At 38.8% G+C, this 1129343-nt stretch overlaps 3 protein-coding genes and 2 pseudogenes across 104 annotated transcripts; 3 read left to right on the forward strand and 2 right to left on the reverse strand.

Moving 5' to 3' along the window:
* Nucleotides 1-36671: 36671 nt before the first annotated feature.
* On the forward strand, nt 36672-664247 carry ANK2 (ankyrin 2). Of its 50 annotated transcripts, XM_070504610.1 has the most exons (51): nt 36672-36990; nt 469926-470027; nt 493543-493641; nt 496422-496520; nt 526635-526733; nt 531120-531305; nt 531735-531758; nt 534703-534801; nt 536039-536137; nt 542784-542882; nt 548011-548208; nt 550407-550505; nt 550668-550766; nt 555894-555992; nt 562248-562445; nt 565407-565505; nt 566305-566403; nt 570331-570528; nt 573056-573154; nt 573843-573941; nt 579188-579286; nt 580166-580264; nt 587981-588053; nt 589405-589458; nt 596554-596698; nt 603000-603102; nt 603792-603895; nt 608741-608776; nt 615042-615266; nt 616785-616883; nt 617870-618024; nt 620225-620436; nt 620744-620948; nt 623389-623485; nt 626352-626580; nt 627369-627494; nt 630012-630134; nt 632072-632104; nt 634015-634036; nt 636812-643066; nt 644606-644680; nt 646849-646980; nt 647955-648098; nt 651084-651369; nt 653070-653358; nt 655691-655783; nt 656286-656369; nt 656481-656645; nt 657670-657852; nt 659243-659334; nt 661977-664247. In XM_070504610.1, exons 1-51 carry the CDS (start codon nt 36919-36921, stop codon nt 662158-662160), a joined length of 12486 nt encoding a protein of 4161 aa, XP_070360711.1. In that variant the 5' UTR covers nt 36672-36918; the 3' UTR covers nt 662161-664247. The 50 variants fall into 50 exon arrangements, with proteins under 50 accessions (XP_070360711.1, XP_070360721.1, XP_070360724.1 ...); XM_070504608.1 differs by lacking the exons at nt 36672-36990; nt 589405-589458; nt 608741-608776 and adding exons at nt 136054-136209; nt 210458-210518; XM_070504607.1 differs by lacking the exons at nt 36672-36990; nt 589405-589458 and adding an exon at nt 347388-347563.
* LOC139045003 (peptidyl-prolyl cis-trans isomerase A pseudogene) lies at nt 385882-386845 on the reverse strand (annotated as a pseudogene).
* LOC123284389 (RNA-binding protein 42 pseudogene) lies at nt 477923-487744 on the forward strand (annotated as a pseudogene).
* Nucleotides 664248-722896: 58649 nt separating the features above from the next.
* CAMK2D (calcium/calmodulin dependent protein kinase II delta) lies at nt 722897-1014233 on the reverse strand. Of its 50 annotated transcripts, none has more exons than XM_070504631.1 (22): nt 1013652-1014206; nt 1011983-1012077; nt 915560-915619; nt 864666-864720; nt 809030-809095; nt 805801-805873; nt 795114-795216; nt 788012-788095; nt 778924-779018; nt 769061-769183; nt 768149-768232; nt 767659-767701; nt 764004-764038; nt 762601-762633; nt 759678-759737; nt 757661-757702; nt 755249-755297; nt 734050-734125; nt 730021-730115; nt 727886-728114; nt 726262-726357; nt 722897-724913 (listed from the first exon to the last, which is right to left on the reverse strand). In XM_070504631.1, exons 1-21 carry the CDS (start codon nt 1013714-1013716, stop codon nt 726291-726293), a joined length of 1632 nt encoding a protein of 543 aa, XP_070360732.1. In that variant the 5' UTR covers nt 1013717-1014206; the 3' UTR covers nt 722897-724913; nt 726262-726290. The 50 variants fall into 50 exon arrangements, with proteins under 50 accessions (XP_070360732.1, XP_070360733.1, XP_070360731.1 ...); XM_070504632.1 differs by lacking the exon at nt 805801-805873 and adding an exon at nt 804790-804862 and having other exon boundaries at nt 1013652-1014180; XM_070504630.1 differs by lacking the exon at nt 805801-805873 and adding an exon at nt 804790-804862 and having other exon boundaries at nt 764004-764041; nt 1013652-1014180.
* A 294-nt stretch (nt 1014234-1014527) lies between these two features.
* LOC106843161 (uncharacterized) lies at nt 1014528-1053544 on the forward strand. Of its 4 annotated transcripts, XM_070504680.1 has the most exons (5): nt 1014528-1015143; nt 1025561-1025623; nt 1045033-1045141; nt 1045227-1045312; nt 1053352-1053544. In XM_070504680.1, the coding sequence occupies exons 1-5, from the start codon at nt 1014661-1014663 to the stop codon at nt 1053409-1053411; spliced, it is 801 nt and encodes a 266-aa protein (XP_070360781.1). In that variant the 5' UTR covers nt 1014528-1014660; the 3' UTR covers nt 1053412-1053544. The 4 variants fall into 4 exon arrangements, 1 of the variants encoding a protein (XP_070360781.1); XR_011501853.1 differs by lacking the exons at nt 1014528-1015143; nt 1045033-1045141; nt 1045227-1045312 and adding exons at nt 1015303-1015438; nt 1029165-1029273 and having other exon boundaries at nt 1053352-1053488; XR_006525732.2 differs by lacking the exons at nt 1014528-1015143; nt 1045033-1045141 and adding an exon at nt 1015303-1015438 and having other exon boundaries at nt 1053352-1053398.
* Nucleotides 1053545-1129343: the final 75799 nt, after the last annotated feature.

Below are 1129343 nucleotides of genomic sequence, written 5' to 3' on the forward strand. Positions count from 1 at the left end.
ATAGCATCATTATTCTTAATAGCTATTGGTGTGCCACGATGTTATCTACCAGAACTTGTTAATCAATCCATTATTGCTTGACAGTTAGTTTTCTATTTGTTGATTGTTATAATTATTTATGTGTGCTTAGGATAAATTCCTGGAAGTGTTCATAGCAGGCAAAGGGTAGAGGACAAAGGAGGTGGCCCGTGAATTCCTAATAAGGGCCTGCTACACACTTCTAAAATCTGTTTTTGCCCTTCCTGTAAAGTTGACATGCTTTGTGGGGCTGGCCCCGTGGCCGAGTGGTTAAGTTCGCGCGCTCCGCTGCAGGCAGCCCATTGTTTCATTGGTTCGAATCCTAGGTGCGGACATGGCACTGCTCATCACACCACGCTGAGGCAGTGTCCCACATGCCACAACTAGAAGGACCCACAGTGAAGAATATACAACTATGTACCGGGGGGCTTTGGGGAGAAAAAGGAAAAAATTAAAAAATCTTTAAAAGTTGACATGCTTTGTGCCATGCATGTCAAGAACCTACCTCGCAACCGTGACCAGGACTGACTAGACCAGAGCCAAAGGCAGACGTGTGGGTCGGACCTGGGGGAGGCCAAGAGGTTCTAGGGAGGCTGGGAATCAAATCCCATCCAGTCAGTGTGCGACTGGACTCAGCACCCTCTTCTCTGTCAGGGGGTAGATCTCTCACAGCAAGCTGAGCCCCTGCGCTGGTTCAACAGAGGGTGCCTTCATGGCAGGATTGGCCGAGTGGCTGAGGAGCTGGCATCTGTGTCTTCTACTGAAGTCATCTGGGCATGTCTCCCTCCTACCACCTTCAAGAACCTAACTTTCCACCTTCAACATGAAATAGGAGAAACTGGAAGGAAGGGACAACTTATTAGACATTTCTAAGGCACTATAAATTTTTCTTAGTTCTGAATACACCTGTGATCCTTCTGCACACCAGCTGGACTGTTGCTCTCTATCCACGCCAGCATGAGTACTCAGACATGCTGGTCCTTCCCAATTGTGTGTTCAGTGTTTTAGCAATCTGATTAAAAACACTGTCTTTCTAAGAATAAACTGTCTGTAATCTTCTGATCACATCGTGCTATTCACTGGCACTCCCCACAGATCCTACCCAGGATTCTAGTCCTGAGGACTGTTCTCTGCTTCTATGGACGTATTTTGTTTTTGTTGTTGTTTTTTGGTGAGGAAGATTGTCACTGAGCTAACATCTGTCCCAATCTTCCTCTATTTTGTATGTGGCACACTGCCACAGCATGGCTTAATGAGCTGTGTGTAGGTCTGCACTTACCCACTATGCCACCGAGCCAGGCCCACTATGGACATATTTTGGTTTGGATGGATCTGGCATTAGTCTCAGCTTTAACATATCATAAATCAAATTCTCTTAGATTACTTTTAAAGAAGAAAAGCTGACCTCAATTAATGTCAGTGAAAAAACAGATTTACCAGCTTAACAATGGACCATATTCTCTATTACACATTTACCTCTGTAACCAGAAACTATCTAGCTCAGTCTTCCAGGTGGCCTGGAAGTCATTTCCCTATCCATATTTGATTACGAGCGTGGATGGGGAGCTGCTTAATTTATAGATAGCCTATTTATTTCTGTAGAATATATAGTGGATATCCATTTCTTTCCGAGTATAAAATAAATATAGTTAAGTGAAAAAGCAAGTTGATGTGCCAGCCCCGTGGCTGAGTGGTTAAGTTCACCCGCTCCGCTGCGGCGGCTCAGGGTTTCCGCAGTTCAGATCCTGGGTGCGGACACGGCTCCCTTGTAAGGTCACGATGATGTGGCGTCCTACATGCTGCAACTAGAGGGACTCACAACTAGAACATGCAGCTGTGTACCGGGGGGCTTTGGGGAGAAAAAGGAAAAATAAAATCTTAAAAAAAAAAGCAAGTTGAAGAGCAGAATGGTCCCACTTATATAAAATAGTTATATGCATACATATGGATATAAAATTTGTATATGCATATGAAAAGATGGACAAATATAAACCAAACTGTTCACATGGTTGTGTCTGCAGAGTAGGCTGGGGTGTGGATTTTCACTTTCTACTTTATCCATCTCTGTATTAATTAACAATAAAAGCTAATCCTCACAGGTGCTGACTGTGCAAGGCCCTGTGACAAGCACTATGCATTTACTAGCTCAGACTTTTTATAATAATCCTATGAGGTAGATACATTTTACATACGAGGAAACTGCGCATCAGAGAGGTTGAGAAACTTATCCAAGGCCACATAGCGAGTAAATAGAGCTAGGATTTCAAACCAGGTCCTCCCAGTGCCTAGATCAGTGCCTGGTGCATGGTAAGCATCCAAAAGGAAACATCGGTCTGAGATCTCAATAGACGCAGAAAAAGCATCTGACAAAATTCAACATCGTTTCATGATACAACTCTCAACAAGTTAGGTATAGAGGGAACAGGTATCAACATAATAAAGGCCATATATGATAATCCCACAGTTAACATCATACTCAACAGTGAAAAGCTGAAAGATTTTCCTCCAAGATCAGAAACAAGACAAAGTTGCCCACTCTTGCCACTTCTATTCGACATAGCACTGGCAGTGCTATCAGGCAATGAAAAGAAATAAAAAGCATCCAAATAGAAAAGGAAGAAGAAAATTATCTCTGTTTGCAGATGGCATGCTGTTGTATACAGAAAGCCCTACAGACTCCATCAAAAACCGTTAGAACTAATAAATGAATTCAGCAACGTTGTAGGATACAGAATCAATGCACAAAAATCAATTGCATTTCTGTACTCCATCAACAAACTATCTGAAAAAGAAATTAAGAAAACAATCTCCTTTACAATGGCATCAAAAAGAATAAAATACTTAGGAATAAATTTAACCAAAGAAGTGAAAGACCTGTACACTGAAAGCTATAACACATTGATAAAAGAAATTGAAGACACAAATAAATGGACAGATACCCTATGTTCACGAACTGGAAAAATGAATATTGTTAAAGTGTCCATACTACCCAAAGCAACCTGCAGATTCAATGAAACACCTATCAAAATTCCAATGGCCTTTTTCACAGAAATAGAAAAAAAGTCATAAAATTTATGTGGAACCACAAAGGACCCTGAATAGTCAAAGGAATCCTGAGAAAGAACAAAGCTGGAGGCATCATGCTCCCTGATTTCAAACTATATTACAAGCTATGGTGTTCAAAACAGTATAGAACTGGCATAGAAACAGACACATAGATCAATGGAACAGAATAGAGAGCCCAGAAATAAACCCATGCACATACCGTCAAGTAATCTTTGACAAGGGTCCCAAGAACACACATGGGTAACAGATAATCTTTTCAACAAATGGTGTTGGGAAAACTGGACAGCCACATGCAAAAGGACAAAATTGACCCTCATCTTACACCATACACAAAAATTAACTTGAAATAGATTAAAGACTTAAATGTAAGACCTGGAATCTTAAAACTCCTAGAAGAAAACACAGGGAAAAGCTCCTTGACATTGGTCTTGACAATGATCTTTTTAAATAGGACACCAAAAGTACAGGCAACAAAAGCAAAAATCAACATATAGTGGGACTACGTCAAACTAATAAGCTCCTGTACAGCAAAGGAAACCATAAACAAAATGAAAAAGCAACGTATGGAACGAGAGAAAGTTTTGCAAATCACAAATCCGATAAGCTGTTAATATCCAAAATATATAAGAAATTCATACAACTTAATAGCAAAAAAAAAAAAACTCACTTAAAAAATGAGCAGAGGATCTGAATAGACATTTTTCCAAAGAGGACATACAGATAGCCAACAGGTACATAAAAAGATCAACATCACTAGGGAAATGCAAATCAATACCACAATGACATATCCCTTCACACATGTTAGCATGGCTATTATCAAAAGGAGGGTGTGAAGAAAAGGGAACCCTCAAGCGCTCCTGGTGGGAACGTAAATTGGTACAACCATTATGGAAAACAGTATGGAGAGTCCTCAAAAAGTTAAAAATAGAATTACCATGTGATCCAGTAATCCCACTTCTAGGTATATATACAAAGGAAATGGAATGAGTAACTCGAAGAGATATCTGCACTCCCAAGTTCATTAGAGCATTATTCACAATAGCCAAAATACGGAAACAACCTAAGTGTCCGTTGATGAACAAATGGATAAAGAAAATGTAGCATACATATGCAATGGAACATTACTCAGTCACAAAGAAGGAAATCCTGCCATTTGTAACAACATGAATGATCCTGGAGGACATTATGCTAAGTGAAATAAACCTGACAGAGAAAGACAAATACTGTATGATCTCACTTATATGTGGAATATAAACAAGTCAAACTCATAGAAACAGAGAGCAGAATGGTGGCTGCCAGGGGCTGGGGGTGGGGGAAATGGGGAGAGGTTGGTCAAAGGATATATACTTTTAGTTACATGGTGGCAGGTTCTGAGGATCTTGTTGTTGATTAATATTGTTGATCATTTAGGGGCTGGCCTTGTTGTCGAGGGGTTAAGTTTGTGCTTCAGTGGCCCAGGGTCTCACCAGTTTGGATCTTGGGGGCGGACATGGCACCACTCATCAAGCCATGCTGAGGGAGCATCCCACATGCCACAACTAGAAGGACCCACAACAAAAATATACAACTATGTACTTGGGGGATTTGGGGAGAAAAACCATAAAAAAATATATATATATATATATAGTAGTTGATCATTTCACAATGTATACATGTAATCAATAGTCACGTTGTATACCTTTAATAAAAGACTATAAATAGACTAAGCTTATTTTAATCACCATAAGAGAATAAACTACTTTTGATTACTTAAAAAGAAATCCATTTACATATAATTATGATACTGATTTCAAATTATTCCTATTTAGTGACACTTTCTTGTACTTTGTTAGTCTGTCTTAAAGTACTACCAAACAATATGTGTCAAAATAGAGAACGTAATACTTTCAATTATTCGTTGTGAGGTTTTATCTAATTCAGACATCTTTCTCTGTTAGTTTGAGAGGCTGAGCTGTATGAAGTCACATGGGTGAAGTGTATTAACCGTAGACCTGGGTTCTCCTACTATTTCTTACTATAGACAGCAATCTTGGTAGAATAATTAGGGAATTTTACATGATGTTTATGATTCTGAACTCAAAACTCTATCGTGCTATTCAGTAGCTACATGTTTTTGGTAAGTTACTTTACCTCTTTATGCCTCAGTTTCCTCCGCTGTAGAATGAGGGTTTGGATAGGATCTATTTTTGGAGAATGTGGGGAGGATTCAGTGAGTTAAGTGGCGTGATGTGTTTGGGTCAATGCCTGGCATGGAGCAAGGGCTTTATGATTGTTCATTGCTCTCAGAATCAGAATAGAATCCTTAGTCTTTCCTTTTAACATATTTAATCTATATTAAAGATATTATTTTTATATTGCAATTACCAGTAACTAACAGATACTAACTAGTATTTATATTAAAAAGACAACAGTCTCTTAGAAAGGGATATGAGAAGAGTGATCTTTCTATGCCACAGTACTTGTAAAATTTATTTAACATTTTTAAAGAATGTTTAGGTCCCACAGTAATCAGTATCATTTTGAAGTGCACAGTGAAAAACAGCAATAGATGCTTGTTGATAGCCCTGTAAGCAAAGAGGTGTAATCTTTCTTCTCTGAGATATTTTGCACATTTCTTTGACCTATTTTTTAAATTCATTTTTCTTTTCTCATTCTTATGTCTTTAATCTCTTCTTATCTAGTTCTTTGTATAAGTTCCTTATTTTTCTTATTTTACTTAAGTTTTTTCTTATGTTTTCCTTATAAAACAGTTTCCATTGACAATCAATAATGGAAACACAAAAAACTCAGTCACAAATCTACGCTGAGAATTAATTTAGAAAAGTTCTTTAATCTCTGTAATACAGGTTTGCAATACTAAATAATTTTCCCCCTATATACTTGCCATTGTGATCTAAGAAGCAACTAAAAACCACTCTTCTCCTCCCATAAGCTTGGGGAACCCGAGGATGGGCTGAATGGGTTGAACATTTCTACAGAGGGTTCCAAAAGTTCAGCTTCTTTCGGAGGCAGGCATCACAGGTCTGAGAAGGGAGGCTGCACTCGAAATGATCACAGATGAAAGTTTCATGTGCAAGAAAGACACACAACCGTCATCTGGTAAACGTTTCTTATGTTACAGATGAGAAACAGAAGCCTAGAGTGTTCAATTATGTACCCAAAGCCACCGGACAAGTGGACTGCCCTGGATGCTGGGGTTAGGTGCTAAAGCCAACGACTAAGAGAAACACCACTAATAGCCAAATTTATCTAGGGGAAAAAAAAAATCCCCCAGGAATATGTCTCATTGGAAAAATTCATTCTTTAAGCTCAACAGAGACAATTTTCCCACCACTGTTAGAAGTAGTCCCTGTTCCCTCAGGCGGACAACAATGTATATGAGGGTCGTGTCACATGACAAATGAATCTTTAAATGCTAGATCACACTCGAGTGTACCTCGATGTTCACACTCAGAGAAGAATGTGGGAAAATAAGTCAGGGAGAGCATCCTCCCACTTCCCAAGTAAGCGGACTTTCCCACACTAATTGAATGATCACACGCTCCTTCTTCCCCTCCCCCTCCTTCCTTTTCTTGGCTTCTCTCCCTCTTCTCCCTCTCTCCTTTCCGAGCTTGTCATGTTTGTTATTGAAGGTAAATGTACGTATTTTGTGACTCCACCACAGTTGAGGGGACCACGGGAGCACACGAGGAACTGGAATAGGGGGAAAATGCAAGAGCGACAAGCATCCGCCAGTGAGGAGCGCACCTGGAGGTAGTCTTTGGTTTATATCAAGTGGGGAATCCTTACGCTTCTTTTCTCACTGTCCTGTTGACTAACTCTCCCAAACCGCAGACTCACTTCTCAATACTTCACACAACCTTGGCCAAAAGGTTAGTGTTGACCCTGAAACAACTTGAACTAAATCCGTGGGTTCAGCTTTTCAATACCTTGCTTTCCCTAGCTCTTACAGTCCTTGACAGGTTGGGGAAAGTTTTGCTTCAAAATCATCACTTCCTGTGCCATCAAGCCTTGGCAAATTTCCCACACTGGTTTGTTATGCATCAACTCTGCTCTCGACTTAAATCCATCACAATATCCTTGTGTTATGCGGACCCCAAAGTAAACAATTATAGCTCAATTATAGATAGCTTCTTATACGTGTGGAATATTAAAATTAAAAAGAAAAAAATAGAATTTAACATTAGTACTGGGGCTGGCCCGGTGGCGCAGTGGTTAAGTTCACACATTCTGCTTTGGCAGCCCGGGGTTCGCCGGTTCTGATCCCAGGTGTGGACATGGCACCGCTTGGCAAGCCATGCTGTGGTAGGCGTCCCACATATAAAGCAGAGGAAGGTGGGCATGGATGTTAGCTCAGGGCCAGTCTTCCTCAGCAAAAAGAGGAGGATTGGCAGCGGTTAGCTCAGGGCTAATCTTCCTCGAAAAAAAAAAAAAAGAAGATTAGTACTGGGCAGTATAGCATCACTTTTCCCCTTTTATTCAATATCTTTGGCATATGTAAATTATCAAGATTTTTAAGAGCTATTTTCAGCCTTGTTACTGCTCCAGTTAAAGACAGTGAAATGTGAGTATAGAGGCAGTTGCCTTAAATGAAGCTGACAGCCTGTGCAAAGGACGTTGCAAGCAGGGACTTTGCTGGTTTTACTAAGGTTCAGTAGCACAGCCTTTACAGCTCAATGCAAGCAGAGGGGCTTCAGAAATACAGTGCTGGCATTGGTTCTAGAAAACCTGAACTACTCGTGCATGATAGAATTTGGTATGTCAGTCAGAGAATATTTTTTCCAGCACAAATTTACATTAGAATTGTTTTATACTGTGATGCCGGGGGAAATAGGGCAGAGAGTTGTTAAAGCACATTAGGTAGCCAAACAATGGGAGAAAGACATAACAGTGTGGATAACTTACACGTCTTATGCACAACAATTCTTGCTTTAAATGGTTTGTATTGCCAACCATATAAACCCACAGATTTTACTTCTACATCAGTATTCACTTTGGATGTCAACCTTTTTGATTGGTTTTATCACATCACTGTCTCACCTGTGAATCTTTCAAAATTCCCTGTTTACTGGTTACCGTATCTCTTAGCTTAGCCTCCTGGGCTCACTGTCAACTCTCCAGCCTCATCTTTTGTGATTCCCTAACACGACCTTCTTCTTGAGCCAAGTTAATTGGCAGATAGCACCCAGCACATGACCTGCTGCTTCCTTTCTTTCGGTCCTTAGAAAAGCCAGTCCCCAAACCTGGAATGGCCTTTCTACTCTCTGTCAATCCATACCATCACTTCCTCTCAAAGCCAGTCCCCAAACCTGGAATGGCTTTTCTACTCTCTTGTCAGTCCATACCATCACTTCCTCTTGATGCTGATCCAAAAATTAATTTTCTTCCAGGAGCCTTCCGATCCTGATCACTTCTTTCTTTCTTTCTTTTTCTTTTTTTTTTGGAGGAAGATTAGCCCTGAGCTAACATCTGCTGCCAACCCTCCTCTTTTTGCTGAGGAAGGTTGCCCTGAGCTAACATTTGCGCCCATCTTCCTCCACTTTATGTGTGGGACGCCTACCACAGCATGGTGTGCCAAGCAGTGCCATGTCCGCACCCGGGATCTGAACTAGCGAACCCCAGGCTGCCGAGAAGCGGAACGTGCTCACTTAACCACTGCGCCACCGGGCCGGCCCCTGAATCTTTGTTTTTCTATTTGAGCTGAACTTAGCACATGATAGCGCTCAATGATGTCTTTTGTAGCAGATTCAAATGCTGTTACCACTGCTTGTCATAAAAATCAGAATTAGTTGTTTTATATTTATTCTGCTGAAAAGGAAACTCACAGAAAGGTTGTAAAGCATAAAAATGACAAGTGTATGGGTTAAACTGATACATACAAGTGTGTACATAAACCAAGTGAAAAAAGTAGTAGCCTCAAATCCTTTATAGGTAAACGTAAAGCATAAACAAACAAACAAAAAACTTGTACCGCAAAATATTACATATACGCTGATTTCAACTTGGTAAAATGTTATGTACATTTGCTTCATACAATGCAGATAATGTGAGAGATTAATGTTTTTCTGTAAACTTATTTGCGTATAATAAAAATGAAGATGTAGGAGATGAGTGATGGAAGTTGAGGAGTTCAGCTTCTTTGGTATAGTTTACGAGTAGGCCCCTCCTCTCCCGGCCTTTCCTTTCCTTTCCTCCGCAAGTCCACAAGAATTGATGAGGAGCCTGTTCTGCGCAGGGCATTGGAGGGAGCGATCTCTCACCAGGTGATGATTCGGATGCTTGTTAGTTTGGAGAGCTACCGCACTGGGGCGGGAGATCCACTGGTTAGTGCTTCTCAAACTTTAATGGGCATCAGAGTCACTTGGAGGGCTTGTTGAGCTTGCTGGGCTCCGCCCACAGAGCTTGTGACTCAGGAGATCTGGGGTGAGCCTGAGAATTTGCATCTCAAGTTCCCAGGTGATGCTGATGCTGCTGGTCCAGGGACCACGGTTTGTTTTGAGGACCACTGTTTCTGTGATTATCTGATGCTAACTACATGGAAGGATATTATTATCTCATACAACAAATTTTTTGCCTATCATTTGGCCTCTTCTTTGATTTGCTTAAGCCTCACATCATATTCCCTTGTGAACTAACCTATTGTCAGCTTCCAACATACCCCTCTCTGTTTATACTTAATTTTCCTTTCCTGAAGGCCTCTATGTAAAAAAGACCACCATCTTTTAAAACAGAATTTCCCTCCATCCCTGCTTCCTGTCTAACTTGCCTATGCCAAGAAAGAGAGAGCTATAATTAAAAGTTTTCCAGAGCAAGTTTTGATGACTCTGATTCGCTTGGCATCCGAAGCTGATGTTTAATCCCACAGGGGTGAGATCCCGTGCAGGCCTGAAGAAGTGTCTGGTTTCACCACACCTCTGGCCACACACTGCACATCATTGAAGTGTAGTCTCTGTGGATCAGAGTCTACTTAACTTTGGAATGGTTTGAAAAAGTGGGAGTAGACTTCAGAGCTTCCTTATGTTGTTCTGTTCTCAAATGCTTCTTGAAAGTTGACTTCACAAAGACACGGAAACTCTAGCAGAGGCCGTGGGCACTGGTTCGAGAGCGTGCGTGCTATCAGAAGTGAGAAGAATGCTGTCACCACATGACAAATGTTCTTGCAGCAGCTGGGAAGCATACATAGCTTCCAGTGTGATACAGTATATTTTTGTCTGGAGTCACGTAGTCCCTGCCTTTAAATATCCAGGTTGCACTTTGAAAGGATGGTGCAAATATCAGTTCATTAGAAATTTTTGATTATTATATGAAAAATAGAGACTTGGGCATCTTAGTTGCTTAAACTTTCCTATCTCAAGATTGAAATCAGGAAGAACATAATGTGTTCCCTGTTTATGGGATCTAATTTTGGCAGACTTACAGTCTATTTTTTACAGTACGATGTGACTATATTTAGTCAGTCATTCCCTTCTGGGCCCTTGAAGTCATTTTTTTTGGCTCCACTGACCTTAGAGGAAAAGGAGAGGTCTATTAATATGAATGAGAAATGGCCACCAAAGGGTTTTGATACACAGTGGAATTTCTAAGATGAGGTTTAGGTTTTCCTCAATTGCCAGGATCAATGCAGTGTTGTTTCTGGCCCGTTGAAGAGGGTTGGCCTTCTGCACAATGATTGAGTAGACAAGTTTATCTGCAGACCTCCAAAACTTCTCCACTCTGTGCCTTCATCTCCCTGGTGGTGTCCCACCTGATTTTTAGGCCTCTTCTCATGATTGTACTTTTATTAAAATATTTTCTTGGGGCTGGCCCAGTGGTGTAGCAGTTAAGTTCACATGCTCTGCTTTGGCAGCCTGGGGTTTGTGGGTTTGTATCCCGGGCATGGACCTACATGCCACTCATCAAGCCTTGTTGTGGCCGCATCCCACATATAAAGTAGAGCAAGATTGGCGCAGATGTTACCTCAGAACCAATCTACCTCACAAAAAAAAAAAAAAATTTTCTTAGATCTTCCACTAAAAAATGGCAATGTATATGATTCATTCATTTATTCATTCAGCAAATATTTATTGTGCAGTTATTAAGGCTAAGCCTCAGCAACAAAATAATCTATCTGCCCTTGTTGAGCTTACACTCTAGTAGAGGGAGATGACAATAAATACATAAATATGTATACACTCTATTGGATTGCGATTATGCTATGGAGAAAAGTAGAGCCAGGAAGGGAGATAGGGAGTTCGGGGGGGGGGGGGGGTGCTTGTGCGGATATTACCATTTTAAATAGGGGACTCAGGATTAGTCTTATTGAGGGGATGACATTTGAGTAAAGAGTTGGAGGATATGAAGTAGGGAGCAATCCAGCTTTCAAGCCCTGGAACAGCAGATGCAAAGGCCCTAAAGTACGAGGATCCCTCCAATTCTCAGGAAAAGTACGAAGCCAACATGGCTGGTATGGAGTGACTGAGGGGGAGAGAGGTAGGAGATGAGGCTGAGCATGGAGCTGGAGGTGAGAGGATATAGGACTTTGGGGGTCACTGTAAAAAAATTTTGTTGTGATTCTGAGGGAGAGGAGACGCCACTGGAGGGTTTTGAGTGGGACAGTATGGTCTAAAACATCCTAAAGTACTGTCCTTTCCAGGACTACAAAATTGTAGAGAGAAAATAAAGGAATGACAATAAGTAATATTATGTATATTATAATGGGAATAGAGATGGCCATCACACATTATACAATTAATATGTGCAGGCACTGTGACAAGCATTTTACAAGCAGATTCTGAAATAGAATTTCAGGGAGAGGAAGATATTTTTAGACAGGGAATGTCTTTTTGAAACCTCCTCCTTTCCTCTGTTCCCCTGTCTACAGACAAGACCAGCCGTGTAATGCCCTGAATTTTGCTGGTCGTGTGAGAATGAAACTATTCTTTTAGTGACAAGAGGTAAAATAAGAAATAAAAAGAAAAGTTTCAGATTACTTTGTTCTAAAAATATTATTCTTACTGTAAACCCATCATTAGAGGGGAACCCATCATTGCTAACTCATCATTAAAAAAAGTGCTGACCAACTCTTAGCCCTTCGTATTCATTCACCGCTATGTGCATGGAGTGGCTCTTTCCTCTTGGATCCTAAGTTCGTTCATTCTAGGATGATGCGGGGCAATTATTTCTCTTCTCTTTCCTTCCTAAATTTTCTGCTTCAGTCAGATTTATACTGAGAGTCTCTGAAGCTCATGGCTAATGTAAAGTCCTGTGTAATTTTGCTGTCAATTCAGTAATTCAGGCTCTATGGCAACATGCTGGAAAATTCCTGAGTCTGCGTCCTACTGGCCACTCTTTCAGATTCTTAATCCCTTACTTTTCTTTGGCATGCACCCAAGTAGACTCCATACCTGGGGATATGCATGAGTGAATGGCAGTGCTGGGCACCACTTTGCAGCATTAAAAGACTAAGGAGCTTTCTCTCTCCCTTGCAAAAATTCTCAGATGCCTGGCAAAGAATGAACACATGTTTATATACGCTCATTTATTTAATTCAGTTGCAAAAGATACACGAGACACCATTCTAGCTATGATAAGAAATAAAGGTTTAAAAAACTGTCTGCGTGGCACTGTATTAGTCTTTTTGAATATAATATTTCATTCAACACTTAAATCTGCAGTTAGGGATTATTAGCTCCATTTTGTCTAAAGGGATTGAAGCATAGAGAATTAAAATTGCTTGATGAAGTTCCCACAACTAATAAGTGACGAAGTCAGAGTAAGATTTTGAGTTTATTTGACATTACAGTCTGTGTTTTACCAGCACAAATGGTGACATTTTGTAAAATAGAATGTAAATATCAAGCACACAGTCTGTATATAGTTTCATTATTCTCTGGAACATTATACATAGTTAAACTATTTAAATTGTGTTTTCCCATGGTTTTCTTTTACGGAGGTGAGAATGTTGCCCAAACACAAGGCAGTCTCCTAAGGCAATGTTGATCACCAAAAGCTCTAAGACTGCACTCAGTACCAGGGGAACGGCGTGGGCATTCGCACTGCAGGGTTAGCGCAGGCAAGCACGAGTTTAGGCTTCCCCGTCTCCGTGTTGTCTCCTCAAGGGCAGGATGGAGGAGGCGGGTAAAGGGCAGGCACTCGGTTCGGCAGGGGGCCAGGTGCAAGATGAGAAGCAACAGCAGCTGAGGACCCAGGGACTCCGAGACGCAGCCTTCCTCTCCGACCTTGACCTTGACTTACTTTTCCCTACTTTCTTTTACATCCAGCGCCAACCTTCTCTCACTTTGTTTTCTGTTCCCTGAACTGAATAGGTAAGGCTTCCTAAGTCCCTTTGAGAAAAACATCGCAGGAATACGAAACTTCAGTTCAAGGGTGCAGCTTTTGTATTTTTTCCAAGATGAAAAATTAGGTTTTTTTCTCCATTGTTGATGACAAATAATACAGACGCGTGCAGAGGAACTGCAAAGGACATATATACATACATATGCATATGAAAAAAAGGGAAGATGTAGAATGGTGTCTGCCAGGAGTTAGCCTTGTTGCTGGGATTACAGCTCTTGGATTTCTTTTACCTTTTTCTTCTTGTCTATTTTATAACGTTCTTAAGTGAACAGGTATTGCTTCTTTAATAAAGAAGATGAAGGTTACGTTTAATTTTAAAATATGCATATATGATGATTTACTAACATATAAATTGGAAAGGCTATGTAAAGACAGACGCAGCACCAATATGGAATTAAAGAAACTCAAAAGCATAGGCGAATAGTTGAGGAAAATCTGTAGAGGGTCCATCATGGGAGCTTCCGCAAGCCTGCCTCCGCTCTTTGGACAAGGCTGTTCAGTGGAGCCCCAGGGGCTGCTAAGCGAGGACCAAGACAACCACTTAACTTGATGGATCAACCTGATCAGCTCTGATGGACGGCTTACCAGGAGTCAAGGTAGATCATGTAAATGGCCAAGAACATTCCACACAACATTACAGTCCTTAAAAAACTGTGTTTATGAGGACTGTTTATGTGGAAAAATGTTAAATGAATAAGTCATGATGTAAAATTGTGTTTATAGTAGGAATACAAATAAGTTTTAAAAAAAATAAGTAAGAATAATCTAAGCAATAAAAAAAGACTGGAAAACATCCACTAAGAGCCTATCAGTGACTGTGATGGGGATGTGGAAAATGAGTAAACCGTTTTTCCTACTTCTATCTTTCTATTTCTAAAAATGTCAAATACACATTTAAAAGTCACGTGTGTTACTTTTGAAATAAAATAAATAGTAAAGCCATACTCATAAAAATTTTTGAATAGATATCTTTTTACACGTCAATCAAATAATTTGAGAAAGATTTTTTTTGTGGGATTTTTGACTGAAAATTTAGAAGCTTAGGCCTCCATAAAATTATTATGTTCACCAAGTTCAAGTTATGTTACACAGATATTGAATAGAGAGATGTAATGAAGATGAATTTCAAGATGCTATACAAAACATTCCTCCTTTTTTCTTCTTCTTCTTCTCCGCAAAGCCCCCCAGTACACAGTTGGGTACTCTAGCTGTAGGTCCTCAGCATGGCCTGACGAGTGGTACCATGTCCACACCCAGGATCCCAACCAGCGAAACCCCGGGCCACCAAAGTGGAGCACGTGAATCCAACCACTTGGCTGCAGGGCCAGCCCCTTGTTCATCATTTTTGATGCAACCGTTCAAATCTGAAATTTTGACATAATATTACAACCCAAAAAAAGGAACACACTTTCAGTGCTATTTATAAGGAGGAATTGGAAGAACCTGCAAGAGGAATAGTTATTGAAACTGAGATGCACACACTTTGCTATACAATCGTTATAAACGTTCCTTTTGAATACCATGTAGACAAAAGGCAAAACTGAATATGCAAGATAGACAATAGATTATGCCTAATAATTTCATTATGTAAAAATATGCAGGCAGCTTGCAAAGTACAAGGAAAAGAATATACAAAATACCGACATTAGACTTAGGGGGTGTGATTAGGGATGATTTTCCTCCTATTTTCAAAAAAATACTGAGAAAGTTTTTTATAAATGTAATTTATACATCTGTGCCCATCTTCCTCTACTTTATACGTGGGACGCCTACCACAGCATGGCTTGCCAAGAGGTGCCATGTCCACACCTGGGATCTGAACTGGAGAACCCCGGGCCACTAAAGCAGAACTCTCGCACTTAACTGCTGCGTCACCAGGCCGGCCCCTGTAATTTGTTTTTTAAAGGGAAAAATTGCCTAAAAAGTTACCACTCAAAAAATAATGGTGGAGCCAGAGGGGTTACTTTATATGAGAATGAGTTTGGGTTTGGGCACAGGTAACCAGTGGCAGGGTTCAGAGTCCAGCTCTGCCGCTTGATCCCTGCAGGAATGTGGGTGAGTTGCTTCCCCTCTCTCTGCCTCAGTTTCCTCATCTGTAAAAGGAGGATGAGGGGGGGTAGGGGGCGATAACAGTACCTGTCTGGTACGATTATTTAAGGATTAGTAATGGAGTGCTTAGCACAGCATCTGACATAAATAGGTACCAACAAACGAGAGCTCTTTTTACTCTCTTACCTCATTTCTTTCACCTGTTCATTTATTCATCTTACCTCATTTCTTTCACCTGTTCATTTATTCATCAAACCCTCTTTGAGTGACCAGGCACTTGGCATTCTGAAGGGTGAGAGGAGTCACTCTCTTTGATTAAGACTGCTGGGGGAGGGGCCGGCCCCATGGCACAGCTGTTAAGTGCGCACATTCTGCTTTGGCGGCCTGGGTTTTGCCAGTTCAGATCCCGGGTGTGGACATGGCACTGCTTGGCACGCCATGCCGTGGCAGGCATCTCACATATAAAGTGGAGGAAGATGGGCACGGATGTGAGCTCAGGGCCAGTCTTCCTTAGCAAAAAGTGGAGGATTGGCAGCAGTTAGCTCATGGCTAATCTTTTTCAAAAAAAAAAAAAAGACTACTGGGGGGTCTACACCTGCAAGTGGGATTGGCTGTGTATAAGAAAGTGCCCTGGGGGCTGGCCCCGTGGCTGAGTGGTTAAGTTCCAGTGCTCTGCTGCAGGCGGCCTAGGGTTTCATCAGTTTGAATCCTGGGCTCGGACATGGCACCGCTCATTGAGTCACACTGAGGTGGCATCCTACATACCACAACTAGAAGGACCCACAACTAAGAATCCACAACTATGTACCTGGGGGCTTTGGGGAGAAAAAGGAAAAAAATAAAATCTTTAAAAAAAAGAAGGTGCCCTGAGTAGAAACTGGCTATTGATGAGATTAGTGACTTGGTAAAGGTACTTTTCTTTCTTCTTTCTTTTTTTTTTTTTCCTGAGGAAGATTCACCCTGAACTAACATCTGCTTCCAATGTTTCTCTTTTTGTACGTGAGCTGCTGTCACAGCATGGCCCCAGACAGACAAGTAGTGTAGGTCCACACCTAGGAACCAAACCCAAGCCGCTGAAGCAGAGAGTGCCAAACTTGACCACTGGGCCACCAGGGCTGGCCCAGGGCTGACTTTTCCCTTAGGGATGGCTGGCACAATATCTAGTGCCCATGCTATTCTTCGGGGCCTGAAAAAATGTTTTAATTTATTTTAAAATCAAAAGAAAAAATGACTCAGATTGAAGAAAATATTTTAGCATATAATATTAATATTTTTTTTTATCCCAACACAGTTGTAAAATATAGTTTCAATATGTGGAAGGAGCTCATGACAGTAAAAGTGCCTCGACCCCATGAAAGTCATGATGTGGCCCTGCCCCTCTAGATGTGGCCAGCACTCTGACAATGCACTCAAAGCTCTAAACATAAAACACGATGCTGTAAAAAGGACATTGAAATGAGAAATAGTGATATCGCAGTGCATTAGCTATAGTGGTATTACCAGGAAGCCTATGGAAAGGCCAGAATTTTACGTTTACCCTACAGACCTCAAAGAGGAAGCACAGGGTGTTTGAGGCGCATCAGAGAGTCATACTCTGGAGGATACTCCACAATGGTTTAGCCAAACACCAGCTACTTCCCCTTTCCCGTCTGTTCTCAGCAAGCCACTTTCTCACAGCCTTGTCTTTGTGGCTCCTTCATTCTGTGTGTGTGTTACAGTTAGCGGTCTGGGAGTCCATTGTTCTTCATGTGACTGTAAAGGCCTTGAGGGGATAATCTGTGTAACACTCATCACTTACCCATATTGGCTGGCAGATAATAGGCACTTAATAGGTACTTGTTGAATTTATTATTATACTGATTATCTAGACATATAGTCAATGGGATTATCTAGACATATAGCCACCTGCCAATAGGACACATATATTCAGTTGCTGGTGAGCTATATACCTTATTTATATAAATAAATTATATTTACAGCAGTGAGTTTGGGTAGCTTGAGCCGTCCTTGGATAAGCTATCAAGGTCCCAGATAGAGAAACTGAAGAGAGAGCTGACTTTAACCTGCATTGCCCTTGCCAAAGCATCCTTAGCCCGACGGGTCCCCCATCTTCTTAATCTCTGGCTCTCTTTGTCTCATAATTGCTCCTGCGCACCCCAATGGAAACCCCCAGGAAGGATGTGAACACAAAAACAAATGACAGACAAACTACGACATGGAAGTGTGACATAATATTTAAACTTTTAAGTATTCAAAGAAATGCAAATTAAAGCAATATTCTAAAATCATTTTCTTGGTTTTTTGCTTTGAAAATTGGCAGTTTAGTAAACAATTACCACTCAATGTGGACAAGGGTCCAATGAGAAGATAGTGCTCATGATCTGCTGGTAGGTACAGAATTGATATTTTCAAGAGAGCTACTTAACAATTTCTTGAAGAGCTTTCAAGAAATTTCTATCATTCGACCTAGAAACTCCATTTCCAGGGTTTTTTCCTCCCAAAGAAAATAAATCAAATACATGGGAATGGTCAAGAAAAGTCTGGTATATTCATAAAATGAAGTAATGTGTAGCTATTAAAAATAATATTTCTGTGGGGCCAGCCTAGTGGCATAGCCTTTAAGTTCCTGCGCTCCACTTCGGCAGCCCAGGGTTTGCTGGTTCGGTTCCCGGGCACAGACCCACACATCGCTTATCAAGCCATTCTGTGGCAGGCATCCCACATATATAATAGAGGAAGATGGGCACAGATGTTAGCTCAGGGCTAATCTTCCTCAAAAAAAGTATTTTCTTTTTAAAAACTTTAAATGACATGCTAAGGGAACTGTGTTGAGTGAAGAAATATTGAGTGTGAAACACTGTATAGAATATGATCCCAGGGATGTTATGTTATGTATATCTTAGACAATATATAAATTAGAAATCAAAACACAGGAAGAAACCTTACTAAGTATGTTAAATAGTTCAAGGAAGAATATATGCTAAAATTTCAAGACTTTAATACCTTGGTGGGGATTTTAATTTTTCCTCTGAAAATATCTTCAGCAAATATTAGTTTTATAATTAGGAAAAAAAGTTGTTGAAAAATGTGCTTCTCAAATCCACTAGACAGAAAGGTTTCTCTCCCTTGCCTTTCCAGCATCCAGCACATTTACGGCATTCTGTCAGCTTGCAGAAATGCTGGATAAAAAAATGTATATGAGGGGCCAGCCCAGGGGCCAAGTGGTTAAGTTCGCATGCTCCGCTTTGGGGCCTGGGGTTTCGCTGGTTCTGATCCTGGGCGCGGACCTAGCACTGCTCATCAGGCCATGCTGTGGCGGCATCCCACATAGCACAACCAGAAGGACCTACAACTAAAATATACAACTATGTACTGGGGGGATTTGGGGAGAAGAAGAAGAAAAGAAGATTGGCAACAGATGTTAGCTCGGGTGCCAGCTTTAAAAAAATATATATATGAAAGGATGAATGAAAGAACAAATAAGTGAAACAAGACAAAGTCCTATGTTTTCAGGCCACTTTGCTATCTTAACTGCTATCTTTCCCCACATCTCACATCCAATCCATTCTCAAATTTTGTCAGCCTTGCCTTCATAAATAACCCAAATCTGACCTCTCTCCTCACCCACACAGACACCATCCTAGTCTGAGCTGCCAGACCTGCACAGCTGGGCAATTGCAATAGCCTCTTAACTGGCCCCCTACTTTCATTCTTGTTGCCGACAATCTATTGTCCATTAAGCAGTAAGAGAGTGCCTCAGAACTGATCACTCCACTGCTCTAAAACCTCCAAGGACTTTCAGTGTCGGTCAAAATGAAATAGAAAGTCCTTCCAGTGACCTATCAGGCCCGCTGCATCCACCCCGCCCCCATCCTCATCTTCTACCTCCTTCACTCCATTCTGGCCCTGTTAGCTTTCTGCTCCTGCCTTAGGTCTTTGCACCTGCCTTTCCCTCGCCTGGAATGCTCTCCCCTAAAATAACTGCAAGGCATGCTCCATCACTCCATTTGGTCCCTGTGCCAATGTCACATATCAGCGAGGGCTTCTCAGATCCTCCCGTTACAAAGAGCACCATCCCATCCATCACTCTCCTGTCGTCCTCAGTGCCCTTACACTGCTTGTCGTTCTTTCTAGCTGCTTAAACCACTGGAAATAATATCTATTTATCTGTAACATCAGTTTCTCCTCCCATCCCCTGGCTAGAACGTAAGCTCCATTAAAGCGAGGGATTTTCTTGTTTTTTCACAAATTTCAAAAATTTTGTCCACAAAATATTTTTTGAAAATTAAAACACAACTACTAACTGTCAAAAGATTAATGCTATATTCTCCCCTGTGAATTATCTCAAAGATTTGTAACAAGGGCATCTTAAATTCTTTTCTTCTGTAGCTTTAATTTTGAAAGCTGAGAGGTTCCAGAATGTCCTAATGTTATAAAGTGATGTGTTAAACTGAGCTGTACGATGAGAATGACTAGACATGGTATGCAAGGTACTGTATTGTACCTTGTCCAGCAAATTAGGAATATTTTGTTTGAGGCATTTAAAAGTATTTTAATATATCAGCTAACATTAATTTATATTGAAAATGAAGTATAGCTTATGACAGAAGAAATAAGGCAGCAGTGACTGCTTAACATTTTTCTGAGGTTGTGTCTTTACAAATCTGACTGCTGGGGATCAGAAACTTGGCTTCAGTCTCCTGGCTGCAGCTTGTCTTAACAATTACCTGGAAATACTGGCTCCACAGAGCAGATCCCATGCAGTTGTCTCAGCAGTTTAGATGGACTGAATAATATGATCCCTGTTAACGTACGTATTCTGAGACAGCTCAGCTCCTCGCTGGCTTTGTGATCTTGGCTAAGCGACTTAAGCTCTCCAAACCTCCACATCCTGGTCTGTAAAATGGACATAATGGTAGCAGGTATCTAGTAGGCTTGTTGTGGAAATTAAATCAGATAATATCTGTAACGTACTTGGCATAGTGCCTGAAACAGTATGTGCTCAGCAAATACCAGCTGTTGTTATCATCACAAGGACACGTGTAAGTGGGAAAAACACTTTGGGATGCTCTCCCCATCAAAGGCCCTCATGAAAATATGAAAAAAATACGTTCAACCTCACTAGTCATCAAAGAAATACCAGTTAAAACAGTGTACAGTATTTCACCTATCAAACCGGCAAAGTTATTTTAAAAATCAATGTATATTGTTTATAAATATATGGTGAGAAGTACATTCACTGCTCATGGGAGTATAATTTTGTAAAATCTTTCAAATTTGTATCTAAAGCTCCAAAGTGTATACAAAAATATACATTTTGAAGTGCTGGAGGTGCACTTGAAGGCTGTAATTAATGAAGTGTAGGAATACTCAGCTATATCCAGCTAGAATGATGTTCATTACAGCATAGTTTACAATAGGTCATAATGAAATTAAAAATTAGAAACAATCTGAATGGCCAAAAATACGTAACTGAATCAATAATTTAGTCATATAGTAGAATTCTATGCAGCCATAAAAAGATGTACTAGGATTATATTTATTGGCATTAAAACAATATTCATAATATATTATTAATTTAAATTAAATAAATCAGATGATTGTGTTTCTTTAAATCAGTAGAAAAATATCTGGGGGCCGGCCCAGTGGCGTAACAGTTAAGTTCACATGCTCTGCTTCAGCGGCCTGGGGTTTACCAGTTTGGATCCTGGGCACGGACCTACACACCACTTAACAAGCCATGCTGTGGTAGGTGTCCCACATATAAAGTAGAGGAAGATGGGCACGGATGTTAGCTCAGGACCACTCTTCCTCAGCAAAAAGAGGATTGGCGACAGATGTTAGCTCAGCGCCAATCTTCCTCAAAAAAAAAAAAATCTGGAGTTAACAAAGTTAACAAAGATGTTAACAGGTCAGAGCCAGTTAGATTATAAGCAGTTTTTATTTTTCTCCTTGCTTATCTATATTTTAATTTTTTCTATGATGAGCCTACCTTATTTGCACACTTAAGAAAGCCACAGAAAGATGTTTATTGAACCAGAGCAGAGTAGTTCAGAGCATTGGCTCTAGTCAGATGGGTTGCATGTAGTCTAGCTGTACCATCAACTGCGTAAACTTCAGCAACTTATCTAACTTTTCTGAACCTCACTTCTCTCTTACAGGAGCCCTGAAGACTAAATCAGCTAATGAGCCAAAGTTCAACAATAAGCTATAAAAATAATGGCTAACATTTACTGTCGATTTACTATGTGCCAACACTGTTTTGATCTTTACACATATTAAATCTTTTTTTTTTTTTTTTTTTTGGTGAGGAAGATTGTCTCTGAGCTAACATCTGTGCCAATCTTCCTCTATTTTGCATGTGGGATGCTGCCACAGCATGGCTTGATGAGCAGTGTGTAGGTCTACACCCAGGATCTGAAGCAGCAAACCCCAGGGCCGCCAAAGCGGAGCTCATGAACTTAACCACTATGCCACTGGGCTGGCCCCTGCACGGATTAAGTCTTTTAATCTCTAAAACAATATTTTAAGATAAGTACTATTACTATCTCTATTTAGAGATAAGCACTCAGAAAGCAACATAGTAAATGTAAGAATAATTATTATGATTATGTTAATTCTTCAGTTTGGGACTCTACACTTTTATCAACTCAAAAACACAGCTCTGATTACACATCAGAAATTGTACACTAAACATAATTCACCATAATGCTACCATACAGAGGCAATTAATATTTCTAGTCAACCTACTTACTGAGGGCATGCCATGGAGGCAGTCATCCCAAAGCCATTCCCAGCTTGAAGAGCATGATGCTGTGTTTGAGATATTTGCTAGAAAATTCAGGTATAATTTAAGCATTTTAAATATTGACCCAGTGGCTCAAATCCATCTACTGTTCATGAGTAAAGTAGTCCACTGTATTCAGAAATACATCGAGTTATACTGCAAGACTTTCCTTTTCACACATTGTGAGTTAGGTAACTGTGGCTTCTTAAAACTGTTAAAGCAAAAAGAGGACTGTCTCAGTACACGTGGGCTCTCCATCTAGAAGAGGTTGTTATTGTATTTTCTAGATCTACTTGATTTAATGTGCACTTCAGGCGGAAGCACAGGTGTGGGAAAAGGATATGTTGTTAGTGAACAGATAAGGAAAAAGACTAGAGGATCCACCTTCACTGAATTGTGGTCCTACTATGCGCCTGGGAGGCAATGCGTGCTTTATGCAGATTCAGAGCTGTGCTCTGGGCCAGACCATCTGGTTCTAACCCTGCCTCTGATTCTACCAGGGTGATCTCAGGCAACTTGCTTAAACCAGCGCTGTCCCACCGAAGCTGAATATGAGACACACAAGTAATTTTAACTTTTCTGGTAGCCATGTTAAAAAAAGTTGAAGAAACAAATGAAATTAACTCTAATAATATATTTAACTTAAGCCAATATGCACAAAATGTTACTTCAACATACAATCAGTATAAAACAATATTAGTAAGATAGTTTAATTCTTTTAATTTGTACTAAGTCTTTGAAATCCTATGTGTGATTCACCCATACATCTCAATTCAGACAAGCCACTTTTCAGGTGCTCAATTGCCGCACGTGCTAGTGGCTACTGTATTGAACAACACAGGCTTAAACTTCTGCCTCAGTTTTCCTATCTGTAAAATGTGCATGAAACTACCTGTTTGGGGGTGGGGAGCAAATTGGGTGAAGGTGGTCAAAACATACAAGCTTCCAGGTTTGAAAGAAATAAGTCCTGGGGATGGAATGCACAGCATGGTGACTCCAGTTAATAATACTGTGCCGTATATTTGAAAGTTGCTACGACAGTAAATCTTAAAAGTTCTCATCACAAGATAAAAACCTTTTGTAACTGTGTATGGTGATGGATGTTAAGTGGACCTATCTTGGTGATCGTCTCACAATATATACAAATATTGAATCGTTATGTTGTACATCTGAAGCTAATATAGTGTTATTTGTCAATTATACCTCAAGAAAAAAATAAACATAACAAAAAAGAAAAATAAAAACAGTACCTGTCTCACGCGATTAAAAAGTTAACGAATTCAAAGTGCTTAGCACGGATTCAGAATTTAAAAGGTAAAACTCTCTCCAAGAATGGCCTGGTGGTCTGTGGGGGAAGAGGAGCTTGTTGCCACTCAAATAGAGCAGAGGGGAGGAGACCTCATGACAGCAGGCTGAGCAAGGCTGTAATCATAAGTTAGCAAAGGTCACAAGGTTGCTCGAAAGAGGCCCTGAGAGCACACATTTAAAAGGGATCACAAGATTTGTCCAGTAAAACATTAATGATCTATCATTTTATTGAGACTTTAGCTTTCTTTCTCTAAATACTGATCTATACACCTATCTTGTTTTGGAGCAGCTCATTTCTGCAAGAGAAAATGCCAGATAAGCAACTACTCTAAAATTATCTTTTTTAAAAATTTTAGTTTATTGTAGCCAATCCACCTACCATGAGAGCTACTCTCAACAAATTTTTATGTACAATACATTAATGTTGACTATTTAAATTATTATTTTAATCTATTTGCAAACAACCCAGTAAGAAGAGTGTTTTTATCTTCATTTTTCAGGCTAAGGATTTCATAGATGAAATGAATGGAGAGAGGCTAAGTTATCCAAAGGTGAACAGGGATTTCGGCCAGGGTTTATCCGTTTCCAAAGCTGACGCTCTTTTCATGTCATCGTGTACTGGAGAGCACCATAGACTGGGCCAGGTATCGAAATGAATTCATTTTATAATCTGCCTTTTCACAATACCGTGTCTTACCACTGTTTCCTAAACAGGCATATGTTCAAATATTAATTCCTATTTTGGTGGATTTTAGTTTTTGAAAAGGTACTAATTTTACACTTTAATACCACTTCCAACCAGAGCCCAAAGAGTCATGAAGTGAGGAAAGTATTCTGAGTAAGCAAAAATAGTTGTGATAAAGTCCAGCGCCCTAGAGTTCATGACCATTCTCATAGGAGGGTCTTCAGGGCCTCATTCTGAATCTGTTTGTATTTTGCATAGAGTTACAGCAATTTTCATGATATGTCTTCCAAGCTTGTGTCAGATCAGAATGGCATTAGAGGAAACACAGCTGCCTCAGGTTGTGCATCAGCAACAGTGATCAGCAGCAAATGTCAACAAGGAAGAAACAGAAAAATAAAAAAGAAAACTTAGGTTCTTCAAAGAATAGTAATAGGAGGCCATTTAGTAGGCTCAAACACTCTTAGCCTTTTTTCAGAAGTCAGGGAGGTTATAACACATCTTAGAAATTTTTCTACAGAAAATGATTAAGGTAAAAATTTTTTTGGTGCTTTCAAGGAACACTGTGAGCTATTTTTAAAAATCTCCATCCATCCATCCATCCATCCATCCATCCATCCATCCACTAGACACTGTATTCAAGTTAAATCCAGTATCCAGAGAGTTTACATTCAGGTGGAGAGGAGAGACACATAAATCATCATAGCACAGTGACAGTGTAGCATAACGCCTTGCACACAGTGGACATGCAAATATTTGTTGACTGAATGAATGAGTAACATAGGCAAAATAAGAGCATGAAACAGAGGAATTTAAATTAGACTGATGTGAGAGCAGAGATGGCAGAACCCAGAAGAGCGACCTTGAGCTGCATTTTGTAGACATAAGGGAAGAGCATTTGAGTCATAGGGAGCAGGACGTTTGAAGGTAAGGTGGTGAGAAATAGCAAGATCTCTTTGGGCGCTGTGTGCAGTGCCGTGTGCAGCAGTGGTAGATGCTGAGGCGAGAGCCAGAGGCGGGGACCAGATTGTAAAGAGCTTTGTGCATTAAACTAGAGTTTGGATTTTATCCTGAACACCACGCAGAAACTTTGAAGGAGTGGAAGCAGAAATGCCACTTCATTAGACTTTTGTTTAGAAAGATCATTCTAGGGTAGATCACAGGATTGGAGTCGGAGAGACCAGGCAAGTCAAGAAGTCCCTGCAGTAAAACAGGACAGAAAGCAGTGACAGCCCGAAATAAGATTGTGGCAACTGCGAAGAAAGAGAGGCCGGCCCGGTGGCAAGTGGTTTGTTCGTGCGCTCGGCTTCGGTGGCCCAGGGTCTCGCCAGTTCAGATCCCAGGCACGGACATGGCACTGCTCGACAGGCCACGCTGAGGCGGTGTTCCACATAGCACAACCAGAAGCACTCACAACTAGAATATACAACTAGGTACTGGGGGGCTTTGGGGAGAAGAAAAACAAAAAAGAAGATTAGCAACAGATGTTAGGTCAGGTGCCAATCTTTAAAAAAAAAGAAAAGATTGTGGCACCTGCAAAGGAAGAGAAGAGACTGACTCAGAAGAAGTTAGTATAGAGGGCATTTCATGACTGATGTGGGGACGATTGGAGGAAGAGAAGAAGGAAATTAGGATATTGCCTGAATTTCTGGTTTTCACTGCGAGAAAGCAGAGAAGGAGCTGAAGTTGGTTTGGGACAAGCTGAGTTTGAGATGACACTACGCCTGCCCAGTTGGCCTCTAAAGGATGTTTTATCTTTGTCCTCGTCTTTCAGTGGTATTATTCTCCATGTCCCCTTTTGTATGGTTAAAAAAAGGATGGATAGAAGGAAAGAAACTATTTCAAGGACACAAACTGAAACTTTGCCTGCATGTCAAATTGAAAAAAAATCAAGATTATCTTAAAACCAGCTAATATATAAAGCACTTTTAGCAGAAATAGGAAAATAACACTATTTCCTCTGCTACTGAAATAAGTTACTTTCCATTTCTCTCCTGTTCTCTCTGGTCTATTTTTCACAAAGTCACATTTATGTGCCATCTGCAAACCAATGAAATTTGTTATTCAAATTTTCTTAGTTGCCTATGAATATTCTGTTCCTATTTACAGATGCTCAGATCACATTTTAATTGACAAAAACCATAAAGTGTCAGATGCGCATTTCTCATCTATAAACTTATGTCTAACATTATTTCCTCTGTTTATATTCCCTGTACTACTTCACCAAGAACTAACATCTCTAAGGAAATAAATTCTATTTAATGGTGGAATTCTTACGTATTTGTACAGTTGTTTTCCATTTTGGTTTCCTGTTTCAGAGAAGTGCTTTTTGACAGAGTACTATTTCCTATTTTCTGAAACGCTTTATATAGCTGTTTCAGCAGTTGCAAGGTTAATGAGTCCTAAATCTGTAGTTTTTCTCAGTCTTCCTTTCCCTTCACATTTTCCTAACTGCTCTGAATGGGTGATATTATCTTAATTCACTAAGATACTCCTTGTCCTTTAACAGGAAGTTGTTTCAAACACTAGAGCCAGTCCATAAAAGAGGACTTTACACTTTTGACCTACTCAGATAGCTGATTTCGCATTAGCTCTTCATGTACCAGGCATGCTGCCCTAGATGAACTGGAAAATATCTCAGTGGAGAAGGTCAGAAATCTTCTGGAGGTTTCCTTCAACCTGAGATTACTGTTCTTGTCTCTTAAGGTCAAAGTAAATTGTGTTGACCAAATGGTTAAACACGTACAAATGCAGAGGTGTTTCCTAACTTGATACATTTTCTATTGGAAAGACTGTCCTGGGCCTCACCCAGGAACATATTCATCATTTTTCATTCATTCATTCATTCATCATTCATCAAGTTACCATTGCATTCCTGACTCCAAGGCTGGGTCTATGTTAATTTCATAACACAATACGTGACTTTTATAGAGTTCCTTATATTTGACTTCTTAAATATAGAAGATATTTGTTGTGATAGAAGACGCTGTGGTGCTACATGTTGCTTATGGTATTAAGATCCCAAGTCATACTACTCTGCAATAAAAAGGAAGGAACCGTTGATGCATGCAAGAACCTGTATGAATCTCCAGCAAATTTTGCTGAGAAAAAGAAATCAATCTCAAAAGGTTACATACTATATGATTCTATTTATATAATGTTTTATATAATGACAACATTTTACAAATGTTGCCAGGGGTTAAGGAGGGGGTGTTTATATAAGGGCCACACGGGGATCCTTGTGGTGTTGGAACTGTTTAATATCTTGTCTGTGGTGGTGGATATATGAACCTACATGGGTCACAAAATTGTATAGCACTTAATACTTGCACACACAAATGAGTAATACTGGGGAAATCTGAATAAGACTGGTGGATTCTATCAATGTCAATCTCCTGGCTGTGGGGATATTACTATTGCTTTGTAAAATGTTACCATGGGGGTGACTGGGCAAAGTGTACAAGGGAGCTGGCTGTATTATTTCTTACAACTGCATGTGAACCTACCATTATCTCAATAAAAACTTCTGTTTAACAAAAAATAATGGCAAGAATCTATAGTTTCATTATATCAATACAAGCTCATCATACTTGTTTTAATTATGATGTATCAGTTAAAAAAGCTGTCTGTAGATCTCAAGTGTTATATTAAAATTTAAAAATGAAGTAGATTTATATGTGCTGATATGGAGGGATGCTATAGTGTCAAGTGATAAAAGCACCCTGTCAAGTAGTTTGTATAATACAATCCCCAACATATGCTGATTATGTCTTTGCAGATGTATGTGCTAAGAATTCTGGAAGGACAAATGAAAACAGTTGACAGTAGTTTACTTCTGGGCATGAGGAATGGGCGAGTGGAGGACTCATTTTTCACTTGATATATTTCTGTAACGTTGGTATGTTGTTTGCCATGAACGTGTATTACCTTTATAATTAAAATTTTACAAAAAAAATCCAACTGAATAACTATTTAGAATCTTAATAAAATTCTGTGAAATACTGAGATATACTTGTAAATATGAGAGTAAAAAACTCTGGAATAACTTCAAGTAATAAGGTATCAAATGTTGTCAACTAAAGACCAATGTGTTCTTCAAACCTTGCCTCTCTACACTCTCTATTATTTTGAAGAAGCCAAGAATAATTGGAAAATGAGAAAAATAGTCCTTTCTTTTTAAAGTCCTTATGTAACAAAATGCCCATTTCTAGTGATTTTTCTGTTTCTGGTGACTTCTTCAAATCATCAAAAATCATCATTTATTTCATGACTGCTGTTCGTGGAAGAGGTGCTGGATTCTGGGGATAAAAGTAGCACATGACACAGCGCCTGACTTCAAGATGTTAATGACATAGCTGCTGGGAAATAGAGTATATACATAAAAGATAGATAACTATACAATAAGTATTATACGCAACTAGTATATATACATACGTATTATACGGTTGCTGCAGACAGTAAGTGCTAATAAATGATCACAGGATAAGGTAATTTCAGAAGTCTAGGGAAATCTAACAATATTCTGGCTAGAGGGCAGAAATAAATGCAGGAATTTATTTAAGAATGAGTAGACTGGTTCAGCTGAGAAAAGGTTTATGCAGAGAAAAGATAGGAAATAAAATTGGAGAGGAACAAAGGAGTCCTAATGTGAAGTCTTCAGTGTCAGCTTCTGGACATTCAGTCTATACTTAACGTGAAATAGAACTTGGGTCAAGATCTCTGTAAGCTAGAATCCCTGAATTTCAGTCTATGGATTTATTTTGTGTAGCTGAAACTCCTATCCTTTTAGTTGATTAGTTTTGAGGTTGTTTTGGACCTTATGTATATTGGTTTAATATGTTTATTTGGGAATAAGTCCAATTCTCTTTAGGGATTTAGTACCCCTCTCAATTTTGTCCTGAAACCCTAGAGAGACTTTTTAAACCTTAGTTAGGGTATAGTGTGGAAAGCAAGGTCTAGGGTCTTTAGATTACAAATCCCACCTAAAATGACAATTATACCGTAATAAAACTATCTTTCTATTACGAATAAGATAAGTCCTTAGCTTCTTTCCAGTTATATATGGAGAGAGAGGAGGGGAAAATATAAGTTAATTACAAACACTACAACCAGGTGGTGTGCTGAGGATAATGTCAAGCGACGCTTGTATGCCATGGCATTTCCCATTTACAATGTGCTATCACATATATTTGATCCTTTGGAATGTGGCCCTTGATAAACATCAGAAGGGATGGAGTGACAGCACATTAGTGGTAGACCCATAGCTTCCTAGGAAGTTGATTCAGTGTTTCACATGATCTAGTGCAGTCACAAATTGAAGCATCATCATGTTATTCAGAGTCTTCAGTTCATTTTGAGCAACAGGAAAAAGCACGTAGAGGAAAATTGAGCCTCAGAGGCAAAAAAAAAAAAAAGAAAAGAAAATGCTTTTTAGTCGGAGTCAGATGACACCTGTGAGTTTTAATAAAGCTCCACTGTAGTACAATTCAGCAGCAAGTGTCGACGAGGGCGCTGGAAACAGCGCATACTAGCCACGTGACTTGGTCATAGATCTAAACTTCTCTGGGTCTCATTTCCCTTATCTATAACATAAGCATAACACTGTCCTGCTACTCCACATAGCAGCTCTGAAGATCAAATGTGAGCGATAGGTATAAAAACCTGTGAATGAAAGAGTAATTCTAACAGTGGAACTTCAGATTAAGGAAAAATAATACATAACATTTCTTTGCGCTCATTGAGTTCCCAGACACGATAATAACGATTTATATCCCATTTAGGCCCTCACCCCCCCCCCCCCACACGCACACATCAGCCTATGAGGTTTAGAGAGGTAACTTGCCCAACATCACAGGTTACAAGAGACAGAATCCAAACTCAAAGTCAAGTTTGTTATACCAAAATACATACCTTCAACTTTTGGACCTGCACAAATAGCCTAATTCTAGTAATGATGGTAATGAGTATTATGAAATACTCTATTATGAAATAGAGATCAGGAGATAATTGGAGACATTTGAGAGGTTGGGGGCCCTGTGTTTTTTGAAGGTTGATTGAAATGCTAATTAATGCATATTTTAAATATATTTATTAACATATATGTGGTATGCTGTATATAATACTATTTGGGGAGTTTTGTGTATCTAAGAAAATCTAAGGTCATACAAATTTATGTGTAAATTTCTATTACTCTATAAGAAGTTATAGTGTCTTTGAGGAAACAAAGAATACACCTCTGAGAAGAGTTGACTTTTCTGAGAATTGTTAGGAATTATGTGGTTATTTTTCTTTGCTTCATATTCAATACGTAATGGTCTCTCCAAATTATTTATACAACACACATACACACAGACTCTCTCTCTCTCACACACACACACACACACAGTTGGTGGAATCTCAGTGCAGTCAGGTAGCTGTGGTTACCTAACATCTGTGACAGTCTTCCTCTATTTTGTATGTGAGATGCCACCACATCATGGCTTAATTTCTGATGTGCAGGTCCTTGCGTGGCATCCGAACTAGCAAACCCCAGGCCACCAAAGTGGAGTCTACAAATTTAACCCCTACGCCACCAGGCTGGCCCCTGTTCTTCTTTAAATAACAAGCTTTACTGAATACTTACCAAATGTCAGGAACTACTTTAGGCAATGGGAATTCAGAGAAAAACAAAACCCAGTCTTAACTCTTGAGAGCTGATAGTCTGGTTGGGGAGACAACTGCGTAGACAGACAAATTACAGAGGTGTGAGTATTAACACTGAACTAGGGAAAAATTACTTTGGGGGCACGAAGACCAAAACCCTAGTCTATGAGAGGGAGTCCAGAAAGGCTTTCTCTTGACCTAGGTCTTGCAGGGTGCAGAGATGTTGTTAGTCAGGTGAAGGGGAGAGCTGCGGGCATTCTGGGCAGATGGAACCCAGCATGTGTGAGGCCACAGGCTCAGGCAAGGCTGGCTTTCAAGGACAAGAGAGTGCAGGAACAGAACGTGAATGAGGAGCAGAAGAAAACAGGCTCAAAAGGCCAGTTGTGGGAAAGACTGGGAAGGGCACTAAAAGAAAAAAAGCAACTAATAACTTGAAACAATTTTATTATGAAAACTACTCTACCTGAAATATTTGCCTACAGTATTATTTGAATGACTGAACAGAATTCCATTATACATCCTAATATGTGGAAGTTTCATCACGTATGTACTCAATTCCGTCTTTTAGAATGTTTGTTTAGAACAATGTTGTTATTGTTTGTTTACAATTATTACAAAGAATACTGCAATGAAAAATCATTCTTATGTTCTTGATTATTTTCCAAGTCAAACATTACACACATTTTTAAGTCTTTTTTGTACAGAGTGACAAAATATCCTTCAGAGAGTTTGTACCAGTTTACCTCCCTATGAACAATGTCGAGTATTCTTTCTGAAGCTCTGGGGGAATTTTCATTACTTGAAATCTTTTCTCTGCCAATTGCACAAGTGAAAATAGTGTTTTGTCATTTGAATTTGCATTTCTTTTATATCTAATGGGGCTAAAGATTGTTTCCACCTGCTCATTGGAAATCACTATTTTTTTTGTGAGTTTTCTTGAAACCCCTCCTCCCTTTTAACAAGGTGCTTATCTTGGTTATATATTACAGATATTGACTCTCTGTCCATAAAAAGTGTATAAATATTTTTTCTTGGAGTCATTAAGCTTTTAATTTTTTTCTCTTCATACACATAAATGTATACACACATATATGTATATTATACATTTTCATACGAATTATAATAACGAGTTTTAATATAAAGAAGTTTTACAATTTTATGTAGGATAATCTATCAACCTTTTCCTTTTCATCCCTTTAAAGCTATTAGTCTTAGGGACGTCTTCCTCAACACAAAAAGTACGTTAATATTAAGAAGGGCTTTTACTTCAAAGCGAAGGGATGTAGATTTTATTGTGAGGGCAATAGAAAGCTATCAGGGCTTTTGAAACAGGGGAATTTTTTAAAAGGAAGACACTCTGGTTGAATTATGCAGGATGTTCCAGGATAGAAAAAGCTCTGCAAGGCCATTATTAAGAAACTACAACAATACACTAAGAGTAGCTGAAAGCCTGGACTAAAGCCATGGATATGGATGGAGAGAAAGAAGCAAGACATTACCATATTAGAATTCACAGGGTTTGGAGAGATTTTGGAGTGTGAGAGATGTAGGGAGGTCTAGAATGACATTGAAGTTTCTAGTTTAGTGACTTGGTTGATGGTGAGAATCTGCATCCAGATTGGAATGAAGATGTTGGAGCAGGCTTTGAGTATTTGCGTATACGGATGAATGGATGGGATGGATAATGTAACGGAGATGTGTTGTGTATTAAATATCTTCTATTCTAGGGACTTTACCTAACCCACGGGAGCCAGCTAACACTTTCTGGAATCACTCTTCACCATTGTGGCAAGTGACAAGTGACACCAGGATTTATGAAAGTAAAGATGGGAATATTTTCCTACTTACAAAATTACATGATATATCCATCCATATCTGTCAATCTCAATATCTACATCTACTTTTTTACCTCTCTGTCTACTTGAAACCTTTATTGATATGTTCACTTTTTGTTAATTTGAATGAAGCACCCTGAGCCACTAGAGACTGAGGACCCTGATTTGGATTTCCATGTGCCCAGTCATGACGTGGAACAGCACAGAGCCATAGCAGCATTACTGTCACTTACTTGCCTCACTAAATTTCCCTGGATTCTCTGAAATGAAGTAAAGAGTTTCTTTTTTAACGACCTTTATCCTCAGCCTCCTATTTTTAGGTAGATGACGTTACATAGATAAATAGCGATAACTACATTATTGTTTATAATGTATATGTACATTACCTCATTTAATAGTCACTACGATCCTGTAAAGTAAGAACTATTATTATTTCCATTTCACAGATGAGAAAACTAAAGCATAGAAACATTAATTAACGAGGATCTCAAGGTAGTAACAGACTTCAGTTCACCATCCTAACCACCATACTACATTGCCACCATAAAAACCGTCACATTGGATGGCTTGAGAATGCTTGTGAAGGAAAAAAACTCAGGTTTTATGACGTAGCTTCATAAAGTTTTTCACATTTAAACATGAATATGTAATCCACATATTTGAGAAATTGCTGTATATATAGTGTTCGAGTTATGGTTTTGAGTTTGGGCTTTAAGATTTGAACTAGAGTTCAATCATAGCTCTCCAATTTTCTAAATAACCTTGACAAAGGTACTTAATTCATTCAACAAATATTTATTGAACAGCAATGTGTCAGGCACTATTCAAGCTTCTGGAGGTTCTAGGTGTCTAAAAACAATGAACAAAACCACATCCCTGTCCTCATGGAACTTACCTTCCAGTGACGGGTGAGTATCAACAAACAAACAGGTAAATATAACCTCTGTCAGACAGTGATAAGCGTACAAGAGGGACACACTGCAAGGTAAGACGAGGAGGGAGCGGTGTTTTATAGGATACAGCAATATGTTTTCTCAGGGTGCTGTAACAAAGTACCACAAACTGAGGGGCTTCAACAATGCAAATCTATCCTCTCCCAGTTCTGAAGGCTGGAAGTCCAAGATCAATGCAGGCCGGTTGGGTCCTTCTGAGGGCTGTGAGGGAGAATCTGCTCCATGCCACACTTTTCTAGCTGCTGGTAGTTTGCTGGCAAACTTTGGCATTCCTTGGTTTGTAGATGGATCATCCCAATCTCTGCTTTCATGAGATGGCATCCTCCCCGTGTGTGTGTCTATGTTCATATTTCCTCCTTTTATAAGGACATCAGTCATGTTGGACTGGGGACCCACCCTACTCCGGTATGACTTCATCTTAAGTAATTAGATCTGTAACCACTCTATTTCCAAATATTGTGAGGTGTTGGGGGTTAGGACTCAGCATATGAATTTTGGGGGAGACAATTCACCCAAAGCACAGGGTAATCTGGGAGGCCTCACTGATGAGGTGATATTGGCACAGAGCCCTGAAGGAAGTGAAAGAATGATCCATGCAGATATGAAGGAAGGATGGTTCAGGTGCAAGGGGCCTGAGACCAGAGGAGGCCTGCAATGCTCAAGAAGTAGAGACAAGGCCAGTGTGGCTATGCGGGGAGAGGTGAGGAGACGGCTGGAAGCAAGATTAGAGGGGTGGTGGGCAGGAACAGACGATGGGTTACACAGACTGTGTCTTACACTGAAAGGTCGAAAGGCCTCGGCTCTGACTCTGAGCGAGATGGGGAGACACAGGAGGGCTTTGAGCACCGGCTAGTCTCTCCATTGCAAGTTGACTGTGAGGAGCAAGGGTGGAGGAAGGCAGACTGGTTAGAGACTCTTGCTATCAGACAGATGAGAGATGATGGCCGCTTGGACTAGAGAGATCGTAGTGGAAATATAGAAGTGGTTGGATTCTGTATGAAGGATTTGTTGTTAGATCAAATGAGGGTCATGGGAGCAAGTAAGGAACGAAGAATACCTCTGAGGTTTTTGTCCTCAGCATCTGAAAGTTGGGAAAAGCTGTATCAGAGAAGTTAATGTGGGAGAGGAAGACAAAAAGGAGCCCAGTTTTGCACACGGTAAGTTTGAAACTCCTAGATATCCAGAAAGAGGTGGAAGCAGTTGGCAAAAGGAGTTTGAACTGAATGAGGGAGAGTGGGAATGGAGACACATTTGGGAATATATATCAGAATCCAGATTCTATTTAAAGCCATGAAACTGTATGAGACCAAGAGCAGAGTGAGTATAGACAGAGAAGAAAAAGAGGTCCAGGAGTGAACTCTTTGGCATTCCAAAGTTGAGAGTCTGGAAGGTGAGGAAGAACCAGCAAAGGAGACTGAGGAGAAGGAACCAGTGAGGTAAGATGATTGAGAAACAATGGTGTCCAGAAGCCAAACGAAGACATTTTCAAGAAGGAAGGAGTGATTAAAAAAAAAAAAAAGTGCTTAGAGGTGAAGCCAAATGAGGACTGAGAATTGATCCTCAGATTTACCAACACGGGGTCCCTGGAGACCTTGTCAGGAGAAGTTAGGTGGAGTAGATGCAGGAGAGCCTGAATGGACAGGGTTCAGTGGAGAACTTGAGGAGAGGCACTGCAGACGCTGAAACTTTGTAGAAGACCTTTTTCTTTTTTTTTTTTAAAGATTGGCACCTGGGCTAACAACTGTTGCCAATCTTCTTTTTTTTTTTAAAGATTGGCACCTGAGCTAACAACTGTTGCCAATCTTTTTTTTTTTCTGCTTTATCTCCCCAACCTCCATACATAGTTGTATATCTTAGTTGCAGGTCCATCCAGTTGTGGCATGTGGGTCGCCGCCTCAACCTGGCCTGAAGAGCGGTGCCATGTCCGCGCCCAGGATCCGAAATCTGGGACGCCGCAGCGGAGCGCGTGAACTTAACCACTGGGCCACGGAGCCCCCCCCCGCCAGAAGATCTTGCTGAGAAGAGGTGTAGAGAAATGAATGCTAGCTGCGGGGAGGAGAGGTCGGGGAGCGTGTCTGTGGTAAAGGAAAGTTTAACTTGTTTCCTCAAGGTGGGAGCATGTTTGTATGGACATCCACAAGAAAGGGAAAACTCAGCCGTGAGAGGAAACGATTATCTCTTGAGGGTCATCTTCTCATCTGTAAAAAGCCATAATTCCCGCCTCAGTGGGGCAGCAGAACCAATCAAGGGGGTCAGAATGGTCAGGTCTCGGAAAGTGGTCTGTACTCCGTCAAGGGTAGCTCTTATCTATATCCTCAAGAGATAAAGAGGGATGCGAACAGGGATGGCCCCTGTGCTCCAGGGATCACTTCAGTCCTTGCACAGACTGAGGTCCCCAAACCTGGTCGTGTCTTTTAGGTCCTTCACAGGGCTACAGAAGGCGTGGTCTGGGTCGTGGTGAGCGGGGGGCCGTCACCACCCTGGGATAGCTAGCTGGAAGATGCTTTCTCATAGAGAAGGAGGTGGGAAGGGAGAGGCTGGAACGGAGAAAGGAGGCAAACGCTGAAAGACAGCGCTTAGGGTGCCTCATTCCCTGGCCCACATCTGCCCGGAGTTGCAGTCGCAGCGGCATCTCATACCGTGTTCACCCCATAAATTAATTCCTCCTTATCAACAGGGAGTGGCTGGCAGAACAAAGACTGTGTGCCGGCGGAGGCCAGCGTGGGTGGGTGGCTGTCACCACGCGTAGGGACAATGAACGCGGAGAGGCCGTGTGTGCGGCATGAATGGGAACAGGCGGGCGGGCGCGGGGCACGTGTGCCCGCGATGCGGCGCGCCCGCGGGAGCCTGCGCGTCCCCACCCCTCGGAGCGGCGGCGGGCGCGGAGCCGGATTTCTGGAGCTGTCCATGAGCTCATCGCTCTCGCGGCGGCGGCGGCGGCCAGGGCAGCAGCCTCCGCTCTCCGCGCGCCGCTAGCCCGAGCCCGGCCGCCCGCTCGCGCCCACCCGGCGGCCCGCCGGCCAGCCCAGCCCGCGGCCAAGGTCGCGCCGCCCCGCCCGGAGGAGGCGGGCGCGGGCAGGGCAGCGGCTCCGGCCGGGACCGCGGCCGGCCAGCCGGGCACAGCCGCCCTCGCTCTCTGCGGCCCAGGCGCCGGGGGCCAGCGGGGCCGCGGGCCGCAGGCCGGGGAGCGGCCGGAGTCGCGGGGGAGCCGGCGTGACAGCGGACGAGCCGGCGCCCGGGAAGATGGCTTCTCCCACCTCCCCGGCCCCCGAGGGCGGGGCCTGCACCCCGCCGAACCCTCCGCGGATTCGTCAGGTGGGTGCCCAGGGTGGGCAGGGGCGCAGCGCCCCGCCGGCCGCCACCCACCCCCGAGGCCGGGACCGCGCGCCCCAGGCGCAGGCTGGCCCCCGAGGGGGACTGACACGGGCTGCCTTGGCCGCATAGCCTGGCCCAGGACCATTCGCTGGATCTCTTCTTCTCAATCTCACTTCACACCCAGACGCAGAAACACACACACACACACACACACACACACACCCCAACACGCAAATACACACACAACGTTCCAAAACCAGACGTGAACTTCTGCACACACACATGCAGACACACACACACCCGCCCGCAAACGCATCCCCCCACCGCGCACAGAGGCACACACCCAGCTGTCACATGACCCACTGCGGAGCTGCACCATTAGAAGAAACCCCTGGTGCCCGGGCGGGGTGGCGGGGGGGATGCGCCCCAGACCCACATCCCCTGAGGGCCTTGAGAGGCACTGCTGGAGGCGTTCACGTCCCACCCAGGGGAGAGAAGGAACCTTGTCTAGAGGTTTCTTAGCAGTTCTCAACTTTCAGGCAGAGCTACCCCAACAACTGCAGCCCTGTAGCAGACAAGGAGTACGAGAAACATGTGTTGCTGCTCTCCGCCCGCCGTCCGCAGAGACGCAGGTTTCCCCAACACTGCAAGGGGGAATGCACATTTCTTTGGCTGGTAGAATAAGCCCTGTTTTCTGTTTGTATGGTAATATTAAAACAAGGGAGTACTCCATCTGGTTGTGATCTGGTATCTAAGAGTTTTTTTTTTTCCTGCTACCAGTGCCAGGAACTCCAGCATTAGCGCTTAGGTTATCGCAGTAGTAACGCGAGTGTCAGCCTGCCCGGCTCAGGGTGGTGTAGGAGTGTGAGGATATGATCGCTGATTGCAAGAAGGCAGCCTCTTTACTGAAGAGAATTAGATTCCTGTTTAGAAATAGGATAAACTGGTTGATGGAGACTATCTTTGCAGGAAGATAATGGCCAGCAGAATGGTCTTTCTTCAGGGCGGTGTGGAAATTTTGAAGAACACCAGGGGCTTCAGAATTTGTGAAAACATGACATTAAAATTTGGTTGACACTTACCAAGGTCTTTGCCACATTTGAATTTTAATTTGTATAGGTGGTGTTATTTTAGGGACAGCCTTTTGTTTATGTGCATTTCTCATGCAATGACTAAAATTTAATGTGTACTACTTTTTCTTATGGCACTCTGTGTCCCAAAGAAATTGTTAGGGTTGCAAATCCTTACAGGATGCAGGACTCTCATTTTATGACAATGCAGTCTGAATTGCATTTGGAGCTATTTTTTCCCCTGAAGAATTGTTGTAGCGTGCATCTAAGAATAAAGGTGAAATTAGTGCTATTTGCAATATGAGAGAAATCATATCCTATGCAAAAAATAATTTTTATATCTATTTGAATAAATATTTATGCATATATATATCAGCTTTGAGGACGTAAAATATGTTAATTTAAGTAGAATATGTGCACTCAAAATCTCTATGAAATTTCATTCTATATGTAGAACACTTCTATTGATCTAAAATAGTATATATGAGAATAGTTACTAGAAAAAATTTGCATGAAAGGTCATTGTTATTTTGCAGAGTAGATACAATACTTAGAGGACCTCATAATTAGAAGCCGTGTGAATGACCTAATGCCGCAACACTCAAGTAACTGACTGGTGTCCTCTCTTCAGACTTTCCTTATGTGACCTTACAGAGCACTCTTTTAGTGATTGGTGCATTAATTTGCATAGGATGTGGAAATAGGTTGCTGGAATTATTGGTCACTCCAGCCTACCTGATTCATCCAGGCAGGTGGAGCAGAAGTACTGACAGCCTCTGCCTGCAGCATCACCATTTGCCTGCCAGTGATTCTGAGCAAATTAGAAATACAAAAACAAAAGTGTTAACAGTGTTTCCCTGCAAAGCGGTGAAATGTTTTAGGCATTAGTCCCAGTGTATTTCAACTGGATCACTGTTTGCTGGAGATGTTTCTGCTTGTTCTTTAGTAATTCTTTTTCAAATCAATTTTGGGTTGAATTAGAATTGAATTAAAATCTGAATTGTTTTCCTCTTTCTAAACCATGGTTGAGAAAAAGTATAATTGAAAAAGGACAGAAGTCCAAAGGAGTGAAAAATTTTAATTAAAGACATTGCATGGATTTTAGCAACAGATAAATTTATTGGTCATAATTGTAATTGCATAGTGGAAATTTAAAAATAAAAATATTTTACAAAGGCTTTTGGTAAATATAAATGGTAAGTTAGTATATTTAACTGCTAATTTCAATGAAAATATGCTATGTGAACATTCATTTATTCAGCATAAAGTAATGTTTCATGCCCTAAAGACACAGAAATGAAGAGGACAAAAATCTTCTCCATTAGTAGGTGTAGATATTTTTCATGAAGACAAGCATTGAAGCATTTGAAATTTGAATTGCTTATGGCGTCCTTTCCACATTATTTAAAAAAAATCTTTATTTCTCAGCTTTTTGTTTTAATCATTTCTCTAATAATGAACCTAAAAATAAAAAAAATGAGATGTTTGCATATATCTAAAAAGTCACCATATGACTGAATTCATGTTTGCACCCATCTGATGTATTTCTGTTCTCTTTTAGTTATTTAATATGTTATTAGAACTACAAATCAGAAACTATATATATTATTTACAATTTGATCTTTTGGACAAAGGTTTTTTTTTTTTTTAACCTTTTGGAAAATGCTGATATAGCCCAAAATAGCTAAAGCAGTCCAGTGCCTTTACAGTATAGTTAAAATCTGAGTTTCCAAAAATGAGAAGGTCAGGGAAAATGACCTTCAACTTCATTCTGTCATGTTAAGGGAGAGAAAAATTTATCAATATACTCTGTCTGCTCAGGCTCCTAAGATAATGGATATTTAATTTTTTTCCTCTTTTAAGAAAAATGTTATCTCTTCTTTATTCTATATACAAGGTAACTAAGGACAGAAATTTCACCTACTCTTTTAAACATCTAAGTCAAATTATTTACCAAACTAGAAAGATGAATTTCTTGGATTTCATCCTGTGTTTATTCTTGATTCATTTTCATTCATTTTCTGACTTCGTAAAAGACAAGGTTAAGAAATGGTAATTTTGGGCCGGCCTGGTGGCCCAGCGGTTAAGTTCGGACATTCTGCTTCTCGGCGGCCCAGGGTTCGCCAGTTCGGATCCCGGGTGTGGACATGGCACCACTTGGCAAAAGCCATGCTGTGGTAGGCATCCCACATATAAAGTAGAGGAAGATGGGCATGGATGTTAGCTCAGGGCTCATCTTCCTCCAAAAAAAAAAAAATGGTAGTTTTGCAACTGTTTTAAATAGTTTGTCTACATATATTATGTATGTTAAGAGACCCATATAATTCCTCTGGCCATTGCCAGATAATTTAAATCAATTAATTAAATGACTGTTCATTGAGATCTGCAAGTTAAGACACTTTGCTAGCATCTTTCTGGGTCTTACATCTTTCTGATGAGCTCCCATGGGAATTTCCAAGGCATTGATTGCTTTGAAAATTGGAGAGCTATAAGACATCCTTTGTATTTAGTGCCAGTAAAATTTAGCATCTTTTTCTTATTTCATGATCCATCCTTCCCCAAGATCTGTGGGTACTGGTGTCATTTCATTTTTGGCAGCAAACCAACGTTCCTTCTTTGTTTGCTGTAGGAACTTAGAGACCTCCCACGTGGTAATAAGGAAATATTTACAATGAGGCAGGAATGATGCTAAGCTGGGTACAGTTTTCACAATAGTCCTACAGAGGAGATATTGTTATTCCCATTTTCCAAATGGGAAACTTGGGTTTAGAGAAACTAAGATACGTAATCAAGGTCATGGCTAGTAACTTGCAAATCAGAGATTTAAAACTTGGTCTTAATGATGCCTTATGTCACAATCACTATTATTTATTGTCTTCCTGTTTTAATTTTCAGACATTGTGACTATTGAGCCAGCTCCTCTTAGCACTCCTGCTACTCGGAGCTATCTGTAAGCATTCTCATGGAATTCTCCTTTAGGTTACATTGAAATTAACTGTAGAATTTACAGCAGCGTTGAAATAATTTTTCACTCCTCTAATTCATCAAATGAGAATAACTTGAATTCCTCTTTCACTCCTATATTCTCTGAGAGAGCGTTTCTTCAGGGTAGAGGCTGCTGAGAGGAGAGACTAAAGCCCTTATTCAGCTTTTGCTTCCCCTGAGATCTCTTCAGTTATTCCTGCTGTTTCCATGATGATCCTGACGAAAATAATTCTGAGAATGAGTTGGGTTAATGGAGAGTCTTCTTGAAAAGGCATAAATAAATAAATAATAGGCTTACGTTTTCAAGTTTTCCCATTTCTTCTAATATTAATTCCATTCTTTGTGCTTGTCAAGATGAGTTATATTTTGAATTTTCATGTTACACAAAGAATTTGAGTTACAAAAGAGGGTAATTTAATTTAGACAGTGAAAGGATGGGAGAAAAAGGCAAGAAATGAATATAGTGATGCATTCATATAATTGGTTTAGATTTTTAAAATTTAAAAAAAATTTACCCACCGTAAAATTCACTTTTCATACAGTTTAATGAGTTTTGACAAATACTTCGAGTTGTGTATCCACCACCACAATCTAGGTACAGAACGATTCTCTCCCTGAAACATTCATTCCCTTGTGCAGGTTCCACTGTTCAAACAAATCCTCCCACTTCCAAACTCTGGCAGCCCCTGAGCTGCCCCTATATTTTTGCCTTTCCAAGAATGTCGCGTAAATGGAATCGTCCAGAATGTAACCTTTTTTTTTTTTAAAGATTTTATTTTTCCTTTTTCTTCCCAAAGCCCCCCGGTACATAGTTGTATATTTTCAGTCGTGGGTCCTTCTAGTTGTGGCATGTGGGACACCGCCTCAGCATGGCTTAATGAGCAGTGCCATGTCCACACCCAGGATCCGAACCCGAGAAACCCTGGGCCACCGAAGCAGCGAACACGAACTCAACCACTTGGCCACGAGGCCGGCCCCTAGAATGTAACCTTTTGAAATGGACTTTTTTTCAAATCAGTATAATGCCCTTAATATCTATGTAACTTCTTGTGTTCATCAATATTTTGTTCTTTTTTTTTGCAGAGTAGTATTCCATTGTATGGGTGTACCATGTTTAGCTATTCAGAGGAAGAACATGTGGGTTATTTCCAGGTTGAGGCAATTATGAATAAAGTTGCTGTTAAACATTCATATACAGGTTATGTGAACATGAGTTTTTATTTCTTTTGGGTGTCTACCTAGGAATAGGATTGCCAGATCATATGTGAAACTGCCAGACTATTTTCCAAAGTGGCTGTACTGTTTTTGCCTTCCTTCCAACAATGAATGAGAATTCCTGTTGCTCCACATCCTTGCCAACATTTGGTATTGTCGTTTTTTTGTTTTAGTCATTCTAATAGATGTACAGAGGTATCTCATTGTGATTTTAATTTATATTTATCTAATGACTAATGATGTTGAACACTCTCGCTGTGCTTATTTTCCCTCCTTACATTTTCTTTGTTGAAGTGTCCAGATATTTTGGCCATCTTTTAAATTGGGTTGTTTTCTTATTGTTGAGTTTAGAGAGTTATTTATGTTCTGGATACAAGTTCTTTGATAGATATGCGATTTGAAAATATTTTCTCTTTGTCTATTCCTTGTCTTTTCATTTCTTTATAGTGTCTTTCTCAGAGCAAAGGTTTTCAATTTTGAGGAAGTCCAATTTTCAGTATTTTCATCTAAGGGTTGTGCTTTTATTGTAACTAAAAAGTCTTTCCCTAACTCAAAGTCACAAAGATTTTCTCCCATATTTTTTCTTAAAAATTTTATAGTTTTAACATTTTACATTTAAGTCTGTCATCCATTTTTAGTTGATTTTTGTGACATATATATCAAAGTTCCTTTTCTTTTTTGCATATGGATATCCAGTTGTTTCAGCATCATTTGTTGAAAAGAACAAATGCTTTATCTATTAAATTGCCTTTGCCGCTTTGTAAAAAATTAATTGACATATTGCCATGAGTCTATTTCTGTACTCTCTCTTCTGGATTTAGATATTTTGAGTTTTTTCAGGTTTTAGAAGAAAGTATGTATCATGTAATTTTTAGAAAATCTTAATGACATTAGTATGCTTTTGGCTTTGTTTTTAAAAATGTTATTTAAATAATTTGCAGTCTCAACATCATATGAAGTTACAAGGCAGGTCCTCATGTCTGGGAGGGAAGCTGTTTATGAGAGTGAAATACAATAAAACTATATCAAGAAAACAAATGGAAAACTGACAAGAGAATATGTCACATTGGATGCCTTACTTGAGGAAAACAGGATTTCCAGAGGCTTTAGGAAGACAGTTTCTAAATCAGCTGTGTTAAATACAGGCAGTGAGATGAGAAATAAATCGGGACGGTAAGCTTCATTCACTGCAGGCTTTGGAGAGGATTAGCGTTTCATGTTTTTACAAAGAGTTATTATATGAGTAGATTATGGTATATTAAGGAGCTCATTATCTGTTCTTGTGACACATACAGCCTTGAGTTCAATAGTCTATAAACCTAGCTTTTATTGCAAGGATATATAAAATTCAGTTATCTATTGCTGCATAATGAACCACCCCAAACACAGCGGTTTCAAACAATAATCATGTGTTTTGCTCATTAATCTGCAATTTAAACAGGGCTTGATGAGGACCTTGGGAGTCAGCTGGGGTTCCTAGAAGGCTGGAGGTGACTTTATGGCTGGGGCAGGAATCCTCACTTACGTGTTTGCTCACTTATGTGTCTTGTGGCCAGTGCTGGCTAGGGCTGTGGCTGGAACACCCATATGAGTCCTCTCCATGCAGATACTTCTGACAGCATGGTGACTGGGTTCTAAGAGTAAGAGTCCCAAGAAATCACAGCAGAAGTAAATGCTGTAGTGTGTTGGTTGAGGCAGTCACAGAGGTTCACCCAGATTCCAGAGGAGAGGACACAGACTCCACTCCTCTGTGCAGAGGGCTGAATATCACTAATACATTGTAAGAATAGCATGTAGGAGGGATATTGGCCACCTTTGAAAATATGACCTACCACAGAGCATGAGAACTAAGTCAACACAAGGTAAGCTTGTACACTCAGCACGATTTTTGTCATTGGATCAGGAGGTGACAAGAAATAGTTAAATCAGCATTTCAGAGGAAATATTTTCGCACTTGATCTTCATAAATTACTATATGCAAACATGGTTCTTTTGCATTTTACCTGACTTTCAGTTGCTCCATAGTGCTGGACTCCGGTTCTGCCCTTGGAGTCTGAGGGGCCCACAGTAGCACCCTTAGACCAAACAGAAGAGGCTCGAGAGCCTCCCACTGTGGGCCTCGTCTGACCCCACCCTTTCCCACCGAGTGAGGACTGCCTGGGGCCAGGGGTCTTGCTCACATTGGGCCAGCACTTCATCTTCGAAACTATGCTCTGGGTGGTCAAGACCCAGGATTTCCTGCCCAGTGGCCTCAAGTCTCCTTCCTGGGCTGAAACAGGCCTTTGCTCCCCACCTGTTCTCCAGGGGGCAGACTGTGAGGCCAGTGGGTGCACCCCTGACTCCAGGATGCCTGTTCGTGGAGGGTGTAGCCAGAGCTTGACAGTAAAGGTGGGGTATCCACATGTCTTGTGCAAAGTCTAGTTTAGTCTTAGTTACTTACTAGCCATGTGACTTTAGGCAATCTCCTTAACCTATATGTGCCTAGTTTCTTCACTTATGAAATGGGGAGCATAGCAGTATCCGCTGCATATAGTTAAAGGGTTAAATAATATAATGCACACAATGTATTTTGCTCATTGCCTGGCACTTGGTAACTAAATAATTTTAGCTCTTGTTATTGTATGATAAATGCTGAATAAATATCATCCTCTTCCCTTTCCCAAGGACAGCACTAGAAGGAGAGACGTTTTCCTGAGGAGTAGACATAGAAGTCAGAAATCAGGCTTGCCCACCTGTCCTGCGTGCGATTTGAGTAATTCTGAGTAAATAAATTATTTAATCCCGCTAATTCTTAGTTTTGTAATCTACAAAAGGGGAGTAATTATCATTCTGTCTCATAGGGCCATTACTAAACTCTAATGACATAATGCTTGTGTAAGTACTTTGTAAACAGTAAAATAGTATAGATGCGTACTTTATTGTGAAAAACCCTGTGATTTTGATTTGACTTGTTTGTGTTCTAAGCATCTTGGTTAGCTAACTGACCATTATTCTAACAGTTTATAAAGATAATTTTATTGTATTTTTTAAATTGAAGAAGTCATACAAGAATATTGTAATAATTTCATATATTTATAGATAGATATATTTGAAAAGTAAACCCCGCTCCAAACCCAAACTCTGTAATCCCCTACCCACAAAGCAACCGCTTATGTATTCCGTCTAGAAATATCCTGTGTTTATAGAAAAATTTATCTGTGTGCATATCCCTCCCCCTTGTGTTTACATAAATGGGAGGAACTATACACATTGCTTTATACTCTGCCTCTTTCATAAAAATTTATTCTGCTCATTCCAGCATCATTCCATTTTGGTACACACACTTCATTTTTTATTTGGTTACATATTATTTTATTAAATACGTGTGTCATAATTCACTTCAGTCTTTCTTCATGAATAGACATTTAGGTTGTTTCCAGTGTTTTGCTACAGTGAAGATCTTATACATTTCTATTTAAGAATATGTTGGGTATATATGGGTCTATGAAACAAGTATTCTTTTTTTTTCCTGCTTTTTCTCCCCAAATCCCCCCAGTACATAGTTGTATATTTTAGTTGTGGGTCCTTCTAGTTGTGGCATGTAGGACGCTGCCTCAACATGGCCTAATGAGTGGTGCCATGTCCACGCCCAGGATCGAACTGGCGAAACCCTGGGCCGCCAAAGCAGAGTGGGCGAACTTAACCACTCTGCCACGGGGCCGGCCCCTGAACACAAGTATTGATAGATAAATTCCCAGAAGTAAAAATTGTTGTATCAAAGGCTACTTTTTACACTTCTGAGTACTCTATTCAACAATGTAGAAAACCCCAAGTAACAAACTGAAATTACATCAATTTTCGTCTTAGGTATCCAATTGCCAATCAAGCTTTATATTTTGCAAATCTTTATTTCCTCCACTTTTAAATGTTACATGCTTAAATGTCAACATATTAGAAAAAGAGCCGTCATAATCTTGTGGTGAGTCATAATACATACTTCGGCTGAAGATTTTTCTTCATTTCACTCTGTTCTTTCCTTAGATCACTTTGGATTATTCAGCTCCAGGTGTTATTAACAAGTACCGTTTCTGTTCACTTTTCAGATTCCCTCTTTCATTATAATTCTTGACCATCACTTAATGACTAATATGTGTAACAACTTGGAAAGCAGATAATCCATATTTTAGATTTCAGATTAGTTAAATGGATGCACAAAGAGTCTCAATAGTTTGCTCAGGATCACCCAGCAAGTGAATGGCAGTCTGACGAAGGCCCTGAGGAGTAATTATTTGCTTTTGAACCGATGGAACTTTATTGCATTTCAAACAAGAAGATAGCAGTCAGCAATCACGTTTTCAATTTTAGCTATCATTTGATAGAAGATATACTAGTAATGTAACCCTCCTTTACGTTTTCACTTGCACATAATAGAAAGTAGCTCTTAAAATGAGAATCCAAATTTAAAGTTCAGATGTTGCCTGGAGTATACCCCTTGATGGCATTTTAAGAGGTAAGTTCCTCAGATTTTTCAAAAGATAAGCCATGATTACATAAAATAAGCTATGGTTCATTTGCAAAATTCTTCCTAAAAATGACATTAGATCTATCCATGCTCCCAAGAATCTTACAATCCTATAGAAGATGAAATCAAATAGTGTACCCAGCTCACTATAGTTCAGATAGAATATGGTAGGTACAATAATAGAGAACAAAAACCATGGAAGGCAGATAAAAGAAGAAAGCAATTGAAATTCGAGTTGGATATGTATTGAAGAATGGATTTAATTTAGAGATTGGCTAGAAAGCATTTGAGATCCAGAATGAACAGCATGAAGAGACACAGAGAGACGGGAAAATATTGGAGAGTAGGCAGAACGGTTAGTAATCAATCCCAGTGAGCTACAGAGTAGGAGATGAGCAGTGATTAGGGAAAGATCAAGTTGGAAAGATAATTGGTATAGCATCACGGAGAGTCTTCAGTTTCCCAGAGGTTGGTCTTTATTCTGTAGAGAGGGAATACCCCTGCTAGGGTTTGGCTCTGTTGTCCATCTGCCTCCCATCCCCAGATAAAAGCTACCTTCAAATAAAATCAGCATCATTGTCGTCACCTAATCATGGATAAGCCATATTGCCGCAATCTTAACTAAGATGTGAATAAAAGTAACTTTAGCAAACATTGCTGTTTTCATCAATTCTGTACCATAAAATCCAAGATAAACAATATGTTTATTCTCTGCAGAAATAACTTCATGCCATGCTCCCTTAGAATCTTCCTGTGCTCCTGTCACATTGCCTCCCTGAAGTCCCTTCTAAATAGAAATTCTGGAGCTGTTGCTGCGTGGAGGGATTTTAGTTGAAGGAATAATTTATTTCAAAGGCTGAACAATAATAGATTTAAGATCATAGCTCTGGTTAGGGTCCTTTTGTGTAAGTGGAACACAGAAAAAATGAACATTGTAATACGTATTGCTTATCTGGTTTGCCTCATTTGAGCACCAGAATCTTGACTAACATCCAAGTGTTAGACCACATATCTTTTTATAACAATGCTTAGAAGAAAGTCTTTAATTCAGGACTTTATGGAAGTAATAGAAGAATTTATAGAGAATAACGGAACTCACAATATAGAAGGAAAATTACGTTTAAAGATACAATAAGTTAAACATATCTCTGCAATTATGAATATTGTCCAGTGGAGTTTTGATATGGAATTCTGTGCCTCTTCACTAGGAAGTCTCAGTCCGGTCTGGATTTCCTTTCTTCTGAGGACAGCCTGACCACGTTTGGAATCCCGCGTTCTTTCCCAGCAGTGTCTGTGCTGTGGTTGATAACTTTCTTGTTTTAGGCCCATTATCATTATTTGCATATTAATCTTATTTGATGCTAATGTGATTTAATTTAAAAACCATTAATTTAAATTAATTAATTTTTAAGATTAATTTAAATGTTATTTAAAGTACAAGTTTTAGCATCTGATTTCTGGGGTGTTTTGCTTCTGTCATTTTACACTTAGCCCTCAATATCCAGGGGGATTGATTCCAGGACCCCGACAGATACCAAAATCCACAGATGCTCAAGTCCTTTATAGAAAATAGCATAGTATTTGCATATAACCTACGCACATCCTCCCATATACTTTAAATCATCTCTAGATTACTTATAATACCTAATGCAATGTAAATGCTATGTAAATAGTTATTATACTGTACTGTTTAGGCAATAATGACAAGAAAAAGGTTTGTACATGTTCAGTACAGATGCAACCATTGCAGACCTTTCGATTTGGGGTTGGTTGAATGCATGAATGCAGAACCCTTGGGTATGGAAGGCCGACTGGACGCTGCAAAACTTCCACCATCATCTACCTGTTAACCTGATAGTGATACCTCTTTAACAGCGTCTTCTGTCTTGAGTGTGTGCATCTGGCCATGATCACCTTTTGGTGAGCTGTAGGTAAGGGGAGGGATATTTTACATTACAGCTTACCAGGTCATTTCTTGATTAGAGTTCAGGCTGAAAACGGAACCCTTTGGGCAGAATACAGACTGATGGCACTTTCTGTGTCACACGTGACCAGAAGCAGAATCACTGGGGATGTGCTGAAGTTTTAGGACATGGAAGCCCAACAAGAAGCCAAAGATGCAATCGTGCTCTGTGAGAATGGTATTGGACAGCTTAAAGAAATTAGAGGAAACATCAAGATCTGAATTGTCAAGTGCTACACCTGGAATTGATTGATTGATTGATTGATTTGGTGAGGAAAAGTGGCCCTGAGCTAACATCTGTTGCCAATCTTGCTCTTTTTGCTTGAGGAAGATTGTTGCTGAGCTCACAACTGTGCCAATCTTCCTCTATTTTGTATGTGGGATGCTGTCACAGCACGGCTTGATGAGCAGTGTGTAGGTCCACGCCCAGGATCCAAACCTGTGAACCCTGAAGAGGACCACATGAACTTAACCACTACGCCACCAGGCTGGCCCCTATTTTCCTTTTAATGAAATTAAACATTTTTGTTTTACCTGAGCAGGTCTGAAAACAGTGTTGTTCTTTTAAATACTTTATTTCACACAGACTAAAGTAGTAACAAATCTCGTCTTCCACACTATCTTATATGTAAGTTATTTACCTCAACAGTTTTCCTTTATGATGGATGGTAGGTTGCCAGCCACTTGGTATTAAAAACTAGACTCCTGGAAATGCAATTTTTCAAATCCATTAACCTTTACTCAACTCTCTTTTTTTTTTTTAAGATTGGCACCTGAGCTAACATCTCTTGCCAATCTTCTTCTTTATTTTTTTCCTCTTCTCCCCAAAGTCCCCCTGGTACATAGTTGTATATTCTAGTTGCAGGTCCTTCTGGTTGTGCTATGTGGGACGCTACCTCAGCCTGGCCTGATGAGTGGTGCTAGGTCTGTGCCCAGGATCTGAACCGGCGAAACCTTGGGCTACCGAAGTGGAACATACGAACTTAACCACTCGGCCATGGGCTGGCCCCTTTACTCACTTCTTATGGTAGTAAATGTAGAAACATCACATCATTTTTCTGGAGTGTATGATCTAATATAAATTGGATTTGCCTGAACTTTTTTTCTGACTGTTCCATAGGCTGGGCTTATAAAACTAAAATCTTCCCACAGGTTTTATGAACAGTGAGTTTCTCCTATCTTCACTTTAATATCATGAGCTTATTTCACCTTAGTTCATTTTAGGATCAGGAAAGTCAAATAAACCCTTTCTGGAACTGGATTTAATCTGGTTTAACCAATTTGCTGCCCTATGTAATGGCTGATAATCATGGACATGAAGGAAAATAGTAGATGCATGGTATCGTGATATTGCTTAAATTGTGTGAACTTGTAACTTTAAGAATAATAGATATATTTAACATACATTATGTAGACTGATCACTTTTATAATGCTAGTTTATAAGGAAAAATTTTTGTTCTGTAAATTTACACCATTGAGCTAGAAATAATATCCAACAAAACAATACATTTAGTGCTATTACCTATCCATGATAGTTATCAAGTATTTGTTAGAAGTGCTCATATAATTTATTTAGACAGCAATGAATAAATATTTACTTTAAGAAAACACACATTTATAAAATATAAGTAGGTAAAATGTACAAGAGTATCAAGGCTGCTGACTAAATCAGACTTCTAATTGGATAAGAGAACTTGCATGCCAATTTAGAAAATCTTATCTCTATTTTCGATAAAAGCTTGAATTGTATCAGTGACAATTCTTTCATCTGAGAGTACAAAATGTTTTATCTATGAATCCCTCTTTTATAGCTACCTTCTTCGGTTATAAAGACCAGGAACACACCTCCACCTATAACCAGCGTGTTTTCACACCTGTATTCTCGCTTGCTTCCTTCCTGTTACAGAGGAAGAATTATCCTGACCTTGATCACACTCTTTTTGCCTATTCTAGGACTTTGTCCAGGAGTTGCTTTCTTTTTTTCCCAACTTTTTCATCTTTGATTTTGTAGAGACTGGGGCAGAGTTGAGCCTGATGGTGAGGTTAAAGAAATCCCATTGTTGGGCCTGCCTGGTGGTGCAGTGGTTAAGTTTGCACGTTCTGCTTTGGTGGCCTGGGGTTCACCGATTCAGATCCCAGGTGCGGACATGGCACCGCTTGGCAAGCCATGCCGTGGCAGGCGTCCCGCATATAAAGTAGAGAAAGATGGCACTGATGTTACCTCAGGGCCAGTCTTCCTCAGCAAAAAGAGGAGGATTGGTAGCAGACGTTATCTCAGGGCTAATCTTCCTCAAAAAAAGAAAAGAAAAAGAAATCCTACTGCTGGAGGGAGAAGGATGCCTTGGTTGAGAATTTAGAAAACTCGCAGCCCTAATCCTACTAGTCTTCTCAGCAGTTTTGATTCTGTTGACCTTTCCCTCCTTCCTGAAATTCTTCCCCGTAGGACTGTAGAGCACCATTCGTATATTCAACAATTATATTGAACTCCCTCTGAAATAATGATGCTCACACTTAACTGAGCCTGAGTGTGTGCCAAGCTCTGTGCCAAGCTCTTAACATGTATTATCTCATTTCATTCACCCATGCATTCTATGAGATAGGTACAATAATTATCCCAATTTAAAGACAGAGAAACTGAGGCTTGGTAGTTTGCTCAGGATCACACAGCCAGGTAAATGGCAGAGTAAGGGATTCATACCCACCTGTGTTAGGGATCAGAGCCCATGTCCTTAAACAGAGCATATAATACCACATCCTCATGCCAGGTGCCATGTAAGGGCCTGGAAATACAGACATGAAAGCACCCCAAATACAGAAGTGAAACATCAGTGCTCGTGGAACTTATAGGATAGTGGAAAAACAAACTACACAGTGACGGAGGTATGATCCAGTGCAGCGGGGGCCTTTGTTTGCTTGGAGAATTCAGCAAAGGCCTCCAATGGAAGCTGGTGCTTGAAGGAAGAGTAAGACTTTGCAACATGATTAAGATAGGGAATTCCAGGCAGGGGAACAGCAGGTGCAAAGGCATGGAAGTAGAAAGCATATTGCGTTTTAGGGAGTAGTCAGCAGTTCTGAGCGGTTGGAGCAGAGTACTTGGCACACGTCACAGGAGATGAGACTGGTGAGTCAGTCAAGAGCCAGATCCGAAAAAGCCTTGTTTGCTGTCGTGTTTCATTTGTGGTTTTCCTCCTAGTGTTTTCCAGGCAGTTCTTTATCATTCTCCTCCCTGACTTCCTCTTCCTTCACTTATTATTTATATATTAGTGTCTCTCAGGGTTCTGCTTTCTGTCTTTGATTTCCTTCTCTTATTTTTATATTTATATAAAAATATAATATTCATATATTTTTCCATAAAAGTTAGATAAAAATATAAATATATATTTATACTTCTGCCCAGGCCAATCGTCCACTCCTGTAGCCTCCATTACCACCCATATGTGGATCTTTCTTCCCTCGCTATCCTGGTGCCAGCCCCCCTCTTGACTTCATATTTTCATCTGACTTCTGTAAACCTTTTCCTTTTTATCCTGCAGGTCCTTCAAGCCTAACCTGTCTAAAAGGATCTCACTATTTACTCCCCAACCCACAAAAAGTCTCACCTATGCGGACTAGATAGAAGGAAAAAAATAGAGTTTGGTTTCATAATCTACTTTTAAGAATTAAAGTGTTTCAAAACACTATTATGTAATGGATAACTCAAATATTTGTTGTCTATAGAGACATGTTGGCAAATGGAAAAGCCATTATATACTGAAAAAGAACTTACGTTTGGCTGGACTATTAGAGAAGAATGAAGGGTATAAATGGTCCATGCTCAGAAGGTTTGCCCACCTGTTGTTTTTCTGAAAAGTACCAGGGGATTATCTCAGCATTTAGGAAAATCCCCCACACCACCCCCACCAGCATCTATGGGCGCCTTTTACTCTCTTCTTGCTGCAGAGAAAATAGAATCCCTGAATCCTCAAGTTCAAAAGCCCACGCTCCCAGGCCACTCTAACAGTTGGGTACATGAAAGATAGGGTGGGAGGAAGGATGCTCAAGGAAGGGTAGGACAGAAGATGGAGAGTTCTTTTGTGCTTCTTACAACTGGGGTTGCCATTGCGATGGAGATAATAGAGACCCTTTATCATCCTGGAGCTGACTAGGAGTTTGGCTGCCCTGGGGAAGACAGTGTCCCTGTACATCTGGAAAAAAGCTGTGAGCTTCCAAGTTGGAGAGTGGGAGAAGTGGAAAGGAGGGGAAATGATTCCAAAGCTATTGCTCATTTTCAAAGGGGAAAGTAGCAATGAAATTGTAAATCCTGAAATGAAAGTGTCAGGATTTATTGTGTCTAGGTAGCAACTCATATGCAGGTGGGATGGAAGTGGCATTATGAGCATTAATAGAAAAGATATCAAAAGCAAGTCGTTGAGTAAGTGAATCACCTGGGATCACACTGATCTAAACCCATGGCATCTAGAGTGATCTCAATGGTGAGTTTCTCCTTGAAGAGAAGTGAAAAACATCAGAGACTTTTATGTCCACAGATTCCTGACCCTTTAGACATCTTATCTGAGTGATTTCTGACCAGCTGTCACCATTTGGTATGCTCTGAATTGCTTCAAGGCTGGCAGACAGCTCCAGCAAACATAACATAGTTGCAGTTTATCTTGTGTTTGGTCTTCAACTCTCTTTTGACTCATCCTTACTGCTGGCCGCGAAAGCTTGTAAGTTTGGATCACCTAACAGTCTCTGTCTCTCTCTCTGCAGATGATGAAGTTGTGGTCTAGAATCATAGCTATTTAATGGAAGAGTCTACCTAAAGCACACACACATACATACGCATCATTTAAGACATTTCAACTAATCGTGCCTTAAGCCATAAAGGCATCTACTGTTTACCTAATAAGGAGGCCAGAAGTTATTCCCAGGATTGTTGGTTTGGTGGCTCAATAATATTATCAGTGGTTGAAGCTTCTCTGATCCTTGTGCTTTGCAATCCTCAGGTGTTAATTATGTCATTCCTCTTGGTCACAATATGGCTGCCAAGTTCTAAGCATCGTGTCTTCATGTTATGTCCAAAGCAGAAAGCAGGGTTAGGGGGAGGGTGGCAGGTGGTTGCCAGGTCTTTCTCTGGAAACACCTCTTTTTTCCTCAGGGAGGAAAATCTTTCCAAGAAGTCTTCTTGAAAAAGCTTCCTTTCTTTTCATTATTAGAACTGGGTCATGTGCTTGCCCCTAGAGAAATCCCTAGCAATGTGGAACAGGATGCCATGTATTGGGGCTGGATTCATTGTCATCCAACCAATGGTTGGGGAAAATTAGAGAAAAGGTGTCAGGTAGCCAACCAACAATATCTGCTACATTGATATTGTTGGTTGAACTCGATTGAATTTTAGACCTCATGTATCTGCAGTTAATTTACTGTATATTTACCACTGTTAGGCTTAAAGACTGAATCTTATGTTCAATTTATCTAGCTCAATGGAAGGAAAAGTGGTTTTTAAGGTTGTTTTTCTGTTTACTTCTCTCTGCAAGGGTTTGATATAAACGTCGTGGTTAGTGTTTCCATGGTGATCAAAAGCCTTATCATCTAAGAGCATTCCTTGAGAACCTAACAGCAAAGAACACGGTTTAGATGATGATCACAGGAACAAACAAGTGCTCTTGACAATTGCTGAGAATGTGTTCAAAGGAGTTTATTCTTCAGTTGATGTGATGTATGCATTACATTACTGAAATTACATCTGGGTTTAAATTTTAAAACATCACCAACAGAATCAAGAGTCTCAATTTTATACTCAAACGTCTGAGGGAATCTGTTAGAGATGGTCTATGTAATAATTCCTGCAATAACTATTATCTTTTCAGTTTGAAAGTTATGCTAAGATAAAAGAAATCTTTAAGATATCATTAGTTAATTCAAGAAATACTTTTTGGATGCCTAATATGTATCAGGCAGTGTTACAGGATTTGGGAATACAATGGTGACAAAAAGGAAGTTGCTGCCCCCATGGAGCTTTATTCTAGTAGGGAGCAAAAATAGAAAATAAAGACAATCAAAAGGCTGAAAATAATAAGAGTTGGGGATGATGTCGAGAAATTGGAACCCCTAGGTACTGCTAGTGGGAATGTAAAATGGTGCAGCTGCTATGGAAAACAGTATGGTGGTTCCTTATTAAAAAATTAACTAGAATTACCATATGATCCAGCAGTGCCTCTTCTAGGTCTGTCACCAAAAGAGTTGAAAGCAGGAACTCGAATACATATTTGTACACTATGTTCATAGAAGCATTATAGCCAAAAGGCAAAAGCAACGCAAGTGTCCGTCGACAGAATGATGGGTAAACAAAATGTGGCCTATACAAACAATGAAATATCATTCAGTCTTAAAAAGGAAGGAAATTCTGACACATGCTACAATACAGATGGACCTTGAAGACATCATGTTAAGTGAAATAAGCCAGTCACAGCAGGCAACTACTGTATGATTCCATTTATGTGAGGTATCTAGAGTAGTCAACTTCATAGAGACAGAGGGTAGGACGGTGGTTGCCAGGGGCTGGGGAGGGGGAAATAGGAGTTGTTGTTGAATGGGTATAGGGTTTCAGTTTGGGAAGATGAAAAGGGCTCTGGAGATTGGCTGCACAACAATATGAATGTGCTTTGTACTATTGAACTGTACACTTAATGATGGTTAAGAGAGTAAATTTTATGTATATTTTACCAAAGTTGAAAAATATACATAAATAAATAAATAACTTGTCAGGTAGTGATAAGGGCTATGGAAAAGATAAAACAAATAGGAGTGGGGGCACCGGGGGTGTGGGGGGTGTGGATGGCCGTCTTATATTTGGGGGTGAGAGAAGAGCCCCCTGATGAGTGACAGTCAAGCAGAGTTCGGAGGTATGGGAAGGAGGGAGCCCTCACCTGGGGGAGAGCCTTTTAGGCAGATGTTGGAGCAAACGAGGAGGTCAAAGGTTGGACCGATTTGGTGTGTTCCAGGAACGAGGAGACTGCCAGCATGGCTCCAGCTGAGCAGGCGAGGCGGAGAGTGTTAGAATGAGGTCTCAGAGAGGTGGAGGTAGACAGATCATGTTTCAGGTTTAACAGTGAGTATGCATAAATGCATCCTGGGATGAATAAAATATGGGTATTATATTTCTCTGTAATTATAAGCATAGTGTCGGTTTGTTTGAAAGCAGACTGACCTAAATCACATATGTTTTCACTCTCATAGCTCTACACGGGAACAGATGAACGTTTATGTTGGCGCACACAGTCCCTAAACTGTATTCAGTATGATTCTTCCCCACTCTGCCCTGTCTTGACATTCTTCTAAGGAGTATTTTTCCAAAATTTTCAAGTTACAGAATTATAAAGGTATTTTTTTTTTCCCCCCTAAATATTTTATTTTTCCTTTTTCTCCCCAAAGCCCCCTGGTACACAGTTGCATATTTTTAGTTGTGGGTCCTTCCAGTTGTGGTATGTGGGATGCTGCCTCAGCATGACCTGATGAGCCATGCCATGTCCATGCCCAGGATCCGAACTGGCAGCCCTGGGCCGCGGCCTAAATGGAGCGCGCGAACTTAACCATTCGGCCATGGTGCCAGCCCCCAAGTTACAGAATTAATATGGTGTTTATAACTTCAGAGTAAGAAATTAAGTTTATTTGAAGAATTCCATTATTGCAAAAGTAAATTAAAAAGTACAAAAATCAAAATGTAAGCCTTCTTGCTTTCAGAATCACAGGTAATTCACTGGTAAATATATACTAAGGTGAGTTTTCTCAGGGTTTATAAATACCCAGCTATAGCATTCTTTGGACTTTACATATAAAATTAAATAATACATACATGGTTCAATATATAGTAGCTGTAGCAGTATATGAGAGTTATATACACTATACATAGTATAGAGAGTTATTGTTAAAATACTATTTAGATAAGTTGTTTAACCCAAATTTTTACATGGAACTGAAAAAAAAAAACCTCTTCTAATTATGGCATAATATGTGATAGTGGAGAGAGCATAATATTTAGCTTCAAGGGGCCAGCCCTGTAGCCGAGTGGTTAAGTTCTCGTGCTCCACTTTGGTGGCCCAGGTTTTCGCTGGTTCGGATCTTGGGCATGGAGCTAGCACCGCTCATCAGGTCATGCTGAGGCGGCGTCCCACATAGCACAACCAGAAGGACCTACAACTAGAATGTACAACTGTGTACTGGGGGACTTTGGGGAGAAGAAGAAGAAGAAAAAAAAAAAGGAAGATTGGCAACAGATGTTAGCTCAGGTGCCCATCTTTAAAAAAAAAAAAGATTTAGCCTCAAAAGACCAGGTTCAAGTATATGTTATTTTATTTACTAGATATATGCCCTTTGGAAAGTTATGAATCCTCTCCGAACCTCAGTTTCTTCACTTAAAAATAATATCCACCCAATATGGTTGCTGTAAGGATTAACTGAGATATTGTAAGGAAAGCACATGGGATACATTCAATTAATTGTTATGAAATTTTAAATCATGTATCATTAATAATGTCTTTCAAATGAGAATCTTTCATGCATTTGCAGTGAGTGGCTCTACTCTGTCTTGGAGCGAATTAAGAGTGGAAACCGAATTAGAAGGGGCAGAGACATTGGGGGATCTGTCTAGAAGTTGCATTTGCATGGTAAACGTACTGTTTTAGTTAGGTTGTATGTTCTGTTGGGGCCTCCTGGCAAGAAGGGCCCCTCTGGACACCACTTTGAATTTAGTTATTCTGAAAATTATAGTGTATTTGAACAATCCAAAATCAGAGGAAATGCTGTTACATATATTAGTATATATAGTCACTAATATCCACATGTTTTATAGAGAGAGAGTGCTTACCAAGTGCCAGGCACTTTTATAAACGCTTTCCATACAGTAGTGTGCCATGTACCAGCTTGAGAGAGCCTATTGCTAAAATATCAGGAATTCTGTGAGCTGATTGACATTGATAACTTGAAATTGGCCGTGGTAGGAAATTTGACAATGCTACGAATCAACCGTACCCACCTCCGGGCTCATTGTTAAACATTTACCATCACATCAATGTGGGTATCAATTCATTTTACTCTCACAATGACTCCGTAAAATGGCTACCACTATCATTCCCATTTTACAGATGCAGAAACTGAGACCAGGGACGTTAAGGTCACTTGCCCTGGTCACACAGATAGTAATTGCAGAGTAGGGATTTTAATGTCTACGGTTAGTCTCTCAAGTTCATGGTCTTAAACTCTTTGCGTTGTTACTGTTGATTGCTCCCAAAGAGGTGTTCTCCCCTTACAGTGTTTTCTACAAACAGAACGCAACCTCGTGACTGGAGGTTGGAACGTATGCTTAGAAGTCGTCTGCATGAGTCCTCACCCACACCAGACAATATGGTTTAGTCTGGATTAAACCTGCTTCTAAATAGCCAAAGTGTACCCCAGGAATGGCTTGGTGTCTTTCCATCTTTTGTGTTCAGAGGGTTTTTCTCTGCTTCTAACTAGCACTTATTATTCCTCCTAAGACTTAGATTCCTCACCAAAAAGTGAAGAATTTGGATATGATTATATCTAAAATGTCTTCCAGGTATAAAATGATTACTTAACCAAAGCCTATCCAGTTCTGTATCTTGGCCCTGGTGTTCGGAGACCCAGCATCTGCTCCACATGCAGCCCATAGATCTGCCAGTGATTAAGCATTTGAGTCCATTGGTAACTTCCTTCTAGTTGTTTTGTACGCGTACCTACTTTTTACAGAAGTTAGGTAGGTTTTAGACTAATAGCTTATTATGATTTTGCAAATTAGACTTTAAGCTTTGTGAGGGTAGAAACCCTATGTGTTTTGTTCACTAGTATAAACCCAGTATCTAACTCAAATTAGACATTTGTTGAATCAATAAATGAAATTTTCTTTGACTCAGTTCAACAGTTCAACTTCAATTTAAATCAACAAAGATTTGGCCCCGTGGCTAAGTAAAGTTCTCGCGTTCTGCCTCAGTGGCCCAGGGTTTCGCCAGTTCAGATCCTGGGCAAGGACATGGCACCAGTTGTCAGGCCACGCTGAGGCAGCGTCCCACATGCCACAACTAGAAGGACCCACAACTAAAATATACAACTATGTACTGGGGGGTCTTGGGGAGAAAAAGGAAAAATAAAATCTTTAAATCAACAAGGATTAATGCTATGGGTATAGGTAGAAGATATTGGGGGTGGAAAGAAATTGGGAAATTGGAGACAGAGACCAGTTATGTGATGTGATGTGATATGTATGTGTGTAACATTTGTGTTTGCATATATATGTACAGAATATCTGTGGAAGGAAATAGAAGAATCTGGTAAAATTGCTTTCCTTTAGGGTCAGGGAGTGTGAGTTCAATTGTAAGTCTCCTCACTGTCTCTCCTTACGAAGTGATGCCATATCTTCTCCTCTTTGGGGAGGGAACTGACACCCTAGATTGGCTCACTGATGGAACTTGAGAAGTTATATATAACATTCTCCTTAGCATAGTAAGTGATTGGAGCATCCCTGCTGTTCCCTCTTTCAGTTAAGCTCAGGGCCAAAGTGTACCCCAGGGATAGCTTAGTCCCTTTCCATCTTTTGTGTTCAGAGTCATTAATAGTCAAGAACTATTCACTGAGAAAGTGTACTGGGAAGAACTCTGTTAGGAGTGTGTAAAATCAATGAAAGACAAGTTATCTGCCACCAAGTAGCTGTAATCCTCACTTTGCTTGGTAATACAGAGATGGAGAGAGGGATCCGATAAGCTTCAAGGGAATGTGACCAAGATAACTGTCCCCTCACTTTGTCGAAGATCTCCATCATTTTTCTTTCAGGATCTCAAGGAATGCTTTTCTCATTTTCCAATGTAATTTATTGTAATAGCAGTTTATCTCGTTAAATGTTTTCCCATTATAAATGATGTTCATGCTTATTTTTAAAACATAGAAATAAAAAGTAATACAGAAAAGAAAAGAAAAGTCTTCTATTGTTTGACCACCCAAAAGTAACCACCATTATTGGGAGGCATTTGTTTCCATGTTCACTTTTTATAGTACTTAGTTGGTGTGTGTAGGAAGTAGTCTGGGCATTTTGCCCAGTTTGGCTTAATTTTTGTTTATTTGTGAAATGTCTTAGATTGCATTACACTTATTAAATCATTACTGTTATTAGCTACTACTAATGATACCTCATAACGTGTTCTTATCAATCTAAAATTGAAGCAATAAAAAGTTCAATCCCTAGGGCAGTCTCATGTGTTGTCTCAATTACGAAGAAATGATGCACAGAGGAAATATAACTCTAACTACATGAATTTAAAATTCCCTGGATTGTGGTTCTTTAAGCATTTCTTCTCTGTGCACATTACTTAGTGTGAAATCAGAGTGGGTCTCTTCCTATCCTCAACACACTGTGGCCTTTTCCGCCTCCCCAGTTTTTCTCATTTCTTCCATCTTCCCATCTCTACCTGCCAAGATTCGAGTCATCTTCAAGGACTGCCACCAATCTTACTTCCAAAAGGGAGGCTTTCCTCACACTCACCTCAGTCACAGCAATGGGTCTTTCATTTCCTGGAACCCCTGCACTGCTTACTGTCTGTATGGTTCATGTGGTGTTTATATTCTATTTCTTTTTTTTTATTGCAGTAAAAACTCATAACATGAAATTGACTATCTTAACCATTTCTAAGTGCACAGTTCAGTAGTGTTTAGTATGTTCACATTGTTGTGCAACCAATCTCCAGAACTTCTTCAACTTGCAAAACTGGAACTCTGTACCCATTAAACAACTTCCCGTTTCTGCCACCCCCCGCCCCTGGAACCCACCACTCTACTTTCCGTTTCTATGAATTTGGCTACTCTAGATAGCTCACATAAGTGGAATCTTACAGGATTTGTCTTTTTGTGGCTGACATTTCATATATCTATTTTCCTTTATTGTAATTATTCACATATGTTATTCATGTATATATCTTTTCTTTTCTACCAGATTTTAAGCTACCAGATGTTGTCATGTACATTTTCTGATCCTTCATATTGATTAGTACAGAAAAATTTTCATTAAATGTGTTCAATAAATTTGTGTTGAATGAGTAAAGCCAGACTTTCAAATCTCACCTATGCATAGAATGCTTTAACTACATGCCATACATACTTGTGGAGACCATGAGGGACATTTATGTAAGATTTCTTATTCTCAGGTCTTTTTTTTTCTAACCAGTTTTAACTTTGCTGGCAGATTTAATGTAGATAATTTGTCTCGGAGTCATTTGTGCTAAATGTTCCCCAAATCCTACTGTTTCTTTTACATTTCAGAATAGAAATAAACCCAAGTGTTACCAGTACCTTTCAATTAAATCATGATGTTTTATAATCCTTTACCTCACTTAAGGACATAGCTGCTAAGTTTACCTTAAAGAAATCAAAAATAGAATGATAGAATTTAAAAAATAAAGTTCTCTAATTTTACAGATGAAGAAATTGAGTCCAGAGAATTGGACATACAGAAGTATGCGGCAGGTCATTTGTCACTTGCCCTCTGTGATGGCAGATTTCAGGCATCAACCAGTTGGAGAAGGTATTTTTGGTCAGACAGGCTTTTCCTTGTAATCACACCATCTCCGCAGGTGCTGAATGTTGAGAAGGTTAACTCTCGTTCTGCAAATCCTTTTTATGGGTAAAATTGGTGACTGAGCCATCCCACTCATAGGCACTTAAGTGGTTAGAGAATCAAGACAGCAATTCTTCTTTTAAGGAGCAGAATTAAATGGTTCTGGTGATTGGGTGGTGGCTGTGTTCAAAAGGGCACTCTGGTGTTTTTAAGATCCTGGGCTCTGAAGATGCACTGTCTGGGTTCAGATCCTGGCTCTGAATCCCGCTTGCTGTGTGACCTTGGACAGGTTACTTCATTCATCTCTCTAACCCTCGGTTTCCTCATCTGTAAACTGGGGATAATATGTATAGCAGAGAGCTGCTGTGAGAATTAAATGATGCATACAATGTGCCAAGCACATAGTAAGTACCTCATAAACGTTAGTTATTTTTCATGACTAAGCGAAAAGTGGTAATATTTCATAATGCTTGATTTAATAAGAAATCAGACTATTCTATGTCCAGAAATTATACAAGTTTTCTCTGTAAATTTGCTGCCTTTCATTGAAGAAAATCTTTGAGTGTATATACATCTCTATATACAGAGAGAGTATATACATATATAGAGAATCTATGGACATAGTGTGTAAACACATGCATATATATACATAGGGTTTATGGGCTGGTGTGGTGGTGCACCAGTTAAGTGCGCACGTTGCGCTTCGGAGGCCTGGGTTGGAGGGTTCATATCCCGGGTGTGGACATGGCACTGCTTGGCAAGCCATGCTGTGGTAGGCGTCCCACATATCTATAGGGTTTATGTATTATTTCTATGAAATTTGAATTATTATCTGTTGACCATTTATCTAAGTCGTCAATTCCTGCATAACAACCATTCCAATATTTGGTGGCTTAAAACTATACCAATCATTCATCTGTTCCTGATTCTGCATTTGTGCAGGACATGGCAGAGCAGCCTGTCTCTGCTCCCCACGGCATCAGCTGGGCAGCTTGACTGGGGTTGGATGATCCATTCTAAGATGGCCCCCTCACGTGACTGGGAAGTTGGTGCTGGTTGTTACCCGCGTGTTTGGTTCGGGGAGAGGTTTAGTTCTTGTTCAGCTGAGTTCCTCAGTTTCTGCTGTCAGCTGCGCTCTCCGTTCTCTTCCGTGTGGCCTCAGCATATAGATAACTTAGCCTTCCTCCTAGCTTGGTGGTCTCAAGGTGGCTGCACTATGTACATGAGGATTAGCTTCCAGGTGGGCAAAGAAGAGGCAGCTGCTAAGCTTTCTGAAGTCTGGGACTGTCTCAGAGTAACTTCCTCTGTATTCCGTTGGTTAAAGTGTGTCAGATTCAAGAAGAGGGGACTGCCCCAGGATGTAAATAGCAGGAGGTATGGTTCACTGAGGCCCCAGAGTGTATCAGACTGCCACACCATTCATCTAACATTTACTTTTTTTCCCCAATCTTTTTTCTTTTCTCCTTCCCCCCCACCCAGTACATAGTTGTCTATTCTAGTTGTGAGAACCTCTGGTTGTGCCATGTGGGACGCCACATCCACATGGCCTGATGAGCGGTGCCATGTCCATGCCCAGGATCTGAACCGGCAAAACCCCTGGTCCCCAAAGCAGAGTGCAGGAACTTAACCACTCAGCCACTGCCGGCCCTCACACCGTTCATCTAATGGAAATATTTGGCTACCCTTGGTGTATAAAAGAATATTCACTCATTATTTCCACAGTCATTTGCTGAGCGTCTATACCGTGCCAGACCTTGGAATAGGCACCGGGTATACACAATTGAACAAAATGGACAGGATCCTTGCCCCGATAGAGCGTATGTCAGGCGATTAAACAAGCAATTCCATCAAATCGTGGTGTAATGGGTGGTCTGAGAGCTAAGGGCTCTCTGCCGGCAGCATTTAGCAGCAATCTTAGCCTCATCTCTGGGTTCACGAGAATTCTGAATTGTGAGGTAAAAATAATACATTCTGTAGGAGTTCAGTGAAAGGAGAGAAGCAGAGTTAAAGTAGGCAAGGAAAATCTGTTTTGTCTGGATATTAAATGATGGGAGGCACTTAAAATGGTAAGGCGTGGGGGAGGAAGCGTTCCAGGTGAAGGAACCCAGCGCGGAGCCAGCAGCCGGGCCTGGGCCTGCAGTGCTCGGCTCCTTCGCGGCGGGAGCTGGGCTGGCCCTGCTGCTTCACTGCGCCCAGCGGGGAGCCCTGGGCACCTGCTTACAAAACAGCTCGCAGAGAGGCGTGCGTTCCACACGCAGGGGTCTAGGGACTGACCCTTCGACCTAGAGGGTATCAGCAAAATACCCAAGTGATTCCAGAGAGGGAGACGCCAATGTGCGTGGGATGGAGCTTTTAAAAGTCACTTCTGCCTGCCCCACTTGTTCCAAATTACCAAATTCCTGATGTTCCCTTGGGAGAGGGGGGTAGCAATTTCCTCCCACCTCCCCCCTAAGCACTCTTTCTGATAAATCTATGTTGTCCTCTCCCTTGTTAGGAGAGGAAAATTTTAGACAACCACTGATTTAATTCAAGTAGGCTAAGAAGACTCCAGAAAAATATTTCTTATTAAAAATATCATTGTCATTGTTGAATATGTCCATTGTCCAATTTCCTATTCAAAGTAGGAATTCTTATCAATTAGAATAAAAGAGGGGCAGGGTTAATCTAGGCAGGCTGCTCACCTGTGTAATGAGGAGGTTGGGTTAGATCTGGTGGTTTAGCTTTCATTCTGTGTTTCTGCTTGAGGAATGAAAAACATGTTGTTCGGGTTTCATTTTTCAAATATATTTGTTTCATTTTTAGACGTTGAAAAAAAGCGCACGTATTGAACTATGACTGGAAACCACTGATTTGAGTTAAATTAAAATCTCTATTTACTTCAATCCTGTACTCTACAGTTAAATTTGGTCGAAGAAAAAAATGCCACAATGGTGCCCACTTTCCCTTTAGATTCATAACCCTGAACCTCAAGGGACTGTTAACACTGTCCAGAAATGTTACTGCCCTTCCGCATCCTGTGGACTCGGGTTTCAGCACGCGCATCACTGTCTTTGGAGGAGCTTGTTAAAACAAGAGATCCAGCAGTACCTTGGCGCCACGGTTTCTGATTCAGTAAATCTGGGTGGGGCTTGATAACTTGTAATGTCTAACAAGTTCCCACGTGATACTGGTACTCCTGTTCTGGGCACCACACTTTATAAATCAGCATCTTAGACCATTCACTCTCTCACTCCATTTCAAAATTTCATTTCTCCATTCTCTTAAACTTCTATCATCTCCTCTTTCACTCTCTCAGCTGATGGCCTTGCTTCTGGATTCACTGAGAAAATTGAAGCCCTCGGAAGAGATCCTTCACAGGCTCCCATCAGCACGAAGCATGCTCTGCTCACCAAGTGGAGCCAAGCACATAACAAGCTCCAAGTTATTATCTTCGATGATAACTTACTGTGTCTTTACAAAAATTATAGATTTGAATTTATGTAACACATTTATCCTAAGAAAATACGTTTCATATCACTTTATGTATTGGGTTGCTGTGTAACTGTTCATTTGAGTTATACTGCTAAAAACGAAATGAAAAACCTCTGGAGTTTATGACCTCTGAGATACCTTGCAGCTGAATCCTTTTCAGACTTCATGTAATGTAGAATAATGCGATAGGAATTGAAATGAGACAGAATAACACTCAAGAAGGGAGGGGTGTGGGGTCACTTCCATGGGAAATTTATGTAGAGAAAACCTGCAGCAGTTATCATGCTGGACAGAAGGTCATTGTCATGATGAAGAACTTCTCTAAAGAGTTGCTTATTGGTGATCAGTCATCACATTAAAAGATATGTAGGTGAGTGACATCGTCTGAATTATGTTTTTAAAGAATCACTTGCTATTGTGTGGCGATTAGATGGAATAGTGACAAGAGTTAGCAAGACTAGTTGAGATGGTACAATCCTTTGTGGAAGAGATAATGATGGCTTGGATTAGAGGACTATTGATGGAGACCGAGAAAAGTGGGTGGTATGGAATATGCTTAGGGGACAGACCTGATAGACTTCCTGAAGAACTGGCTGCAGTGGGTGAGGGAAAGCACGGGAAGGAGACGATGCAAGATTTGCCATTGACAATAGTTTGGATGGTTTCTTATTTCCCTGTTAATACTTTCTGTAGTTCCCAGATTGTCCTCTTGCATTAATAATGGGAAAGAAGTAACAAATGTCATTTACCATGTTAAAAATAGTAAATCGAGTTCTAAACTGTTTAAAAAGAAAGATAGGCGGAAGTTGCAAGTAACTTCTGAATGTACAATCAAAACAAAAGCTATGCTAGTGAAAAAAATGACGAATTCAATTTTACCTTTTATAATGTAATATTTTATATTCAGAAAATATGAGACTGTATTAAACTTTTCTTTTTTTCAAGTGTAATTTCCACAAAGGTAGAGATTGTGTTTCATTTTTCACTATTTATTTCCCCTGTACCTAATTGGGGCTAAGTAAATATTGATGAGTGAATATATATGTATATATTCTTACATAACTTTTAAAGTTTGTATCTAAAATATTTTATTTACAATAAACAATTTTGACAGATTTATTGACTGATAGATACTGTAGGAGGACAATCTTCAATCTCTTGATCATGAGCTTGTGTTATTAGATTTTCTTCAGAAGGATGTGGGAAATGTGACATACTCCAAATGGATTGGATGACTGTTAATCCTAGGGGATTCTTTCTAGCTTTAAGAAAGCCCACATAAATGTCAGGTTAATTTTTGTAATCAGTGGTTTCTCTATTAACTTCTTTCGACAATGGTAACTGTCTGCTCTGAATTAGAAACACGGTCTACTTTAGATACATAATTAGCATTAATGCTCCTGCAGGGCTGGAAAACGCCAGCAGGCTTTCTTCTGGATTTATCAGGAGAGTCTGGTTTGAGTTTTAGGGCTGGGAGAAGAGCCATACAATACAACATTTTTATACTAAGACAACAGATTAAAATTTAATCCTTATCAGTATTGTTTTTTCTCCCCCAGCTAGGATGGCCAGGTGGCATCTCTTACGTGTCCCCTCTGCTCTTCTGCGTTTCTTACTCTCCTGTCTCTTACTAGCCTGTCTCTATCTCACACTCCTAGTTTATCCTTGACTCTGCCTCCAGAGAGATCTTTTTAAGCTCAAATTTGATCCTGTTATTCCCTTACCTGAAATTATTCAATGACTTTTCATTGATTTTAAGATGAACTCCAAGTTCTTAATAAGGCTTCTAAGATCCTCCGTGGTCTGGCTGGTCCCTTCTAAGCAGAGCCCCAGGTCTCTGAATGGGCCATGCAGTTTTTGCTTCTCATCTTAACTCCTTTGTTTAGATTCCAAGCCTTCCCCCTCCTGGCCAACCATGGAGTTTACTTCTCTTTCTAGATGCATCTCAAGAGTCCTCCCTCCATGGGAGCCTTTTCTGAGTCTCCGGGGTTGAATCAAACCAGCCTTCTTTGTGCCCTGCCTCCACCTTGACAGACTTTCATTGCTGCTGCTTCTGCCTCTAACGGTTTAATGCACTTCTTTGTTTTAACATCTGTGACATCCTTGAGGGCATGGACTACATCTTAGTCATCTTATCCCCAGTGTCTAGCAAGATACATCTTGTATGAATAATAATGTTTTTCTTGGGAAAAACTATTCTTAACAAATAAAAATCTTGGTTGCAGACTGGTTTTTCTAGCTTGGCTATTCCATTTTCCAAATTCTTGCCACCAACCTGCTCCTTTTACTGTGGTTAGCTGTCAGTATTTGTAGTCCAGCTTCTGATGAGGGGGGAAAATAAAGAGGAGAAGTGGAAACAAACGGCTATTACCAAAGGGGCAAAAGCATTATTCTCTGAAGGATCATTATCACATACAACAACCACTCTCTCCCTAGCAACAACGGTTATCATGTGCTTCTGTATCCAGGGATCCAGCTTCGTTCTCTCACCCAGGCATAAGCACCCAGGAGAAAGAGATCAGCTCAGCTCCCTTTTATTCAGTTGTCCAACTGCACCCACTAGGCTTCTCCCTAGTCAATGGATTTTCCTCTGTCAAAAAGCACTTTCCGGGGCTGGCCCTGTGGCCAAGTGGTTAAGTTCGCGCCGTCGGCTTCAGCGGCCCAGGGTTTCGCTGGTTCGGATCCTGGGTGTGGACGTGGCTCCACTCATCATGCCACGCTGAGGCAGCGTCCCACATGGCACAACTAGAAGGACCCATAACTAAAAATATACAACTATATACTGGGGGGCTTTGGGAGGAAAAGGAAAAATAAAATCTTTCAAAAAAAAAAAAAGGCAGTTTCCAGTAAGGCTTCTTCTTTCCGACGAGTCCTGCGCTCCTACACTTGGCCCTAAGCAGATAGAGAGCCTCCATTTCCTCACATGGCCACCTTGACCAGGCAAAGCCTGCCCTGTCCACACTGTCTCTTAGGGCTGGACCTGGGGGGTGTGGGTGGTGGAGCAGTCAGGCCATCACGCGCGCAGCCAGATCTATGAGGGCCGGCATCCGTGGAGTTGCCTATTTTAAGCATTTTCTGGATATAATTTTATAATTATAATTTTTTGTTTGTTTTTTGTTATAATTATGTTTTTTGTTTTCTGTTCCATTTGGATTTCACTATTCTTCCTGTGAAATGGCTGGTTTGTGAATCCTTTTTTTTTTTTGAGGAAGATTAGCCCTGAGCTAACTACTGCCAGTCCTCCTCTTTTTTGCTGAGGAAGCCTGGCCCTGAGCTAACATCCGTGCCCATCTTCCTCAACTTTATATGTGGGACACCTGCCACAGCATGGCTTGCCAAGTAGTGCCATGTTCACACCCGGGATCCGAACTGGTAAACCCCAGGCCGCCGAGAAGCAGAACATGCACACTTAACCGCTGCATGACCAAGCCGGCCCCTGGTTTGTGAATCTTTAAAGTAAGCATTGGATTCAAAACCCTTCTCAGGGCTGGCCTGGTGGCACACTGGTTAAGTGTGCACATTCCACTTTGGCGGCCCAGAGTTCTGTGGTTTAGATCCCAGGTGCAGACATGGCACCACTTGGCAAGCCATGCTGTGGCAGGTGTCCCACACATAAAGTAGAGGGAGATAGGCACGGATGTTAGCTCAGGGCCAGTCTTCCTCAGCAAAAAGAGGAGGATTGGCAGCAGATGTTAGCTCAGGGTTAATCTTCCTCAAAAAAACAAAGACAAAAACAACAAAGCAAACCCTTCTCAAAGCACTTTTTTTACTTATTGGTATAAACAGTTATGAAATAACAGTGTTCCAGGTACTAGATGCTAAATCCTTGGCCATTTTACTTGAGTAGGTTATTGTTTAGAGCAGAGAATAAGCACTATAAATAAAGTGTAATAAATCCTACATAGGGGCCAGCCTGGTGGTGCAGTGGCTAAGTTCCCACGTTCTGCTTCAGCGACCCGTGGTTTGCCTGTTCGGATCCCGGGTGCAAACATGGCACAACTTGTCAAGTCATGCTGTGGCAGGCATCCCACATATAAAGTAGAGGAAGTTGGCCACGGATGTCAGCTTAGGGCCAGTCTTCCTCAGCAAACAAAAAGAAAAAAAAAGAAAAAAGGAAAAAAAAAAGAGGAGAATTGGCAGCAGATGTTAGCTCAGGGCTGATCTTCCTAAATAATAAATAAATAAATAAATAAATAAATAAATAAATAAATAAATAAAATAAATCCTACACAAACTTGAAGAAGGCTTCACAAGGGAGATGAAGTCCACTCCATGTTAGCAGTGCGTCCTCATCAAGCTTTTCACTGAATTGTGTGTGTGTGTGTGTGTGTGTGTAGGTGGGGTGTGGTGTGGGGAGATCCTAGATAAGGCTGGTTAAGGTGGGTTAGGGCCAGAATGTTCAGAGTCTTGTTTGCCTTGATAAGGAGGAGTTTGTGCATTATCCTTTGAACAATGGTTACCGGTAACAGATTTGCAAGTGGAGGAGTAACATGATGAGATTTACTTTGTTTCTTGTTAAAACAAAGTAAAACTAAAATAGAAGAAAAGCCCCCCAAAATGATCCAAAATTTCATTCCAACAATGCATCAACAGATTTTGGGGATTTCCATCCACATTCTACATCTCCTTCTCAGATCTGCCAGGGCTTCCAAGTCAGGTCAAAGCCCAGGCGTTGACTCTGATTCTTTGCATGGAGAATATGGAACTTTAATCTTCCTCAGGCTGTAAAGGCAAATCTTTTCCTCTATCAGCTCACTACTTTGCTTGGTCAATAACACTGTTTTTAGGGAACTGGCTGCTCTCCCAGTCTTTTAATGGTGTTCTATCGTCTTTCTTTTCGATTTGGGACAGAAACATGAAGTGCAGGCAGGTCTCCTTAGCTGATATCTGACAAGCCCACTATGGTAGAATCCGATATGATTCGCTTTGTTTACTCGCTTATTATTTACATATGTTATTTCAGTTCTACATATTGAATTTTATTTAAAAAATATATTTTCTGGTTAAAGCATAATATATACTTACAAAAGTTCCAACACTGTAGAACTATGTTAAAGGAAAATACGTGACTTCTGTAGTTCTCTTCAGTAAGGATAACCTCCTTAGCACACAGTTTTCCAGCTTTTTTACGTCTGTTACTTAAAGCAACACACGTAGATGTATACTATTCTGCATCTTGTATTTCTCACTGAACATCTTGGATAAAATAGCACATTACTCATGGCTACAGAGTATTACATTTAATGGATAATTCTACTCTTTGGGACATTTCCTTTGTTTCCAGTTTTTCATGTTGTCTATTGTGTTTCCTTAGGATGAGATCCCAGAAGTAGAATTTCTGGGTCAGACTACGTGCTTCTTGACTTTCAGTATACATTGCCAAATTGCCCTTTACAGATATGGCACAAATTTACATTCCTGCTTGAAGAATATGAGTGTGCCTGTTTCAGCAAATCTCTGCCAACCTGATAGCCCAAACACATTCATTGAGTTAACATACATTTATTCATTTGTCATCAGATTTAACGTATTTTTGTAAGTTTATTAGCCATTTATATTTCCTTATTTGTGAATGTCTGTTCATAGTCTGCCATTTTCTATCTGTGCTTTTTTCTCTTTCTTACTGACTTTTAGGGCCTTTTTGTGTGTGTCACATGTGAGCAAATAATTTTTCCTAGTTGGATTGGAATTCTTGGATTCTGGTTGATCATATTTTTTCTTTATTACATTCATAAGTAGGTAGTCAAATTATCAGTCTTCTCCTTCCTTCATTTTTCACTCCTTCCCTAATTCTAAAAAAATTATATTATGTACATTCACCTGTTGTACAGGTCACAACACACATGTATCAAATATAAATGCACACATGAAAGCTATACTGCTTTTTTTTTTTTACATTCAGTATTAATCCTGTCCTCCCACCCACCCTTAGTCCTCACTTCAGCCCTTTAAAGGAATGTACTACATTTTCAATGATATAGTGGCTGTTAAAATGTTTTGGAAGTTCTTAAGATAAGATTATGCATATTTGGGATGACAATTAAATTAGCATGTATGGCAAGCTTTTATTGATCACTAAAATGTATACGAATTAAGAAAATTAAAAAATTATATGAATCTTAAGAGTATATTAATGCTAAGAATCTTGAGTAGTTTTAAAAATATATTTAAAGAGCACATTATTTGTGTTTAATTTTAGTTAACACTGCTTTTTTTTAGCTCTTACGTATGATGCAAATAAAAGGAGAGTCCAAATAAAACGCTTTGTGAATTATGGGGGTAGCAGAATTAACTTGGGGGCCAGAAAATGCCTTTGACGACCTACCTCTTCCTAACATAGGTGATTTTGTGAATAAAGAAGACATCATTGTTTTTCTCCTATTGCAAAGATGCGGATAGATGATGTTCTCTTGAGTTTATGCACATGCTTTAGTGTTAAATAATATTTAGTTTCATCTGAAGATTTGTAACATAGGGACAAATACTTGACATATTAATCTAAAGGAATTTACTAATCTTTAAGTATTTTAAACATTTTAACTTAAAAATAGCTTTAAATGATGTACTAATTTAACTTTTAATCATGCTCACTAGGGAAAGCCTGATGAAGCTTGGGAAAGTTGTTCCTATTATTCAATGATAAAAAAAGACATGATTTTATTTTTCTGCAAATGCTTCAAATATATTCAAATATGCAATTTTAAGCAGTAGGTAGGTCTATAACTGCATTTACATATCTATAAAATCCCTAAAACAAATCTCAATATGTATTAGATTATTTCAGGAATTGAGCACAATTACTGGTCTCCGACTCATAGCAGCAGACATTACCTTTACACCCTCCCAGAAGAAGGGGGCAACAGTAACCAGATCTTCTAGGTTGAGGAATTCCGAAGAGTATAAGTTATAATGAAGGGTATCAACATCCTGAGGTGATACATTCTTCACCCAAAACTCTCTGGGGATTTTTCAAAGTGGGAAATTCTTTTGTATCTTTGAAACCAGGAGAATCAAAGGAATTTCTTTGAATCTGGCTTACATCCAGGCCAGTGAGCGGCACTAACAAGGAACAAACACATTAGCACCAAAAGGAAATGATAATTAGAAACGAAATCTTAATCCATAGACCACCGGCTGGGCTCTCTAAAGCCTTGCCACTGGACTTTAAATGTAAAGATCTCATTCACATGTGCAAAATGCTGACACATTTGCATGTGAAAATGAGTGATTTATGCGCAAATTGGTTAGGTGAATACCTTTTGTTGAGAAGATGGAAGGTGGTTGTTTTCTCCTCGGAACTGTTGGGGGAGGCGGGAAGCAAAGTTTTACATAAAAGCACTGAATTTAAGAGTGGATTTATGTTTCGAACTAAAAGTTAACTGTTCAGTGCTGACAGTGAAGCAAATTGATTTCACTCTAAAGTGATGGATTTTAAAGGTGGTTCTCTAATATCTGGTTTTACTTATCAGGATCCAGCTACCCTCTGAATATTGGGAAGGTGGAAGAAGTGGGGAGAACGTAAGGACAGAGAAACAGTAGACTTTATATTATATAACAGACTTTAACCCTCCAGTGTTCTAGGGTCTGAAAGGAGAAATCCTAATTGTGAGATAAAAGGTAGAAGTTGATAAGGATTTCTAAATGCTGGTAACAGCTGATGTTATCAGGCTAATCCCAGCACAATGGATTAATAATTCTCTGTTTTAGAGAGTTCCCAAAGATGTCATCATATAGGTATTTACTAATTTTTTAGCTGATGAAAACATTTGGCTGTCATCCTGGAATATAATGAGTTCTACATTAGCTATTGAGATGTAGTAAAAGCTGTTTTTGTGCCCTACATTTTTTTGGTAAGGCATCCTCCAAGTGATTCAATATCTTCAGTACCTCAGGAAAATGTGGTGATTAATATTGTATGATGTAGAACCCTGAAAGCCCTTCTGGAAGACTATCTTGCTCCCGATTTTCTAAACTAATTTACAAGAGATTCCTGAGGCAAAAACCAGTTTTTAATCTGGAGCTGAATACCAATTGTGCTTATTTACATAAACGTGTTTACTGCATGATAATTGTTAGATAGCAAATTAAAATGGTCATGGTGGGTTCTATAAAGTAAATGTGGCACAAGTCGGAAATAAAACCCAAGACCCCTAAGTGGTGGTAGATCTAATTCAGGCTTGCTAGACCTGAACTTGCTGTGGAAATATAGAGATCATTCTCATAAATGCCTGATGCAATGTATTTCTTTTAGGAATGTGAGTGACCAGGTATCCTTAATCCCTGGAGAGGGCTAGTTCACAATGATAAATTCTTCTTTCCTTAAATCTCCTTTCTTTCTAGTTTGTTTTTCTTTGTTTTAGGCTTAACTGATAAGGAAGGTTATGTTAATTTCAAGCACAGACAACACATTCCTCTTTGACTTTATTTCCTTCCCTTTAACTTCTGCTGCTGTGGGGCTGGAAGTTTCTCACAACATAATTTTGTCCTCGATCTGTTCTGAGAATGGATGAATACAAGATACTCACATACAGGTTTTATGGTCCCCTGAAGCAAGGCAACTGAACCTACTTGGTTGGAGGACATTTTGAAACACACCCTTGGTTTTTAAATACTTGGAATTACTGGAAACAGGAATTGCAGGTAATCAACCTAGTAAATAGCAGTTAAAAGCAGGGACAGTTCTTTAAAATAAAGGCATTGGACTGACTCATCAATGTAAATCCCCTCTAATTGGTTCTTTTATGACCCCTGCACATTTCAGCAGTTATCACTTCTGTAAAGTCTCCAGGGATGTCATTGGTAACGGATATGTGAGGATTTCAAGTTTCTGGTGGGAAAAACCCTGTTGGGTGATTTTGCACTTAGGTATAAAAATAGATTCATATATATTAATGGCAAGAACTTGTTTATGGACCAAAATAAACTTTGGAATTTAGGAGAAAATGTTACATTCATAAAATGCACGGAAAAGCATGGGCTGTTTACTCTAAAATTTGCCAGTCAGCTGTCCCCAACCCTGCAGAGCTCGTGAGCCAAATGGGCAGCTACTGAATAGAGTCGCTGGATTAAGAACGATCATGGCAGTATTTTCTGGACTGCACTATGATGTTCCCGGATGGCGCTGGATAATAGGGAAGCAAATTTTTGACATTGAGATTTATCATAGAATATAAAAGGTGTTCATTTCAGGCACTTTCTAACATCATTTTCTTACGTCTATAATTTCTGACTTAGAAACTCGAGAAAAATGCCCCAAACCCAGCTTTTTTATTACCATAGTGATCATGAATGAGAAAAATCCAAACAGATCAAATAAGCACCTGTGTGTTTCCATGCAATAGGGCATGGGTATTACTAGGTTTGATTTTATCTGTAAGAATGTTCTCTTTCTGTTAAGGGAAGCGGATATTGAGGGGTAAATCTCAGACTAACTGAAGCGTAATTACAGGGGGAGTCAGTGGTTATACCAAGCCCCCAGGACCCGCTGCCTCGTTCTCGTGTATTTGTGATTGAACACATCAAGGAAGGACAAAGTCCTTCAGACAGCCGCTCACGAAGTAGGAATGTCCACCTCTTTGCTTAGACAAATCATCCTTCAGACTTTGGTGTTTTTAGGTCTGGATGAGTTATCATAGCTGTGGGCAAAAATCTCAGGACACTGCTTTTTAACCAGATTTATTGTTTACTGTCACATGTGTGCGTGCGTGTGTGTGTAATACCTCGTATGTATCTACGTGCTTGGGGATTTCTCTGGAGCTCCTTCGACCACCTGCCTGTACAATCTTTCAAATCTCAGGAAATGAAGCAAGACTGGCCCTCTGAGCCCAGCATGGTCTGAGGTGCTCTGGGAAGGCGAGGGCCTGGGGCCAGAGGGAAGGAACACACAGTGGAGCTCTGAGGAAGTGAGGGCCCAGGCTTGTGGGAAGGTTACTGAGAACAGCATTGGTGGGAAGTAAAGGCAGTGGTAGGAAAGAGATAGTCTGACCCAGGGGAATGTTGCTCAGGAGAGCAGGAGAAAAAGGCTGTGTGTATACTCCAGGCCGGGCCTAGAATGAACCAAGAGGCCCAACTGCCCAAAATTTAATGACCCGGAGAGCAAGCTCCTCTCTTGCCTCATCCTCATCTCCACCCTGCGTCCTTGGGGTGAGTGGAGTCTCACCCTGCAGGCACCGGCGCACACTGTTCAAGGAGGAGTGGCGGGGTCGAAGAAGATGGTGAAAAGCAGAGTGATGTTAGTAATCTGATGAGAACAAGGGACACAGAGTGAGGTTCCTAACATTGTCAAGTACAGAACTCAGTAGAAGACTGAGGAATGAATAAAAGGTTGACTTCTCCTCCTGAATTTCTGTCTCCTAAAAAAGTTACAGTTCCTGGGCGTGGGGATCAGGCTGTGCCAGGTGTATAAGAAGTCTTGGCTTCAGTGGTCATTTAGCCTCTGGTTAAATCCTAAGAATGGTAGCGAAAACATCAGAGCACGCCCCAAACTACTTACCCCCTTCTTTGTACTGATAGTAAAAGTAACTCATTCCCAGCTAAAACATCCCTTCTTGAGACCTCAGCACATTCCCAACAAGAAAAGGTCCAAAAATTTGCCCACCTCTTAAATCCTTAACAACTCCTTTGGGGTTCTTTATGCAGATAACCCTGACTTCCTACTTTACAGATAAGATCTCTGCCATCCGGAGTAACTGTGCTCCACACCTTAGCAGGACTGGGGTGCATTCCTGTCCTTACATCTTTGCTAAAGCTGCTTCCTCCTCCCCCACTTCTCATTCCACCCCTTCCCCCTGCTACTTAATCCTTCTCATCCTTTAGGACCTAATCTAATCCGGAGCTCCTCGACAAAGTTTTCCTGACATTTCCTGTCTACAATGGTATCTTTCTTCTTTGAACTTCAATGAAATCTGTCATAAAAAGTTTTAGAATCACCAAGCCGGCAGCCCCTGATGTCTCCTTCCAGTCTAACCTCGTGGGTTTACTTATTTGCCTAGTCCTTTAGCTGGTTAATGGCTGAACCAGAACTAGATTGCCTCTTGGCAATTTCTAGCGCTGTGTTAACTGCGCCACCATAGTTTTAAAACTAAAGGCCCAGTGTTTCTTTCCTTACACAGGTTGCCTGACACTGCTATATGGCATTCTAAATGCTGGCAGCTTTCCTCCATATTTGCAAGCCTGGTCTCATTTTACAGCGCTACATTTCCTTGGAGGGAGGGGCTGGGGTTGATTTTGGGGACCAGGAGGCAGTGTGGTGTAGAGGGAAGAGCTTGAGGCTGGAGAAACAAGAGACCTGGGTTGGGGTGACAGGCATTAAGTGGCTATCCAAGAGCTGGCCATTTCCTTCTTTGTTCTGTTTCTGCACTTGGTACAGTTTCTGTCATTGCATGGGCATTGATAAAACTGATTTCCAGTGTTCACAGGTTCTTTCTCCCACTTGAGCAGCTTGAGGGCAGGGCCTTGATGCCATGCATGTTTTCTGCCTTCTACTGGGTTTTCAGAGCTCCTCTGTCTGCTGTTTCTTAAGGGGCATACTTTGGGGCGGCACATTCTGCTCCCTTCACTGGCATGGTAATTCATCCCCAGTTAGCACTGGCTCCCCTCCACTGGAGCCACAGCCCCTCTCTGGACTCCAGTTTCTTTTTGCCATAAGACAGTGTTTGCACTTGATGATTTCTAAAATCCTTTCTGGTTCTACATTTCTATGGTCAATCTAACGCTTCTTGTAAATCTAAAGTAGAGGCAGCTAACTGTCACCTTGGGGGCTGAATCGGGTCCATGTTATGTTTCTGTTGTTTGTGTGGGCTTTTTGGGCTGTATTATGTTATAAACTTTTAATTAGTTTCCAATGGTTAAAAGGCTTCATATGAAAGTATGGATTTCTACTTTCTTTCAGAAAAATGTGGTGCGCTGAGCTTGCTTTTTTCAGGCAGACATTGGCCGAAGCCACCACCTGCAGGCGGCCGCCACCTGCAGAGTCCATAAAGTTCCCCGGTTCCCAGGTCTGCAAGCCTGTGTCAACCATTCACCGCATGTGCTGTGTCCGTAGTCTCTGCCATAAAGCTGCCAGAGAAAATTGCTAGAAAGGAAAGTACTAGAAGGGAGAGTAAGGGTCATGTGAAGAAAACCAATAGTGGAGGTTTGTGGGGGTGAAATACTGAATTGATGACAAATTCTAACACGGTAACAGTGGGCACCCCTACAAATAGAGACAGAGGAGGAGGGAGAAAGAGGAAAACTCATTATCTTAAACTCTTGTGTCCTGACAACCCACAGGTGGGAAAACTCCAAGCTGAAAACTTAAAGGTTCATCAGCAACTTGAACGTAGCTAATATTTACTTTGTTAAGATTTTGAGTCTGATGGTGGACCAGTGGATCTACCTTGTGACAAGAACAACTCTCCTTTATCCTCTTAACTATCCTATAAGCCCTGCAGAGTGATATTGGTACAGAATAAATGTTGATTGAATTGAAATAAGAGTAATATTAATCTTAAGGTTATTGCTTTATGTAATTGAGAGATGTATGTATCAGTACTTCTCAAAGCTGATTCCTAGAATCCTTTGGATTCTTCTTTGGGTGACTGAGGTTTATAGATGTGATTTGATTCTGTTGGGATGATGGTTCTAGCATTCTCTCATCGTGAATTTGTCAGCATCCAGTCCCACCATGCACTGGAGGATGTTTACTCAAGTGGCCCTGGGGCAAGTTGTTGGGTTCTAGCACATTAGCGTACCTAGTGACTTTGGCCTTCTCTTTAAACTATGAAGGCCTGATTTCTACAGTTTAAAAAGGACAGGCCTGGGGCCTCCCCGTGGCTGAGTGGTTAAGTTTACGTGCTCCGCTTTGGCGGCCTAGGGTTTTGCTGGTTCGGATCCTGGGCGCGGACGTGGCACTGCTCATCAAGCCAGTCCTCCTCTTTTTGCTGAGGAAGTCTGGCCCTGAGCTAACATCCGTGCCCATCTTCCTCTCCTTTATAGCTGGGACACCTACCACAGCATGGGGTTTGCCAAGTGGTGCCATGTCCACACCTGGGATCTGAACCAGCGAACCCCAGGCCGCAGAGAAGCGGAATGTGCAAACTTAACCACTGCACCACCAGGCCGGCCCCGGAAAAATAAAATCTTAAAAAAAAAAGGACAGGCTAGATTCTCTAAGGTCATGGGGTAAGTTCTTCATCAATATTTATTGAATAGATATGGATGACTGTAGCCCTTCCAATATCACCTTATCAACACTATTATTCAGGACTGTTCCCGCTATTTAGGAACAGTGAAGGGAATCAGAGCCTTAACTTTAAATCCACAAAAATAGACAAAAGTGAAGCTGTTGCAATTTAGAAAGACTGGGAGCATAACAAGTAAAATGATAATTACTCAGAAGGCAGTTGATTAGCATTGTTTCTTCCCCCTTATTTGATGTACAACCTTGGCTGACCATGCCAATCCCTATATGTAGTGGAACTCTTCTTATTTCCTAACCATTTTGTTCATAAGTTTTCTACATTATTTATCTATGTAACATCATCTTTATTAGAAACGATTTCTAAAATGAGTCACTAGTTTCTGGATAGTTTTAAAATAAGAGAAGGAAATGTCTTCTACTCCTTAAGGACAGTGACTGGAAAATGTATTTAGGGTAGAAGGCCCCTCAGTCCTTCCAACATTCCTGGGAACTCGGGGAGCCCTTGAATGAGGAAGGAGTGCAGCACTGGCTTCTGGCTGCAGGAGCCTTCAGCAAGCCAAAAGGGGACCCAGTGACAGGCCAGTGCAAAGGGGCTAGGGGAGAAAGCAAGCGGAGGTGGTTTTATTTATTTATTTTATTTAAAATCCTCTTTTTTTGGTGCACCGGTTAAGTGCGCACGTTCTTCTTTGACAGCCTGGGGTTCGCCGGTTCTGATCCCGGGTGCGGACACCACTTGGCAAAAAGCCATGCTGTGGCAGGCGTCCCACATATAGAGTGGAGGAAGATGGGCGTGGATGTTAGCTCAGGGCCAGTCTTCCTCAGCAAAAAGAGGAGGATTGGCAGCAGATGTTAGCTCAGGGCTAATCTTCCTCAAAATAAATAAATAAATAAATAAAAAACAAAACCCTGTTTTTCCATATTACAAAAGCAAGGTCTACCTATTTTCTTGTAAATGGAGAGACCATTTCTTGCAGCATTCTCAAGAAACTGATGTTATTTGTTGCCTCTGGGGAGAGGATCTTCTATTGGGGGAGGACACTTTCGTGTCTTTTGAATTGTTTCCTCTCTTCTCTTCATTTTCTCCATATCTAGTTTGTTGTCAAGTTCCTAATGAGTCCCTGATTCTAATGTCTTTTAGGGTCAACCCTCCCATTCCAGGAACTGATACCATAAAAATCGCAGCATGGTGGGGCTGGAAGGATCCTTAGAGACCATGTAATATGAACTTCTCATCTTTTAAATGAGGAAACTGGAACATGATGAAGGTTAAGTAACTTTGGCAAGATTGCAGGTCCCCCCAGGTCCCTTGACCACTGCCTTCCAGACCATAAATCGAGCTCTGACTGCTTAGTTCCCCAGCCCCACCCAACTCCAATTCCAGTTCGTTCTGTGTAGAGCTGGGAGGAAAATAGTTTTCAAATTCCATTTTCTTAAAGCTGGGCTGTCTCCTCTAGACTTAATGGGATTCCTTGTTTTCTGATATATGAAGTCAAAGGTGCTTTAGATAAGTTTATTGTGTGTACTTTCTTTATAAATGATTCCTCTCTTTTCTGAACATGAATATATTTTCTTCATAGTAAATTCATTACATTTGAATGTAGATTGCTTTTGTAACGTCCTGAAGTTTTGGGTGTACATGTTTCGTTCACCCAGTGTGCTTGAAATATCCTGAATTAGAAACTGTGTCATTTATTCTTTTTTTCTTATTTTTCTCTCCATTGCCCCCCACTACATAGTTGTGGATTCTAGTTGTGAGTGCCTCTAGTTGTGGCACGTGGGATGCCACCTCAGCATGGCCCGACGAGCAGTGCCATGTCCGTGCCCAGGATCCGAACCTGTGAAACCCTGGGCCGCCAAAGCGGAGTGTGCGAACTTAACCACTTGGCCACGGGGCCAGCCCCCATTTATTTTTTTTCTGTGTTTCTCCACAGTGGCTAATAAATATAGTTCGTACTCAGTTAATAAAAATAAAGTTCTCTTCCAAGTTGAGTGCAAAGACAGTACTTGCAAATATTTCTTTCAATATTGAATGCTTACTCAATGTTTACTGATCTACTATCCTTCTGCCATTACTGTACACCTATTTTTGCATGTAATTGTATTTTTTTTTCTCATTTCACTCTATCACCTATTGTAGGGGAGAAAGAATATTTTTTTCCTCTATCCTTTTTAGTTCTTAAGGGGGACCCTTGTAGCAACAGACAGATTAACAAAAGAAAAGTTTATGTAATAGAATTTTAACATGACGTCAGAGCCTTCATAAGGAAATGAAGACCTGAAGAGATGGTTCAACCCGAGTGTTTTTATGCTAGGTTTGATGAAGAGTGGAAAGTTCTGGAAGGATATGATGGAACAAAGGGTATGAAGTGAATGCAGTAAATTGGGGGAAACTTAGCAAGGCCTGTTCCTTCAGATTCCTCTCTGTGTCCCCTTCTCTTCCCAGACAGGGGTGCTCCTTTCTCTGGGTGTAGGGAGGGCACCTCTCACGGGAGGGTTTTATGATCTGCTTTAGAGGAAGGTTAGAAAGCCCTTCGTGTACCTGCCATTTCTCAAATTCCTTCAGCTTAAAATATTCCATATGCCACATTGCCATATTTTGGGGTAGCATGTCCTGAACCCCGTGACATAAACTCCTTAAGGGAAAAATCTGAGCCTCCGGTGCCTGTCACATATGTTCTTAAGAAACATTTCCTTCCTTTGATTGCATGGGATTCTCCGAGGGTTGTAGGAGTACAGAGAAGCACACAGGGAGGAAAGATGCATTTCTGCCTAGGTGATGGGATGCTGGAGAAAGCTGGACCAACACTTTAGCTGGTCCTGGAATTTACTGGGCTGGGCTAGGACACTCCAGGTAAAGGGAATAATCCCACCAAAGTGGGGAGAGATCTAGCCAAGCCACCCCAGTCAATCAGTGCATTGAAAGATTGAAGACGTAGACCTCTAAGGGCTAGTCTGTTTCTTTGGAATTCAATTTATTACTCAAGTAAAAATGTTTTCTTAGCTTTTGATTAAATAAACCATTGGAACATAAAGATGCAAGGAAACGTTAGGGATGCAAGGAAAGTTGAGGGAACATTAGCTCAAATCTGCACTCTTAATAAAGTGAGGTGATTTATTTGGTTAAGGAGAGTAATCTCTAATTTAAAATTGCAACAAGTCTTGATAATATTATTCTGTTGATTCTTTTTAAAGAATTTCAAATATTTAGAGGCAATGTTTTAAAATCAGTTTAACAATATTTAGTGGAAAAGAATAAAATTAAGCCACGAGTTAGATTTTCTAAATATTTTGACATCGTAACTTGTACTCTATTTGGTTTTTGATACTTCAGAATTGAATTGTGTAACAGCTTGAAAACTATGCTATTTTTTTACGTTTATGCTTTGAACTTCTGGCGCCCTCTAGTGGTAGGAATGAACGGTGAAATCCTTAATTAAGAGTTTTGAAAAAGCTCACCACTACTTGATACAGTTAATTCTATGCATATGCAACATTTCATTAGGAGAAAATTAAGCTTGCAACTAATGGGATGGAAGTAGTAATTTGGATTAGTATAAAGTAATAATTCCTAGAAACATTATTGGAACTTGATGAATATTCAATTCATTTAAGAAAAGAAAGAATCAGTGGGTTACAATTCTCAAAAGGTTTCAAGGCACACTGTTTGGAGCTGAATGCCACGGAAATTTTATCTAGGAAGCTAAGCATATCAAATCAGGAGGACATCAAGAACACACAGAGTGGAGTGATAATTTACATAGTTTCTTTTATCTATAGCTTTTCGATAATTAGGGAATATTGCCCCTGGAAGGGAGGAGTCTGCTGCATTCAAAAGATAAGTGCAGTGGAATTTTCTCTGGTCCCAGAAATCAGATTATAGAGTTACAAAGTATCAGATAACTGGTCGGGTTTCTTTTGAAGAAGCAAGGCAGAATCATCCAGTTGAAAACTCTAGAAAGACCTTGGTTCTAGTTCAAGATCAGGCTTTGCCCCTGTTTGCCATTGCCCCGGCCGTGGGCACAGGATCCAGCGTCTGGAGACTGAGTATGAGCACTTGCTCCAACTCTGACTGTTGCCATTTTTCCTTGCTGGGCTTCAGTTTTCTCGTCTGTAAAGTGGTGATAGTAGTAGTTTACTATTTATTACTTTTATTTTGTGTATTAAATGAAATGTGTAGGTAAAGCACTTGCTGACTTTAAAACAACTTTAACACCAGGTTGTTGTAATTCCTAGGAATTCCTTACTGTGTTTCCTAGGCTCCGTGTGAGGAGACAGAGAGTGATGGAGGGCTGTGGAGAAGTGATATTTCAACCAGGCTTTTGGCACTTGCTAAGAGATTTTGGAGATTTTGCCAGTCTCTGAGTTCAGAACTATAATACATAAAGGAGGCTGGGACTTAAAGGGAGATAAAGGCAAGAAGAATTAGCCTCCCAAAGGAAAGGGCCTGGACATTTCTCTCTCTCTCTGTGTTTCTTCCACTCTTTTCACTATGTAACTGTTAGCCTTCATTTGGGTCCTTGCTGAGGGACTCTGGGGTGTTTTCATTCACCTTTATGAATTGTTCTTGAAACTTTTTAAGAAAACCTTTTATATAAGTTATTACTTTATTTAGGATACAGACATTAAGATCCAGGCCCACTGAAACATCTCGCCTTTTTCCTACTTGAGTCTGCCTGTGGGAGTTAAGACTGTCCATAACTCAGACCCCACAGAGGCTTCTGGAATGCAGGGTTCACTAGCCGAAGGGTTCTCTCTACACTTTGACTAGAGCTGTCATCTGGCAAACAAGGAGATTTTCCCTCAAAGAAATCATTCCTTTAGAGTTCATAATCATTCCTTTCCCTGAGGCGTTTCCCCGAGTCTTCCACCTGGTCTCGACTCCACTCCCAATTCCCTCTGATCAGTAGCTCCTCGTCCCAGTAATGGAGAACCCAGACGCAGCCCCTGGAGCTGATTTCATGAGTTCCAGGGAATCTTGACTGTTAAGTCAGCCTGAGGAACCTTGCTCATGTCACATTATTAAAATAACAACTTGTCTCGTGAACTGACCACGACGACAATTGCAATCATTTCTGGGACCAAGCTTCTCAGCCTACTTCTCTTCTCTTTCACTGGAGGTCACCTTTCCTTTACACTCCCAATGCCCCTGGTACGTCCAACCTCTCATTCCACTGGGGATGCTGAGACTCCGCTCTGGCTTCCTTCCGTTCTAAAAGGAAACAGGTGAAGAGGCAACACTATCCCCAGTAGCTGCGTCTCTTGGGTTCTGGCACAGCCTTGTTCTCCAAGGCCCTCCTTGGTCACTGGGCCACAGCCTCTCTCTAGGTCTGCCAAACCTTCTCCATCTAGTCCTGATCTGAATGTGGTTACAGGGAGCTGGTCTGGCCAGCTCCTTCGATCAGCTGTTTCTGCGTTTCTTTCTTCTTAGACTACTTACCGTGCTATATGAATGAGAGACACGCAATCTCTCATGCACACGTTGTCTCCTTTGATCTTACAGTACCCTTATGGGGTAGGTTATGGTGATCCCATTTTACAGATGCGTTCAGAAACATTTCATGATTTCCCAGTGTAGGGTGGAAAAAATTCTTTTTCCTACGACCCTCCTAGGTTCTCTGGCTGGGGCTCTGTAAATTGAACTGACAAAATACAGATTGACAAAAGAAAAGCATACACATTTATTTAATATGTTTTATGTGACACAGGAGCCTTTTTAAGGAAATGAAGACCCAAAGAAACTGTTAATCCTGAGCATCTTTGTAGTAGGTTTGATGAAGAGTGGAAAGTTGTGGGAAAACAGGATAGGACAAAAGGGTATGAGCTAGAGATAATAAACTCAGGGAAACTTAGCAAGGCCTGTTGCTCTCAGCATCCCTCTGTCTTCAGAGAGAAGGATGCTCCTTTCCTCTGGGTACAGGGAGGGCACATCTCACATGAGGGTCTTAAGACCTATTTCAGGGGAGACAGGAGAGGTCATAGAGCCCTTCCTGCACCTGCCATTTCTCAAATTCCTTTAGCTTAAGATATTCATGCCAAGGTGCCATATTTTGGGGGAGTGTGTTCTGAATCTCATCACTAGATAATGGCAGAGCTGAGACAAGACTCCCCATCTCCACGATCCTGGTCCAGTTTCTCTCCACTGAATTACCGTCTCTCTCTTATCTTCTTGATCTCTTACTCCTCTCTTTTTTCCAAATGCCTATCTGCCCACTGAGATTTTTTCAATGAAAAATGTTGAGTGTTTACTATTTCAGTGTTTTATATGTGGTCACTTATTGAATCCTCACAACCGTATGAGAGAGGTATTACTGTGAAGCTCATATGACAAGTAAGGAACTGGATGAAACACAGACAAGTGAGGTTAACAGGTCCAAAGTCATACACCTGGTATTTGGCAACGTGAAGATTTGAATCCGAGAAATGTGACTCCAGAGTTCTCGCTGTCAACCACAGTGCTATGCAGGCTTTTTTTTTTTCTCCTTAAAATCCTTCCCTGATCCTATCAATGTGTCCTTTTTCTTTCATCACCAAAATCACATCCCCTATCCCTAGTCCCTTATCAACTATTTGCAATCCACTCCCTGCATCCTGGCTTTCTCTTTCAAAACTGTTTGCCATTTTTTTTTTTTAAGATCAGCAATCACCAGTTGTCCAACATGTTTGCATTCATTTTTTAACCCTCCTTTACTCTTTGGCGCTGTTAAGTCTTTCCTCTTTCTTGAAGCTCTTTCCTTTGTTTTCTGTGAATCAGTATCCTAACTGCATTATTATCCCTCTGACTGGTCCTTCTCTGAATCAGTTATTCATGCATTCATTCATTTAGTGTGTGTGTGAGTATATGAGAGAAGGTGAGAGGCACCATACTAGTCCTTGGAGATTGATAAATGACTTCTGTGTGACTTTATGCTGTATTTCTTAATCTGAATGCTTATTATATGGATGTGTTTACTTTGTGAAAATTTATCAAGACCCGCATTATAATTTGTGCACCTTGTTAGTCTTCAATAACACATTTAAAAATAAGTAAGTGTAAAGATGAGTTTAGGGTCTAGTGTGGGAAAGACAAACAACTGCTTACAATGCAGTATGATTTCAATGCTATATATATTGGTATGGCTTACGATATGTGGGGTCCTATGAAATTGCAAACTCAATGTGAGCAGTGAGAACTGAGGTAGTGATGCTAGAGTTGAAACTTAAAAAAATATTTAGGAAGGTGAAAGAGTTTGAAAAAGATTTAATTAAGACTGTATAAGCACCTTTTAGGCAGAAGTTACAGCATGTAAAACATACATTTAAAACATAAAGAGAGGTTGGCAGGTTTGGAACACTCCATGGCCATCCATCCGTCCGATAGTTTTTGAGGGCCCCTGTTAGGGTACTATGCTAGGAATGACAAACTCAGTCTCTACTCTCAATAAGCTTACTCTCTAGTGTAATGTGTGAGATAGACAGTTAAGCAGTTATGATAAGGTATGACGAGTTAACTACTTCCAAGGAAGAACATGGTAATATTGAAGTTGAGACCTAAAATAAATGAATAGATGTTAGCCTTAAAGTTGAAGCCAAACCTTAATGGTCGTGTTAATTGTGTACTACTTTATCCTAAAGGCAATTTGAAGCCATTGGTAAGTCTTATACAGGCAAGTGAAAGGATCAGATTTGTAGTTGAGGGAAGTGCTCTCTCCATGGCTGCAGGGACAAGACTGGAAGCTAGGATCCCAGTTAAGAGGGTTTTGGGACAGTAAGATGTAAGAGATGTTAGAGGCCCAGCTTTGCTGGCTGCCTTTGTGATAGCGAGACAGGATGGGTTCAGTAGATAGACTTCAAGGACCTGGTGTTGCCTGGATGTCTGGAGAGAGGGAAAAGTCAAGGAAGTCTTCCACATTTCTGACATTGTCATTGAAGACAGACCAGACTCTAGAATCGAGAATGTGAGAGCAGGTTGTGTTGCAGGGAGAGTTGATGAGTCTAGTTTCGGCCTTATTGAGGTGAAAGGTCGGTACGGTGAAATGACCATGGCAGGTTTTAGTTACACTAAAGAGATGGGTCAGGAGCATATCTTGGAGGGTGTTCCAAGTCTGTCTGCACACTTAGAATCTAGCCTTAAGGGCCAAGGGGCGCTAAGGGCTTCTTCCAGTGCAAGATTTGTGCTTTTACATTCAACATTCTTACATTTACTGATTTCATTTACTACCAATGCTTTAATTACTATTTTCATAGAGAGTATTCCTAAATCTGTGTTTCTAGGTTTATTTCTCCATAGATGCATATATAACATTTCCATTAGCTTGCTTGGTGATTGGTGCAAACTGGTTGTCTTATCTCTCCTTGGATATCTCAGTCACACTTAAAATTTAATGTAATTCTCACATTTGCTCCTTCTAGGTCTCATGATTATTTTCCCCCCACCATCCTTCCATTATACAGCCACTAAATACTGGCTTCATCTTTGACTTCATTTATGCTCCTCCAATCAGATAGCTCCTGGTCCCATTGATCTCTTTTCTATTGTATTTCCCTAATCTGTTGCCTCTTCTATTCCATTTGCTTCTGTGTTTCTTTATATTTCTCATTGATTTTTGTTTGTATCTTCTAACTGGTCTCCTTTACCCCACCATCAATCCCTTCAACTTCAGTGGTCCTCGCCATAAAGCTGACACAGGTGGTCTCATGAATCAAGATCACCTATGGGGCTTTCTGCCGCATTCTGCTCCCCTCAGCCCATCCAGGGTGCATCAGACTCTCAAGAATATACCTTTCTTTCTCTTCTCTCTACATTCTACACAGAACCAATGAGTCTAATTCAGTTCTTCCCAACGATCAGAATCGACTGGAGTGATTCCTGGACTAAGACGACAATTTACTAGGTTTTTGACGGGTCCCAGGCATTTGTAGTTTAAGACTCTCTAGTCTAATTCATTCTGTATACAGTTGCTAAAGTTATATTCTTCAAGCACAGGTCAGAGGTCACCTGAGGTGAAAAGTGCATTGAACATAGAGTCAGAGGCCTGTAATTATGATTCACCTACGTGGTTAATTAGCTCTGTGAATTCAGATGTCTTTAATATCTTTGAGCCATGTCTGTAAAATGGGATGGTAATAAATCACATTAATAATCATGGTATTGAATTCTTATCTGGATCAGAAACTTCTTCAATTATGATGATCTTTTATATATTTATATTCCACTTTCTTCTTTTTTTTTTAAAGATTTTATTTTTCCTTTTTCTCCCCAAAGCCCCCGGTATGTAGTTGTGTACTTTTAGTTGTGGGTCCTTCTAGTTGTGGCATGTAGGATGCTGCCTCAGCATGGCTTGATGAGCGGTACCATGTCTGAGCCCAGAATCCAAACTGGCAAAACCCTGGGTGGCTGAAGTGGAGTGTGCGAACGTAACCACTCGGCCATGGGGCCAGCCCCCTGGTTTTCATTTCTTTTCTTCTTCTTTTTTTTTTGAGGAAGATTAGCCCTGAGCTAACTACTGCCAATTCTCTTCTTTTTGCTGAGGAAGACTAGCCCTGAGCTAACATCCGTGCCCATCTTCCTCTACATTGTGTGTGGGATGCCTACCCCAGCATGGCTTGCCAAGCAGTGCCATGTCTGCACCTGGGATCTGAACCGATGAACCCCGGGCCGCCAAAGCGGAACATGTGCACTTAACTGCTGTGCCACTGGGCCGGCCCCTAGTTTTCTTAATTGGCATTTTATTATGAAAATTTTTCTAACATAAAGAAAAGTAGAAAAGAAATAGGCTTGTGAAAATCCATATATCCAGCAATATTTTAACAAAATAATTAAAAGGCAATTAAAGAGAGTATTTATTAAAGTGCGAAATTGAATCTCTAACCCAGTATCCTAGCTTTAACAATTATTAAGCTTCCAGGGCCAGCCTGTTGCCAAGTGGTTAAGTTCGTGTACTCTGCTTTTGTGGCCTGGGGTTTCGCGCGTTTGGATCCTGGGCGTGGACATGGCACTGCTCATCAGGCCATACTGAGGCGGTGTCCCACATAGCACAACCAGAAGGACCTACAACTGGAATATATAGCTATGTACTGGGGGGCTTTGGGGAGAAGAGGAAGAAGAAAAAAAAAAGATTGGCAGTAGATGTTAGCTCAGGGCCAATCTTTAAAAACATTATTAAGCTTTTGCTGTTTTTGCTTCATCTTTTATTGGCTGAGATATTTTAGAGTACTTACAGACATGTTCATAGATGATTGTTCACCCCTGAATATTGAACTATACATCTCTAAAAACATGAAGATATTTCTACATAGCTGTATCCAACAAAATTGACAACATTTCCTTAATATCATCTAAGATACAATCTATTCTCAAATTTTCCCAATTGTTCCCAAATGTCTTTTACAGCTAATTTGTTCCAATCAGGATCCAAGACAGGTCCACATATTTATTGCATTGGGTTGTTTTGTTTCTTAGGTCCCTTTCGATCTAGAATAGTCCTCACCACCCCCAACTCTCGTCCTTTTTGTGACCTTGCTTTGTTGAGAGGGAAGACCAACTGTCTGCAGAATGTTGTCCTTGTGGATTTGTCAGATCGAAGCTCTATTTTATTATTAGCTTGTTTTATCTTCCTCATGGCCACTGGTGACTTTGAGCATTTTTTTCTGTTAGTCCTTAATCATTTGCTACTTTGTGATATTTCTTTCTACTCATTGAAACCCTAATTTGCCTTTTACCGTCTAATAGTAGATACCACTCTGTTCTGCTTTCTGGAAACTTTTCCTACTCTATTTTTTTTCCTAATAGGTACTTCTGACATGTCTTTTAGACAGGATATGCCTGACAGGTCTAAAATCTTAGTTCTATGATGTCATCGTCTGGGTCTTTTCCCCCAGTTGGTGGTTCTCTATCAGGAGTCGTGCTGCCCCCTAGGGGAACTTCTGGAAATGTGTGACACTTTCAGTTGTCACAGGGACTCGGGGCTTTCCGGCATATATATTGGCCAGAGGCCAGGGATGCTAAATAGTCTTCCCTACTTGCAATAATCCTGAGCCACTAAGAATTACCTTGCCTAAAACGGTAATAGTGCCTGTGTTGAAAAACACTGTGCAGCCAATCCTAGTTAATTTACTCTTGGTTGACTGATAGGATGTGATGTACCAGCACACGGTAGTTGCTCAATAAATATTTGTTGAGCAAATGAATTTTGAAATTTGACCTTTTAAAGTAGACTGTTTTGCCACGCAAACACACACACACACACGTTACACAAAAGTAAACTATTTTATTAGAACTCCTTTAACTATAAGTGACGAAAACTCAGTTCACGCTGGATTATTAATTGAAAAGTACATGGGTATCTGCATTCAGAAGTTTACGGACCCAGGGGCTTAAATGGTATTGTTGGAACTTGATTTCCTTTCATCTTTGGCTTTCTCCTCTGGATATTGTCTTTGCTTTCTGGTGGGCTCTCTTCTCAAGATGGTGCCTAGCAATTCAGGGGTTCTATCCCTCACTCCAAAGTCCAGCAGAAAGGAGAATTTTGTTTTCCTAACAGTTCCACCCCACTCTTAAATCTTACTAAAGTCATTTGCATCGCCTGCTTGTACCTAAACCAATCACTGTGGCCAGCGGAGATGGGATACATTGATGGGCTGGGTAGGATTGTGTCTTCTCCCTCACTCAAGGCAGGAATTGAGTTAGGCCACCTGAACCAGACGCTTTCCTCCAAAGAAGAGGGGATGGATGCTGAGCAGGAAGCAAATAAGCAAACAACACACATTTCTACTACTCAAACCTACCACCCAGTACCGAATACCACTCAAACATTCGGTCATCATCATCTGTACCATGCGCAGGGTTTCCAAATGTATATATGATATCAAACATCAAACATTATTTGCATATTTTGAATATCTTATGATGTAGAGCATCGTCTCTTTCTTACTACAAAACTATAAACTAAAGGAATATTCCAAATAGGATTGAAGTCTTTAATTCAATTCGACAAGTATTTCTTGAAGCCTACTTGTGGTGTCAAATTTTTTTTTTTTTTTTATTAATGTTATGATGGATTACAAGCTTGTGAAATTTCAGCTGTACATTCTTGTTAGTCATGTTGTGGGTACACCACTTCCCCCTCCGTACCCTCCCCCCACCTCCCCTTTTCCCTGGTAACCACCGATCAGATCTCCTTCTCAATATACTAATTTCCACCTATGAGTGGAGTCATATAGAGTTCGTCTTTCTCTGACTGACTTATTTCGCTTAACATAATGCCCTCGAGGTCCATCCACATTGTTGTGAATGGGCCAATTTCGTCTTTTTTATGGCTGAGTAGTATTCCATTGTGTATATATACCACATCTTCTTTATCCAATCATCAGTTTCTGGGCATGTAGGCTGGTTCCACATCTTGGCTATTGTAAATAATGCTGCGATGAACATAGGGGTGCAACGGACTCTTGAGATATCTGATATCAGGTTCTTAGGATAGATACCCAGTAATGGGATGGCTGGGTCATAGGGTATTTCTATTTTTAACTTTTTGAGAAATCTCCATACTGTTTTCCATAGTGGCTGTACCAGTTTGCATTCCCACCAACAGTGTATGAGGGTTCCTCTTTCTCCACAACCTCTCCAACATTTGTCGTTCTTGGTTTTGGATGTTTTTGCCAATCTAACGGGGGTAAGGTGATATCTTAGTGTAGTTTTGATTTGCATTTCCCTGATGATTAGCGATGATGAACATCTTTTCATGTGTCTATTGGCCATATTCATATCTTCTTTTGAGAAATGTCTGTTCATGTCCTCTGCCCATTTTTTGATCGGGTTGTTTGTTTTTTTGTTGTTAAGCAGTGTGAGTTCTTTGTATATTATGGAGATTAACCCTTTGTCAGATAAGTGGCTTGTAAATATTTTTTCCCAATTAGTGAGCTGTTTTTTTGTTTCAATTCTGTTTTCCCTTGCCTTGAAGAAGCTCTTTAGTCTGATGAAGTCCCATTTGTTTATTCTTTCTATTGTTTCCCTCAACTGAGGAGTTACAGTGTCCGAAAAGATTCTTTTGAAACTGATGTCAAAGAGTGTACTGCCTATATTCTCTTCCAAAAGACTTATTGTCTCAGGCCTAATCTTTAGGTCTTTGATCCATTTTGAGTTTATTTTGGTGTGTGGTGAAAAAGAATGGTCGATTTTCAATCTTTTGCATGTGGCTGTCCAGTTTTCCCAGCACCATTTGTTGAAGAGACTTTCTTTTCTCCATTGTAGGCCCTCTGCTCCTTTGTCGAAGATTAGCTGTCCATAGATGTGTGGTTTTATCTCTGGGCTTTCAATTCTGTTCCATTGATCTGTGGACCTGTTTTTGTACCAGTACCATGCTGTTTTGATCACTGTAGCTTTGTAGTATGTTTTGAAATCGGGGATTGTGATTCCGCCGGCTTTGTTTTTCTTGCTCAGGATTGCTTTAGCAATTCGTGGTCTTTTGTTCCCCCATATGAATTTTAGGATTGTTTGTTCAATTTCTGTGAAGAATGTTCTTGGGATTCTGATTGGGATAGCATTGAATCTGTATATTGCTTTAGGTAGTATGGACATTTTAACTATGTTTATTCTTCCAATCCATGTGCAAGGAATGTTTTTCCATCTCTTTATGTCATCGCCTATTTCTTTCAAGAAAGTCTTGTAGTTTTCATTGTATAGATCCTTCACTTCCTTGGTTAAGTTTATCCCAAGGTATTTTATTCTTTTCGTTGCGATTGTGAATGGGATAGAGTTCTTGAGTTCTTTTTCTGTTAGTTTATTGTTAGTGTATAGAAATGCTACTGATTTATGCACGTTAATTTTATACCCTGCTACTTTGCTGTAGTTGTTGATTATTTCTAATAGTTTTTCTGTGGATTCTTTGGGGTTTTCTATGTATAAGATCATGTCGTCTGCAAACAACGCGAGTTTTACTTCTTCGTTACCTATTTGGATTCCTTTTATTTTTTTTTCCTGCCGAATTGCTCTGGCCAGCACCTCCAGTACTATGTTGAATAGGAGTGGTGAAAGTGGGCACCCTTGTCTTGTTCCTGTCCTCAGAGGGATGGCTTTCAGCTTTTGTCCATTGAGTATGATGTTGGCTGTGGGTCTATCATATATGGCCTTTATTATGTTGAGGTACTTTCCTTCTATACCCATTTTACTGAGGGTTTTTATCATAAATGGGTGTTGGATCTTGTCGAATGCTTTCTCTGCGTCTATTGAGATGATCATGTGGTTTTTGTTTTTCATTTTGTTGATGTAGTGTATCACGTTGATTGACTTGCGGATGTTGAACCATCCCTGTGTCCCTGGTATAAATCCCACTTGATCCTGGTGTATAATCTTTTTGATGTATTGCTGTAATCGGTTTGCCAAAATTTTGTTGAGGATTTTTGCATCTATGTTCATCAGTGATATCGGCCTGTAGTTCTCCTTCTTTGTGTTGTCCTTGTCAGGTTTGGGGATCAGAGTGATGTTGGCTTCATAGAATGTGTTAGGGAGTTCTCCATCTTTCTCAATTTTCTGGAACAGTTTGAGGAGAATAGGTATTAAGTCTTCTTTGAATGTTTGGTAGAATTCTCCAGAGAAGCCGTCTGGTCCTGGACTCTTGTTTTTGGGGAGGTTTTTGATTACCGTTTCTATTTCCTTACTTGTGATTGGTCTATTCAGATTCTCCATTTCTTCCTGATTCAGTTTGGGGAGATTGTAGGAGTCTAGGAATTTGTCCATTTCTTCCAAGTTGTTCAATTTGTTGGCATATAGTTTTTCATAGTATTCTCTTATGATCTCTTGTATTTCATTGGTATCTGTTGTGATTTCTCCTCTGTCATTCCTGATTTTATTAATTTGCGCTTTCTCTCTTCTTTTCTTGGTGAGTCTGGCTAGGGGTTTGTCAATTTTGTTAATTCTTTCGAAGAACCAACTCTTTGTTTCATTGATCCTTTCTATTGTCTTTTTTGTTTCAATATCGTTTATTTCTGCTCTTATTTTTATTATTTCCCTCCTTCTACTGACTCTGGGCTTTGTTTGTTCTTCTTTTTCTAGTTCCGTTAGGTGTCGTTTGAGGTGGCTTACGTGAGCTTTTTCTTGTTTAGTGAGGTGAGCCTGTATTGCGATGAATTTCCCTCTTAGGACTGCTTTTGCTGCATCCCAAATGATTTGGTATGTCGTGTTCTCATTTTCATTTGTCTCCAGATAATATTTGATTTCTTCTTTAATTTCTTCAATGATCCATTGTTTGTTGAGAAGCGTGTTGTTTAGTCTCCACATTTTTGCACCTTTCTCTGCTTTTTTCTTGTAGTTGATTTCTAGTTTAATAGCGTTATGATCAGAAAAGATGCTTGATATTATTTCAACTCTCTTGTATTTATTGATGTTTGCTTTGGTTCCCAAAATATGGTCAATCCTTGAGAATGTTCCATGTGCACTTGAGAAGAATGTGTAACCTGCTGTTTTTGGATGAAGTGTTCTATATATATCTATTAAGTCCATCTGGTCTAATTTTTCATTTAATTCTATTATTTCCTTGTTGATTTTCTGTCTGGATGTTCTGTCCATTGGTGTTAATGGTGTGTTGAGGTCCCCTACTATTATTGTATTGTTGTTGATGTCTTCTTTTAGTTCTATTAAGAGTTGCTTTACAAATTTTGGTGCTCCTGTGTTGGGTGCGTATATATTTATAAGTGTTATGTCTTCTTGGTGGAGAGTCCCTTTTATCATTATATACTGTCCCTCTTTATCTTTCTTTATCTGTTTTGCTTTGAAATCTACCTTGTCTGATATTAGTATAGCGACACCTGCTTTCTTTTGTTCATTATTAGCTTGGAGTATTGTTCTCCATCCCTTCACTCTGAGTCTGTGTTTGTCTTTGGGGCTGAGGTGTGTCTCCTGGAGGCCGCATATTGTTGGATCTTGTTCTTTGATCCATCCTGCCACTCTGTGTCTTTTGATTGGGGAGTTCAATCCATTTACATTTAGAGTGATTATTGAGACGTGGGGGCCTACCACTCCCATTTTGTGTCTTGTTTTCTGGTTTTCTTCAGTTTCCTTTGTTTCTCGTCCCATGGTTTAATCTGTTCTGATGTAGAGCTGCTACTCTCTGTTGTTGTCCTTCTACTTATCTCTTCTGCTCTTGGTTTTGTAGCCCCTTTCCTTTTTTGGATTTTTCAGGAATGAGGGTTTTCCTGAGGATTTCCTGAAGAGGAGGTTTTGTGGCAATGAACTCCCTTAATTTTTGTTTATCTGGGAAAGTTTTTATTTCTCCATCGTATTTGAAGGATATTTTCGCTGGGTAGAGAATTCTCGGCTGTAGATTTTTGTCCTTCAGATTTTTGAATATATCATTCCACTCTCTTCTAGCCTGTAAAGTTTCTGCTGAGAAATCTGCTGATAGCCTGATGGGGGTTCCTTTGTAGGTTAGTTTCTTTTGCCTGGCTGTCCTTAATATTTTCTCCTTGTCGTTGACTTTTGCTAGCTTCACTACTATATGCCGTGGAGTTGGTCTTCTTGCATTGATAAAGTTTGGAGATCTATTGGCTTCTGTCACCTGAAGATCCATCTCCCTCACCAGATTTGGGAAGTTCTCAGCCATTATTTCTTTGAATAGGTTTTCTGCCCCTTTCTCCTTCTCTTCTCCCTCTGGTATACCTATAATCCTTACGTTGCATCTCCTAATTGTGTCTGATAATTCTCGGAGAGTTTCTTCATTTCTTTTAAGTCTTGCTTCTCCCTCCTCCTCTGCCTGCAACAATTCTATATTGCCATCTTCCAAATTGCTAATTCTTTCCTCCATATTATCGGCCCTACTGTTCAGAGCATCTAGATTTTTCTTAATCTCCTCTATTGTGTTCTTCATTTCCAATATTTCTGTTTGGTTCTTCTTTATCGTATCAAACTCTTTTGTGACATAGCTCCTGAACTCGTTGAGTTGTCGGTCAGAATTCTCTCTTAACTCATTGAGAATCTTAATGATGGCTGTTTTGAAGTCATCGTCATTTAGGTTATATATCTCATTTTCTTTGGGATTGTTTTCTGTGTATTTGTTGCTTTCTTTCTGTTCTGGAGATTTAATGTATTTTTTCATATTGCTTGATGTTGTTGATTTGTGCCTCCGCATGGAGATAGAGTTTAGTTGCTCCTTTCACTTGTTTCAGCTGCTGCGGTGGGAGGAGCAGCTGTTTATACTTCACCAACCAGGAACCCTGTCCGTAGTTGCTAACTGGGCCTGGGCCCCTCTTCATAGCCACAGTGGCCCTTTGGATTCCCTCCTCTGCCGTGGGGGCCGTCACAGGGGGGCTTCAGGCTGCAGGTGCCTACTGTTGCAGCCCACCTAGATGTGCTCTCTCCTTGGGGTCTGCAACGGTGTTATGGGCTTTTCCAGCGGCCAGGGGTGGGATCACTTATATTTGTCGCTCCGTTGCTGTCGGCACCCACCAAATCTCACTTGTCCTCTATGGGTCGCAGGAGAGCTATTGGCATCTTCTACAGTCTGTGGTTAGTACACCTAGCTATGCTGCTTTTGCCCTGGGGTCTTCCAGCCTTGTGGCTGGTGGCTGGGTGCCTTCTACTGGTGCTGTGCAGAGGCTTTCCCTAAGGCTGCTGTGAGCCTGTAGGGTTTCCCCCTAGGCTACTAAGCTGGGTCTCTGGAACTCTCTCCAGCCCCAGTCCTCTCTGAGATCTCCGGCAATCCCTAGCCTCACGGGGTGGGCAACGGCAGCTGGGGGTCGCCCCGCCCTCTGGGATTCTCTCCGGGCCTCTCCCGGAGCCGTGAATGCTCAGCGTGGCCCCTCTGCTAACGGCAGACAGAGAGTTTTGTCTGCTGCCCGGGCGGAGCTCCGGCGCTTCCCCTCCGGGTCGCAGAACCGGCCTTTGAAAATTCCCCCGGCCCCGGTCCTCTCCGAGATCTCCGGCAATCCCTAGTCCCACGGGGCGGGCAATGGCAGCTGGGAGATCTCCGTGCCCTCCGTGTCTCTCTCTGGGACCCTCCGGGCGCCCCGAGCACCAGGCTGGGTCTCCCCGCCAATGGCGGGGAGAGACTCTCCCCGCGGGCTCGGGTGTGCAACTCCAAAGTTTCCCTCTGCGTTTAGGAGTAATTGCAGGGGGTTTAGGTAGGGTTCTGGTCACCTGTTTCCACTGTCGCTCCTCTGTTGTGTTCTCGCTCCTGCCCTAGATGTGTGTGGATCCTCTGGGGGCGTCCGTTGGAAGAAAGCCGCTTGCGGGTACTAGGCTGCCCGTCGGGGTCGGAGAGTTTTCACCTATTTCCACATCCTCCCAGAGGAAAGTCCATCCGCCTTCCGATGTATAGTCGCGTGGGTGTCTCAGACGTCCTGAGATGCTGTCTGGATATCCTTTGTCAAGCGATAAGTGTCCAAATAATTGTAGACTCGAAGGGCGAGAGACAAAGAGGACTACTCATGGCGCCATCTTGGCTCTTCTCCTCCGGTGTCAAATTTGTAATAAAATAATTGAAGAACAATTCAGCATAGTATGAGTTAAGATGCTAAATTTAATCTAATTTCTAAAATATGTGTTCTAGACCATATATTCCTAGCTTTCACCTCTGGAGCGAAGGGAATGAGCAGCAGGAAAATATTATTTATAGACTAAATTTTCCTTCTGGATATGCCATGAATATGTAGATGCTATTGTTAAAATTAAATGTCTATTTATTGATAGCATTTTTGGCCATTGTTGTTACCTTAACAGATACTAAGAGTATTTTTAATTTTTAAAGGACTTACTTGCTCAAAAAGGCTGGGATTCCCCACCCAGGCAATCAAATACTCCAGTTCCAGGGATCCCTTTCCCATCACCACAATCCTGTACCAAGGTCTGAAATACCTCTGGGGAAGGGGGGTGAGGCTCGAAAGGCAAGAAGGGGAAAACGAAGGGGCGGGAAACAGGGAGAGGGCGAGGAAGAAGGAAACTGGGAAGACGAAGTTGCTGTGCAGGATTTGTTGAGTGGCTGTTGTTGAAGGGGAGGAGGGTCACAGGGGTGAAAGGGGTGTTTGGCTTTATATATCGTCCTTTATGCCTACATTGACACTGTTCCGTAATCAACGGCACGTGCATTTCTCAGCCTCATCCTAATTGAAATCAGAATTATTTGGTACTATTGTTCATACTTTCCTTCTTGAAGTTCTTTTTCTTTATGTTTTGCAATATTATTTTCTCCTGTGGCAGGAGAGACTACCTGTTTTTCTATTCTAAATGATGTTTCCCTAAATTTCTTATTTTGATCTTTTTTTTCTTTTTTTTAAAAATCTCCTTCTTTGTGCTCTCTGAGATCAATTTTGTGGATGGCGCACATTTTTGTTGCCAGCTCAAAATTTTATTTGGGTTCTAGACTTGTGTTTCAATCTGTTTTTTGGATGTTTTTACCCAGATGTCCTGTAATTATCTCAAACTCAAGATGTTTAGACCTAAACTTATCTTTCTCTACCCACATGACCTGACTCTGTTCCAAAAGTCTGTAAAAAGAGAACCATTTGGTTTCTTACTATCTCTGTTATCTGCTGCTATAATAAGGTTGCGTAACAACTCGCCCCAAAAGCTTTGTGGCTTGAAGTACAGTTATTGTCATGACTCACAGGTCTCAGCTGGTTTCACTCATGCGTTATGAGGTCAGCTGCCCTTTGGGTTCATGGCTCTGCTGAGCCTTGACTGGGCTTCCACGTGTTGAGGGTCGGCGGGCTACAGGATGCTCTAAGATGACCTTACTTGGATAACTGGGCTCTCCTTCATGTGTCTCTCATGCGCACATGTTTCTCATGTCCCTCCAGCAGGCTTGCCTGAGTGTGTTTTCAGGCAAGCTTGGAGAGTATACTCATGGTGATCACAGAGGAGCAAAAGGGAGTAGAAATCCTCAAGAGCTTTTCCAAGTTGCTGCTTGCTTTCAGCTTGCTATCGTCCCATTGGTGAAAGCATGTCACATAGCTGAGCACAGGGTATAGGGTAAATGGTGTGGGTAGGGGAAGCCATTTAATTGGGGCCTTTAAGGCAGTCAAGCTACTGCACTTGTCTAAGTTAGACTCCGAGTTATCCTTGGCTTCTCTGTTTCCTTTATTTTTTGTGCAGTTGATCATGTCCTCTTCATTCTTCCTCTGCAATAGACTCAACTCTTTCTCTTCATCAGTACCCACTAATGCTGCATGATTCAAAACCTAACCATCGTTCTTCTGGATTACTATAATAGTCTTTGCACCGGGTAGGTTACCACCCCTCCCTCTCCCGCCCCCCCCGCCCCCCCCCCCCCCCCCCCCCCGTTTTATCAAGTTCCACATCAAATCACAGCAAAGCTGGTTCGGTTTCTCTATGAGCCTTGCAGATCCCCATAAATTGGTTTCTCCCTTCTCTGGCAGTCCTCTGACTCACAACCCCAGGGATGTTTTAGCCCTCCGAAGCTGTGCTCCAGTCAGGAGCTCTGAAGAGTGTGGGTATACAATTTGGGTGAGCCGGCTACAGTTTCTGTGCTGTCTGTTCATGCAGCATTGGAGAGGGTATCATCCCAAGGGCTCATGCTCCATTCACAATACCCCTGGTTAGATGGGAGGGGAGCAGTTTTCACTGTAGCCAATGCCACTGAGGGTTACAGTTCAGCATCAGCAGAGATCTGGAGGCACCAGCATTGGGAGCAGATTGTGGAAGCCTCTAACACTGGGGTCACTGCAGGTCACTAAAGCAGACCTTGCTTGGGATAGTGTGTCTCTCTGTGGTATCGCCTCTTTTTTTAAAAACTTTTCCTTCTTCTCCCCAAAGCTCTCCAGTACGTAGTTGTATATTTTAGTTGTGGGTCCTTCTAGTTGTGCTATGTGGGACGCCACCTCAGCACGGCTTGATGAGTGGTACTAGGTCCGCACCCAGAACCTGAACTGGTGAAATTCTGGGTCGTGGAAGGAGAGTGCGCGAACTTAACCACTTGGCCATGGGGCCGGCCCTGTGGTATCTCCTCTTGAGCATGCCTCTGCTGGTGACTTGCAGAGCCTTAAATCTTCATACTTTCTACAAGAACAGTGGCTTTACTGTTTGGGTCAGCATTTCTGAAAGAAAATCTACAGGTGTCCTCTCATGGACAAAGAGCTGAGTGGGGTGTTGGAATAATTCCACCTCAGTGATGAAGTGAGGAGATGTTCTGGGGAGAAATGTGACCTCAGGACCATCATGGTGAGAGTCATCCAGATCCGGCACCCGTCTTCTCTTTGTCTGTGGCCCTGGGACACAGGAGATGGAAGGAGGATTGCACACTGAAATTTGGTGCTGACTTACCCTGCTGATCTGGGGAACTCCAGAGCTTTGTGGCAACAGCCCCAAAGATACACACAGTCCCAGCAGACACTGTTTGCATCATCCCCATGTGCCCCCCGGGGTCTATGCAAGCCAGCTCTGGCCATTAGAGGGGGATTGTGGACCTTGAATGTCAGAGTCTGAGAAGGGCATGGGACAGAGAGATCAGGGAGTGGTCCCTGGCCCAGCAGAGTGGGAGCTGCACAGCTTGAGGGGCCCTGTTGGGAGAACTGCACTGAGGGCCCTTGGGGGGTCCGGACAGAGACAGCCTCATTGACCTTCTGTCCACACAAGACACAAAAGCCCATAAAGTGCCTGGTACTTGATACATTATAGGTGCAATAAAAATGTTTGATTTGCTTTGTTTTCCTGTTTAATTTATACCATCAGAGCTATGTTTCTAAATCCCAGATCTACGAACATCATTTCTTTGTTTTAAACCACCAGTCACTACCTGTCCCTTATGTCAGTAGTTCTTAAACGTACGTACATTAGAATTCCCTGGAGGGCTTTTAAAAGCAGATTTCTGAGCCCCAACTCCAGAATTTCTGGTTCAGTGGATCTGGGGTGGGGCCCAGGAATTGCATTTTCTAACGGTTCCCAGCACTGTGCTGATGCTGATGCTCTGGTCATCACACTTTGAAAGTGCCTTTTGTTAAAGATTTTATTTTTTCCTTTTTCTCCCCAAAGCCCCCAGTACACAGTTGTATATTTTAGTTGCAGGTCCTTCTAGTTGTGGCATGTGGGATGCCGCCTCAGCGTGGCCTGATGAGCGGTGCCTTGTCCGTGCCCAGGATTTGAACCACCAAAACCCTGGGCTGCCGCAGAGGAGCGCACCAACTCAACCACTCAGCCACGGGGCCGGGCCCTGAAAAGTGCTTTATTGCAGAATGAAGTTCCAGCTCCTCAGCATAGTTAACAGGGGCCTCCACAACTCGACCTCCTCTGCCGAGGAGAAGTGACGCTGCAGACAGCACCAACGTGGCCATCCCCACGTTGATGCATCACAACCGGATTACCCTCTCCTTTCGGCCAGCCGATATTTTATTCTCCTAAAATTTGGCTTACATGAATATGAAGAACTATTTTGAGGGGAAAAGAAGGCACAAGAGGCAAATGCAGCCTCAGGAGTAGTACCCCATAACCCGGTGGAAGAAGTGTCCTCTGCAGAGGGAGGCCCAGGCCCTTGCTGGGCAGTCCTTTCGTGCTCCAGGTGTGCCTGTTGTGGCCAGGTGATGCCTTCAAGTCCATTTCTTGTTTTATTACATTTGGAAATTGGTGAGCCGATCCACCCGTTTACCTCTAGTCAAGGGGTAGGAGGCTAACATACCGAGGAGCACGAGTCCTGGGCTGTGCCAGAATCACATGAGGATCTTTGGGAAAAAATGCAGATTCCCACTGCAGACTTGCCAGCCAAGAACCTCCGTAATGATGTCCTAGAATCTGTATTTTAATTTAATTTTAAAACAATATGTTAGGTTTAAAAAAAATACAGAAAAATAGAAAAAAGGACACAAAATTGGTCTGTATTCCTCTACTTAGAGAACCCATATTGGCATTAAAGAAAAAATAGAAAATATGTACATATTTGGAAAATTCACATAGTGTTGGAGGTATAAAATGAAAAGTAAGAGCTTCTCTCCTCCCACTTACCCCTGGGCCCTTTACTAAAAGGTAGTCCCTCTTGCTGCTCTCCTGTGTTTCTACCTAGATAATATCTAATTTTGGGGGAAAAGTGTACATACTTAATGTAAAACTATTTTTATTACAATGTGAGAGAATTCTATGACAGACCTATAAGTAACCCTCAGTAGCTCCTCTTCCCTTGTTTCTTCTTAAGCTGGGCAGTCTGCAAGGTCCATCCTCAGCCGTCTTCTTTCATCACCAGCCAGGTGTGACAGCCCCTGCCCTGGAGAAACTAGGAGAGACACCTTCATGCCTTCAACTTGTGCTGACATGACTAGGTCAGGTTGGCTTAACCTTTCTGTGGTAATTGATACAATATATATTTCCACTCAGAGAGTATTTATTGAGTGTGTCTTAATCCAGTTTGGGCTGCTATAACAAAAGAGCACTGTGGGGGGCCGGCCCGGTGGTGCAGTGGTTAGGTTTGCGCCTTCTGATTCAGTGGCCCGGGGTTTGCGGGTTCGGATCCCAGGTGTGGACATGGTACTGCTTGTCAAGCCATGCTGTGGCAGGCATCCCACATATAAAGTAGAGGAAGATGGGCACGGATGTTAGCTTAGGGCCAGTCTTTCTCAGCAAAAAGAGGAGGATTGGCAGCAGATGTTAGCTGAGGGCTAATCTTCCTCAAAAAAAAAAAAAAAACACCACTGTGTAGGTAGCTTATAAACAATAGATGTTTATTTCTCACAGTTCTGGAGGCTGGAAGTCCAAGATCAGGGTGCCAGCATGGTTGCGTGGGAGTCCTGTTTCGCACTACTAGCTTCTCGTTGATCCTTACATGGCCAGAGGCGCTAGGGAGCTCTGTGAGGTCTCTTTTGTAAAAGCACTAATCCATTCATGAAATCTCCACTCTTATGACCCAATCACCTCCCAAAGGCCCCACCTTCTAATACTATAACATTGGGCATTAGGGTTTCAACACATGAATCTCGGGAGGACAAAAACATTCAGACCATAGCAGAGCGCTTTCTAAGTGGGTCAAGTGGTATAAGAGATAAAAATGGATTAAGGCCTCTATCATGCCTTTCAGGAAGGAGCTCTCACCTGCGTTTTGTCAGATAAGTAACTGACTACTATATGCCTGGAAGAAATGCAGCTCTTGTAAAGGTGTAAGGAATATGCCACGGGGAGCACAAAGAGGACTGATTTATGAGTTCTAGTAGACAGGTAGCCTTTGAGCTGGTCTTTGAAGGATACAAAGTGAAGCGGGAAAGACGGAGGGGTGGCAATGGGAGAGAGATCCAGATCCAAGGAGGAGCATGCATGCAAGTGTGGAGTAGCACCATACCATCCCCGGGAGGGGCGGGGCTTAAAACTTAGTGCCATTTTAAAGAGTTGAAACTTTTTATAGGCAACAGGATGTTCTGAAAGTTTTTGAGAAGAGATTTAACAGACAAGATGGATATTTTGGAAAAATAGCTCCATACCATTTGAGGCAACAGGGTCACAGAGAGAATCAGGTCCCAGGAGAATAATCTTTTGAGACTTCCAGCCTGGGATTTGTATTGCTATCCAACATAGTCTCCCTACAGCTTCTTCCCCTCTCGTGGGTTTTGTCCAGCAGAATTGCCAGGCATGGTTTGTGTGGGAGTCCACTGGCAGTCAGTAGACTGGTTGCTGATTCTCTGCAGAACTGGCAGAGAGAGTAAGAAAGGAGAGTAGGACAGAAGAGACGTTGCTGTGGTTGAGTCAGGACTCGGTGACCAGACGGGGCAGGAAGAGAAGAGAACAACCCAAATGGATGATTTTTAGGATTTCTAGGCTGACACCCAGGTGACCATCATTAGTTAAGATGGAGAGTAGGAAAAGGATCGGGTTGTAGGATGGAGGTGGTCAGGGAGAGGAGTAGGAAGGTAGAAGCTTATTGCTTTGTTGAGTCTGAGAATGCTGGGGATCTTCAGATAGAAAGATTAGCAGGCAGATGGGAACTCAGATCTGGAGCTCACAAGAGAGGTCAGAGCCAGCAGGTGTAGGTTTCTGGTCATAGCCCTACGACTGAAGCTGTGGTGATGGATGAGACTGCCCTGTGGCAGGGGTTTTCCACACATCAGCATGCATCAGGATCCCTGGAGCCCTTCTTGTAGCTCGTAGCAGGGCCTCAGTTCTGGAATTTCTGATCCAGTCTGGGTAGGGCCCCATACTTTCAGGTTCAACAGATACCCAGGTGCCGCTGAGGCTGCTGGTCTGGGGACCACACTGCGAGAAGCACCAGCCTAAAGAAACATACAGTGAAAGAGGATGGCTGAGGATGGGGTTTGGGGGAGTGTCCAGATTCAGAAGGAAGTGAAAGAAGAAGAGCTAGTGAGAGATGCCTATAGATATATCTTACAGCTCCCTTGCATTGTACAAAAAATAACTGTACATTAAATATGTCCCTCATGCACATACATTTTCACGTTAAGTATGCACATGTCAGGTATACAGTTAGATAAGAAGTCTCAGAAGAGAACTGGGAAGAGAGAGAATGCTGGGAATCACAGAAGTTTGGTCTTTTGGGGATCCTCCTCATTCTGTAATCCCTGAATGGCTTTCATTTGGGAGTCCTCCATTTCACACAGGTCTCAGTGGCTCGTCCTCTCAGTAACTGGTCTGCTTAACCCATTCCTTGAATAAAAAAGCCAAACCAAATTTATAATCTGAGACTTCCTCTGAGTTGCTTCTAAAAATGGAAATTTAGTTTTTCTTATTATGAGGAAAATGAAAATAATATCAGTAACAAAAATAACTCAGCAAGTGTTAGTATAATATGTTCTTGTTAATTTGGTTAAGCTGTTTCCATATACCGTTTCATTTTGAGGTGTAAACTACAGCTGACCAGCAATATGCGTATTGCAGACTCAATGAGCAAAATCACATTTACATAAGTGGGGAGCTCACTCCTCAAAGTCAATTTTTTAAAAGCTCTGTTAATAAACATATTGGAAAGTATTAAAATTAGTTTTAAAATATATATCCATAATCTCGTATTTGAGGAATAACCACTATGAAGATTTAGCTATATTTCTTTCTAGTTGCATTTATATTGTAGGGGGAGAAAAATTCTTTTTCCTACTCCCCTCCTAAGTTCTCTGGGTGGGCCCTGTAAACTGGACTGACAAAACACACGTTAGGGGGCTGGCCCGGTGGCGCAGCTGTTAAGTTTGCACGTTCCGCTTCAGCAGCCTGGGGTTCACCAGTTCGGATTCTGGGTGCGAACATGGCGTCTCTCATCAGGCCATGCTGTGGTAGGTGTCCCACATATAAAGTAGAGGAAGATGGGCACGGATGTTAGCTCAGGGCCAGGCTTCCTCAGCAAAAAGAGGAGGATTGGCAGCAGATGTTAGCTGAGGGCTAATCTTCCTCAAAAAAAAAAAGCCACACACATTAACAAGAGAAAAACATACACATTTGTTGAAGTTTTACATGACACAGGAGCCTTCATAGGAAAATGAAGACCTGAAGAAATGGTCAAACCAGAGTGTTTTTATACTAGATTTGATGAAAAACAGTCATGAAAAAACGTGATAGGAGTACAGGGTTTGTGCTAAGGGTAGTACACTGGGGACACTTAGCAATGCCTGTTCCTTGAGATTCCTCTCGGTGTCCATCTGTCTTCAGAGAGAAGGATGCTTCTCCCCTCTGGGTACAGGGAGGGCATCTCTCACATGAGGGTCTTACGATCTGTTTCAGGACCCATAGGAGGTCAGGGTACCCTTCCTGCACCTGCCATTTCTCAAATTCCTTCAGCTTAAAATATTCAATATACCAAGTCACCGTATTTTGGGGGAGTATGTTCTGAACTCCGTCAATATCGAGAAAGTTGAAATCAAGTGACTGATTTAATTTTGTGTCACGCTTTTTCCCCCTCAGTATTATAATGTGGATATCTGTCCATGTCATTCAATGTCCTTTTGGAAACCTCATTTTCATTGACAGCACTATCTTCTAGTATACGGTTGTGTCATAATTTAACTATTGCCTCAAATTGTTTCCTTTCAAAAATTATTCTAGTCAAAATATAGTGAGGTGAATATTAATATTCTTTTTTGTATGATAGAGAAGTTCTACTAAAATGTCGTAAACAGAAATTTAATTTTTGACACTGTTCTCTTTGATGTTTAGGTATGTAGATGATGTCTCCTCTTAGTCTGATGGATGCATCTAGTGCCTGGAAACGTTCAACAGTTTTACTTTTCTCAGTTTCTTTCATTTTGTTAGAGATTAGTCACCTGCTTGAGACAATTTTTTTGCTAATTGCATGCATATAACTTTAACAATACTTGATAGCAAAGACATATTGAACTCTAGGTATCAAGAAGTATTAGGTGTTACGGGAAATTACAGAGATCAATAAGAGGGGGCCTTTGCTCTCAGAGAGATTATATATAGTGAGGCAAAAATATGAGTAGACTATAAGATAATCAAATTTAGTTTATTGATCAACTGCTCTCTGATCTAAAGTTTCAAATTAAAAGAAGGAAGTTGTTAGGCAATAGAAATTACGTGTATATTTCTTCCCTCTTCTAGTATTAGGAAGAAGATATCATTGTGTTAAATATGCACATTGATTATAAAATGCATCCTTATTTCAGAAACATTAACTATGAAAAGATATATATTTCAGAATTGAGAAATTGTAATTTATATGTATATATCTACCTACCATCACCTATTGATGTATCAGCTATTGACCTGTACGTCTTTTCTTTTTAAATTACTTTATTCTGGGGCTATTTTCGTGGCCCTTTAACTGCTTTCCTTGCCTCCAGTCACCTCTGATCCTGCTTATTACTTCCAGACGAATATTCCTAGCCCCAGCTCTCATCAGAACATAGTGAAAACAAAGTGTGTGCTGGTCTGAGTCCACAGTTGATTCTAGGATGGTCAAGACTTGGTCACACACAAGGTCCTATGGATACCAGTGAGACCTTGCAGAGCCAATCAGGGTGGCTCTTACCAACCCTTTTCTTTTCTGTGGGTGCTAGAATTTGATAGCTCAACAAACATGAGGTAGGGAGAAAAGCACATTGGATGTAGTATAACTATTTGAGACCCATCGTTGTTTCCTGTCTCTCTTAATGTCTTTAGGAGAGTCCCCTGTAGTCTCGGTCAGCTTTCGTAAATCAGGATAACTATTCTAACTCCTTCTCAAGATTGTGGTAAAAAAAGAAATCAGCTCTGTATACGAAAATGCTTTCAAAATGATAGATTGTGACAAAGTGATATCACAAATATATATAAGTTAAAATTTCATCAGCACCTTGCTACTGCAAGGGCTGGCTGAACATAGATCCTGAAATAGTATGACTTCCAGTCAACTGTAACTTCAATGAACATCTGTGGAGGATGCAATTAATTTTCTGGTAGCGCTAAGGGCTGGGGAGACAGGGATAAATAGAACCCATGGTTTTTCTGCTGAAGGGCTTCATCATGTCTGGCTCCTCTGAAGTGGGTCCCTGTCCTTTCCTTGCTCTCTTGCAATAGTTGTGTCATGGAACCAAACCTTTGAGAATAGATACCAGCCTGCAACAGAGCTGCTAGCTGGAGCATTCCTGTTTGGTTTTTGGGGGGTGGTGGGAGCAGGATGTGGGAGTGGCTGACTCTCAGATAACCACCCAGCACACCATTGCCTGGAACTACATCTGTTGGTTTGCTAAGTTTTTATATGGGGGAAACGGAATTTATAACAACTTTGACCTCTCAACATCATCTTTTACTGGCAACACTAGAACTTACCACTGATTTCTGACTTGCTGAGCCAGTTTAAATCACCTATTCTTTATATCAAATTGGACCTCTAGGGAAATCTAGTTTTCACCAAAGTGGTCAGAAATGGAAGCCTGCTCTTGTGCAAATTTTCTATATCGTCTTTTGTGTGATATACAACCCCCACTTATCAATGCTGTCTTTATTGCAGTGCATCTTCAAAATTTCCTTTCTCCCAGGAACTCTGCCAGAAGATGGTATTGTGCTCCCAGAGCCCCGTCTCCTGCAGTGAGTGACTGAAGTCAGTGAAAGCTCTGCAGTTGGAAGGCCCATTAGCCTCGGAGAGGCCGACAGGAAATGAATTTTCGTGTGCATCTCCACTCAAGGACAATGCCATTAAGGGCTGCAAAACTACAATATCCCAGACTAAAGATTTTCCAATTCTGTTGCTGGCGCACCATTAAGACACTTTCATTTCAATTTAGACCCAGGAGTGGAAACCCAGGTCATAGAAGCATGGTAGTTAAGGTAGAACACAATCATGATCATGAAGAAACAAGGGAGTTCTAAAGGGCGTCTCTATATTGAGTTAGCTGCGGAAGAGATTGCTTGGTGTTTGTTATTCTTTAATGACCATAAATTGAATCTGTTTTAAATTTTCAATGGTATTTCCTTGTTTAAAATGCTGTTCGATGGTAGTGCCTCAAAAGACCGTACTGCCAAATTTTATTTTATTTCAATATTTCTTTAAGTAAATCCAATATGAACATATGGCAAAAAGGTAAACACTAAAGAAGAGTAAAAAATGAAAAGTAAAACTTGCCTTACTGGATTTCTGACTTCCATTCCCACTGCCAGTGGTAATAGTGTTTTGTGTATCCTTTTAGAAATAATGGAAAATACTCAAATTGTTTAAAAAGTAGAAATAGGCTCATATTCTTTATCATTTCAACGTTAATTTAAGAATTAAAATTTACTGTGAAAAAGACTGTCAACCAATTGTAAAATATGAACCTGCTTGGATCCTGATTTTAAAAAATTGCAAAAAGCCCCAAAAATCCAACGTTCTGTTCCAGATGCGGGCTGATTACATGAGTATGTTCACTTTGTAAAAATTCAGCAAGCTGTATGCTCGTAACTACTGCAAAGCAAAATTTACTTGTAAGTATTTATGAGATAAGCAAGGAAATTTAAACAGTGACTAGATATTTGATAATATCAAGGGATTGTTAATTCTTATAGTGTGATAATGGTATTTTTGGTGAGTTTTTAAAAGTCCTTATATTTTAAAGATATACAATGAAGTGCTTATGGATGGACAAGTGGGTCCTAAAGCAAATTAAACCTGAACTCTCACTGGAGGCAAAAATGATCAAACTGAAGCTGTTCTACTTTGGGCGCATCATGAGAAGGCAGGATTCTTTGGAAAAGATAATAACGCTGGGAAAATAGACGGCAGCAGGAAAAGAGGAAGACCACGTATGAGATGGAGTGACTCCATAAAGGAAGCCATAGGCACGACAGGACATTGTGGGCGTCACTCGTTCATAGGAGTGGCACATGATGACAAACTTAGGGATGAACTCTAGGATTTCCTTCAAAATAATCTAATATGGGGGCAGAAGTGAAACGTAATTGGCCATCATTTGCTAATTATTAAAGCAAAGTAATTGGTACATTTGGGTTTATTATACTAGTCTCCTTGCTTTTGTTTATATTTGCAATTTTCCATTAAGAAGTGAAAAATATTTTCATAAAATATTCCAGCCATACAAAAAGCTATAAAAAAATAATAGTAGCTGGATCAAATAGTGCTTACTCGTGCCACACACTGTTTGAGTGCTTTACGTATATTAACTTATTTGATCTTCACTCTACCCCTGTGGGATATGTATTATCATCTCCATTTTACAGATGAAGAAATTAGGTTAAATAGCCTGTCTAGGATCACAGAGATAAATAGTGGGGGATCCACATGGGTTTATCTGAACCCAGCTGAATCTGCTTCTCAGCTTAAGAAAGAAAATCTATTTTACACAGTTAAAGACCGCTTATATGTCAGGTTGAACCATATGACATTGTTGTTTCTGTGGGTCAAAAATGGTGGAACATTGGCAATGTCCCATGGTTTAACCCAATACCTCGTCCTTATATCCTCTCCCCAACCCCCAGATAATAACTGCCATCACTCCCAGGCATTTCTTTGTGCTTTTACTTCATATGTATGTGTCCCTAACAGTAGATAGAATTGTTTCTCATGTTTTAACTTTCTCATGAATGGGATCATACTGTTAGTATTTTAGTAATTTGCATTTTGCCCTCAACTTAATGTTTGTGAGATACATTTATGTTGATATGTTTTATAAATATATTGTAACGTGCTCATAATCTGGCATACCATACAATACTGAAAATACACAAATTAGAGCTAAACTTCCATTTTCACTTATTTTCAGTGTCACATTATTCTTTGGAGCATTTTCCATTTCAGAAATCTAGATCCACCTCATTTCTCTTAATTAGCTACATAGTTTCCATTCATTGTATGGGTAAGCCACTTTATTTAACCAGCTCCCTACTGATAGACATTGAGGTTGTTTCCCATCTATTGTTATAACAAGCAATGCTCCCACAAATATATATGGCGTACTCATATGAGTATGTTAAAAGGATAAACTCCTACCAACAATGACAACTTATAAACTTTAAAATTAGTGGATAAAAATGTTCTTTTGTTTCTAGAACATATTTGATTGAATTTTATTTGGTCTTCCCTGCAGATATTCCAGATGGTTCTCACTGATTCTCATGACAGACATTTCATCTGTTCTTACAGAAAAATATAGCTCCCCTTAAGAGCAACTGAAAGTGTGCATAGAAAGACAAAGCAGATAATGTGGTTAAGCTGAAAAATGTTTACTCAGTTTGACACTGTGGGCAATAAAATAAAACAAGAGGGAAAGAAGCAAAAATATGAGGAGAGAGGAAGTCTTCAAAATAACAGTATATTATCTTATAGAAATGACCTCGGCGTAGCTTTGGTGAAACAGCTGCTTGCTGTAGAGAGAAATCCATCTTCAAGAGTCTTGGGGCTGTGGATGCAAATGATGGAAGAGTTTGTACATCTGGATTGTTGGCGGGAATATTTATCTTTTTTGCTGTCCACTCTCCCGTATTTCTTTTGCTACCTCTCCTTGATCCCTAATATGTCTTTGTACCTCAGTCTGGATTATGAACGACCTTTGTAGTGACCCTCTGTGGTTGAGTCTCTTGGCAGTAGTGACTCTTTCTCACCTAAAAGAGAGAGGGAAGCTTGAGTTCAATAGTTAGTAGTGGGCATACTGAGGTCAGTCTTTGCCATACTGTGGTGGCTCTTGCGCTTTTGGTGCACACCTTTGTAGAAAGGGGTAATAGGTGCTGGAATGACATTGGAAAATAAATTGTTACCATTTGGTGGTGCTTTTTAATTGCCAGCTTTTCTCTTATTTCAATATTAGCAATACTCAGTGGTCAATGTTCCTGCATTGTAGGTAGATTCTTACCTGAGACTATCTTGGAAAACTGGATGTTGCTTTCTTTTTCTGAATATTATTTTTAAAAAGTTTCAGCTTTTATCCTAGCCTTCACGTCAGACAGAGCCAAGGAATATATTTCAATTAAAAGATTATGGTTAAAAGAATTTTAAAGCATATTACTATACACAAGAAAGAACATTTTAGCATCTTATTCCTTTAAACTTTCTTGATACTTATGCTTTGCTTTAAAAATCCTTCTAAAGCAGACCAGTTATCATGCATTACCAGTTGGAACCATAAAGCCTTTAATATTTAAATTCAACCACAAGAAAAATCAATCTTATTTGGAGATATCCTGTAAACTTTTTACAATGTTGACCAAAATATTTTGGCTTGCAAAATCTCTTCTTCAGTGTATACAAAAAAATATGGCAATATGAAGTGTGGATGTTGAAGTACATCTTTTTTGTTTTTAAAACTATAATTTTTTTCTGTGTATGAGGAAATTTCACCCTGAGCTAACATCCACTGCCAATTCTCCTCTTTTTTTTTTTTTTTTGCTTGAGGAAGATTAGCCCTGAGCTAACACCTGTGGCAATCTTCCTCTACTTTATATGTGGGATGCCTCCACAGCATGGCTGATGAGTGGAGTAGGTCCACATCTGGGATCCGAACATGTGAACCAGGGTTGCTGAAGTGGAGCACATGGAATTTTAACTACTAGTCCATGGGGCCTGCCCCTAAAATTATAATTTTTTTAGAGCCGTTGTAGGTTCACAACAAAACTGAGTAGAAGGTACATTGATTTCTCATATACCTCCTGCACCCTCACATGCATAGCCTCCCACATTATCAACATCACTCACTAGGATAGTACATTTGTTGCTAAGGATGAACCTACATTGACACATCATAGTCACCCGAAGTCCACAGTTTTCCTTAGGATTCACTCCTGGTGTTGTACACTTTAATTGTATGGGATTGGACAAATGTATAATGACATGTAATAATATGTCAATATAATATCATCCGGAGTATTTTCGCTGCCCTAAAAACCCTCTGTGCTCTGCTGAATCACCTTCCTCCCATCCCTGGCAACCACTGATCTTTTTATTTTTGCCTTTTCCAGAATGTCATATTGCTCAGCAATATATGTTTAGGGTTCCACCATGTCTTTTCATGGCTTAATAGCTCATTTCTTTTTAGTGTTGAATAATCCACTGTCTGGATATACTACAGTTTATTTATCCCTTCATCTACTGAGGGACATCTTGGTTGCTTCCAAGTTTCGGCGATTATAAATAAAGCTGCTGTAAACATCCATGTGCTGGTTTTTGCGTGGATGTGTTTTCAATTCCTTTTGGTAAATACCAAGGAGCACGATTGCTGGATTGTATGGTAAGAGTACATTTAATTTTCTAAGACACTGCCAAACTATCTTCCAAAGTGGCTGTACCATTTTGCACTCCTATGAGCAATACATGAGAGTTCCTGTTGTTCCACGTCCTTGCCAGCATTTGATGTTGTCAGTGTTCCAGATTTTGGCTATTCTAATAGTTGTGGAGTGGTGTCTTGTTTTTTCAAATCTACTTATTTATTTTCATTTTTATTATTTTATTTTCTATTTATTTATTTTTTGCTGAGGAAGATTCACCCTGAGCTGACATCTGTTCCCAATCTTTCTCTCTTTTGTATGTGAGCCACTGTCACATCATGGCCACTGATGGATGAGTGGTGTAGGTCCGTGCCTAGGAACTGAACCCGGGCTGCTGCAGTGGAGTGTGCTGAACTTAACCACTAGGCCTCTGGGGCTGGCCCATCTTGTTTTTTTAATTTGCATTTCCTTGATGATATATGATGTAGAGCATCTTTTCATATGTTCATTTGCCATCTGTATATTTTCTTTGGTGAGATATCTGTTAAGGTCTTTGGCCCATTTTTTAATTGGGTTGTTTGTTTCTTGTTGTTGAGTTTTAAGAATTATTTGTATATCTTGAATAACAGTCCAATATCAGATGTATCTTTTGCAAATATTTTTTTCCCAGTCTGTGGCTTGTCTTCTAATTTTCTTGACATTGTCTTTTGCAGAGCAGAAGTTTTTAATTTTAATCAAGTCCAGATTATCAATTATTTCTCTCATGGATTGTGCCTTTGGTGTTGACATACCCAAGGTCATCTAAGAGTTTTTCTTCTAGGAGTTTTATAGTTTTTGCATTTTACTTTTAGGTCTATGGTCCATTTTTAGTTAACTTTTGTGAGACTGTAAGGTCTATGTCTAGATTCATTTTTTTGCACATGGATGTCCAGTATCTTTGTTGAAGAGACTGTATTTGTTCCATTGTATTGCTTTTGCTCCCTTGTCAAAGATCAATTGACTATATTTGTGTGGATCAATTTCTGAACTCTCTCTTCTCTTCCACCAATCTGTTTGTCTATTCTTTCACCAGTACCACACTGTCTTGACTACTGTAGCTTTATCGTAAGTCCTGAAGTTGAGTAGCATCAGTCTTGCAACTTTTTTCTTCTCCTTCAATATTGTGTGAGCTATTCTGAGTCTGTTGCCTCTCCATGTGAACTTTAGAATCAGCTTGTCAATATCCATAAAATAACTGGCTGGGATTTTGAATGGGATTGCAATGGATCTTGACAATATTGTCTTCTCATCCATGGAGATGGAATATATCGCCATTGATTTAGTTCTTTGATTTCATTCATCAGAGTTTTTTTCATATAAATCTTGTACATATTTTATTAGATTTATACCTAAGTATTTCATTTTTCTGGATGCTCCTGTGTTACTGTGATTTTAATTTCAAATTCTAACAAATTCCAATTAATTCCAAATTATTGACTGTTAGAATATAGAAAGCAATGGACTTTTGTATATTAACTTTATATCCTGCAACCTTGCTATAATCATTTATTAGCTTCAGGAGTTTCTTATTGATCCTTTTGGATTTTGTACCTAGATGATCATGTCGTGTGCAAACAAAGACAGTTTTATTTCTTCCTTCCCAATCTGTCTGTATACCTTCTATTTCCCTTTCTTGCCTTACTGCACTAGCGAGGACTTCCAGTACAATGTTGAACAGAAGTGGTGAGAGGGGACATCCTTTCCTTGTATCTGATTTTAGTGGGAGATGTACATCTTTTTTGCATATGAAAAAATTTAGAGAGCATGTGCTTACTATGTCAACACACCACTAGAATTTCTAATACCTTTGGTCATCTGTGACAAATAGGTAGGAAATCAAACATTTTTTTTTAAGATTTTTTAAATTTTTTATTTTTCTTTTGGTATACAGCCCCTGGTACATAGCTGTATATTTCTAGTTGTGGGTCCTTCTAGTTGTGTCATGTGGGACACCGCCTCAGCATGGCTTGATGAATGGTGTCATGTCTGCACCCAGGATCCGAACTGGCGAAGCCCTGGGCCACCGAAGCAGAGCATGTGAACTTAACAACTCGGCCATGGGGCCAGCCCCCTGAAATCAAACATTTTTATTTATGCTTTTCAAGTCACATGTATCTCTTGCAAATTAATTAAATTTAATTTGGGGGCCAGCCTGGTGGCTTAGTGGTTAAGTTTGTGTGCTCTGCTTTTGTGGCCCAGGGCTCACCCAGGGTTCTTGGGTTTGGATCCCTGGTGTGGACCTACACATCACTCCTGAAGCCATGCTGCGGTGGTGTCCCACATTCAAAAAATAGGGGAAGACTGGCACAAATGTTAGCTCAGTGACAATCTTCCTCAGGCAAAAAGAGGAAGATTGTCAACAGATGTTAGCTCCAGGCCAATTTGCCTCACCAAAAAAAATAAAATTTAATTTAATAACTAAATTAATTTAATAATTCAAGATCAGTGTTCTTTTGTTTTTAAGGTTTTGTCAAATGTGCTGTGGCAAAATTAAAGTAAGATTAGATTAAAAGGAAAAAATATGGCTAGTATTCAAAGTTCTTCACATGGGAAGACTTTACTCTTCTAAACCTACCTTCTCCTACACCATGGATAAGCCCTTCATTCAGGGCAGACTCGTGAATTGCTTTTTCCTAAAATATATTGAATTATACTTTCTTTTTTTGGTTGCAAGGAAGAGATTCACTCAGATAGTCTTAAGAGAATGGAGTTTATTGTAAACACCCAGGACCTAGACTTGGTCTTCTGGTATCTTTCTGAGTGACTGCTCTTGTCTTTTCTTCCTCCTGTTCAATTCTCTCTGTATTCTCCAATGTAACATCCTGGAGGGAGATAGGCTAGTCGGACTAATTTCCATTGCCCCAGTAGGAAGAGTCCTTTGAATCATACCACCCCATGGGTCAAGAGTGTGGAGTTGCTGCCCTTGGGTCAGGCTCACTTTGGTCCCATCAGTGACCATTTCTGAGTCAAGAATAGAGTAGCACCACTGTTGTGGGTAGGCAGTTTCAGTTGCAGGCATGAGATTTTCTGCATGAGCCTGGGACTGACATGTCTAAGACGTGTCCAAGGTATTTCCACCTCTCTACCTTTGCTGACACCTATTCTCTTATATGTAGGGTGTTTCATATGAATTTACACATATTCTGATTCTACTCAGCCAAAATATTAATGAGTTAGGCAAAGCCTGCCCAAAATATTGCTGTCTACGGACATCATCCTTCTAGGATTCTTAGTGGATCCTCACTGAGCACATATCATGTGCTGACTAGTATTATTTGTTAATTATTAAAATTATATATTAAGTCATCTTAAGTAGGGTATAAAATCTCTGAGGGCAGGGGCCATGTTTGGTGTGTCTTTACTTCATTCAACATGTTTAGGGCATGAATTCTATGTAGTAGATTATGATTTTGTGCCTTTTGCCAATTTTTTAAAAATCACATTCATTTCTAAAGAAAAGGTAATACATATCTACTTGCAATAAGACAATACTCTCACTAAGAAGTCACTGCATATAGAATGTGCTCTGGTATTATACTGTGGTAAGATGGAAGATTCTGAAAGGGCTCAGAGAAGACTTGAGGAAGAAAACTCCAAATCTTTGGTGAGCTGCTGCCTGGGGTTCATGCTTACTAGAAAATCCTTAAGCGTTAGAAGACTAGAAAAGATATAAAAAGACAAAAGACAGTTGGGAGAAGGGCATCCAGAATAGGAAGATCTAAATGGAGGTTTAGCAGGTTGTACTTGATGACTAACTTGCTCGGGATCCTTGAAAGAAGAGCATAGAGGATACCACTCAAGTAAGCAGGTGAGGTGACCACCAGGGAACTAGTTATGACTTGAGACTAAGAAGGTGGGGAGGGGCCTAGAAAGGAAACTCTTTCAACCGGCTGTAGGAATGCACAAATGAAAATACTTATATTTATTAAATTTAGAGTTGAATTTATTCTGAGCTTGGGGGCTGGGGAGAAGCAATAGTGGGCTAACAAGGACAACAGTGACCGCCGAAAGCTTTAAATCTCACCCGTGATTTATCTCAGGTGCAATGGGTTGCATTCCCTGCTTCCCCGACACTCTAGCAAATCTGTACCTTTGATATCTGTGTTATGGACCACAGCAGGTGGAGTAAATTAGAGAAGGAAAAATAAGGGGTGGGAGAGGACATGAACCCAAAGGTGCAGGACTTGAAGGCAAAAATCTCCTCTCTCTTTGATCCTTGGAAGCAGCACCAGAGAGTTCCCCAAGATGGTGACAGCGAGGGATCACTGAGGACTTCCCCAAGCACCAAAGGGTTAGGCTTCTTTGCTCTTCTGATGGAGTAGAGAGAACAGACGTAAATGGGCACTGGTCTACTTAGTTTGTCCCTGGAGGAAAAAAGAATGAATAAGAGGAGACTGATTTAGACATTTTGGACTTAAGAAAGGTGATAAACATACATGAATTTTCCTCCTGAGAAGGAATGAATGGCTTCTTTGTCCACAGTGACCTTGAGGTAAATAGAAATAATCTGGCCTCATGATGTACTCGTTTATCTTTGTGTAGCATCGGGTCTCCAGCCAGTTGCTCTTGAAGTCTCCCTTGTTGATTTCTGAGCAGGGTGAGGGGGCTTACAGAAGGTTTTTCTTCCTAGATGTGTAGCCTCGTTGGTTGTTCCCTTCTTAAACGTTTTTAAGGGTAGGCAGAAATAGAAAGTAGTTTTTCTTCAGGAAAATGCTACATATTAGAACTAATTTAGCAAAGTATAGCATCCCTGTATTATTCACATTTATAGAGGATTTGAGGAGTCTTTCTAGCTCCCATGTTTTAAAGAGAGTTTTGATAAATTAGAACATTCTAGGAAAGACAGGACCTAAAGGATAAGACAGAATTGTTAAAATGCCTGAGACTCTTCATTGATTTTTTTCAGTTGAGAAGAGGGGTTAAATTTATTCCATGTAGCCCCAAAAAGCAGAAGCTGAATTATTGGGTCAAAGTTGCAGAAAGCAGATTTCTGCTTAAAATAGGAACTTTCTAACACCTAGAGTTGTTTGAGAGCGGAACTGGTCACCTTGTGAAGCAGGGTTATTAGTCAGCTGCTGTAACAAAATACCATAGACTGGGCAGCTTAAATGAGAGAAATGTGTATTCTCACAGTTCTGGAGGCTGGAAGTCCACGGTCAAGGTTCTGGTTGATTCCGTCTCTGGTGAGAGCTCTTTGCTGGCTTGCACGTGGCTGCCTTCTCCCTGTGTCCTCATTTGTCTTTCCTCAGTGGAGGAAGAGAGCGAACTCTGGGGTGTCTTCCTAAAACGACACTAATCCTATTGCATCAGGGCTCTGCACTTATAACCTCATTTAACCTCAGTACTTCCTTAGCAGCCCCGTCTCCAAATACAGCCACACAGGGTTAGGGCTTTGGCATAAGAATTTTGTGGGGACAGAAAACAGGGGAACTCTGTGTTTGGAGTTTAAATAGAAACTGGTTAGGGGCTGGCCCCGTGGCTGAGTGGTTAAGTTCGCGCGCTCTGCTGCAGGCGGCCCACTGTTTCGTTGGTTCGAATCCTGGGCGTGGACATGGCACTGCTCATCAGACCACGCTGAGGCAGCGTCCCACATGCCACAACTAGAAGGACCCACAACGAAGAATATACAACTATGTACCAGGGGGCTTTGGGGGAAAAAAATAATAAAAAAATCTTTAAAAAAAAAAAAAAGAAACTGGTTAGTTACCTGTCAGGAAAGTTGTAAAGGGGATCCTCAGACTAGGAGAGACTTGACCTGATGATCTCAGTTTTCTTGAATCAGAAGGAATAAGCAAAAGCTTAGATTTTTGGAGACAGGCATAGATCAGGGCGCACGTTTGTAAAAAGATTTGATCTTATTCAGGAAGTTTCTTAGGAACTAAAGTCATAGGTGTTGGAAAATCGAGGTGGAGGTTAAGAAAAACTCTTACCTCTAGAGCTGCCTGTACTTGGTTAGATATGAGAATTGAAAACATCAGCATCTGCCTAGATAGAATATCCAAATACCTTAAATTTTGGATCAAAAGGAATGATGAGTTTATGTTATTCAAAAAAATTTAGTTTTGAGGTAACAGATGGTAAGTTTAAAAATAATGCACTCTTTTCCAAAGCGTTCTATAATAAGTATGTATCAAATTTATAATAAAACAACCACAAAAGAATAGGATATCATGCAAATAAAATTCACATCCTCCTTCGTATCAGGGCAAAACTTTTCTATTTCTCTCCTTCCTTTTGGCTTTTTATTTCTCCATGTTTCTTTTTCTTTTTTTTTAAGATTGGCACCTGAGCTAACGGCTGTGCCAATGTGTTTTCTTCTTCTCCCCAAAGCCCCCCAGTACATAGTTGTGTATTCTAGGTGTAGGTCCTTCCAGTTCTGCTGTGTGGGACGCCACCTCAGCATGGCTTGACGAGCAGTGACATGTCTGTGCCAGGATCCAAATCAGCAAAACCACTCAGCCACGGGGCTGGCCCCTTGCTGTTTCTAAAATAGAAGCAAACCAGCTACGTGGAAGGCAGAAAATTATATGCCGTGTAGCATCTGTATGTTTCTTATTTATCTTGTAGCAGACCAAATATTTTTTCTGCTGTAGTTAGTATAAGAATTTTTTTTTTTTGAGGAAGATCAGCCCTGAGCTAACATCTGCCATCAATCCTCCTCTCTTTGCTAAGGAAGACTGGCCCTGAGCTAACGTCTGTGCCCATCTTCCTCTACTTTATATGTGGGACGCTTACCACAGCATGGCTTGCCAAGAGGTGCCATGTCCACACCCCGGATCCGAACCAGTGAACCCCGCCCAGGCCATCAAAGAGGAATGTGCGAACTTAACCACTACACCACTGGGCCAGCCCCAAGAAAATTTTTAAATCAGTTTTTATTTTTTGGGGTTTTTTTTGGTGAGGAAGATTGGTCCTGAGCTAACATCTGTTGCCAATCTTCCTCCTTTTGTTTGAGGAAGATTGTCCCTAAGCTAACATCTCTGCCAATCTTCCTCTATTTGTTGTATGTGGGACGCTGCCACAGCATGGCTTGATGAGTGGTGTGTAGGTCCGTGCTGAGGATCTGAACCCGTGAACCCTGGGCCATAGAAGCAGAACACGTGAACTTAACTACTACGTCACTGGGCTGGCCCCAGTTTTTATATCTTTTGATACCATTGATTAACTTTTTTTGTCCAAGGAATTAAAACAAGTCACAAATGAGCCAATAGTTAAGGTGTTAAAGTGGTTCATATCAAAATTATGATGTGAAAGGCTGGAATAATATTTATATTTTGTTCAAAGAATTTAATTATATTAAAGGCATATTAGTTACCTAATAATTACTTAGAAAACTAGTTATAAGACAAGTAGTTTTTATCATTATTATTTACCCTGAAAACTCCTTGTTAAGAATTTTATCTTGTCATGCCAGTACTTACTAAGAATTAGATAGGAAATATTTTATATTTTGATTTATCATATTGCTGAATAACCAAATCATAGAAACTCAAAGACTGAAATATCTCTAGAGATAATTTTGTTCAATTCCATCTTTCACAGATGGGAAAAGTGAAGCTCGGAGAGAAATGAGATTATTTCCTCCACTGAGTTACGAGCAGCTCTCCCGCCCCCAGTATCATCATATTTCAGTTGTGGTTTATAGAGTGACAAATTGTTGATTCCCCACCCCAGGCCAATGTGTTGGAAGACATTTAACAATGCAAAAGAGAGCTTTCAAGTGCTTCTTTGGCAAAAGTGAATTTCATTTTAAGACAAGCTATAAAAAGTCATGAAAATCCTTTGGAAAGTTTTCAGGTAGTTAATAGTTTATTTGCACAGATTTTTTACTTGGTTGTCTTATAAAATCAGTTGCTGTGTATTAAGATTTAATTTATAAGAATTTGATGTATTCATTACAGGATTTTGATAGACAAGTCTCCTCTTGTCTGGAAGAGGTCATTTGTTAGAAGATATTTAATTAAATGATTAATCAAAGCAGAGTATGTAGTTGTCTCATTTGTTTATTGCTTTGTCTATTCCTAGCCAATAAATGAAAACCAATACCATAACAAAAACTCCTGGAAATGCAATTTTAGTATAATTAAGCCTACAAGGCCTCTTATGCTTGCAGGGGAGTACAATATCCAAGGCTGAATTTATACTTAGTAATTTTCAGGAATTGGGTTTAATTTGTTTCATCAATGAGTTCATGGCTCTGTTTTCCTTTTCGGGCCAAGAGAGGTGCTGAATGCAGAGATAAGAAGCACTTTCTTCTGTCGCCCCTAATTATTCTAGCTGGGAATCAATCTTAAGTGCTTTCATCAAAGAATGAACTTGCTGCCAGGAACCTTATTTGCCTGCCAACATGAGGATTTGGGTATAGATTTGTGATCTGAGGGTAACAAAGCTCTTTCCAAGGAGGAGCCAGTGGCAGAAATTGACTGTAGGCAACTGTGAGACAGAGCAATAAAGTGAGCCTGGGCTACAGAGTCAGGAAATCGTTAAGTTTGAATCCTAGTCCTAGGACTTGCAAGCATCCTGTCTTTGGGAAATGCTAATTGCTCTGAGCCTTAATTTGTCTACCTGTGAAATGAAGATAATAATTTGTCATGAGAATCAGATGAAACAATCACTGTCAAGCACCCATGGCAGTGTCTGGTACGTGCTGCACAAGTCTGAATGCCCTCCCTGTCTCCTTACAAATCCAATTCTACTTCCTTTGGATTCCTTGGAGACTAAACTGGAGAATAACTGGAGTGGGAACAGAGAGCACTCGGCTACTACAGAAGCTGTGTAATCTGTGGATGTTACCTTCCAGTAAATGTAGGACAAGGGTCCAGATTACTGTTCTCCACTGTGCTCCATTTCTAACCCCAGCTCTAACTCCAAACAGTGCAAAGCCAACTAAATCCAATTTCTAGAAACCTCGCCTTTGGATGTGTCACTCAGACTTGACATGATGATGACTAGTCCTGCATTCCAAGGTGAAGTAATCCAAGATTGGCCGCAGTTGCTTAGAGTCCTGATGCTCAGGTAAAGTGGATTACTATTTTTCTCTATGAAAGATGAACAAGATCTACAGATGCTTAAGATAGATGTCAAGATCCAGGGACAGGATAAGAAAGAACAACGAGGTTGATCTTTTAAAAAAAAATTGTGGTGGGCCGGCCCCATGGCCCAGCGGTTAAGTTCTCGCGCTCCACTTCGGCAGCCCAGGGTTTGGCCGGTTTGGATCCTGGGCACGGACATGGCAATGCTCCTCAAGCCACGCTGAGGCGGTGTCCCACGTGCCACAACTAGAAGGACCCACAACTAAAATACACAACTGTGTACCAGGGGGCTTTAGGGGGAAAAAGGAAAAATAAAATCTTAAAAAAAAATTGTGGTAAAATATATATAACATAAACTTTACCATTTTCACCATTTTCAGTGCACAGTTCAGTGGCATTAAGTCCATTCACACTGCTGTGCGACCATCACCACCATCCATCTCTAGAACCTTTTTTTCTTCCCAAACTGAAACTCTATACCCATTAAACAATAACTCCCCAGCCCCAGCCCCTGGCAACCACCATTCTACCTTTTGTCTCTATAAATCTGACTACTCTAGATACCTCATATAAGTGGAATCATACAGTATTTGTGCTTTTGTGACTGGCTTATTTCACTTAGCATAGCGTCATCAAGATTCATCCGTATTGTAGATGTGTCAGGATTTCCTTCTTTTTATGGCTGAATGATATTCCATTGTTTATATATACCACATTTTGTCTATCCATTATTCTGTCAATGGACTCTTGGGTTGCTTTCATCTTTTGGCAATTATGTTTCTGTTTCCTGCAGCAGCTTCATCATTTTACATTCCCACCAGCAGTGCACAAAGGTTCCAATTTCTCCACGTACTCACCAACACTTGTTATTTTCTGGTCTTTTGATAATGTTATACTAATGGGTATGAAGTAGTAGATTAATCTGAAAGCACATGAATTGTGACATACAATGCATAACCTGTCTCATTTCCTAGCTTAGGATCCATGCACATAGTAGGTGTTTGTTCAATGAATGACTACGAATCCACACATCATATATGAAATGAAATGCCAATAGAAAATAATTCAGGAAGTATTGCAATACAATTTATTCATTCATCCATCCATTCAGTCAATTAACTGGAGTATGTGCCATGCAGTATGTTAGTTGTTAGGAGTTTGAATTTCAATAAAAAGTGAAGCCAAGACAAATGTGATTCCTTCTCTCAAAGAACTCACAGCCTGTTATCTTTCTAGGGAGGAAGAATGAGTCACCAAGATATGACAGCTCAATTAAAGTACCCTTTAAAAGCATTTAATCCTTTTGGCTCTAAAGTCCATATTTTTCAAGCCACTTCATTGTTAGTAATGATACTGTATTCTAGTTTTGGTGACACATGTATTTTCTTTTACAAATTAGTGAATATATATATATATATATATATATATATATATATATAAACTATATATAGAGAGAGAGTTGACTTCATGAGCTTCAAGCCCTCTGGAGTTCTGGGAATGAAATAAGTCCTCACAGCTATAAGGCATCCATTGTATGTAATGAATTAACTGCTCTTTACCTCTGGAATGTTACTAGTTATTTGCCATCCTTGAAAGAATCGAGAAATAATCAGTCAAATAATTTTCTGTATTTTGTGTTCAGATGAACAAGCCCTGTTGAGAAAGTCTGCCTCACTGACTTTCCTCTTTTGAGTGAAATAATAACCCTGAGCTCTGAACCTGCAGAGTGAGGACTATTCGCTGGTCCATAGTAACGGCAGAAACACGCAGAGCCCAGAGGAATCAGCCAGCTCTGCTGTTATGTTACGACTTCTGCTTTCTGTATAAATGCGGAAGGATAAGGAGGACATCTATTTGCAACTGAATCATAGTCTGATTTTCTTCCTGTAGAGAGAAGAATGGGCTCATTTTTTTGGATGGGATCTATTTGTCTTGTGCCCAAGTCAAGAAAATGCTGTAAACAATCATGCTGTCATTTGATTTATTACACTCAAGCCATGCATTGGACTGCCTTCCTGAGCATTCACGTACAGTGCCTTGCTACTGAAGATCTGCGTTACTCTTTCTATCTATTTAGTTCCACTTATTTACCAATTTCATTAGCCAGCCCTGGTGGTCTAGTGGTTACGATTTGGTGGTCTCACGGCAGTTGCCCCACCCTCCATCTGTCAGTTGTCAGACTGTGACAGCTACCTGTTGCTGTGATGCTGAAAGCTATGCCACCCGTGTTTCAAATACCAGTGGGGTCACCCATGGTGGACAGGTTTCTGCGGAGCTTCCAGACCAAGACAGACTAGGAAGAAGGACCTGGCCACCCACTTCTGAAGAAACTGGCCATGAAAACCCTGTGAATAGCAGCAGAGCATTGTCTGATAGAGTGCTGGAAGGTGAGAGGACGGGACAAAAAGATGGGCTGGGTTCCACTCTGCTGAACACAGGGTCGCTAGGAGTCAGAATCAGTTGGCGCTAACAGCAAATTTAACAATAATTTATTGAGATCCTACTGTGTCCTCGGTACTATGCTAGATCCTGAGACTGCAAACGTCTGTGATCTGTGGCCCAGTGGTGGTGAAAGACAAGTGAATAGGCCGTTACAATTGAGAAATATAATAAATGACAGAGAAAGCACAGGGTGCTGAGGCAGCACAGAGAAGAGGTGCCTAACTCAGACTAAGAGAACTGGGGAAGACTGCCGAGAGATACCGATAACTAAATTAACACCTACGGAGTGAACGGGAATTAGCTAAGCAGGAAAAGGACAGCTCTTTCTTATAAGAAACAGCAGATACAATGCATTCTTAAGAAAATGGAGAAAAGGCAAGCGTGGTTTGAGACCAGATTGTGTGGGTGTGAGATGAAGCCAGAGAGAGAAGCAGGAGCTGCCTAATCTGGGGTCTTATCAACCCTCTTTAGGACTCTGTTCTGTGAGCAGTGGAGACTCATTAAAGAGCTTGAAGAAAGGGTGCATCAGAATGAAACTTGTGTTCTGCAAAGATGACTCTAGCTGCATGTGGAGAATGGGTGAGGGGAGGGGAAGACGGGAGTCTGGGAGAGCACTCAGGAGTTTTTGGTACCAGTCCAGGAATGGAGGGAAGTTTCTAAATTTGAGTGCTCTTTTCCAGGATTTGGCCATTTTTGGGATCTATGATGTGGGGGGAAAGGGTACCTCTCTGGTTTCTGGCTTGCCTACTAGGTGAGTAGCAATTTCTTAGGCAAGATGATAAATTCAGTTTGAGATAATTTATATTGGAGGTGTCTGTGTGACAGCCAAGAAGACTATTAGGGTGAAAGTTTTAGGGGGAGATTAGGGGAAATTCTTGTTGACGATGTTTTGATGGTTGCTCTATTGCCAATCTTCTTTTAGGATGCACTACAGAATTAATAATTTATGAATTAGAGATATTTCCTGTGAGATTGGATCACACAATCCTACAGGAAGGGGCACATAATTTGCTGCTTTTTGGGAGCATACTGGGCTGATGTAGCATTGTTTTTTGTTTTCTCTTAAAGTTTTTAATTGTGGTCTAAATAGTTTATAACATTGTGAAATTTCAGTTGTACATTAATATTTGTCAAACAGAAGTAGCATTGTTTTGATTATCATTTTTTGCCAACAGCTAAGTGATTGCTCCTTCCTGTTCATTTAAATATACAAGTGCTTATATACATATAGATAAGGTCTTGATATGTCTGTGACTGTGCTTATTTTTGGGAAGTGGGGTTAGTTGGAGGAGAGGGGAATTATTACTTTATATAATCTTATATTGCTAGAATTTTTTTCCACAAAGCACTTTATTCTATGAAAAAATAATTAAATCAAAATTACTGAGTACAAATTTTGAGTAAATTGGGGGTTGACAAAAAATAATCGAAGGGGTGGGGAAGTTTTGAAGAGCAAGGTAGAAGACACAGAAAGAAAAACAATGACTGGCAGTGGGGTAGGAGCTTTGGGGCTACTCTCTTCAAACTACACAGGGAAAAGTCTTCTTGCCTTCTAGCTTCCCTAAGTGGTAGATTAGGAGCCACGTGTAAAGAAGGTTTGTCATTCAGTTGCTGCTTCTTATTTATTCTCCTGTAGCAAGCCTCCAGCCTTACACCTGTTAGCAAGACTGATGCTCAACTGGTACTCACTGGGAGTCTGCAGTAGTTATTTACAGCTGATGTCTGTTCTGGTTGGTCTGATTGCTGGGTGTCATTATCACTGCTGCTTTAGTAATCTATGTTCTCCAACATCAATGATTTTGGAAGCCTTTCTTGACATCTGCCTCTTCTTCCCACTCCTTCCTAATTGAACTGTCATCTCCTCTCTGTTTCTCTAGTGTCCCCTGGTATATGTCTATCATGGCCCCTATGGTAGGCTGAATAATGACCCCCAAAGATATCAGGTCCTAATTCCTGGAACACTTAAATGTGACCATATTTGGAAAAACGGTCTTTGCAGATCTGACTACGTTACAGATCTTGAGATGGCAAGATTATTCTGGATTATCCAGGTGGGCCCTAAATGCCATCACAAGTGTCCTTATAAGAGACAGGCAGGAGGAGATTTGACACAGACGCAGAAGAGGAGGCAATGAAAAGGCAGAGCAGACAGAGATTAGAAGATGTTGGCCTTGAAGATTGGAGTGATGTAGCCATAAGCCAAGGAAAGCCAGCAGCCACCAGAATCTAGAGGAGGCATGAGGCAGATTTTCTCCTAGAAAATTTGCATTGGGAGGGAATGCAGTTCTGCTCACACCCTGATTCAACCTAGTGAAACTGATTTCAGGCTTTTCAATGCCAGAAATGTGAGAGAATAAATATCCCAAGCATTGCATGGAATATACTCACACTAAAAACATATTATTTGTTGTTTATCTGAAATTCAAATTGAACTGGGCAGGCCTCCTGCATATTTTATTTGGTAACCCTAGATAGAGATCATGTCTTAGTCATCTCGGTGTGATTGTTTAGTAGTGTTTGGTATAATGGATGTTTGGTGAATAAATGACATGGTAACTTTTCAAGTAGTTAAAAAGTATTTTTAGTATTGAAATTTTCAAATATATTCAAAAGTAGGGAGAACAGTATAATGAAGCCCCGTGTGTCCATCACCTAGCTTCCACAATCATCAACACATGGCCAATCTTACAGTCTTTGAAACAAGACTTTGTTTAAAAGGAGGAGCTCTGGTAGTGTTGTTTTGTGTGTGTATACTAATGAATGTATGTATGCGTGTATGTCAGGAGAGGGGTATGTGGCAACAGCACTGAATATCAAGATGCTGCGTCCTTCCAGAAGAATCCAGGAGTTTGTTCCCTTTCCTCCACATCCTTGCCAACACTTGCTATCTCTTGTCTTTTTAGTAAAAGCCATCCTAACAAGTGTGAGGTGTTGGCTCATTGTGGTTTTAATTCGCCTTTCCCTCATGATTAACTGATGTCGAGCACCTTTTCATGCACCCTCTGGCCATTTGTATGTCTTTGGAAGAATGTCTGTTTAGGTCCTCTGCCAATTTTTAAATTGGATTATTTGTTTCTTTGCTATTTAGTTGTATAAGTTCTTTATGTATTTTTAATATCAACCCCTTAGATATATGGTTTGCATGTAATATTTTCTCCCATTGCATAGGCTGCCTTTTCATTTTGTTGATTGTTTCCTTTGCTGTGCAGAAGCTTTTCAGTTTGATGGAGTTCCATTTGTTGATTTTTGCTTTTGTTGCCTGTGCTCTTGGTGTCATATCCAAAAAAATCACTGCCAAGAGCAATGTCGAGGAGCTTTTTCCCTGTGCTTTGTTCTAGGAGTTTCAGGTCTTACATTTAAGTCTTTAATTCATGTTGAGTTAATTTTTGTGTGTGGTAAAAGATAGTGCTCCAGTGTCATTCGTTTGCATGTGGATATCCAGTTTTCCCAACACCATTTATTGAAGAGACTATTCTTTTCTCATTGCGTGTTCTTGGTTCCCTTGTCAAAGATTAGTTGGCCATGTATGCATGGGTTTATTTCTGGGCTCTCTATCAATTTATGTATCTGTTTTTATACCAGTATCATACGGCTTTACTATAGCTTTGTAACAGAATTTGAAGTTAGGAAGTGTAATGTCTTCAGCTTTGTTCTTCCTTCTTGAGATTGCTTTGGCTATTTGGGGTCTTTAGTATTTCTACACAAATTTTAGGATTGTCTTTTCTATTTCTGTAAAAAATGCCATTGGACTTTTTAATTTTTATTTATTTATTTTTTTTGAGGAAGTTTAGCCCTGAGTTAACATCTGCTGCCAATCCTCCTCTTTTTTGCTGATGAAGACTGGCCCTGAGCTAACATCCATGCCCATCTTCCTCTACTTTATATGTGGGATGCCTTCCACAGCATGGCTTGATGAGCGGTGCTAGGTCCACACTCAGGATCCGAACTGGTGAACCCTGGGCTGCCAAAGTGGAACGTGTGAACTTAACTGCTGTGCCGCTGGGCTGGCCCCACCATTGGACTTTTGATAGAGATTGCATTGAATCTGTAGATTGCTTTGCATAGTATGGACATTTTACAAATTAAGAAATAGGCACTGAGAGTTTGAATAGCTGGCGCAGGGTCACATAGCTAAGTCATAGCCTGGAACAAGACATCCTTCGGTACTCATACCTGGTCTAGTTTTCATTGAGACAAGAAAAAATAAATGGGGAAGTTTAACAACATCAGTTCTTCTAATCTATGAAAAAAGAATATCTTTCCATTTATTTGTGTTTTCCTCAGTTTCTTTCATCAATGTGTTACAGTTTTCAGTGTAGAGATTTTTCACCTTCTAGGTTAAATTTATTCCTAAGTATTTTATTGTTTTTTATGCTATTATAAATGGGATTGTTTTCTTAATTTCTCTTTCTGGTAGTTTGTAGTTAGTGTATAGAAATGCAACTCGTTGTATTTTTTTTATACTGTAACTTTACTGAATTTGTTTGTATTTCTAACATTTTTTTGGTGGAGTCTTTCGGGTTTTCTATGTATAAGATTATATCATCTGCAAACAGAGACAGTTTTATTTCTTTTTTTCTGATTGAGATGCCTTCTATTTCTTTTTCTTGTCTGATTGCTCTGCCTTGGCCTTCCAGTGCTGTGTTGAATAGAAGTGGTGAGAGTGGGCACCTTTGTCTTGTTCCTGATCTTAGAGGAAAAGCTTTCTGCTTTTCCCTGTTGAGTATGATGTTAGCTGTGGGTTTATCATATATGGCCTTTATTGTGTTGATACACATTTCATCTGTACCTAATATGTTGAGAGTTTTATCATGAAAGGATGTTGAATTTTGTGTATTGCATTTTCTGCGTCTATTGAGATCTCAGACCAACGTTTCCTTTTTGATGCTTCCCGTATACAAGGCACTGATCTAGGCACAGAGTAGACTGTTATAAAGGAGCAGACAAAGGCTCAGTGCTCCAAGAGCTAATATTCTAGTGGCAGTGTAAGACAAGAAGGCAGGGACTGTGACAAAGTACACATGTAGCTCTTTGTACCTTTGTGTTTAAGATTGTGTGGGGCAGACAAAACGAGTGGGTGGCTCTTGGGTGGGTGTTCCCAACTTTCTCCTATAAGCTGAAGTTTGTTAGCCTGGCTTCCAGGGCCCTCTCTGGTTGAGGTGTCTTTTAAACACCCTTCATCCTCATTTCCTGCTCCTCCGTAACTCTCAGGCCAGCAGGGCAGAACTGTTTCTAGTCCTTGCAAACACTATGCTGTGCTACACCCCTGCTTCTGTTCTCTCTGTTGTCTCTCTGTGTCTCCTATCACAGTTGCTGTTAAAATACCTGACGCTCATTAAATGTGGGTTGAATTGAACTGAATGTGACTCAACGCTGTTTTTTCGTTTTTGTTTGTTTGTTTTTTTGAGGAAGATTAGCCCTCAGCTAACATCTGCTGCCAATCCTCCTCTTTTTGCTGAGGAAGACTGGCCCTGAGCTAACATCCATGCCCATCTTCCTCTACTTTATATGTGGACACCTACCACAGCATGGCATGCCAAGTGGTGCCATGTCCACACCCGAGATCTGAACCGGCGAGACCCGGGCTGCCAAAGTGGAACATGTGCACTTAACCACTGTGCCACTGAGCTGGCCCTCAATGCTGTTCTTAAGTATATTAAAATCTGGTTGAGAATACAAACACGTATGCAAACCCCTTCTTGAAAGTACATGTAGGTACCACAATTAGGGATGATATACCAGAACAATGAAAATACCTGCAGGTGCGATTCACAGTCACTGTTCTTTGAGGAATGCTGGAGAATGGCAGAGATTCTGGGTGATGGGTGATTTTTATCCATATTTTTAGAAAGGGGATAAACTTTGGATTTCGATATACAATTGGATGGTCCTCAACAAAATTTAGAATGAATTTTAAGATAGGTGGTTTGTGAGCACTCAGATTGGGGAGAAGTAATCACTAGGAGTCAGTTTGGGTTTGCAAAGAGCAAGTGAGATCCAATAACCTTGGTCCTGTTGTCCATAGGCCTCCTAGTTGGTAAGGCAATCTGAAGATCCCAGCCTTGGGCAATCCCCTGAAGGCAGCATTTGATTATTTTGTCACAGAACTTAGTCCTTTGCTCTTTGTCGGACTCTGTGCAGGAGGTCAGAAAAAGGCATGTTTATTAAATTTACAGATGACTAAGTTTTAAAGCTTTGGAAGGTAGAATTAGGATTTATGGCCAGGCTGAAATGATGGACCGATATTGAAAAGATGACATTTCACAAGGATACATATGACCATATGTATACAAATAGATTCAGCATTCATCTGCATGAAGATCTATTTTAAGAACAATTTAGTGGAAAAGTTCTAGTGATTTTAGTTGACTGCAAGCTCATTGTGATCCAGTAGTGTAGAGGGCTGCCAAGAAAAGTGGATAAAATCTAGACTGCATTAGGAACAGCTGAAGGTTCAGAATAAGGGGCACAATACCATTTCTTTGTGCTTCTCAGATCACTTATATTTGGATTCGTGAGTCCTTAGATCCGAGTTCCGCATTTCAAGAGGAAACATTGACAAAGTGGAGCATGTTTGGAAGTGGGTAGCAGGACAATGAAGAGAGTGGAAAATCACGTGAAATAAGGAATGGCTTCAGGGGCCGGCCCGATGGCGCAGCAGTTAAGTGCACACGTTCCGCTTCTGCAGCCTGGGGTTCCCCGGTTCGGATCCCACGTGCGGACATGGCACCACTTGGCCAGCCATGCTGCGGGAGGCGTCCCACATATAAAGTAGAGGAAGATGGGCACGGATGTTAGCTCAGGGCCAGTCCAGTCTTCCTCAGCAAAAAGGGGAGGATTGGCAGTGGTTAGCTCAGGGCTAATCTTCCTCAAAAAAAAAAAAAAAAAAAAGAAAAAAGAAATGGCTGCATAAACTGGGAGCTTAATTGCTCTCTTCAGTAATTTGGAAGAAGGAGCACATGAATTTTATATCACTCCAGGGAGGAGAACTAAAATAGTGGGTTGGGGAATTTGAAGAAAGCACATTGTGACTCAATATGAGGAAAAATTAAAACTAGAGCTCTTAAAATTTGAGTGAGATTCAGTATTGTCAGTATTGTAGAAATGATAATGCTACCCAGTTCAATTTTATTCAAAACCCAATAGAAAATATAAAGAAAAAAGTGAGATTCTTTTAGAGTTTGGGGGCAAATTTCAGAATTTACTTGGAAAACCAAATGGGCAATAATGGCTTTAAAAATTGAAAAGAGAAAGTTGTTTCATTATTACATAAAGCTATAATGATTAAATTAAAATAACGCTAGCATAGACAAATCAATGCAATAGTTATCTCAGAAATAGGTTCTAGTATATTGATAATTTAATAGAAGACAAAAGAGATATAACAACTGAGGGATTATTTAAGAAATTTTCTAGGACAGGGGCCAGCCTGGTGGCGTAGTGGTTAAGTTTGCACACTCTGCTTTGGCGGCCCCGGGTTCACAGGTTTGGATCCCAGGCATGGACCTAGCACTGCTTATCAAGCCATGCTGTGGTGGCATCCCAAATAAAGTAGAGGAAGATTGCTACAGATATTAACTCAGGAACAATCTTCCTCAAGCAAAAAGAGGAAGATTGGCAAACAGATGTTAGCTCAAGGCCAATCTTCCTCACACAAAAAAATAAATCAATAAAAATAAAAGCTACATTTAAAAAAAAATTTTCTAGGACAATTGGTTTGGTAATTGGAGATAGACAAAATACTCAAAAAAACCCTTTACAGATGATTTTTAAATTCTTAAATTGGTTAAAAAAAATCAAGCCATAAAAATTAGAAAAATTAGAAGTGAATATTTAGAAAACTCCTGGACTTGGGAAGAATTTTGCTATTTTATTATGATTTATATAAAACATTTCAAACGTGAAAATACATGGAGTGAATAGTACGACAAATCCCCATGTATTCCTTAAGTAGGTTTACTAATTGCTAACATCTTTCCATATTTGTTTTCTTTTTAAAGAATTTGGAAGTAAATTTCAGACATGTTGTTTTACCCTCGCATTCTTTAGTATGCATCTCTAAAATAAGAATATTTTCCTAACTAAGCACAATAATATTATTATCCCATCTACAATATTAAAAATAATTCCCTGGTGTCTTTTAATACCCAGTACACATTCAGGTTTCCTCAGTTGTTCCCCAAGAGTGTTTTGTGTTGAGCTAATTTGCTCACGCCAGGATCCAGTCAATGACCTACATGGCCCTTACCATTTGGCTGTTATGGCCCTTCATGCTCTGTGGTCCAGAAAAGTCCCGCTCTCCCTTTTTTCATTATATTTTCTTGTTGAAGAGACTGGGTCAATTCCTGGTAGAATTGAACCTTCTGGGTATATCATTGTTTTCTTCCTGTTTTATGTAACTTTTAGTTTACTCTCCACTGTAATTTCTGTAAACTGGAGATTTTGATCTCAGTGGTGATTAAAGTCAGGTAAAACACTCTTGTCAAGAATATTTCATGGCTGATGCTGTGATCATTATATTGTATCATATCAGGAGTTGCGTAATACCTCGTTCTTTTACTTTTTATGATGCTAAACTCCGTCGCTAGATTAATGGTTAATGTGAAAATTGCCACATCTCTCCATTGCAGAGTTATGATTTTTCCCCTTGAGACAAGTAAATATTCTGCATTGGTAGCTTGGTAGCAGATTATTATCCAGTCCTTGTCAACTTTATACTCAATGCTTTTAGCACCCATAGCTGATTCTTGCCTGAACCAGTTATTCCATTACAGGTGCAAAATGATGATTTTTCCAATTCTGTCAGTCCTTCTGCATTCAGTAATTAGGATTCTTCTGTCAAGAAGAGCTTCCCCTCATCAACTGGAGCTAATTGTTATTCTGAAATAGAGTTCCACGTGGTAAAGAAAGAGTTAATACTTAAACTTCTCTCTTTACCAATATTTGAATAAAGAATTGGTATAACCATCATCTTAATATGTGGCAAATGTGTTTTTTTCTTTCTATGTTGAGTATCATTAGTTTTTTTTGTTGAGGAAGATTGGCCCTGAGCTAACATCTGTGCCAATCTTCCTCTGTTTTGTGTGTGAGATGCTGCCACAGCTTGGTTTGATGAATGGTGTGTATGTCGGCACCCAGGATCTGAACCCACAAACTCAAGCCGCTGAAGTGGAGAGCCAAGATTAACGACTATGCCACTGGGCTGGCCCCTCATTAGGATTTTATATATTCAAGTGCATCAGTCAGTTATCATATTCCTCATGATGCTGTGACAGATTGTATTAGCAAGGAAAGCTACACAGATATATTTGGTCCCACATGTTCTTCTTAGAATGTGATATTGACTCTTCTCCATTTCTTCTGCCCAGCAGTCTCTTGGGACTGGTGCTTTTAGTGAAATCCAGTCACCCGGAAGCCACCACTTTGGAGTGAGCACATGGAAAGACAACACAGAGATACAGGAGGATGACTAAGGGGTCCTGATTGTTCCACACTTTAGCTGTTCAAGTCCAGGCAGCAGACGTGTGAATGAGTGAGTGAGCCCTCGGAGGATTTCAGGCTCCAGCTTTTGAGGCGCTCACGTGATGCTGAGTGGAGTGCACGCCAGCTGACCCACAGAGCCCTGACCAGACAGGATTTGAAGAAGAATAAATGTTGTTTTAGCTAAGTTTGGCCTGGCTTTTTGCACAGCTGCAGTAACCAGAACAGATGCTTTCACGAAGTTGGCCTTTGGGAGTCTCCCCAACATGATTCCTACGTCCTTGGACATGATGCCAATGCTCTTCAATGGTTTCCTTGCTTTCTGGCATCAGACGATGTCTTAAGCTCCCCTTATACATTCTCTGCCTCAGATATGAAATCAGCCTTTTCCCCAAAGAGCCCTGATTCCTTTTAGTGGGGAATGCTATTTCCGGTTCAAAACGTGGGCATTCGGAAAGGTTTCAGTGGAACAAATTACAATAGAAAAATTACGTATTTGATGACAATAAAACAGTTCTACATGTTTCCCAAAGCAGAATTGAAAGAGAAACTATGAAGCTCAGCAGAGTGGACAAGAAAAACATTAAAAATCCAATAAAAATAGAAAACAACATGAACTGGCAATTCTCAAAAGATGGAATACCAATGAATAATAGATACTGAATCATGTTCAACTTCCTAATAATAAAGAGAATATATACTATTTTTTCATTTATCAAATTAGTAGATTTTCTTTAAAAGAAATAAGCTTCAGTGTTGACAAGAATGCAGTAAAACTGTAATCTTGTCTACGTTGGTGGAAACGTCACTTGATTTTTCGCTTTCTGCTAAGTAATTGGGCAATGTGAATTCAGTTGTGATATGAAAACGTTGCAACCACTTGTGCTAGTTAGGATAGAGCCTAAGTTTGTTTTTCTTTCATACAACCAGGGAGAGTGGGCCAGGTTGGAAGGGCAGCTCTGCTTTCTGTGGTCATGTAGGGGCCCAATTTCCTTCCATTCTCTTGTTCTGCCATTTCCTAAGTGTTAAAGTTGTGTGGTTGAAGGCAGGTCACAGACAAGTCTGTGTTCCAGCTTGCATGAAGGGGAAAGAAGTTAGGACAAGCAATTTGCTTTTAAGCAAGAGAGGTAGAATTCTGCTGACGAGGCCACCCCTAGCTGCAAGGGAGGTTGGGAGTTGTAGTTTTAGGATGGAAGACTATATATTTAGCTTCAACACTATTACTTAGGAAGCAGACCACATCCTTTGACTCAATAATTCCATTTCTGATCATCTATCCTAAGGAAATAAATCAATTACAGAAAATAAGTATTAATTGCTTAAAGAACAATAACTCAGCCAGGGAAAGTAATGTTCAATATGTTTCTTGCTAGAGAGGAAAACCACTTGAGAAACATCTGTGCACTATTATTGAAGGGGTTTAGAGGCCATGGTATGGAATTAAAGGAGAAGGGAAACCAGTGAAGGGTTTTAAGTAAAAGCGTGATTCTGTCTGATTCAGAAGAACATTCTGTTTGCCGTGTAGAGGACAGAGTGGAAGCAGTTGCTGTTGTCCAGGAGACACAGCATGGTGGTACTTGGAACTAGCGTTTTAGCAGTAGCTGTCTTTGAATATTAAACTTTGATTAGCTGTATAGATTTTGGAAGCAGCATTTTGTCTATGAGACCAAATTTCCCACTTTACTTAGCCTGTATAGTAAGCGATCGTGGCAGAAGATCACTAAGTGGGGTGTTGGTAGAGTCACATTTCTGGGAAGCGTTATTTTAAAATGTTCAAAGTTAATTATGTTTATAAAGTTAAAAATGAGCAAAGCGCCAAGAAACTCCAAACAAAAAGACACTTCCCGAGTAGAAAAATGTATCATTTTCATTTTCTTGTATTTTACTTTATTAATATGCTCTTTCCCACAGAATAATCACAAAATAATGAAAACCCCTGGCTGTCTTTGTTCTTTGCATTTAAACGGGATTGTACTATGTCCTTATGCATTTAAATAGTATCTAGTAGCCTCTTTGTTATGGAAATAATTTAATCTAATAATAATCTATTAGTCTATATAATTATTAATCTAATAATCTATTTGTCATTCTATATATAATATTAAAGTCATCTCTGTTATGTATCAAGCTTGTGATATTTTCCCCTGACTAGATGACCAGGTTGCCTGTGACTGTGGAACTCAATGTGAGATTCCATGGGGCAACTAATTTCCATTTGATCTCTATTGGGAATAAGCCATGTAAAGAATAAAACTGTTTGAGTCACTTCATTTATTCTCATTACCTATTGAACACCTATTATGTTCAAATAACTGTAAATAATACCAAGGTGCATGACATTCAGTGGGTTTATAAGCTGGTCAGGAAGATCCTGTTTCTACATAAACATCTGAAATACAGTTGATAAACCAAAATCCCAGAAGTAATGCAGTTAAAATAGACAAAGAAAGCGAATTCTCCTCTCGGCTAGGGAGGTCCTTGCTGCCTAACTTGATTTTGCTATGATTTTGCTTCATAAAAGCTCAGTAATTTTGGCTGTTATTTCCTTAAAGGTTACATTTATTACTATATATCATAATGAAATTAAGATAAAACATGTTTTACTATCAGCCTTCAGATTCAGTATTAGATACAGAACATATTATGTATAAGGAGCTTTGATAAAGCTATTACTTTTTTGACATCACAGAAATAAAATTAGAAACCCTGTGCCAATAAAAAGAAATCTTACTTGAAACTATGCACACTGCTCAAATATCTCCCTGCCCCAATTCTAATATCCCCCGCTTTGTGCTAGGAACCTCCTAGGTGCTCAATAAACGGCTACTGAATGAATGAGCGCAAGCATGAATAGATGGTCCCGACTTTCTGCCTACTCACCTGTCTGTCTGTCTAGGTCTGTAAGTCTATTTCTGCTGGACTGTATGTGAATCCCCTCGCAGTGCAATTATTGTGCATGGCACCGAGTCTAGTGGTTACTCCCTGAGAACATCTGAAAACTAAAATCAGTGGTAACTAGTTTAAATAAAATCCATACAAAACCCACCAATATATTTTTTTAACCCACCAATATTTTATGACTTAAATGTCTGTCTGTCTATATATATAGATATATATATATATATACACACACACACACCTATATAAGGATAATCTACACAAGGCGGGGGCAGTGATTGGCAGATGAAATCACTCCCAGGGTATTGGCATCTTGACAGTAGTTCATTCTTCACCTTCCCAGACCAGGCGTGGAACTCCAGTTACTTCCCATATATCTGATGAATTCTGGCTGCTTACAGATCCAAGTGCTTTTCTTGCTTATTTTTTCCTTCTGCTAGAAACAGAGGGAATCAGGCAAAAAAAAAATTTCTTTTTTGTGAGAAAACAACAGTTCCTTCCTCGGTACCACCGGCTTAAATGCAAGCCCAGGGCACCCAAATGATGCAACTGTGAGTGTGAAAGAGGCTGCGGATGGGCTGTCACGTCTGGCTGATGTGATGTCAGAGCGGATCATGTGGTGCTCTGTGGGCAGCTGGGACTGGCCCGCTGAAAGCACATGGATTACAGTCTGAGGCTGTAATGGGAAAGTCGGTTCCTGGGCTGCTGTCTCATAGACCTCAGCCTGCAGGGAAGCTGGGGGCTCTCGGATCTGCCCCGCTCCCGGGCCCCTCCTGCTGCGTGACTCACAGGCACATTGCAGAGAGAAGCTGCTGCTCCCAGTAAGTGCTTAAAGAAGGTCTTATTCAGAGCATTTTGGAAGCGGGGAGGAAGCCTTGGTGTTGATGGGGATTCCTGGAAGCCCTTTGTCAAACACTCTCCCAGATCTGGGCTGGGCAGGTCTCTTTTACATGCCATCCTGGAGGTCATAGGCAGCACTGATGTGCAAATGTCCCCCAGCCCCTATTTTGGTTTGTACTCCATGTGATGTGTTTTTCTGATTTGCGTTTTCTATTTTTGTAATTTAGGGCAGATTTGTTAGATATGGTTAAAGTGGGTTGATTTCAGATTCCCAGACCCCTGAGAGGACCTGGTGTTCTCTGCATGGTAAGCAGGGACACGGGAAAGAGGGTGGTGGCCCTCGGTCGGAATCCCTGCTTGTGTTAAGATACTGGCTGTGTCTGTGCCGGAGAAATTTTTTGTGGTTGCCACCCCTTTTCTGCTTGGGGTGAATAGGTGGTGGGAGAGAAAGCAGGCTAAACCAGCCGTGAGGAGCATGGAGATTGGGGTAGTTTCTGGCAAATTGTAGTGCCGTTAATATATTGCCTTTTCTTAATGGTCTAATTTATGTTAGGTGGTGTCAGCTGGCAGAACAGGTGCCGGGAGTGAAAGCATGATGGAGTTCTCTCTCCCTGTGCCCAGCCAGCAAATTGTCTTTCCTGCTTCCGAAGCCCAATTACAGAATGGGGAGAAGTGCGGGAGGTACAGGTTTCCAAGCACGCTTTTGGTTTTTGCTGGTAACAAGCGTCGCATTCCCGCACCCAGGCAGCTGCAGAGAGCCTCGCCTCTGCGATGTTTAGGTGTGGCCTTTTTGGAGAGCAAGGGAGTAAATCCAATAACACCTTACTCTTCCTTCTAGGCGTATAGCGCTAAGTTTATTTAGAGACTGAAAATAAGCGTGTGTGGTCGGAAGGGGCCGTAAAGGGAAATTTAGGAGAACAGACTGTTTATTTGCCTTGGCACTTTTCTATGAACATTTGAGGCCAAGGTGTAGGATGTCTGCTTGAAAGACAATAAGCAAATATTAAATAATTAGGCTATGTCTTTGAGCATTGGAAAAATATTCTTTTGTTTTGTTTTGTTTTTTTAAGGCATAATTCTAGCCTTTTCTGTGAGTCTCTGCACAAACTGTAGGCTTTGGGGCCAAAGACTGATTCCAGAACCCTTTAAGCATTCAAGAAACTTTTGGGTGGGAAAGACGGTGGGATGGGAGCAAAGGAAGTATGCTTAGGTGAGGTCTATTCTCTTTTACAGCGTTTTGCAATAGATGATTTAAGTCCCAGAACCTCAGACAACAGACAAGAGCTTGCCCCACCCATTTTGTTGTGAACGTGGATTATTCAACTTGCCATTTTATTCCACTGAACTGCACGAGCTGTAAGTGCAGAGAGGGTTCTAATTCATCCTCTGAGCCCTGTGAAATAGAGTGCGAGCCAAATGAAATGGAGATTCCCTCCGTCCTGCCCCACCCCGCCTTGTCCTCCTTCCATGTTCTTGAGTGAAGCTAGATTTATGCTGCCAACAGTCCCTTTCCTGGCTTAGAATTTTGTTGGCCATTTCGGAGAAGCTGACAAAGGGCACAGGATGTGCAGCTGGTACTTGCTGGGGGAAAGCAGGTGAGCAGAGTGTGAGGAATGATTTCAGAGGTACTCTTACTTACCCAGCCCTCTCTCTCTGCCTTCTCCGATCAGCCCCTGGACCACACCCCCCTTTTTGGCCACATGCCAAGCACTGTATCTCTCTGAAGGAAAGCCGGATGAAATGATGCCCTTGCTTGGTCATAAAACCGAGGAGCCCTTCTCTCTCTGTAAGCACACACCGCCTGCTTTTTAGGGTAGAGATGTCCATTTATGAGAATTTTAGAATTTCATTTCTTTGGAAATTAATACAGTACTATGAAAAGAAATGGAAGGAAATTACTCATTTCCCCATCTCATGCACACAAGCTCTGTTTAATGTCTTTGTGCTTCCTTCTTGTCTTAACCATCACTTTCAGCAGGCTATGATTAATGCAGAGGGGCCATCGATACTCCAGATTTCCACTTTTCAGGAAAGGCAAATGCAGTGAGGGACTTGGAGCTGGAACAGACCTTAAGGACTGACAGTTCATCCCCTTATTTTACAGAGGGGAAAACTAGCCAGTTATACATGTGATGAGTGACAGAGTCAGGACCACAACCCAGATCTCCTGCCTTCCAGCTCAGTGCACCTTCTGCAATCACGAAACTTAAGGAGAGAGTATTTTCCTACAAAATTCGGTGTTTTTCAATTTCAGGTTATTTTTTATTCTGTTTAGCTGTGTTATTACTAGTAAAATCACTGCAATTTCACTTTCCTAAGAATATGTTGCAATAGACTGGAAAGTCCTTAAAAAGAAAATTAGGGGCTAGCCCAGTGGCGTAGCAGTTAAGGGCACACGTTCCACTTCGGCGGGCTGGAGTTCGTGGGTTCAGATCCTGGGTGCGGACATGGCACTGCTTGAGAAGCCATGCTGTGGCAGGCGTCCCACATATAAAGCAGAGGAAGATGGGCACGGATGTTAGCTCAGGGCCTGCCTTCCTCAGCAAAAAGAGGAGGATTGGCAGCAGATGTTAGCTCAGGACTAATCTTCCTAAAAGAAAAAAAAGAAAATTAAGTTCCATGTTCTCAGGGGAGTAGCATGTATATATTTTTGTGGCTCTTGCGATGAGATCTCAGATAGCTGATCACTAATTTTCCAGTCTTGCCTTACTGGGGATGTGGACCACTCTAATTAATATCAGGATCATTGTTGAGTTATGGAAAATCAAATACCACAAGAACATTTAGAAGTTTCTTCCCATTTAGGTAGTTTTCTGAGTCATATTAATGCTCTTTTTTTACACAGGCCCTATTCATGGTGACATATTTAAAACCATTTAAGAGATACTTAATTTAAAAGTTTCAGCTTAACTTACTCTCTTTAGATTATTGCTAGACCCAAAAGAGAGTTTCAAAAAAATACTTGTTGATTGATTTATAGAATATACAGAACATTAAAATGTCTACTTATGAATGTAACGAGATTTAAAAGATAACGCAATATAATGCTGTTCCATAATGGTATTAGAATGCCCATCTGTTAATTATTCAGTCTAATTTTGGTCAGGGTGACATTCACATATTTGTTTGAAATCAGTGTAAATATGAATAAATGTCACGTGTAATTCATCATGTTGATGCTATTTGTAAAAGCAATAAACACATAATTAGATTGGGTGTTGTTTAATTACATTTTTTGGAAGCCTTGACTACAATACAGAAGCCCTCTGATTATATCCTTAATGTGAAATAACCAGTTTCTACTGGTCCAGTGAGGGCATCTTTTCATTCTAGACGTTAAACTATAGTGATATATTGGGAGAAATTAGTTCTGGTAGCTTTGAGTAGTTTCAACAAGAATAATTGGAACACTGTTCTAAAGAGCCTGGCTCTCCAGCTCGGAAACAAATGGCTGCATGTGTGACATTTCTAAATGGTGACATCTTCAAGGAACCCTCTAGCTGATTTCTTATTTTAAGCTTCAGGTTGTGGAGGGGGAAAAAACAAAACAGAAAAGGGAAATTAGGCATTGATGTTCCTAATGTGGAGAAACAGAGACTCCAAATAAAGATAACACTTATTTTAAAAAGATGTAACTAAGAGGAAATGCAAAGAAGGTGGTTCTCTAGACGCTTGATACAGTGAAAAGCTGCTGTCCTCGGTGTAAATTTCACTCCTTAAGGTCCTGGGTGCCTTTAACTGGTTCCATTTAGGCAGAAAGCACAAGCAAATATCTCTTGTTGTAAACAAAGCAACAGATTTAAGTTAATGCTAATGTGTTCACAGCCAGAGCCAAAAGCTTTTCAGGGTTATTATAACACACTGGGCTCTTAGCCCATCCATCTAAATGTCTAGAATAGACTGAAGTTATGGAGCAGTCCATTGTATACGCCATCCCACATGAGAGCCAGATGCTACTGTTTACTGTGCTAGTAACTTTGCCAGCTTCAATGTGAAATCTGAGATTACTGCTTGGGGTCAATGGAAGTTATAGATTGATTTTTCTGACCATAAATTTAAGCTTCTACACTCCAGTCTGTTTTGATTAATGCTGATTTTTTAGAACAATCTCTTAAACCTAATTTACGCCCAACTGTCTAAGCTGTTTAGACGGAGAGCTTCCTTGTGAAAACTGTGTTTATTTATTGTCTTTTGGGCTTTGGGTTTGATGTGGGTCTTCAGCACATCTTGGTCCTTTGTCTTGAGCGTGAAAAAGAAGTCATGAAGATGTACAATGCCACGCTTGAAAATATCATGGCAACACAGTCTTTGAGAAGATTTGGTAGAAAAGTAGTTCTGTGTATATTGATTTAGAAAAAGACTCTCCAGTGTCCTCAGTTGGAAACAAACAGTGTCGGATTTCGTTGACATTGTTAGTCTCTTATTCCTTGATCTTACCCCATTTGGTTTGTGTCTTTTGCATCAGATTAAACTGGTTTTCGGGGAAGTGTTATAAGTGGTAATGATAATAACAACAATAACAACTCCAGATGCTGAGCACTTCCCGTATGCTGGGCCCTTTACCAACACTGCGTTTATCTATGGACATTTCACAGGTGGTAAGGTGAACTTGTACCAAAGCATGTGACTTGTCAGCTGAGATTCCAACCAGGTCTTTCTAAGTCTAAACCTCCATCTCTTGTAATTATGCTTATTGTTTCAACTATAGATTTCTTTAGAGTTGTGTACACAAACCTAAAGGTTGTGACAAAGACCTTTTATTTACATACAACACACAGATTTGGTGAGGGGGTTGTTAACTCGTAGATGAGGAGAGAATGCCTTTATTTTGGATACCATTAAGTTAATAAATTGTGGTGTGATATGGTTAAAAGATATGGGAAATGCTCACGTGTGATACTTACCTGCTTGTTGGTTCTACTTTAAGGATCTAGAAGGCAGTCCGCATAGCAAGCTCCTGATGAAAATACCATCATTTAACAAAATTTTGTATCACAGGACCTTATTTTTAAAAGCATAGTTCTTTCAACTTTATCCAAAACATGGTAGCTTTATAGTCAGTTTAACTTGCTGTTCAACGTTGGAGGGCTTCCTAAAGTGTAACAACGCGCTGTTAAAATATTTCGCAGAACGCTAATACTGGAAGTCTGAAAAAGCCCAACATCATATTTGTGACATTTTCCTCCTTTTGCGCATCAGTTCATGTCCCCTAACCTGAGTAGGCATTTGTCCACTTAGCTTAGAGTTCTTTAAGCTCCTTGAGAGAAGGGCTGAGTTTCACCTTTGTCTTCCCAGAACTGGGCACAGTGGCTGCTACAGGAGGTTGCTTGTTTGCAAAATTGCCATCTACCATGAGGCCCAGCTCTCTCAAGGTGTAAGCTTAGTGGTTGAAACTTCAAAGTTGGATTTCTTTGACATTTTAACAGAATACACTGTGGAAAAATAGAACAAAAACCAGAAAACAAAATCTAATCCAAACTGAACTGCTTGTGCCTTGATTTTTGGCAAAGAAATGTCACAAATCCTTTCATGCTAGCCATTCAGAACACCCATTGTTGGGGCTCTTGTTTGCGGCACTTAAAAGTACACCCTTAAATGTGGTATTCAAGTGCTAATGAAAAAATATGCTCCAGAAAGTTTTACTTGATTAGATCTTTTTCTCATCTTGGTGTTGGAACATCCACTTTGCAATTCGTAGCTTTTCCTCATTGCTTAATATCACTGGGTTTTATATAAAGGCAATATTAAACCATCCCTACTGAAGAATGAAGCTGAGTTGAAAAGTAGATTTTGCATCCTTTCACAGTCACATAAGTATTGTTTTGTCAGGAAAGGCTGTTGCTTCTCCATATTGTACATTTTATGCTTACTAAAACTTTGTTGAAATAGATAAAATCATATTCTTTCTAGTTATAAAGTTACTTTTAGAATAATATTGCAGAATTTTAAACTCCTCATTCTGATATTGTACAGTATTCAATTTCAGAATAAACTAAGACCTGTAAGAACATTTGGCTGAGATGTTACTAAAAATAATTGTTGCTCTAAAATTTCACACAGGGAATAACATTCTATAGTTTCCTATTTGTTATATGCTCTTGCTTCATTTTCCATTTGGGGTTGAAAAGAAGAAATTTAGAAAAAATATTTAAAAAGGAGATGTATTGGGGCTGGCCTGGTGGCATAGTGCTTAAGTTTGCCCACTCCATTTTGGCAGCCCAGGGTTCGCGGTTTGGATCCAGGGCACGGACATACACACCACTCATCAAGCCATGCTGTGGCAGCATCCCACATACAAAACAGAGGAAGATTGGCACGGATTTTAGCTCAGTGACAATTTTCCTCAAACAGAAAGAGGAAGATTGGCAACAGATATTAGCTCAGGGCCAACCTTCCTCACCAAGAAAAAGAAAAAACAAAAAAAGAAAAAGAAAATGAAATGTGTTGGTGCTTTGTAAGATCCCGGTATGCTGCCTCAGTTAAATCTAAATTATTGCTATAAAGAGAAAACTATATACTTGTGATTAGATACGAATCTGTTTAAATTATTTAAAGTTTAATTTTTAAAAAAGGCAAATCCCCTTAAAAGTAGCCGGCCCAGCATATGTTAGTTAGTCAATACTTAGCTGGGACATGTCGGTTGGAAGGACAGAAAGTGATCTGTAGCAGCTGGATTGTAAGGCGGGTCTCATGTGGACATGGGGCTGATTGAAAGGTGGTCTTGCATTCACTTTGAACCATCAAAGAAGTTAACGGAGAGGGTTGGGTCTACTGAAGAAAGTCTTGGAATACCGAAATAGAAAATGTGTGAATCAGAATAAGCAAAATAGGTGATGCTAGGTAGGGAGAGATGACAGCAAGCCAAAGAGGCAATCTTATAGAGCATAGTAGCTCCAAAACCCAGAACACTGGAATATTGGATTGGACACATGGTGGGGATTTCTGAGTTTAGAGGTATCAGGGCAATTTTCCTAGATAAATCTGGGAGGACACCAAGTTAGATTAGTGTAAGCCGTGACTGATCATCACAGTTAATGATTAGTTTTGATGATACATCATGTACCCAGGTGGCTGTACATTTTGTTTTTTCCTTTTAATTTATGAATGATTTATGTTTTTGAATATATAATATACTGTCCCCATTTCAAAAGGTACAAAAGGATAAATAAGCCTTCCTTCTTCCCTGGGGCTTGAGTTCCCCTCCTCAGAGACAACTGCTATTTTTGGTTCCATGTGTATTTTCTGGTTATATCCCGTGACTATATATACGTGTATCTATATCTATCTTGTAAAACACAAATTGGAGCATGCTTCATACACTATTCTGTGCCGTTTTTCACTTAATATGTCTTGGGAATTGCTCCATATCAGTATGTACAAAGTTACCTTTTTCTTTAAACAAATGTTTTATTATGAAAACAAAATTAGAATGTATAATGAAGTCCCGGGTATCTATTATCCAGCTTCAACATGCATACCAGTATTTTGCCAATCTTACTGTGTATAAGATAATATTAATGAATTATCATTAACTTGTGTTAATGTATAATATGTAATGTATCATTAACTTAGGTGTGGTCGGTGCCTAGTGGGTATGTTAAATAATTTTTTATTATCAATTAGAGATGCATGCTGATATATTTATGAGTAAATGATATGTTGTCTGATGTTTGAGATTTGTTTTAAAATATACAAGAAAACATGATGTGTGGGAGGAATAGCTTGACCCAAGACTGGCAAAATATTGAAGTTGGATGAATGCAGATTCATTATATTATTTCTTTGCTGTTGTGTATGTTGAAAAATTTTCATAATAAGAAATACATTTGCTATTCTGGTTTCGTCTATACCTCCCCTTTTTCTCTGGAGTATTTTAAAATAAATCCTAGATATCATGTAATTTTACCCATAGAAGCTTCAGTTTGTATTCCTAAGACATAAGGACTTTAAAAAAATCCCTATAATGCTGTTATCACATCTCAGAAAATTAACAGTAATTCTTAATATGATCTAAAACCTAGTCTGTTTTCCAATTTACCTCATTTTCTCAAAAATGGCTTTTTATAGTTGTTTTGTTTAAATTAGGAACCAAATTAGGTCCACATATGGCATTCTTTTAAACTTCAATAGTTCTCTTCCTTTAAAGAAAAAAAGCATATTTATCTTTTCCAGAAACAAGGTTATTTATCCTGCAGAAGACCCCACTTTCTTGATTTGAATGTTTCCTCCAAGTGCTGTTCAACTTGTTCCTCTTTCCCTCGTATTTGAGGCTTGATTAGATTCAGGTTGAATATTTTTGGGCAAGAATCCTTCCTAGGTGGTCTTGCTGTGTTCTTGCTGTGTCATCTCAGGAGGCTCATGTGTTTCTGGTTTCACTTCGGGTGATTCTAAGATTGAGCAGAGGATTTGGGTGGCGTCAGCCTGATCTGCCCATTATAAAGTTTCCCATCCACATTTCACCTAATGTTTTTGGCATCCAGTGGTTATCATTGCCTCAGTCCATTATTCCATTAAGTGTCGCAAAATACTTTCTAATTCTTCCACTTCTTTTGAGGTTCCCCTCATCAACTTCTTTATTAGCCTAAGTACAGTTGGTTTATTCTTTGTAAAGACCACATAGCATTTTATTGTACCAGACTTTAACTGGTCCTCTATTTATGGACACTTGGCATGTTTCTTTTTCTATCTCTTGGGTTGTTTAAATATTTTTTCTTACTGTATTTTCTCATATACTTACGTATTTATGATGAATACTACACTATGGAATTTTAGGAGTTATATTTTAACAGAAGAGTAATTATTGACATTTTAACGTTCTGCATGTTAATTTAGTATAAATATGAGAGTTAGAGTCAGACAGATCTGTATTTTAACTCTGGATCATTTATTAATCACATGACCTTGGGCAAATTATTTATCCTTTTCAAGCCTCATACTCCTCGTTCATATATGGGGAATAATGATGACATCTGGTATCTTGACTCTTCTAAGGATTAAATAGAATAATCTATCAAAATGCTTGGTACAGTGCCTACCATGTTGTAAGTGCTCAGTAAGATGAACTTTTTGTTAATATTTGAGGATTAAATGAAATAACACATGCAAAGTCCATTGGACAGGGCCTGGCAAATAGATGCTTAATAGTGCTACTCTTCTCCCTTCCTTTGTTTTTCCTCCAATTTGAGCAGCAGTGAAGGTTATTCTTTTTCCTAGACTGTTTTCAGGAATGAAGAAAAAAAAAAAGACAAACCTTAGCTGCCCTGAGCTTTTTGCTGGAAGTGGTCCTTCTGTCATTCTGCTGTTAGCCTTATGGAGAGCCACCTGGAATTGCTGGGGTCACAGCTCCCCGTCCCGGAGGCCTTGCTGCATACTGAGAAATGCCCACTTCTCAGCTGCCTCAGTCCAGAAGGGACCAGGTAGAATGCAAGCAACTCTGTGAGCTGTGGAACAGAGTGTTCCCCTCCGCTGCCGCATTCTCCCTGCCCCATCCATGGTTTCCAGCTCATTTTAGGATTAGAAAGTTATCCTGATGTGACTCTAAGTCTGTGTTACTTCCTATACTCTGTCTAAACTCAGGTGGGAATTAAAACTGAATAGAATCATGACAAATGAACATTCCCAAATGTTACTTTAAATAGCATTTGCCTGAAAGTTACGTTAAATTATTTTTTCTAGAAACTCATGAGAGTACACTCTCTCCTGCCCTCTTCGTATTTCTCTTTCCCATATATTCCTCATCTTTGTAACATCTTTGGCTTTAGCTTTATTCCTCCACTTTCCCCTATCAAATCATGGCCAGCTTTTCCTCTTTCCTCTATGAACTTCAGGCCTCTAGCATCTCCTCTCCTACTTTCTGCTCTCATCCTATAACCTTTCAATTCTCAGAAGCACCATGAAGCAAGGAGACATTCTGCACCATCTCGTCATCCAAGTGATTGGATAAAGCTGGCCTTTCTCAGCATCACCCCATTTCTTCTTCCTGTGTTCCTGTGTAATAGCTGACAAGCACTATACTTTCATGCACTGATCCCAAGTTTTCAGACATGCAGAATGCAGAAAGGTTAAGTCATTTGAAAAGATGTGCCGAAGATAATAACATCGAGTCAGCACTGCAGACTGGAAAAGAACAATTGACTCCCCGATGTTCAGGATCAGGCTGTTTTTCAATGAAATGTGCTGAAGGAGCACACATGCGTTTTAGTAACAGCCTGGAAAACAAGAGATATTTCTGGTCATTCTAGTGATGTTTGTTCTGTCTGCTTCGATAGAAGGATATCATGAACGTGTGCTGAGTCTTCAAAGAGTGGTGATGCTAAGTGTTTTGATGAATTTGAATGAATGTTATCAAATATTAAAGTATGGTTTTGATTAAGGTGAATGTCATTTGGTGTATTCATTGAAATTTGGAGCATCACAAACTCTCACAGAATTGCTCTGTTACTTAAATTAAAAGTAAAGTATAAAGTGGAGGAAAATGATCAAGAACACGAAGACTGCTTATTTTTTTCAGTTACCTTATGATTAATCCATGACAAGTTAGATTTCACCAGCCGGCTTTAAACAATAATGGCCCATGTCTGCTCTTCATCCTGGGTATAGTTTTTTTTTGATTGATGGAAGACTTTAAAGAGAATTAAATGTAATGGTTGAAATTTTGTCTCTCACATTCTCTGTACCTGGGAGTCCTTCAGAGGGAAACCTCTTAAAAATGCCTGCTTGTGTGCTTTCTCCGCTAGTTTTGCACTCCTCTGTATGTTGGCCAATGGGCTGTTGTTCCATCTCTGAAGGACAAGAGTTTTTCCTCCTGCTTTCACTCATTCATGCAACACTAATTTATTGAGCAACTATGATGTGCTAGAGCTAGTGCTGTGTGCTGGAGGTACAAAGAGGAATAAGACGTGGTCCTGGTCTGACAGCTGGCACCAGGCGAAGCATCTCTGTCTGGAACAGGCAGCATTTCCCAGAGTGTGCTCTGTGGCCTCTCCTGGGACCCTTCCTCAGCTGCGGAGTCCAGATCTTGGGATAGGCTTAGGAATCTGCATTTTCATCAGATGATGCTTGTGCACTGGCCCAGAGCATGGCAGGAGTGAGGTGGTTAATAGGGAGAGTAACAGCCAGCGTGCGATGCACTGCATCCCACAGAGAGAGCTTTCCATTCAGCGTCGATATTTCTGGGAGGCTCCTCAGGAAGGGAACCCTTGCCTGGCTTGAAGGAGCTTCCTCTGGAGGGGGCCGGCTGAAGTGCTGATATAACAGCTTCTGGGAAGGGTGTGAATTCTCTCCTCCAGAAAGTCACAGTCCTAGATTAAGGGACAGATTCTGGGTTAGGTGGGGAGTACTGCTTGGGGGGGATACGGGCCCAGGGCTTATATCCCTAGAGGGTCCATAATTTAGCCCCTACGATGTCCAAGAGGGAGAATATAGCTGACAGCTAATATTATGAGGACTTGTTTAGGGTGAGAAGTATGCAGAGATAAAACCATAAGAGCAAACACATGCACAGTGTCTTGCTGCACCGAGGCGCAGCCCTAAGCACTTTACATCTATTAATTCATTCAGTCCTAACCACCTTATGAGGTAGGCGCTAGTAGTAGCATCCTCATGTTATAGATGAAGAAACAGAGAGGTTAAGTAAGGCTCAAAGTCACCCCGCAGGGCCAGGACTCCAACATGGGTAAGCGTAGAGTAGAATGCAAGCTCATCACCTCTGCATTCAACTGCCTCTCAGAAGCATCATCGTTTAAAATGGTCACAGCAGAAGTACGCACCTTTCCCACTGTTCTACGTGAGCACTGATTACTCTCAGCTCTTCACCAAGCAATGCCCTCCCTCCCCATGGGCCACATAAAGAACACTTCTGGAAGCCCTGTCAACCGCCCTTGTAAATGACTTCAGGTCTGGTTTCTTCTGTTGTAGAGAAGAAATTACGTGCTTCTTTTTGCTGTTACCTTATAATCTAGACACATATGGAAACCCCTCTACAGAAGGCCTGGTCGTCACTCCCTGACGTGAAGACGGGGTGTTCTGTCTTTAGAGATGAACCCACAACATCTTGTCTTTAAGCAAGTGTGTATGATGCAAAAGCCAACAAAACAAAACAAAACAACCTTGCGGTGTGTATTTAGAAAGCTGACCACTTTTTCATTTCTTTGGTTGGTTTTAATTTCAAATTGGCTATCTAAAGGCTTTCATGTTGTGTGTTCAGTAATGTGGATAATTATTAACAAGCTTAAAAAATGTTAAGGGAAAATATGTTTGAACTCTATCTGAGCTTCTGACATGAAGAGTTCCTTGACTGGGGTTCTTTTTTAGGAGCTGTTTAACATTTTTTACATATTATACCGGATGACAGAGACCTGGCTTACAAACAGATCTGAAGGTGTCTTGAATGAGAAGAAAATTGGTGGAAAATGAGATCACTTTCTTTTTTTCTGTAGAACGAGGAGCAAAAGGGCCTGCCATTTCTTGGGAATTTTGCCCAGTGGCCTGGCAGCCTAGACTTGTTCCTGGCTTCCTCGTTAGAAGAATTACACCCACAAAACATTGTCTTACTGATCAAATAATTCTTGGGTATGGGTTTGCTGCATAAACACTTATTCTTTTTTTATTGTTTTATCGAGGTCATATTGGCTTATAACATTGTATACATTTCAGGCGTACATTATTATATATCAGTTTCTGCATAGCCTGCATTGTGTTCACCACCATAGCTTCTATCCGTCACCATACATATGTGCCCCTTTATCCCTTTCGCCCTGCCCCCACCCCCTTCCCCTCTGGTAAACACTAGTCTGTTCTCCTTATCCATGTGTTTATCTTCCACATATGAGTGGTTCATATGTTCATCTTTCTCTGTCTGGCTTATTTCACTTACATAATATCAGGTCCATCCATCTTGTTGCAAATGGCAAGATTTTGTCTATTTTTATGGCTGAATAATATTCCATTGTATATGTATATATACCACATCTTCTTTATCCATTCATCCATTGATGGACACTGGGTTGCTTCCACATGTTGGCTATTGTGAAAAATGCTGCAAGGAACATAGGGATGCATAAATCTCTTTGAATTGTTGATTTCATGTTCTTTGGATAAATACCTAAAAGTGGGATAGCTAGATCATATGGTAATTCTATTTGTAATTTTTTGACAAATCTCCATACTGTTTTCCATTGTGGCTACACCAGTTTGCGTTCCCACCAGCAGTGTATGAGAGTTCCCTTCTCTCCACATCGTCTCCAACACTTGTTATTTCTTGTCTTCTTAATTATAGCCATTCTAACCGGTGCATAAATACATATTCTCCCACTTAACAAATAACTCTTGCCTGGTTGTGTCAACTTGTAGCTTTACTGAAGGGCATGGTTATTTCTGGCTATGAACTTCTCACAGGTCAGGAATGACTATAGACCCCACTGAATATCCAACGTCAAATTATTTATATTAATTCCAACTAATTATTTTCCATTAAAGATAATTTGTACTTCTTATAAAAAATTCAATAGGAGAAGACATTTTTGAAGTAAAAAGTGAATGACCCTTTACCCCACATTATTTTTGATGTCAACAGATATCTGGAGCTTCTCTTAAAATAACATTCCCACTGAAGAAAGCAATAGATTAAACCTCTGAAAGCTAGAGTTATGATTCATAAGAGTAATTTCTTTACTTTTAACTATTAAGATATTATATTAGTTTCATATTGTTGCTATAATAAATTTCCACAAACTCAGTGACTTAAAACAACGCGAATTTATTACTTTACAGTCTGGAGATCAGAAGTCCCAAATGGGTTTCACTGGGCTGAAAGCAAGGTTTTGGCAGGGCTGTGGTTCCTCTGAAGCCTCTAGGGGAGAATTTGTTTCCTTGCCTTTTCCAAATTCCGGAGGTCGCCTGCATTTCTTGGCTCCTGATCCCATACACAAAGAACATCACTCAGCCCTGTGGCTGAGTGGCTAAGTTCACGCGCTCTGCTTCGGCAGCCCAGGGTTTTGCAGGTTCAGATCCTGGGTGCAGACCTAGTGCCACTCATCAGGCCACGCTGAGGAGGCGTCCCACATGGCACAACCAGAAGCACCTACAACTAGAATATACAACTAGGTACTGGGGGGCTTTGGGGAGAAGAAAAAAAAGAGATTGGCTACAGATGTTAGCTCAGGGCCCATCTTTAAAAAAAAGAACATGACTCCAACCTCTGGTTCTGTCATCACGTCACCTTCTCCCTTGTTGACCCTCTTGCCTCCCTCTTATAAGGATCCTTGTGGTTACATTGGGCGCACCTGGATCATCCCCCCATCTCGAAGTCCGTAGCTTAATCACATCTGCAAAGGCCCTTTTGCCACATGTTGTAACATTCACAGGCTCCAGGGGTTAGGATGAGACATCTTTGGGGAAGGGACATTATTTAGCCTACCACAGAGATGTCAACTGTGATTTGCTAAGAGATTTTGTGTGGGAGAAATTCACGTGAAATTAGCACTTCTCCCTCAACTATCCTTTCTTTTTTTATCATCCAAATACCAGACGCTCCGTTAAGGTCTCACATTTGATTTACCTGAGAACACCCGACAGTGATGTGAAGAAACTGGAGCTCTAGTGGCCCATGAAATGTTAAGAGATGTTTTATGTTAAATAATGTTCTCAGTCAAATAAGATTGAAAAATATTGCATGTTCTATCCCACCCACCTTCATCTTTAATGCATATTAGCATATGGAAAAGGTGCTGAGAATTCTTGCTATTGTCTGTGATTCCAAATGTCTTTTACAATGAAATGTTTTTTTTTTTTAAGAATGCTTATTAAGGATCTTCTAAAGGATACCAATGTACTATGTTTGGGGAGTGTTGTCCTTAATGTGGTCTTTCATTCTAAAGATTTTTTTTTCCTTTCTCTCCCCAAAGCCCCCTAGTACATAGTTGTATATATTTTAGTTGTGATTCCTTCTAGTTGTGGTACACGGGATGCTGCCTCAGCATGGACTGATGAGCAGTGCCATGTCTGCACCCAGGATTGGAACTGGTGAAACCCTGGGCCACTGAAGCAGAGCACGAGAACTTAACCACTTGGCCATGGAGCTGGCCCCTGGTCTTTCATTCTAAAATTTAACTATATTGCCCTGAAAAAAACATAAAATGGGTATATGGGTATATTGGAGCTCACTCTAAATATTTCCTAAGTAACATCTTTTTTGTTTAATCTTCTTTCTCTACTGTGTATGTGGAACTTAGTTTCTTTAGACTTTAAAGCAACCAACTTTCATAATTTAAATTCAAAACCTGACATTAAGAATAACTTATATTTCTGTAAATAAATATTTAGAATAATATTACATGCATACAAGAATTTTGTGACTATAACACAAACAAAGTTGTTTTGAAAAGTAAGATAATATCTTGATGTTTTTTAAGGTATGTAGAAAAATTTATTATTGTGAATACTATCTCAGATTCACAGGACTGGAATACATTAATTTTTTTTTAAAGATTTATTTTTCCTCTTTCTCCCCAAAGCCCCCTGGTACATAGTTGTATATTTTTAGTTGTGGGTCCTTCTAGCTGTGGCATGTGGGACACCACCTCAGCATGGCTTGATGAATGGTGCCATGTCTGTGCCCAGGATCCGAAGTGGTGAAACCCTGGGCTGCTGAAACGGAGCGCGCAAACCCAGCCACTTGGCCACAAGGCCGGCCCCAGGAATACATTAATTTCTTTAAAAATTGTATTCACCTTTGGTACAGCCATTATGGAAAACAGTATGGAGATTTCTCAAAAAGCTAAAAATAGAAATACCCTATGACCCAGCCATCCCATTACTGGGTATCTATCCTAAGAACCTGAAATCAGAAATCCCAGGAGTCCCTTGCACCCCTATGTTCATCGCAGCATTATTTACAATAGCCAAGACGTGGAACCAACCTACATGCCCAGAAACTGATGATTGGATAAAGAAGATATGGTATATATACACAATGGAATACTTCTCAGCCATAGAAAAAGACAAAATTGACCCATTCGCAGCAACGTGGATGGACCTCGAGGGTATTATGTTAAGTGAAATAAGCCAGTCAGAGAGAGACGAACTCTATATGACTCCACTCATAGGTGGAAGTTAATATATTGACAAGGAGATCTGATCGGTGGTTACCAGGAAAAAGGGGGGGTGGGGGGAGGGCACAAAGGGGGAAGTGGTGTACCCACAACATGACTAACAATAATGTACAACTGAAGTCTCACAAGGTTGTAATCTATCATAACATTAATAAAAAAAAATTGTATTCACCTTTTCCCTATTTTGAGAAGATGTTTCCTCTAAAGTGGTCCAGAATGGTACTTGATAACTTATGTTGATTCATCTGAGAGCTCCCAACAATGGTGTGAAGACAGCTTTAGCTCCTCTGCTGAGTTCATGGTTAGACAGCTCTTAGCATAGGTTGACAATGTGTCTTTGTCAGATAAGATTTTCATTGCACTTTCTTTGTCCCTTTCTTATGACACTGATCACAGTTTATCACACATTATTAGTTTCCTGTTATGGCTTATCTGCCCAAAAGAAAGTTCTTGAGACTAGGAGCCATCACTAGGTCCCTCTTGGTGCCTGGCTCAATGCTTTTCCTTTAGCAGGAACTGGACCCATGCTCGTCAAATGAATGACTCAATGAGTGAATGAATGCATTAACTTAGGATGGAAATTCTAGCAGTATCAGGTGTACACTTCAATCATCCATCAATTGATCCATCCATTTATATCCTTCCGTACTTAAAATTTGAGGAAAACTCCCAGAGATATATACAGAGCAAGGAAAATCTAAATTGAAAATAGCTAGGATAACTAAGGCAAAGGAAAGATAAAGTTGGAAAGTAAAATGGATTTAAGAGTGAGCCTCATTCTGAAAAATATTTGCCATAAAATCTTATGCATTTGCAAGGGGAGGACATTGATTTGGTGCTAAGCTTACTAGAAGTTTATGAAGGAAGCAGTTAGTTATTTGATTTTCAATATCTAGAAAATTATGATGTCATTTGCTCACGTGAAACATAGTTATCCCTGGAACTTGGACCAGAAAGAAATTCTTCTCATGGGATATCGGAAGGAGTTCACTGTGTAGTATAAAGAATAACGTATTCAACTCATGTTTACTCTAAACACAGCAGTGCATTTCAGAAGGAAATCTTGCATATTACTCTCTGTTTATACTGATGGCATTTCCACCATCATGGCAGAACCTAAATAAGGAGTGCACCTGTAGAAAGGGATAAACAGAGTTTCATGAAATCCCATTATGCTAATAAAATTGCAAAAGAGCTATCAAACATTTTTTGCAAAATCTGTGTTTAGCAATTATTGTGCTAAGTATAAAATTTTGCTAGCAGGTAAAGGAAAAGCATGTGGAATAATGTAGAATCTCTTGCCTGGTGGTTAGAATAAATACGTTGTAATCAATTAATATAATCAATTACCTGAAGATGGGGCTCAAATATTGATGAACATTGTTTACTTAGGTGTTTTTTCTTTTTCTCTGTACATGTAACTACAGAATGCAGCAAATAGAACTAGTTATAAAACAACAGGGAAAATTCAGTTAAACATAGAGAATTTATCTTCCTTATATTGCAATTTAAGTTCCTTTTCAGTAGAAGGAAATGGAGTCTAGTGAGAATTCACAGATACCAGTTATTCCAGAAAATGATGACTTAAAAGGAAGGTGTGAGAATAGAAACCAATTAAAGAAGGGAATGCACCTGGAGCCCTCTCTTGGGGTTGGGAAAGCTGGATGGGAGTGTTGTCATTGCAGGGATGTGACTGATGGAAATAGCGTGTCTTCTGGGAAATTAACCACCGCTCACTTCCCTTCTCATGCACCCTTGTGGATTTTATATTGCTGTCATGTCACTGAGCCACTGCCAATGTCAGTTTGGAAATACCTGTCAACATGCAAAAATTTACTGAAGAGTTTACAAAAATGTGGATTCCCAAAAGTTATTTTTAAATCTTGGGGTTTTTCTTGGGATGTTGTCTTAATATTGGGGGTTTTGAGGCTAGGATAAAAATTTACCCTGACCTCCTTCCTTCTGACTTCCCGTGTTGGTGCTGATTGGGGTACCCAGCCAGATCTAGGGTGGTAAGTAAGCCTTCTTATTTGGTTTCTAATTCCTTTGAGTCGCCACGACTTGACTTTGCCTCACATTTAGGGGTTTTATTTAGCTTATACAAGAAACTGTAATCCTGACCTTCAAAATACCTTTCTTCATCTCTCTTCTCTCTACTTCTTGAAACAGTAGTCTTCCTCAATTGTATCTGCTTCCTTCCTTCCTAAGTTTTTTTTATAAATACATACCTGTTTTTTTAATTGAGTTCGTAATAGTTTACATCAATGTGAGATTTCAATTGTACGCTATTTCTTGACTGTCGCCAGATAAGCACTCCCCTTCAACCCTGTGCTCACCTCCCACCCCCCTTCCCCTGGAACCACTGAACTGTTTTCTTTGTTCACGTGTTTGTTCATGTTCCACATATGAGTGAAATCATCTGGTGTTTATCTTTCTTAGTCTGGCTTATTTCGCTTAGCATAATTCCCTCCAGGTCATTCCATGTTGTTGCAAATGGGATGAATTTGTCTTTTTTTCTGGCTGAGTGATATTCCATTGTATACATATACCACATCTTCTTTATCCAATCCTCAGTTGATGGGCACTTGGATTGTTTCCTTGTCTTGGCTATTGTGAATAGTGCTGCAATGAACATAGGGGTGCATATGCTACTTTAGATTGTTGATTTCAAGTCGTTTCTGTAGATACCCAGTAGCGGGATAGCTGGATGTATGGTAGTTCTATTTTTAGTTTTTTGAGTGCTCTCCATACTGTTTTCCATAGTGCCTGCATCAGTTTGCATTCCCACCGGCAGTGTATGAGGGTTCCCTTTTCTCCACATACTCTCCAACATTAGTTATTTTTAGTCTTAGTGATTATAGCCATTTTAATAGGCAGAAGGTGGTATCTTAGTGTAGTTTTGATTTGCGTTTCCCTGATGATTAGTGATGTTGAACATCTTTTCATGTGTTTATTGGACATCTGTACATCTTCTTTGGAAAAATGTCTGTTCATATTCTCTGCCCATTTTTTGATTGGGCTGTTTGTGTTTTTATTGTTCAGTTGTGTGAGTTCCTTATATATTATGGAGATTAACCCCTTGTCAGATATGTGATTTGTAAATATTTTCTCCCAGTTGGTGGGTTGTCTCTTTGTTTTGATCCTAGTTTCTTTTGCCTTGCAGAAGCTCTTTAGTCTGATGAAGTCCCACCTGCTTATTTTTTTCTTTTGTTTCCCTTGTCTGGGAAGACATGGTATTTGTAAAGATCCTTTTTAGTTCGATGTCAAAGAGTGTACTGCCTATATTATCTTCCAGGAGTTTGATGGTTTGAGGACTTATCTTCAGGTTTTTGATCCATTTTGAGTTTATTTTTGTGTATGGTATGAGATAACAGTCTACTTTCATTTTTTTGCATGTGGCTTTCTAGTTTTCCCAGCACCATTTATCTAAGAGACTATCTTTTCTCCACTGTATATTCTTGGCCTGTTAACTTTTAATAGGCAGACTGCCCCTACAACTTCACTGACTTTGTTCTAGCCAAAGTCACCAAATTCATTAGCCTCTTTTTAGTCTCCATCTTAGTTTTCCTCTGCCCAATTTTACTTTTCTAAACCAGCCTCCTGTCTCCTCTCTCTTGATCTCCTCCTACCTCTGTTGTGACTGTTTCTTTTTGGTCTCATTTTTCCTCACTTTTTAGAGATTGTTGTTCATTATCATGCTCCTCCAAGTTTTCTCTCCTTTTTTCCCTGAAGATCTCATTCATCCTGAGGTTTCAACTATGAGCTGATGACTCCCACATTAGTCATAGTGAGGCTAAGCTCCTTCCAGCAGCTTGACCACATGTAGTCTCAAGGGAGGCTGAGAAATGAGTGGCCATGGACTCTGTGAAAACTGCAAGTTTAATAACTACAAGGAAGAAGGGGGAAAAATTAGTGGTCTCTGCTAAAATATCTTCAGCCCCACCCCCTGATGCTCCAGATTCATAGATATGTCTACTTTGTGATGTCTTCTTTATTTTATGGTTCATTAATGTTTTAAAAGATTTTGCTTTATTGAAGTATAATTGACATATAAAATTGTACAATATGTAAAGTGTACATCATGATGATTTGATATACGTATACATTGTGAAAGGATTCCCCCCATTGAGTACATTAACATGGGATGTCTCCTTTTGTGTGTCCTGCAGACACTTCAAACTCAACATGTCAAAACCAAGCAAATCTGAACTAATTCTGTTCTCCAAGCTTTCTCCTCCACCACTTTCCCAGTCTCAGTTAGTGATCAGTACTCTGTTGCTTGAACTAGAAATCTCAGTCATTCTTGATTCCTCTTTATATCTTATTCCCTACAGCAAATTTTTCACCCAGCTCTAAATATTTCAATTATTTAGTTCATCTTTCTACCACTGTCTGTCTAGCTAGATCCCCAAAGGCTCTATGTTATCTTATTTCTGAAGCTTCTTGAGAGGTCTCTGGCCTAAAAGTTGTTATCCACACAGCCACCCTATTATCTTTCTAAAGCGTATAGGAGATCATTTTATTCTCATTCTCCATTTACTACTGTGGGCTTTCTTTAAAGATGATTTTTAGAAATGGAAGCTTTTTCTTTCTTCAAATAAATCTTACTCAAAATTCCCCAGTATAAAAAAAACCTGCAAAATTTCTTGTATGGGCGTTGTGCTTAGAGTGTAGTTGAAAATTGCTGGCTTACAGGATTTTAATTCAGATTACTTGCTAGTAATTAGAAGACCTTTCATAACCCAGGCCCAGCTGACTCTCCCAGCTTATCTTTAGCCAGTATTTCCATCATTTTCCTTGCTCTAGTTGCATGGCATCAATCACTCCTCTCATGTGTGGCAGGCACTGGTGGGTCTGTGTTTGCTCCTGTTCCTTTGGTCATAAGTGATGTCTCTCTGTTGTTCACTGGGGGCACCGTTACTCTCCTGAAAGAACATGAGCTTTGGACCCAGGCGGGCTTGGATGAAGAGCTCATCTTAGTTTCCTCATCAGAAAAATGGATTTAATAAAAGAAACTATATCGAGTACACAGGCCAGAGGAGAGCCTCAAAGTGTCAATTCTTTTCCTCTCCTTCTCAAATGCTACATTTGTGTTTTTTTGTGTGACTACCACAGGAAGTGCTTTTCCCCGATTTGTGTTTTTATAGCATTTGATAATGCTTCTATTAGAGAACTTTTATTTTTATTTATTTATTTTTTGAGGAAGATTAACCCTGAGCTTACTGCTGCCAATCCTCCCCTTTTTGCTGAGGAAGACTGGCCCTGAGCTAACATCCGTACCCAACTTCCTCCGCTTTATATGTGGGATGCCTACCACAGCATGGCTCACCAAGTGGTGCCATGTCCGCACCGGGATCCCAACTGGCGAACTCTGGGCTGCCGAAGTGGAACATGCTCACTTAACTGCTGTGCCATCGGGCTGGCCCCTAGAGAACTTTTATTATTATATTTATTTATGTATCTGGTTGTCTCACTTGCTGGACTTTGAGCTCTTTGAAGGTAGGAGTGTTGACTTACTCACCTTTGATTCTTATCGTCTGGCAAAAGTAGACATGAAATAAATGTCTGTTAAATTGAACTGCATTGTGCTGAATTGCAATGGATTCACAGTAGAAAAATGAGGGTCAATCAGTTTCCTTGGCTCTGACTCACCCTTCCCATAAGGAGTGGAACAAGAGTTTGATGGCCGTGCATACGCTATTTTGTAACAAAAAGGAGCAATCTTCTGATTCTAAACATGAAATGGCAACTGCTGGACTGTGAAACAATCTGCAAAATTGCATTTATCCTGGAGTGTTTTGTTTTGGCATCAGTAGGGTAGAATGTTGTTTCATAGTCCATGTTTATTGAACCATGTAAGGGATTTACAGGAGCATCTGTATGGCGGCCAAAGTTAAAGTGGGCACAGTCCCAAAAAAGTGACATGTAAGACAAATTGATGTATTCAAGCATTCAGAGTTGACAACGTAATCTGCTGGTTTTATAGGGGACACTTTAGCACCAGGTGCAGGGTGTGTATATATGGGACAAAATCAAGCCCAACGTCGTATCCCCCCACCCCCAAACAAATTCCTCTTTTTTACTTGTCTATTTTTTAATAATAAAAAAATATTAAATTCACCATCATAACCATTTTTAAGTGTATAGTTTAGTAGTTATAGCCACATTATTGTGCAACAGATCTCTAGAACTTTTTCACCTTATAACACTACCCACTAAACAATAATTCTCTCTTCTCCCTTCCCTCTGTCCTTGGCAACCACCTTTTTACTTTCTATTTCTGATTTTGACTACTTTATATAGGTAGTTCATATGCATGGAATCATACAGTATTTGTCCTTCTCTGACTGACTTATTTCGCTTAGCATGATGTCCTTGAGGTTCATCCATGTGGTAGCATGTGACAGGATTTCCTTCTTTTTAAAGGCTGCATAATATTCCATTGTATGTATATACCACATTTCCTTTATCCATTCATCTGTCAATGCACATTTGGGTTATTCCACTTCTTGGCTATAGTGACTAATGCTGTGATGAACATGGGTGTGCAATATCTCTTCACGATTCTGCTTTGAATTCTTTTGGGTAAATACCCAGAAGTGGGATAGGTGGGTCTTACAATAATTCTAGTTTTCATTTTTTAAGGAAACTCTATGCTGTTTTCAATAATGGCTGTACCATTTTACATTCCCACAGCAGTGCGCAAGTGTTCCAGTTTCTCTTCATTCTCACCAACATCTGTGATTTTCTGTTCTTTTGACAGTGGCCATCCTGATGGGTTTGAGGTGATATCTCATGTAGTTTTGGTTTGCATTTCCCTAATGATCAGTGTTGTTGAGCATCTTTTCATGTGCTTATCGGCCATTTGTTGATCTTCTTTGGAGAAATGTCCACTCAAGTCCTTTGGCCATTTTTAAATTGGATTTTATTGTTTTTTGTTGAGTTGTATAAGTTCCTTATATATTTTAGATATTAAGCCCGTATCAGATGCATGATTTGCAATTATTTTCTCCCATTCTGTAGGTTGCTTTTTCGCTCTGCTGATTGTTTCCTTTGCTATGCTGAAGATTTTAAGTTTTGTATAGTCCCACTTGTCTATTTTTGTTTTTGTTGCCTGTGGTTTTGGTGTCATATCCAACTTCGCTGTTTCTTTTAATGACATTACCAGTCTTTGTGTTACAGAGGTTTGAAATGTCGAAATTATCTTGCTCTTTTCTCCCTTGTCCCCTATAATTAACAGTCACCTGAGACCACACCATTCTGTAGTAGTCTTATTCATTCTCTCTCTCCCCATTCCTCTGCACATGCCTGGTTTATGACTCCTCTCTGGATTTCTCTCTCTTCTCCTTACTGGCTATCTTTTACCTTTCCAAGCTAGTCATTAAGCTGCCTCTAGTTTATGCTTCTTAAAGAAGTGTATGTCTAGTCATAGATTTGTTTGGAATGCTTAAGGTTTCCGCACTGCTGTCCAGAAACGTCTAAATTTTTCTAAAATCTGGATCTAACTTGCCTTTCCCGCTTTATCTTTTGTTCCTTTTTCCCATTCTCTACACACACTTTATAGTTTAGTCAAATAGGGTTATTGCTTTTCTCTCACAGTGGCCCATAGTTTCCTGACTTTGCCTGTGTTGGTCTTTTTGCTTGGAATGCATTAGAATGCTTTAGCGACACTTCTGTGGTCATTCCTCTCTCTGTCTCCCCTCCTCTGCTCTTATTCCTAGGGAGTTCAGTTTTGACTATGACCTATATGTTGATATTTCTCAGATGAGCATCTCTGCGTATGATCTCATTACCTGAAGGACATTAGTGAGGTTTTAGGGGACCAATGAATAGTACTTGTCCTCCACACCCAAGATCTGAGCCAGTTAATGGATGGACTAGGAGTAAAGCAGATGAAACCAAAATACCATCTTTGTTATTAGTAGAGCTGAAAGTCTAAAATGTGACTTATATTTGTGAAAAATTGACTTCCTAATGCTGAATGTAAAATTGGACAGTCCACTTTAAAACTTAAACAGGTGGAGCAAAGCAGAGTGCACTTCCTCCTGCGCTTGCTGCCCAAAGATGAAGAGAAAAGGAAGGAGAAATGCTGCATGTCTAGCTTTTTCTCCCAGGTTCCCCAGTCAACCTCATGTGGGGAGGAGGGAGTGAGGAGGTGGAGTGAGGCCAAGGGGTTACACTGCTGGACATTCATCCACGTGGAGGAAACATCAGGAATGGGAAAAACACTCCCCGCCCCAACCCCAGATATCTCTATCAGTATCCCACTCTCATTTCAGATCCACATTCAAAGACAGCTCTCTTCCCCAACTGCTCTTGTTATGCTAGAACTTTGCATCACCTTTGACTTGACTTTTCTCATGTGAATGAAGTTGAATGTTATACTATCATTGTTTTTCTTTAAAATCCTTCTTTTATTTATCCATTCTCCAATATTGCTACCACTAACTTATGATGGACCCTTAGCCCCCTTCAATAGATTTGTCCAATCTGTAAGTGTTCTTTGCTTCTGGTTTGCTTCCTCAAGAACTGTTCATAAATCTGTGTTATTTTGGATTAGATACAAACTGGCATTTAAGCGTCTCTCCGTTCCCTCACCCGTTATATTCTTTTACAACATACTCCAGCATGTAAGGGGCGCTGTAGAGAGATGATGTTTTGGGAACACACCATGTCCATTGCTGTTGCTTCTTTGCCCAGGTTGACGTTTGTGCCTGAAGAACATCCCCTTGACCCTTCATAGTCTTAAATTTCCAATTCAACTTTCATCTCTCCCAGATTGCTGTCTGTCTACTCTAGTCAACATCTCTGCTATTGTACTTAAAAATCACTATTTTATTATACTCAAATTGTTTATATTTTGGTTTTGTCTTTCCGATTAACTTTCTTGAGGTCAGGAGGATTTCCTATACTTCCTATGTCTGCCCTCCTCCTTCCCCTGCACGTCTAGTGTGGGCTTAACACATAGTGAATAATCAGTGGAACTGATCAGTAGAGGAAGTTCGAACAGCGTGAGTCATTTGATATGTTTGAAGTTAAATTTCTAGGCCAAGATGTGAGTCTTTTAAGAAAAAAACAACACGAAGTTTCTGCCATATTTCCTAGTTAGGAATTTCTCTAAATGCATAGGCATTTACATGTATCATACTTAGGATTCTCTGGGTGCATTTTTTGTTGGATTATAAGCCCCCCTTTTTTGGTGAATTCCAAGCGAGGGTATTGGAATGGAATACCAACAGGGGAAAAAAAGCTCTCAAGATAACACGTGGCCTCAATCAAGAAAGCATTGGAAGAAATTAAGCAGGAATTTGGAGAAAAGACATGTCGTCATCTGGGCTCATTGATTTTAAAAGTAAACATTTGGCTACATGCAATATTTAAAGCCGCTTTGTGGACCCCTCATTTTGGAGTATAAAATGTTATTTATAATGACTCTGATTTGTCTTCTTTGTGTATAATGGTAAGTTTGAATTGATTTTGCACAATAGCATAAAACATAGGCTAGAAAAGCCAACTAACACTCTAGACATATCTACTAGAATTTAGTTTCCTAAAAGAATGTCTTAAAAGAAGCAGCTTTGTCTTACTTACATCCACATAATTGTTTCCCTTAATAAATACAAAATAACTTGAGAGGTTGATTCCCTAAGCTTCTATTGTTCTTGAATTTCAGTTACTAAAAAAGTCTTCCTTTTAGGGGCCAGCCCCGTGGCCGAGTGGTTGAGTTCGCGTGCTCCGTGTTGGCGGCCCAGGTTTTCGCCAGTTCAGATCCTGGGTGAGGACATGGCACCGCTCATCAGACCACGCTGAGGTGGTGTCCCATATGCCACAATAGAAGGACCCACAACTAAAAAATGTACAACTATGTACTGGGGGGATTTGGGGAGAAAAAGCAAAAAAGAAAAATCTTCCTTTTGATAGAAGAACAACTATTACAAGTTAGCTAATCAATTGATTTTACCATCTCTATGAGTATTTTGGACAGCTGAGAACAGGGAGAAATCTAGGGGAAACTGGGAATATTTCTTAATTCATAGGATTTCAGGGTTCTGGAGAAGGTGCCATTTCTAGGAATGGCCACAAGATGGTGTAGAAATAAATACCTTAAACGTTCATAAGTGTCATTCATTCATTCAGTAAAGAAGCATTTAATAATCCTCAACTACATGCCAGGAATAATGTTAGGTACAGGAGATACCGAAATGGTATAGATACGGTTCCTGTTCTCAGGGAGCCTACAGTCTAGTAGAGGGGAGGTATCTGTAAGGAGATAAGGATAATAGAGTGTTACAGGGGCTCTGCTAGAGCTGTATATGGCCAAGAATGAGAATGGGGACCCAAAGGAAGGAATGGGCACTTCTACAGAGGTTGGGGAGTGGAGGGCAGTGTGGGTTTGTAAAGGCAAGACAGAGGAAGTCATTCTTATGCAGAATCTCATAAATTCAGCAGGGGGTTACTAGGAAGGTGATTATAAATTGTAGAACTGGAGGTGGTGGGGCCTGGGAGTAGAGGAGGGTCCTTCAGACAGGGAGACACATGAGTGAAGGACAGAAAATGTAAGAACCAATCTGGCATGTTTAGGGACCTGTACACAGCTTAGTATGATGAAGACACGCAATGGGAGTCTGCAGATAATGCAGGCCAGACAATGGAGGCCTGACATGCCTTCCATGGTGACGTGATAGCATTGTGTTTTAGGGAGGTCATTTGGTAGTAGTTACATAGATGGTGGCAGGGAGACAGGGAGCTAAGCTGGGACACTGTCGTAGCCTCTGCAGGACAGATGATAAGGGCCAATACTGTGGGAATGAGAGGTTGAATCCGCATGATTCAGTGATCGGAAGAGGTAGGATTCTAGGAAGGCATCAAAGAGTTCTGGCCTTAGAGAGTGGGACAGGTGATTCCCCAAAACTGGGATTACAAGAGGAAGAGTGGTTTCGGGAGCAGGACATTGTAATGAGTCATAATGAACTTGTGTCTTGAGGGCTCAGTTTAGGACTCAGAGTACAGAGGTGAGGACAGGGAATGGGTGCATCATTGTGCCAGAGATGGGTTCAGTGTGGGAGGAGTCGGGGAGAATGGGAGGTGAGGGGCTGTGATTTGATTTGGTTATTCCGTTTCTGTATTTGTGTTTCTGACTGAGTGTTAGAGAGTTAGGTTGATGACAAATTGCCAAACCATAAAAAAGATTTTAGTTTGTTTCTAAATGTTAAGTTCCTAATGACACAACACAGTTGTTGACTATGTTGTTCAATTTTTTAATCCTATAAATACATTGGTTAAGACAGGCTGTCCATGATCTGGGCACCGACCATGAACTTGGGCTCTGTGTGGCTGGATGACATTGGGCAAGTTAATGACTCTTCCCTCAGTTTCCTCATCTTAAAATGGGAAAATCTATTACAAGGGGGCTGATATATCTTACTTCTCTTCTCCCATGCATTATAAGTTAACTGAGAATGACAAAAGACTCAGGAAAATGGGCAGCAAAATATTAACTTTAGTATTAAGAAAGGTTCCATGATAGGATGTGGCTTAGCTGTGTGGAAACGGTCAGCTTCCTAATACTCTCTCGCAGTAGAGACCTTGGAATAGTTCAGCTGCACTGTTAGCAGGAGCACTTTCTGCTGTATTTTGTGGAAATTAAAAACAAGTGCCTTGGGACCGGGACCATGGCCGAGTGGTGAAGTTTGCATACTCCGCTTCGGTGGCCCAGGGTGCTGCCAGTTCGAATCCTGGGCGTGGACATGGCACTGCTCATTAGGCCATGCTGAGGCAGTGTCCCACATGCCACAACTAGAGGGACCCACAACTAAAATATACAACTAGGTACTGGGGGAATTTGGGGAGAAAAAGAAGGAGAAAAAAAAGATTGGCAACAGTTGTTAGCTCAGGTGCTAATCTTTGGGGAAAAAAACACAAGTGCCTGGACGTGGGGCTGGCTTCCCAGAGGATGTGCCCCTGGCCTCGTGCAGGTCCCTAGGGGTTGGGTTGCCTCCTGGGATTGTGGCTCCGGCAGCACCACTGGCCCAGGGCTCTGCGTCCATCTGCATTCTCTCAACACCCATCAGCCTCTCAGACTGAAGTATTGCCAACATTTCCCCTCCATTATCTTCGCACATTTTAAGCATCTGCTGGGACAGCTTTCAGCTCTGTGGAGTTGCCGCCTAGGCAGTTTAAGCTGTACAAGTCACGGTTTTTGGTAGTGCTCTGATGACAGGGTGCGTAGGTTTTGAGAGGTACCCCTATTCCTCTCTTTTCAGAATGCGTATGTCAAGCTACAGCAGAAATACCTCTAATGGTTATAACTAATATTTATCTAGTACTTACTGTGTGCCAGGCATTGCCCTAAGTGAATTGCATGCATTAACTTCACAACAACCCTATGAGGTAAGTATGGTTATAGACGAGAAAACTAGAGGGACAGGAGTTAAACGATTGTCCAAGATCCCACATCCGAAGAGTGAGAGAGCCAGGGTTCAGACTCAGGCAGCCTGGCTCCAGAGTCCCTGAGCTTAACCTCCCTGTCACCTGCAATTATCACCTTGATTCCCCTCCCCATTCTTTGCTTTCTCCAGTCCTACTCCTGTTCTTCTGTGCGCTCTGTGGTGTTTCATCATTCTGAATAAATGGGAATTATCTGTGAGCTGCAGCAACCAGTCTGGGTTCTCCTGGCCCTGTCAGGAACAGGTGTCCGCCCCAGCCCCATGGGCCTGCTGAAATGGCCTCTCCTCTTCCATTGTGTGTCCCAGCGGAGCTCTTCTCTCGCCTTCTCACTCCGTGGCCAGTAGGGGCTCTTCTGGATGGCTGCACTCTACCTGTGTGCTCTCCACTTTTAAAGGAAAAGCAAAATTTCTCCATTATCCTGTGTTTTGAGTGATGAGAAGGTGATGATGCTGGTGGTGGGGGGGGGGGAATGGGGGGGAGGCGTGGTGACGCCCTATCTTAATTCTTTCCTTTATAAGTTTCACTGATAAAACACACCCCTCCCTTCCCATCTTCTCCTTTTCTTTCCCCAAGAAGATGGAATCTTCCCCATGAGGTTCAGCAGTTTCAACAAGCAATTCACGATGTGAGATTTGAAGAGGGTCTGTGGCAATTGCATTTGGGAAAACCCTGGACTGGACAGTTATGCAGGCTCCTTTCCTTCAGCACTTTCGGAACGAGTAATATGCTAATGTGATTAGAATCTTTCATATGCCGATGAGCATGTGAGTCTTGACACAGGGAGGATTGAGCACGCACTCTTTTCCAAGTTTATTTGATGACGGAACCATTTTTGGGGGGAGCATCTCATTGGCTGGTGTTCTGCAGAACATGGCCTTGGGAAACACAGATGTGGATAATGAAGCACTCAACCTGGGCAATCCCTATAAAAGTGGCCTGAAATTGTCTTATTTATCATCTATCCACACTTTAATGAGTGCCTCTGCTTTGACCTACTTTGTTAATTTTCAGACTTGAGAGTATTTAGAGGTCTTTTCAAAAATGTCCCCAGGGGGGATGAGATAGCTTGATGTGACCTAGAGAGCCTGGTCCTTTGGAATTGGACTGCCCTGTTGTCATTTTCATGGCCTTTTGAGGGACATGAGAAGAGTCTCATGTTATCTCATTTCTGGGACTTAATTTGAGTTTCACGAGCAGTGTGGGTGAAACTTAGATGTGGGTACCTGACCAAGAGGTGAATTAATGCAGGATCACTGGACCTCTGTTCTCCAAACAAAATAGATCATTAATATTTGGGGACTTCACATTTTTGGGCTGTTGTTTTAGATGTTTGATTTTCTTTTCATTATCCCTATCTACGTTCTGGGTGAAATTACAGCCTTGCATAACTTCACTTGTTAAGCTGAATAGTCTCAAGTATACTTTTAATAAAATAAATTTTATTCAAACAAACTGCTCCCAGTGTTTTATAGCTCTCTATGGGTAAGCTATGGTTCTTGCCAATGTTTCTGTGCTCTGGCTGCCTCTTAATAAGAATTTTTTAAAAGTGCATTGTTAAAGAAAAAATTATTCTGACACTTGTTAAAATGGTAAGAAAGACTTTATTCAGGACTATTGTGAAAGGTGTCAAGACTATTGTGATAGGGGAGAGAGATGGGGCCCAACTCCCAATACAGCAAAGACAGCTCGAGACTTACAGCCAAGGAGCAGAGTGAGGGGTCAGTGGGCGGAAAAGTACTAAGAGGAGACATTAAGGGCAGGGAGATTCTTGCTGAACTGACTTAACAGGATTCTCGCTGAAGACAAGCTAGGGTGACCAGATATCAGGGGTGAGAGCTGAGGAATTTGATTGGATATTGAGGATGGGGGATTCTCTTCAAACTGACGGATCAGGATTCTTGCTAAAACTGGGCTATCCAGGCCCAACAAGGACGGGGACCAAGACTGAGGGACAGTTGAGAAGAAGGCTCAGAGGACCTGTCTAAAGTTCATGAAGAAGAGAATCAATATGCAAAAGAAATAAATAAATTTCTTAGTTTTTTAAGAAATGGAGGAAGGTATTCCTCAGACTTATGGAGCATTAATATTTTAATGTCAGGAAACCTCAAGTCAGTTGTGTACCATTAACATGTTATGTAAAATGTATTCTTTCCTACAATGGCCATAGCACAGAAAAGCAGACGCTTATGATTTGGCTTAGGCATATTCAAAAACCATTAGGAAATGTTCATCTAGTATTCTCTAGTATATCTTGTTTAAATTTGCAAGAATATATTTGCCTGGAATTTGGCACCAAGATATTTATTGTGCAAGACTCTAATTGGGTTTTAAAAGAGAAATAACATGTTTCTACACTGCAATGGTTTACTTAGTCACCTCCTACTGATTAGAAACAGAATAATGGAATGTTACCACCCTGAGCTATTGGACTTGCGTGTCATTAAATAGGAATGTGGAGCAATATGGCTAGTGAGGGTCCAGTGCGCCTCAAATATTAATGTACGTACAAATCACCTGGGATCTTGTTAGCATGCAGTTTTTGACGCAGTACATCTGCATTAGGGAGGGCCTCAGATTTGGCATTTCTGTCAAGCTCCCAGGTGATGCTAATTCTGCTGGTCTTTGGATGAGTAGCAAAGATCTAACTCAAAAGGAATAGCACTAAGTGCCCTTTTGAGCTATTTATTTACTTCTCTCCCCTAAAATTAAGAGTAGTTCCTAGTTTCAAAACATATATACGTTTGAAAGGGAAGGGAAAAAACATTGCCACTACCGTCTTAGGTTCCATCACTAGGATATGCAAATTAGACTGACACAAGTCAGATTAACAGAGGAAAAGTCATACACATTTTATGTGATGTTAGTATTTTATTTTTTATGTGCATGGAGGCCTTCATGGGAAAGAAATGACCCAAAGAAGCAGTTAATCTTCAGAGCTTATATACCATTTTAACAAGGAGCAATAAATTGTGGAGAAGTGATGAGGCAAAAAAAAAAAAAGGGATTTGAGCTTCTAGGGGCAGTAAATTATGGGAAGATAAATATATGGGGAAACTAATGGAAAGACGGGGGTTATTTTAGTAAGGTTTGTTTGTGCAGACCTATCTCACTGTCGTCTTTTTGTCTCTGGTAATGACTGTTTTCCTCCTCCTGGTAAGGGAGTGGAAAGAGTGAACATCTTCACAAAGGAACATTTAGGTCCCGCTTTTAGGCAGATGGGGGAGGGTAGAGACCTTCTGCATTTCCTGCTTTTTAGTTGCTGTCAGCTCAACGCCATACTAATGCCAAAGTGGTGTATTTTGGGGTTGCATAATTTGATCCCCGTCATATTCTTGTCACATTGTGAAATCAGAATTTTAATTTATTTATTACTTCCAGGCAGTGAAGATGACTGTTATTTCATGGAAGTGTGGTACATTATTTATAGGTGTCACTGACTTCCTCACTTGTAGCATCCCTCATTAAGCGGAAGCCTTTTTATGGATATGAGCTCCTAATGAGTAGCAATAGTATTATTCCCAAAAATAAGGTCAATAGCAAAAATAATAAAACTGTCATGTTTTGAGCACAGACTATATGCTAATCATTCTTCTGGGTGCTCTTTATATTTCATCTTTTTAAGTCCCTGCAACAGCCTTGCAAGCTACATATTATTAAATGTGTTTTGATCGAAGGAGGAGGAAACCATAGTTCAGAGAAGTTCAGGAATCTGCAGTGATGGAAGGGAAATTTGAACTCAGATCTGCTTGACTCCAAAGTTGTGTCTAATCTCTAAGAGCAAATTTGGTAGTAGTAACAGGAACAGTATCGAGATCCCTGTTCTTCACAATCCACCTTAGTTCACGTATTGACTGAAACAAAGAGAAAATTAGAAAAGAAGACCGACCTGGCAAAATGATTCTGTCTAGGACTGTGGCTGTAACATCTTTGAGGACAAAGATGATCTAGAGACTATTTACTCTCTTATGTTCTTCCTTGAAAGTTTCTCTTTTCTCAACCTTCCCTCCACATAGCAGGTACGTAATCTTCTTCTTCCCTTCGGATTGTGTGATGCACACAGTCCAGAGTTGTTTGACCCTTCAACAGTTGTCAGGCTCTTTTGGAGAGTACTCTCAGTGGCTTCTGATCCCCTCTCATGAAGTCTTTATGTTAAAATGAAAGCAAGTCTCAGACCACATATTGCTGTACCTCCAAACACTATGAGCAGAAGGCCAGAAGGTTCCAGCACTTGTTCCTGGAGTTCCCCCGATCTCTGTCCTCGGGCTCTCTGTGCTCTTACCAACACTGCCCATGAAAACCTCACTCTGAGGCAAACACACAAAATTCTGATGGCAGGAGCAGCTAAGCTTGTGGGAGATGAGATGACCAAGCATCCTAAGACAGGAGAGACCCAGTACCAATGGGGCTTCAGACACTGCGTGTGCTGTCCCCTGGGGACAGTGCGGCTCAACATTCATTTTACAAGGAAACATTATTTCAAACCTCCCTTGTGTTAATTAATAAAGCTTCTGGTGTAGTTTGTGTGTGTGTGTGTGTGAAGTTGAAGGCTGCAGGCAGTATGCGGGGGGGTTGTGTAGGGGGGAAGTGGGCAGCGTGCACCCTGGTGTAGATTTTGAGAAGGATATTTGAAGTACTCCAGAAACCTCTGGAGTATTGATTCATGATTACATACTGCAAATGCTAATCACTCACTTTTACAGTGTAGATTAAAAATTCACACACACGCAAGTATTTTCAGTAAATTACCACACTGGCAGCATAGGTCTCCGCGTAATATTTTTCTTCACAGAGATGGATTCTGGTAAAAAGTAGCAGCAAAAGGCTTGATGTATAAGCTGACAAAGCCTGAAAACAAAACCAAAAGCAAAGGGCCCGAAGGATCCTATTTACCGAAAGTGGTGTGCAGTTCACAGCTGACTGACCCTTCCGAGGCTGAGCTGCCAGTCAGCCCGGAATCCCACGGGGCTCCTCTTGTCGGCAGTCAGTGGACTCCATCAAGGTACAGCCGCCAACATCACACGTCACCCATATATATCATCCTCTCTTTCCTGTTTTATTGTTTTGCTAGCAAACCTAGGAATTATAGAAGTAAATGCAGCATTCACAACTTTTTTTTTTTTTAAGATTTTATTTTTCTTTCTTCTCCCCAAAGCCCCACAGTACATAGCTGTATATTTTAGTGGTGGGTCCCTCTAGTTGTGGCATGTGGGATGTAGCCTCAGCATGGCTTGATGAGCGGTGCCATGTCCGCGCCCAGGATCCGAACTGGTGAAACCCTGGACCGCCGCACCGGAGTGTGCGAACTTAACCACTCGGCCACGGGGCCGTCCCCAAGATTCACAACTTTTATAGTACCTTGTTCTAGAAAGAGACGGAAGTGTGGGAAATTTCCCATTTAATTTCCTCTCTGTTCAGGGAAAACAAACACAGACAGATGTGGGCAGGGGTGGGTCCAATGCTACATCTCTCTTGAGAGGGTGACCGTCCACAGGTCTCAGGTTCCTTTTGGTGAAGTGGTCGCCTCGGTGAGCAGAGGACGTGAGTGAGGGCTGTCTTCTCTCCCGTCCACAACCTCACTGCCATGTGAGCTGACACAATGAAAGCATGTTTGGACCAAATTGTGTCCCAAAACATGCGTCTAATAGTGAGCAAGCCCGAAAGCAGTCGTGCGCCCTGGAATGCAGCTGCTGGTTTGCACTCTCTCTCGTACATTCCTGCAACCCAGCATATGGCAGGTTCCTCTGAGGCAAATGTTAGGATGTTCTGGCAGCAGGGTTCCTAACCTTGGAGTTGGATCAGGTGACAAGAGTCCTCTGTTATGTGACAGACACAGGAATAAATGATGTTCTAGTCCTAAGAGCTACTCAAGGTTGCTATGCCGCTGGCCTGGACAGGTGCTTATCTGCCATGCAGGGCAGAGCTGTCCATCTGCTATTTCCAGCCAGTCCCCATGGCATGAGGACCCCTCATTTCACCAGTAAGGGATTGTGTCTAAGAGCCTTGTGTTAACTAATGACTCCTTTTGCCCAGAGTGAGTCAGATGGAGATGTTTGAATTGTTTGCCCAAGCAACCTCAGAAGCTCAGACTCCTGAATGCTGATGAGGGTTTGTCCAATGCCAGCCCCCTCCCCCTGGAAAAGCTGATTTAACTGTCCTCAGGGTGTAGATTAAGACCCGTGTACAACCACAACATCCCTCTGCCCACGCAGAAGTCTTTTGAAGTAAATGGTAGACAGGTATGTCTGGCCAAGGGTGAAATTGTCACTTGGCTAAATAGTTCCTGGGCAAAGTAGAAGAGAGAACTTAGCGTGTTTCTTAGTTGTACTCTCTCAAAGAATTGTAGTTTTACAGAAGATAATTATGATCACTTGTTTCCATATTTACATTAAAATACCAGGCCTTTGAAACTCCTAGTACTCTTTTTTTTTTTTAAGATTTTATTTTTTCCTTTTTCTCCCCAAAGCCCCCTGGTACATAGTTGTATATTCTTCATTGTGGGTCCTTCTAGTTGTGGCATGTGGGACGCTGCCTCAGCGTGGTCTGATGAGCAGTGCCATGTCTGCGCCCAGGATTCGAACCAACCAAACACTGGGCCGCCTGCAGCGGAGGGTGCGAACTTAACCACTCGGCCACGGGGCCAGCCCCCGAAACTCCTAGTACTCTTACTTTGTGCTTCCTGGATTTGGGAAAGGGTCAGGAGAGGTGGCCCAGTTAGATGTCTGTTTTCCCGAATTATCTGGCAGGTTATGTGGGTGGAAGCCAGAATTGTGTTCTGCTGCCTGGAGTCTCTTTAATAAAGTCTCTGCTGAGGACCAAGTACATGTGCAATGTGCATGGGGGCAGCCAAATGGCTACTTATCTGTGACTGCCCTGCCCAGGCCACAGACTCTGTCTGGGGACCCCTCTCACCTGGCTGATTTCAAGTTCTATGGTTAAGAGGGCTAATACATAGGGATTTGTTTTCCTGAATTGATGACCTTCATTACTTGAAAAATAATAATAATAATAATAATATTAAAAAGATGGAGTTTTAGTTGCTTACTTAATTTGTCTTGGTTTCCATGATTTGTTTGCTCCCTGGCAGATGTGAATACACTGGCTGATTGCTGCTGTGCCAGGAATAGAGCGACCGTTCTCTACAAAATAAGGGGGTGCTGTTCCCTACCAGCTGATCTGATCCACCCAATGGGGGGAACAGCTCCAGTGAAAGGAAGACTCATGTCAGCCTTCCATTATTACAGTGTCTGCCTCTCAGAGAAGAAAACATTTATGTGACTAAGTGCCGTTTACTGCACTTCCTTCCCAGTCACTTTCTCATCCACAGTCTCTTGGAGCCAGATTTACCATTTAATGTGACCCAAGTTCTTAACAGAGGTTTTTTTCTTTCTTTTTCTTTTTTGTTTTTTATTTGAACACTAGAAAATAATTGAGAAGATCTGGGTCCTGGGCCCATCCTGCTACTCACTGGAAAAGACATTTGAGCCCTCCGGGCCTCAGATTAAGTATCTGGAAAAATGAAGTGGTTGGAAAAAGTGATTACTGATATCTTGAGGTCTAAAATTTTGTCGCCATGTGTTTCAGGAAACAAGGCAATACTTGCTAAATTAGGGGCTTGCTTAATTATGTGGGTTTAATAAGTACTGGTAGAATATATGTTAACATTTTAAAGGGGAAAGATATTACAATGACTATTTTCTGGATGTAATCTTGCTTTCCAAGGTTGGGTGACTAGGGCTATTGTGATTTGGGGTCCTTAGCCACAGAGGCTGCCAAAGGGTATAAAAGAATTGCTTCACTGTTAATTCTGCTGGACTTTTCTAATGGTAAACAAACTCCTTTGACATGCACAAGTTTCCAAAGCTGTGCTTTCCTTAGGGAAGGTAGTGGAAGCTAAAAGGAGTGAAGCCTTTAGATTTCATTCAATGGGTGGACATGAAAGCCACACATAAATCTTAGAAGAACTGTGCTTTGCTGGGAGGCAAAGAATTCTCCCTACCCTCTGATGTGGGGACATGCAGAAGGAGCCCAGGAGGTCCCTGTGAGGGCGCAAACCAATTAAGTAAAAGTCTTGAACTGAAATAGCTTTTTATCATCTGGGTGAGAAGGCACAGATTTAAAGAAAAGGACTATTGTTTGACAAAGACCTAATTAGCCGGGCTACACTCAAGCTCTTGGATTTATATCTTATTAGGGAAAGGAAAGGTTGAAATTGCAGATGGACTACTAATTAGGTTGGAATTCCTTGAAATCTGGAACTTGTAAATCCGTTTCTGAGGCATTCAGGATTGTCCCAAAGGCTGTGCATACTTAACTCACCGAGATTAGAGTGAGACCCAAACAAACATGTGGCCACGCTGATTTACTGAGGGTCGCCTCAGACGTCTTCTTTACTGTAGTCTTGGCGGTCCTAGTGGGTCTTAGCCTGTGAAACAGCATGGAGTCTGGAGGAAATAATAGGTAGCCTTCAGATTCAGTCGTCCGTAAGCTCAGCTGCGCACTAAATAGCTGTTTACTTTGAAGGGAGTTACTTAAATTGCTTGAGCTTATGGATAAAATGAGGTAGTACGGGGTTATTGAGAGGATTCGATGAAATTTAATGGCATTGTTAGTGTCCCAAGGAACCTGATAAGGCTCCCTGTCCTTACTGGGTACAATGATTTGAAATGTGGCTCTTTCAGGGTGGCAACATTTTATCACAAATGTGAATCGAGATAATTCTTCTTTGTTAAAAACAAGCAAACAAAAAGGTGGGGAGAGAAAAAGAAGGAAGAATGGGAGACTCACAGCCATATGGAAAACGAACAAAGGGAAATCTTCCTTCTTCTTTAAGAGTGGCCAGAACCTGGCACAGAGTTGAATCTTGACTCCTTGGTTCAAATCTGAAGTGTGCAACTTACTAACTGAGTGATCGGTCAAGCTACCTAACTTCTCCGCTTCAGTGTCTTCATCTCAATTTTGGTGATGATAATAGTCCTCCTAAGGTGAAAGGGGATAAAGGCTATAAACAAAGTATCTGGCATGTGCTCAACACCCAGGAAAAGTTGGCGATCATCATTCCTCCCCCACCGGCATTAAACTGCTGGGCCCTGAATTTCAAAAATAGGAACAAAGAACTTTAGTATGGTGGTGTGTGACAGATTTAAGAAACAGTGCTTTCCCTTAAAGTAGTTTATTTCATTATTGTTCAGTGTCCAGTTATTACTTTTTGATTTCACAAAGAGATATAGATGGTTTGTCCAATGAGAACAGTTCTAAGCTTCATTTTTAAACACGCTGATCTTCCCTGTGAAAGCTGGGCTTCATTATTTCTGGAGTGCTGCTGGCCAAGGCGGATCAGAGCTTTAATTTTTGGAATGCTGACAAGGGCAGCTGTATTCCAGAGTCCCAGTTGTTTTTATGGGATTTTAAGAAAAGCACAGAAACAAAACTAGTGGGAAAAATGTTTATAGACTCTGGTTTGAGTCTAAATCCTTTGAGAAGGGTTATTTCTCTTCAAATTAGATGGCAGTGAAATTAGTTAATCAGATACTCAAATGTGAGGTCTTATGGCTTATAGTTGTGTTGTTAGATTAACTACTTTTTTTCTTTGCAATTATTTTGTATATTTAATTTACAAAGCATTTTTAAGACATGAGATAAATGTTTTTCCTATGAATAAAAAATTAAATGAAAGCCATTTACTCTAGAGGATTCAGGGAATTCCAGAGTTTGAATTTTCCTGTAAATACAGTTTTTATACATAAAATATGACACGTGCACCGCTAGTGATGAAGTAAAGGTTTTGGAATTGATTAAGTACTTTGCTATTTCATAATTTATTCATCTGCGTTTATGGTTTTTGTAGAACAAAACGTTGAGAAGTTACCTTGTTTTGCTCCCAAACATGCTGTATTTCATTTTTGAAAAAAGGATTTTAAGAGATATTAATTTCTATATAGTCAGTGTGATTATAACTATGAAAATTTAAAAGGTCTTTGACTAGAGAAAAAGGCTATGAGGAACAGTAGCTATGTGTGGGTATTGGCATTGTAAAGTTTTTTATTTTTCAAGTATTCCTTTTCTTTTTTAAAGATTGGCACCTGAGCTAACAACCGTTGCCAATCTTCCTTTTTTCTTTCTCTGCTTTTTCTCCCCAAAGCCCCCCAGTACACAGTTGTATATGCTAGTTGCAGGTCCTTCTAGTTGTGGCATGTGGGATGCCACCTCAGCTTGGCCTGATGAGCGGTGCCATGTTCACTCCCAGGATCCGAACTGGTGAAACCCTGGGCCACCGAAGCAGAGCAGGCGAACTTAACCACTCGGCCACAGGGTCGGCCCCTCAAGTATTCTTATTTAAAAAAATTTAGTGATCATGTATTACTCCTAAATTAAAAATTAATAATTTCTAATTTTACATAAGATGTAGTAAATTCAATAGCCTGAGATTTCATTGTGATCTTAAAGGTTACAAAATCCTTTTTTTTTTTTTTACTGTTACATAATTTGGGGGAAAACCTCTAACTTTAGAGTATCGTAGTTTATATTTTTTTGATATGGTAATGGCTATAACTGGTCAGCTCCATTTTATGTATTATGAAGAAAATAATGAAATATTTGTAAACAAAAGGAGGTCAAGAATTAAATGATAAAATACTGTTATTAAAAGAATTAATAAAAGATGACAGACAGCACAGTCAGTGGTCCCCAGAGCCTGACATTTCTGTGGTAGTACATGCAGCCAGGAGAACTGTCTGCATGTGGCGTCAGGGGAGGAAGAAGCAGGCAGTGGGTAGGGTGTTATGGAGAGCAGCCAAATATTATTTGTAGAAGCAAGAAATCAGATTCAAAATAATAGGGAAAGACTAAAATAAGGGTTCTGGTTAATAAATGGACATATTTCATTCATTTAGTATTCAAAAAAGATTTTGTTCCAGATGAGATCAAAATATCCCTTAACCAGATCCACCATTCAGTCTCAGTGCCATCTCTTATCGCTGTGACATTGTGATATTTTGGGAAGGACCAGTAACATTTTCACGAAAGGGTAAGAATTTTTTTGTAAAGATTTTATTTTTCTTTCTTCTCCCCAAAGCCCCCCAGTACATACTTGTATATTTGTTTTAGTTGTGGGTCCTTCTAGTTGTGTCACATGGGACGCCGCCTCAGCATGGCTTGATGAGCAGTGCGAGGTCTGCGCCAGGATCCGAACCCTGGGCCACCGAAGTGGAGTACACGAACTCAACCACTCAGCCATGGGGCCAACCCCAAGAATTTTTTTAAATTTCAGCTTTGTTGAGGTATAATTGACATATAAAATTGTAAGATACTTGAAGTGTCATCTTGGTGATTGGATATATGTATACATTGTGAAAGGATTCCTCTCATTGAGTTACTTATGACGTTGGTAAGGATTTTTAAAGATTTGTTTTTCAAGGACACTGCCAACATCTGATCTATGACTTCCCTTCTGAGTTCCTCCAGTGCTGATGAATTCCAATTCAAAATAGCACATTCTTGCTTTAGATGTGTTCATATCATCAATGAGGTCTCAAAGTGTTCATGATCTCAAAGATTGTCACTCATTCATTCAACAAACATTGGTTGTGATCCTATTATATGCCAGGCACTGATGTGGGCAGGGAGGGTACAGTAGGAAACAACACAGACAAAACCCCCTGATCCCACAGGTCTTACCTTGCCTCTCTTTATTTTAACTTCTGATTCTCTGCCTCATTGAGGTGACATCGCACTATGGGCTGATTTTTATAGGTTAATTCTCCGAGGCAATCAAATTGCTCACTTGTGACTGTTGACATTAGGTACTGCCTATAAATACAAAAAGTGGATGATATCTTCTATTAGGGTTTTGGAAAAGGGAGAAAAACATGTAAGTTCAACAGGTGATTACAGTGTTGGAGTCCACACTCCAAGATATATATCTATGTTTAATGTTTATTTGACCAAAAGTTATTCATTAACTCATACTGTATTTTAAAATCATATCAAAGCAACCAAATACTATGCTGACGGCACTTTGATCTGAGTGGCTGTTAGGAGTAGAAACTAGGGATTCATCAGCCGTGGAAATGGCATTCGCTGAGACCTGTGCATTAGGATTATTCCAATCCGTCCAGTGGGGTGGGTCTTCATTTGCTGTCAAAGTAACAGGGAGAACTCTGGCTCCACATTATAAGTCATAATCCTCCAAAAGCAATATCGCCAGTCATGAAACTTAATGTTGAGAGTTTTAAAAATTGCATGACCAAAAAAAGGTTAAAGAAATTAACCTTCCCGCCTTTCATTTTCTCCCAACTTTGTCAAAACCGTTGCTACAGTTATGATGAGTTTTGGTTTATACCAAACTCACAGCTGCAGGTCTCAATGGGAATGTTTGTGTGTGGTTTTTATTTTTTTATTTTTATTTTTATTTTTTTTTGAGGAAGACTAGCCCTGAGCTAACTACTGCCAATCCTCCTCTTTTTGCTGAGGAAGACTGGCCCTGAGCTAACATCCATGCCCATCTTCCTCTACTTTATATGTGGGACGCCTTCCACAGCATGGCTCACCAAGCAGTGCCATGTCCGCACCTGGGATCTGAACTGGCGAACCCGGGGCCACGAAGCAGAACGTGTGAACTTAACCACTGGGCCGCCAGGGCAGCCCGTGTGTATGGTTTTTGATTCAGGTTTTAAAAAGATCTCTTTTGAAAAGATTGCTGGATATATGAGAAGCATTAATATGCCACATAAAAAGGATATATTTTGTTGCAGTAATCTCATTCTATTTACTGCCAGTTTCACCCATGAAAAATAAATGAATAAACTACTTAAAAACGGTTAGAGCAAAACAAAATGTGGTGTAGGGGTGTGGAGGAGAGCCCGATGAATCACATGAATGAAGTTTTGCTGCAGTTAGAATTTATGAGATGTGATGATAGAAAATACTAAAAGACATCTAATCTATTTACACACCATAACCTTTAAAAAATGAAAACATTGTTATTTACCTAAGAGTTATTTCCTGACATACATATTTGAAATACTAAGGATGGATGAGTTTCACAAACTTTCTTGCAACTTCATAAAAAATCTGTTATTGGTAGGGATGGTTTACTGGGTTTCTTAACATATTCATTCCCAAAAATCATTGCTCCAAGTTTTAAAGAAATTAAGCACCCTGTTATTTTCCATAGCAATATGTTTCAATTATCTAATAAAGTTTTGTGGGAAATTAAGATTAAGTGCACACACACATGCAAACACCCACATGTTGGCCTTACTTTAGTTCTTTGGCAGATCATTTTGCTACACTTATGAAGCATTCTATTTTAATAAGAGTCAGCACTGATGTTTTCTTAAATACAAGCGATAACTATTTTCTAATTGAGGCGCAGTAGGTGGTGCAGAAGGGAAAATTATCTTTTGGAGAATTAAATAGTCTTAACTATCAGTTATTGGGCATCCGCTTTGTGACTGTAATTCATGCCCTGCCACCCCCTGTAAACCCTACGCAGGGAAAGTGCTTACAGTAGCGTGATATAGTGGCGCAGCTTATCCTGCCGCGAGGTAAGAACATCAAAGTCTGGATCGTAGTAGAGACCCAGTTAAGATCTTAGCCATATACCTGAGGGAATCATTGATGTGAGATTATATAACGACAATAAAAAGATTTAGTGACTAACCCAAACTAAGGAATAAGAATGATATAAACTGAGTACTCCTTGGGTACCTTAACTATAGTTACATTTACGTAACAAACTAAGGTTAATAGATGGCATTGCTCTTTTTAATTATTTTATTATAAGACTTGGTTATTGCATAAAAATGATAAAACACAAGCAAAATGAAGATAATAAGGTTCACTTATCATCCAACTACCCCCAAATTGACAGTTAATTTTTGATGTTAACAGCGGTGTAAACTTTTTGTATATTTTTCCTCATGTTTATTATTAATTTTTAAAGAGAAGGTAGTAGTATGCTGTGGTCCTGAAGGTGAATGCTAAATTTTTCTTAAAAGTGAATTATGGCTAAAGGAAAACTCCATGTCATGGTCTTTTCCCTTTCCCTCACAATTCTATGTTGTCTTCTGATAATCTTTTGTGGTGGGTTGTCAGTGTTGCTTTGTGTCAGAATAGTTACTTCCTTGTATCAAAGCTTATAAATTGTAGGTAAATCCAAGTTTCCATAATTATTACAAATTTACTTTTAATGCATTTAAAAAAATTATTTGTATTTTGACAGGTTTAGCTATTTCCCAGATCCGTGCTAGATTTCTAGGTTCTCCTTTAATACGCTCTGAAAAACCTTATGTTTTGTCTGTAACGTACTTCTCTCTGCTTTCATAATGATTTCCATTTTTTGAGGTCTTTTAATTTTTTTGCATTTTTTTCTTGAACTCTACCAGTTCATGTTTGATCTCCTTTGAACGTATTTCCTTATCTTCTCTAAGCACTTGTATTTCTACTTTGTGCTCTTATTTTATAAAGGCAATTGCTTTTTAAAGCTTTTTGTAAATTACATTAATACATTTGATCAAATTTTTTGTCTGTTCCTTGGTAGCATTTTTCTGATGAATACTCTTAATTTGTCATTTATTTCCTCTGTTTTTCCCTATTTTTTGCATTTTTTTATAGATTCTATTTTTTTTAAAATTGATATATAACACATATACCATAAAATTCATCATTTTAAAGTGTGCAAATCAGTGGTTTTTTGAATATTCATAAAATTGTGCAACTACCATCACCATAGGACTCCATAACATTTCATCACCCCAAAAAAGAAACTCTACCTGTTAGCAGTCACTCCTCATTCCCACTTCCCCCCAGCCCTTGGTAACCACTAATAGACATTCTGTGTCTATGGATTTGCTTATTCTGGACATTCATATAAAAGAAATCATACAATATGTGGCCTTTTGTGTCTGACTTCTTTCACTTATCATAATGTTTCAAGGTTCATCCACATTATTATGTATCAGTATTCCATTTCTTTTCATGGCTGGATAATATTCCACTGTATAGATGCACCGTTTTGTTTATTCATTCATCAGTTGATAGACATTTGGGTTGTTTCCAGTTTTTGATTATAATGAATAAAGCTACTATAAACATTCATGTACAAGTTTTCCTGTGGATATATGTCCTCATTTCATTTGGATACAGACCTAGGAGTGGAATTGCTATGTCATATAGTAACTCCATATTTAATCATTTGAGTAACTGCCAGATTGTTTTCCAAAGAGGCTGTACCATTTTACTTTTCTACCATCAGAGTAGAGTATGAGGGTTCCTATTTCTCCACATCTTTGGCAACACTTGTTAATATCTGACTTTTTGATTGTAGCCAGCCTAGTGCGTGTGAAGTGGTATTTCATTGTGTTTTTGATGTGCATTTTTCTGGTAACTAATGATGTTGAGCATCTTTTCATGTGCTTATTAGATATTTTTATATCATCTTTGGAGAAATGTCTATTCAAATTTCTTACCTATTTTTAAATTGAGCTGTTTGTCTTTTTATTATTGCATTTTGAGACTTTTCTATATATTATGGATATTAGACCTTTATCAGATATATGATTTGCAAATATTTTCTCCCATTCTGATTTCTCCCATTCTGAGAGTTATCTTTTCAATTTCTTTTTTTGTTTTTAATTTTTTATTGAGTTAATGATAGGTTACAATCTTGTGAAATTTCAGTTGTATATTATTGTCTGTCAGTCGTGTTGTAGGTGCAACACTTCACCCTTTGTGCCCATCCCCCACCCCCCTTTCCCCTGGTAGCCACTAATCTGTTCTCTTTGTCCACAGCTTTAAATTCTTCATATGAGTGGAGTCATGCAGAGATTGTCCTTCTCTATCTGGCTTATTTCACTTAACATAATTCCCTCAAGGTCCATCCATGTTGTTGCAAATGAGACTATTTTGTTCTTTTTTATGGCTGAGTAATATTCCATTGTGTATATATACCACATCTTCTTTATCCAATCGTCTGTTGATGGGCACTTAGATTGCTTCCATGTCTTGGCTATTGTAAATAATGCTGCAATACACATTGGGGTGCATAGGACCTTTGGAATTGCTGACTTCAAGCTCTCTGGATAGATACCCAGTAGTGGAATGGCTCGATCATATGGTAGTTCTATTTTTAGTTTTTTGAGGAATCTCCATATTGTTTTCCATAGTGGCTGCACCAGTTTGCATTCCCACCAGCAGTGTATGAGGGTTCCTTTTTCTCCACAACCTCTCCAACATTTGTTACTATTAGTTTTAGATATTTTTGTCATTCTAATGGGTGTAAGGTGATATATTAGTGTAGTTTTGATTTGCATTTCCCTGATGATCAGCGATGATGAACATCTTTTCATCATCCATATATCTTCTTTGGAGAAATGTCTGTTCATGTCTCCTGCCCATTTTTTGATTGGGTTGTTTAATTTTTTGTTGTTGAGTTGTGTGAGTTCTTTATATATTATGGATATTGTGCCTTTGTCGGATGTATTACTTGCAAATATTTTTTTCCCAGTTAGTGGGTTGTTTTTTTGTTTCAATCCTGTTTTCCCTCGCCTTGAAGAAGCTCTTTAGCCTGATGAAGTCCCATTTGTTTATTCTTTCTATTGTTTCCCTTGTCTGAGAAGACATAGTGTCTGAAAAGATCCTTTTAATACAAAGGGCACTTAATAGTGCCCTTTGACACACAAAGGTTCTAATATTAATGAAGTCCAACTTGTTGATTCTTTTGTTCCTTGTACATTTGATGTCATATCTAAGAAATCCTTGCCTGGTTCATGGTCATGATGATTTATACCTATGTTTTCTTCTAAGAGTTTTATAGTTTTATTTCTTATATTTGGGCCTTTCATCCATTTTGAGTTAATTTTTGTATATGGTGTAAGGTGGGGGTCCAAATTCATTCTTTTACATTTGGATAGCCAGTTGTCCTAGTAGTATTTCTTGAAAAGAATATTCTTCCCCCTTGAATGGTCTTGGAATCTTTGTTGGAAATCAGTTGATCACAGACACATAGTTTTTTTTCTGGACTCTTAATTTTTTCTATTTATCTATATGTCTGTCCTATGCCAGCACCACACTGTCCTGTAATAAGTTTGAGATTAGGGAGTGTGAGTCTTCCAACTTTGTTCTTTTTCAGTGTTGTTTTGTCTATTCTGGGTCCCTTACAATTCCTTATGAATTTTAGGGTCAGCTTATCCATCTCAGCAAAATAGGCAGTTGGAATTTTAATGAGGATTCCATTGAATTTGTAGATCACTTGGGTAGTATTACCAACGTAATGATATTAGGGCTTCCAACCCATGAACATGTGTCTTCCCATTTATTGAGGTCTTCATTAATTTCTTTCAACAATGTTTTGTAGTTTTCAGTGTACAAGTCTTGCATTTCTTTGGTTAAATTTATTCTTAATTTAAATATTTAATAAAATAATCAAGTTAAAATATTTGATTATTTTTGATGCTGTTATAAATGGAACTTTCTTAATTACTCTTGAATTGTTCATTGATAGCATATAGGAATATTAGTGCTATTGGTTTATTGATCTTGTATCCTACAACCTTGCCAAACTTATTTATTACCATTAAATTGTGTGTGTATGCATTTGTGTGTATGTGTGGGTATGTGTGAATTCCTTAGAGTTTTCTATATATAATACTGTGTCATTTTTAAATAGGAATAGTTTTACTTCTTTTCCAATCTGAATGCCTTTTATTTCTTTTTCTTGCTTTATTGCCTTAGCTAGAACTTCCAGTACACTGTTGACTAGAAGTGATGAGAGTGGACATGCTTATCTTACTTTTGATCTTACGGGGAAAACTTTCAGGCTTTCACCATTCTGTATGGGAATTTTTCATAGATGCCCTTTATCAGGTTCAGGAAGTTCTCTTTTATTCCTTTTTTTGTTGAGTGTTTTTATTATAAAAATGTTTTATAATAAAACCTTTTTGTTAAATGGTTTTTCTACATCGATAGGGATGATCATGTGGTTTTTGTTTTTATTCTATTGATATGGCATATTACACTAATTGATTTCTGGATATTAAGCCAACCTTGCATTTCCAGGATAAATCACTCTTGGTGATAATGTATAATGCTTTTTGCATGGTAAGGATTTGGTTTGCTGGTATTTTGTTGATAATTTTTGTATTTGTATTCTTAAGAGATATTGATTTGCAGTTTTCTTGTGAGGGCTTTGTCTCGTTTGGTATGAAGGTGACATTGGCCTTAGAGAATGAGTTTGGAAGTGTTTTCTCATATTCTATTTTTTGGAAGAGTTTTTGAAAGATTGAACTTAACTCTTTAAACATTTGATGGAGTTCACCAGTGAAACCATCTTATCCTGGGCTTTTCTTTGTGTGAAGTTTTTAAAATACTGCTCCACTCTCTTTAGTTGTTAGGCATGTATTTAGATTTTCTATTTCTTCTTAAGTCACTTCAGTAGTTTGTGTCTATTTAGGAATTTTTCCATTTCATCTAGATATCAAATTCGTTGGCATGCAATTGTTTGTAGTGTTTCCATATAATTCTTTTTTATTCCCTGTAATATTGGGATAATGTCTCCTCTTTTATTCCTGATTTTAGTAATTTGACTCTTCTCTCTTTTTTCTTGATCAATCTAATTCAAATTTTGTTAATTTGTTGATGTTTTCAAAGAACCAACTTTTGGTTTTATTCATTTTTTTTTCTATTCTCTGATTTATACTCTAATCATTATCATTTCCTTTCCTCTGTTTGCTTTGGGTTTCATTTGCTCTTATGTTTTAATTTCTTAAAATGAAAGGTTAGGTTACTGACTTGAGTTTTTTTGGGTTTTTTTTTTAGCAAACACGTTGACAGCTGTAAACTTGCCCCTGTTATCCCATAAGTTTTGGTATGTTGTATTTTCATTTTATTTCATCTCAAAGTATTATCTAATTTCCCTTGTGATTTCTTCTTTGCCCCATTGGTTCTTAGAAATATGTTGTTTAATTTCCACATATTTTTGAATTTCCCAAATTTTCTTCTGTTCTAGGTTTTTAATTTCATTCCATCGTGGTTGAAGAATATACTTCCTATGATTTCATTCTTTTTAAACTTATTGAGTTATTTTTTGGCATAATGTATGGTCTATCCTGCAGAATATTTCATGTGCAAAAATTATTCAATAAATAAACATTTTTAAAGGTTCACAGTTCTAATTTTGAATATAGTAAATACTGACAGATATAAACCACATAAACAGAAGCTTTGGGGTCCTCAAGAACTTTTAAGAGTGTGAACAGACTAAGAGCAAAATGTTTGACAACTACTGACCTAAAAGAATGGTGGGAAATGACCCTGGATATAAATTTGACTCAGATTATGAAAGATAATGGTTGCCTTGCCAATGGGTATGGACTTTCCTCTGTAATCAGTAAGAAGAGAGAGGAGATTTTTGGAAGGAATGAATATTATTATATCTGCTGCATTCCCAGGGCATAGAACAATACTTGCACGTTTAGTTCAGCAATTATTTGTTGGATGGCAGTCTGAGCTAGGCATTGAAAAATTGAGAGACCAGAGGCAGGAAAACTAGTTTGTTTTTAGAATTTTAGGCAGGAGATGCTTAGAGGAATGAAAGCCATCCTGAGAAATTATGTTTCAACTCTCTAATTACTTTTAATTTCTGCTTTCATCATTAAAGCAAATGGGAAATGTTCCCTGGATGTTTGGGATTTTTTTTTCCCGTAGAATATTTAATGTCTTTTCAAAAGTTTAAAGAGGTGTTTTGAATGAGTATAACCAGTCCTTTGCCAATGCTGTTTTTCAGATAAGTTTGTAGCTTGAATAAATAGGAAGCCAATATATAACCTGAGCAGAAAGCAGCTTAAAGGCTTCACCACAGTGATAATCAGTGTCCCGTCTTTAAAATAGGGAATCCTGCTTGGAGTTTCTATATGCTTTGAAACATATTAATTTACATCAATGTATTTTGCATATACTGTGGGGATATTTTGAAATTAGACAGCATATCAATTAGAATTCCAATAGAAAGAAGCTGACACTCTCAAAATAAGATAAATTAGGGAGTTTTTATTTATGTTGAAACTATTTACAGAGGTAAATAAAGAGGAGGAGGAGGAAACCAGGGGAATGGAAGCCATTGAAAAAGCAAGCAAAACAGTGTATGTGGGATGGAGGGCACAGGTGTAGGCTTTAATTTTGAGATTAGACGTCCTGCTTCCTCCAACTCTGCAGGAAAGGATTAAACAAACAGACGTAGAAATGGATGTATTGGAGCTGGAAGGTGATGGGAATGTACATGATGCTTGTCTGGAGGGAGAGGAGGGTTGGGAGGGATGGATTACAAACTGGGCTGTAAACAACCGTGAAACCATCCCCACAATCAAGATGGTGATCCTATCCATCATCCCAAGAGTTTCCCCATGCCCCTGTGCAATGCCTCCCCCCACGCTTGTTGTCTGGGCAGAATATAGAACACTCCCTTCGTTACAGAAAATTCTGTTTGAAAGTGCTTGTGTAGGGCTTGTGAAGAATACTCCATTTTATTTTGTTGTAGTTAATATACCAGTTCCTTACAAAGTCAATGAGCATGGGCACCCAGCAGTGCAGAAAACTGGTTCTGTCTATTGGCAGTAGCTGATGAGAGAGTTTGTGGGTTTCAGAGCTCTGTCTGCAGGATCAGCTGAGGTATATCAAGTTGACACCATTGTGCCAAGTGTGAAATGCCAACAGCCAAGCATCATTTTGCTTCAGGAAACTAGCTCATGACCATGATGAGAAAAATTAGCTTTATAGGTTGAAAGCGAGATTTGTAGTCTTTGGTTGAGGTAGGGGAGAAACAAGACAAATGCTTGCTCCTTCATTTTAATGTTAAGATACAAATTTGAGCAGAGCATCCCCTTTCTGTATCCTCAGATCCTCTTTCCTTTTCCTGTTTTCTCTGTTTGGTTATTTAGACCAGGGTTTGGTAACTTCTCTATAAATCCTTCAAAGAGATCAACAGAATTAGGAAAGGCTTTACTCGGTCCCTCTCAGCTTCACTTGGAGCCCTAGACTGAGAGGGAAATGGGATAATACAATCTGTTCCTAGAGAAAAGTTCCAGTTGTTTGTTTCTTGTTACAAAAGTTTATTGTTAAGAATTAGATGTACAGTTAAGCTAAAATAAGATAGTAAAAATCACGACTATGCTTATCACATAGAAATAACCACTAAATGTTTTAGTATAAACTGAATTTTCATTCTCCTTTATAAGAATGAAAATATGCCACACATTTTAAAGTCTTACATTACTTTCTACATCATGAACATATGTTATCAAATATATTCTAGAGAACAATTTTAAATAACTAATGGAATTGTATATTGTTGTTTAATGAATATTTGAATGTATCAGCTGCTGTGAATGAAGACATTTTTTTGTCTAAGCTTTTGACCTTTGAATTGTTTTTATAGTCCCATATGTAGGGAAAAATATACAGAAGTAACTCCCAGTAATGTTAGGGTTAAGATTACCAACTTACAAAAGAAGAAAAAATTAAATCCCTTTTTAGTTGCTGAAATATCCCTTAGTAGTTTAAAATGTATTTTCAGGCTCAAATTCTGAATGATGTTTACTAATTTGGAATGGTTGGAAACCTCATCTGGGGAATGGAATGTGGCAGCTGTTCAATGGTTCAGAACAATAAGAATGTTGGTTTAGGATCAAAATCAAAGAATGCCATATCCAATTGAAACTTTGGGAAAATTTATGTAGGCAAAATGAAATGATCCAAATTGGAGTTAATCAAGAATATCAGGTCTAATGCCTCAATAATTGAAAGATTAAAAAACAAAGCAAAATAAGAAACCTACATTCTGTTGATTTCATCTCTTAATATAGGCAGAGTGTTTAATGTAGTTTTAGGAATCCTGAGAATATGAAAAATATTTGTTGATAAATTCCATGAGAATAACAGTGTCTTGTACAAAGGATACAAAGCTTTTATTAGCCTTGTAGCAGAATACAATCGAAGTGCTCATGCAATCACCAGGCTGGCTTAACCTGTACGCTCCTTTCCCCTGGAGAACACACTGAATGGAGCCATGATGTGCTGAATGGATGTGGCTGGTGACCGCTATCCGGTTTGCTTGGGAGTTTTGTGCTCACTCGCAGTCACTTGTCTTTCTTTCCACTTGTGTTTGCTGTTAGAATTATGCAACTTAATTATTACATAGGCAGATGAAACATATTTGAAAAAAAAGTTATTTCTATGAAAAGTGGAATGCTTTGTTAGGACTTGGGGTGTCAAAGTGGGCCAGGAATCTTTAAAAGATTAGGGAGAATTTTATCAAATATCTTGAAGGATCTGTATTCAGTTTGCCTCACATTTGGCTTGACATTTTCCCTCTACTTAAAGAAGCTGAAATATGAAATGAGACTGTCCGTTGAGGATGGGGTTCATGCTAGGCAGAGGACTTGGAACTCCATATTGCAGACATGCCATCAAACAAAGGGCCTTGGCCCTACTCAACAAAATGGTGAATCCATGTGCTTTTGATCAAGTTAAAATAAAATGTTTAAGGGCTGGCCCCGTGACCAAGTGGTTAAGTTTGTACACTCCACTTCGGCGGCCCAGGGTTTCACCGGTTTGGATCCTGGGTACGTACACGGCATTGCCCATCAAGCCATGCTGAGGTGGCGTCCCACATGCCACAACAACTAGAAGGACCCACAACTAAAAATATACAACTATGTACCGGGGGGCTTTGGGGAGAAAAAGGAAAAACAAAATCTTAAAAAAAAAATAAAATGTTTAAGTTATTTATATGTCTTTTTTATGATTGCCAGTTCTAGCTTTTTCAATTTACCAACCCACACCTGGACCTGATGGTTTGAGATAAGGAGGCAAGGAGGGTGAGCTTATATTTTAAGTCTTTTTCAAGAGATTAAAAAAATGATTCTGTAAAGTTTCAACCAAATCTGATCTCATTTCATGAATTCCCGAGTGATTATGAAAATGTAGCTTAGACTCTGTCAATACTTGTGGTAAGTAATTACAGAAAAACTTGAAATTTTGATAAAAGGTTTTCAAAAAAGAGATAGGCAGTGTAAACTTGTAGTCTTTAAAATTCTCTAGTGGTCTTATCACAAAAATGAAACAAACTGGCCTATTTTGATCGAAATTATTAAACTTGTTGGCCAGTGGATAATGAATAGATCAAAAGTTTGATTTTTTAGACCAGGGTTTGGCAACTTTTTTTGTAAAGGGCCAGATAGTAAATATTTTTGGTTTTGTGGGTCATATGGTTACTACTCAACTCTGGTCTTACACCAAAAGCAGTCATAGATAATATGTAAATAAGTCTGTATGGTTGTGCTCTCTTTTTCTTTGTGGGCACTGAAATTTGAATTTCATATAATTTTCACATGTCATGGAATGCTATTGTCCTTTAGATATTTTTCAACCGTTTCAAAGTATAAAAATTATTTTTAGTTCACGGGCTGCATTCGGCCCTCCCGCACGCGTTTGCCAGCCCAGATCCAGACTTCATTCTAGTTATGCAACAGTGCCTCTCTCACGACCGTCTAATCAGGTTGTTTGAGTATCACAGAAGCGCATTGTGTTCATATTTGCTAACACAGTCTTTGCTCACCTTTTTTCTTGCCTGAAATATCTTCTGTTCTATCTTATAATCCAAAGTCAGCTTAATCCCTCTATTCTCCCTCCTAACTTTCCCAGCTTCACTAGCCCTCACGTGTCTCCCTTGCCTCCAAATTCTTTTAAGTACCTTCAGTCTCTTTCACATGATAAGTGTGAATTAATCCTTTATTATTTCAGATGTGTGAGCTTTGATTCTTTTGATTATAACTTGGAGCAGAGACCATGTATCATGCTCCCTCTAATTCCCCTCTGCATTGTACTGAGAACATAGAAGGATAAATACTTTTTAGGTTGGCATGTTTACTATCAAAATACAATATTTCTTACTCTTTTATTAAGTTTTAAAACATTTTTATTTGGGTTTTTGGTCTCAATATCCTTTTTTCCTCTATGTCTTCACTTAATCTTTCTCCATTGACTTCCTTCCCTGTCCATAATCATGCTAGAGTCTCTATAAAAAGACAATAACAACAAAAGCTTCTGTTGATATTGATACTCATCTATTCCTTACTGAGACAAGGAATTCATTTTTTTCCTTGAGATAATATGTTTTGGATATCTAAAGGGAAGGAAACACGTGAGGTGGGCCATAGCTTCTTTCTGGGAACCCTTTCCTGCTGTGGCACCTGGAGGTGGAGCCCAAATGGAGCACAGTCTCACTGGGCCGATGAGGTGGAGATTAGAGTTTGAGCATCTGCAGCAGCTGAAATTTGTAGGACGGGAGCCTGGAGAAGAGGAGGAGAGTCACAGAAGTCATCTTGGGGACTCATTGTGCATCCTTGTCCAAAGTTTGACCTGTACACGTATAAGACAAGACTCCATAAGGCCTAGCAGAAATTGCCTGCTGCAGGGCTGAGAGGTGAACGTGATACAGAGCTTGTACCATGCTGGGAGATGTTCAAGTTCTGGCCCAGCTGGAATAGGGACACCACATCGGATACCTTGAGTGTTCAGCTGAGATCCCAAAAAGGCCACATTCCAGTAAGTGTGTGGAGTAAGGGCTAAGAGCTATGCTCTAAGTCTAGGTTCAAAACAAATAGACTTGTCCTAACAAAGAAGGTGAAACTGATCCCAACAGGACCAAAAGGATCTGTAAATAATGTCACTGCCCTCCAGAAAAATAGCTCAACACCCTTTACAGGAAGATGACATAATCCAGACTTCCTACAATGTATCACCCACAGTTTTCACCATACAGTAAAATAACTACTAGTCATATTAAGAGGCAGAATAAGACCCATAATCAAGAAAAAAAATGCAGTCAAAGAAACAGTACCTGAGATAACCCACATGTTGCCAGCCCACAAAAAGCCTGTAGTGCATTTTCCCATTATTTTTTTTGTTAATATTTAATACATCCTTCAAGGTCCTATTCAAATTGTAGGAAGTTTTCAAGAGGCTTCCTTGAATTCCTCCAACCGGAAATAATTTATTTCTCTTTTGACTTCTCACTGGTTGATATCTCTCCCATGGTACCTAACTACGTGACATTATAGTTATATTATGGTTACCTCCATGCATATTTTATTTTCCTGCTTGGGGTCCGGGGTTGTCTTTTCTTATCTTTTCAGTTACTAATGTATTTACCCATCAAAGTCGTATAGTAAGCACTCAATAATTATTTTTGAATATATGAGTAGAAGATGTATGTGTCCCATATTTTTCCTGTTTTGAAAATATCCACTTTCTGAAATTTTTGTATTTACTCATGTACCTATATGTATGCGTGGAGGATCTTCCTCAATGTTATCATAGATCATGAGTTTTCATAGAGGTTTCCACAAATTAGCAGGCTAAAGTGATGGATCTTCTCCCTTTTTGTATAAGTGGAAAATAGAATTGTTTATTGTTTTTATCCCAGAATGTTGAATATACATTTATTTGTTTATCTTCTCTACTAAAATGTAAGCTCCTTGAGGATAGAGACCTTGTTTTGTAGCCTCAATATTTTCAACAATTCCTGGCGCATAGCAAATTTTCAATAAATATGCATTAAATGTCTGACATTCACTGGATTTGGCCAAACTTTCATAAATATGACACACATCTTACCATTTTGTGATAATTTATTTTAAACCATTTGAGTGTGTCAAGAAGAGCCTTCAGAGTTTTCAAATAATTTTTCTTGGGAATTATAGTTTTAATATAAGGCTTGCTAACTAAAATCTATATTTTAACCAAAATTAGAGTACATAGTCTTTTTCCTTTATTTGTTAGTTTCTTTCAAGCGGGTTTTAGCTGTAGATTTGATTGCTATTTACACATATCACACTGACTATTTTTATGGTCCCTTTGATAACAACTCACAAGTTAAAAATTGATTGGTGAGGAATTATCTAGTCATGTAGAAGGTGGAAGTGGTTAACAGTGTTTAATGTCATCATATTCTATAGCTAAAGTGGACCCAAGGGATCATCTAGTCACTAGAGATGATGAAAAAGGAGCTCCAGAAAGTTAGAGTGGTTCACAGAGTCAGAGTTCTAAGTTGATATTTTGTACAATTAGTAAAACTTTTCTCAAACAAAAAATATAAGAGGAAGATTTTTTTTGCATTCTGAAAATAAACAAAGGTTTGCATTTTAAAATATAACTAGGATAAATTCTCAACATGAAAACATTTTTGGGGGCTGGCCTGGTGGCCCAGTCCTCAAGTTCACATGTTCTGCTTTGGTGGCCCAGTGTTCGCCTGTTCAGATCCCGGGTGCAGACCTATGCACTGCTTGTCAAGCCGTGCTGTGGTAGGTGTCCCACATATAAAGTAGAGGAAGATGGGCGAGGGTGTTAGCTCAGGGCCAACCATCCTCAGCAAAAAAGAGAACTGGCGGTGGATATGAGCTCAGGGCTAATCTTCCTCAAAAAAACAACAAAACAAAATTTGGGGGGGATGGATTTTGGCAAGGTAAACAGTTCTAAATTATTTTAATTTTGATATTTTCTTTTGAAAATATCAGGACTGCCTACAGAAAGGGAGTTCTGTCTGTTTTCTAACCTCTGACCTTCCCACCCCCCAAAAGAGAAACAAACTAGCAACGCTCAGAAAGATAAATCCAGTCTTTGTTCCAGCAGATTCTTTCAATCTGGCACTGGCGCTACCGCTGGCTTCGTTTGATTCTAGTTAATCTACTGCCTACAACATGACAAATGTTTTTGGTCCGAGTTGAATGGCAGAGTCTTTTCAAACAGGAAAAGTAGTTGTCAGCTGTCGTTGTTGTGGTACCAACATGTATCATGTCAGGACAGCCAAACAAAGAAGAGGATGACTCAGAATGCTGACCCCAGTACACTGAACCTGATTAACGGTGGTGGGTTTTCTGGAAGGTTTGTTAATAGTGATGGAAAAAAGGAATAAGGGCATTAACCCCTATTTATATTTGGTCCCTTTGACTGATATAAATTTATCAACCAGCTAACATCAAGTGGTGTTACGAAATTGTGAATTGCAATTTCTATCTCTCCTATAAATGACATATTTCTCTTCTTAAAAATCTCCATTTATGAAGGTTTCCTTAAAATAAGATTTTTTTCCCCAGTTTTTAAAGCTTGTTTAATAGATACTATTTACAGTTACCGTTCTTGAATTCTATGACTGCTATTTCTCTTGAAGTACTCATTCAAAAAGATAAACTTTAAATTCACTTGAACACTGTGCCTACGATTAGTAATCTCTTTTCTGGGAGATGTTGGCCTCTTTGCTCTTTGGGGTGAGTGATGCATGATGTTGTTTCTGTAATACAATATTACAGACTATTATACACATTTCAGGATGTATGCTCTACACGGCCCGTCTTGATCCTTCTAAACACAGGGTCTAGGAGCTCACAGTTCTGCAGAGCTACACTGAGTAGACCAGAATAAACACTTATCTCTGTTTTGTATGTTCCACTTTAGATATTTTGGCTATCATATTATATTTTTTAGCTCTTTCTTTTTGTCTCCCACCCCAATTTTTTTTACTGGGTTCCTGATTTTTTTTTTATTTTTAAAAGTGACCAGTTATTTCTACTTTACAAAGTTAGTGTGAGAAATGAAAGTATATCATGATATTTTCTTTATTTACTAGTAAAGCATGTCATGATCCAATAGGTTTATGTTTTAATTTATCCTTGAAAAGAACTCAGTTTATGGTCTTTATTTCACATCCCAGCTGTTAGGGAATTGCTAAGTCCACAGGGAGTCGTGTGACTTACGTAATTGGCATGAATTATTTGAATTTAAAGAAGCACAATCACCCGACAATTTAATGTTAGCTAGAGCTGGGTGAATCCACATTCCTCAAGGATTCGGGGTTGCAGAGGTCTGTGGGGCTGTGATTTTTTCTTAGTTGAGGGCCGTTTGAAATTTATTTCTTCTTTCATAGCTTGTTAAGTGAAAACACATCGTTCTTTAGCATCTTGCCTTATTACCATCTAGCAAAACTGTGCTATGAAGAGAGACTTAAAAGATGAAATACATAATTAAGTAGGCTTAGGAAACATTAAACTAATAATATCTAGTGGTTTATAATATATTCAGACCCCCTGCATTCTTCCTTACCTCTTTTTCTTTCTTTCAACACAGTACAGGAGGTACAAACATAGTCTTCCTTGCCAAATAGTTTTATTCTTTCACAGTGAGAGAAAGGGAAAGAGCTCCATCCTACCTTGCTGCTCTGGGATTTCCTTTCCTGTTCCCTCAAGATGAGTCTTAAAATTTAGCTCCTTGGTCTTTGAAGTCCCAGCTTCTAGAATAAAAATGAAAATCCAAGAGCCTGATGTGGTTTTGCTACTTCAGCTTACATGGTAAGACCACCTAGGATGACTAGATCCTCGGGCTACAGAATACTGCGTGGCCTTCGAGGAATGTCTTATGAAAGGGGTTCATTTTCATACATAATTCCCAATGCTATAACTCTGAAGAATAAAGATTGTAGTGGGAATTCATGACATAAATTTCTATTGGCTCTGTAATGTTAGATGCCTATCCAAAGGCCGTTTAATTCTCTAAGAACTCATTGTCATTTGCAGTAGAAAAATCATGTGTAGTAAGAGAAACTGGGTTCCAAAGAATAACTGAACACCTATTTTTTTGAGACCTTATCGTGTTCCACGTGTGAAGTCCAGGTACGTTTCCTGTGTAATCTCATTTGCTTTTCTCCCCAGCCCTGGGAGTTGGTGCTTTTCACTCACTTTTATGGATGAGATTAATTAGTCGAAGAGGTTATGTGACTTGCCCAGTGACACACAACTAACCAGTAACAGAGCCCAGTCTTGAATCAAGGTCTATTGACTCCTAGTTTTTTGGTTTTCCTTCCTTTCCATACCCCGTGTGTGTCTTAGTGAATGTGTTGTAGAATTAGTTTATCTGGTAATGATAAAATCTACTAAATTAATAATCTTGTGCTGTTTTCTATTCTAGCCATGTCCAGGTAAAAATAACTCTTTTGTTGGAACTAGGGTGACAGTATAACTTTATTCTTCAAAGAAGGACACTTTTGAGAGTGAATGGGGGCACTGCTGATTACTCCAGAATTATCACAGGCAAATTAGGATGCATGTATGCCCTAAATATGAACAATAAAACCCAACTAGAGACGGTATAGCTTACTAGGAGTATCAGCTCCCAGGACGGAGCTAAGTTCAAACCCTGATTCTAGTGTTCCCTAGCAAATGATTTCTGTCTAAATGCCTCATCCCTGTGCCTGAGTCTCCTCAAATTATCATTAGTCCCTATTTTGTGGGGTCAATGTTTGTTTTAAATGAGGTAATGCGTGCACAGGTAATATGTGTAAAAGGGTAGCCGCTTGATGAGCGTTATCAATTGCTACCGCGGGGGGAGAAAATGACTTCTGTAACTACTCTGAGTGCCATCCAAAGACTTGTCTGAAGATAAATGTAGCTTCACTGGTCCTTAGAATTAAAGCATTTGTTTTTCCAGAATTATCACATAAGTTCTCAATAAATATTTATTAAATCCTAGAGGAATAAAATGCACTAGCATCCATTTATGTTTGATAATTGGTATTTCAAAGAGATATAGGAGAGGGGCTGGCTGGGTGGCTTAGCAGTTAAATTTATGCGCTCTGCTTCAGTGGCCTGGGGTTTGCGGGTTTGGATCCCGGGTGTGGACCTACGCACTGCTCAGCAAGCCGTGCTGTGGCAGCATCCCACGTACAAAATAGAGGAAGATGGGCACAGATGTTAGCTCAGGGCCAATCTTCCTCACAAAAAAAAAAAAAAGAAAAAGGAGAGAGAGGTGAAAGCATAGAGTTGGGTTAGGTAGGTTTTGATGATGGCAGTGGGAGGATGGGAATTTGGGCAGGGAAAAGTTGCATGGAGCTCCTGGGAGGGGAGACTCAGACAGGATGTGGGAGTTCTAGACAATGCTGGGCCAGTGAAACTTTTCTGGATCCAGCTGGAAGGAAGGGGTGGAAATGGAAGGGGCCCTCAACCAAATATTATTTGCACAAAGATTTTATTGACATTACTTACTGGGAAAAGAGAAATAGCTCTTGCATGGCAGGAAAATCCGGTCCTTGAAATTAGGCTATGTTAATCTGGGGCAAGTCCCTTGGGCAAGCAGCCTCAGCTGGTTCACTGGAGAACTAGGGATGATAATATTTACTCTATAGGGCTCTTGAAAGGGTTAGAATGATGTGTGTGTGTGCCGCCTTGTGTGTATGCACGTATGTAACGTTTGCTCATAGAAATCCAACAAATGATAGCTTTTATAATTTTTAAGGATCATCACAACTATCTGACATGTCGAATTTTGAAGTAAAGTATTTGAAAGCTCTTTGTGAATGTAAAGTGCTTTGCAAAGATATGGACTTGCTGTGAATGCTGACATTGTCCTAGTTACAAGCCCTGACCCTTGGGTGTGCTGCCATCAAGAAATAGCAGTGTTCCATGTTCACATGGTCGGAGCAGCAAGGATTCAGTCAAGGTTATGATTGATGTGTATGCTCCAAGGGTAGTGAGGTTAAACTTTAAAGCACTTTTGCTTTTCTCATTCTCTTTTTATTTCTTTGAGTCCTGAGTTCATAGGGTCTGGGGCGTTAGTGGTTTTACGCTTAATAACAATCTTTGAAAAACTATTTTGGCTTCACGTATTTAGCTACTTATGCTGTTGCAAAAGGTCAGGAGAGGGTACATCTTCATACATTTGCATGTTTTTTAAATATCTTGTTTATGTTTTTTACAAGTTACTCATTAAAACATATATCCAAAAAATGTTAATTTCAACTACATTTTGGATAAATGTTTAATTTTTTTAGTTAATTGTTTTTACATTTCTTTAAGAGCCCATGCTGATATTCTAACTCTAATCTTGTGAAGATGCCTAGGAATAGGAACTTCAAATTTCTCAGATACAAAATGGAGATAATACTGCTTCCTACGGTTGTTGACTGGGTTGATATCACAATGTTTACAAGATGCTTAGAAAAGTGCATTTACCTATAGGTGTGAGATATTATTCTTGCGAATATGAATAATAATGCACCTTAAATCTTAACTTGCTATAAAGAAACTCAGGAAACATTATCATAATAATTACTATTTACCAAACTCTGCATTTTGCGTATATTCTTTATTCTATAATGGTCTTGTGAGATTCTTCTCTTTTTTGAGATGGAGGAAATCTCCACAGAGGTTGAGTTATTTATTCATTATCATACAATGAAATCGCAAAATCAGGATGCAAACACCAGCCTGTCTAAGCCCGTGCTTGTGCAGTTTCCACCATGTCGTGCTGATTCCTAGTCTCTAAGCTCTGTGATGTCCCAATTCAAGATGTCTTAGCTGACTACTTATAAGCATATTATTTTTCTAACCTAATCCCTTCATTTCTTGAGCACCTACTATGTGCCAGACATGTAATAGGCTCCAGTCATGCAGAGGTGAATACAACCCTGGCTCTATCTTTGAAAAGTTTAGTCTAGTTGCGAAGGAGGACTCCATGCATTTATGTAGTTAGAGGCATCTGCTAGTCCTTTCTTTTTAAGGAGATTGAAATTATTGACTGACACAAAATCTTTTTGGCTACTTACTTTTCTCTGGGTGTGCTATAGAATGTTCCACAACTGCTTAAAAGTGAAATGTGCGAAACACAGTAAAACCCAAATACTCAAAGATCCGTGTCATTCTTCATTGGAAGCAGGATGTTCTCTTGGATTAAGTCACTACCCCAGTTTTTCCGCCATCCCTTGGTTATTCCAGCATGACTTCATAGGCGTGGAAACAAGAGGGAAGTTTGTTATACTCATGTTTTAGCTGTGGATTCTTTGAGTCGCACCAATGCAACACGCTTTAGAACAGCAGAGCTCATAGATACGATGATGCTGCAGGATCTGAATGCCAGGGTTGGTATATAATATTTCTTTTTTTCCTCAGTCTCCATGACTAACAAGTGATAAAATTTCTAGTAATTCAATAAATGCATGGCAGGGTTAATAGGCTCAATGTACCATTGGTGACATCAGAATGCTGGTGCATTAGACACATTTTGTGCAGTAGTTTTATAAGGCCACTCCCAATGGAGATACTTAGAAATGAAGCGTCAATGTGCTGGTAAATGACCTAAGGATAATTTAGTTACCCTGGATACTCGTAACCATATTTTCTTAATGGAAATTTTTATTGTGATAAGTATTGAGCCACTTAGTATTGTTGCTATCATATTCCATTTGTCTGGGTGAAAATACAGATGGCACTGAAAACAAGTATATTAGCCTAATGCTGCAGTGGATGACATCAATACAGTACTCAGGGAAACTTGATACACTCACCATAAAGCCTTTGACTCTTCTCTTTCACAGACTTGAATAGGCAAGCCTATTTTCAATTTAAAAGAAAAAATAATCTTTCAAAGCAGGATTTGCAAAAGGAATTTTCATTCATTAGCGAAGATCAGCATTACTTTCCCCATCAATTTTATGAACTTTTAGGTGGAGAATGCCATCGATTCCTCCCCAGAGTGGCAGAAAGTTATCATTGTCTATTCTTTGGAGAATTAAATAGATTTTTTAAATGCTCCATTGAGGTCACAGTTTTCCTATTATGCTCACATAACACGAGGGCTTGCGGATGCTGGCACTTCTGTATTTTTCAGACAAGTGATACAGTCACCATAAGAACCCAAAGGAACACTTTTAATTCATCAACAATTGCATCACATAGTTCAGTTACTTTGAAATTCTGCCTAACACCCTCCCCAGATGTGTCCCCAAACTAAAGTAATGCAAGACTCCTATGTTTAAAAAATGCCAACAACAACAACCAACCAGGCAAGATATCAAGTCTATCTCCCTCAGTATTTGTGAATTCCAAAATCAAAATAAGAACAAAAGCAGCTTAAAAATAGTTTTGTTGGTTGGCAGTGATGTCAGGAACAAGGTAGAAAGCTGTCCGGCTCAGAGTATGCGTCGAAGTGAAAGCATTCGAGGAGTCTGTGTTTCAATGCTGGTGCATGGCGGCCTCTGCATGGCAGCCTCTGTGTGGTGGCCTCTGCGTTATAGCTTCTGCATGGTGGCCCCTGCATGGTGGCCTCTGCATTGCCCCAAATTGTGTTGCATCTGTGAGTCGAGCTCTTGTTTTGTCTCGGCAAGCCGCACAGTGGAAGCATTTGTCCTCATTCTCTCATCGCCCTACTGCTTCACTTCCAGGCCGCTCTGCCCGAACTCCAACGGAGCAAAAGGGGCTCTCTTTACTATGCTTTAAAGGGTCCGCAGGGTTGCTGGACGTGCAGTAAAGCTCCTACTAATTTATGTTTGGGGGTTATTTAGAGAGCTTAGCTATTTGTACATTGTTTTCCTGCCACGGGGGAAGGAGGTACCATGTACTTGCAGAAGTTGTTTCTTTTGCCATGTGTGGTATCGACTATGAACTGAAAAAGTTCTGTCTAGAGCACAGTTGTTTCCTCAGCAGAGGCCTATTCTCCAGTGCAGAATGAGTTTCTCCTACAGTCGGTCTGCTGCCAAGCCTTTTTCCTTGTCTAAGCAAGTAATAGTTCTGAGAGGCCAAATCCGTGCATTGGAAAGAAAGTGCAAACCACCTTCAGCAGAACCAGACAGAGAGGAGAAAACAGGACTGAGGAACAGAGCAGAAACCTCGCAGCTTATTGAGACCTCTCTTCCCTTGCAGAAAGGAAAAGTGCATGTCCGGGTGCTGGTGCCCCTTTTCTTGAGGTAGAGAAACACATTATGACATCTCAGATGCTGAGAAAGGGATTCAAGAGCTTTTGGCCAAGATTTTATTGCTGCTATGAAGCTGGTTTGGATAAACTCAGTAAATGCTGGGCTCAGACTGCCTGCTTTGTCAGTTGTCATTTCTGCTGTCACCAACCTGAGACCTTATTAGGGGCTTCTCTCTGTATTCAACTTGGAATCATGGCCATGGCCCCTTTCCTGCTCTAAGGACAGCCCCTTCCACTGAATCATGTTTGACTTCACAGTCCAACTGTTCTTTAGAGAACAGACCTCTTACCTCCAAGTGTGAGTGTTCTCAGCATATTAACTACACACAGACATGCCAATAAAGGGCACCCTCTTGTGTTATAGGGGAAGATGATTCCTCAGTCATGAATTCCTCTTCTCAGTTTCCCTTCTCCAGTGCACTCTCCCAGCCGGTGTTCTGACAAGTCTTACTTCTCTTCTAACCAAGGCTAGAGTCCCCTGTCGCTGAGCTGCACTGATAGCTTCACTGAGGAAGTGGCCAGTTCTTTAGAGATCGGGCAGTGGTTATTCAAGTTTTCGTTCAGGCAAAACAAAAACTGTATCTGCCTCCAAAAACCTTGTATGGCTGTAGCTTCTAGTTCCCCATGACAGAGGCTTCTTCCCTCTCCTGGATTTTCCCATCAGCCTCATCTTCATTGACCTAGTTTACCAGTTCTCTTTGTTCAATGCCTCTTATTTGTCTTTGTCCTTGCTACTTTTTTGATTTGCCCTTTCTCCATACTAGGAGTTCAAGTGGAAAATGTCGTCTGTCTTAAGTAAAATTTATTTGCCTGCATTATTATAAAGAAAAGAGGCTGATTTTCTTTAACCGCTTAGGATCAGCCTCTTTATTTATCACATTTCAAAAAAGTATTAAGTGGATTGCTTATCAGAAATTAGCTGGCTGTTAAAATTTCCTCATCTGTGAAAATGAAAGGATTAGAGCAGATGATCTCTTAAGGGTCTTTGTAAACCCAACAATTTCCACACACTGATGATGTTCTGTCTTCTTGTGGGAAAAGACAGATGGATGTTCAGTTCTCCATACTGCACATCTTTTGATCAATGGGTTGAACATCTGTTTGGGATCTCTAATACCAACGCAGTGCAATTCCCATTGCTCGCTCTTGCAGCTAGCAACAGCAGCATGCCTCTCCACAAGGTGTCAGGCCTCTGGTCTCTGGAAGAGCCTTTTATTCTCGTTATTTCCAAGAATAATATAAGAGCTAGTTTCCTTCATATTTCCTTTTTGAGATTGGGAAATCTATTTTGGGATAATGGAGAAAATATGTATATTCCTCTTAAGTATCTCAAAAGAACAGAGATTGACTATCTAATCATAGTATGGATTTATGAAACATAAATAGGAAAGATAAGAATACGTTTTGAGTTATTTCATTGAGAGAAGCCAACTTTTTCTTAAATTAATAGATTTTCTTTTTTGAGCAATTTTATGTCTACAGAAAAATTGAGCAGATAGTACAGAGAATTCACATATTACCTCTCCCCGTCCATTTCACCTACTGTTAACATCTTACAATAGTACATTTGTTACAATTAGTAATACATTTTATTATAGTTATTGTTTATATTATTCTTAGCTAAAATCCATAGTTTATTGTGATCTTTTTTTTTGAGGAAGATTAGCCCTGAGCTAACTACTGCCAATCCTCCTCTTTTGCTGAGGAAGACTGGCCCTGAGCTAACATCCGTGCCCATCTTCCTCTACTTTATACGTGGGATGCTTACCACAGCATGGCTTTTGCTAAGCGGTGCCATGTCCGCACCCGGGATCCGAGCCGGCGAACACCAGGCTGCCGAGAAGCGGAATGTGTGACCTTAACTGCTGCACCACCGGGCCAGCCCCTTTTGTGATCTTCTTAGTTTTTAACCTAATGTTCCTTTTTTGTTCCAGGATCCCACATTACAAAGTCTTATCTCCTTAGTCTCCTCTTGGCTGTGACAGTTCTTCAGGCTTTCCTTGTTTGTGATGACCTTGATCATTTTGAGGAATACTGGATAGGTATATTGTGGGATACCCCCCTACTGGAATTTGTCTGATATTTTCTCATGATTAGACTGGGTTATACATTTTTGAGAGGAAGATCACGGAATAAGGTGCTGTTCCCGTCACATCATATCAAGGATAATATCATCCATATGATTAGTACTGTTGCTTTGAACCTTGGTCACCTGGCTGAAATAGTGTTTGTCAAGTTTCTCCACTCGAGCCAACTACTTTTAAACCTCTGTTGACTGTCTTTTCAAGTAAAAGTTCTAGATTCTAGATTTGGAAATTACTTTGGAAAAGATCATGAGGAAATGGCCTTCAGTATAATGAAAATGAATGAAATAATCCATTTGCTTTTCTTCTCCTGTCTAACGAAGATATCTAAGCTCATGACTTACTCAGACCACTCTCCCAGGGAGATAATTTTTTTCGTGTCGTTGACACACCAGGAAATAAAAAGGGAGGAGACAGAAGATGGTCTTTTTCTCTGGGAAGTGTCAGCTCCACGAAGGAATTGTTACCCTGTTGATTGTGACTGTCGACTCAGATATTTCATTCCAGTCTCTGAGACATTTAAAGATGTGGCCGTCCCGGGTACTTTCAACATTTCCAAACACCCTGCTCAGGGAAGGAAAAGGCATTTCCTAACCCTCGTCTGCATCTTTCTAGCCTGACTCTACCCAGGTCGATGGGGCTGCGAAGCCTTTCCTGTGGGCACAGGCTCAGTATTTTTTATTTAAAATTGAGTGAAAGAAATGTTACGGAGAATCATTCAGGTGTGTGGTTCCTTGAATATCCTGTCACATATTTTGATATTAGTGGAAGTTAGGGAACTAACTTCCTTAACAGAATACAGATGTGACCTGAGTAACTGGATATATTCTGCAGTGTTTGGATTCTAAATATCACATACTGAGTTCAGCAAAAGGAGTTCGCTTTAAATAAAAACCGTTGCATAGATCAATGTGTGTGTACGTATTTTCTTAGTGACATCCAAAATGATTTTTATAGTATTTATTTATCTATTTCTCCATAAATTTTTTTCTCATCTTGTTAATTAGTATTTACATTCTAACTACTGTGTGCGTGCACATATAGTTTCCTTTTTTTCCTCCTCTGGCCCGTAAAAACACCATTTTCTTAGCCATCAGCATGTTTGACAAGATCAAAAACAGGATCTTCTTTGCAGAACTGGGTACAAAGTAGGCACCCAATAGAGCTAGCTATTTTATTATTATTAAAAGTAAATTATAAGTAGTATGAGAATTATATTACTTCCTTAACTTTTCTTGTATCCATCCCTTCTTCTCTAGTTTCAGTGCTACTGCCTCAGTTCCTGTCCTCATTTTCCCAGCTTTCCTCAGTCCATTAACTACCCTGCAGCCAGATGGAGTTTTCTAAATATTAAATTTAATTGTATCCCTTGTGCCCCACTGTAACTTGTCTATATCAGCGCGTCACAATGACTCCGGATTGCTATCATTAGCTTTCCATCCTGCCTCCCGTTTGTGATTATGAGATCTCTGCGGGCAGGGACTGTGTCTCCTTCACCTTCGAGTAACCCCAGTACTTTGCCGACTCAATAAGCATGTGCTGAATGAGTGAATGAGGATAAGCATATTTGGGTGGTATCTGGTGGACGTCTCCATGTGTAGACTAAAATTTTGGTGTTTGTTTTTGTTTTGCTGCCCACATTTCATGAGGCTCTTAAAAAAATCGTTTCTGGATTTTTTTTACGTGGGCCAAACTAAGGAGAATACTATAATGAGTTGCCATGTATACAATCAGCTTCAAAAATCATCATTTTGCTAATTCTGCTTCGTCTCTCTCCCGTCTCACATTTTTTTTGTTCAATTTTGTTGAAGTATTTGAAAGCAAACACCAGACATTATATCATTCTACTTGTAAATATTTCATTATGCCTCTAACTAGTAAGGCTTTTTTTCCCACCATGCCATTATCATAGCTCTTTAATGAAATTTAATACCAAATACCTAATATCCATATTTCCCTAATTGTCTCAGACCTGCCTTTTGTACAGTTGATTTGTTCAAATCGGGACCCAAACAAGCCTGTAGATTGCATTTGGTTATAATGAGGTATTGTTTAATAGTAATATATAGGGGAGTGTGATTTATGTCACACTCCCCTATATATGAATATATATGGGATGGGTGAGTGGTGGTCTGTATAGAAAATGTATTTCCGGGGCCAGTTGGGTGGCATAGTGGTTAAGTTCACATGCTCTGCTTTGGTGGCCTGGGATTAGCAGATTCGATCCCAGGCATGGATCTACACACACTCATCAGACCATGTCATGGCGGTCCCACATACAGCATAGAGGAAGATTGGCACAGAGACAATCTTCCTCAAGCAAAAAGAGGAAGACTGGCAAAAGATGTTAGCTCAGGGCCAACCAATCTTCCTCACCAAAAAAAGAGTTTTCTACCTAATCACTTAATAGCATTAGGCCTAGGATTAGCCATTTACGTGGTTGGGCATTTTGGGTTATTCTTTCATTCAGTAAATATTTATTGAGTGTCTCCTCCATGTTAGGCACTGTTCTAGACACAGGCATTAACAATTAAAACAATTAACAACAATCTCTCTCTCATGCAGCTTACATTCTAGTGGCTGGAGCCTCTGCAAGTGTTAGTCCTAGACTTGACCTGGGGTGGAAAAAAAAGACATTCACTGCTAAGTCCAAGAGGTTTAACTGATGCAGATTTGGTCTTTAGGAGCTAGGATATAATTCTTAAGCTTTGGGGTGTTTTGCAATTGTCAGGTCCTTTAGAACATTATTTTCCATGTAGTTATCTCTTTCTAACCCCTGTCCAAGTCAGCCTGCCCACTTGCTAGATGAATCTCCTTAAAACTCCATTCTGATCATGTCATTCCCTTACTAAAAATCCTAAAGTATGACTCGTCATATTCTATAGATCAAGGTCAAACTGCATAGCTTGACATTTAAGACCTGTGAAATCTGACCCTCACTCACACTTTCCATTTTATCTTTTTGTTCTGCTAACTCTATTGCAGCCAGACTGGTCTCTTGAAATTGCCTTGAGAAGTCTTGCTCTGTAACTTTACTTAGGCCAATATTAACTCATCTTACATTCTCCTTTGGGTCTTTCTTTCCCTTCCTTTCCTTCCTTCCAATTTCCTTTTCTGTTCTCTCTTCTTAACTACTTCAAAGGTCAGCTTAAGTTTCATCTCTTCTGTAAAGATTACGCAGCACCAGCCATTTAATGCCTGATCCAGCGTATTAGTTTACTTAGTTTACGTTGCTTTGATTTATAAAACCGACTGTGGCTAAGACCTAGGCTTTATAAATTGGAAAGACGTGGATTGGATTTTCAGTCCAATCACTTATTAGCAATATGTTCTTGGATAGGTCTCTTCATTTCCCAGAGTCTCCCTTTCCTTGCCTATAGAATGTAAATATAGGATGATTTTCATGGGGTTGTTTTGAATAGTAATGGAGATCATGTATGTAAAGTAGTCAATACGATTTTTTGTACTTGGAAACACTCTATAAGTGATAGGTTATTATTATTAATAATTGTATTTTTTTGTTTAATTATGTCATCTCCAAATAGATTGGAAAGCACTGAAATAATGGCTTGCACACTGGCGATACTGTGTAGTTTTGCGGGGAGTCGGTTTGCAGGTTTCAGACCTACCACTTTAGCCTGCGGGGTTCCTACTCGGTCATCTAAATATGCATCTTGTTGTTCATATGTGGTTTTTAGTAGTCGGTTGTGACTGGATAACTATGAAGTAGGAATGGAAACGTACATTCTAAAACATGAGGAAAAGCTATGTACCTATTCTTCCTGTTTAAGTAATTGTTAAAATTAGGAGAAAGATAAGATTGAAATTAGTGAGTCTTTATCTTCATATGGGGTTTTCTATTAAGTTTAGAGAGGAAAGAGATGTTGAGAAACTGCTGCTGAGCATGTCTGTCTAGTTAATATTTTATTTGCTGCAAATGGTTTTCAGTGTTGTTTCTTTGCCAACCTCAAAGCAAAATACTCTGCCTTGAAGGAAGAAAAATAGGAGGTGTGATATATTTCATCGCGGAAAGCTATTCACAGTCAGAGGCCGGGAGAATCTAATTGAATTGTGCAGCTGAAGGAGGCCAAGAAAGTGCATTTTAAAATGAACTAAGCCCAAGACACTGCATCATTAAGAGAGGAGACTTACAGCCTCACAGGGAAGAGGAGAGCACGTACATTGCTTTCGATTCTCTTAGAGAAGAATGAACGCGGATGCAAAGGCCCAGGAACTGGTTTTCAGTTTCAAAAGGAAATAATGTGTGTTCTGTTGGTGGAGCTCAGAGTATTCAAAGGCTCGACAGAATAGCCGATGGGACCTGGAACAAGGACTTCATGCAGTAGCTCTCTTGTTTTGTCTATTAAAATTGGGACTAAAATTAAAAGTAGTTGAGTGCAACCAGTTCTAAATGTCAGATGCAACAGTTTGCTCAGCATGCAATGAACAGTGTTGATTTTCCCCTTAGGTTCCTGGTTGTTGTGTAAGACGGCGGATCACATCCCGGTTAGTGCATTCACTAACGTACAAGCTGGGCAGCAACTTGGTCCACAATTAATATTCTGTGATGTTATTGTCTTAGACTTTAATTGACCAAGGTTTTTGTGAACTTGTGCTATTCTTTTGACATCTAGAGGCGATGTTCTTCTTCTTTCAATTTGATTGATCTTTTCCGTGGAAACTTCTTAGGAATGCCTAAATGTTGTACTTTCCAGATTGGTACAAAGATACAGAGAGGCTTGTTCATCACAAACAAAGGGAACTATAGGAAGACATTTTCAAAAAAGTATTATACTAACCATCTGATCTCTATGGTTACAAACACTATTCTAAGGCAATTTGAAACGACGGTTCTGATTTAAGTGTCTGAATATCTGTTTTTATTTAGAAGGTCTGGGGTGGGGATAAGAATTTGCATCTCTTAGAAGTTCATAGGTGATGCTGATATACTGCTGGTCCGAAGCCCACTGGAACAAGGCAATCATTCTTGTCTTATTTTCTCAAATTTTAATATGCAAAAGGATCATCTTGGGGAAGTTTTAAAAAGCGTAAAATCTTAAAAAATTATACTGGGGTGAGGCTCAAGGCTCTAGGACTTTTTAGAAAGCACCCTTGTGATTCTGCTGTAATTGGTCCAGGGGCACTCATTTAGGGCCTCTCAGTCATTGGAACATCTCTAACGCTGTAGTGTTTGAGTCCTTCATGTTTTCGTAACCATTCATGGCTTGAATGTTAATGACTGGTGAAGTTGTAACCTGCATTGAAGAGTAGGAGAGGATAAAGTGGAAACATTACAGTATTTTAATGGCTTAATGAAACTTTAGGCCAAATCACATGTCATGAAAATCTGATGTAGTGTGATGCAATGCAATGAGCGTTTAGCAAAACTTCATATAATATAACACAACTTTGGCATGAAAAAGTTTTCTAAACTCCTGATATCAAGTAAAATGTAAATAAACCAAATCTTTTAAAGGAGGCAGCAAGACAATGAAAAAGAAGACTTTGGAGGTGGCTAGATCCTGGCTCTGGCACATACAAAGCCTGGGCAAATTACTCAGCCTTGTGATGGTTAGTTTTCTCTCTTGTAAAAGGGACTTAATTCTTTCTTACATGTCATGAAGAATAAATAGATAATATACGTGAGAAAGCTAGTGTAGCTTCGGACATATTGTAGGTGTGTAATAAATGGTAATTGTAAAAGGGAGAAGAAATAATAGGCTGCAGGCATCGCTCACCTCTTAGTTTTTCTTACAGTTTGACTGTGAGACGAGATGCCTGTCCAACTTAACATTCCTCGGTCAGCAATTTCAGACAGTGCTTTTGTATGCATTTTAGACTGAGTCAAAGTAAACATCATCCCTCAAGTTTCTTTCATAGAAGAATTATGAGCGGAGCACTTGAAGATATAAATGAAAACTAAGAAAATTTTAAACTAATTTTGGATATTGTGGGATGGAAAAAACGTCTTTTCTTTGATTAAATAGATATATGTTTGTGCGTATATTCTAGAAACACTAAGAAGTATTTAAAAAGATGAAGTGAGTTTGTATATACTGGCATGGCCAAGGACCATGAGAACAAAAAAAGCAAGTTCCAAAACAATATTATATAATTTTTAAGACAATAACTCTGTGTACATATATAAAGCAATTCTGGAAGTAATATGTTTCTTGTTAAGCTTGGTTGTTCCAAGAGTATCTTTTTCTTTACTTTATATGCTTATACATAGAGTATTTTTCTCTGTACTTTACACACTTTTTTTTATGAGAAAGAATAGATGGGACACTCAGCCAGGATTCTTGAAGAGACTTTAATGAAGAGACAGTTTAAAGAGAAGTGAGTTAGGTTAAGGGAACCATCAAGGCATGGTGAAGTACATTGGGGCACCCATCATCTCCCTTAGGCTAGACCTGAAGGACCAAGGTGGAGGAAACTGTGTTCCTAACATGTAAACAGGGGCCACCTAATGGAAGCTGTAGTGCTAGAAGGGTACAGGCATGGCCAGAATGTCAAAGCCGGGAGGGAACATGAAGAACATACACATTAATGTTAATCTCTCTCGTATTCCACTGTGGTATCTCTTGCTGGGTGAGTCCCACTGGCAAAACCCAAAGCCACTGGCTAAGGGCGCTTGTGTAACAGTCTGTGGAGGTCAACTCACAGGAGCAGGGCAGAGAAGAGAAGGGAACAGATGGGAGCTCAGGCGTGCCTAGAAAATAACCAGTACAAGCAGTTATTTCTTTTGTAATGAAAAGTTTTTCAGTGAATTATGTTGAGACAGCATGGAGACAAAAAAGTGAAATCAAATTTTGCATGTATGTAAAGGAGAATAGCAAGGAATTTGGTCTGGTTGTAGGATGAGTAAAGGAAAGTAGTGATAACTAACGTTGGAAAAGGTATTTTGGGTTAGATAGATGATAGATGGTTTTTAATGACAGTTTCAAGATTATAGACATTATTCACTGGATTTTAAAGTAAATTCAAAAGGTCTCTTTTCCATCATTTCAAATTAAAAGGAAACCTTTATTTATTTATTTGTTTATTTTGAGGAAGATTAGCCCTGAGCTAACATCTGCTGCCAATCCTCGTCTTTTTTGCTGAAGAAGACTGGTCCCGAGCTAACATACATGCGCATCTTCCTCTACTTTATATGTAGGATGCCTGCAACAGCATGGCTTTCCAAGTGGTGCCATGTCCGCAACCGGGATCTGAACCCATGAACCACTGGCTATCGAAGCGGAACATGCACACTTAACCACTGCGCCACCGGGCTGGCCCCGAGGAAGTCTTTAGAATATTATGAAAAGCTGGATCTTAGAAGGGAAAAGGAATGAAAATGGAATTCAGGATGTCACAGTGGAGAGAACATTGACTTAGCATCAGAGAGACATGGTTAGAATCCCGGATCAGCACTGATTATTGTGAACTTGTTCAATATAGACTCTGAACCCATTCCTCATGGACTAAATATACAAAATATTTCACATGGCTATTGTGAGATTAAATGAATTAATGTATGTAAAATGCTTAGAATTAAGTCTAGATGTAGCCTTCTGTCAATAAACGATAATACCTACCAATTGTTGAGTGACACATTTATGCTAGTTGCATCCTACCTACTATCTCTAATCCTCCGAGTCACCTCATTTCCTGAGGAGAACTGGAGCTCAGAGTTCAAGCAATTTGCGCAGGGCCTGTGGTTAGCAAGTGGCAGAGTCAGGCCTTGAAGCCAGGACGGTAAGATTCCAAAGCCAGGCTCTTCCTGTTAAACCGCAGTTCACATCCTTTGACCTTTTCTCCCATGGGACACAAACACACTTAAAATAGCTTTCTGAGGAAAGCCAAAGGATATCATTGTGTAGTAAGTTTTCTCTGAAAATGATACATGCACACTTTTAATGCAAAGTTATAAAATATTTGAATGTTACGTGTGAGGCAGCACAATTTCCAAGTGGATGTACACGTAAAAATCAAAGCCTACTTTTGGAATGTGGCTCAGTAAGTCATCTTGATGGTCCTCACTGCCATCAACTCCGGGTTGTTTTGCATATCATGGTCTGTCTGCGTAATTATATTAACTTGTATAATAGGTATACTCAGGAAGAATTTGTGCATTTTCCTTATAGTTTTAAAAATTGTTATGTAATCAAGAAATTCAAAAACTTTAAAGGGCCTATAAACTTTCTAAAGAGAATAAACACAGAAGTGCAGAAATTAATGGTATTAATGTATATCAGACAGAAAGTATAACAAGGAAGAAGATCATGTTGACAATTGCAAGAAGAAGTGTTAAATACCTCTCAATGAGCTTAGCAAGGGGTGTGCATGAACCATACAAAGACAACTGGAATACTTTTTTGGGAGATGAAAGGGAAGATTTGAATAAGGGATAGATGAGTGACAAGCAGTTGTTGGGTTGTCAATTCTTATCAAATCTATTTATAGACTGAATGCAATCCTAATAAGTCTCGTTGGACTTTAAGGAATTAAACTCAACAAATTGATACTGAACTTCAATTGGAAAAGACATCGGCGTGATATAAACATATACTCTGAAAAAAAAAGGGAGGGCAACGAAGGAGGATCTATCCTACCAGATGTAGGGATGCATATAAATCAGCAAAAATTAGGACTAAAGATGAGTGGAACTGAAAAGAGAGAAAAGAGCTACGTATACACATATACTTGAATTATTACTTATAGAAATTTGACAATAATTTACCTGTCATTAAAAAGACAGTGGATAAGTAAATTATGAAACAGCAGCTCAATGCACAAATTTGCAGACATTAAATTGACATGCATGAACAGTAGGCAGTAACATGAAAAATAATTATAAGTAATAAAAAATAAAGAAAGAATATAATATTTTGTATTTATAGTGTGTTATATGTGCTAGATTTAAAGGAGTACATGCTCATATTCATGGTAGGTTTATATTCACCTCTTTAAATGAGTACCTGTTCATATTCATAGATTTAAAGGAGAAAGAACATGAATAAATAAAAACTATTGAGTTCAGGTAGTGAAATGAGTGATTTTTATTGTTCCTCAAATCTTTTACTATTTTTATAATGTTTTAACAATAAAAGTTTTAATATAGACTATGTAAACTTTCCTATAGAATATAGCTAAAGCATCAACCAGAGTGTATTGGTTAAGTGTTGTTTGGCATACTCAGCTTGAACCAATGTAAACAATTCTCAAGTGTGAACACAAGAATTTTATCTCATTTGCAATTATCTTGACTATCTCAGACTAAAGTTCCCTGTGAGTAGATGGAAATTCTCATAATTTCTTAAATCTCTTCCTCTTATATATACTATTTTTCCATCTTTTCATCTACTCTATTTTGCCTACTTTTCTGAGCTCTTGAAATATTTGCCTACTTTTTGTTTGCTCTTTTGCATTTATAATAGAGTGACAATTTTTTTTATTAAGATTATGATAGTTAACAACCTTGTGAAATTACAGTTGTACATTATTGTTAGTCATGTTGTAGGTGCACCACTTCACCCTTTGTGCCCTCCCCGCATGCCCCCCTTTCCCCTGGTAACCACCGATCAGTTCTCTTTGTCTATGTGTTAACTACCACCTATGAGTGGAGTCATGCAGAGTTCGTCTTTCTCTGTCTGGCTTATTTCGCTCAACATAATACCCTCAAGTAGAGTGACAATTTTTTTATGGAGTAATTTATCAGTGCCTACTACAAACCTATTTTTATTACAGATGTAAAAAACTTTTCTTAATGATGTATTGAAATGCTTTCAAACTTATGTTTCTTTTTTTTGTTCTTTTAGGTAAGTAACTGAACAGGGACATGAAGAAGTGATATTTCAAATGACAACCATGTTGCAAAAGGTACTTTTGGTATTTTAATATTACTGTAAAAGGAATCCTATAAAAAGACAGAGGTTGGAATATAGCAAAGTACTATTTTGGTAAAAACAATTTTTTGTGTAAATAGATTTAAAGGTGATATAGCTTTAATAATATTTTAATTATGAGAAATGTAATATATAATAGGACTTTTCTTTCTGTTGTCTATGAAATTATTGTCAATGTTATTTGGCAATGGGAAGATAAATAAATTACCATTTTGTCAACATATGCATTGTTGGAGAGAGTGAAATGGGGCAGAGCAATTAGATGCAGTAGACAAAATGAATACATTGGAATTGGGCATGAAGGTTGTCTGTCTATTTTCTCTAAGGTCTTATGGTTTGTTTTCTGTGATCAAAATACTGTCTTCAGAATTGCTCATAAAATTGATCACGCTAAGCTGGTCAATAAGGCAATTTGATTCTGGATAATTCGAATAGGTTGCATCAGTGTGGAGAATTTTGCAGTTTCTATTTATATGAAAAAAAATTAAATAAAAGGGAGGGAAGGAAGAAGGAAATACACTTAAAGGAATAATAGAATATAAAATTCTTAGTTCTGGATATCTATCACATGCGTAGTTTGTGGAAATCTGATTTTTTTTAAAAGTCATGACTCTTGTCTGGAAGAATCTCTTTCTTTTCAAGAAGAAATTTTAAAAATATTGTAGAAACCATCACATCTGGTTACAGGGGAAACAATTGCATTATGAACTATTGGGTGAGCTGTGCAACACCATTAACACTGGCAATCAGGCAAAAGACCGATGATATTTTAGGTGCAATAAAGTGAGTATTGTCCCTTTATACTAAATTGACAATTTATTCCAAGGAACAAAAGATACATGAGAGTACTAAAAGAGGAGAAATCTATTTGACTTCTGTATAAAATCACAGTTAAAAAAAATTTCTGATTTTGCTTAGAAATTTCCTGAAAGCCCTTATGAAATTCAGGGCAGGTGCCTCAGAAGAGACTTAATTTGAAGAGAAGTTTGAAAAAAAGTTGGGGAAATAGCTTTACACCAAAAAGTTCATACTCTTCTAATGATGATCATTTAGTTAGCATAAATTTTCTTTACTTTGTGGTTATTTTTTGAGTGTCAAATGAGAATTAGACAATTTTATTATTACTGACAATGAGAGCACTAATCAGCTCGGGCTATTTTTAGGAAGGACAGATGTTACCCTGTCTTTGTTATATTAATATATTGTGATACAATTTGCTTCACTTGAGATACCAGTGAGACTTCCAAGCGTAAAGGCTAAATGGGCAGTTGAATAGATGAGTCTTAGAAACTCAGAAGAGAGATCTGGGGTGGATTTGGGGAATCATTGTTTCGGAGTTGGTTACTAAGGCTGTGAGAATAAATGAAACGACTTTTGTAGAGATTATAGTGTGATAAGGAACAGAGAACCAATTCTGGTACTTGAAAAAAAGGGAGAGAATAATGAGTTCTCTGGGAGTGCCAAATACTGCTGACAGGTCAAGGAAGATGAAGACTTCAATAAACCCACTGGATTTTCCGCATAATTGTCCTTAGTGACTTTGGCAAGGGACGTTTTGGTGGAATGGTGGGGACAGAAGCCAGATGGGAATGGGTTGAGGAATAAATAATGGGTAGGGAGATGAGGTTAGCAAAAAAGAGAGTTTTTTGAAAATGTTGTCTGTGAATAAAAATAGAGAGAATCCCATATCTGGACAGGGATGTTGGAATGGGAGAGAGCCTTGAACACGTTTAAATGTTAATGGGAACAGTGCAGAAGAAGTGGAGAGACTAAGGGTGTGTGTTTCTGAAAAGGAAGGAAAGGATGAAGTGGGCAGTGCAGGAAGAGGCGTTACCCATAGCTGGTGGGAGGATACCTCCTCAACGTAACTAAGGCAATGACAGTAGAATACGTACAGATGCAGGTAGGCTTATAGACTTGGCAGGGGAAGTTGGGGCATACCGGCAATTTTCTCTATGAAGAGGGAGTGGCCAGATAGTTGGTAAGGATTTGAGGAAAGAGAAAAGTTTGAAATAGTATTTGTGGAGATGGGAGAGGCAAATTTGCATTAGGGACAGTGTTTTTAGACTAGGCTGGCTAATCAATGACTGGGAATTGTAGTGTCATCAAACTCCCTGAATTTTGCCAGTGGTCTTAAGCTTTCAGTTTGATGATAACCTTCAACCATTGTAGATGATGACATGCGTTAGGTGGTAGGAGGGTTTATTTAAACCTAATAATTAAGTACCCTCTTCCACGGAATTAAAATAGAACCATATTTGAAGACACTCATCTAAGTGTGGTCTTTTCCTTAATTTTCATGAACAAATATTATGTATATTTTTATAAGTGTACTATATGTATAAATTTACTTTCTGAAAATCAGAAATCAGAGATATTCTGCCTTGAGGAATGGGATAAGGAAGATACTGACTATTACTTTCTCAGGTCTTGAGTTTCGGTATCTGTCTCCTAGTGACAGTATTTTCACGGCAAAATTTAACACTATTTGACCTTGAAGAAAAGTTTACTTTTTTTAATCAAAAACTTATGTCCTGTTTGCCATGACTGAAGAGAGCCTGCTGTCCCTTCTCAGGCGTCGTTAGCTTGGCATGTTCCTCCTACTCTGGCAAGCGTCCTTTGGACAGTAGAGTTAGACTGTGAAAGTACTAAACAGGCCCAGAAGATGAAAGACTTCAGTTTGTTGACAAGAATGTTCATATGCCCATTTAACTAGAAACTCTAAATTTCTATTCCTGTTTTGGTTTTTGAGAGTGTTTACCTGAGGGCATAAAGTTCTTTACAAGACTGAAGAGATCTTCTTGTTCAGGGCCTTTCAAATGTTTTTTTTTTTTGCTGCAAGACCACTTTGAGAAATAGAATCTGGTGTGGTGTAAACAAAGATAAAAAGAGCCCTGTTCTGGTTGCAGTCTGCACGGTGGACCTGGACCCCACCTACTCTCCCTTTTTCCCTTCCTTCTCATCTCGTGTTCAGGTAGGTCCCCTGAGACATCACTGTTGAACCTCCATGGAGAGTTGTTTGAAAATTACAGTTCTAGGTGATCACAACTGTACTGAATTTCATCAAATTATAAAGTTCTTAAGATAAATTAACTGTGGTTTGAAGATAATTTTTTCCTCTATAATAAAATAGGCAGGTTAGTATCTACTTTGACCCAAAATATATGATTATATTGCGAATTTTAGTGATAATAGATAGCAATTTTGGTCAATAAAAACTATTGCTAAGTTTGTTGCAGATCTGGGGCTTTGGAAAGCCAGGCATTCCATTTAATTAATTCTGCTGGTCAGGATGATCAAAGTTTGCAAATGAGGAGTCCTTTACTAAGCTCATGTGTAGAACTCTTCTTTATTGTCTTCAAAGGATGGACATATGATACGGCAGGAGGGATTTATCTGCCTTGACCTTGAGCAGCCATGAAAGTACGTAGTATAAATTACTAAGGTGTTGCTCTTATGTTAGGATATGACTTTGCCTAGGGCTGAGAGTATCTATAGACATGAAATGGAATGTTGCCAAGAAAATAACAGCATCCTGTTGGAAACTAGAGCGTGGGTAAGGTAGATAGAGGGAATGGTCAAAAGAAGTCTAACTTGGAGTATGTAGGACTTGCTAATAGACTTATAAAGTCAAACAATAGGGGAGAGTATTGAACATATGATATGTGCCACATACAATACCAAATAGTTTACTTGACTTATTTTTAATAGTCATAGCAACCCCATGAGGTAGACATTATGACTTGATTTTATGTTTGATGAAATGGGGGCTCAGTGAGGTTAAGTAGCTTGTCCAACTCACACAGTAAATTACAGCAAATGTGGTGGAGCCCAAATTTAGATACAGATCATTTTATTTCAAGACCAAAGTGGCCTTGCAGTGGCAGACCCAGCAGCCAGCTGGGATTAGAAGTGGCTGAACTTGTGAAGGCAAAGTTCAAAACAGTTAGACATATAGCAAGAAGAGGACTGTTGCTCCAGCCCAGAGAGTGCTACCCAAGAACTGAATACCTCCAGCGACTCACTGGGAAAAGAAGTGGCTCTGAGAGTCCAATGAGAGCCTGTATCCTTGGAACTTACTTCCTTTTTAATTGCCTCCGCAGGATCCTCCCTCTAAATGTTATGGTGATTAGCGGACTATCTCTGCAGGGCGCAGGCCACTTGGGGCTTATGCCACCAAGAGCTTTCAATATGGAAGGGCTCCCGCTGGCTGAGGACTCCCGGCAGTGTCGCTTTCTTTGGAAGTCTGGCCCATTGACTGGGAGAGCTTTTTCCTTTCATTCCCAGATTCATTTCCTGGGAAAGGCGAAGGAGCTTAGTTCTGGGCAGTATCCCTGACATCTTCTATTCAGGTGCAAATTCCCTAATTGTACATTAGGATCTGTATCTACTGGTATATGAGATCTTCTTCTGGTTATAGAGAAGCAAGTAACAAAGGGAAATGAGAATAATTGTAATCGTTAAATATGACATCATGTGAGCCAGATATAAAATTTACAGTCTCGAGTTTTTAGAAGTTTTTTCAAAGCGTGTTTAAATATGTAGGGCTCCTAGGAGATCAGATGTTAGGGAGTAGAATGCCCTGCATGGGCATGATTATTGGTAATATGTTGTAGGGGAGGAAGACATTTCCTCTTCCCAAATGGGGGTTCGTCTGGCCGGAGAACGAATTAAATTCACATGAGACAGAATAGCAAGAGAAAATTAAACAAAGCTTTGTGAGGAACCATGGCCTGGGGCCTTTCTTCCTGAAGGAAGAAAGAGCACCGAAGAAGTGGGGTGCACAGAGTGGTTATATACCCCCAAACAGGGTGTTTCACATGTGATTGAAATGTCCCTCCCACAATAGTCACAAGATTGCCCTGTCGGCGCAGTGCTTGATGGACACAGCAGGTAGTGGTCGGCTATCTCGGTGGGCGTAGCAGGAAGCAAGTCTGTCATCTGGAGCTGGGCGGTCACAGGTGAGCAATCAGTTCCTAGCCTAAGGAAAGATGCTTAATCCTTAAAGAAATGCCAAAGTTGGGAGGGGGAGGGAAGTCAGTTACAGGAGGTTACCAGACTAGCACAATAAACTGCAGATTTAAGTCCTTGCCTTTGGTATTGATTAAGAGTTTCTAGAGAGAAGGTCATCCCCTTTCTTCTTCCTGGTACAGAGAGGGAGGCACCTTTTACAGCTAGAGATTTACCTTACAAATGTAAAGGTGTCCTAACAAAGGGCAAGTTCCATTCCTCAGAGCCTCCTTCCCTGTCCCAGTTTATCAAAAGCAATCAGCCTCAAATAATCCTGATGCCAAAGAGACATATCTTGGGGTGACCAATTCCAGGTCCCCACAATGTACATTTTTGTTTGCCTGTCATGTAAAAAAAAATTTTATACTCTGTAGTGCCAATTTCTTATCTTTTTGTGTAAATCAAATGTAACATTTGAGACATTTCCTACAGGGATGGAATATTAACCCTTTGTTCTGATCAATAATTACAACATGATTTGCTTAAATTTAGATAACTCAAACTCTTAAACTCTGTGTCTTCAGGAATATTTTTTCTTGAAGAACATACACAATTTGGAGTAATGATAGAATTAGATTTGTTCATCTTAATCCATTTGTGTTACTAACCATCAAATCAAATGGGGGCTTTCTAGTCTCTCTGTCTCAGCTAAATTTAATAGATAGATATATTATCCTTATATTACTGTAATTGTCGTTTACATGCAGTTCTTGTGACTGGAGAAAAGAAGCTTCTTTCGTTTCATCCTATTTCCTGTTTTATTATGTTTTAGTTTTGGTTAAAGCTTTACAATTGGCATAAAACCTCCTTTTCTGCCCCCACTGTGAAAAAAGGAGAAAATGAAAACTCAATAAACCAAAGTACTAATAATTTTTCTGAAAGAAAAGAACAGACTTTTTGGAAAGTGTTCACTCTGATGAGTTTTTCTGTACCACACCTGGAGCCCGTCCTCACTGTGTGGTCAGTCTACAACAGAGACCATGTGGAAGGGTTGGTATCCAATAAAGTGAGTGAAGCTCTAATGAGCAAATTATTACTTTTTCAAAGCAAAATGTGCCTCCCTCTCCCACAATTCCTCCATTTATTTTGTATAAATTAATTGTAATTCTAGCAGTGCTAGTAATTTTTTTGTTACAGTTACTATATTGGTCACATGAGTAACCAGGGGTACAACAGTAAAATTTGTGTTAATTATTGTTGTTAACCATCTTCTTTAGTGTTTAAAATTTTGCAAACAAATAAACAATAGAGTAAGCATGTTCTTCTTGGGTAAGTTGGAGAGACTTTTTTTGCACAAACTTACATGCATCCCAGTGATCTGCAACGTGTGAGTCCACATGCTTAGAGGCAACACATATGAGCAAGGCAGGCCCTCACCCTGATTACAGGCTAAAGCTGGAAATATTGATCCCACAGAAAGGACCGTGCTCTTTTCAGCACGCATCTGGTCCTTTCCATTTTGCTTTCAGCAGCCAGGGCTGTTCAGTGATGCAAAGAAAGCGTTGTAAAACGCTTACAGCTTTTAGAAGTGCTTCTGAACTCTCCAAATAATGGTAAGAGTTGCAAATCTTATAGGAAGAGCCTATCACAGAAAAGCTTTATTCAGCTCCACAGGGAGTGGTGAAGTCCAGTTACTGAGAGCAGCTCTAAAGTAAAATACTTATAAGAAGGGGATACTGAAGTACTCATTGTTGTAACGCTTAAAGGGAACAAATGTGCATTTCATTGCATGTCTAAACCCAATATCTGTAAAGGGTGTCTGTGGCCGCCAGCAGAGGGAGAGAGAGAAATTTTGCAGATGGATAAAAAGAACTTTCAACAACCCAGCTTAGTTTAGTCATTTGGCAAAAATCCAATGCATTGGGAATTCTCCAGCAAAATGGATTGAACTTGGCAGATCTGCAAATATGCATATTTCTACTCAGCACAATCAGGCAAACATAGAGACTTCCAGAGGAACTAATTATCTTTTGTCTTTTTTACCTTAAAAAGAGGGTAATATTGGGAAGACAACTGCTAAGAGATTTCAGAAGCAATGTTTGAAAAAGGTTGAAAGAAAAACCTATATTTAGCCTTTTTCAAAAAAGTTTTTAATACCCGTTGGTGCTTCCAAAATAATTTCTTATAATTGACAGAAGCCCAAGCCATATGGTTTATAATGTGAAGACTTTTGTTTATTTGCCATTTGCTTTTTAAGTTAAAAAAACTATTTCAGTATCTTTTGTTTTTCTTGCTATATTGCTATAGTTTCATCATTATGATATCAGTCAATGCAATCAGTTTTCTAAATATGTATTCATATGAGAAAAACCATGTTTACTGATCCGGATTATATACATTACAGAAAAACAAGCTACACAGCAGTATAGATGAGTTTATCTCGAAAGAATATTTTCTGGGAAATATTGGCATATATGAAAACATGCTGTATATATCAATATTAATGCATAATATATGTTTTATATTATGTTTGTTTATGTGAATGTATATGAATTGAGTGATGAAATGGTCTTTCAGAACAAATTATTATAGCAATATCAAGAACTTTTACCAGGTGTTTTAAATTCAAATATATATATTTTAAGTATTTTATCACAAAAATTAAATCATACAGAACAGTGGAGAGGACTGACTGACTTGAAATGTAAGTCCATGATTTTCACATTTTATAAAATTTTCCAGTTACAGTTGGAGCATTACAAAATATTCTATGGGCTTAATATAGAAAAATTAAAAGGGAACATCCACTTTTAAGAGGGGATAGATAGCTCTTTAAATTGAATAAAGTTACGTGTTCTAAGGTGGAAAGATCGCCAAGGTAAAGAAAAAAAAAAGGAAGAAAGAAAAGAAAGATGTAGAACACCATGCTTGAATCTATTTCTGTCGTGAATATCTGCATAGCCGTAGAAAATGTCTGAAGGACACTGCACTGTTAATGGTGGCCGCCTTTGGCAAACAGGATTCTGAGTGGGCATAGGAGACTTTTCCTTTTTATAAATACCTTCTGTATTGTTTGGATCTGTTTTCAATGAGTATGTATTAAAATATATATATATATTTAAGAGAATATGTATATATTTTAAAGGGAATAACATAATGGGAAGACTGCTAGTCCGGACTTTGCTATTGACTAACCGTATGACCGTCAAAACATGAACTGATTTGCTTATTTTACATGACTATTATGAGAATCATTGGAAATTATGGGTGAGGAAGAGAAGATTAATTTTTCTTTTTCAAAATAAGAGTACTGACAACTGAAAAAATGTGGCAGCTCTGTTGACACAGTGAGGCTGAGAACTCATCCTATAGTTCTGGTTGCCTTTGCAGAAGGTGGAGCCTGAGGACAGTGTCGTGAGAATAGCACTGACATGAAGTTATTTCTGTCTGTAAACGTTCCTCCGGAAGGACTGAAGTTAGGGAATCACAGAAATATCCACTTGAGAAAAAAAATATACGTGGTGGAGTTACAAAATCCATCATTAGCCATTGTTAGTGAGTGGAAAAAGTTAGCAATTACGTTTTTTTCCCCTCTCCTAACATATGTAGACTTCTGATTTGGGTCCATCAGTTTCACTTACTATAAATCTACATTAAAATTCCAGATGGTCTAAATCCTTTAGGAACATGGCTAATTTAAATTTTCTTATAATACAAGCATGCATGAACTCTTACACTATCGTTATAAGCTTCCTAGATTATGTGTGTATATATACATGTTTATGTATCTATATATTTACATATGTAAATATATAGATGTTTTTCTTTTTTGAACCCTGAAGAATAGTGCTTTAATTGCAATGCTCTTTAACTGACCAGTATTTCACATTTTATTTTTATTATCATTATTTTCTGCTTAATGAAATCTATGAGAGATAAAACAATCTAGAAAAGTTATAGAAAATCTAGAAAAGTTATAGACCATCAACTGGGTGAAAAGTTTAATGAATAAACAAAATTTGGTTAGCAAGAGTAAGAAAAGGAAGAACAATAATGACAAAATACGGGGGTGGCCCAGTGGCGCAATGGTTAGGTTTGAACATTCCGCTTCTTGGCGGCCCGGGGTTCGCCGGTTCAGATCCTGGGTGCAGACACGGCACTTCTTGGCAAAAGCCATGCTGTGGTAGGCATCCCATGTATAAAGTAGAGGAAGATGGGCATGGATGTTAGCTCAGGGCCAGTCTTCCTCAGCAAAAAGAGGAGGATTGGCAGCTCAGGGCTAATCTTCCTCAAAAAAAAAAATAATGACAAAGTATTAGCAAACATAAAATATTATAGAAGCACTATATTAAAATTAAAAAAATTTATATTCATATTTTTTGATGGAAACTAAAAGTGTATAATGTGGCAAAATAAGGAACAGTGGCAGGGATTCTCATTTTAGATTAACTATTAGTTTATTATAGTTAATCATCTACAGATTAAGATTACATAGATGACATGGGCTAAAATGCTCATAGTCTCTTAGACATATTCAATTTTATGTGGTCCTAGATCCATTATCTTTGCTCAGGGGATATTTGTGAAGTTGATTGGAAATGTGCTCTTGGCTGAGCTTGTGTGTCTTTGAGGCCAGATCAACCGAGTGATTGATTGATTGATCCTGTGAACAATATGATTCTCATATTTGCTTTCAAAATTTAGACACAAATGTTTAGTGTTCTGTCAATGACTTGGAAATAAACAACATTTCCAAGAGTAGATCTATTTTAGTTAGTGCATTTTACAAAATATCCCACACTTGGGGACTGTGTCTCAACATCCTCTGAGAAGAGCCATTGCTTTTATCATATATTGTGTGAATCTTCTTTTTTAAATTTCTTTGGTGAGGAAGATTGGCCCCGAGCTAAGATCTATTGCCAATCCTCCTCTTTTTTTTTTTCTTTCTCCTCAAAGACCCAGTACATGGTTGTATATCCCAGCTGTAAGTCATTCTAGTTCTTCCACATGGGATGCTGCCACAGCATGGCTTAATGAGTGGTGGGTAGGTCCGTGCCAAGGATCCAAACCCGTGAACCCTGGGCTGCTGAAGCAGAGTGCGAGAACTCAACCACCTGGCCACGGAGCTGACCCCTGTACCATGTGAATCTTGAGTAGAAATTCAGTATTGTTTTCGTTGTGGTAAAAAATGTATAACATTAGTATAATTTTAAACAAAATTTAACACCATTCTTTTACTTACTACGTTGTCAATGATGCTTAAAAGAAGCTAAAGTTGTCTCTATATAATTTGTTTTGCCAAGTTATTCAGATAAAAAAGGAAAGAATTTTCTGGAAATAAAATATGAGTTAGCTAGAAAAATAGTTTACATATCTGAGGTGAGTTAGCTAAAGTATATCTATTTAATTAGTTATGGTACTGTGTCATCTTTGTTGTTAAAAAATTTGGGTGTGGGATTTTACAGTTATGTGGGCACAATACTTGTGACTCAGAAAAAAGTTGAATTTTTCTAATAAGATAAATTTGGAGAAAAGGAGCAATCAGTTATGAGGACCAAGTGCTTCCAAATATACTTATTTTCTTTCAACACGTGACCCAAAACTCTGATATTCTGATATAAAAGCATTGCTTTATAAACCACTTATTCCTACTTCAGAGTTTCCAAGCAAAATTCCACTGTGTAATATCGAATGTAAGGAAAACCATTTAGTTGCCAATTTATTCTGGCGGGGGGAGGTATATATTGTGATTTTTTTTCTATCCCTCTCATTTCCTCCCATGAAAAATTATTCATCTTTTAAGTGGGGATTCCCAAAGGACAAAATGTGTATTCCTAGAAAAGTCACATGGAAAATATCACGCAATGAAGAGAGCTGGATGGTCGCTGATCCGTAGTATGGTTTCCAGAAGACTGAGTTTGTAAGCAGCCTAATTTATTTTAACATTATCAAGGGCAAGTCAGCCACGTGACCAAAAGTGGAGTAGAGATATGTATTTGTAAATTAAATATTTTCCAGCTTCTAGAAATAACTACATCTAGGAAAACATGATTAGGGGAAAAAAAGTACTGGACTGAAAATCTAGTGACGTCTCTAAGGTTTCTTCCAGATCTGTCATTTTCTGATGTAGTATGTCAATCAATGGTTGGAACAAGACACAGCGCATAGGCTCAGGTTGCCCATATAGCAGAAAAAGAACTAATATTAGCTTGTGTGTTGGAGCACTCTACGTAGTTCACATCTATTGTTGTTATGTTCAAATTGTAACTATCCAAATTATTAGTAACACTAGAATAGTGCTATATTAAATACTACTTGAATATTAAATATTTATATAATGTTGTATATTTATATGAAATGCCAGTAATTGGCATTTGGGTATCTTCCTGCGATATAAAGTTTTTTGGCAAAATGAAGCTTATCATAAAGACTTTTGAGCAGAATAATGCCTTTCCCTGTTGAATAGGTGAAGTCATTATCATTCCCACTTTCTAAGCAAGCCAATTAGAAACTGAGAAGTTTGTTCAATAGAATACATCCCTAATAAAAGTTTTCAAAAATAAATACAACCTCTACTATTCTAAAAACTAAAGAGGTAGATAAGAAGGAAAGGAGAGAGAGAGGGAGAGAAAGAATGAGAAAGTGAGACACAGAGACTTTCCGGTACATCATATGAGCACTTTATCGAGTCAATGTTAGCCCCTTTGAAATGGCATGTTTTAATGTTGAAAAATTGATTTTACTTTGTACTTTTTACTTATTTTCCTGAAACTGTTTTCTATCAGAATTAATTTTTGAATAATGCATTTTTAAAAATATATGTTCTTGAATTTTACCCAGTTAGATTATAGGGTCTGTATTTGAGTTCAATACCTTGAATTCTTTAAATGCTTTGAAAATCTCTTCATACCCTCTATTCTCTTCATCTGACTTGGCTTCATCTGTAAACATGTTAGACACGCATCCTAAAGTTGTACAGATGTACCTGTTTTTGTTCAGCAGCTTGAAAGCCCTGTTTGGAAACCATTGAGAAGTTGTTTGAAAAGAGAGCCAAGCTTATAAAAATGAGACCAGTTTGCTATGAAATTTAGATATAATAGCACCTTCAAGATATATTTTAGATATAGTAACATCTTCAAGATATTTTTTCTGTATCTATGTTTTCTTATGTTAGGGAACTTTTCGCAGGTATTTATCCTATGTTCTTTTCAATGGAAATGTTTTATTGCAGTAATAGCTGACATCTTTAGTGCTTAATTCCTGCTAACGACCTCAGGTGCATGATACTTTGAGGTAGATTTTTAGTATTCCTATTGTGTAGAAGTGGAAACTGAGGCTTGGCATGGTTATATAACTTGTTTAGGTCACGTCAATTGTGGCATAGCTGGGCTTCAAATCCATATCTGTCTGATTTCAAAACTTGTACATTTAATCATGAAATCAAACTGTACCCTATATTTCTAAATACATAGGTAACTGTTACATGTAAACACAACAATGAAATACCCATTTGTGTTACCTTCATTGCATCCAGTCGTTTATAGAATTAGCACATGGTAAAATTATATATGATTGCATAAGGTATCTAGTGTGAACTACCATCTAGTGTGATTTTTTTCCATACCTGCTTACTTTTCTTTCTGTGACTTGAGGGTTTCGGAAAAGGCCCCAGCGCATGTGTTTTCAGATTAGGGGGGCAGGGAGTGGCACCTGCTGTTTCCTGACATTTGGAGCTAGAAGGGGCCTTAGAGAGCTAGTCTCACCCCTGATTTTTAAATTCAAGTTCCTGTATCACAGTTGAAATGATAGTCAAGGTAAGAACATTAATGTTTCTTCCATTGGAGGAAAAGTCTGTTGGGGATACATGAAGGAAGATGTGAATTCTATTTTTGGAAAGCTTAATGCAACAGAGTCCAATATAAATGATAATGGCCAGTGCTTCTGGGGCTGCTGCCTTCTTCTGAATACTTACTGGAAAATACATTACACTAAAGTTTACTGGTAAATTTAGGGTCCATATTTTCTGATTTTCCCAAGATAATAAGTTTATGACTTCTTTTGAATTGAATTGAGTTACAGAAATTAGATTTTGATTTCTTCTCCAATTCTTATTGCTCTTTCTACTTCCTGGTGTGTTTTCTAGATAAAGTTCCTTAGGAGCAGGGACCTTATCTGCTCTCTTACCCTCAGGATCCTCAGTGCCTGGAAACTCCTGATGGGCGCTCAGTAACGTGTTGGGATAAACAAACAAATGTAAATTTCGAACTTGATCAAAAGAAATCTTTATCGAGAACATGAGACCTGACAGGAAAATAAGACTCCAAAGAGATTTTTTTTGAAAGGATAAGTTAAAATTGTCAAAGGAAAATATAGGATGGAGTGTATCTTGAATAAGAGTTTGTGTTTTAAAAACTGGTAGCAAGGTAATATGAATGATTTTTCAGTTTGTGTTGGGTTTCAGTCTTGTGTTTGCTTTCATCTTTTAGGCTTTGCAGTTGTGTTTGTGAGCACATGACTGTGCTTGGTATAATTATTAAGTATAAGTATACTTAGTATAACTTAGTATAACATTTTCTTATCACAGAATTTTATACTTAGAACATCAAAAATTAACATACGCAAAATTTTTTACTTTTCTGTATGCTTTTTGGTTTTTTTCAGTGATCTTCAGATGCTGCATTGAGGAAAGATGTGTGTGTTTCATTAAGTTAAGAAAGTTATTGTTAAACTACCTAGTAAATATATTTGTTTTCGAGATCAGACAGTATTTTTGGCTTGTGGATTCTAAATGTTACAATTCCTAAATTAATAAACCAGTCATATGAATCTGTAGCATTTTTGTGTTCTCATGTGGTTTTGAAGAGGAAATGGGCCAACATTTAACCTAATAGTTTATGGATATAAGTAATAAAAATCTGCCTTTAATTTGGTTATTGAAGGTTAATTCACTAAATGTACTGTTGCATCCTTATCACTGAGCAGGTCCGGGAGCCTCAGTAATGGAAAATAGGAGAATGTGGGATTATTTATCAAAATCACCTTTGATGCACATTATAATTCTATAACTAAACTACAATTACGAGGCAGAGGATATTGATGTATAAAGATTTGATGAATAACCAATGCATAAATTAAAATTTCTCCCTTAATCTATTAAATATTTAAATTAAACCTTTCTCGTCTATGTATATTTTGTGGCCATTTGGATAGCAATGTGACAGAGAGAAAAAGTGTCAACTTTCTGCCAAGACCATCATCTCCTTAATGGCCAAGACCGAGTCACTTTCGTATCTCACATTCCTAGCACAAGGTCTGGCACATTTTACTTTAAGAAAGTGAAAAACAAAAACTTTGCTACACTTTTGTTATATGAATGAATAAATGAGTGTTTCTGAGAACATCTTCAACTATTATAATAGCCCCGGGAGTTCCATTCAATGTGTTTTAATGAGCAATTCAATAATCACATGGCAAATCTCCTTGTATGTAAAGTACTGTTTGAACGGCACTTCAGCGGAATTAAGATGACTTAGGCCCTGCTTTTAAGGAATTTATACTCATAAAAGAATTATATAGGGATTTCTTATATGCCAATGTCATAAATGCTATGGGAGCAGAGAGGAGGCAAGGCTTGAGTAAAGGCCAGTGGATATTCCAAAAGGAAGGAAGAGCATGTACAAAGACATAGGAATGTGTGGACTATGGCAATTCCAGAACAGCAAGTAATTGAGGGTGGGTAGGCTCAGGGTTGTGCGCAAGATGGGTTTGAGTGGGGAGGCCCAAGAGTCACCCAACTGCTGTAAGCTCCCATCATTCTGCCAAAGCACCAAGCACCACAGTAAAACAGAACTCATGACAGTCTCTTCACTGATAACTCTCTTGTGTCTAATCCCACTTCCCATATCATATAACATCCAGGGTAATTCTGTAAGCTTTTGATGCTCACAACTTCCAGCATTGTTTCTCACTCCACTATTTTAGATTTTGTTTCATGACTTTAGATTTGATGCTGAAGCAACATCCTGTCCTCCACCAACAGCACTGCCATGGGTGGCACTCCTGCTGATGGTACTAACTGTTTGATCACATCAGAGGTAAAAGTGGGAAAAAAAGGTGGGGCTGAGATCATGAGGGACCTTTCTTCCATGAGTTACGTGTTGAGGTTCTGGTGAGAAAGAAGTAGCCTTGGCAATAAACTCCAACTGTTTGGTTGTTAAGATATATTATTAGATGACGTGGATCTTGGGGAATTCATCATGGTTCTGCCTTGAATTCTTACTTTGTAGGCTCAGAAATTAAGTTTGTCAGCACACCAAGAATAGAGAAATCTCTTGGGGTGAATTCATGTTAACTGACCTCAACAAAAGTGATGTATAAAATAGTTCCAGTGTATCATCACATAAGATTTGAATAGTAGTGCCAACATGAGTGTAGTATTCTAAATTTATAGGCAAATAAAATTATATAGGAACCAAATATTAACCAGAAGGTTTTTACATAAGGATGAGACCAGAAGAAGCGGGGAGATAATTATATAATTTGATTGTCAATGGTATCAGCCTAGTTTTCTGTGGCATCATCTACATAAAAAGGATTATCTGGACACCAGGATTGGAATGTGCGAGGGTTTGGGGCCTGTAGTTGCTTCCCCTGCTTGGACTGGCATGGTCAACCTCTTTTTCCTCTGACTGTGAGTCCGTTGCTCAGACCCTCCTCTGAGCAGAGCATTCTTCTGATTAGGGGTATATCCAGGAGATAGGTAGGTTTTCTTTCATGGGCTATCTCTGATTGATTGGAAGTGGCTTCTGGAATAGTCTTAAGAAGGACTCTGAGACTCAAATTCAGTGGAATAGAGTGCCTGGGAGATTGTGGCTGAGAGCTGCCCTGGATTCAGGGAGGGGAGAGTGAAGATAATTCCCTGTATTTGCCTTCCCTGCCAGCATAATTCAGATTATGTGGAGCACCTGACAGAGCACAAGCAGGAAAGTGACGTCATCGGATATTTATTTAAGGAGGGATAAAAGATGATGGAGTTATCACCCAGATTTGTCGCATGACTGGGAGTACCTGAGAGACGTGGCAGAAAATCAAACTTCTAGGACTGCCTCCACCATGGCTGGTGCATTTCTTGCCAAGTGAAGGTGATTTTTCCTCTTTGAAGAACAAGGAGAAACAGATTCAAAAATCTTGGCTTTCTTGTGCAAAATTGAAGGAGTTTTAAAATTCAGTCAAGACTCCTCAATTATAAAGGGGAAAATTCTTGCTTAATTACTCAGTAATGGTTAATTGAAAGTTAAGTGCATCATATTTTAAAGCTGAAATCTGCTTGTGCCTCTTTATTTGCACGCTACTTAGTATTGTTCAGACCAAACCACTAAGTGCTTTTAATGCTCACCACCTCACTTCCATGTTCACATCTAAAGATTTACAGTTGTGTTTGTTGCTTTCTTTCATTAGTAAGTGGAATCAATTTGATAAGAGACTGTCTAACTGATAGGGAGGGTCACTTTCATCAGTTGCTGTGGGTGGGATTTGGCGGTCCTTGACTGTAGCATGAGTTGGGTGCAACCTCACTAACAGGCTTGAGAACCTTTCTTGAGCAGCTTTTTTTCCTGGAAATAGGAGACTTTTTAATGACTAGAGTCTTTTGCCTGTTGAAGATTAGTTTAAAAACATTATATATAATGCACTGTGCTTAGGGACATAATTTATTTTAAGACATTTTTCCAAGTAACTACAAACTAGTAGAGTTGGATCTTTTATGAGCCAGATGCTTTTCATATGCCAGACACTTTGTGGGTGTAATTTTGAATCTCCGCATCTAATCTTTAAGGGAGCATTATTAATATACACTTGTGAAATGTACATTATAAGAAACAGAGAGATCAAATAATTTGCTCAAGTTTAGACACCTTAAAGTGGTATTTAAATTTGAACCCAGGCCTGTCTTAATGACAAAGCCTACAGTCATTATGGGACATATGGGACATTATGGGACATACATGGGAACATATGTGAGGGAATATAATTTGCAAATACAATGATTTGAATGTTAGTGGTGCCATTGTTCCTAAAGGATTCTGTAGGGAATAAATTGATACCATTTACATTTTCCTTCAAAGCCTCTTAGCCTGAAGGTTACGCCACCTTCTAACAAACAAAATCAAAAGGCATGACAGCAGAGCAATTGACATTATCTGCTATTTTCTCAGTGTTTCGCATTTTATATCTATGTAGTTTGGCATGCCAACAAAAGCATTGGTTTTGGATTGCAAATGACTTTTTGTACCCTTTAATCTTTTTATCCTTTAATTTTCATGCTAATTACTTTCTGTTTTTGAAAAATTGTTAAAATTTTCCGTGGCAGTTTATTTTCCCATGTTCCCAGCTTTTTGTTTATTTGGCCGTTGTTTACTTGGCTACCTCCAGAACTGGGATTGGTATTTGCATGTCATCATTTCTGCATAATTATTTGAGTCTATATACTGCTAATCAGGGGTAGCAATATGCTCTGCTTTAATTGACCCTTGATTGCTTATGCTCTCTATTAAATTTCTACTTTTTTGCACTTTGTATTTAATAAAGTTTTCTTTATCCTGTTCTATGTGCAAATACGCTTTTGGGCTGACTAAAATGGAACTCTTCCTAGCTTAGTGGAAATTTCTTGGTATACTAAGATATGCATATTAGTATTGTCCTCTAGCCTTAGCTCCATACCAAAAATTGGCAGAAGCATCTTTTTTGTCAGATGAATTTGTAGGTGACGGTGAAGACTGGCAGGAGCTGTATGAGGTGGGGAATAGCATTAAGCAGTTCGTTATTTTTCTATTTATACTTCCATTAGCTTCAGTCCGATGTCATTTCTTTATCATAGGTGTTTTTATTTGTGTTACCTATGTTTTTGATGTATATTAAAAAAAGTGATATTTTAAAATAAATTAAAACTCAGCATAAGCCCACTCACTGATGATCATTAACATCTTGAAGTCCAGCCTTTCAGGTGAGGAAATAACAATTAGTTTATTTTATGAAGGCCAAAAGAGGATAATTAATGTATATGCTAATTTTAATATATATTGAATTATTTTTAATGCACCTAAATCCTAACAGTTTGAAATACATAGAGCTTTTTTTTTTTTGAGGTCATAATAGTTTATAACATTGTGAAATTTCAGTTGTACATCATTATTTGTGAGTCACCATATAGGTGCCCCTTCACCCCTTATGCCGACCCCCAACCGCCTTTCCTTCTGGTAACCACTAATCTGTTCTCTTTGTCCATGTTTTGTTCTATCTCCCACATATGAGTGAAATCATATGGTATTTGTCTTTGGCTTATTTCACTTAACATAATACCCTCAAGGTCCATCTATGTTGTTGCAAATGGGATGATTTTGTCATTTTTTAATGACTGAGTAGTTTTCCATTGTATATATATACGACATCCTCTTTATCCATTCATCAGTTGATGGGCACTTGGGTAGCTTCCACATCTTGGCTATTGTGAATAATGCTGCAGTGAACATAGGGCTGTGTAAGTCTCTTTGAATTGTTAATTTCAAGATCTTTGGATAAATCCCTAGTGGTGGGATAGCTGGATTGTATGGTATTTCTATTTTTAATTTTTTGAGAACTCTCCATACTGTTTTCCATAGTGGCTGTGCTTGTTTGCGTTCCCACCAGGAGGGTTTGAGGGTTCCCTTTTCTCTACATCCTCTCCAACATTTGTTATTTTTTGTCTTGGTGAGTATTGCCATTCTGATGGGTGTGAGGTGGTATCTCATTGTGGTTTTGATTTGCATTGAAATGCATAGAGCTTTCAACATTCTCTTTATTTTTCCTGAGACAGTGAAATAAGGGCATTACCAAATCTAATTCTCTTAGCAAAAAATAACAAGTAGAAAATTCATAAACCAGCACTTTCTCGATATTCTGTAATAGGGAATAATTGTTTGTTTGCTGTAGTCCTACTAAGTATCTTGCTAATGTTTGCAACTGTAGGTAAGTACTGCCAAACTAAAGTTCCAGTTGGGAAATACAAAGGTAACTTTATTTTTTAAAAATTTTTTAATTTTTTAAAGAAAGTTTATTTATTTATTTTTTTGAGGAAAATTAGCCCTGAACTAACATCTGTTGCCAATCCTCCTCTTTTTGCTGAGGAAGTCTGGCCCTGAGCTAACATCCATACCCATCTTCCTCTACTTTGTACGTGGGACGCCTGCCACAGCATGGCTTAACAAGCGGTGCATAGGGCCACACCCGGGATCTGAACAGGTGAACCCCGGGCCGTCCAAGTGGAATGGGCAAACTTAACTGCTGTGCCACTGGGCTGGCCCCAAAGAGAACTTTAAATGCATTATAATGTCTGCCATCAATGAAGATTGAACATCCTAATGAAAAAATTATTTTGTCAAGACAAGAATAAATATCACTTTACTTAATGCGTCTGGGTATAGTTTTTCCTCATGCAGCTATTAATAAAATTTATTATATTTTAGAGTAGAATAATAAAATTATAGAATTTTCGGTCTCCTGGGAAGGGATCATTAAAGTCCAATGATCTTATTTTAGGTACTACAGAAGGTTCTCCACCTGCCTGGTGAGTGGCAAGGCTGGGTTTAGAACTCACATCTCCTGCCTCTGAGCCCAGAATGTTTTTCACTGCTGTGTTTGTATGGTTTGTAACATCCACAAAACACTTTGTAAGACACAGAGTCAGTCTGCATTTCTAATATTAAGGAGACTCAGCTCAGTTTTCTTTTCACATATATTTATAAAATACATTCTGTGCTGGCAACAACTCCTGAGATGCTGTCTGGTGAGGGACGTGTTCTGAGGACACCTAAGTGGAAATGCCGATGTCTACACCCAGCCTTCCCACAATTAGACAAAATGTGTCCCTATCAAAAAGCAATTAGTGAAGAAGTAATAAATGTTTCCAAAATATTACACACATGTATGGAGGATATAGAATGTAACAATAAAGAGACAAGATACATTTTATTTTTGTTAAGATCTATGCTTTTAAAATCTGGACAAAGTAAAATAATCTTCAAGGATTTTTGATTACTAACAATTATATATTATTTTAGTTGTAAATAATATAATTTCATCATTAGTATTTTAAATTCTCTTGGGTTTTTGAAGGAATTGCCATATTAGTTATAAATAATGTGCAGATTGGCACAGAGAAGCCATTTATTTGCTTACTTTCCTCATAGATAGAGTGTGATAGAGTTTCATACTGCCTTCAAAGATGGTCTGTTCTGTTCTTATTTAACCGAATTGTCATGTTTACTTTGTAGATTTGCTTTAATTCTGACTATACTTTATTGCACACACACATACTTAAGGATCAAGAATTCTCCATTCTACTTCCCTCACTTTCTGTTTAATATTACTTTAGGGGCCGGCCCTGTGGCCAAGTGGTTAAATTCACGTGCTCCGCTACAGTGGCCCAGGGTTTCGCTGGTTTGGATCCTGGGCGCGGACATAGCTCCGCTCATCAAGCCACACTGAGGTGGCATCCCACATGCCACAATTAGAAGGACCCACAACTAAAATATATACAACTATGTAGTAGGGGGATTTGGGGAGAAAAAGCAGAAAGAAAATAAAAACAGAGAGATTGGCAACAGTTGTTAGCTCCGGTGCCAATCTTAAAAAAAAAATTGCTTTAAATGCCAAATATAAAATTGTTAAATTTTATATTTAAAATTCAACCTTAAGTTACAACTTTAGCTTGTGTAGCTCAGGGATTTCTTGTTAAGAAATATTCAGAGAATCTTATTTATTTAAAGACATCATGTTATCAGAGTTTATGTTGGTGATTAGTCCAAATGAATAATTCTATGTATTATTTTCTTATGAGAAAATTTTCTGCGTCAGGTTTCTTTAATTCTTTTTATAGTTGCTGTTATATACTCCGACACAGAGTTCAGTAAAGGTATTTTGAGAAACGTGAGATAGCGTTTCTCTAATTTTTATCCAATTTTCAAGAGTGAATTTAAAATACAATTCCACGTTTTTTGCATTTTCCTCCATTTGTTTCTGTGTTTAAATGTTTGTTACCATGGCAGCTAAGAAGAATTTATTACTTGTTCTTTGTCAAATGTCAAACAGCATGCTCTCCTATGTATAGTGCTTAGAACTCACAGCAATTCAGCTCGACTTCATTTGTCCTTGAATGTGTTGCCTGGAAACCGTCATCTGACAGGCAGCAGAAGGAACAGAACTCTGGTCTGGAAATCAGAAAACTTGTGTGCTAGTGCCAGCCCCAGTGCTGTTTAATCTTGTGGGCATGAACAACTGACCAACATCTTTGGGCCTTAGTTTCCTGAGTTGTTAAATTAAGAAGTAGAGCTGGATGATTTTCAAAGGCTGTTTTTAGTTCAAATGTTCTAATTAATGAAATTTTTGGGCTATTCTAATTGATCTTGGGAGTGTCCAAATACATCAATCTCTAGAACCCTTGGTTTCCTTTAACTGGACAGTTAGAGAGGGAAGACTGGTTCTTATCTTCGGGAGTTTTGAGGAGAGAAGGCCATTTTTGAGTAAATCTGTATTGAGCTGCACTTGAGTTGTCCTTGTGCTAACCTCTGTAATTTTCTTGAGTGGTTGTCCAATCCTCTTTTTCATGTAGCCCAGGGGTTCTAGACATGCTCATGATGCCACATTTAGTTTTGTGACTGGATTCTTTACTATCCCTATGAGCCAGATTTAAGATGAAATAATAGAATAATTGACAAGAAATATTCACCAACTATGAGATCCTCTTCAAATGACTTAGCCCAACTAGGATGTATGTTTGCAAACTTTGAACTTCAGCAACGTTCTTAATTAATGCTCTGTAGTAAAGTGATAGAAAGAAGTAAAAGAGGACTCAATTTAAAGATACTTGAGTAGGAAAAACTCACTTCTCCTCCTGTGTGTCTCTCCTTCAGTACTCACACAGGTAATTCTAGTGACTTCACTGGACTAGACTCTTCTTGTCACCAAATACGTGGGTTTTTTCCCCACACCAAGCAGTTCTACAACACCAGCCGGGGGTCCTACAATTTAATTCAATTCTGACACTGTTTACCTGGAACTAGTATCAGATTCCCCCATATTAAGGGCTCAGTCCTACAAGACCGCCCCCACCCCTCAGATGCCAGTGGCATGCCCAGGTTGTTACCAGTGCTTGTGACTGACCAACTCTAAACTGGAGGTCCCCACACTCCCTCCTCTGATTCGATTAATTTGTTAGAGTGGCTCATAGACCTCAGGAAAACAGTTTACTTACTGTTTGCTAGTTAATTATAAAAGGATATGATAAAGGGTACAGATGAGCATCCAAATGACAGAGATGTGTAGGGCAAGATATGTGGGAATGGGAGTGGAGACGTCCCAGCACACCACTCTTCCATCACCTCCTTGTGTTCACTAACCTCCCACTTTTGGGATTTTTTTGGAGGCTTCATCACATAAGCATGATCCATTGTTAACTTCATTTCCAGCCCATCTCCTCAATCTGGAGAATGGGGAGTGGGGCTGAAAATTCCAAGTTTCCAATCATGGCAGGTCTTTCTGGTGACCAGCTCCGATCCAAGATCCCAGTAAGAATCACCTCCTTAGAACAAAAGACGCAGCTATGACTCAGGAAATCCCACAGGATTTAGGAGCTCTGTGTCAGGAACCAAATTTTGGAACAGAAGATGCTCCTAGTGCTCTTATCGTTAGGGAATTACAAGGGTATCAGGAGCTCTGTGCCTGGAACTGGTGGCAGAGACAAATAAATATAGGTTTTCTATTATCTCACAATACCAAAGTACAGATTAAATAATGTAGTTTTGGTTGGGAATTCTCGAGATGGTAGCAAAGACTGTTCAGCCTGGCGTGATGGAGTCAGAGATGGGTTGAGTTACTTATTTAGAGCAGAGGTTTCATAAAGGGCTTACCTGGAATATCAAAAGGAAGGTCTTGAAGTTTCATACTGATTTAATGCATTAATCATTTCAGACAGTTCACTATCACTGTTGCATTTCAACATTGTATGAGTATGGTCAACATGAGTATGGTCAAACCCTGAAAAACAGCTATGATTAAAAATGACCTCTAATATTCACTGTCACCGACACCAACCTAGCAAAACCCAAGATTCAGTAGCAGAGGGAACAAAGTCCTTGTTTGAGGTTGTCTCCTTTTTTTCTAGTATTATACACAAGAAGTTGTTTCTAATGCTCCTTAAAAAAAAGGAAAGGAAAAAATTCTTACATAATGCTAAGATTATTTTTCTAACTACAAAGAAAATAATACTTTGAATTTATTGTTAGAGAGGCACAGATTTAAATGTCACAAGATCTGTATTTCAAATTGGAGGTGCAGTTTCAATAATCAATATACCCTAGTCAACACGTTTTTCTGTTTTTAGCATTTTTGTATTTTGGCATTTAATAGCACTACATTCAAAGCCTACCCCACTTAACACATAGCACTAAACTAAAGATCAGAGAAATTCAATTTATTTACATTCCAACAAGTTAAATAAATGCTGTAAGGGATAATATCAAAGAGTTATTTAAAATGTCTTTAATGTTGTTGCTTCTTTGCCTTTTCAAATATAATGCCAGAACAATTGCTTTAGTGGAAAGTGCTGTGTACTGTGGGTACGTAAGCTGCTAACTAAAATGTTAAACTCTATTTTGTATGGAATTTCTTTTGGAATGAGGCTGATTATTAGGCTAATTGTTGCTATATTGTTTTAAATGAGCATTGAGCTAATAAAATCCCCCCAAATAGCAAGCTCAAATACCACATGAGGTTTGCGGAAAATAACATGAGCTAGATATTTTGAGGGGGGGAAGAAAAAGACTGTCTTTTGCAAATATGAATTAGATATTAAGCAAAAAAAATTCATGACTGCTCTAAAATTAGTATGTTCATTTTAAATACCCCAAAGGGCCAAGTGCTGAAATTTGAACCAAATGGGAACCAAAATATTAACATCAAGCAATCTCTTGAGTAAGTTGTAAAAAAAAAGAATTGGTCACTTTTGCTGTGTTGCTGAGCTTTATTGGCATAGAGAGGAAGGAGGATTTTGGAAAGGAATATGATGAAACGCCCAAATTCTTGGAATTTGATTCAAACCAAAAGGAAATGATCTCTGAAATTCAGTACAGGTTTAAAAATAATAGTTCTTCCAATTTTGAAATATTTTAGTCACACTTCTGTTTTAATGACTCAAAAGATACTTCTATAAGTCTTAGTGTAAAAAAATGAAAAGATGATATGTAAAAATGATTTTGAAATTAATTTAAAAGGTGAGTGTATGTTCACATTTTAAAACTAAGGACTTTTTAGATTTCTTGAAACATCTCCAGAAAATTTGAGTTGTTTATCCATGGATGACACTTCATCTTAGACAGCTAGTGCATATTCTGGCTATTGCTTGATGAGAAAACAGCTTTTTAAAAGCTGAGTTAGTATTATTATAATGGTTCTTAATGAAAAACAATCAAAATATTTAATAATAAGGAAATTGTTAAATAAATTATGGTATTCCATGAAACGGAATATTATGCAGCCATTTAAAAGTAATTTTTACAAGAAATTTTAATGGCATGAAAAATGCTCATTATTTATTAACTTAAATATTCAGGTTGGGGGCCGGCCCCGTGGCTGAGTGGTTAAGTTAGCTCGCTCCACTTTGGCGGCCCAGGGTTTCACTGGTTCAGATCCTGGGCACGGACACGGCACCACTCATCAAGCCATGCTGAGGCGGCATCCCACATAGCACAAACAGAAGCACTCACAACTAGAATATACAACTGTGTACTGGGGGGCTTTGAGGAGACTAAAAAAAAAAAGATTGGCAACAGTTAGCTCAGGTGCCAATTTAAAAAAAAAATTCAGGATGAAAAAATGTATCCAATATGCTCTCAACTGTTTTATCCATAGGCATAGAAACATGCAAAAGAAATATGTATATGTCAATAGTGGTTTTATCTGGATACCTAGCATTTATCTTCAATTTTTTCTTTAAGTTAAAATTCTTCTTACAGGGAACATTTATTACCTTTTATAATCAGAAGCTACATTTTTTAAAGCTTACTGATTCCAAATGTTGCTGCATATTACAATGAAAATAATCATTGTCAATAGGATATGATAAAAGCTAGTTTTTTCTGAAATGTGTGAGGAAGAAAAAAAACAAAGAATGCAGAAATACCTGCTACCCTGAAACTGGGATCCACTGCTTCGCTCCACCACTCAAGCCTTAGACTAATAACAACCATCCGTTTTCCATCTGCCATGGTAAGTTTTATGAGGTTTTTAAAAATGTGTGTGCTGTTATCACTAATACAGAAGATGTATCTGCCCAATGTAGATCCCATTGACTATATAAATTATATTCTGAAAGAAAATTTTCACATGATTGGAAGAAAATAATAGCTTAAATCTGGCAGATCCCAGCCAATATGAACTTGGCATAGTCTTCCTAATACCCAATGATAGAGAGAGTAACTACCTCAAAGGAATTCTTAACTAATAAAATCAAATGGTGCAAGTATACTATAAACATTTGGGACTACTTGAGTGGAATAAACTTGGAAGAACTCTGAGAGATTATTCAGAAGACTTTGCTGGTACAGAATATAATAAGTATTTAATTAAAGTTATAGAACATGAAATGATTTTCTTTCCTGGACTTCTCTGGTAATCAATCCATTCTTCCACAGTTGAATGGAACTATGGTCAGCTAAGGGAGAAAGCCTGTAGTCATCACGAAAAGAAGATATGGTGATTCTTTGCTTTTAACAGAATAGTTGCACGTAAAGTCAGGCATTAGTTTGTGTTCTGGACCCTACACAACAATTTCAGAAATAACTTCCTTGAATCTTTTCCTTTCACTCAGTCATCAGTGTGTCTCCCCCATGGGTGCATCAGAATCATTTAAAAAGTTCAGAGACTTGCATTCTGTACCTGGAGAACCTGATATGTTCAGCAAGGTCAGAGTGACTATATTTAAGCAAACTAAAACAGAAAACCCCTCTAGCTATTTTGACGTGTAGCCCAAATAGAGAATACTGGGCTGTAGATGAAGTCACTGAGGATACAAAGAGATAAGACATCAGGCTGGTCCTCGCGTTGCTTACTCTGAAAGAGCAGCTCAGGGTCTACTCTTTAAAATTGGGACGATATACATTTTTCTAATAGAAAAGATATTTTCCTGTCATGAGCTGTCTTCTCACATATTGATTTTTTCATGTCTATTGTCCTAGGTTCTACCATGCCAGAAATAGAAGGGCAAAGAACAGGCAAATTGATTGATTCAATTATGTCAGGATAAATTGTCAAAGATCTGAAACGGCAGAAGAGATTCATGGGTGTCTGTTCAGTGGAGTGCTGGAGGCTGTCTAGCAGACCTCTGGGAATTAGCTGGTTTTGTAAGGGTCTTCATATTCAACTCTCTTTCTAGGCCATTTGACAGCTTTGTAGAGGTAGAAGTTAATTTGTAGAAAACTGATAGTAATGCAAATGATTTTTTCCATAAAGATGATGGTAAATTTTATCCAGTATGAATACAGTTATGTCTGTTACATAGAAAATATAATCTCAAACACAATATTTTATTACCATCTAGGCCATTAACCAGTTTTGCATCTATTAGCAAAATCATTTCAACATCTGTAAGTCTGTTCTTCAGATTCTTCTTTGGACCTGTTTTAACATCTTACTCATCTCCTCCTTAATTAGCTACATAAAATCTTTGACGTCCAACATTTTCTATTTGAAGGATAGTTATGATTTTACCTTTTTGAAAATCGTGCTTTCACACTATAAATCCCTGCATGACTTTGCATTTGGAATGGATTTCCCATCAGGGATATTTCTATACTGACTGCTCTTTCAAGAAGTGGCTGTTTTCTCGCTCATCACTACTTACCACTGGAGCTGGAGATGGGATGTATCTCCTCCTTGCCCATCACTGCTTCTTTCAGAAGTTGAGATGACACATTGGTGATTCGTTCTCAGATATCACACAGAAAAAATGTATAGAATCATCTACCCTGGCTGTTTCTAAAAAATCTATTCTGGCAGATTTGTTGACAAAAATCAACTCTCCTGCAGCTATTGATTTCATCATAATCATTTTTATGTTTTTTGCTGAGTAAGTTATGGTCATAAACTTCATTGCATTTACTGGAGAAACGTTCCTTGTTACCATGGCAACAGGCAAAATATGTCAGAGTTATGTGTAAATTGTGCTTATTTCTTTGACCTGTTGTGTGGAAATGTGACTTTGCTCTTGAAACTATTCAAAGATATCCCCTCTTGCTTTCCAGACCAATAAACTTTCTCATACCAAATGATCAGAGCTAATAGCGGGCTGGCTCTAGATACTCTCCATACTTAATTAGGAAAGCCCTGGTGTGCCATTAGCCTGTAAAGTTTATAAGCATTTTCTGATTTTCTAATAGTCTTGGAGGATCATTTTGTTTAAAAAAAATTGAAAAAGAAATTGATATGTACACTTTTAGAAATATCAGAAAAAAGTGTTTGCTAAAGGTATGATCATCTGTGACAATATATTTGTCTTAAAATAACGATTATAATTGCATTTTTAAATAGTGCAAATATAGAGAAAAGAATAATACGCTGGACTTCAGGCTAAAACAGATGCTGTTTTCTTTGAACTAGCTTTTGAAGTAATTATAATTGACAGAGGAAGTGCCTTTCATTTTCCTACTCTGATACAATTAGGAAATGTTTTAAATAGGAAAATAATATACTCTCATGTCATTAGCACTTATGATAGAAAACACAAATGGCACTGTGAGATCTTTTCACTGTCAACCATAAAAATGTACATTTTGGGGGGCCAGCCCCATGGTCGAGTGGTTAAGTTCGTGTGCTCCACTTTGGTGGCCCAGGGTTTCCCTAGTTTGAATCCCGGGCAGCTGGTGGACATGGCACTGCTCATCAGGCCATGCTGAGGTGGCGTCCCACACAGCACAACCAGAAGGACCTACAGCTACAATATACAACTATGTACTGGGGGGCTTTGAGGAGAAGAAAGAAGAAAGAAAGAAAGAAAAGAAGAAGATTGGCAACAGATGTTAGCTCAGGTGCCAATCTTTAAATTTTTTTTTCTCCCCAAATTCCCCCGGTACATAGTTGTATATTCTTAGTTGTGGGTACTTCCAGTTGTGGCATGTGGGATGCCACCTCAGCATGGGCTAATGAGTGGTGTCATGTCTGCGCCCAGGATCCAAATGGGTGAAACCCAGGGCTGCCGAAGCGGAGCACGCAAACTTAATCACTTGGCCAGGGGGTCGGCCCCTCAGGTGCCAATCTTTAAAAAAAATTTTTTCTTGGGGCCTGCCCAGTGGTGCAGTGGTTAAGTTCACAGGCTCCTCTTTGGCAGCCCGGGGCTCACTGGTTCAGATCCCAGGCCGGACTTATGCACCGCTTGGCAAGCCATGCTGTGGCAGGCGTCCCACATGTAAAGTAGAGGAAGATGGGCAAGGATGTTAGCTCAAGGGCCCACCTTCCTCAGCAAAAAGAGGAGGATTAACCGCTGATGTTAGCTCAGGGCTAATCTTCCTCTAAATAAATAAATAAATAAATAATAATAATAAAGGAAAAAAGAAAAGATACATTTTTCTTGAAACATCTAAGATAGAATATTTTGACAATAGTAATAGTAATTGTTAAGGGCTGAATTGTGTCCCCTTCAAATTCATATGTTGGAATCCTAACCTCCAATATTTCAGGGTCTTTAAAGAGATAATTAAATTAAAATGAGGTCATTAGGGTGGCCGTAATCTAGTATGACCGGTGTCCTGCTAAGGAGAGATTGCGACGCAGACACTCCCAGAGAGAAAAGCGTGTGAAGACCCAGGGAGAAGACAGCCATCTGTAAGCCACGGAGGGAGGCTCCAGCAAAAACCAACCCTGCCAACACTTCAGTTTTGAACTTCTAGCCTCCAGAATTACGAGAAAATAAATTTCTGTGGTTTCAGCCACCCAGTCTTAAGAGGTTTTCCATTGCGTTCAAGGTAGAATAGGGCAACCATGCACCATATTCAAGTCTGTAAGTAGGTTTATTTCTGCTTACCAGTCAAAGTTTATTTGGCTCCCATTTTTGGTGAAAGTCAACTTCTGTTTTTGGGAGGTCCCTGATTTATACTACTACACATCTCTTAGTTTAGAAATGATTGACATGCTATTTATTCCATAGACATATCTCTATTCTAACAAGAGTTTGCAATGATGAAAACAAATTGCTTTCAGGATTATAAAACAAAGAATGAACAAATGAAGAGAGCTTTGTGGAGGGCAAGCTCCTGAACTAGCAGCTTGCTGTGACAAATATTCATCCTACTTTTTGGATTCATTCTGTTATTGTGTTCATGTGCAGCCATTGCATTAATCTTTCTTTTTTGTTGCTGTCATGGCCAACATAGGCACTAGCCAGCTGGCCAAGCTTATTTTCCCCTGAGAAATCTTCCATTTCTTGACCTCAAATGACTGGTCTCTAGGTGAACTCAGAAATAAATGAAATCTGGATTACAATGAGCGATTGTTTTTGCCACTTGAGGTAGGCTCCTCCTGGGTTGTTCTCATCCTAACAATCTGCATTAATTCTCTCTCTCTGATGACCACAAACCTAATGATATCCCTTTGTGGGGTGGGGGCTGGCATAGTTGCCTGTCGCATTTCTTCCCAGGAAGTGGCAGCCTAGACAGATATTGAAGGAAGAACTCTCCACACCCAGTTTACAATGACTAGAATTTGCCCAGTGAGGAGACTGTGATAGTCACTTACTCATGAAGTGGGGTCTCTTTGAGTGATTGTCTTGCTCCTGGCAGAATAATGAACTTTTTGCTTCCGGGCCCATATAATGAAACTGGTGAATGGGACGGTGCTGAAAGGGCAGAGGGATAGAATATTTGGGGATGTAAGATCTGATCAAAGTGGGAGCTCACTTTCTTACAGTCACTTTCCTGCTAATTGAAAATGTTCAAGTGTTGTCTAGGGGTGCTACCTGTGAATACTGGGCAGGGGAGTTAAGGTGTGAGGGGCAGAGAGGGAAGGACTGAACTGTAAATGGGGAAAAAAAGAGATGTAAGAATAAGGCTCAAAGTGATGAAGGACAACAGACAGGAATAACAAGTGGGGTCTCCAGACATTTACGAGTGTAAAGTGTCTTAGGAGGGAAACTAAATTAAGCGCGGATTGAGAATAACTGCCCGGATTTGTCAGAGCACACTTGGAACAGGACATAGAGGCTTCAAGGTGTCGGGGCGGCGGTGGGGGGGGGTGCGGTAGATGAACAGGAAGTCTGATGATTTGTAACAGTTCTTTAGTCCTTTTCTCTCAGTGATGATAAGAGCTTTTAAACCCACTGTGGATGCTGCATGTGGCTCGGGAGAAAGCCTGGGTGCAGCTGATGGGGGACATGTCTGGGAAAGTGGTTGAGGAGAGCAGGGCCATGGACACTGGGGTCTTAGTGGTGGAAACAGAAAGACTGGCACCCTACAAGACTGATCTTCCCCTCAATCCCCTTTCATCATTGGCTCACAGCATAAAGCCGCGGGATTCAAGGAGCCATGCATTTGTTGTAAGTTAATGACAAGCTTGAATGCATACTGCTTATTTTACATACAAAGATTTCTACCTTAATAAGCTGCATAAAGGCTCCTCCCCCTACTTGAGGTAACTGCAGGTAGTCTTGATGCCTTGATTGGAGAATCAGGTGATAACTCCACAAAGAGCATCCCATACTGATTTATAGCCCCAATCCTGGTATCTCTAATTATCTTAATAGGAACTGCACATTTTTTACAGACAAAATTAATTTTGGCTCCTATTTGAGAATTGTCAGAAAATCAAGTAATGAAGGTTTATAATGATTCTAAAAAATTGGAAATTGCTGCTTAATATAACATAGGTACTGAAGATTCAGTTTAATTCATATTTAAAAAGACAACAGAATATCATAGTGTTCCTGCTGCTAAGAACTAGTTATTTATCAACAAGTGTTAATTTATTGTTTAATACGTGCAGGGCCAGCCTCTAGCCTGATGAGAGTGATAAAGATAAAATATTTGGCCAAAATGCTGAACAGTCTGAAGCAAGCTAGCCTCATTTTCATGGCTGCAGCTGTGGCTTTTTGCCTACAAAGGATATAAGAATTTGTGTTAGTCCAAAATTTGTTTGTAATCAGATTTAGTAGAATATTTTAAGGCCAATGAAAAAAACTTCTTGAAAATATTTACCAGATTGCTACGTATAATTCCACTCTTAAAAAATCTCTTTCTGTCAGTTTTCAAAGTAGCTTCCTACTAAATAAGATTAAAGTTTCTCTAATGTAAAGCTAAAGGAAAATGTTAGTAAAAAACTTTAATAAAATCACTAATATAATTATCCTTCATTTAATCAAATGAGTCAACTTCATGTTACCTTTGATAGTCTATTTTTTCCTATGTTCAGGAAAATGTAAAAATCAATTAATTGATCATTCAACAGTCAATTTTTTCTTTCATCCTTCCCTTATTAGCATACCTTTTTCCATTTTGATTGTAATTTCCATGGTATAGTAGAAATAAGAATGGATCAGGAGTTAAGGGATATGATTCATGAACAAATTATCAAAAAAAGACATTTGGATATAAGCAGGGAAATTTGAATACAGAGTGAGAATTAGCTGATATTAAGAAATAATTGTTAATTTTGTCAGATGTGATACTAGTTAAAGGTTATGTAAGCAAATGTCCTTATATTTTAGAGGTGTGTATTAAAGGACTTAGTGATGAAATGCCAGGATGCCTGGAATTTGTTCTTTTTTTTTAAAGATTTTCCTTTTTCCTTTTTCTCCCCAAAGCCCCCCGGTACATAGTTGTATACCTTTAGTTGTGGGTCCTTCTACTTGTGGCATATGGGACGCCATCTCAGTGTGGCTTGATGAGCCGTGCCATGTCAGCACCCAGGATCTGAGCCGGCGAAACCCTGGGCCACCCGTGCGGAGCACGTAAAAACCACTCGGCCATGAGGCTGGCCCCCTGGAATTGTCTTTAAAGTACTTTACCAAAGGAAAAAAAAGTCAGATGAAACCAATGTTAATCATTGTTATATCTAGGAGAAGAGGATATGGATGTTCATTTTACAAATCTCTCTGCTTTATGTATGTCTGAAATTTTTCATAATAAAAAATAAAACCAAAACTGGAGAGAGGTTTTCTAATATCAGAGCTACACTCTGGCTTTGGGAATTGTCATGAAATGAAACAACGGAAGCTTATAGTGACTCTGACAAATTGGAAATTGTTACTTAACTAACCCTTCTGATTCTCGGTATTTCCAGCTTTAAAATTGAAAACAAAACCACCTTACAGTGAGGATTAAACAGTGTAATTCACATGAGAGAACTCTGAAAAAAGTAGAAAGTGATTTCTAAAATGAGTTACAAATTATTAATGTAAACATAATCACTTATCTTTGGCCTTTCCTTGTACAAGTAATTTTTTAAAGAAGCGAACAGGAAAATTGCAGTGGCTCTAAAGGAGATTGGCTAAGACGATGACCATCTGGGCACGGTCATATGCGGATGGCCAGAGATGCTGGAGAGACTTAGCCAAGAAGAGGGGACATTTGTGCAAGGGGTGGAGGAGATGGGACCTGTTAGTTGTTTTTGAATATTTGAAGAGTTGTGGAAATAGGATCAGTGTAATTGTGGAAGGCAGGATTGGGACCAATTAATGGGAGAACGAAGTGGAAGGTTTGGGTTTAGAATTTGGAAGAACTTATTAACAAGAATTTTCTCCACAAAGAACTTAACTGTCTTTATTTCTGTGGCTGAAGTTTTTGGTAGAAGCTAGTGACCAGCTCGAGAGCCCTGCTGAGGTGTTTCCGTCTGGAGGTTGGAGGTGAGATCCGCTTGAGCTCTGAGAACCTTCCAGTTCTCTGTGGTTTCATTGATCCCTATGGCTCTATATCTTTCTATTTTTTGTTTTATCCAAGACATTACTCTCTCCCAACGTTCTTTTCTTCTCCCTCTGGTCTCTTAATTCCTCTCGACTTGAATTTTTAGTCAACATCTCTATTTTTTCAAGATTTAAGTCAAGTCAATGGTATTCACTGGATTCTACCATCACATTTGCTCTTTTAGTCATTGAAAGTCACTGTCAATCCACCTCTTTCCTTTCTGCAGGATTTATTATATTTATTTCTTCATATTTTGTTAAACACATAGATTAGAAAAATGATGTAAAATTAACTTATAATAAATAACTATTGAGCATTTTCTACATGCCAGGCAATATTCAGGTACTGGAGATACAGCACTTAATGAAATAAGCAAAAGCTCTTTGCTCTCGTGGAGTCTAGATTCTAGTGGAAGGAGACAGAAACCAAACAAGTAATAATGTATTTGTTAGATAGTAATAGGTGCTGTAGAGAAAACTATATGAGAATAGAGGGAATAAGGAGTGCAAAGGGGAGGATGCTATTCTTTTATAGGATGGACAGGGACAGCCTTTCTGATTAGATGACATTTGAGCAGAGGTGGGAACAAACAGTGTGGGTATTGGAGGAAAGAACAGTCCATATGTAGGGAACGGTGAGGGCAAAGTCTTGAGTAGGAGCATGCTTGGCTTGTTCCAGGAGCTAGAATGGAGTAAGCAAGGGAGAGAGTGTAGAAACTGAAGTCAGAGAAGTGTCTGTGTGTGTAAAGGGTATAGTTGGTGTGCTATAACATATAGTGCTTTGTAAGGTCTTTCATTTTACTCCTAGTGAGATGGGGAGCCATTGAAGGGTTTCCAGCTGAGCAGTGACATGACCCAAATTGCATCTTAAATGTTTTCTTTTACTCAGGATTTATTACTTTTGAAAGTGAAAATTAAAAAAAAAAATGTTAGGGGCTGGCCCCATGGTGTAGCAGTTAAGTTCACATGCTCCACGTCAGCAGCCCAGGGTTCGCAGGTTCAGATCCTGGGTGCAGACCTACACACCACTCATCAAGCCATGCTGTGGTGATGTCCCACACATAAAATAGAGGAAGATTGGCACAGATGTTAGCCCAGTGACAATCTTCGTCAAGCCAAAAATGGAAGACTGGCAACAGATGTTAGCTCAGGAACACTCTTCCTCACACACGCACACACACACACACACACACACAAATCTTAGAGTAAAACTGTGAAGGTAAATATGATATCATCTTTTGTTTATTTGAATAAATGTTTTGAAACCGCTACTGCAGGGCAAGCACAGTGCTCAATCCTGGGAGAAAATGATGTCTAAGCCACATCCCTGCCTTTGACACCATGTGTCTGGCATCTTGTCTTCTCAGTTCTGTGATTTTTGAAGCATACAATAAGAATAACAACAAACACCCTTTAATCCTCAGTCAATATTATGAAGAATATAAAAATATACAAGACCCTTGCCTTAAGGAATTTATAATCATTCTTAGCAGGAGACAGGGACAGACATACAGAAATTAAAACTTAAAAATGACAAAGCAATAGCAGTGATGTAAAATAGAGGAAGTTTATCTTTCTTGGGAGAGGTTAGTCTCAGAAAGACCGTTGCTAAATTAATCTGTCACTAGTTAAAAATGACAATCCGTCAATGACACATACTTTTCTTCTGGAGCATGGCTTTATCTGTCTCTGCAATTGTGTGGATTCAAAGTTGGTAAATGGAGGGGCTTCTGTATTGTATAGCACTAATGCAGATGATTTGGCCACTAAGTGTGAAGAGCTCATGTGTTTTGAGAAGTAGGAAGGACGAGAACAATGATAATTACCACTTAGTGAGCTCTTCCTATGTGCTAGATCCTATTCTAAGCATTTTCCATGTAATAACGCATTTTACTCTTGCATCCCTAAGATGTACTATCACTGTCCCTATTTTATTGATGTGGGGGTCAAAAGCTTTCCCCAAATATTTCAATTGGCAAGTGAGGGAGCAAAAATTCAAAGCAAAACAGTCTGTATTCTATAGAGATCATGTTCCAAACTACTCTACTGATGAAGGTATTTGTATTTCAAAGACTTTTTCTTTATTCCCAACAAATAGATCTGAGCTTGTTTTTGAAGAGCTAACAAGTGTCTGAACAGGGCCGGAAGGATTGGATAAAATAATGATAGGTTTTGAAAATCTGACCTTTCATGACTTACCTTTGGATGGGGGGCTCTATATTGGATCAGCTCTAAAAGTATACAGGATACATGAGTATGGGCTTCATTTGTATGATCACAGTTCTAGTCTCTTTCAGTTCAGGCCTTTTCAGGTCTGATTAGCTTGATTTCCTTGTATGATGCAGTTATATGCATTACCCTGTCATGCTCTGCAAAGAATTCCTGTTCTTTATCATATGCCAAGTGTTCTATTGGTTCTGATGTTTTCAGTGGGGCAGGAACTCCTCAAACAGCTCGTGTAATGGATGTGGTTTACGGAAGTGAGGTGGTCCTTGGGGAAAAGATGAGCTCTGCCACTTAATAGCCATATGGGCTTTGGCAGGTTATTCTTTCTCTTTGTAACCCTGTTTCCTCAGTTGTAATTGAGGATAAGAATAGTACCTACCTCATGGTGTTAAATTTAAAATATTAAATGAATTAATATTTTAAAGTAGTTGGAACAGTTCATGATACATAGTAAGCACTAATTAAAAAATAATTAAAAAATATTATTTACTATGTTCATAATTCCAAAAATCATGTATTTTCTCTTAGCCAAAATATCTTGTTAGAACCACGTAGCTAAATAGGTCCAAAATAGCATTTTCACAGACTTTAAATCATTTGATCTTTACAAGACCCTCCTGGGGGAGTAAGGATATATTACTCCTTATATTTTTCTAATGAGAAACTTAAGGTGCATGGTGATTAGGTGAATTGTCCCTGGTTGCTCATCTAAAGGTGGGTTAAAGGTGAGCTAAAGCCGGAACTTGAAAGCATCTCTCTAGACACTTTTTCCAGATTTTTTTCCCCATCATTCCACACTGTTTCTCTTCAGGAGTTCTCTTCCTTTGTGGTGAGGAGTCTGCCCACCGCCATGTGTGTTGGGGTGTGGTTGAGTGAGAAATCATGCCTTAACCTGTTATGTTATAACTAAGGTGGTGTGTTCCAGCAAACTCAGACTCTTCTCTTATCTCACCTGTTTATATATTTTTTACTTCCCCCAAATGGTATATTTTAAGCTATGTTTTGGTCATGAAAAAAGCAAGTTAAAAACAAAACCAAAGGAAACAAAAAGAATACATTCCCATGGAAACAAGGAAGTCACTTTTTATTCTGATCAATGAGACAATGCCACCTAGTGGATTTTTTCTAGATAGCTGAGCTAAGAAAGAAAAATTAGAGAAGGCAAGATGTAGATGGAAAATGTTAAAATAAATGGAAAACAAAGAAAGGGGAGATGTAAGACGTACCACCTTAGAGTCTCTAGTACACTGTGAGCCACTCATCAGTAGAGTATCACACCTTAATGTTAAGCACCATAATTTTTCTGTTCCGTTCACTACTGTATCCCCAGAACCCAGAACAATGCCTGCCACATAGCAGGAACTCGATAAAGGTTTATTAAATGAATTGAATGTTAAATTTAACTTCTTTTTGTTGTTGTTGTCGTGAGGAAGATTATCCCTGAGCTAATATCTGTTGCCCGTCTTCCTCTTTTTGTTTGAGGAAGATTCGCCCTGACCTAAAATTTTGGCCAGTCTTTCTCTATTTTATGTGGGAGGCTGCCACAGCGTGGCTTGACCGGCAGTGCTGGGTCTGCCCCTGGGATCCAAACCTGCGAACCTGGGGCCATTGAAGTGGAACATGCAAACTTAACCAGAACACCACGGGACCGGCCCATTCTTATTTTTTAAATTAAAAATATTATTCATATTTTTCCTTTTGCTGGAGAATTTTCTGTAGTTCATATATGAAAACAAGTTTGTCAGTTTTATTTGTGCTTCATAGTTTTGTATCCTAGCTCCTATTGTAAAGTTAGTTTGCTAATATTTGGTGGAAATTGAAACAAAGTTTTTTTAAAACTAAGACTTGTGGAAATATTTGTATGGCTAATTTTTAAACTTGCTTGGGAAATGGCAAGCTAGTCAGTAGAAAATGGGACAGCTAGTAGGTGTATTCATCAAGTCAAAATTGGAAGAGACTGTGAATTTAAAAAACGTAATATCAGGGAAAAATCCATTCTTTAAAATTATTTTAAGATTGGATATTCATCAAAATGACTCAAAATTCAAAAAGTACAAAAAGGCATAGTGTGAAAATTCTCCCTCCCTATCTCTGTCCTCCAGCTACCTAATTAGCCACCAGTGTTATTCTCCCATGTGTCCTTAGATATTTGCAAGTGAATATGCCTTTTTATAAAATTTTACCTATTATGATAAAGAACAGCTATACAAATTGTACCTATTATTATAAAGAACAAAATTTTATGAAAAACTTAGAGTTCTCTCAGCTATCATAACATGCTTTAAATTATTAGCAAAAATGGCAGTGTTTTCCCATTAAAAAATTCCTTTTCTTATTCCCAGGATTATGTTTAAACGGCGATTCTTAGCCTTGTCAATTTCTTGTTGGTTTCTATAATAAATTTATATTTGCACGTACATTATGTACAGAAATTCTCAGTATGTTACTTGACAAACAGTATCACCAGGTTGTAAATGTCCGCCAGGTCTTCTCACGTTTCCAGTGCCTTAGTAATTTGCAGCAATCATATCAGCAGGCCAGAGAAACACAGTTACAGGCATTTTAGTTTAGCAAATGTTATTTGCTTGTTACCCAAGCGAGTTTTCGCCTCATTTCTTTATTTTGCTAGTAAGAAAATGGTAGAGAAAGGCAAGATACATATTCATTGACAAGTCACTCTTAAATACTCCCATGAACCTAAAACCTTGCTACAGACTGTAGAAATCACCTAATAATTATGTAGAGCATTCGTGGGATAAATCTTACCCAGGGACACATAAACAAGAGGAGCTGGTGACAATTAAAAATTTGGCTTTATCTGAACATACACAGAGAATGTCCAAGCACTTAAAAAAATTACTGACTCCAGACCACTTTCAGTATTTGGTCTGAGAAGTGAAGTCATTAGCATTTTTAAAGCTCTTCCAAATGCCTGAGGCATTGTACAGAAAATGAGAATACCCATTAATATAATGTGTTGAGGCTCGGACTGTCTGACATATGCTCAGCTGCGTAACTGTTGTAGGACTGTGTTTAGCATAGCAGCCTCAGAATCATGACTGCAATGCCAGCTCAGTGTGGACATTTCAGATAAAGGAATTCAAAGTGAAGGAATCTATAAAAAGTCTTTGAACGCTTTCTTGGTTTGCTTTTTGCATGGAAAAGCAGCATTTTTAGTTCAAGCAGCTTAAAGCACATTAATTTGTCCCTGAGGCATCTATTCTGTCTTGGTGAAAGCATAGCCAAATAGGGATCCTTATGTCAAGGGAGATGATTTATTTACGTTCTGGAGCACGGACTTTAAGGCTCGCATTCCCATTAAGAACTGAAGATCAATGCGAGAAAGTGACAGATACTTTCAAGCCCCTCGTGCTATTGTTGATAAGATTTTGGCATTTCTTTTAAAGATTTTATTTTTCCTTTTTCTCCCCAAAGCCCCTTGGTACACAGTTGTGTATTTTTAGTTGTGGGGCCTTCTAGTTGTGGCATGTGGGATGCCGCCTCAGCGTGGCCTGATGAGCGGCACCATGTCCACACCCAGGATTTGAACCAGTGAAACCCTGGGCCACTGAAGTGGAGCACACGAACTTAACCACTCGGCCACAGGGCCGGCCACAGGGCCAGCCCCAGATTTTGGCATTTTTAAAACCTGGGAAAACATATACTGAAAAATTGTCAGAGGAGTTTGGCTACTTTGTCCTGAAAGTTATTAAGTGCGTCTTTAGGATATTTATATTCTTTATTTACATAATACTCTATTAAAATCATATGGCAGAAGAATAGTCAACAACGTGAGGAAATGTTCATGTGATTGTGTTGAGTGAAAAAGCATATCAAAAAACATATTAAAGCTTATTTAAAAAGAATATGAACTGTATTAACCCAATTCGGTTAAAAAGAAAAAATATATAATAAATATGCACAGGAAAAAAATGGAAACTGCACATCGAAATTTTGGTAGAAATTTTCTCTGTGCCCCAGTTTCTTCATTTTAAAAGTGAAGATAATGATAGGACATATTTTATAGAGTTGCTATAAAGATTAAATAAAATAATACTTCTAAAATGCTTAGAACAGTGACTGGTATAAACAGTAGCTGTTATGATTGTTGTTTTTATTGCTATGTGTGGTGTTTTATAAATTATTAGTATATAGATTTATTTTATTTTGTTTCCTTACATTATTTTCATAATTTTCTGTAATCAACATGTTAATTTTATGATCACGTTATTTAAAAAACATATTGTCTGTTTCTAGGATTTTTTTTTAGTTTCTCTGCCATTCAAACCTCAGAGGGGTAGAGACGATCCTGTCATTCTCCTCTGAAGCACATCCTGCTGCTGTAATGAACTAATGATCGGTTTGAGGACTGTGTTCTCCAGTGGGCTGTGAGCTTCACTGGGTAGGACTGTGTTGGTCTTGCTGATTTTACTTTCCTTTGTATCCGACACTTGTCCAGTTCCTAGTCGGTGCTCAATAAAGGTTTGTTGACTGAAAGTTAAGGATATGTTCAAAGCAATTCATAGTCACTTAGCACCTTGTGGTTTAGTTTTATGTGTTATGTCATTTAATGATATCACCCCCATCTTATAGACAAGAAAACTGAGCAGACTCACAACAAGCAAGGAGTGGGGTCAGGATTTGAACCCAGGTAATCTTGTTAAAGCATAGTGCCTCCCGTAAGAAAAATGAGGAAAAGTGGTCAAAGTATACTAGAGAGGGAATGACACCAATCGTATAGGATATTTTTGCAATATTTATTGAGATTTAAAAATATGATACTGAGAGGAATGGAAGAGAATATATAGCATATCTATATACAAATGGGTTATTACAAATGGGTTTGTGTGTGTACACATGCCAAATGCTTTCCTTATAATTTCCCAAACAAGTCACTTTGATTTGTATCAACTTTAATTTTATATTTATTTGCTTATCTCTTTATATTCCTTCCTATTCATAAAATAAAATTAAGAAAATAATTTTCTCCATTAATTTCTTTTTTTCCCCTGCTTTTTCTCCCCAAATCCCCCCCAGTACATAGTTGTACATTTTAACTGTGGGTCCTTCTAGTTGTGGCATGTGGGATGCCACTTCAGCATGGCCTAACAAGCGGTGCCATGTCTGCATCCAGGATCCGAACTGGCCAAACCCTGGGCCGCCAAAGCAGAGCGTGCATACTTAACCACTCGGCCACGGGGCTGGCCCCTCCATTAATTTCTTACACACTATCTTTTTGGGGGGAGGAATGCTTTTTAAACTAATTGTAATCTAAAGTATTAGCAACAGGACAAATTACTAAATTGAACACAATTTTACTTGCCCAACATGTGAATGGTTAAATTTGGTAAGCATTTTTGTAGCCCTTCGTCTTTCTCCTTCTTTCTCCAGACTTCTGTGAACAGGTGCATGGCAGAGTCGAAGCCTCATAATGAACCCCTAACTCTGAGAACAGATTTAAGCAGTCAGATGGGGCCTCAGCAGGTGGCTAATTCTCATCCTAGATCATAGGTGCTGATGGCTCAAATGTAAAACTTGAAAGTGTATTCTCTGTGAGAACTCTCTCAAAATAAACTGGAAGTTTCTCTCTCTCTTTCCCTTCCTCTCTCCTTCCCTCCTTCCTTCCTTCCCTCCTTCTACTTTCAATTATCGGCAGCCTCAATTAACAATTTACTCTAAAGACTGAACAAGCGTGGGAAAAAAATCAGAGATGTTGGGAGAACCAGATTCCCATTATTCTCCTCCTTTCTGTTCATTTTCACTTGTGGCCTTTGTGCCCAGAGGAAGAAGCCCTTGACTGGAGGCATGTGATCTGGGTTCCAGGTGTAAGGGAGGATGAACTATTCCTCTACCCTCTAGGTCCTTCTGGCTGGTCTAAGGATTAAAATGATGTGAGACAGAACAGGAGAAAAATCAAAGTTTAATAACATGTATACATGGGAGAAACACAGGAAAACTGAGTAACTTGCCAAAATGACTGAAGCCACCACCTTGAACGCTGTCTTCTGTTAAAGACAAAGGAGGGTGTTGGGGATAGTGGTTTGGGACTTCAAAGGGGAGAAAGGCAATTCACATGGCGATGGAAAAGCAAATGTTTGGTAAACACATGTTCCCTGGACCGTCTATAGATAGTGTGACCAGAGAGAGAGCACTTTGATTAAAACGGGCTTAGTAAGGATCCTCCTGTCTACCATACCCAGAGTTATGGATGGTGTGGCCTGTCCTGGGAACAGGCCTTCTATCTTAAATTCTTTTAGGCAGTCAGGGGGAGGGTCAAAGTTTCTTTCAGTTTTTTATTCCTAAAAAGTAATCAAGCCAAAGAGACCCATTTTGAGGTGGCCAATTCTGATGCCTCACACAGGCCTGGATTTGATTTCTGTAGGATTCTGTCTCCTCACCTTCGCAGTAATGGCATTAGGCATCTAAGGACCCTTTCAGCTCTAAACTCTTCTAATTTTATTGCATATCAAAGGGGTGTGTGTGTGTGTGTGTGTGTGTGTGCTGTATATGAGGTGATAATGTTAGGAGTAATGAAGTTTCACAAAAAAATAATAACATGGAGCCTATAATTTCTTTTACTTTTTTCTCTACCTTGTTTTGCTGTAAACATTTGGGGGGTGGGGTAGGGATGGTGGAAAGAGAAGATTGCTGTGAGAGAATATAATTTAATTTCTTTTCTGGCATTCTTGGGTAATAATTTTTAATTAGGAAAGCAGAGTTGGTATTCAGTAACAAGCTTTATGGATTCAAACCTAATTTGTAAGTCAGATGTAATTTAGATGACTTCAGACTGTTTATATAAAATGGGCATGGGTTTTGGTGGCCTTAGATTCGAGAAGCCTGTGGTAACATGTTGCAGAATTTTCAGTCCATTGAACTACTATTTATGTTGGGCCAGGACTAGAGAACACATGTATAAGGCTTCCCTACATGGAAATCGGCCATTAAACCCCCTTCTCTTTCTGGACGAGGCTTTCACTTACTGTTCTGGGATGTCTTGGTCTTGGTGTGCATCTCTTTGTTATGGCCTTTTCCTAATTGACAAGACATGGTGCATTGTATTAGCTGTCTTGTCTATGTGTTTACTATGATCTCACCCACATACTCCTGTACAAGTATTTTCATATCCAGTCAATAAATGGAGCAAATGACTTTTGCAGTTGACAGACCTGCCAAACGTAAAAGCATCCATTAATTTGGAATTTTTCAGAAATGCAAACATTCTACTTCTTTGTGATAAGGACAATGGGAAATTATTATTAATCACGACTACATTTAATGAATGTTACAGCACATTGAAGTCACTCAATTTTAAGAGGCTAGGGCCTTATAAACCCTAATTTCCTCTTTCGTGTCCATCTCCTCCCCCTTTGATGGGAACCTCTGAATATGTGGATTCCTGAGGTTTGGTGAGCAGGGTAGTTGTTTGCACATGGGAATTGGGAAGTGATTCCTAGGTTAAGGTTTAGCACAGAAAAAGAAATGAAAAGACTAGTTTGTTTGCAGTGAGGAGAGCTGAAGCAGGTAACAGAATAAGCCGTATAGAGGCTTATAGAGGACAGCAGAGGCAATGAGTGGTGACACAGCCATCAGTGGACTTACAGAGGACAGCAGAGGGAATGAATGGTGACACGGCCATCAGTGGACTGCTGAGGATGATACCTTGCCTTGAGGAAGAATATGATTTGATGCAGGTAGCTCTCCCTCTCAGGGCTGATTACCTTTTATTTTAATTTTTTTTTCAATTATTTTATTGAAAACATAAAGGTTTATAACATTGTATAATTTCGGGTTTACGTTATTATTTATCAATTTCTGTATAGACTGCATCGTGCTCACTACTAGTAGTCTGATTTTTATCCGTCACCATACATATGTGCCCCTCTACCCTTTTCAGCCACCCCCCCACCCCAAGCCCCTTTCTTTCTGGTAACCACTAATCTGTTCTCTTTGTCCATGTGTTTGTTTATCTTCCACATAGGAATGAAATCATGCAGTGTTTGTCTTTCTCTTTCTGGGTTATTTCGCTTAACATCATACCCTCAAGGTCCATCCATGTTGTTGCAAATGGCACGATTTTCGCTTTTTTTTGTGGCTAAGTTGTATTCGACAGACCACATCTTTTTTACCCATTCATCAGTTGATGGGCATTTGGGTTGCTTCCATGTCTTGGCTATTGTGAATAATGCTGCAGTGAACATAGGGGTGCATAAGTCTCTTTGGATCGTTGATTTCATGTTCTTTGGATAAATACCCAGTAGTGGGATAGCTAGATCATATGGTATTTCTATTTGTAATTTTTTGAGAAATCTCCATCCTGTTTTCCATAGTGGCATTCCCACTGATTACCTTTTAGAAAAGGGTACGTTACAGCAAAAAACAATGCTGTAGTGAGAGCTAACATTCTCAGACTAAGAGTGTGATGTCCAAGGTTTTATACAAATTATTACATGATATTTAAGCAAGTAAACAGTCAAAACAGGCTGGGTTATACTGCAGTAACAAATAACCCCAAAACTTAGTGACTTAAATCCACAAAGATTTATCTCTTGCTCATACCGCACATGCATCTTGGGTTGGTGGGAACTGTGCTCCACGTTGTCCTCACTCGGGGCACAGGCTGGCAGAGCTCCCGCCGTCTGGAATATTGCTGTGTGCCATGGCACTGGGAAGCAATGTGGTGAAACATGTGCCGACTGTGAAAGGCTTCTCCCTGGCAGAGAGGAATGTTACTTCTACTTCCACTTCATCGGCCAAAAGCAAGTGCAATGCCACCTTGTGCCCAGAAGGAGGAGAACCAGAAACACTGGTGGGTTCCACCAACCTCAACCAAAAAGAGGAAAAAATATTCCCAATTACTATTTTGTATCAAGATTTTAAAAGTAATAAATTCGTTAAAGGAAAATGGTCATAGTGACTAAGCAGGAAAAGTTTAATAAATCGCTGGGTCAGGGCTTCCATTTCTGATGGTAACCACGTGGCAGTCACTCTAAGTGTACCTGAGAATGCACTCATGAACAGCAGTTTGAGGAGCCCTGACTTAAGAAACTGAAGTTTTATGTTCTGAAAGTGTCTATTAATTGCAAATTATCACTCAGGAAGTTTATTTCTTTTGTAAAGGTGTAAGATAATTCAACATAAGTATAAGAGCAGACACAATACCTCCGCCCCACCAAGAATTCAGTTCAACAGACTCTAGTTTGAGAAATACAAGGTTATATCATACATACAGCGCTTATAATAAGTGATGATGGTATTAGCATGCCCATTTTACAGATGAGGAACCCAGGCCCTAAGGGGTCAAGTTCCGCTTCCCAAGTAGCACAGCTCAGAAGCGACTGAACTTTGCCTATCTAGCATCAAAGAACAAGTGCTCATCCATATACCCTGCCAGCTTGCTGCAACCCTGGGCCCCGCGGGATACTGAGCGCCGCGGCCGCGGGGGGTTCAGGAGACAGCGACTGGAGAGGTGGTGCAGCTGGCTCAGCTGGCCCCAGAAGAGCGACTGTCTTGGCACTCTGCTGTGGCCATGCGCCTAGTCTCACCAGAACAACGAACTGTTTCTGAATTAGTGGTTTTCTCGGCTTTTGCTACAGAAGCCCAGTTATTTCCTGGGCCTGGCAGAGGGGCTTCGTCAGAGGCTGGGAACCAGTGATGTCCCATAAGATGAAGACCAGAGCCGTCCTGGAAAGGAGCCCTTGCCGGGCTAAGCGGGCTTCCCGATGCCCGGATGTGGTGGGCTGGAGGGTGGGGTGGGCTTTCACGAGCCCGAGCGCTGGGGAAATGAACAGGCGGAGAGATGCTGTTAGCTACCCCCTGCTCTGAGTGCTGCCAGTCAGAAAGAGGTGTCCGTGGCGGAAGCTGGGGGATGCTGGTACATAAGACTGCCTGTACTTTGATTACGGCACAGACAGGTGGCTGACCTTAAATTAAAAGGCAAAGAGGGTGAAATTGTCAGTTAATCAGTTGCAGCAGTCCGTTATTCACTATTTCTAACTATAAATAAATGAAGTCTATATACCATTTATATACCAGGAACAATATCAGAAGAACTAATTTTGGAATTTGTAACAGTAAAAATCTACTTTTTCTTAGCATTGACTACTAAACAGTACCTGGTACCAAGCCAGATCCAGATGGTTTTATTGACTCCCTGCAATAGCCCTATGAGGTAGGTACTATTATTCCATTTTATAGGTAGGCAGACTAAAGCCTAAAGAGGTTAAGTGATTTCCCCAAAGTTGTATGGCTCAGCTTCAAATATCTGCTTACCGTTGAGATACACTTGCATAGGTGATTCTGTTCAGTGGATCAATTCTTCTTTCAAATTGAAGAATTATCTTTTCCTAAAGTCTCTGCTCACTCCACGTTTTCTAGACTGCCTTTCCCAGTTAACACTGATATGAAACCAATGCAGAAACAGCAAAGCAGTCTTTTATCTGGAGTGATTCACTTGTATGAATGGGTACTGCATGCTGGTTAAGTCCATATTATCTTCACGTAATATTGTATGCCCTTTGGGAGCAGGAACCATCGCTAAGCGGTTATTTAACCCCCATTATTCTTAGTGTGGGGCCTTCAGTTAATGGCTGATTTTATGAAGTGTAGTTACTTTATGGTTAGGCATTTTATGTAGCTCATTAACTGATAATATATGCCCCCAATTTTAATGACAATCTTTGCTTTGGGATCTTGCTATCAAATAAGGTTCTTATCGTTCTGAGTTATGCCAAAAAACGACTAGAATTATTTAATTATATTTCCATCCCCTTAAGATATGGCAGAGAGAAGCATGGAGGCATCTGACCATAGAGGGAAGGCAACTGAAACCTGCACAATGGAAGGTTATAATTTTATTGTTTCCAGAGAATTAGGAGGTATATATTTAATGTAGATGTTATGCTGATAAACTCCAAGATATTAATTTATAAAATGAAAAAGAATTGGGGCAATTCATTAATTGCACCAATTGGTGCAATGGTTTGGTAATTAACCAGAGAGCTTATGGGAAGTAATGGAAAGCACCCCAGGCACAGTCTGTGAGGTACGTCTGGGTTCCCGTCCAGGCTCTCTGACTGATAGCTGTTTCACCTGCAGCAATTTGTTATCATTTTGAAACTTACTTTTTAAATTTTATTACACGGAGTTTGTAATTCTTAACTTGTAAGGTTGTTTTGAGGATCAAGTGTGTGGAAAACATCTAGACCTAAGCAGGCACTCAGGAAACAGTACTTACTGTATTATCATTATTGAAGTCCGACAGTCAGGATTGTTTTGGTAAGTCAACGAATCTAAGGAAGATGCCGTCTGTTCTATTTTTCTGGAGAAAAATGTGTGTCAAATAGGAGAACCTTGTGATATCTGCCAACCTTATGATGAGATTTAAAATTTCTGATCCCACCAAGTGCTCGAGCCATTCTCCCCTTGTTGACCCTTGTCATTTTATTACATGAGTTTCCTAATGTGTACATACTGACCCATGATGATCACTTTGCTCTTCACATTTTTCTGCCCAAATCAGAAGTCAGAATAGAGAAGCATGGGAAATGGAGATGATGGAGCTAAGTTATCACAGAGGATCGAGTGTGTGCCACTTGCCTTGGATAACTGGACAGTAGCAGTTGATAAGGCTGCTTGAACTGCTTTTTGCCTTCTTACTAGAAATCAGCACCTTGGAGAAGCCAAATAGATATATACTATGTCTTCTTTCTATCTATGGTTCATTTTTGTGAGAACTGACATAAAATTTTAGCTGGTTGTTATTTGCATTTGAACAATATTTGTGTTTGAACAGTTTAAAAATATTTGTTACTTGTGTTTTGAACAGTTTAACATATTTGTTTGAACAATGTAAAAATAACAGTAATTAGTCATTAAAGCTGGCGCTGGTGAAGGAAGAGACAGGCAGATCAATGAGCCAGAATAGAATCCAGAAGAAATCCAATGATATGATCAACGTGTAAGTGTCTTGATTCAGTGAAGGGCTTGCACACAGGAAACACCTCTGGTTTTCTCCCAAGATTTCTTTCAAAAAAATCTCTGTCATCTCTCTCTCCTGGCCCTGGACATCATCTTAAGTCATCTGATAGCTTTTTGGTCACTTTCATGTGACCAAGTGGTCTCATTTTCAGACATGTAACTGTCTCGTCCACATATATCGAAACTTTATTTTATTTATTTTTTACATAGGATAGGATAACATTTTTTTTAGTTAATTTTTATTGAGTTTATGATAGTTCTCAATCTTGTGAAATTTCAGTTGTACATTATTGTTTGTCAGTCATGACAACACTGGTGCACCCCTTCACCCTTTGTGCCCATCCCCCACGCTCCCCTTCCCCTGGTAGCCACTAATCTGTTCTCTTTGTCTACATGTATAAATTCCTCATATGAGTGGAGTCACACAGAGATTGTCCTTCTCTATCTGGCTTATTTCACTTAACATAATTCCCTCAAGGTCCATCCATGTTGTTGTGAATGGGACGATTTTATTCTTTTTTATGGCTGAGTAGCATTCCATTGGGGATATATATATATATATATATATATATATATATACCATATCTTCTTTATCCAATCATCAGTTGATGGTCACTTAGGTTGCTTCCATGTCTTGGCTATTGTAAATAATGCTGCAATGAACAGGGGGGTGCATGGGACTTTTGGAATTGCTGACTTCAAGCTCTTTGGATAGATACCCAGTAGTGGGATGGCTGGGTCATATGGTATTTCTATTTTTAATTTTTTGAGCAATCTCCATACTGTTTTCCATAGTGGCTGCACCAGTTTGTATTCCCACCAGCCGCGTTTGAGGGTTCCTTTTTCTCCACAACCTCTCCAACATTTGTTACCTTTTGTTTTGGTTATTATTGTCATTCTAATGGGTGTAAGGTGATATCTTAGTGTAGTTTTGATTTGCATTTCCCTGAAGATCAGTGATGATGAACATCTTTTCATGTGCCTCTTGGCCATCCGTATATCTTCGTTGGAGAAATGTCTGTTCATGTCTCCTGCCCATTTTTTGATCGGGTTGTTTGATTTTTTGTTGTTGAGCTGTGTGAGTTCTTTATATATTATGGATATTAACCCTTTGTGGGATGTATGACTTGCAAATATTTTTTCCCAATTAGTGGGTTGTTTTTTTGTTTCAATCCTATTTTCTCTTGCCTTGAAGAAGCTCTTTAGTCTGATGAAGTCCAATTTGTTTATTCTTTCTATTGTTTCCCTTGTCTGAGAAGACATAGTGTCTGAAAAGATCCTTTTAATACTGATGTTAAAGAGTGTACTGCGTATATTTTCTTCTAGAAGCCTTATGGTTTCAGGTCTTACCTTTAGGTCTTTGATCCATTTCGAGTTTATTTTTGTGAATGGTGAAAAAGATTGGTCAATTTTCATTCTTTTCCATGTGGCTTTCCAGTTTTCCCAGCACCATTTGTTGAAAAGACTTTCTTTTCTCCATTGTATGCCCTCAGCTCTTTGTCGAAGATAAGCTGTCCATAGATGTGTGGTTTTATTTCTGGGCTTTCAGTTCTGTTCCATTGATCTGTGTACGTGTTTTTGTACCAGTACCATGCTGTTTTGATTACTGTAGATTTGTAGTATGTTTTGAAGTCAGGGATTGTGATGCCTCCAGCTTTGTTCTTTTTTCTCAGCGTTGCTGTAGCAATTCGGGGTCTTTTGTTGCCCCATATGAGTTTTAGGATTCTTTGTTCTATTTCTGTAAAGAATGTCATTGGGATTTGATTGGGATTGCATTGAATCTGTAGAGTGCTTTAGGTAGTATGGACATTTTAACTATGTTTATTCTTCCAATCTATGTACATGGAATGTCTTTCCATCTCTTTATGTCGTCGTCCATTTCTTTCAGGAAAGCCTTGTAGTTTTCATTGTATAGGTCTTTTACTTCCTTAGTTAAATTCACCCCGAGGTATTTTATTCTTTTTGTTGCAATTGTGAATGGTATTGTGTTCTTGAGTTCTTTTTCTGTTAGTTTGTTATTAGAGTATAGAAATGCTGATTTATGTAAGTTGATTTTATACCCTGCAACTTTGCTGTAGTTGTTGATTATTTCTAAAAGTTTTCCAATGGATTATTTAGGCTTTTCTATACATAAGATCATGTTGTCTGCAAACCGTGAGAGTTTCACTTCTTCCTTCCCTATTTGGATTCCTTTTTCTTGCCTAATTGCTCTGGCCAAAACCTACAGTACTATGTTGAATAAGAGTGGTGATAGTGGGCATCCTTGTCTCGTTCCTGTTTTCAGGGGGATGGTGCTCAGATTTTGCCCACTGAGTATGATATTGGCTGTGGGTTTGTCATATATGGCCTTGATTATGTTGAGGTAATTTCCTTCTATCTCCATTTTCTTCAGAGTTTTTATCATAAATGGCTGTTGGATCTTGTCAAATGCTTTCTCTGCATCTATTGAGATGATCATGTAGTTTTTATTCCTCAATTTGTTGATATGGTGTATTACATTGATTGATTTGCAGATGTTGAACCATCCCTGTGTCCCTGGTATGAATCCCACTTGATCGTGATGTATGATCCTTTTGATGTATTGCTGAATTCAAGTTGTCAAAATTTTGTTGAGAATTTTTGCATCCATGTTCATCAGCAATATTGGCCTGTAGTTCTCCTTTTTCGTGCTGTCCTTGTCAGGCTTTGGTACCAGCATGATGTTGGCCTCGTAGAATGTGTTAGGAAGTGTTCCATCTTCCCTAATTTTTTGGAATAGCTTGAAAAGTATAGGTGTTAAATCCTCTTTGAAAGTTTGGTGGAATTCCCCAGGAAAGCCGTCTGGTCCTAGGATTTTATTCTTTGGGATGCTTTTGATTGCTGTTTCAATCTCCTTCCTTGTGATTGGTCTGTTCAGATTGTCTGCTTCTTCTTGACTTAGCTTTGGGAGATTGTAAGAGTCTAAGAATTTATCCATTTCCTCTAGGTTATCCATTTTGTTGGCATATAGTTTTTCATAGTATTCTCTTATAATCTGTTGTATTTCTGCAGAGTCTGTTGTTATTTCTCCTCTTTCATTTCTGATTTTGTTTATTTGAGCTTTCTGTCTTTTTTTCTTTGTAAGTTTGGCTAGGGGTTTGTCAATTTTATTTATCTTCTCAAAGAACCAGCTCTTTGTTTCATTGATCCTTTCTACTGCCTTTTTTGTTTCAATAGCATTTATTTCTGCTTTAATTTTTATTATTTCTCTCCTTCTGCTGACTTTGGGCATTGTTTGTTCTTCTTTCTCTAATTAAGTTAGGTGTAATTTGAGATTGCTTATCTGGCATTTTTCTTGTTTGTTAAGGTGTGCCTGTATTGCGATGAATTTCCCTCTCAATACAGCTTTTGCTGTATCCCATATGAGTTGGTGTGGCATGTTATCCTTTTCATTTGTCTCCAGATATTTTTTGATTTCTTCTTTAATTTATTCAATGATCCTTTGCTTGTTCAATAGCATATTGTTTAGTCTCTACATCTTTGTCCCTCTCTCAGCTTTTTTCTTGTAATTAATTTCTAGCTTTACAGCATTATGATCGGAGAAGATGCTTGTTATTATTTCAATTTTTTTAAATTTGCAGAGGCTTGCCTTGTTTCCCAACACATGGTCTATCCTTGAGAATGTTCCGTGTGCACTTGAGAAGAATGTGTATTCTGCTGTTTGGGGATGGAGTGTTCTATATACGTCTATTAAGTCCAACTGTTTTAGCTTTTCATTTAATTCCACTGTTTCCTTGTTGATTTTCTGTCTGGCTGATCTGTCCAGTGATGTGAGTGGGGTGTTGAGGTCCCCTACTATTATTGTGTTATTTTTGATATCTTCTTTTAGGTTTGTTAATAATTGCTTTATGAACTTTGGTGCTCCTGTGCTGGGTGCATAGATATTTATAAGTGTTATTTCTTCTTGATTGAAACTTTATTTTGATGTGCAATTTAAAGACTTAGCCTCCTTTCAGCTCAGGTCTGACTTAGGGTTGACTCTGGAATCAGCAGGGGGTGAGGAGGAGTAGGACGGGTCTTTCATTCTTCTGGCCCCATATTCTCCTCACTTTTAGGTCTTCTGGGGTGGAGAAAGAGGATAATGAGTAACGTTGTTTGTGGTACTGTCCTTGTATCAAATGCCCTCTTCCTTTCAAGTATTCAGATGCCGCCTCTTTTGTGAGGCCACTGGTGATCTTTCAAGATTTCCTGTGGGATTTATCTCAGAGTTTCTCTCATCCCTGAGCTTTTGCCCTATGCAGTACAACTCCAACCATTTCCTGGTGGGTCCTTTTGCCCCGGCAGGCAACTGCTTTCTTGGGTGATGGCTGTCAAGTCAAGATGACATAAGTTTAGCTAACTGTTTGAATCTAGTTTCATTGGTTTCATCTTGAAAGAAGATATTGGTATCTCCCCAGCTGCGTAAAACCTGCAGCCATCTCCAATGTTGTTCTCTTGGTCCCTCCTTTTCCTGCATGGTGTGATGGAGGGAAAACATCACAGAGCGTTCTCCTCCTAAAATTCCCTTCAAAGAAACAGGCTTCTTAATGAATCTGTAGCCAGTGAAATTATATGTTCACTGGCTGTTGTTTGTGATCTTTTAATTCCTGTGGGGATGATGCACCTATTGGTTATTTTTAGAGTATTTGTGGATACTGCTGACCTATTGCCTCAGTTTGGGGCTTCAGCTTAAATTCTGAGCCAAAACAAAGAGTTTTATTCCACATTCTTTTTCAAATGTAATAATCAAATGTATTGGGGGAAGTTCTTTGTAAATGGCATTGGTATGTCTTGCTAACCATTTGGAACAAAAATAGTTGGATCTCTATTTTAATACCATACACAAAAATAAATCTGAGATGGATTAAAGATTAAAATGCAGAATAAAATTAATAAAAGTACTAGAAAAAAAAAGATGTTCATCTTGGTCTGGGAAAGGCCTTTCTAAATTTGGTGGCAAACCTAAGAAACTATAAAGAAAATGAATGCTCAACTGGGACATATAAAAATTAAAAACTTCTGTATGGCATGCACCATTAACAGTTAAAAGAATTAATTATATAATGGAGCAACAATTTATGAAAAGGGTTACTAGTCTCAATATATAATGAGATATCATTAAGAAAAATATAAATATGATCGAAAGATGAACAAAAGCTAGAGATAGACAACTCAATAAAGAGGAAGTGCACTTGATCAATACACATAACTATGATCACATGATCAGTCTCACACCTAGCTGCTGTTGGGTCTGTTTGAAAGCTGCCCCCTTTGCTCACAGACTGTATAAGCCTGATTCCTTCTTGCTCAGGTCTTCTCCCTAAAGCCCCTCAGCTCAGTCATTTCCTGTGTCATCGCTTCCCTGTCTGCCTCTATTTGAATAGAAGCTTTTTAAGATCAGGGACCTAATCTCTAGGTTTTTTCCTAATATATGTCTAGAGCTTGGTCACAGGAGGCTCAAATGTTCATTGAATAAATGTGTAAATGAGTGAAAGAATTAATAGGAATTAAACTGAAGCAATTACAAACAATATTTTCCTATTGAATTGAAAAAAATTAAAAACTGCAAATACCCAGCATGGGTGAAATAGTGTATTTATACCCTATTCCTGGAGGTATAAATTAGTGCAATGTTTCTGTAGGAGAATTTGGCAGTTTGAATCAAATTTTAAGATGTGAACACTCTTGATCAAGTAATTCCATGATTTGGAATTTTATCCTAGGAAAATTGTGCACAAGAGCACAACGATGCATGCACATGGTTGTTTATCAAAGTCTTGCTTATAATAGGGAAGAGTTATCAGCGAGTGGAACACCCATGAATAAATGTGAAGTCGATGTATTGTAGTACATCTAAGCAACCAAATATTATGCAGTGACTAAAAATGTTATAAATCATATTTCTTGACATAAAAAAGTGATACAGTAGGAAAAAGTAAAATTATAAATAAGTGTGTATAGTATAATCTTGTCTTTGCAAAATGTCTACAAGGATTTTCACAGTACTTAATTCTTGAGTCATTTTGTGGATTATTTTACTTAATTTATATGCCCTTATTCATTTTCTGAACTTTTTATACTGAACACAGGTTATTTTGATAACTAGCTAGTACAAGACAACTTCGAAAAAGGTCATAATTTCCTTTTCTAATGTTATTTAATGAATCAAATGTAAAGAAAACAGGTGAAGTAATTTCTTTGTAAATTCCTTTTCCTTCTAGTTTCTTTTTCTACGATTTTCTTAATTCTTGTTACTGCCACCTAGTGGATAAGGATTAGTTTACTTTTTTAACTATTTGAAATTATAGCTTGTTTTTTTCCCAAAAGACAACTGTTTGTATTTAAGAGTTCAAAAAATCACCAGCAATGTACTGGTAGATGTTTGACAACTAGCTCTCCAAAAAATAGATAGATTTACATAAATTTTTACTAAATTTTACTTTCATAAAGAAGGCACACAATTTGTGTAAAGGTAGCACACAATTTACAAGTAATAATAAAATATGAAATAGTCTGTATTTGTATTATATAGCTAATTAATTATCCCAAAATGCTTTCATTGATTTTTGCTCGACTCGTGTCTGTAGCCAACCTATGGTAGCAGTTCAACCATGATTTGACACATAGAAGTATATCCCAATCCACTAACTCTTTTCCCAATTATCATTATACCTTATATATAATAGAATGTATAGCTATTTCTTATTTGTGTACAAATTATATTCATTAAACTCAAATCTCTTCCAGCTTTAGCACTAAATCAAGCCCTTATTGTAGCACTTGTCAATTTCTGTTGTGTAAATATTCTCACTGTGCTCAGTTTCAATCTACCAATGTGACATCACTGAACACAGATTTGGGAATGGATACACAGTAGCACACCATTATATTATGTAGTATTGTACAGCATTTTCACCGTACAGATATGGTAGACGTAACCTCAAGAGCACAGATAATAATAAAATGTAGGAAACATATTAAAGTAAATAGGAAGTGATAAGTTTGAAATGTACATTTATCTTTACTTTTAATATAATTTATTTAATTATAAGTTTCTATAACTTAAATGACTGTTAACAACTGGCTTGAAAAATTCTTGAAAATTTAACACTTGGCGCTTGCAAGCCTGGGTGAGCCAGCTCCAGCACACCACTGAATATAGCCGTTATCTTTGCTTTCTGAGTTATCTTTATTGTGCTAGGAAAACTGCAAACCACGAAAGAGAACCATTCTTTGAGTTCCTAATTTGTGTTAGTGCAGCTTATTATGGCATTGTTTTATTGTTAGCTGCCATTAATGCGTGTTACGGCAGAGGGATTGCTTCCTTAACTTGCACTAATTGAGGAGATTACTCTTCCTTAACATGTGTGTTTAAGCCTTTGAGCTTCCTGTTAAAAAAAAAAAGGAAGAAAGCATAAAATATATATACAAAGTTCTCAATTCCTGAGTGAAATTCTAAGCATACAGGTACAATTATCTAAACTAAAATATCTCTTGGAGAGACTTTTCCTATTATTCGTATTATTTTTATTTATTTATTTATTTTTGTGGAAGATTGACCCTGAGCCAACATCTGTGCCCATCTTCCTCTATTTTATTTGTGGGACACTGCCACAGCGTGGGTTGGTAAGTGGTGCCTAGGTCTATGCCTGGGATCTGAACCAGTGAACCCTGGGACTGCCAAAGTGGAACACACAAACTTAACCAGTACACCACCTGGCCGGCCCCTCTTGGAGATAATTTTATAATGTAATGCTTTTATTTCTTAAATTGCTTCTTTATACTATCTCATTTGACCCTTTTTACAAACCTGTGTGAAGATTATTATTACTCTCACTTTACTGGTTAGGAAATGGGGATACAAAGAGGTCAGGTGACTTGACCAAGGTCAAGAGACGTTAGGAGAGCTATAATAATAAAGATAATAATAGCAGCAACAACGTCACTACGGAAAATGCTGGCCGAGCACTGGAGGTGTGCTAAGCATTATTATAAATACATTGCAGGTACTATTTCGTTTAATCCTCTCAATAGCCCTATGAATCTCCACTTTCCAAGTAGGGAAACCAGATGAGAGAGAGAGAGCAACTCACCCAAAATTATGAAAGAAGTGGGGAACATGAGGTTCACAGCCAGGGGTGTCTGACCCCAGAACGTAACTCCGAGAGGTGCTGTAATCTCCTGCCCCACTTCCTAACCTGGACTCCCTGTATGCAGGGAAGGAACTAGGAATGCAGTTGGGGCTGGCCCGGTGGCGCAGCGGTTAAGTGCACATGTTCTGCTTTGGTGGCCTGGGGTTTGCTGGTTCAGATCCCAGGTGCGGCCACAGCACCGCTTGGCAAGCCATACTGTGGTAGGCATCCCACACGTAAAATAGAGGAAGATGGGCATGGATGTTAGCTCAGGGCCAGCAAAAAGAGGAGGATCGGCAGCAGATGTTAGCTCAGGGCTAATCTTCCTAAAAAAAAAAAGAAAGAAAGAAAAAAAAGGGAACTAGGAATGCAGTTTATTCTATCCATTCCTCAGGTACATATCATTTATTATAGCTCAGATATTGCAAAACTAGTTCCAGGAAAATATCATTAAATACTACCTTTCTCCTTAAACAGGATTATTTTTCCTTTTTATTTCTTAAAATTTCTATTTTAAGAGCCTACAGGGGATTTTTAGTGTCTTTCTTTTCAATAAGCAAAGAAATTATGATAAATAGCTTTTAAAATAGTTTTCCAAATTTGTGGAAGAAACAATATTGACTGAAACTCGATGTACTATTTCTAAAACATAGATGCTATTTTGATTTCTGTTTTTCATGGTGACCATACTTTCCTTTTCCTTTTCTTGCCTCTGACAGCTTTGACTTGCCCTGCTCACCCTTGACCTCACTGGAGAGTGTTCTCATCCAAGATTTAGTGAATAGTAGTAATTTCTCTTCTTTTAGCATTTTAATACCCAGGGGAAAAATACACCATAGCTATTCTTTATAATAAATAGTTCAAACTGATATCTCATAACAAATATGCTTTATCATATCACATCTTTGCAGGGTTCTATTTACTTGTGGATTTTGGTTGAATGTGGGTTTCCCTCTGCTAACTTGCTAAACAATGTTCTGGGGATTGTGGTTTGTTTTTTTTTAGAGACTGGCCCCTGAGCTAACATCTATTGCCAATCTTTTTTTTTTCTTCTTCTCCCCAAAGCACCACAGTACAGAGTTGTATATTCTAGTTGTAGGTACTTCTGGTTCTGCTGCATGGGACGCCACCTCAGTATGGCCTGATGAGCGCTGCCATGTCTGCGCCCGGATCCAAACAGGCAAAACCCTGCGCTGCCGAAGTGGAGCGCGCAAACTTAACCACTCAGCCGTGGGGCCGGCCCCTCATATTTTTAAACTAGTAGCCACTAAGTAGGACAGCTTCACTGTTCTCAGCTACACGTGTTCCTATTTTGCATTGTTCCAGAAAGAAGTGCTGTATTCAGGTGTTTGATTCTATGTGAAACTCAAAGGCCAGAGTTCTTTTCTGGTGTTCCAGTGAGGGCGATGTTCACAGCAAGGACCACCGTGCCTACTGTCCCCAGGCCTCCTCCTGTGGTTGTGGGGAGAATCCCATCATCAGTTTGTTGAAAGGATTATGTATGTTTAGTTTGCATTAATTTCAGAGCTTTGACACGAGCATTTCTCATACAGGACTCCTTTTGACAGATATTAATTTCCTATAAGGGAAATTCAACTTTTGGAATTCTCTAGAGGTCTAATCATTGACTTTCCCTGCTCTCCACTCTGCTAGAGGTAGTTCTTTTGCTCGATTGGTACTAAAGCTTGTGTCTTCAATTTTGGTAAGGATTAGTATCAGGTGTTTGGTGGTCTAATAAGCATCTCAGAAATTGTGAAAACTCATAGGAACTAGCCATGGAGATCTTATCCACCCTGTTCAAATATCCCAATGTTTTAGTTTTATTTTAGGTGTTTGAAGTCATATAAACAGATACTTTCTTGTTTTGTGCTAATTTTAAGGGCAATAAATAAATAAATAAATAAATAAAGACTAGAATGGAATATAGGATAGGTTGGCACTTCATAGACTCAGAAAAATGCAGTAACTTCTGTCTGTATTTTAAACCCAAATAGGATTTCAGTTCCTAATTGCTATTGCTATGTGAATAATTTCATTCGTTTGTACAGAATGAAATTTGCCACTGGGTATTGATAACTTCCTCTCTCTCTTCCCCTCCCATCCTCTCCCTTCCTCCCTCCCTCCCTGTCTTCCTTCCTATCTTTCCAGAGGCCAGTTCAGGAATATGTCAGTCCTGAAAGTCATAGTTCCCTCTACAGAGTTAGAATGGCAAAAATCACTTCCATTAAATTATTTTCTGAACCAAAGCAGAATATTATTTGAACTCCAGTTATGACATTTACTGTCCATGGGAGCAAGGAGATAAAGTGTTTAAATGGAAGGGATTGTGTACTGGGAACCCAGATGACTCATATCTAATACATATTTCAAATATAAGCAGAACTTTAAACTGTTAAACAGGTAATGGGTTTTGGGCTTCATTCTGGAGAAAACAGCACCAGCTCTCTAGACCTGTAATACTTGATGTTCACCCTCCATTTGATTTCTTAATAAATTTTATTTGACCATTAATCAACCTGTATTTCTAAACAATAAGAATAGCAAAATATAAATATAGTCTTTAAGAAGACAGTTCTTCTTAGACTAGAAAGATGCTGGTTTTAGAAATGAAAAAGTTCAGAGAATTATCTGGCCATCTCTGCTTTTTGTACGTAGACACAAATTCTCTGTAGATGGGGTGTTATAAGCAAGGCTTGATGGGATGAGTGTAAGATGGGATAATGTTTTTGGAAAATAATTTGGAAATGTACATTAAAATTTGAAAATGTACACAGGCAAGAAGCTGACTTGAAGGAATCAGTCCTAAAAAAAAATCCTAGATATGTTAAAAAAAAAAAAACTCCTGCATGACCACATATGTTTATAATTGTGAAAAGTGCAAATCTTTGGCAAGAGGTATGAAGTTACACTAACTGTGCTCACATTACAGTTATGTTAACAGAAACAAAGCCATAAAAATGAAATTTATGACAATGTAAGTGAAAAAAAGAAGATGGAAATCATTCTTTGATTGAAATCATCTAAGCTTCATTAAAAGTAGGCAACAACTTCAGCTATCTACGGAAGAAAATACTCAATATGTTAATAGTGGTTGTGGTCAGGGTATTTTTCATCTTTTTCTAATTAAAAAGATCATATTACCTTTATAATAAAAGATATGAAAAATAAGCTGCATTCCTGACCCAGAACTAGGCATCAAATTAACCTAGGCCTAATGATTGTACAGACCATCTTTCACTGCTGTAATAATTTAAGGTTCTGTTTTTAATAGTGAAAAGGCCAGAACCTTAGCGATTATATACTATAAATTATGTAGTTGTGAGAACATTAGTAGCAAGGAAGACTAAAACATTTAGTCCTTTAATTCTTAGTCCAAAAACTTTTAAACCATAAAACATCTTATTGTAAAAATTTTTTTAGTGAATGTGAAGTTATTGTGCACTTGATTATGTAAGGAATTACCAATTTACTGCGTGGTACGCATATAGTCTGATACAATGGGATTCTAGTCTATTGTGTCATGAATGTTAGTTACTGGAAACAAACATGCTTTACGTACAAATATGCTGGGCATAATAAAACGTTAAATATATAATTACCAATATTTATGTACTAATCTTGGGTAATTAGTAGTATTTGAGGGAGAAGGGAAAATGAAGGACCCATGTAACTATTTAGGGAAGTTTGTGTGGAGGCCATCTTGCTTCCTAAATAATTTTTTTTTTCTGTAGCAAGTACAGGCATTTATTCATTCATTCTTTCACTTAATAGGTGCTTCTCAATCACCAGCTATGTGCCAATTGCTGTACTTAGTGCAGGAGAGGCAATGGTTAGCAAAAACATATAAAAATATTTAAAATAACTCATTTTCTAGTCTTCCTTTCAAAGGCAGCTATTGCCTTTTATAAATATTAGGCGTTCCTAAGATAATAGTTGTGATTGAGCCTAAGTCATTACCACCTGTGGAATCCATGAAAAAACTAAAATTGAATGGAGAGAATGAAGTGGATAAAAATATTGAGTCTTCCGAGTGTTAATTAAATTTAATGGCTAAGGATGGGAAGGTAGACAGTGTCTGTACTCTGTATTTTGTGATATATATTTTTTAAGTGACCTCTTAAATTTCCCTAAGGTGAAATTTCATTATTGCCCTTGTCTTAAAGATTTCATATGTACCACATAAGGTCAAGTGTTTAGTACCCTTTATGAGTTGACTCTACTTGAAAAACATTATTAATATATGGAGCCAAATGTTTATTCCCAATCCGGTGATAAGGATATCGTATCAGGAAAAAAGGAGGTTGAAATGGAGAATGGAACCCTAACTTAACCCCCAATGAAGCAAATTTTCTGGGGAAAAAAAGCTCCATTGTAAGATACGTTATTTTGTTAATGAAGCCCTCCTCACTACCGCAGATAAGAGCACCTCCTTAGGGATTGTAAAAGTTATCTTTGAGTCTCTAATGCTTTTATCAGTGTTTGCCTAATTGAATTGATGCAAAGGTGAAAAAGTGAAGGTTTGGGAACCTTGTGAAGATATTGTGGGACACACAGGCGTGTGGATAAGTAGAGAGATAGTGGTTTATTCTACTGAGTAGTCTCTGTCTGTAGTACAGTTGCCTTTATGACCAGAATTCCTACCTCAAATGTGTTGATAGTAGGAATTTTTGTGCATCCAAGTTGTCCTGTTGATAAATAGTAGTGCTACTACTGAAAGTGCTGGCGGTAAGATTAAAGAGTGGAAGCAGGGCTGGGCCCATGGCCGAGTGATTAAGTTTGTGTGCTCTGCCTTGGCAGCCCAGGGTTTCACCGGTTTGGATCCTGGGCACGGACATGGCACCACTCATCAAGCTATGCTGAGGCGGCGTCCCACATGCCACAACTAGAAGAACCCACAACTAAAATATGCAACTATGTATTGGAGGGATTTGGGGAGAAAAACCAGGAAAAAAGAAAAAGACTGGTAATGGTTGTTAGCTCAGGTGCCAATCTTTAAAAAAAAAAAAAAAGAGTGGAAGTAAAAGAAATACTGGCTGAGAGACCCTCAGAAGATTGGGAGAAGAATTGTCAAATCCATGTGCAGGTACCGGCTGGGTCCATGAGGAATACCTTGCTGTCAGCCCAACTGGAGAGACCTCCTTCTCTGAAATCTGCCTTAGAACTGTCAACAATCACGAGTGCTCCTGCTATCCAGAGGCCAAGGCTTAGACCCATCTGATGTTAAGCCACTGATATAGACTGAAACCAGAAAAGCAAAGTGCATGATAGAAACTCTGATGAGCCTTCATGGTGCTTGTCTCCTGTGGTGACACTGGTAGCAGTAATAATTTATTTAAAAGAACCTAAGTGGAGACAAAAGTCATTGTATATCCAAGCCAAACAACTCAGATGAATAACATCATCTAAGAGAAGAACTGAGAAAGCCATCCTGTAATAATATCAAGCCCATCTGTGTTAGGAATATCGGGAGGTGGCCATTAGGCTCGAGGACCTACATATATTGTCCCAGAGCCTCTTTTTGAGGCAAAGTTGTCTAGATTGGATGACCATAATGAAATGTATGTAAGGTAGATTCTAAACCAGAGAAGGAACTGTGTTAACGTCTGCTGTATTTTAAAAAAATATACTATTATCATCTTTTGGTACCTCATTTCCAAAGCCACTCAAAATGACAGAAAATAGATGAGTATTATACCAGACACATGCATTTCTATTTTCCTTTTTGTTTTTAAAGATTGGCACCTGAGCTAACATCTGTTGCCAGTCTTCTTTCTTCTTTTTTTTTCTTCTCCTTCTCCCCAAAGTCCCCCAGTACGTAGTTGTATATTCTAGTTGTAGATCCTTCTGGTTGTGCCGTGTGGGATGCCACCTCAGCATGGCTCGATGAGTGGTGCCAGGTCCACACCCAGGATCTGAACCGTTGAAACCCTGGGCTGCTGAAGCAGAGCACATGAACTTAACCACTCGGCCACGGGGCTAGCCCTGAGTTTCTATTTTCTAACGTAGTTTTTCTGGTTCCCAGGTATAATCATTGTTTGTTTGTTTGTTGTTTCTTTGTTTTTTAAGAACTAGAATCCCCAACATTCTTTTTATTTTTTTTTGAGGAAGATTAGCCCTCAGCTGTTGCCAATCCTCTTTTTGCTGAGGAAGACTGGCCCTGAGCTAACATCCATGCCTGTCTTCCTCTACTTTATATGTGGGATGCCTACCATAGCATGGCTTGTGAAGTGGTGCCATATACGCACCCAGGATCTGAACCAGCAAACCCTGGGCCGCTGAAGTGGAATGTGAGCACTTAACCGCTGCACCACCAGGCCGGCCCCCCCAACATTCTTTATTTTAAAAGAATTCATTAGTCCTAAAGTTTGGTGCAGTCATAAGGCCCCCAAACTAGGTTGTATTTAGTTGAAGAGCAGAATTAAATCAATTTAAAAATAAACACTATTATCTTTGTAAAGTTATTCTTTAAAACAATAAGTTAATGATAATTCTTCTTTACATTAAAATTTAACTCTGCCATTGTTTTCCCCAACTTGAGCATTGTTATAGTAATGAGAGTCATTTGTTTAGTATGTTGGCTTCCCAAGTTTCCTCCTGGCCTTTCCCGTTAACCTTCACAGCATCCCTACAAGGGTATTCAGGTATTCAGGTATTGCTCTAGTTTTACAGATAAAACCGAGGTTCAGAAAAGTTCATTTTTTCCTTAGGGAGTGACTTCAGGTTATTCTCAGTTTGCCACATTGCCTTATCATCAGACACTTTCACAAATAATCAGATTTGTAAGCTGTTTGCAACACTCAAGTTCCCTATCGATCTTGTGTAGCGTTGTTTGTTTGAGGTATATTAGAAATTGTTTAGTTTATGTAAGTTGTTTAAGTAACTAAGTATTCAAGTAATTCTAATAGTGGGCTTACTAGAGACAAATAGGCTACAGATAAAATTCCGTTACAAAAATCTCGCTGCAGAGAAGAGTTCTGCACAAAAAGCCATTTTCTTGTCTGAGCAGACAGCCCGTGGAAAGAGTTTGTCTGATCTACTTACGATGAATTCTGTGTGAAGAAAACTGGGTGCTTTCTCTGGATTCTGAGAATCTGTATAACAACAACACCAAAACTCCCGTGTGCTGCTTTCAGCGTGGGTAGGGAAGGAGAACTGAATGAAGCGATATGGTTTTGGGTATAGAGAGTGAGTTACTTGTTTCCATCTCAGAAATATTACCAAACAGAACCCTTCTTTCCTTCTTTACTTCAAAATTACCAAAATAAACCTGCAAACGTAGATTCTGAGCACAGGATGGAGAAAAGAAAAGCATGTGCTTAATAAGTTCCTCATTTCTTTAATGGCTTCTAAATACTTGAAAATGCCAGAGAACCGGGGCCTTGGCTGAGCTGCGGGGGCTGTCGGTTGAGAAGACCATTTGCTTTCTGCTGACTGTGACTTATGCAACCAGAACGGGAGCGTTCTGTGTTGTTTCCCTCCGTCATGTTGAGGGCTGCTGGACCACGGGTCTTTGGTTGACTTTTTGTTAGCCATTTTCTCTCCTTCTTAAGTAAGGTGCTGTGCTGATGATCTTAAGATAAAAATTGTCAGCGTTATTCTAATGACCAGAGCTGATCGAAGGGCTTTCCAGAAGTCAGAATGATGCAGTGGTTCTCAACCCCAACCACCCTTAATAAAGACTTGAAGGCCTTTAAAATATACTGATACCTGGGCCCCTCTCCAGAGATTCTCATTTAATTTGTCTGGGGTGGGGCTTGGGCCTAGGAATTTTTCTAAAGTTTCCAATGTACTTCTAAGTACCACTAATCTAGTTTGTGGTCCTCAAATTTTGGTTCCCTATAGATAATGGGAACTAATTAAGGAAACATCCGAAAGCCCCACTCCAACTTAATGACTCGGAATCTATGGGGAGAGGACTGCCAGCATCTGTACTTTTAAATGCCTTTGAGAATCACTGATTTATGGCAAGAGTAGAATGACATGACTTCACTAAACCTTAATTAGACTTTGGTTTTAGTGTGGCATCGCTCAGCATAGGAAAGGAAATTGTTTACTCTGAGACTCACCAGCAAGTTACTGCTAATCATTTGTGTACTAAAGTGTTATTTCTTTCTATGCCCAGCTTTTTTTCAGCTAAAAGATGAATATTTCCTGATTACTTAATTTGTTTCCCATCATTTCATTTTTTTATACTGCTTAGTATTCAATTACTAGCAGGAACATTGAAATAGGCAGTGGCATATTCTGACTGTTGTCCTGGAGGAGATTGACTTGTCTAAGTGGTCTCAAGCTGTACTCGTCTCTGAAAGCAATATGAGCATGTATTTTGGCTTAATTCTTTCTCTTTCAAAGCCGAGTGTATTTCCAAGTATATGTTGGTTTTATTGGTCGACTCTTTTAATTTTTAATGATTTTGATGAAACTAAAGCCACTTTCACCTTTATAGCTATGCTGAACAAGGCAGAAACACTCTTTTCTGGGAACTCAATCTATTTCATGCTTCTGTTCCTGCCTCTTAGCTCTAATAGTCAAAATATCACAGCACCAAAGGTGATTACAGCTCTTGGGTTCAGTGAGTTTTGGTGAGATTACTTCGAATTTAGTCATACTTGAAACTAGAGAAGTAATTTATTAGTTCAAAATTTTGATAACCAAAAATAATCCGTGGGCCACAGTAAGAGAGTAGCACTCGGCTTTAAAGTGTTCAGAGAAGGAGCAGGGTTGAATTTCATTCCCAATTCAATCGCTATTTCTCTGCATGGGTTTTTCAGTCTCCATGGGTGTCTCTATAAAATGGACGTAATAAGGGGCCAGGCCTGTGGCCTAACGGTTAAGTTTGGTGTGCTCTGCTTCAGTGGCCTGGGGTCAGTTCCCAGGCAGGCATAGACCTACACCACTCATCAGAGGCCGTGTATGTGGCACCCACATACAAAATAGAGGAAGACTGGCACAGATCTTAGCTCAGGGTGAATCTTCTCAAGCAAAAAGAGGAAGATTGGCAACAAATGTTAGCTCAGGATGAATCTTCCTTAGCAAAAAAGAAGGCAATAGTAAAACATGTTAACTTCTCATATATTTCCTTCAAGGAAAAATATAGCTTAAAAAACCTTCGTAAACTATGGAAGCTTAACTATGTCTTTATAGAATGTGATATTTGCAATAATCAAACAGTTATAATTCAAAACAGCTAACATTACTTTGACATACAAAGTGAAATTTAACCAGTGATAATACCTGCATGCTAGCGTAATTTCATTTTCTTGTGACCCTTTACAGTCTTTATCCCCATTATTTATAGTAGCCAACTATCGACACTTACTGATGTTGATGTCTTATAACCACTTCCATGATTGTATGTAGTCATCCTATGCATCATGTTCATGGATGCATTGTGTTATTATCCAACCATATCCCTACTGTGGAGTCTTAGTTATTTAGAAGAAAACATGACATTTTCGATTTTTACTATCCTTTTATCCCTAGATGATATTTTAAATCACTTTGGCTGGAATATTTCTGTTATAGCAAACAACACAATGCTGTATTTTATAATTCTTATTGCCTAACTTTACAAAACCATCAAAATTCTTAAAAAGAATTTTAATGACATTTTCAAATTTAGAAAACCTCAAATTTAATATATTTAAATAGGATATCTGTCACATTGCCAAGTATAAAACTTTTAAAAATTGAAATCTATAAACATCTTCGGTTATAATAGTTTAATTATCTGCATCAATTAAGGTGCAAAATACTTCAGGAAGAAACTATGATATGTTTCTCTTGCCTTGTGAACTCTTATGCTATGAAACCAAATTATGTCTTGAATGTTTCATTAAATTTATATCTTCTGCTTCTTCCTAAAAGATTATACAACTCATTAAAAAATTAAAATATACTAAAATAATTTTTGTTTATGTAATTTGAGGATAAGTCTTTTTATATGTATTTTTCATTATAAAAGTAATCTATATTACTAGTAGAAAATTTAGAAAATTAGTCACATTTGTCATGTAAATTAGCATTAGTGTTTTGGTTTTCTTTCTCGTCCTTTTAAAATGGATATATACATACATACACACATATATACACTTTTTAAAAGCAAATTTGTCATCATATTGAAAATTAGTCTTTTTTTTTTTTTAAGATTGGCACCTGGGCTAACAACTGTTGCCAATCTTTTTCTTTTTTTTTTTTCTGCTTTATCTCCCCAAACCCCCCCTGTACACAGTTGTATATCTTAGTTGCAGGTCCTTCTAGTTGTGGGATGTGGGATGCCGCCTCAACGTGGCCTGACGAGCGGTGCCATGTCCACGCCCAGGATCCGAACCCTGGGCCGCCGCAGCAGAGCGTGCAAACTTAACCACTCGGCCATGGGGCCGACCCCTCTGCTCATATCTAATCTGACTTTTGCCCCGTAGAGTGAGCCAGTATCATCTTGTTCTGTCCTTGGTAGTTATGGAGAGCAGCTACTAGCAACCTCCTTTTTCATTTGATAATAAGTATTGTATTTCTTCACAGCTGAGCCCTCACATAGTACTTTAATTCAGTCTCACTAGTGATAAGTATGAAAGGCCTAATATCTAACTCCAAATACTATTTATTTATTTATTTATTTTGCTAAGGAAGATTGGCCCTTAGCTAACATCTGTTACCAATCTTCCTCTTTTTGCTTGAGGAAGATTCGTCCTAAGCTAACATCTGTGCCAGTCTTCCTCTATTTTTTATGTGGGTCGCTGCCATAGCATGGCTGACAAGTGGTGTAGGTCTGTGCATGGGATATGAACCTGCAAACCCAGGGCACCAGGCTGCCGAAGTGGAGCATGAAAACTTAACCGCTAGGTCACGGGGCCGGCCCCCTAAATACTATTTTTGCTGAAGCCCCTGTCGTATTATTTTATTTGAAAATACTGCTAAACTATAAACATATGTGTATAAGAACAAAATATATACAACAAAATACATATAATAAAGTGGGAAAATATGAACAGAAATTAAAAAGTCATGGTTATGTAAAATATGTTGAAGTATAATTTTAAAAGGGAAAAATCCTGACTCATGAGAATATAAAATGAACATGTCACAGATTTCATTCATCTTATTAATTGATGAGGGTACCAGTAAAATGTTAAAAACTAGTCCAAAGAACACTTAGTTTTTATTAGATTTATTAGATCGCTAAATTAGATACAAAACTGGTTACTGTCCAACAGAGCCATAAGCCATAACCTTTGAGTTCCATCGGACAGACGTTATTTGTATTTCTACTGAAGAAAATCTGCGAGTCAACCTCTGTCCCTACGAAATTGTTAATAGTCAATAGAATGCCCGGTATGGCACTGAAAGCATATCTAGTAATCTCTTTTGCCAATTTCCAAGTTTTGGATAATTTTTCTGACAAATAATTTAAGATGTTACTGTAAAGGACTAAGATCAAAGTGGGAAATAGAACATATGTACATAGGCTGTAAAGGCCTAAGTAATTACTGTTTAAAATTTGTATTTCCTTGTAAGTTTTCTGACAGCCAAAGTGAGTAGAAGATATGAAAGATTAGAAGATTTTATCGTTGGAAATAAGAAGCACATCAATTCCTTCAGGGAAGGAAAGTTTTTCTTAAGAAAAAGACAGGTTTAGGGGCTGGCCTGGTGGCATAGTGGTTAAGTTCGTGTGCTCTGCTTCCACAGCCTGCGCTTCACTGGTTTGGATCCTTGGGTATGGACCTACACACTGCTCATCAAGCCATGCTGTGGCAGCCTCCCACATAGAAGAAGTAGAATGCCCTACAACTAGAGTACACAACTATGTATGGGGACTTTTGGGAGAAAAAAAAAAAGGAGGAAGATTGGCAATAGATATTAGGTCAGCACCAATCTTCCTCACCAAAAAGCGTACCTTAAAAAAAAAGAAAAACGTTTATCCTGAGGAGCTTCATATTGGGGGTCAGAGGGTGGAGGCTTGGAATTACACATCCCACAGTCCTCACAACAGCCCTCTGGCAAATGCAATAACAGATGTGATAGGGGTATTTTCTTAAAGGATCCTGCAATGGAAGCCTTGGATGCACATTAAAACCCACTCAGAGGGCCTGGCCCCATGGCCGAGTGGTTAAGTTCGCGCACTCTGCCTGGGTGGCCCCGGGTTTCACCGGTTCGGATCCTGGGCACGGACATGGCACCCCTCATCAAGCCATGCTGAGGTGGCGTCCCACATGCCACAACTAGAAGGACCCACAACTAAAATATACAACTATATACTAGGGGTCTTTGGGGAGAAGAAGGAAAAATAAAAACAACACCACCAACAAGAAAACCCACTCAGAGAGAGCAATTCCGGTGGGACAGGGGTGGGGTGAGAAGGGAGGAGGAAGGATAATTATAGTCTGAGAATTGGACTTTCAAATGGCCTGTTTGATTCATCTCTAGCAATGGTTCTTTCTCAAAGGGTTGTGGAAGAATTACTCAAGATTCAATGGGCCCTTTATACAGTTCTGCCAAGAGCAGTGTAAACTTTAAGGGAGAGGAGTCTTGCCAGGGAAGGAACAGGAAAGTGATATTGAAAACATTAGCATAGTGCCTGGCATGAAGTAAGTGTTCAGTAAACTGTAGTTGCGATGATTGCCATTAAAATTATTACTATTATTATAAAAAAAACTTTTATGTGCTTATTAAACATCTAAGTGGAGCTGTCAGGTAGACTGACTTGTTCAGAGGCGAGAAGAGGCCTAAAAATGAGTGTTGGAATTGTCAGTGCACAGGTGTTACTTGAAGCCGGGGAGGCCGGATGGGAAGGGTTACTGCGTGGTAGTGGCCTCGGCAGTGGGATAGTACAAATGGTGACTGTGGGTGGTAGTAATCAAACTGTCTTCCACAAATATCATTTCCTCAATGAGACTTTCGATATGAGTAGGACAACAGAGAGGTGAGGTTGTTTTCTCCGGAATGTATGTTTTTCATGTTTTTATTTTAAAAATCAAATGAGCAGATGAGGTTTGAGTTTCACAAAACTCTAGCAAATAGGTGTGGTAGGACATTTTTATCCCTGTTTTATAGTTGACAAAGTGAAGTATGGAACAGCAATATGTATATATTTATCTGGTAAATATATATATTTATCTAATAGATGGCAGAGTTAAGTCTTGACCTCAGAGCTTCAGACTAGTGTGTGCTTTCCATCTTATCTGTGTCTGTACTCTCCTTGCCGAGTTTTGTTGTGTTGCTATTGATAAAGGATCCAGTTAGACATGGTCACTGCAAGCTGATTGGTATTTTCTCAGATGCTGGCCCCTGCTTTCCTTCCAGCCTGGCTTCCTGTGCAGACTTAATGAGCATGTTCCTTGTGCCATCATTTAGGATATTGACCGACATTAAATAACGGAGACACAGGACCACATCTGGCCATTGGTTTTTCCATCTAAATGGTCCCACTCTGGGTGATGGGTTGTGTGGTGTAGCTGGTTCTCCATTAAGGAACTGGATTAAAAGCAGAAACATTTCTTACGGGCCACTGCACTGTTGTTAGGGGTCAGTCACTGTCCGTCTGACTGGATAGATAACTGAAGGTAAGAAATATTTCATTATAATCTTAGGAAAGCCTCAAATTACTTATGCCACCAGCTACCACACTCTAAAAAGGAAATCATTAAAAAGTATAATAATTAAAGTGGTGCCTTGCACTGACCTTGTCACTTGATTCTCTGAGACATAAAAATTGTTCGCGACATTAGTCAGCCTTTGATTTGTGGTGTCTTTAAAAAACAATTCAAATCACATACTGGAAAGAGGCCAGGAGCCCCATCTGCTGAGAGTTTGTCTTTCTAAATTGGGTGCAGTGCGTAGTGCTGGGGGAAAAGGCCACACCTCTCCTAGGGATATTTTCATGAACCCTCTCGGTCTCTAGAGAATCCACGCATCCACTGTTAAATTGTGTCATTTGTGGGAACACAATGACAAGGGCCAAAATTGTAAAGCAATTCAGATTTAGCAAGAAAACGTTTTCTGTTAAAAGGGGACCCTGCTAATTTCCTGTGTCTGCTATAAAGAGCTAGAGGGATCCAATATACAACATGAAGTGCTAATCCAAAAAGCTGCCTGTCTCTTGTTACTCAATTAAATACTACCTGACATTTCGTATAGATCATCACTCGGAGTGAAATGGAATTGTAAAATGTTTGTGAGGAGAGGGGAAATAAAATACAAGGAAGAGAGGACATGGATGAACCTGACTAGTCCTCTTTCTCCTTCCATCTCCTGCTCTCTATAAACAGTGCCAATAATAGCCAGAATGTATTAAGTGCTTTTATCTATGCAGCAGGGACTACAGAGGGATTATCTCGTTAATCCTCAGGATAATTTTATTATTTCACTTTATAGGTGAGGACAATGAAGTTTAGAGTGATTAACAAATTGCTCTGGTTTCCCTAGCTAGTTTTTTATAAAGAACTCACACTCCATAGAAATTTCTCTATTTCTTCTCTCCCACTTCCCAATTTAGCTCCTAGTCTTGCCTTGGTAAAAATAGAAAAAGAAAGGAAGAGAACCTAGATGTGACCAAAAGCTGTGTGAAGGTGGGGAGGCAGGGCTGTCAGAGAAGGGTGGGGATGTCATTGGAAGGGATGTGTCAGGTCATCGAGTCCAACGTTTTCATTTTCAGATGGTTTAAGTATATTTGAAGATAATAAAGTAAAACGTTTAGATAGAAGTAAACCTGGATGAGAAACTAATGTCACGCATTCCCAGTTGGACACTTTTCATATACGATATTGCTGTTCTTCATTTCAACCCTGCCCCCACCTCCCACCACCGAGAATCTAATTTAAGTCACTTGGGCTTCTTATCTGTTTGACATTATCTTTTTGTTAAGGAATATACTGCTTAGGAGCTTCCACTTAGCTACCTGTGTAAGATTAGCATATTCTACTCATGTGTATGTTCACTTAGCAAGAATCATAATTTTCCTAAGTTTGTGATGATTATTGCTTACAATTTTTTTTTTTTTTTTTTTTGGCTAGGGTGAATTTGGAGATGCCCTTGCTCCTTCAAATAAAATGATCTATTCATAGTTTTCAGACTGTCAAGACCAGTTGAGTTAAATATAAACTCAAAAAGAAAAAAAAAAAAAAACTTACTGGATCCTAAAAAACATTTTGGAAAATATTATACACAACTTTAAATGATTTTTCATTGTTTGATATATTCAATAATACAGAAAAATGGGTTTAATTAAACTGGAGGAATAAATCAAAAGGAAGGGCTGGCAGTTTTATCTAATGTGACCTGTGAGTTGGAAGTGAACACCATCAACCACTCTAATTTTAATTCCTTCCATAAATGATATGCAGCAGGACTGGAAGCAAATAAAGTCTGTTTTCCGATTGGCACATCTTTCTTTTTTTGCACAAATGACTCCCTTTAATGTTGACAATAATCAGGTGGAATGGTTCAGGGGCAGTTCCTCTACATCATGATTATCAAATATTTCATTTAAACTATCAGATTATTAGATTAGGACACCAACTAATTATTTTTCAGAGAATTTTCTAAAACTGGTAAATGGGTACATTTGAATGTGATCAATCTGCACGTGGTGTGAGTTAATCTTTAGTCTTTATTCTTCAGAGAGCCTCAGCTGCCTAAGTAGTTGTTCCCATCGTCTATTTAATTGATGTTTCTCAATTTGAAGATTTAATATGCCAACACATGCTTCTGACATTTCTTCAGTTCACATTACTTCTTTCTGCCATCCATATATTCTCTACGCCTTCCCCTGTGAGCATGCTGGTGTGAAGTTCAGTGAGGGAGCAGTTTAGGAATTAAGAGTTTGTTGTAAATAGCCCTGGGATTTGCTGGCTGTGTAGTTTTGAGCCGGCTGCTTCTCTGAGACACCTTCTTCATCTGCAGTATGGGAATAATCATAGAGGCCTCGCAGGGTTGTTACATCCAGTAAAGTAATGTGTGAGAAATCGCTATATAAATTTTACAGTGAAACCTAGGGTGGTATTAGAAATGTAAGGTGATATTAATGCTGATATTGACTTTTTTCTAAAGATAGCTGTTCCATACCAGAGAGACTTGTGATTTTCTTTTCCTTCAAGCGAGCTCTAGAATCAGCAACTTAGAAATGATTACATTTTTGTGCTCCTACTATATTTTAAATCCACCTCTTTTGTTAAATCTCCTTCTTTGAATCTCCTCCTACAACATGGAGAGGCATTCAAGTACGTGCTTATATCCCCCATGGACTCAACTCCTTGACAGCAGGGAGAAAGGGTCTTAGTCATCATTGTACCCCTAGCATCTAGCCCCGGGGGTTGTCAGTAATAAACTCTTGCAAGTCTCTGTTGAGTTAGATTTATTTTGGAAGACTAGAAAGCAGGAATTCTATGTTCTATTCTTTCTCTTGATTTTCTTTTCTGAAACAAAGTGGAGGTTTGCCATTTTAAAGAATAGTTTTTACTGGGCCAAATTTATTTTAACAATTAAATTTTTATGAAGGGTAGAAATAGTAGGAATTAGACTGTATCCATAAGCCTTTCTTGATTCTTTATTGTGATCTTTAAAGAAATGAGTCGATGATGTCAAATTGTTTGGCTGTTTTGGTATGGAAAAAATTACTTTATTTATTATGAACAACTATCTTTCTTCCTCAAAGGATATTGTTGAAATTAACAATAGCAAGGTACACTTTTATTTCCAACAAGGCACAAACTTGTTAGAAGTACTGAGTGGAATTGAATTTTAAGAATAGTTTTATATTAAAATATAAAGAAATTTTAAAAGTGAGTTTGAATCATTAACTGTAATGTCTTTTCTGAATTTTTTAAAAATGTGATGAGTTTTTCTAATATCTACCTTGACTTTATTCTTCTTTAAGCATTTAATAAACATTAATTCATTGTTTTTTTCCCATAAGATTCTGTTAAAAAAGGAAATAATTATTAGCCTTTTTGGAAGTTTATTTTCTATTACATTCATTTAGAAATTCCTCTTATTCTGAATTTGCAATGTAATTTTGCTCCACTTTTTTTTACTGTGGTAAGATACACATACATAAAATTTTACCATTTTAAACATTTTTAGGTGTACAGTTCAGTGGCATCAAACACATTCACATCGCTGTGGGAACATCACCACCATCCGGAAGTTTTGCATCTTCCCAACCTGAAACTCTGTACCCATTTAACACCTCCCTATTCCTCCTCTTCCCCGGCCCCTGGCGACCACCGTTCTACTTTGTATCTCTGGATTTGATTACTCTGGGTACCTCATATAAGTGGAATCATAAGATATTTGTCCTTTTGTGTCTGGCTTGTTTCACTTAGCATAGTGTCCTCAAGATTCATACATGTTGTAGCAAATGTCAGAATTTCATTCCTTTTTAAGGGTGAATAATATTCTATTTACCACATTTTGTTTATCCATTCACCAATCAATGGAAATTTGAGTTGTTTCTGTTCATTTTTAAAATTTTCCCAGTAATTTAGTTCTTCTGGAACTGTAATTTTAGCAACTTGAAAATGCTTCAACAAGTATAAATTTCTTGTAGTCCTCTGACCTTTTACACTAGTGAGACGACAGAGTGTGGTCCGGCCCTGGGTGGGCTCAAATCTTGACTCTGCAGGTCACTAGCCATGTGCCTATGTGCTGAGTGCCTCATCAAGGCATAATGTAATGTTCTAGTGTGTGCTAATATGTGGTTAGTCCTTCCTCTTGGGGTGCTTAGGGTTTGGGGTGGCAGTGATGGTAGGAATCAGTAAGCACAGTAAAGCAGAATTCATGTCATTAAAGCTGTTTATGAAGTGAAATTGTTTAATAGTGAAATTTTTAATTGGAAGAGATGATTTTAGTATAGAGGAAATTAGGAAAGATTTCAGTGATCATAGTGGTAATGATTATGTGCCAGAAACTTTATGTGTGCGTGTGTGTGGATTTCATTTAATCTTTATGAACACATATGTAGTAAGATTATTATCTCCAGTTTTATTCATGAGGGTGCCAAGGATTAGAGAGAGCTTACAGCTGGTAGGAGTCACAGTTGAGTTATGAATCAAGAATCTGCCTGATTACAAAGCTTGTACACACCTGTGCTACCATTTTACTACACCATACCTCAGCCTGAGAGTGTAAAGATTTGAGATGGACCTGGAGGAAGATATGGGGGAAGAATGTGGAGGAAGGACATGCCAGATAAAAATGGCAGAGATGTGCTCAAGTGAGGTGCATGCCTAAGACCTCACTGGTAGATGAGTAAGGGAAGAATGAGCAATAAGGCTGGAAAAGCAGTTTGGGTATGAAATTGTTGTGAAGATATCCTAGGCTGAATGCCAGTTTGTGGTAGGCAATGGCAAGATATCAAAGATTTACATACAGAAATGTCAGAGTTGCCTTTGTGAAAACTGACCAGCAGAAATGTAGAGGCTGGAGAAGGGGAGCTGGGAGGCAGATTGAAAACAGCAAAGGGGCGTATCAGAGGAGTTTATATGGAATAGTTTGAGAAGGGTAGGTATTAAATCTTCTTTGAATGTTTGGTAGAATTCTCCAGAGAAACCGTCTGGTCCTGGGCTTTTATTTTTGGGGAGGTTTTGGATTACTGTTTAGATTTCTTTACTTGTGATTGGTTTATTCAGATTCTCTATTTTCAGAAGAGTCTATATGGAAGGGCCCAGATTAGGGTGATAGCTTGGAATGAAAAAGAGGGAATAAATTCAAGAGACATTGCAGAGGTGAAATCTACCAGATTTAGCACCTTATTGGGTGAGAAATCAAGTAGAGAATGACTAAAGTTTCAGGTTGAGAGGGCTAATAGAATGATGGTTCTACTAACAGGAATAATAAATCAGAAGGAGGAAGGGACTGGGGAGGAGGCAGTGAATTCTATTTGGGGTATTTTGAATTTAAGAGGCTAGCAATTAATCTTTTTTGTGACTACACCTGAGGAAGAAATATTGAGGAATACCAACTTTAGTGGAAAACAAAAGAAATACTACAAAATGTGAGGTCAAAAGAGAGTCAGGGCTAGAGGTAGGCATTGGGATTGTGAAGTACTGCCTGTTCCTTAAAGACAAATCCTTACCCTCCAAGGTTGGGAGGAGGCCAGATTCCATGGTTCTAACTTTATTCCTTCAACAATCGTAAGATGCGTCTTCCTTGGGGGTGGGATGGTGAAAGGGTTTCTCTGCCTTTTGACAACTGTCTCTGCCAACATGATGCTTGTAGAAGCAGTGCAACTGTCACTTTGACCTCACACAACAGCTGGGACAAAAATTCAAACAAAGCTTTGCCACACTCAGCCCTTCTCAATGTGACACAACGATGGTTAGCCCATGTGGGAAAAAAAGAGGTCTGTGGTCAAAAGAGTTTGGAAATGCTGGAGTTAAAGGCAAATCGTTTCTTAAAATTGTAAAATCTTGTTTATGTTTACTTCATTTTATTTTTACTGGACTTTTCAGTTTTGGAATTATTAACATTCACTGTCAATCACTGAGAGGAAGCTATAGAATTCGGAACATTTGAGAGATTTTGAAATGGAGAATAATTTATAATAACATAGATAATTAAATACACAAAATATTGCTCACTGCTCTTTAGTTGGGGCCTGCTACTGGCATGTTTCTTTTTATAGCTCCCAAACTCCCTCCACGTGATGTCCATCCTAAAACCCACCGTCCAGGATCCCAATCCTGACATCTTCTTTCTTAAGATTTTGACTAAGACAGACAGGTCAGTCCCTGTCTCCTGCTTAGCTGGGGCCTATCTTGATTCTTACTTGTGGATCCACTTCCGCTTCTTTCTTTGGTCTTTGACATAAAAGTTGACCTCACTTGGGTAATCTTCCCCATAATAGCAATGAAGTAGTATTAATTTTGCAAGTTTTCACTGAATAATCATATCTCAATACAATATAATTGTACAATATTTGTTATGGGCTAGATTGTGTCATCCCCCCAATTCGTATGTTGAAGTGCTAACCCCTAGTACCTTGGAATGTGACCATATTTGGAAATAGTAATTACAGAGATAATTAAGTTAAAATTAGGCCATTAGAGTGGGCCCTAATCTAATATGATTAGTGTCCTGATAGGAAGAGGAAATTTGGACATAGGCACGTGAAGAGAGAAGACAATGTGAAGACACAGGGACAAGACAGCTGTCTGTAAGGGAGAGAGGCCAGAAACGGATCCTTCCCTCACAGCCCTCAGAAGGAACCTTGATCTCGGCCTTCCAGCCTCCACAGTCGTGAGAAAATACATTTCTGTGATTAAGCCACGCTATCCGTGGTACTTTGTTATGGCAGCCCAGAAAACTAATATAATATTCATTTTAAAGTACATATATATTGCAATGAGGGATTTGTGAAGGGGAAAATTTGGGAACTATCATTTCCTCAGACTGAGGTAAGCAGCTTCATAGAGGACATTTTTGAAGCCATGGTAAAGAATGAGGTCATTGAGGAAAAGATTATAGAGAAGAAAATTGACCAGAGGAAGAAACTTCACAAAATATCTATTCTAAAGGGAAAGATACAGGAATAAGAGAATGCAGGAGATGTGGTCATTGAGGGGCAGGAGGAGAAGCATAAAGTTCCGGGAAAAAAACGTTTAGTTGGAGGTGAGTGATCTATCTCCAACATTAAATCTTGAAATACGATCAACTTTGACAGACACTGAGAGGTCATATTTTTATCTTATGTTGAACTATCAATACAACGTGATCAGAAAGGCAAAATAATCTAATTTGTATGAAGAATATGAATTTAGCAAATTCTGAAAATCTGCTAGGTAGCATTAGCAGAGAATTTTTCTCAACAAATGAAACATTAATTTAATTTAATATTTTTAATTTTTATTGTATTTATTTATGTTTTTTGAGGAAGAGTAGCCCTGAGCTAACATCTGCAGCCAATCCTTCTCTTTTTGCTGAGGATGACTGGCCCTGAGCTAACATCCGTGCCAATCTTCCTCTATTTTTTTATGTGGGACGCCTGCCACAGCATGGCTTGACAGGCAGTGCTAGGTCTGCACCTTGGATCTGAACTGGCAGACTCCAGGCAGCTGAAGTGGAACATGCGAACTTGACCATTCCTCCACTGGGCCGGCCTTGAAACGTTAATTTTAAAAAGCACATAGTTATTACTATGTTCTTGAAAAATAAAATTGAGCTGATACAAGAAATTTAAAATAATTTTGTTTTGGAAAAAACAATTTTTTGCTAAAATATCTTAGGTCATGGAGGAATTTCCAGTGCCTCTGTCCTAGGGGAAAAGTTGAAGAGAACATGGGCTCCAGCCCCGGAAAGGGGCTTTTGAAGAATCATAGAGGGTGGAGGGCATCATGGATGTGAACCAGGACTCACATGGGACCAAAGAATCCTTGTTGGAAGCTGTGCCCTGCAGATGGGGAAAAAAATGACAAAAGCTGGTCACATTCAAAATAAACCACCAAGAACACACTGTTTACACTTTTTGGTTAAGCAGTTCTAGAAAGTCTCGTCGTTTCGTGTATATTTTGTGGTTCCTCCTGGTAGTTGAAGGAAAAAGCAGGGACTGAAAAGCTGTTTTGCAATCTGTGCAGTAGAATTCATTCTCCCAGCCCTTGTTATTGATTATAGAACTGTTCTATCCTCTGTTTGAAGAATGCAACAATATACACCATGGCAACCAGTGCGCCAGACCCACACGGCATTTCAGCCACCCCAACAAGACTAATAATAGTAATCATTTTCATTTCTCTCATTAACTCTATGCAGCATTTTTAACCATCTTTAAAGTCAAAATTCTATTTTATTATCTTGAAGAAAAATTGCTGCTAGATTTTAATATGCATTTCTGAAGAAAATGGGTTTACTTCTTCACATCATTGTATTTCATTTTATTCAACATATTAGATTGTTTGTTATTTTTTAGCCGATATATATGTATTATAAAATATTCAGACGGTGACAAAAATGATCATGGATGCATTGTCATTATTTATATGAAGTAATAGACTTCTAACATCGTTGCCCAAAATGTGGGCTAAAAAGAAAAAGAACTGAGCTCCTTTTATAAATTTATCTCCTGCTGTTTCTTTACCTCTTTCTGCATATGTGGAGGATAACACAGCAGGAAGGAGGGTGACATGGAGCCGCGTTCTAGGAGAGTGAACAGCTGTCTCTCCCCTTTCTTCCCTCTTATTGTACTTTCATGATTCAGAAGACACTTCAGGAACTTTCGGGACCTTGGGGTCATCAACAAACCAAATACTTTACTGGAGACATATGGAAGTTCACGAAGACAGAGCCTGCTTAAAAGAACTTATCTATATTTTTAGTGCTCTCAACGAAATAATAATGATGATAATTTGATATCCTACTGCCTAAAAGCAATTTTAAAAGTTCTAGACAATTCTTCCTCTGGGCAGAGGCTCAGCCAATATGGAATCATAACGAAAGGTCTTCTACAATGTGTTCATACTGTGCTTGGGATTATAAAAATCTACTTATTTAGTATTTACATCAACCGTGTGAAATTTAAATTAGTATCTTGGTTTTCCTGATGTATGGGGAGAGGATCAGGAAGTTTGCTCAGTATGAAGTAGCAAGGTCAAGATCTGAACTTTAGTTCAAAGCCCACGTCTTTATTACTAGGCCCCCGGCTTCCTCTTTAAAGAATCAAGATGGCTGGGTGTGTAGAGCCTCAGAAATTCATCCAATCCCAGTAGGTTACTGACTATTTTTAAAATATTAGCTTTATTGAGGTATAATGCACAAATAAAATTGTAAGATATTTAAAGTGTACATCGTAGTGATTTGATATACATATGCTCTGTGAAAGGATCCCCTCCATCTCCTCACATTTTTATCTCTTTTTTTTTTTTTGTGAGAACGTTTAAGTTCTACTCTCAGCAAATTTCAATTATACAATACAGTGTTATCAACCCTAGGCACCATGGTTTACATTAGATCCTCAGACCTTATTCATCTTATAGCTGAAACTTTGTACCCTTTTACCAACCTCTCCCTGTTTCCCCCACCCCCCAGCCCTTGGCAACCACTTTTCTACTCTCTGTTTCTGTGAGTTTGACTCTTTGTTTAGATTCCACTTGTAAATGGTACCGTGCAGTATTTGTCTTTCTCTGTCTGACTTATCGCACTTGGGGTAATGCCCTCAAGGTCCACCCACATTGTCACAAATGTTATTATTATTAAAGTTCATTCTAGCAGTTAGGAGTGAGCGCACGCACCCCCACCTGGGAAGGACATTCATACCGTCTGGATTCAGGCTGCTCCGTTGTGTTACCAGCACGTGCTGGAGCCAGAGTCCCTGAGAAACTGGGCTCCGTGAACTAACTCCTCTCTGTGGCTTCAGTTCCCCTCTACCTTGTCCAAGAGTTTATTATGAAAAAGTTCAAAGATACAGAGTAATTACATAGTTATTCACTTATCCACCATCTAGATTCTATGATTAAACTTTTATGTAGCTGACTTTTTAAATCATGGTGATGTTGTCATTCAAAACAAGACGGTACTCCTATATCTGCTGTGATTAAGATAGACGTATTTGTATTTCTAACCTGTCTACTAAATTTTCTAAGGGCCTCCATCAAAATAGCCCCTTTTGAAACACTGTTCTATGCCTAAACCACTCCCACTGAGATATAGTTCCAGGTATTCGTCAATTGAGCGTGTCTGCAAACTTGTCATTGTGATTCTGAAGGTAAGAGATTTGCATTACAGTTGAGACTACCCCCAACCCCCACCTGTGCTGGTACGCTGAGAATGCTAACTTGCGGCACGTCTTCTTCTCCACTTCTCTCCAGTCATTCTTCTAAGGGGAAGAGGCACTGAGAGCAGACAGGCTTCTAGGGGAGGCTCTTTCAGAGCCGTGTGCTGTCCTTCTGCACTTGGGTTGTGGTTTTAAGAAGGAGAACTCTTCCCGAGCTTTTATTGAGCATAGTCCTCATTCTCTGTGTAGGAGAGGAAGGCATATCCTCCACCAATGGGTCCTTCTGACTGGGCTATGAATTAAATTCACATGAGACAGAATAACAGGAGAAAATCAAACAAAGCTTTATAACGTGTATACATGGGAGACACTCAGGAAAACTGAGCAACTCGCCAAAATGGCTGAGTCTTTCATCTTAAATATCATCTTCAGCTAATGACAAAGGAGGATGTTGAGGGTCATGGTTTGGGACTTCAAGGGCGTGGAAGGCAATTTGCATGCAGATGGAAATGTAAATGGGTCAACTACAGACAATGTGGCCTGAGAGACATGTTTTACATTACCTTGCAGTTGTCTTATGGTATTAGCTCCTTTCTGGAACCCCCCCTTCTATTTTGAATTCTTTTTTTAGGAAGATTAGCCCTGAGCTAATTGCTGCTGATCCTCCTCTTTTTGCTGAGGAAGACTGGCCCTGAGCTAACATCTGTGCCCATCTTCCTCCACTTTATATGTGGGACACCTGCCACAGCATGACTTGACAAGCGGTGCCACATCCACACTCGGGATCCAAACTGGCAAACCCTGGGCCACCGAAGTGGAACATGCGCACTTAACTCCTGCGCCACCGGGCCGGGCCCTATTTTAAATTCTTTAAGGCACTTGGGGGGGAGGTCAAAGTTTCTTTCAGAGTCTTTTGTTCTCAAAAATAATCAAGCCAAAGAGATGTATTTTGGGGTGGCCAATTCTGATGCCCCACATCCATATTTGTAAAATCGTTCTCATCTGAAGATTGATGAGAACGTTAGCTCTTCTATGGGAACCTGCTTGGTTAAAGTTAGTTCTTTGAAGCTACTAGTTTCAGAGGACATCTGTCCGTTAGTTTAGTGATATGGAAGTCTGCTGTTAGTCTCATTTCTCAGATTGTCTAGTGGGCCTTCTAGGCTCCACAGCTCTCCCTGGAAGGCAGGGTGTGGAACTAAAGATTCAGAGACCCCAGGCTCTGCTTAGAGAAATAGACTCTGGTCCAGGGTAATAGGATCAGAAGTTCAAGATCCAAGGAAGGTCAGTTTGGCTCTCAAGTTTCTGTTTATAATTGAGCTGTGCAATACATTTAGAGAAATGTATAGTTTCTATATATAAATAGCCATTTTTTTTTCCTAGTTCATTAAGTCCTGTCTGTATATATCATTCAAATGTACTTTAAGATTTAAAGCATAGGGGCCAGCCCGGTGGTGTAGCAGTTAAGTTCGCATGTTCCACTTCGGCAGCCCGGGGTTCGCTGGTTTGGATCCTGGGCGCTGATCTACGCACTGCTCATCAAGCCATGCTGTGGCAGGCATCCCACATATAAAGTAGAGGAAGATGGGCACAGATGTTAGCTCAGGGCCACTCTTCCTCAGCAAAAAGAGAAGGATTGGCAGCACAGGTTAGCTCAGGGCTAATCTTCCTGAAAAAAAAAAAAGATTTAAAGCAGAGAACCTTCATCTAAAAAAAATAGAAACTTACAGAATTTGAAGTGCTTACAATGCTAGTTTTATATGAAGGCATGTGTTTTAGCCACCCACATGAGCATAAGACTGGCAAATTGTAAAATCCCCAGAGAGGTAGCCAGCAGAGGGTTTTCTCTTCGTTTACTCCAGGGAACTGGAGACAGTAGGAGAAGGAAACATGCTTAGAAGAAATGGCTTTTGACTCTGGGGGAGGATCTTCCTGGTCACATTCTGCTTGGAAAATCTTCAGCACATTTGAGACACTCTATATATTGTGTGACTGCGTCAGCTATCTTTGTAGGTGACATTTTTACAGAAGGCAGTGACAGGGTGTCTGCTTTGAAGGCGTTTCGCTGTTAAGCATTTCCAGTATTTTGGATCTGTGAAATATCAAATGGAAAGAACTGCTAGAGTAACAGCATAATTGGTAATGAAGTAGGAGCCGCAGTGTCGAGTGAGCGTCGAGTGCGTGCAGACGAGGCTGTGCAGCGTTCAACCTTCTCTGCTCACGTTTCCTCCACTGGCACTTTGGCACACTAGGTAGACATTGACACGCATGGCAGACACCTAATTCAAGTTTTCATGTATCAGGTACCTCGTGGTTTCAAGGTATTGCGTGGGTCTTTAGTCCTATCCTCCCAACTTGTTCAGACTAGACTGGCATTCAGGACAGTTTTCTGGCTCACGCTTCCCCAGTGCTGTGGGCAGCGCTGGATTGTACTCAGGTGGCCACGCACCTTGGCGATGAGCTCTATGCTTCCCTCTCCTGGTGGATGGGGGCGGGAGATAAACAAAAGCCCTTTATCCTTTGCTTCAGGTCCTAACCAGGTTCAGGTTGGATGCTGACTTTCTCACCTGCCTTTGTTGGAAGGCGGCGTGTCTTTGGGGAAGGGAATACCCTACTAAATGTTTGTGTCAGGAAATGGAAATGACCAGTTGGCTCCGAGGTCAGCAATTCCCAGACACCTCTGAAAGTTGTCCCTCACTAGCATGATTGCTTGGCCCTGTGGGACGCAGTAACAGAAAGAAATTTAGTTCAGGAATTATTATCTCTCTTGTTTGATTTCTGAGGGAACAACTATAACACGCAGGTCTATTGCCCAACTTTCAGACACTAAACTTGGTAACATTTTTTTCAGGGATACGTTATGTACAAAAATAGGGAATTTCCTATATATCATTTCGGATTCCAGGAAGTGGCTACATTATCGTGCAACAACATAAGATGTAGAAATGAGAGGTGACTCAGACACCAGAACAGAACTAGCATGACAAAGGAGGAATGGGTTCCAAATTAGGATAAAGTTTATGTCCTAGCATTTCCTCAGTGCCCTAGTGAAAAGAAATCAGTGGTTTACACTGCAGATTAGCAATAGCTACACATATGTGGCTGCTTTGTGAAAAAAAAAAATAACTCTTCTAGAAATTGTTAAGGAAGCATACTTGAAGCAGGTTAATTCGTTCATTGGGTATTTATTGGCCATCTGTTATGTACCAGGCACTATTCCAGCAACTAGGATGCAACATTAAATAAAACAGAGAAAACCCTTTGGTGTCTTGGCACTTACATTGTTGTGAGAATCAAGTGTCCTCAGTGGATCTTTGTCCTTGTTGTTCTTGACCATGTTAGGAATATCCTTGCAGGATGATGGCTGAAGTATCTTGAGTGGGCGATCCGCTTCTTACTTATGTAGAATTGTTATTCTATGTTCTACTCCAGCTCCACTCAGATGGGTTCTGAGATGTGGAAGCAAGGATCAAGGAAATCCATGGGAAGAAGAATTGAGCTGAGAAGCATACAGTTACTCTCTAAGGGAGAGCTAACAATTTGCTACAGGCCAATCATACAGTTACTTCCTGTCCCCAAATTTAGAGATGGAAATGCGGAAACAGCACCTGGAGACACAGTGACTGGTTAACTTGGGATGTGTTTTAGCATTTCTTTTTGTTAAATAGTAACAGCTAAAATATGTACAATGCCTCACAATCTACAACCTTCTTTCACCTAACTTGTCTTATTAGAACCTAACAAAATTCTTTAGGTAAATAGGAAAGGCAATATTAGCCAAACTGTGTGATGAGATCAGGTGGGTGAACTAGTAGAAGGGGGTCAGAGTCTGTATTCTACTCACAGCTGATAACCAGAGACCAACATATTAGCTCTTGCTGGGTAACAAATGGTAACAAAATTCTGATGGGGAAGAAAAAGAGCTTGGTCTCGAAATCTCTGTTGGGAGGAGGCAGGTTTTCTAGGTGTGCCAGGTCCACAGGAATGGTCCTGCTCACTGTGTAGACAAATGCTGCTTGAACTTATGTGTAGACCTGTCTCCAACTTGTGTTTTTCTTAAAGCGGATAAAAACCAATCCTAGGACCACAGAAAACCCTAGAGATCTAGTTCTCATACTTCAAATGAGAAACTGAGCCACAAGTTAAAAATTCTTACTTAATATAGGACAATTTATGTTATAATATTGATGAAAATGAAGTCTGTAGTTGCAAACATATGATAAAACATGTGGTCTTACTGATTCATTGATTCCTCTTGGCCATAATATTTATCTACCAAATTTCCTTTTATTTGTAGTGGTGTTTTATATTTATTTTAGCTAATTGTTTATGGGGCTAAAAATAAGCCCGTGTGCCTCTGACAGGCTCAGCACCTTGTACCGTCTGCTCTCATTACACTTTCATAAAGTCAGTCTCTAGATTATCAGAGGTTAGGAAACATCACAGTGGGACAAATTTTTAAATGCATGGTTTCAAAAAATATCCTGCAGCCTTGTCAGCTTCTGCAAATGGTGGAAATTCATCAGAGATCTTGGAAAGAGTTTAGTTTGAAAGGGAATGTGGAGTTTTGTATTGTGAAGGTAATAGTTGTTTTGACACCCATGGATTAAAGGAAGCACACGCACACACACACATACACACACACATTTTTTTACTTTGGACAGTGCATGACTGTATCCTTCCAAGGTGAAATTGAAAATTATCGTTTAATTCCATAGCTCCATGGGCATTGTTGAAATTACAATACTTTGGCAAACTGAATTAATAACTTCCTAAAATAATGCAGATATTGAGCCAAAACAATAGCTTTGAGGCCATTAGAGGGCTGGCATGATGACAGTCCCTCAGTATTAGTCAACGTATGAAAGTCCCTGGTCTCAGATGTTAGACGACACCCCACTCTGAGTAATTATTCCTTGACTAAGTTGATTTCTTCTCTAATGTCCAGCATGTTTGTGGGAGAGATTTCTCTCTCTCTCTCTCTCTCTCTTTTTTTTTTTTTGCTGAGGAAGATTTGCCCTGAGCTAACACCCGTTGCCAATCTTTCTGCTTTTTCTTGAAGAAGATTCACCCTAAGCTAACTTCTGTGCTAGTCTTCCTCTATTTTGTATGTGGGTTGCAACCACAGCATGGCCACCAGTAAGTGGTGTAGGTACACGCCCAGGAACTGAACCTGGGCTGCCAAAGTGGAGCCTGCCGAACTTAACTACTAGGCTACAGGGCCAGCCCTAGGGATTTCTTTTTATACCTGTCTTAGAGTATCTAAGAGTTACATATCAATGTTTGGGCCTGTTCCAGACAGAGAGAGTGCAGTTTATCATCTCTAATGCACCCAAGGAGATCAACATTTCATGACGTGATAGGCACTTCAAAAGAGGAGAAGACACCAATTTGGGGGCCATAGTAAACAACGAAGGGGATGTTCCACTGCTTGTTAGTGTAAATCTGCCTTTATCCCAGGACAGAATACGCTTCGAGCCCCAGCTTTCTCCTCTCCCCTCCTCGCCCACCCCCACTTCCTGAATGTGCATGGTTTGTGTGATGGTCATTGTAATGTCCACTTGCTAGGCTACAGTTCCCAGTTGTTCAATCAAACTCTAATCTAGGCATTGCTGTAAAGGTATTTTGTAGATGTGATTATCTGACTTTTAAATAAGGGAGATTATCCTAGACAACCTGGGTGGGCTGATTCGATTTGAAAGGCTTTAAAAACAGAACCAAGGTTTCTTTGATGAAAACAAAATTCTTCTTTTGGACAGCAGTTTTAGCCTGTGCCTGAAAGTTCCAGCCTGCCTTTCCTGATGGCCTGCCTGAGGAGTTCAGACTTTCCTGGCCAACCCCACAACTGCATAAGCCAATTCCTTGCGATAAATCTCTTAATATATACCTTCTACTGATTCTGCTTCTTTGGTTTTATACCTTCTACCAGCCATGCATTGTGGTGGGAGCTAGGAGTAGAGAGTTAAACAAGAGCGTGTTCACTCCATTCTGGGGGCAGTTGCATGCCTTCGCTCATCGATGCACACAAACCTATTTTCATTTGACAGACAGTCCGGAACATCTTAGTACTTGCTAGGTAGGTTTGTATGCTGACCCTTGGATCTGAATGGAACAGTGAATGCATTAATAAAATCAGATATTAATCTAACCAGTTTTCTTATAATAGTTTTGACAGTCTCAGAGACAGCAACATTTTTACAGGTTCTTTCTGACACTGAGGAAAAGACATTTTTTTGCAACATATTTTAGTAAACAGACATAATTCCCTTCACTGGTAGATTCGTGGCAACTAATAGCAAAAAGAAAAATGATGTGTTAACAAAATTTGAACATTTATATCCTAGCTAGGTCAATAATTCATAAGACAGTTGGCTAAGAACTGCTTTGGAGCTTCTAGCTAGCCCTAGTGGTCTAGTGATTAAGATCTTGCATTCTCACTGCCAGTTGCCCAGGTTCATTTCCTGGTCAGGGAATCATGTTACCTGTCTGTCCGTTGTCACACTGCGGGGTCTGCATGTTGCTGTGATGTTGAAAAGCCACCGGTATTTCAAATACCAGCAGGGTCACCCGTGTTGGGCAGATTTCAGTGGAGCTTCCAGATTAAGACAGATGAGGAAGAAGCACCTGGACACCCACTTCTGAAAACATTGGCCATGAAAACCCTGTGAATAGCAGCAGAACATTGTCTGTTATAGCAGGGGAAAGTGAGAGGAAGCTCGAAAAGACTGGGAAGGCTTCTGCTCTGCTGTACACAAGGGCACCAAGAGTTGGAATCAACTCCATGGCACTAACAACAAACTATGGAGTTTCCTCTACCGATAAACTTTTGGCAGCATTCAGAAGGCAAATTGTCATTAGCAAGTCTCTAGTAGTTTGAAAAGTTCTTTGTGGTATATACATTGTGCTTTTGATAGTATGATCTACTTTCATGAGGTTTTGGTGAGGATTCCACATCCTTTCTAACCTTCATATACTTCTGGTAGGAATGGAAAGTGGTCCAATCTGGAGAACAATTTGACAGTTTCTTAAAAAGTTAAACATACACCTACATACCCAACCATTCCACTCATAAATATTTACCCAAGATAAATGAAAGCACGAATCTGTGCAGACTCGTATGCAAATATTTATAGCAGCTTTATTTGTAATAGACACAAACTTGATACAACCCAAATATCCATCAACTGGTGAATGAGTAAACAAAAAGAGCCAAACTATTGATACATACAACAACATAGATGATCTCAAAGTAATCATCTAAGTGAAAGAAGCCAGGCATAAAACAAACACATACTGTATTATTCCATTTATGTGGAATTCTAGAAAATACAAATTAATCCATGATGACAGAATGCAGATCAGCGAGTTCCTGGGAACAAGGACAGGAGCAGGGAGAGACAGATTACCAAGGGGCATGAGGAAACTTTTGGGGGTGATAAATATGTTCATTTTCTTAACTGTGGTGATAGCTTATGGGTATACACATGTTAAATCTCATCAAATTGTACACTTTAAATATATGCAGGTTATTGTACATCAGTTATACCTCAATAAAATTATATTTAAAAAAGGAACATATATACTCATTTTACACATAAAACATGTACTGTGCTTATAGAAGGCAATAGGAATACCTCCTTTTATTGCACCATTCCCTTAACTTGTGTCATAATATTTCATTCATTTTAATCCACATAAAGTTTAGGTTTTTCCTAGTGCTTTTGCATTCTTTGCTAGATCTTCACTAGTCAAGATTATGGTGAAGTTTATTTTCCTGTAGTAAGAATATGTAAGTTTCAAACTGCACACACATCCTTACTCTGTGGAATTTCTGACTGATCAAATCTAGGAGCTCCCTCCGTCACCCCCCTCCTCCTTCTGCCCCTCCCCCTCTCCGCTAGGCTCCTCTGCTACGCATAATGCCTAGTAAGCAGGCTAATGTATCAACCTCCTCTTCACCTCAAAACCCTCTGGATGCAGAGGCGATGCCTCCGTCAGATCACTTGGATTTTTCATCCTTGGGAGCTCGTTTCTAGTCAAACACCTAAGACTCAAAAGAACTCCCCTGTTTTTGGAAAATGCATTGTGTTCTCTTCTTATTGGGTACTTATGTGAACACAAATATTTAGGCTTTGATTTTCTACTTGTGGGGTCAGATTTCATAAAACTTTGGTGCCATTGACTACTTTGTCTAATCACCTAGCATGTGGGAAATTGTAACCTATACAACGGTCATCCTTTGAGCCTGTGGTCCTAAATATGAAGGTCTTAATTCGTCACATTTTGTTCTCAAAAGCTACTGGAATCAGCAAAAGTTCATTAGATGAGGCTAATATTTTTATAGAGTCTGGCATACTGAGTTTTTCATAAATCTTAGATAATCTAGTGGTAATAAATGATTGCCATTTTCAAGGTACATTTGGCTGTTTTGCCAAGGGCAAACTGACTCCAGCAGAAGTCAATTATGCCTGCCTCCCTGTAGGTGCAATTCTCCGTTCACCCACTGGGCCCTTAGGGTACAGTTCAGAAGAGGTTTTATGCCTAAAATGAGTGATGGTCTCTAACAACTGTAATACTTTGTACCATTTGCCAGAAGTGCCCTCTGCCGTCCGGTCAATCTCAGTCACACGGCTGTATGTATCGTGACGCACTTGCCAGGGTTTCCAGCATGGCTTTTAGGTTGAAATGTTTGTGAGTGAGAGAAAAAGTGGTCAGCAAGCCTAGTGTAGAGTCTGCACTGGTGTCTTTTATTTTGTAATGACTGCTGCGTATTTAAAACATGGATTTCACTGACCAGCTTTCCCCAATTGTGTTATGCAGAACACTAGAGGTTCATGAAATATTAATAAGTGGTTGGTCAAAAAAAAATGAAAGTGTCATGGTTAAATAAATTTGGCAAATTGTGTTAAATAAAGTTGAACAGATTTCTCTGGCAGGATTTCTCAGAACCTCTCATATGTCACTGAATTTTTCGTCTCTAAGTAAGCCATACAGTACGTGGCATTGACTAAACATATTTGATCCAGCACTTTTTTTAATTCAAAAATACCCATTTCATTTTGCAGAAAATGACCATACTTCTAAAGTAATTTGGAGAAATCTCTGCATATACTCCTTTCTGTATATATTTTAATTGCAAATCAAAATAGGAGAAATAAGAACAATAATTATAAATTATGTCTCTATACTTGTATATGTATAAAGTATACACATATGTAAAGTATTGCAACACATATATTAGACAAAATGCTATGTATGTGCACATTATACATTTTCAAATATTAAAATAAGCAATTTCCTGTCATGCATTATACCTCTCCTGTTTTCCTCTGCAATGGGGATAGATGCTAAGAAATCATTCTTCCATTGTTGAAAATATTTTACCCAAATTTTTAATAATAGAATAATGATAAGGAAGACAGTTTCAAGAGTAACTGTAATTGAATACTTTGTATTTATGTGTCACCTTACAGTTTACCAAGCAATCTCAAATTATCATTTTATTTAGTTCTCACAATCACCCTGCAGGGTAGACAGGCCCAGCATGACCTCCTTTTATATTGAGGAAACGGAGATCAGAGAGGTTAACTGATTTGTTGAAAATCAGCCTCAGAGCCACCAGTGATCTAGGCCTGCCTCTGTCTCTCACCTCGCAGAGGAGTGCAAGGGACAGAATTCCGAAAGTCTACGTATACTCTTGAAATATTCAGAGCTTTTACAAGCTGTTTTGGTTCACTAAAGAACATCTGAAATTTTGGACTACAAAAACAGTAGAAGATTTCTAGCAATATACTAAGTTTCCCCCCACCCCCACTTCCTATTCCTCCTCCTCCTCAAAAAAAAAAAGAAGAGCCCATATCCACTGTCAGAATGCCAACCATGAAGGGCTTGGGCTGTGGATTTTAATTTTATTTAAACCTCCTGGAATTCTTCCTGGCTTTTCTTGCCAAACATCATAGCACAGTTAATTTGGGAATGCGATTTCTGGAGGGTCTCAGAGATGACAGGTCTAGAGAGAGAAAGGGACTTATTCAGTAATACACTGGCCAGTGTGTCTACGGAAGAAAGTCATCTGATAAGTGAGTTGCAAGTTTTTCAGGGATATAGGATAATATGGAAAAATCCATGAGAGTAGAAGCTGGGAAAAGTTGAATATAGGAGCTAACAATAGAGTTATGTTTTGAGTCAACCAGGACAACTAGATTTGTGCCCACAGCTTCTGGTGAAAGAGTGTGGGTGGTTCAAACCAATTCAAAACTCCAGATACTTTCAGTGGCTCCTTGTCACGGTCTTCATGACTGAGTGATGACAATAGGATTGATTCTATTATTTTCATTACCCAAACCATCATCCTTGTGAAGAAGAATGTAACCAGATAATGACTATTTACTTGTCACTTTTTCCAATTGTTTACAAAAGACACAGGAGTAATTTCTACAAAATTTTGAGCTCGTGTCTGTGATGGTAAAGATATGAGATGAACGTTGAACATTTTCTTCTTTTCCATTGCATTTTCTTGCTTCCTTTTTCTGTTCTTTAAAAATAATGTGAACCTTTATAATTGACTATTAATAAAATTACCTTTATTATAAAGAAAAATATGAGTTATGAAGCAAAACTACCAAAGGGAATGCTGCAGTCAAATGGCCAGCATATTCTTGAATATTCTGGGAATGTGTCAGATTAATAAATATTTAAGATTTTCACCTGCCCACCTTTGAGTGTGAAAGTTTTATCTTGCAATTCTTTGTACCCCCGATTACAATAGCAACAGGAAAGATAAAATACCTGGGAATAAACAAAACAAGAAATGTGTCAACTTTTATGAAAAAATTTTATATCCATTCCTGAGGTCTCAAAAGAAGACATGAACAAATGGAAAACCAGACCATGTTTTCCTATAGGAAAATTCAATATCATATACCTTTTTCCTAAGTAATCTGTACATTTAACATCATCCCCAAAACAATATTACAGATCTTTTTCTTTATTTCATTTCTGAGCTAGACAAACTGAATCTAACATTCAAATGAAAAAATAAATAATCAATAATTGACCAAAAACTCTGGAAAAGGAGAATAATATGGAAAGGGGGAGAGGACTAGCCTGGATATTTAGAATATTTTAAATATTATATTGAGTATTTAAAATATTAAATATTTTTAAATATTATAAAACATAGTGTATAGTATTGGAATATGAAAAGAGACAAATCAATGGAACAAAATAGAAGGTCAAGAAATAGACTGGGAGAGCCAGCCCTGATGACCTAATGGTTAAGGATCAGCCCTCTCACCGCTGCTTCAGTGGCCCAGGTTTGTTTCCTGGTCACGGAACCACACCACCCATCTGCCAGTTGTCATGCTGTGGTGGTAACTCACATGGAAGAACTAGAAGGACTTACGATGTACAACCATGCACTGGGGCTTTGGGGAGGGAAAAAAAGGAGGAAGTGTGGCAACATATGTTAGCTCAGTGCAAATCTTTCGCTGAAAAAAAAAAGGAAAAAAAAGAAATAGACTAAGCTAAATGTGAGGACTGAGTGTATGATTGAGGTGCTGTAGGGGAGGAGGACATTTCCTCTCCCCAAATGGGGGTTCGTCTGGCCGGAGAACGAATTAAATTCACATGAGACAGAATAGCAAGAGAAAATTAAACAAAGCTTTATGAGGAACCATGGCCCGGGGCCTTTCTTCCCGAAGGAAGAAAGGGCACCGAAGAAGTGGGGTGCACAGAGTGGTTATATACCCCCAAATGGGGTGTTTCACATGTGATTGAAATGTCCCTTTTACAACAGTCATGAGGCTGCTCTGTCAGCACAGCGCTTGATGGAGGCAGATAGGTCTGCTGTCTCAGTGGACGCCGCAGGGTGGCAGGTGTGTTGCCTCGGGCCGGGGGCGGGGGGGGGCGGGGGGTCACAGATGAGCGCCGCAATCGGTTCCCAGCCTAAAGAAAGATGCTTAATCTTTAAGGAGATGCCAATGTTGGGAGGGCGAGGGAAGTCAGTTACAGGAGGTTACCAGAGAAGCACGATAAAATGCAGATTTTAAGTCCTTGCCTTTGGTATTGATTAAGAGTTTTTAGAGAGAAAGTCATCTCCTTTCTTCTTCCTGGTACAGAGAGGGAGGCACATTTTACAGATAGAGATTTACCTTACAAATGTAAATATGTCCTAACAAAGGGCAAGTTCCATTCTCAGAGCCTCCTTCCCTGTCCCAGTTTATCAAAAGCAATCAGCCTCAAATAATCCTGATGCCAAAGAGACATATCTTGGGGTGGCCAACCTCAGGTCCCCACAGTGGCATCTCAAGTCTGCAGAGTGGCAATGAATTAAAGATTTAAACATGAAGAATGAAAGCATAAAAGAAATACTTCAATAAGCCATAGAAGAATTTTTTAATAAAATTGGAATAGGGAAAAGCTTTCTAACTATGACCTAAGAATAATAAGTCATGAGAAAGAAAAATGACAGGTTCAGCTACATATAAATAAAAATATTTCCGCTTGCAAAGGTTACCACAAGTAAATTCAAGAAATAATCTCCAAATCAGGGAGAAATATTTGCAGCTTGTGTCACAGACACAGGGCTAATTTACCTAATAGATAAAGGGCTCTCACATATCAATAAGAAAAAGACCAATGAACCAATAAAATAGGTCATAGAAATGACGAGATAGTTAACAGAAAAGGAAATAGAAGTGTCTCTTCAATGTGACTGGAGGCATGGCTTCACTCTCAGGAGTGGTACACATTGAAACACGTTGAGATATCATTGATCGTCTTTCTGATTAGCAAACATGAAAGAGCTTGGGTAATAATTTGTGTTAGGAGTTATGAGCAAACGATCTTTTCCCATAGATTGTTGGTAGAAGTGTAAATGAGTACAACAAAAGAGGACAATTTGGCAGTATCTATCAAAATTACAGATAAACATACCCTTTGATCCAGCAATTCTGCATGTAGGGATTTAATTCACAGATATATTTGGGACTGTGTTAATACATTTTTTCTATGTTAAAATATAAATGTAATTTTAAATTAAAATTAAGTGAATTGTGTTTAAAAAAAAAATCTTCCTTTCACCATTTTTGGTCCAGTTTTATCTTTTCCCTCCCCCATCTGCCCCCTTGCTGGGACAATGTGTCTCCCTATATTTTGCTTCAAACTTATGAGACTTTGTCGTGAATCTGAGGAATACATTTTCCAAGAAACTCATACTTTAAAAATTGCTTACAATTAGAAAATTTAGAAGAAAGAAGAGTTACTCTTCTTATCTTCTATTTTGAAACTGAAAGGCTAGCATTTTATTTAGCCTGAGAAATTAAATGGTCTAAAAAAATATTGATACACCATACACTGATGTATACCATTGAATGCTTTTCCAAAATACCTATTTTTTTAATCAGTTATATGTTTTAGGGTGCATGCTTTGATCAAATGTTGTTTTCTTCTTTTTTGTTTTTGAAAGACAAATACTGCCTGATCTTACTTATATGTGCAATCCAAAACAGTTAAACTCATGCTTTTTTTGTTTGTTTTTTGGTGAGGAAGATTGGCCCTGAGCTAACATCTGTTGCCAATCTTCCTTTTTTTTTCCCCTCTGCAAAGCCCCAGTACATAGTTGTCTATCCTAGTTGTAGGTCATTCTAGCTCTTCTACGTGCCATGCCACCATAGCATGTCTTCATGAGTGCTGCATGGGTCTGTGCCCAGGATCTGAACCAGCGAACCCCAGGCTGCCAAAGCAGAGCACACAAACTTAACCACTCAGCCACCGGCAGGCCCCTTGCTTCTTTTAACTTATAAGAAAACTGGAAAAATGTGTAATACATGGAATTCCCTGACTTGAGTGTTTTGTGCAGCAGTTTGACCTTCATCTTGGCCTCTGGGGAGCCGAGTAAGCTTTAAGCTTTTCAGAATGGAGTTCTCATGTGTATGGCTACCTGTGCTGTCCTGGAGAAGCAGGTGGCTAAGTGTGGCTCTGGCCACAGAGTCCCCAGAGATTTACCCTTTGCTGACAACTACAAACTGAGTATAATCAATAGTTCCATGACAGGATACTCAAAGTACCACCTGCCTAAGTGGATAGTAATGTACTTTTTCCTGTGTGCTTCATTGAGAGTATTTTCTTCTCATCTCAGAAGAAAACTGTTACTCAAAGAAGTGAAAGAGCTCAGAAAGACTTGGATGTGAGAGATATTATGCAGAATCACATCACATACGTTTAATGACACGGGTTGCTAAACAGAGAACATGCATACTGAATTTATTGATAGCAAGGAAGTTTGTACCTTGAAGTATCGTGTTAAGATTTAAAAACAGAAGCAAACGAGGTAAAGGTGAATAGGTAAGGCCGTGTTATACAGACACAAGCATAGCTAAAATGAAAACCAGCAGTGGAGGGGAGTGCAGACTCCATACGAGACACACTGTCATAGGGCAGTAACAGGGCATGAAGAAACGGAAAGGCAGCGTACGGGAGTGGAGGAGGTCTGTCCGTTTAGGCTCGCGAGCTCCAGCTCTCCAGGTCACTTCCTCTAAAACCTTTCCGTTTCGAGAACAGCACACATTTTTCTTCTCTGGAGCCAGCATCAGGTAGAGTTTTAATTCTTGCATTTTATAGTAGTTTTACCCCGACAATAATGTACCTACACCATTCACTTATTAAGCTTTTCCTTTTTTTTTTCCCTGAATGGAATTTTGTTTTTCCTTTTGAACTAAGTTTTTTAATGGAAATAAACTCAGGTTGTAATTTTAGGATTTCCCAACTGCCTAAGACTTGCAAACACTGCACAAGCCTTGTGTGCTACACTTTATTGGCTTTTAAAGGCAGTTAAGTGGAGTTTATTGTACATAAACCTTGTATTTGTAGTTAGAGAAAAACCTCACATGATTATCAGCTGTTTGTTTTTGCAAGTGTAGCCTTAGAATTTAGTTCTGATATGCCAAAGGAAATGTTATTTTAGTTTTAGTTAGGACTGGAGTTTTTAGACAGGAAATTTAATTTTCATACCAGATAAAATATCTAGACCTCTGATTATAAGCCACTTACAGGCTAACATTTGAAAATCACTTACAAAACATAGAATAGGCCATTCAAGAATTTCAGTTTGATTCGTGCTTGTAAAGTTGGAGTCCTTGAAGTAGGCCTTTGGTATTTGGTGTTTTAATGTGAATTAAAAAGGAATGAGGTGCTTCTACTGTAGAAAAGTGAAAGAAAAATGTATCAAACACTATTTGGAGAATGTAGGTGGGAAATTATTGAATCAAATGGTCGTTTTCCATTTCGTCTCATTAATGGGGTAATTGTATTATCCATATCCCAGGACCCTCTACTCCTTAAAGTGAGCACATTGAGGCCTTGCTGGCCGTGGGCGGTTTGGCTCCGTGATTCTGTGCTCCACGTCTTGGTGGTGAATAGGAACGGGCCCGTTCAGCTGCCCCACAGACGCAGCCTGTTCATTAGGGGAAAGGGCTCAGTGACCAGAGCTAACAAAGACGAGCTGGGGAATAAAGCAGACAGCTTGCAGCTGCTGGTCTTCAGCTGCCTCACTTAAGGGGCCTCAGAGGAAGAATTCGGTTTGTCCTCAAGAGCGTGTTTTAAATGACAATACAACACACCTGCCCACTGAAGTGCACAGAGACGGCTGTCAGCACCCGGTTCTTCCATCAGGCCTGAACCACAGATTTTTGATTATAAACACGCAGCCATGCAGATAAAGCACAGTGTTCTGGTTAGTGGTTTTGTTTTTGTTTTTGAGCTGCTCCTGGAATTAGAGCAGGAATTAAGTGAGATGGATGTGGTGTTAAGTGGATTCCTTAAAATGATGGCAAATCTATGCTATTCTTTGGTTTAAACATATTCTGGAAACTACAGAGTGTTCAAAAGTCTGAAACTGTTTTAAATACTCATTAGTTATTTTTATGTTTTCAGCGTGTTTCTTCATCCTCCAGACACCTTTTTAGTTGAAGTACCTCTAAATTTAAAGCAATGGGCCCAATTGTTAATCTGAAAAAATTACAGGAAATACAAAACAGTAGGCAAAAAGTCTGCAAACACCAGGAAATTCAGAGGTAGTTCACCTGAAAGCACGTCTGGAGGTTGAAGAAAAACATACTGAGAATGTTTTGTGTAAAGACAGTTGCCATGCCCTGCCGTTTCCAGGCACCCTGCGGTTCTAGAGCCTGCAGCGGGGTCAGAGGACACAGGTGCGTTCTCCCGCTCAGTGCCGGACCGCTCCTGAGGGTAAACAGTGTCTTGGGACTGGATCTGGAATTTTCATCATTTGGTTGTATGTGTCCTTTGTGAAGTAATCCTAATTGTGTAGTTAAAAAATGTCTTACCTTTATGAAGTAGGCTGTGCTTCTAATGCTCATCCTATCTTCATAAATGAACCCACAGTTTTTGTTAGATTCCTTGTTCTCCAAGGCCCTATTTTTGGGAGAGGACACACAAACACACACACCCCATTATACTTGTGGAACGATATGGCAGCACTTTGGTTTGGGAATTAGGCAGGAGAGCAAATAACATAATAATCCACACATGGTGGAGAGCACGAGCATTGCAGAAAATATGGGTCCGCTCCTGGGGCTTACTTTTATCTTTCACTTTTATTTCGCCTGGTTTCTCATTTTGGGGAAACTGCACTGTGTGATCCTGACGGAAGAAATTCTTGCTAGCAGAGGGTCGTGTACGTTTTGTAATAATAAGTGCTTTGAGAGAAGCGTTTGGTGTACTGTGAATCAATTTGATCACTGATACACTATCCATTAAAAATTGTTCCCTCTATTACAAAGGGAATACAATTTTCTCACAGAAAATTTTGAAGATAAACCCCAAAGGAAAAAAAAAACTACGCCTCATCCCACCCAATTGTTAACCTTGGGTCTTTTTTTCATCTTTTAATGTGCATATATTTACAAAAACTCATTTGTTCACTCATTTATTCATTCGACAAATATATACAGAGCCCAGACCAGGTGCCTGGCATTGCCCTGGATGCTGGGACGCTGCAGAGAACAAGACAAGTCAGGCCCCTGCCCTCTTGGCGCTCAGTGGGAGAGACAGTCACTAGATATGCAAGAGCAGAAAGAAAGGAGATGATCCATGGTGGTGGTGGGTGCTGTGAAGGGAATAAGCAGGATGTGTCGTGGAGAATAACAACACGCATCCTCGTTAGACGTGGTAGATGGGAACAGCTCTAGGAGGAGAATTCTAAGTCCAGCCTTGAAGGATGGGAAGGAACAAGCCGTGTAAAAGTCAGGGAGAGAGTGTTTCAGGTAGAGAGAACACCAGACGTATACACAGTTTTAACCTGTCTTTTTTCACTAAATATAAATGTCCACAATTCTTTATATACATCTCTTGTGGTAATATTTTAGAATTCAGGATTTTTTGAAGTTTTGAAACATCATATGGTTAAAAACGTGTATTAGGTAACATTTTCAGCGTGTCTGGGGCAGCACCCTATAATCAAACACATGAATATTTCTGCATTGAAACGTAGAATAATCACACTGTGTGACATAAATAAAGCCTCTGAATAGTCTCACTTCCAATTAGGTTTTGGTGTCAAATGAGCTCTGGTCAGATCAGGTTTTTCTGCCAAATAAGTTATATATAAACTGATTTTTTGTGCTATTTAGGTTTCAAGATTCTAGGTAAGGGGATTGTGGAGGAGTATTTTGTGATATAAAACACCATAACTAATTTAGTTAATGCCACATTTTTATATATTTAGGCTGTTTCCACTTAAGTTGTTATTTTAGATTGCTAGGATGAAGCTGCTTCTAGCCATGTATTTGGGCACATTAATGGTCATTTTCTCAGGATGCATTGAATTCTTATATAAAGGATGTGCAAAAAAGTTTTGATGCAGATTTTTTCATAGATTTGATGTTTTAAAGTAATTAAATTTGGAGATCCCTCAAAACTGCTTCCTAATTCTGTAGCTTAGCTGAGAATGGTTATTTTCATAATATCATATTCATGGCTCATATTTAATAACTTTTAAAGGCAATGATAACAAAAAGGCATATCTTTGCTTCTGGTTGTTTTTCACCTTAATTCCTTTCTTCCCTTCACCTCCATTTGTAGCAGAAGCTGCATACAGAGAGAGATGGATTTTTAAGCACTAAAATGTAACCATTCAAGGGAGGGGCAGGATGTAATTGGTTTCTTTTTCATATCAAACAGAATGATTCAGGATCTGGACTTAGAGGAGAGCATCCTTTATTTAATGATAGAGCCATGGGTCATGTTTGCAGATTTCTGGGCTGTCGTCATTTCTGAGCCTTCATAGATACAGTCAGGCATCTGATCTTCCTAAGATCAGCCTGGAGATAACTCTAGAATTTCGTCTTCAAATCTCATCCTGCTCAGAATGTGACAGATCCTGCCCTTTGGAGCAAAACTCCACCGGTCTCTCGCATCCGTTCTCGCTTAGGCCTGTGTGACAGCAAGGCCACGTTTCTGCTGGGCACATTCGTAATCAACCACACCTCGCTCTCAGTAGTGCCTGTGGTTTTTCAAGTGTGATGCCTGTTCCGATGAAAGCTTTAGAATCAAAATGTCAAATTGTTGCTCTTTGTTGTAAACATGTAATTTCATCATTATCTCTGTTAATTCAGTATGAAAGAATATACAATTTGAGAACCATGGAAACTTTAGCTACTACAATATGAAATTCAAGGATTCTGCCATTATTTACATGTACTCCAAGAGCCAAATGAAATCTTCGTTAATTTCCAGCCATGTAGAATACACTGTTGTATGTGTTTATTGTTTATATATAGGGTGTGTTCAAGACCCAGGTGCAATATTTATTCACTTGCTATTCCACTGGATCACAGGCCTCTCATACATAGATGTCTATCACTCACATCTGTATATTTTAGAAATTGGAATATCAACATTATTCTTCTTGGAAGAAATGAGGGAACTCTGTGGGTGTGAGTTGTGGCTGGTTGCTAAGAATATCTAATCAGGTTGCATTGCTATAGCAACAGTGTTGCTAGGACTTTAAAGTTTCTGTGCAATCAGTTGGAATTCATAAGTGAAAGACATTGTTTATCTCAGTGGTATTTTAAAGTGATCCTCGCCAGCATACGGCAGGAATCCCATACTCTGGAAAAGAACTGATATCCCCGTGAACTGCTCTGTAGTTTATGATTAGTTCAGGGTATGTCATCTACATACCAGGAGGATAATTTAGCAGCCTGTTTTTCAAAGTGTTTTGATTTCACAGACACTACCTAATTCAAGGTCATTTCCATCTGACTCTTCCAAGGGCTCACAAAGTAGCCAGACCATCCATCATCACACATTGATTATTTGAGAGGAAAAGAACCATTTCATGTTTCTCTCAGACATCAGAACACTAGAGGACTCCAAAAAATTCTATTACTCTTCATATTTCCTTTTTTGCAAAATGAAAATCAGTTTATTTTTCTAATTATACTTATTAATTATACTTATTACATATTTCTTATCTAAAATGCAGACAGTTTAGAAAGCATAAAGCAGATAGTTAAAAATCTCCTAGAGCTAACTACTTTTAACATTTTGTGGTAAAAATCATGTATATAATAAATAAAGAGATATAAAATGTGCATTTTTCCTTGGTGGTGTGTTTTTTTTAAGTTAGCTTTACATTGGATTTTTAAACTGCTTTAAGTGTCTTCGTGTTGGCTCTCTTGTGTTTTGAACACTTTTTTTTCCTTCACAATTACACTCAAAATATTGAAATGGTCAGGGGTTAGTCTGGAAGTTGAAAGCCTCTATGTTTACTAAATATCTGCCCCGTCCTTTTCCAAGAGGTATTCAGAATATTTGGTTTAAGGATTTTGTTAATCACCATCTTAATGGAACAGAAAGCCAGCACTTTTCCTTGTTTTAGTCACTAAACTTTTGAGTGAGGGAAAGAGATCCCGTGACTGTTTCATTTCAACTTTGTGATGTAGAATTTGACTCAGTTTAAGGAATTAGAATAACTGCATATTTTTGGGAGGTCAGGCTCCGAGACCTGGAGAGCCGGTTTTAGGCTGACGGACTATGGGGTTGAATCAGGCATGGACTAGAAGTAGCCTTCTCTTTGTTTGTTATTTCACGGAGACCCAGAAATGAAAAGTAAAACAGAAAATCTTTGAAGATTTCATAGGGTGGCTGGCTAATCCATAAAGACTGAGCTGCTTTTAGACCTAAGAGATAATAACAATGACCAACATTTTTTGAGAACAAAGCATGTGCCAGGAACTGTTATAAGAGTTTCATTGTTAATTCACTTAAGCTTTATGATACCATATGAGGGGTCTCTCACTTGTAATAACCCTGTGAGAGTCCTGTTCTTATTCCCATTCTACAGATAAGAACAGAGAGGCAGAGTGAAGTTGAGCGACTTCCCAAGGTTGCATGGTTACTAATTATCAGAGCCAGAATTCAAATCTGAGAGTGTCCTTGCAGAGCTCTGTTTTAAAGCCACTGTGAGGAACACTGGGTGGTTGTTTAGGCTGAGCCATTCTGTGGGGGTATTCACGGCCCATGGTTTCATCTACAGTTTTGCTGGTCCAGAAACTTGCTTCTGTTTTTTGTCAGTTCATCCAGGGGCGCACTGTCTTTAGTGGTTGGCTCACAATAAGTAAATGCACGGGGCATGGATTTATAAACCATTTAAACCATTTACAAAGGAAGATACAGCTTTTTCAGAAACGTAGACTAGTCATTTCCACAGAGCACACCTCATTTTCTTTGCGTGTCTCTACTCAGGGAACTAATTACAAATCAGAAAGTTCTGGTCAAAATGGAATTAGGATAAATATTCCTCATGATAAGTTTTCATTTCCATTGTTTCTGATCTTTAATTCTAAGAATATATTACTGTCAAAAAAAAAGAGAGTCATCTAGGATCAAAGCACTATCCTTTCATGATAGTGCTGGATACAAACTACTCAGTTGGTATTAACTGGCTCCTCTCCATGCATTTAGCTCAACCTTATGTTATGATAAATGACAATTCACTTCTTCATTTGATGACCGACGTGAGGTTAAGGCAGTATTGCAAAATGGCTTAGGATCGTGGCTTTTGCAGGCCAATAGACTGGGTTCAGTCCTGACTTTGCCACTTAATGGTTCTGTGCCTTTGGAGAAGCTACTTCTCTAAGCCTCAGCTTTCTCATCTTTATAAGTGGAAATAATAAGTAACTCTGAAATAGGTTGAATGTTTCCCCCCAAATTCATATATTGAAAACCTGATGACCAACTTAATGGTATTAGGAAGTCGGTCCTTTGAGAGGTGATTAAGTCATGAGGATGGAGCCCTCACAAATGGGATTAGTGTCCTTATGAAAGAGTCCCCAGAAGCTGGCCCAGTGGTGCAGTGGTTAAGTTCACATGTTCCGCTTTGGTGGCCTGGGGTTCGCAGGTTCGGATCCTGGGTGTGGACTTGGCACGACTTGGCAAGCCATGCTGTGGCAGGCGTCCCACATATAAAGTAGAGGAAGATGGTCATGGATGTTAGCTCAGGGCCAGCCTTCATCATCAAAAAGAGGAGGATTGGCGGCAGATGTTAACTTAGGGCTAATCCTCCTCAATAAAATAAAATAAAAATAAAAATAAAAGAGACCCCATAGAGCTCCCTTGCCTCTTCTGCCATGTGAGGACACAATGAGAAGTCAGCAGTCTGTAATCCGAAAGAGCACCTTCACCAGAACCCAACCACGCTGGCACTCTGATCTTGGACTTCCAGCCTCCAGAACTGTGAGAAATAAATTTCTGTTGTTCATAAGCCATCTAGGCTGTGACATGTTATTATGGCAGCCTGAATGCATAAGACAGTCTCTTAGAGTTACTGTAAAGGTTAAATGAGAAAATGTATGTAAAGTGCTTAGTACCGGGTCAGTCACTCAGTACATGTGAGCCAATGCTCTTGTCATATTGACTGGATTTGGGACATATCATTTCTGTAAATGGGGATCCTGTTTATGGAACAGGTTTACAGAAATTGTTAGAAATAGCCCTGGCACCTAGTAGTGTGTGACTTTGGGCAAATCCCTAGCCTCTTTTAAGCCTTAATTTCCTCCTATCTTTGAGAAGATGTAATAATACCTAATTTTCAAGGTTGTGATAAAGTTTAAGGATAAGATGAGAATAGACTTAGCTCAGAGCCCTAAATAAATAACAACTATTTTTTTATAGTGTGTCAAGCTGAAATTTCAAGGGTCTTAACTTTCTGATTATATGACCAAACTCTCAGAACATCTAATCTGTAGACTTCTATGCGCTGTTTACTGCGTTTTCAATTGTTAAACTAAACGTTATGATGGAATATGTTCATGAGGTCATTCATAATATTGGTATGTTAGTTCCTCTTTTTGCTACCTGCAGTTTTGTTGCCCTTAGTTCTAGTTCATGAATAATGAAAACGATATGGGTTGTGGGGTCACATTGCATCATGTTCCACTTTCCATGGAAACTACCTAGTCTAATGACTACTGTTAATTTGGGTGCCATTTCACAAAAGGAATTTAGAATTATCATGAAAATCTGAAAGATTTTGAATTCCCAGTTGTATATCTTTTCTTTGGTCCATCATGTTTTTTACTTTCATGAATTTTTGCTCATTTATTTCCTAGAGAGTTGAAGACAATTCAGGATAAATTTAAAAGGTTTTGCTCAAGGTTTGAGGCATAGCATCTTGCAGGTTTGGGGAGACAAGCAAATGACTAATAAGGAGATCATGATATGGTGTTTAAAAGTTAATATTAGCAAAGCACACACACCTGAACTTTTCCAGAAAAAAAAAGATATGGAAGCCTTCAAGAGAATCGGCAGTGAAAATTCTCCTTGAGTAGCTTTGTTTTTTCCAAATTTCCTAGTAGGTGGCAGGTTTCCTGTTGTTAAGGACGTTTAGGAAGGGGCCTGGAGGCCTTAGAGAGAGAGAAGCCTCATCTGACATGAAGCCCATAGAATCTTTTATGGGCATTTTTAATATCTGGGAAGCACAAACTCTTGTAGGTTCTTCACCCTCCAAGTTTCTACTCAGCAGCTCATAGCTCATGTACCAGACAATGATGCAAGACTGTTTTGGTGGAATGGCAAAATTATGTTGTTTTTGACAACTACCCTTTTCCTTTTCAGAGCTCCTACCATCTCTCCTCTGCTCCAGGATGCTCTTCCCTAGGTCTCACATTCTTCACTGGTCTGCTGCAAGAGGCTAAAATGCTAATGAAGGCGTGGGCTGGTAGTGTGATACCTTCTTCCGGCCTCTGGTGGCAAGAGCTCTGAGCCATCTTCCCCACCATAGGGTTTGTGTTTTTTAAAAGGCTGCTTTCAAGACCCAAAGGAATGAAAAATTATGCAATGGGAAAATGAGTCCAAGGGAGCAGGGTGGAAAGGAAGCTTGATTCTGGCTTTGTAGAGACCAGCTACGCATCCTGCCAGAGAGGCTAGTCATGGAGAGGCTGTGGAGAGGGAGTGAGGACCAGAAGCTGCTACTGTCATCCACTGCCTTGCTGAGGATGACCGCGGATTGTCCCCGACTGCCCTACCTCACGTCAACTTGGACAGGTTGGGGGCCAGGTCTCCATCCTCCCACCCTGACTCCTCTCTCCAGGAGGGGAAGGAGAATTGCTGTTAGCACTCTCGACCGTTCCTTCACCTCATTTCTAAGCATGAAATACTTAGAAAATGGCAGACCACTTAGGAAATTTTGTGGGCACCTATGGTAAATAAACAGCTCTTAATTTTTAATTTAAAAGTGTCTCAAAAGGCTTTGTAGCTAATTTTTGACCTCTGTGTACGCTGCTGGGTTTCCTTTTGCAGCTGTTTATCTTCCTGTTTTGTTTAGCTAAATATTAAACTTATTTCATATTCCTCGAGTACATTATATAGCTTAAATTTTCCCAAGCACCCATTTCACTTTCAAGAAATGTCTTGGGTGTGTGGAAGCTCTAACTTGGTTGGTTTTCTATTTTGTGAACACTATGGGTGATAATATGAATTCTTTAGAAAATAGAAAAACAAAGGGTGAAGGCCAGTGTGCTGCATGTATAGCATAGTAGTCTTTGATCTTTTTCTTTAAGAGAAATTTCTGTAAGACTGAAGCCTCTATTTTGGCTTATCATGGAAGAGAAAAGCTAAACCAGCATTGTGGAAATTAGAACTAGTATAGACATTTTCTAAAGACTCTGTAATTTAGTTAATGGACTCTTTCTTCATGAAGTATGCTGCAACTATAAATCTTTCAGAAGCTCATCTTATTTGGGTTCCCTCCAAACCTTAGATTTGCATCTCTCATTAACGTGAAGATTTTGGTATAGACCTTTAATGCTCCACTTGTTTCAAGTGCACTTGAAAATGGATTAGAAAAACTTGGCTAGTGAAGGTTGAATTTTAGCTGCAGCATGCAGTTTTTATGGAATCTCCTATTAACCAGACACTCTAAGTGGGTGGTATACAATGCCACCAGATCCATGCCCATTGCTCTGAGAAGCTCTTTCTCCCTACCTTTATTTCAGTGTCAAACGACCCATCAGACCCGATTGTCAGATACTGAAACTATTCATTTTCTAAATAATTGGATGTGGTGAGTGTACGAGCAAACGGCTGTGGACTTAATGGCATGCAAAGAGGAAAAGTTCAAAGTAATACGTGTGAAAACAATGGGAATTTGTTGCAATTCTGGATATTTTCCTTGAAAATAACAAGGTGAAATGTTTAGTGCGTTAGATTTGCAAAGAGTGTTTTAGTTGTCAGTCAGTTTCAATGTCTGTGTGTTCAAACTGACAGACCAGTATTCTGTAGCCTGAGGCAACTGGCTGAAATTCATGATATAAAACACAGGCAACTTGACAGGAAGTCATTTTACAAAGATAGCGGTTGCGACTTGGAGAAAATTTGAAATTAAATCTATCTTGGAATAAGGGCCATACTTTGAAGGATGTTAGTCATTGACCATCAATCAAAACACCAGTTTACAATTAAAATGTGTGATTTTACTTTGGTAGCAAAATCTCTAAGGAACCATTGTGTTGAAAATCCATGTCGTAGGAGTTCATCATATTCTCTTGGGAGAAAAGCCTATGCGAATGGAAGATAAATTAAATCAGTCTTTACTATTTGACAGCTTACCAGTTTGGAAATTTGGAGTTCAGACCTAGGGTCTAAAGAGAGCTTTCTTTAGCACTTGTGCCAAAGGTGGTAAGTGAGATAATTATTTAGGGCCGTAGCTAGGGCTAACCGAAGCACAATTGTAAGGAATATACCAATTCTAGCACCAGCAAGGTTTTCCCTTCTATCATCCCACAGAGGCACAGGAGCCTGAGGCACGGGAGGTGTTTCTCCAGGTTGTCCCTGACCTTGTTTCAGTCATCAATAGGCAAATGCATCCTTTCAGATCGTCCTGAAGGCCTAATTTGTGGGAGGCACTCTTTTCACCTTCCCCATCTCCTTGGGACATGAGTGAACAGAGTTGGGTTGCCATTCATGCAAGGATATCAATTTCTTGTGTTAATCTTACACTTCTCTGCGATGGTCTCTTATACTTTCATCTAAATTGTCACATAAATCCAACGTGAAGCTGAATGTTGGACTTCTCCCCAGATTAACCAGTTGAGGGGAACTATGCAACTTCCTTATTTGTGAGCATTTATCATAGGATTTCAAAGCTTTTTATTTAAGGTAGCAATTAAAGATGTGTGTGCATCCTTCTCTTTAAAGATAATGTGTACTTACAGATTCTGTATATAAAAAGAACTAGTTAATAATCTACTGCCAGTAGGTTTTTAAAAATTTTTAAATATCCCAGTTAAAAATATTTTGTATTTCTCAATAATATTTAAAGTTCTCATTAGTTCTCTGTCTCTATACATATAGTGTGAAGTAGATACACAGAGAGCATGTTACTTTAACCACGCTTGTAAATAAAGTTTTGAGCACACTTTTTGCATCTAAACTCTGCCCTAGGTATATAAAAGTCAGTTCTTCCAAGCAAAATACTTTCAGTTAAATGTTATTTGATCTAGTATAAGCCTTTGACTTTTTTTGACACATACAAATCAGGTAAAACAAAACACACATAATATATTCCAAGAAAAATTATACTTGTTTTTGATGATTGAGTAGATACAACTATTTTTGTTCATGTTATTATTTACATTGTTTTGAAAGAATGGCTTCACTCTTAAAAAGAAATTAAGAGATATGTCATTTATGAACATAGAATAATAATCATTTTGAGCATAAAAAGTACCTTCTAAGGATTCTATCTTCTAAGTATTCTTCTATAATAAGAAAATTATAATGGTATGCAACACAATTTCTGAGAATCTGATTTTGGACCCTTATTTTATTTTAGGGGATGGCTCCCATTTTTCTGTTTTCTAGAAGAGTTAGATCACTAATTTAAAATCTGAAGTAGCCAAACTGTTTATGATCATAAAAATCCAGAAAAATAGTGAATGTATTCCTAAATACAAGTGAAAATATTTATGTTGTGGGTTTTATTTCTAAACTCAATGTAGACTAGGAGGCGTTCCCCGTCATCTAATAAAGGTAGTGCAACTCTACAGAAAAGGAGCCAACTTCAGAGTCTGGATGGTGTTGATTGCATGAAAGATACATTGGTCTTACTCTGATTCAGAAGACCGGGCAAAGTGGTTAAGCTTTCAGTGACTAGATTGATGCCAGCTGTGCAGATATTTTCTATTTTAAATATTTATCATTTAAAAAATCTGTATGCAAGACATTTCCCATTTTCACTGCCTTGGATTTTTTTGTTTATATTTTTTGATCCTCTGAAACAAATAAATCCTTCATTTTTGCTTATGAAGTTGGTTTAATGATAAAATGTTTCTGGTCTATATTCTACCAAAAGACAAGAAAGGATTCTTAACGAATTTGTTTGAAAAGTGGAGAGAATAACGTAGCAGTTCATTTAGAGGCTAAGGATATAAAATCAGGGTATTGCTTTGGCTTTGGGAAATAGAGAAAATAGATGACTTTTCTTTCTGTTTACTCTTTTTGGTAGATATTAGTTTATTATAAGGCAGGTGCTGTATCATTAATTAATAAATAATAACGGCATGGAACATGTTCTTTGGAATGCAGTTCATGGCTTCTTGCGCAGGACAGCAGAACAGCTGTTTCTGCTGAATTATTGGAATGTGAGAAGCAATGATGTAAACCCTTCAAAGCACAGAGAGTAAAGGGGATTTTTTTCTCTTAAATCCCAATGAATAGAAGCTTTTATACACAAAGGGAGAATTCAGAGAGCCCTGTAGTCTTTCAGCATAACACTTCTTCCCCTTTGCTCATTCCCATTGTCCTGCTAGATCCTTAGTGCGAGATGTTCCAGGGGTTTCTGGTCACACAAGATTGTTCTGTCCTCGCATGAGTCACTCAGAACCAGAACCCCCACCGTCAGCCCAGGTTGAGCCCCCTAAGATCCCCGCAGGGAGAGGGGGAGAGCAATGCCAAGCAGAGGAAGCCTGGCGTGGCTGGCAGGAGTGCAGTGTGCAGTCGAGGGCTCTGGAGCTGAGGGACCTTAGAGCAGAGCCCAGGTCTGCCTCTTTGCAGCGTGGGGACCTTGGTCAAGTTATCAACATCTCTGTGCCTCAATTTTTTATTGATAGCATGAGGATAATAATAAAATTGATCTCATAGATCATCCAGAGTCCTTGATGAGTATGAACAGAAAAGATTTATGTAAAGCAAAATGTCTACCTCATGGTAAACACTGAATAAATGGTAGCTATTTTTATGAAGCATTTTATTCCAAAGCATTTTTCAATAGGTTCGTTGTGCAGAAGGTAACATTGATGGTATTGAATAATCTCTGTTTAAAAAATGTACTGGAATGGGAGTCAAACCAGATCCTGGTCAGACACCACTAAACACTTGCTGTATGATTTAGAAAAGTCATTTAACGTCTCTAAATCTCAGTTTAGTTATCTGGAAAATGGAGGTAATAATGGCTTAGGTTGATCCTGTGCTTATTGCATGCGGGTACTGTGCTACGTGCTTTACAAGCCTTAGCTGAGTTAATTCCTCCAACAACCTTAAGTGATAGGAACTGTTATAACACTTTATAGAGGAAGGAACAAGTCCGGAGAGGAATCTAGTTCCATTCTTGTGCAGAGTGCTTACTGAGCACCTATCATGTACCAGACCCTTTTTCCTGGTGCTGGAGATGTAGCTGTGAACAAAACAGACAAAAAGGGCAGGGGCTGGGTCCTTATAGGCTTATTTAACAGGGGAGGAATTTTTTAAAAAGCACATACATCATATATTGGAATGATAAGTGACAAGTGCAAAAAAAGAAAAATAAGGAAAAAGAAAAATAAAGCAGTGAAACATGTGGGATGATTTGTAATTTTAGGTAGAGTCACCAGGGATGGTCTCACAGAAAAAGGTGACATTTTGAAGGTAAAACCTCCAAACTGAAGAAGTAAGAATCCCAAGGAGAAGAAAGAAGCAAGTGTTTGCATTTTGAAATATCCCCCTATGCTGCTAGTATAAACCTACCCACCTCTTTGGGCTCTTGAGAAGATCAAATGGGATAATGTGAATAAACTTTTTAAACAATGAAGCACTTGGCAAGTAATAATTGTTATTATCATTCAAAAGAGGAAGAGAACATTGCGATACAATTTAGTATCAGACAGAGGTCTGTTAGGTTTTCTCTACTGTTTTCCTGTCCTTTTGTTCCTTAAAACATTTTCAAAAAACGTTCCAGTACAGAAGAAGATGTGAATTCACTTCCTAAGACAAATCTCAATAGAAAAGACACATCACTCTGCTGTTCACTCATCCCCGAATTTCAATAGCTCCTTAGAAAGTTTCAGAATAGTTCTCTGCCTATAATGGAGACCAAACAATTTATAAAACTACTCTTGATTTCTCAAATGAAGGCCATTTTGTTTATCAGAAATTTCCTTATTCTCTTGCTTATAGAAACTTCAAACGATGCAGCTTTTTTAGAGTTTTTTCAGAGTTTTTTAGAGTCATTAATTAATCATTAGGTCGCCCATATGATTCAGCCCAACCTAACTCAAAACTAGCACTGAGAACATTTGCAAATTTTACCAGCTTCATGGTTCCCTAATGACTCAAGTGAGACCACTTTAGCCACAGTGATGACCACTCCTTCCAGTGGTTGAACCCAATGTAGCCTCTCGTTTTCCATTCTTGTTTCTTTTAAGGTAAAGTGGCTTTAAAAATTCTTCCAATATATTTACTGACATTTAGAAGTCTGCAAAATAAAGGGATTCATTCAAGAGAAACTCATACAGTTGAAAGAAGCGTTTCTTTCAGGCCTGCAAACTTGTAGGTCATGGAACCCACAAGCTGTCGGCCTTGTATAATTCTGACAATAGTGAGTATTACTCTCAATTAAGTAACTATTGATCTATTGATCCCCTAGGGTGTGCTTCATGCTTCGTTCCTTTTATTTATTTTTTTTAAATAAACTTTAAATATGTAATGTTCACATCAGCTTTGTGGTGAAATAGCTTGCCAAATGTAGGGGGGCAGGCATGGTATAGAGAGCCACTGGTGATGGATCCTGGGTTGAGAAAGCGTGTTCACGGCAGAGCCAGGGGAGGAGTCCAGGCTGGATGCTTGAGGAGCAGAGCGGACAAGTCTTCGGACGTTCTTTGTTTACCTCCACTGGCTTGGATCCCATTTTATCTATTTTGTGTGATTTTTTTAAAAGTCATGACACATTATCTTGGAATATAACTTTGCCATCTCTATAAGGAGATGGCTTTCTGAAGTATATACAGGTATTTGTAACTTACCGACTGAGACACGTTATTATGTATTCATGGCAATCTCTACTTCCCTGTGTGTTTGTTAAATCTGTGTTACATATAAATATGTTTTAGGTAATCTGAGCCTTAGCTTTGGAGGAGCTTGGATTCTAAAGAGGAAAAAAAGATACTTAGATAAAACTGTTTTAAGAATTAACTTTGTTTTAAAATATTCGTAACAATAACTAAAGTAATGCTTAAACAACATGACACTGAGCTTCCCACTTTGAGGCCAACAGTCTTTGGATAGCTTTCTACTTCTCCCATTTCCCTCTTTTTTTTTTAAACCTTCAGAGTTTCTAAATGTTTCCCATTTGGGTAACTTTATATCAATAGATAAAAACTTTGAGATTCTTTAGTAGTCATGAGGTCCAGCAAGAATATATATGTGTGGAACTGTGTAGTTTTCCCCCTATCTGGAAAGGAAAACAGGGCAGCTTATCACTATGTCCATATAATGTTGCTGATCATATGTATTTGATAACACACATAAATTTACAGATCAGTATTTTTTTTGGCAAATTCAGCAACATGGCTCCTGTCATTTATGAAATGCTTGTTTTACCAGATTGTAAACTAAGGCTTAAGAGAAAAAGCATTATTTCTATTAAAATCTACTTTAGTTCCTCATTCTTCACTTGGACGTTTCTCTCTCACATTGTATTTGATGTTTGGTTCCAGGATAATATGTTTTCCAGCTGGATGGGGCTCCAGTACAAACCCTTCACTTTTCACAGTGACGCAACTCAGATGGTTCAGAGATTTATCCAGTGCCTACTTCTTGGGAGGCACGGAATCCTGGTCACATCCCCAGGCACTTGGCCACTGCCTGCCAAAACACACTGTATGTGGAATTTTTGGATCTATTTCACTCATTTAGAGCTAACCACAATAGAGAAATTTAAAAACTAAACATATAATTGCTACCTCTTCCATCAGTGTGGCTGACACTAATTCACTTATCCTTGAGAGTGTGGCTTTAATGTCATAAGAACTGCGGGCTATTTTTAGCAGAGACTTCATATCACTTTTCATTGGCTGGGTGATGCAATGATGAGTTCTGAAAAATTAGCCAAATTTCCCTCACTGTGCTTGTTTCACCCAGATGGGAGCAGTGTTGCTGAATTTCAAGAGGTTAGCATAATCAATACCATGGAGCTACAGCAAAAGGGAAGATTTCTCCTTCTATTACTCGAATTTTTGTAAAAGCAATAAATGTTATGATTGATTTGTTAAAGAAAATCTGTACATACCTCCAGGGGGTGCCTAATATTCAAAAATAGTTCAGAATATGGACAGGAGAGGAAAGGAGGAGTGAATCAATCCATAAGCGTGGACCAACAAACAGAATGAGTTCAGATCCCAGCTTACATTTCCTACTACTCTTTCTATAGCTAAATATTAAGCCCCCATCTCATTTCACCCACTCCCCACCAATAATCTAACCCAGCAAGAGCCTGGCCATGCATGGGCAGCCCCAGCTACCGCAGCCCCATCACTCTCCACCTCCCACCCTCACTCAGTTTGCCTGCCCTTGGGGGGCTTCGCCCAGCGCTCCTCGCATGTGTACTGTATGCTGCTGCCTGGAATGCTCTGTACAGATGTGCCCATGGCTGACTCCCACGCTCCTTTCAGGTCCCTGAACAGATGTTACTTTCTCAGAGACATCGTGTCTGAACACCTCATCTAAAACAGCTCTGCCCCCGTCTCTATACCTTACCTTGTGTTGTCTTTGTCTCACCACTGGCCATATTCCATCTTCATTTGTTTTCTGTTTCCTAGCGCACTACCATGTGAGCTCCACGACAGTGGGGTCTTTGTTTGTTTGTGCTCCATCTCCAGCACCTGGCTCAGTTCCTGGCACTTAGTGGATGCTTAATAAATAATTGGGGGAAAATCAATGAATTTCCTTCATGAGAAGATAATTTTGAAAGGCAACAGTGAAAGAAACAGTCCTTTCCTTCATGGAACTTAAAATATTTATTTTATGTAAAGAGTAGACTTCAATTTAAACCTCCTATTTTAGTAACTTTACATATATTCTAGTTCATTAACACAGAACATATGTTCATATCAGGCTTAAAGAAACCAGGCAATGAGAATAGAAACCAAAAAAGATATATATAATGGAATTCTTTAATTTGTTAGCACAAAACTATGTATTTACCCAAAGAGCATCCTCCTCCATTGCAGAGGCTGGGCTTAATAATGAACAGTATATGTTAATCTGTTTTACTTAAAAATTGCTGACATACTAGACGTCCTCTCAGATAGACACAGGTGAGAGCCTGTTGTTCAACTTTAGGATCCCAGATTTCTTTTCCCCCGTTAAGATTTCTCTCTCTCTACTCATTTGTCAATTTGCTGCATAAAGAAAACACTTTTGTTGTTGTTGTTGAGGAAGATTCACCCTCAGCTAACATCTGTGCCAGTCTTCCTCTATTTTGTGTGTGGGTCGCCACCACAGCATGGCTGATGAGTGGTATAGGTCCATGCCTGGGATCCGAACCTGTGAACCTGGGAGTGCCCTGAGCTTTACCACTTTGCCATGGGGCTGGCCCCCAGAAAACACTTTTAAAAGGATGCAAAAATCTTCCTTGATTTACAAAAATAAACAAATGAAACACCAAAGAGAAAACAAATGGAAGACACTCAAGGCACTACTCCCAGCAAACCGTCCCTGCCAGAAGTTGTGTAACTATGGCAGTAGTCACGTGGCCTGTGCCCAGCATGACAACTGTGAAGTACTCCAGGACAAGCCATTCTCCTGTGTCTTTGTAAGGACTGCAGAGCTTGTATCTTAAAGATGCCAAGGACATTATGCAAGCTTAAATACACCTCCACTTCCCAGCCTTACAAACGGCGTACGAAGAATGCTGGACATAAAGCATCGTTGGAAGCTAGAAGATAGTACAATTTAGGTTACTGGTACTAAATGTTTGTTAGTCACAAAATTTCAGGCCCTGTGATAGTCGTAAAAAGTGCAAAGACTGTATTAGTAAAAATGTTAAAGATTAATCTTTTCCAGCATACATTTTCTTTTAGGTATTAAACTAAAAAAGTCTATCTTGACTTTTTTTAAAAAAATACTTTTCTTTTAAAGATTTTATTTTTCCTTCTTCTCCCTAAAGCCCCCCAGTACATAATTGTATATTTTTTAGTTGTGGGTCCTTCTAGTTGTGGCATGTGGGATGCCACCTCAGCATGGCTTGATGATTGGTGCCATGTCCGCACCCAGTATCCAAACCAGTGAAACCCTGGGGCGCCAAAGTGGATCGTGGGAACTTAACCACTCGGCCACGGGGCCGGCTGTGGTTTAGTTTTTTTTTCTTTTAAGTGGTTTTAGGTTTGCATCAAAATTAAGAATAAGGTACTGCAATTTCCCTATATTTCATGTTAGTTTTGTACGTCTTGTTTTTTGTAGCATACAATTGATTCATTACTCTTAGAATGTTCTTTCATTATTATTCAAAAGCTAAAATTCTGAAAGTCATCATTTTTTCCCTAATTCTTAACATTTATAATCCTTGTACAAAGTACCCCTCTATATTACTCTTTTCTCTAATTCTTTTCCTTTGCTCTTTTCTGCCCCTTTCCCCAGTTATCCTAAGCATAACAGCCAGGATCAATCCTTAGATACCACTCTAATCACATTGCTTTTTTCTTTTTTTTAAATAAGGCAACATGTATAAAGTGGCTATCTGCATCAGCTCCCCCATCCCTGACCCCTCTCAACACATACGCATGATGTAAGAATCCTGACAGAGCGAGAGAGGTTGTGAATGTGGACCTCAGGAGTCTCCCTGGGGATTCTTATGTACCACTTCACTCCTGCCACCCCCTCCACACACATTTGTTTCCTGATGGGCCCATCTCCAGTTGGATTCTTTGTCCAAACAAATGTAAATTTCTCTTTGTGCCTTGATGGATAATCCCCAAACTCCTGGTACATTATGTTTCTTCTATTCAAAACCTTGCTAAAAATTAATCTGTGTGACACTTTCTAAGGCTGCTCTTCAATCATCCCTACATTCCTTCAAAATGAATGAAGCTATCTCCTTACACAGTTGTAATTAGCTTTGCATGTTGTTTCTTGGGTTCTTGTGGATGGCTAATGAGTAGCTCTTTCTTTTCCTCTGTGAAATCTGTAAATATAAATTGCTATGAGGATCTAAGGGTTGGGGGGAAGGGGTCTCACTCTCAGGGATGGATCAGGAATTATTTTGTGGAAAAGAACTTTTTGAGAGATGTGGAGGTGTGGGTGGTGTGACTAATAGCTGTGTAACTTTAAATAGTGAGAAATGATACATAGGTGAATTCATATAGATTATTTCACCTTTATGTGTGTTAATTTCCTAATTTATAAAATTAGGGGATCAAGGATATAAATTAAAACAGGAACAGGCAGGTTAAGTAAATAAATGAAGCTGGATGGGCATAAGAAGAATTGCTTGGTTTCTTGGTCATTTTGCACCTTGACATTTGATAGACATAGAGTGTAAGATAAATTTCTTGAGAAAAAAACCCACAAACACCAGTGCCATGATATATGGCAGCTGACACTTGGGACCTGCTATGTGGAAAGTAAGTCTACAGGGAAGTGCTGCAGTTTAGCTCGACTCACTGTTGCCGTGTACTGATGTGAGCTCCATGTGAGTTTTCAAAAGAAGTAATAAATAAGAATTCTGATGCAAAATCTCCTGACTTTTTAAAGTGAGTTCTAACAAAAGCAAAAACACAAACACAACTGTGTGGGCCAAACTAAACACAATGAGGTCACACAGTGAAGCCATGTCCAGTGCAAGGACTGCCGTGATGCATGTCCTAACCACTAGGTCATCTCTGATTCTTTCCTGTGCCAGAGAGCTCCACGTGGAGTTCTCTGAGGGCAGGAACTGTCTCCTCTTTCCTTTGTAACTGTATCAACAGAGCTTTGCTGCTGTGGATCAACAACTGATAATCAGAAATATTTTTATCAAAACTTTCATTGGAATGAATTTTTCTAGAAAAATTTGATCTACAGAGATATTTTCAATGGACTGAGAGTGTTGATAATTCTGAGGGCAGCCATTTAGGACAGGGCCCAATAGCTAAGCTGCGGAACCATAGTCAAGTCTGGTTAGGAAAGATTTAATAGGAGGCAAAAAAAAATGACAACAATAGCTGGAGAAGGTGGGATTGTGTCTGGAAGTGCAGGACAATGGGGAATCAAGAAGAAGGGAGTAGTTCACAATGGTGGACTGTGCTGACCGGTTTTTTGGAGGAAAGAAATAAAATGATCAGTCCAGGGAAGCAGCAACTTGATTTGGCTGAGAGGAGGTTATTGGAAACCATGAAAAGGGTGGCCCTTTGCAGTAGTTGGGATGGAAGCCAGATTGGAGAAGGTTAATGGAGTTAGAGGTGAGAAACTGGAAGCTCCAGAGGTATGCCGCTTTTCCAAGAGCTTGGACACAAAGAGAAAAGGGACCAGGGTGAGAGTGGAGGAATCCGCTGGTCTCAGGGAAAACGATGTGTTAGAAATGGGGAGCATCTGTGCTTGCTTCAGGTTGGATGGTGATACACTCTCTTCGTTGTCTCTGGTATCTTGGAAGGTAAGTGACTTCTTTTGACTTGCATGTCTGGTGACATATATGAACCCCTCTATGGTGTGAATAGCTGAAACATAAAATTTCTTGATAGTTTCTGGATGGGATGATTAATAAAATTATGAATCATTATTTGAGTGTATTGAGAGTATATTCAGAAGTTCAATACCTTCACTAACTCACAGGTTATAGGAGATATACTATCTCTCCTGTGTGTGAAAGTCACTCTAGCATGTAATAATGTCTCTAGACCGATGGTCTTGGTTCCTTAAGGGTGGGTTGTACTTCAAGTAATATTACTGTGGGGCTCTGCTGAGCCAAGAGTATTCCGTGGTTATTTTTGCTGACTGTGCAGAACCTGATCTCTACCTGTTTATATGCAGCCCTTCCACTGAACTCTATGTCTGTCCCCTTCCGGGGGCTGCCCTTACCTGAGCTGAGCCGCATGATCCTGCCCCTGGGGCTCCAGCATTATATCATGTTGCCAAGAGCTCAGGAAGAGCTCATGTCCCCAGGCGTCTTACAGCCATTTCCTTTTAACTCCATTGAATGGTATGGCACACTTCCATTTTCACAAATTTTTAAATTCCTGTTAGCTGTTGTTTGCTGAAAATTAAACATAAATCTTCTGCTGGGAGGTATATAGGAGAAAAATAGAAATAGAAATCTTTCTGCCCTTTTGTTGAAATTCCCTAAAAAACACTGAAGTATAGCTCCTGTGGAGGAGAGGAGACTGGTGGATTTATTTGGAAATGGTGATTTTGGATGAAATGATTGATTACTTGGTTTACAATACACTATCCTGTTGTCATGTAATGTGGTGGCATAGTTTAGTTGATGTTAAAAATAACAAAAATATGCTGGTGTAAAATGTGCATTCCTCCAGCTTGTCCATTTTATTTATTTAAAATTTCAAATGTATTTATTTCAAATTTATTTCTTCTGCTCTGGTAAAGCTATTAAAATAGATGACTGGCAGCCATTCATACAATGAACATTTATTTAGCACCTTCTGTGGATTATGCCTTAGTGGAGGTGGTAAACAGTTTGCACATGTTTACTTGTATCTAGCAGGGGACATGGCTAATTAAGCAATTGCAATAGTGTGACATGTGCCACGGTAGGGGGGAGTGCAAAATACTGTGAGAGCATGGAATGGGCACGCAACTGATCTAACAGGACAGAGGTTTCTCAGGGGAAGTCACCTTGGGGATAAGAACTGAAGGAGGCATAGGAGGGAGCCAAATGAGGGGGTTGTTCTGAACAGAGGGAAAGACTGTCCCAGAGGGAAGTCCAGATACAGTAAGTCAGGAAAATGGGGAGAACGTTTGTTAGCTATTTTAGATATGTTAAGTTGGATATGTTAAGTACCACTTATGTGCCAGGCACTGTGCTGGGCACTGGAAGTCATAAAATGCCACATGACTGTCTTCATGGTGTTTACTATGTAGTGGAGAAGTAACATGAACACATTAACAAATCATTACAGGGCAGTACAAAGCTACAGTAATAGAGACATATGCAAAGAACAAAGGAGGAATAATCAATTATATTTGGAGGTTTCAAGGAAGGCTGCAGGTTTGTTTTCAATAACCCAAATGTAAGGGGACCTTTTGTTAAGTTTTCATTTAGGGGCTTAATTCAGAATTCAAGCTTGTGCTACCAAGATAATAGGTTTGCTTTGCAGCAGATTTTAGAGTGAGAAACCTAGAATAAATGAGAAGAATGATGCTTGTGGAGTGTCTGTACCTTCTGTTTGTGGCAAAGGAAAATGTGCATTGTTTCCATGATGGAGGAAAATGATTTGCTAACCCAAAGGTTATGAGAGAAACCTCAAAGACCATCCACTTCCTTTATATTTTGCTTTAAGTGAACCCAATATATCTATTCTCCTCAGGCAGGGGATTGAAACACTCAATCAACTCAAGTACTTGTGCTAATATAAATTAATATCTTGGAATGACATCTTACTGTGTGTTCTGTTAGAGCAGCTCAGCCTCAGAAGGTTTGATCATATCTGGCATCAACACAATTGAGTGAATTTAGAAGATTAAAATAAAAACTTGGATTCAGAGTAACTGGAAAAACTCCAGGCACTTTTAACATATTAGTAGGAGTAGATTATATATTACTTGTCATTAATTCCTAGAAAAATAATATTTTAAGAGAGCAAAATTATTCTAAAACAAGGACTTTTATGATACATGGGGATTTAAGTATTTTAAAAAAAGATACTGCCAATGAATGTGACAGAAGTTTCTCTAAAAAGATGGACCTTTAGAGTTTAAGCGACCAGAAGGATCAATGGGTCTGAGGCCCACTGAGACCCAGTGAGTTGGAGTGACCTGCTCAGAATTACACACCCACAGGTAGAACCTGGCCCGTATAGCCCTCTGCATTCTTGCCTGTGCTTTGTCTCGGTACCTCCACACCTCAGGATGACATATTTACCTTGACAGCCCAAACACCCATTGTACCAAGTGCCCTGGTAGATGAAGGCAGTAGAGTTATGGGGGTGTCTGTTGACTCATTCTTAAATTATAAGTGAGGGAAATAATAAAACATGTGTACCTTATCACAATTAATAGTCACACAATTTTACATGGTTTTCTCATTGTTCTTTTTGAAATTTTTTTGTTGAAGTATAAATGACATACAATATTGTATTAGTTTCAGATGTACAACATAATGATTCAATATTTTTATACTTTATGGAATGATCACCATGATATGTCTAGTTACCATCTGTCACCATACAAAGTTATTATAATATTATTGACTATGTTTCCTATGCTGTAGACTACATCTCTGTGACTTATTTATTTTATGACTGGGAGTTTATACTTCTTAATCCCCTTTACCTATTTTGCCTGTCTCCCACCCCACCCCCTTCAGGCGACCACCAGTTTGTGCTCTGTCTCCATAAGTGTGTTTCTGTTTTGTTTGTTGGTGTGTTTTGTTTTTGAGGTTCCACATATAGGTGATTTGAAATTGAAATGTAAAATCTGGTTTACTTTGTGAGTTATCTGCTACTAAGGAACACTTTTTCAATGAAAAGTAAATATATTTATTATCTAGAATAAAAAATACATATTTTTAAAAATGGTATCTAGTGTACTATGTGAATTATAAATATCATCAAAAGGCAACAGAACAATAGTGTATAGACAGGTACTATTGAAAAGGAAGCATGTATTTCATCTTTACAACTAAAATAAAATCAAGAGAGTACATTCTCTATAGAATAGCAAAAAAAAAAAAAAGATCAGGTAACTTGTCAGGGAGGTGCCAGCCATCTAGAGAATGGAAAGTCTTATGTTTGACTCACTTGATAGTTTCCTAAGCAAAGTGGTCATCTCCAGCCTGGCTGAAATGTTGTGAAGAGGAGAGTGTTTGAAGCAAGAACCCACAGTCTCCGTAGCTCAGCTCCTTTCTTATTGAGCAACGGGATTGGGTTTGGGGACACTTGATTTAATATCTTTACTAGATGACCTGGAAAAAAGAATCTAGAATATGTTCATCGGTTTTGTACTCGATGCTTAAATTAGGTGAGACTCCAAAGATAGAAATAAAATTCTAGTAGTTTTACAAACAGAATAAAAATTCTCTGCAGAGAAGTATGATGTCCTTTATAATTTAAACACAGAGCTGGACTCAGCACAGAATGAAAGAAAAGGCCAGGAAAAAAATCTGGTACAAACTGAATGTGAGTCAGCAATACACTGCCATTGTTTAAAAATGTCTGCACTGGGCTGACTGTGGTTTTCATGAATTCCATGTTTGTGAATGGCCAACGTGCTTTAAGGAACTACAAGGTAAAACTGAAGAGTGTTTAAAAGTAATCCAAATGATCAAAAAGAATGAAAGAGGAGATCGTACATGAGTACAGGTTTAAGAAATTGGGAATGGTTCAAGCCAGAAAATAAAAAAACAACAACAACAGATAAGCTGAAAAATTACTTATATGGATCCTTTTAAATACAGGAAGGGATTTTTATTTCTTATGAGGGGGAGGTTGATCATTTCCTTTTTATATTGAGATGGAAGGAAAATGGGTTCAGTGAAAGCAAAAAGACATGTTGCTGACTATCAGGGTGATGAATATTAGAAGAGACAAAGAGAATAGTGAAATTACCATCCTGGAAAGCTTGACTGAGATAATGAATGGTCATTATCCCTTAAGATTTGAGATATTTATGTGCCTGAAAAATACTTAGCAGTTGACTTGAATTGTCTACCAGCTCGGTGATGGTAATTTGAAGTTAGCCAAAACCTCAAACAAATGAATTGTAAATTTTAATTAAAATAAACGAAAGGACGAGCTATATAATATTATTATTTTTGAGATGCCTATAGAGATGCATTAGAAAAAAATCAATTTTATAATTTATTAATTGGCTCAAAACTTACCTTTATTTCATCTTTTCTGGAGATACTTCCCTTTCTCTGAGCCATCCATTCATCTTGCCTTGGACTTATTTATTTAAGGGGGAGAGGGTGCCCTGGGGACTGTTTGAAAATAATGGGCAGATGGGCTGATTTCTTGCTTATTAGTAAGCTGGAATGGTTTGACTTTAAACTTCCTCCTAAGGGATAGGAACCGCTTAAAATGAGGTTTACTCAATCATGGAAATATAAATAAAAATAAAGATATTATTCGTCTCCTCCACCCCTCATCCCGTTTCTATTTTTTTGGTTTTCTGGTTTGACTTGGTGATTTAGTGTTATCACGGACAAAACCTTAAGTGCACCAGGGGTTTGTTCTTTTGTTCTTTTGTTATCGGAGTAGGACAGATATAACTGCAGGGTTCAGCAGGAGGGAGCGAGGAGAAGCCTCTCATTAAAGAAGAATTGGGAAATCCCATCTGAACACCCCTCTTCCCATTACTTAGGAAATGGAGAACTCAGGATGAATAAAACAGTGACATTCTTAACATCAGCTGCAAGGGTTTGCAAAAACCACAGTGTGCTTTCTTATTTCTTTCTTTCTTTTTCTTTTCTAAAACAAAACATTTGTATTTACTCATTATGCACAGCATGTTTTGAAGTCATCACAATTAGATGTAATTGCTGTGTAATCAAGTTGTGCTTTAACTCCTCTACGAGCCCAATCGAGGGCTCTAGAAATAAAGAACTTCTCAAACTAAGTTTCCCAAACATCCTGGCAGGAGTGTTAATGCTATCACACAGGAATCAATGCATTATTTTGACTGTAATTAACACTTCTATTTACTATACTACTCTTTGGCTACACACACTATTTGAAAAATATATGCAACTTAAATTATATGTCTGTGGTTTTTGGAGGGAGAAAAACATATAGAATGTTTTTAATTCATCTCTGCTTTTTTCTATTTTTCCAATTGGTTTCTACATATGGAAAACCTATTGTTCTATGCCCAGACCCGGGCGTCAACTGTGGAGAGTCAAAGGCATAGGTTAAATATGAGGAATGTAAAACAGTGGAAATGGGAACCAGAGGATCCATGCAGCACCCTCTCTGCCACGGACTGGGGTTTGCCTTGGTTAGTACTTAACCTCTCTGAGCCACAAGTCTCCTCCCATGTAAAATGGGAGAATCAAAGAGAACTTCTTCTTAGAGGGTTATGGTGTAGACTAAGGAGAATAATCCAGGTACAGTCACCCTGTGAATGTCAAGCGCTACCATAGCACTTTTGTTTCTCATTGGGGAACTGGACTCCATTTCCCCAATGAGGCATAAGAAGGATTCCAGAGTGAAGAGATATCAATCCTTTTTGTCTTTGAGTCCTGTTTCTATTGCCAGGTATTCTTCATTCCCACCTTCACCCTTTTAAACTCTTTTCGTGCCAAGAGGGTAGATTGTTAAATTTCCCAATCTTATGTTGTTCTTGATGGGCCTCTGGGAGTAGAGTCTCTAGGGACATTAGTGTGATCCCTAAATCTTCCACTTAGCAATGAGTAAGGCTGTAACATGACATGAGGTACTGCCCAAAGAGAACTTCTGTTTTCCAAAGTCAATGATACCAGAGAAAGACTTAAGAATGAGTTTAGAGAGAAGGAAGGTAGTCTTTTACAATCAAATGAGTCTCATTTGTTTTATGTAATCCAAAGAGAGAGCCACCCTGTAGTGTTCTCTTTCTGATAGGATCATGTTCCTAGGCTGAGTCAGAATACTCACTCAAATGCTTGTAGATGTATGTTTTCTGAAAATGTCTACTACCAGCCAGGTGAAACATTCTTCTCCAGGAAAGCAGTGAATTCCTCCAGAAAAATAAAATTTTGGAGTGATTTTGGAAGCAGGTCCAGTTGACATTCACTATGCCACAAGCAGCTTCCAGTACCAGGAAAAACATAGGCACCCTTGTGGAATCATGAATACTGCTCTATTTTCCCACATGGTTCATTTCAATTAGATTACACTTGAGAAAAATGAAACAGCCTTTTTCTTGTGTTTGGAAAAACACTTATTATCTGGGCCTAAGAAACATTATCAATAGGGATCGGAGGAACACCCTGTGGCCACCAGTGTAACCAAGGATAATGTCACAATCTTGTAATACATGAGCTGAGAATGACTGAGTGTATACCAGGATGATAGGCTCATAGAACAACCTTGATAATCATACCTATAGCTTAACTTTCTTATTGTAGAAATCAAGGCACTGAGATTCAGGTAAGGTGACTTGCCCACAGTTGTATTCCAATTAGTGGTCGATCCAAGAATGGGATTCTTGTGTCCTGATTACTCATCCTATAGAGCAGACCAAAAACTCAAGGTCTATAATGTCTTGATAGGGAATAAAAAGTTCTTAAATCTAGGAAATATAGAGAAATATTTTATAAAACAAAATAAATGTTCTCTATATTAAATGTTAACTTTGTATTATTAATATGCCTTCTTTACTACTACCCTCTTCCAACATTATCAAGAAGCTCAGCAAGGTATGTGATTCTATGATAAAAAGTAAATTAAATGAGCATTTTCCATTTGTTCTGGAGTGTACATTCTGAGACAGACAGCAATGTAGGGACAATCTAACTGTCCCTTTGTTGTTAGCACTTGACCTCTATATCCACAACCTCCAGTAATCACTTGCCTTGATTCTGTCTCCTACATTGTCTCACTCCTACACCTTGGATGCCTCATTATCTGAGCTACAGGAAGAGCTTTCTTAATGATCCTGAAGAGTGTGTCTTGGCTTCTTGGCTGAACCTCCACTGCTAGTCAGGTCTCCAGACCCAGTGGGTAGATCTGGTGCTGGGCGACCATCTCTTCCTGCTTGCTCCATTTTCCTATGAATATGCTGCCATGCCAAATTAGCAAGCAGAATGGAATGAGTAATTTGCTGGGAATTACCTAAAAAGTTCAAGCCAGAGGAAGAGGCTCCAACTCCCTGTGCCAAGCGGAGACCCGTGTTGAATGGTGGAACGGGAAAACTTTGAAAATGGGATGAATTTGAGGATGAGGATTAGACCAAGAGGGGAAATCAAGATCAATTTTAACTATGTCACAAATATTCTTTAGGTTGGTCAAGAAGAGGACTCTCTGCTGTTTGTAATTTTGTTTCACTTATAACCAGATGGAGTTTTCTGATTAAATTGATAATAACTGAGTAGTCTTGATTTATCTGCAATCTATTCAATTGATCAAGAAATATGTACTGTCTGCTTTGTGACCAGCATTACTGGAAAGAACATATTAATGAGGAAAGACTCCAGCTACCATAAAGGAACCCGCCGGGGGTGGTTGTAACCTTCCTAGGTTAAAGTGAAGGTGGGACCAGAGTTCTCACTGAGAAGAGACCATTTTCATGCATACCCTTGAGGGCAAGAATCATGTCTTAATTATCATCGTATCCCTGGAATGGAGAACAGAACCGGGCACTAAGCAGGTGCACAATAATGTTTGCTGAAGGAGTATTGGCAATCTTTCTGGGCAAATGTAGAGAATGAGTAAATTACTTGTTCTTTTCCACCTCATGACATCTCTCTCTTCACCTTTCCCTACCTTCCTGCTTAGGCTACCGTGATGAGGAAGTGCATTTTGGCATCTTTGTGGGAGTATGAAATTCATTTTCCTATACATGTTTAAAATGGCAGTTTAGATATAATTGAAAACTGTTTTGGGCGGTACCAAGGTTTTTGTGAGTTATCCAGGAACTCCAGGTAACATAGTCTTATATAACATAGTTTCTAGGACCAAATGTGTTCAAACTTGGGAACCCAACACTTTTTCTAAGTTAGGTTCATATCCACTTGTTTTTTAAAATAGGCTTTTCTACTATTCTACCTGCTATGAATCTGTGTGGGGAAATAACAAATACCAACAATGCCTTTCACCCAGGATAAAAAGATGCTTATCAAAGGATATCTTTTTTTGGTGGTGGTGTTGTAGGTCCTGGATTTATTCATGATTATTTTATTTGACATTGCAAGGCATTTAGCTGGGCATAAAAGATAGATGCATATTAAGCAGTTAAGTAGCTTGTGTGGTTAATACAGAGAAGTGGCATAGTGATCTTGAGAAAAGGGCTCCATGGTCAATTTGAGACTTGAGGGGTGTCGATTTTAGGGAGAAGAAAGAAAATAAGAATAGGTATTTTTTATCTGGGAATTCTTCACTGACCCACCAAGACAGGATTTGATGCTCCTTCTAGAAGCTCTGGTAACTTTTCCTTAAGAAGAATCTGATTATATTGTATTTTGACTTATCTATCTCTTTTTATCGACCACCTTGAGCAAAACACTTGAAGTCAGGAGTGTACAGATGAATTTGAACAATAACTGGAGATGTTTGAACTTTGTTCTGAGGAAGTGAAGACTAGAAAAAAATTTTATGAAGAATAAAAGTACAACAGTGTGGGGGTCAGATTCAAGGAGAAAACCTGGAGGTGACAAAACAGTAAATTCTGTTGATTAAAATGGTTCAGATATGAAAGGAAAAGCGGTGGCACAGTGGTGTAGGGACAGAAAGGAATGAATACATAAATATTTTTCCAAAGTAGAAACAAAAGGTTTTATTTACTGGGTGTGAGAGATTGGAAAGAGAGAAGGGAAAGGTGACTAAAGTTTCAAGCCTGGTAGACTTTTTATTTCTGTCCAGACTGGTGGATGAAACTCCACAGCATTTGCACAAGGGCCAAAATTGTTTTCTAAATAATTTGTACTGTAACTGTCAGCATTTCTGTTTCCCCTCATTATTTTCTGACTTCATTTGTTGACCTTGAGAAAAGTTAGGTTCTGTAGTCTCAGATGTTTTCCAAAGTCTTTGTTTTCCAGAGGAAAAAAAGAAAAGAAAATTGAAAACGAAGACAGCTACATTACATTCTGGTTGATGTTGAATCACTGGCCATTTAATCTGCTCATTAAATTCTCTTTGCATCATTTTTCCCATTTAAAATGTAGGTTCATAGATTCAAGGACTTTTAGCACTACAAAAAGAAGTAGAAAATTATCTGGGAGAAAAGTAGGGGAGTGATCACAAATTCGGTTAGATACAGAAACCCAGGTAAATTATATAATTTGTCGTGAGCCATGTTGTCAGTTAACGACAACTGACATGTACTGACTTTCCAACCTTTGCTCCTTATTGTATGCCATCGTAATTCTAGCAAAATATAGCTATAGATACTGTGTGAAATCTTCCAAATGTTTATAACTAGGATAACTGTTAAAACATCGCATATATGTATCACTGCAGAGAATGTGCAGGCAATCTCACTTAGTTTCCAGTTAAATTTAGACTGTTATAGAGGCCAGTTTGGCATTTAACTCCTCAACTGTAGGATAACTTGTATTTTTTCTTTTTTTTGTCTTTGCTGAGGAAGATCTGCCCTGAACTAACATCTGCTGCCGATCTTCCTCTTTTTGTTTGTGAGTCCACCACCACAGCATGGCCACTGACAGACAAGTGGTGTAGGTCCATGCCCAGGAACTGAACCTGGGCCACCGAAGTGGAGCACACCAAACTTAACCACTAGGCCACCAGGGCTGGCCTAACCTGTTTTCTTGAAACTTTCTTTTGAAGAGATAATTTTCTATGGGTTTCTTACATTTCTGTACATCTTGCATGCAGAGGCATTGACTGTCTGTTCCAGACTATTTTTTCAAGGATGTTGGTATAGCAAACTGCCTTGGAAGACAGAGAAGCAAAGATCAGGCACACTTATTCTCCAGTGTGGTAAAGGTAATGGCTCCCTGTGGAGCAACATACAGACATGCTTACTACCTACTCTGAAAGACTCAGGTTCCCTAAACTCAGAGTTCCTCTCCTCTATACACCCACTGAGTATGCAGGCACCCGTGTGGCCCCCACACATTACCTCTTCAGGAATTGGGAGTAAGAAAAACTTACACAAGTATGCTGATGGCCATGCTGTTTGCTGTGCCATGAATAGTGAAGTACTTTGTCTCTGACCCAGAAGTTTCATGTCTTCTGCCAGCATGAAACTGTAACAGGCTAACTTGTTACCTTATAAGTAGGACCTCAGACTCTTCACAGTTCTTGAAACTTTCTAGGTGGCGAGGATTATGGGCCCAGGAAAAATCTGATAATTGACAAGGCATAAAGGAAATCTGAAATGCTGTATATTAGTTAGACTGCTATAGTTTTAGATAGAACAGCCTAAGATCCAAGTGGGACATTGATATCCTGGGGCTTGTGGTAGGATTTGTGAAATAGTCCTTGCTTTCACTCATTACAACCTATATAGCATTGAATATATTATCGTTGTTATATTCTAAATGTTTTTGTAAATTGACAGCTGGAAAAAGTTATTTTTTTGGACATTGTGCAGGATAAACTGGCAAGTAGATATTATGTAGGAATTTATATAGACAGTCAATATGCCCAAAATGGAGGGATTCACCATACTTTGGTTGCTAAATTTTGCATGTATGACTTGATGAACTTCCTTAAGGAAGATTCTTCTGCCTACTTGAATTTGGAAACTCCCTTTCCAGGCCTGATTATCACCATATTATCAAGGCCTAAGGCACAATTTGTTCTTGGTAGTTAAGCAGATTGAATATTAAAATAGACATTATCTGTTTTAGTTTTATTTCTAAGCTAGAAACACAAGTGAGGCCTACATAGAAGAGAACACATGAAGATTGAATGACAAAGGGAACTCATAGCTTTGTTAAGGCCCATAACAAATGATATCCAACATTTACGCAAATCAGCACTAAAGAGTAAATTCTGGACTATAGTTACAGTGTACTTAACAAATTGGTAATCTTGCCTCCAACTCTAATGTAGGTTTAATCATTTTCCTGGTATAGAGTTTGAAGCTAACAATGAATATGACTGCATGTCTCTCTTTGGACATTAGCTCAAGGTAGTTCTTAGCTATAATATACTTTTGTTTCCTTTTTAAGCTTTTTTTCTTATCATCTTTTGTAGAATTTAAGGTGGTTATGATGCCATCTTGATGTTATACAGAAGGATAGAATGGGTGCGAGAGTGAGTGAGAGGCCGGGGAGAGTGCAAAGAGAAAAGGTGCAGAAGAAGCTGTACTCAAATATGAAAGCCTTCCTGTGAATGTGTTAGACAAAGTGGCTCACGTTCAGAAAATATGACACGTGAAACTCATCTTTGAAGACTGACAGAGGCTTTGCTTTGAGAGGCAATAGTAGAGTTTGACCCAGTAATACATAGTTAATCATTCCAGAAATTAACATTGATAACTTTTTTGTATTAAAAAAAAAAAGATTGCAGACCACTGCATTTCTAGCTAGCAGAGTCTGTTCATTAGGAAAAGACCTGTCTTTATAATATGCAAAGTCAGCCCTTGTACTTTATCTCTCTCATGGCCTACTTTACTTGCTAACCATCTGTGGCAGATTGCATTTTCCAAGATGGCTCCCCCATCCCATATGCTCTTCTGCAATGTGACCTTTCCACCCTCTCCCATCAAGAGGTGGAGTCTATTTCTTTATCCTTTGAATCTAGATAGACCCCATGACTGCTTTGACTAATGAAATATGGCAGAGCCCTTAATTGGCCTGGTCCTTTCCAATTCCTGCCTCTTAGAAGACAGCTGTCATGGAAGAATGCAACTACTTTGAGACTTGCATACAGTCAGTGAGAAGTCCCAGCCATGGGGAGAGGCCCTGGAAAATGAGATGCCACGTAGATAGAGAGAAAGGTCAACAAGCACCAAGGAACGAGAACGTGAGTGAGAATGCCATTATGAAAGCGGATTCTCCAGCCTTAGCTGCCTTGCTTGATCCCACATGAACCCAAGTGAATCAGTCGGCTGAGCCCTTGTCGAATCCTTGGCCCATAAGTTTTTGAGCAAAATAAAATTATTGTTTTAAGCCACTTAGTTTATGAGGTAGTTTGTAACAGCAATAAATATTTGGAATACCGTCACTCTGGACTGGAAGTTGGAAGTTAGAGAGCACTTATAGAAAATAAGGTCTTCATTTTGACCTTTTTTTCTAAATGCGAGGAATAGTAGTGGTCATTCATTAATAATCCACTCACAGGAGTTATAAGATAGCAAACTGACTTCATTTGTCAACTACTGTCGTCTTGATTAATCCATTTGTTTAAAGGCTCTTTGAAGCTTTAATGTTCATATTATCACTGCTTTTCTATCATTCTTAAGATTCTTTGGCAAAGAGTAAACTTGTGAAAAAATAAGCTCATCTACAAGTTAATCCTTTTTTTCCTTCTCCTCCTGTGGTCCTGTTATAGCAAACCCTGATCTCAACTTGGGATATTTTGCAACATTAAAAAAAAGAGATTATTTTATCTTATTCAGCTCTCCACTTCTAATGTCTGAAACATTTCTGCCTGGTGTAAAAGGAATCATATAATTTTTTTTTTTCCATTCTGAGAGCAACTGAGCCATCACTACACCTGTGTGTTTGCTGAGGCGGGAGGGCTCCTAGACTTTCATTTACTAGAGAGATGCCCCACTAGAAGACATCGACACTGGAGGAGGAATGAGAAAATTGGGAATTTAATTCAAAGTTCTACTTAACTGTAGGTACAGCCTTGGGTAAGTGAATAATCCAGTTGGGCTCCAATTTTCTTACTTATTGAAAATGAGGAGCTAGATATGACAGTCTCTAAGTTACCTTCTAACATTGAGAGTCTTTGTGGTTTTGTTACTTGTATTACCACCGTGGTTACACATCTTTTAAAATATGATTTACAGGCGCCACATACAAATATGTGGTGGTTAAGTTTGCACTCTCTGCTTTGGTGGCCCAGGGTTTGCAGGTTCGGATCCCAGGCACGGACCTAGCACGGTTCATCAATCCACACTGTGGAGGCATCCCACATAAAATAGAGGAAGATGGGCACAGATGATAACTCAGGGCCCATCTCCCTCAAGCAAAAAGAGGAAGATTGGCAACAGATGTGAGCTCAGGGCCAATCTTCCTCACAAAAAACAAAACAAAATGAAAAAAATATGATTTACATTTATGTAAGACTTAAATATGGAGCCTCTGGATTATTTCTGTGTTGATTATCATTGGACACATACTTTCTCTTCATCATTAAAAGAAAAAAACCCATTTGTCTTAACCTATTTTCAAACTAGTTTAAGATTTAAAGTGTTTACAGCAATCAAGTTAAATTGCACTGGAAAAATTTGTCAAGGACACAACCTGCCCCGATGAGCTGTTCATTTGCATCTACAGGGAAACCCAATTATAACAGCTATTTTAAAAAACTGACACCACTGGAGACTGAGCAGAGCGCCCCTGTAGTGGAGCATGCGGGTGACAGTGCGTCCTATAAAACTGACCTAGACAGGAACGTGTGTGTGGTGCGCTCACCCACATTCTGTTATTCTCCTGTAAAATTCTATGTTTGATCTAAAATATTGTTGCTGATATTTATGAAAAATGAGGCGATCATTAATCACTACCCTAATTTTAATAATTATGTGCCTCGGGTGAAGTGAGGTGCTCAAATTGTATCTCATGGGTTCCAAAAGCTCTCTTTTTAGGTTGGATACAGTAAATTTTGCAGTAGAATACCTCTTTGGTAAACCTTATATAAGACTGGCATAAAGTGGCAGAAGCAGGTCCCTCCCTAGTCTATTGTTGCAGCTGCTGCTTGACAATCCATCTCATTGAAACATTTATTGAGCCTGCCCCAATCCAGGGCGGAACACACAGCATATTTACGTGAGAAACACAGGTCCTTCTCTTGATGTAAAGGCTGTTGAGGGAGGTGGCATGAGTCCTGGAGCCTGGTCTTCCTTAAGCTACTAACTAGTTGTGGAATCTTGGGAACAATCTCTAATCTTTCTGAGTCTCGTTCCCTCGTTTGTTAAATGGAATGGATTTCAAAAATCTTTTCTTTGAGGCCTCTTTCTAATGTGAGACTTTTATGAAGATGAGGTCTTTTTCCCTTTACTATTTGGGCAAGATGCCTCCCCACTGCCCTCTTCTTGCTTCTCGCTTCCTCCCAGGACTTCTGAATAAAGCACTGTTAATGGTGACAGAGTAACTAATGCCTCTGTCCACTCTGTCACCATCATCATTCTCCCAGACTGTTGATATAGCCTCTTAACCATATCTCTTCACATCCATTGTCTGTTTAGCTCCCCTTCAGTAGTTCTTTATAAAGAATACTCTTAAAACAAAACCCCACCAAATTTATCATTTCACTTTTATCTTTATAATTATGATCTTCTTTTGGTGATGAAGATTGGCGCTGATCTAACGTCTACTGCCAATCTTCCCCCCCCTTTTTTTTCCCTCCCCAAAGCCCCAGTGCATAGTTGTGGCTCCTAGCTGTAAGTCATTCTAGTTCTTCTGTGTGGGACGCTGCCACAGCATGGCTGGAAGAGCAGTGCTAGGTCTCTGCCCAGGATCCCAACTGGCGAAACCTGGGCTGCCGAAATGGAGTGCGTGAACTTAACAACTTGACCACAGGCCGGCCCCTCACTTCTCTCTTTAAACCACTAAGTGGCTTTACATGGATTTTTGGTCTGAACCCCAAATCCTGGGATGTCTTACTGGCCTCTCTGCTCTTTAGTCCCTACTACACCTCTGGACTCTCTCCTTCTGCCACCCTCTCCTTTAATTTGCTGCAGCCAGTAGTTGTCCCACAGGACACTGAGGTGGTGGCTCAGTGAAAATGAGTACTTTGTTTTGGTTTAAATTTGCTGCAGTAAGCACAAAGAATATACATTTATCGAATCACACCTGGTGAAATCTGGCTGAAGGATGTTGCTGGGTGTGGTTTCTTCAGTCTCTCCAGTTCTTCACGGGAGATGTGCTTGGTTTCATGGTGATGGAATTTTTCCTGTCCAGGGTGAGGACTGGCTTCTTCTATCTCCAAACAGCCTCCCTGAAACTCCAAAGTATGTTACATGGTTGCAAAATCTGCCTTTTTCTGGCCATATCACCTGGTTTTAACATCCTGGTTTTGGGTACATATTCTTCATAAGCTAACAGGGCCATCTTGCTACGTGGTTCACAAGTTATATAATCAGGATTAGCTGTCAGACCTGGGTACCTGCATGGGACAATGACCATCTATGGACAGGCACACTTGGTGATACTTTAAGGCTTAGGAAGGATCACTGCTGCAGGCCTGGCTAGGGGCTACCAGTCAACCACATGGGTCTTGTCTCAGTTCTGCAACGCCACGTTCCTTCCCACCAGAGGGCATTCACCTATGCTGGTGCTTCTGCTTCGATCATTCTTCCCAAACCCCACCTTACACCTTTCTTTCCTCTTAGAAAATTCCTACTCATCATTCAAATCTTCCTAATATTCAAGTCACTTCCTCTCAGAAACTTGTCCTGTTCTTTCAGACTAAGGTGGGTGACCCTGTTTTCTGCTTCCATATACCCTTAACATCCCCTACAGATAGAGTCATTACACTCTTAGTTCAATGACCATCCCACTTTTAGACTGTAAGCTCTTTAAAGGCAAAGATTATCTAATTCTCATGCTAAAGCCCCAACATCTAGCAGGGAGCCTGGCTTTTAGTAATCAGTCACCCAATAAAATATTTGAATAAAGGAGTGAATGAATAATTGAAGAGGAAGTCATAGATGAGAGGAAGGAGAGGCTCACAAGGAGGGAGAGCAAGTACTTCCTGCTGATGCTGAGGTTGGAACTATAAAGAACTGGGAGAGAAAAATGAAAAAGGCCTCCTGCCTGGCCCGTGAGCCTGACTGAAGCTTCTAAGGAGGTGTAACTGTTAGAAAGAGTCCCTCTGGGTTTCCCATGGAAAAGAAACAACATAGAATAAGACTTATGCAGAATACCCTGCAATTCAGGAAAAGGCACTAGAGGAGAGCAGTCCTGGGACCTAGAAGTGGATTTGAGCCCAACTCTGTGTACATTCCAACAAATACTAGGGCTTTTTTATGTGAACTTTGAGAAACTGTTCTCCCTTTGTTTGCTATCTTTTGTTCATATTTGTTTCCCCATTATACATATAACAAATGTATAAAAAAAAGGAAGAAAAAGAAGAATCCTTAGAGAACCTCAAGAAGGCTATGTGTTTGCTTATAAGATAGGCAAGCACTGTAAGTTTTCATTCTCACTGGGTCAGAGAAGGGAGACCACCATGCTCAGAAGAAATGACTTCTTGAAATAGGAAATGAAACAAAGGATTTATCCAGGAAGAGAGATAGGAAGAAAAGGAGTGGACAAAAGCTGCTCTGAGACTGTCATCCCATAGGCCTATCAGGCATCCCTTTCTCCTACCTACTCCTGATCAACAATATTCCTCTCCTCATCTCTTTTGATCCTCTCTAATTACTTGTGGGCCTCTTTCTTTCAGACTAGCACCTTTGCTCTAGCACATAGGATCCATTTACAGGGCCTACAAGCTTTGATGCACTGAGAGCATCATTCATATAACAGGCAACCCAAGCAGATGTGACTACGTATGCCCTGGAGGGCATGAGCAGATGTGGTTAGTTTCCATGGGCTAACTGTTGTAACAAACAACACCACAATCTCAGTGACAAAACCCTCTTGACAAAAAGTAACTCAGGTCCAGTGAGGGTCAACAGAGGAGGGAATGGAAAGAAGAAGGACTCTGCTCTGCACGATGATTAAGGAACTCAGGCTTTCCCTGACCTGTTGCTCCTCTACCTACTTGGTTATGTCTTTTGGTGTGCTCAGCCACTAGATGCGTAAAGAGAAAAGATCACTCATGGGAGGGTTATATTGGCTAGGCATGACAGTGGCATACACTTCCACCCACATTCCAGGGGTTAGAACTAAGTCATGTGGCTGCACCCAACTGCAAGGGTGACTGGAAAATATGGTTGTACTAGTTTCCTAGGGTTACCATAGCGAAGTACCTCAGACTGGGTGGCTTAAAATGACAGAACTTCATTCTCTCACAGTTTGGGAGGGTAGAAGCCTGAAATCAAGAGGTCGTCAGGGCCATGCTCCTTCTGAAGGCTGTAGCGAAGGATCCTTCCTTACCTCTGCCCAGCTTCTGGTGGTTGCTGGCAACTGGTGTTCTTGGCTTGCAGTTACTTTGCTCCAATTCCTGCCTCTGTCTTCATATGGCTGTCTTCCCTCTGTGTCTCTGTACCCAAATTTTCCTTTTTTTATAACGGTACCAGTCATTGGATTCAGGCCCACCTTAATCCATTATGATCTTATCTTAACATGATTACATCTGCAAAGGCCCTGTTCCCAAATAAGATCACACACACAGGTACTGGGGGGGCAGGATGGGACAAACATATCTTTTGGGAGGACACAGTTCAACCCATGATAGTGGTCTACCTGACCAAGAGGAAAAGAGAAATGGTTTGGTGAACCGCTGATCAATCTCTGCCTAGTTGTTAAGATTCTCTACCACAAGTAAGAGTGAGTTGGGAAGACTTTTGAGGGCTTTAGAGAACTGAACCTTTATTTATAACATTGTTTCTGTGAAAAATGTATTTTTAACACCAGACAATTCTGACTAACTTTTGGAAGACAACCTATCTCTAAGATCATAATTGCTATACTTCAAGGAACTTTATCCTACTCAAATAATGTTACAATTTTTTTAAAGGTATTATGTGTCAGATTTTGTAATACTATTAACTCTAATGGTTTAATAAAAAAGAATAGGCATGTTAAAATTAATATAATCACCTCTAAAACCGCAGGCCTGTAAAATATGCTTAACATAAAACCAGTAAAGATTTACTTTTTCTACTTGGGTCCCTGTTGTCTATCTGTGGTTTCTGCTCTTGGCATTTCCCATCTTAGTGTTTGGCCATCTTACCATACTTTATGAGGTGGCTGCTCTTCACTGAAGCCAGCCACGACTTATTGAAAGAACAGTGGCCTTAGAATAAAAAGAGCTTTAGCTCTGTAACTTACTCACTTTGTTATCTTGGGCAAGTCACCCAAACTGCTTTTTACTTCAGGTTTTTCACCTATACTATGATTGATATTAACCTTTTCCCTGTGTGATTGTGAGAATCCCACAAAATCACTTAATATTTGAGTGTCTGTCATTATAAGTGCTTGGGATGTGTAAGTGAGAACAAAGATCTCAGTCTTCATGGAGCTTCCATTCTAGGAGCTAAAAATGATATAAATTATAAAATGCTTTACAAATGTAAGGTATTATCATCATTGCTATCATATCTGCAGCAACTCCAGTTTCTCAAATGCCTTTAAAAAGTCCTATTTGAGGGGCTCGCCCTGTGGCCGAGTGGTTAAGTTCCTGCGCTCCACTGCAGGCGGCCCAGTGTTTCATTGGTTCAAATCCTGGGCAAGGACATGGCACTGCTCATCAAGCCACGCTGAGGCAGCATCCCACATGCCACAACTAGAAGGACGCACAATGAAGAATGTACAACTATGTACTGGGGGGCTTTGGGGGAAAAAAATAAAATCTTTAAAAAAAAAAAAAAGTCCTGTTTGAAATTATGCATACCTCCTAGATGTCAGGAAGTACACAAAATAAAAGAAAATCTAAGAAATGAAATATTTACCCATTAGAAATTTAACTGTAAATATAAACTCATGGTAAATATTGAAAAGGTTTGTGTATTGCATTCAAATTGGCCCCTATGCTATGCCATGCAATGTGTTAGGCTCCATGTGGGATGCAAAGATAGACATTAATCTGGCCCTCAGGGAGCTTAGAGTCCAGTTGGGCACATGCCCACTAAAAACTGCACTATGAGGATAGCAAGTGAAGAGTGCCCAGCAGACAGGCATGGAGGAATAGATTGAAAGCTTCATAAGAGGAACCCAAACATTTAGAACACCATCACATCTTGTGGACATTCTCTATATGTAGAATATTTACCTTCTAACACTGTAATGGACATAGTACTACTGGCACCTGGCTAATTCATCGACTTGCTGAGATTGTATTTTACACTTTGATTATAGACGTTGATATCCATGGTGTGCTGGTATAGTATTTGTGCAGTACTTCCGCTCTATAAAGGATGTATATTGAATAGAAGTTTAAATCGTATTTCAGAACAACACCAAACAACCAGGAGATTAGAGTTCATTGTCAAAATTAGACACCTAAACCTGAATATTTAGGGCCATCTACTATATATGTAGACGTTGACAGAGAAGGGAGTGTTACCAGAGGCAGTCTGAACATAATCAGAAGGTATGGATTCATAAAGTACATTTGTTTGCAATTTACATTGCAGAGGTCATGTAAGAAATGCTTAGGTTCCTAGCTGGGCCACCAAACCCATGGATTGAAAAGCACATTCTGACATCTAAGGAGAATGAAGGGTGTTGGTAACACAGCTCTCCTATAGAAACCAGTTGCTAGAAAAGTTTTCCTTTTTCCTTCTTTTCCCCTTTTGGTGGTATCATAGTTTCCTCACTATGTTTGCCAAAAAGTTCCCATCTCAGCACCTTTGAACTGCTATTCTCTTTGCCTAGAATATTCTGTCTCCAGACAATTGCTTGGCTTGGTCCCTCACTTCATTCAAGTTTCTAGAGAGCATTCCTCAGCACCTTATCTGAAATAGCATCTGTCTCCCATCACTCCTTATCCTACTTTTTGTCCCCGTAGCACTTAGCACAATTATTGTGTTTACTGCCTAGTTCCCCTGTTAGACTATTAGCACCATGACTGCAAAAACATTGCCTGTTTTGTTCACCATTATGTCCCTGGTGGTTAGGTCAATGTATCCCTAATGCTTAGTTCCTGGCACATGATAGGCATTCAATGAATATTTGTAGAGTAAATGAATACAGTTTCCAGGCTGAGGCTGCACCTAAGAAAGGACCAGTATGCAGGGCACAATGGAGACAGGAGAGAGAATAAGTGAGGGGGTGGGTGAGAGGACAGCGGAGGAGAGGGAGGATATCATGGGGGATCTGAGTGAGGGGATGGATGAGAGGACAGCAGAGGAGAGGGAGGATATCATGGGGGATCTGAGTGAGGGGGTGGGTGAGGGGACAGCGGAGGAGAGGGAGGATATCATGGGGGATCTGAGTGAGGGGGTGGGTGAGGGGACAGTGGAGGAGAGGGAGGATATCATGGGGGATCTGAGTGAGGGGATGGGTGAGGGGACAGCGGAGGATATCATGGGGGATCTGAGTGAGGGGTGGGTGAGGGGACAGCGGAGGAGAGGGAGGATATCATGGGGGACTTGGATGAGGGTTCTGACAACAGTGGGAGTTGGGCTTCTAGAGGGTTTTGTAGAGGTTCCTGGAGGGTTTTGTTTTGCAGAAAGGGGCCTATTGCCTCTGTCCTGGCTGTGGGATCTGAGGCATCACTGGTGGGATGTGTCTGCTCCAGCAGAGGGAGGGAGGGAGGGGCAGCAAGACGAGGTGCCTCTGGATGAGGATGTGGCAAAGATCTTAGGGATGTTAAGGCAGAGAGAGAACAATCCCAACAGCAGTGGGAGAGAAGGTGAATTTTTCTTGCTGTGTTTACTGGAAAGATGAGCTCCAATTTTGGTAGAGGTTTTCTTGTAAGAAACATTTTTAAAGTAGATTTTCCAGGTTGAAAATTACCTATATTTGTGGGGTTTTTTAAAGAGGGTTTTGTTTTGTTTTATTTTTTGAACTGGAAGATTAGCCCTGAGCTAATATCTGTTGCCAATCTTCCTCTTTTTTTTCCCCCCAAAGCTTAGTACATAGTTGTCTATCCTACTTGTAGGTCCTTCTAGTTCTGCTATGTGGGATGCCACCTCAGCATGGCTTGACGACGGGTGCTAAGTCTGCGCCCAGGATCCAAACTGGCCACCAAAATGGAATGTGCAAACTTAACCACAACGCCACCAGGCCAGCCCCTATATTTGTAGAAATAATGATAGGTTAGCAATAGCAATAACACATTCACATAGGCACCCTCAATTTTCAAAGAATATTTTATACATTACCTCCTTGGTTCCATCCTAACTCTATTTTTACATCTAAGTATTCTGTGTATTATACTTCGAGTTTGTTTTCTAGGAAGAGGGCTGAATGTTTTACGTGTGCATATGTGTATTTGTACAAAACATATTGGGTTCTGGTTGCATTCACATTTTAATTTGTTTTAATATACAAATATGGCCACCTTGATCTAATAGATGAAATTGGGTTTCTTCTTATAAAAACAAGCCCTATTTTCTTTTCCTATCAAGAATAATTCTGGAACTTTATATTATAAGCTCCTTGAGACCAGGGGTTCTGTTTTATTCATCAGCCAACAACGAAAATTAGATTAAGAAGATTTCTAAGGTCAGTTATGAAATGTTTTAATTCCATAACTTTCCTATATTTGTATTACCCATAGTGTCTAACTTAAATATTCAGCAACCTTGCTTAACTGCCTTTAATGTGCCGGGCATCATGCTTGGTTCTGGGAATCTCCACCTACCCAAACACACGGATGCACATGCGCACACACACACACACACACGCACACTACCCCTGGCCTTCAGAAGCTCCTGGCCTGTCAAAAAGAGACCGTTGGGTGAATGTGGCATTGTGATGGTGTTCAGGTGCTCTGTCAGAAGCTACAGTGGAAAGAGGGGCACAGAGGAGGGAGTGGTCTGTGTCACCTGGTCGCAGGGAAACCTGTTCTCAAGGCTTTGTGACAGAAGTTATCCTTAAACTGAGTTTTGAAGGATTATCTTTCCAAGTCATGTGAATAAGATCTTAAAAATGTAACTTTCTGACATTCACTTTAGGACATTAATAGCTGTTCCGTTTCCTTGAGTGGCCTCTTCACCGACTGAGATGTACCTCTTCAGGTTCAGAAACACATTCAAGAATGTTTTCGTTTTCTTAGTATGCATTGTGTCTGTTCTGTGTTGAAGTACCTGAGGAGGAAAATTAAGCCCAGGTTTTGTGTGTGGGTTGAGAGCTGATCGAATTGAGGGTGTGTCGGAAACCAACCAGCAGTGTCCCCAAATCATTCGAGTCCTCGGCATTCTTTTTTCAAGGCTTTCTTCATTGTAACCGGTCCCTGATGGTAATTGGTTGAATCAGATTTAACAATGCAGTCAGATAAACAGTTGTGGCAGCTGCTGCCATGGCAACGTCACCGTCCTTACCCTCCCAGTGCGCGCCCCTTCCCCACCCCTCCTCCTCCTCCTGCTTTCCTCCAGTAAGTGCACACTCGCTAGTGGTCTGTACAGGCGGCGGGGTTTAATGGCACAGCTATTTTCTTTCCAAACTGTTCAAAATGATGAACGAAGATGCAGCTCAGAAAAGCAACAGTGGAGAGAAGTTCAACGGCAGTAGTCAGAGAAGAAAAAGACCCAAAAAGGTAAATCACCGGAATTAGGAATGTCTGTATATAGATGTGTGTGTGTGTGAGTGTGTAATATCGGTGAGGCTATAGAAACTGTGGAGTGTTTGAGTAACTATAGACTATAGCAGTGCCAAGCACTGCTTTTTAAAGAGGCAGGTGCCAACGGCTGCTTTCTGAGACTAGGAAAGGAACCCGTTCATGATGGATACACTGCCTGGAGCATGGTGAAGTGAACAGAGATGAGGTGTGTTTGGCATGTGGGTTACTGAGGATTGTGGCCACTGATGGATGCTTCTGGTGTTAACCGGGTACAGAGAGAGTCATTTTATTTTTAGAATGTGTGACTTTAAAAGGAAGTGCTAAGCAAGGTGAATCGTGAAGTAAAAGGAAGATTTTTGGCCAGATGTTTTTGCTCGGTGATGATCTTGAGATGGCTAGACAGCAAATGCCTTCTGATTCCACGCTAAGTGTATTCTTCCTAAGGAGAAAAGCTTGTTGTGACAGGAGAAATATGATCCCCAGCGTGATATTTCTTTGGCTTGCCTACCTCCTCTACGGTTTTCCCAGACATTGTGGTGGCTCTTTCATTGATTAAGATAAACAGCTAAGGATATTATGGGGCGGGGGTGTGGGCGCACAAAGCAGGCGCAGAATCTCTTACCCTGGCACACAGGCCCACACCGCTGATTTTCATGGAAGTGATACCAGGGAGAAACAGTGGGAAAAGATGCAAACTATTCGGCCCCACCCAATGCCAGCACTTCTTTCTTTATGGCCTGATTCCTTCTGGTAAACTGTTGCAGCCTCACAGAGCTCTTTGAGCCCCACCTCTGAAAGAGATGCCTTTTAAATATATTTTCCTAAAATCTGTTTATTTCCTGAAGCAATAATATGGTCAGGATATAGGATATAATTCTAATGTAAATGGTTCCAATGTTTGGTTTTGGAGTTTAAATGAGCAGATTAAAGAAATAATTATCACGAATAAACGAGTATTTTTAATTTTGATAATGTTGAAATTGCATTGTGTTTCAAAATTACAAATCTCTGGTGTACTAAACATCTGATAATAGAAAAAATTCAAAACAGTTTGAATCCTCTGATATTTAAAAGATCATTGTGTTAGCAAACAAGAGATTAGTATATTTGTATGGTGCCATGTAATTTGATAAAAATAAGCCTGCCCACAGATGACAATTTTTTAATAATAGCCTGGAGATAGTGATGCAATCTGATAAAGGCAAAGGATAATTCAGGGCAGGTCGGAACACTGGTAGAATGTCCTTTTGTACCTGAGGCTTCTGAATACCCCAGACCTCAAGGGCATTTTTATAGTGTCAGTTAATTGATAAACATTTTTTAAAAAAGAAAAAGCAAACAGAAAAGAGAAACAGAGCAAGAGATAGGAAAAAGAAAGAAAGAAAAAAGGAATTTTTGCTTGAATTCATAGTGTCATTTGAAAATCCTCTTAATTTCTCCCTGAAGTCCCTGTGTTGCGTTAGAAACAATATACTCAGAAGCACTCCAAGGGTGGTGAATGATCTCAAGGAGATTTTAAGCTCTGAGTGATGAGACTAAATTCACATGACCAAAGCCATCTTAAAGTATTTGAGGGGGTAAAGAAGACGAAATCATCATATGTAATAACTATAATATTTTTTAAGCTCCATTTTCTCAAACATACTTATTTTAGGAATAAATTCTTTTCCAAACTCTTAGTCAGAATGATAGCAATTAATAGCAAGTTTTGAATGTTTGTGTGTTGGTGGACATGTTCAGAGGCACATATTAAGTGAGCTGTTAAGACACAGTGAATATTGAGTGGTTAAAAGTAATTTTACCTAAAAGGAAAACACACACACACACACACACACACACACACACACACAAACATCCTTCAGCTTGTCAAGTCAGACATAGGTGGGTTTGAGTCTGAGCTCTAGCCATTAATATTGCGTGTTTGGAGTATGTATCATTTAATATCTCTGATCCAGGTCGTCATCTGCAAAACGTGAATAAATGCATATACCTTTGGTATTTTTGTCAGGATTAAAAATAATGTGTATAAAAATCTTTGAGCAGTATTAAATATATAGTTGATGGCAATAACTTCTAGATGTTATTACTGTTCCCTTAAGTGGAAATTATTTGTTGTAATAAGCCCTGTGGAAAGAAAGTCTGTTTATATTTTTGGGAGAGGCAGAATATAATATTGGTACTTTGCAGAGGCTAGTAGTCATTTTTCAAAATGTCAAAAGTTATATGCTATAATTGGAAACTTTTTGTTTCGTACAAATTATTGAGATTTACGTAAACGTACCTTAGGTCTTTAAATTGCCGCTTCACATCTTTTTGCATAGCAGGCAACTTAAATTTTCATATTTAGAAACTAGCCCATTAAATGTGCTTTGATGAGGATATAATAGTCAAGAGATAAACATCCCTAATAGGCCTAAAATCTGAGAAAAGCAAGAATTGGAGCAAAATCAACACCGCGTCACTTCAATACAGTTGTCTGTTTTTCTACCAGATGTTCGCATTGCATCCACTGCAGGATTCTATATAAGCATCCAGGATTATGGACCACCAGGCTCACTGAGGCCTGGGTGCTGAGCTCACATGCTGAATCATATTCCTTGAAAACACGCCTCTTCCTCTAGTAAATATCTAACAGATGAGCCATAATCCACTTGTTTATTCTATACCTCACAAAAGTAATTCTTCTGGAGGACAGAACTAAAGGATCCTTTGCCACGAAACCCACAATGTGAGAAAAAAGGTTCAGGGAGATTATTTCATATCAGAATTGTAGAGAGTACCTTGGTGATAAAAATCCTTTTAGCTTTTCTTAAGAATGTCTATTCTGGCTTTAGTAATTGAGCTTGCCAATGTCCCACATGCAAAGGCAGCACACACCTGTGGTTGAACATGCTGGGGTTACAACTCACCGCACTGAGGGAGGATGCACATCATGGGGAATCATGTTAAAAAAGATTCATAGGATTTGGGCTTTAGATGAGTAATTTGGGGAAGGGTCTGAGAAAGTGGGGGCTCACTGTGGATTGGGTACTGTCAGAAAGTGGAGACGGTTCTCTGATTGTGTTTCCCAATAAATCTTAGCTCTAGGAGGACAGACTGAAGTGTTACTAAAGCTGTAGTCAGTAAAGAAGCGGCAGTCTCTTATTTAGCAGGAGAGGGGGATGTTTGGTATTTTGTGTCTTGGACTATGTTTGTGTTTCGTCTGTGTTCGGATGTGATAAGGGAGTGGTGCTGTTTTTTTGTCCAGCTCCATCACGACCACAGAGTGGCCTGGTCTGATGTTGATGCCCTGCGAAATTGTTTACGTTCAATAGGCGAGCACCAAGGTCTTGCTGATAGTACCAGACCAGCTCCTGCATGTCAGCAGCTGCTTTTCTCTTTCTCAAGCTTGAACACAAAGATACTTTTGGAGAGAGGGAGATTTATTTATTATTGGATGCTCTTTAGTGTCCAATAAAATAAAATAAATCAGATAGTAGCATTGCTGAAGTATTCATAGAAACGTTTTTTATCTAATACTTCAACAAAACAGTTCCTTTAAGGCCAGTTATTTAACACAAACAAATATTGCCCAGGGTGCAGATTTGGGGTTGATGGGGGTTCAGTGGAAATGAGGAAATGGGAACTACTCTGATTTTCAACTGAAATCCTGGACTAAAAGGAAGCAGTGGGACCTATGTGAAATGTATTGATGTAAGGGAGTTTTTAGCCTATTCTATATGCCAGACAACTCTGTAAAAATTCATTATTCCAGACAATACTTTGACAGATTAGATTGAAATAATCCAAGACCATATTAGTGTGCAACACCACATACTTTCCAATTTTGTATCAATGACATAGCAGTGGATTTGTGCTAGAAGAGTACAAGAGCCTTTGATAATTTACATAAATGAAAATGGAAATGCCCAAGCATCAGTCACAGGAGACAGAGCCATCTGAAGCCACTTGGCTTTGTGAGTTCTTTTAAAACAAGTGAACAATTAAAGGGCTTAATAATTGTTTTCCTCATTTGGTGGAATAACTATAAAACTATATAAAGGTTAAAATATAAATACTATTAGTTTCAACAGAATAGTAAGATAAAATGGCTTTGTAGGATACCTTATATTTATTTAAGATGTTTTGATCCTCATGAACATTGCAAAATATTTTGGTTATATATATTTTTATTGCTATTTACTTGCCACTGCCTAAATAGGGAGATGACAGTGATGCCAGATGTGTGATTGAAATGGTGCACCATTGAAATGTGAATGAAAGACATATTAAAAGGTTTATTTTTACAGCAGCCACAGAATGTATGGCTTTTTTAGTGGAATCAGGTAGTAGATCCAACATTTGGATGTTCAAATAGTCTTGCAGTCAAATTAAATTTGAATTTCGTTGGTGTCTTACCTAGTTCAATCAAGTCTGGAAAGTCTTTCAAGATATCCCCATTTCTTCAATTTTCCAAATAACTTATGATTTGCCCTTTTTTTTACATCAATTTATAACCCAAAATAGCATGTGTTGCCTGAAGAGAGCAATTCCTCATCACTGAAGGTATTTAAGATGACCATCTGTCCAATATGATGGAAATTTTTTTATTGGATGGAAAAATCCCTTACAACCTGGTATTCCATGATTTTCTTTCTATGTCTGTCTCTCTATTTCCATCTCTTTCTACTCACCTTGATGATAGTGATTTTTTCACTGCTAATTTCACATGTAGATATTAATCCTAGAATATCTTTTTTAAAACAAAGTGCTGTCTGCTGACCATAATTACCAGAATTACTTGGGTTTCCTCCTAAAAGAACAGAATTCCTGGAACCCACTTCTGACCTGCTCAATCAGTTTTAGGGATTTTTAACAGCTTCCCAACTCTTTGTTACGAACACCGAGTTACTTTAAAAAGAAGAATCTCTAATTTGAATTGAATTTGCTAGATATTACTTGATTCTTACAGTTAACGTTTGTTTACGTCTAGATGGCAATGCAATGACAGAAGACAGCAGAAAGCATTTTTTTCTATCTTACTATTATTCTACATCTAGCCCTAAAATTGCTTCACAAGCACCGTCTCATTTAATCTTCAAAATAACTCTCATTGAGTATTATTATCCCAGTTTCGTAGATGAGGAGCTGGAAAATCAGACACTTTATGTAGGGATGGTGCTAGAGAAATGATAGACATTTTTCCTGCTATTCAACAAATGATACATTTTGAACCATTTCTCCGTGGAAACCAGGGGCCAAGCTATTCCTCTGCGGTCTCTTCCAAAGTTCCTAAGGTACCTACAGCTTCGTCTTCTGCTGAGAGAGCCTCCATATCCCCCTGCCCCCATATTGCTTCCTATCTTTTATCAGTTGATCGCATTCTCCAAAATGCTCACTCTAATCTCTGGGAATAATATGTAAAGGTGATTTCTCTCCTGGCTGTCAATAGTGTTCTTCCAAGCAGGACTCCTCTTTTCCCTCGTTTTGCTTCATTTTGTGACATGTTGGTGTTGATATTTCTTTTAGTCTATACAGACAATGTACTGGACTTTGAAAATTCACCAAAATGAACAGAACAACTAGATACACAAAAATGAACAGAACAACTACATAAGTAGACAAGTATCTTCATGTGGTTTAGGCATATTAAATTAAGACATATCAACATAAAAAGTTGATCCTACTTTCTCAACTTTAGTTCTAAATATTCTGTTGAGAAACTCTGTTAGTATGTTATTCTCAGTAATTGTTCTATGGAAGGTTCTTTTTCATGTACTTTTTTCTGAACGGTTTGACATTTTTTTCCTTCTTGGTAAAGTTTCTACAGAGACAAGTGATTGCATATTGAAATAGAATTAAAATTTTTATCTATACTTGTTACCGTCTAGTCCTGATTCAGAGCATACTAAATGATAAGTATGCCTATGACTTTATTTCTCTCCTGACTGTATTCTGTTCTGATTCCTGTTGGTAGCAGAAACAAAACCACTGCCTATTTTTGTCTCAGTGGGCACTGGAAGGATTCATCACAACAAATAAACTTACCATCTCAATTTCCTTTTACTTAAAAGGGCAGAATTGGGATTGCTACCAAATGAGATGATCTTTTTTGATTAAAAAAAAGTAACTATTTTATACACAAGACTAAATAAACATGATAGGGTATTTCTTTTCTTTGAAATCCATTAATACTGCTAACCCTTTAGGAACGGTCAGTTTTTAAAAACTGGAGAAAAATGGTGAAATATGCTCTAGTTAATGACCCAAATCTAGAGGGTGAGCTTCTACTTGGTTCTCAGCCCTGGTTTTTATTCATGTTTTTCTGTTAACTCAAAGACAACTATCATCTTCTACCCACTAATTTGTGTTTGTGCTCATTAAGACAAAGACTTTGATTTCTAGCATTTGCTTAATGAGCTTCACTTTCTAAGAATCAGCTTGTTTAACTCAATTTAATTTAGGTGTTTCCTCCTAACGCATAGGAACGCTCCTTTAATTGAACAATTCTGTGTTGGTTTGCTGGGTGTACAGCACTGTAATAGCTTCCATGGCATCGCTGGGCTAAAAGTCAATGGTTGATAACTTTACCAAACTTGTAATCTGATTGAGCAGACATTCCTGTCCAAAAACACATAATGAGCAATCCAGAGAAATATTATGACTATTATGTAATGCTCACAAGTATTGTAAATAATAAGTATTATGTTGTGCATTTCCAAAAATAAATTCTAAAGGAGCCTTTAGAAGGGTGAGAGATCAATGTGATTTTATTAAAACATTAAGCCCTACAAGTGAATGAGCTGTAGCCCTGAGCCTTGAATTATGGCTACTACTTGAGTATGAAGGAAAGGAATACACAGGCAACCTGTCTGGCGCGAGCTTAGCTGTATGATTGCAAGTCACATTAAAGATTAGGACACTGTTGAAAGATTTGTTGTAGTTCACAATCATAGACTTTGTGGGTGAACTCCCTGTGACATGTCCTTATGCTCTGAGCCTTGGTCAGTTCTAGACTTACATTTTGGAATCCATCTTGTTTGGAGGACTTATTCTGTGTCCATCTCCTACAGCACATATCTTTTACTTTTATTTTTATTTTTTTTGAGGAAGATTAGCCCTGAGCTAACTGCTGCCAATCCTCCTCTTTTTGCTGAGAAAGATTGGCCCTGAGCTAACATCCATGCCCATCTTGCTCTACTTTATGTGTGGGATGCCTACCACAGCATGGCGTGCCAAGCGGTGCTATGTCCACACCCAGGATCTGAACCAGCAAACCCCGGGCCAACATAGTGGAACATGGGAACTTAACCGCAGTGCCACCGGGCCGGCCCCCAGCACATATCTTCTAAATCACTCATCTTATCTATGAAGCCTTGCCCCATATATATTCGTGTTTATAAATCATTTCTGTAGTCAATAGGAAATTCCAATAAATATGCCTCCAAATTAACAAGGCGTCTTGTCTAGTTAGGGATACTTTTTGAAATTATCCAAATAATCAACCTCTGCTTTTACCTGAAGAGATGCTGATATAGCTAACCCAGGGCTATGATGACCTAGAATACTTATTCAGAAACTCTTAAGCCGCTGTGTAGTAGCTGAAAATGGTTCTTCTCCTTTGGTTATTATTATATCTGGTATATGTTAGCCCACTTTGTGTGCTGGCATCCTTTTGAATTTGCTCCGAGTAGCTAGGTCCTGTTTGATTTTCGGATCCTTGAATGTGAAATTCATGACTTTTCCCTCCTTTCCACTGCTGGTCTGTCCACAGGTTTCTGCACATGGTCTTTGTCCATCTTCACCAGCAGGCAGAGTGACTCATAGCCAATCATTTTACCCTTAGCTGCCTGGACTTTCTACCCATAAAATAAGGACAATTATACTCACTGCCACTTCAGAGAAGACTCAAGGTTAAAGAGAAAGAAGTAACGGGGTGTTTTAGATGTAAAACTATGGAAACAGAAGTAAGTGTTAGGATCTGTGTTGATTTTGGAAGTTTGAAGAAGTTAAAAATGAAAGGTGGGCCATCCTAGAATGTTTTACCAAGTACTAGTAAGCGACACCTTTTTATAAGTGTTTTAATATAATAATGTAATAATTTACTATAATGCTAGTCTTTAACAACAAATATTTCCATGTGACAAACTGAGCCTTTTAAAAACTTATTGAAAACTTCTTTAAAAATCCAAACATAATGAAAATGATATATGAGAAACTTGGTATTTTCTGTGTCAAGATTTCAATTCTCTATTCAAATAATGCTTATCCCTAAAGATTCGTTGTCTCAGGTTTTCTAAGTGTTTGCCCTGAATTCTGAGTGTGGTGGCAGAATGCCTTCCTCTCTCATTTTATAGCACTGTCTCATTGTAATCATTGCACATGAGGGTGGCAACAGAGCTAAAGACCAATATTTTAAAATGAAAACCAGGAAGGAAAAAAACTAGAACACGTGCAGACACTTTGCATTCAATAGTTTAGAGATGCCGTTAGAACTATCCATCCAATTGGCTTATCAAAATTGGTTTGAATATCTGTTTAATTTTCTCACATTCAATCAAACCCGTTTTAGATATGTTTAACCTGGCATCACTGTATAGTATTCTCCGTGTAGTTGACACAGTAAATCATTTCAGTGTCCTCTTAAATCAGTCAAATTCAAAAGACGAGGTCTGCATATGAATTTGATATGTGTATGTTGTTGACATGAACCGTAGTAAATGTATTTAATAATTGTCTATGCAATTTAGGGTTAGTAGGACTTACCACATATCAATTGTGTAGAACAGTTGTTCAAAAGCTCATATTTAAATGCCAATGAATTACTTTATAAATAAAACAGCCTATAGGAATCAGTTCTGTTCTGCCTCTGCATGAGGAGGAGAGGGGTACCATAATGGTGTATTCTTACAGACCATTCCTCTGCCCCAGGACTTCGATGTGGCTGTATGCCACACACCTGTGCATTGCTGGGTCACACAGCATATAATGGGAATGTGTACCTGTGACAGAGGTAAGGCAAATTTGTTACACTCAAGGTTGTGATGATTCTTTTAAATCTCCTGAAGAAAAGCTGATATGCCCTTCAATACGGTTGTCAGCTTCCTGACTTGTGTAGAAAGTCAAGTCCTGCTCTATCCTGATGGTAATGTTGTATCCTGCATAGTACAAGGTGAGGACTCCTTGACATTGAGGAGATGTCACGTAGGTAGCTGCTCTTCCACCCATTTCAGAAGGCATGCAGAAATGTTTGTGGACTCAACAGGATAAAATAGGTTTTCATCTGAGGTTTAACTGCAGAGTAGTTTTTTTGTGTGGATTTCAAGGTCTGATAGTTGTTTGGTAATTTTGAATGCATAAATCTGATATTAGAGTAGAATTTACATTGCAGAGTTTACCCCCTCGTTCTGTCAAAGGGAGCTGGTTCTCCCAAGACAACCTACAGAATGAAATGAAACAAATGACAGGAATAAAGTGAAGTATACGTATAAAATTCTTTTTGTGAATTTTGTATTTGTGCTTTAAGAACTCAGAAATTGGCAACACTTTCCTCATAGCCTATGATTTGTAGTACAGTAGAGACTCTGCAAAACCTCAATGTGAATTACCCGTTTGTTTTCATAATTTTGGACTATTTTGAAAACCACGTTTGAGTAGCATTAATAAAGCATTCCTAAGTAACACATTGCTATGCTCTGCTCTGAGACTCAGAATAAGTCCATGTACTGAGGTTTTAGGATGAGTGTGATTGGGTTTTGGTTTGAATTGCTCAGCTGTTTAGGGCATAGTGCTAATCTAGCCACTACTATTTCACACAAATCAGTTATCTTCATTTAGTCTCTAAGGCATGCACTTCATTCTTAACCTCAGAGAGTAGCTGATCAAAGGGAGACAGGGCAGGAGAATACTGCTAGATGTGTACAAACCCAAATCCATTACCCAGACAAGCATACTATTAAAAAATGGCTATTCTAGAGCCAGCCCTGATGGCCTTGTGTTTAAGTTCAGCACACTCCTCTTCAGTGGCCCAGGTTTGGTTCCCCAGCACGGTACCACACCACTCGTCTGTCAGTAGCCATGATGTGGCAGTGGCTTGCATAGAAGAAATAGAAGGATTTACAACTAAAATATACAACTATGTACTGGGGCCTTGGGGAGAACAAAATAAAAAAGAAGAAGATTGGCAACAGATGTTAGCTCAGGGGGAATCTTTCCAAGCAAAAAGTAAAAATTAAAAAATTAAAAAAATTAAATGACTATTCTATCAACAAATATTTATGCATCAAGATTATCCCCTAATTGCTTATCTCCTCAACATGAAAAGGAATTCTGGTCCTTTGTTGAAGGTCCGTATGAGGAGTAACAATCGTAATATAATGAGAGTAAAATGGAGATCCTTTATGCCTTTATGATGAAGTTTACCTAAATCAAACTTGTTTGAATACATTATGTCTTATCCAATAAGCTGAACAGTTTAATTATAGAATAATTCTTCATTAGGAAAATTAGTTCACCTTATTGGAACAGCATTTTACAATAACAAATAATAAGCAATAGTTTAAAATATTGAGAGCTTATCATATTATGTGTCAGCCATTGTGCTGAGTTCTACATAGATTATCTAATTTTATTTTCAGAATAGTCTGATGAGTTGGTACTATATTATCCCCATATTAAAGATGAGGAGATTGATGTCTAGAGGGATTGAAAAGCTTCCCTGATTGAATCCATATAGCTACTAAATGATGGGCTCTGGATGTTACCCCAGATCAAGTTGACCATTCTGCCTGTCTCCAAACCCCTGTGCTATATATGCTGATAGAAAAAGTTTTAAACAATTAAAATAGGATGAAGAATGAAAGATATAGAGGTTTCTTTATGTCCAAAACTCACTGCACTAATATGCCTTTGCTAACTGGTCAATGAATCTAAAAAGCTATTTTGATTGATTTTTCTTTTCAAATATAGTTCAAAACAGAAGTATAAATCCAAATAGCAAAGTGGTTTTTATGTAGTTGTTGACTACTTAAAATTGTCCAGTGCTTCTGTAATATTCAAGCCAGATGTGAGTTCTCAGTCTGAGCACTGGAACACTGAAGAATGAAGCTTTATGTGTTAGTATTTCCATCTGCTCTTCAACTATTTTTGTCAAATGGCTGTCACCCTTAACATAGCCTCTTCAATATAAGGGGGAATTTGTTAGTAAGTTCACGTTGTTTGTCCTAATTCAAAAGGTCACTAAGTTATCATGTGCTCCATAATCTCATCACACGCAGGGTCCTCTGTCCAGCTGTTAAACAGTCAGTAGGAGAGACTGGACTGTTACATGGCGCGATCAGCCGTAGTCTAGTGGCCCACGTAGGCACCTGCACTGTGAACTATTTGGGGAACGGGTAGCAGGTCTGTTGCATCTGCAAACTTCCCTGTGGCCTGACCCCGAGTGGCTTCCACACCTGATTTGTGAAGGTAGTTCTTGGGCAATAGCAACACGTTATACAGATTTTGGGAACTTACTCTTACTTTGACAGAAGCCTTGATCAGCTAAAGAACTACTGTTGGAACCATTTTCTGAATCACTGGCCAGAGTCCAGTGGAAAAGCGAAGTTCCTCTTCTTATTGCTTCTTTCTGATGATAGTATTAATCGATGATTATTTTTTTAAGAAATCTTATTTTTAATTTATCTCCATGTGAAGACAATTAGTGTAATGGAAGTACTTTTTCCTTTGCAGAGCAATTGATTTTTATTTTCATAAAGGATATTGGGAGGTACTTTTTGTAGGCTGCCTATAGAACATCGTCAAGAGTTTGGGAAAAATTCTGTTTACACATATGCATTTGGATTATTCTGAGGCTCAGATATGACACTATTAGAAATGGTTTAGAAACTTTTGGATTTTTGAAAAAACAGTGATGACCATACTATAACTCATAGCTGCCTGGATATTTGAAGTGTCTTTATTATTACTGTTGTCATAGAAGGTTTTTATAATGAACTATCCTCATTCTGAAAACTTAATACCATGCCATTTGCAGATTTTATATTCTTGTATAAAGCTGGATTATTAATTTTAAAACTATAATTGAATTTCCAAATATTCAAACAGGCTTAGGGTGGGTTTGGCTATTTTTATCTGTGTATCTCATGATCTATGATGGCAGTCTCACATTCCAAGCCAGGAGTCAAGGGTCATGTGGACACTGTCATGGAATGGCCTGATCTATAATTCAAATATCGTGTACATTCCAATTTAGTCCTTGATAATAAAAGTAATATTACTGTGCATTTTGGAATTTTTACTATTTGGAATGTTTCTCAAATTCATGATCAATCATCAATAAGTTTGGATCTTATATTCTTTATATTACTGTCTGTACCACTCTTTGTATATTTGTATATGAATACATATCACCCTTTTATATACCTTTGTTAATGTCCAGAAGAGCCTCATTTTAAGTAGAGATTATTCAATCCTATATGAATTGCAGAAGTGAATAGTTGTGAATAATTCAGTAAGCTGAGAATATGTGGTTCAACATGGAACTCCGAGAATATTTTTGATAGAAATAATTGCATCTCAGGGGTGACTGATACTTAGGCAGATGTGACTGGCTACATCTTTCAATATGCTGAATGTTCTGGGATATGAGAGTGATCCCTTTGCATCCATTCAATTGCAACTGTCTAGAACACATTCATTTACTATTTGTCCAGTAATTTCAAGGCTGTATAGCCAAGCTATTTAAGAATAGGATTAATATTTTGCCTTCTATTTCTACAGTACTAATTTGATTATTTTCCCTAGGCCTACCATGATGATGAGCAATTATGTCTTTTGACCCTAAAGTGACCTTGAGGAAATGAGGTGCTTATACCAATTTCGATAACAGATGACAAGTGTCTGTGTTATAGCTAACCAAAATTCAAATTCTAAAGTGTAATATCTACTTGGAATTTAAGATTATAAAATTGAATGTGAAATTTAGTAAGAACTTATCCAGTGGATTATATATGACTATGTATATATTCATATATATGCATCTGTGCATGCGTATGTATAACAAATATTATCTTTGGAATATTACCAAATAATAGCAAAAAACACCATAAAACTTGCCATGTCTCCTAATTGATAGTATTGGATTATTATTTAGTAAAGGCTTTCAAATCATACCTGCCACTAATATTAGAGATAAGATAGTATTTGATAATAGTCATTATTAAAATAAGTTCTGGAAGAGGTGGATTTCAACATTACTTTCTCAGAAAATGTATTGTAGTTCTTGAGTTCACTTTCTTCCATGTGTCTGGTCAAAGTTTGATTTCTTTCATGGTGCAAATGTGTCTTTTACCATTGTAAAAATAATTGTTTTTGCCACAATCAAAAAACATTGAGAAATAGCATACAACTGAAATCTCCCATTGATGTAAACTACTATGAACGCAATAAAAAGAAAACAAAAACAAACAAAAAAACGTTGTCTGTTTTTGTGTGGCCACTTTCTCAGTTGGAAGAAGAGGGAAAGCTAAACAGACTGATAAATAGTAATATACATCTATGATATTAATTACAGATTATTTTCATTTGCTGGCAGTTATAAGTAGGTATTTTTTCATATTATAGTTTTAAAAATTCTTGAAAATTAACAGTAAATATGGAAAAAAGCTGAATTATGGAAAATGGTATTTTGTCTCATATAAAAATATTACTATATTTTAAAATTATGCAACTGAACTCAATGAAAATGTAAAAGTAAAGCTGTAAAATAAATTTCAGGGCAATTTTGAGTAGACGTTAATTCTTGCTAATTTTCAACTAAATAACATTTGAACTTGTTTAGGTTGCGATGGAAAAAATACATTTCTGCTTCTTTATTTCACTTGATGCCTCAAATGGCACCTTACTTACAGAAAGCTCTCCATTCAGCTGCTTTTAATATAATGTTATTTTATTTTGGGGCTGACCTAAAACAGTTAACTGAAATTTGATTATTTTCATAAACACAAAAGAGTACTTTTTTTCAGTAGGTATGTGCAAATGGCTTTCTTCCCATTGAAAGTCATTTTTGGAACTTTTAGTGATACGATCCAGTTTAAGCTGTGTTGCTTTAGGTGTTAAAGATGTGCATTACTTAACTTAGAGAGATTTTGCCGCATTAATTCTTTAGGAATGTGAAGCCCTTTAGAATTTGATATGACATAAGTGCATTTTGCTGTGAGTCTAACACTAGACAAAGGTCCCTTCCACCTGCCTCATCATCTCTGTGTGCAGATTGAGCTCGCTATGAATGCCGTGTGGCTCATGATCCTGATGTGATCTTGTGCCTCTTTTAGTCATGTCTCCCCTCTGCAGGTGCCAGCTGTTCTGGGAGCATAGACATAACAGCAGGCGGCGCCAGTCAGGATTCAGCTAGCGTTAACCAAGAGGGGCTCTACGTTCCATGGAGGCACATGGCCACCTTTTGTTTTTCCCATGTCAGCAACACTTGTCTCCCCACCTGCCAGCCCAGCTTACGTACCTCACTCTAAGAGCTCAACTTGTGCTGGTGTACCTTGCTGCAGAGTACGAACCCATCATTTTGAGGAAATCCAAACTAATGTGAAAACTTTTGAGAAGTAAACTAACTTTTATTTATGATTTAAGTCATGAATTGTAATTAATTTTCTTGTGCATCTGTAGAACCTCTAGCAAATACAAAATTTAGAATTGAAATTTAAACAAATATAGTACCTCTCAAATTCTACAGAAACATACCAATAACACCTATCCTGTGTATATAATAAAGGTAATGTTTTTTTAATTGCAAAATCAATATATATCTGAGGGCTCTCCCTCCCTCTCTCTCTTTGTGTGTGTGTGTGTGTGTGTGTGTGTTTATGTGCATGCATGCAGGTGACTTTAATGTGTGATTCATACTAGTTTTCTTTGAGAGCATAAACTTTTAGAGATGCAAGTAGCTTAAAGTAGAGCTGAGATTAGCTGAAAATTTCCAAATCCAAATGTCTTTTTTTTATATGAGAAAACTGAGACCCAGAGAAGTCAAGCACATTGGCCAAAAGCATGTAAACATGAGTCTAGACTGCGTGTCTCCTGACTCCTAGGACACTGATCTTCCTATTGCTTAGAGGCCATCTTAAAGAGCGATCAAAGCCTAGCCATGAGAAAGAGCATGTAAGTGCTGATTGTGAGAGAGGTACAGCTTTCGAAATGCCCCTTATCTGCTGGATGAAGGAGAGGCAGTGCAGGTTGACAGTGAGGACAAGCCATGTTTCTAACACCAAGTGATATACCAAGTTTTCATCTGCAAGGTTATTAGCAAAAGCTAATTTCCTTTTATTTACTAATCAAATGCTTCATGAGAATTTGTCATATTGGTGCTACCAAACCAGTAGGTGTCTTTCAGCTGTGATTTGTGAAAAGAGGGCTGCTTTGCTATAGTCATTACCCTGCAGTCCACCTGGGTTCCAGTATATATTTTATGATACCTTAAGGCCTTTTTAAATTAGGACTTTAAAACCAACTAAAAAGGTAACTGAAATCAAAACATTATTAGGAAACTGTATATGGATTTGTGGAATCGTTAACACACATTAGTCTCATAGAGTTGCTTGGTTCTGCGTAGTCTGTGTATTGCTTCAAGTGTTAGTCCCTTTCTACCTTGATTCACGTTGGCTCCCCCCAACACACCCACAGTCACACGTACATGCACACACACACACACACGCAGGCATATGCACTTAGGCCTATTACGGTTTTTGTAAGCTGACTGCAGGGGCTCCTGGACTCATTCTGTAAGTGCTTAAAGTTCACTTACTGTGGTACTCTTATTAGGAAGATGTCTTGGTTACTGGTGGGGATGCCCTTTGTTCATCCACATATTCATTAAGTCTGCACTCAGTACACATTTATTGAATGCTTCTTAATGGCTGGACACTGTGTTGTGCAAAATACAAAATCTAAAAATTAGGGAGGCGTATTCTGTGCCCTGCTGTAGAAGCAGAGAATATGCATAATCTGCCATAGGAGCACAGACTATACATCGCCTACTATGGGAGCACAGAATATACACAGCCTGCACACAGGTAATATCTAGTCTACTACAGGAGCACGGACTATACATCACCTGCTATGGGAGTAGAGAATAGGCATAGCCTGCCATAGGAGCACAGCCTATGCATAGCCTGCTGTAGGAGCACAGACCATACATCACCTATTACAGGACACAGAATATACATAGCCTACTGTATGAGCACAGAATATACATCATCTACTATAGGAGGACAGAATATACAGAGCCTGCTATAGGAGCACAGAATTTTCCCGGCCTGCTTTAGGAGCACAGGAGGCCCTGTGAGGAAGGGGAAGAGTCTAGCAAGAACTGCTGCAAGCTCTGACGGCTGAGCTACTGTAAGCGATGATGACTGAGCTGAGCTTTAAAGGCAAGTAGGAGGGGGCCAGGCATAGGTGTGACAGAAGCATTTCCGACAGAAGGTAGAGCATGAGCCATGTCATGGGGAAACGAAAACAGTCCTGCACACCCAGGGAAGGAGGGCAGAGTAGGGTAGAAGGTGGAGTCTGGAACCGGGCCACATGCTCTGACACACGCGAGGCATGTAACTGGGCAGGGACCTTAGCTTCTCTGCATCTCAGTTTCCTCATCTGTAAAAATTGAGATAATTATAGGACCTACCTAATAGGGTTTCTGTGAGAATTATGTGAGTTAGTGTATGTAAAGTGCTTAGAATAGGGCTTGGCAGTAGTGAGTGAGCACTATGTAAATTTTCTGTTGCTAGATTATAAAGTGAAAAGTAAGTAGGACATGCGATAAATGAGGCTGAAGGCGTGGGCAGGAGTAAGATTATTGTTCCTCATGTTGATGAGCTTGGACTTTATGCTGGGTAGCTAAAGAGGAGACTTTGAAAGGCTTTAAGCAGTGGGGTGACATGCCAGATTTATTTTTTCCATCCCTGTGGAGAATGTAGAGGATGAGAAAGTCTTGAGACAGATTTTATGTAGGGAGCTATAATGCTGGGGAGATAGGATATGGGAATGAACTAAGATGTAGTGGTAGGCGTGGAAAGGAAGGGACAGACAAAGGTAGGTTAGTCTGATTAAGCCATTGAGTGGACAAGGGGGTGAGGTGGAGTGTAGGGGAACCAGAAGCAAAAATGACTCTTAGGTGTCCAACTCTGGTGATTTGGTGGCTGGCGGTACTAGCAACTGACAGAGCCAAAAGTACAGGAGGAGCAGTTCAGAGGGAAGCGTCCTGGGCTCCAATTTTCACATATAGGGCTTGAGGTTTGTATTACACATGCAGATAGAAAAGTCCAGCAAGCATTTGAAGTGTGACACTTAGCGGAAAGGTGGGGACAGATAGAATTTTAGGAACCATAAGATAGAGAGGTTGAAATCGTGAGAAGTGATGAAGTCACTCATAGGTGGGGGACAGAGTCCTGGAGTGACACCTCTAGTTACTGGGAAGGCTGAGAAAGAGATTCTCAGGGTGGAGACAATAAAAGGAGGTGGAGGAGCTCCTAGGAGAACTGGGTTTGATTTCTCCACATCTGAATGCCAGGCTTAGATTCTAACAAGTGTGCCTCTGAGGCTGCGCTTTCCATATGGTGGCCCCAGGCATGAGTCTGTTGGTGCCTGATTGTCCAAGACTCCACCCAGCCTTCACGACCATGGTGAGAATAAGTTAACAGTGACATGTTTCTCTCTGGTCAGGTGGACCACACTTGTTCTCCTCTCTGTACTGGTCACACGATCACTGTGTCTCTGGGCCACTCAGGCCAGTTGATTTTCTAAGCATGCTGTTATAAGTCTATTTAATTCCTGGGGCAAATACAAATTAAAGAGATCATTTGAGCAATTATTCCCAAAGAAAACCAGAACAAATTCTCTCTCTCTCTCTCTATCGCATTTTTATTTCTTTTTCTTCAAACAGTTTTCCCTGAAGTGTTGGAAAGATGTGAACTTTATAGCCACATCTCTGCAACAAAAACAAATCTGCTAATAATTGCCTGTGAATGGCAATTAAAAAGTCTTTAAGCGTTTCCTGCCCTTATGTGTGAATTTCACCTACACAGTGAAAGAATTGTAAAGATATACAAAAATCGAGGCAGTAAGTTATGTCTATACTGGATGTGTTGTATATAAGTGATGCTGGAAATTGTTATGAGAATATTTACTTTGCTATTTTTAAATACTTTGCATTCTGGAGGTCTCTGGAAGTCCTTTAAATTTATGTTACCCTTGTTTGCTTCTACCATTTGATATATTGTCAATCACATAAATAGGCATCTCATAAAAACTTTGGGTAATTTCAATTTTGTAACATTAGATGAAAAGCAAATAAAAATATATAACACTTTTAGGAATGGATTAGAAAAGTGCCTAGTGGAGCACCTAAATGTATTTTACAGATTTCAGAAATAGAGTGTGATGTCACATGAGGATAAAGAGAATGGTCAGAAATGCCTCATATGATTGTATATTTGTATTATAGACAGAATAATGACATGGTTAAGAGTAAAAAATTGTAGATAATTTTATAATAAATAAATAATAAACTATCAGTTTAGCTTTAGGGAAATACTAAGAAGGTATAAAATTAAGTAAGGGATGTCAGACTCAACAGATTAAAAAAATTGGAAATTAAGATCAAAGTCCTGGAAGTAATAAGTGATGTAAGCAGATCACAGAAGAGACTGTAAAACAAGGAGTGGAGAGACCACTGCTGGGGCATGTAATCAGCGAGGAGAGGAGAATGAGCAAGGTCAGGGAGAAATGAAGAAAAGAACATTTATGCCCTAATTAGCCAGCAATTTGTTATAAAACAGCCTTGCCACCTGGAGAGCAGAATTTAAAAATTTATTGGCACAAACCATCAAATGAGCCAAATTAGAGCAGGCCGTCTTCCAGGTCTCCAGCACAGGCTGCAGTGGACAATTAGCAGTAGCAACACGCCTCATGAAGACTGAGAGAGAAGAAAGAGTGCTTTAGTAAAGTAAGGGATAATACTCATCATCAAAGAAGATCAGCACAAGTTCACGAGACTTACATATTGGAATCAGTCTTTTTTTTTTTTTTTAAAGATTTTATATTTTTTTCTTTTTCTACCCAAAGCCCCCGGGTACATAGTTGTATATTCTTCATTATGGGTCCTTCCAGTTGTGGCATGTGGGATGCTGCCTCAGCGTGGTTTCATGAGCAGTGCCATGTGCGCACCCAGGATTCGAACCAACGAAACACTGGGCTGCCTGCAGCAGAGCGCGCAAACTTAACCACTCGGCTACAGGGCCAGCCCGGAGGAATCAGTTTTTTAAAAGTCAAGAAATGCGTTTAACCTTCGGTACAACCATATGATATCTTAAGCTGGATATTTTGCTACCAAATGAAACTAAATAGGACAAGAAAAGAGCTGGTCTTCTCTTTATTGCATCATCTTTTATGCTAAACTTTTCCATTAAAGGGTAATATTTCTCATTAACCTTGGGACCACATGTGACTCATTGTTCCTTCTCATGCTGAATATCCAGTGTCTCTCTCTAACTCATCACTTTTACCTTGACCACAGTGCCTACTCATTCTTCCTTCTCTGGCCTCCCCCAAGGACCACAGGACTCTGTTCAACCAGTAGTGCTGTTGTCGAAGTTCTCTTTTCTGCTTAATTCTGGTAACCTCCTCCTCTTCTTCATCTTGTTCTCTAGGCATGGGGGCTATCCAGCTGTACCTCATGCTGTGAACTTTTTAACACTTGACCAGAACAATCTAACCCACTTCATCCTAATCCCAGTTGGATGTTCAGGTCAACATTGTCACTTCACTCATGTGTTGAGGGTCAGACCACATTTCAGTCTTTACACCAATTGTCTCTTTTGTTCCTGATCCTGGGTGGATGCTGCAGAGAATTGGCACATCAATTCCATAACTTTCTCTCGGAGAGACTACATCTTATATTCTCCAAATTAAAATATAGCTTCCTTTATTCATTTCTCTTGTCTTAGTACGTGTTCTCTTCTTCTAGACAAAGTTCATCAGCTTCCCTTTGTACTCTACTGACCTCTATCCCTAGAATGCCATCGTTGTCATTTTATCACTTAAAAAAAATCTCAGTCGGCATCACTAAAGTTCATGAAACTATGTGTCCAACTAGGAGGGTGGTGGTGATACTTCAAGCATGTGATTACTTGGCGTTTGACTCTGGGATTAATCAGTATAAATGGCATTGTCCTATGTTTGAATTTTTTCTTCTAATTCTGACTAAACTTAGTGACTCTGAGTTTGAATCTGTAGGGGAGGAAGACAATTCCTCTACTCTCTAGGTCCTTCTGGCTGGTCCAAGAATTAAACTGACATGAGACAGAATAACAGGAGAAAGTCAAAGTTTAATAACATGTATCTGTGGGAGAAACCCAGGAAAACTGAGGAACTCACCAGAATGGCTAAAGATGCTGCCGTAAATACCATCTTCAATAAAGATAAAGGAGGATGTTGGAGGTGGGGTGTCAGTTATGGGAGATTACCAGAAAAAGCACATTAAACAAGAGTAAGGTTATTTTGCAGATTTAAGTCCTTGCCTTCTGTTGATGAGAGTTTCTAGAGATAAGGTTATCCCCCTCTTCCTGGTACAGAGAGGGAGACACCTTTATAGATGGAGATGTCCCTTACAAATGTAAATGTATCTTACAAAGGGTAACTTCTGTTTGGTTTTCAGAGCTTCTTCCATGTCTACAGTTTCTTGAAAAATAACCAGCCCAAAATAATCGTCATGCCAAAGAGATACATCTTGAGGTAGCAAATTTTGACTCCCTACAAGTCCCAATAAAAGTGCACTTACTTTAATTTCCTGGTTTTGGTACACCAGGAAAGCAATAAGTTTGACTGGAAGACAGTATCCATTTGCCCTATGAGCCTGTCAGTACAATTTTGGGACCAACCAATCAAACACTTTTTTTGTTGGGTAGCAGCCATTGCTGCTCAGTCAGACTAACTACATTTCCTTCAGAGATCCAACAGCCTAATTCTCTTTGTAACTTCCCTGATCTTACTCAATGCTGCCAGTGAATGTACTGAGTCTTTTAAAAATCCTCAGACACTAATTAAATTAATTTATGGTATATGCCATTAACATACCATTCTGCCTTTATCTTTTCTGTCTAAGATGATAAGCCTTAGGGACACTTGAAATGCTTATGTTTAGTTGCTCGGTAAACCCTTAGTACCCATCATAACATCAAATTTGGATGACAGTAATGGTGATGGATAAAGGAGACTGTCACACCCCAGAGAAGTTATGAGCCAAGAATGTCTAGTTAGATTTGTTTAGAAAGAAGTAACAGACAGGATAAAGCCCTAAGAATAAGGCTGAGTTCATTTTAAATTGAGATGACAACCATCCCATAGTCCTGAAATAATGACTGCTTCTAGTGTACACTGTACATGTCTGAATTGCCTCGCATTTATTTAAAAACAAAACCTTAAATGCAATAGGAGCTGACAGAAGCTTAGGCCTGATGTCTTTTCAGTCAGATTAGAGGCGAAGACTGGCAGAATGGCATGGTTTCAAAGGCAGTCAGCTGACAGGGTAGTAGGCTAGAAAATAAACAGCAATTACAGTTCGCTGTGATGAAGGCCATAGTATCTTTTTTTTTTTTTTTTAAAGATTTTATATTTTCCTTTTTCTCCCCAAAGCCCCCCGGTACATAGTTGTGTATTCTTCGTTGTGGGTTCTTCTAGTTGTGGCATGTGGGACGCTGCCTCAGCGTGGTTTGACGAGCAGTGCCGTGTCCACGCCTAGGATTCGAACCAACGAAACACTGGGCCGCCTGCAGCGGAGCGCGCGAACTTAACCACTCGGCCACGGGGCCAGCCCCCATAGTATCTATTTTTAAAGGACGCTACAGAAATGCACAGTGTGATTGCTACTCAGATCGAGGAGTCCAGAAGAGCTTCCTAAAACTCTCCCTGTGTTTCACACGGTCTGTCTTACCTGGACTTTAGCTACTTTGGCTGTTAGGATAACTCCTCCCAGACTTAACTCAAAATCCACCTTCTCCTTAAGCCAAACTTTCCTCTTTCCTTGGTCAACAAGCATGTTTAGCCCTCCCTACTCACTACCCTGCACCCTGATGGGATTCACTGATTGACATATAGCTTTATAATCTGCTGTGGGTTTAGATGATGGTACACCCTGCCCCTCCCTCATTTTGAATAAAGTCAGTGCTGGGGAGCCCAAGACAGCACACAGAAGGACAAATACCTTGAGTAAGCATTTACAAACTAAACCTCTCCTTTTACCAGCACTTTTGACCGTTGCCCTATTGGTGAAAGTAGCAGGGGACTCTGGCTTCCTGATAACCTAAGGGCTACTTGGTATGAGAAAGAAGGCCAATAAAACACAGCTTTTGTAACGATCTTTATATGCTTAGATCAGATCCCCTTTCTTGGGCTTAGACGGATGACTCAGAGATTCATTATATGGAGTCTTACAACAAGCAAACTCAGGCAACATAGACAGTTGGATTTCTGGGGGAAAAAGTGTGTTTTGAATGCTACAGAGTTCAAGTGCCAATCTACTCAGGTGTTCAAACGTCAGTCTTGCCAGGCTGGTCTTTGTGATGTCTAAATAAAGTGAGTATGAGATATTCTCAAAATTAGAAGACGTTTGCAACTGTTTTCTTAGAGGTATGGGTGAGGAATGAGGGGTGAGGACACCTCTGCTGAGCTGTGTCAGGAGATTGTGGGGGTGGCTTAGGCAATAACAAGGCCTTATGCAGAACTCCACCAAAATATAAGTGTAAGAAATTACCATGATGACTTCTTTGATGTTCTTTTTTTTTCTTAAAAAACAATTACTTCAAGATTTTTCTTGCTGTCCTTCCTTTCTAGCTCTCAAAGTATGTGTTTAGACTATTTATGGGGTGCTATAATTGTAGACATTATAATGTCCCTACTCAAACAGTTTCTATTATAGAATTTGTGACAATTCCATTGTGCTGTTAGTAGACCTGACTATCTTCTCAACTGTGTCACAGAGACTGTGCCTTTTAATTCTTGGAGTTTTGCACAATACCTGGCACATCAATGTCACTCAGTTAATTTATTTTTCAAATAATGAATTAACTCTTATTGATTGAACATATACAATTTAGATCTCTCCTAAATAACACCAAAGCATGCTAGGACAGATATATCTGGATAATACAGCCAGGACTCCCAGGATATACCTGGTTCGTCTGTGTAATTCATGTGTAACTAGGACTTCAGCCTGAATTCTTTAAGTAATTCCCTGTAGTCCTCTGCAGAGGCAGAACAAAGCCAGGAGAGTGGCATTCTTTCCTACAGTCTGCTTTTAAGACACCGGTTCTCTTGTTTCCATGGCAAGAAAACCTCCTGGGTGCATTGCCAGGAGGTTCTCCCTTAGAAATTGAAAAGAAGAAAGAAAAGGAGGGAAAGAAGCAACCCATTGCTGTGTTTTCTGAAAACAGCTTGGCTCTCCCGCTGATCACCGACTGCCACCACGCTGTAGAGGCACCCCCTCCGATGGTGCCAGGGCCGCCTCTACTCAGCATGCTGGAGGCTTGTGATTAATTTTGTTTGACAGCAGCGAAAAGTGTGCCCTGCCTTGGGTGCCAGCTGATTATTTCCAGGATGGTTGCTGCTGAACATTCCATTAATGATTCGTAGTATCTATTCAACTTGAAGAGAGGCGAAAAGTGCTTTTCTGAAAAAGAAAAGTAAATTGGAACCAGTCTTATGGAAAATCCTAATCTCTAAAGTGAACATTTGATGGCAGAGGAGTTGAGGAATATATCAGCAATTTCAGAATTTTTTTACACAAAGGATTTCATCTTTTATTGAGTGTACCATTTGAGAATGCATTGTGAAGAATAGAAAGTTTGGTTGATGTGATTTCCTTTTCTTCCCAGTGTGCAAATGTGGAAAATTTTAATGCTCAATTTGGTATGTATTTATTAAGTGGCTACTGTGTTCAAGGCCCTCAGTAAATTATTGAGTTGAGTTGAGTTGAGTTGAGTTGAGTGTACTATTATAAATGATTATGAACAAGCCCTGGTATGAGCTCTTCGAGAGCCTTCCAAGACAGTGATTCTCAACTGTGGCTGCACTTTGGAATCCCCACGGGGAACTTTAAAAAAATTCTGATGCCTGAGTCTTGCTCCCCAGAGATTTTGATTTAATTGGTTTTGGTAAGGCTTGTGGCCCCAGAGTTTTTTCATATGTCTCCTCACATGCATAATATGCAACTAGATTTGAGAATGAATAACTGATAAAAAGGAAGCAGAAACGTAGTTATGGCCAAGCTCCGGTAGATGTACAGAGTACACTGTTTTGAATCATTTATCCATTTGAAAAGTATGAGAAGTTAAAGGGAGGAGAAATTACACATCATTGAGGCTATCAGGGAAGACTTACGAAGGAAGTACTATTTCAGTGGACTTTAAATGTGTAAAATTTTGATTGGCAGAGAGACGTATGCAGGAAGAGAGTCTAAGGCAAGAAAGAGAAAGACAGGGTCAGTTCTGTGGAGGCTGAGTAACTAATGCATGCTTATGAGAAAAAGAGCGCGTGGTTGATTGCTATTGGGAAAGCTACCATGGATTTGTAAGTTTAGCTAGCTAGTAGGAACGCAAATACATTTATGAAATGGGTATTTCAGCAGCAGCAGTTTTTTTCTCATGCTCTAAAACAACATGGTTGAAAGTGCTTAATATATGGTAAAGTAGGAATAGATTTAAAAATGCACTTTGGTACCTTGCTATTCAAAATGTGTGGTACTCAGATTAGCATCATCTGTAGTTTGTAAGAAATGTAGGCTCTTGCCCCGCTCCACAACCTAGTGAATCAAAATACGCATTTAAAAAAGATTTTTGTTTATACACTAAAGTCTGAAACACACTTCTTTCATATCTAAATTACGATTACATAATAGCTATAATCAACTAAGGGAGGTGGACATATGTTTCAATAAATTAAATTTCTGCTTGACTGTGAACAATAAAGAGTATTTGTAGACAACAAGCTCTTTTAATCAGATATCTTTTTATGTCTATCACACTATATAGCCCCATATAATAATTTGCTTAAGTGTGATTAATACATTTAAATTCTTGTAACTTTGACTAGGTATTCCTCTCCAGTTCCAATCCCCGTGTCCTGAATAGGATCTTTTCACCATGAACCTTGGTAACATTTCCTCTGCTTTTCAAATGAGCGTCCTCAAAATCACCTCTGGAAACCCATTATAATCCCATATACTGTGTCCCTGCCATCCTACTGCATGTGGGTTTGGGTGGCATATGGCAGATGGGAAAGAAAGACTCGGGCCTGGGAAACTATCCACGGAAACCTGGATGCCAGAGTAAACCCGAGACATACAGGAGGAGGGTCTGGCTTGGGTGCTTAAGCATTGTTTACTTCTTTAATCTGAATTAAACAAGTAACTATGAATAATGATTCAGAGAAGTTTTGCTAAATGGCAGAAGATTTTTTGGATGGCTGTTTTCCAATAGCACCTCTGATCTAAAGGGCAGTATATTAACAAATAATCATTAAAACATTCCTTTTCTCAAATAGCATTGGATTTGGTGATCTGGTTAAATACCCTTAGATTGATACTTAGCAACAAGAACTAATACGCTTAGTTACAGAAATCATCTGTCTTTCTCAAGGTTTAGTTTAGCAAAAGAATATCTAAGGATGTTGTTCAAAAAAAGATATTCTAAACCCCACTGAGATTTTGATTCAATAAGTTGGAGAAAGGCTCAGGAATGTGTATTGAAACAAGCAGCCCAGGGATTCTGTTGTTGGTGCTAAGAAGACCACATTTTGAAAAGACATTGCTCTAAGGCACTATATTCTTAGGAATTGATAACTTTCTGCCAGTGTTAGAATTATCTAAAACCCAGTTGTTAGCCTATTACTTACGCTTAGTAAACTATAGATTGATCTACTTGGTCAGGCAAGCTTTCTGAAGGAGATGGTATTAGAAAATGATTTTGTTTTCATTGTAGGATTTCATATTCTAAGCATTGAAATATGTAATCCATTATATTTTAGTATTGATCATGTTGCATTTTCGTAGGAAATAATTCACTACATTTTTTTTTTACAAGAAACCTGTAATTAGTATCTGACTTTACTGGTGCTGGAAGTTTTTTTTCTTAGCTACTTACCATGATAGAAGGAAAAAAGGAAGAAGGAAAGGGAGGGAGTGGGGGAGGGAAGGAAGGAAAGAGGGATGGAAAATAAGTGATGCTCCTAACCATTGTGAGGTGATTCACAATGGGCTGAGAAATGTTAGCTAACAGTTGTCCTGTTGTAAATCTGCTGCATGGGTCAATGTCAGGAACTTTTTATCTTGGAAAGTGAGGAGTTTGTATCATTTCTCCTGCTCAGTTTATCAATGAACTTTTGCAACTGTAACTGTGACTAGTCAATGACCTCAATGCATTTCCACGTAAAATGGAGCTAAGAGAATTTGCAGTATATAAGGAGATACGGTGGTTTAAATATTCAGGTTGACAAATCTGAAATATCTTTTTGACAAATAAGGGAGAAAAATGCACTTGATTTATGTTACTTGATTAAGACACCAGGAAATCTTCCATCTGAGGATTTGTGGTGTGACCAACAGACAATTAAATTACCTTCATGTGCTGTTTTGCTTTATTTCTTATTCCTAATTTTTTTTTCTAACATCCGCTGCTAATCTTCCTCTTTATTTTTTTATGTGAGCCATGACCACAGCATGGCTGCTGACAGAGGGGTGGTGTAGGGCTGTGCCCGGGAATTGGGTCTGGGCTGCCAAAGTGGAGGGTGCTGAACTTACCCACTAGGTCACCAGGGCTGGGCCTTGTTCCTAACTATTTTGAGTCAAACAACAGCAACAAGCGTTTGTAACATTTTAGACTTTGTCATATTCCAAGTCAGTTTATCTCCAATAATCATAGAGGATTTTGTCAAGGGAGGATGTCAAATCTCATTCTCTGTATGTATTACAAAATAAAATATATTTCAGAAATATTTACCTACTTTTGGATTGTCAAATTAAAACACGAATATAAAACATAACATTCAAAGTTGATGAACGTAGAGGGTCCCTCTTATATATTGTTGGTACGTTCTTGAAACCAACTTAGTGTTGCAGGAAAAGGCATAAAATCTCAATATTCCTTCACTACATAATTCCTTATCTAAGAAGTTATCCAGGGAAATAATCAGAAACTTGAATAATGATTTATGTAAACAGATGACCATTGCAGCATTATTTATCAATAGCAAAGTAAACCTGACTGTTGAACTCTAGAAACATGAGTAAACATATTTTAGTATATCCACATGAAAACAAAATGCAGCCACTTAATATTTTTTTTAAGTATTTAACGTAGGAAGATTCTCTTCATATAATGTTAAAAGGAAATAGGATATAAGAAAGTTAATTTTGAAAATGATAAAAACAAACATAAAAAATTTGGATGGAAACATCAAAATGTAACAGTGGTCATATCTGGAGTATTGAACTGTAAGTGACTGTAATTATTTTTTCTTGGTAACTTTCTGTGTAGTCCAAAATCTTTTCAATGAGCTTATGTTACTTTTATAATTAAGAAAAGCTTTTAAAGAATATAATTTTTAAAGTCTGGGTTGTTTTAAGGATAGTTCTGCTTGAGAACAGGTGGATGGGCTAAATGAACCTTTACTGTCCCTTCAGTTCAAAGGACCATCTGCCAAGTCCTATTAACCAGTAACCACGGAAAGAAGTTAGATCCAATTAGTACAGGCAGAGAGAAACAGTGCCTTTGTGAGTTCTATGTGTATCCCTGTGCGTATTTGCTGCCTTAAACTAATGGAGCTATTTATTGAGTTCAAGCTGTCCCCAAGGAAGGCTGCTTTCTACTTTGCTTCTATGCAAGTGTTGTTCACTTTTCACCACTGGCTACTGAATCAAATCCAGCAGCTGGCCATCCACGCCATTACACAGAACAATAGTCCCAGACCAAGCTCCTTAAGAGAGGGCCTGCTCTGGTATTGTGAATGTGTCTGCATAAAAAGCAGACACCAGCGAGGACCATTCTATCTGCTTCTGCTCATGCAATAAAAACATAAAATATGCAGACAAAATGTGTTAGGGGCTCCATCTCATTGAGTGCCCTTGGCAATCTCAATTGCATTTCAGTTTATTTATCTTTAAAATAGGAATCATAATGGCTTTCTCGGATTATCTCCTTTAAAGTATGCAAGAAAAAGAGATTTGTAAACTACAGTTTTAAAATATTAGTTGTTACATGATCATGTTCCCATTTTTCTTGTGATTTAGTTTCCTTCTTAAGTACGGAGTGATGCTCAAGAGACAGTAAACAGCAGCAGTCCTCCTGTCTTGCCCGGGACTTCATGCCACTTTGTAATGTGATCTCAAAATGGAGTGTAACTGGATGGCCCGATGCTATTTATTATCACCACTTAAAGTGAACCCATATGCCAGTGGCATATTGAGCTGACAAGCTGTGATGTCATTGGCAGGAGCAGCCCTTCCAGAAGGCAGAGTTGCTGAGAATTGTTTGTGACATTATTCTATCAGCATATTGGATGCTACTGGTCAATAGTAGCAGTGTTCTCTGGGGAAATGAGGTCACGTGAAGCAGTGGGTTACTAATGATTTAGGTGTTACAGCCTGTTGGAGGCATCGGCTGGATGCAGAGTGAACATGATTTTTTTCTAAAATTAAGCTTAAATCTTGTAAAGTTATCAGCAGTTATTTCTTTTGGCTTCAGAAAGTTTATTAGATAGACTTTTTCCTTTGTGGTAGATAGACTTTTTCTTTTCCCTTGTCAGAATAGAAAAGTGCCCAGGTGTGAGCCTGTCCTGCTAGGTTTTCTTTAGCTGTTATATTACTGAATTTACAGAGCAGTATTCGTATGTTTTTGAAGCAGGAAAAATAACATTGTGTTTTACCATGGCCAGTGCACTGTTCCGATTCTCCTTCTACCTTGATTAAACCTTCCCTGGCCCCTAGGTGAGGTCATTCTATGATTTTTTTTTCTGAAGCCTGGTAAGCAGAGAGGTGAGTAGGCACCATATGTTCTAAGAGCCTTAAAAGCCAAGCTACATTGTCCTGTAGGTGGTGGAGTTTTGAACAAGAGAGGGAATTACAGTAACGTTTGTGTTAGGGAACAGCCACTTTGGCTGCCATGTGGACTACAGGCAGGGAGACCTGTAACGAAGCTATTAGAGTCCAGATGAGAGATGGGGATTTCTTCAAAGAGGGCATTGGTAGTCAGGGATGAGAAGAAGGATTCAAGAAATACTTAGGAGGTGAAATCAACCAGCATAGATTAGATGTAAAGATGACTGCCCGGTTTCTGGATTGGGTGCCTGGGGTGACACATCAAGAAGTAGCTACCAGTGCTTTCTCTGTATTTACCATCTAGTAGAGAAAAGAAATGTAAAAACCCATGAGTGCAATTACTGAACAATTCCCATGTACTAGGCATTATGTTAAACATTCTGCATGCCTTGTCTCATTGATTTCTCTCATCAGCTTTATGAGATGCTATTACTTTTGCCATTTTAAAGATGAGGAAACTGAGGCTTAGAAAGATTAGGTGATGTACTCAAGGTCAATTGACTGGTAAGTAGTGGACCCAAATTTGGAAGCTCCCAGCTGGGCTGATTGCAGAGTCTCTGCTGCTTAGCACTTGCAGTGTTTGCCCATAAATATTCTGAGTAAAGCTCAGACAGGAGCATTTAACCACTTAGGAGGAACAACTGCCAGAGAGTACTTTAGGGTTAGCCATTCACATAAAAAATGCAGAATAGTAGGGCTGCTTTCCTCTTAAACTCGTACTTTAATATACAAATAAGGTTTCTAAGTAGCAAATAAGAGAAACTTAGAGGACAGTTTCATAATAATATGCAGAATATTTCGCATCAGCCATTTATTTTTTAAAAAGAAATTGAAACCTGGAGAAGCTGGCTTGCTTCCAAATTTCTCATAGTAAAACAGGTGGAACCTGCCCAAGAGCCCAAGGGTCCTACCTCCTGCCTTTTGGTCCAGTGCCCTACGCATTTTCTGGTCCATCTACTCAAGCGGAGGGAGGAGATTACAGTTTGTGTCTTTTCCGTAGAGCTGATTGGGTCTCAGCGGAATCTGTTGAATCAGTAATTCTGCTATAGATATACTTTGTTTCCTCCATTGTCTCCCGGATACAGTTAATCATGGCTTGATTTTGCCCCTGCTCCCTCTGCAGCTTAACTCACGATCTGAACCACACGACCTGTGAACACTTTCCAGTGCTGTTCTGTGCTCCTTTGCTGCGGCTCGCGTACTCCTGTCTGTGAGGCTGTCCCTGCACCGCTCACGCAGGGCCAGCTGCTTCCCCGCTGTTCTTTGAACTTTTAATTTCAACATCTTTAAATTGCACTTCCTTGCTTTTATGTTTGGTTTTCTCTTCTGGAGTGCAAGTCGCTTGAGGATAGAGACCACGCCTTGTTTGTCTCAGTTTTCTTACTGCTCAGAATACTACTTGGCGCATTTCAGTAAATGTTTTTCAAGTGAGTGACCTTGAAAATGATTATAACTATATTTCTTTTTCAAATCTGTTTAGTTGTATTTATCTGAACCACTGTGTCATTATTGAAAATGGTCTGTTCAGAGGAAATAAACATTTCAGTTGCATGTGTGTCCTTGTCTTGACTTTTCCCTCAGCATACCACAAATAACCAAATTCAATAAAATGAAAAATATTCAAACCTAATCAAAGATGAAAACATAAAGCAGTTTTAACTATTAATTTAAGAGAAGAAAGCCAGTTGCCACACTGACATCCTGAATGTCTTGCTTCTGGCGGGTGCAGTTCTGGCTAACCCGCCTGTGGGCCTTTGCGACGGCAGAGAGTGGTGAACCCTCACATGGTTTAGCTGGGCTTTGAGGTGATTTCTAGAGCAAAACAGTCAGTGTTGCTCTCCTAAGGAAGAGATTTATGGAAGTGGAAGTGGTTTTGTTTGTTAAAACCAGTCTATCATTTCACAATTAACCTCTAATGGTGACATTTTCATTGTTATTCTTTATCGCTAGAAGACTTTAAAAATCAGGAATAATAAAATAAAGTATGAAAGCTCTGTGAAGCCTTTTGAATTGTTTGATGGGAAAACAGTTTTGTCTGTCAAGTATACAGTCTGGTATGCCTGCTCCCCATATAGTTTCGAGAATATACACTCAGTATAATGGATATAGACTCTATCATCTTATAAGACTTAGATTCTGATCAAAGTAAAACATCAATTTCTTTTCTTTTTTTCTCTCTCTCTCTCTTTTGTGGTGAGTAAGATTGGCCCTAACATCTGTTGCCTATCTTCCTCTTTTTGCTTGAGGAAGATTGTTACTGAGCTAACATCTGTACCAATCTTCCTCTATTTTGTATGTGGGACGCCGCCACAGCGTGGCTTGATGAGCAGTGTGTAGGTCTATGCCTGGGTTCCGAACCTGGGAATCCTGGGCCGCTGAAGTGGAGCATGTGAACTTAACTGTGACTCCAGTGGGCTGGCCCATCAGACTGTCTTTTCTTTTAATTAGTTCTGTTAAATAAGATTTTTACTGTGTATATCTAATACCACTTACCACTTTACATTTTTAAACTCAGCATTAACTGATGTCAGTGGGAATCTCCTATGTACATTGATTGCTTTTAATTTTGAAGGGAGTGTACTTCTAAATAGTCATTAGTTCCTTCAAAGAACATGATTCCATTCCAGGGTAACAAACTTTGATGCCCAGCTAGAATGACTAGGCATTTTCTAGCAATTAATAAAGCTGGCTTCCCTTTAACTGAGTTTTTAATTGCCACTTCAACTGTCTTGATCCTAGCAGCATGACATTAGGAGCCATTTAGTAATAAAAAGGTAAGAAGAAGCTGATTACTTAATAGAAAAAAAGATCTATTTTTTAGTGTGAAAAATGTATTGTCATTGACAAGTCTTGGGGAAATTTTTGCTGCCATGGCAACATTCTTAGCAGAATCTTGCCCTGCTCTTCTGCTTTGGACTCAAGATGTTCTGATGATATGACCCTAAACAGAAATCCACTTCCCTTGAAGATACTATTTAAATCACTTGTGGAGAATACATAATCATTGCTGGTTTAGATTTCAAATCATTTTACATGATAGGCGGTAAGTCCTTTTAATGATGGTGAAAAATTATTTATTATTAATAAGCAAAACTGGCCCCTCATCTGTCAAGTCTCAGCTTAGACGTTATTTCTTCAAGGAAATCTTTTCCACCTATAATTAATTAAACTCAATCATTGCCTTCTATCCTTTTCCCCATAAAATAACTTGGTCCCAGAAGTAATACAGTGGATACATGTTCTAGTGCTCAATAAATATTTGTTGAATAAAAAATACACAAAAACCTATAATATAAAAAAAAGTATAATATAAAAAAACCTATAATATAAAAAACCTATAATATAAAAAAACTTATAATATAAAAAAATTTTATACCAACATAGACTTGGATTTGCATTATATATATTTTGCGTCTAAATATGCAGCAGATGTGTACAATAATTCAGTTTCATTTGGTACAAGAATTCTTTGCCTTCTATTTCTATAGGGTTACATTTGTATTCAGATTTTGCAATAGCTATAAATTTTATTAATTTATTTAATAATTAATTTTGTGTCACTATTAATGATGAAATGCCATAATTATTAAAACTTAATTAATCATGTTCAATTTTAATGTACAATTTCCCCCTCCATTTTATCCATCGGACTGTTTACAAAACTAATTCAGCTTCAATATTTGAAACATACATGAGAGTATTCCTCTGTTGTGGGCAATTGCTTCAGTTGAGAATATTATACAAGTGAGGAGAGCAAACCTGGTTCAAATATTCTGACTTAAAATATTTCGCATCTTATGAATTTTACAAGACAGAATTCCTTAGTAATTTATTCCTAGTTCCCTCTTTAAATTTTATATATTTAGTCTTCATTGTTATGTTTCTTGAAATAAAATATTACGTAAATTCTGCTATAAATGTTGAGCCATCTTTGTGAAACTGGTCCTGCTTAGAACTACAAAATCTGTCCGAGTCACTGATGAACGTGCAAACGTGTTTGGGCAGCCTGGGCATAAGCAGTCTGAGTGGCTCCCTAATGCGTGCCCTCAGCCCCATCTGGAGAGGATGGTGCATATTTCTATAATTTCTTAATTCTTCCTGCAGTTAGACGGCACAAGTGACTTGCATCTAGTCTTCCACTCCGTCCTCTTCCAGATGCACAAACCAGATGTGCGGGTGTAAGGAGTGGGAAAGGGGCATTACTGCTTGTCCCTCCCACTGTGTGACTGAGAAATCTCTCTGGGCCAAGCAGAGTCAGGTGGGCATTGAAGTTCAAAGCCACAACATAGATGTGTTGATTTATAGTGACAGTGTTGCTTGGGCCACAGGAAATCTCAGTCTCAAGAAGGAAACTAGCCAATAGCAAGTATTTAAAGTATTTTGTTTTATATATCTGGTATTTTGAATCAGTTCATTGAGGTTATTTTTTTCTAAGAATATATCTCCAATGGACATTGAGATTATGTGCTAAATTCAGCAGTGATATAAGTGTTATTACTGATAGTTGATGTAATATATAAGCCTGAAATTTCATAGCTTAGCACAAAAGAAGCTTAGTTTTTGTTCACGTAGAGTCTAGTGCAACGATGGTGGGGTCGGGGTGAAGCTCTTGTGTCTTTTACATGCAGTTGTCAGGGACTCAGATTTATACAGATTTGTTCAGAGACTAAGGTTGATAGAGACTCCGCCTATTCTAACCTTTGGCTTCCGAGATCTCCCTGGGGATTGACATCCACCGGGCCAACCAAGGAAGTGAGCCTGTGGAGGATGGTGCAGGAGATTTTATAGGCCGGGCTGGAAAGGGACGTGGGTCTCTTCTCCTTAGGTTCCATAGTCTGATCTAACCTAATGCAAAAGGAGCGGGAAAATGAGGTCTGCACTGGGGTGGGCATTTTCCAAAAACAATACTTCTTGAAAGTGCAGCATGAATTTTTGGTGAATAACAAGCTTCCTCTGGTATGGTAAGGAGTGACTATGATTGCTGTATTCAAGAGCTACTGAAAATTGTCCTTGGAGTAATGGTATTGGAAATAAAGCTATTTTTAAAAATAGAAACTAACTAAACACTATTAAATCCATGATGGAATAAGTTTAAGACTATTGTTTTAGAGCAAAAGGAGATGTTATCTCATCAAATAGACTCCCATTTGGATGATTAGGGAGATATTCTTGGATTTCTGAAATTCAGAACACTTGTTCCCATTTTTTTCCTCTGTGGATTATTTTTAAGTAAAGGGGTAAAAATCCCATCTTTCTGTAGTTGCTTAAATAAAATTGCTAAGCAAGATGATAGTTTTATTTAGAAGATATGTACGACACATCATTTTGTATTAAAATGATTATGACACAAACATTCTATGATGCTAAAATAAATATCTGTGATTAAGAATAGCTATGTCCTCACAGTACTTTACAAAGTATTTGTAAGTCCTTATGCCACTTGGGCCCATCAACGACCCTTTGAGAAAGATAAAGTAAGTATTATTAGCCCTCGTTTTGGACAAGGAATATGAGACTCAGAGTGTAAATGACTAGTTTAAAATCCTTTGGATTGTAAGGATTAGATGAGTGAGAACCACCATCCTGGAATGCTGTTGCCATAACCCACAATAACCATATCTATCTAGACACTGGAAAGAACCCTTAGTTTAGATTTTTCAGTTTGTGCAATCTATGCAAATGACCACTGATGCAGGTGACGTGTGAGTGAAATAAGCAAGGAGACTGAAATGACAGAGGAGCATGGCTGGTTTTTCATTTTGCTGGTGCAGGGATATCTTGTGTATTGGCTTTTAAATATTTATCGAGTAGAATTCCAAGAGTGGAGAGGTATTAAACTTTTTTCTTTCAATCCATAGGGCACAAGCCATCAAAACTGTAGCTGCAATATATTTCCAAATGAACCCAGAGCTATTTCTACAATTTTTTAAAAATGGTTTTATTTAGTATAGTTTTCTTTTCACCTTTTAATTCATTGCCTCTTTCTTGAGTTTTTATTGCCCAGAGTTGTTTGATACAGAGATAAAAGAGATGATTCCTTTTCTCAAGAAGATCTCAGTCTCATGAGGGATAAACAAAGTAAGCGGAGGCCTCTCTAGTCTGATAAAGACGAGGAGAGAGGACATTCAGGGAGCCTTATCAGCCCCACGAGGAGAGTCTAGCCCAGTCTTGGGTGGGATACAGTGGGTGCTATAGAAGGCGTTCCAGGGGAGGTGATGTTGGAATCAATTCTGGAAGGATGAGTAGGAGTTCAAGTGGATGTGTAGTGCTTTTTAAAGTGTAATATGCAAAGTGCAGTTGCATTGTAATTATTTGGCTTAAAATTTGGAAATAACATTAAAATATAATATACACATCTAGGCTTCAGAAACAAAATTTAAAGGATAGCTTGCAGAGAGTCATAAACTTTGGGAAATAAAACCAATAAAAAAATGAGATGCTATAGTAGACAGGCAATACAGTTAGAATCATAATTAACTTGAACCTGTTCTGTGCTTCCTCGCTTATTGTGACCTACGTGTGTGTCTAGATTTGTAATGGTTACCGTCTCTTTACTCTGTCCCTGTTCCACCTCCGGCTCTGCCCCTTTAAATCCATCCCCCACCTGCTGTGATGCACGTATCATGTGGGTTGGTTTCCATGTTGATTACTTATGTCCAGCCTTGTTGTCAGCCCTTGTCCTTCACAGATTTCTGTGGCACTTACATTTCTGTGGGCCTTTTTTTTATTCCAAGTGGCAATATTTATTGCCTGCCCGGAAGTTACCTGTGGTTGCAAATTGTGACTTTGCATATTAAAATCCTTGGGCTGATCAAAAAATATTCATCATGGAGAAGACAGACCTCAAAGACAAGTTGGTAAAAGTGTTCGACTCTGTGAGGGCCTCTTAAGGGAGTGAGGCTGTGAGGAACTCAGCTGGGAGCCCCCAGCACAGACTGGGACCGAAGCCTAAGAGGTTTGGAGGAAGGAAGATCTTTCCATCAGAATTGTTAGGCACTAGAGGCAGTCACTAGGGTTTTATCAAACTTTTAATTTTCTTTTAAAAGAAATAGATTCTCATCTTCTGGAACAGTTTATTGGAAGTTCTGCTTGAACGTAGAAGGGAAGATGGAAAGAACAGAGGACCCAGAAAGGTTGCTTTTAGCTTTGGGCCCCTGTATATCGTAAGTTAATTTACTTAGTATTTTTCCTTTTATATGACCCAAAAGCTGGTCCAATGTTATATATTTATTGATCATTGATCAGAAGATATAGTAGAACCAAGGTGGTATATTATATTTAATATCAATATAAAAACTGCCTCAGAACACATTTAAGAACCACCATGTTCTATTAGTAAAGACCCTGAATACGCTTTGCCTGTCTGAAACGTGTCTCAGAAGTTGATAAAAGTAGTCTGTCTCAGAAGTAGTTTTAAAAACTATTCTGTTTTTATTCAAAAATCAGCACACTAGAATTAAAGAAAAATTTGAAGACAGTTTTGATTGCTGTATTAAATAACAAAATCATATTTTCCATTCTTTGTTTATATTCATAGATAGTTTTCTATAGTTGCCATTTAGTTTATCTCAGACAATCATCACTCATTTATTCAACAAATGTTGAGTACGTGCCTACCCTGTGGCAGGCCTTGTTCTAGGTGTGGGGGACATTGCTGTGAATGGCACGAAGTCCCTGCCCCTCTGATGATTATATTCCAGTGGAGATAGGGGGTGTAGACAATGAACAGAAACCAACAAATCCATGATGTCAGATGGCAGTACATGCTATGAAGAAAACTAAAGCCCAGTAAGGAGATAGAGAGTGATGGGTGTTTAAACTGAGGTAGTGAAGGAAAGGAAGGTTCTCTGAGCAGGTGATACTTGATGAGAGACCTGAGTGAAGTGAGTCACCTCTGTGACTATCAGGGTAAGTCCATTCCCGGCAGAGGAAACAGCCAGTCTACGGTGCCTGAGAATGGAACTTGCTTGGCATCCTCGATGAGGAGCAGTGGGACTAGTAAGTGAAGCATGGGGAGCAAGAAGGAGAATGGTCAGAGACAAGGTCAGAGGTCACCAGTGACCACATTATAAGTGCTGCTGTGTGTGGCAGGCATATATTGAGTGATAAGAACACTGAAGGGACTAGGGCATCCTTAACTTCAAGAAGCTTATATTCAAATAACACATAGATGTATAAGCAAATAAATTGCAATAAAATGTGTTAGGTGCCGTTGTAAAGAAGGGAACAAAGTGCTGTGGATAGCATACGTAACTGCCCTGGGGAGACAGTGGTGCTCAATGGAGTTCGGATCCTGGGCACAGACCTAGCACTGCTCGTCAAGCCATGCTATGGCAGCATCCCACATAAAATAGAAGAAGATTGGCACAGATGTTAGCTCAGCAACAGTCTTCCTTAGGCAAAAAGAGGAAGATTGGCACAGATGTTAGCTCAGCAACAGTCTTCCTTAGGCAAAAAGAGGAAGATTGGCAACAGATGTTAGCTCAGGGCCAATCTTCCTTACACACACACATACACAAAAAAAAATCAAAAGGAGATGAGTTATCCATTTCCTCAGTGGAGGGAAACAGGGAGAATTTCCAAGCCTACTTTAATTTTTAGCTTGGGGGCAAAAATAGAGATCTCAAAGTTACATGTGTATTATTTAATAATTATTTACTTTTTAAAAAGTGATGGGTTTCCTAGTTTCCTCATAGACATTGATTTTCCCTAAGTTCTAGAGATATAAATAATGTACTTTTAATGACCATTTCTTGCTCAAGTAATATTACTTTTCAGGAGATTTTACATTTTGAGTGACTGTTACTGTTTTACATTTATGCACCTATTATCTTCCATCTTGGTTGGAAACTTTTAAAAGTAAATTATAAATAAATTTTAGGTTTTGAACATAAATTTTCACAATGTATTATTTTAGCTTCAAAAGATTTCACTTCAAACTGATTTCATTGGCCATCTTTGTTTTGTTTATTTTTCATTTCATAATCGTAAATTTAACTCTGCAATCCAACTAGATGTGGAGAGAGCTAGGAAAGTGTGGACCCCAAAGAGCAGCAGCAAGAACACAAAGATGAGAGGATGTTGCCTGCCGGTGGGGTGGAGAGATGCTCTGCTGAGCTGCAGAAAGAATGGTTTGGTGGCTAAAATGAAATATAAGTCAAATTTATTAGAGTTGTTTACAGTGGACAATGGTGAGCTTCTTGCTGGTCTTGACATTCTGGACCCAGAGTTCTCCATGGCTCTCACAATATTCACATCCTCTTTCACCTTGCCAAGACCACGTGCTTGCCATCAACCACTCAGTCTTGGCAGTACAGGTGAAAAACTGGGAACCGTTTTGTTGAGTCCAGTATTTGCCATAGACAAGGTGCAAGGACCTGTATGCTTGAAGTCCTCATCATCAAATTTCTCCCCATCGATGGACTTGCCACTAGTGCTATTATAGCGTGTGAAGTCACCACCCTGGCACGTCAGTCCCAGAATAATGCTGTGAAAGCAGGAGCCCTTATAACCAAACTCTTTCTCCCCAGTGCTCACAATGCAAAATGTTTCTGCTGTCTTTGGAAATCTGTCTGCAAACAGCTTGAAGCAGACATGGCTCAAGAGCTAGCCCTTGACTGCGATGCCAAAGAATCGGGTGGGTTGACCTTGGCTGGGTGGCAGCAGCGTTGGTGGGGTCTACAAAAGCTCGTTGGTACTCTTTTTGAAGATTGAAGTGGGTCTAGACTTCCTAGAATGGCGCTGTATGCTCTACGAGAAATCAGAATTAACTCATGAGTATTTTTCACTGGATAGGTTTGAAGCTGATAAATTGCTATGTCAGCTATCCCTTGATGCTCTTCATTAGAATTAGAAGTACTATGGTGAAATGCTGTCTTGGGAACTGCAGGCTGTGTAGAATCTGGGCTCGGGGACTCGGGGGTTCTCCAGAGGAGCAGGCGGTGCTCTGAGAGGCACGGCTGGGTCTCTGGAAGTTTTTTTACCGGCGCCTCTCTGGCTATGCCACAGGGCCTTTGGTTAGTGGCTGCAGCAGTCCCAGTTCTTTTAGGAATGGGCAGGGGGACAAGCTGAACAGATAGCACTAGTGTTTTAGAATATGCATGTCCATGTGCACAAAACATTAGCGTCATCCTTAATTTCCAAACATAATTCTAAAGTGGAAGTGTTGACCTACATAAAGTGGAGGTTGTTAGAGTGCACCATCATCAACAGTTGGCCTCATGTGTCTACAAGCATGATCGTAGTCTCGTTTTAATGGGCTTTATGTAACAAAGCTTGAAAACCTAGGAATGTTAATCTTTAACAAAATGTTATTTAGAAAAGAAGAACATTTTATGTCTCCAAAAGATAATCAAACAGAAGCCAAGTGACCTGGGCTGGGAAAGAAACAGACATTTATTTGCATATGAATCTTTATACATTAGTTCATGTAACTGCCATAATCGTTACACAGACATAATTAGCATCATATTTTACAGATGAGTAAACTGAAGCTCACAAAAGCTGGATGACTAGATCATGGACTGGAATCCAGGCCTTGCTTGCTCTAACGTTCATGGTTTCATCTATCATGAGTCCCAGTTCTGCTTAACCACATCATTTGATCTTTCTGTGCCATAGTTCTGCTCTAGTTAATTATTGCGGCATAACAAACCACTCCAGTACTCAATGGTTTGAAACAACAACCATTTAAATTCTCTCAATTTCAGTGGGTTCCATTGGCTTTCTTATATAGTGGTCTCAGGGCAGCTTTCCCAGAAGGCAAAAATGGAAGATGCAAAGTATCTTAAGACCTAGGCTCTAGAAGTCCCACAGTGCCTCTTCACCACATTCTATTTGTCAAAGCAAGTCACAAGGCCAGCCCAGATTCAATGGGTGGAAAATAGGTTTTCTCTCTTGATGGCAGGAGGTACAAATGTTTTGTGACCGTATTTAATTGGTCATTATTTTTTCCTGTTTTTAATTTTTAATATGTTGTATTATGTTGCTTTGTTACCAAAACACTTTAGAATGTTAGAAAATGAAGCTTTAGATTCTTAAATGTGTCTGCCAATTTTGTCCTACTTTACCTTATGAAGGAGATATTTGACAGGAGGTAAAGAGCATGAAGATACCTCGAAAACCTATAAATAGAGCCCTCTGTAATTTAAGGTATTATTATGACTTATAGAAGATGCTAGGGTTTACAGTTGAAAGGAACTTTTAATAGATTGAAATAGATGAAAAAGAGATATGAAACATAATCTCTAGTTCATAGGGCATAAGAATTTTCTTCTAGACTTAGAGAAGCATTAATGGTTTTCTGAAATACAATAAAATGTGATACTTTTGATTGTGTTTTTTTCTTCATGGCTATAGAATCAAGAAATGAGTAAAAGCTGTGTGAAGTCAAAGTCTTGCCATCCTTTGGATAGTTAATAGTATCAGATCCACATACCCTCATACCGAGAAGCCTGTGGAATCTTATCATGGACGTGGAATGGTCCTGGCTAATGCAGAAATGCCTGCCTCCTCTAAAGCCTTTCCCAAGAAATGAGAGTCCTCCATTAAATCCTCTCTTTCTAAAAATTATTCTAACCTTGAATATGACTTTCATAAAAATACCAAGTCATTGATAAGCTACCATTTTATGTAACAAGTTATTACTCTTGACTCTTTCTCCTTCTAAAATCTAATTTTCTTTTGGCATCTCAAAATATTATTGCAGTATGTTACAATGAGTTCTAAAATGGAAAACCTAAATGATGCTACAGAGAAGATATCCTCCCAGGATTTCTTTCCTAAGGGAAGGCTGGGTCAAATTTGGGGACGTGATTTAGGAAGGCTGTATTTGAAAGTTAACCCTGAGTGGTCTGTTCTTAAGTGGCTCCAGTAACTGACATTGTAGGGATTTAAAGCTTCCTTCTGTGGATTTTGGTTGTTTTTTTGGTTTGTTTTTATATATGTTTGCTCAAATTGCATCCTCTACCATAAAATCTTGGGATTAGAAAATCCACTGCCCAAGCTACAGCGTATTCTGTTTAGCTCACATAATGTTTCTAAAATTGAGTTAGTTGTCAATATTTTAATATCAGAAGATTTTACACAAAAGGCTGGATTCTAGTTTCTCCATAAAAATCAGAATATCTGATAATATTGAGCCAGCATTCCTACTTGAATATAACGGTTTGAAGCTGAATAGAAGTTGCCCTATTTAGAAGGGGCATGTGCAAGCCGGTCACTATCGCCCCGGCTTCCCATACTTAAGGCAATATGCTAGGCATTTGAGTTTGAGACAATGACAGAATTAAGGCTGAAAGGATCCAAACACCCCTCTGATGTTTGAAAATCAAACAATTTGGGGGCTGCTACTGGGCATATCAACGGTACATCAGTGACAGAGTGTGGAGACTCTCTGATGTATGGGTGCAAAGAGAAAAGATGAGCTTAAGAGTTCTGCCTATCTGCCTCCTGATCAAGCTCTGAATAACAGTGGTCCAGATTCTGTCTGTCTTTGAACGATGTCATAAAACCTGACGTTGGCAGTAATGCTTCCGCACAGATAGCACCTGCTGCTTTTAAAATACTGCTTATCAGTCATCTTTAGTATCATATTGATATCCAAGCCAACACAGACTGAAATGTGACTTCTTTCAATTCTCTTGTAAAGCTACAAAGAATGGAGAAAAATGATTATAATTCCAAATTACCTTGATTTCTGAACTCAGGAATTTAGGCAAACTAAATAGTAGTCAAATCAATCCAAATCTAATTTTGGATTGGCACAGTCTTTATAAGATGTGATACTTGATCTATATATTTTTTTAAAATCTAATGAATTTTGATGTGTTTGTCATTATTAAATTTTTCCCAGAGTATGGTTATGATTTTCATACCAATTGGCAATTTTAAAGTTGATTAAAAAGAAATTCTACTTTCTGAAACAAAGAGATGAAATGAATCAACATGTATAGTTTTGAAAATTATCAAAATTAGTTTCGAAAAGGAGCTGGCCCGATGACATGATGGTTAAGTTTGCAGTCTCTTCTTCGGCAGCCCCGGCTTCATGAGTTTGGACCTAGGCATGGAGCTACACACCACTCATGAAGCCACGCTGTGGTGGCATCCCACATACAAAATAGACAAAGATTGGCATAGATGTTAGTTCAGGGACAATCTTCCTTACCAAAAAAAAAATTATTATTTTTTAATAATAGTAGCTAACATTATTGAGTGCTTATTATGTGCCAACATTTTAAGGGTTCCATATTAACTTATTTATCCTTATTAGATAGCCTCACTTTATAAATACGAAAATTGAGACAGAGAGAGAGAATAAAATTTGTCTAAATTCACAGACAACAGGAGTTGTGTCCTGGTGGTCTGATTTCCAAGTCTGCTCTGAATTGCTCTGCCCTGCCCGCTCTCTGCTTGTGTCCCTCAGACACTCGTCGCAGCCTCCACTGACTTTCACCAAGGCCTCTCTTCAGACATTTTAATAACTTGTGCAGGTGTCTAAACTTTACTGAATTTTTTGAACATTCTGTATGAAACTTAAGGATTTATAATCATAGGTACTATAATGACAGATAAAAACAAATCCATTGATACAAAGATTGGTGGAAACTGTGTATTTTCCTTACAAAACAAAATCATGTGTTTCCACTCTAAACATTGTTTTTCTCTTCTAAGATCGTTTGAATAGAGTCAGTGTACATTCTCAATGTTTTTTAAAAAAATGTTGTAATGTGCAAAGATGAAAATTAAGGTTAGAATACTTGGATTTATTTAGAATGGCATCTGGCTGCAAGATTACAATTCATGTGGTCAAAGTATGCACCATACACAATAGCAAAGCTACATATGGCACTTATCACAGTGGAGAATTGCTCTTCCTTTTGACTGCGAGGACTGGAGTTTAATAAATGTTAAGTTTAATAAACATAAGGAAGAAATAGAGAGAAGATGTCATGTGATACATAGGCAGAAACAATAGTGTAAATCCTTGCTAATTAAAGTGTGTCCACAGACCAGGAGCATGGGTATCACCTGGGAGCTTGTAAGAAATGCAGAATCTCAGACGCCGGCTCGGACCTAGGGAATCAGAACTGTTTACATCAACGGTGATTCACGTGGGTGCTAAAGTTTGAGAAGCGCTGGGCTAAAGAGAGTAGATTCTGCCCGAAATTAGTTGTGCTATCTTGAAGTCACTTACTGTGTTCTGTATTTTAGTTTCTTCCATTCCCTGCCACTTACCCTACGTTGATTCTAGACAAGTCAATTCTATGATCTTCATTTAGTTGCCTGTAAAATAGAAGGAATAATAATACTTACCTCATACTATTTTAAGGATTAAATGCGGTAATAATTGTAAGGTATATAGAATATTGTCTGCATATATTATGTGGTTATTAAATGCTTGCAATGGTTATTTTAGATGTTGTTTCCCTGATTATCTTATCAATATTATCTTATTGATTATTAATATTATCAATATTATCTTATTGATCACCTGGCAAATAGGATAGTAAATTTCTCCCTAAATTTCCTATACAGATATTTAATATGCTTTTTTTTGTACATTTTCAACTTTATGTAGTAATGCAAAGCTGTTTTCTAAAGCGGTTATACCAATATAGATTGGTTTTTAAAAATTGAAAAGTTAAAAGAAGCAATATTTTCCAAGAGTTAAAGAGCCCAGTGGAAAAAACACTGGAGTGGGGATTAGACAGACTATATTCTAGTCCCAGTTCTTTTGACCTTGAACCCATCATTTAGCCTTTTTGGCTTTCGTGGATATTATATGAGAATATAAAGAGCTTTAAAATGCTTATAATACTATTTTATAGATTTTATTGAACTGGAAAAAGCCAATTATTATGCATATGTTATCTTAATCTATGAGAATTAGTGATAAGGTGTTCAGATGACTGCTGTTTTGTAGCTCTATTTTGGGTACTTTTAGACGCTTCAGAAAATCTTTTACATTATTAAGTTACTGTTTCAGCCACAAATATATACCCTAATTGCCTATATCTAATCTCAGATCCGTTATTTCTATAAGAAATCATTTACTATTTGAAAATCTGCTCCTTCTATAATAGTATCAACACATTCATTAAAGCTTCAAATAACAGTCTGCTGTCCTTTGCTCTCACTGCATAGAGCCCTGTTGTCTAGGCACCATGTGAGCACACTGGCTGAATCATTGTAGGCACTCAGCAAATCTTCACTGAATGAAATGCAGTGATTTCACCCAAGTTGTCTGCTCTGCATTTGAAAATTCACTGAAATTTGTTGCTTCCCTTTTTTGGTAGCAGTTTGTAGCAAAATATCAACTCTATGATAACCAAGAACTTAAGAGTTTGGAGTTCACCGTAATTCTTCTTTGCCTGAAAATCTGTCCCAGATTCATAATTAACTCAGCCAGTGTTTATGTGGGACCAGAGTGTATTATGAAACTTTTATAAATGAACAGAACTCTTGGAGACCTTCCTTAGTTTGCTGCCTTTGTTTCTCTTTCTCAATTAGTGATGATAAATTTTCCTGGTGAACATGTGGCCAACACATTGAATAAATATTTAAATCGAATTGGATGCTGAAGTAATACAAATTAAATTAGGTCATTTCTTCTGCTTATTTTAATATATCTGCAAGTCATATCCCGTTGAGGTGCTCTGTGATTTTTTTTAAAAAAAGCAATGTCTTAAAAACCAGGGGAATTCTGTTTTGCTTCATCATCAGATTCATAAATAAATAAAGGCTTTTCTTATCAACATATCTCTGAGACAAAGACTTTAAGTCATTGGAAAAGAGACAGTCTTGAGGCAACCGTGTTTATGTAAAGTGTAAAAATGCAGACATTCGTCTGAAGGAAGCTCTTTGGTTATGAATTCAAACCAATTACATCAGCTCTGAGAGGGCCAGAAAGGATCGACTGCCATGGAGAGGAGTGTATGGCTCTTGAATATATATATGTAAGTTAAAGCTGCAGTGGGTTTCACTTATCTTCTTTTTATTAGCAGTTTTAAAGATATAATTGACATAGATATTTAGTGTAGTATACAATTTGATAAATTTTGACATATGTATGAAACATAAAACCATCACCACAATCAAGATAGTCAACATATTTAGTTATCCTACGATGGATAGGGGTGTTTAATTGAAATCTCAGAACGAGATTCCATCTCTTCTCCAGCAAAAGTTTTACTATTATGTTGAATTTTTTAATTAAAATCAGATTTGTGTACGTTTACCTGTGTATACTCACAAAGCGTTGTTTTCATAACTATAGTTCTATTTTTTTAAAATTTAGGGTGTGGCTGGAATTCATACTGTAGCATGACTGGCCTCCAGTGGTGTCTCTGAAGAACAGCATCACTGCTAGAGTCAAAGCAACAGGTGAAATTTAGAGAAGAGCAATTACACATGGGCTGAGGTCATGCGCCAGGTGCTAGTTGGCAGGGCTGGTGAAACGGAGCGTCAGGTCTTCCGTGATGGGAGGTGGGCCCTGCCTCCCTCTTACCATGGGATTCCCCAATATGGAAAAAGTGTTCTCTGTGGGGTGATGCTTTCATGCGATTGTGGCTCAGGACTTTTCCACAGAGGCAGGTTTACGTGGATTTCCATTTTCTAAGAGAAGAGACTGACCTCTCTCTGGCTATCTCCTGTCTGCTGTATTTGATACTTCTTCAAAGTATATCTTTGATATAGTGGCTGTTTTTCCTTTTGTGCCTTTTTTTCTGACAGCTTTTAATTTTGGTTAAGTACTCCAAGAACTCTGAAATTGTACCTAAATAGGTGAAAATTAAGGATCCATGTAACAATGGCACTGTTACTTTGCAGCCATTTTAAGGATGAGTGTGGATAACTGGGAGGTTTGCCTATGAATAGCATCAGGCACGAAGACAGGAAGTGTTCAGATCTTGAACTGCTATATTTAGCATGTCCTTTCTTGTTACTATTTCTCTCTATTATTCTATTGTCCGCAGCAGTAGAAGACAGGAGCCATAAATAAAATGATGGGGACCAGGGAAAGAGTCTAGGTGAGAATAACTGAAGTAAATATTATTTTTTTCTGATTATAAGTGTGTTAATAGTTCTTCTATAGAAAATAAAATACTTGGATGGTCAAGACCAGTTGTAAGTTAGACATGAGCGTCTGGACCACCTCTACATTTTTTCTCAGACTTTTCTGCTCACCTCATCTGGGCCACCATGACTACGTGCCTTTTTTTTTTTTCTGTTTTGTAGTGTGGGTCAGGAACTCTGGAACCTTTATCTTTTGCCTTAGTTTCTCATCTAAATACATTTGTATCGTGCATCTCATTGCCCACATGCTCAGACTTATTTTCCTCTATAGTTTTTGTAAATGTGGGTTTGTATTAGTTAACTGTAATTCAGACCTTGGCAGATAGAGACCACATGCAGATGGCCAAATTTCCTTAGGCCCCACCAGCCAAGGATACAAATGAAGTCAGTTTAATAGTCACATGTCTTCTTTTATGACCGATATCCCCATCTCAGTCTACTGGAAACCTGCTCTCCTTGCCTCCCTTCACCACTCTTGTATTTTTAGGGGGTCTCCAGGTGGGGTCTTACATGTGCTCATGAACAAGTCTGGTAACCACCTCATCAGCTGCCAAACGGTGACTGAGCACATCCTCTCTTTTCCTCCATTGCCCACTGCTCTGGCCCCAGGTTCCACAGGGGCACCAATGTCTTTGAGGGGCCAAAGGTACTTGTTATCTGATTGGAACTCAATCCCCATTGTGCTGTGTTGAAGGACAGCCACAGTAGTGTAGCTTGTGTCCCAGTGTCTTACAAAGTTCATTCCAATTCTTTCTATACAGTTCTAATATGAGGAGGATTTGGGAGCTGATAAGGAGTTAAACGTCTGTGACAGCAGCCAGCCCTTTCTTTTTTATGAAGATGTCCTCGTTGCTACATGAATCTCCTGTGACTTGCTCCTTCTTCTATTTGGATGAGTTCTTCACCAAAAGGCTCCCTGGTCTCTTCATCAATTGGGATTAATTAATTAAGTAAATAATTGATTTATTCCTGGAATGAATGAAAACCCACAGTAATAGTGGCTTAAATGCGATAGAAATTCATTTCTGTCACACATAAAATAAAGCCCAACATGAATATTCTGAAACTGGTAAGGTACTCCACTGGGTCAGGAATCCAGGATCCTTCTATCCTGTGGCTCTGCCATCCTCACCATGAGGCTGCCACCTCATAGCTTAAACTGATGTCTCAAGCTCTAACCATCATGTCTAGCAGAATGGAGAAAGATGGGGAGGAACATTCATGACTTGTCTTTAAGGACATTTACAAAAGTTGCAAGCAATCTGTTTTTCTTTTTTTTAATCCCATTGGTCATCACATAATTACATGACCGCACTTGGCTTCAGATGAGGCTGGAAAATGTCGTCTTTACTATGACAGCCATGTGCCCAACAATATTATTATTATTATTATTATTATTATTATTATTATCTTATCAAAACAAGAAGGGAGAACAGCTGTTAAGGAACAGCAAGTGGACTTTGCCACAATGCTCATGCGAGTAGTTTTCTGGAATGCCTAGCCTACCAGTTGACCTTGAGCCAAAACAGTATTAATTGCCTCCAAGGCCAACATGGGCTGTTTTATTTGCCCTCTCCATAGCAAAATATCACCACTCCTTTAATTTCTCTTCTGGCTAGGACTGTCTGTTAGTTACAGAATTGTCCAGTGCCACTCTTCCTTTTCCTTTTTATTTCATTGGCTATGGTCAAAGTACGTCACTCAGGCTCTCGCTGCTGTGTAGAATTATCTATGTGACATGATTGATTTCCTAACTGTGATCTTTGCAGCAAATTGTGTCTGATAGGTGCTTTGATGAAAAGTATTCACTACCCTAAATTCTGCTCCCAGAAAGGCATATTTCTGCTGGGCTCTCTGCTGGAGTGAGTAGCACCCATGCAGATCGGTTATGGTGAACTTCCAGACACTCAGCATGTAATTTTTTTTCTGAGTGGGTCCTAGCTTATGTTTCTTCCAGTAGATCTGGCTGCTTCAAGGTATAATAGCAAGAATAATAGATTCCAGAATGCAATTGTGCCCAGTTTATACAGCTTGGGAGTGTTTTCCTATCAAAGTTTGCTCTTTTTCCTATTCCAAGGGGAAAATAAATCAGGATTGATTAGTGTTAGATCATTTTCAGAGCTACCTGCTTTTGGTACACGTTTATTTCAGGAAACATTATATGGATGGAAAACTTTCTAATTTTTGCTTAAGGTTGATCCTGTTTGAAGGAGTATTAATATCTAGACACAATCAAAATAAATTGTAGATGCAGATTCAGGAAATTCAGACACTGCAGATATTTGAGCACTGTAAATTGTTTTAGCTTTTAGAAAGCTAACTTTGAAATTTGGATTAGCCATTAGCTCAGAGAAAAAAGCAAAATAGCTATAGATATTTTGCTCTTGCAATACACATAAATACATGTATACTTGTATGATTTGAATAAAGTGATAAATAAAGCCTAACATATCTTAGTGATCAATCAATGCTAGATCAGAAAATACAGATGAGCAAAACAAAACAGTAAGAACAGTGCTTAGAAGAAAATTTACAGCATTGAATGCATTTTTAGAAAAGAAGAGAGATCCAAAATCCAATAATCTAAGCTTCCACCATGGGAAGCTGGAGAAGGAAGAGCAAGCAAGTAGAAGGAAAGATATAATAAAAACTAGAGCAAAAGTCAATTAAATTGAAAATAGTAAAACAGTAGAGAAAATCAACAAAACCAAGAGCTCGTTCTTTGAATTAAATAAAATTGATAAAACTCTAGCCAGGCTAACCAAGAAAAAAAAAAGAGAAAAGACACAAATTACTTGTATCTGAAATGAAAGAGGGACCATCAATAGTGATCTCATGTACATTAAAGGGACAATAAAGAAATATTTTGAACAACAACTTAGAGGAAATGGACCAATTCCTCGAAAAACATAATTTATCCAAGTTCCTACAAGGGGAGATTCATAATCTGAATAAGCCTATATTTATCAAATAGATTGAATCAATAATTAAAAACCTCCCAATAAAGAAAGCACCAGGCCCAAATGGTTTCCTTGATGAATTCCACCAAACATTTAAAGAAGAAATCATATCAATTTTCTACAGTCTCTTCCAGAAAATAGAAAGAGAGAGAACTCTTCCTAAATCATTCTTTGAGGCCAGCATTACCTAATACCAAGACCAAATAAAGACATGACAAGAAAGGAAAACTACAGACCAATGTCTGTCATGAAAATAGATGTAAAGATCCTCAATAAAATGTTAGTAAATAGCATGCAACGATGTATAGAAAAGATTTATACACCATGACTAAGTGGGATTTATTCTAAGTATACAATATTGATTCAACATTCAAAAAACAATTAAAATAATCCATTACATCAACAGGCCAAAGAAGAAAAATCATATGATCATGTCAAGAGATTTGGAAAAAACATATGACAAAGTCCAACATCAAGTTTTGATTTTTAAAAAAACTCAGCAAACTAGGAATAGAGGGGAACTTATTCAAATTGATTTAAAAAAAACCTATAGCAGTCATGCTCCTAGGTGTTTACCCAAATGAGGCGAAAACTTAGGTCCACACAGAAACTGTACTTGAATGCTTATGGCAGCTTTATTTATAATTATGCAAAACTAGAAGCGAACAAGACATCCCTTAATGTGTGAATGGATAAATAAACTTGTGTTACATCTATACAATGGAATACTATTCAGTGATAAAAGAAATAAGCTATCAAGCCACAAAAAGACATGGAGGAACCTTAAATATATATTTCTAAGTAAAAGAAGCAAGTCTGAAAAGGCTCCATACTATTTCTTTCCAACTATATCACATTCTGAAAAAGGCAAAACTATAGAGATAGTAACAAGATCAGTTTTCATGAGGGTTTCTGGGGTGAAATGGAGGAGCAATGAATAGGTGAAGCGCGAGGATTTTTAAGGTGGTGAAACTATTTTGTATGGTCCTGTAATGTTGGATACATAACATTATGTGTTTGTCAAAACCCGTAGAATTGTACAGCACAGACAGTGAACCCTACTGTAGACTATGGAACTTAATTAAAAAAACAAAACAAAACAAAATCAGCAATAACAGCAACAAAAACTTTTTTCCAAATTCTAGAGATACCACTGATAACATGATAATGTATTTCTTTCCTAATGTGTATATGTCAATGAGTCATAATTACAGTTTTTTACATTAATGAATGAATATGATATTTCTCTCTATGGTATGAAAAATTGAGGCTTTGATTAAATGCAGAATAACTTTTTGCAAACATACTATTACTTCTATCTGTGAAAAGGAAATATCCTTAATTTCTCTAAGAAATTCAATGTGGATCCCAGGGGAACTGTCAAATTCTAGTCATTAGTGGCATTTACTGGACTCCAAAGATATACAACTTTAGCATTTTTAATCATCAGCATTCCTTTCAGTGTTCTTAGTCGTCAGTAGCTCATTCGTGCATGCAGGCATTCATCCGTCTACTCAACAAAAAGTTACTCAGCCCACATTACATGCCAGTCAGTGTTTTTGGCACCTGGAGCTTGCCTTAGTAGAGTTTACATTCCAGTGGGGGAAAAATTAACCAAATAAGAACCTAGTTAACTATATCATTAGAAATTGTGATAGGTGCTATGAATTAGAACCCAAGTTGTTATAAGAGTTTTACAAGGCGAGCTAATTTGGCTCGGGTTGAGAAAGTGTCGGAGGGACCTGCTATGAGCAAGTGATGATACTGAATCTGAGATTTGAAGGATAAGCAAGGTGAAGAATGAGGACAACATTCCAGGCAGAGGGAAGTAGATGTGCAGGTCCTGAAGTGGGGAAGAGCTTGTTGCATGTAGGGACTGAGAGAAGGCCAGGGTCGCTGGAGCGTAGTCAAGAGAGAGGAGCAAACAGGGGCCAGATCATGAAGGCTTTGGAATTGTTACTAAGTTCGGTGGGAATTCATCGGAATTATTTAGACATTTGCTAAGCAGGCTCCAACTTATAATTTACCACTTTTTCGCTGAGAGGAATGGAGGAGGGGTGGAGTAGAGGTAGAGGAGCTGTAGGAAGTTGTTGGGAGAGGCTTGGCGAGAGGCAGCGATGGCTGGAAGCTGTGGGGATGAAGGGAAAGTACAGATGAAGATGCATTTTGGTAGAAGAACTTGCAAGACTCAGGGACAGACTGAATGTGGACAATTCCCAGGTTTTTGGCTGGGTATTATTTATTGAGATATGGAAACCTAGGGGAGAAAGACGTTTGGGGGAAAAGATCCAGAAATACCTGTAAAATATCCAAATGGTTATATCAAATGGGCAGCTTAGAGGAGAGGTCAGAACTAGAGAGAGAAACCGTGGATTTGGCACAGATATAAGATTTAAAGCCATGGGAGTAGCTTCTGCTGCTGGGCAGCATGTGTAGCGTGAGAAGCAAGAAAACCCCAGGACAGTTCTGAGCAGCTGAGTTCAGATGAGGAAAAGGAGGACACCTCAGAGAAGACTGAAGCATAGCTGAGAAGACAGGGGGAAGAACAGGAGATTCGAGAGCCAGAACTAGGTAAAGAGAGTTTTCCAAAAGAGGAAGGAATGTTCAATTACATGAAATACTATTAAAAGGTCAACTAATATAAGCATTGATGAATTTCTATTTGATTTGGCAACATGGAGGTCACTAGTAACGTGGTAAAGTATTTCCAGGTATTTTGAAAGCACGTATCTAGACTGAACTGCATTTCTAGGGCATCCTCTTCTCACCTTGTATTGTCCTCAGGGACTGACTTCATTTTTCTCTTCCTCTCCACTCTCCCAAGTTATTTTCCCCTATTCGTCTAATTTTCCTCTTCTCTTTGGGCCAAAACAAAAGCATGACACAGGGAAAGGGGAGGCAGGAGAATGAAACGGACAAAAGAGAAAGTTAATACAACAGACACACGACATAGAATTATTTTGTCCTGTTCTTCACAGAATTTCTTTTCCTTCTTGTTATATTTACTTAATTTACTTACCTTCATCTACTCAGAAAAATCAGTGATGAAATGTTATCTGTTTCAACAAGCCCATGTAAATACATTCTTGTTTTGTCTACTCCTGCTGTGATTAAATCACAAATACTAGAGCTTTCTTTGCAATTTAATTTGCTGTAATCCATGGCATAAAGTGAAATTGGCCTTAAGGTGGAACACAAATACTATGAAATGGTTTATGTCAAGATGACTTGAAACTTTTCATCTTCTTTCACTTATTTCACTTTTTATAACACTTATATAAGAGAAGACTTGGCATTAAATACTAAGAAATAAATACTTAAATGGCCAAGAATTGACTGAATTTGATACCCTTCATAGTACAAAAACACCAACTATTTTAAAAATAGTGTTATCCAAGACTAAAGATTTCTTTTAAGTGGAGAATGTTTTTTGAAATAAAGGAAAAGAATTTTAGTGATTTTTTAATGGCAATTTTTGAAAATAGTCAAAAGTTGCTCCAGTATACATCATTATGAACTTATGGTAAATGACTAAAATAATTTAGAATCCTGCTTAACACTAACCAAAATCCAGGTAAAATAGTGCTTAGTACCTTTGAAGCACGTAAGATCTCTAGAAATGCATTACTAAATATTATTTGTGCCGTTAATGACTCATCAACATTTAGGATGATGTTTAGCTTTCATTGTCAGTGTTTTAAAAGTCAGCTATATAAAGTTGATAGGGTATACGCATTAGAATATCCATTAGTCATTTTTCAGGAAATGGAATATGTATGCACACCTGAATGTTTATTTAAATATACAACAAGAGGAAGATGTTTAAGCCTAGTTTTATAATTTGCATTTTAGCAAGTTAAAAAATATTAGTTATTTTTGTCTCCTTCCTCCCTCATGCCTCTCATTCTTTTCCTCAGAAGGTAGACAAAATGCTGACTTGGGCAGCACTTTTTAAAATATTGAGGGTCTTTGAAACCCGGGGTTTAATGAGTACTTGATAGCATTAGAACAGGTTGAAGGAGAAACCTCCTCTGTCCACATTGTCATCCCCCTGCCTGTTCCTCTTTTCAGTAGTAAGCTAAGAGTGTAACCCCTGCATAATGTTTCTGTTCCCTGGGTGAAATGCTGCAGTCCTTTTTTTGTTCTTTTGATGGAGACATGGTGGGAATTCTGGTGTGGGAAATAAGGACAAAAAGAAAAGCAGGTTTTTGTCTTTTAAAAAAATTTTTGAAAGGGACTGGCCCAGTGATTAAGTTCACATATTCTGCTTCTGCGGTCTGGGGTTCACTGGTTCGGATCCCAGGTGCAGACATGGCACCACTTGGCAAACCATGCTGTGGTAGGTGTCCCACATATAAAGTAGAGGAAGATGGGCACGGATGTTAGGTCTGGGCCAGTCTTCCTCAGCAAATGAGGAGGATGGGCAGCAGATGTTAGCTCAGGGCTAATCTTCCTCAAAAAAAAAAATTAAAAATTAAAAAAAATTTTGAAAACTTCATTATTATCACAAAGAGCTTTACAAATCTAGACGGTTGTTTTGAAGTGAAAAGAATTGTGAAAAACGTGTTACTGAGAAAAAACCGAAAGAGAAGGCAGGATCATTAAAAAAAAGCAAGTAAACTGAGCCTATGGTTTAAAATTAGTGAAATCAAATATAATGGGTGAAGGTGAAGAACATAATTTTGGTAACAAAGTGTGGTATCTTGGGACTCCTCCTAGCAGTGTCTAGTTAAGGACCATGAACAGCGGAAACAGGAAGTAGCTAGACTCAGTGTACTCAATGGTTACGGTGATAGTAGAAAATGGCCCCAGGAGATAGGTGATAATCCAACAGATTGAGAGGGTCCAATGTGCACGACAGTGGTGTCCCAGCAGACAGGTGAAGCACGGAGACAGAAACTCAGGAGGAGAGGAATTTTGGATATTCAGGAGAATGATGGCAGTTGGAAGCAGGCAGTCTTGTCAGTAGGTAGCACTTCTCAAGTCCTAGGCATTTTACCAGCCTAGGTTGGGATTAAATTTTGACATCAAAGGATAAACCTAGTTATCTAAACTGAGATGCAAAAGTGAGTTGGCCCTGCATTTTGGAGAATTGGAAAAGAATTTCATAATCTCTACTTGCCTCAGGACAGGATTAGCAGAATTTGGAAGTGAATATATCAGGTGGCCTCTGCTGCGAGGATGGGAAAGTTGAAGAGACTGTGGACCAGGCAAAACCTTATCAATTGGTTTAGGAAGCACCAGTGACAGGGTCTAGGTGTATGGACAGAGGCTTGAAAGTAAGAAAGTTTTAAGTGATACAACAGGAAGATGGGATTTTGAAAAGATATGTGAAATAAAATTAACCAGAAATTGATCCGAGACCTTAAGAGACAATTTCGAGACTCATTCGTTTTAAGGTTTACTATTGAGACTTTCAAACACACAACAAATAATTTTCCAGTTGGGTTTGATATAAACATGCAAGTTCTTTTGCAAAACAGTTTCTGTAAAGACAGCATTGTTCTAGGACCTGACATGTTTCAGAAATTGCACATCCAGACTGAGTTGAATGTTCTGGAGTAATTCTGCCATGATGTTTAGAAATGTTCTTACTCTAAACAAAAAGCCTGATCATATTGTATTACTCAAATGTGTATAAGACTAGACCTGACAACGCATATTAGTGTACAGTTTGAGACTGCATCAACAAATGACTTTTAAAAATCAGTTGTAAATATATTGATCTAACCTAGAATCAGGTTAAGAGAAATCCTAGGTGGGGATTTGACAGCTGAGAACCTACAAATATCTTGCTTGGGCTGAAATTTTACTTGCTTTGTTTGTTTCAAATTCTGTTTTTATTTTTTAAAAAAGTGAACTGCACAGTATTTTAATTTATAATCTGCATTAGATTGTTCTAGTTTACTGTTATATTATATGGCTTGGCAGAGAGGATATTTCCTGTCTCTCTTCTGCAAAACAGAAAAATATCCACTGAACAAAAGATAGGTATATAGCAAGCATTAAAGTAGTCCTCTAAATCTTATGAAAACATTTAGTTCCTCAAACAGTGCTTTAGAGAAGTGGATTTACTATCTCTCATCCAGCAGAGGGCTACCAAACTCCAGGAATTTGTATTTGTACACATAACAAATTTGTATAGCTTATTTGAGTTTTCTGTTTTTTGGGGTTTTTTTGGTGTTTTTTTCTTTAAGCAGCGGATCTTTTTCTTCAAATGGAGTTTTCCTGTATGTAAAGGAGGTGCCCCTGGAGCTGCTCGAGATTGCAGAAGGGACCCTGAGCTGCTTCTGCAGGAACCCCAGTGAATTGTGGAGGCTAATGGAAACCCTCCGCTCTGATTTATCCAAAAATACTCTTCCAAATTCAAAGTCAGCTCTTTTTGGGTAGAGTCGTAAATATCTTTCGCTCCGTAAAAATCCTAACGCTGACACTGCAGAGAAAATACATAAGCAGAATGATGTCCAAGTTATGAAAGTTCCTCGTACTGGGTTTGTCTTCAGTTGTATTTGTAACTCCTACCCTATGGGTGTATGTCTTGTTTTTGTCTTCTTTCAGGAAAGATGACATTTTATCTCCAATCTTATGAGTGAAAAGGGATTTATTTTGACATTTTCTTCCCAGTATTACATAGGTGTGCCAAACTGACGGACCGATTGACTGTGTCCTTCTATATTTATTCCTGTAATGAGGTCAGTTTTGCCCTTTAATTATGAGACTGAAAAAGCGTTCCATCACCTCCCTATTTATTATTGTACTTTGGTAATAAATTTATGTGTAAAAGAAAGTATGACAGAGGCTTCTATTTGGAACCATGCCTACTTGGTAGTCAAATGGTAACTGTTCTTTGTTTTGTTTTTCCATTCAAAAGGGAGCTTTTGTAGGATGTCCTTTATTCTGATTGAGGCCTGCCGTAAATCTGTGGTACTGAATTCACTTATGTAATTTGACTATAGAGCTATCGTTTCACGGGGGCTAGTAAAATTTTCTCAGGCACTTAAGTTGTCTTAGTCAGTCCAGGGTGCTATAACAAAATACTACAGACTGGGTAACTTATAAACAACAGAAGTTTATTTCTCATAGTTCTGGAGGCTGTAAGTCCGAGATCAGGGTGCCACTATGGGGTCAGGTGAAATGAGGGCCCTCTTCCAGGGGAGCAGACTTCTCCTTGTGTCCTCATGTGGTGCAGAGGAGGCAGGGAGCTCTCTGGGGTCTCTTTTATAAGGGGATTAATCTCACTGGTGACCTAATCACCTCCCAAAGGCCCCACCCACTAATACCATCTCAATTGGCATTAGGATTTCAACATACGAATTTTGGGAGGACACAAACATTCAGACTATAGCACAAGTTCACTGACTTTAAGCTTCATTCCACAGTGTTACAAAGCTTTGTGTTGGATTTCATCCTTACCAAACAGTCTGAAGAATTGTGAGCTTATTAATGATGTTGGTCATCAAAGGGATCAGCATTTTCTTCCCACACTATTTTTGGGGGCAATTGTATCTTATTTCCATCTATTCCCTGTGTTTCTGTCTTACAAGTCTACTTTCCTCCCCTTTCATGCTTTTATATTCATGTTTTGTTTTTTTTCTCAGAACAGTGATCACAGTAGTTACTACTCATTGAGCACCTACTACAAGTTTTACAGGTGCCATTGCTCTTGGTTCTGTTAGGTAGACATTACCCCCGTTTATATAGAAGGAGATTGAAGACTACAGAGGCTGGGTAATGTATCCAAAGTTATAGAGCCCAAGTTGGAATCCAGACTCAAGACCCTTCACCACAAAAAGAAGCTCTCTTTTATAACGTTATCAAAACTGTGTTATATGATCAGTTAATAAGAAAAGATGGTTCAAGTGGAGACTCAAACAATAATACTTACATACTTTAAGCATTTTATTTTAACTTGAAACATATACATTGGACTTCTTTTGTCAATGGTTTGATGTCGGATCGTGACCTTTTGTTTAAGAATTTTTCACTGTTTGAGGTTTCATCTTGTGATCTTTGAATAAACAATACCTACCTATAGGTATTGTCTCACCTATATTTTCCAGTTTGGTGTCTTTTACTTGGAGTCAGAACTTAAAGACACTTGCAAAAAAATCTGATGGCAGGATTTCTAGATGTTTCTAAAGCCTGTCCCCCAATCTTTTACATTTGTTCCAGCCATTCTCATCACTCAACAGCAGTATTTATTAGGGATTCATCTTTATCAAGTCCTTACAAAGCATTTGTATCAATTTTCATAAAACAACTTTTTTTGTACCCATATTTTCTTAGATAATATAAGACATATTTAAATTATATAATTGTAATAACAAGTACAACTGGAATAAAAAGGTCAGTAATAAACATAGCTGGCTCTTGTAAGCATACAACTTTACTAGCTGGAGAAGAATGTGCAGATAGTATAGAACAACTAGTAAGCTGCAAGCTTCTAATATATGGTGGGCATCAGTAGTATTCCTAGAGGGAGTGGAGACATCTTGTTAAGTAAAGGTTTGTTAAGAGAGCTTCTACTCTCTGTCTTTCAAGAAATGAGGGGAGAAAGAAAACTTTCTGTGAAGACATTGAAAGCTAAGTGCATCACAGGACTTGAAACAGTAAAAACTGCAGATGTTATGTTACAAAGTTTGTTGGGTTGAATATTGCCTAAAGTTTCTACCCAAGCCATCAGATTTGTTTTTATATAAAACTTTTAACTTGTGGAAAATAGTCTATTGTATTTTTTCAGTTACATCTTATTTATCTGTTAGATTTTGGTGACATTTTTGAATTTTCAGATGTTTAAGGGTGAAATTGCCTTTAGTTACTACATCGTTAACAAAACTTTTATTAATAAAATGTATGGCGTTCTAAAGTCCTATAGTACACATAGTTTCTACAATTCATTGGATGCTTCTATCGCTCACTTATCTAACATTTATTATTGTCCGTTCTTATGCAAAGTAGTATAGTTTGGTTGAGAGGTAGAGAAAAAAAAGGAAATAAGTCTGAACTCAAAGAGCTCAGATTACTTAACTTCCCAACTAAGTGATACTATTTTGAGGAACCAGAACGGTTTGTTTGTTTGTTTGTTTGAATTCTTTTTTGTGTCACTGCCTTGTTCATAGTTCCATTATCTCAAGTCTGTATAGGTTTGTTCTCTATTCTTTTGTATACTTCATTGTCTTTGATTGTATGCTGGTCACTGTACTTGGAAAATTATTTATGCAGATAATTTGAGGTCAAGGATGAAAGTGACTCTTGCCGAGATCTGTATTTACTGCTGCCAGGCTCTGTGGTCACGGGTGGTTTGGAGATCACCTGAGGCCTGGTTCAAGGCTTGAGCTTTGTTGAAACTCCAGGCAGTAAAACCCAGGTTGTAAATCTGCTGGAAGGCGATTATTTACTATTCTACCCTTAGCCTAAGAGTATAGCTTTTGAAGTCCCAGGTGATTGTGGGGAGACCCCTCCATTAGGCACTGCATCTTGTGTAGACAGTGGCCTTTGATTTCTGCCCTCTTGCTCATGAAGTTTTCAACATCAAAGTTCAATTTTTCTAGGGAAATACATTCGGGAAAGAAAAGCAATTTCTATGCTCATCTTTCAGTGGCTCCGTTTTCCTTCAGTTTTGCCTAGAATTCTTTTTTATAGTGTCAGCTATTTGTTGCTTTTAAGAAATTGTTAATATTATATTCAGTATTCCTGGTTTGTTTTGGGGGAGGGTTGGTCAGGATGACCTGGCTCCTATTAGCTGGAAACACATGCTGTCCATGTAGGTGCTCAGTAATTTGCTGATTGATCTGATCTAGAAGTGATACAAACACCATGTCACAGAAAAGACTCCACTATGCCTTACCTCCGGAAATGTGGTTTCCAAAGAAAGTTTGATTTAATTTTATGCATTGGTTTCCATATTTATGGGCTATGACTTTGCATGAGTAAGTATAAAATGAAAAGTGCTGGTCGTGCCTAAAGCAAGAAACGCTGACTGCCTAGCAACAGATTTTCTTTATAGGTCAATTAAACAAAGATTGCGATAAAAAGGATATCTTATGTCTGTTGGTGAAGAAATGAAAACAGCTCATGGAAACTCTATATTGGCAGAGGTGGGGGTGGTGGTGGTGGTGGTGGATGGTTAACTAAATGTGATGGGGTCCAGAAGCAGTAATAATCCAGAAGTTTATACCTTCATAAAAATTACTAACCATCCACAGATACAAAAGGAGCACTTTGGAGCACTTCAATTTTTTAGTACCAACAATGCAGTCACAAGGGAATTGTTTTTTGAATGGTTGAATTATTGAAACAACATATGTTTTAAGTCTTTTATATTTATTGCCGTATCCACGGCACAGAAACTCCACTGGGTATGGAATTGCTGCAAGTGTTTATGTCCGTATTTTAATGATTAGGGCATTGGCTTGGAAAACTGGAGATCTGAAACATCTATCACTGATTGGGTGTTTGATCTTCAGCAGATTTGGGTATGCTCTAAGATACATTTTGCCATCTTTCTATTGTTAATTTTGAAAAATAATGAGATATTTTTGCTAATAATTTACTGGCCAGGAATACTTAGTTACAGGGCTGTAATTCATGGTCGATAAAATGTATAGAATAATAGTCCAGTCATTTCAACCCACATTTACTGGATTTTAAGCCTTTCTGATTTATATGCAAATATAAATTATTTCATGAAAATTAAGACACATGGCTTAAATTTGGAGTCACATAAAGAATAACAATTAAAAATAGTTTTGTCTCAATCAAGAAAAATTAATCTTTTCCTTTTGTAAATAGTCTAATGAAAACATGTTCTATCAAACTGTTTATCCTAGTAGCAGTTCTAACTGACATTATGCAAATATAAAACTTTCACGTGTTGATCAAACTTCTCTCTCCCTTACCAATTAAGCTGTTCCTTTGAGTTGCTAAAGGTACTAACATATAAATCCTGAGGACAAATATAATTCCTAGAATAAAATATAAATTCCTTCATGGATAAAAGGTACACAAAAACATCTTCAAGGGCGAATAAGTTTGAGATTGCATTTTCACATTTTAACCACAATTCAGTGCTTTTTATTTGGCCAAAGTAAAAGGGCTAAGAAATACAGCCAGAGTGTTTATGAAAAGCTGTTACAAACCCAAAAGGGAAGTTATATGTGTTTTAAAAGACAACTTTAAACTGTCAGCAGGAGTTAAAACTCAACCCCAAGCTTTCAATCCCTAATAGACGATGGGGCTTTCTTATCCAAGATCAGTATGTTTTTCCTGAATAAAAGTCCACTTATGAGAAGAGAGCAGCCCTGAGAAGACATTTAAAGGTTTTTAGAAATAGTTTGAAACTTGAAACCAGGCATTTGAAGATGGGGAAACAGCTTTCTATTCAAGATCTGAATATTCGTAGTTGTACTCACTGTAGATTGTACAGAGTGACGGAGATGTTGCAGGATGTCTGGAAATCGTTCGCTTCTAATGGTGGATGTTCATCTCCACTACGGCAGAGACTTTGTCATTTTCACTCCTGCACCCCCGGTGCTTCTCGACTGGCTCATATTAGGCCTGCAGTAACTGTATTTAAGAAAAAGGTGGCACCAGCGATAGAAGCTGTGCAGTAATGCGGTGGGGAGAGTGAGAAAGTTTTTATTTTAAACAAATATTAAAAAAAAATATTTTAAAAGGCAAATTTTAGATTAATTCCTAGGCTTTCAATCTAAGATGCTATATAATAAATTAAAAGGAGGATAGATTTTAGCATTATGGGGCTTTTCTGATTCCTGATGAACTTATTTCTTTATTTCTTGTCAAAGGGAGCACAGAGAGATAAATTTGATTAAGAAGCCTCAGAGAAGGGTTTTTCTGTCGGAAGAGTTTTTTACAGGGAGCAAACCTGGGCTGACTCCAGTTTACACAAGCTCAGCTAATGCACATGCACCTTTGTCCCTCTAGGCCTGCACTTTGGGAATGAATGAATGGAGTTGGGGATGGGGTTCAGTGGATGCCGGGAGAGAGAGACCGTATCTCTCTTTTCCTCCTGAACTGTGGCTTTTTTGATTTTCCTTTCTCTGTCTGTGCCTTTCCCTTCCGTCTGCCCGTTGCAGACGTGGCTGCTCCGCTGATCCCCTTACCATACTCACAGTCATTATAGGGCTGAGGTCTTTGGTGACAAAATGCTAACTATTTATGACCTACACTTTGTGTGGCTTTATCTTCTTTATGTAAAGGGGTCTCCAGAGGGAAGCTTTTCACTCCTTGTCTGCTTCCCATTGTAACAGCTGGAAAGTTTCTGTGACACATCAAAAGTGTTATGAGCTTATTTCAGAGGCTGGAAGGTGGGGGTCTTGAGACTGCTTCTGCTTTTCCGTCATAAACTATGGGAACTGCCTGTTTTGACTTGGAGCTGGAGTGTCCTTACTTCCATTCCTCAGGCAGAAGTAGAAGGAAGACACCATTTGGGTATTCTAACTTCAACCAAATCATCTCCTTACAGAGACCGTTATCAATGGAAAGTAGGATCTGTTATATTATTAGCAAGCTCTGCTTTATTAACCTTATGTTATCAAATTGGCTTTTGGATTTGGCTTCAGGCAAAACAAATCGGGGGTGATACATCAACACAGCCCTTCGTTCAGCTTGCTTTCTCTTACCCTGACCATTCATGAGTCTCAGAACACACAGGAATTCTCAAACATGGGCAAATGCCGTTGAACTCGAGTAGGATAAACTCTTGGCTCATAGCTCAAGTGAGCAGAGTCTTTTTTTGCTGATTAGGTGATGTTTTAACTGTCTTCCTAGTGCATCTGCTTCTTTTCCCCCTTACCACCCACACTCCATTTTTGGTGGAGTGGCAATATATGCTGTTTAATTGCATAGCTGCCTCTCCTGGGTGAGGCGGGGGAGAGAGAAGGGGATTAAGTTGCATATGGCCGGCTCAGTTGTTATTGAACGATGCCCTGACTGATGCCTGACGTCTGCAGAGGATTTTCTTTGGATTCTGATCAATGGAGTGCTGGACACTGAGGACAGCAAATGGCCTTTTTCTCTCCTGTCTTTAAAATGAAGTATGTCCTCTCTGAAGGGCAATCTATCTATGCTGGCTCTCAAGTTTAAATGTAAACGACAGTGTGTTCCTGACTTTGAAGGCAGACACAAGCTTATCCCATTGATGGCCAAGATGCTTTGTGGAAGGAAGCAGCTTTTGTTATAAGTTCAAAATTCAGGCAGTATTGTCTCTCCGCTGGAGGCTTGATGGAAAGACTCCTTGAATGCGGTGCCTGCATCATTTAAATGGCCGGGAGCTCCTGGGACTGGAACCTGGTGCCCTGTCTGTGCAGAGGTCAGCTGGTGAGTGCTCGCTGCTCTCTTTCCTCAGAAAATCGACACCGATTTTTTTCCATTCAAATAGAAATCAGGAAAGTTTGAGCAACAGGAATATACAGGAAGGAGTGATTTTAGAAAATCATTTCTCAACAGCTTACTATTGAATAAGTTGGTTGTAGAGAAACGACACTCCGACTGCGTAGGAATGTCTGATCTGCTCCAAAAAGGATTATGTGCTGCCATCCATCTCATGTGGGAGCAATATGTTCTATGATTGAGGAAAAGATAAATGAAAAATCGCGCACTAAAAAAGGACTCGTGATCGGTTATTTTATTTAAAAATATTCGTCCTAGCCTGTGAGTTCCTGTTTGGGGATTTGACCGGTAGAGCCCACAGCGGGAACTTTTGAGTGGGTGGCCTCTCCCGAAGTGGGCTGATTTAAGAGTACCGAACCTCGGCCCTCCTGCCACTGCAAACCATCCTCGGGAAGGTGATCTGGAACAAGTTGTTTGCCTTCTGGTGTCCTCAACTGTAAAAACACGATGACTTTGCTTCTCTGTGTTGCATTCAAAGATATTATGAGAAAATGTGGGCAAAGTAGCGTAATTATCCTTTTCAAAGATTTGGCAATCACAGTGCTTTGTGAAATATTTATGTCAGTCAAACTAAACATCTAACAAACCAACATCTAACTCATTACCTTTTCTTCATGAGACAAAGTGATGAAAAGAGCTCTCAAGAATAGAGCTCTCTACTTTTTTGTAGAAAAATGGAATGGAGGGATCTTGGGGACTAAGACTCTGTTAACCATGTCTAAGAACTTCTTTTTAAGTTAGCAGATTGAAATTTAAAAATGTGTAATTTTCCAGGCCTTAGAAGACAACGTAGTTAAATTGATTCTGTCGATTTACAAGTAGGTCTATTGAGCTCATTAAAGCTAATGAAATAAACACATTTTTTTTTTCGACAACAGGAACTCCCCACTTTCTTCTCTAGCTGTGCTTGTGATTTTTCACCTTCCTTTGGGGACATCTACAGAGGGGAGAGGATACTGTGATATAGAGGAAGGGCGTTATCCCAGAGGAAGCCCAAGAGTCACCTTCATTAACAGGGAAACCCCGTAGGAGGCTAGGCCATAATTTATTAGGATGCGTGGTACTAAGTTAAAAGGACGTTTGCGAATCAAGTAAGACTTGCTTGGTTGTAAACATTTTTTAAAAAGTATTCAGGAGAAAAGAGAATGCAGATGGCCCTAAGGACACCCTGCGCTCCAGTCTTGGCGCTCTCCCTGAGCCACCTTCGCTCCTAACGACCGCTTTGACACCATCACAGCTGATCGTCTTGAAGTACCTCAGAGGAGAAAACGTTAGAATTGTCCTATATCAAGTGGCAGGCGGTGAGTCACCTGGGTAAGGAGATAGAAGAATTCTCCCCAAATCCATGCGGTTCCTTCCCAGGAAGCCTAAATGTCTATGTGTGTTTCTTTGTAAACATGTACAAGATTTTCTAGAGGAAGGAGTCAATTAGAAGCTGACTTTTTTTTTTTTAGGAGATGAATTCTCAGCTGTTCAAGTCAGAGAGGGTTATGCTTCTCATACATAAGAAACTAATCGTGCTGCCTGGAAGTTAACTGATCCATGAACCACCATGGCGCCAATATAATGCTGCCCAAGCCACGGTGATTATTCTCGCCTTTGACTGACTTTTGAGTCAGATTAAAAGCTGGGTTCTCTATACTACCCTGCAGTGCATTTTGCTTGCTTGTGGGATATTTTATTAATCTTACCTCTTTCAACTTATTTTAGGTAGAAAAGAAAAATTGTAAATTATGTTAGTATAAGCTAAAACATGTAGAGACCACCCACAGTATAGAAAATTAGTATTTTCTCTCCTAGAAGAGTTACTATCTTACTATCTTCATACAGTATAGGAAAGGAAACTATACATTCTTCATTTATCGAGGTAGGTATGTCATAAAGTTAGGGTACAAAAACATATCATTTCCTAAGAGGACACTTGTGATGTTATTTTACTTTTTTCTTAATAATAGGAAATATGTAGAATCAGATTATATTGTTTAAATGTCAATGATTATAGTAGTAGTCAAAACTTTCTTCTTCTAAGATGGGACAATTGTGTGAGTGAGTGTGTGTATGTGTGCAGGGGTTTCCACAATCCGCGATGTGCAACGCAGTGTTATGACTGTCTCCAGAGTCCAGGGATGAATAATTATGAAATAAGTGACATCCTATTGGCCCTTGATAAAACTGTGGTAAAATTTTGAAAATTTGGCCGTATATGTAACTGGAATGCTGAAGAGAATTTCATCTTCTCGAGTTAACAGGTTGTGTCCTCTCTTTTTTCATTGCGTCTCCCTATTGAGTATAGAAACAGGAACATCCAGAAATACGATCCTGCTTTACTTCATCACGTTACTTAATGTTAATTTTGTATTTGACAAAAGCCTTTGGTAGTTAATGATGTGTACCTGTGTGCCTCTTAGAATGATGGAGAGTAGCTTTCCCTGTTGCCTGCTCCTCTCTCTCCTTTCCTCTATTTCTGCCCTCCTTTCCCTATTTGGGGGGCCCCTCTTTCCCCGGGGGATAACCTAGCTGAGCCCAGATTATGCTGTGCTCACTGACAGCTCCTTTCCATTCCCTGCTTAATGCAGCTCCCCAGTGCAGCCTCACGTGGGTCTGTCAATGACACAGGGAGGACCAGGTTGCTCCCAGCCCTCCCCCGGGGTGCTCACCCCTGTATTGCTATGGCAGGGGCAAGTAATGCCAACAGTGCTCGTCCTCTCTCCAAACGGCAGCGTTGATTCTTTTCTTTAAATGAACCTTGGAGAAGGGAAGGACTGAGAGATTTAAGAGGCAGGAATTCATGTCATGCGCTACAGCAGAGCAGCCGTAGCCACGGCAGCAGCAGCAGCAGCAGCAACAGCAGCAGCAGCGAGTCTTTCAGAGAGACTGCACCATTTTCTTCTCACCCTGCATAGAGGTGTGGTTGGAAGCGGCAATCAACTACCCACCCCCTAGCAGATCCACAGAGGTGGCCTCTTCCTGGCTCTAGTCGGAAGACACAGACTGTCTGGAGGAGTCCCCAAAGACCGTTCCAACTGGTGATACGTGTCTAAGGAAGGCTTTTTCCAACTAGTAGGATGCTTGTCTGCACTTGCGGCCTCCCAACTGCTGAAGAGCTCGAAGTCTAGTGCTCCGCCCTCCCCGGGGACCATTTCCGAGAGTGGGTGCAAACCTCTGCCTGCGCGTGTGCAGGTGTCTGCTGCTGGGGCGCTTGGCCTGGGACCTTGGTACGTCGTGGTGAATTATGGGTGCTGCAGAGGCTGGAGCAAGATTATGACCTAGCTCGGGGGCGGAGTGGATTATTTTGTGAGTGTTCTGGCTGCCAGCCATTGGCCTGGTAGGGCAAGTCACATCTCCATCTAGCTCTTAAAATCTCCTGGATTGCTAGGGAGTGGAAACTGAGCCGCGGCAACTGCTTCTGCTGATTTCCTCTGCAAAATGGCTCATGCTGCTGCTTCTATTAAAAAAGTTCGAGAGGCTGAACTGGATGAAAAGGAAAAAACCCTTGAGAGAGAGAGAAAAAAACAACGGAAAATCCCCAGAGAGCGCATGGAACGGAAAAGAAAGGTATGAGGAGCGTCTCTTTAACCCTTTCTGTGGCTCAGTGTAAACCCTCAGAACTGGCAACTTCATCCTCCCTTCCGTCCATCATTCCCCTGCACCATCCCCAGGCTCAGTTTGCAGCCTATAGCTCATGCCTAAATTTGCTGCATTGGGAGGAGATGCCTGACCAGGGCAAATTCCCTTTGCTTTAACCAAGCAAAGATAAAAATGCCTGCACCTCATTTTTCTCTGTTTTTCTCAATTATCTTTATTCAATCTCAAAGCCAAGTGCTTTATTTCTCCAGGCCACTCTGAACACTTGTCATAGAAGAAGGAAGGGGTTGATTTATGCTTGGAAGGTTAAAGTATTTCCCTCTTCTTGTTCCTCATCTCTACTACTAGATAGATCTTTAGCACTGCGCCTTCTCAGTGACTTTATATATTTGATTTAGATCTCTACTTAAGAGTAAACCACAGGTTTTATTTACTCTTTTTTTTCCCTTCTGAAGGTTGACACTGTTCTATGTGAAACCACATTAAGAATACTGGTGCAATGAGCCGTGTCACTGAATTTTAAAAATTTTAATTTTAATTAATTTATTTTTGATTGCCATCATTAATCTTATGGTTTTCTTTTCTGACTATAGCAATTAAATGAGAAGACTAAGCTTAAATAAAGGGGAAAAATATTGATTCTCTTTACATTAAACTATAGAATTGTTGTCTGTTTCTGTCTTTTAAAATATTTTTTTCTTTCAAATAGAAATAATCTTATAACTTGATGGAACTGAAATATTCATTTAGCGAGTGGTCTGGTTCTATCGGGGAAGAAGATCTCTGTAAATGCTTTAATGAACAAAGTAGGTCACTGAATAGTTTCAGAAGATGCTAAATGGCATATCACATTAGCAGAACATAAAAATAGTGATTTGAACGCAAGCTGTTGTTAAACATAGCTCTGGGATTAGGGATGTGCTGGGGATCCCCAGATGCTCACTAATCCGTATGCCTGGTGCCTTTTTTGGTTCCATAATAGATATGTATACCTTTCCATTTTGGGGATGTTATCTTTGCCTCATTTTTGGAAAGATGCTTAAGAACTCACAGTGAGTTGAGATCTTACTGCATAGAGATTCGTTACATTTCAGTTTTACTACTTTTCACCACCAGTTAGATCACATGATTGCTGTTAGGCAACACAAATAAATAAAATTAGTGTATATTATAATTTCCCTTCCGGGGAAAACTTTAATACAGTCTGTCTGCCCTTTACAAGACCTTGTTTCAAGGATGCATTAATTCTTTTTCGTGATATCAAAAGTATTATTGGCCATCATTGTGGGAACTGGCTTCCTTCTTGACAGCTACTGCAGTTCTGTTTCTAGTCCTCTAAATGGAGCGTTACTGCATGAAGCAGTTTCCTGTGATTATATCTTTTCTATCTTTTGTTCTTCAAAACACAGTATATTATACCTTGGCCAGGACTGCTTGTTCAGCATCCAGGTGTGACCTAGTAACTTTGTTTGGCTAGAGAACCATGCAGACACCTGGAAGAGCTCTTTGTCTCACTTTCGTATCTGCATCTAGTTCAATTTTTTTCCTTTTTCTGTGCTTTATTAAAATTGTAAAACTACATCATTAAAATGAAGAAGTGCCAATAGTTGTTCAGAATCTCCGTTGCCTGGATGCTGCATTGTTTTTCCTTGAATCCAGCAAGGAGGCAAGATCATTGGTTAATAACGTGGTCAGACGATGGGATCATCTCTGACTTTCACATTTTAGATAATATCATTGAGCTAGAACCAGAGGAACTTGGGGTAATAATGGCATAGCTACTCTTTGCTCGTGTTCTTCTCTTTTTTTTAAACATACCTATTGGACCTCTTCCCCTTTCTACTGCAGATGAGCGAGGCATTACATAGGTATTTACTCAGCACAGCAGATACTTGCTAAAAGGGTGGCTGGGTTTTTAAGCTGTATCAGATTTATTTTCTCATTTCCATCTCCCCTACCCCAACACACATAGCTGCTTGAGCAAGTTCTGAAATTTGGTTTAAGAGAAGAAAAATTTGCATCATTATCATTCCATAAGGTTTATAAAACGGTAGTTTATAAAGAAATGAAAAAATGATGGTTGCCTGTTAGCAGCACTCTGGAACACCATCTCCAGAAAGTTATCTAAAAATTATTCTGCTTTATTTGCTGAGCCATTTTGTAACCATGTGGGAATCCATCAGTTGTAGAGATGACTGAGTGTGTCATTAACGTAGCACTCATGAAGTGTCTTGCAAATGAACTTGTTTATTCGCAAAATTCAGATGGGACCTGCCCCAATGCAGATAAATCCAAACTGCGGAGCTTGAAAAAATAAATAAGCTGACTTTGAAAAGATTTTTCCTGAAGTAAAAATTATTGAGTATTATATCAATTAGGTAGTCTCATATTTGGATTTCATTTTACTATTCTTTTGTAAACTTCCTATTAAAAGAATCTTTGCATTATGTTGTACTCCATGAAACATTTTAAGTAAATTTCAATTATGTGTAAACTTAGAACACATTGCATATTTGGCTATAAGCCCTCTAGCACGTTCTCAGCGGTATGGTTTTTTACATGGCTATATTTGTGTAGTAGGGGACCTAGTTTCAGCCTCATTATCAGCAGAATTTACCTTAGAATAAAATGTTCAGGCTTCTTTGGGCTATAATCTGGATAGCTAATATTTAAATATAGTATGTGCCAAATGTATATTGTGTATGTGTCATACTGTGGTAGAGCTAGAGTAAAACTGAGCTTTAAGCAAATGGACCAAGGTTAAGATTAGTTAAAACAAATTAATTTAACATTTATTTACTCAAAGGAGTACATTAATATTCTAGCTTTTTACAGGGATAAGAGGATATTCCTGTTCTAATTATTAGCATATATTAACTTAAATCGTTTCTTTTTATGTCGAGATGTCTAGTTTCTACAATAAAACCTGAGCATTTTAGACTCGAAGAGGATGCCCACAGAAAAACGGTTTCTCACAAACTTCTAAGACTTAATTCTAGAAAGCAATTTTGAGCATAATAGTCTTTCCACAACCACATACTATTTCTCAACTGTACTTTTTTTAAATTTGGAAAAATAATTAACTTTCAGAGAATCAGTAAAAAAAAAAACAAAAACAAAATAATTCCATCCTTGAAAGTAAAGCATGTATTTACGTGGTCTTCCTCATTTAAACTTATGAATACAAGTTATTTTCAAATAAATAGATATGTTCTCCATTTCTCAGCATGGACAAACCATTTTCCAATCCATCATAATGTCTGTAACACTCATTGGAATCATATGACATAAAAAGCGATTTGCATGACTAGTTCTTAGCATCTAATACTTAAGAATTCTTCCTATTATTTTAATTCATCCTATTAAAAATGACAGAGTTCATATTTCCTGTAAAAAAATGTATGATAATATTTATTGAGTGCCAATGTGGGCCTGTATCTGGCACTTTACGCACACTGTGCTGTTTAATCCCAATGACAGTCCTACACATTAGGCATTAATTCTCTCCATTTCACAATTAAAGAAACTGAGACTCAGAGTTATAGAACTAGCTTAATCATATGCAACTAGTATGTGGCAGAGTTGGGATTTGAACCCAGGCTCCAAAATTCATTGGGGAAAAAAGGTCATATGATTTCTTGGTCTTGTACCTATGCTGAATGTAGACTGGAAGTAAATCAATTAATCTGACCGTGCCTCAATTTCTTCACCTCCAAAATACCTTTCTACAAGCAAAAGAAATTTACTGTGAGAATGAGTTAAAAGACATATTTGAGAGGAAACTATATAAATTTAAGGTTGTGATTCTATGGTAAATTTCATGAGATTTCGTGGAAAATTAATTATTAGAAATCAACATTCGCTCCTTGTATATAGTAATTGCAGTCAGTGATAGACTATGATATATCATCATTCTTTTTTAAAATTTTATCAGGACTTCAAAATGTATTTGTGTATTTACATTTATTAAACTGACACAGAAAGGTGATTTTATGTGGGATTGAGTAGAAAATAAAACCAATTTTTTTCCAAGTCCTTTTCATTGAATTTCATAGACAAAGGTTCTGATCAGTTCTTTGCTTTTGTTTTTTTATGTATGTCATTATTATCTTGGCGAGAACAAGACTTACTAATTTCTAGGATAACCTTTGGGAGACACTACCCCACGATTTCTCCGTGTCCATGTGGTTATTAAGTTGATCACAATGGTAATACTTATTGGGTAAATATAGTGGACTTATCACCAAGCTGTAATGGGACATGGAGAGATGTGGACTTCTAAAAGTTTCTGTATGAGTATACTTTGTTAAAATGGAAGAATATTTTATTTTTAAGTGCGGAGAGGAGTGTATTCTGTAACTTCTGAATTGTGTTGTAAGATGAGTTGTAAATAAACATAAAATGGCTGGCTGTGCCTGTTCTCGCTGGTGGTGTGTGGGTGAGCCCTGTCGTGTAGGAGGAGAGTGGACAGGCCAGTCACCCCTCCTGTCCTTTAGTCTTCTGCTTAGGCTCTCGGCAGCTTGATTCCAAAGGGAAGCCCAACTCTGAGAGCAGCAAGACTTAGAACCATGTACACAAGGATTTCTGGGCACCAAGCCAAATACAAATTAAAAATACAAATCACAGCAGAATGATATGGTCCTGTATAATGTTTTACATTCTAGAACTCTTCAAACATGGAAAATTCTGGTACCGATTTTTAGGCCTTACATCGAATTGTTTTTATATAACTTCCTATACCCACTTTGTCAATATGTCAGTACTTCCAGAAGCCACACTAACACGAGGTAGATTGGTCAGTCTTGAGCTTTATCTGGACAGTTGCTCTTCTTATGTCTTAATGCCCACTTATAAGTGAACACTTAAAGGTTTTGTGGATTTGCTTTCCCACTTGAGTCTGAATAAATATGTTCAGGCTTATCTATTTACATGTGGAGGCTGCCATAGAATCATGATTTTTTTAAAACCCATTTTCTTCCATTTGAAAACTCCTTCCATCCCCTTTTCTTAGTTCAATTCACAAACGCTTTCTTGGTTAGAATAATTATCTTTATATAAGCGCCTTGGGCTGTTAACGGCGCTCTTCAGCAGCACCGTAAGTCTGAGTTTCTGTTAATTCTTAAGTATAAAGAACCTCTTTCAGCTGTTGAGTGGGTGAGTAACTACTAGCTTAGGGTTACAGCTGTCAGATTTGTGGAATTGTGGCAAAAAATAGTCCCAATTATATGGCTTGAGATAAGTTTTTAAGAAGACTGTTAAAAGACAAAATCTTAATGTAGAAAAGCTATTATGAGTGGATTTAATTTATTTTTGGAATCTAAAATCTTTAAACACAACCCAACATAATTTTTCCCCGTTTTTGTTTTATTAATCTGAGTTCATATACATATCTTAATCTTCAAAAATAAAAATTAATTCATTGGTGACCTTTATTATCAAACTTTTAATTTCAAACCTTTAATATCAAACTTTTTCGTCACTTGGGTAAAAAATGATAATATTTACAGCACATTTTGACATCATAAAGAATGCTGGAAATATTTTGTGGAGGCATTGTAGGGGTCAGTGAAGTTAAGAATTCTACTCACACCCTATTTAATGATTTGGGGGTTTACATTTTCCGTTATGTCATCCTTTTTCATTTATAATTCTCAAAATAACTTCTTCACAAAGAATACTTAATTTTACTCAATGACAGACTATAGATTAAGATAAGTAATAGTACAAAGAAGGCACTTCCCAAATTTTGGAGTTCTACATAAATTGCTGGTGGAATCATCAGCTATTTGAGTGTGATCCTTTTGCTCCAAAGGTGACTTGTGATTTTAAATGCGTAGTATGGAAAATTTTGTCAGTGTCATCTGGCTCCGTCCCATTTGTGATAAAGCAGAATCTTGGGTAGACTGGGAGGGAAAGGAGACTCTAATCTATACAGTTTTAAAGCTCCCGTGGTGATTCCAACCAGAATGGGAAGCCACTGGAATAAATACTTTCATCCCCTCACCAATGCTTACTCTGCCCTATCTTTGAATTTGGAGCAATGACAGATCTAATAACCAGATCTAAACTGCCATTGAGAAAAATTTTCCATGTGTAGCTAGAGGACACCCCAGCAACCTTCTGAAAGTTTAATGAGACTAATTGGTCGATATAATAACCAATTAATTCTGAGCATTGAGATGAGGAAACAAGTGTTTAAGGAAAAGTTGTAAAGCTTCATGATCTGCAGTGTGACTCTCTCTGTCCTGATGGAATAATCTTCAGGAATGAGGCTTTTTCATCTTTGAGTTCTACATAACTAAGCTCAAAGAGGATCAAGGAGTTATCTCAGCGAAGTGTTTGAAGGAAATCCACTAAAATGTGATTTAAAAGTTACGTCTTAAACAGATTGTGCCATTTTGTGTAAATTCAAGTAAATGTCCTGGGGATTTAATTGGTAACTTAGCAGCCTTGGAGACCTCAAACCTTTAGAGATGTCAGTACTTCTAAAACTCCTAACACAAGTCAACGACTGCTTTTTGTTTCTTGTACTTGACTTTGATAGATTTTCTGTCTCTTTTCAAAATTCTATAAAATAGTGTGAATATAGAGGAGGAAAAAGGAATGAAGAACTTATAGAAGAATTATCTGCCCTTATTCTTCTGATATTTTCCTTTAATATTTCTAACTGATCAACTTCTTGCAATCACAATGTTTTTTGTTTGTTTGTTTATGTTTTTGTTTTTTGCGTGAATATTTTACATCTGCTCTCTCACTCTCTTCCTGGCTCACTGCAGCTTCCAGGGCAGCCAGGAAGGAATTCTCCACTAGGTTGTACAGAATTCTGGAATGGACTTTTTAGCATGTACAATTGGAATTATTCCTTCCATTTTCCATTATTTTATTAGTAGCTTACCAGGGAAAGCCCTCTCCCCTCAATTAGAGCTTCATTGTAATCCAACTTAGCCTTTTTCTAGAGAAGTCCCATTATTGTATATCATTTCTATGCAGCTTATATCATGGGGATGCCTCAATAGAAAATAATGTATGTAGTATTAAGGAAGAGAAATATGAGAGGTGCAATTATTGTAAGCATATCAATCTAGTCTTTATTTGGTTAGGAGTAATACGGTAGTGCCCCCTTATCCATGAGGGATGCATTCCAAGACCCCCAGTGGAGGCCTGAAACTGATGATAGTACTGACCCTTATGTATACTATGTTTTTTCCTGTATATGCATATTTGAGGTCCAACAGTAAAACTAGGACAAATTCCTTTTTCCTTCTTCACAATCCTGATTCCTTCTTACCATAGATCTTAGCAACTTCAGTGTACAATTTTTTTTCCTTCCTTATTAAGTCGAGAACTTTCTCCTTTTCACTTAAAGGAAGCACTTTACAGCTTCTCTTTGGCACATCTGAATTGCCGGCATCACTGCTCTTGTGCTTTGGAGCCATTATTAAGAAAATAAGGGTTACTTGAACAGGAGCACTGCGATACCACCACAGTTGATCTGATAACCAAGAGGGCTACTAAGTGACTAACGGGGGTGGGTAGTGTATACAGGATGGATCCGCAGGACAAGGGGAAGAGTCACATGCATCCCAGGTGGGACCTTGTGAGATTCATCACAGAACCTCATGCAATTTAAAGCTATGAATTGTTTATTTCTGGAATTTTCCATTTAATATTTTTGGACCGCAGTTGACCGTGGGTAACTGAAACCACAGAAAGTGAAACCACGGATAAGGGGAGACTACTGTAGTGTTACTTCACATTAATATATATTTCTTGGCTTTGTATATATTTTGTATAGAGATCTGTTAATTACCAATTTTAGCTCACTTGTTTATAGTTGGTGTGTAAAAAAAAAGGGTGAAATCAAGACTGACAATGACCTCTCTTTATGTGTCTGTACGTGAGTAATGATGCTTTTTTTTTCAAATGTCTATTTTTCAGGGGAGCTATTTAATCTCTAGGTTGGATTTAAAAAATATATTAACATCAAAAACATGTACTCTAAGTCTCCATTTTTATTATTAATATAAAGACAAATATTACTTTTGCATCTGAAACCAAGTTTAGCTGCCAACCCTTTCCAGACATTCAGCACAAGTGGAGGTGGATGTGGGATCTAAGGTTATACAGAACAGGCAACATACTAGAAAGCTGTTTACTAATTTAATAAGTGATATTTATACACAATTACCAGATACTTCTACAGCTCCATAAAGGCAAACTCAGGAGACCTGTCTTTAATTCTGTCGACTAACTGTGACGTTGGGTAGACCACTGACCTGATCTTAGTTTTCTCACCTATAAAATGATGACGACCTGAGGTGTGATACAATTCTTTCTGTTCTTGTATGATTTGCACCATTTTTAATTGTGTCTTTGCTTATCTTGACTTTTATAAATGATTGAGATAGTTCAGTGGAATTTCCAAGTTTTTCCTCATTTAATGGGCATTTTTTGAGCTGACACTATGTCCCAGATACAGTGCCTTCAACCAAGGAGCTTTCAGACCACGTGGGATGATAGGTACTTTCACGAATAGCAAGAATAAAATGTCATTTGGGCCATTAAGTTGGATTGGAGATTGCCTATTTTTGTATATATGACGCAAGTTTTCTTTAATAGGTCTTGTATTTGTAAGCTCTTATCTGGCAGAAGAAATAATGGAAGGAAATAGTTCCTGTTGTGGTACTTGAAATTTTCTGGACGTTGTTAAGGCAGGATGTATAGAAAATGAAGTAATCTTCTGAAGCTCTGTGGTTGTTTTTGCTTTATATTTCTGATACTAACTTGACTCATTTTGTAGGAAGATGTTTATTGTGGTCCCCTTATTTTCTATTAGGTGCTCTGTATACTGATAATAGCACGACTTATAAACCCACAGAGAAATATCATCATGGTGTCGTTAATCATTTTACAAAGATCCAATGCAGTAATGCCTTTGAAACCCAGGGTGCTGTGATGAACAAGAGTGCATAGCACGCAAAAGGAAACCTCAGCAATTCACAAACTATTCAACTGTACAGCTCAGTGACAGTAACCATCTCCTGAGTTCTTCCAGCGGAAGAAGTACACACTTCCTCCTTATTTACAACTCCTACCTCAAACTGGGCCAGAATGCCTAATTAAACTATGTCACATCCTGAAACAACCGAAACCGATAAAGTGTAAGTGGAACAGGTTACCTAGAAACAGTAACTCCTTTGAGGACAGAGGTCACTGAGGAAATGAGGAGCTTTTGTTCAGGGTGGTCACCTCTAAACGTGGGGCTTCAGTGTAGGTTCTGAGAGGCGGGAATCAAAGACGGCGTGGGTGGGGGAGAAAAAAGGCATCTTGAAAGCACAAGTTGTCATTAACAAGGAAAAGGCAGATGATGAAGGACCGAGTAGCAGATGCCAGTTCTGACTACAAACACTTTAGCGAGTCCTGTAAGGGGCTTTGTGTATAACATAAAACACTCATGCTCAGCCATTTAACGCAAGACGCAATATTTCTGAACTTTCAGCTTTTATGCTAGGAAACAGCACTGGAAAGATGGAAGAAGAATTTGTGGTAAGCTAATATGAGAAACCTTTTGCCATCAAAGGAAGCTTGATAACAGAGATACACGCCTCTTTAATCACTGTAATTAGCCTCCACACATGAGCCTGCTGGGTTGTGTATTCTATAGTAAGTTGTATAAGAGCTTATGAAACAATTTAGTCACTCCAATGATTTTTAAAATTCTATAAAACTTTATTAATCAAGAAATTCAAATAAGTGTGCTTTCTAGTTTTAATTACACTTTCCACTTAGAGTCAACCAGGAGCTCTTTTAAATTGAACTGATTTATTTCTGTTCTTTCTTGTGTTGGTTAGAAAAAATTATCATGCTTCATTTTCCATCAATCCTTCTCCCTATTTCCAATGGGAGTTCAGATGTATAAAATACATATTATTCAAAATATTGCTGCTCTTTGGATCAAAGAATTATTAAATGAATAACTACTATGAGCTAAATTTTAAGTTAAGAGTGATAAAGATTTTTGATTGAGTGAAAAAATATATTTCTCTCAAGCAACTTCTCTTCTAGATAAGTGTTTAAGGTCACTGTCTGTGGGGAAAAAATTAGAGGACAGTGCTACATCAGGTGTAAGGAGGATAGTTAAGGTTGGCTTAGGTGGAGAGTATTTCAGAAGACACGTGTAGGAGTTGGTGAACAGCCCGGCAGGACGTGACTAGAGAGGTAGGACTGGATGAGAGTTGGTGGATAGTCAGAAATAAAGCTGACTGCCCAGGAGGGCCTTCAGAGCAAGGAAGAGGTAACTGAACTCCATGAGGCAAAAGTCAGAAACTTCAGCAGGTTCTGTGATGACGTAAGATTGTGGGGAGGAAGTGGAGCCAGTGGGGTCACCCGGGAGACTGTAAAGTAATCCAAGACAGATGAACACGGCTTGGATTGGAAGAGTTGAAGGGGCACGTCAGTGGGGAGGAAAATGGGATGGAGATTAGCACTCAACTGAGAGTAATGGAAAAAAGGTGAAGAAAATGATTTTAAGGCTATACATTTAAGTGATATTAAAAATGGCGGTGGCATTGACAGAAACAAAAATCTCAAGTGCAGTTCAAGGGGAAAATAAAAATACCTTACTTTATACATGATGAGTTTGAAATGGTGGCAAGATGGTGTCCTTCTTACTTAAATACAGAGACTTTATAACAAAAGGCCAAAAAATAAAAATATTATCTATCTTTCTGTTTTGGTGTAGTGAAAGAAGTTTGAAATTTAGAGTTGGAATCCTGCTCAGCTCCACCACATTCTGGTCATCTGATCCTCTGCTTTGGTTTTCTTTTCTGAAAAGAGTAGTTGTAGGGACTAAAATGAAATAATGTTCATGAATGCACTAGACAGATAATATTAGTTATCATATTACCAACTTTCCCCCCTTTTTTTATGTGGGAGAAGGAGAAAAGGAAATTTAGTTACCACTTAAAGGGTTAAAAATGTCTATAAAGATATCAGTATAAACTCATTGTTTTTAATATACATATACATATAGATAGAAAGAGAAATATGTAGAGATGTGTGCTCTGTGTGTGTATACATACAAAGAGCAGCTCTCCACTGAGAGGGTCTGGCGGCAATGACGCATCAGTAGCAATGAGCATATGTAACCCAGATCTTTTCTAAATATCATTTTCCAATAAAAGGAACCAGAACTCCTTGGAGAAATGGCTGACTCAAGTAAGAAAGTACTCAAAAAATGATGAAGAAGCTCCCAATGACCTACTATTTGAACAACAAAATAATTGATAAGAGTAATGAATTATAACTCATAGAATAAAATACCCATGATTCATAATAACAGAAACAAATAATTGAATAAATGGATAAATAAGTATGGAGAAGGGAAAGATTTTTCTCTCAGTAGAATTTCAATTTATAAATCTGGAAGAAGTCATGTTGGTTATAACTAATACAAAGGCACAAAGGTAAACAGCAATCTTGCCTGTTTGATAGTTCACACTATTAAAAGTTGTATTAGTGAATTGTTTTTAACTACAGAATTCAGTAAAAATTAACTGTCTAAGCTGTCATAGAGGGAAAAACTTAGGAGCCACAATTACCTTGTAGAGTTTAGAATAACTTGTACGGTGTTATGATATTTTTATTTATTTATTTTAAAGATATCATGAAATTATAAATACAAAACAGAATTATTTTAGGTTTTTTTTTTAAAGACTTTATTTTTACTTTTTCTCCCAAAGGCCCCTGGTACATAGTTGTGGATTTTTAGTTGTGGATTCTTCTAGTTGTGGCATGTGGGACACTGCCCTAACGTGGCCTGGCGAGCGGTGCCATGTCCGCGCCCGGGATTCGAACTGGTGAAACCCTGGGCCGCCGAAGCAGAGCGTGCAAACTTAACCACTTGGCCAGGGGGCCGGCTCTCTTAGTTTTGTTTTTTTGAAGTATAATTGACATATGCATTTTTTTGTTTTAAATGTATTTATGCATGTTTTCACATAAATTAATATTTAAAGAAATGGCACATGCAAAGAACTTCTGTATAGTGTATTGAATGATATGACCAAAATTACCAGACGGTGTTTTGTTTATGATTGTGGTATTTTTCAAATATCTGAAGTGGGTCTATATGAATTACCTGTCTGCCTTGTACTGAACACTGCGCTCTTGGCAGAGATGATGTTGGCACTGATGCAATGCTTTTCTTACTTTTCCATTTTATTCCTGAACTATTTTGAATAAAATGGTAATTTAAAAGATCTTTTTTTGATAATGGGTAGAAGTATATCTATTTATTTGCTGGTGACATTAAATATGTAATATATAAAATAACATTGGCCACTAACATTTTGTTAAACCTTTTTTATCTTCCTACTGGTGGGCAAAATTATCATTTTTATTAGTTTGAATTACTTGGGTAATTGTCTTATTTCTCTGCTTTTTTGTCACCAAGGTACACCATGAATCTGTGCAGGAAACTGTACAATATGCTACTTCTGTTTCAGAGGTGATAATGTACCACTGAGTTGTTCTTTTTTTCCAGTTTGGCTATGAGAATTAACTTTCTCTTTTATTTGCCATACTTGAGTCTCTAATAATTTTCACGAGCAGGCAGCTGCTCTCCACATACAGATAATACTCTCACAACTGATGAAGCCCTCCCCGGTCCCTCTCAAAGGTGCGCTCAACTTCTCATTTTAATTAACTTTGTTACTTCATGGCCAAACTTGGTAAAATTCTTCCTTCTGTTTTCTTCGCCGTTAGTAATTCACTTTCCCGCCTCCATTTTAGCTTCTCAAAATATTTAGATATGTAATGTCGGTTCACTTGACACTAAATTCTTAGTTATAATCAAAAGTATAATGATATTGTAAGTTAAGCATGTATTTTAACCTTCTGTAGAGCACTTGACCACTGATTAGAGACCACACAAGTACTTCTGTTAATGCTACATCCATGTTCTCTACATAAATGACCACATGACATAGTGTTAACTAAATGCGTTTACCCAGGAGGACTTGAGGTTCTTTCCCTAAGCCCATGTACTTTGTAGTTTTAATGCACAAGATGAGAACAGTGTTCTGCCTGGAACAGCCCAATGCCCTGGTGTCATGTGACTTGACCAGCTTGCTGTGCCCATAACTACCACTGATTTTCCTTCTATGTCATGTCACCATTGCCTAAGACACTGTAGATAACCTACTGATTCTAAACATCCAATTACCATTTTTGTGTCCTAAACTCAAATTTGTCATGGGTTAGTCTTCTGAGTCAAACTTAAAAGGAGAAATTTATTTGGGCAACTGCTAGATCGTACCAAGCATCAGCCGTTGTTATGGAATGAAAGAGAACCAGAGCTTTTAACATTTTGCAAACAGCTATTCTCAATTGCATATATTAACAAGAAAATTAAAGACATTATGAAGGATAGGACAAAAAATTTTATGGAGAATTATCTTTTATCTCCCATCGTACCAGTAATTTTAAACGTTAATGCACTGTTGGTATCTCAAAGTCAAACTGATGTTTAAAAACTTTTAGTTAATAGTTTTTTGACTAATTGTACTGTTTTCAATACAAATGTCCTCATCTTCATGGGACTTGAAGCTTTCCGCTGGGGTCCATGAAGTTGACTGCGTTAGGCTGGTGACACCTTCTCATGACTGCTCTGTGCTGCTTCCCCCCTTCACCATGATCCTTGTTCATAAGTGCGTATTAATGGCATATTTAGCTGCCTGAAAGCAGGGCCAAACTCAGTAACGTTCCTTGTTCTCTTCATGCTCTGTTTTGATGAATGTCACTCAAGCTCCTGTGATGAGGTGCCTACATGCCAGTGACCCAAGCATATAGGCTGCATTGCTGAAATCTGCATTCCATTCCTTGTGAGACGTATCAGTGTTCCAATGATTTATAAAACTTCTGAAGGATCATCCCCTGGTATATGTAGTTTTCTCCCCCTTGAAAGCTGCTAACAGCATGCACATCACTGTAATGCCAAAGGGAGTAGAAGTGTGAAGCCCAGTTAGCCTTTGAAGACTAATTAACCGATTGTGGTGTGTAGGCCTGTTTTACAGACTCAAGTGCAGACAAACCTGTAGAACAGAACAGCAAAGGCACACTGTTGTAACAAGCAGTGTATTGTAACTGAGTCTAAAACCGCCTAACATTCCTACGCACTAAAGCACAGCAGAGTTAAAAGGGATCTTTGTGATCCCACGTATCCTGAAGAAGCAGTTTTTCTCTGTGTGAAACCACATGCATTTTCATGGAAGATTCAGGGATAAAAACACATCTGGGCAAGATATAAGAGTGAAATGTGTAGACAAAAGCTTTAAAAGTTCAAAGGCTTTTTTTTCCCTTCCCTTTCCTCTTTGAGCTCAATTATCATTTAACGCCATGGAGGAAATAGGTCAAGAATTTGACCTAACAGAGTAGTAAAGTTAACTAGGAAAATGTCTCTACCATATAAAAGAAAAAACAGAATATTCTTCTGAGATGTCACAACTATCAGACCATGAACTCTTACACAACTTGATTAAAGGGTTTTTTCTAATTAGCTCATTTTGAAGTAGGTTCTTCTGTGAGAAAACCCATCCTTGCAATTCCGATTTTAAGGTATGATGTGTCTGTATATATAAATGTATGCATGTGTGGACATACATTTTTATATTCTATATAGCTATATTTCTCAAAATTTTATTTCCATTTTTACGTGTGTTTTAATAGTGTCTCTCTGTTTACTTTTTTCCCTGAGTTTCCAATATATTGAAGTTACAGTATTGCCATTTTCCTAGAGTATGGCCTTCAAATGTTCTTAAGGGAGTGGCCATTTTAATAGGATTTAACAAGGGGATGGATCCTTTCATAAGTGTGTGAAATTGAAGACACCTTTTCTAAGTTAAAGAGTATTGAAATTTGTACTTTGTACCTTGCAATTGTAGCCTGAGCACGATGGCACTGTCTCAGCCTACACACCCCATGAACTAAGTGATAGCATTTGGGATCTGGCATCAGAACCGATCTAGCTGCAGAGTCTGGGATCAGAAGGGTATGCCAGGCATGGGATCACATAATTGCCTCACCCACCATGTAGGAAACAGTCAACATCGGGGTTTTTATTGGGCAGGGGGAATACAGCAATGAGGGGTTCCAGCAGCTGTCTATTGGGGATCAAGCAAAGAGGAGCTTCACATCTATTCTTGGCCAGCATGATGCCACCCCCTGATGTTGATTATGGGACAAAATTTCTGTACTGGGAAAGAAAAACATCGTGAATATACCTGGGAAGTTGTACTACCCACAGACCCCTTCACGGCAGCCCTCTAGGCAGAGAGAGGCACTAGAGTTTTGGTCACACAGACTAAATTTAGAAGTAAGGGTTACTCCTCTTCAGTGACAACATGAAGAGGAAGATGAAGTCATACTTTGAGAGTGACTTAATTATTGGTTGTTGCTAGATATAGGTAAAGATACAAGGACTTGCCCCTAAATGGATGATGAGTAAAACAGGAGAGCAGGCGGAACTTTTTCTGAAGATGACTTCATTGTGAGCCACCACTGCCTGGAAGCCTGAGGAAGTTTGACCCATCTGTTCTGAAATTAGGGATGAATGGAGGCAGCAAGTGGGATGCATCCGCGGACCCAGCCAGGCACGAGGAACTGACGCAGAGAGAAATAAGAACAGTAGTCTCTATACTTGGCTTTCTGATTTTTTTATTATATCATTTAATTCTCACAATGAGGTAGTTTTTTTTTTTAAAAAAAGATTGGCACCTGAGCTAACATCTGTTACCAATCTTCTTTTCTTCTTCTTCTTCTTCTTCTCCCCGAAGCCACCCAGTACATAGGTGTATATTCTAGTTGTAGGTCCTTCTGGTTGTGGCATGCGGGATGCCGCCTCAGCATGGCTTGATGAGTGGTGCCATGTCCGCGCCCAGGATCCGAACCGGTGAAACCCCAGGCCGCCGAAGCAGAACGTGTGAACTTAACCACTTGGCCGTGGGGCGGCCCCTTGAAGTAGATATCTTTAACCTCATTTTTCAGGTGAGGAAAATGAGGCTTAGAAAGATTAATTCATTTGCCCCAAATCTCACAGCAAATATATTCCTTGAGTGGCAGACAGACCCCAGATGTCTGATCCCAGAGCCCATGCGTTTTCTCTAAACCCTGCTGGCGTATGCTGTGACACAATTCTGATTTTGTAGTACTTTTAAGTTACATGGTAGGACAAGTAGTAGACACAATTTGGGGCCATCCAATTCAAAAAGTGAAAGAAGAGTAAAGGCGAGGAAAACTAATCATAGCTAGCATTTCCCGAGCAAGGCCATGTGCAGGCACTGTGCTCAGCTTAAGATGCAGCAGCTTGCTTAATCTCTCGGCACCACCATGAGGCAGAAATGATCATAACCCCCTTTTGTCAAATGGAAAAAGTGAGGTTTAAGAGGGAAGAAAGAGATAAAACTCTGAATAACTTGTATCTGTACTTCTCCAACTTACCTTATAGTGCTAGCAATAAAAATAGCTGTGATATAGAATGTGTGTCATTAAGATAAACAAAATGTTTCTAACATTTCAAGGAACACAGCAAACAGGATGGGAGAACCTCTTAACAGTCGTAATGTGGTTCCACCACATCAAGGTCTCCAATAACAAGATTATAGGAGGAAGAAGGATGGAATGGTTAGCCTTACCAAGTGCTCAGACCACCTGTACTGCTCACATCTCTAACAATCAAAATAGCATCAAGTAGATGTCTACATCCTAGATGTCTTCAACAGGAATCTTGTGAGAGTAGAGGACAGATGACGTAGGTTTCACAGACCCCAAATGTCAAATGGGTGGTTAATATGAAGTCAGTTTAGCAAACTGTAGATGAAGGTAGTTCTAAAATTTCCTGAAAGTTCGTTTTTTCACTGGACCACAGAGGGAACCCCAGGACATAAATACGAAGCACACTGGCAAAGGAAGACTGCTGAGGTCTTCTTGACTACACACCCAGAAAGGTGGGCAGCACGTGAAGGTCTTTGAATGCCATCTCTCCTTGGCAGAACGATGAGGTCAAGGATCTGCATGAACCGCTATAACAGACAAATCGATCTTCCCTATCTCAGTGTGGAATAATAATAAACTGAACTATATCGGGGTCCAGAACAAAGAGAAAGAACCACCTTATCAGAAATGGCTTTGAAGTTTCATCCCCAAAGCAGCTAAAATCGAACGTTACTAAAATAGGAAGAACATATTTCAGTAAAGTTGACATTTTAAAATGTCAGTGGTTAATGAAAGCTCCGTTTACTCTTACTGATCATTCTTTTTTTAGGAAGAATTTAGTATAAAAGTAAATCGTTGTGACACACTTCTTAGTCGAACAAATAGAACACGATCTATGTGTTTAGTAAAATTTGACAAAATCTGATTAGTACTTTGCCATTTATAGTCTAATGAGTTATCAAAATCGGAAGTCAGAAATAAATGTTATTGCCATAGGGATTTCGAAATTGGAAATTCTAATTTCAAACATTAGAAGTGTCATTAAAAAAAGAAGGCAAGACTGAATTTTTGTGGTGCTCCTTTCTTCAAGATCTACCACTGCAGAGAACATCTATCTGGATTACTGAGATCTAATAGTGGCAAAGATTGGAGAGTTCCAGGTGCAGTTTAATTGGTTGTTTATCATAGACATAAGTAAGAAATGCACATTTTTTTCTATGAGTACTTACTCTAGGTGATAACTGTGAGGTATTTTGCATTTATGAATTTGCTATATTATTGGTTGGTGTTGTCTACAAAAGCTTAGTGTTTGCATTTAAGGTAAGATGTTAGAAGCAAAGGTACATATTGAAGAAATAAAGAAAAACAGTGGAAAGGAGGAGAAGGAAGTGAGTGTCATAGATTAGAGGCAATGTCAGAGAAGGTCCTGGCTGTATAGAGGTTATGGCTGTGAAGAGGATGAGATGTGACAGTAAAGGCAGAGACCTATTGATGACCTATCAACATCAATTAAAAAGGGAGTTAATAATGAAAGAACACAGAGCAGCTCTACAGGTGGAAAGGACAGAATGAAAAGAGGTTTCCACCGCACATAAACCTTAGAGGCCCATGATGGCCAAGCCACAGAGGTAGGGTGGGTGTGTGTGTGTGTGTGCGCACGCGTGCCCGTGTTTGCTTGTGAACATTCATTGTAAGAGTCATCTATTTGTACCTCTAGAGAACAATCGCTACATGTCTCTGGCATTAGCAGTGATTACTCTCTGTAGGTTTTAGGCCTGGCTACAATATCCATGGTGTGATCAGGAGTAGTATCCTTACTTAATAAACCATCTTCTGGTTTGTGGCTTCTGTGGCTCTTGTGGCCATTTGCATTTTTGTTCTTCTTTTCATTCCTCCTCATATTCAGGTGATTACCAACAAGTTGAATGCCAAGACCGTTTCTTAACAAAATCAAACATCTGAAAAAATAATCATACAAGAGCTGACAGAATAGCAATGTGAACAAAACAGAGAAGTATTTACCAGTAATTGAATGGATTGCTGCAGATTGCCATTCTCAGAGATTTATTGAAGCATTTCTGTGTGTACATCAGAAATAATACACATTTGCCTCTTTTTATTTAAATGATATATTTGGGCCTGGCATATAATGATGGATAAATATTTAGGGGATGAATGAAATAAATGTTTGTAAAAACCAATCATTTTAAATGTGTTAAGGAAGGTTTTATGGTTTATTTATTCAGTAATCAGTTATGTGTGTCTGCTGTATTAGAGGCACTTTCAGAAGGACCAGTGATAAACAGACAGATAAAATGTACTGTCTGTCCACCATGAGCTCATAGTCTACTGAAGGGGACAAGCATGTAAAAAGATGCTTACAGCGCAGAACAGCAATCACTCTGATGGCTCTGTGTTCACAATAGGCCCTAATCCTCTTGGCCAGGCAGGGTTCCAAGAAAAGTCTTGTAAATATGGAGAGAGGGAGGGAGGTGATCCAGATGGAGAATTAATGGTTTATGAAAGTCTAGAAGAAATTATGAGAGAAAAGGCAAAGATGAGACGGGGCAGGAGGGTCAGATCATACAGGACTATATACCACAGTAAAGACTTTGCCTTTTATCGTGAAGAGTATAGGAAGTGCCCTGAACAGGTCTAAGCCTTGGAAAGCTCATTCTGGTTGCAGTGTGGAGAATGGATTGGAACAGAGCAAGCTGGAAGCAGGAAATTATTTAGGAGATGGTTACAGTAATTCAGTCAGGAAATGATGAATTCCTGACCTTAACTAGCGGCAAAGGGATGGAAAAAGTAGACCCTTCAGGACTGAGTGTACAGCAAAGGGAACGTTAAGAACATCATTTCCAGCTGGAACAGCATGGTGTATGGGGTGCCAGTCAGTTGAGCTGCAGAGGACAGGGCCAGGAGCAGGTTTGGGGAGAACACTGGCTTAGGGGAGAGATTTTGTCTTCCTCCCCAAAGCCCCATTACATGGTTGTATATCCTAGCTGTAAGTCATTCTGGTTCTGTGTGGGATGCTGCCACAGCATGGCTTGATGAGTGGTGTGTAGATCTGTGCCCAGGATCTGAAGTGGCAAATCACAAGCTGCCAAGGCAGAGCATGTGAACTTAACCACTCTGCATGGGACTGGCCCTGGGAGAGAGATTCTTTATTGACCTAGGAAAGCCCTGAGCATGTTTAATACTAGCTCTAAAAAACTAGTAGAAAGGAAAAACATTTTTATCAGAAATATTTTATAGTAACTGCTCTTAAGAGAAAAATCCTTCAGTTTTAGAGACAGATGTTATTTTCTTATCATATTTACTTCCTTTTTCCTTCCTTCTCTCCTTTCCTTTTTCCTTCTTTCTTTCTTCCTTATCTTCCTGCAGAGAAGATCATTTGCCGAGCTCATAGCATGATTTATAAACTTAGGACTCTGAAGATTCAAGACACACAAACATTAGCATGAGAGTCTATTTACTGTAGCTCATTATTATACAGAAGGGAATACTCGAGTTCAAAATGACAGCTGACAGTGTTCTGTCGAGCATTCATTCCTTAGGAACATATAGCCGATAACATTGTAGCTCAGAGGACGTAAGACCACACTGACACAGTTTTAGAAGAATTAATGATATTGATTTTATAATATTTTTATTTTTATATTCCCAGGATTTTTGATTGCCTATAAAATGATTCTGTCTTCAAAAAAGTGTAGGACATAATTAAAAACTTTTTAAAAATTCTCCTATTTTCCAGGGAGAACAGGTGATATACAATCAAGATATTTTTTTCCAGTATGAGTAATATATGAAGGATTATAAACAGTTATTTATACTTTAAGGTGCATAGAATAAATTCACTCTAGGAAGATCTTGAAATAGAAGCCACATTAATTACCACTTGGACTATGAAATTTGGGTTCTTTTTGACACTCTAAGATTTCACAGCCTTTGAAATAAATTGAATTTACTCTATCATTCCATAATTGTAGTTAATTTAATTTTTGATTGAATGCACACTCAACATGCAGTTTTAAAAAAACTCATGATACCATGGCTTACAACTGCTCACTGAGGTAGGCGCTACACAACTGGGTGAACCTACTTCATTGAATGTTTTAATGTAGTACAAGGAAATCAGTTACCATCCTCTTAATAAATCAGGTTTAATTGGTCATTTTGATAAATACTCATATCTGCACCAGTTTGAGCTAGTATTAGATATTTAGTCTGAACTTGAATTTGTTCTTGATTGATCAATGCCTGCCTGCAATCTGGCCATGTACTTTAAATGTCTGTGTCTCCTGCTTCAGTTCAAATGGTGTGTGTGTGCATGCATTTTTTTTTTTCATTGGGAAATTTGTATTTTAATACACTTTGAAATCAAGAGATTAAAATATTTGAGTATATGATTACATTGAACTGGGCTCTGTTTTACAGCTGAAGAAATTCTTTTGATAATGACAAGTTTATCAAAACATTTAAACCCTCATGTTGTATGTCATAACCCAAAAAGTTTGTGAAAAGTTGCTGTTTCTCTAGAACCTCTAGAGTGAATGTACAAACTGAGAGCACAAATGTATGTAGCTTAATGTCTGTGAACCATCAAAGGAAAACATTGTCCTAGTACTAAGTGAGAACTGAGAAGTATGGAAAGGGTAAATGAATTTTTCTTCACTACTCTCAGTCATGGGTAATTCATTTGAGCTTGGTGGTGGGTTTCCTATGTGCTTAATAGGAAGGCGTTATCTGGAGAGGTTGAGTCTAAGTTCTCATCACTTCAGCACTCCCCTTTATCTTGTCCTGATGCTCAAGCACTGTGTCTGCTGCTGCAGCAGGTGAGTGACCTCTTTGATAGACAGGTCTAGACAGCTGTGGCATGCAGCACATGAAACATAGCTGGTCAGCCTTCGCCTCAGCCGCCCGTGAGGAGTTATCTCCTCCAAGAATGTTGTTCTTTGGGCACTCACCTTTCCCCACTATCTGATCAACAGCTGTGCAATGTGCCATTCATTCATTATAACATCACCTTAACCGAGTACTTTCCAGATTACCTCTATCAGCTGTCTCCCTAGTTCACAGATGGAAACTTACAAGAAATGTTAGTAAACTAAAACGCTGACTTAGGTTTCAAAAAGTCACTATTGAAGCCAGAGTGTCATGGAGCCCCCTTGCTGCTTTTGTATTTTCATCACTTGACCCTTTCTGCAATAAAGCCTGTGGGGAGCCCCTGCTTTCATAGTTAACCGCTTTCTGAGTCCTATGCACACACATAGTTTTCTTCAGAAAAAGTAGGAGTGCACAATGGCTAAATTGTTTTATTCGTGTTGTGTTTCAAAGTCCAGTTCAATATGACAGAGCTTAGAATTGGTCAAATGGCCCTTTGGCTTGCTTTGGACACCCTACACTTCCTGCCTCAGAGTCTCTTTAATGTCAGTCAACGACATTTCTTGAGTGCCCACTTTGTGCTGGGCATTGTGTGCAGTAGCATTTAGAAAACTTCTCAAGTTGGTAGCACTGTTTATTAAAGAATGTCCTCCTTTATGTACTAGAAGTCAAGAGGCCGCAGTCTGGAATGAAAATAATAGCTGGGAGGAATGTAAAATTAAATTGGTTAATTGATGTTTGTGGGCACATAAAGCTTGGCAATATTCATTTTGATTAATTTGTGTACAGTGTAAACAGTAAAACTCATTTATACTGACCTTGATTAGAAAAGTTATGCCACGTGTTAATAGAGGGAATCCGGTGTAGATCTATACATTATGCAACAGTTTTCCTGACTGGTCAATTATATAACAGATCCAACTGGAGAAAATCATTACGTGTTTAACTTTTAGCTGAAGAAATTATATCGAATGTACCCAAACCCAGGAGAAAATGATGTGCTGCCTCGGTTGTTGCACAGAATGTTCCAGTTTTATTTTCACAGGTCAGTGATTCTCAAAGTGAGAAGAACTTGTCCTTGGTCTCATGTGATTTGGCATGGAGAATTTTGCGCGTAACAGGAGTAACAAAATATTAGTTTAATCAGATAAAGCCCAAAATAATCAGTCTTGAATTATGGCTACCATTGTAAAAAAAAAAAAAAAAAAAAAAAGGAAAGAGGGGAAGTGGATTGTAATCTAAGCAGATTTCTAAATTCAGCAAAGGTAACATAAATCTTACATATGAATGATGGTCTGCAAAATACAAAGTGTGAGCTAAATATCCTTTTAGGACAGTTTATTTTGCACGATAGTTTAGATTAACAGAGACTCTACATGGCTTTTTTCATTGGTGTGGTAGATATTCTTGAATAACCCTTACAACTTTGGAAGAGAGAGAAAAATTAAATTCCATGATTCCGAGTGAAACTTTCTTTCTAATTTGCCGCTTTAAAGACTTCCAGCAAAATATTTTTTTCAGTATTTTTAATATGATAGCACTTGCCCTTTAAGAACAAATAAATCGAAATATTTGAGGGAGAATAAAACCCCTACTGACTTATGCAGTTGAGTTGCAAAAACTTGTCCTACCAAGTCCTCTGAAGCTGTCCTACAAGTTGGTTTTGGAGAGGAAGACCATTTCCAGGTGAAAGTTGTTTTACAATTGTGAGATGTGGAAGACTGACAGGTATGGTTTCCAAAATTCTTCAAGTTTTTCAGTGGGGCTAATATTCAGGAAAGGTGGAGAAAGAGAGAAGGGGCGTCATCTTGGAAAAGAGCTCCTGGATACCAACAAAGAGTTCATCAGATTTTACAGAATGGTCTTTTCATCTTCCCTTGTGCATTTCCCAGGGACATGCTACTGAGCATAGTCAGCTCCTGGAACCAGGGACCCGTGATGCAAGATACCGAGTGGTTCTTATCCTTTTTTAAAAAATTTCATGCTAACAAACTAAATAGATGCTCAGCTTCAACTACTACATTGTGTTAGATGTACGTTCAGATGTTAAGAAGTTTTGTCTCATAGAAGTAAAGGACTTCAGAGCTGAAAGGGCTCTAGAGTCATCTAGTCTAAGCCCTCATTTAAAAAAAGGGGAAATTAAAGCGGAGCTTTGATAAAGGTTACACAAATCCACACAGGTAAATTAGTAGTAGAACCAAAATCTGGGATTAGTTACTCCTGGTGAAGAGGTCTTTTCATTCCACCACAGGAGCGTGGTCTAACTCTAGGTTAAGTTACAGGACTGAGACAGTTATTTCCTCTCCAAGGTGTTAGTGTTCTGATGATTCTCTAATCATTGCTTCATATTTGAAAGGTGAAACTTGAAGTTGCAGTGGATGAAGTTTTCAGATTTGCTGTCATAGGGACTTCAGCAGCTGCTTTCAGAAGATTATAGCTGAGAAGCTGGCCTGCATTCTCAGTCCTTAATCATGGTGCTCTTTTGATGGATTTGAAACACAGCTATTCAGATGAAAGAATAACAGTAAAAGCGCCTGGGAATTTAAGAAGATATTGCAAATATGTCACATCATGGAGTTTTGAATTTCACTTTCTAACTCATGCACCAAGTTCAAGTGTCCTGCTGTAAGTGTGGCCAAACATGCAAATATTTGCTTTCTGAGTAATTTGTCCTAATGACTTTGAAGCATTTTTGAGAAACACTGGTGACATTGTTCCACCCTGGCAGAAAGCATATCCTTGTCAGATGTCCACAGAGATCCCAACAGTCTACGACACATTATTATGGCATGGGTGCTGCACAGTATTTGTTAACCTTGCCTTCTGGTTGACAAAATGTTAAGTATATAGGTTGTCACATCCCCCAAGCTTTCGTGACAAACCTGTCTGGCGGCCACTCTTAGTTATCCACTGGGAGACAGAACTAGCAGTATTTTAACTTCTGAAGTTACGCCCTCTTCCACAGACCCCTCTCACCCCGTTTAGGATTAGGCAGAAAGCATCAGACCATTGGCAAAGTGTGGAGTGATCATGAATATAAAGCTGTCCAGTGGAAGTTCTGTTTTCACAGCTTTGATATCTTCCAGGTTGATAATTTAAATCTGCTCAGTCAGAAAATAGAAAATTTCAGCAATCATAGGAGCACCGGTGGATGGATTTGTCTTTCCTTTCCCATTCTTGTTTGGGGTTAAACTTCAGTAGTAGAACCACTATGGGGCATATTTTGGGCAGCCTGGAGGATAGCAGCATGGATGTTACAGTCCACAAGCAGGTAGGTTCTCTGTTAGGGAAAGAATAAGACCATTTCCCTGGGATGAAGAGAAGAGAGAAGGATAGAAGAAAAGTAATTGCTAGTCATTCAGAAAAAGTATCTTCTAAGAGTTGTCAGTGTTTCTTTTTTGGTTCATAGTCTCACTGTACTTTATAAACATTTTTTTCTTTTGTAATGAATTATTTTCTACAAAACCTGACCCCATACAATATTAATATTTTCTCAAAGGCTAAAATCTGGAGATGAAATTAAAGATTTGTCATGCTTAGGGGCCGGCCCCAAAGGCTGAGTGGTTAAGTTCGCGTGCTCCGCTTCAGTGGCCCAGGGTTTCACTGGTTCGGATCCTGGGCGTGGATGTGGCACCACTCATCAAGCCATGCTGAGGCAGCGTCCCACATACCACAGCCAGAGGCACTTACAACTAGAGTGTACAGCTATGTACTGGGGGGCTTTGGGGAGAAGGGAAAAAAAAGAAGATTGGCAACATTTGTTAGCTCAGGTGCCAATCTTTGAAAAAAAAAAGATTTGTCATCTTTAAAAATGTGTAAAGTTATTAAATTTGTTACTATTAATGTGTAGAAAGAAGTTTAGGTCAGTGTAGTCCAGTTAAATATTGACTTTATGAATTTTGCTCCGATCGGTGGCTGCCTTTTATTCATTTACTTAAGAAATATGTAATACCACTGTGTGCATTTTACATCTGTGAGAAGGTCAGTGAGAGAGACAAGGCATGTTATGTAAAAAGAGTAAGAGCTGATAGTAGTCCCAACTTTATTCAAAAAGAACAGATTAAGGGACTAACGTAGGAGTAATTAAGACTTTCAGGAGAAAGTGAATTTCAAGATGACCTTTGAAAGAGACAGTGAAGATGGACTGGTCGGGGAGGGGCTGCATGCTTGGCTGAGGGGAAACAAAATCAAAGGCATGGTGGTAGAATGGGTAACATATTAACAAGACCGAAAGATGCCAGCAAGCAATTCGTGCTGTTAAAGCGCTGCAGAATTATTTATCTTGCACCTGGGGACATCTCTCCCTAATCTGGAGTGGTGAATTATTCCTTTTACACATGTTAAGTACAGAGTTTCAGATCTCAGCTCTAGAATGAAGGGAGGAGGCTAGAGAAAATTTTTAGGACTTGCTTTCAGTTTTTAAGTTGCATGATTCTATATTAAAAGGCAAATATTAAATTTTCATGTTTTAAAAATAATCAACTGACTGATTCCAAAGTGAGGAAAAAAGTGCCCTTCTTTCAACAACTGGCAAAATCTTGGCTTATATTCTGAATAAAATAGTTCACATATATTCAAGAAGAAACACCCATTGTGACTTTGTAAGGCCATGTAAGGCAGTAAGAACCTTAGAGAAGAAGATAGGAAAATTGAAAACACATTCTTTTAGAAGAGTTTGTAAACACATAATTAAACGTCAGAGCTGACTTAATTCTTAGAGTACACAGTTCAAGTATGTGGAAGATTTGATGAGAAATTCCCATATTATGATAAAGCATTAGTTTAGCCTATATGAAAATGATGCAGGCAACACAAAGCCTTTGCCTGATACGTCTCGGCTACCAGTTTAATCTTGTTACTGATATTGAAGCTTAATCTTTATGAAACTTTCACCTAAGATAGTATGTATGTGTGGTGTTGAAAGCCATTTTTGAGTATTTTTTGTAAAGCTGGGGGAAACATTTTCAAAATATTAAAAATTATAAATGAATCAAAATGTTTGCTCTTATGTGGCACAATCACGAATAATGGAAAACTGTGGATAAAATGTAAAACATCCATAGCAGTGTAAAATAAGCCATTTTGATTGATGCGGTTCCAGTGAATTTCAAATGCTGAAAGGATGGCTAATTCTTTTCTGTAAATGATCATGAAAAAATAATGTATGTAAGCTGAGTGGATGCCTCTTGGTTTAAGCAGTTACAAACATAATTTTTACCTGTTGTGCTGGTTAAGCGAGATCATTAGCAGATTTAGTGTTCTGTGTGAGCAGCAAGACAGAGAGGGGAAAAAGCAAAGTTTTCGAAGGCATTCATTGAGTGCTGCAAAATTCTCCTATGTGGAGACATTTTACACAGCAGGAACTTAAGTCCGTGTGTAAAGCAGGCTGCTTGCGTGGTGAAAAACAAAACATCACCGCCCCCTCCCCTGCTCTCCCTCGGCCTCACCCCCCTCACTCCATTGACATGCATAGCTGGCCTGGTAGGTGTAAAAATAGACTGGCAGCGCCTGAATTGGAAATGGTCACTGAAGGCAGCCTGCAGTTGCTGGGGTTTTGAGCTCTCCCTGACACCAGCAGGCCAGCCAGCAGATGGGGAGAACTGGTGAGGGGCGTGTAGGGCAATCCAGCAGAGGAGCCAAGGATCATCTGGATGAATTGTCCACATTAGTGTCCCCCTGGGAACCCTGGACACAGCACAGAGGGCAAGGACGGGCCCACTGACAGCAGGAACTGTAGAACTGAGATGGGAAATGCAGCTCTCTGCCCATCCTGCCATGCCAGTAAGACCGTAGGCGCACAAGGACACATGCCGGAACTGGATAAAACCCCAGACTACTATGGCTGTGACAGCGAGGACACCAAAGAACTCGGGTCACGGGTAAGTTCCAGGCCACAGACGAGGAGGGGAGGAGGATGGTGGAATAAAAATCAACAATGGACCTCATTGGTCAAACTTCTAAACTTCCTGGAAGGAAGTTGACAGAATAAAACCAATGTGATCCAGCCACCTGACTGCCTCTGGTTCAGTGGCACGCTGTGGCTTCCTCTGCGCACTCTGCAGGGCCACATGTCTGTTCCTTCTGAGCTGGCTTTAACTATGAACTGACATTTGGGAATAAGCAATGATGCCGTCTCTTTAACTTGAAATTTTGTCCAAAGCTGGACATTTTATTATGGAGTGACCTGTTGCAATCTTGCAGAGATTTACCTCCATCCAGGCTGTCACTTTCTTCTGCCTGTTTACATGTTCGTATACGGTTCATTTTTCATTCGGTCACAGAGCATTTAAGCTTGTGTTAACTTCAGATCCCAGCTTGAGCCTGCACAGGCGTTTTACGTCTAATATTTGATGAACTTCAGTGAAAATGCCTTTAAATACTGTTCTGCTTATGACAATAATATTTTGTGCAGAGGCTTCAAAGTTGAGCAATCAAATATTTAACTTGACTTTCAGATTTTAATAATATGTAGTCTTGGTATATTCCTTAAAATGGTTACAAAGGCTTATCGTGATTTTTTGGGGAGGAGGGCCAAAAATCTTTCTGAAATATTCAATTTTCATATATTCTGGAGAATAAAGTTTTATCTTTGATCTGTCGGGTCCAGGAATTTGACCTTAGCACAAGTTATTTATTTCAGAGTGAAACCATGAAAGTAAGCAACGTAGGATTTCTGAGTACGAGAGACAGAGAGGTGGTCCCGGAGGAAGTACGTGCCTGATGATTCTATTTCCAGGAGTGAGAACAGCTTGTCTGTGAGGAGGCTGGGGTGGTGCCCTACTCTTTTTGTCTTTTGCTCTGACCTGGATGAAGTTCGTAATTTCATAGCATTGAAATTCTGTCAGCCCACAGCGAAACTGAAACAGAAACTAAGAACGTAACGTATCAATAAAGACAATACGCTGAGCCAGTGTTTGCAGTCAGCAGAAGTGAAGAGAAAGTCTGTGAGCCTTGTAGTGAAAAAGAGGACAGCGATTCTGGAACGGGAATGGAAATGAGCACAGACAGGGGAATAAAGAGAAAGGTGGAGAGGAGGCAACCCTGCGAGAAGGGAGAGCACCTGCCTTGACAACCGCACAGGCCAGCTTCCTAACGAGAGCAGTTGCATTTCTCCTTCTGGGTTGCCGTTTAAATGACCCACGTCCACCAGGAGAGTCACTCTAGATTTCTGAGCAGCCACTTCTGATGCAATTTCTGGACTGAGAAGACAAAAAAAAGGTGAACTTTTGGGTAACTTTTTAGTAACTCTACATGCTTGCTTAGTTGCAATCCAAAAATATATTCCCTAGGAAGTAACTACCTTATTTAAAAGAGTTTCTATGAATATTTATTAATTTGAAATTTAGGGCATTCTTTAAAATGTTAGTTAAAAATTCCTTCAGTATTTTTAAATTACACAGTGTATTCCATTTTTTCATCTTTGAAAAGTCATTAAGAAAAATGTAATGTGTAAAAATAAGAGGTGCTTTATAAATTAAATATGAGAGCATATTTTATAAATGTAGAGAATAGAAGTGGTGATATCTTGATGTGTTGACAGGTTCTTTTAGGTAAAGAAGAGCAAGTGTCAACATGGTTTTGAGGTCCAAGGGCTGGAATGAGAAATTCATTCAAAACTTCAGAGTTCAGAAAGCGATTAAAGACTTTTTAAAAGAAATAACCAACAGCAATATCATTCCTTTGTTAAAATCCTTTTATCCTGTTAATATAGATGTTGGCCCTAAAAAAAGTGTTTTTTTAATATTATAATCTGATTTCTCTGAATTAAATAACATACTCATAACCTGCTGATCGTTGAATAATCTCTTCTGTCAAAGATTTTCTAGATGGCAGCATGTACTGATTGCTGTGACGTGGAAAGGGACAGTAAAAGTGAAAATGCACCTGTTGTCTATCTTCTAAAGTAACATTCTGCTCAGAATTTCTCCACTTTGGCCATGGGGCAAAAAAAGTTAATTCTTCCTACCAAGGATGACTTAAGTAAAATATGTGGTTCTATCTAGCTTAGGTTTCCCAAATTTAGAAAATCTATCATCTTTCTTTACTTTTAAATGGGGTCTTATAGTAGACTGGAGTCACTCACTCCTTAAATCATCTGATAAATACTTTCCTTAATTAGTCCCTTTCCATCATTCATGTTTATCACAATTAATGATAAAGAGCTTCAGAACTTATTAACTTATATCTTTATAATATCCTTTTTTTGAGGGGGACAAAACAGAAACAGTGGTCCTTGGCACTTTTTTCCTTTTGGAAATAAACTTAGAAATGTTTTATAGCATTGATTGTGTTGTTTGGCCAAAAATTTCAAATAAATAAATTTTCCGGTTTATTCATAATCAGAACTAAACTCATGGAAAAAATATAATTTAAAGTAATACAACTGCTGGACTTTATGTAAATTAATACTTCACTCTTTTTTATAAGTTTTATTTAGAATTTTGAATATTCTCACATTTATCCTTACAGATAATTATAGCAATGAGGAATAAATCAATAGTCAGAAATTGTGTTGGAAGTAAGCAAACAAAAATAATTTCTCCTTGAGCAATATTATTGTATGTCCATATTTGAAATTCCACTTATAGGCTTGCAAGTTTTTTATAAGAAAGATAAAGAAAATCAGACCAGAATCATTTCCAGATATGTTACATACCTAAACACAGAAATTATACCAAAAAAATAGAAAATGAAACTAAACATTATTTTGGCAGTATGATAATTTTCTAAGTTTTAAGGCAACCTTTGACAATTATAGCAAAAAAGATGAACAGCTAATATGCCAAAAAAATGTTAAATTCTAGAACTGGACCAACAATGTGGTATTTTTATAACGTATATACAAATTAATATACAAATTAATAAAAGTAGAGTTCAGCAAATTCCTTCTGCAAAGGGCCCGAGAGTGACTATTACAGATGTTGTGGGCCATGTGGTCTCTGTTGCAGCTGCCTACCTCTGCTGTTGTGGCGACAGCAGCGATATACAATAGATAAACAAGTAGGCCTGGCTGTGTTCCAACAACTACTAAATTTTTCTATTATTAAAGTTTCAATTGCAAAATTTTTCAGTCACTAAATATTAATTTTAGTTACTATTTTTCTATTTTGTAAAGATATAAATTAAAATGATAATAAGCTACTATTCTATCTGAACCAATCATACCAATCTTCTAAGACTGAATATTTGTAATAATAAAATAGTATAATACTTAGTCTTAGAAGATTGTATTGAGACTGGTAGACATTCCTGGGTATGCTGTAAATTTTTCTAATTATTTCGAAAGCAATTTGGAAATACATTTCAAATTCTAGTTACAATTTCTGTATTTTGTTTCGCTAGTGCAGTGAAGACTCTAGTAGCAGGGAGGTATTTCATGGAGAAAAAAGAATAGGCAAATCTTCTGGGCAGACTCTCACCTCCAGCCTCAGAAAATGGACTGGACTGGACTCCAATCTCTCTGTTGTATGTATTCGCAAGCCCATCTCTCCCTTCACTCAAACTTTACAGGTGGGAGAGAACTCTACCCCAGAGACCTTATTCCAAATCCGCTGAGAAAATACCTGCCTTCCTAAAGAACATGGAAGACTCATGAGCATATGTTAGAGTTTTCCTCTGAAATTTTGTTGCCTCTTACTTTGGTCCTTAATGGACTCAAAGATTTGCTGTTATCACAATCAGCCTGACAGTTCCAAAAAGAGGAAACATGTAGGGCAGGAGAGAGTCAAGAACAAAATTCAATTATTTTTAAATTCTGATTCAGAATAAGTCTAGTAAGAATCCTGAGTTTTTCTTTGGATCACAGTAGGGAAAACTGCATCATCTCTCAGACACATTTTCATTCATGCAGATCAGCGGTATGTATAGTCCAAGTTCACTTATGAAAGGAGAATCTCTTAGAGATGCCGTGCAGAGATGCCCTGGATTCTAGGGGAGCTCTGTCCGTGACATGAGTCAGCAAAGCCATGCAGGGTCCTAGCAGGGTCCTAGCAGGCTCCAGAGAGACAGTTTCTTGACCATGCTTTGGTAACGTGCAATCTAGAACAGCATCAGGAATATGTCTTCATTTCCTGTGCTGCTTCTTGGTTTGCATTTTTGTTATGGCATCATTTATAGATTTGCATATTGGTCTAAGTGCGGTCTGTATTTTTTTTGCATCTAGATCATGTATGTTTTATTATAGTTTCTTTACCATATCAGATTAATTTGCTTTGTCCCAAGAGCAAAACCATAAATGTGATGTTTCGTCACAGACATTCCTTAGTTTATCTATCCTAGCTGGTTTTTAAATTAGTACATCCTTCTCTTTTTATCAGTTTATTCTCGGAGATTTTTATTTCTCATTTAATTTACTTTAACATTTTTCCCCAATTATAGTAAAGAATTTTATCTTTCTTATATCAGCCTTTTCATTATTCTGTAAATTTTCATGTGACTTTACACCATGAGCAGTGAATTCTGGTGTCACTGTGAACACAATTCAGAACTTTTCTGCTATGCTGAATCAAAAGATAGTAAGTCAATCGGCAAATATTTATTGAGCTAGGTATAGTTCTAAGTGCTGGTCATATCCTGGTGACAAGACAGAGATCCTGTGGTGGGGGGCAGGGGGAGCGTGCTGCCTAGCTGAGGCAGGAATGTGCTGGGCATGGTCAAGGGACAGGACAGTGTGGCTGACGCATAGTGAACAAAGAAGACAGTGTATGGCAGCAAGGTCTGAGAGGTAAGCGTGGGCCTACCTTGGCAGCAGTTTGGATTTCTTTCTAAATGTAGTGGGTCTTGGTAAAGCGGCTTGAGTTTCATTCGAAGTACAGTGGGAAACCTCAGGAGGGTTTTAGTCAGGAGAATGACAGGACCTCATCTGTGCTTTGAAAGAGCTCTCTCTCTCTCTCTGTCTCTCTCTGTCTTTTTCTCTCTGGTGGAGGATGGCTTGTGAGCGTGGCAAGAGAGGAAGGAGGGAGCCAATTTAGTGGTCCCTGAAACCGCTGAGGCGAACAATGCTGGAGGATTGGATTAGAGTGTTAACAGTGGAGGAGCCAAGTGATCAGATTCAGGGCGTATGTTTGTTTTTATTGAAGGATTGTTTTGGTGTTACAAGAGAAGGAGAAGGGGTTTTTGGCTTAAGCAACTGGGTATAAGATAGTGCTATTTACTAAGGTGGAGTGGTGTTTGTGTGTGTATCTGTGTGAGAGAAAGATGATTCATTATGTATGGAACATATCGGTATGTCAAGAGAGTTAAACTTTTCTTCAATTTTGTGTTTAAGAGGATAGATATACGAGCCTTTAAATGATATAGTAAACATTATCTTCAGGAGCCTTTTTATAACTGCTATAAGGAAACTTTCTTCATTTAGTTAGTTTTGATATTAATCCAAAAAAGAATCAAGAGTACAATGAAAATCCTTTTAATAAAGCATTTCAAAAAATATGAAATGATTTGGGCATGGTTATGTAACTTTTGGATGATTTATTTAAAGATAAATATTGAAGGAAGATAAGACAGCTTCTGTCATCTAGGAACTTTCAAGCTGGTTTTAGAAATAGGACTTATCCTCATGTGATCAATTGACTATAGAGGGCCGTAGACACTTCAGTGGCAATGTGAGTGGTGAAATGAGGACCTAGGAGATGCTGAAGAAGCAGAGGACCAGTGCAGCCCAGTGTTTTGGGAATGCCTCGTACACAGGGCTGATATTCAGCCAGTCTGGAGCACAACAGCTTTACCAATTTACCAATATTTAGAGTTGACCTCCTTCCACACAGGCTAATTAAATAGCTGCTTCTGTGAGCCCACCAAGCTGCTCTTCGAGTGAGCTGCCTGGAGCCTGTCTCCAGGGTTCCCCAGTCCACTTCCATCCCCAAAATGAGCAGACAAAGGAGTAATGCCTGGCAGCAAGGGGCCTCCAGGACCACCTTCCTCCAGCGCTACAGCCAGCATCTGTTGTCATTGGTTGGTTGCACGTTAATTCAGAAGACTGCCAAAATTCTATTTAATGATGAATAAAGAAACTAAGACCAGTTGTTAAACGTTTTGAATCTCTCTTCTGTTAATGGAGAAGTTGGAGCCTGTAGTAGATCTTGGCAGGAGAGTACAATCTTGGTTCCTGTTGGGAAGAAGATACATTCAGTAAGCATTTACTGAACACCTGCTAACTGCCGGGTCCTAGGTGTACCCAGATCAATAAGGCACACAACCTCGGCTTAAAGGAGCACAATCCAGGGATGGACAAAGCAGGAGTCCCAATATAATGTGGTAAAAAATCACAAGGTCTTATGGATTACCTAAAAATGACAACTCAGTCTGAAAGGGTGGCAGAAAAGTCAAATCTTGCAGCGTTATGGGTAGATCACAAATTCAGTCTTGGAATCGTAGTAACATAGAATGATAGAGAAGCAGTGTCTAAATCCCCATGGCTATAACACCTAGTTTGTATTGGACATGTATAGAACCCATGAAATTTGTATAATAAGCATGGGGATCAGATTATCAATATCTTGATAAGCCAAGTTATAGAATTTGGACTCTATTCCAGTGAAAGACCACTGATCAAAGGCCATTTTAGGAGAATCAATTAGATTGTGGTTTGCATATCAGAAGCACCACTCTCTTTGCAATGCCTAACAAAGTACCTAGCGCTTAATAGGTGCTCAATAAATATTTGTGGAACATATAAATAAGTGAATGACTAGGAAATCTCCCAAGGTAGCATATCCAGTTGTGGGCATTTTCCAGCTGCTGGTGACAGCCCACAGATGAAACCAGAGGCTGTGAAATTGAAAAAGTGATAGAGATACCAAAGACATGGCTCAAACATTTCAAGAACTCAGCGACTAAGAAGTTTTAATTATAACCTTCTGCTCAAAAAAGGAATGTACCCTTACTGCAAGTGCACACACATTACTGCTGTGGAATATTAGTTCTATAAGACATATTTACTATATAAAATAGCATATATTTTCTTGAATTATTATGCATTCCCTATATCAAGTTGTATATAAAATGCAATCCTTGCCTTTTAGAGAAATTTAGTGAAAGTTTACGTTGTGACAAGAGGAATAATTACAACATAAACAATATCTAATATAATATGTCTATTGTATATTTCTTACAGTGAGGTTCATCCAAACCAAACATAGTTATTTATTTAAACTGTCTAATAATTTTTAACAGTCTTTCTTCTGTTATATTTAATGAGAGTAGTTTCACTGTACATACAGTGGCTCTTCCAAGGTCACATGTATGATGGAGCTGAGAATAGTCTGGGGAGAGAGCTGTCTTTTCAACCATATTTTGCTTCCTTCCCACACAGACATCTGCCGTGCTTCGTATCCACTTTCAGTTGCTGTTTGGATTTAATGTCCTTTTAGTGGGTGAAACTTAAAATTTATTATGCCGCAAGAAATATCTACTCATTTTATGATTCGTTCATTTTCATTTAAAGGTTTCTTCGTGAAATTTGGGGCATATTATATTACATTTAATTGTCAACATTTTAAGTGTTTGGCTTTTCAAAAGTTACATTCACATCATATTTGTGTGGGCAAAAATCTTACGACGTACAATGATCATTTGAAGTGTAATCGTTTTAATGGTGTCTTTGAGCAAAGGAATTGTATCTAAAAGCTATGTGAAAGCCACGTGTTGTATAGTAAAGTAGAGATGTGAGTTGAAACAGTGTTTTTGATGAATTATAAATGTTGCTGACATATTGTTTATTTTAAATTTTGGTGGGGTTTTTTTGTACTCTTTACCCACCTAAGTTATCAATGAGTTACAAAAGGGGGCTTTAAAGCATAATCTTATGTTCTACCTGAAACTGTAACAATTTCTACATTCTAATGTAACAACTCTACGAAATAAACACATCATGTACTTAAAATTAAATTTCTATGATTGATAATTTGTCTAATGGAGACGTCTCATTTTATCAAGGAAAAATACAACAAATTGGATCTCTCCAGGCGGAAACAGTGTATTAAAACTAGAGTTAGTCTCTTTGGCTTTGCTACCTGAGTATCACATCTTTCTACGTGGTTGGTCTTCTGAAGGAAATTAGTTAGAAAGCATCTACTAAGACATCTAGTAAAACTGAAATACATAAGAAAATTTGTGACGCTTTCCTTTTTGAAAACCACTGGTTGTCATGTGTAGATTTTTTTATTTGCAGATTTATGAAAGGAAAAGGATATTTTTCAGAAATAAAAGATTCAACAATTTTCTACTAATAAAGAGTATGTTTTACAAAGTTGTCCATATGTCTATAATACATAATTATTTCTTTAAAAAAATAGCTTATCATATTCAGCTTTTTATGCATTCTTACATCTTATGACCAACTAAATGATTGATGATGACACAGGGATAAAGAGTATTTGGGTTGTGTAATAAATACATAGAATGAAAGGTCAAGTTAATCCTTTATGTCAGCAACTCCCGAAGTGTGTTCTGTGAACCAGCCACATCAGAAGAATCACCTAGGGTGTTTTAAAGTGTTGTGAATTGCTGAGCCTCCCTCCAGAACTCTAGAATTAGAATCTCCAAGGTGGGGGCCAAGATTATTTATTTAACAAGATTAAGCATGATTTCTAAGTAACCCTTAAGTGCACTGAAGTACAATAACTACTGCTCTGTGTTCTAAGAGGTTGACTTTACTGAAGAGACAGGGCTCAATATGTAACATCAGTGCTTAAGAGAATAAAAACCTTTCACATTTTATTAAGCTTCTTCTAACACAGGTTAATTCAGCTGATTGCCAAAATTCTATTTAGTGGTAAATAAAGAAACTAAGACCACACAGGACACATGGGAACAGAGGCTGCTCTGCCAGCAAATGGGGCCCTCCTAAGGTTCTTATGCATCGTCTTAAAAGTAAGAAAGTGTCTGCATTGTATTGCAGTGGAATTTTAAACCACAGCACTTAGAGTAATTTTAAGCTCCACTTCCAAAAACTAATAACTACAGTATACCTATCTAGAGTCCTTTCATTCATTGTTTAACCTTGTAAACTCCCATCAGAAATCTAGGCACTGAGGACCTCTATGACGTTGTTATGAAAATATGTCCCCAAATCTTTTAAAAATCAGAATTTCATTCTGCTGTTGATCAGCCAGCTTGAACAGCAGGATTTTCTGGATGATCTGATCCTCCCTTGGAACTGACGTCCAGTACGATATCCTGGCTGAATGCCACTTCTGCCTAAAAAGTCATGTAGCATGTGAGAAATGATTAACAAGTTCTGGCCTCATTAAAATTTCTTAGTACATCGACTAATGTGAAGTGTCAAGTATTCACTCCATGTCTTTTCAATTTTTAAAATTATATATGCATTCCAAAAGATCTGTAAATTTAAGTGCTGTCAGTTTCTTCCAAGAAGGTAAATAATGAATTCTGTAAGTCTACACGCTTCTTCCTTCCTCCTTCTTTCCTTCTGTCCTTCCTTCCTTTCTTTCTTTTGTTATATAATGTATTAATGAAGATTGAAGTATCAACCTTTTCTTTGGTGTTGATTTGTATTTACTCACCAGTTAATTCTTTGAAGAATTAAGCAGTGATCCAGATGGACAAGCCAACTTCCATTCCTTTTTAAAATATGGCCCATGCAGCTAGAGCCATGTGTCAGAGCCTCACCTGGACATTGTCAGTCAAGTTATTGATCCTGGGCTGCATTCTGGACTGTCCCTAACCACTTGATCTGGCATTAGGACTATGTCTTGTCTGCTCAGGATGAAAAATGACTTAGATGTGGAAAATAGCAGGAAAATAAGAAAGAAAATAAATAAAAGAAATGTAGGAATGTAGGAGGGAATTCTATATTAATTATTAATAATTGTGGCTATCATTTACTAAGCCCCTATTTTTTGCCAGATTCTGTAGTGGTGTGCTGCATACCATTCACAGAGTATCAATTTAATTTACTCCTGGTGATAGCTCTGTGAGTCAAGTATTAAAATTTACTTTTATTGAGTGTCTTTTATCCCGATACTCTCCTCTTAGGGGTTTTACATATATTACCTAATTTAATCCATATAATCCTATGCATTTTATAGACGAGTAAACTGAGGCTTATTTGAGTTCAGTAATTTGCTCCAGGTCACACAGCCTGTGGTAAGTGATAGAACCTGCATAGAAAAGGTAGTTCTAAGTGCATCGTGTTATCCTGGCTTTTTAAGGAAAGAGAAATGTAAAAAAAGGAGATATTAGAGAAAGTTAAAAGTGAGTTGAAAAATTTTCAACAATTGAGAAAAATTGCCCACTTGGAAAATTTTCAGATTATCACTTATGCCCCCTACCAAGATAAATTTCAGGTAATTAAAAGTTAAATGCAAAAAAAAAAGTAATTTTTTTAAAGCTAGAGGAAAATGAAGAGAAGTATTTCATTGATTTCAGGACTGGAAAGCATAAAAGCAATGGGAAAAAAATCCAAAAGTAGAAATTTATACTTTTTAGTCTATGAAACTTGAAACTTCTGAAAGTCAAGATATACGAAAAAGAAAATAAATTTGGAAAAATTTGCAACAAATATGACAAAATGTTATCTTGCCTATATGAAATTTTTAAAAGTAAAAAAGACATTTGAAACTCTGAGGACAGAAAATGTGAACAAATCAAAGAAGATAAAAAATGTAATAAACAATAAATGTTTGACTAAGTTTTCAAACTCTTTAAAAATGAAACAGGTAAATCAAAGCCACAATGAGATACACATCAATTAAACAAAGCAAATTTGAGCATGCTGTTCTGCTGAGACGGGCTCTTCCACAAACAGCCGTGGTGGTATCTTTTCATCCAGCCTCTCTTGAGGACAGTTTTGCAATATTACAATATGTGCCAAGAATCTACATCCTTTGACGTGGTTATTCCACCTTTAGGAATTTAAACAATGGACATAATCAAGCCAGGAACAAAGACTTATGTACAAAACTTTTTATCACAACATTCTTGACAATAATCAAAATCAAAGGCACTAGTTTTACAAATGATTAGGGAAAGTTAAAAACAATTGTAATCTATCTGTAAACTCTTAGGAGATTTAGACTTTCCTTCAAACTTTGAATAGTGTAGGCAAAAGTTATTTGGCAACGTTAGATTTTTTTTTTTTTTTTAAAGATTTTATTTTTTCCTTTTTCTCCCCAAAGCCCCCCAGTACATAGTTGTGTATTCTTCGCTGTGGGTTCCTCTAGTTGTGGCATGTGGGACGCTGCCTCAGCGTGGTCTGACGAGCAGTGCCATGTCCGCGCCCAGGATTCGAACCGATGAAACACTGGGCCGCCTGCAGCGGAGCGCGCGAACTTAACCACTCGGCCACGGGGCCAGCCCCCTGGCAACGTTAGATTTTAAAAGTAGAAGACAGAGTATTATTACCCCAGCTTTGTAGAGACGTTATCTATACACACATATACAGGCTGTATATACTATACAGAGTATATAGCAAAATTCTAGAAGAAAATGCATCAAAATCTGCCGAGTTTGATTAATGGGGTTATGGCTGCTGGCTGATTGTGTTTTCTTTTTCGTTCATTTTCAGATGTTCTATTATGAGAATATATATATATATTTTTAATGATCCCCCTACCTTTTTTAAGAGAAAGTTTTTGTAAGAACAAAAAAGGGGTTAAAGAACATAGAAAGTTGTTTAGTGTTAGACAAATACTCTTGTGGAGTATTTATTTCTGTATTCTCTAGGTTTCATAACAAATTATTTTATTTAATATTCTACACTTATTTAACTTTTCACTTAATTTGGAGAGAAGACTTTTTGTGTGTACCTTTTCACCAGGAAAATAGGATTACTATTATCATTTCTTATAGGTGTAATCAACGTTTAACTAGCAGGTGTGGTGATTAAGAACAGCTGAGAGAAGTTTCATCCATCTTGGAAGCAGTCCAGCTTTCAATCCCACTCAGGGAAATATGTCAGTATGAGCTAGTAAAAGTCTGCATGCTGCTTTGAAAACAGAGGAACAAATGTTGTCTTTGAAGCCTACCATGCTGTGGAGCTTGAAAACTTTTTTCCTTGCATGGTAATAGTGACAATTGTGATAGAAACATTGCTCTAGATTCGCTTGTTGAGGATAATATGCAGCCATATTTTGAAATAATATAACTTGTTTTTAAAAGTCACAACTCTTGGGGTAGCAGTGTTAAAGACAAGAAATCTGGAATTCCAGAGGTGTCAGGGCCGTATGGTTCAAACGCTGGCCTTGCCCCTACACAAGGAAGGGAAGTGGGCAACAAGGGAGATCAGAACATGATCACTGGGCCGGGAATGTGGCTACAGTAGCTTTCTCCCAGAGCAGGAAGCAGCAGACGCTACTATAAGTCAGTCGGCAATGAAAAGGTATGTGGCCCTTTTGCGGGGAGCCAGGGTGGTGGTAATGTGTGGTAGTTGTGGTTATGGAGTATGGAGTAAGACTGACTGGGCACTAATCTCAGCTCTGGCATTTATTACTAAAAATCCATGGACAAGTGGTTTAATCTAACTAAGCCTCAGTTTCCTCATTTGGGTGGTATATGAGAATTAAATGAGAATATAAAAGTGTTTGGCATACAGGAGCGTTAGTCATTAATATTGTAGCAGAAAGCGTGAGAAAGAAATACAAAAAATGCAAACCATTATTGCTTCCTTCAAGGAGTCTGCGGTCTGGTTGCGTAGCAGAGTGTATGCCCACAAAAGCAAACTGCATGTTGTCAAGTCTCATAAGTAGGCGGACGTCTTAAAGGACAAAGTAAGTCCAGGCGGCATGTAGAATCCTAATGTGTGTATGTCAGTCCATATTCTGTAGGAAAATATTAAGAAATCTCAATAAGCAATCACCAAAACTACATAAATATTCATGAATCGTGTGAAAACGATGAAGAATTAACTTTTTGCTCAATGTGCCTTTTGACAATTGCTTATCTTAAAATATGGTGGTAAAAAAGTGAAGTAAACCCAGTCAAAACACGTATAATTAATTCTCTTACTCGAAACCATAACCAGGAGAAAAAGGCTTTAGGTTAGGTTAAATCTTTGTAACGATTACTTTACATCATCAGGGTTAAATGAATAGTTACACCTGTGAAAAGATATCAGCAAAAGAAACTCAGTGCTAAAGTCCCCATGTTTCTTATATGTGGGAAAAAGAAACCAAGTGGAAGTGGAGCTTTCCTGCTCTAGAGGACTGCAAATCAGAAACGGCACAAGCGAAACATCTTTTAAATGAAATTCTCAACATCTCTTAGTTTCACAAGTTTTGTTGTTTACTGAGGCAAAGGTAGCCTGCCACCTGGTTCTTAGTCAAAGACCAGTAATAAGTATCTATGGTGTTAATATTTAAGAAAAATTTTGACATTTTAACTAAGTTGATTTTGCTGGACAAACAAGGTCTTATTGGCTACAGTTAACTACCGCTTTGCACAGCAAGTTCCAATGCTGTCTTTTTATATGTCCAAAAGTAACCCAGCTCTTGCATAGCAATTTTCTAAGTTTAACTTTCAAGCAATTAAAACTAGAATAACTTGCGTTTATATTACTTGTTATCAGCTTTGCATAAGAGTAAAATATATGATAATATTTTTCCCAAGGATCCATTATCATCATAATATGTTTATTGGCTAGTAATTGTAGGCTTTTAACTAGGATTTGGAAATTCTAAGAATTGTAGGACATTGTTTTCTGCCTTCAAGGGAAGTTATATGGGGGTATATGACTCTCTTTCTCCATACACACACTCATACACACACACCATACACACAAATTCACAAACACACCACTTACACACATATAGTTTAATTTTATATGTCATATTTCAGGTAGATATTTATATAAGAATGTAAAGGTGGAATTAAATATATAGGTTCTTTATAACTGAGAGGAAGTATAGTTTATATGCCTAATAATTCTAAAAGAAAACAGCCTCTCTCCTCTATATCTTGGTTAGAATAAGTTAAACATACCAATGATCCCTTTTATTTAGAAAGTTAACTAGTCTTACTGTAACTACTGGGGATATTGAAATGCATTCTTGTATGCTGTTATGCATTCAGAAATACTGCGTAGTCAGTAATTCTTTTCTTTGTATGATTTATACAGTAATAAAAGCTTATGTTATTACTTTATGTAAAGTCTTTTTTTTCTCCCCCAGAGAAGAGCAAAATTATAGTTTCTTATTTCTAAGAAACAGGACACTAATGGTTCTGTGTAGTTAGTATCCATAAGATACTTGTTCTTTCTATATTTAATTTCTTTACTAATGTCATCATTGCCAACTATCCGTTAACCTAATTAAAGTCAGAGAGTGTTGAGCCAGAGCCTGTCTCATCAAGTCCATTGCTCAGTCCAGTAGTTTTCTCATGACTTCAGCTGTAAAAGAATAATGATACTGGCGGAGGCCATCCCTACCCATTACTCTGTTCATTCACCCTTAGGAAGAGTTAGGCATTATTTGATTTTATTGTGGATATCTGATAGAATTATATAGGAGACTTTGAAAAACAATTTTAATCTTAAGTAATGAGTTCCAGGTGAATTAATATAACAAGTATAAATTTTGCTAATCAAGATTTGACACCAGGGGTCAGCCCCATGGCCAAGTGGCTGAGTTCGCTCTCCACTTCAGCAGCCCAGGGTTTCGCCGGTTCAGATCCTGGGTGCAGACGTGACACTGCTCATCAGGCCACGCTGAGGCGGCGTCCCACATGCCACAACTAGAAGGACCCACAACTAAAATATACAACTATGTACTGGGGGAATTTGGGGAGAAAAAGCATGAAAAAAAAAAGATTTGACACCAAGTTTTAAAATTTAGCAAGTCTGCCAAAATTTACTTGATCCACCAAACTTTTCACTAGTTTAATTCACATTGGCCAGTGCTGCTTGGTGCTCCTATTTGGCCAACTTCACTTTGTTGAACTTGTTCCTTTATTTTTGTTCATTTCCACAAATATTTATTGATCTACTCTGAGTTGGGTGCTGTGCTGGGCAGTAGAGTCACAAAGATGAGTGGGTCGTGACTATCTACCCTGGAGGGCCAGGCTAGTTGGGGAGATAGACACGTAAACAGATAAATTGGGGCCCCTGCACAACACTTAGTGTAACATGGTGCTCTTATCACCAGAAGTCAGCAAATATTTATGAGTGATTGAATGCTCAGGGTGTTAGGGGACCCCAGAGTAAAGAAATTTGTTCAAAGTTGTGCAGAGAGGGTAGCTTGAGAGGGTGTTCTGGAGAAGGTATCCCAAGCCTCTGGGAAGTAGACCCACAGGCTTCACTTAATACAAATTCTTGTAGAAGTCAAATAATAAAAAACAACTAGTAGAGAATTCTCCATTTTTCATTAAACTTGGCTTAAGCCTGATTTTTCTTTTAAAAGGGTCTTGGGCATCTGAACCAAAGCTTAGTTCCATGAGATGAATTAGCCCTGCTTTTGTTTCCAGTTATGTTGGAATTAGGAGTTTCCTTTTCAAAACTTTCTTTACATTTGATGCCAATGCTCTTCTCCCAACAACTCAAGAATGTGCTTTGAAAGCTGCCTCAGAAGAAGTTCAGATATTCTTTGAAATGCAGTAATAACTAGAGGGGTTTTTATTGACTGATTTCCAACAGTGGGATTTTGTAGTATAAGTTAAAATGTTAAAAAAACAAAAAAAAGAAAGAAAGAAAAAGGCAGTGCAAGCTACCAATACTTGATTCGCTAATCTTTTTTCCACTGCCGTGTGTCATGTACTGTAATTAATCAATTACACATTTTTTTAGCCGGTTTTCCATCCTATCTTTTACATTTCAGTGTAAAATTTCATAAGCTGCATACCTTGTATAGAGTTAGAATCGAATTGCTCAAACCATCTTGATGGTTGCAGTTCAAAGCACAAGGGTAAATTTAGAAAGTTACAGCAGGTCACATCCATTGAGGATATAAGCGATATCTCAGTTGTGCCCGGGTCTTAGGGGAAAATGTCAGCTGCATGATATCAGTATTCTGAGCTCATGAGACACCTCTTGTACAGAATTCTGTTTCAGTCTCACTGATATATATCTCATATATATGTGTGTGTATGTATATATATACATATATGCATACTGCGTGTATATACATATGCATATGTATATATGTATGTACCTGTATATACATACTGCAATGTACAGATGTACTGCAGTATATATATATATACTGCAATTTCTATTTAACAGCACTTCCTGGCATCTCATGCAAGATGTTAATGGGTGAATTTCCCGATTCCTAGGAGTTTTATGGACAGAGAAACGGTAAGGAGTGAAAGTTGCTCTGTGGCCCGTGTCTTTGTCCACACTCTCTCCTGGACTTCTTAGTCTTGCATTTTCAGCACACTACTGTGCAGCAATAGCTCTTCAAATTTAATCAGTCCAAAACTATTGTGCTCTCTCCAATTTTAGGGTTTTTCTGTTCCCCTGGATTCCAGGTCAGACGCGTCACTCATTACATGCCAAAGCTAGACGTCTCCAAGTTTTCTTTAATTTCTTCTTTTCCATAAACCCTCAAATTCAATTTCCCCCAGTTTTATACCTTCTTTTCCCTACATATATGATAAATCACTTCTTTTCCCATATTGCTGTCCCTGACGACCTTGCTCACCAGGGGTATTGCAATAGTATCCCAAATTGTCTCACCAACTGCCTTCTCTTCCCCCTCTAACTCATCTCCATGTGTTCCAGAGGGATTTTTTTTTAAACAACATCTGATCTTGGCTTTTCCTGTCCCTTCACCTACAGGATAATACTCAATCTTCTTATTACGGCATACGAGAATATTCATGGTCCGGGCCCTGCCTGACTCTCAGAATTTTACTTCTTGTTGCCAACATGATCGTTATAATTCACATACAACTGAATTACTTACAGTTTCCTACACACTACGTTCTTTCACAACACCGTGACGTTGCATCTTCTGTTCCCTGTGCCTGCTATGTTTTCCACCTGACTTTCCACCAGCAACTTTATCAAACACTATATTGCTGTTCCTATTCTATATCTAAATATAAAATATGTTTGTAAAAAAAAGCAAGCATCTATTGCTTGGACTACTGCCTCTAAATAGATCTCTCTGGATCCACTTTTGCCCCTTCTAATTCATGGACCATATTGCAGCTGACGTTATTATTTTATTTTAGAGATTGGCACCTGAGCTAGCATCTGTTGCCTTTTTTTTTCTCCTCCCCAAAGCCCCCCACTATGTAGTTGTATATCCCAGTCGTAGGTCCTTTTGGCTCTGCTATGTAGGACGCCGCCTCAACATGGCCTGATGAGCAGTGTGAGGTCTGCGCCCAGGATGAGAACTAGAGAAACCCTGGGCCGCCAAAGTGGAGTGCACGAACTTAACCACTCGGCCATGGGGCTGGCCCCTGAAATTATTTTTTAATGCAGATCTTAAAGTCTTTTGAGGGGATGGATCATGTTTATTTCTTCTACATTCACTTCCTTGATCTAACATAGTGCTTGGCACACAGTGCTTCAAAAGTATTTGTCTGACTCTCAACTAAATTGTTGCAAAGGACTGGTTAAATATTTTAACTATTTATTGTCAAAATAACCTGTTGTTTGACTAATTTATTCCACTTTTTCCAAACTGAAGCTATGATTTTTCCAATATGTACACATTTAGACAGGAACAACTATAGATCTTTTCGGTAATTTTTTCAGTGAGTCAAACTGGAACGTGATTTCCTTCTTATACGGTATGCATATTACATATTCTTTAGAGTTTTTTTAAATTTAATTTTAAAAAGTTTGTTGACATTCTGCTGTGTACCACAAGGCCAGCATGATGGAGATCAGGAAATGGATGTAAAAATAATTTTATATATTACATTTAGCATAATGCTGACTTAATTAGGATTGGAATTTCACCTTCTAAAGTTCATTGTTTGCACTCACTGTCCATGTAGATAAACACAAATGTTCAAAAGAGACTAAAAGCTGTGCATGCCCTTTTGGAACCCACATACTTTGGAGAATGGGGTAAATAAACAACTTCTCAAAAATTATATGCACATTAGAAAGATGAGCCCTTGTGATCTTACAGATGACAATGAACGTAATAGTTTAATGAAAGGGACTAGAGACACACAAATTATTTCTAATAAACAACATAATTATCATGCTGAAATTCCCGACACTTGATAATTAGAAAGATTTCCCCCAAAAAATAGAAACTTCAAGGGCGGCACAAACAGATTTCTTGGGTTTATTGTTCCTAGAAAATTAAAATATTGTCTTTGGACAACAAATGATGCAGAATGTAATGAATTTGAATTCCTATGTTATTCTGGAGTGGATATTAATATTGTAGAACTTTACTAAAAAAATGAAAATAAAATATTTGAATAACTTATGCATTTTCTCTGATTTGATCTTTTTTTGAAAATGGTATAAATGAGTTCAGAATTGCATTTAAACAAGTAGAGTCAGGTTGTCATGGTGTGTGGTTGATAAGCTATAATTAAGTGATACTCCCTGGAAAAATCAGTCTGACTGACACTTACAGATGTACTCCAGGCTGTTGTAAACAAAAAGCCCTTCTATATTTCCATATGCATCTTAACAGACCCCACGAAAATCAACGATGTAAGGATATGTATCATGACAGAAAAATATATGCAAGTTCTTTGAAAATAGAGGTCATATTATAAAAGAAGACATTGTGAAGCTGTCATTGCAAGAATGCATTTTTTTTTTTCAATCCTGAATAATTCAGTGCTTAAGAAGCAATCTACTTTGTAGTGTGTGCTGTCCATAAAGGTGGGGTCAGCACCTCGTCTATGCTCTGTCACGAAGCTGCTTCTGTTTGAGTGATGTCTGCCTCAGAGCAGATGGTCTGAAGATGAAGAATAATCAGACCAATGGGGATAAAAATGCGATGCTTACCTCAAGGGGGCAATAGTAAATTAACACTGTAGGATGCCTCACTAATAAAAAATTGATGAAAGATATTTTCACTTGTTCGGGTTTGTTTTTTCATATCCTGACAGTTCTAAAGGCCTTCAAGGGAGACTAAAACCTAATTCAGGTCTATTTATCCTGACCTTAAGTATAGCAGTGGGATGAATTCTAATATATCTTTCCCCTCAAAATGTCCTGTAATATTTTAACACGCTGATTAGTCAGGGAATGAAAAGAGTTTTGTGTAGAGAAGCTCCCTTAATGAAAGAATTCAATAAACTGTTCCTACCAATTATATCAAAAGCTTTTTCTTTTTTCTCCTGACCCAGATGTTATTATAGTTGGTTGTTATTCATTTATAAAACCTACTTTTTTTATGATCAGTGACAGTCCAAAAGGAAATTCCTTTGGAAATTTGTGAACAGTACATAAAAGCTTGATAAGCTCTTCCATGTTTTGACCCATATTCATTTGGGGCATGTTGAGTTTAGGATACTGGCAGAACATTTTACAGAGATGTCCAGCTAGTTGGAAATTAGGAAAGAGATTAGGTCTTGGATACAGATTGTTTTAAAAATAAGTTTTCATTATTTTACACACAATTAATACCAGTTGGAGATCCCAAAGCAGTGATAGAGAACTGTTTAGAATTCAATCATTTATAGATGTGGTGTGGATTATTAAACTTCTATTGTGGAGCTCTAAGTTTTCAATTATTTTCATTATTTTTATTGTTAACATGTTAAATGCAGATATCCTTGTTACTTTAGCTATTGAAAATATTAGGAAATTTTATGGGAAAACTATAATATTTGGTATAGGATTTGTAGAATAGTTTGCTTGGTATTGCACTGTCAGCATTTTGAACATAAAAAAATAAGCAGAACTTTTCAAATACATCAGTTCAAGCAGCCCCTAGTGTTAGAGGTTGTGTGTGGAATTAAACAATGATATTATAAGATACCTCTACACCCAGAGGAACCAGTAACAAAAGTGGGGCATCCTGGTCTCCTAGTCACATATCATTCTCTGGAGGATGATAGGCTCTTTAGGAAGAAATATTAACCCTTGATAAATAGTTTAATAGCCAAAGCAATCATTAAAGTACTTACTGAACTGAAGCAGCAATGTCTTAAATCTGTTCATGTAATTGAGGCCTCTCAAAGTGTATCTCATCACTTGAAAAAATCAGAAGAATTCAATTGCAATGTTCTTCCATTTAAGTTTTTAAGATGAATCTCAAGTTATTTAATCTTACATCTCACCTATAACTATAGCAAAATGTTTCTCTTATTATTCTGATTTTCTTGGTAGAGATTTGTAAATTTGTGAAATGAGCCACAAATATTTCCATCTGCAAACTTACCATTTTCCCATTTAAATTCAGGAAAAACTGACTTTTTTTTTAGTGATTTTTTTTTTTTTGCAAGGAAGGATTCGCCCTGAACTAACATCTGTTGCCAATCTTACTCTATTTTTTCTGTTCTCCCCAAAGCCCCACTGGATAGTTGTATATCCTAGTTGGAAGTTCTTCTGGGTCTTCAATGTGAGCTGCTGCCACAGCACTGCAACTGCCAGACGGGTGGTGTGGTCCTGCAACCGGGAAATGAACCGGGCCGCCAGAGCAGTGAGAGCGCTGAAACTTAACTACGAGGCCATCAGGGCTGGCTCTGACATTTTGTATCTGATGATGGAATTTTTGAGTTCCGCAGGTGTTTCAGAATCATAGGCAGAACATATGCCTAGAATACAAGCAATCAAAACCTTTTGATTTTCTACCTTGTGAGAAGTTTCTTAGATTTTCAATTCACCATGAAGTTCGATAGGAAACTGAGAATGATAAACGCTTAAGAAAGTTTCCACGAATCTTTGTAAAAGTTCCCATTTTAGTGAAAGTTTCAATGCATCTCATTGTAATAAGTATCTTGGTAATGAGCCTAGTTATAGAAATATTTTATAAAGCCAAACTAATGTGAGCAAAATGGTCACTTTTCACGTCAGACTTCTACTGTGTCATGAAATGCTAACTGGGAAATTCATATTCCTTCTGCTCAATAATTCTTTAAAATATATATATATAAACACTTTTGAAAATTTCATTATCATGTAGTGAATTTAAACTATAAAATATTCATCAAAAAAAATTATCAAATGTACATCATGATTGTCTTTCCTGGTTTAGAGTTTCTGTTCCTACTAGTTTAGGTTTTTTGTGTTCTTGTGGTAGTAATTCTAATTCATTGAGGAAGCATATCATCACATTATTAATATTTGACTAAGTTTTCAGAAAAGTGAGTGTCAGAGAAACATAAGTATACAAAAATTTTTTCAGATATAAAATTGTCTCAAACAACTTACTTCACCTATGTTTATCCTAGAAGATTTAACAACTGAGATCTCTGAACCAAATCTGGTCTTCCTGGATTGGTAGTAAACATTTTGAATATCAGAGGAGTATTATTCGTACAATTTGGACAAAGGATAAGAGAAGTGGAGTAAATTTCACTAATGCCAAATGAATAGTATAATTAATGTATGATCAAGTAGAATCATGCAGTTTTTATAATTACAAAGCCTCATAGACGTCAGAGCAACTAAGAAAAGATGCTCTAGAATTTGACTTAGCAACCCTTCTTTTCAGTTAAAGAATAAAATTGTGATATTTAGTAGTTTGTGTTGTCTCTTAGACTGTGTAGTACCTTAAATATATGCAAATATAATTTTCATTAAAACTCTTGCATAATATGAATAGTCAGCATTAGAAAACGTGTCTCCACTGTGAGAAAAAGATACTGCTTTTGAGTACTAAGGTTTTCATCTATTTACTCTTCAGTGATTTTTGTCACCATTGTATAAGTTAGGAACTTATTTTTCAGTGTCACCATCTTTTTTAAGTAAACATTTCATTTAATTATAACATACAAACAGAAAAATGCATAAATTATAATATTCATTTGATATTTCTCACAAAGTTTACATGCCCATTTAACAACACCCAGAACTAGAAAGCAAAACTACAAAATTTCCAGCAACCAGACTCCATTTTCTGCCTCTTTCCAGAAACTTCTGACTTCTAACAGTACAGATTAGTTTTGCCAGTTTTTGAGCCTTGATAAATGGAATCATAAGGATGTCCATTTTTGGGTCTGACTTATTTTGCTTAGTATTATTTTTGTGAGAGCTGTTGATGTTGCATATAGATATGGTTCATTCATTCCTATTCCCATTGTTGTGTAATATTCCAGTTTTACTCTCTTTTAAAGTATAAGAATTGTACAAGGGAGTCACAAATCTCAATAGAGGATTGCAAATAATGCTTTGAAAAGGATGGAATTGGTATGCTGTAGGCAGTTTTTACATTTCATGGATGATAATCTTAGGGAAAGCATGATGAGTGAAATAATTTAGTGTGCTAGTGGAAATCAATGTCAAAATGTAATAAAGATAAAGATCCTTGTTTTATAAAAATATCATTTCAAGTGATCTTGCATAACAAAAAGGTATTTGCTTAAAATATTCAGGCATAATTTATCTGTTTAGTTAAACTTAGACATTGTTCTGATCCCAATTCTCAATTTTATTTGTTAATAAGTATCTTAGATAATATTTTAAAAGGAAAAACATGAACGCCTATATCTAAACCAATTTTCTTAGCACATAGGTTGCTGGAGTAAATAATCTGTGGGGAAGCTGCATTAACTCTTTAAGTATTAGAGCATCTGTCAGTATTTTTCATTTAGTGGCCATCTAAAGACCGATTGAAGTGAACCTGAAAATGTGTGTTAGTCTGCATGTTTGAACTAAAGTGAACAAACTTTTACTTTACAGCAGTTTTTGTTATTAGTGGCGGCTGAACGGAAATTATCAAGTGGGATTTTGTGGTGTAAGGTGTTTTACCTGTCGTTTATGTGTTCTAACTGGAGGAGGGCAACTTGTGGAATTCTTTTTAAAAAGTTCCAGTACATCTAGTGTGCAGTACTCATTTGCCCCTAAATTTCTGTTTTATGACAAGATAATAATAACAATTGGAACTACTAGAGGAGCTAAATTATTTAAACAATCCGGCAAAAGTATGATTATTTAAGTAAAAGCATTGATATATCACAGAGAGTGCTTTGTAAAATCTTCGTTGGTGGAGACAGACCACACACACCCAGCTCTTTGTCCTCCTGCACCTGCAAATATCAGAGTATTTTCAAATACTCTGGTCCTCTGGTAGCAACCTTCATTTTTAAAAAGATCACGTGGGTGCATCTGTGCTTTGATTTGCTGTTGTTTTTTGCATTTATGATTTGCAAGAAAAACCACAATTATAAAACAAACTCAGTAAGTGTCCTCTGTGCCTGTCATTGGGCTAAGCACCTTCAAATCATTGTATTTAATACTTCCAGCAACTCTATAAAGTACATTTATTTTTGCTAAGGAAACTGAGACCCACAAACACCAGAGATCATGCAACTCACGATTTGCTGAACGTGGATTTACCTTATCCCACATTCCTAGGAAAGACCCAGGGAACTATAGAAATGTTCCATATTTCGTGATATTCATATTAAAGTTTTTCCCCTCAACTTATTTTGGTAAATTTTATTTATTTTGTATTGCTATAAAAATGTGGATCTCAGGGTAGGAAGGTAAGTGGCCCTGTTTTTACGAAGCAAAAACTGCGTCCTAAGAGAATAAACAAATTCTTCAAATTCCACAAGGAACATGTGTTTTCCTTAGGGCTCATCAGTCAGCAGATATTGGTGGCAGGCGCGCTATAAGCCAGGGACAGTGAAGAGAGGGGCTCTGCCACACTCTCTCTGGGCTGGGAGGACGGCTGACTGACTCCCACCGTCGCATGAGTGCTTCTTAGACTGGAATGATGTATCCATTCTTTTAAAGTATAAACAAAGTTCATGACCTCTGGTGTTGTTATTTTTGTTGTAGTGTTAATTAAATGTAAAGATAAAACTACATAAAACTGCTTAAAATCTTAGACCACCACTAAAAAGAAAGTTTTACAAATTAAGCATAAATGAAACTACAAAATTAGTATTATCCAAATAAATGACACCAACCTAATAGTATGGATAGAATTGTCTAAAACTAAATCATAGATAATGGGTTTAACAGTAAAAAGATTTAATCTCCGATTTCTGTAATTTAATATGCTTCTGAATTTGACTTCAAGGGAAACCATATAAAGAAAACCTTTTTTTGTTAGCATGTTGTACAAACCATTATAATATGTTTAAGATTTTGTTTCCTACTTCAGAATTATAAGACTGAAAGCTATCAGAGAAATTTGCTAATGTCAATTTTAATGGCATGCCATTTGATAATTGCTTAAAGCTCTGTTTATTTACTTGGAGGTGAAATTAGTGTTGTGGTAGAGATGTATACCTAATCCGTTAAAAGCTAAAATGGGAGCTGAAAAATGTTTCCCTGTGGATTTTCTAGTACACTCACTGCTAATGGTCGGTGCAAGTTGGACCATACAAAGATAACACAGAGCCTCATGTTTATTTGCAGCTTTAATGTGCTGCTGCTGATTACTGTGCACTGTGTTCTTTTGTGTTTTTTTTTTCAAATTTGGTGAGGAAGATTGGCCCTGAGCTAACATCTGTTGCCAATCTTCCTCTTTTTGTTTTCCTCCCCAAAGCCCCAGGCAACGTTGTATATCCTAGTTGTAAATCATTTTAGTTCTTCTACATGGGATGCTGCCACGGCATGGCTTGATGAGCGATTTGTAGTTCCACGCCCAGGATACAAACCAGTGAACCCCGGGCCACGGAAGCAGAAAGCATGAGCTTAACCACTCGGTCATGGGTCAGCCCCCTGTAGTCAGGTTCTTTTGGCTCGTCATGTCTCTACCATCCTGCCACATATGATGACCAGATTCTCTGATCACTCTCTGTACCACGGTAAAACTTTGTACATATCATGCATCTATATGTCATCTATACTTCGCTTGTTATGCACTGAATTATAAACACAAAGTCAAATACCAGAATTGCATGGTTGTACTCAGTTAAATGGTAGCCATCTAGATGACCTGGAACATGCTTATATTTTCCTTATTAGGTTATTATTGAAATGAATGCACAGAATTTTTTTAAAATGGAGCCCTGTGGATTCCTAGACCCTTTGGGGAAGCATTCCTTTGGGATATAATGTAGCTCTGTGAATGCACATTCCTCTGTGCCTTTCATGTCCACCCTGCTGGGTGCTAAGAAAGTATTCTGTTTTTCTAACATTCAGATACAAAAAAATGTACAGACCAGTGTCAAGAAGAATTTAAGAGGAAATTTTTCTTTCTTAGCTTGAGATGCCACACTAGGGTTGTAAAGGGGGCAAGTTTTAATGTCATCCATCTGTTGCAGATTAAAATACATGGGGTTCAGTGTTTGAATTCCTCGTCCAGGGTCCGACTTTGCAGGCATCAGTACAATTGGTTTTAGGATTGAGAGTCCTAGGGACACAGAACGGCAGAGCAGGAAGAGGGCAGTCTTATATTCATCTGACACTTTCTCCAGAGGACTTGCTCTTGCCTCATTTTCTCTTTATTGTGCTTTTTATGTGTGAAATCTCCTGGTTGAGCCAGGAGACAAGAGTCTATTTTGAAAGCCTGCTTTTCCCCCTGTTTATACTTCACTTTAAAATTCTGACTTTTCTCACGCTCAGAAGGAAACAGCATGGTCAAAATTGCTGCATCTCTCACCATGAGTTTCTCAATCCTCTTTCATCTCTGTGTTGATCGAAGATAACCAGATCGACTACTGTTTACCCTAAGCTCTTGTGTCAAGAGCTTTAATCCCAGATTGACCTCGTTGTAGCATAGTGTGTAAATGCGTCTATGGGGCAGGGAGAGAAGAATATATATTTCTGTGCACATCTATACTTTTGACCTTCAATAATGTCAATATCTGTACTTAAATTTTGAAGTCTCATTTTAGTTTTGTTCTTGAAACCCATGTTCATGAACCATTTATAATCACACTTTCATTGAATGCATTTTCTCACTTTGGGAAAACTAAATCTCTTACCATGCTTCCAGAAGAATCCAACTTATAGCAAATCTACTATGAAATCTCCTGTGACTCAGCTGTTGAAGAGCTCCCTGGCAGGATGGCTCAGATGTCACAGTTCCATTGGGTCCAGCCCCTCAAGAACAGTGGGAACATTTTTTGCTAAAATTTCAGGGACTGGCTGTAAGTCTCTGACTTGCATCTACTTTTCAGAAGTTTGATTCAGAAAAGAGAAAACCAGTGATGAAAACATGTTATTATGTAACAGCAAAAACAGTCCTTAATGTCACGTCCAGTCCCTAGAGAAGGCTCTGAGAGGGTCTATTGGGTACTCCTCAGTGACGTCTGCAGCTCCCTTCAGACCAACATCTCCCCCTTTAACTTCCACAGTGGTGTCTCCGGGTGTCTCTTTATCCCTTTGGGGTCAGATACTTCCTTCTGTTCTACCTGTTCTTGGCATTCTTTTTTTACAAGAAAGATACAGCAACCTGATCTTAGGTCCTACGGTTAATCATATTAGGCATGTACAGAGAGACAGACAACTGGTTTTTTCACGAGAGTGTACTTTACCACCTCTTTCCTCATTCCCAAATGAATATGTTTCTAAGTAGTTTATCTCAGGCCAGCTCCTAATTTTTCTAGGTGTATATAGATGGGTGATAAATGTGAGGACTAGGATGTCAGCTGAGAATTCTCTCTCCAGCTGAAGCACTCTATTTAGCAAGTGCCATGATTTACAGAGTGAATATGTAGACCAAGGGCATCAGATAACCATGGCTATCAGAAACAAAATAGATTATAGCTCATAGGTTAGGAATCTGTAGTAACATCTGCCTTGTCACTTTGGAGGGGTGAGGCAGAAGAGCAGATAAGACTAGCTCCAAAGCTGATAAACATGAGTTAAATCGTGGATTTTCCACCGAATGGTTTTATGACCTTGGAAACTTTCTAAACTTGTTTCCTCACCTATTACATGAGCATAATAATCGTTCCTTCTTCATGGTATTACTGTGAGCATTAATGATATTATACATATCATACTTAGCTCTGTGCCTGGCTTGCAGTAAACACTCAATAAATATCACATATAATTAATATGCCTCACATACAAGTTGGAAGTACTTTCTAGGCACAAATGTTAAGATATAGCACATAGATTTATTTTTTTAAACTATATATGGGAAATAATATTGTCAAACTTTCTGTGACCTAATATTTAATTTTTGTTGTCTTATGGTAAATAACATTTCCTGTGAGATATTGACATAACATAGTGAGTAGTATTATGTTTCCCCTTTAAGTGCTGTAGCAAGAAACTGAAGGTGGAAAATCTCCCTGAAATTTAGAATTTGCCCCAAACTGCAAAGTAATTCCATAGACTAGGCATTTAAAGATGAGTCACAATTGGGTCCCTGCAGCATTGCAGATACCCTCGGGGCACCTGCCACGGGCACAGCTTTCAGGAAGGACGACAGTGAGGCATCAGAGTGGTGCAGGGAGGGAGGGATATTAATCACACCATGAGTCATTTCTAAGGAATCAGCATGAGTTCCAGATGTATAGATTTCAGGCATCCCCTTCAATTTTTCATCAGTTATCTCTTTGACTTGTAAACATGTAACCCATTGTGGTATTTCGGTTAAATGTGAGCTAATTTAGTCCTAGGGTTTTCAGTCTTCCCATGTGTAAATCATTTTAACAGTATCAAGTAATTCCATATTTGAGACTCTCAGAGAAAGTCCTTCCATTTCTATCTTTGTGCATCGTGACCGGTGGTGATAAATAGTTCTGACAGAGTGTGCCAGGAGCCCCTGCTGAGTGCGTTCTCAGAGGGAGGGAGGCAGTGTGGCCTGCTGAGGAGAATGTTGGGTTCAGAGCCCTCACACCTTGTCTCACATCCTAGTAGGGCAGTGACATCCCTTGCGTGCTACTGCTTTCTCTCTAAACAGATATTCTATCACAGGAAGAATTATAAAGTATGCAAGTGTCTTAGAACCTGACAAACGTTTATCATCACTATTGTGTTAAGCTTTGAAAGTCAGGCTCTTGCAGCAAGCTGGAGGGGCAGGGTGCCTGCCGCTGGGCCTCTCGAGCAGCTCTCGTCAGGACCTTCCATGGGGAAAATTCAGCCAATTCTTCCCGGATCAGATTTTGAAAGGAGTAGGTGAGAGAGAAGGACTTACAAAGCAGTGTACATCAAGAGTGATCATCTTTACCAAGGCATTTTAGTCTGGTATTATGTCAGCTTGTTTAAATTTAATCTTGTTTTTCCAAAATCACTGGGATCACAAAATTTGCATCAGCCCAGTCCACACCTGCCAAGTAGTGCTATCCTCTTTCCTCAAAGCATCCTCGGAGCCTTCTGTTATTCCCCTCTAATGAGGACAGATGACTGCCGAGTGACCCCTACTCAGCCTTCTCCCTGAGACTCATCTGAAAACCAAACAATGAAGGAGAGAAAGAAGAAACCCAGCGTCTCCCATTTCTTTTAGTCTTCTGATTCCTGTTAGGCTTGACATTAGGCTCAGTATAAAGTCACTAGCATCCTGTAGCTAAAACGAAAGGGTCACAGTGGATATGGGGATAGTGTAAATTCGTCTTCCACTGTGGCTGAAGATTTAGAATAAGTCAGTAGCAATTATTTTCATTTTAATGGTTCATTTGCATTCTTTAATAGAGTGTATTTCCTATTGACTTTAATATCCTTAAATAACTCTCTAGAAATATTGTGAAGTTGCTACCTTATACTATGAACCATTATTCAATGTTTAAACTCAGTATTGAAATTTTTAGGAGCTAAATATTTTCTGCCTTGCAGTATAATCATCCTTGTCTTTTCGTCTTCGACGTGTCTTTGTTTTATCAATAATTCACTAAAAGTCTTTTCTTTTTCTCCCAGTCTGACAGCAATGCAAGCTTCCTCCGTGCTGCCAGAGCAGGCAACCTGGACAAAGTCGTGGAATATCTCAAGGGGGGCATAGACATCAATACCTGCAATCAGGTGAGAGCATGGCAGCTGGCTTGGTATCAGACAAAGAAGAACCACTCGTTACCCACAGATGTATTACAGCAGCCCAAAGTTATTTTTTGTCCTCGTTGAATTTATTAAAGTGTCACTGAGACTTATGAAAGTCCATTTTCTCGCCTTTAATAACTTTTGAAGCCTCAGACGTTTGCATATAGAGCTAACTTTGCTGGCAAAGTAGATAGGTCAAAAATAACAATGGAATTCCGCTTTGTCTGTGAAGTGACTTTGGCCACCCTTAGCTGGAATGTTGACCAAGAATGATGTTTTACTTCTCATTTATCATCAACTAGTTCTCCAGGCTCTGGCTTCTTTTCTTCTCTGCTGTATGCCTTTTACTCATGGGTAACTGATTACAATTTGGGATAGAGAACTAAGAGGATAAAATCAAACTTATCCTTTTTTCTCTTAATTAGTTTTAAAATATGGATTAGAATGGGAAGAGGTTGAAACTATGGGCTTAAGTGAAGGGTTTGCATTATTCATTCATCACATCCATTTGATAATGACTAGACAACATTACACATTTTGGATATTATTCGGACCCAGGGATGTTGAGATTTTTATATTTTTGACGAAGATTTTTACGCCATGAATTAAAGTGTCTAGCGGACTCCACTATTTACTATAGTGTGCTAAATGTTGATGGTGAGTGTGTGTGTGTGTGTGTGTTTGACTGAGTGAACTGGAAAGTGAATAATCCTGGCTAATTTTAAGTTAACAAGAGGTAAATTTCGTTGTTGGATTCTAAGTCATCTTCAGAATGCCTGTTTGTATCCTGGAATATATGGAGCCCAGTTATGTTCAATCTATAGTCCCCCAATATCTTCTCATACTTAAACTTACTCTCCTCTCAAATTCCCACCTGCTGATTTCCAGCATAGAAGGCATTGCCACTGATGGCAATATTTCTTATCCTTTAGAGGAGTGCATTTCTTAGCATTGAAAAATGTGGAGTGCTGCTTGCTGTTGGGAAAGGCAATCTACTGTCACCCTGAGAATCCCTGCACATTCTTTGGGGTGTGACAAGAATGAAAGGCCCTGATTGCACTTCATCTGAGCCATTTCTGAGGGTGGTGCTTGCAGGGAGCAATAGGGATTAGATAACACCTCCTCTCAGATGAAAAATAGACTTGTTTCTGCTTATTGTAAAAGCTGTGAATCCCCAAGTTCAGTGTTCTTCTTTAATATAACCCCACTGCATGTGTAGGCATCAACCATTGTCCCTTGCATCACTCCCATGGGATTGGGAGGCAGGTGTGGGGACCTGGTACACTTAGCCACTGCTTTTGCTGTGAATTATAAAGTCCTTTGTCTCTGACCTAGGAGACCCATGTCTCCTAGATTCAGCATCATGAAACAGTAGCAGTTTAGCTTTTTAGCTTGTAGGTAAGATAAAATCCCAGCCCTTTGTAGTTTTTGACATTGACCTATGGAATAAAGCCAAATTCCTTTATCCCAATATATAAGATCTTCATATTCTGCGTCTCCATTCCTTATCAAACTTATTTTCCATTATAAATCTTTTTATTTGACATGTTTTTAGTGCTCTTTTGAATAATCAAGTTGAACTTTAGGTACATTAGTTACTTTAAAAGAGAAAGAACATCCAAATTCCCATACGGACATGTGAACATCTTCCAAAAATGCCTATGAAATTGAATATAAAATATTTTATAATTTTAACATGTTACTTTAGGTTTTTTAAAGTGTATTATTATATATTACCCAAATTTAATGTTAATTCATTAACTTTCTAAATTTGCAGTATGCTAGAGAATGGACAGTGAAATTATTAGTTCATTTAGGTAAAATTATGATAAATAATGCCAAAAAAGGAGCCCATGGAAAATGAAGTTAACCTAAGTGAAACTAAGTCCACTTCATCCTAAAGTATAACAAGTGTATTAATTGTATGAAAGATCTTAGGGGTTTTTTTGGAAAAATAGTCTCTCAGCAGTAAATACTCAGTTCTTACCAGCTTTACAGACCACCCTCAGTTCTTGGGTTACCTCAGAAAGTTTTTAGCAGCTTCACATATTTTTCTAATAGTGGCCAACTGTCCACTAACATATCATAAAAAGGAAGAAGATTTATTTCTGTGAGAAGACAACACGATGTCACGAAACCACACAAAACTTAGAGCCCAGAGGCTCAAGTTTATGTTCCAGCTCCACTCTCGTCACATCATTCCAGTTCAGAAAGTGACATTTTTCTAATTTCTAAAACAGGACAATAGCAATACATTCAGTGCTTACATCATTGAGTTGCAGTGTAGGTTAAATTATGAAATCTGAAAGGAATTTCTAAAGTGCACGTGTTCTAATTGTCATTACTGTGTATAATTCACCAAGAATAAAAAAAGTTAAAATTGACTTCCACACAAAATATGAGATTGATTCTCTTCAGTCACCTGAATTTACTAGGCAGTAGGTACATGTTGTTGTCTCGTATTGGTCCTTTATTATTACTATTCAAGAATGTACATTAAATAGAGATTAGGGAATTAAAGTCACTGAAGTTAACTAATTAGCTACTATGTATCAGACTTCCTGCTGGGGCGTTCCATGTGACGTTTCGTCAGTCAGCGCAGACGAATGTCATGAGGTAGGCATTCGCCCGAATTTACAAATGCAGAAACTGAGCCCACGAGCAGTTCAGTGATGTTCCCAGGCTCACTCAGGTCTGTCTGTCGCCCACGTCCACATCTTCTCTACTTCAGAACATCTCCCTGAGACATTCGGAGCTTCACTTCAAAGTGTACGGTGGTGGTATCCTTTATCTGGAAGCTCAAATCTTATTTTTAATCTACCTTTGTTAATATAAAAAGATCTTTATTCATCCTTAGATTAACATAGTAGATAGTTAGAGGAACTTTTAAGTCAAAGAGCATCACCATCGGGATTACTACTAAAAGTCAAATAGAATAGGGAACAGAAAATATTTTCCGAACACCCAGGAGGGAAAAATAAGCAACTGGTAAGTCAAAGTATTCCTATTTCTAAATATGTAAAAGCTCAAAGCTATGATGGCATATGAAAGCAGAGAAGAAAAAGTATCCTCTCTTTTGCTTGTAAGCCTGAGTTTCTGGGGAGCTTTATGACATGTAACATAGAAACCAGGACTTTCCAGACCTTGTTATTTCTCAACGAAAGGCAGTCTGGGCTGTACCGGCTTTCCAAAAATATCGCTTGTGTTGGCGTGCTAAGATTCCTTAGACTGAAATTTGGATGAAAATTTTTTTCTTCATAAAATTGGTCTCATAACTACCATGAGAATTTTGAAATTTAATCCAAAAATACCATTTGGCTTCTAATCATTTAAAGGCTATGGGAAAAATTCATAAATTTAGCAGAAGATATTATTCTTAAAAAAAAAAATAAAACCAGCTTCAAGTTTTCAGTTTTCTTCCCAAAATGGTTATAAATCTGTTAACTTTTATTTTCTTTAAAAGATCAAAGTGGTAATTTATTTATCTTATCATCTCTTGTACATTCAGAAAAGAGGCTAAATCTTAGCATTTGCTTCCTGTTTCTGAAACTAATGTCTACTCATGCTTCTCTTACTTATGCAGTATTTCTTCATAATCTAATAATGTTATAAACAAGGTTAACTTCCAGACATTAAAAATAGACTCTATAACTTGTTCATAAAAAATTTATAGCCAGTTACAAGTCGATAAAAGCCTCAGAGAGTTCAGATACTTTCACCATGTATAAAATTTATTAGTTCTACTGCAGTGACTTCAAAATAAAGGGTATCACTTATCATTTATTGGACGTAATTCTAGATATGACACTAAAGGTTAACGGTTCTTAAATTGTCCTGATTTTTGGTCTTGACTTTTTGCCGCTAAGGTGTAGCAATGCAAAATTATCAATTAGATCCTGTTTCTCAAAAACAGAAGGCAAGGTCTAAAGCACCATTTTCCAAATAAGATTAATGTTCCTCAAATTGCAGGCCTTTAGCAACAAGAAGGTACACCCAACAATGACTTTAGCATATGCTCACATACTTATGACTCAGACCACAAAAGCATTTTTGGAGGTCACATTAAAAATGTGTGTGCTGGAATCCAAATTCTCATTTATCCTCTTACCAGCCGAGTGACCCTGGGCAATCACCTTCTCCAAAACTCACTTTTCTCAGCTGTGAAATAGTGATCATAACAAGACTGAGGTCAAAGGGTTGTTGTGATGATTAAATTAGATGTTTGCAAAATGCTTAACAGAGCAAGCATTCAATAAATATCAGCGAATGGTAACCCTTATTATAATACTGTAATCTTTGGATATTGATTCTCAACCTCCACTTTAGCAAGAGTGATGCTGGTTCTAATAGGCAGGACAGAACATAAAAGGTATTAACACAGCCTGTGTCATGAAATAGGAAAGATCATGTTAGTAGCAATTTGGTAGCAATTAGTGTTTATCTGGGTTGCGTTAAACTAAAGTCTTTTTTTCACAAATGCCATTTAGATCCATCTAGTCTGGACCTCTCTTTAAAAATGCCCAAAACAATTCTGTTAGCCTGGGACTTTCTAATGGCAACAAAAAGGAATAACAGAGAATTGAATTCATGGAATTAATGGAATATGGAATGAACTATGTATTGTTTTCTAACCAGTTAAATGAGGCACAAATATATGTACAAATAATGGAGCTATATATCTCTGTGTTTATTATTGACCCCTCATTTACAAGACGCAAAAGGTGGTGCAGCTGTCTGGTTCTGGTTTGCCTTTGGAGACTGTATTATTCTCTAATTTTCTTCCGGGCATTAACACCAGTCCTTGCTCTGTAGGGGTTGCTTCATGCAAATTATTTCTGAGACTGTCTTCTTAAGTGCTCTGCTGCAGCGGTTTAGATTGGAACAGAGAACAATTTATTTTCTGGGAATTCTCTGGAATGCTCTCTATGACTGAAATATGTGGATTTTAATATATAACTCCCAGGCAGCCACTCAACTCTTCCTAACTCATCTCAGATATTATAATCACAGCATTCTTTTGCCAATATAAACTCAGGCTCATCATTTGTTCATCTATTTATTCAAAAGTGTGCTGTTATTTTACTATGCGGAAGGCACTGTCCTAGGTGCTGGGGGGATGGAGCAGTGATAAGAGAGGCAAAGACTCTGCTCTCAAACAGCTTACAATCTAGAACCTGAGAGGAGAGAGACAGTCACCAAGGAAGTAAGTAAAACATATAGAAGGAGAGATGGCAGTAAGTGAGAGGGAGAAAAATACAGCAGTGGAGCAGAAGGAGCAGAAGGGGCGCAGAGTGTCGTTTTAGATAGGATGGCCAGAAGACCTGAAGGAGCCGAGCAAGGAAGCCCTGCACTTTTTGGAGGAGGTACATTTTAGAAGAAGGCTTGATATGTGCGAAAGCCCCAGGGAGAGAGCAGCCTGGCGTGCTCAAGGCCCGCAAAGAAGGCCAGCGTAGCTAGAGTAGGATGAGGGAGGTAAAGAGAAGGAGGATGTCGGGGCAGAGCAGAAGGGGCCCCCAGGTCAGGGAAGCACTTGTAGGCTATTTTAAGACCTGTGGCTTTAATTCTGAGTGAGAAGAGAAGTGATTAGAGAGTTTTTAGCAGAAAAGTGATGGAAGCTGACTTAACTTGTGAGAGAGCACGGGCAGAAAGAAGGCAGGCCTCTGGAATGCTTCAGGTGAGAGATGAGGCATCCTATATGTACTAGGGCAGCGGGCAGGAGACATGGAGAGAAGTGGTTGGATTATGGATCTGTCTTCAAGATAGAGCTGATAGATTTTGTTGAAGGATTTAATGTAGGATGAGAGCAAAAGAGAGGAGTCAGGGATGAAGGTTGGGGTCACAGGGAAACTAATGAGAATTAAAGTTTTATTAACTGAGGTGGGGAAGACTGTGTGATAAGCAGATCTGAGGGAATAATCAGGTGAGTTTTGAACATATTCAGCTTGATTTGTCTATTTGATGCCCAAGATATTGAGTAGGCAGTTGGATGTGAGTCTGGAGTTTAGAGAAGAGGTTTTGACCAGAGAGATGTATTTTTGAGCCCTCAGTGTTAATGTTATTTAAAATCATAAAATTGGATGAGGTCACCAAAAGAGTGAGTGTTTATGAAAAATTGAAGAGGTCCAAAGCCTGAGCCTTGGGGCGCTTCAGCTTTTAGAGGTCAAGAAGATGAGGAGGAGCCAGTAAGGAGGATGGGGAAGAGTGTCGAGAGAAGTAGGAGGAGAATCTGGAGAGTGTGGTGTCTTGGAAGCCAAGCAAAAGTTATTTTCAGGTGGAGGAAATGATTAACTCTATAAAATGCTGTTGATCAACAAGCTGAGGAAGTGACAGCAGCTTAGTAATGTCATGGTACCTGGTGCCTTGATAAAAGCATTTTCAGCTGAGTAGTGGGTGAAAGTCTGACTGGGGTTGATTCAATAGATGATGGGCAGACCACATGCTACTTCAAGTACTCTTTCTATAAAGGGAAAAAGAGAACAGAGGAGGTAGCTGGAAGAGGAAATGGAATCAAGAGAAGCTTTTTTAAAAAATATGAAATAATAACATTTTTGTTTCATTGCTAGAAAAAAATCAGCAGAGGAGAGAAAATCAATGATGCAAGAGAGAGAGAAGGGAGAATTGCTGGTTGGTGTCCTTGAGTAGATGAGAGGGGATGGGGCCTGGTGCACAAGTGAGAAGACTGGCCTTTGCTAGGAACGTGGATAGTTCAGGAAATGGAAGGGTTTGTGGATAAAGGAGCAGGAAGTTGTGTGGGTGTGGTGCTGGGAGCTGGATGTGGAGTGGAAGTTCTCTTTTAATTGCTTCTATTTTTTCAGTGAAGTATGAGTCAAGGTTATCAGCTGAGAGTGAAGATGGGAGAGGAGGTGATAGAGATCGAGGAGAGAAGATGTGAAATAATCATCTAAGAGAGTGAAGGAGAGAGTGATTAAGGGTAACAGAGTGTGATTGCCAGGTGGCATTAAAGGCCCACTTAAGGATCGTGACCAGTTAGCATGTATGCATGTTCTTCTGCAGCTACATTCAGGCATGGGATCAGATGGAGAGTTATATATAACTAGGAATGTGGTTTAGCTCAGCATCTATCAGATAGCTAGAGGAAGGCAAACAAACTGTATGTATTCCTTGCATACAAGGAAATGAATAAAATGATTATAAAGATTATGCATGAACTTTAGGCCGAGTGAGGAGAGAAGCGGGCACTGCGAAAAGATGAACAGACTCTAGCTGTCAGAGATTGTTGGAGTTGAATCAGTAGATTGGCAAGAAAATAGATGGTGGCCAAAGGATTGGAGGCTTGAAATTGAGATCCTGGAGGGAGACTATATACTGATAATGACAAGGTCTAGAGTGTGACCATGGAAGAAAGTGGATCAAGTAGAGAAAATGACAAATGATTGGCAGAGAGGAAGTCAGGAACCCGAAAGTCCAAAGTTTTGGAAAAATCACCTACATGTATATTGGAGAAAATGACAATCAACTAGAAGGTAAAATCTTTAAGGGATGAGAGCTGGGATCTAGAGGATATAGGCTGATATCATCTGGAAGTTTATGAAAAAGGAGAAGAAGAAATAGTTTGGAAGAGCGATGGTGGGCCAGGAGCATAAGTACAGCTCCATCGAGTCCAGTGGTTAATTGGGATGTGAAGGGTAAATATCTACCATTTGAGTAGATTTCAGGGAAGCAGTGGTTTAGGTTTCAGTTAGAGTAAGAAGTTTGAGAGGAATGTTTAGAGAAGAGATTTAGGATGCAGAGATGTTGCTAATGACTACAATCATTTGTTCTAGAGCACTTAGTGTAAGAGTTTCAGGAAACGGGAAGTTCTAAGAGACAAAGTCAGAAAAGGGGATACACAGAGGCATACAGGGGTGACATTTGAAGGCATGAGGATTGACCTGGTGACTTGCATAAACAGGGATAAAGAGTATGATAAATTTAGTCCATATGGTCCCAAGCAGATGGTGATGGTTAGCTTGTGGGAGTCATCTGGGGGAAGACATGGGGAGGAGTCCAGCCTGGAGCCTGCAGAGTTCTGGAGTCTCACCTTGATTTCTGCTGTTGGAGGTCAACAGAGGAAAGATCTTGATCCAAATGTGTATTCCACACAGCTCTTCAGATACACACTACAAGCAGACACAGGTAGAGTGTAAGGTGAGATGTAGCTGCCATTCCAGCTTAGTCATTTTTCTGCCTGGTTGTTTCCTTTGTGCCATTCGATATCCAGCCCCTGTGCAGTAGCTGAGATTTTGCCCCACTCATAGTCCAACATTCTCTTTCTTTTGCTGACCATTTATTCTAAGCAGTCGTCTTCCTGTCTTCTACAGAAGTTTCCCAGTCCTTTCCCATCCCTCTCTGCCCTCACGGATTTCTTCTCCTTTCTTTTCATGTGTGTGTGAGTGTATGTGTATGCATGTTTTAATGATTGTAACAGAGTAACCCAAATCTCAGGATCTCTAGTTTTTTCGAGGCCTTCTCTCTCCTGGAATAAGGAGAAAATAAAAAAACAGAAATAAAACCTTGTTTTCAGATAGTAACTTCTTCAAATTCTTAGAAATGAAGGAAATAGATGTGTGGAAGAGAATTCAGCAGTCCAGTACTAAGAAGTGGTTGTCCGTTGAGATGGGCATGATCAGGGGTCACTTGTCTGTTAATGAGCCTGTGTATGTCCATGTGTATAACTTGATGTAGGCAGTTGTTATTAGTCCCCTACTCGTTTCTTTTCATCCTCTTCCCTCACAAATGAAAGGTCTCAGGGTAGGATGAAGGAGTCTGAAATGTGGATGAACAAAAGCTCATAAGGGCACACCTTGGAGCAGGTAATCCATGGCTTCCCTCCCTCCCAAAAGCTATCATCAATAAAAAGAAGAAAGTTCTTTCTGCAGGTTGGAGTGGGCAGTGGAAACAGTCTGAAATGAAACTCTGTACCTTAGTGGGTATCTGAGTCGTTGCTGGGCTTAGGATGCTACTGCTCTTGGGAAAGAAATTTATTAGAAAACTTATGGTGCAATATTTCCTTTGAGGAATGAGAGAAGACAGCAGTAGTGCCCATGGGAGGCAGAGGAGGGAAGCAGGAAGACAAAGAAGCAATTTATGAGAGTCAAGAATGTATTTTCTCATCCAAAGCAAGCACCAGAAGTTCATCAAGAGATTTGTTATTCAAGTTCCCTTCGAGTTATTAGTTTGGACATCAAACTATCAACAATCTCTACAGTCCTTTTTAACAACTCCTGTTAGTGAGATTTTTGTGTCTCTAAAGAAGGTACCAGATCCTTATTAACCAATTGCATTCACAGCCAACAATTTAGCAACATGCAGAAAGGAATGCAAGTTCCACAAACTGGAAACCTGGAACATTGGCAACACTGGAAAATTAAGGTTTAAAAAGAAAGGTTCATGAAATGTATCGATAGGAATACGGTCAAAATTAAACTTAGTGGGGAAGGAGGCTGGCACTGAATTACATGAACCAGCTCACAAACGATGATTTGTTAACTAGGATTCAGGCTTCAGTGTTGTTTAGTGAAAAGGGCAGTACTCTGCTGGAAGGAATGAGACCCAGGATTGGCACATAATAGGTATCCAATTAATATTTGATAAATGGATGATTGAATGAACATGGACTTTGGGCCAGTCACTTAAATCATTCTGAGTCTCAAATTATCCATTTGTGAAGTGGGAAATGATAATACCTACGATATCAAATAATAGTTACCTTTATTGCATGCCTACTACGTGCTCATCACTGTACATACTTTATACGTATAATCTTCACAACGTACTTCTCTGCGTCAAAGGAGACTATGGGGGGCCCAAATGATACATGTGAAAACCTATTGTGTTGCGCACACTCACTCAAGAGACCAAATTATGTCTCTGACAATTGCAGCTAGATAAAATTTAATTAAGAAAAAGTAGGACTGGCCACAATTAATGATTTCACTCAAACTAGAATGGCTGGATGGACAAGTACTAACAAGTTTATTCCTTCCAATTTAATCAAAATTTTCGTTCTTTCTGTCAGACAATTTGTAATCGTGTGGGATTCAGTAAAGCTTCTAACACTTAGGAAGGTTCTCTCATGCCTCCTCAAGCATCTATTCTGCCTTCTAGATGGAAAGACCCAAGTTTTGTCAGGTTATGTTTACAATCCATCTCTTAAGACAATTTCTTCCCCTTGCAGAGGGAGACTTGTCTTTGGACCCCTGCGCATGCTTCAGTTTGAGAATACTGCATTAAAATTTGAGTGGTCTCTTAAGTGATCCCTTGGAATCAATCAACACAGTTTAAACACGACCAAAAATAAGAAATTACTAGATGATAGTTAACTAAATGTGATTATCCAGATGATCTAGAATCTACTTCTATTAATTTTTTTTAGGTTGGCACTAAAAAGAAAATGTCAAATTAAAAAATTCTCGCAGAATTCTGAGACCTTTAAGAACACATCCAAGGATTCTAGGATGAGAAAAGCTGTTTTAGATTCAGTGGTTATCTTGGGGTTATTTTTCTGTTATCAATGTCAATAGTAACCACCTCCAGCCTCAGAGAGTGAACCTTTCCTTATGGGTTTCCAAAGGCTAGAGATGGACATATTTGTACTTGACTTCCCCACACACTGACTACATTTAGTGACAAAATGCAGAGTAACTGGATGAATTAAGCAGACTCCTGTTTATCTCCATACCGTACGTGCTGTTTATTAGCGCACCCATTGTACAAACGTTGTTGAAGTATCCTTTTTCTTGTGCTAGGTGCTATCTTAGGTGTGGAGGTGACAAAGGTTAATAGGATTTGATTCTTGCCCATAAGAAGCCCTGTTGGGAAGATAAACAGGAAACACAAAATACAATAAATTGTGGAAAGAACCAAATTTGGGGATTTCTCAGAGGATAAAGTGACTAAGCCAGCTGGCGTGTCTCAGACAGACGTGAAATTGGTACCAAATGCAATCTGTAGGAATCACGTTATAATGATGGACAGCAGAGTCACGCTGTGCTCCTTGGAATACTCCTATAAGCCAACTTTTGTCGTTGGATGGCTCCCTCCTCACTCTTCCCATATACTTCCAGAGTCCAGCATGACAAATTTGGCTTACGTTTAATTAAAATTGTAAAAAATGGAAAGATTAGAAGTCATTGTAATTCTCTAATAACATCACTAGACTTTTGTATGAGTACCTTGAAATGTGGACTTGCTTCCTAGCAGAATGTTTGGCATAGAATAAACGTTCAATAAATGTTTTAATATGTGAATAATTGATAGTCAATTATTATTATTATTGAATTTAAGCTTTCTCTGGTCTATGTTAATTTTAAAACTCTGTGCCATGTTTTTATCCGAGTTTAATATTTTGTTCAGAACTGTTTCCTGTCTTGTGCCTCACTAGAAGTAGGGGGAATTAGCTGTGGAACGTTTTTAGACTCCATTGTCCCTTCTTGCTTCCTTCCCTTTGAGATCCTGCACCTCTTTCCCTCCCTCATTGCAATCTCACCCTTGGCCCCTGGAGGCACATCTACTTCAGGCTACCCTACTAGAGACTCCTCTCATTTCATTAAAAAAAAAAACGTTTACTGATTGATTCTGGTACACGCTCCTTCCCCTGCTTGCCAGTCTTGACAAATTCTGGGTTAGAAGGAGAAAGTTCAGATTTTTAATGCTCTCTTTCTGAATGAGTTGATTGAAATATCAGATGAGTCAGTGGTAAATATACAAAGACAAGACTTAGTCTCCTGGATATTTTCTTCAAAATCTTCTGGAAATTATACTGTCATTACTTGTCATCTGATCTAAGAATCACAGAATTTTATTACTGTAAGAAACTTAAGGGATCAGTCTAACCCCTTTCCTCCATTTTTACTTTAAATTAAAACCAGCTAAGCTTGGCATGAGTATGATACCATAACATTCTAGAATTCATTATAGAATCCCTTTCTAATTTGAACACATTTGGATATTATATGTCTAGAGGCTTAAAGGAAATAATTTTTCTCCTTAACTACTGACTTATTATCAGAGCCTGAGATATTTCCTATTCCACAGAATACCAAATAGTGGTAATGAGAAATTGAGGTCTAAAGAAAGCAAAGTAGGATTACAATGCAAGGTCCTTAGATTTTTTTCTTTAAATTGTAGGGCTTAAGAGTGTAGTTTCTGAGCTAGAATCACTGGGTAGTTCATAACTCATAATGTTCAATTCAGGGTTAAATGAGTTAATGCAATTAAAAGCTTAGAACCGAGCCTGACACATAGAAATAAACTCTAATAAGTTTAGCTATTATTTAAGTAATTTGCTGCTAACGTTTAAATCTCTTTAAGCATGGCTATTCCAATAAGTAGCTCAAATAACTGTCTTTCTTTGAGCTTCATATGATGTTTGCTTTAGCACATAAGTCAAATACTAAAGAAAAAATTTATCATTTCTCATAAAAATTAACTTAATCAAAGAAATGAGACCATGTGAAAGTGACATTTAAATTAGGAGAGTTAAAACTTTCAGTAGTAAAATAGCAGCTCTTTGAATTATTGACAAGGATGACTAAAATGGACCAGGTTCTCATCTGCTTCCCAGGTTTTATTAGAATTCAAAATACTTTTTAAAATAAATCTTTTCTGCATAAATTAACAATTACCCTAGCCCAGGTAAACATTACTTGTTAGACTCAAAACTGCTCAATTCAATTCATTATATTTAACCAAATCTCAGTGACAGAAAACAGAAGGCAAGAGTTAGGAACGTATGAATTTATTACTTCTTGCATCTAACCAGGAAATCATCAATATCTTACATTTGTACATTATTTTATAGTTTTCAAATAGCACAAACCTACTTTATTTTTTATTTTCTTTTAAATAACTATCTAAAGTGGGCAGAGTGGGAACTTTTGCCCTTTTACTAGTGAATAAGCTCTAACTCGCGTCGCTACTGTGAGAGACAGGATGGGAGCTCAGGTGTCATCAAAAGTGTGTGTTCTGCACCAGTCAGCACTCCCTCTTGGAACCCCAGCTGTGGACATGATTTAACAGTGATGCAGCCAACAATTTCAAATGAAGAATTCTTGTTCCTCCCGTTGTCACTCCTCTTATTTGCATCACGACACTCGTCTAAAGTGGGAATTATTAAGTTCAGAAAATTCAAATAAGCATACCATAAAAATCATTCCTCTTTTAGAATGATCTTTGTAAGTGTTGCTTTTTACTTACTTGGTCTTAAAAGACATCTAGTTTCCCCAAGATGCCCTATGTTTCAGATCTTGCTTAAACTTCCTTATTTTATTTTGAAATTCAGAGCATGTGTGCACACACACAGACACACGTGCATGTATGCATGTGGATGTTTGGAAAGTTTCACCCCCAAAATAAACCAAAAACAAAATCAACACTCACCATCCACAGTACATTCTGTTTTTCTTTGCTCTACTTCATGTTTTGAAATACATTGATTGGCAATCCATTAAGTAGATTTTATGACCTCCTCATGCATCATGACTTAGAGTTTGAAACATGAGTTTAGAGCTTAATTATTTTATCTTAAATAGCATGAGTTTGGACATCAGATAGATCTAAGTTTGAATTTTTGCTTTTCTTCTTTTTAGGGGTAAGGATCTTTGAGGCAAATCACTTGACTTCTGAACATTTTAGTGTTGTTATCTGTAAGATATAATGATGTGATAGATCTAAAATATAAAGTATAATAATGATATCTATGTCATTAAGTTTCTCACTCTTTCATTCATCAAGTGTTTATTTCTCAGTATGCATAACCTCTTTATCCCTCTTGATCTTGGTAAGATTTTGAAGAGTTTTCACAACTCTTTCTTCTGCCAGGCTTGCTTACTATCATATTTAATGTTGTTCTCTATATTTTGTGGATTACATGATAGAAACATTGATGGAGCTAGACAGGGGAGAAAGATCGTTGGCCAAAGAGGGAGCTACCAGTGAGGGGCACTAGATGAGTTGAAATGGGGATCCAGAAGTGGACTATATAAAGTGATATCATCAAAGCATTCTTATTCTAAGCCTTTTCCCTATGACATGATCAATGAGCCACCAAATTCCAAGCCTCACTGTAAATATTTTTAAATTGCTGAAGGCTTAGCAAATAGCTCATTAAAAACTCATCATTTGAGAATTAAAAAGAAAGCCTTAAAGATTTAAGAATAATCCACTAATAAAACAAGTTTCCTGCGGGGTCACCCATAGTTTGATTTACTTTATTAAACCTTTGGAGACCAGCCAAAGACATGGTAAAATCAGTTAAATTGTGTCTGACAAAGATAACACATTGTTTACTTTGCTTTTCCTGTTCTTCATAAAAACTAAATAAATCCTTCAGTCCATCACAGTGAGTACTCTTAGTTTAGAGCAGCCACTGTGAAAGAGGTGGGAAAGGTGCACATAGAGTATGGATGGGAATAAAGAGTGGGACTTGGATGGGAATATGTAAACAGGTCATTTTTGTTTTCAGTTTCATTTTTTTCCCTCCATCGTATAGATGATTCCTTTTGCCAATGTCATTGATGCTAATGGAAGAGTAAAACTGTAAAGAGTATTTCACAGTTATTTGTAAATCTATATGTGGGCATGTAGTTTCTCTTGAAAAGAGCTCCTGGTCCAGGGCCTCTCTGACACCGAAGCCCCATGCAGAGCGGGGGTGGGGTGGAGGTGGGGCCATTTTTCACTTTCTCTTCTTTCTTCTTGCCCTTTGATGTGCCCATTCACTCTCCATCTCTTTCTTCTAATATTTTTCAAGAACATATATTTCAATTGCCTCCTTCCAAATGTTCACATTTTAGTATAATTAAGGAAGTTATATAAGTTGGTTGTAGTTTTCTGATATGCATCAGACGGACTGGAGGACCCTTAACTTAATATGTAAGATTTGCAAAGTAGAGTAACCAGAGATTTGAAAAAAATCACAGACAAGTACATGCTAGTGCTGAGGTGATTTTCGGTTGTTTAATAATAAATACTTCGGGGGCACTTTGGGGAAAGAAACTATGTCATGTGTCCTTTGCTTCTCCCTTAGAACTTTGTACTTAGAGCTGAGCACTTGGTGGGTACCTAGCAAATGCTTGTTGATTTACTGATAAATATGTATTGATTATGGATTTGTACTAAGATGCAAAAAGATGGATTTTGATGCCACCATTTACCCTTCCTATGTGTTTAGCTGTATCCTCTTGAATCTGTTCCTCAACTTGTCCAGATGGACTACTCTATCTTTTCTGTGTGTGCCAGAAATGTAACTAATACTCAAATGACTCTATAAAAATTTTTATTGACTGTTTTAGCTTGGGTTTCATCTAATAGATTTACATGATCATAGAAAAGCAGTCAGTGGGCAAAATATCTCATGAAATCAGCAAGAGAAATGGTGAACAGAGCTTGTTGTAAAATCTGATTGTAAACAAAATGTTATAATACTGCCTTATAAAAATTTAATAGAAGTGCTAAACAAAAAAGATAACTCTACCCTTTAAAATTGATTCATGAGTACATGGTTGTTTCAAAGTAGCGTTAAGATCTTATTTTTTGACTACTTGGTATATTTAATCATTTTAATGATATTACATAGAAATAGCATTATTCCAAAAGTTGTAGAATCAACGATGATACCTTGCCTGGGACTGCAGATCTATGAGCACAATCGATACCTTGCTCACAATAAGAGGTCAATGAGTAAGACTCAAGTTCATATTGTTTTATCAACATTAACTTACATAAAGCCAGTATCAAGGACTTATCAGTAGTAGCCTGCTTTGGTTGGTTTCCGCTCAGTAAGCTGCGGCAGCGACAGCAGGGGCTGGCGGGCCAGCGCCGGACTCTCGGGGCAGAGGATCCGTGCTCCCGGGCCCTGGCGCCGGCATCCCGGGCAAGAGCGGCGAGGAACGCGGGAAGGAAATGGAGGCGCACATGTCGCCGGTTGAGCAGGAAGTTCTAGGGGCTCCGGTAAGGAGCTGCGCCTGTGGTCCCCACGGTCCCCATGGTAGAAGCGATGCACGTCTCAGCAGCTCCTCGCGACCAGCACCTACCAGCAGGTGCACCAGACTCTGGAGGCCCCTGCAGCCGCTGCAGCCACAGTGGTTCTTCGCATGGCGGGTGGCCCTCCTTTGTGGGCCTAGCTGGCTTTGGCCCTGGCGATCCGAGTCACCTGGACAGTGCAGGGGCTCGGTAAGCCCTGTTCCTGCGGGGAAGAGCTGTGGTTCCCAGAGGGCCCCTATCCTGAGTCTATCGTTCCTCCCTCAAGGGCTACAGAGAGCAGATTCTGCCCTTTCCTCTGCAGAAGCTGGTTCCTGCCCTATGGCCCTGTGGCCCTCTCACCAGGCCCTGATGGCCTCCCCCTTCCCAGCTGCCTGGGCCCCTTGGGACCACCTATGATGCTGCCACCAATGGCTTGGGCCTGGGGTCCCCCTGGGCTCCATGGCTGCTCTCAGGCCTCCCCTGGAAGAGCCAGCTACACCCTGAGAGCTGGGCGTAGGCCTGGGATTGGGCCTGGAAGAGAAAGAAGAGGCCGTGGTGGCAGCAGCAGCTGGGCTGGAGGAGGCTAGTGCGCTGGTGGCTTTGGGGGACGGGGGTGCCCCAACTGGCCCTGCAGTCATAGGGCCCAGCCCACCACTGGCCCTGACTATGCCTTGGCCTGGGCTGAGTCCCTGCCCCTCCCGCTGCAAGCACTGTGCCAGGCCTACTGCCCCTGCTGTGCATCCCTGAGCTCCTGTCTCTGCGTCCGTGGTCCTGGCCTCCTTGCCCTGGCCTCACGGCTCTCAAGGTCCCAGAGCCCCTGGGTGAGGACAAGAAGAAAGGAAAGCCAGAGAAATTGAAATGCTGCATTCACAGGGCAGCTGGGAGCAGCTGGGAGGACCCCAGCCTGCTGGAGTGGGATGCAGATGACTTCCGGATCTTCTGTGGGGATCTGGGCAATGAGGTGAACGATGGCATCTTGGCAGCACCTTCAGCCACTTCCCATCCTTCCTTAAGGCTAAAGGGATCTGAGAAAAGCGCGGGCAAGACCAGGGGCTGAATTCATCATCTTTAAGGATCCCAGAGACTCTGTGCACCCCATTTGTGAGACGAATGGGCTCGCACCCCATCAAGCTGAGCAAAAGCTTGTGGAAAGACTGGAACCTGGACGTGGTGCGTGAGAAGCAGCAGGAGAGGAAATTGGGCCTGAGGTGGGGTCTGGGGCCAGGCTCCTGCTCCCTCCAGGCTGGGCGCTGGCTCCTCCCCACAGTTCTCTTTGGAAAAGCCCCAACTATCCACCCACCTATCCTCCCCAAAACCAGTTTCAATAAATTTCCATTCATTTCCAAAAAAAAAAAAAAAAAAAGGCTAAAGCAATGATTGGCACATAACTAGTGCTCATAAATGTTTATTTCTTTATCGTAGTCATCACTTTTCATTGTCATCCTTATTATTGTTTGTATATAAGACCATTAGAGGACAGAGAGGTTAAGTGATTTGGCAGAAGCCACACTTCTGGTTAGCAGCAGAGCAAGGACCAGATTGCGTTTCTTATTATTCCCAACACCATGTTATTATTCCTGCAGTTGCCCATAGTGTATTAAAAAAGAAGAAAGAAGAACAGAAGGGAAGAAAGAAAAACAAAAGAAAGAAAAAGGAAAAAAAAGCACATTCAGTCAGTCGCATCAAATGAGAAACATTTAACCTTTAACCTTTAAAGGAAAGATTTCCAGGCTTCTCTAACTCAATGATAATAACATCAATGGCTTTTTATTCCCAAGCATACTGAGGATATTAATTCACTGCTTAGCCTACTATTTTTTAGGTTTAATTAATTCTTAGATTTTCCCTTAAAATTTTTTTTTATTTTTAAATCATTTTAAATTTTCTTCTAAGTTTTTTCCAAAGTGTTAGTTACTATGTTGAGTCTCTAAGTAGCTAATTAGAGTGAGCAGCCGTATTGTTCAAAGTATAATTGCTGTCTGTAAATCCGTTGAAGTAGGGAATATATCAAACTAAGTGAGACTAGCAGGTGGCATAGAGCTGTTTTGAGATACAAATGGACTAAAAACTGTTTACAATAAGGTCTTGGTGGAACAGCAGTGCGTAGACACACTCATACGCCCTGTGATTCTGACATCATTAAAAATGAAACCAAACAATATAAAAGCAAAACCAAGCAAAAAGCAGAGAGGAATAGAGGACTCGTGTTACTTATTTCCCGTGGATACTGAATTTATTCTATGTTTCCTGGAAAGTATGAAAAAGAGAAACACATTAAATTACGCATTTTTCCTAAATTAAAGGTTAGTAAAAAGAAGCATAGAGACTTTCTCTGTGACTAAACATTTTCCTGTTACTAAATTCAACAATAGTTAACCAAGAGAACCCATATAAGACAGACACAAGGACATAAATATTGCTCAAATGGACATTTCTTATATCCACCTTATGTAAAACCAAACGTATTGTAATATTTCATAGTTCAGTGAAGCCATTTCTGTAGGGAATAGAGATAACGTGCTCTAGGTACATTGCTTTCTGGTGATCTACCTGAATGTCTACCCTGATAGTAATCTGGGAGAAGGAATAGTTAATGTTTCTGTTGTATATGAATTGTCTCAGAAGACTCTTCAGCCGGAACTAAGTGACCCCATGATGAGTGTTCTAATAAATGCAGAAACTGACACTATTTTATATTTTGATATGAAAGAGCCTGTGTGCCTCAGACACCGTGTGTGTGGGAGGCACTACTGAGAAAGTACTTGAACCTGCCCTGTATTTGCCCCCAAATATAAAGGGTCTGACCCCTTCAAGCCTGCCTCCTTCCTGCTCCCTCACTCAACAAAGTGAAAAGTACCTAACACCAACAAAACATCCTTAGAAATGTGGGCCAGTATTACTAACTGACTACGGTAAGCTAAAGACTGATAGTGTGGCTCCTGTGGGAAATTTGATTTTTGGAAATATGACCGAGGAACTCACCAATGGGTTAACTACAGGATATATTCTCGAGGAGTTAGCTGAGTTGTACTGTTGAATGGGATTGTTTATCACTTTCCATTTTAAACATAATTAATTTGTATGTAAGCTCATATTCACAAGATAAAACATTTTTGTTTTAAGTCCAGTTGATGCTGAGTTGCTTTTTCTGATGACAATTACCCAACGTATTCAACTGCTAATTAAATCTATTTTTGGTTAGAAATTCCAACACCAAAACATTAGCATAAAGAAAGTTGCTTGTCTTCTGTTTCCTACATCTGAAGGACATGAATTCAATAATATGATTGCAGTCCCAATTTCATTGCATTGTATTTTTTATTTTTTTAAAGATTGGCACCTGAGCTAACAAACTGTTGCCAATCTTCTTTTTTTTTTTCTGCTTTTTCTCCCCCAAATTCCCCCAGTACATAGTTGTATTCTTTTTAGTTGTGGGTCCTTCTAGTTGTGGCATGTGGAACGCCGCCTCAGGATGACCTGATGAGTGGTGCCACGTCCGCGTCCAGGATCGGAACCGGCGAAACCCTGGGCCACCGAAGTGGAGCTCGAACTTAACCACTCAGCCACGGGGCCGGCCCCCTCATTGCATTTTAAAAGAAGGCAGATTAAGAATTTAACAGCATTTATGAGTAGAATTTCACCCACCATCTGTGTCTTTATAACCACGCTAGTTTGAGTAGTACTGGTGTTACAGAAATCTTGAAGAGACATGTATATCCTGAATTCCATTTATATCTTGTGCACAGTTTGGTTTCTGAACTATTCCCTCACATAGAAAATTTTAATCTTATTCTTGATGATTTTTTCAATCAAATGCAACTATAGTGCAGTGATTTGTAGTGGGAACTTTGTGCCCCCCCAAAAGGATATTTTTTTCCATGTAAAATTCTTCTAACTTAACCTAGTAATTAATTGAGAAGAAAGCTGGCCAATTATTAAGGAAATGTTCTATCCTGTTCTGTAGATTTAAATTTTTGTGTGTGTGTGTGTGAAAATGAGGTTGGCAACATTCATGAATTTATGAAAAGAAAATTCTGTGGAGTAAACCAAAAAGGTTTGGCCTTGGGGTCCTCCTTAGGATAACTTCTCCTGAAATTGTTTAATTTAAGTATATATTTGAATTCCGTAAGTTTTTAGATTGTGTAAGCTTTATTCTATTTGAGATACTGTCTTGTTACCTTCATCAATTTTTTTAAAAGTTTTTGTCGATATTTGTTGAAATAGGAAAATCGGAAGTCTAGTGTTCTCATAGTCTGGTCTACAACAAGTTCAAGTTTTCGGTGGTGCTAATGCTGTGGAGTGAAAGGAGAAATATCTGTCAGAGGGGAGGCTGGCAAGAGAATTGTAAATCCTTTAAACTTCAGAGAGTTGATCACTCATGGAATCAAAGAAAATTTTACACATTTTTAAATATCTTCATTCTCAAACCTTTTATTTTAAATTCGTAGAAAGTAACATTCAGAATGGTACTGTTGAGATCATTTTCAAGCCAGTCTAGAGCATTCATTTTAAACAATGATGGATTGATGATTAGTTAATAATGCTTGATTCTTTATTAAAAATGTAAACAATATTCCCCATAGATTTATCCCACAAGCTGCCCACATTACGAAATTTGTAATATGGCTGATGTTTTAATATTGGTGATATTGCTGGTAAATGTTTAACAACTGGCTGGAGTGGGGGGCAAAAAAGCCCTGATATATATTATTTGCTGATTTGCATAGTAAAATATTTCCATGACAGGAAAGGGAGACATGATATTGGGAAATATTAAATTAAAGAACTAGGAGAGAAATCGCTGGCACATATCAAGGCAAGGCTTTCTTCTTCTCTTCCTTTTCATTCTCCTCCTTCGACTAGCTATAGCTCAGAAGCCATGGGCTTAGTCCAGGAAGATCTGCTCTGTTTGGGGTGGTTAAAGGGCTTCAGAGAACTTAAGGTGGGACATCCTCCATGTCCCCTCCGCATGGTGATTTTAATTTACAGGTTAAACTTTTTTTTTTAAGTTAAATAAACATTGACATCAGATAAAATAACTTCTAAAAAGTAAAATTGATCTATTGGGAAAATTCTAGTGGGAATAAAAGTCAGCAGAAAGGAACTTTTTTTAAAAACTGAAAGATAGATTTGCAGAAGAGCAAATAAAACGATTCCCCATTCTTCAGTCTTGGAGAGGAACTTTACAAAGAGTGGGTCAACATGGAGTCATCCATGGAGAGATTCTGTTATTTGACCAAGCCAAATGTTTGCCCCTCAAGTTAGAGCTTACCAAATTATATGGCATCAGATTTTAGAAAGACGATAACAACTCCTGGGCAAATGAGTCCAGTTGTTCCACGGGCAGGCCTCAAGCACCTGGAAAAAAATATCTCCAAACCTGCTATCTCTATTCCCATTTGGATAAAAATCCTGATATACAGAAAGCTTATAAACTGTAGGGACTACTCAATCTTTTTTCAAACATATTAAATAGTTTTGATTATTTACAAATGTAATATTTACCAAAATATTCCCTCTATGCTCTCTGTAGAGTCATTCGTCCAACAATATTTATCTAGTAGATTCTCTGTGTCAGCCTGGGGCTGAGCACCCGTAAATCCCTGACCTGAACAGTCTCAAAGGTCCTTTCAAACTCTCAGGTTCTGAAACCTCGGATGGAGGCAGAGGTAGGAAGTGAGGAAGAGGGAAGGCAACTTCTTACAATAAACATCTTAAGATGCAAAATTCTTTCAATATTAGGCCATCTAGACTACTCCCAGTGATTGGAACATTTGATTCTTACTGACTGAAATAATGGATCCACTCTCCCAAAACATTGTAGTGATCATTCATGATATAGAGTTGAAGATTTCTTCCTGTAAACAACTTAGGAAAACCAATAAAATGTCATGCTGAAGAATATATAGAATAAAAAAGTATCAGGGAAGTTAAAGGCTCTTAAATATCTTCAGGCTTAATTATCTCCTTAAAAATTTCTACCCTGTGGCCACATTGCTTTCTCTTCCCTGTCTGTCAGAAGGAGTTGACTGTTTGTGAAGTAGATTACATCTATTTAAATTAAGTGCTTCCTGTTACCAAAGAGAGTGGATGTTGAATAATTAGCTCAGAAAACAACTTTAAAATGTAATGCTTTCCTTGGTCTGGTAAAGGGAGTGAAAATAATTTTTAGTTGTTGAATCATTCGTGTATAGTTAACACAGTTAACATTATTTGCATAGTGGTAGAATCCAGGGATCATAAAATTCCATCTTTTTCAAGTTTTTACTATATTGTTGATTCATTTGTTAAATTTTCTAGGAATATAATAATAAATTTCAAAAGTGCTTTAATTCTTACTATTTTGTACCATGTAAATATATAGAGACCATGACAGGCATGTATTCACAGTACAACTGTATCGCCTACTCAAAGTCGACTGTTAGTGAGAAACCAGGACCACGTTTTGCAAAGAAGAAAAACAAATATTGCTTTATTTTTTTATTTATTTATTGAGGAAGATTAGCCCTGAGCTAACATCTGCTGCCAATCCTCCTGTTTTTGCTGAGGAAGATTGGCCCTGAGCTAACATCTCTGCCCATCTTCCTCTACTTTATATGTGGGACGCCAGCCACAGCATGGCTTGCCAAACGGTGCCATGTCCACACCCGAGATCCAAACGGGCGAACCCAAGGCTGCTGAAGTGGAATGTGCAAACTTAACTGCTGTGCTACCGGGCCAGCACCATGCTTTATTTTTGAGTCAAATATAAAAGCCTGAATACTTTCCATAAGAAAATCATTAAATATAAGATGTTCAATGACCGCAAACAGGAAACTTACCATATAGCAACTTGCATCTGCATTTGGTTCTCCTTGTATTTAGGGCAAGATCTGCCTTCAAACTTTATGTCAGTATAATATGTGTAGATATCATGTTTAGTGAAATTTTTCAATGAGTTTTTTCAACGCTATGGTGAGTAATTAATTTTTTAGGAATTTAGCTAGATGGGAACCAGATATTATAGTACTATCGGAGATTGTAAGATAAACTTTAAATTTTTGAAAAATAATCTCAAGACAAATTAATGACATAATGCTAAATGTCCTTTAAGTATAGTATTATCATTGCAAAGTTATGTTGTTTTAGAAATTGTCCTATGGCTTTTTAATCACTTTTTATGAAAAGGACATTTCTCTTCCATTTGTTAAAAAATTGATTTAAAGCTTTCTATGGTCTAGAAACTGGACAGAATTTTGTTTCTGGCTAGCACAATAAATAATATAGAGTTGCTCTTTTTTTCTCTCATTAGAAAACTATTTAGATGTTTCTTAGTTAAAAAAAAAAGTTTGTTGAATGAAGTTGCCAAAACCACATTTCTGGTGAATATTTACCTCTTTGCCTCTCTGAATTGAACTTAATAGCATCAAGCTTATACAAAAAGAAAGAACAATGAGGAGATCAGAGTCTGTCTGTTCTCGCGGTTATATGCTAGCCTTAGGTGAGCAACTGTCTCTCTCATTGCTACTCCACTTCTGAGGCCTTGTTTGTCTCTCCTCAGAATGGACTCAATGCGCTCCATCTGGCTGCCAAAGAGGGCCACGTGGGGCTGGTGCAGGAGCTGCTGGGGAGAGGATCCTCCGTGGATTCTGCCACGAAGGTAAGGTTCGTGCTGGTAGAATTTTTTTCCCTGGAAAAGAAGAAATCATTTAAAGTTTCTTTTCCCTGGTTATACATTTCAGAGGTTTGCTGGAACACCAAGATTCTTAACAATACAGAACTGAAATTGAAACCCGTTCCATTAAACTTTTTAGAGTTTGAATTGTTTCATTTAGAGATTTCTCAGATATGAGACTGAAGAATTCTGTATAATATTTTCTTTTTTCCTTTGATTCACATAGAGACTAGATTAATATAATTCTCCTTAGACGATAGCACCTGTTCTCCTAAAGTTAATTCAATTTTAAAAATAAATCGATGTAATAAGCTTCTCAGTGGAAATGAGCAAGTAATTTTCATGCTTTAATTAAATTGCTATATCTTTTAATATATTCATTTAAGTTGGTAAAGGAATATACAGAATCCTTTATACTCTAGTGGAAAAGAGATTTTTTAGATCATGGATTGAATTAAAGGAAAATTAGATTTTTGTCACTGTACTTGGTTTGTAAAGAAATTGGACTCATTTTTAAAGAAATGTACAAGATGGTCAGTATACTAGAAACCATTGCTTCCTTGTTGATAATGCTTTTGCTAAAATATATTTGAATCTCATCTTTGGGGAGTCATTTCAGAAACAACAGATGTTTTAAAACATATCATCAATGGTGACAAGTCTTTGTCTTTAGAAGGTGAAATTTTAATTTGAAAAAAAAAACTGGCAGCCAGTCAGAATCAAGCTTGCTGACCAGGGCTGAGGGTGATAATATGGTTGTGGGAGATGCAGAGAGAGGTGACAGGCACTCCAGCCCCCAGCTGGGGCTTTAGTCTAAGCAGGAAAGAAAAAAGAGTACTGGAATAAATTAAGAATATGGCCAGTTAACCTGGATTTCCAATACCTCATGCATAATTGCCAAAATGTGGACTGGCCCTGCTTACAGTATAGTGTAGTATACAGCAATTCTAGTGGAAATTTAAAAACAAAAACAAACAAAAATTCTCTGGCAATTCCAAAGAAGTCAAAATGTAAGTTCATGATATGCAATAAATTCCTTACTTTGAACATAAAAAGAGAATGAACATTTTTCTTTGGTGAGGAAGATTGTTGCTGAGCTGACATCTGTGCCAGTCTTCCTCTACGTTGTATGTGGGACACCGCCACAGCATGGCTTGATGAGCGGTGTGTAGGTCCACTCCCGGGATCTGTACTGAAAATCCCAGGCCGCCTAAGCAGAGTGTGCAAACTTAACCACTATGTCCCAGGCCAGCCCCTTGGCCTTGTATTTTAAATGTCTGTGTCTCCTACTTCATTTCAAATGTGTGTGTGTGTGTGTGTGTATGTGCATTTATTTTGTTGATAAATCATTATTTTAAAATATTTTGAAATCAATAGATTAAAATATTTGCATATATGATTATGTTGAACTGGGCTCTGTTTTACAACTGAAGAAATTCTCTTGGTAATCTCAAATGTATCAAAACATTTAAACCCTCATATTGTATGTCATAACCCAAAAAGTTTATGAAAAGTTGCTATTTCTCTAGAACCTCTAGATTGAATGTACAAACCGAGAGTATGAATGTATGTAGCTTAATGCCTGTGAACCATCAAAGGAAAACGTTGTCTCAATACTAAATGAGAAATGAGAAGTATGGAAAGGGTAAATAAATTTTTCTTTGCTAGTCTCAGCCATGAGTAATACCAGAATGAACACTTTTATTAACATTTCTCTTGGTCACATCAAATAAATGTTAAAAGAATATTTAAAGAATATCAGTTTGAATGTGTATCAAATTATTTGCTTCCTCTGAGTTGCCCAAATTAGTATAATATATTCATTAAACCAACTACTTTTTGGTTGCTTGTTTATCGTTTCCTTTCCTTTAAACTCTATTGATATTTTGAAATATAGATTCACTTTACATCATAGATTACAATTGTAGAATTTTAGATCTGGAAAAAAATCTCATTTAAAAAGAAGGCAGCTGAGCCCTCAAAATAGGAAGTGAGTGGCTGAAGGCCCCATAGTGAGTTGGTGACAGAAAGAGAACTAGTGTCCATGATTTATGGCTCTGAATCTACAGATTTCTGTTTTTTTCATTTTTTCCTTTTATTTATTTTAGTCACATCATAATTTTCTTTTTTTCTATATTTTCTTTTCATCTATATTTTTTCATGAAAAGTTTAAATTATTTTTCATTTATGTTTGGTCCTGTGGATGGTAAATTTTGATGTAGCATATGGTAGAAATCATCAGTAACGTTATAGTTTCTGTAAAATGTAGTATTTCATTCCCCAAATATTTTGAACAACCACGTGCTCTAGTGGCTGGAAATACAACTGTGAGTTAAGTCATTTTCTCTACCACTTAAAATCTGTAGGTTTCTCCGCAAGGCAGTATGAGCTCAATGGTTCAGTAAAGTTTTTTTTTTTAGTTAACTTTACCTTGGGATGGGACTGTTTAGTTGTTGGTTAAATCACATGAATGGTGATATTGTCACACACACACTCATGCACACACATCCCAAATTATTTGATTCAATAAGAACTCAGTCTTTGAATGTTCTTAACACTACACTGGAATTGTGAAGGATAGAAAAGAAAGACACTATATGGGTTTTAACCATAAAAAATTATCCGTTCCCAAGGTGGGCTACTATTTTGATAGAATGATAAGTTTTAACCAGTTGAAAGAATCAGCAAAATTGAAAATGCCTGTACCTTTTAATTTCTACAAAATTTGGAAACCTAACATTTTCTACTTTGTTTCTCCAAAACAGAAGGGAAATACTGCTCTTCACATTGCGTCTTTGGCTGGACAAGCAGAAGTTGTCAAAGTTCTGGTTAAGGAAGGAGCCAATATCAATGCACAGTCTCAGGTATTACACTCAGATTTCCTCTAATGTAAATAAATTTCAATTAGAACAGCTTTGTGAAGTTGATTTAATGGGTTTTGTCAGCAGTTGGGTAGATAAATTTAGTATAAGTACTGCTGTTATTTATTTCAGCCAAATTATTTTATGAACTCAGGCTATGACGTTTCTCATTTTTTTGATGCATCATGACCTCCCTCTTAAGATAACTGAAACTTTGACAAGTGCACAGTCTATCATTGTCTTGAAGTGCATTAAAAAAGAATATAAAGTGTTTTATCCAGAATGACAGTGACATCTGTGAAATATGAATTATTCATGCAAGTTCTGTGTTGCTCTATAAAAGTATTTTCTTTCCTTAAATTTTAAAAATTCTCAAAAGATTAGCATTCCAGTGGAAATCTGCTGTAAAGTGGGAATCACACTACCTTGGTTACTTCACACTCTAAATGTGGGCTTTACAAAACCCCAAAGGGAAACGGGAAAATTCGAGACCCACAGCCTTGTGATGCATGGAATAACAATTATATAAGGTAGGAAATGCATGTTATTAAAATGAAATTAAGAAAAATTTTAAAAGAATAATCAAAATACATCATACCCTAAACTTGATCCCTATTTTTTTTTTTCTGGTGGAAAAGAGGGAAAATATTGTTTTGCCCAAAGCTTTACTCTTAGTATCTAGTATGCATTTGTGTAGAAATTGAGGTGCCTATCTTTATAATCAACTCCATTTATTTTCTCTACTTTTTAAGGTTTTTAGCCTTTCTGATAACACAGACCACACCATGGGGGTTATTGGGAAAATAAACCAGTCCTTCTCAATGCATTTGTTGGGATAACCTCACCAGTTTGCCTTTGAAGGCCTTTATATAGGAATATCTGTTACCTACTTTGTTCATTCATTTGTCATGAGGACACAGCTCTAGTTGTAGAAATGGCACAAGCTCCGAGTTCTGGACCCATAAAATACTTAAGGGCAAAGGTTGGAATCAGCCGTATTTTCTTTGACTTTGATTATAGGGAAGAATCTGTTGAAATTATAACAGACAAGACATTATCCATTTTTATCTGTAATATCATACTGTTTTAAATAACCACATTTTTCCCTTACAACACAAATTTTTAGTTAAATACATATCAATATTTTCACATTTATCAAGAATATGCCATATTCTAAAGTCTTTATTAAATGAAATTTTTTAAAAAATTGGTACCATCTGTAAAGAACTCCTGTTTATTCTATAAAGTATGATGGTATCTTGGGCTTGGAGACACAGGACTCTACAAAATCTACTGCCCCAAAGTAAGGGATAAAAACTTTTCTTTACAGCAAGAGAACATCTTTTCGCTGCAGAGCAGAGGTGCTCAAACTTTAGCTTGCATTGTAATCACCTGCAGGGCTTGTTGAAACACGTGCTTCTGGGCCCCACCCCAGAATTTCTGGTTCAGTTCTGGGGTGGGACCTGAGAATTTTCATTTCTCACAAGTTCTCAGATAATGCTGATACTGCTGGCCCAGGGACCGCACTTTGAGAACCACTGCTTTGGAGAATGTAAGAGAAAATTTGGCATAAGAATATTGTAGTAAGATTCACTAAATATAGATTCAACTACGTGCATGAGTCAATAGTTTATGTACTTAAGAAGCATGGAAATGAAAGCCTGGTCAAGTTCAATTGCCCACAGGAGGTTCCTTTTGATGGGAAGTTCACCTATACGTTGGTGCTATTAATATCTATAAAAAGAACTTGGTTACTTTTTTCAACTGACTGGTTGAACATAGTGATTTCATAAAAGTTGACAGGTAGCAGATGCTGCAAGGTAAATGCTTGTTAAAAGTTACATCGGTCATTACAGTGATTGTTGGAAACTTACATGCTTTGGAGACTTTTCAAGGAGAACCAGCTAAAACCATTTAATCAATAATTTGCTTTCAGAGTCAATGAGCCTGTTCTTTATAGTCATAATCATGCCAGATTATAACAGGTCTTAAAGGAAGATTTATATTATCATTAAGAGATTAAAATAATCTTTATCTGCACTATATTCAATTAGCTCAATTTAAGATTTACATTATAGGAAATCCTGACAAATAGCTTCGAACTGATTTTTATATTGTGAGAAAGTTTTAGAGTGACTATTTTTGCTATATTGAATTTAGGTAGCCATCATTACCAATTAACAAAAATTATTATTACTTAGGATATTTTATAATTTAATGATTAAGATTAAAATACAGGAATTTATATAAAACAGGTTGACAATTTTGCTTCTATGTGTAAGTAAATTCCAAAGGCATGATTTTAAGGGCTGTTGAGGGTAGATATGAGTCCTTCTGCATAAATGATTCTCGTCGGCCCTGTCCTGTTTAAGATACAGATTTCTTATGTGACAACAGTGGACTCAGGTGAATGGATAAGAGCCATGCTCATGATGGTTGGACTGTCACTTCCTTTTCAGAACCAGAAAAAGAGCATAGGAATCCCAAATGCACAACATAGATTTTGAATTTTGTACTCAAATTATACCTTCTACATCTTTTTAAGAACATAATGCAAGGTAAATACAGAATAGTCTGTTATTACAGGAACGTTGGTGGCTGCATAGTACTTTGCTTTTGGAAGGCTTCTGGGTTATTTGGAAATGGACCATTAAGGTTTTTGTTGAATTAAGAAAGTAAGAAACTCTCTGGAAAGCTTGACGGGATAAGCATTCAGTCAACATTTACAGGCTCATAGGTTCTGGAGAGGTACACATCTGTGGATTCTTCTGCATTCTCTACAGAAACTGCGAGATCCATGGGAGGCTTACCTTCACATGACAGTGCCAATTTCGGTAGGCAGTGTGCTTATTTCATGAAGAACTGCAGAACACCAGCAGGAGCTATTTAAGTATTTTAAATAGAATTATGTGGTTGATATGTTAACAGTCAACAAATGTTGAAGTTTCTATGCTCAGCAGTGGTAGCAGTGAGGGCCCCACCCAGCCAGATCTCAGTGTGATTTTAAGTATTGCCCTGACCTTGTGTCTCTCCGGCTTGATTCTTGGCTCTCCTGGATTCAGTGGCATGGGGATCTCATCAAGACCTCAGTGAAAGCTGTTTTGATGGAATAATGGGGCTGGAAGTCAAATTAGAGTGATCTAAGGAATGCTATTTGCCTCGATGATGGTTGCTTGCTTTCTGAAAACAGAGATACTTTCAGGAAATCCTTATTAGGCATTTAACATCCTCCAAACAGTCTTCCATGAGTCTTGCTGGGATGCGCTCTGGCTATCTGTACGGGCATTTTTTGGTCACTTTTATAACCTTTAAAGCTACGAGACTCAGAGAGATGACTTTTAAAAAATTGTCCCAGTTACATATTATCAAAGAAATTAGACTTTGAAAAAGTTTTAAAAATATTCTTAGAGAAATGAGTTCCCTTAAATTCTTGTAGCACTTTTTGCCTGTTGAAATTTAGCCATCTCAGGTTTGTTTTTTCAGTGTATATCTACAATTTCTGCAAAGTCTTTAACTTCTGGAGAGCAGGTCATTCTTCTCACATTTCTTTATAGTCTTGGGATTTGGCATAAAGCCTTGTGCATATATGATCGGAGGCTAAACATGTGCACGTATGCTCTTCATTTGTAAGAATTAGCTTTGTTGTATATTCCTGTCATTCCTAACAGTGGGTGTTAATATTAATAATAGTACAAATAATAATACTGACTGCCGGGCACTGTCCCCAGCGCATTGTGTACCTTGTCTCTTTTGATCTTCATTTACTCCGTCATTATCGATGACAAATAAACAACGATATTTCACTTACTCGCTCATAATCTGCATCCCCAGGCAAAACTGCTCCTCACAGTTCCCACATCAGTTCTACATTCACTACAAACCTTGGAGAATAATTTTAAAAATTCCTTTTTCTTCTGGCCCAAAACCATATTAAGGTCCAAATAAGTGGATTCTCCTGAAGTAGAATCCGTGCAGAAGGTTCGAGGTGCGATAGCTCTGTAAAATGTTCAAGACGTGAATAGATTTTGCTGTCACTGCCAAGGAAATCAGGCCTGAGGAATGTCTCCCCTTTAATTTTCTCTACAAAAATGTGACTTTTTGTTCCTCATCTAAGAAAGTTTTCCCTTTAGATCTTTATTATATTCTCCTTATATAAAATTATTAAAATCAGAATGATTTTAAATAAAGCAAAGTTACCTTAAAAATATCTGGTTTTTGTTTTTATAAAGCAAACTGGTTTATGTTATGTATACTTTACTACAATTAAAAAAAAAAAAAAGCAAAATGGATCCCAGAATAGATAAAATCTCTGTGCAGCAGAAACTAGGTGAAACTGTGGTGCGTGGGCCAGGACAACTGGTCAGCTGTGGCTTTCTCACTATCTTCCACCTTGTGCAGTGGAGCCTGTGATGGTTGAGTTCCCTGATAGAGAAAGAAAAATGTGATTTCATTAGAAGAAAGGATGGGCTAGAAGCTCCCATGAGCCTGTTTAAGAAGTATGTGTCTGGGGAGCTGAGTCTGGGTTGGAATAGATTCCAGATGCCACAAAGGTACAGCCAAATAGTGATATCTTGCACTCAGACTCTTCAAGTGTATTTTCATGTGTTATTTAATCTCATTTTATCTTTACGATGATGTGAATCAGTGATGGTTATTCTCATTTTGGATATGGGGAAAACGGAGGCACGTAGGAAAACCAAGATCTCGTAACAAATTAGTGATGGAGCCACAAACCCATGGCCGTTTGGTATGGATACCTTAATAACATACCTTCCAATAATCCTCAGTATAGTTCACTATTTCCCATAAAGCTGTTTCTACACCTTCTGCCTCCACTAGGGAGGTCCAAGACCCTACTTACCTTCCACAAGAGCCAGGTCCCTGGTTCAGACGCCATCCATTCACTCCTGGTCTAGTGCTCAGATGGTGGAAATAACTAAGAGTGTTCCGTAAAAGGTAGGCAGCTACCAGGTGAAGGCATTCATGTGCACTGTGACGCCTCATCCGTAGTCGGGACTTTTTCACTCAGCCACCCATTCTCTTAGAGCGTTCTTTCACCAAACACAATTTTTAACACATGGAAGACTTAAATACACTTTCTGAGCTGTGGTTTGTCATGTCTTTTTTCATTCATTTTTCTTATCTATGTCTACACTGTTTTACTTTTTCTTGGAATTTCTTGTGTTTCAGTCCTTTTATGAGGACTCCAGAAAGAATTTTTTCTTTTCATCTTATTTTAATGGTAAGTCCAAATAAGATACTCTGATTTGGTAGTCTTGATGTTTTACTGAAAATTTATTTCTGTTTTTCTTGACTCCTTTTGCCTGTTTTGTGCTCACTACTCTTTGTGTTACTAAAACCAAAGTGTGTTTTCCTCCTGGTGAGTTAAATCAGACTCTCCACTGGAAACAGTTGTTACACAAAGTAGGGTATATTTGCAGCAAATAGGAGGCCACGCGGAATCATTTCCAAAGTCGTGGTGTCCCTGAACAAAGGGAAGCAAGGACTTTTTATTTTGGATGGGGAATGAATAGTCAAAAGGGAGAGGTGGATATTCGCTGGTGCAGGCTCAGATGGAAAACATGTTTCCACAGACACTGTAGGTTATGGTAATGAGGCCTATGCTCCTCCTGGAGAGGAGATCTTAGCATTAAAAATAAGGCCAAGGTCATAGACCTCGCCCTTGTGGTGGGGCTTGGTCTGGTTCAGGGTGATTGGTGATTGCATCTCTTAAACAGTTAAATGCTTCCAAACCCACCCTTGAGTTCCTCAGGGCAATTAGTTGGTGACATTTGTTCTTTCAATCCTGGAAATTTTATTCCAAAAGAAGACTTTCCTCTTTTTAACACAAACATATTTAGGCTGTTATTTTATTAGCTTTCACAGTTTCAGACTGTGACCATTAACGACAGTTGCAAGATTTCATGACCATTGATTACACCCCAGAATTTTAGAGGTGCATATACCCTCCATATGCAATGATAAATGTCTTTTCAGGTGTAGCATCCAATAGCTTTTTCTTCATTGGCCCTTACCCATTGTCACAAATAATTTGAATTGGGCTGTGAAGAGGAAGAAAGCCTACACAGTTGGCCAGCATGCCCATTACACTGAATTGCTTCCATATGGCCACAGAGCCATCCTTGGCTCTCGAAACAAAAACTCATAATGGAACATTCTGTTCTGTCACACACACACACAAAGTGTATAAAATGGAATCTGTGATCACAGATTTCAAAAAAAGGTTTTGTTTTCAGCTTTTTTTTTTTTCTCCAAATATACATGTATGGTTCTTTCTTAGTAAGGTTCTTGATTTTTTTAATTGGGAAAATTACTATCGTAACACAAATTCTCTGATGTTAACATGAAGGCACGTACTTTCATCTGTCCAGGCATAAGAAAGAAGTCAGAATACTTATGTTGTCTTTTTGACTCTGAAAATCAGCTTATTGGGTGATTACAAGTTTGTAGGAACATCTGTGTTCCTCAGCATTCCAAGTTAAAGGAAGTATGCTTTCTCCAATTCTCCATTCTTTGATATGCTTAAAGAAATGATGAGAATTGATGTCTTTAAAATTTTGCATAGGATGGAATTATTGTCTCACATCCCAGTAGAATTCCAGCATTAAAATTACCAGTCTGCAGGGCCAGCCTGGTGGTGTGGTTGAATTCGCGTGCTCTGCTTTGGTGGCCCAGGGTTTTCAGGTTCAGATCCTGGGTGCGGACCTACATACCACTCATTAAGCCATGCTGTGGCAGCATCCCATATACAAAATAGGGGAAGATTGGCATAGATGTTAGCTCAGGGTCACTCTTCCTCAAGAAAAAGAGGAAAATTGGCCACAGATGTTAGCTCATAGCTGATCTTCCTCTCACACACACACAAAATTACTAGTCTGCTAAATATGTACACAGAATTTCTGAAAAGACAGGATAATGTCTTCAATAAAGTAATTTTTTCAATTTTTGAAATAAAATTAATATATTTATATTTTGACTTTATGCTAATTTATCTGGGGACAGGTGGTATGGAAAGACAGAATGCTAGTTGTCATTTTTTCTGAAACTTGAATGAATTAAGGCATAAACATCATCAAATCTAAATCTTTGGTAGATCCCCCATTTATTTATCACTTCATAAGCCTACCCAAATCCAATATTATTGCATTTTAAGGGAACTAAATTTGGAGTAAGATGCGACTTATAGGGAGAAGAGGAAAATGGCAAAGATAGCTCTAAATTTCTCTTAGTAGAAATACAGTTCAAATTTCATGCAGAAGACCCTCCTTTTCCTCTCCTTCTGAGTTAAAGTGGAAGATAAGCTTCTGTGGCAGTAAATGGTTAAAATGGTTACCTCAGCTCTCACAGCACAGTGTGTACACTCCACAGCCACTGAGACCCTGGATGAACCCATCAGGAAGACCCTTCGAGACAAAGATCGCAAAACGAAACAAAAATGGGAAAACATGACGCTAAATAAAACTTGCCAATAGAAAATTATTGAAGTAATCACCCCCACCACCCTCCCCTCCTCAGCAGGTCTCTGGTATTCAATGTGTGTTCTCTAATGTCTGCTAGAGATAAAACGATGTGGGGAGGGGGGAGGCCTGAGCAAGTGACAACTGAACTGCTCTCTTTCTTCTAACTCATAATTTTATTTTTTTAATTTACCTTTTCCAGCTTTATTGAGGTATAATTGACAAATAAAATTGTAAGATATTTAAAGTGTACATCGTGATGATTTGACGTATGTATCTGTTGTGAAAGGACTCCCCCCGTCACATTAATTAACACATCCGTCACCTCATATATTGCTTTCTTTTTTGGTGAAAACATTTAGGTTCTACTCTCTTAACAATTTTCAATTATTCCACACAGTGTTATCAGCTATACTCACTGTCTTATACATTAAATCGTCAGACCTTATTCATCTTATAGCTGAATCTTTGTACCCTTTGACCAATCTCTCCCTATTTCCCCCACGTACCACCCCCCACCGCCCCTGGCAACCACTTTTCTACCCTTTGTTTCTATGAGTTCGATTTTTTTTTTTTTTAGATTTCACATATAAGTGATACCATGCTGTATTTGTTTTTCTCCCTCTGGTTTATTTCACTGAGCGTAATGCCCTCCAGTGAACTGTTCTCTTGAAGACAGGAACTGAGATGAAAATCAGGGTAAGAAGAGATGCAGCGTGCTACAGGAAAATGAAATAGTACCCGCAGGAGCCTGAGGACATCTGGGAGCTGAAACATTAAGGGGAAATGTGGTAGATATGAGGCCTGACAGAGGAAGTCAGATCCCGCAGGACTCTGTGAGCCACGTTAATGCTTTTGTTTTAAGATGTTTACCCTAAGCCTAATATGAGGTGGAGGTGGGAGGTAGAACGAGATAAGATTTGGATGTGGAGAAGGTTGCCCTGGTGCAGTTTGGAGAACAACTTGGAGGGAAGCCAGGGCGGATGCAAAGCAAACTATTGGGAGACAATTGCAGTGGCTGACTCTAGACAACAGGTGATATTAGCTTAGCATGGAGAGCTGGTGGTTTGTGTGCTGGAGAAAAGGGGACTGCTCTGACAGAGAGGTAGGAACTCTTTCTGAGCACTGGGTACTGATAGCCTATGGGAGGTGAGGAAGAGGTGACAGGATGACTTCTGGATTTCTCTTAACTGTCAGTATAGATGGTGATGCAGTCCACTGATAGAACACTGGATGAGGACAGGGTTTTGTTCTGGGGTTTTTTTTTGGGGGGGTGAAAAGGAGAGTGGAGATCATGGGTCGCATTTTAAGTACTTGTTAGACATCTAAGAGGAGATTTTATTGGGACGTTTAAGCTACAGGTCTAGAGCTTGCAGAAGAATTCTGGAACGAAATGAAGACATTTATGGGTCATCCAGCGTAACTGGTTGTTGAAGCATTAGACTTGAATGCGGCTGCCAAGCAGTGAAGCCTGGGAGAGGTGGGAGAGGGTCTGGGATGCAGGGAAAGTTTTTATTTCGTTATTTTTTAAATTATTTCATTGAGGTCATATTGGTTTACAACATTGTGTAATTTAAGGTGTATATCGTTGTATATCAGTTTCTGTGTAGACTGCATCATGCTCACCACGAGTGGTCTAGTTTTTATCTGTCACTGTACATATGTGACCCTTTACTTCTTTCGCCTTTCTCCCACCCTTCTTCCCCTCTGGTAACCACTAATCTGTTTTCCTTATCCATGTATTTGTTTATTTTCCACATATGAGTGAAATCATATGGTGTTTGTCTTTTTCTCTCTGGCTTATTTTGCTTAACATAATACCCTCAAGGTCCATCTATGTTGTCACAAATGGGATGACTTTATCTTCTTTTATGGGAAGTTTTTTGTATTGAAGAAAATAAGGTGATGAAGAAAATTTGGGACATACGGCAAAAAAAAAAAAAATTGAAAAAGTTATAGTAATTCTCCAGAGGTCTCTGAGTCCTTAATGTAAAGTGAGTGAAAAATAGCAGGCCTGGAAGAATTAGAATGAAAGCCAATCAAGACCGTGAAACAAAGCGTTGAGTTAACCTTGGACTGGCTTGGGTTTAGCAGAGTTGAGAGCCAGACTCCAGAATCAGATAACCTAGAATCCTGAATCCTACCTCCATCACCCACCCACTAGCCTTGTGACTTTGGGCAGGGGACTTACCATCTCTGTGCCTGGATTACTCATCTGTAAGACAGGAGTAGATACAGTACATACAGTTTAGGGTTATTGTGAGGATTGAAGGAAATGCTGAGCACAATCCTTGGCACACAGCAAGCACTCTATGTTAGTTGCTGTTGTTATTTTTGTTATTTTTGTTGTCAGCTTCACGGGCATGGGCGTGGGAAGGCTGTTTTACTATCTATGTGGGAAGCACTGGTTCAGTTGTTGTTGATTCCTTAGGTCCTGAATTACTTTCCCTCCCTGTTTATTATATTTATTGATTCTTAAGAACAGCAGTGCAAGACAATCTAAGTTAGCATTTGCAAGTCAAGAATATTGGAAAGGAGAGGAGAGCAGTGTGAAGACCAGCGAAAGAAACTGGGAACTTAATGGATGAAAAAGAGAGGCCAGGAGAGAACACAAAATATCCGACTATATCAGGGCCTTTTAAACAGATCAGAATTTGCAACTTCTATTCCTACACTATTTCAATTGGTCTGACTAGGAAAAGATTCTTGTCTCAAGGTGCACACCATGTATTGGAGCTAATGACAAACAAACTCACTAGCATTTGACAGTTGGACCAGCTGCAAAGACTTTACAGGTGGCCTTTCTTTCCCTCCTTTATTCAAATATGTCATTGATTAATAAACAGCTTTGCATTTTGGAACAACGTTCTATATACTATGTCATGTTATATGGACACTTTGATATTTTTTCCTATTTTCTGAAGTTGTTGGAAAAGCTTTTGACCTTCTAAATTAGCATTGTGCTTTGTGTTTTAACAAAAAATTGTAGAGGCTAGGATGTGAACAGTATTTTAACTATTTTTAGAGTAAATCTCCCATGGATGATTGTTAAATATTTTGCTTTATTTAAGGGGTGTGGGTCCCTTGCATTCTCCCCGTATTATGCTCTTCACTAAATTATTGTAGTTATGAACTGGAAGGGAGTATTAGAGACATCGTGTCTGTAGCACTTGCTATATGCATCTGAGGTCCACGGAGTCAAGTAGCCAAAGTCCTGTTGGTGACCCCTGTCTTCTGATATCTGGTTAATACTCAGTGTGATTTGAGTGTCTGTCTATCTATCTATCTATCATCTATCATCTATCTACCTGTCTGTCTTAACTTACCAGCAATATATGAATATATTCTTATTTTAATCAAAACAATGCACAAGTTTATGTAACAAAAAGTATAATTTCCCCTTCCCAATTACTATGCATTTATTCAGAAGTAATCATTTTCCTAGTTCCTTTCTATGCAGTTAAATTCTCTTTATACTACACTATGATGTTTCATAAGCAATTACATTTTTATTCTTCCTTAATGGAGTTTTCTAGGTTTATATGTCTAAAACTCTGAAAAGCACAAGGGAATTTATTGAGACTATTTCATTACTCTTTGCTACCTTATTTGCACATAAATCAGACATTGCTTTCTCCACTTTATAGAAAGGAAATTCACGGACCCAAAGTGATTTTGTTTATACCCAAAACATTGATTAATTACATACCCCTGTTGAAACATGAATATTAGCATCTGCATTATGACAATTTTTTTTAACTTTCATATTTGGTGCAATTTCTTATGATTCTTTTCTCAAGCGTTATTCTAACCAATATCTTTAGTATGCATTTCCTTTCTTATTTGGGAAGATTTGCAGTGCCCAGTAATTGACTGACCATGGTAAATATAAATTTGTATGCAAATAAATTACACTGTTCACTACAGCTAACTATTTATGTGTTATAGCTGAAATCTTCTGATTATTTCTACTCTTAAATCCATGAAGGAGAATAGACATTTTTAAGATGTTAAAATTACCTGTGATCCCTTTTGACATTGCATAGGTAGGCAGCATAGCGAAGTGGCTAAGAATACAAATTCTAAAGCTGGATTCTCAAACTCTTCTACTGTCTACGCATGTAACCATGCTTCAATGTCTTCATCTATGAAAGGAACATCATAATAATTGTACCTTCCTCATAGAAGTTGTCCTGAGCATTAAATTAGTTAATCCATGTGCAGCACTTAGAACAATGCCTGGCATGAGAACTCAATGACTGTTAGCTGTCATTATCACCAGACTCAGTAATAGTGCATTTGTGCCAGAGCAGCCATTCTGCAGGCCACTGCTGCCTGTTCTTAGCACAGTGAGCAGTGTGACAGTCAGTTCACTGATGTAGGTTAAGAGATTGCTACTAAAAGTGAAATCTGTAGTTCATCTGACTGGCTTTTTTCACACGCTCCTTAGAACACTGTCAGTTGGAGTGCATGAAATTGCATTATCCTCAGCACAGACACAATAGTAATTTAATCATTTAACTAATTCAATATCAGGACTTTTAGAGTATAGACATTGATCACCTAGAGACACTTGTAGCTTCAGGCTAATGGATAAAAGAATGAGAATTCTCATCTTAGATACCTACATTCTGGATGGTGAAAACTGAAGTACAACTAACAAAATGTGATTTTAACCAAATACTAGTTTTGAAAGTCACTTTTAGAGGGTAATTCCAATTATGGAAAATTCTAAATAAAATACCATAAACCTAACAAGTATTGTTTATCTTTGCTTATTGTACAATAGTAAAAAGATTTTTGAAGTGACTAAAATATAGCATTAATATACCTTATATAGAACAAGATATCAATGAGGCTAAAGTCACAAGCTGAAGGTATGGAGAAACAACTTTAAATTGCTAATTAAAAAACATCAGTGTTCTGGACTGATATGGTTTGCTTTTCTTTAAATATAAAGTACCATGCTACATCTATTATTTGAGCATATGTTTACCTCTTTGAAAGACTAATTGGTAGTATTTTATGGCTAATTTTAGTCCTCCACTACACATATTTTTGTATCCAATATTTTAATATTATTTTAAATGGTGTATCTAATATGTATTTAAATTAATAGATTAAATTTAAATAATAAAAAAATTACCCAACTAGGACCATCAGGCTGCTTCCAGAGGAAATATACCAAAAAACACTGTAAACATCAGTCTAAATGGCAAAATATTAGAAGTATTCTCGTTAAAGCCAGTAACAAGGAAAGGATTCTTGTTAGTGATACTATTCAACCTTGCATTCAAGCCCTAGCCAATGCAATAAAATAAGAGTATGAATGGAAAAGGAAAAGACAAAAATGTTGTTTTATACAGAAGATATGATTATTTAAATAAACAATCTAAAGGAACCTACGAATCAATTGTTAAAATATTTTTACATTTATTAATTTATTAAGAGCCTATTGCCTGCGTAATTCTATCCATGAATCACAGAGTTGTCCTTTCATGGTATTTGTCTAAGATTTTCTTCAGTCGGAAAGAGGAAATGAATTATTCTCTTAAACAGTTAACACTAAAAGTAGTAAGTTTCATATCTAAAAGCGGTAGAGTAGGACTTTAAATATACTGAAATTAGATTTGTGAATCACAGGGTAGAGCTTCATCAGAGTGTGCTTGCATGACCGACTTCAACTATATTTTCTGTTCTTTTCAAATCATTGGGAAATGTTTTTTAATGATTTTGAAAGGTCACAAAATCACATCATTGTGAAAGTATCTATCTTTCATTTGCAAAGAGCAGCCTTTTAAAATTTTGTATTTTCAGGAATTGAAACTCAACGTGAACCAACAATGTCATCAAAAGACATTTGCTAATGATCTGATTGTACGAGAGATTCTCCTGAATGCTGTCTGAACATAACTTGATACAATATTTTAAATTGTATCCCTTTAAAATTTTAAGTTTCAATGACGCATTGACTTGAAGACACGAATAGCAGGAAAGATAAGCAGTAGAATAAAACCTTGACATTAAAGTGCCAAACAACTGAGGTGCATCTTTTCAGGAGAGCAGGACAAAGACGTCAGCAAGTGGAGACAAATACAGGAGCAGGGCAGATCCACTCTACTTCTGAACAAGAGAAGAAAGGCAATGAAATAATTAATTTAATTGATTTAGTTTAATTGAAGTTTAATTAATCCGAGAATACTACCTGCAGGGATGAAGACTTCATGAGAGACTCTACAGTCTAGTGGGTATGAACCCCTACTCTACACTTCCTATTTGTGTGGCCCTGGGCTTGTTCCTTAACCTCTCAGTGACCCCATTTCCCCATCTGTAAAATAGGGGTAACAGTATGGACTGTCAGAGTAAATATAAAGAGGAAATGGGTTAGTACATGCAAAGTGCTCAGAACAGGGCCAGGTACGTAATAAATGGACTATAATGTTAGCTATTTTCCTAATTATTATATATAATGGTGTTATTTTCTTTAGTTGTTGAATAGTAAAAAATGGTTTGGTGCATCAATTGAGGACCATATTTGTAATTATGGCTGATTGTCCATCGGAGCTGAGAGACTGTTATTATCTGGAGGTAGAGGTAGAGAAAAGATTATACAGAAATTTCATCTTTAGGGATTAGCAATATGTGACTTTTCCTTCTTATAACCTAGGTTTGGAAAAAGAGCATGAAGCTGAATGATTAGAAAAAGCAGTTCCTACAAAAGCAAGAAAAAAAATTGACAATATTCATTGAACGCATGTCGTAGGCCAAGCACTGTGCTAGCCACTGGGGATGCACCAAGATAGTCTTTGCCTTATTAACTTCTGGTAGTTATAACAACCGAACTAAAAAACATCCCTTTTTCTTGTTATCTTGATCTAATAATTAATTTTTCTATTTTCTGTTCTTTTAACATAACTTACATTTTTAATCCCACTATTTAACAAATTTACTTAAATATGATTTAATAAAAGAATATGCTGTTCTTTATCCCTTCTTACACATGAGAAACACATTTTGAAGGCTGAAGATAAAAGATTGCTTACTTAGAAAAATCCTTGTTTTTTCTCTTTCAGCTGTTAAACCAGCTATTCTCCTTACATTTTCTTGGTATATTTCAAATCCCAGACTAAATGTATTACTTTATGTGAGGGGCAAGCAATTTCTGGCAAAACTGTTTCTTATGAATATTTGTCATAATCTTTCAATTTACTGAGAAAATAATTAAAACTGTAAATTTTTGTAAACTATTTACCAATCTTTTGTCACCTTCTGATTTTTTAGCTAGGAATAGTTTGAGGCCAAGCTACCAGGATGCCATCAGCAATCTCAGACAATGCAAACCTTCTCAAATAGTGCTGCTGATAATAGCAGGAAGGGAAAGCATTTTCTATTCACAGACCGAATTCTGATTTTAGACCTTTAAAGGTACTTACATCTAAACAACCTGTTTCTGTACTTACCTGATTCAGTAAATATTCACTTGCCACAGCCAAAATAAAGATAAGAATTCTATACCATGACAATGCCTTGAGCACAAACCGGGAGTTATCCTTTTTGCAATTAGATCTGTTAAGACATCCTCATTTGAAAGTATAATAATAATTATCATCTCAGCAGCCATGACAGTTGTTGTTTGGGGCAGGCATGCTCCAGAAAACACATCTGACAGATCAGCTTAGTTGGTTGTTTCTGGGTACATTTTGAAGCCAATACATCCAGGCAGGACTATCAAAAAAATATATATATTTTTTTTAATCTGATTTTTAATGGGAGGATAAGGAATAGATGGGACATATTTATGTCCTTTTATAGCTGAGCTTTGAGGGGTAACCTCTTCCCTTAAAATTATTTGAGTCCAAATTGTATCTTTCCTATTTTGAGATTAAGAACTCTATGCACCCAGATTTTTTAAGCAGATCAAACACATTTTTTGAAGGGAAGTGTTGCTGTAGGTACATCTAGGTTAAAGTAAGGAGCCTCTGTCTCAGAAAGGATGTGTCACACTCATAGTTTCCAGGAGTAGGATGAATCAACCTTGCCACCTCAGATGCTAATTAAAGGTTATTTCCCTGGATGAAAACTCACTCTCCATCTGCTGATGATTCCTTCTCTGACATATATGTGCCTGAGAGAACTCTTCCCTCAGGCACATTTAGACAACTTCCGTGCCTTCTCTGTCCCTTGTTTGAAATCAAGATTCTAGATGGCAATCAGAAAGTTTCCTTTTTTAAAAAATATGACAACCTCCATCATCTATCACATTTCCCTTATTTCTATAGCTGCCAAAATCCAAGTGTTCAATTATTGCACCTAGCTCATTCTGGGTTCTGCCATCCCACTAGGTTTCTGCAACTGAAGTTTCCTTAGGTCTGCCTCTTTAGCCTTATCTCCACTTTAGATATATATGTTAACTGTATGCATATATAAAGTGTTTTAAGTAACCTTAAATTCTTTGTGAAGGTGAATATATTTCAAGATATAAATTATAAATGAGTACTCCAAAGGACACTAAGTCTGGGTATGTGATGAATGGTCCCATGTGTTGTCTACATGAGTTTTTGGATCATTACATTGAGAGTATTATTCTTTGAGGGTATATCTTTGGCAAGTTGTGAACTAGAATGTATTAAGCAGCTGTTAAGTATTGAGAATATCGCTTGGGGCTGGTTATTTTAATGGATCTATTTTCTTTCTTGGTCTCAGCACTGCCTGGGGGCACTGCCTGCTCTAACTCCCTAGCAACTTTGAAAGGGCTTAGATGAGGGTAAATCAACGCAGAGAATAACCCACCTTTAGTAAGGGAAGTGTTCTATATTAAGCTTTTATTGCCCTTACACTGCTCTGTTCCTCCGACAGCACTGAACCTCTTTATAGTCCCAGGTCTTTGGTCTAATTTCTATTGGCATGATATGTATAAAATGACATGAAGTGAGACCTTGCTTATATCCCAAACTGCCAATATCAGACAAGAGGTAAGAATAGCATTGTAATTCTAACTATTGTTGAGGACTGAGAAAACTTAGAGCAAATATTCTAGAATCAAAGAAAAGGAAACTTTTGCTTTGGAAAATTAAGAAAAAATGTTTGAATCCCAATGGAATGTGTGAGTGTGTTTGTGTGTTTGCATGCTTTCAACTATATGTTTTCATTTTTGGATTGGCATGCAAAGTACTCTAATCATTAAATGGCAAAAAAAAAAAAAAGATTGACATTGCTGAAGGAAGCAATAATTTAATCTCATTACATATTTATTTGTTTATTCAAAGATTGGCACCTGAGCTAACAACTGTTGCCAATCTTCTTCTTTTTTTTTTTTTCCTGCTTTATCTCTCCAAACCCCCCTCCTCCCCACCGTACATAGTTGTATATCTTAGTTGCAGGTCCTTCTAGTTGTGGGATGTGGGACACCGCCTCAACGTGGCCTGACGAGCAGTGCCATGTCTGCGCCCAGGATCTGAACCCTGGGCCGCCGCAGCAGAGCACGTGAACTTAACCACTCAGCCACAGAGCCAGCCCCTCATTAAATATTTAGACTTTCTAAGACAAGCACTGTGTGATATCACTCATATGTGGCAGATAAACACATGGACAAAGAGAAGTATTTAGTGGCTCCCAGGGGGAAGGGGAGAGAAGGGTGGCGCAAAGGGTGAAGGGGTGCACCTATATGGTGACTGACAAATAATAATGTACAACTGAAATTTCACAATGTTGTAAACTATCATAACCTCAATTTTTTAAATAAAAGCTAAAAATGAATGAATTAACCCCCACCCCCCCCCCCCACCCCGCCATATTTAGACTTTCTGGATGCATGTCTTGGGCAATAGAAAAATGCTATGGGATTACCTTCTCTATTTATGAACAAAGTGAAGCCTACTAGCTGCAGTTGTTGACAGGATTATAAGAAGTGTGGCTTTAGATGAGTTGGCCCAAATGAACTATATAGTATTTTGATGTTAGATGTGTTTTTAAAGACTTGGAGTAGCATTTTATTTTCTCAAAGATAGTTGGGTAGAAACAAGAATTATATTTGGTTAATCATTAATTTAAAAAATTTTTTTGGCATAATATGTGAGAGAAATAAAAGAGTTATAGCATATTTTGAGTATTTTAATCTGGAGAGTCAAAATTCTTTGACTGTTATGACACTTAACCTTAAAATAATAAAATAATAACCAATTACATTAGTATTATGGCTTAATTCAAAATAATTGTTTTCAGTTTTATGATTTTACTCATATTTTACTCAGATTTCAGATTTTACTCTATTGGGGGAAAATAAAAGTACCCCACAGTGATTGTTATTGACTTTATTTTCTCAATATCATGGACCTATACGCAGTAGTCAATATTTTTGCTTTTGGAGGTGACACATTTCCTCTTGCTTCTAAGCCACTGGGTCATTTTTGAAGTTGCTCAGAAATGCACATTTTTAAAGCAGCTGCTATATATCCAAGTAAATTGTATTACATACTAAAGATCTGAACCTAATAATCTATGCTGTTCAGCAATTTAAAAGTCTAGAAAAATTTCGTTAAAGAAAATCTGTCAGGAAATGAATTTCTACCCAATTTCAATATTCAAATATTCATTAACTTTATGTTAAAGTTTCTTTATGTTAAAGTGATGTTGACACATTTTCATTACTTCTATAGGGATTAGTCAGGGCACAACACTGCAAATTTATTTTTTATCGTTAAAATTATTTATTACGTATACAACACAAAGTCATTTATATAGATTATTATAAAATTTTATGTGATATAGCAAAAAAACATTTAATCTATGGATAGGTAAAGGCAATTTCTATTAACAACTTAAATAAAAGTTATTATATTTTGCACATTATATGTGCAAAAATAACAATGGTAGAAAACCTACCACTGAATACCTTATTTTGTATTTGCCACTCACAGAGAAAACATTATTTTAAGTTCTCATCACTTGCAAGAGAAATTTACTTCCTTACTGAAAATGATCCACCTACTTTTTTGTAGTTCAACCTCATTCTTAAAAGTTTATTTTAGGGGCTGGCCTGGTGGTGCAGCAGTTAAGTTCACACGTTCCACTTCGGCAGCCCGGGGTTCACTGGTTTGGATCCCAGCTGTGGACCTACACACCGCTTGTCAAGCCATGCCGTGGGAGGCATCCCACATATAAAGTAGAGGAAGATGGGCACGGATGTTAGCTCAGGGCCAGTCTTCCTCAGGAAAAAGGGGAGAATTGGCAGCAGGTGTTAGCTCAGGGCTAATCTTCCTCAAAAAATAAAAACATCTGTTTTATATTTTTCTGCAGATGTGTCCCAGGGTCACTGAATAATTTATTTTTAACAAATTAATAGTAAATTTTGCTTTCATACTTTTATTTTTGTGATACATGTTGTGATACTCCAGATTTCCTGGAAAATATTTTAAACTAAGGACAGCAGTATAAGCTATATCTTAGTGTAGATGTCTGTATCATCTGGGATGCCTTCAACTGCAAACAAGAAAAAACTTACCTCATACTTGGATAAATAAACAAGGGACTTTCTAGGCTTTTTTGAATACAAAGTTCAAATAGGTAAGGTAAGTTCCATTACTATATTGGTGGTTTTTTTTTTTTTTTTTCTCCCACTGGCTTATTCATAACCAAGGTCTCGGATTCTCTCCTCTTTGCTATGATTTCTGCGTGCAGCTTTATTCTAGGCCAGCTTCCCTTGTGGACCTAAGATTAGAGCCATACTTTTTTGTGTTCAGAGTCATGATAAGGGAACTTGTCTGTCCCAGCTTTCTAAAAGAAAATCCTGGTATTGACTGATTGGACCATCTTAATTCTCTTCCCCAATCTTGAACCTGTGATTGTATCCAAGGGAATGGAATGTGTGGATTGGCTTCAGTCATCAGATGCCCTGCCTGGAGCTAGAAGACGAGGAGAGTTCAGCTTCACTGGGAAAGCATAGATACATTAAGAAAAAACCAGAATGCTTTCAAAAAAGAGGAAGGATCCTGGGTGGACATCAACAAACACATACTATTGTATCTTAGGCATTCCATTTAGAAAATTAATTTGGTTTGTTCATTTTTAAAATTTCATTTACTTTCTCTTAAAATCCATTTGCTTTCTCTATGATTTTTAAAAAATTTATCTGGCTTCTCATATTTTTTTTTCATTGTTTACAAATCCAAAGACATAAAAAATATAATTATTTAGTCCTAGCTTAAAAGTTTAATGAGGTATTTATTCATTTTTGCAAAGTGAAATATGGAGATAAATGGTTTCAGCATTTTGGAGCTATGTGAGAGTAAATAAAACATCACCAGCCACCTTGACTTCTCTGTAGAATGCAGTGGTCATAAGTTACCTGTTAAGTTTAAATTTTAAACTTGAATAAAGGAGAAAAGCATAGATCTAAGTTACCTATAATTGTCAGGAACTGAGTAAAATAAAACCAAGCGTAAACTGCTAGTCAGTCAGCAGCTGTTCATCGGGTGTTTACTGTGTACTCAGCACAGTGCTGATTGCTGTGGAGGAGTCCCCACCAGTGTCAGACAGGAAGCTGCTTTTAAAAAGTATACAGCCTATGTGTAAAGTCAAGACAAACACACAGAAAACAACAGCAAACAACAGAAGATCCTATACGATTTGCTCCTAAATTGTATGGAACAGACTACGTCTTAGAGAGGAAAGTTGGAATTGGCTAAACTCTGTTCATGAAAAAATTCACAGAGGACTTGAGCCAGGCATTGAAAAAGAGATAAGAGGGGAAATTGAAGAGGAAGACTTTCCACATGGGAAAATTGGTAACAACAATGTTAGGAGGTACAGTTGAGCTTGATGAGCGTAGAAATATTGGTGAGACAAGTTGGTCTGGAGCAATGTCAGAACATGTGTTAAAGCTTCGTTCTTATTATGACTCTGGAGTGAGGATGTAAAAGGTCGTGATCTTCAGCCACGGTCTATGAAAACTGATCCTCAATCATGGTCAGTAAAATGACAGTGTAGGACAGTAGTTTGTTGAAAACACTTTTTAGGAAGATTAGTTCAGTTGTTGTACAGGGTGCACTGGAGGGAGTAACTTGGAATATGTGAAATAGTTCAAATGTCTTTCTGGTAATTTATCCATCAAGAGCTGAAAGCAGGGATTATGGTAGACCCAATGGGAATACAGTATTTTCAGTGTCGTTTATGATTGCTAGAAATACCCAGGCATGATAAAATACTTTCTGTCAAATTTGCTGCTAAAGCACATGGCAGAATAATGTAGTAGAAACAACGTGAGCTTTAGAATTAGTTGTATGTGGGTTCAAATCCCAGCTCCACGTTTGAAGTAGTGTGAAACTTTAGGCATGCTTCTTAATCCCTGTGAGTGTTAATTTCCTTGAGTCATATAGCGCTATATTACTTATTTCCCCTGGCTGTTAGGGTTAGATAAATATAAAGTGTGCAGTCTTCTCTCTCCTCACTACTACCACCCTAAATTTCTTACACACTGGAAATAAAAACTAAAAGAATTTTTATACCTTAGAGAACACTAGGACATTCTTCATCAAACAGGTCATGACAATTCCAATTCTGTCACTAGTCAGAGGTCCCCTGCTCATCTCTAGTGAATGGCTTAGGAGAAAATAGAAAAAGGCTAATTAATTGTCCAATTACTAGATAAGAGTGTGGGTGTCCTCTGAGGCAATTTGATCCTGGTTGAAGGGGACAGCTGAGGGGAGTGGAAGGAGCACTGAGTTCGGAGTCCTTTAGGATTCAGGCCCTAATCACAGCACTTGTGAGTGTGTCCTTGGGTGAATAACTATGAGCCATAGACTTATCCATTAAATGATCCTAATAGTATGGTCCTGAGGATGAAGCAAAATGATAAAGTAAACATTTCGTGAAATTTAACCTCCCTGGAAAGATTTAGAACATTAATTATTTTAATGTCGTTTAATAGTTTAGCTATAATCCTTTAAAGCAATTTGGAGAGAAGAAGGTGGTTAAAATAACTCATAATATCCTAACCCTCGTAAAAAGTTGTCAAGTTCAGATCATCTGAGAAAATTTGTATGACATCTTAATTAATAAAATGCCTTCTTATCTACCAAGCAAGTGCATAAATCTATCTCTTCTTCTTTTGCCCTAAGTAGACTCCCAGAGTACACAAAATAGCCTATTTTTGTGACTACAATTACTACCCATTGGTTTTTTTTACATGCTTTACAGCTGTGCATTTGCAATGTATTTAGGGAAATAATTGGAATCATCCTGACCTAAAAGCTGGGTGATAGTTTGGGGATACTTCCCAACCTTATCACTCATAATGCTAATTCAAAGGAGGAAGACGATACACGGCATCTGGGATGTAACTAGCGTGATAATACCCAAACAGCACTAACCGGTGTGTGATGAAGAGCCTCCTAGCATGTCATGGCTAAGGCTGCTGAAGAATTCTGCTCTGTGAAGAAACCTAGTCTTGACACTGACCTTCCTGCAAAAGACAGAAGGCTTCATCAGAAGGGTATTCCTCCTTTTGCTAAGTTCAAATCCAGAGCTATCTGTAACCATTCCTATTTTCTACAGTTGGAATTGGTTGTGTAATTTGTTGATAAGTCTTCCAGTAGATATGGAGAGTATATGTAATACTCCTAGAAAACTGACAAATGGCACATGAAATTAAGGGTCTTAGAAAGATTGAAAGCTGTAGTTTTCAAACTCTCTTAGGCTGTAGATTGCTCCATCTAAGCAAATATATACGAGCTACCTACTTCACTCATTTCTTCTTGTTAATGCAAAGACTATGTCTTTTCCAATTGCAGAACATTATAAAGAAGGGTAACACATGATTGCCACGTTATACTGCTTTGTCTTTGTGTTTTCAAACAGTCATAGCTCTTAAAACTCTCCATTCTGCTAGAAGGATCCCTGATGTACCTCCTTGGAATACAGCATAGTTTAAAAACTATTGTCCTGGTAGTTTGAGGATGGGGAAGACTTTGCTGAATAGTTCTCACTCAGTCAACATCAAACAGAGCAGCTATGTTTAATATTTTATTTTGAGAGTTTCTAGGTTAGATAGCATTTGAAGAGAGTTATATGAGTAGAAAATTTGAAAGTAACTGTCTAGGATCTGAATTCCTTTCCTAAAGAAAAAGGAAGCAGTATAGGGTAAGAATGGTGAGAGGTGTGGTTGGCAAGGTAGGCCATGGCCAGATCATGTAGGACCTTGTTGGACATTGTGTTAGTCAGTTGTTGCTGCATAACAAATTATCCCAAAGCTTAGTAGCTTAAAATAGCAGTAAACATTTATCATCATGGTTTTCCTAGATCAGGAGTTCAGTAGTGGCTTAGCCATGACATTATGGCTCATTCTTTCATGAGGTTGTAGTGAAGATGTTGACCAGGGCTAAAACCATCTGAAGGCTTTCTTGGGCCTAAGATTCACTCCTAAGGTGCTTTTGCACATGGTAGACAAGTTGGTGCTAATCGTTGGTGGGAGGTCTCAGTTCCTTCTCCTGTGAGTCTCTCCACAGGCCGCTTGAATATCATCATGATGTGGCAGCTCATTTCCTCCAGAACAGGTGATCCATGAGAGAGCGAGACAATAAGGCAGTGACTTTAAACCCTAGCCTCTATCACACGCCATCAATTCCACCATAATCAATACAGTGGAAGTGAATTACTAAGTTGGCCCGCGTTCAAGGGGAAGGGGAATTAGGCTCCATTGTTTGAAGGGAGGCGTGTCAAAGCATTTGCAGTCATGTTTTAAAACCACGACAGGCATGAAAAGGAACTTAGATCCTATTCTACTTTGTTCATTCACCCATTTAACAAATATTTATTGAACACCTACTGTATGCTAAACGTTGTTATGGGCACTGAATAAGCCCTCTCAGAGAGTGTGAGACTTGTGTCAAGGCCTGAAAAATGAGAAGGAAAGGGTAGGAGTCCCCAGCATCTCTGCATCTGCTGTGCCTGCTTACTTCGTCTTCTCACCTCAACCTTTGTAACTGGCCTGTCCACTTGGCGGTCCACTCAGTCTCTGGGCTAAAATTTCCTCAAATGTAAAATGATGAGTTCCCTTTTAGCTATAACATTTTCATCTAGGAAAATAGGGCAATTTCTTTTAATCATTGAAATATACTTAATACACTTAGCAGCATAGGACTGAAAGTAATGACAAATAAAATAACAATGAGCAGTTTACAGAGAAATTAGTTTATACACCCTTAAAGTTTTCATAATCAGTTTCCACTCTTTTAGCTTAGGCTTGATCTATGAAATTACCTCAGGTTTATCTTTAGTTGGGTGGTAATGTGTTATGCATGAATTGACATTTTCTATGTTACCAGTCTGGCTAAGAGATCTTTGAATTTTTTCTGTTTTTAATTTTTAGACCTGCAAGAATTCTTTTCAAGTTGCATTCTTGCTTTGCTTTACTCATGTTCAGTGATTTTCCTTACTGTTCTTTTACTATTCACTAGACTCATTATTAGGCTTAGAGAACAGAATTCCCCAAGTGAAATATATGCCTGCAGCAAACACAGTCAGACTTCCCGTACAAACACCACATCTCTTGAGGGACGGGGCAAGTGAAACCGAAGAGAAAAGAGCAGCAAAGAACATTTCATTTTCTCTGGATCTACTGTCTTCATTTCCTTAAGGCATCCTCATTTCCCCTCAGATCTGTGTGCTTGGGCCAGAGTCCCTTCTTCATGGTGTGAAGTGATCACTCTTTAGTGCTCTGGCAGCATCTTATTTATCTTCTCTTTCAGTGATTATAGTATGTATTGAGCTGTAGATGACTCTCTATACGTGTATTCTGTGAATTCCTTTATATTTCCTGCTCTTGAGGGCTGGAACAATGAAAATCTACATGTATTACTCTCAAAATACCTAGTCTGGTGCCTAGGTGAAAAATTTTAGAACACATTTAGTGCCTTAAAAAAGACCTTCTGAATTGAATGGTAACATTGACTCTTGTGTTAAGATAAAAGTAATTTTATATGATCTATCATTTCAAGTCATCCAACTGATGAATATTCACTTGTATGAAGAAAGAATAAGGTTATACATACCCGCAAAATTAAGGCTGAAAAGTTAATATTCTTTAAAACTTGGTAATAATGATTATTCTTGGAGTTTTGGTCCTTATCCAATACATTGATGCTAAACCATTCATTACTTTGCATACTGACATTGTCTCTTTATAATTTTTTTGAAATGACATATAAATATCAATAGATTTACTTATTTTAAAAATGTTCTCAAAAACTTCAATAAATCTATATTTGATGGGTAGACATAAAAATATTAGCTCCTGTTCATTCAGCTTTCCCAGATAATCCAATTACCAAAAAGAATTCTCACCAAGGGCTAAAACCTGATGATTGAGTCACAGTTATATCACTAATGAAAATAGGAAAAACATTTTTTGTAATATTTCAGTGTTTGAATTCTCTAAAATGCAGCATAACTACTGGATTTGAAGGAAAGTGTTATAATTTATTAATAAGTCTGAGAAATATTATCAATAAATCGTAGACTGTTACCACTACTAATCTTGGAGGGCTTGAAGTAGAATATAAATACATGAATACCAAATTACTTTTTTAAATATCAAAATTATATTCATATTTTGAATCCTCCCTTCTCATTTGGATTATTACAAAACCTTCTTTCTACTCTTCCAGAGTGTACTCTGGTCATTTTCCAATTCATCCTCCCCACCCCTGGTAAATTAATGTCCTTCAAATGGAAATGTGACCATGTCAAACCCCTGCTTAAAACCCTTCAGTGACTTGCAAGACGTCAGAATAAAATTCAGACTTCTCAGCACAGCAAGCGGAGATGGACGCCCATCTGTCTCAGCCTCCTCTCCCCACCAGTCATGCTGAATTCTTCACAATCTCTATATGTTAGTTTTCTCTTCTCTCTTTGAAAAACCTTTCCTGCTTCTAGCCTAACTTCAGTGTTTTTGTGACTGGTTCAAACCGAATCATTCCCAGTGTCTTCCAGCCTTCACTCCCAGTGACTTCCTTCGGCTATAATTTCCTCATCCAGTTTAGTTCTGTGTCCTGCTATGTTCTCTTTATATCCAACACATAACTTCTTTTTTATTTCTTTTTATTTTTTTTATATAAGTTTTTTGGTTTTTGTTTTTGGTTTTTTTTTAAGATTGGCATCTGAGCTAACAACTGTTACCATCTTTTTTTTTTTTTCCTGCTTTATCTCCCCAAACCCCCCAGTACACAGTTGTATATCTTAGTTGCAGGTCCTTCTAGTTGTGGGATGTGGGACGCCGCCTCAGCGTGGCCTGACGAGCAGTGCCATGTCCGCGCCCAGGATCTGAACCCTGGGCTGCCGCAGCGGAGTGCGCGAACTTAACCACTCGGCCACGGAGCCGGTCCCATAACTTCTTTTTTAAAAATAGGAAACTAACTATAAATGTGTTCACTGACCGTAGTACCATAGTTTGCTGACTTGCCCGTCTCAGCCTTGGATCGTGAGCTCCTCATAAACAGAGACTTTGCCTTTCATCTCTGAATCCCTAGAAGTGAACACGTGATGCCTCGCGGTGAAGGCTCACCAAACACAGTTTTGTTGAGTAAGTATAAATAAAGGGCAAATAATAATTTACTATGGAAAGAATAATGTTCAAAATATTTAATAACCAGTTAGTAGGGGCACCTATTGGTCATGTTGGAACTACTGTTACAGCTGACAATGCTGTACTCATTGACACTCTCCAAGTGTCAGCTGGGATGTGGATCTCTTTGACTTTTTGATACCAACAAGGAGAAAATACATATCCTTCCGTATCCACAAGCAGGCAGGCTATTTTAGAAAAACGTAGAAACATAATATCCTGGAAAGTACCTGGATGCATGGACACCGAGGCCAATAATCCTGTGGTGTTAACCTATCTCTGTGTGAAGATAAAAGCTTCCTCGTAAACCTGACAGTGGTGTCACAGTGCTCCTTGCCCTGTCCCAAGCACGTGTTTCCCATTCTCTGCTGGACTATTTCTTGTTAAATAGCATCAGTGAGGTAAGAAAGGATAATTTCCCACATCTTTAGGACCTGTAGTAAATCTTTTCTGCCTTCTTACTACACATATTTGGTAACAGTAAATATCTCCCTCCTTCTCCTAGCCAAGATGTTATCTTGGCTCCTGTTTCTTTCATCTTGTAGATTCACTCTTGCAAATATTGCAAAAGCTGATTCACCCCTACTTCCGTTCTTATTTCCCACCACCCCAAACCAAGGCATCTGTGGTCAGCAGAGTGAACTTTCTGAAGTGCAAACGTGGTCATGGTACTCCCTGCCCAAAACCACTCAGTTGTTCTGAATCACCTATTACAAAGTTCTCCAGGTCATTTCAAAAACCAAGCTTTTTAAAAAATGCATGTGCTTTGGCTTGAGGAGACTGCAGTTCAGTCTGGTGTCAGGGTGGTATGTAGGCAGTCTTGCAAGTTTCCACAGGAGTGTCTATCACACAGCCAGGCTGAGGACCACACTTGATCCCCAGCTCCTTGAGAGGGAAGAAGCCTATTCGTGGCTGGTTCCTGTCTGTCATTTCCAGTTCACTTATTAGCTGGGAGACTTTGGCCAAGTTACCCAAGTGTTTGAGCCTCAGCTGCCTCAGTTCAAATGGGGATAATGATACCAATATTACAGCACTGTTCTAAGTATTCGGCCATCCAATTTATCATCCCAACTGAGACACTACTAATAATTACTCCACGATACTGTACACAAATTTTGACTATCCCAGGCAAACAGGGGCATGTGGTCCCAGTAATTTGAGGTGATATATTCAAAGCATCTCTCCCAGGGAGTAGCATGGAGCATTTCTATTTTTATCATCCTTCATATGTGCCTCTCCTACTCTGCTAGAAGCCCTTGCATGCTCAGGTTGTGGCACAAGGCACAAACTGTGTTCATGATGCGCTCTAACCAAGATCCTGAATGTTTCTCTGTCACTGCCCTTTCCCCACGATATACTACACATCATCAGCCTTGACATTTTTCCTTTTTCTTTCTCTACCACTATAGCCCAGCATTAAACTTGCAGGGCCCAGGACAAGAGTGTAAAAGAAGCCTACTTACAATATATTTTTTTAAAATTAAAAGCTATATATCAAGCTAACTATTAAATAAGTATCTCCTATCCTCCTACCCTGACAAATATATTATGATAACAACATGGCAAGTCCATACTTAGACTTCTCAGAAACCTTGCAGTTCCATGCAGGATGGTGGCTGAGGGGAGGGCTGATTCTGGACCCTGGCCTACAGCTGGCCCCTCTTCTCTGCACATCCTTGGCTCCATCCACACCACCAAAGCATCATATGTAAATATGTAGACACCCCAACCTACACATTCAAGCTCTGCTCATCTCCTACTTCCACCCTCCCTAGCAAACAACTCTAGTGGTGTGTATTACATTCCTGTTGCTGCTATAACAAATTACTACAAATTCAGTGGCTTAAAGTAGCACACATTTATTCTATTATAATTTTGGAAGTCTGAAATTAGTCTTGCAGGGGCTAAACCAAGGTGTTGGCGCTGCTGGCTCCTTCTGGAGGCTCCAAGTGAGAATCTCTTTCCTTTGAGTCATGCCCCCTCCTTCCATCTTCAAAGCCAGCAGTGTAGTATCTTCTCTCCTCTCTGACCTACTGCCTCCCTCGTATAAAATCCCTTGTGATTACATGAAGCCCAGCTGGATAATCCAGGGTAATCTCCCCATCTCAAGATCTTTAACTTATCACCCATGCAAAGTTCCTTTTGCCATATAAGGTAAGATTTATAGGTTCCAGGCACTAGGATGTGGACGTATTTGGGGGCCATTAGTCAACCTACTATGGGGTGTACATAGCAACAGACTCTTGGCAGGATGAACCCAAGGAAGAAGTCTGAGCAAGCACTGGAACCACACTTGGGGCTGCCTAAGCAGGGGTTCTGGTGGCCGCCTGCCTGGGGTGTGGTCTGGAAGCAGGGGAGCTGCAGGATCGGAGTGGGCATGTCCCTCTGGATGGATCCTGCCCTGTTCAGCTGGAGGAGGTCCCTATAAAGCCCAGGAACCAGGGCTGGAGCCCAAGGATGGCGCATCTCCTTTCCCTTATTGATCTGGCAACCGCGGTCTATTTCCCTTTCTCGTGATCTGATTAAGATTCTATCAGAGGAAAACATGTAAGCAAATTGTTTTATTCTATTAAAAGTTCTTTTTCTCTTTTTGCACCTCTGCCTTTTACTTGTCATGAAAGAGCCTTACTGCAAACCCACTCATTGTTTTTAACCATCCTCACTGGCTTTCCCTTCCCTTGAAACTTTAATTCCATCCTTCCGCCACCTCTTCAGTCTTCTTAAAATATACAAGATCTCACCTGTTTGTGTGTTTTAAAAAACATGCTACCCAGCTAGCAAGTTATCCAGATCCTACAAAACGCTCAGTTCATTCTCTTATATTTCTTTGTTAGAAATTTTCCTCTGCCATTTGAAGCCTGCAGGTTTGCTTTTATAATCAAATTTTACATTTGTCTTGTTCTACTTGTATACTCTGTATTTATATTTTGCTGGATCTTGGCCATTTTGAATAATATTTCTACACTTACACAATGTATATAGAAGAATTTTTGAAAAGAGTTGTTTTTCTCCCCTTTAAAGTTTTTGAAAATCCCTGAAGTATCATCTATGTTTTTACTTATTCTCATTGCTGCATTGAATTTTTAAGGGACTCAACTATGTTTTGAGAGAATTGTTAGATTTGAGAGTTTATTAATAATTTCACTTTTTGTCCCCAAAGTTTTGTGGGTTTTTTCCTTAGTGAGATATTACATATTGCAAAGGATCCAATGAAAAGAAAATTTGACAATTTAAACTTTGTTTTAAACTCGTTATAATATTTTAGTGGTTTTCTTCAATCTGTGACTACATATTAATGTTTTAATTTTATCATAGTGTGTGCCCCATGAGGGCAGATGTCTACCTTGTTTATCACTGTATGTGTGATGGCCCAGCTACCAGTGTCTGGATTTCAGTAAATAATTGAATAAATGAATATGAGAATTAATGAATGATAGAATTTCAGAACGGTTTAAAAAAAGTAATACAAAGATATAGAGTATAAACAATGTTACTTCAATGAGAACATTGAAATATAGATTTCTTTAAATTTTCAATCAGATTTGCAATCTCTCCTAGCCTATTCTGGAATGAGTAATAATTTATTCTTCTAAAGGTGCTAACCACACTGTGTACATTCAAGATAATGGTGGTCTGTTGAGATAGTTTATGGATTGATAAATACTGAAGATATTTTATAAATATTATTTTATATATATGCTATATATAGTGATAATTCTATATATTATGTAGATATTAAGAATTATGTAGATGTTAAGATACTGAAGATCTTTAGTTTTAACACAATGTTCGATGATGAGAACTGTGAATCTCTGGTGCTGAAATGAAGACAGGAAATGAGGGAACGTCTTTCCTCTCCCTTTCTCCTCATTCTTTTAGGAATTGTGTGTAGGAACTGGTTCACTTCGATTTTGTCTAGTTTTAATTGGTAAATATATGTATTACTTTTTCCTTGCCTTCTATTCTGCCCTGGTTTAAACTTTACAGATGATTGAAGGTGTCTTTTTTATTATTTGTCTTCAGAATGGCTTTACTCCTTTATACATGGCCGCCCAAGAGAACCACATAGATGTTGTAAAGTATCTGCTGGAGAATGGAGCTAATCAGAGCACTGCTACTGAGGTAAGACTGTCGAAGGTTCAAGTTCTTTGATTTTAACGTCTGTATTCTTTATATCCAGCTGCTAAGGGTCTCCATTACCCTGTCTAAAATATGCGAAGAATGTTCCCATCACTGTCACAGTTGACAACAGTGGCCATGAATGAATGGCCCCGTGCACACAGTTCAAGGAGTTTATGCCTTGATTTGTGATTCATGTCCATTTATTCTTACATGAAATCATGCTTCCATCATTTTGCCATTCTCTAGATTTGAGGAGCTTTGTACTTTTCCAAAATTAGATTACTATAAGTTTTACCCTTCTCTATTCATCAATGTTTTACCTTTGTTAGGATCCAATACAATTCCTTAAGGGAACAGTTTTTAATGATCAGAAATAATTCACAGATATTTGTGTTAGCACAATTTTATGAGGAATATGTCACTAAAAAGAGCTGTTCCTATTGTCTGAAGCGCAAATTATGGCATGTAGCTGTGTGACTATGATTATGGTGACAGCTGAATAGAATGTTCAAAGTCAGTCCAGTATCCAAACGTTCAGGATACCCGGACATGAGAAGAGGTTGGCATGGGCCAACTGAGAACATCACTTGCCTTTTCCTATGCGTGTCCTCCAATAAGCAGAACTTACTGTGTACTTTCCTTCTTATTTTTGCCTAGGCAGATTAACAAGCAAGTTCAATGTTGTTTAGAACAGTGATTTCTAAGGGATGCTCCAGAAGCCTTTGAGCTCGGAGAAAATGCCTCAGGGAGTAGGAGGTTGGGAGTGGGTGACGTGAGAGAGAAGGGGAAGAGAGTTCCACTGGGACATGCCTCTCCTCACCCCTTTCAACCAGAGTATGCAGGCTTTGTTTTTCCTATTTCATATTCTGCTCCTCCAATGATCAAACTTTAAAACTCCTGGGCTGGAGTGAAAGATGACTGGTAGATTCTTGTCACTCAGAAACTATCTTGATAATTTTTAATGTTTAATATGACTTTCTTTCTGGAAATTAAGTCTTTAGGTGAAATAAACATGAACTCCCTTCTACCCTGCATTGTGGGGGGAGAGGTCATTATAATCTATTAAATCCATTTCCAGTTCCTTTGGGAGAAAAAATTTTATGGAGTCAATCACAGTAACTTTCTGACAGCTTATTCGCATTAGTTAAAAAGAAAAAATCCGGGTCCGGCCCTGTGGCCGAGTGGTAAGTTCGCTCACTCCGCTTCAGCGGCCCAGGGTTTCACCGGTTCGGATCCTGGGTGTGGACATGGCACTGCTCATCAGGCCATGCTGAGGTGGCATCCCACATGCCACAACCGGAAGGACCCACAACAAAAATATACAACTATGTACTGTGGGGGCTTTAGGGAGAAAAAGAAGGAAAAATACAAAAAAGAAGATTGGCAACAGTTGTTACCTCAGCTGCCAATCTTTAAAAGAAAAAGAAATTCTAAGAAACCACTATTAATGGGACCATGTTTCCTGCTTATGACTGGAAAACGCAACTGCCCAGTATGAAATAATCTCAAGTTCTCTATTCAGCACACACAGATTTTACACTCTTACCAGAAGGCTACAGCGTGATTGTTATGATTTGGGACCATTCTTTTCTGAGACACTAATTCTATCAATGAGTACCCTGTGAAAACCTTCAGGCAAAGCTTGAGCGACAATATGAGACTGTATCTCGGCATCAGGACCTCTGAGAAATGTACCAAAACAAGGAAATCTATGTTTGTTTTATTTTATTTCCTTAAAGGTGGAATCACTTACCTAAAGAAATCTTTATACTACAGAGTTCTTCTGCTTGCCAAATAGACTTAATATTTCTAGTGTGTGATTTAGGGAAACTCAGCTCGCTGGCATTCTCAGCTGTCTCAGGGCTCCTTCGGGCTGGCCTTTTGTAGCATTTCAGTCTCGTTCCAAAAATACACCTTTATGCACATAACATTGGCAGAGGCCATGTTTCCCTGTGATTCTCAGAAAATTTAAAACTCTCACAGAAATGTGGCTTTTGCAAGTGAATCATATAAGGTTTTGAATCCCAGCTTTGACATATGTATGTATACCTGTTATTTGTTTTCATCTTTTAATCATTTAAATAACTAAAATGAATTTTTCCTGACTGGTCATATATGAACTTGGTTAACCCTCCACTGCTGGCCCTAATGATTATCAATAAACACGCATGTGGACAAAGCTTTGCACATTCCCTTTTAGTCTATCATTCTGTAAAAGATAACACCTTCATAGGGCTGTATAGTTGATTACTATTTGAGATTTTAGGTTGTATCACTAAGTACCTTCTACAGTTTGGTGCACATGTGTGAATCTGCCTAAAGATAACACTCTGAACTCATTAGTAGCCCCAATTTGCAACAATTAATTCCCGAGGCCAGCCCTGTGGTGCAGCAGTTAAGTTCGCACATTCTACTCCGCTGGCCCGGGATTCACTGGTTCGGATCCCGGGTGCGGACCTACGAACCCCTTGTCAAGCCATGCTGTGGGAGGCATCCCACATATAAAGTAGAGGAAGATGGGCACGGATATTAGCTCAGGGCCAGTCTTCCTCAGCAAAAAGAAGAGGATTGGTAGCAGATGTTAGCTCAGGGCTAAGCTTCCTCAAAAAAAAAAAAAAAAGAAAGAAAGATTAATTCCTGATCAAGATATTGTGACCACTTTAAAAACCAAATAATTATGAAATCATTCCATATGGCATTGACTCTCGTGTTTGAAAAAGAATATTTAAAGTTTTGAAATTTCCCATAATTATAGCAATTAGCATTGGTAAATAAGTGATGAAAAATGAAGCTACTGAATTTTAATATGTTTCCTTTTTCATAGAGTTAGTTGAAGTACTTGAAAAAAATCATTCTCGATATTTACCTTCCTCTGTGGAGTATAGATTAGAATGAAATCCACGTGGTGGAGATCAAAGTTAAATTCTCGGAAGGGAATTCACTGTCCTTCCACAACCATTTGTATAATTCTCTACTTTCTTCCTTCTTCTTCAATGTTACCAAAGTTGAAGGTTAAACCCTTTTTAATTAGGTTCTGTACTGTCAGCAAATGCCTTGTCCTACACTCCTCTATTATAAACCATCCCACTGTTGCAGGGCAGTCACATGAACGATGTAGGTGAGAGCCTGTTCTTGCCTCACCCATGGAGTGCTTAACTGGTGCCAATCAAAGTTCCCAATTAAGGCCACTATTTGTCCTCTTATGACACCACACACTTTACTCTTCCATTCTATCAAGTAGGGTGTTTATTTAAAATTTAATTCTTATTTTAAAAATTCAGTTCTTTTTGTGGTAGTGCATAGATGACACGATTCGTTTGAGGAAAATGATTTTCCCTCAAAAGTCTACAGTTACCTTTTTAAAAATTATTGTTGAAAACAAATGGAGTGGTTGGATTGAGGTAAACTGCCGTTGTCTCTAGAATGCAGTCATGAAAGCGCCATTCTATTGCCCTCATCTCTTGTCTCTATGAATGGAAACTTCTAACTCTGCAACTTATTCTCAAGCTTTTGTGCAGTAAGGGAGGTCTTATATATTTCTCCTACTTACTTGTCACCTTTCTGTTAACTGAATACTTGTTTCTGGAGAGAAATCACGGCTCCCAAGTTTTCTAGCATGGTCATCTATCTAGCCCTAAGACTCCTAACTCTGATGATCTGTGCTACTGATTTTTTTTTATTGTTTTCTAAGTTTAGAATTTAGTTTAGAATTAAGCTGATTTTTTTCACATTACCAGCACTTGTAATTTTAGATCTAAATGATCTAAATAATATAAAATTCAACTAAGTACAAAATTAATGAATTAGCCTTATTTGCTGAGGAGTTTGGGATCATATGATGTCCCAGACTTCCCAAATTAATTGGTAACAGACCATTCCATTAACAGTTGTTATTGCTTTTCCCTAATCAGTACAAAGAGAATTAGCAACAGAGATATTTAGCAACTTGCATAGTTAATTATATAATTTACTTCCCTCTCTTGGCTACCATATCTTTGGTTCCCAATCAGACTTGGACATCATTATTTCTACCCTTCTCATTTTCTCCTTTCCATAAGCAGGCATTACTTAGGGTTGGTTCTGACTTTTATTTTTCCATTCTAAACATACATTTGAGCACATCCAGTATGCAATATGCTCCGTTAGGGAATGCCAATGTTTTTCAAAATATATAGAATAGAAATTAAGAAAACAATCTGATGAAGTCAATCCATAGTATTGCAAATAACTGATGTCAATCTGCTTTAGTCTTCAAAGTAATATTTAATCCTTTTGCTTTGCTTGCCAGTTTTCATCGTTACTTCAAAAATTAGACACATCATTGCTTAGCATCGAATCCCACACTTGCAAAAGTTAATGAAAGATTTTTTTCTTCTGTTTTACTAGGACGGCTTTACGCCTCTAGCTGTGGCACTCCAGCAAGGACACAACCAGGCAGTGGCCATCCTTTTGGAGAATGACACCAAAGGGAAAGTGAGGCTGCCAGCTCTGCATATTGCAGCTAGGAAAGATGACACCAAGTCTGCCGCACTCCTGCTTCAGAACGATCACAATGCTGACGTGCAATCCAAGGTAAAAGCTGAACACATTGTGGAGAGGCGCTCTTCGCTGCCAGACTCCTCCTGGGAGATGACAAAGTAGGCCATGGTGATAATGCAAAATTACTTCTGGTCTTCAAAAGAGATAAAGTACTTTCAGAGGTATTTTGGAAAAAGGGGATTATCTATTGGGTACAGTAATCAAAAAAATTAAAGATAATTTTCTTTAAAAGATAAGGTTCAGCTTTTTAGAAATCTGTTTGTTTATTCTATTTATAGTCAGAAATAATAGAAACAGAATTAGAAAGATAAAATTGTATTGTGTTGTATTAGGAATGTCTTTTCTTGGTAGAATGCATTTTGGCATGTTGGAACAGTGTATCCACTTGCCGTGAGAAGATTGTTTCCTTCATTTTGCACTGTGTAATATCTTCCCTCTTTTTCCCACACAACACTGCTTCAGATGATGGTGAATAGGACAACCGAGGTACAGTATTGTGGTTATAACCAAAATATACCTTGTTTTTATTTATTTTAGTTTTTTTCCCAATTAGAATAAATGCTCACTAATTCGTACTAATGATTGGAACTTCCATTATTAGGAAATTAATTTGGAAACTTTTCCCATAATTGAGGCAAATGGATAATTCAAAAAAATTAAGGTAACATATATTTGAAGCATTATTTAATCATTGAAACTATTTAAATAGCTTATTAGGGTAGAGCAGGAAATGAAACTTCATTAATATATATTTTACTGAGTGAGCTGTACTATTAGCTTTTTGCCAGTAAGAGATGTGACTTACTTCTCTTCATGAGAATTCTCAGGCTAGAGTTTAGCAAAGTGAAATTTAAGGAGATTTCTCGGTCCCTGTTTTAATCCTTTTGTCTCATGGTTGCCCTTTTTTTTTAAACCACATTGTATGTGATCAATAATGATATTGAGCATATCAGGAGCAAAGCATTTGCTTTTATCTTGCTAAGTCTTACAATACTTGCTGTGGAATCGTCTATTTTCCACATCCCAAGATAAGTCACGTCGATCAACAAGAAAACTCAGTGCAAAAGCCTCTCAGGATAGTGTGTGTGTGCATGTGTCTGTGTGTCTGTGTGTGTGTGTTTGGTGGTCTCTCGACCTTTGCTCCTGAGACGCATGAACACAAACATTGTTGAAAGTATATTATAAAAATTAACCAATATTCAAAGGCAAGTGTCTAATAATGTAGGTTGATTTTCACTTTGTTGAGGGGAGTTTGAGACGAACATCTCATCTGATCACTGTGGGGGTTTGGAACATACACACTTCGAATTTACTGAGAGTAGTATATTTCTAAACTAATATCTTGTTTATTGACAAATTTACCCATTGAGATGTGAATATATGTGAATTATTCATATCACTTCTTCCGTTCCATATTTGTGCATGGAGCTTAGGTCAGAGATTTAAAAAAAGGCCAACTGCTCGGTGAAATTGCTCAAGACTGCAACTGTACAAATTGGTATCTTGATTACTGACTTTAATACCTTTAATTTTTTAAGTGAATTTTGGTAATTGTGTAAGATACATATCTGAAAGCAGTATTGGCTTTCCACATTGTGTTGAAAGCAGTGGGTAGGGTAGATTGGGACTGAATTAGAAATATTTCTTTGAGGACAATAGAGTAACAAAGAGGGGAAGCCGCTGCCCTGATCATCCTGTAGGAAGGTGAACTGAGCCTTCTGTCTCCGTGTTAATCAGGGGAGAGCTCCTCTCAGGGGCTTATTCCAGCCTCGTGTTGATCCAAGAGTCACAGCCCGAGGCAGCATTGTGGATGGTCAATGAGGCTGTGTCAGACAATAAATTAGTTTATTTTTGAAATTGAGAAAAGTAATATTATTATGGTTGGATAATTTGAACACGATTCACCAGCAATCCCTATGTTTTTCTGAAATTAAATTGTGACTTGAATTACAGACGCACATTCAGGACATGTCTGGGTGACAGGAAATATCAAGATAAAAATGAAAAACATCCAGTCAATTATTTCCTAAAATATAAAATTTTGACATTTTGTAAGATAATAGCCAGGTTGTAGACGTATTTTTTCCCTCCACATTGACATGAATATTTGGTATCCTGTAGACACAAAATGAAAACATCTTGACCACCAACGTGGGATTTGGATCAAAAGTTACTATTCTTATTTTATGTCTTGGTTCTCTGCAGCCAGAAATTACTTACAGCTAATTTGGCTGATAGCACAGAGGAATTTCTGTCACCTAACATATCTGAATGCATATTTGGGCCCATTTTCAAAACAAAATCACGAGAGCCTATATATCAAGTGATAGAAAAGCAATGGTTGTAATGTAGATGATATTTCTTGAAAACAATGTTATGCACATCCTAGTCCATTTCCAGATTAAAGAGAACAATACAAATAACTTCGGAACTACAGGATCTGACATCCAATTTTATAGGAACAGTCTTTATTGTTCCTATAATTTTTTATTAAGTAATGAAAATTATGGAGAGCAAAGATAATATGTCTTTGCATACTTGAATGATAAGAGTTAATATGCTTCTATTATGAAATGGCAAAAATTTATAACTAAATTTTAATCAGAAAAAGAAATGAAAGGAAGTATACTTTTCTTTCATTTAAGACTTTGAGACTCAGTTTTTAAACATTCTTAGAGTAAGCAGTTCTCTAATGCCCAGATAATTGATTTAACCTGCTTATTTTATTTTATATCAATCGTATTTTATTGACGAAATTTGGTTTAATTAATATTCAAAACTGGGTTCAGCTGAATTTTTTCTTTATTTTGTATTCATATTGATGCCAAGTGTATTGTTTAATTTATGTTTTTTCACTGTAACACAGTCTGACTAAACACAGTTGTTAAAGAGCATAGAAATATCAGGACAGTGTTAAATGATGTGGAATGAATGTACATCCTCTGTAAGAATTTCTCACAATATTTTTCATAGTTCAAAAGATACGATGCCAACCAATGCTGTTTTTCATTTAAAAAAACCTCAAAAATCAAAAAAAAACAGAAGATTTGGTTTTTTCTCTTGAGAAAACATTTCTTATTCATAATTATATTAGTCCCATGGCTGAAACTTTCTTGTTCAATCATGTTCTGTTTTTCTGAAAAGCCAAACCAACTCAAGAAACAGGGTTTTGTATAAACAACAAATCTCATAAATAGATAAATTGTTAATGTAATTAGAAACAATGTTGCCAAGAAATGTAGGATATTTATTGACCTGTTTATATATTTACTTATTTACCACCTTATAGCACTAGGCTATAAGCATTTATCTGAATTGTATTGCTCACATATTAGGTAGACAGTTACCATGTGATTTTCTTCACTAATCCAGTGACTGCAACATATGGAGGTAAAATGCTTTACTGACTCAATTTCTTTGCTTTCCATAGAGTGGTTTTACTCCTTTGCACATTGCCGCCCATTATGGAAATGTCAACGTGGCAACTCTTCTTCTAAACCGGGGAGCTGCTGTGGACTTCACAGCCAGGGTATGGATTCAAATACTTTCTCATTTTAGAAAGCAATAAATGGGCATTTTACTAAAGTAAAAATGAACACCAATAAATGTTTTATTTCTTTTTCCTTAACTGGATCTGTGCTGGAGTTATTAGATTTTCCATTTTTTCCTTCAAGTCACAGGAAGTCATCATGACCCAATAAGTGAAAAATAAGAAGGTGTAAATTCAGAAGCACACAAATCATTTGCAATGGTTAAGGAGAATATTAATTCTGACCTCAGTAGGAGCAGTTATATCTAAAGATCACACCATGAGTCATGAATAAGCAGCTTCAAGTCAATAAATAACTTGGAAACTGTTAAAACATTAAGTATAAAATGTATAAGTACATTTATACAGTGTCTTAACAATAATTATAGGGCACACAATTCGACAGAGAATTTTTTTTAATGAATTAGGAATTTGCTTATATAACGAGTCTTACCAAAATACATAAAAAGACATCATGTTGTGTTATATGTTAAATGGTATGCTTTTATTGGAAAGAATACACTTACATGATAATTATAATACTCAGTGTACTTAATATGAATCAGTAAATGCAGCATTTGAATATTTGCAAAATTATGACATAGAAAAAATGAGGTACATATCCTTGTCAAGATGATGATATATGATAGCCAATAAAATAAATAAATGTAATTTGTATATACGGTGTTTTGTTCTTAGAAGTCTTCTGCACTGAAACTATGTTGAGTTATTTTCAAGTTGTTTTTCCTACTGAATTATTTCTGAAGAACATGTTTTTCAGAAATATTTTTCCATTGGGTATTGATATGTATATGCATATTTTATTTTTAAGCATAGCCAACTTTAGGATCCCAGATTCTTTAAGTGCATGGGTGTTACAGAAAGAAAGATAGACTTTGGACTTGGGCTCAATCCTAGACAGAATCTGAAATTTTGCTTCTATTATGCAAAAGTGCTCCCTTTGTCTCTTGACTGTAATGTGTACATTCAATACCTATGTTGTAGTTATTGACTAACTTAGTTATACAGTTTCATTCCATTTTTCATTCCCTAACTATAGTGCTTTGTGGTTTGTGTGCTTTTTTGTTCCTGAAATTTTGAAGACGTTAAGACCTTAGGACCCTTGCATCAAATTACCACATAGGTCACAACCTCCGTTGTGCCCTCTAACACAAGGTCTTCACTGTCATGCCCTGTCCTACCCAACATGCTCTTGTTTGGTCTTTCCATGGTGTAGAATGGAATCACTCCTCTCCATGTGGCTTCCAAAAGGGGGAACACAAACATGGTGAAGCTCCTACTGGATCGTGGTGGTCAGATCGATGCCAAAACTAGGGTGAGTGTCTCTGCTCTTTCACTTTCCTACCATTATTATTTCTTGTATTCTTTTAGTAGGTACAATAAAATACCAGTCCTAAACATAGGCAATGAATTTTCAAGGAAATTGCTTTCTTAGATTTGATTGAAACTTCATACAGCATTTAGAGGTTTCACATTGTAAAGTGGAATTAATATTTTCTCATAAGTTCCTGGAGAAACAGAATGCTAGGTCTTAAATGAGATGATTTTTCAAGTCCTTGCTTATTGATTTTCTGCGAACAAAGATCAAAGATTGGACTTAACACACCTCTCATGTGGTTAGCTGTAAATATAAAGAACTCAAACTCATCAATATACATTAAGCTATGAGAGTGTGGCTTTTACGTAAAATATTTTAATACATGTTGAAAATCTTTTGCTTCTAACTTTTCAATTCCTAAATCATTTTTCATTCTTCTTTTTTTTTTTTTTGGTGAGGAAGATTGGCCCTGAGCTAATATCTTTGCCAATCTTCCTCTATTTTGTATGTGTGGTGCCGCAACAGCATGGCTTGATGAGTGGTGTGTAGGTCCGCTCCTGGGATCCAAATCCATGAACCATGGGCTGCCTAAGTGGAGCATGTGAACCTAACCATACACAACCAGGCCGGCCCTAAATAATTTTTCTTAAGTGGTTATGCTGTACTGACGTAAGCAGGAGCTTTGCTATAATGCTTATGGAGAAAAGGCATACAGTTATTATAGTGCACTTCTACTCATGTCAATCTTGTTAAGTAAAATATTGTTCTGGGTTTTTATGCACTCACAGCAGATAGATAATTAGATAAGCAGGAGAGAACAACTGTTAAAAGTGCAGACTCTGAAGGCAGATGACCTGATTTCAAATCCTGCTTCTACTACTTCCTAGCTGCTTGATATTGGCAGTTTACTTACTTTCTCTGAACTTAGGCTAATAACAGTACCTACCTCATAGGTTGTGGGAGAATTAACACTTAGGTATTATTATTTGTCTTTTTTTAAGTGGGGTGGGCAAATTACTTAGGTACTAATAATTTGTGATTATGTTACTGAAATTATATGCAATTACTTGCTAAAACATTAAACTAGTACTTCAGTGTTAATTCTCTGGAGTGGACATGGTTAATTATCCCCAGACCTGGGTATACTTCAGCAAAACTTTAAACATTGTTATAATATGAAAATTTTTAAATATATGGTATAAGAAGTCTATGAGGATGGTAGATAGGATATATCCCTTGTGATATTTTGTCCTCACTTATTTTAATTCTGAGACTGCATGTTCTCATAGTCCAAGGAATCAGAATCAGATCGAGTTCCCTTGCAAATCTTGAGGCTGGCAAACGTTTTTGTTCAAAGCCTTATCATCTTTGAGCTTCCAGAAACCACACCAGCCCCAGACTATATATTCTGGCTGTTAATGACCTCAGGAAATGTTGCTCTCTTAATCTCATTTCTCTAAGACGTTTGGTCCACAGCACCTGTGTCGTATTATCATGTGGGAGTTCTGGAGTAGTTTGCTCTGTGTGTCAAGATCTTTGTTGTGGTGTCCAATGTCTTTGCATCATAGTTTTATGTGGTTTCTACCCTTTGCTTTGTCAGCACGCCTTTTCCCTTGCTATGCTGTAGGTATGCAGAATTTGGAACAGTTATGCACAATGCTGCATGTTTTGCTTACTTGTTCTTTATATTTAAAGGAAAGAGTTTCGGTATCTTTTCCTTGAAGTACCTTACTAACATAATATCTCCCTTTACAGTTACCTTTCCATTTCTGTTGAGGCGCTCTAATAATTGAGAGCACCAATGGAAAGACAGAACTTTGTAAATGGAAAAAGTTCTTATCTTAGTGTCTTAAGGATTCACATTGATCTTACAAATGCTTTTCTGGAGTATTCATTCATTATTGAGGCAGTTGATTTTTTCTTACTAATCATCACCACATTTTCTAGTTCTTTAAAAGATGCTCTAATTTGCATGGCCTACATCCATTTGCTTATACAATTTAAAAGTCTAACTCCAAATAGGCATTGTATTTTCATAAGAAGAGTACTAAGAAGTGGAGAGAAATCGATGCTTATGCTAGCTCTGCCAGTAACTCCTTATCCTTCAGCAAGCTGACAATCAAACGTAAGGCTTGGTTTCTTCTGTACAGGGACTTTTTGGACCGTACTTTATCCAGTCTAGTAGGCAGCCCATCCAGTGCAGTAGTCCTTTAGATACAGCAAATAAATTGAATTTCATTCAAGAATTTATAAAGCAAAAATAGATTTTCTAATTGGATACGTGGTGTGGACATTCTGTTCATTCCTTCCTTAAACAGATAGTTACTGAGTTCCTCTTTGGTGCTATGAACTCTTGATATAGAACAGTTCACAAGGCAGACTAGGTCCCTGTCCTCAGAGACTCAAGTCAACAGTCCTCAAGGGATCAGACGGCAGTGTGTTGGTAAGAGTTTAATGATTGGCTTTAAAAAAAAAAAAAATGCCCTGATTTGTAGCCCTTGCCTTTGCCGATTTCCATGGTGTAAATACTCCATACTTCCCTCATGGCCAATCAGAGCTACCAGTGTGGTTTAACTGAATGCAGAATTGGGAAAAGATGTGCAAAAAATTGGCTGTCACTAGTTTGTGTGTGCTGGTTCCAAGACACCCCAGGATGAGGTGCAATATTGAATGGTGGCACTAAGCTTCTTCCCCCATAAGTTAAATATTTCCTCATCTCTAAGGAGCAGGACTTTAAAAGCACTTAGGTTCTTTCAATTGTGGCTATAACTAAAAGACATATCCTTCTTCCCAAAGGCAAAATCAAGCGGGAGGTAAATAGTGAAACCAAGGACTGTGGTCTGGAATGGTGGGGCGAGTTCGGGAGCTATAATATTTCATTACTAAAACAAAGGAATATGGTTTGCTTTTGTCTTTTGAAATATATTTTAAAATAGAAAAATGTTATTTTGTTTTTGATTATCCTTTTACGTAATACAATAGAGCTTCTATATAGGAAAGTAAAAGTAATATAAATATTATTCTTTCATTTTTTTTATCAGAGAGTTCTCAATTTCCCCTACTAATCAGATTAGTTTTAAACATTCAGAAGTTAGTATATTCTATCAAGAGTTTTTCCTCGAACCTCCCATTATTTTTCTCACGTATGAAGTTTTCTTTATCTGTAGAAAAGCAAGATATAGAGAGGCTTTAGGATAATTAAAAATAATCTTTCCCAGAGTTTCTCCCCACTTTCCCCAGCACTGTCGTTCAGGGGGACATCCTGCATCTCCCTGGCATTCTCACCATTGACTAGGATCTAGTGAGACGCTCTGAGACATTTTCACAGAGCCTTGGTTTTCTGGTATCTAAAAAACCTCATTTTAATGTTAAAACAGAAACTTTATAGCTGGTTAAAAATGACATTATTAATTCAGTTTTATTAAGGGCACTATTCTTTTTTATTTTTAAATTTATTTATTATTTCACTGTGGAGATACTCCAGATAAAGATTATGGTTAAAGTATTAAAATACATATTTCAATGCAAACAATAAAAGTGTATGAAAAACATGAAAGGATAATGAATGAAAAACAATCCATCAGAAAAAGAGATCACGCTTGCTACTTGTTATTAGAAGTAATAAAGTAAAAACAGTAGTGACTACCAATTGTCATAAGCATATGTTCTAAGCACCCTGCTAAGTTGTCGAGAAATATCATCTTATTTCAACTTCCTAATAACTTATGAAGTGTGTATGACTTTCTTGTTGAGAAAATATGGAGGTCTTCATTTGAGAAATGAGACTACCAAAGGGAGAAGTGAGTTTCAGAGGAGTTGTGTAACTTGACCTAGGACACACAGCTTAGTAATTAGCAGAGCCAATATTAATCTACAGACTTCAGGATGCACCGCTGGAAGAACAATCTAACCAGAGAGGGAGGAAAGAAATGGTAGGGAAAGAAATGGTTGTAAGAAGCTCATGCTGTGGGTTACCAGCTAGATAAATGGTGTCCCTCTAACGTTGATTGATTTTCCTTTTAAGAATTAGCAACATCATGGTATGATTTGAAGTGATTCTAGTGAGGAGAGAAAGAGAACTTAGGGAAAAGGATTCTGGAGGGAAAAAAAAAAGTAACCTTCAAACACCACCTTAAGAATTTAAGTAAAAAAAGAAAAAAGATAACAAACAGATCATTGCCCCTAAGAGCAAAGAAAAAGAAAATTTAAGTAAAAAAGTCTTTGATTACAAAACCTTGATAGAATTTTTTGGGGCAATAATGAGATATTGTTCTTTGTAGAAAATATCCAAAATCGCAGATTGAGCATGATGGACAACTTAAATTTGATATAATTCACACATTCTTTATAAGGGCAGATAAATTGCATCAGTGAAATGTAAGATTTAGAACCAATTTAGTCCTTATTGTCCCTTGATGTTTTTGTCCGTTTACTACATGTTCTCCCTATTTTCCTATTGCTATTCGGAGAATATGTTGGAGGTTTCAACATGATTACACAATGAATATTTCATTTAATTCATAGAAAACAATACCTTTTGTAAACATGATTTAAGGCATCATCTCCTCATCTGTCAAACAAGGCTATAAGTTAAACACACTAAGAAAAATCATCCCCATTTTATGTATCGTGAAGATGGGCCTCAGAGAGATTCGCCCCTGGTGGCTGATCTGAGAGCCACGCCCAGGGTTCTGTGATTCCTGGAACACTGCACGCAATGCCCACATGCGCTGTGCTGGATTTCTCAAACTCTAGATCTCAACCAAGCCCCCACCAAGACTCTGTTGGAGAAATGAGGCGATATCTAATTGTTACATACCTTATATAGCCACTAGTGCTCTGTAGTTCCACCACAAGGTACTGTTATGAAGATACAGAAGCATAATCATTTTAATCGCTTTGCCGGCTCAGTTTCTTTTTTAGGCTCCTCTCTGGCAAACTTTAAAATAACTTGGCATCTCAATTGCAGTAGTTAAATACTTTTTTCTGAAAAGGCAGTCTTTTCATGCTAATTCCAACATAAAAAACCCTGCAAGATCTGTTTTGGTTACTTGGTATCTTAATACTAGCTAAATAGATTTAACACAGCAAGGAATCATTACCAGTCAAGGTCCTAGCGGAAAACAGATGGCACACTCAAATTTGGTAATTTGCATAGAGATTATTAAAGGGCCTATTTATAACATTGTGGCTGGAGTGAAGGGAAGGCACAAGGGATGGTGCAGTATCCGTGGGGCCGGTGGCCACAGGGCGCCTTACCGATCCCAGACCCGAAAGGTGAGTAGAGTGGTTACCAGAACTTCAAAGGAGAGAATTGTATGGAGCAGGCTGCTTTGGCAGGAGCTAAAGAGACACAGCCAGAATTAGGAGAGCCTTCAGGGAGTCGCTCCCATATCTTGCTGCATTTCCCATTGACCAAACCCAACCAGAAGCCAGGGGGCAAGGTAGCCCACAAATATAATCTAGAGAGTTCTGTCTGTGGGACATGGATGTGGAGAGGCAAGGGAAGGTATCTAGCATAGAAATCCCAGAATGCTGCATCAAGAAGAGTGTTGTAATCCAGAGGAATTATATTTATTAGGAGGAAAGCACAACCCAGAAAGATGGTCCTGGAAACAGAGACATGAAGATAGACCATTTGAGTTCTGGATAAATCAGAAGCTTCTGAAGTCCTCTTAATGGCTCGGCACCCCGCATTTTCTCTGACTGCTGCCTAGCTCTCAATCTCTTTTCCTGTGACAATCTTTGCTTTTTTTTCCTTAAGACTGAAAACACTAGCTAACTTATGTACTCAGGATTTCATTTTCTCTCTCACTTCTTGCTCAGTGTTCTTACATTTTGCCTCATATTTCCCACCAACTCTGTTTTCTGGCCATGTCAACCTAAACGGAAATAAAATCCAAAAGACAGAGGGTATTTGGGAATTGCTCTGGAATCAGAAACTACCTATGAAGTATCAAGGTCAGAAAGTTTTATAAATAAGATAACATATAATTTTATTTGAGGCAGTGTTAATGCTATTTATTAATAACAATTTTCATGTTTGAGAAATAATTATGTAGTTTATAAAATGTGGTAAAACATGTGAAGAAACCTTTAGAAGCATGTGAAGAAATGGCTCTTCCCTTTTATGAGCAGCAGGGAGCATTGTAGGAAAATTTATGACAATAGCAACAATTCAAGAGAGAAGATAAATGTACAAATTAGATTAAGAAGAATTTTTAAGTAAAAGTTGTATTAGGACAACCAAAATGAAAACAGTGAACAATCTAATCTTTGGTTGTGGTTCCCAGCAAGTAGGGCTTTCAGGGTCAACAAATGCAGCATCCTCTGCTTTTCCATCTTCCTGAATATGCAAACAGAGGACCAGCAACAGATCTTTTTACATTGAACCTCCACATGTGGGTTCTCTCTTGCTCAATCCCTGTCTCTCTCTTTCTCTTTCTCTCTCTGGCTCTCTGTCAAGATTTCTCTCTCACTCTTCTCTTTCTCTTTCATTTAACTAGTAGAAATTCTATTACTGACCTATTGAGTCACTAGGATTGAGTTCAGGAAACTCTCTCTTTGAGGTAGCAATAGATACAATCTTGGCTTTGTAAAAAAAGAGTTTAACTCAGGCCTAATTCTTTAATTCTTTTGGCAGGATGGGTTGACACCACTTCATTGTGCTGCAAGAAGTGGGCACGACCAAGTGGTAGAACTTCTGCTGGAACGTGGTGCTCCCTTGCTGGCAAGGACTAAGGTGAGGCATTATGGGTAAGAAGGGATCCAAACAACGCTTTAAGCCACTTTTTATTACACTCTCTATTCTTCTTGGAATCAAAGCATCAGCCAGGCATTTTCTAGTTGCTTAATAATTGTGTGCTAGTAATGAGGAATATATATCAAACTGTTTTAAAATTATTTAAAATTAACAAATGCATCTTTAAGATGTGTTGTATACCTTCAAGTCCTTCCTATATTTTTACCTGCTGTTCTTACTACAGTTGGAAATTTGAATATATTTGTATTATATGTAAATGAGAATATTATATATAAATGAGACTCTCTCTTATATTCTGTGAGTCTATATTTTTATGATTCTCTGAGATGACTATAAAATACCTATAAAATTGTCTTTTAAAGCAGCACAATTAGCAATACAAGATAAATCTTTTAGCTCTCCAATCTTTCTCTGTAGGCAGTGTTAGCAAAAAGAATTACTCACCAGTGGTGTTGGTTGATTATAATTGGGATTTGTAGATGATATGGAAAGCCTGAGTTAGGATAGCCCATCCACAAAGAACCATTAAACAAGCAAGTTGTTCTCTATGGCACAGTACATCTAGCACTTATTGTCTCATTTCATCAATACACTCAACATGGGGAAAACTCTTGTCCATATTTAAAAAACCCACGTGATGAGCTGATTTCTTGGAGGTTTTCATTATAGAATGTATTTTAAAAGTTTTATTACTGTACAATTTGCCATTTTCCACCTATACATTGGATTACCAGAAAAGATCATGAGACATAAATTGAAGATAATCACACAGAGCTATTTAATAGGATATGCAGCGACCCTTGAATCCTTCAATACAACAAAAATTTAGACAAAGGACGCTTCTTAAATTTTCTCTCAGTTTCAATCCCCCAACCAGGGTTGGTATCAACTGATGGTGTTACAAGGGTAAGCTGAGAAAAATAAGGAAGCCAACATGAGCAAATATCTTTCAATTTATATAATATTTTAACTGAACATTTAATTGAAATTATTTGGAGTAAAAACCAGCCCACACATTTAAAAGGTGTGTAGAATGAACTCAATCTTTAAAGATATGCCCCACAGGCTGTGAAAAGGTGGCTTCAAATCATATATTTTCATTCTCTTACTTAAACTGTGAGTGTTGGAGAAATCTGCCTTTGAAATGTGACATTTTGAGCTGGGTAATGCAGAGATAATTGCGGAAAGTTTTGTTGAGGAAACTGATTGAAGTTTAAATGGAAATAACAAAATCTCACCAGCCACGTTAAAACTAATGAAAAGTCTCTATCAAATTGAGGCTAGGTAGATATATTCTTCCATGAACTATAAAACAATCTTGTCAACAGAATTTGCCTGTAATTGTCATGTCACTAATGGAGACCATGGATTACCTTTATCGAATTTTTTTTAGTGGCCTTCTTGTGAAATCAAATATTCATGTGTAAGGATCCAGCATAAACTGTCTGTGACTACATGACTATATTTATCCCTTCATCTATGCATCCAGCTATCATAGTAATTAGCTACAATGTGCCAGGCAGTGTTCTGATAACTAAGGCACTATCAAGAGAAATAATACACAGTCTATAGTTTCAAGAAGTTTGAAATTTAGTGGTTCAGATAGATAAGGAGATAATTCTTAAAAGTAGAGCTATGTACAGGGTAAAGAACAGAGACAAGATGAACTAACCTGGTTGGTGAGTGATGCCACTAGCCTGAGTGGAAAAGGCATATAATGCCAGACTATTCTCCCACCCCCTCCACAAAAACTCCCAGTTTTGAATCATCCATTATTCCTCCTTGAAGCAAATACTCATCCATCTAGTTGTCACTCCCCCTCATTCTTTGAAAATTCTAGCTCTCAGCAAACTGTGACTCTTCTCTAGAACCACGATTCTAGTTCCTGATGACTTTAATGATCTTGGCAAGAGCAGTAGGTGATCCTTCTAGCTGGCCTCTCAGTTTGGTAACTGTCAACCCTCTGTAATTTCTGTGTCTAACCTCCCACTCTCCAGCCACCCCCTTCTCTGTTTCAGCTAACTCTCATTCATTTTGCTGGGTCCATCAGTCATTGTTTCACTGTCCTTCACTTTGTGCCCTCACCTCTGCCCAGCACAAATTCCATAGTTATTCACACCACTCCTGATATATTCATACTCACTTCCTACATTTCACCCTAATTAAATACAACTCACACTCTTGCAGCTGAATGTGACCGCAGGAAATACCTGACCATGCGGACTGGGCTTGCTTTAAATTCATGATCTCTAACTTCAAGTCTGCCTTTAATCTGCCTGACAATCACAGTGTATTTCCCAAGTCTAGTCACTCTCACTCCCTGCTACCTGACCATTCTGCACTTTTCCTTTTTTCTCCAAATTTCTTGGACCTCTTTCCTTGTCTTCGCTTCCCACGGCACTGAGAAAATGGAAGCAATCAGAAGAGCATTTCTACAGATTCCTACCTTCCGACTCTCCAATGACATGAATCAGAGCCCGTATCATTTACGTTCTCCCCCATTGCTGTCATCTGACAAAACTGTTTACTCCTCCCTCCTCAGGACACTTTCCTTATTTGCCTTCTGGGACATTCTACTCTTGTGGCTTTCCTTCTGTTCTAGCTGTCACTTCTCGGTGTCCTCTGGTACTTCCTCCTCACTCTCAGGTCTCTGAATGTTAGAACTTCCAGAACTCACACTGTGTCTTTGTCTGACTCACTCGCTAAGAAATCTCATCTAGTCTCATCTTTGAATACTACCTCTACCCTGATGACACACAAATGTGTGCCTGCAGAATTCCATATGTAGATGTCAACTCTCCTTTGCTGCTGAGATGTCCACTGGGCATCTCAAATTTAGTAAGTTAAAAGCTCAGCCCCTGATATTACCCCCACACCTATTCCTAATCACCTTGCAGTCTCTCTTATCTCAAATAATGGCCATCCCATTCTTTCAGTTTCTCAGACGAAATGCCTCATATAATGCTAGACTCTTCTCTTTCTCTCTCTTCCCACATCCTGTCACTAAACTTTGTTTCCTTGTCCTTCAAAATGTATCACTAACTCAGCAACTTCTCAACAGTCCCATTACCACCACCCTGGTCCAGAGCACCATCACTCTTACCTGGATGACTGCGGGAGGCCCTAATTGGCCTCGCTTCTTCTCTCTTCACCCTGTTAGTCTATTCTCGACACAACAGCCAGGGTAATCTTGTTGTTCTAACCTTCCAGAGCACCCCATCTCACTCAGAGTAAAAGTCAAAGCACCTGCTCTGACTTGGGGTCCCTTACCTCTGAATTCCTCTCCTCAGACACCCGCCTCATCACTTGCCTTCAGCAGCATTCTCCTCCCTACTGTTAATCGGTCATGCTAGGTGTGGTCCCAACACAACATGTTTGTACTTGCTTCTCCTCCACCTCAGATGCTCTCCCCTCAAATCAACAGGACCAGCTCTCTTAGTATCATCATGTCTTTTGTCCAAACTCACCTCAGTGAGGCCACTTCTGGCCACCCAATACAGAATTACATGCATATACACAATCTTCTTTGGCAATCCTATGCTTTGGTTTTCTTCTTGACATTGACAGCCTTCCAATGTACTATGCATTTGCATTTTGCTCTTTCTGAATTGTTTGCCCACCACACTAGGATGGAAGTTCCATGAAGACAGGGGCTCCTTGCCATCATGTTCCCTGCTGTCTCCTCAGTACCTAAACAGAGCTGAGTAGGCACTCAGAAAATATGAAAGAAAGGGTTTGTAAAATGAACAAAAGATTAAATAGTGAAGATTTTATTTTCCACATGATCTTTAAGTGGATAAAACAGCATTAAAGATGGGTAGAATATCAGAAAAACATGAAACACACCAGTCCACATGTTGCCATGGCCTGAATTTCTACTACACTTTGTGCTGTATGCTATCTTCCCCCAATGCATAAATACATTCTCATCAACCTGCTTTTCTTTTCTAAGTTCATTTTATGGATTTCTCAATATATAAGCAATAATTATGAATAAAGAGTATGTCAAGAACATGGAAAAATACACTAATAACTTTAAAATCACATATGCACCCACAAACCACCACAACTAAGATTTTGATACTTTTGTTTTTAGCTGTCCCTCACTGTTCAAACCACCTTCCTTGTTGGGAGTATTCAGCCTTGGGCCTACTCTGGCTTCTTTTCTAGACACTGTTTCTGCTTCTTTGAATGTTACGACTGCCAAACTGGTTACTTGGTCAACAATGGTTTTCTAGTGACCTTATTTTCATTGACTATTAAGAAAAGACAACGGTCCACTCTCTTTAATGGGCAGATCTTTTCTAATTAGTTTCTTTCCTAATTTTACATATTTTTTCCTGTAAGCTTATTTAACTTAAAAAAAATGAGGATCTTACCCAGACTGATAATTATCAGTGAATTACCCTGATATTTTGTATTCCTGCTGTTGACCTCTAAGAAATAAGTTGAAGCTGTTTGGAGCAGTATCAATGATGATAAATTTAGATCATCCTCAAAATTTAAAAGTTGGGAGATCATTGACACATGGTGCACATTTGCCTCATGCTTTTCTAGCTCTTACCTCACTACTTTCTCCAAGTCCAATTCAGTTCTCATGATAGAAAAAAGGAATCATAGAATTTCAGAGCAGCGTGGATGATCGAAGTCCTTTCTCTCCCTGACCCACCCACTTCCTCCTCCTTCATCCACCTCCTCTTCCATTTAGAAGTAAAGCAATTCATGCAGAGAGATTAATTGAATATAGATTCCGTGTACGGAATTGGATAAAAATAATTTAAGCATCAGCTATCGCTTGTTTTTGTATATCTAATATTTCCCTAATAATTATGAGGTCCAATCGAATTGCCACACATACTCTGTATTCATTCACGAAAGACATATTAATTTGTGGTTTTACCTAAGAATAGCATAATTATGAAAGTAAGTGTTCTCTTAGCTTCCCTCTCTGACAAACATAATCTGCTTATATTTAGATGTCAAATGAAAATTATTTTTTTCCCTGCTACCAACTGTGCCAGAGATCAAGAATTGACGTTGTTGAGTTTCAGAACCTGGAAGTAATGACGAAAATGTGGACTTGGTTTTGTTTTATTTTGATGCACAGAATGGGCTGTCTCCACTTCACATGGCTGCACAGGGGGACCACGTGGAATGTGTGAAGCACCTGTTACAGCACAAGGCCCCTGTTGATGATGTCACCCTAGACTACCTGACTGCCCTCCATGTTGCTGCACACTGTGGCCACTACCGTGTAACCAAACTCCTTCTGGACAAGAGAGCCAATCCGAACGCCAGAGCCCTGGTAAACCTGGCCCAGTCCACATTAACTGAATACAGATCAAGACGAGCAAACCCACATTGATTGACCAATGGTGCAGACACCAGCAATGCATGGTTATGGATATGTAGTTAATTCTGCTAAGTTTGTCACCTCCCACAAGCTGCCTGCCTACTTCATGCCTTCACGGTTTGCTATTAAACGATGGTGAGCAAGGATAGATTTGAGAGAACACCAAGGTACCATTTCCACAACTAGCGAGTTGCAGATAGACATGAAAAACCTGGAGTGATAAGCAATTTTAAGTGGAAAATAGAAATCAAAAAATAAGAAATTATAAAATAAGTTCTAGACACCTCTATATAGAGTCAGAATAAAGGTGTAAAAAAGTTGAACTTTATTAATCTCTTTTTGAAAAAAAGTTTGAAAGCGGTGATTAGATTTGATTATGTAAGATAGTTAAAATGGAAGCCTGTGAAGCGTCACTTGGAGATTCTCCTTATTGACCTGATTACCCAGCCATGGGATAATAGAAACGTGATGCTAGCATCTTGTTGCTTCAGGAAGCATTTTATAGAAACCATTCCAGGAACTGCTCAGATCTGCAAGAGGCTGCCCCTAGAGCAGCTTCTGTGTCTCCCAAGGTCTAATATTGAATAAATCTTCCTCGCTTCACTGATATTCTAACAATAATCATTGGAGGCATTAGGCATGTACTAATTTATGCCTTTTGCTTCCTAATTCCCCAACTAAAAGCAAATCCTTTTTTTCTATACCTTTACATGGTTTATGTCCATTAAATTAGTCTTCAGACAATATTTAAGATAAGAAAATGTTGTTAGAATTATCAAATATTGAATCTTATTTTTATTAGAAATTTTCCATTTGAATCAATTTATTACTAATTGCCTGGGAAGCAAATGTACTTTTAGAGTTATGTGCAATTATGTGACAATATTTATTTTCTCATAAGGAGGAAAATACTCCTTTTCAATCTGATAGTGATCAGTACATTTATAAAATATCACAACCTAATAATTACAATCTTTAAGTACTGCATATACATGTGGCTGTTTATATCTGGCTTATTACATAGCTCATAAAGGGGAAATGATTTAACAAAAATTGTGAAGCATATTAAGTCATTGGGTTAAGTAAGACCATATGCTTTCCTGAGAACTGCTAGTGTAGAAAAATAGTGACAATCAGACCCCATTGGGACATGCAAACTTATTAACTGGCAGAATAGATGTAACTATTCTCTATACAGTGATCATTCTCCACATAAAAATATAATACTTAAATATAACACATAGGATTAAACACGGGGCTAGTTAACAAATTTTTATGTTATTTTCCACAATTCTTACACATTAGCCTAGTTTGAAAAGTTAGAAAGTGCCTTAAAGATTTCTTCTCCACATTCCTTTGCCTCTGAGAGATACCTCCTAACAATTATTCCAGAAATTCTCCATACTTTTCTTGAAAATATTCAGGAACTTAAGAATCATTTCTTCATAAAATAAAATGTATCTGATTGACAAATGTTATAAAAACTTTTTAATATAAGAAATATAACGTTTGGATATAAATTATTATCAACATAGTGATTTCTGCTAATATACACTCTTTATAAAAAATTTTTAATATAAGACATGTAACTTCTGGATATAAAAAATTATCAACATAAATAATGATTTCTGCTAATTTGCAACATCTCCTCCCTGAAGAAAATGGTAGCAAAATTTATTATAGAAACATTTATTATAGAGGCAGTCATGTTCTTAGACTTTTGAGGTAAAACAGATAAACGGTTTTTATGCTCTAAGAAATAGTCCTTCATCAGAAAGATACATTCTTGTCTTCAAGCCATTTCATAACCTGACCAATAAGTATATTTTAAAACATCTTAGAACTTCTAAAGGATAGTTGCCCCTCTATTTTTCCTTCTTTGAAGAGTAGACCCATGTAGTTTTCTTTACTTTTGTTTTCTCTGTAACCCCCACAAACAGAATTATATGCAGGCCCACCATATATAAGCAAAGTTCAGTGTCTACAGAAACACACCACCACCTTTTTTCCCAAATTCCAACACCTACAGCATTGGAAGAAATGGTAACAGTACGTGACGATGTAACGTTACTGCCTGCAATGTGCCAGCATGGAGCTGTGTGAGAATCGTTTCTGCATGTCTTCAACTAACTTGATTGTCTTTTGCACAGAACGGTTTTACTCCACTGCACATTGCCTGCAAGAAAAACCGCATCAAAGTCATGGAACTGCTGGTGAAATATGGGGCTTCAATCCAGGCTATCACAGAGGTAGAAAATGTTTCAGCCTGTCACGAAACATTGCTTCTCTTACTCCTCCTTCCCCTTCCTTCCGCCCATCTCTGTCCTCCTCACTCAAGTTGTATGTATCTGAAGAAGCCCCAAAGCTCTCACCGTGCAGAGGAGTAAAACTGCTGTTGCTTTGTTCCGCAGTCTGGCCTCACACCAATACATGTGGCTGCCTTCATGGGCCACTTGAACATTGTCCTCCTTCTGCTGCAGAACGGAGCCTCTCCAGATGTCACTAACATTGTGAGTATGGCTGGGGTCAGAATAACCGCAGGGAGAAAGAGCGAGAGGAGAAGAGAGTGTGGGAGTGTGCAGGGGTGTTGTGTGCATGTCATCAAAGCCAGCGGCCGAGCTTTGAGAAGAGTGCTAGTGATAACAATTGAAGTAGTTGCTAGAATTCGTGGAGAAGAACCTCAATAGGGTGAGAAATGTGTTCAAACATAAAATGGAAGCTGTGGAGTAAGACTGTTTCAGCTTCCTGGTGCACACGGATTGAACATGCATCTTAAATACATTTATGGAAACAAAGTACATTTTAAAAGCTCCTGTGAACATGAATGGATGACTGGTTGGAATAAAATCTTCAGGGCTCCCTCTAGTTGCTTGAGTGAATTGTATTCCAGGTAATTTTGGTTAAAATATCAAGTCAGTACCATAATCAATCATATCAAATAAATAACCAGAGACAGACCAATATTAGGGATTTTTACTTGATATCAAATTCTCCTTCCTTCAGTTACATGGAGTTTTCATTTTCTAACCTTCAAGTTTTCGTTTTGATTTGATTTTGTTTGCTAGAGTGGAGTCCTCTCTTACCTGAAATAATTATACCATTGCAACTTTTTCACATATCCTTTAATGAATGTTGGTCTCAGACAACTTTCATCCTGTCATTAAGTACTGGATCTCCCAGAATTCTTGTACGTAATCTAGATTAGGATTTTTACTTCCAATTTGTTTGTATTTCTCTCATTATCTTGGAGTCTGCCCCTTTAAACTTTGATCATCAAATGCAAATTTTCTCCTGAGCAAGAGAACCTGCTGTCCCCAAGATATGGCCATGTATTTGAAGCTCAGCAGGGGCCACTGGAATATTAAGATTTTTTATAAGTATGCAACAGAATAACTCTCCCCAAATAAACATTAGTGCTTATTATTAAAATGAATCATATTTTCAAAAGCAATTGATTGACTATTGTTGCTAATTTTTGGTATCTCATTCCATTTGAGTTGTGCAACAATGTTCAATTTCACTTTTTATTTGTATTCCCTCTCATATTCTCATTTCTTTGTATTTTACACACTGTTTCTGTGCTGAAGTTTCTGATGCATGGAAAAAATCCATGTGAAATAAATTTATTTGATTTTAAATATTATTTAATACTCTCTATTCATATTAATCACAAGTGGAGCACAAAACCATGAAAGAACGGAAATATGGTCTATATTTCCCTAATTACACTGTATTGGTCCTAAAGTAATAGTATTATATGCTGATCTCTAATTACTCCATTAAGGATAAGAGTAATTTCACAACATGTCAATTTGAGTTTAATTTCTAGTCACTTCTCAGAACTTAAAAAAAATCAACATCATCCTTTTTTTGTTGACAGATGACCACGTCCCTTTTTTTATTTGCGATCTGTGCAAACCAATAACTTTCAAGAAAAGTACTCTGTGCACTTTCCTACTGTACTGTATTATCCTTATTTCATTTCAATGCCTACAGGATCACAGGAGCAATGGTGATACTATGTTAAATTATGTTACTGTTTTATAATAATAACATATACAAGTACATTCTATGCAATGCTTGATGGAAATCCCCTAGGTTGATCTTTCAGAGGGGAGATTTTTTCAAAATCATCAAAGAAAATCCATATGAAATGGCTGTATAATTCTGTGGCTACTTTTAATTTGCTTCTTAACTGACCAATTCCAAATCATTTGACACTTAAGGAATGACTCCATATTGTTATGCCCCTCTCTGCAACAGCAACAAAAAATGTTACGTAGGCTACGTGTAGATTTTCAAATAAAGATAAATGAAACATTAATTAAAACAGTAAAAATGTTGACACCCTTTAGGCTCTTAAAGACTCCCAAATTTGACAATCGCTATATTAAACTTTAACTTCCACCAGTTGGTCATTTTAAAGTTCTTCATTTCGTTTTATCTTCTCATTTGTCTATTACGTATTCTTTCCCTTCAGCCCCCTCCACACAAATAGTTGAGAGGCACCTGCCACTGTAAACCTCTCCTCAACATGCTTCCTAGTTGTTTTTTTTGTTTGTTTATTTTGATTTTTGTATGATGTGTCCTTCAGGAAGCAAATACCATATATACAGGGTTGCCAGATAAAATACAGGACTCCCAGTTAAATTTCAGTTTCAGATAAACAATGAATAATTGTTTTTAATATAAGTATCCTATACAATAGTTGAGACATACTTATACTAAAATAATTATTAGTTGTTTGCCTGGAATTCAAATTTAACTGACCATCCGGTATTTTAATTTGCTAAATCTGGCAACCCTATATTTAGAGGAATCTAACTTTCTAGCAGTGGGATGCCGATGAACTTTTGTATTCTTAGAACATGAGGATATGGCAGCTGGATCCAAAACTTTGCAGGTTGATTAAGAGACCGTGTGAATACTGACTGCCTGCTTGTTGTGTCAGAGCTGGTCATTTCCTGACCCCAACGTACCCCACCCTTGGAGCCTTTGTGTGTTGCCTGAAATCATGTTGCAGTGTTGAATGCAATGCTGTCTGTCGTGCTTTGATGCTTTCCAACTGATGCAGCCAAAGTGAAAGTCAATGTAGTTGTCGGCAGAGTCAGTTTTAACAACTGAGAAGAGGGGCATGAAATTTAGTACTTGCTTTGGACATGAGCATACCCATTCTCTTGCCAGTCTTGTTTTTGTGTCAAAGTTCACTCCAAGTGTGAGGTGTACCAATGATTCAATCACGTGCAGATATTATTATTGCAAAGCTCCCTTTCCAGAAAGCTCACAAATGCACTTTAAAACCTAGAAAGCTGAACTGCCAGTTGTAATACATCCATAATCCAAAGTATTTACTGACAACCATGGAAGTAGAAACCCAAGTATTTTAGGGGCTATCCAGAGTACAATGTGGGTATTACCAAGGTTTTTCTTCTTATAGCAAATCAATGGATTCATGGCTAAGTTCACACTTCATATTATGTTTAAGGATTTCCCCAATCCTTAAAGTTAATTAGCTTAAGATAAGGAAAACAAGGGTGTTGAATAAGATGAGGTGCCCAAGAATCAAGAAATGGGAGTTATTGATCAAAATAATATCCACTCTCTTTTATTTCTTATTTATAATTTATGTATAAACAAGGGTAACACAAATATAAAAGGGTAAGGGCAATTTATAATAAAAGTCGATTACCCCAGAGCTATTAAATAAGAATTGAACAAGACCATTGTTTTAAGGTGGAGAGACCATGTGTGCACATATAACTTTTCTTTGAATATAGTGTTTAATACTTTAGATTAGGTGTTATATCTAACTCATCAATTTCAACTGTGTAAACACCATAAAAATAACTTATTTAAGTATAAAATAAGGGTATTGGAAATATTAAAACTACTAATGGAAACACTTTACATTTTGAAACACCTTAATAATAAAACTTGGCTTGTAAAGTAAATAATAAATTCATCATTGAGTAAGTACTCCTGAGCCTCTTTAACTTAACTTCTAGTAGGGAAATTTATTTTTGTCTTCATTTCTATCAAATTAGTAAAATTGCTATTCTTATATAAGACCTAGAAATAGAGTAAAGATGAGGGGATTTGTTTTTTGTTTTTAATAGTTAGAAGATCTTTGCTTCATCTATTTAGAGGCAGGTTTTACGTGATATAGAAGACAAGTTACGAATCATGGTTGTCCACAGAGCTAAAATCTTGCCATATACCCAAAGTCTGAAGGCAAATATTACTATTCCAATAATATATTTTATTAAACAACATACTCCAGATACATTTATTTTACAGAAGTCAAAATATGTCATCAGACAATAAGGCCATTAGAGGATAAATGAATCATCAACAAAAAAGAGAAAATTAGAGTAAATGTCCAGTTTAATGCTTTCAAAATCGAATCATTTGAAATAAATTTCTCATAACTTAATAAGGAATGGTCTGTGAATACTGGGAAAAAATGAACTGTGAGCTGTCTACTAAAATAAAGTTCATTTTCTAGATGTAAATGTTTGTTGTGCAAGAAATCAGGAGAAATTATTCACTGGAATTTATCAGAATTATCCAATTACCATAACCAACTTTAGGATCAATTTAGTTTATTTGGAATAGTTTACTTCATTGAAGTCAGCCTTATTTTCTAGAATAGTTGTGATGACTAAAAGTAATAACTTTTATTCCAGTATCTTGTTCATTTTTAACTGCAGAAGTATTTGAAAGAATGAACCCCTGGCTTCTTCAGAACTACATGTAGTTTAAAACTATGTTGATTAAAGCAAACCAACCAACCCCCTCTCTTAGAGTTAGTCGTTAACTGTCTTCCCAGTGAGAAAATTCTCCTACATCTAACCATCATCGTTCAAGGTGCAGCTTAAGCTACCGTTTCCTGATAAGTGTGTCCCACCTTGATGTGGCCCGAAGATCCCTGGGGAATGACGTCAGCAGATGACACTGTTAACAGTTGCTTTTCTCATCTCTCAGTAGTTCTCTCAAATAACTGTCTATATTAAAATGCTCATTAATAATAAATAGGGGACCTGCTGGGCAAATCAGATTCCTTGTATGAACAGTCATTGTCTACTCTCATAACACAACGACAAAGCAGATGCAAAATAGTAGTTTACTTCAGAAGTAAATTTTGAATTCTGGAAAGGAATGACTTTTGTATGATACAAATAATGAGTTTTTTTGCACCAGGTTGGCTTAATCTTCAGCATCTAGAGTTTCTCATTAAAATGGGGTCAAGTTGTAATCACACAGTTAAGTGTGACAATGACAGATTTCAGGTTTGAAGCATAAAAGATAACTTTGTATCACCAAACACAACATAGGTTATGTGAGGTTGACTATGAAGCTAACCTCAGGGTGTCCTGGATGTTTGGGTAAGTTCACTGGTTTGTCATGGACTTAAAAAAATAAAATAAAATAGAACATTTGTTTTATCCTTATGAAGACAGAGAAGATACAAAACTGTATTTTTCCAGACGCAATAATTCTGAATTAATTATGCCTTTTCATAGATTTCTTAAACCTTTGGATATAATGCTGAGTTTCACAAAAAAGGCACATTTTTGTTCTTCACCATCTAGAGCAGTGCGTTTACTCATGATTCAACGATCTTTGTTTCCTGGCAGCGCGGGGAGACTGCACTGCACATGGCGGCCCGGGCGGGGCAGGTGGAAGTGGTCCGATGCCTTCTGAGAAATGGCGCCCTTGTCGATGCCAGAGCCAGGGTAGGTCTGGTGTTGGGGTCTCTTTCTTTGTAGGCATGAGTTCTATCCTTACAAGGGGTGCTATCTTCATTTCCTTGACATGGATAGGTCAGGGACTGTAAGTGAAAGCATCAATTCAATACAGTTTTTCAGGCAAAAAATAAATGGTACAGTAAATATACAGAATGGAAAATAGACCCCAATTTGAGAAACATTGACATTTGAAAAAGTATACAGTTTAGTATCTAAGAAATACAGCATTGACTAACATTTTAATATTTTTTTTACTTATAAGAGCACTTTCACATATCTCTTTATTTTCCTGAATTGTAAAACTTTACCTATACTATATAGATATTATATTGATACTATACACTCCTGTCTTACCACCAAAGCCAATCAGATTTCCACAGACGTTCCTTACTAGTTATTTAAAAACAAATTGTACTGAAAGTTTTAATGCGTTACCTTCATCTGTTTCACTTTCCTCTTTTCTATAATGAGTTCTACTGTTCTTCTTATATGATTTTACATATGTAGACATTCTGTACTTCCATTATCCCAGAATAGAGGAATTTGGGCCCTGGAGATGGCTTGATTGGACTTCTGTTTCTAATTGCTTCTAATTCCCCCACAGGTTGATTTTTTCTCCATTTTTTAAAAAATTTCACTGTCCGGTTTCTTTCTACATCTTCCTTTACACCAAATATACCAGTAATTTTGTATCAACGTACTGTATCCTCTACTTCTTCTTCCACGTGTTCCATTAACTTTCGCACTAGCATCTTTGGGATTCTCATGGCGTACTTAAACACTTTCTCTTCTTCAATATTTGATATACCTAAGCTAGAACTCACTTCAGCTTGAGTCATACAATCGTGATTTCATTTTAGAAACAGTATTGTATTGGAATGAAAGCATTTGTCTCAAGTCACACAAATTGTCATTTCAGGCCAGTCATTTTGCTTCCAGGTCTTTATCATTACAATTTGAAGATTGGGCTCAGAAACCTTGAAACTCCATTCCAGACTTTCTTAACACTGTCTGGCTCTAAGAATTTTATAGCATTTTTTCCACAGCCTTTCATGCAGAATCCAGTGATACATGGGCAGCCTTGACATCACTCTTGTGTTTTTAGATTTTATCTGCCTTTCCCTGTTGCACAAGCAGTGTAATTTATGTTCTTTCATAATCGTCACTGGTATTTTATGTTTTTATGTATTTAGAGCTTTCCTTATTCAAACTGTATTCTCCCCTGCCTTGGCATTTTTCTTGTTTCTCTTTTTCTTAAAGATTTTATTTTTTTCCAGCAGTTTTAGGTTCAGAACAAAATTGAGAGGAGGCTACAGAGAGTTCCCACATGCCCCCTGACCCCCCGCACACACAGCCTCCCCCATTATACGCATTCCCCACCAGTGTGGTGTATTTATTATGACTGATGAACCTACATTGATACATCATAATTCCCAAGAGTCCATCCTTTACATTAAGGTTCACTCTTGGTGTACATTCTGTGGGTTTAGACAAATGTATAATGACATGTACCCACCATTATAGTATCATACAGAGTAGTTTCACTGCCCTAAAAATCCTCTGTGCTCTGCCCAGTCTTGTTTCCTTTTAAGGTTACCTGGCATTCAGCTATTTAAAAAAAATTTTATGGTCAATCAGTGCATCTGAAGATCATGAACTTCACTATTTTTACCAGAAATTATAATAGTGATCTTGGTAAATAATTTGTAATCCACATTTAATAATAAAAGGCTCCCCGTTTCTCTCTCAAAATAAAACTGCTTAATACTTTTCAATGTTCAAATTTTAATTTATTCTATTTTTAATGGAAATTTTCTCATTTTCTGCCAATTTTTTCATGTTGTTGATTTAACCTATTATTACTGCCTTACACCTTTTTGGATACCATCTGAAACCCCTTCCTCAAAAACACCACCGGCTATAGACTCTTTCCTTTGAAATATCATAACCTTTATTTATTTATTTCAGACAAATTCCATCAATTCTATTGTTTTACTTCTCTTTTGCAGCTACATTTAGTCTCATGGTCTACATATCTAAACAAACATCTCAATTTTTCATCCCTCCTTATTTAAGTATCACATTTCATGTCCTCCTTTGCTCGTTTGTTTGTTCAGCTCTACGACCTATTCTTAGAGGCAACTGAAATCCCTTCCCCAGAGCATCCTCTGACTATGGACAGGAGAAACCACCATAGCCTTACAGAGTGGTGCTACCCAAAGGTCATGACGCGTAAAAATGACTGGGGATCCTGGTAGAATGCAGACCGTAACTCAGAGGGTCTAGGGTGGGGCCCACGTTCTGCATTTCTTACAATCTCACAGGAGGTGCCAATGCCCTGGTCCTGGGACTATACATTGAGCAGCAAGGAGCTGTGGTTTCTCCTTTCCACATGTCCTATTTTAAGCTGTACTTTCACTATGAATTTTTGATTCTCACTTAACCCTTTAACATTTCCCTGGAACTCGGTTTAGTTAACACTTGTACAGTGGTTTCTAATTCATAAAGCATTTTAACACAAATTATCTTATTGTGACACACAGGACAACCCTGTGTTATAGAGTGGCTTAGGATCCTAAAAGTCAAGATTGTGCTGACATGCCTGTGGTCAAAGGGTTAGAACAGATAAGAAAGAGTGTTCCTCCTCTGGTTCTGTATCTTTCTCCAAGCTCTTCTCTGATGACATCATTATCTCCCATTTCAGATATAAAGAGAGCCCTTCTCTCTTTCATTCAAACAACTGAATTCTAATTAGTCACATTCCCTGCCTGAGCTGATCACTACGGCCAGGATAGAATATCAATCCTGGGCTCCATGTCTATTCATGTGGCCCCCACATGAGGTGGGGTGAGATGATTGGCAGCCCCTCTAGAGCCACAGGGAGTCTGGGATGTCCCCTTCCCCCAAAGGAGGGAAAGCTGTTCCCAGAAGAAGGGGGTAGGAGGTACTGGGCAGAAAACAACCATCTATCTGCTGTATTTTACCTCTGGGTTTCCCAGCACACGTCCGCACATGATGCACTCCTGAAAACTCCCTCTCTTAACCTAACATTATTGCTCTGCTATCCACTCTCTCCCAAAGAGGAGATAGTCACAAATTATGCCCAGTTACCACAGTGAGCTCCAAGGTCGAGATTTCTGGTAATCTGCATTCTTCTCAGTCGGATTTAGAAATAATACCTCGTGGTTATATAATCAAGGGGCTAAGTCATATTTTTGCCTACTCCCAATATGTAATGAAAAAAATCATATAATCACAATAGTATCTCATTTAAAATGTGCAAGCAGCTTGCTCTATTCGCCAGTCAAGAGCATAAGTCATACTTGGCTGGACAGACTGGAGAGCCGAGGCTGCAGGAGTATAAATTCTTTGGTCAGCCAGTGTGCTTGCCCCCAGACCCTGCTCTCAGGAAGGTCCTTCCTCGTCCAGCCAGTGTCCTCCATGAACATAACTGAGGGCCACCAGGACCTGCCCTTCCGGGAGCTCTCCTGCTTTAGGTGCCCACATTCTTTTTTTATTTTTTAAAGATTGGCACTCGAGCTAACAACTGTTGCCAATCTTTTTTTTTTTTCATTCTTCTTCTCCCCAAAGCGCCCCGGTGCATAGTTGTATATTTTAGTTGTGGGTCTTTCTAGTTGTGGCATGTGGGACACCGCCTCAGCATGGCCCTATAAGCAGTGCCATGTCCACACCCAGGATCCAAACTGATGAAACGCTGGGCCACTGAAGCAGAGCGCACGAATTTAATCACTCAGCCATGGGGCCAGCCCTGGTGCCCAAGTTCTGTTGGCACCATATGGAGGTCCAGCATTTGCTTTAGGGACTGAGCAATCACAGGGCCCCTCGGCTTACACTCACTTGAAACTTAACTCATTTAAAACTTTAGTTAGCTGCCAGCAGATCTGGTTCCTGCGAATCCTATTAGCTAGAACTAATAGCAGACATTTTATCAAATCTTTTAACTCTGTCTTAGCCATTGCTATTTTTGTCTCTTGGTAAAAGGAGTTTGGGGCTCAGCAAAGTCTCCCTAATTTTGGTGACCTTGGAGCAAAGTAAAACAGTAGCCTGAGCTCATCTCTTCATGGTCCAGGCTGTATCACCGTCACTGATGCTTTATGAGGAAGGAATTATTGCCCCTTTATATTTGGAAGAGGTCTAGGGAATCAAGTTGCCTCCCATTTTTTTTTTTTTTTTTACCCTTCTCATGAATATTATCTTCTGTGCTTTCCCAATTCTTTTCCTTGACTTGACTTAGCTTTAGCTTGGGGCAGCAAATTCAACTTTTGGAATTCAACAGGGAAAAAAATTACCTAAACCTCAAAAGATCTTATGTCTCTGGTTACAGGTGGAAAGACTTTCTTATCAAATTTGTATGTTCTTCTCTTTTCCATTTTCGGATAGGAGTGTACTAAAAGTTGAAGAAAATGGGCAAGGTAGATTATTTCTTAACTTCTTTTTAGACAAGTACCTTAATGCTCCATGGTATGAGAACTAAAGGACACTAGTTGATAATTTAAACAATTACTTGGCTACCATCAGTGGTGAGATTGCCATTTCTCAGCTATGGATTAAGGGGTTATCATTGCCCAAACTCGTTGAAAACACATTTTCAAGTTTGTTACTTGTAATACCCACCTCCATCGAATTCTGCCGGGCAGAAGTCCAAGAAGGGAGACCCAGACACAACAAACGTTCAGGACAGCTAGTCTCAAGTTCTTTGGTTTTTTAATTGTTGTTGTTACTGTTTGTTTGTTTGTTTTGCTATCCATTGATCTTTGTAACTGTTAATTCCCGATTCCTCTATTTTCTCCTCTGTACATCTCCTAAAGTGTTATGCGTCTTCTTTTCTATTGAGGATCACCTTGGCCTACTAGTTATGTTAGTTGCCATTTTTATTGTGTCTATTTCTGTAGAATGTTTAGGCAAATAAGTGTCTTTAGAATCCAACAACTGAATTCAAGTCCTGTTTTCATAGCTGAGTGACCTTGGCAATCCTGGAGAACTCATTTAATTCCTCTTAATCATTCTCCTCTGGAAAATGGTCTAATAATACATTTTATGCCTTCTTTTCAGGTCTATTACAAGGATAGGACCAAGTATACATCATACATGAAGGAAGTTTATAAATTACAAATTTTTATAAAATTCCAATTCTATTAGTAAAATAATTACATTATTATTTATACCTCAGCACCCTGAAATTCATACACTGCTTTTTCATCTATTCCTGTAGCTCCCTCCGAATACTTTTCTTTCTTCTAACTTTAAGATTCTGCTTTTATTCAAGTAGCTCTTCCCTATTCTATTACATCTTTTCTCCACTCATTCTTAGCCCTGGAAGCTGGCCCAGCTTTGCCTTCCTCACTTTTATCATGACATGCCCTTGGGAAGATTATAAAGATATACCTCTTTCATCACTTAGGTTGTACACAATTTTCTTTTTACAAGACAATGGTTTGCCTGGTTTACTTAATATTGAAAACATTTTCTTGACTACACATTAGAGTCAGGTGATTTCTTGAGCCTCCTCAAACATGTTCTTCCCGTCCTTTATACCAGCTATATCCTCTCTGTGTTTTTAAATGAAAAGCACTTGGCAGATGGTGAACCCCATTTGCTTCTTGCCAGAGTTCCATTTCATCTTTGAAGTCCTGGATGCAAGTCCCAGACTCATCTGCAGTGTTTGCTGGAACATCTTTTTAAATCAGATTACACTATCGTCTTTATCCACAGTCTCTCCTTGAGGAAAATGACCAGCATTTGTATCCTTGGCTTGCTGAGTGGAGTAAGAACAAAGTTTTCCCAGCATTCCTCATTCTTTTTCTCTTGATATGGTTCCCGGAATAAATACTGACTCTTAATGAAAGCTTTGGATGAAAATCTAGGTCTTAGGACTTCTGGACTAGATTTCCTTCTTATTCAGAACGATGAGTTGGTTTATATTTAAACATAAGTGAGAGCTGAAGCCTTAATGAGTTGAGAAACATTTTGGTCTGGCCAGAAAACAATGACCGAGTTCATGGAAGTACATACTTTTAAAAAACCTAAGGAAGATTTTGTGACAAAACAGGTCACTTCTATAGCAAAATATAAGATAAATTGTGGGCAGAGTAGTAATAATTTCATTTTAGGTAGGAGTTCCTAGAGATGCCAAGAAGACATCATGAAACATCTGAGTGAAATACATTATCAGTGAAGTTTGGTTTGTCCCGGCACTAACTTTGTACTTGACTTGAGTTGTAGGAGGAACAGACGCCTTTGCATATTGCCTCTCGCCTGGGTAAGACAGAAATTGTCCAGCTGCTTCTACAACATATGGCTCATCCAGATGCGGCCACTACAAATGGGTACACTCCACTGCACATCTCTGCCAGGGAAGGCCAGGTAGATGTGGCATCAGTCCTCTTGGAAGCAGGAGCAGCCCACTCCTTAGCTACCAAGGTAAGGGGAATGGCTTCATGGCAACATGGACCACAAGGAATCTGAAGTGGGGTGCCTCTCCTCTCCTACACAGATCATTAAGAAGGGTCCATCTCCTTTAGGCCTCTGACTCACTTCTTTCTCTTTGAATATTTTAGATTCATTTTCTAAATGATCAGAGGGGATTGTAAGAGTCCATATAATATCTTCAATAAAGAGTGCTGGATTCGATTCCCCTAATGAAGGCCAGTATTGTTTGTAGTACAGGTATCTGGTGCTTTAACTAAGCTGATTTCCAGAAAGCAAGGGCTACTTTCTCCTTCCTTTCCATTATAAAACCTCTGATGTATTCCCAAGGAGATTCCCAAATACTTTGAACTAGTATTACTAACAAGGAAAATGAAAATGCATTAAATTGGCAGAACAATATTTGTTAAGAGTTTTAGTAGTATCTAGAAGTTCACTTTACTTAATTTGCATTTGCCCAACCCTGGTATCAGCTATCATCCCTGTTCTGCTCTCTAATCTTTACCAGCCACACTCTTGCCTGGGTATTTACAGTGTCTACACAGAGCTTGCTGGAGAGTCACACTTTATTTATTATTACTGTCATCTAACCAAGGATATACACCGGCCTGAATTCTACTTATGTTCACAGTTCCCTGCTAGGGCAGAGTAATTTTTTCTCCACTTGATACATTCTATTTGAAATTCACTATTTGGGTGTGACTTAGAATGAAACATGAACACACTTGGCTAAGTGGAGCAAGAGTAATTGAACGAGTGCAGAAGAGCAGGAAAATGAGACACGTTAAGGCCTAGAAAGAGTGAATGGTTCACAGGGCAAAATAATTCCCACAAATACAACAGTGATTCAGGTCATTAAAAGACATTTTCAATTTTCTCAAAATAAATAGGCAGAAATACTGCATCTGGGGAGAAGCCCATTTGCAAGTCTGAACCACAGTGGTGGCGTGGCACCTGTCCTCTTAGCAGTCGGAGCAGCCCACTCGCAGTTAAGGCTCATCTGGGTGCCTGTGGCTGTAAAGCATGTTATGCTGTAAGAAACTGGTAATTACTCAAATACTGAAATCCAAAGAGTTCAAAGGATTTTATTTTTAAAAAATCATAAACTAAGCAACAAACATATAATAATAATAGTAATAATTACCCAAGAGAGACTGGGTGATGGTCTCATCCGACGAAGGTGATAAATCCTTGAAATTCAGATATGTAAAATATAGAAATAGAGAATAGAGAATAAAACATAGTTCCTTATCTTCCAAAGATTTTTAGGATTTAAAAAATATATCTGGAGCCATAGTCAATTAGAGCAATAAAATGGAAGAAACTAATAAACAGAAGGACTTCAGCAGTGGAACTGACTGGGTTCTGAAGAGTAGTTGACTTACCATCATGAAAGCTATTTAAGTGTTTATAAATATCCTCGGGTAAAAGAAATCCTGTTCAGATTAACACAGGGGAAGAAGGAAGATGTGTGACTCAAGAGATGCTTTCCAACCTCTAGTTTGTGATTTTACAGTAAAGATTCTATGTAGTTTTGTCTAATAATAGTTTCCAAATTTATAAAGGGGCTGGATCGCAATTCCGGCAGGACTTCAAGGATAAGGAGTTTACTTTTTCTTCCCGACCACGTGGTTTGTGTCAAAGAACTCTCCTTCAAGTCGAGTGTTGCCCCAGTCGTTGTGTGCACTGAGTGGGGGAGGAGAGCAGTAACAACAAGTGTTGGTTCACATGGACTAAGGCAAGAAGGAGGAAATCCTTCCTCTACGTGTCCCATACTTGGAAAAAGCGGGAGATTCACTCTCCTCCAAGGACTTATTGGTACCAAATGTTCCAAAAGAAACAAAAAGGAAAAGTGGCATCTTAGTTAAAAATAATTAGTGTGGTGACCCTGCACAAGGGCAATATTGTTTCGTGGGGATATTCTGTGTTATGATGAGGGCTTCAATGGTCCTGAGGAGAAGCCATACCTCAGATCACCTCACCCAGGCGTAGTTGCTGTGTGTTTATAGCCCTTGGTCAGCTGTCGAATTCTCCTGCTCCCACGGTAGGCCCAGAAGAGCATGTGGTGAGACTGTCCGGCCACGAGGATGGATTTGAGATCATGGTGTAGGAACTGTGCCATCCTTGAGATCCGAGGCCAGGGACTTGGCTGTGTCTGCAACACACTCTGCAGCAACAGAGGGGCGTTGGATAGGCATACAAAACGTTGACTCTGTACATATAAACGTGCAGGAGAGCAGTCTTTAAAAAAGCTTTAAAGCCGCAGTGTGTTTAAAGTCTAGCGTTAATGAGTTCAACATCACGCCAGAAGCAGAGCGTGTTTTACAAAAGGAATTGATCTCTTATACGGTGTGGGTCTTCTGGGAAAGGCGGTCACAACCAGAATGAAAGGTGCTTTTTCATGGAAGCATTTTTTTGTTCTGTTGACCATTGCTATTTCTGCAGAAAATACAAATCAACTGAATTACAAATAATTAGATTCTTTTTACCATGGCTGTTGAAACATCCTAAAATTTAAATGAAGAAATTTGGAATTCAGGTATTATAAAAAGGATAGAAAGAAAGAGAAGGATTGGAGAGAAGGCAGCTATGGTCTCAATCCTGTTAATTTCAGAGGCAAGAAAAAGACAGGCTTTTTTTCCCGCCACTCACAAATTGGGGCCATTTTACTGACACTAGTGGCTTTTATAAATCCCAAATGTGTAAAGTAAAATTTCAGTCTCCAAACCCTTAAAATAAAATTTCTTTTGTTTAGTCTATCAAGCCAAACTCTTGCATGTTAAATTTCATTCTTTACCCTAGTCCTTGTTTATGGCTAAGAGACTTAATGCTTCCAGCATTTTTCCCAAATGGAGAATCAACATAGTTTGCTTACCATGTTAACAAATAAACAAGATTTTGTTAGGAGTCACAAAAATAAATACTGCATTTTACTTTCGTTCTTCACATTTCCAGAAGGGTTTTACTCCGCTGCACGTGGCAGCCAAGTATGGAAGCCTGGATGTGGCAAAACTTCTCTTGCAACGCCGTGCTGCTGCCGATTCCGCTGGGAAGGTAAAGGTTTTCAGTAAAAACTGTTAGTTATATAACTCAGGCAAGTTGGGAGCTTTGGAAGTTTGTATTTCAAGATGTTTTTCTCACTCTTCTGAAGGGAATATGAATGTAACTGATGAAATAATCTCACATAGACCTGATGGAGATGTCCGTCCATGACCTGTCCACAAACACACTGATCCAGACGGCGTGTAGAGCTGTGCCACAAATGTGTGCTCTTGTCACAACGGGGCCCAGGTCCTGCCTGTATTAGGAAGAATCCCTGCATTATTCTTGTAGTAATTCTTGCTTAGCATTTTAGACTTTTATTTATGGTGGACATCAAGATGCTCTGTGCTGGGGGCTGGCCGGCTGGCGCAGTGGTTAAGTGCACGCGGTCTGCTTCTCAGTGGCCTGGGGCTCACTGGCTTGGATCCCAGTAGGGACATGGCACCACTTGGCATGCCATGCTGTGGTAGGCGTTCCACATATAGAGTAGAGGAAGATCGTCATGGATGTTAGCTCAGGGCCAGTCTTCCTCAGCAAAAAGAGGAGGATTGGCAGTAGTTAGCTCAGGGCTAATCTTCCTCAAAAGAGAAAGATGCTGTGTGCTAATTATAAGCTCAACCAGTCATTTTCAGTTTTAGTTAAGTTTCTAATATGAAAATCATTAGGTATTTATTTTGATTATTTTTTTTTCTATTCACTGTATTAATTAATTAACACGGACTTAATCGATATCAGTGTCTGTGCATCCTGGTAGCTTCAGGGCAGCTAACGCTTATTTATTAATGCTGAGACTTAAACACACCCTTTACAGAACGGCCTCACCCCGCTCCATGTTGCTGCTCATTATGACAACCAGAAGGTGGCGCTGCTCTTACTGGAGAAGGGTGCTTCCCCTCATGCCACTGCCAAGGTGAGGACCCCAGAAAAGGATTTACAGATGTGGGGTGTAACTATACTCTGACAGCGCAGGGAACTGCTTTTTAAACACGTGGAATGGTATAACTGCAAGCTGTCCTAGTAATAAATGTTTGGTATTGACATCTTTTTTCTTTCTTTGTCTTTCTACCAGTTGCTTCCACAAAGCCTTTTAAGATTTTTTAAAAGTCAGTAGATATTAAGGAGATGTGCCCAGGAACCAGTAGAGATGACTTTATGACCAACACTCGTTTTAGAGACTGAAGTATGAATTGGAGAAATGAAACATAATAAAGGCAGTGCAGGTTTCTTCTTGTCCTCTGTAGACAGCATGTTAGGATATAACATACCCTTTGATTTGCTTATTCCTTGACTTCAGATTTTTCACTGTGCTATGTGAGTGACTCATTGTTTCTTTGCCTTTTAAAGGTTTTATCCATGGTAACTATAGCATACATCCTTTTAAGTTCCTAGGCTAGGAATGCCTTTTTGGTGTTTATGTAGCACCAACTGCTGAAACAGCTCCAGCTAAGACTTGTACCCTTGGTCAGGGCCTTTCCCGGTTTCCTTCTCATTACACTGGAAGTGTACATCAATGTCGTATAATACATAAGGCCATCATTGCATCTTTCACTGATTCATTCAGCAAACGTATACTGAGGGCATATCAGGGTGTATTTAGAAAGAAAAAATATGTATTGTGGTGGGAAAAAACTGATGCTATTAGATGACGTAATAAAACAACAGGTACTGTCATTTATGTGGCAAACTGTGTCCAGCACTTTACATGAAATATCTCATTTGATCTCATAATAATCCCACGAGATTGGTGTATAATGATTTCTATTTTATAGATGAAGAAGTGAGATTTAAATAGGTTAATTTGTTTGTCCAAAGTCACATGACTAAGTGACAGCTAGGATCTGACCTCAGGCAATCTGACTTTACAGCCAGCAGTCTTAACCACGAGGTCCACTGTGTCCCAGAGCAGGGGAGAGAGAATTATTCCATTTCTATTGTGTAAATATCTACATGTGTACTCACATGTCTATTTAAATTATACATACTTAGTAAGATGGAATACTCTATGTAGAAGTATATTCTGCATAATGCCATATATTTTGTATGTAAACACATCATATATAATGAAATATTATCAATATATATACAATTTGTGCACATACTTAAATATACATCTACATATATACATCTATGTATACATAAATATGCATATTTTATTGGTACAAATATACAACTTACAATAAAATATTTAAACTGTCAAAGAAGGAGGGAAAGATTTTATAATTGCACATACCATTCTTCCTTCTTTATACCCTTTTCTCTGTAATCTCATCAATTCTGCATTTATTTTATGTCTTTCTTGCTACTAGATTATAAACTACTTGAGGACAGTAATCATGTCATGTTCATTTGCATATCCCTGAGGTGTCTCATGCAATATTATATGGGTTCTCAATAAGTTTGTATGAAAGAATGAAGACTGAGCAACTATTTCAATGGAATAAAAAATACCTGCTCACTTAACATGCCAGTATTTTTTTCATTAGCTTTCCAGGTTGACCATTTTTAATGTAGTTGTAAAAGACTTCATCGATACCCAACACAACACTTATTTGAACTCTTATTAGTATAAGGAAAGGATTGTAGAAAAACTATAAAACACGTTTTCTCCTCCCACAAGGGACTCTCAGTCTACTTGGGAGAGAAGACCTAAATTGTACAATAATGTTTGTGGTTGTCCCAAAGAGACAAATGTAGCCTTGATCTCTCGCCTCTTTAGTGTATGGTCCTTACTCTTGGGCCACAGACAAAGTCCAGAAGACGAGACAGAGCAATCCTCTGCTCCAGAGCCCACAGTAGGGCAGGTGTTCAGGAGGCTCCTCTAGAATCTCCCACTCATCTGCCCCAGCCTCTCGGTGAGCATGAGTCCTTCAGCTCTGGGGCCGCTCTAAGAGGCGTCTAGTTGGTTGAACCCTCAGCCCCATCTCCGCTTTCGACTCTCTATTCACTACAGTTCCCCCCGAAAACACACACACAACACTCACGGTCCTTTGGACCTTAGAACCTCTTTGCTTTCTACCAGAGTCCAGAACTTTTTCATAATCTTCATTGGGGGATTTTTTTGGTTATTTGATTCCAAAAGATTTTACTCTATATGGAGCAAGAGGGCTCTTCAGGTCTTGCAGGTCGACTATCTGCTGGAGAGTCAGACCTCTTATATTGCCAAATTTGACACTCTTTGATGACCGCTTGCTGTGGTGTGTTAGAAGCCCCTGTCCTCCTCCGCATGAGTCTCTGACTTTACCCCGCCTTGGTAGGTTTCCTCTGATACTTCACCTAACCTCCGTAGAGCCTGTGCTGCAGGAAGGAGGAAAGTCGGGACTGAAGAAAACAGAATGTAGCAAAAAAATGATGCCTAAACTTACGGGCCCCACAAAAACCAGTGCGCACTTCTCTTCATAGAGCCCATGGTCCAGCTCTGACATTCTAGAGTTCCTAGAGCATCTGGGGCCAGATCAGACCCTGAAAAGACTTCCAAGAAGAGCTGCTGGATTTCCTCAGCAGCTTAAAGAGAAATAGCATTCATCTGGACTGAAAGATGCTTATTTTTGCTTGGAGCAACGAGGACAAAGTAGATAGATAATGTTTTTTGTTTTTTTTTTTTTTAGTGCACTTTGCAGCTAGACTTCAGGAAATAACATGACCTAAAATGACCTCTTACGGTTGTCTCACAAGAAGCATTTGATCGTTATGTTGTCTTTCCCTTCAGTGTGTCACAGTTAATGGCAAAGCCACTGTTTTTGATTTCTACCACACATTTTTCATGGAAAATTCTACCAGACTTGATAAAGAAAAGGAAAGGAAACAATATAGTTTCCAGACTTACCCTTGTTCCAGAGTTTTGTTTGTTTTTTCTCTTAGCGAAGTATGGGGACTAAAATTTGGTTCTTATAAGGCAAGTACGAGTTCCTCTGGTCCTCTCCATGAACTCTCACAGAAAACTAGGAGCCTCATATTTCTGCTTTTGAGCCAGCAGGTTGTAGAGACGAAGGGGAGATACAGGATTTTAACTGACCACAAGATTAATATAAGCCAATTTTGTTGTTTCATATCTTTTCCAGTAGAATGCAACCCATTAAAGATGGGGTTGTGTCTTGTCCACCTGTGTACCCCCACACCTGGCATGCTGCCTGGCATATGCTGGGTCCTCACTAAACAGCTGTCGAATGAGTAAAAAAGTACAATCAAACCAGAAGCATATTAGAAGGAGTGTTATAACAAGATCATAGAGAGAATTCCATTTTATCCTGTGTAATTAAAACCATCTCTGAAATATAGCATTCGGTTCCGGGTAGTACCATTCAACAGCAACACTGAAAACTAGAATCAGTTCAGAACGAGTCATCCTCAGTGAGGTCTAGCAATGGGGCTTCAGTCAGGAATAGTTGAAGGAATGGAGAAGTTTAGCCTGGAAAAGAGAAGACTAAAGGGAGATAGGAAGACCATTTCCAGGTGTTTAAAGAATGGTCATGAAGAAGAGGAACCTGGCTTGCTTCATGCTGCTCTTCAGGAGAAAATCAATATTATAAGGGGGAGACTTTAAGTTTTGGGGCTTTTGTGTCTCTGTCTGTCTCACAGTAGGATGGGGTGCCTTGTGACATTGGTTGCAAAGATTTGGGTATTGTTGGATGGAAACTTGTGACGAGTAAGAATTTGGATTTACTACAAACTCACTTTTAACGTGTTTAGCTTTTCTGCTGATTAGAAATTCTTATTTCCTTGAGAGGTATATATTAGGGCAATTGTTAAGCTTACTATATATATATATATAGTAAGCACCTCATATGTGTGTGTGTGTATATATATATATATATATGTTTTATTTACTTATTTATTTTAGAACGGCTATACTCCTTTACATATTGCTGCCAAGAAGAATCAAATGCAGATAGCTTCCACACTCTTGAACTATGGAGCAGAGACTAACATTGTGACAAAACAAGGAGTAACTCCACTCCATCTGGCCTCCCAGGAGGGGCACACCGATATGGTCACCTTGCTTCTGGATAAGGGAGCCAATATCCACATGTCAACCAAGGTATTCTGTTTTTACCTCTTGTTTTAGTCGAGTCTTTTGGACGAACGTAAACAGAAACTAATCAAAGATAACTTGGACCAAAAAGAGGGGCTGTATTAAAAGGCAACAGAGATGTCTTACAGAATTCGAGGACAGTAAAGGAGTCCAGCCTTATGAGGACTGGGAAACCACAAGGAAGCAAGGAGTGGGCCTCTCAGACTCTCCGTCTGTACGGCTGCATTTTTGCATCTTGACTTTTCCCTGAAAGTCAGTTTCCTTTACCCCTCTTGGTAGATCTGCTTTCTCTGCTTCTCTGCATATGTGACCAAAGAGGCTACCCCACAGCTCCCAAGAGTTAATGTCACTCAGTTCAAGCATCAGCCCAGATTGCTGCAGTACCTGGTGGTCCTGGTTCCAAATCCCAGAGAGCGAGAGAGAGAGTGAGAGAAAGAGGAGAGAGGGGTGACAGTTTCATCTGGAGTCTGACCCAAACAACTGCTTCTAAGCTGCTGGGCCATGCCCACCACCAAGTCATTCTCCAGCCCAGCTGAGCATCGGAGGCACCTGTGGGTAGGGGCAGGGAACTCAGTAAAATGTAGATTTCCGAGCCATCTTCAGCTTGTCTTGGATGGTGGTGGTGGTAGTGGTCAGAGAATCAGTGTTTTTAATAAAGCACCCTAATCATGTCAGTCTTTCTCCAGAGAATAGCCTTTGTGGGCAAGCATATTAACTATAAGAGAATAACAGACATATATGGGAAAAGATATTATTCAAATATAAAAATGTTTAGGTTTTTACAAGTACATGTCTGTCTGTCTGTCTTTCTCTCTACGTATATATTTGTAGCTCTATCTATTGTCAATCTCATCTATTCTATATCTGTCTTACACTTATATCTACCCCAGTAGAGCCAGCTGCTGAGAAACTAAAAATGGGAGCCTATATTTATGTTAGCTCACAATTTAGATCTCTTAATGCTTTTCGTAACACATGGTGTGGGTTTAGTGAAAATTAAGTTTCTTAGGATTCTCCACAAATACACAATTCTATGTTTTCTACATCTCACTGTTGAGTTAATTAGTGCTTTTGGAGACTCACTTGTAAATTGCTCTTAGCATTTGTAAATAGATTATATAGCATCTGTCCTTTGGAAACAGCTATAAAAAAAGACAGGTTGTTTTGACTGCCTTTAGAGTGCTATTCTGTTTTGTCCCCTCAGAAGTATTCTAGTATATCACTTGCCCTTATGCACTTCTCTGTTCTCTATCAAAGTCCCACAGATCCTGTTTTAAAGTATTGTGAGAGCTAATGATAGAGTTAGCCCTCCAAAAGATACTTGCATTTTAACCAGAATGAACGTGATGGAGCCTTATGGTGAAATTCAGTGTATTAGCCAGATGGTCAATACAGTCTGAGCATGGATTTGCTTGTGGCCACTGAAACCATGCCATTCAGGGGGTCATTTGCCCTATTGGGGATATTCTTACCATGAAACCAATGGTAGAATGTTTCATTTAACATCAGTCTATGAAGGGGGCATGTAAGTGTTTATTGCCTGTTAAAAACACATCTTTATTTGAAAATAAACACAAGAAATTCATAAACAAATCATGCAAAATTTTAAGTAGAATGAAAATTCTGGACATGAAACTGATCATGCAATGTTTCTGATGGTGTTATTTTTAATTCATAAAAATAGTACATATATATCTGAAATCAGTTCACTGGTAAATTCAAGTGCCTAAAACACATCCTGGCATATGAAAAGTACTCAAAAAATACTATCAAAAGCACAAATGATTTAGGTTTTGAAGATATTCTTTAAATTTCAGTTTTCCTTGATGGATGCTACTTGTACATATAGTAAAGCTGCTAGATTATCTATGGCAGAATAAACCACTTTTTCCTCCTTTCTCTATTCTTTCATCTTTTATTAATTCTTACTGAATGTTAATTACATATTCAACTAACCGGAATAATTACTCAATGTATATATGCCAAGCAGTTTACATAAAAATGGCCAGTTTATGGTGCTATATATAAATGATGGAGTTACTTTTTATTTACCATTTAGAGGAACCAAAAAAATAGTATACTATCTTTGGGTGCTGGAGAAAATTATTCTGAACGCATTTCCTGTAACTCTGTACACTTTTTATATTGATGTGCTATTTTATTGATGAAAATATAGACTGTGCTATGGTTATAAAGTGAAGTAGTAGTTGGTTGATCAATTATTTAACTGGATAAATAGATTCAGCAGGAGGCACAGATTGGTTTGAAATGAATGTTTTTGGAAGCTTATTAGCTGAGTTATTTTAAAGTCTTACATCATAATTTAAGTACCCATTATAGAAAATGTAACTTGCTGCAAGTGTTGATTAACTTAGAGAATATGTCTTGGATGGAAAGTCCAAGATCCATCAAAAGTTACAGTTTCTGGGGGGAGGCTATGAATTTTCCAGGATTTTTTCAAGACATGATATTATAGAGGATGCAATGTATTTTCTTCTTCAAATGTACCCCTTTGCTTCCATTCTCTCTGTAGAGCGGACTCACATCCTTACACCTTGCAGCCCAGGAAGATAAAGTGAATGTTGCTGATATTCTCACCAAGAATGGGGCTGATCAGGATGCTCACACGAAGGTAAAGCAATTGCTCTCAATACTGTGACAGGTTCTGACTTGGATGATTCCCAGTAGCCCCCATTCAGTCACCCCAAGTCCAAGTCCCCCCTCCTTAAAAGTCCATTCTCAATTAATTATGACTCTCTCCTGCTCATAAATCTATAATAGTTCTCCAGTTTGGCTGGAATCAAGTTCAAATGGATAGCATGACATCAGGACCCTTTACAGAATGATTCCGGTTTTGCAGACTTAAGTATACCCTCCTCCCTTATTGCTTCAGCTAGTCAAAACAGCTGCTGTTTTCTTCCTGTGCTTGCTTGCCTCCATGCCCTTGGTCTTGAAATAGCTTTTCCCTCTTTATGCCATTAAATTCTTCAAGCCCACCATAGCAACATTTTTCACGCACCTCCTCAAGATCCTCCTGTCAGGCTCAGTCTCTCCTCCTGTTATCAGGTCCTGTTATTTGTGCCTCTCTCTTCGCTCTTTGTCAGATTAAGTCACACACATCTGATCTCCTTTGCTGGTGTTAAGTACCTTGTGTTCAGGGATCTGCTCCTATCCATATTTCTATGTCTATATCATCTGCTAAGTAATATATGTACAAATAGAATTTCTCCCATCTTATCGTAAATGAAATTCTACCTAATCGCTCTCCCCTGAGTATTAACCACTAGAGAGGTAATTTATTTGTTTATTATTATTTATAGCTTGGTTACACTCCTTTAATTGTGGCCTGTCACTATGGAAATGTGAAAATGGTCAACTTTCTTCTGAAGCAGGGGGCAGATGTCAACGCAAAAACCAAGGTAAAATACTTGTACTCATTTTCATTTTCCATAAGCAAAAAGGTTCAGCCATATGCACACTTTGCTAGCTCACCATAGCTACAAATGTATCTTTTTTTCTTTTTGGTTCTTCTAAAGCAGTTTTGAATAAGTAATATCAGTTTGTACAATTGTTTGAGACTTCTCATTCTAATAACTTTGACGGGTTATGTAGGTTAACTTCAGAACTACTTCTATTACAAAGTTCAGGTAGCTGACATGGATTTAAACTTTACTGCAGGATACAGTAGATACCTGGAGAACATCGTGATGTTCTGGCTCACCACCTTTACACCGTTGCAGGGCCTTGGCTCCCTCCCCCAGCCCTGACGCCCTTGTGAGGAAAGACAGACAGGCAGCCCAGACTGCATTCCTTTCATTTCTTTAAAACTGATATCCATTAAATGTATGCCATGAGTCATATATACACTATATATGGCTTTAGGTATATTAAATCACTTAATCCTTAAGTAACATCATAGTCAGATGCTATTACTACCTCTATTTTACACTGTGAGTTTAAGGAACTTGTCTAAGGTCACAAAGTATTAGTCGGCAGAATCAGAATTCAGTCCCAGGCAGTCAGCGTCAGGGGCCGCTCTTACTGCTGCGTATGCTGTTCTGATTCCCACGTTGCTACAAGTCAGTAACCTCAACTCACTGCATCTAAAATCTTATCCGTCATCATTCACTTTCCTACCTGACATTTATTCCACACTATCAGATCCTGTTGCTTCCCTCTTTTAAGGAGTTCTCTGACCTATTCATCCTCTTCCATTCCTTGAGTCTCTGTAATGGGACCTGACCTAATGCAACTTTCCAGATGGCCCCCCGTAACTTTCCCACAACTAAACTGTAGCCTGTTAATACTTCACTTTCTCCCAACTAATATTTTCCCATTTTGCTCATAGTCTTTCCTCTTCCAAGGTGCTCCCTCTTTTGTCTATTTAAATCTTATCTGTCCTTAAACTACAACCTCTATAATGCTTTTCCAACTACTTGAACATTTTATGATTACCATATCCCCAAAATAATAGTGCTTCCTTTTTAAATTCACTCATAAAACATTTAAAAATTACCAGTACATACTTTTTAATGTCTTTCTATTTTTATTGATGGTTCATTATAAAAAATAATGTATGTTCTTTCTAATCACCTCCTATTCACCCCTGAGGAAAGGATTCTTCACACTAAAATAGTAGGAGATAGCTGAACACAGGACATCCAAAATAATGTAAACTTTAAATTTATTTTTTTATTTCATTTTTTTTTCTTTTTACCTTTTGAACCCCTTCACCCAGTTTGTCCACCCCCCACCCCCTGCCTCTGGCAACCACCAATCTATTTGCTGTATCCATGAGTTCAGTTTTTTGTATTTTGTTTAAGATTCCACATACAAGTGAGATCCTTCAGTATTTGTCTTTCTGTCTGATTTATTTCACTTAGCATAATATATATATACACATACCACTATTTCTGTATCCATTCATCCATTGATGGGCACTCAGGTTGTTTCCATCTATTGGCTGTTGTAAATAATGCTGCCATGAATATGGGAGTGCATATATCTTTTTGAGTTAGTGTTTTTGTTTTGTTTGGATAGATACCCAGAAGTGGAATTGCTGGATCATATGGTAGCTCTATTTTTAACTCTTTGAGGAACCTCCATACTGTTTTCCATAGTGACCGCACTAAATTACATTCTCATCATTCCCGCCAACTCTTTCACATTTGGAATATCATGTGGTCATGCTCAGTGAGGCAATAATGTGTAAGGCCTGGGTGGGAAGTTCTCAAGGATAATGCAGAGCTGACTGGATCCCAACTGTTTTTTCCTGTGGCATTCAGCAAGGCGAGGTGGGAATGTAACAGCTCACTTCAGTGTACTCAAATTGTGCACTCTCTTCAAGGGGAAGAGAAATGTGCAAGATAACTACTGCTGCCAGGCATAATATAACTCAGCTCAGGTTCCTTGGTCCAAAGAAATAAGTAATTGCATGTTGTTTTCTTAAGTTATATATCAGGTATCCCTAACTGCAGCTATGTGAGTGGGCTCAAGTAAATTACTGTGAACACATTTAGGAATTTTCAAAGTAGTCACTCAAGAGGCTACTAATTAGAAACATATGAAGTTTAGGAAGAGTCAGTTTTTTTATATCCTTTAGAAGTCGAAACAAAATCATGTCTCTATATAAGCATATTTATAAGTGAATTAAAAATAAAGTTATTTTCAAAATTATAAATAATACTATTAACATTTGAGATTCAAAGCTTGTAATCCGACTCTAGCAAGAGTAGCTGCTGCCTAGCTTCTGACTTCTTGAGTTCTCATGAAATTGCACTTTGAGACTTATTTACACGCTCAAATGTGAATTCTCAGGTGGTAGCACCTAGCACCATTTTTGCTGACTCAGCTCACACATAAGCACTGCAGACAAGACCTTCTTATTGGAATCCAGGGATTCTCCTGCAAGGCATAAGTGAGACTTTGGCAGAACTTGCAAATGTTTATCATATGTTTTTAAGTGTTGGATTGTTGAAATGGTTATAATATTTAGAAGCCAAACGTACTGTCTAGATAACATCACTTGCCTCCCTGGGGTGTGGTCTGCATTCAAATGGACATTTGGTTGAGAGAAAAATTTCATTTTAACTTTCAAGTTTTTTTTAAAGTAAACTATGTAGATTTTACTTGCTTTTGGAAGTAAATATATCTTTTGATATATCTTCAGGGGAGTGGATAGATACATACCTCAAAGAATGTTCTTTTAATAAACAAGAATTTTTTCACAGAGAATGACATCTTTGGAGAAGGAATTGTGTTTTCTTCCTCACATCTCATGTGTAACCATAGTTACGGAAAAATTGTTTTGTTGCTATGAAAATGTAAACATATGTGTTGCCTTTAGTCCTCAAACATTCATGACTTGGTCTAAAAATTTGGAAAAGTGAACTTGTTTTATGGGACTATTGCTTAAAATTAGAATGAAACCCTGTAACATCAGCTTGAGGCAAGCCAGATTTTGTTAATTATATGATTAATTTGCAAAGAGTGTTTAGAACTTCAGCATATAAAAGGAAAATTTTCTTTATAAAATATGCTACAAAGATCATAGAGCTCTTCAATGAGAAAGAAAAATAATGTTAGCATTTTCATATAACTTTAGATAAATTAAAGAAATATTTCACAGACAACATATTTGATCCTTCACCAAACTTGAAATCTTGGCCATTTCCATTTTATAAATGAGAAAATTGAGGGTTAGAGGGGTTTAGGGAAAGGCTAGTACTCTCTAGAACTGGGTCTACAGTTCTTTGCAGGGTGGGGCTAAGATGGAAGATTAAGCTTCAACCGAACAGTCATGTAAAAGCTTCTGAGTTGCTCCCCACCTCCCTACAGATACACTCACGCACCCGAGGCTTCAGGTAAAAGTCAGATGAAATCAGGCCTGGAGGGCATCTTCCCAGCCACAGTGTCCATTGAGGACTCAGTATAATGTGGGCTATTGAGGGCAAGAATGGGACTATGGCATCATTAATTTATGTGAGCACAGCGCCTCCTATTTAGCACATAGCCCGTGGGTAGTAAATGTTTGCTGAATGAACTAACTTGGCTGGTACTGAAGAGGTGAATTAAGTTTGGTTGGTAGAATATGTGTAAACACAGTGGAAAGGGAGAATTTTTAGGAGAGGAAATATCACTTACTTTATGCTTCTCAAATGTCCATGGATTACCTGATTTGAGAGCAGAGTCCTGTGATAGCTCTAAATTTCTCAGATTTTTATGTCCAGGTTTTCTGGGGTCGTTCCGTTGTAGGGATGTAGAGTATAGCAGACGTGCAGAGCTGATGATGTTCCAGACCGAGGGACACTCGGACTGACAGACTTTCACACACATGGGTGCATCCCCATGGACTGAAGGGCTGCAGTGAAAGCGTAGAGGGAATCCTGGACAACTTGCACAGATGCTTCGTGTAGACAGGAGAAGCAAGTCGACATGTTGGTCACGAGGTGGCAGTGACACTAGATGAAAGGGATGCATACTCTTACAAGTTTAAGGTATGCATGGGTGACCCAGAACTTACAGCCCAGGACAATTGGGTCTGAAATGTATCAATACGCTTTTATCAGGGCTGAGGCAGGTAGATAATAAAAAAGTAGTCTGATAGCCATTGACTATCATAATCTTGTACGTAGGATCTGAACCTAGAATGATTGTGAAGAAATTACATAACTGTTATTTTCAGTTTCATCTCTGAAATGGGGAGAAAAATATTCATTTATTAACTCATTTGTTCATTCACTCAGTCACCCATTATTCACGAAACACCTACCATGTCCCAAGCATGCTCATTTTCACAATGATAATAAAGATTAAGAGAGACAATAAATATAAGGTCCAGTACCTGGCACAGAACGAATGCTCAGTAAATGGTCGCTATTAACATTTTGTTGTGCCTGCAAGGATTCCAGGGCAGCTTGATTAATTAACGTAATTATGCAAACCACCTGTGCCATGCCGACCCCCCACTAGAGTGCTGGGCAAGGTTGGCTTCACACTAACCTTGACAGCAATGCCTCACAAAGCATGGATTACAGGGTTTCATCTGAGTGGAAGTTTAGACCAGAATGTTAAAAAGAACCTAATTTTTAAAGACTTTTTAATTGAAAGTGGACCACTCAACTTCCAGTGAAACCTTCTGTTCTCTAAGTGTGCTCTTCTTTGGCCAAAGCTGTGCTCTCAAAGGAATGTAAGATTGAGGTTTGCTTTCATTGACTTAGCATCCCTAAAGCCAGCCCAAAGATTATCAGGGAGGTCATGACTAGCAAGCAGTGTTATGATCCTCTGCAGCTTTCAGTTAAACGCATTTTACTCTTTCTCTTTCCCAGGGAAGAATTCACTCTGATAACACTGTTTCTCATTATAAATCTTCTCTCAGCATACCCATTTTTAATGCTAATTGGTGAAAACACCAAACAGTTAGAATGTGGCATCTGTTGATCTTGCTCTTTCCTAAGCTAGTCTCTTTCTGTTTAGCTCACCATAAGGTGTGAGGGAGTGTCTGCTGCTGAGAAATGGGCTGCTGCTGAGACTGCACTCCAGATAAACAGGCATCTGTGACCATTTGGTTGTAAATAAGATTTAAGAAATTCCAAACGAAGGCTAACCTAATTTTCCTTCTCCTTCTGCAAATCCCCACCCGGTCCACCGCCACCGTCATCGACAGAACGGCTACACGCCTTTGCACCAGGCCGCCCAGCAGGGCCACACGCACATCATCAATGTCCTGCTGCAGCACGGGGCCAAGCCCAACGCCACCACCGCGGTAAGGGGGCGTGGCTGCCCCTGCCCACGCCGCCCCTTGTCTGAGCCGAGTTCAGATATGGCCCCCTTAAGTACGCCCCCGCACTCTGGAAAGCCCTGGCTTTCTGGAAGGCCTTTCCAGAAATCAGCAGGACTTGCTGGGAGTGCTTGGCCAGGGAGGGAGTACGGCCTGACTTCAGTTGTCTCTCGGGAGAGCGGGGCCCTGCACTCCGGCCGCTGGAACGTGCTCTGACTACAGCTGGCTCTCAGATGTGAGCGCAAGGCCACCCCTCCGCCCGGCCTTCTTAAGGGCGCACAGTTTCCGAGGCTTAGACAAAGCTCTTGGGGATGTGGAGCCATTGAAATGTAAACTAAGCGGTGCAATTAAACAAACCGAGTGGCCTGGGCGGGAGCCTGAATTGCTGGCTTGTGTTATTTCCCTGCACAGTGAGCCTCTGCACAGCTGTAGTTAGAGATGTTACTGTGTCCCCTGTGGTGACATCTTACCTGCAGCAGATGGCTGGGCCTCTGCTGAGGAATCCGCGTTCTTGGTGCTCGCTAATTGTTTTTGGAGGCACCATCCTCTGTGCAAGAGGTACTTTCCTAAGCAGAATACAGTATTGGTAGAGCTATTTGACAACCTCGGGGTTAAAGCGTCAAGTGCTTCTTATTGGAAAGCGCAGGCAGATGCAGCTTGTTGTGTTACCATGGTGACCTGGGCTCTAGTCTAGAGAAGTTACAAAGACGATTCAGATGTAATGGTAAAAACTAGTGATTTTCCTAAGCTGTGCCTTGTTTTGGAAGGAAATGCTGGCTCATGCAGAGCCGCGGGTGAGCTCATTGGCTCCCATCGCCGTCCTGCCTCTCAGTTCTCACTCTTTCTCTCGTTCACTCTCTTCAGAATGGCAACACGGCCTTGGCGATTGCTAAGCGGCTGGGCTACATCTCCGTGGTCGACACCCTGAAGGTTGTGACGGAGGAGGTCACCACCACCACCACGGTGAGTAAGAGGGACTGCTCTGCTCGGCTTCGGCTCCAGTGTGTGGGTTTTCAAGCCACATAGTTTTTCACTTACAAAATGTTTTGAGCTTTTAGTTTTGAACTTCTTTTGGTGAATATGTTGTAGAACATGCATAGAGGTATGCAGATGTAAATGCATTCACACAACTAATGCAGGGTTTTAGCTTCCTTTAGTCAACAAAAATCCATATAAAATGTATGAGTGAAATTTTATAATGCTTAGTTCCTTTTTCTGTGACTGGCTTCTTTTTTTCTGGCTCCTCTGCGCTGTTGCTGTGGTTGGGTGTGACACTTGCTGCTGGCAGGTAGGAACACTCCACAGCAAACTTCTCACCTTAACCAGGAGCTCAGCCAGCCCCTGGAAAGACCCTGACCTCCGAACGCTATGCTCACACGGGGTCAGATGGGTCCCCGTGAGATCAGGTCATCCTTACTTTCTTCTTAGTTCTGATTATTATTTTTTATTCAAAAAGAAAATTGAATGTGTTTAGTAGGTAAACTCTATATCATGACAGTACATATTAAATTTTTTAAATTTTTTGCTGTTTTGAATACAATGCTGATTCTGTAGGAGAGAACAGTGATCATCATTGGCCTTTGCCAGAGAAACTCTAGAAGTGATAATAATGAGTGCTAATGCTTTTGCCACTCAGTTGGAGCAAAGCTTGAAAGAGGCCTCATGAGAGGGAGACTTCCAGTGGAAATGCCATCTCTTTGCATTTATGCGTTCATTAACTTTTCCCGTTAAGCTTGAACTCTAAGGACAACAGCTCTTTAATTTCCCTTTGTAAAGTAGGAAAGTGGAGCAACAGGAGAACATTAGATGTTCTTTAGAGACAATAAGATCATAAATCAACAAATCAATTCTGAATGAGGTTCTAGTAAATGCCTCATGCTGGGAATGATGCACATAGAGTTTTAGAACACTCAGTTCTTTTGGTAGATGTGAGGAAAAAGAGACAAATTTCATTCTTCAGGCTGACAGCAAATCCCTGTTGACATACATTGAGGTAAATGCAAGACAGTTGGTTTGATGTGAAGTTTTAAATAGAGTGGAGTATGATTTATTAATGAACTGCAGGACACAGACTGAATTTAGATGGGAGAGAACAGCACTGGTTGTTTTCTTCAGAACCTTTGGCCAGCGCACCAAAATGTTTTTAAAGTATAGCTTTAATAAATTATACAGGAAAAAAACAAGTCTTGTCACTACCTCGCACTATACTTCTGAGTCACTTGGTATGGCTGAATCAATGGCTTTTTCTTACTCTATGATTTCTTATACCAGGAAAATCTTCATATTAGGGATCTATACATATATGTCTCTAATGTGGTGTCTTTGAAAGAATGTGTACGTCGCAGATAAGTGAAGCCGTTAGTGGCCAAGCACATCTGTTTTTAAAAGTCATGTCTTCTGTCAACTTTGTAACCTTGTCCATTCTCTGGTAATCATGTTTGTACATTTTTATCAAGTTACCACCAGATGGCAAGCTTGCATCTTTTTTTGCCATCTTGACCCACTTTTCTTCCATTCATTTCATTAACTAATTCATTCCTTCAGTATTTACTGGATGTAAAATACGTGCTGGATTCTGTGCTGACTGCTGAAGAACATTACTCCTCCCCGCCAGCAACTTACATGTAGTGGGAGTGGAGAATAAGACTGACGTTTGGTACGAAAATAAATTCTTTTAACATCAACGAAACTATAGAACTTACACGTCCAGTTTCAAAGAGATCTCAGGCTCACAGCTGTTACTTAAAGTGAATGACTTTAAGTATACAGATCTATATTTTGAAAGAGGAGCAATTAGCTTTTTAAATACTATTGCTAAACAAGTTCAGAAATGAGGCATGTGGTCCTGTGTCCACCACATCTACCTCTAGGGGGATTCAAAACCTCCTCTGAGAACTCTCTGTGAGATTTTTGCTTTTCTGGTACCTTGTTCTCTACGCTGTCTAGCTGAGCTGACTCCAACAAAAACCACTCTACTTAGAAATCAAGTTTCTAGGTGAAAAGCCAACAAACAAATATGAACATAATAGCATGCCTGCGTTCAGTAGGGGTAATAAGAAATCATTGCCCATATTAACTAAACGAATGCCCCTTTATCTAAATGGGTGGTCTTATTTATTTGTTGGTTACATGTTTTGGTGCTGCCCTATCTTTACTTTCTGCCTCTCTTAGGATTGGATCCTTTTCCTAGAATTGTGAGTTTTATCGTTTTGTGAAACAGAATTTGGGGGTTAAGAATTGGAAATAGGAACTTATTCCTGTCTGTTATGTGAGTCTTCTTACTTTATAGTTCCTCTCTCTGGGAGGAGATTTTTATTTGTTTTTTTCCCCACATAATGGTGTTATTAAGGATATTAAAAACAATAATTAATATTTAGTAATTACAGATATGCCAGACATGAAGGGCTGATCCAGCATTCAAAGCTAGCTTGTCAGATCCCAAAGTCCATGTTCTTAACCACTCTGACATAACTGCTCTTGACTTTGCTACAAGTAGCTTAACTGGAATCATGTGAAAGAAGTGTTTTCACCTAATTTTCAACTTAAAAAAAATTCCACTTAAATAATGTTCTTTATTGATTTTCATGAAAGCATCCTATTCAATTTCATTTTCTAAAGTCTACAGATTCACTAAAAATAATTTGGAACTAGTTGCTGGTGATAAGCAAGTAGCACAAGACCATTTAATAATTATGTAAAATTAGTAAAATTAAATTTAATGTTATTATCATTTCAGTGTAGTCGTTGAACTACAGCTGCACAAATAACATGAATTTCACATCCTTGGCTTCATATGATGTGCCATTTGAGCAGCCAAGTGAGTTCTCTTTCATCAGAGAAAGTTTCCTTTGCTCTTGCTGCATCCAGAGTTCTTTCCCTCAAAGTATGAATAAAGTCATTGTGTAGGGAGAAGGGTCGGGCAGCGGTTTGTAAAGGAAAAGTCACTGCCACAGAAATTTCTGAGACAGTTTGGAATTGTGGTTTGTTTCCTTAACCTCTGCCTTTCCAACGACTTTGAAAGACCCAGCAGGGGCTCTGAGACTGTGAGCCTTCCCCTGGGCTTACGGTCATTGTATACTTGCTGGAATGGACATCAAAGGGATAGGAACACATTTGTGGCAGCAGAAGCCAACAAGCTCAATCTCCTAATACAGTTTGGAAGAACTCTGAGATATGACTCATCCCTCTACTTATTGATCAGCTATCATCAATTATTTCTATCATTTGCATAATTTTAAAGTGATCGTGTTTCATGTTGTGTATAATCATTGATATATAGAGCACAAATTACCAAATAAACTACTAAAATAAAAATATTATATTTATAGTATCATTTAAACCATTGGGGAATTTTTTGACAAGCAGTTAAGAAAATGTAAATATTCAAAGTCCTAAATCTTATCTGATGCCTTAAGTCAGTTAAAATGGGAATCATAAAATGGCAATGCAATAAATACACATAAAGTCATTTGACACATTTTGAGGTGGAGTCAAGATCTTTTCTTTGAACATAGGTCCATTGACTAGAAGGCTAATTTGTCATTCTTGCATAAAGAACATTAGTAATACATACTATATTGTGTGTGTGTATATATTTTATAACATCCATATCTATATAATATTCTGTGTATTATCTTAAAGAGACACTATACTGAGTGCAAAACCTTTTTAAACTTTTGGCACATTTTTTTCCAATCTGTTATCATTGTCTGAACACACCTAATTGAGTAGCAGTTATTTTTGGTGACCCACCTTTGTTGAGAATTTCCAAACCATTTACCTTAGTTTTTATAGAAAAATACTATTTATATACTATTTATTACAAAAATTATATTAACATGTACACTTGGTATAAATAGGTTTGGGTACAAAACCAAGTTTGGCCTGTCACTCCACCAATGGGAGCCAACGTGTGTGGGCATTAGAAGGTGGCATAGTAGCCAGGATCACTCATCATGCTTTGGTGGCTTGATGAGGATGTGGTACAAAGGAAGTGGTTGACCAAGGGGATGTGAACCATTCCTCAGTAAAGGTCAGTAAAGCAGACTTTTACTTTTGCATAGAACAGACCAGATATTGTCCACGATTTGTAGAACAGCATGTTAAAGGATGTTTTTTTTTCTACATCTTTCCCACATTGTGATAAATATTAAAAACCCATTATTAACTCTTCCATCTAGCTTATCCTATTTGTTTGTTTGTATTATATGATTTAATTATATCCTGTTAAACTTGTGCATGGTGCAGGACTCATTTTAACTTTTAAAGTAGTTTCTAATCTTGACCACAGAATCTTAGATTCTATAGCAGAGGGAGATGCCCATGATCGTTTAATTATATCCTTATTTTCTGTATACTATTCAGATGGAGTTGCATAAAACCATATTTATCTTCTGATAATCAAGTTTTCAAAAGATACTTTATTTAAAAGGAAAACATATATTCATTTCTTGTAACATTACTAATGTGTAGGAAGACCTATTTGTTGTCCATTCAACAGATATTTATCGATGGCCTTCTAAAGGTCAAGCATGACGTCAGGTACAAATGCATGCTATATTTACTACATTGCATATAGAGGGCATTTTTAATATCCACACAGAAAATGTCCATGACCAATATGATAACTGTGTGTTACTTTTCCTTTTGCCACCTATAGTTGCTGATAATAACTTTGATAGTATTCAGAGACCAAACTAAGGCAGTTATTTCCACTCTCACAAGTTCAAAGAAAATATAGTCCCATTGTTAGCCTTTGAAAATAAAAAACTAAGAATGTCAGGCAATATAACTTAATCATTTAAAAAGTATTTCCATCAATTATTTTCAATTGGAGGAGCATCCTCTTGTGGAAATGTTTCCTGTGGAGGGCAAATGCTCTGGAACAATTCTACAAAAAAGGATTTTCTGGTAAAATGGATTTTCTTGTAGATATCCCTTTGAATTTTTAAGTCATTTTATTTACACTTAGATACTTATTTTAAAAGTCAAAGTTTAATAGGATGTCATTGTTTAATAGGATGTCACTGTCTCTATCCTATATTTTAAATGCAAATCACTTTTCTATGATTTATGCACTTTCGTAATCCAGGGAAATGATTTTCAAATTGAGCTACACAATACACCCACCTGAGGAACTTTTTAAAAATACCTCTTGGGGCTGGCACCATGGCATAGTGGTTAAGTTCAACGCACTCTGCTTTGGCAGCTCAGGTTCACAGGTTCACATCCCAGGCACAGACCTACACCACTCATGAGCCATGCTGTGGCAGTATCCCACATATAAAATAGAGGAAGATTAGCACAGATGTTAGCTCACGGCTAATCTTCCTCAGCAAAAAAATATAAAAAATTAAAAAATCAAAATACCCATCGCTGGGCTTTGTCCTCAGGGATGCTGATGTAATTGGTCTGTGATGGGACCCAAGCAAGAATATTTTTTAAATTCCTCTAATAATTTTAATATGCAGTTTGAGTTGAGAACCTTTGATATAGAACATAGGTTGCAATTTATCTGTGTTAAATTTATAGATTAATATTAAAATAATAAAGTGGTGTATTGTAATTGTCTTTTTAAGTTTATTCATTCAACAAATATTTATTGACTGCCTATTATTCTCCAGAACTTTGGGTGGATGCTTTTGTCTTTCCTAGTTTGTTTTTGGTGAATAAGACATTATGGAATTATTTAAACACCATAAATAACATGTAGGGGAGCTGAATTTATTACTCTGGTCTTCAACAGTGCCTTAGTCTGGATAACATGTGACTTTCTTGGCTTTGTCCTATTTTTCTTCCTATTCCTTCAGTGTGCTAGTACCCAAAAGAAAATCTGTTTAGTCATTATGTGAATTTTGCATAATTTTATCTCATTGATTTATTCGATATATATTTGAGAAGCACCTACTATGTTTCGAGTTCTGTGGAAACAATCTTACTCTTTAATGACTCACACATTCGGTTGTGTTTGATGTGGCATACACAAGCTGTAGGGTACGTAGCAGCAGATAAACACAGTTAAACAAATAACTTCATCAGGGAGGATCAGGGAATGTTTCTCCAAGGAAGTTCCATCTGATATGAGCCAAGAAAAGAGGGGAAAGAATATTTCTAGTAAAGGAAAGAATATATGGAAAAACTCAGAGGCGTGAGAAAGCATGACCTGTGAAATGGTCGTAGCGTGGAGTGAGAGGTGAAGTTACCCTGGCTCTCCTTACTGCGTCACCAGGGGTCTTCTGTACCAGTTCATTTTGTTTTTTTCCTAAAGAAAATGGGGAGCCACTGAAAAGTAATGCATATCACATTATGATTGAATGAGTCCCTCTTAACACACAGATATTATACGTGTATATGTGTATATATTTTCAAACTAATCAGTTGAATTTCCCTGTGAATATATTTGAAGTTCTCTACTGCTTTTGGAAAGAAAGAAATTAGTGATGGGTCCTTGCAGCCATTCAGACAAGTCTGTAATATGTGTGTGGCAAAGCCTAAAAACCTACACAATGTATTTGTTGTATTTCGGTGGCTTTAGCTGAAGATTTTACTCTTACTTTGAGACATTCATTTTTTAAAGTTCCCATAACAATGCCAGCAGATGCACTTAACACATTTTTTGTGCAGAAACTAGAGATATGAATTGAGACTCAACTGTCTTTGGGTGACATTTAAAGTCATGAGATTTGGATTTTTATCTTTCTGTCACGGTGGTATCCCTGGTGTCTAAAATCATGCCTGTCATGCAGTAAGCACTCAAAATGTCTCTTGAGTGGCTGAATAACTACAAAACGCAGAGGCCCTTCATTTTTGAGATTAATTTAATATTGAATTACAATAGGGAGAATAGCTAATATTTATTGAATACTAACACATGCCAAGCACTGTTCTTAGAGCTCTTATATATATTATTTCATTTGATCTTCATAACAATTTTATGAAGTAGTAGTATTATCCCCCTTTTACAGCTGAGGAAGTTGAGGCACAGAGAAACAAGGGGACTTGCCAAGCCTCATAGCTAATACCTGCTGAAGGTAGGACTTGCACCCAGGCAGCCAGATTCCAAGAACCCGGTCCCTTAACCTCACGTCGAATATCAGGAATTGACAGCAGTGACTTGACAACTCTGCCGTGCTCTCCCGGAAGGCAAATAAGCAACACCCCGAGTTGCAGCCCAGTGAAACGCTGTCAGGATGATTGATTCTCTTGTCCCAGAAGAGATGCATTACATTTTCCGCCCAAATAGTTTTTGTCTTTCACATTGTTTATAACTACTTCTCCAATGGCTTGGTTTTTAATAAATTGCATATGTTTGCTTCTTTTTAAAGCTTTTTTCTGGAGACATTACTTCGTTCATTTTAGGGAAGCCCTGAAAATAATTTGCTTTCTCAGTGTGACTAATTATTTTTGCCCTTGCCAAAGAATTTATTTTTCAAATGGGAACTCAAAATAATGAACTTTCGCTTGTACAACTTTACTGGAGTAAATGATCACTTATCTTCGGAGAGAACAAATGAATGTTCTTGAAAGAGAATAAGCTTCCAAAATAAACTTGAGGAAGAGATGGGATGCTCAGGGCCCGACGGCTTGCTGATGCAAAGAGGAGGACTACCTCTGTGATTCTTTTGATCTTTTGTTTGATTTTGTTTTTAACTTGGGCATTAATGATTTTTTTCTCTCCAGACCATCACTGAAAAACACAAGCTAAATGTTCCTGAGACGATGACCGAGGTTCTGGATGTTTCTGATGAAGAAGGTAAGACTTTCATTCAAATTTCCATGACATCTGCTGTGGTCTCACACAAGGGCAAGCCATTTTCTTTTTTCAGTGACTAGGCTGGTCAGTCGGTGAGAATGACAACATCTTAACCTTTAAAGTCACTTTTTCACCTTTGTTTCAATAGATCTACTTTTGCCATTTGGGGGAGGGAGGATTTGAACAAGAATGTTTTCAACCGGTATTGTCTTGAATGTCTCACTAAATAGTAAGGCTGGGAAAAGGGGAAGAAACTGGAGATTGGCCATGTGTTAAAATTTCTACCTGATAATATGATTGTTAATAATATATGTTCTAATTATGTTAAATACATTTTTTATTAAATGCCCTAAAGTGTGCCTTAAAGTATCTGTGGTATATTGAGAAATGTCTGCTTTCTGACTGCTTCAGATGTACAGAATATATTTTACATCCAGAGGATAAGAGCCATAGAGAAAGTTAAAAATAGCATGGCAGTAAGTCATACAAATTCAACATAAGAATTTGGTTCTTTAAGTCAGAAAATATGCCCCCTGTAGTTTTAGAATTGATAAAACTTTTCTAAGGCATTGAGTGGATTTCTAAGTCCTGAGAAGCCTGTTGCTCTGGGGCTGACCTGGGGGGAGGGGGAAGGGAGACGGAACATTGTGTTAGACGTCCCCCTAGCAGGGTTTCTGGCTCCCTACCTCTACTTCAACTAGAGTAGTTGACTTTTCTTTTTTTATTTGAGGTTTAATTGACATTTAACGTTATGTTAGTTTCAGGTATACAACGTAATGGTTTGGTATTTTTGTACACTGCGAAATGATCACCACTATAAGTCTAGTTACCATCCAGTAGTTGACTCTTCTTGACCAAAGAAATCTGCTGCTAAAAAATCATGAATGCAGCACATAAAGTATGCAACCAAATTTCGATAGTACAGCTCTCAGTTAAGTCTATATATTTGAAAAATTATTGCCATAAAAGATGGTACTGGGCCCAATGCTAATTACTTTTGTGGAGAATTAGTAAAGGTATTTCTTTAGGTTCTTCCAGATATAATCATAAGGAAAAACTTTACACTGAGATGTCCTTATTTGGAACCAGTTTGTTAAATCAACTGTTGGTAAAGGCGTTGCATTATCTCAGCTTTTAAAAGAGCTTATGACAAGAATGAACAAATGTTGGGTCAAGTGTATGATTTTGAGTAAATTAAAAGGTATTGCCAAAGCCAGAAGTTTCAAGTATTTATTATAATAATTTTGTGTTCCATCCTAATACTTGCCAACTAGTTTTCAGCATTCATATGTGCATACTACATTTTGTTTCATGGGCTCATCTTTCTTATCTTCACTTGTATGTTGAACAGCTTTAAAACAGTTTGGTGACCAGTTTATTGATGGGGAAGTACTTAGCGATTCAGGTACCTTTAGAGGAAATTGTTGGAGTGAGAACTTTTGTTTGCTTTTAGTTTTTCTTAACTGGGGAAAAGCAACTTGCTTAATACTAATCTGTTTCTTTTGAAATAGCATGTGTGATGTGGGTGGAAATATGTATGTGTGCATTTAAGTGTGTGGATTCTATTAACCTAGAAGCTTAAAGCCGTGAATTGCTTATGCTCTTAATGAAACCTATTAACACAATTAAATTATCTGATGACAGCTTGAAATGAATGCAGTTAACATCATTCTTGGGTGAAGGTATATTTTAGGTGTGGTAAAAAAATATATTAAATTAGTAGTTATAATGTGATTTTTTTAAGGTAGCTAGGAATAGACATAAAGTAACCTTTAAAAATTATTTAAAAATTATTCCCTATATGACGAAAAAGAATTTTGTCATATAGGGAAAAATGAATAATACAAAATATTCTATCTAGCAAGTAGGTTCCAATGTACATGTGGTATGACTTTAAGCAAACTTGTTACGTGAAAATCTGAATTTATAAATCAGATAAATTAGATAGTGATTATTTAACTAAAAAATAATTTTTTATTTCCAAAATAATTGTTAAAGGATTCCAATAGCTAATGCATTCAAAGTATTTACTGGGTTTATAGAAATTCCATTTATATAAAACAGCCTCTTGGACCTGCCCATTGCATAATATAAGATCTATCTATAACATTCTGTACACTTTTATTAAAACTGTTACATATTAAAAGTTGTTAGTGATAAGAACTCTTGATTTGAGAAGAATACTGGCTAATGATCAAGAATTTTGTGGTGAGAGAAGAAAATTTCAATTTTTAGATATAGCCAAAAACTTAACATTTTTTTTCCCAGAAATAAATTCAAGTTGAATAATTTTTATGTAAAGGATATATTTGAGTATTGTGAAGCAACTTTTTAGTGCAAAGAATTAGTATAAAGGGATTTGGCTGGTTGTCATTGCCAACCCTTTAATGTTTTGTGCCATTAAAATGTTTTCATGGAACCTACTGTCACTCATATGGACAGAGTGCAGCCGCATGTGTTTGGAAGGTATTAGCCAATCCCTGTTTTCTTTATAGGTCTACTATTTTAATGATAGTGTGTGTATCAATACTCAAAATAGCATTGAAGCCAAGTATAGATATCCTTTCAGGCTAACTTGCTTATCTTGGTTTATTCCCATGCTCTTGAGATCTGTGTCCTACAGAGGCTGGTCATAGCTAAACGTGCCACTATCATTGAGGAATCTTGTAGTTTCCAGATATCAAAATATGAACTTTACTTAAAAAGCCAGTAATTCACCATCACTATACAGTTAGTAGGAAAGATTTTTCACAGAATTGGAATAATTGGAGAATACAACAAAAAAAAGTTAAGTCCTAAAACCTGGGAGTCAGAACTCTATTAAGTGAATATATAGGTAATGACAGAGAAGGGGTTGTTCCAAGTATAAGATACAATAAGGAAGTTCCTTTTAGGTTTGTTATGATGCAAGAAAACAGGGTTTGCCTTTTGTTCATTTGTTTTACATCAAATAAGTAAGTTGATATAAGGAAGTATGTTAGGGGCCAGCCCAGTGATGCAGAGGTTAAGTGCACACATTCTGCTTCGGTGGCCCGGGGTTTGCCGGTTCAGATCCCGGGTGTGGACATGGCACCGCTTGGCAAGCCATGCTGTGGTAGGCATCCCACATATAAAGGAGAGGAAGATGGGCATGGATGTTAACTCAGGGCCAGTCTTCCTCAGCAAAAAGAGGAGGATTGGTGGCAGATGTTAGCTCAGGGCTAATCTTCCTCAAAAAAAAACGTATGTTAGAGTATAACCATTCTTCCACAAGCTCTCTGAGTTGTGCAGAATTCTTTCCAAGTCTCATAGAACTCACCTCAAACAAATAAGAGCTAAAAATGTTAATCCAACATCGTATTTTAAAGGAGAGCTTCCTTCCTCCCTCTTTCCTCATTGGCTTGGGTAGGGCAGCGGTTGTACTATTTGCTCATATAGGGAATTTGCAGAGAGAAACAGATGGGCAGAGGGTGAGGTGGGAAAAGAAGATGAGTCTTGTTTTGGATATCCTACATCTGAGATGATTATAAGAAATCCACGAAGCAATTGAATCCAGGATGTGGAGAAGTCCAGGAGGCAATTAAAATACAAATGGGGAGTTTTTTGAGAGAGGTCTGGGATGGATACAGATTTGTGTATAGTCAGTATATAGGTGGTCCTTGAAGTCTTAAAAACACGTGCTAATATGTCAAATAAGAAGAAAGGTCACTTGGGAAATATCAACATTTAAGGAGAGTGGAGACTGGGAGGAAAGACTCCAGAAATAGAGGGAAGGTCAAGAGAGATTTGTGTCAGAGAAATTCAGGAGGGTCGTTTTCCAAAGAAGAAATCACCTCTTGGCCACTGGTTAATTTGTAAAATTAGCAAGCATCTGTTTAGTAGGTTTGACAATGAAAGGAAGAGGAGTCAGTGTGAAATAAAGAAGGACTAAGAGTTGGGGGAAGAAGTTATTGTATTTCAAAGATGGCAGAAAGATGGATGTTTTATCTGTGGAAGAGAAAGGGCTGACAGAGGGGGGAGGTTGAAGATGAAGGGCCTACCAGACAAGGTATCTGGGAAGATGGGAGAAGAAGAGGATCCGAAGGCAAGAGTGGGCTAGCCTTGGACTGGGAGAAATCACCTCGCCTACAAAGATGGGAGGCAAGGATATGATTGTCTTATTTTGGGGGCACATTAAAAACATTTAAAACTTTGAGCTGTATGCAGAATTTCCTAGTTATGGACCAACTTGGGCAATTTTATTTTTTCCCCAAACTGATTTTATATTCTAGTAATTTCTGCAGGCATTTCTGTTTTCCACCTCACACTGCTGATGTGCACTACTGAATAGCATGCTTTATACACAAGTGCCCTGGGAGGGAAATTTTACGGTAGCACCAGCAATATTAGTACCCAAACATGTGCCTTTCCAGCTAATTCTAACATTGAGTTGGGATCTGGCCCCTGATACCAGCGTTTAGGGACTTTGCTTCTTTGGGCCATTTCTCTCTCAGACGTAATCGAGACACCAGGATACAGTCATACATCACTTAAAACAGGGGTACATTCTGAGGAATGCATCGTTAGGCGATTTCGTCATTCTGGGAACATCATAGAATGTAGTTACACAAACCTAGATGGTGTAGCCTACTACACACCTAGGCTATATGGTACTAATCTTATGGGAGCACCGTTGTATATGTGGTCCATTGTTGACCAAAATATCATTATGCAGCGTGACTGTCTATACCTAAGGCCCTCACAGGTGTCTATGAAACCCTGAACTTCACATTTAGTAACATTGAACCAGGAGAGGATTTTTTATGTAGCAGCTGTCTTAGATAACATTGTCACAAAACCATCAAAATGCAGAAAATGAGGAAGACTGTAAATACGGGCATCCACTATCTCATGATCTCAGCGTAAGCAGAGGTTTTTAAATTGTGCCTTGACTCATCACCAGTGACAAAATTTGATACATGTGATGAAAATTTGCTCTTCAGATTGCTTTCTTTCTGTCTTCTAATAAGATTCCATATACACGAGAGGGGCAAGGCTGAGTTCTGGTGGTTCATCTGTATGTTCTACAAGATGCAGCTGCGACACTGGCCTTGTCTTCAGCCTTAGAGTCATTCCAGCGAGGCTTCCTTCCTTTCTTTTTTCTCCACTCTTTCCTTCTCTCTTATAAACCTTCTCTCTACCGAGGGATGACAAGAGGGGAAATTGAGAGGAATAAAACAGAAAACTTGTAATGTAGGCCCTATTTTATTAAGGAGTTTTAAGAACCAAGAAATTGAAGCTTATTTTGAGTTACGTTTGTTCCTTGTGACCATCTTGGCTGCTAGCAGACTGTGATGGGAACTGGCAGATTAGGAGAATCAAGATGAAGGGCAAAAGCAAATTGACTCTGAGGAGGGACAGGATGCCCTAATCTGAGTGGAATTAGGAATTTGATGCCAGAAAGCAGCTACATTGAATTCTTGCAGGTTGGGGGCAAGTTGGGGGCGGGTTGGGGTAGGAAAGTGGAGGATAGAGAAAGAGGATATTCAAGCAGACTTTTGAGTTTTAAATAATCTTTTTGGCCTCTTGCTTAAGGGATCCATAAAGTATAGCTTATATTATATATCAGATCCTGCATTTAACTAGTCCCTTCACTTTTTAATAAATTAGAATAGACTTAGTCTTCCCAACTGTTAACAAAACTCATGTATTTTTTTCTGAAAATCATTTAGGCTTATATCCAAACTAGATAGTGCCTGTGTCTTGGTAAACCAATTCTTAGAATTGATCTTAGAATTTTTTTTCTCCCAGAAATAAACAAAGGGGATCCTAACATTTGACTCTTACAAACACTCTTATGTGAAGATATACCAATTAAACAAGAGGTGGAAATGGTGGAACAAAAGTAAAAATAAGTACTACAAGGCCTATGTTATACTGTCTGAGCTTCTTGATCTTGTTGCTATGTTCAGACACCAGCTTTCTCCCCGCACTTTCTGCCATTGCTCACCAACATGAACATTTACTATTGCCAAGTGATTCCACTTAGTATTCTCTAAATAAGTATCGCATATCACTCTTTCATTCACGCTATTTTTACTGCTCTCCATGACCCCTTACAGACCAGCCTCTTGCCTGAAATACCATCATCTCCGCCTATTAAAACTGCATCCAAACAAATGACCAGCTCCAATTCCTTCTTCAATGATTCCTTCTCCAGCTTCACTGGAATTTCCTAGGGCTACCACAACAAATTACCACAACCTTGGTGGCTCAAATTTATTCTCTCACGGTCCTGGAGGTTAGAAGTGGGTCCGTGCTAACCTCTATTGGCTCTGGGCAAGAATCCTTTCTTGCCTCTTCCAGCTCCTAGTGGCTGTCAGCAATCCTTGGTGTTCCTTGGGTTGTAGATACATCACTCCAACCTCTGCCTTCACATGGCATTCTCCTCTGTGTCCTTCTCTGTCTCTTAGAAAAACATGATCATTGGATTTATTTAGTATTTTTCTTATCTCAGTCCTTACCTTAATTATATCCTTACCTTAATTATTGGAGTCCCTATCTCCAAATAAGGTCACATCGTGAGTGGACATGAAATTTGGAGGGGACACTACTCAACCCAGTGTATCATCCTAAAGTGATCTCTCCCCGCTCTGAACCTTTTTGGTTCTTCAAGTTGACCAACATCCTGCATTTTGTGTTTGACTATATTGTTATGTATCTATAGGATGCTATTGTTGTTGTATCTTGCTTTCTGAGGGAACACTTTGAAGAAGAGAATGTACACAAGGGCAGGGGAGAACCACTTTAACAAACTTAATTTTAAAAAATTTACTCATGTTTTCATTAGCGGTATTAGATTTATGAAATATTTAAGTGGAGTAAAATTATATTTATTTCTTTTTAATGTATACATTTTTTCAAAAAATATTTTTTGCGTGAATGAAATTTAGCTCGTGTTTTGTTGGTGTGTCAACACTTTGACCATTTTGTATTAATAAAAATAATAGCTAGCAGTTAGGAATTCCAGCACTCTATTACACATTCTCTATGTTATTTAATTCTTGTAATCAGTGCAAGGTCAATTATTAGTATCATCCGCATTTTTCAGTTGTGGAAACCGAGGCTCAGGAAGATTAACTGGCAAGTAAGTAGCAGAATTAGAATTTGAACCGAAGTCTATCCAATTCTAAAGACTCAACTTGTAATTGCTATTCTGTGTAGCCTAATTCAGCCAAAACTAAATAAAAATCTAATGATGTCCCTGAAGGAACTATAAAATTAATTTTAATCGTGAGACCCTATAACTGTGAAATATTAAATGCATTGATTTTGAGACAAAAATGTAATGGTGGGTAAATTGTGTCTCTGTTTCCTGAATGGTCTTTTGTTCATTCTGTCTTTAGCTTTAAGTAATTTAGAGCACTAATAATCTTTTGATATATATCTAGGCTCTTAGGATCATATGTACAGAGAAGTAATGAAATGTTTAAGACGTATCCCTCTCAGGCTGTATCTTTGTAAATAAATTAGTGTTGATTGAGAGCAATTATTATAAGCAAATGAGATTAAAATACTTGATATTTACCTTCCTTATAGAAATGAAGCACATTCCTTCGGGCTTTTCCTTATAGAGGTTATCAGGCTTACAGTGTGTGGTTAACGCTCCTAACAAGTCATCAAAAACAGTTTCTCTCAGCTGTGTTATTCCTCCGTTCCAGCATGCTCATGGTACATAGGGCATGCCTGTGAGTAAGGGATTATTTATTGAATTACCTGAAATCTGTTATTTTGAAAGTGAGCTATTCCAGTTCAAGGGCAGAGAACGTCCCCTTACCATGTGGACTTCCAGATGTGAGCTACAGCGTTCGTCATCTCTGCCTGCCACTGCTTAGTTACCTAATTCACTTTTTTCGATGTACTTCACCTTTGGGGAGCCATCTAGTTTCCAAGAAAACATTCTTTTTATGTTCTGTAATGTTTAAAAATTAAGTTCCAGTTTGTTTATTAAAATGTCACAATCTGCTCACTTTGTTCCAGTGTTCTTGCCCTAATGTGCATATTTTGTTAATCTTATAAATCGTATTACTCCATTTAACGTTCCTCCTATTTGTTTTAGAGTGGTAGACATTTCTTAGAATATTGCCAATTACATGAAGAGACTGTTGATGCTCGACATTAGGTACAAAGTTGTTGACACTACATATAGAAGCAAGTAGTCTGCCTGTCATGCTAATTAAGTTAAATAATATAAGCTATAAACCAGCTATCATGGTAAAGAAATGAGTGAAGAAAATTGACTGATATTGAAAGAATTACAATTCAGGTAATTATTTCTTCTTGATAAGCAATAGGAAAATTAGTCAAACATTGTTTCTCTTAAGTTTTAGCACTTTTTAATTGCATGTGTTGTGTTTTCCAGCGTGCAGTGTTTCAGTGACGTCAATGTTATGATGCTGATGTTTTTCACAATCAATCATTTTGTAGCTGATAATACATCCAACAAACAACTCTTTCTCCGTCTTCCTCTGATTGTTTCAAGGTGATGACACAATGACAGGTGACGGGGGAGAATACCTTCGGCCTGAGGATCTGAAGGAACTGGGTGACGACTCTCTCCCCAGCAGTCAGTTCCTGGATGGCATGAACTACCTGCGGTACAGCTTAGAGGGAGGACGCTCTGACAGGTATTCACACAAAACTTATGTTTGTTACCAGCCGGAAGTGGGTGCAACACGTTTTTATGATGATGATAAAAAAAGTAGCCATATTTATTAACACTTCATAAGTACCTCACTACTCTCAGCAGTCAGCATGTTATCTTACTGCATCTTTAACAACTTTAAGTGCCCATTTTAAAGAACAGGAAACTGAGGCCTAGAGAGATTAAATAACGATAAAAATCAAACAACTAGGAAGAAGCAGAGCCATGATAAATAAAGAGCTCTCTACTTTTAAATATGACGTTTTTAATCATTTGCCACATTATTCTCTAAGCAAATAAAAAGGACAGTTTTGCCTTATGGGCAGTCTTATAAAGTGGCAATGATAGACACTTCCAATCCCTTTGGGGTTTTTGTTAGTGCCATAATGTATGTGAATAAAAGGATGCTGTGAAGAGGGATTAAAAAGAAAAATTCAGAAGGAAGCTATGTTGGAACTGACTTTTTCATGAAAAAGAATCAAAACTGAATCGCACAAGAGCCTGGACATAAAGGCAATCTGAGAAAAATCTGCAGGAGCCCAGGTTTTATCAACAAATCTGGGGAGGTTTCTATAATATTCTGAAACGAAACATCCGTGTTATTTTTTGGTTATTACTAACTAGCAGGACTGGCGTTATTTTTTTGAGGCAAGCTGAATAAGAACATTCCATGGTACCTCATCAAAAGTATGACTGCTAATTTAGGTTAAGCATGTAGTTGTCCATATAGTGTCACGTCTTTCACTAATCAATAATCTCAAATTTAGAGTTTTAGTCTTGGCTCTATTCTGAGCTGTATCCGGCTTATTTGGAGTCTAAGAAATAAACACTTTAAAGAGTAGTCACTTCAGGGCCGGCTCAGTGGCGTAATGGTTAAGTGCACACGTCCACTCTGGCAGCCCACTTTTTGCTTGTTCCTCAAGCAAACAGAGGAAGATTGTCAACAGATGTTAGTTCAGGGCCAATAACCCCCCTGACCCCCCCCAAAAAAGAGTAGTCAATTCTAAATGGATAATTAGCAAAAACCAGCTTTTCTTGGTATTTTTCATTGAGCACCAGTGCCCCCTCGCCTACCTTGTTTTTCTTTTAAACAATTGAATATGCATGTAATAAGTACCTTTTTAGGCTGGCTTTGTGGTAGATGCTGGAGTTACAAATATGACTAAGACATGATTGCTAAATTTTTAGTCTATCGAGGTGGGAGAGACACAAGGCTGGTGGTACCCACAGAGTACAGCCGGAACCCTGAGGCTCAGGCTCCTGGAGAAGTTGAGCCCAAACTGAGATGGAATGATGAGTAACGATGGTGAGGGAAGATGGGGAGGGCGTTTGAAGCCTTAATAAGATCACGAGCAGAGGTTCATGGTGTGTGTGAGAAAGAGACTAGTGAGTGCTGCTGGAGGGTAACTATGACTGCCGCGGGATCATATTTGCATTTTGGATGGATCCCTCTGACAGTGAGTTAGAGGAAGAACTTGAGAGGAGAGTTGTCAAAGGGCTGATCCTGGCAGTTGCCACCGTCTGAGAAATTATTGCGCTAATATTAGCTGAAGTTGTTAAGAGAAGACTCGAACTACAGCCTTGGTGGTAGCAGTCATGGGACAACTTGAGAAATGAAAAAATCGAGAGCATATCTGCAAGGTAAAACTGGCCAGATTTGGCACTGGATTTCATAGGGTGAGTGAAGGAGAGGAAGAAGATTGGCTGGGCTCCTGGGCTTCAATGACTTAGATGGAGGGTGGTTCTTGGGATCAGGGTACGGAAGGAAGAGCCGCTCAGGTGGGTGAAAGAAGGGGGTGAGTTTTGACACACTGATAGATTTGGACCTCACAGTCTGAGATTCTTAAAAGACTTCAAATTTCGCTAAAATGAAATGTTTGTGGCTTTGTATGAATTCGTAATAATGTATGAGTAATCATATTACTGTCAGCCGAAAAGCCTTTATTTTCAGCATGGTCTCTCTTAAGAATAAGTGCTTGATTTAGTCCTTTTTCCTTCTTTGAAAGTACTTAGGTTGAGAAAGAATTTAGAATAATACTTTCTATAAAGCAGGGTTCTATGGTCTGATGATTGTACTTGAACCGAATACTTACCAGCATGTAAGCACGGGGGGTATGAAACTAAGAAGACATGGTTGGTTCTCCAGGTCCACACTTGCATTTCTAGAACACCAGATATAGTCGTGATCTCCATGATAGAATTACAGGCAGTCTTTCATTTTCATGTTTTTTTTGTTTATTTATTTTGCTTAGACATTTCAATATGTTACCTATTTTCGGTAACCATTTTTCCTTCTCATTATTTCTTTATTTGGTATGCTTTCAATAGTACCATGCCCAGGTAGGTATTATGTAGTATGAAACCATGACCTTCCTGGATGCAGCCACATTTCTCTGCTCACTGCTCAATGTGTGTGTGTGTGTGTGTGTATGTGTGTGAGTTGGCAGGGAGTGCTCATATTCTAGAATTATGGATTTATTCTCAAATTAGGATTTTTATGTATTAAATTAAATAGCTTTTGAGCTAAAAGGGTGCATATATTACTAGAATGAAAGTCTGTGACATGCCCCAGGCATGACTTTGTCTTAGTGGTCACAGTTTCACCTTGTTATTGATAAAACATTAGCAAGCTTCCCCGAGAGGAACCTAATTAGCTGATGTATAGTTGGGAATGATAGAGAAATGATTCTGATGCCTAACATGTACATGGATGCAGAAGGAAAAAAGTAGGGGCAATATAGGATACATTGAATTAAAACACAACCAAGTTCTGATGAGTTGGATTTTGTGTCCATTTTATTTTGTTATTGCTTACAAATTAAAAATGCTATCCAAATTCTATGTAAAACACTAAACAACAGCAAACCACAGATGCTTCTCCATGTATCAAAGTCAATACATTGAAAATTTTGGATATTTACTTGTCCAGTAGGGTTTGAAAACTCCATTAATTGAATGTCTATTAAATATTACAGGTTACTAAGATAGTAATTATTATGCTTTCCAGTGAAATTACAGAGTTTGATAGTAACTCCTGTGTGTCCATAAAGCAGTTGTACCATAGTGAAAAAAGTATAAATTTAAGACCATAATGAAACTTTTGGCACATCCCTTAGCTGAACCGTAAGTAAAAATTTACACTTCTATGGACAGTGTTATTGTAAATTTATTAAATTAAATGACCTCTGAATTAATTTGAAAAATGGCAACTCCATTGTAAAGTACTTAAATGTGTTTGTGATATTTTATATCAGGATGGACATTTCTGATGCAGGGACTTGAATTATTGCACACCTTTATGCCATTCACTATTCCTTCAGAGAGAATAATTTGTCTGCTGCTGGGATATTCTACCTTTATTTCATTTAACTAGAGTGTATGACATCATAGAAAAAAGAGCAATTAGAAACTATAAGCATTGATGAAATAACCAATTTGCCTTTTAGCAGTCAGTAAACAGAGTGAGCTAGAATAAAATCATAGAGGACAGAGGTATTTAGACACATGGTTCCAACTTACTCATTCTCCTTGTCTCTCCAGCTTTTCCTATTCTCTGTCTCCATATCCTAATATGTTTCTTTCTCTCCCCTAATCTGCTTTTTGTGGTTGTAAGTCACTTTGTCTCTTTCTTTCCTTCTTCTTCCTCTGTATTTCTTTTCTGTTGGGGCTTTAGGAAAGATAAAAAAATAACACCAAAGCCCTTCTGCCCTCTTGGTTCAAAACCAATTAAGAGATAGACCCAGGTAAAAGGGAGATGGAGATCAAAAATCCACCTTTATTACTCAGGCATTGATTGCAAAATGTGGCTTTATATTTGCAGCCAAATGAGCTCCTTCAAGTCTAATTCCTAGAATAGACAGACATCCACTCACCTGTGGTATCTCCCTGAGAGTGGAAATTGAGACTTGGCTGCCTTCTTTCAAAGTTTAGACGTTTACAATGGTGGCAACCACATCACTAGGTCTTATTTAAAGAACCATTATTTACCATTCAGTTTGTTCCCATCCAAGCTAAATTTCCATTTCCCTTTGAAACCTGTGTGTCTGCTATCCCAGTGCTACATTTAAAGGTCTACCTGGTGACAGAGTCCCCACTTGCTTTTATGAGCAGGCATTTCTAGTCTTGTATCCCAATGCCTCTTGCTCCTTTTGTACTGTTCATTCTTATAGATCTAGCACCTTTAAATGTGTGATGTTATAATCTGGATCTTTGAATTCTAAAGCCATGGATAGAGATTATGTAATTAACAAATCTCAGCCCAGTAGAACTTGATGGGGCAAGATGGTTGAGCCCATAGATGGACATATCATTTCCAGAGGTTGACCCTTCTACTATTTTCCCTCCCGTGGACCAATTCAAAACAAAATCAAGGAGAATAGAATTTAAGAGCTGGCAATCTAGTGCTGCCTGGTACAAAGCACACACAAGTGAATCTTAACTCTCTTTGTGGTTTAAAGCAGGAAAAAAATGGTTCAGTCCCTCAGTTGAGACAAGCTTTTGCTAAGATTAAAAACCCTTTTCCCCAATAATTTAATCCATTTCTAATCCTCAAATTCAAGGTCAGGCCAAGGTTAGTCACAGCAGCCCACAGCCTGTTTATGAAGTGCACCATCAAAACCCAGCTGTGCAACTGTAAAATCAGCCATAATACAGGCTGGCTCCAACGGCCAGGATTAACATGCCTGTGGACGGGTTTACTAAGGGATCCAGGATGCTCCTGACTTGGCCCTGTCAGGAGCCTCTATCATCTCCAAAAGCCTGTATAACATGAAATAGCGAATTCCCAAATTATATGTAGATTTCATTTCAACACCCAGATTTATATAGTGTAAACACATAGGATCAGAGAGTCATCTCCGTTGATTCATGTCACTTACCCTCTAATAGTCAGGGTCTAGTTTTTAGGCATAAAACCTACAACAGAATAGGAGGGAGAAGGCGCTAAATTACTATGAATTATCTACCAAGTGATGTTTCCTCAAAGATCATTGAAGTTGGCTATATTGACACCTCATAAAGATGACAGTATATGGTTTACAAAATTAGGTATATTTGAAAGATGAAAATAGTTCCTGCTAATAAATACACTAACTTGACATTTAGTCCATAATTCTACAATGCTTCACTAGCCAAATACTGACTAGCTAAAGTAAATCAAACTTTGCCTCTATAAATGTTGCGAAAGCTTGCAGAGTTCTTTATTTTCCCCTATGGGCTTTGGGCTAATATTTTGAATACAGATCTTTAATTCTTGGACTAACGTGTACAAAATATAGTTTATTTAAGATATCAACCTATTTGTCATTTGATTGTACAAATTGATTAGGAAGGAATGAAATTGCATCTTTGTAAATGTCACATTTACCCATCTGAGTATATAATTTAGAACTTTGAAATCAGATTTATCAAAAATGTAAAACATTGATTGTCAAGGCCTAAATCCCATTTTTAAGCCAAACCTCGTTTTTGGTTAGTGTGCACTGGCAGTTTATTTTTGTGCTGGCAGATGTGTCTGTGTTCTTGGTTGGTGCTTAGAAACAGCTTCTTGTGCTCTTGCATCTCATTGCCAGCACCTTTTGGTGCTTCACTCACCACGTACAGGACATGCAAAGGGAACAGTGCTGTCCTTTGAAATAGCATTGTTGGAGACACCAGAGACAAACAAGAGGAACTCCACTTCCGCAGGAAGCATGCATCTGGCCACAGTTCATTTCACTCTGTAGCTTCCAGGGGAAGGCACCAACATCCAGTCATTCACACTTGGGGAGGAGGAGAAAGAAGCATGGAGAGAATGGAAAATGAGTGAAAGTGAAACCTGTGCTTTCATTTTGTTCTCTCTGAAGACTATTTTCCCCCTAATATTTTTCTTAGTTTCAGGGGGATTAACATTTAACTCAGATTTAAGCAATCTATCCTGGAATTATTTCCAGTGTGAATTTCTTATACTGGCAGTAAGTAAACCACAGTTGCTGGTTTCAGACATTTCTGGGAAGAAAATGAATCAGATTAGGAGTATCAAATTTTAACTTCTGGATTCCCTTGTGTCCTTGCCATTGAGTGGTAGGAACCAGTCAAAAGGTGTGTTAGTTTAGTTGTTGGACAGAGAGGTAGGACGACACAGAGACCTGTGTTTTCTTCTCCCACGGTTGTGATTTATGTTCCCCTGGAAGTTGCACTGTTAGCTAATAGCACGCTTTTTTCACTCTCCTGCTCTGCTCTTCATTTCATCCGCCCAACCCTACCTGCTGTTGGTATATGACCATGGCCTCCTGCCAACCTACCAGCCTTCGATCCTTCAGTTCCGACAGGTCTCACACCCTGAGCCATGCCTCCTACCTGAGGGACAGTGCTATGATTGACGACACGGTTGTGATCCCCAGTCACCAGGTATGTGACTTTTTACCTTCGCGTTTCTGCTTTCTGGAGAGATTTTTAATCTTACCTGATGCTGGAAATGTCCAGAGAAAGATTTTTACACTAAAAAAAAAAGATTATCATAATTCTGTTGACAAACTATGATAAGAGATTTGAGGGTTTTCGTACAACTTGAAAACTGTTCAGTAGATTTTAAAATGAGCAAAGTTTTTCTAAAGTAACACACTGCTTCTTTCTTCAGTTATGCTGAATTCTTCTGTGGATGTTATATATAAAAATCTGTTTCTTTATAACGTCCCTAATAAAGAAAAAAGCGAAGTAGGATGCCTTCAAGGTGTAAGCTGAGTGGTACAAGTTAAAAAACATCTTAATGTTTACAATTGTTATTGATGTAAAATTTATTATGAAATATTTTAATTTTAGGACTGAGTTTATCTGCTTTGGCTGATTGGATATAGGGAAATAGATGAACCCCTGCTCTCCTCAAAGGCAATGACACAAATGTGATCTTATATCAATAACATAATTGAAATAGGAATGTATTATAAGAGATTCCTTTTTAATGCATTGGTCTTATATTTTTAAATGAAAGTTTTTCCAGGTAATAACACCTTCCTGTGGTACCACTTTTTGCAGTTCATTATATTTTACTTCAATGGAAGGAAAGTCTTGTTATTAAATTCAGTGTTCTTTGTGTTTAGGTGTCAGCGCTAGCCAAGGAGGCAGAAAGGAATTCTTATCGTCTCAGCTGGGGCACTGAGAACTTAGACAACGTGGCTCTTTCTTCCAGCCCTATTCATTCAGGGTGAGTAAATCAATATTATGTATCCAGATCAAGAGGTAAAAAGAGATGAGAGTGAAAATAACAGCCTTGTCCAGTAGCTTTAGCTGATGGCTCGCTTACAGGGGAAGTGACCTTTGTTTAAACTTGTAAATAACATTGCTTTATCCAACATGGACTCTATCTCCAAAAACAAACCAGCAAAAAGGGTTGAATTGAGCATAGAAAAACTGATGATTGTTTTAAAATTCCTAGTAGAATTCCGTCGAACAGCTTGCTAACTAACCAGAATATATCCATGACCTCCTTACTGTTCACATTTTGTCTTTAAGACATCTTAAAAAGAGGTGCAGGATCATTTGCTTTCTAGAAAGTTCTATTTACTAAGATTAACTGACTAGTTTAATAAATGCCTTTCCTCACATGGTAATGCAATTAAAATAATGTTTTCAGGAGTTTGAGTCACACAGATAGGTAGAAGAGTTCATATGCCATTTGAAGTAGGGATATGCTGCAAAGGCAAATTTGAATGCAACAAGTCAGGTTCTCAATCATCTTTAAAAGCCATCCAGGTAATATATATGCCACTACTACGTAGGGCATGCTGCCTGTTTGTCGTAACTCAGTAAAAAGTGGAACTTTGAGTAAATAATTTTAAACATACTTAAAGATGTTCTTAAGGTGTAAGAATTTAATTATGTGGAATATAAATTCCTTAAAGAGTTTCAAATTGTAACACTCTTGAAAATTGGCTTTTCCCTTACATTTTAGTTTCAAGTTATATAGTAATTTCATAATTATGTATAAACCTTAAAATACTTTTTCATTTAATCACTTTTAAAGCCCTACCCATATTTTATCTAACTAAATGTGATACTTTGGTTTAAATTATTATCCCAAACTCTTTATCCATAATCCTCAGAACTATTTTGAGGAGTGGATCCTTTCTTGTTTTTATTATTCTAAAATATTCTCCTTTCAGGAAAGCATTCTAAGATAGTATAGTTAAAAATTTTGGACCTCAGGGCCGGCCCCGTGGCGGAGTGTTTAAGTTTGTGTGCTCCACTTCGGTGGCCCGGGGTTTCATCGGTTCGGATCCTGGGCACGGACATGGCACCACTCATCAGGCCACGTTGAGGTGGCGTCCCACATGCCACAACTAGAAGGACCCACAACTAAAATATACAACTATGTACTGGGGAGATTGGGGGAGAAAAAGCAGAAAGAAAAGAAAAAGATTGGCAACAGTTGTTAGCTCAGGTGCCAATCTTTAAAAAAAAAAATTTCTTTGGACCTCTTAGTCTAATCTTTCACTAAAGTCTCATAGGATATAAAATGTTATATAGATATTGAAAATAATCATAATGCTCTTTTCCTTGTTATATAAGTGAAAGTTAATTCTTGATACAAGAGTTATTGAAGGGAATAGAAACCAAATTAAACCTCATCCAACTTTACTTTGATATTTTTAAGTATAAAATGAGATAAATAAAATCTGACAACTATCAATTATTCAAAAAACATACCATTTCAATCTGCTACTAAATTTCTCAATGATGAGAAGAAGGAAAAGAGGCTTGGACCTAGAGTGTTGAAGGATAATAGATCAGAATCTGGAAACCATAATAAAGTATATGAAGTCTGTATCCAGCCTACAAAGTGACAAGATTATTTTAAGCAAAATGTGATCAACTATTAATAGCTGAATTTATAAAAGAGTCAAAGTGTTGTGGTAATACTTCAGTTTTCAAAATAATTTGTTTTAAAGAAGGAATTTCTTAAAAAAGTCTTTTAACTACTGAAGGTCAGTAAAATGCAGCCACTAAGTACATCCATATACATACCAATTGTATAAAACTAGATACATATATAAGTACTTATAGTTATTTGCTTATGATGAACCATGACGAACCAAGAGCATCCAGTGGCTAAAGATTAATTGCTTATTAAGATAAAGATCTTTAAAATCTTGGTCTCTAATAAACCAATTTTTCTGTGAACTTCAAACATGATCACTGACTCTAAATAATTCTCAACTCTGGCTGTATAGTAGAATCTCCTGGGAGCTTTAAAAAATACTGATGCCCAGGTCTCAACTCACATCAATTACATCAGAGTCTCTGTTGTTGGGGCCTTGGCGTTGGTATTTTCCGCAAGTGTCAATAATCCAAATATATGAATTTGATATACACTGTTAGAAAGAAAGATCTTTGCCTAATAAAACTTTGATTATTAGAGAGACCTGGGTAATTAACGTATACCTAGTTCTCTCAAACATTTTTTCTCTCTTCCATTCACTTGGGTATTCATTTTTCACATATTGTTGAATTCTACAAAGTACCAATCCTTGTGCCAGGCACTACGGAAAATAGATAAGTAAGACCTACCCTTACCTTTAAGAAATGCATCTATATGTTGTTATTTGAAGTTGGAAGACAATCTTTAGAAGAGAGATAACATGATGGTTAAGAGCGTGCTTTGGAGTCTGACCAATCAGAATTCCAGTTCTGGCCCTGACGCACAATATAGGACACTGGGCAAGTTATGTAAAATCTCTGAGTTTCAGTTTACTTATCTGTAGGACGAATGTTATATTATGGATCCCATATGAGAGCTTGCGGGATAAAATGCTTATATGAGTAGCATTTTGCTTAGAAAGAATAAGTACTCAATAAATCATAGCCATTACATTTATAATTTATTTATAATTTATACAATCCTCATACATCTTCCAGATCTTTCATAAATTCCAAATCAGTTCAGCAAAATGTATTCTGAATCCTCAAATACCAGTACCAATGTGGTACAATTCATAATGGCAGTGTTTGATTTATTGTTATCTTTATCAGATAGTCTATCATCTAGTAATGTCTCTACTATAGTATTGAACAGACAGTGCAACAGATGACTCTAATAAGATGGGTAATTACCATTGAAAACTCAATGGTTCTGAGTGTATTTGAAAGCCACCGTGATATTAATGTATATGAATAACGTTCATAATATCCTATCATGTAACAATGATTTCTTGTAGTTTTATTTGTTATACACTAGGTTCCTGAGTAGTAGTTTTTATATATTTTTCAAGGAACTAAGTTTCTTTTTAATTAACTGGGTGAATTCGTAAGCCACTTCAAAATCTGCCCAAAATGTAAGAAAAAAGTGGTTTTTGATAGAAGAGATAGTAAAGTTAGCTTTTTTATGCACATGTCACAATTTTGTGTATAATGTTCATTAGATTCTATAAAGGGACCTTAGATTAATAGAAGACATAGCTTCTACCAAGAAGTAGTATTAGTGTTTGCTTTCACCTCTCCTCTATGTTTCCAATGACTAATGTCCATGACTACAGGAGAATAGGTATTGGTGATTAAAAAACCTGTTCTGCCCAGTAGATACAGCCAATGTCTGGCAAAAGAAAGGCTGATAGTAGCATTTTCGTTGTTGTTCTTTAAGAGGTTGCATTATTGATTCACAGTCTAACCAACAGTTATTTCTAGCATCCCAATTATAAATATACCAACATAGCTTGGGTAAGAATTTGAATTTTACGGTTCTTCTCCAATTCATAAGTGCATAATGAATTAGCAGATGTAAGGTACAGTTCCCAGTAATAGCTAGTTTTGTGATTCATTTTAAATATTATTATTCCAAAGGTCTTTATTTTTATGTTTTTTTAATGATAGCCAAATACCAAAAATTAAATGAAAATTCATGATGTTATGCTACAAGATATTGTAGTAACTAGAAGTCCATAAGAAAGTGATGTTTTAGAGGACATATTTTTCATAAAAACATGTTGAAGGCAGTTTTGCTGTGAAGCTAAAGCTACTCTAAAACATCAAGTCTATTTTTAAAAAACATGTGAAGATATTAGCTCAAATAGTGGAAGTTGATATTTGAAATGCAAGGAAGTCAAAGCAGTTTCTCATTTGACAAAATTAATATTTGTCTAAATACCTATAGCAGTTAATTTAGTTCTTCATGTATTTCAAACACCCTAGGTCTTTTTAAGGTACATGAAGGTAAATTTTTTGGATGAAGAAAATTATTTTATAAGTGGCAAAACAAGTTTAGTAAGGTCGGATTTCTGGTCCATTAAACGTGTCCTTTCGTATATCATCAGGTGTTGAAAACACAAGAGAACTGTATGAAAACTTATGGAGGGTTTTGAGGAAGAGCAGACTCAGGTGGAAGAGGAGTGAAAGGCAAGCCTATAAAGGGGATTAGTCAGTGTGACCAGTGAGGAAGACAGCAATTCCCAAAGCAGAGAGCGAACATCTTGAAGAAAGCACTCAGACTTTGTTCGCATAGTGTTTTGTTACCTACTAGTAGGTAATTAATGTTACCTACTTTGCCTCATAGTTTACGCTACTGTTTGTCATTGAAGCTATTCTTTAAATTGTGCCTTTTCTGTGTGCATTTCTTCTGTAGTAGCCCAAAAGGGCATTGCCATTATTGTGAATATATTAAAAGCAGGAATGAAAAGCTTTGGAGACAGACTATGTCCATCAAATCAAAGACTTTGTAACTTTCATTAGAATACCCCTTGAGCTTTGGTAACTTCTTGGGCACTTAGACTTTAAGTGTCCCCACAAGCCAGTATTGAATTGGGCTACAAATCCATATCCATTGATTTTATAACATCCCCAGTTCCCTAAACTGGGAGTCACCACAGAGCCCTCCTCCCTTGCTCTTCTCTCAGCATTTGCATAGAGCTACATCTCATTTATATTTCCATCTTTTTTTCAATGAATACTGTATTGGTATATAAGCAATATATTTCTGTTGAAAGTCACCTCTGATTTCCTTCTTTATATTTCACTTTATCCATTCCTTCTCTGTGCTAAAGTATCTATTCTGTTGCAGCCGCACCTCTCCATGTCTTGATCGTGACAACAGCAGGTGAACTTCTGCATAATTCCTTCTCTGAACATGTTGCCTATTCCTCTCCCCTTTTACCATCTCCTTCTGCATAAACCTGCCTCAGGATGCTTTAGTGTGAAGATACCTAGCCAGAGAGAGAGAGTGCTTTATATTCTCCAGATTGTGGCCATTGCTGAATTCCCCTTTCTCTATGGTGAAGAGAAATTTTGTGCCAAAATTAATGTAGACTTACTCTGTGAGCACCTATCTTGGTCATGGGTCTCCACTTCTTAGCTTCTTTTGTGAGAAAAAGTGCTACATGGAGCTGAAAAATTTTATTCCCAGCAATTGTGCAAATCGGTTGAGCTATTTTAAAGTTGTTTTAAAGGTTATGATTTTAAATGTCACTTAGGAGAGGCTATTTAAACTATATTCTAGGTGAACCAAAGGCTGAAAGTTTATTAATAGTGCATTTCCTTGCTACTGCTGCTTTTAATGCAAACTTTTCATATTTTGGAAATTGTCTAGATATTTTGGAAATTGTTTTGATATCTTTTTCATATTTTGGAAATTGTTTAATATTTTGGAACGTTGACTAGAATCATTCAGTCAATGATTGATTCTAGTCAATGTGTCGAATGATTCTAGTCAATGTTCTAAAACATCCATTTTTCTATGTTACTTTGATAAAGTTATTTTTAAAGCTTCTTATTAGACTGCTGATGATAGTAATTTTATTACACAGTCCTCTCTCATGACACTACCAATTGTCTACAAATAAGACAATTTTATATTTCCAATTTTGAAAATTTTCTATCCATCCTTTTATTTTTTCTGAAACACACACTAAATATTATGTTTCTACACATGAACATAGTGAGTGGTAAATAATTATTTGGTGATTTTAATAAACTTGAGCCACTTTTTTCAAAGCCATTTTCTATCTGTTTTTCAGTTTATGGAATTTGAAGGGTTAGGAAGGAATTAAAGGAATTATAGAGGAAAAAGAGTTCATGATGTGGTTTTCTCACAGTACCCCAGGAATCAGATTTCATGGAAAGCCCTCTTGCTATGTATGTGTGGATCACTGAAGCACCCTGATGACTTTATTTTTTCCTGTTTTCACCCAAGAACTAACTCTGAATGCTGCAATCTCCTTCCCATCCCACCCCATGGTCCTGGATGAATTAAGAGTAAACCTAAGGATCAGGAACTTCTGGGGTGGAGGATGTAGTCCTCAAAAAACCAGAACCATTGTTTTCTGCCCCTCCTCTGAAGCATGTACCTGTTTAGCTAATCAAATTGTGAATCTGTAGGCAAGTCATCTGCATAATAATGGTGGATCGCTTTTGCTTTTATCCTTTTTAAATTGTGATAACATTGTATCTCACAATTTAGAAAACTTCAACAAGAATTTCTACTTTGCATGATTGCTGAGTTTCATTTGGAGAGTAAGATATGCAATTAAAGCCAAGTATGTTATGTGGTATTTTTTGTCTGCACAGTCTGAAGTCAATGTTTAGTGCAGTGTGTGTATACATTTTCTGCAAAACTACTCGTTGACTGTTTTAACCATAACAAATCATAACCATAGCAAAAATAATATACGTTTCTTGGAGTGGTAGCAGTTTATTTTCCAAATAGGCATTCTTCTAGAGCATCTGAAATGGAACATTTCAGTAGGCTTCCTAACGTAGTTAACAAGTAAATGGTACTGAGAATTTTAACACCAGCAGACCATCTTGGAGTTTATTTCCTCACAGTCTCTCATTTTATGGATGAGAAAACTGAAACCTAACGATGTTAAGCAACTTGCCCAAGGTTAGAGCAATAACTCAAGACAGAGATAGATCCAGGAAGGAGCATGGTACTTACTGCATTGTCTTGTGCTCTGTGATAGTAGTATTGTTATATCTTATTTAAATAGTTAGGTTCATAAACTAATAAAGACTCCATGTATATTAAATTGCTTTAGCAAAGTTCCAAGTTCACTGTAGGTATTGAATAAATGTTAGCTTCTCCATTTATTTTTTAGGCATTGTATGATATTGTACTATTATGTTTAAGACATTCAGAGTATAAAAAATCATATGGGTACAGGGAAAGAGAACGAGCATTTATTGAATTCTATAGGCTTTACCCACCTGTGATTTAATCCTCACTGTACCCGTAAGTGGTGACGTGATTATCCCTCATTGACAGATGATGCTTCAGTCTTCCAACTCACGAACGACAGAGCTGAGCTTCAATCCATATCCCATCTCCTCTGTACCTATTTAATTACATGTTTTTACTTCAATTCCTTTCATCTCCAAATGTGTGCAGGCATTATCTTGTCCCATTTTTAATCCCCTGAAATGGTGAGAAAGTCATATTTATTTAATCAACTCTAGTATGTGAACTGATTCATCTCATGACTCATGCCTTCCAACCTTTCACTTTTTCCTATGGTACAAAAAAGTACATGGTCTCTTACCATCTGCTTTTTGCTGTTTGAAATTGTTTGATACATTGCAGAATAACTGTACACTAATCTACTACCAATCCAAATAATGACAGCTTTTGATAGTCTGATATTTTTAATGAAAATGTGTACCCAATTTTGTATTACGAACTATTGGGATTAACTGATTAGCATGTTAACTGATTAGCATATTAGTTAACTTTTAGCTAAAAGAATTTTCATCAGTACCTAGATATAAACTTGAATCATTATTTCTCTTATTCCCTCTTATTTGAAGACAAGACTTCTTTTAGCATACAATTTTACGTATTCGGCTTTTTTATTAGGTGTTTATTCTACAATTACATTATTTGAGTCTAATTTGTTTAGAGTATTTTCTTGCTAAATTTACAGACATTTTTATTCATTATGACTATTATTTAATTCTTCCATGTCTTCCAATCCTCTTGTTTCTTTCTTGACATCTTTTTGTTTCGCTTTATTCTCAATCTCTGTCTCTCTCTCTTGCTGAAGAAAATCCCCTCGCTAGAGCATCACTGTTTGTAGTCTGTGCTGATTTCTTTGGTTATTTGATAAAGAAGCAAAGGCTTATTTTCTTTGGAGATTTAATTTTTCTTTTCTCTGAATTATGCATATTTGCACCTTAATTTTTCCAGTTTGCTTTGTGTTCTGATGCAGTACTTAGGGATTACTTTCCAGATCTATAATGACACAAACACACTTAGAGTTAAATTTATTTACTTGCAGCTTCAGTCTTTAAGTTCTTTTATTTTGATTTCCCAATCTTTGGTCTGTCTTCATGTAATTTCACTCATAAGAAAATGGTTTACTTTGGTCTATTCAAATGGTTTTTGCTTACTTTCATTTCTTACTAGTCCTCTATCAAGAGAAATAAATTTATTGGTTCTCTCATTTTGGAGCAGGAAAAGGCCTGTAGAAGAATATTTCATATTAAGGATACTCCTTCCCAACTATTTTGCTATTTTATGAGCTGAAACATGTGAGTGTAGTAATTTGAATGAGTTCTAACTGGATTGGTTGTGCAGAGACCAAATGAAATTGCCTTCTACTTTAGCCTTCTTCTCTCTTTATTAGACAGAAATATATACAACTTCTTACAACTTGCCCTTTTCAGTCTTCCATTCATTCACTTATTCAACAATTATTTATCAACTACCTATTATGTGCTCCATCCACATTGTGCTGGGCCTTGGGGGAACACAGGAAGAAATATGGAGAACAAGGCCGCTGCCGTTATGGCATGTATATGACTCCTGTATTTGGTTATAATTCATTTTTCATTGACCAGGAAAGTAAGTGATTCTGAGTAAGCGATACCATCGTGTGACATCTGGGGCTTAGACTATGACCATCTTGGCAGCAGCAATTATGTCTTTTCTGTGTTCTCAGTTCCTAGCAGGGCACCTGACACTTAATAGGGTAACAAACATTACACGGGGAGCATGGAAATGGAAATTATGGAGTAAATGAGAACAAAAGAGAATTTCAAAAGGAACAGTCAATGATACAAACTCAGAGAAAGTAATTAAACATATAGTTACTCAAACATTGTTACAGCCAAGAACATAGCGACTTCAATTAATGCACCACTAGAGGATGCCCTATATGCTCTTCTAGGTGGAGGCATTGTATAAGCTATAAGCCGTCCCCGGAATGGATATAGTGGAAATATAATAGCACGTAGCATGAGTGTGGAAACTCCCTAAATGCCTTCAAAAGATACAAATAGTATTGAAGATTGATAATATTAAGCAGATGCATTGTAATAATTCCTTACTAGTCTGAGTCCCTGTTCTGCTCACCAATGGTGATAGTAACCAAAAGATAAAGCAAAAAATTAGAGAAAGTCAGAAATATGGCAATGAGTTTGGAACAGCACTGGTTAAAACTTAAGTAGCTTTTTTCTAGTGTTTATAAAAATCCTAGTCAAAAATAATACAATGGCATGGAAACTTTTATATTCATGGAGAAGTTTTACCAGTTCTTCCAATCTTTTGAGCAATGTTACATTTTAAAAAACAAATAGGAAAGAATTTTTTTTAAGAATTCATACTGAAAGACTACTTAGTAGTAGGAAAGCAGCCAACATTTTCTCATTGTGTTTTGATAAAGACCAGAAACATCCACACCTCAGTACTGGACTGTTGGTTACATAGGGCGGGGCATGAATGGCCCGTCTAGGCTGGCTCCTGCATGTGGGAAGGACTCTGGTGCCTCTTCTTGTGGTCTCGTCCTGCATGGTGTGCTTCAGACAGGGACTCTGGGCTCCTTCACATCCATTTTTGATACTAGCAACAGGATTTCTGTTTAATCGCATGCTTAATAATGCGCTCTGTGTTCTGCTGTGAAGAGGATGCTAAGATATTTTTTCTTCACTTGTCTAAAAATAACATAAATGTATTGTGTTTCTATCCCATAATTTACTTTGATGAAATTGCTTCAAATGTTTTAAATGTTGTCATGGATGCAGTATCTAGGTGTGGTGAATCTGGTATAGTTCTGCGCTGGTGAAGCTATAAGTAGATCCATAATACACCTATATGGTGCTTTCCTCTTTCTGTTTTGGTCTAAAAATCTTACAAATACAATGAAAACTGGGAAAGACAGTAATGTAGTTTGTGTAAGGGCGTACACACTGTTTGTTTGTGTCCTTGTGTATATGTGCACAACAGTCAGATTGCCTGGTTTAATTTTTGCTCCTTGACAAAGTGAGTGCCTCCAACACATTAATGAGTGTTATGACTAACAAAATGACAGGAACTGACACAAAGCTGCATCAGGATCTGTTAAGATTGTCCCAAAGGAAACAACTTCAAAGTAAATCAAACCTTTCCTCTTGGTACATTTAAAATAAACAGGCTGAGTCACCTTGGATTCATGAACAGTTAGCTTGGGAAAAATAATAGAGATCCCTTTACATTTCTAAATTATTAGCTATGATGTCCCACGTTCAATTTACTATAATTTGGGGAAAATCTTGATGCACAGATATCCTCCATCAACATGAGCCCAGGGTTTCCCACTTCAAAACAGAGTAGAAGGTGTTTATAATCTTGTTTCCTGTCCACCCCATCTTTGTTTCAGTTAGCATGGCACGACAGAGAGATTCCTACTTAAGAAGTGAAAAAGTGCTTTTCAACCAGTAAATTGGTTCTATCTAAAACATTTTATTATGTTGCTTTTCCTCTTCTTTGAAATGTAATCAGTTACAAACCTGCATCCTGGGTAAGATGTTGGAGCAGGATGCATGTACACAGGTTAGATCTTGGGAGAAGGCCTGGGAATCTTTTTTTTTCCTAAGTCATAGAATTATGTTAAAATGAGCTAGACAAGATGGAATTTAGAAAAGTCGAGTTAACTTAGATAAACTGCAGTTTGGTCGTTCCTCTCTGCTCTATCCTTATGTTGTTTCAATATGGGGATTTTTCAGGACACACTTAGAAGGAAGCAGGAGCCTTTGCATTTGTAACAAAAGAAGACTCCTCAGTGTTCTTAATTTAATTTCATTCCACTTTCTTTCTAAGTCAATTGGGCATAGTATTAATTTACAGTTTATATTTAATATCACTATTGTTAACAAGAATTAGCAGACTTCTTTAGTTCAAAATAATACAAAAATTGAAACAATAATGAAACAGAAATAAAGGCATTGTTATAAAGTAAAATAACCTTTAAGGACAAAGTTTTTGCTACTATGCATATAAATAGAAAAGAGGTGTTTGGGGAACATAGCATTATGGAAAAAAATTAACTTGACAAAGCTTATCTCTCTGCCTCTGATATTTCACAACACATCTAATCTTCTATTTTAATTTTTAGTTTCCTGGTTAGTTTTATGGTGGATGCCCGAGGTGGTGCTATGCGAGGATGCAGACACAATGGGCTCCGTATCATTATTCCCCCTCGGAAATGTACTGCCCCGACACGAGTCACCTGCCGACTGGTCAAACGCCATAGGCTGGCAACAATGCCTCCAATGGTGGAAGGAGAAGGCCTGGCCAGTCGCCTGATCGAAGTTGGACCTTCTGGTGCTCAGTTCCTTGGGTAAGGGTTTCTGATAAACCTCCCACTTAGTCACCGGTGAGCTTGTGTCCTCTACATGAAATCACTAGGATGGAGTGGAAAAAGGTACGTCAAAACGTTTTGAAAGAAGATTGGCCCCTATGAAATTGTGTAAAACTTGGAAGTAGCACCTCAATGCTTGACTACACTTACATGCCTCTCTTTGAAGGCATTAATGAGTTAAACATTCAGGTGAATTATTATTCTTTCTCTTTGGATGTGATAATAGCTGCTAGACTCCCAATGTGAATAATCATGTTTTAGCTGATGGTAGGTATTTTTTATTTCATCTGAGACTTAAGTGGTAAAGTCATAAAGAAGAAATACTACTCTATTCTAAACATAAATTTAAAGCCTCATGTCATTATGAAACAGAGTCATTATCTTCACTTTGGAAAGCAGTGTTGCCTTTATAGAAGATCCAAAAATTTAGTCTATGTGATTGTCTTTTCTGTTATCAAAATTGCTACCTTGAGTCTTAAAATTACACCGGGAGTCTATTTAGTCGTAGTTTTCATGAAGACAACAAAATCCAGACTAACTTCCGCCATGCTCTTTTTAGCAATTTTGAGCAGAAATTAGCATTTCTTCTTTCTTCTGTTGTTTGTATGGCTGCTATTATGTTAAGCGGTATCTCAATATCCCAAGAAATGAATAGCTACCGCTGAAAAGTGACGAAAGGACAAAGTTTTGGACGGGGACGAGTTTCAAAATACTTTGAAACAAATCAATTGTATTTAAGTCTTGTCATATCGAGTCTTTGTGCTTAAAAACTGGGAGAAAATCCTAGGAATCATGAACTCTTTTGCTTTGCCAATGTCATACTGGGGAGAGGATTTCTTGCTTTAGAATTCAGAAAATGTTCTAAAGCTATGTAATTTGGAGCAAACTCTTAACTGGTTGCTCCAAATTCTGTTCACACCTGAAAAGGGGTGTGTCTGTATTTCCCAACTAAGGAAACCCCCTCCTGTGTCCTCTTGTCAGACAGACCAGGGATCTAGAAGGAGCCTGTGAAGTTCTGGGTTGCATCAGAGAATGCCATTATGGTTGGAGCACTTCCCCCACAAGTCCTTCTGTGCTCTGGACCAGGCCCTTTTCCCTCCCTCGTGCTCAGGCTTTTAGGCTTTTTAGTAATCTTCAGATCTGTCAAGGAATATCCATGAAAACATCTGGCCTCTCTACCGAGTCAGAGTTTTTATTGTATTCCCAACAGCTTGGTCTTTCTTGTGGAGCATATTATTTTTCTTTTTTGGCTCATGCCCTGGCAGTGAACCTAAATGGGGACAGATCCAGCCCCTAAGTGCTCTCCTTCCACACACCTCCATTGTACACTCTGGGTCTCGGTTCCTTGCTCTTTGTGACCAATGGAGGGGCAGAACCAAACGCAGTGTGAAACCGCACTTCACCCTGTTGCTCAGCTGGAGACGCTGGGGTTCTGTGGGAAACAACGCCTGAAGCTGACCTATGTTCTTTCTTTTACTGCTGCTTGGATGTGCTCAGTAAACTTCACCTGCCCACGGCTCCTCCCCCACTTAATGAGGGAGAAAGTTTGGTCAGCCGCATCCTTCAGCTGGGGCCTCCTGGAACCAAATTCCTTGGGTAGGAGTGACTTAAAACAAATTGATGGCTGCTGGCCCCCATTCTTCTCCTTCTTCTGCAATATGATTTCTCTTTTTGTCATTGTGACCATGACATGTCCCTCTCTATGATTTAAATTCTGTATAACCTATCTTTAGTAGACCATTTCTGACCCTTGTGGTATGTGACTTTTATTTTTGAGTGATGTTTTTATATCTTTTCCCTTAAAGTGCTGTGACCTTCATTTTCGTTTAAAGCATGAGATCTGCCTAGTTGTACTATGTGCTAGTTATGATGTTGTTATGATAAATTCGGAGTCTGTATCAAAGCAACCTGGACTGAAAAATCAAAAGCCTCTGTACATTCTGAGAGTGAATGCAACCTGACAGTAGTGGGGTGGCGCATGTTCTGGATCCTGAATATAATAGGCATTGCACACAATTGGGCTGTCTGCTGAGGTGCTCGATTCAAGCCACATGTGTGCACATGCCTATTGTTACCCCGAATGAAGAAAATATAAACAAAAACCATGAGTGCATGACTCTTTAGTTCCCAAGTCTTAAACTTTTCTGACATCTCCTCATTTACAACACATCAAACTGTGCAACACGTGAGCCATTTTCCCTCTTAAACCATTTTGTCATTTTGCACCTTGTAGAAAACGTTTCAGGAGGTTGGCACACATCCCAGATATGCATGTACATTTCTTTTGGTTAAATGTGTTCTACTTACATTTATCAAAGGAGAAGTTCAAGAATGCCACATGCACTCACAGGGAAACATCATTTGGCTAAAGGTAGCAGCATGACCCTGAGGATTGGTGCCCCTGAGGTGGAGTGCTACTGTGCAACCATCTGCTAGCCGACAGCTCCAGAGGACAGCCCACTCTGTCTCTGTCCCCAGAAAGAGAAGAATTCCAGGTCACTTTGCGACAGACAGAGTCAAGGTGCTTGTCTTGCTGTTGGTTAGCTCCTGTCCACACTAAACCTTCTGCCTTACCATGACAGGCCTGTGATCGTGGAGATCCCTCATTTTGCCGCCCTTCGAGGAAAGGAGAGGGAACTGGTGGTCCTGCGCAGTGAGAACGGGGACAGCTGGAAAGAGCATTACTGTGAATACACTGAAGACGAATTGAATGAAATCCTTAATGGCATGGATGAAGGTACTTCATACTGAGGGTTTTCAAAGAACTCTAAAGTGGAGGCATGAAAACAGTGCACTTCATTATGACCTAGGGGAATCTGGCATGTTCCAGTGATGCTGAGATGGAAGGCACAATTTATTTACCTAGTCTTACTTCTCTTGCATGCAGGAAAAAAAATCCTTTAAATAGCAAATATCTCATTTTAGTAACGAGACATACTATGTCTCCATCTTTAGTGTGGACTTTTTCAAAACTAAGACGCAAGATAGAATAGATATTATTGTTTTGTAACAAAATAAGCTGATACTGGATAATAAATCTGTGACTTTAAAAAATGCCTCACTTGAAAATTTAGATATTTAAGACACTGGTAAAAAGTGCTCAGCTTTTCTATTGAAAAACTTACATATCCCATAACTAGTGCATCATGGGATAATATAATTTCTTTTTAACTTTCGATTATTAAGGATTCAAACGTCCACATACAATTCACACAGGAAGTTAGCCAGGGTCGAATTTCATAGACACACGTACACATATAGTTAAGGAACTTATTTTTTCATTATGTCTTTAGACTCTGTAAATCCCAAATCCAGCTTGGGCCATTTTACCACAGGTTGAAATATCTGTTTGACTAGAAGGAAGTGGCTCATTCTTGGGCTCGTTAGGTTGCACAGAGACAAGGTCCAGTCCTAATACCAGGAGACCTGTTCTACTTTAAGTAACTACACAAATAGGGCAAGGTCTTTGCCTAAATGCCAAGAGCATGCCAAATGTTGTATAGCGCTGGACACACAGCTGCACAGCTGTTGTCATGTCTCTCTGTCTTCTGGGATTGCTGCAGTAGCTTCAGGTGTGGCTTGTGGATAGTAGACCAACAGCTGATGCTTTCATATTTCTTTCTGCATCCTGCTGAAATTGAATAAGATTAGAGACCAGGCTTCCACTATCCACAGGGTGGGTGGAAGAAGAAAGTATGCCCTCTAGATGTATAGGTCAGTATCTTCCAAGCAAGATACAAAGATCAGGAATCTTACTGATAAAGCCTGTTCCATGCAATATTTAGCTGCTCTGCTTCTTGGAACCATTTCTTTTGCCCACGTTTAGTTTTAGGATGTTTTCCTCTGAGATATTTATCTGACATTGACACTGCCATGAGCATTGGCATCTTGTCCTCGGACGGGGGCCTGCTGTTGTTACTTTCTACATAGGTAAAAAGCTCGTTTTAAAACAAAGATTCAGATTTGTGTATTTTCACAGTCATTATGTTTGGAAATGCATTCTTGTGTAAGCGTATGCTAGTGTTTACCAGAGCATCAGTGATGCATGATCAGATTCCAGGACTTCTGGCTTTTGGTACCTAGTTATACTCAATAGTCAAAAACACCACATAGTTGCTATTCCTGACTCTGTAATGAATTGTAAATGATTTCTAAAAATGAAAAACTTTCCATAATCTCTTAATAAATTCAGTAATCCACTTAGTTCAAATTTTCTACATTTTAAACCAGTCTGATTTTTTGTATTGCCCTACATATCTGCACTAATGCCCATGGTCCTGTCCTCCTGATGCTGGACGATAAGTTTGATAAGTTAATGGTTTCCAGGGAATATTGAAACCCTGGATTCATAATTACTGACCGTTTTTTATATCCACAGTGACTATCTCAAAAAACTGTCCTACTGGAGTAAACACACAAACACAAACCTTGCCCTTCAAGACAGGTTTTATTCCTGCCTATTCCCTTGAGAACTGAAAGGGCTTTATTACTTTTTAAAACCACAGTAACTAGTTTTTGAGCTAATTTTGAAATTGCAAAGAAAGGGAGTTCATAAAGAGTTTCCTCCCTATCACATGAACCAAGAATAGAATAGGTTCATTTTCATCCCAGGTTTGCCCTCAAACCCCCTCCTTTACAAGGCAGCTCTGCAATACTGCATCTCAAACTAGATGTTTTTCTTTCACAGCGCCCTGGAGAAACCTAGTTTGCACAAAAAAATAAGACATGCAAAATAAATATTAACGGGTCTTGAAAGATTGCAAATTTTTTTTCTGGTATTGTTAGGATAGCCTTGTTTTTAAAATTTTCCTATTATTTAAAAAGAAAAAAGTGCTTTGCTGCCACGTCTGTTCACTCTTAGCCATGCCAGTGAGTTTGCTAGAATGCTTTCAGAAGGAAGCCCTTGCTGTATGAAGATGGGTCATTTCTTGTCGCAGTGCTGGATAGCCCGGAAGACCTAGAAAAGAAACGCATCTGCCGCATCATCACCCGCGACTTCCCACAGTACTTTGCAGTGGTGTCTCGCATCAAACAGGACAGCAACCTGATTGGCCCAGAGGGAGGCGTTCTGAGCAGCACGGTGGTGCCCCAGGTGCAGGCCGTCTTCCCAGAGGGGGCCCTGACCAAGCGGATCCGCGTAGGCCTGCAGGTATGCCCGTGTTAAGACGCAAGGTCACCCAACATGGATTTCATTCTGGTGATTAAAAAATCACCTTTTCAAATCAGCTTTTCAAATGGGAAATAAATGGTTAAAGAATCTACTTATCCCTGGGTGAGCAAAAGCTGTCATTATAAAGTTTTAGAGGAGTGCTTAGAAACAGTACTAAACTCACAGTTATCTTACTTGAAGCCCCCAAACTGATTTACGAGATAAAAAGCAATGCGTTGAGTAAGAAATTTGACATGAAATATAATGATGTGTTGTTATTTTTAATACTTTTCTTTTCCTCACAAAGGCTCAACCTATGCACAGCGAGCTGGTTAAGAAGATCCTAGGCAACAAAGCTACCTTCAGCCCTATTGTCACTTTGGAACCTAGAAGGAGAAAATTTCACAAGCCAATTACCATGACCATTCCTGTCCCCAAAGCTTCAAGTGATGTCATGTTGAATGGTTTTGGGGGAGATGCCCCAACATTAAGATTACTATGCAGCATAACAGGTGAGTCACGTAGGACTGTGTTAGTAAATGTTCTGAAAGAAGAAACTTAGATCGTTGCAAATGTTAAATTACCTTTGTCATAAGATGCCTACAGGGTTATATGCATTGATTCAGAAAAACATTCTAATTAACTCGGGAAGTGAAGGGTGGTGGGAAATGAGCTAATATTTCTAAATAAAGCCTGTGTGCCAAACTATTAGACCCATCATTTGCATTGTCATTTTAATCTTCACATTAGTCCTATGAGGAAACTTTAACCCCATTTTACTGAAAAGGAAATCAAGTTTGAGAAAAGTTGTATAACTTGCCTGAGATTATACCCTAAATATTTGGCAGAGTTGGGATTCCAGTCCAAGCCCATATACCTCAGAGGCCAAACTTTAAGCTTTCGTTGAAGACATCATCTTGTAGCTTTTGAAAAATAAATAGCGTCTTGAATAATTATACCCAGTAGTTCAAACCAAACTTTTCTAAGAATTGGTTATGTGTTTCTCATTGATCTATTGAACTAACTTTGGAAAAACAAAGTAAAGATTTTTAACATTTAACTGAATTTTGGTCTTTTCAACTGGAAGTTGTAATACCTTTCAGACAACTACCAAACTCCAGAAGGACATTCCCAGAACATTGGTTGTCTCTGCCCAATAATACCATCACAAATGGTGTCAGGTGAAAAATCCATATAAGCAACCTATGCTCAAGCTACACAACTTGACTGATAATTTCCCTATTGAACAGTAACTACATGGTACTGGCATTCAGTAAATATTTTGTTTTTGGGTAGGAATAATAACCATCCCTGGTTGTTTAGGTATTGTTAGAATTTTTTTTGTTGTTTCTCCTTCATATTGGCAGGAATGTTCACCCTTATTTTAGTATTAATTAATTATTATTAGTAGTATTTTTATTATTAGTAGTAGTATTTTTTCTTATTAGTATTTTTTCCATGCTTATGATAGCAAGTTGTTGAGACTTTACCCCATAGGTTTATTAATATGACGAAATTTTCAAATATATGGATTAAAGTGAGTGTGGGGGGAAATCACATGCTTCACCTATGATCTCTTGCCTGGTTGCTCATTTTTCGTTATTACCTAGTGTTCCTGGGTGTCTTTCCCATACTTTTTGGTCCATGTATATATGATTAACTTTTCTATGATGCTCAACATAATAGCATGGAAGCAAAACAAGATTGAAAAGAGTCTGTGGCACATCTTGCCCTTGTAGATGATCAAGTGGGTACCAGGTGGGCCTAGACGCTATCTAATCTAGTCACTCTAGCTGTCTGTCTTCAGATGGGCTTGCACCAAACGATTTCTTAAATTTATTTATTAAGTTTAAAAAAACATGCTTAACCTATGTGTTTGGATTTTTGTGTTTTGCTATGTTATATTATACAGTTCTGCTAAGAATTTTTATTTTAAAGGCCTATTAGAATAAGTTTCCATGACCTTTCTTTGATAACCCGTTTCTTTCTTTAAGAAACTTTAGAGTCAAAATTTTTCTTCATCTCAATTGCATATTCCTCCTGTGCTGTTAAATCTACACCAGCTTAATTTTTCAGTGGAAATGAAAGTGGGCATCAGCCTTTGTGGTGATTTTCCTATGTGCAGAGGCCAGCCTGTGGCATTCATTCATTTGTTCATTCACCCTGCAGGACTTATTGAGCTCTTTATATTTTCCAAGCATCTCTTTTTTGCCAACCTTCAGTTGTAAACTGAGAGGAAACTTTGTTTCTTGAAAATAAGTTCATGGGGCTGGCCTGGTGGCATAGTGCTTAAGTTTACACACTCCGCTTTGGCAGCCAGGGGTTTGTGGGTTCAGATTCCGGGCACAGACCCACATACTGCTCTTCAAGCCATGCTGTGACAGCATCCCACATACAAAGTGGAGGAGGATTGGCACAGATGTTAGCTCAGAGACTATCTTTCTTAAGGTAAAAGAGGAAGATTGACAATGGATGTTACCTCAGGCCCAATCTTCCTCACCAAAAAAATAAATAAATAAGAGAATAATTGCATAAAATATGAAGTTCAGGAACAAAAGAATTTTTGTACTTTTCATTAATTTAGCAAAGTATTCAGCTCCTTGGTTGGTCAAAGGATCTTTTAAAATAATCAACTGTATACAGTTCAAAATTATCTTAACAGCCTAGCAGTTACAATAAAAGCTTCAGAATGTCAGGCAGAGAATAGAACACCTAGTAATTTGAAGCAGTTATTCAAATAACCTCCCTTAAATTTAGTTCCTTGGAAGGTGGTGTTTATTTTCAGTGTGTCATTTTTTTAGCACATAGTTTTTAGTTATTTTGTTTCCAGTGTGTCATTCTGAGGGGTGGATGGGATATGCTGGTGAACACAGCCAGAACCACAGAGATTTTATTTTACAATCCAGAGTCTGGAGTTTTGCCTGATTTTTTTCAACAATTGTATTATTTCAGGTGGAACCACCCCTGCTCAGTGGGAAGATATTACAGGAACTACGCCATTAACATTTGTCAATGAATGTGTTTCCTTTACAACCAATGTGTCTGCCAGGTATGGTTATGCAGCACAGAGAAGCCACTATGATATTGTCCCCTCCCCCTAAACTGTCTTTTGTTTTGTTTTCTTTTGTTTCTTACATTCTTTAAAAGTGAATTTTTTTTATTTGGTTTTAAATATGGTCTGCATTTACTTTCATGTTTTAAACTAGACCTGCCAGCAAATGTAATAATGATGATACAGTAATAAAGTCCAACGAGTCAGGTTAAAATCTAAGGAAAATCAGTGATTGTCGGCTTTGACTGTGTGACCCCGTGTCTGGTTTTAGCAGCCAGCGCTTTTTCCAGCCCCAAAGGTCTTACGAATGATCAGTTTCCTGCTGTCAACAAAATAGCCTGAACTACTTTTTCCAACAGAACGATAACAGAAACACAACGCCCACTGTGGTTTGCTTAAATGGTTTGGAGGTTTCAGTGACTCTTCGGTGTCCTAACACATTTACACATTACCCATTTAAATATCACACATCTTTAAAAAGCTGAAGCTATCTAATTTTATTTCATATGCACACACTAACTCAATTTATTAATGTTAGTTCCCATTCGCATGATCTTTAATGGATAGCTAAGCATTTTCCCATTTATTTAATTTGATTACTACAACAGCTTTGTGACTTAAGTAGGGCAAGAGGTATTATGTCCGTTTTACAGATGAGAAAACTGGAGCTGAGAGTGGTTAAAGCTTAAATTCCTATTCTAGGGGGGAAGAAAAGATAGAAATGCATGAAGAATTCAGTTCTAATGCACAGCCATCACTGGGTGTGGTGGCACATGTTTGTAGTTCCAGCCACCCCAAGGGCTCAATTGTTGTCTCTGGTTCTGTGCATCAGTGTGCTCGGCCACTCATGCACCCACACCCCAAGGTGAGAAAATGACAAGTTCTGAATGAGAGGTACACCAGAGGCACCAAAAGAATTCAGAGGAGGGCATTCTTGTTGGGGTTTTCAGAGAGGATGTCTGAGAAGAGGTGACTCATGAGGCATGTAGGACAAAATAGGCAGATAAAAGCGGAAGAGAGAGTCACATGAGCAAAAATGCAGAGATAGCATGCAGAAAGGTTATTGGGGTATAGCAACAATGATCTTGAGGTCTATACTTCAGAAATAATGTTGGAATGTTGGTTGACAACATTGTTTAGAGAAAGCCTTATAGGACAGACCGAGAAGTCAGGAGTTTTTTAGTTATTGTATTAATAAATTAACTCCCAGACAACTGAAGAAACAGTGACTAAAATATCGTTGAATCAGTATAAAGAGAAAGGGAGTATTGAGTGCCTGCCAAGAGCTGGGAACTATGCTGAACCTTGACAACTGAAATAAGCCAGACATAAAAGGACGAATATTACACGATTCCACCTATATGAGGTACCTAGACAAGGCACATTCATAGAGACAGAAAGTATAATAGAGGTTACCAGGGTCTGGAGTGAGGAGGAGAATTGAAAATCATTGTTGAATGGGTGTAGTGTTTCTGTTTGGGATGAGGAAAAAGTTCAGGAGAGCCGGTTCTGATGGCTTAGTGGTTAAAGTTCAATGTGCTCCACTTTGGTGTACCAGGTTCAGTTCCCAGGCACGGAACCATACCACTCATCTGTCAGTAGCCATGCTGTGGTGGCAGCTCACACAGAAGAACCAGAAGAACTTACAACTATATATAACTATGTACTGGGACTTTGGGGGTGGGGAAAGGAGGAAGTTTGGCAACAGAGGTTAGCTTACGGGGAATCTTCCCCTGCAAAAAAAAAAAAAAAAGTTCTGGAAATGGATAGCTGTAATGGTTGCACAGTACTGTAAATGTACTTAATGCCAATGAATCATACACTTAAAAATGGTTAAAATAGTAAATTTTATGTTATGTACACTTTACCAAAAAGCCAGAAACAAAAAAAAACAAGAAGAGAGATGGATCAGAAATTTGAAGAAAAGAGAAGCCAAGAGGACAAGGACATCTCATGAATGTTTGAAGATTGTAGGAAAGGAGTCAAGAGAAGGAGGTGGCTGTTGATGGAGAAAGGTTTCAGAGCACAAGGCCCTGGAATAACCCTTTGGAAGTGTATAGATAGCAAATTGGAAAAACGTCCATCTGGTGGCCTCTACTTTCTCAGTGGAGTTATCTTTCTTACGGCCTGACGTGAGGGGGAAGCTCGAGGAGTGTCATAAAGGTTTAGTGTTGTCACTATGCTGAGTAAAATGATATATGAGGAAAAAGTTGCCAAGCAACGTCACAGACTCAGCTGAGGCTAGAAATCATAAATTAGTCACAAAACCAATAATTTCTTCTATGAATTATATTCAGCAATATTTAGGAGTTCTGGAGCAAAAGCAGATTTTTAAAAATGGTTAGATTGATCCAACCTGGGTGACTGGAGAGGTTTTTGGAAAAGAATGAGGAGATGAGGAGAAGCTGGGTAGATTTTATTGGAAAGAGTTTCAGGAAATGAAATGAAGAGTAGGAGGGGGAACTGAGGAAAATAGAAATGCATCCAGTGAGATATTTATCATAGTGTCTGATATGGGCGGACACCACTGTAAAAAGATTCCAAAACACTAAAGGTACATTTCAGAAGGTTGAATACTCAGAAGAGCTTCAAAGGAAGAAAGTTACAAATGCAGTATTTAATCGTTGATCGTAAATGCCTGATACCATCTTTCTCTCTTCCCCTCACTCCCTTCTTCCTTCCCATCTCTCCTCCTGCCTCTCCTCCCTGTCTTTCCCTTTACTTTGTCACATCATCTCCCTCTCTCACCTTCTTTTTCCAAGAAGCATTTAATGCCTACTTTAATCATATTGAAGGAACTTTTTTTTTTTTTTCAACTGGTACACTTTAAATTTCAGGTAACTGACCGTATTTCATTTTCTAGGTTCTGGCTGATAGATTGTCGACAAATCCAGGAATCCGTTACCTTTGCATCCCAAGTGTACAGAGAAATCATCTGTGTCCCGTATATGGCCAAATTTGTAGTGTTTGCCAAATCGCATGACCCCATTGAAGCCAGGTTGCGATGTTTCTGCATGACTGATGATAAAGTGGATAAGACCCTTGAGCAGCAGGAAAACTTTGCAGAGGTGGCCAGAAGCAGGGATGTGGAGGTGCTGTATTTAAAAGCAATTATGTTGATATGTTGTTTATATCTTTATTAATAGACCATATTTAAAATAATGTTTAATAAGTAGAGTCATAGATAAAAAAAGACCAGTTCACATTTTGATCATTTAGATGGTCAAGGTCCAAAATTAGCTATTTTTAGCTAGTTTGGACCTATCCTATAGGGGTTGTCTCAGTGTATGTGAAGAGGAAAAGGACTCTCTTAAAGATTATTTTGGGAAAAATCATGAGTTATTGATAAAGTATGTAAGTGACTATAACAGTTTAGATTTTTTATCTTTCCTTGTTGTTATTATTTTTAATAGTAAAGAAAACAATCTGGGAAGTATATTTTTTTGTGTGAATGTGAAAGTACAATATCCAGGGCTTTTCTACATTACTTTGTCTTATTTCAGAATTTTCCATCAATGTAGACCTTTGGATATTGAAGTCGAGTAACCTGGCTCATTGTGATGTCAAAAATTACCTAATCAGAGATTTAAATTTAGGATTTAAAGATATATTCGTTTTGGGGGGTAACATGCTACAGTGTTGAAATGAGAACTTTAACATTAAATAGCATCGTGCATTTGAAGATTCCCCTTACTCATAAGAAGAGGGAGTTCTCGTATGCACTTTGTCACAGCTGAAACAAAATGTCAGTCAGCAGAGACTGTTGTTTGTATATTTAAAGAATTTTAGTGTTCCAAGTAGTACCACCACTTGTTTGTGAAAATAACAAGTAATAATTGCAGCTACTATGTTCTGTGTTATTTTTCTCTGTTTTCATCAGGTATTAGAAGGAAAACCCATCTATGTTGACTGTTTTGGCAACCTGGTGCCATTAACCAAGAGTGGCCAACATCATATATTCAGTTTTTTTGCCTTCAAAGAAAACAGACTTCCTCTCTTTGTCAAGGTAATATATACATGGAATTTTATAATGTATTTTATTCAAGATCAAGTAAAGATTTTGCTTCCTTTAGTAGGAGAGAATATTTACTTTTCAATCATTTCCAGTGATTTTTTAAACTATATCTGTAAAATTTTGAAGTCCTGGAAAACCAATCATTTTTATTTTTGAAGTTCAAAGTCAACCTTAGTTTTTAGTTATAGACTGTGTTTAAGACCAAGAATGAGGACAAAAAGCCAATTCATTAATTAGAAAAATTGGCCATTCTTTTCCAAATTCCAAAAGTCTCTCCTTTTTTTTTTTACTGTTATATCTTTTAAATATTTATGCTTAAATTTTAAAAATGAATTTCACAAATGTGGAGACCAAAAGAGTTCTAAGTGACAACTTTTTGTAATAAAAGCTCTCAAAAAGAACCAGGATCTCATTTAATCTAATAAGAGAGTATCATAGATAGAGCTATAGACTGGATATACTTTCATAAATTCATTCAGTAAAAATTTATAGAGACACTTTAATGCACCAATAATTTGTTGTCTCTGTTTAGGAATATTAATGCAAATTACAAATTTGGCAGTAATATATACATGTTTCATTCTAGATTCCAATAAAAAGGCAGTAGTAATTCTGTTCTCTATTTCTCCAGCCACTCATTTTTTCCGTTTCTCCCAGTGTTGTTTCTCTTGTCTAGAGGTCCTAATGCTCAGTTCTCACAAGATCCTCACAAGGTAGCAGCTGGTCTCCATCAGCATTTTACTAGTCCTGCTTCAGAATACTAATTCCCAAACAGTTCATCAGCAATGACGCCTTTTATTTTTAACCCCTCATGATTTTTCTGTATGTGTCTGTAAATTTCTTTTTTTTAAGTCTATTAAGTCTATTAAGTTTTCCCAAGATCTCCACTGAGCCTTTCATTGAGCCGTTTCTGGAAAGTTCGATTGTTTTGCCTTATTAAAGATAGGTTCTGTCAGATCACCACATTGAGCAGTAACTGCTGAGGGATAGTGGATCCATTTAACACAAACAGCTGTATAATTAAGCTAATATCTGATATTGTTGATGTACAAAAGTCATTCTATAAACAAACCAACACAAAAATGGGCAAAGGACTCAAATAGACATTTCTCCAAAGAAGGTATACAAATGGCCAGTAAGCACATGAAAACATGCTCAACAGCTTAGGGACATTCAAATTCAAACCACAATGAGATACCATTCCATACCCATTAGGATGGCTATTACCAAAAAACAAAAAAACCCAAAAAAACAACAGAAAATAACAAATGTTGGTGAGGATGTGGAGAAATTGGCACCCTGATGCATTACTGGTGGGAATGTAAAATGGTGCAGCCACTGTGGAAAATATTATGGTGATTCCTCAAAAAAGTTAAACATAGAATTAGCATATGATCTACCAATTCCACTTCTGGGTATATATGCCCCAAAGAATTGAATGCAGGGACTCCCCAAAAAACAGTCACTTGCACACCGATGTTCATAAAAGAATTATTCACAATATCCAAAAAGTGGAAACATCCCAAATATCCATCAACAGATGAATGGATAAACAAAATGTAGTAAACACATACAATGGAATATTATTCAGCCTTAAACAGGAATGAAATTGTGATACATGCTACAACATGGATGAACCGTGAAGATGTACGCTAAGTGAAATTAGCCAGACACAAAAAGACAAGTGTGTGTTTCCGCTCGTATGAGGTAGCTAGAGTAGTCAAATGCATAGTCAGAATATAGAATGGTGGTTGCCAGGAACTGGGGGAAGGGAGGAATGGGAAGTTATTTTTTAGTGGAAACAGGGTTTCAGTTTGTGAAGATGAAAAAGTTCTGAAGACGGATGGTGGTGATGGTTGTACAACACTGTGAATGCACTCAATGCTACTAAACTGTGCCTGTAAAAATGATTGAAATGATAAGTTTTATGTTAGCATATTTTAACACAAGAAAAAAAAGGAATGCAATTCTGATACATGTTGCAACATAAATGAGCCTTGAAAATAAGTGAATAACTCAGACACAAAAGGACAAGTATTGTATAACTCTATCTATACGAAGCACCTAGCAGAGACAAATTTATAGAGACAGAAAGTAGGACAGGGGTTACCAGGGGCTGGGGGAGTGGAGAATGGGGAGTTACTGTTTGATGGGAACAGCGTTTCTGTTTGGGATAATGAAACATTCTGCATAGTAGTGATGATTGCACAACTCAGTGAGTATGCTTAAAATGCCACTGAATTGAATTGTACACTTAAAAATGGTAAGTATAGCAGTGAAAAGGGTAAGTTTTGTGTTATGTATATTTTACTACAATGGTTTTTTAGCTGAATGATTTTTTTTTAAGTCATTCAAGATAATAGGAAAAGGAAAAAGGAACTCTTCTAAATCCTTACTTTGCATTATCAATTGAATTTTATTTTTCCCTGATTCTTTTGAGTATCATCTAATTAAAAAAAAGAGTATTCATCAGATAGGAGTGAAGCCTGTGTTCCTTTCTTGTTCAAGGTACGTGACACGACTCAGGAACCTTGCGGACGACTATCATTTATGAAAGAGCCAAAATCCACAAGAGGCCTGGTGCATCAGGCTATCTGCAACTTAAACATCACCCTGCCGGTTTATACAAAGGTATTGTAAAATCTGCTGGGGTGCAGATTAGGCACTGTGAGATTTGATTTTCAAAGCCTTGAAAAGAAATAAAAGCAAAGACACTGAATGCAAGCATGAAAAAATCAAACAAATTTGATTCCCTGCCAAATTTATGATTTTCCATTTAAGTAGGGAAAAAGTTGCTCTACCTTATTTTGCATTAAATTCACTTTGATGGAAAAATTTCTATAAATACATATTGGGTATGGGAGAGAGAAAATTTGAATTTAAAATTTAACTTTTTGGACTAATTTTTAAAAATAAAATAATTGGCTTTGTCTTCATTATTGTTTTTACTTACCCTCCTGGGACTATGCTAGTGCATTTGGCCCTCCCAAATATTATGAGCTATTAGCTTTTGTTTACGACCAATTCACAGGCGAGTTATATATTATTAAATTCTGAGCAACCTCATGATATTTTATCTTATTGATAAAATAAGTACCTGTTCATCTTATAACCTGTAATATTTAGGAGCATCAGGTGAATTTTTCAGATATTTTAACATGATGAGTATAAATGAGTAGATTTTAAACATTGTTGAAAAAGATAAATTCATTAATTTCTGAGCCACAGTCTACCTACGGATATTACTTCCTTTTCAAACCTCTCCCCATTACAAAACTCCTTGATTACCCTGATCAAATCAAAGAATTTAATGTTGGGATAACTTCTTTCTTATTATTTACAAAAATTTTTAACTGGCACCCCCTTTTTAATAGAAAGCTCCCACATGGCAGCCTATAGGAGTTTGCAGCAAGTTGTTGGGGTGTGTATTAGAGGTTGGGGAGGTTGGGGTGAGTGGTGTAGGTGAGACCTGGGGAAGTAGAAATATATTTCAAATCCTAAATCTTGATTCCACAAAACAAAGCATTCCCTATACTTCTTTTTATGCACCACGGTATATTTTTCTTAATTAGTTATTCTTGTAAATAGAGATCAATCACAGAGAGAACAGCTTGTAGCATCAAGTTTAACATCGTGAGTTCTTGTTAAATGACAAAAATGAGATGAAGCACCATCGATCTGTGGAAATTTACATATTTTCCAAGAATTAGAATACAGCGAGAGGTCTGTTGACCCAAGTGAGCTTAAACTAACTGCTCTCCAGTGCTGCAGAAGGCATGGGGTTGGTAGGGCTGCTCACTTGTCAGTCACAGAACCGAATGCCACCTAAGGACCGGAAGAAATAGGTTCTGCTGCAGGCAGTCCACCAAGTAATAGAGAGGGATGCTTGAGCTTTGTCTCTGATTTCAGGGAGCCTTCAGTGTGCTCTAAAAGAAAGCGTTTACTTCATTATTACATTATATTCTCAATTAAGACATATCAGACACAGTTATTAATACCCTGTGGTCCAGGACAACTTTTCATTGAGTAACCCAAAACGAAAGGAAAGCATGCCAAACTTTGTATACTTCAGATATACTTTAGAATTTAGTAGCTATTTATTATAATAGAACTCCTAAATATGGCCCAAGTATTGAAAATATTTCACCATATCCTTATTTGTGGCTTTTAACATTTTCGGCCAATATCTGTAATGACTGGGATGTTATCATCTCCATTTCTGTAATGTATGCCATTAAAGTTTGAGTGTCAAACTTTGAGGCTGCTGGTGACCTAGTATCTGAAATTAGAATATTTATAATTTTACTTCCTTGGTGTAATAAATTAGTATATTTGTAATTTTGTCTCTTTTGTCTCTTGAACCTACAGACTTTTACATTTGTCAAGCCTTTTTAATTTTTGTGTCTGTCTTCTGTAAACTATTAGTAAGAAGAAATAAGGGTGCCCTGACTGTTTGCTTGCCTGTCGATGTTTGGGGGCAGGGTATTGAATCTTTTCTTTTCTTCTAAATGCTCTCTGCTCTTCCTGCTCTCTTTTTTCCTGTCTTGCATGGCATCTTGGGGCTGCAGGAATCAGAGTCAGATCAAGAACAGGAGGAAGAGGTAATTGTTTGACATTGTCGTGGCTATAACTAACAAAAGCCCGTGGTTTACCTGTGTTCTCAGAAGGGTTGTACAGTTGTTCTTAGTAACTAAAGCATCACAATTTTACGTAAGTTCTCTGAGCCCCTGTTTTCTCATCTTGTGGACTGACTTCAGAGAACAGTAAAGTTTCCCTGTAAATTGTTATCCTGTCTCTGTGCAATAACATATATTTCTCTACCAACTACTGAAGATCAAACTATTATCTCAGTGGTTCGCAAAGGTTGGTCTGGAGATGCCTGGAGGTCAAAACTCTTTTTTTAAATAGAACTTAGACATTATTTGCCTTTTAACTCCCATATCCTCGCAAGCTACAGAGTTTTCCAGAGGCTACATTGTGTGTGATATCATCACTATGACACTCTGGAATGTGTGCTTGTGTATTTGGGTTCTATCGTTTTATCAGCTTTAATTCATAATACAGGTATTTATTTATGTATATATATCAAACATTAACAAAAATTTTTCGGGCTCCTCAGTAATTTTTTTGGTCTTAAGACCAAAAAGTTTGAGAACCACTGATTCCAAAAACTTCAAGGAGCATATAGTTCACCCATTAGACTGTAATGACATTATAATGCGGAACTCTACTGACAATGAGCACTTCTTATAAGGTAGGCTCTTTACTAAGTGCTCCGCATACCTCGTCAACGCTGATCACTCACAATCACCCTATGAGGTGTGTGCCATCACAGATGCTACATCGTAGATGGAGAAAACAGGTCTTAGAGAGCTTACCTTGAATAAGTAGCCATTTGAATTATACCTGCTTCGAAGTTAAACTATGTGTTTGTTTCCCTTATAAGGATCTGAAAATGCCCAAACGTTGTATAGAAATAGAAGAAATCATTGCAAAATTCCTTATTCTTACCTATTAATATATTGGTTTTTATTTCTAAGATAGACAAAGGCAATTGTTATTAGTTACATTTAAATGTTTGCAAATATACTGGTTTTATTTTTTTAATGTTGTTCTGTTGGATTTTAAATACAAAAACATAGAAAAGTATAATGAGCACCCTCGTCCCCACCAGCTTAAAATATAAGGCCTTATCAGTTCAGAGAGTCCCCATGAATTCACTTTTTCACTGATATCCTGGCAGTGGAGCAGGAGAAGAGGCGTGATTATAGACTCGTTATCCTGCCGTGCGTAAGCAGATACACGATACACTTCTGACAGACTGAGGTCATTCTTTCCCTCAACTGTGCAGTCACTCTTTGCCTCACGTATTCAATTTCCTTCCTGCACTTGGTGGCTGGATCACCAAAGCTTTTCAAAATGATACCTACACAACTTCTTGAAAGAGCAATACAATGACAAAACCAACTTTGCTAAGTTCAAGTGAGTTTTTTCCATTAGATTTATGGTTTTTCTATTCAATATTTTCAGGAACTCTTCAGGGCAATAGATCCACTTCGTGTTCTTTCAGGATTTGGCATTCTGGCTTGTAGTTAACGATAATGAAACTACCTCTGTAGAGCATATCAACCTGGCGTGCTATTTGTTCTTTCCTTCTGTTTCTCAACTAAATTGACACTTACTGTTTAATACCCACTTCCCTCTTTTCCTGGCCTTTTCCCTAATAAATATTATTTCTAACATCAAACACACCCTGAGTCATATCTTCCCAGGAATAACACGTTAGAAGGACTTTCTACCCATAGTGTCTAGAAAGGAGATTTATTTTTTCTAAGTTGGGATAAGAATCAAGGGACTCTCAGGAAGAACTGTAGCAAATTACTCCGACCTTGCTCTAGCTGATGGGGTCTCCCAATGTGTGTAATTATGAATATGAGCTTATTGTACGCATCAGGGGCTATGACACAAGATGCTATTTGTAACCATTCAATTTATGTATGTTTTCTTTCAGATCGATATGACATCAGAAAAAAGTAAGATTTTAAATTGAGTTTGTTTGAAAGCTGGCTACAATAAAGAGAAGCATGAATTAAGATGCAAGCTAGTTGCCATTACTAACCACCATAATAATTATATTTTTATATTATCCTTATTAATGATTAATGTATATTTAGAAAAGCAGCTTGGCCAGTTAAATGACAAATATATCTAATGTATGAGCTAATTAGCAGTAAAATGCAATGATTATTCATCTAAGCATTCACTTTCTTTTGATATCCCTGTTAACCCTGCTATTGCTGTTATGCTTGTTTAGAGACCACCCTACCGTTTTTGTGCATTTATTAGCATAACATTGTCATCTCATTTTTTTTCAAGCACTGACATGACAGTATCACTTTTTATATCAAGTGACACTGACTTCGGTAGAGCCCTCATTATTTTTGTAGGCTGCACCTGCGAAAGTGATACTGTCTTAATAGCTGTCAGCCAACGCTAACTCTCCCCCACCCCCACCCCCACCCCCCACCCACCATCCCCCATCCCCCACCCTTACTGTGGTGAAGTGTAACTGACTTGTTTAGGGCTGAGGTCTAACGGACTTTTGTGAAAACCTTCTGAAAAAAATAAGAACCAAGAATGCAAAAATTAAAGCCTTCTGGATGAAATTGCTAATCACAATAGCGTGTCATTACAGGGCTAATTTTAAATAATATGCAAATCCCAAGCATAAGCTACTGAAGAGAGAACTGGTTTGTACAGACCTCAAGAGAGCTATTTTAGAACTCATTTCAGGTCTGTAACATTCAATTAACATTTTAGTTTGTTGGCCTGTTTCTGGTGACTCTCTGGCTTCCTGTGTAGAAGTAGTTGAATTTTTCGCCTATCTTTCTGGCTTTTATGCCCCAAATGCTTTAGGAAAAAAATTCAAGTTTTTCATATTTATTCATTTTAAGATTTATTTTGAATCACTGTATTTCAGGGTGCTATTCCCCAAAGGAGAAAACTTAGAACCATGTTTAATATGGTCATCTGGCCCATCAATGACCTGAGGGCTTTTTTTCCCTTTATTTTGAAGTCCTAGCACAATTTAATTTACTACTAAGTTACTGGAATGCTTTTACTGGAGAGTGTCCTTACTCTCATGCTAAATCAGTATTCAGGACTAGAATCCTTGAAATTCTGGACGTCTGCATTGGTTTATATTTGAGCAAATATTTATTGATATAAATTATTTAAATATATCTTTATATATGCATATTCACAGAGTATGTCTCTTCAACAAATACTGATTCTCTCAAGAGAAGGCACTTTTGTTTATTTAAAATACTGAAGTTATCATTGCCTTCATTAATTCCTTTTTCTTTTTTAAGAGATTTTATTTTATTATCCCACTTTCTCCTTCAGGACTCCTGTGTTTATTTACATGGCCCTTTCTTTTCTTCCTTGGATAGGAGCTAGTAGAAATCAAAATTTAATATATCCACCTGGCTCAATCATTTAAAACAAAAAGAAAAAAGTTACTATGTTCCTGTAGTGCCATGGATTCTCCTGAATGACTCCTGGGTGCTGTGAATATTTTAAAAACTTCAAATATAGACTCGTGTTTGGTTTTCTTTTGGTTTAAAGACAATCATTAAAGAATCTTCATCGAGGTATAAAATAATCTCTAAAGAAGGGCTGGCTCTGTTGAAGGGACTCTCCTACAGTCTTTTCACAAGTAAATCCTGAAAGCATTTGACTGAGTTTTCCTTTTCGCTTTTCATGGGCGCAGGCCCCCGCTACCTAGGCCCAGGCTGTACTGCATTCAGCATCTTATGTAGGGAAATAAATATGCTTCACCACAGTAAGGTTTTACATACTCGTTCTAATTTATTCCCATCCCCCTGCCCGTGCTTTTCAGCAAGGCCGCCTCTCCCACCGGTTTTACTCCACCTTTGCTTTGCATGGAAATAACTTGGCTTACATAAACTGTGCGTGTGTCCCGTGTGACTGTCTCTGATTTGGGTTGCCATGCATCAGATTTTAACTTTGGACTCACGTAGTTTCATCACAGTTGTTGTTTTTGTTGTTTTCCTTTCCTTTCCTTTATTTCCCTCCTTGGTCTGTCCATTATGTGTCTAAACAAGGAGGTTGCTCCAAGGAAAGGGCATGCCTCTCAGCACAAGACCGTTTGTTTCATTGTTAGGTGTGAGTTTCCCTTAGATGAAATGCCGGTTTGCAGCTGATTCAGATATATTTTTTATATTGTCATTGTATATATTGGCAGAACTGAGCGTACCGAAATCCAGATTTTTCTATGATTAAAAACATATACATACATCATTAGAAGGTGTTCTGAATTTGCTCCTACTGGCTTTCTCCTAGAGGAAATCAACTTTCTGCAATTTCTAATGCTTTTTTCCTTTTTTTCCCCCATGTTTATTTTTTTCAACATTGATCTGTAACATCTGAACAATCTTGAGATACCTCTGTGTAATTTCACTGCGTTCGTTCTGTTTTGATTTGTGATGGTTTTGTGTGTGTGTGTCTTGGTTATTTTTTATAGCTTTGTTGTATGTGTGGATGTGCTACAAGTGAGAAAATTAAGCAAGTTATTTCCTGCTCATTTTTTCTTTTCAGTTTTTCTTTCCGTTAGCCTTGCTTTGCTTTTGTATCCTGAGACCTTGTGGATCCGCCATTCCCAGCCCATTTTGTTGTCCCTCCCACCACGACAGGAAAAGACACTGTGTCGTTTCAGTCCTGATTACATTTGCCAATATCTTTTTTGATTTCCATTTTACTTTCAATGTTTTTCATTCACATCAAAGATGATGAGACAGAATCTACAGAAACATCTGTCCTGAAAAGTCACCTGGTTAATGAAGTTCCTGTCCTAGCCAGTCCGGACTTGCTCTCTGAAGTTTCCGAGATGAAACAAGATTTGATCAAAATGACCGCCATCTTGACTACAGATGTATCTGAAAGGGCGGGTTCTATCAAAGTGAAGGAGCTGGTGAAGGCTGCCGAGGAAGAGCCAGGAGAGCCCTTTGAAATCGTTGAGAGAGTTAAAGAGGACTTAGAGAAAGTGAATGAAATCCTGAGGAGTGGAACCTGCACAAGAGATGAAGCCAGTGCGCCGAGGGCTCGGTCGGAGAGAGAATTAGTGGAAGAGGAATGGGTTATCGTTAGCGATGAGGAAATAGAGGAGGCCAGGCAGAAAGCACCTTTAGAAATCACCGAATATCCATGTGTAGAAGTTAGAATAGATAAAGAGACCAAAGAGGAAGTAGAGAAAGACTCAACTGGGCTAGTGAACTACCTGACTGAGGATCTCAATTCCTATGTGTCTCCTCATGGAGAGCAACTGCAGCCAGCTCAGGAGATGGCAGGGGAGACATCGCAGGCTCCAGCTGTTGGCAGGAGCTCTGAAAACGAAGGGAAAGATGCCCACCCAGATGAGACACAGATTCCCCAGAAACAGCAGAAACCAAGCTTGGGAATAAAGAAGCCAGTGAGAAGGAAATTAAAAGAAAAACAGAAACAAAAGGAGGAAAGTTTACAAGCTAGTACAGAAAAAACCGAACTTAAAAAAGGTAGTTCAGAAGAGTCATTAGATGAAGACCCGGGTCTGGCCCCTGAGCCTGTTCCCGCTGTAAAGGCCACTTCACCTTTGATAGAAGAAACTCCCATTGGTTCCATAAAGGACAAAGTAAAGGCCCTTCAGAAACGAGTGGAAGATGAACAGAAGGGTCGAAGCAAGTTGCCCATCAGAGTCAAAGGCAAGGAGGATGTGCCAAAAAAGATAGTGCACAGGACACATCCGGCTGTGTCACCCTCTCTGAAGGCAGAAAAGCACACACCAGCGTCACCCGCCTCGAAAACCGAAAGACACTCTTCTCTCTCCTCCTCTGCAAAAACTGAAAGGCATCCTCCGGTATCACCATCCAGTAAAACAGAGAAACACTCACCTGTGTCACCGTCTGCAAAAACTGAAAGGCACTCACCTGTGTCATCGTCAAGTAAAACTGAGAAACACTCACCTGTATCACCCTCGACAAAAACTGAAAGACACTCCCCTGTGTCATCTTCCACAAAAACAGAAAGACACCCACCTGTTTCGCCTTCAGGTAAAATAGACAAGCGCCCACCCATATCGCCCTCTGGGAGACCGGAGAAACACTCGCCAGTATCACCTGGGAGAACGGAGAAACGCTCGCCTGTATCGCCGGCTGGAAGAATAGAAAGGCATCCACCTGTGTCAGCCTTGGGGAAGACCGAGAAGCACTTGCCTGTGTCGCCTTCTGGGAAAACAGAAAAGCAACCACCTGTCTCCCCCACCTCAAAAACAGAAAGAATCGAGGAGACCATGTCTGTGCGGGAGTTGATGAAAGCTTTCCAGTCAGGTCAGGACCCATCTAAACATAAGGCTGGACTCTTTGAGCACAAATCAGCAAAGCAAAAGCAGCCACAGGAAAAAGGCAAGGTTCGGGTAGAAAAAGAAAAGGGGCAGATGTTAACCCAGAGAGAAACACAGAGAACAGAGAGTCAGACCATCAAACGAGGCCAGAAAATCCTGGTAACAGGAGCTTCAGAATCCAAAAGAGGGGTCCGTGCTTCCTCCTTAGGGTTTAAGAAAGAAGAGACAGTTGGAGAAAAGGAGAAAGGTGTCAGCCAGAAAACGCCGGAACCTGTTCAGTCAGCACCGGAAGAAGAAAGCCATAGAGAGAACGAAGTCCCCAAAGAAAAGCCGGCTGAGGAACAGGGAGACATGGATCTCCAGATCAGCCCAGACAGGAAAGCCTCCACTGACTTCTCTGATGTCATTAAGCAAGAACTGGAAGACAATGAGAAATACCAACAATTCCGCCTGAGTGAAGAGCCGGAAAAGGCGCAACTTCACTTAGACCAGGTCCTCACGAGTCCTTTCAACACAACGTTTCCACTAGATTACGTGAAAGATGAGTTTCTTCCAGCTCTCTCTTTACCGAGCGGTGCTTTAGACGGCAGTTCTGAGAGCCTAAAGCACGAGGGGGTGGCAGGCTCTCCGTGCGGCAGCCTGATGGAAGGGACCCCTCAGATTAGTTCGGAGGAAAGCTATAAGCATGAGGGCCTAGCAGAGACCCCTGAGACAAGCCCAGAAAGCCTTTCTTTCTCACCAAAGAAAAGTGAAGAGCCAGTTAGGGAAGAAAATGAAACTACCAAGTTAGAAACACCAAGAGAAATTCATTTAGAAAAAGAACATCCCTCAACCAAAGACGTGCCTGATGGTTCTGAAGAGCAAGGTGCTGCCGTCACTGAGGGTACAGAGCCCTCAGCTGAGTGCCTGCTGAAGGAGGCCACCCTAGACCCTTCCAAAGACACATCCTCCAAACAGGAAGGTGATTACCTTGACAGTAATAGTGTATCATTAGCAAAAGAAACACCCAAAGGACTGGCTGAGGAAGCCTCCTGTGATGAGGGTCAGCCTACATACGTTAGTTCAGCCCTCAAGACCCAAACTGATACTGAAGCTCAGGGATCCACAACCACCAAGCCCTCAGATGAGACAAAGGCCTCGCCGCTGCCTGATGTTTCTGTAAAGACAGGCACAGGGACTGAACCAAAGCCCCAGGGAGTCGTTAGAAGTCCCCAAGGATTAGAACTTGCACTCCCTAGCCGCGATAGTGAGGTCTTCAGCCCTGGCGCTGATGAATCGTTTGCAGTAAGCCACAAAGACTCCCTGGAAGCCAGCCCTGTGCTGGAGGATAACTCCTCACACAAAACCCCTGACTCTCTGGAGCCGAGTCCTCTGAAAGAGTCCCCTTGCCGTGACTCTCTCGAAAGCAGCCCTGTGGAACCAAAGATGAAGGCTGGAATTCTCTCAAGTCACTTTCCTCTTCCTGCAGCCGTAGCCAAAACGGAACTCTTTACAGAAGTGGCCTCTATGCGGTCCCGGCTGCTCCGAGATCCGGATGGCAGTGCTGAGGATGACAGTCTTGAGCAGACGTCGCTCATGGAGAGCTCAGGGAAGAGCCCCCTTTCTCCTGACACCCCGAGCTCTGAAGAAATTAGCTATGAGGTCACGCCCAAAGCCACAGATGCAAGCACACCAAAACCAGCTGTGATTCATGAATGTGCAGAGGAGGATGACCTGGAAAATGGGGAGAAAAAGAGGTTCACACCTGAAGAGGAAATGTTCAAAATGGTAACCAAAATCAAAACGTTTGATGAACTTGAACAAGAAGCAAAGCAGAAAAGGGACTACAGAAAAGAGCCCAAGCAAGAAGAATCATCTTCCTCCTCTGAACCGGATGCTGACTCTTCAGCAGATGTGGATGAACCGAAACACATGGAGAGTGCGGAGGAGGAAAGCGAGGTCCCTGTGGTGGTAACATCAGAGAGCAGAAAGGCTTCTTCCTCCTCAGAAAGTGAACCTGAGTTGACACAGCTGAAGAAAGGTGCTGACTCAGGCCTCTTACCAGAGCCAGTTATTCGAGTGCAACCTCCTTCCCCACTTCCATCCAGCATAGACTCCAATTCTAGTCCTGAAGAAGTACAGTTCCAACCTATTGTTTCCAAACAATACACTTTCAAGATGAATGAAGATACTCAGGAAGAATCAGGTAAATCAGAAGAAGAAAAAGATTGTGAATCCCATTTACCTGAAGACAGTCATACTGTTTCTACTGAGGGCCCAGATATGTCTTATGATGATCTAAAGAGAGATGATGATCAACCAAAAATCTATGATGACCATGGTTGTGAGGCTGGGAGTCCTAGCAGCCCAGCCACTCCTATCTCTTCAGGTCTCCACAGTTCCCCTGCTCATGATATCAGCGAGCAGCTAGTTATCCATAAGGAAGCATTACCTCTCCAAGACGCTGATGAAAAAGACACAGAAGGAGAGCTTGATGTTTCTGGATTGGAATCTCCACAAGTAGAAGGCCCCAGTGAAAGCTCTTCTCCATCCTCTTTGCCTCATTGTCTAGCATCTGAAAGAAAAGAATTAGATGAAGACGTAGTTTCTCCCTCTTCTCCTACAAAAGTTGAGGCCACAAAAACTGACCAAGCTTTTGAGAGCTTACCAAAGGACTATTCCACTGAAGACTCATCAATTACCCCTCAAACAGATAGATTGTCTGTGGATGTACCAGTGTCTGACCCAGCTGAGACTGATGAAATCTCTGATCCTCAAACCATAAGCCCTTATGAAAATGTTCCTTCCCAATCTTTTTTCTCTAGCGAGGAAAGCAAAACCCAAACAGATGCAAGACACACAAGTTTTCACTCTTCTGAAGTGTGTTCTGTTACAGTCACGTCCTCTGTTGAAGAGGTAGCAGTGGAAAGCTCCTCTAGTAGAACTGTTTCAAGCAAAGAATCTAACTTGGAAGACCAAAACATGGAACTAGAATCCAAACAAGAAAGTACCTTGTGGGAAATGCAGTCAGATGGAGCTCCCTCATCTGTAGAGTCTACTATACCAAATACTTCAGCAGTTGTTGGTGAAAAAATAAGCAAGGTCATCATCACAAAAACTGATGTGGATTCTGATTCCTGGAGTGAAATCCGTGAGGATGATGAAGCCTTTGAGGCCCGAGTGAAAGAGGAAGAGCAAAAGATATTTGGGTTGATGGTAGACAGACAGTCACAGGGTACCACCCCTGACACCACTCCTGCTAGGACCCCAACTGAAGAGGGGACTCCAACCAGTGAGCAAAATCCATTTCTCTTTCAGGAGGGAAAATTGTTTGAGATGACCCGAAGTGGTGCTATTGATATGACCAAAAGGTCGTATGCTGATGAAAGTTTTCATTTTTTCCAAATTGGGCAAGAATCCAGCGAAGAAACTCTCTCTGAAGACATGAAAGGAGTGCGTACTGGGGCTGAGCCTCCACAGCTTGAGACATCAGCTGAGTCACTAGCACTTTCACAATCAAAAGAACCAGTGGATGATGAAGCAGACTTACTTCCTGACGACCTGAGTGAGGAAGTAGAAGAAATACCTTCTTCCGATGCTCAACTTAACTCCCAAATGGAAATTTCAGCCTCTGCTGAAACATCAACAGAAGATGCTACTCCTGCAGAGCCTGAGGACCTCCCCACCACACAAGTGAGTGACACACCTCCTAAGTCCAGTGTGAAGCAGACATCTTGCCCTGATTCCCCTGAGCCCGCTGTGCAAGTTCACTTAGATTTTTCCACAGTCACTAGGTCTGTGTATTCAGATCGGGAAGATGATTCTCCTGATTCTTCCCCAGAGGAACAGAAATCAGTAATTGAAATCCCTACTGCACCCATGGAGAGTGTGCCTTCTACTGAAAGCAAATCCAAAATTCCTATAAGGACTATCCCCACTTCAACCCCAGCACCTCCATCTGCGGAGGATGAGAATTCCCTTTCTGAAGATGTTCCACCCAGCCTGGATGAGGAAAGTAAAGAGGATGAAACAAAACCAAAGTCTAAAATCCCCGTGAAAGCACCTGTCCAAAGAGTAGAGCAGCAGCTTTTGGTTCTAGACTCATCTCTCCAGAAAACAGTGGCTCCTCAGGGTCAGGACGTGACAAGCAGAGCACGAGATGATAGAAGCAAATCTGAATCTGATGCTGATCCTTTGGACTCCAAGGCCAAAAGTCCAGTAAAAACTAGAAGTTACACTGAGACAGAAACAGAGAGCGGAGAGAAGGCAGAGGAGCTTGAGTTAGAATCCGAAGAAGGGGCCACAAGAACAAAGATATTTGCGTCCCGATTGCCAGTTAAGAGCAAAAGCACCACATCTTCCTGCAGGGAGGACACGAGCCCCACAAAAGACAGTAAGGAGCACTTCCTTGACCTTTATAGGAACTCCATCGAGTTCTTTGAGGAGATTAGCGATGAGGCTTCCAAGCTAGTGGATAGACTTACACAGTCAGAAAGGGAGCAGGAACTAGTTTCAGATGATGAGAGTAGTAGTGCCCTGGAAGTTTCAGTCATTGAAAATCTGCCACCTGTTGAGACCGAGCACTCAATTCCTGAGGACATCTTTGACACAAGGCCCATTTGGGATGAGTCCATTGAGACTCTGATTGAACGCATCCCTGATGAAAATGGCCATGACCATGCTGAAGGTATTTGCCAGCCACTGGGATTCCCTGTGCTACGCATGTCATAAATTTGATAGAGTTTTTTTGTATGTCTGTTTTATTTGGTGATTTGTGTCTCATTTTCTTTAAGCTTTCTGTAGTGATTACTGTGTTTGTGTAAGCCCTTTGTGTTTTGTGCTTTCTCTGTATACTCTTGTCTATGAAAACAATCTCAAGATTGAGTAATGAGAATGCTTATGGAAAACATAAACACGATAAACGGGCAATGGTGAAGTTGCCTTTCTCCAGCCACTGCACGTCAGGCCATGCAAGCTTTGAGTTTTGTTGTTCTGAAGTCCCAGGCTTAGCCTCGAATTGTGCCCTTTTGCTTTTGCACACAAATATATTGGGTTTTGCTTCATATTATGAAGATTCATTGCTTTTTATTCTTACCTTTGAGTACTTTACAATAATTTGTACTTAACAATTTTGTAATTGCTAGGAAGCCATTTGCCCAAGAAGATTTCTCATATCATGAAATTTCAATTGTTGTGGATCTGTTTTTGATTCAGAAAGACTGGATTTCAGATAACATTGGTAAACACTTTAAGCAAACAAATATAAGGTAAAAATATGCTTTTCGTTTCAGTGGTAGATGGTTGGAGAATGTACTCCAATTAGATGCGGCAGACAACAAAAACTCAAACTTTGCATGATTTAAGTTGACTGTGAGGGGATGATGACTCGCTGAGTTAAAAAAAAAAAAAAAGCAAACCATAGATGGCTTTGAGAGGTAGCCTCTGGTCTTCCAATATCTCTACAATAAAGACTGTTAATCTTATATTTGGGTTATAAAAAATACCATGATCTAAAATGCTACCCATCAATTAATGGGGCTTAAAAATGAATGGGAAAATTATAGTTTGTGGGACTAATCTATGAGCCTACTCAGTAGTAAGCAGACAGAAAGTTTGCCCAAAAGACGTATATAGATACTAAGACATCAGACAAATACATAGACTTTTGTCCTTTCTTCCAAGGTCACCAGGACCAAGGAAAATGTTATTTCTGGCCACACTGAAAAAACCCAGTATGGTCTGATCAACCCATAATATGGTCATCTCAGATGTGATTTCTTGCAGACATGACCTGAAAGTGATCTCTACTGCCACAGTAGAGGTCCTAATCAGTTACTCCACTTTTGCATCTCATTTGTGATGATTTTTCTGGTGTTTAATGAACAAGATGATTGTCTTCTGTTGGGCAGTATTCTCTCAGATGATTTAAACAGGAAAGTCCTACCATTACTCGAGATCTGCAACTTATATAATTATGTCCAGTGATGAGTCTTAATTGAAGAGGTATGGAAGCAGATGGTTTTCATGATTCATAATTAGATTTATTCCCCCATTCCATTCCAAAAATCAGGCAAACTCACAATTTAATATGATTTAAAATGTAATAGCTCATTAGTGCTATCATCCTATATTTGGACAAGTGACTTCCTTTCTTTGGATGGTCGGTACTGTGGTTCCTCTCCTGTCATAGACAACCTTTGGCCATTCTGTTTTTGACCTTCTATAGATCAACAGGATGAGCAGGAACGGACTGAGGAAAGGCTGGCTTATATTGCTGATCACCTTGGCTTCAGCTGGACAGGTAAAATGAAGTGACCCTTTTTTCCAACAAAACTTGCTTAAATGATGTAATTGCGTCAGCCAAGTGTCATTAACAATGAAAAGATGCCTTTTTTTCTTTCCTTGAGGAAGACCACGTGGAATAGTGAAAAGAAAAATAAACTACAAACTAGAAAATCCAGGCTCTGCATTAACTCACTGTGTGAACCAGGGCAGGTGTTTTATTGTCTGTGGGATTTAGAATAATAGAACTTTAGATTGGGAGATTTTGAGAATATACCAACCCTCACCACCTTCCTTTGAGACCTGTGGATTTCCAAACTTTGGGGAGATTACTGTGTTTCAAAACCATCGTTAGATGTAATTGTCGTAAAATTTAATTTGAGATTTAACCAGGGCTCCTTATTTTAGATACCATATATCAGATATCTTCATCAGGCTCAGTACTAAAATTTGCTTTGGATGAATGTTGAAATACATGTGAATGAGATGTTTCACTAATTTTATGAGAAATGGGAATATTTAAGTACAGAAATTATAATATATGTTAATTTATTAAGGGAAAGTGAATTCTAAAATGAATATGGTTTCTTTATAAATAATAATTTGTAGGCTTTAAAAGCTACTCTTTCAAAATCTTAGCTTTGACTTAACATATTAAGGTGAAATTGTCAGTCTGGCTTTCTGGTTTTTTTTTTTTTTTTTTTTTTTTTTTGGTCTGACTTCCTTTTATATCGCTTGTGACTACTTTATTGAAAGAAATAGTATAAAGTTAATATTCTTCTCCTTTCAGTTTCTCAAAGATTTGGTGATGAATAGGAGTTCATAGTACCCTTAAATAAGATAATTGATAATGCAGAAAATGAATGGTAGCCAGAAGAACAACTATTTTCTCACTTTTAAACATTTTAAAGTAATTTGTAGATATTGATCAGATTTATTTAGTTGAGGGATTTGGGGGGAATGAAGAGCATCAAAATATCCCTAGTTGACTTAATAAATTGATAATGTTCAGAATTATTTATTTTGTTTTGTAAATATATTTTATGTGTACAAATGTATTAAATGTGATATCTGTATACTTGTTGAAAACTCAAACCATACAACCATACAGAATGCTGTAGAATGGAAAGTAAATAAGTCTCACACCTTCCTCTGGTCTTCTAGCCCCCTACCTCAAAGGTAGCTGCTAACATGTTCTCAAGTATTCAGAAAAAAATATGCAGTGCCCACATCTATGCCTATAATTTAAAAATAAGCAAAATTTTACTTAATATTCCTCGTAAATATTCCATCAGCATAGACATACGTATCTCATTCTTTTAAATGGCTGTTATTCTACTGTACGGAGGTACCATAATTTTATCAATGACCTTTATTGATGGATATTTAGGTTGTTTCCTGTTAATGACAATAAATATCCTTGTGTACTGGTGTATTTTTGTGAGTATATCTATTGGGTATATTCCTCAAAGGAGAATTGCTCGGTAAAGGGTATGCATATTTTTAGTTTTGAAAGATATTGGCAAATTTGCCTTCCAAAGAGGGCATCTTATTTACATTCACACACGCATGCTCATGCACACCACAGTGTATAACTATCCATATAAAATGTTAATGGTAGACTTTAAAGAAAAATTTTGTGGCTTTTTACCTAGGCCAATTAATGCTTCCCAGACCTTTTATTCATGTGATGTCAAATCAAAGAAAGGAGTTTATCCAACCACCAGACTATATCCACAACCAATATTTATCCAAGTACCTGGAAACAGGATTTATAGTACTTAAACCGTCACCTAATGATGATTAAAAGTGAGAAATGGTCTGTTTTTCCTGTTTTCAGTCATTTATTTTCCATTATCTTGGTTAAGAGTATAAGCCAGAGTTAATAGTCTCTCCTGCATTTTTGAATTAAATGGGCCTAATTATTCATATTTTATCATCATTACCTCAAATGTACTATTATTTCCACTATAACAGTGATCAATTCCATACCCAATTTTAAGGGAAAATCTGAAATTAGTGCTAGAAGAACAAAGGCATATAAGAGTTACTTTTAATATGTTAGAGGAAAAAGGAGCCCTATAACTCAGCAATACAAAGAACACTTCATTTACAAAATCACGAGGCCGATGTGGAGACTGAAACGTTGAAGTCATTGTGTTTACAGAGCAGTATTTTCTCTTCTAGAATTAGCAAGAGAACTGGATTTCACTGAGGAGCAAATTCATCAAATTCGAATTGAGAACCCTAACTCCCTCCAAGACCAGAGTCATGCGCTACTGAAGTACTGGCTGGAGAGGGATGGGAAACATGCTACAGGTGGGTGGGGCTGTGTGTAAAAGGCGTTAGGCTAGAGGGGAAATGAGTCTTGTTCCGCAAACCCTTTCTTGCAAATTCAGTAGAATAACAAAAGAGAAAATGCCATCAATCTGAAGTACTACTGTAAGCAAATGAAAACAAGCTATGATATTTCTAAAATATGCATGGTGCCTAAGAGTCTTACTCTATATTCCCATGAGCAGCATTAAGTGGAAAGTGATACCAGCACTGGCTGCTAACAGGAATGTTATTAAAGTCCTAAAATTTTCTAAATACTGACAGTGGGCCCAATTACTTTATTGGTCATTGTTTTATTGGTAGTGCATTACCTTCAGTTCCTACTTCCCTTACTCCCAAATAACTTAAGTGGGGAAAAAATGTCAAGTAGATTATTCTATAGAATGATTTATATATGCTATTCTGACCACATCTAATAAATGGGAAGTGATGTAGACCATAACTGCTTCTCATCCCTCAGCTGGTCTGAATTTGCCACTCCCTTTAGTGTCTCTCTGAAGATCTACCTAGAGACCCCGTTTATTTACATCCAGTCTGCAGTTATCTTTCCTTCTCTGACCATTCTTCTAGGTAGGCTCGCCACATTTAGCAAATAAAAGTAGAAGGCACCCAGCTAAAACAAAATTTCCGGTAGTCAACAAATAATTTTTTAGTATAAGTATATCCCATGCAATATTTGGGATATTTATGCCAAAAAAGGTTTTTTTAATCTGAAATTCAAATTTGACAGGGTGTCTTATACATTATCTGACAACTCTGCTATTAGGGCTGTGCCCATGCTGTCACCCTTTTTGTGCATACCTCTTCTTTATCTGTTTGCTGTTGTTACAAAGACCCTTAATTGGGCTTCGGTTGTTCCCTGTACAAATATCAAAATTTTAGCAAGGCAACTAAATGAAAGAGATTTTGAAAAGAGTATCCCTCAGATGTAAAATGCTTTTTCTCTAATATCCCAGATACCAGTCTCATTGAATGCCTCACCAAGATCAACCGAATGGATATTGTTCATCTCCTGGAGACCAGCACAGAGCCTCTCCAGGAGCACATGAGTCACAGCTATGCAGAAATTGAACAGACCATTACACTGGATCATAGTGAAGGTAAAACTGTGTGTGTGTGTGTGTGTGTGTGTGTTGTGAGTGTGGTATGTGTTATATGTATGGTTAATTCAGGCAACTGGACCTCCTGTCTTCCTTTTTTAGAGGGTGGACTCTGGCCTTTGGTGATCACACACTTTTCTCCTCGCTACCCTGAGACTTCCCTGCCCATTTTATAGGCACCCCTATTCTGCTCCTTCTTTGTTATTTCACCATTGTCTTAGTCAGCTTGAGCTGCTATAACAAAATACCATAAACTGGGTGGCTTAAGCAACAGAAATTTATTTCTCACAGTTGTAGAGACTAAAAGTTCGAGATCAGGGTGACAGCATGGTCAGGTTCTGGTTGAGGGCCCTCTTCTGGGATGCAGACAGCCATCTTGCTGTGTCCTCACATGGAAGAAGGAGAGCGAGCTAGCTCTCTGCCCTCTTCCTATAAGGGCACTAATCCTATTCATGAGGGCTTGACTTAATTACCCTCATGACCTAGTTACATCCCAAAGGCACCACCTCCAAATACCATCACATTGGGATTAGATTTTAAGGGGACACATTCAGTTCGTAACAACCATTGACATGGATGATCCATCTGATGCCCTTTCCTCAGTTCCTTGATGGCACTTCTGATACTTGTGTCATTTACTCCACCCATTTCTACGCTCATGACCAAGACTATATCATCATCAATGATTGTACTACTTCCAGGTCCTAACTTGCAGCATTATACTTCCTCTTTGGCTTTTATGCCATCAATTCTTCAAACCAACTGGGTCCTCCAGTCATTGGTCCTATCAATCCTTTTGAGTATTAAAGTTTCTTTAACCCATGCATTTGCACGCTCACTCACTCTTTCTTTCCCCTTCTATCTCTCTGATCTCTATTTTACACTTTCCCTTCTTCTTTCAAGCCTCCAACATTTCTCTTCTCCTTATTTATTCCAAGCTGATAACCACACTTCATATCTCTTAGAAAAAATAGGAATAATCCATAAGCAAATGTCCATATTCTTTCAGCACAAAATCTACCAACCTAAGTGCATCTCAGTATTTACACTCTACCTTCCCTCCTATCTGAAATTTCCTTGCTTTGCTAAAACCATCATTCCTTTTTTTGTGCTAGATCTTGACCCCTTTTATCCAACTAATTATCCAACCCTGCAGTTATCCACGCTGGCTTTCTACAACCGGACCATGCTCAACAGCATTGAAACCTGCTTTAATGGACCCTGTCTTTAAAAACTAAACAAAGCAAATAGCTCCTTTACCCAATCATACAATCAACCTGTATGATTGCTCTGTATCTCCTCTGTTTTATAGGAAATCTCTTCAGAAGAATAGTCTTTTTTTTTTTTTTTGAGGAAGATTAGCCCTGAGCTAACTGTTGCCAATCCTCCTCTTTTTGCTGAGGAAGAGTGGCCCTGAGCTAACATCCATGCCCGTCTTCCTCTGCTTTCTATGTGGGATGCCTACCACAGCGTGGCGTGCCAAGCAGTGCAATGTGCGCACCTGGGATCCAAACCGGTGAACCCCGGGCCGCTGAAGCAGAACGTGTGCACTTAACTGCTGCGCCACAGGGCTGGCCCCCAGAAGAATAGTCTTAATTTCCCGTATCTACTTCCTCTCTTCCCATTCTCTCTAGAACTGTCTCTAGAATCCACACCAGTCAGGCTTTTGTCATCACCACTGGAAGGAAACAGTCTTGTAAAATTCGCCAGTCGTTTCCTCATTGCCAAATCCAGTGGGTAACTGTCTTCATCTTACTGTACCCCTTAGGAGCATTTGACACGAAAAAATCATCCCTTCCTAAAACATTTTCTTCGCTCACTTTCCACAGCACCCTCGCTTCTTGTTTTGTTTTGTTTTTTCCTGTATAACTGGCTAGTCTTCCTCAATCTCTTGCTGTAGCTTCTTACTTTTCATAGATTTAAATGATGGTGTGTGTTACTGTTCACGAGAGCCTCAGAGCTTGCCCCATCGCCCATCTCCCTCCGTCTTTCATCAGCCCCGGACACCTGGCCTCCTTGCTCTGCCCTGGGCACCCTATGCATTTTCGGGCTCCTGGGCCCTGGTCCTTTCTGTTGCCTCCACTCTGGAGCGTTCTTCCCTCAGATCATCAGGCACCTTTTTCTTTCACTTTATTCAGGGCTCTGCTCAAGTATCACCTCCTCCAGGGAGCCCTTCCTGACCAGTCTATCTAAGATGCTAGTCCTATTTACTCTATACTTTTACCCTGGTTTCCTTTTCTCCTAAAATTTATCACAACTGTATATGTATCTGCAGAAACGCAAGTTCACTGAGGACAGAAGCTTTTTCTATCTTGTTCACTGCTATACATCTACCATCTAAACAGCACCTGCTACGTAGTTGATAACCAATATGTGTCTGTTGAGTGAATAAATAAATAGATGAATGTCAGTCTCACCTCTGCTAAAAATCTTTCGATGATGCATTATTGCCCTGGATATAATGAAACGCCTTAGCCTGGTGTAAGAGACCCTCTGTAAGAAGAGTGCTAACCTCAGAGTGTTGTTTAATACAAGTTACTACTTGCCAAGCGCCTAGAACAGTGCCTGACACATAGTGAATATTCAGAATGTATTAGCTATCATTATTATCATCATTAACTCTGACTCTTCTTACCACTTAGATTCTGTGCCTCAGCTATTGCAGTTGATGCCTGTTTATCATTAAGTCTCCTTAAGATGCCATGCCCTCTGCACTTCCTCTCCTAATTCTTTAACCCTGACTCGGGTGCCCCCACATTCATTGACTGACCCTGTGGCGCAGCCACTCTGCAATTTAACAGACTGTTCCTTGCCTAAGCTCATCCCCTACATGATCAGCATCTTGAAGGCAGACACAGTGTGTTGTTTAGCTTTGTAACCATGGACCTATCACAGGATGTGGCATGTAGTAGTTACTTAATAAATACCCATTTAATATAGGTGAGCTTCAGGTAAATACTTAATTTAAACTGCTCTCCACTGTAGGGTTCTCAGTGCTTCAGGAGGAGCTGTGCCTGGCACAGCAGAAGCAGAAAGAAGAGCAAGCTGCTTCCAAAGAAGGCGAGCCCTGTGATCAGCCTCCCATCGTCTCAGAGGAAGACATTTCTGTTGGTTATTCCACTTTTCAGGATTACATCCCCAAAACTGATGGGGACAGCTCAACAACAGAGCTGCTTCCCCAGACTCACAAGGAGGAAGTTCAACGGGATTTCTCAGGGAAAATGCAAGACCTGCCTGAAAAGTCACCTCCTGACCATCAGCAGGAGTACTTGTGAGTTTCGAAAGAAAGCCTGTCAAATGTGATTCCAAAGAAACAAGCCAATATGGCAAGGGTGCCAGGCATATACAAGTGTATACAAGTACAGGCACATACAAATCATTCTCAGATAGTTTTCGAATGACCCCACCAATAACAAATGCCAGAGCTACGGAAAAAAGCAAAATATTTCAGAGACGTGATTGTGATGGTGATGTGTGCCACAGATCTGCTTGAACCGGCTTCCAGTTCTGTGACCTTGGGCAAGTCCCAAAGCCCTTTTGAGTCTTTGTTTCTGCATCTATGAATTATGATAATAATATACACCTTATTCATCTCACAGGGTTGGGGGTCAAGGATAAGCCTTCGAAAGCTTTGTTTAAACTATAAAATTTCATGTAGACCACATGGTTATTGCCTGTAAGATTGCTACACTTCGCTTCTCTGCTTCTGATACGTGCCCGCTGTACTATGATTGGTTCACAGTATGAACAGCGATGCTGGAGGTGATTCAGCCCTCGCATATTTCAGCAAAGCTAGGAGGTGGCTAACAGTAAAATAGAAATGCAACACAAATTATTCGCACAGAATGAAAGACCATTAAGAGGAGGTGGGATGGGATTGGAGCGGGAATAAAGAGAAGCCTTCTAGAGAGCTTGTGGCTAAGGCAAGCTGCAGAGCACAGGCAGCTTAGAACTCAAGTTCTGGGCTTTAGGGAAGAAAAGGAGACAGAGAGTTGTTTAAATGGCACTTGTCTAGAAAAAGAAAACCAATCATGAGAAAAGCAGATGTGAAATCTGAGAGCAGTGTGTCAGGAGATTGTGTCACAGCGTGGCCTTTGTCGTGAAAGTGAGGTTTGTGCTGGGCTCCCTGGAACTTGAGATGAGGGTGAAATGGGTAATAAAATGATCTTTTCTTCTACAGAGCCACCACCCTCTCCCCATCTACCTTTAGATTTTAAGTGAGAACGTAAAGAAGAAGTAAGGAAAAGAGAGAAGGACAAAGGCAAGGATGGGAAGCAAAGAGGGAACATCAGAGAGGCACTCTGGGCATTTCATGGCTGTGGAGTGACAGAGAATTGCAATAAATAGAAAAAAAAAAGGAGCAGAAGGCAGAGAATTTTCTTATTTAGAAATTGAGATTATAAAGATTGCATTGGAATAACTCCAAACTCTATCAGTAGAACAACTTTCGATGTCAACAGGTCTTTCTATCAAGTAATACAGTTTTCAGGAGATAAAATAAGAAACTCCCTCTGACTACAATATGGTTACTATATTAAAATAGGGTGTATATACTGCTTTTCCTAAATCTTGCCAAATTTTGATTCTCGCTTCAAAAGCCTTAATTATCTACAGATCTTTGTTATGTAAACCTCCTCAAATCTTCAGTATTACTTTGAGTTATCAAAGAAGAGATGAAATTATGATGTATGTGCTTTGTAGAGATTAGGACATGGTAATACATTTTAGGATAATTTTTGCCTGTAGAATACATCTTTCCCAGTCAATGCTAGATCCATGAGCTGTAACTCTATACTATATCTTACATATAATTTTTATTCAACTTTGATTTCTTGGCCAAATTTACAAAATCTGTTTGACTCTCACGGCCTGTGAAGATGAGTTCCATCTTCTCTTCTAATTCCCTAGCTTCATTCAGTAGGAAGAGAAATGCATAGGTTCTCGTGATATAATTTGGTTTTTCCATTTCAGTGTGACAACCCCAGGGACAGAAGTGTCAGAGACTCAAAAGGCTACGGCAGCATCTGGCTCTCCCAGCAAGACGCCTGAGGAAATTACTACCCCTCCTGAGGAGGAGAGGCCATACCTCCAGACCCCGACGCCGAGTGAGCAGGGTGACTCTCCCATCGTACAGGAACCCGAAGAGCCCCTAGCACAGAGGGAGGAGAGTCCTCGGAAAACTAGCCTCGTGATAGTGGAGTCTGCTGACGACCAGCCACAGGCCTTTGAAAGACTCGAGGAAGATGCAGCTTTTCAGAAGGTAAGACTTGCCTTCTCCATTTTCTTGCCCATGTGTAGCAAAACTACAAGGCTTCTCCTAGTTTCCATTTCTCTGATGGCTTATTTTTCCCTGAAAAACAAAAAGCTTTGCCAAATTAATTAACCTGGGCCACATGAAGCCCCCAATCCCTTTTGAAACCCGGGAACCAATGACTCGAGGAAAAATTGAAACACAGTTCCAATTCTAGCTACTTGACCATAATCCCTAATTTTATAATTGAAAACTCTGTTGCTAAGAAAAATGAACCCTGAGGTGAAACAATATACCTGATGTAGCTTTTCAAAATTAGTAACCTTAGGCATGAAGACTAGTGAGAGGCATTAACAGAGCCTCAGGTAACCGTGGGAAAGTGCTGGAACCCGCACTCTTGTTAGGTCTATGTCTGTGCTGTCAGGTGATAAGCACAAAGACTGTGGCTGTTGGGTTGTGTTTATCTCCCAAAACAAATTTTTCTCATTAGAGGAAGGATTATTTCCAAATTAGATCCCCTGATATTTATTTCAGAATGACTCAGACAAGGGACATTGTACCTAAACTTCTTGCTGGTTGTAAATGTCAGGAACCTGAGAGCAGCGTGACGTTGCTTCACAGGGTTTCCTTTGTCATTAAGTAAGTTTTGACATTGTGAAGAGAGGTGGAGACCATCTTAAGAAATGCATTTAAACCATTGATTCTCAAAATTTGGTCTCAATGGTTCATATTTCTGCACATTAACTGGGGGGCGGTGTGATCCCTCTTGAGAACTCCTGAATCAGAATGAATCCCAGGGATGGGAGGGGGACAAGAATCTGCATTTTCCCTGACTCCCTAGATGATTCTCATAAAAAAGCTTAAGAATCTTTTTGAACTAAACTTTTAATATAAGTTAAATTAGATATATATTTTCCTTCTAGAATTTAAAAACATTTTGTATGTCAAAAAGTTTTTAAAGTATCAATATACATCTTAGTAGGAAAGAATGAGTCATATAAATGAATTAAAACTTTGGGGAAAAAAGTGATACAACGTATCTTTGGGCTTAAGACCCACATTTATTTTTGTTCACTGTGAGTGTGACATCTGCTAGCAGGATTTCTCTAAAATCATAGCTACAGTTAGGAGAGGACCAGGCAGATAAGAACTGTTCGTGATTTTGGCGGTTATCTGAAATAATGAATTCATCCCATGAATGGAGTTGTATTCCAAGTTTGTCTTTGCACAGAATTACTCATCTCTCAAATTCTTGGCTTTAAATGAATTCTAGTAAAAATGTTTTATAGATGCTGTCTGGACTTAAAAGTTACCAAATTTAACCTAAGAATCCATAGGCTAATTGAAGTATAGACTTGAAACAATTATCTGGATAATTCACATGTTTAATCTGTTCTCTGCATGTAAGTAAATTTTGATAAGTCATTCTGTTTTCCACGGTCTTTATCCGGGTCTGTTCCACTTATTCCTGATGAATATGCAATTCTCTCTCTTTAAATCTTTCTATTTTGACCCTTAACTTCTCATGACCCTGACTTGAGGATCCAATTTCAATCACTTTTCTTGCTGATCATATTTCTAGACAGCAGACTCCTGAGTGTATTTAAAGTGTAATTTTGTTTAGAATTTATGTGTTTTCCTTTAGCAGAAAAGAATACAGAAATATAACCAGTATTTTAAAATACGTCGAGAAAATTTAGTTGTCTTTTTCTAAAAATAACATTCCGTTAGGAAAGAGTGATTCAATATATGGCTCTCAGACATATGTTCTAATCTAAAATTATGCTCTTAGCTCCATCTCTGGCTTTGGGCCAGACCCATGAAATCAGACTGGCCTCTGCATCTCAGCTTCTCTGCAAAATGAGTCTCATCCTATTCAGAGCCTGCCTTCCCTGGTGCCAGGGGGATGCACTACTGGCTGGATAATAGCGACAGGGAATTTTTTGAGTCCCTGCAGATAGTTCTGCCACAAGCCTAAGACGTTTCTCCTCCTTTGGGCTAACCATTCCAAGTCTAAGCCCAGAGGCAGTGGCTCACAGGCATTTCTCATGCTGCTTGGGTTCTGTGTTGACATTCAGTTATTTATCAGGAGTTTAAGTCCAAGAAGTAATGGGGGCGAGACAGCTCTCAGAATTCCAGAATGTTTTTTTTCATTCATTGAACAAAAAGCTCTATCCCCACTGAAGTATGAGACTAGCACGCACTTGTTTCCCCTGCCGGTTTTTCCTCCAAAGCCTGCATGCATAAAACTTTCAGAAACCAGCGTGAGCTAGAGCAGAGACCAGTAGTGAAGACAGTCCTTAGCACGTTAAACGAAACAGTGCTTCTGTGCTTCCACCAGGAGCTAACAGAGGAATTAGGTGAGCTGGAGGCCAGCTCAGATGACGAGGCGACGGTAACCACCAGGGTTGTCCGCCGGCGAGTGATCATTCAGGTACCAGCTGTTAAATGACTTGCACGTCCGGGACGGGTCTGTGCCCGTAACCCTTAGGGAGTGATAGACCCGGAGCAATGAGGGCGCGGCATGCTCCTGAGGTCGTGCATGGCCATCAACAGCAGACCCCTCCACTCTCCTAAGTTGTGTTTGTAAGGAAACGCAGTGGTGTGAGATCTGCAGCCTGCCTCCAAGAGAGCGAGCACCAAGAGCAAGACTTAGCTTCTTCAGTTCCTCCCGCCTCACCTCGCGCTTGTCCATTTTTGTTTGTTTGTTTGTTTGGAGTTATACCTGCCTTTGGTCCAATTCTCCTAAGCATGTTATTACCCACCAGTTGGTTTTTTTTCTTTTAAACTTACTACCTGACAGGATTTGGCATCTCTGCTGTGCTTCTCAACAGTTCCTTTAACATTCTAACATCGCTCACGTGATAAGCACTGGGGAGACGTTCCTCAGAATTGGTGTCAAACACTGAAGTGACCCTTTTCTCTTAACTCTTTAGGGAGATGACATGCCTGACATACCCCCGGAATCAGTCACAGAAGAAGAATACATTGATGAGCACGGACACACGGTGGTAAAGAAGGTATTGTCTGATGTGTTCTCACATGGTTGATTTGCAACCTGCTGTTTGAAATGTATCAGTTCCCTGGTATGGTCACTCACAAACAGGATGCGGGAATAAACTATCTTTCAGGTTACGAGGAAAATCATTAAGCGGTATGTATCCTCGGACGGCACAGAGAAGGAAGAGATTACAGTGCAGGGATTGCCACAGGACCCCGTGGACGTTGAGGAGGGGGATGGCTATTCCAAAGTCATCAAGCGCGTTGTACTGAAGAGTGACACCGCACTGTCGGAGGTGAGGTCCTCTGATTCTCCCACCTGGTTTTATGGAGAAGTGTAAAATAGAGCTCAAAAGAGATGGGCGGATGTTTATTCATATTGGCCTCCCTTCTCCCCCTTTATGGCAGTCTGCTTTTAGTTACACATTTATTTTTTTCCCCCATGATTTTGTGGAGTTTAAAAATAGCCATCGAGGAGATTTGTAACCATTATACTCATTGTGCTTGTTTGGTCCTTTTTATTTGTGTTTTCCATTTAATTCATAGTTGACCACAGCAGAAATCCAAAAGTGAAATTTTAGAAGACTAGCATCCTATTTGGGGGCAAGCAGGACATTAGGACAAGATGCTGTGCAAATGCACTGTGGTGTTTGTGCCTGGTCAGCACAGCAGCTTGTGTAGGGACCTTTAGATGAGTATCTGCTATTTAGACTTCTCCATTTCAGAGTCCCTAAAATCAGGATCCAGAAACTCCTTGGTTTCTGGTTTTCTTTCTTTCTCTTTTACTTCCCTCTTTGAGGAACACGTTTACTCTCTTTGATGTATAGTTTGTGACATTCTCAACATTTTGCATTCATTCACATCCTCAAAATTTTATTATGTTCCACATGAGGTCCTCTGGAAATCTACTTGTTCCGTTTCTCAGTTCCTCCTTTGGGGGTTAATTTTATCTTCACAATGCCAAAGCAAACCATTTAAACATGGGAAAAGAGAGTTCATCCATAGGTTGTTATGTCTGCCTGGCTCTGAGCAGTCAGTTCCTTATTCATGAAACTTCCTGACTAATTTTTGTTTAAGTGACTAATTAAGTGATTGATTGGGTGCTGTCTAGATAGAGTCATTATGTAGACATTACCAGTTGATTATAGGGTTGTTTTTTTTTCTAACTGCTTCTCTCTTCCAAAATGGCTGGTTTCCTGGAAGGCCAGTATATAACATGGTAGATGTTTTTGTTTTGCTTTGTTTTTTTACGTACACAAATTCATCATTGTTACGTTCTGGCAGTCAGAAACTGTGTGTTGTGTGTCCTTCATTCACTAGGTGACTTTGTCTGAGCCCAGCATTTTGTCCAGTTCCTCACAATTTGAGGCTGAACCAGTGGAAGGCCGTAGAGTCAGCAAAGTTGTTAAGACAACCATGGTACATGGAGAGAGGATGGAGAAGCATCTGGGGGACTCTAGTTTAGCCACTGATCTTCCTTCAGCCAAAGATGACTTTGAAGAGGTATAGAACCCCTCCCTTTGTCCTTCTGTGTGTGTGTATGTTCTGTTTGCTCTGTGCTTGAAAAGAAAATGGTTTATCATTGTGTCATTCCGTATATGTATCCATGGAGGGTGCAGAATCCTTCAGGAGAGGAGGGTTCCTGTTTGAATAACTCGTGCAGTGAGGTTCCATTGCCTCAGCCTATGGTATTCATCAGTGTCAGCTCAAGAGCTGTTAAAAATCCAATGATCAGGACTCACTTCAGCTGAATCCAAATCAGAGCATCCAGTTTGGGGCAGGATTGTACATCTTGCTTAAAAGTCCCAGAAGCGACTCGCACTCCCAAGTAATAAGGGAAAGAAAGAAGGAGGTTGCAAATTACCTTTGCTAGCTAATATTCTCAAATGTTTCCAATGGTAGGCATTAAAGAAAATTCAGATATATTTTATAGTCATAAATAAAACAAGCATTTATAATTATTTAAGTTCTGATTTCCAATAATTAGGAGATGGGTCCACAGTGGCAGGTCCACAAACTATTATGATGATTAAAAAATCCAAAAATTCTGAAAACCTAAACTAATGTTACAAGTTAGTAGCAAGCTGATTTGGCAATAAAGCTTAATGTGAACTGACATGGAGCTATGCCATGGAGTCTTTCTGTCCCACCTAGAGTGAATATTCGTATGTTTTGCTGTTGATATAGCAATGAGTTTGATTACAGGATGCTGTCCCTGCTCCTGGGGTATTAGAGCATACAGTATATGCATCATATTACCATTCTAAAATTCGAAAGGAAAAAAATATGAATTCTGGAACACATTTGGCCCCCAAGGTTTCAACTAAAGGATCACAGGCATGTGCAAACATCTACAAAACATTTTTTGCTATAAAACATTTTGAAGTTAAATGTTACCTGTGTGTCCTCTTCTATACCCACAATATGCATTGAGATTATACGTGAGTGCGTTGGGATATTAAAAGCATGCCTTATTTAAATACTTCTAGTTCTTCACATTTTGACAACTGGTGACCTTGGACGATCAAAAGATGAATTATCTGGGTTATACACTTGGGCCTTATGTGTTTGCTGCTTGTGCCTGCCTCTGCTCATTATATCTGTCGTTGGGGTCTCCCCTGTGGAAAGGGAGGGGGTGAGGCGAGGAGGAAATCATAAGTCAACCAGTGTGGGTGTTACTCAGCAGCGTCTGTGGAGTCACAGAACAGATCCCCCCGCAAATGGGAGACATGTGATTAAAACTCACTTCTCAGATCTGCTCCTGAGAATTGTTTTTGTTTATCCTTTCAAGTATATCTTTTTATACCGACTATCAATTAAGCAAGGTAATCGATTATTTTAAAGTCTATGGTTTAAGATGGGTCTTGTCTTGCTTTCTTTTTTCTTACTTCAGGCTTTGAGTTACACAGGTAGCCACATGAAAGTCCACTCCCCCAGTTTAGTAGAGAGAGAAATCCTGAAAGAGGATGGATCCGTAATTAAAAGGTTTGGTTAGCATGGAGTGATGCTTTGCCAACTAACACACCTGAAAGCTTTTTCTGATTTTTAAGGAAAATAGAGCCGCTACGTATGCCCTAAAACCCCTTGGGAACTGCCACTCTCCCTGTTTTGTAAGACTTTTGTCAAGGGCTAGGTCTGTCGGTGTGTCACGCCTGTAGTGTCCTCTGGATGCTTTCAAGGTCGTATAAGGTGTGATGATGTGGAGAGGCCTGTTGACACAGTCACTCCCTGGGTTTCAGCAAGTCCTCATTTCTTGAGACCGGCCAGCTGGGGTCTTCCATGTGTTGTTGGGTTTGGGGAGCACAGGGAGAGGAATCTAAGTAACTGCTTGCAGATTAATCTTGTGACCAGCTGCCTTCAGCTCAGTCTTAATAAATTATTACTTTGAATAGTACATGCTTGTTTTTTTGTTTTTGCTTTTTTAAATAAGATGCTTCTTGATTCTGCATTTGAGTAGCAAATAACATGAGCATGAGTTTGATACCCATGAACTGAATAAATCTAGTGATGCTGAAACTAGGTGCTTTGAGAAGTTAAGAAAGTGTCATGAAAGCAGTGACCAGCTTATTTTGTGCCTATGAGGGGCCTCACTGGCAGGCTCTCTGCTCTGCCCCGTCTCCATCACCCATTGATGCATAAACTCCAGCGCTGTGACCTTGGTTGACTCTTGCTCCTCCCTGGTCCTCCAGCAGCACTGTAAGTATTCATCAAATGTTCTCAGCTTCTCAGTGAAAAGACACAATGGAAATTCAAGTTACTATTGTGCTTCCATTTCATTGAAAAGAAGAGAAAGATTGTCATTTATAGTACTCTACAAAGCTATTTTTAGCCTGTAGAACATAATAATTACAACGGTAAAATTAAAGGTTCTGTCGCAATTCCACCCTCCAATCACATGTGAAAAACAGCAGCAGCTAGGAATTTAAAAAGAGTGTAATTGCTCACAGAACTGTAAACAGGCTACACGAATGAAGGATACAGTACTTTTTATACTCTGAGCTTTTAAGTCTTTTACCAGTTATTCCAATGAAACCACATAAACCGTGCACACCCTAGCGTCATGAGATCTTCGAATTAGAATAGATTTAGAGATCAATGAATCCAAAGTTCTCATTTACAGCTGGTGAATTTGAAGCCGGGGATGCAGACAACTCAGTTAAGTTCCACAGCTACTTAGTTATAAACTCTGTCTGCGATGTGCAACACTTTGTCTTATACGTTCCTGGAGACATTTTATCACACCCACTGCTCCCCGATACACATCTGAGTAAATTCATTCCATTTCCTGAGTCATATACATACACATATTCATAAACACCTTCATCTACATATACCTGCACAACATACAGGGACTGTCGTCCTACGATAGAAGCTGATCCCCCGACGCCAATGCCATAAAGGCTTCTGCTAGCTCTTGGCAGAAACAGTCAGATATATCTCTTTTTGAGGGAAAAAACGATATATGGATGCTGAATATAATCTGATTTCAACCCTTGGAACCAAAGTTGACCTTGCTATCAAGAGAAACAAAGTTAAGTTTGCTTTCAGATAGAAAATAACTCATGTGGTATCAAAGGGCAGAGGGAAGTAAGAGAACGTGAGAGGAGAAGGATGAAGGAAGCAGAGATGTCCAAAAGTGAGCTGAAAGTATTCTGGCTGGAGTAAGTCATTTTTTAAAAGTCAGGATGACCTTAACAAATGCATGGAGGTGTTGGAAGGTATCCTGATGAAAAGGGCAGCCATGAGCAGAACCTCCCACTCCTGAACACTAGGAACCCAGAAGGAAAGGCTGCATAAAGCCACGAAAACTGCTTATCCCTCCGGGGGTTCTAAGTGAAGATGCTCGGCAGAGGGGTGATGGCTTCTGGCTCTGGCCACACGGATACTAACTGTGCTATTTTTTATTTGGAGCATTGCTTCAGTTCTCTGAGATTGAGTTTCCTTATTTGTTATATTAATAGTACCTGGCACATAAAACATGTTCACCGTGTATTTGTGGAATGAAGAATTGTATTTAAGAGTAGACAGAAGAAATGAGAATGAAAATTACAGTATAACGATTTGCAGGTAGGGATACAGGAAAATAATAGCGCAAAATATAATGTTACATCACAGCCCCCTTTTCTCAAGTAAGCACCAGTCTGGGAAGTTTAAGTCGGAATGTGACTCTAAGGATTAAGCTGGCAGCTAAAGTGTTTTACACAAATTAAATTAACAACTTTTTCTTTAGCTTGTCAGAAAGTATGCATGGAATCACTATTTCAGGATGAGCCAAGCTCTTTTATATCAGTGCAACTTAAAACATGAATGGTTGTATGGTTACTTTTTGAGAAAATCATATTAAAGCTTGGTTGCATTTATTTGAAATATTTCTTAAAGTGTTAAAAAATACTCCTTGTTTCAGAATACTTTAAAAACATCTCATGACTCGTTTCAGATAGGGGAGCCATGTTTAAAGAAAGACGTGGAAAAATGGCTGTAGTTGTTACATTGATAACTCAGTGTAGAAATATCTAGAGGTAAGACAGTAAGTACTTTAGTGGGATGCTTACCCCCATACCAAAGGCAGTAGCTGCCTTTTAGCAGTGAAGAGAGAGCATAATCTCCTCTTGTCTGCTTTCCTCCAGGACAATAATGAGTAAAGCCAGTACACGGAGCAGGGCTGTGGTGAAGGACCAGCACGGAAAACACATTCACTTGGAGCACCTGGAGGACGTACCAGAAGCGCTAGACCGGGGCGACCTCCAGCGCGACCTCCAGCAACTCCTTCAGCATTTCTGCAAGGAGCACTTGAAGCAAGAGGCCGAATGAGGGGCTGCTCAATTCTCAACCCAGAAACCACGCATTCGCTCAATATGCAACTTCCCATTTCTTTAGCAGAGTGACCTAACTGACCTAGTGGGATACCCTGACATTTCCACTTTCAGCAGATACACTGCATCTTGTTTTAGTTTTTCCCCGTCCTCTTTAACTGTAAGCTAATTTGTGACCAAAGATAGCGTCCTTCATTCTGGATGCTGTATCCACTACTTTGTTGTGTCTGTGCTAACCTGGGAACTGGCCACCTCCATTTTTCTTTGCTCCTGCACAAGCTCCATGAAGATCCATTGATCAGAAGAACTTCACCTGCAGACCTCTTCACGTGATGAGATATCGGAATCCTTCCAAGGGATATCCATGTATGTATATAGCTAAAATGCTCAGATGAACAACATATTAAAATTAAAACCACTGCCTATCATAACTACACTGGGCATCATGGAATAAAAGGCCTCTAGAGTTGCTGAACAATGGTTACTTAAGATATTGCTAACACAATCGAATGATAACACAGTTCTACTGCAAAAGAAGCACTTCAGACCTACCACGTCCTTAGAACTTCCAGAGTAGCCATTGCTCCTAGTTAAAAGATGGGTTAATAACCTTGAGGAACTGTCTTAACTAAGCACTTATTGCTGGTGCTGGCCAGCCGTGATTTGTGACTCTCCTAAAGCCACTCTGAGGGAGGGAGCAGAAGGCAAAGAGAATGAGACAAGGAGATACTCAGTTGCTAGCCACTGCATCCTGTGGCACTCTAGCATCTTCAGGTCTTTTAGATTTTGGACACGTTGGCAGGGTATTTTAAAAAGCTATAACTACTGTAGTTTCCCAGTTTTCACTGCTGCTTAAGCAAACCACGCTGTCTTATTGGTGGTACTTTCTTCTGGCCACTGCACTGTAGATAACTCATTGGAAACCAGACTTACCCACTACACAAAAGGTTAAACTCCTTCACCGTGTTGGAGTGGCTTCTTTTTTTTCCCCCAGGTTTGTATCTTCTCTAATACGTGCATGTAGCGTTTGAAAATCAAAACCACAGTCAAAACCCCTCTTCTGATCACATTAATGGTTTTCATTCTTTATACCCTGAGCAAGCACTTTTCACTGTTCAGCTAGGTCTGTTTTTTAGCTTGCAGACAAGGTTGAGAAATCCTTAAAAATTTGGTTTTGGTTAAAATTTTTGGTTTATTTATTTGAAATCCAAACTCCCTTGGAAACTCTTAAGTGCGTTGGTGCACTTTCCTGTTCGTTTGTTTCAAAGAAGGGACTTTAATAATCTGAGTGAGTTCCACGTCCTGTTCCTTATTCCTCTAGTGGTTGAAGCTGTGTAGCATTTTAACATATATATATATTCACAAATATATTCATATAAACGGTATACATTTTGAATCAGTTATTTGTTAAAGAAAAGTATATTCAATGAAGATGAAATTTAAAAAAAAACAACACACACACCAGAGTCCATCCTCCAAGGATTGAACGTTTTCCACTTCTATCTGGTCTTTTCCTGTTGTGCAAAAATGACTCATTGCCCCGAATGTCAAAAACAAACGGGACAAACAATGGCACTTCATCATTTTCAAGGAACGTTGCCAAGAGAGAAAATTTCCTGGGAGGGAGGTTTCCCACAAGCCGACTCTCGAAGCCTCACAGGCTAGCACTTTTTGGCAGTTGGATAGGAAATCAAGCATTCTTTGGCAGCCAGAATGAGAGAGGCCCGTGGTGAAACTTTCTGGGACACACCATGGCCTTCTTGTTACAACCTTCACTGGAGCTCAAGAAAAGCATTTCTGTTGTGTTCTTTGCAGTGCAGATGATGTCTGTGTAACAGCATAATGGTTATTCACCTTTTTTTTGATTTTGATTTTTGCTGTGTAATCAAAAAACTTGAATACTGTGAGAAGAAGTGAATTTTCAGTTGATGAATCAGCATCTTGTTCCCATGGTGATAACACTAATTGAATATATCTATGAGGGCATGTATTAGTTAATGGAAAAAAATACAACACTAACAATACATAGCTGCAATGTGTACAATGGCTGATTTAATTAAATAAAATGTACAAGTGTTAAATGTGGCAACAGTGATTTGTTCTTCTTTATCACTAATCTGTGATTTCAGGAGAAACGAGATTATTAAAAAGACAACATAGATTTGAAGCCAAAAGAAAGAACAAATTGCCTTTGTTGTTGTTTTTATTTGGTAACTGAACATGCTGGGTCCAACATCGTGTTAAGCACTGGGATGAACAGATTTTGTCCTTGCCATCAAAGAACTTTTATTGTCATTCAAAGGAAGAAAAACAGGGGCTGGCTGAGTGGTTAAGTTCGTGTGCTCGCCTTCAGTGGCCTAGGGGTTTGCTGGTTTGGATCCTGAGCACGGACATGGCACCGCTCATCAGGCCACGCTGAGGCAGCATCCCACATGCCACAATTAGAAGGACCCACAACTAGAATATACAACTATGTACTGTGGGGCTTTGGGGAGAAGAAGGAGGAAAAGAAAGATTGGCACCAGATGTTCACGTTAGCTCGGGGCCAATCAAAAAAAGGGAGAAAAACAAAGATTTATTTTTCGTTTTGAGATGGCCAGTGGTAAATGAGCACTAGGCATCCAGGGGCCTGAGGGAGATGAGGAGAGGGTAGCCAGGGTTCGGCAGCCTAGCGAGCCCACGAGGCAGGGCCCCTTTCAGCTCTCTCCTATAAGGCGCTAGCTCTCAGAATCAGCCCTGCCTTTGGGAACAGCATTTCACTGGGTGGGTGGGAGTTATTTATCTCTTATAGCCTGAGAAGAGGAATTAGAAATTAAATGGATACATTAATATAAATAAAGACAGGGCAGGAATGTGCAAACGTGAAATCAGTTGTATTTGGAGAGGTTACTTGTTTTTTTTTTCAAAAAACAAAATCCCTTTAGTGTTGCTATAATATATTTTTACTGCAAAAATAAAAAGGCTCGGTTTATGGAATTGGCTTTATTTAAATCTTATCTAGTGTGAGATAGGAAGCTCACAGGATCTGTTCCATCTGCCTGGTTGATTTACAAGATCTTCCAATATTCAAGTACCAATTCTGCTTGAAATTTTTCAAAGGAAGTAGAGCCAAAGTTGAAAAGTGTTTCTGTAGTAGGATGTGTGTCGCTCTCCCTCCTCTCATGGGCTTCAGGAGCTGTGCTTTCCGTCAAGAGGAGCTCTGGGCTTCCAGTGACTTGGGTTTGATTAAGGAGATTGAAGCAACAGAGAGTATTCAATGTCTTCTCATGGTTAATTAGGTGGTGTGCAAACCCCATTAAAAAAATGAACAGTGAGTCATACGCCCTTTACAGAACCGTATTTAAAATCTGGGATGGTGGGAACCCTCAGACCGCGGGAAGATGATGCTCCTCTCGTAAATGACTTGCATTAGTCATAAAGACGAGCAAATACAGACAAGCACATTGAAACAGGCTTGAATTGAATGAACTTAGGCTGCTGGTGTCATTCAATTTATGTCAGCACGGAGGGTCTGGGTGTGGGCAAGCAGACAGCACATGAGTAAAACAGATAAAGGGAAGTTCAACAAAATTTAATGAGAACCAAAATCGCTACAAGGTTTTCTTGCGTAATGGAATACACATGGTCTGCTCGTTTTCATTATGCTATAAAAAAAGAAGTTGTTTGAAAGTCTTTGTCTTCAGTTACCACTCCCTGCTGAAAAACTGTCGTCTCCTTCCGTCAAGGTAGGATTTTCTCTTTCTGATCTAATTAAAGCTAGAATTACAATCTTAGAATGAGTCCCTCAAGTAAATACATAACACACTTTTTCTCGCTGTAATAATAGAACATTTAAGAAAATCTTTCAAATATCATAAGAAAAACCTTCATTCCCAACTCCTGCACACAAACTAAAATATGCTTTTTTCGTTATACTACACTTCCTGGGAAAAACAAAACTACTCCCTTGCTTTAAACTAGCTCCGTGGTCTGGAGTAAACGACACGCATGAGTATCCTTGGGTAGAGCTGGGGTGTATGGCAGACGAGACATTTGACGGGGTGTTTGTCATCCTTCAATCACTGGAAATGTTCGGTTGGTAAGCCCTTGAAACGTTCCGGTGAGGCAGTATGACACGACGGTTAAATAGGTGCTCTTGCAGGAAGACTGAAGTGGAACTACTCCAGCTCTGTCCACACTGATGTGACTTTGCGGAAGTTCATCCTCTGGAGCACAATTCCCTCATAGTAAAATAAGAGAGAACCCTTGCCTCAGAACCCTCTCGCCACACCAGGCGGCAGGGCAGGGCAGCAAGCCCTGCCTCATGTGTCCTCCCTTCAGCTAGAAGTGCCATGGTGGCCTATGTGTCCTTGGAGGCCATTGGTTATGGAGCCCTATTTGTGACCTTCCACCTCTTCGGGGAGGAGAGAGCCTCTGGGTAGGTGTTGCAGGCCTCATCTGAGCCCTCTAGGTTAGAAAATAAAGTGACCCGCTTCCCATAGGCACTCACAGGAACTTCTTGTCAGTGAAGCCCTTGGAGGAAAGACTGTTCAGGATCTCTTTTTCTCAGTTGGCCCTTATAACTCAGTTCTGGTTTCCATTCCTTTTTCAAACTTCCCACACATACTCTATCTTGGGTTTTCTTTTTTCTCCACTCTCAGCCTTGACTGCAGAATTGGAGAAAGCCACGCCAACCCCTACTAAGTGTTCTCTTCCAGCAGCAGGTCCAGCACAGACGCTGCGAAGAGAAGGGCTGGCAGGGCCCTGGGCTGGACTGGAGGGGGACGTGAACACAGCAGCTGTCCCTGTGCACATGCAGAACAACTGAGTTACCACGACTGCACGAATTCCACATCGTGCCCGTTTATCCTGAGCGTTGATCAGAACTCAGCCCTCATCTAGACTGGGACGTGGTATAGCAGCAACTTTGGAGGAGTTGGACGTTGTGTGAATTTTCCAAATGACTCACCAAATGTGATTCCTTAGAGAACCCCTCCCCAGCCACACTCCCACCCGGAGGGCAGAGGGACAGTGCGGAGCTGTCTGCTGTTCCAACAATCCTCTTGGGGTTGAGATTGGTGTATTTGTTTCCTCGGGCTGCTGTAACAAAACCCCACGGCCTGGGGGCTTACCTGACAGAAGTTTATCTCCTCACAGTTCTGCAGGATGAAATCTGAGATTGAGCGTTGGCAGTTGGTTTCTTCTGAGGTCTCCCTCTTTGGCTTGCGGCCTGCCACCTTCTTGCTGTGTCCTCACATGGTCTTTCTTCAGTGCACTTGCATCCCTGGTGTCCCTGTGTCCACATTTCCTGTTCTTACTAGGACACCAGTCAGATTCGATTGGCCCCACCCAAATGGCCTCATTTTACCTTAATCACCTCTTTAAAGGCCCTGTTTCCAAATACAGTCACATTCTGAGGTACTAGAGGTTTAGTGCTTCAATATATGAATTTTGGGAGGACACAATTTGGCCCATAACAATTGGATTTAGTCCAAAAACCCAAGCCCACTAGGTATTTCAAGTGCGAAAAGATTGAGTCAGGGAATTAGAAAATGGTACGATTGTTGGAAGAGCCAAAAGAGGGAAGGCAGGGAAGCCACTGCTGCTTTAAAGAAATCTCTAAGTGCAGGGGCTGGCCCCGTGGCGCAGCGGTTAAGTTTGCACATTCCTTTTCAGCAGCCCACGGTTCATCGGTTTGGATCACGGGTGCAGACATGGCACAGCTTGGCACATGATGCTGTGGTAGGCGTCCCACATATAAAGTAGAGGAAGATGGGCACAGATGTTTGCCCAGGGCCAGTCTTCCTCAGCAAAAAAAAAAAAAAAAAAAAAGAGGCTTGGCCATGGATGTTAGTTCAGGGCTAATCTTCCTCAAAAAAAAAAAAAAAAAATCCCTAAGTGTAGAAATCAGAACTAGAAGCTAGAGCTGGTGGGTTTGGCTCCACACAGCAACCAAGTGTATGCTTCTTAGGAGAATACCCAGATGCAACTGCATGAAGCCTTCTCTGTCTTCTGCCAAAGTCCATGCACTCTTCCTGGCTGCCCCTGAACAAATAATTACTTTCCTCCTCTTTTCTTTTCAAACCTTGGGCAAACAGGTATCATTGGCAGGATCTAACACATAACCCCACTGGAAATGGATTCCAAGAAGTATAGTTCTGAGGATCTTCCCCCAACCTGCAGGGAAAAATGTAGAATAGGACAGAAATGATGCTGATTAACAAGGTAGGGCAGCAACTAACCATAGGGTTTGAGCCACAGAATGACAGTCTTCAGCCATCCACTAATTCACACATTCAAGACCTACTGTATTCCAGGCATTGTGCTAAGGGCTCAGGGTAGATTGAGGCCAAGATGGTCATGAGTTTTCACTATTGCCAGTCACCATTGAAAGTGCCCTTGAAACTTCTTTAGTCTCTACCACAAACCTATGAAGGAGACACAACGAGGAAATTGAGGGGCAAAGAGGTTGAGTAACTTGACCAGATCATGCAGCTAGAAAACTGCAAAGCTGGGATAAGAACCCAAGCAAATGGCTCCTGCAGTAAACCATGCTCCATCTTTGAAAGACACCATCCCTGCCCCTTCAGTTTATAATCTTGCAGTAGAGGCATATGGAACCAATGATTTCACAAATAATTAATTAATTTAACATTTGTCTTCTAGAGAAATACCTTGTTGCCTTATTTATAAGGAAACAAGCCCTGTTCAGTACCATTCTCATCTTTATTCTTCTCCAAAATCTCTTTCTTTCTCCTAGAGTCTGCTTTCTCTTCCTCACCCACCGCATGCTCAGCAGATGACCTCGACTGTTTTATAAGAAAGTAGATGTCAGTGGCATGCTGCATTGGTTAGAGCTCTAAAGAGAAACAGAAACAACAGGATGAATATATATAGAGAGAGACATCATAAGGAACTGGCTCATGTGGTTTTAGAGGCTGAGAAGTCCCAAGATGCGCAGTCAGCAAGCTGAAGACCCAGGAGAGCGATGGTGTAGTTCCAGTCCTAAAGCCGGCAGGCTCCAGACCGAAGAAGAGCCTATGTTTCAGTTCGAGTTGCAAGGCAGAAAAACACTGATGTCCCAGGTCAAGGCAGTCAGGCAGGAAGAGTCCGCCCTTACTAAAGGAAGGGCCAGCCTTTTTGTTCTTTTTATTCTATCAACTGACTGGATAAGGCACACCAACACTGGAGAGGGCAATTTGCTCTACTCAGCCTACCAGTTCAAATGTTAATCTCATCCAGAAATGTTCTCACAGACATACTGAGGATAATGTTTACAACTACCTGCTTCCCGTTACCCAGTCAAGCTGACACAAAAAATTAACCATCACAAATGCCTTTCCTATTCCTACCTCCCAAATTACGTATGTCCACATGCACCCTAGAACCCATTGCTCTCTCTCGTAATGCTCTCTTCTGGCTCTCTCTCCCGGCCTAGGCACCCACTCAGGTTTCTGTTAGTTTCCAAGAAAAACAGATTTATCCTTCAATCCTGGCTTTGCATCTAACTAATGATCTCTCTCTCTCTCTTTCTCTGCCTTTCTTTTTCTTTTTCCCCTACGTGTGTTTCCCCAGTTTCTTATTTCTCAATCCTCCTTCAAGTCTGGCTTCAAAAAACCTAAAAACTTGACGTGTTAGAAGCTGCAAGATATGGCTAAGCAGAGGCCACAGGAAAACGTAAAGCCTTAAACTAGGGGTCATAATTCTTTTGCCCAGAGTGACCAGACAGGAATATAATGTATGAATTGTCTAGAAATAGAAAATAAGAACTAGTGCAGCCCTTAAACTTAAGAGAGCATGCACATTTAATATATCTATTGAGAGAAAAATAAACCTTTGAGGATCAATCTATTAATTAGAAAAATGGTAAAAACACAAAATATGTCTAAGAGCTGTCTTTTGAAATAATAATATAGATAATCGCCACGAACATAAACAAGAGGTAAAGAGAAAGCAGAAATGTGCCATGCTAAAAAAGAGAATGGAGAGTGTGATACTGTGATTTATAATAAGAAATATGTATTTGGTCTTCATCCATTTCTGCCACAGAGCTCCTAAAACCATTCGAATTTCCTGAATGATACGTGTAATGGGAGCATCTTTTGTTATAATTTTTGGTTTCTTGACCTCAGTTCCTGAAATGGTTTCAGAGCCATAAAGGTAAAATGGGTGACTTATTATTCCTAACAAGCCCCTTTCCAGCACACTTGAGCTGATGTGAACCGGGTGACTTTCTGACCGCACCTAAGGATGGGGCTGTTTGCCAGGGAAACCAACCATGTGATTAGAAGGCTGGAACTTTCAACCCCACCCCGCTGATTCCTGGGCAAAGGACAGGGGCTGGAGATTGAATCAAGCACCACCGCACAGTGATTTAATCAATCATGCCATGTAATGAAGCCTCCATAGAAACCCAAAAGTACGGGGCTTGGAGAGCTTCTGGGTTGGTGAACTTGTGGAGATGTGGGGAGAGTGGTGCGCTTGGAGAGAGCATGGAGGCTCTGCGTCCGTTCCCCACACCTTGCCCTATGCATCTCTTCCATCTGGCTGTTCCTGCGTTATAGCTTTTCATAATAATAAACCTAGTAAGTGATCTAGTAAGTAGAATGTTTCTCTGAGTTCTGTGAGCAGCTCTAGCAAATTGGTCAAAATCAAAGAGGAGGTCATTGGAATCCCTGATCTGTAGTTGGTCAGTCAGAAGCTCACGTGACAACCTGGGCTCTCCACTGAAAGGGGAGGGGGAGCCCTGTAGGACTGAGCCCTTAACCTGTGGGATCCGATGCTCTCTCCAGGAGGATAGTATCACAATTGAGCTGAATTCTAGGACACCCAGTTGGTGCAAGAGAATTGCCTGTTGGTGTGTGTGTCAGTGGTGGGGGGAGGGGGGGAAACGCCACACACTGGAATTAGGAGAGAACCCCTCTAGGGAAATAATCAGGGAGGAAATGGTTATAAGAAAAAGTTTCCTAATTTTATGTAAGTAAATATAGAAACCTGAATAAAGGAAATGATTTTGTTTAAATGGAAATTACTAAAATTTACCACAGAAGAGATAGTAAAGGAAAATCCCAAGGTGATGGTTAATTTTATCTCTCAGCATGACTGGGCTAAGAGGTGCCCAGGTAGCTAGTACAACGTTGTGTATCTGGGTGTCTCTGCGTGGCTGCTTCCGGAAGAGATTAGCATTTGATTGGTAATCTGAGTAGAGAAGACCCGCCTCACCAATGCAGGTGGGCATCTTCCATTCCACTGAGGGCCAGAAGAGAACAAAAAGGTAGAGAAAGGGCAGATTTACTCTCATGCTTGAGCTGGAGCATCTGTCTTCTCTGGCCCTTGGACATCAGTGCTCCTGGTTTTTGGGACTTGGAGGGGGACTTAGACATGGGCCCCCTGGTTCGAGGACCTTCGGGTTTGGACTGGAACTACACCACTGGCTTGCCTGGGCATCCAGCTTACAGACAGCAGATCGTGGGGCTTCTCAGCCTCCATAATTGCGAGAACCAATTCCTCACAATAAATCTCTTTCTATCTACCTGTGTGTATCCTATTGGTTCTGTTTCTCTGGAGAACATTGATTAATACACCCAATAACCATGGAAGAAATCAAGACAGTAATCAAGGATTTAACATCACAAGAAAGCCCCAGAGGTAGGTGCTGTCACAGATGGATTCTATTCAGCTTTCAATAAACAGATGATTTCAATGCCATTTGGACTGCCACAGGGCCCTGGAAGAAAACAAAAGTTCCCAATATTTTTTTAACAAAGCAAGTATATCATTGGTACCAAAACTGGACAAAGCGTACCCCCAAAACATCCAAATAACAACAACAAAAACTCACCAAGGAATAGCTATGCAGAAATTATAAAATAGCAAATACAATTTGGCACACATTTTAAAAAATAATAAATTATGACCTCGTGGCTTCATTCTAAGATGGAAAATGGTTCGTTACTAATAGCTGTTAATATAACTACCTACATTGAAAGGTCAAAGGAGAAAACCAGTGTATGATTATTCCCATAGATGGTCAAGAAGCATTTGGAAAAATGTAGCATACATTTGTGATCTTTGTATCCTTTTAAGAAAATCAGAAGAAATACATTCTTCCTTAAAATGATCTAATGATACATGTGTGTGTATAGACGGCACTTCCTTAGCAAATGTTCAAATAAATTTATGTGAAGAGCATTGAAGTTATGCTCATTTTAGCACAGCTTTTGCAATAATTTGCAGTAATAGAGAAAACCTGATCTCTGACTCCTCACCACCCACAACCACTTCCCTCCCCCTACCCTGTGCTTGCCCTCGGCATCATCAGTTTTAGACCATTCGTTTTTCATCCATACCCAAGGTTGTCACCTTGACTCTTTGCAAGGTAATATCAGCTATGGAATATTTATAAATCCTCTCATGTAAACAGTTAAAAACTAATACATTCATTAAGTTAATTTTTTAAAAAACGTGAGAACAGAAAGAATGAATGTACAACAAATAGAGGGGTCTTTTGTTTGTTACGTAATGCAATTAGAAAGAATTTACTTTTTGGATGCGGTTCACAAGTGATGCTGCAATTTTAACTAAAATTTGTGCTTTATAGGCAATAACTCTTACTTTATGCCTCTTTGCCTTGTAACCTGGATTGTTTTTTTTTTTTTTTAAGTAAATTGAGGGCACTAGGGGAGGGGACATGTGCTCCTCACACCAAAATTCATCCTGCTTCATAATGAACACTGGGGACATTTCTATTTTAAAACTGTAAACAAGACCAAAAGAAGTCCATTATTTTCATTATTAGCCAGAATTAAGAAGCATTAATAAATACAAATTTGGGGGGGAAAGCCAAAGAAATAAAGCATAAAAATTGGAAAAGAAGAGGCAAACATCAATTTATGCAGATAATATGTTTGTGAACCAGAAAAACCAAAGGAAATCAAACTGAAAGAAAAATTAGTCAACAATTTTGTCACTCTTTTCAAAATTAACATAGAAAATCTGTAACTTTCCTTAACATAGAAAATCTCCAAATTAAAAATGGAAGAAACAGTGCATATAATTTACAATAGCAACCAAAGAGATTAAATGCCTAGTTATAAATTTAACAAGGAATGTACGGGGCCTATTAAAAACTGTTTAAAAGTTTTACTTAATTGGGTGAACACATGCTGTCTTACATATAATCATGAAAATACTGTAAAGCTGTCAATTCTTCATTAATTTATTTCCTAATGATCACAATAAAATTGCTTATAGAATTTTATTTTAAGTTGAGTTTATATGATGAATAACAAGCATGGGAAATTAATCAAGAAGATTCTAGGGGTCAAAAAAAAAAAGAAATGTTTGTAGCAAGGGAGCCCTACCAGATATTAAGACTATTTGAAGCTACTGTTTTTGAAAGAGTTTAGTATTAGTGTAGCCACTGAGAGTGCGAGCCGTGAAATAGAATGGGGACTCCAGAAGGAGAAACTGATCCAAAATAAATGGAAATTTGGCATATGATAAATATAGCCTTTCAAACCAACCAGAAAAGAGCAGACTATTCTTATAGTCTTAGGTCAAACGACTACTTATTTTGGGGAGGAAATAAAGGTAAATCCGTATTTCTTCCCTTCACTAAAACAAATTACAGATAGCTCAATTATTCAAATGTAAATTTTTTTTAAACTGTAAAAGTAATAAAAGGAAGCAGGGACAAATTGTTTATTCCTTTCAATGAGGAAGATCTTTGCAGATGAGAAATAAACCTGCAAGCCTGGGTGGAAGAAAACCCCATACAGTTGACTATAAAAATATTTTAAATTTCCACATGGAAAAATATTATAAGCAAAATTAAAAGATAAATGGAAAAGTATGAATTTATTGATTATATAAAGAGATCGCGTATGTCAACAAGTTAATATGGAAACAGCAGAGGATGTGCACAGACTGTTCACACAGGCGCAGGAAAATAGCCCAGCCTCACCGACAATTAGTAGGTGAGACTAATCACAAATTAAAACAATCATAAATTAAAAGACTAATTATATATTAAAACAATAGGATGCTATGTTTAAGTGTATCAATTTGGAAGCAACAACAATTTTCATAAGACCAAGTGTTACCCCAAGTGTGGCAACAAGGGGCATTCACAGACCTGCGGGCGTGAGAAGTAACATATAAAGGCAATGTCTCTCAGAATGAAATACTTACAAATCCTTTGACTCAGCCGCTCTGCTTTAAGGGATTTATTGATCAACTCCATGAGAAAGGAAAATATTGCACCCTTTTTTTGAAAATAGTAAAAAATGAAAAATTTTATATCTTTAATAGGATGCATAGTGGAATGGTATGAGGCTGTTATCTCAAGTGCGTCTTATATGAACAAGTAAGGTCCAGAGGAGGGAGAATAGTGTGTCCACATCTGTGTCAAACAGCTTCTATGTGTAGGTGCGGATGTGTGAATCTATTGACAGTGTGTTAGGGAGACTAACCCAGAGCTATGCAGCCTCTGGCTGTGTTTAATTTCTTTCCACACCTTCTCCTCCTTCTTATTCTTCATCACATGCTAATTGAGAGACAGAGAGAAATGATATAGTGACTATATAGATGATTAAACCCAAGCAGAAATAGATACTGGTAATAAGATACTGTTAATACCGAAGCAACGCTTGAGTTTCAAACACGTCGAGGGGCTTAAACAAGGAAACCGCAAATACTCAAAAAGAACAATCCCTTATATGATTTGTATGGAAATAATTTTAGCTACTTGTAAGTAGAAATAAAAACACCGAGTAGTTTTAACTTTCACTTCACTACAGAGACAACGCATAGAAACTTTGTTACATGACCCGTGAGTCCTCTGCAAATAAGTCGTTCTTGGGACACCATTTCTAGAATTGCACACAAGAAAATATCCCCGATTGGCCACGAGAGGGCGGCAGACGATCGGTCATTTGCCCAACAGCTCCCGTGGTGGCTGCCACAGTGGAGCGAAAATCTGCCAGCTCAGAAGCTTTGCGACGGGAAAAGTCGCTGAAATTGTGTAGATGTCGATTTTACCTGTGAAATGCGGAAGGGGTTCTGGACTGGATGGCTCGAAGAACTTTGCCAGCTCTAACGGGCTGTGATTGCAGCACACAGACTCACCGAGTGACCACAATGACTGTTGTTAAATTAAAATTTGACCATGTTAAAGTTTAACCAGTAAACAAACAGAATCTATTTAAGCTCAAATCTGTTTAGATACTAGTCTATTCTTTTAAAAATTGCTAGTAGTTATCGGGAGCTTCTTATGAGCCAGATACTGTTGTAAGCACTTTGTTTGTCTTGTTATTTACACAATGCTCCTGTTGAGGTAAATGCATTTATCACCCCCATTTTGCAGATGAGGAAGGTGAGGCACAGAGAGGTAAAGTAACTTACCCAAGTTCTCACAGCTAGGAATGGTAGGGTCAGAATGTGAGAGCTCTGATGCCAGATGCATGCTTTTAAATGCTCCATCATACTGGGAACCACCAGTGTAATGAAAGGCCACCCAAATGTCTAATAAGATGTTAATAATTGCATCTGGCTGCTAGTTCAGTTGTGTGCTCATAGTAAATGACTTTCTTGGGAGCTTTCCAGGGCATCCAATCATACAATCGCATCCTATACCTTGTTACTTGAGAGGTATTTTGTTACCATAAAAACATTGTACTCTGTCCATTGCAATGGCTGTTGGTCTCTGAGCTAACCCCTCCCGGCCCCGCCACTCCACAGCTTTGCTGATTCTCGCCCCCTGCAGTTCACACTTCCCCATCCCTACGGGAAACGCTTCCAGGAGCTCCCTCACATGCAGTCTCCCTGCAGAGCTTTTCCTGACCCTCCAGGGCAGTCTCGGTGCCCTTTCCTGCATATCTCTACTTCGGCAACAATCTCCTTGTACTATATTTGTTTATTTTGTTGTTTTTTCCCAACTAGATTTAAACTCTATTAGATCAGAGCCTTTCTCTAAATTTTCACCTTTGTCCCATAAGGTCTAGCACAGTACTTGGGATAGAGTACATAACAATTATTCTTTGAAGGAATAAATGAATGAATGAATGCAGATTTTTCCAAACACATCCTTTGAGGACTTTTAACCGATCCACCTTTTGCACAGATTTTTTTTTTCCTGCCAATGACCTTAATTGTTTTGAATAACTTAAAGTAATTATCTGACTTGGTTCACTTAATTGTTCCGTAAATTTGCAGTGACATTTCTTTTGTTTTGCTTTGTCTTTGAAATCATTGTTCCCAAGTATTTGGAGGCTGAAAACTATATTAATAATCTCCAGGTACGAGCTGGAATGCCCAGTAATTCTGAGGAGCAGCATTAGTTCTTAATCACAGGGAGGCAGGATTGCAAAACCAGTCAGTGTGGGAGAGTCCTGCATGGAGGGGCATGTAACCATCTGATGCTGTGGAGAAGTAACTACTTACCAACTTCTGAATAAACTCAAGTCAGAACCAGGTAACTTCCATCTAGAAGCGCCTTATCCACTTGAGGGGTCGCTCGAATGAAAACATTCTTGCTGACTCTAAAACTAGATAGTTTCTCCTCACAGTTGCTCAGGATTCAGGCCAGGGACGGTGCCTGGGGGTGGTCATTTGTGGCCTCTTGGGTCAGCTCTGCTAGCTTTTGTTTGGTTTTAAAACAGTCTTTAGACCTGTCTGCATCCAACCTTTGGGTCTTTTTTGCCCATTCTAAAATGGATGCCCTTCTATTTACAAAGATACATGGAATCAATGTCCTCAAACTACTTCATCCTGCCACAATTTTCGGCATGTAGAAATCTCCCTCGTGGACCCGTGTGTTTCTAGCATCCTATCCCAATATCCTCGTAGTCCTTCTGTCTCAGGAAACATGCAGTTCACTCTCCTAGACTATAAATATGCTTAAACTCTTTCTAACCTAACTTAAACTTCATTAGAATCTGCTCCTTCCCTGAAATACATTCCATCGCTCTCTCCTTTCAGGCCAAAATTTTCAACTGACATTCCTAGAAAGGTGGAGAAGAGCCCAGAGGAATTGTATGAGCACAAGACGGGAGGCGGGAGCATGTCAGGCATATTCGGGGAGCGTGAGTAGATCTGTTTCCCTGATGCAGGAAGTTGGTTTTGGGGAATGAAGAGAAGTAAATCTGAAAAGATTTTTCGAATTAAATTTGGAAAATCTTGAATGCCAAGCTGTGGAGTGTGGATGTTATGCGGTTGGCCATGTACAACCATAGCAGATACTTGATCAGGAAAGCTCTGGGTGGAAAGAGTTTCGGGGGCAGACAGGAGACAGACAGCTGTGGTGTGGTCTAGGAACAAGGTCCTCACAAACACTGAAAAGAAAATAAAAGCCTGATGACGCTATCAAGATCAAACTTTTCAAAAATAAGATTGTTGGAAAATAGAATATAATTTACCAAGGACCAGGTTTTTTTAAATAAAACAGTAACTGATATTCAAAAATGTGTTTATACACGGGACTTATACAGTTGAAAATTTTAAATGACTGTAACTAGCATGTGAAGTAAAGTGTTATTTTGCAAAGGAGAAACGCACGTACAAACACACACATGCATAACTAATGTTTGGAAAAAACCTAAGTAAGGGGGATTAGAAAGGACAGGGTCTTCCAAGTGTGTGTGTGTGTGTGTGTGTGTGTGTGTGTGTGTGTGTGTGTGAGACTGGCCTTGGGGCCCTACCTCCATCCCCCTCTCCCTCTGGCTGCATCTCCCTATCTCTGGAGCCCTTTGCCTGGCTGCTTGCAACCCCCGCTGCTTAGCCCCAGCTACCAACAGTCTGTTTTGGGGGTTACCTCACTCTGCCATGTCCTTATATTGGGTCCTTCTCAGGCCAACTCAAGGCCAGTCACCTTTTCTCATCCACCTGGATCTTGTGCATTCTGGCCGTGCTGATATCTGCAAGTTCAGGCCGTACCAAAGCAGAACTGTTTCTCGTCCTTGCTCTGCCACCGCAGATCATTCTGGACTCTTCCGGCCTGAGTCAGGCTATCTCCATCTCCCAAATTTCAGAGGACACTTGCTTATCTTTGCAAGTGGCTTCCTTGAAGCTCCACATGCTTAGCTGGAGGAGTAAAGGGGGAATCCACAGGACATCAGAGCTTCTGCAAAGTACTCCTCACCAGGCCCCCTGGCTCTTCCTTGACCCTCTCCTTTCTGTTCGGTTCTTGCAAACTGGTTTTGCAAACTCCGCCTGTCTTGCATGGAGGGGTCGTCAAGCACTATAGTTCCTGACCTCTGGGGCTCGCCAAAGCTCCAGGCTCTGAATCCGCAGGAACAGTATCATGTAGCATCTCACACACACACACAGGCACATGCTCACACACTCACAGGCTCTCACACACGCTCACTCATGGAGGAAGCGCTTGATGGAACACAGTTATCTTTGAGTATAAGAATTAGCTCTCAATCTTTTTCTTTGTATTTTTCTGTGTTTTCCAAAATCTCCACCTCAAAAATATAGTACGTTTGCAAGTAACAAAATGTAAACATTGTAAAATAAATTATAAGCACAATAAATTTTATATATCATCTGCTCCAACTTAATAAAACTCCTCAGAGAAAGAATATTTCCTCTCTAACACGTCTAATGACCCACTGGGCTCTTTATGTTTGTGAAACTTTATGGTTGTGTTCCTTACCTTGCAGAAATCCTTACTAATTTATGTAACAAAATCAGCAAAATATTTGTATATTTTAAGTTACTGTACCTTAAAATTGTACCTACAATTGTGCTGACTTCACATTTGGTTGAAGGTTCAGTTTGGGGCTTTATATGCATTAGAAGCTGTTGTCGCTCATAAATCTTTATTTAGAAAATCTGATTAATGCATGACATGAAAGTTCCTTCTTTCCTTCAGACAATCACACACAAGCTCAGAGTCACACACGTGACATCAGCAGACTTGGTCCCACCCCCGTTTATCTCATCACAGACTGAGAGTTCTGAATGTCCTCAGGTTTTCACCTCATGCGTCACAGTCAGTCACCTTGTCATCACTGGTGAGATTCACAGGTGACCCTGATCAACACCAAACTCAACAAATTATTTGAAAGAGCTATTGGTATTTCCACTTCCAAAATAAAGTTTTGAAAACAATTTTTATAAATCGAATCTGAACCTGGGTATACGTATAAGGAAGTTAATATTTTTCCTTAATTATCTTCCTCTTACGATGGGATCAGAAGATGACCCTCCACCAGATGGGGAGAAGTTACGGGAGCAAATACCAGCTTTATTTGGGTAAGTAAATATGCAATAGGATTAGGCATAGATTTGGAGCCAAAATTGGGCATCCTTCTCTGTTCCCACTCTTTTGTACTGACTTTCCCACCCATTTCCAGGATGGTTGGAGAGGCTTGGCCCTGAGCACTTTCCCTGTCATGTGGTAGCAGCCTATGTGTCCGGTGAGCTGTGTGGACCCGCCCAAGCATGGTGAGGAAAAAAAAAATGGTTTTCTCCCAAAATTGTTCATTCTTGGGGAATAGAGTTCCCCTCTTAGCAATATGAGGAATGAGGTAACAAATGGCTTCCTACTGAACATGTCTGAATTCTTTTCTCCCATGGTTAAAAATGTAGGACTCTGTAGATGAAATGAGTGATTAGTGGGTTGCCCCTACAATGTCCACGGTGGTTATTTTCATAGTGCTTTACTTAGGATTTAATATATTTCCTTCATTTCAATTGAATGAGTGGACTTAATGATCACCAAAATGAAGCGAATCGATCATGAGGATTTTTAAAATAAGATTTTGGTTTCAAGAAGAGCTAACAGCAATGTTTATTGGTCTTCCTGTTTGGCTGAGGAATGAATGGAGTCAACAGATCATGATAGCATCATGCTCTTCCCTGTCAGGGGAGGATCAGATAACTGAGCTGTGCCTGAACAGCCCGGAGTCCTGCAGCAAATGGGAACTGACGAATAGAGGCTTTATTTATTTCTGGCCTGGATTCCTCAATAATCTTCCAAGATTTTGTACAGAGAATCAAGCTTGGTGTCGATCCAGTCTTTTGAAATAGGAGCCAATTTGAATCAAGAGTAAGAGCTGAGGAAAGGTCAAAGTCCACTCCTGGGTGGGGAGGAAGGTGGGCGGAGCTGAAGAAGGGAGGCTCCTCTGGTCTGGTCTCCGCCACGGCTCATCTCCTCCTTCACCCTCAGCTCCTGCACTCACGAACGTCGACCCTGTTCTTCTGCATTTAAATCTCCCAGAACACAGGCAGATGTGTACACAGGGGTAAAATTCTTCATCTTAAAGGAAAAATAGGGAAGTTTGTGCCCCAGCAAATACCCAATTCCCAGCACATTGTGGGTACTCCGCAAATGCTGTTCTACTAAATTGAAGTCATTTGAAAATGGCTGTTTGGGTCAGGGAAAGACCCTCAACCATTTCCCTGCTGATCTGCACCTGAACCCAACGAAGAGAAAGAGACAGAGATAGTGAAGTAAACATAAGCCTGTTAATTACTTTTTAAAGCTGGTGAGAATGGTGTTGACCGGTTGCAGCTGAAAAGCAATAAGAACTGTGGATAATCATCCTTTATCTCCTTCTGGCCTCATAAGCACGGATACTTGAGAAGGGCCTGTGATATTAGTTAACACTCTAAATTTATCACATATTCATGTTAAGAAGAGTTTAATGCATTTTTTTCAGTGTGACATTGTGATGGGATTCATAATAAGAAATATGTATTTGAGCTTTGACCTGGTTCCTGGCACAGAGCTCCTAAAACCCTTGGAATTTCTTAAGAGATGAAAGGTGTCTTGTTATGCTAATGAGGTGACTTTTGGAAGCTTCTAAGTATGGGGGGGAGTGATTAGAGAATTGAAACTTTCATTCCGACACCCTGACCTTCAGGAAGGAGAGAGGGGTTGGAGGTTGAGTCAATCACCAATGGCCAAAGAGTCAAGCAATCACACCTGTGTGATGAAGCCTCCATAAAAACCCAAAAGGACAGTGTTTAGAGAACTTCCTGGTTTGTGGATATACGGAGGTGCTGGGAGACTGGTGCTCCGGGATAGGGCTTGGAAGCTCCACGTGCCTTTCCACATACCTTGCCCTACAAATCTCTTCCATGTGGATGTTCATCTGTATCCTGTATCATATCCTTTTATAACAAACTGCTGAAGGTAAGTAAAATGTTTCTCAGAGCTCTGTGAGCAGCTCTAGCAAATTACATGAACTGGAAGGGGGGTTGTTGGAAGCTCCAGTCTATAGCTGGTGGGTCAGAAGTGCAGGTGACAACCTGAGTTTGCAGTAGGCGTCTGAAGTGTGGGGGGGGCAGTCTGGTGGGATCTGATGCTGTCTCCAGATAAATAGTGCTAGAATTGAGTTAAATTGTAGGACACTCAGCTGGTGTGGAGGACTGCCTGGTATGGGGGAAACACCCCCAACACATTTGGCGACCAGGAGTGTCAAAAATGAAGCGTTCAATGTGAGAAGTAAAGGAGACTTACAGGAAAGAAAGACAGACTCACAGGAGGAACGAGTGGGCTTTTTCCTACTCAGTAGAGAACTGTAGGTTTTTCTTTTCAAAGGTGTAACAAGCAATAATTATAACAGCGAATGTTTATAGAGAGATTACGTGTCCAGCACAGTCTTAAATACTTTATGTACATGGTTTCATTTAATTCTCACTACAACCCCGAGTGGTGGGTCCTTATATTACCCTCATTTCATAGTCAAGAAACTGGGCCACAGCCAAGCACACATGCCTGATGAGCGACAGAGGTGATGCCATCTGACTGCAGAGCGCAAGAGCCAAACCTTTGCACTAGTCACCCTCCTGACTCCAGGAGCAAACTATGGCATGCTCCTTTTTAAAGAAAGTATGGTGAGTATATTTTTCTTTTGAGAAAGTGAATTAATCTGTGAAATTCTTTTTTCCTCCCTGAGGTTAGAATGGAGTGAGATACCTAATTGAGGGCTGAGATCCCCATTCTATGTTGATAACTCTCTCATTAAAGCAACACTCCCTAACAGTCTTCAGAAACTCATGGGCAATAAGCTATGGTGGAACTTAGATGACCCACACACCCCAGACTACTGAAGGGCAGAAGAAAGGAACAGCAAATGAAAATGGAAGGCAGAGGGAGGGAGCCACACTGTGTGCCCCTGTCCCCCACATAAAGGACAGAATAGATGCTGCCAGTGCCAGTGCCTGTTGACTAGTCTGCCTAGTTTATGGAGGAGACCTGTGAGGTTAAATATGAACCATGGGCTGCCATTACACATCACACTAAATCCTTTTCTGCTCTTTCTGTTCTGTAACTTGGCAAATTGTAAACATCTCTCTAGCAAGTGCCGAAGAACGTAGCAATGAGTATGGAGCAGGCAGCTCAGGTCGCCTGGGGACACGCCAATAGCTGTGCCTAATAACCGTATTGGAAAGCCCAATTAGGCTCCAGAAAGTTCCCTTGAACAATCCTTGATGCGGTGTTGACTTTCGTGAGGCCTCAGCAATGCAAAGCACCTGCAAAAGGCTCATTAGCTACAGGAAGTTATCTTGTGCTGTTCAACTGCACCTCCAGCTCAGAAACTTCAGACCCCTGGCAGGTGAGCCTGTCAGCAGCACAGGGAAATCTTTCTTTTGCTTTCAGTTTACAAGCTTTAGCAACCCCTTCAGTCACCTGTGAAGGAACTGAAACTCCATTGTAAGATGCAGCCAATTCACTCATTTGTAATAGTTAGGGCCACGTGCAGTATTGTAGACTTCTAAGCATCGTAAAGCTTGGAGAATTAGTTTCTCTACTCAAGCATAGAATTTTTATGGGTTTTGCCCCACAGATCTCGCCCTTTCCTGTGTTCCAGTGTGTAACATCTAAAAATAACATGTCACATTTACTATCACTATTTGTTTTAATATGTTTGATTTGCCCTGCAGAGACTTTTCAGGAGGTATTTTTCCTGGATATATAAATCAATTCGATTCATAGCAAAGTGGCTTCAGAGATGACTGCAAAGTAAATTTTCAATCACCCAAGCCTCTCCTTCCTTGACGCAGTAAGTCTTTACCGCGCACTATGTGCCTGCTCTCTTTTAGACCCTGAGGTATACCAGCAGATAAGAGGCAAAGGTAACCCTCTCTCATAGAAGTAGAAGACCTTCCTAAATAAATTAAATGAATGAAATATGTAACAATGCAGATGGTAAAGATCCTGAGGTGAATAAATCAGGGAAGCGCAATAGGAGCTAGGGAGTAGACTTCGGACTGTGATTTTGAACCAGTCGGGCAGGGACTGTCTTATGAAGGTGACACTTGAGTAAAGACTTACAGCTATGGTGGGTGGGGAGTGGCTGGTCAGAGAGAACAGTGTGTGGTTATTTATATATTGACTGATTCTTTTTGGTCCTTGTATTGCAAAGGGAGATAATAGTTATACAGCGACTGGCTGTGTTTGTGACTAAAAGCCATCGCAGTGGGTTGCATGTTGGTGTTCCCTCAAAATTCATGTGGTGAAACTCTATCCAAATGTGATGGTATTTGGAGATGGGGCCTTTCGGAAGTATTAGGTGATGAGGGTGGAGCCCTCATGGGTGGGATTAGTGCCTTATAAGAGCTAGAGAGCTCTCACCCCTTCCTGTGAGGACACGCTAGAAGTCTGCAGTCTGCAACCTGGACGAGGGCTCTCGTGAGAACCCAACCGTGCTGGCTCCCTCATCTCGGACCTTCACCTCCAGAGCTGTGAGAAATAAATTTCTAGCATTTATAAGCCACCTAGACTATGGTAATTTGTTATAGCAGCCCGAATGGACTGAGACATCGATAAAATTAACTAATTGGTTTGGAGGAATAAAACATTGTGAAGAAATCTCGGAAGACTTGGTTTAAAATGGCTGTGTTTAACAAACAGATTTGACTGTTTTATTTTAAAGCATCGTTGGATTCAGACAAAACAAAACTATCTTAACAATTGATTTAACTGCATTTCATTTTAAGGCAATTATTTTTATGGCAAGTAAGGGAAAAGTTCTCTGTAGAGAGGAAAAGTGATGGTGTGAGGCAATGATCAATAAATGCAGAGAAAGTCTTTCTTCAAGGGCAAATCTGACTTGATTTTCCAGCTTCTGTTTATCAAATAAATCTAACAATTTGAAAGCTTTTCATTTTGCAAGCCTGATAGGATCCACATCTCTGAATCTTCTGTTAATGACTGAGAATATCCCTAAACTATTTTTGTGTGTGAAAGTAAAAATTTCCCCGATCCCATGTATATCTTGATAACCACACAGGGAAATCCTTCAGTGCCTATGCGATTATTATCCTGTTTTCCAATATGAGAAAATATAGGGAAAGAAGTGGTAAGAAAGCAAGGATGCTATAACCCTTTAGCTCAAGGGTGACATTGTCAAAGCCCCGGGAAGGGAAGATAAGCATCCTCGTTGTTTCCTCTGTCAGAGGGGGCTCCAGTCTGCTCTGGGCTTGCAGTGGACGCATCACATCCGCCAACTCTTTGAAGGTCACATGGTTTCTGCGCTCAGCAAGAGTTCAGGAAACTCTTTAATGTGGACACAATGATTAATTTAATCTTAGAGTTCAAAGGCTGCTTCTATTATTTTGAGTAACTGACAGAACAAAAGAGTGCAGTAAAAAAGAAAAGAAAAGAAAAAAAGCGAAGGCATGGGATCAAGAATCTCTGGCAATGCACAGAATGTTCCAGAGAAGGCTCTGCACTCACGTTAGGCCTGACCGTGTGTAGACTCTGCCCCTGCAGACGCATCTGTGCATTTAAGGCCACAAAATGTTAAGAGACACTGGCCACTTTAGATCTCTCATTCAAACATTACCAACTTCCAGCTAAGAATTTCTCTTTTCCATTTTCTTAGCTCCTTTTAAACACTTTCAGCATTGGTTATTGGTTTGGGACAATAACATTGAAATGGCCTTCCTTTGTAGAGATGTCAGGAATCTGCCAGGATTTTCAGGGACTTCCTGCTCTCCAGCAGTCGTTTTAAATTTTTCCTTTGTTTTTGTATGTTGGTTTGCTTTTAATCCAAACTGCATCATGGGGCTTGTCAGCTAAATGGGTTATCGCTATCTGGTGTTTTGTTCTTAATGATTCTCCGTGGCATCCTTTCCATTCTCCCTCCCTGCTCACCCGAAGTTAATAACAGGAGAACTCTAAACAAATGAGCTGCTATTCCCAGGGACCGTTTCTGCCAGCATTAGATTATTTTTGTATTGTGTGAGGTTGTTGCCTAGCAGGCTTTTATTTTCAGTAACCACAGTTTTTGTTGTTTCTTGATTTCATAGATGGTAAAAAAGAAAGCAATTTTGGATTACATGCAGAAAAACTGTCTTTAAAATCCCCAGTTACATAGTATATAATTTCCTCTAAAATTCTTATTGTGAAACACAGAGAGCCTTTTAATGGAAGCAATCACAGGTGCTTTAATGGAAAGCCTATAGAAAAGGGAGATTTTATAGGTGGAATCGCTTCTCTTCAGACCCCTTTAAGTTCAGTGGGCAAACTAACCACAAGGCTTTGATTTCATCCTGTGGAAAATCATTTTCCCCAACTGTTTATTCGCTTGGAAAAGCCTCTAACAATGGACAATGACTTTTAACCAATGGAGAGGTTTTTGGTTGAACCCTATGAAATAGCTGGTTTTTGCAGGTCAAAAATGGTGGAACATCAGTAATTTTGTAGAATCTAACTTAAGAGAAGACTCAAAATGATAGAAGAAGTTAAAAAAATATATATAGAGTGACCTAGATCCATACAAAGACCGGGAGAAGTGGGAGAGAAGGATCTGAAGGGTAACACAGAGCGCCTGGGCAGCAGGGGTCTGATTCTCCATACGGGAGCTCTTGTGCGTTGGTTCAGAATTTACTGCTGCCCGCTCTGTGGACCACGTACAGTGAGCCAGGCACTCCGCTAGCTGATCTCCATGTGATCAATGCCTGCTGTCTAGAGATCCATTATTCATGTTGTCAATAACCTGTGAGGTATTTTTGTCTTCATTTTTATGGATGAGGGAATCGAAGTTCCTAGAATTGACATAACTTTCTCAAGGCCAGACAATATTCGAGTCTAGTTTTGTCCAATTCTAAAATTTCTGCTCTGAATCATTGTGCCCTTTTGTCTTGTGACCAGAAAGCAGGAGAAAGTCCAGGTGCTGGGGAGTTTTGTGGGAGCTCTGCTCTTTGTATTATTGAGAAAGAATCTACATCCACCAGCAAGTTCTACAGTGTTTCTGTTTTTCAGACGACTTTTTTTCTCTGTATGTCAGAATTTTAAACCCCCAGGTGTCAGAGTCATGCAGATTTTAAAAGAAATCCTTCCATTTCCTTCTCTACTTCAAAGATTAGACTCTTTTATTTACCGTTAGAGTCTGAGTTATAAATGCCATTGCTTATTTTTCTACCAAGAATGCATCAAAACTAGAAAATAGCTCAGCCGTGAGAGCTATGGATGGATACGAATGGGACATGAGGATGCTAAGGAGGAAGGGATCTTCCTTTCCCCTTTCTGGGTGGGATCAATGTCTGTTTCATTGCAGGGTCCTGATGCACTAAGCACCTTTTAGGAGATGGCGAGTGATAAATTCTCCCAAATCACCATATTTCGTTTTCCAGCTTTTTTCCGGTTCATATTTTAAAAAATAAAAATGCAGATGTTATAAGAAGGAACACTGTGAAAAAAAGGGAAAGAAAAGGCTTTAAGAAAGTTAAGGCCTTGAACAAATCTATAATAGGTGGGTTCAGTTGTGAAGGGTTAGATTCAGAAGCTTTCTAAGCTGTGAGAATGCCTTGAACCTCCTGCCCCCACGCACACACATGCCCCCTTCCTGTGTCTAAGCTTGCCCTTCACCTTGGACATTTCACATTGAGGAGCTTAAGCTAGATTTATTTTTAATCTCTTCCCAACCAATCCTTCTAGAACAAATCTGGTGAAGCAGATGCAATGCACTCTTGAGATGTGGGGAAGTGGCTAGGCTGCCGGCGTGAGAACCAGCGTGGATCCGACACCCCTGGAGAAACTAAGAATTTCCTGGAAGACTGTGGTAGAAACCAGCTCTGCTTTTCCAGGGAGTTAGATGGTCGATTCATTCCTTAGACTATTGTTTTTTCATTGCCTACTTTATGTCAGGCATTTTGCCAAGTGCTGTGGCTACACAGATGGTTTCGACGTAATTCCTGCCCTCCAGGAGAAACGACAATGGGATTCAGACAAGTAAACTGTCAATGACACAGTGGTGTAGGAGGCTACACAGGCTTGAGGGGGGCACGGGGTGCTCAACTGCACCGGGGGAGTCAGAGCCAGCGTCTACTGGAAGTGCTGGAGTTACAGGGCTGTCTGTCCGGAAACCTTAGCCCTACTGGGACAGTATTGCCTACTGGATGAAAATTTATTTATTTAGGGCACAGTGCTTCTGGCCTTAATGGAGTACTTTTTTTTTCCTTGTGCAATATTTTTGTAATTGGTAAAATAAATGCATCTTCCTCAACTGATATCAGACAAATGTGAAGAGAGGTGACATGCTGAGGGACAGCAGAAAAGGAGAAATGAGGGGCCAGCCCAGTGGCACAGCATTTAAGGCCACACGTTCTGCTTCTCGGCGGCCCAGGATTCACTGATTCGGATCCCGAGTACGGACATGGGACTGCTTGGCAAAAGCCATGCTGTGGTAGGCTTCCCACGTATAAAGTAGAGGAAGATGGGCATGGATGTTACCTCAGGGCCAGTCTTCCTCAGCAAAAAGAGGAGGATTGGCAGCGGTTAGCTTAGGGCTAATCTTCCTCAAAAAGAAAAAGAAAAGGAGAAATGAGTACATCTCTATAACTATAAACACTTTCCATTTATATGTTGTCAACCAAAGAGAGCATAGCCATCCATAAGAACTGTTGTGGTCACAGGAATTGCATGCACCAAAGAAAGAGGGAGTTTTGGTAACTTGGTCTAAGAATTAGTGGCCATCTCTAGTACTTGGGGAAAAAACTCCCTGAGTCCTTCTGTTTCTCAGTGGCTAATGAACTACTTAACATTCTATTTCTGTCCAGCAAGTTGGCTATAAGGAGTGCTTACAAGGCAGTTTTCAGCAGTCAACAGTCAGAGTTAGTTAACTATCTACCGGCGTGGGGCTATCTCCGCGAATGATATAAATCATCTTAGGTGGGATTGTCCCCACCCTCTCCCTTGGTTTCCTAAAGTGGGCTCCAAGGACGAGCTGCATCAGGACCCCACAAGGTGCTTGGTACAGGCACAGGTCTCGGGTCTCTCTTCCAGATCTACTGATTGAGAATCTCGTTAGCTAAAAACTCCAAACCTACATTTTTAAAAGTAAATTTCTTAGTGATTTTTATGCACAACACAGCTCAGGCAGTACTGCTGTGGCAGTTTACAATCTTAGAATGCAATCTGGACTAGACATACATATGAAGTCAGGAAATAGAAATAAGGAATACATTTAACTCCCAAAAATAAATGTGGATCAAAAGAGAGGGAATAATACTCATGACATTGCAGTCCCAGAAACCACTGAAACACAATAGATGTTGAGCAAAAATGCATGAAGACAAAGTGGTGGTTCAGAGTGTACTCTTGTTGGACCTGCTAAGATTACCAAAAATATATATCTTTTAGCTGGACTTCAAAAGAGTTAGGCTAAAAACCACTCCTTCCCAAATTTGTTGAATTGTAAAACAGTTCCATCCATGTGACATAGTCATATTCTAGACATATCACATATATAAATGGCAGGAGGCTCAGAGAAGGTTTACCACGGTGAGGACGGAGACGCAGGGATGACCTGTGAGCCGTCCAAGCACATGTGCCTCTTCTGTGTCTAAATAATCCAGCATTAGAACCCTTCTTGCTAATAAGTGTTAAGCACAGAGGTGCCGATTGCTGACCGTCTCAGATCCAGGAATTTTAGATAAATTTTCTGGCAGGCTTAATTGGCTTTTGTACTATGTGTATCTTGTTAGTGGTAAGTTCAAGTACCATTTCATAGGCATAAATGCAAATTTCAAACCAGAGCCAACATTATTCCATGATAATAGCCAGGATCTGGGGTAGGGGAGGTGTCCTCTCACAACCAAGAAAACTTACACAAATTTTATCCACAGCTTTACAAGCAATTTTCTTAATTATTCAAGCCTATGTTAGTGGATTTGCAGATTCAGAATCTCACCTTTCCTTGGCCATTATTCATCTCATTGTGGATGCTGATTCCTGCCTCCCTTGCTCAGACCTCTCCCTCTTTCCTGGGTGTAAGTACCACAATATTCCCAGCAATCCCTGCTAAACAAATAATTCCAGATTATGATCCATATTGGTTAAAGCTAATTTGATGAATGAGATAATTGGAACAAAAACAGAAGGTTCAAAAGTTTGCATCAAGTTCTTAGATTTTCACATTGCATAGGAAGAAAGAAAGATTGATGAGGAAATGAAAAAGGAGAGGAGGAGGAGAGAATTATGCAAATATGAAAAGAAAGTGAGATTATGCCAACTAGAAACTTCAGATGACAGCATCATTTTATAAAAGTTAAACATAGAGGAGGAAACATTTTTACCCATTATTTGGAGTAAGGTCATTTCTTTTCCTTCTTATTATGGGTGGAATTGTGTCCTCCCAAAAGATATTGAAATCCTAACCCCAGTTCCTGTGAACGCGAACCTATTTGGAAATAGGGTCTTTGCAGATGATTAAATGAACGAGATCATTAGGGTGGGTCCTATCCAGTATGACTGATGTCTTTATAAAAAGAGGAAATTTGGTAACAGAAATAGACACGGATAGAGGAAAAGCGATGTAAAGACACAGGGAGAACGCCATCTGCAATGAAGGAATGGCTAAGGCTACCAGAAACCGGGGGAGAGGCACGGAACACATTCTCTCTCGGAGAGCACAGAAGGAACCAGCCCTTCCAACACTTTGATTTCTGACTTCCAGCCACCAAAACTAGGAGACAATACATTTTTGTTGGTTAAACCATCCAGTTTCTGGTACTTTGTTATGGCCGCCCCAGGAAATGAGTATACTTCTAGAAAATGATATTTAAGAATTACAAAGAACAAATTAGAATATCATCAAGATGTAGAAATTTGCGTTATGGGACCATGAGAACTTTCTGAGCAGTTTTCTGGGTTGGTAAATGGATTGATAAATGAGAGTGGGCAAGTAAGATTGATAGGCAAGGTTGTACTCAAGAAGTTGAAGTCAAGTTTTCTGAAAAATAATAAAGATAGAAATAGAATTACCATGTGCTAAATAATAGGGACCAAGTCCAAAAGTCCTGGGTTTCAAGTCCTCCTCAGGCAGCTCTGTACAGACTGACAGCTGAGAGGGCCCTTGTAATCTGGCACTAGCTCCCCTTGCCACATGTGGAAATTGAGGCCCAAGGCAGTTAAATTATTTGGCCAAACAATAGTTTTTCGCTTACAAGGCCGTCGCATTGAATACATGAACAGAAGCTTGACATGCCAGAATCTATTCCGTATACTTTATTACATAAAATAATTAACTCAGAGACAGGCATCATTGTCTGCCAATATGATTCCAGAATCCCGCCTCGGCTTAGGAGGGAGGGCGTTAAATTTCTTCTGGGAAAGTTTCCGCCAGTGCATAGCTGCGCACTATGTTACTCACCTGAAAGGAGCAAAGAAATCAAGCTTTTAAGGGGCAGGGTAATAAGCATTGCCACCCTCACCGCACTTATTATATGGTTTGAAGATAGTATGCAAGATAATCAAGTAATGTCTACTGAACCTGGAAAAAATGCTTATCAGACTCTCTCCCGCCCTTTTTCCCTCTCTCCCATCATTAGGTGATAAGCAGGAATTGTCTCAGAACCAAATAACATTCATGGAAACAGTATAAGAATCTCTTTGTAAGGTCTCAGGCTGGAGGGCTATTTGACACAGCAAGGAAAAACAGGAAATCTTTAATACTATAGTTGAAAGTGAGCCTCGGTTATGGAGGCCTCCATGTTTGGAAGGACTTGTCGGACATTGTTGCAGGATGCAAGAACCATAATTTGTTGGGACAGTGACTTCACTTCTGAACTAAATGCTAATGTTCATAAACTGTGCTGGTATGCCATTGAGTGGTTTTTCTGAGAAAATCTTATAACTGTCACATGTCACCTAATCTTATCGGTTGGCTCTAATTTGTAGTAGCTATGCTACAAGAAATATACTTTTCAGGTTGGCCTCGCTGATCATGGTACTCGCTGATAAATTACACGCATAAACAGATATGACTAGGGCAAAGATGCTGTACTTCTGTCAACTTTTTTAAATCAAAGTAAGATTTCATAACCCCTCTCTAACAGTAACTTAAAAACTTATTTTAGATTTATAGAAAAATTGTGAAGATAGTACAAGGAGTTCTCATATACCCCACATCCAATTTCGTCTATTATTAGTATCTTACCTACTAATGTAAGGTACTAATGTATGGTACGTTTGTTACAATTAATGAACAATATCAACACATTATTAATAACTAAACTTCATCCTTTACTCAGATTTCCTTAGTTATTACATAATGTCTTTTTTCTGTCCCAGGATAACATGTAACATTTAGTTGTCACATCTCCTCATGCTCTTATGGGTAGGGACAGTTTCTTAGACTTTCTTGTTTTTGATGACTTTGACAGTTTTGAGAAGTAGTGGTCAGAGAATGTCCCTCTGGGATTTGTCTGTGGTTTTTCTCATGATTAGACTGGAATTACATGTTTGGGGGAGAAAGAGGGAAGTCGCCATTTTTGTCAGATCATTTCAAGAGTACAGAGTACCCATGTCACCACGACAGCACTGTTGATGTTTAACCTTGATCACCTGGCTGAGCTAGTGCTTGTCAGGCTTCTCCACCATAAAGTTACCCCTTCCCCCACGTTTTGCAATTGTCCGCTTTGGAAGAAAGTCATTTTGCACAGCCCACATTGAAGGAGTGGGTGGTTCTGCTCCACCTCCTTGAAGGAGACAGCTACGTGAATTATTTTTAATTCTTATACACAGGAGATTTGCCTATTTTCTTCATTTACTAATTTATTCATTTACTTATATCAGAATGGACTCAGGAATATGTATTTTATATCTTGGGTTATAATCCAATATGACTTTATCTTGTTAATCCAATTATGTCAGCTATGGCCATTGGGAGCTCTTTCAGGTGGCTCCAGTGTTCCCTTTGATGCATTCCCATCATTGTGGGCTTCTCTTTTTTAAGCACTTCCTTACTTTCTGGCACTCTAGATACCCCATGCTCATCTTATTTTTTTTCCTGCTCCAGTCCTAGAACCAGCCATTTCTCCGAGCTCTGGTTCCCTTCTTTGGAGGATGGTATAAAAGATCTGGGCACAGGGGCCAGGCCCCTGGCGCAGCGGTTAAGTTCGCATGTTCTGCTTTGGCAGCCTGGGGCTCGCTGGTTCAGATCCCTGGTGCAGACATGGCACCGCTTGGCAAGCCATGCTATGGTAGGCATCCCACATATAAAGTGGAGGAAGATGGGCACGGATGTTAGCTCAAGGCCAGTCTTCCTCAGCAAAAAAAAAAAAAAAAAAAAAAGAGGAGGATTGGTGGCAGATGTTAGCTCAGGGCTAATCTTCCTCAGGAAAAAAAAAAAAAGATCTAGGCACCAAGTATGCCCATTGCTGCTGGGGTATTGTTTCTTCTAAGCTCTCTCAGCTAACAGAGCAAGGAAATGTGTGTGTGTGTGTGTGTATAATAACCCACAGATAGACATATATTGAAAAATACTATTATATGTAACCATCTGTACTTCCATTAGGCTAAATATAAGTTCAGACTGAGGTCTCCAACTCTAATCCATTACTACATGGATCATTCTAACCTCTTCCCCTTACTTACCTGTAAACTCCCATTCAAACCATCCACTTTTCATCTACACAATGTTTGCTTCCAGTATATGTGTATAGCGGTATCAGAATTATTGACCCATATCCCCACAGGAAACAACTTTGTCGATTACAGTGCTTATACACAGTTTCTTCTGCTTTCAGTCTTACAGACTCCACTCTTTTCAAAGTTACAAGGTCAGTACCTTTTCCCTCACCTCTTCTGTGAGGTTGTTTCATGCATTTGTGATACAGTCAGATTGTCTTGTCATATTCTGCATTCCATCCTTGGATCCCCTGACCTCCTATGTGATATTTTAGAAATTTATATTATTAAGATTCATTCTTTGCACTGTAACATTTTATGGGTTTTCACGAATTTGGTGTCATGTATTCCCAATGACAGTATCATAAAAGATTGTTTTACAAACTTTTTTAAAAAATGCCCTATGTCACATCTATTCACTGTGTCCCCCATCTGCAAGTGTCTGCCTACTACTGATTATTTTTTTAACCATTGCTAGAGTTTTCTTTTCCAGAATGTCATATAATTGGAATCATGGAGTACGTATCTTTTCCAGACTGGCTTCTCTCACTTAGCAATATGGATTTAAGATTCAGACACGGCTTTTTGTGATTTAATAGATTTTTCTTTTTTCACTGAAAAACATTCCATTGTATGGATGTACCAGTTTGTTTACCCATTTGACTTTTGAAGGACATCTTGGTTGCTTCTAGTTTGGGGTATGAATACTGCTATAAACATTCTAATACAGATTTTTGAGTGGTTATACGTTTTAATCCATTTGAGTAAATGCATAGGAGTGTGATTGCTGGATTCTATGGTACGACGATGTTTAGCTTTGAAAGAAATTGCCAACTGTCTTCTAAATTGGCTGTACCACTTTACATTCCCATCAACAAAGAATGAGAATTCCTGTTGCTTCATATCCTCGCCAACAATTGGTATCGTCAGTTTTTTGGATTTGAATCAATCTAATGAGTGTGCAGTGCTATCACTTTGCAGTTTTGATTTGCAATTCCCTAATGACATATGATCTTTTCATATGCTTGTTTACCATCTGTCTATATTCTTTGGTGAGATGTCTGGTGTTTTTGCCTATTTAACCGTTCAAGCAAAGATTTATTTCTAGGCTCTCTATTCTGTTCTATTGGTCTATGTATCTGTCTTTATGCCAGAACTGTACTGTTTTTTGCGGGGATTTTTGGAGGAGGAGTAGCCCTGAGCTAACATCTGCTGCCAATCCTCCTCTTTTTGCTGAGGAAGACTGGCCCTGAGCTAACATCCATGCTCATCTTCCTCTGTTTTATGTGGGACACCTGCCACAGCATAGCTTGCCAAGGGGTGCATAGGTCCACACCCGGGATCCAAACTGGTGAACCCCAGGCCACCAAAGCAGAACGTGTGAACTTAACCACTGTGCTACTGGCCGACATCCAGAACTATACTGTTTTGATTACTATAGCTTTGTAATATAATTTGAAATCAGGAAGTGTGGTGCCTCTAGCTTTGCTTTTCTTGCTTAAGCTTGCTTTACCTATTTGGGGTCTTTTGTGATTCCATACAAATTTTAGGATTTTTTTTCCTGTGGAAAATTCCATTGGAATTTTGATAGAGATTGCATTGAATCTGTAGATCACTTTGGGTGGTATGGACATTTTTACAATATAAATTCTTGCAATCTATGAACAGAGGATATTCTTTCATTTATTTGCATCTTCTTCAATTTCTTTCATCAATGTGTTATAGTTTTCAGCATACAAATCTTTCATCTATTTGGTTAAATTTATTCCCAAGTACTTTATTCTTTTTGATGGTCTTGTAAATGGTATTGTTTATTTCTTTTTCAGATAATTTGTTGTTAGCATATAAAAATCTAACTGATTTTTGCAAACTGATTTTGTATCCTGCAATTTTACTGAATTTGTTTATTAGTTTTAACAGTTTTTTTTTTGTCAAGTCTTTAGGTCTTCCTTAGGTCTATATACAGGATCATGTCATCTGCAAATATAGGCAATATTACTTCTTCCTTTCCAGTTTAGATGCCTTTTATTTCTTTTTCTTGCCTAATCGCTCTGGCTTGGACTTCCAGTCTGATGTTGAATAAAAGTGGAGAGAGAGGGCATGCTTGTCTCATCCCTGATCTTGGAAGAAAAACTTTCAGCTTTTCACTGTTGGGTATGATGCTAGCTATGGGCTTGTCTAAATGGGCTTTATTATATTGAGGTATATTCCTTTTATAACTAATTTGTTGATAGTTTTTATTACAAATAGATGTTGAATTTAGCAAACTTTTCTGCATTGAGTGAGATGATCATATGATTTTTATCCTTCATTTTGTTAATGTGGTGTATCACATTTATTGATTTTTATTATTTTGAAACAATGTCCTGGCATCCCAGGGGTAAATCAAACTTGGCCATGGTGTATGATCCTTTTAATGTGCTGTTGAATTTGGTTTGCTAATAGTTTGCTGAGGATTTTTGCATCTATGTTCATCAGGGCCTGTGATTTTCTTTTCTTGTAGTGTACTTATCTGGCGATGGTATAAGGGTAATGCTGGCCTCGTAAAGTGAGTTTGGAAATGTTCCCTTGTCTTCAGTTTTTCGGAAGTGTTTGAAAAGGATTGGCGTTAATTCTTCTTTAAATGTTTGGTAGAATTCACCAGTGAAGCTCTCTGGTCCTGGACTTTTCTTTGTTGGGGGATTTTTGACTACTGATTCACTCTCCTTATTTAACATATTAATATATTTAGGTGCTCTATGTTGGGCGCATGTATATTTACAATTGTTATATCTTCTTGATCTTCCAATCCAACATAGCTGTTGGATAAGAGTGGTGAGAGTGGGCACCCTTGTCTTGTTCCTGATCTTAGAGGAAAAGCTCTCAGCTTTTCACTGGTAAGTATGATGTTAGCAGGGGGTTTGTTACACATAGCCTTTCTTATGTTGAGCTATGTTTCTTATATACCCACTTTGTTGAGAGCTTTTACCATAAATAGATGTTGAATTTTGTCAAATGCTTTTTCTGCATCTATTGAAATGGTCGTGATTTTTATCCTTTGTTTTGTTAATGTGGTGTATCACATTGATTGATTTTGTGATGTTGAACTATCCTTACATCCTTAGAATAAATCTGACTTGATTGTAGTTTATGATTTTTTAAATGTATTGTTGAATTTTGTTTCCTAATGTTTTGGTGAGGATTTTCACATCTATGTTCATCAAGGATATTAGCCTATAAGTTTCTTTTTTTTGTAGCATCTTTGTCTGGTTTTGGTATTGGGGTAAGCTGGCCTCGTAAAATGAGTTTGGAAGGTTCCTTCCTCTTGCATTTTTGGAATAAATTGAGAAGGATAGGTATTAATTCTTTAAATGTTTGGTAGAATTCACTGGTAGAGCCATCTCGTCCTGGGCTTTTGTTTGTGGGGAGTTTTTAAATTACTGATTCAACTTCACTAGAGTCATGCATTGCATAATGACGTTGTGGTCAATGATGTACTGCATATATGACAGTGGCCCCATAATTTTAGTACCATATAGCTTAGGTGTATAGTAGGCTATTTCTTCAAATTATTTTTTCAAGCATCTAGGTTTGTGTAGGTACACTCTATGATGTTTGCACAACAATGAAATCAGCTAATAATGCGTTTCTCAGAACATAGCCCTGTAGTTAAACAATGCATGACTGAACTTGTAATGAGTCTATTCAAATTTTCTATTTCTTCATGATTCGGTCTTGGAAAGTCACGTGTGTCTAGGCATTTATGTATTTCCTATAGGTTTTCAATTTTTTGGCTTACAGTTGTTTATAGCAGTTTCTTAATCCTTTGTAATTCTGTGGTGTCAGTTTTAATTTCTCCTCTTCTACTTCGGATTTATTTGGGCCCTCCGTCTTTTTTTCTTGATGACACTGGCTAAAGGTTTATCAATGTTGTTTATCTTTACAAAGAACCAGCTGTTACTTTCATTGATCTTTTCTATTTTTTATGTGTGTCTATTTCATTTATATCAGCTCTGATCTTTATTATTTCCTTCCTTCTACTAACTTTGGGCTTTGTTCTCCTTTTTCTAGTTCCTTTAGGTGTAAAGTTAGATTGTTTATTTGAGATTTTTCTTGTTTCTCGAGGTAGGCTTGTATAGCTTTGAACTTCCCTCTTAGAACTGCTTTTGCTGAGTCCCATAGATTTTGGAAAGTTTTGTTTCCATTTTCATTTGTCTCAAGGTATTTTTGGATTTCCTTTTGCATTTCTTAATTGGCCCATTGGTTGTTTAATAGTATATTGTTTGGTCTCTACCTGTTTGTATTTTTTTCCACTTTTCTTCTTGTAATTGATTTCTAGTTCCATACTGTGTGGTTGGAAAATATGCTTGATATAATTTCAATCTTCTTATATTTGTTGAGACTTGTTTTGTGGCCTGACATGACTTATCCTGGAAACTGTTCCATGTGCACTTAAAACATGTTTATTCTGCAGTTTTCGGATGGAATGGTCTGTGCACATCTATCAAGTCCATTTGGTCTAATGCGCCATTTAAGGCCAGTGTTTCCTTATTGATTTTCTGTCTGGATGATCTATCCATTGAGGTAAGTGGAGTTTTAAGTCTCCTCCTATTATTGTATTACTGTCAATTTCTCCCTTTATGTCTGTTAATACTTGCTTTATATATTTAGCTGCTCCTTTGTTGGCTACATGCATATTTATGAATGTTATATCTCTTCTTGGATTGACTCTTTTATCATGTAATGCCTTTCTCTGTCTTTAGCCTTTGTTTTATTTTTTATTTTATTTATTTATTTATTTTGAGGAAGATTAGCCCTGAGCTAACATCTGCTGCCAATCCTCCTCTTTTTGCTGAGGAAGACTGGCCCTGAGCTAACATCTGTGCCCGTCTTCCTCTAATTTGTATGTGGGACGCCTACCATGACAGGACTTGCCAAGCAGTGCCATGTCCACACCCGGGATCCAAACCAGTGAACCCCAGGCTGCCACAGCAGAACGTACACACTTAACCACTGTACCACTGGGCCAGCTAGCCTTTGTTTTAAAGTCTGTTGTCTGATATGAGTATCCCTACCCCAAGTTTCTTTTGGTCTCCATTTGCATGAAATATCTTTTTCCATCCCTTCACTTTCAGTCTGTGTGTGTCTACAGGTCTGAACTGACTCTCTTGTTGGCAGTATATAGGTGGGTCTTTTTTTTTTTTTTTTTCCATTCAGCCACCCTGTGTATTTTGATTGAAGCATTTAGTCCATTTACATTTAAAGTAATTATTGATAAGTGTGTACTTATGGCCATTTGTTAGTTGTTTTATGGTTGTCTTTGTGATTCTTCTCTGTTCTGTTCTTCTTCTTTTGATCTCTTATGGTTTATGGTTTTCTTTAGTGTTACATTTGGGTTCTTTTCTCTTTACTTTTTGTGTATCTACTGTTGGTTTTCAGTTTGTGGTTACCAAGGAGTTCACATATATTGACCTATATATATAGCAGTCTCTGTTAAGGTGACAGTTACTTCAGTTTGAACACATTCTAAAAGCACTACATTTTTACTTCCCTCCCCTGGTTTGATTTTAGTGTCCTATTTTATATCTTTTTATTTTATGTATTCCTTAACTACTATTGTAGTTATAGTTGATTTTACTACTTTTGTCTTTTAACCTCCATACTAGCTTTTTAAGTGGCTGACCATTGCCTGTAGTAAATATTTGCCTTTACCACTGAGATTTTTTCTTTCTTATATTTTCTTATTTGTAGTTATGGTCTTTTCTTTTCTACTTAAAGTTAAGACCCTTTAACATTTCTTGTAAGTCCCGTTCAGTGGTGATGAACTCCTTTATTTTTGCTTCTCTGGGAAACTCCTTATCTCTTCTTCAGTTATGAATTATCCAATAGAGTGGTCTTGGTTGTAAGTTTTTTCCTTTCAGCACTTTAGCTATATCATGCCACTCTCTTCTGGCCTGCAAATATCTGCTGAAAAATCAACTGATATTCTTAAAAGGGTTCCCTTGAATGTGACTTACTGTTTTTCTCTGGCTGCTATTAAGATTTTCTCTTTATGTTTACTTTGTTCACCTTGCTTGGGACTCTCTCTGCTTTCTGGACCTGGATGTCTGTTTCCTTCCCCAGGTTAAGGAAGTTTTCAGCTATTATTTATTCAAATAAGTTTTCTGCCCCTTTCTCTCTTTCATCTACTTCTTGGACACCTGTAATATGAATGTTAGTATGCTGGATGTTGTCCCAGAGGTCCCTTAAACTATCCTCATTTTAAAAAATTCTTTTTTTTTTCTATTCTGATAGAGTGGTTTCCACTAGTTTTTCTCCAAGATCTCTGTTCCATTCTTCTATATCATCTAATATGCTGCTGCTCCCTTCTAGTGTATTTTTCAGTTACTATATTCTTCAGCTTTGATGGGTTCTTTCATAGATTTTTTAACTTTTTGTTGAAGTTCTCGCTGTGTTCCTCCATTCTCTTGAGTTCAGTACACATCTTTATGGCCATTACTTTGAACTCTTTATCAGGTAAATTACTTATCTCCTTTTCTTTAGGATATTTTTCTGGGGTTTTATCTTGTTCTTTCATTTGGAGCATATTCCTTTGTCTCATTTTGTTTGACTTTCTGTGTTTGTTTCTATGAATTAGGTGAAACAGCTACATCTCCTGGTCTTAGAGGAGTGGGCTTGTGTAGGAGCATCCCCTGTTTAGATTGCATGTGCTGGGTGGCTTTGGCAGACTGGCTGGAGCTGTAGTGGGTGTAGCCTGGGGGAATCCCAAGGCATGCCACATCTGGACCTCCTTGGTGGGAAGACTGCAGCTAGAGCAGGCATGGGCCAGGAGGTCCTGGGGCCTGCTGCACCAGGGCTGCCTTGGTGGGATGGCTAGAGCTGGAGTGGGTGTAGGCTTGGGCTGTCCTGGGGCACTCTGTGTTAGGGTTGCCCTGACAGAATGGCTGGCATGGGAGTGTGCATGGGTGCAGGTATGGGCCAAGGGAGTCCTCACTCTATATCTTGATTGGCTACTTAATCTATGTATCTTTAAAGTAATTATTAATAGGTTAAGACTTAATATTGTGGTTTTGTTAATCATTTTCTGACTGTTCTGTAGTTTCTTTGTTCCTTTCTTCCTCTCTTGTTGTCTTCCTTTGTTATTTGATGATTTTCTGTATTAGTATGCTTTGATTTCTTTTTCTTTATCTTTTGTGTATCTACTGTAGGTTTTTGCTTTGTGGTTGCTATAAGGCTTACATAAAACGTCTTACAGTTCTGACACTCTATTTAAAGCTGATAATGATTTTGATTACATACAAAACCATACACTTTTACTCCACTACTCACATTTTACATTTTTTGATGTCACAATTTACTTCTTATATTGTGTATCCATTAACAAATTATTATAGCTATAGATATTTTTAATATTTCTGTCTTTTTGGTTGTCTTTAATACTTGCCTTAATTTATACTAGAGTTAACAGTAATTTACACACCACCATGACAGTATTAGAATATTCTAAATTAGACTATATATTTACCTTTACCAGTGAGTTTTATACTTTCACGTTTCACGTTATTAATTAATGTATTTTGTTTCAGCTTGAAGAACTTCCTTTAGCATTTCTTGTAAGGCAGGTCTCATGGTGATGAAATCCCTCAGCTTTTGTTTGTCTAAGAAAGTTTTTATCTCTCCTTCATTTTGGAAGGATAGCTTTGCCAGGTAAATTATTCTTGGTTGGCAGTTTCTTTGTGCACTTTGAATATACCATTCCACTCTCTCTTGGCCTACAAAGTTTCTGTTGAGAAATCCACTGATGGCCTAATGAGGTTCCCTTGTATGTGAAGAGTTTTCTTTCTCTTGGTGCTTTCAAAATTTTTTCTTTGTCTTTGATTGTTGACAGTTTTATTATAATGTGTCTTGGTGAAGTCCTCTTTGGATTGAATTTTGGGGCCTATGAATCATGTACCTGGATGTCCATATCTGTCCTCAGATTCGAGATGTTTTCAGCCATTATTTCTTTAAATAAGCTTTCTGCCCCTTTCTCTTGCTATTTTACTTCTTGGACTCCCATAATGTGTTTCACTGGATGTTGTCCCATAAATTCCATAGGTTTTCTTCATTCTTTTTCATTTTTCTTTGTTCTTTTAACTGGGTAATTTCAAATGGCTTGTCTTTCAGTTCGCAGGTTCTTTCTTCTGTTGATCAAGTCTTTTGTTGATGCTCTCCATTGCAGTTTTCATTTCATTCATTGTATTCTTCAGCTCCAGGATTTCTGTTGGTTCTGTTTTTATTTTTTTATTTTTTTGCTGAGGAAGATTCACCCTGAGCTAACTTCTGTTGCCAATCTTGCTCATTTTTCTCTTGAGGAACATTAGTGCTGAGCTAACATCTATGCCATTTTTCCTCCACTTTATACGTGAGTTGCTGCCACAGCATGGCTAACAAGTGGTATAGGTCTGCACCTGGGATCCGAACCCACAAACATAGGCTGCTGAAGTGGAGCACACTGTACTTAACCACTAAGTCACAGAGCCAGCCCCTGTTTGGTTCTTTTTTATAATTTCTATCTCTTTGTTGAAGTTCTTGTTTTGTTCATATTCTGTTTTCCTGATTTCATTTTGCTTTATCTGTCTGTACTCTCTTGTAGTTTACTGAGCTTCCTTAAAACAATCATTTTGAATACTTTGTCCAGCAACTCTTAGATCTCCATTTCTTTGGGGATGGTTACTGGAAAATTGTGTTCCTTTGGTGGTGTCATTTTTCCTTGATTTTCCATGTTTCTTATACACTTGCATTGTTGCCTGCACATTTGATGGAGCAGTCACATTTGATGGACTGCTTTTGGTAGGGAAAGAGCTCACCTACCAGTGGGTGTGAGGGTGCTGGCTGAGTGGAGTCTGATTGTTCCAACTCTGGAGAGGGTGCAGCAGCATAGTCTCCATGCAGCTTCATCAGTAAGGCTACAGGTCAGGGATATGGGCAGTCTTGCTACAGAGCTCTTATTCTGATGTCCTAGGTGCAGGTGTTCAAGGAGTGGCTGCTGAGTCAGGATCTGGAGCATGGGCATAAGCAGAGCAGCTATAGAGCTGAGGTCTGGAGTATAGGTACCACAGAGAGGTGGCAGCTTTGGACCTGGGGCATGTGCAGGGTTGCAGGGCTGGGTGAGAGGCATGACAGCCCTTGTCCTGGGGTGGTGCAACAGGGGCTCCTTCTTAGGAGGAGGGGTGTGCTGCGATGTCTGCCTCTCCAGGAGTTTGCTGCAGTGATGGATGTTGGTTCCTCAGTGGCAAAAGCTGCTGATGTCCTCTATGGAGCAGGCTACTGAGGTCCATGCTGATGAACACTATGGAACCCTCTGATACGAAAGCTGTGGGGAGTCCGCAGCTGTCAGCTGCCAGAAGGGCCACTGGGGACAGTGGCGGCACCTGATATATGGCTGATACTGAGGGTTCCCACCCTTCTTTGTTCCTAGCCATTTCCAGACATCTCAGTTATGCCAATCTTCCCGGTGATACTTTGTGAGTAGTTATTCTGTTTTTTGCTTCACTGTGTTGCTGCACGTCCTTATTGGACTCTTGAGCCCTCCTAGGGCTATTTTTATTCATGGATAGCTAATTGTTGGTTTTCTCAGGGGAACAAAAGCTCATATCTCCCAATTCCACCATCTTGCTGATGTCACTTAAGGAAGGCCATTTCTCTCTCTAGTCTGCTGAGGTATTATCATAAATGAGTATTGAATTTTGTTGTATGCTTTTTCTGCAACTGATATGATCATATGATTTTTCTATTTTTTACCTATTGACGTGATGGATCACATTAATTGATTTTCAAATGTTGAACCGGTCTTGCATATTCAGAATAAATCATTTGGTCATGGTATATAATTCCTTTTATACATTGTTGGATTCAACTTGCTAATATTTTGTTGAGGACTTTTACATCTATGTCCATGAGAAATACTGATCTATAGTTTTCCTTTCTTATAGTGTCTTTATCTCGTTTTGATACTAGGGTAATGCTAGTCTCATAGAACATGTTAGAATATGTGCACTCTTCTATTTTCTGGAAGAAATTATGGAACACTTGTAATTTTTTCTTCCTTAAGTGTTTGGTAGACTTCATCAGTGAAATGGGCCTGGTGATTTCTTTTTCTGGAAGTTAACTAATTATTGATTCAATTACTTTAATAGGTACAGACCTATTCAAATGATTTATTCTCCTTGTGTGAGTTTTGGTAGTTTGTGTCTTTCAAGAGGTTAGTCCATTTCATCTAAGTTATCAAATTTCTGATCATAGAGCTGTTTATAGTTTTCCTTTATTATCCTTTTGATGTCCATGGGATCAGTAGTAGTAACCACTCTTTCATTTATGATATCAGTAATTTGCATCTTTTCTCTTTTCTTCTTGGTTAACAACTTAAAAGTAATAACTTTTTAAATCTCTGAATTCTTAAATTGGCTTCTAGCCAATAAATCATTAGTTATTCACCTTTATCATCAAAATTTGTCTTATTTTTAAAATGAACTTCCTTGGTGTATATTGGAATGATTTCCTCCTGATGAGATGCATAGTTCTTCAATATCACTTTGCACCAGGGCCAGGAGCATCCACCAGAGATGGATTTGTGACTCACATTTTCTAATCTACAATAGACTAAAATCCCACCTAACTGAAGAAGCATCACAGATAAATAGCCCAAGGTCTTTAGTAAAGTGGTCAGGGCACATTTTTTTGAGACTGTATCCCATGAGGTCATTTGTTTTCAGTCCTACTTCCTGGCATATTAAATCATACTGAAAAGAATGTTCCCATGCCATGCCTCCAAAGCTTCGCAACTGTCTATAAAAAAAAGACTAGTCTACAAGTTTATACAGATCTGACAATCTTCTGTGTAAACGTTACTGTCGCCCCATTCTCAGTCTCTGTCTCCTCGTAAACTTCATTATAGCCGCATGCAAAGAAAATGTACTATCTTCCAACAGAAAACCTTACACCACTGCCTGATCCTCCTCCGATTTCTATAGATGCCAGTAAATAATTATTTTATTATAAGGAAGTGGTAATCTGCTTCCAGAAGTAGAGAAATAGATTAAAACTTAATTATTAAAATATAATCAAAATGAATAATTAGGAGGTGATTGAAACTCTCAAACTTCATAGAGGGCAGGGCATGTAAAATGTAAAATCATCATGTCATCAAACAGGGTTAGTTTTAGGACAGTGCCACTAAATCAAAACAGGTATTTTGATCTATTTCTAAAACATAGGTAATACAGTCATTAAGCAGGTCTGGAAGCAGAAAGAGACTGAATCATAGTTCTGGTATCACTAACTCTGCAGTCTTAGACAAATTACTTCAATCTCTTTAAACCTCAATTTTATCATAGATAAAACGGGGAAGCATGTCATCGTCGTTGGTTGATGTACAAATGAGATAATGCATGCAAAGCATTTTAGAAGAGTGCCTGGTACAAGTACCTATAAATATTAATGACAATAATAATGTTGTCAATGATGATTAGTCAAACATATTCAGAGGAGAGCAGGAAGTACATTGCCTACCTTACTTCAGTGGTGACCCTTTTAAAAACATATTTATTGAAATCTACCTCACATACTATAAAATTCACTGATTTAAAGTGGTGAATTCGATGGTTTTAGCATATTCGCAGAGTTGTACATCACCACCATCTAAGTTTAGAGTATTTTCGTCAGCCCCAAGAGAAAGCCCATGTCCATTAGCAGTCATCTCTCTCCACCCACACCTCAAGTCCTAAGCAAACACTTATCTGCTTTCTGTGCACGTAGATTTGCCTATTCTAGACATTTATATAAAAGAAAGAATGCAATATGCTGCCTTTTGTAACTGCCTTTTCCCTTAGCATTGTGCTTTCAAGTTTGTCCACGTTGTAGCATCTGTCAGCACTTCATTCCTTTGTATCGCCAAACAATACTCCCCTGGATGGATGATCACCTTGTATTTACCCAATCGTTACTTGAGGGACATTGCGTTGTTTCCACTTTTTGGCTATTATGAGTAATACTGCTCTAAACATTCATACAGAAGTTTTTGTGTGGACCTATGAGTTGTGACCATTTTTAAGAGGACATTTTAAAATCCCCTCTGATACACGTGAAGAAGCACTGCCCAGATCCCCTTTAAAGAAAGGCTCACGGCTCAGCTTGTGGCGTGATTATCAGCAAACCTCCAGCCGTCAGCTCCTTCAAAGTCTGCCTCAGCTGCAGAGAATCACCTCACTGAAGTTCATGCCCTTCCCAGGGCGCCCCCACACAGAAGGGCTGACCAGAGAAAGAATGCAAAGGCAAGCCATTTCAATTCAATGTATGAGACTCTTGACAGGCCACACTCGCTCAAGAACTTCCAGTCTGGCTGGCCAAGGTTTGTTGGCGCTCCATTGTAGTCTGACTTCTTCCTATGCCCAGTCTTCCTTCCTCCCTTTTACTTTACAGGTGGTGATAGGTAATAAACATCTTGTGCCATAACTCCATCTCCTCATTGCCTCATTGGTAATCCAACCTGGAACATTCCTGGATGGGGATGGTGTTGGGAAAGAACTAATGACACTGATCACTTGATGATGATGATCATGAGTCCTTCCTATCTCTAGTCCATTGGTTCCAGGATTGCTTTGGAATCATAAAACTGAGAAATCCAGTGGTGGCATTTTACGGCCCTTGGTAAAAAGTAGATATGAGATATTTCAGAGAAAGAGGTTCTCATATATCTAATGGCAATGTGACTAAAAACAAAACAAAACAAAGGCCCTGGAAAGTTCAAAGGATAAATCTGAGAACAGATTGACTTTTACTCAAGCATTTGCTATCCTACAGAATAATCCTTGACAAAGTAGAAGTTCAATATCACTTGACTTCGCAAACCTCCTAATCCTGGTTCTATTGATCCACATTATCCTATCTAGACATTTACCAAGAGAGAAAAATATAAAGATTATCTGAACTTGTCTCAGATTCTCTGAACTGCTTCACTGAGGGCTTATAGTTCTTTTTGTGAAGAAACAAAGTGAAGATTTTAGACAATTAACTAATTATTCATCTGAACTTTTAATATATCTCATGGATGAAAAGGGATTTCTTTCCTTCATCTTTAAACATGCTGTATCTAAGGTCGAGTATGAAACAAACTCCATATCCATGATTTAGTCAGAACATCTGTTCTCCTCTGAAGTCCTGATTTAAGGTAACTTTGAGAAAGAGAGAAGGGGAGAGGGGCAGGCAGAGAGAGAGAATGCTGATGAACAGTTACTTGTCTGAATTCCTAAGTATGGCAGACATCCCAGGCAATTAGAAAGAGGTTGGCCGGTAGCCTTTGACAAGGACAATGGGCTGTTAGTAGATCTGAAGTACCACAGATTTTTAAAGAAATCGTATAATCTCTACAAGTATTTTGCCATCAATCTTGCCTTGTTAATATACCCTCTATTGTTGACCACTGCCATGCTCTTTTCTGTGGGAAATCATGTATCCACCCAACCCAAGGAGAATCAGACTGCTTTAGGAAATGTGAAATTCAATTGACTAGCACATTTCAGACTAAATATAGTCACTGGCTCTTTATTTCCTGTCCTTATTTAGTTTAAAATTCACATTTGAGTATTTACTCCGCAGTAACCCCATTTTGTTAGAGGTCTCTGGAACCTGAATCTAGTCTGTTTACTTTATTGGATTTCTTCCAATGCTTTGTTCTGAGAAATCAAGATCGCTTTTGCTCAAAGCAACAGAACTTACTTGCTATGATCCATCCACCATGCACCTTTGGCCTTATGAGACCCCCTAAGGTGCTCTCCAGTTGCACATGAGCTGTATATTTCAGCTCTCAGTGCATTCCTGGACGTCTATTTCCTCCAGTTTTGCTGTCATTTTACCAATGTGTTCTACATTGTAAAGTTCTTAACAATGAGATCGTGTTCACTGGACTCTTTAAAGATGTTCCTAGCTCTTCAGAACTCTTACTGAGAAATTATTAGCCTCTCCTTTCATCCTATGGAGTAGTCTTGCTGCTGTCATTTCACCCCACAAGAGGCTCTCTTTGGAAACAAAATCATCGGGAAGAGTCTCTACATAATAATATTGTCATGATTGCTGTACTAAAGATCGTTAAATCTTAGAATGTCATCTTTACAAGAAAAATAATGGTGCTTCAATTAGCTATTTGTACTGAAATCTACCTGTACATTTGGCAGGGAAAAAGAGGAAAAAATTCTAGTTTGATCTCTGTATTTTCTATGCTGTGTGTGTTTAACCCTGGGAAAACTTGATCGTGAATCCTTGCTTAGTCAAATGGGAGTTAAATAGTTGCATTTTCTTCTTATGGTCCAGCTCAGTCTCTTTCATGTCCCTTCTCTTAATGAAACATGTCTACTGTTCCAAAAGCCACATGGTTGCTTCAGAATGTTCCTCCCTGGCTCCTCTCCATACAAAGCTGCCACTGGGGTTTCGATTTCCCGTCCACTCAACCCTCCGTCTCAGCGGCAGGAAGACATGCCCTCTCCTCTGGCTCCAGCTTGCTACCAAAGAAGCCCATTTAACCAGGAATTCTGCATCGCAATAACCTCGTCTGTTCTTCAGGACTAGGGGGAAGACTGTTTTTGGTTTCTATGCACTGTGTATACTTTAATCGATGTTTTCTTCTAACAACCAGGTGATTCTGGCTCTTTGAAGAATATGTAAAATTAAAGGGTTAATTGTAGTTTTCTGGAGTTGTTTTTGGGTTTTTTTAGTTTACTTTCTCTTCTTCCAAAGCAAAGTTGGGATTTGGAATTACTTGCTGGAATTCTCACTGCCTGGCTGCATCATTTTACTCATTTGGTTAATTGTTTTTTGTTTTTTAAAAAATTGGGTTGTTAGCAGATGGAAGAGCTACACCACGTTAATGAGACCCAAAGCACTGACTCACTCTGCGCCTGGAAGTGCTGATTTTACCCTCACGGGATTGAGAGCAGAAACTCTTTAATCAAGATGAGAGGATCAGCCTTGCTGCCATGGTGATAGAACACATGTTTTCAGGGGTAGTCAGAGCTGGATGGCACTTCAGCATCCCCCTGGGGAGAAAAACACCATTGCCAGCAACTCCACTCTGATTCCAGGCGATTTCAGGAATCAATTGCTTACCCTGAGGATGGTTCTTCATTCTGAGTCACAGCAGTATGAGGTCAGGCATGTCTGAAAGTCTCTGTGTTAGCCTTACACTTTTTAAACCTTGCCTGAGTAAAGTTCATGACAGTATTACTTTCTGGACACTCTTATTTTTAAAAATGACTTATTAATGAACTTGCTTTTTGTTGAGAAAAGAGTACCTTCAAACACAAAACTGAAAAAGCACCTACAGAACCCTCCACCTCTGTTCTGTCAGCAACCCCTGAGAAAGCAAAGGCTTTGTATGTGAGAGCTCTTTCATTATTATTATTATTTAATAGGTATTTGTTGAGGAACTACTGTGTGCCAGGACTCAGTAGTAATGGTTCATGTCTTAGAGACACTCACATCTGGTTATTAATAGCTACATCCTTAAAAAAATTCTCCTTTTTCCTTATATCAAAAGCATTTCAGGGGCCAGCCCAGTGGCGCAGCGGTTAAGTTCACATGTTCTGCTTCAGCGGCCCAGGGTTTGCTGGTTCACACCCTGGGTGTGGACCTGTGCACTGCTTATCAAGCCATGCTGTGGCAGGCATCCCACATATAAAGTAGAGGAAGATGGGCATGGATGTTAGCTCAGGGCCAGTCTTCCTCAGCAAAAAGAGAGGGATTGGCAGATGTTAGCTCAGGGCTAATCTTCCTCAAAAAAAAAAAAGTATTTCATATTAATTATAGAGCGTTTGGAAAATTCAGAAAAGCATAAGGAATAAGACAAATTATCAGTAATACCAATATTCAGATGTTTATTATTAAAATTTTAATGAATATTCTTGTAGCTTCTATTTATATAGTTGGTGGTTGTTACAAAAATGGCATGATTCCATGCATATGTGCTTGTATTGCTTTTTCAATGAATATGTCAAATGTCACTATTTGAACTTATATTATATATTCAATCTTTTTGGATAAGCTCCATGTATTCGTTAGGACAACGCCATCTACTATTGTAAACATGCTGCCAAATCTCAGTGACCTAACCCAACAGAAGTTTATTTCTACCTCACCAAACAAACCAATGTGGGCAGCTCTGGTCTGTGGGCAACCTTCCACGTGTGGATTCAGGCATCCGGGTTTCTTCCATTTTTGGTTTGGCCTTCTCCTAGAGTGCCAAAATACTTTGCCTTCTGTGCCGGATGGAGAAAGAGAAAATAGAGCATGCATGCCTATTTCACAGATTCCTGGTTTAGGAGGGACCCGGACCATCACTCACATCTATTCACATTGCTGAGAACTAGTCACAGGGCTCCACTCACTGTGCAGGAAGCTAGGAAATGTGGTCTCTCGCTGGGCATCTACTTCTTGGTGACGAGTCTATACAATGGAAGGGAGGCACAAAATTGTGGTGATCAGTTAAGTGTTTCTTATATGGTCCAGACATCTGTGCAGCCAATATCCATATACAAACTTCTTTCTAAATACGGAACACACCTACTTCCTCCCCAAGGAACTTTCCATCAACGCATCCCCCAGATCCTAGATCTCTGGGGAGGAGGAGTCTCTCATCGGGTTTGGATGCAGCTCCTCCAACTGAGGCTTTGTGTCGATGTGACTTAGATAAATATTGTGGACCACAACTTTGCTGTTTGTTCGAGGAAACCTTTGACCTGGAAGGACATGGCTATAAATCAAGAAATAACTCCATGGTTTGCTTTAGGAAATTCCCACAGATTTTTTTTCCGGCCAGGTACAATCGTCTGTTCACCTGGGTAAGTAGTTCCATTATCAGTCACACTTTTCTTATCAAGGCTTTGCTTCTAGCCCTCCCTTTCCCTCACATCCACCAGCCCTAAACTGTTACATCACGTACGTTGTCTTGTCTCAAACAGTTCCCCGCTTTGAACGACTTGCTTAAACCAACTGATCCTGGACTCTGGAACCTATATATCCCACTTCTGATTTCTGCCTCCTGAGACACTGCTGAACCTCCATCAAGGTGGTCAACTCTCCCTTACTGCAGTAAGCTTTAAAAAAATTAGTCTTGTTTTAACAAACTATCTAATGACATTGGGGAATTCAACAAATCGAGGGGGAAAATGAGACTCACGCAGCTGTCACTGGTCCCTGGCAAAGTTGAAATCATGCTGAGTTCGTGGCATTGTGGAGTCCCTCTGTCCTGGCCAGGGGGTGAGTGGTAGGTGGGGAGAGTCTCTTGGTTCAACATTGAACCAGCTCTCTGGTAGGGCTTCCATTGGCAGGAACGGCCGTATCTGGAGTGGGTGTTGGGGAATGGACTTTGGTTCTGTTGAGCTCTCTGTTCATGAGAGTTTGGGGTTTGAAGATAATGCTTAAACATGCAGCAGCATTTTTGTTTAGGATTGTGGATCCTTTGGCAATGTAACTCCTTCCCTCAGAAACTTAGTAGGTTCCAGTTCCCAGAGGTTCCATATGCCAGGACTTTACAGTTTTTTTCCGAGACCTCATTCTCAGGCTGCTTTATTTCTTGGCTTTCTTGCCTTATGCCTTTCTCTTAACTTAATGATGCCTACTTAAAGCTGTTTTCAAACAATGGGCTTAGGTGGGAAGGAAACATCCTCATTCTGACTTTTGATCTGAGACCGAGTCACTTTATTTAACTGAAAAAATAAAGGGCCTCAGTTGTTTAAAACCTTTTAACTTATCTATTAGTGTTTGAATTCGAGAATTATGCAGACTTTCCAATTGTGAGAAACCTCAGATAGCTAGATTCTCTCTATTCCTTTTCGTTTTTGCATGCAAACCAGTCAATTCTTTCTTGAGCTCATCTTTCTTCCAATAGCCTGCTAAAAACAGCTGGTAACAAGCTAACACGACCAACATTCTAATTTAGAGCTGCAAGCGTGGCAGTTACTTAGCTATTGGCAGTGAAGTGTTTTCAAGTCTATTGCCACTGCGTAGCATCACTCTCCATCTTCCCAGCTTCCTACATCAACTTCTGCCATCCACTGAATGATGGCACATATTGTAGGATTCTGTTAAAACAGCATTCTAGTAGCAGTTACAATTTTCAAGATGAAAATCAATAAGCCTCAAATCAGTGACCTAAAAAAATGGAAGTTTATTTCTTGCTCATCACACAGACCTACGTTGGCAAGTGACCTTCCAAGTGGAGATTTGGGGACCTCCTTTCATATTGTGGCTCCGCGTCCCCCTATTCTCCTGCCACGCAGAGCCTCAGCATCCTCACTCAGCCTGAGGATGGGGAAACAGAGCATAGAAAGCACACCTGGCTTTTCAGGTCTTTGGTCTTAGAAACAACACTCAGCATTTCTGTTCACATTCCATTGGCAAGAATTAGTCACATGACCCCTAGTTGCAGGGGACTGAAGATATGTCGTCCCTCACCAGGCAGCAACTTCCCAGTACTTTGGAAGGAGAAGAATGACTTGTGGTAGTGAACTAGTCATCTGCCACATTTCCTTTTTTAGAGCAAATTTCTTTTGATTCTGAACACCACAGCACTAATTTTCTATGGTCACAACTCAAATACCCAGTGAATTCTCCTCTCTTCTCCACATGCAGTGTTCCCATCCTGGCTCAGGAGTCTGCATCATTCACCTGGATCACTGCATTAAATTCCTAGTTGAAATCTGTATGAGTTTCCTATTGCAGCTGTAACAAGTTGCTACCAGTTTAGTGGCTTAAAACGACTCGTTTATTTTCTTATGCTTCTGAGAGTCAGCACTCTCCCTGGACTAAAGTCAACGTGTTCCCTCTGCAGGTTCTCCCAGGAGCCTGCCTCCTTGCTGTTTCCAGCTTTCATTCTTGCATTCCAGCTTTCATTCTTGCATTCCAGCTTGCCACTTTTCCAGCTTGCCACTTGCATTCTTTGGCTTGTAGCCCCTTCTTCCACTTTCAAAGCTAATCGTGTAGCATCTTTAAATCTCTCCTTCTCTCTCTCTGTAGTCTCATCTCTGTCTCTACTTTTCCCGCCTCCTTTTCTCCCTTATAAGGACTCTGTGATCACACTAGGGCCATCCACATAATCCAAAATAATCTACCCATCTCAAGTTCCTTAATTTACTCACGTTGACTGAATCTCTTTTGGCATGTAAGGTAATGTACTCACAGGTGCCAGCGATCAGGACATGGACATTAGGATATGGAGGGTTATTATTTTGCCTAACACAGAATCCACACCTCTAATCTTAACCCACTTGAATTTATGCCCCACACCGCTTCCAGAGTAATCTTTCTAAAATACAGAACTAACCAAATCTTACAACTTTTTTTTTTTAATAGTAGTATAGATTATTATTAAACTAGTAAATTTTGGAAAATGACTTCTCAAAGCAGACCTGACATATGAAGAATCAAAAGAGATCACACTTGTGAGGTACTGGATCCCATCTCCTCCCAAGGACTTTACTCCTGCAATTGTCCCCTCCCATTCCTGCATGGCACAACTCACAAATTCAAAAGCTCATGATCCCTAAGCACAAGAAACAGAGAAAATATACCAAGACACATCACAATCAAACTATGGTTATATTTTTCATAAAATTTGGAGAATTTTGGCAGTAATTTCTTCAAATATTTTTTCATTTCCTCCTATTTCTCTCCTTTTATGGGGACTCCAATTATACATGTATTAGGCTGCTCGAAGTTGCCCACAGCACACTGATATACTGCTTATGCTTTTTCAGTTTTTCTCTCCATGCTTCATTTTGCATGGTTTCAATTGCTATGTCTTTAAGTTCACTAATTGTTTCTTTTGTAGCGTCTGATAAACTAATAATTCCATCCAGTGTATTTTAATCTCAGACATTGTATTTTTCATATTTAGAAATTCTTTTTGGAACTTTTTCTATATATATTAGAATATTTTTACTTAACATGCTTGAATCTTTCCTCTACATTCTTGATCACAATGATATATAATAACTGTTTCAATGCTCTTGTCTGCTAATTTTATCATCTTTCACCTCTCTGAATCTGTTTCTTCTATTGAGTTTTCTCCTCATCATGGTTCGTGTTTTCCTGCTTTTTTTGTATGTCTGGTGATTTTTATTCTTTGCCAGACATAGTGAATTTTACCTTATTTATTGCTGGGTATTGTGTACTCTTGTAAATTTTTCTTAAAATTTCTCTGGGGCTCAGTTTAGTTACTTGGAAACAGTTTGATCCTTTTGAGGCTCGTTTTTAAAGTCTGTTATGGAGGATCAGAAAAGCTTTTAATCTAGGGAAAATTTTCTCCCACCACAGGGGCAATAAACTTTTGAGTCCTCTATCTGATGCCCTGCGGATTACAAGGATTTTCCACTCTGGCTGGTGAAAGCGCAAACTATTTCCAGCCCTATGCGAGCCCTGGTGATTAGCTTTCAGGCATTTTTTTCCCCAGCCTCACTAATCAGTACTCAGCCGAAGACTCAAGGAGCATCCTCTGCAAATCTCCAGAGCATTCTCTGTGCAGTTCCCTTCTTTCTGGAACTTTGTCCTGTGAACTCTACTTGCCTTGACCTCCCTGTTTTCCCGCCTCCATTTCCTCAACTCAAGGAGACTAGCGGGCAATGTTGGGAGCCCCTTGTGTTACAGGCTAGAAACTCTCTCCAGGCAGTAAAGTGGGGTAATCATAGAGTTCACCTTGTTTCTTCCTATTTCTGAGATCACTGTCCTGTGTCACCTAATACCCAAATTCAAAACACCATTGTTTCATATGTTTTGTCTGTTTTTTAAATTGTTTCAGGCAAGACGGTAAATTAGTGCCTGATGCTGCCTCTTGGCAGACTGAGAGTAATTTTGGATGCTTGGCTTCTCCCTCTGTTACTGTTTTACTTTTATTCTGTCATGAGTGTCCAGTGGAGTTTTCTAGAGGTGGAACGATGTGACATTGTTGCCCTAAGGGCTAATGGATGATGCACTTGTACATTATCACATTTTAAAAGCTTCTTGGTTTCAATTTCTAATATGCTAAATGTCAGGAAATATAAGCTACATAAACAACAGCTTTATGAGGTTGTCAACTATTTTTTGCGTGTAAAGCGTCCTGAGACTAAATTGTTTGAGAAGCATTGCTCTAGGTTTCAAAAATGCATGGTTTTTCATTCAAGTTTTAAAATTGGCAATAGCTATTCTATTTCTTGAGATTTCTTACCCATAAGATTGGCTATTAGATTGGGTGCCATCTACAGGTTGTCCATTTATCTGGTCTTCTTGAAAATCAGGCAGGTTCTTTTTCTCTCTTGTATTATTGCTAACACCAGTGTGATTCATTTTATGTGTCAACTTGACTAGGCCGTGGGTGCCCAGATATTTGGTCAAACATGACTCTGGGTGTGTGTGTGAGGGTGTTTCTGGGTGAGATCAACATTTGAATTGGTAGACTGAGCAAAGCAGATTGCCTTCTCTAATGTGGGTGGGCCTCATCCAGTCAGTTGGAAGGCTAACCCTCCCTCTGGTAAGAAGGAGTGTCTCCTGCCTGACCGCCTGCAGCTGGGACTTCAGTTGGTCTTTTCCTGCCTTCCAACTTGAACTGAAACATTGGCTCTTCTTGGCTCTCAAGCTTGCTGGCTCTCAGACTGGAACTACACCGTTGACTCTTCTGGGTCTCCAGTTTGCCACCTAAAAATCTTGACTTCTCAGCCTCCATAATCATGTGAGCCAATTCCTTATAAGAAATCTCTCTACCTCTGCGTATGTCCTATTAGTTGTGTTCCTCTAGAAAACCCTGACTAATACAATCAAAAGAATAAAAATAACAAGAAGAAGTTACAAAGGCTCTTGGATCCTTTTGAGTTATCGTAGTCATTTTTGCCAATCCGTAGTTCCCAAACTGATCATCCAGGCTGAGTATTTCCATTAGGACTTCCTAGGCCTATCTAGGGCACTTTCCAGCCCAAGTCATATTTAAAAGCAACCTAAATGATATCTAGGAAAATGCGTTTGTCCATTTTAAAGGGAAAGATGAAGTGAAAAAACAATAAAAAACCGAAACAGGAGCCTAAACAGCAAGGTCCATACACACGAAGATCTGGAGAAGAATGTAGTCAAGTGGAAAGAACAGTTCGAAACTAAAGCTATGAATAGCAACAGTGTTCTGGAATTTCCCTCCTGGGGTAGCTTGTCCTTCCAATGTGGTGACCAGAGTCGAGCGTGGTGGCTTAAAGGAGCTGCAGATGATTGCACAGTGGGGAGTCTACTGCACGTGAAATGAGGAAACCTAGATTTGAGATAAAATTTTACCACTGAATGAGCATGGTCATGTAATTTAATCTCTGATAATTTCTGCCCTATAAATCAGAACTATTTGTGAGGCTAAAATGGAATGCATGACTCAGTATTTTCTCCTCTGGTAATTTCCCTAAGGAAATAATCAAGAATCTGTGCAAAAAATTAGCTACAAGATGTTCATTGCTTATTGTCAATAGCATAAAAGTAAGAAACATACACGTTCAACAACAAGGGTTGGTTAAATAAATGGCATATCATTTAGGTAAATATTATGAGGCCACTAAAAGTAATAGGAGTATATTTTTGAAATGAAATTTGTTTATATGCTAATAAGTGAAGAAAGCAAGTCACACAAGAGAAAGTCTAGTCTGATCTTGCTTTCGTCTTGTGTACGCAATTGGGAAACTGAGCATCCCTTTTCCTTTCTGCAGATGAAGAGTAAGAACAAAAGATCCTGGGGCTGCCCCATGGCCTAGTGGTTAAGTTTGCGTGCTCCACTTCAGCGGCCCAGGCTTTCACTGGTTTGGATTCTGGGTGCGGACGTGGCACTTCTCATCAGACCATGCTGAGGCAGAGTCTCACATAGCACAACCAGAAGGACCTACAACTAGAATATACAACTATATACCAGGGAGCTTCGAGGAGAAGAAGGAAAAAAAAAAAAGTAAAGGTTGGCAACAGATGCCCAGGTGCCAGTCTTTAGAAAAACAAAACAAACCAAAAGATCCTCAGCATTTCAGCATCCCTTGAGAAGTAATCATTAGGGGTAATAAGGCTTTGCCATTTTTTTTAGTAAGCTTGAAGGGGAAATAGGAAAGAAACCAAATATGCTAAGAATGAGAAAGGACATTGATGATCAAGAGGCAGCTACCAAAGTATTTTCTTTCTAGGCCTTAGAAGAATTAATATTTGTTCTTGGGAGGTTGTGTGTATTCATGCTTTTAACATATGTGTTAAAAGAAATAAAAGAGTGAATATGGAACACAAAGATGGGATCTACCCTAAAGGGAACGTGAGGTTTCCTACTGCTGAGATCTGGAGTTCAAAATGCCCCCTTTCCCTCATTCCTTCATTCCCTCTTTCCTGATGCCGTAGCATCAACATAGAAATCCCACAGCAAACATGATTAAAGACCAGGATGCTTCTCCAGCCTCAATGTCTCAAACCCGGGGAACGGCTCTTGGGGCATGAGTAATGGATTGGGTGGTGAAGGACCTCTTTCCATGACTTCTCCCAAAAGTAGGGTGTATGTGCTTGGGTAAGTTTTAAGGAGTTTTGTGGCCTTAGCATGAATCAGAGGGCAGTGGAGCCCAGTTAAGAATGAGGTAGAAGCCCACAGCTGCAATCTCTTGGCAAGGGGCTCTTTCCTTCTGGGAAAATTTTTATCACCATGCCTGTAACATAGTCAGCACTTGGTCAACGTTTCCTCCTTATAAGGAAATTTCATTTTATATTGTCTTTCCCACTCATCTCTCATTGCCAGCCAAATGCCTGTTCGCCATCCCACAGTGCTTCATTTTCCATATCTCTTCCTACGTATGCATGTTTACGTGTGTTGTACGCTCAGATCTTCGTCTTCTAGCAGAGTGGTCTCAAGACGGAGTAACACGTTATCTTATGAACTGAAAGAGGGGAATGCAGGAGTGTGAATTCCATTGTCACTTTTAAAACTTGTCCTATGCCCTAGAGGGAGTCCTTTCCTCATAATTTGAACAAGCCAGAATCTAGTTCTTTTGTTTGGGGGTGAAAGTGCTCATGAAAATATTAAGAGCAAATATGAGGGGAAGGTAAGTTGTGAGAACTAAGGCTTTTGTAAGAAAGGCTGTGGTGAGTAACCAACCCCACCTTCAGCAGAAGATGTCTCTGAGTCATCTCCATTTGCAACAACGATACTGACAAGAAGCATTGTACATATAACGCCACTTAATCACAAAGCCGTTAGCTCAACGCGTCCTCCCACACACTGCAAGTTGTTGCTTCAGACCAGGCGGGAAGGGTTCTGCGGATGAGCCGCTTATTCTTTTGTTCACTTTGCGGGGCAGAACCAAGTGGGTGGATGGTGAGTAAGATGGTTGATGTTACTTAGTGGTTACACTCCCCCACTTTCCTACTTTATTTCTTTGAAGTAATTAAAAAGAAAAGCAGAACTGAAGACAATTGATCACCACCTGTCGTTTCAGGCCCCAAGTGGTCTTTACTTGTTTTGTAAAAGTTTTTCATTGAAGTTAGGGTTGGGTAAAGAGCGTATTTGGACGAGCAGGACACAATCCTGGCTTCAGGGGCTCTTTTGGGGGCTGAAGTTCCCGGCAGAACTCGGGAGGGAGTGAAATGACTAAACTTTCCTGGTCCCAAAGTGTTTTATATGATGGAAGAATCCTCCAGCACGGAACTGACCCGGCACCTGAGGAACTTACTGCAGGACGGGACACATCAGGGGGCGAGGTGTAGGGTTTGGAGAAGGTAACGACTCACTTGCTTCTGTTTTATTTTTTCACCACTCTCATTAGGGACAGAATAGCAGCTCTAAATGGGACAGTAAAAACAAAGATTTTTCTGACTTTCCCAATGTACTTACTATACCAGACAATGTTGGTTTCTGAACTCTTTCTTGAAAAAAACCTCTACAATGCAGTCTGTGAGGTATCCTCCCTTCCCTGAACACCCATGGTATAAGGGGGAGAGGCCCCCCAGCTCTGGGTTAGCTCCTTACCAGTTTCAGCCAATAGGTATGGCATGGGACCTAGTTCTGGGCCGACGGGGCTTCTGAGAAATGTTTCTTCGCTGGGGGTGGGGGTGGAGGAGAGCGGGCAAGAGCTCTTCCATCAGATGCTGTCCTGACTGGATGTGACACTAGGAACCAAGTCATGCATTTTGGGACCATGAGGTCTTGTAACCTGGAGTATAGTTGACACTCTTAGAAGGGCAAGCTGAAAAATGAAAAGAACCTGGATCCTTTCTCATGTGGTTGAGTCACTGAAATAACCATGGAACTAACTCAGCTTTCTTTTGTTCTGTGAAATAATGTATTCTTCTTGTTATTTAAGATATTTGGAATTCAGTTTTCTGTACTTGCAGCTTAAAAAAGTTCTGAATTTGTTCATTGATGCTGAAAGTTTGTTCTTGAACTACAGTAGAATTTTTTTTTCAAGTAATTATGATGTAGGCAATTTACAGCCCTTGGGATTTCTCTGAGGCAACTCATATATGGGCTGGGAGCTGCAGATTTTTTAACTCTAAAAGAGGAGAGCGATTAATTAATTTATTCATTCAACTACAAGTATTTATTAAGCACCTACTGTGTTCCAGACTCTGTTCTAGGGGCTGGGAATACGCCAGTGAACAAAAGAGACAAAAATCCTTGCCCTCATGAGATACATAAAATGAGGAAAACAATGTTAAACAGTAAGTGCTAAGGGGAAAAACATCAGGGAAGGAGGATATGAAGGGCCCGGTGGGAGAATTAAGTGTGAAGTCTTGGATAAGATGGCCAGTGAAGGCTTTACTGAGAAGATGACTTAATTTTGTAAAGAAATAGCAAAGTGAGGGAGATAGCTACTTGGATCTCTGAGGAAGAGTATTTCAGGCCCAGTAACCAGCAAGTGCAAAGGTCCTGAGGTGGGAGCCCTCCTAGCACGTTCACAGAAGGATGAGCGAGAAAGGTAATGGGGAGCCCTATCAGCTAGGGCCTCTAAGGACTTTGGTCTCTACTCCGAGTGATCAGGGAAACTATTGGAGGGTTTTGTGCAGAGAAGTGACTTATATTTTAACCAGCTCATTCTAGATGCTGCATTGAGAGTAAACAGAAGAGAGACAAGAGCAGAAGCCAAGAGACCAGTTAAGGGGCTATTCCAATAGTACAGAGAACACGATGGTGACTTGACTCAAGGGAGGTAGCAGAGGGCATGGTAAGCAATGGTCACATTCTGGTTATATTTTGGAGGCACAGGTGACAGAATTTCCAAGAGGAAGAGAGGAATTAAGAAAGACGCCACGATTTCTGGCCTGATCAAAGGAAGAACTGAGTGTCCAATTCTTGAGGTATGGGAAGACCTGTGAGGGGAGCAGGTTTTGACACAGACTAGCAAGAGCTCAGTTTTGGACACTTGGAGATGCCTACAGATCTACTAGGCCGATTTCAAGCAGGCAGTTCCAGCTACGTGAGTGGAGCTCAGGAGAGCGATCCAGGCTGGAGATACATATTTGAGAGTAAAATAATTTCAAGCCATTGAGATTGGATGCAACCATCCTGGGAGTGAGGGAAGACAGAAAAAAGAAGAGTTCCAAAATGTAAAAGCCAGGTTGATGAAAAGGGACCAGCTGAAGATTGGGAAGGAGCATCTAGAACGGTAGGAAGAAAATCAGGCAAATGTCTTGTCTGAAAGACAAGAGAAGAACGCGCTTCAAGATTGCGACAGTGAACAGCTGTGTCAAAGGCTGCTGAGAGATCAAGTAGTAGAATGAAGACTGAAAGCTGATTCTTGGAATTAACAACATGGTGGGCACCGGTGACTTTGGGAAGAACCGTTCTGTGGAGTGGTAAAGGCAGTTGTTGTGGGTTTTAGAGAAATGCGAGGAGAGAAAGCGCGAGCAGCAAGAGCAGGCAGCCCTTTCAAGGAGTCTGGCTGTAGAGGAAAGACATGGGGCGTTGGTGGGGCTATCCAGTACAGAGGAAATGATTTATGAGACAGGGTGAGGTGGGACAGCTGCTAGAGCAATACCTGTGAGTAGGTGTGAGTGGGATGTGTTGGCCTTTGCCAGGCTTGTGAAGTATTCATCCACAGCAAGGGCGAGAAGGCAGGGTGCGTAGACAGAGGCAGAGACCGCTTCAGTTCTTGCGAAGTCAGAAGGAAGATCCTCAGCTGAGTGAAGATGGGGGAAGTGCTGGAGGTGGAGGAAAGTCTAGTCTGCACTCTGGTGGAGAGGAGGAGAGAATACACCAGGGAAATACGATTCCCGGGCAGCTGTCAGGCCCCCTGCGAGCACGTGAACTGAGCGTGGCCCGCAGGGACACCTGTGCGCGGGGGGCGTGGCCCCCGGAGAGGCGCTGTGCCAGTGCGTGCGTGCGGATTTCAAGGTGAGCGAGAAAGGGGTAAGCGCAGGGGGGTTGAGTTCTAACAGCTTCAAAAAGAGCTTATTCAGATTAAACCCAGACTCCTTTATGTGTTAGCAACCGAGTCAGGCCTTGGTGGCCTTGTGGTAACTCACCCTCCTCCGCAAAGCAGTTTCTGAACAGCTGGGTATAGACCGAACGTTGCTGGATTTGAACAAATAGTTCACAGTTGATCCTGCGCGGCCTGTATAAACCTAGCAGTAAAAATATCGGACCGTTCTTGGCCATTCAGGACTTTGAGAATGGGATAAAATAAAGTCGTTTTACTTGAAAATAGCAGCTGATCTTCCTTTAAGTAATCAAATAGTACCTCAGAAAAATTTTGTGCTTTGTGTTCATTTCAATTTTCTTGTTAAAATGAAGTCAAAATAATTCTGGGTACTTTAGCTGGAGAGGCCTAACAGGAAGACGACTGCTCAAGAAGTATGGTTTAGGGATGCTGGGAGCACTCCTGCAAACCAAATACCCAACCTGGGCACTGAGGCCCGAGGAGCCCACAGAGGTGCTCCCTGACTTTAAGAAAAAGGCCAAAACTCCATGGTCCACAGGAGCCGACAGCAAACGCAAAGGAGGGCGGCATTTGTGGGTGGGAGGGTGTATGGCAGAGCACCCGCTCCGCTAAAAGAGGCATCGGCTTTCCTGTCTGTTGCCATAGTGAACACAGATCCAGTGTGGCAGGATCTTATAATTTTTCAAATGAATTAAGCCAGAAATCATGACTTCTATATAAAATAATTTGAAAATGTTGGCAACATTAATACAAAGGATAAAAACATTCCTCATGTTTTTCTTCTACCAGAAATTTCAGTTCTTCTACCAGAAATTTCTGACTTCTGTTGTAAAGCAGTAAAAGGCTTTAAAATGCAAATCCTTGCGCGGTAAGATTAATACTTCATCTCATCAATATTTCCTGCGAGACTCTCCAGGAGACAATTCAGCTTGCCTTTGAGAATTGGTTTTGTTTGATGAGGCGGGAATCCTGTGAGAACTCGGGGCTGCTGTCTCAGGCGCCGGTTCATGACGGGTTACTGCTCAGATCACGGACCCGAGGTCTAGAATGCTGATGTGCATTATAACCTTTTTACGTATCTTTTATTTTCACAAGAGAGACCAGGAAAACAGTGGAATGTTCGGACAAGTCAGTAGAATTTTATTTAATGACCTCACTCAAAGGTTGTGCTTTCTGTTTTCTCTTACAATAGATATAATTCTTTTATTTATACAGAGATTCAAAATTTCAGTTAAGATGAAGATTCCTCGAGAATTTTCCTAGAATATACTGATCTACTCCATATCATCTTCCCTACTTTTGGCTAGATGACTACCTCATTATTTCTCATCTCCCTGCTGAGACATTTGAATCTGAGTATATCCTCGGCAACATCAGTAAACCTACGTAAATAGAGCAGCTCACAGCAAAACAGGAGTTATTCACTCCCCTGAGGAAGGAATAATAAGAACAATGGGGGTATTAATATTAGTGATTAGAGCCGTTACAGCTGCTACCATTGAATATTATCTACCAAATATGATTCTAGGCACTCTGTACCCATTATGTCTTATCCTCACAATATCCTTAGTAGTTGGTATGTTTTTTTCTCCTTTTACAAATATGGAAACTAAGTTTCAGAGGGAAGAGGCAACTCGGTCAGAGTGCCACAGATAACAGCAACAGAGCCAAACATTAAACCCAGGTATCTGATTACGTCTTGAGGTTCCACTTATGGTTTGGCCACAGTTCGACAACAAACAACTTCTCCCTTCCTGGCCCTTTCGTGGGTTTTGGGATACAAATCCACAGTTCTTGCCTAGAGAAGCGTTATACTCCAGTAAAGGAGACACAACTAAAGATGTATTTTCAAAACAGTGTGGCTGGTGGGAAAGGTAAACACAAACTACTATGCCAGTGTTGAGAGAGTGCGCGTGCGCAAGCTTCGAGCGTGGTCTAGGAAGGTTTGCCGGACGGGATGAGGGTCTGCACTGAATTTTAAGGAATGAGTAAGAATTAGGTCGAAGAAGCAGGGGGAGAATATTCTAGGTAAGAAATATAAACAGCTGTGAGGTGCTTTTAGTAAACTGGAAGAAGTTGAGTGCTTTTGCACACTCAAGTGCGAGACGAGGAGCAGGAGATGAGGTGCTTGCCTGTATACTAGAGATGCTAACACTGAAGTGTTATATGGTCAGCCCTGGGAGGGATGGATTGGAGAGCACATTTAGAAACTTTTAGGACTCTTGTTTTTAACTACTTTGTTCTCAGAAAAATTTTCCAAGGAGAGACCATTTATTTTGTGCATACAGTACATTAACTTGCCATTATCACCATGTACATTCTTAAAAGGAAGCACAGTTCAATAACTTCACCTTATGTCAAAGGTAAATCGTTAGTACTAATGAGACCAAAGGAGGACAGACAGCCATTGGCACTGGCCAGCATCATGCATGCATAAATATGGTACCTCTTCTTAAGAAATAAAGATGGACACACTGTCAGCAGAAATCACAAATTTATTAACTCTTAAATATATCAATCAGTCATTTACCATTATGGCAAGAAATATATACAGTGTCCCATGGTAAACTGCAGTGTTTCAAAATGACAGAAGATAATGTGTAATTCAGTTGTGGTGGAGAGAACAAATCACAATTTCCTCACGTCTTAGTGCGGAAGACAAACTTGATCTACGTTAATACTTCAACATCACATGCTAAGTTAAAAGTGTAAAAAAAAAACCACTCTATACCTATTTTTTTAAAATACATGTATGCCACGTATAGCCGCTTCACAAAAAGGTAAAAGAAATTAAAAAGGGAAAAATGAGGCCATTACTTTTTCACAGATCTCATTGGCAGGATAACATGGCTCAATACATTTACTGTATATATTTATTTTAAATATATATTGTCTTAAATCGTATAGTAATTATCAGAAAAGCTTCAATCCATCTACCATACATCCACTAGCAACAATATCTAAGGTGATTAGTCATGAACACAGAAAGGTGAAATGAGAGAAAAGAGGGAGGGTACTTTTTGTCGTTTTTGTCTTTTGCTTCGGCTTTAAAAACAGGCTTCTGAGGATGGGGGGTTACCATTGTTAAAAGAACGCTGAGGAAGCTACCATGCACTAGAAAGCATTTCAGGGAGAAGCCGTCTCACAGCGGCTGAACCAACAAAGGAGAAATGAGGAGGACAAGAAAACCGGCACAATTCCCTGTTCTTTTTCTTTAAACTGGAAAATCCTCACTTCTCGCAGGAAGATAATGTTACTCTGATGCAAGAGGGAAGCTAAAAAAGCACAAGTCACAGAGATCAAGATCAAAACACTTGTGAGAAAGGAAAACACTTGCAGGCCTCTCTAACTTCAGAAAACCAGCCCGTGACGGCGCAGGAGGGCCCATTGGATGAGGCAGAAAGAAGAGCGTCTGCACAAAATCCTGCTCTGCGACCATCGGGGCTTCTCCCGGCCATCTCGCCCCAGTCAGGAGGACATGCTGCGGGTGCAGTAGGAACCGACCTGCCTTTTCATAAGTTTAAACAATTCTAATACCTCCAACATAAGTTAGGATCCCTATGTCCAAGCTGGAGCCTAAACCGAATTGAAAATGTTTCAATCTTCTTGACAACTTTTTGTGGGCCCTGAAGATGATCAAAAGTGCTAGTTTAGCTACCTCCAAAAGGCCTCAATTTCTATTTTACCTTCGTTATGTAAATTTCACTTTTTTCTCACAAACTAACAGGAAAAAATAAAAAAGGAAGCAAACAAAAGGAACAGAGAGATGGGATAAAATGAAGAAAACATCACAGATCTGAGAAAAAATTCAATTCAGCGAATTCACCAGAACAGTGCGAGTATACAGTGATCAAACTCGTAAATGATGGGAATTTTTCCAGTTTACACAGTTTGACCCAAAACAACAAGACTTTAGAGGGGAGCAAACTCCCTGACCCTCACTTCCACATTCATAAGTGATTTTGCTCACATATCCCACATTAATTGTTAAACAGCAACGAAACTTTCAGTGAAAAATCATCCATTTCAACCAGGATCACACCAGAAAAATGAAGGTTTTTTTTTTTTTTTTACCTTTTTTGTTAAACAAACAAGCCAAAACAGATTAACAGCAAAGAGTTTTTAAAAATTTACATTTCTCTTACAAACTGTCATTCAGAGAACAATAATGTTGAAGTCTGTTACGTCTTGGCATAAACAGAGAAACTTGATGAATAGGTTGTACTTGGAATAGTGTGGAATTTTTTTCTGACCTCCCCCTATTGTTTGCCAACAGTAATTTAAGTTTGCATGGAACATCCCCATGGTTGGAGTGTAAACAATGTATAGGAAGGAATATATGACTAGATGGTGCATCACATATGCATTACACGTAGGACCTTCACAACTTCATGCACTCAGAAACATGCATGAAGAGGAGGAGAGGACGGCCCGGGGTCACCATCCAGGTGCCTTGAGAACAGAGAACGCAGAAGTGGCACTGTTGATATTTAGCTGAAAGGAGAAAGAGGGAGGGAGAAATAAATTATACTGTTTTACAAAATATTGTCAAATTGCTTTGCCAAAGATCAGACCAGGCTATGATTTATAACTCAGCTAAATAACAGACTGAAAATACCATGTATAAGAGATCTTCACTTGTGATCATTAAAAGATAAAATACACAAGGCTAAAGAGACAATATTAAAATAGAAAAGTGGTATTATTTATCCGTCAATTTGTCCACATAGAGCTAAGCCAAAAATAAAAAGACAGGGACCCAGGCTTCAATCACATTATTAAATCTAGGTACAGTCGTCCCTCGGTATCTGTGCGGGATTGGTTTTAGGAGCCCTGCGGACACCAACACCCACTGATGCTCAAGCACCTGAGTCAGCCCTCTGTATCTGTGGAGGTGAAACCCGCGGATAGGCAGGGCTGGCTGCATACATTTGAAGCATTCATGTTTAACTAGACAAACTAATAAATGAATATTAGCATTCAAACGAAATAGACTAAAAGTTTAAGTTCATCCTTAGTTTCTGACGTTATTAGACTCCTTGGGAAATCAAATCTAGAAGTCAATTTAACAAGGAATTTAGCCTCAAAAGTAGGAAAACATGATTACTCTTATTTAATTGGAGATCTTGTTTCTTTAAACCAACAGCTTGCAGCACAATTTCTTAAAAGCTCTGATCAAGGGTCAGTGTTTTGAGTGGGGAAAATATTCACAACAGGTCCACACATATCTGAATCCTTCTCACACAAGCTAAGAAACAAATCTTAAAAACAACACAAGCATGAATTTAATTACAGTCAACTTTCAATTATCCTCTGGAATTACTCACTTCGTGAGTTTTAAATTTCAGCTTGACTTCCTCCTGTGGCCTGTCCTCACGGTCAAATACCATTACACTCAGTCAGCCACGGCAAATTGATTTACATGCTAACCTTAGCCAAGTGCGTCACAGGATTGCAACCTCTTAAAAGACAGTAAGACACCAAAGGATCCCAGAGCTTGATATAAATTAGGTCTGGATAATTGAGAGTTGTCTGAATTGACCCAGATATAATGGACTTTTGATGTGAGAACTCCAGGATATTCTAAAATGCTGCAATCCATATGCTGAAGCCAGGCTCTTCTCAGCACTTATTACCTTTTAAATAAGGGTTATGCTTCAAAATGGTGCCAAACATTAGACTCAAGAGCTCATGCAAAAATGCTATGAATTTTCAAAGACCTTTTATGGTTTCCGTTGAGTATAATGCAAGAGAAAACATCCTCAAAGGGAAGAAAAACAGCCATGCAGCTTTTCATTTATTCGCTCCAATCGCAAAGTATCAGGAGCAGGATGTTACTTACAAGCCCCATCTGTGAATGGTTTTCAGGCCTTAGATGTTTTGCCACAAAGAGGTGCTTCCTGAGAGGTTGTCTTTCCCATTTGGAATACAGGGGGGCCTATTAAGAGAAGCCCCATTTAAGCCCCTTGGCATAAAATGAAGTTTTCTTAAATAGGCTCTATCCCATAAACTCATCAGGGAATTGCAGAAAAACCTAACCCTCTAGTACTGTATGAATGTAATTCCTTCTGTGTTAACTGGCAATTTGTGCTGGACCTCTTTGGGGTAAAAAACACACAAACACACAAAAATGGATGTCTTCATTATTGTTATATTCCTTTTGTCTTTCTCTTAATTACACACCTACTGTTTTTAGAACGGATTTCAACTTATCTCGTTTTCTTCTTTGTTGACCCACTTTTTACAAATCCAACAGTGATATATAATTATTAAGGCTATAAAGAAGGCCTTTGAAAACCACTGTGGTACGTTATTAAACTAAGAAATTTTGAAGAACTCTCTGGAGTGAGTTGAATGGCTGTTTGTATGAACTTGACTCCCCATCCTCCACCCCCAAATATTAACAAGTGATCCTGGTGAGAGACTGTGGAATGAGATCAGCAGTGGGCCAAACTTCTCCTGAGTCTAAACTCTCCTTCTTGATTTCAACTCACCCCACTGCACTGACGCAGGCTTATTTCCCACTATTCTCCTTTACTCCAGTTGGACCCAGCCTTTGTTACCCATAATCCTCTACCCCATGAAGCTAACATCCTGACACTGCTTTTCTTCATGAGGTTCCCTGAGCTTGGACTATCTTCCCTTTGTTCTCTGTTTCCAAATTCCACTCATCATTTAAGACCTTGTCCACCATTGTCTTCTACACAAAGTATCCTTCTAAACTGTTCTAAACAGTTTGCATGTTAGTCGTTCATTCCATTACTCTCAAGTTGGTTATGAACTTTGTTAGATAATTTTTTCTTTGGTATTGGGAATAAGTTTCTTTCTAAACTAGAATACAAGTGCCCTGGGGAGAAGGTCTTTTATCTTCAGTTTTACCTGGTGCAAGTTAAGCTCCTGAGGGATGTGCAGGAACTAGCTAATTATCGACTGGAAGAGCAGTCACGGCCTCTGAGGGACAGTGGTGTGGGGAGAAAGACACTGAGACCCGACACCTGCTTTAAATGCTGTATTTTATAAATTTCTCCTAATATCTGTGACTGAGCCCCAGAGATAACCAATGAAAGGAAGCTCCTGATATTACACTGGCCATTTTAGAAACTCTTCCCACATCTCCTTCCTCTGCCAATAGCGACATTAAAGTCACAAATAGTTTGCCTTATTACATGAATTCCCCCTGATTTAACCCTAAGAAAATAGCTTGATAGGGTATCCTATCTAAAACTATTTAGGTTCCTACCTAAAACTATTGTGTACTGCTCCAGGGCAAGGTCCAAACCACAAATGGCCGACCTGATTGATCTTTCCAGAGAATTACAGACTTTTTCTCATGAAACATTTATTCCCACCAATGTAACTGACCACTAGCATTAAATAACATATGCCATGCTTTTAACAGTGGAATAAGAAAAAGACGCTGACCATGGGTATATTAACAAAGAAGCTGACAGCCTGGAAATATTTACTTGATGGGTACTGTTGGCGACCCCGAGCGATGAAAATGAACATTCTGCCACTTTCCATCTCGGCGGTGCCACACACGTGTCTCTTCTGATTGCATTGTCTTTGGCATTCCGCTGCCATCCATGTACTGTGTGAGCCTGATGTATGCTATGCAGGCAGCATCATCGCCTACCAGATGTACATGGGGGTTCAGGATAATAGTGTGGATTGGTTTGTTGCTTTTGGACAAAGCTGAAAGAGAACAACATGAAAACCAGAATTTAATTTCTATGTAAAGTAAATGAAAACCAGCAATAACTTCAGTTGGGACAAACGGATGGAATGCCATTCATTCATTCATTCATTCAACTACTACTCAGTTGCACTAATTGAGTGCCTGGTACCGTGCAAAGTATGAAGGAAAAGAGAGCAAAAGTAGATACAGTCATTATTTTCTTTGATTCCCTTGGTAGACAATTTGAAAACTTTGAGGGCAAAAGCTGGAGAGATCTATTTATTTATAATGGGAAGTGGTTAGAAACCAGAGACGCAGGAGGCCTGGCCCAGGTGCGCAAAGCAGTTCCTGTCTTTCCAGTGAACAAACCACTGGGGCAGTTGACAGGCTATCCTGTGGCCTTAGTCGTTTTTGTTAGCTGGTGAAGTTCATGGGACAAGGAAAATACATCAAGTATCAAGCCTGGAGATTGCTATCTTCAAAAAAGGCTAGCCAAGACATGAATTTGTTTCTCCATCTCATCCTGGGACTCCTTTCCTTAGTAGAGCCCATTCCATGATAGTCCAGCAGTGGTCATCCAGTAAAAATCCCAAACTTGGTGTTGGCATGTCGCCTGATCTGCTAGTTCTTTCCTTTCATTGAGCACCCTCGCTAGGCTTCAGCCTTCGGTGTTTTGACAATACCTACTTATTCTAATTATTCAGTGACTAAGAGATATGAAGAATTAGTTCACATGATTGATCGGTGATGATACTCTCTTAGATCACTAAAACAGGTTGAACTGTTTTACCTGTTATCCAAAAAATGCTTCCCATTCTCAGAATAGATCTGCATAAATTACTCAGTGCTGGAGTCAGATAAAATAGAACACTGCATCATGAAGAATATGTATTTATGGAACATAATGATGTACAGCGTTATGTTGAAGTAAGTTAAAATATTAATTGGGTTAATTCTTTTACTAGAGATGAGATGGTGTCAACTGAGAGTAAAATGAAGGAAACACTATGAAATGCTGTCAATCAGAGTGCTGGAATGCAGAGAATATGAGAACATTTACTGAAGCTTTGTTAAGGCCAATTTACCACATAATTATCTTTGTTTGCTTGCAAATGTCTAGTGCATATGAGAAAAAGTGACTCATTAAACATATCTTAAGTTAAAAATCCATGCCAAGGCACAACATTCTTGTCAATGCTTGTAATTACTGAAGTGAGCTTGATGGTCCTAATCATTACTGCAACTCCTCTCATTCATCAAGGTCTTGCTGCAAAAGGTGAATTCACTCTGTGCATCGTGCAAACGAAACATGGTACCTAATGTCTTTAGTGCATGGAAAAGGAGAAGGATACAAGGAATTGTAGGTTTTACTTTTCTTGATGACCTGGAGGGCTTCTGCAGGAGTTTCTTTTGTCACTGTCTCGGAAATATGGCTGTTTCTTCTCTGACAACTAAAATTCTTGTAATCTGAACTATTTATTTGATTACTCATCTTCAGTTACATTTTACTTTGAAAGTGTGCACTAAACATGCTTGAAAGCACTTCTCTGTCAAATATTCCAGCATGCTGTGGTTTATTTTTTCATACGTAAGCAGTGTTTTATGAAAACTTGAAATAATTCAACATATTTCTTGGTAACTCATTTTGCAGCTTATATCATACATTTACTGGGACTTATATGGGGTATATTCAATCAACATTACTTCTAATAAAAAATCAGATATTTTTCAAAACACACCAAAACTTTTAAGCCTGTCATAATTATTTTTTAAGTTTCAAATACAAAAAACTTTTATGATATAAAATGCTGGACTAAGGTAAAAATTCTCATTGCAGAAGAGAGCCAAAGAACCTGAAAATTGGGGGGAGAAATTTAAAGAGAAGTTGGAAAAGGCATGTTATTAAATGTAGAATAAACGAACCATTTTCAAAGTAGAAGCGATGAAAGTCCATCCCTTCCACTAAATTACCCAGAGCTTCAGGTTCAAAAGCAGTGAGGCCTGGGTCACAGATTTTTCTGTAGGAAAAAAATAACGAAAACAACCAATAAACGAGTTAATGTATCTGCTGTTTCACACACATCCATTCTTATTTATCAAACAGTCAGTGAAAGAAAGTGTCTCTAAAAACCACTAAAAATATAAAATTTCTATCACAGGCCTTGGCAAGGTGGGTTGAGGAACAGACTCTAAACAAGCATTCTGCAGAGAACTCTGATGCGGTCAAGATGCTACAGCCAGTTCCAGCAGACGATAGCCTACACCACTTTAAAATTTCTCCTTTTTTAATTGCAACGTGAATTTTATTCTCTTGACTTATGTTTATTAATTTTTAAATGTTCTCCCTGTCCTATAAAACCAACTTTGGCTCTGACATTAAGGACTTCCGGAATAATTTTTGACACCTTCTACATTCCTGTCCAACATCTACATTGCTGATTGGACGGCAGGTGTGACATCCTGCACTTCCTGGCGATGTCCACAAGACTTAATTAACTTGTGTTTAAAGTTTGTTTAACTTTTAAAATAGAATTAATGAGAGGTTCAAATGCACATGTTAGTTTTCTTTTTAATGCTAGACATGAAATTTAACAAAGGGCTACACCATTTTAAATATTCAGAGAAAGCAAATGGGCTTCCTTTGGAGAAATTTACTCATTCCACAAAGAACTGTTAAACATCTACTGTGTGGCAGATAGTCTCTGAAACAATTATCACACAACAATTAATACTAGAACAGAAACAAACACAAAGTGCTCAGAAACCAGACGACTTATACATGGGACTGTTTGTTAACATGAGGTGGCTACATCTAATTTTATATGGAAATTCCCCATTTGGGAGGCCAATCATTCAACAGAAATGCAGGTTCAGGAGCCTGACTCACTGTGGTTCTTGCAAGTAGTCTTCACAGAATGTGGAATTGATGTTTTTTTAAAGGACACTTCTAAAATAGAAAATACTTTTAAAATAAAATCACAGTGGTTATTCTTTGTGGTAAAGAAAGCCGTAAAGGCGGGGTGGGGTGGGGAGTGGGGAGGAATTTCACACTTTGCCTCAGACTTCCAGGTGGGCAGGTACTTTCAAGCTCAAAGTCAAATACATAGAATCTTTCAAAGGAGCAAAATGAGAAGAACAGCATTCCTATGGTAACAAGAATCTGTTCTTCCAGGGGCTATTTCTTCCTTGATAAATATGACGTTTGGTTGTCAGCACTGGTAAATCAAAATTTTTTCCTTCCTTCTATCAGGCAGTTTTACTTATATTAGGTGATTTTACTGCCTTCAAAGCACTCGAGAATCAATGTCCTAGGATGAATCTTTTTACCCAACCATCAAAAGAGTCAACAGATCTTAAAACCTGTTAATCTGTCTTCTCTTTCCCTTCCTCTCTCGTCTGTACGTATGTACATATGTCTCTCTCTCCTCTAACAGGCTTGGGTTAATAAAAGATTCACAAAGCTGCCACTTAACCTTGGGTGTGTGCGCTCAGAACAGGTGGTCGAAGGACCAGCTGACAGAGCTGTACCAATACATTCAACCATCCCCAAAGCTCCCAATGGAAGGGCCTGTTGGATTATCCCTGGGCCTGAGTGTACAAAATGAGGCCAGATTACAGGCCTCTGTAAGCAAAGGAATTAGTGAACTCATGGGATTGCAAGGAATTGCATTATTTAAAATACCCTAAAAGCAGATTCTATGGCACAGAGTTCTAAACAACTGTTTAACAGCAAAGTGTTGTCTCTGACAACAGTGTTCTTTTAAATTCCATTTCTTACTATTTCCTTCATCCCAAGTATGCTTTATTAGGTCATCTCAAAGAACTGATGCACACAAATCCATACGCGTGTATGAGCAGGTTCTGTATATATTTGCACACACATTAATTTAGTTTATAAGAAGCAGTCCTGGATTTAATTTAGTTCTTACATTCAGTTACTGTCTTCCATAGTTTATATTTGGCTATTTGTAACTGATGATAAAGGTAATACCTACTTATTACATAAAACTTGAAAAGAAGCAGGAAGAAAACCTTACACATAATTTCATCTCCCAGAGGAACACCTTTTTTCCTTTTTTTCTAACAAATTTTCTTTTTTTTAAGATTGGCACCTGAGCTAACAACTGTTGCCCATCTGTTTTTTTCTTTTTTCTGTTTTTTCTTCCCAAATCTCCCCAATACATAGTTGTATATTTTAGTTGTGAGTCCTTCTAGTTGTGGCATATGGGACGCCGCCTCAGCATGGCCTGATGAGCAGTGCCATGTCTGCGCCCAGGATCCGAACCAGTGAAATCCTGGGCCGCCGAAGCGGAGTGCACGAGCTTAACCGCTAGGCCATGAGGCCAGCCCCATTTTTTCCTTTTTAAAACCAATTTGGCATTAATGCTTTTTCTCATGCAGTTGTAATAATTCTGTACACACACTTCTACATCCTGCTTTATCTTCAGTGAATACATCATAAGCATTTTGCCAGATCACTAGAAAGGCTGCAGGAGCATCCACTGTACCAAACACACCACAGATTGCTTAACAGTTACCATGATGTGGGGCATGTAAGTTGTTTCCAATTTTCCACTATTATGAATATGGCTTCAATAAATATCTTTGTTCATCATTTTTGTCCATGTTTTAGATTCCAAATCCATGCCCATGTTAAAGTTTTATAAGTAGAATTATAGGATAACAGTAATTTGAACCTTTATAAATGCTTTCTGGTGTATACAAAGTGTCCCCTAACCCCTGCCACCACCACCACCCTGAGTGTTTGCCTCACTGATGCTCCATCCAGTGGTGGAGGACAGTGGCTGTGGTCCTGCAGTCTCTGCCCGCCTCTGGCTATCGGCAGCGTCTCCATCCCTGCTGATCGGATAGGCTGGAAGTCCTCCTGCCTTCACATTGGCGTGCACCGAATGAGTGGGTGTGGACATGTGTTTATTAGTGTGTCATTTTTATTTCCTCTTTGCTAACAGTTCATGTCCTTTACCTGTTCCTCTACTTCTCAATCTTATCCACTCGATATAAATGAATTTCTGACATGCTTTACAAATATTTTTCCATTTATCGTTTGTCTCTCAGTTTTCTTTTGGCTTTTTAAAAATTAAAGTGTACAAGTTTTACCTATTTCGGTAGCCTAATCGTTTTATCCTCTCATTGTGATTACTTCCCTTGCTTTTAAACTTAGAAAGATCTTTCCAACCAGAGACTAGATTCAACCTCTTCTTTGCATTTAACTCTTTCATCCAAGACGACCTCACTTGTACTGCGTAATGGGGGCTGAGCAGGATTTTTATCTCTACCCGAAAAGCTAACTTATTGACCCACATATTTGTGCAATAAGCTTGCATGCCCTACTTATTTGAATGCTTTATTTTTGTTTGATTGAAGTGACTTCCTTTATGTGCCTATGATCCAGTAGTTTATAAACTTTAAATTGAGCATTAGAACCCTTTCTTCAAATAAAATTTTACCTAAGAGACTCATAAAAGAGACGAGGAGGAAGCTGAGCTGTGCCGGCTAAGAGGGAGAAGGCTGCCTGAGGTCCTCCTCCTCTCTCTCTCCGTCCCAGCACCTCTGCAGCACTGAGAGGAAAAACATTTCTTAAACCAAGTGCACTTTTTCACGTGCTTTCTGGTTTCCTGTGCCTTTGCTCTCACGGATGGCTCTGCCTGCCACGCCTTCGCTCAAACGGGAGTGTGGGTGGTTAGGCTTCTGCCCATGGACAGAAATTCCCAATCCTCCTATCTGAAGTCTTGCCTTCTCTCTCTCAAAGCTCAGATACACGTTTATTTCTCTCCTGGGGCTACTTAAGTCCTTACACCTTGAGATAAAGCTATTGTTGACATGCCAAACCTGGGGTAAAATACATATGAATTCAGGGACACTGAAGAATGCCTTCCTATAGAAAACACTCTGCCATCTGCATGAAAGCAAAATAAATGTGCCTCCACTCACGTGTAAGCTTCAAAGTCCCCATTGTTGATGGCTTCGATCAGCTGTTCAGTGACTTTGATGATCTCTTGCTTTCGTGCTAAAGGCAAAGATATAGAGTTGGGTGAGAATAAAGGACAAAAGCCAGATAAAATACTAGTCATCACTCCTTTCCTTAAACAGGGTATTACCATTTAGGACACATCCCTCGCAAAAGCGTACCGTTATTCTCTCCACAATCTTGCTGCTCAAAGTGCACAGACCAACATTATCTACCTCTTCGGCGAGCCTGTTAGAAACAGATTCTCGGGTCCTACTCCAGACACACAGATTCAGAACCTGCATGTTAACTGGACCCTCAGGTGCTTCCTGAGCACCTTCAGTTGGGAAGCACTGCTCCATTCCACTGGTTAGCAAACAGTCGCCCAGAAGGGCAAGGCTTCATTTTTTTAATTAATTCTTATTAACTTTATCAACATGATTGAGTTTGTGAACATTTTTCTCTTAACCATTAACAAAAGTGTTATTAGAAAAGCTAATCTCAAAAAGTACCACTCTACTAATATATATCTTCAGCGTATAGATGATATCTTGCATTGAGACATTTAACTTTCCTTGCATTTTTATACTGTTCAGCTCAACCAACTTTACAGACGCAGATGCCAACACTAACTGCCATCATATTTAGAGGAATGGCCTTCAGTAAACTCTGTAAACTGGAAAAGCAACATATGAATCAATACCATGGATGTAGGCAGATAATCAGCTGGAAGACCCCTGTACAGTGTCAACTCGAACACCAATCATGATTTGTCTTTCTTCCTAGCCCACAAGGGGCAAAATTATGAAGAGTTGGCTTGGCTCAAATCCCACCTATTCAGTAAATTCTTTTCTGATGACATCTGCCCCAAGTGTTCTTTCCGTTTTTGAATGCTTACAGTGTATCATTCACTCGGCAAGTAAGCACAGGCTAGATACCATGACAACTTCCTTAGTTAAAGCAAATTACTGCTTGTTTTAAATTGTTATCAAACTTTGTCCACTGTGTAACCTATCTTCCAAGTTAAATTAATAGGTCTTTGTGGGCAAAGAACATGTTACTTCTTTGTAACATCGAAAAAGCTTCACCCAATGTCTTTAGTGAAATAGATGCTCAGTAAGTTTGTGAATTTGATCAGCTCATATTAGTGATAACCTTTTCTTGATTTCAGAACACTATTCTCTTACTAATGAAATTGATGCATGAAATATTTAAAAAATTAAAGTTCCTTGAATTTTGTGTTAAGAACATTGTAGTACTTCCTTAAATGACTGGAAATTGGGGGAATCACAAAAGGTTATTTCCATTCTATCTTAATGAGTCAGTGAGGCTGCTGTTTATCACAGGAAAAGGTGAAGTCTAGTTTTAGTTTGTTATTGATTAGTTTGCATTTTTAATGAACCTGATCTTTATTAAACAGGTTTTAACCACAAACATGAATGTTTACGTTCACTTTCAAAACTCCAGGTTATCCAGGTTATAATATTCCTTATTTAAAATAAATGTTCTGTAAACCTAACTTGACTCCACTGAGACTATCTTATAAAATATGATTTGTCCATAGAATGATTGCTAACAATGTCAAGTTAGATTAAAAAAAAAATCACCATATAGGTTAGATTTCATAGTTACATAATTAACTTTCATTTATATTACAAAAAGAAACATAACAGGGTTTCTTAGCTCCTACACAGATCCAAAACACTTCTTGCCCCATTCATTTGATTGATGAATATTCATAATATACCCAACATCAAAACATACTGACAGAAATAGTGACAGGGAATAATTCTGTAATGGGGATGCTGCCAGTGGCACATTTCAGCTTAATTTAGTTAGGCAATAAGAGCTTCATCTGTCTGTGGCCTCTACAGTATGAACATTTGGCAAAAATGCATGACAGCTGGCCCAATTCCGGAATATAAAGGACACTGGTGCTGAGGCGTTCAGAAAATGAGATTAGGGAAATGTGACTACCAGAACTCCCTCCTCAAGTTAAATCCTCCTTTGGAATTCACAGATTTCTTGGTATGCTACATGGCCAACAGGAAAAAACTACAGTTTAGAAAACAATGTCTGTTTTTTAAAACTAATGGAGAAGGAAGGAATGAACCTAAGATCAGTGCCCTTTGCAGAGCTTCATTCGGCTGAGACTCAGTTTACAGAGGGTGGAAAGTTCCGCGTCACCTTCTAAAGCTTCTGAAAGTCTCTGTTCCCTCATAAGCATAAACTGAATTAGCAACATCGAGTGTTGCTGGCCATCTCTCTCTCTGAATCACTGTGGAAATACTCTCTAGATCTTCAACAGTGGACATGCTACAACTGGAGTAATTTGTGTCCTGCATAATCAAAGCAATACAAATTGCCTTCTTCCTTTTCTTATGCTCAGAAACAATGTTGCTTTAGCTGGCAGGACAGAAGATGGGAATGAGCCAGGAGGCTTCTGTGCTGCATCATCAAAAAGCAATGTGACTGTCTTGGCTCAGGAGGGGCCTGGAACGCAGTAATCTTTAGACTGCTTATTGCCCTGGGGCAAAGGCGCTGGAGTGAGTCACGGGCAGCACATGACAGCTGACTCTTTAAAAGAAAGCAGGAGGCTGGAAGTGAATCATTTGTATATAGTAGTCTACTGTGGTTGGACTGTTGCCACAGTGACCTACAGGAAGAGGGAGAGTTTGGTGCCAGCTACCGCTACTCCATCAGCAGGGCGGTTAAGGGACAATCACCATGCTAGATGCCTGGATGCCCACGTTCTGTGGAGAGGGGCCACTGTCACCTGGCCTTCCCTCTTCCTGAAGATCAAGTAATGGCCACTCGAGAGTCAAAGTGGGGAGAGCTTGTGCTGTCACTAATTACACAATGTTGAGAGAGTAAAGCATTCCCTGAATGCCAGAAGCTTCATTCACCTCAGAGCTAGCCATTTAATCACAGGGAACTGATTCCCAAGAGATTTTATTTATAGAATTGAGGTGCTCAAGCCTATATCCACAGGTTCCTAAGTAGCTTCTGGGGATTTTCAGATTCCTAGGATAAAGGCAGGAGAGAGCAGCAAGTGGAGGGATGTCCCAGATTGTGAGTGCAATTACTTCCCAAGCAGTTATGCAAAAGACTGGGAACACTGTCATGTTCAAATTCCTATTTTTTGGCTCTTTTATTGTTCTAAAGGCCTGGAAGAGTAAGATAACAGTGTGAATGAATGGTTGCAGTGTTTTTTTAAAAAAAGAACCCTGGGAAGTGAAAGTAATTATGTAATAAAACAACTGATAGAATTTGACATTTCTGAAGCATTATCAGATCTGAGCGTCACAACAATGCTGTGAGACGTGCAAACGTTATCTCCCTGGTTAATAGGGGAGTTCTTCCAGGCACTGCCCAAAGCTACAGTTTGCTGGGTCCTCCTCTCCACTTTGAACCCTTCCTCCTTTCACTTCTCGCCTGCTTTTCTTACCAATCCTCTGATCACATGATCTCACTCTCGTTGCCATGTTCTCTTTCCGAGCCAGGACTTTAAACGTTTCAATTCCTTTAAAGGCTCAGTTTGAGGCCTTCTTCTCGCCAGGTACCATATCCCTATGGTCCTGTCTGTACCAGGGTTTTAAATTGCCATCTATATCCCAATGATTCCCAAATTGTTACCTCCTTTCAAGACCATTTCCTCCAGGTCTGTGTGTCAATGCCTATTTTGGAATCTCCGTCTGGATATCACAAATGTATCTTGAACTTAACATACCCTGAACTGAGCTTATGGACTTCTACCACTGCCAGCTTATTTGCTCTTCTCGGGATCTCCATCCTAGTGGATGGCAACGTCATCCATCCAGTTGCAGAAGGAGAAAGAGGCTTGAGAGTCATCTCTGACCCCTTCATCCCACTCCTCCCATACAATCTTTCCAGTCCTGTTGACTGGGCCTTTTAAGTGTCTTACACATTAGTCCACTTCTTTCCTTCTTCACCATCACTCTGGTCCAAGCATCCATCATTTCTTGTCCAGACTGAGTATCAAAAGAGAGACTAGGAAACCTTGCATTATCTGGACCCTTCCCATCTCACAAGACGTGTTCAAAGGCCCTTTTACTCTTTTCTCTCCACCCCACCCATAGTGCCTTCTCTCAGCAATTCAAAATGGCCATACTTCCTCCTATTGCCACCCTTTCACATAAGCTCTCCTCCTTTCTCGGAAAACTGTCCCCCATCTTTGCTTCCATTTCTTTTATCAGATCTCAACTCAAATATTATTTCTTCAAAAAAGCTTCCCCTAACCCTCATTGTAGGAGAGGTCCCTGAGTTATAAATTCATACATATCCTACACCTGCTGTTTAAAATCACTTAGTACAACTGAATTTACATATTTATGTGTGTGTATTCGATTAACCAGTTCTTTCTATTACCTTGTAAGCTCCACAGGAGGAGGTGCCTCACCAGTGTGAGCCAGCATCTAGCATGGCATATAGTCAATGTGTGATAAATATGTGAATGAATAGTGGGTCCAGAACAAACTCAAGTGCTTTCTGACTCCCAAGCCAGTGGCCTTGCCAACATAATACCACGTTTTTCAGTGATGGTCAGACAGCCTTTAAAAAATTTGCACTGATAAATGGAAACAAGCATGAAGCAGCATGTCTTATTGTTTATTGACAAGGAGAGAAAATACTTTTCAACTTGCCTAAAACTGACCATCAAATTCCTCTCTCTTCCTGACTTCTTTATTTTTCTAACGCAACCACAATTTTACCAGTTTCCTAGCTCTAAGCCTCGGGTTTCTTCTGGACTCTACTTTCTCCTTAGTCCCCACACTGAGTCATCCATGATTCCTATCATTTTTCTTTAGCAGTGACAGTGATGGTTCCCAGGGTGCATCCTCAGCCTCTCCATTGTTTCTTTTGCTTGCCCTTGGTAACCTCTTCCCTCCCTCTGGCTGTCGCTGACCCTAAGTCTTTCTGGGCTCCAAGCTGGTATTTGTAATTGCATTCTAAACATCCCCAGTTGTCCTGGCATTTCAGACCTAGGGAGCCCCAAACTGACCTCAAGTATCTTCCTTGCAAATCCTGCTGCTTTTCTTGTATTTCTCATCTTGGACAGCGGCAGCAGCATCTACTCAGTGGCCCAAACCAAAAGCCTTGAGGCCTCCTTTCATTTCAACTCCTCATATAGTTCATTCTTCATTCACCCAAATCTTTCTCAAATCCATTTCTTCCTCTCTAGGCTCCTTGCCACTGCTCTGATGTGGGCTCAGAAGTTCCTACCCTCGTGCTCCAAGTCTGCTCCTGCGCCCTCTTCCACCCCACACTCCTTACTGCTGCAGAATCATCCTCTACAGAACAGAGCTGACCATACCCCTCTCCACCGTCTGGAAGCCAAAGCCCAAACTTGTTTGTTTGTTCTTTAAAGGTCTTCCTACTCTAGTTTTCTAGCTTCGTCTCCTGACACATCTTTTTGCCCAGGCTCCCATATAACCTATTCTACAGCCACACCAAGGGGCACACTCTTTCTTCAACTAGTCCCGGCTCTTTGATAACTCTGTGCCTTTCCTCTCACTATTCCTTCTGCCTGGAGACACTCCTTCTTTGGTCTGGAAATTTCCTCCAATACTCTGCTCCGAGGTCACCTCCTTTAGCCGCTTCTCCTGAGTGCTCCAGACCAGCTATTTGACCTTACTGCAGTCCTCCTACAGCAGTATCACAGGATGTTCATATATCTGACGAGGACTTGACCACTGTCTACCTTCAACACTAGTACTGAGTAAATGTCTGTAAATGCACACACATATGAATAAGTAAATACACGGACAGATAATGTACATAAAGTACTGTGTAAAACATGGGATAAAGGCCAAGTGTGTAGGGGAGGATGACCCTGTCTGAGGCAGTCTGGATGTGACTGTGCTAACTGAAGGGCACCTGTGGATCTTATATCCCGCAGAATCAGCAGAATGCCCACCATATGTGAGGCCACAGCACTTTAGACGTCAAGGTAACCTGTACAGCTCTGGAAAGATACACGAGGCATTTCTAGATGATGTTTAAACTTCTTTCAAGAGAGCTGAGTGCAGAGAAAGATCCTAGTTATTTGAGCTTGAACTTCTCAGATGTTCAGAGTTGGGATTTATCAATTTGCTAAGGTGAAACTACATAATAAACTTTCTTCAGGAGTCTAGCAGCCCGCAGTGAAACTTGGGCTAGGAAATGAACCGAATTTATACGTGCAAGCTGATCTTCACTAAAATCTTAGCAGAATATTGCATACTGAAACCTTTTAGTGAACTGCGCCTAAAGACTACTTATTCAATGATCAAAAGTTGCACAATTAAAATAGTTGTTGAGCTTTTTGTGGGTGTATGATCTTAGTGTAGCAATTCTGCCCATTTACTCATTGTCAGTATGTATTCTATCTAATGTGACTGCTGCTGCCTTTCTCAGTTATGGGCACTTGGCTGCCTGAGACTTGAAAGACAGGAAGGTTAAGTGACTTGTTCAAGTCATCCAGCAAATTCAGAAGCTGTGCCAGGGCTGCAGCTTTATTTGGCTGAGGTGCTGTACGCTGTTTAATTCCCTAATCTATGTTCCTTCCCAGCCCACAGTGCCTAATTCAATATTTTGAAATCATAAACTTAAATGAACCACCTAAATGCCTTTGAACTTCCTCTGGCAAGGTGACCGGCTACTTAACTACTGGGCCAGGTTGTGATTAATAATTACACCAATTTCACAAAACTGGGTGCCCCACGGTTTTATTGTCTTTTTCCATGCTGTCATTAACAAAAATAACTCTTGGGAACAGTTATTATCTTAGGCAAATATACAAATTAGAATCATTTTCATGCCTCTGGTATTTTTTTTAGAAAAAGGTGCCTATCAACTCAGCTATGTTTGGAGTTTCCTATGCAATTAACGGCTTGTGTCTTAGTGACTTCATTTCTATTTCACTAATTTGATATATTAGTTAACATTCAGGAGAGTAATTTCCATTATTTTGGCTTTTAAAATCAAAGCCATTGAGGATTCTGGAATTGATTGGTTTAATAATCTATAACATTTTATTCAAATATAAGACCAAAAATTACCAAGTTTCTATTCAAGAATGATTTCAAGAAATTTGTAAACCTCACTTATTCAGAAGTTCCCTGTTCAATAACATCAACTATTCAGCCCTTTAATCTCTAGAAGCCTCCAGATTAAAAAAGAAAAATTAAGGGGCTGGTCTAGTGGCACAGCCATTAAGTTCGCGGTGGCCTGCGGTTCACCAATTCGGATCCCGGGTGCAGACCCACACACCGCTTGTCAAGCTGTGCTGTGGTAGGCGTCCCACATATAAAGTAGAGGAAGATGGGCACGGATGTTAGCTCAGGGTCAGTCTTCTTCAGCAAAAAAGAGGGGGATTGGCAGTAGATGTGAGCTCAGGGCTAATCTTCCTCAAAAAATAAAAAAATAAAAGTAAAGTCCTCTATTAAAATAAAATTAAATTATTTAAACCATCTTTGTATTTTGCTCTATAAACTAACTACTCTTAGTTTCAAAGCATATTTAATTGGAGAAGAAGTACTATTAGTCTTAGTCTTGTTAAAGTGCTATGGCCTGACCATAAACGATTGCCAGATATTTAGGAACGGGCAACTCTAGCATTGAGATCATTTAGTATAAGTAAAAATAGGTTTACATTTTTAAAAAACGTTTGTGAGGAGATCACTGGAATATAAAATATGGCCATGTCATTCCTAAAATGACTCTGGATCTGAAGATGAAACAAAATATTTACTATTTTTTAAAAAATTAAGGGATGTGTGAAGTATTTTTATAAGGTTCTTAATTAAAAAATGGCATAATAAAAGTTTTAGTCTAAGGAAACTATATATGGTTATATAGAACATTTGCTTATATGAAAGAATTCAGCCAAATCATATTAAAGTAATTGGGTAATGTTCTGCCGCGCCCAGCTGACTTGCAGAAGCTAGAAATAGCACAACATTACGAACACCACTGAGTATTTTAAGTAGTAAGATGTTTCATGAATCAGATAGGTGTGGTACCACTTCCAGTTAAGAGCTGATGACATGGAAACGAAAGATTTTAAGAAACTAGTTCAAAGATTCATATCAACTGCTTGGATTTAAGATGAAAATTGTAGTTCTCCTAGCATTCAAGTTTATAAACTTGCGTGATAAGAGAAACACTAAGCATTCTCAAGGGGTATCTCTCTCTTTCACTGCAGAGCCAAGGAGAAAGCTATTTTCTTAAAAAACAAAAATCAGACTTGGAAAAGAGACAATTAGACTTGGGATTTTTAAATATTTGCAAAGTTCTTTTTTGCATTTTTTGGTTTTGTCATGAAGGAAATCCAGCTTTCCCCAAATCTTGGAACTGTAACGATTCCAACTAACCCCTCTGATCAATTTTACATGGTATTAGCCCGAACTGGGCATTTATCTTTCAGGTCAAAGGTAAATGTCAAGTGTTAACGCTCTGTCCTTCAGCATGAAGAGCCAGAAGTATAAAATATTGAGAAGGGTTAAAATTCTGTGTAACCAAGAGAGGGGGTTTTCACCTTTTCAAAGATTTCTATTGCTGTCGTTTAGCTTAGTATTAATTTTATTTTAAATAACTTTTTCCATTCCTTTATAAAAAGTATAAAATTTGAGTTTAGTAAAAAACAAAATTCAATATATTCTTGGGTAAGTTTGTTTATGACTACACTTTCCTGAATATTTCAGCTGATAGATTTGTGAGTGCTCCCTTGGATCAAAAATGCAGGAAGAGCTGAAGAGCATGTCCTCTGTGCTACAAAGCCATCATATATCTTTGTTAGTTTTGCAAAAAGTAAATATAAAAAACAAAAAGGGGGCCAGGCTGGTAGCCCAGCAGTTAAGTTCGCACATTCCTCTTCTCGGCATCCCGGGGTTCAGTGGTTTGGATCCCGGGTGTGGACAGGTGCAGATGGGTGCGGACGTGGCACGCTTAGCAAAAAGCCATGCTGTGGCAGGCGTCCCACGTATAAAATGGAGGAAGATGGGCACGGATGTTAGCTCAGGGCCAGTTTTCCTCAGCAAAAAGAGGGCTAATCTTCCTCAAAACAAAAACAAAAACCCAAAAACAAACAAACAAACAGATCCATCAAAATTGACTGAAGTGTGATGTCCTTGGATTAGTTTTTTGAGAAAGAACTAGGCTGACTATAGGAAGAATATGAAAAAATGATATTCCGTCTGCACATTTATTGAGCCTCACTGATATTTTTAAAGGCCTTTTCCCCTTGTTTCCAGGTTCACACAAGCTCTTAGTCTCGTTTCTGTATTTCTCACCTCAGTCTTGCCTCAAGTGAACCTCAAGTGAGGCTGAAGCTAAGCAGGTTTATGACCCACCATTTACAGATATTTTAACCATAAGAATGTCATTTCACTTTTCTGTAAGTGAAACACTTCTGCTTATCCCATTCCCCTCAACAAGACTGCCAAGCTAACAGGGTAGATCTTACTACCACCCAAGAATGTGCAGCAGCTTCTCCCGTCATTGTAATCCCATACTTTCTAGCTCATTCTCATCTTTAGCAGCTGTAAAAATAGCTTATGCTTTTATTACAAAGTCTATCCTTGTCTAATCCAGAGCTTCCAGAATCAATGAGTGGGAATTGCAAGGGCAGATCAGGTTATCTAGTGAAGTCAGAAGAGGCCAATTCACAAAACGTATCATAGAATCCAGAAAATTAGGGAACTAGTGATTTATGATACATCCTAGAACAAATGAGAACGACAGCAAAATGTTGTTAGTTCTGAAATATATGGTTCATAAATTTAATTTTACTGTAATTACATTGGTTAAACCAAAAATAACTTTACTGGGCCTGTAAAATTTGGCCAAGATATTCCAACAAGTACTTTTAAACTAATTTCCTAAGCTGAAATGAGAGCAGCATATCCCAGAGCTGAACTGGGTGCATAGAGTGCCAGTGTGAGGTATCACTTTAATAAAGAGCATCTGCCATGAGAACTCATTTAAGAACTTCGGGTCTAACGGGATATTTTCACCCTCCCAAATGAAGCTTTGAAAAATGCAGTAACTAATCATGGAAATGACTCTTGGTCCTGGGAGTCTTATGACTGCTCTCTGCCAAATGCATGGGGACGTCAGAAGAGTTATAGGAATTCCTATCATTTTGTGTGTGTGTGTGTGTGTGTGGTGAAAATGGGACGTCATTTTCCTCCAAACCCAGTAAATCTTGCAAGTTGTGACAAACCATGGTAAATTTATCCAGACTGACTAAGCTTTAAGTTCCATCTTAGCTTACTCTGCTTTTTATTTGTAAAGGTTATGAATGAAGAGCTTCTATTTCTTGAAGACAGACTTAAATACACAATCTTGTATGCTCACACTGCTTCTACATTGGTCAATATACCTCTCAAAAACCACACCAGTCTCTCTCAAGTAAGCGCGCTCTCTATCATTAAAGGCCATTGACCTTTTCAGAGGTATTTCTCTACTGTTCAGGAATATCTTTACATTTCTGTTCACCTTAACTTCATATAATGTGATACAATATTTGATTAGGATACTGCTATAATTCTGAGCAAAGTAGGCTGGGATACAGTAAAAATACTCTATATTCAAAATAGATACCATTGCCACAAGTTATTTTCCCCAATCAAAAACATTCCTTAGTTCAAAATGAAAACAAATGACATTTTGGAGCAGCATTTCTTTCTTTTCTTTCTTTTTTAATTTGAAAACACACAGTGGCAATGGGTTTTTGTCTATTACCCAAACTTTTCTTAAAATTCGAAATTCTTCCCTTCACCTTTGCCACCTGTGTTTTGCTAGATAAACATACTGTAAATAACCACATGTAGGGATGTTAATAAAGAAACCAATGATCCTGTATTACGAGCTATTTCAAAAACAAATAATAGGTCTTTCACACTTAACTTGTCAACTTCTATCAAGATGGCTAGTGTCCCTTTGAGGACACACTGGACTGGGCAGTCACAGTCTCCAGGAGGGACATTTTATGTTATGATTATTGAGATAGTTTGCTTGAGAAGTGTTTAAATAGCTTTGCATAAATATGCTCCTTTTTAAATATGTATTTTACTTTTGTCCAAAACAATCAGTCTACACACTTTTCTTTTACTCACAACGGGCACAATCAAGACACAGTAAAAAATGAGCCAATTTTTCAAAACACTTGTAAACATCCAGGGATAAAAGGATCAGTTTAAATGAGGGAAGACTTTGTCATCACTTAAAACGTTATGTTTAATTAAAAACAAAAATATGTCTCTGAACTCAAAATCTTAAGAGTTTAAACAAAATTAACTTAATGCAAAACCTCCTAATTAATTCATTAATTTATTGAGCGCCTACTATGGAGGCAAAGAACAGCGACTTAAAATAAATAAACCAATTGTTTAAAATTCTTCACAAGTTAAGCGAATACTGTTACCTTAAAAGCTATAAAAATATACTGACTTCAGTTTTGAAGCAAAAATGAATTTATTTTTTGTACTTGGGCAGCTTCTAGCTTTGTTTATGTATGTAGATTGACAAGATTCTATATGTGGGTCTTAACATATACAGATGTGTACCCACTTATCTAAAATAGATGGTTTGGAAAATAGAAATGTTGATGCTAAAATAAAAAACACAGGTCCCCTTAGACTTATGGACTGTTTTAATAGCGAACCTCTGTGCTTGTATCATCTACTTATAGGAAAGAATGGCCAGAAATAGCATAATTTTACTGAGTAACCATCATGGGCCAGGGCTTATACCAGGCATTTCGCAAACATTCTCTCTGGTCAACATGGCCATGCTTTGTTATTGTTATTATTACGGGTTGATTTGTATGAAATTCTCACTTTTTAAGGTACTGAGATATTATTATCTCCACTGAGCATATGACTCAGAGAGGTTTACAGGAGCAGCTGGACTGCAGAGCCGATCAAAGGCTGGGCCGGGCTTCACTCCTCCTGTGTTTGGCATCAAAGCACATGTTCCATCCAAACAGGAAAGATGACCCTGTGGCTTTTTAAATTTGCATTCTCTGTATTTTTAGCTCCCAAATTATGGGGTTGGGGTGGTCAGGGGACATGTGGACAAAAGCCTATGCAGATAGCAAGTTGTGATGTGATCATAACTTTTAGAGAATTCTAGTCTTGTTAGTCACCGCTGGGACATGGCATGACTGGCATCCACTATGCTCCCTTCCTCTATCAATTAAGTATTTATTATTCCTACTATTGTCAAACACTGGTCTAGTACTGTGGATATAGCTGTGGACAAAACAGACAAAACCTCTGCCCCGAAGAAACGTACATTCTCATAGAGGAAGAGAGACAGTAAACAGTACGTAAAATCAGTATTTCAGGTAACAAGAAATACTAGGAGGAACGTAGAGCAGAAGAGGATGGGGGCGCTGGATTTGGAGGGACACATTTTAAAACAGGGTCATCAAGGAAGATCTGAGAGGCTAACATTTGACTAGAGACTAAAAAAGAGAAGAGGCAGCAAGCCATGTGGAGTGTGTATCAGAACCTACCAGGCAGGGAATGACAAGTGCAAAGATCCTGAGGCAGGAACATATCCTGCTTGATAACGTTTCAGGATAGTATGCCTGAGGAATCTTACAGGAGGTGAGGTCAGAGGGTAAAGGAGACATGGCTGGGGGAGGTCCTGATTACGGAGGGCCTTTTAGTCCATTCTAATGGCTTTGGGGGCCACTGGAGAATACAGAGCAGAAACATTACATGATCCGATCTATTTTAAAAGTGTCACTCTGACTACTGTGTTGTGAATAGGCTGTAGGCAGTAACGCGAAGCAGAAGACTGGCTAAGAAGTTATGTCAATAATATAGGCAAAAGATGATGGTATCTTGGACCAGGCTGATGGAAGTGGAGTTAGTGAGAAGTAGTCAATTTCAACCCCCCTCCCCCCCCCCCCCCAATTGTGTGTATTTTGAAGGGACAACCAGTTAGATTTGCTCACAGACTGGATCTGGGGCATAAGTAAATGTCAGGAGACAAAGAAGGCTGAGACGATGACCCTGAATATTCAAGGAACTAGAACACAACACAGACACATCAAATGCAGGTTTCACAGAGGCGTTTGCACACGAATATGTGGGAAAAAAGTTGCAGACATGATATCTAGGAGTAATGCAATTAGATCAAAACATTGCAGCCTGCAAAATAGTGCAATGGAGGTGAAGAGGAGTAAAACAGGAATATTTTCGAGAGGAGCCAGGGGCATCAACGTTTTAAAAGTATAATTTAATCTATAACTTTTGTAACATGAAATATAGAGAGAGTTTTTATATTTGTTTTTAAAGAAAACAATTGAATAGTTTGGGAATGTTCAAACTGAAGCATTATTTTTAAATTGTCTGTTCTAATCTAAAGAGATTATACCAAGCATCGAAATGTATTTGCATATTGCAAATTGTTTTCTTTGGGTACGGAAATACCCATATATACATAATTGGGATAATATGGCTCTAGGAGGGGTGTTAATTTTCCCACAGTAAAACAAATCATAGCAATCCCAATAACTAAATCAGTCTTTTCATACTAAACATGATGCTTATTTTCATATGATGGATTGGCAAATTCTGCTTAACAACATCGGCCAAAGGAAAAATGTTATACTATTACATAGAAAAGAAATAAAGAGAGACTACCTAATTCACTAAGGACAAACATTGTATTCAAATAGTCTGGAAGAAATTTTCTTTAACATAGAATACAATTTTAATGCAAAATAGCCATTAATTGGGGAAATGCACCAGCAGGTGGAATTTCATAAAGGAGTATACTCTAAGACTGAGAACTCCTGGAAGGAAAAGGCAAGCCTTTTTAGCCTCAGCCTGGTCTGCGATGTCCAGCATATAGTAGGTGTTCAATAACTTTTTTAAAAAAACCTAATGAGTCCAAATATTTCAGATAGAGGTCTCTTTGATAGTAATTACATGTGTTGTATGTATCTGAAATTTTCTATATTTGCTCACATATGACTGTAGCTATGTCCTTATGTTTATCTTTTAATGAACATATTATATTATTCCCTGTTTTAGAATTATCTAGATACCAGCCACAAACAAAGAAGGTACGTCATCGTGCGGAATCATCTTTGTCTTTTCTAGACTTGCTCATGGGGGCAAGAGAGATGTGGCCAGTGCCGTCTCAGAACACTTTACATTGTGGGTGCCCATAGAATATTTGTTGCACTAAATTGAATAATGAAAATACTACTATTCCAGATGCAAATAATAAAAATCTTTGACTTCTAGATAGTCTCTTCCATTAAGCTGCTTCATTCAGTAATGCTTTCTCTATTTCTCCTTGTAATATCTTAGTTGTCCATTTAACATATTGGTCTGAAATCAAATGACCTGTAAACTGGTAGAATGGACTAAAAATGCAGAGGACTAAGATTGATTTCTTTGGCTACTTTACTTTAGATTTAATTTCTCCTGAGCACATCAAAAGGATTATAGCAGAAATCCATTCCAGAAAAACAAACAAATAAGGTCAGTTCACTGACTTTCAAGAAGAATCACTACATGATACAGACAAATAATTTCACATAATTTCTAGAGATGTATTTACTGCTAGAAAGTAATACAAACTCAGCAAAGGAGGTAGTATTTCACTAAAGTAACTATTTTATTCTAGTAATTTTGAAATGATATAAAATTCACAGTGCATAAAAACATAACAAATTATGACAACTACTTCATAGAAATGCAAGAGGTCAAATAGTAATTTTAGATATTAAGTTAATTTTAAATAGTAGATACTTTAGAAACATGAACTATATCCCCATAATAATTCTCACTGGGATGCCTTTAAAGAACTACTTTTACAGTCCATCAGTGCTATGATAACATTTTGGATATGCAAGTTAGTGGACACCATTTTTTTCCCCATTGTAATAATATTCTCTAAAACTGCAGTGATTTATTCTTACATTTAAGTTTGAATTAAACGTCTTTCTATAATTATTTTGAACAGTTTATATTATTAACATATATATTGCATTATATATATTACTTTATAATGTATAATTGCACATACTTTAAAAATATGAGATCTCATAAAAATCTATTAATAGTACTGAATTAAAGTGGGGTAGGAAAAAAACCTTACAACTCTGTATTATTGATTTCAATATCTAAATTCTGTAACCTGGGTAAACCTGAGTCACGGGGAAATTAAGCAACTTACTAAGGCAAGTTGGATAAAGGCTGGAACTAGAAAAGAGTGTAGACTCCAGATTCCAACCAGAGTCTAGCTGATATTTTTTTATATCAGCAAGAAAAGTAACAAAGTTATAATCTGAAAAGATAAAGGAGACAACAGGGAGCAATAAAGTATTTTTAAACTTGCACATAACTTTAAGTTTAGCAGCTTATTAAACTGGACCATTGTATTAGGTAATGGGAATAACAGACATTAAAAAACAACGTTTTACACTCAATATATATGCAACTATATTATAATGTAAATTAGATCTGACTATGAGATTTTTGACTATACAAGTTGGGAGTCTGATTACCTCTTATTTTTAACTTCCACATAAAGTAATGTCTATGAATGGTAAATGTTACATTTTAAAACTCTGAATTACTAAAATGAATTAAAAGTTAAAAATCTAAGATTTAGAAACTGATGGCAAGAATCTTACAAGATACATATTTTTAGAATTTATGCAGTATTTAATAAAATAATGCTACCTTATTTGCTGTGGAATTTTCTAAAAGTGCATACAGAGTTTTGCAAACTTGCTAAAAAAGCCATTTATAGAAACTTTGAACTGAGGAAGTTTGTTCATCTAGAATGAACCTATGTTCCTCTAAAGATAAAATGAGTAGTTACATGTTTTTGTTGGTTGGTTTCATTTGTTTCATTTTGATTTTGGACTTTGTTTTAAGCTGGGGTTGGCAACAGTTTTGACCCTGTATTTTACCAGCCCCGCTGCAAGCCTGAGGCTATCACTGACAAATGTAAGAGGCAAACCTAGCAGGAGGCAAAGAGTAAAAAGAGAAACAGAGTGAGTATTGAGGTAAAGTAAAGGAATGTGAAAAAGGAAGAGAAAGAGAAAACGAAGTAACTTTTACACTGGTGGTAGAGGGGAATCAATCCTGTACCAGTCCTACATGTCACTGATCCTGATTTAAAAGTTAAAAGACCAATGGGTAGATACACATATGCAGACAAAAATTTTTCTAAATACCTTTTTAAAAGTCAAATTTTGGATTAGAAACCCTGAAAGAAGTTAGTGTACGCTGCACTACAGGTCTTCTAAGATCCTTTTAACCTAACGGAATGACAGAATTATCAAAGGTCCTTAAATAAAATACCCAGGAGTTTCTTGATTTGCAGATTCCCTTGAAGTAAGAAATGCCTGCAGGACAAGCACTCAGTTACACACCGCATGTGGAACTGAAGAAGACTGGCACCATGCGATTGTCTGTCCCAAGGACTCCTACACAGAAGTGCAGATTTTCATTGAAAACAGAATTTGAGAATCTTCAAATCTGCGTATTTAGTGATCACACTCTCCACTAATGTACAGATTTACAAAAGACAGAAAGCTCATTAATCAAGTGATTCTGTAGATGAGCTGAGACGATGATATCCAGGTGGCATGAAACATCAGCCCCATTCAGGTAACAGGGGTGGCAGCACCTATGCCCTTAATTGGGCCTTTTGCAAACATGCAGCTTCCTTACCATCATGTACTTGTCAGCAAAAGGAAAAAGATAAACAAGACTGAAGTCCCCACACACAGTCAATCTTATAGCAATGCACTTCTGTTTGCTGTACAGGGCTCCATTGGCTTAGGCCTGTAAGAAAGATGAAATGCGGCAAGAGATCCAATCAGCTGCTGAGCGGTGAGCTGAAGTGAGATTGTGGAAGCAGGATGAGTGACAGAGATGACATAAAGGCAGACAGGAGGACAACTTTGACAAGTGTTGCACAACTTGGAATTCTGGGAAAGAGTAGAAAATGGACCAAACCGATGCACTCCCATCAGGAAGACGGAGCTGGCTCTGAGCAACGATGCTGGACAGGGTATGAGGCGGAGAGGCGCTGTGGCAAACAGCGACAGGTCCTGCGAACTGGGGCTACAGCCACAAACTAAAAGGACAGTCTTCAAATGTATACAGTGCCCAAAGGACCATTGCTTTGGGGCCACCCACGCTCAGAGAGCAGCACTGTTAGTACTGCCATCTACTAATTCAAGGCTACTGACGGCAGCTGTTCTGTAACACCTGAAATTAATCAAAGTAATGCTTTACTACAAATGGATTCAAAACGGAATGACTATTTCAACAATTTTAGACCTAAAAAAATTCATATTTTGAAAACGCCAGTGAATTCTAATAGGAATTTTTTCTTTTTTGATTGTACAATAGGCTATTTTTTATCTCAGTTGCTTCTGTGGAAATAACTATGCTTCATTAAGACTCCCATTTGTTTTTAAACTATAGTATCTTTCCACTACACTGAGTTTGTGGCTGAATTTACTGACATAGCATTAGAGATGATATTTGGTTTTTGAATACAGAACAAAATTAGGAAGTTGCTCAAAAGTTCAACATTAGGAAGTCAATACATTGCCTTGGAGAAAGAAAACAACAAACTCTAGAAGCTTTTTAAAACGAAGAGTTGGAAAACAATGCAAGTCCCTCAGGATGACCGTGAGCTTGGGAAGGAAAATGTTGTGATTGTAACTAAATGCTGAAAGTTTTTAAGAAGAAGAAAATAAAAGGACTTTTAGACATAAAATACATTTATCTTGGGTCTCAGTTTTTCATTAAGTTTTTCTGATATCTACTGAACTAAATAAGAGAAATGGCCTAAATTATAGCATAAAAGATTCATATAAAGCATAAAGAAGAATGTTTGACTCCAAGTTGTTGAAAGCTCTTAAATAGGACTAGTTCACAAAGAGGAGATGTTCAGGGAAACAGTAGGCATTCAGTAAATATTTGCTTAATTGAATGAAGAAACTGAGATAACCTAGATACAATTCAAGAGTAATGCATAGATTGGGGCTTCATGAAAACCAAAGGCTGTTCTGAATGGAAACTAACAAGCAGAGCTCAAGGAAAATGGATCTTCTCCAAATCCTGGCTCTCTAGGTACTCCAGGTTCCCCCGAATGTGAGGACCATTAACCTATGACACTTCTGCATTCCTCCTCTTTTGAGAACAGCTGGCCTTTCTACCTTTTTCCTTCACAAGAGGCCAGAAAAAGGTACTCTACTGTTGGTTCACCTCAGTTCCTCCTTTGGCCATGTCACCAGGATGTGTTAATTTTTCTCTCTCTGTTTCTTTACAGCGGAAAGGATGTAGAAGCTGTTACTGCCTGATTGGTCCTTGGGGATGGGACAGAATGTGCACTGCACTAGCACGAGAAGCATGTGAGATGGCATTCAAGGGATCATGTCTCACCATGAAACAACGTAAGTCTAGGTGTTGGTTTAGGTGGGACGGCCAGCAGGAATGGGCGGAGCATGTGGCTGCACACAGGCGTGCACTATGGGAACATGCCTTTAAGAGTCTGTTGCAAAGTGTGGTGTTTCACCCTGATAATAGGGTTATATACAGAAGGCATAGGAGTGGAAAGTGTATGCGTGGAAGACAGGCAGTTTTGTAGAGAGGGCATGGTTCTGGTCAGGTTCTATCACTGACGGTCTTTGTGAGTTCCTAGATATATAGGTAAACTTAGCTTCTAAGGGAGCTGGACAATAAACACATCCCTAACCAATCTACCTAGAGCTGCAGCAACCTCTGAAGTAAAAAGAAGACAGCAGTCATTCAAATGTGGAAATTTATTAGGGCCTGTGCACTGATTAATGGAGAAATTCCCATACAAGCATATCGCCAGAATAATACGTATGTGGAAAACATTTATGACAGTTTCATGTACCATTTGTCTCACAGTCAGAACAGTGCTCTGGGGGATCTCTCCTGATGTTCAATATTAAGAAGGTTAGCCACCAAAAGGCTGTATGGATCTTAAAGAGAACACCAACGAGCCCTAATGTGTTCTATCTAGGACTCTGTGACCATATCCACACTAGTAAATTTGAGCAGAAACTTAATTTATTCATTGAGTTCAAGGAAATAAACCAAAGCACTTTGGGCTCAGTTCTTTTGATCTCAAAATTATGCTTAATTTCTCTGACATTTGATGTGTATAGGCTCAGCATAACTATAAAGACAAATACTGTCTCAATTTGTGAAATCCCAGAGCCAAGATGAAACCTATATCATCATTGTGATTTGAAGAAGGGACTGTTTTCTGAGAACTGCTTATACAACTTCATTTCACCAAAAACATATAAACTATAAGGTATGACTGACAGGGACTGTGTTTATACACTGATATTTACATAGGTTAACAGCAATCACCCTACAACAATACTCAGTATAATGAAGAGTCACATTCAGATGAGAAAGACCACTTATGAGAACTCTGCTTGTGAGCACCAACGAATAAACATTTTCCTTGGAGCACGAACCGCACACAGTAAGGTGTTGGTAGTATCCTAACTAACTGTATTCAATTATTTAAGGATTCAGTCTCTCCAGTGGATAATGCACAGGTTATTTCCTCCTTCTGATTGTTGCTCAAGGAAAGGATGTAAAAAATCATATAAACATTTTGCTTGGCTGAAATGGCTAATGAACCCAAAATATAAAGATGATGCTTTCTGAATCACTGGGAAAGCTAAATGGCACATCTGCTCCTTTGGTTAAAAAAAGGATTCTCTTTACCTAATACGGCTGGCATCAATGATTCAAAAAATTACTTCAGTTTAGCTCAGGGGCAAGAATGAGATGAACAGACCTACTGAATAACATCCTTGACACAGCTATGCACCTTCCCGTTGTGAAAAATAATGACTGACTACCTCTAGCTAGTCATATAAACAGGGAACACTTTAACAGTGTTGGCTGTTCCACTCAACCAAGAGGAAAATATCAGCAGAGGTGACTGGCAACTTGTGGTCTCTAGCCATTTTTATTTCCTAAATTGCCTATATGTTTCCTTGATCTGAGAAATTCCCCATTCTTTATTCTATAACCTGAATATAATTTTTCAAGACTGTATTGTACTAATACCACCTACAGAATTAAAGCCTACGTGATAATATTAGGAAAATAATCTTTCCAGATAGGGTTTAAGCACTGATGGATCATTTCTCTGAATTTATTTTAAACTTCTTTTCCTTTAATACCTCTGTTTTAAATATCTCTATTGCTACCATCCCTTTTTGGAATGGCTTCTAGACAAGTGGCCTGTAGAAACTGTAGTTATGTGCAATGAATTACAAAAATGAGAATAGAAAACTGCAAAGCAATTGAAGCGAAATTAATACTTCTAAAATAGCAAGAGCCCAAAAAGAAGTAAGCTAACTGCAAACGTGTGTTTAGTGTGCGTGAGCAGAGGCACTAAGACGACGTCAGTAGAAACGCTGGCAATGACTTGTGTGCAGCTAAAAGAACTCGGGCAACGGAACTGAATGGAGGGCAAGTATATATTAGGAAAGCACTTGAAAACCAGGATAAAAAGGCTGCCAAAGGGGCTGGCACAGTGGTTAAATTGGCCTGCTCTGCTTCTGTGGCCCATGGTTTGCAGGTTTGGATCCCAGGTGCGGACCTAGCACCACTCATCAAGCCACACTCTGGCAGCGTCCCACATAAAATAGAGGAAGATTGGCACAGACGTTAGCTCAGGACCAATCTTCCTCACCCCACCCCCCAAAAACGGCTGCCAAATGTGAAATTCCATTGACACCCACTCAAGACCATTCCAAGTTTAAAAAAAAAAAAGCCTATTTACATATTCCATTCTTGAATATAAATTGTTTTCTGGAAGGTTTCATGAATGTATGTAATACATTTTTATATTTCCTTTTGATACTATGTTTCTAAACAGTCCTTACTAGTTTAAAAGCACAATGTGCTGGAATATACCACACACTGTCTATAATTTAAAAACAGAAAATGTGAAAAAAATTGACAAAATCAATACATATAACCAAAACAATAATGTACTTGCAAAAAGAAAATTATTTTTGTGTCCTAGTTCCTAAACTCATTAGTCATGTGCAACAAATAGATATTTTTTTCTGATATATATGGAAATCTCAGTTACAATTTTCTGTTCCCGGCTTAATCATACCTTTCACATCTTCATCCTCAATTGTTGTATTTGAACTCTCTGTTGACTCCTGTTGAGAAGAAAACGCACTTTAAGTTGCAAACAATGAATAGTTTGACTGATTTTCTTCTTAGAAAATTGGCAAGTGATGTATATATCATGCAAAATTCTTCAGCAGGCTGTGTGCATATGCTGACATGCAAATGGACAAATACATTATGTGGTTTTAACAGAAATAAAATGCCAAATGCTGCAAACATTGAAAAAAGGGAGTACTCTGGCTGTCTAATCTCTGAAGCAGGATAAATCTAGGTGATTTGGAGAAGCAGCTGAAGTATGCAAATTATTTTAAGAACTGGGTAAAGATGTGTTTGTGTTACAGTGCCCCATAAGGTGTGCTTTTTCTATGTATTGATGAAAAAGTGAATATATTAGCCTAATGACTTTGAATCTTAAAATAGAACAATTTTAATTCCCAATTAATGAGTAAAATAGTCCCTTCTTTGTGTAAGTCACTATATTAAGCACTGAATTCACAGCCCATTTGTCTGCCTTATTTGTTTGTAAAGAGAGAAAGCATTTCACCACATGGTTTGATGAAGAAGCTGAGGGTACTAAGCTGAGATATGCTAAAAGTGCCTTTAAGAAGAACTTCCATGTTTGTGGTCAGCACAATGGAATTATAATGAATAATTTCCTTTCAAGGACAATCATATTCTTTTCATTAATTTCTATATTAGAAACTGGCTGTTCCTGATACGAAACCTGCTCCCATAATGAAAAGATAAAGCTATTTCTCTGTAAAACTATAAACGAAGTTGAAAATTAATAAGCACACTTAAAAGGACACTGTAACTGCCAGTAATAAAATACATTCCTTAAAATGATTCAATAAATTTTTCCACTAATAATGTACTAATAAAATATTTTCTAGCAAAGAAATTTAGTAATATTCATAAGAAAAACACAATTTTCTACTTGAAATGATTAAAGGATAGAGCTGAAAAAAGTTGGAAACAAACTTCTAATCAATAGCTACGTGCTCAGTGATGAAAAACAGATTTTGGAAAACGATGCAAACGCCAGTCAGTGTCCTTTTAGAGATTCAGTATTCAAAGAAGCAATCAATTTATATAAACATCATATGTAATATTTAAACCAAAGGGACAGACTGATTAATTAAAGATGTATCCAGAGTCTCCATACACACAAAACCAAAGCAAAGAGTCTTCATGCGTTTCTTAACGTGCCCTAGTGTTCAACTGAAACTCGAGATGAAGGTAAACCCATGCACTGTAAAAAAACTACTTCATGTAAGCAGGGAATATCATGCAGCAACTCTTACAAATGACATAGCTAGAGCTAGTGAAGCGTCCACTCCAGCTGCTATGCTTGGTCTTTCATTTGCTAATGATGTTGGAAAACATTGTTCTCATATGTGATGCTCCTGACTACCTCATGTCTTTTAGGGACTTAGAACACTTTAAGTATCATGACTATAAAATACATCTCATAATAAAGAAAGAACACTTCATGTTTTTTACTTCAATGATTTTAGTATCGATCAACGAAATGTTAAGCCAGAGGAAATGTGTTTTCTAAGCCTTAAACATTGTTGATAAAAATGAGGAGAAGACCCATGACTACATTTAATATTTGAGAAAAGTATAAGAAGTATTTTTTCCTCCCCTTAGAGATATAATACTGTATGACAAGTAATAAACTGGGAACATGGTGTACATTCAGAAAATGTCTCCTTTCATCCTATAGACGTGTATGCAAGTACTGTTATTTAGTTAACATGCTATGCGAACAATTTACAACAGATAGGAAACATCACAGTCTTCCTACAGTGTAAGTGGTTAAACGTCTGCTACTGAAGGCATATAACTCAACAAAAACAAACATATTTCACAAGACGTGAAACAGCCTGATTCTCCCCAAATTCACACCAAACAACATCAACAAGAAATTAAAAGAAAAAAACACTATGACAAAAGAATAAATAAAAGCAACATTTAAACAAATACCTATGAGCTCAAATTGATTTTTTTGAAGACAGTGGAATGATATAGCAAGAAATTCTAAAATTTCATGCAGAATACATCTACAGTACAATGCACAGACAGGCATGGGAAAAAAAAGACCAGATGGAATTGCTTAAGATACACAGTCATCTTGACATGAAGACTTTATTTAACCCGACTTTTATTGACTAACGGTATAATTCATTTCTCTTTCAAGATGTCATTCATTTTTGTTTTGAAAAAAATATGTGTACAGTTCTAGATAAATTAGGCCCAAAAGAAAGTGTGGCAGAAAAAGGGTGAGGAATTTCTTTCCTATTTTTAGATAGTGAATTAATTTTGCTTGCATATTTGATGAGATGTGTAATCTTGTTAAAGCAAGATGATGTCGATTCTTTCTGAATACCTTGTTTCCATCAGGGTTGTGGATTACAGTAGTTTGGGGCTCCTGAGTGAGAACAAAATAGAGAAAGAAACAGGTCGCATTGGTAAGTACATTCTTACTAGTGTGAGGGACAGAGCAGAGTGAGCCAGCTGACAAAACTAAATAGTGACAAGAGCTTAAGCGATGTTAACTACTGTCAGAGGTCGCAGCTGACAAGATCTCTGATGAAAGATCTCCCTGGTGCACCCATGAGAGAGGACACCTCAGCACCCAGCAGCAGCATGCAAAGACCTTATTCGTGATCAGCACACAGACAAGGCTTTGAAGTTTGGAGACCTAAAGAGGCACTCACTGTTTCACAGAGTCCTGTACCAGACAGAGCTTTCCTTTCTTCTTTAATAAGTAGCCTGTTAATATCTGCCCCATGGGAAACTAGCCAAGGACACTGGAGACTGGAACTCTTTGAGATAATCTCAAATTCTTGTGAAGATATTTTTCAGCTGTAGTGCTTTGAGAATTGATTATGGTGTCATCACTATAGTTAATACACAGATAAATACCCCTGGAAAATCTACAACCATTGGACCACGCTTAAAAAAGGGGTTATCCTAAAGAATCTATTTCAAAGGTCCATAAGAAAGTCTAAGGAACGTTTAAAAAGTTCATTTAAAGGGTTCTAGAACTAATTGTATAATCACCATAATTTGAGATATAGTTCCTGTTAAATTCTGTGTTAATTCATAGATAAAAGAAATTTCTGCTTCATGGACTATATATACAGAAAATTTCCTTGTAAAGTCATGCTTTTCCATGAAGAAAATATTATTCCTCCTATTGCTTTCTACTAGAAAATTGAAGAAATATTCCCACATGGAAAATAACACTCTAACTGATTTAAAAAACGATTCAGTGTCCATACGTTAAGGGCATGCTTGGCACTTTCATTACATGATGTCTCAGTAACCGGGTGTTACTACAACCGCAAGTGCCTTCCCTGCTCTCGGATCTCCTCTCCACCACAGTTTATGCTGCTGTACTTAGAGAACATATTCACTGCTTCCTTTCTTCCTTTTCCCGGCTAGAGGTGTGATCAACACTCTTTTTTACTAATAGGTAACTTGCTATCTTGGTGTATCCTTCCTTTAAATGTTTTTAATTTGAGCCTTCGGTCAACCCAAGTGAAATAATCCCCTAACATTTTCAATTTATTTGAAATAACAGTACCAAGCACAGCAGAAAATCAGAAACATTTATGAAAATCAAATCAAAATATGGAATAGTTTGGGGGAAATATTATGGAACTCAGAGCACTGAATGCCAGTATTCAAATCTCAAATTTTAACAACACTGTCTCAAAGTGTTAAACTGATTTAGTTGTGAATGGTGTGAATTTGATTGAAATGACAAAACTATTTTCCATTGATAACACAAAGCTCTCAGATATGCAATTTCATTCTCTGGATTAAAGTGAAACAGTGATAATTTAATTTAAAACACAACAAACAAAAAGCCTTAAATTATCTAGTACCTCTTTATCTCAGAAGGTGAGGTCTTACAAAGCCCTGCTGTCTTTTAATAAGAGGAAAATGAGGACTCTGAATAAGGTCTACATTTACAGTTGTCTAGCAATCATCCCCTTAGCTCTCCTTGATGTCAACATTGCATCATGAAAGGAAGAAACCATTGTCTGCATAATCTAGAGCTATCATCAGAAGAAGAGCTAAGAGCCACGAAAGCGCATTCTACTGCATTTCTAAGGCAGCATGCAACGATGTCAACTACAGAGACCACAGCTATCAATACAATGCTCAACAATGAAATGAGGTCATCTTATGTTAGAAACACACTGCTTGACAACTACCTTAACAAAAAGAAAACAAAAAAAAGAACGTTTTTCATCTTAGAGAAAGCAAAAACAAAAACAAAACCCAACAAAAGAAAATATTTATATATATGTATCTATATAGTGAAAGCAAATGAGAGAAACAACAGAAAACAGTAAAGAACTTAAGAAGGGTTACAAAGAGTCCAGGTATACCAGCGCCGGGGTAGGAATATTTTCTTTGGGGCTGGTTACCACGTTGGCTTTGTTGTTTATCTGTAGGTATGCAGAAAATAGAAACAGAGATGCCTTAAACCCCTGGGTAGCCAATGTCTCTATATGCAGCATGTCTACATGGAGATATAGACATGAAAATAAAGAGCCACTGAAGACGAACATGAAAGACACTGTGAGGACTGACAGGAATGATGATCAGGTCTAGTCTCCGATGGTCACACACAGGCTAGTGTCTGTGATGATGGAATGATAAAACAGACTTGGCTGCTTTGGCTGTGCCACCTTAGCAAACAAAGAGCTGCTTCAATGGAGCTCAAATCAAGTTTCAGAGTATGAAATAACAGAAACATTTTCATACTCTTCAAGTTGGATTCTGCTTCCCAGCTTCAAACTGTTCACTGTTAGGAATACATTCCTTTTTTCATTTTATTCTTGAGCCTGAAGTCACACATACACTGTCTTTCTCTGGGGAACCATCATCACTTTGTTTAGTAGGCATCCAATTAAAAAACTCATCTTCTGATGAAATTCAGGATTTATATTTTTTAAAAAATGATAACTCTTGGTCGCCTTTAAAAAACACATCTTCAATTACAAATGGGCAAATACTCAATGTAAAAAGACTTTATTTTTCAACGTTGTTTGAGAGGAAAACTACATATTTTCTGTCAAAGTGTTACTGCTATTGTTGAAGACTATATTTGGTAATATCACTCCTCTGCTTTAACATAATTGGGTTTGAACTTAAAGAAGAGATCATTGTCACTACGGAAGCCACATTGTGAAAGCAATTCAGAGGGTCAATAATTATCGTAACGGGCCCACAGAGAAGACTCTTTGTAGACAAGTGGCAACTTGAAATGACAGCTGAGTTTGGGCACTAAAGAATCAAAAACTAAAAAGTAATAATCAACATTCACGTAAACTCATGCATGACAACTTACATATGGTTCTCAAACAAATATAAATTAACATTCATTTTCTTGCACTATATTATCTAGGTATTTTCTTTACATATTATTATCTAAACGAATACACCCTATAATTTTACTATAAATGTACTTAAGGACTTAAAGAGAAAAAGACACTGCATAAAATAAACGAATAGCAAATGAGTATTTACAAGCAATTACACGAATTTAATTGTTTGGACTCTATGAGAATTTTTTTAATTCCATATTTTATACCTATAGATCATATTCACACTAGCACTACGTGGAAGATAGGAGGTTAAAGATATTAATTTAGGTATGTAATATTTTGCTTTTCTATTCATTCACATTTGTGTGATTATTTGGTATCAATATTATTTAAATAAGCTCTAACACTGTGCTCTGTGACATGCAGGAAAAGAGAGAAAACTTTTAGTATCCTTTACTGGAAAACTCTTTAAATGTTAAGCCATCAATCTATATTTTGCAGATAGTTTGTTTACAGTTTTTCTTTAAATATAAGTTCACAGAATATAACACAAAATTTGTGCAACAGCCAAAAAGATAAGAGATAATGGAGTCTATTAAAGAGGGATCAAAATTCAGTATTTATGTTAGTATAAAATACATGAGAAAAGAGGCGGGATGCAGACACAAATAATTTCCTATCAGAAAGAATGCTTGGCAAAACACAGCTGACTTCTTATCACATGATCAGAGGTACTGATGATTAAAGCACCACATGGATTCAATATGCTATATTCAGTTTATATCAGTGGATGCAAAGAATGAAAGAGAAATATACTGAGAGATTTTTATTTCTGTTTTGAGACAAGAGGCTTGATTTCTTTCTAGGATATGGTTGCCAAGAGCTGCTTTGTTTTAGTGAAAATGTCCCACAGGCACACCTATGCACACATACGTATCTGCAATAGAACGCACACACACACAACACACACCCATACACATGTTCACACATACGATACACAGCACACACACAGCATCAGGTCTTCCAACTGAAAGCCATTCTGTCTCGATGAGCCATCCTTTATTGCCAGGCGTGGCAAATGTGAGTTACACAAGTATGTGCCTCAACCACATATTTAGTTGTGCACATTTAGTTGTATTTAAATGTGCAGTTAAAAAATTTTTGTTAATGTAAAGACTAGCTTAATGATTCTTTTTTGCTATGGGAAATCTTTTGAAGGTTTTTGTAATATTAATTAACTGAAAAATAACAGGAGAAATTTCCAAGTAAAAGGCTAGGAAGACTTCCTTTTAAAGATTCAAATACCAAGAATGGGTTCAACTATAGCTGTCTTTTAAACATACAAGAACTCTGGCACTTTTGTCTGTGAAATGTAGTTATTTTATATTATGGAAGCCGAGTATTTTTCTTAAAGAGTAAAAAAAAAAAAAAATGAATCAAGCAGATCTTCAGATGCTGCACTGACTTATTCTCATGACACATGGGCGAGATATTCCTATTTGACGTTAGTAAATATTTCCTCTAAACATACTTAACTAGGATGGTCCATTGTAAGAACACTTTCACACTATTTATAAACTCCATGGTAGGTGTATTATGGTGTATCTGAACTAAGAAGCACTCCTATTTTAGTAATCATGATCATCATTTAAAAATAATTCTACAGTGTTTCTTCACTTATCAATAAATAGACATTAATTATATCATGGTCTCTTCAGGTTCAAGAGGAAATTGGACTTTCTCCTTGTAAAAGATAATATCATATGGATGAAGGTATAAACTTTTCACATATTTAAAAAATTCAATTTCAAAGAAAAACTGTTCTAAGTGAACATGAGTGCTGTGTTTTGATAGTTAATTAACACTGACCTGTAACGGTCCTACACTCTTTCCACTTACACTAACTTAGGTACACAAGATCGTTTTATTCCTAAGTGTGAATTTTCACAGGAGGAGAAATCTGGGAGATAGAAATCCTCACCATCATTTGAACACTCGAACTGGACTTCCTTTTCTGAATTGACCAGTCAGAGAGAAAGGAAAAGAAAAACACATGCCCGGTTGAATTTTGAAAGTATCAAAGCATGGAGCACAGAATAATTTTGTCTTTAAAGAGGAGTTATAAGTTGACTAGAAGAAAATAGCTCTGGAAATGTTTCTTTCTATATCAGGAGACTAGTGACAATAAATCTCTCAATAGGAGCTGTGAGCCCTGCATCCCTGAACGGTACAGAAAAACATAGGAGAATAAAACATTTGGAAAATCTAAAATATCACATTTCCACCAATGTAACATTGGGAAAAAGGCAGACATTGACAGTCATTACTGAAATTTAAACTGGATACACTAAGCAGAAGGAAGACAATATCACAGGTCGAGGAAGGCAATTGGTCAACGGCAAGTGCCCTCCTAAGGGATCACAATGGCATGGTCACCAAAGCTCCAGAAATTCCCCAAATCACACACAGACAGGTGGTGAAGAAATGGCTGGGCACGAACATAAGAAGTGACAAATGGTTTTCTATGCTATATTTTCAAAATGAATTGACCACCCGACTTTGGGTCAAGTTCAAATGTTAGAATATTAACTAATTCCCAAGAATGTTGAAGTGTTCATATGGAATGTAGGCATCTGCCATTGGAAGAGAAAGAAAAAGATTAAAGAAATAAAACATTTAGTAATAATCTGGAAAGATAAGCAATGCAAATATAAGATTACATTCAATCAAAGGTAAATTCTCATGAAACAAAATAGAATCAGTAGAAAATGAGTTGTATTATTTTGTTTAGAAGTCCAAGAAAGTCAAAATATCCTGCTGTTATCTTTCTTGGAAAATTTTTCTAGTATTTGTTCAGACTATACATCTTGAGTATGTCTCTCAATACCTTATGATAGAAGCACAGGAACAATTAAGACCTTTATAAAAACTGCCCAAACAGAGAGATTTAGTCATTTGACGTTCGATTTCCCATACCAAATGATTTCATTTTTTTCCAGGCTATATATGTCAGCAGGCTTCAAAGAATACAGCATAACTGTTTGGAAAAGCATTTGGTTTTCACAGATGTTCAGGTCACCATGATATTCTGGGATTATAGTAAAGCAGAGAGGATTTAGACATTCAGTTTCTATAGCAACTCAATATAAAAGTAATATTTTGTCATGATTATTTAATATATAATAAAATAGAAAAAATACAGCTTCTCTTGGTATAAATGTTCGTCATCTTTGCATATTAAATTATTTTATTCTTCAACCTGCATCCTTTATCAGGAACTATAAAAAATACAAGCTGCAGAGACTTAGGACTTATATTTAACATTTTAAAATTATCCAGCATCTGAAAGTCAGAAGTGATTTCAGGAGCACCTGTTTAACTTACCTTTACTCCATCTGGTTTCTTCAACAAACTCTTGGCTGCTGCAAAGTGAGAGTAAAATCAGTTTAGTGAGTTATCCACAGAAACCCACAGCCAGGCAACAAAACAAGGGCATTGTTTCCTTCTACCACCTTTACTGAGTAATGGCCAACATACGCCAAGTTATCAAGGTCACACTGATGAGCGCGAGCTTACAGGACATTGAAACACAGTATCACTTTTCTTGGTTTTGCCACATCAAATTTAGAACTAAATACTTATTTAGTTCATTGCATATAATTGAACACTTTGCAAGTTATGTTATTGGACTTTATTTCACTGTTGGTTGCGAAAAGGATACTGGAACTTTAACTGGACTATGCTTTTGTAATCCAGAAAGTTGATTTCAGTCTTCAGACATCAGCTTACAGATCGTATTACATGTTCATTCACACCACAAGTAGGGTGACCATGTCAGTTCTGCCACGTAAGCCCTCTTTCTAGAGGTTTAAAACTCATTTGTGAAAATTTGCCCTGGCTAAATAACATCTTTTTAAAAAATATATATTTGAAATTAGATTTCATTTTCATAAAAAATATTAACTATATTGAAAATGAAATGGTATATTATTGACCCAGAGCAAATTTTTCAAATGCTTAGCATATGACCTTTTAAAAAAAGGCATTACGTATTCTTTTATACTTCAAAATCAGAATAGAAAGGCTTCATAAACAAAAGCCTTTTACGTTGAAAAATTAAAAATCATAAAATTTGGGGCTGGCCTGGTGGCGCAGCGGTTAAGTTCGCACGTTCCGCTTCTTGGCAGCCCAGGGTTCGCCGGTTCAGATCCCGGGTGTGGACATGGTGCTGCTTGGCACGCCATGCTGCGGGAGGCGTCCCACATATAGAGGAAGCTGGGCACTGATGTTAGCTCAGGGCCAGGCTTCCTCAGCAAAAAGAGGAGGATTGGCAGTAGTTAGCTCAGGGCTAATCTTCCTCCAAAAAAAAAAAAAAAAAAAAATCAAAAATTTGACGTGAGGTATCAAACAAAATGAAATCTTTAACTAAATCAGAGAACTGAAGTATATGGTCTTTTATGAAGCTTCAATTTCTTGGAGGGGCACTTTTAGCATTCTTTCTGTTACTGGACTTTGTGAGTTTATTAAAAGGTAAAGTCATCCTTTCAGAAAATTTACTTTGAATGGGTACATACATAGTGAACAAATTATATAACCATCAGTGACAATTAGTACACCAAGTGTGGAACATTCACTAATATGCAGGACAAAGCACACACACATGCTTCCCTTCAATGTTAATGAACTGTATACAGAATTATTTAAGTAAATCAGAACAGCATTTGGCGTCTGAAATGGAAATAACTGGCTATAAGAGAACTGCATGAACATGTAATTTCCTGACATCCATTTGATTTGGGACATTATTTCGATATCACTTTGGTATAATTTTAAATTATTATTTATTTTTAACATACAAAAATGTTAATTTTATTTAGTCTTTAGCAACAAAGCTATTAATTTATTATTAATTGAAATTGTAAGAAATAGTTGCCTTAGCTATACTACTGGTTGCCTGGGGCTGAAAAGCAGTATTAGGTCAGTCCTGCGGCAGTTAATAGGTTAGAAAGCGAACTGAGAATAACTGGAATTGCAACAGCAAGCAAAGAGAAGACGATGATTCGGGGTAAGCAGGGATTTGCCTGGGAGATGCAGAAACGTCCCTTTTGGTTACTATTTACCTTACCTCACAAGAAATACATTCCACATACAGGGAGAAAAGAAAAAATAAAAACAACTTTATAACCATATACTTATGGACAAATTACTTTAAAGAACATGTTTGGCAATGAAACAGAATGAATAAAATACTCAAAACTAAAATGCAATATCAAGTATAAGATGTAACTGGGTCAAATGTTATTCAGTTGGTTTTGAAATGATGGATTAAAAAAAAAGTTTGCTTTTCATGCTAAGACATTCAGAAACAATATAAAATCCACATATTAGTCATGAGTTTTTAGTTTACACGATGATGAAAAGGAAAATGAGGTAAACAAAAAGCTTCTATATATGGGTGCATTTATTAACAAAGGCCCAATTATGCTTAAGAGTGTCTTTAACACTTTAACAAAACACATAATCTTAATTCTGGAGATTTTCTTTTCAAGTTAATTTGTTAATAACAATACAGACATAAATTTTATATATAAATCATCCTAACTTTTAGTGATTCACTAATTATTGGGCCACAGTGAAATATTTATTTGAATATAGTATATATATTTAATAAGATGACATTGAACTCACCCATATAAATGTCAACTATATTAATCAAATGTTCATAAAACAGGTAACTTGACAAAGGCAGTAACAGTTTTATTACACTAAACAAACTGGACAAAATACATACAATTGACTAACACAATCCCTCAATTTGCAGCATTACTCATTGTATTATTATTGTTGTTGAACAGCTCAGCGGAAGCCTTTGGAAAGCTGCCTATGGCTTCACATTATCTATAACTAAACACAACGGGGGACAGGAGGTGACCATTTAATACAATCGTAAACAATATCTAGAAATTGGCTGACAAGTTTGAAGAACATCTGATGATGAAACGGCTCATCACCTCCAATCACTACGATACCCTGGGTAAGTATGCAGCAGGAATAAAGACCTGAAGAAATCGCTGGATAATTAGATGCTGCTCATCACTCTCAGGAAGCGGTAAGCAAGGTAAAATAGTAGTATTTCTGGCACAATCTTTGGACAATTGTTCCAAGTCTAATCAGCCAAACACTAAGTTTAGTAAGCGCAGCTTTCTCACTGCTTCAGTCGCTCCCCGTACACAAGACTGACTGGCATTTACCAACATTTTATTTTTGGAAACCTGGTCCTTTGAGATAATCTATCAAAGAAGGGGCTCCAAAACTCAAATAATTTATGTAAATAATGTACACTTTATGTCAATTTTGGAGAGTCACTCCTACAATAAAGAAATGCTTTACCTTCTTTTAGCCTGTTAACTAACAAACTTATTTTTACCATGGAATCATTTCGAGGAATGTTTATTATCCTATGATATTACTGTGGGTAGATCCTCTGTAAATTCCTGAGTTTAGATACCTTTGAAAGTTGTAACCATTCTCATAGCGTGCCAAGATACTACTGTCCTTTTGAAAGAACTTAGGCCTAACAGAACTGGGTTCCTCAATAAGGGTAGTCTTTTAAAAATCTTGCTTATTGGGATTCCCTATGAGAATGAGACAAAAAAAAAAGTATTCAGTTATTACTTTATGAAATAATTAATTCTAGGTTCAAAATGCTGAGCTCCCAGATGAGGGAGTACATATTTCCACAGCCTGTGTGTACCCCAGCAAGGATGACAGATGGTTTCAAGTCCTAGACCAGCACTGACCAGTGGCAGGGCTGCCTAGACAGTGCTCTGCTGGGAGTGAAGTCACATGCCTAACGTCTCTGTGGACAGGGCACCGGGCAGATTCCTAATGGCAGCCATGGGTGTGGAAGGAATTCATGCCACACATTTGCATTACTGAACAACAGTGTTTTTCTAATTATTAGGATTTTTTTTTTAACTCCAAAAAGACTACTTAAGAGGAGAGCAGAGGATAGGAGCAGAGTTCTTAACACATGTACCTGAAAAATTCCTCGTGGCCAGCATAGTTGTCAAGATGGCACCCTGTCAGAGAAACAAGAATACAAAATTAACGTCACCTCTGCAAATCTTCGACCTAACAAATCCATAGTCTTTGATGACAAACCTCCTAGCCCTCCTTCCAGTCAGGGGGTTTTTGGTTGTTTCTGTGTTTTGGTGTTCTGAGAGGAGCAGGCCTGTGTCTCACAAGGCCAGGACCGTCCCCCCATGTGCGGCCAGATTCTGATGATCAAATGGCACAGCTGTTTTCCACTGAAGGGAGGACCACAGCACACATGGCCACACTGATCCTAGCCCTTCAGCGTGGGTTTAATTCTGGTGTATATTCCATTTTCTCAAGACCCAGAAGAAGAATAAGAGTATCAAGGTCTACACCTTTAAAAGCCTTTGCTAAAAGTTATTTTCCTCAGAGCGAATCTCACTTCTCACTCTGCCAAATCCACTTCCCCACAAATATGTAGAATGTCTTACCTTTAGTTTTCTCCTGGCATTAAACTTCTTCAAGCAGTCTACAGTCTCCTGTCTGTGCATCATGGAAGCAACAGTAGAACGTTGCTGGAAGAGGAGAAAAAGAAACTTAATTGAGGATATTTAAAACATTCTAAGCATAATAGTATCTTCAGGCTCATCAAATCTTTATTAATGGCGCCTGCACCCACACTTGTACTTGTAAGTATTCAACTGCAAAAGTTCCCTAATAATGAAAGACAGATTTTGCCAAGACTATTTGTGACTAAGATACAACTTTATCTATAGAACATATAGAAACAAGTATCAATAATTCCTCAAATTATCTTTATTTCAACGTTTTAAATCATATTTCTATTGGACTGCCTTTTGTTTACTTAGCATCATATTTACTACCCTACCATTTGATGCTCATCCCTAGAAATTTACTGAAATCTGTACATTCCCCCCAAGGTTCATACTATATTTCTCAGTACTTCTAAAGCACATTCCTATGGCCATTCTGTCATGCTAGGAAAACCCTACTCCCAATTTCCAAACCTCCCCTTTTTTTATACTTGCCTAATGATAAATAATTGAACTTTGTCTAATCTCTTCTTCTGGGATATATTTACTCTTGGTATGATTTTCTTAACCTCTGTTCATGGGTATTACCAACAATTGGTAGGGGTAATACTCCTTCCTCATGTTATTGTAGGCAATATTTACTTAGAAATCTATGCAAATCAGACTTCGCTACCTGAAATAGCATTTTTCGCCATTATAAAATTTATGTTAGATATCTAGAGTCAGAAATTAATTCATTCTGAGTTTCATCCCTTTCTGCAAAAATTATTTTAAATCCATGAAAAAAATTTCAAAGGAGAGTTTATTTTTCATTTTAGCTCCTGAGGTCTTTGGAGAACTGTCACTTACACAGATCCATGGGTGTTTCAGTGCCTCTGAGGCTGTGATACGCTTGGCAGGGTTGATAGTAAGCATTTTATTGATGAGGTCTTTGGCTTCAGGAGTCACTGTGTCCCACTCTGGTGAGGGAAACTTCAAAAATATAAATTTATAGAGTTTAAAAAATAGATACACTCAGTCAAACAGGGAAGAGCCAAATATACTAATCATTTCTTTAAGTAGTGAATTTCTTCATAAATTTTCTTGTATTATATCTACATATAAACTGACATAGAGATATATATCCCTGTATGTATATGTCTACATATATTAAAGAAGAGTAACTGATAAGGGACAAACATATCTACTAAATTGCATGTCATATCTAGTAAATAATATCATATCTAGTAAATACATTTTAAAATTTAGAAAAATAAACTTAAGAATCTTCTAGTCCTCTCAAACTATCTTTGCTTTGATCTGAAAATGAAATTTTATGCAATCTTTCTCATATTTATTTGCAAAAATCAATAAAAGCTTAGAAGTTGTCATGTGTTGATGTCATTATGCTATTATGTCAAGGTTCAAAACGAGGTATTACATACTTTCACAACTCATGAACAGTAACAGCAAAGATGATAAAACAGCTTCAGTTCCTGTGCCAAAACTAACCTATTAATCATGGCTATTTGGAGTCCTCTGACACTAGAAGAGGCTCAGCAGGATTTGATTTGAACACTTCAAAAAAGCTGATCTTCTTAATTACAAATTTCACCAAGGCAAAGTTCATGAAAGTAACCAAATTTCATAACTTCTATTAGTAATCCATTTGTACGCTAATAGCTATATAACAAACCTATTTATCCTCTTTCTTTATGTGAGTTTTTTGTTGCTAATTCTGCAATCTCATTTTCACATAATCAGCGTATTTAGTAGAAATAATATTCTTGATGAGTTAAGAAAAATTTACATCACATTTCTAAACAACAGACGGAATATTGGGTTCTCTTTCCAATTCGTGAATTTTTGTAGATAGTCCTGGAAAAAAAGCCATGGTCACTGTGTCATGGACTGAAGTTAGTTTACTTTTAGTAGTTAAAAATGGGCAGTTTGTGGGGCCGGCCCCATGGCCGAGTGGTTAAGTTCGTGCGTTCCGCTTTGGGGGCCCGGGGTTTTGCTGGTTCGGATCCTGGGCGTGGACATGGCACTGCTCATCAGGGCACGCTGAGGCGGCGTCCTACATAGCACAACCAGAGGCACTCACAACTAGAATATACAACTATGTACTGGGGGGTTTGGGGAAAAAGAAGAAGAAAAAAAGAAGTTTGGCAACAGATGTTAGCTCAGGTGCCAATCTTAAAAAAAAAAAAGGGCAGTTTGTGAGCCATTGGCTAAATGAAACATGAGAAAAATGATACTGACTCTTTAATACTTGTAAATTTTGCCAGTTTAACAGCTGTCATTTTAATTCCAGAGCTTATTTTGGGCAGTTGTAAAAACTTGCTAATGACTAGGAACTACTGAAGAAACACTCAAGGCTGCTGCTTAACGATGGGCAGGTCCTCTGACGGCAGCTACTTCAGCCTGCATGAAGGTGGAACTGTTTCTTATTTTTCTAATTTCCACAAAGGCACTCCTCCACATTCACCAACAAGTGCATCCACAGGGCTGTATGCCCAGAGGGGTGCCTTGCTCTACTCTCTAAGGATGGTGAATGTGCCAGCTGTGGCTGTGTAAATGATAATTTGGTCCAATTATTAGTCTGGCTAGAATGAAATGCTTCGAAATTAAAAGAATATACATTTTATATTCTCATGATACACACAGCCATCTAAACAGAATGTTTTAAGAGATGCACTGAGGAATGAGGCCTGATAGAATATAATACAGACTTTTTATATTAACTCCTCTCACTTTACATTGAGCTTTTAACTCATGCACAGAGGGCGGACCCAATATTGCCCACTACTCAATTACCCCACTTAGTGATATATGGAAAGCATCTCCAGACCCTGCACTCTGACTTCCATAGGGCTTGTGTGAGGTACAAACCAGAGGAGGTGGTAAATCATATTTACAGACATAATTTTCTGTCCTTTGATAAAGATATCAATGAGCACAAAATTAAGCCATGAAGAGAAGATAGATAAGGACTCACTCTTCAGATTTAGAACTTAATTCATGTTGTGTGTGTGTGTGTGTGTGTATATATATATATATATGTGCCTACTTTTAAATATTCTAATTATAAATGAAATGTATTAGAATTGTGATTTTCAAATATCTTTCAGTTGTGAAACTCATTCTCCAAATGAAAGGTTGCACAGAAGCTCACTAGGTAAACAAGACAAAAAATGTCAAAACTGACATAATGGAATAATGTTCTATTTGATATATGGATCATTGCAAAGTATTGTTGTATACAATTTAAAATTATGGAAGAAGTTTGGAAGAAGGTGGTGTAGGAGGATCCTGAACTCGCCTCCTCCTATGGACACAACAAAACTACAACTACCTCTGGAACAATTTCCTCTGGGAGAGATCTGGAAACAGTATAAAAGGACTGCCACCACACGGGACAGCACAGACCGGGGTAGAAGAGGCAGAGACACAGCCCCGCTGAGCAAAATCCCACCCCCTAGCCACTGCGCCTCACAGCCAGGGGAGCGCTCAAAGGCGCAAGCTCTTCCTGGAGGAGTGGAGCTTCTGAGCTCCACAGTAGGCATCCCAGCCCTTAGACTCAGCATAGGAGAGACAAGATCCCATAATACCTAGCTTTGCTGGTCTTGAAAACCAACAGGGAACATACCCAGGAAAACTACAGAACTTGAAGGAAAGAAAAAAACTGCTCTTCAAAGGCCCGTGTAGGCTGACCTGGAAACCAGCACAAAGACACCAGATAGAAAAGTGCATAGTCCATTGGTAACAGAGACTCACTCACTAGGCTTGGAACAAATCCCGGAGAGGCAGGAGGTGGCTGGGCCCACCCCCCAGGGACTGAGACACTGGAGGTAGCCATTATTGTGACCTAGTTCTATTGTGCTGACACAGAGGCTGGCAGGCCACATTGGGATCCTCCCTCTAGCCCGTAGGCGTAGGGGTCTGCCCTGCCCACTAGAGCACCCAAGGAAATGGAGTATAGCCAGGCAGCAGGCAGCCCACCCCAGGGTCTGACACTGCCCACCAGCAAGCTTGGGGCAGCTGTCTGGACCTGTAGCCTTGTGGGTCTGTAACAGATCGTGCTACTGGCCATCACAAACAGCCACACAAAGGATCTGCCCTGCTGTCCAACACCTGAAATGGCTGTGTGCTGCTGCACCTGAGCTGCCCTGCCCATTAGCCAGTTCTTGCCAGAGGTCTGCCTGGACCAAAAGCCAGATGACAACAGCTGCAGGAGGCTCACCTGAAGCCTGCCCCATCCCCCAATCACCAAAATAGGGACAGCTGAGAACTGCAGGGAGCCACATGGTGGGGGGGAGGAGCCTCCAGCACCTATGTGTCCCAGGGCCTAGCAACCAGCCACACTGGGGCCTGACTCTCTTACCAGCAAAACTGCAGTAGTTATGTGCTATCGAACTTGCAGCAAGCTGTGCCAGGGGCTTGCCCCACCCAATAAAGTGCCTGTAGCAGCCACACACATCAGAGCCTCACAATCAGCCAGCTCAAGGGCCAGCCTACCTGTGACCCATAGCAATAGCAACCCTGCCACAACAGAAGGGCACATGCAGTCCACACAGGGGACACCCCTGGAGCATTTGGCATGGGTTGACAAGAGGGGAGCAAGCTGCTGGGCCCCATAAAGCATCTCTCACATAAGGCTGCATTTCCAAGTCCAGGAGAAACAGCTGACCTATCTAACACATATATAAAAACACAGAGAAGTAGGCAAAATGAGAGAAATATGTTCCAAATGAGGGAACAGGACAAATCCTCAGAAAAAGAACTAAACAAAACAGAGATAAACAACCTACCCGATGAAGAGTACAAATTAAGAGTCATAAGAGGGCTCACCGATATGGGGAGAAGAATCGATGAACATGATGAGGACTTCAACAAAGAATTAGAAAAAGTAAAAAAGAACCAATCAGACCTGAAGAATACAATAATGGAAATGAGGGAATCAACAGCAGAGCAGATGACACAAAAGAATGAATCAGTGAGTTGGACAAAAGAGCAGAGGAAATCACCAAAGCCAAACAGAAAAAAGAAAAAATAATGAAAAAGAATGAGAACAGTATAAGGGACTTCTGGGACAACATCAAGCATAGTAACATCCACCTTATAGGTGTCCCAGAAGGTGAAGAGAAAGACAAAGGGGCTGAAAAATTATTTGAATAATAGCTGAAAACTTCCCTAACCAGGAGAAGGAAACAGACATCCAGGTACAGGAAGCACAGAGAGTACCAAACAAGAGGAACCCAAAGAGGCCCACAGCAAGACACATTATAATTAAAATGTAAAGAATTAAAGTTAAAGAGAGAATCCTAAAAGCTGCAAGAGAAAAGCAACAAATTACATACAAAGGAAATTCCATAAGGCTATCAGCTGACTTTTCAGCAAAAACTTCACAGGCTAGAAGGGAGGCATGATATATTCAAAGTGCTGAAAGGAAAAAATCTGCAACCAAGAATACCCAGCAAGGTTATCATTCAGAATGGAAAGAGATAAAGAGCTTTCCAAATAGCAAAAACTAAAGGGGTTCATCACCACTAAACTGGTATTATAAGCAATGTTAAAGGGGCTTTTTAAGTGGAAAAGAAAGGACTACAAGTAAGAATAAGAAAATTATCCAAGAAAAAATATCACTGGTAAAGGCCAATATACAGGTATGGTAGGGGATCAACTGGAACAACCACCTACAAAGCTAGTATGAAGGTCAAAAGACCAAAGTACTAAAACCACTATATCTACAATAAGAGGTTAAGGGCTATACAAAAATAAAACAGGTAAAATACAACACCAAAAACATAAAACGTGGGGTAGGGGAGTAAAAGTGTACAGCTTTTAGTAAGTAAGGTCCAACTTGACAGACCATCAACTTAACATAGATTACTATTTACATATGAACCTTGATAACCATAAACCAAAAACCTATTATAAATACAAAAAAAAATAAAGAGAAAGGAACCCAAACATAACACTAAAGATAGCCATCAAACCACAAGGGAAGAGAGCAAGAGAAGAAAGGAATAGAGAAGAACTACAAAAACACCCAGAAAAAAAGTAACTAAATGGCAATAAGTACATACTTATCAATACTTACTTTAAATGTAAATAGACTAAATGCTCCAATCAAAAGACAAAGAGTGAACGAATGGATAAAAAACCAAACCCATATATATGGTGCATACAATAGACACACTTCAGACCTAAAGACACACACAAACTCAAAGTGAAGGGATAGAAAAAGATATTCTATGCAAATGGCAATGAAAAGAAAGCTGGGGTAGCAATACTTATATCAGAGAAAATAGACTTTAAAACAAAAACTGTTTTAAAGAGGATATAACACTTGTAAATATCTATGCATCCAACATAGGAGCACTTAAATATATAAAGCAATTATTAACAGACATAAAAGGAGAAATGGACAGCACCACAATAATAGTAGGGGACTTTAACACACTACTTATGCCAATGGATAGATCATCCAAACAGAAGATCAATAAGGAAACATTGCTCTTAGATGACATATTAAACCAGATGGACTTAGTAGAGATATACAGAACATTCCATCCAAAAACTGCAGAATACACATTATTTTCCAATGCACATGGAACATTCTCCAGGACTGATCACATATTAGGCCACAAAACAAGTCTCAATAAATTTAAGATTGAAATAATACCAAGCATCTTTTATGACCACAAATGTATGAAACTATAAATCAGCTACAGGAAGAAAATTAGAAAAGCCACAAATATGTGGAGATTAAACAAAATTCTACTAAACAATGATAGGGTCAGTGAAGAAATCAAAGGAGAAATAAAAAAAATACCTGGAGACAAATGAAAATATGACATGCCAAAATTTATGGGATAAAGCCAAAGTGGTTCTAAGAGGGACGTTTATAGCAATACAGGCCTACTTCAACAAACAGGAAAAATCTCAAATAAACAATCTAATAGTGCACCTAAAGGAACTGGAAAAAGAAGAACAAACAAGGTCCAAAATCAGTAGAAGGAAGGAAACAATAAAAATCAGAGCAGAAATAAGTGAGATAGAGACTAAAGAAACAATAGAAAATATCAAAGAAACAAAGAGCTGGTTCTTTTAAAGATAAACAAAACTGACAAAACTTTAGCTAGACTCATCAAAAAAAACAGAGAAGGCTCAAATAAATAAAATCAGAAATGAAAGAAATTACAACGGACACCTCAGAAATACAAAGATTATAAGAGAATACTACAAAAAGTTATACACCAACAAATTGGATAATCTAGAAGAAATGGATAAATTCTCAGAATCATACAACTTTACAGAATTGAATCAAGAAGAAAGAGAGAATTTGAATAGACCAATCACCAGTAAGAAGATCAAAACAGTAATCAAAAATCTCTGAAAAAATAAAATCCAGGGCCAGATGGCTTCCGTGATGAATTCTACAAAACGTTTAAAGAAGACGTAATACCTATCCTTCTCAAACTCTTAACAAAAATTGAAGAGGAGAGGAAGCTTCCTAACTCATTCTATGAGGCCACCATTACCCTGATACCAAAACCAGACAAGGACAACACAAAAAAATAAAATTACAGGCCAACATCACTGATGAACATCAATGCAAAAATCCTCAACAAAATACTAGCAAATCTAACACAACAATACATTAAAAAGATCATACACCATGACCGAGTGGGACTTATTCCATGAATACAGGGACGGTTCAATATCCACAAATCGATCAAAGGTCATACACATTAACCAAAGGAAGAATAAAAAATCACATGATCATCTCAACAGATGCAGAGAAAGCATTTGACAAGATACAGCATCGATTTATGATAAAAATGCTAAATAAAATTGGTATAGAAGGAAAGTACCTCAACATAATAAAGGCCATATATGACAAATCCACAGCTAATATCATTCTCAATGGAGAAAAACTAAAAGCAAACTCTATAAGAACAGGAACCACACAAGGATTCCCACTTTCACCGCTGTAATTAAACACAATGTTGGAAGGCCTAGACAGAGCAATCAGGAAGAAAAAGAAAGAAAACGTATCCAAATTGGAAAGGAAGAAGTGAAACAGTCACTATTTGTAGATGACATGATTTTATATATAGAAAACCCTGAAGAATCCGCCAAAAAAATTTTTAGACATAGTAAATGAATACAGTAAAGTTGCAGGGTACAAAATCAACATACAAAAATCGGTTCTATTTCTAAACACTAACGACAAAATAGCAGAAAGAGGAATCAAGAATACAATCCCATTTACAATACAAAAAGAATAAAATATCTAGGAATAAACTGAACGAAGGAAGTAAAAGACTTATACACTGAAAATTATAAGACATTATTGAAAGAAATTGAAGAAGATATAAAGAAATGGAAAGATATCCCATGCTCATGGATTGGAAGAATAAGTATATTTAAAACATCCACATTACCTAAAGCAATCTACAGATTCAATGTAATCCCAATCAGAATCCCAATGACATTCTTCATGGAAACAGAACAAAGAACCCTAAAATTTATATGGAACAACAAAAGTCCCCGAATAGCCAATGGAATCCTGAGAAAAAAGAACAAAGCTGCAAGTAGCACACTCTCTGACTTCAAAATATACTTTGAAGCTATAGAAATCAAAACAGCATGGAACTGGCACAGAAACAGACACACTCATCAATGGAACAGCACTGTAAGCCCAGAAAGAAAGCTACACATCTATGGACAGCTAATTTTTGACAAGGGAACCAAGAACATACAATGGAGGAAGGAAAGTCTCTTCAATAAACGGTGCTAGGAAAACTGGACAGCCACACGCAAAAAAATGAAAAGAGACCATTATCTTGGTATACCATACACAAAAATTAACTCGAAATGGATTAAAGAGTTGAATGTAAGGCCTGAAACCATAAAAGTCCTAGAATAAAACATAGGCTGTACATTCTTTAACATTGGCCTTAGCAGTATCTTTTTGAATGACATGTCTGTTCAGTCAAGGAAAACAAAAGAAAAAAATAAATGGGACTGTATCAAACTAAAAAGCTTCTGCACAGCAAAGGAAACCATTAACAAAATGAAAAGGGAACCTAACAACTGAGAGGAGATATTTGCAAACCATATATCTGACAAGGGGTTAATATCGAAAACATATAAAGAACTAATACAACTCAACCACCAAAAAAACAAGCAACCCAATTAAAAAATGGCAGAGGATCTGTACAGACATTTTTCCAAAGAAGATACACAGACGGTCAACAGGCACATGAAAAGATGCTCTACATCACTAATTATTAGGGAAATGCAAATCAAAACTACAGTGAGGTATCACCTCATGCCTGTCAGAATGGCTATAATTAACAAGACAGGAAATGACAAGTGTTGGAGAGGATGTGGAGAAAAGGGAACCCTGGTACCCTGCTGGTAGGAATGTAAATTGGTGCAGCCACTATGGAAAACAGTATGGAGGTTCCTCAGAAAGTTAAGAACAGAACTACCATATGATTCAGCTATCTTGCTTCTGGGTATTTATCCAAAGAACACAAAAACACTAATTTGAAAAGATATATGCACCCCTATGTTCATTGCAGCATTATTCACAATAGCTAAGACCTGGAAACAACCTAAGTGCCCATCAACAGATGAATGGATAAAGAAGACGTGGTATATATTTATACAATGGAATACCACTCAGCCACAAAAAGGGGAAATTTTGCCATTTGTGACAATGTGGATGGACATTGAGGGCATTATGCTAAGTGAAATAAGTCAGATGGAGAAAGCCAAATAAGCTTATGATTTCACTCATGTGTGGAAGATAAAAAAACCAGTACAACTAACGAACACATAGACACAGAGAACGGATTGCTGGTTACCAGAGGGGAAGGGAGGAGCGGGCAGGGAGAGAGGGCTGACAGGGCACATGTGCATGGTGACATGGCAATTAGACTTTAGGTGGTGAACACGATGTAGTCTACAAAGAAACCGAAACATAAGGATGTACACCTGAAACTTACATAATGTTATAAACCAATGTTGCCTCAATAAAATAAATAAAAAATAAAGTTAAATATTAAAAATATAAAATAAAATAACATGATAGGCATTTGTATATATAATTCAACTAAACAGGTAGTAATCATTTCTAAAGAAAAAAATCTTTCAACTTTTATGTTTTAAAATGCGCTACGATCCAGGCATTTTGAGAAGCAAGGTCCTTCCTCAGAGAATTCAAACTGTTTTCCTTTCGATCTTAGGAGAGAGTGAGCTAAAGGGAAATGTAAACTGCACATATATGCTGCATTTCTCACTCTTTATCGCCATTTCCCTCAGAGAAAAGAAAATAACAAGGGAGATTGTTGAAAACTATGGTTAAAATCGCAAAGAAAAAAATCTGGTTCTTGGTCAATACACAAAAAACAAACCCTCATCTAAAATCATATGATGGGGCCGGCCCAGTGGTGCAGCGGTTAAGTTCGCACGTTCCACTTCTCGGCAGCCCAGGGTTCTTCAGTTCGGATCCTGGGTGCGGACACGGCACCGCTTGGCAAAAATCATGCTGTTGAAAGCGTCCCATATGTAAAGTAGAGGAAGATGGGCATGGTTGTTAGCTCAGGGTCAGTCTTCCTCGGCAAAAAGAGGAGGATTGGCAGCAGTTAGCTCACGGTTAATCTTCCTCAAAGAAAAAAATAAAAGATAAAATGATATGAACATGTATTACTTACATCATAAGCTCCAGCCTTGATCTGCTGATAGAGTCTGTGTTGGTCTTCATCCCAGAAGGGGGGATATCCCACCAGTAGAATATAGAGAATGACACCTGGAGGGAATGAGCATATTAACATAATGTTGAGTCACACAGACAACAATACGGTCAGTGTGGCCGATCCACAATGATACTAAGCCACATTCATTCAAAGAGAGGGCACTGGGTTGTTGGAAAACTTCAGAGACATGTTCTGATCTCTGCAGCGTTCTGTGGAGGGGGAGGGTTCCTCCTTCTATGCTCAAGAACTCTGATAACAAGTGGCATCCAACAGAGGGCCCAAAGAATCCTAAAGGGGCACAGAAGGGCAATTCCTAACAGAGAAACTCACCTGTCATTTCGGGCAACACATTCTTCAGCCTCCCTGAACTCTTGCCTATTTATGACATCCCTTCACTCTTATCTAGATAGATGCAATGAGATTTTAGTCACTTTGTAAGTTGACGTTTAAAAACTTAACATTTACTTCCTCTTAGACATTTTGCCGGTAATTAGGACATTTTGTTGAGTGATGGTGTCTTGGTAAAAAATTCATGCTCTAAAGAGCCAGCGTCCCTGGGAGCGTGGATAAGATATAAGGAGATGAGAATCCTTTTCTATTCAATGATCTTAGTCTTCAAAAATAGAATTTCTCAATAAAACAACTAAACCAATGATACTACAGAAGAGTATATATTACAAGAGAAGGGAGGGGAGGAGGAGGCTGACATTGCACATAAAATTCAAAGAAATAAGACAACATTCTTAAATAAGAACCCAACAAAGATTGTGTTTCAGACTGAAAGTTATTTCACCACAGTCGAGTTTGTTTTTCTTTTTTTAAAAAAAGGACCATGAAGAAAATTGCAATATATTGGTACCTCACCTTAGCAAGATAAAAACATTCTTCCATCTTCACTATGTTATAGACTTAATGTGCATTCATTTAAATTTATTTTCATATCATTTTTACTATCTGGTCCAACAGATGCATCTGATGATGATGGTGGTGAGTGTCCGTGTTTGTGTTCCCAGGACACAAGTAGAAAAGAGGGTGTACCAAGTCGTTTTAGTCCTCAGCTATGGTTTAGGGGGTGGAGAAAATTAGCTCTGTAACGGCAACAGTCTATATTGACTCTGGACGTTTGTCTAACAAACACTGGAGGTAGGCTGTTACCAACTTACGAATCAAACTCACAACCGAGACATTTAGCATTGTGCACCTAAGCTGAGTTGCAAGCAAGGAGGGCCTCTGAGGCTCTGCTCTGGTGCCTTCTGTCTGCAGTCCTGCTGGTTGACACAATGTGGCACTTCTCTGGGAAGGGGAAGGGATGGTTTATTCCCCAAGGATTGGCAGCCACTACACACGTCAATAAATGCCCATATTTAATTGACTGAGGGGTTTCTACCAAAAAATGTACTTATAATAAAATAACGGTATAGATAGAGAAAATTTTAAAACATTTTCAGGCCAGACGATTTAAAGAAAAAACCACTAGGCACTTCTGAGTAGACCGATGTTAAATTGTCAAGGCCTGCTTGAATAGACAGTGTTTTCTAAGCTTACTTTGACTCGCTCATTAGACTAGAGTCTGAGGCCTTCCTGAGTTATATGCTCTTTTGTAGCTGTACTTACTGAAACCGTGGAACAACTGTGAGAGTCGTGGCACAATCATGAGGCTAACGGTAGTAAGTTTTACTGTAGGGAGCATTTATTGAGCAGTTACATGTGCTTTAGGGCATTACCTCATTTAATCCCTAGACAATGCTAGGAGGCAGATGTTACTGTCCACATTTTACAGATGAGGAAACAGAGGCAAAGAGGATAAGTTACTTAACTGTTTGAGCCATGAGCCAGCTGACAAAGCCATATCTTAAACATTCCCTGTGCCACTTTTTCTTTATCTATGAACTTTAACAAGAACAGTCATTTACATTTTAAACTTTTTGTGTCATCTAATTGAGAGGCCTTGACCCTGCCAGCAAGGTTTCCCATTGGCCCTGCCGTAAGTGTTCCCTGCAGGCACTTTTTCCCTTAGTTACGTACTTTAGCTCGGTTATTTTTAAGTTTTTGTTGTCTAATCGAGAGTTCTTGTCTCATTAGTAACGTTCCAACTTACTTTTTTCTTATAACTCTAATATTTCACCTTTTTCTTAGAGTCAGAGGAAAAAAGTACTCTCCCTCTGACAAGGTTCTACCATCTTTAAAAGCCCATCAGAAAGCCTTCATTTTCTTTGCAGGAACACTCCAGGGTGGTGCTGTGGCCTCCACACATGGAGTCTCTCATGACGTCAGCAGCCTTGGACCATCAGGGCCCAGATCTCTCATGAGGACTTGCAAAATAACAATATTCCAGTACACCTTCTTCAGGCAAACAACAGCTTACTTCACCAACTATTTGGTTACCATGAGGTATGGTTCATATAAGAAAGATAGGGTAACTGACTTTTCCCCCTTTATTAACCAGTTTTCAAGATAATGCATTGGTTCCCTAGCATCCTCCAAAGGTTAGGATTTCTGTTGTATTTTGATAATCACTATGAGTGCATGGATTTCAACTTATTTCATGTTTCAATCCATTACTGCTATTTTTCTTATTGATCCTCTAATTGTCCCATCTTCAACCAGTAGCAGCCTCTTCCAGTTGGCTCCTGAGTCCTGTTAAAATGAACTCTGTGGCCTTTAATAGTCTCCTTTTTTTCTGGTCTGACAAGATGCTCCTTTCCTGATCCAGACTTGGAATCAGCCACTTCTACAGGGGGACCTGGTTTCATACAGTGGTAAATGGTATGTAGAGAGCAAGACTGGGTACTCTGTAGGGGTGCTTTGTAAGAACTGCAGGTTTCTTCAACAAACCAATTGAGAAAGGAGGACAGAGATGTGAGAAAAGAGAGAGACAGAGAGAAAGAGAGAGGTGGAACCTACAAACTAGAACACTGAGGAGCCCTAAGAGACCAAAATAACAAAACTATGAGACAGCAAAATTACTAGATATATGATTCCTAAACATAAAATTACTAGATATATGATGATCTTAAATTATTATTATATTAAATTTTAAGATATTGGTATTACTGTCATGCTTTTAAAAGAGCCCTTTTCTTTAAGAGACATACATTAAAGGATTTATAGATGTACTAATACGAGGTTTGGATTTGACTGAAATAATGGTAAAGGAATGAACAGGGTGGTATAGATGAAATAAGATTAGCCATCAGTTCATTCTACTTTTGTATGTTTCAAATTTTCTATAACAAAAAGTTAGAAAGCTATTTTGACATAGTGGGTTCCATATAACATTTAAAAATGGAAGCTAAAACTAGTTTTCACTATCTTATGTGTATATTTGTGCTTGGAGATGCCAGAGATGTTTGATTAATAAGAGCTTTCAGAAGCACTAATTACTGATTAGGTAGAAAGACTACATTATCAGGAACATTCCAAATTGATTTTAATAAAAGCTAGAATTAGAACAATGATTAAACTTATGATCACATTAATGATTAAGACATTCTAAACTCTGTTCTTTCTTTTGGTGAGGAAGACTAGCCCTGAGCTAACATGTGTGCCCATCATTCTCCATTTTGTATGTGGGACACCTTGATGGCATGGCCGACGAGTAGAGCAGGTCCATGCCAGGGATCTGAACCTGCAAACCCTGGGTTGCCGAAGCAGAGCACGCAGAACTTTAACCACTCAGCCACGGGGCCGCTCCCTAAACTCTGTTCTTACGATAAGAAGAAAGTTGAAAAACTCTGAGAAGTTAGTGTGAAGCTAATGGGAGAATCTAACAAGACATCCATTAGTACTCTTAGAATATAAAGGGCATACTGCAAGCTTGCATGCAAATGCATGTAGAATTTGGAAATGTGCAATTAACTATATGAGGGCTATAAGTATGGCTCTCTTTTATTTTGTTGTAATACCTTCGGCAAAAATGTCATCATCCAATTCAAATAGAGAAAGTGCTCAATTAACAGTCTGTGACCTACAGGGCCAACGATGGGCAGAACAAAGCTAGAAGATCAAGGACAGCAAGCTGGGAAGTCATTTTTCAGATGATGGAAACTGTCTATTCCATGTAATTGGTGGCATACTGACATGTACATGTCCTTCTGGCACCAGGCAGAGAGGAATGCCTGTGCACACACCGTGCATGAGGTGGGGTAGTAAGCAGAGGAGAGCATGCGTCCATTCGTCTGATAGGTACACTGCTATGTAAGAACAAAAACATTTTGTTATTAGTTCCTTCAATTATTTTAGAGAAGCCAGAAACAGGCAGTTTTTAAGGAAATCTCCTGATAATAAAGGTTAACTCCCCCCTGCCCCCAAAAATAAGAAGTCCAACTGTCTGGCCAAGACATCTGTAAACTGTTTGTCTGTAACCTCTGCTATGTCGTGGAAGAATCCTAAAATGTGCTGCCCTACAGGAATTTGCAAAAGGTTAGGGTAATGCTGTCCAACATTGGTGCGCATCGGAATCACCTTGCAAGCTTGTGAAAATGCAAATTCCTGAGCCTCACCACAGAGAATCCTATTCAGTGGTTCTCAGGTGGGTCCCAGAAAGTTGCATTTTTGGTAAGCACTCTGGTAACTGTCCATGGTCCATAGTTTGAAAACCAGCAAGTTAGAAAAACCATAAATACTATATCTAGAGAGATGTAAGACAGTATATAAGTCCACAGGAAGAGGATATTGATAAATACTATGATTGGGAGTAAAGCTCCATGGGTTGAAGACTGATGAGGACGTGGGCCTTAAAGGATGAAGCAGAGCCTTCCCATTGTGAAGCATACTTGTCATGGTCCACTGTAAGGAAATCAAAGAGCTGGTCAAAGCAACAAATTGTCCAGGAGGCTTGAGATTTCAAAATGGTAAATACTTTCGAAAAAAGTGCTTGATGCTGACTTATCCCAGCCGAAATATGAAAAAGCTAAGGCCCAGAAATCACACAATTGAACCTAAATTGACCATACAAGAAAGGAAGAAATATATTTCATAATATTCCAAAGGGTTGTCAAAAGTTACAGCACATTCTGTGACAGCCACTGATTTATTATCACTCATAACTGTTCTGAGTGACATCTTATTCAGGTAGAGAAATAGTAGGACAAGGCGTAGGCGTGTGTGCGAGAGTCCATGTGTGTGTTGGCTGTGTTTATAGGCTTACATTTATCATTTTTTTAAGCCAAGATGTAGAAGAAACTTCCGTTAAAAATCAGTGATTCAGTGACATCTATAAAGAACATTTGCTCATCCCATTAGGGAATTATGGAAACAGCTATATATGCAGGAAAGCCATCAAAATCAATTTACTGTTGTTAATGGCAGAACACAGGGCTATGTTTTTGCTTCATTAATGTCCATTATTTACCTTCCAGTAATGGACTAGTTGCTTTCAAAGACAGGGTACAGGTCACACGATATTCTGTGTGCTAAGTATCTGAAATTTCCTGTGTACGGATAATTGCATATTTTAATAAAAACAATATACAGACTTCTTTTAGCCATTATACTAACGCTGCGCTTCACTCTGCTGTGTCAATTGCCGAAAAGACAAAGAATCTGCCATAGTGAGCGCTCAGAGCTTAATTTACAGAGAAGATCAGCTGCCATTCTGCTAAGTGGCTTGTTCTGTGTGTCTTTTGTCATCTGGGTAGTGTCATTTCTTACCACACTGCACAATGTCTAGCCTTTAAAAGAAGTTGTTATTCAACTGGCAAGAGCTAGTGCTGATGGATGGTTGAAAAAGCGTCTCTGAAAACGTGCCATAACCTAAGGCAATTGAACCATGTATACATTACTTTGGTGGTTATTACAGAGGGAGAAGGGGGGCATCATCTTATAAAAAAGTGAATTTAATGTAACTTTCATGTCATCTGAGTGAGGTCAACTATAGTCAAGAGTAAAACAATACAAACCGATACCAGTGACCCAGAAATGTAACAAAAGGCAGAAGGACGTATTACGATGTTCCTGGCAGAGGGTAGTGGGGCTCATTTCCCCAAATATGTAAGATTAGAATATCTAAGCCATTTCCACAGTTAGCTGTGGGATCCCAAGTGCAATTCTAGGCATGAAATTAAAAGATGCCACAGTCTCTAAAGACAATGGGAGCTGACAGCAAACAGGCGCCCTAAATGGGGCCTGGCCGGGCACACAGGGATTTGGCTGCTTGTAGCAAAGTATGTGAAGAAAGCAGAGGTAAGGATAGAACCGAGCAAAACAAAAGGTGGCCCTACCCATGGCGAAGTCGAGGTGGAAAACTGTGAGGTGCCCTATGGCTCTAAGTTTCCAGAGGCATTCATGAGATCTGTGTGTGCACACGTGTTTGTGTGTATCCATGTAGTATCTATCTATCTAGCCACATGTCTAATTTTTACTTACAGTTTTTAGGAACTCAGACAAAAATTTGGGAAACAACTCTTTGCCTATCTTTTTTCCTCTTCCAGCCAAGAAAGTTAGAGCTTCTATCCTAGAAGTTACCTCACAGTTGTAAGATGTGATTCTTACAAGACATGCCATTATTTAAAAAGGTTAGCTATACAAACGATATTACAGAAACGTACTCAAACAGAAAACCCAAAAACCAAATGCACTCAAATTTACCAAAGGAATATTAAAATTGAGCACAGTGTGTTTGATGAGTCTAAGACAGTGATTCTAAACTCTGATGCTATGTCAACATCATCATATTAAAAATGCAGCTGCCTGTACTCAGCTCAGAGCCACCGAAGCAGAGGGCCCATGTAAGGGCTGGATATTTCTCTCTGTAGAAGTTTCGTCACCGATTCTGCTCCACAGCCACAAAAGAATCCCTAAGACCAAATATCATTTTTTTGGGTTTCTTTTTAAAGGATTTGATATTCTTCAACCCCACTAAAATCGATACATTGTAAAAAAAATGTTTTTAATGCAACAACTAAATAAATGATTTATTTACATTATTTGAATGAATGAAATACGATTCAGGAATTGGGCAATTGGTCCACAGTAACATCTTTTGCAGAATAAAAGGCATGTAAGCAAAGAATTTAAAAGTGAACAAAGAAAGCAGAGACAGAATACTTGGTATTCAGGTAATCAGATGAAGGCATCATAATCAGCTGATGCTGGTAACAACAATGCTGAGTCATCTATTAATATGTTAAGCCTATTTCTTAAAAGGCTACATATTAGTTATCTAAAAACTTCATTTATAAAGAAACACTTTCCAATAATAATAGTGATAATACTAACACTTATTGTACTAAAAGGTCTTCTTGTCAGCCCTGGGAGTCAAGTACTATCACTATCTCTGTTTTCTAAGAGGAAGCTGAGACACCAAGACCACGTGATTTGTGCCAGGTCATACAGCACGAGGACTGAAGAGCCCAGTGAGCAGAAGGGAGGGAGGAGAGAGAAGAGGAAAAAATAGGAAGGAAATGAGGAAAACAAAGGAGGGATAAAGAACAAGGGAAGTAGGGGGAGGATGGAGATGACATTTGATGAAGGCGGCAAAGCAAGACCATGTGGCGCCCTTACAGTGAGCCCTCCTTTTCCTGGGTCCTCACCAGTCTACACCACTTATCCCTCTACTGTTCAGGGTCCAAGGGCAGCACTCTAGTGACAGCCCCCTGGACTCTATCCTCCATAAAACCCATCTGTGTCTACCTGCCTCCCCGGGCCCTCTTTGCTGCTTCTTAAATTTATCAGCAGAAACAGATCTGTGACGGGAGCTATTTACAGCAGGGGAAGTATCTGAGTTATCAGCCATGAACATTTAGGTCTGAACAAGGACATTTTGAGACAATGCTCTAACCCAAGTGTATTTGAGAGTTTATGCTTAAAAGAGTCTCTGGTAGCAGGAGGAAGCCAGAGCTTGTGGCACACCTAAGACTTACCCTTTAATCAACAATTCCAACCTTTTATAGTAACAGCTGTTTGCATTTAAATTGCTTTACAAACTATAAAAATGACTTCATTTAAAGTGTACCTTATTTGACTCTCATAAAATTTTATAAGGGTAATATATTCCTATTTTACAGGTAAAGAAACCAACTCAGAAATATTAAAGAGACCGGGTTAGCAGGTGCCAACCGAAGACTTGAACCCCGGTGCTGTGAATCCACACACAGTGCGCCTCTCGTGACTGCCTGCCTAGGCCGGAAGTAACTCTTAAAGCCCAAGATGCATCCAGTTTAAGATCAAACACCAAATTGCTGTTGCTAACGAGATACAGCTGACAAGAAACACACTGTGAAATAATTCATCACTACAAAGTAGTGGTAATGAATTTATTTATTTTTTTAAATAAAACCAAATACGAAAGTTATTTTCAGAATCAAATACAATTTTTTATCAACTCCTTCCAGGTTTACTGACAAACACCAAAGGCAATGAAATCTGTGGCCCACTAAAGCCAAACTATTTATAGACTGGTAGAAATACTAGAGGACCAGTTTGTGTCAATAACCCTAGTAGAAAACATTCAGAGGATCCTGCAGTATTCCTTTTATTTCAGTGTTTCACTTATCTGAAGTGTATGTTAACACATAGAAATTCTGTTATAAAAACTGTGGTGGAAATCCTCCCCATTATATATCTTTCAGTCTGCACAGGATACTTACTTGACTGGATTTTGTTGCTAAAGGCCTAAATCAGAGTTCAGTCCTCATAGGACAATTTCATTCTTTTCCACGACCCACTCTTTCCCTCTTATTCCCTGCTGAGCATCGTGTGCAAACATAATGTCTATTGTAAGGGCTGCTCGGATGAGGTGAGAGGATAGCAGCATAAACACACGATCACCAATGGCAATGCTCTATGTCCCTAATCTCAGGGCGCTTGAGCATCACCTGGGAACTTGTTAAAGATGCAGAAGCTCCCACCCCAGACCTACTGAGTCAGAAACAGCAATCTGTGCTTTAACTAGTCCTCCATGTGACCTTGTTGTTGGCTAAAGGGTGAGAACTACCACTCCCAAGTTGATCACTTGAGAGCATAAACTTCAAACTTAAAAGATACCATTTTTATTTATTACAATACTAGTGTACTACAAAATCTGTACGAAAATGTGATTCCTTACCGCATGCCCACATATCCACTGGCTTTCCATAAGGATCTTTACGTAAAACTTCTGGAGAAAGATATCCAGGTGTGCCAGCAAAACCTAGGGAAAACAGATGTTAATGAGTCAGAGTTGATTTGACTAAAGCGGTATGAAATGGGAAACTAAGGAAAAAAACATTTTTGGAACTTTCTATCTGATGATATGTTTGTCAAAGTAAAACAAGGCTCTCTGAGTGCTAAAATAACGTAGATTAGTATCAACAGTAATCTGTCCTGCTTTGTAGCCTATTAGGAAAAAAGACATCTTTTCTCCAGATATGAAGGCCAATCTATTGTGCTCCACAGTCAGTGTGTATACTTAAGGCTACTTGGTTACCAGTTCTTATTCTCACTCACTTATGTGGGAGTTAAACTAAAGCTGTGAAGGGGATCAGATTGTGCCACCCCAAAACACACCACTGTGGCATATGGGTTATTTTGAGCAAAAGGCAACTAAGAAACAGCAGACAGAGGAAGAGCTCTTTAATCTTCTCCTTTCTACCTAAAAGTAGGGCATCCATTTCTTGAGAGAAAGGCAGCCTCCCTATACCAGGAAGAGGAGAACATGCTTATCACCAGAGATGGGGAGTTGATCCCAAGATGAATCTATACAAACAAACCAACCTTACTAAATAACCCTGCTCTTCCATCAGTTTCCCCCACATATTTCCTAGTTACTTTCCCACAATTTAACGCCAGCCCAATCCCCTTCTTCCTTTGTCTTGTCGTAGCTCCACAATTTATCACTCTGTTAAAATGGGATATAAGCCTCCGGGTCTAGTCTTTCTATAGGTCTTCACTTCTTTTCTAGGAACACCTCTGTGTGCATGTGAAAACTAAAATGTTAACATCAAGCAAAACTTATATGCTTTTCTCCTGTTAATCTGTCTTTTGTCAGTTCAACTTGCAGGCCCCAGGCACAGACCTAAGAGCAAGGAGGAAAAGTATCTCCTCCCCTACACCTGAAAAGAAATAAGGAGAAAATGGAGGATAGGGTTAGAACCTTGCAAAAAACGATAGTTATCATGATATGTACACAACTTTACTATGAGAAGCATTTACTTATAAAATAGAAGAACCCAAAACATAGATCCTAAGGACAAATTTAAATCAAATTTTCAGTAAATATTTTTGTAAGTGAGGTAGTCTATGGGAGTTGGGGAATGGGGCTGAGAGTAACTAGAACTCACTAGGGTAAGAAATAAGCCCAAAATATATCAAAGAGCTTGCTGTGTACTAATAAATAATCAGTGTGTACTTATAAGTGGAAACTAAAGAGAAGACTCAGGAATATTCAGATGAATCGCTATTGAACAAGTATCAACTAGACTTTGAACTTGAGAGAGAGAGATGGTAAGAGAAACTGGATGGTAAAAGAAAGCTTCCTATTATATAAATCACTGCAGAGTCTAGTAAGGTACACTTAAAAAGCAATCAATTTATAGCTAGAATCTAGAGTAAAATATTTCTGCTTATTTCTGAAAATAATAGTTTTCAAGTAAAAATACTTAAAAAAAATACCAAAAATAACTATTCTCATTTGGAAGTTTTCTTTAAAGGCACACATAAAAATTGGAAAAATTTCTTTAAAAGGACAATTAATCTGGAATTCCTCTGACCACAAATCACTGATGAAGCACATTATATATTTACTGGGGCACCAAGTGCCCAAGAAAGGAGCTCCCCCCATCTTCATGACAACTTTATATTTATTACACACAAACAATCTGCTAAGAGGCATAAAAACAAGCGTACATATGGTAGCATGGTTACTTCTCTGAACAAAATTACATCAGAAAATGAGGGAAAGGATTTTGGATTTCACCTGCTTCCCCTTCTCTCCTTTCATTACTTCTCCTTTCCCTTGTTTTGGAGGAAGGTGGGGAGGACAATGAGACGGGACTCCAAGCAAAGACCTGTATGTTGTACTAGCTTTCTGTGGCCCATAGTGGATCCACATCTACCAAAAACTTTACTGGGGGGAAGCATTTGCTTGGTAATATTAAATAATTACTGAGTAACAATGGTGGTTCCACTGCCTAAAGTCTGAGGATTACCTGAAGGAGCCATGTGGAGTCAGCTAATTCCAAGGCAGGGATAGGCACAATAGCTTTAAAGAGCTTCCCGGTGCTCCTGGTATGCCATACCTGCCTGCTCCCACTCATTCCAACCACCCCTTCCAGCTCCCCTCAACTTGAGACACAGACAAGGGGAATTCAATGAGAAATCCGTCCCAAAGTCAAAATTAAAGACCAAGGTCCTAGCGGGCACTTTAAGATCCTTTATCATCTGGTTCCCCTTCATTCACTCAAGATAATTTCTTTCTGCTTCTGAGCACTTTACCTAATTAATCTCTTTAGGATCTCTTGAAAATGGACTTCTCACTCTCATCTTTAATGTTACTTTTTCTGTTCCTTGAACCTTCAATTTTTTTAATCTTTTCTCTAACAGGGTGGCTCTAAATTATTTTTATCTTAGAGATCTCCTTAGCTAACTACAGTTCTGTTCTCAGTGGTCCCTTCTTGGAATTTCAACCACCCTTTTACATACAATTTGTACCCTTCTATCTAGAATTAGTAAACTTTAATGTATGTCTTAAATAATGTCGCAGAATACATGGCCTAGAGCAGAAAATGTTAATGATATTTCATGTAGGTAGAAAAGATAGGGAAGTAAGTCACTATGTAAGAAAAGAAAAGATAATTTTAAATGTAAATTATTACAAACCTCTTCCGGAGACCAAAATACTAAGAGAACCACATCACATTCATTCTTACGGAGTACAGCTCTCACTGGAGCAGAGGGGTCCTCACTCCTAAGATACTGAAGCATACATCTAAATGCACGAATGTGAAGAAACTGTGTACTGTACTATGTGTTCTCACGAACACAAACACTGAGGGTAAAACAGATACGGCCTTCTTGAGCAGGGGATCAAATTCACCATACATCATGATAAACTAGAACAGGGAAATTAATGAGAGCCTGCCTTCTTTAGAGAGAGCATATGTTTCTCACTCTGAAAAACCAAAAGGAGTATCAGAACAGATCAACAAAGAGAAAACAGAATTACTTACTGTTGGAAATGTATCCATTGCAATATACTGCCATTAAAAAAACCCTTAATATTTTTTTAAAAAAGAGACATAATAGCAACAAAGCAAAATAATTCTTCTATCAAGCAAAATTGTGATAGTTATCCTTTTTTTCTATCAGCAACAAAAAACTAGAAATGTGTTGCAAATAGCATTTCTAGTCCCACAGGAGAAACAAGCCATATTTGGATACTTCTGTTTGGTAAATTTCCTAGCCATTTAACAAGTGTAGTGACATGGGGTGTTCCTTCAAGCATTCGGGGTTAGTATTCAAATAGATCAGGGCTATGAAGACAGAAGAAGTGAACATGGGAAAAACAAACATTTGGACTTGAAAATGAGAATTAAAATCAAACACAATAAACAGCTTCAATAACGCCTTGTACAGTTTTATTTTTATTTGTAATAGACCTCATATTTACTAAAATAAAGTTATGCAAAATCCTGAATGTCTGGCAGTACACATAATGAAGAAAGAGTTCTGCTCTTTTCTTATGAAGATAAAAAGGCTACCCTGCAACACTGACATTACATTTTAAAAGATGAAATTAACAAGTCAAATACATGAGACCATGATGGCAGATAATAATAAATAAATATCACAAGTCATTCATACTAAAACACACCTTTACTCCTGAAACCTAATATCTGGCAGGACCGCCACAAGAAACGCACTTCACTACATGCCCCCTTTTTCCTCAGTTAGGTTACCATGAGGATTCATTTGGACTTGAGCAGAATAAGCTAAACAAAAAACAAACTAAAAAATAAGCTAAAGAAAAAAAATGAAACTGTGCATTCTCTTAAGCTTAGAAACTACGTTTTTCTACACTTTTGAAATGCTGAATTTTCTTAGAATTTAAAGTGCACCTCTTAAAAGTCATTATTGTAATAGGTACCTTAGCAAGAACTGTGTTGTTGATAACACTGTACTGAAGAAGAAATGGGAATTTTACTCCCTGTCATGGCTTCTCTGGGACCAGCTTGCTTTCAGAAATGCATTATCACAATTCGAAAATTTGTGTGCTTTCTTTTGGATGCTGTTGCTTCCACTAACCCAATACTCAGTCTTCCACTCACTGGTTCACTTGACAGCTTTCACAGTGTACGCAAGGAACTGTGACCTCGTGTTTCATACTGCGATGGTTCTGAAGACTGACTGGACAGCTTCCACAGCCCAGGCAGGGCCCCGTGGACGACTTCATTTAGTCTCATAACAACCCTGCAAAGGAGTGCTTCCTATCTCCACTCACAAACACTATGCTGACCTCACTGAATGAAAGGGACTTCCCAATGTCACATGGCTGTTAAGAGTCAGAGCCAGGACAGGAGCTTGGGTATTCTAACTCAAAAAGTAGAATTCTTTCCACCACACACAGTCCTGCCCCTCAAACAGCTTGTGATCTAGCAGAGGAGATAAAACACAGAGCTCAAAACAGAGAAATTTTAAGGAGCTTGCCTCCAACACTTGGGAGAATCAAGCTAAGTTACCCAGATGCTAATTTTGAGCCTCAGCTCAGATAATAAAGCTTCTGATGATTGCTGATACCCAAACATCATCTCGGACTCAGCTCTGGCGATTATACTCCTGAGCCGAAGTCCCTATTTTGATGTCCCATCTCATATCCTACGACTTATGAAGTGGGGTCCTGCCTTGCTCTGGACAGGACTAGAGTCCTGTCTTTGATCTCAACCTTTGGCGCTTTGATTTCCTCTGGACAGATTCCCTTAGAGTTCAGAGTCCCTGTCTGCTCTGCACGTTATCTGGAACCCGCCTGCTCGCACAGATCCCTTAGTTCAAGCTGCCTTCATGCATAATTTTAACTACTGCATTAGTCTAACCAGTTCATTGCCTTCAGGGTAACTATCCTTAAGCCATCCTCCACATTGCTACCAAAATCATCATTACGTAACATAAACCTAATTATGTTCCTCTCTACTTAAAATTTTTCACCAGATCCCTGAAACTTCTAAGATAAAAGCCAAAGCCTTCAAAAGGACATAAAATCCTTTCCTACCTTATTAACTACCACTCATCCCAGGATACTTTATACTTTAGCTACACCAAACTTGTTATTCTTGCAATGGGAAAACAGTTTCCTGCCTCTGAGAGTTTGCATATGCTGACTCCTCTGTCCCGAATGCCTTTATCTCCTTGCAGGCCAGGGAGCCAACTGTCATTCACTCATTAGGGAGGCAGAGGCATTACTCCCATCACTGAAGCTTTCTTCTCTGTGCTCCTGATCCCCCCGACGCAGGCCTCTGTTAAGATGCTCCCACACTGCATGGGAAGGAGTTGATAATACGGAGCTGTCAGCATCTCAAGGGGCAAGACTTCCTATTTAATGATTGTACCTCCAGTAATTTCCTCCGCCCATCTCTGTGAGAGCCCTGCTACCTCCTGCTGGACCCCAACTCCTGTTACTGTATATTCTTTACCTGTGTCAACCATATTCTTATGCGGGATACAAAGATGTCCTTGAATCTCAAATTTACAGAACTAGGTCCTACCTTCTTAGTTTGCAGTGAAGAGAAACAAACTTATTCCTGTGTCAAAATAGGACAAACCAAATGCCAAGTCTGGAGGTATTAAACTCATCTGGCGGGTAAGGAGACTTTAAAAGGTGGCATCCAACTTAGGAGGGACTGCAGACAGGGATAACAGCCACGTCCTACTGGAACAGGACAGGCAGCAGAAAATGAGGTCCTAAATGAGGCTGCTGGCAAAGCAGACAGGGCAAGGCTGCTGTGCCATCCACCACTAAGCAGCTGGGGCGGGTCAGAGACATGTGGGTCCCGGGAGCTCTGTGTACATCTGAGCAGATGTGTATGCTTAGGGACACAGAGTAGTGTTCACATATAAAACAAAAGAAGGAGTGTTTGCGTTCTCTTTCTGTTTGTTGTTGTTGTTCAGAGGAAAAGCAATTAGAAGAGATTGAGTTATAATTAAATTATAATTTAAAAAAATTATCTAACCGTGATACATTGAAAGTCAGAAAAAGGTAAGACAAAGGCTTTGGGAGAGGTTATATTTTAGGACATTTCATGAAAAATGCGTTAATACTGGGAAATGGCAGGAAGAGAGGCCTAAGAAAATCAGTGGGTAAAATTATTTAACAGGCTAAATATTGAAATAATCCATAAGCCTTGTTAGAAATACTCTTAATTCAAATTTACTTAGAGTTTATTTCTTCTTTAATTGTAAAGAAATTTCAAAATTATCAAAATTTTAGAGAGGAAATTGGCAGTTTGAAGAAACAGAAGATAAGATGAAACACACACATATATACATACAGTCATGCGTCGCTTAACAACGAGGATACCTTCTGAGAAATGTTATCAGGTGATTTTGTCATTAGGCAAACATCATAGAATGTACTTATGCCCTAGATGGTATAGCCTACTACACACCTAGGCTAAATGGTACTACTCTTATGGGAGCACTGTCGTACATGCGGTCCATCATTGACCAAAACATCATTACGTGGTGCATGACTGTAGATGTGTATGTACAGTTATACATAGCATATTGTAATATACTTTATAATATTTCTTAAACCTATAATGTGTTAATCACAAAAATGTGAAATATTCTGTACTTCCTGAGTATCTACTATTTACATAGCAGTCTTTGACATCAAGTGAAGCTGTATGTGAACAATCAATTTTTTCTTAAATAAAAAGTACGCTTTGAATATTGCAACCCTCCTATTAATTCTTAGTACAGGATCCATTGTCTCACGCATCCTTTAAGAAAAAAAGTCTATGTGTTATTGCTCCCCTATTGATATTTTCTCTTAAAATATTTCTAGATTATATGCCCTTTAATGGCAGTAAAATCAAGTGCTTATAAAGGTCCAATATCTTAAAATGAGTCAAATTGGTAACAGCATGAACATTTCCGTTTTATTTTGGTTAGAAAGTGGGATACGCCTGGAGCCAGAAGAATGAGAGCAGTAGAAAGGAGAGAGAGGCCCTACTCACCAAACCACGCCTGTTGGTCGCCTTGAACTTCTATGGCTAAGCCAAAGTCGGCCAGTTTCACAGCTGCTCCCTTGGATTTGCTAGCTAAAAGCAAATTCTCAGGCTTTATTTAGAAAGAAAAAAAAGAGACTGAAGTGAGAACCTATTTTAAGTGACTATTCAAAGCTAACAACACTTTATAAGATTAGGGGGGAAAAAAAAAAGTCATGCACTGTTCTCTCTCCTGGAGACTGTCATTCCTAAATCCCAGGGAAAACATGGTTAGAAAATGATTAAAAATGATCATGTGTGCAGGTTTCAGACAAATGCATAAATGTACTAGAAAGTTACTGGACAGAAGAGAGAAAACACTTGGGGAGAGATCACATGAATGGAAGCACCTGTCTTGACCTGCTCACATGTTTCCAAGGGCCACCTGAGTTCCAGACTTGGCCATGGACATTGACTTAGAAGCTTAACAGAGCATAGACATTTTCAGCAGAAGGAAACTTGGCAAAAAGATAACAAGAGTTGGACCAATCTGCAGACATTTGGCAAATGAAATGGTGCGAATTAAATCCTAGCTGACTTCAAGAGTTTGGACCCAAATGTAGTGATTTTGATTCTTCAATGTTTCCAAACAATTTCTGTACAAATTTTGGAGTCTTATTCTGAATTACGTATTAAAATTGCTGTCTTTAAGAATCTGTTTATTCTTAAAGGCAGAAAGACTGTACTACTATTTGCCAAATGTTATAGTTAGCTTTTTTTTTTAATTTATAAGCCAGTTTTTTAAAACATAATTTACATGTCTTCAAAGTGTGATTCAAAGCATTACTTATATATTTATTTTCACATCTTGGAATACTATAAGAAAGATACATTTTTATTTTCTTGGGTATTTATCATCACTCAAGGACTGATAACTCAGTCTTGGAATAAGGCTGTGTCTATACCACCGTTTCCCAACCAGAGCTTTGAGACACATTGGCACTTTGAAAGCAAGCACCATGGCAAAGTCTTGAATTTCCCCGGACCACCAGTGTAGATTCTAAGACATGAAAGAAGAAGATGGTCAGGAAAAGGAGGCTGCTTAACACATACAGAGAAGTCTATTCACCCCCAAATATCTGGATGAACACATGGCAGGGTTGGTGTATATACATGAGAGAGTGGTTCAACATCTTTTTACCCTGGGACAAGGCCAGCAAATTTAGAGGTGTGTCTCAGACTGAAAAAAGTTGGGAAATAATGGACTCCACAAGTGCCAAAACAACTACCTGAAAATTTTAAAAACTCAGTCAATCAAATTGGTTTTGGTTATATACTGAAAAACAATGAATTTCATATTTTTTCATGAAATTTGCTACTTTTTTTTCTTTCTGAATCAGTCGAGTCTGTTGGTTGTTTTGACCTTGTATAAACACAGCCTAAACCAATATTTCATTGATTAATTAAGCCAGCCATGCAAATTAGCAAAGACTCATAACCAGAACTTGGAAGAAATTAGGTTAAGTCTACAGGAAATAAGAGTGTAGGCAAGTAAGTTTTCATCAAATACCAGACTTCTTCAGGCTATTGCTGCTCACTGCCATCAGATTCGTCACTATTAGGACAATTGGTAATTGTAAGGAAAGCTTTGTAATGTTTTAGGGCTGATAGGGTTTCGAATGACCTCAGCACTAAATACATGATAATTTCATTTGGATTTGGGCTGAAGATGTCTCAAGAATATGAAAGATTTCCATGCTGAAATAACTTTTAGTAAAACCTAACATTTGAAATTACCTGGAGTTGTAATTTGTCTAGCAATATGCTACAGTATCTAACCATGTTACATTATTATTTGACCTTCTATTTTCAGAACTAAAATTTCAGGTCTACTACATTCATGCATTTTCTAATATAATCAAGAAGTAATTTCCAGCTATTAGTTTATGGAATAAATAACTTGGAAAAACTACATCAAACTGTAAGCAACAGTTTATTTCTTTGTAACCTTCATTTTCGAAAGCACTGAGACGTCAGAGATCTCTGCTAATACACATCTGTCCTGATTTGTCAAACCACAGACTCATTCAAGAAAAGAGTTCCAATCACTTTGGAAATCACAATCACTTTAAGTCTTTTTAAATCAAGTGGTATTGAAGGTTTGTTGAGCAAATACCAGTGTCATCAGCGAACAAACAAAAAATTTAATGTGCTTTTATTCTTATCACTAAATTGAAAAGCTTCTGGGCAGTGCTGTGTGCATTTTGCCCTAAAACCCCAAGTATCTGCCAATTCAGAAGAAATGGAATGCCTTAGACCTTAATCATGCATGGCCTCTGAATGAGTGGGGCAAATATTCACACCTAGAAATGATCTAGAAGACTTCTCTGGGGGGCCTTGTGAGTCATCCAGGAAAATAAAAAGTCCGTGTGGACCAGTGTTTCACCTTTTACCCATGAAGACTGTTCAGCTGCAGTTATGTTCAGGAAAAGGCAGGGCTATTCCAAGGTTACTGTATAAATATAAAAGTTAATAGCACTGAAATGGTTTCATGCTTATGTATATCTTTTAGGCAAGCCTAAAATACAGAATCATGGAATGCAAACAGAAAAATTAGGATGATTATTGACTTTACTAAAGGTTCATTCACTTTATAAAATTTCATCACGAGATTGCTTCTAATGGTCAGCTTCAATGAAGTATTAAAAATATCACATACAACTCTTTGGAATATATCAGTTTGAATAATCCTGTTATCATGCTCTAACATCCATATAGCCTCCAACTTAAAAATACATTGTACTACAAAAGTTCATTGGCAAGTAGATTAGTTCAAATTCTGAATGCCTATAGGAAGGAAGATAATTTGTGGTCATATAAATAGTAGAATCTCTCAGCTAATCAGTGGCACTTCCTTAAAAAGGATCTCCACTCTTATCTGCTACTATCACACTATTTTGATTTTCTTCAAAGCAAATGAGAAAGGTGAGATGAGAAACACAGTCCTTCCAGTGCAGCTATGGTTGACCACAGGGGCCTAGCACTACGAAAGAAATGGGCAACACGGTGATCTAGAAAGAGGGTGAAGATCTGGGTTTACGTCCTGGGGCTGACTGTTATTAACTCTGTGGACATGGGCAACCCATAGACTCTTGAAGCTAATTAATTAGTTCCTTCATCTCTCAAATGAACATTATAAGTATAAATTCTATCTCACAATAGCATGTACGGAATAATAAAATCCCACTGGATTTTAGGACCGCTATCCTCTGGAAGGGACAATATATACACATTAGTGAAGAACTATGACACTCCTGTGCAGGTGGCCATTTCAATGTGCAGACATTAAATATTTGTAATGAATATTCATAACTTGAGGAATTTCTGTATTCCTAAAATAAATGCAACCTATTATGTTAATCTTTACATACTGAGATTCTCTCTAAATTCTTAGAACGCAATCACTTTTTAGGTTGGTTTTTAAATAGATTCTACTGACATTCTCACACATAGGTTCCTTCCCCACCCCATAGCTTCCTAATGATGCAGGATTTTCCATGACATCTGGTCTTAGTGTCAACAACCATTTATAGCATATCAGCTGTAATGAGCAGCAACTGTTTGAAGTTTTGTTCTGTACTTCCATAAAGATACAATGCTAACTTCTTTCATTGTGATTTGAGATTTTCTTGAAACTGTTCAAATATCTCAAAGGACCTAGGCAAGTTGCTGGCATCACTTTAGGGACTGGAAGAGACTTGGGAGATGAAATAACTCAAACTTTTTGGTTTCTAAATGAGGGAGGGAGGTCTAAAGAGATGAAGCAAGGACTTGCAGCCAGATTTCCTGATTCCTTCTTTTAAAGATGTGATACTCAGGAAACCCCTCGATGGTATAAAAATGGGTCATTTTCAAAAGGTAGCTATCTGTAGAAGAGTTTGAACTACTCAAAAATATTTACTACCCATATCCAAATAAAACAAAGGGAAAACTTACAAAATTCTCACAAATCTCATGAACACATCCTGAGGATTCCTAAATTAGTGTGATCTCTATTAAGGAACTGAGTCGGCAAAGGTGATGATCATCTTCAGCATCAGTCATATCACAGATTTATCTGTGCACATACGTGAGAACTATCTAGGCAATAAAACACAAACATCAGGAATATATATGTGTAGTGAAATCACGTGTTTTACTTTTTTTATGCTTTTTTCTTTATGAATATTATAAAAACAGCAAGTTACTATTTTACTATTCTATATTATTTGATTCTTACATTCCCTTTGATATTAGCTTTTAAGAAGTAAAACTGTCTCTTTAGATTTCTTTCCTCTATCAGAGAGTCTGAACCTTTCAACATGAAGTTAACTATTCTCTGCTTTGGTGTGTTTTCAGTCACTTTTTCTTTGCCAAAGAAGGTGTGAACAAAGCTACTAGAAATAAACTGAAAAGTTTTGCATGAATCAAAAAGCTTGAATATCAAGCTCATTCATGCATACGGTAGGAGTTATTTTGTGCACAGGGTACAAGTGAGTTTAGCTTTTGTTTTTAGACGGAATGGATACCTGAATTTATGTTCTCAGCATGGGGAGGTTTCATCTGATGCATGTGCTGTAAGTCTGTGCTTACGGAGTACTGTTTCCATCACCATGTGCACATGAGCAAGTCCATCAGAATCACTCTGTATTCCATTCCTGTTTCTTGACTGACTTCTGCATTATCAGCACACACTATCAGGCTGACTGAAAGAAGTGGACTGTAACCACAGCAGGACTGTGCGAATGACCTATTCCTTCTCCATACCTGACACACACCAGGCACTCAACTGACTACGTGAACTACGGAATTCACCACCTGCAGAATTTATTCCTAAAATACCTAGACGTACATTATACACAAACGGCAAGTTCTTTAAACTTTTATCTAAACATGGTTCTGAGAAAAGTGGAGAAACTGTGATTTTATAATTACTCAAAATGAAGAATTCACAATTTGATATATCTACTAACCCTCGTTAACAAGGATTTACTGAAAGCATGTCATATTCCCCCCAGAAAACTAATTCCTTTATTTTCTGGTCATCAATTTAATTTTATTCCCATGAAACAGACTTTAAAATTTCCCCAAATCTCCAAAATTATTATTGTCATTAAAATCTCTCTCTCTCTGTCTTATATCCCTCCACCCATCTAATGATTTTTCCCTGAAACAGCATTGTTTTTCAGGAGGCAGGCTAATAAGAAAGGAGCATTCTCAGCTGAGGCAATTCACAGGTGCTGATCTGTTGTTACAAGATTGAGTGGTAGGTAATTTGCTTTCATGAAGTCCTTCAGTAACCATTTCTGACATACTCTAAACTAAAGAAATCTTACCAATTTATGTGAAATACAGTTCTTTGAAAATTCACGGCTATGTAACTGTCTCTATCGACTTCTGTCAACTTATCTATAGAAATTGCAATCTCCATGCTCTGAAATTACAGAACATATCTGACCTGATATTCCTTTATTTCTAATGACATCAAAAGTTGTGACTGCAACCTCCTTTTGTCCTCTGATTCTTCTGGATGCAGTACTTGTGTGATGTGCTTCTTTCTTTCCGGCAGGAACAGCACCAACACATTTTCCACATAATTTAAATAATCTTTGACTCGGTGGCCTGTAGGTTTCATGTACACAGGTCTGCTCTTGTTTTGCTCTGCAATATATGCCCGCAGCTAAGACAGTGCTTTCAGCAGGTGCTCAAGAAACGTTTGATGAATGCTTGTTCTTCTCTTTTTATACCTGACTTTTCAATCTCTAGTTCACAAATATCCCACCCTGAGTTATACTATTTCACCCTGTAAAAAAATAATCTATTTTTAAGCACTCCAAACTGATTGTCTCAATGTGGCCTCAATTAAATGTGGCAAATGCATTTCATTCTTCTCTATGTCTCGTTTTCCAAAGGCTGTGGCCAATGCCACCTTACTAATTCCTAAATAGGAAATTTTTACTTTATATACCAGTGTACTGCCAAATCATGTTGCCCCCTACTCCACATTGCATCTTAAATATACCTTATTCTTGTATTCCTAATGATACAGATTTGTATAGCTCTGAAAAATGCATAGGCAGGATTATTTTAATCTTACGATTCACTAAATTTAGGAGCACCTTCGCAAATAATTCTTAATGTTGATGGCAAAATTATTTTCTCATCATTGTTTTGACCTATTCGTTGGTCTCTATAAAGCCTTTTCAATTCATTCAACTAACTGAATTGAGAGGTGGTAGTGACTAAGCACGTAGACCCTGGAACCAAACTGCTTGGGTGCAAATCCCATCTTACGGACCGAGCGACCTTGAATAAGTTCTTTCACTCACGGTTGCTACATCTCCCCTTATGCCACATGGGGATGCTCATAGTGCCTTCCTCATCAAGTTGTCACAAAGATTCAGATGATAACACAGTGCAGGCTATATGGGGACTGCTTGACAAATGGCAGCTACTGCCATTTCTATTATTAAGGTCCTGCCTTGATCCAAATCCTCCCAAAGACTAGAGCCATATTCCCGAACTGTAGTAATTATGTCACCACTGCTAGATCTCCCTAATACTACTTGGATCTACATCAGTTGGCCTGACACTGGGCACAACTTAGACAAAAGGTTGTGGTCCCTGCATCCACTGGATACTGCCTGGTGCTGACTGATGTGCTTTCTTGATGCTAATATCCCACCACCCTGAACCTGCTCCTGTTGTTTATTTCTGGGACATCCTCCAAATGCCTGCTGTCCCTCAGCCTTGTCTCTAGGTCCTGATAATTTTCCACTTGGTAGATTCCACTGTCTAATGAAACCCAAGGAGTAGAGCTTATTCAAATATTGAAATGGTGATCATTATGCTGCAGATATATTTATTTTATTCAATATTAATTAACACACAATCTATTTTATTCACTGTTGCCTTTAATATTACAAGTGTGCTTTTGGTTGAACTTTGTTCATTCCTAAATTGAAGGAATATGCTCCAACTATTTACTAGGTATAAGGTCCTATGTTGGGTACTGTAGAGTAATACAAGATGTTAAACAGCTATTATTCTAGGAGGGGCTTACAAACAAATTTTACAGGCCTCATATGCTCATAGGTGCCTGTGATAAGGATGATAAACATAACACTTCCATGTTTTTTTTATCTCACTGATATGGAGAAATTAAACTGCGTATCAACCATCTGTACTGTACATGAATGAACATAGGAATTATGATATGGAAACAAAGATATATGGACTGATAACAGTAAGGGCAACATTTTGTTTAAAGTCTGGTAATGAGAAATTTCAGCAGTTGAACTTTTTTATTTTAATATACTAGTAAATATGCTATCACAAGTAGTCTATTTATCAGATAGACTATGAATGGTGGAGATAAAAGACAGAAAACAAAGTCAGGGATTTAACACACTCAAAGTGTGCATAAATTCCCTCCATTGCACAAGTTTTAGATCTCTAAGTATGTTTATGAAATGACCTACTGACACAAGCACTGAGAACCAGACTCGACTGAAGTCTATCCAAGTCGGCAACGTGACAGAAACTAAGACAAAATTCCAGACATCATAACCAGCTCCATCAAAAGCCCGTCTCTGTCCTCTCTCAAAAGCAGAGGAAGAACGGGAAGCAGAAACACTTTTCCCCTTGAAAGGAATCTCATGGGTGACGCCGCAGCCTGTTTCTATGGCAGTAAGTCTCCTTAGAAATCACCTACCTGCGTTTTTAACTAGTGACTTTAGCTCTTATGTCAGAAAATATATTTTTCTTCACAACCTATACCCTAGGCCCATTGCCAGCCTTGATTAAAGTTGCAGTCTTTGAAGGGCTCAGCTGACTTTGGACATGGATAGAAGTCCAATGTTGTAAGTGCACAAAATACATTTTAGAAGGCATGGAAGAGAATTCAGATTTTTCACTCTTGGCTTTTAGAGCACATTTTTAAGTATATAAAAAGGAGTTGAATGTTTCTAATGATAAATTTATTAAATAGAGTATCCTACAAAACAACACAAATAATGTGCATGTCGGTATATGTTCACCTAAAAAGGAAACTGATACTGAGAGCTGTGGGAAGTAACTAAAGGGGCTCTGTCTGTACATGGCTAGTAAGGAACGAGGTGATCACCGAAGACAGGAATTTTCAAAGGAACATATTGGTTTTCCTTTATCCTGATGGGTAACTTTAGTAAGTGTTAGCGGATGTACACAGTCCCGTCTTGGCTCTCCCAAAGAACACACCATTAACCACATCTTTGCTTCTGACATTTAAAGCTCTCAGACTCAAACTGAAATCAAAGGAAGATTCCCGAAAATTAAGGCAGTGTTTTGCTTAGAAATCACATCTTCACGCAACTCCCTGTGGAGCTGTAGATATAGACTCTTCTAGAATATACTAAAGGAAAGGAAACGATAGATTTACAATTTATTATAACTAGAGAGTCTGCGAGTGAGAAACCAGCCTAGGTCCTCCCACCAAACGCACGCAGTTCAGGACATTCTGACTTACCCTTTGCCACCTCGACACAGTCGTGTGTTGCACAATGAGGTTCTGGTCAACAACGGACCGCACATACAATGGTGGTCCCGTAAGATTCGTACCTTGTGGCCTAGGTGTGCAGCAGGCTAGATTTGTGTAAGTACACTCTATGATGTTCACACAATGACAAAATCGCCTAATGACACGTTTCTCAGAGCATATCCTCGTCGTTAAGCGACGCATGACCGTACTGATCTCTGGAAAAGACTGAGGCTTCAAAGAATCACAACTACGTGGTGCTCACATTTGCCATTCTGTCCACCGGGCAGTTTCTTCCGTTTAAATTTCTAAGCCTTCACTATTTCTCTGAAATTCCATAAGTAAAACCAGAATGCTGAGAGAAGGGAACAAAAAATTAGTAAAAGAGTAGTCTCCTTCTGAACTAATTTCTAAATGATCTACACATTTCTCATCCTCAATGGTATCAGGAGCTCAGCGAAGTCTTAAAAGCATTAGCAAGTATGCTTTTATTATGTAATATATGCAACATAAATATTATTTGATAATAAAATTTATTTTACTTTTATTCCATCTGTTTTAAAAGGCCCTAGTATCTTGGCCGCTAGGCATATAAATAAATAAAGAACCAGGAGGCCTCAATGCCCTCAGAATTCCTGGGACTAATGTTAAGGGAAAGAGATTTCAGAACCCAAAATGGGGTTCTCAGCACCCAATCATTTGGGCCTAAAATTTACTTAATAACCTTATCTCTATTCACTTTATAATTTTGATAACCCTTTATATAATATTAGGTATATATGGCATGACTACAAAATAGTACATTTGATTAATGTCCACAGAACAAGTTTAGATTGAAGACGAGACCATCAGTCCTACTCAAAGTCACATTAGATACTATATCCACTCTTAGGAGGAAGGAAATGTAGCAACCTATTTATTGTAAATGTCAGGAAATTATTTCTCTCTGGATGAAATGGGATTTATACGTCTGAAGCGTGTATCAGAGAAGAGATGAAGTAAGTGAGACTGTGGAGAGGGAAAGTGTTTCTGTAATGTGTTGGAATGAGTCCACACAACTGTATCGCTCATATTCTTGCCTTTACAGGCATAACTGCAGCTGAACAGTCATTAGGAACTGTGTGGTGGTTGATCTCCAACGACATTACTCACCTTCAGGTCCCGATGGACTACGCCCATCTGATGGCAGTGTAGCACAGCCTCCAGGATCTGCTGAATGCAATGACTGCATGCAAACACCAGGGGGCGTGTGTTAGTTCCAAGCTTACACTCACTGTCTGTATACCCTCAGAGAGACTGGGTTAAAGTGCAAAACCAACAGACAACTGGGGTCGTATTTTACCACCTTCAGTAATGTAAACATATTGCTCAAGCAGAGTGACTACTACCTCAGAACAATCAGGATCTTGCCAGATGTGAGCCAAATGTGATCCACTTGTTCTAGAAAAATCCATCTTAAAAATATTTCACTTAATGCAGGAGCTCATTTCCTGGTTATAAATTCTTACAGGAAATGAACTGGAACACAAATATAATCTCTATAGTTGTGCTCCGCCTCCACCCTACACACAAAAGCTGTTTCCCTCTGCTCTCCCACTTTTCTCATATCATTCCAAAGCTGTCACGGTAGCAATCAAGGTGCCATTAAGCTTAAATTAGGATACGTAATGAATTTTTGATAAATCATTAACTTCTTGTGCTTTAATTTAGCTGGCAATTATTATCTCTTGCCTGAGGGTTCACCAGACTCAAGCGGAGCAATGTGTAGCCAGTTGTTCTGCTGCAGCAACCCACGGTCTCAGAACAGAAGTGGTGTTTAGATCTACAGGCGGACATACATCACAGGCCGACTTCATCTCCAGGCAAATGCTGGACGTTTCAGGAAAGCCTGCCCCCAAACCGCCGCTGGTGGGTTCCTGCTTGGAAACCTAACAGGTTGTGTTCTTAATACCATCCTTCTCTTTTTGCTATGATGTATATTTAGCCTGTAGATGAGCAAACTGAAAGAGGCGTCATGCATTACCATTTCGTCATTTAGTCATTTTAGGGAAAAATTGGGAAAGGCAAGGGAACCATTTTAAATACCCACCCTCTGCCCTTTCCCCAGAAAAAAATAACAAAAAAAACTCCTTTGATTCAGATTTATGGACTCCATATACTGACCTTCAGGTCCCTGTGAACTATGCCATTTAGGTGACAATGATTTACACTTTCTAGAATCTGCTGTATACAATGACTGTAAAGATACAAGGGCAGAATGGAAGGGAGACATTTTAAAGGCACATAGTCACACTGAATACAAAAGAAAATGAAAGTTCAAACGAAACAAGCAAACAAAAATTATATTTTTTCACAACATTTCTTTAGCTTTCCATTGGAATTAAATAATGCTGAATAAAGCTAATTCTGGTTCTAACAAAAAATGACATCCAACATAGAATTTGTGACATGTTCAGACAAAACAATTTGAGCTGTGTTTTTCATTGCAAGTGTACAAATTAAGTCACTTTTATACAGAAGTCAAAATTTCCATATGCAGGCAGAGAAATTTATAAGTAATTCCCATAATGTTCTGGGAAAATTCGTCAAAGATATAAAATTCATGGATATTTCTCATACACATCTAAACTGTTTAAAATCTGAGGTCACAATTAAACATAGGTGTTGAAACAAGAGGGTAAACACAGATGAAGTGGCAGGTGAAACGGGTTAAAAAAACGGAAGGACACATTTATCATTTTGACTTAGCAATGGTGCTTCTCGCATAATATATGAAGAGGAGAACTATTGCAGGTCTCCAACAACACACGGAGAATTTACAGTGAGCCCATGACATGAAATAAACCCTTCTTTAGTACAGTAAATACTCTAGGGCAGGCCTAGGTACTTCTAAAAAAAATAAATAAAAATTTAAAACCCCCTGAGGCACCAGCAATTGTTAAATACATTTCCATACACCTCAGTGAAGGAAAACTTTTGCTTATTACTATGTCAAAATGCACCATTTAGACTTTTCTTAGTAGAGGCTTACTGACGTCACGTAGACTGCTAATCATATTAGAGGGGGGAAATCATTGCTGGCACCTATAGGTCCTGAGAGCTGCCCCCTGACATGACAGTAATGTGGAACACATCACACGGATGAATTCTGTGCAAGTTCACTGTGTGGTTCTAGAGCAGGTATGTAGAGAATTACGTTCATCCATTTAAGGATTAGGTAAACATTTTTATGAGGACATTTTCAACCATTTCATGTACAAAACATTACTCCAAAGTAAATTCTTAGATTAAAAAAATAATCACCATCTGATTTATTACAATGTAAATGTCAAAAAATTGATCATGACTGATTTTCTACCTCTAACTCAATTAAGAGTGTACTAAAAGCCTTACATTGGTTGTTTTTGACTATATAGCTTATTTGAGTGTTGACAATTATTTTTTGAGTCATGTGACTCTTTTTCCTTCTTCAATAATGTTCACTTTATACTCCTTTTTAGGAATTTCACCTTCTCTTCTCAAACCACAGAAGTTATTGGGCCTAGAAAATAAAGACGTAAATGATAGTTCATATTCAATGAACATCAGTTTGTTTCTAGTGAGGAGGGATTCAATTCTTAACTTCTTGAGGACTAGTAAGAAAACAGACTTTTGCAAATTATTTGCGGAATATGCTCTTTATTCTTGTAGTTGGGAAGAGAATGTTTCTTTCTCCTTGATTTTGTGTGGGACCTATCCTAAAACATAAGCCATAGTGAATTCCAAGACCTAAGGGAAGTGCGTGTATAAAATGGCCCAACCCGTCAGGCCCACTCTGCCATCTGCAGGCTCTTCCATTGTGAGAATGGTCTCTACTCCAATTTCAACCAATATTTTTTCAAACATAATAATAACCTGTTTACTTAACTTTAAAAAAACAAAACAAATGATATTCCCTAACATGTTCACTACTTTGATTAAAACTGTAAGTCTCTCTCGGCAAGTGGGCAAATAGCTGCTTCCAAGAAGACTGCTCTGAAACCCCTTTTCAGAGGCCTAATGTGAGGATTTGGGATAAACTGAGCAAGTCATGATTTACTAATAGTGTAAGTGACACAGAACTTTCTATTTGACTTTGGCAGTAAAAATTCCATTAAAAAATTAGAATGCAGTCATGTACAGATAAGATTCACAGAATGTCATAAACGACGGTATTAAACCAAGAAGATTAACTAGAAATTTGGAAGTGAGCCTGTGGATGCAATGTGCATTTGGAGGGATGGGGAACCTATGATCAGCTGCCTCTGCTGAGGGCCGGGCCACAGGGGATCAGCAAGCCTTGGGAAGCTCTGACAGCATTAGCGAGCGGAGGCGGGAGATCGGTAACTGAATTTTCATAACATTTCATTTACATTGTAATAACGAGCCAATCACTCACGGCTAGGTCTTCAAAATAAGCATCAACTGCAGAATATATGGAACGCTGAGAGGAGTTAACACTACACGGTCTAAGTGACATCTTAGCACGCAGATTACTGTTACATCACTCCAAAACCATTGCCTTTGTGTAGCCTAGGAAGTTTCAAACTAGAAAAAATGTCAGCCATTTTTAACTTCTGTAAAGATTTTGCCAATTAACAAGATTGGGAAATCCTCTTGAACCCTCTGAAATACGTAAATAAATATTTTTAAAGTGAGAGTTCCCAGGGTTATAATGAAATTTCCAAAGAGTTGACAACTAATGCTTTAGAGACCACTGGGGCTTTTGTAGTCTGTTTCTTTCTATGGTCTCTGATTAGACAGACGTGGGCCCTTCAGTGGAGCTATCTGTGAAGATGGAGTAGCTCCATATCTGCTACGTCCAATCAGTAGCCACTGCCCACATGCGGCTATTACGCACTTGGAATGTGGCTGGTGCAACTGGGGAACTATACCTTTTATTTTATTTAATTTTAATTAATTAAAATTGAAATTAAAATAGCCATCTGTGACTAGGGGCTACTGTACTTCTCAGCCCAGGATCGAGAGCTAGAGGTCTCAATCTTTGATCTCTTAACTTGGCTAAAAAACATATTTCTTTAGCAGAACTCATTCCAGTTAGGCTTTTTTTAAAAAAAATAAATAAAATACGAGCTCTAATTATAGATGCTAGATAAAAATAGACTTTAGACCAGATTCATGGACTTTTTGTTTCAAAGAGACCAGATACATAGATTTTTTTCTTTTCCAAAAAAATCATCTTGGAAATCCTTAAGAGGATCAATTAAGAGGAATTCCTCATGAGAAGAGGTCCAAGAGGGTATTCTGAGATTCTCATAAATACTAAGCATCATGATTCATTTGTAAAGAGATATATTGAACAAGTGTCACTGGAAAGCTGAGTCCTGTATCTTGCCCACGGCAAGTCACTTACCTGGCATCGGCTTCACTGTAATATTCTCTCGCCACTATGTCTTCAAACAGCTCACCTCCAGTAACTCTGTGAAGACAAACAAGATGTTCACATTAAAAAAGAAGAAATTAGGCATCAATAGATTTGTACCAGTGTTCACACAGAACTTTTGTTTTCAGATTATTTAAAAAATTATTGTCGGAAGTATTTTAAAACGTTACGAGCCATTAAAACAGTTTTCATGATGGTCAATATATATCAATCTAAACACTTCCATCTTCTCTGTCTTTGTGTCACTAGATCCTGAGGACATAATTTTCTGCATGTCATATTCAGTGATCTCTCTTACAGAACATAGTTTCTCTGAAACTTATTTCAATTCTCCAAATATTAACTGAGGTCCAACGAAGTGCGTGGAAAAGTTTAGGAACATTTTCTGAACAAAAAGAGAAGACGATGCACATCGTGGCTATGGACTGTGATTTGCAGGCTGTATCTCTCAGAAGGGGCTTGTTTCTTAAACTGCAATGACCATGCCTTTATGGGCTAGAGGTGGCCTTCCAGAATATTACCACTTCTGGGCTGAGAGCTTGATTTCCTCTGTAAGGCCCCCCCATTTCTTTTATGTTCCATGTATTTGCCAGTGAACAAAGACTTAGGGTTTCTGGCAGTGTCCTAGGAGGCACCAGTAGTCCTTTCCAATGGGAAGGAGGCATATGCGCCTGCCCTCTGGAAGTGAAGAGTTCCCCCCAATGCAACTCAGCAACTGAATTTAGCGACTCCAGGAGTTCGCTCAAACCACGGTTTCAAGATTCTCAAAATAAGGAGATGTAACTATATTTGGGATTCCTTTTTTTCTCTAGGTCCAAAGATTACTGCTTTGGGGCTGGAATTCTCTGACCAGTGATTCCTTGGCTTAGGCATTTTTTTTTTTTCCTGTAAAAAAAGGTGATTTTAAATTTCAAAGTAATAATAGTTTTGTAGTAAAATTCAAAAACCATGGAAGTGTACCAAGTACTCCCCTATCCCTTAACCCTGATTCCACTCTCTGGAATAAACAAATTTTAACTCCATGTGCATCCTTTTAACTTTTATGTGTCTTCAAACATCTACACTTTTCCCTTGCGAACACACACAAAGAAACATACTTTTCTCATAAAAGTGAAATTGTACAATACATATAAATTATTAGGCTGCGTTTCTCATTTGGCATGGGCACTGTTTCATGTCAGAAGCACTTTCCCCTATTTATAAAATAAGTAATAAAGAGAGACACATGTGTGTTTGTGAACAAACACGCACACATATATATTTGCATATTTGAGAGTATTTACAAAAGATAAATTCTTAAAAGTAAAATTGGTGGGTCAAAGAGTATCCACATTTGGGTCTGGCCCTGTGGCCTGGTGGTTAAGTTTGGCACACTCCACTCTGGCAGGCTGGGTTCAGACCTACACCACTTGTCAGTGGCCGTGTTGTGGTGGCAACCCACATATAAAATAGAGGAATACTGGCAATGGATGTTAGCTCAGGGCGAATCTTCCTCAAGCAAAAAGAAGAATATTGGCAACAGATGTTAGCTCAGGGCAAGTCTTTCTCAGGAAAAAAAAGTATTCACATTTAAAATTTTGTTGGGAAGACAGGGCAAATTGCCTTTCAAAATGGTTTGTACCCCAACATTGTGAAGGTGCTCACGGCCCACATCATTACTAACAATGGTTGTTATCAATAAACAAAAACACTCATCTAATTTGAAAAAAGTTCTCATATTAATATGAATTTCTGGATTATTAGTGAAGTGAACCATTTTTTCATGTATTTATTAGCCATTTCTTCCTCTAGTGTGATCTGGCTTGATTTTAAAAGGAAATTTCAGCTTTGGAGTCTAACCCTGTAACAGCGAATATCTGCTGAGTGCTTCCCAGGTGCCACACAGTGAACTGAACATGATGTTCTCAGAAATCCTCACAATTACTCTCTGACATGCATTTTACGATTAGCCCAATTTACTGACTGGAAAATGGAGGTGAAGAGAAGTTAAGTAACTTGCCCAAGACTACACAGCCTTCCGTGGCACAGGTGGGCCATCCACTCCACAGGCCATGCTCTCAGTCACTACACAGTGCAACCTTTCCAATAATTACACTGTCAGACTTTCTAGAAGTTTAGGAGGCACGAGTCATTTGGAAAAGCATCAGAAGAAGGTATAAAGCTTGGTGTACGCACATTACAGAGTGTGAGATAAAATTATTCTTACGATAGCTTTCTTTTTTTGGTTCTTGTTTGCTTTTTTGCTTTAATAAGTTCTGAAATATCATCAAATGATAACATGTTCCAGAGATCACCAGTTATTATTCTCCTTTTCTACAGGAAAAGATGCGATACTAAAAACTGTAAATTTGTCTGAAAGTGTATGTAACTTTTCCTCTCTCCATTGCATTCTGGATATTTATAAGTCCTTTAATGTTGAAGTCATTATTTTCACCCTTCTTCTTTTTACATATAAAACGTGCATCTAAAATTATCATTTGAAGCTTCATAGGGGCTTCTTCTGAAAACCATGGGTACATGTCCATGTCATTTCATTTAATAGCATAGCTAGGTGTTTTTTCTAATCAGGGTCTATAATAATAATGGAAAATCACACAATGTGCCCTAGATAAATTATAGTACAAAATAATTAAATATTAGATAGAAATTACTTCCAATAAATCCATTACTGTCTCTATGATGATGATAACAGTTTTGTGGGATTTCTTCCTTTGACTGTGACTGATGTAGATATGATATATATTCATATTTATTTTTGTTTTTGACCACAGGCTCCTAAAAAATCTGTATTACAAGCAATTGTGGATTGTTAAAGTGTTTAATAAATATTGATTAGAAAGCCTATTGTCGTTAATGAAACTGCTGCTGCTTATAGTAGCTCCTTAAATACACTGAATATCACATGAGAATTGTCAGATCCTAAACCACTGGGATCTTTGATACCTTGGCGCCTAACCTAGCATCTGACACATAATATTTGCTTAATTGATGAGTGCTGAAGTAATGATTAAATGAATTATCCAAGTCAGAAAATCATGCTATCCATTTACTGTAAGTCTGGACCTTATATGCACTTAAAAAGAAAAAAGAAAACACTAAAATTTAGCCATACATGGCAATAGGTTTTATTTCGTAAGGGGTTTGTATTTGAAGAAGAATATTAAAGTCAGAGGGCCTAGATTCTGATAATTTTCAGTGAACTACAACAGCTGTTATTAAAGTGCAGGGGTGCAGGGTTGTAGGTTGGGTTTTGGGTAATGCACGTAACTGTCTCTGACAACACTCTCTCTCATTTTCTAGCATTCATTCTTCTCATTATTTAAAAATATCCCTGTGCAAATGAAACATTTTATCGTCTCTGCAATATATATGATAAATATCTGGGAAGCAAAAAATGGAACTCTAATAGAACACACTGCCTTACAGAGAAACTATTGAATTTTCTAACTTTAACACATTTCTATACTCACATTATTGTTTAATGGACCACAAAATTAAGCAGTAGTTATTACAGATTTTTGACAATTTTTAGTGTGTTATGTGAAATTTCATACAAAGCCACAAATTAAATGTCTCATGAAAAAACAGATTACTTAATTAACTAGTAGAGATTTTGTGAATAAATTGATGTTAGAGTTCTGCTATGATATGAGGCATCTCAATTACATATTTGAAGCATTAATTACCACTTATGAATCTCTAGAACATTAGGGCCTACGGCGAAAAGAAAGATAATTTTAGGACCATGAAAAGATGTGACTCCACATATCAAAAAGATAAATGTTTTGGGGCTGGCCCCGTGGCCGAGTGGTTAAGTTCGCGCGCTCCGCTGCAGGCGGCCCAGTGTTTCGTCGGTTCGAATCCTGGGTGCGGACATGGCACTGCTTGTCACACCACGCTGAGGCAGCGTCCCACATGCCACAACTAGAGGAACCCACAACGAAGAATACACAACTATCTACCGGCGGGCTTTGGGGAGAAAAAGGAAAAAATAAAATCTTTAAAAAAAAAAAAAAAAAAAGATAAATGTTTTTTCTGTCGTTATTGTTGTTTATAAGGATTTTGATTCATCCTGTGTTATCCAGCTGAATGAATTATTGTTTCTAGTGTATATATTTGTGGCTTCTATCAGAAATGGTTGAAAGTAGTTTCATCTTGAATAAACATTTATAAAATTTCATGAGGAATACAGCCTTGACTATCAGGCTAAGCAGCTGGTAGAGTCCAAGTCTGGGCTTTGGAAGAAAAAATGGTGCCACGTGAACTCAAGAACCAGCAGTGACTTTGAGATTAGAACCAGTGTGGAGGTGCTGGTGGGAAAACCAGGAATCTCAGGCTGGAAAACAGGAACCAACAGAGGACCCGGCTAACTCACAGCGAGGAGGTAATCTTGCCAAGGCAGGGCCAGAAATGTTCCCTGGAAAAAGAGCAACCCCCCGCTGCACTAAGTAGAAAGTTGAAGGACAAACCCGATGAGCAGAGGCCGCCAGACCTGAAATCCAAGGCTTGAAGCAGAGGCAGCAGGAGTCATGTTAGCAAAGAATCACCACGGTTAGATTTTTGTTTGTTTGTCGAAGACCACACCATATACTGCCTTGCATTTCGGTGACTAGTATGTCTTCTAGTGATCTCCTCCAGGGCAGAAGCTATGATGGTGACGCATTCGTCTATGTCACCTGCATGGTGCCCAGAATCCTGCCTTCCATACTGTTGAACAATGACAACAACAGCAAATATCCGTTGAGTGCTTGTCACATGCCAAGCCCAAGCACTGTTCTGAGTCTCCATAGGTTGTAACACAACAACCTCATGAGGTCAGTACTAGTGCTTTTCCCATTTTACAGATGAGGAAACTGAAGTCATGGAGATAAACGACTTTTCCCAAGAACATACAGCACAAGAAAGAGACAGTTAGTTTATTCTCATCTGTGCGGACCTAAGAGCTGTCCCTTGGACACAATCTGGAGAGCAGGACAAGGGCAAGTGAAAGGTCTCTGGAGATCCCAAAGGGTCACACGGAAAGACTGGGAAGAACACTGACATAAAGCATTCCCACTTATAACCCCTGTAATCCTCGGATTAAAGTCAGACAGTCAGACGGTTGGCAAGGACTGGAGAGCAGTCCCTGGTCAGAGTGAAGCTCATCAGGGTTCATTAACAGTAGTAGTATGGGCTTTTTTGGCTGGACAATCCTTCACCATGTGGGATGGTCCCTTGCATGGCAAGACTGTCAGCACCAGGCCCCATACCAGGTGCCAGCAGCATTACTTTGTCAGTGTGGCAACCAGAGTGCCAATCCCAGTCACCCCAAGGGCCCCCAGGCACCCCTGACGAGAACCACAGAGCTAAAGGACCAAAGTCTATGGAGATACAATGGAAATCTTAGGGCTTCTGAGCACCATGTTCGAATATGGTCATTCAAGCCAACCACTGGTGCCAGGGTCCTTCAGGCAGACATCTATTATGGAACATTGTCTCTTCAGGACCTTACAGAGTGCCTGGCATATAGAAGGAGCTTAGTAAGTTTTTGCTGGGTGAATAAATGATTAAATAATTAAATGAGCTAATGAAACTATAAACATCAGTCCACAATTTTATGGTTTAATCTGTTTTTAAGCTAGAATCTGAGGGTGAAGAGGCCTAACTACCATTTCATATTATTTATCTATCAATCTCTAACCAAATTCTGTTAATTTTATCTCCAAAATGGATCTTGAATCAAGACTTCTTTCCATTTCCACTACAAGCTCACTAGCCCAAGTCATCACTGTCCCTCGCACTACTGCAGTAGCCTCCTACTTGGCACCACTTCCTCTCTTGCCCTTATGCCATCAGTTCACTAGCTAGCAGCTTTAAATATACTTCAAATTTTGTCTTATGCCTGTATGAGGCCCTTAAGGAGCTGTCCATTGCTTTTCTAGATAAAATCCTTACATGACCTTCAAGTCTATGCCTAACTTGTACTCTGCCTGTCTCTTGACCCTCCTGGTAGCCCTCTCCATCCTCCTCCAACTACAATGGCCTGCCTCCAGTCCCTCAAGTGCACCAAGCTCCCTCCCAACCCTGGGCCTTTTCACATGCTTGTCTTTCTTCCAGGACATACCCAATCTGTATACCTCTACTATTTGGTGAGTAAATCCCTCTTATCTTTTAAAATTTGGCTTAAATTTTCTATCCTCCCATTCATCTAAGACCCCCCCACTCATCTAATTTATCTTACCCCCTAGAATCCTGTGTTATTCTTCACAGCACTTATCACCCTTACAATTATGTTTGTGTATGTACTCATTTGTTTAACGTTTGTCTCTTTGCTAGTACAGTAGCTCTGGGAGGATAGAATCTGTTCTTGCTTTTTCACTAAAAAATAAGGAGTGCTAAGCCATAGTGCCCATGAGAAGCTCATTAAGTGAATGATCCCAGAGTTTCATATTTCACAGAGAGCCAAGATGTGTGGGGTGATCACATGTCAATGCTGAACGATAATAATGGTGATGACAATGAAAAAATAGAGTATAATCTAATGAACACTAAATACATATTGCTATTTCCTATCCCATTTTGTGGGTTCCAGAGGGCTTTAGAAAATGATCCATATCATAGTCGTGAATGCTAATAAACAATTCTACATCAGCCAGTTGTTAAATTGATCATTTGTTCCACTTTTGTTTTCCACATTTAGGCAGCATGGTCAAATAGAGAATGAAGTGGATTCAACATTCCAGTTTGATGTTAGCCAACTGTGTGAGGTCAGGTCAGGTCAAAATTTTTCTGTGCTGAATTCTGCCTATTCATAAAATGCAAAGAGAAAAGACAGCATTTCTCCCTATTCAGAGACATGAGATAAGGGGTGTGCAATTTGTGTTCTACACAAGGGCACCGGTTGACTCCATGTTCAGCAAAGTGCCCATACCAGGAGCTTTATCTAATGGTCCAGAAGTACCAAACAGGTTAACAGTGGCCCTATCCATCTCTGACAGTTCCATAAGTAATTCAGTTCACATCATCCCCTACTCACCAAGATATGACTACCATGTCTTCAGAACCCCTTTGGGATCCCCGCGGACACTCACTGAGGCAGGTGAAGTGTTCTCACCATGAGAATATCAAATTTGAAAGTAAATGGTCTTTCTGTAATGTCTGTTAGTTGTGAGCTATTTATGGGATCTTTATAAATTCTTATGGAAATCTTGAAACTGAATTTAGGGCTTTGCAAGCTGTTGTTTTGGAAACCAGCAGAGTTGTTTGCCTCTCTCGTGTCTTATTATAGTACTTATACTTACCTTTTATGATTTGGGGCTGGTCTACTAAGGGGCAGATCACCTCCTTGGCAACTGATGACTTGCAATTACATAGCTTTGCACCAGTCCTACCCTTTGATCACCAAAATCATGCTTGGCACATGCAGATATATTGTGATGATAGATGAATAGATATAATAATGCATGTGACTCTTCAGAAGAAGACAAAGCAACTGACATCAGAGTGCCTATGTATACACAAAACAGAAAAAAAATTGATAAGCCATCCATGCAGACCATGGTGAGTGCCCTGTTGAGACATTAGGCTCCCCTGCCAAGCGTGGGCTCTGGTCCCTTAGAGGTCCAGTCCCTGGAGTTGAAGCTGAACTCAGATCCAAATGTACAAGACACACTTTTGGAGCTGAGGGAGCTGGTTGAAGAGAGCTGGTTATAGCCTAGACCCGGGGTTGGGTAACAACAATCTTCAGTTAAAGATGACAGACCAAAGGAGAAATACCCTTAGACACACTGGGAATTTGTACTGTAGATAACATATACACAGAAAACTTCTTACAATTACTACTTAATTTTCTGCTTCATCTACCTAAGCTAAGTACATATCCTATTCACATTTTAAAAAGAAGTCAATTTTTATATATTTATAGCAAGTTTTTAAAAAATATTGATGTCACTGATATTTATTTGATGGCCTCAACATTTTTAAGTAATTTGCTATCATTAAATTATATATATATTATATACATTGTATATACAATATATATAAAATCTCACAAAACATATAGATACTAATTTTAAAAAGTGAAAGAAAAATTTCTAACATATATCAAACACCTCACCAAGATACCTGATTATACTCTACTGTGCATAAAAAAATAAAAACCAATAACAAAAGGAAAGCAATCACCAGTAATAGATTTACACATACTACATATGTTCTAAAGAATCACAAGAGAATATTTACAAAATGAGTTTTAAAAAGAGTGAAAAAGTATACCTAATTAGAAACAAATTTGAGTGCTCTGGAGAAATTAACTATTAACTGCACAACTGGAATGCAGTAAATCTATCAGAAGTACTGCTACATAAAAAGATAAACTGAAATCTTTTTTTAAATTTTTTTATTTTTTGCTGGGGAAGATTCACCATGAGCTAACATCTGTTCCCAATCTTCCTGTTTTTGCATGAGGAAGATATGCCCTGAGCTAACATCTGTGCCAGTCTTCCTCTATTTTGTATGTGGGTTGCCGTCATAGCATGGCTGCCAACAAGTGTTGGAGGTCCACACTCGGGAACTGTACCCTGGGCTGCCGAAGTGGAGTGTGCTGAACTTAACCACTAGACAATAGGGCCAGCCTCGATAAACTAAAAATCTTGATACTTGTGCTATCTCTTGTCATTCACTAGACTAAATTTCAAAGAATATAATATGGACATGATTATTTTAAATTTATTTATATATTAAAATCACTGCCATTTAAAAAACTCCTGTATTACCAGAATTTTTCTTCATATTTTATTTATTAGGCCTGGGTAATCCTTAGAGAAAAATTATAATCACTTTCTAAAAAAAATCTGCCATTAGGCCTCTGATGAATATTACTCACTGATCATCATCACCTTATAATCACCCATCATTCATCTTTTTACTGATACTGGAACAGGCTAGGAGTCCTGCTGAGGTTGGTCTGAATCTTCCTGTGAATGCAAGTTTTCACTGTTAATGTCAAGGCAACCGCCGTTGACTGAAATATCACTGCAGCTAAATTTTGTTTCACAAGTTAATTGGGCTGTAAGGGTCTCTGTACCTCAGTAATTCATCTGAAAGTTGGCATTAGTCACTAGAGGAATGTGCTGCCTATATTTAGCCACAAAATGTTTAGATCATGTTATGAAAGCAGCAAAGCCACTCTAAAATGGTGGGAGAATTTATACCCCCAAACTGAGACTCTAACACATTTCTGACCAAGAATATTCCAGAAGGAATCCTGGAATAGAGGTGACAGATGAGTGAAGCCAGTGACTCCATGATACATCCCTATAATACATCAGGTTTTCCAGGTTCTGGAACACTGGGATTTTCCAAGAGGACAGACAAGAGAAGATCCTATCATTTTGGAGTCTTGAATATTCAGGAGACAGGCAGGCTCACAGCTGGAGAGGACAGACTGCTATTGTTGATCCCTGTGGGTGTGCAGATGTTTACAAAACAAGGGCCCAAGCTCTGTGTGGCTGCAAGCTATGAAATGGCGCTTGTTGTTCTGAGGATTGGGGGATACCAGGAGTGGCCCTACTAAGCTCTCCAGTTGGAGACTCGTTTGTTCTTACACTTTTCTTTCTGATAGTACAAATAACTTCACAGAGAGTTAGGCTTACCATTTATACATCAGTGTCATTTATATACAAAGTCCACAAATATTACTGAACTTCATCCCTAATATGTATGAGGCTTGCTCGTATTGATAGGAATATAAGGAAGGAGCTGTAAGTTCTATCATCAAGCACTTGGCCTCATGGAAAAAGCAGAAACATAAATCAAAAATATGTTTCTGTGGGACATACTTTAGCTAAAGCATAGGTCCATTTTTAAAGCCAGCATCCTTAAGACCTGGTGAACCCTAGTAACTAGGGGACCTTCTCATACAGAGGAAGCATGTGCACTTGTAAGCAAAAATGTTTCACCCAACACACATCCTTCTGGCATGATAAAAGAAAAGCGAGCTCGAGTGCACCATGGGAGGACACTATAGGAGCTCCCTGATGACTAAGCAGCAGGTGACATCCACATGGGAGAATGACACCAATTGATGTCCAGTGCCAGTAAGGCGGGGAGTCCTTGAACATCTTGTCACTTATTGCGGTTTATGAAGAATTCCTGCTACTTTCTCCATTTTCTATGCTTCACGGAAGGCTCCAAACCACTGCTATATGGGTTCAGGAAGTCACACTGTTTGTACAAAGGATAAGCAAAAAGAGAGGCGGGAAGAATAAATTAACGAAGGATAAGAGAAAAGAAAGGAGAGAATTATAAATGCTTTCTAGGGGTCAGAGAAACCTTCACAGAGGAGGTGCTGTTCGAGAAGGAATTGACATAGATGAGGAAGAGTAGGCCAGGAAGAAACGTGGGACAGGAATATTCAGGTAGAAACGGGAGTTTAATTGGAGAAAGGAGAGAGAAAGCGAATAAAAGGATTAGAAGTAGGAATCTCAATCTCTTCTTATTTGGTCCCAATATTGTTTCCTTCCATTCTGCACAATAAATACTCAGGATATACTTTCTGCTAAAGGGACTTCCAGAAGCTACATTCTTCCAAATGCTATCAACTTCCTACTTCCTCCCAACATTCTTTTTGGTAAGCTATAGCGATTATGCTTTCACATTGGAAACTAGTAGAAAGTTGATTTCTAGTATCACAACATTTCCCAAAGTATCTGAATAAAGAGTCATCCAACTAGAATCAATCTAATGGGTTTTTTAAAAGATAATGCTGGAGTAATTTTCACACAGAAACAATGCTTCTTGAAGGGATGCCTAGGGTGGTAATCTCATTTTTTTTAATACCAAGAATTAATCCTGGCTTTATTTCCAATCTTTTGATTTAGTTGATAGCAAATAAGTAAATCAGTACTTGTCTCTAGGTTTAGCATCCATCCTCCCAAGCTCTTCTTCATGCGTCAGCAGGAGTATTCTACTGCCAACCTACTGCACTTACTACCGGACAACACATTTCTTATTTTTTACTTGCATTTTCAGTTGGCTCTCTGGAATGTTACTTAATAGCTTATTGCACATGTGTATGTATACACTTGCACACACACCCGCTTAGTAAGTGTGAAAAAACAGCCCCATTTGCTTCGGTAATTTGATATTCTTATTGGCTATAAAAGGTTCGATGAATTTCAAAATAAAAATTAAGCATCAGAGTAAAGCTGTCATAATTCAAATTAATTGGCTGCTCTGAATAGCCATATTTCTGAACTATGGCATAATTTTCTAAGGAAATGAAGCTATATTTCTTTTAAATAAAAGGTAATAAAGCCTTCTTTGCCTCCTTTGCTAATTAGCAGTTCAGCAGAGCTCCATTAAAAAATAGCTAAGACTCTTACATCAGTGGACTACATGCAGATTACTGCATGTGCTTATCTGAAATCTCCTTTATACTCACTTTCCTAGCATACTGCCTGTCTAGAATAGAAAGACCTAGGCATAGATCACTCAAATGATTGGCAATTTAAAAGTTATTCATTTATTTATGTGTCCAAAAGGGATGTGAGACCACTCATCACCTGTCAAATTATCTAAATTATCAAATTTCCTCACCTGAGCTCTAAGTACACGCACCTATGTTTCTTATTCAGTCTAATAAACAAGGAGTAACAAATTTATACTTAATTGCTACCTACAAAAATCTATACAGTCTTAGATTGCTTCCATATTTTATCATAGCAGCTCAGTAAGAGAAAGTGTGCTTGAAGTTAATAATTAATTGTTCACTGAATTAAAAAGTATTTGTCGCTTATTATGTATGAGCCACTGTGTTAAGTGCTTAATTTCTGAACCTTGGTTTAGTCATTTGGTTCAATGGAACTCTTTTAAATAGACAATTAGGTTCTCAGGAATATAAGGCTTTATTTAATTTAATTCCTTACTGCAGAACTACAAACTCCTAATTCACGTTAGCAGTAGTTCCATCACTATTCAACAGTAAGATAATATCTTTAGACGTGGATTTAAAAATAAAACATATTCTTACATACACATTAAACATAATATTTGTAGGAATCATTATGGATAGCAATTCATCCCCGGAACACAAATGTTTAGTATAATGCAAATCAGACTGAGCACGAAGCAGGCTCACACACTCTGGATCCGGGTGTCTAAGGTCTAATGTGTGGGCTTGCTTTCACGGAGAGCTTTCTTTCACTTTGTCTCTCACGGAAGCCTCTCTTCTGATTCTTCCTGTATTTTCTCCCCCTCTCCCTGCCTCTAGCCCCACAGGGAAGGGGGTGTTGCAGACATACTGAACCATTTTGCAGGGTGCTAAAAAGGAAGCCCTATGATGTTTCAGTGTCTTGTTGCATCTCCACCTAAGATGGCAGGTTGCTAGACGGATAGGTTGATGGATGTGCCACTGAGCAGATCTCTAACGCCGGAGAAGGACGGGTGACTCTCTAGGAGGCACTCCTTGGGATCAAAAGGAGAAGAGGTGGTGGCAGAATTCTATTTTAATTCATCACCTGAAGGCTGTCTATTTAACTACATTATTCAAGTCTGGAGTATACCTGTATTCAACTCTATATTATTAGAGAGAACAGTAAGAATAGGCAAATTCAGCATAGTATCCTATCTCCCCACATGAACTCAACATCAAGATTTATGTTTTGCTTAAGCAAATTTTAACATTAGCAGTCCTTGGGGAAAAGGGGAGGGGAGAATTTAGTGGAAAACACTACAGATTGAGATAGTATAAAGGGAAGCCATCATAGAAGTTAAAAATTCCTTAGTGAATTTATGAAATAGAGACTCCTCATGCAGATAACTAAGCTTCTTTATAAACTCTTTTGAATCTACTAAATACCTACTTTTCCATTTATAAAATGTTTCCCATAATTCTTCATAGTGAAGCTATTTTACTGCCTGGTGTCTAAATTGGAATAGATGAGCATCAAATGGGAAGACTTTCACACATATATGAATTCTCACCCTCTTTTTAAGAAAAATATCTCCCCCCACCTCCAGATTCTTTGAGTTTGAAACATCCCAATTCCTTGCTCTGGACAGGATTTTTTCTCTGTGCCCTTTACTCTCGCCATCCATCCCTGATCCTCTGACCTGAAGTCTACTATGCCTAGATTACCATTTGTTGGATAAAAGTGGAGCTACTAGATTTACAAAAGGAATTGTAGGTGATCGTTAAATTTTCCCATTAGGAATTTCCACTTTATGATGCTCGAAAGCTGCAAATCACTAAACTTAAGAGCATTTGAAACAAATCAAGAAATTCAAAGCTATATAATAGGAGTTCTTTAATGTCGCATTATCCCTAACAGCAAAAGCATAGAAACAAGCTAAATGATCATCTTTGCAAGAATGGGTTAATTACAATGCAATGACATAATGAGATATTACAATCAAACTAAAACTGTAATAATGAGGATGATGTATGAACATAAAAAAAGTGTTTATAGTGTAAGTATTAGAATACAAAATAATTCAGTACATGCATATCATTACAAAAAGGTAAATACACATGAATTTTCCCTCATTTACCTGTAAAACACACTTCTCCTTTGAGGTTTATGCCATCTGCCATATTACCATCTATCACTCACTCATGTCTGTTACCCTTACCATTTATAGAAGGTCACCTCCAGCCTCTTCCTCCGACATGTCCCACCATTATTATTTTCATTGACTTCATTGTCCATTTGGTGGGCCCTTCCCACACTTTACCCTTTTAGTTCCTTGAAACAGTTCTGGGTGATGACTAGGTCAAGGGTGTGGCTAAGGGTAGGAGTGGCTGGCATGAACTTAAAGTATAAGTAAGTAAATATATACATCAGAATTTGTGACCAGAGCCTGCAACTTTTCCTCCAAAAGAATCCCAGCCCCTGGACTCCTCCATGTCCTCCTTATCTCTAAGCCTCTTCCTGATCTCACTGATCTCCTTATCCAGCCAACACAGAGGGCCTGATCACCAGAACACTCATTGACATTCTCAAATCTCTTTTATCTCGTTTAATCTCAAATCTCGTTTATGAATAGTGACTCACCCTATACTGGGTCTCTCTACTACTTTTGACATTGCCAACTGTTAGTTCCACATTCCCTTGTTTCCATGATACTCTGTCCTTGGGAATTTCCTCCTTCCTGTCTCATTCATAGACACTCTTTGTTCTCAGTCGCTTCCTTAAGCTTTGATGTGGAACAAGGTAATTCCCCTGTGAACATGATACTTCTTATGATTTAAACTGACTCGTGCATGTCAATGAATACAGAACTTGGATGTCCCACAGGCACTTTAAATTCAATTAACTTTACTGTCTTTATCCAAAGACCTGCTTCTCCTCCCCATCCCAAATCTCATTTAATAGTACAATAGTCTATAAAGTTAACCAAGCCTGGCTAATCATTCTTGACTAATTTTGCCCATTTTTCTCCATTAATAAGGTCTGTTAATTTTACCTTATAAATATTTCTTGATTCACTATACTTGTTTTCATCCCTCTTACTGTTGCACGGCCATATAATCTCTCAGTTGGAGAAATACATTGGTTTCATGACTGATCACCTTCCTTCCAATCTTATCTCCCTCCACGTTGCAACCAACATGATTTGTCTAAAAAGCAAATCTGATCATGCAACTCCCCTGCTGAAACTCTCCTAGAGCTACCCACTCCTTATGTCAGGGCTTCTTACTAGCTTCATTTTGCACATATGTGCTTAAAGCGCAATGTCAAGGCATCAGTGACCTTCTCCCAGAAAGCTAAGATTCAACGGCCTGCAGCACACAGTTTTAAGTCCTCACCATGACATACAGAGACCTCCACAACCCTGGCTCTTACTTGCTGAGCTCTCGCTTTTTATTCCACACAAACTGCCTTGGACTTTGGCTCCTTGTATTATGCCTTCATGCATTTTTAATATGATTCCCTGCTGATAATGCCTTGATTTCGTTTGCCTTGAGATTCCAGCTTCTTCAAGAAAGAAGCCCAACGCCTTACCAGGAATACTTCTCTAAACCCACTCACTGTGCTTGTTTGATTTAAATTTCACATGACGCTGCGACCTCTGTGATACACCTAAATCTCCAGCTCTATCTCAAGATCAGGACTGGGAAAGACCATGTTTTGTTTGTTGTTTTGGTATCCCCTATGCCTAACACCTGAGCCTGATACATTGCCTGAGACATATTAGTAGCTCCATAAACATTACTGTGAAAGAGAAGGTGCAGATATGAAATCAGTTAAAACAGGGAAGTGAAATTATGGATAATTTTTATTACTACAATTTTTCTTTAAAGGGGAGATTTAAAACTCCTGTCCTTCCAGTCATTTGCACATTTCTTCTTTTAACAAGTATTTACCAAGTGTCTCTGTATTATAGCCTACGTTAGGTGAGGGATATGCTGGTCCCTAACCTTAAAAAAACTGGAAAATACACAATATAGTAGGACACCATCAGGTAAATGCAAATAACCCTGTGATATATAAAAGGATATCAATGCAAAATTTTGAAACATAAGCGTTTGGCTATTAGTACAAATAAGTCAGTTGAAACATCGAATGAAAGAAGACAATTAAAGAGTCTTCAAAAAAATAACATGTAACCATAGGATGTGGTCAATACCAATCAGACCACAAACTTCTTGCCACTAGGTCACAGATGCAGATAAACCTATGATTAGCAATGTTTGTAGTCAGTGCCACAGTGCGTGGTTTATGAATGAGAACAACAGGGTATGAAGTTGGGGATTAGATAGGGCCATGGTCCTATAAATTTATCCAAGACAGAAAATTTTAAAGGGTTCACACAATATTTTTCTTTTTTTTCTTTTTGTGGCTAATTGCCTGGAAGAATGCCTTTCACACAGAAGCTATACAATAAATGAATAAACGAATGCAGGCATGCATGCATGGCACAATGCCACTGATCACAATCTTTGCCTCCTTGATGATATATTCACCTTAATCTGAGAACTAAAGCACTCCTGGAAATGCTGAAACATGCTGAAGGAAGATAGAGAAGTAGAGAAAGGAGCTCTTCTGAACTCAAGAGTTTGGCTTCCTGCAGAATGGAGAAAATTTAGCAGAGACTAGTAACGATCCCAGATACACCTCTGGAAGACTTTGTTGTGTTATTTGATATTCTGAAATGCCAAACAGAATTTCTACATATTTTCTTCATTATAAAACACATTTTAATCTCTACCACTTATACTGTGAAGTCATCACTTCTTCCTTTCAATAGGAAAAGTAGCTAACGATGTCATCTTATCAGCTCTGTAATTCTGACCCAGTACAAGGAGCAGGAATCCCTTTCTTTTGAATCCATAGCTTTTCCTAAAGCTCTGAATGTCCAGCATTCTTTATACATGTGCAATTTACACGAACAGTTCATTTTTAAAAGCTCAATTTCCCTTCTTAGCATGACACTTAAGTTTCTCTCCCTCTCACCTGCCCTCAGCCTTGCCCAAATCACTATCACTTTTTTCTTGAACTCCTGCAATATCCATTTTCCCCACTTCCATTCTGGCCTCCTATAATCCTTTCACCACACTACAGCAAAAGAGAGCACTGTAAAATGAAATCAGATCATTTAATTTCCTGGCTTTAACTCTCCAGTGGTTTCTCGCAGCACAAAATATAGCATCCAAATTCCTTTTCTTGGCCTACAAGGCCTTGTGAGCTCTGACCCATATTTATCTTATGCATTATTTGACATCCCTGCTCCCCAGTCCTTGTGACATTTTAAGTCACATTGGCCTCCCTTCTGCTCCTCACCAAGGTCACTCTTTCTTAGGGCTGTATCTGTCATTCACTGTGGGTGGAACTCTACATCCAGATCTCTTCAATATTTAGGTTTCTGCTCCTGACACTTCACAGCAGTCCTTCCCTGATCAGCCTCTTAAAATTAGCCGTCATCCCCTAGTCACTCACCATGAATCATTCTGTTGTCATCACAGCACTGAAAATGATCTAAAATTACCTTGCTGGGTTTACTTGTTTATTAACTTTTTATTTATGTCCTCCTCCACTGAGGACTGTAATGTAAGTTCTGTCTTGTCCATCACTGTATTTCCAAGGCTTAGAAGAGTATACGCATACAGCAAACATGAAGTAAATGTTATGTTGATTGAATTAATTAATGAATAATCAAGTCCACTGGCATTCAGATCAATTTAAAAAAAGCAGATCAGAGCTGAGGAATGAACATTACACCAAATACTGGATGGAATTCAAAATTGGTTAAAATGAAAAGATTAGAAGCTTGTCATCTTGTGCTGGGACTATGGGTCTGCTACTTAGCTATTAGCTGTGTGACTTAGGAGAGTGACTTAACCTGTCTTAGCTTCGGTGTTCTCATCTATAAAATGGCAAAGAACAGTAGCTGACAGTATTGATGAAAGCATTAAAGGAGTTAAAATAGTTGAAGAACATAAACAGTGTCATGCACACAGTAGGTTCCCAATGAACATTAATTACAATTACTATTCCTTCAACACAGTGAGTCCATGTTGGTTAATATATAACAACCACACAACTAGGCATCACTGTACTGGGTATCAGGTTTATAAATTTAGAAGTACAGGTGATTAACAATAACAAACTTAAATCATAAGATTTATAAATAGAAAATACCCATAATGTGTTTAAATGTCTCTAATGATTTTTTTATGGTAAAGTGATGTTTTTATTGTAGTAAAATATACACAACATAAAATTTATCCTTTTTACCATTTTAAAGTGTACAACCCAGTACACTGAAGCACATTCACAATGGACAACCATCACCACTATCCATTTCCAAAGCATTTTTCTCATCCCAAATGGAAATCTACTCATTAAACAAGGCCTTCCTACTCCCTCCTTCCCCTCAGACCCTGTTAACCTCTACTCTACCTTCTGTCTCTATGAATTTACCTATTTTAGGTACTTCATGTAAGTGGAGCTGTACAACATTTGCCCTTTTGTGTCTGGCTTACTTCACTTAGCATAATGTTTTCAAGGTTCATCCACGTTGTGGCATGTATCAAAAACTTTCATTCCTTTTTAAGGCTGAATAATATTCCATTGTATGCATGTAATAACACATTTTATTCATCTGTTCATCTGTTGACCGACATCTGGGTTATTTCCACTTTTTAGCTATTGTGAATCCTGCTGCTGTGAACCTTGGTATATAAGTATCTAAGTCCCAGTTTACACTTTTTTGGGGTATATACTGAAAAGTTAAATTTGGCAATTCTATGTTTAACTTTTTGAGGAAAAGCTGAACTATTTTCCACAGTGGCTGCACCACTTTACATTCCCAATAGCAATGCACAAGGCTTCCAAACTCTCCACATCCTTGACAATACTTGTTATTTTCTGTTTTTTGTTTGTTTTTGTCTTATTCATATAATAGCCATTCTAATGGGTATAAAGTAGTATCTCACACTGATTTTGATTTGTATTTTCCCTAATGACTAGTAATATTGAGCATCTTTTCATGTATTTATTGGCCATTTGTGTATCATCTTAGAAGAAATGTCTATTCAAGTGCTTTGCTCATTTTTGAATTGGGTTGTTTTTTGGTGTTGAATTGTAGCAGTTCTTTACATATTCTGGATGTTAACCCTTATCAGATATATGATTTGCAAATTTTGTCCCCCATTCCATGGGTCACCTTTTTACTCTCTTAATAGTGTCCTTTGATGTACAAAACTTTTTAATTTTGATTAAGTCCAATTTATCTGTTTTTTCTTTTGTTGCCTGTGCTTTTGGCGCCACATGTAGGAAACCACTATCAAATCCCAGGTCATGAAGATTTTCTCCTATGTTTTCTTCTAAGAAGTTTCAAGTTTTAGCTCTTATATTAGGTCTTTGATCCACTGTGAGTTAATTTTGTATATGGCATACTGTAAGGGTCCAACCTCATTATTTTGCATGTGAATATCCAGTTATTTTCTAATGATTTTGGTACAAAACGGCTGAAAGGGCCATTAAGTTTGTATATGTCTATGGAGAGTAACTAAAAATGCATTCAAAGTTTCCTTTAGAAATAGACTATAAAACAATATATCTGTTATCAGAATTTTAACCAATTCACTTCTAAATATCTCACACAATAATTTGGGAGAATTGGTTAATATTTTCCAAATCATTATAGCCCAAGACCCTCTCCAAAGGGTAGAATTCACGCAAGTCTACCCTTCTCTGGGATAACATCCTTACGGAAAACATTCAATTGGCTTTTATCATTTGTAACAACAAATAAAATACATATGTATAAACAGATTCTGCGAAATTGTAAATATTCTAAATAGTAGCAGTGAAGCAAGTTTACTCTTGTTTTTTCTTTATAGTGAATGCACTCCAGATAATTAGTTAAGAATGCACTTCTAAATAGATCAGAAAACTGACTACTTGTGCATACAGATCTCTATTTCTTTTCCATAACTTTCCTATTTGAAGCCTAGCTCACAATTTTCTGTAATTTCAAAAGAGCTGAAGTAACTTGCTGACATAACAAGGTGGACATCAAACCTCGTCACTGGATGAATCATCCCTATTGCAAACTTAAAGGTATGCTAGTAAGAGATCCAGAAGGTTCCATCCATTTATCTCTCTACGGGGCATTAAAATATTATAAAAAATACAGCTATGATGTTTCATTCTCTGTAATCAAATTAATTTTAGGATAATATTATTACTCTTTTTTTATGAAAAGATTTTAAGTAATTATTCCAGTATGAAAAACAAAAGAATCAAAAGCTATTTTGAGATGTTTTATGAGAGGTAACCCATTGTATCAACTAGGAGAAGGGCGTTCATGTTTAGAGCAGCACAAATAAGCATAAGGAAGAAATGAACAGAAAACATGAAGATGACAATGTAGAAACAATGCAATAATAAGACTTAGACACCCTGAGTAACACTCAGAAAAATGTTTGACATCCACAGAACCCTGGTCAGATTTTGGTTGAGTTTTTACTCTACCATTTACTGTTCCTCTGGGAGTTATCTGACCTCTTTATCCACCATTTATACAGTGACAAGGCCAATAGTTATTTTGAGTTTACATATAATAAAACTTATAATATACTCAGCAAAATACTTAGCATATATTAAGAACTCAACAATGTTATCTACTTTTATTATTGTTATAACGATAGACAAGTATGGACTTTTGCTGCATCAACCATTGTTATGCCTTGCTCCTACTCTTGAAGGCAACACAGCATGAATAGGGATTCGCAATAAAAGGTCTATGTATAAACCAAAGAAAATACATTTGAGTGAAGGAAAGCTTTCAAAAGAATAGTACTTTGTTCTGAATAAAAATACAGAGAACCATACATTTTTAGAGTTTTTACCTGAGATATAATTTATTCCAATTGCGTTATTTAGCTAGAGACAATATGGCACAGAGAAGGTACATCCAAGATCACACAAATAGCCTGTACATTTATAATAAGCAAATTTATTAAAACCTCAAGGTTTCAAACTTTCACAATCTATTTTTTTTTGGTCAGATTACTGCAATAAAAGCGGTATAAAATGCAAATGCTTGCACCCCCTGAGATCCAACAACAAGGAAAATCATAAACAAATATCCAAGTGTGGTAATTATAAGCACGTACTTCAGGGCATAAGCATTCACCTTTCCTAGGTCCCACCATCACTACTTTTTGTATCCAGTACTACATATTTGCGTCCAGACACCTCTTTCTCATTATGTTTTGTTCCTTCCTTTGTAAGACCCATCAGCTGCTAAGAGATGAGATGTCCTGAATGGGTCAAAAGAGCCACTGTGTCTGAGACTTGAAAGACTGGCCTAGCCCCCTTCCTCTGTCTTTTGCCTACGTTCTGTGCCCTTATTGGGAGACATACACACTTCCACTCCCACAGCTGAAAAACTGAGTGAGAAATATCAAGGTGGTCCGCTACCAACTGTGACTTTATGCCTTGATGGTATCTGTCATATTAGCTGACATTTAAAGAAACAGATAAGATTTATTAAGCCTTTGCTTTGCCGGGCACTTTGTGAACATTGTCTTATTTAATCCTTTCCAACATCTTATGAAGAAAACAGTATTATGTCCATGGTAGAGATGAAAAACCTGAGGCTTGGCGCAGGGAAGTTGAAGAAAATCACACAACTAGAAAGCGGCTGATTTGGGACACATACACGGATCTGAATTTATATACCACGCTCTTAACTACAATGCTTACTGCATCCTACAGTGGAATGTACTGAATAGAGCATATTTAGCTTTCATTATATTTCTAGGCATGGATTTTTATCGTAGGCTATATTATACCTAATATTTATTTTACATCAGCTATATGGAATTGTATTTGACACTAGAAAAATAAAAAATAACAAAATGAAACAGCTGCAATCTCTAAAGTGGACACACAGGCAGAGGCATTATAGGACAATCATGAACATTTATCTTGAAAGCTTGAGCCAGTGCCAAAAATAACATTTTGATGTCTGAAAAAGAGGAATCAAAAAGTAATTATCAATCAAAGCTCCACTATAAACAAGACTCCTGAACAGTTTTGTTCCTGTTCGGGGTGGGAATTTGGCTTTGGAAAAGATGCGCAAAGAAGCCTCCTGAGATTCAGCCACGGGTGGCTTGCCTCAAGGTGAGGGCAACTTCGGCATTGGCCTGCTCCGCACCCCCTCTACTGGGAGAGCACACGCCCAGGCACACCGTCCAGACCTTAGGTCCTCCTTCCCTGCAACTTGTCTTCTTCCCCATATATTTTCAAAGAAAGGCATATTTATAGAAACTCCTAGATCAGGTTGCTTCAAAGTTACCTTTGAGAAAATGCCAGTCAGACAACTGAAAAGATTTCAGATTGAAATCCTTATAGAAATAAAAAAGAAAAATATACACTTGCACTTTAGCATAAATAACATTGTTCTGAGATCTAGCCTCTAAACATCAACATAAAGAGTCCCAACTTTAAAAAAGCTTATAATAAAAGGAAAAGTAAGTTAATTAGATGTCTGATTTGCATTAAAATACTTTCTTTTATTAAACTTATCCTTTTAAGTAGATAGTTCAAAATTCCTAATAGTTCACCATCTAAGTTGACAGAGAATTAGAAAATTCAATCTGTAAACCTTTATATTAGTTAAAAAAAATCCTAGAAACTCTATGGAGCCAGACCAAATTAAATATCATTATTTTTCCCAATAATATTCACAAAAGCAGAAATGACAAGTGAGAAAAACAAGTTATAGGACTTTAACATTTTAATGATTACTTAGGGATAGGTTTCTGATTCCTTTTTGTAAAATCTATCTATAGCTATCTACCTGTCTCTCTGTGGCTTCTAGCTATCTATACTGCACTTTTCCTATGTGAGATGCTAGTTTCATAAATATTAACAGAACACAGACTGTACTAGAGAAGTGTGAAAATTAATTTGGACACAATAAATTCAATTAACTCAAAAAATATACTCTCAAAAACCTTCAAGAGACCACATTAATCTTGTTTCTGTGGAGCGACATGTCCGACCCTAATTCCTGAAAGACTATTTTACTTCAAGAGAGTGAAAACCAAGACTTTGACAACAGTTCTCAAATTAAAAAAAAAAAAAAAAAAAGCAGTAGTCTCAATATCTGTTTTTTTAATGATTCTTTTAATCGATAGCTATGGCACCCTTCAAGAGATGGTGCCCTCTTCTCTCCACAGTATGGCTTACAAAACCAGAGACGGACCTGTTCAAATATAGCACATTTACACAAGAACTGCTTTACTATAAATGTGGGCAGGTAAAGGGAGAAGTGTCTGGAGACACATCATGAGCTGTCAAGGACCGACTGACCTTCAGCTCTTATATTTACACTGAAAGGCCTCTGACACGATGTAGAAGATTCAAAAAACATAGTAACTTGGCTGATCTCATACAAAGAAAAGGACGGTTAAAATATTTATTGGTAGTGCTGTCAACCTGGTAGACTAGGATGACATTTTCATCCACACACATGCACACACAACATCTCCAAGGAAATTGATTTTATCACAGGGAACTGGATTGGCTGAGGTGATCTTTTGAATGCTGACTAATTTATTCAGAAACTACAATTATGTTTCTGATTTGCCCAGACATTTTGGTACTGACTTCAATTCTCTCCTTTCAGGAAAAACATGACATGTGAGAGTTCGAAGGAATCAGCAAGCATTTCCTCAACTGAACTCAGCCCCACTTGGCCTACCCTGCAGTCTCCGATAAAACACACCTGGCCTGTGGTGACTCTGCAGGTAGAGAGGCAGAAAAATAGCGAAAGACGTTGGCTGGGCAGTGTAACGAATAGTGATTCCAAGTATGACCTTTAGACATTGTACAATCAAGCAACCAGAGCTTCCGGATAACAAAGAGAGGGGCTTTGCAGAACTCTCGCAGTAAGTTTTCTAACTCCCACCTTTGAACTGATGTAAATCCAGACTTCTTCTTCCCTCCTCCCTCAGAGAAAGGAGTCTCCCTTCTTTGAAGATCAAACGATTCAGATATGATCTTAGTTCGTTCCTGCTCCTTCCTTCTGAACCTTAGTCTTCAGTTCCCCCTGACTCGCACCTCTTTCCTGGATTTCCAATAATCTCTTCTTCGTTGGCTCCTTCTAATGAGCCTATAAATGAGTTTCCCATCAAAATCTCTGTCTACCCTCATTCTCTCTCTCCAGCTAGTAATCTCTCATCTTTCAACTAACTCCAGCCAACGTCTCATGGATATCCCAAAGACACTTCAAATTGTTCAAAAATACCTTCATTTTAAGCTACATCCTCATATTATAATGGAACTACTATTTACATAGCCCCATTCGAATGAAGCTAAATTCTTGACTCCATTTTCTTCCTCACCACGTTCTGCCAAATTCTAGCTCCAAAACACCTCTGTACTTGATCTCCTTCTCTCCACCACCTATTCCACAGTGCTTCATCATGTCTCACACAAACAAGTAGAAAGCCTCTTATCTCCGACTTCATTTCTCGCTTCTACTAATATATTCTCCACATTGCTGCTACAGTTACGGTCCTAAAATGCAATATGACCCCATTAGAGTCCATGAATAGCACCTGAATAAATTATAAGGTTTTAAAGCCCAGAAAGGACTGCTGAGATAATCTATTCTAGCACAGAACAGAGGAATACTATATCCAAGGGCATCAGTCACTGAGAAACAGTCAGGTGTCAGAACCCAAAGGTCCTGATTCCTCACCACATGCATGTCAAAGCTCACGTCTCAGTTTGAGTCTTGGTTTATAAGTTGAGATACTTCTTGTTCACTTTCAATACCACGCAATCATTAAGTGCTCTTTTCAACCATGTGTCTATATTGTAAGGAATTTGTGAAGCAAAATATGCTCCAGATTCTAGAGAGGTTTTGACAAAAGTGCTTCACTGGACAAATCTCATTGAGAACAATATTTCTCTCTGCTGACGTCAATGGGAAAACACTAGGACTATGTGCCAACTCTCAAATGCTGTTAAATGTTAAATATGCATTCAAAAAAGGCTAGAGAACATTATAAATGAAAACAATAATCTAAAAGGTAGCAGAAAGATGCTGTCATTCACCACCACTGGAGTCTAGAACTCCAGAAAGGATCTTATAAACCCAATTCTACCAGGACATGTCATCCTTTGTCAACAGCATATGGTGTGATACATAGGTGGAAGAAGTTGAAGAAAAAATAAATGGAGCATCTGTGCACTCACTTCTTCAAGTCTTAACAGCCAATTAGGCTGTCTACTGTAATATTTATAGCTTCACAAGACTCAGGTAATAAATGTAATCATTTTTCGCCTCTGGAGAATGGAGGCTATTAAACTACAGACTTAGTAAGGGGGTATGCCATGTATTTGCCGTCTTAAGGAATTTAAAAAGAAGGGCAGTTGTTTATTTGAAGATTACCATCCACTCCTTGGATAGAAAGAAAACAGACACTAATGCCATATGCCTGTAGGCTAATTGTAGTGTTTTCAGGCAACAAAATGTAAAGCAACAGTTAGAGAAATGCCTCATTTGCCTGGCATCATTAGGAATGGGGGTATTTTAAGTTATTTTTCCAAATAACAAAAAATTAGTCCTTTAAGTTCCAAAACTCTATTTAACTATTTTGATGACTATATAAAAATGTACTTTAAATATCTCTGAATTCTTAAATATACAAAATACAATTTTAAAAATCCAGGATCATAATTATTACTCAGGATCATAATTATGATTACAGAATTCTGTGATCTGTACAGCTTTTGGTACCTAAGAACTACAGAGACAGAGCAGAAAAATTTGCCCCCTCACTAAGTCTTCTCACCGTAATGTTTTTCTGGCTCTTGTTTCTTTGTTTTTTCTGTCATTTAAAATTTGCTTCTTTCCCCTTCAGTCAGGCAGTCAACTTTCTTCTTGTTGCTGCCATCATTGTACCAGCTTCCTAGTACTCTTTGGTTTTTATTTCTCCCTGCAAATTTCCAGCTTTTATTTGATAGAGGATTTGGATATTAGATCATAAAACCTGTTAAAATACCTGAAAATCAATATATTCTGATGGAGGGTCTGAGATTCCTTATGGAATAAAGTGCATGAGCTTTAGTGAATATGTTTTCTGAAAACATTTTAGTTACATGAAGACCTTTCTTGCTTACTGACTTCCTAATCAGTGGGGATTTAAAGCATAAACTGCACTGCTTTTTTTTTTTTTTAAAGAGAAGTCTGTGGGTCTCCAATAAGTATCTTCTAACTAAAGTAAGAAGATACCTAGCCATCACCTTTTAAGCTCTTTAATATTTTATTTTTTGACATTTCAAGAAAGTACAGAGAAGAATAAAAATCTATATTCACAGCTTCTCAAAGCTTAATCCCGTTAACACAGTGGCACATTTGCTTCCGATCTCCATCACTCTATCTTTTTGTAAAAAGGAAAAAAAAAATCACTCAATGATTTTTATAAAAATTAGATATGCTCAGTATAGAGAATTCAAACAATGCAGAAAAATACAAAATAAAAGCAAAAAGAAGAAAAAATTATGCCAAATCCACAAACCAGAAATTGTGTGTATGCACAGCTGTGTGAGTGCAGAAGGATATACAGACATAAACATAAAGAGACATTTAAGAAATGGGACTCACTCATCTGGTAATTAATCTTAATTTATAAAATATTGTTTAATTAAATTTGAAATAGAAGAAAATAATTAAAATGAATCTTAAAAATTGTTAGCAGGTATATTTCTTTAAAAATCACTGATTTTTTTAAAAAACAGAATTTTGAAAAAAATTAAGAGACTAGAATAATTTTTAATTACATATTTTAATTTAGATGGTGTCAACTGACTGCCTGCTTTCAATGAAAGATGAAGGCATTAGCATTCTCATGCTCCCTTCTAATTCCCCTCTCTATTTTTCTTACTTATAATTTTTAAATTGTCTAGGTTTATATGTTCAGATTCTCTTGGTTGTCAATAATTCCCAGAATTGTTTAGTATTCATGTCACCTCAGAGAGGATTAAATGCTCTTAGCCAGACGTGTTCCCACAGCTTTTGCACTCATGCATTCTTCACTTTGACTGATCTTCTGGATTTTAATTTCTCAAGTAGTTCCTCCAGCTGAGCACCCGCATTCCCCCACATCAGAGCCTAGTGAATTTCATATTTTGGGAGTTTTTTTCATGTTTGAGAATTTTTACCCCTGTCTTTCCCCTTAGATGGCACCCTGCTGCCTGGATGCCTGAGGATTCTTTCTTCATCTTACAAGTGCATCAACTTAACTAGGACACATCTCAGATTCACGTTCTGATTCAAAATTTCCTGGAACATATTGTGCTCTTTTAATATACAGGTTCAATTCTTTCTTCATTTTATAGCGTTCTCTTGAGTTATATATTCTGTTCCATATTTGGGGTTTTCTATGCAGGAACACCAATTATTCTTATGTTGAATTAGCTTTAGCTCTGTTCCAAATCTATTTGATTCTCTCAAACTACTTTCTTCTCATTTCTTTCATCCACATACACTACAATTATCACGTCTTTTTACTGACACTAATTAGATGATTAGTGGTGTTTATATTCTGTTAGTCCCCTAAACTTGATAATGAATTGGTTTAAGAACCAAGCCACATTATGCCTCTCTGCTCCAATTCAGAATTGTTTGTTTTTTATACTGGAAACAAGGTTTTCAAATGTATTGCTTTAAGTTATGCCCCATTCCTTATTTGGCTCGTGTTAGTTTTAAAAAAAGTCTTGGCTAGTTTAGCTTATTTGCTAGGTCTTGGAGGGGAAGGGACAGTTAGATTTTATGATGCAGTTTCAATATGATACTTTAAGCCAGAAATTTTACTCAAGTTTTGCTACCATTGTTAAACGATAATTACCATTACAAATTCTTCAGTAAAACTGAGTTTATTTGAAAAATGAAAAATAATTTTTGAAAAGAATATCTTAGAAAATAAAAACTCCCCTTCTCCGACAAAGTAGGGAATGCCTCTTAATTTTAACTATGGAAGAAACGAAAAGAAAAGCAAACTGTACAAACTGGGACACAGGTCTGAATTATGTGCACCCATCACTTACATCCTCTTCCCTCCTAAATTTGATGCGCAAAAAAGGCCAGTTTAAATACATATATAAATACTCCATTGAATGTTTCTGGAGATTAGAGCTCTGAAGAGAAATTTTTCCGAGGGGAGAATGGTTACACAAGTGGTAGACAAAATTCTGAGTCTTTCCTGGCATTGCCGCTTCTTTTCCGGGCCTGGCTGCTCCTTTTCTCTGGAATCACCATATCCATTCTCAAAGCAACATCACGTCCCTTTTACCTCCCCTTAACCAAGTTCTCCCTTAGCATATTGGAAATAGCCTGACATTTTCACATGGAACTTCATTAAAAACTAGAAAAAAATTTCATTAAAATATTTACTGAAAATACAGTCACTGTTTTAAAAAAGTCAACTTCCCAAACTATAGGCTTCTCATCTCAAGATTTCCAGTTGATAGCACAGAAGAGCTTTTCTTCATCCAACAGTTTCTTACCCTACACACTTTTAAGGTCACATTTGACCTTCATAGCTGCTTAAATACCTATTTAGTTTCCTTCTCTCCTAGGTCCCAGGATCCACAATAGAAGATACTATCTTATTTTCCAAAACAAAGGAGTAATCTCCTGTTCATTTTGTTCTATCTTAAGGCCAAATACCATGACCTTAGTAGACTTTTTTCATTCAAATTTCTTCGACATACTTAGCCAGCTCAAAAAGCAGCAGAGAATGACATCTCTGATGCTCAATGATGCTCAATGAATAATCTAATGCCTCTGGGTTTGGTTCTTTAACTTCTGGGATGTTCTATAATGCCAAAGTTGATGAGTGCTCTCTAAGGGCATAGTTTATACACACAATTACACACAAATAGAACTGGTTTTTCATAGCACATTCATTAAATTACTATAATCTATCAACATTTTAACCATACCATGAAGAAAAAATGATAAATTTAGTACTGGCTCTGTAAGACTTACCACATTTTCTTAAACCTGGACACAACTATCTTTCTAGTTAGACAAGAGACTCAGAAAAATAATTAAAATCCAAAACTAATCTGATGATTCCTTCCTTAGCTTTCCTACGTTGATAAACTCTTTGTTGTGGGTAAGAGATCGGACTCAGAAGCAGGTCTGTTTGGGCTCAAATTCAGGTGTTAAAACTTACTGCTGTGCAGCTGTAAGTCACTCACTTCACTGAGGATTATTATCTGTAAAATGATGATAACAGCACTACGTCATCAGACTGTTATGAGGGTTAGTGCACTGAGTGTAGTGGCCAGCAGATATTAAGCACTTAATTCAAGCTGGCTGTAATTAACTTTTAAAGCTATATTCCAATCTCTAGAAGGAAGGCTTCTTTTTTTCAATCTTGTTTTTAAAAAGTACATCAGTATTAAAAAACTCAGAGTGAAAGTAGAGGTAAAATGCTTTCTTCACAAAGAGGATAATTTTATTAATAAAAGGAGCTAGAATCACTCACTATGACTCTATTTTACCTTTCTGTCTAAATAACTTTCTAGAAAGGAAGGGAAAAAAAAAGCCAAGTAAAGTGTCACATTATTATTTAGAACATACCTGATTTAAAAAAAAAAAAAGTCTGAAGGTTCCAGATGAAAAGAGAGCTGACAGAAATAGCTCAGACTTCTGTAAGATCCCATTTCTCTCTCCCACTACTACAGCCATGTATTTTAGGAATAAAAGAGGTGACATGATAAAAAATTTGGTATTTGCCTCTAATTTTGGCTGAAGAACAGCAAATGTCATTGGGTAATTTTGCTGTTCGTGTTATGAAAACTGAACTCACACTGGCTATGAGTAAAAGTAGATTTATTGGGGAAGAAAGTCAGAGAAACCAGTTACAAATTCATCCAAGCCTCTGAGAAACTGGAAAATCATCAGGGTACAACGTTCATCTCTTCCCATGAAGACACAAGACCTCTTGCTCAGCGCCTCTCCACATACCTGTCAATCCTCTTTCCTTAACCTGGATTCTGTTGCATAACTCTTTGTTTTCACAACTCCCCATAACTCTCATTTGCCCACAGCTTTTGGAGAGCATATTTGGACTCTGGCCTCAGATCTACAAGAACTTACAGCATCAATCTGTGTCTTGGTTCCAAATCTAGGTTGACCTAGCTCCACGTAGGTGTCCACACTAACCCAGAGAGCTGTGTCCAGAAGGGCAGAATCATGTGAATCATGCAGAGTGGCTCACTGTGGGGTCTGGATGGGATCTGTTCTCCAACAAAAGGGGGAGGGTAGGAAGGACATTTGTATATAAACCATAAAAGAAAGAAAGCATTTAAATCTAGGAAACATGCTTCCATTTAGTATAGCTCTCTCTTTGACTTGTATTTATCAAGGTACAATGTATACATGGCAAAATGCACCCTAAATTCACACTAAAAAAGTGTACAATTCTATGAGTTTGACAAACATATATAGTCATGTAACCATCACATGTGATGAAGACAGAGAACGTTGCTATCACTAACTTGTAGTTAAAAATCCTCAAAATTATATATTTTAAGTATCCCTCTTTTCAGCTTAAAGAAGCAAGCCGATAAGCTACTATTACCTAGCAGCTTTCATTAAAAAAATCTGCCCTTAAGGAATAACATAAAAATTGTATCTATTGATACTGACACTTGAGTGATTGAATTATATGAAAAACAGAAAATCGAGGCTCCTTCTTTCTACTCATAGCCTACCTCAGGCTGTTATTTCAATCAATATTGAAGGGACTACCTTAGACTAGGACTTGATGAAACACACAAAGTGTAAGAGGTCCCCAGTCTCTCGGGATTGAGAGAGTGCCTCTCAGGTGAAAATCTGTACAGTATATACAGTAGACACTTATTGTTATAAGCTTTGGACAATGTCTGAATTTAGACCACGGCTTGCTGATAAATATACACTATCCCATGGCACTCTGCCAGTGGAGGGGTAGAAAAGCTTGGGCGATAATCAAAGGTCACAGCTTTATTTAACACCATCACACACCAAATAGGAAGACAGGCATTCCCTACTGGTGCCGAGACAGGCTGTCCTCCCGTGACTGCTCAGCCCTGCAGCAGAGTCAAATCCTGCCTTTAAAAGGTGGGGCACACCAAGTGGCCTAAAACAGGTCTCATCTTTCATCAAGGGCTTCTAATTTTAAATTGCTGCCCCGCTAAATTTTATCTTGAGTGTCTCCTGGAGTCTCCACCCAGTTTGCTCAGATGTACCACTGGTTTTAGACAAGAATTTCCCAGGGCCGTAAATTCCAATCTGTGTTAACACACAGCCTGCATGGATCACAAAACAATGCAAGTTGATGAAGAATTTGAACAAAAGCCTCATATGTCTGTTGTTTATATATTTCATGTGGATATACTTAATCTAACTTAAAAAAATACTAACCTCTATTGATATCTATCTCTGTGATAATAGAATCCATTAGGGAGAAATTAAAAATGAAAACAGCTGTTTCCTAGGAAACGCATTAGAGATCCTATTTAAATGCTACTTAGAAACACACTGTAGCAATGTTATGGGTTGCTACCTGGACTTAATTGGTAAAAATGGGTAATATCACACATTATGAAACTCAACTCCCCTAAGAGGTGAGGCAGCAAGATTCCTCAGGATAACTTTGCTCGGAACCACTGCCAGTGGGAAAATCCAATTGATCATCACTGTTAAACCACTTATGGTTTGAAATGGAACCATTTAGGAGAAAATGAACTTTCCACTTTCACTTGCTACAGCTAAACGTATGTAAGATGAGGATACAAGACAAATGTACTTAGAAAGATGCAGTTCACATAACCAGCTGGCTGTTAAAGTTTTTTTTCCATGAGTTACAGAATTCAGATTCGTAAACACTCACTCACCTCACCTGAGCACGCATTTTATTCCCATTGTGGACTAACCTCCCAGTGGCTCCGTGTACAGTGTGGCTACACTGAAATGCCTGAAATGCTTGAAACAGGGCCACCACTGCTCTGATGGTGCATGCTACATGTGCCTTTTACAGACCTGAAAAACCTAAACTACTCTTCCATAAAGCTTAATTAGTAGCTGGGATGTGGAGAAATCTGATCCTTGTATTTGCATTATAACATCCAGCGTAATAAAAGAGTATATGTGGATATCTCAAGTATTTCCAGTAATCTCTCTCCATCGTCCATAGAAAGGAGTCCCTCATCTATAGAAAGAGGTCAAGAGTTGCTGTAGTCTTTCATAGCTCAGTAGAATGGGTCTTCTGGGATCTCATGCTTTCAGCATGAGAGTAGAGTGAGGATGGACAAAACCTTATGGGGAATAGAGTGTGGGAGACGAGGAGTGACCCTGGAGTCTAGAGGTTTTTGGGATGACTGCCAAAAACAGGGCTAAAGAAGGGCATAATGAAGTGAGTTCAAGTGGATTCAAAGTACCACGGCTGTGTGAGTCATATGATGTAGGGGGTAGGGGCAGGCGAGGTTCCTGGGTCTCCCTCTTCTCCCCCGCAATGATGACAGAAAACACAGGAGGGGCATGCTCTTTGTTGGCAGGCCTCCTCTGGACCCCAGCTGAAGGGGGCAAAAGGCCTCTTCAGCCAAACCAGGTTATTTACCTTCATTCAAATGAAATACACTTCAACTCTCACTTTTGCTCACTGATCTCTGATTAGAATTTCTATTTTCTCTATGTGTGAAAATTTACACAGGCTTAAAGATCAAGTATAGGTAACGTTTTTTATCCTCTGTTGGAAAAAATTCTCTTTTCTCCAGCACCTTTTATACATCTCTCACAGCATCTTTCTGTCTTGCATTATATACAAATGAGTCAAGTACCAAAATCACTGTGAGCAATGTGATGGCAGGAGCAGCGCCATCATCTTTGTATTCCCCATAGTGCCTAGCACAATGACATCACACATTAGGTGTTCAGTAAATATTTATTGACTGACACCATGAGGTACAAATGAGGTAGAGACAATAGAAACTATTTTTTCTTTCTACACAAGGCTTAGATTTATAATCACAGATAAGACTATTAAGTGCTTACTCTCCGTCAAGCACTATTCTGTAAATTTTACATCAATCAAATCATTTGGTTCTCACAGCAGTCCTAGAAATTATATGGTACTGCCGTTTCTGTTTAACAACTGAGAAAATGAGGCCTTGAAAGGTTAAGCAAATTGTTCAAAGTCAGACAGGAGGTAACTGGCAGAGCTGGAGGTCAAATCAAAGCACATGGGGTTTGGGGCTCTGAAGTCCTGGACTTAACAATCTCACTGTCTGGTTGGTAGAATAAGGGTAGAGTTGGAGGTAAAAGCATTTTTTCTGGAGAAAAGACAAAAGACAGTTCCTTGAGACTAGACAGGCTGAGCCTTAGTTCTCTTCTCTTTCCTCAATTTACTTATTCTCTGCTTTCCTTTTTCTATCTTATCTCTTCTTCCCTAACTTTTCCTTCTGCTTCAACTAGGACATAGATTGGTTTGAAGGCCACAGAAACCAATTCTGGCTTATGCAGGAAGGAAAGGGGTTTATTGGCAGGATATTGGGTAACTCACAGAATCAGAGGGAGGCCTGAAGAAGCAGGCTCAGAAGTCAAGAACCAGGGAAGTTGCTGTTTCCAGGCCAGAGGCGCTGCCGGGCCTCTTCTCGGCATCGCTACCATGAGACGCTGCCGGGCCTCTTCTCGGCATCGCTACCATGAGACGCTGCCGGGCCTCTTCTCGGCATCGCTACCATGAGACGCTGCCGGGCCTCTTCTCGGCATCGCTACCATGAGACGCTGCCGGGCCTCTTCTCGGCATCGCTACCATGAGACGCTGCCGGGCCTCTTCTCGGCATCGCTACCATGAGACGCTGCCGGGCCTCTTCTCGGCATCGCTACCATGTCTACTCCTACAGTTTCAGTCTTTCAGTTACTTGGTGCAGGACTCACATTCCAGAGACAACGGGGAGCACCTGACAGGCTTGCTCAGGTCACATGCCCAGCCCTTAGATAAGGGAGGATGGGACATCTTCCAGGACAGATCCATCAGGCTCTATATGACGGGGAAGGGTAGTTGGTCCCACAGTTAAATTGTGGTGGTCACCAGAGAAGATCGGAACGAATGCCAGGCAGCAAAAAGAATTCACAATGCCTATCTTTTATGTTAAAAAAACTAAAAAATGCCCTCTAGGTCTTTATCCATTTTTGCCTAATGACCCATTAAAACCAGTGATGGGCTCATTCACGACTCACAGATCCCTGCTGAAGCTGGGCCCAGAGGCTGAGTCAGTCCCTCCTGCTATTTATCTGGGTCTCACACGGGCTTGCTGTCCTTTCTCATCATCTCACTTTGGACCAAACATAACTAGGGACTGTACAGCTTATTTTTAGTAACTGTTAGTTTAACATGCTCTTTTCAATTCCTTAATCAATAGTCTCCACAACTTTTTCATTCGAGGAGAGGAAATAAAACAGGTTGGAAATGTCATCTATTTGTTCATTAAATTATCTGTAGATAAAATAAGATCAAGCACTGCTTGAACTTCAATCTTAGAAATAAATCAAATAAATTAACAAAAAGATACTATTTTGGTATAATCAACACAAGAAATTTCAGCTTGAAGTTGAACCTTTAAAGTGATTTTTTTCCCTAAGCCTCACTGGACGCCCCTCCCCAGCCTCGTGTGTGTGTATGCACACACATACCTGCATACATACACATATACACATATAGCGATAGATGCATCACATATATGTATACACACACATATATGGATACTCTTTGTATATAATAAAACAGAGTCCACATGTAGTATCCGATTTCATAAAATTTTATGCTACTTTATGCATCTTTATTTTTTGTGATATTTTGAATCAGATAGCCCTATGATGAAAGGCAAACTCATTAAGCAGAAATCACAGAGTCGTCTGAGTTTATCTGATAATGACTGAACTAAATATGCAAGATTTTAAATTTCCAATGTCAAAATTGACTATAGTAGAGCCATTTTAGAACGGAGTCAGAGCTGCCTTTCCAGAGAACCTGTTTTGTCATCTTGAGCCTGGGACTAGGCCAAACCTTTGGAGTGGGCCAAAATGGCCATTGTTTTATAAGCAATTGTTCGAGAAGTCAGCAGGAGAACGGACATCCTGATCACAAAGACTGAGGACTGTGTATTTTCTGAAGATGGAACCAATAGTCAATCAATGTTTAGCCAAGACTAGCTTCTGCCTCCAACTCCAACTAAAATTCTTTGTGATCACTTTGCTATCACTTCTAAAGTTTCTCTAAACTACACGCATAAATTTTAAGGGTCCAAATATTGCAAGTCCTAAGACACTATGCCATATCTATTCATCATTTCACTCCTATTCACAGTCTCCCAGTGTTTTGGGTTTTATAACTGCCAGCTAGGCATGCCCTTAGAAAACGTCCATATCATCACTAATACTAGGACAAGAAACCAGATGCTGATGATGTCGTTCATCCAGATCAGTGGGTTCTTTGTTCAAGTAGGAGCAAGCAGAAAGGATTTCTTACTGCCCATGAAAATGCCCCAGTTGGGTCAACATCTCTGGAAAGGGTTGAATAGTTTTCAAATTCCAAAATAAGAGATTAAAAAAGCAAACAAAAGAGGTTTTCTTTCCTCAGGCTCCAATAAAGAATGTGACCACTAAAAAAATATATTAGGCCATGTATACATTGCATGTTTCAGTCTTGGCACTTAGTGAGTTTGAGAAAGAGAACAACAGGAATGACTTCAATTGCCTAAATAATTGCAGTCATTAGCATCAGGCTCCCAGGGTAACTGAATATCCTACTTTGCTTGCTGGCTAAAAATAAGTAACCAAAATGTCCCTAGGAAAAGTCAAGGTAGATGGTAAACATCAACTAATTAAGCATCATAACAATAAGAAAAAACAGTATTTAAATTTAAGCACATCATAATCATCATGCTTGAGAACATTACATCCATTCTGACCATACAGGCATAGCTACTTCACATTTCTTAAAATGTGTGTTCGTAATCTCACATTTTGCTCCAAAGTAGATCTTTGACTAAACTAAATCTCCACTTTCAGTTTTGGCTAAAAATCCATTTCTATGATTCTGAACATGCTAATGAACTAGTACTGAGGCAACTGTGTGAAGACACAGCTGGCACCGTATGTACCTAAAGTAGCGAATAAATGAAAGAAGGCACAAAATATTCACTGCAAATTCTCTGAGCTCTTTACAGAACAATTTTGTATTCTTTCCAGAAGCTTCCTCTTATGTGCTTCTGCAAAAATACTTATTCAATGCCTACTATGTGCAGGCACTATTCTAGGCACTGGGGATAAAAAAGTGAATGAAAAAGTCCCTGTATTCATGGAGCTTACATCCTAGTGGGTGATACAGATAATTAACCAGATAAGTTTAATTTATGACAGGTTAGGTAGTGATAAGTGTCAAAGGAGAAAAAAAGAGCAAAGAAGGAGCTGGGAAAGGTTGGTGAAGACAGGAAGAGCAACTTTTAAGTGGGGTACACAGAGAAGGCCTCCTTGAAAAGGTGACCAGTGGGCCAAGCCCTGAAGGAGGGACAGGTGAGTCATATAGGTTTCTGGGATAAGAACACTCAGGCCAAGGGTGCAGGAGGTGTAAACGCCTAGCTAGCTGCAGGCTGTGAGGAAGGCAGTGTGGCTAGAGCTGAGCAGGCAGGAGGAGAGGAGTGAGTGATGAGACAACAGGGTGCTCTGGCCAGAGGAATGACATGCTCTTGGATTCTGACAGGCTCTCCGGCTGCTGTGTTGAGAGCAGATACAGGAAGGCAAGGGCAGAAACAGACTCTAGTCAGGACGCTTTGACAGTGATCCAGGCAAGAGAGAACAGTGTGGTGGGCCAAGGAGGTGCTGCAGACACAGTGCTGAGTTATCCAACTCTGAATATATTTTGAAACTAACAGGAGTTGCTGATGAATCAGACAGAGTATACAAGAAAAAGAAATGAGTCAATAATTTCTCCTATGCTTCTGGCCTGAGCAACCGGAAAGATGGAGCTGCCACTAGCTCATAAGAGCAAGTCTGGCCATAGGGAGATGAGGAAGTCAGTTTTAGACATTTTAAATTTGAAATGCCAATTAGACATCCAAGTGGAGATGGTGACTAGGCACAGGATATGCAACTCTGGAGTTCAAGCAGAGGTCTGAGCTGCAGTTACAAATTTGGGTGCCATCAGTTCATAGTTGGAATTTAAAACCATGACACTGGATGAGATACTTAGGAAGTGAGTATAAACAGAAAACACAAGATGCCCAAGGACCAAGCCCTTGGAGCACTCTTCTGTTCAGACGTCTAGGAGACGAGGAAGAACTAGCAACAACGACAAAGAAGGGCAGGAGGACATTGCCTATATGGAAGATTTTAATCACCCCTATGATACTTTGAATATATGCATGTTGTTTAGTGAATATCTAAAAAAACTTCAAATGCCTTAAAGAGAGGGACAAAAATCTAACTTATTATAGGCCCTGGGGAGTAGCATTGTACCAACAATTATTACCAATAAAATAAACAGCAAATGTATTTGTTGAATAAATAAGCGAATGAATAAATGAATTCAGGATCTTGACGGTTCAGTTTAGCTCGACAAATATTTATTGGGCACCTTCTAGTTCCAGAAATTGAGCAAGATACGGGGGGAAAAAAGAAACGAAAGTCGAGACCTGTCTGATAGAGAAGACAGACAGGTTAGCTTGGTAGTAAATTGGCCGAATTTCTTGCCAAGGGCAGCATCAAGTCAGTAAACACGAACATATCAGGTATGGATGAAAACAGTATGTTCTTTAAGGGAATGAAAGGGCTCCCTTTAAAAAAAAAACACAGAACATTATTTGTTAAGATAATGACTCCCTACCCTACCTTTGAGGCAAGATATATGAGAAGGTACAGTGAAAGCTAATGGAAAAATCATGATTCAAGATTATAAATCTACTGCATATAAAACCTTTCATAAATACACATATCACTATACTAAAATAGCAAAGAAGAAAAATGACCAAGATCATAAGTTATAATTTTCTTCAAAATTCTATGTTGAAAGCTTTTTTTTTGAGGGTTCAATAAAAGCCCTGATTAATGTCAGGTTACCAATCTAGAATGCAAGATATAAAATTCAAAAACATTTGTGAAAAATCAGACTTCTATTTCTCTCTCAAATATTTTTTAAAACAAAAGAAACACCTTACTTAAAACAATTATTCTTGGCCACATCAACACATATGAAACACATAAATAACAGACACACACACGCAGATGGCTTGCTGGACGGCTAGAGAGATCGGTGGGGAAATAGGGAGGCGGGTGTGCTGAAAGACCGTGAGATACGCAGGCATAATAAAAGAGACAGTGTTTAAACACTGACTCACGTTGAAATTATATTACTATTCAAATATTAGCCACAAAATTATTACTAAATCATGAGCGGCAATTTTCAGTATTTTAAAGATTTCAGTTCTACTTTTCTAAATCAAATCAGTTAGCAACCCAGAAATTTTCTCAAGTTCCATCCAGACTACAGGAAAGAATAACTCTGCTCAGTTAGATATTTGCCCTTGTCGCCTCACAGCTGGTAGACGTCACACAACACGAGTGTACAATATACATGTATACATCAGACGAAGACATGCAGTTGAATTTGATGTTACCTCAATAACTGCTTCTACTTTTTCTGACCTATTTAAAACGTCAAATAATTCAAGTCATTTACTCAACAAATACTGAGTGCATACTATGTTTTAGTGGTGTTTATATCCTTGCTTTAGTTAGTAAAGACAAGGTCTTTTTCCAAAATCTGCTTGTTTGTTAAAATTCACAGGCTGTTAGATGTTTTACTTATTTTATTTACATAGTCAAAATTCCAAAACACTGAACTGGTAACTATTTCTGAGTTTGCTAAGTGCCTATTAACAAAATGTTATTGTTTTCACTGTTCTCAATTACATAGCTATCAATATGCTAGTCAAAGCATTAAAGAGATAAAATATTCTTTTCTCTAATCAGATTATTGTAGTTATTTTAGAAATGGAATGTTCTAAACAGACAGAAGGCTTCAATGAAGGAGTTTCAGGTCCAATTAATCATCATATCTATTACTTCTACTTCTCAAATTACTCTCAAAGCTTTCCACTTTCCTTCATTCCCACTGCACTGCTTAGTTCCAGAAACAAGTATCTCACACTAGGATGCCAATACATTCTCCAACTTGTAGTGGGAATGATTTTTCTGAACACATATCTCATGACATCATTCCCCTTAACTCTCCTTTTTAAAAATCAAGTTTTTGTTCAAGAAATGATGAACGAGGAAGGGGCTTTGAGAATTGGCCCCTGCCTCCTTCTTCAGTCTCGTAGCCTCATGGGGCTCCACTTCTCCCCTCAAACTTAAAGGTTCATGCACACTGAGGTACAAATATCTAGAACTGTCCACAGTCCCTCTCCTCTGGACCACTGCACATGTTGTTCCTCTTGGCATTTCAGGGAGGGGGAGTTAGAATCCATGACTAACTAAATGCTGCTCATCCTTTAAATCTCAGCTAGAGTCTCCCCCTCAGGGCTGTCACCGCTCTGCTCATTAGGCGCCACTCCTTCCCATGAACTCACTCTGTCTTAGGGCTCACCAGAGTTTACTGTCTCTCTTCCTGATAAGGCTGCAAGCTCCTAGAGGGCAGGGATGTTGTCTTATTCATGGTTTTATCCCTAGTATTTAGCAAAGTGCGTGGCATATAATTAGCACCCAATCAGTATTCTAGTCATTGGATGAATGTATTATAATAACAAATCTATTTGCAGAGAATGTCTAAAGTACCAAGCTTAGGGGAAAATTAACTGCAAGCCAACAGCAGCACTTGCCAGGTTTGGGTGTCTCAAGTAGAAGTGATAAGTAAGCAGGGATCAAGTGGGACTTGGGCTTCCTGCCTGCAGAGTCCAGGCTGGGAGACGGAATGGATGAGAGCACGGCAGAAAATATCATCATATACCGAAGAAGCTGACTGCTAAACTTAGTCCAACATCTTTTAAGTTGTAACTTTTCCAGATTCTCTTACGTAGCAGAATGTCATGGACAGTCCACAGACACTAACTGTCTCTAAAATGACAATTAATACCCAAGAGACCAATTCCAGCCTTTTCTAAGGAGAACCACTGACCCAGGAGCTGAAAGCCATTTACTTAAGGAGGAAACACTTTAATAAGCATCCATGATTTCATATTTAATTAACTTTTTGAGAAAATTGTGCTTTCAAAATCTGCTTGTAAATCTCTTTAATGACTCTGGATAGCAAATTCCAATGGAGTAATTAGGAAGAGTTTCAGCTGTTTTCTGAGAAATACTCACACTACTTATTCTATCAGTCTTGGTAGCCTATAGCATATGAGAAACACACAGGTCAGACTTCTAATTATCATAAAACATGTCTAAAAATTTAAATTCCTAGCCTTGATTTCTGACCTCCAACTAATAAACTACTATGCCTTGCTTGTCTTTTCAATTCCAAACAATTTACATGTTTTAATCGAATTTTATAAAATTCAAGATTTTTTAAAAAACAGTGTGGGGACTTAAGGTTACTGCTCTGACATGTAAGGAGCTTAGAGGCTGTCACTCTGTCCTAACAACAAGCAAAAAGAGTAACAAACCGAAAAATAAACAATTTTCCATGAATCAGTCAAACAAGGTTATGAGGCAGACGGCTACCCCAAAACTGCAGAGACAGGCAGATACAGAAAATCACAACTTACTGGAGCAGAAACCTCTGCAGGAATCATGCCGTGCAGGAGAATCTGAACAGTAACTGACAAATTGCTGGAGGCTCAGTGTGGACAAGCCTGGGAGAGTAGACTCCAGGGGGACCTAGTCACGGTCTGGGGAGGGCAGCCTTTTGTAAGGTTTACCTCCAGGAGCCCTAACCGGTCTCTACAGTGAATGTCAGAGAAAAATCTCCTCGTGCTTGTAGCAGTGAGAGGGGAAGAGGAACCCTTCCGAAACACAGTAGATCAGTCTGTTCCTTTTATCAAGGCCTGCTTTAGGAGAAACCATTTTACCAGAGCCTAAACCGCTGAGGTTTAACTGAGCCTAACTGACCCAGGGGAACAGAAATGCCCAATGCTACCCAGCTCCAGCCTTTCACGTGAGAGAAGGGAAATACCCACCTCCAACTCCCTCTAGCCATTCTGTCCCACCTAAAAGGGAACACAGAAAACAAACAAACAAAAAAACAAAGCAAAATGAAGAAGCATGGGTGAAGTCCGCAGTCCAAAGGCAAAGACTCACCAAAACACTGAGACCTCATCACAGGACTATAGAATGCTTCCCTCCCCCATCACCTCACCACAACTTACGAAAGGCCTGTTTACCACAGTTCCTTCTACCCAGCAATCACGTCCCCCTTTCAACAAACAATTACAAGACATACTAAAAAGCAAAAAGCACACTTCGAAGAAACTTGACAAGCATCAGAGCCAGACTCAGATACAGCAGGAATGTTGGAATTATCAAGCTGGGAATTTAAAAACACTATGATTAATATGCTAAGTGCATTAATAAAAAGTAGACAACATGCAAGAATAGATGGGTGATGTAAGGAGAGAGATGGAAATGCTAAGAAAGAACCAAAACGAAATGCCAGAATAAAAAAGCAAACACTGTAACACTAATGAAGAATGCCATTGATGGGCTCATTAGTACACTGGACTGGACATGACTGAGGGAAAAATTTCTGAGCTTGAGGAAATAATACAAACTTCTGGAAAAAAAATGTGGAAGATAACAATAGGAACAAAGAATAAGGGAAACAAACAGAAAATGGTAACACATATGGCGATATTAATCCAACCATATCAATAACACTTTAAACATCAATGAACTACATACATCAACTGAAAGAGATTGTCAGAGTGGATCAAAAAACAAGACCCAACTATATGTTGTCAATAAGAAATTCACTTTAATTATAAAGACACAATATAGATTAAGACTAAAGGGATGGAGGAAGATATACCATGCTAACAATACTCAAAAGAAAGTGAGAGTAGGGGCTGGCCCAGTGGCATAGTGATTAAGTTCATGTGCTCCACTTCGGCAGCCCAGGGTTCGTGGCTTCAGATCCTGGGAGTGGACCTACATACCATTCATCAAGCCATGCTGTGGAGGTGTCCCACATACAAAATAGAGGAAGACTTGCACAGATGTTAGCTCAGGGACAATGTTCCTCAAGCAAAAACAGGAAGATTGGCAACAGATTTTAGTTCAGGGCCAATCTTCCTCACCAAAACAATGAATGAATGAATGAATGAATGAATGAGAGTGGCTATATTAATTACACATAGAGTAGACTCCAGAGTAAGGAAAATTATCAGGGTAAAAGAGAGGCATTACTTGATAATAAAGGGGTCAATACTCCAAGATCTAACAATCCTTAACGTGCCATTTGCCTAACAACACAACATCAAGATATGTGAGGCAAATATTGATAGACCTGTAAAAAGAAATAAATGAATCTGCTATCACAGTTGGAAACTTTAACACTCCTCTATCAGAAATGGACTGATCCAGCAGGCAGAAAATTATTAAGGACATAGCAGAACTCAAGAGCACCATAAATCAACTAGATGGAACTGATATGTATAGACTACTTCTACCAACAACAGCAGAATGCACATTCTTCTCAAGCTCACATGGAACATTCACCAAGATAGACTACATTCCAGATCATAAAACACACCTTAACAATTTTAGAACAATAGAAATCATACAGTGTCTGCTCTCAGACCACATGGAATTAAACTAAAAATCAGTATCAGAAAGACAGCTGAAAAATCCAAAATACTTGGAGATTAAACAACACATGGGTTGAAGAAGCAATCTCAAGAGAAATTTGAAAATATTTTGAATTAAATACAAATGAAAATGCAACTTACCAAAATCTGTGGGATTCAGTACATAGAGGAAACTTTATAGCACTGAATGCATATATTGGAAAAGAAATACATAAAAACAATCATCTAAGCTTCCACTAGGCAATAAGAAAAAGAAGAGCAAATTAAATATAAAGCAGAAAAAAAGAAATAATAAAAATTAGAGCAGAAATCAATGAAATTGAAAACAGGGAATCAATAGAGAAAAATCAACAAAAGCAAAGAAGCTAGCACTTTGAAAAGATCAATAAAATGGGTAAGACTATAGCTAGGCTAACTAAGAAAAAAAGAGAGAAGACACAAATTACTAACGTAAGAAATGAAAGAGGAGCCATCACTATATATACCATAGACATTAAAAGGATAATAAAGGAATACTATGAACAACTCTATGCCCACATATTTGATAACCTAGATGAAACCTTGAGAGATACAATCTGCCAAAATCACACAAGAAGAAATAGAAAATCCAGGGGCCAGCCCCATGACCGAGTGGTTAAGTTCGTACACTCCAGTTCAGTGGCCTGGGGTTTAGCCAGTTCAGATGCTGGGTGCGGACATGGCATTGCTCAGCAGGCCACGCTGAGGTGGCGTCCCACATAGCACAACCAGAAGGACCTACAACTAGAGTATACAACTATGTAGTTGGGGGCTTTTTGGAGAAGAAAAAGACAAAAAAAAAAAAAAGAATTGACAACAGTTGTTAGCTCAGGTGCCAATCTTTAAAAAAAAAAAGAAAAAAGAAATAGAAAATCCAAATAGGTCTATCTATTAATGAAATTTAATCAATTAATAATAACTTTCTAGAACAGAAAGCACCAGGACCACATGGATTCACTGGTAAATTATACCAAACACAGAAGAAATGATACCACTTCTTCACAATTTCACCCAGAAAACAGAGTGCACACATTCCAGCACATTCTATGAGGCCCAGCACTACTCTAATACCAAAACCAGGTAAAGACACTATAGGAAAGGACAATTATAGACCAATATCCCTCATGAACACAGACACAAAAATTCTCAACAAAATATTAGCAAATCAAATCCAATGATGTATAAAAAGAATTATACACCATGAATGAAAAGAATTTCTTTTGTTTTGCAAGGGTGGTCTAACATTTGTAAATCAGTAAATGTTATCCTTCACATCAACAGGCAAAAATAAAAAATTACATGATCATATCAGTTGATGCAGAAAAAACATGACAAAATTAAACACCTATTCGTGATAATAATTCTCAGCAAATTAGGAACAGAAGTGACTTTCCTCAATTTGATAAAGGACATCTACAAAACACCACAAGCTAACATCATATTTAACAGTGAACAACTCCAAGCGTTCCCTCTAAGATCAGGAACAAGGCAAGGATGTCCTCTTTCACCACTCCTTTTCAACATCATACTGGAAGTCCCAGTTGATGCAATGAGAGAAGAAAAAGAAACAAAAGGTACTACAAATTGGGAGGAAAGAAATACAATGGTCTTTGTTTACAGATGACATGACTGTCTATATAGAAAAGCCTGAAGAATCAACAACAAAACCCCTGGAACTAACGAGCAGTTATAGCAAATTGCAGGATACAAGATTAATACACAAAAGTCTATTGTTTTCCTATATACTAGAAATGACCACTTTACCATTTACATTACACTCCCCAAAAATAAAATACTTAGGTATAAGTCTAACAAAATATGCCAAAGATCTATATAAGGAAAACTACAAAATTCTGATGAAAGATCTCAGAGAAGAACTAAATAAATGGAGAGAGAGTCCACGTCTACGGATGGTTCTTATCACTTTGATCTATGGATTCAACACAATCTCAATCAAAATCTCAGCAAGTTATTTTGTGGATATCAACAAACTGATTCCAAAGTTTATACAGAGAGCCAAAAAACCCAGAACAGCCAACACAAAATTGAAAGAGAAGAACAAAGACAGAAAACTGATACTACCCGACTTCAAGACTTACTACAAAGCTACAGTTATCAAGACAGTGTGGTACTATCAAAGAATAAACAAATGGATCAATGGTACAGAATAGAGAGCCCAGAAATAGAGCCACACAAACAGAGTCACTGATAGCTGACAGAGGAGCAAAGGTATACAATGGGGAAAAGACGGACTCTTCAACAAACAATGCTGGAGCAACCAGAGAGCCACGTGTGAAAAAAAGGAATCTAGACACTGACCTTACACCCTTACAAAAATTCACTCAAAATGGATCATAGACATAAACGTAAATGCAAAAGTATAAAACTCCTAGAAAATACCATAGGAGAATATCTAGATGACTTGGTATGAGGATGACTTTTAGTTACAAAATTAAAGTCATGATCTAAGAAAGAAAGAATTAAGATGGACTACATTAAAATTTAAAGCAACTTCTCTGCAAAAGACTGTCAAGGGAATGAGAAGACAAGTTACAGACTGGGCGAAAATATTTGCAACGACATCTGATAAAGGTTGTTGGTAAAAGTTATTTATCCAAACTAATCAAAGAATTCTTAAAACTCAGCAAAAAAAATGAACAATCCAATTTAAAAAATGGGCAAAAGACCTGAAGAGATACTTCACCAAAAAAGATATTTAGATGGAAAATAAACAAATGAAAAGATGCTATTAACAAAATTTAATCAATTAATAATAACCTTCTAAAACAGAAAGCACCAGGACCAGATGGATTCACTGGTAAATTATACCTATTGCCATCACATGTCATTAGGCAATTCCAAATTAAAATAACAATGATATATCCCTACACATCTATTAGGGTGGCCAAAGTCCAAAATACTGACAACCCTAAATGCCGACAAGGATGTGGAGCAACAGGAACTCCACTCATTGCTTGGGGAAGTGCAAAATGATACAGCCACTCTGGAAGACAGTGTGGCGGTTTCTTACAAAACTAAACATACTTTTACCCCTACAGTCCAGCAATTGTCCTCGTCAGTATTTACTCAAGTAAGTCACAAGCTTAAGTCCACAGAAAAAGGTGCACATGGGTGTTCATAGCAGCTTTATTCACAGCTGCCAAAATTTGGAAGCAACCAAGATGTTCTTCAGCAGGTGAGTGGATAAATAAACTGTGGTTCATCTAGAAAATAGAATATTATTCAGTGCTAAGAAGAAATGAACTATCAAGCCATGAAAAGACATAGAGGAAACTTGAATGCATATTACTAAGTGAAAGAAGCCAATCTGAAAAGACTACATACCATGTGATTCCAATGATATGCCATTCTGGAAAAAGCACAACAATGGAGACAGTAAAAAGATTACTGGTTTCTAGGAGTTGGGGAGGATGGTGAGATGAACAGTTGGAGCACAGGGGATTTTTAAGGCAGTGAATCTATTTTCTATGATACTACAATGGTGGATACATGTCATTATACCTTTGTCAAAACCAACTCAATGTATAATCCCAAGAGTAAACCCTAATGTAAACTATGGACTTCGGGTGATAATGATGAGTCACTGTAGATTCACTGATTGTAACAAACACACCACTGTGGTATGGAAGTTGATAGTGGCGAGGTTGTGCACGTTTGGGGAGGGATTATATGGGAATTCTCTGTATTTTCCACTCAATTCTGGTTTGAATCTAAAACTCCTCTAAAAACTAAAGTTTATTGGAAGTGGAAAAATTAAAATAACATTGTAAAAGTTTCAAAAAGTCCTAAATTCCATAACATTTTCTCCTACTTCATAAAGATAAATATGGGAGTTGCTATGATATCAAGAAATCCAAATTTATATTAAAGATTGAAAATTACTATGACAATATACGTATATCAACAAGAAATCATTATTCACAAAGAATGACAATTACTAAAGTGAACAAATGAGACAAAAACTGGCCCTCTGGAATTTAAGACCATTATCCCTGACAATAACTGTAAAGAGGCTACCAGATGGTATGCAGCTTGCAGAGGCTCCTTCCTCCTGCAGGTTGTCAACTAAAGGGTGCTCATGAGACCAGGTAATAGCTTATCCCACACAGACTCAGAGTGCCTACTAACACAAAAGCACCAGCAGGTGTGGGTGGGAGGGCTGAGTTTACCACCTGGGAGCAGTATCATAACACAGGAAAAGTTGAGTATTTATTTCGCCTTCCATTCAGAAAAGCATCAAAAGGATGAGTATCTCTATCCCTTTCTATTAAAAGTATAGGATGTTGGGACCAGCCCCACGGCATAGTGGTTAAGTTCGGCACACTCTGCTTCAGCGGCCTGGGTTCGGTTCCTGGGTGTGGACCTTCGTCACTCCTCAGTGGCCATACTGTGGCAGTGACCCAAATAGAAAATAGAGGAAGACTGGCACAGAAGTTAGCTCAGGGCAAATCTGCCTCTAGCAAAAAGAGGAAGATTAGCAATGGATGTTAGCTCAGGGTGAATCTTCCTCAGCAAAAAAAAAAGAAAAAAAAAAAAAAGAAAAGAAAAAAGTACAGATGTCATGGTCATTTAAAATGTTTTTCTTTAAAAAATATAATAGAATCATTATTATCTTATTAATTTTTCAGTTATTAGGACACTTAAATTGTTTAGTACAGCCTTGTAAATGCTGTGACCTTTTACAACTCTAGATTTATAGATTTCCACTGTAATGGACATTTAATTTCATTTAAAAAATAGCCAAGATGTTTCAATTCAAATACAATTCTGTTTTCTAAAAACAAATAAGAAACGTAGTATCTTTACAACATCAGGGATTCTCTGTTATTTAAAACAGCCTCCATTTTATATAGACTGATTGTTTCTTGCATAAACACTGCTAACTAAAAACAAAATCCATAGACTCAACTTTATTCTAAAAAGTATTTTTAGAGGGATTATGCCTTTTTACTTCTTTTTGTGTGTGTGTGTGTGTGTGGTCTTGACTAAATTACTTAATCTCTCTGGACTTCAGGTTTCCTATCTGTGAGATAATAAAGCCTATTTCATAGAGTTATTGTGAGGATCTAATGAACTAATGCATGTAAAGCCCTCAGCATAGTATGTGACACATAATAAGTGCTCAATCAGGGGGCTGGCCCCGTGGCCGAGTGGTTAAGTTCGCGCGCTCCGCTGCAGGTGGCCCAGTGTTTCGTTAGTTCGAATCCTGGGCGCGGACATGGCACTGCTCATCGGACCACGCTGAGGCAGCGTCCCACATGCCACAACTAGAAGAACCCACAATGAAGAATACACAACTATGTACCCGGGGGGCTTTGGGGAGAAAAAGGAAAAAATAAAATCTTTAAAAAAAAAAAAAAAAGTGCTCAATCAGTGTGAGTGATCAAAACAATTAGGACTTTAATTATGATGGGCAATAAAGTGCTCTATCCACAGGTCCAAGCTCACACAGACAGGTGTAAGATCAAGCAGGGTAAAGAAACATACAACCAACAGATGGGCATCTCAGCACCAGTCGCTAGGTAACAGAGCAAGGTTCCTGGTGGCCACAGGGCCCACTGTGCTACCAAACGCGACCTAAGTCCAGGAGGGCTGCTGAGGAGGGCGGCTGGAGGAGGAGGGCTGCTGGAGGAGGAGGGCTGCTGGAGGAGGGCTGCTGGAGGAGGAGGGCTGCTGAGGAGGGCTGCTGGAAGAGGGCTGCTGGAGGAGGAGGCTGCTGGAGGAGGAGGGCTGCTGGAGGAGGAGGGCTGCTGGAGGAGGGCTGCTGGAGGAGGAGGCTGCTGGAGGAGGGCTGCTGGAGGAGGAGGGCTGCTGGAGGAGGAGGGCTGCTGGAGGAGGGCTGCTGGAGGAGGAGGCTGCTGGAGGAGGGCTGCTGGAGGAGGAGGGCTGCTGGAGGAGGAGGGCTGCTGGAGGAGGGCTGCTGGAGGAGGAGGCTGCTGGAGGAGGAGGGCTGCTGGAGGAGGAGGGCTGCTGGAGGAGGGCTGCTGGAGGAGGAGGGCTGCTGGAGGAGGAGGGCCGCTGGAGGAGGAGGCTGCTGGAGGAGGGCCGCTGGAGGAGGAGGCTGCTGGAGGAGGAGGGCTGCTGGAGGAGGAGGGCTGCTGGAGGAGGGCTGCTGGAGGAGGAGGGCTGCTGGAGGAGGAGGGCTGCTGGAGGAGGGCCGCTGGAGGAGGAGGCTGCTGGAGGAGGAGGGCTGCTGGAGGAGGAGGGCTGCTGGAGGAGGAGGCTGCTGGAGGAGGAGGGCTGCTGGAGGAGGAGGGCTGCTGGAGGAGGGCTGCTGGAGGAGGAGGGCTGCTGGAGGAGGAGGGCTGCTGGAGGAGGAGGGCTGCTGGAGGAGGGCTGCTGGAGGAAGAGGGCTGCTGGAGGAGGAGGCTGCTGGAGGAGGAGGGCTGCTGGAGGAGGAGGGCTGCTGGAGGAGGAGGCTGCTGGAGGAGGAGGAACAGGACTCTGCTTCTTTTTTTATTCCTACCAGCATCTTACCTCAGGGACTTACTATCTTCTACCTGGATGTTAGTGCAGCCACCTTCTAACCAGGGTCACTACCTTCAATCTGAGCTGTTTGCCTCAATCCGTGTACACAGAAAAACAGCATGGTACAAGTCAGACTATACTGTAATAACTGACTGAATTTTCTGACTCTCGACAGGAGTTCACCCTCGACACTAGTTCTCAAGTTCTGTCTACAGTGCCCTGACAGACCAAATAGTCTCCAATATTGTCCTTTCACATTTTGATCTGAATGTGAAAATTATTTTGCCACTGCTGTTTGCTACATCATTGCTATAGTGATATAAATCAAAGAAATATTCCATTAAGTAGGTTTTAAGAGAGAGAAAATTTGCTGTGAATAATAGGCAAAAGCTATTCAGAAAAATCAGACTAGCTCTCCACCCCCCAAACAAGATTTAATAATCACTGGAATAACTATGGAATATATACACCTTGTGAGCTGTAGGAGAGTATTATCAGAAAAATAGAAGAATTCTGCTAAATAACTACAAAGATGACCCGGGGACTAGGGCACACATCAATGTCTTCACAGACACCGTGAAACTTGTTACCCCGTCTCTGTGTGTGTTTGTACATACTGCTGATCTGTTAGTTATTCAACCAAATATTCTACTGACGAAAGAATGCCTTCACACAATAAGCATGAGATTGTTTTCAGTTCTTCTGAAGGCAAAGCTGTCATTCACCTTCCCTTCAATCAGCTTACTTACCTGCTACAGAGTAAGTCTTACTGAGCGTGTATTTGTTGAATGAAGGCATGTTCCCAAGGACATAATTATGTCTGCCCCAACTTCAGTTCTTCCCACTGTCTTTCCTGATATCCTTGGCTGAATGAATGTTGGCTCTTTCTCCCAAACTCCTGCATCACTCTTAGAGCTTCTACCACATTAGGTCTGTACCACAGACTTTTTGAAGCCATCTAATTCCCTTTCAAAATTATAAAATCTTTGGAAAAGAGATGGTATTTGATGTACCCTTCAGTCCTGATATCACCAATAAAACTATCAGCTCTCCAGTCCAAGGGGTGTAGTTTGAAAAAGTATTTTTAATATTAAGATATAATTTCAAATTTGCAAAAATAAAAAATATACATATTCCCCTAATAATAACTATAAAACATGTAACTTGACCAAGCATTCCGGCTGGTACAAATATGGTAAAATGGGGTAGGGGGAAGCAGCACATCAGATTCAGAGTATTCCTTTTGAATTTATCAAAATGGGACATTTATTTTAAAATGTTCAGAAACACTAGGGTTTTTTTTCCCTAAAGCACATTAGGCATAGTGTCTTGTATTTAGTAGGCACTCATTATGTATTTGATGAATAGAATTTCTTATCTGGGGACAAAAACACAAAGACTTTAAAACAGAGGGAAAAAAAGAAGTAATTCACATACCAAGATGTATTTTTGCTAGGGAAAAAAGAAGTTCTTTTTCAAGATACAATAATAGCATTTTTCTCTAATAGTTTAGAATTGTAAGAAATTTCCTATTATTTAAAAATGACATCAGGAGTCCATTAATTCTACCCAAAATCTCAAACTGATGAGAATGGCATCCTCAGAGAACAGGAAAGGACTTGAGAGATGTCTAACAAGTTTTTCATTTGGTCCCACAGCCTCAATCTCTATGAGAAAAAAGTTTAGAGAAAAGATAATGTTCAACATTTCTCCCTGGGTACCTTGAGACTAAAACTGAAGTCTTTTCACTCCGGGTCAGCACTCTTTCCAATAAACCTTAATCTAATCCATCTACTTTAGTTCCCTATCGGGATTACAAAATTAAACTCAAATGTTATTCTCTTATCCGTTTACTTAGAGAGAGCTGTGATATTTCCATACTTCATTATATGTATTCACCCAACAGGCATATAATACAGAGCTTCTCCGACATATAGTTCCTGAAATACATATGTCACATTCAAATGACTGCCCTCGTCAAGACCTTATTTCCCAACAGTCCTAGAAACAGACTGGAGCTGCCTTATCTGCCTACAGCCAATGGTTCTGCCTTTAGGCCTCTCCCTGGGGAACTATAATTCTAGCTTCATTACGTCACTGTCCTGCCTTCCCTTAGATGTCAGATAAATCCACATCTCTTGCCTCTCAGGGCTCTGAGGTGTGCCTGGAACCCCTGCTGGGCACAAACTCTGAGGAAGGAAGAATCTAAGAAGTAAGCAGTTCATTATTTGCAGTGAAGATGTCTTTGCTTTCATGTAGCCTTTCTCTCTGATTCCTGAGTCTATTTGCAAAAGTGACTAGCAATGCTTTGTAGTTTGAAACAGTGGATAGACACTTGAATAAAAAATGCTAATTTAAAATAGCAAGAAGAGAGTATTTCTCATAGAATTCACAGCCTCTTCTGTTCTGCTTTTTTAGAAGGGAAAAGTATTCCATTAGAAGAAAACTCAATGCATCTATAAAAATAGAACTTCCCACTGGATTCTGAATAGCTGATATTCCACAGGAAGCATGAGCAAGTACCAAGCTGCCAAAACCACCATCAGAAGGACAAACACAGGGACATTCCTTCTTCAGGAATTCAAGGAGTCATCTTATCTCAGAACTGATTGGCCAAGTGACTTCCAATTTTCCCATATGAGTATTTCATTGATATCTTTATGATCATACTTTTCTAAACTATGTTTAAAATGTGCATTTTCTAAAGCTACTTACTTTTCCTATTTATAGAATAACACAACAACAATTAGATAATTTAGAGCAATTACATATGTATATCCATTAATCTCTTTTTAGTCATTGAAAATCTACAGTTTCAATCATTGTTTCCCAACTGTCTCTAAAACTGAGTGCTTTACTGGATCGTGTTTAACTAGTTTATTAATCTCATTTACTGGCAAAACATTTTCATGAGAACTGCCCATAACTCTCCTCTTAAACTTTAAATATTGAAGAATAATTGGCAAAGAGTCTGAGCTCTTCACTCTAGAACCAGAGGTCCAACAGCCTGACGCAGCATATTTCATGATACTATGGTTCAAATGTAAACTTTCACCTTCAGGAGGCTCTACACTTGGTTTCAGACCCGTTAATAACACAACAAATATCGTTACTACAGATACGATCCACTGTAATTGAAAATCTTATTTTGTTTTCACATGAACTGCTTTCTTTATATGTTCTGCACTAACTATTAAGTGCTGAATAAAAAAACTGGTACGTGAAAAAATAAACTTTATTCTAAACCATGTGATTCTTATCATCCCCTCCATTTAGTAAGGAATATAGAAATCTATAAAACTTAAAATACAGCTATAAATAACTTGATGACTCTGGAAAAACGGCATGGCATGAGAAGAAGGGTGCCTTCCTTTGACATTTGATCAATGCTGAAGTGCTTCTTGGAGAGAAGGAGATCAGAATATGCCACCCCAAAATATGCCACTTTGGCATAACGATTATTTTGAACTAAAGGCAACTGAGAATCAACAAACAAAGGAAGAGTTCTCTACCCTCCCCTTATCTGGCTAAAAGCAGGCCATAAATTTCCCTTTGAGGAAGGTGTCTGCTCTGTGTACCAGGGAAAGAAGAATGATTTGTATCATCTAAGACAAAGGGTTGACACCCCGAGGCTAACTGCTTCTTTTAGTTTCACTTCTTTTCTATGAACTCCCCTGCACATAAATATTAAAAAAAATTGTGTGCCTTGTCTCCTGTTAATCAGTCTTCTGTTAGTTTAATTCATGCCTTCATGTCCTGAATTTAAGAGGGCAGAGGAAAAGTTTTTGTTCTCTGATAGAGCTGTGATCAAACCCAATTCTGAGTGATGGTACTTAAGTAATGAACATTAGGAGATGTGCTTTTCACTCCAGCATTCATCAGAGCAAAAAGGATATATCCCAGTTTATACTACCATACCCTTGATTTACATACAAAGGAGATCTACAAAATAAATCTATCAAGAAATAAAATAATGTAAATAAACATAAATAAATCTATCAAGAAATAAAATAAAAAAGAAACAAGTCTAAAAAAACAGAGTAGACGCATTTCTTCCACTAAATACAGAAAAAAAAAATCCCTGTGCTTTCAGTGCCCCCCCCCCAGCAGTAAGGAGACACACCCTTGGGTGGTCAACGGAGGCTGAGAAGGAAACCTGGGCTCCCACCTCCACCTGTCAAGTGATAACATGGCACCTCCTTACTCCTGGCCAGTGTGGTATCAGAGGAGGTCTGCTAAAAAGATTTAAACTAAATCCAGAGTCTCAAATTAATCCAAAATGTCCAGGATATAATAAAAATCATTTATCAAATCAAGAACCAGGAAAATCTCAATATGAAAAAAATCAGTGAACAGACACCAATCACAAGATGACAATGCTGATGGAATGATTTGACAAGGATTTTTAATCAGCCATAATGAAAATGCTTCAGAAAGCAATTATGAATATACTTGAAATAAATGAAAAAAAAAGTCTCAACAAAGAAATAGAGGATATATAGAAGAACCAAAAGTCAATGGTAGAACTGAAAAAAATACAGTAACTGAAATTAAAAACTCAATGGATGAGCTCAACAGCAGAATGGAAAAAAAAATGAGGAAAAGATTACTGAAAATGAAGAGAGAACAATAGAAACTACCCAATCTGAACAACAGAAATAAAATAATATGAAAAAAAAAAACCAACAGAGCCTCAGGGACTAACAGGACTATAACAAAGATCTAACATTCATGTCATTAGAGTTCCAGAAGGAGAGGAGCAAGAAAGTGAGGCTGAAATAGTATTTAAAGAAACAATGTTTAAAAATTTCTCAAGTTTGGCAGAAGATATAAAACTACATATTCAAGAGGTTAAGTGAACACCAAATAAACTCTTAAGAAATTCAAGCCAAGACACATCACAGTCAAACTTTTAAAAACTACAGACAAAGGAAAAAATTTTAAAGCAGTCAGAGAGAAATAATACCTTATGCTTAGGGGAAAAGCAATTAGAATGACAGAAGATATCTTATCAAAAACCAAAGAAGTGAGAAGGAATTGGCACAACATTAAAATAAAATAACTGTCAACCTAGAATTCTATACCTAACAAAACTACCCTTCAGGAATGAAGGGAAAATCAAGACATTCTCAGAAAAACAAAAACTAAGAATTTGTTGCTAGCATATCTACTCTAAAAGAACGGCTAAAGGAAGTTCTTACAGAATAAAAGAAATCACATAAGAAGGAATCTTGGAATATCAAGAAGGAAGAAAGAACAATGGAAAAAGTAAACATATGAGCTCCGAGACAGACTGAAGAAGAATGACTATGCAACATGGAGTAGTGCCAAACTCCAGCCACATGAACAAGCCATGGGTGGACTGTGGCTGTGGAGAGCAGCCTGTGCGGCAGGATTGTGCATAATCAGAGGTTTACTCTCTATTCTCCAGCATACACATGGATCACCAAAATGGCAGACATCTCTGGCTGCCCACCCAACAGGCAAGACTCCCCTTTAATCTACATGTCAACGCCACGATTTAGTTCTTAACTGAGCATTCATATGATTCAGGGGAGGCCAGTTCCCTCCGAAACATACGGATTGAATTTACAATTGCTTAAAGTCAATTGCTGCAATTCCATTCCCTTAACCAACACTTGGTTCAGCTATGGGCCTGAGAAGCAATTCTAAATAAGAATTCATTAACATATCTTCTGAGGAACTACAGAAAATAATACTTTTTTCTAATCTATTCTCCAAAGATCACATTAAAATGCTAAAGAATAAGGAGTCCATTATATGAATTTACCATAATCATACAACTGTTTCTCTATTATTGCTCCTTAAGTTGGTTTTCTTTCTTTTCTTTTTTTCCCATTATAAAGGACGATGCAATGAACATCGTTCAGCATAAAGGTTTATCCAAATTTAGAATATATTTTCTATGGATTTTGCTCCTAAAAGTGAAATTATTATGTCAAATAATACAGACATTTCTGGTATATAGTATCAAATTGATTTCCAGAAAGTGTGTTATCAATAAAATCCCAGCCATGTGAGTGGCCTGTCTCACTCTATCTCATCCAGCCAGAGCAGGTGCCATGGATTGCTCCTCAAGAGTCCTTATTTCCCTTCGTTCTCGCTAATAGAGCCTCAGCTTATGAATCCTGATTGGTCCAACTCGATTTGGCAACCTCAATCCCCTTGCCAGTGGCTGGGTAGGGGTGGGCATGTGAGTCCTGGCCAATGAGATGAAATGAGAGATTTTATAGGGTAAATTTTTCATTCTAAAAAGGAACAGGAGACAGTGTCTTCCACTGGGCATTACCATGCCTGCATGTAATAATGTGAATCATACCAGTCTGAGAACAAAGTCAATAAGTTGGCATAAAAGATGGGAGTTTGATGATATTGTTGAACCCCTGAATTAACCAACCTCAATGATCTTTCTTGAGTCTTCTTTTTATATAAGATAACAAATTATACATATTCTTAAAAAATTCAGTGGAAAATTATGTTTATGTCAGCCACTTTCATACCCCAAGGTAAAACTGAGAACTATTTATGAATATCACAGTGAACAATCCAAAAGGAAACAGACTCATAAGTGTTTGCCTTATAAAGATTAACTTAAATTTTAAATAAACACTGCCTCTTTCCAGAAGAATTAGAGGTGAGTGTTATTTGAAGAACATTTAAAAAACATTATAGGGTCATTAATTTGAACTGTAAATTGGTGAAAAATCATGTTTAATTCAAAATGGATTTCAAACAGAGAGCAAAAATAAGTGAACTCAGTGTACTGTACTTACAAATCAAACACCAAGTAATGGAAGCCCTCTTCCGATATGCTGTCATGAAGTCGCACTAAAAAAGAAAAAAGAGGAGAAAGCTGTGTCACAGACATGCCATGATCAATGTTAAACCAGACTTCTAATGGGCATCTGTCTCCTAACTAAAAATGTTGGCCTCACTCTTTATTTTAGCCTCTGATAGGTCAGCCTCCTTTACAGCAGGGCTTGAGTTCAGACAGACCCAACGTTTAGGTTCTGGGTCTGATAATTATTAACTGTGATCCGAAGCAAATTAATTAACCTGTAATGATAATAGTACCTGTACTTTATAAAATAGTTAAAAAGGCAAATGAGACAATAAAAGCAAAATAAATTTGCATATTGCTAGGTAGAAACTAGATAAACGTTAATAATTGTTATAATATATCTCCGTATATCCCAAGTTACCAGGTTCCAGCAATTCTCCACTGAGAGTCTCTCCTTGCCATTCCCTTTGCCCTCGGCCTTCACCAATGCGTGCCTTGCTCACACAATATGAAGCAAGAGGGATCCTCTGCAGAGTCTCCTAAGTGGTCCCCCTGCCTCTGTTCTCCCTGTTTTCTGGGAAATGTTCACGTGGCACTCCCTGGCCAACTTGTCAAAACAGTTTTTACTATGCGACTTCTAAACTCAAGTTACTAAAATCCATTTACCAAGTCAGCAGCCAAAAATATACAGCTGGAACTTTTAGTAAGATAATCTACTAGTTCCTCAAATTAATACGACTCTAAATTTTCCAGTGAGCTAGACTTTTAGTGATAACTGGACGGAACCAACGTTTCTCTTTTCTGAATTTAAAACACTCACTGCCTACTCTGAACTAACCCACACATTTAAAACTCACCTACTGCTTTTTCTGCTATTTATTTTTGCTTAAGTCCTCTGCCTACCCCATCCTGCCCCAATGGATGGTAAACTCTTCCTTTATCCAGATCACGTGGGGTGGCTTGGCCTTCACTGGGAGCAACAGAAGGCAGGAAAAGCAACAGCCTGGGGGACTCAACTCCCGTTGAAAAGTCACCACCAGAGGATGAGTTCTACCACAACCTGTTCCTACTATGTTCCCCAGGCAGCGATCACCACCATACGGGAAGGGTGGATTCAAAAGAACATTTAGATCGTCACACAAACTACAATCACCTACAGAAGGAGTTTGTAGCATCCTCGAAATTCCCAAGATCAGAGACTTAATGTTCTTAATTGTAATTTCTTACAGTCCAATTCCATCCCTGTCAGATATCACCCTTGGCCCACTACTAAAATCTTTTGCAAATCCCTCTCCAGAAACTTCTCCAAGGTAGGGAAAGAGAGACTTTTGCTTCACTCATAAACACAGATTATCACTTGTAAAATGTGGATTTTCTATAATCATTAACATGAGGAGGGGGCCCAAAATGTAGGCAACCGGGAATGTGGCCAACGAAGTTCAGTCGCAGACGCTCTGTTCGTCTCCTAACTGTATGAAATGTGAACACACTGCGGTCTCCTCCCCTCATCTTATTTCTCTCTCAGTGTCACCCTTTAATTCATGGATGCAGCATATTGTATTTTTATTAACTAACCCTAATAACTGTCCCTTCTTCAGTATTTAGAATTTCTTTCTCAACAATACTATGAAACAGGAACCGTATTTCATAGGTCTTTGCTTCCCTCACAGAGACTTGGCACACAGTAGAAGGTCTTTTGTTTTTAAGCATTTATTATACTAGGTGCTAGGCATCCTCCCAAGCTTTTGGACAGAAATTTTCACCAAAGCTCAGTATACCTATATACCTAAAATAAAACGATTCATACACAAACAATTCCCCCGTAACTTTAATCGCCTGAAGGCTATTCAACTTGCCAGTATCAGAGATGCCTGCTACCTTTGTTTAAACTTACACTGCCAAACAAAATCAAAAGTTTGGCTCGGTGATGTGTCTTCCGTCTGTAGTCATTCAGCACAGTAAAGAAAGCCAGGTCATGGCTGATAACTCTGTGCCTTTCTTGAATGACACAGGCTCACAGAAACCTCATGGAGTGGCTGTAACACAATCTGGGTTTAAATGAGTTCACATAATAGTATGTCTACTTACAGGACTCAGTTATTCTGTGAAAATAAGATGGGTTTCCATGCTATCAAAGTTAAACTGAAAAGTAAAAATCACAATGTGAGCCAGAGGGAAAGACCACTTCTTCCTCCCACTGTCTCAGGTAAAAGCTTCAGGTTGGGTGGGATCTCACGTTTTCAGATCAGGGTTGTAGAGATAAACAGAAATGGAATTTCAGGTACAACTGGAGAAGCAGTCTTAATTTATGGTTATATCTGGAATAAGATTTTCTTACTATGATAACCACTAATTTATTAATACTTAGAAAATGGAGTACTTTTTGAACAAGAATAGCCCGGATGCAAGCCTGATGATCAAACAGATGATATTGTTTTTGGTCAAAATCAATTTCACGAAAGCATTTAGCCAGCAAGCACATGATAATGGTTAAAGATAAACCATTTGGCCAAGTTCACTCCTTCTGCATCATCTAGTTCCAAAAGAATCTCTAATATTTCCAACCAGCCATTTGACCAGATGAGATTAATTCTGAATGAATGATGTTATTGATACAGCAGGAAAACACAGCATCATCTTTTCTTGCGATAAATGTCCACATGCCCTTCCTTCTCTTACTCCTTCTCTCCTTATGACTCCGCTACTTTCTTCCGCTCTCTTTTTTAAATAAAGAACTGGAAAAAGAGAACTAAATGAAATTTCACAATTTTCATTTACTAACCAAACTATGTAATATAGTCTCCACATGTTTACAATTACTTTGAGAATGAGTTTGCTTGCTGTAGAAGCTTTTAACTCTCTAACTACTATTCTCAGAGTTGGAGGAATGTCTATGCAGTCTGGAAGACAGTGTCCTACACAATCACAGACATCATCTATTTCTTTTCAAGCCTTTTCTGTCAGTCAAAAGTATCAATCTTCCATCCTTTTTCTTTTTAATGGTTTGTCAAGGGTTGACAATTGTGTTTACTTTTACAAACACTTACATTAATTATTCCCTATAAATAACTGCGAGTTCACTTTTACACCCATGGAATTACAAGCTGTTCTGTTCACCACAGCTGTTAGCTCAAGATGGACTGCATGGCAGCCTTCAGAGCCACTGCTGCACGTGGAACACACACACCACGTCCTCGCTCTGACTGCTCTGTGAGTGCCATAAGCTGCACATATGGGTGCACACAATTACCTAATTACAGTCGTCCCTCAGATGCTTTGAGAAAGAAACGTTAAGGAAGATAATGAGAAAAGCATTTAAGAAAACAGGTTATAAGACATCTTGGCAATCATTCTTTTCTGAAGTTTGCTCCAAGGTAAAATCAAATCTATAAAGAAATGCATTCTCATAAACTGAAACAGTGTAACAGTTCTTATCTAGAATAAAATTCTAAATTCTAGGGCATTCAGTATGGGATTTATAAGGTGGAAAAAGGTTCTTCTGAGGCTAAAATATTTCCAAAGTTTAGTTGACCCAAGGCCTGATCCTTTTCCTCTCTCTCTTGCACATATTATCAATTTGGCAGTTTGCATTCAAATTATCATGAAACCACTGCTTTCTCTTCCTGTCCCATGTTCATGTACGATTTCAGTGGCATTTCTAGCTAAGTACTAGCTCCACAAGGGGGGCAAATAGGACCAAAGGGGACCTTGTAACAATTTGAGAGAAGTAACTGTATTTAAATGTGATAGAAGTTTCCCGTCTATTTTAATACGTCATTTCATTTAAGGGGTTAAAAGATACAATAAAATTTATAATAATACTGCTTACTCTGTCAAGCACAATGTAAATAATTTTTGCAAGAGTTATTTTACTTAATGTATACAACCACCACAAGGATACCTTCCCACCACCTTTTACAAATGAATGCGTATAGGCTTAGAGAGGTGAAGGAAACTTCCAAGGCTTAACGGCTAGTAATTGACCAGGCTAGGACCAAAATCCAGAGATGGAGGATTCCAAAGACCTGGTTCCGACTCAGAATATTATGTGGACTCTCTAAAATACATTTGTCAACAAACGACTCCCCAAAGACCTTGCAGCGTCTGAGTTGGCTTGTCAGGGTAAAACAATGTTTACAAGGGGAAAAAATAGTTACGGTGACTAGAGAAAGAAAAGCAGGGCTAAGTAAAAAACTATTTATACAAAAAGCGCAAAACACTTTGAGTACAGAAAGTTTAAAGTGTGATGCTATAATCTGGGGATATAGAGACAGCTAGGCAATGACTAAGATACAGAGTCAACACCAGCCATGTTTGTCTCTCTATATACTTCCTAAATCCCTAGAAAACTCTTAACTCCCCTCTTCACTTCAAATTAGGAATGTTAGAGCTTTCAGTGACTTGGCTATTTTACCCAACAGGATATTTAATGTACCAAAAATCTTAATTAGTTAAAGAATCTGGAAAACTTACACAACATGTAAAATATCAAAAATTTAAAATACATTATTTTCATTTCCAAATTAACATTCCATGTCATGGACATTATGATAACATGGAAAGAGAGGTGTATACATATATATACATATATATATGTGTGTGTGTGTGTATGTGTGTGTTAGGAATAGAAATGGGTGTGCAAGGGAGAAGATGGAAAAAGAAGAATTAGACTCTAAATAGAAACCATGTCAAAATCACTTATTAGATGCATCTTATCTGTTTTGACACATACTAAAGAACATTTCTGTCACAAGGAAGTGAACATATTCTTTTCTGGTGATTTATTACCTTTCAAGAAAGACTATTAGGATCTGAAGTCACTTGTCTCAATTTCAGTGTACCTCCTTCCCTCTCCATTTCCTAACAGCATCCTCCAAATAAAATCAAGGTTGGTGATTAAAATTTTGTGAAATTATTTATACAACATATTATTTGGCTCAAATTATACCGCCTCTTACTCTTCCCCGCAACCAAACTCACTAGCTGTTGCTCTCTACTAGAATTTATTATGGAGAGGTAGCAGCCTCTTGCATTGGTAGCCCCCAGTGGACCATGTCTATCAATATTCATGTCCTTGTGCAGTCCCCCCTCGCCCACTGCCTCTGGGCTCGGTCATGTGAGTCGCTTTGAGCGATTAGCATAAGTGATACAAGCAGAGCCTTAATAAGCTCTGTACATGGGAGCTGTCCTCTTGGAAACCACATGTCATGTGGCTAAAAAAAGTTCAGGTTAGACCAAGACAAGAGACCACATGGAGAGAAACCTGGAGGATAAGAGGCCATCACTAGCAGAGCTCATAGCTGCACGCAACTCCATGAATGATCTCAGTTACACCACGTGGAGCAGAACAATCATCTGAGCCCAGTTATTCCACAGAGTCACGAGAAATGATAAACTTAAGCCATTCAATTTGGAGTGGGAGTTAGCCAACAAGAGATAAATAAACAGGAAAGACAATCTGAAATGTGTGATTGACCCACTGTCCTCAAATAATTCTTTCAAAATCATAAGCAATTTGTAGCAGAAAAAGAATATTTCACCTCAAAATATTAGTATAAATCTTTAAAACTGAACACGGTAAGGCAATGCTGCCAATGTTATCATAACACTAATAGAGTAATTCACACAGAACAGATTGTATTGCATCCTCATAATCACTGTTAGTCAGCTCTGAGCAATAGTCCTGGTTATAAATGAGGTAGATTTTTGCATTTTTAGCTTTGCTATGTTGCAAGGATTGAGGTAGCTGGATTTGGTTCACACGCTGTGATGCAAAAATGGCAGCTTGTAAGTCAGACACTTTTTACATTTCCATCAGCAGTTAATTATATTTCACAGCTAGACAAGCACTAGCCAAGCTAGGCCATGCAGTATGCCAAGGCTTCTCAAAAGAGAGATGCCAACATTGAGCTCATCTGTTAATTAAAAAAAAAACTGATTAGTCTCAGACATTATAACAGTCATATGGCACCACTCAAGAGAAATTTCAGCTCCACCATTACTACCAGCTCTTTTGTGACAAAGCTGATCATTTCTAGAGAGAAAAGTTTCCAAATAGAAAACACAGAAATACTGAAAACCAAATTCAGAATCAAACTAACATTTCCAGAAAACTGAAGGCAAATCTGTATGTGTGCTTTTTTTCCTAATCTGTATTTAACACAAGTAATACAGTTAATAAAACAGCATCATTTGTTTTTTTATCTCTCTAGCATAAAATATATTAATTTAGGTTGCATATACTTGAAAACTATATGCACTCTTTTTCTTTGAAAGACAGATCTATGAATACTGTTTATTTTATTTTAAATAAGTATGGATATTTCTTTTGTTGTTACTGTCATCAAAGTTAATAGTCTTAGAGCATTTATACTTTGATTTTCTTTCCTCGTCTTAACATGATACTTATAAAATTTGGGCATAAAAAGTTTGAGAATTTGACTTAGCTGGCAAGGGCAAACAAATAAACTGGTCAAGCACAGAAACCACGGTCTATTCTAATTTTAGATATTTGAACACAAATTCCTAACGCTGCATAAGTGATATCTATTTTTGACAAAATTCTTAGCAATATGCCCCATTTAATAAATGCCAAATAAGCCATTATTCAGTACTCAAAATTAAAATAACTTTAACATAAGAAATCCAAAAATTATTTTAACAAAATTTCAAATATTTTTCTTGTAGTGACCTCAAAGTCATTTTAAACTTAATATTAACTAACAGCAAATTATATTTAAAAGTAATTCATTGCTAATATTTAAGAAAAAGGAGCAGAAATTAAGAACTTATTGAAAAAAAGCAAATATAATTATGACATGAAAACTCAGTGGAGAATGCCATCCACACTAACTTTAAAACTATTGTAAAAGTACACAGAAAAGGCATTGTATCCCCAAACCAGTCCTGAAGGTCAAAGTGTATCAACCTGCTGACCATAATCTCTATCCTTAGTCCCAAACTCCCACCCGATTTCCTGGTTCTGGATTAAAAGTCAAGTTTAGATTAGCGTCAATATCTATAGGATCAGGTTAGTCACATTCAGGACTGACTAGAAGAAATCGTGATGTTTTCTAATAGGCCAGAGCTAGTTATAAACCCAGATTATTCAAAGGGGCTTCTGGCTGGTCTACCAACTCAGGAAGATAGCAGAAAATGAGGAGATATGACCAGTGACCACTAACGATATGGCACACCAGCTATACCAATCACGTGACACCACGAACAGCATGAGAGAACAATCAATACTTCTGCTGGAAAGAAAAGTCATAAAAGACTAAACAGAGAATTTCAGAGATGGTTAATGAAACAGAAAAATAAGTGGATAATTCATTTAATACCCTTTCCTGTTCGTTTTTAATAAAATTATATATGTTGAGTGAAAATTAAATTACTTATTACTAGTATCTACAAATATTCCTTGTTTGAAAAATAATTTTAGATTATCTTGTTGCATATTTTAATTGCATGATTCCATTCTACTTACTATAATTTGTTCTTGGAAAAGTGACTTCATTTCTTGGAAAGGTTAATACTCATTTCAAGTTTCCTTTATTTAAAAAAATCTTTCCTCCTTCAATTATGTATCAATATCATTTATGTATTTCAATAAGTGGTTCCGACTTTCTTCATTTTCTTTTTTCTTGCCTTATCTTTTTGTTACTCTATCTTCCGATACTTACATAAAGCTCATCAGTGATTACTCATAGATATCCTTCAGCATTAGGAACATTAAAAAAGAAAGAGAAGCTGCTGTCACCAGATGACTTGCATTTATAGAAATCTCAAGATGGTGTACTTCCATATCGTACTTTAATTATAAGGAACTAACAAAGCTTGGGCTAATGCCATCTTTCTGTTAAATTTATAAAAATGCACACACCTATCTACTCTGTATTAAAGGTGTAAGAGTGTCTGATTAAGGCAAAAAACGGCCATTGGCAGTTCCTCTGCTCTAAGGACCTGAACAGCATCACTATAGTTGGGACTATGGAACCCAGTGCAGTGCTACCACTCTGCCTCCTATAATCTGGGTCAAAAAGAGAAGCACCATTGTTGATAACTGCACATCAGGCTGCTCAGCTCGCTCCATATCTATCAGCAAGATACCAGCACATTAAATGCCTTAAAGTAGCACGGTAATTTGCTACCTTTGAAGATCAAACAAAGGCTATGTTATTTATGATAAACTGGGGATGTCGCACAGGAAGAAGACTGCATGATGCCAACGAACAGACCAGATAAGGATCTTTTTTTCAAAGTGCAGATCAAAGCAGCATTTAAAACAAGAATAAAATATATCAAAGTGCATTTCACATTTAAGTTAACTACAGCTTTGTGAAACTTTTGCTTGAGTTCTACATATACGTATATTGCACGCCGGGTCATGATATAAATCCAGTTTTTTTAAACTGTAGATCACAGACAAAAGGTTTAATAAGCACTGGGTTATATGATCCTTTAAGAGGACCCTATAAAGTCCTTTCCAACTCTGTTTCTACATTTCTACATTTCTGGATGACTGTGGCTAATAAACAGAAGGGAAAATAAACATACAGTTATTACCGATACCAGGTTGAACACAATCCCCTGAATGTGAGACATTTCCCTCTTCAACACTGCAACAAATTTAAGCTGAAAACATACTTCATTTTGTTTCAGATTTGTTCCTAATGAATAACTAGAGAGAAAACTTCAAACATTTATCTTGCCAATTTAAAAATATGCCCTCTTCAAATTTTCACCAAGCAGATGAGTTGCTTTTCTGACACAGCCCTTGGAGAACAGAGTGAATGGAAAAACTTATTAGATCATCCTCTCTTTGCAACTTACTACCATATTATCTTAACACGTGCAACTGAATTTTCCCTAGAGACAGACCAGCCCAAATGCTCTCATCTTTCAAACCCCTTTCTGAAAACTCACCTCTTGCATAAAGTATTTTTCCAAACTTGATTCATCTTATAAGCAGGAAATGAGTGAGTTTAAAATTCTACTAGAATGATAAGAAATGCAATGTAAAACTGTAGCTGGTAGCTATATTCTATTATCTCATAATGTTTTTCAATTAACTATTTTTATGCTGAAAGTACTTAAAAATACCAGTTTATTTGCTCTGAATAATATATACAAACATGAAGTACATGAAAAAGAACATACTGCGATCTTAGGCTCATAATGGAGGGAAAAGATGAAAGTTATTTATAAACTTATTCATGAAGTAGATATCATTGGAATAATAACGGATATTAACAAACATAGCTAGGGCATTGTTACACCAGTCAGCACCAGTCAGCAGCATGTACCTGGTAATATATTTTTGGTTAAGCATTCAGTGGAACAGTTGGTTCACCCGGGTCGATGATTTTTTTTTTAAGTAAAGAATAATTGTCCATTTATCATGAAATCAAGGAAGTTATAATGAATGCCAGGCATCTCAAACATTTGGTGCGTTTGCTTGCCTCATACACATCTCAAACCAAACAAACCTAAAGAACTCTTGATCTTCCCCTGAAACCTGCTCCACCCCATGTCTTCTGTGTCTTTCTAGTTGCTCAGGATAAAAACAGTGTAATTCTTGACTCCTTTCTCTCAGCCTAAAATCCAATGTGAAAGCAAATCCTTCAAAATATAGACTGGGAAAATCTCTGCTTCTACCCTGCCCCGTCACTATCCTTACCAGTGCAGCCAGGACATCCTGTTAAGATTGAAATCTGATTATTGCCCCTCTGCTCAGAACCCTCCAATGATTCTCCAGCTGCCTCTGAGTCAAGGTCAAAATCCTATTTCCGGCCCATCAAGCACCATGAAGCCCCCTTCCCACCCGCATTTACCTCTTGGCATCTCCCACCACCACCCTTCCCGGTCGGCTCGATGCACACCAGCCCTCCCCTCTCATCGCACTGGCCTCCTTGCTGCTCCTGAGAGCTCCAGGCAAACTCCCGCCTCAGTCCTTGCACTCGCTGTGTCCTTTGCCTGGAATTCTTTTTCCCCGGATATGGCTCACTAGCTCATCTCCTCCAACTCCCTGCTCAGCTTTTCACCTGTTTTGTGTAAAGACAGCTTTCCTGGAACAGAGCATGTCCCTTTGTTTCTGTATTATTGATGGCTGCTTTTGAGCTAGGACTGCAGGGTTCAGTAGTTACAACAAAGACCCTATGGCCAGGACACTGAAACTATTTACTATTTGGCCCTTTACAAAACAAGTTTGCTGACCCCTAGAGTAGAAGAAAAGGTTGTGGAAAGGGAGAAGATAGGTTACAAGAGTCCAGGGTGTGGCCCAGATGATCTACGCAGCTAAGTAAAGCCATGGAGCATGATGGTTAGAAGCGGGGAAGGAGAGATGGTAGTAGGCCAGCTCCTGTATAAATCTAAATGGTGGAGAGCAGCAAGAGAACAGAACGGTAGGAAACCACAGCGCTAAGATGTGCAGGACATTAGAATCTGAGAAAATGTATTTCAAAGATGGGCTGGTGGTGGCCTGGCCCTGTGGCGGAGTGGTTAAAGTTCCAAGCGCTCTGCTTCAGCAGCCCAGGTTCGCGGCTTCGGATCCTGGTGCAGACCTACTCCACTCAGCAGCAATGCTGTGGCAGTGTCCCATATACAAAAACAACAGAGGAAGATTGGCACAGATTTTAGCTCAGGGCTAATCTTCCTCGAACAAAAAAAGAGGAAGATTGGCAAAGGATGTCAGCCCAGGGCTAATCTTCCTCAGCAAAAAAAAAAAAAAAAAAAAGATGGGCTGGTGGAAGGATGGGGATAGGGGTTACTGAGGGAGGAAGTGCTAACAGCGGTTTTAGAAGAGCAGCAAAGAGTAAGAAAACACTCACCCACCTCCAGGTGCAGTGCTGTGTGGAGGACAGAGAACACAGCCAACACTGCCCAGTGCTGCCGCAGCCTCAGGGGACGGGCAGAATGCGTTGGCACAAGAAGCAGTGAGCATCAGAGACCAGTGGGAGAGCAGAGTACATTCTACATATATTACATCAGATTTATTATCTTATAATTAAAGGGAAAAAGAAAACTAATAAAAGGTGCCGAAAGTTGGCAATTTTCTGACAGTCTAGATATTAACCCAACGGTTAATCACATTGCTGAAGATTCGCTCTTTGATAAATTTTCATATTTATTTTTCTTTTTTAGAAGAGACCTATCTTTAAATAAATGTATTCATTTTTAAAGACCAAATTTAAGGAGTATGAGTTTCTGTCATTTTATTACTATCATACTCCTGGTGGAGGGGTGTTCTAAATCTTATTAAAGCGTTCTTGTGATTTTAAATGTTTATGCATATGTCCTGTATTTATAGCATCTAAATTACTCACAGAACAATATATAGTTACTCTGATTTATGCATTCATATCATAACAATTTTAATATTTTCATACTTGGTTTCAATTAAGTTTTTCTTCCTGGTTCTTATTTGCCAGATAGGAATACCGAAAAAAATGAATGAAGATGATACATTTTTTAATTTGTCCACAATAAAAACAATTACATGACATTAATTCTTTTTTTGATGGAAATTGGTTTTGCCATCTCTACTCGTAAGCAGAATATTACGTCAAACTCTCCTTCAATCTTGAACAAAACACATTAATAGGAAACACATTTCAGATTTATTAGTAAATATCTTTATCTCTATAATCTTGACCATAAGTTTTTATTCAGAGATTCTAAGACAGTGGGATAAACGTTTAAGGAACTTCATGGACGTTGTACTTAAGATTTTTCAGAAACAAAGCTCTTGACAGAGGCGGGCAGTTCATTCTTTCAGTTATTCAGCCATCTTCTTGAATGCCACATGCTGGGGATATAACTGTGAACAAGTCAGCCGTGGTCCCAGCCCTCGCACTGTTTTCAGTCTTTGGGACAAAATCCTCTTGCTAATTTTGTGATTCTGCATTTTAGACATCTAAAGCATATCCCAATACTTTCATTTTACTCTTCTCATTATCCATGCCCTTGGGAGCACATGAATATAACATGACTATGTGGCAAATGAATACACACAAGTCATCAGTTACAACAAAATTCACTATAAAATCTATGTGAGGCTACCACATCCACGGTCTTTACCACTGACCAACTGATTTCATCAAACACATTTCCCTGATGTTTCTTTTTTCCTGAATTGACTTGCTATTGAGAAAATTTAACCAGTTGTTTAACCTGAAAGATAAATTTCCTAGTAACCAAAAATTTAACATCCCTTGTGACCTACCCAATCCATCATCCACAAGGCGGCCATCCTTTCAAAATGTGAATCTGGTTATATCACACTCATTCAGCTTAAAATTCTTCAATGACTTCCTATTGATTTTGTGTTAAGGAGCAAACTCCTTAACATGACCCATTTATCATATAATTTATCTTCCAAACTGGGACAATTTGAGAGAGAAAGAGGGTGATTAATTTTTACACCAGTAAACCAGGACAGCCCTGAAAAAGAGGTTAGCCTCGCCTCCCCACCTGGAAGGCTGCTTGCTTTTGTACAGCCAATGGGCTAAAAATGGTTTTTACATTTTTAAGAAACTGCAAAAACAAAACACAAAGCCTAAATTATTTACTAGTGTACAGAAAAAGTTTGCCAATAATGGTGTACAGCTGAAATTTACACAATGTTATAAACTAACAGGACCTCAATAAAATTTTTAAAAAGTGCCAACCTGTGGATTAGGGCATTTCACTTGTGCAAAATGGATGACAGTGCCAATGATTCTTGTCTGACAGCAATGCAAATGAGCATGGTGCTATACAGATGTAAATGGATTCTCAAAGGTTATAGTTTTATTGCCTATAGGGCAATAATGATTTTGGTAGTGTAGCAATCACATTCCAGAAATTCTTTCTTTCTATGACTATAAATATTTTTGTTACTCCTGTATACTTTTGAACTAGCATTGGCATCCTGCTAGTTTCCTCATTAGTTAATAAATCTCTGATGTTACAGGTGGATACATAATGCTTTAATTGGCGTATAGTAGCACATTATATGGATATACCACAATCCACTTCACCAGTCCCCTAGGCAAGGATGCTTGGATTGTTTCAGTCTTTTGTTCTTCAGCCCTATTGCTATCCTTCACCCTCAGTGAGCTCCTGATTGTTTGTTAAATACTTCTATAACAACAGAGGAGCCAGGATTTCAAGGCCTTCTTTGGTCCAGAGGTATTTAACTGATAATCTGTTTGTATTTTGTACTCCAAACTAGCAGGAGGGCTTATCCTTTTTGACTTTTGAGATGCAAGAGGTTCCTCTCCTGGAATGTTACCTACTCCAGTCTCTACTATGGAAATTCTACCTGTCCTTTAAGCTCAAATGTCAGCTGCTCACAATCTACGGACTTGACATGGACTCTCCTTCCTTTATTTGCTGTAGTCCTTTGGGCCTCACTTCAGGTAAATTTACAGGAAATTTAAAATTACCCATTGAAATAAAAATATAAAACCTAATCAATCTTGAGTAAATTTACATAATCAGATCAAGAAAATCAGAAATCATACCAAATTTACATCCAGAGCCAAAGTATATAATGGAAACATGGCTTGAACATAATAAATCTAAAACAAAAAACAAAACAAAACTGAATCTTTTCAAGCACCTTGTATCACGCCTGATATAACAAAATGATAGTTTTGCAAATTGATAAGAAAGAGAAAAATGGAGATAAGAATTACTGTTGTCCCTAAGTGCCTTAATCACTTAAAGTGAACACTCCTGCTCACTTGGTAGAAGAGCTGTCCACACTTTTGCTCGGACTTTATATACATTAAGCCACTTTTTGTTCTTACTGTGGCTTCTAATGTGAATTCTCATACAAATGAGACAACACACTGAGCCATCAACAAGGTAGTACCCCATGAGGTATTGGGCTCCTGGAAACCTGGTGCTGTATTTCTGGCTGCTGTATTCACTGTGACTAGTATGTTCTGGCAAATAGAAGAAACTGGATAAATGTTTCTTAAAGGAATGAATGGATTCTAGTATCAGTATATCAGAAGGTTGGTTTAGGCTAAGTTGGTCTCCTAAACCATCTGTGATGACAAATTAAACAGAAAGTCAACCTTCGGATAAGTGGCACCTCATAATCAACATACAGGCACACTAAAAGCTGCCAGGCAAGCTTTCAACTGACTACAAAAAAGTTAACATCCTCTTAGCTACAATAACACTTATCAAACTCTGCCTTGTCCTGAAGTTTTGTGCACGTCCCTGATAGAAGCAAAGTCCTCTCTTCTTTCCGACCAAGCAGCTGGAATAACGAGCAAGTGACCACCTGCCTAGAAGGCCAGATGTCTGGTGATCAATGTAGCAGACACAGGAGCTTGCAGAAATATCAGACTTGCCTTCTAGTTCTTTATATATACCTTCTTTAACCCACAGGATGTTGAAGGCAGGGAGCAAGCACTCATTAAGTACTTGTTGGTGATGAATTCATTTATTCTTTCAGTAAATATTTATTGAGTTCCTACTCTGTGCAAAGCACTGTAGGCACTAAGAGTAAAGCAGGCAACCAAACAATGTGCCTGACCTCACAAAGCTAATGTCAAACAAATAGCAAATATCTATGTTAGGGAGTGATAAGTGCTCTGTAAAACACTACAGCAGAGCCAGGGGGAAGAGAGCACCAGGAGAAGGGAGAGGAGGTATTTGGAAAAAGCTTCACTGGCAAATTTTGAGGGGAGACCGGAAGGAAGTCAACAAAGCAAGCCATGGGATGGTTCAGAGAAAATCAGAAGGAAGACAGAGGGAATATAAGATCCTAAGGCAAGACTGTACTTGATCTGTTTGAGACACAGTATGTCTGGACTGGAGTGCACAAGGGAGCGGGCAGTAGGAGATGAAGTCAGGGGTGTAAGCATGTGTGTTTGGGGGGTGTGGGTCATACAGGGTTTCAAAGGAGGGTCTTACAAAGGGCTTTGGCTTTTCCTGAGCTCCATGGGAATTCACTGTAGGGTTCTGAGGAAGGGGTGATGTGTTCTGCTTGTTTTAAAAACCACACCGTAACTGATGTGTTGGAAGCAAGGGCAGAAACATAGAGAAAACAATATAAAAAGCCAGGTGAAAGATAACGGAGTTTCAGACAAGGGTAGTGGCCCTGGAGGTATCAACGTGGTTAGATTCTGGATACATTTTGAAAGCAGAGCTGACAGGAACTGCTGACAAATTAGATGTAGGACATAAGAGAAGGAGAGGAATAAAGTAGGACATCAAGGGTTTTATTCTGAGTAACTGATATTTTAGAACAGGTGAAGATGGAGGAGGAAACGGCTGAGGAGACGGGAGTAAACCGGAAATGCCAAACATACCTCTAAATGGAGAAATCAATATGGCAGAAGACAAACGATTTCATTCTTTAGTGAATGAAATCTCCTCCTGCCCACTTGAATAGAGCACATTAAAACTAGGTTTGAGAACATTATATATCGTGTTTCAGAGCAAGAGCTCTGAAGTCAGATTGCCTAGGCTCCAGTGGCCCTGTCACTTATTAACGATGCACATTTGGACACTTACTTAACCCCTCTGTGCCTCAGTTTCTCAGTTGTAGAATGAGGCTAATAAGAGAATCCTTCCATTGGTTTGCTGTGACAATTAAAGGAGATAATATGCATCAGGAAGTCAAAACAATGCATGGTACATAAAAGCACTGAATAAATGTCATGTGTTATTGTTACCACTGAATTAAATGACTATAATTATTAAATTAAAAGGAACTGTTATTAAACAAAAGTTTGCTTTAAATTTTGTACCTAAATTGATAAATTAATTTGTACAAATAGATATTATAACAAATCAATTCTTTTGTACTTGTGGTTGACACTAGGCAGTTACTTGTAGGATGAATGACAACAGGGTTTTGGCAAATGGAGAGCGAGTGAAGAACAGAAGCGTGTGACTGCCCCAGGAAGCTTCAGTCAGGCCCCAGCTGCCAAACAGCCTGCTCTCCAGTCTCGGCCAAGTCCAGGATGGATCTCAGCCTCTACTCCTCACACACAGATTAGAAGGCTGGAGTCAGATGGGTCTAAACTGCCTCCTTCAGCTAGAATAATCTACCAGCGTCTAATTTTAAGCTAGATTTCTTGTAACACTGATTACACAAATGAAGAGTCAATCTTTTTCATGGGGATTTATAAAAAATGTTTGTAAACAATAGGCTTTAGTTCTACCCATGAATAAGGCAGGAAATTATCACCTGGAAACTTTCCCTTATTTCTCTTCAATCACTGACTGCTATAAGATGCTCTCTTTGAAGCTAAAGGAAGTAGAGAAAAATACCTTTCAAATAATTATGCTATTAATTCTATGTAGAAATGCGTTTCCTTTAAAAGTGAAGGTAAACTTGATTCTTTCAGTTCAAATCATTGTTTCCCATCATTTTTCACTATAACAAATTTCAGATTGCTTAATACAGTCATTTCTCATTATTCACAGAAGTTATGTTCTAGAAAGTCACCACGAACATTAAACTAGCAAATACTGAACCAGTGCTTCCAGGCGAGAGCCAGGGTTAGCTTCCTGCAAGCTTCTAGTCACAATACTTTTGTCAACTAATCAATGTATAACCTTGCTTTTTCTGTTTAAAGACACATTATGCAACACATATTACTTTATTAACATTGAACCCATGGCCACAGCACTATAACTCATGCAGCTTCTCTAAAAGATAACCTAACACATGTATTTTCTCCATAAGGCACACATTTTTTGAGCTTAGAAACACTACACAGCACTTCAGCATTATGCTTGGGGGTCACTTTAAACAGAAAAATCAGGCGATATATAGATGGTGAAAAGGACACTTGTTTTGAGGACAAGAGCTTACACAGGAAGGCAGAGTGTCACCTTGTTAGCCCTCAGCGGGGAAGGCCCCCGCATGTCCGGTGACTGGAACTTTTTGCTGCTCTGCATGTCTGTGAATGTCGGAGAATGAGCACAAAAGCGCCCCAGGTATTGATGGGATTACAAATAAATTTTAGCAAGCAGGTGAATTTGCAAATACAGAATCTGCAAATAATGAGGACTGACTGTATTTATTTCCTTATGCAGCTTCAATAGATCGTGGCCCTCAGCTCTTTAATTATACTTACCTGCTCTTCAGCATTACAATCAAGTATTACTAATAAACACCAATACTTAACTGTAGATTTGGAAATTAAACTTATGTGGTTAATCATTTATAAAGTAAAACTTTCTTACATATCAATTAGCATCTGATCAATCTACGTTATCAGCTTCCATTTTCCAGATACAATCTTCCTAAATATTTCATTCTTTCTATATAATCATAAACACTATTAAAAGACTGTCTACATACGACTCTGTGGTAAATACTACACTAGCAAATTACACTGCAGTTTATAACTGACTATAAGATCGGCTTCCATTCAGGAAAGAAAATAAAAAAGAAAGAGAAAAGGATTAAGAGATATAGCCTTGTTAATTTCAAAAAAAAAAAAAAGCCATCTTTAATACTAGGATTATGAACTATGATTAACACGAATGTGAAAATGAGCAGTAAAATCCAAAGTTTGGACCCTTCTTCTGGATTGCTGCCATGGGACCATGAAGTTTGAGGAAGGTGATTATCTCCTTCTCCGAGTAAAGAACTTCTCTTTGCCGCTACAAAGCCTCTGGGCGTTGAAATTATTCATCATTTCATGGCATATTTGGGGCTCTCTGGCAAAAACAACTCTCTAAAGATGATGCATATGAATAAAAAAAGGAGAAAAGTATTTTATTATACAATGAAAAATTAGGGTAAAGCTCTCTTTCTGGTAAAGGTGAATGCCTTTTTTTATTTTTTCATTTTTCAAGGGCAATGAAATCTTAGAAAATAAAATGTTATTTCAGTGTCATTTTGGAAAAGTTACAATTCGATTATCTCCTAAACAGAAAGACTTTTGAACCAGGTTGAAGGTTTGTCCGAACAATCTGAGAACAGAAAAAAGGGGCAGCTGTACCTGGTCCTCTTGCTCCGAGTTCCCAGTGACATAAAACTGCACCCCGGAATGTCAGACACAGATGGAAGAACATTTCCACCAACCTAAAAAATTCTTTATTTTTCAACTTGGCAAAACAAAATCTAAATAGTAAAAAACGCTGTAAAACAATGGTACACTGGAATTAAAGGACTAATGTTTTTTATTTTGAGTATATTTTTTCAATTACATAATTCATTAAACACAAAAGACACTGAGGAAGAAATTGTGCTAAGTGCTAGACTGAACAGAACTACCCATTGGGCTGAGCCTCAGAAAAACTTTTCCAAATTGCCAAAGCAATTGAACCTCTGAATAAATAAGTTTGTATCAGAAATTCCTAGAACCTAGGGTAATAATTTCTGTCGTGACCACTTGTGCCACATTCAATTCTGGAAACCAAAAATGGACTCAAAACAATTTTAATAATTTGGCTTTTTAAGGAAAGATAGATGGCACTAACTGACTAAAAGTAACTTTTTGGTCTTTTAAACTTTTTTCAGTAAGAGATGACTCTCAGTAAAACTTACATTCTGCATAATGCATATATAAACAAAAAGGCACACACACACAACTGAAACGGTACACAGAACCATTCTAACCTTACTGCACGCAATACACTCTGAAATCTTTTCCTATTTATTTATTTCATGACATTTAGTGGTCACCAATGGGTCATGATGTACTGTTCACATAACACTGGACAACAGGATCCATCCTCTCTCTCCTGGTTCAGGGCCTCAGTGCTAGAAGTGAACTGACTTAGGAACTTAAGTTCCTTAGACGATAATATATGTCATAGAAACTTACTCTTGTCCATTAGATTATGTTCTTAGTAAAAAATAGAAAGGATGAAAAAACAAATTCGCCATTCTGTCATTTTACTTTGATAGCTTTCAAATCCAACTTTCCTCAGGAGCACTTACATAAAGGAAACGATGTATAATTCACAATGTTAAAAAAGCTCTTGAGTGGACATTTGGGATATTGACTAAGAAGAGCACTTTAATTTAGCAGCATGATGAATCAGGCCCATGTTATCCATAGAACAGGCAGTTCAGACATAAATTCAACATTTTACCTAGGTTTATCCTTATCTTCCTTCCTATTCACATCTATTTCAAATCACTGCACTAATATCCACTTGCTGGGTAGCAAAAAATGAATTGGATTTTCAGTGGAGAGAAATGCTTACATAGAGTTGGGATATGAGGGGATAGAGGACAAAGCATAAATAGAACCAGTTTTTTGCTACTGTTAAATTGCCTTGGAAAACATTATCAGTGTATGTTCTGTAATGCTATTGATCAGAGATTTCACAAATACATGTGTACGTCTCCTTTTCTAGTCTGTTCATTAATTCATTCTCACTAAAATTAATGAATTATTAAACATTGGATATGTGGTCTTAGAGAAAAATGACTTACACATTTACTCACTCAGGGTTCTTAGGATTATTAACTGAAAACATCTGGATGCACTCCAAACTATTCTAAGAAATTTATTAAATCAATATCAGGTAGCTTCCAGAATTGTTGGGGGGGCTCAGGACTAAGTTTATAGAAAAGAATTCCAAAACCAAGCTCCAAAACTAGCCTGATGAGAAAACAGATGCCACTATATCTACCACCATTAATATCAATAACATGCCAAATTGCAAATGCCTCCAGGATCAATGTTAATTTTGTATCAAGAATTAGATACTATACTGCTGACACCTTAAACCAGAGCTGTCCACTACCACACTGACTGATAAAATGGAAGGTACATGCAAAACCTGTTTCCTGATATTGATCAATCCCCAATTTAAGTAAGGCAAAAGTTTGTCAGATCACACACACCTAGGCGACACGCCCTCACTCTAGTTGCAGGGGAGGTTGGGAATTTGATTTCTGACTTCTAAGCTTGTAAGAGAGCACTCATAATATAGTGACTTCATGACTTTAGAGAGGCTACTCAAAAGATCATGGGATACAGCAACTGTCCACCACACCTGTATTTTGCATAACATCTCAAGAACACAACATATTAAAAAAAAACAAGCAAAGAATTTCAGGCCTGACAGAGACCTTAAAAGCCAACCACAATCCAGCCCCTTTGTTATTCAAATGGAGTCCAGGGGTTACCTATTCATTTAAGCTAGAGCTACACTTTGTTATTCCAAAGTAGGTGATGGTTTTTGTACTGGACTATTCAAAAACCAACTCTTATCTCCCCCAGTGCTATTTGTGAGCAGAGAATAGCTCCAGTGAATATGTAGGGAATTATGCTGAAGGGGGTACATCTGATGATTTTAAACAGTATCCAGACTGGCCGCAGCTGATACCGCCACCATCCAACTACCATTCCCCTCCCTGAGAGAATCTGCTAGCCAATGATTTTGTGGGTTGTTGCATGAGTTAGAGGGCTCCTGGAACACTTCTACTCCCCCTACCCAGCAACATACAAAATAACCAGTCAAATGCCTTGAAGGGATGGTTCAGAACAAAAACAAAATATTAATTGGATAAATATTATCTTTGGCATCTATTTGCCTTTCATTAGATTGGAACTGGGCTACCACTTCAGAGAGATGAGTGAGGGGAGGGTGTAAATGTGAAACTGTGGTGCCACGAGCCTGCTTACAATTAGAAAGAGAACCTAAAAAGTAATTTAGAAAAGAGACAGAGAGCCACAGTGAGTGAAGAAACAAGTGGTCTGCATGATGGTCATGCTTTCTTACTATGAAGGTAAGTTAGGGTGTCATTACAGAGTTCTATTTAATTTGGAAGTTTTGAAGGAACATATGCAGAGATAGAAGACTCCAGTGATGGAATTGCAGACACAAGCCTACTTCTGTTAGTTGAAACAGCATTATGTAAAACTGGGAAGATAATAAGCCCATATATTTATGATTCTCTCTCAGGAGATCTGACACAGTAAGTTACAGAACTATAGCAGTAATCATTTATTATCCAATCAAAGTTTCTATGATGTAAACAGAGAGGTTCCATAGCAAATTTAAAATGTTCCCCAAATCCTAACCTATGGACTTCTTATCAAATTTCTTATAGCTTCCTTCTTATTCTTGACATTAAGTGTCCCCATGTTTCTCTCTGGTTTTCAAATCTTTTTCTCTGCTATCAACTTCAGCATTATCCTCAGTGGAACATAAGACTGGACTCATTTCTAAACAGAGACAGAACTTTTAGAAAAAACAAAAAAAGAAACAGTCTGTCATTCGTTATTCTGTTGTGTGTGTTAGCAAGAGCTTTCATACTCCCTGACTTAGAATTAAAATTTTTCATTTGCAGTAATAATTTGAGTCAGACATTCACAGGTTCTAAGCATAAAAGTACAACTTTAAAACATTTTGGACTATTTTCAACATGAAAATAGTCAACCAAATACATTCCCTCTCTGCCAAAAAAATCAAAGGAAGTAGAGAGAGCTAATAAAGCACTCATTGGAATTGCAAGCATCATCCTGGCACAGTATAATACATAATGCAGTCACTGAATGGTATCCATCCTGCTAGAACTTTGGCTTCAAAGTCAGCAACGCTGTAAAACGCTTTTAGGAAGAAACAGAATAGAATCTGAGCAATTTCAGGCCCAAATACCTAGGTTCTTCTCAGCTTGAACTGGAAAGTGACAAGAGTGGCACAGAACCTCAAAGAAATGAAAAGGATCACAAAGTAATGTTCAACACACATTTCCCCATGATGGGGAAACAGTCTACTTAAGGCATAAGGTCAGTCATACGGTTTTCCAAAGGTAGATCTTTTCCTACAACCATCTGCTCTAAATGGAAGAATAGTTGCTTTCTCATGCAAAGACCAAAGTCAGGAAATCTGGTCATAAAATTAAAAGTAAATTCTATTGAAGAATGTATTAGGAATTTTGCAAGTGAATCAATATGAGGAAACTAAATGTAGGCATTAAAAGGTGTCATATGTCGAGTTTTCATAGGTTGGAAGACTATGTATGTACAAAAATACATTTTTAAAAAGTAATCTACTTATTCATTTGTTTATCTCTGCCAGCTTTTGGGGGTCCATAATCAAAAGGTAATTCCCATTGCATGTGGGTTTTGGGTATTTCCACTCAAAGGCAGCATCATTACAGTTGCCCCATTTACTTAGTTCTCTTACGAAGGCTACTTTCAAAGGATATGATTAAAATAGCCTAATATAGAAAACACCGTCAGTGCAGGGGGTAGAAAAACAGCATCGATTGTAACAGGACACCAAGTCCAATACCAGCAGTCACAGTTGCAAACAATGTTATTTGTAAATCAATTAAAAGCTGCATTCATAGAAAGCAGACACTCATTCAGTTTACCAAACATAATCAAATTACACTTCCAGGGGGAATTAATGTCACAGTATATTTGGTCATTACTGCAACTGTCATTTCCAACAAGATAAATAAAGTAACCCCAGGCCTCCAGAGCCAGCACTGAGAGACACAGCACCTCTGTGCGAGTGTGGGCTCTGCAGTCAGGATGCCTGGTGTACAATCCCAGCCTGGCCACTGGCTGGGCAACTGTGTGCAAGGGGCATAGTAGGTCTTAACTCTTTTCTTCATTTGTAAAAACGAACACAATACCACACTTAGCTCAGAGGGTCACTATGACAATTACACAAGATAAGGTATACAGAGCATTTAGCATCATGCCTGACATGTGACATACAGTCAATAAATTCTTAGTAGTTACATTTCAAGAATTAGGTGCAAAATTTTACAATCATATAACAATTAGAAAAGCCAGTGTATTATACATGTTTTATTAGAAATATTTCTGGAGAAAGTCTTTGCTTTTAAAAGTAGGGCAAAAACCACAAGCAGAAAGCATAGTCTGATCTGTGGCAGAGTCCTATAAAACTCTGATAAGCCTCTGCCAGCCTTCCACTGTTGTTCACCAAACAGCTGGCTTCAGGGTTTCTCCGTTCTTCCTTCCCTTTCCGATCCTCTACAGCTGTTCATATTTCCATAGGCATATTGTGGGGAACAGACAGTCTGAATCACAGCTGTGTCCACTGCTAGGTTCTGATACTTTTATTCAGGCTTATTTGACAAATGGGAAAAGGGATTAACTTTAAAGAGGGCCTGAGATTCCTCCAAGGAGAAAACTTTTTCCAAGAGAAGAGAGAACGGGGCAATTAACATTGACCCAGTAATAAAATGGAGAGTACGGTATGTTCTATATCTCTTTAGTGGGGAGAGAAACGTTGGTAAGTAAAATCTACAATTTTAATGAGGAGAGGAAAATAAATAGCAACATGGAACACAACAGGATAGTAAGTCCAATACTGGCAGTCACGGCTCCACATAATGCCATTCCCAAATCAGTTAAAAGCAGCATTCCCAGAAATGAGATACTCATTCAGTGTCTGCTTCCTGCAAAATTTTGACACTGAAGTACCATCAGCACTGCGCTGCTTTGTTTCCATGTACTAACTTAACAAATATTTCTTGAGCACCAATTTGTGCCAGAAAACTGTCTAGGTATTGAGGAATCAACAGCAAACAAAACAGCCTCTGACCTCACTTCCACCCATCTGGGAAGGCGGCCAAGGCATTCTCCCCACATCTGCCCAGAACCAAGTAGCGTTAAGGACTGCAATGTACAGGATCTTCAGCAGCTTAGAAGTCCAGCCTCTCCCCTACCCAACACACACATGTCCTTGGCCCTGTAACTATCCTCATATAATGGTGTACGGTGCTGAGCTGTGAAAAATCAGAGCAAGAAAGAAACAGAATCCTGGTCCTTATAGGAGTTTACTAAGCAAGGTGAGGGGTTTGTGATCACCTGGCGATGGTGTGACAGGCAAATACTTAAAGATATAATTGATAGCTTTCACAGCTGAGAAAGCACTTTTTCAAGTCTGACTTGTGAGAAAGAACTAACCAAAATCAAGGTCCTTCCTCCGATAAACACTGAGACTTCCTCTTGGTGAATAGGGGTGTCCACATGTACGTAAACCTAAGGCCAAACATTTCTGAACGCAAATTCTAAATCCAACTTAGGTGGCACGAATATTGTTATAACAATTTGACTAGTTATTATTAAGAATGCAAGAGAAGGTAAGGTCCATTCAAACCCTAAAATCTTTGGATTAGGTGGGAAATTATATCACAAATAATGGGCACTGTGATAGGTCCTTTACATATAAAATTTCTAATCCTCATAGCAATGTAAGGTGGTCTTATCTTCAGTTTTACAGATTTTGCTTTCAGAAAAAGGAAGGAAAAAGAACTTGTTTCTACAAACATAGGTAGCAAAACAGAAGATCTAGGATTCAAACACACGTCAGTTTTACTCAAAAGCCCATACTTTCAAACTAGTCTTCAAAAATGTTAATATGTTAAATTCTTATATTTAACCTTTAAAGGAAAACAGAATGAGCATAATGTTATTCAGGGATGGAGAAATGAGAAAATAAATGTGCCCTGAATGTGCTTTCTAGTTAGTACCTTTTTGGTTTTTATGGGGAACATGCATTTATGGTTTATCTGTAAAGTTCGCAATTTATTTGTAAAGATTGAGAATGGCCAAAGTGGGAGGGTATGTCTTTGGCAAATGTGAACACATGTCGGACTGACATTCTGCTGATAAGGAGCTGCACAGCCATGTCTGCTGGTAAGCTGGCACCTGTCCTGACTGGTTGGTACTCAGGCCATACTGGTTGTTAAACATTTAAAATATCATTCCTAGTTGCATGCTGTCAACTTCTGATTTTATATTTCCAACCCTTACCTCCCACTGAACTTCAGACTCAACTCCAATGACTTATTTGACATTTCCACTGGAAATCTACTTGGCATTTAAAATGTATGTGCCATAACTAGTCTTCTCATCTTCCTTCACAACATATCCCCTTCCCCTAGTTGTACCCATCTCAACCTGGGTCAACCACATCCTTCCAGTTTCTCAGGATTGATCTTTGACTCCCCTCTGTCCGCGACAACTCAAATCCAATCCACCATATATTCAGCTCTCTCCCCAAGACACATGCTGAATCTGACCATGGTGTTCCATTGCCACTGCTGCTGCCCCTCTTCTAGCCATTGATACCACAACTGCCTCCCAACAGGTCTCGCAGCCTCCAGTTCTGCCTTGCCCGCCCTCCAGCAACACAGTAGCCAGAATGATCCTCTTAAACGTCAGATCAGATTACTTCTATCCTCAGAGCATTCAAAGACTTCCCGTCTCTCTTACTCAGCTTGGGCTGCCATAACAAAATACCATAGGCTGGGTGGCTCAAACAACTGACATTTATTTCTCACAGTTCTGGAGACTGGGAAGTCCTAGATCAAAGTGCTGCTAGAGGGGGGCCAGCCCTGGTGCCTAGTGGTTAAGTTAGGCGCACTGGGCTTCAGCAGCCCAGGTTCAGTTCCTGGTGTAGATCTAAACCACCTGTTGGTGGCCATGCTGTGGTGGCATGCCACATACAAAACAGATGGCAACAGATGGCAACAGATGTTAGCTCAGGGTGAATCTTCCTCAGCAAAAAAAAAAGTGCTAGTAGATTGGGTTCCTGGTGAAGGCTCTCTTCCTGGTTTCCAGAAGGCTACCTTCTCACTGTGTCCTCTCTTGGTAGGGAAAGCTCTGGTCTCCCTTCCTCTTCTTATAAGGGCACTAATTCCATCATGAGAGCCATACCCTCATGACCTCATCTAAAGCCAATTACCTCACAAAGGCTCCACCTCAAATATCATCACACTGGGAGTTAGGGCTTCAACATATGAACTTGGGGTAGCCACATTCAGTCCATTATACCATCTCACTAGAAGGGAAAGTGAAGGTCCTTACCACAACCTACAAGGCCCTGTCACCTCTCTGGTGGCATCCCCTACAACCTCCTGCTCCCTCACTCCACACCCTGCCATGCCACACTAGCCTGTGCGCTGCTCTCAGCCAGGCAGACAAGCCTCCAGCTCACACGTCCTGAAAGGCTCTTCTCCTGGTGGTGCAAAGCCTGTTCCCTCACTTCCTTCTGGGCTTGGCTCACTTATCCCAATCTGACCATCGGCAGGCTTTATTCATCTATCCCCAGCCCCTGCCCCTGTGTAGGAGCAGTATAAGGGTAGAGATTCTGTCAATTCTGTTCACAGCTGCGTCGTAGGTGTCCAGAAGATGTCCTAACATGATGGAGAGGCAACAAATACTTGCTAAATGGATGAATAAATGACTAAGGCTGATTCTGTAGGCCAAGTGCAACTCTAAATCTACAATGATCTTCCCTACAAGTCTTGAAATATAGTTTTAAATCCAAAATGAAATATATCCTGTGTTTTGTTTTGCTTTTCAAAATAATGTAAAATAAAATATATCAAACAATAAAAAAGTTAAGTGAGAGTAAAGTATAAAAGGGGCTTATTCAAAGTCCCATTAGCAAGTTTCATAAACTTGTGAGCCCTTATCTTTCTTCCCTTGGTTTCACTCGTGTTTGGTTTCAGAAACCCTCATTGAAGAAGCTGAAAGCATTCTTTTGTCTTCGTTTGGGCGCACAATCAACAATCTTTAGCAGCAAGCAAACACTAATCCAGCTATTCAAGAGAGTCCCTTGAAATCTGTTGTTTATAGATTTACTGCGGTATAAAAATTGGACACAAATTGCTACAAAATATCTATCAAGTAAGATATAATCTGAATTCCTTTTCAGAAACTATAAAAGTGTAAGTTTTTTGTCTGTAGCTTTGTTCCTAGGCCTTTACTGTGTAAGCCTGAGTTGCCTGGACTAAGCAGAGTTGAAATGCTCTTGAAATAACAATAAATTCTAAGTCTTCAGGCAAGGGCTCCCAATCTTGAGTTGCTTCCCTAGATCTACACCAGCTTGTGAACCAGGCGCAAGAAAGAACGGCAACCTTGTCCCTACCCACACTTACGTGGACGTACAGCTCTCCATCCCTCCCCCCCATCTAGTTCTGCACTGGTTTTCCAGTCTTTGTGCCTCCCAATTTGTAACTGCAGAGCCTGACCTACCAGTCGCTCTTCTAATTTCTGAGTCCTCTAAGCAGAAAGTATGAGCTAGTAGTGTACTCAAATAATTCTGTACGTTTGTTCAGGCATAATATAAAGAAAAAAATTCGGAGGAAGAAAAGGGAAGCCTGATTGGGAAGATAAGGTTGAAAGCTATGGAGTGTGAACAGAAACAGAGAAAACAGCTCTGGTTAGAAAGACAGGCGCAAGTGTGTGCGTGTGTGTGAGAGAGAGAGAGAGAATGTGAGAGTGTGGGAACCATAGAGTACAAGAAGGAAAATGAGGCAGGTGCTGGAGAACAGGAGCATGAGGATGATGGGTTGGGCAGAAAGGGTACTTACTCTCCTCTCTTCTCAGGAGTGAGTCCTACAGGGGACGTCTCCCCAGGGGGAAGGTTAGGTACTTACAAGGTGCAGAATACAAGCTTCTCTCAATTCTGCCAGGTGCACATTTGGGAGAACAGTTTGAAACTAGAAGTAGAGGCAACTGGATCAGTTTATGACCTTAGCAAAGAGAGATTTAAGAAAATAGAGGAATTTCACCCTCACTAAGCAGAAACCTGCTTCTAAAAAGCAAATTCATTAGGGCTATGCTCCTACCCAGCTGTCCTTCAGGCGACTCTAGAGAAAGTACTATTCACATATCCCCCAAATCTGTTCCAACTTAACTCAGCCAATAGGAATGCAAGGACTCAGAGAAACACAGGGACCATCCAACATGCGGTGTTGGGGAGAGAATGGCGGTGAGCACAGGGCTTCCCATGTGAAGTGAAAGGTAACATTTTAATCTACTTTCTCCCCTTCCCAGATGGCTAATGACCTAGCCTTACTGTGAATCAGCAAAAAATGATAACTATATAAAATGCACAGTAAGTTGTGAAAGCAATCCACAGAAACAGACATCACTGTCATACCATGGTGTGTGCTAGATTTAACGACAACCCTTCTTCTGCTGGTCCCTGAAGATAAAATATGAATGAGGTCCCTAAGGCCAAGGAGCTGGGTTGTGGGGGGCTATGGATATGGAACAGGTAATGAGGTTCCAGAGCTGCTGCCAGCCTGCACGGCGCCTCCGTGCAAACTAGAAAAGGGCAGCCCTTGCACCAGCCCCGCCTCACCCCCCATGGCCTTCCCCAGACCACCGTCTCAGCTGCCAAGAAGGCTGAGGGCTGATGTCAGAAATAAGCCCTAAAGAAAAAGGAGGAGATTATCCAGGCAAAGGGGGAGGGAGAAAGAAAGAGCATTTCCCACCAAGAGTGTAGGTGAAAAGGCATCAAGGAAAAATGGACAGCTTAGAAACTGGGGTGGAAGGAGGGGTGGTCTGTATGGCTAGCGAGCAGAGAACAAATAAGGGAACTGAAATGTGAAAGACTTTACAATGTTAGGATTTTAGAATTTAGCCTGAGAAACTAAGGAGCCATGGAAGGATTTTAAAGAGAGAAGTGACAGATCTGATTTGCATTTTTAAAAGACCCCCTTCTCAGAACCAAAGTGAAGAACTGAGAAGAGGAAAGGTTTATTAGAGCCCGGCCTGTGGTCTGTGGGTAAAGAGAAGGGGATCAACCTGGAAGCCATTAAGGAAGCTGAGGGGAGGGGAGTTGCTCCGTGATTATGTAAGTTGGCAAGGGAAAGAGAGGTGGACAGGGTGACATAAGGTTTCTGCTTAGGCAAGGCTATAAGGTGAGGCAGGGAACACAAGCAGAGGAGCAGGTTTGGGTGGCGGCTGGGAGAGGCAGGGGTGGAAAACAAGGTCCATTTTATACATACTATTACTATTAGAGTACCAGTGCAATATTCAAGTGAATATTCCAGTGAGTAGTGGGAAACGTGTGTGGAGAGGAATGTTGAACTATAAAAAATAGGTTGGGGAATAAACAGCATATTATTGAGATGCCCTGGCTAGATTAAGAGACAGGCAAAGGTAGAGAGCTCAGGAAGGACATTGAGAATGAGCTGTTAGAGATAAAAAAGAATCTAGAAAACACTAGCACTACAAAAGCAAAAGCAGGTGACTCACGCTTGCAACTGTCGAGAGACTTCAAGTAAGACCAGAACGTAAAGTTCCACTGAACTCAGTAATGAGGAGGTGATTGATAACCACGCTGAGAGAAGTTTCACTGGAACACACGAGCAGGAGCCTGAATGTAGGGGCTGAGGGAATGGAAATAGTGCTTCTTTTTCAAAAAGCATTCCCCTTTTCAAAAGGAAATAAGGGGCAATTACTTACACAGATAATTGTGTGTTAACAACTTTTACAATGTAGAAGAATGACTGCCCAGCATTATCCACAGAACTGACTCATTTCAACTTCCATGATCTGGGGACAACATTGTTCCTGCCTCTCTAAATCTTGTCCTTCAAGATATTCAGATCCATCCACTATCCTGCATAAAACAGTCCATAGACAACATGAGCCTGTCTCTTCTCTGCAGATCTAATTTGGGCACTTAATTACATCTCCTTTGAACTGTTGAGTATTTTCATGTGTAAGTGTCCTAAGTTTCTGCACAAGTAGGAACCTACTTGCATGTCAACAATACTTGGTACCGTGTTAGTCACATTCTAGCGCTCTATTTAAATAAAAAGCAATGCAGCTACACAGAGAGCTCTCGTGGCTTTGAGCAGAGGAGGAAATGAAGAACATAAGGCTTGTGTAGCAGAAACGTGGACTTTGGAATCAAACAAACGTATCTGAATCCTGGTTCCACCCTTTATAAACTAAGGAACTTCAGGCAAATTAATGAAGCTCTCTGAGACTCAGCTTCTTCCTCTGTGCAGGGCACACAGCAGGTGCTCACTATTTACTGAACTGACTCGAAAAATAGAGATAATATTAATACCTGCGGAGAGTTCTTGGGAAAATTAAGTGAGATAATTATGATAAGTGTTTAGACACAATAGGTTTCAGGCTACTGCTATCTAAGAGTCTATCAACTTTCTTCAATATTTCATTCTCTAGACCTCGCAGGGAAAAGATAAAGAACATGGGGGTCTAGCGATCTACGGGAATTGAATAAAAGTTTCCTGGCCCAAGGCTTCACTGGGGGTTTAGCTCTTTATAAGATCATCTGCACAACAATGCCTTGTGTAAACTGTGGTCCTTGAAAACCCGCATCAGAATCGCCTGGGGTGCTTGACTTAATAAATAAGTAAATAAACCAAAAAAAGCTAACAAATAAAAAAATAAATGGCAGATTTCCAGAGCCCACCCCAGGTCAACCTGCGATGCTGAAGCCCAAGAATGTGCACTTGTACCCAGGGAATCTGAGACAGATGAATGTTTCTGAAGCACCCACTGGCAGTCCGACTCACCCGTGACTGTGCTGTGTTCCCAAAACATCAGGCCACAAGTTTAGTTTCGAGTATTCGAATTATTCATTAGGATTCCTATTCAGGATGGGCTCTCCAGAGCTCCTTTTATCTCCAGGAAGCCATCATCTTCAAGCGGGGTGGCAGGTGAAGCAATGGGAGAGAGGGCTCCAGAGCTACTTCCCAGAGTTGCAGAGAATCAAGGAGTATCTGACCACTCTTGGAATCTCTACCCTCTTCCACTCCCTTGCTTCCCACCTTCCTCACACATGCGAATGCCATCAGAGGCAGAGGGCTGGACATGCTCAGGCTGAATTAAACCCAAACTGATGCCAAAGCATGCACTTAGAAGGGAACTTGCTTCAGAATCCCCAGAATCTCTCCGGGTCAGGTGTGGCAGGGGGAGAAAGGCTATTTATCTTTCCTCTCTTTTTTGTGCAATATTCACCATCCCACCTAAAGATTTTTCTTTTCCATAAAGAGGTTGTGAAACCATAGCTTTCTCCTCCAAGGCTGTCTTTGGGAGCTGGTGAGGACAAGAGGGATTCTTTGTATCTTCCTTCCACCATAGGACACCGGAAGATTTCACTCCTCCAGAAATACCTGGAGGCCAGATCCCTCTTCTTGATCTCTGAAGAAAAGGATCACACATTTGGTGGGACAATATACTCATGGAAGCAATAAGGAACTTACTGGCTGATACAGATGGAAAGATTAGTTTAATAAAATATCGCTTATTGGAATTTATATTTTCCGTTGCTTATTTCTTGAGTTCTTCACTCAGAGAGCTACTAGCCTTACAGGTTCTGAAGTTTACCCAGTCATTCATTAATATAATGACTTGAATATCATGTGATATTAAAACACTACATGAACTATTTCCATACCCTCTCAAGGCACTTTTTAAAAAGAAAGTTATCTTTAAGAATGAAGCATTGTCAAGAGTCTCTAATAATAGTAGAAAAACACTAAGGCAGTAAATTTGCTATTGGCAACTTAATAAAATCATGATACAGTTCGTGCTGGGTGAAGTAATGATCCACTCATGGTGATCATTCAAGTCCTCAGTTTACAAAATGAACATGGTGAAGGGTTAAGATATATCTGTGAAATAAGAAACATACTACAATTTAAAATTAACAACAAGAAAAAGAGAACACTATATATATATATATATATATATATAATAGTTATATATATAGCAGGAATTATCTCTGTTATATAACTCAAGGATTAGAAATTAAACAAACTACCAAATGAATTAAATCACAAAAGTGAAAATCTTTCTCAGGAGACCAGTTATATTTCTTCCATCTATATCCATTCAAATATATGCTAAAAAATGTGATGTTTCAATGGAAAGGGATAATTTTGTCTTCCAGGACATGAGAGGCAAGCAGGGCAGAAAAGTCAGGCAAGGACAGAAGCATTAGTGTGGACAGTCAGGAGTTTGGAAGGTCAAGGCCAGGGGAGCTATCACAGGCTGAGGTCACAAATAGGACCGTCTGCAAAGTCATGCATGGGGACTCATGAGCCCAGACTTCAAGTGTGTAGAACAAACGGTCCAGGGCCCAGAAAGGGCAAGTCAGAAGACGAGCGCCACGTCAGCAGTATCAATCACCAGCAAGAGGACAGGGTCTGGGACCGTGTTCACGGTTTTCTGAGGCCAGGGGACTCTGATAAGCCGTCGGCACAAAGCAAGAATTGTCGACCACAGCTGGCAGCTCGCTGTCTACATCTACACACAAGTTACTGAGTGGGAGTGGGTCAGGATCTCCCAGCTGAGCAGCAGAAACCAGCAGCCTTTCCTTCCACTGACCATCTTGATAACCTGCTGGAATGGCTCTGTGCCTAGATGTGGATTGCTTATTGCCCTCAGCAGGGGAAATTTCTGTTATATCTGAAAGGTTGACATGTTCAGAGTGGTACTGGCCTTTGAGTAATACCAGCCTCCTCGTCAGTGCTCACACTATACTGCCCCATTCCAAATGCACGGGGCAGAGTTTAAGGGGATCCAGGTCAGCTTTACAAGGGCAAATAGAGCTAAAGAATAGAAGGAATTTCCTCATGACATATTTGCAAATGAAGATGACTCTAATCTGTTCTCTTCTGTACTCACATAGAAAGGGTCCTCTCTTACACCAAAATTAGTTCATTCCAGTTTATACTCATTATTGTCACAACAGTTTTGTGTTATTAAGAAGGGCAAGCTCTCAACTGAGGCCATTCTACCTTCAGCTTCATAAAAGGTGCAGACCCTGATAGACCCAGGGTGTTTTGGGAAGGATGGAGGAAATGCTAGGTTCAAAAAGAAAAAGACGTCGGGGCCAGCCTAGTGGCTCAGTGGTTAAGTTCGCACGTTCTGCTTCGTTAGCCTGGGGTTCGCAGGTTCGGATCCCGGGTGCGGACATGGCATAGCTTGGCAAGCCATGCTGTTGTAGGCGTCCCACATATAACGCTGAGGAAGATGGGCACGGATGTTAGCTCAGGGCAAGTCTTCCTCAAAAAAGAAAAAAAGAAAGAAAAGAAAAAGACCTCAACGATATCAGAATGAACAGAAAAAAATAAAGATAAGATTCTGTCATAGTCATGGTTTAGAGGGCAGCAAACCTGTCAAATGAAGACAGAGCTGGCCTAGGTTATGCATAGGCTAAAACTTTTAAAGTATGGGACAAAGTCAGGGGTCAAAATTATTTTAGAAATAGCACATGTGTGTGTAAATTCAGAGGTAATCTGAAACAGATCATCAATTTTCAAGACTAAAGGAATAAAGGTAAGCTTTAAGTGGTGGCAGCTCAAGCTCTAACCCAAATCCAGCAGTCACAGGTTACCTGATGTGGTAGTTGGCCGATGAGACAGAAAGAGGTGGGCAGTAACTATCTAGAACCTCACCACAGGGTAAGACCCAGAGCCGGGCTGGAAGGAAACTGAGCAGCAGGGTCAGGCTTTTCATAATCACATTCGACCTAGAATCTAGAACAGTGCTAAATTTGAAACTGGAGTTGAAATGGCACTATTTTCCAGAATTAGAAGAATTCAGCAGTGGAAAGCCACACAGGTCATCAGATATGTTAGCTTCTATCCTCTGAGAATCAGAAAATACAAGGTGGCCAGGAGACAAAGATGAAGCAGTTGCCCAGGCCCAGGAAAGAAGGAATTAGGGAGTTCGGCAGATACCCAGAGTCCAAGTAACCCACACCGAGAAAGTCTCCCAGACTCTAAAGTAGGGCTTGGCAAACTACGGCCCACAGATCAAATCCAGCTCAACACCTATTTTTATACATTCTGTAAACTGAGAACAGTTTTTTATATTTTGACATGGTTCTAAAAAACAAATCAAGAGAAGAATATTTTATGACATGTAAAATTAAATAAAACTCAGATTTCAGTGTCTGTAAATAAAGTTTTACTGGAACACGGTCACGCCTATTCTTTTGAGAAGTGTCTACGGTTGCTCTGCGCTACAATGGTCACGTTGAATAGTGAGGACAAGAGATGGCATGGCCAGCAAAGCCAAAAATATTCACTACTGGGTGCTTCACAGAAAAAGTTTGCCAATCCTTGCTTCAGAGCATGGCTCCCAGGGGCCTTTAAAAGAATCACTAAGGACAGGACAGGCCTATCACACAAGCAGGAGTGAGAGACACAACCAAGCCTCTTCCTTCACTCAACAGTATCGTAATTCCATCTGAAAATGGGCTTTTGCTTGGAAGAGCAGAGTAGTCAAATTAAGGGCAATCTCATAAATGTCTGGAACGAGGCTCACCAGCTAGATCAGTAGGTGATCTGGCAAGGGGGAACAATCGGTGACATCTATTGGTAGTATAGTTCTGCTTCCTGGGGTAGCATTAAAATGCTCTCCAGGAAGGTAGGGAAGTAGCTAGCAGTTTTAGGTGTCCACCAGATAAAAAGAGACATGAGATCCTGACATTCTTGACAAAGACACCTTGGATTCTCCAAGTTGCATGGGAAATACCTCAAAGATCACCAAGGGGGTCTGGGCTAAGATTCCAGCCAGCAGGATGGGAATTTTGGACTAAGTGATAAGGGATTAGTCAGGAAGATCTGGCAATAAAAAGAAAGAGGCTGACTCGCGCGGGTCTTTGACCTGCCAAAGCAGGCAGAAGCCTTCTGTTTGCTCTCGGGTTTTAATAGTCTTCGATTTGGTGTGGGCTTGCCCTAGGCCACTGATACTCATGTTAGCCAGAAGGAAACCGACGTCCTATAGATGAATCCTGTGCTTGAACAAAACAGCTGTGTCACAAGTTAAAATGTGCATGTTTTCCTTCTAATTATATTAATAGAAGTGTTTCTTCCCCCTCAGATTAACTAAATTTAACTTAATAAAAATATATGCACCCATGCATTGTCTAATCCTTGCCACATTTATTTACTGAGCACAGACTCTACGCCAGATACCATTTTGGGTACAGGGGATACCTTAATGAGCAAAGTCCCTGCCTTCATGGGATCTTACATGCTCGGGGGGTGGAAAATAACCCAAACAGAAGTAGATATATTCCCATGGTAAGTGCTAGAGAGAAAACAGAGCCAGGAAGGCAGACTCGGAGTGTGGGGGGCCTGGGGGAGCGAGGCTGCTCTGCTGCACAGAGCTGTCTGGGCAGGTCTCCTGGTGAGGAGATGAGGAGACAGGTGAGCAGAGGCCTGCAGAAAGCTGCCGGCCTGATGGGAGGAGCAGTGCCCTCAGAAGGAACTCGGGGCACAGCTGAGGAAGCCCAACGAGCCCAGAGGGGCTGAAGCAGTGCCAGTGAGGGGGGAGTAGCAGAGCTAAAATCAGAAAGTAAAGGGGCGGGTGACCCCTGTAAGGGCCTCAGGCTACCGTGAGGACTCCAGGGCTTGTCCTCCGAGTGAAGCTGGAGCCACTGAGCAGGTTCTGGGCAGAGGAGAGACACGGTCACTCACACTGGCCAGAGGGATCCTGTTAAAATTAAGTCGGATGCTGCCACTTCACTATTTAAACACTAAAATGTTCCCAAATTAAAAACAGATTGCTGCAACGTAAACACTCTGTTCATTTATTGTCTCAAAAAAATAACATTTTCTAGTTTATGGAAAGCCTTCAGGAGAGAGTTACTTTTTTTTCCATTTGATGGGGAGATGCTTTGCAACTGTGACATCATAGTAACGCATCACTGATTCAGAATAATTGGGGACAAGACCTGTCAAAATTAGTTAAAAGAGGGAATTATTCTATTTTATTTAAATAAATTTCATTACCCTTCATATGTGAAGTAGGAATCAGGCCTGCCAAGGCTGCCTATGAAAACGTGTTTTAATGAACAGGTTTATAAAGGATTGCCATTAGCTTATGTCAGCACCAGTCTATGCTAGGTTGGCTGCTGCTTACAGTGCAATTTCTATGCTTCACTTTAATTAGATACCTCTAAATTGTTTCAAAAGCAGTTTACTCTCTTCACTAGCTACATATCTAAAATCTTACATTATTCATTTTCTTAACAAATTCTTTTTGGAAGAGGAGGCATTAATAACGTAAAGGTATAAACAGACAAATAAATGTGAAGTCAGCTCAGTTCCTATCTGTGGGTTTAATTCCCAAGTGAACTGGGGGCTATTTCTCCATTACACAGTCCAGCTGCATGCCTATCCCAAAATGCATTCTTCCATAAGATGGGAGTTGAGGTGGAGAGAATTGTGCAGATCTTTTCATATGAACTACAAGGTCATTAAGACTAACGTGAGAGTCACATTTAAAGACCTGAACAGAGATTTCTCCAAAGAAGATATACGGATGGCCAACAGGTACATGAAAACACGTTCAACATCATTAACTATCAGGGAAATGCAAACCAAAACTAGAATGAGATAGCACCTCACTCCGGTCAGAATGGCTGTAACTAACAAGACAGGAAACAACAAGTGTTGGAAAGGATGTGGGGAGAAGGGAACCCTTGTACACTGCTGGTGGCAGTTCAAACTGGTGCAGCCACTATGGAAAGCAGTATGGTGTATCCTCAGAAAATTTAGAATAGATCTACCATATGGTCCAGCTATCCCACTGCTGGGTATTTATCCAAAGAACTTGAAAACACAAAGGCATAAAGATACATGCACCCCTATGTTCATCGCAGCATTATTCACAATAGCCAAGGCTTGGAAGCAACCTAGGTGCCCATAAAGGGACGAATGGATAAAGAAGATGTGGTATAAATACACAATGGAATACTACTCAGTCACGAGTAATGATGAAATCTCCCATTTGTGACAACATGGATGGTCCCTGAGGGTATTATGATAAGTGAAATAAGGCAGAGGGAGAAAGTCAAATACCATATGATCTCACTCATAAGTAGAAGATAAAAACAACAACAAACAAACACATAGCAACAGAGATTGGATTGGAGGTTACCAGAGGGTATAATAGGGAGGGAGGAGGGCAAAAGAGGTGATTAGGCTCCCATGTGTGGTCATGGATTATAATTAGTCTTTGGGTGGTGAACATGATGTAATCTACACAGAATTCGAAATATATTATGATGTACTTCTGAAAGTTATATAATGTTATAATCCAATGTTACTGCTATAAAAACAAAATTTAAAATTAAAAAATGAAGACAGAAAGAAAGAAAAAAAAGATTTAGACCTAACCAACAAAAGCCAAAAAGCGTATAAGGACATTTTACTGTATTTCTTCAAAATAAGTTTTGTTTTAATATGAAATCTATGGTGCAAAGGTCCATATTTGGGCTCTATTGGTCTCTGTAAATACTCCAAACTATATGAAACATTTGGTGTCATATGCTATTTTATGGAGGGGAAATCTATAGCCTATAAAAGTTCATCCAAATGAGGCTCAAGATCCAAAAGGAACGAGAATCATTGTTCTAAACAATTCACAATGAAGATAAAATTATTTCACTAGAGAATTACTTCTCTTTTATCTCCATCTGATTCTTGGGAGGTGTTCTCATTTTACTGGAATGTCAACTTACATAGTTTTCAATAAAAAAGTTTCATTATACAAATATCCTTTTCAAATGATTTAGAAAAAACAAAAGTCTAATCCGTGACTGTATCTTATTCACGGCTGACATTTAAACTAGTTTTTTGTTTTTCTACTTTTTTCGTTAAAAGGGAATATTTTAGAAACTTTTGCTCACAGATAGTCTATGTGAGTATCATTGCCTGCTTGTTCTTCATTTAAGGCGACACACTGACTAATTTTTTTTATAAAAGGAAACTGCCTGGGTCCAGAGCTTAACCAAACAAGGCTGGCTGTCTTATTGTTGTCACTCCTACCTTAAATCAGGGTTTCTCAGTCTCAGCACTATTAACATTTTGGACCAAATTCTTTATTGTGCGGGGCCGTGTTGTGCACTGTACAAGGTTTAGCAGCATCCATGCCCACTACTCAGTGGATGCCACACGGGCACCCCGAGTTGTGACAACCAAAACATGTTGCCAAATGCCCTCAGGAGGAGGAGAGAGCGAAGGGGACAGAATCACCCCAGATTGAAAACCTATCTTAAATCAAGGATCCTTTAACTTTCTGGGGGGAAAAAAATGGGCTTACATCATTTCTCTTGTCCATATTATGAACATATTTTTAGAAAGTGACTGGAAGATGTAATTTAATTTTGAAGGGCAGATTTATATAAGGAATATCAAAAGAAAAGGTCACGGGAATAATCTACACAGATGAGAATGACATTTGAAAACCATGCTTTATCAAGAGTTCTTCTTTTGGAAAGTTCCTAACAAATAAGTTTAAATACATATTTGTGTTACCAGCTTTTAAATGAGAAATTGTTTGAGGGATGGCAATTGGCTGAAGAAAAAACATGATCTTCAAATTGGTAACTTCATTATAGCTCCAAGAAAATTAAACCTGTTAAGAAAACATAGTCTTGGTATTTTTCTTATAGTTATAAGAGTAAAAACTGATGTAAGCCTATCTAAAATCAACACATTTGAACTATTATTCTAAAAATGAAAAAAAGTCAATAATGCTTTTTTGTATACTTCCAAATATTTTGTCCCCCAAAATAACTTCCTTTTATTCATCTAAAATAAAATTTCAGTTATTTTATATATAAATTGTTGTAAAGCACATTCTGAATAAAAATAATCCAAGAAAATTATTGTTACTGCTCTTAAAAAAAAAAAACTTTTCATGCTTTTTACAAGTAGGCATTCACCATCATGTCTGGGTGCATCTATCTACTCTCAATACCCCCGAGAGGGGAATGTCTCCAGAATACATATTCACACACTCTGGAGCTATATGTGATGTCCCACATGTAAATCAGACAGGACATATTCAAATTAAAGTAATTAAAATTTCTGAGACAAAAGCAGATACATGTTTGGCTAAGGCATGAGGGACCAGGGAGAAGTGAGCCTTCCTCTGGTTGACCGAACACAGGAGAAAGAGCATTCTAGAAATGCAAAACCACAGTTAGGTGGTAGAGTTGGTGCAGCAACTATCTGCTAGTTCAAAAGATACTTTGAGAATCCAATTTGACTGTCTTGACTTTCTCCATAAAAACAAGGACCCAAAACCAAGGGGCTCGCTACACTGAAGTCTTGGTCTAGGAGGGACAGTCATAACCACTGCCAACTACTTCCATCCTCAAGAGGAACACCCAAATGACAAGAGGCTTACAGTTTGTAGCAGAAAGTAAATGATTAGGGTTTTAGCTGGTATCATTTGCTATTTCTATTTTTCCTTTTTGGTCCATGGTCCCCCAAAATAGGTATTTCATAATCTTTAAAAAAATAATTTCATCATGTTCTCAAACCAACGAAATTTCTGATTTCTCGCAACTTTCTCTTCCTCCTTTGTTCCCAATTCTTAAAGGGATGAATATGTCTCTGGTCACTCAAACTGGAAACCTGAGAGAAAGCTCCTTCTATCCCTTGTACCACCATTTAACTGCTGCCCAAGATCTTCTGATTCTACCTTCACAATGTCTCTGGTGTCTTTGCCCTTTTTGCCATCTCTGCTCTCATTACCACGGCTTAGGAACCCATGATGTCTCATACATAAATTAATTCAGAAGACTTTCAAAGGCTCTTTCAACACCAGCTTCTCCTGAGTATCAACAACTACACTTATTACTACCAAATTTGTCTTTCAGAGAAACAGATATAATCACGAGTCACCTAAATGCATCTTTAATAATTCCCCATTTTCTACAGATTAGAGATCAAATTCCTTGGCATCAAAAGTCAAGAGTCTTCACTATTATTCCCAATCAAACTTCATGGCCAACACACACATTATACTCCAGTCATTCCTGATTTTCTATCATTCTTCGAGTGTGACAAGGGCTTTTCCATCTGATGTTTTCCTTTCGTTGACCTGTCTTTCTATAGTGCTATTGAATCCAATCCCTACTTCTTTTTGTCTTTTTTGCTTTTTGGTGAGGAAGATTAGCCCTGAGCTAACATCTGTTGCCAATCCTCCTCTTTTTGCTGAGGAAGATTGGCCCTGAGCTAACATCTGTGCCCATCTTCCTCTATTTTATATGTGGGATGACTGCCACAGCATGGCTTGATAAGCAGTGCAGAGGTCTGCACCCAGGATCTGAACCCGTGAACCCTGGGCCACCAAAGCAGAGTGTGTGAACTTAACCACTGCGCCACCAGGCTGGCCCCCTAATCCCTACTTCTTCAGGACAAAATTCTGTTCATCACACTATGTATTTCAGTTAAAATTCTGACCTTATTCCTTAGTGCTCTCATGGCACCTTGGTAATGGCTTCCTTATAGTATATAACCTCATTGAATTTTAGTTGCATACATAATTATCTGTCCTCCTAAAAATGTGAACACCTTGTGGTCAAGGATTATGTCTGAGTTCATCTTTGTAGTCTTTCAGTATTTTAATTGCAACAGAGTTAGCACTATTTAACTCAATCAATGCTTAATACTAATCATTGGAAATCTTCTTTCATTTCCCCTTTACCCAGGCTGGTAGAATTCTTTCGTTCTGGAATCAAATGTTGATATTAAAAAAACTCATGTAATGATTGTTTAAAAAATTAGAAGAAAAAATAAAGGATGGAAATAAATCAGTATATTTTCTTTATTATATAAAATATATTTTATATATATAAAATATAAAAATAAAAAATATTTAAAAGTTTTTTAAAAGATAATGTCAAAGCTAATCAAAATACAACACTGTCTCACCACTTCAATTTTAAAGTGAGAGCTTTGCTCTTAATGAAAAATAAATTAACAAGGCATAGTTTGTTTTGTTTACAAATAATCCAACTCAAATTCATCTGAATATGCAAAACCACTGATACTTGAGGAGATTATAATTATGGATATCCCTAGGGGGAACTGTTTATATAATGTAAGATTCCAATTAAATATTTGTAAGTAAAATCATTCATTTTCCGAATAGAACAAACTAAAGACTTCTTATATTTGAAAATAATGGACTCACAAAAATTATTGCCACTTTCTTGGGTGATTAATTTTGTAGGCTACAGAAATTTTTCTTCTTATTCTAACACTTTGGTTAAAACACACAATAAATCCATTACCAAAAATTGAAAGTAATCTTTGAACCATGAACTACTGAACTTCAATACTGTGAACAAAACATTACCAAAGAATTTTTGTCATATCTTAGAAAATACATTGTACATTACCACTGAAACATGAGAAGTAAAAAGGTATTTTAAGAAAGGAAGAATTCAAGTGATATTACTGTATGTATCTATTTCCTTTCCTTCAACACAGGCCATTAGCCTTTTAAACTAAATAATCAAGAAAATTAATACATCAAACAATACTCTGACACAATCATCACTCCACGCCAAGTGCGTTAGAGTTGGGTCGTCTTTGTTAAGCAGATGAACTATAAATCAAATTCAAAGAACAAACACTTCTACCTGTGGAGCATTTTTAAAGAAAACAAATTCCTATTTAAAAATTTATAAATAATGGGAATACAGAGCTGCCTTTCCTAAAGTGGCAACTTTCCAACCACACTAAGCCACAACTAGCATTATAAAATGCTAGAAGTAAATGTTGTAATTGAACTCTGAATGACACTTTCAAAAGTCATCTCAAAACCCTAACTTGGCATTCCTGTGTGTACTCTATTAAGACAAGTTATGAGCAACAGTTGCTTAAAACAACACACCCACCTGAGGCTTATCTGATCTTAGAATTCATCACCCCATAAGAGTCCTGTCCTCATTCCTTTCCTACAGTTTAAGGAATAGTTTTTAAAATTTGTTTTATCATGTTACACATCACATTCATTACTGTTGTTGGTTTGTTTCCTTAACCTTCATTGTTTTCTGACAAATATTTCATTCATTTTCCTTATTAATGGGAGAGGAGAGTAAAAGATTGTCTTGCAGAGCAAGTAAATAATTAATTCAGGGTCAAATACCACCACTTAAAAGATTTTTCACCAAGATACTAAAAATTATTGTCACGAAAATATAATTAGTTCTATAATATCTGCATTTGCCATATTTCAATAATCTTATGCTGCTATTTCCCCCTCTGGAGTAAGAACTAAAGATAAATAGTAAAATTAAATAAGACCTCAAGGAAAAGATCTCAGTCTGCTGTTGATACAGTTTTGAGATTCTTTTCTCTACTTATTAAACAACAGTGTGGCTAATCCAGTTAAACAGCAACTTAGGGGCAACAAAGTGTGTGCTGAAGAGCATGGACTGTGGCATCAGGATGTGCAGGTTTGAATCCCAGCTCTGCCACCACTTACCAGCTGTCTAACTTTGGTTAATTGTATAACCTTTTTGAGCTTTAGATTCCTTGTCTATAAAATGGACATAAAAATGGCACTTTGTTTGAGGATGAATGCATGGAAAACACTTAGAATGCCAGTGCCTGATAACACAGTTAACAGTTTCATTATTAATTCTAGTGACAAAGTTCACTGGAATTCCAACCCAAGTCTTTTTCTTTTATTCAGCCCATCTTCCAATCTGGCCACAATAGCTGACTGCAGGTAGGTTTATTTTTATTATCAAAGCTATCAGAAGAAAGGGAACAGAGCAAGGTCTTTTGAGGGATTAAAAGGCTCCTGGCTCTTCTCAGGGCTTCCTGCTTGCACGGGCTCTTCTTGCATTTGGGGAGGGAGGCAGTGGAGAAGGGATTCTGCAGAACTCAAGCCCCAGTCAAACAAACGAACAAAGAAACAAAAAGGTGCTGGTAACGTGTGGAATTATTTCCCTTTCAAGTTTCAGTTCAGGGCCTAACTCTGGGCCCAAGAAACTGTTATAAACTTCCAACACTGTTGGGGGATGCTATGCTGAACCCAGAGAAGACAGAACAAAATGGAAATTAAAACAGGATCAGTGGGAACCTCAGGAGACGTATTTGAGGAAATATGCATTGATGGGTCAAAGTGTACTATCCAGTGAGTAGAAATGGCAAACTGTCCTTCTTTTGTAACAGAAGGACCATTTTTAAGTCTAAATGATAAACTGTCCTTCTTTTGTAACAGAAGGACCATTTTTCTCTACAGTTTCAAACAAAATCCACTTACTTCTAATATAACTCAGGAACTGGCTCATTGATAGATGGAAAAAATAATTTATTTACAAAGGAACTAACAGCAAATGGACTCAGATCCAAACTCATCAATTAAAAGAGAATTTAAAATGTTACCCTGACTCTACAGTTTTTAAATCTGTATTTTATCTTTCTACTAAGTTGTTTACTTAAAAAGATGATGAATTTAATTTTCAACCAAGAATTATAAAGGGTACGTCATTGGCACCATATTAAATGAACAAAAGGAAAAAGAAAAAGCTAGATTAAATAACAAATATTTTTGAAAATATTTGCTGGAGGGAAAAAAAATCTCTGTGTGCTGTTTCTCACATTTGTTAAAAGAGGATAATCAATTCCGCAGACATTAAGATATTCTAAGTAGTAATTTAGCCTTCACACCAAGTAATCAAGAAAAAGAGGCGAGATTTCATCACACAAAGAGTGAACATAAAACAAGAGTACTTTGCTGTTTACTATTCAATAGGGTTAAATTACCTTTTATCTGTTGGAGAGTCACTACAGAAAGCTGCTTAGCAATAAAAATTACTTATTTTTGTATAATTACAAACTGTGATGAATATTAGGCATAAGCGCCAATAATGGAGGAGAGCATAGAGAAAAACTGAATAAGCATGACTCTTGGAATGTTGCTGAATTTCTCACAACATTGAAAAAGACTTTTGACCGTCATTCGTAAAATCGTTAACTGCTTCTCAGTACACCAATTAACCTTCACTCTCCACTCTGTTCCCCTTTCCCACGTGACTTTTTCTTTCAGAGGGTTCAAACTGGAATACTGTAGCAATAGACACGCAGGGCAATTTAATCATTTGATAATTACTGGGAATATTTATGACTTAATATTTACTGAGTTTAAGCTTATACAATGCAACTGGATTGGTTCCTTATATAAATTCTAGGAACCTGGAAGAGGATTGCATTCAGAGTAGAATAAAAAGGTAACATTTTGTTAAAACAAAAGAACAAACAAACAAAAATGACTGTTAATTTTGTCTTGCAAAAATCAGAGGTATGATATTTGACCCAAGAAATTTTTGCAAAGACTAGGGAGATCCAAGACTGAGATTAAAATCATACTTTAAGGTATAACACCATGCCTCCAAGGTCAGGGAAAAAGAAGAGACACTACATGCAAAATGAGGTCATAAGCAGGTTGTGCATTTTTCATCCCTTTGGAGACTTGTGTGTGACCTTGGGCATATTACTCCCCTACTGAAATCGCCAGACTCTATCTGCAGAATCTAGGTTGGGCTCAGATAATTCTTAAGCACTCCTCCAGGTGTGCACTTTAGGAAAAGGAAATTATATAAATCCTAGATGCCATAAATTATCACTCATAGGCACAGGAAACCTGCTTATACAGAAAGTAAAGGCTTTACATATTCTTTAATGTCCACCTGTCAGCATATGTAATTTTATGTGTCGTTAGATGCTATGTGTTGTCAAACTATAAACTTGCTCAAGCAGAGCAGCTTTCTGAGACACAGCGGTTCCCCTCCAGGGTTACTACCTAAGGTAGCTAGGTATTACTTATGTTCTCCAAAACTTACAAAATTTCTTTTCTTGTATTAGTGTTAGAAGTTTTTAATTTCATGTTTATCCTATATGAGGGGAGGATTGATTTGAACCAAAAACAACTTCAAAATTCTCCTTGAAAGGAAACACGAATACCAATGCTTTTTCAACCTTGTTGCTTCAAGTCAGCTTCCCTAAACATCAGTACCTATTTACACAGAGCGAATCAAGAATTCAGGTTTGGCAATGTCATTAAAGAACTATAACTTTGGGGGTCTGGCCCCGTGGCTGAGCGGTTAAATTCGCGCGCTCCGCTGCAGGCGGCCCAGTGTTTCGTTGGTTCGGATCCTGGGCGCGGACATGGCACTGCTCATCAAACCACGCTGAGGCGGCGTCCCACATGCCACAACTAGAAGGACCCACAACGAAAAATATACAACTATGTACTGGGGGGTTTTGGGGAGAAAAAGGAAAAAAATAAAATCTTTAAAAAAAAAAAGAATTGTAACTTTGGATAAGTCATATAGATTTGGAAAATTTTAGTTTCCTCAATTATTAAAACAAAAATTAAGAGTTTGTACTAGATAATTTATGAGATCTCTGTTATTGCAATATTATGGTTCTCATATATATATTATATATAACATATGTGATATATACACTATATAGCTATATTATATTTTATTATATTATATATAATACATAAAGGCTTCTGAAATGTTTTCCCACTGTTGAGTATATATCTTTCAGGAAGAAGTCACTAAACATTAAGAAATGATTAATTAGGTAGTACTTGGTAAGTAATGCTCCATAATAATTTCCTCAACTGTTTATTTACATTAAATATCTTCCAAAGTTTGTTAATTCCTCACCAAAATGATAAGATGCATTATCTAATTCTAATAATTCTCAGAAGGAAATAAAACGATAAATATTTTCTCTGCTTTACAAAGAGAGCAACTCGTAGTGAATGAGCAGATGGGATGTGCTTCAGCAGTCCACAGAGCAGACCAGTGTCAGAAGCAGCGTAAAGAGGGGTCCACGGGGTCTGCGGATTTCCCATTAACACTATGTATGTCTTTAATTTTCTGTTACACCTCAAAATAATATACGAGTGAGTGTTTATGTGTTTTGGGGTGGTGGCTGGGTGACCTGGTAGGAAGAAGGCAATCATTCCCACGACCGTTATCATGCGATCTCAGGAAGGTTAACTCATGGCCCCAGGGTCCCAGGGCCCCAGGGCACTAACCCAGACCAGACACAGAAAGGCCACCTGGCCCTTCCTCTGGCTCTCTAGCTGCTGGGGTCCACTGAGCCAGATCAGTAAAGGCTTACCTTGCAAGGGTGACAGTGATCTTCTACAAATATAAATGTTTTTTCAAACTTTCAAAAAACTAAAGTCTACACAAAGGTAAATTCAGGTCTTTAGAGAACAGGATAGCCCAGCAACAAAATACTTCATCCTGCAAAATGCACAGTTGTCTCAAATATCGATCTCCTCACAAATAAAGGATCCTAAGTGGATAACTTCTCACTTGGGACATCACATGAGTCAGATCAAAGTTCCCAGTATTTTCTCTTTTCCTTTCCTGGTCCAGTTCCGTTCAGATTCATAGAGTTGGATTAAGTGCGTGTTTTGGCTGTCTTCCTAGTTTTCTCCTCACTGTTTTTAGTTACTTGGGCTTCACCACAGGTTTCAATAAATTCGTTAGCACTAATGCTTATCAAAGATCAAGCACAAAAACAATGGAAATATAGAATAATTTTGAGGACAATTCGGCTATTACCTCAAATATTTTATTTCACTACTTTAAAGGTACTTTCCCCTTACTTAGTAGATATGTTGACATACAGCTCAAACTATTTGGTTTACCACAAATTTGTTTTTGTGTCTCAAGAGAAAATAAACCCATTATATTAAAACAAAAGATGGACATAATGATGAAAAATAAGCTAATTAACAGAAGCATGAGGTAAGATAGTCTCTCCAAATTGCTTCAACACCTCAATGTTAATGTGGAGTTAGCTATAATCTTCCCACTTTGGGGTTCAAACAAAATCGTCTGGCTAGCTGCTCTGAAGGTGGAGCAAAGATGGAGCTGCTTAGGAAATTGCCTGCACTCCCAAATTTTTTGGGCCAAAAGGTCCATGGTGCTTACCATAGACTATGTGGACCACAAAGAATAGAGAGCCAGCCTAGAGCTATTTAAGTTCTTACCCAAGAAGATGGAGCTGAGGGGCACTAGGGTGATAAACACTAGATTCTGATGGAATTCTGGTGAAGCACTAATTATTATCCCTAATTCTGTTTATGTGACTGCAATCCATTCTATACACAGCAGATAGAGCAAATCAGATTATGACACACTCCTCCAGCTGAAGATCCTTCCACTAACTTCTCCTTGCTCTTAAGAATAAAACCCAAACATTCCAACCTAGTTTACAAAGCCCCACGTGGTCAAGCACCCAACCAGCCTTCTGACTGATCTCAGGTCATCTGACTCTCTCTTTCACCCATGGCAGGTCACACGCTGGTCCCCAACTCTTCCCATAACAACGAAAGCTCTTTCTGCCTACAACCCTTTCTCCCTGAGTTTTCATTATGGTTTCTTCCTGTCATTTGGATATCAGTTTAAATATGACCTCTGCAGACCTATCTTGACTGAAGAACCACTCGAAAGTAGTGACAAAGACTCTCTCCTTGACCAAACTTTAGACAGCCTCCTCTGAGCCATCTTTTCAACTAAGGCTTGTCCTTAGGGGCAACCTGCCTAAGCTAGTCTTAGCAAAGAATCCTGCTAAGTCAGTCTTTCATATCTGCTCACCCTTGATATCTGGTCAAGTTCCTCATCACCCATCCTTGATGTCTAAGTCCTTCGTCTGCCTTTGACAAGAATCTTATTAGGCCAGTTTAGTAAGAATCCCCCTACCCTTGATATCTCCTCTTAGTAATTTTCCATCTGCTGACCCCTCATTCTGCTCTTTGGCTATAAATCCCCAGCTGTCTTTGCTATATTCAGAATTGAGCACAGCTCTCTCCTCTACTGCAGTGATACTGAATAAAATCTGTCTACTGCCTTTAACTAGTGTCTGATTCTGTTTCTCTTTGACAGCAGCCACCCAATCCCCTGGTATCAAATTACTCTATTTTAATTCTCTATATAGACCTAATTCCTACGACATTATTATGGTGGGTTATTTGTTTATAGCCTATCTCCTTACACTAGGGTGCAAGGCTTTGGGAAAGCAGGGGCACTGTCTCTCTTGATCATGGCCTCATCACCAGTGTGTTGAGTATATAACACGGCCTGGCAATGGCCACACACTCAATAAACTTTGTTCAGTGAGACAACTAAAAATTACATTTTCATGGTTTATCTAATGGGGTATGAAAATGCACACAAGAGAATGCTGAAAGCTGGCATACTCATAAGATTTATTATTAAAAGGCAGAAATGAATACAACGAATATAAAAGTTGTGCCCTCTGGTTTCTTCTTCATACATGATTGTGTTTTCCAAATTTTCCACTAAGTTGTGTGTATTACTTTGAAAATCAGAAAAACATAAAAAAAAACACTGAAGAAAAGAAAGTGGTTTAGTGAATCACCACTTTTATTTGGTTTAAAATGTGTTTTGTAAAAAAATAAAAAAATAAATAAAATGGGTTTTGTTGGGAGAAACCTTTTACTTGCCCCAAGTTCTCAGATATCGATTCTGTGCCAAGAGAAAGGCACATAAAAAAATTAAAATCTAACGAGCAAATTTTCACAGGACAAAAAATTGTCAAAAATAGTATTTCCTTCCTTGAAGTTCTAACACCTGACAGATTTTAAGAAAATCAGGCAAATAATAGAACGGCAGAAAGAAGAGGATAAGGGCCGTGCATTCCTTAGATACCATGTTATCTATTTCAGGGAAATCAAGACCAAATGCTGTTTTCCCTGCTAACCTCAACCGGTCAAGTACAAGTGATCTATGTACAACTGTTACCGAGGGAGGTGCAGTGATCCCGACAGCACAGCAGCACTCTGCTCAGCACACCCTGTGCAGCCCTGCTCTCTAGTATCTCAGACGTCCACTGTGGCGTCTGTCTTCAAAACACTCCTGCTTTATTCACTGCTGCTTAGTATTTTATGACAATTACTGTTGTTGTTGTTGAATCATTTTTCTTTACATGAATAAAAATGACATTGCCAGGTTACACGACATGGAGATCCACCAATTAAGATAAGATAAAACGAAAACTCATGCTCATTTCTCCAATTAGAAAAAAACCTTTGGTGGAATCTACTGGACAAGCTCCTGCCTCAGGGCCTTTGTACAGGCTGTTTGTTCCCCCTGTCTGTAAAGCTTTTTTCCCCAGCGAGCCAAATGACTTGCTTCCTCTTGTCTTTTAGATCTTTACTCAAATACTACACTCAATGAAGTCATCCAGACCAACTTTTTAAAATTGTAATCCCCAACATTCCCAATTTCCTTTCCCTGCTTTCTTTTTCTCCTCAGTGATTATTACACTCTAACATCCTGTATTTCATTTATTGTCAGTCTGCCCCAACAACACAAGCTCCATGGAGGCGGGAATATTGGTCTGTTGAGTTCCTACTGCAGTCCTAGAATATTAAATTTGTTGAGTGAATGAATGACATGAGTGAATTTACCACTGTTATGATTTTTGAGACTATGTCTTAGAAGTTTAATCTATCTGTGACTTATACTCTGAAGTCCAGGATCACTAGAAACCTCTCCTGTGGTTAGAAGCGGGGTCTGAAAGTTCAAGGACTTGGATTTCCACAGTTGCATTTGTACTCCTGAAATCTTCAGAGAAGAACACCTCAAGTGAGACAACCAAGCAGTCAGGATGCTGGCTGCCATGGACCCCTGAGAAAGTACATCTTGTGTCAGGGTGCGTTGATGGTGCTGTCTGTGTCACAAACTTTAGAACTTTCTGTAGCATAAAACTTCCTCCCTTTTTGGGAAGGTTATTTTGTATGGGGTGTCAAAATGAAAATTGTTCTTGTTTTAGTTTGAGTGTCCTTAGAATGTTTGACTTTGGTGTCCTAGAGGAAATGGAGGTAACTAGTTTCATTATCTACAAAAATTGAGTTTCATAGAAGGACTCTGATTAATAACAAACCAACAACTCTCCTTCAGAAGAATAACAAGTTCAGTAAACAAAGATTCCATTTTATCTTAAACCTTAGCAAAAAGTACTCTTTGAACTATAGTGGGTCATATTTTGTAATTTCTCTTTAGCTAATATTATGGGCTGAACTTTGTCTCCCCAAAATTCATGTTCAAGTCCTAACTCTCAGTACCTCGAAATAGGACTGTGTTTGGAGACAGGGTCTTTAAAAGGGTAATTAAGTTAAAACGAGGCCATCAGAGTGGACTCTAATCCAATAGGACTGGGGCCCTTGCAAAAAGGAGAAATTACACGAGAGAGCATACCGAGGGGAGACCACGTGAAGACAAAGGCAGAAAAGGGCATCTCCGAGCCAAGGAGAGGGGACTTGGATGCAAGCAACTCTGCTGACACCTTGACCTCAGACTGCTAATTTCCAGAATTGTACGGCAATAAATTCCTCTGATTAAGGCACCCAGCTGTGGTGCTCTGGCAGTCCTAGCAAACTAACGCAGCCAACCAAGAAACGCCACAGACTTTTATCAGAGTGAAATACTTGTGACGAGGTAGGTTTACATTTCAAAATGGTGTTGTTCTCTCTCCAAACCAGAAGGCTCCTCTTAGACAGCTGCTAGTTTGTTAATGCTTCAGATTTACTTGGCAGTGTCTATTCATTCATTCAAGAACCTAAGAAGTATCCACAAAATGCAAGATACTAAAAGCTTCAAGGCAGGAATAGAAATTAAATGGTCCAATACACAAAAATAAAAGAACTGTAAACCTTCTCAGTAAATGATTTTGCTACTTCTACAGCATTACCACTCCCTCTCTACTTCTATATCAGAAATACTTAGGTTGACAATAAACCAACAGAGCTGGGACAGTAATATTTTTCCAAAATAATCAAACCTGATGTCACAGAATCTAGCTTACATTTATATGCATATTTTTCATTCTTTGTTTTTCTTTCCTTTGTTTCTTTCTTCTATTTTTCTTACACATTAATGTTTTTATTTTGAACATTATCACGCTTTTCAGAATTCATGAGGGAGAATATTCTAAAATAATTTTACTAGTTTGTGGAATTGAATCAATGACTGCAAGGTAAACTTTTTACCAGATAGGTGAAAAGTAATTGAGCTGACTAAAATAATGGCATCAGCCTCACCTCTCCACGCTCCAGCAGCACGAGCAGCTGAACAACCCTTAAAGGCACATACAAGCACCATTCAACATACCTTAAATTATTTTTAAAGGGTTAGTATATACAGAACTGCTACCTTTTGAAAAACTGTAAAGAATAAAAAGTAACCAAGACCAAAAGTTAGTAAACTTTTTGTTAACAGCTGCAAATAATCTAGATTATTAAAGTAACATTTCTTAATTGTAAAAATACATAAAACTTTAATATTTAAAATCCATTGGAAACTTTTCCTTACCAATATTGGGGTGCTTCAAAAGACGGCAGATTCTAGCTTCCCTTTCCAGTTTCTGATGATCTGTTTTAAACAAAAACAATAACAAAACACAGAAAAATAAATCACAATGTTTAGCAAAAAAGATTAAAAGGCAGCATACCAAAATGACATAAAGCCTTTACATTTACTTAACCTGTGATTTATTTTTTAAAAAGTGATCATTTGAATTTGGAATTAGGTGAACACAACATAATTCAACAATCTAATTTTCTTTCTTTCTTTCTTTCTTTTTTGAGGAAGATTAGCCCTGAGCTAACTGCTACCAATCCTCCTCTTTTTGCTGAGGAAGACTGGCCCTGAGCTAACATCTGTGCCCATCTTCCTCTACTTTATATGTGGGACGCCTACCACAGCATGGCGTGCCAAGTGGTGCCATGTCCACACCCGGGATCCAAACCGGCAAACCCCAGGCCTCCGAAGCAGAACGTGTGCACTTAACCGCTGCACCACCGGGCCAGCCTCTAATTTTCTTTATTTTCATTGGTGTGATGCCTGATAGAGTAGGGTCTAGAATAGCACTAAATTTAGACTTGGGCTGGGAAAACAGTGAAAACGGCACAAACAACAGTATTCTTCCTTACCTTTCCCCTAGCTGAACACTGTTACGACAACCTAAATAACCCAGCACAGAGACACACGTTTAAGCAGAGGATGCACATCGGGAAAGTGGAATGCCAAGGGACCAGGGCTAAATGGAGCTGATGTCAGTTTACCCTAGTGGAGCAGTGTTCCCGGTCCAGTAATGTCTTCTATCAACCACTCTTCATGCAGTTTTTGGTCCAGCTTCCTTGGGGTATGATGCTCTTCCCTGTATCAAGGACTTCCAAAGACCCCAGACTGCTTGCCCATCTTCACCCTTTTATGTTTGCCTAACCACTTCTTTCAAGGGACACAGACCACCGTAAACTTGCACTTTAAGAACTATCTGATACTCTTCTTCGGTTTCTTTGTGTTCATTCCTATGCACCTAATTATAACCAAAATCATAGCTAAAGCACAAAAAAATGGCAGAGAAAGGTAAGAACACAGCAGAAATACAGGTTGCCAATAAGGATAGTACTGCAGAGAGGCCTTAGTTGAGAGCCTTTCCATGGAGTACCTGATTTAAACTTTACAAGAGCCCTCTGAGATAAGCAATGTTATCGCTATTTTTCAAACACAAAAACTAAGGCATAAAAAGGTTAAGTGACTTGCCCTAGATTACAAAATTAGTAAATTGCACATACCAAATTGGCTCTCATTAACTAGTGTCATAAAACAGCCTTAAGAGAATGAGGGGGATGCCCACCTAACCACCTACACACAGTCTCCGTCAATGGTCCTCAAACTCTGTGGTCTCAGAACCCCTTAACACTTAGAAATTATCCAGGACACCAAAGAGCCTTTGTTTATGTGGATTAGATCTATTAACGTTTATTCTAATAGAAATAAAACTGAGAAAAACTTTACATATGGATTTATTAATTCATTTAAAAACAATACTGAACCTATTACAGTAACATAAGTGACTGCATTTAATTTTTAAACTTTTTATTTGGAAACAATTAAAACACAGAAATTTGAAGAATAAGAATAGTACAAAAAACACTTGTATACTGTTTATCCAGATACATCTATTATGAACATTTTGCCCATTTTTAACATAATTTATGCTCTCTCTTCCTCCCTGTGCTTGTATATGTACATGTAAATGTGTATATATACATATATTTGTCTAATTGACACATATATATACAAATATAAATGTATATTTATATTGAAAGCTGAAACAATTTTTTTCTCAACCATTTGAAGCTAAGTTATAAACATTAATGCCCCTTATCCCTAAAATCTCAGTATGTACTACCTAAGAATTGTGATATTCTCTTACAATCACAATATAGTTATCAACCTCAGCAAATTTCACATTGATACAATACTTTAAACCACCATCCATACTCCCATTTTGTCAATTTAACCCAACAATGCCCTTTATGGCATTTTTCTCCTTCTAGCGCAGCATCCAGTCCAGGGTCAGATAGGCATTTAGTTCATTTCTCTTTAGACTCCTTTCATCTAGAATATTTTCACAGTTTTTCTTTGTTTTTTACGACCTGACTTTTTTTTAAGAATACGACTATGTCTATATTTTAAAGAAAACGTTCTTCACTTTGGTTTTGTCAAATGTTTGCTCCCGATCTGACTTAGGCTACGCTTCCTCAGCTAGAACCTATCTTTCCCAGGCTATCACATCTAGAGGGACACATTGCCCAACAGCCCCTCCAAATGGGTGATAACTTGGGTCACCACATCAAGGTACTATTGCATTGCTCAGCTAAATAATTATTTTTTATTTTTTCTTTGTAACTAAGAAGTATGTGGGGAGACATTTTAAGACCATGAAAACATCCTGTTCTTCATCAAAATTTCCCTCTAGATTTAGCATTTGGTGATGATTCCTGCCTGAATCAACCATTACTATGACTGTAGCAAAATGCTGGTTTCCCAACTCCAGCACAGTAACATATTTTTCATGAAAAATACTATATTAAAAAAAAAAGGCAACAAGAGTGGCACCATTTTACATTTTTGCAAATCGCTTTGATGTCTGGCTTAATAGAAGAGAGCTGTATTCTCATGTTTGTGTCTACATTCAATCCGTTGCAATATGTTGTTTTGGTTGAAAAAAAGGTGATCTCGTAGGACATGTAGTTGGAAAAGGAAGGAGCACTATAATAGCCTTTTCAGATAACTGTGGATATTATTCTTTTACATTACACCAAAACTCAAGAATTGGTGGTTTCTTAAAGGTTAGTTGCCATGGGAAATCTCAAACTTATCAATGAACTTTATGACTCATATTAGTGAAATTATAAACTTTAGTGTTTAAATCAAATTTATTTTCAACATTGTATACCATCCAATATAATCAAATTTTACTTTGCTACATTAAAATCCATTGTTCTTCCTTGCACTTTGAATCTCTTACCCAGGCATAATGTTACAACATGATGCACCAGTCTTTTGGAAAATAATGGTTCAATACATTATATAGTTCTTCCAAATACTGACACATTTTATTATACACTATCATAAAAATAACAACTTTTAGTATCACCACTAATCTCATCAGAACAATCTTTAAATTTGGGAATCAGTCAAGTTCTCACGGGCAGATACAAGTTTTCTAAAATTATAATTTTTGTTTAAAAGTTTGAGTTGTTATTGACATTAAATGTTGCCAGTTTTTTTTCCTTGAAGTGATAGGCCCACTTTATTCATTTTTGAGAAAATGTGTGTCAAAAACCTAAGTCTGAATAATCAGGGCTGGTTTTTCAGTTGTTATTTCAAGTAAAAACGGTGTTCCTTGAAAGAACAGCTGATTCAGCTTCCAACTCAAACGACTGCACAGGTACTTTTCCTTGAGACATCCATTATACCCTGATATGGAATAGGGGCATTTTATCATTCTCCCCATTTAGTCATGCAGAATGTTGCAAAGAGCTGTGATCAAGGGTCAAGATTTAATAACAGTGATAATTTTAATTGGTTCATCAAGGACAGTCTTAAGACAAGCGAGCTCTTTTTTTTGGTCTACAAGGGCATGTTGCTGAAAAACACAAAGACTAATAGTACAGTTTGATGCCACTGTCTTGATTCATCGAAAGGCCCCAGCAATTCTATCCAGTCTTTCTTTAAATACTTTAAACATATATAGTGTTATTAGCAGCTCAAAGAGGAAGAGTGTTTTAAGGAACCGGCAGAGCACTGGACAGGAGCTAACAGGCCATCCATTACATCTGGATTACCACATATACAGAGAGATACCCTCAGGTCTTACCACGATCTAAAACTACAAGTACTTCAAATAAATGTAAACTCTTCAGAACGCTGTTATCTCTTTAACAGCTCCTCATTCTTAAGACAGGCTACCTCTAGAACAGTCTTATTTAGAAATATACCAGTAAACACAAAAGGGCAAACCAGATTTTGAAAATGCATCTAATACCATCTTAAAAACTGTAAGGTGTCATACGTAAAGAATATGAAAAACATACGCTTATAGAAATTATACTTTTGTTATGGAGATAGGGATATGCAAATATATATGCCAAACCATGTGAGATCTATCTGACGCAGGTATAACTATGTTAAAATAAATAAAAACTAGGTAGCAAAAGACCTTCGTCGACAATCAATGGTAGAGTTTGTGCTATAGAGATGAACATAATTACAGAATTTTATATAGCCTATTCTCACGGTCGGAACTGGGTTCCTGTAAAATTCCTATCTTGAACTCCTAACCCCTATACCTCAGAATGGGACTGTATTTGGAGACAGGGTCTTTAAATAGGAAATTAAGTTAAAATGATTAGGAGGGGCCCTAATTCAATACGACTGGGGTCCTTATAAGAAGAGGAATTTAGGACACTGACACACACAAAGGGAGACACAAGGAGAAGACGTCCATCTACAAGCCAAGGAGAGAGGCCTCAGAGAAACCAACCCTGCCAACGCCTTGATCTCAGACGTTCAGCCTCCAGAATTTGAGAGACTAAATTTCTGCTGTTTAAGCCCCCGAGTCTGTGGTACTCTGTTATGGCTAGCTCACCTATACATCTAAGTCCTGGTTTTCTATTGCTATATAATAAGTAGCCACAAACTCAGCAGCTTAAAACAACACACATTAACAGGCTCACAGTTTCTATGGGTCAGGAACCTTCGCATAGTTTAACTGAGCCCTCTGCTTTAGGGCTTCTCACAAGGCTGCAAGGAAAGTATCAGCCAGGGTTGGCCTCATCTGACGTCTTGACTGGGGAAGGATCTGCTTCCAAGCTCACGTGGTTGATGGCAGGATTCAGTTCCTCAAGAGTCGTTGAGCTGAGGGTCTTAGTTCCTAGCTGGCTGTTGGCAGAGGCTGCCTTCACTCCCTTGTCACATGGCAACTTGCTTCATTAAAGCCACCAAAGTAAAGAGTCTGTTAGCAAAAGGGAAGCCACTATCTTATCTAGCCTAATCACAGAAGTGACATCCCATCACATTTGTCATATTCAATTGGTTAGAAGCAAGTCACTACGCTGGCCCACTTTTAAGAGGAGGTAATTACACAAGGGCAGGAGTACCAGGAAGCATGGATCTTGGGGGCCATCTTCGAGGTGTCCTGCCACAGCTGACTTTCCAATAATAGTAATGATGTTTTCATGAGCTTTCTCTCTGGTAAGCAGCTTTGCTTACTTTTTCTTTCATACAACCACAGAACTTAGTGATCTCCTATGAATCATAAGGCAGTCTGCACTCTCCCATTGGAGCATGTTTTGACATCCCAAACATGATGATAGAACTGAAGTTTTCATTAAAACCAGACTTTAGCAATAATGGAAATGCCTATCACCTGGTATGCTTCATGTTCAACATCAAGTTCACAACTTGACTTTAGAAGGAGTAGGTAGGTGAGGAGGCGTGATTAAGTGCCTATTATTACCAAAAGCACTTTTCTGTATTTATCCTGCTGAAGAGATGAATTTAGTTTTACATTTAAAATTTCCTTATAATTCAGTCGGCAACAAAAGTCATGCATCCGACCTCATCATTCTCAGTTCTCTACAACGGTAAGAGGCAAAGACGGACTATAAAAGCAAGACATCCATTATACTGTTTATCACCATTTGAAGATATTGTTTTATTATCCACACGCCCTGCAGCTAGTGAAGAAGCAGCTTCATTTATCATTTAATATTTATGAAAGTACTCAAACTATAATAGTTTGGTTTTATTCTTACTTAGAGGCTCAAAAGTCCACAGTGTCATATGAATAAAAACATACCCCTTAGGCTACAATCGAGTTGGGTCTGAGAAGGCACATGCTGTTAGCAATATATAGTTGAATACCTTCCATATCAATGCCATAAGGAAAATATATTATCATTCAGTTTTGACATGAAATCAGGAAGGAACAGTATTACCCAGTATAGAGACCTCTGGATTTTAAAACAGCTTCTCAGAATTTTGAGAAAATGCAACTATTTCCTCTCAGCGTTAAGATACTTTGATATATTTTTAACTTAAGAAGAAGTGAAAAATGTGAATTCGGATCTAATGAAGTAAAACCTTTCACTCCTGTTCCACATCAAATTTTAATCTTTATGCAGAATAACTCCGATCACAAATGGAAGTCAAAGGGCTGGTCCTGATTCCCTTTCCCAAGGCAACAGGAGGATCACGAGAGCTGCATAAGCAACAACTGACACCTCTGACAACATCAAGGAATGAGCTTTTACCAATAAGTCAACGTCAAAAGTAACTACCCCCCAAACGCCAAAGCTTTACAATGTTAACTTCTTGGGGGGGGAATCTAATAGTCACTGCTTTCTTACATAGGTGGCACGAAGTAATTTAATCTTTTTGACACCACAGGGACACGATTAGCATTATTACTCTGCTAGAATTCAGTCAAGCCCTCAGAGGCTCCTGAGTTGTGAAAGCCCGCCGCAGGTCTCTGCCCTGTGTCCCAATCTGCCCCCTGCCCTGTCACGTGGAATCACCCTGTCAGCACAGGCAACGCCAAGGGACGGCTTGGGCAGGGGGAGGAGTTGGGCCTTCTGTCATAATTGGTCACTTACACTTCCTGCACCCTAACACAAACAAGCATAAAGAAACAACCTAAAGCAGACATGGCTTTGCCATCACCAAGAGGGTTTAACTCTTCTAGTTCCCTCTCCCGACAAACAGATTCCCACCCCTAAAATAATCTCACATACAAATTCTGGAGGAGTTGCCCCTAACGCCCATGAAAACGGAAAGCCTAAACTCCGACTCCATCATTCACGTTTGTTCTGCTACCTCTGGGCTCGCCAGCTTAAGATGCTGCCTTCCTTGCTCCCCTCTCTTTGGTTCTGTGCTCCAGTTTGAGAGGAATGCCTCTTATCTGTCTATTTTTGAGAGCAGTTTAATCCTGCTCTCAAATCCTGCTCTAGCTTCTGCACTACAACCAGCCCAACGTGATTCTCAACTTTTCCCACATTTATTCAGTTTCTAAGAAACTAAATCTCAAGTGTCCTGCTTCTCCTCTAAAAACAAGCCCAGCTGGCTATCCACTCTCAGAAGAGGAAGAGGAAACACAATGGACCTAAACTGCCTTAAGTATTGTATTCTTGCATTGGTTTATTATACATTTTCTATTTCTTCATGAGTTTTTTGCTGTCAGCTCTTACTGCTGTATCTCCAGTACATAAAAGTTTCAGATGCACATACCAGGCATTAAGCGAATGTCTGTCGAATGAATGCCCCTTCCTTGTATCACAACTGCTGTGAACTAAGAACCGAGAAAAACAAGATATAAAAATATAAAATAATCACAAATAACCTGGCAGTGAGACCCTGAAGAGATCTCTCCTGAATTAAAGGTCCAATCATTAGCACACGGATTCTGGAGCACTGTAACATGGCTACTCAGAGGTCTTACTCCTAGAGGTTTGGGAATTCATTCTGAATACACTTTTCTCGTTAGAGACATTACTTCTAGCTAAATGAGGCATTCCTCTGGTAGGAATATAGATTCTGTCCATTTAAGTAGGTTGCATTTAAAACCACACTGTAAGTTAGAAGGAGGTATTTAAAGGGTCACTTCCTTATAAAACCTCAACACGATGTATGTGGATTTAAAGCTGTCAAATTCATTCAACAAAAGGTTTTTTAAATTCGTAATATTACACTTTCATTGTACCCATTTATTTGGAACTATGCTTAATCCATACCATAAATTTGATTTTTTAACGATTTGACCTAGATTCTTTCTGCCATCAGGCATTGATCACTCCCCATTACTCCTGCTGCCCACTAATATCCTAGAGAAGTCAGCAAGATTCTATAAACATATAGGATGAGGTTCTTCCTTTCACAGTAAAGTAGAATTAGATCTATGTGCTGAAAGTTCATATATTTTAATTTAGGAATGACACCCTTTGAAGAGTTTTTTCTGTGTGGGAAGCGCATTCAAATGTTAAAAATTTTGAATGATGATGCGAGTCCAACCTTGATTCTACATGGACTGGAAACCATGGTTGGTGATTTATTTTTTGTGGAAAATCTTTTTCTCCCCAACTTTTTTTTTTTTTTTTAACAGCCACCACATGGAGGATGAGCCAAGCCTCTGCTTTCTCTTACCTTCTTTCTGCAGTTTCATCTGTGGAGGAAGATGGAATTGTCCACTGGTACCAGAGAAATAAAGGCCCATAATGAAAGTTCAAGGTTTTGTAGACCCTAGACACAGAGACAGCCCAGAGGGGTGGAGAGAGCTCAGGTCTCAGAGCAGAGTAGACAGGGTTTGCTATCTGCTTCTACCATCTTCTGCTAGTGAGTGTCAAAGTTCCTTGACCTCTCAAAAGATCCATCTATAAAACAGGCATAAAATAGCTATGCATCTGGACAAAGTAGGTACTCAATAAATTATAGTATCATTATCATTATTACTAAAAATCTGTTCAATTTTAAAAGAACTAAATTCCTAAAAGATATATTAAAAAGTATATTAATTCCATCAAAAAGCATTCATTTTACATGTACTCTAATATACTATGAAAATAATTCTTTTCCAGAAAACCATATGATTATGCTATTCAGGCCACTGCTAATTGAAATAGTGATAGAATTGCTGATATCTTTGGTCAGAAAGAGACAAAATCAACACAGTAAAATATGGACAAAAACTCAGTTATTCAATTTTATGGTATACTCTATCTCAAAAATAAACAACACCGAAAAAATTTTGAGTGTAAAATTTTAAAACAAATTAAATTGACCAATTTTATATACAAACTATATTCTTTTATTCATCCATTTCACACATCCAAAATGAATGCAGTTCTGATAAATAATTTATCAGACAATATTGTTCCAAAGGGAGCCACTGCATAATATATTCAGCCTATTTCCTGGGACCATAAAGGAATAAACAGTTGAAATTTGATGGTACCATTCTTATGCTGTCCCACAGGAGAAATACTTTCCCTCCTCCACCACGATAATGGCATTCATTCAGAGGCACGACATTATATCTGCCATAAAAGCAATGCTTTACACAAAATTATGCAAACATAAAGTAAAATCTCTATCTTCTAAGGCTCCTGTTCAGTAGTAATTTACATGAGGATACAAGTTATAGACCTTTTAAAATTACAAACAATAGTAAACATTAATTTATATAAAATGTTTCATATAAATGCATATTTAATATCTGAGTATATGGAATATCTACATACCTACCAAGAACATAATGAGGAAATGGAAGCACTCCGTTCAGACGTAACAGAAGAGTCCCTCAGCAAGCCTCTCACTAGTTCTAGGTGACGGATGGACTGAGAGAATCTGAACCAAGCTTTCATCCTTTGAGAGGGGACGTGGGAGCACCGCTGGTAAAAGAGCACAGGGTACAGAGTGCCGGAAAGGAGACTGGTGCTGGAGCGGAGATTTCCTCCAGACGATAATCAAGGAGATGGGCGGGAAGCCCTGCTGATGCCCCTTGTAGCACCAGGTGACCTTAGCCAGCTCCCTGGGGGCCACGGCCTCTGATGGTCTTGCTGTCCTCCTCTCACAGGGGTGCCCCGCCCGCCTGGGTGTCTGTCATTCTCCTAACATGACGATATCACTCACTGCATGTGCCAGGACAGGAACTTGTATGGTGAGGGTCATCGGAGGATTCCGTCAGGAGGAACACACCAGGAAGCCTCAGCCCAGGACACTGGTCTCCAGAACAGGCAGACAGCCAGGAAAAGTCCCTGCACTAGGTCACAGTCAAGGCCTGTCCACAGGAGGAGAGCGAAACTCTCCAAGATGGCATTAAGGACATGAGGCGTGGGACTGAGAGTTCACATGGAGCAGACAGCCGTGTATCAGCAGCACTATTCTAAACTATGATGTCACAAGTGATCATTAACACAAAACCAAACCTTAATAGAAACAAGTTATGAGGTGCTTATTAAGAATTAAAGAGGGCTCGGCCCCATGGCCAACTGGCTAAAGTTCCACATGCTCTGCTTTGGTGGCCCAGGTTTGTGGGTTCGGATCCCTGGCAGGAATGTACTCCACTCACCAGCCATGCTGTGGCAGCGACCCACATATAAAAAAGTAGATGGAGATTGGCACAGATGTTAGCTCAGGGCTAATCTTCCTTAAGCGAAAAAAAAAGGAGGAGGATTGGCAAAGAATGTTAGCTCAGGGTGAATCTCCCTCAGGGGAAAAAAAAAAAGAATTAAAGATACTTCAGTTTATCCATATCTTTATTTTAATTGTACATCAATAATTTAATCCATACAATTTTTTAAATATTCTAATTATACTCCTGTAAAGAGGTAATGAGATAGATTCTGTAGAACGGATAACCTGCCCTCGGTCTCCACAAGTTGGTCTGCACAGCACTCTCTCCTAGGTGTAATTTCACTTGGGATTTTGGAAGGATATGCTGCACAATTCCATCTTCCTGTGTAGCATAACACAGCTAAGTCACTGGACACACTCAGTATTAAAATCTCTCAAACTTACTATCTACAGACTAAAAGGATCCAGAATGGAAACAAAGCATACTAAAAATATACACAATCCATGCTTTACCATTTTTTCCAGCGGCCTAGATGATGTTTACAGGTAGTCGCACACGAACACTAGAGAGCATTTACTTCAGGGATTTTGCTATTCTTAAATATGTTTTTCTTATAATTAAGTACAAACAATTTATTCAACATGTGGAAAGTATAAAATATTTATATAGCTTTCCAGAGGACATTTTTCCTTATGCAGTTTAATACTAACATATTAAAAATAGAGATAAAATAATAACTTTGGATGATAATTTAGAAGAAGGAAGGAAAGAAATGTAAGAAACACAGATTTTTATGGTTCATTTAAGCATCTAGAACATTCAGTTATTCATTTGTCTGTGAAAGAGTTTCCCCAGAGTAACTGTGAAGCTAACAGCTTAAACTTCAGGGCCTTTCAGATGTCCAAGCCCCTGAAAGGATCTTAGCGATGTGATCATATGTTTTCATCAAATTTGCAAAACGTGTTTTAACACAATCAGTTACAATCATTGTTTCTTTCCACTCCTGCTTTGCCTCCATCATACTTCCCCTTGTGTTGAGTGATACTGGAGTGGCCAACACTTGTGAGATCCAGCTAAGGGGAAGCTGAGTTGAGGATACAATTTAGTTTGGATTTAATGAAACATATTTACTGGTTTGCAGTCACTTCTGGGTATAGTCTGTTATTGCCAGTCATCCCAGCGTAGGAATGCTTCCAGGAATACGCCCCCATCCCAGCCTGCGTGGATGACGGGACATCCCAGAGGTGACGTCATGATGTGAACTTGCAACACCGTTCATCCCGCAAGCGTGTGCGAGGAGGAGGAAGATCAGCATTTATTTTTGCTATTTCTCTGGATTTTGTTGTGCTTTGCAGTATCTGTCAGCTTTTTAAAATTTATATTTCCTTGTGAATATTTTATCGTAAATATATCTTTACTTTGGAGTTTAATTTCGTATTTGCAATTTTGTTTTCTTTTCCTTAAAGAGAATCTCCCAAAGTGCAAAAGCTTCAGGCTTCAGGCCCTACTAACCCTGAATCTACACTCCTTATTATCCTTATGAAAAAAAGGGAGAAGATGATAACTCATTGTTTAAACACTAAACATGAAAAACCACACATAATAAAATACTCCACAAAATTTATAATACTAATCTCTTTCTTTAAGTAAATAGAAACTCATCTATATTGCTAAAACCAGTTATTAAAAGCCATAAATATCTTATATTACATTAGTCATGAGTGACCAGCCATAGCAAAAAGATCACCAAGTTGAAAATCAAGAGGACAAAAATGGCTTCCACTACAGGTTCTGCCAGGAATAAGGGCAGAAGAAGGCAAATCCTATAAATGTGAAAAACTATACTTATTCCTCTCTACCCTATGAGAATACTACAAATATGAGTTAATAATGTTTATATTTAGGTGAAAAGAATTGCTATGTTAGACATGGTAATTAAACACATTTATTAAACTTTTATTAAGAAGACACAAAGACACTGATCGATGTTTTGGAAGATAAATAAAGTAACTTATTATCGTCTAGCTACTCGTGAACTAGTAATTAAACTAGAAATTATTGGTTTTAACAATAATAATGCCCTTCAAATTGGAGAAATGAAAGTATAATTTATTGAACTGTACTCCCCAAGTTAAAAATTCAAGACACTTGAAGTTTTGCCTCTACATATTTTAATCATATATTCATTGTTTATCACATTTTCTGGATTCGTCTATTTCCTACATACACACAAATATGAGGTTTAATGTAGCCACCTAAATGAAAAAAATACCACTGAAACAAGATATTAAAATGAAATAGTCTCAGTGTTAGCTGAAATCCTGAAGGCTAAAAACAAAACAATTGTAAGGTTCAGAGTGCTAGAACCACATATTCAGGACTTGCCAAGAGGTCAGTTGAAGCCATTCTGCCATCATGAGCCCAGTGCCCACTTCCAGCTGTCTAAGACCAGGTAATGAGACCACCAGGGAGGACCGCTCTGGAGAGTCGTCAGAACACTCTGCATCCCCTCCTACCCAAGGAGAAGGAGCTTACTCAAGGCTACCAAATTAAGGGAGGCAAGGGGTGTCTCTAAGAGAAATGTTTGAAGAGGTGCATCCCTTAGAATTTAAGAAAAATAAGAATGGCTACATATTCTAAACCTGACTCTAAAGGCATGAAATTGTGGCCAGCCAGCTGCCCTGGAATTACACAGGAAAGAGGGCTCTGTGGGCAGGCTATACTGTCACCAATGACAAGACAAGATGCATGTTTCCACGAAACCAGGTGTGAGCCCGCAGGAGGGACTAACTGTCTTAAGAGACAATCCCCCAGAGGACCTCCTGGGGGCGCAGTGTCATCCCAACAGAAGGGTGGAATACAAGCAGCCCAGAAGCAGAAAGGCAGTTAAAAACATCCAGCCAAGGGAGACATGGCCATCATCAACATAACTGCCGCCAGAGGTCCCTAGGAGGAATTGTTCAAAAACCCACAAAAATGCCCCATGAGAGAGAGTCAGCAATCACGCATCCATCAGACAGTAGTGGTGCAGATTAGAACTGTGCCACTGAAATCAGACTGACCCACCTCCTTACAGCTCTGTCCTGGAGGCCCCAAAGGGCAGCCAGTGAGCTGGAGAGGAAGTGTTGGGTACCACGCCGTCCGTGGGCCACGGAGGCTCTGGAGCCTGAAACAGGCCTGACCTGGGAGAGGGGAGAAGTTCCAAACGATATTACACTGGTCAAGACTTTGCAATTTCTGAAATGAGACTCTTCTTGTGACTAAAAGGAACTGCAAACCTCTGAAATCTGACCAGGTCTTCATCAAGGGCAGGAGTGAATATGCACAGCAACTAACGAGTGGTGGTTTCAGCGGGGTGCAAATGATCTGATTTTCACTTTAATATAATAGTGAGAGATTATAAATATTTTCTTTAACAAATTTATAACCATCTAGAAGTTAGATTTACTGAACACTGTTATTTCCTTCACATCACATTCTTCTGCTTTCAGAGTTCCATGTTCAATTCTCTTTGGAAGCAGAACTATAAAGAACAGTCTAGATGGATTGCATTAGAGTACCTGTTAAATGTGCTTTTGTACTTTCCAATCACCTCAAAATTTTCTAGATAACTTACACCTAAGGAGTGTATCATCTTATTCTTTCTGATCTTGAAATTATAATGCATCTGAAATGCAGGAAAAAATTCTGCAGACTTAAGAGAGTGGCATTCTTAATTCATCGTCATTCTAGATGTCATCCTTCATCAATCAGTGGGAGTGAATATTTACCTCTTACCTGGAATGCTCTGTCTCAAGGAAGTGCTGCATCATTTAGAACATGTAGTTGGCATTGGCATGGCATTACAAACTGGGCCAGCTCTAGAGCAAGAGCTTTCTGCAACTCTGCCTGGCCCAACGCACACAGTTTACAGGGAGGCAGATTAAATGCCACCTAAATCAACTTTGATTCCTTCCAAACTCTGGAAGAGGAAGATGTCTGCCTCTATGTGGCAAATTTTAAAGGTGACAGGCAAAACTCTGTCCAGGACTGACATACGAAATTAACTTCCACTCCATATGAAATGAACAGATCCACTGCCCAGCTGCTAAGTGTCTGACTTCAGAGTGACACTGGAAACAATTTCTGATTTGTGTTAATCTGCAGGTCTTATCAGAATCAAATCAAGGCTCCCTAACAGCTGGAAAGGGGGCAGGGAAGCCCTAGGAGCTTACTGGGTTTTTTGTATCAGTTAAAAGAAATCCATGGCTGCCTCTCCCCAGGGAATAAAATGCCAGAGGCACTAGGGAGAAACCCACACTATTTGCTCCTTAAAACCTGACACTCTAGGAATTCTGCCAGGTGACCTGGAAATTTGGGACTGTGACCAGAGTCCTTTGAAGAGAGCATCCTGCATTAGCTTCTTGCAGTAGAATTAAATATCCGGCAACAGTCCGTACTCCTCAGGTCCTCAGTCCGTATTGACAGCTCACCCATCTACACAGTAAACCTCTTCTCCTTTCCACATAGCCTAATTCCCAACTTGTTTGTTCCTGTCTTTGTTCCTTTCGCCCTAAGATTATTTTTTAAAATCTATTGTAAAAATGATATTCTAAGTGGAAATATGTATGACACATTTCAATTAAAAGAAATAAATATTATTTAAAGCTCCACTACCCAGATAGACCATTATTTACACTGTGATGCATGTCCTGCCAGTCTTTTCCTTTGCATATACATAACACACTCCTTTTGACTTTCAAATCATAGTTTATACACTTTCGTAAACTGTCCAAATCCCTCAGGCAATTGCTTGGTACAGAGAGGCTGCTGGCTGGCTAAATGAACAAATGATAAAAGCTTACAACCTGAACGTGGGGACAGGGGAAGAGCCTTTCCAGACAAAATGTACGCGAGACCTATCAGAGGATGCCCCTCCACGCAACTTCTGTCAAAACAATGTGACTAACTGGCTCCTCACAATAACTGCATAAACGGTAAAGTTCCCATGAAATCAGACAGAGATTAATTATCCTAGCTAAAAAGTTTACTTTTGAAAGAAAAAACATGAGACTACCACGTAAATAATGTACATGAAAAGGTAATTGTAGTCACAGAGGTAAAATGCCATGTACAGTTTATAATGTGCAGACATATGAAAATAAAAACAATGAAACCTTCCACCTAAAACAGCCGTGCTGTTTACGTCATTCATAATTTATCACTATGCTCTATTCATCAGTACCCACCATTTGTCTTTGGATAAGCCAGGAAGATGGATACAGGATCTACACAAGTGATTAAGACACAAATCCTGCCATCTTGGAATTCGCAACCCACATGGGGAGACTCCTTTAGCTCTGATTTTGATATATCTATATACTGGTCAAAATATAATGAAAATATGGAAAAAATATACTCAAAATCCAGGCTATGTCTATCATACAAACCATTCAAATCTCATTAAATGTTTATCTGGCTCAAGTGGTCTTCCTCCGTCCCCCCTCGGTGTCCCTCACCCCAGCCATTCAGTCGACTTTATTAAAGAGCTGGCAGCCAGCCAGTCTTGTACTTCACCCAAAGTCAGCCAACATGCTGGGCTACATCAGCAAACACATGGATAATGGTCACAGCCTCTCAGTTCCCTGACCTCTTCGCATCCATGATCTTCATCTCCACTCCATTTTACTCACCATTCTTGCGCTTATTCTTTGAAACTTGGTCATCCATCCTCCAGAATCAGAAAGTTAAAAATCCTGATCTCTAACCACCAACTGCTCACTTTACAAATTGTTCAACATCTCCTAGGTAACTTTTTTCAAACCATCAGGACCACCAGGCCACTGGCTCCTCCACTTTACCCAACCCATCCATCTATGTACTTTCCTCCACATCCCCACGCACTCTCTGCTCCAGCCACACTGGCCTCTCCGGGTTCCTCAAATGTGCCAGAGTCTCCCACCTCAGAACCTTGGTGCATGCTCTCCCCTCTGCTGGAATACTCACTCCTCCTCTCTTTGTCTGGTTTACATCCAGTCTTTCCTCACTTCCTAAAACAAGTCTTTTCTCTTCAAGGAAACCATTTCCAACATGCTCAAAATCCTCTATTTTTGGCTCTCACATAAATTCCACTTCATACTTACTTGCCACATTTGTGATTTTTTATTCAGTTGTATGATTTTTTTTTAACCATCAATCTCCACAATAACCTGTAAGGTCCAGGACAGCAGGATCTGCTGATTTTTTGGTTCACTATTTTGTACTCTACACACAAGACAGTATCTGGCACATGGCAAATACGCAACAAGTATTTATTAAATGAATTCGTGAAGAAACAGGGAAGCAGGAGTAAAAAAAGAATGGAGACCATTCCTGAATCAACTTGGCTTCCTTCCTTCTCCAGGGGCCAGAGAGATATGAGGATACTCTGGTCATGATATCAACCCAGAGGCTGCAATACGAGTCAAGACAAAACCATCTGAATAAGAAGGCCCTGTGTCAGCATGGGATGAGAACTGAATCTAGATTCTAGAAAATTCAATGCTTGTTGCATTCACAAAGATGGGATCACTCACTAGATTATCAAAAAGGTAAAATCAAGCTTATTTTATATATATATACATATGTATATCTGATAGTCCCTAAAGTAAGCAGAGTAATCAGTCAAGTAAAAATAGCCCCATGTATACAAAGAAAAAAGTGGCTTTTCAAGGTGAGAGAATACATATCTTACCAGTGCTATGTAGGGTATCTGCATAAACATGCATCTAAGAGGATCTGTAGCATTTTGATTCAAGCTTGACAGATCAACCAAAATTATTCTTAAAACAGCTATACAATAAGAGCCAACTGATAGAATAACTGTCATGAAATTAAATATTTTAAAAGCTATGGAAAATTTCAAACAAATGGAATATTTTATCATTTGAAAGTGTGGTCAACTGAGAATCAGAATTACCTGAGGGTTAAATGAAAGAAATTCTTTTTGTATAAGTTGTCATTGAAAATCTTCATGAACTATGTCAGCTCAAATCCCCTTTATAGTGAAGAACAGTCCTGTGAGGGAACTGTTTTCATGCGGCCGGCCAAGGGAGCTCGAGCAGAGGAGGCAGGTGGACGAGGGTGCTCTTCAGCAGGCTCGGGGGTCCCTCGGCCAATTAAGTTCCCTGAACAGCAGTCTCCTTAGTTGTAAGGAGTGAAATTACAGTTCCACAGGACACAAGCAAGGCTCCAAAGCCTATTAGGCGTCTACTCCTCCTCGTGACATCAGTGGGCTAGACCACGAGCTTTCCCATTTCTGTGACTCTGAACATGGTTCCGGCTTCTTACAGGTCTAGGGGGAGGCAAAGTACATCTAGCCCCAGAGCATGTCCCTAGCCTGATATTTTCAAAAATACTGATTTACGCATAAAACACAAACATAAAATTGCATATGCCATAGTATATTGTGCAATGATGTTTCACAAAATGAACACACCCATGTAACCAGCACCCAGATCAAGAAACGGACCGTTACCACACCCAAAAGTTCCTCATGCTCCCAGCTCCGTTCTCCCACACCAGAGGGACCACTATCCTGACTTTGAACAGCGAGATTTAGTTTGTTCCTGCACTCTAGACAAAAGGAATAATACAGTATGTACTGTGCCTGGGTTTTATTTTGTCCCTGGAACACATTTCATTCACACATCACCACTCTGGGGGTCTGGTGTATCAGTATCATTAAGAGCTGAAAATGTGTGAAGATGGATGAATGGGCAGATGAGAAACAAATAAGGAAGTATGAAAGGCAGGTCAAGCTAAAGAGCCAATCAAACATTCCCAGGCTTGCTGTACGGATACAGTGCACCTTCTGACCACAACACGAACACCCAGTGAGTGCAATCACATCAGTTTAGGTTGCGAACACACACAGGGCAGAATCTAGTCTCCCACCCTCTTCTCTGCTGACACCTGTCCTTACTGTAAAGGCCTGCTCCTCCCCAGGCCCATTCTTTTCTTTAACTCTTCTCTCCACACCTGCCATGCAGACTAGTCATACACAGCACTCCCCAGTCTCTGCTTTTCCACTCTGGGTTTAAAGACCAACCATAACATGTGAAAAGAATCCAGAGAAATACTAAGTCACATTCCTTAACCATGGATTCAGAGAAATCAAATTTTTAAAATGTGACATAATTGAGTTTTGACAATTCTCATTTCAAAATAAAAACAAATTTTAAGCCAAACCTCTAAATGCAAATTTGAAATGAAAGCGCAGGAAAGGAAGCGTCACCCTCCGGTACAACGTAAGATGGAAGCCCTGGGATTGCTCAGAACTCGTTCTCTACAAGGTGACCAACTCCCAGCAGCTGTCAGACTTACTAGTTTCTCAAGACAAAGACAACCAAATCCAAACCATTTAGGAAGGAACAAAGGAAAAAGAGAGAAGGAAGAAAGGGATGGAAGGCCTGTGGTGCACTCAAAATGGTAACTGAAGACCAGCTAAAGATCACTTTAAGTATGCATCTCTAAAGCGTACTGGAAAGAGTTGTAATATTTGATGTATGATGCTTCTTTCCAAAGAATCATAAAAGTCAACTAAACAAAAAGGATAAGGAAAATTTATTTAGAAATAAAGAATGGTGATTAAAAAAAGCAAACAAGGGGCCAGCCCCTTGGCATAGTGGTGAAGCCTGCATGCTATGCTTTAGCAGCCCAGGATTCACAGGTTCAGATCCAGTGCAGACCTACACATCATTCACCAACCCATGCTGTGGCAGCGTCCCACATATAAAATAGAGGAAGACTGGCACAGATGTTAGCTCATGGACAATCTTCCTCAGCAAAAAACAAAAACCGAAACAAAACAACTCAATACAAATACCACTAACAGAACTAAGAATTTTACTTGTCAAAAGCTTCATGTCCAACAGAAAAATCCTATACAAATATCCTATACAAAAATTCTATCACAAACCTAATAGTGGCTGAACACTTCCTTTTTGGGTGTGCTTTGTTTTAATCTGAAAACATTACTTCCAAATTAATAAACTACAGATATGACACAAGCCTATTATAAAGAGGTCTACTCATCTGTGCCTTGAGGAATTTAATTCTAGTAGTCCTGTTTTCTCACAATGCTTCAATTTTCATCACTGGTCAGTTTCTGTGGAAGCAGAAGTTGAGACAGAGTGTAGGGTGCAAGAGATGTACAAAATGTAAAAGAAAGTGGAAGGAAGGAAGGTCAGGCAAAGTGAGAAATTGAACCGTGATGCGAGCCCAGCAATGCCTTGATCCACAGCCCTTGGGAGAGCCAGCCCTGTGCAGCGGAGGCTGACCCTAGCTGCCGGAGATGCTGCTGACTGCCCGCCCCACCTGCGGCCAGCCAGGCATTCCTCGGGAGGGGATCTGAATGGCCTATCTCAGTGTCTGCCATGGGTCTTTAATTGCACACGAGCTTAAAAAACAGTTTAATAGGTTCAAGAAGCTGGGTGGGACAAGAGAAGCAAAAGAACATAAATGGACCTACTCTAGGTAAGGCCCCTGTAGGAGTCACCTCGCTGTGCACTGCTGCTTTTACAGGTGAGGACACTGACGTCCGCAGAGGGGGAAATCTGCCCGGTCACAGGACTAGAAGAAAAAATGTTCTTTGCGTCATGGGAAAGCCTGTCCTTGGCCTGAATGTGGGTGACTCTCATTAGGACATGGAGCGATGGCACCATCCTGTGCAGGGACGTGAGACGAACGCACAAAGGCCTCCCAGTGACAGGTCTGATATATGGAACACCTTTCCCCGCGCAGCACTGGGCACTTGGCCGGTGTGGTATAATTAATCTTCACCATCTCCCCGGGAGGTAGGTAGGTCACAAAGAGTTTTACCCTAAATTAAGAGTCAGAGAGAATGAAGCACAAAAGGAGTCTCTGTAATGCTCCTATAATCATTTGGTAAATTAAGGCAGCATCAGCAGAAGACCAGGTATCAGTTCCCTGTTGACTGTATTGTTTTACTGCTAACTTCAGTGAAGCTGAAGCTGTACTTCTTTTCCTTTCCTTCCTCCCATCTATCATGTATGATACTTCTATATTAAACATGAAAAATGAGATTTACTATATACTCTTTATTTTCAGTGCAAAGATAGTGACACAGCCCATCCCAACAGATCATTCACCAGCCACAGAAAACTTCAAGACTGTTCTGAAAAACAAAATCTACCTCAAATTTTATCCTGTGTTCAACCCAAGCTGTAGATGCAAGTGATCACAGTGAGGGACAAAAGTCACAGATCAACATCTGGTTAGCCCACCATTTAATCAAATAGTCTATGGAGATTTAAATAAGAATTGAAATATGAATAAGTCTTTTATTTAGATATCTTCTGCTTAACATATGCCAAATGACATACTCAATATAAAAAACAGCCTTTTCCAGGTACAATTCATTGTTTGACTAGTTTTGTAATTCCAGTATGTTTGTTTCCCTAACTCAAGGGATATCTGTAGCCAAAAGTGAAATTCCCCACCCAGTGAAAGAAGTGCAGGATGCAGGAGCAGTGGAACCAACTGTGACTCCTGCTTTGCGCTTTGCTTTCTGGGGCAATTGCTGAGCATTCTTTTCTGTGCTTACATGATGGAAGATGATACTGGTGTAATTTACAGGGTCACTGCGAAAATTAAATTAGACTATATACATAGACACTTCCATCACAGAATATGAGCTAAATGTTTCAGCTGTTCTGATGTAGGATGAAGAACAATATACTGTTTTATATATTAGGTCTTCTTTTAATAATTTCTAAATATAAACTAATTTAAAAACAGAATAAGGTAAATGAAAAAACCTACACTCAGATTTTTTCATAAATTGAACGAGAAATAGTTTCATTAATTTTCCCAAATTGCAGAATATTAGAATATTATCAGCCATCATATTGACTCATTTTCAAAATTCATATGCTTTTTCAATTCAATTCTCTAATTTATTTCAGTGCCATTCAGACTGCCACTTCTAGTCCAACACTGAATAAAACCACAGTGCAGCTACGAGGGGGCCAAGCTTGTCCTCTTAGCCCCCTTTTCCTCCTCTACCACAACTCTCCATCCTTCTCTCCCTATTTTGCTGAAATCATGCAATCAGACCTTTAATTTGGCATTTGTCTTATTTAAAATTAGAAATTATATCATCTTAGCATTCAGTTCAGTAAACACAAGGAAAGTGTTCCTCTACTATTATTATTAAATGTTTTAATTCAAACATTCTTCAATTAAAGTCAAAATAAGTCATCCGAGTTTTGCTGGACCAGAGAAGGGCTGAAGTACGCGGTGCTCTAGGACCGTAAGAAAGCACAGTGACTTCACTGCTTTCCTGAGAGAAAGAAAAGGCTCTTAGTCTCACCAGGTTCAATCATCCTCCAGTTTCCCTAAATACACTTGAGTCAGATGATCTATAATCAAGAAAACAGAGTAACAGAGGGTGCTGGGGAGTCAGTCAATGCTCATCCAACATCTGGAAATGGCCTTTCTCAATTAAGATGAATACAAGAACAAGGAGCATATATTTTAAACACAACTCGTGTGGGTTATTTTACCCCACTCGTGACATTTAATTGGCAGTCTCAACTCCATAAAATGGGCTGTGTGCACTAATTTTTTCCCACCCACCTCTTATCATACGCAGACAAGAGAAACTATTTTAAGTGGGTGTAATGGTTTGGTTTCAGGCATTTCACAATCCTCCACCACCTGCACAGGAAACTCTGACTGAAAACCAGGCAGGGCCCCTTACAGCAGCACCCGGGACATGGCAGCATGCCGAGGGTGGGGCCTGGTTAAGAGACGGTCACATGAGATCAGCAGTGGGGACCTGGCACTTCTGGTGAAGGGCACGGGACATCTTTTCTTGTCAATAGAGGTTTGCAGCCAGATTCAGGTTGCCTCTACCTTCTTCCAATTCTAGGACACAAACTACTTCCATGCTGAACTCAATTACATACTGACAATATTTCATGAGTGCCAACCACGAATCAGGCACTGTGCCAGCTGTGCTGAGGATGCAAAGACAAGAGAAACAGACCCTGACCTCAAGAAGCCCAAAAGGTCAAGAAGGAAAAACATAGATAGATAAATAACACCATACAATGAGAGAAGTAGCAAAACAGAGGTCCATTTTAAGTATTGGGGGAACACAGAGGAGAGAGAACAATTTCACCACAGTGCACTAAAGAGGTAAAGTCTGACCTGGCCTTTGGAGAATAAGTAGGGGCTTTCCTGTTAGACAATGACAAAGGAAATTCTAGACAAAAACGATAGCATGATTAACACTATAGGGTCAGAAAGAATATTTGGAACGTTCGGGGAAGAGCAAACGCTCTAATGTGCTTGACTGTGGACAATGACCTCCAACGTGGGCAAGGAGAACTGTCGAGAGCTGGCCAACGAATCCCAGGCTGAGAAGTCAGGACTTCCGGCTGCAGGGAACGGTTTAATTAGAAGGGTGAGTAACAAGGTTTGTCTGCAAGGCACTATAATATACAGAGTCTAGAGCAACACTGCCCGGCTTCAACTACCAGCTCTGCCACTTACCAGCGGACCTGAGGCAAGTGCCTCGATCTCTGGGCCTCAGTGGCGTCTTCTATAAAATCAGGATATTAATAGTACCTACTTCATGGAGTTGCTGAAAGATTTGTACACAAAAACAAGAACAGTGCCGGCATATGGAGAGCAGTACAAAAGCGCTGGCTGTTACTGTTATTTTAGAAAAACAAAGCTGATGATATGATGAAGTATGGAACCAGAGAAGGAAAGATTATAGGTAAGACTTCAATTAGGAAGCAAATGAAAATTGTATCTATCTGTAAAAATTAAATGGATCTGTGAAGACACTTCTCTGTGTAGATATCCACATAGAACAATCACATATCACATAAATTAACACAAAATTAAAAATATATACACATAAAAAGCTGCTATTCATACATTCTAAGTCACACCTCTGTGTGTGTGTGGCTCCAAATCTCTTAGGCAAACTAACAGATAGATATGCCAAGTTACAAGTTATAAACATAAACATACTCCCCAAAGACAACCTGGTAGGTACTGTATGCATAAATGTAATTTAAAAGGTAGTAATTTGGAAAGTAGATGACCGAAAAGAACAAACACTTCTTTCTTCTTTGTGTATCATGGGATTTGCTCAGAACGAAGGACATGGAAGATGACACCCCCTCCCTGACCCTCTTCCAGTCCTAGCGTCAGAGGCAAAGGTCAGCAGAAACAGAGGAAGCACACTGCTTCCCATCTCTCCTTTCGGCCCAAGAAAGTCCCATTTACTGGAAAAGCTTTAGAAATCTTTACCAAAAAACCATTTAAAATCCCAAAATTCTATTTCTCAGAAAAATAATACTACGCTTCAGTCCAGAAATAGCATCCAGGCCTCAAAGTGCTGTACTGTCATTACTTCTAAAAATAAACTGAGCAGATCAAAGTCTTGAGGTCAGTTTCAAATAATGTGCTGCGGCAGCTACTCAAGCAGTGGCCCCACTCGTCCCACTGGCGGCAGTGCATCCCTCAAAGGGCAGGCCTGCCCGTCCCCATCTCTGAGCACACACCTGCAGAGAGGTCGCCCAGACAGAAGAGGCTGAGCCAGGTCCCTCACTCTTTGCTGAGTGCCTTTAGTTAGGCAGCCAGAGAGAGCGAGCCAATGACAGCGGAGATTCTCCAAATCCAGCAGCTTTTCTAAACGGCGCCTCAACCTACCTTCCAGCAACCTGTAAATGATTTCTGGACCCACTACCATGTGTAAGAGCCCCAATACCACCTTACACCCTTTGAAGAGATATACATAACTTACCCTCCACATTTTAAAAAGGAAACTCGTGAGCCCATACAGGATAGTAAAATATGTCTATAAGTTATGAAAATAAACAAAAGTAGGTAATATTGTAAAAAGTGTTGAGTAGGGACATTTTAATCTTATGTCAATACAGTCATGAAAATTATTCATTTATTAGAATAAATAATAGATATCTTGGAACCAGGAGAGATGAACATTTAATATTTCTTCATTATTTTGTTTGAAAATTACAATTAAAAAAGATAAATTAAATAAATGAATGATGAATGAGTGCCAAGTCACTAAAATGCATTTGATTCTAAGCAACATCTTTGACACATAAATTAACTTTTATCTTGAAGGAAACGGGAAGAATTTTTCAAAGTGTTTTCAAATAACAACTCCAAATAATTGAGACTTATCCAACGCAAACACTCTCTGGTACACCCTGTAGAATGAGGCTCTGCACTTTTTCCCAGTTCTTTGTAAAAACATCCGTAAGCAATGGTGCTAAAGAAAACACTTTACTTCTCCTTTTTTGCTAAAAACAAAATTGCCAAAATCTTAAGTTATTTTTCTAAATGCTATAATGATTCCAACATTTCTTTGGGATCTCTGATCTTCTTAAAAGAAGATTTTTATTACATCTTTGATGCACTTACCTTTAAGTTTAAGAAGGAAGTACAAAGCTTACTTCTGGAATTGTTTTCTTTCCCGAGTAATTAGGAGTTTGGGAAATTAAACCTGCAAAAATTTTGAGCCACAACCCAAGTATCTGGAGCCTTGTAATGCTCTGGATATATTTTTAATATCCTCACTGAGAAAAATGCTTTCAGCCCTGATTTCCCATCTATCCTGCTTAGTGTGAGATTTTATGCCACAAGTTTTAACGCAAACATATTAAGCCTCTTTCTTGTTTTCACTACAGGTATGTGTACATACACACATCAAATTGCTCAAATAATGATTACCACTTAAAAGTACCTTAAAAAATAACGTAAGTGAAAGAAAAAAAAAGAATGGTTTCACACTACAAAACTCTAAGATTAATGGATACAAGTTTCCCAGAAGGGGAAAAAAATCAATTATGCATATAATAGAATGTTTGCAAAATTCACCTGGGAACTAGCCAGGAGCACAAGGGTTCTCTTTGAATCTTTATCTGTTGTGACCTTTCCTAAACTGAGCACAGGAAATTATTAACAATCTTTCTCCGTTTTTCCCCCTTCCCTCATTTGAAGGAAATAAGTTCATCAGTCCTCATGTTAGATTTTCAGCCATGTGTTACTGAAGGAGAGGAAAACATATCTTAGAGCATGCAGTAACCATTTTATACGTTCCCAGGTAATCGGTTACAAATCATTGCTTAGCTGTGATCAACAGTAACAAAACCTTGAGTGGCACAATGCCCACATAAATGGGTGATATACAAATACTTATTGACTGAATAAACATCAGCTGGCCTCACGTCATTTTATGTGGCCTGTGGTCACAAACCATCCTCTTAAGGGCAAGCTAGGTCATCCATCAAATCCAATTCAAATGGTTTAACCAACTAGGCTGAAAAAATGGATGGCCTAAAAAACTGTCAGTCTCTTTCTCAGGAGCACCAGTGACTAGACCGATGGGCACTGCCCTCCAACTCAGAATTAACAATAAAGTCAGGCAAAGGGTAACAAAGAGCTCTGCTACAAGTAAGCATCAAGTTTGGCTTGTGGCTAAACAAGGAAACCTTCATTCTCTAAAGCTTTTTATCTGGCACATGCTTTACAAGAAACAAGAAACTCAAGAATTCCTTGGACACCCATCTACCGGCTGAAAATGGGGAGCTTCTGACTGCTCTTGTCAATAACATAAAAGCAGCCAAAAACAAATGGGATATTTTTATTCTCCCTTTACTCTTAACATGAAATATTAAACCATCAGGCACTCTGTTTCCTATTCCTGCATCCCTTCTTGGTTCAATCATCAGAGACCTCCCATTAACATTGTAATGTTCAGATGATTCTTTGTTACAAAGTAAAATATGAATCAAACCTTCTAAAGCACTATGACAGAATAACGCCTGCATTTATAAATTGAAATACAACACAGAAAAAAAATCCTCTTTTTTCAATTAAATAGATATTCACAGCTTATCAAATAAAACAACCAAGTATAACAGGCTCAGCAAAGGAAAATCAATTCTCTTAATCACTCAATGATGACTAACTTCTATAGTTGCTAAACGTGAATAAGCTTTCCAAACGATTCTGCACTCCCGCTTAGCTACCAAAACTATGTTTATTGCAAAGCAGTCCAAAACTCCTGCCATCCAAAAGCAGGGTGAGGCACACTAAGTGGATTTCTCCTTTACATTAGGTATCTACCAAACGTGTGCTCTTCACAAGGAGGTCTGTTCTCAGAATTTCATCTGGAAAGCAACTTTACTCAAAAGAGCTTAGAAGCCCTGCAAGGAGAGAGGGTGCATTCTCTTTTTTAACCATGCCCAGTCTTTAAATATATGAAAATAAAACCACCTTCCACCATTTTCCAGTTAAATTACATGGTTTCGGTTACATGTACTTGACATTAGAAATAAAAATAGCATAGTAAACCATCCATTTACACAATTATCTTCTCCATGTAGATGTTTCTAAAATTCATGTCTCTAGCCTGACTTCTATTCTGATTTCCAAACATCTTCGGCTGCCAGCCCTCTTCACACAGCTGTCCTGCAAGGACCTCAGAAACATTCTTCACAGACCAGAACTCATCCTCTTCTGGTTCCTGCTCCCAAATTTGCTCCTTTCCCTTTTACTCTGTGCTTTCCTTCATCCCTGTCTTCAGTCACGGAACTGTCAACTTTCTGACCCTGAAATGTCTCTCAAATCCATCTCATCTTTGCCTTCCAACTTCCACTGCCCTAAGCCACATCAGCATTGGTTCTTGTCTGAACAGTCAAGATGGATTTATAACCCTGCCTTCAGTCTCTTTCAGAAGCACTCCTATACCAAAAAAGTGACCATGGAAGAAAAAAAGAGCAAAAAAAGGTTAACATACCAAAAGAGGGATGAAGGCATTTGAAAAAATGGTTAAAAGGATAAATTAGAACAAAAGAGAAGAGGAAGAGAGGGGAGAAGGCAGGAGGAAGACTTCTCCAATCCCTGCTGCTTTTCCTGTCCTCTGTCAGCTTCACCCTGAAGTAGAACAAAGTTGTTTGATGCTGAATTCCCTCCACGCCAAGTTCTGTCTTTAAAACACACAAGTATACACATATATGTTAATGAGCCAACTTTACATACACACATATAATTATGTGTGTGCATGTGTAACTGGGTCTGTTGTCATCTCAATTTTTACCAAGTATCTAAAAATATAAATGTAAACAGTGCTCTGAGAAACAAGCTGAACCATCAGTATTGGACCCTTTCCCATGGTGTGATAAATGCTGTGGTACCACTCTTCAGGACCAAGGCACCCACTCCTTAGCTGCTGGGATTGTTGGAGGTGGCTGGCTCTCAGCTGGGTCCTTCTCCAGGAATTGTGAGCTGCCTTAGCTGAGGAAAGTCACGCCTGTATCTATTGACAGTCCATGCACAGGCAATAAAGACCCAGCCACCTTACCCAAAGGTGGGACAATTTGAAAGGGCCAACCCCACTCCAGAGCCTATTATAAGATAGACTGAGGCCTTTCTTGGGCTCTATGACAATTCCATCTCCTAACGCTGCCCAGTCTCCTATCCTCACTCCCTCAAAGATGTTGATTTGATCCATAGGAAATCCCCTAGTACTTTCCTTCAGGCACATCTCCACCTCAGAGTCTCTTTCATGGGGAACCCAACCTAAGACTCAAGGCCTGTGACTTCCTACACAAACCCATCACTCCCTATCTTTTCAACCTCATTTTATTCCACAAGCCTTTCTGCTCATTATACTTCAGACACACTACTACCCTTTCTTTCCCTCCATCCTGCCCTTCTTATTCTTATCTCAGGGACTTTTTCTTTTTTCTCTCTGGCTTAAATGTTCTTCTCTTGCTTTTTCCATGGGTAGCTCCTTCTCATCATTCAGGCCTCTGCTCAAACATTACCAACACAACTTCTCTTACTACTCTTTCTCAAGCAGCCATGCTATCATCCTATCAATCTGAATCACCTCAACCTGTTTATTTCCTTCAGCACCCCCAACACAATCTGAAATGATCATGTGTTTATTTGATTACTTGCTTAAAAGAAATCTGTTCCCATCCACTACCATTCTTCCACTAGCACTAAAACATTAACTTCTTGAAGGCAAGGAACTTGTGTTCACCACCGTTTTTCCAAAGTCTGGAAGAGTGCCAGGCGTTCAACAAATATTTGTTGAGCAAATAGCAAAGCTACTAAATAGGCATTAGCATCAACTTAAGTTTAAATACCATGAATGCCATGGTGGGAGAAGGGGGTGACATGGGAGAGCATCCATGTAAAAATGACAAAATGAAGCCAGACCAAGAACAATAAGATGAACCAAAGAGAGTTAAACCAAAGAAAAGAACACAACGTTGCAAAGTTCAAATTGTGACAACCAAGGAAAGCAAAAGAAGTTTCTGGTACAGTTTAGCATGATTTTTACCTTCTATGCAACCCCACTCACATTCATACTGGTGAAGGTAGCGACTAAATTCTGAGAGGAGAACAAAAGGCGACAGGTCTATAACCCGTGCCACCCTGGCCAATAAAACATCTCATCTGAATTCCTATGGCATCTAGCAAGGAATCTACAGGGCAAGGCTCCAGGATGCATAAGGAGGTGATTTGTGAAATAAAGGAAAATGAGTTCCCAATTGTAGTAATGAATGTCTTCCTGAGCAGATCTGTGCCCCACTGATCTCTGGTCTCACGTCTCCAAACAATTACTACTTTGGGGAAACTGAGGCAATAGAATAATTGGAAATATTATTATTATTATTATTTAATAAACAAAGTCCTATTTTTCAAAATGTCTCTTCAGTGATTTCTACATTATTGGGCATTTCCCAGCAACTGCCTCCTCCTTCTGCCATGTGTGATGATAATTAGACCTCCTCCCCTTTAAAATAGCTAATATTTTCTTACTAACGTTGAACAATTTCCAGATCAGTCCTAAGCAGGCTTATCTTGAATTAACACATTCCAAACATATTCCTTGATTTCTCTGTGCACTGTGTATTGTGCTGGATGTGAGACTGAAATTCAACAACTGCAGTTCTATACATGGCATTAGTTTCTCCATTGTTATGAGCCAGTCCCTCGCTCTGAAAATTTCTCTATTAATAGGTAATAGACCACACAGGAAATACGAAAGGGACTGTTTCTGAATGCCCTGAGACTCACAACCCTTAGACATAAACTAAGATTATTTTACTGCACTAAAGAAGTTACCATTACAAGCACAGAGTAATTAAGATTCACGATTGTCTTGGGATTTACAACACAGAATATTCCTTAATAGAGTGCTCTGTATCCACAACAACCCAAATGCATTAAGGAAATTCACCATCATCACTGTCACCAAAAGATACTGTTAAAGAATGGAACATTCTCTATTAAAGTTTAAAAGATACGGATGATCCATCACAACATATTTTGAAAACTGGAAGACTGAAAACCTTACCTGTTCTGCATAGATTCTTAGACTTAGGTACCATCTCTGCTCTACCAATAGTTTAGAATGTGAAGATATATACCTTATAAGATTAAAGCTAATTATGTCTCCTAAACTGTAAAACTAGGTAGAAAGAAGTGCACAGTCTGAGGGTGGGAATGAAAGGCAATGCCATCAGGCTGAGTACACTTTGCTGGGCTACCCTCATTCTATGCCTGCATCTACATTTAAAAGATTAATAAATGTTCCTGAATGGCTGGGGAAATCCCAATTACATCTCCCACACTGCTCAAATGGGTGGTGAGGGAAAATGGCCAAATTACACAATGACTCTTCTGTGAAGTGTGGCCAATGAATATGATTCTGTATTGTGCTTTAATGAAATTCTCTTCTTACTTCTGAGAAAAGGACAAAGAAAAATGGCGATACATGAGAAGAATAAAGTCAACCGTGACACAATTACATACGTAAGACTTAAAATGCCGCTGTGGAAATCACTGAATAATTTAAGAGTCCTTGCTAAGTATCTCAATCTGCAACCTCTTGTTCTCTAAGATTCTCTCTCAAAGTTACACACACACACACAATATATGTATATAACGCTCAAAGTTCCTCATGAATTCCAGGTGTCTTGTCCCTGCATCAGTGTTCTCTGTTGATCAAGTTTCTTCCATTTATACAACAAAACACCAACTGAACCCCATCTGAAGAGGATGAAAACAGGTATCCTTACTCCTCCTGATAAAATATATCTAAAATAAGTAATATCAATTTGACAATATAATTCACTAAATAAAAATATGTCTATAATCTTCACTTTGTGAACTTTTTGAGTAATATTAAATTTTGATGATTTACATTTACACAGTGCTAATTCCAGTTGCACTAAATATTTATAGAAAACATACATACACAAAACATCTGTGTGTATGGCTGTAACCAAATATAAGTACAATATACTAATATATTCCCTGAATACAAGTGTATGAATTTTATTATTCTTAGGAATATTATCTTCACTGACTATCATTTAAAACGAATCTTGTTTCAAGTTCTAGTAATGTAATTTGTAGAAGTGCTTATAATGGTTTTCATGAAGTCATAGGGTTCATGAAAGCTTTTACTTCCTTATTCAGGCAGGAACCCACAGGAAGTCATTTATACTCCCTCTGACCCACAGGAGATGTAGAAAAATAAATAAAACAAGTCTACACAGCTAACTGTAAACTGGTTCTGAGCTAATCTTTCTGACAGATACATCCACAGAACAGAACGATGGGCAAGGAAGAATGCTGAGTAAGGGGTCAGGATAAGAAAGCCAACCCTAAATAACCTTGGGCAGCAGTCCTTCCCAGGGTGGTGTCATTATGCTGTCAGAAGCAACATTTGTAAAGTTTATGGGCTCCAAAGCTCCCATAAAAAATTCCTAGGAGCCCAGCCTAGAAGTCAAGAAAGCCAAAGAAAGACTTAGCTAGTTCAGCTAAATTCCAAAATGTTACCAGATTTTTTGAGATTTTATTGGTGTAAGGTATTTGGAGAGGACCCAATAAAATACTGCCTTTTATTGGTAGTTTCAGTTAGGCCCTTGCTAAAGATCAGCTACTCACTTCCTAAGACTCAAATAGTCCTCTGGTTCTGATCCTTAAGAGAAAATGGAAACATCAAGCAAAGGCAGCAAGTGGCAGAGGAGAAAGGATTAATACCATAATTCCCTTCTCCTTGGATCTAATTGTTACTCATATTCCTTGAATTCCAACTAGGATGGAAATGTTTGGTTTTTGAAAGGTTAGTGGGGTTCTACTGAAAATTTCTGCTCAGGACCTAAGAATTCAAAAGCATGTCCTGTGAATTCTGAGGTCAGATATGACTACAACCAAATATAAGCACAAAAATAAAACAATATCATATTATCAGTAAAAATGTTTTCACTTGTCTAGATTAAAGCTGTTTGAGGATTATCCAAAGGAAATGTTTTAGACTTTCTTACACCACTTAAATAACATCTTCTAATTTTAATATCTACTAAAATGAACCCAATTAAAAAGACATTATCTACTACAAAACCATTCTATTAAGCATTCCAAAGCTAAATGAAAATGAGTTTTAATGTATCCATCCTCCCTCACTTATTGATGCTAGACTAGCATTACCAAGCAAAAGCCAAAACTCTCCACCTCTCTATATACACACCTCTCCGGTTAGTCTTAAAAAACCTCATATGAAAATAAAGGATGCATTCATTATCCATGTCAGTTAGCTAGGTTATCCAACCTAGGTGGATTAATCCAGGGGTGTAAGAATCAGCCAATCTGTCCAGAGAATGGAAACACCATATGATATCATCTGACCTCAAACTTTAGGAGTTTCCTGACCCCTAGACCAATGGAGCATGGAGATACATGAAAGTCTTCAGGAAAAGGAAGATCTAGTTTCTTACCCATTGCTGATTTATTAATGAAGCATTAATACTAGCTTTCGCTAATGCTTTCAGCTCTTGCAATGAAGCTCCTCTCCAAGTGTCACCAATGTGTTTTTATTTTGAGAATTTAATAGTCAAGCATAAGAGGCAACCAGCAATTCACTAAAAAATGTTTTATCTATTTCTCAAAAGTGGGTGTTTCTATGAATGAAAAAGTCAACATCTGGGTTTACAAGAGGTTCTGGCTTTGGGAATGTGGGTCACATGCTCATTAACCTTTGTGAGAAGGAGCAAGCGGCTCTAACACCTCTCAAAGGTATCACCAAGACCTGTGGGGTCCCTGACAACAGGAGGACAAAACCCTCTCCTGTGCACTCTATCTTGCCCTTTGCTCCACCCAATCCATGCATGATAAAAAGAGAGCAATTTATCAGAACATGGTCAAAATATCCAAGGGTTAATTTTTTTTTTTTTAAAGATTTTATTTTATTTCCTTTTTCTCCCCAAAGCCCCCCCGTACATGGTTGTACATTCTTCGTTGTGGGTCCTTCTAGTTGTGGCATGTGGGACGCTGCCTCAGCGTGGTTTGATGAGCAGTGCCATGTCCGCGCCCAGGATTCGAACCAACGAAACACTGGGCCGCCTGCAGCAGAGCGCGCGAACTTAACCACTCGGCCACGGGGCCAGCCCCCCAAGGGTTAATTTTAATAAGCTTCTCCTTATACTGCTAAATTACACAACCCAAGGCACAATTCAATTCTGTCCTACATTGTGCTCTAATTGGTTTACCTGGGTGAGTCCAGGCTCTCCACTGATTAGCAAGTTTCTTGAGGCCAGAAACTTACAGCAATATGTCTCTTATGTCATCCCAGCACAGGTACACAGTGTTCTACATGTTTATAGGCTGATTCATGGATGGGCAGACCTTGCTTAGCACACAGTTGATACAAAAATAAATACGGCTAACAAAAGAAACATGAAAATAAGTTTCCAACTTTCTATTTAGATCATGATCTGATCACAACTAAGAGTCATCCAGAAGAATCCTTCATCTCACTAAAATGAGTGTTTATTCTGACACTCAAAATGAGAAAAAAAAAGTAGAATGCTCCTCCACATCCCCCAGGTTGGATGATAAATGGCAATACCACTGCCACTTTGGACTTTGTAGGGTGAGAAGATGGGTAAGAAGAACGAGTAAAATACAGATAGAGAAACTAATTTTTAAAAAGGTGTGGCAAAATCAGGAGGCATTTGCCAACTAATTAACTATCCAATCTCAACATTTCAAATACTTCCTATATATTGACAAACCCAAATTTCTATCTCCAGCCCTGACCTCTCCCCCAAATTCCAGACTATATCCAAAGGTCAGCTTCCTATCTCCATGTGAATGTCTAAAAGGCATGCCAATTTAACACGTCAAAATTTAGCTCTTGTTTTCTCTGCAAACCTACTGTTCCTTCAGTCTTTCCCATCTCAATAAATAACAACTCCATCCTTCTAAGTTGCTTAGGCCAAAAGTCTTATCCTTGACTCCTCTCTTCCCCTCATACCCCATACCCAATTGTCAGCAGCTCCTATTGGCTATGCTTTCAAAATATAACCAGAATCCAGCCACATCTCAGCACCGCCACTCCAACCCCCCCGGCCCACGCTGGCATTATGCCTCTCCCAGATCACTGCCATAGACAGCCTCCAACGTGTCTCCCTGCTCCTGCCTCACTCCCTTCTGCATCCAACACAGCAGCCAGAGTCCTCCCGCCACAACCTAAATCACAGAATATCACCCCTTCACACAAAACCTTCCAAAGGCTCCCCATCTCAGACAGCACAAAGGACACAGGTCTTGTTAGGATCTGCAGTGTCCTTCATCATCTGTGGCCCCCACCACCACCACGGCTTTACCTCATCTCCTATTTCTCTCTCTCCAACTCACTGTGCTCCAAAGACACTGGCCTCATTGCCGTTCCCTGGACATACCAGGTATGCTACTGGCTCAGGACCTTTGCACTTCCTGATCTCTCTGCTTAGAAAGTTCTTCCCACAGGTACACATGGTTATTCCTTTACCTCCCTCAGAGCTTTTTCTAAGTGTGCCGTACTAAGTGAGGTCTTTGCTAACCCCCGTATTTAAAATTGCAATCCACACCCCCAGACAGACAGACAGGCACACACACCCCAACAAACACTTATACATGTATCCTCATTAGCCCCCTCTGTTGCTTCATTTTTTCCACAGCCTTTATAACCATTTCACATACCATATTTTACTCATAACCAAATGTAAGCTCCATGAAGACAGCATTTTCCTCTGTTTTGATCCCTGCTCTATCACCAGGGCCTAGAATGGTGCCTGGTACACAGTAAGCAATCGACAACAGTTTGTTTTATAAATTAGTGGACCCGCCAAGATGCAAGAGAGAGGAATTAATGTCTCTACACAATCACTTATAATGATTTCAGTCACTCCCTTACCTCTTGAAGGTGTTTATCATCCATCTTACTAATAATCTGTCAACAACAGCTATTAAGTAACTGTACTTGCGTGGTCCAGGAGCAGCCCCTGCCTTGTCGTCTTCATCACAGATGAGACAAAATGTACACAGAAGCAACTCAGTCATAATCAATAACATTTACTGAGTGCTTATGATAAGCCAGGAACTGTGCTAAACACTAAAATAGATTATTCAGTCCTCACAATATTATTAGACACAGGACTCTGTTACTTTCCTTCTTTTTAAAGGAGGAAACTGAGGCTGAGAAACTTGATACAGCTAGGAGGGAGCAGGATTTGAATTTAGGTCATCTGTCCAGAGGCCATGCTCTCAACTCTTGCATCTAACAGAAAGATGTTCCCATCACAGGCCACAGAGAAGATAATGTGTAAGTGTGCTTTGAGGTAGTCTGAAAACCAGCCTAATAAGAAATAACATTCAGATGTACAAGGAAGCACAATGTCCCTAAGTGCAAAGGAGTCTGGAGTTGGTACAAGAGGCAGCAGGACCTGTTGCATCTGAGCCAGGAAGTCAGTGATACTGAGGGTCTCTGCACAAGGACACTGCCGCTGGTCTAAAGGTTTTGAAAAGGTTGAACAGAGAAAGGAAGACAAAAACCTACATATGGAAATGCATACGTGCAAGAGCATGGAGACAAAGATGGATGCACTTATTCACTCACTTGTTGAACAGCCACAAGTCTCCTAGGCTACAGGCACTGTTACCTGTAGCAGGACACTAAGGACAAACAGACGACCCTGCGCTAAAGGAGTTCATTTCCTGGCAAAGGCAGTACAGGGGAATGACTGAGAAGCCAGCAGGAAGAGGCCAGATAAGGCGAGGGAGTGTACTGGAGAACAGTGAGGGAAGGGGTTAACAGATAAAAAGGGAAGAGATTACGGAGGATTTTGAAGGTCCGAGAAGTTTGAATTTAGCTGTAAAAATATATTAATTGTAGGTTCCTGAGGTACACAATAAACATCTGTTTAATGAAGGGTCACTGTTCTAAAATGCACTCAGGGCCCTGGCCTAGCAGCTATTTTTCTCCTTCCTGTACTTGGATAACTACTGCAAGAGAGAAAACCATTTGTTAGCATCTCTCAACCCACCAATAATCTTGGAAAATATGAGAAGGATTCTTTCTGACTACACTAGGCCAGTTCTTAGGAGAAATGACTCATAGAATACCTCTCTGTTTTGAAATACCTACAGACAATTCCAAAGCATGGCTGGTTTTTTCCCCTGGAAATGACTCCCTCACATAGAAGTCCTTGGAATTTATCAAAGCCCATTTTCTCCTTGAATTAAACTCCTAAGAACCACTGAGGAAGTCACAGGGTAAAAGAACCCACCTTCCCTTTCCTTCCTGCTCACTAACTAGCGAGCCACCATGTTAGTCTTCTCGGTCACAGAGGAGAGATCATTTATAAATGGCAATGTTCATTCAATACCTACACCCAGCGCTTTCACTCGACTCTTTCCTCATACACTGACTTGGACATATAACCACAGATCTCTGTGCCTCAGATTCACCATCTATAAAACAAGGATCACAGGAGATCTACCTGGCAGGGTTTCCGTGATAATTTGGTGAGTAGATATATGCCACATGTATGCAATAGCTAATAAGCACTCAATAAATATCATCATTGTTAGTATTCTATGCATTTTTATATCAGTGGTCTATATTTAAATTTAAAATATTTTACAAATATATTTACCACTAAAACAATTCAAACAGTATGAAAAAGAAACTAAACATGAAAATCCCCTCTTCTCCACCCCTAGCTCCCTCAATCTCACTCTCCAAAAGTACCTGGATGTCCTTCTGGACATATTTTGCAACAGGAAACACAGCTATAGACCCAGACACTTTTTTTATTTACATACATTAGACCACACTATATAAACTGTTCTGCAATTTGCTTTTCTTTCATCTAGTGATATGTCTTGTACACCCTTCCACACACGTTCACATCATCTTTTTAACTTGGCAGTCAGTAACTTAGAGGCACAGGTGCCATAATTTATTTACTCAGTCTCCAACTGACAGACACAGAGGGTATGTCCACTTTTTACTATCACCAAACAATGCTTCAAAAAATATCCTATACACATACATTTTTGGGATTATGTCATTCTAGAAGTGTGAATCAACGGTTGTATCTATATTTCAATTAGACAGATATTGTCAAACCGCCCCTAGGAAATGATATACCTCACTGGTATATTCTTAAAGTCTTAAAGGTTCCATTAATTTAATACGAACGGAAATATTGGGATCCCAGCAACTAAAAACACATATGCTACGACTCCATGTATAGGAGGTTGTAGGAGACTGATTAAGGAACCAGCCTGAACAGACCAGAGGTGCAGAGGATGTTTTCTAGCAAACAGAGGAGGTGGAGCTATATCTCTTCCATGCCATGAAATTAAAGTAAAAGCCGTCATGTAAAATGCTACTTTATCCTGCTTATCTGATATCTTTTTCTTACTTATTAACCGTAACACTGCTCACATACCTGCACTATCCAGATTTTACTTTCCAGACAATGTATTCTGAGAAAAACACTGACATATTTAAGCACCGTAGGTTCCTTTTACTACTATGTCATGGGTACTCAAGCATTCAACCTAAGGTTTATCAAGAGGTTAACTCTGCTCTATTATCAGTTCAAAAGCTCTAGAAGACAGGTGACACCAGCAGACTCCTTCCCTCTCCGTTCTGCCCCACCTTCCCATCTCCTTTCATGCCTGAAAAGTGATTTACATCATCCATAATCATCTTGTTCCCATCCCCAACAGAGATAATACAATTTATGGGAAATAAAAAAGTAGCCCTATACAAAACAAAACGTACTTTGGGAACTCCGACATAGTTAAATAGAGAGTATACACAAAATAAATTTTGAGTGTAAAGACTAAATTGTTCTGATACAAATTTAAATTAAGAGAGTCACTCCTATGTATCTGCATTCATTAAAATATATACATGTCCTTGGAAACAATCCAAGTGCCCATCAAGTGATGAATGGATAAAGAAGGTGTGGTATACATATACAATGGAATACTACTCAACCATAAAAAAAGACAAATTCATTGCATTTGCAACTACACAGAAGGACCTGGAGGGAATTATGCTAAGCGAAATTAGCCAGACTGAGAAAGACAAACACCAGATGATCTCACTCATATGTGGAAAATGAACAAGCACATAGACAAAGAAAACAGTTCAGCAGTTACCAGGGGAAGCAGGGTAGGCAGTGGGCACAGGGGGTGAAGGGGAGCACTTATGTGGTGACAGTCAAGAAATAATGTGCAACTGAAATCTCACATTGATGTAAACTATTATAAACTCAATAATAATAAAAAATATATATATACATGTCTTAACTTGTGGTTTGATAAACCAAAGGCACCAACTTTTAGGAAGAGATTTATGAGCAAGAAACAGTCATTCTTTTAAGAAAACTACTAGATATTTTTATAATGCAAACGTTGCTTGGGAATTATGAGTCATGTTAAGAAGCTAGTTCTACTATTTGTTTATTTCATTTCAAATGACTATGTACTTAAGCATCTTACATTCCTGTTTGTCCATAATATCTCCATCTGGTACTTTCTGAATACCAAATTTTACAAAATTGTTTCTGTGGAAACACAAGCATATAATATTCAATGGGCAACTGAAACTGAATTTACTTCAGAGGACTGACCACAGCCAGCCAAGACTGAGGCTGCTTTTTATAAAACACCCTAAGAAATTCTGCCAACTTTAAACAGGCAACCATTTTACTGCCCTGTCAAAGGGTTATTTTTAATAAGCTCATAATTGTACGTTGCCCATCTTTGCTTTTGTCAATGAAATTTAAGTAATGTAAATTCCAGCAATTCATAACAAAGGCCAAGGGAGGATAAATCCTTTCAGGCTGAGAAAATTACCATATAATATAATATTTCTATTTCCTGCTGGTTCTCGGAGCTGCAACAGTGGTAAGAGAGCAGGCTATTCCAACTCCAGAAGAGCCTCTGATGCTGCCCCTGTTTGCCTAATTCCAAGCCTAGTCTTGTGCCGCCCTTCCCGGCCCTAGTAACAAAGGCTTCTCTTCCTTAGCTCTAAATAGCAATATCAAATAACCAACTCCTTCAGATCTACAAAGAACAACAACAAAAACAAAAACACTTCCCTCCAAACCAGACAGAGGGGTAAAACTGTGAAGGAAACACAAGGGGCCCCAGGTAAGCTGTGCCGTCTACCTACCCAGGGAGACCACCCAATTCAGTTTTGCCCTTCTGATTATGGCTGTGGGCAGGTCTGTCTTCCCTGTAGAAGAGAAGAAAGTGGCCACAGCAAACTCAACTGGCAAGAGGTGGCTCAGCTGTGTCAGCTGGTATTCGGAAAAACTGGAGGGGGTAAAATGCCAGGCAGCCTGTGGACGAGCCCAGGACACTCCAGCAGGGCACTCTTCCCGCCCTCTTCAGGAATAGACTAAAGGCAGGGAACCTGATCCAGCCTTCAGAAGAGATCCAAAGGAACACATCGCCAGAATAATTTCAAGTCTCAAATCTCAACTAATACGGTTTTAGTTAAACAAAGTATTCAATCATCACTCACTGACAGCCCACAAAATCAGGCACTGCTGAAAAACTGGCAAAAAAAGGGATATACACTCCTTTAACAATTTTGTTTCCTATAATCCACACTTCTCTTTACTAGATTAAGTCCCCTGAAGCACCGTTTTCTTCATGCCATATCCCTGCTCAAAAAGCTTTCTGTTCTCCCCAGGAAAAAGCCCTTTTGGCAATCTTACAGTCTATCATTTCAAACACAAACACCATGCAGGTAATTAATTTCACTATCCCCCTGGAGCCTTTATTTTTTCTTGCCTCTGTCCCTTTGTTTCCTCAACTCTCAACAAGTGGAATACTCTTCCCCTTGCTGCACGGTGCACGCTGGATTCTCTGGGTAGTAGGCTGAGATACAAGTGTGCAGAACATTTACTAGTAAATGCCTCGGGGATCAAAACCTGAGGAAAGGAGAGGAAGGATGCAGAATTGGGAAGAGGGAGAAGTTGAGCCATGACAGCTTCATAACACTTCCATAAGCTCTGTGGCCCTTCAGAGTTGTCTCAGGCTTGCTGAAATGGTGAGGCCATTATACTCCACCCAGATCACTCACTGAATATCTGCCACCCTGGGGAGGGTGTGACCTTGGGCAAGGTGGCTCTCTACAATGGCAGCCCCCAAAAGGGCTGGTAATGTTCCCAGCAGCCAAGAGAGCAAGAAATTCTTTGTAGGGGGATCTGGGAAACACATCACCATACCCACCACTCTTCCTGCCAAAATCGCCTCACCCTTCAAGTCTAAGTCCTACATATGGTGCCTGAACACATACACTATCACTGAATAACACTTCAACTGTGTTACGTAGCATTTCAAAAAGGTTATTTCCACTAAACTATACAAGATGCTAGAGGGTAAAAACCATGAGTTATATCCTCATAATTTCTTTAGAACAGGGAGAAACAAACTTTTTATATTAAAGGCCAGATAGTAATATTCTAGGCTTTGCATATCACATATAGTCTCTGTTGCATATACTTACTTTTTTTTTTACAAGCCTTAAAAAATATAAAAACCGTTCTTAGCTCATTGGGCATATAAAAATTGGCCAGATACGGTCCCAGGGCCGTCATTTACCAACTTTTGCTTCAGAACAGCAGTGTCAAATGGAAATTTAACACAAACCACGATGTAGTTTTAAATTATCTACCAGCCACATTAAAAAAAAGCAAAAAGAAATACGTGGACTCATTTTTAATGATGTCTTATTTAATCAAAAATATTAAAAAATCCCCATTTCAACATGGAATCAACATAAAAATATTAATGACTCATTTTACATTCTAAGTCTTTGAAATCTAGGGTGTATTTTATATTTATAACAAATTTCAATTCAAACTAGCCACATTTCAAGTGTTCATTAGCCACACAGAGCTAGCAGCTACCATACTGGACAGCACAGCTAGAGAATATAGGGGATGGTATTTCGATGAAAGTGAATTTGTTCTCTTAAGCAGCATCTACTGAGTTCTAGCTGTTGAGAACACACCGATTTGTGCTAAATATGAGAATATAGATTGAATAGGATTCCATTTTTGCCCTTAAGCAGCCCCAGTGCAGACAGATGCTATAATAACAATGTGATATATTGCTGTCTGGACAAAGTGCTATACTAGAATAAGAAAAGGAGTTTGGTCTTAATTGGTCACCAAATCTATGAGAACTTCTTCAATACACTATAGATTCTTCAAAACCATCATGTCTTTTACAGTTAAAAGGGCTCAGACTTTTAAAAATGTAGTTCTTTCTTTAAATACCCTCTGAATAAGAGACATGAATTCAGGATGCAATGGAATAACACCAAGACAACTGGATAAGAAGTGCACAATCTTTCATGATGAACCAATTATTCTATTTTATGGAAGGCATAAAATGGAAGGTATATTTCCTTAAAATATATTTCAAACTTCTCCCACAGGTGCAGCTTTCTATTTCTTATCACATCATTGTTTTAAAGGACCAGGTGCTTCATGGGGCAAAATGACGTTTTCTGAAATCTCAATCAAATATACAAGACGATTTTTTCTTGCTTTTGTATAATCAAATTTTATGATTACCTAGAAAATATAATTGATATAAAATAGCCTTAAAAAAAACAGTATTATTCTCAACTCGGTAAGACATAGTCTGCTTTCTCGCTGGTGTTTATCTGGGAGTCAGAAGGGATACTAAAATGAAATTTGAAAATCTCCTATAAACATACAAGATTAGCATTTCCATCAGTTTCCCTCAATAATCTAAAAGTTCCCGGACATTTTGTCCTTATTTCTAGCATAAAAGTAACACAATCTGTAATGTTTTTTTCTTTGTGCCTACTGACATTTCATGGTTATAAGCTATTTGATTGTAGTGGGATATTCTGTTACATTTAACTAATTGTAAAAAATGAACTTCACTGTTATATAAAAGAAAAAAGGAAAATTAATTTCCCTGACCAGCAATTTAAATTTTATTAACCTAAAGTAATTTTATTTAAAGCAAGAGCATAATTTAATTTTATTCTTAATAGAGACATGTATATTCTAATATATACTGATAGGGAATAAATATACATTTAAAATCTCATTAGCAATGTGGAATGTCAGTCTTAACTCATTGGACATTTTCCATGCTATCTTTCTCACGCTGGAGCAGAAGGGTTATTAATTTGGGGAAGGAGGGAGAGGGCTGGGAGTGGTTACACACACTCCTGAAAAATCTCATAAAATCTATGGATCCTCTCCTCAGAAAATTCAAACTCTCCTACACACTATAAAGCCCACAATGAATCCATAAAAGTGCATTTACTCCAGGTGAAGAACCTTTCCACCAAAAAGTAGATCAAATTTATCAGTGAAGAATAAAGCACTGGAATTAAATGACCAAGAAAGTATTATCAGTGGGCCTTTTATGCCACTGCAAGTTAATGTCGCATAAGAATAAGGTACCTCAGTAAAATAAGTGTCTACAGTGGGAGGAGGCTCAAACCAACCACAGCAGGTCAAACAGAAGACGCTGAGCAGATTCTCCAGCATTCAGTTGCAGCTACCAGGCTAGATCTGATTAGAGATAGGGGAGTCTCCAGAAATACTTCCTCCTTCTTAAGAAGTGGGAAACGCAGCCTACCACTGCTACTTCAAAACTTCGTTCAGATGCTTCAACTCCTCTCCTACTTGGGACAGGCACCCGCATCTATGTGCTCCACACCACCACCACTGCAGGCACCCAACCGTCCAAAGGCCTTGGCAACTTTAAAAGATAGCTAGTATCTGGACGTTAAGCAGGAGACACTGTAAAAGCTATTCTGCCTTTAAGTTTTAGCTCTGAACTAAGTGATGGCTGTATTGAGAACATTCTGTACTGTCTTTGCAACTCTCTCGTAAATGTAGAATTATTTCAAAATAAAAAGTTCTAACAAGCGTTTGCTTCTGAGAGACTATTTAGTAGTAGTTTGTTTTCTCCGTAGACCTGCTGAGACTGGAGATTGAATGTTCTTAAAAACTGATGGTGAATGGAATTTAAAGGGAATAAATATCACATTCGTCTTGCTAGTAAGCCTCCCCAACATATTAAAATGAGGTGGGAATTATTGTCAAGAATTCAAAGAAGAACACCATTCTCTCAGTCTCCTCAGAGCAAAGGAGCACTGGCATAGCTGTCAAGAAGAGCTGTGCATACCTGTGTCACAACACACCACTGAGGAATGTGGTGACGGGGGGAGACAAGAAGTGACTACAGACACAGGCAGTAGGTCCCATGTCAAGATGAAGGCTAAAGAGCGAAAACTGCTACTTCATAAGTACTGTCCAATTAAGGAGTCATTCATAAGCAAAGACGATGCGAATCTACTGGTAAGACGTTAAATGATTATGAAATGCTTCCAATAGGTGCAATGACCCACAAATTTTTTTCTATACAAAATGGCTAATCTTAGGCATACATTTTATAGAGAGCAGCTAACTTTTCTCCAGGGTTGATTCAACGCTATTAAAGCAGTGCTGACTGTCCTCTCAAGCACCTTATGCAGCACTCACTGAGCGAGCATAAACTTTTCACTAAACTAAAAAAGCGTGCGTGGAGAACTCCAACTCTAAATTGGCAAATTTCAACGCTGTAACAGAATGAAAATGGTAGGTCCACTAATAGAAACTATCACATTTAAGTCGAATGAAAACAAGACACTCGCTAGCTAAATAAAAATGATAATTCTGACCCCTTACCTAAAACAGGAAAGGTAAAGTATTGCATAAAATTGAGTAATAAAATAAGCAAATGTAAAATTGAAAAAAGTACTACAGTTATAACACCTCCTAAGAAACAAAGTGATTTTATAAATTACAAACACTCTGAAGTGGGAAGGAATAAAGATTGGCCATTTTTACAAAAAATGCACATTTTGGAGTGAGTTTTAAAGGATAGTATGGCTAAAACTTGGCCTGGTATTTAGTACTATTTAACATTTCCTCAATAAAATAGATAATATAATAGATAGCAAGCATCTCAGGTTCCCATTAGGAAATAAGCCAGAAACACAGACAGAACTCTGGTGGATTCTAACAACGTTCAAAATGGGGTTGGTCTATTAGAAAACCCATATGTTATGAATTGAATGATTGAGGCAAAGTTGCGTTACCAACTGTTTAGTTATATATGAAGTATGTCAATGTCCCGTTGTAAACATATAAAGAACAAAGCATTTTTAATAACATACTTTGAACACACTGAAATCTTTTTAAAAGTTTTTTTTTTTCCCATCAAAATCTTCTTCCTACTTATGAGGTCTCTTCTGTCACTTTGCAAAGTAACATTTTCTGGAACATAAGACACAGCATGCACAGGTAAGGCTGGCCGTGTGAAATGAGGGAACCACCACAGGGAGAAAACCACTGGGCACCACAGCAGGCCCAGCAGCGAAAGGCGAGAGCAGGCCACCACACTCGCTGCGCTTTAAGCAAGCACATCACTGGGGTGCATAAATAGAAATTAGTTTAGAGACTCTGAGGTAAGCTTCTTATTTTACTCTTCACTGCTTGACTCATGCTGGATATCCATGCCCAGTTCTGATCTCCACATCTGAGAGGGAATGCAGAGAAATAAAAAGGGAGGGAACCTACACAGATGATGAAAGGGTTGGAAAAGCAGAAGGATCAGAGGCTAGAAGTATCCAGGCTGGGAAGAAAGAGCTGAGGAGATACTTTTTCAAGTCCTTGAAATATATGGACTGTTCTACTAAGAATGGTGACCAGCTGTTCTCCAGCTCTATTTAGGGCAAACCAGAAGAAAATGGCTTAAATCAAAGCAATGACAGATTTAGGTTACTAAGGGAAATTGTGGAATCTTTTCCAGAATTATTTAAAACTAGACAGATACTTAGTTTACCTAGGGTGGCTAAGGTACAGGAGTCAGAACTACAATCTGACTGACAAGATCCTTTTAAAACTCTAGTTTCTACATATTCTTTAACAAGACATATATTAAAATGCATAAAGAGAACTCTTAGGTTCTATTCTATTAGAACACAAGACAATTACTCTGAATTACAGGAGGGATGGGAAGAAAACTGCTTTGGATCAAACGACAATGTGAGACATTGGGCAAGATTTTCAACCTCAGAATGCTTCAGCTCTGGGGAAGCATTCACCTCTAAAAGGGGATTATAACAGTACTCACCTTAGAAAAGTGTTGCGATGATAAAAAAAAAAAAGTGAGATAATTAATCTGTGTAAAGGATCTGGTACAATTTCTTAGACATATGAGATGCTCAGTTAATGTTAGTTCCCGTCCCTTCTCTAATAGACGAGAGACATGAGGTTTTGAATTTTCCAAAAGGTACAGAGATTAATACCATGAAACCTACCTGCATTTTTGCTCATCTTATTCACAGACCTGAAAAGTAGGAAAGTACAAGTAGAAAGAAACCATCAAAAAGACCTCTCTCCAGTCCACAATTGCCCTCGTCTCATTCCCTCTCTTCTTCCTCTCTCTCACTTTTCCCCTGGAGTTCACAGGTCTGAGCCTTATTTGGAATATCATCATGTTACTGTATCATAGGCAAATCGGGGCAAATCAAAGGGGCTCCAGGTTTTCCATTACAGGTCTCACACATCATCATGGCTCACTTTCTAAGTGGTCCACAACAAGGCTGATGCTGCTATAGTCAGAAGGCTTCCAAGGTGCTTCAGCATTCAGAAAACAAAAGTTGGGGACAGATTCTTCAGCAGCAACTAACTCCATAAAACTCCCAGCAACTGGGCTGGATGACTGGAGAGTCTCTTTTCTAACAATTAATGGAAAGAATGTGGCTCACATCTTTCAACCTGCTCTCTGCTGCCAGGTAACCGGGCTTACTTCTGCACTCTGACCACTTCAGAGATGCTACAGTAAAATTATTCTAAGCATGCAAAATACTTAGTAATTTTCACATCAAGAGTGGGGGAAAGTTTTCTTCACAGCTTTAGGGATAATCTTTTTATAAAGCTAAACCTTCCTGACAGTCAATAACCTACCCACAAGACATGTTATCAAATTGAGCATGTTTTATTCCCTTCAAAATAAGTGGGTCTTTTTTTTTAATGAAATCAAACTACATGAAATTCTGAGGACAGAAAATATTGATACAGAATGCTGATTTGGCTATAAAAACAGAAAATTATTTTTCTGTCCATTTTTTAAGTATAAATCACCCCAGCATCTCTGAAACAAATTACGTTCTCTCAAAATCACCTTATTTCTCTAGGTATCTATATTATAATCTTGCTTTTCCTTTAGAGAAATTTTACATGTAAATAAATATATTATTATTCACTGAATTATATCAGGTTCAGAATAGAAAGAAGTGCTTATAATAATGGTTCTACACTTTCCAATTCTATTAGAACACCAGACACACAGAACACAAGACAAGGAGAAAAACTGGCAAAGAGGGGGCTGGGTACATGGGTATACAGACCTAAAAGGTAAAAGGCATAGGGTGGAATGATTTAAATACTGTAGGAGCTGCTTGTCTGAATCTAACCAGAGCGTCCACGAGAATCACTGTAGTCTGACAGTCTTCCAAATGCCACATGTCCCAGTATCCAAAGTGTCTGAAAGACCTAAATACCACAGGGAATCTACGTCGATGAACCACAGTCCAATCCGCTCTGCTTTCACGGAAGCCTCTGCATGTGCCGCAGAAGGAAAAAGCTAAGAGGTGTGAGAGATCTAGGCATACATAACACAGCTTTCAGAACTGAACATAAACGTTCCAGAAAATAAACAGGAACTAACCCGGGAGAGCTCCCTTTTCACTTGTGAGCAAAAGCAGCCTCGGGTCTTGGCACCACATTTATTTTTACTTTACTGGCACGCGGGCAGGGGGCAACCCTGCACTTTTACCTTTAATCTATTTATTTCCAGTCTGATGCTGATAAGGGAAGTAAAACAGAAAAAGAAACTAGGATATTTGGAAGGCAACAGTTAAAGCTCCACTTTTTTGAGAGTACCAGATCTCAGAACCACAGATTTTCAGAGACATTTATATTTCAGAATATTTTAAAACTAGGATCCTTTGACAAAACTTATTTGCATATTTGTGAATAAATTTCTGTCATTTTAAAAAAGATCAAAAGATTTCAATGACATATATGTAGACTACATCAGGTTAAGCTACATTTATTTACTAGGGTGCAGGACATAAGCTGGAAACTCATCCCTAACTAGCCCAATCTAAGAGGATAACTCCGGAACTTAGAGGATGTGCTAACTAATAGGTCCTTGTCTGGATTTTGATTCCCATCAGATCTCTGGCACAAACTCAAGACATGCAAACAGTTCCTTAAGGCTGGAGGAATACAAGCCAAGGAACTAAAGCTATAATTACAGGGACATTCTGAGCTCTCAGGACTATTCCAGGCCACGTGTTGCTGCTCCCAAAAGAAGAGAATAAACAAACACCTTGCTCGTTGGCACCTACCTGAAATTACTGCTCAAAACGCACAAACACACACACACACACACACCCATCAGTCCCAACTGTCAATAAGCTATTCCTTTTCCTCATTTATTCAGGGAAGATGAAAAACGAGGGATTATAATTAAGGGACAAATATTTTAATTGCTACAGCAAAGCAGACTTGGTAGAATGTGCCTGCAGTAACCAAACCTTGAACTAGTCTTCCGTCTTGTGTGTGGCTGCAGTTCCATGCTGTGGACCATTTCTACCGACACACTGCTGCTGTCTCAGCTGTTGCTGCCACTACAACTTCAGCAGCTAGGTGAGGCAATGCCAGGAGCGGAAGGTGAGTTTGTGCTATTTTCAGAGAAAATACAGAAGCAAAGACTGCTGACTTAAGGTATACTAAATTCATACTGAGAAACGGGAAACTGCCTTCATAAGCACTCGGGGTACCAGGGTACCGATCAAGAGCACAGCTCCTACACTCAGAGATCGAACGCTTCTCCAACACATGTCTTCTCTGAACTGATTCTGAAATGCATTCTACATAATAAATACTTCTAGTTCACACTCGTTGAAACCTGAATCCTGTGGAACTGTCAGAAAGTTTTGTTTATAGTAGTTTTAACTTCTAACAGCTTTGTTTATAGTAGTTTTAGCTTCTCATACCTGTTGGAAATTTTAGACTTCAATGAATCTACCAAAAAATACATAATTTTTATTTTATCAAATATAAATATATAATATATAAATATGTCTATATCTAAACACATTTGTAAATACATAAAATATATTCATCTATTATGTTTTATTATCTATTTTATCATACGTCTTTAAAGTTGAATATATATGTATGTATGTATGCATAATATAAGTACATATTAGGATTTCCCAACTTACCCTTTTCAACACATTTAAAAAATACTAATACAGCCATGGAAAATATCAAATCTCCCATTTTTACACAAACTATCTCAATGGAAACTGTTGACAAGCTTAAAAGAGAAACTACTTAATAGCTGGGAATTCAAAATTCATTCTAAAGCTAAAATATCTTGTCGTATAGGTGTGAACATATTTCTACTTAGGCATTTGTGCCTATCTGAACTAAAAGAAAAATTTAAACGAAGTTTGGCCTCAAGGCAACTGCAAAACTAAATTGAAATAATATAACACTGATTTACAACGAAAGGGTTATTCCTCAAAGATTCTTATCAGTATGGAATTAGTCTTTATGTGGACCTATGAAAATAAATAATCGAGGAATTTATTGATAACGGCTGTAGCAATGAAATGCCGTAAGGTCAGCGTATCAGAAGCCAATCGGTGGGCCTTCCCTAACTCTCCACAACATCATCTCCTCAGCTTAGACTCTGTTCTGGGCAGAGAGAGAGTATCTGAACACTAAATATTTTCCAGGTTCAAGAGGTCGTGTAATTTCTAATTTGCCTCTAATTTGCAATCTTAAAAAATAACATTATCATTTCCACTAAATATACTTTTCCCTCATTTTCCTTTCCTGCTTAAAAACAAGTGTTCAGCGGCCGGCCTGGTGGCACAGCAGTTAAGTTCGCACATTCCGCTTCAGCGGCCCAGGGTTCGCCGATTCGGATCCCGGGTGTGGACATGGCAACACTTGGCAAGCCATGCTGTGGTAGGCGTCCCACATAGAAAGTAGAGGAAGACACGAACAGATGTTAGCTTAGGGCCAGTCTTCCTCAGCAAAAAGAGGAGGACTGGTGGCAGATGTTAGCTCAGGGCTAATCTTCCTCAAAAAAAAAATAATAATTGTCTCATTAAAAAAAACAAAAAACAAGTGTTCATTTGTCTCCTAAGTATAGCATACCCTCTAAGTGATGGATTTGAGAGGTCACAAGAAGGCCCTTGTCAAAGCGTCTACCCTGCACTCTACTGAAGGAAGCCTTCCACTTTTAGAAATTCAGTATTTTGGTATAAATCTTTGAACTTCCCTAAAATGTAAGTATCATTTGGAAATGAAACATTATTTCTCCTCGGACACTCATACTTTGCTGTGTGTGAATATATCAGCTCATGACAGTAGATTTTTGTATTCCTGAGGGATTCCTGAGGGACAGAGGCAAGCTTGAGGGAAGACTGGGGTAGCCAACAATTAACTTTGACCTACTTGAAAACGTGTCCAAGAATGACGCAGGAGGACTATGGTTGTTTGGAGTTATTTTAAATTCCTCATTATCTTTAGAGTTAGGTTCAAGTTCACAGAGTTATAGAAATATAATTCAAAGCTTGTGGGAAATAGTGTTTCCCAGATTGGATGCTAAAGTGGATTTTGTACAAGTATCTCCTATTTAAAGACTTTAACTACTGTTGGCTCACTAAAATACCAGCAAAAGCTATATGCCACTACTTCTTTCAACTCAATTTAGACAATTTTAAAGTTTTGGGGTGCATTAAAACATCACCAAGGCACTAGCTATCTTTACAGCAATTGCAAAAGGCTCCTCTTCTATGTTTCTCTAATTCTAAAACTGCAGAAACTCAAATCTCCGTGAATACTTTTTTGAAGAAGAAGAAGACCAGCCCTGAGCTAACTACCGCCAATCTTCCTCTTTTTGCTGAGAAAGACTGGCCCTGAGCTAACATCCATGCCCATCTTCTTCTACGTTATACGTGGGATGCCTGCCACAGCATGGCTTTTGCCAAGTGATGCCATGTCCTCACCCGGGATCCGAACCGGCGAACCCCAGGCCGCCGGGAAGCGGAACACGAACACTTAACCACTGCACCACCGGGCCAGCCTCTTTGTGAATACTTTTTAATTTTCAATTCTGTGACAGTTTAATTATTTAATAGAAAATAATGTAACCAAAAAATATTTACCCATCACCACGTTGAAACGAATACTAACACTTCACCCTATTTGTTTCCAATCTCTTTTCTTACGAGAAAAGAAAGAAAGTCATGTTTTTAAGAAATATTTCTCGATTAATTTCTATGGGGCACCATCATCCTAGATGTCAGAGGCCATTTTGTGATCAAGCGGCCTTGGGAAATGCTGTGAACTATATACCTCTTTCTTAGAAATACACAATATATGATACTACGTATTGGCTCTGAGATACCCTGTAGTCAAAAAATATATTTGATTGTTTAACAAAAGTTTCTCAAATTCACTTGATCAAATAATTCTCTTTTCTCACAACAAGTTACTGGCATGTCCAGGGCATTACTGTACCACACGACGCTGACTGGAAGATCCTGCTTTGCAGTGAGTTCAAGAGTCATTAAGCTTCGTCACACACAGAGAGGACCGTTACCCCCACTGCTTCCTCCGAAAACTCATCACTCAGAAACAGAAAAACGCCACACTCCTACCACATCACAGGAGACCAAAGTCGCTGAAGAGTGTGCTCCCAGTTTGCCTCAGATATGAGGCCTCTAAGTATGTACAAATCTCTCTGCGATTACTCCACCTCAGTCATTTGCTGTGACAGTAGGAAAAATATGGATCACAATTGCATCTGTTACACCAGTTAATCAACCTTTTCGGTCAAGCCCTCAGCTTTTATCAGTCAAAACACAAATCTGAACAGCCAAATACCATTCTATTACACACCACAAGGAAGTGGTTTGCTGCCTGCCTGACACTGTCTGGTCATTTGATAAATCTTGAAGAAATCACAAGCCTGTAGAACTCACCACTAAGCCAAAACCTTTCCTTTGATATACTGAATACAATGACTGCATAAAAGTCATGACATTCAGGCAAGTGCACTAGCAACGTACGGAAGGACACTTAGCAAAGAACGAAATGTTTCGTTTTGTGTGTTTCTAAAACTGAAACCCTACAAATTCAAGTTTGGTACCATTTAGGGGTATTCTACAAACCAAAAGAGACACAACCCAATGACACTGTTAGGAATACATAAAAATGAACAGGTGAATAGAGCTTTTAATGTTCCAATTATTTTCATTTAGTATTCAGAATTAAAAGTTCAAAAGGATTCCTATAAAAGAGCAAATTTTCCCAACCTATTTTACCTTTCCTGACTTTTAAAAGTGACCTGGTCCAAGTAAACCTTCCAGCATTTGCTGACTGGACCCTGGGAGATGCCTCTCCTGTGTCTCTCAGCACGGCAGAGACTGTCAGAGATTAAGAGGGGAAAGTAGACGTCTCAGAAAGCAATAAATTCTAATTTGTGGGTAATTTATATTTTCCAGAATTGTCTATCCTTTGTATTCATTTTCAAGGTCAATTGGAAATAGTATCAATACCCAAAGAATATGATTGTAAACACAAAATAAAACGGAAGAAACAAAATCTCACCCTGCTGGCAGAAAAATTGTCTTTGTTGGTCTCTACCCAATACGAGTTTTAAAAATATATCAATGATAAAAATAAATGGTTTAAAAAATTTATAGAAATCTCTTGAAGAATCTAGTATAATGAATTTTTATAGCATGCTCATAATTAAATTCTCAAAAAATTCAGGGACCTGGCAATACCTGAAACTCGTGTTATAAATATATCTCAACTGTACTTTTATTATGTACACAAGCAAAAGAAAAACAAACCTTTATCTCCAAAACTGCATGTTGAGATAAAGCCAAATGCCTTTCTGTGAACACAACTTTAAACAACTTGAAACGATTCTACTAAATCTCTCTGTTCTAGCTCTACATTGCAAAGGCAGGGGAAGGTGGGATTAAAATTGCATTCCTGAAACCTTTGATTATTGGATAGAGAACTGTTCATATGCTTAATTATCTTTTATTTCCTTCTGAAAATAGGAGTCCCAGTTAAATAATTATGCCTTAAAGTGATAGTTATACAATTACATTAAAGTTATATTCAGCTACTGACCTTAGTTATATTATAGGAGTATTGCATATTATATCACAGTTATTTATGCTGATACCCCTTAAATATTACATCCTGCCCTTAAGCTTCCAATAGCTCTTTTCAAAACAGTCTTCAATAGAATTGAAGTTGTTAAGGGGCATAACTTGGAAAGGACTTATATTTTTAAGGTAAATTTGTGGGAATTATTTTTCAAGCAGAATGGGAACAAAAGACAGATATAAATACAACTTTAGATAAAAGAACATAATGAAAAATTATTTAATTTTAGAAAGAAAACTAAATAACACTAAATATTAAGAAACACCAGCGAAGACCTAAGGTAAATAAATAAAAGAACAGATAACTATTTAAGAAAACCACACACTTTATCCCCAAGCAAAACGATGGAGTGATAAAGTAAATACAAGATAAACACAAACTGCTTAGGAACAATTAAAATAATAACATAGCCTTACATGTCTGTCATCTTGGAATCTTCTAGCATCTTATATCCATTAATCCTCACAGCATTACTTTGAAACAGGATGGAAAGCAACACAACTCAAAGTTGACTAAATAGGTAAAGTTTACAAAACTTAAGCAATCTAACTCCAAAAATTTAAGGCCTCCTTGGGGGGATAAGGGAGGAAGCAACCTTTAATATCCCTGTTCTTTTTTTTACTATCTAGTTCAAATCCTAAATTTAGTCAACTCTATGATAGTTTTTATAACAACTTTGGCCAATGTAAATATTCTTCTATAATTCTTTGGTTTTAAAATTTCTTTTTCTTTTACCACTGCAATGTCAAAACTGCTTGCTTTTTCAAACTCTGACATGCTAAATGTTTTTCCACTCATTTTATTCTTTTCTGCATTTAAAGACTGTGTCTTCCTCCTCAGGGTTTCTAATTTCCAAAAGATCCACTTCTGAGAAAATTTAAAAGTAGCAATACATTAAAATTCTCTTTAGATTAAGACTGAATTCTATCGGGGGCTGGCCCCAAGGCCAAGTGGTTAAGTTCGCACTCTCCCCTTCAGCGGCCCAGGGTTTCCCCGGTTCGGATCCTGGGTGCAGACATGGCACTGCTCATCAGGCCATGCGGACCAGAGGCGGCATACCACATGCCACAACCAGAGGCACTCACAATTAGAGTGTACAGCTATGTACTAGGGGCTGGGGAGAGGAAGAAGAAAAGAAAAACAAAAGGAAGATTGGTAACAGTTGTTGGCTCAGGTGCCAATCTTTAAAAAAAAAAAAAAGAATGAATTATATCAAATGAAAATAAACCAGAAGACAGAAAATGAGAGAAAGGGTCTCAGATTGAGTAGCATCAAAACCTTGTGTAAATCTAACTACTTATTTTTTTTTTAAATTAATGGCTAAAAAAGATAAACGCACATCACAATTCTGGAAGGATACACAGGTAACCAGTAACAGATAAAGTTATTATTATTGCAAAGCAGAAACAGGGCTTCATGAAGAATCTTTAAGTTTTCACTTTGTAACTCTAGCCTATGAAATTTTATTCATAAAGATGAAATAGTCTTAATAATATAAACTATATTTTAAAATATGTGCATGCCAACTCTTTGCTCTGCATCAAATTTACTCTGCCTAGAAAGGAACAAATCCTTCTGCCTTTCTAAGCCACGAAGGTGAAGTAAAGCAGACTTGCCCTAAATGGTTCACAAGGAGCTTCTAGTAGCTACTAATAGGTTTAATCTGCTCAGAACAAATGACTTTAAAATTTATTATCAACAAACATTTCTGGAGTAGCTAGGAAGCATTAGATACAGTTTTCGCATTGCCCATAACTTAATTCTTCTATAATGGTCCTGGAACACTCAAAAACTGAGGCATGATCTTCTTATATCCTATAAGATTTGTACGCATCCATGTTTTCCTACCTCAAGAGAAGATACTTTAATAACAATAACAGTATAGTTAAAAATTCGATTGGCTGTAAAAGCATTAACTCCTCTCTTTCTCTCACTTAAAATTCCCCTGGGTTCTATCTTCACAACATATCAAAATTCAACCACTTCTCTCTACTGAATGACTGCCCTATACAAAACCATTATTGCTTGTTTGGAATATTTTAATAGTTTCCTAACTGTGCCTGTTGGTTATGCTCTTTCCCCGGTATAATTTGTCTTCCACAGGATAGCCAGGGTGATGTTCTAAAGATATGTCAGATCACAGAAAATCCCAAAGAATCTACAAAACAAAAAGCAAGGTCACAGGATACAAGATCAATACACAAAAATCGTCATATTTCCATATGCTAGCAATGAAGATGTAGAAACTGAAATTGAAAACAATACCATTTACAATAGCTAAAAAAAAGGGATTACCTAATACAAATACAACAAAACACGTACAGGATCTGTACAGTGAAATTACCGAACACTGATGAGAGAAATCACAGATCTAAATAAAGGGTGAGACACATTGTATTCATAGACTGGAAAACCCAACAAAGGAAAGATGTCAATTCTCCCCAAACTGATCTACAAATTTAATGCAATTCCTATCAAAATCCCAGTTAAGATTTTTTGTAGATATCGACAAGATTATTCTAAAATTTATATAGAAATGCAAAGGAAATAGGATAGTTAAAAGAATTTTGAAAAAGAAACATAAAGGGGGAAAAATCACTCTGTATAACCTTAAGATTTAGCATATAGTTACAGTACTCCAGACAGCGTGGCAGTGGAGAAGAGGCGGACACACACATCAGTGGAACAGGATGAAGAACCCAGAAACAGATCCACACAATAGGCTCAACTGATTTTTGACAAAGGTGCAAAAGCAACTCAATGGAAAGATAGTTTCTTCAAGAAATGATGCTTGAGCAATTAAAGATACATAAGCCAAGAAAATGAACCTCAACTAAACCTAACACCATATACAAAAAATTAACTCAAAATGGAAAAGTTTTCAAAAATTAAGAGATAATTCTCAGGCTCTAGAGCCAGACAAAGAGTTTCAGACTGGACACCAAAAGCAGATCCATAAAAGGAAAAATTGATAAATTGGGCCTCATCAGAATTAAAATCATTTGCTCTGCAAAAGACCCTGTTAAGAGGATGCAAAAACAAGCTAACGAGGTGGAAGAATATATTTGAAAACCACATATACAACAAAAGACTAGTAATTACAATATATAAACAACTCTCAAACTCAGGAGTAAAACTCAAACAATCCAATTAGAAAATGGGCAAAAGACATGAACAGACATTTGCCTAAAGAGGAAATACACATGCCAAATAAGCACATGAAAAGACGTTTAACATTATTAGCCATTAAGTGCAAATTAAAAGCACAAGGAGCCATGACTACACCCTTATCAGAATGGCTAAAAGACAGTGACAGATGCTGGTGGGATGCAAAGAAGCTAGATCACTCATTTGTGGCTGGTGGGAATTTAAAATGGCTCAGGCACTCTGGAAAACAGTCTGGCAGTTTCTTATAAACTAAACACGCAATTACCATACACCCAGCAACCGTACTCCTGGGCATGTATCCCAGAGGAATGGAAATTTATGCCCACACACAAACGGAGACACAAATGTTAACAGCAGCTTTATTCTTAATAGCTAAAAACTGGAAACAATAGGATGTCCTTCAACAGGTGAGTGCTGACCCATACTTTGCAAAGAATAAAAAGGAACAAAATACTGATACAGGCAACAAATTGGATGAATCTTAAGGGAACTGTGCTGAGCTTAAAAAAAAAAAGCACCAATCTCAAAAGCTTACATACTGTATGATTCGATTTACACAACATTCTTCAAATGATAAAACTATAGAGATGAAGACTCGTGGTTGCCAGGGGTTAGGCATGGGATGTGGGCATTTTGCAGGGTGGTGGTGGTGGTGGTGGTGGGAGTGATTATAAAAGAATGGGAAAGATCTCTGCCACTGAGTATGTTAACTGTGGTGGTGGATATAAGAACCTATACAGGTGCTAATATTACATAGAACTAAACACACACATACACATACACAAGTAAAACTGGTGAAATAAGATTGGTACATTGTATCAGTGTTAATTTCCTGGTTGTGATATTATTTTAAGGTTTTGCTAGATGTTGCCATTAGAAGAGACTGGGTAAAGGGTGGGGCTGGCCCCGTGGCCGAGTGGTTAAGTTCGCGCGCTCCGCTGCAGGCGGCCCAGTGTTTCGTTGGTTCGAATCCTGGGCGCGGACATGGCACTGCTCATCAGACCACGCTGAGGCAGCGTCCCACATGCCACAACTAGAAGAACCCACAACGAAGAATACACAACTATGTACCGGGGGGCTTTGGGGAGAAAAAGGAAAAAATAAAATCTTTAAAAAAAAGAAAAAAGAAGAAACTGGATAAAGGGTAGATGGGATCTCTCAGTATTACTTCTTACCACTGCATGTGAATCACCAATTTCTCAAAATAAAGTATAATTTTTAAAAATATGTAGGTTTAAATAAATCAAAGTTTAGAGATAAATTTTTATCTTTAAATATTAGTATCAGAAAAGAAATCTTAAAATCAACAACCTAAGCTTCTGCCTTAAGCTGGAAAAATATGAGCATATTAATTTGAAAGAAAGCAGAAAGGAGGACACAATGAAGAGTAAAAATCAATGAAACAGAAAAACGAAAACAGAGAAAAATCAATGAAACTAAAAACTGGTTCCTTGATAAGATTAATAAAATGGATAAACCTATTTGCTAGAAAAAGGAAAAAATAGAACACCAAGTACCAATGTCAGTAATTCAAAACGGCATCATTATATATCATAAAGATACTTAAATGATAAGGGAATATTAACAACTTTATTCCAATAAACTTAGAAATAAAATGAATATTTTCTTTGAAAGAAAAATCAAAAAAGTGATACAACAAAGGAACAGATATATGAATAGCCCCTCATCTATTAAGAAATTTAATTCACAAATCTTCCTATATGTAGAAGACTCCAGGCCCAGAGGGTTTCATTGGTGAATTATATAAAACATTGGCAGAAAACAATAATACCAATCTCATAGAGGGGAGGAGAGGGGTGAGGGGACTAAAGGAGGAGGAAAAGGAGAATTCCAGCAAACTAGAAATATAAGAAACTTCCTCAATCTGATAAAGGACATTTAAAAAAAACTCCAGCTAACATCATATTCGATGGTGAAAGGCTGACTGTTTTTCCTTTAACACTGAAACAAGCCAAGGATGTCCACTCTCTCCATTGCTATCACTTTTACTCAACATTGAACTGGAGGTTCTAACCAGTGTGATACAGCAAGAAAAAGAAATAAAAGGCATACAGTTGAGAAAGAAAGAACTAAAAGGATTTTTATTCATAGACAATTTGATTGTATACATAGAAAATTCTATATTTACGAAAAATGCTAGAAGAAGTGAACTTAGCAAGTGTGCAGGATAAAAAAGCAGCATAAAAACTCAGGTGAATTTCTATTTTATATACTGAAAATGAACAATTAGAAAATGACAGTCAAAACACAGTATCATTTACATAAAATAAAACACCTTGGAATAAATTTAACAAAAACGAGCAAATTCTCTATAATGAAAAATTACAAAACACTGCTGAGAGAAATTAATGAAGAGCTGAAAAAATAGTTATATGTCATGTTCACGGATTGGAAAACATAATATTGTTAAGACGTCAATTTTCCCCATATTGCTATATAGATTCAAGCTATGCCAAATAAAATCCCAGCAAATATTATTGTAGATATTTATAAGCAAATCTGAAATTCACAATAAAATACAAAAGATCTAGACAGGCTTAAACAATCTGGAAAAGGAGGAACAAACCTGGAGGACTACCTGACTGTAAGACTTACTGTGCAGCTACAGGAATAACATGGGACGGGATTAGCAGGAGGACAGACAAAGAGATTAACAAAAGACATGTCCGAGTCTAGTAACTGTCCTACGTATACGTGGATCGATTAATTTTCAACAAAGGTGACAAAGGAACTCAATGAAGAAAAAAAGTGTTTTCAAAATCAGTGGCAGAATAACTGGATGTATATATGGTATAAAATGTGCCTTGAACTTTACTTCACACCATCAACAAAAATTATCTCAAAAATAGATGATAGACCTAAACGTAAAAGTTAAAACTATAAACTTTCAAGAAGACAACAGGAGAAAATCTTTATGCTCTTGAAGTAAGCAAAGATTTCTCAGGACACAGAAAGTATTGACCATGAAAGAAATTCACTGAATCAGATTTTATCAAAACTTAACCCTTCTGCTCATCAAAGAAGTTATGAAAATGAACAAGTAATGCACAGATAATACATTTATCTGATAAAGCACTTGTATCCAGAATATATAAAAAACTCCTATAAGTCAAGGGTAAAAAGTAGAACAGTCCAATTTAAAATAAAACCAAGAAAAAGTGCCAAAACAGGATATACAAAGGGCCAATACGCACATGAAAAGATGGTTAACACCGTCAGGCATCAGAGAAATGAAAATCAAAACCACAATGAGATATAATTTCACACCCACTTAGATAATTAAAATAAAATAACTGGTAATACCAAATATTGTTTGGGATTGTGGAGCAACTGGGACTATGATGCAACGCCGATGGGAATGTAAAATGGTACAGCAACTCTGGAGAACTACTTCACAGTTTCTTACAATCAAACATATAGAACCGAGAATCCAACAATTCCGCTCTTAGAAATTTACCCAAAAGAAACTACCCAAAGACCTAAATCCACAAAAAGCCTTGTATAAGAATGTTCCTTACAGTTTTACTCATAATGGCCAATAACTGGAGTCAATATATAGTTATTATATAAATAACGGCAAAACCAATGGTAATATTTATATAATGAAATACTACTTTTCAATAAAAAATAATAAACTAATAATACAAAAATACAGATGAATCTCAAAAACACTATGTTGAATGAAAGAAGCCAGACAGAAAAGAACACTGCATGATTCCACTTACATGAAGTTCTAGAATAGGCAAAAATAATCTATGATTCCATTTTTATGAAGTTCTAAAAGAGACAGAAATAATCTATTGTGATAGAAATCAAAACAGTGGTTGGCTGGGTGGGAGGCAGGGGAGAAGCAGGTTGGCCTGGGAAATGGTACCAGGGAACTTTCTGAGGTGATGGAAATGCTCTATAGCTTCATAGAGAACTGGGTCACACATGGGAATGCATTTGCAAGAACTCATTGAACTGTATACTTAAGATCTGTTTGCTTCACTGTAAATTCAATTTAAATTATACTCCAATGAAAAACTTAAAATGAGAAAAAGAAAAAAATTTTTTAATTAAAATAAATGTCCAATCAAAATCTCAGCAAGTTATTTTGTGAATATCAATAAGCTGATTCTGACACTTATATGGAAAGGCAAAAGATCCAGAAGAGCTAACACAACATTCAAAGAGAAGAACAAGTCAAAGGGTTAACACTTCCTTGACTTCAAGACTTAATATAAAGCTCCATTAATCAAGACAGTTCGGTACTGGCAAAGGAACAAACAAACACATCAATGGAACAGAACAGACAGCCCAGAAATAGACTCATAATATAATCAACCAATGTTTGACAAATACAATGGAGAAAAGATAGTCTCTTCAAGAAATGGTGGTGGAAAAACTAGATAGCCACATGCAAAAAAAAAAAAACAAAACAAGAATCTACATATAGATCTTACACTCATTACAAAAATTAACTCAAAATGGATTACAGGTCTATATATAAAACACAAAACTATAAAACCCCCGGAAGACAAAATGGGAGAAAAACCAGGTTCTCTTGGTTATGCCAATCACCTTTTAGATACACCACCAAAGGATGATCCATGAAACCAATAATTGATAAGCTGGACTTCATTAAACTTAAAACTTCCATTCTACAAAAGACACTGTCAAAAGAATGAGAAGATAAGCCACAGACTAGGAGAAAATATTTACAGAAGATGTATCTGATAAAGGACTATTATCCAAAATATACCAGAGAACTTTTAAAACTCAACACTAAGAAAATGAATGATCTCTTTAAAAATGAGCGGAAGATCTGAACAGACATCTCAGCAAAGAAGATGTACAGATGACAAACATATGCAAAGATGTCCAACATCATATGTCACTAGGGAACTGCAAATTAAAACAATGAAATACCACTACACACTCATTAGATTAATGGCCAAACTCCAAAATACTGACAACACCAAATGCTGACAAGGATGTGAGCAACAGGAACACTCATTCATTGCTGGTGGGAATGCAAAATCATACTGCCACTTTGGAAAACAGTTTGGCGGTTTCTCACAAAAATAAGCATACTCTTACCATACGAGCCAGCAACTGTGCTCCTTATTTACCCAAAGGAGTTGAAATCTTACGTTCACACAAAAATCTGCACATAGGTATTTATAACGGCTTCATTAATAACTGCCAAAATTTGGAAGCAACCAAGATGTCTTCCAGTAGGTGAACGGAAAAACAAACTGTAGTTCATCAGAGAATGGAATATTATTCAGTGCTAGAAAGAAATGAACTATCAAGCCATGAAAAGAACGGAAGAAACTTAAATGCATATTACTAAGTGAAAGAAGCCAATCTGAAAAGGCTATGTACTGTATGATTCCAACCATATGACATTCTGGAAAAGGCAAAACTATGAAGACAGTAAAAAGACGAGCAATTTCCAGGATTTGGTGAGAAGAGGAATGAATAAGCAGAGCACAGAGGATTTTTAGGGCCATGGAACTACGCTGAATGATACTATAATGGTGGATACATGTCATTATACATTTGTCCAAACCCAAAGAATGTACACCACCAAGAGTAAACCCTAAGGTTAACTACGGACTTTGGGTGATCATGACATGTCAACGCAGTGGTGGGGGATGATGATAGTTGCTCAGGATGTATGTGTGGGGGCAGGGAGTACACGGGAAATCTCTGCACTTTGGCTGTGAACCAGAAACTGCTCTAAAAAGTAAAGTGGATGGATGGATGGACGGACGGACGGACAGATGGATGGACATTCATCTTACAAGCACAAAGAAAGGTTTTAAAACTAACAAATTGTGCCTTTTTGCAATAGCATTATACCCTATGCTCCCAGAATTTGGTATATTTTCTCACAATTTATCTTAGCAAAGTAAATCCTAACATTATTTTTAAAACTTTAAAGAAAATTTTACTCAGTCCTCTTGAGTTTTTCTCAGATATTACTCATAACAGTAGCACATTCTCAGACACTCCACTCCTTTGATTCTAACAAATAAGAAACAAGCAAGCAATTTTTTAATGATAAAAAGGTACTACTTCTTACAACTTGAACAATTTATTTTCAACACTTACTGCATTTCAAAGCAATTCTAATAATAAATACAAATATATACAGGCTCACCACACCCATATACACACACATATAGTATCCTTTTCTTTTTATTTCCCAGTGAAAAAAAAGCTTCAGTTTATATTTAAACAATTTTATTTGGTAAGAATGTTGGACTACCCTCTTGACAAGAACTTCTTATTCTCAAAGAAAGGTGTGATAATGTAAAAAGTTGACCACTGCTCATTTTAAAAACACAATTAGTTAACGCCAGAGCCTCCCTGTTAAGCATGCTGGGCGGCCCTTCATTCAGAACACCATCCTCAAAACATACCTACAGTCACAAATATTCCATAAGCTTGAACCATCACATCTGGCTTTCAACACATATATCTCAGTAAATCTAATTTTATTATCTGATTTGTTTATTTGTATCAATAATTTTTCTTAAATTCTCTATACTGAAAACAATTATAGAAACTGCAGTTAAATTGCTTAGATAGACAAAACCCAAAGAGTAAGAAATAAAGAAGCTACTACTCAGGACAAATGAGTTCAAGTGGAACGCTGACTATTTTAGTGGGCATGTTTGTTAGGAGATCTCATGAAAACATTTGTTTAAAAGATGTGTTTACCATCTAGGATTCTATCTTGTTTTTCCAAATAATGGCCCATTAAAACCTCTGGAAATCATGAACACTTCTGTCACTGGCTAATTGATCTACATATAAGAAACATCATGCTGTTGGCCACCAAAATTTGCCTTGGAAAAAGAAAAAAAGACTGTGTGTGTTGCAAGTGAAATGCTCCAGCCATGAAACAAAATTCCAAACCAAACAGGATCGCTGGGCTCCTAGGCATCTTCCCAACTTAGAACCATGTGGCCCATATTTACTTCACTTAAACATCAACTCAGAATTTGGAGGTAAACAGTCTCTGGGTTCCTCGGCCCACTGCCAAAGAAGAGTGGCCCTATTTAATCCTCATATTACTTAAATTTGCACAAACAGATTTAGAGATATAGAGATAAGTTCACAACACATAGACATTCATGTCCTAAACACAGTAAAAAAAAAAAAAAGACCCATAAGTCTGAGTTTAATAATGCACAATGTTAAGCAAAGTATTTAGAATGAAATTCATAAATACTTAGATGGTCCTTACTAATCACTTGTTTGCTTAAATATAAGACAAAAAGCATTAAACTACATCCCCCTGCATTCCTTCCTCCAGTCCAGCCTCCCTATTTTCATCTCAGACTTGTATGTAGAGCTAACATCTAAACTGAAAGTCTCTCATGTATATGGAAAGGTACCAATTTGTATCAATTAGCTGCACATTGCAAATACCACCATGAAAAACGATGTGATGTAATATCTCACAATATGGTAAAACCCAGCTATAACATAGGAATTGAAAGTCAAAAACAATGCATATCTTAGTGCTAAGGTAACAACAACTGTCATGGGTCCATAAATTAACCACTACCACTGGATAGAGAAAAAAAATTTATGGAGTTTCATTCTTCCAAGTTCACCAATAGTTTCAAGTCCGATAAAAGAAAAAAAATCTTTTAAGTAAAATGGACACTGATTATGTACATATGTTAGGTATTGTCTACTTGATTGGGAGACAGGATTCAAAACCAAATTAATATTTGAGAAAAGCAGCACTTTCACAAAGAGTCTGAACACCACGATCTACAACAGCGTTCTAAAGCAAAAGCACAAGAGATGAACCAGGTGCAACACCTGCACCTGGAACTTGTCCTGGATCGAGATAAAGATAGAGAAATATGAGTTCATTGAGAGCTTACCTTATGCCACGCAATGTGCTCAGCCCTGCTCAGATCATCTCCTGCTCTAATCCTCACGAGAGCCCTGTGAGGTACATCTCACGTCACTCCTCCATTATTAGTTATTGAAAGATGAGTGCTTTGAATCACTATTTATTACCACGGGCACACTCAAATCCCAAAGGCTATTTTCATCAGTTCTGTTGTACTTATAAGGCCAACATATTTCCCCTAGACTCAAAAAATGCAGCCATACTCACTAGTTACTTTAAGAGACTTTCTGACTGCCTCCAAATAGGACTGTTTGTTCTATATGCAATATTTTATGAGATTACAAGTCATCACAGACCAGCTTACTATGTAATTGAATTAAACGATGAGAGCTCATACTTTCATTAGTATAAAAAAGACATTAGTAATCAAAAGACTACATATTTTTTTGGAAAGCCATGTTTCTTCAGAACCAAATACAGTAGTGAAGTTTTAACAACTCCTCATAATGTAATGAAGCACAAGCTCACCATAAGCTCACCCACTTTCACAAGACCACCTTTCCTAACACCAAATGTATGTTTTCTGAGAATTGGTGTTTTGATAGACTTTAAAGAGAGAATTTCCTATGTCTGCTAGAGGTAAGTGATCATACAGTCTGGGCTATGAAATAAATGGAGAGATGATGTCACGTATGTAGACTGGAAGACTCAATATTAATAGGTCGATTCTCATAAAATTAATCTACAGGTTCAATACTATTCAAACAAAAATCCCAGCAGGTTATTTCTATAAGAAAAGGACAAGCCATTTCTAAAAATTATATGAAAATGAAAGACTCTAGGATAGTTAAAACTAGTTTGAAAAAGAACAAAACTAGACAACATATACTACATGATTAAGCTGCAGTAAACAGACATTGTGACATTGGCATAGAGATAGACAAATGAATCAGGTTCCTGTCCAGAAGCTGATCCACACATAGACGGTCAATTGACTTGACAAAGGCACCAAAGTAGTTCAATGCAGAAAAGAAAGTCTTTTCAAAAAAGGTATGAGAACAATGAGAGCAACATGAAAGAAATGAATCTTGACCTTTATCTCCTACCATATACAAAAATAAATTCTAAATGGATCAAAGACTGAAATCTAAAGCTAAAATAAATCTAGAAGAAAACAGAGAGAAAATCTTTGTGACTGTGAAGCATGCAAAGATTTCTTAGGACACAAAAAGCAGTAACTATGAAAGACAAAACTGATAAACTGGACTTCCATCAATATTAAATATTTCTGCTCCTCAAAAGACAGTGCTAGGGAAATGAATAGGCAAACTACGGTTTGGGAGAAAATATTCACAATATGTATATCTGACAGAGATACATGTACCTAGATTATATAAAGAATCCTTAGAAATTTGCAATAAAAATACAAATAATCCAAAAATTTTTAAAGGGCAAAAGTCTTAAACACCTCACACAAAAAAGATATACAAAGGCCAATAAACACATAAAAAGTGCCTACCATCATTAGTCATTAGGGAAATGCAAATTAAAACCACAGTGAGATACCACTTCACACTCACTAGAATGGCTAAGATATAAACAGTGACAATACCAAATGCTCGTGTGGATGTCCAGCAATTGAAATTTCCATACACTGCTGGTAGGAAAGTAAAATGACACAACCACTCCACAACTGTTTGCAGCTTCTTAAAAAGATAAATATACATTGTACCTTAATATCCAGCAATTCTACTCCTAATTCTACTCTGCTTAACAAAGAAACAAGAACATATTCACACAAATGTTCACAGCAGTTTTACTCATAAAAGAGCAAAGAATTGGAAACAATCTAAATGTCCCTAAACAAGTAAATGGACTGCTATATTATGATATAGTCATAATGGACTACTCCTCCTTGGCAATAAGAAAGAATAAAGCAATAAGCAACAACATAGTTGAGTCTCCAAAATGTTATGCTGAGTGAAAGAAGCCAAACACAAAAGAATATATATTGTTTGTTTTCAATCACACGAAGTCCAAGAAAAGGTAAAACTAACATACGGTGACAGAAGCAAAAAGTAGTTGTCTATGGGGTGGAAACCACTGGAAGGGTCATAAGGAACATTATGCAGAGTTAGAAACATCCTATATTCTGTTTGGGGAGGTGGCTACATAGGTGGATACAAGTGGCAAAATTCACTTAAGATCTGTGCATTTTATTATATGCAAATTACTTTTTAATAAAAGATATGTTTGTTTTTCTTAAAAAGTGTGTTAGGGACCGGCCCGGTGGCATAGTGGTTGAATTCACGTGCTCCACTTCAGCGGCCCAGGGTTCACAGGTTTGGATACTGGTCACAGACCTAGCACCACTCATCAAGCCATGCTGTGGCAGCATCCTACACAAAATAGAAGAAGACTGGCACAGACGTTAGCTCAGCGACAATCTTCCTCGAGCAAAAAGAGGAAGATCGGCAACAGATGTTAGCTCAGGGTCAATCTTCCTCGCAAAAAAAAAAGTGTTTTAGCTGTGGTATCAGAGAGAACCAGGTTCAAATTCCAATGGCACCATCCTTCTCTGCAAGACCATGGGAAAGTTCCTTAACTTCACAGTCCCTTGGTTTCCTTTTTTCAAAACGAAGATAACAAAAGTACCTACGTCCATCCTACGGTTATTGTGAGGATTAAATGAAATAATGGATTAGAAAGCACTTAATATAGTGAATGAAATAAGAGTTGGCTCAAAAAACCTTCATTATTATTACTAATTCACTATTAATCAAAGCTTTTCAAAGAACATGCCTAATACAATCATAAGTAAGTACACACACAATTCTCCACCCAAAACTAATTTCTTGCTACAGTAGGTTACAACAAAAAGTCCCTTATGATATTGTCGTTATGGTCAAAAGACAGTGATTATTGTAAAATTGCTTTTCAGTGGACAATGGAAAAACACAGGATTGAATTGGCAGTAATAACAACTGTAGATTACAGGAAAAAAGAAAACAAAATTTAAAAAAAAACCGCAAACCCACATCCAAGTCATCATCATCTCTTCCCTCCACTATTTCCAGTCTCCTTCCTAGTCTCAGGGCTTCTACTCCCAGACCCTTCCTCAACCTGTTACCCTAGGGAAGCCAGAGTGATTGTTTGATAACCATAATTTAGAACTTATCATGCCCCGCTTAAATTATTTCAATGGCTAAGCAATGCTCTTAAGACGAAATCCACATTTCTTACCATGGCCCACAAGACCTACCAAGACGTAACTTTTTCTTACCTGTCCAACTTCAGTCCGTCCCCTCCACCCTCACCAGCCACATCTGAACTACCCTGGCCCTTTCTGCTGTTCCAACATGCCAAATCCTGCCTTATTTCCTGGCCCTTGCACTTGCCATTTCTTATGCCTCACGTGCTCGTGCCCAGCTTCTCCTCTTCCCTTAAGCCTCAGTTCAAACGTCTTATCCTCAGAGAGACCTTTTCTGGCCACCATCTAAAATTGGCCTTCTGGGGTCAGCCTCTATTACGTCACCTCCATAGCACTTATTTACTCCTGCCCACACCTTCTGTACATGCTTGCTGTCCCTCTCCCACCACTGGACTAGAAGCTTCATGAGAACAGAAACTGTTTCATGTTCACCCAGCATCCTCAGTTCCTAGCAGACAATAAGTGCTCGGTATAGAGCGGTCATATTAAATTAATGAACCCACAAGGGTGACTATAATTCTTTCTTAGCTTCTCAACTAGTATTAATAGCAAATTCATTTCAGCAACATCCTCATTGTCAACTTTTTCCTAAGCTCATCATTTTATGGTTCTGTTCACTTCTTAGTCTCATGTCTTTTGTTTGGGTAGTAGCTTCTTCTAAGTGATATGATGAATTAAAATGATGAGGGCAGTGATGATATAAAGTCTCCTAGGATGAAAAAATTTCACATAAATCGCAGAAAGTTCTGCCTAATTGTTAGAGATATTTTACTAAGGTATTGACGAATACTATCAGCCATACGGACTGTATTTCACTTGCTATAAAGACCTCTTCTACCAAACTACAAACACTGCAGAGAAACATTCACCTGGAACAGGTTCATCAAGGACCCAACTACAAAGGGACCAAAAGCATCACCAGGCCTACAGTCAGAGTCCCTTCTCCATCATGCAATATGCCCTTACTCCAATTCACGCAATTCTGAGCTGTACTGTAATTCTTTCACCTGCTATAGAAAGGATTGAAAATGTTGCTGCTCAAATCACTTTACTCACAGCAACTTTCTTCTGTTTGCTCCATGGTTCACCTCACCGACTCGACCCTCCTTCTGCAGAGTGAATTCACGGTTAGACTTTCTCTACCCTTGTTTATTCTTATATCACTTGTACACAGAATGTGCAAGGCCCCACATGTGTACCATCTTCTGCTAACTTACATGATTGTTAAGACTTACCACTGAACTGGGAAAGGCTTACAATCAGAAAGTCACTTCCTTAGCACTTACTGTGGTACCACATACTTCAAATCACCGACAAAAAATGCAACACATAGAGCCCTTAGATGCTATTTAAGTCACCTATTTCAATACATTCACCACTGATTGTTTTCAAGAAGTGCTAGCAAAAAGCCAAACCGACTGCCTAGCATTTCAACCTCTTTCCTGTAAATATGCTCCCTCACTAAAAGAACAAAGAAAAGCAAGATACGCCACAAAGTTCAAACACAGATAACAGATATAAACAGAACTGAGAGTTCAGAGACCTAGATTCAAAGATTACAAAGTCCATGACCACAGGCCTTTCGTTGCACTTCTCTTTATCAGCATTCCCAGGTCTTCCAGAGAGCCCTCACCAACCTTCCCTAATTGTTTCTCAGGCTTTATAAAGATATAAAATTATAACCGCAAAAACAATCTCAAAAACCTTTAAGAGTACTATCAAAATGATGATTCTGCTATTATTAATGAGTTTCCAAGGAGGCAATAGTTAACAGTGTAACAGATGAAACAATTTTGGTAAATACTATGTAACATTATCTTCATTGACCAGGTTATTCCTTGCCTCTTATTCCTTAATAGTGAAAAAAACCACTTCAAACTACTAAAAGTAATCTAAGAAAGAAAGGGTTATTGCTCTCTTTATAGCACCCACTCTCACAAATCCCATCCCTTTTGTTAGGTCCACAGCTTTATAGCTAAGTGATATGATTACAGAGCCATATAACATGAGAGCTGTGCTCTGTTCCTAACTCTGATGTGGGGTGGGTCATTTCACTTACTTGGGCCCAGCTTCCTCATCTTTAAAATCAGGCAACTAGACTCCAGCAGTGGTGCCTAGACTCTTCAGCACCACCTCTCAATGTCAAAACGCTTGGCTAGCACATGACAGTAGCGGTGTTTCTAGTATTAATGGTTGAGCTTTTATGAATTCAGTAAAACTTTTAAATGAATTTGACTTTAATCAAAATGGCCTTAATTCACAATGGTATCAGTTACATGGCAGTTCACTTATTTTCACATATATTACTCAGTGTACACGAACACAAAGACTGCTAGGAGTAATTCAATGACAAGCATCCTGGGCATACGATTTGGGAACTTTTGAACTAAAAGAGCTTTAAGAACTGCCCTATCCTGTCCCGTGCCCAGTTATGACATTACACGATCCTATACAAGGAGAGGAACATAAGCTAGAAAATATAATATCAATATTCACAGTGGAAATTTCAGCAACACCCAGAGGGTAGGCTAATGGTTCAAAGCAAATGCTTGTTCTTTCTAGAGCTTCCATTTAATATTTCCCCTTTAAAAGACTTGAAAATGCTTCTTTCTATTGCAATCTTTCTTTGGTCATCTTTGAAAAGTGACTTTTCACACACTACTCAAACAAAAGAAGCTAAATTTGAGTTTTCATTAGCCACTGACTGACTCCTCTTGAAGAGTTCATGCCTATTCATTTAGAACTTATGTACCTCGTCTATGCAGCGTACCATATCAAAAAAACACGTTAGGAAGTCATGCTCCACCAGAAGTGCTATACAACACAAATTCAAAAGATGTACAAGTAGTTATTTCATAATTTCCAAATAATTTACAAAGAACATAAGGTAAAATTAATCTAAATATGGAATATAAAGTAAAAGAGCCCAAGTAAGACAGATTTACCAAAAAGTTGCCTGCTGAATAATTTGTGGTTTAGTTTCGAAGGGCGGTAAGGTAGACCGGGTGAGAGGAGGAAGGAAGGAGCTTCAAGTGGGGAGGGTTGTGCAGAGAGACAGACAGAGACTGAGGCGAGGCAGCAATGTGCTAATGACTGCGGGCGTTATTCAGCAAACTGGAACCAAGAGGAGGATCATTTCAGAGGCTTCAGAAGGATTTCAAAAGAAACCTTTGTCACTCTCCCATGTACCTACAACGACAGTCGCCTTGTATTTACTGAAGGAGTCTCAGTCCTCGATGTCTTCTCCTGCATAAGCATTTTTTTCTTTAGTTAGTTTTAAAATGTCTAGGCACGCACACCACAAAGGAAAGATCAAAGAGTAACTAAATGCTAGTCTGATTATAAAAACTGTTCTCAGGAAGCACTAATCCTTTTTTAATTGCTAAACTGAACATCTGTTTTATTCCTACTTTTTTTAAGCCACTTTTGTTTTAAACGAGTTAAAAATCCCAAAATAAAGAGGAGAAAAGTCAAGAAATCAGGCATAAGCATAAACTCAAATAAAATATCCATAATGTTGAGATTACCAAAAATTAATTTGCCATTCTATTGAAAGCTTGGCTATCATTCTAAAAGCAGAGCTGTGGAAAAAAGATAGAGTTGCTAAACATGTTTTCACATAAGGTAAAAAGCCATTTCCCTTTTTAAATATAGAAATATAGGCTCTGCTCAAGCATGCAGCTTTTAAAGCATGAAATTATATAAACAGCATTGTCTTCAGGAGTAAACTGTGATGCACACATATAATTATAATGGGCCATTTTATTGGGTGATTACTTGACATCTGCTTTTTAAAATACATACACAAAGTAACTTCTTCATGACTCAACCACGTAAGCCAAGGGTGGGCCAAGTGCGTACAAATGAGAACAAGTTTCCTTTTTGCCTTTAAACAGAACTGACAATAAAAATGGTTTTTTTAAGAAAAAATTAACTTTCAATTTTTAAATATCAGAAAGATTCTCACCTGACTTCCTAGAGAATGAAAAAACAGGAATTTTGTTTGAAATTCTCAGGTATAACAATTTTTTTTTCAAATAAGAGTAATTGACGTGTTTTAGCTTTCACAGCTAAGGGTATAAAATAAAATCTTTGCACACAAAATCCTTAAGCAACACAGATCAACGGTAATATGAAAGCCATATTCCAGACGGTGGTTGCAAGAGGTTAGCTCAGTGGTTTAAACATCCGTCTTTCTTTCTTCTTAGCTCTTTCTATGACACAACTTTCCATGAGCACAGAGACCCCGTGGCGATTTTCACTTGAACTAGCTGAGGTGCTAACTGGAAGGAAAGGCCACAGAACCACTCAATGAATCACTGCTAACAAACTGCAGAATAAGATTTTCATACAGCAGAATACATTTGGTTCTTTTCCACTCCTACAGCAACCTCTTACATTTAGCCTTTTCAAAAGTAATTTTTCCAAATAGATGGCATATATACACATTGTTTAATGAGCATGCAAATCAAATAGTTCAAATTGTTCAGTACCATCTATTGACAACAAGAGAGGGGGAGGTGTGAGCATTAATGCCAAAGCAGCTTCACCATTTCACCATTTCCAGCTGACAACCTAGAAAAGACTGGTTATTAAAATAACAACACTTTCATAATCAACAAGATACAACAAATTTGAAAAGCTGATGGGAAAACACATTTAACTGTGAATACGTTTATATTTCTTTAAATGCAATATATACATTCATGTTAATACAAAAGGAAAATAACAATAAAATGTGAACATTCCACTTAATCTTTTAAAATGTCTCAAAAAGAATTTTTTAACCAACTTTACTCCTAAGTAAGGAGTAAGGAGCTTTAGGAAAGTGAAAAAAAAGAGGCAGAAAAAAAATCAACTTAAATGAGCCAGGATTTTTTTATTATTTTATATGGCAAACTTCTAGGTTATAATGTATAATCACCAAATTAATAAAGTGGATTCTGAAAATTATCTAAGACACCTAAGAACTAAAACACACACACACAAAAACCCACAATGAAATTATCTTCCTGTCAGAGAAAATGCAACACCAACAGCATAAAGGAGCCTACTCAGATCAACACGTAGGGAACATTACACGCAAAGTTCTGCCTTTAAAAAACTTGTATAATATCCAACAGTACGTAATTTACAGAGATAAAACATATACGGTGCTTTACAATTTGCAGAGTGCTTTCACATAAAATGTTTGATTTTCACAACAATCCTGAGACATACACAGGACAAGGGGTATTATTCTTGTTCTAATAATGAAGAAATGAAGAGCAGAAAGATTAAAACATATGTGTAGCAACTTAATAAACAGCAATTTTCTAAGAAACAATAAAGCAGCTGAGAAATTTTTATATTTAACCTAAAACAATTAGAAAGAAAGCAAAAACAAAAGGGAGACTCAAATAGATAAAATCCAAATGACATTTTAAAAAGTGTATTTATATAAACGTATCCCCACTGTCACCTATGCAAACGGCAACAGAAAATAAGAGGTCCCATAACGTTCTACAAAAGAAAGTAGCTAATATTTTGAGTATCAGAAATAATAAAAATGAAAAACATCTTTTTACCTTCTTGTTAGAACATCAGGAAGATTTTTTTTTTTAAAGATTGGCAGCTGAGCTAACAACTGTTGCCAATCTTCTTTTTTTTTTTAATTGCTTTTTCTCCCCAAATCCCCCCAGTACACAGTTGTATATTTTAGTTGTTGTGGGTCTTTCTAGTTGTGGCATGTGGGAGGCCACCTCAACATGGCCTGATGAACAGTGCCATGTCCACGCCCAGGATCTGAACCGGAGAAATCCTGGGCCACCAAAGCAGAGCACACAGACTTAACCACTCGGCCACGGGGCCAGGCTCCATCAAAAAGGTTTTAAAAGACTCCACCAACTTTATACAACTACTCAGCAAGGACATATAGATGGGAATTATTCAGAAAAGACCTGTCTCCTCACCTATAACTCACACCGAATTAGAAATCGACCTGACTCACCGCTAGAATAAAAAGAATCCCACTCACTAACATCCCCATAGTTTATAGAAGCATACTTGAGCCTACTGCCACCCTTGAATAACAAACCTATCTTTTAGAGGTAAGAGAGCTATGATCTGATCACTTGGTCAAATTAATCCTTAAAAAATACAAAAATGAAAATTAATAAACCAAATACAGACCTCAAGCAGAGCGCTTTCCAAAACGGCTTTCTTTCCCACTCAAAATTATAATTTTACGGGCCAGCCCAGTGGCACAGTGGTTAAGTGTGCATGTTCCGCTTTGGTGGCCAGGGGTTCACCAGTTCGGATCCCCAGTGCGGACATGGCACCACATGGCAAGCCATGCTGTGGCAGGCGTCCCACATGTAAAGTGGAGGAAGATAGGCACAGATGTTAGCTCAGGGCCAGTCTTCATCAGAAGAAAAAGGAGGATTGGCAGATGTTAGATCAGGGCTAATCTTCCTCGGGGGGTCGGGGGGGAGAAGAGGGGAAAAAACAATTATTATTTTACTTTGAAATAGTCACATACAATCAGATTTTCTATGCCATTCAACTTTTATTCCAAAGGCTTTTGAGATGCTATTCTTAAATACTGACATTTTAAATATAATTTTACTATCTAGTGTTAGATATTAAGTGTACAATGAAACATGCTAAACCTTAAACTCTTCATCTAGATTAATCCTGGAAACCAAAACTGGGCATACTATACTTCAATATATTCTAGCATTTAAAAGATACTGATTTAGAAGGGCAATTCACTGCAAAGGTTAACCAACTGAATTGAACCAAAGTTTGTTTCAGTTGTGTTTTGTTGCTTTAAAACAAGTGAAACAAAGGAAGCAGCAGATAATGCAATGGCACATACGCCCCTTTAGTATCTTTCTAATTGGTACCCACAAAAGTTTAATGAAGTGTGCAGACATCTTGCAAACCTAGGGCACAGACAACACTCTGTAACACTGCAACGAGGTAGTCAACGACCAACATTTCTTCAACAAAGGACAAGGCATTTTAGATCTGGAAACAACAAACACTACAGCCCTTCATTTATATTAAAATTAATATGATAAAAGCTGTCAAATGAGGAGTAATTATGAAAGCCAGGCCAAAGGCTAAAGAAAAAATATATACTGCAAAGCTAAGGGTTAAAAAAAGGGCAAAAATATCCCTATGGCTCCTTTTGACTTATTAAATCACTTCATCATACACCAAAAAAGTCAAAATGCAACTGAGAGTTTAGAATTGGCAAACTCCATCACAATGTCAAATATGTATACTATGACTAACTCCATTTTTCCCTTCAGGTAAATAAATATGCATCACTTATTTACCTCTATGTAAACACCTCTACTCATGAAGCAGAATATTCAAAGTAAGCAGTTCACAAAATAATAAAAATATTTCGGGGTAAAATGACCCCACACAATCCTGTGTACAATGAAGAAATCAAAATTATAAAAGATACAATACATATTGCTTCTTTTATTTCACCCAATCAGAATGCCCAATTTAACACAGCTTTTCAGGTAGAACTCTTTAAAAATCCCTACTATTCACAGCTGGCAAAAGGTAGAAGTAACCTAAGTGAAGCGTCCACCACCAGATAAATAGATAAACAAAATGTGGAACATGCATATGATGGAGTGTTATCCAGACTTAAAAAGGAAGACAATTCTGGGCCGGCCCACTGGTGTAGCAGTTGGATTCGCACACTCCGCTTCGGCAGCCCTAGGTTCGCCGGTTCAGATCCTGGGTGCAGACCTGCGTACTACTTATCAAGCCAGGCTATGGCAGACATCTCACATATAAAGTGGAGGAAGATGGGCACAGATGTTAGCTCAAGGCCACTCTTCCTCAGCAAGAGGAAGAGGACTGGCAGCAGATGTTGGCTCAGAGCTAATCTTCCTCAAAGAGAAGGAAGAAAATTCTGACACATGCTACAAAATGGATGAACCTTGAGGACATTATGCTAAGTGAAACAAGCCAGTCACAAAATGACAAATACAGCATGAGTCCACTTACATGCGGTACCTAGAGCAGTCAAACTCATAGAGACACAAAGTAGAACGGTGGGTGCCAGAGGCTGGGGGAGGGAGGAATGGAGAGTTACTGTTTAGTAGTACAGAGTTACAGTGAGAGAAGACGAAAAAGTTCTGGAGATGTGTATCGGTGAGGGTTGCACAACAACGTGAATGTACTTAACGCCACTGAACCATACACTGAACCATAGACTTAAAAATGGTTAAAATGATAGATTTTATGTTACAGATATTTTACCACAACAACAACAAAATCTTTATTAATTACATCTATTCTTCACTCTCCTTTATACTTTGTTAGAGAATAAAGCATTTTCATAATTCTCTAGTAAATATTTTATGTCAACCAGTTATGAATATCTTCACAAGGCAATACTTCTTTACACTAATAATTAAAATTGGAAATCTATCCAAAACAACACAGCAAGCTGTCTAATAAATGAGAACGTGCACTGACAAAGTGAAGGGAAGATGGCACTTGGGTCAGAGAATTTGTGGCAAGGCCTAGAGCCACTCAGTTGTACTTTGTCCTCTCCCTCTGGAGAGCCACGCTCAGATGGAACATATGCAGTTAAGACAACGTGCCTTGTAGGTCCCCTCACTGTTTCTCACAACTCCAAATGAGGCTTTCAAATCACAGTAAGTTAAGCAAGTTGCCTAAGGTCATCTTGCTGATGTTAGAAATCAAAGTTTCCAACTCTATAAAAAAACTGATAAATCACAGCTTTTATATACTGCAGTGGTGGTCTAGTGGTTAAGAGTCGGCACTCTCATCACCACTACCCGGGTTCACTTCTGAGTCAGGGAACCACGCCACCCATCTGCTGATTGTCATACTGTTGTGGCTGCACGTTGCTGTGATGCTGAAAGCTATGGCACTGGGATTTCAAATCCCAGCAGGGTCACCCATGGTGGACAGGTTTCAGTGGAGCTTCCAGAGTAAGACAGACTAGGAAGAAGGACCTGGAACCCACTTTCAAAAAAGTTGGCCACAAAAACCTTATGAATAGCAGCGGAGCATTGTCTGATACAGTGCTGGAAGGGGAGACGATGGCGCAGAAAGACCGGGCAGGGTTCCACTCTGCTGTCCACAGGGGCTCTAAGAGTTGGAATCAACTCAATGGCACTAACAACAAAATATATTGCAGACCCACAAGAATGAGTGAAAAATCAAAGTATTTCTTTGAAAATCACTGTTGTGAGAAGGAAAAATTAAGTTAGATGAAACAATAAATTCCTATCTATGAAACCACTGTACTTTGTTTTCAGATAGTTCTCCCTAAATAAGACCTGAATATTACACAAGATGTCGTAAATGCTCCCTTCCGATCCATCCTCCACAAATAATGGTTTCATGTGGCTGTTTAAAAATACCCATATAAAAACCCACAAGGGAGAAAGAATGTGTGGGAAAGTTAGCCAGTCTCATATTTCCAGTTGACTTACCAACCTAATTTTTTTAAATGAAAATAGGATACTGTACAATGAATGAATGCAAAAAATATTTTTTATGTGTTGTCATCCTATTCAGATTCTGGCAAACATATGTGGTACTTTTCATAATCCCTCTATTTCCTTCTTTGGAATCCTGTCTATATTTGTGCGAGTGTGTAAGTGTGTATCACAAAAGACTACATAATATGTGATTCTATTATATTTTCATTCAAAACATATATATGTGTGTGTGTGGTTTGAATGAAAGTATAATACTAAAACATACAATGAAATACCATTAATACTATTTCAAATACTCAGGCAAGCTCTTCCAACATAAATTTCTCCATGACACCAAAAATTTCTTGAGAACAGTCAACTCTAAAAGACATGAAAGTCTATTAATCCAACCTAGTCTTTAAGATTAATTAAAGCATTTTACGAAAGATGTAACGTGGAGAACAATACCTATTAATTCACTTGAAAATACACATCAAATTGTAAATATATGACAATATACAACCTATCCAAAAAAATGTCCTCCCATTAATTCAAAGTAGGTGTTTTTATGTTGTAAAAGTAAATATAACTGTGAATTAGAATATCCATTCAAAAAAACGCAACTTTCTTAGTTCTTTTCCATTTCTAAACTGTTCACAGCACTTAGAAGCACAGTACATGGAAACACTCCACAGGTTAACCTTGCATTGGCAGATCAAGAAAATACCACGCTGCAGAAGAGAACTGAAATGCAGCTTTCAAATTTCTTCGGAAAGAAAGACAAGGTGGTGCATTCTTAGGCCTTCAAAGAATCCTAAAATCACTCTTCAATTTAAAAGATGAAAATGGAAACTTCTCACTGATTATCAAGCTAATCAGGATTTTAGTGAAAGACAACTGCAGCTACTTCTCCTCAGCCCTGCCTCAGTCACCCCAATCACCCCCCAAAACAGCTCCCCGCCTCCACAGCAAAAGGTCTAGGAAATTTTATGCCAGTGTCAACAGACTATGGGGATCTTCCAGAGCCTCGCGAGTAACATGCACAGACAGACACCTCTCCGGCAAAGCTGGAACAGGAAGGATTGAGTCCAGTGTAAGAATATTAACCAAACTTTGCATTCAATCAAAAGAAAAATAACCATCTGCATCAATATTCTAACATAACCCAGGACATAAGTAAAGATGCCCATGCCAAATTCTTTCTAGTAACAGGTGACACGAGTAAGGAGATCATACAGGAACAGACAGGTTGTATTGATGATTCTCTGACATGAAACAGACGCTCCTTTCAACTCTGGGCACAGGTAATCTAAAATAATGGTGAAACGAAGACCTTCCTGCTTGGTGGGATGTCTCTATTCCTTAGAGACAGGGAACACAGGCGTAATTCACTTATTTACACTGAAACTCTACTTTCAGTTCTTTTTCACATGCCAAAATATCTAAATTATAATACTTTCTTACCTATTTATTACACGCACGTTTATAAGGCAAATTAATCACGTTAGTAATCAATAATTCCTATCCTACACTATAGGATACTGTCGTTTTCATAAACTCTATTTTGTATTTCTTGAATGTGTGTGTGTATAGATAGTATTTCTTCCACTCCTAAGAATATACATGAGAATAAAAACATAGGTGTATACAAAAAACTTGGACACAAATGTTCACAGCAGCATTATTTATAATAGCCAAAAAGTGGAAACAACTCAAATACCCATCAACTGATGAATAGATAAACAAAATGAGGTATTATCTATACAACGGAACATGACTCAACAATAAAACACGCTACAATCCGGATGAATCTTGAAAATCTTGTGCTAAATGAAAGAATTCCGTCACAAAAGACTACCTAACGTATGATTTAACTTAAAGGAAATGTCTAGAATAAACAGATCTACGGAGTCAGAAAGTAGACTGGGGCTTGCCCCTGGGGCATTGCGGGGGCGGGACAGGAAGAGGCGGGAATGCAGAATAACTGCTAACAGGTAAGAGCTTTCTTCTGGGGATAATGAATCTCACATTTAACATGTGGAAACCTCAACTCATGATTTCCCACCCCTATCTACTTCTATTCCACTTGTCCCCATCTCGGGTAATAGAACCACCAGGAGATAGTTGATCTGGCCATAAATCTAGCAGTCAAGCCTCTTTACTTTCTTTCACACCTCACAGCCTTTCCATTAGCAAGTCCTGTGTTTTCTCCTTCCAAATTATACCCTTTTCACCATTTCTACTGCCACTTTCACATCTCCCAGAGACTGCAAGTCTCCTAACTAGTCGTCTTGTTTTCACTCACACTTCCTTACAATCTCTTCTCCACACGGCAGCCAGAGGGAGATTTCTCAAAACAAAATCTGATCACATCACTTCCCTGCTCCATGTCCTCAAAATGGCTTACCCCTGCATTTAAAAGAAGATCCAAAATCCTTAACACTGGCTAAAAGGCTGCACCCTATCTGCCCTCTGCCTCCCTCTCAAGGTCAATGTGTACCTCTCTCCTCCTTGCTAATGACACTTCAGCCATGCTGGCTTTCTTCCTACCCCTGTGCAAGCTGTCACCTTGGTCCTTTGGCCTGGCATGTTCCTCCTTCCTATTTTCTCAGGGTTTGCTTCTTCTCATCGTTAATATCTCAGCTCAAATGCTATTTCCTCAGAGATGCCTATCTAAAGTACCCTCCCTGAGGTCACTATCTACCTTATAGCCCTGTTTTATTGACTTCATAGCACTGCAGAGCACTTATCTATCCAAACGACTCTTCCAGCCTCTGCCACACCAACTTTGCTCACCACTGTCTACCCAGAATCAAGAACTGTGCCTGCACACAGTAGTCGATCAACAAATGTTTTTAAATAACTGAGTGAATGAATGAATGATGACTGATACAATGAAGGTAAGATAAGACATGAGATCCCTTAGGAACTAGAGAAACAAAGTCCAGGACTACAAAAACTTCAGCATAAGGGTATCAAATTTCCACTCACAGCAGTCCCCTCTTATTCACGGGGATACATTCCAAGACCCCCAGTGCATCCCTGAAACCAAGGATAGTACTGAACCACATTTAGACCGTTTTTTCCTATATATACATACCTATGATTAAGTTTAATTTATAAATTAGGCACAGTAATAGATGAATTGTGCTTTGGGCCCATTATCAAGTAAAATAAGGGTTACTTGAACACAAGCACTGCAATACCATGACAGTGGATCTGATAACTGAGAAGGCTACTAAGTGACTAATGGGCGTGTAGCGTTTACAGCCTGGATCCACTGGACAAAGGGATGAGTCAGTCCCTGGAGGGATGGAGTGCAACGCTGGGAGATTTCATCACGCTAGTCAGAATGGCGAGAAATTTAAAACTTATGAATTGTTGAGTTCTGGAATTTTCCATTTAATATTTTCAGACCACAATTGACCGGGGGTAACTACAACCGTGAAAAGCGAAACCACAGATAAAGGGGGGACCATTATATTAGACAAAAGCTAGTAACCTTACGTGTACCTCAATAACAATCTTTGGGCTCGTTGCTTTTCTCAGGGAGCAAAGTGAGGCTTTGTAGTGAACTTAGGAAAACAAATTGAAAAATGACAAACTTTTAAGAAAATTATTAAGAGAACCACTGCTTTTGGGAAAACTTACCAAACCAAAAGTCCTGATCATCATAGCCAATGACCAGAGATATGTAGGTAGAAAAGTAAGCAAGACTCATGAAACGGAGTATGCACGATGATAAAGCTCATTAAACTCTGGTAACAAAACATCAGGATGAACCAGCTTAAGTCTTTACAATATTTATGTCATATTCCCGATCAGCAATCATTTTTCTCCATTAAAAAAAGTGCTTTCCTACTGATGAAATTATGTACGACTCTGAACCATTAAAAGATGCCTGCTGAGTCTATTGTTTATGGAGAGAAACTGGATGAAACGGAGTAGAAATAAGAGAAATAGCTAATTCAGATAGTGAATTAAAGATTCCCTAGGCTTCCCTTGCAGTTAGAAAAAGAAATCTGCTGCCAAACATTCCAGAATGGTATCATTCAGGCTGTCATTCCAGTGGAACAAAATTTTCTTCCCGATTTTGCGCTTTCTAACTGCCTTCCCACCTCATCTCTCCTGTTAGAGGTACCCTAGAAAGAACATCTTAGAATGAGAACAGCAAGGGCTTTTGTTAGCTAGGGTTGGGTTTAAATTCTAGCTGTTCCATTCTTACTGGTTGTACGAAATAAGGAAAATGTACAAAAAATAAAAAAGCCTTTCTCCTTAAATCTTGAAAAAGTGCCAGAATCCCTGTAGTCTCACCTTGTTAAGCCCTAGGTTCCCAGGGCCTCCCTGGGCACTTTGGGGTAGATTCAAGGCCACGTCAGCTGTACCTACTAATGATCACTGCGAGGTGCTTTCAGTGGACTCCTCTGTAGTCCCCAAAGACCGTCCCACATGTGTTCTCTCCAAGCTCTCAATTCTACTTCCACTTTCCTTATTCTCGGCTGACCTGTAACTATCTTCTTACCCACCCAGCATACGTGCTGTCTTTCCGCTCTCCTGCTGCCTCCTCTGAGGAGGAACATCTTTTTCTCAAACCAATCTCTTGTTTCCGCTCATACCCGAGAGTCGCCAGGACTCCATCCAACAAATTTTACTCTCTCCCCTTGCATTCAGTCTTTCTATTCCTTACTGATTCTTTTTCCTCTTCCTCCAAATAAGCTTCAGTTGTATTTATCCCCAAAGTTAATTCCCTTGACCTGGCTAGTCCGTGAAATTACTCCTGAGTGTGTCTATCTCTCTGTTTCTCTTTTCCTATTTTCTTAAACAAGCAGGCTTTTACATGTTATCTCCATTTATTCTTTAATCCCAAGAAACGGTCATTTATTCTCCATCCACTAGGCAGATATTTATTAAACACCTATCACATTTCACGTAATATGCTCCATTCCAAGGATGTGAAAATCAGTAACAGACAGAGGATTGGGCAGTCCTCACAATCTGGTCCCAAACACGGAAGTTCTGCTACATGGAAAACCAGGCCTTTTCTCCATCTTTGCTTCTCTCTACTTCTCTATAACACTGAACACACCAGGCATCCCTTCCTTTCAAAAAACTCTCTCCCCCAAATTTCAAAGCACTGCATTATCCTGGTTCCCCTCCTTTTCTGACATATCTTTCCATTTCTCTTAAACTAGTCCTACCTCCTTCTTTCATCCACGAAAATGCAGGCACTCCCCCATCCACAGCCCTGGGTCTCTCTTCTTTCCTTTCTATACTCTCTCCACTAGGATAGCTTTTACCATCATCTCCGTGCAGAAGAATCACAAACCATAGCAGCTAAAGTGATTATCAGTTTCACAGATAAGTAAACCATGGCTTGCAGAAGTTAGGAAGTCTGTCAAGGTCACAAGGACTAGGAAGTTGTAGACCCAAGTCTTGAACCCTGGCAATACAATTTCAGAGCCAATGCTCTTAACCTACACAGCACACTGTCCTGCTTCCTGAGGCCCTTTCTCAGGGACCACAACCAATTGTCAATAGTCTTTTAGATCTCAACCTCAATACACTGCTTGGATCTCAAACACATGTCAACTCATTATCTTCCTTCACCAAAATCAGTTCTTGAGGGGCAGCCCTGGTGGCCTAGTAGTTAAGTTCGGCACACTCCACTTCCGTGGCCTAGGTTCAGTTCCCAGGCACAGACCTACACCACCCATCTGTTAGCAGCCACACTGTGGTGGTGGCTCACACAAAAAAAAGAAAAAAAAAAGAGGAAGATTGGCAATATGGATGTTAGCTCAGGGTGAATCTTCCTCGGCAAAAAAAAAAAAATTAGTTATTGATTCTGACATCTCAATTTGTTACATGAAAATTACAATTTTCCCTATGATTCAACCTTGCAATCTCCATCTTCCTTGTGTCCTCACTCCTTATCCTTTATTTTCTTAAGGTTTCAGAGTCTCAGTATCTATCCTCTTATTCACTGCTCCCACGTAATGTCCTGGATGCCCTCTTTAATATGTCTCCACTATATATAAGGTAATATTCTCAACTTGGCGATCAAAGACTTTACATGTTTTTAAGCTTTTCTTTCCTGATTTCCCACAGATTCTCTATCCTTTGCCCTAACAGGTATTTTTGGTTCTTCCTTAAACATTACGTGATATCCTGCACCCCCATGTCTTTGTCCTTCTTCCTTCCATCTGTCCATCTTAACTTCTGTTTCCTCAATGTTACTGTTCCTATTTCCACAACTAAATGTCATTACAAGGTATACTGAGTTCTCACATGACATTCTTCTGCTACTCATCTTTATCTCCTCCCTAATTATTTGTGTCTCCTCTTCTCCAAAGGAGGCTGCAAGTTTTTGGTAGGAACTGGCCACATATTCTATTATCTTCGTGCCCCCTACAGCTTGCTTTTTTTTTTTAAAAAAGATTGGCACCTGAGCTAACATCTGTTGCCAATCTATTTTTTTTCCTCTTCTTCTTCTCCCCAAAGCCCCCTAGTACATAGTTGTATATTCTAGTTGTGAGTGCCTCTAGTTGTGGTATGTGGGATGCCACCTCAGCATGGCTTAATGAGCAGTGCCAGGTCTGAGCCCAGGATCCGAACTGGTGGAAACCTGGGCCGCTGAAGTGGAGCACGCAAACTTAACCACTGGGCCACAGGGCGGCCCCTACAGCTTGCTTTTGACAGCAGTAACACAAATGGTTCTCTTGTGCTGTCTGTTTTAGACACAATGCTAACCTTGCTTTCTTTCATCATCAATAGTAGATAGAGGCTATCATATTTCTCACTATTAAATGTTAAGCTCCCAAAAGTACACAATCACACAGATGAGAAGTGAGGTAGAGTTTACTTTCTTGAGAATAAAGCAGGATATAACATGTTTCAAAGATAGGAATGTTTTACAGGAATAAGGTTACTGACCCAGAGACCTAGCCAAATTCCAGCCCAGGTAATTCACTGCTTGCTCCCTAAATCCCTTTGCTATTTCAGCTGGGTAATGCTGCCTCCTCCATTCCCTGGCCCAGGAGGGAACGTGATGTACACGATGAAACAGCTGCAACATGCCACTCAGGGATGGCAGGCCGTACAGCACCGGGCACAAGAACCCCCCAATGTCCCTTACCATGACCCCAAAAGACTGTGGGACTCAATCAGGGAACACCTTAAGATCCTTGAATGAAAGACGCTAAATAAGCATTACTGTGAGCTACAAGGATTTTTCAAAAGACTCATTTCTCACTCCCCCACTTTTCCCCCAAACCTTGTTACAGAATGTCTGAATAAAACATTTACACACGGGGTGGAGGAGAAATTATCCTTTCAGCTAAGTGCTATTTTTAAAACTGACCTTGTGTGTGCTCACTGTATATTTCTAATACTGGTGTCTCTAAATTTGGATTCACTTGGTTTGGATTATTTCAAAACATATACCTTAAAGTCTCCTACCCAAAATAATTTTTTAAAGTTTGCAAAAGGTCAAGAAATAGTAACTCCATTTAAAAAAAAAATTATTTTAAACATTAAACTATCTCAGTGATCCTTTAGCCATCCCTGTTCATGCCTTAGGGCATTCTCTTTTCCTGTCACTGGCAGATTAGACACAGGATGATTATCAGCACGAAATGGAGGACTCAGTGCTACAGGTGATCAAGAAATGGCTCTCCATCAACGTAAGATATGAAAGAGAGAGAGAGAGAGAGACAGAGACAGAGAGAGAGAGAGAGAGAGAGATGCATTTTTTTTCTTTCAAACAGACTTAAGATTAACAAATTTTGTTTTCTCTTTCCCTGATCATAAAGAGGCATAGGAAGCAAGGGCAGAGTCAACCCAAAGAATGTTTTTTCCAAAAATAAATTTCCAAAGTACATAAATATTAGAGAAAAGTAGGCTTCAATTCTATTTATAGGAGGCAAATAGTTCTCTTTGACCGTTTTTTTTTCCTTCTCCAGTTCTACTAGAATGAAAACTGGCCTGAAATCAAGAGATCTACATTCAGAGAACAGGAATGGACTCTGACCCTGAAAATTCTGCTTATGATCCAGAATTAGGAATTTTCCCGGCCTGTTTTCTAACGGCTACACCAACCTTGAGTCACTGTTTTTAAAGTCAATAGAAGGCTTTCTCTCTACAAACAAAGCTGCCACCTCAACTCCAAAAAAGTCTGCTATAAATCATACATGCACACTGAGTAGAACAATATTTTTCCCCTTTAAACTACAAGTTATACAGTCCTTAATACTAATAAAACTGGGGAGAGCTTATAAATTTAAAATTTTAATAGTTGCGAAGATCCTTTTAAAAATAGGGGAACATATGGCACGGCTGAGCCTAGCGAGGGAGGTTAAATATTTAAACTGAAGCGGTCTTCTAAGTGAATGAGAAATCTTTCCATTATTTAAGCGATGGAAATAAATGACTATTTTCCAACTACCACTTTGTGAGAAATTATAAATTACATATCACAGAATTAATCAGTTTAATTTTCATCTTCTCTTTAAAAAAACTTTTTAAAGGCAATAGTTGGGTATGGTGTATAAAAACCTCACTACTGAAAGTTCTGAGTCCCTAAATGTGTATTCATTTAGTCATAAGATGATGTAATTTTGTAGTTTTGGACACATGTATTCATTCATTTATTCAACAAATATCTGTGAAGGGCACTATTCTAGACACTGGGAGTGAATATTCACAGGCAGTGAATAACATCAATACCACTTGTAGACATCTTATTTACTTTTGGTTTTGAACAGAAACCTACAAATATTTTTTGCAATAGTCATTAACCCAATATCGCAACTGCAGAGACTTAACTTTTCTTTTTTGTAAACAGAAAGGAAGATTCCCTTGGGCACTTTCATAATATTGGTTGATTTAAAAAAACAATCTCTAATTACCCTCCCGTCCTTCCTCTTCCACTTAAGAAGCTCAATTTTTTTTTTTGTATTGCCACAAAACTAAATAAAATAAAACATGAGGTTGATAAGAAATTGCTCTTCCTCTCTTATCAGCTGACCATCCCTAATGACTCAGAGTTGTAAAATCCTACAACCCAATTTATTTAGTACCTTCCAACAATCTTCCTGCACTTATTCACCGGAAGAGAGTCTCCTTCTCTTTTCATCAGTTTTTGCATGCTTTCCTGAATTTTATACAGTGTAACTCGATCACTCGGCATTAAGAAGAATTTATCTACTACTTTCAAGTTCTCTTTTTTTTTTAAAGTGTTCTTTTAAATTTTTTTTCCCTTTTTCTCCCCAAAGCCCCCCAGTACACAGTTGTATATTCTCCGTTGTGGGTCCTTCTAGTTGTGGCATGTGGGACGCCGCCTCAGCGTGGTTTGATGAGCAGTGCCATGTCCGCGCCCAGGATTCGAACCAACGAAACACTGGGCCGCCTGCAGCTGAGTGCGCGAACTTAACCACTCGGCCACGGGGCCAGCCCCTCAAGTTCGCTCTTTATTGGCACTTTCTGATTCCTTACTTCTCATAAATATTTTTTATAATATCCTATTAATTTGTATCTTTCTTATCCATCTTTAAATTCAAAGTTGCTTATTTTCAAAACCCAGTTGGGACATCCTCTCCTCTAGGAAGTCTTCCCTCACCTTTCCGCCGCCCAGCAGCTAGTTCCTCACGCTCAGAATGAGTAAGCACTTCCCCTGGGACACTCATCAGTCTCTGTAGTAATTCACTGGACTCCACATCCACGTCACCTTGAGATGAAGGACCTCATCTTTGTACCTTCGCTTATCCAGCACCTCGTAGAGGGTCTGGAACAAGTTGAAGAAGCGATTTTTTGTTAAATTGGAATTGAAATTTAGAATCATGCTCCCCAAAATTCACCTTCACTAGCTACTTAAATGTCATTGGTGGAAATGTACTGAACTTGGATGCAATCTGGCAACAATTTATCAAGAATCCTGGTAATATTCAATCTGCTAACTCATTAATTCTCCTTTATGAATATTTCCTAAGAAAAGAATCAGAAACATGAAAAAGTTTTAGAAAACAGTGTTTACTATTATGTCTGTTATCACAGCAAAGGCAAAATTTTTTTAAAAACTAGCAATACCAAAATAAACTGACGTTTTACTCAGTGAAGTATAATGCAGCTATTAAAAATTCAAAAGATTTGTAGTACATAGGAAAATCTCATAACATTAAGCAAAAAAGTAGGACACAAAATTGTACATTTTAGTTCAGTAACCTGACAAATAAAAAAAAAGAAAGAAGACAAAAAGTTAACAATGATTATTTGGGGGAATTGAACTATGTATGACTATGTCTTCTTCCTTCTACTTTTCTGTACTTGCCCAGAGTTTGTAATTAGAATATATATTTTTATGATATAATTTTTGTTGGTTTTTTGGTTTGTTTGCTTTGCTGAGGAAGACTGGCCCTGAGCTAACATCTGTGCCCATCTCCCTCTATTTTGTATGTGGGACACCGCCACAGCATGGCTGATGAGTGGTGCTAGGTCTGCACCTGGGATCCAAACCTGCAAATCCTGGGCTGCTGAAGCAGAGTGTGTGAACTCAACCATTAAACCACTGGGCCAACCCCCAAGCATATTTTTAAATGGCAACTTAAAGCCTGTAATCATGATGGCAAAAGTGACTTGTGAACATTCTGTCCATTTTATAGAAACTTATCTATAATGAATCTTTTATTATTTTAATAAAGTAAATTATATATGCTTTTATATTTAAAAATATATATATTAATATCAGGTACAGAGAGAACTGTACACTTTGCACACACCTCTGAAATAAAGTTTTAGTTATTACCAATTTGTATAAGTATATTAAAAATTATATCATAAATTGGAGGCCAGCCCAGTGGCAGCATCCCACATAAAATAGAGGAAGATTGGCAACAGATGTTAGATCAGGGCCAATCTTTCTCAAAAAAAAAAAAAATTGCAATGTTTTTATGAAAGGAATAGCGTATTTTCTAAAAACATATATCTATACACTATATATATATATATGCACACTATAACATTATAAAATTGTGAAACCCCCAATTTCTTGCAAAATATCACACAAGAAAAGTTATCGTGGGAGGGAGCGCAAATATGTGCCATAAAACCTGCATTCTGTTTTAAGGGCCTTCTGATAGTCAAACGAACACACTTTCCAATCCTTCTACCAAGTTTCTGAACTGACAGACTCAGCAGTTCTAACAGCCGGCCTCTAATTGCCTTTACTAAAAAAAATCAAATAATCTCTATAAGCAAATAATATCCATGATTTGTGCACCTAAAAGTCTATAAAGTATCACCAAAATGCTTTTAAAAATGAACTTGGCTAAAAGATCAGTGAAAAAGTAAGCACCTCTGCAGAATGGATCAAAAATTTTAAAACCCAAACATTTTAAAGTAATTTAATGATGACATGAGTCTGGCACTACTAAAATGGTACTGATGGACACATGGACCATGAAAATGGTACCCCTTATTACTGAGCCACTTTACCTTACATCGTAAAAAGAGCAGTAAGAATTTGCAAATCGCTGCTCAAAAATTTACTGAATTATACAAGAGTCTTTCCAACAAAACATAATCTGTCACCAGAGAATTAGTGAAACGATTTATGAATCAGAAATTAATTTACAGAGTTAGTGTATGCCATTGGACCCAGGAGCCTCAGCTCCATTTCCATTTAGTTTATCTGTCCTAGGTCTCTTTGTTAAGTACGTGGCTATTTCAAGAGAAAGAATCTTATTTGCTCACTCATTCATTCCTCCACTCATTCAACAAACATTTATAAGTTACCCGCAATATTGTAATTACTGTGCCAGGAACAGATTCAAAGGTAAGTTAAAAAATGTCCACCAGATGCTTGAAAGTTACAACATATATAACTGCAATACAAGGGGAGAAATGGATAAGCTTCTCATGAGACAGGAAAAAGCTATTCAAAAGGAAAGGGAAAAAATCCTACGTGACTAGAAAAGGAAAGGAGGGGTGGGGAAGGAGTCAGAGAGGGCTTCAGGGAGGACGCAGCACTGGGTCTTAAAGGATTTCAACAGTACTCGGTGGACTCATTCCATCTGGAGGGTGGAGCCAGAACTTTCTCCCTTCCTTTGAACAGGCTGTTTACTTTGCCTGGACAACCATTTTTCTCTTCTCTACCAGCTCGCTTAACTTAGTCAAAACACAATCTCATACATAAATCTCTTCAGGAAATCTGTGATACTAACCTCCTCCAGCCCATGTCTACATGAAGGCCCTGTGCAGACCTCTATTACAGCCCTCAAAAACTACACTGTATTTGCCAGGCTGTCATCCACATTAATAGACCATAAAACACTAGAGGGTAGAAGCTCTCTTTCACCTCCTAAGACTTTATCAAGATGCCTAGCACAGTGGGTCCTACAAGGTCCAATTAAATGAATTAAAAACACAGCAACTGTCAGCGGAAAACCTGTTTAGGAAGCTATTTAGAAGAGTTGAAGCAAGAAGGAGAGAGAGCTCAAATTAGAATGGTGAAAAAGAGGAAGAGGGGAAAACGTATTGAGATGGGTTAAGGAAGAGAAAGGAACCAGGTGTGCTTGAAAACCCAGGAAAATTACGGCGCCATTCACAGAACGGGAAAATTGGTGAGTCTGCTGGCGATGTGTAGATTTTGCGCCTGGATTACTAATGCATACACTTCTGCGGAAATTCAAGTTATCCGGAACACAGCCTCCAAAACCAACAAACGTATTTCTTCACCAAAACATCAAATTTAATTTAAACGCTAATGGCATAATGTGGCATAGCTAAACTCTCTGTAACTTCTCTATACGATACAACAAAAATCGGATTAATTTTCAATTATTATATTTACCTTTAATAAGGAAGGTTTATATAACTTACTCAACTTATTTCAATGTGTATATATCATCATTAAAGAAATTTCTTCAAACAGACACAAGGGGAAAATAATTTCCCACTACTGAAAACATTCCAAATAATTTAAGCCCTCCCTAGCCTTAAGGGAGAGGGTAAAATTATATACTAATCTATGAAAATTAATGCAGTTTATTCCATGAATTTATACACAGACCACACAGACAAAACAAAATACAATTTACCTAGATCGTGGGAGTGTAGATTTTCTATTGGTAACTGATTAGTCAACCGAGATTAACCAGTTAATCAAAAAGCCCCAGGGTACCGAAAAATAAGAGGTTTCTCTCCTAAAAAAGACAGCGATAGTGATTAACTCTTGGAGAGGGGCAAGGGATGTGGATCAGCAAGGAGTACACAGGTAGCCTCCAAAGTTGAGGGAATATTCTAATTATTAAGTTGATTGGTGGCTTATTGGGTGCTCCACTACTGTTTTATAATTATATATAATAAAATTGCATATATCAAACGTTACGTAATGAAATTTTTTTAATCGCTATGTAATCTAACCAAGCAAAAGTAGAGAACCTTAGGTAAAACCATTAACTGTACACGGGCTGGCCCAGCGGCGTAGTGGTTAAGTCTGCAGTGGTTACATTCACATGCTCCGCTTTGGTGCACTGGGGTTTGCAGGTTCGGATCCCGGGCTCAGACCTACAAACCACCCATCAGGCCATGCTGAGACAGTGTCCCACATAAAAGAGAGAAAGATTGGCACAGATGTTAGCTCAGGGACAATCTTCCTCACACACACACCAAAAAAACCAATTAACTGTACATAAGTACTGCATGACAATATTATCCACATCCTTTTATACTACTTGCTGCCCCTAATTTTTCCAGCAAATATAAAACTTGCTACTCTTACATATATTCTTTCAGTTGCCACATTTTTGTATGAATCTGACCCCTACAATAGTGTTGTCCAAGAGGAAACAACAAACATCTGTCTTCCATTCTCCACTGGTTAAATAAGATGAGGAGAACACCTTTCTGAACAGGTTTCTCTGGACTTTAGTTAAGGGCTGTTTTCTTCTTTTCAGCAACAAGTGCGTCATTTAGAAGTAATCCTAGGAACTTACTCTAAGTATATGGAGATATTTTTAATCAGTTAATGATTTAAGTTTACCAAACATTTCATTCTTGTGTAACCTTTTTCTTATCACTATAATAAGATTTTTCACTACGTTTTCCTTCCAGAAAACAGCACAAAGGGGCCACCTGAAACTTCAGTTTGATCTTATGTTACTGCAACAATTAAAATACTATCTTCTCCCACAAGTTGGAACTCTGAATATATTTTTCCAAAAATAATACTCAATTCTATACATTGCATTGAGAATATAAAGATGTTTAAGGTATAGTCCTTTTTATGAAAGACTCTGAAGTTTAGTGGAAAGATCAGTCAAGCACACAGAGCTAAGAACAGTAAGGGTAAGTCAGTCCTCTATAAGACCAATCAATGGGATGTGATGGTGGAAAGAGCTGGGCTTTAGAGCCAGAGAACACTGGGTTGACACTCTGCCTCTACCACTCACTAACCTTGAGGCTCTTAGTAACCCAGAGCCCCAGACTCCTCTTCTTAAAAATGGAAATAATATTGTCCACCTGGGAGGCTGCAGCATGGGTTAAATAAAACCAAGGGTCTTGTAAATATACACCTGTCACTTAGAAGGTTCTCTTTAAATAATGGCTATTAACATTTCTATTACTTTATTATTATTATTATTGATTTTGATAGTAATAAAGTTCTAAGATGTTAAAGGAGACTGTACAACCAGAAAAGGGGTTTACCTAACTGAAAAATCAATGATGATGATGTTCTGTGATTGCGCATAATTATGATGATAGTTAAGATACCTAAAATCAAGACCAAACAAAAAATAAAGTTGTCTTATTTCCCCTCCAAACCTACCAGTTTCCCAGTCCTAGAGTAAGGGACAGCTCTATGAATTCACCTTAAGAAGTATTGTTATATCTACCTTTACTGAATTCATAGGAATTTTGTCACCTAAAAAATTTCCTACTTCATTTAAAATTATTTTATTCTAAAAATAACTTCATATTGACAATTTTAATTTTTAAATTACCATATGAATAAAATAACATTTTCACTATAATCAGATATTTAAACTATTTTGAACAATCTCTCCAAATTGTTTAGACTTTAGTACTTGAGTCCTATCTACACTGTGGTTTTAAAAATTTATTTATCCATATTATATAAAAACCTTTCTTCATCTCCCTAGGCAGAAAGAATCTTTCCCTCTGAAAATCCACAGCACTTTATTCATGCTAGACTTAAAATACCATTTATGTCTTCTACAATGTCTATTTATGTAAATAGTCTTATCTTTTCTAACACTCTGCCCATTGCAGTCATTCAATATTAAATAAAAACATATAAAATGAGGTCGCATATGTGAATGCGCTTAGTAATCTATAAAGTAGTACGAAATATGTAACTATTACCAAGATATTATGCTTTAGAGTAAAAATATTAAGACTCCACTTGACGTACCGCAATTTACTAAATGATGCTATTATAACTTAAAAGCTTTAACACAGCTTCCTATGTAAGCGATCATTAGTTAATTGCCAATAACTTATAAAAACACTGTACACACTGTACCCTAATAAATGGGGAGGGACAGATGTCAAAAAAAAAAAAACCCAGCTCTAGAGACACTAGGGGTCGGCCTCCTTATCAGCCCAAGGAAAGGACTCCCAAAAGACTTCTAAAAGTTCTAGTTAACAAAAGAAGTTAAATGCCCAAGAAAATCCTACTATGTGCTTTGTAGTAGTTCATGATTATCAATATTAAAATGACCCATAAAAGATAACTTACTACTACATTTTAATTTTTTCAGTGTTGATTCAGTATTTCAACGGAAGTGAAAAGTGTTAACCTAACTGCATAAACAGCGAAGGTTCTCACGGTGTTCGATCCTGTCCTGCGATGAGTCAGGCAGAGGTGGACACTGGTTACTAATCACAGCGAGGTACCTGACAACCACATTCTTTATTAAGTTTGCTTTATTTAATGATGCTGGAATACAGAAAGGATTTTTATTGTTTCCTGGGAAGTAGATATACATTTTTATTTTTTACTTTCATTTTTATCTCCTAATTAGTTTTGAACATCACTAAAATTCTCATTCACCAAAAGAGGAAAGGAGATGTCTACTGTTAAGGCCTAGGTAAGAATATAAATACAACTGAACATAACTAAAGGACACAAAATGATAAGGATCATACATGCCACTTTGGGGTCTAATAATCGGAGAGTTGTGGAGAGTCCATGTACAAAAATAAAAACTATCTACTAGTTTTTTCTTAAAATCCTGTTCTAGCCAAGAAACTTTCAAAAATTACTATCAATTTGCCCAATTAGTTCCAAATTGCCAAATCAATAATGTACAATCAGAACAACTTGATTCATCTGTATTGTCTCAGTTCTATGTCCAACTCAAGACAAGTAACCACGAGGCTGAGAAATTAGGTAATTTCTTGACTGTCTGGATGCCAACAAAAGAAAAAAAGTAGCACGAGTTAGTTATTGACATCTCGTTACAGCATAAAAAAGACTACTGAGGGGCATACAGGCAACATTCAGATTTCATAGCTGAAACCTAATTTTGTGCACATGTCCAAGTATTTTATAAAGTCCTGATTCATGTTCAACTAATATCATCAATTTAGGAATTAACAAAACTAGTAAAACCAAAGAATACCAAAATGATTTTACAGCACTGTACCTAAAGTTTTACAGAAATATAAAATGTAACCTCTTTTTAACTTTAGCAATGGAGCACAGGTAAAACATACATGTAGTAGCATATATTATTTCAAGTTTCTACTGTAATTTATCATGTTTTATTAAAACAATGACTTGTGGCATATCAGACTCTATGTGACAATAAGTGGTTTCTAATAATCAAAAAACACACTGGGGGGTCGGCCCCGTGGCACAGTGATTGGGTTCAGCACACTCTGCTGGGGCAGTCTGGGTTCACAGGTTCAAATGTTGAGCACAGACCTACACCACTGGCCGGCAGCCATGCTGTGATGGCGACCCACATACAAAACAGAGGAAACTTGGCACAGGTGTTAGCTCAGGGTGAATCTTCCTCAAGAACAACAACAACAACAAAAGACCACTGGAAGATGAACATCAAGAAGTCACCACTACTATAAAAATCTTTTACCACAGGGAGGCTTTAAAACACAAAATAAACCACAGGTATGATTTCTGAAGACATCTGCCATCAGAACCATCAGTCCACTGCGTTCTGAACCACAGTCACAGCCCTTCATGGACTTTACATAATCTGACAATAACTTACAGTTATAAATATGCCAAAACAAACAAAATATCAAAACAGCAGAGCAAATTAGCATTGGTTAAGTACTACCCTGTGTTTGGGATCAAAATGGTATAATAATTTCTAATTCTCGTGACAAAAATATGAGATAAAATTCTGTTCTCACTATTCACCATTTACTAAGCGTGCCTCTTACTCCTATCAAAAACTTTTTAGAACAGAAATTACATATAAAATATCAGATGTCTGAGATGTTTCTACACTACTTTTTATTTTAAAAACAAGCCAAATTACATGTGATGAGTATATGTATCTATCTGATCAGTAACACATAATGAATGCTCTGTGAATGCACGTGTTAACGCAAAAGGAAAGAAATTCTTCAACAGACTCTGAGTCTCCCAAATATGGTGTGTGTGACTAACAGCTGAGAGGAAATGCAAGTGAAACTGTGTGCTGGAAATCCATTAAAATCCAGGCACAGAAAAACGCCTGGGTGACAGTGTAGCTGGATGTGCAAATTTGTGCAGGAATGTAGCCAAATTTTTGGCAAATCCCTCATGGTCTCAGATTTATTGACAATGGCCTTTCTTTTTCAGTTGTAATGTTACATTTAAAGAACATCATTTGAGTTGGAGGACCTGCCGGTTCATTAAAACAAAAAGGCTTAAAGCTTGGATTTACAAAGGCATAGCATTTCAAATAACACACAAAAAAATTTGCATAAAAAACTACATGTCCACAAAAACTGTCATATGCAGCCAAAAATAAAATCACTCTCTTAGAAAAAATAAGCACGCTACTTTGCATTTCATTCTACATTTCCCTTTAAATATATTTTTTTAATTCTTCTGCAAAAGTAGTTTTTTTAGGATCATTATATTCTGAGAAGGGAGTGCTTTTAAAGGAGAATTCATATTTTAAAGTGTGCACTCAATACACTCCAGATTTCTTGATATCTAGTGTTTGCTTGTTCTTAGGAATAAAGTAGGTATCTAACTCCTTTACAAACCATTTAATAGCCACATTTGCTCCTAGTCACTCTGTACTGAGCCCCTCCTATGTCCTTATTGCTACGGAATATTATATTAGAAAATGAAAGCATGGTATTTTTAAGTTTATAATTTACAGGTTAAACAAATGTATACAAAGTGCAAATATTCTATAAACAGCTCTAATTGATGAGACTATAAAATAAAGAGCATTCTGAAGGAAAAGTACTGTAATATTTTACAAGTGAGCAGCGATAATAGGTAAAATTGACACAGCACTGTACAACTTAAGAAGTGATTCTCATAAAATTCACCAAATCCTCAAAACAACCCATGATACCCTATGGGGAATTTTATTTCCCATTTTATTGAAGAACAACCTGAGACCAAGAAAAGGTAAGTGACTGAACCAAATTTACACACTAAATAGTAGAGCCAAGATTCAAACTGGGCTCTCACAGCTAAATCAAGGCTGCCACTGAATTTGTAATTTTAAAGTTCTTTCATATAAGGTAATCTTACGTGACCCATCCTTATAACAGCCAATGAGATCATAGCAGCAGCTAGTCATCACTGAATGCTTATTAGGGAGCAGGCAGTGTTCTATACTCTAGTAACTCACTCACTCCTCAAAACACCCTATAAAAGGAAGGGTTATATTCCCACCAGATTTTACAGATGAGAAACCTGAGACTCAAGGAAAATATGTAAACTGCTCACGATCCCACAGCTAATAGGCAGAGAATCAGAATGTAAACCCAGGGCACCTAGTTCCAGCACCTACTTCATCAGCCTCTACTCCATTCTTCAGCAAGCTAACGTCCAAGCAGGTTAAGAAACTTGCCCAAAGTCACAGGGAAAGAAAACCGCAGAGGAGGACAGGAGCAGGTCTAGTTCAGCACCCCAACCGCTCTTCCTCGCTGTAAGTGCAATCATTAGAATCATGAGGTCCAGGAGGGGTCAGGTGCCCCTGGGTAGAGATTGTTCTTTAAAGCAGAGTATGAGCACATGACGAGGAATTCCATCAGGCTAGAGAAGACTTATCTTCCATAGATTAGAGGCAGAAGAAAGTCAAATAAAACGTACGTGAGCAGAGACAAGTGTATTTGCCATTCTGATGCAGGGAGTATGAACTAAAGTGGATGAAAACGGGTGACACTGACTAAGGAAATTAGTAAAAGTGAAGCACAAGACTGATTCATTTTGAGAGAAAATTTAAAGCCACTGAAAGTTCGGGATGGGTGTTGTAACGCCTCCAAAAGAACCGATACTCTACTCTTGCCAAAAGTACCTAGCACACAGGAAGAAGTCACACAGGCACTGAAAGAATTTGACTTCACTTTTTCATTATTCTTTTTTTTTCACACTAAAACGTCATTTACAGTTTAGCAACTCCTTTTCACTGTTAAAAACTCTACTGTGGAGTAGAGGGAAGGGGGAAGAGGGACATAACCAAGCATGTCACACCTCCCATTAGTTTCCATGCCATGAATCTACTGTGCTGGTTACTTCAGCATATAGATCTTACTCAAAATCACAGTAAAATCGGATGAAGGAAATCACAAAATCCCATGCAAACGAGTCAACTGAAATGACAACCTAAACCTAATGTACGTGTTAAAAGTAGAATTTGCAACAAATGGTGAAAAAAATCATGGCCGAGACCAAACGCAACGATCCCAGGATAACAGGAAGCAGCACATTTTAGAAGACAAATTAAATGAGGAAAACTAATCCTAATGGAATTTCTTCTCTCATTAGTTAAAATAAACCAGGTCACTGAAATGGGCTTACACCACAGCGTTTTGTTCATTTTAATTTCATTTTTATTTCATCAAACCATAAATTCCCAAGGAAATACCTTAGACACGTGCTCACAATAATTGAAATGCCTAACATTTCAGCATAAGTACTTTTGCATGATCAACAAAATTAAAAGAATGCAGTGAGGTCCCTCCAAGTTTTTTGCTTATGTCAACAGCTATTTTATGAGTATGAGTTATCTTTGTGGTTCTAAAGCATGTGTGAAATACATTACAGGAGTCTGTGAGAAGCCTTACTGCAGAAGATGAAGTGAAGATCTGAACTGCACACAGAAAACAGCAAAACCAAGCTGAACTTCCTAGAATATAGCAGCATACAATGTTCCTCGCAAAGCCGTTACTGTTAAATATACCTTGATGAACTAAGCTCAAGTGTAACTACAATTGAAATATATGATTCAACAGAGCTATGACCTATTTTTCCTCTCGAAAGCTAAAGGGAATAATGACTGTTGTGAGACTTACATTTTTCCATTCCAGGGTTTTTCTGAAAGTTATTTCACAGTAGAGCCAAAGGCAAAATGCACTTAGTGACATTTATTTGCTGTAAAATATAGTTATTTATGGTACTGCTCATAGGACAGACAGAATTTTAGTAACAATTTATTAAACGATAACAATTATATTTGCTCATTTATTTTTAAACTGTACAGAGCAAGAGGCATTCTCGAGGGAAATAATCTCAATATGTAATATGATACCTAAGTCTACAATTATAACTAAATGACATATTTACAGACAAAAAGACCAACACTCAACACGACAAATACAAAATTAACATATATGTGGTTGGAAATACCCACCCCTAGCAGAAAGCTTTTTGGTGTTGATAATTTTGGCAGCATATTCTTGTCCAGTAGGGATTTTCATACATCTTCTCACCACTGAGAATGCCCCCCTGAAAACCAATAATTAGCAGGTCATCAATATAATCAGTTCTGATATTCTGTTAAAAAATTACAACAATCTGAGCATTTTTCTGAATTCAGTGAATTGTGAGATAGCAGTGCACTACAGTAATATCCAGAAAATGAAGAATACTTCCTGGAAACCCAGACCTCCTTTAACGTTGAAGAATAAAAGTACATTTTATTTAACTGGGAGCACACATTATTAATCGACAAAATGAAAGGAACTGCCAATTACGACGGCTCTTGTTTGCAAACGAAATTTGAAAACATTTTACAATTCACACTCACACAGCACCCAACGCTCTGAGAAAAAACCCTGCAAAGAGCAGAGCTGAGGAAGAGCAGCAAAAAATCAGCTGCCCAGTTATTTTGGCAAGGAAAAAAAATAATTTGGCTCCAGGTAAATACATAGAGCCATTGTTTTCATTAAAATAGAAATCTTGGGCACATTTGTGTGGCTTAACAAATCCTGGTTTGGTGATTTCTCCGTGCCCTTTCTTGGGCTGGGGGAGGGGAGAGATTTGAATTAAGCTGCTCTTCCGACATATTCTCCATGTTTTAACAGCAGGCAACATATAAGGATAAAATTTTCCTTACATTTCCTTTCATTTAACTATATAAAACAACAACATACACATAAAACCCACCCCTTTCATAAGTAATAGTCGAAACTAGCGATAGAGGAACTGGGTTTGATGCTCCATAAATCAACCTTCACGGCTCGGTCCCTAGGTCCCTTTGCACAGGTCCTCAGTAGGTCTCCTGTCCCCTTCCTTAACATCTCCAAGTAGTTCTGCCAGTCGGGTGTAGGAGGTCGTTTTTTACAAAGCTAGGCTACCCTTGGGAAGCTTGCTCCCGGTCTCCAGAGGGCTTTTCCGTTGCCTGTATAAATAAATCCTCCGGGAGAATGCGAAGATGCACGCGTAAATCCTAGGAAGGATGATGATGAGCGAGTAATCTAATGCAAAGAATGACAGCGGACATGGGGTAGGGGGTCGGGTTCCTTTGGGCGGCCCTTTTCCTGGACAGAACAACTACTGGATGCGAAATAGACTCTAAGCCAAGTTGAACTTTCGGCATCAATAAATATGGCACCGTCTGTGGCAGCAAGTTCTCAGCGGTACGCGGGTCCCGCCGCCGACACGCCGGCTAACCAGGAGGCATCTCCATTTACAGAAAACATGATCTATGTTGCATTTTACATGGGTTCTTGTTTCCTCTCCACACACACACACGCTCGCACACTTCTCAGGATGACAGCTACAACTGCAGGGCTCGTAAATCCACTAAGTCTCTAGGGCAAGAGGGTGGGGGAGCGAGAGAAGGTGGGCTGAGGATTATCGGAGCGGACCACAGCCGTGGTGGAGGGTCGTTCTCCTTCCCGGTCCCCTCTCCTTACTCTGACAGCACCCTCCTCCGAGCCGACCCAGCAGGGGCCCTCCTCCCTCTCCCCTGCTCTCCCAAACTCCCTCGCCCCACGCGGGAGGCCGGCGGGTCGGGGGGAACGCGACCCGCCCTCTGCTGGAAAGGGGCCGTGCGGGGGCCCCGCAAAGGCGCTTACTTTCCGAGCTCCTCGAACAGCTGATACTCGTCCGTGAACCTGGTGCACGTTGTAGTCGAGGCCATCTCGGTGCGGGCTGTGCCCCTGGCCGGGCACGCGGCGGAGGAGACGCGAGCGGGCGCGCGGCTTCCCCGGGACTGGCCCCGTGGCGCTGTCACCCAGGGCCGCCCGCACTTTCCCGGCGGAAAGTGGCTCGCCCGCGAGGGCGTGTGCGCAGGGGCGGGGCGGGGCGGGCCGGGAGCTGACCAGAGAGGGCGGCGTGGGGTCTCCTCCCCGCGGCGCGCCCGTCCTCCTCCTCCTCCTCCTCCTCCTCGGGGCCTCGCTTCCTTCTCCTCCTCCGCACGCTCCGCCGCCCCTGTCCAGCCCCTCTGCCCCAATGTGGGGGCAAGTGCTCACGGAGAGGCGCCGGGGCTCGGAACCCGGCCGGGCTCGGGCAAGCAGTTGCGAAACGCGCCGCGCCGGGGCAGGGGGCGGGCGGAGGGGCGCCGGGGGCGGAGGCCGCGCAGCCGGCGGCGGACGGCGCGAGCCCGGCGGCAGCTGTCAGCGGGCGCGGGCGCGGGGCGCGCCAGGGCTCGGCCGAGCGTGCGCGCCGGGGCCCGCCTCCCTCCCGCGGGCGCCGCGGCGGCCTCGCGCTCCCCACGAGCCCGCGCCGCTGCGAGCCCGCGCGGCCAGGGAAAGCGCGCCCGGCTCGGGCGAAGCCTCGTCGGCGCCCCCGGCCTCCGCCTCCTCCGCGGCGCCGCCCCCGCGCCCGCGCCGAGCCCCCTCCTCGCTGGTCCCACACCTCCCTCTAGCGACTCCAGCCGCGTCCCTTCGCGGCTCTCCCGCCTCCCTCCCCCGCGCCCGGGTCTCACTGGCGCACACCCGTCTAGGGAGAGACCAGGTGGGTGGTAGAGGATGTGCGGGGGAGCAGCCCGGAGAGGATTTAGGTGAATGAGGCGAGACGTCCAGATCACCCAGTTCCACCCGCAAGGAGGCTCCTGCCCCAATCGGGGGCTGACTTGGCGGGAAGATGCGGGGAGCTCGTGCACTGCCCGGGGCTGCCGCCGGGGGTCGCGGAGGCCCCCGGCCCTGCTGCGGGCGCCGGGCACCAGGGACCACTCCACGCCGGCTCCCGCGCCGCCGTGGCCGGGTGGCAGGGCGAGGGGCGCAGCCCCTTCCCCTCGGGGCCGCTCGGCGTCGGCACAGCGGAGGCCGGATGTGGGCACCTGCCTGCTTCCAGAGAGGGGTCCCAGCCGCGCCCGCCCCGCCCGGCGCGGGTCTCTCCCTCCCTCGCAGCCCCTTTAGGAGGGGCGACGCCCGCCGTGCGCCACGTTTCACTTCTGATATGACTGCCACCCGCTCTCCACCGCCCCCGCCGTGCACCGGGCTGGCTTGCCCAGACTCTGGCAATCCCCAAAGGCCTCTGCCGCGGCCCAGAGAGCTAAGAGCATCAAAGCAAAAACGCCGCCGCTCAGTCACACCTTCCCTTCCGAGCAACTCCCCTGCAACCTCGGTAAGTTCTGATAGTAAGATGGGTTCTCGCGAGATTTCCTGCTCCGGCGGCGGGGGCGGGGTAGTGGGAAGGTTAGCCGTTGGTCACGCGACCTGATGAGGGCTGACGTCACTCGCATCACATGAACACGTCTAGCCTGTTCGCATCGCAAAGGCGAAAGGAAAAGGAGAGGTCGTGTGTGTTCTGCTTGCATAGGCTTAAAGATCTGGCCAGTTAGTGGCATATGAGTATGCTCCGTAAATGGCTCTCTGGAAAACCGCTCCACAGTTCCGGAATACGTCCTACTTGTTAGCAAGTATGTCGCTGTATACAGTAAATACGAGAAAACATAATTTTGCATTACATTTAAAATAGATAAATTGCGGATTGCTCTAACACCTGGGCCTGCCTTCCGGTCTTAAACTGTCTTTAATAAGCTGTGCAATTGCAGATTTAGAGGCAGACCAAAAACAGAAGGCTTTTGAACCGTCTATTCCAAGTTACTGGCTTTTGTTTTACGGCTGTGACCCTAAAAATTTTGCAATTTTATTGCAAATTTGTTCATCGTTAGCGTTACGTCATGGACTCAAAATTTCACAGCTGGGAGATAAAAGATAACTTGGAGATACGGAGATTTTAAGATTTAAAGGAGTTGTTGCTTGCTCCCAGAGGCTGCTGTTAATTAGTAAATTACCTTGTCCATTGTCATACATAATCCTAATTCCCTTATTTCCTGAACTGGCGAATGCTGTTCTGCAAGGAAGTGAACTTTTACCAAAGTTCTCAAAGTGTTCACAATTTTTAACTCTTTTTATAACAAAATTGACATTTGTACATATTTTGATTCCCAGCCATAAAAAGCAAATATAACATTGTGTAAAATGTAGTGATATGAGAAAGGATAATACCTAAAACTATACAAAGGAAAGAAATAAGGTGTCTATTAATAATTGAGCTATAAAATTGAAAAAAATTAGTTTGGTCTAGGCTAAAGATTTTTAATATATCTTAAATATTTAGCAATCTGGTTCCAAGTTATAATGCAATAATTTAATATTTTTCTCTGAATCTAAAAATGAAACAGAAAAGTAAAATTAAAACAATAAATAAAGAGTATAAAATTTTACAACTCTGGAGAAGAAAATTATTTTTTAAATATTCAAGTAATGAGGCTACATAATTACAGTATTTATCTCATTTACCAATAATTGTAAATGGTTATGATAATTGTGTGATACAAGAAAGAAAACATAACCAAGTTTTAATATTGATGTCTTATTACACACTAAATGCATACTTTTTTAAGTAAACACTGCTTAATTTATGTTTGTCCTGTTCCTTGATCTGTATCTTGTACTAATTAAAATATTTCTCTTATTTAATCAAATACTGCCAGTTCTAAAGTTCAGACCTCCTTAAAACAGTAATCCTTCCAAAGTTACACAGAAATTCCATTTGGATTATCATCTCTTGCCTCCTTCGTGTTCTCCTGCTTCTGGCCTTGCTCCCCTCCCCCTTCATTCTAGTCTCTGCACAGCCGCCAGAATGATCCCCTTAAACCTCGGTCAGAACAAATCTTGCCTTTGCTCAAAACCTTCTGAAGGCTTCCCATCACAGTTGGACCAAAAACCAAAATTCTAAAAATGGCTTACAAGGCCCCAGGGGATCTGCCTCCCTCCTGGGCTGCCTTAGTCTTCTTTCCTCAATTTGTGCCCTGGCTCATTCTGCTGCAGCCAACTGGCCTCTGCTGTTCCTGGAGCATGATTGGAATGCCCCTAATTAAGGACTTTGCATTTGCTGTTCCCTCCTTCTGGAATGTTCATCTCTTAGTTACCCTCCTGTCTCATTTCTTCACCTCCTTCCAGTGTTTTCTCAAATATCACCTTATCGATGCTTCATTCCCCAGCCACTATATCAATTACTGCCCACTTGCAGACATGATTTCTAGTCCCATTCCCTGCTTTATTTTTCCCCTTAATACCTGTTACCATCTAGGATACTATAAATTTTATGTTTTTCCTTCTTAATTGTTTATACTTCCCAACTAGAATATAAACTCCCAAGGACATGAATTATTGTCTGTTTTGTTTGCTGTTCTATTTCCAGCAACTAGAATAGTGCTGGAGTGTAATAGCTGCTCAATGAATTTTGTTGAATGGGCGAATTAATTATTTTGCTGTTTAGATTATCTAATCACAATTTTCATATTAATGTTGGTAGTTGATAATTGATATACCAATAAGGTTTCTTATTGTAAGGGTGATGTTTTTCAGTTAAGATGGTCACAATGTCCATGATGAAAAGTGCTTATGCAGAGAAATAGATTTTAAAATAAGTTAATTGACGTCAAGGGAAAAGGATCTAGTGCTAATTCTCTTGTCATTGAAGTCCATAAAGGAAGAAGAAATTTCTGTTTTTCAGGCACTTTGGCATTACTAAATTTTACGTTGTAGTAAAAGACAGATGCCAAAAGTTCCAAATAGTTAGGTCTCATTGTGAAGACCTGAGTCAATGTAAGGAAATGAAAAATGTGGCTTTCAAATGAGTTTTTGAAGAGCAAAATGGAAAACAATTTCTAAACAGTAACATATTTGCTTTCTCAATTGATTTAGATTAATCATGCAAAACTCAGGATCGGGGGACTGGCCCCGTGGCCGAGTGGTTAAGTTCGTGCGCTCCGCTGCAGGCTGCCCAGTGTTTCATTGGTTCGAATCCTGGGCGCGGACATGGCACTGCTCATCAGACCACGCTGAGGCGGCGTCCCACATGCCACAACTAGAAGGACCCACAACAAAGAATATACAACTATGTACCGGGGGCTTTGGGGAGAAAGGGGAAAGATAGAATCTTTAAAAAAAAAAAAAAAATCAGGATCGGCCAGTGTATTGCTTCCAGCTCCTAACTTTCCACTTTGCTGAGGTGGAAGCAAAGCATTCATAATGTTATCTTCTTTTAAAGATTACCATTTAATACCTGAAAGCCAATCACAGCAAACAAATGAGGACTGAGGGGTGAGGAGTGGGAGTTTGGGGGAGTTGCAAAGTAGTTGTAAGCAAATTCCTATTACTACCTAGATTGCCAGGTTTCAGTCAGATGAAATCATGTTAGTGCCAGGACCTGGTGGAAATCTAGCTCTGAATGTACCCTATCCTTTTTTGTGATAGCATCAACTGACAAACAGCAGCAGAGAGCTAGAAGACAGACTGAAAATGATCACTATAGACAAATACAACATGAGAACCAAAGATGGAAAGTATCTTCTTTCTCTTTCTTTTGGCCACTTGAAATTAACAATTGCAAGACTTCAGTAGTCACAGTAGGAAGGGATAAGTTTCTAATACTTAATTAAACAAAGCAGATGTTGACAATCATTGATTTCCCTTGCTACAAAGTTACAAGACAAGAAAACAAGAAGAGATGATGCTTTCTCCGTAGCTCCCCAAAGTGCAGAATCCATCAGTAATGAGTAGATTTCTGTGAGAATTTTAGCAGGGTCTGTATTGGAGCCACTCTTCACTACAGATTTAGAGGCAAGAAGAACAAAGCAACTTGCTGTTGCTTTTTCCAGTTAGCCTTGCCAAGGTACGATAACTTGACCCTGTAGAGCCAGACACAAATACAATCTACTAGTGAGTGGATAATCTGTTCACCAGACCATCCATTTGTGCAAGATGAATTTACAGATGAAGAAATGAACTAGTATTCATAAAACAAGAGCTAATACCAGGTTTCCTTTATTTCATCAGGTGCTGAAAGAATTCATTTTTCCTAAAAATAAAAATGAATGTGTAAACAAATAAGAAAAAAAGGATATCCACACAATAAAGTAGTGCATTTTCCGTTACTTCCATGCAGATTGGTTAGCATACTTGATCCTCCACAAACCTACTCATGTACCTAACACTCTGCTAAAAGACTTGTAGCAGCAAATTATATTAAATATGATGTATAAATCAAAACAACTGTATACAAAGTTGTGAAATCACTAATAAAGGAAAGAAAATGGATTAGCAGATGCTGAGTCTTCCGCTGTGCACCGGTAATGACTTTCACTTACTGCTGTTGCAACACTTATCACACTGGCCTGTAATGAGACGACTGGCCCCTCCGTGGCAGCCGCTGCCCCCAGCACTGCACTAGCACAGGGCTTGTGCAATAATAGGGACTCAAAAATGCCTTTTGTTAAAAAAAAGAGGAATATATGTTATCATCAGTTTTTGTCTTCCAAAATATTAAAAATGCCCATTCTTTAATGGTGTAAAATGAGGCCTCTTTGTTGCAGTATATATAATGAATCCTTGTCTGTCCTTACCTAAGTTGACTTCTCTGCATCATTTCATACACTTGACCTGAAATTCTGTTGGTTTTGGTGCAGTGGTTTAAGTTCACATGTTCCACTTCGGTGGTGAGGGGTTCGCTGGTTCGGATCCTGGGTGTGGACATGGCACTGCTTGGCAAGCCATGCTGTGGTAGGCGTCCCACTTATAAAAGTAGAGGAAGATGGGCATGGATGTTAGCTCAGGGCCAGTCTTCCTCAGCAAAAAGAGGATTGGCAGCAGATGTTAGCTCAGGGCTAATCTTCCTCAAAAAAAGAAAAAAAAATTCTCTTGGTTTCCATGTCTGATACATTCTCCATTCACAGCACCTCACCCACCCTCATAACATCTTTTGTTCAGGCTCATCTCTGGGCTCTTTTTCTCCATCTTTATGGTAAACAGTGGGCTCTCGGGATTCCATCTTGGGCTGCTCTTTTTCTTATTTACACGCCTTTCCCAGGCCACCTTAATAACGCTCATTATCTTGATTTTTGTGTCTTAAATTTCACTCTCTTTAGACAAGAATGTCTGGACAAGGGATTTATTGATGCAGTGCTCTCAGGGAGGAAGGTGAGGAAGTGGAGGAAACAGGGCAAAAACAAACAAAAACCCAGTGTGTGTCTTCAGGCAAAGTCCCAGCCTCACCCTGACCTGCCTCCAGGCAAGGACTCTTCTCTTCCTTCACCAGCCAGTCCTGAACCACCAGCTATGGGAGAGCGGAAAAAAGGAGATTTAAACTCCCAAAGGGTCAGGTAGGGCCCTCCTTCCTTGCAGGCACTCCGAGAATCAAGAATCCGGGAAGGAAGAAACAAGAGTCAGTGGATATCAAAGTGCTAATGACTCTGAAATCTACATCTCCAAATCCCTGAGCTTCAGACAGGTGTTGCCAGCTCCCTATTGGAAATTTCCTCTCTGATATTCCACCTCTGCCTCTGATTCAACATGTCCCAAATTAATCTCCTGTGTTCCCTCTCCACCTGCACCTCCTCCACGTCTCAGTGGAACATGAGGGTCCCCTGTGACAGGCCCTCTCCCTTATTCCCACAACCAATCGCAGGTCCAAACACCTCATGCCACCCCCACTGCAAATGCCTTCGCCTGGGCCACGACCTTTTGTCACTTGGATTAAGGTGTTAGGTCACCCTTCTCTAGTGAATTCACACTGAAGGAGTCTATGTGTCTCTCTTGAGGGTAGAGCTCATGATTAGCCCACCATATATCCTTAGAAAAGAAGTCCAGGACTATAATTAGTTTTTGGGTGGTGAACATGATGTAATCTACACAGAACTCGAAATATATTACGATTTACATTGGAAAGCTATATAATGTTATAATCCAATGTTACTGCAATTAAAAAAATACAAATAAAGAACGAAAGAAAAATAAAAAATAAAGAACGAAAGAAAAATAAAAAATAAAGAAAAGAAGTCCAAAATATTCACTACAGACTACCATGCATTTCCTGGTCTGGGCCCTGCTTACCTTTGCAGACTCAGCTCTCTTGTCCCCATCCCATACCATGAGTCCTCAACATTTCTAGAATTCTCTATCTGCTTCTCTCCATTTCTCGTCGCTGCCATTCTAGACCCAACTGTCATCATCCCAACCAGTTTGCTGAAACAGCCTCCTGACTGCATTAATTCCCAACCTGCTTCCGTCTCCTCCACACATCTGAGAGAATGCTCTTTTGGAAACAAATCTAATCCCACCACTCCTTTGCTAAAATATTTCAATCACTTCTGTAGCCACTTTGAAAGAGAGACCAAAATCTTTTACGTGTTTCAAAAAGCCCTGCAGACCTGTTTTTGTCTGTTTCTTATATCTTGTTTAAGAAGCCTTTGCTATTCAAAATGTTATAAATATATTTACCTATATTTCTCCTAATATTGTTATACTTATTATGATTAGTATTTTAACCTGTCTGTGGTATAAACCAGAGATCTACTTTCCTTTTTCCCATAAAATAGATAGCTAGTTTTGCCAATGCGTTAACTGAATAGTTCATCTTTTCCCACTTACATAAAAGACCTTTTTTAAAAAATCAAATATCCACTTATTTGTGGGATTGCTTCGTTACTCTCTATTATGTTCTATTAATCTATTTGTCTATTCATATGCCAATTCTCTTCTCTAATTCACGTAGCTGTGAAGGAGGGCAATATCTCCCTCATCATTCTTCATTTTCAAAACTTAACTTTTTCAAAAATCGATGGTTTGAATTTTAAATTGACTTTGCCGAAAATTGAAAATTATTTTCATCATGTAGGGGCCAATGCCAAGGATTCGCTGTATGCTCTGTATGGAGTGGACAACAAAAACTAAATTCAGATTAGATTTTAAAATGTATTTTCTTACTCAATTTATTATCACCAATCCTGTATAACTGTAGTACTTTTTGTTCTATTTGCAAGACAGGACCAGCTAATTTCTTATTATTTATTACAATATATTATTGAGATACTACGTATTCATTTCCTAGACCATCAAGGCCTCTGATCTTTCTTCTCTCTCTGCTTATTTGCTTCCCAGAAGTTGGTTATAGACATGCTCCTTCATTCCTTCAAAAAGTAGAAAGAGAAGAGGCTTTGAAAATCTATTTGCCCAATGAGATAAAGCATGTGGCTAAACCTACCCACCAAAATCTGTTCTATCCTTCTACAGAATAGGGTTGGGACTGAGCACATAGACAGAATACATCTACCAGACTTCTCTGCCCCCCGATTAAGTTCTTGGCAAAGGAAAGTGAGCAGAAATGATGTATACCACTCCAGAGTTGGCCCCCAACCCTCCATGCATGCTCTTTAATGTCCTTCACATTTCCTGGATGACTGGCATGGCAATTCCTAGCACAATCTTGTAAGTGTCGTGTTGAAGATGGCAAAGCCACTGTCAGCCTGGGGCCCTGAAAGACTTCACAAGAGCAGGGCTGTGGCTAACCTGGACCCCTTGCTCCAGACCAAAGAAATGAACTTCTGGTTCTTCAAGGCACTGAGTTTTGAGGATCCTATTTGTTTCTGTAGTTTAGCCTACCCTCCCTAAAACAGAGCATGTAAAAAACTCCTAAAATCAAAAGCCCTGTACAAATATAAAGTATCACTATATCTCAAAGCTTATGAATAAAATAATTATAATTAATGAATGAATGGAAATAGATGATTTGGTTATAACTGTATATTTTACTTTTCCATATTATGCCAGTTTCCATTAGTGTGGTAACTGAGAGTTGGCTATGTTGTAGAATGGCCCAACTCCACAGAACTAGTATCTATATGGTGCAAGTCAAAAAAAATAAATAAAAGAACCAGGTTACCATTCCCACTCTCTACTACTATTACACACACATACACACACACACACGCAATTTCCATTCAATGGCAGAAACAGATTTTTAGAGGTTCTGGAAGCCATACCAATACCACTGCAAAAGGCCATGCACATTTCTCTATAAAACTCTCCCCATTTTTAATGCTTTTCTATTTTGTTTATTGTATCTGTGAAAAAAAAGTTGCAATTAGTAGCTCATTTGTAGGCAACACTTCTTTTTCACAATTACTTGGTTCATTTAACAGAGAAGGTGTGCCCTCAAATTAAAAGTGAAAAGGTGTTTTTAAAGGTGGAGGCAATTAAGCTGGGTGAGTTATCAAAATGCAGAGAAACCAAAACCAAGAACTCCTGCGGTGAAAATGTGAAGAATTGTCGGTTAATTCTGCTACATTTATTCTATAGAGTGTGTGTTTGTATATTAGATCAAGCGCTCTGCGGATGTGATGTAAAGCAAAATAAATAGTGTCCCCACTTTTGTAAGGCTTACTTCTGTGTGGGGGAGATGGGCGTTAAGTCAATGACTTGTAAACAATTTAAATAACGTAAAGGAAGAATATAAGGAGCTATGAGAATGTATGATATTTGTCTTGGTGGGGGTAGGCCAAGAAGGTTTTCCTGGGAAAGGATGAGCAAAGTGAGATCTGAAGGAACAGTAGGTGTTAACTAGATGGAAGATAGAAAGCACAGGGAAAAGCATTTTAGTAGACGCAACGTGGCAAATTCAAGGAGCAACAGAGGTCCCATGTGGTTAGGGTGCAGTGTGCAAAATGACATTGTGGGACGGGCCAGCGAGGCTCTTGTGGGGAACATAAAACTATACGAAGAACACTGTGGAAACAGTGGAAGGACTTAAGAATGGATGTGACATAAGGATTTAAGAACAGATGTGACAGTCTGTATCAGAACGGTCATTCTGGCTGCCTTGTGGAAAACGGATGTTAGCAACCTAAGGAGATCCGCTTCAAAGGAAAGATAAGAGAAGGCAGTAGCTTGGATTTAGGAGGTGGTGGTGGTGAAAATAGAGATAAATTAATCTTTAAAATATATTTGGGAAAATTCATATTAAAATAATAAAAAACACACTGACAATTGAGACCATCTGTGTTAATAGGAGTTAGATAAAACTGTAGACTGTCATGTGAGCATGACTTAGATTTTGGTTTTTGTTTTTAGGACAACTCTGCCCGGGAAATATAGTACTAAAATCAATAAATAACTTCAGCGTTTGCCTCAGGAAATTTCTTCAGATCATGTTATTAGAGACAGTAATCTGCTCATCTGGCCATATAACCTGCTCTTCAGTTTAATTATCCAGACTTCCCAGTATCGATCAATTTTAAACTATTATATTATGAACTTGACCCAATTCTCAATTTCCCTTCTCTTTTTTTTTTTTGGTTTTTTTTGTGTGTGTGTGTGAGGAAGACTGGCCCTGAGCTAACATCTATTGCCAGTCTTCCTCTACTGTATGTGGGACGCCACCACAGCATGGCTTGATGAGCGGTGCTAGGTCCGCACCTGGGATCTGAACCCACGAATCCCTGGCTGCCCAAGCAGAGTGCGCAAACTTAACCACTATGCCACCAGGCCAGCCCCTCGATTTCCCTACTTGAAAGACTTCCTTGAACCTCTTGAGGCCAGACCCTAAATCCTATGAATATCTCGCCTCTGACTTCTTGCTTCTGAAACTCTGCTAAGACTCTCTCAAGGTGGTATTCTCCCTGTTGTAATGCATTTGTAGTGCTTTATTAACAGGTTGTCTGAAGATATTTTGAGGAGTTCAACAACATAAACACCAGAAGTCGTTTCACAAATTCTGGCATAATTATACAATAAAATATATGCAGCTATTATTGCATTCAATTATACTATAGCAAAGTACTGGCATAGAAAAATGTCACAATATGTTAACTAAAAATTCAAGTTACTAAGGAGTTTAGTTTAGTTTAATCCCAGTTTTGTATCTTTGATTGTTTGGATGGGTTGATACATACAAAGATAGATAGATAAAATTCTCAAAACTTCCTAAATTTTAACTGTGATTGTCTTTGGGGGTAAGAATGTGAATGAATTTTTTCCAGTATTTTCAGATTTTCCTTCACTGATTATGTTTTATTTGTGTAATAAAAGCAATGAATGCTATAAAGAGATAAAACTCTTGAATTTGCATATACTTGAGAATTAGAATGTGGACTCCAGAATCAGAAAGAAGTTTAGAGGGGGCTGGCCCAGTGGCATAGTGGTTAGGTTCCACATGCTTGGCTTTGGCAACCCAGGTTTATGGGTTCAGATCCCAGGCTCGGACCTATGCCACTCGTCAAGCCATGCTGCAGAGGCATCCCACATACAAAATAGAGGAAGGTGGGTGCATATGTTAGCTCAGGGCCACTCTTCCTCAGGCAAACAGAGGAAGATTGGCAACAGGTGTTAGCTGAGGGCCAATCTTCCTCACCAAAACAAAAAAGAAGAAGTAGTTTAGAATTTATAAACTATGTGACTTCTTCTTTGAGATTTCCTTGTTTGGTGATGGGGAAATAGGATGGAGGAATAGTAATAACTATTCTTTGCATGGCATAGTTTCACAGTAATCATGTAAGAAACATGCTATTTTTCATCTTATGGATAGAAAACTGGGGCACTAAATGTTTAAATAACTTTATTTCTCACTAGAAACAAGGGGCAATTCAAGTTTTACACTCAGGAGTGACTAAGAAAATAATAATAGGTAACATTTGTTGAGTGGTTACTGTATGACTGTCAATCCTCTAAGGTAGTTTTCTATTTCATTCATTTTACAGATGAGAAAACAAGAAGAGACCTGTGCATGCAAAGGGAGGGGCAAAGTAAGGAATGAAACCCAGGTAGGCCAAGCCCTAGAGCCTCTATTTTTAATCGCTATATATTATCTTCCATATTTTTGTTCATTTTGTATGCCACAGCTAGATTCTCATAGATAGATATACTTTATATTTTTCAAATGGGTGACGCTGAAAATATTTAGCTACTTAGGTTTGGCTGCTCTTCTGGGGAGGAGCAGAGTGGAGAGAACAAATGGACTACAGAAGTCATGTCGTCAGCGGAAAACCAGCTGAACTTCTTACTTCACTAATTAGCTACACTAATTCCTAAGTGTCAAATCATGTCAGCCAGTCAACAACTGCTTTCCCAGAGAGATGGGTGACTCGTTTTCTAAATGTACTCCTTATGTAGCCATCGCCTCCCTCTGCAGAGGTTGGCTGAGCGCATCCTTCCTCTGTCCCTTGTGGGACTCATCTTCAGTTTTTGCTTCTCTCTGGGTCTGGTACCCCTACCCCCATTCCTCAACTTAGTTTCTCTCTCTCTGTTTTTTTTTTTTTTAAAGGTTGGCACCTGAGCTAACATCTGTTTCCAATCTTTTTCCTTTTTTTCTTCTTCTTCTCCTCCTCTCCAAAGCCCCACCAGTACACAGTTGTATATTCTAGTTGTAGGTACTTCTGGTTGTAGCATGTGGGACACTGCCTCAGCATGGCTTGATGAGTGGTGTCATGTCTGCGCCCAGGATCTGACCTGGCGAAACCCTGGGCCACCCAAGCAGAGTGTTCAAAGTTAACCACTCAGCCACGGGGCGGGCCCCTCAAGTCAGTTTCTTATTTCTTCTCAGGGCTAATCCAGGTTAGGGTCTGCAAATCTGACTAAATGGGGGAGGGAGGAAGTTAAGGGTAAACCCTGAATCCTCAGTAGATATTCCAATGACCAGAGGCAAACCCTTTTCCTTAATGGTCCCAGGCCATCTCATCTCCTTAGCACATTTCCAAGGTCTACTTGCCGAATTTCAATCCAGGCTCTTCCAACAGGCTGGCAAAGCCAATTCCTCAGAAACGAAAAGGAAGGATTCACATTCATATGGGTTCTGTCAATAGCTCCCACTGCCACCTGTTGAAGTCTGTGCACTCTGGCTTCCGTCTCTCTACCACTCTGAGGATCTACTAATAACCAAGGACTCCCAGTGACCAAATCCAGGCAACTTGACTCAAGCCTCATCCTGCCGATAACCTGTAAACATCTACAGAGTTAATTACCACCTTTTCTTGAAACCATCTCCCTTTGACTTCCTCAGTTCCAGGTCTCCTGGTTTTGCTCCTTCATTATTCATTTTTCCGCCTTGTTCTTCCTTCCCTTTTTCTTTAAATTTAGGCTTCTACTGCTACTTTGGAGCAGACATCACTGACAAAGTCTTTGTCTATGGCCTCCATATCGATTCTCCCACATTGTGATCCCTTACCCCTGTAGCTCTCCAGAGTTGCTCATTCTTACATTCCACTTCATGCTTTGATGCCAGAGTATATCCTTTCCAAAGCCACAGTTTCTGTTAATGGCACCATATCCCCACTTATTCAAATTCAATCCTTGGACTAATGTTTGATCTCTTCCTCACATTCCCCATTTCCAACATTACCACATCCTGTAGATTCTATAGTAAAAATATCTGTAATAAAAATACCCATTAGGATTTATTCCTTCCCACTTATATGCCATCATCACAGAGGGAATCTATTATCCTGGGTCTTTGTGACTGCAGAGGTCTCCTAACTAACTGTTTCACCTACTGAGCCTTCTCCCCAAACCACCAGCCCACTTCTCCAGTCTTCTATGATTTCCATTAGTCACCTTCTGTAGTAAAAATGAGGCCAAGTTAAAAAATGAGACCCTAAATAAATTTCCAGCCCCATATGCCTTCCTCCCATAATAGCTATCATTTGTTTAGCATCTACTCTGTGGCAAACACTTTGCTAACCCCTTTACATATATCATTTTTAATTCTTTCAACAACGTTGACAAGTAAGGCTTATTATACCAATTGTACCTTTGAGCAAACAAGATTCAATTAAAGGTATGTTTGCTTTCACAAGGTCACACCTACTATGAGGCAGATAGAGCTGTAATCTGATGCAAGACCTTTGGATTCCAAAGCCTGTTCTAAGAATTTACTATATGATACAAAGATACGTAAGTTAGACAATCACTAGATAAAAATTAAAATGTTTGTTTTCTATGTGACTATATATCAGAAAAAGTTTAAAAATCAATCTAATGAAGTTAAAAACAACTCACTCTCGGGACTTTTTGTTGATATTGTTTGAGATGAGCATAAGTACAAGAAAATAGATATTGATACTCTAACCTATTGTAAAGTATTTATTCATATCAAAACTGTGATTGTCACTGTTACAAGGAAAACTGTCTACCACACACCAAGCAATGATGGGATCTCCTCTGGACGATGTATGAAATGGATGCTTAGTCGACACATGCTTACACAAAAGATGTCTGTAATGAATTGTGCAGAAAAGTGAGTTTGCCTCTCATGTAAAATGATAGAAAGACAACCAAAAAGCAACTCCCTATTTCACGAGCTGGAAGGAAAGTAAATATGCCTATGAAGATGACCTGTGAAGACCCAAGATGCCACAGTTTATGAAAAAGCAGACTTTTCCTCACAATCATAAAACCAAAACAAACAGAACAAAACAAAAAGCCTTGGTAATAAGCTACTGCCCAGAGAGGGCTTATTAACACATCAAGTGGTTCCATTCTTGTTCTTATTTATTCCTCTGTTTCTATCTTTGTTCCTTTCGAGTCATTAAGCTGTATTGTATAAAAGCTCTGATTCTTTCTTTTTACCACCTCTCCAACTCTATGTTTGCAAATTGTTCCAAAGAAAGAAAAGGCATTTTATATCAAACGACACAGCTTATAGTCCAGCCTGAGGAACTCATTATGCATAGGAAGTGAATGAAAATTAAATGCATCCTGGATGCAGTTTTTGTTCACTGAAGGATTTGTCAGCCTCTGAAACCAAGATCAATCCAGAATTCAAAAGAAGGCACTTTGGTCTACTCAAATGTCAGTTCAATATAGATTATGGGCAGCATCTTATCAGAATCTGCCAGTGAATCTTAAGACATTATTTTCAAGCCAGGATTTATGTAATTGTTTTCAAGGGTCAGGAATAAGCTTGAGCTACCTTAAGCAAAATGGAAGAATTTATTATAAAGATTCAAGAATATTTTACAAAATACAGTGTAGGAATAAACATTTGTCTCAAAAGGTTTGGAATTTAGAAGTTGAAAAACATCAGAGCTAGCAGTATTCTTACTCCATCTCTCATTTGCAGTTCTTTCTGTGGTCTGCTTTTGATTTTGCACTGCATGAAATGGCAAGGCAGTCCCATAAAGTTGTACAGGTTGCTTACTATACAAGGGTGTCCAGCCAAGGGAGTTAAAATGCAATCTAGTTCTGCTAGCCAAGATATGAACCCTCATGGCTGAGTTGTCCTAAAAGGGTAACTTTTTCTAGTTTCTAAAAGGCAACCTATGGGCAGATGGAGACCCCATCAAATGGCCATGGTTTTCCATATTTCAGGTCCAGTCATACAAAGAAAATGAACATGGTTCAAATTCTAAATCTATAGAGAAAAGATTTTGATTGAATGTGGTACCCACTTCGGATTCAATTAGCGATGATTCAGAAGGTAAGGATATGTTTAAAAAAAATTGTGAATTGGTTAGAATTTGGTGGGTAGGGCACTTATTCACAAACCTCTAAATTTCTGTATTTCAGCCTGCCCATGAACCTCCAACTGTTAGAGATTTCCTAAGAGTCCATTACTTATGAGGTTTATATTCGAATGGAAAATATGCCAGAGCAATAGAAATAATCTGGATTTGGAGGAAGATCTAGTTCTTTTTTTCTCACCATATGTGTAAAATTCATTATGAGTTGGCTTTGCATTTCTCCAAAATAAATGGAGAGCCATTTATTTTGCAATTAAAATTTAAGGTGTGATTGTTAAAATATTTGTTTTGCATATTTCCTCCAGAATAATTTTTGTCTTCCTTTTACAGTTACCAGATTTAGCAAATAAAAATACAGCGCATTCAGTTATATTTGAATTTCAGACAAATAATGAATAATTGTTTAGTATAAGTATGCCCATGTAATATTTGGGACATAGATATACTAAAAAATTATGGCATGGGACATACTTACACTAAACAATTATTCATTGTTTATCTGAAACAAACTGAACTGGGCATCCTTTATTTTATCTGGCAGCCTTACTTCCATTTTATTATAAAGTCGAACCCTATAGAAATACTTTTAGACATTTCCAGATCTAAGTTTGGCAGAAGGATGGAGTCAAGGAAATAGAAACGGATGTATAGCCTTACATGTAAAGGACATTAAAACTTGACTTGGTGACTTTGCAGTGCAATATGATACATGATTGCCCAGTCTATATGAGTAAAAGGTCTATGTTTTCTTTGATGAAAGAAAATGAGTGAAGAATATGTTGTATTGTTTTCATGGCATTATACATATACGCAATTTCACAATGGAGCAAGGATATTTTATAAGTAAAATATAACTAACTAAATAGCACATAATTCATCAGAAAGTGAATTAATTTTTTCAGAGCTGCAAAGAAGTCAGATGGTATTTCCATACATTAATGTCATATCTTTTTACTTTTCATTTTATTTTAAATATTTGTAATAATACTAAATTAATTATATAGAATAACTGCAATTATTTATAGTTAATCATTTTTTAAAAATCACCTAATATTGCGCTTTGTCCTTAAGACTTAATCCTGCTTTTGAAACCGTGGCACAATGTATGTGTGTTAAACTTAAAAACTTAAATCATAGAGTTTTGCCAGAGGCTAGCTATCTCACTAAGTCATATTCTATAACTTAAAAAGCTGGTTTTGTTTTTGTTTTGTTTTTTGAGGAAGATTAGCCCTGAGCTAACATCTGCCGCCAATCCTCCTCTTTTTGCTGAGGAAAACTGGCCCCGAGCTGACATCCATGCTCATCTTCCTCTGCTTTACATGTGCGTGGCTTGACAAGCGGTGCCATGTCCGCACCCAGGATCCGAACCAGTGAACCCCAGACCACTGAAGTGAAACATGTGAACTTAACTGCTGTGCTACTGGGCCAGCTCCTAAAAAGTTGGAATAATTATTTTTTAGGTACAGATAAAATGCACTTGGGTGTAGATTTAATCAGGTAATTTCAATAAAAGTATGGTTTTTATAAGAAATTAGAGAAATATCTTAATTTTCCTTTATTACTCAAAAGTACCACCACCATAGTTATTTTAGGGATTTGATGAGCACTATTCTGTTCCATGCAGTATACTAGTCAAGATTTGTGTTTTGTTCTTGTTTCCTTTTCATGATTCCTAAAGGTAAATATTATGATCTGGATTTGTTAAAAAGCTATTAGAAACTGATACTTAGAAATATTTATTAGCTCCTCTAAGCCACACATATAAATAGCAGATGTTCATATCTGGTCCTGAAGCCTATATCATATACCATAATAAAAAAATAAATTTATTGTATTGCTAAAATATTTGACCCACCTCCAAGGGAGGAAGTATTGATAATTTACCTTAGTTTCTTGATTTCTTTAGATTACTAACAAAGATGATTTTAGGAATTAATTAACATTGCTATTCAACAACTTTTTTTGATGTAGTGAATTATTCAGCTTCAACAGTGGTATGTTGTTTAGGGGACTTGGAGAATGACCTATGTGTCATCCTTTGGTGGAAACAGTTTTGTCAGTTACAGTAATTTTTTATCTTTGAAGAATGCTGTCAGTCTTAGGGAATGAGCAACATGGTGCTGACCACTAGAGGGCTTGAGATGTGCAAACCCTGTTCAGAACCTGGTGCTGTAGCAATGATGGACGTTTCATTAAGGGCTTCCGGTAAACTTTGAAAGGGAAAATAGACACACCGACCCTATGGATCTCATACGACTGACCTATGTTGTAATTAAAATTGATTTTAATGTTTGTTAGAATCTTTACTTCTAAACAATTGTATCATTAGGTTGGTTATTTTACAATTGTTATTTGATACATCTCCCAGAGAGTCTTAATGAAATTGGAATATAATGCAATTGAAGTGAAATTTTGGAATCAACAATTGGGAGAGGCCCTTAGAATACCTCCTGGGAACAGAAGCCAGTAGAAGACTGGAAGAGATCCTCTGGAGAGAAGAAAAGAAAAGATGACAAAAGAGCAAGGAGAACTAAACAAAAAAGATTGGGTATTCTTCCCTGGGGGGATTGGCATGCACTTGGCAATGTGAAGCCAGAGGTTGAGACACTGGTCTAGGTAATAATAATAATTATAAAAGTGACATTTATTGGATTTGACTATGTGCCAGGACTCTACAAAGATATTTATGTATATTAACTCATTGAAACATCCCAAAAACCTCATGTCATTTGTCCTATTCTTCTTCGTATTTTACACATAAAGAAACAGAGCCTTCCCTCGTAGACTGTTGCCCCACTCCCCTAAAAAACAAACAACATTCAATGAAGGCTGTGGGGGATACAAAGCATCTTACCTAAGGCAGATAAATCTATAAAGACTCAAGATTAGGAGCTTATTGAGTTCAAGATCTAGAACAATGCAATGTCCCAGGTGAGGCTCTATCCTTTATGAGTTTTGGGAGAACTGAGGTCAGTGTCTTTAATAACATCTATAATAGGAATTAAATCTCATTAAAAATATCTGATAATTAGAAGTTGGGAAATTGCACATGGTCTAAAGTCTTGTACGGGGGACCAGGGCAAAGGAAAATCTTAGTAGACTACATTGTTAGAGGACTAGCTATTTAAAGGCTGTTCTTGCCATAGGTTCTTCATGGCTTTAACTGGTAAAACAAAGCAAAACACAATAGAAAACAAATGCCTGATGTATTAAATATGTGTTTTATAGCAATTTCTGGCAATTGAATTTCTTGGTCCAGCTAGTGGTGAGAAAATCCCATATTTTTGATATTCTCTGAAGAGCTGAAAAAGAGGTGGTGAGAGGTCATGCCACTGACCCATGGAATATTACCTGTAGGGAATCCTATGTAAATAGGCACTTATGATAGTTTTAAGCATAAACACTCTTAAGACTGTAACACACAATAATGAGTAACATACCTGGAGAAAAAATATTTCAGAGGAGGAAGTGACAGATGAAAACATTGAATTAGCCATTGTCTTTGGCAAGATGTTGTTCCTGGGTGACTCCAATAAGCATAATAATGTAGTATTCTCTAGGAGTATTCAGCCATTTGAATGCAGAAACGGATTAACAGAGAGTTAGATTTAACCAGAGTTTAGGTTTTGCCAGGAAAGAATGGTTGCGGGGGAAAGGAAAAAGGGAGTTAAGGATATTTGTTGGGAAGTAGTTATAGGGCAGAATCGTGAAAAACAAGCTGGATAGTGTGATACGTAAAGACATGGGTTTATGATGAGTAAAGATAAATTACAGAGACATGGGACTGGTGGTCTTGATGAATTGGTGAGTTGCATGAGTGGAGTACTAGAGTGAGTAGACTGGAAGAATAGCGGGTGATAGTCAGAATGAGATGTTTGAAACTGACATGCAGAGATAGTACAGTTTTGGGTGATATGACGAGGTCTAGATATGAGGTGTGAGTGGGCCATGGAGAAAGGCTGGAAGAAAAGATTACTGGAGCTAAAAAAACAAAAGAATTTAGAGGCTAAGGTGTCAGTTGGATCATCTGGTTGGATTTTGAAGTAGGTAACCATGATGACAGGAGAGGTGTTCATGAGTGAAGAGCAATGACTCAGAGATCCATGCATGGCCCAAGAAGGAAGGATATAAGGTGGCAAAGTACGAGAATGTATGTTTCAAAAGATGTGCGAGTTTTGAAGAAGGGAAGAAGAATGACAGTTTGGAAGTAGGAAGAGCAAGCAGAGAGGACGGTACTCAAGCTCCAGGGATGCATAGCATTTAGAGTGTGACGAGAAAAAATAAAAGTAAATCCTTCCCTTGAAGGGCTCCAGAGAAAGCAGTGTTTTCAGGAGCCAAGTTAAATTTCAGCAAAAATCTGAAGGAAATGTTCGTTGAAGAGGTTAAAAACGAGAGGAGTTTTCTGATGACAGGAAGCAAGTTTGGGTAGAAGGGCTTGGGTGACCAAAAGTGTGGGAGATGTGGTCAGATTAGCGGAGGCTGAGAGCAGGGTGGTGATGAATACCTGCGTGAAACTGGGTGATCTGGGAAACTTGGACACCTCATGGTGATACAGGAGAACTGGTGTTGGAGACATGACGGAATTTGTTTCTGAAGTCACAGGACACAGTGATTGAAGGTCATGGGGTGGCTGGTCTTGCCTGCAGCCGGAGGTGGGGTCTTGTGAGGAAGTATTCTCATCCCTGCATTTTCAGAGCAAAGGAGATCTGGAAATCTTGGGCCGCATGTTGCTGGAGAAAGAGCAGCAATTCAGTGCCCTTTGCTTCCCATGAAGGGCCCTCTCTATGAAGTAATACTATTTATTCGAAAAACTTCTACAGACTCTCTAAGCCCAAAAGTCGCCTGCTCTGTGAACCCTTTCCAGACCTCCACATCTCACAGTCAGTCATCTCCTCTACAACGCAAAGCACTTTGCACAAACAGCTCTTTGGACCTGTATGGTATTGCATTATAATTATTTATGTATCTGTCTCTCCCCGTACACACCGACCTCCTTGATGCACAAATTGTGGCTTACTTTGTATCTGTACCAAAAACTGGATCCTACCTCACACAAGTAGGTAACAAACTTAGGACCTATTAAGTGCTCAATAGTTTTTGAGGGATGAACTAAAGTGAATTAAGAGTCTGCTTCAGCAGTATTAGCATTATGACTACCTGTTGAGTTTCCTACGGGTAAGCATTGTGCTAGACGTTGTATACACCCAATCCTGATTTGGTAACAGCTCGGGTTGCTGTAACAAATGTATTACACACTGGGCAGCTCAAACAACCAACATTTATTTCTCACAGCTCTGGAGGCTGGAAGTCCAAGACCAGGCGGCCAGTGTAGTTGGGTTCTTGGTGAAGGCCCTCTTCCTGGTTTATAGATGGCCCTCTCCTCATTGTATCCTCACATGCTGAAGAGCAGAGAGAGAAAGGAAGCAAGCTCTCTCATGTGTGTCTGTTTATAAGAGCGCTAATCCCATCATGAGAGCTCCATCCTCACCACCTGTTACTGCCCAAAGGCCCTGCCTCCTAATAGTGTCACCTTAGGTGATAGGATTTTCATATATAAATTTTGGGGAGACACAAACAATCAGCTCATAACAGTAGATGATACTATTGCCATTTTACAGACAAGAAAGCTGGGACTCAGTCTCAAAGACTGTACAGTCAGGAGGATGTAAAACCAGGAATCAGTCCTAGTTTATCTGATACTAAAAGCTTTCAATTCCATCAAACTGCTCTCCTGATTCTGTTTATGTTCTCATCCTAAGATATAGGAGTTTAATCATTGCCAACTCAGATTTAATACTGCAGTGACGAAAATAGAGAAAATAAAGATTGGTAATTTTATTGTGATATTTACTATTTATTAATGTGACTTTTTTTTTTGGTAAGGGAGATTGGCCCTGAGCTAACATCTGTTGCCAATCTTCCTCTTTTTGCTTGAGGAAGCTTGAGGATTGTCACTGAGCTAACATCTCTGCCAGTCTTCCTCTATTTTGTGTGTGGGATGCTGCCACAGTGTGGCTTGACGAGTGGTGTGTAAATCTGCGCCCAGGATCCATAATGTGACTCTTTTTAAAAAATGAAGCAAATTATCTTTCTGGAGAGTAAAATGATACAAAAGGAAAAAAATGGCTTATATAATTCAGATTTGATCAAAACTTACCTGGTTTATAGGACAAAATATGCAAATTATACTCAGTTTGAAAGTAAGCTCAGCTAGGAATATGCAAAGAACTCCCAAACACTAATTCCACCGAGACAGAGAGAAATACCAAAAAGTCCCAGAGTGTCATAAAGTTTCACAGAAATTCTCACACAGGTAATAAAATATGGAAGTCTATTTTGCACTTGAATTATTTAAATTATAGTACGTGTTTTAGAACATGAGAGCCCAAAGAGCCTCATGTGCCTTTCACTTCAGAATATTCTCCTTCCCTAAATCAAATGCAGTTGAAGGTCCAGGGCCCATGTTGGGCTTGCCCAAGTCAGAATCTCAGAGGGTCTCTGATGTGAATCCTACATTCTGAGTTGCACAAGAGAATCATGAAAACATCCTTCCTTGGCAAAAGCTGAGGTGTGCAAGGCCAGAGTAGGGGCTCTCTGCATTCTGGAGAGCAGAAGATCTGAGCACTTTTTTAGATCTGGGAAGGTGTAAAGGTCCTATTTCTTTATTCTTATCTTCTGGGCCCTCATAGGAGCATCAAGTTCAGCCTCAACAAATGAAAGGATTCCAACTACTCAGTGATCAAAACACTCAATTGCTGGTCTTGTTCCTGTGACAGTAACTTGATTGTACCTGGGAGATAAGCAGAAGTAACAGCAGCAGCGGCGAGTATTTTTCAGAACAAGGAATGGTTGTAAGGATTGGTGTCCCTGAATAGGTCCTTAACAGATAAAGTATTTATTTAATTAACTTGATCCAAGTGGCCAGCTAAATCAGATGATTTGGTAAAATACCTAAAGCCAGTAAAACACAAGGTCTTGAATTATGTAGCTTGGAAGTTGACATCCAAAAGCGCAGATAATTTGCAAATCTTCACTTCATTTGATGCCTCATAGCCGTATCTTGAGGTTTACGGGCAAAAGGAGCAGTAGTTGGTTCGTTATATAACTCAAGGCTTAAGGAAGAGGCCAGACTGGCAAAATTGGAATTAACTCTGTGGGCACAACCTCTGAAAGAAGGGTGCTTAAATCTGATCCGCTAATCTGCCAAAACTGCTGGACTCTGAACTAACCTTCAGGTGCTTACCAGGTTTAACTATTTTAAGATCCAACAATTTCTATTTAGACTAAATAAGATCAGGCGGATTCTCTGACATAACTGCTGGAGACATCTGAATAGAATTTATCCTGGTGAGTTTTTAAAACTTTGAATAGGAAACAGGAACAGCAAGAGTTACTAGCTGTGTTACTAAATTCAACTGTAATCCCGGAAATCTTATCTTTACTTTTAACTTTTATTTGCTGACTATTAACCAGAGCTTTAAATCTTTTCCTAAAATCAACTCTCCTGCTAAGACATGGATGCTGAGGGTGTCGGGTAAGTTAGGAGCGGTCAGGATTTGGGGTTGGCCATGTGGGAATGAGGCTGGCTGATATGGTAAATCAGAAAGGCAAGAGATCATGTTCAGAGGGTCAGCCAGGAAGTGGAAGGACAATATGAAAAATTCAGAGTCTAGAATTGCAGCTTGTAGGGATAAGAATGCCAGGCTGAGAGATTGGGATGAAAAGGGTCAGAGACCCAGCAGGGATGGAAAATAAGACAGTCAGGTACTTAACCTTATGAGCGCGTGCAGCAGGAGGCTAGAATCTGAAGCACAGAGTCTAAATAGTCGTAGATCATTATTAGTAGTGGATATTCTTAGCTATTGTTATTGGTATTATATTTAATCTACTAAGGCAGAGATTCTTACAGAGCTCTTGTAAGGCCTGAAATGTTGTTAAAATACTGGGCTTGAATGAAGGGGCAGCTAGAGGCAAGTGAGACCTGCATGGAGTAGGAGAATGAGGGATAGGGAGCCGGGCAGATTTCCTACCTACAGGATTCCAGAAGGAAGTGGGCTTAGGTTTGCACCCAGCTCCATCGTGTATGCCTGTATGATTAAGCTAAAGCCATTTAATCTCTCATAATGTTTAATATATATAGTTGCTATGGTAATAAACAAAATAACATATATACCATGTCTGATTTAGAGTAGCCACTCAGTAAATGTTAACTTCCATCCTTCCTCATCTAGCACTTAAGCGTACCTTACTTATGGCGTACTTACTGACAGCACTAAGTGTATTCTTGTACCTCCCACTGGACTCTTTTTCCCTTGATGATAGGAAATGTGTGTTGTCTTTGTATCACCAGTATATGCCTTGCACATAGTAGGTGATTTAAAATGTATTCCACAAACATGGCATATCTGGAAAATATTCTCCTCTTAAAAAGACACGAGGTAGACATAAAAACATCTAAAATTTAAGACATTCAAAAATTTATCAAGGAGTTAAAAAAGCCCGTATATACATTACTTATATTTTCTATAATAGATGTCAATGAGATTTATTTTTAAAAAAAGACTGATGGAGCTCTCTATGGTAGGAATCAGAAACGTGGTGTAAAGTCAGTTAAAATGGACTGAAATGGACTTACTGTCAACTATAGTAGTTGAAAATACTAGACACTTGTTTTCCCAGCCTCTTTTGCCACTGATGTGGAATATCCCCAGTCACTGACTTTGTTAAGAATTCACTCTGAGGCAGTAGGAACTTCAGGAAGCTAGCATTGCTGGGACTAGCAGTGGTCCTGGGTCAAGGTCCAACACGAGTGCTGGGCACATTGGGGGCACAGTGGTGTCTTCCACAGACGGATCTGTTGTGCAGATTGATTTTGGACATTCTCTCTCAATCTTTCATCAACCTTCCCTGGAGATTCTGGGAGCAATCAATAATATCCTTCCAAAATATTCAATTCTACTTGCACCAGAACAAGAATAGACTTTAAATATCTTCTCACCCACGGTGCTCAGAATATATTGTTTCTTTTCTTTACATTTTTCCATGATGATGATGACAGAGTAAAGGAAAAGATGCTGGCATGAGGGACATCTTGCTGTGGGGAGGAAAGTTTTATGTTAGCACTTAAAATCAATTAAAACTTATTTCTAATAATATTAACAGAGACAACAAACAGCAATAGCAAAGAGAGAGACTGTGTATAATAGATAAAAAAAATTGAAGAGGTAATTGCAATTTGCTGTCAAAAATGTTGAGTTTGGTACTCTCGGAGTTAAGTACTGCTGGTTAGGATGAGGGTGGATTCAGAGAGGGAGAAGAGTCAGATGTAGCTGATCACACTAGCACTGCTCTGTCTTCAGTAAGGTTTCTGGCTACTCCCAGAAAATACCCACATCCATTTATTCCAGCAATGCTGCCCTTCTGTGTCATCAAATCTTCACTCTCTACTGGATCATCCAAATCAGTATACACATACACGGTAGTATTTCTTACCTTAAACAGACAAACTGCCTGTTTTTACATCTTCTTCTGTCCATATTATACCCCGTTTGTAGAAAAACTCAAGGAAGAATTGCCTGTACTCATCTCTAGCTGCTATCTTTCCATTCTCTCTTGAACCCACTTCACAAGTCTTTCTTCCCCATTCAAGTGAAACTACTTTTGTGAAGGCCACTTGTGACCTTCTTGTGGCTCAATTTAACAGTCAGTTTTTAGTCCTAAAATTACTTGATCTCTCATCAGAATTTGGCCCAGTTAATTGGTCTTTTTCTGAAGCACTTTCGTCACCTGGACTTTAGGACAACACTCCCTCTCCCACCTCGCTCGTCATTCTTTTCCTTTCTCATGTGGGTTCGTCTTCGTTTCTCAGTCCCTAAATTTTGCAATCTCTTAAAGCTCAGTCCTTGGAAACACCACTGTTCTTTCATTTTACTCACTCCTTAAGTGATCTTAATCCAATTTTATGTCTTTAAATGATATCTATACAGGATAGACTCCAAAATTCGTAACTCCAGCCTAGACTTTTCTCCTGAACTTCACTTTTACATATTCAATTACCCACTTAACATCTCCACTTGGATTAGAATAGACATCTTAAACTTTACTTTTCTCAAACCAGATTCCTGATTCCCCTACCCTAAACACTCAAATCAGCTCTTTCGGTAGTCTTCTCCCTAAGTCTCCATGAGTCTATAATGACTCTACAAGTCATTATATAGTTAATGAAAACTCCATCTTTGCAATTTCTCAAGGCAAAATTCCAAAGTCTTCCTTGCTTCTTTTCCATATCCCACATCCACTTCATGAGCAAATTTTGTTGGTTATACCTCAATCTGTCGAATTCTCAGTATCTCCATTGCTACCATTCTGGTTCAAGACACCAACTCTTGCCTCAATTACTGTAAGAATCTCTAACCGGTCTCCCTGCTTCTACTCTAGACACCTAGAGTTTATTTCCATCCAGCAGGTGGTGTGAATTTTAAAGAACATGTCAGTTTATGTCATTCCTTTCTGCACCTGGTAAAATCTGAAGCCTGTTCTCTGACCCTCAAAGCCCTACTCCGTCTGCTCCTGCCACTCCCCTGACTCCAGCTACTCTCACTCTATACCTTGTTCGCCATGCTCCTGCCACACTGGCCTCTTGTTTCTTCCTGCCTCTGCACTTGTCATTCCCTCTACACAAGACATAGGGAGCCAAAGCATGGTTTTCCTCCCTCATTTCCTTCTTGTCTCTGTTTCAGTATCATTATTGTGAGGCATTAAATCCTTCCCAGACCCGACCTGTTCAGGAAGCTCTCTAGGGTACTGGACTGTAGTCCTCCCTGGCTTACAGGCTTAGAGCCTAGGCCTCAGAAGCTGATCTACTACCTGCCTTGCAACTTATCTTTCCTGACTTCAGGTAGTCTCTACATCTAGTTGCCAGCCCAAGCCGTGGCCCAGCCTATCTTTGACCACAATTAAAACCAGCTGCCCACTGGAGTAGTTCCTCAAATTGGCAGCTCAGTTCTCTGGCCTGTTTCCCCATTTTGCTGTGATTATTACTATCCCTTTGAACTCTGCTGATGAAAGAGGGACACCTGTAGAGGTTGCAGGCCAGGCAGCGGTGATAGGATAGACAGAGAACCAGATATGCCAACTGACAAGGTTTGGCTCCTAGGCATCGGATAGATTCTAATCCTCCCCTAGAATTTCTTTTGCAAATCAAGTGAATTGTACTATCCAAGAAATAACCTCTTTACTTTGACATAATTCAAATAACATAACTATATTTCTTATAAATATGAAGGAGAATTTATAGCATCAGGAATTGGGCAAAAGTAGAAAATTACTTTATTATTTAAGAAGAGAAAAGTTTAATCACTTTTCAATAGATACTAAATTAAAGCCTGATGATTCAGTTAGTATTCCCAGTTATATAAACTTAGAAGTGGCATTGACAGGTGCATTAAATCGGAAGGTCTATTGGTGTTCATAGCGATTTTAAGTTTAAAGATCATGAGCCAAATGGAAAGTCAGAATGATAAAGGTTTAAAAAAAATGCTGGTCAGGAAGACAAGTTTCAAGAAAATTAGATGAAATAAATTCAGATATTTTTATGCCCCAAATACCTTCACCATTATTGTTTGAATAACCATTTAAATGGTCTTTTCTGTGGCCGTTATTTTTCCTCTCCCCTCCCTTCTGAAACATGCCACTGCCTTGCTTAAAAGCATCTACTGCCCTCCAGCTCCCAGAATCAAGCCCAAATCCATTGTATGGCATGTAGACTCCTACTTTTTTTTTTTTGAAGATTTTATTTTTTTCCTTTTTCTCCCCAAAGCCACCCAGTACATAGTTGTATATTCTTCGTTGTGGGTCCTTCTAGTTGTGGCATATGGGACGCTGCCTCAGCGTGGTTTGATGAGCAGTGCCATGTCCGTGCCCAGGATTCGAACCAACGAAACACTGGGCCTCCTGCAGCAGGGCGCGTGAACTTAACCACTTGTCCACGGGGCCAGCCCCTAGATCCTACTTTTTAAAATTCATCCCTGACCACCTGTCCACTTCTGTACTTTCAGCTGTAAATTGGGGTTCCCTAGCTGTCCAAACAGCTTTGTTCTTCCATGCCTTTACTTGGGTTATTTTCCCATCTGGCAACGTCTTCATCCTCCTTTCCTGGCTGGGAGAATCCTGCATATTTTTAAAATCCAGATCAAAATTCACTCCCTATGAAAGGTAGTTACTCTCACTCAAGCAAGATTTTAAAAAGCTTTTCTCATTGACCACGGTGAATGACAGTAAAGGTATTAAAACATATACATAAGGCCAGTATTTGCAACAGAAAGGACACATGGCATGCTTACATAGAGATTCTCAATTCAAAAGCTTAAGTCATTTTATAAATGTAAAGAATGAATTGTCTTTACCTCCAGAGTAGAAAAAGAAAATGAAGTTAAATGTGATGATATGATCAAACATAACTCACATAAACTCCATTGGGTGTTTATCACACCAGTAGCCCCTAGGAATACATTGTGCTTATCCAAACATTTGCAAGGGCTCGAAACAAACTAAGAACATTGAAGCAATTCTTTGTTTTTGGAAGTGTTCAAAAATATTTGCAAGATGCATTGGACAAAGAGTTTTGTTGTGTGTTTAACAGATCTCGGACACACCCAACATTTTTTCAGGAGTGTCATATAGGTCAAGGGCACATTGGTAGAACTGGACAGTTATGCTACACTCTTCTTTGAAAACTGGCAGTTAATGTGAACTGAGGTTGCTGCTCACGTGGCCAAAGATGAAGAATCCTGAGAATTTCTTGGGCAGCTGGGTAATAAATCCAGCAACCAACCCAAGTTCTTCTTTGTCTGGATGACTCTTATCTTATAGCCAGAGTTACAAAAAGCCAAACACGTAAATAATAGGCCTGCTTCCTGTGTGCACTGGTAGGTTTTGGTTGGCTGGCCGACAGACCTCTCTGGCAAAAGCCAGACCTCTTCTGTTCTAGGAAAGGGAAATGTTGTTGATGGCTGGCCCACAAGCCCTGATTCAGAAAAGGTCTGAGTCATGATGGATACATTTTAAAAAAATTTATACCGGCATTGGAGCCATCTAATTCAAAACTGTAAAAAAAGGAAGCAGAAAAACAAAAAGATAGCTTTAAGGGCATTTGTTACCTTGGACATACGAGGCATTATATATCTCTTGCTTTTCTTGTTCAAAGAAAAAGCCCATTAGACAAAACCATGACAATAGAAAGGAAATCTGACCTGATTTGATGAGCTTATTGGTAGTTTTCATTTTAGATGATATTTTTTACAATGGACTTATAAAAAACATCAGAAGATATACAGAGCTTTAGGTAGGATTATTTCTGTTAAATTTAATGGCTATGTTTTATGATTCAGAATATAAGCATCTTAATCATTGTAATAAATATTTGTAATAATCATTGTAATAATTATTGCAATAAGTATTTGTAATAACATACAGTTTAGCTCATTTTTTTACTTTCCCTTCCCAGTTTTATTCATCAGTCTTAAATTATATTCTTAGGTACTGTATGTCTGTAAATATTCAAAGCTATCTTATATGCATTACATATTTTAAATACTATTGTTTAGCAATGTTATTCTAGAATTTTAATTAAAAATATAAAATATCTTCAAAAAGTCTAGAAAAGTGGGTATTTATAAGTTAAAAAACCATATTGCTTAGGAAAGAAAAAAACTAAATAAATAAAGGCATGATGGGGTCCAACTGCTTTTGGGTAGACATGACAGCAAGAAACATCAATCAGTACATCAAAATAAATGGAATTAAATTTAAATCTAATAGTCAATGGTTTAATGGAAAAAATAACTATGGCACTAGAATATATAAAAAGAGCCATAGCATGAAGGAGCTATTAGTTTCTATTTTTATGATGACTGTTAATCAGGTTTTATACTAGAGTCATGATAGATTTGGGTTCTGAAATTTCTTTGTAATATGAAGAATTTGCAATGAGATTCAAAGAACAATCCATTTACAGCTTAATTTTGAGGAAAAATTTCTTGGGTTAAATACCACAACCAAATGGGTCCAGAAGTGAGACGGGGCTGGTTGCCTAGATCTGATACAGCAGCTCCCTCCTTTATAGCTAATAAGATTCCTTCTATTGCAGGCATTTCTGGTTCCTCTAGTATTTAAAAGTGTAGATGTTAGGAGGGTCACTTCAAACTTCTAGAGATCAGAGATTATATTACTTACTCAGTTACTTGAAATATTTTTTTATTGAATTCTAAGTGCTTTGCAAAATCAATAAAACTTGCTCATTAACTAACCAACTAGCAATACTGAATGCCTCTTGAGGGCCCTATACTCTGCAGTGGAGCATACTCTGTATTAGTTATCTATTGCTGAGTAACAAATAATCCCCAAATTTCATAGCTTAAAATAACAAAGATTTGGTATGTTCTAGTTTCTGTGGGTCAGGCATCTGTGGGTGGCTCGGCTGTGTGCTTTTACCACAAAGTCTCTAATGAGACTGTAATCAGAATGGAAGCCAGGGCTGTGATCTCTTCTGAAGGCCTTACTGGGGGACGATGCAATTTCAAGTTCACTTGTGTGATTGTTGGCAGGATTCAGTCCTTTGTAGACTTTTGGACTGAAGTCTCAGTTCCTTAATGGCTTTTGGCTGATGACCTCCCTCAGTTCATTGGCATATGAGCCTCTCCATAGGGCAGCTCACAACCTAGCAGTTGCTTCTGTCAGGATAAATGAATAGGTGAGCATGAGAGGGCATCAAGACAGAAGCCACGGTTTCTTTGTAACCTAACCTTGAAAGTATCATATCATTATTTTTGCCATATTCTATTTATTAGAAATGAGTCACTAGGTTTAGCCCACACTCAAGAGGAGCGTATATTACACAAGGGCATGAATACCAGGAGGTGAGGATTGTTGGGGACCATCTTAGAGGTTACTTACCACATGGCCATTCATAAATGAGGAAACACTCAGAGTTTTAGTAACATTTTAAAGCAAAACAGACAGTAAATTTAGGAATTAGAATCGAAATTGAGGTCTGACTGATTTCAAAGCCCAGAGCATTTCCATTGTAACACATTACACCCCTGTGGTAATAAAAGAGTGAGTTCAAGTGACCTCATAAAGCACAAGGACAAGTCAAAGCATCAGTGTTAAAAAGAACTTTTTAAAGGAGCTGGGCTGTAACTTAAGAAGTCAGCCCAGAGAAAAATGTATTATTTTTCTTTGTAAAATATAAAAAAATCAAATGTATCAGGATGACATAATATATAAACATTTCAAATGAATCCTATAGATAAATATTAGAATTTAGTAAATGAATCTTAAAAGTTTGTCCAAAAATTTAAAAAATCAATTGAATTCTAATTCCCAGAAAAAAAAAGTTAAGAAAAGAAAATTAAAGTACAACAGTATTTAGAGAGACATAAAAATCAAACACCTAGGAATACATATAACGAAATACGCAAACCTATACTAAGGAAACTAACAAAACCTTGTTGAGAGAAATTCAACAGGACCAAAGTAAATGGAGGGGTATACCATGCTCATGGTTTGGAAGACTCTATATTGTAAAGAAGCTAATTGTTTCCAGATTGATTTATAGGTTAAATGCATTCCAAATCATAATTCCAGTGCTTTGTGAGTGTGTGTGTGTGTGTGTGTGCGTGTGAGTGCAAATTGAACAACTGTTATAAAATTTTTAGGTAAATATGAAGGACCAAGAATGGCCACGGCAACCTGGAAGGAGGAGAATAAGTTGGAGGATTTACCCTCAATATGGAATTCATAAACCACATGTTGCATTGGTCCAAGGTTAGACATATAATCAAAGGTACAAGCCCCCAGATAGACCCACACATATATAGTCACTTAGTTTTTAATAATGTTGGCATTTCAGAGCAATGGATAAAGAAGCGTCTTCAGCCGATGGGACTCGGTCCTTTGGATGTCCACATGAAACAAAGTGAATCACACCATACACAGGTATCAATTTTTAAGTCTAAACATGAATGATAAAACATTAATCGTTTAGAGGAAAGCATAGGAAAACGTCTTCATGAATTTGGAATAAGCAAAGATTTCTTTAAAGGGGTACCAAAAGCACTAATCGTAAAGGATATATTATTGAATTGGACTACATTAGAATTAGAAATAGTTTTTAATCAAAAGACACCACCAGGAAATGAAAAGACAAACCACTAAGTGGGAAAGATATTTATAACATTTATAAGTGACAAAAGACTTGTATCCAGGACATATAATGAATTCCTTACCAATAAAGGTGAGTGCAAAAGACAGCCCAATTTAAAAAATGGGCAAGAGAATTAAGCAGGCACTGCAGAATGTGATACCCTCATGGCAAATAAACAGGTGAAAAAAAGAATTAACTTCATTGGTAATCAGAAAAAGCAAATTAAAACAAGGAGATATAACCACACACCTGTAGGATGATTAAAATTAAACAAAATTAAACTGTCAGTCACAAGCATTGGCAAGGATGTGAAGTTGGTGGGATCGTACTGCAGTGCAATCACTTTTGGAAAGCCTTTGGCGTTGTCTACTGATGGTGAACATATACCACCCTATCACCTACAAATCCTCGGTTTACACCAAACCGAACTGGAGCAGAATAAATGCCCACGAATGCCCTTATCAGTATAATTTTAATAGCCCCAAACTGAAACAATCCAAATATCCATAAGCAGTAGAATGAATAATAAACACGAGACAGCAATGAAAAAGACTAAACTACTGCTATTTAAAACAACATAGATGATTCTAAAAACATCCCATCGAAGCCAGATATAAAAGAATAAAATATAAAAGTACTATGTGATTGCATCCATCTAAAGTTCAGTAAGAGGTGCTGGTATTGGGAGAAAAGATGACTTAGTTAATAGATATCTAGTAAGATATTTAAGAGGTCCGGTTTCTAAGCAGACAGAAGAAAAATTAGTTCCACTAGGAAAAAGTATGTTATGGAAAACAAATCGAATTAATGAATTGAAGAAAATTAGTTTGATAAAAAAAATTTAAAAAAAATTCCTCGTCATTTAAGTAGTTATTCAGAGTTTTGCCTCTTCTAAACAATAGTATTTTAAACTTTGTTGTCCTCTCTCCTCTGTAGTGAGTGGTAAATTTTTTATCCACACAGACAAGTCTGATGAGTACACTTGGAGATTAAAAAAATATCTAAAGTGTTTGAAAGCTACAAATTAAATGAAGTGAATATTCTAAAATAAATTTTACACTAGCTTTTAATGACAATTATATAGTCCTAAGGTTTGAGAGCAAACCTCTTAGTAAATTCCACCAATGCAAGACATGGACAGGACATAGAAATGGTTACAATGACTAGTACCCAACATCATCTTTTGTGCATCTATAATGGGTGATCTATGGGGTGGCTGTTTATTATGGAAAATTTAATTAATTTATAGACAGAAAACTAGGTGCTGGAAATGTTCTATCATATTTTAAATATTTCTGAAAATAAACTTCTTTAATTAGAATGTCAAATAATTGCAATTTAGTAACCTGATTTTATAACACCTTTATAACTCTTCCTACATGAAAATTTATCCTCTGGCTTAACGAAAGGAAAAAAGTATTTAATCGCTAGCAATTTAAAACTCCTATTTGCATATGGCATTTTATCTGAGCAAGGATGACATGATTGTGCACATAATTATTGTTTAGGATCCTGCAGAGCATCCTAAAACTAAGGGCATACGTAATTCCTAATGTAGAGTCAAAGACGGTGGCAGGGAAAACATTCTCTGTTGTAGTCATCTTGAGTCTAGCTAAACAGAATAAAGGAGCCTCTTATCTCTTCTGCATCTTATTTCCAAATATGAGTAGTTCCTTTTCATGAAAACACTGACATAATTAAGAAGAGTACGTAACTTTGATGTGTTTTATTTGTTTTATGAATATACGCAATGCAGCAGAATAAGCTGTCTGTCAGATATAGACCAGATCCACATTATCCTTCAAGTCTATGTCCATATAACTGACTAACGTTGTGTTTATTAGGTGAATGTCAGGCGTGGACTGAGGTAGAGTCTGACACCTGGCCTCTGATCTTGACCATCACCTGGCTATGTTGACCTGTGCAAATCAATTAACATCCCTGAACCCTATTTTTCTCATATATGAAATGAAGGTGTCGGGCTCATTTAAACAACGAAAAGTTTTCCTCTTACTTTATAAAATTATCTGGCAGCCATGTGATGAGCAATCTTTACAACTAAAAAGGCAAAAACTAGATGGAGGCCCACAGCTTGCTAGACCCCTGTAGGAAAATGGAGAGAGCATTAAAGTATTGGACCCGAGTCAGGAAAAAGAGTGAATCCCAGCTCTGTTGTTACTACCTTGGGAGTGTCGAGAAAGTCACTACTCTTTTTTAAAGTTTAATTTTGTTCTCTTTAAAATTTCTACTTCTAGGAGCACTCACTGTACGTATCATAGCGAAGGCTCTCCAAATTGTAAGCTGAACCTTAGTACAACATACTTAAAAGTGAGAAAATTTGCTTATTCTTTTGTTATTTTTTCCCCAAAGGATTTTTAGGAATTTGTGTCTTTCTTACTAGCTTTTCCCCTCTTTACCAGCTTACTTTACAGTCATGGATAAGAACCAGAGACTGCGCTCCTTTGATCTGAATCTCTAAATCTTCACATGTCCGTATTTGGTGACTATGTCTGGTCCCTAACTTCTTTTCCCCGTGTAACACCATATTCAGTGATGTGCAACATTTTAGCTTCTCCATTTTTCTCCTGTAGCAGCCTCAGGACTGCTATGACATGTGGTTTGTATAATGTGACCTGTGAAATATTCAGTGCACATTTAAAAAATTAAAAGAAAACTTCTAATGGAAAGCATATTGGATGAATTAACCAGCAGAAATCTGCAGCGAGTGTGCTGGAACACAGGATTGTAGCAAGGGGAGTTGTTGGAATTGCTGCTTTGGTTTGGGAGATTGATTGCCCTGCCTCTGGACAACCACAGTCTCTGTCTCTTATTTAAATTCTTGTGAGGTAATGTTATCGGTGTCACTCAGCCAATAGACTGGATGCCCTCCAGTCGGAGTCCAACACTGGAAAAACACTGTGGTCTGGGTGGTGGAGTTAAATAACAGAAATATGGCCGTCTGGGATGCCCCAAAACAATGGGTGTAATGTCGTTCAGCAGAAGCCAGGAATGGGAGCATATTCTCTGAGGAAAGAGTTCAGCAAGGGTAGCATGTCTTTTTTTAAAAAATTATTTTATTAAGGTCATATTAGCTTATAATATTGTATACCTTTCAGGTGTACATTATTATATGTCAGTTTCTGTAGAGACTGCATCGTGTTCACCACCCATTGTCTAGTTTTTATCCATCACCATACATATGTGCCCCTTTACCCCTTTTGCTCTCTTCCGACGCATTCCCTTCTGGTAAGCACTAATCTGTTCTCCTTATCTATGAGTTTGTTTATTTATCTTCCACAAGTACATGAAATCATGTGGTATTTGTCTTTCTCTGTCTGACTTATTTCGCTAACATCATATCCTCAAGGTCCATCGATGTTGTTGTTGCAAATGACGTAATTTTGTCTTTTTTTTGAGGTTCAGTAGTATTCCATTGTATATATATATATATATATATATATATATATATATATATCACATCTTCTTTATCCATTCATCCGTTAATGGGCATTTGGGTTGCTTCTATGTCTTGGCTATTGCGAATAATGCTGCAATGAATATAGGGGTGCATGTATCTTTTTGAATTGTTGATTTCATGTCCTCTGGATAAATAAGGGGTAGCATATCTTAATGTGCCCACTGTCATGCAGTAGAATCTGAAGACAAAAGGCACGTATGCTTTGCCCAAAGCTGAAAAAATAAGAATGCTAAGAATTGGTAACTGTACAATATCTGTGATCTCCAGATTGCAAATTTCAACTCTAAGACTGCATGTTTTTAGAGTTTAGACAGCAAATTATTACCTATTCTAACCATTCTGTGTTATGACACTATGTGCCTTTATTGATTATATTTTTCCCATTTAGTTCAGTTCTTCATGTAAGATATTGAACATATATGCATATATTTCTAACTTCAAATTTATCTGTCTTTAAAATCTTCTGTTTTTTTTCTGAAGGACTTGTAATTTTGAAAAATAATAAAGTACTTAGAATTTAAAAAGACACAGCTAAAACTCAAGTGAATTAAATATATCTTAATCATTCCTTAAACCAAAGTTCAATTTAAGGTAATATTCTAAGTGGAATATATTACTTATTTTGATAATTTTACCGGTTTCTGTAGATATGCTCTTCCAGCATCTCTTTGAATTCAAAATCCAAGGCAATGAAATGAAGGAGACTTCTTTTCCTAGGATAGCTGCCTTATTATACACTGTGCATGGTATCACCAAAATGTTGCCTTCCTTTAGATGAGTTTAGAACTGACCTAAATAACTCAAATCAAAAAGTCGAATCAATTCTTTTCTGAAAGCTTCCAGCTGCCAACTATGGCAGTCTTTTCCCCCCTACTGTTGCTTTTAAAAAGGGAAGTATAAAAAAGTCTTAGAGGGAAGGAAGAAAGGTTGTGAGAAGACAGGGAGGCTGCTGCTCTTGTGAGCTTGGGTGGCACTACCCTTCCCCACCCTGGGTCGTGCTCTGAAGCAGGACCAATGGTGAAATGTCACATCACCGGGGAACTGGACTGTGCATGTCACTGCTTGAGAGCCTTGGCCAGTCCCCAAGTTGGCATTATTATCTTAGAGAGGCATTCCTGGGCATGGCGGTGCCTCATCTGCTGCCCCAGGTTTGCAGCTGCAATCCCCCCGCCTCCCCCACTGTTGTCCTTGAAAAGAAACGGTCGTTCTGAAAACCACCAATAAGCATGATGTTCCAGGAAATATTTTATTTTCACTCATGTCCTTTAAAAAAAGTCTTAAGGTGGATGACTTTAGAAAAAAGAGTTCTAATTTCATTAGAATAAATTATTTTAGGAACCAGACCTCATAGTGTCTGAATTCCTGCTATTAGTTATTATTATTATGGATACCAAGCTTTAAAATAAATTCTAATTTATTCCTTTTGTTGTTGTTGAATTTTGACAGAATTCTTTATGCCTGACTTTTTTAGGACAAAAAAAGAAAAAAAAAACCCTTGTCTGCCCTTAGAGTAATATATAACAAAAGGCTTTTCATGATTTTGAGAAATGGTGAGCATAAAATTCAAATTACAGCAGTTCTCATTATAATAGCACTGAATAATCACCTCATTAGTAGCGATTATCTGGATATTAATAGAAGTTCCTGACCCACAGATTCTTTTTGCAAATGTTTAGTATGATTTGCAACAATGTGCTACAAAATGTAGCTATGTATTTTTTTCACTTTGCCTTAGCGTTGAAGGAATGAATCCCATGATGATTTATAAGATACCCAATGATGTGAACTTTATTGACTGCCAGCAATCTTGTCTGGGACCTTCATTTCTCTTTTTACTTTTGAAACCATTCTGATGTGTTGTGAATAGGAATGTGTGTGTGTGTGTGTGTGTGTGTGTTTCTTCATCACTTATTTTCTTGTGTTGTATTTTTACCTGCTGAATCAAATTGCATACTGAAATGAGTAACAGCCGTAGCAGAATCGCTGTATTTTGGTGGTGAGTGATTTTGTATGTTATACATAGTTGGTGGTAACTATTTGATTGTATTATTGAAGTTTTCCCATATCAAATACTGAGAGGCAGAATTTCTTTTCCTCCTATTTTCTACTGCTTGTTTTTAAAAAACCCTCACTTTAGTAATCCAAATTTCTCTTTGTTCACTGCTTTGGTAGGAATAATTTGGTAAAAAACGTGAGCCAACATTTTGTCTACTAAAAACATTTTTCCCTTTTTATAGGCAATGATTTTTCTTAATTTAAATAATCAAGCCATTCAGGTGGATACTTTTTTACATTGAGAGATAAAAATTAAAATACACCATTTGCTAGCTGAAAAAGATATTTTTAAATTCTTTATCCTCTACTCATAAAAGATAATTCTTTCTCCTTGACCAATATTTTAATACACTTCTTTATGATGTTACTACACATGCCCTGAATTAAGTAAGAAATTCACAAAAAGAAAACAGCTAAGAAGTAAAAATATCTAGTTGTCCCATTTCTAATATATTTTAACACGTTATTTGCTAGAAGCAAAAGCCAAGAATCAAATCTTTCGTCTTTGAAAGTTGCTTAAAATGAAATGTTTTTATGAGTCAAATTAGTACTTCAAAAGGGACTGTGGAATGATTACATCATCCGTGAACCCTGGCGTCATCCCCACATTGGTCGAAATGAGTACCTATTGTGTGGAAAGTGTTCTGGGACAAACGTGTTGGAAAGATGCATTTCAGGGAGATAGCTGGCAGAGCGCTTAGTATTATATAATCAAGGCTTCTCTTTAAATGCATTTTTATTCTGCCAATTCTATCATATAAAATTTTAAATGTCTCTTTGCAGAACCAATTCATTATATTTCCCCTTATCCTTTCTTTGGGTATAAGATGACAAGAACATCAAAAGGCTCCAAAACGCCTGTTAAGGACCATGTCAAACACAGCCCTTGAGGTGGTTTTACTGAAGTTTAAGATAATGTTCTGCCAACCTCAGAAATCACTCTGATTTAGGAGATCATAGCATGGCAGAGTAGTCTTTATTTATGATGACAAAATTCTCTGAGCTCTCTTTTCACACTTTCTGGTTTCTAGTTTCTCGTGATATTTTTGGAGAAAACCTAGGAAGAATAAAGTTCAACATAGGAAATCTGAAAGATGAGTCTTCATGGGAGCCTTTTAGAAAGGAACCAAGTCACTTCTGGAGGAAGACCTCGTCTGGACGGTTTGCAGATCAAGCCAGCCGGTCATAGGCTCTTTGTTTTCTTTTGTCCCAACAATGCAGGAAATATGAACCAATACTGGCACTAATTCAGGAACAATTAGCAAAACATCAAACTGTTTAAGCATTCTATTGAAATAGGAAAGAGATTACACTGAAAGGAAGAGGTTACTGTGCCAGAGGAGAGTCCGCAAGGATATATCTTTGTGTATGCTTTGATATTTAACAAACTGCTTAGAAAGTGGCTTGAGCACTTTAGAGACTGTCTGTTAAATACATTTATAAATTAGATTGAATCATAGTTCTATTGATGCAGACAATTTGTCAGCATTTAAGAATTAAGACTTTTGGCACGGTTGTAATAAAAACACAGTTGCACCCTCTGAAGTGGAAAGTTACAACATCCAATCATTGATTTTCTGCCTCTTGTTGAAAAGAGACTGAAGTCTGAGGAAAGCTACAATCGAAACATCAGCTCTAAGGAAATAAGTTTAGCTTCTCCAAGGCATGAGCATGTATCACTCCAGGTCTGGGTTTTCTTATTTATTCTAATGTTTAAATATTCCTTTGTTAACTAAAAAATGGATATGTACTCCAGTACTCAAGAAGGCATGGAAAAATTGAGTGGAAACCAGATAGAAAATTAATATTCTTACAAAGAAGCAAGAGATGAAGCACAGGCTGCTCCTCATGCATTGATTAGTTACAGGAGTTGTGGCAAGACGTGCTTTGAATTTTTGGTTTTCCTAATATTTCCTAGTCTTCTATCATTTTCTCTGTATTCTTCCGGAAACACTTAAACAAACAGAAACAATATCAATAGAAAAGCTATTCAATCCCAAATTCTGGTTAGTCTGACAATGTTCCTTAATTCGGTATTTTCATCCCTAAAGAATGCAATATTAAACAATTTTCCTTTGTACAGCAAGTTTAAATTAGGGATTGGGATTCATAGGTAGCAGTACTATCTTCATTATGATTATTGGAATGTTTCAGAAGGGTCTGATATACATTAGATAACATAAGGATAATTTCAGAAAAAATTAGTCCTCTTGATCCACAGAAATCTACATGTAGCTTTTTATAATGCTTACTATGTTGCTGCAATTTAATATTTGTTATTTTTTTTTTAAATTAAAGCATTTGAAAAGAGGAATGAAGCTTCAATATGACTTTCCATTTCGTTCACTTTATATATGAAGAAAAACGAGGGCCCTCTCGACATTTGTTCTTGTCAAGAAAAGGAAAATTGAGGCATCATTCAAAATACACATGATTCCAACACTTGAAGCACTTGCTGAAGAACAACAACCATCTAAACAACCAACCAACTAGCTAAAAACTCTTTGTAATGACAAGAGATTTTCACATATGAGGTATATGGAGCAACTATTCGAATTCAAAACTGATTCGGCTTGAATTATGGCCTATCAAACATACATTGTACATCTGCCTAATCATCAAAGTAAAGAATGCACTCTCTTAAGGTAAGAATGCATACTTCCCCTCCTATGTCCTATTGGTAAGGCCTGGATCAGTCCCTTTCCTGACATCAGGGTCATGTTGGCCTGCTAATTTGTAACTGAATACCTCTTGGAAATTTTGATGAAAATGTATGCTGGGTGTGTTTAATGTATGTTCTTTGTTCTAAAAAGATATAAAACTGTACTGAAACCCATCCTTCTCCAGAACGCCTGCTAAGTCCTTCCCGAGTTATAGTCCTCACTCTGGCTCATAATAAACTCACCCCAATTTTGATTTATAGGTTGGTTATGGATTACTTGAGTCCACAGTGAAGACGTTATAATGATTGTTTACTGCATCTGAACTTTTACACAAATAACTTCAACTCTCACCCCAGTTTCTTTAGCTGTAAAAGAGAAATAAAAATTAGGATGGAATCTAGTTCATTGGATCATTGTAAGGATTAAATGAGATAAGGTGGTAAAGTACGTACATGGTAAGTGCATTAGCTGTGATGATGATGATGATGGTGATTATGGAAGAGAAGGTATCTGGACTCTATATGAAGGCCCTCACCGCCATTTTCCCTTAATTCATTACTTTATTATGCTAATTAATGATACATTATAAGATTCTCTAAGAAGAGGTACTTACTTTATTCCCTCTCCTATCTTCCACAGTGTGTAACCCAAGTTCTGCCTACAATGGATGCTTAAATTAGAAATAAAAACATGGCTTTGTGCTGGCTTGAGATTCTGACCACCTTTCCTTGGTTTGGCTTCATCATCCATCTACCCTACAGCCTTTCTGTGTTTCTACTTTGTTATTATCTTGGCCATTTTTTCATACCTATTTTAAATTAATTCTGTGTCAAATTTTAAAGGAAAAAAGTTTGCTCATCATATTTCCTATGTATGAGTATGTGTAACCCGTTTGGCTGCAAGAAACATGTATGTTCTTTCATCAGAGTCAAGTGAAAGGAGCCACAGTTGTCCGCATGAGAATGCATGGCATATGCAGGCCTAGGCTTGTTAAATGTTTATTCTTTGAATGATTTTTGTCTATCTGCAAAGCTGATTAAATTTAAATATTGAAAGAATAAATATTCTAAATATTTCATTAGCTCCTCGCTGTGCAAATGATACAAATGAAAAAGCTATGTCCTACCTGAAGTATAGGTATGGTAGTAGTAATTAAAAAAAAGAATTCAATGAAAATGTCCTTTTTAAACAAGAATTGATGTACCTTACCCTATGTACAATTTGACAGTAGATTATGAAAAATAACATTTTTATTCTAAATCCCAATATCAAATGCCCAATTTCTCTTGCTCTTCCTCTCTTATTCTCTAACTGGCCAAGAACAAGAATATCATGGGCTAAGAAGGAACATATCAGGGAGGAACTAGCCTGTGTTTTCACCAAAGGATAGTCAATCAACCATCAATAGTTTATTAACAGCAACAATAAACACAGGATAATATTTACTGGGTGCCTTCTGTGAGGAGAGCACAGTAAAATGTTAGGAGATAGAAATTTAATTTTCCTAAAAATTCAATGATATCATCCCCATGTACACATAGAGAAACTACGGTGTAGATAGAGTAAGTAGCTTGTCGAAGTTCGCGCACGCTGTAAATTGATTTGAACCTGGACTGTGTACAAGGAGCAGGCCGTCTAGCAGTTGAGAGAAAATATGCACATAAAAAGATGCCACAAAGAGCCCAGGAGGATTTTGCTTGGCCGTGTCTCCATTGTTGGAAATACCTCCATCCAGGCCACTAAGACTAGGAAACTATATCGGACAATTCTTTTCTTCTTTCTTCTTTCAAAATATGTGTAAAATAAGGCTACAGTAAAGAATTAAATGGGAAATATTATATATTTAGTAAATATCTGTGAATTTTATGTGGAAATTATGATGCCTTCTAGGCAAATCTCAATGTAGAGAGGCATTGTAACATAATGGTTAAGAGCATGATCATAGAAGTCAGTCTGTCACCTATTAGCTTGAGCAAGTTACTTAACCTCTATGGGCATCAGTTTTCTAATACGTAAAATGGGTGTAATAATAATGCTTACTGATAGAGTTGTTGCACAATTAAGTGAGGTAGTAATACTTGGAAAACCCTCAGTATAGTGCTTGGGACATAATAAATACAGTCCTGTGTCGCTTAATGACAGGATTCGTTCTGAGAAATGCGTCATTAGGCTGTTTCATCATTGTGCAAACATCATAGGTTGTACTCATACAAACCTAGATGGTATAGCCCACTACACACCTAGGCTGTATGGTACTAGTCTTATGGGACCACAGTCATATATGCGATCCATTGTTGACCGAAATGCCATTATGAGGTGCATGACTGTATTCAATAAAAATTAGTTGTTGCTGTTGTGTTAACATTATTACATCTAAGTAAATTATAGGAAACACAGAGTCTTGTTTTTCTTAGTATTTCTTCTCAGATTGTCAGAAACCATAGAGGATGCTCTTCTTTTAGACTTCCAGAACCAATATTTGGGATACGGGCATCTTAGTGACATTGCTCTTTTGTTTTCCTGTGGCTCATTTCCTTTCCTGGTTAACATCACTTTTCCTTTCTTCCCTTTTGCCACTGACCTATAATCCTCTCCCTCTTCCTGGGGGAAAAACAACCTAACAGCATTGACAACAACAACAGCTTCTTTCTGCTGCCCTTTCTTGCCCAGAGTCGTGCAGCAGAAACCTGGCCACGCTGGCCCTCTCCCGCCCCCTCAGGTTCCCCATAGTTCACACAGTGGTAACGGAGAAGTGCCCATGGGATATCCAATAAAGTACTGAAGCAAGCCAGCGAAGGGAGAAGTTAGTTCCAACTGGGACTTGTAAGAAAGGCTTCACGGGGAGATAGATCTGAGCAAAAATGGAAGGAAAGCCTCGTGGGAAGTGGACATAGCAGAAGAAGATGAACTGCGATACACAGCGCTCTTGATAGTTCCTTTGGAAAGAATCTTTTCCAGTAGTTGTCAGGCAATCCCACAGATTTTGAATGCTATGACTCTTCTAAAAATTTTTGGAAAAATAATCAAGTGTTATTCCATATAGAAATTGTACGACTTATAGTCCTATCGACTTGGAATAGGTTTAGGGCTAACTCGGCAAATGGTTAAACGTTAATAGATATTACTATTACTTTTAATTAAATAATTAATGTTACTATACTATTAATAGCTATGCTATAAATAATATCACTAGTCTATTTTCCAATCACAAAGTGATTTTATATAACATCTTATTTGATCTTTAAATAATGCCGTGGAAAAGTTAGGTATCTGAGCATCATTCTGCCATTTTATAATGAGGAAACAGAAGGCTACTGATTAAAGAAAGGACAAAAAAAAAATGCTTGCCTATTAAATGGCAGATCTATGATATAAATTTAGGTAGCCTGAACATGTACGGAGCCCTGTGGTGATTCAGACACTGTCCTGGACACTGGAGCTAGAACAGCGACCAAGATAGATGCGGTCCCTATGATCCTTGAGCTTAGGAACTGCTTGAAAGACAGAATATACACAAAAAGCAAATGAATACATAGGATACATATAGATTGTGGCGAGGGCTACCCATGAAGGAAATACACAGCATGGTGGGAGAGAGAGTAACTGGAGAAGGCTGTTTATGGCAGGATGATTAGGTGATTTGGTGACATTGACCATACAGTTAAAAGATGAGAATGTACTGCCGTGTAGCAGGCTAGGGGAAGTGCATTTCAGGCCAAACTGAAACTAGAAAGCCTTGGATATAAAAGAGGCTTGTTATTAAGGAACAGACAGCAAGCCACTGTGGATGGTTTTGTGGGGAGAGACGGAGATCAGTGGTTGGCATTTGGAGAGGAAACAGGAGCCAGCCACATGATGGACTAGATACAGTGGGCACATTTTAGAGTGTCAGTCCAGCTCACAGATGCATTCTTAACTGCATTCCAGACTCAACGCACAAGGGTAGACTCTTGGCAGCCACTTTATACATGACTCCACTCCCCGGCCACAGCTGAGCAGACCCTTCATTCATGCGGCAAACATTCACTGAACACCTGCTATATGCACTGTGTAATAATAGGTAATAAAAACACACGCAGTTGCTGCCTTTATAGAGTTCTGCAGTTCCATGTGAGTTTGCCCAGACCCAGGCAGGGCCAGTTAGAGCTTCTTACCTGGGAGTTTGGAACTGGGACTAGAGAGGGATCAGTTTCTATGTGATTGGAGCTATAACATGCAAGCGGGAGCTGCTGGAAATCAAGTCCTGCCATGTTAACTGGGGAGTCCAGGAGTCCAGTCTGCACAGAGAAGAATGAAGCACACACAGAGAGATAATACTTTCATGATTACTGAAAGCTTTACGTTTATGGATTTTAGCCCTTCCAGAGGCCAGGCTGCATTTTGCCCTCTTGTTCTTTAAGAAACCCTATAACACTGTAATATATTTCTCATTTTTCGAATACATTCTGAGCTATTTTGTTGTTGTTCCTTGCAGTAAAATAAATTTAATTAATACTCTAGACTGGATAACTAGGGCAGCACAAGCTTAGGAGAAGAAATAGGCTCCAGGCTCAGGCTTGAGAGTTAGGTGAAAATTTGTAACCATAGAGGGTAAGGAAACCTCTTCATATGGTTCAAACAGCCTTAGAGCGTTGTGTGGAGTGATATAACACTCAAAGAAATAGAAGAGGGGCTGGCCCAGGGGCGTAGTGGTTAAGTTTGCACGCTCTGCTTTGGTGGCATGGGGTTCGCAGGTTCAGATCCTGGGCGTGGACCTAACACTGCCATCAAGCCATGCTGTGGTAGCATCCCACATAAAATAGAGGAAGATTGACACAGATGTTAGCTCAGGGCCAATCTTCCTCACAGACACAAAAAGGAAAGAAATAGAAGAACCATTCCATTGATGATGATTATGTTGGCGATGCTAATGATGATGAGAGGATGCCATATATTTGTTAGATTGGGAATAATGTGCTGAACCCTTTTGAAGCAGCTGTCAGGCTCCGAATTATTCCCTTATCTGTACTCAAAAACTCAGTCACAAGGTGAGCAGATTCCAGGGAGCCATATTTGAACAGGACGCCTCTCCGACATCCATACCTGATGGGATTGTTCACTCATTAAACAGGTATTTATTGAGCACCTACCATATATAGAGTGGTGAGCCACACAGACACAGTTTTTGCTCTCATGTGTCTTATAGCCTAGATGGGGTAGGCATCTGATCCAAGATCCTGTGCTTGATGCTTCAATGTAGATTCACTCTAATCTTCATGTTAATCCTTCCAAGTAAGTATTATTCTTCTTCTTTTACAGAGAAGGGAGCTGATTCTGCCTCCCTCCCCTCTAACACCCTGCAGGGAAGTTAGGATGGTAATGGTTGCAGAGCGAAGAAGAGCGAAAAGAGAATGCAGAATAGAGGTCGGCTCTAATTGTGTGCCCTGCTTAAGTCTGTGCTCTTTCCATTTACATCATTCAAGTCCCACAAGCAGGAAACAGAAACATGCAGCTGTGATCCATGGGCCAGAAAACCATGACTCCTACTGCTCTAGGATAGGAGGCCTGGCCCTGGGAGGCTTCGATGCACAGCTGCACTGCCAAAGTCAGCTCAACTACTTCTCCATATTTGGGATGCTAAATTTTGCTGCAAAACCCTAAACACCTCCATAACCATGTTTTCTGGCAACAGCAAATTGAGAAGCCTAGAAACGACTTCCTCCTCACTTCTGCCTTCCACGTTTTGCATAAGTACATCATGTTGTCAGCACCTAATTTGCACTCAGAACCCTAACTGCAAAGGACTCTGCGGAATTGTAGCTTTCAGGTTGTCAGCCTGTGAATGATGCTGTAGCGAGAGGAGGGGATACCTCCTGAGCAACCCAGTCCTTAGTGTTTGCCCTTTCCTTAAATCATGGCACCTTTTGTACCTCAAGCTTGAATCTTCACTTGGAAATGCGATCCTTCATTTGGTAAGTCTGGATAAGCAGAAGGTTTGTCTGAGATCTTTTGGGGTTTGAGTTACCCCGTATTTTTTGCCACATAAGTTACTGCCCACAGCATTTAAAAGTAAGGTGGACTTTAAAAACAGATACCTATAAGCAGAGTGGAGAAATGACTGACTTACCTGGGAGTCAGAAACCTGAGGTTTGTGTGTATGCTTTTTCCCTCCAGGTTCCCAATAATTGCGTGTCACCTTCAACGAGATAGCTAACCTCTCCGGACTTTTCAGTGTTTTCTCCACTATAACAGAAATAATGGTTCTCGTCACGTCTCTGCCTCTAGGGGTGTTGTCAGAATTAATGAGACACCAGGGTGAAAAGCTTTCCACTTTCTTTCCCTCAGAGAATGCTGGAATGTAAATAAAAGTAATATCTCTATTTTGTGAACACTTTTCCCTTCTGTATGTCTTAATAACCTTCAGAAAAGGTTTTTTGAAGCAGCAGCAATTATCGTAGATGTTACATATAATAAAGGAACCGTAGCTGCCAGGAGAAACAAAGGAAGAATGAAACCTTGAGTCAGAGGAAGTCTGCTCCTTGCTTACTCTAATGGCATCGGTAGGAGGGCTGGCATTATCACAAGGGAAACATTACTGTTCAGAGAGCATGTGAAAGTAGGAGGAGAAACGACTAATTAAAGTTGCCGTGCTGAAAGTAGAAAAAGAAAAGAGATGCTGACTGCCAACACGTTGCTGAAATGTTCTTAGGCATACTGGAGGGAGAAGACGAGAGCTGGAGGTCAAAATGTTCGTGCATTCGGGTTGAACTGCTCAAAGCAATGAGAATAATATCACTGCTCATCATACCCAACTGGAAGTTAAACTTTAATAAGATAAAAATGTTCTCAGCAATTTCTTTGATTAATTAATTAGCCAATGAATTGTCTGTTAACATAGGCAACATGTTCTATATCAATTCTGTCCCTTCAGTGCAATACAATCCTCTGTTTTTGTTTTTTTTTTTTGAGGAAGATTAGCCCTGAGCTCACATCTGCCAGTCCTCCTCTTTTTGCTGAGGAAGACTGGCCCTGAGCTAACGTCCGTGCCCACCTTCCTCTACTTTATTTGTGGGACACCTGTCACAGAATGGCTTGACAAGCGGTGCTAGGTCTCCACCCGGGATCCGAGCTGGTGAACCCTGCCTGGGCCACCGAGGCAGAATGTGCGAACTTAACCACTGCGCCACCAGGCCGGGCCCACAATCCTCTGGTTTTGATTGATGTTAATGATTTCACAAATACTCATCTTAAAAAGATTTATTCTTTTCCATCTGTAGATGATGAATTTCTAAATAAAGGTATCCTCAGGGATAGAAAATAGCCAACTTCTCTGGTGATTATAGTACTGCCCATATTTACAATAAAATTGCTTTCTTTGTTTGGACGCCTTCATTTTAGGATATTAAACATTTAGAAAAATATTCTGGGGGCATGCATAATTATCATTTCTGGTGGATAAAGTGCAACTGAGAAAGGATGGGCCAAATGTCAAAGGGTGGGCCAGTAGTCAGACTGAGAATGTAAGTCTCTCTCCCACTGGTCACATTCATTAAATGCCTCCTAAAGAAATACTAACAATCATTTATTCTTTCAAACCGTCTATGAGTACAGTATTCTCAAAAGTACTTAATTCAGTTTGAGAAAATTTTCTATTTTTTAAACATATTTCCCCTAACTCAGAGCAAATAATATTAGTACCTTTCAGTAATCACAGCCACACCTATCCTTTATCACACTGGTCTACTAATACTCCTTGAAAAGAAGTCAGCTTGATAGGACAATATATAGTAAGTTGAGAATATGCTCTTTTCTTCTAATAGGTCTTTACCTCTTCACTTCAGACTTCTTGCCTTAAGTTCAACATTTTCTTTACAATAATAATAGCTTATGGAGAACTTTTTTGAAAGGTAAAAGTTTCATGGAAAAAAGGACTCCAGGTAGTTCAAATATGTTAGGAGTGAAGCTTTATAGAGAGCATGGGCTTATTTGTATCTCAACTATAACAGGATTAGAAGTTAAGACAAAGCCCAAATAGGATAATTCAAATGGCATACTGACATCCTTTTCAAAATCCCTCAAGCAACAATATTTGGAGCAATCAGAATAATTTACATATTTCTTGCAAAAAGGCATTTGTTTTACAAAAAGCAAGAGGGCACAGGGAGCTGGGAAGAAGTAGCAGCTCCGCTGTAGAGGCTTCAGGGAAAGTGGTTACTCTGGTTAAAACCAAGAAGTGGAAAGATTATTTGGTGAATAGGCTGTGTGTGCAAAACGCTGTGTACTGCGGGTAACCTGAAAGAGACCAGCAGAAACATGAGATAAAGGACAGCACTGGAGAGTTAGCCAAATTGATTACTTTTGCATCTATTTCTGGTTCATTAGCATTTGCCTCGTCCTTTTATTTTCAGTATTTTTCTGCTACTTTTATAGATGTGTCTATTATAAATAGAACGTATCTGGATTTTTTAAAAACTCCAATCTGAGTTACTTAATATGGGAATTTAATCCTTCCACTGCTTTATGTTCACTATTATGCTTAGACTTACTCATGCTCCTTTTCATAATGCTTTCTATATTTCCTGTCCATCTTTTGTACGATTGATATAGTAAGCTTTGTTCCATTCCTTATCTCTATCTGCCAACCCCATCTTCTTCCTTTTTATTGCTGAGTAGGAGTCCATTGTGTGGATGACCACAGTTTGCTGATCCATCCACCAACTGAAGGACCTTGAGTTGTTTCCAGCTTTTGGAGCTTGTGAATAAAGCCATTACCCACGTTCATGTAAAAGTTTGTGTGTGAATATAGTTCTCTTGGGTAAATATCTAAGAGTGGAATTGAAATGTCTATACTGTTTCCAATGTATTTGCACCATTGTGCATTCCTCCAATAGTTTTTAATGTATTGATTTTTATTTTAGATGGACTTTTAAGTTTACTTCCAAACCCATTACATAATATGGGTATAATTTATTTTCAAGTTGAGGATATTGTTAAAAAATATAGCTTATTATTCACTCTAGAAATTATGTTAATAGAATTATATTTAATAAGTTCCTTTTCATTATGAAAAACGTTACCACCTATAATTTTATAACGATTAGAAAAAAGTATGGAGGAAAGTGTGTGAAATTTCTGCAATGATCTCCGGATAATCAGTGTTGTAGTTAAGATTCTTTGTTATAATGTGGTGAATATATTGGCTCTTATAGTCTACATGAATTCCATGAGTAAATGTGGATTCAGGAACATTTGGGTTTAGGACTTACAAAGTGTCTTCAGGTAATAATTTCTCCCATCCTTCTGCTCTGCTAATCATTGTTTTGACTTTATTCTTTCTCTCTTTGCGGTGGTACAATGGTTATAGGATTTCTATATTAGAAAAGAGTGGGCATCTTTGTCCTAATATTCCCAGCAAATGTCCTGAAAATCTCTTTGACTGGACTGGTTCAGTGCACACGCCCACCCCTGATCTAATCTAGCCTGTAGATTGGGCTTTGATTGGCTTATGCTTGAGTCATTTGTTTAATTCATGGGCTGAATGGGGAAAGAAACCTACCCACACTACGTGGATAGAAAGCAGAGAAGGGGAGCCAGCCCCATGGCCAAGTGGTTAAGTTTGTGCGGTCTGCTTCGGCGGCCCAGCATTTTGCCAGTTCGGATCTGGAACACGGACATGGCACCGCTCATGGAGCCATGCTGAGGCGGTGTCCCACATGCCACAATTAGGAGGACCCACAACTAAAAATATACAACTATGTACTGGGGGGGCTTTGGGGAAAAAAAGGAAAAATAAAATCTTTAAAAAAAATTAGGAAAAAAAAAGCAGAGAAGGGTGGGATGAATTCGGGTGGGGAGATGGGGGATGGCTCCCAAAGGAAAATTTGGGTTGTTGATACTGTGGAAGAAACCAACCAATGTCCATACCATTATGTTCATGGGACATTTGTGTGTGTGTGTGTGTGTATATATGTACATACTACATAATACTATATATTTATGTATTATATTTAATCATATACATTAATTATTATATATAAAATAACCAATGTCCACACTGTTATAATTGTGAAAAATATGTATTTATATATAAATGTTATGTTATATAAACCTTATATACATGTACCATAAAATTTCTACATTATATATGATTATAGACACACACACAGTATTTTACCTAATTGGCATGTATTACTTTTAAAACAAGAAAAAGTAAACATTAACAAAAATGTGGCATCAATTAGTATTTCATAATTCTGGCTAAGAGTTTCTCAATTTAAAAAAGTACTTTTCTCTTTTTCTTTTTAAAGAAAAGTACTCTTTTCTCTTTCCTACTCTTTTACTGTTTCAAGTATTTAGATGAAAACTTTATGTCTTCAGGACTTGACAAATACCAAGAAAGCATGCATTTCTAAAATGAGGTCAATTATACTTTATGTACCTAAGTAAATGATATGTGAATCTAAACACTTAAATTTAATAGTGGCTTGACAACGCTTCAAGTAGGCATATTGAGGGTAATTTAGTGGTGTTTTGGAGCTGTTTTCTTGTCTTAATTTTTTCCAGGCTTTTGAGAATGGAAAATAACAAACTCTAAGTGTCAATAATATTTAATATTAATTTGAGAGAAAGTGTTTTCACTCATCGTTTAAAAATCAAGTCAATTAAAAAGAAGCAAATGGAAATTAAACCCACGGTTTCAAATCCTAGCATGGAAGGAGATTTTTGAGGTAGGCAGAGAATCAATGACTGAATTTTGAAGAACAACCATTCTCGAAAGGTAGTGATGGTCAAAGGAAACAGTGGAGGGAGGAGCAGGAGGAATCCCAATGGCTGGCATTCTGACCCCTCCCTGCTGAGCCTGTGCAGACTTTGAGGTGATCTTCCAACTCTCCCAATAAGACTTCCTGGTTTCCCCCTCCTGCTCTCTCTTCCTCACTCCTTCAAATTGCAGAGTTGCTTTAGATAGATTGAATGTGGGAAAAGTTTGAGTCAAGATGGTAAGGAGCCTTGTGAGGAGAAGGGAAAGTGTAACGTTCCAGTTCATTTCTTCCTTTTTAAGCTTAAGCAGAAAAAGCAAAAACAAAACACCCAAAGCAATGCCTTTCATTAAGAAGAGATTAAGGGAAGACGCCTGTACCCCTCACTAATGTGAACAACTGTACTGACAGCTGCTTATAAGAGCAAAATAATTGCTTTTAAGTCCTTCTCTCTCCTTTCCAAATGTGTATACCAGTTCTGAGATTCTAAAAGATCCAGCCCAGCTTTGAGCCCTTTGTCAAACAAAGAAGGAAAAAAAATAGTCTGGTTAGCTAGGCTTCAAGGTCAAAGGAGTTTTGTCTGGCCTCCACATAGGAGTTCATATACTAAACAACTCCTTTCAAAATTACTCCTATTCAAAGAAGTAATTCACACATAATCACTTGATTAAGTGCTTCAATTAACAAAAATTGGAATGGAATCAAATTCTTTGATATTTTCAGTGTACTATTACTTTGAATATTCAAACTGGCTGCAAAAAAATTAAATGAACAAATAAAGAATAACAGACCCTTGAGATAGTCCAAAATGAGCTCTGAAGCCGAACCTAAGATTGATGCTCAGGAACAACCCATACTGGCTGACCCGAGCTTGTTATGTAACATTTGCTTATCCAACCTGGAATAGTCTGTGTTTGCAGTGCTTCCTGCCAGGATGCCAGTGGTGTAACTGGCTCTTATTGGGCTCTCTGTTGGTGGCCTCCAGGTGGCTAAATGCTTATACCTAGTTCAAATGTGTTTATTTTGCAATGCCTACATAGATTATTAAATGAACGATTATGGAATACAACAAAATTACTAGTTGAGGAAAACTCAAACAGCACTATGATAAGCTGTATACTGGTGTTCCTAATAGTTAACCTAAGCATGCACAGATAACTAGTTACCTATTCTTGACTAACTTCTAATCTCTCCACATTAGCATCATTTATTTTTCATACTTCATTCATTCAACAAATATTTATTGAATGCAGACACTGCTCTGGGTGCCTAGATACAATGGTATGTGCAACTGGACAGGGTCCAGTCAGTTTTCGTGGAACTATATCCTGAGGTGGTGAGAGGCAGACACTAATCGAATAGTTATAAACAAACCTAAAAATCACCATTCTTCAAATACTGCGAAGGAAAGGTATGCAGGTAGACTTTCAGAGCACTGAATATGGGTACATGTTGGTGGATGTGAGTGGTCCTTTGACTTCAGCTGGGCACTAAGTTTTCATCTTCTTGATGAAAGATTCTTCTGGTGCACATTCCTGACCCATTTCATCCTCCACCACCTTTCACGGACCCTACCCAAGCTTTGAAGGCTCAGGTTTCTCCACCCCTTACTCTCTGGTCTGAGTTGTCCCTCCACCTTCTTAATCAGGTCCCTCCCCTTCCATGGCCTCAGAATCATCAGCAGAAAAATTTAACTTCAAGCCGGCTTCCAAATCTTTCTGTCTCAACAGTGGCTAATGGCTTCATTTTTTGGGTCTTTGGCTTTTGAGGACTATGAGTTTGGGGAAATGCCCTCAAAGTACTATTTAGAAAGCAGAAGGAGAGATAATACTCAGAAAATGTGCTCACTAATACTTTTACTATAGTCCTGCTATATTGGTAAAGCAGATGGGTAGACACCTGGTACAGAAAGAAGGATAGAGAGTGGTGGTTAGGCACAAAATAGAATGAAGTTCAAAGCAACTAGTTGGAGATGAGGCAGTCTATAGGAGTGACGAGGTCAGTTAGTACCAAGATGGATCCATAACTACATTAATGAAATTTGATGGAATATATGAAGTTCTAATGTGCCCTCTGGGCATTCTAGTGGTTTCCTTTGTCAGGAACAAATCACAGTAGACTTGCTTAGATAGAACAGGCAGAGCAGGTGGTTGGGAGTATATGGCAGAGGTGGGAGAGTGAGGAGATTCAGCCTGAACTCCTAGTGAAGACTTTTCAAAACCATATGGTCCCAGATCTTGTCTAAGGCTTTTGAAATGATTATATCCTTTAATGCTGGGCTGAGAGTAAGTCACTATCTCATGGCACTTTGTCTGGAAGAGAGAAGACATGATAGTTGTCTTCAAATAGTGAAAGGATCGCAGTGTTAAGAAACATCAGGCGTATTGTACCAGACTTCAGAGGGCAGAGGTAGAATTTTGTCTAACAAAGAATTTTCTAACAGTGGAAGCTGTTTGAAAGTGGAATAGATTGTCTTGTGGGACACTTCATGTGACAATGTTCAGAGGCTGCCTGGCCTTTGTCAGGATGAACAGAAATTCATGCATCAACCAGAGGTTTGCAGTGAACTCTAAGGTTCCCTCCTGCTCCACCCCTCCTACAACGAATGCTCCCACCCAAAAAGTCTCCTCAAGAGGACAGTGGTTTTAAAATATTTTTGGGTGAAAGAAAATGTTTTTATAAGCACAACCACAAAACATTAAAGAAATAATAATACAAGTGAAAATTACATGATTTTTAAGGGGCTACAATAGAATTTTCTGGCTTTGTGTTGAATATGCTGATATGCCTTAGGAAAGGAGTCAGGACTGAATAAAAAAATTGAGAATCGTTTATTTTTACATCTGATATTCCAAATGATGTTTTGTTTTGTTGAAATTTGCAGTTTAGTTATCAACTCCATTATAAGCCATAAATGCAGTTTGCCGTTTCACACAAAATATACATGTTTTTTTTGGCATGAAGCATGGATATAGTAGGTAATGTAGAAAAATTTGGAAATGATTGCTGCTCTTTCTCTCCAATGTTGACTGTCAGAGATCCAGCAAGTGCTCTTTAATTAAGATAGGCTCTTCAAAACAAAATTCCTTTCTGCCTGAATTGTAGGTTCTGGAAGATAAATAGTTGAACATAGTCACTGATGACTAATATGTACTACTATGTATACCAGGCATATCATAAAAATGTCAGTTTGCAAATTGTTGATTGCTATGGTATCTTTCTGAAGATATGTTCTATGTCTGAGTTCTTTGGCATTCATTCAAGTAGTATTTGTTGATCTCCTACTATGTGCAAAACACTGTTTTAGATACTCTGAGAAATACAAAGATGTATAAAATAAGGCATTTTCTTCCCTAGTGGTTACAATATTAGAGGAGAAAATGAGACAACCATACACAACCAGAACTTAAGGTAGTATCCAATAAGCACATTAATAGTGATATAAACCAAGTATTCAGGAGATCAGAGGAGAGAAAGACCTCTTCTTACTGGGAGACCAGATGTGCTTCCTGGACGCAGTAGCATGTGACTGGAACTCTAAATGATGAGTAGGATTTCATAAGTAGAGATGGGTTGTTAAATTTTTATGCAATAACAAGGAAGAAGGCAGAAGAGAAAAATGTTTGAGGAAAAGTGATTAGCTCAGCTTAGTTGTGTTTCTTACAGAAAAGTAGTGTAAAATATACTGGGTAGATCAAGCATATGCTTGAAACCTCATGCTAAGGGGTTTGGACTTGAGTTTATACGAATGGGATGCTTGAAATAGTCCTCTAGGGGGATTGGTCTGAGAACAGTATTCGGAGAGAGAGGTGTAAGGCAGCATGAACTGTTGGGTGGCTGCTCTAGGAGGACAAGCATGAGGACAAAGGCAACAGGAATGGCATGGAAACTCTGCACAAGAAAGATACTGGGAGACTTAATCTACAGAAATTAGTGTACCAGGGGAGTGGAAGGAAGGTGGAGAAGTTTACAATAATCCCAAGGTTTCCACTTTGGATGATTAACAAAACACTAATAAAGTAATGGAAATGGCAAAGAGAGGACAAAAGGTTGGTTTTGGATTTTTGAATTCACATGTCTTGATTCTGAGATGCTGACAGTGTATCTATAAGAAAAAATTTAAAGCATAGGAAAAAGAAGATTGGGCTCTGAAATAAGACATACCTAGGTGTGAATGCTTTCCCTACTACATATTTGGGTAAATTACTTCATCTCCCTAAGCTTCTGTTGCCTCATCTGTAAAATGGAAATAACTTTGCACCTAATCAGAGGTTTATGTGTGGATATAACGAAGTAATTTATGTTAAACTTTTCTCATGGCACATGATGTAATGTGGCTCAATTGTGGCTAGCTACTTTTGCTCATAATGTTGTTGTTAGTAGGCAGGAGGAAATATGGGCCCAGAAATTGTGAGAGAAGCCATGACTAAACGTATAGTTCTGTATGTCATCCCCGAAGCATGGCTGGTTGGAGCCATTTTAATGGAGGAAAACAGATTATCAAACCTTGGGGAAGTATCCATATTTAGGAGATGGGAAAGAAGGTGATTCATTAAAAGTGTCAGAGAAAGAGGAACAGGAGATTCTAGAGCGAAAATTCCTGAAGTCATGGAATTCCAAACAGGTACATTTCAAAAAGAACTGGTAAGCAGGGTCAAATTTTGCTAAAATCTTAAGAAGAATGTGGGTGGATAGAATGCTTTTGAATTATTTAGGTCATCGCTACCCTTCAGAGGCACTTATCAGAGGAGTAGGTTTCTGGATTTTGGCCTTTGGCAAGGTTTCCTCCAAACTGTACTTGATGGTGACCTCACATTCCATAGCATTATTTATGCCTGTCAACCACCTCCTTGTACCTAGGAGTCTTGAACATCTGAGCCATATTGTAGGTTGAGAATTTCTAAAGCCTTCTACAAACCTTCCATAGCCATCAGAGACACATTAACAGTAAGCATCATGCCTACGTTTGTTTAAAATGAATGGAATACTAATACTTTGAAGTTGAATGTCACTTTCTACTTTCAATGCATTTTTGCTTAGACTAGTTAATTTTATCCTTACAACTACCTTGTTACTTAGGTAAGGGAAGTATTATATTTTCCTGTTTTATATGCAAGGGATCCAAACTTTAAATGTTAAAAAAATGAACAGGTAAAAAGAGTTGGGGCTTGAATTTAACACCTAGTCATGAATTTGCACCAAAACTCATGCTAGTCTCTCCCCTGCTTTATACACCCTCTCTTTCCTTCTTGAAATTTTTCCCTGTGTTCTCATTTAACAAAATCCTTTCTTCCTTCTTACATCATTTCTTTTAATTTCTATTCTTCTTTTTATTCTTTATAAATATCTTTAATTGATATCTCAAGTGACTAATCATTTCAGGCCATGATGTGAGTCCAGGCTACATTTTTATTTGAGGTGAAAGAGGAACGGTGAACTCTCTCTATCAGCCTGATTTGGGCTCTGAAAAAGAAAAGACAGAAAGAGAAAGGGAAAAAAATCCCATGATTAGGGGTTTAGCAAAAGCAGTAGATAGTCTTGGTTGTCATGGAGACATCACAGCCCCTGCTTTATATGCAGATAATGTGCAGGAAGGGTAGACAGGAAGATTTGCTATAGATACGGTTCACAAATGGTGAAATGGTAGCAATAGAAAAGCTGCTGGCCTCGGGAGGTAGGCATCGCCAACACAGGTGTAGGCAGGAAGAACGTCAGAAGCAGAGGTTGAGCTAGAGGGTTTGGCTGAATGTTTATGAAAGAACTTGTATGGTTATCATTAATGCTGCTTCCTGAACGCTCTGGCTCTCTTCCTCCAAAGTACATGATAGAACTAATACTTTTGGCACCTTTGAGGGTGGGAGGATCCATATGACTAGTTCTGGCCAATGTGCTTTGAGCCAAAGTGACATGTGTCATTTCTAGCTCTAACATTTAACTGCTGGTGCAAAACCCTCCAGAGCTCTATTTGCCTTTAGCCCAGTGGTTGGCAAAGTCTATTAGCTTGGGTTCCTGAGTCCCTACCGGGAGGAGAGCAATGAGGTGAGCCGCCCTGTTGACCCACATCGGCCGTGCAGTGTGAGAACGAAATGAGCCTTTGTTATTTAAAACCACTGAGATTGCTGCGTGGTTTTCACCTCAGTGTTGCCTAGCTTGTCCTGGCTAATAGAGCTCATGAATGGTAAGGGTAAAATTGGCAGGCTTTATGTGAGAAGTTTTTCCAGTTATTTACTGCTGTGTAATGAACCATCCCAAGACTTAGTGGCATAAAATAACGAATGTTTTCTTGGGATTCTGTGGGCCAGGAATTCAGGAAGGCAAATTGGGGATGGCTTTTCTCTGCTCCACAATGGCCAGTGTGACTAGGATGGCTGGGTATTAGAATCATCTGATGGCTTCCTCACTTACATGCCCGGTACTTGGGCTAGGACAGCTGAAGGACAGGCTAGGCTGGGCCTGTCCACAGGAACACCTCCCTGTGACTTCTCTATGTTGTTTGGGCTTTTCACAGCATCATAGACAGAATTTGAAAAGAAGCATCCTGAGAAGGAGCATTCCAGAAGGCCCATGTGGAAGCTTCATGGCCTGTTATTACATATAGTGTTGGATCTGTGCATTCTCTGAGTTATGAGAGAGTCATAAGGACAGCCAAGAATCCGGTGGGGGGATGGGAAGGGAGGTGTGCAATTAGACTTTGCTTCTCCATGAGAGGAATATCTAAGAATTTGCAGCCATTTGTAAAATCATCATGGAAGGGTAAAGAAAAGCTTGCATAATCATGGGAGGAAACTGATGTGGATTGTGGTCAAATCACAGTTCATTTCATAAAAACACAGTCCTACCTCTGTTCTGAACCTTATCACACACGTTCCCATGCCTTGCCTCAGGTGATGCTCCCAACGACCCCCTAGTGTAACGCAGACTGTTAGTTTTATCCCTAGAATACAAAAGAGTAAGAGAGATTCTGAGAGGAGCCTGAACTAACTAAATACTATACCGCTTGATGGATAGATGTTTAAATCTATGTTCTAACATTTCAAACTACATTCTACACCTGACGCTGAATGAAACAAATAATATTGAGTGCTTACCAGTAATGAGGCACTCTCTTAGTTGCTGTGAATGTACAATGACAAGTAAACTATCTCTGTAAGCTAGTAGAGGAGACAAACTTGTACATAAAAAGCAAAACAAAAACGCTCACGATAAGAGCCCAGTGACAGGGATGGGTAGAGGAAGGGGCACTTAGTTCAGACGATGAAGAAGTTGTCTTAACGCTGAGCCTGAAAGAATGAGAAATGTTTAGATTATGGAAAAGGCGTGGCCAGGCCTCTCCAGCATGAGCAAAGGCACAAAATGTGAACATACGTGTTCAGAGTTTATTCCAGAAGAAGAAAGTGTGGCTGGAGGATAAGACAAAATATGAAGAGAGGACATCTAACACTGTACATTAGTCAATTCACCTCCAAGTGTCTCAAGCCCATCTATGCTGTCTTTATTTTGAGAGCTATGCAACAGAATATGTTAAATGTTTTTCATGTATAAATTGTTTTCCATCTCTGTGGAGCTTGACTCATCATCACCATGGTCTCATAAAGTTCTTGAAAAATCATCTCTCAGTCGATGGCTTCACTCTCATTGGTTGCTACTCTCTTTGGTTACAAACTGCTTGTCCTTCCAGCAGAGTCTTTATTAGTCGTTTACCTCCCCGTATAGACAGACCAGAAATTAGTAATGATTTAGGTGGTCTTAAAATTTTCCTAAAAACCTTCTTAGAGGAATAAGATATAACTATTACAGAAACAGGTAGAGAACTATTAGCTAATTTTATGGAATCACCCTTTCAATGATCTAAGTCTAAAATAACATTGAAAAAATAAAGCATCTTCCTTCTAGGCTGGTTTTCAAAAGGATCGTTTTCCACTCAATTCTTAACACCCTTCTCCAGGCTGCTCCCTCCTGCCCCACCCCCAGTTCCTGTGCTCCTCTCCTTCCTCAAATTACTCAAAATCCATTACCTACTTGTCTATTTCCTGTCATTCACCATTAAACACCCTTCTGGTTACAACAACAGGGATTAAAAGCTTTGCATTTACAGAAAAGTATTATCTCCCCAGGATTTTGCTATGTAATTTTTCATGACCACTAGGAGATAGTGAGCGCAAAATGATTAAATAGTAATGACCTTGAACTACTGTTGCTAGGAGTATTTAATGTGTTACATTGACGTATAATGGCACTGAGCATATGGATCTGATTTCATTTTATGCTCCAAACAGGAAATTACTTTCTTGCCTAAAGGGTTTTAAATCTTTGTGAAGTTCCCAAGGCGTGGAAAAGAATATTGGTCCTGCAGAGAGAACGCAACGATTAGAGCAGAAGACACGGATCTTGGCCCAAAGAACAAGGCATCACACCATGGGGCCAGCATGTTACAGCATGTATGATGAGCACAAACCTTTCTGTAGAAATCAACTGATGCTGAGGAAATCAACAGGCACAGGACCTGACACATCAGAGTAGCTAAATACATATCTGTTAAGAGAGAGAGAGACTAACACTCGAAGACTGTATTTTGAGCGAGTTCATGAGCATAATTAATACCTTTTTAAAAAATCCTAAGGGAAAGAAACAGATGCTCTTGACCCAATTCTGTACTAATAGACCCATATGTACAGTATATATAAGGTTACATGATAAATTTTCTGTGTTTCTCATTGTAGAGTGTGGGTTCAGTTAATTTAAATAAACATTTTTGCCATTTTAATAAAGTTCACAATGAAATACCTCTTGTAGATATTGTTTAATATGGATTTCTAAATGCAGCGACCCATATCCAGCTCTTACAGTTAAGATTCTGGCGCTTTGAATGGCAAACCAGGAGAGAGATAAGTAACAGAATTAGGTCTTTATGAAATATGCTACGTGTTTCACATGTGATTGTGTTAAATTAGAGAATCGCTTGACCAATGTTACCCACACGTGTACTAAGAGGAGGAACCAGTATCCAGGTACCAGATTGTCCGGGTTTAAGGCTCAGGCTGTTCCCATTGTTCGCTGCTGCTTCAAGGCTTAGGAAACAATCCCTGCTTCCCCTGGAGCCTGTCCTCAAGGGGGACTTACTAAGGCATTACTCACAGGAATTATCCTGGTGGGTAGAAGCAGAATTCCTGATTTACTCACTCATTATTTTTTCTCTGGACATTGGCCCCTTTGGTCTTTTGTTGTAATGTAAATACCACACTGTTTTTCTTTTCATTTATACACTTAGGATGAGACCCATAGGAGTTTACAAATGATACTGCTGAAAATAACAATCCTTCCCTTTAATATCTAAGGAAAAATATGCAACTAGTATCTATCCGCATTCTAGAACTTTCCTGTCTGGCTAAGTTTAACATCTTTTGCTGAACGGACGAATGAAAATGGCATTCAGTATAAATATTAAAAATGGTGATAAATGTTATGAATTCTACCTCTGAAGGGTCATTTGGGTTCAGAGGAGAGCATCTTAGCTTATAAGTACGTAATTATGCCAAAATGCATCTGCAGGAATGAATAGGCAAATATTGCTCATCTTAAGAGTTATGACTTTGGCAAAATACAGAACTTTCAGGGACTCTCAGGATCTAAGAGAAAATGATTCCTTAGAACTTCAGATGTTAATAATGTCTAGTTGGAAAGAGCTTTTCAACAGTTAGCACTTTTAGAATTGGCATTGGCTTAAATGTTTTTAGACCCTTCACACAAAATTAAAACATATATCAAATACTCAAAGCAATGACTTTTCTTTAACAGAGTCTTGCATCGGGAGATAATATAGACTAACAGGAGGCACATGTAGATAAACAAACAAATCGCCTTAAGGTCTGTAGCTCTCTCTTCCATTGTCGGAAGCACCTAATTTTGTGTAGAGGATATATATTAACCTCTCACTCTTTTCCACAAATGAGCATACGAATCATATGGGAAATAGTTTTAAAGGCATTTTTGATCTCTTGGGCACACTTCTTGACAGACTGCTCTTATAATGGTCCCAAGAGCAACAAAAAGGTGTCGCCTGTTTTCAAGGGCAATCGGCTCATTAGCAATGGAGCTGACACGGCCAATTTAAAGTATTTTTAAGTCAGCCTGACTAAAATGGACACAACTGGATTACCTTGCTGAATTTCACATAGCTAATTCAAAACACAATGTAATGACATCCCATCCTATTAAGCAATGCAGTTGGGCACTCATTTGACTTAGGAATAGTATCATTCAAGAGCAGCCAAATGTGTGTATATGCCTCAGAGGAAAGCATTCAGACACTATGATGAAGATTAGCAAGTAGTTTTTAAGACTAAGTATGTTGCAGATGTATTTACATCACTAAATATATTTTGGTTAAAGTTTTTAAGATTTATTTAATTGTTCAAATACATAAAATAAAAACATAATTTGTATACCTAAACATATATACACACATATATAATTTAAAATAAAAATGCTGATAAATAGCATCATGTTGAACTATTTTAAATTAAGAATATACTCTGGTTGTAGAGACTGGATAATTTGCACCAGAAAGGATACCGGTCCTCAGTGCTATGAAAAGGAAGCTGGGACCAGGGCTGAGGAAATTAACCTGGCTTTATGACTGGGCTTCCAGCGGAGCGGTGGCCAGCATCCAATAGATGGTGTCCAAAGGGTGATGCACGCGGCTTGAGATCCCTGCTTGATAAAGCAAGGCAGGAAGGGTTTGCAAGAAGTAACAACAGTCAGGATAGAGAACAAGGCTGCATCATGGTTCCAGATGGTCTCTCCCTAAGCCAGGATTATAGAGAGCAAGGCGCAGCCCCCAGAAGTTGAGCCAGGGCCCTCAGGTTCTAGTGCCAGCGGGAAATCGTGCTGCTAAAGCCAGAAAAGCACAGTTGTTAAAATGGTGTGTGGGCTTTGGAAGCAGTTCGACCTGGATTATAACCTGGCTCTCCCACCTACTCATCATATTTTGTAACCTCTCTAGGCTTGACCTCTCTAAACCTCAGTATTATCCTTGGTAAAGTGGAACTAATAATACCTTGAAAGACTTTTTTGAGGATAAAGCGATATATAGTAGAATCTAGTGGTTAAGGATGCAGAGATTAAGAATATAAAGATTGAAGGTATAGGCTCTGGAGCTGGACTCCTGGAGTTTGGCTGCTAGCTGGTCACTTGGGGCAACTTACTTAATTGTCTTTCCCTTGGTTTTCTCATCTCTGTGAAAGAAATGCTAATGCACCTGTCTCTCAGGGTTTGTTGTTAGAACAGTGCCCCATATGTAATAGCCATCGATAAAGTTAATTATTATCTATAATCCTATGTCAAAGTACAAAAGATTTTGGTACTGTTGATATCATTCTTAATAAGGCCAGTCATGTAGACAGGTAAACGCGGCGGAGAACAGGAGACACCTGAGGTTAGCAAGCCCCCGTGGAACCAGGGCTGGCTCTAGATGTTCAAATCACTAGCCTTATCCCGGATATGTTGCTGGAGTCTACGTGTTCATGTGCCGTTTGCTATCACCAAGAACGCCTCAGCATCTGAGTAGCGAAGGCCACGGCTAAGTGAAAGGGCCAGAAGCCAAGGCCCAGCAAGGTGGGGGAAGTGAAGAAATACAAGACCGTGTGGTCACTGTTATAGGCTTAAGGAAAAACACCATGTGTCTGCTTAGAATTTTGTTATATCTTTCTCAGGATTATTGCCTCATTTCTGGCTTGTTCTGCTCTGCTAAGAGGCTCATGAAGATGTGTCAAAATAAGTCATTCCCCACGGGGAACATCACTGTAATTGCATTTTTTAGATTTACACTAAAGAACATTCCTAGACGCTCAGTTTCTCAGTGTCCTGGTTTCCTTAGCTATAAAATGAAAGGAATTGAGGAGAAATTCTGTAATAACCTTTCAATTCATAAATTATATGATTCTATGATCACATACCAGTTTTGGCTTTCCATAGAATGCCACCTTCAGAGACTAGGACATATGGTAGCTGTAACCATATTTTCATAAAGTCCTTATGAAACTTGGTGTAACTAAAAACCTCTGGATTGGGTCCAAGGTCATTAAACCAAATTCTGTAGTGCGCTCTATTCTGTAGAGATTTTAGTTTATAACGTGTGCATTAAATAAAGTAATTTATAATGAACTAATGCCTGAGGGAGATCTGACTATTTTTCAGTATGTTCTGTCTTACCATTTTCTGTTAGACAGTAGAATTGCCTAGAAAGGAAGTTACCTTGAAACTTATATCTATGATTCCTGCTGGAAGCTTCTCACTTTACCTTATTCTTTAAGCCTTATGGCTGTTCTGAGTTCTGTGTCAGACAAATTCTAAAGTACTCTTGGCTTCGTAAATTTCATGTCTCAATAACTACCATTCTTCTTCAGAAGCATTTTGTTTTTTTCTCCTATGATGTATTTATTTTGTCATCATAGCAATAATGGACATCTCCTGGGTGCGTACCATGTGCCAAGCTCTGTGCTCAGTGTATTACGTTCATGATCTCATTTAATCTGCACAGGAACCCTGCAAAGCAGTGCTAGGATTACTCCCGTTTCATAGAAGAGCAAATTAAGGCTTTGAAAGGTTAAGTATCTTGCTCCAGGTCACACAAGTGGTTAAATCAGGACCTCAACTACCAAGTTCATGCTTTTAATCTTTCAGCTTTCGAGATAAGCATGAGGGAGAGTTTGACAATGAGGATGGCAAAAGCGTCTGAATTTAGATGTGTGACCTTCACTAACAGAAAACCCTCAAGATTTTCAATTCTACTTTATTTGAGCATTGTAGTTGCTTTGTAGAGCTTGAGGATTCTTTCTTTCTTATGGCAAGTGTTTTGCTTTCTATGTCTTTCTACTGTATTTTTCTCAGATAGAGTTTTTAAATTAAACCTATTTTTATCAAAACTCACAATTCACCCATGCTTTCAGAAAGTTTGGTGATTATTTCTGTTTGGAAATGGCTTATAAAACTTCCCTGGAGGATCTTTGCCTTTTGTGCTCTTGAAAAATAAATTATTTTGAGTTGCCTTCATCCTCAAAGAGCCATTATTACCAACTGAATCGTTAGCATCACAAATAGGCCAAAGGGTAAGAGGCTTTTATTGATACTCTTCATTAAAATATTCATAACCAGGAATTTAAGATGCATTCCCTGTTGAGTGTAATCAAGCTATTATTGCGTGTGTGTATCTTTTACCTACTTATTTTTTTAAAAGTAATTTTCCAAAGTGAAAAAGCATTAGACCTTTTAAGCGGAACGCATATTTTCGTTTTGGTGTAGGGTGGGAGATGGGCAGAGGGCATGTGAGAGAGGATTTTTTCCCCCTAATATGCCCTGTTAATTAATTATTTAACCAACAAGTGGGGCAAGGTACAAGGCATAGGGTTAGGTATTTTGGTAAATACAGGGAAATAAAAAATATATGGTCTCTGGGGCAACAGGATATATACTTGAAGGAATAAAGGGCAACTTATGAAATCTTAAAAGAATACTGACAATACTAAATGCTTGAAAGAGAGGAATTTGCATGGGGTTGCTGTGGAAGATTTAATGGAAGAGGTGAGAGTTGATCTTATCTCCGAAGGATGAACAGGAATTAGATGCAGGGAGGTATATAATTAACTAAAGCCAGGGGCAGGACCATGACATCAAGGCACACTCAGGACAGCAACTGAGTCCTCCTGGCTCAAGGGGAAAGTCTGAGTAAGGGCAAGGTTAGAGAAAAAGGAGACATGTAGCTTGTATTCAGTTGGTAAAGAAGTTTGAGTGCCAATCAAAGAAGTTGGGTTGTAGTCATCAAAGAGGTACTGAGAGTTTGAAAGTGGACAACTGACATGATGTTGTTTAAGGATAATTTTTAAAGAAAGGTAGAATCATGATTCTCCTACACGACACAAAATAAATGTGTATTAAAGATTTTACTTAACTCACAATAAGGGAATTAGGCAAATGTTCAAAAAAGAATCCAATAAGCAGACAGACACATGTGTCTATCAGGAATATTGAAATAAAAGTGCAAATGGAGGCAAAACTGTTTTCTCACAGAAGGCGGGACTGTCTCTCCACTGGACAGAATTCACTGGTTTGTCTATAGGCAAAATTTATTTTGCATTTTTATTAACTATCTCCAACTTATAAAGTTACACGAATCAGAAGACCCAGAAGCATATAGTGTTATACAAGTTGCATTGAAAGAAAAACTAGAGGTTTCCATAGGAGTGGTTAGTATGTTTATAATGTGAATGGTATGAAAGAAAGGAATGCAAAAGATATACAAGTAAACAAGTTGCTTGGGTGTAATTTCATTATCAGTCATGAAATTACAAGGGAGAGTGAGGAATCCATGATTAATCTGAGTTTCTAACTTACGTCATTGGGTAAGTAATAGTACCATTGACTGGTTTTTAAAAATTATGAGATCAATTTTATACAAATTGAGTCGAAGTGCCATTGAAATGGAAATGTCCAATTGCATCTTGCTTATTTCCTTCCCACAGTGGGAAGTGCATGTTCTGCTGCCCTTTACTATTATGCTTTCATTAGGAATTTAAACTCTGCTGGGATGGTGGGCCCTACTCCTGTGAGCTGAGCCTTTTGGTAAGTAGGGTGAAGGTCAAATGTGTAGGATCTTATCATTGGATAAGGCATTTTGTTTCCAGAAAGGCCCTGAAATGAAAATATGTTTCTTTGCAGGTAAGATCTTCCTTTTTTGAGGCTAATGCTACCAGATTAATGTGTTAAAGGAAGAAGAGGGTCCAGAGAAGATATGACTCAGGGGTGGTGAATTTTGGGGCTGGAAAATAGCAAACATTTACTGTGTGTTTTTGTGTGCATAGCACTACGCTAGGCACTTTTTTGGCATTAGCTCCTGTTACCTTCACAGGAACCCATGGGAGTAGGCGACATTATTATCTCCATTTACCAATGAGGAAACTAAGAGTTGCTACTTGCCAGGGCTCACAGATATATTATCATCAGAACCAGGACTGAGCTCCTACTAGAGACTCCAGATTCCACACAGATTCCACCCAACTCCACTGCCCTTTCTTTGACGAGGAGTGAAAGGTTTGCAATCACAGCTCTTCAAGAGAAGGCAGAATCAGGATGAGGATCGCAGGGAGAAATCTGCCCAGAAATCTGAGGTTACAGAGTGTCTGGGGACAGGGACATCAAGGTGCACAATGAAAGAAGGATCATTCCAAGTGGAGAATCGGGGCTTTATTTAATTCAAGAGAAAAAGGATATAAAATTTAATGTCAGGATCGTGTCTTCATAGAGTTATGTCTTTGCTGAAAATCATTATTCTGATGGTTAGGAGTGTGGGCTATGAAAACCACCCGTGCATTCAAAAATGTAGCTGTCACTTACTAAGCAGGTTAACCCTGAGCACTGTGCTCTATCTGTGTTGTAGTTTCCTCAACCCTGAAACGGGGACGATAACTTCATAGCATTATCATGAGGAATCAGTAAGTTAAATTGGAGAGCACTTAGAACAATGTCTTAGTAAGCATTCAATAACATTTGCTAGTATAATTATCATTAATTATAATAATGAGCTAGTTCACTTTCCAGAGTGTTTGAATATATTGTGGTTGTGTTAGTCAGAGTTCTCCAGAGAAACAGAACCAATAGGATGTGTATACATAAAGACATTTATTTTATGGAATTGGCTTATGTAATTGTGAAGGCTTGGTGAGTCCAAAAGCTGATGGGGCAGACTAGAAGGCTGGAAACTCAGGAAAGAGTTGCAGATTGAGTTCAAAGATTGACCCAGAAGGGTCAATATTGCAGTCAACTCCAAATCCTTCTTGTTGGGAGAGGTCAGTCTTTTGTTCTTTTCAGGACTTTGACTGGATGGGGCCCACCTCTGTTATGGAAAACAATGTGCTTTACTCAAAGTCCACCAATTTAAATGTTAATTTCATCCAATAACACCCTCACAGAAGCTTCTAGAATAATGTCTGACCAATGTCTTAGGCAGTTCAGGCTGCCATAACAACATGCCATGGACTGGTGACTTAAACAACAGGCATTTATTTCTCACAGTCCTTTTAGGGCCTGGGCCTTGCTTGCTCAGCAAGAGCCCACAAGCCCATTGCAACCATGTGTCCTTCTGGCTACCTTCTGGGAGGGATTTGTAACCATCCAGCGCCTGGCCAGCCTGGGTCCTATCTTATGTCACTCAAAGAACATCATGTCTTAAAAGGACACAGAGCCCCTCCATGTGAGCTAATCTTTCTGGGAATGCTGGTTGTACCCGGGACAGTCCCTCTTGGCAAGCATATAGCTGTTGTGTCCCCTGCCTATACAAGAAACCCCCTCCCCACCAGTGGTTGCAGGTGCACATTGCCATCCAGCCGGCCACCACTGGACATCCCTGTAAGTAACTCCCAATAAACCTGTATGTCTCGTTTGCTGTCTCTTGGTCTTTTCTTTGGTCTCTCTGCAACCTTTCCCACACTGCTCACCCAACTGGGTATGCATCCAGACAACTCTGGAGGCTGGAAGTCCAAAATCAAGTAGCTGGCAGACACGGTGTCTGGTGAAGACCTTCTTCCTGGTTTGCAGATGGCTATCTCTTGCTGTATCCTCACATTATGGAGAGAGAGAGAGGAGAGGAGAGGAAGGCAGGCCCTAGTCTCTTCCTCTTCTTATAAGGAAACAAATCCCATCATAGGGGCTCCATCCTCATGACCTCAGTAAACCTAATTACCTCCCAAAGTCCCCACCTCTTAATACTATCACATTGGGGTTAGGGTTTCAAAATATATGAATTTTGCAGGGACACAGTCAGTCCTTAACAACCAAATATCTGGATACTGTGGCCAAGCCAAGTTAGTACGTAAAATTAATCATCACAGTGGTAAATCACCTTAGTCTTCGCATCACAGAGTTGGCCTACTTGGTCTGCTTATTTAGTACTATAGAAAAATGTACTTATAATTGCATTCCATGAGTCAACCCTTTCTTGACAGAGTATATCGTTTAGAGTATACGTCTTTCATTCTATTGTCTCATATGATGTTAAAGGATTTTTCCTTACCTCTTGTGTATTATGCTAGTGGGACCAGATGCTAAACCTGAGGTCTAGCCTTCTTGGGAAGTATTCAAAATCATCCTCTTTAAGACTCCTACATACATACAGTCAAAGCTCATTCCTTTGGAGCAATTCATAATGAACTCACGAAGGAATAAAAGCAAATGAGGCTAATGGAAATTTATTCAGATTAGGCTTTAACTTTTTATAAAATCTTGTGTGTGATCTTACTGTTTGCTTCTTTAAGCAAAGTTTGAAGAGCTCCAAGCCAAGAGGTTTGTACTGCAGATGATGCTAGCATTGCTGCTGTTGAAAAATTTCTTTTGTGAGATCTTTCATTTTTTCCACCAGGCAATCTCTTGAGAATAGCTGTTCTTATTCTGTGACAGAGCCCCACTACATAGACCTTTGGAAATGCTGCAGGAGCGGCTGGCCATCTGTTTATCTGTTAATCATTCTGAGTGCTTATTGAGTGGCCCAGTCTTCATTCAGGGATCTCTGGAGTGTACCTCAGTCACAGCCAGGATGATAGTTCTGTGAGTAGAGTTTTTAGTATTTGTCTGACAATGACAGTCTCAGGCAAGAAATTATTTTTTTGTCCAGGGTTAATAAAAACGCTTATGATAGAGTTTGTACTTTAGTCGGAGTCCGACAGTACAGTTATTTTCTTCATTATCAAATAAGGAAGTTGGAAGTTCTTTTTCCTAGGATGTTGACTTGATGCTAATTTTAAACATAATTTTTCTTGTCAAAGTATTTTAAATTGTGTAATTAATATGTGCTCACTATAACTATTGAAACAATGAAAAAATTACTAAGCAAAAGCTAACAATTTCCTTCCACTTCCTTGAGGAGACCAACGCCAACAATTTGATGTCTATCTTTAACCTTTCTCCAAGGTTATAGAAACATTCACACACACGCACTTTGGTGTTGCTTGTCTTTATAAATGGCAACACACACACACGTTAATCTGCAATTTATTTTTCCTTGTTTAACAATACGCAATGGAAAGCCTTCCAGGTCAACAGATATATTTCTTATTTTTAAAATAGCTACTCTTTTAACCTGGATTCCCCCAAAAAGCCTGAGACAAGGACTTGTCTGCAGGTAGTTTATTCCAGAAAGTGATCCCAAGGACCAGGAGTAGAGAATGAAACCTGGGAGAAGGGAAAGTCACCCAGTGGTTCCTTACCAAGCTGGTCAGAACTGTGAGAAACTGGGAGTTCTGCAGAGCAGTGTGGAATGCATCTCAGAATTGTCTGCCCAAGGAACAGAGGAGAAACCATTTATATACTGGTCCCCATTCCCTAGTGGTCAAGATGTACCTCATGCCCTTTTCAATTTTAGGTTTACATATGTGTTGGAATGGCTATGAGTTCCTACAAATGTCCCAAGTGTTGATGACAGAGACTCTGGGCACAAAGTAAGAAATCTATGATGCAGCTGATGGAAGGTGCTGTTAATTCTACCTGCAAGCAGCTGGTTGCTACAGCAACAGCTGGGCTAAAATGCGGACTGAGAGGATGTGAGATGATACCCGAGAGATGTCTAAAGCAACTGCAGAATGTTCCATAACGTGCGTGCACCACATTTCTTTAACTATACACAGTGGGATACATAGTTGTGTTGTTTCCAGCTTTATTTTTTGCCACCACAATGTTGCACTGAACATCCATATACAGATACATACATTCTTATTAGCTGGTGCTTTCATGTCCATATAATATATTCCCCAAAGTGGAATTGCCGGTTCAAAGCACTTTCCATCTGTTAACTCATTCAGTCCTCTCCACAGCATAGTTATTACTACTGTCCTCATTTTTCACATGAGGAATCAGGGGCGCATGGGAGTCTAGGAAATGAAAGCAGCTAGAGTTTTGTAATGGATATTGAAAGATTAAAGATTAGATTCCAAAAATTTCTTGGACAGTAAAATATAAAAGATTTTAATATTATTAAATCAATGTGTTTTATTTCTTTAGCCTGCAAATCATATTTCCTTGCAGCCATGTAAGCATCATCTCTCCAGGGGAGGGAGGAAGGTGGATGCCAGTCCCAAAGAAGAGGAGGCTCTGACCTAGCAGAACTCTTTTCACACAAGAAGGTGAAGTAGAAGGCCAAACCCTTGTAGGCAGGCTTCCCTGGAAAGTCACCATGGGTGTAGGGTCAAGAGAATGATCTTTAGCTGAGGGCTATAATGTTGAATCCTCGAGTTGTAGCTTTTTGCAGGGGAGAACTCCGGGCCCTGAGCAAAAGAAGAGAATTCATGTTTATGAACCCAACTCAGGCATTAAAAGACAGTAAGGGAACCAGCTATCAGGCAGACACTAGAATGGGCAAGTTATAGGGCACATAATTGGGGTTAGATTACAGAAGTCTTTGGTAATAAAATACCTTACTTTGTTGGAGTAGCTCTCAGTCAAAATGTCTGAGATTCTTGAAGGAAATTCAGCATCATATTCATTTTGTGACTCTGGTATTAAGGAGGTGCTCCTCCAAGCACAGAGGAAGAAGCGCTATGTTCAGATGGAACCAAGAACAGACAAGACACAATATGAAGATCCTTTATGAGGCAGAGATGAGGAACCTAAATATCTGCCAGTCAATTCTGTTCAATCTTGACTGCACTGGTTCTTGGGATCAGCCATAATCCTAAGGACAAAAGCCTCACAAATGGATGACACAAGGTTCCTGGACTCAATGAGCTGAAGTTCTGATGAGTATAATCAGTGTGTAAACAGCTAACTTGAATATGATCTGGTGTGTTGTATTAGACTTCTATCGCTGCTGTAACAAATTACCACAATTTTAATGGCAACACAATTTGTTTTCTCACAATTTCTATAGGTCAGAAGTCCAGGTGAGCTCAGCTGGGTCCTTTGCTTAGGACTTCAGAAGGCTAAAATTAAGGTTTGGGCTGGGCTGCATTCCTTACTGGAAGCTCTGGGGAAGAGTCCGCTTCCAAGCTTACTCAGGTTGTTGGCTGAGTTCCCTTTCCTGTGGCTGCAGGCTTGAGGTCTCTGTTTCTTCCCTGGCTGTCCTCCAAGGGCCAGTCTTTGCTCCTTGAGCGTCCTGCATTCTTTTTCATGCTTTGCTGCGGCCCCCTCCAGCAATGGTGGGTCAAGTCCCTCTCAAGCTTTCAATCTCTTTTCTTTTCTCACATCTCTCTGACTCTAGCCAGAGAAAGTTCTCTGCTCTAAAGGGCTTATAGGATTAGATTGGGCCCACCTGGATAACCCAGGATAATCTCTTTAGTTTAAGGTCTGTAATTCTATTTGCAAAGTCCCCTCTGCCATGTAGTGTAACACATTCACAGGTCCCAGAGACTAGGGCAGGAACATCTTTGGGGGTTCATTCTGCCTACTCCATATATAATGAAGGCAGCATGAACAAAGTGTTCATGGGAACACAAAGAAAGGATGTGATAATTCTGACTAGAGAAAAGGCAGCGCAGAGAAAGTCTTCATCAAAGACGCAACATTTGAATTGTATTTCTAAGGAGGAATGTGATTCAGCAGAGAGAGCGGGTACATAAAAGTTTATTTCAGGCAAGTACACAGTCAGGAGGACATGAAAACACTTGCCATGTTTGGGACTGGCAAACAGTGTAGTATAGCTAAAACTGGCCTGGGTTGGAATCCTAGCTGTGCCGCGCTGCTAGTTATATAGTCTTGGACAAGTCCATCTCAGCCTTGGTTTCTTCTGTGTAATGGGGGTCATCATAGTACCTATCTCACAGAATGTGAGGATTTAATGAGCTAAAATACCAAAGCACATAACACAGTGTCTTTCACATTGCAAATGCCAATTGAAGACAGCTACTATTATTAACATTCCTGTTATTATTGTTACTAGAGCTGGAGAGGATTGGGAAAGAATGGAGAGGCGGTGGGAATGGGTGAGCCTGAAAATGTAGGCTGGGGTGAGAGGGCGATGCCAGAGTGGTGCAGTATTAATCACAGTTCTTTTGGAACCATTTTCTTCTTTTGGCTTATCTGACATCACTCGTCTCCGGATTTTATCTTACTTCTGAAGATCTCATCTTAATTTTCTTCGGTGGTTATGCTCTGAGTCCTCCAGACCCCTTCTGACACCGGGTCCTTCACCTAGAAGATCCAGCCTATTTGCATGGATTTAATGACAATGTCTTTATCTCTGGCCCCAACTGCTCCCTTGAACCGAGACCTGCACTTGGATATTTCAACCTAAATATCACCCCCCACATATCGTTCATGTGCCTTGACTACTCCCTACTCTCCCACTCACCTTCAGTACCACCTCGCAACACCATACTCAGGAACTATTCATATTCCAGTGTTTTCTGTCTCAGTTCTTGATATACACATTCCCAATGATAATAATAATTGCAATAAATAAGTCCCGGGGTGCTGTTATTTTCTCGGTTACTTTGCATATGTCGTTCCCTTTACTTGGCAAACCTGTGCCAAGCTCAGACATTTCCCCCCTCTGAAGCCCCTAAAACAAGTGATCTCTCCCTATTCTATGCTGCTTCTGCACCTCGCACACACTCTTGTAGTTGCATATATTGCATGTAAATAGCTATTAATACGCCTGACCCTCCTAGAAGACCACTGTGGGCTCCTTAAGAGTCCAGGTCTTTTCAAATCTTTGTACTCATCGTACTTAGCAGACTGCGTAGCTTGTAGTAGTAGATACTAAAAAAATGGGTGTTGAAATGACTGAGTTTATCTTACAGACAACAGGGAGTCACCAAAGTCAGTTTTTAAGTTAATGAGTGACATTATCAGATAAACGTTTCAGCAAGATAATTCTGGCAGCTGTACTAGATGGATTGGTGGGAAGTGAGAGACAGGTGGCAGAGAATCTATTTAGGATCCAAATGAGATCTTTATAATCCAAATGAGAGATGATAAAGGTCCAGCAGAGATTGTGGAAATGAAAAAGAGTGAATAAGTTTGAGAGATTATTCAGGCAGGATTTCTATGACCTACTGAGCGATAGGGGAGAGAGGAGTCCAGGACAACACTGCAGCTCCAGACTTGGTTGACCAGGGGAAATAAACGTTGAGTTAGAGAGTTGAAGAGGAAGACTTTGTTCATGGGGAAATAATACTAGCTTTGGTTTCAAACATGTCAAGATAGAGGTGCTGAGGGACATACTGGGAGAAATGTCCAATAGGCAGTTGGAGATAGAGGTCATGTATATAATTTGTATGTTTTAAAACATTCTTCCAAATATGTATGTTGATATTAAGAGTATTTAAATAAATTTATGAAGCATTTCTTACCTTTTATTTTCTAAAATAGAAGGCTTTATCTCCTTTTGTACTAGCTAAGGATAGTGTATGCAGTGCTGTCTGTCGAAAATCAAGAAGAGAGAAATTAAGTTGACAAGGTGTTGGCACCTCCTTGCCACTCCTTTATTCTGACCTCTTCAGTGAGGAAGAACACAAACACACGTGACTGATCATCACGGAGGCAATGGATACACAGAGGTCAAGAATGGAACTTGCTCAAGGTCCTATGGGAAATAATAATGGAACTTTATATTTCCTGACTCCTCGAATGTTTATCTCAAGAGAGCATTAGACAAATGTAGTTTGACTTTCTCAAAAGACATTGAAGAATACGTCTTTTCTCCTACACCAGATCCAACAATAATGGATCCTTGAAGGGCTGACTTAATGACCGTGTTTCCAGAGAGTATTAGGCTGTCTTGAAGACCTGTGACATTGGCCCTTTAGCTTAACTGAAATCTTGCGATCGTAGACAAGACATTTAGGGCTACCTGTCCCCTGTGACCTCTAGTGCAGTGGAAGAGGCTAAGGGGTACATATGTCTCTGAAAAGGAAGGGAAAGAGAACCATGAGGGATATAAGATGGGGCAGAATCATTTCCCTGAGGAGTGTGATTGCATCATGCAGGTTCTGTGCCTGCTTAGTGTCTCCAGATACAGATTCAGTATAACCGAGCATGTTCATTCTTATGAAGGATATAAAACAAGTCACAGCTTTCTCACCAGAAAGGCATCTTATTTACCTAGTGCTTACTGGCTGCATAGAAACCACAGACAATAAATCTCTCTCGAACATTTGTGAGATTTCTTCTTAAAATGCAGGAAATGTCGCCCTCCTACAGATTGCAAGCAATTCTAAACTCTTTCCTAAGAGATTTCTTCTTAAACTCTTTGTGCCAAAATGCAATTTATTTTGAGCACTCTTGAGTTTCTTAGGACTTTAATGAGTTTAACGAATGCTTGGCTGTCATTTTTCACATCAATGCTGTCTGTTATGAATAGCCATGAGCTTTAGAGGCTGGCTCTTTATTATGATCTACCAAACCAGCTCCCTCCTTGGCTGGCAGGCGGACATTATACATTTAAAAAATTTGTTTCACTCTGAATGTCATAAGGTACAACAGCAAAAAGTACTGTATGGTGGATATCAAAAATAGAAATAATAAGTTCATCAAAATGTTGGTACTTGCTTGTCCTCTCTCATTCTGACCTCCTCAGGGCGGAGGAACACAAATGTCTATCAAGGACCACTGTGGGCACAAGAGATATAGAAGCACCGAAATGGTTAGACACACATGCAGATGGAGGGGGTGCACTATAAGATAATGTGTCACTCAGATCCTGAGTTGGAGACTAAAGCTTTTACGGAAGAAGTGAGGGGATTGTAAATGTAGGAGTCCTAGAGGCTGTCTTTCTCCATTTTTCATCTCACTGCTAAGGGCTTTGGGTCGAGTGTACTTTTTTCCACAGCTTTATTGAGGTATAACTGACAAAAAAAAAAATTTATGTATTTATGATGTACAATGTGACGTTTTGATATATGTATACATTGTGAAATGATTACCATAAACAAGTTAATTAACATATCCATAACCTCACATAGTTATCTTTTTGTGGTGAGAGCATTTAAGATCTACTCTCTTAGCAAATTTCAAGTACATAATACAGTATTATTAGCTATGGTCACCATGCTGTACATTCGCTCTCCAGAACTGATTCATCCACATAACTGAAATACTCTCCCCTTTGGCCAAGAACTCCCCATTTCCCTACTCCCCACTCCCCAGCAAGCACCATTCTACTTTCTGCTTCTATGACTTTCACCTTTTTGGAGTCCACATATAAGTGAGATCAGAGAGTATTTATTTTTCTGTGCCTGGCTTGTTTCATTTAGCATAATGCCCTCCAGGTTCACCCAAGTTGTCACAAATGACAACCTTTCTTTCTTTTTTAAGACTTAATAATATTCCATTATATATACATATATATGTATATATATATAAAATTTTCTTTATCCATTCATCCATTCATAGACACTTAGGTTGATTTTATGTCTTGGCTATTGTGAATAATGCTGCAATAAACATGGGAATGCAGATGTCTCTTCAAGATAGTGGTTTCATTTCCATTGGATATATACCCAGAAGTGAGATTGCTGGATCACACGGTAGTTCTATTTTTAGTTTGCTGCAGACCCTCCATAGTGGCTGTACCAATTTCCATTCCCGCCAACAGTGCACAGGGCTTCCTGAGCTGGGTGTACATGCAAGAAGGATAGCAGAGGAATGCCAGGGTGAGCCCTACGGGAAAGACAGGGAGGATCTGACTTCCAGACCCGGTGTGGCTCTAAGATTGAAGGAAGAGTGGCATGAGGGAGACCAGGTGGTCCCTGAGGCTCCAGTATTGTCTGATTTAGCTTCCTAGGTTAGAAGAGAAGATACACATTTGAGGCAAAAGCCCTGGCTGTGAATGAGGAGTGTACACTGGCCTGAGTCATCACTGGAATCTAGGGACAGGCCCCCATTCAGTTGAGGAGGGAGAGGCCCTAGCATTTGACAGAGGACGCCTGGTGGAACAGCACTATCCATAAAATCCTCAGCATGAACTATAAACTGCAAAATGGAAAAACAGAGCTGGTTTCTAAAGAAGATAATTATGTACCTGGCCGTAGCATCCTGATTTAGATATTCTGGTTAAAAAAATAAAAAGGCAATTATGAAGTTTGTCATGTGGTGTTGGAGAAAATCTCCCTCTTCAGCTCCAGGATTCTTCAAGACAATTTGGTTTCCACCTGGCTGCCCAGAAAGAATTGCTCGGCTGCTATAGCAACTGTGTCCCTGGATATATGGCAGTTGACAAAAGCCCATTTTATATGCTGATTTTTATGCTTAGAAACGTAGGCTGGGCTGGCAAGATGGATAAAATAACAAGCTGGATGATAAAACTGCTGTAAGACAATGGTTAACGCTCCTGTCTTTATCTCACACCTCATGTCCCAACCATCACCAAATCCTGTCAACTCCGCCACTCCTACCTGATCTAAGGCACTGCCATCCCTCATCCAGATTCTCACAGTAGCCTCCAAACTGGTCTGTTTCCACTCTCGTCTTTCTTCCTTCTACTCTCTAAACGGCTGTCAGAGTGGGCCTTCTAAGACACAATTCAGATTACTTTATTCCTTTGATTTAAGGCCTCCAATGGTGTATTAGTCAGCTCCTGCTTCGATAAGGCTTGTAAACAAACCGCTCCAACTCTCAGTAGTTCACAATAGCAAGGATTCATTTTTCGTTCCCACAGGTCAGCTGGGGTGGCTCTGCTTCCAGCCTCAGGATGGGTGCTGGTGTGCTCCCTGAATCTTGTCCTGGGGCCCCAGCTGAAGGTGCAGTGACTCTTGGAGCCTACTGCTCCAGTGGTCATCAGGGGGCTCCAGAGGCCACGGCAACCCACGGGAGCACCTTTAAGCCTTCTCTTTGTGTACATTTGCTCACATTCCGTTGACTGAAACAAGTCACACGCATTAATGGTGCGAGGGAATCTTCTCTGCATATGTGGGAGGGAACTGCAAAGAAATGTAGCCAAGGGTGTGAGTGTGCAATCCTGTTACAAGCAAGTGAACAATTGTGACCAATAATCAAATCTCCCCAAAACAGCTTCTCATAGCACTTGGAAAAAACCCCCAAACTACAGCCCTGACCACAGCTGACAGGACCTGTGTGATCTGGCCTCTGATGGCCTTTCTGAAACAATTTCTACCGCTTTTCTCCTTTCTCTCTCCGTTGTAGATGCTTTGGTCCTTTTTCCATTCTTTGAACCCTCCAAGCATGTTCTTGTCCTCAGACTTTGACATTCATAACTCCTGCTGTCCCAAATTCTCCCGTCCCCTCTGCACAGCTGACTCCTCTTTGCCTCATTCTGGCCTCTGGTCAATGTCTCCTAAGAAAGCCTTCCCGGGCTGTGCTGTTGAACACAGCAGCGCTTGCCACACTCCTTTTTAACCTGCTTAATTTTTTTCACAGCACTTAACACTACCGGTCATGTGTTCTAAATGTCTTTATTTACTTGATTTTTCCTGTCTCTTCCAAGAGAAAGTGAAGTCTGTGAAGGCAGGGCCAGTGACATTCCCGGAACAGAGTAGGAGCTCAAAATACAATTGTTGAATGAATGGATAAACTGAACTGCAGTCACTTCCAGGTTCCATTTGTTCCCTGTTGCTCCACACAACCTTCGAAGCCTTGGGAATATGCTGGCAGGTGGCCATGTAAGGACATAGAACACTCAAGGCCAAGGGCAAAGCTTTTTTTTCCCTATAGATTCTTATATACAAGCTCCTTCCACAGATGGAAAATATTGATCTCAGAGTCATTCTTCTTGTATTTTTCCCTTCCAAGTAGTTCATGTCAGGTTTTTAAAATTGAAGAAGGCCCAAGGATTTTGTTATGAGCGTCTATCAATCATTGCTTGAGTCAATGCCCTTTGGACTGTTTGTGTGTTTGCGTACACCAGGGGGTGGCCAACTTTTAATATTGGGTGCCAAGTTTCCAACTCCTGCTTTTACGTTTCTGTTTTAATTTTTTTCAAGGTGTGCAAGTTCCCTTTCATGAATATACAATTTGAATGTCCAATGGCTCTTCTCCAAGTCTGAAGGTTTGACTGGGTGTAAGAGGTATTGAAGAAAGCACTTTCAGAGACAAGATCTCTTTAAAAACAGGTACATAGGGAGGATTGGAGATGGCCGAAGGCCCAGTTTCTATTGGGAATGTCTGACGATAGCATGCACACCATGGGCGGATAATCCTTCACGTATGTGTGCCAAACCCACAATCTCTTGTCCCTCGTCCATGGACCAGGCCTAACTAAGTACCAGCTGTGAGGAGGATGGCATGTATGGTAGAAGGGTTGGAGTCATTTCCAAAAAAGAGCTTCCTATCAGTGTATAATTTGAGATGACATGAGGAGGAAGACTGATTCGGAGTGAACGGATTGAAGCTAACAGTCTGCAACTGGATGGCAGCCGATCAGTGTGTCGGGCTGAACAGCAAGGGGACCAGGGAACAAGTGAAGATTAGCCACAGGGTGACAAGAAAAGGAGCAAGGCACAGGGTCGGGTGGGCGTGGGAGGGCAGTTCTGAAAGTTGTCCTGCGAAGGCGGCGTGGGGGCCCTGGTATTCCTTTTAGGTGCAGCTTGCCATTTTAGGCATGGTTCATCAGCTGTGTGTGCTCAGGACTTTTACAGAGATGATAGTTCAATTTCTTTATTTATAAGTAGATAAATAAATGTTATTTATTTATAGTTCAATTTATTTATTTTTAATTGCCACGATTTACCATTAGCTAAAAAGGTGTAATTCAAGAGTTGGCTGGGGGTGTGTAGGTTCTGGTATTTGAAGGAATCTGAGGCGCAAAAAGCAAAATTTAAAACTGTGTTCAAACGTTCTTCTACCTGAAGTCGTCTGGTCCATGAACGTTTCGTCCTGATAAGAAGCAGGATTGATGTTTCATTACTCCAATGAAAAGTGAAGGAGAAAGGATGTGAGGATAGATAAGTGGGTCTGTTCCCACTCCCAGATCTTGTCTTCAGCACTCTAATGGTGTATTTAGATCCTAATCGAGGTGACATTTAATGGAATATGCATTTATAAATTATTAAAGTACATGATTTAAGTAAAAAATTTTGTATATAAGCAATAAATATTTCAACATCTTTAAATTTTAATTTATCATCCCCATTATTGTATCTTTATTTGTAACTTTAACTCAGTATGCTGAGATAAAGGACAAAGCTTTGAAAAAATACTATGTAATTATATTGGCAACATTAAAGATAATAGTAAGCAAATAGGCCTTATTTGTGTAATTGTTTCAGGCATCGCATAGTTTTAGATAAACACTGCCTAAAACTGCATTTCACTAATTCAAACTGGTTTGCTAAGTTTTTTTCTTTTTGTGAAAAATCACATAGCCTAGGGAAAAATCATCTGAGACTGATAAGCACACTTTCTAGGATTATTTTGGCTTCATATAATTATTGTTTCCACTCTGTCCGAGAGCATTTTACTTCCATCAGGTTCCTTTTCCATATTTTCTCTTTCTAAATTAGTGGATACTTTCACATCAGTTGTCTTAAATAATATAAGTACTTCCTTGTTTATTCATGGGAAGTCTCTACCATGGTGTCTGGCACAAGACAGGTGATTCTCCAACATTGGTGTCCATACTCTTCCTGGACCAACACATTTCCTTGCTATTCTCCATTGTTCCCTCATTCAACAAATATTGATTGAGTGCCAGACAGGCTCACAAAAAATTGTATGATAATGAACTACCCCAGTGTGCTGCATTATTGCAGTGTGCAGGGTCAAAGCCGACACTGTGATCAACTTATATGGTCCATTTATATTTCCCACTATTTATTTATTTTTTTCTCTCCAAATCCCCCTAGTAGATAGTTGTACATTTTATTTGTGGATCCTTTCCCACTGTTTCTAACAGAACTGTATCTTTTCAGTTTTAGTCTTCACTAATTCTGTAAGCTAAAGCTCCTACTAATTTTCCCAAATTCTTTATGCCAAAATATAGTTATTTGTTATTCATTTATAGTATTTTTTCATTATATAACATTATTAATTTATATCAATGTCATTGTATTAGTTATCTATTGCTGCGTAACAAATTACCCCCAACCCCTAGGAGCTTAAAACAACAAATGTTTGGGGCCGGCCCCATGGCCAAGTGGTTGGGTTTGCACGCTCCACTTTGGCAGCCCAGGGTTCGAATCCTGGGCACGGACATGGCACCGCTCATTGGGCCATGTTGAGGCGGTGTCCTGCATGCCACAACTAGGACCCACAGGTAAGATGTACGGCTGTGTACTGGGGGGATTTGGGGAGGAAAAAAAAGCAGGAAAAAAAAAAAAAGATTGACAGCAGTTGTTGGCTCAGGTGCCAAACTTTAAAAATAAAATAAAATAAAATAAATTTAAAATAAAACCAAAACGCCCCCCCCCCCCTGCAAAACCCAAATGTTTATTATTTCATAAAGTTTCTGGAAGTTGGGAATCCAGAAGCAATGTGGTAGCTGGTTCTGGCTCAGGGATTCTCATGAGGTTACAGTCAAAATGTCAGCTGGGGCTGCAGTCATCTGAAGGTTTGACTGGGCTGGAGGATCTGCTTCCAGGATGGCTCAGTCACATGACTTTTGGCAGGAGGCCTCAGTTTCTTGCTGTGTAGACCCCTCCATGGGGCTGCTTGACATAGCATCCAGCTTCTCCCAGAACTAGCAATCCAAGAAAGAGCTTGCTGGGCAGGCAGCAATGCCTTTTATGACTTATTCTCAGTCTCTTCCACCATATTCTATTCTTAGTGAGTCATTAAGTCCAGCCCACCCTCAAAGTGGGGAGATGCCACTCTTGGAAAAGAGGAGTGTCTAAGAATTTGTGGCCATATTTTAAAACTACCATAACCATAGAATCATCAAAGCTATCTAAGCAATTCCCCTACTTTCACAAATGAGGAAACTGAGTCCCAGAGACTTGAAGACATATAAAACTCTTATCACCCTCATGTTTCTGCCCTCCATGGGATTGAAGGCTTTCTTTCTTTGTCCTAGATCTTTGCATTTTCTGGCTTCTGAGTTTTATTAATGTTCATTCTGTCCCTTTCACTGCTTTCCATTTTATATATAGTTAACTACATAATAATAAGTATTTATCTATAAGTTTTTCATAAACAAAGAACATTTATTACTCATATTTTTATCCCTAATGCCTGGCACAGAGCCTGACACAGAGTAGGGACTCAGATATGTATTGGTCTGAGCTGAGCTGATTAATATTTGCTTACCTTCATTGGCATGCCTTTCAAGTTGGTGTGCTATTGTTTGGGGTCTTAGATTAAAAATAGCTAACAGATATCTCTTAATTCCATTTTACAGTCCTTAAGTAAGGGATGTAAACACTTGGTCATGAAGCTGTTGAGGCAGATAACAGCAATAGCAGAGAAAAATGTTCTTTGCCTGCTATCATTCTGCTAAAGGAATCGCGCTGTAGGAGGTGAAAAGGCAGATTTGTGAAAGGGAATGAAAATATTTAATAGGTTCATTAATGGCTATAGAATTTAAATTGGTAACATTAAATGGAATCTGATTATCTAAAAGATGGGATCAGTTACTTCTCACGTGTCAGAGTTTGCTAACAGCTCATGTAGATACCACCATAACAGTAACTTGATAATAGTACAAATTTTATTCAATAAATAAATATGAATGAATGAGTAGTGAAGGGAAGACATTGTATTGTATTCTCCATTCTTTCTGACAGAGTGGTGCACAAAGTCCCAGAAATACGATGATGAGTATTGAAATAAGTCTGCGCACATGAGCTAAATCTCCTTGACTGCTGCTAGATGGTCCCATGCATCCTGCTGCTTTTGGGGCGCACAGTCCATTTCCAAACCAGGTCTTTGAGTCTATTCGGGAAAGCAGTCTCCAGAGTGAGCCGGCTCGGAAGCAAATGGGGGCTGGCCTCCCTCCCCAGCTCTATTTCACTGTATTCTCTCTCATGAGATAGCTTTTAATTGCCATGAGCTATGCACTAATGTTTTCATTTATCCATTATTTGGTAAGCGCTGCCTACATGATGGGCATTGTGCGAAGGACCTTAAGAACTCAAAAACAACATATAAGACACGTTCTATGGTACTAGAGCTACTTGAGATATGATAATACTATTTACTTGCTGAGTGTTTTCCAATGGACAAGATAATTTATGTATCTGACCTTCATTCATTAACATCAGCAGGGTAGATATTATCCCCATTTTACAGATGAGGAAAGTAAGACTTGGAACATTTAAAGTACTTGTCGTAGACAGCAGGCTAGGAAGTGCCAAATCTGAGCTCAAACTTGGATTGTCTAACCTTACATAGAACATGCTCTCTGTACACAAGACAACACCTACCACATAGCTGGTGCTCAAAAAGGTCCATTGATTTGGAAACAAGAATACGATTACAAAAATTCAAGGATGGTTATAGTCCCGGATGCATGTTACAAAATAAATGTTTCTCTGGATCCCATGTATGGAATGTGAGCTCAGTTACTTCTCAGGATAATCTATTCAGGCCCCAGAAAAAAAAATATGGGGAAAGTGTCTGTGGACCGACAGTGTCTCTTAAGAGTCTTTGTTTTGCTTTAAACACTTAAAAAAACCCTATGCATTTAGTATAGTCAAAAATGTATTTAGTCGCCTCATTACTTAGCATCCTTTATTTCTTTTCCTTATATTCATCATCTTATTTTGCCTACTTTCCTTCATTTTTCTTTGTCGTAGTCCCAAAAGAGAAGAGAAAATTAACATTAAAAAAAATAAGCAGATGTAAGATGTAAAACTTCTTCAAATGTTTCTTACCTTGGTGGCTATCCATGTCTTGTTTGTGTAGGGGAGTCAGGTCTGTGAGAAGCCGTGTTCTTAGGTATAGACACATCTTGGAGATATTGCGGGTTACCGAACCCAGCCCACTGAAACAAAGTAAATACCGCAGCGAGTCACACAAATTTTTTGGCTTCCCAGTGCATATAAAAGTTATGTTTACACTACACTGTAGTCTATTTAAGTGTGCAATAGCATTATGTCTTTAAAAATGTACATACCTTAATTAAAAAATACTTTATTGCTAAAAATGCTAACCATCATCTGATCCTTCAGCAACTCATAATCTTTTTACTGGTGGAGGGTCTTACCTCAATGTCGAAGGCTGTTGACTGATCAGAAGGTGGTTGTTGAAGGTTGGGGTGACTGGGAATTTCTTAAAATAAGACAACATTGAAGCTTGCTACATCAATTGACTCTTCTTTTCATGAACGATTTCTCTGTAGCACATGATGCTGTTTGATAGTATTTTATCCGCAGTAGAACCTCTATCAAAATTGGAGTCAGGGGCCAGCCCCATGGCTGAGTGGTTAAGTTTGTATGCTCCACTTCGACGGCTCAGGGTTCACTGGTTTGGATGCTGGGTGCAGACCCAGCACTGCTCATCGAGCCATGCAGTGGCAGTGTCTCACATAGAAGAGCTAGAATGACCTACAACTAGGATATACACCTATGTACTGTTGCTTTCAGGAGGAAAAAAAAAAAGAGGAAGATTGGCAACAGATGTTAGCTTAGGGCCAATCTTCCTTAAAAAAAAATTGGAATCAATCCTCTCAAATCCTGCTGCTGCTTTATCAACTAAGCTTATGCTTATGAAATATTTTAAATCCTTTGTCATCATTTCAACCATCTTCACAGCATCTCCACCAGAAGTAGATTCCATCTCAAAAAACTACTTTCTTTGCTCATTCATAAGAAGAAACTTCTCAGGGCCAGCCCCATGGCCGAGTGATTAAGTTCACGCACTCTGCTTTGGAGGCCCAGGGTTTCGCTGGTTTGGATCCTGGGCACTGACATGGCACCACTCGTCAGGCCATGTTGAGGCAGCATCCCACCTGCCACAACTAGAAGGACCTCCAATTAAGATATACAACTATGTACTGGGGGGATTTGGTGAGAAAAAGCAGAAAAAAAAAAAAAGAAGATTGGCAACAGTTGTTAGCTCAGTTGCCAATCTTTAAAAAAAAAGAAGAAGCAACTTCTCATCTGTTAAAGTTTTATCACTAGATTGCAGCAATTCAGTCACATCTTCAGAATCCACTTCTAATTCTAGTTCTCTTGCTATTTCCAATACATTTGCAATTACTTCTTCCACTGAAGTCTTGAACCCCTCAAAGTCATCCAAAAGAGTTGGAATCAACTTCTTCCAACCTCCTGTTGATGTTGATATTTTGACCTCTTCCCATGAATCATGAATGTTCTTAAAGACATTTAGAATGATGAATCCTTTCCGGAAGGTTTTCAATTGGCTTTGCCCAGATCCATCAGAGGAATCACTATCTATGGTAGCTAAAGCTTTATGAAATGTATTTCTTAAATAATAAGACTTAAAAGTCTAAATTACCCTTTGATTTGTGGGCTGCAGAATGGATGTTGTGTTAACACGCATGAAAACAGCATTAATCTCATTGTACATCTCCATCAGAGCTCTTGGGTGACCAGGTGCATTGTCAATGAGCAGTAATATTTTGCAAGGAATCTTCTCTGAGCAGTAGGTCTCAACAGTGGGCTTAAATGAAATATTCAGTAAACCATGTTGTAAACAGATGTGCTGTCATCCAGGCTTTGTTGTTCCATTTCTACAGCAGAGGCAGAGTAGATATAGCACAATTCTTAAGGGCCCTAGGATTTTCAGAACAGTAAATGAGCACTGGCTTCAACTTAAAGTCACCAGCTGCACTAGCCTCTAATAAGAGAGTCAGCCTGTCCTTTGAAGCTTTGAAGCCAGGCATTGACTTCCCCTCTCTGGCTATGAAAGTCCTAGATGGCATCTTCTTCCAATATAAGGCTGTTCCATCTTCGTTGAAATTCTGTCATTTAGGAGCCACCTCCATTAATTATTTTAGGTAGATCTTCTGGATAACCTGCTGCAGCTTCTACATCAGCACCTCCTGCTTCACCTTGTGTTGTTATGTTATGGAGACGGCTTCTTTCCTTAAACCTCACGAGCCAACCTCTGCTACCTTCAAACTTTTCTTCTGCAGCTCCCTCTCCTCTCTCAGCCTTCACAGAATTGAAGAGAGTTAGGGCCTTGCTCTGGATTAGGCTTTGGCCTAAGGGAGTGTTGTCACTGGTTTGACCTTCTATCCAGACCACTAAAACTCTCTCCATGTCAGCAACAAGACTGTTTTGCCTTCTTATCATTTGTGTGTTCACTGGAGTAGTACTTTTATTTTTATTTTTTACTTTTTTGATGAGGAAGATTAGCCCTGAGCTAATATCTGTTGCCAATCTTTCTCTTTTTTTTTTTTTTTGGCTTGAGGAATAATAGCCTTGAGCTAACACCTGTGACGGTCTTCCTCTATTTTGTTTGTGGGATGCCTTCACAGCATGGCTGATGAGTGGAGCAGGTCCGTGCCCGGGATCTGAACCTACGAACCTGGGCCACCGAAGCAGAGTGTGGAACTTTAACCACTCGGCCATAGGGCTGGCCCCTTAATTTCCTTCTAGAACTTTTCCTTTGCATTCACAACTTGGTTAGCTGCTTGGTGCAAGAAGCCTAACTTTTGGCCTGTCTTGGCTTTTGACATGCCTTCCTCACTAAGCTTAATCATTTCTAGCTTTTCATTTAAAGTGAGAGACGTATGACTCTTCCTTTCACTTGAACCCTTAGAGGCCATTGCAGGGTTATTAACTGGCCTAATTTCAATGCTATGTCTCAAGGAGTAGGAAGGCTCAAGAAGAGGGAGAGAGATGGGGAACAGCAGGTAGGTGGAGCAGTCAGAACACACACATTTATTGATTAAGTTCACTGTCTGATATGCGCCCAGTTTGTGGTGCACCAAAACAGTCACAACAGTAACATTGAAGATCACTGATCACAGATCTCCATAACAAGTAAAATAATGAAAAAATTTAAAATATTGTGAAAATTGCCAAAATGTGACAGAGACACAAAGTAAGCAAATGCTGTTGGAAAAATGGCAATGAAAAACTTGCTTGACGCAGGGTTGGCACAAACCTTCAATTTGTGAAAAATGTGATTATCTGTGAAGTGTAATAAAGCAAAGCACAGCGCAATAAAATGAGGTATGCCTCTACTTTTGCCTGAATGAGCTATCTGCGTTATAGACATATGAGAAAATAATAGTGTTCAATGCAATATATATATTTGCTTACACAAAGTTTAAAATTATTTCTCTAGTCTAGTTTTAGTTTTAGTTTTTAAAAATATCATTTTCCCTGGAGAGGTAGAAGTGGTATTGCAAGGGCCAAAGGGAAGTTACTTCACAGAGCTAAGCAACTTTATTGGATTTGTTTTTAATAATGTGTGACATGAAAAGGTTAATTTGAAATGTTAAGAAGAAGTGAATTCTTTGGAGAATTCACTAAAAGCTAGCTTTACTTTACAAATTATTTTGTCATCCTGTCTTTCTTTCCTGAGGGTCATTTGGTACTGAAGTTCAGGCTCTTGGGTATAAAATAATGAGAAGAAATAATACCACATGAAAAAGAACACAATTTCACATTCAAATTAAACCACCATCTTACATATTTTTTCCATTACCTTCTGTTTTCAGTGTATTCCCTGAGTTTCAGAGCATTTTCAAAATTGAATGCCCTGAAACTTACATAGTTTAGTTAGTAATCTGATAATAAGTAGATTTAACAAGCTAAGAACAATTTTTACTTGCTTTCTCCATTCTAGTGAATTCCTTTTTGATTTAACTTTTTTGGATTATTCCTAAATGTAGTTTTGAAATACTTCCTTCAGTACATTTAGCTGTATTTTTTGGAACTGATAAAATAAACAGAAAAATGTTTAACACTCCTGGTTAAAATTTAAATATGTTGTAGTAGTGTTCCAATAATGTACAATAAAATAACTATCTTTTACATTGGAAAATTCGCTAGTTATTGACTCAGTAATAAGTCATCTCATAATCAAAATAGTTTCAACGCCATAACTTCAATATAATTTATCAATTAATTCACCTGTCAAATTTTCATTAATTATCTTTTAGTTCTATACAAAAGTACACAATCATTTTATGCTGATTACCACTCTGCTAACAGCTAAAGTGAGCATTAGCAGTATCAGATAGGACTATACTCTTAGGTCAGCACTTTTTGTATGGCAAGAATTTCTTCCAGAATTTTAAAAATCCCAGCAAATTTCTTTAACAAAATACATCCCTTCATGACTATCTAAAATAACGAAGAATGGGAGCTCTTGACCCCTGTGAAGTATAAAGGGAAAACAGTTACTGGTCGCAGAGAGACTCAGAGCTAAACTGGAGAAGCCAAGATGGAGGCTTGCTTAGAGCAATAACACATTCTCAGTCGTTGTTAGGTGGGGTAGCCTGCAGAACACAAACACAGGCTCCAGCGCTACCGTCTGGGTAACCACAGGTAGCTCAGTTCACTTCTCAGCTTGTTTCCTGTCCCTGGAACAACCACCATCCCAGAGTACTGTTGTGGGGATGAAACAGAGTAACACATGGAGAAGTTCTCAGTAAAAATGGTCTTTGTTTATTCATCCATTTTCACTTGGTAAATGTCTATTGTACCCCTTCACATGGGGCACGAGACTGCCACACATTAGTGAACGAAAAAGACACAGCCTCTGCTTTTAGGAACTTTACCAAAATGGAGGAGAGCGCAAGGTGACTCATAGTTGCTCACCATCATGAAGAGTTATTAAAATATCCCTGGGGAAATAATCGACAAAAATGTTTAGAATAGTTCCATGGGAATAGTGGCATTTTTAGATTTCACCAGATTTCTGTGCTAAGTTCAAGCATTGCTTTTACTTAAGGTTTATTAACTGGATTTCTATCATTATACTTTCATTCTTTGGAAATATGAAGTAAAGAGAAGACTCTGGATTATTGGTAATTCTTCTCCAAATACAGGAGTGGCATGACACATTGGCTGGTATCAGACCAAGAGTGAGCAAATAGAATTTTTGATCAATTTTTCTAACAGTAGCACAACCATAAACACTTTACTTAATCTGTTTGTGGGTTGAATTCCGCATTTGTTAAATGAAAGGCTCGGGCAAGGTCGTTTAAGGAAAATCTTATCAACAAATATTTATTCTGTGAGCAAAGGATTTTACAACATTCCTTAGGCTATGGAAAGAAGGAAAAGACAGTCGCAAAAGAGTTTCAATCCAGCTAGAAATAAGTATTCAAAGGATGGTAAGAGACTTTAAAAACCAGGCAGAAGTAGAAGATATCATGTGACAGGAAACGCTTAATTTCCTAATGAATGGTACATACAATATGTTCTACAGGTACTAGGATGGAAAAAAGCTTAATTTAGACTATAAAGGGCAGTAAAGAATTTGTAAGGAAAATGGGGGAGGGCAGTGAATCTTGAAATGTAGGCATGTGATGAGATGAAGGATGTCCAAGTGGAGAGAATTTCTGAAGACACTTCAGGTCTGTAATTCCCTTTAGGAGTGGAAGAAAGTTTTCATCACCTACACTGACTGGACAGACAGGACATGTTTTCTTAATCAATGACTAATCTCTCTCTAAAAAATTCTGCTTAACATGCCTTTAGGAATTTCTCACATGCCACTAACAAAGGGACACAAACATACACACTAACGCACATGTACCATGTCATTCCTTTGTCAGATATAGGAGTGAACGATGCCTTAGCTTAGCGTTTTTTATTTGTTGGCTGTAACTGCTTACTCGTTCAAGTCCATTCCGTATTTACAAGTAAAATTGTGATCTCTTAAAATGTTCTCTGTAAGTAGTTAGGAGTGTTGAAACGGGACCGCCTAGGTTTAAATCCTGGCCCACCATCTACAACGTGTGTGACTTTCGGCAAGTTACTTAATCTCTGTCCCTTGGTTTCTACTTTAATAAAATAGGGATAATAATAATATCTATTACACAGGGTTGTTGGGAGAATTAGTTAACATATATAAAGTGCCTAAAATGGAGCCTGGCACACAGTAAGTATTATATGCATGTGAGCTACTTATATGATTATACACACACATACACTCACATATAAATATATAAGCATTTATATATTTAAATATATAAAAGAAATATACAAGCACATATATTTGACAGTTGCTATATATATATATATATATATGGTCACAGACTCTTTTGCAACCCTATATGCAACTGCCATAACACTGTAATAATTACATTTAATAATATTTTTCAGTGATAGAATGATCACAGTTGAAGACCGTATCAACATGTACTGAGTGATAGAGACAAAGATGGAAACTAGAAGCTTGGAGATAATGCATGAGAAAAAGGTAAAATTGAAATGTGCTCAGAAACACATTCAGGATTGACCTCATAAACCACAATAAGGTTTACATCTTTTCTCAAAGCTGTAGCACTTCTGGAAGTCAGTCTGTGGCCACTGGAATCACTCAGTATGCAGATAATCTCGTGTGGCAGCATCAGCTGATGCAATCTCTGGCTTTGTTCACTTAGAGAGGTTTTAAAATTTCATTGGTTTGGGTGAACTTTGCCATCTTTTAGCAACTACTTTTCTCCTATTCATATTTGCTGGATTAAATGAGGTGACAGACTTTTAAAATAGTAGGTACTTTTTCTTAGCTGGTTTGGATTCACAGTGTAAAGTGAAAAATAATTTAAGTGTGCATTATATATGCATTTGGCTACCAATGTGTGAAGCAAAGGTTTCATATTTTATTTATAATTTGTTGTGTTGAAAGGCTTGATTAAATATAGCCACAGAGCGACTGTTCAAAAGTGATATCTGATTTTTTATGACATTCTGTTTCTATGAAAGAGGGCTGGTGTTATTTAGGAAATGTGCTCTTTTTTTTTTAAATGCTGAAGCCTAGAGAAAAAGCTGTTTAGTTTATTGCTCAACCTTAGTTATTATTTATATTCTTTTTGACTGTCTATGCTCCCTCTGGTGGAGAACATCACATTAGAAAATTCCCCATTTGTTTTCCCCTTTCTCTCCGCCAGGCCCTATATATCCAACACAATAATACCATACCTAATTAATTGAAAACTCCGCACCTGAGTGATACAATTCTGTCATATTTGTTTTCTTATATAGTACTGTATCATGTAGAATTTCCCCTATCATAATTTTTGAAAGCTAAATGAATGATAGCACAATGAACTGTGTGTTAATTTTCCATAATTAACGGCAATAGCAAAAAATCTGTTTATGCTCATGAGACAATTTATGTGTCACGGATATGTCAGAATCTTTCATCATAAATACTTAGGATCTATTTATTCTGTTTTAAAGAATAAAATAATGCAATTAATTTCATTTTGTCATCTCATTTTTGAGTGTGCAAGGAGTCCTTTGGGAATTATACAACCTTTATCCACTGCTACTAGCCAAGAAGGAATACCCTGTCTCTTCTGTTTAACACACTTTTTAACTTTAAATAAAATAGCTTAAAAAGCTGTTGGATCTGAGCTCTTAAGTTATCCAGAACATACTTACTCAGAATTCCACAATTTTGTGAGTAAAATGTCACTATTTTTAGAAAACAACGTTTTCTTCTTGGCCCACCGTTACCAACCTTGCAAAGCATTCTTCAAAAAAGACCTCCAATATAATCTTGCTTTCAACTTGAATAGAATGAGTGATGGGAACGAGCACAAATCCAAGCGTTATTACTCATAGAATGAAATTCTTTGGTTATAAAAGCAGTCTAAAGCAGTAGTTGTCACAGAATTTTTAGAGCTGGGAATTTTTATGCCATCTCCTCCCAACCCTCCCCCCCGACACATATCAGATTTGAAAAACAGTGACCTAAACCAGAGAATTCATGTTTTTCTCTCCTCCAACTACTTTATATACAAATTGATGACTAGAATTGTTAGAGACTCTGTTTTCATATTGAAAACCAGACAAGTTAAAAACAGCGAATTACGGTCCATATTCTTAAATCTCTAAAGTATTCCTTGTGATTAAGATGATGGTTAAAGATTTAAATGAGTGCAATATTCACATATGCAGCCCTAGATGTTATTTGACAATTAGGGCAAAAAGATGAAACTTTCTGCCCATTATTCTCCATATTGATTAACCTGCCATTGTCCCGTTTGAATTTTGCATACAAGTCAATACCAAAATCCTTATCTACATTTGTGCAGCTATTGGACTTTCCATTCCCATGAGTAAGCCATTACCAAATGTATCAAAGAGAGGTTGTTCTGAGTTTGTTCCTTAGAATCGCCTCAGTGATAAGAGAGGCATGACGTCTTCCATAGAAGCAGTATAAAAGTAAGATTTCTTGATAAAGCCTCCATGTTCCCTGCTGCTTTTTCTCTGCCAGGTCATTCCGTAGAATAACAGTGCTTCCAGTTCAGCTGTACTGTTCGTAATATTTCTGTTCTCCAGAATCACAGCTCTGTGGTTAGAGGTTGATGAAGCTTGGTGGATGGCAATGTTGCACATCTAAATGAACACATCCTCCTTAGCTCATTCTCCACGGACATGTCTCTGAGTACACACTGCATCGTTCACTTCTCCATTCATCAAACATCTAGTGAATATCTAATGTTTGAAGATGTGTGCTAGGATTACACAAACAAACACAAACAAACAAAAACAGTGTGTAGAGGAAGATCTTTCCCATGTAAAGTCTGAATACTGGTATGGGGAAACATAATTTAAAAACGAGATGAGAACTTCAAATAAGGATGGGGTTCTGAAATCGAGAAAATGACCTAACTAGAGCAGAGATTAGCAGCCAGAAAAGGTCCAGTCACTCACTAAATATTAGTTGAATGAATAAATATATCATGACACTCTTCTGGAATTCTAACCAATGTATAAGACACAAAATAGAAAAAAATAAGGTTTTTATTTTGCAGTGAATGAGACAATAAGGTTTATTTGCTGGCAATATGGTATATACACCAAGAACACTCAAGTAAAATAATTTGAAAACCTGCAGTATGGACAAAATAACTCAATAAAAGGGTTACGTATGTAAAAAAAAAAAAAAGAAGCTAAACTTTTCTTCCTTTCTTTGTTTTTTAAGAAAGGAAAAATTGGACTGGCATCTTGCTCTAGTAACGAAGAGGTTTTAAAAATGTAAAATTCTAAATAATGCCATTCATTTTTATAAGAATTGATACATAAATTAATCAGACCATAATGTGTGTACGTGTGTGGATATGTATATACAATATATTCTATATTGGATGAATTGGATGAATGAATTCTTCAATAAATGGTGTTGAGAAACGGCCTTTACTATGGGAGGATGTGTTAGTTTAAACCTTCTCATTGCCTTGTGTAACAAAATAAAATTCTAACAAAATTCTATACTATCCTAGAAGAAAATTTAACTGAATATTTACCGTCTCAGGATGAGGGTGGAATATCTAAGGATATACAGTATGGGAGAAAATAGAAAAGAAAAGATTGAGAGATGTCGAAAGTAAAAAAATGTAAAGTTATTTTGTGAGAAGAACATCAAAAAGGCAAATGAGAAACTACAAAAAGATACTAAATTGCAGAAGAAATTAATATGCTTTGTTATTTGAAGACTTTTAAAAATAAATGAAAAAATTTTAGTTCTATCAGAAAAACTGGAAATGATGCAGACAATTCATATATGAAAGTATGCAAATGACCAATAAATATATTTTATAAAATCTCAAACTCAAGAATAATAAAAATATGCAAGTCAAAATAAGTTCTTCTCATAAATTTTCAAAATGCAGAAATACCCATTGGTGCTGAAAATATCATTAGACCAACTGTTTTATATACTGCTGATAAAAGTCTGAATGGAAAGAACATTTCTTGAAAAAAAGTTTCTAGGAAAAGACATTTATATTTATTTAAATAAGTTTATCTTTGCATGACTTAATGGCAAAAATTCTAAACCTAAATATCCAATTGTAAGGGAATGTATATATTACTTTTTGTTTGCATCTATATAATGGAATATTATGCCACTAGTAAAAATTTGGCTTTTAGAAAAGAGCATTTATCATTATTTTCTGATACAGAAGTAACATTATTATTATGGAAAGTCAGAAAATACTGAAAAATATAACAAACAAACAAACAAAATATAGCCCAACCACACAGAGAAAACTTTCTTATGTGTGATTTTTTTTTCTATCTTTAAAGTTAGGATTAAACTGTATATTTAATTTTTAATCTATCTTTTTCACATTATTTTAACCTAGGAGATTATATACGTGTGTGTGTGTGTTTGTGTGTTCGTGGGCGGGTGTGCAGGTGGTAGTGCAGAGAGAGAGCGCTAGAGAGTCAGCGACAGAGAGAGGAAATGGGAATTCCTTGAAAAAAAGATTTGAATTAAGGCAGACAGTATTGTTGACTGGCTGTCCTTTGATTTATTACAGCTTTTTCTAAATAGTGATTGGAACAGAAGTATTTATTTATGGTGGATTATTTGCAAAAATGGCACCAACCATTCCTTCCATCCCTCTACATGCACACCCCCCTTCCTTCAAGAGGTGAAGTCTGTTTTCCTCTGTCCTTGAATCTGGGTGGGTCCTGTGCCTTGCTTTGACCAGTAGACTGTGTGCAAGTGATGCTGGTGGACTTCTGGGCATAGGTCTTAAGAGATTTGCAGCTTCCATTTTTTTCACTCTTGGATATCAGCCATCATAAAGAATTCCAACTATCTGGCCAGAAAAAGTCCATGGGCAGGGAAAAAAGGACCCTGGAAAGTGAGAAATTATGCAGGCAAGGAGAGAGGCCCAGTCAATCCCCAGTCATTCTAGCCACCCCAGCTGAGGCCGTTGTGGATCCTCCAGTCCTCGTAGAGCTGTCCAAACCGACATCACCTGGAGCAGAGACAAGCTACCCCTAGTGAAACCTATCCAAGTGGCAGAGTTGTCTGACTTTTGGTTGCTATTTTAAGCCATTAAGTATAGGGATGATTTGTTATGCAGCAGTACGTTAACAGAAGTACCAGAGGGACCAGATCAGGCTGATGATGAGAGGGGCTTTCGAGGTACGGAGCCTACAGGCATGCCCCTTTTGATTTTGCCCTTTCTTTTTCTCCTTCCTGAAACATGACAGCTACAGATGCAGCAGTCACCATGTGACCATGAGGTGACAAGCATGAGGAAGCCCTATATGCTAATGACAGCAAAAGGAAAGATGGAAAGAGCCAGATTACTGACGGCATCCTTGAACTGCTCTGCCTGCCTCAATTCAGCCTACCCCTAGAATTCTTGTAGTTGGATAGGCACTTGCATGTTTAAATGTTAAACTTATTTGTTAGGTTTGCTGTCCCTTCCAACTGAGTGTAAATTGATTCAACAGGCTTTTAAATTTTTGGTAAAATTTAAAGCTGTGAAAAAAACCTTATAATTCTATGTGGCAAAATCAGGTTTCAAATATGTCTGTCCTAACAATAAGGAAAGTATTTACATCTATCTATCTATCTGTTGATTGCTCTATCTTTCTCTCTGTCTATCACCTATCATGAGTGACTAAGTGAATAAAAACTGGGATATAATACATGAAAAGCCACTTACAATTTTTATGATTATTGGTCCATCTACTTCCTCACTCAGTTAACCTCACTGAGTCTTGTTTTCTTCGGCCATAAAATAGAGTTAAGCAGTGCATCTACTTTGTAGGGTTATTGAGAGGTAGAGAAAATGTAAGTAAGATGATTAGATTTGTGTTTACGCTAAGTACTGAATACGTTAGCTATAAATATTTCTATGAAGTTTTTATTTTCATTTTCACTTGTCTACTTTTTTGCTTCTTCTATTTTCCACAATGAGAACAGTTCCTTTTATGATCAGAAAAGAAAACAAAGCAAAAAGAGTCCTGTAGAAAAATCTCGGGATGGGACCAATAGAGTACTGAGCTCCAACACAAATATAAAGTTCTGTGGAGCAGAGGCTGAGTTTCTAGGTTTGTGGCTTAGAAATAGGGTCTGACAGAATAATTTTATGTATTACCCGAAATATTTATCAGTATTATTTAAATATTTTGTTTAATATTAAATGACAAAAATGAATCTTTATGGCAAGATGGATCTTTTTCCTTAAAAGATTGGCACCTGAGCTAACACCTGTTGCCAATCTTCTGTTTTTTTCTTCTTCTTCTTTCCCCAAAGCCCCCCAGTACATAGTTGTGCTTTTCTTCTTTTTTTTTTTTGAGGAAGATTAGCCCTGAACTAACATCTGCTGCCAATCCTCCTCTTTTTGCTGAGGAAGACTGGCCCTGAGCTAACATCCATGACCACCTTCCTGTATTTTATATGTGCGATGACTGCCACAGCATGGCTTGATAAGTGGTGCGTATGTCTGTGCCCGAGATCTGAACAGGTGAACTCTGGGCCACTGAAGCAGAGGGCAGGAACTTAACTTCTACACCACCAGGCTGCCCCCCAGTGTGTAGTTGTATATTCTAGCTGTAGGACCTTCTGGTTGTGCTGTGTGGGACACCACCTGAGCATGGCTTGATGAGCGGTGCCATGTCCCCACCCAGGATCCAAACCAGCGAACTCTGGGCTGCCGAGGCAGAGCTCTTGAATTTAACCACTAGGCCATGGGGCTGGCCCCAAATTAATCTTTATGTTATGCTCATCTACGTATCTTTGACTAAACTTGTGTACTATGAAATTGCCACAAAGCCCCACCCAGTAAAGCCTACAGTGTTTCTACATGGATGCTCACAAGACATCAAGTTGAATTTGCCTAAGATTTTTCTGAACATATGGCAAAGAGGTGGGAGCTAATGTTTTCAGTTGCTTATACTCACTGGATTTGCCTGGGCTGATATATTTCTGGAACTTTAATATTACTCAAAATAAAGTAGAGAAAACAGCACAAGGAATTTGATTGTTTCAGACTGGTAGTTGATCCCCAGTGTAGACAGAAATCTGGCAGTTATAACATAGCAACAGAGTCCAATGGCTTTGCAGTCTTGAATTCTAAGTCATTTCATAACTTGAAGGTGGATGTTCCAGTTTCAATTCTGCTGCTGACTGCCTGTTATTATCACACTGTCCTGGTTTCTTAATGGGTAAAATGGGGTTATAATGCTGACCTTTTCTTTGTTTCTCTCCCTTTCAGAGTATTTCAGATTTCAAAATTCTTTAAGGTGGAGTACAACAATCCATGGAATAGATCCAGATAAAATAAAAATATGTAACTAAGAAAATCACCTCAAAGAGAATATCGAAATGAGAGAAATAATGAAACTAGAAATGAAGAGTAAAATTTTTGCTGAGAGATATCATGAGCTTGTTGGATATGGTCATGATTTTCACTGTATTCTCTAGCAGACACCAAAAAGGAAAGAAAATGGGTTACACAATTCAGAGGGTTGATAAGATAAAATTGACCATATCAATAGCTATACAAAACCGAAAACAAAACAGTGGCTCCAGGAACACTATGTTTCCAGTACCTTCCACATAGTAGATATTTTAACGCTTTTATAGGGCAATTTCTCATAAAATTTTTCAAAATAGACCAATGAGAGAATATCAAAGTACAGTTTTGTATGATCAATCTAGATGGGACCAGAAATTCAGGTACAAGCTTTCGGATGATCTGACTTCATCCAGGGATTCGTGTTAAAGCAGACAGAGGGACATGGCAGGATGGCACGACTTTTAGGCAATCTTCAATCAACCATGTTTCGTTCAAATGAGTCTTTGTTAAGAGCTGGTTCCATTACAGTGTGTTGCCAGTTACATTTCAAGTTAATTGCTAGTTAAGTTTCAATGGAGCTGGCAAGGGGAATTGACATTCTCTTGTGAAAGTTGAGTTTAACAAGGACAGTGCCAGAACAGAGAGCCACCTACCTCCTCTTGCAGGTGGGCTGAGGAGTCATCTGTGGGCAGGGCTGGGATTCTCCTCTTGAATATGAGCCATGGAATGAGGTTGTTCAACATGACAAATAGAAATGGCAAGCAATAGGATATATTGGAGTATATGAGGAAGCCATTTGGTGTAAACCTAATTCAGCCTGACTTTGTTTTTCCAAAAGGGACTGATGAGGCCATTGAGCACGCATTGTATATCTGCTTTAAACATTTCCTATGGCAAGAACAAATGGCCTTAAGATAAAGGTGCAACTTCCCCCTACATTGGCATTTCCTTAAGGATAAGCATCTTTTCTTAAGCTAGGAACTGATTGCTAGGCTTGCCTTTGACCACTCAGCTCACCTGTCACCCCCCAGCTCGAGACAACAGACCTGCCACCCTGCTGTGTCCACTGAGAGAGCAGACCTACTTACTGTGTCCATCAATCGCTGTGCCAACAGAGCAGTCTTGCGACTATTGTAAAAAGGGCATTTCAATCATATGTGAAACACCCTTTTTGGGGGTATATAACCACTCTGTACACCCCACTTCTTTGATGCCCTTTCTTCCTTTGGGAAGAAAGGCCCCAGGCCATGGTCCTCACATTTTAGCTCAGAATAAACTCACCCAAATTTTCATTTATAGATTGGTTATGGATTATTTTTGTCGACAAACAGAACAGAAAAAAATTAAAACAATAAATAGGAAAACAGATATTTAAATAGATGAAGTCTGAGAAGAAAAAAAAAAGAAGAAACAGTATGATTTTAAGGTAAGAGAATATGTCCCAAAGGCAAAATATTAATTTTAAAATATGAAAATAACAATTAAGTTAAGAAAATTAAACTTAAAAATAAATAGATGCAACATAAAAAGGTAGGTCTGAAAGTAAAAAATTAAGACAAGTTAAGACTAAAAGTAGTTTTTAAGAATATACGAATAAAGTTATATCATTTTTATTAAAAATGTAGGAGTATTAAGTTAAACGAAAATGAGAGGCAAAAAATCTAAAATTCAAAAATAAAAAATGAAATTAGAATAAAAATTAGGAGTAAACATCTTACAAGTTATTAATAATAAATTTTAAGTCAATGTTGAGGCAATGAACCACGGAAATCAACTGTTGGCAAAGGCAGAAAATGCTGGCTGCTGTAGATGGGCTAGGAGGTGGGTCCCCAGGGAGGAAAGGCGCTGGCTGGAGGTGGCTCGCCAAGTCAGGTCAGCCGGCAGTGTGTCCTTCCTCAGAGAGCAGAGTGTTGCAAGGGCCTTGCTCCTGTTGGAACCTTTCACAATTATAAACAAAATCTTGATAAACATTCGTGTTTACACACATTTTTGGGGGAAAAAGCTCTGAAGGTGTAGTCGACTAAAGTATATATACATTTTAAAGGTTTTGAATGCCAATTTGTAATGCCAATTTGTCCTCCTGTGGTTGGTAGCAATTTATATTTAAACTAACAGTGCAAGAAAAGTCTCTCTCACTTCCCCCTTGTCTATCTGGTGTGGTGTTATCGCGCTGTTTTCTTTGCTAATCGGAGAGCTGAAAAATATCTTGTTTTAAATTGCATTTCTTTGATGGTTATTGAGGTTGAACCAATTCTCACAAAAGGAAATTTTGTTTATTCAGAACTCTTCCCTTCCTCTTTCCTCTGTCTGGTAGTCTAGATGTAAACAGGCTAGACTACTTTAACTCTTACAAGGCAGATAACTTAATTGGCAAATAACTTTGGGGTAGTCACTACATAGAAAACGCGTTTGTTCAAACCTCTTTTGTTAAATAGGCCTTTGCCAAGCTTCCTGCTCACTAATTAGCTCTCAAATCTGGCTTGATTCCTGAGAAAATGGAAATAATGATTAATTAATGGCAATAGTTGTTTGAATTCCCAACATTATTTGGTAACATAAAATATGCTAAGATGACTCTTACGTATTTCCAGTTAAACTAAAATTAAAACTAAAACAAATTAAACTCAAATTGCTCTATTGAACAATTAAGAATAGTTGTCTTTTATGATAAGAGTTGTATTATAAGTTTTTTTGAATTACTAGAATGTGAAAATTAAAACAAAGTGACAAAATTAATATCACATTTAAATTGCAGGTAATACCCTATGCAATTCAAATTTTATTTTCTGAATACAATTTATATACTTGTCTAATGCATACTGACTTTTCTTTGGTTGGCTTTTAAAATATTCTCTTACTGGCTATTTAGAGCATGTTGAATATTCAGAAGATAGGCTAGATGGTTTCTGTATTCTAAGGTCAGTGAATGGGAAAATTCAGTCTGTATATTAAGAAATATTTACATCTGTCACAAAAATAGTTCCAATATTGAAAAGAGAAGACAGATGTTCTCACATTTTAAAATTAGATTTCAAATTGCAACGTATGAAACCACAAGAAAGGTTTTAAATTTCATAGAGAAAATAAAAATTATAAAACATTTAGTCAAAAATGTCAAGTAGCTGATAGTTTTATGGCAATTTTTCAAATCTACAAAACTGTTTGAAACCCCTAAAAAATCCAAGATTGAAATTTCTTTAGATACTATTCTAGATTATTTTTCTTGCTTTTAATAGGATTTACTGAGAATAAATTTCAACAAGCAAAGAGAGATAAAAGGTATAAATCCAAGACTTTAATTTTAGTAAGATGGTTGACCAATTGAGCAGAGAAACTCCTTGCAGCATTGAATGGCTGAAATAATGGATTAAATGTAAAAAATGTTTTAAAAATCATTGCTAATGTAGTAGTAAATTAAGAAAAGCCATCAGAGGGCAGAATTGACAAGAAAACACAAATCTAGAGCATCAGTGAGCATGCAGTCAGTGTTTGCATGGAGAGCACCTGCCAGTTGTCAACAGCCTTGAGCATCGATTTTAAGGTTCAGTGCACCCAGGAGGCTGGAGGCAAAGCCTGGGCCTGAGTTTCACAGAAGGCTAGGTCAAAAATCTGAGACCCCTTCCAGAGGACGACACCTGACTGAACTTGAGGAGAGATGTCCTTACAGAGGAAGATGTTGAGAATACTTGTCCATCTAGCCTTGTGTATGACTTTATTTTATTTTATGCTGCTTTGACATCTTGAGGTCTTACTCATCCTGAAGAGACTGTCCCTTGGAGAGCTACCTAATTCCTAGAGTTACTAAACAACTTGCCTGTGAGCATGCCTTTCATATGCAAGTCAAATAATCCTGAGTCCGTACCCTCAACCACCTCCTTTATGTAACTTGCATACACTCAACCAAGATTCCCCTTTACCTAAATCACACCAAGATCTGGTACCAGACAACTAGGGACCACACCTATAGGCTAGAACCCAGTGAAATTATTCAAACTATTCAATCCTAAGCTTGCTTAGCTTGCCTACCTTATTTTGCCCCTTCCTTCTTGCAAAACATGATAAAAGCTCTAGCTGTGATTTTCCCTTGCTCCTTCCACCTCCTGACCAATCCAGGTGCTTCCCCATCTGGCCCTGTATGGAATAGCTTGCTTCCTCCTCTGGGGACTGTGAGTAATAAACTCTTCTTTCAAGGCAGGTGTCTCCATATCTGTCATTTTACCACGCCTGATTCAAACAAACTCTGGGTACACATTAAAACATGGTGGTTTTGGATGGAGCAGAATATAAAATTAAAAATAAATATGAAAACAACAAAAGTCCCTTAAGAATTTCTAACCAGGAGATCTTACATACATAGATACGGGACATGAATTCCCACTACTGTGTGATTTTAAAACCCAAGCCAATATTTAAGCTAAAGTGATTGTGGATTGGTAGTGGTCCCAAGAGCCTGGCAAAAGAAAACACAAATCTGCTTTGGGGGAAAGAACTTTAAAAATAATTTTCAAACAATTCTTGGAGTTCCAATGAATATCATCTCCCAATAAAATGTCATTAAAAACTTGAAGAAATAAGCCATAAGCAAGGTTAGCAGAGACAAAACATTATGAACCATACCTGCAAAGCCTATAGACATTGCAATAATCAGAAGAAGAATATAAATGAGCGTTTTTTAAACCTTTAAGGAAAGAAAAGAGTGAATCAAAAATATAAACAAAGACCAAATTACTACTAGTAAAGAACCACACAGAAGTTCTAAAAATTAAAATATAAAATTAGATTAAAAAATCTGATTGAAGGATAAAATAATACATTACACAGTTGAAGAAAGAATCACTACATGGAAGACTGATGCAAAGAAATTACCCAGGATGCAGCAAAGAGAGAGAAGGAAATGAAAATATGAAAGAGAGAACAGAGGGAAGAGTTCCCAGATGCTCCTAATGATAGTTGCAGAATAATAAAGTAGAAAAGATGGTAAACAGAAAATATTTGAAAAGATAATTGCCATTTCAGATGTTTTGAAAGCACCGATACACCAATATGAAATTCAGGAGACACCATCAGTCCCAAGGAGGTGAATAAAAACAATACACAGCTAGACACACTGAAATTAAGACAGTAGTGATGGTGAAATTAAGACAATGAAAAAGAGGAGATATTTAAAGCATCAGAGAGTAAAACAGATTAATCACAAAGGAAGAACAGTTAGATTAAAAGTTGATTTCTCAACAGCCAGGAAACAGTGGAATAACAGACTCTACGTACTGAGAGAAAATAACTGTTACCATAGAATTGTGGGTTAAACAGAACTTTCACAAATGAGATGTGCATAGTTACTGATTGTTAATAGGTAGTTCTGTCTATTTTAGAACGTAAATCTTAGAGTCAATTTAGGCTCGCCTTTCCCCAGGATCTGGTGCCTTGGAACTTGTGCTCGTGGTGGGAGTGGAGAAAACTCTCATGTCCTTGTTGGTTTTCAAGCCCTTAGTGATCTGGTTTTGGGACAGGGAGGAAGAGAGTCTAAGGGTGTTTCCATACATAACTGCCTGTGTATAATTGGCTGATGTTTACTTTATCAGTTGAAACTGCTCTTCCGTTACTTAAACAAACGCACCATGGGGTGGATTTTCCTTCCTTTTCTGCCTGTTGCAGCTACTTCTCTGTGGAAGGCATCCTAATGCTGGTTTTCTAATGGACAGATGCATTTTGGTTCTGTGAAAGACCCTTTATGGTGCTCTGGTGTTGGAGAATTGGCAGAGGCTTACCCACTTACTACCCCTCCATTCTACCATGGGAGGTTCACCTCCTTACCTCTTGCTGGTGGGGAGTCCTAGTCAGTAGCTCTCTTGGGGACCACTAGCAAAATAACTTAATTTCTAACCTGCACCCAAAGTGATTGTGAGAAACATAAATATCCTTGCCACTGTCGAGGACTGGAATTGGCCACCCCAAGATATGTCTCTTTGGCATGAGGATTATTTTGGGCTGGTTACTTTTAACAACTGCAGACAGGAAAGAAACTCTGAAAAGTAGAATTTACTTACCCTTTGTTAAGACACATTTACATTGTAAAGGAAATCTCCGTCTGTAAAGGTGTCTCCCTCTCTGTACCAGGAAGAAGGAAGGATGACCTTATCTCTTGAAACTCAATCAATGCCAAAGGCAAGGACTTAAATCTGCATCTTGTTTACTGTACTTGTCTGGTAAACTCCCCCAACATCCTCCTTTATCTTTAGCTGAAGATGATATTTAAGGTGGTGGCTTCTGCCATTTTGGCGAGTTGCTCAGGTTGCCTGAGCCTCTCGCATGTATACATGTTATAAAGCTTTGTTTAATTTTCTCCTGTTATTTTGTCTCATGTGAATTTAATTCATTCTCCGGCCAGAAGAACTCTGAGCTGGTAGAGGAAATGTCTTTCTCCCCTACACCACACCACACAGTGGGAATACAGGCTGTGTCTCTTTGCAGTTGTCCCTCTTTATTATCTTTCTTCTTTCACCAGCAGCTTTAAATCTAGGGCAACAGATGCCCTGCTGGTTCAGTTGCTTAGAAAATTTCATATGAGGGATGATCAGCAGTCACAACTTGGTGGAAGGAGCAATGGTTCTGGCATCCTCAGTCTTGTAGGATGGGAGAGAATATCTAGAATATTCCTCCTCGCCTATAGGAGGACTATGGGAAGCTGCTTCACAAACTCTCATTACCTTCAAAGATGGCTTCCAGCCCTCCTTATTTTCATGTAGTCCTGACAAAGTGGGGAAGTGGAGGACTAGGATGATGGATGGTTCCAGCTGTGCTGAAAAAGTGCCTCTCAGCAATCCTCTCTTCAAGGTGGTTGGCCCCACAGCTAGTAGTTTTTTGATTTTAGAATTTGACATTACTTGACATTAGAATGTTGATTCTGGGCATTAATTCTGGGAAAATAAGAAAATACATTTGCATTACTTGATGTTAGACTATGGACCCTTAGGCATTAATTCTGGGACAGTGAGCAAGTTTTCCATTGGTACTCTACAACACCATGTTATAATGACATAACTTATCATCACAGACAGAAACTATCCTTTGCATAATTGTTATGCAAATATCACTGAATTCCCTGTACTATACTACAAGCTAATGTTTGTAATGAAACAATTCAAGTTTTAAAATATGAACAACTGTGGTTGTTGGAGATAACATCAAACTATAAATAGCATTAGAAATAAACAATGAAGGTAAACAAACTATGAATAACATTATAAATATAACAATGAAGGTGCAGTTAAATATAAGTAAGAAAGATTCCGGTTTACAGAATTGCCCAGAATGAATAGCTTTTGGAGACAGTCAACTTGAGAAATTTTTGGGTGCTAATTTCCTTCACAAATTCAATTTATACTTCTGAGACTTATTCTAAATCCTAAACTACACAGGCCTTGGAAGAAAAATTCATTTTCTATTCTTATTTCTCTTTCCTCTATTTCTTAATCGGATTAGTACAATGATAATATAAATTTTGAGTGACTATGCAAAATATTGTAATCTAGTATTTCTGTAAATTAGTATAAGAAAAAGGCAAACTCTTTCCACACAGAATATTCAGCCAAAAGTATAATTAAGTGTGAAATCAATTCAAGTCCTCTCCTTCTCATCTGATGGCCAAAGATCAGTAGGGTTTGTTTGCATTTAATGTTTGTTTCTTCATGAAATTTTACTAATTTCATACTAACAGTTAATTTCAGACTTTTGTCCTTCAAGAATGATGTACTGTTGAACTACTCAAATCTCTGTCCCGTCTAGCACCTTTTAAAACCACTCCGTTTCTTTAGAGAACAAAAAGCGTCTAAGGAATCCTACCTTAAAAGTATAATAGTCTTCTCCATTGATAAGCTTCTCAATAATTAAAAAGCATTGAGAATTATAATGAAATGAAGACTGATTTTGATGCAAGGCTCATCATATATCTATGAATGAACTTAGCAAACTTCTAGTTTATGTAATTAGGAGAAACAACAACTCTTGGAAACACAGCTAAAGTTTATGACTCGACTCTTGTCTGATGCAACGCCTTAAGCCCTCTAGGGAGGGTTGGTCTCAAACAACATAAACATACGAATGGCTGTCAGCTGAATGAAACGTGGCAAAAAGTGGTCTGTCCCTAAAGTTGCCATATCAAGTTAATATAAAGGCCAGTACTTTTCATAAATCCACAAAGCCATATCCTAAAAAGAGAGAAATAATTTTTAAAAGTTTTATTTTATGGAAGAAATGTATCTTCAAGATACATTCCCAGAACTTCATTTTTAAAATGCCTATTACTTTGTATATTATTCAAAAGCAAACATACGTGACAATCATCCCAAGTTACTTTGAACTTTCCTGTTTCCACTGGATATTTGGCCAGATAATTGATGTGATGGAAGCCTAGATTTTAACCAATAGGAGGTGGTAAAAGCACAGGGCTTATGTCCTTGCTGTGAGATATGAATTATAGCTACAAAATTTGAGATTCTCAGGTGAGATCTTGGTTCCCTCACTTGCAAGTTTTTTTTTTTAAGTAATTAACTGATTAGATGCATAACAAAGAATAGGGCCTCTGAACTGTTTCCCAGCCCCCTATTTAAAATCCTGTGCTTCATAGAAAGCGACTGACTCCATTTACAGTTCCTCAAGCTGCATTCTTCAGTTTTAAACATATAAGAGGAAAAATCAGAATTCTTCATTGGCAAACACTATTGCTATTGATTCTCCATTCTTTTCCAGAAAACTCTAGTACCTGCATAGGATGTTTCAATATAAGAAAAATTGCTGTTATAAAATTTCGCTTTTGTAAACTAGTTTTACCCTTTTGACATTTCCATTGCTTTGAAAAGCTAAAATATATATTTTATTATGTTCTTTGTGAGGGTGCTTTTCTATCCCAATATTCAATATGCACTAACGATGCAGTAGGTGCTTCGTGGGTCCTCTGGTGTCGCCCTTCCTGCCTCTTGTAGTCACATGGAATATCTAATGCATGATCTAATGCCAATGTTATCACTTCTCACATTCTTATTCCCTAAAAGTAACCAGGGCTCCTTGAAGTACAGCTGACTCCACCTTTTAAGATCGGAAAAATAAAAATGGGCTTGGAACATCTTGTTAAAAAAACAAGAATGCTTTCAGATCTGAGGTGGTATGAAAAGAGACAGGCTAGTCTGTGAGAGAGCTTCCAGGGGCTCAGTATATCAATTTTAACATCAGAAAGGAAAAAAAAAAATGATTATAGTCGATTTGAACATGCTAAATATGTTAAAGGGCACACGATTCCATGGTGAAACTAAGAAAGCCATGTTAAAGTGATTGTAACGCTCGTGTAGATTTACAGTGCTTGTATAAAAATGCGATATATCGAGTACCCTAAATTATTTGAGAAATACACTAAAATTTTGATCAATTACAGGTTTTTAAATTACAGAAGTCGATCCCTCTTTATTTTTTTTAATGGAGGTGAAATTTTGAGACAGACGTATGTAAAAGATGGAAAAAATATGTTGCTTTCAAGGTGGGGAAATATATTTGAATTAGCTGATAAAAAATAAAATGTCAGTGAATCAAAGGAAAAGAGTTTAGATCAGCAAGACCGTGTCAAAAACAGGCACAATAAGAAGGGGAAACTGCAGGGCGCTCACCTTTTAATGATACCAAATTGAGGTGAGCCAAGAACACGGAGGGAATTTGAGCAGGTAGTGTGGGTTTTAAGGAAAGGAATTGTGCATTTAGGTTGCCCTAGCAACAGGGGTGTCTTCTTATGCTCAGATATTGTAATGAGGAAAGAACATGAGCAGGGAGTCAAAGATAATTGGAGGGAGCCCTGTCTCCTTTGGAGATAGATTTGGAAAAGAGTTTGGGACAGCTTGATGCCATTGACAAAAGACCATGTCTTGAGAGAGAAAATTGAGTTATGTTCCAAAGAGAGAAGTCGAGCCTGTATGCTCCTGAGCTTCTGAGTATGGCTTAAATCCGCTGTTTTTTCCACTGATTTCAGTTGAAGTTGGGGAAAACAAATAAATAGGGTACCTGCATATTCACAACCGCTCTGTGTTCGTTAGAATCGCCGCTGGGAAGGCACCTCGGACTGAGAAGTGAAGGGAGCTCACTTTTCTGGTCACCGTGTAAGGTGGCTTTGGACCCAAACTATCATAGCAGTCTGCAGTGTGATCGACTCTCCTGCTGCTTATTAACACACAGGGTCTGGATATGTCCCTCGCATGTAGTGATTCCACTTATCTTAGATTTCTTTCCATAACAGGAAACATGTCTTCCAAGTCTATCACATTCCAGTGAAAGCTGCACTAATTTCTACAAAGTTCTTGCTTATCTTGAGCTGAAACTTGCTTCTCAGTAATTTCGGTCTGTTAGTCCCAGGTTTGCTTTTGAGTTACCTGTGGCAGTTTTAAAAACATTTTAATCTCTTCTTGAGCTTGAATGAATTTAAGGTAATGCCTCTTACAATGTATTTAACAATGAGATATGTTTAAATATGCCTCTTAGTAATGGTACTTCTATTATTAACTATAGTATATAATAATAGTAACAATGTACTTTTATTGTTAGTAGTAATAATATCTTATCATTATTTGTGATTATGCACACATTGCTTTGTATTTTTATGAACAACGAGGAATGGCGCCTTCCCCTGGTCGAGTCTGTCCAAGGTGGGGAGTAACTGTGAGGTTTGAGAGGAGAAGAGAGGTTGAACTCATATTTGGTTATTTCAGGCTTTTTATTGTTCATTGCTCCATTAAGCACAACAGCCAAAGGACGACGCGAACCTCAGGTGAGACTCCTGAGGGGTGCGCCAAGCTCAAGGGCATCAGTGACATCTACTTTAAACATTGTGATTTGTGAAAAGTCAATTTTGCCTTTTGCTGTCTTGTTTTGATTTAGTCCAGACTTCTCTTTTTGTAGAAAACTAGGGCCCTGTACCAATGACTGATCTAAGAGAATACAATTTTCCTACCAAGTTCTCATGTTTCTCATTTTGGAAAAAAACAAAAACAAAAAAATAGAAGACCTGGATCTAAGTAAAAAGATTTCTGTGTTTTGTGTTTTTCTCTATAGAGGATATACACAAGCCCTGTGAAGCCCCTGGCTACCTATTTTTCTTCCACTTCTGTATCAAGACTGGTTGTCTGACCCAGAGAAAGGGAGTAAAATAAATGAAATGAAGTTACTGAGGTTTTTATGAAACAGGCATTCTTTCTCTTTTCACACACAACTATAAGAAGTTCATTTGCTCCTACTGGTTTAATGTCAGACTCCTGGAGAGTTTCAACGATGACACGTTATGAATGTGAGGTGAGAACTGGGTGAATGGTTTCAGCATAGTAAATTCCACCCACTGCTCGTTATTTATAAGGTACACTCATATCCTGAAGGAAGCTTGAAGGTTCTCAAAAGAGATATTAAATAATAATAGTAACAATATTAATAGTACATTTTCTAAGATGAGCTGTTAGAACATTTGAACAATAGCTGAAACCTATGTGCTCAAGTTCCTTCACTTTAAGAAACTGAGATGATAAACTTTGGAAGTCAGATTTCAGAAATTTATATTTTGCACGTAAATGGTATGCACAACACTTTTTAGTGTAAGAGAAAAGACAGGCAACAACAGGGAAAATTTTCAAAGATTGACTTGGCAGTATTTCATGAGCATGTACAGCATCCAAATCAGCTAATGAAATGCCTCGGCTCAATCACTAGCTGCTTACAAAGGAATTTTAAAGATAAATGTCAAAAGAGAAAGGATAAATAAATTATGGAGTAAATTGGCACTAATAACAAGTTATAAGGAAATTAGAACATTTTCATATTGTAAAAAAAAACCCCAAGATTTATTCAAGAATTGTAAAGGAAACAGGATAATTCATGGTAGAAAAATGGTCAAATGATGTTTAGAGGGAAAAAGAGGAATATGATGTATTAGTAGCTTGAAGCCTATTGAAACTATTACTTTGTTGTTAAAAAGAGTAGTTAGGTGAAATTTAGAGGTAGAACTAGGAAACTCATAAAATAGCTACTGTTTCTTTAAATTTACCAGCCAACTTAAGACAGTTTATAATAATTAAAGATATATTCCACTAAAATTATCCTGTAATACAGCATAGGTTAGGTAATTTGACAAATGCGTCAATGCTGGAATTTAGTAGAATATAATTTAATAAACTACTTTTTGCTTAAAGGGATTAATACAGTGTAATAGAATATGGTGATTCATCTATTGGTTCACAGTATTTAAAGTAAATCTCGCATCAATTTTACTTACAAAAATGATCACATATATCAAAATATTGAAATTCAGGCAAACAATAAATAATACAAATATTAATAATTCACAGTCCACAAAGCAGAGCCTTGTTTATTATTTTATTGTGCAGGATATAGGGGAGGAAAGATTTTTCCTCTACCCTTGTAGTCTCTTTGGCTAGTCTAATAACCAAACTGATATAAGACAGATTAGCAAGAGAAAAATAAATTTAGTTATGTATGTACAAGGGACCCATGAAGACAATGAGACCCCAGGACAAGTTGGAAGTTGAGTCTTATATGCCATTTTGAGCTAAGGAATGGCATAGGGGCCTGAGACTTCAAAGGGGAGGAGGGTAATTCACAGGAGGATAAGAAGAGCCGATGCTTGGTGATTTGACCTGCCACACATATAAGTCATTCAGATAGAAAGTTCTCTCTGGTAGTAGCTCTCTGTCTGGGTCCGGCCCCTCGTCTAAATACTTAATGGGTAGTTAGTGGAGAGGGAAACATTTTTCTTGAGTCTCCTGGGTCTTGATTGCCTTCAACTCAAAATAGTCCACATGCCAAAGTGGCACATTTTGGGGAAGCTTGTTCTGAACCCCTTCAACAGTGTTAACATGAATTCACTTAAAATTAGTTAACATTCTGTCACTATGTGCCTTTTTCAACTAGGAAATATGACAGATTTTTGAGCTGCAAAAGCATTTTATTATTTGATACCCGGTAACAGATGTAATTAGTTCTGGGAACCATAAGTCAAGCAAACATGTGATTATAATTTAACATATGGATATATTAACAAAGATACTTATAAATCTAGCAATAGTAAATAAAGTTATCTATTGTTGAAAGATAATCACTGTCTTTGAAGGTAGGTAAAAATACTAACTTTCAATCAATAATCCTTATCATTCTTATATTAGGTTGGAATATATGTGGCTATTTGGTACAATGCATCCTAATATGAAAGTTTGCTCAAATTTTTTTAAAGGTAGGTGCACAGAACTAATAGAAAATAGTATTAAATTTCAATAAGTACGTTGGGTTAGTTTTTAGAGAGATTGAACAGATTATATTTATTGAAAGAGAGGGAAGGAAAGATAAGGATGAGAAAGAGAAAAGAGCCAAAGAGGAGTGAAAGATAGATAAATAAGCAGAATAAATAGCGGTGGGGTTGGAGGAGCAGGGCAGAGAAATAGAAGAATGGAAAGGCAGGAACAATAGAGAGGGATTTAAGAGGACTTCATGTTTTCTCAGTAGAGCGTCATATAATCAGAAAGTTATATATGCAGGACCCATGGCTTTTAACTTCAAAGTTATATTTATTAGTAATTTTGATTGGAATTGAGTTCGAACTGTGATTATGTGATATGAATCAATTGTGAAATAAAAGCATATACAGATTTGATTGTACTTACCATTCAATCTGATTATTCACATTGTCTCAGTTTCATGACTTAATTTTAAAGAAATTGGATTTTTTTTTTTTTTTTGAGGAAGATTAGCCCTGAGCTAACCACTACCAATCCCTCTCTTTTTGCTGAGGAAGACTGGCCCTGAGCTAACATCCATGCCCATCTTCCTCTACTTTATATGCGGGATGCCTACCACAGCATGGCTTTTGCCAAGCGGTGCTAGGTCCGCATCCGGAATCTGAACCAGCGAACCCCAGGCTGCTGAGAAGCAGAACGTGTGCACTTAACTGCTGCAGCACGGGGCCGGCACCAGGAATTGGATTTGAGTAATTAAAAATTATAGTGGGTCAGCACTGTGGCCTAGCGGTTAAGTTACATTAGTTACATACAGCTTCAACCAGCTGAAAGACACCTGCTGGCCTGACCCCTGGTGCCAGTCATCTATAACGTGCAATGGGGCAATGCTTATTTAGGTCCCACTAACTTCAGCATGGAGGTTAACATGCCAAAAAAAATGATTAAAATATTAGGTGAGTATATTAGGCCATTTTTTTCCGTGTTCAACTTTAATTGAAAACTACAATGTGCAAGACACTCTTGTCAACCTTAAACAGAGCAAGAGCAATTTTATTTAAGAAAAAAGTGAGTTTATTGGGAATGACTGAGGAATTGCAATTTGGGAAATGCAAACTGTGGAATACCATGGGCTAGTCCAGAGAACAGAGGAGAAGGGCTTGCTTTCACAGAGGAAAAGAAGAAGTTGGGAGGGGCTGTTTTGAACAAAAGTCCATTGGAGGAGGAGAGCAAGAGTTTCAGGGTTGTGATGACTTCTCATTGGCTGAGTAGCGGTGGCTTCTCATTGGCTGGGTTGTTGCTGGGCAAGGGGGTCTTCCTTCCTCCTGCCCAGGCAGGTAAAGTAAGATTCCTCCTGCCCTGGAATGTAAAGGAAGCTGAGACAGAAGGCACCTGCTGAGAGCTCCCCCTTCAGGGCTTCCTGACTCCATGTTGAATGAGATTTCCTTCATTTATTTTCACACTCTGCTTAGGTACCTATTAGTTTTATCACTAGATTTGGGTAAATATCTGGGAGTGAAATTACTGTGTCCCCGGGTAAGCACACAGTAGACTTGCCTATTATATATATGGTAGACTCTGGTGGTGGTGGGGTTGGTGAGAAGTATAACAAAATGCATAAAAGTACACAAACCTTAGGTGGGTAGCTCAATGAATTTTTAAAAAGTGAACATACTCCCATCAGCAGCACCGAGATAAAATATTAACCAAACTGCAGAAGACCCACCTGTACCCCTTCCAGGAATCTCCCAACACTTCTCCCTGTACGGGATAACACTCCATTATATGAATGTGATATTGTGTTTTGATAAGAAATACATATTTTGGTTTTCCTACCAGCTTCTGGCCAGAACTTCTCAAACCCTTGTAATTTCCTAAGTGATAAGAGCCTTATGCTTTCAGGATAACTTTTGTTGTAATATCTGGTTTTAGTTCCTGCCTCTTGAAATAGCTCTGGAGTGATAAAGGTGAAAGAGTGTCTTTTCTCATTCACAGCAAATCCCTTTCCACCACATCTAAATTTATGTTAATGAGGTGACTTTTGGAAGGCCCCTAAGGATGGGGGCTGGTTGCCAGGGGAACCAACCACGTGATTAGAGGAACTTTCAGCCCCACCTCCTGACCTTGAGGAGGGGAGAGGGGCTGGAGTTTGAGTTAATCATCAGTGGCCCATGATTTCACCGATCATGTTTATGAAATGAAGCCTCCATAAAAAGCCCTAAGGGATTCAGAGAGCTTATGGGCTGCTGAACACAAGGAGGTGCTGGCTGGTGTGGCTAGCAGGAGAGGGCATGCAAGCTTTGTGTCCCTTCCTCACACCTTGCCCTTTGCATCTTTTCCATTTGGCTATTCCTGAGTTGTATCCTTTTATAATAAACCATTAATCTAATAAGTAAACTGTTTTTCTGAGTTCTATGAGCCCTTCTAGCAAATTATTGAACCTGAAGAGGGAGTTATGGGAATCCTCGATTTACAGCTTGTCGGCCAGAGGTACTACGGGAGGCCTGGACGTGTGATTGGCGTCAGAAGTCGGGGGTGGGGCAGTCTTGTCGAACTACGCCCTTCACCGGTGGGATCTGTGCTAACTCCAGGCAGTTTGCGTCAGAACTGAGTTAAAACGTAGAATGCCCAGGTGGCGTCCATCAAGAATTGGAGTGTTGCTTGGTGTGGAAAACCCTACACATCTGATGTCAGAAGTATTGGGGAGAGTAGAGTGGAAGAACAGAGTGTTTTCCTTTTTATGAGTGTGTATACCACAATTTAGTTATGCATTCTACCACTGGTAGATATTTGGGGTGCTGTAAAGAGTGCTACTATGACTATTCCTTTGTGTGACTTTCGGTGAAGAGCTATAAATGTTTCTCTTGGGTATGTACCTGGGAGTGAAACACCTGGGTCATGGGGATGTGTATGTTCAATTTTCATTGATACAACCACACAGTTTTCTAACACAGTCACACCAATTTACACCTCAGCAACACTCTTACCCCGACGTTCCTCCTACTCACCAACACGTGGTTTTCTCTCTTTCATTTTAGCCTTCCAGTGGGTCTGTAGTGCTACAGCATTATGAATTTAATTTGTGTTTCCTGAATGCCTAATGACTTTGAGCACATTTTCATATATTTTTTGGCAATTTCGGTGTCATCTTTTGTGAGGGACCGTTCTGTTTTTTTCTTTTGATTTGTAGGAGATCATGATATATTCTGGAAACTGATCTTTTGTTAAGTTCTAGCTATTATAAATAATTCTCTCAATCTGTGGCTTGCATTTAATAGCTTTGTTCAGGCATAATTTACGTACCACAGAATTTTTTCATGGCAAGTATACAGTTCACTGAGTTGTAGTACATTATGCAGTTGTAAAATCATCCCCACAATTCAGTTTTAAAATACTTCACTCCTGAAGTGTCCCTCATACCTGTTTGTTGTCAATACCCACTCCAACCCCTAGCCACAGGCAGCCACTGATCTGTGTCAGGAAGTGAATATTTTCATGGTTCTGCACAGTTAGGGCTTTCTAAGAAAACGTTACTGACACCTATGTTAAGCCACAAGCATCGGAAGTTAAAAGGTGTTAGACCTGGAACGACCTGCACTCAAAGGGTGTTGAAACTTACATCTTTCAGAGCCAAATGCTCTGCACTTGGGGTACACACTTCCCGTCTGTCTTCCTGAGAGAATTCATTTACATTCATTTATGAAGGATGTAAAACACTAGGGAGCAAAGATTTCTTTCTCTCTCAGGAATGGAGGAGGGAAAAGGAGCTATCCTGTTTCTATATAAAACCCCAGATTCATAATTTCAGGGTTCCCCTCCTGTGAGACACTCCTAGGCATGCAGTCCTAAACATGTGGCTCTCACTGTGTCACCTCTGCGAAATTGGTGAAGTCACTGTAGTAAGTAACATTAATGATGCTGATCTCTGCTCCAGCCACTTCCTGGCTGCTTTCAGGATAACAATGAAGAAATACACAAAGTAAAAATGTATTAATTTTGTTGACAAGGATGAGATCCTGTTTGAAACAAGGTTTGCTGGAAGAGACAGGGGAGAACCCCATAGGCTGACTCACAGGATTTGAGAGAAGTCAACAGAGACCAGTAGCTGATGTGTGGAAAGGACTGGAAGACATCTGTTGGCTGAGGACACGGAGTAGGATTGGAACAAGCAGCCCAAATGGTGCTTTTGGTTTTTGCTTTCTTGTCCAGGCCCGGGAGGAAAGGGTCCAGGAAGTCCCCAAATTAGGCTGTGGGTGGGTAGAGAATGTGACGTCGCTGTTGCTCTCCCCCTGTGCTAGATGAGAAAGAGCAGGAGTTCCCAAAGGTGGGCTTTGGGTAGGCCAAAACAGTAGAAGTGACTTTGCTCCTTGCCCTCTCCTCCGGACAGGAGGAAGCATTAATTAGTTCCCCAAGCTGAAGGCAGGCTTTGGGCACTGCAGCCGCTAAGGGCCTTGAACCTGAAGGGAGATGACACTCACTTATTCCTGTGGACACACTTCATCTGCTTCCCCAGGTCCCTCACTCCCCTTCCACCCTGATCTCGGCTGCCTTAAGGTTTAGGGGTGGGGCTCAGGGCTTCTTGTTTCCAGGGATTGGGGTGGCTCTACACACCTGTCCCTTCATGCCTGGGACTTCAGGACGGGAGGGATTCAGATGTTAATAATCTGGGGGACACAGGTATCTATGTGCCTAGTTCAGTGCAGGGAGGGGTGTGAGACTCAGAAATGGATGATAAAGGCGCCCAGAAGGTAAAATGTGGAGCCATGGCTGTGGGTGAGAGGACGGAAAGAAACAGCCCGGCCATAGCCCAGATGCTGAGAAGAGCACAGGCATGGAACCACAGCCAAAAATAAGGGGGAAACCTCCACTCATCCCCTCACCTGGTCTGACTGTCTCTGCAGCCACCTCTCTAGCTGGGATGTAATAGCTTACCCTGGCAGCTGTGACTGCAATCTTTGAAATGCTAAATTAACTCTTAGGGCTTTAAGCAAAACCTGAAGAAAAGAAAAACAAGTGTAATAAAAAGCCTGTATATTTTAATTTTACATGTACGTGGCCGCCTTCACAGGAAAATGTAAACACAAAGAAGCAGTTAGAGCTGAACGCTTATGTGTGAGGTTGGACAAAGGGTAGTAAATTCTGAGAACGTGACAAGACGAAGAGGTTTGGGCGAGGGCAGTGAATTGTGGAAAAGTGACTGGAAAGATGAGGGTTAGTTAACAAGTTTGTACGGATTCTCTCAGCCTCGACTCCCCTTCTCTGGTGATAGGAATGTCTTCCTTCCTCCTGGCACAAGGAGGGCACCTTTCACACGGGAGTTTTATGTCCTGCTTTCAGGAAGACAAAGGAAGGTCAGAGTGCCCTTCTTGCACCTGTTGCTTCTCAAGTGTCTTTAACTAAAGATAATCAATATGCCAAGGTGACATGTTTTGCGGTGACCCACTCTGAACTCCCATGTCTTGTTGCTACTAAGTCTGAATGCATAGTAGAAATTAAGTAGATGGTAAATGCTTGTAATTCCCTCCCTCCCAGGTGCTAGAGGGGATTGATTATGTCAGTCAAGAAAAGCTAAAAATAGAGAAATGTTAGCAGGACATGGATTCGAAACAGAATGAGTCTCCATGACTGATGAGTTGTGCTGTTACTTTTGCTGAAAAGGAGTCTCTGGATGTTCTGGTGATGAGGACAGGAGAAAATACAGTTTCAGATACTAAATAAAATCAAGGTTTCGTGGGGTTTTTTTTAACCTTGGTCATAGAAAACTTTTTTCTCGTAGTTGTTTAGGATTTACAAGTTCAGGTGAAAGTATTCGGCGGTCATTCACAGCTCTCAAGGCTGAAGGAACGTTAATTCTTAAAGTATTGTTTCTAGAGAGATTAATATGTCATATTGAAAATTGTTTTTGGATTTTTATTCTGAAGGACAAATTTTACTTTGATTCATGACATAAGATGGTCCCCTTTTATAATGATCAGCTACAGAGTTTTTGCCAAGAGTGAATATTTCAACATTTCCAATGAGCCTATTCTCTTGCTCATTTTCAATTGTTGGGATTGATTTTACACAAAATAGCATAAATCAGTTGACCAAGAATATTATGGGATTGTAGCAAATTTGAGAGGAAGGAAATTTCAAATCATAGCTGTGAAATGGAACCTCAGGTAAATATGTTTGTCTGCCTAACTCCCAAGGACCACATTCTGCTGTCCTGTGTTTAATAATGCCAGAGCTGACAAATCAATGGACTTCACGGAGATGCTACAACCAATAAAATGCTTAAGAAAGTCATATCTTTAAAGAAGCAGAATTCCTGCTCTGCCAAATGGGAGAGCTTTGTAATAAAATACCCAAGCATGTGAGGTGTAGTCCATGTGGCTTCATAATTCTATGAAGACAGAGGTTTATTTGCTATTTATATTTTTCCCTTTCACAACTTGCTACAAAGAATTATTCACAATTTAAGCCTCCATCTCTCCTTTCTGGAAACTCTCATTTAAGTGAATGTATTCTGTAGTATTCAAAGCAGTGTTAGAATAATCGTGTTCTACCC

Source organism: Equus asinus, chromosome 3 (assembly GCF_041296235.1).
Source record: "Equus asinus isolate D_3611 breed Donkey chromosome 3, EquAss-T2T_v2, whole genome shotgun sequence".
Taxonomy (NCBI): Eukaryota; Metazoa; Chordata; class Mammalia; order Perissodactyla; family Equidae; genus Equus; species Equus asinus.

What these genes read in the sequence shown, in the direction of transcription:
- LOC106843161 (XM_070504680.1), top strand. Translation starts at nt 1,014,661, where the DNA reads ATGCGGGGAGCTCGTGCACTGCCCGGGGCTGCCGCCGGGGGTCGCGGA. An exon ending in AAGTAAGGAATGAAACCCAG is followed by an intron (nt 1,025,624 to 1,045,032) that starts GTAGGCCAAGCC and finishes TAAAATTTTTAG; the next exon opens with GTAAATATGAAGGACCAAGA. An exon ending in GTGAATCACACCATACACAG is followed by an intron (nt 1,045,313 to 1,053,351) that starts GTATCAATTTTT and finishes TTTAAATTAAAG; the next exon opens with CATTTGAAAAGAGGAATGAA.
- ANK2 (XM_070504603.1), top strand. Translation starts at nt 440,863, where the DNA reads ATGGGAAATGCAGCTCTCTGCCCATCCTGCCATGCCAGTAAGACCGTA. An exon ending in CCTTGGCTTCAGCTGGACAG is followed by an intron (nt 644,681 to 646,848) that starts GTAAAATGAAGT and finishes TTTCTCTTCTAG; the next exon opens with AATTAGCAAGAGAACTGGAT. An exon ending in GGATGGGAAACATGCTACAG is followed by an intron (nt 646,981 to 647,954) that starts GTGGGTGGGGCT and finishes CTAATATCCCAG; the next exon opens with ATACCAGTCTCATTGAATGC.
- CAMK2D (XM_070504630.1), bottom strand. Translation starts at nt 1,013,716, where the DNA reads ATGGCCTCGACTACAACGTGCACCAGGTTCACGGACGAGTATCAGCTG. An exon ending in CAAAAAGCTTTCTGCTAGGG is followed by an intron (nt 915,620 to 1,011,982) that starts GTGGGTATTTCC and finishes TGTTTAAAACAG; the next exon opens with ATCATCAGAAACTGGAAAGG. An exon ending in GGGGACTTTGAAGCTTACAC is followed by an intron (nt 730,116 to 734,049) that starts GTGAGTGGAGGC and finishes TTTTTCCTACAG; the next exon opens with AAAAATCTGTGACCCAGGCC.